The 829187-nt window shown below is 44.3% G+C and overlaps 50 protein-coding genes and 7 long non-coding RNA genes across 124 annotated transcripts; 29 read left to right on the top strand and 28 right to left on the bottom strand.

Annotated features, from left to right (window-relative positions):
- Nucleotides 1-42764: 42764 nt before the first annotated feature.
- LOC141786218 (uncharacterized) lies at nucleotides 42765-55086 on the bottom strand. Its single transcript, XR_012597646.1, has 3 exons — nucleotides 55022-55086; nucleotides 54192-54245; nucleotides 42765-42820 (listed from the first exon to the last, which is right to left on the bottom strand). It is a non-coding gene; the product is annotated as an uncharacterized LOC141786218 (long non-coding RNA).
- A 2024-nt stretch (nucleotides 55087-57110) lies between these two features.
- LOC141785784 (uncharacterized) lies at nucleotides 57111-72433 on the bottom strand. Of its 3 annotated transcripts, XR_012597577.1 has the most exons (15): nucleotides 72351-72378; nucleotides 72136-72193; nucleotides 71954-72034; nucleotides 69424-69504; nucleotides 67385-67528; nucleotides 67215-67290; nucleotides 65629-65735; nucleotides 64798-64882; nucleotides 61791-61907; nucleotides 61421-61515; nucleotides 60228-60314; nucleotides 59567-59690; nucleotides 59096-59179; nucleotides 57781-57882; nucleotides 57111-57707 (listed from the first exon to the last, which is right to left on the bottom strand). It is a non-coding gene; the product is annotated as an uncharacterized LOC141785784 (long non-coding RNA). The 3 variants fall into 3 exon arrangements; XR_012597576.1 differs by lacking the exon at nucleotides 61791-61907 and having other exon boundaries at nucleotides 72365-72433; XR_012597575.1 differs by lacking the exon at nucleotides 61791-61907.
- Nucleotides 72434-81749: 9316 nt separating this feature from the next.
- On the top strand, nucleotides 81750-120024 carry acvr2ab (activin A receptor type 2Ab). 2 transcript variants are annotated; one of them, XM_074664282.1, is made up of 12 exons: nucleotides 81751-82678; nucleotides 100689-100896; nucleotides 101548-101681; nucleotides 102985-103139; nucleotides 107353-107376; nucleotides 110543-110686; nucleotides 111132-111275; nucleotides 113685-113830; nucleotides 113928-114042; nucleotides 114289-114427; nucleotides 114514-114644; nucleotides 114822-120024. In XM_074664282.1, the coding sequence occupies exons 1-12, from the start codon at nucleotides 82624-82626 to the stop codon at nucleotides 115014-115016; spliced, it is 1590 nt and encodes a 529-aa protein (XP_074520383.1). In that variant the 5' UTR covers nucleotides 81751-82623; the 3' UTR covers nucleotides 115017-120024. The 2 variants fall into 2 exon arrangements, with proteins under 2 accessions (XP_074520384.1, XP_074520383.1); XM_074664283.1 differs by lacking the exon at nucleotides 107353-107376 and having other exon boundaries at nucleotides 81750-82678.
- A 505-nt stretch (nucleotides 120025-120529) lies between these two features.
- On the bottom strand, nucleotides 120530-124001 carry orc4 (origin recognition complex, subunit 4). The gene is made up of 14 exons (XM_074664255.1): nucleotides 123896-124001; nucleotides 123363-123431; nucleotides 123189-123265; nucleotides 122717-122807; nucleotides 122521-122596; nucleotides 122346-122431; nucleotides 122221-122269; nucleotides 121996-122147; nucleotides 121736-121909; nucleotides 121572-121658; nucleotides 121324-121432; nucleotides 121148-121243; nucleotides 120998-121065; nucleotides 120530-120877 (listed from the first exon to the last, which is right to left on the bottom strand). Exons 2-14 carry the CDS (start codon nucleotides 123417-123419, stop codon nucleotides 120695-120697), a joined length of 1305 nt encoding a protein of 434 aa, XP_074520356.1. The 5' UTR covers nucleotides 123420-123431; nucleotides 123896-124001; the 3' UTR covers nucleotides 120530-120694.
- A 988-nt stretch (nucleotides 124002-124989) lies between these two features.
- mbd5 (methyl-CpG binding domain protein 5) lies at nucleotides 124990-140350 on the top strand. Of its 2 annotated transcripts, none has more exons than XM_074664246.1 (10): nucleotides 124990-125113; nucleotides 129151-129719; nucleotides 130867-130969; nucleotides 131950-132121; nucleotides 132213-134627; nucleotides 136590-136810; nucleotides 136889-138013; nucleotides 138364-138437; nucleotides 138544-138619; nucleotides 138702-140350. In XM_074664246.1, exons 2-10 carry the CDS (start codon nucleotides 129607-129609, stop codon nucleotides 138762-138764), a joined length of 4362 nt encoding a protein of 1453 aa, XP_074520347.1. In that variant the 5' UTR covers nucleotides 124990-125113; nucleotides 129151-129606; the 3' UTR covers nucleotides 138765-140350. The 2 variants fall into 2 exon arrangements, with proteins under 2 accessions (XP_074520347.1, XP_074520348.1); XM_074664247.1 differs by having other exon boundaries at nucleotides 125082-125211.
- Nucleotides 140351-141607: 1257 nt separating this feature from the next.
- Nucleotides 141608-158521, top strand: LOC141785776 (kinesin heavy chain-like). Of its 2 annotated transcripts, none has more exons than XM_074664254.1 (27): nucleotides 141608-141935; nucleotides 142014-142274; nucleotides 143186-143273; nucleotides 143414-143487; nucleotides 144029-144133; nucleotides 144249-144297; nucleotides 144408-144463; nucleotides 150485-150572; nucleotides 150683-150807; nucleotides 150891-150995; nucleotides 151079-151227; nucleotides 151460-151608; nucleotides 152006-152187; nucleotides 152262-152330; nucleotides 152422-152628; nucleotides 152724-152876; nucleotides 152964-153161; nucleotides 153239-153356; nucleotides 153444-153520; nucleotides 153598-153704; nucleotides 153783-153884; nucleotides 153971-154031; nucleotides 156429-156500; nucleotides 156609-156713; nucleotides 156802-157018; nucleotides 157098-157207; nucleotides 157290-158521. In XM_074664254.1, the coding sequence occupies exons 2-26, from the start codon at nucleotides 142149-142151 to the stop codon at nucleotides 157181-157183; spliced, it is 2868 nt and encodes a 955-aa protein (XP_074520355.1). In that variant the 5' UTR covers nucleotides 141608-141935; nucleotides 142014-142148; the 3' UTR covers nucleotides 157184-157207; nucleotides 157290-158521. The 2 variants fall into 2 exon arrangements, with proteins under 2 accessions (XP_074520355.1, XP_074520354.1); XM_074664253.1 differs by having other exon boundaries at nucleotides 157286-158521.
- Nucleotides 157950-182949, bottom strand: LOC141785774 (plakophilin-4-like). 4 transcript variants are annotated; one of them, XM_074664248.1, is made up of 23 exons: nucleotides 182511-182949; nucleotides 181546-181761; nucleotides 175741-175853; nucleotides 175300-175334; nucleotides 174723-174830; nucleotides 172908-173062; nucleotides 172251-172731; nucleotides 168256-168426; nucleotides 167175-167379; nucleotides 166944-167076; nucleotides 165672-165885; nucleotides 164444-164627; nucleotides 163264-163381; nucleotides 162935-163129; nucleotides 162688-162861; nucleotides 162460-162610; nucleotides 161868-162060; nucleotides 161699-161783; nucleotides 161587-161613; nucleotides 161300-161429; nucleotides 161083-161214; nucleotides 160938-161011; nucleotides 157950-160855 (listed from the first exon to the last, which is right to left on the bottom strand). In XM_074664248.1, the coding sequence occupies exons 2-23, from the start codon at nucleotides 181693-181695 to the stop codon at nucleotides 160598-160600; spliced, it is 3486 nt and encodes a 1161-aa protein (XP_074520349.1). In that variant the 5' UTR covers nucleotides 181696-181761; nucleotides 182511-182949; the 3' UTR covers nucleotides 157950-160597. The 4 variants fall into 4 exon arrangements, with proteins under 4 accessions (XP_074520349.1, XP_074520350.1, XP_074520351.1 ...); XM_074664249.1 differs by having other exon boundaries at nucleotides 161312-161429; XM_074664250.1 differs by lacking the exon at nucleotides 161587-161613 and having other exon boundaries at nucleotides 182511-182948.
- A 362-nt stretch (nucleotides 182950-183311) lies between these two features.
- On the bottom strand, nucleotides 183312-188824 carry LOC141785721 (uncharacterized protein C7orf57 homolog). The gene is made up of 8 exons (XM_074664162.1): nucleotides 188692-188824; nucleotides 187936-187983; nucleotides 187670-187843; nucleotides 186855-186942; nucleotides 186457-186574; nucleotides 185767-185831; nucleotides 185546-185646; nucleotides 183312-185451 (listed from the first exon to the last, which is right to left on the bottom strand). Exons 2-8 carry the CDS (start codon nucleotides 187976-187978, stop codon nucleotides 185393-185395), a joined length of 648 nt encoding a protein of 215 aa, XP_074520263.1. The 5' UTR covers nucleotides 187979-187983; nucleotides 188692-188824; the 3' UTR covers nucleotides 183312-185392.
- A 365-nt stretch (nucleotides 188825-189189) lies between these two features.
- LOC141786175 (four and a half LIM domains protein 2-like) lies at nucleotides 189190-195095 on the bottom strand. 3 transcript variants are annotated; one of them, XM_074664908.1, is made up of 7 exons: nucleotides 194955-195095; nucleotides 192326-192484; nucleotides 191226-191414; nucleotides 190967-191141; nucleotides 190708-190877; nucleotides 189849-190035; nucleotides 189190-189599 (listed from the first exon to the last, which is right to left on the bottom strand). In XM_074664908.1, exons 3-7 carry the CDS (start codon nucleotides 191379-191381, stop codon nucleotides 189448-189450), a joined length of 840 nt encoding a protein of 279 aa, XP_074521009.1. In that variant the 5' UTR covers nucleotides 191382-191414; nucleotides 192326-192484; nucleotides 194955-195095; the 3' UTR covers nucleotides 189190-189447. The 3 variants fall into 3 exon arrangements, with proteins under 3 accessions (XP_074521009.1, XP_074521008.1, XP_074521010.1); XM_074664907.1 differs by having other exon boundaries at nucleotides 194888-195027; XM_074664909.1 differs by having other exon boundaries at nucleotides 191226-191409; nucleotides 194888-195027.
- Nucleotides 194983-197068, top strand: pjvk (pejvakin). The gene is made up of 6 exons (XM_074664913.1): nucleotides 194983-195193; nucleotides 195289-195484; nucleotides 195819-195960; nucleotides 196043-196160; nucleotides 196244-196387; nucleotides 196461-197068. Exons 1-6 carry the CDS (start codon nucleotides 194983-194985, stop codon nucleotides 196760-196762), a joined length of 1113 nt encoding a protein of 370 aa, XP_074521014.1. The 3' UTR covers nucleotides 196763-197068.
- Nucleotides 197069-197692: 624 nt separating this feature from the next.
- On the top strand, nucleotides 197693-202888 carry pwp2h (PWP2 small subunit processome component). Its single transcript, XM_074664905.1, has 21 exons — nucleotides 197693-197733; nucleotides 197920-198032; nucleotides 198117-198211; nucleotides 198304-198403; nucleotides 198501-198644; nucleotides 198733-198868; nucleotides 198976-199208; nucleotides 199584-199727; nucleotides 199812-199882; nucleotides 199967-200103; nucleotides 200184-200332; nucleotides 200435-200582; nucleotides 200658-200808; nucleotides 200901-201081; nucleotides 201169-201316; nucleotides 201422-201530; nucleotides 201641-201706; nucleotides 201793-202011; nucleotides 202082-202232; nucleotides 202317-202391; nucleotides 202517-202888. Exons 1-21 carry the CDS (start codon nucleotides 197716-197718, stop codon nucleotides 202686-202688), a joined length of 2760 nt encoding a protein of 919 aa, XP_074521006.1. The 5' UTR covers nucleotides 197693-197715; the 3' UTR covers nucleotides 202689-202888.
- A 167-nt stretch (nucleotides 202889-203055) lies between these two features.
- eed (embryonic ectoderm development) lies at nucleotides 203056-206922 on the top strand. The gene is made up of 12 exons (XM_074664906.1): nucleotides 203056-203235; nucleotides 203945-204097; nucleotides 204280-204372; nucleotides 204482-204547; nucleotides 204670-204795; nucleotides 204891-204972; nucleotides 205243-205334; nucleotides 205415-205548; nucleotides 205638-205743; nucleotides 205897-206055; nucleotides 206153-206226; nucleotides 206321-206922. The coding sequence occupies exons 1-12, from the start codon at nucleotides 203116-203118 to the stop codon at nucleotides 206445-206447; spliced, it is 1332 nt and encodes a 443-aa protein (XP_074521007.1). The 5' UTR covers nucleotides 203056-203115; the 3' UTR covers nucleotides 206448-206922.
- An 841-nt stretch (nucleotides 206923-207763) lies between these two features.
- atp7b (ATPase copper transporting beta) lies at nucleotides 207764-215862 on the top strand. The gene is made up of 21 exons (XM_074664910.1): nucleotides 207764-207925; nucleotides 209638-210397; nucleotides 210805-211032; nucleotides 211119-211279; nucleotides 211378-211539; nucleotides 211618-211691; nucleotides 211789-211972; nucleotides 212037-212270; nucleotides 212364-212455; nucleotides 212536-212663; nucleotides 212735-212889; nucleotides 213010-213144; nucleotides 213218-213412; nucleotides 213616-213798; nucleotides 213908-214091; nucleotides 214203-214343; nucleotides 214422-214564; nucleotides 214649-214852; nucleotides 214932-215049; nucleotides 215129-215231; nucleotides 215341-215862. The coding sequence occupies exons 1-21, from the start codon at nucleotides 207788-207790 to the stop codon at nucleotides 215594-215596; spliced, it is 3978 nt and encodes a 1325-aa protein (XP_074521011.1). The 5' UTR covers nucleotides 207764-207787; the 3' UTR covers nucleotides 215597-215862.
- A 5725-nt stretch (nucleotides 215863-221587) lies between these two features.
- LOC141786080 (leucine-rich repeat-containing protein 3-like) lies at nucleotides 221588-225232 on the bottom strand. Its single transcript, XM_074664794.1, has 2 exons — nucleotides 225154-225232; nucleotides 221588-224296 (listed from the first exon to the last, which is right to left on the bottom strand). Exon 2 carries the CDS (start codon nucleotides 223651-223653, stop codon nucleotides 222877-222879), a length of 777 nt encoding a protein of 258 aa, XP_074520895.1. The 5' UTR covers nucleotides 223654-224296; nucleotides 225154-225232; the 3' UTR covers nucleotides 221588-222876.
- A 5338-nt stretch (nucleotides 225233-230570) lies between these two features.
- Nucleotides 230571-238559, bottom strand: LOC141785974 (poly(rC)-binding protein 3-like). Its single transcript, XM_074664639.1, has 12 exons — nucleotides 238440-238559; nucleotides 238323-238346; nucleotides 238190-238222; nucleotides 237990-238106; nucleotides 237271-237402; nucleotides 236747-236875; nucleotides 235582-235725; nucleotides 234676-234717; nucleotides 233690-233768; nucleotides 233116-233174; nucleotides 232137-232306; nucleotides 230571-231845 (listed from the first exon to the last, which is right to left on the bottom strand). Exons 1-12 carry the CDS (start codon nucleotides 238512-238514, stop codon nucleotides 231791-231793), a joined length of 1059 nt encoding a protein of 352 aa, XP_074520740.1. The 5' UTR covers nucleotides 238515-238559; the 3' UTR covers nucleotides 230571-231790.
- Nucleotides 238560-253105: 14546 nt separating this feature from the next.
- On the top strand, nucleotides 253106-269423 carry LOC141786062 (fibronectin type III domain-containing protein 4-like). Of its 2 annotated transcripts, XM_074664770.1 has the most exons (8): nucleotides 253106-253232; nucleotides 253364-253906; nucleotides 260079-260194; nucleotides 263336-263437; nucleotides 265396-265498; nucleotides 265653-265742; nucleotides 266563-266729; nucleotides 267693-269423. In XM_074664770.1, exons 2-8 carry the CDS (start codon nucleotides 253789-253791, stop codon nucleotides 267732-267734), a joined length of 738 nt encoding a protein of 245 aa, XP_074520871.1. In that variant the 5' UTR covers nucleotides 253106-253232; nucleotides 253364-253788; the 3' UTR covers nucleotides 267735-269423. The 2 variants fall into 2 exon arrangements, with proteins under 2 accessions (XP_074520871.1, XP_074520870.1); XM_074664769.1 differs by having other exon boundaries at nucleotides 253130-253906.
- A 5428-nt stretch (nucleotides 269424-274851) lies between these two features.
- Nucleotides 274852-278652, bottom strand: LOC141786007 (nuclear receptor subfamily 4 group A member 2-like). 2 transcript variants are annotated; one of them, XM_074664699.1, is made up of 8 exons: nucleotides 278523-278652; nucleotides 278386-278441; nucleotides 277375-278195; nucleotides 276295-276424; nucleotides 276065-276222; nucleotides 275783-275982; nucleotides 275518-275696; nucleotides 274852-275403 (listed from the first exon to the last, which is right to left on the bottom strand). In XM_074664699.1, exons 3-8 carry the CDS (start codon nucleotides 278188-278190, stop codon nucleotides 275156-275158), a joined length of 1731 nt encoding a protein of 576 aa, XP_074520800.1. In that variant the 5' UTR covers nucleotides 278191-278195; nucleotides 278386-278441; nucleotides 278523-278652; the 3' UTR covers nucleotides 274852-275155. The 2 variants fall into 2 exon arrangements, with proteins under 2 accessions (XP_074520800.1, XP_074520799.1); XM_074664698.1 differs by lacking the exons at nucleotides 278386-278441; nucleotides 278523-278652 and having other exon boundaries at nucleotides 277375-278211.
- Nucleotides 278653-279360: 708 nt separating this feature from the next.
- Nucleotides 279361-292371, top strand: gpd2 (glycerol-3-phosphate dehydrogenase 2 (mitochondrial)). Its single transcript, XM_074664883.1, has 17 exons — nucleotides 279361-279481; nucleotides 281622-281731; nucleotides 284153-284324; nucleotides 284679-284803; nucleotides 284893-284990; nucleotides 285078-285241; nucleotides 285958-286122; nucleotides 286194-286338; nucleotides 286791-286984; nucleotides 287095-287229; nucleotides 287311-287486; nucleotides 288015-288146; nucleotides 288221-288379; nucleotides 288853-288965; nucleotides 289049-289127; nucleotides 289221-289319; nucleotides 290511-292371. The coding sequence occupies exons 2-17, from the start codon at nucleotides 281630-281632 to the stop codon at nucleotides 290634-290636; spliced, it is 2184 nt and encodes a 727-aa protein (XP_074520984.1). The 5' UTR covers nucleotides 279361-279481; nucleotides 281622-281629; the 3' UTR covers nucleotides 290637-292371.
- Nucleotides 292372-296218: 3847 nt separating this feature from the next.
- Nucleotides 296219-300547, top strand: LOC141786209 (tubulin alpha-1C chain-like). The gene is made up of 4 exons (XM_074664960.1): nucleotides 296219-296341; nucleotides 298723-298945; nucleotides 299174-299322; nucleotides 299418-300547. The coding sequence occupies exons 1-4, from the start codon at nucleotides 296339-296341 to the stop codon at nucleotides 300390-300392; spliced, it is 1350 nt and encodes a 449-aa protein (XP_074521061.1). The 5' UTR covers nucleotides 296219-296338; the 3' UTR covers nucleotides 300393-300547.
- Nucleotides 300548-301781: 1234 nt separating this feature from the next.
- LOC141786208 (inactive dipeptidyl peptidase 10-like) lies at nucleotides 301782-329239 on the bottom strand. 2 transcript variants are annotated; one of them, XM_074664958.1, is made up of 27 exons: nucleotides 328949-329239; nucleotides 319261-319375; nucleotides 319071-319166; nucleotides 314537-314631; nucleotides 313236-313310; nucleotides 312206-312258; nucleotides 311983-312064; nucleotides 310515-310635; nucleotides 309778-309932; nucleotides 309606-309703; nucleotides 309405-309528; nucleotides 308693-308731; nucleotides 308411-308518; nucleotides 308205-308296; nucleotides 307862-307909; nucleotides 307645-307763; nucleotides 306984-307031; nucleotides 306165-306263; nucleotides 305925-305994; nucleotides 305584-305712; nucleotides 305426-305491; nucleotides 305005-305059; nucleotides 304810-304909; nucleotides 304405-304463; nucleotides 303308-303380; nucleotides 302999-303072; nucleotides 301782-302896 (listed from the first exon to the last, which is right to left on the bottom strand). In XM_074664958.1, exons 1-27 carry the CDS (start codon nucleotides 329006-329008, stop codon nucleotides 302762-302764), a joined length of 2388 nt encoding a protein of 795 aa, XP_074521059.1. In that variant the 5' UTR covers nucleotides 329009-329239; the 3' UTR covers nucleotides 301782-302761. The 2 variants fall into 2 exon arrangements, with proteins under 2 accessions (XP_074521059.1, XP_074521060.1); XM_074664959.1 differs by lacking the exon at nucleotides 328949-329239 and adding an exon at nucleotides 320736-320845.
- Nucleotides 329240-331238: 1999 nt separating this feature from the next.
- LOC141786263 (sodium/hydrogen exchanger 2-like) lies at nucleotides 331239-336057 on the bottom strand. The gene is made up of 13 exons (XM_074665026.1): nucleotides 335778-336057; nucleotides 335375-335700; nucleotides 335073-335210; nucleotides 334227-334477; nucleotides 333476-333693; nucleotides 333187-333386; nucleotides 333013-333102; nucleotides 332861-332931; nucleotides 332608-332775; nucleotides 332162-332267; nucleotides 331951-332067; nucleotides 331765-331862; nucleotides 331239-331668 (listed from the first exon to the last, which is right to left on the bottom strand). Exons 1-13 carry the CDS (start codon nucleotides 336055-336057, stop codon nucleotides 331239-331241), a joined length of 2493 nt encoding a protein of 830 aa, XP_074521127.1.
- A 971-nt stretch (nucleotides 336058-337028) lies between these two features.
- LOC141785779 (inositol polyphosphate-4-phosphatase type I A-like) lies at nucleotides 337029-359202 on the top strand. 17 transcript variants are annotated; one of them, XM_074664268.1, is made up of 27 exons: nucleotides 337029-337145; nucleotides 341179-341269; nucleotides 345002-345237; nucleotides 345701-345745; nucleotides 345859-345977; nucleotides 346399-346515; nucleotides 346594-346673; nucleotides 346778-346886; nucleotides 347131-347221; nucleotides 347634-347781; nucleotides 347928-348058; nucleotides 348139-348243; nucleotides 348329-348437; nucleotides 348644-348661; nucleotides 349294-349480; nucleotides 349562-349777; nucleotides 349865-350003; nucleotides 350132-350317; nucleotides 350849-350881; nucleotides 351231-351403; nucleotides 352007-352130; nucleotides 352209-352276; nucleotides 352370-352569; nucleotides 352646-352743; nucleotides 352824-352936; nucleotides 353109-353263; nucleotides 357778-359202. In XM_074664268.1, exons 3-27 carry the CDS (start codon nucleotides 345132-345134, stop codon nucleotides 357908-357910), a joined length of 3003 nt encoding a protein of 1000 aa, XP_074520369.1. In that variant the 5' UTR covers nucleotides 337029-337145; nucleotides 341179-341269; nucleotides 345002-345131; the 3' UTR covers nucleotides 357911-359202. The 17 variants fall into 17 exon arrangements, with proteins under 17 accessions (XP_074520369.1, XP_074520366.1, XP_074520362.1 ...); XM_074664265.1 differs by lacking the exon at nucleotides 357778-359202 and adding an exon at nucleotides 354857-357492 and having other exon boundaries at nucleotides 349297-349480; XM_074664261.1 differs by lacking the exon at nucleotides 357778-359202 and adding an exon at nucleotides 354857-357491.
- Nucleotides 359203-359556: 354 nt separating this feature from the next.
- On the top strand, nucleotides 359557-363006 carry LOC141785781 (D-beta-hydroxybutyrate dehydrogenase, mitochondrial). Its single transcript, XM_074664280.1, has 4 exons — nucleotides 359557-360949; nucleotides 361128-361280; nucleotides 361366-361499; nucleotides 362521-363006. The coding sequence occupies exons 1-4, from the start codon at nucleotides 360598-360600 to the stop codon at nucleotides 362884-362886; spliced, it is 1005 nt and encodes a 334-aa protein (XP_074520381.1). The 5' UTR covers nucleotides 359557-360597; the 3' UTR covers nucleotides 362887-363006.
- A 614-nt stretch (nucleotides 363007-363620) lies between these two features.
- On the bottom strand, nucleotides 363621-368110 carry LOC141785780 (neuronal acetylcholine receptor subunit alpha-2-like). Its single transcript, XM_074664279.1, has 8 exons — nucleotides 367890-368110; nucleotides 366225-366382; nucleotides 366058-366102; nucleotides 365877-365986; nucleotides 364913-365132; nucleotides 364359-364846; nucleotides 363841-364273; nucleotides 363621-363761 (listed from the first exon to the last, which is right to left on the bottom strand). The coding sequence occupies exons 1-8, from the start codon at nucleotides 367945-367947 to the stop codon at nucleotides 363636-363638; spliced, it is 1638 nt and encodes a 545-aa protein (XP_074520380.1). The 5' UTR covers nucleotides 367948-368110; the 3' UTR covers nucleotides 363621-363635.
- Nucleotides 368111-372407: 4297 nt separating this feature from the next.
- als2b (alsin Rho guanine nucleotide exchange factor ALS2 b) lies at nucleotides 372408-384769 on the top strand. Of its 4 annotated transcripts, none has more exons than XM_074664256.1 (34): nucleotides 372408-372573; nucleotides 372942-373016; nucleotides 373322-373467; nucleotides 373566-374542; nucleotides 374626-374986; nucleotides 375645-375819; nucleotides 375901-375997; nucleotides 376078-376155; nucleotides 376238-376450; nucleotides 376533-376704; nucleotides 376786-376975; nucleotides 377048-377113; nucleotides 377202-377364; nucleotides 377443-377574; nucleotides 377670-377798; nucleotides 377895-377918; nucleotides 379362-379432; nucleotides 379509-379575; nucleotides 379647-379849; nucleotides 379923-379988; nucleotides 380062-380160; nucleotides 380233-380397; nucleotides 380490-380601; nucleotides 380687-380764; nucleotides 380843-380976; nucleotides 381053-381217; nucleotides 381290-381407; nucleotides 381496-381767; nucleotides 381850-382026; nucleotides 382109-382166; nucleotides 382255-382316; nucleotides 382400-382549; nucleotides 382638-382734; nucleotides 382812-384769. In XM_074664256.1, exons 2-34 carry the CDS (start codon nucleotides 372997-372999, stop codon nucleotides 382848-382850), a joined length of 5076 nt encoding a protein of 1691 aa, XP_074520357.1. In that variant the 5' UTR covers nucleotides 372408-372573; nucleotides 372942-372996; the 3' UTR covers nucleotides 382851-384769. The 4 variants fall into 4 exon arrangements, with proteins under 4 accessions (XP_074520357.1, XP_074520358.1, XP_074520360.1 ...); XM_074664258.1 differs by having other exon boundaries at nucleotides 372409-372573; nucleotides 374626-374938; nucleotides 382812-384768; XM_074664257.1 differs by lacking the exon at nucleotides 377895-377918.
- Nucleotides 384770-385731: 962 nt separating this feature from the next.
- LOC141786010 (MAGUK p55 subfamily member 4-like) lies at nucleotides 385732-392435 on the top strand. Its single transcript, XM_074664702.1, has 21 exons — nucleotides 385732-385789; nucleotides 385874-385995; nucleotides 386071-386148; nucleotides 386227-386310; nucleotides 386411-386542; nucleotides 388813-388894; nucleotides 388984-389069; nucleotides 389156-389230; nucleotides 389313-389509; nucleotides 389596-389654; nucleotides 389769-389786; nucleotides 389886-389927; nucleotides 390043-390063; nucleotides 390202-390216; nucleotides 390299-390340; nucleotides 390433-390606; nucleotides 390707-390787; nucleotides 390892-390985; nucleotides 391085-391193; nucleotides 391344-391478; nucleotides 391601-392435. The coding sequence occupies exons 1-21, from the start codon at nucleotides 385732-385734 to the stop codon at nucleotides 391790-391792; spliced, it is 1896 nt and encodes a 631-aa protein (XP_074520803.1). The 3' UTR covers nucleotides 391793-392435.
- Nucleotides 392436-392630: 195 nt separating this feature from the next.
- Nucleotides 392631-396119, top strand: LOC141785989 (transmembrane protein 237B-like). Its single transcript, XM_074664667.1, has 14 exons — nucleotides 392631-392846; nucleotides 393080-393115; nucleotides 393856-393887; nucleotides 393988-394001; nucleotides 394106-394177; nucleotides 394265-394393; nucleotides 394490-394583; nucleotides 394676-394833; nucleotides 394908-395040; nucleotides 395131-395322; nucleotides 395398-395471; nucleotides 395583-395670; nucleotides 395762-395883; nucleotides 395964-396119. Exons 1-14 carry the CDS (start codon nucleotides 392820-392822, stop codon nucleotides 396026-396028), a joined length of 1236 nt encoding a protein of 411 aa, XP_074520768.1. The 5' UTR covers nucleotides 392631-392819; the 3' UTR covers nucleotides 396029-396119.
- A 215-nt stretch (nucleotides 396120-396334) lies between these two features.
- cyp20a1 (cytochrome P450, family 20, subfamily A, polypeptide 1) lies at nucleotides 396335-400451 on the top strand. The gene is made up of 13 exons (XM_074664636.1): nucleotides 396335-396544; nucleotides 396845-396894; nucleotides 396974-397140; nucleotides 397240-397385; nucleotides 397462-397629; nucleotides 397723-397801; nucleotides 398332-398444; nucleotides 398547-398601; nucleotides 398687-398807; nucleotides 398955-399066; nucleotides 399336-399400; nucleotides 399490-399579; nucleotides 399810-400451. Exons 1-13 carry the CDS (start codon nucleotides 396473-396475, stop codon nucleotides 399958-399960), a joined length of 1389 nt encoding a protein of 462 aa, XP_074520737.1. The 5' UTR covers nucleotides 396335-396472; the 3' UTR covers nucleotides 399961-400451.
- Nucleotides 400452-400980: 529 nt separating this feature from the next.
- LOC141785770 (abl interactor 2-like) lies at nucleotides 400981-413039 on the top strand. 8 transcript variants are annotated; one of them, XM_074664238.1, is made up of 12 exons: nucleotides 400982-401164; nucleotides 403514-403681; nucleotides 403770-403946; nucleotides 404406-404423; nucleotides 405063-405169; nucleotides 406365-406511; nucleotides 407815-407939; nucleotides 408174-408374; nucleotides 409140-409304; nucleotides 409766-409852; nucleotides 410404-410589; nucleotides 410688-413039. In XM_074664238.1, exons 1-12 carry the CDS (start codon nucleotides 401048-401050, stop codon nucleotides 410861-410863), a joined length of 1674 nt encoding a protein of 557 aa, XP_074520339.1. In that variant the 5' UTR covers nucleotides 400982-401047; the 3' UTR covers nucleotides 410864-413039. The 8 variants fall into 8 exon arrangements, with proteins under 8 accessions (XP_074520340.1, XP_074520341.1, XP_074520345.1 ...); XM_074664239.1 differs by lacking the exon at nucleotides 404406-404423 and having other exon boundaries at nucleotides 400981-401164; XM_074664240.1 differs by lacking the exon at nucleotides 409766-409852 and having other exon boundaries at nucleotides 400981-401164.
- Nucleotides 413040-413507: 468 nt separating this feature from the next.
- LOC141786262 (CD48 antigen-like) lies at nucleotides 413508-415799 on the top strand. Its single transcript, XM_074665025.1, has 8 exons — nucleotides 413508-413722; nucleotides 414238-414387; nucleotides 414617-414745; nucleotides 414836-414990; nucleotides 415096-415186; nucleotides 415352-415456; nucleotides 415539-415595; nucleotides 415735-415799. Exons 1-8 carry the CDS (start codon nucleotides 413656-413658, stop codon nucleotides 415797-415799), a joined length of 819 nt encoding a protein of 272 aa, XP_074521126.1. The 5' UTR covers nucleotides 413508-413655.
- A 281-nt stretch (nucleotides 415800-416080) lies between these two features.
- On the top strand, nucleotides 416081-418197 carry LOC141785730 (uncharacterized). The gene is made up of 6 exons (XR_012597557.1): nucleotides 416081-416147; nucleotides 416282-416356; nucleotides 416455-416526; nucleotides 416641-416718; nucleotides 416806-416883; nucleotides 416999-418197. It is a non-coding gene; the product is annotated as an uncharacterized LOC141785730 (long non-coding RNA).
- Nucleotides 418198-421041: 2844 nt separating this feature from the next.
- LOC141786261 (uncharacterized) lies at nucleotides 421042-433447 on the top strand. Its single transcript, XM_074665024.1, has 11 exons — nucleotides 421042-421180; nucleotides 421280-421440; nucleotides 429047-429140; nucleotides 429298-429387; nucleotides 430739-430786; nucleotides 431170-431217; nucleotides 431361-431438; nucleotides 431555-431626; nucleotides 431739-431816; nucleotides 431904-431981; nucleotides 432098-433447. The coding sequence occupies exons 1-11, from the start codon at nucleotides 421042-421044 to the stop codon at nucleotides 432220-432222; spliced, it is 1011 nt and encodes a 336-aa protein (XP_074521125.1). The 3' UTR covers nucleotides 432223-433447.
- Nucleotides 424055-427055, top strand: LOC141785731 (uncharacterized). The gene is made up of 4 exons (XR_012597558.1): nucleotides 424055-424129; nucleotides 424255-424332; nucleotides 424420-424497; nucleotides 424614-427055. It is a non-coding gene; the product is annotated as an uncharacterized LOC141785731 (long non-coding RNA).
- Nucleotides 433448-434172: 725 nt separating the features above from the next.
- LOC141785817 (uncharacterized) lies at nucleotides 434173-462505 on the top strand. Of its 6 annotated transcripts, none has more exons than XM_074664349.1 (43): nucleotides 434173-434429; nucleotides 450508-451049; nucleotides 451595-451675; nucleotides 451745-451804; nucleotides 451883-451958; nucleotides 452267-452326; nucleotides 452781-452917; nucleotides 453015-453032; nucleotides 453131-453337; nucleotides 453416-453442; nucleotides 453537-453599; nucleotides 453692-453775; nucleotides 453861-453911; nucleotides 453989-454120; nucleotides 454250-454303; nucleotides 454420-454464; nucleotides 454578-454640; nucleotides 455011-455142; nucleotides 455223-455282; nucleotides 455360-455386; nucleotides 455490-455588; nucleotides 455697-455732; nucleotides 455865-455948; nucleotides 456097-456129; nucleotides 456247-456279; nucleotides 456356-456415; nucleotides 456492-456569; nucleotides 456673-456708; nucleotides 456793-456846; nucleotides 456938-457009; nucleotides 457124-457189; nucleotides 457283-457313; nucleotides 457436-457489; nucleotides 457581-457612; nucleotides 457693-457812; nucleotides 457897-458044; nucleotides 458127-458191; nucleotides 458293-458421; nucleotides 458507-458539; nucleotides 458621-459028; nucleotides 459528-459725; nucleotides 459866-459975; nucleotides 460065-461397. In XM_074664349.1, exons 1-43 carry the CDS (start codon nucleotides 434339-434341, stop codon nucleotides 460276-460278), a joined length of 4203 nt encoding a protein of 1400 aa, XP_074520450.1. In that variant the 5' UTR covers nucleotides 434173-434338; the 3' UTR covers nucleotides 460279-461397. The 6 variants fall into 6 exon arrangements, with proteins under 6 accessions (XP_074520450.1, XP_074520449.1, XP_074520446.1 ...); XM_074664348.1 differs by lacking the exon at nucleotides 434173-434429 and adding an exon at nucleotides 444186-444606; XM_074664345.1 differs by lacking the exon at nucleotides 434173-434429 and adding an exon at nucleotides 444186-444720.
- On the bottom strand, nucleotides 461548-463980 carry LOC141785819 (PI-PLC X domain-containing protein 1-like). Its single transcript, XM_074664351.1, has 7 exons — nucleotides 463512-463980; nucleotides 463159-463295; nucleotides 462849-462974; nucleotides 462582-462737; nucleotides 462395-462507; nucleotides 462190-462260; nucleotides 461548-462106 (listed from the first exon to the last, which is right to left on the bottom strand). Exons 1-7 carry the CDS (start codon nucleotides 463612-463614, stop codon nucleotides 461844-461846), a joined length of 969 nt encoding a protein of 322 aa, XP_074520452.1. The 5' UTR covers nucleotides 463615-463980; the 3' UTR covers nucleotides 461548-461843.
- LOC141785820 (kinesin heavy chain-like) lies at nucleotides 463154-482919 on the top strand. Its single transcript, XM_074664353.1, has 10 exons — nucleotides 463154-463385; nucleotides 463975-464051; nucleotides 464129-464235; nucleotides 464314-464415; nucleotides 464502-465897; nucleotides 465979-466038; nucleotides 482042-482100; nucleotides 482210-482269; nucleotides 482377-482433; nucleotides 482524-482919. The coding sequence occupies exons 2-5, from the start codon at nucleotides 464046-464048 to the stop codon at nucleotides 464659-464661; spliced, it is 375 nt and encodes a 124-aa protein (XP_074520454.1). The 5' UTR covers nucleotides 463154-463385; nucleotides 463975-464045; the 3' UTR covers nucleotides 464662-465897; nucleotides 465979-466038; nucleotides 482042-482100; nucleotides 482210-482269; nucleotides 482377-482433; nucleotides 482524-482919.
- A 1098-nt stretch (nucleotides 482920-484017) lies between these two features.
- Nucleotides 484018-485461, bottom strand: LOC141785821 (uncharacterized). Its single transcript, XR_012597586.1, has 5 exons — nucleotides 485436-485461; nucleotides 485313-485367; nucleotides 485193-485226; nucleotides 485069-485100; nucleotides 484018-484678 (listed from the first exon to the last, which is right to left on the bottom strand). It is a non-coding gene; the product is annotated as an uncharacterized LOC141785821 (long non-coding RNA).
- An 8323-nt stretch (nucleotides 485462-493784) lies between these two features.
- LOC141786260 (uncharacterized) lies at nucleotides 493785-508587 on the top strand. The gene is made up of 55 exons (XM_074665023.1): nucleotides 493785-493988; nucleotides 498483-498701; nucleotides 498774-499004; nucleotides 499099-499115; nucleotides 499219-499251; nucleotides 499342-499374; nucleotides 499742-499795; nucleotides 499874-499966; nucleotides 500046-500120; nucleotides 500194-500238; nucleotides 500312-500365; nucleotides 500440-500493; nucleotides 500586-500639; nucleotides 500841-500894; nucleotides 500988-501041; nucleotides 501118-501162; nucleotides 501252-501305; nucleotides 501386-501430; nucleotides 501509-501562; nucleotides 501653-501751; nucleotides 501856-501900; nucleotides 501985-502083; nucleotides 502157-502210; nucleotides 502294-502401; nucleotides 502489-502542; nucleotides 502620-502718; nucleotides 502799-502852; nucleotides 502939-503037; nucleotides 503127-503180; nucleotides 503269-503322; nucleotides 503407-503460; nucleotides 503549-503602; nucleotides 503682-503726; nucleotides 503807-503905; nucleotides 503985-504092; nucleotides 504190-504243; nucleotides 504342-504395; nucleotides 504483-504536; nucleotides 504650-504703; nucleotides 504785-504892; nucleotides 504971-505024; nucleotides 505099-505152; nucleotides 505230-505391; nucleotides 505467-505574; nucleotides 505653-505760; nucleotides 505847-505900; nucleotides 505984-506091; nucleotides 506212-506265; nucleotides 506385-506492; nucleotides 506572-506625; nucleotides 506710-506817; nucleotides 506896-507256; nucleotides 507338-507528; nucleotides 507601-507843; nucleotides 507920-508587. The coding sequence occupies exons 1-55, from the start codon at nucleotides 493895-493897 to the stop codon at nucleotides 508064-508066; spliced, it is 4779 nt and encodes a 1592-aa protein (XP_074521124.1). The 5' UTR covers nucleotides 493785-493894; the 3' UTR covers nucleotides 508067-508587.
- Nucleotides 508588-512076: 3489 nt separating this feature from the next.
- LOC141785960 (calcitonin gene-related peptide type 1 receptor-like) lies at nucleotides 512077-516421 on the bottom strand. Its single transcript, XM_074664618.1, has 13 exons — nucleotides 516273-516421; nucleotides 515251-515316; nucleotides 515024-515159; nucleotides 514828-514938; nucleotides 514633-514748; nucleotides 514469-514560; nucleotides 514256-514382; nucleotides 514028-514181; nucleotides 513882-513942; nucleotides 513733-513799; nucleotides 513441-513659; nucleotides 513303-513344; nucleotides 512077-513226 (listed from the first exon to the last, which is right to left on the bottom strand). The coding sequence occupies exons 2-13, from the start codon at nucleotides 515302-515304 to the stop codon at nucleotides 513020-513022; spliced, it is 1386 nt and encodes a 461-aa protein (XP_074520719.1). The 5' UTR covers nucleotides 515305-515316; nucleotides 516273-516421; the 3' UTR covers nucleotides 512077-513019.
- A 465-nt stretch (nucleotides 516422-516886) lies between these two features.
- Nucleotides 516887-520149, top strand: zswim2 (zinc finger, SWIM-type containing 2). Of its 3 annotated transcripts, none has more exons than XM_074664814.1 (9): nucleotides 516887-517237; nucleotides 517316-517392; nucleotides 517480-517520; nucleotides 517595-517829; nucleotides 517951-518202; nucleotides 518283-518367; nucleotides 518461-518537; nucleotides 518627-518795; nucleotides 519597-520149. In XM_074664814.1, exons 1-9 carry the CDS (start codon nucleotides 517088-517090, stop codon nucleotides 520119-520121), a joined length of 1611 nt encoding a protein of 536 aa, XP_074520915.1. In that variant the 5' UTR covers nucleotides 516887-517087; the 3' UTR covers nucleotides 520122-520149. The 3 variants fall into 3 exon arrangements, with proteins under 3 accessions (XP_074520915.1, XP_074520914.1, XP_074520917.1); XM_074664813.1 differs by having other exon boundaries at nucleotides 518458-518537; XM_074664816.1 differs by having other exon boundaries at nucleotides 517226-517237; nucleotides 517606-517829; nucleotides 518458-518537.
- A 2117-nt stretch (nucleotides 520150-522266) lies between these two features.
- On the bottom strand, nucleotides 522267-526750 carry fam171b (family with sequence similarity 171 member B). Its single transcript, XM_074664812.1, has 8 exons — nucleotides 526504-526750; nucleotides 525302-525535; nucleotides 524593-524685; nucleotides 524341-524499; nucleotides 524073-524243; nucleotides 523871-523987; nucleotides 523669-523792; nucleotides 522267-523581 (listed from the first exon to the last, which is right to left on the bottom strand). The coding sequence occupies exons 1-8, from the start codon at nucleotides 526748-526750 to the stop codon at nucleotides 522267-522269; spliced, it is 2460 nt and encodes an 819-aa protein (XP_074520913.1).
- A 3372-nt stretch (nucleotides 526751-530122) lies between these two features.
- On the top strand, nucleotides 530123-535583 carry LOC141786095 (cilia- and flagella-associated protein 221-like). The gene is made up of 12 exons (XM_074664817.1): nucleotides 530123-530396; nucleotides 530891-530988; nucleotides 531079-531159; nucleotides 531255-531362; nucleotides 531456-531617; nucleotides 531701-531762; nucleotides 531849-531912; nucleotides 532007-532098; nucleotides 532218-532302; nucleotides 534067-534113; nucleotides 534471-534529; nucleotides 534623-535583. Exons 1-11 carry the CDS (start codon nucleotides 530285-530287, stop codon nucleotides 534523-534525), a joined length of 966 nt encoding a protein of 321 aa, XP_074520918.1. The 5' UTR covers nucleotides 530123-530284; the 3' UTR covers nucleotides 534526-534529; nucleotides 534623-535583.
- Nucleotides 532495-557399, bottom strand: LOC141786096 (acyl-CoA-binding protein-like). 3 transcript variants are annotated; one of them, XM_074664818.1, is made up of 6 exons: nucleotides 542384-542697; nucleotides 540647-540771; nucleotides 533338-533520; nucleotides 533079-533196; nucleotides 532765-532827; nucleotides 532495-532624 (listed from the first exon to the last, which is right to left on the bottom strand). In XM_074664818.1, the coding sequence occupies exons 3-6, from the start codon at nucleotides 533341-533343 to the stop codon at nucleotides 532551-532553; spliced, it is 261 nt and encodes an 86-aa protein (XP_074520919.1). In that variant the 5' UTR covers nucleotides 533344-533520; nucleotides 540647-540771; nucleotides 542384-542697; the 3' UTR covers nucleotides 532495-532550. The 3 variants fall into 3 exon arrangements, 2 of the variants coding, with proteins under 2 accessions (XP_074520919.1, XP_074520920.1); XM_074664819.1 differs by lacking the exons at nucleotides 532495-532624; nucleotides 532765-532827; nucleotides 533079-533196; nucleotides 533338-533520 and adding exons at nucleotides 537722-538505; nucleotides 538764-538822; nucleotides 538903-539012; XR_012597623.1 differs by lacking the exons at nucleotides 532495-532624; nucleotides 532765-532827; nucleotides 533079-533196; ... (1 more) ...; nucleotides 540647-540771; nucleotides 542384-542697 and adding exons at nucleotides 537722-538505; nucleotides 538764-538822; nucleotides 557244-557399.
- Nucleotides 535965-536507, top strand: LOC141786126 (uncharacterized). Its single transcript, XR_012597630.1, has 4 exons — nucleotides 535965-536021; nucleotides 536108-536141; nucleotides 536234-536265; nucleotides 536353-536507. It is a non-coding gene; the product is annotated as an uncharacterized LOC141786126 (long non-coding RNA).
- Nucleotides 557400-559793: 2394 nt separating the features above from the next.
- LOC141785949 (ATP-binding cassette sub-family C member 4-like) lies at nucleotides 559794-571065 on the bottom strand. The gene is made up of 31 exons (XM_074664595.1): nucleotides 570814-571065; nucleotides 568446-568556; nucleotides 568251-568371; nucleotides 567940-568164; nucleotides 567766-567855; nucleotides 567527-567690; nucleotides 567324-567449; nucleotides 566289-566538; nucleotides 565858-565965; nucleotides 565616-565705; nucleotides 565336-565527; nucleotides 564282-564376; nucleotides 564122-564208; nucleotides 563918-564014; nucleotides 563615-563815; nucleotides 563405-563542; nucleotides 563285-563322; nucleotides 563016-563131; nucleotides 562790-562936; nucleotides 562637-562716; nucleotides 562412-562562; nucleotides 562210-562329; nucleotides 562013-562123; nucleotides 561826-561926; nucleotides 561565-561756; nucleotides 561319-561474; nucleotides 561124-561213; nucleotides 560869-561041; nucleotides 560681-560786; nucleotides 560457-560591; nucleotides 559794-560343 (listed from the first exon to the last, which is right to left on the bottom strand). The coding sequence occupies exons 1-31, from the start codon at nucleotides 570885-570887 to the stop codon at nucleotides 560326-560328; spliced, it is 3903 nt and encodes a 1300-aa protein (XP_074520696.1). The 5' UTR covers nucleotides 570888-571065; the 3' UTR covers nucleotides 559794-560325.
- Nucleotides 571066-572614: 1549 nt separating this feature from the next.
- atp5pf (ATP synthase peripheral stalk subunit F6) lies at nucleotides 572615-574225 on the bottom strand. The gene is made up of 4 exons (XM_074664768.1): nucleotides 574140-574225; nucleotides 573052-573221; nucleotides 572833-572957; nucleotides 572615-572722 (listed from the first exon to the last, which is right to left on the bottom strand). Exons 2-4 carry the CDS (start codon nucleotides 573219-573221, stop codon nucleotides 572694-572696), a joined length of 324 nt encoding a protein of 107 aa, XP_074520869.1. The 5' UTR covers nucleotides 574140-574225; the 3' UTR covers nucleotides 572615-572693.
- A 3464-nt stretch (nucleotides 574226-577689) lies between these two features.
- On the bottom strand, nucleotides 577690-605124 carry appa (amyloid beta (A4) precursor protein a). Of its 2 annotated transcripts, XM_074664609.1 has the most exons (17): nucleotides 604877-605124; nucleotides 590313-590477; nucleotides 588560-588689; nucleotides 588373-588485; nucleotides 588092-588282; nucleotides 587467-587810; nucleotides 586880-587047; nucleotides 584763-584896; nucleotides 584198-584272; nucleotides 583943-584101; nucleotides 583551-583679; nucleotides 583372-583471; nucleotides 582459-582671; nucleotides 582310-582363; nucleotides 581321-581412; nucleotides 580242-580388; nucleotides 577690-579903 (listed from the first exon to the last, which is right to left on the bottom strand). In XM_074664609.1, the coding sequence occupies exons 1-17, from the start codon at nucleotides 604934-604936 to the stop codon at nucleotides 579802-579804; spliced, it is 2376 nt and encodes a 791-aa protein (XP_074520710.1). In that variant the 5' UTR covers nucleotides 604937-605124; the 3' UTR covers nucleotides 577690-579801. The 2 variants fall into 2 exon arrangements, with proteins under 2 accessions (XP_074520710.1, XP_074520711.1); XM_074664610.1 differs by lacking the exon at nucleotides 586880-587047 and having other exon boundaries at nucleotides 604877-605115.
- A 164-nt stretch (nucleotides 605125-605288) lies between these two features.
- Nucleotides 605289-609956, bottom strand: cyyr1 (cysteine/tyrosine-rich 1). Its single transcript, XM_074664611.1, has 4 exons — nucleotides 609531-609956; nucleotides 607927-608026; nucleotides 607267-607427; nucleotides 605289-606425 (listed from the first exon to the last, which is right to left on the bottom strand). The coding sequence occupies exons 1-4, from the start codon at nucleotides 609619-609621 to the stop codon at nucleotides 606292-606294; spliced, it is 486 nt and encodes a 161-aa protein (XP_074520712.1). The 5' UTR covers nucleotides 609622-609956; the 3' UTR covers nucleotides 605289-606291.
- Nucleotides 609957-611248: 1292 nt separating this feature from the next.
- On the bottom strand, nucleotides 611249-617290 carry adamts1 (ADAM metallopeptidase with thrombospondin type 1 motif, 1). The gene is made up of 8 exons (XM_074664608.1): nucleotides 615966-617290; nucleotides 614904-615244; nucleotides 614689-614821; nucleotides 614148-614605; nucleotides 613875-614061; nucleotides 613589-613767; nucleotides 613166-613341; nucleotides 611249-613079 (listed from the first exon to the last, which is right to left on the bottom strand). The coding sequence occupies exons 1-8, from the start codon at nucleotides 616588-616590 to the stop codon at nucleotides 612341-612343; spliced, it is 2838 nt and encodes a 945-aa protein (XP_074520709.1). The 5' UTR covers nucleotides 616591-617290; the 3' UTR covers nucleotides 611249-612340.
- A 1585-nt stretch (nucleotides 617291-618875) lies between these two features.
- Nucleotides 618876-628361, bottom strand: adamts5 (ADAM metallopeptidase with thrombospondin type 1 motif, 5 (aggrecanase-2)). The gene is made up of 8 exons (XM_074664650.1): nucleotides 627015-628361; nucleotides 623504-623636; nucleotides 623256-623423; nucleotides 622704-622987; nucleotides 622385-622568; nucleotides 622122-622297; nucleotides 621876-622051; nucleotides 618876-621791 (listed from the first exon to the last, which is right to left on the bottom strand). The coding sequence occupies exons 1-8, from the start codon at nucleotides 628095-628097 to the stop codon at nucleotides 621110-621112; spliced, it is 2886 nt and encodes a 961-aa protein (XP_074520751.1). The 5' UTR covers nucleotides 628098-628361; the 3' UTR covers nucleotides 618876-621109.
- A 1814-nt stretch (nucleotides 628362-630175) lies between these two features.
- Nucleotides 630176-672029, bottom strand: LOC141785984 (sodium- and chloride-dependent GABA transporter 2-like). 7 transcript variants are annotated; one of them, XM_074664655.1, is made up of 16 exons: nucleotides 672015-672029; nucleotides 647617-647915; nucleotides 638063-638298; nucleotides 637803-637937; nucleotides 636384-636524; nucleotides 636211-636301; nucleotides 635992-636124; nucleotides 635419-635553; nucleotides 635000-635103; nucleotides 634496-634620; nucleotides 634296-634408; nucleotides 634083-634220; nucleotides 633894-633996; nucleotides 633268-633368; nucleotides 632810-632980; nucleotides 630176-632731 (listed from the first exon to the last, which is right to left on the bottom strand). In XM_074664655.1, the coding sequence occupies exons 3-16, from the start codon at nucleotides 638265-638267 to the stop codon at nucleotides 632576-632578; spliced, it is 1851 nt and encodes a 616-aa protein (XP_074520756.1). In that variant the 5' UTR covers nucleotides 638268-638298; nucleotides 647617-647915; nucleotides 672015-672029; the 3' UTR covers nucleotides 630176-632575. The 7 variants fall into 7 exon arrangements, with proteins under 7 accessions (XP_074520756.1, XP_074520757.1, XP_074520759.1 ...); XM_074664656.1 differs by lacking the exon at nucleotides 672015-672029 and adding an exon at nucleotides 655811-655987; XM_074664658.1 differs by lacking the exons at nucleotides 647617-647915; nucleotides 672015-672029 and adding an exon at nucleotides 644379-644505.
- A 94125-nt stretch (nucleotides 672030-766154) lies between these two features.
- LOC141785787 (lysine-specific demethylase 6A-like) lies at nucleotides 766155-785840 on the bottom strand. Of its 2 annotated transcripts, XM_074664288.1 has the most exons (30): nucleotides 785349-785840; nucleotides 785148-785211; nucleotides 780990-781098; nucleotides 780459-780508; nucleotides 780023-780081; nucleotides 778727-778847; nucleotides 778581-778635; nucleotides 777877-777911; nucleotides 777265-777358; nucleotides 777003-777129; nucleotides 776739-776837; nucleotides 776421-776640; nucleotides 775549-775686; nucleotides 773471-773602; nucleotides 773317-773388; nucleotides 773127-773234; nucleotides 772267-772638; nucleotides 771019-771929; nucleotides 770476-770605; nucleotides 770286-770391; nucleotides 769984-770189; nucleotides 769850-769911; nucleotides 769500-769574; nucleotides 769268-769416; nucleotides 769067-769181; nucleotides 768793-768980; nucleotides 768344-768485; nucleotides 768121-768247; nucleotides 767368-767538; nucleotides 766155-767205 (listed from the first exon to the last, which is right to left on the bottom strand). In XM_074664288.1, the coding sequence occupies exons 1-30, from the start codon at nucleotides 785525-785527 to the stop codon at nucleotides 767176-767178; spliced, it is 4446 nt and encodes a 1481-aa protein (XP_074520389.1). In that variant the 5' UTR covers nucleotides 785528-785840; the 3' UTR covers nucleotides 766155-767175. The 2 variants fall into 2 exon arrangements, with proteins under 2 accessions (XP_074520389.1, XP_074520390.1); XM_074664289.1 differs by lacking the exon at nucleotides 775549-775686 and having other exon boundaries at nucleotides 766157-767205.
- A 1075-nt stretch (nucleotides 785841-786915) lies between these two features.
- Nucleotides 786916-790316, top strand: LOC141786161 (FUN14 domain-containing protein 1). 3 transcript variants are annotated; one of them, XM_074664896.1, is made up of 5 exons: nucleotides 786916-786985; nucleotides 787596-787764; nucleotides 787938-788013; nucleotides 788727-788855; nucleotides 789242-790316. In XM_074664896.1, the coding sequence occupies exons 1-5, from the start codon at nucleotides 786961-786963 to the stop codon at nucleotides 789317-789319; spliced, it is 477 nt and encodes a 158-aa protein (XP_074520997.1). In that variant the 5' UTR covers nucleotides 786916-786960; the 3' UTR covers nucleotides 789320-790316. The 3 variants fall into 3 exon arrangements, with proteins under 3 accessions (XP_074520997.1, XP_074520995.1, XP_074520996.1); XM_074664894.1 differs by having other exon boundaries at nucleotides 788727-788861; XM_074664895.1 differs by having other exon boundaries at nucleotides 786918-786985; nucleotides 787599-787764; nucleotides 788727-788861.
- A 192-nt stretch (nucleotides 790317-790508) lies between these two features.
- cenpl (centromere protein L) lies at nucleotides 790509-792737 on the bottom strand. Its single transcript, XM_074664893.1, has 5 exons — nucleotides 792654-792737; nucleotides 791901-792075; nucleotides 791563-791817; nucleotides 790871-791437; nucleotides 790509-790794 (listed from the first exon to the last, which is right to left on the bottom strand). The coding sequence occupies exons 1-5, from the start codon at nucleotides 792671-792673 to the stop codon at nucleotides 790720-790722; spliced, it is 1092 nt and encodes a 363-aa protein (XP_074520994.1). The 5' UTR covers nucleotides 792674-792737; the 3' UTR covers nucleotides 790509-790719.
- A 333-nt stretch (nucleotides 792738-793070) lies between these two features.
- On the bottom strand, nucleotides 793071-795417 carry LOC141785741 (uncharacterized). Its single transcript, XR_012597561.1, has 4 exons — nucleotides 795297-795417; nucleotides 794948-795029; nucleotides 794671-794733; nucleotides 793071-794094 (listed from the first exon to the last, which is right to left on the bottom strand). It is a non-coding gene; the product is annotated as an uncharacterized LOC141785741 (long non-coding RNA).
- Nucleotides 795400-822651, top strand: LOC141785738 (peripheral plasma membrane protein CASK-like). 10 transcript variants are annotated; one of them, XM_074664189.1, is made up of 27 exons: nucleotides 795400-796112; nucleotides 804014-804126; nucleotides 806359-806464; nucleotides 807077-807154; nucleotides 807260-807332; nucleotides 811086-811188; nucleotides 812125-812300; nucleotides 812532-812654; nucleotides 812916-812999; nucleotides 813209-813308; nucleotides 813900-813917; nucleotides 814611-814732; nucleotides 814808-814885; nucleotides 814962-815042; nucleotides 816019-816207; nucleotides 816527-816605; nucleotides 816690-816775; nucleotides 816885-816953; nucleotides 817043-817111; nucleotides 817628-817663; nucleotides 818079-818117; nucleotides 818449-818645; nucleotides 818722-818837; nucleotides 819533-819613; nucleotides 819696-819776; nucleotides 819863-820149; nucleotides 820820-822651. In XM_074664189.1, exons 1-27 carry the CDS (start codon nucleotides 796048-796050, stop codon nucleotides 820994-820996), a joined length of 2826 nt encoding a protein of 941 aa, XP_074520290.1. In that variant the 5' UTR covers nucleotides 795400-796047; the 3' UTR covers nucleotides 820997-822651. The 10 variants fall into 10 exon arrangements, with proteins under 10 accessions (XP_074520290.1, XP_074520291.1, XP_074520289.1 ...); XM_074664190.1 differs by having other exon boundaries at nucleotides 814608-814732; nucleotides 819548-819613; XM_074664188.1 differs by having other exon boundaries at nucleotides 814608-814732.
- On the bottom strand, nucleotides 806702-810082 carry LOC141785740 (putative G-protein coupled receptor 34). The gene is made up of 3 exons (XM_074664199.1): nucleotides 809850-810082; nucleotides 809697-809768; nucleotides 806702-809190 (listed from the first exon to the last, which is right to left on the bottom strand). The coding sequence occupies exon 3, from the start codon at nucleotides 809184-809186 to the stop codon at nucleotides 807984-807986; it is 1203 nt and encodes a 400-aa protein (XP_074520300.1). The 5' UTR covers nucleotides 809187-809190; nucleotides 809697-809768; nucleotides 809850-810082; the 3' UTR covers nucleotides 806702-807983.
- Nucleotides 822652-829187: the final 6536 nt, after the last annotated feature.

Raw genomic sequence — 829187 nt, 5'->3', positions numbered from 1 at the left:
CATATCAGATTTTTTCAGTGGGAGTCCGTTTATTTGTGTTTTTGGTCAAGTAAAATATGGCCCCGTCTGAGTGCAGAGGAAACCTGCAGAGGAGCAGGGTGTTTGGTGCTTCTGCTGCACAAAAACACTGCTGTAGGGGTAATTTCTGCACTAAACCTTGTGATAGGACCCAACTTGTTCCATCCCGGAGTATCACTTTAATGCCCTGACAGCGGCAATAAGCTTTAATTTTTTATTTACATTTTATAAATTTGATTTGCACTAAATATGTGATTTAACTATTACTGTATAACAAGTACTGATTTAGTGTTTGCATGACAGATGTTATGGCACTTTCACAATGCGATTAATTATGATTAATCAGGGAAATCATGCGATTAATTACGATTAAAAGTTTTAATCGTTTCCCAGCCTTAATTTCTGCCGCATATTTTGATTTGTATTCATCTTTCATTAAAATGACTTTTAGCTTTTAGTTGTTTGAAGCATCCAACAGCTTCTTTAACAAAGATCAAAAGTGCATCTTGCATCTTAATGCATGCATCTATAAGTGCTTCAGAGCTGTAAATAAATAAAGAGAGCCAACACGATGCAAATTAAACAAAAGAGCAGGAGAAATCAGGATGAAAAGAGCAAGTACAAGAAACTCTGGGAGTAAAAAAAAAAAAGGCGGCCCTTGCCTGCGCGCCCACACACTCCTGTCCTCTTAATAATCTATACTGCACTCCATTTCTATAATGCAGAGTAAATCCCAGAGCAGTTCAGCGGTGCAGTTAGCCTACAAGTAAAAGCAAATGCCTTGCAGTCTTGGCTGCTCGCCACCAGCTGGTGCTCCAGTCAGCTGTAGGTAAAGAAAAGAGTGGAGGAGAGAAAAAACACAGCGTGTTTTACATACTCTCAAAGCCAGGGGATTGGTTTTGGACCGGTGTCAAATTTTTTCGGAAAATTCAGGGAATCTCTGAGTGCTTCTCGCAGCGCGGATGGCGGTGGAAGTCTGCCACGGGGTCAGATACAGCTGGAGGAGTGCAGAGCGGCGTTACAGCACAAACTGCACTGAGGGTTGTTGCACATTAAAAGTACAGCAGACTGGCTGCAAGTTAAGAGGTGTTACTGCAGTATTTTACTCTGCAGATACCTCAAGACGTGGAGATGGGGCTGGCTGCAGGTCTGAGGGGTCAAAGCATGTTTCACCTGCACAAAAAGATGCTGCACGTTGTGACGGACAGCACAGGAGGGTATGTTCAACACCTGGAGCCACGGGGCAGAGAGGATCCACCCTCCTGCTCTATCTGGGTCAGTGTATTTGTGAGAGGGGGATTCAGGAGGAGGAGGATCTGAGAGGAGGGGGGAGAGGCTCAGCACGACTCACCAATAAATATGCCAAGCTGCTTTCTTTCTTTCTTTTTCTTTTTTTTTTAAAGGAAGAAAAGAGAGATTTACATGAGCAATATAATATTCTTGTGTGTAAGTGATATTTGGGCCGGGTGAGGAGGAAGAAAACGCCTCAGAGATGAAGGAATAATGGACCCTCCCTCTTTTATTGAAGCTAAATAAGAAAATTGAAAGCACAAATGTAGAAATTAATTTCTCCGCTCAGAGTGTGGGAACAGATCCACTGTTAAGCATTAATTGAATTTTGTTTTTCTGGGAGCTTATTTAAGAGTCAAAGGCAGCAGGGAGGCTAAACTTTCCCTTTCTGCTCCCTTTCTGCTACTTTTCTTCCTCCTCTTTTTATTTTTTTGCTCAAATCTTTATTTTCCAGCCTCTGACCACAGGCCAGGAGTTGATACTGCGCTCCATCACGCCTCGGTACACTCTTGGCAAAGGAGACTTCTGCTGAATCGTGCACATCAAAGTGCTGGTGTCAAATCCCCGCAGTCCTTTATGTGAACAGTTCATCCCGAAAAATTTCTAATTTCATGTCTAATGATGTCTATTGAGGCAGCCGGCGTGCAATTTTCTTAGAAACGCTGAACAACGCTCATCTCCCCCTGCAGCCCAGTATCTTCTCCGGTGCAGCGTGTAGGTACGGGGGCCGGCCTCGGCTCATTCTCGACGTATAATATGTTAATGTAATGAATGCCACTTCAATTAGCGCAATCACTTCATGTTCCAAATGGAAACGCTCGCCGGCAAATGACAGGCTAATCTGGTCCACGCTGGATTTCCTCTGCCGCCGTAGGAAAAGGGGGAGAAAAGTTCATTTGAGTACAGTAGTTAACAATACCTCCTCATCACCTTGAGGCCATATTTAAATCCAGCGTTGAAAAGTGAGCCCCCTCTTCCTCCTCTCCTCTGCCTCCAATCAAAATGAAACAAGCGAGGCCCCGGCTAATTAAGTGTGTGAATATCTGGACCCTAATTAACATATTTGTGAGACAGGCAGACGCAGGGAAGGGCCTCGCTGCAGCGCCCGTGTTTGCTCACAGCTTGAGCGGCGTCGCGCTTTTAGAAAATAAAGGGGGAACCAAAGGCGCGTTCGGGCTCCAGGTCTGCGCAGGCCCCTCCAACACAGGGGGAGAAAATGCCAGTAATTGGATGACCGTCTTATTATCCCTTTGTTGGTTGCAATTCCCTGATTAGCATTTTGGAATATTTTAAATTATAATCCAGGAATTAGGGGATTTTACTGTTTTTTTCCCTCGTCTCTCAAACCTCCCCCCTCGTCCAATTAGCCTAAGCAGGAGTCCGCTGAGATCCGTACACGTGTTCCAGGTAGAAATTCATGTCAGGTTCACATTCAGGTGAATTAACGGCGATGATCACAGGGAATCATTCAGGGACGCTTTCACCTTGAGTTACCTCCTCTGAGCGTTGTATTTCTGCTCCTGCACGAGAATAAACGCGCTTCAAAAAAGGGGATTTCCTCGTCGCAGACACACCCTGACCTCCGTCAAATATTTACGTATTAAATTGTGCATTTAACAAAGTCTCCATTGTGGCCCGCGGCTTGATTATCTCTGCTGATTTTTGATTTTTCTGTATTTCTAGATGCTTCCTGTTTATCTGGGTCAATGGAGAGCTGCGCGCGGTGACGTTTTGCTTCTTGGAAATCTTTTCTCCTGATTGTTTCAGCGTGAGAAGGTGTTTGTGTTCGTTTTTAGCACATATGGATGTAAGAGTGTATGTTTCTGCATGCAGGGAGGGAAAATGTGTGTGTGTGTGTGTGTGTGTGTGAGGAACAAGGCAGCGGCCCATGTCGTCCCAGGCCTCCTCGAGTTAATTGGAAACGTGGATTGTTGAGTCAGCGTCAGGCTCTAATCACAGGCCTGTGTGTGAAAAGCAGACTTTATTGAAGTAAATTTAAAATCACAGGCGGACAAACTTGTGTGTTTGTAAAGATCATTTCAAAGAGAACGCGGCGAAGGACACATGAGTCAGAGTAAAGTTCTTAAAGTGTTTCAAACAGCCGGGCAATCAGCTCAGTAAAAAGCCACGATGTCTGTTTAACAGCTTTCAGCCTCGCGGAAACAAACTGCAGCGGCTAAAAATAGCCTCCGTGGACAGAAAGTGGAGAAATGTGCTCTTCCACCAGTAATGGATTAGCGAGGTGGGCACAATGCTCGACTCATGACAACATGTTTACGAGCAGACGACGAGTTTGTCCCAATTTATCCGTTTAACAACAACTGTGGAGAGGAGCTGAACTAAAGAGCGGTTTTGTTCTGGTTATAAAAGCTCGACGTGGAGGAAGAGGAGAACAAAACGTGCTGGAGCACCTTTTTAGGCTTTAATAAGGGTTTACTACGGTGGCCCTGAGGGTCAAAACACAATCACATCACACAAAATGAAACATATGATGCTTTATGTGAGGGGATTTTAGTAAAGTGTTGGGTTTTATGAAAGTTTCAGATCTCTTTTGCAAAGTGTGGTGGTGTTTTTTAGATGTTGTGACCGTTCACCAACACACCAGATGATCGGCCCAACTCTACTTCAGAAGATCTACCAGATGCTGCTTCTGGACAAGACAGTTACAGCACCACCTACTGGCCTGGCATGCTAGCTACAGCGTTTTCAGTCCCTCAGCGTTTCTAAGATTAAACGATTTTGGAAAATAATCTAATTGCGATTTTTTTAGACCAATAAACTGTTAGCAATTAGCAATTAGCAAAAGTAATAAACCGTTTTATAGTATGACCAACACAACAAAGGATACTTTCAACATATAAACAAGTGTTTCCTGTAACAATTTACAACAATTAACAATTACTTTGTTAAATCAGAGATAATCAGAGAAATATGTCAACATGTGAAATGCACTTTTTTATGAAATGAAATAAGAAACGCTGCTGAGCAAAAATAAAAATATTAATTGTATAATATGTAAAAACCAAAACAGACAAACTAAAGTAAATGCACTTCAAAATTTCTTCTTTTTTTAATTGCAGTCCTTGCCATTTGAAATTTGCATTATATTATATTGCGATGTCGGTTTAACTTCGATTAACTGTTCAGCCCTCGTAAACGCAGATTTTCTTCTACTGCGTTTTCTGCAGATAAAAAGTTGTCGTGTAAACGGGGCCTCAGTCTTATCTAAGGATCCGATACAGATATTCAATATTAATATTGCTGTTATGGCTGATAACTGATATTAACTGATGTCAATATTGGTAGAAAACAAATCTGGGACAATGTGTCGAGGTAGTTCAGAGAGAAAGAGCGGCGCGATCATGAGAAAAGACGACGACCATGGAGAGGTTTAAAGAGATGAACACGATCAAAAAAAGTACATTTTGTCTGTTTTTTGGATCAAAAACAGGAAGGGAGACATAAACCTAGAGGATCCACTCTTCTTAGGTAGTTTTGGTGTTTACATAGTCAGAGAAAACAAGATTATTTGGGTGTTGAAAGATCATTTAAGATGCCGGAAGCTAATGAGAAAATATCGGCTGATATTGATATTGATTGTAACTAAAATTGTCTTGTTGTACTTGAACAAGAAAATGTGCTCAAAAAATTGCTTGAAACTCAAATAATGTCTTAATTTCAGTGACTTTTTTCTTCTTCTATCGCAGATTATTTTTACTTGTCAGATGAAATTCAGACCTAATTTTCGTCTTTAAATATCTTCTGTCTAAAAAGATATTTTCTACTAAAAATAAGACAAAACACTTGATAAGATTGCAGTTTTTGCAAGGGTAGAAAAAACTGGAGAAAGCTTGACATAAATACAGTTCACAGACCCTTCTAGGCCACCGTATTTTGCAGGAAACACGGGTTTATCTTGATGCTCATTCTGTAAAACCTCAGAGCTTTAATCCTGACTTCTTCTGGATTATTTCTCACATCATGGCTCCTATAGATTGTAATGTACACAGTTTTTTTGTTCAGCGTTCACCTACTGGAGAAAACGTGTCGTCCCCTCGTCAGAAGATACCCACAATCCCTCGACACTTCTGGCACACACTCTTCAGTGTGTTTAGCAATATGATGTGCCGTTTTAAACAATGTGAGCATACTTCAATGAGTCAACTAATCCAAGGTTAAAACCTTTTGACACAGGGCTTATGGCAATCAAGCTTCTGCAGGAGATCAAAGAAAACAGACTCAATTTAGACGGCACAATGACTTCCAGCGGAGAGTCTGACCCCTTCGTATCAAGCGCTGGAAACCTCGCATGAAGGTACGTTTGGGCGCCACGCCACCCTCGCTAAGTGCAGCTTCCTGTGACGCTCTTACAACAAACAAGAGGAGCACATTATTCTCCCACAGCGCTCACCAACACATGTGATTTATTACATCCACCTAATACGAGGAAATGTCATCCTTTTATGCCGAGACACCTCGTGACAATACCATTCACCAAGCTTTGAATCTCACGCCTTCTTTTGTCCTGATCTCAATGCCAAATTGCATTTGTTCCAAGTGTCACGTTAATGTATGAAAAGTTTAAGATGTCACCGGCTTAATCTGACAGCGGAGGTTTTAGTTAAAGCAAACGTGTCATATTGTACTTCTATTAGCAGGTCGCCATTGCACTATTAGTGACATCCCCAAGTCAGTGGCGTGTCACCTTAATTTAAAGTTAAGCACTGTGACAGTTTAATATGCCAGGGAGATGAAAGCCTCCTCTGTTTCGGCGCCACGTCAAACCTTTTTCAAATGGGCGATAAATAGGGCTTATTGTTTCAGCAATTGAGAGGAACTGTCTGTCTAATGTTCCTTTCTTCCAGCCCCCCTCCGTCTGTCTTCTTCCTCCTCCTCTGCCTCTTTCTCCCGCTCTTATGGAGATTTTGTTTTCAAGCCTGAGCGGCGCTACCTAGAGGTTGAAGATTACGCTTTGAACACAGGCTGAGTGTCTGTCAGCCAAGGGTCGGGCTCAGCTGAGGGGGGAGACGACTTTAAAACGCTGGAACCAGAAGACAAATCGCGACGTTGTCTCTAAGCCTTTCCTGTCTTTCCCTTCCTTCTGTTTCTTCCACAACCATCAAGGCACGAACGTAATCCACCCTCCTGAACTTTGACTCAATTTACAGAGGACAATGGTCAGACACGGTGGCAAAGACAGATCAGCCCTTCAAACAGGAAGACAGTTTAGCTCTCCAGTGAAGTGGAGTCCATTATTCTGCACATGCAGGGGGCTCTCTGCAAAAACTGAGGCCTCGTCTTTCTCACAGCTTTGAGTTTCTGCAGCAGGGTAAAACTACGGCTCGAAAGCTGCTCCCCCTGGTGGCTGGCTGCAGTATAGGTCAAAAAATCCATCTCCCCAGTCATTCCAGATGGGCTGGGGTCAAGCTTTACAAAATAAAAACACCTGGTAGAAATGTTTCTCACGTCAAATTGTTGCTGTGATTTGAAGAAATCATTTGGCTGCCTTAAGTTTCGGTTTCGTTAGTTATAAGTGGTTAAGAATAAGGTTTTACGTCACATTTAACGATATTGACAGCTGATGTTCTTGTGCATTTTTTTCAGGGATTGTAAAATATGTCCAAAGGTAGAGTCAGGAAGGGATTAGACCACTCTATCTTTGGGTAAAACAGGCCCCTCGTCGCAGTCTCACAGAGTAAAACCAGCGGTTTATGAAGCTGGTGTTTTTGCCGTTTTGCTGCAGATGAGCGGAGCTCCAGGCCTCGTCTTTTACCCACTCCTGTGAGGGTCCTGCTCCTCCCTGAAGGCCTCCTCCTTTCTTGCAGCTACTGAACCATTTAAACAAATTGCTGTCAATAATTTCAGAGGTAGAAACAGAAAACCTCGCCGTGCTGGGATGCAAAAAGCTGCGGCCTCGCAGTCGGTGTCCTCTGACACGTCATTAGTGATGGGGACACAGGTTGCTCGCTCAACAGAGACCAGCTCCCATTAAAAGCAAACACAGGGAGGACCGTCCTGCAGCCCCCCTCCTCCTCTGTCCTCAGGCTACAGGTGGGCAATTTTGATGGCTGCACAAAAAGGTGCCTAGGGGATCCTGGCGTCGAGATAAGGAGGGCTATTAGACCAAAGACGGGAGCTGGTGGAGGTGCTGAAGGAGGGAAGGAGGGGGCTTCACCACGTCAGGCAAGTCCGTTTGTTTTTCCACACTCCCCCTCCCCTCCCTCCCTCCTCTTTTATGCGGGGTGGAGGAAAAACGAGGTGCCGTGAAGCTTGAAAGAGTGCCTGACATCTGAAGTCTTCTGATAGCTCCCCGCGATGCTCGGGAAAAAATTAACTCTGACGCCCAGATCAAGCCTCAGGAGCTTAATTACATCAAAGAGAAAGGGATCCTTGTTAGATTCAATCCAAACAAAAAAAGAAAAAAATGATCAGTAGTTTTCAAGGCTTTGTTTGACATTGAGAAGACGTGAATGTAAAAATAAGAGGAGAAAAGTGTGTGTATGTGTGGAGGGATAGAGAGGAAGTTTGTCAAAGAAGACGAGCGGGGATTATCAAAAGAAGAAGAGTCGTTGGAGGGTGGCGTGTCAGAAAATCAGGTTTGCACAAGATGCTGCTGCAAGGACACATCAAGAAGGAAGAAAGTGACCAAGAGGGAAGTCCAGGAAGACAAAGCAGGGCTGCAAAAAAAGGTAGCTTCATAGGGGCCCTCCCCTCCCCCTCGGCCATCCTATTGACAGGGATGACAACGGTCCCACGACGCACCATTATCCTTGACCGTCAAGCCGACATCAAATGGGCAGGGAGCTGTCCCTGTCAAGACGGAGACAGAAAAGGCCTCTCAGAAAGAACAGAGAGGAAGAGGAGACGGCAGGACCAGAGAGGAGCTTGTTACGTGTTACCTTGCTTTGTCAAATTGGGCTCTGAGTGTACACAAGCCTTCAGAGATGTTGGCTCAAAGAGTCAGAGACGAAGCGGACGACTCTGAATACTCCAAACAAAGAGGAGGAATAAAGTGTGGTGGGTTGTAACGAGCAGCAAACGTCACTCGATGTCGATGTTGATCATAATCGTACAGAGTTTTGTGTCTCCATAGCTTCAGGCGGGCCCGTTAAAGCCACAGCCAATCACCTTTGCACCGCGCTTAAAGACAGAAGAAGAAATTGAGTCTCTTGCAGGAAACGAGCGACTGTGCCCGCGCAGAACGAGATGAAACTGGGAGGTTCATCTGAGCGTGATGGTGTGTGTTTTTAGAGACAGGCTTCAGGCTGCTGTTGCACACAGGAAGGAAATCCTGGATCATATGAAGGATAAATACAGTCGCTCCAGAGATCCAGGCTGCAGAGGATGGTGTTATCCTCCTTATAAAGATGATGCTCAAACTTTCAAGTTGAGAAACTCCTCGTTTATGAGTCCAGGATGGATTGAGATGCAGCACCAGGCTCCGATCGGATCGGATCGTCTGGGGGCGGTGGGAGATGTAAATAAGAATCTGTCATGACTAATACCAATATGGACAAACAATGCCAGTTTTCACTGCTGGGCACAAGTTTTATTCCAGACCTGGCTCCAGCGTGAAAAGCCTCCAATTACATTTCTTTAGACGGCCTGACTGGAGTCGTAATGTGTGAGGGATGCAAACCATTTGGGTATCAAGTCAGCCTGAAGCCAACGCTCTGAGTAATTAAGTCTTCCTGTTTTCATCCAGCCAGGGGCTGAGGAGGCTGCAGCCGTCTGCTCCCGATCTGGACTCTGAGGCCAGGACCAGGATGAGTCGACGGTGCGGTGATGATGGCACAGCTGAGGCGTGTTTTTCAAGTGGTGTGCATCATGTTTCTGCACACAGAAATCCTGATGAACCTCGAAGTCAGAATCTGAAAAATTCAACTCTTTAAAGCGTCTGATGAACAATCAGCATCAGCCTGAGGTCGACTCTATACGGCTGCTGCATATATTGTGGTATAAGACCCAGAGCTTCACTAACAACCTCTCAGAGATTCATGAGTGGGCCAGTCAGACGGGTGGGTCTAATCATGGAGAAAACACCACAGGCCATCGGCCCGGCTCTGAATCCGACGAGACGCCGGTAATAGTGTGCTTAACCTTTGAACGAGACGTGTGAGGCCGACTCCCGTCCACCACAGATGTCTCGTCAGGGTCTCGTCTCGCTCCGACAAGGCCTCAGTCATCGCCTCGGCTTTAACCATCAGATCAACCGGCAGCCCCGAGGCGAACAGGCACCCCTGCTGGGCGGCGCGGGGACCCCCTCCTGCTGGCTGGAGCCTTCATCCCTCCATGGATGAGGAGGAGAGGGTCTCACATTTGCCTTTGTCATGAATTCACGACCCTTAGGAACCGACTCCTGCACCTTCAGACTCTGAAAACCTCAACCAACGTCTGACTGTGTTTTTATGTTTTTATGTTTTTCTGTTAACGGTCTTCTCCAGACTGCACCAAATAATCCGTTTTTCTGCTGGTAAGCATTTTGAAAGCTGTTGTTTGCCCTTCAGCAGCTCCGGATGAAGAGTGCACTGTCTCCCCATCACTGATGAACTTTTCAAAGTATTCCTAATTGGATTGGACACAGAATAAAGTTGAGATGGTTATTTCTGTTGTGCATATTCAAGGAACAGGCTGTGGAAAAATGATGTTTACGGCTTCTGAAGGAAACATTTGGCAGCCAACGGTCATTAAGAGGAGTCCCGCCAAGTGAAAAGTTGCACTCTTTACCAAAATACACACGAAACTGAGACATAAATACTCGGAGGAGGAAGGAGGAAATGCTGCACGCTTGCCTGAACTAACTCCAGCTCTCTATCATAATTTCATTAATTGCTCCTGAAGTCTATGATATAGCGAGCGAATGCACCAACTGTGAAGAGAGCAAGCATATTTCCAGGGCCAAATGTGCAGTTTTATTTTTAGTGAATCAACTCTGAATGTATCCGGTGTCACTTATTACGATAATGCAACCAAGAGAGAGGAAATATTAGAGGCCATCAGAGTGAAATCTCTTCTCTTCACAGCGCTCGCTGAGATTGTCTCCATCCTAGAGATGAGATGCTGGAAAGTGGTCTGTAAACTTCACGTTCTGCAGGAAAAGCAGGGGCGTAAAACTTATAACAAGATGTTCCTTTATTTGTCCCACAATGGGGAAATTTACAGAGCTACAGCAGCAAACAAGAAAGTATGAAGTTAAATTAGTGATTTTTATAATTACGGGAACATTTTAGATTTGCAAAAAAAGTAGGAAAAAGTGCTTTTTTTGTTTCATATTCTATTCAACTGCAAATGATACACCTGGAATCTAGTGATGAAATTTTCAAACACGAGCACAGCAGCCCTATATGCTCCTCTTTTCCCCTGAGTTGCATGTAGCAACACTCAGAAGCTAAAGTTGGCGTGATGCGTGAGGCCAGGGGACAGGGAGGATCAAACAATCCCGAGCCGAGGAGAAGAAAAAGAAAAGTTTTCAGCACAAAACCCCTCAAAAAAATAAAATAAAGACAGAGAGGCGAGCTCCAGCTCCAGCTCCGGCTCTGCACTGTACCCCGTCCAATTTGCTTTGTTCCCAGTTACCTGCCCCTGCCATCACAAGGGGAGCCACTGGGGGCCATATTGGGGCCATCTCTCGCTCCCATGGCCCCCTTTTCTCTCGCCACAGCCTTTAAAGTCCTGCACAGCGATGTGCATGGCCTTGATGTTTGCCTTGTACCCTACATGCAAAGCTATCATTATCCATGCCTCTTGACAATCGCGGGCCCTGTCTTTGTTACATCTGCAGCTCTTTGCCTTGGGCGATGACATGACTGCACGGTTGATCTCTTCTCTTTTACATATCGCTCCCTGTGTCTCTCCTCCTCTCTGCTTTCTCTGCTCGGTCCGTGCACCGTGTTTGAATCCAGCTCCCGTTTGACGACTTGGAGAGTCTTTTACCTCTCAGCCTGCGTGACACCTCTGCTGCTTTGATGCATTTGGCAGCTTTCCACACAACCCTCTGTACAGGCGGGCAAAAAAACGCGCATTGATGTTTGACACACGTTAGCGCTCAGGTTTGCTTTGTGGAGGAGAGTTTCTCACACTACTGCTGCAGGCGGTTCAGACACTACAGGCCTCAAAAACACAAGAAGCTGGAGAAGGGTTGTAAAACTTTCCATGTAGTGAAGATTTGAGTGGATTTTCTCCTTCTTTCAGATCCTTTTGGGCTAATATGGGTCACTAGCACAGAGGGAGAAGGAAAAATTAATGCAGCTAAAAGCTTCTCGGCTGCACAGACGTGCATAAAAATGAGGGATTCCCCATTTGTGTCACATTTTGTTCCCTAGTTTAAGACAAAATTACAACCTTTGTGAGGTGGAGAAAAAAAGGAAGATTTAACATCAATGAGTCCAGGTTCAAAAAAAGCTGCAGAGTCATTTACTCCCCAAACAACATTATCTAAATGGACGACAAGAACTCAGAGCATCATTTGCAGAAGGAACCATCTGGAAGTCTGTTGTATCACAAGCTCACGCTACGACTGCAGCTTTGTTTTGCAGGAAGATTTCAATTTCATCCTCCATTCAGGCATTTTATTTCCAACAGCCTGGAAATCAGCAGCTCTTTGGGAGATGATGGTTATGGTTTGTGCGGTAATATTTCTTATTCAGTCACATCAGAGGGAGCAGGCTGCAGGGCGAGGACGGCGAGGCGCTTTTTTAGTTTCTGAGGTGATGTTTTTGAAAGTGGGAGAGGATCTGAGAGTTTGTTTGAAGAGCTTTCAGAGACGAGGAGAGCACCTTCCTTTAAGTTATCAGAGGATGGTTTTATTCCTGAGGTGCTCCGTGTTCGACTGCATCAGGTCCAATCAATTATCCACATCTCCAAACTCTAAATGTGCCCCAGTGTGCAGCCATTAGAGTTAGTATTTCAGTCCAAACTCCAGAGCTTTTAATTAGTTCAGCCGACAGTCTGCCAAAGCTCGCTAGCTCGACCTTCACTCTCCTCCTCGGCTTGACGTCTGCTTTCGAAAATTCCTCAAAACACAAATTATTTCACACACACGCAGCCTAAACACAGACGCTTCAATTCCTGATTATCTGCTGATTTTTCTGATAAATAATTGTACTCCAAGCCTTTGTTGTTTCCACCTATCGCCCCACATGCACCCGGACCCCCCAGGATCACAGGAAACCACTCGGGAAGTCAACAGCTCTCTCCTGGTGGACCACAGGAGGCAGCTGCTGCAGGCGTCTTCACAGGCCCACCAGAGTCTGCAGAGCGGGGACTCAAAGGCCTCGACAGGACTCTCAGATCTCACAGAGAGGGCAGAGAGATCAGAGGATCCACCTCAAACTGGTCTCTGGATGTTCTCAGAAAGGTGGCCTTGCTGCAGAAAGACGAAGGTTTCCCCACGTGAAACGCGGCGTGCAGCTTCACGTGGAGATGACAGGGAGTTTTTTTGGCAGGCTGCACATCCAGAGCTGCAGAGAGACTCACACAGCCGCATGCAAAGTGCGTTGATTAACTTGCATTGTGTTTCTTTGCTAACGCTGTGCTCTGCATCCAAATGGAGCCCAAGACAGGGAGCCAGAGCGCCTCCGCTTCAACCTCCCGCTCTGCGTCCAATGTCTATTTCAAGACCCCAGCCCCCCAGCCTGGGAAATTAATAATGAATGCATCCTGTCCGATTTAATTTGGCGCTAATTAGGTCAGGAAAGTTTGGGAGCGAAAGGTACAGTCCAGGCCACGTGGTCGGGTCTCTCGGCGGGCACCCACTTTCATGTGGCGAGAGAAAAGTTGAGCGTGGAACAGAGGGATGGCGGGGGCAAGGCCACTGCCAACAGCGCCAGCAACGGCACGAAGGGCCAGGGCTGGAGACAAAGATAATACAACCAAGAAGTGGCAGCTTCAGAAAGCAGCGGAAAAAAAAAAGCAGCCGCCGGGGAGATATCAACTCTGGGGCTCTGCTGAACGGAGAGAGCTGTCAGTCTGTTTGTTTGGACTGCGACCGCTGAGAAATAATTATTCCCTTTTAATTACAATTTGGAGAAAAGGAATCGCAGCGCTCAGGCTTAGCAGGCCGGGGAGGGGACGCCGGTGCAGGGCGAGCGGCGCTGCCCAGAACGGCAGAGCGAAGCGCCGGAGGACTCGGGAAGCAATGTTATCACCTTTCACACGCCGCGGAGCCAAAGAATAAACGACTTTGATCCGACTGCAGGAGCACTTTGGCCAACTTGGGTGGCGCTCGGTGGTTTAAGCAGAAACTCTCTGACAGGAAGAGTTCAGAGAAGAAGAGGAGGAGGAGGAGGAGGAGAGGGGGGACAGATGAAGGTGACAGCTATAGAGGTTAACCTCGATTTGAAGTCCCAGCAGGGTTGGGAAATCCCGCCAGGCGAAACATCGCTCTGATCTTTCACATCTAGCTCACAGATATTGTACCAGACGGTGCCAATAATATCTCCTCAGGATCCAGTGACAGGCGGAGAAACTCCTCGATACTCGGTGTTTTCCTCCTGTGTGTGTGTCAGGTTAAAAAATAAGTCCTGAATAAATTTGAATAGCGAGTTCAGCATGTATGGAGATTGGCAGGCAGTCGCAGCTCCAATGATTCAAATGATGCCAACCTGCTTAGTGGAGGCGATCCAGATGGAGTATCAGTTCAAGAACTGTAAATCTGCCTGATTGGACGGGTTGTTAGAGAAAAGGGGGGGTCCAAAACCAGGTCCAGCTGTGCTGCCTCACCTGGAAATGACCTCAGACCTGCAGGAAGTAATCCTCCAGGTTATAACGCACAGAGAAAGAAACCAGTGATTTCCCCATCAGCCCATGCTAGGAAACCTCTCCCCTCAGCGCCAGAGAAACAACACTGATGTTTACCGCTGCACTAAAATCAGCGGAAACCGAGGAGGTAACAACACGCACGGAGAGGAGGAGATACGATCCAAATCTGCATCACAGACGCGGTTTATTTATCCGATCAGGAGGAAAACCAAATACTCCTTCGTACACAAAAGTGTTGATTCTGATCTGTGCTTTCCTCCCGAGTCAACCCGAGCCTTTGTCGACTAATTCAAACAAGAGGCGAGAGGAAACGCAGCCGCGCCGCTGAACGAATCCACTTTTAATCAAGTAAGCAGGAAAAGGTTTTAAGAGTTGTGGCACGAAACAGTCGACAGTCCGACCTTTTTCCTTTTACTTTGTGGAGTTATTGAAGCCCAAACCTGCTCAGAGGATTTTAATACCAGCAGACCTTTTCTCCATCCTCTGGGAGGAGAAAAAGTGGAGAGATATAATCCTTTTCCCTGCAGGAGAGGAGACCAGCAGCGAATCAAATTACTCTCATAAGATGGGATGACCTTAGCTACACTTTATTCAAGGCTTCTTACCTCCACAATTTAACTGCTGTTCTTTTTTTCCCCTCGACAACTTCTTGCCATGCATGAATCACAGGTTAAATGCATTCCTTTCAACAGCCGGCGCACCCCGGCGACGGAAATATAATTATGTTTTACAAGTCGACTCTTATCTGTAGCCTCCTTCATTTCCCCGCCGACTCTCTGCGTGTTTTGAGGGCTTTTCAGAAGTACTTTACGGTGTGTCAGGTTGCTGTTCCTCCGTGTAAATGCACTATTGTATCACTCAAAAGGTCTCTGCGCTGCGTATCAGGGAGGCAGAAAAAGCATGGTGTAAATAACCTCCACGGTGCACTTTGCTTCTTTGTGAGTGGAACATGCAGAGTGTGAGCTAACTGCTGCATAATAGAATATAAATGGTTTTCTGTGGTGTTTTTTTTTTCATACAGTAGCTCCTGGGTTCAAACCCTCTCCAAATTCAACCACAAAGACATAAAAACGAGGGTTGAAGCAGAGTTAAAGCACAGACGGGGGCGGTTTTACACGACACTGGACTTCTGCAAAGAGTTTGGCCAAAGTTGAACGCAAAGATTAGCAGGTAAGAGGATGCATGCATCAAATTTAATGCATGATTTAAAGGAAATGCATCATGACTGCACTGTCTTTTGCAGAAAATATCAACTGGAGGATAAGAAAAACTTTAAAATAAGCTAAATTTTCCATGCATTTGCAAGAAATGAGACAAAATGTGCAGAAAAACTGAATTAAGAGTCATAAAAATGCAGAAATAAACCAAAGTGAGCATGTGCGTGATGTTTTCCATCATGCAGATGCTACCTTTTGTGAATCACTGCTGATTAAAAGTGACAAATTAAAGCTTTTTCTCTAACATCATGATTAACCTGAGACAAAAAGCAGCAGAGACAAAGGATGTGACGTCTGCGCTACAATTAAAGCTTTTCTCTGCGGCTCTTCTTGTTGCGGTAATAAGCGACGTCAGAGGACAGGTGTCTGCAGGTACACAAACTCTGACTGTGAGCTTTATCAGCCTGTCTTTGTCTAATCAGCTCCCATTGTTCAAACTGTTGTATTCCTCATTAGCTGCCATTGTTAACAAGCTCCTTTAATTATGCTAGTTAGAAGAGCACTGGCGGAGCTTAAAACAAAATAATAATAAAATCCTGCCTTCAACACGTCTTATTAAAATCGCAGGAGGAGAGAGGAGACACGACGAGGAAGGAAAGGAGGAATTAAGACAAAAGCAGCACGGGTTTTATTTAAATCAGGAGAAAAAAAGAAGAAAGAGGAGGTAAAAATAGACAAAGTGAAAGAAAACAAACAGTCTTTGTGTGGTGAAATACCTGCCGGGCTGCTGCCACCGCCGCAGTTAGTCACCGTACATCCCCGGGGAGAGTCTCTCCTGGGTTTCCTAAAACATGACAGCAAAGGAAGGAAACAAAACACGGGCGTCAGGAGTCTCAAAGCACAAAACAAATTATCCCCCGACTGTTACATAACCTTCAGAGAGACGCACAAACAAGGTGAGGATTAGAGGAACGTAAACATGTGTGTGAGCGTGTTAGTCACGGCAACGTGTGAACTCAGGAAATGTTTCTCAGAGTTAGCATCAGTTAGCTAGCAGCGGAGGCCACTCCTCCTGTCCTCCTCCTGAATCTGCTCCCGTGGCGCGGCGGTGGTGACAGGAGGAGGAAAGGCTTTTCTTTGGGGGCTGTTACAGGGAGTAGGTGTGAATTATGCAAATGCAGACTCTGACACAAACTTGGACGAGGATGCTGAAGAGGAGGAATTGGCTGAAGGTGGAATTGTTCGTGTGTTGGTGGAGGTGGAGGTACCTGCCCCCCCTTCTCCCTCCTCGCCCCTCTCCTCTCCTCGCTCCTCGCGCTCTCTACCTTGAGGCGGGAGCTTATCTTATTTCCTGCTTTTTTTAAAGAAGTGTCAGGATTAACATAAGCACCTCCACCATTGTGCTCCCACTCAAAATCATTTTATCTTCCTGGGGCTCTCCTGGGAGACAATCGTGGTTTTATCAGGTGTGCGAATACCTCCATAACACCCCCCCTCTGATGGTGTATGAAATGTGCTTTGCTGCTGCCACCGCCTCTCTGTTTGCCAGGTTATATTTAGCACCACACTTCTTTTCTGCAGGGAGGAGGAAGGATGACACAGAGAGGGCCCGGGGTCTGCACATAGACACCAGCTGATTTAAAAGGTACACGCAGGATGAAAGGCGGCGTTTAGCGAGGGGGAGAAAGTGCTTCAGGTAGAAACACTGAGTCAGAAACATCTCTCCTGGAAGTCTGAAACGCTCCCTCCTGGTTTATCCCCTTTGCCCCGTGGAAATTGCCCATTAAGGCTTTTTTTTCCTCTCTTTGGCAGCTGAAGTCGACAGGAAGCAGAGGAGGAAATGATATAATGGTCACAGACTCCTGTGCCCAGCTGCTCCACGTGTGACCTCTGAGATCAGGGAGGAGGAGGAGCTGGTGTCTCTGCGCGCTCCGAGTATGAGAGGGTTAAACGTTTATCATCACTTCTCCGGCGCAGAGAGGACAATCAGTGTTTCCACAGCTACCAAAAAGTAATCCAATTACTGATTACTCCTTTAAAAAGTTACTCAGTTACTTTACTGACTACTTGATTTTAAAGTAACTAGGTTAGATTACAAGCTACTTAATTAGTTCTATTCAGCAGCTGCCAACAACACCTGCAACTGCTCCAACTTTTATTTTGGTACTACCCCGATTATTAGAGATGCTGAGAGTAAATTAATTAATGCATTTAACTGATGAAAAAAAAGCTTTCAATATTTTTGACATTTTTGCTAATTTTCTTGAACTTTTTTGCAAACTTTTGAATTTCAATTTTTTAACACTTTGGCAAATTTAGAAATTATTTCAATTTTTTTTTTAAGATTTCCAAAGTTTTGGAATTTTTGCAATGCTCTATGTTTTTGATTTCTGCAAATTTTGCAAATTATTTGAATTACATTTTTTGATTTTTTTTTTTAAAGAATTTAGCATTTTTTATAACATTTTTTTTTTATTTTTTGCTTTATTTTCTTGTATAATTTCTATATTTTTTAAACCTTTGCAAATTTTGCACATTTTAAAATTTCACTTTTTGAAAAACTTTGCAATATTTTTAGATTTTTACATTTTTTGGGAAAATCTAGCATTTTTTTAAATAAAATTATTCTTTCGCAAATTTCTCAAATTTGGCAATTTCTTTAAAATTTCTACTTCTTCAATTTTTATTTTTATTCTTTGCAATTGTTTTACAATTTCTACATTTTTCGAGCTTTTGCAAATTTTGCACATCTATATATATATTTTTTTTTTAATGCAAATTTTGAAAACTTTAAAACCAACTTTTACAAGTTATTGAAATGTCATTAATTAAGCAAATTTATGAAATTTTTGACATAACAATTTTTTCATTTTTTTTATAGTTGCAAAAATATTTGAAAAATAAATAAAAGAAATAATATGTTGAATTTTATTAACACAAAAAACTTCTTGTTGAGATTATTCTTTACTAGATCTTCACTATGTATAGAATTTTATTTATTTTTTTTGTCTTTATTGTGAAGATAAAGTAGATTTTGTGGCCCCTGAATGACTTTAATCCAGGTGAGCTGAGGCTAAATTACTCCTGTGAAAGTAAAAGTTGCAGACCCCTGGCGAGGATCAGGGTTATTCTTCCTGTTTTGTGTATGAAGTGATATAAATTCAAGCCGTGTCTCTTTACAGAGTTGTCTAAAGATTCCTTCTGACTTAACTGCTCATGTTTCAGTGAAAATGATAAATATTATGCGGACTCTCTCCTGTGTTTGGACGTGAGCGATGGACGCAGAGATATTTTCTCTGCTAATTAGGCGCACAGTTTGCCATCTCATCCAAATTTCTCTTGACTGGGGCAATGAGAGAGAAACCTCGGAGCCAAAGTATAATATGAAAGTTTTGCCCCCCTCCATCTGCTGAATTCGCTCACGGAGGCTTAATTGGGGCCAAATCTTGTCAAAGCCTCTTCTCCAATATTAGTTTAGAGCGTGTTCACAGGAGATCACCATAAGGAGGCAAACTTTTAACAAACTAACGCTCACTTTCTCTGTGTTTTTCAGATTATTCAAAGGCTTAATAACACCTCTCAGGGTGAGATGATAAGTCCAACAGCAGCAGAAACACATCCTCAGAGTGACCAGAAGACTCATTAACAACCCTTCTCTTAAACGCCGAATAAAGTCGTGCAGAAATATCTCAGATGATGAGGAAAGTTGTGATTTTCTGGATTTGAGCGCAGTCGTTTGATTCCTACTCGCAGGTTTTTGCTCCTGACGCACGAAGCTGAGAGTGTTTTCAAAATAAGAGTAATTTTCAGTCTAAAGGCTGAAACTGCTGCTAATAAACACCGACTCCATCTCTGCTTAAAAAAAAGTAAAAACACGTATTTTGCTCAGTGTTTGTTTCACTCAGACGACTCAGTAATGCATTTTGTTTTTGTTCGGAGCGACTCTCAGCTGTCAGCGCTTGATACGTGTCCTCCTGGGGTTCAGCAACACTTACACGCTCACCATGATAGCTGTGCATTAATGTCACTCACTGCCTTCTGCTTACACACACACACACACACACACAACCTGCCTGTTTGTGCTCACACACACAAAGGCAAATATAGTGTGTGCTATTTATATCACACAAACATGTAAGCAAACACACAGGAAGCTATAGGAAGCACACACACGCACCTATGGGCTGTATTTGTTCACGCACACACACACACACGGCTGACATCACACCTTCAGCCACAAACATTTACACATCAAAAACACACATTTATTCATATTTCACTCCCTCTGTGTGCATGCATGCCTCTGTTTGTCTGACAAACACACTTTGAGTGTGTGTTACTACCTGTGCAGACACACACTCTTCTTTTAAGCATCATATTTACGTCTCTGCAGCGTCAGTCCCCGGTGTTATAATCTCCGACACATTTACATAACATATATTACCCCGCCGCGTTGACGGCCGAGTAAGTACTCAAGCTCATCCCGGCCCCTTTTCATATTTACGGCGTGACTGATTTAAGATGGACTGATTGTGGGGATTTAATTACGGGGGACACAATGGCCACACAATTCTGTTTTCTTCTCCTCCCGTCTTGCGAGGCGCCGCTGACACGCCGCACACTCGGCTGCACACTGCCGAGGAATGTTTTACACTCCAAATGAGCTGTGCTTGCAGAAGAATTTAATTTGATCTGCCGCTGTAATTGTGCTCTCAAAAAAAAAAAAAAAAAGGGAAAGAAAAAGTAGAGGAAGAGGAGGAAGGAGGAGGAGGAGGAGGAGGAGGGAGCATGCTGGGGTGGGAGGGGTCGTAGTGCGTGCAACTTTAAAAATGTAATATGCACAAAAAGTAAATTAACTCAAGAGGAGAGGCCCTTGTGATGTGTTGACACTTGCACTGGGAAGAGTGGAGGGAGGAGGGGGAGGAGGAGGGAGGAGAAGGGGGGAGGGGGGTGAGAAAGAAAAAGAAACGGCCATGATAAAACACCACAAAGAAAAGCGTTATGAATTTTATTAATGACTTGCAAGACAGTATGCAAAACATCAAAGGTCCACGGGAAAGATTAATGACCCTGTGTGAGACTGTTTAATTACCTCCAGCTAATTAGATTCTTGACCAAATTTTTAATATCTGCGTTCGTGCCCGACGCCTAATTGAGATTCCACCATATTTATCAATCTTTCACAATAAAAAACTATCCTGCAGCTTTGCTTTTTTCTCCCCTTTAGCCTTTTTCTCCTGCACTTCTTGACACTTTGTGGCGCTCCGAGGAGCCGTTACGAGCCCCGGCCAGGTTGGAGAGACAGGAAGTGGATCCAGAAAGATGCTTATTTACAAAGAGGACGACCAGGAGGAGGGGTGGTTATCAGTCTGATCTGGGTTTCTAATGAAGTGTGCGTGCTAATAAACAGACTGAGCCTGCTCTGTCAACTCTCCTTGTCGTGCCGTAATTCTCTTATCTGGACCTGAGCTGAGCTGAGGAGCTCTCCGAGGAGCCGCTCTCCATCTACGTCTCGTTTTCTTCCATTTTCCTCCTCTGGATAATCCCGGTTACTGTTTACCAACACACACACACACTCACACACACACACACACTGGAGCAGATTCATCTAAATCGCTGCCTTTGAACTCACAGTGCATATTATCTGCTCTGTGACCCTGATGTTGTTGTTGTTGTCGTCGGTGCGGCTGCTGCAATAATTGCACTCGGATTATTGCGCTGGAGTCGGAGAGGACTCTTCCTCTGGGTTTCAGGGGTTTGGTTTCTACCTCGGTGGCAATTTGTGGAGAAATTTCTACATCTCTGTGCAGAGTGAAAACAGGGATCTCATGTTTGTTAGAGAAACTACCTGGAAGTCAGAGGGAAAATGCACAAAATGATGCAATTCACCTTTTTATTTCCATGATTTCATCACAAATATTGTTTCTTTTATTTAATTTAACATGCAAAACACATTTTCTATCCTTGTTTTGAACCCAGAAATGATAAAACAAAGGGATAACTGATGCAAAAGCTACAATAAAGCCTATATGCTCACTTTAATTTGCCGTAAACTCTGTTAAAGTCTGACTAATTGATTTTCTGTGACCACTTTAACTTTATTTGTCGTTTTTCTTTTAATTCTGCACAAAAAAAATCCTAAATTAATTCATCACGCTTCATAATTGCATCATTTTGATTTTTCTGGCTGTCCCGCTCTCATACACTTTGGGAAACAACCTCCAACTTGTCTCCTCTCTGCAGAACAATGCTCTGCACATCCAGGGACAGCACCATCTGCTGTCCAAACCGCTGTACTGCAACGCTCCAGCAGCTAACAACCTGCACAAACAGAGCCCTGCAGCACTTCACTGCAGAATCATATCACTGTGTCAAGTTTCACAACACTAGTTAGAGACGGGGGTTAAGCCTTAATTAACATGCCTTCGTTATGAAGATGTGTCTAAGAAGGCCTCGTTTCTCCCCCTTGATACCTCTCCTCTTCCTCCCTTCACTCCTCTCCTTCTCCTACTCCCTCCATCTTTCCCCCTCCATCCATTCATCCCCATCTGCCTCTGTGTCTCCCTTTAAAGACGGAGATCTAAATAGGAGCAGATCACCTCCCTCGCTGGCGTTTCATTAGAGGCAATTAGAAAGCCGAGGCTGCAGCGTCCCATAAGGCTCGGCGGGGAGAGGCGAGGCGCGGGCCGCATTAGCTCGTTGAGATGAAGTATGTATGACAACGCTTTCATCAACGCGCAACAATTCCTCGCCGACGTCTTCCGGGCCGAGTGTCAGAGGTACTATTCTGACAATTATGACAATTAACACTGTCAAAATAAAGCCATTAGCTTAGCGAGAGGGCAAAGCAATACGCTTAATTACAGGCTTTTCTGTCAAAACGCATTCCCCTCACAACTCCTCCAAAAAGAGGAAGAGACCAGACGAGGTGGACGGGTGATTGAGGAGAAACTGGTGAAGGTGTCTCTGAGCTGCAGGATGAACACAACTGCTCTAAAATAAATATTTACTCTTCATTTCTCTCTCATTACAGCTCCGTATATCTTCCTAAGAAATGAGATTTGACACCAAACAGCATCAGAAATGATTAAAGTAAAGACTATAAATCACATTTCTCAGGACGCTCATCGTGCACAGCTCACCTCACCTCTGACGCAGACCAACAGGCCCCACGCCGAGCAGTTTAAGGGATAAAACTAAAGGTATTGGGGGGTTGAAGGATTGAGTTTGCACCTTTAAAATATGCAGCGCGACCCATCTGTGTGCAGACGCTTCGGGGGAATCTGCTCGACTTTGACGTGACAATGTGAAAATACAATTACACAATCTCGAGGGAAGCCCGGCCTGTCACATTATATTTACCTTGGGTCAAAGCGCACATGCACTCACTCCTCCGTCTATCTGTCCATCCATCTATTTACAGTGGATGAGGTCATTTTTCATGCTGCGTCTCCTGTGGGTGCTGCTCTTATTTTTTATTGCATTACCTGTTTGCAGACAACCAAAACAAACCAAGCTTACAGACATCTCGCAAGGCCCGTGAGGGAAAAACTGGAACGTTATCAAGTGTTTTTGTCTTATTTTGAGCAGAAAATGTCTATGAATAACATGAAATAAAACATTTTTCTGGTCTGATCAGGTGGATGTGGCTCAAATCAAGTATAACACGACAATTTTTACTTAAAATAAAGCAAAAAACTTGATAAGATTTCAGTTTTTGCAGGCGCTCAGAGTAAACTGATGCATGTTTTGCATTATGCAATGAATGCAAGGTGCACTTTGCAGGATTCTGCACCTTTAAAAAGTTTGGGTGATTAAAAGTACTTTTCCTTTTCCAATCAATACCAATAGAGGTATCTTTAAAACAATTTGCTGAATGGAAGAGAATAATTTCAGGGTAGGAGACAGAAATCTCTACCTTCTACATAAAGAAAGCTTAAATTATTGGATAAAATCCACCTTAAACATCTGGTTCAAGGAATGTCGTAAATTAAAACTGTTAGATAATATTTAACTGCGACGGTGGGTGACACATGATAAAGATTTCACTCCAGCTCAGATGGATGGAAGGTATAAACATTGGCTTTTTAAACTCAGAGCATACTTCAACAAACATATAAAACTTAAGGAAGACTTGATCACAGGCCTAACTGACATTATCATTGATGTTTACAAATCTAAACTTACTAGGAAGCTAGTGCACTGCAAAAAACTGAAATCTTATCAAGTGTTTTTGTCTTATTTTGGGTAGAAAATGTCACTTTAGACTTAAAATGAGCCAAATTCACCTGAGTAATCCAGAAAAATGTTTTGTTTCTAGTTGTTTAAAGACAAAAATGAAGTCTGAGTTGCTGTAAGAAATGAAAAAATCTGGATCAACAAAATGTGCTTGAAACTAGAATAATGTCTCAATTCAAGAAACTTTTCTCTTCTTCCATTTGCAGATTTTCTTTTAACTTGTTAAAAGTAATTCAGACTTGATTTTGTCTTTAATTAACTTAAAACAAGATATTTTTTGGACTGGTCAGTTTTTGTGGCTTAAACTAAGGATCCGTTTACACATCAACGTTTCAAACGCAGTGAAAAAAATCTGTGTTTACACAGAAACGCTGTAGTGAGCATGCCAGGCCTGTAGGTGGTGCTATAACTGTCATGTTGCTAGATCTTCACTGAAGCAGAGCTTACTGTTTACACGACAGCAATGTCAAAAGCAACTCAGAAAAATCCCACTCTGGAGGCTGTTTTTTAAAAGTTTGCATTGCCTCGGCTAAACCGCTGTTTCCAGTATCTGGAGGCCAAAACGCAACAAAGCTTTTGCATTTCACCCTAAAGTTGTTGTTGTGTAAACAGTCCCTAAGTCTAAAAGACATTTTCTGTTGAAAATAAGACAAAAACACTTGATAAGATTTCTGTTTTTTCAGTGAACAAACTCCAGATTTTCATCCTGATGCTGATCATGAGGCTGAAAACAGGAGGAGTACTTACACTTGCGATAAAATCTCTAATTCCTAACTCTCTAAAAGTCTAATTTTCTGCAGAGATTCTTACTTTGTAAAGCTGATTTTGTTTTTTTTTTGTGGAAGGACAGGGTCATATCTTTTTCATGCATCAGTTAAAAGTTTTTGTTTTGTGAGCCCTGCGTCTCACACACTGCAAAAAACTGAATTCTTATCAAGTGTTTTTGTCTTATTTTGAGTAGAAAATGTTTTTTTAGACCTAATATGAGCCATGAACAGTCCAGAAAAACGTCTTGTTTCAAGGTATTTAAAGACAAAAATGAGCTCTGAATCTGAAATTTGCTGGAAACTTTTCTCTTGCTACATTTGCAGATTTTATTAAACTTGTTTCAAGCGATTCAGACCTCATTTTATCTTTAAATAACTTTAAACAAGACATTTTTCTGGACTGGTCGTGTGAATTTGGCTCATATTGAGTCTAAAAAGGAATTTTCTACTGAAAATAAGAGAAAAACACTTGATAAGATTTCAGTTTTTGCAGTGTGGCTGAACTCTCTTCAAGCTTACAATCACTCAATAAGACATCCACACTTTAGTTTAAATGCAAATGGTAGAAAGAAGCAAAAAAATCACGATTTCTGAAGAGGATTGGTTGAATATCTGCAAAGTGCAATCAAACACTTCAAGCTCAGGTCTTTGGAGGGAATTTGCATGGAAACATTTAACCTGATTTTTCATCACTCTGAAAATAAAACAGACCTATGTCTTTGTTTGTCTGTGCTTTATTTTCAAAAATATTGTAAAATTAAATAAAAATAAAGTAAAAAAAAAAAAGTTTTGACAGAGTTAAGTCTCAAATCCTCTTAAAGCTGCTTTTTCCTTAACTTTTGCTCTTTTATTTTCCCCCTGACTCTGATGGATGCTTTCTGAGAATCCTCCCTTTAATATCTTGTGTATTTTTCCGCTGTTTTCTTTTTCCCGAAGCTTTAAAAAGCGACAGTGACAAGACGAGATAAAAAGTAACTCTGGTTCTACTCTGACAAACTCAATCCAAACAAGTTGAGACAAGCTGAATAAAATCATATCAGATACGCTGGATGGGAAACGCCTGTCTGTACATTTCAATTAAAAGTACATATATCATCTGACTTCCTCAATCTTATTTCCTGAGTTCATCCACATCTTGATGAAATCAGAGCGCAGAGCGATCGTCCCCGCTGCCGGTGCCTCCCTCATTTTTAGTTTTTATCAAAAAGGAAGCTGATGACTCTCTTCAGATAAGAGCGGGAGCTCTGCGCTTAAAGCTTCATGCTAATAAATGAAAATGTTCTCCATCACGCCGGCCGCTTATTGTATTTCACAGGGGGCTAAATGCAATTTGTATCATTTTCTGTGGCGCACATCAAAAGGAAGTGGGCCGCACGCGATGACTCACCGCACCGAAAACGCTCTGTTTCCAATCGAGGACAATCAGATCAGTTCTCTCTTGGTTTCTTTTTTAACATCTCCATTTGTTTGATAAGGCTGCGAGCAGTGACGGTAAATGGGCGGATAAGTCGAGGCAAAAACCAGCGACATGCTCCCTCTGTTAGTGATAGGCCGTCAGCTTATCGATAAATGACATCATCTGCCCCCCAGACGTCTCCCCGCCTGTCACGGCCGTGGCACTCGGACTGAGGAGGACAGACGGACGCAGGAAGAAACAGAAATGTCTATTTTTCCCATTAGAGCTGTCTGGGTGGACGCCGCAGAGGAGACGCTGGGGACAGTTTGTCTGAGGAGACAGAAAGTTGGAGATGAACTGAGGTTACACAACAAGTTCACAACAGAGCAGGAAGTGGGAAGAAACCTGCTGCAGACCTTAAACTGTGCAAAAAAGCACAACAAATCTCTTGCACAAGTCTGAATTAGTCACATGCATCATCCTCAACATCCTCATCCTGCATGCACCTGCAAACTCCTGCAGCCTGCACATGCAACTCCTCTTTTTCTGCATGCAGAGTCAAACTTTCGATGAAAAAACTAAAGCTACATGATGCATGTCATCAGAAATCGACAGGTTAGCTTAGCTTAGCTCACACAAGAGTTTGCAAAGAGAGATTTCAAGGCCTGGCGTCTTATCAGTTTGTTTCTCCCTCCTCATGTGATCCTCTCTAACAGTGAAACAAACTAAAACCAACACTAAACCGAAAACTATTTCTCTTGTCCGCCGTCCCAGCACAACCCCGTGTCTGTTATCGTTGGACTTCTTTTTACGGCTGATGAAACCATCCCCATGACCGAGCGCTCGGCCGAGCAGGAGGGCTGGGAAAGTCCCGCTCCTCCAACAAAGATGCTGCTTTGTGTTTGGGATCGGTGGAGAAGCATCACCCAGTTTCTCAGGACGGAAAGATGCTAGCATGTGACGTTAGCCACAACAGAGACGGTGATTTTCTTTATCAGGGATCATTTAGAGCGTCGTGCTTAAAGCTCTGAAGTCTGCATCAACGCAGTCAAAATTCCTCCTTCATTAACTTCAAGTTTCGTTAATATCTGCAAAACATAACAAAAAGTTTTCTGCAACTTTAAACCGAAGTTGCAGCTGCAGCGAGATGAAATAAAGAGGCAGCGCAGCAACACAACTTTTCCTGAGTTTTGATGATGGTCGAGCTCATTAGGTGTCAGCTGTTAGCCTGTGAGGCCATGTGTGTGTGTGTGTGTGTGTGTGTGTGTGTGTGTGTGTGTACTCCGTCTAATATGTTTGGGAGAACAGCAGGGGTGTATGACTCGGAGCAAACCTGTAGCAAACGGCACAGTGGGAGGTTTTTCTTTCTGTGACTAACTTGTAAACACTGCACTGGCGCCTTGTTTTCCCTTGAATTAAATAAAACAAACAGGAAGCGGAAAATTCCTGAAAAGTTGCTGAAAACTTTCACCGACAGGCGAGTGATGCTTTGAAAGAGTTTGGAGTAAATTAACGGCCATTAAATAAGATGAAAAGAGGACGTAAAGCTCTGGATATTTCCTCGTTGGGGTTGAAGGAGTAAAAAGGTGTGCCGCTGCTTTCCACCGCTGTGTCAAATCCTGATTTCCCCTCGTGTGTCGGCTCCTGATCAGCGTCATCAATCATCCAGTCCGAGCCGCTGACTCCACCAGGACATCTGAGCCCGAGCCTGAGACTTCAAAGGCAGGTCGAGGCCGGGCTGTCACAGCGGCGCGGCTGAAGCCGTATTGTGTTTTCACAACAATGGAGAGCCATTACAGCGGAGCCGGTTATCAGGAGAGGGCTACCAGGGACGGTTCCTGCCTCATTGTGAGCCATCGCAGGGGATTGTGTTCAGGAGCGGGTTCAGACTAAACACATCGGGGTGTGAGGTGACACACCTGAGGCTTATCTGATCCCAAACTGAACAATGTGAAATAATCACCCGTGCTTTTTTACTTTTTCACGTCTTTACATTCAGACCGATTCCTTCCCTGGAAGTGTGACGCCACGTCAAAGTCCAGTCCCCACGAGTGTGTCAGTGTGTGTGCACGAGCCTCTTTCTTCTTCACAACATGTGGACCCGAATCGAGGAGGATCTTTCATGAAAAGTCAGTGTGACATCTTTTAATGATAAAGCTGAGGATGAATTGTTTATGCTGCTTTTACGGGTGTGTATCCCAGTGTGTGTTTCTGCCTCTGTGTGTGTGTGTGTGAATAATTCAGAGAAGAAGCCGTTTGTTTTCAGGGGGGCGAAGGCAAAGACACATCTGAAACATATGGGAGGAAATCACATTGAAAGCAGTGAGCAGTAAATTAATGGTAACAGATGCCAAGATGTCTGGCTGCTGCTTTTTTCATCCTCCTTTTGTTTTCTATGGGAGCTCTTGCATTCTTAATGTTGGAAATAATACAATAAAGACTTCCTTCGCTCCCGTTTGAAGTCCACGCCGCCACTTCTCCAGGATCAGCCGGGAGGATCGGCTCTACCTGGCTCAGGAGCGACTTATCTCCTCGGCGCTTTAATTGATTTTAATTCACGGCGGTAATGGTTTTTCAGCTCCACAATGACGCCGTAAATTATTTACGTTACCTTGATGATGCAGGCCTGCTCGTCTGATGAGATAAAACACAAACGTGCTCCGTTTTTCCCCCCTGGAGGAGGATATCTTGGCATATAAGAAATATGTCTAAGCTTGAGCTGTGTGTGTGTGTGTGTGTGTGTGTGTTAGAGGAGTGGGAGTGTGTGTTTCAGGGGGGTTGGCCTATGTCCAAGCATGAGCTGCAACAAAGACAACCTTGCTCTTAATGGCACATATCTGGAAGATGGAGGAGCCCGATACATGAAAGCGCTGTGATCATTACACTGATAGCAATTATCCTTCAGGAGGCTTTAATGGCGGCCGCTTCACACACACATGCACACACACACACACACACACACACACGTACATGTACAAGCTTGCAATCAAGGGTGGTGGGCAATTAAATGTGATGCTTTTTGGAGGAACTCTGCGAGCGAACAAAGCCTGATGACAAGAGATTTAATAAAGAAAAAAGGCGAACAAAAGAGGAAAAATCAGGACAAGAGGGGGACAAAGAGGGAGAAAAGATATTAATGTTGTTTATTAATCGATTCTTAATGTGTAGCAGTGGATTGTGGGGGGAGGAAGGAGGTGGGAGAGGGTCTCTGGAGTGCAGCCGTGGCTGTGGCAGGAGTATGATTGAGTGCAGGGGCCAGTGTGACGGAGGGACAAAAACAACAAGGTAATTAAAGCTTAAAGCGTGCAGTTTACGCTCTGCCATCCGTGACAGCCGAAGGTGTCTTCCATCCAACCCCCTCCTCCCCTGAATGAAAAATAAGTCAGGTAATTGTCATTGTGCTCTGCATGTCATTATTTATTAAACGGGTAATTCATCTTTGTAGAGAGCGCAGAGCCGAGCAGGTAGAGCTGCTTTATTAGTCCTAATATAACAGGCGGCTTTATCAAATCAGCCTTTTACAGGAGAAATGACAAACACACAAACAATAATCTGCAATATTACGCTCTCTGGAGGGTGTGTGTGTGTGTTTTATGTGTGTGTGCAAAGCAACCACATGCAGAGAAATCTTTGAGTTAAAGTTTTCACCACACACACACACACAAAAAAAAAAAACACACTCCTTTCGAAAGTATTTTTTTTCAAAGTGCGGCGACGGGTTGACAAAAGAGATCGCTCCCCGTTGTTTTCGCTCGCGCGGTTACAAAGAGGCGCGTAAAAAAGTTACAAGGTTGTCCCCCGTGGGGTTAGATTTCAAACAGCACCTGTCAAAGCAGATGGGGCATTTAAATAAGAGTCTTTAAGAGGTATTTGTTACAGCCGAGCTCAGGAGTACCTGCTGTGCTCGCCGAGGCTTTTCACGGCTGTCGTCGCTCTCACAGAATCTGTTTGCTGTGTTTGCGGGGATAAACATCACATTAAAAAAAAAAAAAAAACAAGAAACCCACTGAGGCCACAAATTACAACAGAGAGGACTGCGTTTATGTAACTGCTGAGGCAAGTTAAGCAAAGTCTGCCGTGGATGTATGTGCAGGAAAAACTGAGCTGCTTCTGTTTACATGTTTGTGTGCATATGGACACGCTCAGACACGCTCAGATTCTTTGATCCACGTTGAAACGCCACGCTTACTTTGGTGCAGAAATGTAAAGATCTCCATCGTCTTAAACTCACCTCCGTGTGTTTTCCTTCGTCACGTAACTCCCCGTCCTCTCCTCTCAACGCGACACGCTGGTTTGGAGACGCACACCGCGGCGCCCTGGCGGCACTCGGGGCCTCAGCCTCAGCGTGAGCTCACACCTGGGAATTCAGAGAGAGACTGTGACTAAACATCACCCCTGGACAGATGTGTCCTCTCAGCTAAAGACAAGCAAACACAACCACCTATGAGACGGTGGGACTCCTCAGAGACCCCAAAACTAACAAATAAACACGTGGACCTGCAGCATGTAGGTCAGTGGGGACAGAGGTGAAGCAGGAAGAGCATCAAACTTTCCATCAAAGGGAAATTAACTGTTCTGGATCCAGTCCAGGGACAAAAAGATGAAATATCTCATTTTATTTCTTTTTCTTTAAGGTTTTTCCATATTTGATGCTCTGTGCTGCATCATTACTGTGCTAGTTTCTCTTCACTTTATTTGTCTTCTTCCTCTTTGTTGGATTATTTAGCGGTTAGCAACTAGCTAAAGGTGCGTTACCGCCACCTACTGGACTGGAGTGTAGATGACCTATGCTGCAGGGCTGTTGAAAACCACAAGGAGTTCATAAAATCAACGTTAGCATTAGCGTTAGCTGCTACAGATAGTGGTTGGGAGGAGAGGGTGAACTGTTTGACGTGCAGGCGAAAAAATTGAGGACACATTTTTATTTATTTGCCTTTTTGGATCACTAAGTTTTTAATCTGATGACATAACAAGATATTTTCTGTTATTTTGCCCAAACTGTTGATTCTTTAAGTGATTTATATCACATTTTTATCCTTTATTCAGTCATATTAAGTTATTTAAGCAGACAATATTTAGCAAATTTTAGTACTACATGAATTTTTATCCTTTTTTTTTTGATTAATCGATTAATTGTCAGATTAATCGATTACTAAATTAATCGGTAACATTTTACTTTAAAGTTCCACAAATTTCATCACACTCGGGTAATAATTAGACAAAGTTTTTTCTAATTTATTTGAAATTAACGCCTAAAATTTCATGAGAATTTGGTGAAAATTAGCACAAAACTTGAAATGAAATAACAAATAGCTAACTATCAACTGCTTATTAGGAAATTTGATTATTTACTAAACATTTTAAAGGTAATTATCAGAGGAAACAATGAAGCTAACTTCTGTTTCAAGAACTAAGCAGATATTTATCACCTGCTTCTCTGAAAATAGCAGAAACGTTGGGATAGGTGATTTAATTTCTGATAAATCATTTGCTAATCGTCACCTTCTTAACTTGTAATTTGAAGTAAATTTCAAAGAAACTGGAAAAAAAACAGTAACCTACCACTTGTAACTTGCTACAATAAATTTGGACATTATTTTAAAGAAATAAGAAAAAACTTTGAAAATTTGCTGACCTCTAAAGTAAAGTTTCACCAAATGATCATTAGTTTCCAACAGTTTTAAGTTGACGCAACAGCGCTGTAAATTTGTTTATAATGACAATTAGAGATGGAAACGCTCCAGATCCAGTAATTACAGCTGCTCCCGGCCTGTGGGGGCGCTGCAGCCCTGTTCAGCACCAGTTTCTACCCCTCTGGTTAAATAAAAACAAAGATGGTGAAGTGAACATTTAAAACGCTTCGCCTGCAGTTGAACGATTTTAAATCTAATGAAGGATCAGAGGGAGGATGGAGGGAGGATGGAGGGAGGATGGAGGGAGGAGGTGCAGCAGCTGACAGTCCAGCAGCCGCCATCTTTGCAGCCCGATCCCCTCCTGAGATGACTTCCTGTCACTTTGGCAGCCTGCGTGTTTCATCAGGGCTGCAGCCACCAGGGGAACCAGCGGGGGCACGAGCTGGAGGTCAGCTCTCTTCCTCCTCCCCCTTTACCTCCCCACCTCACGCCGCAGCATCCAGCTCTCCACCATGACAGGAAGAAGACGTGTTTAATACACTGGTGGCTTCAGCGGCCGTCTGTCAGCTCCGTCTCTCCGCGGCCTGCCCCGTCTCTCCATCAGCGGCGAAATAAATAAAGAAAAGAGACGCCGGCTTGTTCTTCACATGCTAAACTTCATTCAGATTGTCAGACACTTAAGAACTGACAAAACACTTTCTGCGACTCCCCGTCATTCCCTCCGCTGTCAGAGGAGATAATAAATAAAAATGACTCCTGCGTGGGCGGGGAGAGCATCAGGAGATGGACAAAGTGTTTCCAGGAGCCTGTGGGGAGACTCGGGTTAAAACAGCGGACCAGCACACGCGTTGATGTACACACACATACACTCAGGACGCAGGCGGCGCCCCCTGCTCCCTCCAGGCTTATAATGGGAATAGGCAATGTGACAAAGAGTTAACGGCATGGCAGGCCGCTGTCCCAGATAATAGGACAAGCTGTCCAGAGTTCCCGCGTCTTGCTTTGGTGCGGTCAAACACGGCCTAATGTGGCGACTTTGCAACCAACTGGGGTTTGAGCGTGGGTTGGGTGAGTAGATAAACGAAACACAGACAGGCCTCACCAGACTCTGGATGTGTGGAAAACCTCTGTGCAGGGGCATGCTGGGAAAACAGAAGCTTTACAGATGATTTGTGAAAGTCATCCACAGACGAGAAGGAGCGAAAGTGGAAGGTAAAAAACAGGCGCAGAAGTAGAAATCCGTCCACATGAAAGCCACACAAACAACAGAATGCCCTTGCTTTGTGGGGGTTTGTGATACTTTGCGAGTGAAGGACAATTGGTCCTCGGTGTAAAGTAAGCGCTTGGCTTTTAACGGACCTCTGCATGCCAAGTCCTCGGCAGGCGAGGCTGGGGACGCTACCTTCGCTGTCATTCAGCCCCATCTCGTCGACTAATCTTCTTGGTGCAATGAAAGAGCTTAACAGCTTTGCAACACTATCCCTCCCCAAATGTCATTATCACAATGTACTGTGCCGACCGAGCGTCTCCAACCGGCTCCCTGCTTATCGTTTTCTTCTTCATGGGAAGTTGAAGGCAGGCGTCCGCTGACATTCAGAGAGCTCTCGTCCTCGGGGGTGTCAGACAAACGCGCTCGCTGTCGGCAGAAGTCAGAACTGTAGTTTGGAGTTTGAGAGTCGGGAACACGACGTCACCGCTGAAAACACAGATTTCAATCTGAGTGTTTGGAGAGGAAACACCTCTGCAAGCTGGAAAGTTGATCTGAAATGATGCACTCAACTTGCAAACATTAAAGCATTTAACTCTTGACTTGAAGAGACACTCATCTCCTCAAATCTTGTTTTTAATCTGCAGCTTTTGTCCGACAAATGTGTGCAGGTAAACTTTGACAAAGCAAAACCTTCCTGCTGGATTCATGTGATAAAATATTCAAATGCATCTTCTTCACAACGAGAAGTCGTCATGTGAAACACCGCCCCTCCCCGTGCGTCCATCTGCAGCTTCAAAGTCACTCCAACAATCTCAAAAAGAAAAGTAAAACTCCAGAATAGACTTTCGCTCGTCTGTAATGAGTCAAACACTCGAGCTGACTCGCTTGGGTTGCAGCCTCCTGTCTCTGCAGATGTGAATTCAAGTGACACATTGATATGCAAGGAGGAGAAAAAAAAAAAAAAACACTAAAACTCACAACCGAGGGCCTCCCCAAAAGGCAAACACATAACTAAACCTGTGCGAGGAAGAAGAAGCAGCGGGGAAATTAGCGACAGAGCATTATAATTTGTCACTGATGCATAAATCTTGCTGACGTGCTCAGTCACTTTAATGGTGCCGCGGCTGCTCGGTGGAAGGCTGTGCAAACTTGCGCAGTTGCAGAAAAACAGCAAAACTATATGTTCGAACATCACCTTATTTGCATAATTTACCAAAAGCCAATGAGGCAGCTCAAGGAGTGCGGGTGATAGTAATAAGTGTTTGGGAAAGGCAGAAAGATCACTAATGGTTCGCCTATGGGGATTTCTCCACGCCATGGGGGAGGAAAATGAGAAATATTTTTCAAACAGCGGGGGTAAAGGTTTTAAAACTAGGAGCACATGGGGAGATAAAGATGTTCCTGCCACGGGGTGCTACGCGGGAAAAATGCAACGGCGAGGATGACAAAAAGAATGCCCCCGTAATTTGGGCATTAAGAGGTAATAATCATGTTTCACCGATGATATTAAAAACGGTAACCCGCAAAGCCGGGGTAGAATAGATAAATATATAAATAAAAAGTGGAGAGGGAGGAGAAGAGGAGTGGGCCCATCAGGTAGAGGAGGTAATGAGGTGGTGGTGGGTGGCGGAGGAGGAGGAGGAGGAGGAAGGAGGAGGAAGGAGGGGCTGCGGCGCCCATCACTAACTCAGTGTGAGAGTAAACAAAGAGTGAGGGAAACGGCGAGGAAGAGTTCGGTAGATCACGACCGAGCTGCAGATCTGCGGCCCCCTGCTGGGCGGCTCATCTGTGTGAAATATGTCAGACGTCGTCACATGATGCAGGCGGCGATGGAGAGGAAGAGGAAGGCCTTCGACAGGAGAGCTTTGGTAACGGAGAAAGGTGAAGAAACAGTCAGGGATCCAGCATCCATCGCCTCTCCTCGCCGAGCCGCCGGCGTCCCACCTTGCCTCCACGCGCGCCATAATTGTGTTTCATTTACTCTGAGCGCAGCTAGCTGAAAAGATGGGCCGTTTCAATGAACAGATTAAAGCCTGCGAGCACAAACAAATGACAAATCCCTCTTAACCCCGTGAGCCCCTCGCTCCACACCCCCCTGCAAACACACCTCACCCCGTCAAACATTTGGCTCGGGCGTCGTTATTAAACACAACTTTGTAGATTTACTTCCTTCAAAAGTGCCATTTAACCAGGCGGCGGGCAGGAAGGAAGCGGCTCTGCGAGGGGAATTACAGGTTGCCAGCGTTTCGTCTCAGCGGAGGAGTGACAGGGCCGTCATTTTGCCGGCGGGGCCACCTCCCGTGTTGTTGTGACAACCGGTCATTACGCATCGCCGAGATGCTCTCAGCTGCAGGTTTCAGCACAGATGCAAATGGACGCAAATGGGCTCCGACCGCGACCAAGCTAATAACGTCCTTTTCAACAGCTCTGATTCCTTTTTTTATTTTACTCTCCTCTGCTTCCCCTCCTTCTTCTTCTTCCCCTGGTTTTTATCTTTGCACTTTCCCTTAAGGTGGACGGGAGAGCGGTGTTTGCAGGAGCTTTGTTTGAGATTTAAGAGCAGAAAAAGATACGAGTAACTCCTGCAGGAGGGAGCATGAAGGATTTCTCAAACCAGCAGCTTTGCAGCCGACATATCACAAAAACAGAGTTAAGAAGTGGACAAATCTGCAAAATAAAAGCAGGAACAGGTTTTTGAGCAGGTCAAGGGTCAGAAAAAGAGTCCTACGGTGCAGTTTTTGCAAACAGCACCAGAAAAAGTGAACTGTATTTTATCGTAACTCAAACATAAATCTGTCTTTAAAGGATTAAACCTGAAGATGCATGAAAAAGAAGCAAACACAAGCGCCCTGATGTCCGTATCAGAAGAATCCACCTTAAAATTCAAATCTGGTGTAATTTGACTTTTTGTTTTGCCCTCTTCTTCCTTGGAAATAAAACGACTTCACCAAATGGAAAGCGGCTTTGTGCTGCAAATTAGCGAGAGGGGAAAAAAAAAAAAAAGCTGAATTGCGGTATTGTTTTTGGTAATGCTCGCTCTCATTCTCGGGGTCAGATTTGATTCGAGTCTCAGTCCATTAGCAGAAGTGTTTTGGATAAACAGAAGCAGCAGGGGACTGTCTCTCTTCTGCAGGTCTTTGGGCTCTAATAGGATAAAAAGTGACAGGTACACACAAACCAGCAGACACTCTCTGCGGCTGTGGAGGGGGAAACTACAGATCCTGCAGCAGGCTGTGCTTGCAGGCGACTGAGATGCAGAAATAAAAACACTGAGCTTGGTTTTAACTTCTTTCTGAAGCACAAAAGACACTTACAGTTAAAAATTCATCATCTTACTTCACCAAATCTGACTTTTCTGCCAGATTGTGTCCTGCGTTAGCGTTTATCCTCCAGATTTTGCTCTAACAGCGCTTTCACATGTAGAAAATTATAGTAAAGCTTTATTTTTTATCAATTTTTATCAATTTGAAGGAGTCTCAGACTTCTAAATGAGAAAGTTTCATCTTATAAATTTTGAAAACATGTTTCAGAGGTGGCTAAGTTTTTGAAAAAGCAGCTTGTAGAAGTTTTTTGATGCTTTGTTTGCAAAACGTTTGAATTTTTCTGCAAACTTTCAATCAAACCTGCAAGTTTTATCAGACGTGCATGAACAAATTTAGTGTTTTTTGTTATTTGCATGCACAAAAATGACCAGTGAAGATAAATTTGGATCTTCCAAAAAAAAATTCCTGCAAATTTTTCTTGAGCGAGATATTTAGTTGCATTTATAAATCCTTCGTTGAATCAAAAGTTAAACCAGATGAAGTAATTTCTGATTGTTTAATGAAGAGTTTAATGATTTAAAAAAGGAAAAGCACAGAGTAATGTGGGTAAACACTTCAGGAACTGTCACTTTTCTTGAGGTTACACAGGTAAATAAGGTAATAAGAGAAATAACAGTTGATTTTTAGCGCTGCAGCAGAGATAATAAAGAAAACAGATGAAAAAAAAATGTTAAAGACAGGTAAAAGAGGAGATTAGATTCCTCTGGACGCCCATTAATCCCAGTATGAGATGGATGCTGATCCAAAAAAAGGACATCCGTCAGCAGAGAGACGGGCTCCCCCCTCGAGGGTCTTAGTCTAAGTCATCCCAACACGAGAGGCGCTGATTACCACTGTGAATTATCTTTTCCACAGCAGCGACGCCGGAGCCGCTTTGAAACGCACAGAGAGAAAAATCCCCGTTAAGAAAGCGTCTCCAAACATGGATAATGCTCTTTAAGAGACAGTCTCATTGGTGTTGGAGAAGTCCGAGCTTTATCTTCCAACATAACAAGCCCGGCGTTCACAAACTGAGGCTTCAATTGGATAATTGGATCACTCGTCGGAAGATTAATTACAGAGTCGTGTTATTACACTTTAGACTTTATGTGGGCCGCCGCACAAACTGTCACCAGCGGAGGAGCGCACGCCAAGTCGACTTCTCCCCAAGTGTCTTCAAACTGTTTGTTTTGAGCGAGATGTCAAAGAGAAAGACAGAGGGGAACGCCAGGAACGTGTTTGCAGAAAGAGCACAATCTGTTGTTGGAGATTTCTGCAGCCAAGGTGCAAAACTTTCTAAAAGAGAAATCAAAAAATCTTCATGCACATTTCAGGATTCTGCAGCACGAAGTTTAGCTTTACATATTCTCATGTTTTTGGAGACTTGTTTGTGTTTTTACAGGAATCCACGTCTGTGAGGTTAAAGTCGCCCAAAGCAGAACAAACTCCATTAAATCAACGTCCTTGAGGAGATGAAGCAACGTTACTGTAAAACCAAAGAGAGGGAAAATAGGATTTAGGACGTCTGGGCCAGAATTGATACTTCCTTGTTCTGCGATAAAGTGCTCTATAATCTGGAAATAGAGTTTTCTTTAAAATATTACGTTTGAAGGCGGAGGGGAGAAGGAGGGGGAGGAAAAGCAGAGCTCAAAGCAGGCCTCATAATCTAATAAATTGATTTGCAATATCCTCAAACTGTGAACTGATAAACGTAGCTTCTCATGTCGCCCCGCCCCGCCTCGGCTCTCTGCTCCGCTGGAAAGACAAAAGGACGGCCTCGCTAGTTTGAAAACTCTTCCAGTCCACGCTCATCTGCGCCTCGCCAGTGGTCACCGCAGGATTAAGCGCTGGTGCTTCCCCTGTTTTATTTCCACCACTTCTATTCTCTGAGAAAAAAAACCCACACCCACCCGAGACACGGTATTAAACATGAAAACAGATTATCCTTGGATATGAACTCCCATGTTCTTGGGATTGCTGGACAGCTGCAGCCAAAACGAACAATAAGCGTTTGACTCGGGGTCTGTGCCGGCAGATTGCGGTGGAACAGAAACATAAGATCTGGCGACTTCAGAGGGCGCTAACATGTAGGAAACAGAAATAATCTGCGGCCCCTGAGGAGGCCCGGCTCATTTGGAGCTGCTGTGTTTCTAGATTTACCACCCATGATTCCACTGGGCGGGTGCGGGAGATGCCACCCTACTCTTCCCCCCTCGCCTGAGCACAAAAGACGAAGAAAGAGAAGAAATTTGCACCCAAATCCTCTCAAGTCCTCCGAGTAGAAAGCGTGTTCCCTCTTCTTCTCATGGCTTATTTATTGTCTCTGTCCGCCACCGTTATCAGACGTTTGTACGCTCGCAAGGTGTACCTGAGACTGCTGCAGGCCTGAGAGGGATTACCGCAAACCTGGAGCGGCGTCAAAACCAGCGGGAAGAAGCGGCTAAGACGGAGGAGAAAGACGGGCTTGGCACTCGGGCTTGGACCACACAGATCACCGGGGACACTCGCATGAAAACATCCTCCTCTCCGTGTATTTAATAAATGCCACTTGACATTGGGAGAGGCTTTAGCGGTTTGGAGGAATGAGGACTCGCTCTGGATTTGGGCAGTTGGCGGGGCCTATCTCCACGCTGGCAGGGAGCATCAGGGATTTCATGGCTGTTTGCCCGCCCTGGTGCTTTGCCTCTGCATCACGCCCCGTTTGGGCAGACGCTGTTTTCCTGAGTCGCCTGCTTCACAAAGACCTTTGCAGACATCCCTGGGTGCAGACGTGTGACCTCTGCAGGAAAAAGTGCACGCAAACTTTAAACCTCAGAGAATCTGACCACAAACTGGTGCAGCGTCATGAAAATCAGAGAGGTGAAATGAATAAAAATCAGCTCCTCCTGAGTGTGTGTGCAAGTGTGCATCTCTCCCAGACGGCAGAGAGCATGATGGGAGCTGAATCAGGGTGGGGGTGGGGGGTTAAGAGGTGCGTTAATGTGCTCCAGGGTCCCAACATCTGCACCGCCCGGGAGCAGCCAGCCTGCTCGACCAGCCGGCAGCTGTGGCCGCCTCTGCACGGCCTTCAGGCGCTTGTGCATGATTTTTTTTTTTCCTCTTGTTGTTCTTGTAGCTCCATGTTTCATCTTCTAACTTTGAATATTCCTGAGTGTGTGTGTGTGTGTGTGTGTGTGTGTGTGTGTTTGTGGAGGAGGAGAATAAATAACCAGGGCTCTGCTACGGCTGTGTGATTACGCCTCAGCTCACCGCAGACTGGACGGAAAATCCAAAATAGTCGCAAACCTGCGTTCTCACACAAAGTGCAGCTGGGGTGTGTCAAAGCCCGCAGCACCACTAATGTCATGTTTGACTGCCAAACAATACTGAGCCTACACACACACACACACACACAGCCGTACACACAGGGAATATTGGGTCTCATCTCTCCAAGGAAGCATGAGCCACCTTTCCTCGCACAAACACAACCCTCTCCTCCTCCTCCTCCTCTCCTCCTTCCTCTCCTCTGTTTCTCTCTGGGAATGTGAAGTTTGTAATTACAGAAATCAAATCACTTCACCCAAAAACACAAACTCCACTCCTGCTCACACGCTGTGGACATCGATTCACACCCGTCACAGATAGAGACCGCCGTGATGGATGTGTGCAGGCTTTCCAGGCCGCTGGTCATCATCATTTTGGCGCAGAGGAACCCCCATTTCCTGATTCACGCTGACCCCTTCCTGCCCCCATCAGGGTCCAGGCATCCAGTCACATGGAGGGGCGAGGAGGGGGGACAAGAGGAGGCCGGATCAGGGCTCCCAGAGCAGATTAATGTGGGTAAACACTGCAGGAACTGTCACTGTTCCTGAGGTAACACGGGTAAATAAGGTAATAAGAAAAACAACTATCGATTTTTAGCGCTGCAGCAGAGATAAAAAAGAAAACAGACAAAAAAAACAGTTAAGGACAGGTAAGGTGGAGCTAACACCTGAGGGAGAAAAAAGCAATTTCTAACAATTCAAGCTTTTTATTTAAATAAAAATTGAATTTTTGTGCAGAAATGTATTCCTATTTCTGGAGATTTCACCTCGTCAGGTGAATGTGGCTCATATTTAGTCTAAAAAGACATTTTCTCCTGAAAATAAGACAAAAACACTTGATAAGATTTCAGTTTTTATGCAACGTATAATTTCATTGTCAGTCATCATATTTTTATTTGAAGTCACAGCATTTTCTTCTTGCAGCAACAAAAATAAAACATTTTTACAAATTTTTTAAAGCAACTTTTTCCTCGTTTGGGATGTGCACCAATTATTTGTGCATCAATTAAGTTATTTTTTATGTTATTTTTGTGTTAAAATAAGTAAAAGAGGATGCATTATTTTTTTGTTGCATGCAGAAAATAAAAGCTAGGATGCACTTTGAGCTCTAACTTGCAGAATAGCAATAAATAAATCAATTATTAAACTAAATTTGTGAGATTTTAGTTTCTTTGCATTTATTATTTTTTCTTTTAAAGCTTTTGCAGGACACTGAATGGCACTGAGGATGCAAACATACCTGGATTTTATATTAATTATTGAAATGTTGTGCACAAATTGCACACATGCATCCTTAAAAAAAGACAACCTGCTCCTATGAGCTCCTCTTTGTTGGATTATTTAGCGGTTAGCAGCTAGCTAAAGGTGCATTACTGCCACCTGCTGGACTGGAGTGTAGATTACCTGGGCTGCACATGTAAACAGATCAGCGTGGCAGAGGAGAAGCTGTTTGTCCAGATAAATTTCCAGAGTTTGGGAGTATTTGACCAGGGGTAAACGCACGCAGCGTGTTAATCGACAAAAATTACCTCTCATGGCTTTTTAAAACGAAAACATGTTGGGCTAATCGATGACGAGCCGGGAGCTGAACAACGAGCTCATACACTCCTTTCATATGTTGTGAAATGCATGGTTTATCTTTAAGGACTCGTTAAGTCTTTTATTTTAATCGTCACCCTGTTTGAAAACCATGAGGGGTTCATTAAACCAACGTTAGCATTAGCGTTAGCTATATATTTTCTATCATTTTGCCCAAACTGTTGATTCTTTAAGTGATTCATATCACTTTCATCATATCATAAAGCAAACAATATTTTGCAAATATACTTTCATGCATTCTCATCCTTTTTTTACCGATTAATCAATTAATCGATTAATCGATTAATCATAAATATAATCGTTAGAGTAATCAATTACTGGAATAATCATTTGTTGTAGCCCTAGCTCATTTTGCTGCTTGCTTATTGTGCACAAAATCACTCCATCAAAATAAAACACCCTTAGTTTTCATGTTTCCAGGTTTGTAAGATAAATATCTTTGATGTGATTTGATAACTCCTGAATGAAAGGGTTAATAAGTATTTAAAGGCTGTAACTCTGAGTTAATTTTTCTAAATATTTCTCTTGGATGGGGTCCCCCCATCATTTCAGCTGGCTGTTATTTCCCCCCTGAGATCCCAGCCCCTCAGCTCGGGTGGAGCATTTATCACTAATACCTCTGTTTTTATTACTGCGGCGTGGACACGACGTGGCTCTGCTCTTATTTGTCTGGTTTTCGAGGGCAGACAAGAAAAATACCAGGAGAGAAAAATTATGATATTCATTTCAATTAGGACAATTCTTACTGGCTGTAATCTATCATAGTCAGCGCTGGTTTCCTCTGAAGATGAAACATGAGCTCGTACAGTGATGTTGTATAATCTCAGCTGCCCTCGCAGTGAACTCGGGACCAAAATGGAAATAAAAAGAGAAAATAGAGATCATTTTATCTGTTTAAGCTCTCATGGATGCAACAACAGATCCAGAAATGTTGATCCTGAAGGAGAGCTTCTCCATCCTCGGTGTGTAATTTGTGTACACGGCCTCTGGTGTTGTTTTAGGCCGCTCTCCAAAGCCACTCTAAAAAGGTATGTGGCTTCAGCGGGGAGAATAAACAGCCACCTCATTTCATTCTCCCACGTCTCTGTCGGACGCTCGTCTCTGCTCCTCTCGACCTCACCAGTTCCAAAGAAAAGCACATAAAACACGGCACTTTGGGGAAATCAGGCGCAGGAGAGGAGAGACGGGCTAAAAAAGGTTACAGCAGTCGCCAAAACAGACGCCAGCTGGGGGAAAAAACGCAGCAGAGACATTTGTTTTCCAAAATGTCTCACGTGTAAAACATTTATTTTGCTTTAAAGTGATGCTGTAACAGAGGAGCTTCACATTCCCACGAGATGCTGCACATTCACCCCGTCTGCCCCAATTATTTTCTCAAGTCAAGTACGAACTCCAATCACAACTTCGAGAGCAATGTAAACATTAAAACATACGACCTCCATCCAAAACAAACGCGTCTGTTAGTGTAAAGTAACACACATCAGCTGGTTTTGGTAAACACAACCAAAGAGTGTCTCTGGCGTCTTGAGTGCATGTTTTAAAGACGGTGCAAAGCAGCGTCAAACCACCGTTTTAAGTGCACAATAAAAACACCAAACAGGGACAATCCTGGCGGCGTTTCAGAAGTTTAAAGAGGGACAACTTCTGCTTTCAAGGAAGTCACTCAGAGGTCTCAGAGGATGCAGAGCGCCTGCATCGTTTCCTCCTGAGCGTGATTCACCTCGACGGCAGTAAATGACCTCTTCAGGAGACTCTCTTTGTTTGGACAGCGCAGAGGAGACAAATAGCTGCTGAACGGCTCTGAAACTGCAGCTCCACCTCTGAGTGAAGGCCTGACAGATCAGCTCTGACAGCTCCACCTCCACCTGGCCCCGTCAACATCCGCAGACCTGACAGGGAACAGCCCGCGGCGCTGCGGTGAGGTCCGAGACTTCACGACAAAATGCCAAACACGATGGAGGTGAACACACAGAGCTCTCTGTCCTGTCATGGAGAGGATGTAGAGGTGTGTGTGTGTGTGTGTGTGTGTGTGTGTGTGTGTCTCACCTGGTTAGGAGATGCTCTGGCCCCGCGGTGAGAGGAGGAGGTGATGTCGATGACAGAGATGAGCCTTTTTAGCTCAGAGGGCAGCGGATCCAGCAGAGACGGACTGGGAAACAGAAACACACAACATCAGTCAAAAACACAAGATGCCAACTTTGACAGGTGTTAAATTTTAGGATTTAAAACTTTATTGACAAAAATCTGTCATGAAAAACAGTCATGTGTGTCTCCACGGGAAAAAAACGGAAATCCTGTCAAGTGTTTTCGTCTCTGCAGATTTTTTTTTTTGCTTATTTCAAGCACTTCAGACCTCATTTTGTCTTAAAAATACTTGAAATCAGACATTTTTCTGGATTAGTCAGGTGAATTTAGCTCAAATTAAGCCTAAAAAGACATTTTCTACTAAAACTAAGACAAAAACACTTGTTTTTTTGCAGTGTGTGATTTCGTTGTGAGCCTAAAATCCTGCGTCATATTTTTATTGAAAGTCATGACACTTTCCTCTTGCAGAAACAAAAAATAAAACATTTTTACAAATTTTTAAAGCAACTTCTTCCTCATTTGAAGGGTGCACCCATTATTTGTGCATTAATTAAGTTTATTTTTACATTATTTGTGTGTTAAAATACCTAAAAGAGGATGCATTAATTTTTTGTTGCATGCATAAAATAAAAGCTAGGATGCAGTTTGAGCTCTAACTTGCAGGTTAGCAATAAATAAATCAATTTTTAACTGGATTTTGTAATATTTTAGTTTCTTTGCATTTATTATTTTCCTTTTAAAGCTTTTGCAGGACACTGAATGGCATTAAAGATGCGTGCATACCTGGATTTTACGTTAATTATTGAAATATTGTGCACAAAATGAATATATGGAGCTGAATCCTTAAAAGGTGGATCAATCTGAGGTTTTTGTTTGCATACAACACAGGAAATGTCTTTATTTGTGCATTTAAAAGACATTTAATCTGTATTAGAGCTGCAGAAAACAGCAAACCTGTCCCTCATTATTCAAATATTCATCATTTTCCTTCTGTTCAGCGAACGCTGCGTCCGTAAAGGTTTCAGGAAAGAGTTTAGTTGCAGAATAAGATGATAACACACCTATAAATTTCTCAGTCAGCCTTATAAAAGCCTCCTGCTCCTCTCAGCCGACAGCCGCGCTCCCCCCGCGCTCTGATGTATCGTTGACTATACATCATGTGACAGAGAGTCTATTTGTGTCACAGCAGGTTGGGGAAAATGTCAGAAACCAACATGTCTTCAGCTCCTCCACACATCTGCGAAACAAGAGGCAGGAAGCTTTTTTTTTTTTTGCTCTGCAGAGCTGGAGACGCAGACTGATTTCACTCTGAGAAGTTTGAACACTGAGATTTTAAAGTTTGGGTCTTAGGTTAAAATATCAACAACGTTCAGGTTCATAAGCCTCCCAGAAACCAAACTCCAACACGTTCCTCCTGCGGCCTCGGCAGGGAGGAGACAAGGTGTGCAGACAAATATGAAGATGTAAAGTAATCAGGCAGCGGCATATGGAAGTCGACGGAAACACTAAAAGCCTTTTATAAAAGCCTAACAGATTCAACTCATTGTTCTCCAGATGCCAGTTAACGGAGCCAATTGAGATTTTGAGCATTTCTGAACAACACGAGGTATTTAACACCAGCTTTCCACACACACACACACACACACCGCTTCACTTATTGTTTTTCCTTTGATGGAATTTTCTTCAAAGCGCGCCTCTTAACGTCGGCGGATCATCCGGCTCGGCCCCCTCGTTTTCAGATCCCTCATTTTTCCTGCTCATTTGCGTGCGAGGTGCTTTACCTTTAGGAAAAGAAATATCAGGGTTTATTAACGGCGGGGAGAGAAGAAAACAGGAGGATCTCTTTGACTTTAACACGGAGGATTCCTCTCCCCGGGAGACTAAACAGAACAAGAAATAACAGGAGCCGTATGTATTAATGTATGCCCTTTGATGTCTGGCTTGCAGAGTCCTGTAGCACCATTAACAATTTAACTGAAACATCACATTTGTCAAAACTAAATTGTGCTTCTAAGAGTGGAGGTTGAGAGAAGACATACGTGTCTTTTCCTGCAGAGTTGGAGGAGAGCAAAAAGGCCCAATTAGGATTGTTTTTTGAACTGGAGCAGAAAAACTGAAGAGTGTGTGTTGACATATGTGTGAAGAGAGGAGGAAGAGGAGGGGGGCTGCTGCACACGCTCACATCTCACATTAGCTTAGCTCCCTCTAGTGTTCAATCAGCGTACTGGAGCTTCCATCGAGGTGTCTGTTAATGCACAAGATTTGGTTTGAGGAAAACACAGATGCATGACTCAGGAGGACTTTTTATGCTTGCATTTAATTATTCTGTGACTGTTTTTGTTCTTAATTAGATCAAATTTTAAGTCATGTAGAAAAATAAGCAGAAAAAAGTGCCTTGATGTGCTTTTTTTGTATGAATAAAACCAGCACGATGCAGATCGAGAAAATAAAAATAAAAACAGTTGACCTGCAGTTGCATTTATTAACAAACAGACTCTGAGATTTTGAGCTGATATCTAACAGATAATCAAAGCCAGACTGACAGAGCTGCTTTTAAAGATTTACAGTCAAAGACTAAAGCCCGTGAGGAGCGGTTTCGCAGTTACATAAGATCAGATTTCATCAAACCAGAAGGCAGAACTGTGACGGACAACTGGTGCTGTGCACGAGGAAAACAGAGACAAACAGCCTCTGATTGAGTGCAGCTTTAAAAGAAAAGAAAATAAGGTTAGTGCAAAAGAAAAAGATGATAAATGTCTGGAAACTGAGCCGCAACAAAACTCAGAGAGGACAAAATGCAGGAGAATAAACGAAGGAAATGCTGCTAAAATAAAAAAGCAAATTCAAAGTTTTTTTCAGTTGAGATGATTTAAATATTCCCCTCTTCATCTTTAATGATAAAAATGTCATTTTTGAAGTAGAAATGCCCTCAGACCTGCCGCTAAACATTAAACAAACACGTTCATCCCTCTGCAAACAAAACGTCATCATTAAGCATCACGCTCGCAGGCAGAGCAGCTCTTGAACGGGGGAACACAGGCCGCGTTCGGCGGGTAATACGTGGCAATTAATCACTTGATTAATATGCCCTTAAACACACAAAGTGACAGTGACAAATTCTGTTCGCACGTTTGCGATCCCGAAAACGATAATTGTCCAATGAGAGTCTCATTTGTCACAGAGGGAGAAGGAGGCAGAGCTCGGCTTCAGTCTGGGATGGGTCGTTTTTTTTTTTTTTTATTTGGGAAGATTTTTTTAAGATTAAGAGATATTCAGACAGAAGAAGAAGTTTTTAAACATGAAGTCACTTTTTGAACATTTCTGGAAGAACTTTGAGTCTTTAATCTTTCATTTTTTCTTCTGCAGATCAAATTTTATTTTATTCTTCTGGTTGGTTTTGCATTATGGTTTCTTTAGATTAGATTACAGTGAGACTTTTAATGACCGCTTCGTCTGCAGAAACAACCGATTGAATCTTCCTCCTTCCTCCAAACTGAAGCAGAAAACTGGGCCCATGTTTCATTTTGTGCAGCTCATTAATATCCAAACATTTCACACTGCGTCATGTTTGTTCACAGCCAATAAAAACACATTTCATCACAGGAACACGAAGATGATGGGCAGGAGGAAGTGTTTCTTCTTCGTGAAATCAAAACTTCTCGTCTCAATCTTTCCTGCAATTGCACTGCATCACTTTCTTCTCCTTTTGTGCACAAATCAGTCATTCTGGTGTTTTCATTGGTGCATTTTCTATGATTTCTGCAAAAAAGCTAAAAATGCATGAACTCCAAACACAGCCAAATTAAAAAGGATTGAAACATCTTTCCTGAAACGAGCTTCCTCTTCCAGCACAAACCCTGGTCAGAGTCTGAAACAGACGATCTGTCGCTGGTGTGAAGTGCAGCCGTCACCCGGCATATGACAGCATATTGCCGCCGTGCCGCTCACAGCCTTCAGCGTGATGTGTGCAGATGAAGGGCTGCGGCTGAGGGCTCGGCCAGGCGGCGCGGCCGACCCCGGAGAGGAGCGCTGGGAGCTGGGGGTTGCAGCAGCAGAGCTCCCCTGGTACCTCCCTAATGAGCTCCACTACTGCCTCCAACATGAGCCCTTGCTCCTCCACGACATCACACACACACAGGGAGGAGGGAGGGAGGGAGACACTCTGCACAGCTGCAACACTGAGAACGTTACAGAGAGGAGCGATGTGCATGTTTAAACATACAGACGCTAACAAGTGCACACAGTCATATGTACATGGATGTAAAAATATTCCCCCCACATGCACGACACACAGCTGCTGCAGAGCCCTCTCCAACAGAGGGACAGAGAGGAGGAGTGTCTGTTAGAGCCAGGGAGTGAGAGGCTCAATATGCATGCATAAACACTCTTAAAGGTGCTAGACACACACACACAAACACACACACACACACACACACAGGCCTTGCTACAGCTGGAGCACAGGGCAGTGTGTTGTGCTGCAAGTTTGTCATCAAAAAGAGTCAGAGCCAGAGTTTGTTTCTGCTAAATCTGACATCAGTAGCGCGCTCGCTAACGTGAAAGTTTTGCAGCAGGAAACTGGTGAAGCCAGCGTTTGTTTGCAGGATTTGAAGCACTTCCTGTGACTTCCACATCCACCAACACTCACACAGAGACGCCCACTCACGTCTTCTCTGAGAAGCAAACAAATCCAATCGGTTTTTATTCCAGTCAAAGAAATCAACTTCCAGTAATTACCCCACATGGCACAAAAAAACAGACAGAGGGAAGAGAAGAGGAGAGAAATTTGCAAAGTCTATAATTTTTTTTTGCCGGCCATTTCAACTAATGATATTGTAATAAGATGCCTTGCAATGGAGAGGGAATGGAAAACGTAATTACATGCATTAGTTTATCTAAGCGCTTGTACCGTCGCAGATCCATCAGTTTTTCAGAGCTCATCTGGAAGCCCATGCATCACTGTCACGAGCCGTTTGATGGGGGGAAAACGTGTTCATTTGTTAGCCTCGTTTAAAAGATGGCGCCTCAGATTCACTTAGGCCCAGACGGAGCAGAGCGGTTATGACAGCACCATTACAAAAAAACACACACACACACGTATAAAAAAGAGAAAAGGGTTGCGATGGAGCAGTCGGCGCCTTGGCAACTTCATCAGCTTTCTGCATTAAGGTGATTACAGCCGATGAGAAGAGGCCGAGCGCTGCTGTGTGTGTTAACAAGGAGGATGTGGTTACAATCGCTCTACCTCTTTTCTCTTCTACCTTAAGCAGCGGTTTTCCCACAGTGTCAACAGGCAGAGGTGAAAGGAGCCAGACGCCGGCGATTGAGTGTTAATCCCAGACGCGCTGTGACTGCTGGTAAAGGTTTTCTCTGTAATTGTTCTTCAGAAAGTCTCTAACAGGAAGAAAACACGCGCAGGACGCCGCCCATTCCTCAGCGTCTCAACTCTTAATGGACATTAAACACACAGCTGAAGAAATACACGAGCTCAATCGAGTTAGCGGGCACTTACGGAGGGGAAGCCGGGCTCATACATTTGCGTAAGAACACATAACTGTCACAAAATTACATGTCGTTATTGAGCACATGGTATGGATCCTTCCAGCGTAATGGGATCTTTTTTAAAGAATGTGGTCAGTCGCGGTGTTTCAAAGACGAAGATGAAGACGAGGAGGAGGAAGAGGAGGAGGAGGAGGAGGGTGTCGTCTCGCCCTCCTCCTCCTTTGAGTGAAAGCAAGAATCTGCTTATTCAGTTACATTTCAGAGCCTCAATTTCCGTTTGCAATCAGCTCGTTAGGGCTGACGGCTAGAGAGGCAGCCATTAACCACACACACACACACACACACTCACACACACACACACACACACACACTGAGGCTCAAGTCCAAGACAGGCCTGTTTCTACTGCTGCCAGGACAGGAGGTGAGCAAGGAGGCAGGAGAAGATGGGAGGTAGAGGGAAGACTCCCCCTGCTGGCTGTCAGAGGGGAAGCAGCAGAGGACAAAAAGCATCTCAATTAGAAAAGAAGAGTTTTAGGATTTAAAGGGATTTTTGAAAATGTAAATAAAGTTTTAAACTCACTTTTAGGCTGAAGAGAATTCAAGATTAAAAAAAAAAAAACTTACAGGTGATTGTCAGACTGAATTTCATCTCTAAATTAAATCAATCTCGTTGTCGATTTTTAATCCCTTCATCTGTGTCCTTTCGTTCCACAGCAGGTGAATCATTTCATCCCCAAAGATGGCAGCTATCTCCCTCTGAACTGGAAATCTGAGTATTAATTTTTTGGCAGCTCCTCCTGCATGATTCATGAAAGGGCCGGTAGAGGGCTAATTGTTCAAATTAATTTGCGTAAACGACTAAGCGAGAGATAACAGAATTACATCTGCACTTCCCTGGCACGGGTTCAGCAGCGACGGGCCTCGACAGGCAGCTGCAACGAGATCCTGGCATCCTCGGCAGAAATTAAAAGCCACAAAACATTAATTAATAGACTTTTTGTTACGTTAATCTGCACCGAAAGGTTTAAGGAGAGCAAGGAGGAGGAGGAGGGGGAGGAGTGGGCGGTGTGCATAATGAGAATAAATTAGTTTGGTTAAACATTTTGGGAAAAGGAGAATAAAAATAAAAGGAGGAGAGATTAAAGTGAAGGAGTGAACTTTCCGGGCAGGTTCATTAATCAGCCGCTTCTTTGAGAACATTTGGCCTTCGGATCAGGCCGCGGACGCCGCAGCACTTCTCAAGGAGCGACTGCACAGCCGAGAGGTTACAGCGCCATCAATCTCACCTCCTCCTCCTCCTCCTGTTCTCCCCCAAATTGAAGGAGCAGCCCATACTTTGCACTTGTCAATTTGGAGCTTTATCTACATGCTAGAGGCTAATGAGCCATCTCAAACTCTTGATGGCCAGGATGTAAATGATCTTAACTAGCTCTCTGTCTGCTGTCAGCAGTTACAGAGGAGGACGAGGGACCAAGTTTGTGAAGAAGAGCTGAAATGAGTCACTCTTTGGATGAAAACGGTCACGGGAAAATCTGTGAGCCTCTGAAGTGATTCTGCAAAGCCAAAAGTCTGCACACACGCTGGAAAAATCTCATTTTACTCGATTGCTTGATCTGCACGGTGCGAGGGAAATTTGCCTTTTGTGAGTCACATCTTTACACCACACGCTGCAGAGACGTTCAGGCATTTATTTATAGATAAAGACAGGAGAGGTGTGTACGTTCAGGTGGACGCTGGGTGCATAGTGTGTGGGCAGCTCAAAGATGAAGATCGTACATGTTGCTCTCCAGCTCTGACTCATCCATTCTGCACGTTACATCTGGATCTGTTTGTGCACAGAAACCTGCACCAGAGAAAAACACACAAACTTTGCAAAATGCAAACATGTGCATCTTATAATTCTCTGAGAAGCAACCACAAAAGAAGCTGGTGATATTAAAAACGTGATATATAAGACAGCCCCTGCAGAGAGGAACAACATGGCAGCAAACACGGCCTCTGAGCATTCGAATTCACTCGAGCGATGCCCGTAATGAAAGCTAAAGCTCGCTGAAACTGTGAACGACCTCGGATGAATCACCTTTTCCAATCAGCCTGCGGGGGAGATACACTCTCCCCCCTGCGGCGCTTAAACTCCTGTTTTCTCAGAGTCATATGGGCGATGTAAACACCCCGCGCGGAGGCCCCGTTTCTCATCTGCGGATATTATTAGCATAAATTACGGCGGTAACAGCAGATAAAAAGTGCAGTCAGGGCATCCATTTAGCTCTGCTAAACTTCCCCGTTGCTGCCAGTTCATGATCACCCATCCAAACGGACTATTTTATGCCCGACTTGGCTGATGCATGAAAAAAAGAGAGCGGCGCCATCTTTTATCCCTTTTCTCCCCTGAAAGAGAAAATCGATGTGAGGACACGGAGAGGCCATCGCTTATGTTTGCTTCAAGCTTGCGTCTTCACGCAGCACAGCTCACCTGGGCCCTGTTCATCTCTGCTCCTACGGCCCCCGAGGGCCCTGAATGCACCACCCACACCGGCCCTATCGACTCTACGCCTACACCTCAGACAGACGGGATCTGACCGTCGCAGCAGGTGAGTTGTGTAGTGTTTCTCTGATTCCAGCAGCTGTGGCAGAGACGTCGAAGCTAAAGAGACTCGAGTGGAGAGTTAAAGTGGAGAGACTGGGTCACGTCACTTTGATGCTCAGAGTTTCCCTCCTGTTTTAACAGAAAGAGTAAAACATGAAGCCACAAACTCTGATCCCCTCCTCAGAAACATTATCTCTGCTCTCTTTGATTTCTTCATCATTTTTCCCTCCATCTCTTCCCCCCATCACCATTTTTCCCGCCCTGACATCCAGACAGTTGGTGCTGCCATGTTGCTTACAGCCTCATTTTTCTTCTTCTCCTCTTATTCTGCTAATATATTCAGGCTCTTCTTCTTCTCCTGATACATATTCGCTCTTGATTGTGGCTGCCAATTAGCCGGCGCGGCGGTGGCAGTTCATCCATCTGACTTAAAGGTTCCTCGCCACTAATTCTGACGGTCGGGTCAAGTAGCGGAGGGGCCCATTAATTGGAATAATGAAGTCTTCAGTGAGTGATCATCAATGACTTCAGAGTGCTATTAATCCTTTAAAGAAATCATCTCTTTATTTTTAATGTTTAGCTTTATCGTCCAGCCAGCTGCTGCAGCATCTCATTTATCCCCGACTTAATAAACATCATGCACGTATGATTTCTCTTTCTCTCTGCTTTATTTACTCCCACGTCATTTACTTCAATCTGTCCTCAAACTCTCTATATATCATCCTGTTTGTTTCCCTCTACCCCTCCTCTTCTGCCTTTCTTTTATTTCCACTCTCGATCCTCCTTACTCTAAATGTCCTCCCTTCTTTATTCTGTTTTATTATCGTACTGTTGTGCTCCAGGTTGCAGCTGAAGCCTTAAAAACACTGGAGGGACATCTGACCTTTGACCCCTGCTTTAATAACTTCAAGACTCTAAATACTTTTTTTTTTTCTTTTTTTTTCTATTTATTTATTTTAGTTATGTAGAGGTTATTATTTCATTCATTTTTATTTTTATTTTCTTTTTATTTATCTTTATATTTTTTTGTCATGTAGAGGTTATTTTTTATTTTATTGTTTGTATTTATTTATCTATTTATTTTTTGTCATGTAGAGTTAATTTTTCTTTTCTTTTTTTATTTATTTATCTTTTTAATTGTGCAACAAGACAGGACAGTAACAGTGAAAGACAAATTGTAAACAAAAAGTTGATTGCACAGGTAGACAAAATAATAATAAAAATAATTATAATAATTATAATGATAATAACAATAATAATTAAAGTAAAAAAGGATAAATGTAAAAATAATAATAATAAAAAAATGATAAAAAAATGATTTCAGTAATATAATAAAATTAAAGCAGTAATTTGGATAAAAATTAAAATAATGATAAAAGGATAAAAACAAAAATAAAAACAATAATTATAAAAACTATAAAAAAGATCAGAGTAATTAAAATAATATTAATAACAGTTATTAGGCTAAAAATAAAAATAAGGTTAAAAGGAAAATAGAAATAATAATAATAATAATAATAATAATAATAATAATAATAATAATAATAATAATAATGAATAAAAATGATTTAAAAAGATTAGCACAATTATAATAATATTGATAACAGTAATTAGAAATATTGTGAGAATAATGATTATTAGTATCATCATCATCACAAGACTCTAAATCTAACTGTATTAAATTTTTTACAGACACTTTCAAGACCATTTCAGAAAATATTTATTATATTCCTCCTAAAAACATCTTTAAAAAGTTTTTACCTCAGTGTGTGTCATCCCTCTGCTTGTTTGTGAACTCTTTCTCATCATTTTATTATTATTTATCTCGCTTTTAAACTCCCGCTGAAGCACTTTGGAAGTCTGTTTAGAAAAGTGTGTCATAAATAAAAGAAATCCTGACGATAAATATTAAAATGCACATTATTTAGCTTCATCAGAGGTTTGTTTTGTGTCTCCTGTCAGGATGACACATCGTCTCTGAAACTAATCAATGACTTGGATTTCTGCAGCATCCATCTCCTTCAGTCGGAGCATCAGAGAGTGTGTTTGAAACGTCGCTTCATTCACCTACAGTATCTGTACACACAGCCATCAGTCTCTCATCTCTTCATACATCACGCCGTTATAATGTGCAGTACAGTCCTCAGACATTACTCACAGTGACAGTGACGGAGTGACTGCCAATAACCTAAACAGTGAACACACGTCACACACACTCGCTGGAGTTCACACATGAACGATGGAGCTGATTCAGACGTCTGACAGCGGCTTTAAGCCTCTGAGCTTTCACGGCGTTGGCCCGAGTCAAATTGTTCATTTTTCCTCTAATCGTGTCATTTATCAACACGCCGCTGAGCCGCGTCACAAAGTGGAGCTACGCTAACGAGACGTGAGGAGAAGACGTCGGCTTCAGCAGGTACAAATCAAAGAGTTTAAGGTTAAAGCAGCGCTAAAACAGACGTCCATGACGTGTGTGTGTAACTCCAAATGCTGCTGATGACCTCTGACCTTTGGAGGATGAAAGCAGAAATCAAACTCCTGCAGCTGCTTCCTGTGTCAGTCCCTCTTTTATGGGGACGCCATGAACTCAGAGCAGACCAGCTCAGCACAAACAGTCAATTTACCCATTTTGCATCCAATCCTCGATTATGAGGCGCGCTGCCGCGTCTGATGGAGAGATTAATCTTGCTTTGATAGAAATATGTCACTTTCTGCAGCTCCTGATGGATGTGATTTATCACTCCGGACAAATCTGCGCCCGATTGTCCCTCCTCCTGACAGCTCTATCGTCCCAAAATGTCACCTGTTGTACGCCCACTGACCTTCTAATTTTCTAATTCAATTTGGAGAAGGAGTCCCCTCCCTGCACCGCGACGGAGCAGAATCATGAAGCAGTAATAACAATTACACACCGTGACCAGCTCCAAAACCTGCAATTCAAAGCCCAAGTAGTCTTTTATTAGGCTGCCCGGTTAAATCAATCTAAATCTAAGCATAATAAGTCTCTAATCAGGTGCTGGGCAGAATAATAGGTTGTCACGCTTGAGGAAAAATAGGCAATCATGGAATGTTTTCTTTAATTAGGCCGGCTAAAGTAGAAGGGCACGGAGCGAGCGCGGGACACATTCATCATAGCCAAGGTGGGAAATTACTTCAATTACTCAGGAAGGGGAGAGTGAGCAGAATCACACGAGTCACAGACGCTGAGGAGACCGGGGAGCGCAGAGGAAGTCCTGGTGACACCCAGGCGAGGACAGAGGAGGCAAGGAGTGAGGGAAGAAGGGAAGGAGAAGAAGGTGAAAGCTCAATAATTGTGTTATATGTCTCGTGCATGGACAGGAGAGCTCACCTGCATCAGCAAAGACTTGTGCACCAATCACGCGTCCTCTCCGACGAGGTGTCCCTGCAAGAAGCAACAACTCAGATTATTTCTTTACTCTTGATGACTGTTTTTATTTGTGGGCCTGTTGCTTAAAAAATGAAACATTTTTAACACATTTTCCTAAATGTATCTTCACATGTGAATAACTTAAAGTGTCTGTAACTGTGTTTCACTTCCTCCTCCCTCTTTCCCATCTCCTCTCTGCTCCACTAACCACCATCTCCATCCTCATCCCAATTTTTGTTGTAACTGCAATCAATCATTTCTGCTTTCATCTATCTGCTATTGATGAATGACCAATTATTTGCCGTCTAATGCTCTGAAAAACGATGACCCACGTAGACACATCAACTCCTTTTCTCTCTCCTCCCTCTTCTGGTTGATGTGACACAGAACAGCAGTGATGGATTGTATCCTTAAACTGTTATTACGTTTATAATGTGGCGCTCAAATTTGACAGCTCACTTAGTGAGGACTCCACTATTCAGTAAATAAATATTATTTCAGGGTTGAGAGGAGACAGAGGAGATAATTTATAGCTTTTATATTAAAAACAAACATGAAGAGTTGGAGCCAGGTAGGGTTGGTGAGCTTTCTTCTGTTTGTGTCCTTCAGTAGAAGAGGAAAGCACAATGTAAACAGAAAAATGAGCATTACTCTAAATTTACTTGCTCATTTTAAGATAACATATCACTGCTTTATCTATTTTCTCTATATTTTGGTGCAAATTTTCATCTTATTTTTATGTATTTATTCACTTATTGTAGTTTGGGACATGGACAGGTGTCAGGTCTTACCTGTTCTTTCTTCATATGTGGCGTTAGCTGCAAACCATCTTCACACACGCTTGAAAATGACGCTGAAAAAGTAAAGTGACGCATAAACTTTTGCACTGCAGCATAAAACATGTATATCCCTTCATATTCAAACTATTTTTCTCATTGCATTAATTTAAAGTAACGCATTATACTATTTTACAGAAACGTAGTTGAGCTAGCTGTTTATGAACTGCGTCATCAACTTAGGTCACTCAAACATGTATAACAGCGAAAGGGGAGGTTTACTGCACCTCTATGCGACCCAGAAATGTTCCTGTCAGCATGTCTTGAAGCCTAAATTATTTAATAACATATTCTATGCACCTTTTCTTGGAGCTTTTGTATGTAAATATCGCTAAAATAAAGATACACAAACTCCTCCGGTGTTAACAGGTTCACCGGCGCGTGCACATCTGCAGAAACTACGCAGTTAAAAAACGCAGCTAACCAATCAGCTTACCGAGTCAGAATCTATAAAACTCTTCTTCTTTGAAGATAAAGGGCTAAGTGTTACATAAATATCAAAAAAATAAAGATATATAATTGTTATTTTTATTTTTTACCTGCTAATTGGGTACACGTGCGAAAGTTTCGACTCCAGGAGACCACGTGACCAAACGTTGCGTTTACTGACGTGTTGCCTATGGTAACCGGGCATGTTCACTAACGTGTTCATTACATTCATTCGTTTCTTTCATATTTTTGACTCAGACGATAAGCTTATACAATAACAACAATAATAATAATGATAATAATAATAATAATAATATTAAAAATAATAATAACAATAATAAGACAACAAACTTATATGATAATACAAAATAATTATAAAATAAAAGAAATAAAAATGATATAATAATAATAATAATAATAATAATAATAATAATAATAATAATAATAATAATAACAATAATAATAATAATAATAGTAATAATAATAATAATAATAATAATAATAATAATAATAATAATAATAATTAGACCACAAGCGTATATGATAAAAAAAATAATTATAAAATAAAAGAAATAAAAATGATATTATAACAATAAAACAATAAGCTTATATGGTAATAAACAATAATTATAAAATAAAAGAAATACAAATGGTATAATAATAATAATAATAAGACAACAAGCTTATATGATAATAAACAATAAATATAAAATAAAAGAAATAAAAATGGTATAATAATAATAATAATAATAATAATAATAATAATAATAATAATAATAATAAGACAATAAGCTTATGTAATAATAAAAAATAGTTGTGAATTAAATAAATAAAAATGATATAATAATAATTATGATAATAATAATTAAAATATTAATAATAATAATAATAACACATATACATATAGCTTTACTCTTGAGTTATAATCCATTGATTTGCCACAAGATGGTGGCATTTCATTACTATATTTTTATTTCTAAAATCTGATGGAAGCGTCATTTTATAACTCGGTTTAATGCTTTAACATAAGTAATTTTTCTGAGTAAATGTGCCATGGTATATTTATCAGTATTATCAATTCTTTCTTCAAACTCTGGCTCTGTCTCTGTTTATTTTATTTTTTTAAATCTATCTCTTGTTTCATTTCCATCTTGCAAATAATTTTTATCCCTGTTTTAAAAAGTGCTTTATTAAAAAAAATCTATATTTTTTCTTATGTTCATCGCCACCTCTATTTTTAATAATTTTGTTATTAATTAATGTTTTTTCAAGCGGAAACTGTCATGCTGCACTTACAGTACTTGGCCACAAGATGTCAGTGTCAGATCATAAATCTTATCTAAACACAACTCAAAACACAAGAGGGAACCAATCAGCTACAAGAATTCATTACTATTTCCTGAATAGTAAATAAAATGATAAAAAAAAAAAAATTGTGTAGTATTTATTTTAAAAGACTTTTTTTTCTTTTATCATTCTTGAAAAGTCAGTTTGTATTTTGCAAACAGTGTGCCTTTAAATGAAGATATATTGCATGCAAATAGAATAATAAAGATGCCACAAGTCACAATAAAGATCAATTAGACTCACTTGAGTTCATATAAATGTGGAATTGTTTTCAGATATGTTTATTTAGACTCTAAAGAGGACAGCACAGTCAGAAGTGTGAGAGTTTCTTGTTAATGTTGCATGTTTTCTTCACTGTCTCTTGTTAATATTGTAAATAAATGTAGCAGGGGGTTGTTGCATGAAGTCTGACTGCGGAGTGGATGTAAATGCAGCCTAACAGAGCTCTCCTCTCATTCTTTGAAGTGTTGTGAAAAAAGTGTTTCAGTCCCATTTCATTTGTCAAAAGGCTACTTAAGAATGAGAGATGCTCCCCCCTCACCCGTTTTTTTTTTTTTTCTCCCAAGGACGTATGAGCTCATGCTGCTGGCCGGCTGCCTGGATGAGGAGGAGGATGAGGAGGAGGAAGAAGAAGAGGGGGCGTAAGCATTCATCAGGTGCATTACGTCACCGCGGGCCAATCCCCTGCTCTCTGACACGCTGAGCGCTCACAGCAGCGTCTGTTCCACGTGGGGGGAGTTTGGCTCAGAGAGACACGAGCTGAGATTCACCTCGAGGACGGGGTCACCAGGTCGACTCAGGTTCAGTTCAAACGTGCAATCTCCCCGCTGGGATGTGTGTAACACAAAACAAGTCCTCACATGACCTGGAGGTTTTTAAATTAAGAAGCAGACCTGAGGAGTATGAAAATATTTCCCATATAATCTTAAAGAGGATACGTGTTTTGCATGCTGATTTTGCAGGAGAGGATGCAAATTTCTGCCTGTGGAGCTGTGATTGAGGCGCTTCAACTTGGTCCACCTCTTCTTCATAGCAGACATCTGCAAGACAGAAATCCCAGCCAGAGTTCAGCAAACACACTTTCAATCATAAAGCATTCCTGTTCTGCTCCAATATCTCACATCTCCTCCTTTTGTCACAGCTTTGATGCTCAGATTTGTTTTACTTTCTGGTCAAAAGTTCAGCGTAAGATTGCAAAATTCACAAAAACAAACATGATGCAATGACTCTGAGGCTTTCTATTTGCAGATAACGTGATTAACTTTGCTTATATAAGTCTGCTTTTGTTCTGGACGGAGGCAAACAGGCCCAGGCTAAAAACGGCAGACGCTGGAAGAAAGAGCAGGGCTTGTAGCAGACTGTGAAACACCTAATGCAACTTAAGTCCAAATTAGCTCAAAGCAGCCTTTAAAAAGACACTTAACACCTCTTTTTGTGACTGCTAATGAGTTAAACTGCAGCATTGTGCTGTTTTAAGGTTGCAAAAACCATTTAAGGTCATGTGACCTGTTTTATTCAATGAATTTTTGGGATTTAATGTACATGCTGGATCCTGAGGGCCACAAAATCTAAACCTTGATAAGTTTTAGTGGATTCTTTCTTAATAAAAGGCTCTTTTGTTCCAAAATCAAGATTGCATGCAGCTTTTAAAAGACAAACCAAGTGTCAAAGTTCACCACAAGCACAAAAAACTTTAATTTCTTGAACAGCAGATCTGTAAAAAACAGCAAAGCAGAATTTTCCTGCACCAAGCTGTCACAGATTTTAAGCTAAAACAATAAAAATGAGGACAGAGCCTTCTGGAGGTGCTGCAGGACTAAATCAATGAAGCATCTGTGATGGGCGGAGCCAAATCCAATCACCCAATGACTTACACGCCCTGCCCCCAGCCTCCCCTCTCACACCGGAGCCAGCTCTGTACATAAGACGATCACTGAGCTTTAATAGCATGAAGAGAGAGTTAGATCAGATAGCGAGCTGGCAGCGTTATCAAGCCGCGTGTTTGGAGCAGCGATGACAGTCCTGGCACAAACAGGGAGTGCTGGAAGCTGGACTCAGACCAGCCGGGGTTCAGTGTGTGTGTGAGAGAGTGTGTGTGCATGTGTGTGTGGCGCCTGTCTGGCTTTTGGCTGGAGGTGGAAGCCTGTTGGAATCAGGGAAATTTAAGTGCAGAGGCCAAATGTGGTCCACTTTTAGAGGAACAAGCAGCTGCAATATGCATATTTTATGATATCAGCACAACAATAAACACACTTCTCTCTGCGTTTCCAGCCTGCAGCCTCCGACTCCTTCATTTAGGGGCTTCTTCCACTTCCTGGGGGCGTGGCCTTCAGCAACCTGCAGGACAAATGTGCAAAAACACACTCATGAGTCTCACCTGAGTAGATTTAAGGCTACATAAGGACATCACAGCTCACAGGTCTGGAAGACAGGGGCGGGACAGGAAGTGCGCTGCATGCAAAAGTTCAATCCGGTTGCACGGCCTCTGCTGAGACTTGCAGAGGCTACTTCCCGTCAGTTAAAGTTAGATTGTGCATGACTTGGTTTGTGTGAAAAATGTGTTTATTTAAAGGTGTGTCTGTTTGACTGTGACTGAAACATTTTTTCTGTTTTTCTCCTGCTTTAATTTAAAACTCCAATTAAAAATCTTCCCTCTCGTACCCAGACATGAAGCGACCTTGGTGGGTAAATGCATTCTCCTCTTACGAGTAAAAGTAGACGTACAGTGTGAGGAACAGCTGCAGCTGTTGTCCACGCTCTCTGTGTTGGTGATGAATGGCTCCGTGCAGCTGCAGGATCTGCTCTCTGCAGTCAGGGCCGTCACTCCGTCTCTGCTTTAATCACAAACCTGCAAGGAAAGTCAGAAAACACTGGGTGGTATCTGGGAGAGGGATGGGAAGACAGAAGGACACCGAGGCAGACGGATGGAGAAGATCTCCTCTCCTCCTCCAAACCTGGACGCGGGATTTACAGGCAGAGATAACACCTGACCCGACTCTGAGCAGACATCCGTAAAACTGAGAGGAATCAGCGCAAAACCCTGAACTGAAACTACATTTTATTCCAACATTGACCCCAAAACATCGTCCTGACCTTTCTTTAAATTAGAGGGAAATAAAACTGATAAACTTGTCCTCAGTCTCAAGGTCTCAGACTGTAAACCGGACCTCACAACGATACACCAGCACACACACACAGACACACACACAGTCGCACCTTTCCCCCCTGAAGTGTTCTGATCTCAGTAATCAGGTTGGCCAGATACGGAATCCCACAGCTATATTTATGACACACACTTACACACACACACACACACACTCAGAGGACGCCAGCAGAGACTGTGTGTGTATAAACAGACTGAGCTGCTTGTGTGTTTTCCTCTCACCTGATTGCAACCCCTCACTCCCACGCACACGTTTCTCTCACACTTCTCGGCTGACCTTTGACCTCCTCTGCAGAAAAGTGAAATCACCTGAAAGGAGAAAACAGAGGAGAAGTTGTTAAAGCGAGTTGTGAGAGTGGTGCAGCTGCTGTGTGTGTGTGTGTGTGTGTGTGTGTGTGTGTTGTTGTCTTGTGGTCTGCAGGGTGTAATCAGCCCGGCCCACCGGCCCGCTGTGAATGCTCCGTGCTTATCACCATATTTTGCAGCGTATTAAGTCGACCACAGGCGTTTTCACGCTGCGGTTTTGTCACGTTTGTGTGGATTCACCTGCAGCGCGTCCCTCGTGTCTCCCCTGACATCTGGAAGCGGAGTAAAGCGCTCAAACTACTGAGGCAACCCTCAGTAGTTTGGCAGAGAGATGTGGTTTTTATAAAGTATTTAATATTCAGAAGTTTTTCTCCTGAAGACAGATTGAGGCCAGCGTGAGTTTGTGTCGTCCCCTGCTCCAAACAAATTATCAGCGGGGGAATAACCACGAGCTGCTGCTTCTTCTTTGTTATTCTGTTGCCTCTCACGTAATTGACGGATATTAACTTCCCATCAAGCAGCTCTAATTATAATCAATCCTCCAATAAAGCGCGCAATTAAGGGAGCAATTTGATTGGTTCAAGTTGAACCCCGGAGTCTAATGAAGACGTGCGCACAAACAAATTTATCAGGGTGACAGCGTGTCAGAGAAAACATCTGGAGACGCTAACGGAGCAACATGTTCTCATTATGACCTTGGATGCACTTTTCAGAGTTTTTAATCAGGAGGATCGATACGTTTCTGATTTGAGTTCACGTCGTGAGTTTTTATTTAATCCTGCACTCATGTTGTTTCAGACCAGAGCTGGATTATAAACTCTAAAAAAAAGTTTTTAACTGCTTATTAAGAAGTTTTTTCCTGGACAACTTTTCATTTTGCATCACTTCCCCAACACTAAGACCACATTTGATGAAAAGCAGGAATAAAAACAAACATCAATCAACAAAAAAGTCAAAATATTCCAGTGCATTGTTCCTTTTTTCAAGTTTCATTTAAAATCAGAATTAATTAAGTTTCACATCTCTCAAAAGTGACAAGTTTGCACCTGCAAAAGTCTTCCAGGTGGGCATGTTTTGCTTCATACAATGAGGACAATCAGCACCTGTACCTTTCACTTCTGCTTTTCATTTCCACCAACACCTGAGTCGTCTTTCCCTCCTCTTCTTCTTCCTCTTCGTGCGTCGTCCACCTCCGCATCCAGAGCTGCAGAAACAGAAGCAGACGTGCAAACATTGTTTCAAACTTCACAAAAGCAAAGATGACCGAGAAATGTGATGATATTATGAGGCCATAAACTCTGATTGTTGCAGGATGCATCCAGTTGGTATCTTGGAGGTGCATGTGTTAAATGCCTTGCTTAGGGGTACAGTGAAGAGTCAAGTCGTCCTTGTTTCCACATTAGCTGAAGGACACTCTTGCGCTGACTTCTACGCTTTTCAAGTAAATCCTGCATCTTTGCAACCCGATGACTGGACTACCTGCAAACCCTCGGCCTCCATGAGACTGGGAGGAATAAAAGACATCGGCCCGGTTTGATGTCAACGTCTCCCCACTCACTCAATCAATGCCCCGAGCCCAAATGAAAGATGAAAGGCCTGCAGAGAGGAGGGGAGAGGGGAGCTTTTTTAGCCAACAAAAGGATCCCTGTGCTCTCAGACACTCCAGCAAACATCGATCTCTTTCCCCACCACCGGCCTCCACAAATGGATTTGATTGAACACACAAACGCAGCTTCAAGTCGCATGTTTTATTCATCATTCGGTGCTGATACTCGTCTGTTTGTCGCTACTTTAGGTAGTGCTTTTATCTGTGGTGGGAAGAGGTGACTCTGATGGAGAGCGTGAGGAAGAAACAGGAACCTGAGGACAGCTGTTTGTGAGTTTAAGAAATCACCAAAAACACGCTGAGACGCTGATGCCCTTGATATCTCCCATTGGAAACCCTGTTAGTGCCTAAAAGATCCTGCAGCCTGGATCTGGATATGAAAAATCTGACAGGTGTGGATGCAAAAGTGAAATGAAGGAGCCCTCCTTGGTGATCAACGCTCAGGTCACAGGTTTGCGTTTTGTCCTCGACGTCAGATAACAAGGTCCTTCCCAGAGGGCGGCGGGATGCGAGGAGATGGTTATGAATAAGTCTGAGGCCGAGGGCTGCAAGGACGCAGCAGATATGTTTCCGAGCAATGATGCATGACATTCACGGGGGGAGGAGATATTACAGAGGGGGGTTAATGTGTTGCTCAAAGACGAGGAGGTTCAGAGGAGAAGGTTTCCTCTGAATCAACCTGCAGGCTGCAGCGATGCTCACAGGAAGTCAGAGCAGCAGTTTGTTAGAAAGATGATCACTGATTGATCCACAGCTGAAATAAACTCCCCTCTTTCTTCTTAAGCTGCTGTGTTTGAAACATGTGATGCTTTTTCACCACGCCGTCCTGGTACACTCTCCAGAAGCTCAGAGCTACATTGGCACACTTTCGTCCGGGAAATGAGAACAACGTTGTAAAATGCAAACACAGCACAATCAGTGTTTCTCAGCATGAGAGGGATTAAACCGGAGGACACATGAGGACGCCGGCTCCAAATGTATGCCAGGAAAATTCTCCTTTAAAACAAGCAGAGGAGTAAAAATCTGCTTTTGGATGAAACGTTTATGAAACAGCTGGGTGAAATGCTCTGCACGCTGTGTCCGCACTCGTTTCCGAAACGCTGCTCAAGCCGGTTGCATCACAGGCCTTGGATCTGGATGTGAGAGCGAGTAAAAGCAGTGTAGGCGCTTCTTGGTCTCTCTTTGTGAAGGATGCATGCTCTTTGAGCCTCATTGTGAGATCACCTTAACAAAAATGTTGGTGAGAAAAAAGAAGAGCATGCCTTCTGTTCCTCAGCCTGCAGAGAAAAATGTCCAAGAAGAAGAAGAAGTAAACAGACGGGTCATTAAAAGAGAGTCTGTGAGAGATTTGTTAAAGAGGGTTGGAGGTAGAAGTCCAAAAACAAACCTGGATCAATAATAGGATGAAGGAGGGTCAATGGAGAGAAAAAAGGAGTTTAACCTGCGTTTGTAAAGTGAAAACGAGCTTTCAGAGCGTCTGTTTTATCCTCAAACACTGAGGGAGAAGTTTCAGCGTGAAAAGATGTCGGATTAAGATTATAAATACACAAAAACACACATCTATGCCCCGGACAGATTCTGCATTCAGGCTTTTCCTGGAAGGATTTGTGCTCACACACACATCAGGTTTAAAGTGTAATGCTTTCACACACACTCTCACATTCACACACTTTATTCTGAGAAAAAGATTACTACACCTGAAATCTTTGGCTTCCTTGAACCTAATATTCATCAAGTTTTTTTTTTTTTTTTTTTTTTTTTTTGGGGGGGGGACAGTTTTATTTGTAGTTATTTTTATGTTATTTATTTATCTATTTATTTATTTATTTATTTAATTATTATTATTTATTTATTTTAAGTATTTATTATTCATTTTTAATTTTTTTGATCTAATTCATTTTTATTTTCCGATAAAGTAAAATACAAGACAACAGAAATTTCTATCCTGATACAATATCAGTGATGAAATGACTTGTACAGTTTTTCTTTTTAACCCACATCTTTGCTCCTCTACCCCTACCTCCAAGAAACAAAAAAGAAAAAATAAAAGAAGGGAAATAAAAGGAAAGAAGAAAAAATGCAAATAAAACATGGAGGAAAAAAACAATAAGAAATCAAAAAGTATAAAAAATGGAAAAAAAGAAAAAGAAGGTGAAGGGAAAGAAAAAAAGAAAAGAAATGAAAGGGAAAAAAATGCAAATAAAACATGGGAAAAATAATAATAAAAAAAAAACAATAAGAAATCCAAGAGTATAAAAAAGGGGGAAAAAAAAGAAAAAGAAAAAGAAAAAATAAGGAGAAGGGAAAGAAAAGAAAAGAAGAAAAAATGCAAATAAAACACGGAAAAAAAACCAATAAGAAATCCAAGAGTATAAAAAAAAGGAAAAAAATGAAAAAATAAAAAAAAGACAAAAAGAAGAAGGGAAAGAAAAAAGAAAAGAAAGGAAAAATACAAATAAAACATGGGAAAAATAAAAAAAAAAACAATAAGAAATCCAAGAGGATTAAAAAAAAAGAAAAAAGAAAAAAAAGGAGGAGAAGAGAAAGAAAATAATGACAAAATGCAAATAAAACACAAGGAAAAAAACAATAAGAAATCCAAAAGGATAAAAAGAAACTAAAAAGGAAAAAATATGTTTTTGTTGCTGCTGCACGTCAACACTGGTGACCTTTGACCTGAAACTTGCTGCATTCACTGAAAAGTGGTTGACCACTCTTAAAACTTTGCGCCACATAAAAACAGCTGATGTTTGTGCAAGAAGAAAATTGATTTAAATTTTGTTTGCTTTAAATCCCAAACTTCCATTATTTATAATATTTGCGACTGAAATCTCTAAAGTGAAAACACTGCAGACTCCCTCTTCAAACACACACACTCACATTTCCCCAGGTGGTTTCCTCTCGTCTCAGCGGCTGTGTTCATCACTTCTCTCCGCCTGGCTCCAACACACCCTCCACTTCATCACTGTCAGAGCAGAGTGAGTGTGTGTTAGCCGGTGTGTGTGTGTCTGCCTGTGCAAACATTCCTGCATCTTCCTCTCTAAACGTGACCCACAACACACAGACACGTCTGATGCAAACACACACATTAATTTCAATTACTGCGGCTTTCTTTCTAAGCAGCCGAGAGGGAGAAAAGGAGAAAAACAACAACAAAACAACAACGGGAGCTTCTCCTCCACGGGCCACAGAGGAAAGCAAATCCCTCCACGCTCGCCCGGCGCCCGGCTCTTTCTATTTTGGGTCGACTTTAAGTTTTTAATTTGGATTGATTACAGCAGTGTAGGTGTAGCAGCCGCCGAGATAATGAACGCTGTGGGAGAGGGAGAGCTGAAGCATTATTAATGAGACATTTAAAGGTGAAGGAACCAGAGGAGGAGGATGGAAAAGAGGCAGATTAATGAAGAGGGAAAGGAGGGTTTGATACTCGGGGAAAGAAGAAAGAAGAGTGAAGCTGTCGCAGGAAATGCTCTTTACAACAAACAAGACACGGCTGAATAGCTCTGCTTTGAAAACTGCACCTTTGGGGGATGTTTCCAGGTGTTTTAACGGTCACTTCTAACACCTGCATGGCTGAAATTTGGCGATATCACATAATTTAAAGATGTGTTTGTACAGACGCTTATTTGTGTGATTGACAGCCTCTTTTTATCACTGTCTGCCCAGAAGAAAAGGTAAAAGACACTCTTTGGAGTCAGATTACTTCCTCACCTGATGCTCGTCGAGGTTTTAGACACAACAGCATCGACAAAAGGGATCCCCACGGTGCTGCAGATGTGCTCCTCATTAGTCTCTGCTCCTCTGCAGAAAGCCTGCAGCTGCACAGAAACAGAAAAAAGTCTTTAATTGTCTATATTCAAACTTTTCCACTCCTTTTTTTCTCAGAAAATACTGTAACACACATCTCAATGACTGGGGTTACTGTCCCCAACACTGCAGAGACAGAAGATCTGTGCAAATGTGTGAGCATGTGTGTTAAAAATCCCCACACACCTGTCAGCAGCTCACCTGATCCTGCATCTCCAGGGAGCAGCAGCAGCAGCAGCAGCTATATATAACGACACATCATTTGCATCAGGCTAACACAGCTTCATTTCAGAGTCTGCAGCGCTGACAGCAACATCTAGGAATAATTTCTCAATAATATTTCCAGTTTTCTTCTTATTTCACCTATTTCATCACTCCAGCGTCCTTGGAGCACTCTTACTCTCCTTTACATCACGTTTCCCCAACCTGGAAATGATTTTTTTTCACCCCTCTGCATTTTCCATGACAGGCGTTTCATACAGAGGTCTGTGGCCCCCTCGTTCTGCTCAGCGGGGGGCCCTGACACCTCTGAGAGTGATGGCTCGGTGGTCTGTAGTCAGCTGAGGGAGGGTGTCTTATTTCAAAGGCGGAGAGGAGAGAGATTTGAGGAAGCCTTAAAGCCCTGAAGGCAGGCTGGCGCCTCTTATCCTCGATCCCAGTCAGAGGAAGCAAAAGCCTCCTGTTGAACCGCCCTGTGCTGCAATTACAGCGAGGAGCAGCCGAGGATGGATGGATGAGGGGATGTCTGCGGGTTTGTGTCTACAAGAAGAGGTGGAGGAGAATTTGGGTCCAAGCAGAGCGTGCGTTTTTCGCTGAAATGATGGACTCACTGTTCAGCTCAATGAAACTTTCAAACCTACTTTCTTCTCCACTTTGAGGCTATTAGCCACAGTGTTTTTTAATGAGTCCATCCTCTCTTTGTTGGAGTGTTATAAAACACAGAAACTGTCACATTAACTGTGCTTGGAAGCTTTGTGGAGAAATGTTGATCAGCGTGTGTGCTGGCACCTGTCCTGGTCTGATCCGCGGAGCAGAGCCAGCAGCACCGTGGACGTTTTGACAGCGTTTGTACTCAGATGCACTTAATTCATCTGCAGAAGCAGCGTAGCATCACGTTCCCTCCACTTCTGCAGGTTAAAAGAGATTCAAAGACGCAGAACTTAGTCTAACGTCATTTCGCGCTGAAAACTTCACATTTCAGCTTCTGATTCTGAGTTTTTTATCTGTGGCAGGAAGCTGAAATGTTTGGCAGACACTTTTCACGATAGACTCACACATTCTGGGCTCGCTGTGAGAAAAGAGAGACGTTCAGAACTTAATTGTTGGGTGATATTTTCTCTGGTTATGTAATCTGAAAGTTGTTGAAAGCAGGATTGTTCCATTTGGTCCAGCTGCATCCTGCAGACAAACTTTTCCCATCATGAGAATAATCGTACGGCCTCCTCGAGAGTTTTTAGGGCAACTGGGAGAAGATGCAAACCCACACTTACCCGTACACACACGCTGGTTTCTGCACGTCCCTGGTTCTGGTGGATGGGGGGGTCAGTCTAGGACGGAGCGCTCCATCTGAGGTGAGATATTATACAACTGAGTCAGACATAACATGAGGCTGAGCATCCTGGAAGGAGAAGGAGAGAACAGAGCTTGTTATATTCCTCACTCGTTGTATTGTCTGCTCTTCCCAGAGAAAGGAGGCGATCAATCCAGATTTTAAGAACATTTTGTGTGCGTTAAAGCTGAGAAGATCTTCTTTCATCACTCAGGTTTTCACCCAGTCTCCTAAACACCGTCTATATCATCGAATCTGAACAAGAAGGAAACAGAGAAATTAAAACAGGAAGCATGAGGGAGTAAACAGGAAAATAAACAACGTTGTTTTGTATTTCAGGGAAGAATGATGATGAAGGATAGATGTGCACGCCAAAGAGGACAGATAGAAAATGAGTCTGAAAGAGAGAAAAATGAGACAGGTCTGATCAGCTAAAGAAATGAGACGCAGGCCTGCATCCATCAACAAAGGAGAAAAAATGAGACGGACAAAAGCTGCAGAGAGACGTCCAGGGAGAAAGAGCGGTAATTAACTGGAGAGAAAAAGAGAGCAAGGAAAGGGCAGAGAGGTCTGCATTTATTAAAGCAAGAAAGAAAGGGAATAAGATTGAAAAGCAAAGAGAAAGAGAAGGAGAGAGGTCTGCATTCATAAATTATTCACAGAGACGGGTACGTGCGGCTGATAGATGGCTTTAAGACGCAGGTAAATACTTAAAGAGGGGGAAAGATGAAGTTTGCATCCGAAGAAAATGAAAATGGAAGATGGAAAATGGATTGAAAAGAGGCTGATGGAGGGACGAACTACTCTGAACGAGGGAAAAAAAAGAAATATTAAGTTTCTTGCAGGCGAATGAGACATCTAGAAGTTGAATATAGACACTAACCGATAAAAAAAAGACGTCAGCATGCAGGGTCAGAGGATGGAGAAGTTACAGTGAAGCTTTTTAAAGTTAAGTCTTTTGTTGCATGAGAATTTGCATTAGCACTGATCTCTAAGGCATCAGCGTTTACTCCAAAATGTCAGATTCAGTCTTGTATAAATCAAGAAGAACAAAGAGGATAAAAACACAGTTTCAGTGAGTCTAACTTTTGGAGAAACTGTGGATGAAAGGAGCCTGTGGAGATGGAAAAAGAGCTTTGTGCCGATGGTGGTTTAGAGCATCTCATTCCTTTCAAATGTCTCTGGTGTTGCCTTCAAGGACCTGGCAGAAAACACTCCAAATCACATTCTGTTCCTCGAGTGTTTTCTGATGACTGGTTTTGTGTTTTTGTGGGTTTTTTTTCAGGCTAAAGCTGCAAACCTCAAATTGTCATCATTTCTGGTTTGGTCTGAGCTCAGAGAAGCATCAAGAAGGAGCAGGAAAGAGAAACAAAGACGCTGCAGAAATCAGAGATTTATCAGAATCAGAACCAGAAATACTTTATTAATCCCTGAGGGGACATTGCTCTTTAGTTTCTGCTACCCCCTCATAAAGTTAAAATAGATAGTAGTTTTTTTTTTTTTAGTGTTTTTATTGCCAATGTTCTCTTTTATTGCTGTGTTGAACTTCAAAACTTTATAAACCTTTTAGAATTTTAAAACTTTTTCAACTTTTTACCTGTGAAGTGCTTTGAGCTTTGTTGTAAATGTGCTTGTAAATAAAGTTGACATTGACAAAAAAGAAACAACAGAATTTGAGAAATTACAAATTAAATTAAATTACAAATAAATCAAGTTAAATCACAAAATAATAAGGTAATAATTAAAATCAAAACTGATCTAAATTCAATTAATGAAAAAAAAAAAAATGAAAAAAACAAAATAAAAAAAAATAAATTGATTTAAATTAAATCAAATAAATGAAATAATAATAATAATAATAATAATAATAATAATAATAATAATATTAAGAAAAGTCATGAATTTAGATAAATTAATCTAAATAAAATTTAACTAAATAAAAATTTAATAAAATTAGATAATAAAAAATAAAATTATAAAAAAATAAATTCAATTGATTTAAATTAAAATTAAACAAAAATAAATAAAATAAATAATAATAAAATAAAGTAATAAATTAAATTAAATGAAATTAATTTGAATTAATTTGGTCACCTGCACAAAGATGACATTTTGAGTGTGTTAAGATTATTTTTGCAGAGTAAACTTACGAATGAAGCGCCAAAAACAGAAGTTCTTGAGGCTGGCTCCAAAACTGCATCAGTCCCCGAAAACAGGAGCTGGATGAAGCTCTGTGGAGTGATAAGAGACGTTAATCCAAGCATGGATGGATGGTTTGACTGTTTAAATCTGTTCAGTTCTTGTTAAAGTTTGCTGTGAGGCATTTTGTGTAATACAGGAGATCTCTCTAAGTGGATTAAAAGTTTAGGGAGGTAAAGAAAATAAATGAGACTTCACTGCTCACACTGATGATTTATAACCAAGGAGATTGTCCTTGAAGTTTCCTCAAACCGTTTTATGCTGCTTTCATTTTTACTATCTGCTCTTCCACACCGAAACATGAAGCTATCACTTAACAAATAAAAGCACTCCAATAACAATAAAAGGGACAATTATTCCTCATCACTGGACATTACTGGAGCACAATTACCCCAGAGGAGGGTTTGATAAAGCAGCACCAAAGCGCTTCCTTGCGTCAGTGAGAATGAGCCGCTGAGAAACAGGCTGAAAGGAAAGGAGCCGCAGTACATTGTGTAATATCACCACATATGATTCATGTAGTATTTCTGTCAGCTCTTGGCGTGATGCATCATGTCCTCTGCTTTATATTCTGCACAAGGCGTCCATCTCATTTTTCAATCTGCAACCTTGAAGGAGAGGAGGATGGATGCACAGCCCTTCATGTAGCTGCATCTGAACAGCAAATAACTCTGAAATCCACTTATTCTCATTCACAAAACACTCGTTTTCTCTGCAGGATTTGTGGCACTGCACTGTTTTTCACTCACACACCATCATACGTCAATGAAAGCATCATTGACAGGTTGAAGGCTGTCGTTAACATGCTTCAAGGGGAGTAAAATCCATCACTTTCCAGGAATTAACAGCAAATGTTACTGATGTTATGACTGCTTTGTTTTATGGTGAAAAACCCCAACTGTCACTAACATTTTCAGAGGTTTTTTATCCCAAAGCTTGCTGACACCTCCTCACAAGATGGCTAAGGAGGACGAGGAGGAGTAGGAGGAAGAGGAAGCTGCACTCTTCTTTTTTTTTAATTTGATAGTTGGGGAGCAGATGGTGCGAGAGATTGGAAACATCGTCTGGAGTCGGACAACCCTGGGCTAATGGCAAGCTGTCCTGGCAGCGCCACGGGAGCGTGTGAGGGGTTTGAATTGTGTGGCAGTGCTGAGATAACAGGTTGGTGTATGATGGACCCAAAACGATGACCTGACGACAGCGCCACCTGGGGGATCTCACCTTAGCTGTGGTCAGAAGTTTACATACACTTGTAACATAATATCATGGCTCTCGAGTTTCAAGTTATTTCTACAACTCTGATTTTTCTGAGTGTGATTTGAACAGATACTTTGTCACAAAAAAGAAGAAGTTTGGTTCTTTATGACTTTATTATGGAGTAACAAAAATAAACACAGTTACATGAATTGCAATTTTGGTGACTTAAAGTTGTGTCAATGAAATGAGCTTCATAGCTTGGCCTCTTAACTTCTTTATCTGGTGATTCATCCAAGTTCATTTAAATAGAGCTCACTGGATACAGATGCCCACAAATGCTGCTATGGGGAAGTCAAAGGAGCTCAGCACAGATCTGAAAAAGCAAATCATTGATTTGAACAAGTCAGGAAAATCCCTGGGAGCAGGTCCCAAAAGTGAGTATAAAGTACATGGCACTGTTTTGTCACTGCCACCATCAGGAAGGAAATGCAAGCCGCCACCTGCTGCTGAAAGAAAATTAGTTAGGAGGGTGAGGAGTCAAGGTGAGGCCTTTGACCCCAAGAACACCATGCCTAATGTGAAGGAGAATGGAGGATTACCTTCAAATTCTTCAAGATAACCCAAGATAATTAGCCTGAAGGACAATGACCCCAAACACACATCAAAAGTGGTGATGAAATGGCTAAATCAGGCTAGAATTAAGGTTAAAGAGTGGTTATCCCAAAGTCTTGACTTAAATCCCATTGAAAACATGTGGACAATGCTGAAGGAACAAGTTAATGTCAGAAAGCCAACAAATTTAACTGAACTGCACCAATTCTGTCAAGAAGAGTGGTGAAAATCAACCAGAAGCTTGTGGATAGCTACCAAAAGCGCCTAATGGAAGAGAAAATGGCAAAGGGATTTGCAAGTCATAAAAGCACCAAACTTTGTTTTTTGAGACAAAGCATCTGTTCCAATCACTATCAGAGAAAACCAGAGTTGTAGAATAACTGGAAACTCAAGAGAGCCATGACATTTTTATTTACGAGTGTACGTAAACACCTGATTCAACAAAAATAGGCAACACGGGTTCGACAACTGAAGACAGAATAAATTTATTGGAAGTATCTGTGGAACAAAAGTTGTTCGTTATCACTGTAAAAGAAGATCAATTAGTCAATTTTAGAAAAATGTGTAAAGTTTTATTTCAGTATAAAATGATTTATTGTAAGCTACAAAAAATGATGCTTCCAAATTAAGTTTAATTCAAAAATGGGAAAGGGAAGGAGTGCAACTACTCACCACTCGTGAACCACAGCAAACAGGTGAAAACTACGGTGTCCTGGAGTGCCCAGCCTCCACCAGCTGCTGGCAACCACGTCACTAGAAGGAAGAGAAGCAAAAGTTACAATTAAACCAGTTGGTCCAAGTTAAAAGGGCCTAAAATACAGAGAAAATAAATGCTTAAGCGTTTTTCTACTCACCAGTTAACTACCTTCACATACAAACCAGGTAACTGCACCCAAACTTTAGTCTTAGGACCTAGAAGACACAGGAAAGGACACTTTTTACAAAAGATAAAAATGGATTCTTTGAATAAAAGTCTATGAAACCTGATCAATGAATTTACAAAGACAAACCTCAGCAAACCAGACAATTCACCCAAATTTCAAACCAGTCATTTTCAACCAAAGCCTACCTCGACCAACGTACCTGCACCTCCAACCAGCAAAGCAAAAGACTGCCATGTTGCCACAGGTGCCTTATATAGGCTCCACTAACGAGAGGGAGGAGCTGATCGTCTTCCAGGAGGCTGCATTCAAGATCAGCCCTGAAACAAACCCAAAGTTCACGTCAGTATTCCTGTGAAGTTCAGACTCCACGCTTCTGTCTCTGTTTGTTTCTGTGACTGCCACTAACGCAGAGATAAACACGGCTCTCCTCAGCCCAAACATCTCTGCACACTTATTCAAAAATTCTCCTTAAACTGTGTTATTCATCAGACCTCGCTGCGTTTCAAGTGTCAGCGCGTGTGACAGTAAACACGCCAGAGAAGTAAACAGGAGTAAATGAGAGGTAGTTTACGTGTCGGTGTGAGAACCTCCTCCTGTGATGCATCTTGTAAACGCTGCAAGTAACTTCAATACAGCCAATTTGTTGCACACAAACATGCCTCGGCTGCCAGCTCTGTCTGACTTGTTTCTGCAGGAAACCGGAGCCAACGCAGAGCAGAAGAGCTGCACACAGCTCAAGTATCATCACATCACTTCTGTCACGTGTGGATGAGACCGCACAAGGCCTCGTGCAAAAGGAATCAATAATTTTACACAAAATGTTGCTGCTCAGTGCTCCTGATTCTGATTCTGAAATTGCATTATTGATTTGTGCTTTATTTCATCTTTAAGACCCAAAAGTATCCCTCAGCTATCGTTTAAAGCTGCCTCCACTGCATTGTTAAACCCTGCAGCCGTCTCCTTGAGGGACTTGTCCATTAACTACTCTTCAGAGACTTGCACAGCTCATGTCGTTGTGTCTGCTTCCACTTCATCAATCTTTCTGATGTTTCTCTCTTGTACAGCTTAAATTTTTCTGCTCTCTTCCTCTCTTTTCTTTTTGGCACACAATGCTGGGATGTCAAACGCTTCTTCCTTCTCGATATGACTGGATTCAGTCCTTCAGAGACTGCGATCATAGCAACTGTTTCTGAATAACAAACATAAAGCTAAAATCAGAATGGAGAATTAAACAAAGCCGTGCGATTTAACCCTGATAGTGTCCAAACAGATACAGACCTCCACAAAGAGCCCAACACAATCTATTGTTGCTGCATGCCCTCGAAATGAAACACAGATCGTGCTGAAGATGTCGAGGTCGGGTGTTTGTGCAACAACAACATTCCTTTAAAAATGAAGATTGTTCCCATGATTCTCTTTCGCCAAAACAAAGCGCCTAACTTCACCATCACACCTCATCCAGAAACGAACAGATAAGATACATAAATCTACTTTTAAAGTCTTGTTTTTCTGATGGAGGCTGCAAATCCTGCACTTTTTCACGCACATGAAAATGCTTTTATGGGACTAATGTGATATTTTACACAGAGTGGGCATCAAAAAGCTTCTTTACTGCTCCTCATTTAATACCACAGCTCCTTTTGTCTGTTTGACACCTCTGGGAACAAACAGGCTCGAAATGTTAAAGTATATTATGATGCTTTACCTCAGGGTTATTACCTTTTAGCTCATTCTTGTTTCCCTCCAGTGTCTTCATCAGAAAGCTGACAGCTGAGGGATGGATGTCCTGAAAGATCCAAGAGTAAACAAGGTTATAGTTTGGAAACATTTCTGCAAAGCTTGAAGAGGATTTAGGGGAATTTGAAACCTCTTAAAAATGATTTCAGAGGGCTCAATTGGACCGTCAAACCTGCAAAACTGGCTGCACATGAAAACACAAAGAGGATGTTGATGCTTGAGATAAACTGCAGCAGAAATGTTTGCATCCAATGTATGCTTTTTTCCAGAGTCTCCTTTTAAGGTTTTTTTGAGTGTTTTCTACTTCGATAGTGTGTGTGGCCTGTTGCAGGAAATGCCAGGGCAGCTGGGAGATCCTGCAGAGATAAGTGGCGCCAAAAAGCACTGCTGATGTCACTGTCTGTAGACCGAGAAAACTTCCCTCCCCATGTTCCTCCTTTCACCTCTGCTGTGACAGAGAAAAACAAGAGACGAGTTTGGTTCCCAAACAAGGCGAAGCGGCGGCGTCTCTGTGGGCAAAGCTGCAGGAGATGCAAGAAAGTTCATTCACACTACACTTTACGGAAACAACAGCTGAAACATTGTGACTAATCCCAGAATAAGTAACTAATCCCTTAGTCTGTAATTCTAAGAAGGTCCCAGAGAAGCAGGAGTCTTCAAATGTCTCGTAGTCTGACCAGCTGACCACAATCCATTATCTTCAGTTTGTCTTTTTGCTACGACACCTTCTCTGAAAGTTGTATTGTTCTTTTCTTTGAATAAAGATGAAAAATAAATACATAAAACATGTCACGAATGCATGAGAAATGATGGAGCGTAGGATGAGAGGATTCAAAGATGCTCCAAAATCAAACCTTTATGTTAAATATTTCTTAATTTCTGGATGATTTAAATAAAGAGTGACTCATGTGGAGCTGAGTCGGTGCCTTTCTGCTGACTGTAAACACACGCAGGGGATGGATATGTAAATATGACTGTAAATAGTAGAACAGGTAAGCTGTATGTGTATGCACAGGCCATGTTGTTGCCTGTGTTCAACGCCCACACGGGGCCCCAGTGCATTGTGGGAGAGGGGGTGGCGGAGCGGAGCCATCTGCTGCAGAATAACAGAGATGTTTTATCTCATGAGAGAAAGATGGGGAGAAATGAATGAGGGAATTATGCAAGAGTGCAAGATTTTACTCAGGAAATAATGAGCAACAATGCAAAACGACGTTATATAAGCGTGTGTTTGCATCCAGATGAATGCAGAGATATAATCATCAACACAAACAATAACGAGACTTCCAACTCGAGTAAAAAGTAACTTTTTTCCAGCATCAAGCTGATTTTCAGAGCACTGTTTCTTGGATGATAAAGGAAAAACTGCTTTAGCTCACCTGTAGCAATCTGTGCAGTTTGGCAGCGAAGCTAATAACTTACGACACTGATGGAATATAAAAAACCATCAGGTTAGATCCCTGAAAGCATGGCTAACCTTTACTTCTACAACTGAATTAGAATTGAATATCACTTTATTAAATATGCCTCTCAGAAAAGTCTGAAACCTTTTCATTAGATTTAAACTGCTGTGATTATTTAATGACAGTCTGGACATTATGCTAATTAAGTGGTGCAAATGTAGATTCAATGTCAGGAGGACATATCTGGAATCAAAACGTGGGTTTGGGTGAATTAAATTAATCTAATTGCATCTGAATGATGTCAAACTTCTTTAACACATGCATGAATGTTGCCTTCCTAAACGCTGGCAACAACCTGTCTATAAAAGATGCAGGGTGTTGAATTACATTCCCCAAATATCACGCTTTCATTGTGTGATTGCATAACCATCACGTCATGCACAGAGCATGCGGCCTCCTCGGTTTTAAACGTGGTGTTATTTTCAAACTAGCCTGGTCATGCCGACGCGTATTTTGGTCGTGTTCGTATTAAATTCAGAGCTGTCAGCGCTGCGTCACACCCCGGTATCCCCTCAGAGGCAGAAACAGAGCAAGTCAGGAGAGGTCCATGGGTTCACCAGCGCTCCAGTGTTTGGTGACTGATCCCAAACTCAACCCGAAAACATCAAAATGCATTTTCAGAGCGGCTCATCAGAGCTCAGAGGACTCATGCTGCTGCTTTGTGGCTGGAAATGACTCCACAGAAGCTTAATCTGGAAGGAAATCTGACTAAAAAACAACTGTTTAGCTGATAAGAATGAAAGGGGAGAAACTCTGAGATGTACAGGATGCATCTAACAGCCTGGCAAAGGTCAAGATTTGCATTTAAATGCAGCGGCGGCAGGCCTTGATACGAGTGCATAAAGCTTTGAGCTCCAAACAGAATTAATGAAAAGCATCTGATGCCACAGCTTTAGAGCCATACAATAAGTTTGTCCTTCGACGAGTGTATACGGCACATTGTGCATCTCTGCAGCGTGCGTCATCATCTGCTCTGCTTCAGTACATCCATCCAGGAGAGAAATATCCACTCCAACACACAGGATATATTGTTTATGTGACCTTTATTGAAGCGGGGAAGGTTGCATGCTCATTTTTCAACGCCCACATGCCTTACATACGGATACATACTGGTATTCAACCAGGAAAGATGCTCTCCTATACATTGGATGAGCTTCGACTTTCTGTTTGAAGGTTATACCTGTAAAGGCTGCAGGGACCAACAGGTTAGGTTTGTAACTTAGGGCGCTACATGAATAATTAGCATTCATTTAGCTTTAGCATGGGTGCAACTGACTGAGAATCGACTAATGTCTTCATATTTCTAGCTCAGTTTTATGAATGGTTGCTCCTGTCTCATCTTTGATATCAGATCTGCTTTTACTATTTCCAACCACATCTCTGTGGGCTTTAACATTTCGTGCTCAAGTAGCTTAAATCTCCTTCCTGTTGACCTCTAAAGCCTTGGGTTTCGTGGCTATGCTGCTGACAGCTCTTGCATGTCTGGGTGTAAAAACAGTAGCTGTTGCAGATCTCTGCTGGCACGCTGAGGATTAGGAAGACAGCGATACCTGCCTCCATGACATAAGCGTGAACTGCCAACCAGGGCTGAGGATGTAACCACAGGTTTGTTCTTTCTTTCTCCAGCTACATCCTGCTGACCTTGAAAACTAAAAGACTCCTCCTGCTCGTCTTAATCTGTGCTTCAGTGGAGATATAAAGTGCAGCTACGAGCGATGACGGCTCATTTTTAACTCGCTAATGCCTCCTCTTCTGTGCAGGGTTCGTGCAAGGACAAGGAAGGCAGCTGGGTGCCAGATGAGAACGGTAATTAGGCCGGTATCCACCGGGCTTTGGTTACAGGTGCAGATCTGCCTGCGGGGATGAACAAAGCTGTCAATGGAAAAGATCATTCATGCTGAAACAACAGAAAGGAGGGAGGGGGAGGGTTGGCTGGCTCTGGCTACAGCGAGCCGGAGCCAAGACAAGATAAATCGCTCTGAGTGGCATCGCGACAAGTCCAAAGCAGGCGTATAAATCATTTTCCCGGGCGCTTTAAGAGCAGAAGGAGAGGCTTTGATTTTAGCCGGGGAGCCATAACCTGGCCACTGAAATACCTGCTGACCGTTTTTAATCACATATGTACCTTAAACAAATTTCTCTCTTGCTGAGTTTTAAAACGATGCTGAAGACTTGAAAGTCATTCTGGCCCATAAGGCTCCATATTGGACCGCTGCCTGGTTTAGTGCATGCTGTTGAAAATGTATTTCACTGTCTCTTTAATGTGACTTCCAGTCTATTTTTGCTCCTGTGCCTGCCTGCATATTTTCTCTTCACTATGCAAAACAGCCTCTTAAAGTCACTGGGCAAAATCAGTTTTTGTGTCACACTTTCCTGCTCTGTTTTCCCGCCAATGAAGGTGAATCTTGAGATATTTTAAGCAACATGTTCCTCAATCGTCGTGTCACAGTTTGAGAAAGGTTTTTCCAGTTCCAGCACGCCTCAGTGAACAAAGCCAAGTCCATAAAAACACCCAGTTTAATGTGGTTTAACTGGACTGGCCTGCACCGAGCCCTGACCTCAAACACCTTCAGGATGAACTGGAACGCCGACTGTGAGCTGGACTTTATCTTCCAACATCAGCGTTGAACCTCATTAATGCTCTGCTGGCTGAATGGGATCAAATCCCTGCAGCCAAGTCTTTAAAATCTGCTGGGAGGACTTTAACCAGAAAGGAGGGGGCTGTGAGAACAGCTGAGAATTACTCATAGCTCTGGAATGAGACGTTAACGAGTGATTTAACAACAGGTAAATCAGAGAAAAGGAGGAACACATTTCTACAGGAGTAAGAGTTAACCCAGCTCTGCTTAGCTTCTCGAAGCAGATACTTATACAAAAGGAAGCTCAATGTAAACTAAACAACTTCAATGATGTTTTTCGTACATTTTTCCAAACTTCGGACTTGATCATCTTACTTTACTTTATTTCAAACAGCTCTTAAAAATCCCCTCATCACATTTCCCATCAGCAGAGGAAGCTACTCGGTCTTAGGTTTGGGAAAGTCCATCCTTTCATTCATCACACACATCTGCATCCTAAAGTCTCCACTCCCCTCGGTGTTTCCCTGCTGCTCTCTTCATCACACACACACACCATCATCTCTAACCTCAACATTACCATTTTAAAGCGTGTGCGTGCAGTTTGAGACGTATTTACATCCTTTGTTGCTCTACGCTGCACTTTGCAGCAACCTGCTTTTTGTTAAAAGCACTTTGTCGATAAATTTGACTTCCCTCGACACTCAATACTGAGTCCATTAAGCCGCAGAGCCACGGGGCTGCTCTGAAGCAAAGGGCCACTGGTTCCAGTAAAGGTATATCTGCTGAGCTCTCATTAGCGAGCATCATCATACGTAATTCTGGCACGTGTAATGCCATTAGAGGGGATTTGGCATCTGATAGTTGAGTAATGGGATTAGCTGGCCGGTAAATCTCCAGTACCAGAACTGGAGATCTTCACCACTCAAAGGAAGACAGAGACACACAACCCGACCTGGCTTCTCCATGCGAGTGTGATGCAAGTCATCCCTGTGTCACGGCTGGATGTTTACTAATGTGTTTGTCATTTGATTTCTTAAACACACCTTTTTTCAGGAGGAAGATGCTCCAGGAGTGGCACGGGTCTTCAGTCAGCACCTGTGGGAGACAATCGATGTATCAATCTCAGGTGCTGGTGTGACAAATCATGACAAACATGTAAAATATAACTGATACAGGAATATTTATACTATCCCAACACTGGTTATGAAGCTAAATCTGATGAGTGTGACTTTATCATGACACTTCCTGGTTTTAAGTCCATGTAGGCCCAGGTTTCTGGGTCGCTACACGATGTTTGGTGGAAACACAAGTGTACAGAAGTGGCTGGACACAGATTCCCACTAATCTGATGTTGAAAGCTGTAGGGGGAGGGGGCTTCATCAGCTTATTCTCCACATCTGACAGAAAACAGCAGCCCCTTTAATGTCCGCGGAGTGAGAAGTACAGTGTGTAAGGACTTTGTTTAACATAAAAGACTTCTTAGAGCAGTGCTTTTCTTTTCTCAACAGCATTAATCTTCCTTTTATGTTTCTAAGACGCCCTTTTTGTTCTGTATAATCCATTTTCCCCACACGTACATGCTTGCATACTGTACATCATTATCACACCTTTTCCACCTCAACTCAGCTTAACTAACAATATCTTTTTTGTTCCCTGATTTCTTCTTCTCGCCCCGTCTCCTTGAAAAATGTTTTCTTTCAGTTATAACATTACAAAAGCGATATATTCCTTTTGTTTGCTGCATTTATTCACAGAGAAAACAACCTTGTGTGAGATTAAAGGCTGAGTCATATGTTTTATGAGACCTGCCATTACAAATCAGACACAGATGTATAAAAAGAAAACAAATCTATTACACTTATCCAGGTTTCTATCTTTGAGTGTTTAAGTTTGGGGCAGAATAACAGTTTATTGTTATTTTTCAGCAAAACTAACCCCAGAGCCGTCTGCCACTTGACTTCAGCTTAACACTCACTGATATCTGATGACATTCGCTGAAGTCTCCTCATATTTCAATGTGCGACAGTGAAGGTCTTTGTAAAAACAAAAGTATGATTAACAGCTGTTTGTGCTCCGGTCATAATCCTGATTTATAACTTTTATTTATAGCTTTCAGTTCCGGGTACAACAAAAAACTGCCAAACAAAAATATTCATAAATCACTGGTCACAAAAATCATTTCACTTGGGGTCATTTTGCATGAAGCTTTAATCAAATCAGAAGGCTGTGTGAGGTTCACACCAAATTCCTGTTAATTCAATTAGCTAATTGTATGTGACGCAAGGCAAAGGAATGCAACAATGAAGCTTATTCTTATTTGCTCTGATTTGGGAAACCACAAAGGTCCTGGAAGATGTTTCTGATGTTTCTCAGTGAGTAATCCGAGAAAAATGCTAAACACACCAAGGATGGCGACAAGATCTTCCCAGAAAGTGCTGAAAACTCAAAATCAGCCAAGGGGGAACAGCATCTAAACAGGAACTGAACTCCTCACCCTGGGCCTCAAGCTCCTAACATTAAGCTGCGTTCAGGATTGTGTGTTTTGCTGAGGATGAAAGCCAAACGCTCCAGTATTGAACAGGTGACTCAGCTTCCAGCTTGTCAGAGAAATCCCCCAAGACCCTTGACCTCCTAATCGTTTAGCAGCGCTTATGGTTGGAGATCTGCTCCAGGCTATTAGAGAGATTAGTGTCACGCAGATTTGGAAGCAGGCCAAGCCTATATCTGTGCTTCATGGTATTCTCAGCGTTTATTACTGAGCACCCAACACATGTTGAAATCTGATACAAGACTGTATAGTAGCACATACTGCAGCATGGGGCTATATGTAGGTGCAATATGTGGTGACCTACATACACTGACATGCTATATGTTACGAGTATGCTGCCTATTTAAAACAGGATACATTCTATGGTTATGAAACACAAGTATAATTGGCTATGGATGCTGCTTAGGATCCCTAGCATACCTTTTTTCACATTTAATACAGTATAATAATTAAAATCATGAAAACACTTTCTGTAATAGACCTGTAATTACACGGATAACAGTCTTGAAAGTGTTGTTAACAAACTATGAACATTGTTTCATGTGTTTCTTGGTTTCAGATTATAGTAGTCTAATTAGAACCGCCCAGCTCTTTTTGAATCGGTGCACACATGAGCACAAAACGAGCATCCCTCCGGAATTAAAAACAATCCCCTGCTCGTAAAGCAGTTCTAGCAAGCTAGCTAAAGTGGAGCAGGCTAGAACCGGAAGAAGGGTGTTTTAACTTCAAAATGATGTCAAACAAGTGTAAAAATGTTGGAATTTTGTAATTAAAAATTCTGAAAATGGGATAAATAGAGAATGTTTTGGTCTATGTGTCAATTTTGTACTGTTAAACAACAAAACAAGACTGTTTATACATAGAAAATACACAATATGACAATAAAAATACTTCAGAAATGGACCAAAAATGTTGCAAAATCTACGTTGTCTTAAAGGTTCTGAATAAATAACGTGTGCTTTTGTTATCATGTATTGCATGGTTATTACATGTAACTTGTGGGTTTTCTTTTCATACTAGTTAGCAAACAGTCCACTGATGGTGCAACACATTATGCTAACAATATGTGGACAAAATCCGCTATACGACTACGAAAAGGCGAATAATGACATCCTTTTCCATTTGAAAACAAAAAAAACAACAACATAAAGTGGTAAAATTTGGGACCTGTTTTATTTTAAAGGGCTACGGAAGTTGTACTCACCAGTTTCGCGGTTGATTTAGCTTGACGCCGGACTATGACGCCATCTTGAAATCGTCCCGACCAGAGGAGGAGACGGACTCTGGAAAACCAGCTCGTCCTAAACTCGATATCTGCTTCAGATACACGGATTAACAGCAGCATTAGATGTTATTCCTTACATACGATACCGTTTCCACTTGTTAGCTGAAGTTATTTCGAAACTGACAGGCTGTTTAGTGCACTTTGTTGCAGCTAAAAAGACGAGAGGGAGCCCTTTAATCGGTTGTTTCCCTGTCGTAGGGGACGGAGCTGTGGTTGTGGCCGGACTGTCGGGACGATTCTGACGCTTCCACACGGAGTACACCAACAGCAATATATGAATAAGAAAATCACCTTTTTGTAATACAAGACTGGGGAATGCTGAATCCAACGCTGTTTTGACGTTTCAGAGCGATGCGACGGAGCTTTTGCCAGGATAAGTTTGATTGGAGGACGGCGAAGTGCGCTTGATTTCCAGTCCGATGGATGTTCGCCCTGCCCGGCTGTGGCTCGGCTCTCCTCTTCCTCGGTTAAACTACAACAGGCACAGGTGAACACGTATGATCATAACAATGCTGCAGATCTGGCAGGTGCATGACAGCCCTGGCTTTTATGCCAAAAAGTCAGTTGCTCTTGTGTAAACCTGGAAATACCACCATCTTCTTCGTCACCCTCCTCTTCTTCATCAGCCTGCTCTTTGCCTCTTCTTTTTTTGGACCACTAAGGCTGTCAGTACCTGGGATATTCTGGATTCATGCTCGATTTTGACAGTTTAAGATGTCCTATTTGCAGAGACAGTGCTCTTTAAGGCACCAAGACATTTAATTTGACTCAGTTATTTTGAGATTTCGTCGTTTTTTTGTTTGTTTTTATTCTCTTTCCAGTCAGAGGATCAGATTCGGATGGAAAATGGGAGACGCCACCAAACTGGCCTTCGCCGTTTTCCTCATCTCCTGCTCTTCAGGTGGGTGTGGAGGGGGGTTATGCATGGTTTATTACCAGCAGTGGGGAATTCAATTCAGTGCTTATTGTTACTTCTGCAGAGTGCAATGCATAGCTGGCTGTTGCATGTGGAGAATGCAATGAAATGCAATGCAATACAAGCCTGTGGGAAGAAGGGGGAAAATCCCACTCTGCCGTTCCGCTTCATTATTGATGCCCTTTTCTTTGCATTCTCCATGTGTGCATGTGGATGTGCGTTGACATCCATTGTACACAGAGTCCAAGATGGGGCCAGGGGACCTCAAGGGGTCCTCGAAGGGGCTCTAACTAATACTTACAGGGCTGATTTGACATTTTTAAGCTTAATATCAGTGGAGCAGGGGTTTATATGAGGATAACTGTGGTGTCCTTACTGTTGCAACCAGTAGGGACACTAATGTTATAACAGTTTATCTAAAGGACAACACGCTGGAGTCAGCAAGTAACCAGAAGATAACATGTAAAATTGTGATTTTAAGGCTTTCATCATTCATATCGTCAGTTTCTTAACTTGTAGACGGGTTATACCCAAGTATCATGGTTCAGATCGTCCTGCAGCCTAATCCTTGGTTCATGTTGTTGTTATTACAGCCCTATATTTTTCTTCTTCATGGGTTTTGGGGGACCTTATGCACTCAGTGAACCTGCTCATCCTCCCAAAATGAGACCGCCAAGAATCACATGACACTGAACTGGTTTTGAGCGAGCAGGCAGCTCTTCTCTAATGAGTAAACACAGTCTAAATACTGGTGGGAAGCTAATACAAGTATCATACTACCTAAATTTGCTCTGATGTTTACTTCATCACATGCCAGAAAGGCGACAAATTGTAACCCGGTGCTTTAAACTTCCATTTCTTGCAGCGGCTGCCATAAATAACACGTCCAATCTGATAACAACAACAGCGCAGCTTTAGTTTCACTTTGTGTTGCCTGCTGGTTTGACTGGATTGTCATTGACCACAGTTGGAACAATTCATTTGCAAAAATCACACCTAAGGGCAGGATTTTCTGTCTGTTGTTGTTTATTAATCTGAGTATTAAGTTTCTTTAAAATGCAAAGTGTTGTTGACAAATGGTCAGGTACTTGTTTAACTTTGCAAACCGGTTTTCCGTGCTGTTTGGGAGCGAAGGACCTGGCTCGTTTACACCTTAATGAAAGCTGTGAGACTGAAGAAACAGAGTGTTAAATACATATGAAGTTGCAGGGGAATTGTCCTTTAATGGTGTGCCCTGGGGTGTCTTTGAGTAGAAATTAAAAGGCCTCTCAGATGCAGTGATACTTAGGGTTGGTTGGAGGCTAAGCCAGGTGCTGTGTGTGAAGCAAAGTGTAGCAGATGATTATTCCTCTTGCTCATTACGCTCTGAAGTGGGGAAATGAACGGTTTCTCCTCGAGATGGAATAATAATCCTTCTGAAATACAAGTTGAATTGGCACAGCTCAAGAAAACCTGTGAGAAAGGCACTAAGCCCAGAGAGAGGTTTTTTTACCGCTTCATGCCAAAAATTGTCCAGAAAATGTTGAGATCCTGAGCTTTAAAAATACAGGCAGGGAACAATAAAAGGACAAATTATCTCTGTTAAAGCTACAGTTGACTTATCTGTAGAAAGATTTTAAAATGATCAAAAAGAGTGAAAATAGAAATTGATATTTCCTTATTTTGATGTGAAAGTCTTCATTTGTTATTTTTATTTTGTCAACTGAACAAAGACATGAGTGGTTTTCCAAATAAATCAAGTTTTACATTAAGCTGTTTGAGTTTTCTTCACTTGTATTTCAACTTTTAGAGCAGTCATTAATTAGATGGTGTGAAGGATTAGCATGCTATATGTGGTTTATAAGATTCTTGTGATAGGACTTCTGTCTATTTATGAACACCCGAGTTGCCTGGTTAAGCCTTAAAAACCAGACATAGCATGCTTTTGTAATACACCTTTATTAAGGAGGCGAAGGTGTCCGACAGGCAGGAATGTGAAATTTGACCTGGTTTATTGTTGCATCCAGCAGCTGCCCCATGTTTTGATCCCTGCTGGCATGTCTAAGCTCTGCTGTAGCACATGGCGGGTCAAGGTTGTCTGCGACAGCGTTGATGTGACAGGGTAGTGAATGAACGGGCTACTTGTGTGCGTTTTTGCTGCTTTTGGTTGCATTTAATACAAAAAAACAACAGTAACAGGCCTCTGCTGAACTGGAAAATGACATTTTACTTCCACTGATCTGATAATGTGCCACTGGTGCAGGCGGATGTTGAACTCAGGGCGACCTCTGCCTCTGATCACGTGTTCGCCTCAACTGCTAATCTGTAAATATTTACTGTGCTGCTTCCTAACTTATTGCAGGTTTTAACAGGGCTGAGCAATCCTGTGTTGATATCATTGCCATGATTTTTTCTGCACTGAGCAATATTATTATCATCACAAATTATAAGGTGATTGTGCAGCTTGTTAAAAGAAGATCTTGATAATGACAGCAGCCCCAAGAAAGCAGGCGGTTTAACAGAGAGTACTCTGAGCTTCTGTTAGCAACTTTAGCTGTGATTTTAGGTTAGAAATATTCTCTGCTCATCTTTCAGAAGGGTTTTATTGGAGCTAAGATGTCTAAAACCCTGACTTTTCCCATTTGGTGTCAGAAATTGTAAAAGCATGTCAACACAACAGCATCCTGGAAGATAAACACACAGCTGGGTGTGTTTACTGAAAGCTGGAAATATCAGCCGTATATCTTCTATGGTTAGCAACATGTGACTTTTTGACCCCCATCGCCGTCTCATATTCTCCCATGAGTTAATGACTCTAAGCTGAAGCAACAGGACTCTGTCCTCCTCTCCTTCCTCCTCTCTTTCTGATGTGATGCAAGTGGAACTCAGTCAATCAACCACAGGCTGCAGAGGTCATCTTCGGTGTAAAAGTCATGTTTTGCTGATGATTTGGAAGAAAAATGGCTGTTTGCTTCTCTGCATGTATTCACTCCAGGGGCTGATGGATGGGTCGCTCTCATCATGCTCTGCCTTCACATTTGGCCTCCTTTTTTGTACACTGCAGCAGTTTCTCACAGACATTGATCCTCTTGCACACCAGTGTAAGGTTACATCAATATGGTGAGGATGGAGCAGCTCTGGGGTCTTTTTTTTTAAGTCTCAGCAGCAAAACAGATCTGATGATTCAGTTTCAGCTCTGCAACACATCAAACTCAACTATCTGGAATCAGTTCATCATCAGACCGGGGTCTCTGCTGTCTGATTCATTGACTAAAAGCACAAATACCAGTTATTTCTGCTGGGACAGATGAGTGGCTTCCAGTGGATTTAGTCAACTCTAAGTGTTTCCTGCTGCAGAGCTGAGTTTGTTTGTGAATTTGGTGTTTCCAGTCGACCCTGACCTTTGACTTCCATGCCGCGGAGAGAAACCTCTTCCCTCGGGCAACATCTAACAAACACTTCTACACTTTTGAGGCACTGGTTTATTTCAACACAGTTAATTATTAGTAGACAAGTTTCTTCTTGAATCTACGCAAAGACAAAAACTACAGCTCAGTTTTGCAGTCTTCTTCTCCAGTATGTGCTGCAACAAACTGTCCAAATAGCTGACTAAAAGTAATGTTTACTCTGCCTCGCTGAGTTGATTATTTACTCTGTAAAAGTTGAAAACCATCACAAGTCTATTGATTGAGTGAAAACAGAGTTTCTCTCCTCGTATGAAGCTTAGCAAGCAGTAAAAAGATGTATAAACCGTGTATTTATGTGTTGAGGCTCAAAAGGGTTATTTATCTGTGATCTGGTATCTGGCTTGTAAACATTAAATTCGTATAAAGCAAAAGGACATACGGCTGAGTGGAAGTAAAGCACATTTGATGCTCATGAGGCTGTAACTCATCCCTACATCCAGTCCATTTGGTCTGAGACTAAACACTCCTTCTTAATCATCCACCCCTCTGCTGCTGCTGCTGCTGCTTTTCAGGTGCTTCACAGCTCCTCAACCAGCTCACTCCTCCTCCATCTTTTTCTAATATGAGCTCCTACATTATGCATCAGGCTCCAAAAGCACAGGTGTGTTTGTGAAGTCCAGATGTAGCCTCTTTTTCCCATCAGACCCAGCCAGTCTGACCGCCTCCTTCTGGGGTCGTGTATCATCCTGAGCTTCAACATCTTAAAAAACAAGCCTCTTTTTTTTTTTGTTCATGGAGGATTGTAACCAGACGCAGCACGTTGGCGGGTTCAGCTGAGGAAGTTATGGCGCAGTAGTAGCACTGGTTAAATTAAGACTATGACGGGTGTTTGACCCTCTGAGCGCACAGCAGGAGGAGTCCTGGTGTCTGTTGTTGTGTTGGATGTACATGTTTACAGCTGGAGATTGGTGGTGAAAATGTATTTATTGTTGTTGCTTTTCAGAGGTCAGGGCCAAGGTTATAATAGTGAACTAAAACAAAACTAAAAAGGAAAACGAAAATTTAAAATACATTGCAGTTAACTCAAACTAATGAATTAATCGGACACATTTTCCCAACCAATTTTACGACAGTTTTTCGGCAGTTGTCAGCGCTGTACGGCACCATCACAGCGACGTACTGGGACGAGCTTGTTTACTGCACTGACTGGCTGTGCGCTGTGCTGCGACCAAACGTAGAGGAGCAATGAATCAGAGCATCTGTAATAGTTTAATTTCATGTGAGTCTGACTTTATTGTTGCCGAGTCCAAGTTTCTAATTATTAAAGCTCATGTTATATTGTTTTATATAATTTATGTTTTTATTATTTTTATTTAATTTATGTTTAAACTATTTTTATATAATTTAAAACTAAAACTAAACTAAAACTAAGCCTTGCAAAAATTAAAACTAAATAAAAACTAGAATGCCTGCTTTAAAACAAATTAAAACTAAACTGTAATGGAAAAAAATGTCAAAACTAACTAAAACTAAACTATAAGGACAAATCCAAAACTATTTTAACCTTGGTCAGGGCACATTAAATACGAGGTTAGCTAGCAATTTTTCTTAAATTTGGCAGATAACACAAGCTAATCATCGCATGTACCTCTAAGTTGACCCTTGACCCATGTGAAAGCTCTCTTTTTAATGCAAACAAAGGCTTTGTTGATCTAATTTGTGTTGCTTAACTGCGGTCGTCTTAATCTGGAGTTTTTCTTTTCAGTGGTTTTAAAAGAAAGAAAAGGAAAAACAAGCGTGGATGACCTCTGGAGAGTTCAGGAGGATCTCTACTTGTTGGTTTTCTGGTCACTGAGCCACGCCGAAACCAAATCCTCTTCTGTTGACTTAATTAATGGTGTTTATTATGTGTGAAAGGCGCGGCAGGTAACCTTTGTAGAAATGACACAATAATGTTATGACAGGTCCTCAAAGGCCCAAGGCCTCTTGAAACACTCTCGCCACATTAATGACTATCTAAACTTTCACTACGATTATAAGTCATCCAAACACCGTAATTGCTGCTGAGGGGATTTTCTCCTGCTGCAGCGATTTGTTCCAACCTGCTCCTGGTTTCACTGGGCTGAGTGTTGCCACACAGGACAAACCAGTGGAGAAAGCAGCACAGAGGTGAAGTAATCAGGGAAATCATTTGAAAGCCACTTAAACGTACTTCTCTGAGGCTGACACCATCTGATGCAATAAATCTTATACACTCCAAGCTGGCCGAAGAAATGCAAAGGATTATTTGCAAACGCTGCAAGGCTCTGAATCTTTTTATAACCTCAGCGTAGAGGCAGTGAAGAGACTAAAATAACATACATATTTAATTCAGATTCCTGCGAGGAAGCAGAGGTGTGACGAAGACGTGAAGAAGACAGTTAGAGCCACACTGTCCCTGACTTAAATCATCATCATGGTTATAAATGTAGATGTATATTTTCAGGGCTGTTTGCACCCTAGTTGTAAATTTTCAAATGCAAAACATTTCACACTTCTCCCAAAACAAGAATCACCCTCTATCCTCCAGCAGCAGCGGTGCGGGTCTGCAGGGCCAACAAGAGTTCAACCTGTTTCCAGCAGGGTCACATGTTCAACATCCGGCACAGGTATTCATCCTGTCAGCACGTCCTTGAGCAGAAGCTTACCTGCTCAGCTTATTGTAAGTCACGCCGTGTAAAAGCATCAGCTAAAAGCCTAAAATGTAAATGCAGACAGAGCGCACCTCTGTAATGGGAAGTCGATGAATTGTCCCTGTAAGCATTACTGACTCAAATTAAAACTAATGATAGGGAGGACGGTGAGTCGAAGGTTGAAAAAAACAGCATCACCTCAGGCGGGGAGCTGTGTTTTTCTGCAGCATCAGAGCGTCGAGATGTGGACATACAATACATGCAGGACTATTTTATTTTAGTCCACACCACTTGAAGTGTCAGTCCCCCAGAGAATAGTCCAGATCGGTCCTTTACTGTAATTAATGCATCCTGCAGATGTTGCTTTATGTGCTTGGGAGAGTTTGAGTCTAGACAGGCTGGCTGCTCAGACGGAGAGGCCCTGCTTTGATCCTTGATTAAAAACTGCGAGCTGTACATTCATCATGCTCTTGTTTCAGGCTCTCTCAAGAGTCCTCGCCTGCTTTACGCTCCCTCCTTCCTCCTCTCCTCTCCTTCCTCCTCCTCGCTTTCGTCCATCTCTCGCCAAGATTCCTCACTGTCATGAAGGTCGCTGTAACCTCTTATCACCAGAACCACTAAAGGGTAATGGGTTCTCGGGGACTCGGCAGGGCCGGGGTGAACACTGCTTGCTGGTGATAATGTGGGTTCATCATCCTGCCATTATTGTCGCTGTCACTTTGCGTTACTATCTAATAAACCTTAAATGTCACTTAGGATGCAGCCATGTGAGCTGAAAACATCAACAGGTCTTTGGTGTGACATTTATTATCCTGTTAGCAACACAAATAACACATTTAGAGAAATTGAATGAGGAATAAGCTTGTAAATCAGAGCGGATATCCTGCTGAAGACTGAAATAATATTATGCTTATCAAAGCTGCTGGAAAACAAGCATTTAAACCCTCTTAGATGATCCTTGTTTACATTTCGATGAAAGAGGAATCATTCTTTGTGCAACAGAAACATAGCGCAGTTATTTCTCACACTTTCAGTTTGTGCAACACAGAATGAAGTCTGTTTTTGCAAAACAAGGTGAAAAGGTGCAGCCTTGATTTGTTTGCAGGATATTTGAGTTTGCAGATTTAATTTTCAGCAGTCATAACATGCAGAAATTCATCATTCTACTGCCTAAATTTCTCATTACTATATGATAAAATGTGTCTCAGACTCCAGTGATCTAAAATCCCACTGTAGTCACTGGTTTGTCTTTCCTGTAGCAGAGCTCTGTGGGTTAATCTCTTTAATCTGCATCCTCTTTGACACGTGTGGCTCACTTGTTGCTTAAACCTGCGTGTTGATCTCGCAGTGAGCCGAAGAGGGGATCTGTTGTGTCTTGAAACTCTTAATGCTCGTGAAGTATTGATGGGAAGGAGTTTTGTAATGGCGGTAATTTCCTGGTAATCACTGAGTCATCATTGGTATTGATACAGAAGCCTAAAAGCCCTGCAGATACTCTATATATCATCGTTGTCCTCTGCATCAGGTGGAGCCACAATTCTTATCCGACCGCACATGAAATTTAATCTCAATTAAAAATACAGGTTTATTTTGGAGCTGTGTGACTGGAACGCGTCATTAGTTTACACTAAATATAAAGATGAGAGCAGGAGTCAGCGAGGTCGTCTGACGGCGGATGAAAGACAGAGGAGGGGGAGTTATTGACTCCCACCGTTTATTGGTGTGTCTTGTACAAATGTGAGCCCGGCGAGTGCAAACAGAGAACATAATTGAACGGCAGACATCATGTCTTGGAGGGGCCACGTGAGATGACTCAGAATGGGGAGGTCTCTTGGCTACTCACATCAGCAGTTGCAGCAGTAGCCTGTGATCTTGCGTGGGCTAACCTTGACCACAGAGTGTATTTTTATACACTTTTAGCTCCCCAAGACTCCTATTTTGATTTTTCAGGCGTAAGCAGAGCTGCAGGGGGGAACGTGATAGCGTATTTTGATTACACTGACTGTAAGGGTCCCTGCAATATGAATTGTGATACTGTTTCTCTGAAGGTTTTATTGCAAGCCTGCATTACCTTGCAATGGGTGCTTGAGGCACATTCAATAGCTTTACAGCAGTGGATTATGGGAAATATCTCTCTCTGAACTGGACTCGGCTCACAAAGGACCAATCTCCTCATATATATAATAGCTTGTCTGCTGGTCTCCCTCCTCCCCTCCCTGCCTGCGTCCTGCCTTCATTGATTGCTTGTTTTATAAAAATGAATTGAAATGCCCGTGCTCCAGGCTTTGTGATATTGCAATATCACTGCAAACTCAATACACCGTACAGCTTTAAGCCCAAGTGGCACTTAACACACCCTTCAAATAAATCCAAACAATCGGAGCAGAGAGGATGAGAAAAGAGCTTTTTTTTTTTTTTTACGGATCCTTATAGGAGACATAATGAGGAGTTTGAAATTGCTTGTCCTGTAAAGAATCTCCAGTATGCGCTGGCTGACTGCATTACGCACGAGGGACACTGGCTGGCATGTCCTCCTTGTACAAAATGATCCAGTCCACCCTCCTCTCTCCTCCTCCTCCTCCTCCTCCTCCTCCTGACCTGTCCAGCAACCGGCTCCATCAGCGCTAATTGAGGCGGAGACCAATGGGCGTTTGTCGCTCGGGCATACCAGCAGGGATTAAAGGGATTGGATTCAGTTGCTGAGTGCTGTGGTTTTTAATGCCCCCCTCCTCCGCCCTTTCCACCAGCTCGCCACCATGCCCCCGCCTCCTGCCCCTGTGGAAAGAGTGCAGCCTTTGTGACCAGCTCACCCGAGCCAACCCGACCACCCCTGCCATGTCACGACACCATCTGATTGGGCATTAAAGCAGGGCTCCGGCTAAACCCTGTCTACTGTAAAACAGCGTCTGGCTGTGCTCAGACTACACTGTTACCTCTCTATTCATTCAGCTGCTGCAATGAGATTACCACTCCTGCTGGAGCAAATACGAAACTAATATAATTACACATTTCCCCCTGAAATACATCATCTCATGGACGGAGCAACCCCATCTGTGCTCTTATCTCCCCCACATCTCCTCTGTAATCATTTTTTATGATTATTAGCAGCAGAAGCTACGAGGCTAACGTGTTATTGAGCTTTGTGCCTTACACGTTCCGATAATTTTCCAAAATATTATTGACAATAAACGATATTACTGTCAATATTATTTTGATTTTTTTTCCATTTTTTCATTGATGTAATTATGATAAATTATACAAAAAATTAAACAAAAAATAGAATAAATTTAACAAACAAGAAAGAGGAAAAAAAATACAATGAAAATGAAAAGGACTCTCTTTTAGAAAAAAATACATGTCAATGAAAATAATTAATACTAATCGAAAACAATAAAACATAGACCCTGTCTCTAAAGAAAAACGAAACTCAAAAAAAACAAAACAATATATAGCCTAATTAAAAGGGAGTTTATACAGTTCCTGAATTGTTTGTAACATGTACTTTTTCCCAGTCGATTACTTTTATTTCTATTTCCTTTGCCGACCAAAAGCCTCAGTAAGAGCGGATTGTCAAAGAACAAGGCTCCGCTGCACCTCCCCTTCTTCTTCTTCGTCGCCACTGTTTTCAAACAAAAAGCTGGTTGGTGTTCATGAGCTCACACTTTGTTCATTCTGATAAAAAACAAAATATTCCCACACTGGGACTGTGGCAGGCAGCTTCAGAACCGTATCTTTGGTGCCATCACTCATATTAGTGTGTGTTTCCTCCTTACCCCTCAGGACGCTTGCTTCAGCTCTCTCCGTGTGTACGCGCGAGCAGCCCCGTCTTCACCCCAAAGATTGCATTTTTGACAGATGCTCACTCCGCTATAAATCCGATAAATCCGCTATAGAATCGTCCGATGTTAGGAAAGATAGACGTAGTGAGCCATCTTCTCATTCAGCGTCTTCGGTCAAAAGAGAGGACGTTTTTATTTATCGTTCGGTTAATTGATTTATTGATTATCGTGACAGGCCTACGTTACGCTCATTCCTTGACCTCGCCATCGGCCACTTGACTCCCATGATGCCCTTGGTGCATAATGTGTGTGATAGTTAAACATCTATAAATGTTATTTTAAAAAATCTTTATCCAGCGAGCTAGGAGCTGCCCGGGAGGCAAGTGTTGATGTGAATTTTAAACCCAGAAGTGGCTACAGAGAAGTTAAAAACCAATTAGTTTGTTGGAATGAAGTAAATAAAATGACTAAGCAGTATACGGAGCCTGGAGGAGGATCATGGAGACGTTTCATGCTTGTTTGACTTACTCTACATTCAGTGCGTAGAAATCGGATCTCGTCAGGTAGTCGCGTCAAATTGCTCCAGCAGTGAGAACAAATTGCTAGCACCCAGCAGCTTGACTCTTGACCCCAGCCTCACTTTTTTCTTCATCTCTATTATTAAAAAATCATCGCTCACATTTGTTTTCACCTCCCACTCCCACACAAACCAGCGCCCCAAACAGCCATACATCACCCCGAGCCTATTCCATCTAAGACCGGACGCAGATGATAAGTTGATCCTTAGAACAAATTCCATCATAACGAACAATCCCCACTCCTGGCAGCCTCACAAAAAGAGCCTTGATGAATGAGTTGTTTACCTACTTCAGTGCAGGCCTGGCCCGCCAAAATGCCACTTCATTATGAGGCTACAGAGCAGAGTGCTGCATGGACGGCCTCTGTGACCAGCCAGAGGAAATTAGATAGTAGTTCCTGGATTCCTCTGCAGTTGTCAGGCCAAAACATGCTCAACAGACGGCTTTTGAGTCTCTTATCTAACACTTTAACTTAATAATTGTACGTTTTTGCTTTCTAACTCCTGCTGCGTGATGCAGAGACCGCCTGTCAGCGCACAGACACGTGAATCTTCGCAGTTTTCTCAGAAGCGTCCTTAAATGTGATATACAGTTGGCTGAATCATTGAAGTGTTAACACAGCTGGTGATGGAGGCATGCCAAGTGGACATTTATCAATGTAATGTCATGATATGTATTGAAACTGTGAGGTTTAAATGCAGCCTCTTTGCCAGGTGTTATTATTTTGCCATACTGCTAAACCTCACAGGAACAATACCGCTGAAGGATCCTTCGATTAATCACTCTTTCTCTTTCACCCGCCCGCTTTAGTTCCAGAGTAAAGAGCACAAAACCCCAGGGCGTGAGCTGGCTGCCATCCAAAGTGACTACGTTAAAGTTTTCTGCAACATTTGGCAGGTCGTCGGTGGTCATTTCCCACCCAGCATGCACCTCATCGCCCTGGCTGCACATCAGAGCAGCAGCAGCTCTTCTACCTCGCAGCCTCTCGCTCAGCTGATAAAGAGACGTGTTTGAATACACAGGATTTAATGCAGGCCTCTCCTGTGAGTTTTGTTTCCTCTGAGGAAGTCTGGCTCGTGTTGGAGATGGAGGAGGAGGTGGTGGAGAGGGAGACGGAGCGTGTCATTTGAGTAACTAAGTGAATTTGAGCCATTACTCAGCTCAGGCTTCTTACTGTCTCATAAAGTGATGTGCTTTGAGGACACATTTCTTAAAGTTACATTCTCCAATTTAGGAGATAATTGACAACGAACTCAGAAAAGAATCAGACATCTGAAACATAAACTTTGAGTTTCTGGATATGACGTAATCTTTCAATAACAACATTTTCGGCTCCTCGGGGAACAAAACAAAATGTGCTTCAACGAGTTTGGGCTCAGACTTAGCGCTGGTTGGATTCTGCACTTTGTCAAGGATGTAAAGTCTTGAACAGCAGGCTCTTCAGCTCTTATTTAAGTGTGAAGAAAATGATTTCATCGATTCTTCGTCTTTATATTTGAATGTATCCTAAAAGCAACCTGTCTGAGCCCACTTATCTCATTTACCGGCTTTGATTTTTGTGAAATATCCATAGCATTGCAGCGAATCTTCCCTCCACACATCATTTTTTGAACATTTAATCTCTGAAAGCTTGAATCAATTCTCTGGATACAGTTTCCTTTTGAAGCCTCAGGTGAATTGAGGCCAGCAGCGAGTTGGCTGTCAGCCTTCAGGTCTATCACGGTGCATCTCGCTATCAAAGAGGAAAGCTTCGCCCTCTCGTTGTGCTCGCCGTGTCACGGCCTCCCACTGTAACTCTCAGATTCAGCTGCTCTGAATTGACTCTACCTAGCGTGACCTCCTTGGCTGTCACACAAAAGATCGAGTTTTCAGCACCGGCTGCAGATAATCAGTCATTTCCTCCTGTCGCAGCATCACAACCCTTTCTGTCTTTATCCTACATGATCTCTGGAGAATTACATCTCCTGTTTGCATCCTAATTGTTCCTTAAAACTCCTGTCTAATTGCTTTATCTGATCACTCTGTGGCTGGAGGAGCATCTTTTTTAGGCTGTTTCTTTGAGTTTCCCTCGAATAGACGTGGAAAGAGCATTAGCGTTGTGCCTGAAATGTAAAAATGTAAAAGTCAGAGTGGATTTTCAGAGGCAACAGGCTGCGGGATGAAGGGGTGAAAGCAGAATGAAACCCCGGTGGATTGAGAAATGGGTCGGGTGTTTTCAGACGTTTTGCAGTGGGAGGCGTTGCAGAAATGTCCGCCTCTAAAGTAGGTCACGGTTAACCTTGATAAATCTCCTGTATGACTGGAAGAGAGAGGAAGGAGCCTCTATAAAATGTTATGTGGTCCATTTTTATTCAAGAGAAGAAAGGGACGTGTAAAGGGAGGGAAAGCTTTAAGGTGTTGTAGTGATTTGACTGATGGGCTCTGCCCCTTGTGAGCAAACATTCATCTTAAAGGACAAAGATTTCCTTTCTCTTCGCGGGGTGATCAATTAAACATCACAAAAACTCTTTGGTGTATTGTTGGAGTTTCTCACAGCTGAAGCATGAAGGCATATATTGTTCAAACACTTCTTTCTTTGCTAATTTAGCCCCAAGTGAGCTGACCTTCCACTGGGTCTCACATTATTTTTAATTAACAAGACGCGCTGATTAAGATTTAACCGCGTTCAGCTCTTTATTTCCCCTCCTTCTCGCACTTTTCTTCTGTTTCTTTCTCATTCTTCAGCGTCCACACTGTGTGAAACTTTCCTTTTAGCGTGTTATGAATTAAATATATGTTACAAGCATCATTACGAAGAGAATGACCTTGCTGGAACAACGTGCAGCTACATTCATCCATACTCTGTATTTCTTGCGTGATCTTTCTCGGCACCAACCTTATTACTGCAAACAAAGCGAGCCTGTGCCACTCATGTTTGACATTTCCATGCGTGAAATATTTCCTTAGACAAAGAGCTCCTCTCTCTTTATTGCCTGGATGTGTGCTCGTGGGTGGAAGCCCTATTGTATGTCCTCGCACAATTGCTCCGTGTAGGCTCTGCACTTGGTGACATTATCCGCTTTAGTGAACTCTGAGCAGAGACTTAGTCAGAAGATTGATTTCTCTGCTTTCTATCCTTCATATCCGCCATACTGCCACGCAGCTCTCTGCCCACCTTTGGCACACGGCTCTTATAGGCAGTCGCCTCGATTCAGAGGAGTGATTGATTTGCGCTCTCAACGGCTGTATTTACAACGCAGGGCTGCCTTTGCAGTTCACAGGGCTGGCAGCTGGTTCTCACACAGTAATACCTGAGGGGAGGCGTTATCAATGGAGCTGATGAGCTGTTGCAGCTTGTCTTGGCAAAAGAACAGAAAAAGTACAGCTTTAAGTCGTGCTTTTACTCTCAGAAGTACATTAGTCGACTGTCACTTTGGGTTTGGTAAAGTTTGCCTTCGTGGCCGTACTTTCTATCCAAACAATCAAAGCTTTGACGTAGAGGGAGGAGCAGAGTGAGGGCCACTGGAGACTGAAAAAACATGTTGAATCAATGACTGTAGGTGTTATTAATGAGGTGATAGCTTATCTCCAACAACCTCACGATTTGATACACATCACGACATCACAATATTGTGATATATTGCTATTTTCTGCATTGGTAACTATTTATACAGATACTGAACTTCAAAACATAAACTGTACAAGTTTTGTCACTTAAATTACTGTGACTATATTACTATATTTATATTATATTTGTTTTTTATCAGAATGAACAAAGTGTGAGCTCATGAACACCAATGAGCTTTTTGTTTGAAAATAGTGGCGACGAAGAAGAAGAAGGGGAGGTGCAGCGGAGCCTTGTTCTTTGACAATGTGCTCTTACTGAGGCTTTTGGTCGGCAAAGTAAATAGAAATAAAAGTACGGATTGACTGGGAAAAAGGACATGTTACAAACAATTCAGGAACTGTATAAACTCCCTTTTATTTAGGCTATAGTTTTTATTGTTTTTTTGTTTTTTTTTTGGTTTCGTTTTTCTTTAGAGACAGGGTCTATGTTTTTATTGTTCTTGATTAGTATTAATTATTTTTATTGACATGTATTTTTTTCTACAAGAGAGTCCATTTCATTTTCATTGTATTTTTTTCTTTCTTGTTTGTTAAATTTATTATATTTTTTGTTTAATTTATTTTATCTAAAAGATCCTGACCTTTTAATTACAGTTCAATACTCTTAAGAAATTAAAGTTTATTGCTTTTCATGTACTCACTTTATTATCCCATTTATCATAATTACATCAATGAAAATGGGAAAAAAAAATCAAAATAATATTGACAATAATATCTTTTATCGGCAATAATATTTTGGAAAATTATCGTCTAGCACAATTTGTTATCGTAAACTACTGTGACTATATTACGTATAAAAAATATAAAATTGCCCAAAACATGACTATCATTATTATTTATAGGTATCCTACACTGTAAAAAGTTAAATTAAAATGATTTTGAACTAACAGACCGAAGCAAGTCTGGCTCGGATTAGCTCTCTGGCGCCAACTACTGCAGTGGAGGTGTGAATGAGGTATTGTACTTCTAACTCACCCTAATTATGAATTTTTATTTTCACAAATATATCCATATTAAGAGCTGCAATATCATTTTTTTTCACAGCTCTGTTATCTCCACAGTGAAGAGAGCTGAAAAAACTTAGCTTTATGATGTTTTAAGTGCACAAAATATTTGCATCTACTCATGTTTCATGGAGCTCGCCTACAAATGATGGAGGAGGATGTACCACTCAGACTTTCTCTGACAGTTTGGGTTATCTTTCACCTTCATCTCTCTATATTTATCATGCATCAGTTCCTCTGTATTTGTTTCCTGCTGTCTGTGAGCTGCACGCTCATTATTATGACTCGCTTGTAGCAAAGTTGATACAGGAACGCAGGCTTCTCCGTCTGCTGCATTCATTGTAAATCACTCGGAGTAAAATGAAAATATATATGCAACAAGCATATTCAGCGTCCATGGGGAGCAGAGCTAGCATGGCTAATGTTGTTACCCCAGAAGTGGCTAATGAGCTAACCTCCAGCTTTACCTCTGCATGCATTCTTGTAATTATCACCTTCAGCTCCCAGGAGGGCCGGGGAAGGGATGGACGCCTTCGTGCCCATCCAGGACGAGCGGATGAACACAACCAGACGACTGCTGGAGGGATAAACTCAATAAACACAGGCGAAGATCTTTACACAGAATCCTCGCATCCATCATGGGATGCAGAATCACACCACAGAGAGAAGGTTATCTAAGGAGAGCGGCCAAGAAAAACATCAAACCTGATTCCTTATCTTTTGGAGCCTGGAGCTGATCTGCGGTTGAAAAATATAATCATTCATCACCGGTCACAGCAAAACATCTTTATTTTCTTACCTCGACTGGAGGCGAACAGCACCTGAAAGGCATGATGGGACATCTGAAGGCTTTTACCAAGTCCTTGATTTGAGTGAAGTAAACAATGTTTGCATTATTCCTCTCTGCGTGCCTTTCTCGACAGCGCTTTGTCACACTTCATCCTGCTGCAGATGCATCTTGCTAAAAGGCGTTTTGGCACAGCTCTGCTCTGGAAAAATACATTTCTCTTCGAGTTTCTCAGAGAAAATAAGTTTGCTTTTCTAACTAGGAGAACAGTTAAGAGCTGGAGAATGTGATATGTTTGCTTTGGGAGTTTTTACCACATGAACCACACACAAACTGATGTCATCTGCCCCTTGGCGTTATTTACGAGCACTTGCACGTTGATTTATTCCTGAGCCGTGATGTGATACAGTGCGGTTTCTCCTGTCGTCTATTTCTGCAGGTGTTTTGAAACATACATGTTAGTTTTCTCTGTGCATCGTCTGCTCACTCTCCTTTTTGCCTCGACCATTTGCTTTCAATCTTTCAGGCTACAGTTTGCAGCCGCACCTGTTGGTGTGAAATAGTTGAGGACCCTCATGGGAAAATAAATTTGACGAATAAGTGACCTCGCCTGCTCGTGAAGTAGCCACTCTCCTTCTCTTTTTCCGTCTACAGCTGTTTAAAGACCTGCGATGCTTTCAGGGCCCCTCGTCGGTATTAACTCGCTCTGCATAAGCAGCCATTTTATTGAAAAATACATGATCCTCCTAAAGGTAGCCTCCATTATGCAAGCTGAGCCCTAATTTCTGGAAGCTTCTGCAGTGACTGGAGTGGATGCGGTCAGGGAGGTGCAGGACACACTCCTCCTCTGCGACTTAATTTTCCTGGCAGGGGAGAGTGGATAATCATCATTTAAATTGGAGCATTATTCTTTATTTGCCCTGCACTTTCCTCTGAATTACGCCGCCTTTTGGCGCATTAGACGGGACAATAAATAAAAGGGGGAAGGTTCACAGGATTGCAGATGATTGCAGGATGGAAGAATAGAAAAAGAAGCAAATTTTAGCTAATAAACACATAAATAAGAGGCTTTTTGTGCAGTATGTTCTGCTAATAGCCTGGTTACATCTGCCTGGGAGCTTTTCTAACACAACAAAAAGACAACAGTTAAACACTTCTGCAAAAAAAAAAAAAGAAAAACACTCAGTGGAGACTCAAAGAGAGGAGATAAACCTGCCCTCATTTCCACATATTGAATGAAATCACAATGTGCATTCATTATGAGCACAGCGGGAAATGAGAGCAGTGCGTTAACAGCAAACTTTTCTGACTAATACCAAGAGCTTGAGGAAGTTTATAACCTTTTGACATGCGCACACGCCGTTCCTTTCCAGGGCGTGATGATGTGTTTTTCACACAAACAAGTTAAGTAATAGTTTCAAGAAAAAAAAAACAGATCGAAGAGGAAGCTGGCTGTCCAAGTGTGATTTCTGCTGTCACCTCTGAGTGAAAAAGAAATGAAATCACCTTAATAAAAACTGGAGTTACGTAGGAAGTGAATCCTGGCGTCCTGTGAGGGAAGACAAACGCGAGGCCGACCCTCTTCAGTCCCGTCAGCAGTCTAAAGTGGACTAACTCTCTGACAGGTGATGAGAGGCGGCGGCGGCAATGCTAAACTGACAAGCTGTCATGCAGAGTTTTCCTCTGGATATCGGTTTGCGAAAAAGCTGCCGCCTGGAAATCAGAGTCCCTTTTATTTTGGTGGGGAGGGAAACTATTGGCTCGCCGGTGAACAGGATTTTCTGCTTTTCTGTCTCTCCGTCATGCCCGGCTGGTTCCTAGTGTTCATGTTTGAAAAGCTCTCACTTTTCTGCACTTTATTGACTCTCCTTCCAGAGAAGAGGATTTTCCCTTCCCTAAATGTTTGTGTCTGCTTTATTTCACACTCTGAGCCCGTAAAGAAGTGTCCTTCCACCAGTTATTGATAAAAAATATAAATGATCTTCTTTGGGAGGAATATCGCTTTCATCTCCTCGCCTCAGTGGCTTGTAAATCTCCAAATTCAGAAGTTGTTTTTACAAGATTTTGAAGGTTTATCTGAAAAAGTGTTTGCAATAGAAGCTGTAATTTTTCTCCTGCAGTGAAGTCGGTGATGCATCGATTTTTCTATGTGAAGTAACGTCCTGTTTCTGTCCTTGTTCCAGGCGCCATCCTGGGACGCTCGGAGACGCAGGAGTGCGCGTACTACAACTCCAGCTGGGAGAAGGAGCGCACCAACCGCAGCGGCATCGAGCCCTGCTATGGCGAGAAAGACAAGCGGCGGCACTGCTTCGCCACGTGGAAGAACGTGTCCGGTGCCATCGAGATCGTCAAGCAGGGCTGCTGGCTGGACGACGTCAACTGCTACGACAGGTACGCCAAAAACATTCAACATTCAACATTCAAAAACTGCAAAAAAAAACCAAACATACGTCATGATTTATTAAATAAAATGTCATCCTCTCAATTTAAACTTCTCAAAGACAGCTCATGCTTTCATCTGGCTCTGCAGCAGGAGAAAATCAACCTCTTTGCACTTTTAAGTCCTTGCTGAAACACACTGTTGATACTAGACTTAAAAACACTTCATCGATGGTTTTATCCTAGCTTCCTCGCTCTGCTCCTGTTTGTCTTTGATTCCTGGGCGATAAAGTTGCTGTAGCCCGCACAGTTTGGGTACCTCTGCTCAGACGGCGCCGGCTCGCCTCCCTGGAGAGTCCAGAGCAAGTCGAGGGCGGCTGCCACTTCCTTTGGCTTTTATCTGATGACTGTGCGAGTGTGAAGGCTCGGTGTGTGTGTGATTGTTCGCGCACATGTGTGTTTATTTGCATGTGTGTGTATTGGTGGTGTGTGGGAGTTATTTTATAAATGTTGTTCCTTCACATCTCCTGCAGCAGAGGGGGTATAGAGAGGAAGGAGAAGAGTGTGTGTGTGTGTGTGTGTGTGATGTTCCATGTTTGCGTTCTGCACACAGAGGAGTTTTTTTCTCCTGGTTCCTGATTTCCTCCTGCCTGTCCTCTGCAGTAACGAGTGTGTGGAGAGGAAGGAGAGCCCCGATGTCTTCTTCTGCTGCTGTGAAGGCAACATGTGCAACGAGAAGTTCCTGTACGCTCCAGAAGCGCCCCCACAGAGTGACCCGCACCATTCGACCGCCTACAGTATGTACAGTCCAACATGTACTCACACACACACACGGATATGTTCCTCTGAATGTTCGCATCAGATTTAGATTTTGGATGTGCCAAAAGATGTTTTTTCCTTCCCCTTCTTCCCTCCACTTCCGTTTCATACTTTGTTTTTGCATTTCTCTCCTCTTCCTCTTAAATATTTGTCTATATTTATGATTAAACTCCTCAAAAACTAGCCTAAGATCTTGAAAATACTACATTTAACTTTTCCTAACCGCTGCTTATCCTTGTTGTACTTTGAGGACACAGCCCTTGACAAAGTGTGTGATGTAAGGCACTTGTGTTCTGGATATTTGCCAGCTGCTGAGCTTCCAGGTGTCAAAAAGCGTTTGAGGTAGCAAGACACACACCGGGGTCGACGTGGAGCTACTCTACCCTCGACAAAATGAAGTTAACGCTGCAAATTAAAACCGAAAACATTTCATTTAGACTTAATGCTTGAAATAAATGAATAATTTAAACATATTTGCATCTGATGCTATGAATGCATTGCATTTAATTCCATAACTGAGCTTCCCGTTCTCAACCGCTGCTTTAAGTGTAAGCACAGAGCCGTGTAATGATGCGTTTATTGCTGCTAATGCATTAGCATTACGTTTACTTAAGATGGTTTAATTTATGGCAGGCTCACGTCCAAATAATGCTAAAGAGTTAGCTCAGTGCTAGCAGCTCTTTCTTTGTCCTCACACCCATCACGTCTCTTTGCATTCCCTTGAAACCTGCAGACTCCCTGCAAAGACACCAAAAGCACCCTGATAGTCCCATGATGCAGCTGGTGCAAACCCCAGCGGCCCCCCGCGGTCTGCGTCCGGGGTGTGCGGTGCTTTGACAGCACTGCCGAATCAGACTGTCACACCTTGTGATGGGGAGGACAGGCTGAGCCAGCAGGCGTCACCCAGCGCCTCCTGCAGGGGTCGGACACAGTTCAGAGCTCTGTTATTTTTGGCAGGCGGATTACGTTATGTCACGAGATGGATTTGCTAATCCTGCTCTGTGTGTGTGTGTGTTGCATGTGTGTGTGTGTGTGGGTGTGAGTGTGTGTGCATGCTATGATATGATCCCTAAGCACAGTGGCAGTAAGCTGTGAGCACAGTTGCTGCAGCACTTAGAGATGATGTTGCACAGAGTCAGGGAAATCAGGCGTGATATTTACTTTAGCTTCCTTCGTTTTTTCTTTATTTTTTTATTTTTACAGCTGAATATTCTGCTCCTCTGAGGTTAAATTCATCATTAATGAGTCTATTTTGTAAATTTTCTGCTTCCCCCCTTACAGCCACCTCCAACCCATTCTCCCAGAAGCCCCAGCTCTTCAGCACTCTGCTCTACTCCCTGGTTCCCATCATCGGCCTGGCCGCCGTCGTCCTCTTCTCCTTCTGGATGTGGAGGCATCACAAACTGGCCTACCCGGCTGCCCTTGTCCCCACACATGTAAGTCTCACCAAGGTTGGAAAAGCACACTTCCTGTCCGCTCCTGCGTCCTCATCTTTGCTCCACAACACTCATCACTGCGCCGTGCTCTAGAGGTCACCTGTCAATCAAAGTGGCAGCGGGGACAGTGGTGTCCCCTTTCTTCAAAGTTGCTGTTGAAGCAGTTAGAGTTTCTCTTTTTGTCTGTTCAGCCGCGGTGGCCTCTGCATCCCATTTCATCTGTTAATTGCAAACAAAGGAGAAATGTAAAACGGTCCGGTTCCTGCTTGGATCAGAAGCTTAGAAACAAACAAAGAAATGACAAACAGTCCAAACCCGCCTCTTTACAACGCAGCGTGCAGAGACTGCTCGAGCAGCAAGGTTAAGAATCTCAAAGAGTTTATTGCTCAGCCTCAGCTCAGTCTGATTCAGGAGGTTTTATTTCCTTTTTTATCTGCATTAGTCAATGATCTTAGTTCCTCAAGCAGGCTGGAGTTTGCACAAGAAACTTGTGCTCTGCCTTCTCTTTTCAACTTTCCTTCAGCTTCAGAGACCGGCTTCTGAAGCAGCGGCTGCAGCAGCTTCATGTTGCTTTTAACTCCACAAAAACCTTCAGATGAATCTTTAAAATCCTTAATTTTGTGCATATTGTGCTAATTCCTGCGACCTACATCCCATAGTGGACTCATTCACCTTCCATCCCTCCTTACTTATTCACACATCAGTTATTCTTTTTCTCCAAGGCTAATTAGTAAGAGGGGAAAACCCTGTTGCTAGCTATTCTTCGCTTCATGTGAGTTTCATCATCTCTGCAAGCCTTCCTCACACTTCCAGATCTTCATTTCTGTACTCTGCATCTCTAAAACCCTGATTCACACTGTTTTTTTTCCGTGTCTGAGGCAGTTGGAGCTGAAGAGCGAGCGTATACTCTCTGCTGCTCGGCGGCAGGGGAAAAAGAAAACCCATGCAGAGCCTCCACAGTATGGAAGAGGAGTCAGGGGCCTCTGCATTATTGATGAGGCTTTATATAGGCAAACAAAACTAAACACAGAGGCGCTCAGAGCTCTGCCTCAGAGGATGGATGGTGGTGGGTGGCTGGGTAGGTGGGAGGGGAGCGCGTGGGAGGAGAGTGAACAGAGACATGCAATTCTCTCTGCTAAGTTATTGTATTTGCACAGTGCTAAAGCATAGAAAGAGAAGATAAAGAGACAGTGATACAATACAGTCAGGAAACAAATGCTAATGTGCTCAGGAAGAAGCTGCACGGCGAGGAAACATCTTACCTGGAAAGATTTTATGAATGAATAAATAAAGTGCAGAAAACACAAACAGGAGGATCAGATAACGAAGGATGACACCGTGGAAAAAACAAACAGCTGAAATATTCATAAAATCACAAGGAGGAGAAAATGAAATGAAATCGCCGAGATGGAAGAAATGAAGTCATGCTGGATGTGTGCTCTCTCACAGGAGTGTGTTAGTGCATGAATGAGTAGGTGTACAAGGACGGGAGATGGAAAGGAGGTCACGCGTACAGGAATGTATTTAAAAGTCAGCTCATATCCTTTTCTGTAAGGAGCTAATGCAGTAAACCCCACCCGGCTGCTCCATGAAGGAGGCGAAAACAAACTCATCTAAAACACATCACATTTCTGTGGCGTCTGCAGCTTGTTTGGTGCTTGATTAAAGCAGGTTTTTCAATATAGGAGATGGAGGAGTCCCATGGAGAGCTGAGAGATAGATGCAGCAGGAGGGAGATGTGGAGGGATTTATTTCTCTCTTCTTCTTCTTCTTTTTTTTTCACGTTGTTGTTGGAGAATGTGTGTTTGTGTTGCACCACGGGCTGGATTAAAAAAGCAGAGGTGACTCCTGAAATCACTCAAACAGCTCACTCACAGAAAGTCTGTAGGGAGTAAAAAACACGCCATGCAACACCTGGCTGATGTAATCACACCTGTGTTTATAAAAAGACCTTACAGGAGCTATTCTGCTCGATACGATACCTGACAGGTGAAAACAAGCTGTTAGAAAGGACACATGGTGTGAAATCAACACACCTGACATCAAGCTGGTATAGATTTTCTTAAAGCACGTTTCGTTGTCCGTTATTCAAACTATTTAAGAAGTTTCAGTCACACTCGCTACACCTGGAGTCTGGAGTTGAATTTCAGAGTCTTTCTGCTTTCCTTGATTAAAAAGTTCTGTCTCTGAAGAGATCCTTTTGTTAGCGTTGTCAGACGGTTTTAAAAAACAACATTAGCCTGTCAGCGTTTTGGAAAAGGTCCAAACCATTTCTCGCACATTAGTCACTTCAATCCAAAAACGATGTTGGGAAAATAAGCCGCAGGTTTAAAGTTCTGAAACTGTGCAGAGAAACTTTTAATCCATCTTTTTTCAGAGCATCCAGAGTGAATGCCTCATCATGCTTGTTTCTATACAGCCCTGCATTCATCAGCACATAATGCACGCTTCTTCGTCATGTATTTTTAATGCGACACTAACAGATTGGTCTCACCTGTTGCTGCGCAGCTTTTAAAGCATGCTGAGTGGACAGGAAGTTATTGGAGTTGTTCATCACAGGTGTTGGTAGTAATGGTCCATTTTGGAGCCAACTCCAAGGCTGCGTCTTTGATAATGGGCCGGGCTCTGCATCACACTGCACACATTTAATCTAAACCTCTAATTAAAAGGAGGAATGTGATTATGTCAGGAACGAGAGGAAAGCAGTCTGAAGAGAGCGGAAACAAAGATGTGACACACGCACAATGAGGATTTCTGATTCCTGTCGTCTTCTGCTTTTTCTATTTCTGATTCGAGATGTCAATAAAATGAGCTCAATTTGCAGAAAACTTCTCGTGCTGCAGATACTCCATTGCACGTCCAAATTTAGAAGCGCAGGAAGCGATCAGCCCCTGAATTCTTCACGCTGTATGATTCCCTTTGCAGAAAATGATCCTAAAGTTGGTCAGAGGAAAAACGACGTTAAGCTGCAGCCGTTATTTTCTTTCCAGGGTAATGAAACATGCAGTCTTCATGATGCACAAGTAATTGTTCCCACTTAATGATCATTAACAGATCCATTACCACGGCTCTGTTCTTTTAATTTTACGAGGAGAGGCTCTGGAGGAAGAAAGCGCCGACCTCCTGCTGTACTTTCACACAAAGTCGTGAGCTTTACATTCGTCCAGGAGAGAAGTGGGGGAGGACTTCATAAAAGTGAAGTAGGGTTTATCACATTCGAGGCACGTTTGATTTTCCTGCTCTAATACTTTATTGACGCCCCTTTAGAGGATTAAATTCGGTGTGAAACGCAGAGAATTCTCCTCAGCAGAGTAACTTTATTGCAGGCTGTCATTTTGTCGTAATCACAGTCCATCGTGAGCTGCATATTTGCCACCAGGCCTCCGTTATTCACACCACAGTGCAAAGTGGAGACCAACTGGAATTGATTCTGTCTGAGTACACAGACCCACAGCTTTCACACCGCGCACTTTAACACAAGTCTCGCCTTTAATTTCTGATCCTGGTCCATGTGCCCATTGATTCTGGGCTGAATCTCATCATTTGTTTTATTATCCAGCTCCTCACGTCTTATTCTGCCGGCGTGCAGGTATTCGAGACAGTTTGAATGAGCCTGGAGACTCTTGTTATCCTGAAAATATATTTGTAAAATCATTTTACACGAACAACTCTTCGTTTCTGGCCTCTCCTGTTGAACGTAAAAGCATTTTGTTTCCGTCTGAAGAAAGACATTATCCAGCTCTTGTTGAGAACATTTTTGTGTGTGATTTTTCACAGTCTGAGCTCTCGGTTAATCTCCTTTCATTCGCTGTCTTTACCCAACGTTTCAGTGTCTTTGTGGGAACACTTTTATGCGTTTGTCATCAGGGGGGCTTTCGCTCTGAACTCTGCATTTCTGTTTGTTTGCTTTCTCTGTGATCCAGGAACATTTTTGTTGTTCCATTCAAACATTTTTCAATCCATCTTCTGTTGCTGTCTCATTTGCAGTCCTGAAAATGTGTCATCTTGCTTATTAACACCTCTATAATCCAGCCCTGTGACCCTCCATGTGCCCTGAACCATAGCTTCCCCTTCCTCTGGTCTGGAGTGCGAGGAGGAACAAAAGGTTGCTCAGGGACGAGCCGTCATCTCTACCTTTTATCTGCCTCTTTTTCATCCACTAACTGACAGACAATAATTTCTCTGTTTGCTTCTTATGTTCCTTTTCAACAAGCACGCCTTTCACATTATGGTGGAGGTAAGAGCAGTTCAATTGAAGTTGAAACACTGTCAGTTTTTCCCCGTTTTGGGTTCAGAGCTTGGAATGAATCCTCCACTTCAATCCCAGACCACCATTTTGTTCTTTTTATGCTTTTTCAACAGCATCGTAACACATTTCTGTCTGTTATTTTATTTCCTCTGCCTGGGTTTGTTGCATGGACGGATTTCTTTGTTGCTCCCTGCTGGTAATGTATTGTGCATGGTGGGAAAAAAAAAAAAAAAAAGCCAGCACGGCTCCGAATGCAGCCCTCTTTTTTGTATGAATGTCCACCTTTAAATGTTTATGTAACGCATTGTGTGTAATGTGACCCAGTTTCCAGAACGGTATCTGCTCAGACCTATGGCTCACCGCGCTTCCTGTGTGCAGGGAGACAGAGCAGAAACTGAAATTGCAGCCTGATTTTTCCATCTTAAAAGCAGACTGAGGAGGAGAGCAGATACATTTTGCATAAGTAGGAGAATTGCCACTTACCTGGAACATGTTTCAAGTCAGAGAGTGTAAATTACTTAAGTAGAAGAGGAGCATAAGCCTTAGTAAATGTGCTTTGGCTGGAATTTATTACAGAGCAGAAGAAGAAGAGCTGCAGACATCTCGAAAATGTAGAAGGAATCTCTTTAAGGTCACAAAAACAAGCCTGAGTGTTTTGGAAGAGGCAAAGTTTTGTGGTAGTACCAACCGCAAACTGTGACCTTAAATGAAGAGGAGTTTCTGTCAAGCATCACAGGAAAGCAAAGCAGCCTTTAAGACCCGTTGTGACGTTTTTAATGAAGGTGTAACCTGATTAGGCAACGGGAGACGGGTGAGGGTTGGGAAGAACGGCGTGAAGCAGCAGTTTCTGTTTTCCTGTTTCCTGTGGTCTGCTGACGAAGTGTAATGCGCCCCCGTTTGAGGCCACGGCGCCCTGTGATCGGACAAGGGATCCGGTGACTCCCGAGGGAGGCTGTGCCGGGCCAGGCCGGGCTGAGCCGGGCTGGGTCTTCTCGTCAGCCCGGAAGAGTGACGAGAATTTCAGACGCAAAGACAGAGAAGAGAGTTTTTGATTCCCATCATCCTCCTCGTTTTCAGGTTCCTTTAATGCACTTAACAGATGCAGAGAGACAAACCTGTGAAAGTTTACGTCCGTTATTTTGGTGCCTACAATGTGCTTTTCAAAGATGTTTCTCAAGGTGCCAAGTAGAGGCCGTTTGGGCCGCTCTGCAATCCAACCTCAGAGCCATCGTGGGTAATTTTCCCCGCCGTTTGGCTGCTTTTCAGTGTGAAAGCAGCGTGTAGAGACAGCAGGTCTGCCTCACAGCTCTGTGCTAGAGGGAAAAGACTTCAAGTAAACACCCGAGTTCCCACTCCAATCCTGCAAACCCCCCTTTCACTGAGACACCCTGCTCAACGTGCAGGACAAATCTACGGCTGCTATTTTATGATCTGAAACAACCTGAGCAGTTTGGTCATCGAGGAATGCAGATTACAGAGAGTACAACAGGTATTAACAAGGCGACGAGTCTTTGCGATGTTTGCAAGGCTCCACTTTGAAGCGAAAGCTAACTTAACCCTTCATTAATGCTCTGGATATCAGTGCAAACACTCCTTTGTATCGCAGGTTTAACGTTCACTGTGGGCTAGCATGTTAGCATGCAATCACTCACTGACAAACAAACCGTTTCGTGCAGAGTTCCTGCAAACACAAAACATTTCAAGTCAAACAGATGATATAAGACTGATCTGAGAGCCTGAAACCTTTAATTACACAAGTAACTGATCAAATCTGAGTGATCTACACTTTGCTCCTGCAGCCGTCTTGTCAGGACAGGTGGTGAAAGTGAAGCCACTTCTTCCTGTTTTTATCACTCGGCTGTTAAACCCTTTCTCGCTCCGGCCTGTACCGTGGAAATCACCATTATTTATCTCATTAAGCAGATTTTCTTCCTCATACTTTTCGTCTTAAACGCCAGACTTCATACCTCAAAGCGTGGGCACTCAGCGAGGAGTTTGAAACCTGAAATTGAGGAAAGCTTTTGATATATTGTCTCTGTGTGTGAGTGGATCCTGTGGGCCTCAGGGTCTTGAAACTTGCTCCAGCTTATCAGGCACCGTGTAAGCCTTCAGTTCAAGTAAAAACATGAACATCTCCGGTGTTGCAGAGGGGAATGCGTCTCCTTTTTTTCCCCCCTGACAGCAGAGTCATGGAGGTAAAGACGAGGATTTTACAGCAGCGTATCTGGTTTCATCAAAGGCCATCCGTCATGTGCTCGTCTTTCTCCTCCACCTTTCATCCTTTCTGGAAATGTGACTCCCTTGCTCACTGCATGCTTCTGTTTAACCTTCTTCTCTCTGGGTCTTTCTATCCTGGCTCAGCCTCTGTCCTTCCCTGTGAAGTCACATGTGAAAGTGATCAGCTTAATCCCGATCACCAGCTGTGTTTAACCTACTTTAGATTTGGAACACTCGCCTTCCTCGCTTCCTCTTTTGTTTATATGGGATTAGCATGAGCACACAGCACACGCATGAAGTTTGACCCGCCAGGGTTACACACGACATCTTCACCGAAACACACACACTCTTTTTATATCCTCTGCAGCTCGCTGGATTCAAACTGGCAACCTTCCAGTGAAAGTCCCACTTCTGTAAAACCCCCGAGCAAGTGCAGCCCTGGAAGTTTAATTGAATTTCTAATGATTTAATCTAAAACCCTGCTTGCTATGCTGTGCCTTCCCTGCCAAAAAAAACGGCACAGTAATAACAATATTAAACATGCAGCACTTCCTAAACTTTCCAAAGTGCTTTAACAATCGAGTAAAGCAAACAGCAGACCCGCAAAGCAAACAAAGCCAGTTAAAAAGGAAAGCAGTGATGCAACACAGCATCAAATATAAACCAGGCTAAAAACAGCTTTTTGGCAAAAATATTATGAAGCATCATCACATAAAAGAGAGTCTATAAAAGTAATTTGTAAGTCGTGATTGAAGATGTGAAGATGATCGTGATTCTGCTGGCCTAAGCTCCTCAGGCACGCTGTCGCCGAGCCAAACAGCCCGGTCACCTTCACTCTAAGCCAATGCTATTTTAATGCCCTGCAAAAAAAAAAAAAAAAGAAGAAGAAGAAAGAATAACACTGTCCTCCCTCTGTTGTTCCTCTCCCCCCCTGCAGGACCCCGGACCCTCTCCCCCGTCTCCCGTTTTGGGACACAAGCCTCTGCAGCTCATTGAGGTGAAAGCCAGGGGGCGCTTCGGGTGTGTGTGGAAGGCGCAGCTGCTGAACGACTACGTGGCGGTGAAGATCTTCCCCATTCAGGTGCGTTCCTGACGACCTCTGACCCTGAAATCTGTTGATAAGGCAAACAGAAAAGCTGCAGATTACACGGTGTTGCAACACAGAACACAAACTGAAAGAGACGATAAGCTTGTTTACTGATTTCAGACTTTATCTGCTGTTTTAAAACGCAGAGGATCAGAAAAATCTCATCATCTGAGAGGCTGAATTACAGGTTTTCTCAGTCGGGAATTCTTCTTTGAGAACAATCTGAGCAAAGAAACACTTAAAGTGGATTACACTACAGCATCTGCAGCTGGAGCAATCTCCAAAAGTGTGATAACTAAGGTTTAAAAATGCCAGACCTTTCTTTCATCAACTCACCCGTCACAGAATATGTCCTGATGAAGCTAAACAAGCTGCTGTAGTAAATTGTTCGGCCTGATAACAGAAATAACACCTGCTTCTGTCTCTCTGCTCCGTGTAGGACAAGCTGTCTTGGCAGAACGAGTATGAGATCTACAGCGTGAGCGGCATGAAGCACGACAACATCCTCCACTTCATCGGTGTGGAGAAGAGGAACAACAACCTGGACCTGGAGCTGTGGCTCATCACCGCCTACCACGACAAGGTACGCTGTCACGGAGCGAGAGATGTACCAACAACAACCCGCTGTGCTTATTCTTATATTTATCGATCCGTGTTTTCAGACTTGGGCTGGAAGTTTTACTCGAGAGAAGTTTGGTTCAGCTCATTCCTCATCATCTTTAGGATGTGAGATAAAAACAGGAAGTGCAGATTAAACAAGAACATTTTCTGTCTGCTTAACACATGGACGTGCACTCCTGACATAAACCAGATCCTTTAATTTAGGCTGTATTTGAGGCATTTCCAGTAATAAATACCAAAATATTTCCCTTTAAAGCAGCTTTTCTTCTAAAATAAAACGTCAGCTAAGCCAGCTTTAACTCAGCACTTCCTGCAGCGGGCAGAAACACCAGACGAGACGGTGAGTTTCCCTGCAGCGACCACGCTGAGGCCCGAAACAAACTCAAACAAGTCCCTGAAAACGAACAGTAGAGATGTTAAATAAAGCCTGATTATGACTGTCATTATTGCTTGCTTTGCTCTTCCAAATTAGCAAATAATCAAGTTTTGAGAAGTGAGACTTCTCCAGAAAAGTATCGTGCAGTCGAGGTTTGAGGAGACTTTCAAACAGATGCAAATCTTTCTTTGCATATCAACAAATGTTCGTTTTCTCGCCTGGCTTCCTCTCCTAATCAGGTTTAATAATGTCCATGTAAACACAGCCACTTTGTTTATTAGTGATGCTTCTTGTTGCACGCTGATCTGAATACCTTCAGGACAGACTGCTGCACACGTAAAAGAGGAAACTTACATGACTCCTTCACCCTGGATTGATTCAGCGTCTGCCTTTTAAACTAATCCATAACTACAGTTTTCTACACGCTGATTTGTCTTTTCTAAAGCTTGTTTATCCTCACAAAGTGGACTTCTTGGCCCCGTTGTGCTTCATTTACCTCTCATTCACTGCTCTTTGTAGCGGTTTTGGAGCTTTAAGTGCCCCTGTGTGTTTCGAGGGTCATTACAGACGAAGTGGAGTGATTCTCTTACGCTTCGCTTGCTTGAATTTCTCAGCCAGGGCCAAGAATTTGAATCCTCGTGCTTAAGAAAACCATCCCTGCGTGAATAAAGGTAGAAAAATTAAAGGCTGAGCGGGGTGTGGTGGCGGCGGCGAGGCTTTAACCCAGCAATTCAGCTCTTAGAAAGCCACTTAACCCTGCAGCAGCCCTACAAGTGCTCCTCTGATTTGTAGCAGCTCTCCAGGACGAAATAACACTGAAGGAATGTCTTTCAGAGGATTTTTAGGTAGTGTCGCACTGCATGCTGCTAAGTGCCTCATCCAGCAGGCTTCGGATGACTCTGTTTTATTTTATAACACAGAATTTAACCGACATAAGCTCTTCCCTGCGTCCAGCTATGTGAGAACAGGTGTCAGAGTCGGTTTGGGCTGAAGCTCAGCTTGTGTAGCACAGCTGGAGACGTGATTGCAGAGTTCAGCGTCTTCCTGACAGCTGATTTATGCCTTCATGTTTGATGCATCGCAGCAGCTTTGTGCCTTTGTGTTTCCAACATGCAGCAGCTTGCTTTTAAAGAAACAGGCTCTCAGGAACTACCTGTGACTAACCTTTTTTATCTGATCATGCATATCAAAAATCATCGACAGCTTGTCTTGGAAAAGTCTTTGGATTTAACATTTTTAAAGATACAAACACAGAAAGCATCCAAACTGATTAAAATCCTTTATGTGTGGGTGCTGCCTGCCCCCTGGTGGCTGCTCCAGATACTGCATCTGTCTTTGGCCTCAGCAGAAGTGACCTTGTATTGTATTGACATACGTTATGTAAGAGCAGAGATGTTGTGTAAGGAGAAGAAACCAAACGGATGCAGTTTGAACATCTTGGCTGTGAAATCCTCCTTTAATGCCAGCGATGTGTTCAAATATTTATTTAAAGCCTGGACATGAATGATCATCTCAGCATGCATAAAGGGATGTTGGTACATTTGAAGGCCTAAAAACCTAATTTAATCCCATGGTGTCGACACTCGACGTCCTGATCAGCCGTAGCTTTTATCTGTCTCTGTGTCGTTTACCTTATTTCAACCACAATTCTTTTAATGCCAAGTCCCCTGTGTGTGAAATACGATACTACCCACAAGCTCTCCATCCATTAGGGATGCTGGTGTTACCATGGAAACCCCTTCCTGCTCCAGCCATCTCTATACGGTTATGAAGCGTTATATATATATATTCCCGCTTTTACTGCTGAATCACTTTCTTGACATTTCTCGACGTGTTGAGTGGGTAATTTCACGGCGAGAAGCGAATTAATCAGATGAGTATCGAAACGTATTCATGATCTTTTGTCAGAGAGAGTTTTGAAGCTTCGAAACCTTTCGTCGGTTTGATTTTACGCTCTTACTTTGAGCTTGTGTTTCCTGTTTTTTCCACTTCCAGGGCTCGCTCACAGACTACCTGAAGGCCAACGTGGTGACGTGGAACGAGCTGTGCCACATCGCCCAGTCGGCGGCACGCGGCCTGGCCTACCTCCACGAAGACATCCCCGGGCACAAAGACGGACACAAGCCGTCCATCGCTCACAGGTGAGGTCACGACATCAGGTTTCCTCTGCGCTCTTTGACAGATACTCACCTCCTGATGACTTAAACATGACGCTGCTGGTTTCTTCTCTCCTCTCAGGGACATTAAGAGTAAGAACGTGCTGCTGAAGAATAATCTGACGGCCTGCATCGCCGACTTCGGCCTGGCTCTGAAGTTTGAAGCAGGAAAATCAGCGGGAGACACTCACGGACAGGTGGAGTTTACAGTTCCTAATCTGTTTTCATTCTCTCCTGTCTAAATATTTTTAAATATTTACAGGAACATGCTGAATTTGTGACTGTTTTTTTGTATGTTTCTGCCGACTAAGCGTCCCCCTCCCTCTCGTTTTTCGCTGTGTCATGACTTTCCTCCTCCGCTCAGCTCCTGCTTGTTTTTCTGCTCATGTTCTGTCCTGACGCTGACCTCTGACCTCCTGAGCTGTGTCTCTTTGATCCTGCAGGTGGGAACACGGCGCTACATGGCTCCTGAAGTCTTGGAAGGCGCCATCAACTTCCAGCGGGACTCCTTCCTGCGTATCGACATGTACGCCTTCGGTCTCGTCCTGTGGGAGCTCGCGGCGCGCTGCACAGCCGCTGACGGTGAGACTGAGCGCCGGTGTTGTTTGAGCTGTGCTCTGTGTTTTTCTTTTTTGGGATGACTCTGTATTCTGCTCGTGTGTCGACAGGCCCGGTGGATGAGTACATGCTCCCGTTTGAGGAGGAGGTGGGTCAGCATCCGTCTCTGGAGGACATGCAGGAGGTGGTGGTTCATAAGAAGCTGCGGCCCTGCCTCAGAGACTGCTGGCAGAAACACACGGTGAGGAGGAGGGCTGAGTTTTTCTGATGAGATGTTCAGGGACTTTTCTGGAAGCAGATGGTGAATAATCCGAGGTAGCTGTGAATCAAATCAGCAGAAGACGTCTGAAAGAAAAGAAGGTTTGAGTTTTATCTCTGAGGGACTCTGAGGTCATGTGATGTCGTTGTTTTCTCTCAGGGTCTGGCGATGCTCTGTGAAACCATCGAGGACTGCTGGGACCACGAAGCCGAGGCCCGCCTGTCCGCCGGCTGCGTCGAGGAGCGCATCGGCCAAATGCAGCGCCAAGCCCCCATCATCGGCCCGGAGGAGATCGTCACGGTTGTCACGATGGTCACCAACGTGGACCTGCCTCCTAAGGAGTCCAGCTTATGATTGGTCTGACTCGGAGCGAGCTTGGAGAAACACGAATCAGCAGGAGGGGATGAACCGCTGACCCTGGTTGGTTGGCGATGTGTATTTTTCTTTCTTTCTTCTCCGTTTTCTTTTTGTTTTTTGTTCCTTTAAGTGCGGGCCGCTACTTCAGGAAACACCGTGCGCCCACCTCACCACATCAGTCGATATCCACCTCATTTTGATATGTGTGCCTGAGGATTTTAAAATTTTAACGTTTGAGAAACTCGATTCAGGATTTTAACGAGTGAAAGCGTCGACATGCTGGGACAAACACTTTGATCATGTATTGTTTTTATATACATACACTCACATAGGAGGGCGACGGCTCCTGTTCGGGTTTTCTACGGACAGAGGAGACCCGGTGGAGAGGTTTCACTGAACTCTCAGCGCATTTTAGTGTAAAAACCAGAAAAAAAAGAAAAAGTCGAGCACCTGGCTCTGGATACATTTGCTGTTTTCTCGTGTGCGTTTTATTTTGAAGAAATGACTATCGTTCTGCCAATAAGCAACGGCTTCTGAATGTTTATAGTGTAATGCTGCTGTACATAGTGTATTATGGACCCAGACAACTTGGTAATCAAGCTTATTTTAAAGGGGGGGGTGATGGGGACGGGGAGGGGAGGGGGGTCCATTTTCAAGCATTACGACGATAAAAAACCATAAACCTCCTTCAACCAGGTATACCTCACTTCAGATGGACACAATTTAAATTCTCCCTCTTCACAATCATGGCTCACACTCAGCTCTCCACATCTACTCAATCTGCTCTCAGCATCATGGGTAATGTAGTCATCAAAGCCTCCATACTCATCGCCATAAGTTTCTCCCTTTTTCCTCCCCTGATTTTTGACTGAAAAATCTCAGTTCACTTTTCTTCTGAAGATGAAAAAAAAAACATCCCCCCCTCTTGATGAAGTTGTCGTTTAAAGTGTTTTTTTTAATCGTTTTGGTTTGCCGTGTCAACTGTCGACGGTGTAATAATATTTATCGCCGTGATTCTGCCCGTGAGATCTGGATAAACAGTATTTATATCTCTCTGGATTAGCGCTGGGTACCCACTGGTTTCAACGCTCACTCTTCGATTTCTGTGCGGTCTGCTCCTTTAAAGAAATAAAAACAAATCCAAACTTGTAAAGTAGTTGGAGGTTGTTCCCAGTGGCACCCAGCCTTAGTTCAGAAACAAACCTGTATTTAGCTGAGCCAGCTTGCTTTTTAATTTGACCGCACACACATCTCTCTGTCTGTCTTTTTTTGGATTACTATCAAGAGTCTCTTTTGAAACACCTCAGGAATCTTTGCTACTCACCACATCCACCACCTCTTCCTCCTCACCCTCGCCTGTCTCCGACTGGAATACCTCCTCTTTCGCTGATTCTTACGCTTCCTCTCTGTCTCTCTCTGCTCGTCTCTTCTCTACTTGTTGAGGGACTAGCCGTGCTCTCGTGCCCAAAAACACAAAAACACAAAAGTAGTCTCCTACATTGTTTGGATCAATCCTGATTTGATTCAAATTGAATCCCCCGCTCTGGAAGGCGGAGGATTTATCTGATCTCTGCAGCCAGGTTTTGATTTAGTCCTGGGTCTGTCCAAAATCAAGCTCCAGATTTATGTAAGATTGTGTTTCCTGTATCCCTCCTGTCTTTTTTGGATGGTGGACCCCTGAAACCAAACCACGGCACGGCTAACCCGCAGTTTGAGCGGAGATGAGGATCTCTTCTTTCTCTCTTTCATCCTGGTGCCATTTCTACGTATCCACATTAGTTACTCTTGTAGATGTCAGGCAAAACGGATGTATCTGTCACTGCTGCAAAAGGCAACGATGACATTTTTGAATCTTTATTTCTTCTGAGGGACGTTGAACACTGGTGCCGGCAGACCTGCAGTCTCTCCTCAAGCTTTGGGACGGTTCAACCGGGCGCAGTTTGAAATCAAGCTTTTGGAGTAAGAAGTATTCAGAAACATCCTTCTACTGAACCATTTCACATTCAGGGCAATACATCACGATGCTTTCTTTACACCATACACACCGCTGAGAGCAAACGCTGTACTGTAGAGCTGGAAAACAGAGCAGGAAGGTTTAAAGGAAGTGCTGCAGCTGAATCACAGAATGAAACACTCTGTGATTCTGTTTGTCGTGGATTTTTACATCTCTCTTCCAAAGTTTAGACTTTAAAGCGCCAAACTTTGAGTATTGAAGAGAGATTACTCTCTCCATCTAAAACTGAATCTGCAAAACCTTTAGTGCACGCTTGGTTTTCTCGTTTAAAACAGCCACGATCTGTTTGAGTGAGAGCTACGGATTGATCGATGATTACAGCAACACAGCAAACCTGAAGGAAGCAGAAGCCATCATCTTCTTTGCTTACTGTAGCACGATATTTTCATCAATATCGCCATCGTCCACACGGTCAGGGACGAGCAGCAGTACTGCAAACCCCAGCAGCCCTCCGATAAATGCTACCTCACTCACAGGGATTTCTTTGGGGTAGAAAGTTGGCAAAAACACCAAAAATAGATCCTCGATTCATTTTTTCTCCAAGTGCTGCAGACTCTTGGTAGATGCTCCTCAATCCTTAGTTTTTGTCTTGAATGTTTCCATCTGTTAACACGACTTTAAACCCTAAACAAACTTATTATTATTATTAATAAAAGCTGATAACTGGACTCTCTCAAAGTGACACAGGTGGAGAAAGCAGCAGTATTACCTGTTCATGTGCCCTCAAAGCAGTGTTCCTCTGCCTCCACACGCTGGGCGCTGATCTGCCAAAGTGGCTGTTAGAGCCGCAGCAACAAAAAAAAAGAAACGACACCCTGCCGGCGTCACGTTGGCGGCCACATCGCAGTACTGTAGGTTTGAAGACGCTCAGTGTTTGAAAGCTTGAGTCCAAACTGCGCTGGAGGAACCGCCCTGAACCGACAAATACCATTCAGGGATTCAGTACTATGCTTTTCTAAGTTCTCGCGAGTTATATGCAACCAGTGCCGCAAACTACCCTACACCTCTGTAGGACCAGCTGCAGGAGTGACTTTCAACACACACACACACACACACACACATTCACACACACACACACACACAAATAACTTGTAGCATTTTAATTTTGTTTTTTAAAATCCGTGACCTTGCATATTGATATGTTGTATTTATTTTTTAATTTACAGGCCTGAGGTTTTCGGGGGATTGAAGCTCAGGTGCGACTCAGAATAACGTTGTAAGAGTTGGCACGATTGTTGTTTTCGGGGGAGGGTTTTGGGGTGGGTGTTTTTGGTTGTAATTCAGGAAATACTTTCATTAATTCAAAAAGAAAAAATATAAACTGTAACGTGCTTCTTTCTATTCAGTCTATGGACAAAAAAACGACCGAGAATGAATGTTCTTCTTCAGACTCCTGGATTTCTAGTATTGTGTGTACTTTGATGGATCGAGCCCGGCCCTGTGTAACTTTAGAGGGCTTTGCGTTTGGCTGGTTTCGTGTGATTGTGCCCTGTTGATGTAGAAACTGTAGATCCAGCGCTTAGAGATCCATTCATACACCTTCTCTGAGGGAGACGACTGTACAATCAAACCAGAAAGACGAATTAAGCACTTTATTTGAAAATGATCTTCAGAGTCTCAAAGCTGAATCATAAAAAGAAATTTTATATAATCTGTTTAAGACAATCTGGATCAAAACGTTTAATCGCGAGAACCAATCAGTGTGAAGCAAAGCAAATATCTAAGATAGTATTTTTGAACCCCTCCCCTCCAGGTTTTGATGATCCTAACAAACATCTTCAGCCTCATTTGAAGTTGTATGAATGTGTTTCTTGGCGTGCAGGCTTTACAGTTTTCTGCCGACTTCCTCCAGCCCAGCACCTCACATTGCTGTGCATATAAACTACCAGTGAAACATTTGTGTCTTGTTGCCCCCCACTATTTTAAGCAGTCTAGGATCTGTACAGACATGAGAACATAAATACCTGTATCAACTATATACTCTTGAGCTGAATCTTTATAAGTGCGTGTTGAACTTCAGTGTTTCCTCTACATTCATTTATATTTTTCTTGTGTTTTGACTCGGCAGCAGAGCTTGGCTCGGCTGCAGAAAAAAAAAAAAGTCCTTCACTTTAAGTTGCGCTTTGTGTAAGCTAAAAGCTAGAGGCTCATTGGAGTACTTTGTGAGGTATCCCAGAAAGCACTTAAGGGTTTCTTGGCAGAGAGAAATAGACGAATGACGGACATTTGGCCCAGAGCGCTCCACGAGGAGCTGATCGGGGTCCCCTTACAGTTGCATTTTAAAGACTCCCTGAAGCTCTTTGAGAGCAGTTGCAATACTCCACATGTGATAAAACAATCACCCACTACAGGTATTTCATTCCAGCATCTCACTCTCCTGCTTTTTCCAACTGTTGGCAAGAATTTTAGAGGAAACATTGAACTCCAATGACCTCGCTGCCAAGGCTGTCTTGGCAGCCGGATTACTCCAGTTGCCAGGCCTGAAATTTCTACAAAAAAAGAAAAAACACTACAAGCATTTTTGACCCCACATTTCTCCAGGCTCTGGAGCTGCAGCGCTGATCCAGGATCTGCCAACGCAGTCTGTCGTGATAATGATGCTCGCAGGGTTTCACGTTTTCAGAAAGTGAAGTGGGATGTTTTTGAAGAGAGTGTGTGAGATAAAGAAAATGTCTTGTTTCTCGACTCCTGATACATGTGACTGTACATTTATGTTACTGGAAAAATGTGAAAATAGGACAAGACTCTGAGGTCGGGAATTTCAAACTGGAATGTGTTGGAAGTACAACAAAAACATCCCACTTTCAGTTTCTTTTTCACAAGAGAAAGTCTGACCTTTGACCTTTCTTGGAGGGAGAAAAATAAAAAACACGAGAAACCCTGCTAAGATTATCACAGAGGAGACAAACTGATCCCCAGTCAGCGCTGCAACTCTCAGCTAACGGTTTTTATCAGCTGAAGTGATCCACGTGATGTAAATAAATGTGTTTTTAGATTGTGAATTCTGTTTTCTTTCTTTCATTCACTTTAAAAAAAGGCTGAAAAGTTATCTTCAGACTTTGCTGTAGCAGGATGTGAAATTAGAAGCTGAAAAGTCTTTGCAGGACTCAGTTTGGACAAAAAGATGCTGCGCTAAGCCCCAAACATGTCCTGATTCCTCTGCACGTTATTTATACATCTGTTAACTGCACATATGTTCAGCATGTTCAAATGTTTGTCTACGATTTAAGAGAAAAGGTCACGGATGTCAGCATGAGCCATCATGACCGATCAAAGGTGTGTAAGGATTAGATGTTCTGCTCTATTACCAGCTACAATCCACAAATCAAAATATCGACAGAGGGATTTCTGCATTTCTATCCAGGATTAGATGTACTGCATGATCCGGCCACAGGAGGGCAGCATTCAGCAGCTCCATCACTTTATCATTGCAAGAATGGATGCTTCACACATAACCTGCATTTTAATTTAAGCTTTAATTTCATAATTAGCTTGACATTTGTGTTAAATACATAAAAAAGATTCATGGTGCAGATTCCAGAGTGTGGCCGTCTGCAGGCCGTGTTGTTTTGGATGTAGACTGGCTAAATTCAGTCCTTGTGCTGGATTTCATTTCATCGCTATGTAAGAAAAACACAGTTCATGCCATGTTCTTGGAGTCCTAGCCGAATGCTGACATGGCCCACTGTTTGACGTCAGTGGGGCATTGTGGGTACTTCTGCAGAGCTTCCATGATCTGACCGTGGTCAAGCATGAGTCTCATCAGCTGGTACTCCCTCTGAGTTTTGGCCGAGGAGCCGTCGATGGGTCGGATCAGCTCCAGCTGCTGCAGGTGCTCGAAGGCCTGTGGACATGTGAGTGAACAACCAAAGTCAAGTCTGTAATTATGGATGTTTTTATCTGAAGTTATTGAAATATTGACTGTTTGTTTAGGTCTGAGGCTTTTCAAAAGTTAAAAACAGACCTTCATTATGACAGGCTGCTCAAAGTGGTACATGGAGCTCGTCTTTCGGTGCAGGAACTTCTTGAACTCTGAAAAAAAAAAGTACAAACTTGTTTTAACATTCGATCAGCAGAGCTCCTTCTTAAATACATGTTGTTGATTTATCTTTACCGTTGTGAACCATCTGCAGGTTGAACGGCTCTCCTTCATAGATGTCGTTGAGGTGTTTCATTGCGATGATGAGGCACAGCTCCAAGATGGACAAACCTGCACAAACACAAATATTAACAGATTAGAAATGAGTTGTGAAATGGAACCAAACTCTGCTACGAGGTTTTCATTTTCACCGTGCAGCATGTTGGCTTTGGCGTCGCTGCAACACATTCTGCTGGCCTCCAGCACGTCTGCAGGTTTGATGGTGGGTTTGGAAACTGAAACACGACTCAGACACAACATCTGGCAATAAAAAAAAACACAAAACTGATACTTGGAAAGAAACAAACTGAATATTTACCATGCAGACTCCAACAGAAGTTAATTTGCAGGAGAAAGAAGTCCAATCGTTTTGATATTTTTTAGATGAGGAGAGTTTTACCAGCAGCATGTGCATCGTCCGGTAGTCTTTGCTCGAGTTGAAGTGTCTTTGCAAAACTTCTTCAACTGATTTGTCTTCACACAGAGTCTGAGAAATAAGAGAGAAGTTCAGTGAGACTTTACTACGAACAAAACACCTAAAGTATGATCTGTTGCTCTCGTCACCTTCACACTGGAGTTCCAGTCCTGAGCAAACTTTTCATCAGGGAAGTCGCCTGGCAGGCTGAGCTGAGTCTGAACTCGCTCCAGGTACTGAGGGAACGTCAGACTGCTCAGCAGGTGGATCTGACGGTGAGAAAACCGCGACTTCACTCGTTTCTCCAACAGCTCCAGAACATCCTGGAGAAAACAAACCAACCACAGAATGTCAAACTGAGGAGGAAATGTTTCATCTGTAAGGATCTGGATGGTTGACTGAGACTCACCAGTCTGCAGGTGACGCCCACCACAGCGATGGGAGCCTGGGCAGACTGAGAGACGTCAAACAGGTTGTAGAGAAGAGTCTGGTTCTTGTGGTGGGCAAACAGGTCGAACTCATCCAGGATGAACAACACGGGGCGGCTGCTGCTGCGATCACCTGGAGAGAAGATCCCGAAAACACTCAAACATGGCAACTAGCTCATACCATAACATCAAGAATTATGTCTTACCCTTCTTCAAAGCTTCTAACAGGAAAGCAAGATTTTCTGCAAAACTGCCCTGAAAATAAAAACAGAAGCTCTGTGACATAACTCACCACAAAAAATGTTGATTAACTTTTGTGTAAAAGACTTACAAACACTTTGTCACCAACAACGTTTTCTAGATTGAGCTGCCGTGTTATTTCTTTGAGCGCTATTCTGTCGTCAGTCTGCAGGAGACCTGTAGAACAAGATTCAGAAGTGAGGGATGTAGTCTTTAGGTTCTTGAATCATTCAGAAAGAGCTCCAGGTCTGTGAGTGAGTCTGTACCGTTGAGGTGAACCTGCAGCAGGTTTTTCTGGACTTCTTTTTCCTCCAGCAGATCCCTCAACACACACTTCAGCAGCTGCACACAAAACACAAACGGCATCAGACAACTCATCCCTCCAAGGATGTAAAACACACTTCAGGACGATTCATCATCATATCTGCTTTTTTTTATTTAACCATCACTGTGGAGGCTTACCATTGTTTTTCCTGCTCCCCTGGGCCCAACGATTAGCACAGAGTTACTCTCCCCGTGGACAGCCGTCCGCTTCAGCAGCTCCAGGAGGTGTCTGCAAAAACAGTGTTATGACTAAAATACCCATAATGCATTGCTGCAAATAAAGTATTCTATTGTTTATAATTACAGCACAATCTTGTGAGAGTAAATGACTGAATCTTTCATGTCTAAATTTTACTATTTAGGATGCACAGGTTGTGTTCAAGTCTGTTGGGAACTTGGAGCTCCAAACTGGGACAGAGCTGTCTGCCATGAGCGAACTGGGTCACTGTAACTTACACTGAACCTGAGATAGTCTCTTCATTACAGTTAACAGCTTGCCCTAGAGCTTTTATTTTGAAAATGAGGGATTTTTTTCTCATATTGTCTATTTCTTGGTTAAAATAGTTCCATTTTCCAAGCTTTTCCACCATCATTGATAAAATAAACTTACTTTTGTTGAGCTTCCACTCCCTCTGGCTTGTCAGGGAGCTTCTGTTGGCAAAATCTCTCCCTTAAAATCTCCTGAACCTGAAAATAAAGATTCAAAAAGTAATTACAACGAAATTAGATATAAAGTGAAAAAAAAAACAATAAATATATATTATAAATAAAGAATCAGTCAAACCTGTGTGATGCATTCTCCAACAGGCATATGGACGTCCTTCACTTTCCTCTTACTCATGTCGATGGGACTCTAAACCACAAAACATATGTTGCATTGGTGAGGGTACGTGAAATTTGCAGAGCCCACATGTTTTAGATTTTAAATTACACCCCAAGATAATTAAAACTGCTGCAGTATTTTTGTACACAGCATCTCAACGTGAAAGTCATGATAGGTGTGCTCTAATAAACAATCACCAATGGCCTACGTGAACGGGGTGTATGCCGAATGAAAGAGCGACTTGTCAATATTTAAAATCACTTAAATTTACAATGATCAGAGCATAAATTGTATCCCCAAAGAGAGAAGCATATAGTCTGCTGTTTTTCGCAAATAGGGATCGGTAGCCCTTATCCTCCGCACTGAAACAGAGGCTTGCAGACAAAAAAACAAAGTGTACGCTTAAACGGATCAGACTAAGATTACTTATATAAAGTATTTACATTTTGGTAAGTGTGTTTATGAGAAATAAATACGTGAGAATAAAATAATACCTTCAAAAAGCAGTACTTCAGGCACAGACGTCTCAATCTTCGCGGGAATACTGCTTCGGGAGCAATGACGACTTCCTGCTTTGAGTGATTCTCCGTGTCTGATTGGCTGAGGGAAACAAACGTCACATATAGCGTAAGCCAGCTCATAAGAAAAATAAATACGATAGAAATTACCTTTTTGAGTGTTATATTATCTAGATTTAAATTTATATTCATTATTCAGGGGTAAGACGTTAACCAATAACAAACACAAAACTCTTTAAATACATCTTATTTTCTGAAAAAAAAAGAAAAGAAAAGGAACAATAAACAGCCAGCTGTCACACAAAAATTACTCTTATCAAAGCACACATTAAGCCTGTCACATTATATTAAAATACAACCCTCTACTGTCAAATTTAGCATTGTATTTGCTCCTTAAAAAAAGCATGAAGCAGTTCATTTTACAGCAGCCATGTACACTGAATTAGTTCAGTTTCTCTTCAGGTTTGACCTTCACACAAAATAATCAAGCATTTTACACCAATTTGCTTTCAGTTTTCATGACTGAACTGCTGGTATTCACATGACACACATCGTTTATAAAGCATTAATTAAGTTGTTTTTTTTTACCTTATGATGTTCTCATTTTTTGATATTTAATCATTTCGTAATAATATCTGATGGAATACAGTAAAGAGCAAACAATTACATCCCTCCTAAAAAAAATTTGCACTCAGGTAGTAGATATTTTTGTTGACATAATAAGCCTCACTGTTATTACCCAATACCATTGACTAATATTGAGATATTACAGTTTTATGAGCCATTGAGTGTAGTTTTGGCAATTTTTGGACTCGGGACTTTGACTTTTTGAAGTGTTTTATTTTGGAAAGTGTTACACTTTGCAACACTGACTAAAATGTTGCAAAATATTCAATAACATCACCCTGGTCAACATTTCAAATGCTGGTAAGGTTGTTATATTAAAACAACGTTTTAATAGATTGGTTGTGTGGTTTCTACCTGAGTAAAGTGGTATTAATGTAACTTTTGTTTAATTTTTTTTTTTTCCAGCCCTGACTTTTACCCTGCAGACCTTGTGTGTGTGAGCTCTGGAGGTAACTGTGCATCACCTCTCCCATCTGCTGCCTTCTCCAGCCGCGCACGCGCAGTGCCTCTCTCCATCATTTCCAATATCCCAGTGTAGGAGAACCAGCAGAGGCAGAGAACTAATGGGTAGGCTTCTTATCCTTATTTTTATTTAGCTCAGAAACGCACTAATGCCTTCATACTTCACCGTTTTAGCTCCGGTGTGCATTCTCGGGGTTGCCCAGGTAAGATCGGCGTGTTAACGGTACAATTTGACGCAGACAGAAACGTTAGTGTCTCTCTTCTTCTTCGCTCTCTCTCTGCAAACGCAACGGCTGTTAGTTAGCATGCTAGGCTAACCCGTGCTAACTCGGCCCTGGCCTGGCCTGGCCTGGCCTGGCCCCTTGGCTCGAAACCCTAACGCGGGCCTAGCTGCCTTTTACTTCGACAATTTGAAGTCGGAACAAGTCCCGATTGCCCTCTACGTGCACGGGTCCGGTTACCATTCGTTGATTAGTTACTAAAACGTTATTAGCGTAGCCGAGCTCGCCCTCTAATTCATTTTCGTTACAACAAGCTAGCAGGCTAGCTAACTAACGGTAGACAGCTGACGCTCAGAGTGCTAACCCCAAAGCTAACTGAGATGCTGTGTCCAATGCATCAAAAAGGACAGTCAGACAAGCAGATCTCAGATGTTGACACGGTCACTTTTTATCACAGATGCCCACAGACTGTTGAGTTAAAGATGCATGTGTCACCCGGGAGTAGAATAAATAACAAATATCGTCATATTACTCTTACTAAAACGTTAATAAAGCAGTACTTGGCACAGTTGATAGACAAGTCTGGCTAATGTTCACAAGGCTAATTTGCTATTATCTAACATCCAAGCACCTAGGGTTGCTTTGGTTGTGTACACAAGCTGTTGTCAGGTTGTCGGAATTAAGGGAAAAGTCCTGTCATGTTGGTAGCAGCGTAGCTAACTTGTGCAGCTGTCAACTTTGAAGGCTGCTGCAGGACAATATGGCTAATTTACTCTCAAAGCTAGCCCTAGCCTGCTACAAGGGGTTACAGCAAGAATTAGATGCTAGGTTGAGAATTAATGGGTTTAATCTCAGTGCTAAAAGAAAAGTGCTTTATATCTGTAGATCTGAGGTGTAATAAGAGGAGACTGTACCATTTTGATGCTGCACAGGTGAAGTCTTATAAATTTATATATATAATTTTCTATCATACCCAGGATTGTACTTCAGGAACAGTCCATGCTTTTTGCACTTTCACAAAATACTAGTATTCAAGATCCTGCACCAGGTTGACGGCATCAAATGCATGTATAAATTCACCAAAAAAGCAAAGATTGTGCTATCTATTAAACAAAAAGGTATCATTGTGGGGGCCTGAGGCTGTAAAAACATCATTCAGAGGCCTTTGGCCAGGCAGAATATTTTTATTTTATTTTATCAAATCATTTTGCCATTACTGTTTCCCAAGTGGCTTCACATATTTCATGTATTCCCCAGCGTTTACGTCTCTGCAGCCTGGTGGTGTGTGCATATTATTTTTTTTTGTTTGTCCTATCTTAAATCTTGACACGAGAACTCCCAAATGCTTCCATGTGTCGGATTTACAAGCTGCTGGAGCATCGAAAGTGTCAAAATCATCTTGCTGTCCTTCTTCGCCCTTAATGCCGTTGTCTGTCATTTTCGCTCAATTAGATCTAAAGGAGCAAGCGGTGTGCAAAGGATGACGGGCAAACATGGGACAGTGGTCCACGTCCGTACGTTCTGCTCCAGCTGAGACAGAACTACACTTTTTTCCTGGGTGACCAGTCTTATTGTACCGTTACGGGTCCATGACGGTATGATTGTAGTCATTTGCACATATTCCTCAGATTTAAATACTAAGAGTATTTTCATTTACGTAAGCATCCAGTCTTAATGCTCTGCAAATTTAGTTACTGAACCTTTGGCTGAGCTTCTATATGTCATGTTGAAGCGATTTCTAATCAAAGCATTTTCTCTTTCAGAGACTGCACTGCTGCAAGTCTTCTGTATTTATGTCTTTCACTGCATTAACTTCTCTTCTTGTTCCACACTGACTGCATGAAGTTAGCAGCTGGATTTAGTCCAAGCTGTGTAGCATTCCCATCAAAACACCGGGCCAAAGATTGCTCCCTCCTCTCCAAATATGTGTTGAATGTTTTGTCGGGAAGAAAAATGGGATACGCTTTTGTATATTTATGATAAGGTCGGATTAACCTTCCTCTGTGCGACAAATGTATGACGTGCGCTCTGTTTTGTAGTCTTGTCTCAAATCACAGACCTCAGTGACTTTGCAGTAAACTCCATAATACACATTTTGTCATTTATAAAAACATTTCTCCCCTGTATTTTTGATGGTGGAATAACGGTGACAACAATTCTTTGTGCCCTCTCCTGAATAAACTTGCAGATACATTGAAACATCCGCAGTGCAGGATTGGGACTTTTTAACATTTCAGTATCCTTGTGTAACTTTGGCTTCCAGAGTCACGAACATCTTCAGGCTTTGGCAAAGAGAGAAAAGCAACAGTAGGATTGAAATCACGTTAGAAATCGGCGCAGTCAACGATCACTTGTAACTGTTTTCTTTTTTCATAACCATGAGTCACTTCAGGGGCGTCCTGTGGATTAAATCTCTGTGCATCCCTGTCATGGCTGTTGTCTTTTGGCACAATTTAATTTTTGCAAACAATATATCTGAAGACTCTGGCTCTGACATGTAACTGGACGCATATGTTTGCTATAGCTTACCTGCAGCAATTAACCATTTGCTCTGAGAGGTATAAGCAAAAAGTCAGAAAACTATTAAAAACTCTACCTGACAGATTTGTAGGTGCCATATATTTAATTTAGACCTTTGTTGGGAAACAGTGTGAGGAGAGGGGCCGTTGAATGGTTAGATTTGAGTTTCAAAATTGTGCTTTCACATTAGCAGGGTGGCAGATTTAAGGGCAGTAGCTTTGCCAAAGGTTGAGATGAAATCATTTGGCTGAAATCCAAATATAATTTTTAATCAAAATGACTGATTTGAATCTGATCCAGGACTATTGCTGCATTTCACCTCTGCCTTTTAGCCCTCCCTCCGTCTTTCTGATGTGAGCAAACAAAAAGACAACATACATGATTGAAATCTTTTGGAAATCAAGGTTAAACATTAGTCACAGCCAGAGATGCTCGTACATCACAATTCTGCATTTAGCTCTCCTGGTGAAATAAGATTTTCCTTTCAGTGTTAATGTAACAAAAGGACTGATGCTTTTATCAGTTACCTCTGCATTTTCTAAACATGGACTTGTGGGAAATGAGATTTTAATGATGTGCTGGTTGTGATAGGACACGACGCACCTCTCCTGAGATGATGAGGTGCGACTATTGCTGCTGTGTGTATTTCCAGATAAACAGCGTACGTTTAAGTGCTGCTGCCTTGTTTTTTACTGTGCCACGGGTACCTCTCTTCCTCTGTGGTGGTGTCACTGGGTTTGGTCTCAGCAGCTCACAGGGCAGTTATGAGTCAGCAGCACCGGCGGCTGAGAGGAGGCTTTGCATGAAGCTCCTTCACTCACGTACAGAGTTCAGCCCGATTTAACAGCTTTGATGGGCTCATAGCGGTGTTTGAAATTCTCTGTCTGAGAGACGAGGGGAGAAATACTGCCAATATTTTAGTGTGAAAACAAAGCTATCCACGCTGCTGCAAAAATTGATGAAAGAATTTGTTTCTATAACAGAAATCTTGGTTTATTCCGGGGCATTGCACTCTGATACTATTATTTATGATCAAAATAATGGCTAAAAAATTGCAATATCAAATATTTGAAGCAAAAGGTATTGTAGTTGTACATTTATGATTAACATCCCTGCTACTAAGATGCCAAAATGACTCCTGTGCAGTATTATAAGCTGTTCATCTGCAGGCATTCAGATCTGCATTAAAACAACACAAGGGGCTTCCTAGGTGGGCATGTCTTGCCTTAGGCTCAGTGTAGACAATGAAATATGATCCAGGGACTCCACTTTGACTAACATCGGATTATAAATCTCCAAAACACTCAACAGCAGTCTGTAGTCATCTCACAGAGGGTTTTGCAGCTACCTAACTGTTAACATTAACCACTCATTCATGTCCTCTTTCCTCTCCCACCACAGGAACCATGGGAATACCACTACCCAACCACGTTTGGGAACCAATATGTTGAACACTCTCTCGTTATCTGACTGAGGAACTGTTTCTGAGACATCCCATCGGACAAATGGTTAAACACTATAATTAAAAGACGTTTCTGATACTCTCTCTATCAGACAAGATGCAGTAATGGAAGTCCACACACCTTTCAGCCCCGTAACCATGAAGCAGCTCGAAGGGTAGGGTCTGTCGTGAGCTCGCCTCACCCTACCCTAAAAACCCACCCCCCCATCAGCTCCACCTGAGAGCAGAGTCCCTCATTGAAGCGAAATCCTGCAGCTCTACCCGTCTCTACAACCCTCCCACCTCCTCCACCACCACCACGGCTTTGGAAGACGAACATGACGTGCATTTCGAAGACACTGGTTGATGTCTGATATATGTCCCTCTGAGGTGTCGAGCGTAAAACCAGCGGAGCAATGAATGGCGGAAAGGACTGTGACGCGGGAGATGAGCGGCAGGTCGTCCCTGTCCAGGTCCCCATCGGCTGGCAGCGCAAGGCGGAGCACGGTGGAGGGGTCGTGTATGTAAGGTAAGAAAGATTTCAGCGCAGCGGGTAGAATAAAAGTAATACGAGAAGATCCATCAGCATATTTAATTTAAATTTATTGGGCTGCAAATGTAAAATCCAACTGTTAAACTACATGATCGACCCCCTAAGACGAAACTGAGGAGAGAGTGTCTAATGAGTTGGATCCTCCAGCAGTCATCAAGTCTTGCAGACTGGAAGTTGGTGTCCTTCCTGGCATCTGAACCCCAGCACGTGTGTTTACCAGCCACAATGAACCAAAGCAGTTGGCTGGTGTCAGGTTTATTTTGGGGGTTGGAAAGAATCCTGTCTACTTCTGTGACCGTGGCCTGGTACTGTCACTGCACACATGTATACGCTCGGGGTTGTTTTTACACTGAAAGTGTGCATTTGCTGCAGTGATGTCCAACTGTTCATATTTTCTATGACTGATGATTCACCCACCGGTTGTTATGTCAACCCACCACGTTATGGGTTTGACAGGATCAGCAGATGGTACACACTGTTCTCTCTTTGTTGATGGGCAGTTTGAAACGTTTCTCCTGAGACTTCTTTAACATTTTTAAGCACTAATGGCTTTCTTAAATCTCATGAGGGAAACCTGCTTTATTGCCACAGTGACCTTCTCATCTCATTCTTATTCCTCAGTCTCAGTCCTTAAATTTTCCTGGTCATACATTCAAGATAAAGCCGTGTAGAAAGTTTTGACTTGTATCTAAAATGTACCTGTTCATTTGCTGGTTTCCTGTCCTACATAGCTCCTAAAACTGTTTCCTATTGTTACTGTAATTCATACAGCTGGATGAATTCCTCTGTAGTGAAGCTCTGTTGAGTGGGAGGATTTTACCTTTTGATTTCACGGTTGCAAGCCTGTAAAACCTGCAGCCAAGCCTGCCTCAAGCAGCTGCTAACCCACCTTAAAAAATCATTTGTGTGTCTGTCAGCGCAGAATTCCACAGTGCACCGCTTTCCCTCCTCTGAGTCAGGGATAAATCTGTGTTGGGAGAATGAAACCTTTGTAATGTTTCTGCATAAAATGTCCCGGAGCACTTCAGCGGTATAGATGCATTTTAGAAGAAGTGTCCGTCACGTGCAGACACACCAGCTGGAGTCTCTTTACGTCTCTCAAACTGTTACCTTCTCTCTGCAGTCCCAGTGGCTCGTTGCTGTCCAGCTTGGAGCAGGTGAAGACCTACCTGCTGACAGATGGAACCTGCAAATGTGGCCTTGAGTGCCCACTCATCCTCCACAAGGTAATTTTTTTCATCCTGATTGATTTAAAACACAGCAGTCCTGTGGAGAGTTTACAGCTGCCTCTTTACTCAGGCTCCAGGAGATGGAAGTGCCAATCTGTAAAGTGAATCAAAACACTGTTGACCTAAATATTACACGCAAACAAAGAGCTGTACAGGGTTAAACCTGTCAGCAAACCTTTAGACATGTTAGTGCGTGGTTCTGGTCGTGCTTTATTCATCAGCTGTTCACTTAAAGATGAGAACAGTATGAACCAGGTTTTTATGTTTGCATTAGAAGATGAAGTTTTGGGTTTAGTTTGGAGTCGAACCCAGCTCCCTACAGCTCCTCAACATGTCCTACTCTCAAGAAAGGACACTTTTCTTATTTGACATTTTCTGAGAGCAAATAAACACGTCTGAGAGAAGGAAATGATGTCACACTAGCCAACCCAAGGTTAAACCATCCTCTGACAGGCTATTGTTAAAAGCGATGCTTTTGTTTGTGCAGAAATTGATCAGACGGTCACCTCTGACGACTTGAAAAGGTGGCTGTAAAAGTTTGTAGTTTCATCCTTCACGGAGCGCGGCGGCGGCGGCTGTGGTCAGCTTGAATTAACGTCACAATGAACTCCAAAAGTGAGCAGTTTTCACGCCAGAACAAGGATATAAAATGTTCAGAGAAAGCTCTCCTGCCGCGTAATCCACCTCTCCACTCTCTGATCAGTAATGTATGGAATAAAATAAGCTTCACACTTCTGCTGATCTGTGTGGACGACCAAACTACGAATGTCAGGGGCCCTAAGGAGCCCACAGTATTGCGTTACTCGGGGTAATTCGACCGATTATCCTTCTTGAAGCTAAATTTGTCACGAGTCTCATCGGGACATTATCAGGCTGTGTAAACTTACGATTGATTGTTTATTTGAGACATTAACACATGCAACAAATTCCTCCTGAGAAAAATCGACTGTGTATACATCATGTCGTGTATCTTTCAGGTGTTCAACTTCGACCCTGGGGCGGCTGTCAAGCAGAGGACAGCGGAGGATGTGAAAGCAGATGAAGATGTCACCAAACTCTGCATTCACAAGAGGAAGCTTCTGGCTGTGGCCACGCTGCACAAGAGCATGGAGACGCACCCACCTCTGACGCTGACCAGCCCAGGAGGAGGTACGAGTTCACGTTTATCTGGTCTTCTCATTAACAACTCGTCTTTTTGTGATTTAAATATAATCAGGTCATTTATGTGTTTCCACTCCAGGTACATCATCTGTGGTCTCTGCGCATTCCACGACTCAACGAGCAATAAGGACTAAACCCCACGATGGCCTCCCCAATGCTGTCGGCCCAGACTGCAAGAATCCCTTCAAGATGATGATGGCAGCAGGACAGCAGCAGCAGCAGCAGCAGAGGCTGTATCCACCCCAGGAGATGGGTGGAGCCCAGCAGCCTGAGCTCTACTCTGGGTACTCCAGGCAGCAGAGGATGAGCAGTGGGGAGCCAGGACCCAAATCCCCATACAGAGTCGGGTATGGAGGAATGCTGAGTCCACCTCCCTCCAGTGCTAAGCTGTATGGAGAAGGCTCACAGTCTCCCAGTGCGGACACTCTAGGCAGCCCTGAGGGCTTTCCAAGGACCAATCCTTGTGGGTTTCCAGGAGCTGGGAGTCCAGGCTCAGTCTCCATCCATGGAAACACCAGGACGCCTCTTTCCCCTCCCAGTATAATGCTTCATGGCTCCCCTGCAGGCCAGCCATCCTGTGCCATGACAGGGAGGACTAGCACGCCCCTTTCTCCGACGGCCACTGCCAAAAGCCCTGTCATGAACATGAACATGCCGCGAGGGAACTTCCCCCCTGGTATGGATATTTCCCGTGCAGCGTTTCACCATAAAACACAGCCCCCTGTGCATCCCGTACCGCCTCCTTCATCCATACCACCATCCTGTGCCCTTCAGAAACGGCAGTTGACCTCTGAAAAAGACCCCTTAGGCATCCTGGACCCCATCCCCAGCAAACCAGTCAGCCAGCCCCCCAACAATGCCCCAAACCCCTCCAACTTCCAGCCTAACATCCACTCTCAGGTACCAATGATGAATGTAAACATCCCCCCTCCAGTCATCGTTCCCTTGCCAAGCAACTTACCTTTACCCACAGTAAAGCCTGGGCCTGTGGGACATGGTGGCCACGTTCAAAGGACTCAACAAGGGGGTCCAGCATCCTCCATGTCCCCCTCTCCTGTCACTTCCCCTGTCCACATGGCCGGGCCCGCTCTTGGGAGGATGGAGGCCTCTCCCCATCGCTCACGCTCATCCTCCACCTCCTCTGATCACGGGAATTTTGCAATGCCCTCGGGGCACCAGGCCCCATGTGGCACTATGAAGGTCCCTCCACGCTCCCCCAGGTCAGCGATGGGATCTCCCAGGCCAGCCATGCCTTCCAGCCCCTCCACCAACAAATCTGACCAACATCACCAGTTCAAAGACTCCCAGCTGCTGCCAGGGATGGGGAACTCGATTGGCCCTCAGCAGCACAGCAACCCCATGTACTCGCCCACCTCTTCCTCGTCGTCATCCTCTTCTCTGGCCACCCCCAGCGCTTCCCAGAAGGGCCACCCAGGACTCCTGGGGATGCCCCTCAACCAGATCCTAAACCAACAAAATGCTGCTTCCTTCCCCGCCAGCAGTCTCTTGTCAGCCGCAGCCAAAGCACAGCTAGCAAATCAAAACAAACTCAGCGCTGCTGGCAACAGCACTGCTGGCATGGCTGGTGGTGGTGTTGGTATGGCAGGCATGGGGGCAGGTGGGGGTGGTAACGGAGGAGGGGGTGGGCACCCCGGCTCTATGAGCGGCCCTCGAGGCATGGAGGGACACAGCACTTTAAATTCAATGCTCCCGCCAAACTCCACCATGCTGCTCAACAGTCCGGAGGGCCAGAGCGGCCGGGCGGCTCTCAGAGACAAGCTCATGGCCCAGCAGAGGGACCCCATGCGGAAACGGAGGCAGTCATCAGGCAGTGCTGCTGTAAACCACGACAACAGCAACAACATGGTCTACAGCATGCTCAACAAACGAGGCATGGGAGGCCCTCACATGCAGGGGCCCAGTGCCACCGAGCAGCTTCGGAAAGTGGGCCGGCTCGGAAACCTTCCTCCTAACACCTCAATGGCCCAGCTCCTCCAGTCCATGAGCTGCCAGAGCTCCCACAACCTGGCTGGGAACAGCCATCGTCCAGGTCTGAGTCCTGGGCCTGGGTCTGGTCCTCAAGGAGGGCCACAGCTGCACTACAACGACAGCACAGGTATGGTCCCTGCTGGCCCTCAGCAGAACCTCCTGGCTCAGCAGAGGCTGCGGGGCCCTGGAGATCCCATGCAGCACTGCCAGAGCATGGACACCTCTGGGGGCCACATGGGTCCTCGTCAGGGTCAGTTTCCTGACATGATGGCTCAGATGCAGGCCTCCTCTATGAGTAACTGTGGGGCCATGGGGCCAGGAGGTGGACCGGTGGGCCCTGATGGAATGCCGCTGGGACGCCAAAACACTAATCCTCCACCACTGTCCCACCCGGGCCCCCACCCGTCACAACAGACCCTCCTTCAAGGTATCGGGCGTTCGAACATGGTGGTGATGCCACATGGAGGTGCTGATGGGAGCTGTAATCAGAACATCTCTGATGCAGGTGAGACAACGGGTCGTCGTTAAGTGAATTATAAAACGTGAATTTAAGGCTCTTATTTCTTTCTCTCTGGAGGAAGGTGTGTGTATCCTGTGCTGTAAATACGCGTACTCTCCCTTTTTTCTGGGGTTGGATGAAGATCTGTGTCCGATTGTTTAAAAGTGAAATCAGAGGATCTGGGTGATAGGCCCTGAGCCCAGACAGTCGGGCTCCTCCAGTACGTGTGAGCTAATGAGCAGGCCCCTCATCTCTGGAAGCCCGGCTAATTGTCAGTCAGCCAGTGTTTCTCTTTGTTTTATTTGTCTGCTAGCATCAGTCAATGGTGTAAGAAGATGGAAATGGGATCTGGATCACGCTTTAAGGGAAACGGCCCAGATAGGGCGCTCTAAAGAGCTTCTCCCAGCAAATGGTCGCTATAGTAACGATAGAGCCTGAATAGAGACCAGAGCGAAGCCTTTGATGAGGGTTTAGGCCCGTGTCTGTGTTTGAATGACTGTGTGTGCGCTACTTGTGTTTACAGTGTGTGTGTTTTCCATCTATTGGTGTGTGTTGTGTATGTTTTTCATTTTTCTCCGTGTGTTCCAGACAGATCTTGAGTTTATGTATTCATTGTGCGTCCATATGTCCTCGTATGGTGTATAATGGAGATCTCACTGAGGTCTGCTGCAGGCCACCTGTTCTCATCACCAGGTGTCCTGTTAGCTTGGATTCATTCTGGGTCATTGAGATTCAGGTGGATCTGTGCAGGTCAGGAAGCAGCCTCTAATTTTTGTGATTGTCCATTCAACAGGTGAAATGTGCACAAGCTAATTGCTAAAATTTAAAAAACAATTATGAAATTTTCCTCTGCTTTCTAGTTTATTGGGCAACCTGAAGCGTTGTTAGCATGAGCTTTTAAAAAACTCACAGCCTCTTGGTGTCAGATAGATTATTGTGCCACTATTGGCAGATGTAACTCCACACTTGAAGCTAATTTGGATGACATGTTTGGGATCTTGAGAGCTCTCAGATCCCTTTGAAAGTGGCCTCTTCTTTGGCTTTTTAGCATTAGCCTCTAACCATCTGTTTCCAGACAGCTAGCAAGCTTTGAACACTCCCCTCGCCCTCTCCTCCTCCTCCTCCTCCTCACCCTCGCCATCAACAAATACCCCAAAGTTCATTGTAACCCCCCCCAGACCTCCTGCCACCCAGCTGACCACCCCCACATCCCCCAGCAGGGTAAAATCACACCACCCGACCCCGTAACCCCCCTCGTCCACCCTCCCAACTCCCCCCAACAAGCTTCCTGGCAGTGGACAGCCACACCAATCATCACTCGGTTCCCATGGCAACCTCCCCCGGCAACAGCCGTCACTATATCATAGCCGTAGCAGAGGATGTGGGCAGCAGGAGGAGGGGGGGGTTGGCCAGGCCGTGGCTCTTAGCGCTGGAGAGGAGAGGGAGAAAGAAAAGAGGAGGAAAAAAAATGGAGAGCACACACAGCTGCCCTTCAGCGACGTAGCATCGCACCAGCTGCTCCAGTCACCACTCAGCCACACACACACTCACACACGCGCACGCACGGCGTTCAGCCTCACAGATCTCGTATTTGCGTCCTCTTTGTCTGTACAGCGTTGCTGCTGGGCTCTCTTCATTCATTGATACATCTGTGGCCTTCATGTATGTTGCTCATGTTCGCTCCCTGCACGCTTCACTAACACGTCTGTGTGCGCGTCGCATCTGGCAGCTCGTCCGTCTGTCACTTCTGCTGCAACAGATTGTTAATGTGCAACTTTTTTCAGAGCTCAAAGGATCCATTCAGATACACGTTTACAGCTTTACAGCTCATTTAGCATCGGGCGCTGTAAATTTGTCAGTATTTAAATTTCACTGCTCTGAGGAAAAGTATCGCTGAAACTGAGAGTGATGAAAGAAAAGCTTGAGGGAGAATTCATGTAGTGACAGTTTGTCTCTCTGACTCCACAGGAAACTCCTCGTCCCTCGGCTGCAGCATGGGCACGATGCAGCCTCACGTGAACAGCGCAGGAGGTCAGCTGTACCAGCAGCAGGTCCACCAGGCCATGCAGCAGGGGGTCAGCTCACACGCAGCCTACCAGAGGCAGCAGCACTTCTCTGACAACCCCGCCTTCACAGACGGCAACAACGCCAACGCCGGCTCCATGGCCTGCCTCTACCAGAACTACCAGGTGAGGAGACGACCCCTGCAGCGTTCAGACACGTTCAGAAATATAAACCAGTTTGTGACCGTGTTGTCGTTTCCACAGCAGGGGATGCTGCCTCACCCACAGTTCCCTGAGGGGCAGCAGCCTCAAGGGGAGGGGCTTCCAGCAGGTGCGCCCGGCTCTGACAGGGGCCCAGGTGGAGGCCCAGAGTCGGTGGATGCAATCTACAGAGCTGTGGTGGACGCCGCCAGCAAAGGCATGCACGTCACCATAACAACCACGGTGAGCGGGACCACACAGGCGAGTCCGGTGCCTGCACTAAGCGCCATGAGTGCCTTCACCGCCTCCATCGGGGAGCCCGTCAACATCCCCAAAGCAGTCAGCACGGTCCTGCACGGCCACCAGGAGGGGGAGGCGCTAACCCAGCAGGTGAGGCAGAGGCAGGTGAGGCCGGGTCCGAAGAACATGGATCCAGGGAAAAGCACTCCAGACGGCCACGAGGCAAACGAGTACTTCCGCTCTCCTGGCCGCGGGACTCCCAGGGGGCAGTGGGACGGGGAGGGACATGGCGGAGGCTTCGATGCTCAGACCAACAACAGCGCCTGGGCTGGGGAGGAGTTTCTAGAGTGTTCCACACAGGTGAGGAGTAGTCCGTGCATGGAGCGACCAGCCAGCCTGGCCCCCGCCCCTCCCTGCCCCACCGAGGGCTCCAACGACCACGGCCTGGCGCTGGCCCATGAGAAGGCTTTCCTGGACGACAGCTACCGCTTCAACAACTGCAGCCGGACTCCTGCGAACTACAAGGAACGCCTGGAGCAAACGGTGGAGCGCTGCGCCCACATCAACGGCGCCACCCCACACTTTAACACCCGGGGTTACGGGGAGGTCCTGGGCCCCCCTCGGCAGGAGCTGACAGGGGACGACCAGTCCCCCAGCTCCTCCACCAGCCTGGAGGGGCCCCTGGCCACGGCCAAAGACTACAGCCACTACAACGGCCACTTCAACGGCATGGCGCCCAGCCCCTCAGACACGAAGAGTCTGAGCAGCGAGGAGGATCTGCGTCAGCCGGACTCGCCCTCCTCAGAGCTGCTCCACTACCGCTCCAGGACCTTCAACATGGGAGAGCTGGTCTGGGGCCAGCTGAAGGGCTTCCCGCCCTGGCCTGCCAAGCTGGCTGGGGATGAACAAGTGCACAGCGCTGCCATGCAGCTGCGGGAGCAGGCCAAGGTGAGAAACCTGTCTGTGAACACCTGTCTGTGTCACACCAGCCAAATAAAACCTCCACACTTCAAAAAACACATGAACACTGATTCTTCAGAGTCGCACACAAAGTTTCCTCAGCTCTGAGAGCGGCTGAAGGGAAGCAGCAGGTTTGTTCACTGGCATCAGAAAACACTTTCACCACGTCTGCTGCCAAAACATTTCAGAATGAGAGCTTCCTCTAATCACGGCTGCCAAAATATCTGGCGATAAGGACAAAATATTCAGCCCAATTCTGTTTTGGCTGGTTTGGATTCCTCGGTCTGTTACCAAACGGTTTGTGTGTGCACTCAGATGTTTTCTCTTCCTCCGTGCAGGTGGAGCCAGAGAAGCTGAAAACACTAACTCATGACTTAGAGGCACTTGATCGAGCCGCCAAAAGAGGCCTGAAGTAAGTTCAGCTGTGGGAGAGCGATTTAAAGACCGAGCTGTGTTTGGGGTCGGCTGATCACAGATCATCACCTGTGAGTAACTCTGCTGTCTTTGTTTTCTCACAGACAGGGGAAACTGAATAATCACTTGGAAGCTGCTATCCACGAGGCCATGAGCGAGCTGGATAAGATGTCGGGCACAGTGAGTGTTAACATCCACAGAGAGGAAACAGCTTTCATCAGCGTCCAGCTCTGATTTCATTATTCTCTCCGTCTGTCCTCAGATCCCATCGAGGGATCGTCAGGTGAAGCTCCCCAAGCCGAAGAGGAGGAAGATCTCCAGATAACATTGAATGTGTCGTCCTCAAAGCCTTCGGAGACTTCGTCCGATCAGCCTTTGATGCGATCTGAGCTCTCTAACAGGTGCTACACATGGACTTTGAGTGGTACATCCTCGTTCCATGATCTCAACTTGACTTAATGACTGACCACAGAAGGTGCTGGAAATTCCAATCACCAATACAGTTTTAACTGTAGAAAAAAAAGAAAACGTAGAGAAAAACGTCAAAAACAGTTTGTCTACAGCTCACTGAATTAACTATTTTTTTCTAGTATAAGATAGTAAAACCAACAAAAAAAGCTACAAGCATTACCTTACATATTTAAGAAAAATAGACAGTCCAAATATTTCTGATACATTTTCAATATGTATATAGATAATCCTGAAATTTCATGCTATTAAGAATTGTATGTAAATATTGTACAATGTCATGTACAAGCATACCTAATGCACATTTTATCTTTTATTGTACAAAAACAAAGCAGAAGTGTACCAATGTCTTGGTTTCTATTCAGAAGTGTGGCTGTGTATGGCCGCATGCATAGGATAAATAAGAATACAGCCTAAAGCTTTTATATGAGGATCTGTAAGACGTGCTGTTTGGTTTCTTCCTTTGGGTTCGTTTTGTAAGGGAACAGCAGTGAAACAGGCATGAGTCTTTGAGTTCTCCATTACGAAGGTCACTTCACGCCGGTTAAAGTGTTCGTTTGTTTTGGATAAAAAAAGAAACAGAATGAACTTTACCAGCAGAAAGCCGTCAGTGTTCCTCTGAAACCTCCTCCAGCTGCTCAGACGCTGGCGAATTCACCTGAGAGTCTCATCAGGAGTGGAGTTTACCCATGATTCTCCTCACGTCCTCATGCTCGTCTGTCATTCTCCTCCACGCCGAGTCGCGCTATCATGACAAACACTAACTCAGAGCAGCAGAAGTTTCTCTTCTTTAGGGGCCTTGTGTTTTTCTTTTTGTTCTGCTTATTGATGTAAATTATTTATGTACAGTTCTCCATATTTATTTTAAGCTTTACAAATATGCTAGATGGCAATAATACTACCAAGAGTTGAGAACTCAAGCCTTATATGTGTATGTGTCTGTTTTCTTTTGTCTCTTTTCTAACTGAATAATAATAGAGCGTGTACTCCGAGCCCCTCACACTCGTCATGTTCCAGTTCACGGGTTACTTTCTCCTCCGCTGTGGCGTTTGTTAAGACTCCTCCGTCAGAGAAAAGCAGATGGGTAACGAACGCAGTCGTAGAAACAGTATTTGGATCACAGATCGGATCACGTGCAATAGTCAACACGGCGTCAAAGATCACAAACCTAAAGTTTTCCGTTTAGGGCAACACTAACGTCACATTTCTTCCTGATCATTAACCTTAAAACCAAATATTACACTACTTTAAAAAGAGATTCTCCTCCTCGTTCACACTACTTTACAGCAGGTCTCAGCCTCTAAGGAGTTCCTACTTTTCCATGTGTTCATCATGTTCTGCTCGACTTTATAAAAAACTTTCTTTTGTTGTGCTCACTGAAAAAATGCAGGATATTTGAGGAAGTCTTGGATTTGTTGCAAAAAAAAAAAGTCAGTATTTCAATAAGAAGCCTTTAAAGACTCTGAAACGTCCATCCTCCACACGAGGGAACAGTTGTGTTCAATGTCTGTTTGAAAACTTGCTGTTACTTTATCTCAGCGGAAATGTGCCGTTCAATGTTCGAGGACACGTGAGCTGGTTTGGTAAAGTTCATTCTGCCTCCCCCTTTCCCCGGTTTTTGTGCAATTACATGCAGGACCCGGCTCCCCCGCCGCGGTCCCATGTGTTATGGATCTGTTCTATCAGTTTCATGTTATTTGTGGTCAAGAGTTCAAAGCATTTTGTGTTTGAGATGGTCTGTGCAGTCTATTTTTCCTCCTCTTGTCCTTTATGGTGTGTGTGTTGAGGTGTGAGAGTGATTTTGATTTCCCCCTCTGTGAACCTGTTTTCTGCTCTCACCTTCCTCCTCCACCCGTTCATTGTCAGTATTTTATTTTTACAACTTGTAATTAAGTATATATTTTCTCACTAATATATACTTTACAAAAAATAGACTTGCGTGAAGTATGATGTGCACTTGATTGCTCTTGTTCATTTTTCTTTTTTGCATTAATGTGGGCTAGGGATAGTTTGTCAGAGTCCATTATTTTGAGATTGTTTGGACTTTTTTTTTAAATGGTTTGATGTAAGCAGCATTTTTTGTAAATATTGTGAAACATTACAGGTCATGCAGTGATGTAACATTTTGAACAATGTTGCACAGATGTTTAAGATATTAAAAACATGGTCACTCTTACTTGAATAACCTGCTGTCTTCTGCTTCTTATTCTCTATTAATATTAATGTGTCTTAAAACTGGGATAAAGAGGGTCTCCATACATACAAGGAGTGGTTTTTGGTCAAACAGCGCCCTCCGGTGGACACAATGAGAATAACACCACACAGAATAAATGCCTCACTTTGAGCTCAGTCACTGACATTTCAGTTATAAATATAAAATATTCCTCCTGCTAAAAGTAAACTGATATTTTTTTATGAATAATCAGTCCCTTATTTTTTTAAATCTGGTATAATTAGAAAAAATAATCCAGATTAACTTTGAAATAGCCAGAAACACTCCTGTGGTTTGGGTAAGCTCTATAAGGCTCAGGTGGTGGAGTTAGGGATTCTTTGGTGATAAATCAATAATTTTTTGTTGCACAGTCACGTAGAGAAGGATTCATGCAGTTTTCCTGCCTGTGCGCGCTCCCTGGCACGGATGCAATGATGGTGCTGATGCAGGGCTCGGGTGCGCGCCGCAGCATCGTGCAGGGAGCGCGCTTTCATCGCAAGACAGGACGATGCGGCTGTCTCTGCGCATCTTCTCTGGGCTCTCTTTCTGCAAATCGCGCAGCTTCCACCAAGTCTGCCTGTAAGTCCTCCTCTGAGAGCCTGAAACACATCATCCCGCAGCTCGGTGCTGGGTTCTCCGAGTCCTCGCTGCAGAGGGGGGGCCTGCACACCGAAGTCTGGGTCTCTTCTCCGGGACGCAGCGCTGCGGTGGATCCAGTTCGGCCATGGCGCAGCCGAAGAGATCTCCAGATCTCTGGGTTGGATGAAGGGCGCGTTGTGCACCGGGTAAAACAGGAGGATTCTTGACTCTCCTGAGGTGAGGGACCAGGAAACCGGACTTTTGATTGCCTTTTAGATTCATACTCAGTGATTCTGTAACTCTCACTTGGCCCAGGACATAAAGGGACCCGTTAAGGCCCCTGTGGAGGCGCACCACCCTGCGCACTGCAGCCCCTCACTCCCCTCCGTGTTAGTCAACTGCCTGCACCTGCATCATCCCTGAAGCCTGGTGTAAACAGAGGCAGCAGACATGATGGATGCTGCAGAGTGCGGGGTGAGGGTGATGTGTCGCTTCAGGCCCCTCAACGAGGCCGAGATCAACCGAGGAGACAAGTACATCCCCAAATTCAAGGAGGACGACACCGTGGTCATTACGGTAAAACTCAGAGCGCATGATCTGCTGTGATGCTGAGGTGTGTGTGTGTGTGTGAGGCTGGAGATGCTAAACCTGCAGTCACCTGGAGCCCTGCAGGGGGCTGGGGTGCCAAGTGCGCAATAACAACACAGTCTGTGGCTTTAGAGGAGTTAATGTCACATGACCTCACTGTGATCCCCTGCTTTCAGTTTAATTAAAGTGTCAAATGAGTGTGTGAGTGTGTGTGTGTGTGTGGAGAAACATGAAGCATGAACACCTCCTGCAGCAGCTTCAGCTCAAACCTGGAGACTTTCTGCAGAGAGAGTATTGATTTCTCATCATCAGAGGCACTTAGAGGATGTTCCTGTTGAGGTCAAAGGTTAACCCCAGGATGACTCTGCACTCTCTGTTTGTGCTGAATCAGGAGGCGGCGGTAACATCAGCGCTCTGTGTTTAGACTCAGTGTGTACAGGAACAAGCCTGCTTCTGTGTGCAGTAAGGCAAGGACATCTGTCAGGCCTCGTGTTTGTTTTCCCCTCCTGGGAGTCCTGGGTGGGTGGAGCTGACAAGGAAGACTGGTCACCTCATGTCAGTTAGATTTTCATCTATTTTGCACATTAATATGCACGACAAAAGATTTTGCTGCAGAAACACATCACACATCCCCTCCTCTCTGAGAGACTGTTTGTGTCAGGAGTTTCTCGTCTTCATCTTGGAAGTTCAGACATATTCAGAGTGCTGCTGTTGCCCTGTTTGAGTGCTGATAGCTGCTTTTTGCAGCAGAGAGGCTTCAAACCCCCTGAGACGTGGAGTCAGACGTTTGACAAGGGCGGGAGGAGGAGTGATGGATGCTCACACATCCTGGAAGCTACTGATTTTACTCATGCATTGATAATTTGTTGTCATCATGTCCTCTGTGTTTGCAAAAACAGAGTAAACCTTACGTCTTTGACCGGGTGCTGCCTCCCAACACATCCCAGGAGCAAGTGTACGACCAGTGTGCCAAACAGATCGTTAAAGGTACGAAGCTTGTGATGAAGTGATGAAATGATCTTACATAACCTTAATCTTCATATTTCTGCACCGTGCATGCATTTAATCTCTTCTTCATCACTGATAAGTCTTATTTTATTAGTCAAAAACTGATTTCTTGGCTCTAGATGTGCTGGGTGGCTACAACGGGACCATCTTTGCGTACGGACAGACGTCCTCTGGGAAGACACACACCATGGAGGTGAGAGGCTCACTTTATGAGACTCTGAGTGTGCAACCAGAGGACTCAGAGCACAGCAGGCATTGTGTAACAGAATTAAAATAAACACTAAATCCAGTCAAGCTCATACGATGAGAAGCTCTGAGGGATAAAAAGCTGTTTCAACTCCTTCACATCACCACATTTACCAGATTTCAAAGGCTGTGTGAGAACGTTTGAAGTTGATTTAAGGCTGAAAAAGCAAAATCTGCACTTACAGAAGATCAGCATCCTGTTTCATTCACAATGAGAGAAAATAGTGATATAATCAATAATCCAATCCAACTTTATTTGTGAAGCACTTTAAAAAACAACCACAGTTAAAACAAAGTGCTGTACAGGAGAATAAATGAGATAAAATATAAAAGAATAGACATAAAATATAAGTAAAATCCTCAGGTCTGAGCTGTGATGAAAAATCTCATCTGTTTATACATTTATCTGTGCATCTGAACGTTGCTCTTTCTCTTAGTGATTAATTTCTCACTAGTGTGATAAACTTTGATCTCTGTGCTGTGTTCAGGGGAAACTGCACGACCCCCAGCTGATGGGAATCATCCCTCGCATCGCCCACGACATCTTTGATCACATCTACTCCATGGATGAGAACCTGGAGTTTCACATCAAGGTAAAAAAAAAAAAAAAACAGAAGATATGTCAATAAATATGTTAGATTTCCAGCTTTTCATGCACTTTATGCTCATGCTCATTACAAAAAGTGATGCTACTGCAAACCTCTGCAGGTTTCCTATTTTGAGATCTACCTGGACAAGATCAGAGATCTGCTAGATGGTAAATGAGATCATTGATCTAAATAGTAAAAAAAAAAAAAACAACCACAAGGTCAAGACATCGCTGTAAGTATCATCACATGTCTGAAATGTGCTTTGCTCTTTTCAAAGTGTCAAAGACGAATCTGTCCGTGCATGAAGACAAAAACAGAGTGCCCTACGTCAAGGTCAGTCAAGCTATGTTTGATATTTCTCCTTTATTAATTTATCTTTATCATATTATTTATTCTGAAGTCATTTATTAAAAAGTAAATCTTCATATAACTTTCATTGATATAGCCTTTTGCAGGTGCAAGTTCACCCTTTTCTTAAAATATGAAGGACAGATAAAAAAAATAAAACACTGACTTCAATTTTCCAAATTCTTAATGACCATCTCTAGTGTTCGTTTCAAAAAACAGGTGTCCTCTCACCTTGTTACCAGGGATCCCCTTGGATCCCCTTTCATCTGACAGCCCAGGTCCTCAGTTAGGATCATTCTGCAGTCGCCCTCCTGTAATTGATTTTAAAATGAATTAAATTAATTGATTTAAATAAAACTACTTTGATAAAGGGGAAATAAATTCATCAGACACATACAGACCACATGAAACACGATTAAAACAATTTAACATAACATTTACACCGAGAGTGGGAAAAAACCTGCAGAAAATGGGCAAAAGTAGCGAAAAGTGGGTATTTGCTCCATCTAGTGGACAAATATTTGAACTACAACCACACAATAAAGTTAGAGCAATTGTTTTCGTTCTGTACTTCCGTTTAATCAAGTTAACGTAAATAACAATTAGCAAGAACTTCCGCTACATTTAAAACTTTAATTTTAACGTTTTTTGATCAGTTCACGTACAGAAAATGTGCTATACAAATAATCAAACTAATTTACAACCCGTTTACTCATTTTGGTAACACAGTAGTCTTCTTATGTTATTTTTTTTACTTAATGGGTAAGGCTTCGTTAATTTTCTTTAAAAAAAAAAACTAAGACATGAAGCAAAAACGTGTGAGGGTTGTAGGTTTAGGTATGAAACAATATTATGGGTGCTAACATTAGCACAAGTTAGGTTTTCTTCCGTTATTTCTCCGTCAATATTTGTCGAAATATTATTTTCTAGACTTAAAAAAAATCCAGATCACAAGAGTCGAATTTCTAGCGATTTTCGTATCAATTTAAGATAATTTTACCAACAGAAACCGGTTTAAATAACTATTAAAACGATATAATCATCAAAAGCTGAAAGATAAAACCTCAGCTGCTACATTTAAAGGGGTTAGATGTTTGATTCAGACCTTCGGATCGTTTCCGAGGGGTTAACTTACCAGAAAGACACACGTTTATGGCTTAAAACTACTTTGATAAAGGCTAAATAAAGCTATTAGCCTTATATTTCCACTGAATACATGAAACACACGATTAAAACAATTTACCCAGCGTAAACCCCATCAACCAATCAGGTGAGGGTTGCAATCGCTGTGCTATCGCTGTTCCATGATTGGTCGAGCGCTCGACCAATCATGGAACAGTAACGGGACCTCATTTCGCCGCCTTGTCCTGATTGGTTTATCAAGTTACCGCAACGCTTGACCAATCACCGAGAAGTAACGGCACATCATATTTGCGTCTTCTTCTGATTGGTTTATGAGGTTAACGCAATGCTCCACCAATCAGGGAAGAGTAGCGGAATGGCCTGTCGCCGCCTTCTCCTGATTGGTTCGTTTGTTTAACCAATCATACAAAAGCGACGGCGCAGCTAGTTGTAACCGCCACCTGATTGGTTCCTGAGGTTAACGCTGGGTTATCGTGCTGAATCAATTACAGGAGGGCGGCTGCAGTATGTTCGTAATTAAAGACCTGGGCTTTTAGATGAAAGGGGTTAGAGGGACCCTGTTTTTTGAAACGAACAAAAGAGATAGTGAACAAGAATCAGGGAAATTGAAGCCAGTGTTGTTTTTTTACTCTGTCTTCCATATTTATAGGATTAATGTGTAAAATAGTCTTGATATGCCTAGAAAACATTGTTTCTTTTATCCAAAAAGGGAAATAAGTTTGTTTTCTTTATTATGGGGGAAGAAACACACTTATGAATGGTCATAAATCTTTATTTTTTCTGTGTCAGGGGTGAAACTGATCAATTCTTTATCTAGTCTAACACAAAACCTCAGTTGCTACATTTACAGGGGTTAAAGGTTAGATTCAAACTTTGGATCGTTTCAGAGGGGTTAACTTACCAGTGAGACACACGTTTATGGCTTAAAACTACTTTGATAAAGGGTAAATAAATCCATCAGCCACATACTGACCACTTAAAACACAATAAAAGACAATTTTTCATTACATTTACACAGAGAGTGGAAAAAAAACTGCAGAAATTGGCAAAAGTAGGAAAAAGTGGGTATTTACGCCATCTTGTGGACAAACGTATGAACTGCAACCACACAATAAAGTTAGAGCAATTGTTTTCGTTCTGTACTTCCGTTTAATCAAGTTCACATCAATGACAGTTAGTAAGTACTTCCGTTACATTTAAAACGTTAATTTGAAGGTTTATTGATCAGTTTACGTACAGAAAATGTACTATACAACTAATAAAACTAATTTACAACCCGTATACTCAATTTGTTACAGAAATAGTCTTCTTATGTTATTTTTTTTTTACTTAATGGGTAAGGCTTCGTTTATATTCTTTGAATAAACGAAGACAAGAAGCAAAAACGTGTGAGGGTTGTAGGTTTAGGTACGAAACAATATTCTGAGTGCTAACATTAGCACAAGTTAGGTTTTCTACCGTCAATTCTCGGTCAATATTTACCCAAATATTATGTTGTAGACTTCACAAAAATTCAAAAACACCACAGTCGAATTTCTTTCCATTTTCGTTTAGATTTTATATAATTTTACTCATGGCAACCGGATAAAAATAACTATTAAACGATGTAAACAAGTAAAGCTGAAAGACCGGAAGCCTGTGCTAGATATCCAACTGCATTTCCGGTGGATTATACACACAGAAACTCCGCCTGGGTTGTGAGAAAAGTGAGACAAAATCAAATCTAAGACCGAACAAAAAGTCTTTCCCCGTCCTTTCTTATAACAGGGGCTTTGAAATGACTCATTTTAATTTTTTACCGTCTGGAATTATAGTGGTATCAAAAAAAAAATAATTAAATAAATAGAAAAATAAACATTGTTAATAAAAAGCTGAGTATGAATCACTACATCCCTATAAACAACAGAACATGCAATTTATGCAGACATTTTATGTAACGAGGTGAAACTGATTATTTTTTCATCTAGTCAGACAGAAGACCTCAGCTGCTAAATTAACAGGGGTTAGAGGTTTGATTCAGAACTTCAGATCGTTTCAGAGGGGTCAACCCACCAGTCAGACACACGTTTATGGCTTAAAACTACTTTGATAAAGGGTAAAAAAAAATCCATCAGCCACATACTGACCACTTAAAACACAATTAAACCAATTTTTATTACATTTACACAGAGAGTGGAAAAAAAAACTGCAGAAATTGGCAAAAGTAGGAAAAAGTGGGTATTTACGCCATCTTGTGGACAAACATGTGAACTGCAACCACACAATAAAGTTAGAGCAGTTGTTTTCGTTCTGTACTTCCGTTTAATCAAGTTCACATCAATGACAATTAGCAAGTACTTCCGTTACATTTAAAACTTTAATTTTAACGTTTTCGATCAGTTCACGTACAGAAAATGTGCAATACAAATAATAAAATTAATTTACAACCTGTGTACTCATTTTGGTAACAGCAATAGTCTTCTTATGTTATTTTTTTTACTTAACTGGTAAGGTTTCGTTCAATTCTTTAAAAAAAACGAAGACAAGAAGCAAAACTTGTAAGGGTCTTACGTTTAGGTACGAAACAATTGTGTGCTAACATTAGCACAAGTTAGGTTTTCTACCGTCATTTCTCCGTCAATATTTGCCAAAATATTAAGTTGTAGACTTCACAAAAATTCAAAAACACCACAGTCGAATTTCTTTCCATTTTCGTTTAGATTTTATATCATTATACTAACGGCAACCGGATAAAAATAACTATTAAACGATGTGAACAAGGAAAGCTGAAGACCGGAAGTCTGTGGTACATTTCCAACTGCATTTCCGGTGAATTATACACACAGAAACTCCGCCTGGGTTGTGAGAAAAGTAAGACAAAATCAAATCTAAGACCGTTAAAAAGTCCCCTTAGTATCGTTTCGTACCTAAACGTATAACCTTGACACGTTTTTGCTTCTTGTATTCATTTATTCAAAGAATACGAACGAAGCCTTAACAAGTAAAAAATTTATAAAAGAAGACTAATGCTGTTACCAAAATGAGTATCAGGGTTGTTAATTTTTTTTTTTATTTGTATAGTACATTTTCTATATGTGAACTGATCAATAAACGCTCAAATTAACGTTTTAAATGTAACGGAAGTACTTGCTAATTTTCATTGATGTGAACTTGATTAAACGGACGTACAGAACGAAAACAATTGCTCTAACTTTATTGTGTGGTTGTAGTTCATATGTTTGTCCACAAGAGGGCGTAAATACCCACTTTTCCCTACTTATGCCAAATTTCTGCAGGTTTATTTCCCATTCTCGGTGTAAATGTAATGTTAAAGTGTTTTAATCGTCTGTTTCATGTGGTCAGTCAAACTATGTGGCTCATAGATGTATTTACGCTTTATCAAAGTAGTTTTAAGCTGTAAACGTGTGTCTCACTGGTAAGTCAACCCCTCTGAAACGTTTTAAAGTTCTGTTTCAATCCTTTAACCCCTGTTAATTTAGCAGCTGAGGTTTTCTGTCTGACTAGATGTAGAATTGATCAGTTTCACCTCGTTACATAAAATGTCAGACGTTTTGCATGTTCTGTTGTTTATAGGGATGTAGTTATTCATATTCAGCTTTTTATTAACAATGCTTTTTTTTATATACGACGATAATTCCAGCCGGTAAAAAATTAAAATGAGTCATTTCAAAGCCCCTGTTATAAGAAAGGACGGGGAAAGACTTTTGTTCGGTCTTAGATTTGATTTTGTCTCACTTCTCTAACAACCCAGGCGGAATTTCTGTGTGTGTAATCCACCGGAAATGCAGTTGGGAATCAACTTTACTCTTTCGCACAGACTTCCGGTCTTTCAGCTTTCGATGTTTACATCGTTTAATAGTTATTTAAACCGGTGGCCGTTAGTATAATTATATTAAATTGATACGACAATGGAAAGAAATTCGACTGTGGTGTTTTGGAATTTTTGTGAAGTCTACAACAAAATATTTCGACAAATATTGACAAAGAAATAACGATAGAAAAGCTAACTTGTGCTAACGTTAGCACCCAGAATATTGTTTCGTACCTAAAAGTATGACCTTGACACCGTTTGCTTCTTATCTTCATTTATGCAAAAAATACGATCGAAGCCTTACCCATAAAGGAAAAAAAAAAATTCAAGAAGACTAATACTGTTACCAAAATGAGTATCCGGGTTGTAAATTAGTTTAATTATTGTATAGTACATTTTCTGTATGTGAACTAATCAATAAACGTTAAAATTAACGTTTTAAATGTAGCGGAAGTACTTGATATATGTCATTGATTAAAACTTGATTGACCGGAAATACAAAACGAAAACAATTGTTCTAACTTTACTGTGTGGTTGTAGTTCACATGTTTGCCCACAAGATGGCGTAAATACCCACTTTTCCCCACTTTTGCCAAATTTTGCAGTTTTTTTTCCACTCTCGGTGTAAATGTAATGTTAAAGTGTTTTAATCGTGTGTTTCATGTGGTCAGTCAAACTATGTGGCTTATACATTTATTTACGCTTTATCAAAGTAGTTTTAAGCTGTAAACGTGTGTCTCACTGGTAAGTTAACCTGAACCATAACTTGTTGGAAATCAACTTTACTCTTTAGCACATGCTTCCGGTCTTTCAGTTTTTGATGTTTGCATCGTTTTATAGTTATTTTAACCGGTTGCTGTTAGTATTATTTAAGCCAGTGTTCTTTTTTTAATCCGTCTTTCATATTTGAAGAATTAATGTGTGAAATACTCTTGATTTGCCTTTGCAAACATTGTTTTTTTTTTAATCCAAAAAGTTAAATAAGTTTGTTTTCTAACTTATGGGGACAGAAACACTTGTGAATGGTGATAAATCTTTCTTTTCTGTGTCAGGGGTGTACAGAGCGTTTTGTGTCCAGTCCAGAGGAGGTGATGGATGTCATCGATGAGGGGAAAGCCAACCGGCATGTTGCAGTGACCAGTGTGTATCTGTGTTCAGCATCTGTCATTATTCACTTACTCACTGTTGATCCATGCATGCATCTGATATGTGTGCACAAATAGAGATGACATGTTTTAATTATCTTCCAGACATGAATGAGCACAGCTCTCGCAGCCACAGCATCTTCCTCATCAACATCAAGCAGGAAAACATAGAGACAGAGAAGAAGCTGTCAGGAAAGCTCTACCTGGTGGACTTGGCGGGCAGCGAGAAGGTCTGCTTGTTGAAAACAAACTCTGCTGAAGGTTGGGAAAAGCTGCTGGGTGTGTTAAGCCTGTATGTCGTCTGTGTGAACAGGTCAGTAAGACGGGAGCAGAGGGAGCTGTGTTGGATGAAGCAAAGAACATCAACAAGTCTCTCTCAGCTCTGGGAAACGTCATTTCAGCTCTGGCTGAAGGCACTGTAAGAATATTTCACCCTGTAAGAAAAGATCTGATCACTTCTTCCAGTGCTGTGTGTTTGAGAATTAAAATGTTGTTTTCCAGAAAAGCCACGTGCCCTACAGAGACAGTAAGATGACTCGCATCCTGCAGGATTCTCTGGGAGGAAACTGCCGCACCACCATCATCATCTGCTGCTCGCCGTCCGTCTACAACGAGGCAGAGACCAAGTCCACCCTCATGTTTGGACAGAGGTATGATTCCACTTCCACAGCTCCAGACATGTTGGAGATTGTTTCTGCACCTTCCTGTTTCTGTTGTTGTTTTAAATCCCTCGTCTCCGTGTTTCCTCCTCTTCTTGTTTAATGAAAGTCTGTGTGACCTGCCTTCAGTCCTGTGCACAGACTCTCAGAGGAGATGAAGAGGAGCAGCAGTCTGAGATGTAGCAGAGTAAAGTCTGACGCATGTTTTATTTGACTCTTTCAGAGCGAAGACCATCAAGAACACGGTGTCTGTGAACCTGGAGCTGACGGCCGAGGAGTGGAAGAAGAAGTTTGAGAAGGAGAAGGAGAAGAATAAGAGCCTGAAAAACATCATCCAGAGGCTGGAGGCTGAGCTGAACCGCTGGAGGAACGGTGAGATGACGACAGGAGCAGAGGTCAGAGGTCAGGGAGGCTCGAAGTCTTTCCTAACTAAAGGTTTAAGTTCACAAATTCAGCATCCTTCCTGTTTTTTCAAGTCTGTTGCTTAGCAACCAGCAAAACCCGCCTCCCTCCCTCTGTGAGTTGTGTTTCTGTTTTTTTTTTAATCCAATGTGGCTGCTCTCTTTAGCTCCAGATCAGTTTAGTTATCAGCAGCTCTCCTTACCTTTCCCTCCTTCCTCCTGTGGCCTTAACCGCACTGCATGATGGGAGCAGCGTCCTCCATCAGGGTGGAGTCCTGCTCCTTCAGCACGCTGTGATGACGAATGCTCTCACCAGACGACACAAAGCAAACAGGAGTTTCAGCTTCCACCTTCTCTTCCTGCTCCAGGTGAGAGCGTTCCTGAGGACGAGCAGCAGAGCTCCAAAGATCAGAGGAGCATCGAGCAGAACGACAACACCCCCGTCATCGACAACCTGCCGCCGGCCGGAGGAGGCGTCTCTGTCAGCGGAGAGGAGCGGCGCAAATATGAGGAGGACATCACCAACCTGTACAAGCAGCTGGATGACAAGGTGAGCGCAGCTTCAACAAAACCTCCAGAGCTCATCCTGCTTCAAATAATGACGATGATCTGATGTGTTCGCAGGACGACGAGATCAACCAGCACAGCCAGCTGGCCGAGAAGCTCAAAGAGCAGATGCTGGACCAGGAAGAGGTCTGTCCCACGGCCCGATGAGTCACAGTCAGAGATTTAAGATGTTTGATGTTTTTATCATCCACTCTCTGACGACCTGTGTCTCCACCAGCTGCTCGCATCCACACGCCGCGACTACGAGAAGATCCAGGAGGAGCTGTGCCGGCTGCAGACGGAGAACGAGCTGGCCAAGGAGGAGGTGAAGGAGGTGCTGCAGGCGCTGGAGGAGCTGGCTGTCAACTACGACCAGAAGAGCCAGGAGGTGGAGGAGAGGGAGCAGGCCAACCTGCAGCTGACGGAGGAGCTGCAGCACAAGACGGTGAGGAGCAGGACGCCGTTAGCTTCAGTCTGTGTTCATCCTGGTACTCTGACACCTGTGTGTGTGTGTGTGTGTGTGTGTGTGTGTGTGGACAGGCCTTGCTGTCAGCCGTGCAGAGGGAGCTGAGTCAGCTGCAGGAGCTCAACGGTCTGCAGAGGAAGAGAGCTGCAGAAGTCCTCAACCTGCTGCTGCGAGACCTCAGCGACATCGGCGCCATCATCGGCACCAGCGACGTCAAGGCAGCTGCAGTAAGAACACACACACACACACACACACTGTCACACACTCATCAACGTGCTCTCCTTGCCCCACACCTCTCCTCTGCCTCCCCTCAGTCCTCGGAGTCGAAGGGGAACGGCTCGGCGGTGGAGGAGGAGTTCACCGTGGCTCGTCTCTACATCAGTAAGATGAAGTCGGAGGTGAAGTCTCTGGTGAACCGCAGCAAACAGCTGGAGAGCACGCAGGCCGACGCACACCGCAAGATCCAGGCCAATGAGAAGGAGCTGGCGTCCTGTCAGCTGCTCATCTCACAGGTAGGAACACACCTCAGCTCCTCTCCTCTCCTCCAGCGTCTGAATCTCCTCCTGAGCCTGTTTCTGTGTCTCTGCAGCACCAGGCCAAGATCAAGTCTTTGACCGACTACATGCAGAACATGGAGCAGAAGAAGAGACAGCTGGAGGAGAGCCAGGACGCTCTGACCGAGGAGCTCGCCAAGCTGCAGGCTCACGGTCAGCACATGACGACATCACACCCTGTCATACCCTGACTGAGTCATACATGACGTCCTGAGCGTGTTGTCTCCTTTTGCTCCTCAGAGAAAAGACACGAGCTGTCAGGAGAGGAGAAGGAGAAGGAGGACATCTGCAGACAGGAAGGAGACGCTGACATGAAGGTGAGGAGAGGCTGGAAAGGAAACACACAGCTGGACAAACTGCTTCAAATCTCACCACCTGTTTGTGTTTCTACAAGACTCTGGAGGAGCAGCTGGAGAACCACCGCGAGGCTCACCACAAGCAGCTCAGCCGCCTCCGAGACGAGATCGTAGACAAGCAGAGGATGCTGGACGAGCTCACAGAGTAAGCAGACGTCAAACGTCACCATCATAGAGAAAAAGAAAAATCCTCTGTCTCTGCATGAACCCGCTCTCCTCTCAGTCTGAACCAGGGCCTGCTGCTGGAGCAGGAGAGACTCATGTCAGACTACGACAAACTGAAGAGCGAGGAGCAGGAGAAAGATGCCAAGCTGCACAAACTCATGTAGGTACCTGGAGACACCTCAGCGTGGCCTGTCTCTGACTCCTCTCCTCTCTGTGTGTTTGTTCAACGTTCTGCTTTGTGCACAGACTCCTGAACGAGCAGAGGGAGCAGGCCAGAGAGGACCTGAAGGGCCTGGAGGAGACCGTGGTGAGTTCAAGAACAACAAACACTAACCATCTTTCTCTTCTTTTTGCAGATTTTATTCAACCTTCATCACTTTTCTGTTGTGTCAAACATCATCTCATTAAACGTTGTGATTCTTGCTCCATCTTATCAAGTGTTTTTGTTTTGTTTTCAGTAGAAAATGTCTTCTTAGACTTAAAATGAGCCACATTCACCTGACTGGTCCAGAAAAATGTCTTGTTTCAAGTTATTCAAAGACAAAAAAGACAATAAAAAAAATGCCAGTGAAATAAGAGAAAAGTTTCTTGTATTAAGACATTATTCTACTTTCAAGCAAGTTTTCTATTAAATTTTTCTTGCTCTATTAGCAGATCTTCTATTTTACTTGTTTCAAGCGATTCAGGCCTCATTTTTGTTTTGAAACAGCTTGAAAGCTTTTAAAAATGGCGCCCTCCAGTGATTTTACTCTGCTATGCCTGTAGCCTCCAGACGTAAAGAGGAGGATTTAGAGTCCTGTGTTGGGGTTTGCATGTGTCCCTGTGGAGCAGTGGATCTGGTCCCTGACTATGACTCTCAAGGTCGTGGGTTCAAATCTTAGTGAAGGATTTTTTAAAGTTCAGTGTCTGAGAGGAAGAACATCAAATAGAAGAAAAATTCAATGCTGTCAGTGTGTCTGTGTCTCAGGAGCTTAAGACTCTGACTCTGAATGAACAAGTCATGAGTTCGAATCTTAGTGAAGGATTTTTAAAGTTCAGTGTATGAGAGGAAGAACATCAAATAGAAGAAAAATTTGATGCTGTCAGTGTCTGTGTAGCTCAGGAGCTTAAGACCCCGACTCTAAATCAACAAGTCATGAGTTCGAATCTTGCTCCCTTTCACTTCTTGTCACATCCTCTCTCCAAAGGAAGCTAAAACTTTGTGTGCACCTGCCAGGTGTGTGTCTCCATAGCCAAGGGGTTAAGGAGGTGGATTGGTGATCCACAGGAGGTGGGTTCAAACCCTGCTCATACCTTGGTTGAGTTTTCAAGTCTTACTACCAAAATATAGATGATATACGCGCCCGGAGCTCTGTGTTGAATTGCCTCGGTGGTGGCTGAGTTGGATGAGACGCTGAGTGAGTAACCGTTGGGGGATGAAATCCACGTGTTCGATTCCACTGCCGGGCCGGGGCTAGGGGGGGGCCGTTTCCCCTCCGAAGTTTCAGAGAGTGTCCCCTGGGGGTTATACCGCAAGACATGGGAACCGGCTGAAGTCTTGATGAAGCATGCTAAAGCTAATGCTAAAGCTAATGCTAATGCTAAAGCTAATGCTAAAGCTAATGCTAATGCTAAAGCTAATGCTAAAGCACATGCTAATGCACATGCTAATACACTAATACAAGTTAGCATGAAGTATTATGAAGACTAGATTAGACTAGACTAGATTATTATGAATTACCTTAACCACCACCGCCTACCGTAATAAGACACTTAACATATGTTAGACAGTTTCTTAAGAAACTTTACTTTGTACGTAGGAAAAGTGTCTTTCCTTTGTACGTTACAGTTAAGAAACTTTGTAAAAAGTTTCTTTAGAAACTTTTTTAATTAGTCATAATTAACTTATCTAATAAATTAGCTAAATTAAAGCATTAGCTTAGCATAGCATCAACAATAGCTTAGCAATAGCATTAGCAATAGCATAGCTTAGCTTTAGCAATAGCTTAGCATTAGCTATTGCTATTGCTATTGCTATTGCTATTGCTATTGCTATTGCTATTGCTATTGCTATTGCTATTGCCTCATCAAAATATCAGCAAGTTGGCATGTGTTGTGGTATAACCCCCAGGGGACACTCTCCGAAACCTCGGAGGGGAATCCGCCCCCCCCTAGCCCCGGCCGGACAGCAGGATCGAACTCGTGGCTTCAGCCCCCAACGTTTCCAAACTCGGCGTCTCTCCCAATTTAGCCACAGCCAGGGCAAGTCTGGACTGAGCTCCGGGCGCGTATATCATCTATATTTTGGTAGTAAGATTTGAAAACTCAACCGAGACCTGAGCAGGATATGAACCCACCACCTGTGGATCACCAGTCCACATCCTTAACCCCTAGGCTATGGAGGCACACACCTGGCAGGTGCACACAAAGTTTTAGCTTCCTTTGGAGAGAGGATGTGACAAGAAGTGAAAGGGAGCAAGATTCGAACCCATGACTTGATCATCCAGAGTCAGAGTCTTAAGCTCCTGAGCTACACAGACACTGACAGCATCAAGTTTTTCTTCTATTTGATGTTCTTCCTCTCAGACACTGAACTTTAAAAATCCTTCACTAAGATTCAAACCCACAACCTTAGGGGTGAGAGTCAGGGACCAGAGCCACTGCTCCACAGAGACAGGTGTAGATCAAACCAACTGGACTCTAAATCCTCCGTTTTCTCCATCAGGCCAAAGAGCTCCAGACTCTTCACAACCTGCGCAAACTCTTCGTCCAAGACCTCACCACCCGAGTCAAGAAGGTACAAGTTCTTCGTCCTCTCATGCTGGTGCTGACTGTCCCATGAACCTGCCAGCTTCACGTGTGTGTGTGTGTGTGTGTGTGTGTGTGTGTGTGTGTGTGTTTTCAGAGTGCAGAGCTGGACTGTGAGGAGGGGCTGGGAAACGTGGCTCAGAAACAGAAGATCTCTTTCCTGGAGAACAACCTGGAGCAACTCACCAAGGTCCACAAGCAGGTAAAGACCAGGAGACGCACCTGTCAGACACACAGATCCAAGCTGAGACATGATTGGTGAAATCAAACACCTTTACCTGACCTCACAGCTGGTCCGAGACAACGCCGACCTCCGCTGCGAGCTGCCCAAACTGGAGAAGCGTCTGCGAGCCACGGCAGAGCGAGTCAAAGCTCTGGAGAACGCGCTGAAGGAGGCCAAGGAAAACGCCATGAGGGACCGCAAACGCTACCAGCAGGAGGTGGACCGCATCAAAGAGGCCGTCCGCGCCAAGAACATGGCGAGGAGGGGCTACTCGGCGCAGATCGGTGAGCTGCAGGTTCACACTCACACCTCAATGAGCTAAATGCCTCCAGGGTTTCACCTTTCTCTTCATCTGTGCTGCAGCAAAGCCCATCCGGCCCGGACATCACCCGCTGTCGTCGCCCATCTGCAGCTCCATCAGAGCCGGGGGAGTCTACACCCACAACTAAAACCACCGCAGCAGTTTGAACGCTGTGAGTCAGCTGGAGAGGAGTGTGTGTTTGCTTCCTGCTGCTCGATTTAACCACTAAGATCATCTTTTCTCGTTGCAGACAGACCATTAACGACTCAACGCATGCCCATCACCTCACCTGGACGCCACGAGCCCCGCCCCTCCTGCTGGAGCACCAATGGGAGGCCATCACGACAGACTGACTCTGAGAAGCAAACATCACCTGGTGTAAATACTGATATATGTAGACATAAATGTAGATTTCAGAGGCCTCATTTAGGGAACAATCAGCTTGATAAAAAGTTTTCCTTCAATCAGAGACGCCGACAGGACTTTCCTGCTTCAAACTGCTTGATTTATGAGGATTAAATACGTTGTGTTGCTTATTTAAAGTGTAATCTTTCTAAATGAGGCCCTGAGGGATGGAGCAGCAAGTTTGAGGTTGTTTTGTTTCTATTTAAGTTTGATCTTTGAGGACACAGACTGGTTTACTTTACCTCGGAGAGCGGTGCCTGGTTGCAGACAGAAATTAAAATCACGCAGCTAATAACTTTTTTTTTTTGCATTCCTGTACCAACACTTTGCGTCGTCTTTTTAGACTTCCTGGCACTTTTTACCCGTTTAAATCTCTCGCCTACCTTCAGGTGACAATCATCTAAAAAGAAAAGACAAGAAGCAGAATGTAAGCAGCTGAAAACAAATCAAAACTTCCCCTGAATTATTGAAAAGCTTTAACTAAATCTTCCCACAGGTGTCTCTGAAAGTTTTCTGTAGTCTTAGTGGAACACTGACCAGCCAATCAGGCGCTCCCAGGACTCCTGATCAGCCAATCAGAGACCTTCTTATCAGATCACGACACCAATGAGCTCCCAGGTTTAAAGAGAGTCTGTTTTCACTCTGCCACACCTTGTGCCTTTAGATTCACCTGGATAACAGACTCACCTTTGCTCAGCATCGATCACTTTATACAGACTTACTCTGCGAAATGACAGATTGTAATTTCCCTTTAATCTAACGTACTAAACGTCTGCACTGCTTTCTTTAGCATGTTTCTGAATGCACAACAGCTTCTTAATCTGACGTCCAAGTGTTTGTTTCGATGGGGACGATTGTACGCGACGAAACCGTGAATGTAACTGCATGAAGTGGAGCTTGTGTTGACGGCATGCTCAGGGAGGAGACGACGAGGATGTTTTTGTGCTTTTACCTCATCAGGATGTACATTCTGCTTTTTATTTCTACGTTCCTTTGTTTTGTTTTTGGGCTGTGGAGTCAGAAAACTCTTCATATATCTACGACTGATGCAATTAAAGCCAATAAAGAGCGATCTGTTTAACTCTGCTTCTCTTCTCTGTCAAAACAAGACGAAGGATCCGGTCGTGATATAATCTTTAATCCCTATACATAGATTTCCCTCTGTAACATTGCACATCATCATCATCATCATCATCAGTTTTGGGACAGAACAGACAGATGGGGTATTTTGGTCAGGTCACGAGTTAAATGAATAAAAAGAATCAATAAATAATAGAAAAATCTTCTTCACACAATCACATAGAAAGTTCTACATATTGAGTACAACAATGGAACAGGACGCTTTAACCATTGCATCTGTACAAATACATTTTCACATGTTTGTCACATATTTCACACGTTTTATGATATACTGCACTTTTTGGCCAACTCACAGAAAAGTTACAGGAGTAACCGCGGATCTCTGAGTCTTTAAAGGTTCTCTGTGAGGTGACGTCTCCTCTGCAAACCAGGGACTAATATTAAGAAGAGAGGAGCCTCAGGGTTGTGTGTGTGTGTCTGTGTGTGTGTGTGTGTGTTTTCTTACCCTGACTGTCAATAATATTTGTCCCAGGTTTTGTCTTTTTACAGCGTTCCCTCGTGTTGATGATGAATATTTATGTCTTAAAGCCACCACACTGCACGCTTTCACTGCAGAGAGAAATGAAATCTGTTGACCTTAAACACTCTGAACAACAATGTCCGGGCTTTTTTTTTCCCAAGAAGCAGCTTTTGACGGAGTTCATCTTCGTGGTTTTTAATCATCTCTTCGTTATTTGCAAGATAAATATAAAAAAAAGGTTTAATTTCCAACTCTGATTGAAATAAAACAGCTCAACCATTTGAATCTCGTGAGCGGCCTCTTGGTGATAAATCAAACTTCATGTTGCAGGGTTCCTACAGCTCAAGCCAAGTTAAATTTAAGACTTTTTAAGACTTTTTTGAGGCCGTTTGAAATCAAATTTAAGACCAAGTTGACAACGAACCACAATTGAAACAAACAAAAAAACAAAATAAAAACACCACATGATTTACCTGGGTGAGAGGCCATTTTAACCCAATGTTTATTTTAAATAAAACATCACTTTTTGTCTTCTTTTTAACCCCATTTTTACAGCTTTATGTCTATTTTGGCCCCCATTCATTATTTTTTGGCCACTGTCAGAAACATTTTTGTAATAATATCAAATTTAATTCCCAATTTTGCTACCAAAAACTATTTTCCTAAGCTACTTTTGGATTTTTTTGCAATTTTTTCCCTTTTTTTTTTGCATTTCATACCTATTATGCACCTATTTATTATCCTCTTTCATACCATTTTTGCCCAGTTTTTGCAATTTTTATCCCTTTTTTGACCTTCATTCATACACTTTGTCCCACTTTTGGACCATTTTTATCTTTTTAAGCCTGTTTTTATACCTTTATTCCTATTTTGCCCCCATAATTTTTTTTTTTGACCACTGTCAGAAACATTTTTGGAATTTTTACACGTTTTCTGACATTTAATTTCAAATTTAATTTCCAAGTTTGCTGCCATAATCAATTTTCCTAAGCCACTTTTGGATTTTTTTTGCTAGTTTTTCACCTTTTTTTCCCTCTCCAGGCACCGTAGTTAAAACCAAGACATGCGTCTGCTCTGAAAGATCCTGGTGCAGCCACATCACTGATTTGTTAGTTCTGCTTTTGTGATTACACGATGTTGCCATGACAATAAATCAGTGAATTCTTTTTGAAAAATAGATACGTTTTGCTAAATATTTTTTAGTTCAATCTAACATAAATCTTATTAATGTGGTTAGATTTTTAAGACTTTTGAAAATTGGATTTAAGACATTTTAATGCCAATTAAGGCCTTATTTTTAGAGTTATGAATTCAATGCCTTTTAAGACTTTTCAAGGATCTGCAGGAACCCTGTGTTGAGGTTTGCTAACTCTGACTCGAAACAGGAAGTCTCCTCCTCAACTTCACTTTCACTTTCACGAGATGTAACTCAGTCAAAAGCTGTGCAGCAAACAGAGCCCTGGTCATTCAGCACAGTTTCAACACAGATGCACACACATCCACATGCATCCTCACCCTCACACCCTCACACACGCACACACACACACGCTCTCGTCTCTACACCCAGGAGTCGGGGGAGCCGGTGAACTTGTTGGCCCTGTTTGAAGGCCTCCGCGTGGTGGAGTAGAAGTCCACGTAGTTGGTGTTGGCTTTGAACCGGAGCGACTGGCTGGCGTAGCCGTCAGGCGAGGACGGGGTCAGGTGGACCGGCTCGTCCTCGTAGGGCTCGTCTCCGTAGCCTTGAGGGGACGACAGGTACATTCTGTAGCTGTTGTAGTTCTTCCTGTCGGGCTCGTCGTAGAATGGCTCTGTGTGCTGCGACAGGAAGTGACAGGCATTAAAAACAGACTCTAAAATGAGAAGAAGATCCAGTTTCTGTGGAGGTGAGTGCTCTCACCTGGGACCTCCTCAGATCCTCTCCTGACTGGGAAGAATACGTCCCAATGAAATACGGAGTTTTCTTCTCAGACCCTGAAGAAAAGAAGAGTGTCAGCTCAGGATGTGACCACCAGGTGTGTGAACCCTCCATGTTTGACACCAACCTGTGTACTGCCGTTTGTGTAAACTGTTGTCTCCATAATACGTGTCGAGTTGCATAGATGACTGCGCCCTCTGATAGTTGGAGCTGTGTCTTCTGATCCCGAGCATCGCCGGGGAGGAGGTTGCACTCCCACCTGAAGACAAAATCATCTTAATATCTTTTTCCACAGCTGTATTTCTCTGTAACTGTTGGATTTAAATGAGGAGAAGCTGACTCACCAGTTCTCTCACCTGATTGGATAACAGGGGACATCTGCAGTGGGCTGGTGGGCAGCGTCGGCTGGGACAGGTAGCGGTCTCGCTCCAGAGTGGAGACCGGGGTGACGAAGTGTGTGTAGTTCCAGCCGTCCTGCGAATACAAAAAGTTCATCCTCAGTGTGTTTAAAGAGTCTCAGAGCTGAGGTTTGATTAGTTCAGTTTAGTTCAGGAGCTCAAACACAAGCAGTGAGACGCTGAGTTAGTTTAGCGTTACGCTCTCTGATGCAGCAGCTGAAGACGTTTCTTACCCGAGACTTTCTCAAACTCTTTCCTGACTGAGGCAAAAAGATCCCAGCGAACGTTTTTTTAAACTGTTTGTGTTTTTGTTGTTGAGTTTCTTTGCATTTCTGCTTCACTGACCTGTTTGTAGAGGGTCCTCAGCTCTCTGTACTGCCACAGCGTGTTCAACACCTGAGCCGCCGCCTTCACCACCTTCATCGAGTACCTGAGACACACGGCACGGAGAGGTTAAGCTTTTATGATCAAGGTGAAGTTTCCAGAACTTAAAAATTAACTCAGGAAGTCGTACCCTTTCCCTCGTCCTTTGCTGATGTCCACCAGCTTCTCGATGCCTCCGCTGTCCGCTAAAGCTTTAGCGTTCTCCATGTTACGGCTCGTGACCTCGTGGAGCGTGCAGCACACCGACGCCACCGTGTCGTCTGACAGCACGGTGGGACTGCCGCCCGGGAGCCGGTTCACCAGGTCTCGCATGGCGTACTTTCCTGCAACAGGAAACGTATCCTGATGATGAAACTCTGGATTGATGCTGAAACATGTCAGAGCTGTGTTGGACGTCTGACCCTAACTTGGACGCTCTGATCCTTCCTCCTGACTTTCTTTGTGTTTCGCTTCAGAGGATATTTTGGATTTGTCTTCATTGATTTTTCCTCCTTCCACTTCCTGATAAAACTGCAGCACAACCGTGGTGTAAACCAGAGTAAAAGAAAAAGAAAAGCAGCCAGAACAAAGATTTTCTTGGCTCTCTATCTATAAAATCTGTTTCTTTATGAACCCAGATGTCTCCACAGGAGGGCGCTGTCTCATCACTTGTGTCTCACCGTCAGAACAAGCTGTCCCTGACTTGTGTGTGAACATGAGTGAAGATGTGTGTGTGTTTGGACCTATCAGCTCCTTGTTGCGGTTATCCAGCGACATGTTTCGCAGAGCGGTGGCCACAGAGCAGACGACCCGGTCGTTGTCCATCCTCAGCAGCTCCACCAGGATGGGCAGACCTTTCTCTTTACGCACGGCAGCTCGGATGTAGGAGGAGAACTGAACACACAGAGAAAAACGTGTGAGGAAATACACAAAACATTTCTGTAAAGATAAAAAAAGCTGCAAAAGTTTACCTTCCAGTTTCCTGCAGAGAGATTCTGCAGCGCCCCGGCGGCGCCCTCCAGCGTGGCGGGGTTGGAGCTCTCGGCCAGCAGGTTGAGGTACGGCTTCACCACCAGAGGATGCCACAGCAGCTCCGCTCCCCTCAGAGGCTGAGAGAAACCCGGGATCGGTCCGACGCCGTCCCACTGCAAGAAAACACCGATCACATGCAGCACGTGGCGAGGAAAAGCATCCTGAGCTCTGCGCTCTGATCTGTACCTTGTCATCGGGCCAGCCGCCCCTCTTCCTCCCCCTCCTCCTCTTGCCCCAGCAGAGGTAGTCCAGCTCCTTCCCTGGGGAGGAGAAGCCCAGCAGGGTGTCCAGCTCCTGGTTCCCGAGCAGACGAGAGGAGGGCATCTCTACCTCCAGGCGGTACGAGAGATTCCTCAGGGTGCACACGCTGTTCTCCACGATCTGAGGGAAAGCGAGAGTGTTCATCGTCTGCCAGACTTCACTTTGATATTTAAAAGTTGTCACAGTTTGATAATGAAGTAAAATGTTGGGTTTAAGTCTCCTGGTGTGTGTTTGTGTGTGTGTTTTTGCTGCACCTTGCTGTCGTAGTCGGAGGTGTTGACGCAGGCTTTGAGTACGTGAAGCAGCGAGTCGACTAGACCTTCACAGCAACGCAGCTGACTCCTCGCCTCCTCCCCTGCTGAGCTCAGGTTCCTTACACACACACACAGACAGAAAACACACACACTCATTAATTCAGAGCGAGGTGCAGTGTGTGGATTCCCCCACAGGGTGGCTGAAAAACCTGCCCGGATACAGTAAAGGAGCGAGCCCATCCTCCAATAGGAGCCTGCAGCCGCTGCTAACGGAGAGCTGACATGAGAGGACTGCACAACAGCACACGACTCCCACAATGCATTTCTATACCATGGATATACAGCCTGTGTCTGAATGCAGAGAGGAGCTGGAGGCTGTGCTGAGTCCCTGCAGCACAGAGGGAATAAATCTGCCAGTTTAGAGGAAATAAATCATCAGCAGTTTGTTTGCAGAAAGCTTTAACCACAGCATTAAAATTCATTCTGTTTGAGTGATGAAAATTGAAGTTATTACTGCAAAAATCTCTTTAGGGAGGGCTGGCTTCTCCAGGAAATACACCTGGCCCTGCTCCTGATTGTTTCCTGACACAAACGCAGACTGGCACTGGTCCAATCGGGCCGGTCTGCAGCATGTGGACTGGGACGTCTCCACTCAGCAGGTTTGATTTGTTGGAAAATTGAGCCAATCAGACAACAAAACAGTCAAATTATCTCAATATTTGTTCATATTCCAGCTCCTTTTCTTGTAGCGAGGGTGGAGTTACAACTGAGGCTCGCTGTGTTGACATTTTTGCACTTTATTTCTGCAACATTCATAATTCATCCCAGCCCTCATCTTGAGGTTTCGACTTTTAAGATGCAGATCTCTCCGCAGTTGTTTCTCTCTGCAAACTAATGTGGTCAAATGCGTACTTAAGACTTCACGGCTGCATAAAACCCCCATCACTGAGCCTTTTATGGGACTCTGATTACATGCTGTGGCTTTATACGATCATTAAAATGAAACACGGGGAGAAGAAAGGCTCTCACAAACACAGAGGTGATGCTCGCATCGTGATTTTATGAGCACACGTCTTTTTTATTCAAATATTTGAGGGATTTATGAGTTTAAGAGCAGTTTTAATTGTCAAAGTCTCTTTCTCTTTCGGGGGCAGTTTTTTTGTTTGGCGTTTGTTTTCACCTCAGGCAGCCGGTGGTGTTTCGCAGCAGCAGCGACGACTGGAACTTGACCTTGTGTTCGTCGCGGTGCGAGACGCTGCTCCAGCCTGAGTGTGGGATGACGACCGTGTTGGTGAGCGTGGAGAGAGCGTCGCGGATGATGGTCATCTTCGCCGCGTCGCAGGAGGAGAGGTTCCACAGGACGCCTACGGGTGCAAGAGACAAAAAGGAAAGGGTTGCCTTGTCTTGTTTTTGTTTTGTTTACTGTCATTTTATCTCCCTCTTTAAATGTTTATCCCTCACATTAACCGACGTGTTTCGCCTTAAAAAGCATCTTTAAGAGTCTTCCTACACAAAGAGAAGGAATAAAAACTCACATTTCAGAGCCAACAAGGGCACGCTGAAACTCAAAAGCTCAAACTATAAAAACAGATACCATAAACTTTCACAGAAGCATCCAAAGCCGTACGCTCTGGCACAAAATTTAACGTGGGTGTGAATCAAAGCACAACAGTGTTAGAGCCTCGCTGCAAGATACAGAGTCTGATATCTGTGCAGCAGAAAAGCTTCAATCACATATGCAGAGAAATGTGTTGTCTTTAACTTTCAGGTATTGCTCTCATGTTAGAGGTAAAGTGAAGACTTTCTGAAGAGTCTCCTCTCCTGTCTCGCAGCTTCATTTCTCCTCTCAGTGTGTGTGTGAGAGAGTGAGTGTGTGTGCTGCATCCTGTTTCCAAACCACGCTATCTGAGCATCTGTCCCGATGACTGTGCCGAGATCTGCTCTGTCAACACCGAGCGCTGAGTGTTTGAGCCGCTGCCGCTCTCACCTCCCACAGAACAGCCGACACATGGATTAATACATCCAGCCAGTCAGCCAGCCGGGCAGCCAATCAGATGGTGACACAGACCGACGCTCGGCCAGTTAGGCGGCCAAACAACCTCACGAGCGGGCAGACGCCCACGTGCATCACAGCGGGATTTCACTGTGTCCAGTTTTGAATTTGAAATCTGTTTTTTTGCCAATGCGGACGCTTCTTTCACCTCGATTTAATCTATTTCGGAGAACGAAGACAGACAGCGAGGAAAGCTGATGCAGGAGGCTTCTGGGACTCGTAGTCTTTAATCGACCAGCTGGGTGCTTTTGTTTATTTTTTTAACCAACTGTTTGGCAGTCTTTGCCAGAGACTGCATCCTGGTGCAAACGAGGACACGTTTTCACAAAGATAATTCTCCTCTGATTAAACGCACCCGTCACAAGCTCTCGGACTTCATTGTCTGTCGTTTTCCTGAGGAGCCGCAGCAGAGCCGGGACGCCGCCGCAGTTCCTCAGAGCCACCTTGTTGTTATCGGTGGCTTTGCCGTACACCAGGTTCCTCAGGGCCCCGCAGGCACTCTTCTGAACTTCAGGAACCTTGTGATCCAGCTGGTCCACCAGGTGCTGGATCCCTCCGAGGTGACACACCTGCAGAGCAGAGATACACGTGAAGAAGCTAGTGAAGTGTGTTCAGTCGCTGTTTTGTTTGAGCAAAACTTCTCATCAGAGGTTAGATAAAGTTAGTCTCTTAATCCGAAGAATCAAAGCTTTAACTGTTCAACAATCCTGAAAACGAAGAGTTTTATAATCAGAGAAAAGCTTTGATCACAAGAGACAAACGAGACGGAGGAAATCTGTTCAGGTGCAGCTTCAGAGGGATAACTGTCACCGTCATGAATCATGTTATGCATGTGTTTTTAAACGCTTTGTGAAACTTCTCATACATGATCTGATAAAAACATCCTGACGGGCTTTTCAGCAGAAATTCAACCTGTGAATGAAACAGTCCTGCAGGAATTTAATGTCGTCGGATCCTTCAGATATTTTGGATTAACTCCAGAGCTGAATCATGCAGCGCGTTGGAAACTTTCCGCTTTCATCTGAAAAATAAAAACCCGTCTCAGGAGAGCAGCAGACACTTCCTGTCCCTCTCTGATTCTGTCTTCAAACCGTCGCTGAAAACATTTGTTTCTGGCTAAACGGGCAGGCGCGTGTCCAGGCCGCTCTAAAGGCTAATTAAAAGCTCATCACCAAACGAACCAAACAGGACGAGGAGAGGCTTTCGCCGTCGTGTTGGAGTTATTTATTGCACGGGAAGAAGAGCAGAGAGAGCGCGCGCCGCGTTTCAGCGTGTCGGCACATTTGGCAGAGATTTGACTTAAAGTTTTATTTTAGCAGATGGCGCTTTGGCTCAGCGAGTCGCAGCGAAGATCGTTAATAAAATTGAAATTTCAAACCCTGTAAGCCCAGAGTAAACTGAGAGACAGCGCAGAGATTCACGAGGAGTGATCCCAGACACCAGAAATGAGCAACAGTTGCTGTGAGGTCTTGTGAAGAGCTCAAAAATAAATCAAACTGTCATTTTTCTGTTTGGGTTTAATTGATTCACTCTTCAGGCATCATCCCCCTCCAGCTGAGGCGTGAGTCATGTCTGTGACGTCTGCCGTGTTATTTTTACTCCTGCACAGCGTGTCATGTCACCTTACCTCCACCTTCACCCTGTTGTCTCCGTAGCACAGGTGCTGCAGGTAGGCGGCAGCGTTGGCTTGGACGGAGGGGAAGTGATGCTGCAGCATGTGGATGACCTCCGGCAGCTCGGGGTCACGCCAAGCGAACTCCCTGAGGCCGGGACAGAGAAATCTTCATCAGCTCTCCTTTTAATCTGGAGTTAACTGGTGGATCTTTGTTTGGTGTGTATGTTTGTGCTTGGTGAGTACCTGGGGTCTTTGTGGATGCTCTCCATGGATGGGGTGCGTGTGCCGACCCGCTCTCCGAGCCCAGAGTGCCGATGAGAGAAAACGGGCTCAGCTGAAACCCTGTAGGGGTCCACGTAGAGAGCCGCAGTGCTCAGCCCGTAGCTGCTGCTTCTTTGGTACGGCAGCGTGCTGCAGTGGCTGGTGGCCCGAGGGAGGGTGCCCATACCTGAGGAAATGAAGAGAGGATGCTTCAGGAATGGAGCGTAATAAGACATAAATTTAATCCAGGTTTTATTTCCTTTTAGAATAGACGTAGTTTATAAAACATCCAAGGTCACAAAAAGAGAAAACAGTCAAATATAAAAGTGCAGAAACACCGAGGGCCATTTCAGAGCAGCAGGACGCCTCTAAAGCCAGAGCGTGCTTTAAATCTCGCTAAACGAAGCTCAAATGGCTCCTCAGATCCTCCACAATCAAACCCCGCAGAGCTTTCAGCTCTAAATCATTCTGCAAAGGCTTCAATTAAGACGCACGCCGGTACATGAAAGGTTTCAGCCTAATTAAGTTCTGACCTCAGGGAGTGATAATAACAACACTTCCTGCGCCTGGAAACCGTGATTTTTAGCGTCGGTTTTGCAGGAGTAATCTGTGGAGTAGAGCGCGCGATGCCGAGGTGAAAAATAGGTTGCTGGAGTAAAGGGAATCAGTCCCTGTTATAAGAGCTCCAAATTGCTGTAAACACAACATGTTAATGTGATAATAAAGATTTCTTGCTCAGGTATCTTTATGCATGATATATCGATATCAGTATTGGTATCGGCCGATATTTACTCAATAGCTCTTTCAAGACCCAAATAATCTTGTTTTCTCTGACTCTGTAAAGACCAAAACTACAGAAGAAGAGTGGATCCCCTTCTTTTAAGTCTCTCTTTCTATTTTCAGATCCAAAAAAAACTTTTCTGATCACGTTTATCCTCTCCATGGTCGTCTTTTCTCATGGCTGCATCGCTCTTTCTCTCTGAACTTCCTTTTTTTTTTTTTTTACCAATATCCCGATTGGTATTGGCTAAAATTTTCATATCGGTGCATCCTTATTCCATACCTGTGTTTGGCCTGTAGAGGGCTCCCTGGGGGTCGTGGGTCGGGCTGTGGTAGAGCGGGCTGTGAAAGGAGCGCTCGTCAAAAACGGGCGTCATGTGGCAGTCTGGAGATAACGCCGCTCTCAGCTCGGGGTCGATTTGTGCCCCGTGACCGGCGTACGAGCTGTGGAGCCCTGCAAAAGTAAACACATAAGACTTAATATTTCACGTTTGAGTCGACTGGAAGCTCAAGCTGAGGAGACGGCTGATTTGAGACAGTTTGACAGTTTGGTTTCCACATTACACCAACATTTCTAGCGAGAGCAAAGCTTGAGGAAAGGAGGAGCTCAAAGCATCTGCATCCTGCAGCGCTGGGGCTCTCCTGTTGTTTTTAGGAAGCAATCATCTTCCATTCTTGCTTTTTTTTGTGTTTTTTGTGCTGAAAGCTGAAGGGGTTGTCTCAGGCTCTGTTTGCAGGCTTCAAACAGCTTTTTTTCTCATGGTTGAGTCATCTTTAGGTGAGGCCATCATGCAAATAAACCCTAAACCAAACATGATAATTCAGACCGCCGACTCATGAAAGCCACCAAGACTTGAGCCGTTCAGAACGAGCTGCAGGCGTCGTCATCAGCAAGTCAAACAAGCCGAGCAGAGGGTTTTCCATCCTCCAATCTCAGAGCAGATCAGTTCAAAGAGCGCTCCAATTATAAAGAGGCTTCAGGGCACGAAGGGGGCGGCCGCGCTGCATCAGACCAACAGCTGAAGCGCACAATTTACACTCAGAGCTGGTGATGAAGGAGCTGTTTGCTTCCACACTGCTCTTTTCTTACATCTCCATAAATTTCAGAGCGAACGAATCAGAAACTCTGCTTCTTATCACAAAGAGATTTCCTCTGGTGGAGAGAAAAAATGTGCAATCGTCACATCTCAAAATGCACCCATCATCGTTGGGTTGGAAGATTTCTACTTGCAGGTTTCCTCCGTCACTTACATCCACGACTCTCACGCTTCAAACCTTGACCACGCCGGTGACGTTTCAGCCCATTTCCCAAAAAAAGGATCATCTCTCAGCTTACGTTTGTGTTTTGGTTGCTCACCAGGTTTCACTACCTAAGCTACGAGCGCTGCTGATGGGTAATAGCCTAATCTTGTATACCCATCTATTGCTTATCTCTCTCATGTAATCTGGGATTACGCTGGATCTGCAGGATAGCAGGGAATAAGGAATTAGGCGAAGTATTAGGCCACTTAGCAGAGCTGCAGCAGGAGAATTGCTCAGCAAGAGAATAGGAGGCATTTTATTTAGTTCACTGACTCAGCCTCCTACACACCAACATCCTCTTTTCACACATGCACAAACACAACAAAACAACACAAAAGGTGCAGAAATGTGACTGCACACACACAAACACACACCAAATCCTGCACGGGCAGAATGCAGACTCACACAAAGACACACGTCATGTGAAAATAGACTAAATTAAAGCGGGTGCACACACTGATCGCAGCATAATAAAGCCTCCCAGTGCCGTCAGCTGATAATCACATGCTGATGCTCGACGAGGCTTTGTGATAGAAACACCCCTATATGGGTCAGTGAGAACGGCTTAGCAAAGTGACAGAGGGCAGGAGGGAGGAATAAATCTGTGTCGCTGCAGCATCAGCAGCACTTCAGCAGTAAATCCTGCAACACAACGGTGTGAGGAGAGAAAGTGGCGTCGGCCAGGTAATAAAAAAGAGGAAGCTGCTATAAATTTATCTTCCTTAAACATTTCTGGTGTTTGCAGAAGAAATAAAACATCCTGAACTCAGCGGAGATCTCTGACATGAATGATTAAATCATGTGGTTCAAAGCCAGCAGCTGTTGGTCTGTTTTGGTTTGCTCCTCAAAGGCGTCTGTAAGCCAGACTTGCAGACTTAATCCCTCCTAAAGTATCTCCTGCAGGCTCGGCTGAATCTACCAAAGATAGCATCTGAATCTGAAACTGTCTCCTCAGCTTTTTCCTCTTTAACAAAGTTTCACCGAACAGAGAGTGACCACGCGGTGACGTCTGCTGCGAGGAAAGGTTATATTCATATTCATCTTCTGCAAAATGTATTTCCATGCAGAGCCCAGCAAGAGCAGCTGTTGCCAAGGTAACAACTAATCGAATCCACATACATGCATTTCAAATATTTCCTGCTTCCTTCATTTAGCGTTAGCATTATTTATTCCAGCGATTAAAGCTTGATATTTTCGTTCACATCCAAACATTGATCTAAACTTAAGCCACTTGGCCTCCCAGAGTCCATTAACAAAGCATCACTGCATCTGTGCCAGTCTGCTAACAAGACAGGATCCGTGGAGTAAAGATCCAGCAGCTTGAGACAAGTGGAGAGGAAACACTGGACCGTAACCCCCCGCTGCTTTTTTCTGCTCCCATCGACCGCAGCTTAACCAGACCAGCTCGATGCTAACGCAGTTTCTTCTCTTATGCATCAATTTTCTAAATGACGCATGAGAAAGAGATGGAAGCACTTAACAACAGGAGCGGTGACTCATTTATGCTCTAGATGTTTTTATGCACAGCATTGTGATCTTTTTCTGGCTTGTTTGCTCTCAAACTGCAGCAGATCAATCACCCTGAGGGATCAGTTGAAAACATGTACCTCTCCTTTCAAAGATTACACTTGTAGCATGCATCAAATATCAAACCCAGCGTGGGAAGATAATTTAACGAAAACAGCATGAAATGAGCTGCAAAAGCTCGGCGACGAGATAAAATCACCTGCAGAGCTTGCACTTTGCCTCAGAGTTACTCTGCTCAACATGCAGCTTTGTTTGAAAACTCAGAGACACTGAAACTCTGCAGACATCCTGCACAGTGCATGTGCTGTGTGGCACGATATTAAATCAGTCAAGTCTCCCCCGGACAAAGGAAGGGTTATTAAATCAACAGAGGAAATGCTTGTCGAGGCTGTGGAGCGTGGCTTTGTTTATCTACAAGGAGAAGAGTTTGCTGCAAATATTTCACAAACACACACACTTTGTCACACACATTCAGGGGTTGAAACTCTGCAGAAGCTGAAACTGAAAGAATCCCGTCTGCAGAGGTGTGCACATACATCTCAGGGATGTTTAAGGGTTTAATCATGTCGTTAAATTTAGATTTGCGGCGTTGTCCTTTAAGGGATAATAAATGAAGCGTTGAGTGATTTTTCACACTTTGAAAAGACGTCGTTTACAAGAGGATTGGGTGCAATAAATGTTCTCTGTTTGCAAATTTACAGGCTTCATGAAGCACCCTGAGATCAACTTTTGGAGCCTCTGCTTTAGATTCAGTGTAATTTAATTTCCCACAGTGCAAAACATCTGCCAGCGCAGAGATGCAGACTTCTAAAGCAGCTTTGAGGTGCGGTCACACCAGCATCTGTCTCTGTGAATATTCAATCTGCCTCCAATCTACCCAAGCCTGCAGGAGCTGACAAATCATTGGCTTGTTTTGGTGTTTCCACAGCTGGTAACACCAGACACTGAGCCTCGGTTTAATCACACGGAGCAACAACAAACCCCCAGTGATGGGTCGTGGGTGCAGTGGCTGTGTGAGACTGTTTGGTGTCAAACTTCCCTCTGGTTCATGATTTCACAGCAGCAGAAAGTGCAAAAAGGTTCAGTGAGCTGAAATAGAGATCATCCAGTCGTGAACATGATATCAAAGCTGGAAACAGCTCCATAAATAAAGCAACGACGTCTTCAGGAAGTCAGATTGTTGTCTGGTCTGTGCAGAGCGGCGCAGTGAAAACAGCACCACAAATCTGCAGCCAAAGGCAGATGGTGTGGGCTCTTCCAGCAACTCATTCGCACATGGAGGATCGAAAGAATTAGTTTAAAAATAGTGAGTTTGTTGAGCAGAGTCTGATGCTTCTGTCAGTGTCAGTTCACTCGTTTTAGAGTCTGGTTTAAAAATTAGTCTCATATTTAGATGATTTTAAGAAACTATTTCTGCAGGATTTGGATCTGTGGATGTTTCAGACTGACCTATGAGGGAGTCCGGGCGGGGCAGTGCGCTCCTCTGGTACAGACCGTATGGATCAGCGCCGTACGCCAGCGGCTGGCTCTGCCTCGGCAGCGTGGAGCCATAATGCTGCGGCACGGCCGTCATCCCCGATCTCAGCGGTGACCCCGTCAAACACCGACCCTCCACCAGAGAGAGCGTCGATCCCAGACGACCTCCTCCACCTCCTCCTGTTAAAATATTCCCTCCACTGCCTCCGCTGCTACCCAGAGCCTGCGTGCCGTCAGTCGGAGAGGTCGGCGAAGGGCAGGAAGGCGGCATGGAGGTGCCAGGGAACACAGCAGCGAGAGGTTTGGGCTCAGAGAGGATGGGCGAGTCGTAGGTGCTGCCTTGGGATGTTCGCAGGGAGATCCGAGAGGGCGAGACGGTGCCGGCAGTGCCGCAGCCAGGGGACTGACTCCTGGAGGGGAGGGAGGCCATCCTGCGTAACATCCGGCCGGATACCTGTAAAGAGCAGGGGAGCAGAAAATCCTGGAGTGAGACATCTGTTTGCATTTGGGCTTTGCTAAATGACACTTTCTGTTCAGACAGGTCTCACGGCTTGAGCAAATACCATGAAATAAAACTTGTTCTCACCATCAGGGGAGGATTTTTGTAAAGAAGTTTCCTGATAAGCTCACCTGCCCTGAGGCTTGACCTTCAGCTCTCGGGCTTCTGGATATGGACGCTCGGGGCTCTGAACGCACCACGTTCTGGTTGCTGTAGTAGCTAACGCTGCTGTCCTGGTAGCCGCTGTCCGAATAAGAGGTCATGTGAGCGGAGTGACCTCCTGAACCTGTGAGGACGGCGAGATAAGAGGGTGAGGAAAGTCTTGACGTCTTCACGCTTCTCGTGGAATTTTGAGATGCAACAACATCCACCATCACATCAGTGATTTCCATATTATCTCACTCTGGATTCAACTTGTTAAAAGACATTATGCATATCAATGCACATGCGTACAAATCTGCACTAAGCCTTCATCTGCATATATACCACACAGCTGCAATAAAGCTGGCCTACTTTTTCTTCTGTAGGATGAAGAGGAGGGAGCATGTGGGGGATATTTTTACTCTATCAGTCCCTTCCAAGAGTGTGCAGAGTAAATAAGACCAAAGGCAAGTTTGTTTTTAAAATTTCAAACAGCTCCACAGCAGCTCAGAGTACTTATGATATTGTAATTTATTCCAATAAGACGGCGGTTGAATCATCAGTGTGAGGGGTTGCTTTTGGATGCACTATAGCTGTAGTTGTGACATTTTAAGAAAGCATTAAACCTTTTCCTCCTATCTGATAAAATAAAACAAGAAATCGAAGCTCTCCTGCACACAAAGAATTCACAGCTGCACCGACTGCCTCAGCGCTTCGCTCTATCGGCCTCCCATCTTTTGTGGTTTAACACGAACTGCGAGGGAGCTTGATGGACCGAAATGTCATCCGCTCCAGTGAAGATGCCTAATGTCCAACAGAGACCGGCTGTGGTTGTTCTGCAGAGCTCCCAGGTGTGAATATATGTGAAACTTTCCTGACAAGGTGAAAGAAATAAAGAAGAGACTCGAACAGCAGAGCAAGGCAGGCGGTGAATCCTGGATGCTCTTAACAGATGGGCTTTTTTTAGTCCTCACATTTTTACATTTACTGATTATTAAACCTACATCGCACTCATCAGCCTCCTACTGAGGTCTTTATACAGATGGGATAAGTCGGATTGCATCAGAAAACAAGACAATTTGTTGATGTGGAAACAAATTTATGAACAAATCCGTTGGTTATCATCTCAGAGGAGTTTTGGTGAAACCCCTTTTCTATTTTTGACTCAAAGTATATAAAAAACACTTCAATAACACAAACTGCTGCCCTCTGTGACACTCTTGTTTTTGTTTTAATCCCATGTACATTGTCCTACTGCCTGAAATAATCACCAGGTCACTGAATGTGGATTAATCCTCTGCAGAAACAGCCCCACACAAACACTCACTGGCTCTGAAATGTACAAAAAAGCATTTGTGCATCATTTTTAAGACCAATAACAAACAGATTTTCCTCTGTTTTGTAGTTACGAGTTCTAATATGGTCAGAAATAAAGAAGTAAACACATGACTTCTTGCAGAAGTTGCAGAAGTTTGTAGACGACAGTAGTTGAGCTGTTGCTTATGTTGTCGGTCAAATCAGATCAAACCCAGAATCCTGATGAAGCAGATTATCTGAATTTTTAAGCGTTGTGCTCTTAATAAATAATAAGTAAGCGTGTAAGTTTTCCTCATGTGCTCTTTAGCCATGAATATTTCATGTTGCAGTGACAGAGTTAAGATCCAGCAGAAGGGTTTTGGGCCTTCAGAGTTTAAAGAGGAAGTCCCAAATTTAAAATCTGATGTAAACAATCTTGTAGCGCCATGTTAGAGAACTATTCTGCTTTTTATTTCCTTTGCACCATGTGGTGTGTAGATTTAACAGACCCTCACTGTCATGCAGGGAGGCGCGGTCCGGCTCAGGCAGGAAGAGCCCCTCCTCCACCTCCAGGTGACGACCGGACGCCTCCATGGCTCCTCCCTGCGACTCCCCACCTGCCGAAACAACGAATCTCCTAATTTCCTTCAAAATACCAAAGTAGCTTCACCTTCAGACGGAGAACATTTGAAATCTTAGAGACTAAAAGTGTCGATTCACTGACAGAAAAGAATAAAAGATTTTACAGCCGTACTTTTCTTTATTGGAAAGCGGACAGTGAGGAATGGACCAGGAAACAGAGCAGAGGGATCTGTGACAGAATAGTAAATGGGTCCATTTCAGAGCCCATATACTCTGGCGGAAACATTGTTTTGTTTTGCTTCACCGGTCTGTGCTGTATTTGTGCAATTTTCAGCCCCTTTGGAGGTTAAAATGACTTTATACATCTGGAAAATGCCGTCTGGAAAACTGTGTGTTTTCGCTTTTTTCAAGCAAGATCTTTAGTTTACAGTTAAACATGTTGACATGTCTGAATCTGAAGCAGGCGGTCCTATAAGCATGAGAAAATAAAATACGAAATCATACCTGCAGATCTCCATGCAAACGACTTCTCAGATGAGCTTCAGTAGAAGAGAGGAGGAGGAGGAGGAGGAAATGGAGGAGATGACAAAGCAGAGACAGAGACATAAATCAAATCAGAGTCCGGATGATATACTTTACATCCAATCAGTCCAGGAGGAGGGAGGAGGAACGTGTTAAAGACAAAGAGAAATGACTTTGTGAAAACGTACATGAAACGCTGTGACTGCACATCTGAGTTTGTCTTTCTGTGTTCAGGTTGATGCATGCGTGTTTTGACAGCACAATGTGACCGTCAACATCTGAAAATCACTTGTTGTAAGGTTGAACTCGACTGTTATGTGGTTTGACGGCGAGGTCTAAGAGCCAAGCGTGATTTCCAGCCGTCTTTGATCCATAAAGGAACATACGGGGTGTGTATTAGGAGTTTTAGGCCATCAAATCTACCTGCTACTGTCTCCCCCTGGTGACTCAGCTCCCAGCATGCACCTCTCCAACTGGCTGGCCACGATCTGTCGCTCCTCTTCCAGCTCCCGAGTCAGCCTCTCAAACTGCAGCTCCTGTTGGGACATCAACAGCACTCATTACACCGCGGCGTCCACCATGACATCACAGCTTCAGCAACTTTCTTGTTTCCTGGCGATAAACTCACTCTGCACATTCCCACAACTCGATTTGTTGAAAACACAGTGATAAATATCTGAAAGTACCCAGAGATGTGAGGCGATCTGACAACAAAAACACTGCAGCACTTTACGCTCTACTTATCAAAGGCTCTAAAAGCTGGTAGGGATCCAGTGCCTTGCTCAAGGGTGTGAAAGTGAAGCAGATGTTTACCGACTGCGACCGGATCGCTGGTAGCTCTGGCACCCCTTCATTTGAATTCTGTTACATAACACAGAGGCTTCCCGGCTGCTTTATAAATCTTCTAAAAAACACACAGCTGGTGTCATCATGGAGGTCCACCAGAGAGTTAGCTGTCTGCGCTGAACGTCTAAATATAAAACTACTCAGCTGGAAAACACAAAGCATCCCAGGAAACCTTGTTTTGAAGTAATCCAGGAAATGTTTTCGTGAAGTATAAGGTCTGGAAAGGCGCTCAGACGTCTGTACTTTGGGCTACGTGGAGCAGCTAACTGAAATAATCCAAGTTTTTACATTTTTTAAGGATGATGCAACAAAAGTGGATCCAGTTACAATCCTTTAAAATCTACAAAAGACACACTTGTGGATTTTGGATTCTCTGTGTTTAAGCTCTTTTTGTATTTGGGTCAGCTGTGGACATGTGATGCAAGCTAACCTCCACTGTTTTTTTTTTTTTAATTTGATTGAGTTAACAGTCTCATCATGACTCACATCTTATCTGCCGTGAGCAAAAACAAAGTAAGCTGGTCGATTTCAGGGGAAATGAGTCTGTTTATGACATTTAACTGAACTCAGGGACATAAACTTTTAAATCCAGACTCCTCATAAAGTCTCACTCCTTACGTTATCACTGTAGCTTCATGAAACTGTAATGAACCCCAGGAGGAAGCTGGGCACACACAGCGAACTCTGCAGCGTTAATAAGTGTTGATTTTTCTGGAGCAATTACTCTGAGGTAATTGGACGGATGTTTGTCCACTGATGGGGTTGATGTGCCTCCAAAGTGTGTAGTTTTTAAACACATAACTGCAGACAAACACTCCAGCTCTTACAGCACCCAGAAGGTTTCATATGTTTGAAGTTTTTCCAGCTTTAAGACTTCAGGATATGAAGATGCGAGCCATTCAACCCCCGTGATGTTTGAACGTGCAGCTCACCGTCTGAGCATCACTGCTGACTCTGCCTGACATCTCCTTACATCACCTCAGAGCAGCACAGAGACGGCGCAGGAACACACTGCTCTCCTTGTTTCAGCCACACAATGTTACGGTAAGCCTCGAGGGACAAACAGAGCCACGTCTTGCTCTGCACCAGTCACCTCATGATGTCTGAAGACGTGTCCGCCCTGCCAGGCCCACGCACAGCCGTGCCAGGCCATGTCTCGTACCAGCTGGGGGCTAGCGGACGATTCTCCGCGGCGCATTGTGCGCCGTCACAAAGTGTTTCACTCTCTTATCGAGTGACACCAACCACAGACCTCTGCCTCTTTCTCCCTTTTCCGCCGTGTCTAATCATAGCCCCGGCAGTTCACTTTATCCAGACTGCATCTGTGATATCCATGAAATGTTCGGCCTAGTTCTGCCGCTGCGACACATTGCTGCTCCCGCTGTAAGTCGCCGTCTTTAAGGGAGAATTCACCCGTAAAGACTTTGTTCAAAAAAGGGCAGCTTAACATTTTTCAGGCCCATTTTGCAGCTTGAAGAAGCATTACTCACACTTTCACGAGTATCTGGCCAAACATACTGTCCATGACAAAATGAGACGTGCCTGATACAGCGGGAAACTTCCTCGACACAGCTTTTCATGCAGAGGTGGTGAAAGAACTCCTGTACTCCTGAAGTGATTCAACTTCTTACTGAGGTAAGAGCGAAGAAGAACAGGCTTTAAAATAGCTTCAAAGATTTATCATAACAAGTGTTTCTCTGTGGGACATTTCTACCAAGCTGCGCTTACTGAAGCTTGCATCACATTTGAAGGAAACTTCATAGAAATACAAAAGAGAAAAGCATTATTTCCCATCTCTGATTAGCTAATAAAAGCCTCTTTCTTTATTTCTAGACGTACAACAATCACAGCGTTACTGCACCCACAAGCTTTGTCTGCCTGTAATGCTGTGCATCCGTCTCTCCTGCTCTCTTCCTACACATGTGACCCACAGATGGACTAAAACACTTCAGGCCTCTTAAAACGCACAAACGCCCACCTTTGATGGGAAGCAACAAGTTGCGTTTGCTCTCTGAGGGCTGTCATGAGGCTTCTGGGAGACACAGGAAGTGGTTAAGCAGCCGAGGCAGGTAGAGGCAAACAGAGAGTAAATAACCTCTGGAAATGCAAAGAAGATCAGAGAATTATACGATCTGAAGCTGTAACCAAAGGTGCTTTCTGCTCTTTGATTTCAGCATGATGGATGAAGAGGCATCAGCTTCCTCCTCCGTCAGAGTGACTTACTGTAGACGCAGGCTGCTAACCTGGGGAGACCACAATTTGGAAACAATAAATCAGGCTGCAACTGCAGTCCATCATAAGCTCCTTTTTCCAAACTACAACAGAGACGAGGCATTAAAGTACAGCGTGCCTCAGATATCCTCAGGGAAGCACCGGGTTGTTGACATAACTGGATTGAAATTCACAGATTTAACCCCTGCACACTTTCTGCAGAAAAAGCAGGAACATTTTTCAGCTGTTTGTGAAATCTGCTTTGACGTTTTGCTCGATGTTTCTGGTCCTAATCGTTGAAATCAATCCAAGCATGTAGAGCGCTGACTTGGCCCAGTTGTTGTTGTTTTATTGAGCTCCTCTCCATCCTGGGAGGGGTTTTCGCTGAGCATGCATGTTCTCTTTCAGCAGCACCATGCGTCACATCCATGCACAGGGACCCGGCGTTCACACCTGGGAGCTGCCCCGCACAGCAACAGTCTGCTACTGCCAGCCTCAGGGAAGCAAACAAGTCCACAAATGAGAGTCTGATAACAGCTTGGCAGAGTCATTTCTCCACATCGCAGAAATATTGAAACATAAACTAGCTTTGTTTTCCTCTAAAAGGATAAAAAGAAAGCTGATGGGAGAATTAGTCTGATGTTGTTGTGGTTTATTGACCTGCTTTGCCCACACCGAGGCGGCTGTTGGAGCCACAAATGTGCGCTGATGCTGAGCAGCCAAGAATTGTTCAAACCATCAGAGCTTTATATTGAATTGTCGGCACAAAACCAAAGATAATTAATTCATTTGAGCAGAATTACAAAGAGGAACGTATGCAAGATCAGAGCCTGAAGCTAAATAATACGACCATGCAAGACGGATCCCAGGTGAGCAAGGTCATTTACAACTTCCTGAAGGCTTTTGGTCAATTTCAATACCAAACCCATCAAACAAAGCCCATAAACAGCTCTGGTTTATATTGTGACAGCTCTTTGATCTATCTGGATCTGATATCAGAGACATATTTCACTCTCGACTCCACAGAACGATGCAAATAGCAGCAACATCCGACTTAAATTTCAATTCGCAGCATCTTCCCTGCAGGCTGTTGTCTCAACATCTAATCAATCTTGGAGTGTTTGCTCAAGAAGTGACAAAATTAAACTGAGTGCTGACACAGCATTGGTTTTACGTCGCCAAGGCTCTCCCAGTCTCCAGCTTTGGTATTTCCCTGCTCACGTCTATCACGTCTCCAACTTTTAATGGGCTAAATGAGAGCAAAGTGAAAAAGCATCAGGCCCTGAACACAATAGAAGGCAATAACTGATGTGCTCCATTTAGCACGTCTAATTTGACATTTCTGTGGAGGAACTGCAGGCGGTAGATTTGTCGCTTCAGCAGCGCTGCCGCATGCATTTTCAGCACAGAGGATTGTAAAGCAACTTGATTATATTTTCCAGTCGCAGCCTGTTCAACAGTCTGAGACAGGCAACATGATAACATAAACTCTGCAAACCAAGTCTCTGTATGTTGTGCGATGTTTTCATAGTTTGTTAAAATGTTAGATAAGACGTCAAACTTAAATTCAAGAGGCTGTCAGTCGTGCATCCAGCTTGGCCCCTGCAGGATTATAAAACGCTCTAAAGCCCATTCAAGCCTTGACTTGTGTCACTCCAGTAGCTCTCACATGACAGTCGGGCAGATTTACAGCCAAAACGTGACCTCAGCAACCCTGCAGAGGTTAAAGTAATGAGACTCCCCGCCAGTCAATCAGGAGTGAGGAAGCTTTTCTAGACCAGAGGTAAAATGTCTCCGGGAATATAAAGGAAGAACAGCTGCCCTTGACTTAACCTCTGCACGCACGGTAATACGATTCAAACCAGCCTCAGAAGTTCATATTCAAACATTTTACTGTCACCTGAAGTCACAAACCCTCTTTAACGAACTGCAGTATCACTTCCCAAGACATCAGAATAAAAATGAAAGCATCAAACTTGATCATTTTTGCAAATGTAAACCCTTGAACTGGCTCTGCATCCTCTTATTCTCATACCTGAAGCAGTTTTGCAACTTGAAACAGAGAAATTGAACAGCTCCTGCAGAAATATATCCACCAAACACAGAAAACATCAACAAAGCTCGTCCTCTGCAGGAAAATGGATTCTCACAAGTGAAATGAGGAAGTTGCAGATTTCTTTAAACAGAATATCAAAGCCAAACATCCCAAACTTCACGTCAACATTATTTCTGCTCGCTCCGAGGAAAATTGTAGATTATAACCGAGAGCATCTTCTTCTTTCTTGGACATCATAAGCCTTTAAATAGCAGTGTGCCGAATTCAGAGTCACACACCCAGGGAATAAGTTGAGAGCATGGCCACGGTCCAGGCATAATTAAGAGCAGGAGAACAGACAGACTCCCATGTTGAGGAGATAGACAGAGGCATAAAAATAACAGCGGAGATGAGAGACAGACGGAGGGATGGAGGCTGCAGCTGTAAGTGTCAGTTTTTATATTTCCGTCTTTAATTTGAACCTCTCATCCGCTGATTTTTGATGTGTCAATAGTAAAAGTCAACATCTCTGGCTGTCAGTTCACATCAACATTCAGCTTTAAAATATGCCCACTGCAGATGAGTCATCTAATCAACATACTCCTGCATGAAACCTGTCAAAAGTCTGTCTCCCTCAATGTGTTTCTGGCAGTTTTGGACTCGGTTCCTGTCCTGTTTGTAGTAGAGATTTAAAAATCCTGGTTGTAGTAAATTATTAATGACAGTTTTAATAGAATTTTAAATGCAAATTTGGAACACTCAGCACAGAGACCCATTACAGTCAGTGTCATCTGGAGATAATCCTCTGGATTTACTCGGTAAATTTGGGTGAATCACAGACTTCATTTATCCTGTGAGAAGAGGCGGAGCCAGAGCGCTGGTGCTCCCCTCTATCAGACTCAAAAGTTGGCTTGTTAGTGTTTTGGATGATACACAAGAAAAGGATCCTTGGATTAAGACCTGCCACCTCTAAACCAGAGCCTCTGTATTAATATTAACTCTTTCTGATGGGAAATCAATAAAAAAACACAAACAGTGATGCAAACCTGCCACAGAGTGATAAGAAAAATGACCAAAGTGTGAACGGACTCGTTGACAGCATCATGGGTGTGACTGCAGCATCCTCAGCCTCTTACCTGCTCTTTGACAGAAGCCAGGAGGTTCGTTGTGGTGGTGTTTGTCGTCCTTGCGCTGTTGTTGTCGTCCTGCTGGAGGCCGTGACCGCTCGGCCCCTCTCTGACCGCCATGGGCCCTTCCCCCTCTGCGTCCCCCTCCTCCATCTCCATCTCTTCCTCCACCTCCTCCCCGCAATAGTCCAGAACCGGCTGGCTGCTGAGGCGCCCTCTCTGACCCTGCAGGAGGACTACAAGCTGGTTAAGACGTGGACAAGGAGGGGACACAGGGAGCAGAAAATCACTGTCATAGCCTTTAAGTGCAAGTTTAAGGGGAGTGTATTGTACTTTACCTCCCGTGATAATCCAACATGGATTCACTGTGACCTTAACCTCTGTGCTATTTTGTGTTTAAACCTCTCAAATATCTCTGCAGGCTCTTGTAGTGTGTCTGTGGCATGCAATAGCTGCAACAATTGCACAGTGATTGCTGCACCCACAGTATCAATGGGTACCTGTAAGGGTTTATAATGAGGATAAAGAAAGATTATGGAGATCTCCCTTGCATATATTTGCATTAATCTCATGGTATTATGCTGATTTAATCCTTGAATGACGCATGTAATTGCATTTTCCCAGTTGCAATAGTTATAAATTGAAGGTTTTGCATTGCTTTTGCAGGTGTGCATGCATGCTGCACACGAGGCATTTAACAGCATGTCACGTTCATGGTTTTCTCTCAGAGCACGAGCACGATCCGTGATGCGCCTTGATCATATGCTGCACGCAGCCTGTCTGTCAAACGTGCACATCAATCACTCATCCGTCATCTGGCAGCCAAGGACGAGGTCACACCGACTCACCGGACCGGAGACCGAGGAGGGGAGCGCGGCTGCTCCCAAACTGAGCCTCCCCCCTCCTCCCTCCGGTTCACACGAGTAGAAATGCCCGCGCGCCTGGCAAGCGGCTGCGGCTGTCAGAGGACTCACCGGCCAGATGTTGCTGTGAGAAGCAGGCCACAGCTGGCTCGATCCGTCCTGTTACGCATCCATCCTCCTCCTGCGGGCGGCCGTGACTGCTACTACATCCCCAACGCGCCGACGCGACAAGCAAACAAACCGCAAACAGTCCCAACGCGCGTCCACAAACAGTCCTTGTGCGTAATTTATTTCTCTTTCCTCTTATCCGGTGTTTGCGTTCAGTGCACCCATCTATCTACCCCTGGCGTACGCGCGGCACCTAGCAGCCACCCGCCCACCAACCAGCCCGCCCAGCCACTATTACCGTTTAACGGCGTGACGTCACCATGCGGCTATGGATTATTTTCCGATACAGGAATCGATCAACGCGTAAATGCACCGCTGCATGGCGTTGCAGCTGCAGAATCCGTGGTCAATAAGATGCAGCTGCGTGCAAACACTGATGGACAGGAAGATACAGCCTGCAGCATCCACCGCGCGTGCGTGCGTCCGTGTATGCGCACGTGTGTGTGCGCGAGTGTGTTTTATCCTCCCTCACAGTAGGCCTGACTGATCCTTATAAGGACTCCCAGAGGATCATTTAACAGTCAAACTTTACAGTGCAAGTCATTGAGAGTGTGTTTTTTATTCAAGCTCTTGCAGAAACTGTTAAAATCATCAAACCATTAATTTATATTAACAGAGACTGCAAGTTAACTTCATCATAAACAAAAATCACCTTTCTGCTTCCTTCTTTGCAGCAATTATCACCAAATTTTGTTTTGTTTCCTGTTTAGTGTCAAAGAAATGAAAAAAACAACAGTACACAGATACATGCACATGCCCATTTATTTAAATGATAAGTAAGCGTCTGTGTGCAATCATCAAGATAAGCGGGGTCTTACATCAATCTGCATTGTGGATCTTATTTGTAAAGTCTGCGTTCTTCAGTCTCCTCTGATACATTTCAACAATGAGAAAAGCAAAAAAAAAAAAAGGTAGGACATAAGACTTCAGGGCAATTTTAAGAGTTAAAGGTTCCCACTATTTGTCTGATAACTTATATGACACAAACTCAACAAAAACACTATGTGTAACTGTAAATACTGTACCTGAATATGTGACAGCTCATAGAAATGAACTCGTTCTTCAAAAGGACGATACATTCGCCAATATACTGCAAAAATAAACCCAGTGTCACAGAACACAGGAAAACACCTGCTAAAACCACATCATAAAGATAAATTATGCATTAGCTGGAAAAACAACCCTGAACCTATAAAATTGAACATGACACATCTCCCGTAAGAGTTTCCAAATGAGAGTGTTTCTGCGGCATCATTTTGGAGACGAAGGTGATGAATTTCTGGGATTTGCTGGGACAAACTCTCAGCTCTAATCTGAGTGTTATACCCACATAAATCATCCCCATCCTTTTTCCCTGTAAGAGCATTTTCTCCACCTGACAAATGTCTCTGTAGGATTAGGATTTTACTGTCACCGTCAGGTTCGCATTTACGGCGCGAGAATAATAACCGTTAAAATGAGTCGAGGCTAAGCTGTCCATCACATGTCAAAGAAACCCATTACTTTTTTTTAGTTGGGAAAATATATTCTGCATTCACACAAGCAGGAAGAAGAGGAAGAGATGGAGTTATTGTTTTGCCTGCAGAAGTTTGGGTGAAGAAAAGATCCAAGCTAAACTTGAGGAAGTGTTGAAATTCACAGCAAAAACAAAAAGGTGTTAAAGTCTGGCTTCCAAATTCACCAGTCTGACCGGTTTGTTCCTCCACAAAGCAACGAAAGATATCAGACTGTCGTATCCTGCGCTCAGGCTTCAGTAAATATTAGAAAAATTAAAGACTTGTGCCAAAACAAAAGCCAAATGTCCTCAAGACGCCAGTTTCTGGTAAAAGAAAGGGAGTGAAGCGTATCTGACTGTAAGTTTCATTTTCAAAAATGTTGCTGCAGAAACTTTTTCTCTCATATCCGATGGAAAAAAAGTAAAGTGGACAGTTTTTTTGGTGTAAGAGGGCTGTGCACTAACACTACGTTCTTCTACTCATGTCTATAAAGTCAAAAACACTGCACGGGGCAGGGACAAACTGCTTGGTTGGCATGTTCAGAACTCACATTGTCAAATTTGTCTGTGTTAATCTCCACAGGGAATGACACCGGATTCGTGTTTCAGCTTGAAGTTCTGCAAAAGTGTATTCTTCTTCCAAGAAATTCATCATTTTAGGCTGAATATTGTTTTTTTTCTTAAGACTCAAATTTTAACTGTTGTGAGAATCTCAGAGTTCAGTAACCTTTTGCAGAGCAGCAACCTGAAAAATCACTTTTTGGCCCCTTTTGAACCAAACAGACCTCTGTGGTCGTCAGTGTGGTCATGTGGTCACAGCTGCAGGGTCGCTGTCTCAAGAAGTGATCACTCAAACCTCTGCTGCCACGAACACACTAACCTCAGACGTCCCTACACAGAGCAGGAGCCCTTGATCAAAACGAATAAAACTTCACATCACTTAAACCACGTCTTATTAGCACTAATACTGGAACACTCACTAACTCGATCTTCATACAACCAGGAAGGGAATCTAACACCAGAAACTGGGTGTTAGCTTCCTGCCCTGCGCACAATTCGTCTTTCAAATCGAGATATTGAAAAATAAAAGTCACAGAGCACTGACACTTCTACTCAACAGAACCTGTGTGAATTCTCTTTACAAATTAAAGCAAATAAATAGCGAGGACGGTACCTTTGCATAAACATGAGTACAAAACTAACAGTCAGTGGATGTACAATTAATGTGAGTGAAACTGAGGGAGGGGCGGGGTGGCGTGTTCCTGGGTTTGTGTAACCATGAACCAGTGTAAGGTGGACCCCCTTTCCCTTTGCACAATGACTCAGCGCCCTACTCCAGGTCGTCCACATCCTCCGTCATGACGGTGCTCGTCTGTTCAGAGGTCACACCTGGAAAAGAAGTAAAAGTCAACAACTGGAGCAAAGACATCACCTGAAATAGCAGCCAAAACTAAAACTGAAAAGATCTGAAAGTGTAACTTACTTGAGGTATCATCGTCGTTAGGAGACTTCTTTTTTTCCTCAACGTAGCCATGACTCAGCAGTTTGGACATGCTGACCGGGGCAGCCTTCTTATCATAAGACCTGAGGACAACAGAAAGAACATTTTTCCTTTATGAATTAAGTGGAAAAAAAGAAATTGATCTTCTATAAGTTGCTTCAATCCTTTTTGTTTTGAGGACAGAAATCGCAGGATTCACTCACCTTCTCTTGTACTGATTGGTCATGGACAGACCCTCCATCTGACCGGCGACACCGTCAGGAGAAATCTGTAAGAGAGGAAGGAGGTAAGTAATGTCGCTAACACTGGCAGCTTTAATGTGAATGCAGCTGCAGCTTCATAAAAAAATAAATGTGGATGAATCTTTATGTAAAACGAAACACATGCAATGAGCAGAACAGAAAATGAAATGATGAAAGACGACTTCATGTAAACAAGTCATGCAACGGAAAAGGATTGAAGGAGGTGAACGCAAAAGCAAATTAATTATATCTTCCAAGTGCATATTTTATCTCTGAATACAAAGCTAACACAGACTTAAGCTTTTAACCTCAAATACTGCAGATTTCCATCCAAACATCCCCCAATTATCAACTATCTAAGTTTCTTTTTCACTTTTTAAAAACACAAAATGAAGTTTGTGTACATTTTTATCAGGTCCTATCTCTGTACTTACCGAAAACTGGAGCAATCTTCCCTCAAAGCTATTAAACAGCCAAAGCTCGAGCAGGAAATCCCTTTTAACCAAACCGTGAATGCGGTGATGGAGCAAAATGAGGTAAAAAATAAAAGAGCGGTTGGTGGAATAAATGCAAAATTAAATAACCAAAAAGGATGGAAGAGATGGACGCGGTATCTATGTTTGGGGGGGTGACTTCAGCTGGTTCATTCACCTTCTCTTTACCAGGGGAGAATCTATCAGTCTCCCAGGCTGAACCGTTATCGGTGCCAAATGGAGCAGCCAGAGGCTGAAAGCCCATCTTCCCCTCAGGAGACATCACTTTGCTTCCACTGAAAATACAAAACCAAGGTGATACGGTGCATATGAAACCGACGATGCCACTTACACAGCCACTGATTGTGACACCTAAACGGTCCTTTTACTGTCCCACTGGGGAATAAATGAGCGTTTGGAAATGTTGTATTTTAACAATAATCCTTTCAGTTTGCTGTTAAGATACAGAAATATTTTTTAAACCCTGTAAAGAGTTTTATCAGTTCAACACGACTAAAATGTCAGAAATCCATGTTATTCCATAATCTGGATTCAATGAATGAGTGGTGTGTGTACCTCTTTGACTCATCACCTCCAAACCAGTTGGGAGGATTGTACGGCTTCCTGGGTTTATCATCAGCATCAGCGTCATGACTCAACAGCCCTGCAGGAGGAGGAGACACTGGACTGGTTAAAAACACTGCAGTAAGTCATGAAGCATTGTTCAGTCTCACCTTTAATAACATAATGTGATATTTGACCTCAGGCCTTTCAGCTCAGGGGCTTAACAGTTAATCTCCCACAAATTAAGTGTTAATATCTGAAAGGCATATGTAGAAATTCACAGCAGGCTTCTTTCATACAGCTCAAGACAAAAATACACATTCACAACTCATAAGTAAGGAATAATACCTTACATTTTCAGATATCATATACTAAGTGTGCCTGTTTATTGAAGAGGACTCATTCATGCTGACTGGAGCTTGAAATTAAACTTTTCAAAAGTGTGTACAGCAACAAAAATGGCTTTTATTCCCCTGATAGCTAAAGCCAGTGATGTTGAGTTTTTAATCAACAAAAGGGGGATGTCATCCTTTCCCACAATGCTTAACAGAAAGGAAATGTCCCCTTTTATGTTCCGGTAGGATACTCAGGATTTGCATTTCAAAGAGCTGTCAACATCAAATGAATCCTTGTGAGGAAGTTGATTTATTTTTAAAATGTGGTGACTCCCACTGTTTTAGTTCACACTAGACAGAAACAAGACAGTCTGATAGTTTGAATGTGTGAAAGGAGATTCTTACAGCACTTTGAGAACTGACCAAACATGAAGAGAGATTATGTAACTAGAGGGCCTTTGCATTAATGCTAACTCTGACAGCCTAATTTACCTTTGTGTCCTCCGCCTTTTGCAAGCTTGACATAGTCAGAGTCCGACTCAAATATCCCCACTCGCCGTCCACTGATCCTCTCCACTTGGGTGTTTTCATCTGCGCTCTGGCACAGACCAGGGATCTGGGAGGTTGGTCCAGTCACGCCTGCATTCACGACTCCAGGCTTTATGCCTGTATTGAAGAAAAAATTACATTGCTCCTTTACTTTAAAAATTAAGATTGAGAAAAAACAGATATTTTTAAGGCTGTGAGTGTCATCATACCTCCAGGCTTGGTCCTCCGATGGTTGGGTACAGCAGCACTCATCTCAGCTGAAAAGCATAGCAAACTCTGGTTTGAGGAACTATTATTCCTGAGTCTAAATACTTAGTAGTTTATTCCAATAGACAAAACTCAAATGTGTGTGAGTTTTTTTCCCACGACAAAATCAAAGAAAGCCTAATGCAAGTGTATGCAAATTGAATATGTAAGTAACAATTCATAAATAGGCACAAATAATTATAGTGTTATTTTGATGCAGTTTGGTGTTAAATTCCACAGAAAGGTCCGTTTATTCCAGATGGGTTGCAATTTGGATGTTGTTATACCAATAAAAGCAAAATAAAACGTCTCTTATGTTACTCATGTGTAATAACAACGTGTTAATGCTGAAAAAAAAAATATAGATACCACAAATAAAACAAGATGTAATTAATATATCAGATATTGATTAAAACAGTTAGCTCAGATGAGAGGATGCACACACGCACTCTCATTTATGTGGATACATATTTGTGCTCTACAAGTTTCTGAAACGTATGTAAAATCAGAAGATACAAAAACATACAAAATGCATCGTTAATATCCAAACAGTTTTACTCAGCCATTCAGCTAACAAAGCCATGCTAATACTATTAGCCGCCTAGCTAGTTTGGGCAAACGCAACGTAGCGCCAGTCGTACTTTACGATGCAATAAAGCTTAATTTCAAATATTCAGCGCAGACTGCTTTACACTAAAAGAATAAGAAAAATATCTTACAATTTGTGTTAATTTTCTTTCGCTGGAATTACAGAGCGACTTATTGTGTCCAAATTCCGTTAGCTTCTTTTTATTCTCCTGCACACACTTCCTGCGGCACCTGCTGCCCACTTCCGGTGAGCTCCAAAGATCGTGTATTAAGACAAAGCATGACGTAGGCCATGAAAATTAGTGGCCCTTCACACAGAAGTAAGAGCAGGTCTTGATAAAGGACGGAGTGAGATATCTTACTCAAAAATACAGTTGAAACTGTATTAACATACGATCTTTGGTGAGGTAAACAAGACAAAGATCGTGATGTTCAAAAATATAAATTAAGCAATTAATTTGTTTTCATTTTTTAATAAATTTGATCTAAAAAATTAATTCACGAAATAATTATGGCAATCCAGCATTTAATAAACCTTTATTTGGCTTCTTTTTACATGAATCATGCAATTCAGAAACAGTATTAGTATCACAACGGCTTTGTTAAGAACAATTGCATTGAAAGTGCGATAAAACATAGCATTGCACAAAAATATTGATTAAAAGTAGTTATTTGACTCTGATAATAGTTTTACAGCAAAACTAAAGCTTCTTTGACATGATTTAAAACAAATTCACTGAGAATTTAGCAAAATGTGAACGTTAATTTGTGAGAAACCAATAAATGTTACATTTAATGCAATAAAGGCTGAGTTAAAGTTTGAGATATTGCTGCTGTTCACTGATTGATATATATTTAGAGCTCTTGCGGTCACTCTTGGAGATCACTCAGATGTCTCTGCCGCAGTCGGGGCAGAAGATGTCGTCCTTACAGGTGAGGAAGCCTCGGCCGACCAGAGACACGGAGCACTTCTTGCAGTTGAAGCAGTCGTTGTGCCACTGGCGCTGCTCAAATGAGATATACTTGCTGCCCCCAAGACCTGAAAGAGAAGCAGAAAAGAGCAATGAGTGGCTGACAAAGACCTGCCCTTAGTCTCATGATATCTGTAACTTAATAATCAAGTAATTCATTTAATGGTTAGTGGATGCACAGGATGTAGAAAGAAGCACGTGACATAGAGTAATTTAAGCAAAAGGTGCCATTTATGCTTTAATACAGGTATTCCCAATAATTCTTTGATGTTATTCTTTCATGTTATACAATTTTATTGATTTATAGAAATTTTTACCACTGATGGGGTCGGTGCAGTAAGCACATTTCTTTGCAAACAGGTTGCAGAAGCAGTCAAGGCAGTAGGCAAAGTCATCCCTGGAGGTGAACCTCTGACCGGCCAGCTGCTGCCTGCAGCCGATGCAGACGAAGCATTCCTTATGCCAGGGCTGATCGTGGTAGTTGACTCCTCCAGTGGTAATTGGCTGGAAGATAAAACTCAATAAAATTAGCCTGTTTATGCACTGCACATGTGTTTAATAAGTCATGACAGATTATCAGATTAAGATCATTTCTGCAGCTTTTGCAGTCTGCTGATCAGATTAAAATGATAAGCTCCGTCGCTTAAAGCCACTGATCCAGTCAATTACAAAAGTGATTGGGTTTTATGAGTTTAATTTATAAATTTATTGATTAAAAAACTGCTGAAGATCCACTAAACACTTGTGCATTCTGCCGTGGTTTATGGGCCTCATTTAACACAGATCCATACATTGCACATAAATGTGTCTTTCAGATCCTACACAGACATGTGCAGCCTCACACTGACTCATTTCTCTGTCTTTAAAGCTGGTTGTTTCTGAGTTGTTGAGTCACAGCCGACTTGAGGCGAGCCAGATGCCTGCTGTCTCACCTACCAGCTTTTAGCACAAAAAGACGCCTCCGACTCCTGCCTGCCTGACCATCTGTTTCCCGTCTATAGCTCCCTTATACTGCACATATGAATCCTCTTTCAGGCCTCTCTGTGTTTCTTTTCATCTTACAGATCCAAGTTTGAGTCTTAGGAAATATAAAAACATTGATGAGAGAAGCTTGGCTTTATGCATGCACAAGGCACAGAAAACACTCCTCCTGACATAATAATGATGCTGTTTTACCTTCTTGCAGTGGACGCACTGCTGAGCAAACTGCTTCTCATAGCACGGCAGGCAGTAGTTGTTGAAATCCTTCTGGACAAAGCTCTTGGTGCCGATGGGTTGGTGGCAACGGTTGCAGGCGAAGCAGTTCTCGTGCCAACTATTGCCCTTGTGCTCCATCTTCTTAGAGCCTGAGAGGAAGAGTGTGTAGTTTAGTTGTGACTGTAACAAGCCAAAATAACATTAAGCCTCGTTACAAGCATCATGTGAGCATCCTAACCTGGCATGATGGTCTTCAGGCATGCATGGCACTTGGCTGAGTACTCGTTGCTGTAGCAGTCGGTGCACATCAGCACTTCATCCTTGGTGGTAAAAGGCCGATCCACCAGAGAACGCTCACATTTGGTGCAGAGGAAGCAGTCGCAGTGCCAGTGGCGCTCTTTGTACGACAGATCCTGCAGAATCAAAGCGGCAAGGGTAAAAATTAAAGCTGCGAAAGTGTTCCCAGAAAACAATCCAGATCAATCTCCAACTCTTACCTTGCTTGTGCATCCAATGAGCTGTTTGCACACCTCACAGTTGTTGGAGAAAACAGCCTCGTAGCACTTCACGCAGTACGGCTGCTCCTCCTTCAGGATGTACTTTTTCCCGTACAGGGTCTCATTACACTTGGTGCAGTCATAGGGGTCCACCATGCTGACCAGAATCTGTGCTCCAAGTCTTCTGCTCTGATAAATAAATCATAAAAACATGCAGTCAGAACATGAGGATCACATGTTGCAGAGATGCATCCACGTCAGGAAAAAGCCTCAGCCCCTCTCTGACTAAATTGAAAACTACTCCCAACAAATTAAGCTGAAGAATGTCACCAACAAGCCCAGACTCTGAAGTTCATACCTTCGACTTCATTAATTGAAAAGCTGTGACTCTTAAATCTGGTTTACTTGTTTCAAGATGGTTTAAATTTAGGTTTAAAGAGGTTGAAAATTGGTGCAGATTCCTCCGAATTACAACCAGAAACTCCCTAAGCCTCATTCATCTGTGGAATGATAAATAGGTTTTATGCAATTCCAAATTCAAGGAGGACATCAGGAGACGCACAACAGGTCTGTAGTCTTTCATTAGTTCATTAAGATATTTTGGAATGAAGTGAATTTGGCGTAATCTCCTTAACACAAAGGTTTCTTTTGAGACTATGAACAGATCTTATCTATGTCACTTTCTTAGATGTCAAATGTGCAATGTGCATCTAACTTTTATTCAATTTAAATCAAAGCCAGATAAAACTAGTTCCCAATCAATCGCCCAATATCTTACCATTCCTTTTCTACCCATGTGTCAAAAACCATTCCCTTTTCCAAACCTGAAAATGCACACGCTTGGAAACTCAAACTCCTCCAAACTTACGATCAAGGCTGCAGAAATCAGTTTATCTACGGTGCTTAAATAATCTAATTTAAGCTCTTTCTGAAGTGGGATTACAATCAGTTTATATCATTTAACTATGACAGGTTTTTTCCAATAAAGCAAATATTTATCTCAGAAGATTGAATGCATTTTAAACCATCGCTCAGATCTTTTGTTAAGCTTTGCAAAAGAAAGACAGATGAAACAGCGTATGCGTCAGAGCAGATCTTACCTGTCGGAGTCGTTTGGTCACCAGAGGAAGATGCTGCTTGACTCAGTCCAGAGGCGTCCACTGACGACTGGACTTCATCTGCCTTTTTAAACTGGAGCAGAACGTGACCTTTCCTGATGCCAGGCGGTGGAAGCAGCCATGTGACCAGAGTGGGTGGGTCTGATTAAATATAAATTGGTATAAATTAAAGACAGAATACAAAAAATCTCCAAAAGAATCCCATCAATGTTAGATGTCTTTGTAGTCGGGAAATTTCATTTCACAAAGGCCGATTAAAGTTTCATTTAAAAGATTTTAAAAATCTCACCAAGGCTTGAAGTTGAGCTATGCTTTATGGTAAAAAAAATGCTCTGAGTGACAGATGAGCTAACTCCAGCGGCTTTAAAATCTTCACAGAAATTTTGTCACAGAAGAAGAATGAAGCCCCTAAAAAATGGAGATAGAGGCTGTTTCCCCTGGTGGAAAGCTCTGTTAGAGAGGCAGCTTTACCAAATAGGTTGTGTAAGTATTTTCCACCTATAATTGCATTATCCAAAATCTCAAATTTTCCCCCCTCAACAAAAACAAAACTACAAATCTGCTTGGCTCCTGTGCTGCCTTTTTCATCCAGTTTCCTTGAAACCAATGGATCCTTTCTGTGAAATTTTTGTTTTGGTGGAGCAATATCAAGTTCAGGGAACGTTTCTTATGGCTTTTGGAAGAAAACTCTCAACAAATTAGATTTTATGTGACAGAATTTCACTAGAAATTTGCTGATTTTAATCAGATTAGTAGGATCAGATTAGTGGGAATTTTCTTTACTAAATTATCTGCTAATTTTTTTATTATGTTTGATAAAAAATATCAAGTTATTTTCATACCTGCTATTTCTACAAGCTGACCTGCAGATGTTGTCAACAAAGTGATTATTTTTCTTTCAAGGCAAGCACAGCCTCGATAACGGTTCATGGAGGTCTGAATTAAATCACTGTTTATGGTGTAACATCATCAAGTGACTCCTGATTTAACTTTTTGGATAACTGTCACTTTGCAAAACAAAAATATTTACTGGAGCCCAAAATGATGGTGCTCATGTCGGTCCTTGTGACCTTTCTCTTGGGTAAAAATTTGAGACTGTAAATAAAAAGTTTTAAAGCAAGGAGGTCTGAAAGTTTGAGGTGATGCTTTAAATCCTCTTGGCTGCTTTCTAGGTCATGACCAGCAGAGGTTATCTTTGATCACAGGAGAAGAAAATTAACCTTCATTCATCAAATTTACGTTTACTCCTGTAAAAGTGCCTCAAACTGTATCACATGACTCCTTTAAGGCCCTGAAAGTTCCTGCATCCCTGTGGATCCTTTAGCTTACATAACATGAAAGCATCCCAGCTGGAAATCAGTGCTTGGAGAACTGGGTCTTAATTTGATTACATTTAACAAGATAACTTTTAATTTTAGGTCAATTAATCCAGTTTGAACTTTTTCACAATGACACTGCAGTATTCGTGAGACCAAACGGACTCGTTAGAAATTCTCCATCTAACCTAGAACATCTAATGGACGTTAAACAGCAGTTGCCTGTTTGTGCTTAGCCTCATTGCGTGAGCTAAAAGCAGTCAAAGTGTGTCTCCAGTGAGTCAGGAGTTTTCCACTTTTATATCTTGGATTTAATTTTCTGCGTCATTGCGCTAGTTTGAGTTTAACACTTGTGCAAAATAAAACAGCACAAAGTGAGATTTTCTTCTAATTTTTGACTTGTTTGTGCAGGACCTACTGTTTAAATATACTTGGAAAATCTAATAACAGAACAAGGATGAAAGGAGTCCTGCAAGTCCTTGAATTCTTCAAAGGTTAATAATGAAAATCAGTTTGGGAGTTAAATTAAAGGAAAACACTAAGTTTGTCTTTCACCTGAAAAACACGTGAAAATTTTCTTTTCCTGTGACAATGTTTCTTCGAATCCTGATACAGTAATCTAGTTATTAAAGACAAACAGGGCGAGCTTTTATCCTGAGGTTAGCGTGTCACTCTTCAGTAAAAGCAAATTGTTTTACAAGATTAATGGTAAGTCAGTGTGTGTAGCTCTCTATAGGGTAACAGTAAGTTTGTGGGATTGTTTCTAGATTCTCAGATTTATCAGTTGATCTTCAAATCATATCAATTAAAACATAAACAACTTCACTTTTTTGAAAGCACATTTTTTCCTGAAAGATGGATGTTATTCTTACTATAAATTGAAGAAGCTCAGATAATTTCCGTTTGTTTGAATTCGGCGCCCTCATGTGGACAAAGTATATCATAAATCTTTTAAACAGCAATGAGGAGATTTAGAAATGTTTGGTTATGACCCACTTCAGACCTCAAAGACTTGACCCAGTGTGTGGTTAAAGTATTCCTAGTCCAAGGTAACCCATTTCTCTAGTCATTACCTTTTTTTTTCCACCTCATTTGTCATGTGACAGGAAGCAGCAGGCTTACAGTGACCTCTCCAGTTGACAAACACCTTTTGTCCCATATTACGTTACACACTATCTGCATTATTTAACATTTCACGGGTCTAAAAGAACACTCCCGATGTACCTACCCCATTCAGGAGAGCACACCAAGACCAGTAATGATCTCTGTGATCCACCGTGGAGGATAGTTTTCACCTGGTTTGATGCTGATGAAGACTTTGAAATGTTTGCAGCAGCCACCAAGAATTTCGTGAAGCAGGTCGGAGACACAGGGAGGTTGATCCCGGTGCCCAGTCTGAGCGAGGCAGACCGGTACCAGCCCCTCAGTTTAGTCACCAGGAAGAGGAAGAGGCATTTCTGGAAGAAGAACAAATACGCCTCGACTCCTTTTTCTCTGAAAGACATCCTGGTTGGAGAGAAGGAGATCACAGCAGGTAGAGAAATGATCAATGAGTATTCAACGAGTTTTAACGTCTTCCTTTATAGATTTTATATTTTGAGATACACTGACAAACTTTTCCTCCACCAGGTGTGTCTTCTTACCAGCTCCTTAACTACGAGGACAAATCAGACGTCGCCCTCAACGGTCGGTTAGGAAACCATCTCATCAACGATGTGGGTTTTAACATCAGCGGGTCGGACTCTGTGGCCGTCAAAGCCTCGTTTGGCATCGTGACCAAACACGAGCTGGAGGTGCCCACGTTACTGCGAGAGCTGAACTCCAGGTAAACAAAAACTGCCAGCATCAGCTGCTTCACTGTCATGTCTGCAAGCAATATCTACTCCTGATTAATGATTGATCATCTTGATAACACAGATATCACCTTCATATGTTAATGATATGACATCCTGTGGATTGAAGTGTGGTGTTTTCTGTCACGGCAGCCATAAGTTGATCCTTGACCTCTGACCTTAAGTGACTGCAGAAATATGAGGAGAGGGTTTCCCTGTGAGGATGAATAAATGATCATGTTATTCTACGCTGCAACACATTACACATTCAGGAGCTACATACAAGCATAAGAGGACAATTTCATGACATATCTGAGTGTTTTTCAGGAAAGTAGACCTGGATCACTGCCTGGTTCGACAGTCAAAGGACAGTGGACGCAGCGTGCTTTGTGTCGTCGTGGAGAGCATTCGCACCACACGTCAGTGCTCCCTCACCGTCCATGCTGGGATGAGAGGGACAACCATGAGGGTAAACATCACATAACAGACACTAGTCTACATGGATTAACTCACCTCTTCCCATCCTGGATCCAACTCTTTTGCTCCTGTAGTTTCAGATCGACGACGGCAGAAACCCCAAAGGCCGAGACAAAGCCATCGTCATCCCCGCTCACACCACCATCGCCTTCAGCATCTGTGAGCTGTTTGTACGCCTGGATGGACGCCTTGGTATTAAGAAATGAAAATGATCTGAAATGTTTTTACAGCCCCCTACCTTCCTTAAATGTCTGGTGTGTCCTCTTCTGTGTCAGATATTTGTGTAGCTCCAGAGTCTCAAGGAGGATTTGAGCGGGAGCAGATCAGGGAGCAGCTCGGTGGTTTTGTCAGTCACTTCTCTATGGGTCGACTGCGGCGCTTCCTGTCTGGGATCGTCTACGGGAACCCTTTCAGAGCAGGTATGATTTTAACTTCAGCAACAGCACAACTCTTCCATAACGTCTACAACATTTTCTTTATCCAACTTTGTAGAAAACAGGACATTTGAAGAGCTCACCCACTCTGATACCTACATGGACGACATGGTCACTGACTACTATGAGAAAGCAGCCAGCATGACAGACATTTCCACGGCCTACCTGAGAGAGAGCTCTCACACACGGGCCAACCTCCTCAAACACAACATCCCCAAGGGACCTTGTGCGCTCTGCGGGATGGGCAACCAGAAGCGGGAAACTGTGTACGGCTGTCTGGAGTGCTCTACAGGGGGACAGAAATATGTCAGGCTACATGTGGTGCCCTGCTTTGACCTCTGGCACAAAACCCTGAGGTGAAAAAGTTATGTTTTAAATGTCTTAAATGGTTGTTGTTTTTTTCGGCTGCTGAAGGATGTAAAAAGTGCAAATGTTTACAACAAAAAAGTCAGAAAACCTGGACGTGGACCAGACTATTTTTCAACCAAAACACCTCCAACTGTGAAGCCAACAACTCCAAATAAAAGAGGCATTTATCGCAGACATTTTTATGGTTTACCTTTGGCACCAACCCATTTTCACAGGTGTGCTGTGTATGAGCTGTGACTGCCAGATGTTAAATTATTCAGCAGGGGTATTGAGTGAAAATAAACAAGAGGGATCATGTGGAGGACAGAAACAGCCTGGGTGTGTCTGTGAGTCATTTATTTAAGCAGCAGTTGTGCTTTAAATGTGTAGACTGTGTGAGTCTGTATGTTTTTTTCCACTTTGATTCATTTAAAGAAATAATTTTACACTTTTTATTCTGACTATTAAATTATTCAACTCAAGGAATCTTCTAAAATGAGGTGGTTTCATCTAAATTCAGCTTTTTTCTATTATTGTAGAGTTTATACTTAAGTTATACTCAATTATGTTCATGGATTAACATTTATTTTTTAAGTTTCATTTGAATTACAGTTGATAGAATTTATAAAATTGGTCCTGAATCCTAAAAATGCTGTATTATAATAATATTTAGAATTTTTTCTCTCTAAATTAGATGTTTCTGACAGTAAATTAGGAAAATTAATCCATAAAGTGTGATAATATATTAATATATGGTTGATTTTCAGCAGTTCCGCCTCCCTGTCGCTAGAGGGCGCAGCTCTTTCACTTCAATTTGCATTCAACCGGAAGTGTCAACTGTCAACAAAGTGTTACCATGTGGGAAGTAGCGGTGTGAAAGAAGCATGTGCGGTATTAGCCCCAGAATTATACCTGTACGGATAATTTAAAGGTTTAAATTAAAATATTAAGGAGTTTTCGCTAAAATGAAGTTCGCTTATCGGGTAAGTGCGCCATTGCTAGCTTACTCGGAACTACAAAAATGTTTAAATGAGACATTAAAACCGAATTTCGTTCAAAACTAATTAAAAATGTTCTATTAAGCTTTTTAATTTGTGCCGGTGAAGTAAAATATCATGTCTTTTATATTATACAGTTGTTGTTAAAACACTTGCCTCCTTCTGTCTTAGTTTTCCAACCTGCTCGGAGCTGTTTATCGCCAAGGGAATCTCAGCTTCTCTAAAGATGGTAACTCTGTCATCAGTCCGGTGGGAAACAGAGTCTCTGTCTTCGACTTGAAGAAGTAAGTACACTTAATGAGGGTAAAGTTATTTTATAAATGTGTCTCTTGTTTATGACGTAATTACAAACTGCTCCTGTCCTCCAGCAACACGTCAGAGACTTTACCAATCTCAACAACCAAAAACATCTCATGTGTGGGTCTCTCTCCCGATGGAAACTTAGCAATCATTGTGGATGAAGGTATGGTTCCTATGTACATTTTACAGTCATATGAGTGTTAAGTTGTTTTAATGAGCAGAAATCTAAAATGTGTTTCTGTTTGTGTCACACAGATGGGGCAGCATTGTTGGTCAGCCTCATCACTCGAGCCATTCTTCATCATTTCCACTTCCACAAGCCAGTAAGCAGCATCCGCTTCTCACCTGACGGCAGGTAAGGATGTCTAAGGAACATCTTAAAAACAACAACAAACAAGAGTCAGTCTCAAAACCCAAAATCACTCCAGCTTTTCTGTATCTCACCCTCTCAGGAAGTTTGTAGTAACTAAGGATAATGTAGCGCTGATGTACCACGCCCCTGGAAAGCAGCGTGAGTTTAATGCCTTTGTGTTGGACAAGAGCTACTATGGTCCATATGATGAAACCACCTGCATCGACTGGACAGACGACTCCAAGTAAGTAAAAGGAACCAGTCATGACTGATCTGCAGTCACAGTTTTGGATTACACCAACCTGAACCATGGTTGTGCCTCTTTCCTTTAGGTGTTTTGCAGTGGGCAGCAAAGACATGTCAACGTGGGTGTTTGGTGCCGAGCGCTGGGCCAACCTCATCTACTACTCGCTGGGTGGGCACAAAGACGTGATCGTGGGGTGTTTCTTTGAGAAGGACAGCCTGGATGTGAGTTTATTTTGCTTTTTTATTACATTATCCTTAAAGCAAATCTGATCCAATCTAAGTAGATTTGAAAACACATTTTCACTGAGTGTGTTTTCTCGTGTTTTTAGCTGTACACAGTGAGCCAAGATGGAACGCTGTGTGTCTGGGAAAGCGACACCGAACCTGACGGCCTGGTCCTGACAAAGAAGAGCAAACCCAAAGCGCCGAGCCCAACAGAGGAGGACGATGAGGATACTGAAGAGGAGAGGACAGAAGGACAGGAGGGAGAAGTGATCAGAGGGAAAGCAGAAGCTCCGAAAGACAAACAGACCAAGAATGTGCGGTTCAAGCAGAGGAGCAAGTAAGTTTGTGCCAACGTTTAAGTAACTGGGATCAGATTTATCTGCATCTCTTCAAACCCTGCAGCAGTTTGTTTATTTTTGGTTAATCAGCTGCAGTAGTTATGTTCATACTGTGACACTTTTAAAGGCAGTTATCCAGCTCTCCATTGGGCTTTTGGCTTTATGAAGCAGATGCATTTGTCCCTTGGCTGCTCTGAAACTGTGACAGCAGCATCAGCATTGGTAAATCAGCGTGTTCTGCAGCTTTGAGCCAAGTTGTTCTTCCCATTTTTCTTTTTAGGAAAGATTTAGAAACTGCAGACAACTACTTCACCAACCTACTTCCAATGATAAAAAACAGCTTTATTTAAGCACTTTCTCTCCTGGTCTTTTAGGCACTTTTTCAACAAGGAGAGGGATTTTAACAACCTAACAGCTGCAGCCTATCACAAGCCAACTCATATTTTGGTCACTGGTTTTGCCTCTGGAATCTTCCACCTGCACGAACTTCCAGAGTTTAATCTCATTCACTCCCTCAGGTGAGAGAAGAGTTTTAGCCATAAACTGGGATCCATGAGTAAAAATGTGCCGGACTTTAGATTTATGAATGCTTCTCTTCACAGTATTTCAGATCAGAGAATCTCCTCAGTGTCGATAAACAGTACAGGAGACTGGATCGGCTTTGGATGTTCTGGTGAGTGTCGAACCTTTCCCATGACGTCAAGTTACTACTCTATTTTTTTGCACGCTTTTTTTAAAATCTGTTGTTTTTCTCCAGGGATGGGTCAGCTGCTGGTGTGGGAGTGGCAGAGTGAGTCGTACGTCTTCAAGCAGCAGGGACACTTCAACAACATGGCCTCGCTGGCGTACTCTCCAGACGGTCAGTACGTCGCGACAGGAGGCGATGACGGCAAAGTGAGCATCCATAATTTCTCTTTAATGCATCTTCAAGAGTTGTTTAGGAAAGTAACTGTCGTTCATGTTGATTCCTGCAGGTCAAAGTGTGGAACACAAACAGCGGCCTCTGCTTCGTCACCTTCACTGAGCATACCAGCAGCATCACCAACGTCACCTTCACCTCCAGTGGCTTCGTCATCGTCAGCGCTTCTCTGGATGGGACAGTCAGAGCTTTTGACCTGCACAGGTGGCTTTAACACTCCTGGTTTCTTCCAAAAGTTTGACAGAGAGAGACAGGAAATATAATGTATACATGAACTTACATTGTGTGTTATTTTATTTATTACAGGTACAGAAACTTCCGGACATTTACTTCCCCCCGGCCGGCGCAGTTCTCCTCTCTGGCTGTTGATGCCAGTGGAGAGCTGGTGAGCGCAGGAGCTCAAGACTCCTTTGAGATCTTTCTGTGGTCCATGCAGACCGGCAGACTGCTGGAGGTAAGCACTAAGTGACGTGTAATGATCTTTTTGATTATATTCCAAGTGCCTTTCTGACTTTCTGTGATGGTTTAGGTCCTCGGGGGTCACGAGGGTCCAGTCAGCTGTCTGTGTTTCAGTCCAGTTCAGTCCATCCTGGCCAGCGCCTCGTGGGATCGAACCATCCGGCTGTGGGACATGTTAAACAGCTGGCAGGTCAAAGAAACGCTTTCCCTGACCTCAGATGGTAAACACTGACTCCTCATAAACCTTAAATGTTTCTGAAAAAGCTGCTTTTTGTGCCGCCAGTTTCCTGATTATCTTTGTCTGTTTCCTCAGCTCTGTCGGTGACGTACCGGCCTGATGGTCAGGAGTTAGCTGTGGCCACTCTAAACAGTGAAATCATTTTCTGGAACCCTCAGACAGCCACGCAAACCGGCTCCATCTCTGGACGCCATGACCTGGAGATGGGCCGCAAGGAGACGGATAAAATCACAGCCAAACACTCGGCGAAGGGAAAGTAAGTGAGCAAACCTTTAAGTACGAAATCATGCAACTTTTTTTGGATTATTATTCACGGTGTGTTTCGTGTTTGTTGTGCTTCCAGGTCGTTCACGTCGCTGTGCTACTCTGCAGACGGGGAGTCGATCTTAGCAGGAGGTCAGTCAAAGTTTGTGTGCATCTACAACATCAGGGAGCAGATGCTGATGAAGAAGTTTGAGATCTCCTGTAACCTCTCCTTTGATGCCATGGAGGTATGAAAGAAAAACAGTCCTTTATTTGGAGATTTGCTGCTGTTTGTTCATTTTAATCACCGGGATATTCAGTGTTGTCATCGTTCTTCCTGTTTGACCCTTTAGGAGTTCTTGGACAGGAGGAAGATGACTGAATTTGGCAGCCTGGCTCTGGTGGATGAGGGCGCTGGAGACGGAGACGGGGTTAACATCAGCCTGCCTGGAGTCAGAAGAGGTACAGCAACATGGTTCAGTTTCATCAGGTTTTTCTGTAACTCTTCACTGTCTTCTCTTTTATTATCTCTGAATAATGTGGCATATGTGTCTTTCTTCATTTATTCACAGGTGACATGAGTTCTCGACATTTTAAGCCAGAAATCAGAGTGACCTCGTTGCGGTTCTCCCCAACTGGTGAGTGATGGATTTACATGTTGGATTTGTTTTTTATTATCCACCGGCTGCTGCTGCATGTTCACCGTGTTTTCATCACTCCTCAGGGCGTAGCTGGGCAGCCACCACCACAGAGGGTCTTCTGATCTACTCTCTTGACAGCACGCTCGTCTTTGATCCTTACGACCTCGACCTGGACGTGACACCGGCGAGCATTCATAAACAGCTGCAGCTTAAGGATTGGACGTCGGCCATTGTGCTGGCGTTCAGACTGAATGAAAAAGCCCTGAAGCAGGAAGTGCTGGAAAGTGTGCCACATGATCAAAGTGAGTAAAACACTCTCTGTGACATCTGAATTATTAGCTGTCATATTTATGTGCTGTGTTTATGTTCCAGTCCAAGTTGTGTGCAGCACTCTTCCTGACATCTATGTGGAGAAACTGCTTGGTTTTGTGGCAGCGTGTTTGGAGAAGACGGCTCACCTGCAGTTCTACATGACGTGGGCTCAGAGTCTGCTGATGCTGCATGGACAGAAACTCAAAAACAGGTCAGCTTTGATTCCCGTTTTACTGCTTTATAAGTCTCAGAGTTCAAAAGCATAGTGATTTTCTTTTTGTTTCTGTGTGTGCAGATCGGGAGCCATCCTGCCCACACTCCAGGCGCTGCAGAAGAGCATTCAGAGACACTTTGACGATCTATCTAAACTGTGAGACTCATTTTTTTGCAAAACATCAGCCACACTGTCCCTCAATAGATGTATAGCACAAGAATGAGCCATGTAAATTAGATTCAGACAAAGTAACTAACTTGAAACCTGTTTTGTTCCCACAGGTGCGACTTTAATAAGTACAATATTCGATATGCTGTGGCTCTGTCGAAGCAGAGGGGCATGAAGAGAGCAGCTGAGGATGAAGGAGGGGAGGAGGAGGAAGAGGAGGAAGATGAGGAGTTGTCTGAGGAGATGAGTGAAGCATCTATTGATGGTGCGGACATGATTCTGTGAACCTTCGTTAATCCACCTCATTCCAGCAACATGGCAGAAATATGTTGGACTTTAAAACAAATATTTTTGTTTGGAGATGATATGCTTGTAAACTTTTTTTTTTTATTAAAACATATAAATGTGAATATTCTGATTTTTTTCTGGTATGTGTGTATTCTGTTGTAGCCATGTAATGAATGAAAATATATCAAAATGTAATATTTGGGCATCTGGATGATGAATTTGTGCAATGAAAAAAGCTACAATAGTTTTATCATCAGCATTCTTGAATAACTGCAAAAAGAATGGGTTGGAAAATAAAAAAAAAAAACAGATAAAGAATGGACGTAAATACAAGTTTTGAAGGACGCTATCCTTTCAAGACGGAAACTACCTTACCCAGCAGCACTTGCGGCAGCAGAGCGGAAGAGGCGTACTATGAGCCAAAATGAGGGAAAATAAGAACATGTCCGAGTCCCCCTCTCAAGCGGGAAAAGAAATACCATCGAAAAAGCAAAAACTAAGCAGTGACGAGAACAGTAACCCCGATTTATCAGGAGACGAGAATGTAAGCGGATGAACTGAGTTGTTGTGTGATTTTACGACATGTAAATACTTCTAACGGGTTAGCATCATGCTAACGGAGCCGGCTGGCTACAGCAGCTAGCTCTCAGCTTTGTTCACCTGAACCGGCTCCTTAAAGCAGCTGATCCTCACTATATCTTAAGCTTTTTAAGGTTAAGTCTTCTCAAAATACTCTACAGTGTGGTGGTTAAAGTTTGCTGGTCTTTCTTTGTTTATATACACTCAAAAGTGACACCTTTAGCCTCAGATCTTCACGTGTAACCTCAAGTAGGCATTAGCGCTAGCAGCTAACACAGGTGAAGAAGTGAAATGTGTTAAAAAATGGGCACAAGAGCTGAATTAATATGAATCAGCTTTTGATTTAAGGCCTTAATGAAAGACATAGACTCTAAACACTCACTTGTATTAATGAAAGATGTCCTGTTAGTAGACAATCTGAGTGATACAGGTGTTTTGAGATGATATTTACAATCTGACAGCCTGCACAGGATACAAAAATTGACTCCATCATTAGTCTCATAGTAGTACTTTAAGATTTAAAGTGGATTTTCAGATCATCACACACATGGTGTCATAAAAGCATGATATGTATGCAGGAACATATCTCTAAGAAAGTGTAAACAGATGCATAACAACAGCAGATACTTGCAACCATTCAGTCTAAATCACTTGTATCTTCTTTATATTTGTAGGACGATGCTGTCAGTGTTGAGAGTGGGACCAACGCAGAGCGTCCAGACACACCCACCAACACGGCCAATGCTCCGGGCAGGAAGCTGTGGGGAAAGGGCAAGTGGAAGTCCAAGAAGTGCAGATATTCTTTTAAATGTGTCAACAGTCTGAGGGTGAGTATAGTCGACACACCTTAGAGAAAATTGTTTGAATCGCAGTTTTAAATCCACTCTTTCAGCTTCTAGACACTCATACACAGACTGGATGTGGTTGTTGATACACATGATGAGGGCATGGCTGTGTTTGTAACACCAGCCATCTGAATTTGTTAATAAACCTGTGTTAATATCTCCAGGAGGACCATGGCCAGCCGCTGTTTGGAGTCCAGTTCAACTGGCACAGCAAGGAGGGAGACCCACTGGTGTTTGCCACAGTTGGGAGTAACAGGGTGAGTAGTAAAGGCTGCATCATGTCAGAATCACAATCAGTTTTTTAATGTTTTGCCATTACTGCTGCCTTGTTTGAAACTTTAAACAACACTGTGATTTCTCCAACAGGTAACTCTTTATGAGTGTCACTCTCAGGGAGAAATACGACTCCTGCAGTCTTATGTCGATGCAGACGTATCCTTTCATTCAAACAAAGAATCAGACCTCATTGTACAGACTGTGTTGGGTAAACTTTAAATGAAAGAGCCAGTAGGAACGTCTTCTTTTGTTACTCCTTTGACTAATTTCACGCTAAGGCGGATGAAAACTTCTACACGTGTGCCTGGACCTACGACACCAACACAAGCCACCCGCTGCTGGCTGTAGCCGGCTCTCGAGGCATCATCCGGATCATCAACCACATCACAATGCAGTGTATCAAGGTATCACCTTCTATAGGTGCTTCTGTTGAATGTAAAAAAAAACACAATAAGTTTATGCAAATAGTGATTTAAACATTGATATTGTTCATCTCCAGCATTATGTGGGTCATGGAAACGCCATCAACGAGCTCAAGTTTCATCCCAGAGATCCTAATCTTCTTCTGTCCGTCAGCAAAGGTAAAAACAAACATATAAAGACTCTGACTGTGACCCAGAAAGCAAGAGCAGTATTCTGTTTTTATGAGACACACACGGTGTGCAGATGCAGTAAAACCATCTTTGATGACTTTATTGACCTACACTCCACAATAAAAGTTCACCCACATCTTCATCCCTTCTGAGTGACACAAGCACATTTTTAAATCTTTGAAAATACAAGTTACTCTAGTTTGTTGTGCTTTATCTTTTTAAAATTCTCTAAGTAAATCTTGGGCTGTGTTTCCTCAGATCATGCTCTTCGTCTTTGGAACATCCAGACGGATACGTTAGTGGCGATATTTGGAGGAGTCGAAGGTCATCGAGATGAAGTCCTGAGTGCTGTGAGTGTTTTAAATCTTCCCCTCATTGATAAACTGACCTCACAGCTGCAGGAGTTAAACTGATTGATTGTCTGCTGCAGGATTTTGATCTTTTAGGGGAAAAGATAATGTCCTGTGGGATGGATCACTCCTTAAAGCTCTGGAGGATCAACTCAGAGAGGATGCAGAAAGCTATTCGAGGGTCTTATGAGTACAACCCCTCCAAAACTAACAGGTACAAGAATACAGTGTCAGTTAAAGCATGTGCTAGCCACGAAATCTTTTCTTAATTAATGGTTTCATGAATTATTCTTGTCTTTTCAGACCGTTTGTGTCACAGAAAATTCACTTCCCTGATTTCTCAACACGAGACATCCACAGAAACTACGTGGACTGTGTGCGATGGCTCGGAGATCTCATTCTTTCCAAGGCAAGCGAGTGGCAATTATAACACTCCATGTGTTACAAGCTTTTTTTTACAAGCAATCTAAAAGCAGATGCATGAATTCATGACGTTTGTTTTGGAGAAATATTCCCAAAAAGTGTCTCTTCAGTCATTTTCTGATTCTGATTCTCTCTACAGTCGTGTGAAAATGCAATCGTCTGCTGGAAACCGGGCAGGATGGAGGATGACATCGATCATATCAAACCCAACGAGTCCAACGTGACGATCCTGGGTCGCTTCGATTACAGCCAGTGTGATATCTGGTACATGCGTTTCTCCATGGACTTCTGGCAGAAGGTGAAAACTTTCAACATCCACTTTGGAGCTGCACATTCAGCTACTCTGTGTGTCCGAAAACTAAAGTGCAGCTTGAATGTTTGTGCTTTTTCTCCAGATGCTGGCTCTGGGGAATCAGGTGGGGAAGCTTTATGTTTGGGACCTTGAAGTTGAGGATCCACATAAAGCAAAGTCAGTGAAGAAGAATAAAAATCACTCTTTTATGTTCAATCAGGTGTTTCTTTTCCTTAAACTGAGAGCTAAGATTTCCCTCTTTGCCTTGCAGGTGCACCACTCTGACCCTCCCTAAATGCACCTCAGCGATCCGGCAAACCAGCTTTAGTCGTGACAGCAGCATTTTGATCGCTGTGTGTGACGACGCCTCCATCTGGCGCTGGGATCGACAGCGCTGAGTTTTTTAAAACTGTTTTGTTTTTAAATGAAGACTTTTTGTCCCCTGTCTCTGCCTCTGAAACCTGCAGCCCTGCTGTACAGATCTACCCTGCAAGAAATGTCCATGTAGTCTCACAAGAATCCAAAGGTGTGTCTGTGTTTCCCTAAAAGAAGTGAGGAGCTGAGCCAAGGTTTGATCATGTCTTTCTTACTCTGGCCAAGGAGATTGATTTCACTCTGCTTCAGGAAGTTTCAGGAATAAAGATTTCCCAGACATTAAGAAAGTCTCCAGTTGAGAAAAAACATTTTATACTTTTCAGAGGAACATTCGTCTGCCAGCAGTGATGATGACTCTTTTTTTCAGATGCAAATTAAAGATTTTAGAGAAGTTCTTCTTAAAGCATGTCAGTGCTGTCGGAGGATAAGTGCCTTGTAGCTTCCTATGCAGACTCCTTCACTAGAAGTTTTTAGATGAACCAGTCGCTCCTGTAATCTGCAGTCAGGGATGCTTTTCTGCAAAATCATCACACAAGATGGAAGATGCTGTCTCAGTCAGTCTTGGCTGATTTTCATCACTTGCTTTTAGGAAAAAAATGAACTTTAGGACACCGCAGATGAAAAGACCAAAGGTGGACATTTCTTGCAGTGTGCTGCGTCATTTCTTCAAACACCAAAAGATGAAGTTTTTTTTTTTCATTCAGTTTTTAAAATGTCCTGTCTTACATTCCTTTAAAAACCTTTGCTTTGACTTCCCTCACATTTACCTCCACACAACACAATAAAAAGTATTTTGTAAATAAACACTTGAGTGCTGTTTTTGAGTGCTGAGAATGAAAAGTTTTTTTCTTTTTACTCCTGATTTTTAATGAAATAAGCAGTTGATTGACTCTTTTTCTGTCGACCTGCTTAGAATAATGAGTCTGAGAGCTTTTAGTTGAATATATTTGACATGAAAAGGAAGTAATTTTTCTGCATTTTGGACGCTTTAACTCTTTAACGAGCTTTCTCTTTAAACACAGCGCGTAAAAGTCGATTACAGCTCGTTTATGACCTAAAGTGAACTTCATGACGCTGTTTTGGAGCGTGCAGTTGACCCTCTTTTTGCACTTTCTCCTCCACAATGTAAAAGTCATGTGACTGAGGCTTTGTCCTCCCTTTCCTCTTGACCCACCTCAGATAAAACCCCTCCATCCCCTCCTCTGACCACCCAAAGAAACATGACGAGTCACCGGAGCGCGCACCGGCGCAGGGCTGCGCTCTTATCTCCACGAACCAAACGGAACCCTTCCTCTCTGCGGACTTTTGCCCTCAAACGTTGAAAGGTGCAGATAAGAGAGACAACGTGAGAGCAGCTGGAGCCATGTTTTCTCCAAAGTCTCCTAAAAGTCTGTCTAAGTATGTGTCCAGGCCGGCTCCGGGATCCGGGGAGCAGATCTGTATGGTGGAGTCAAAGCCGGACTTCACCTGCGGCGTCAACTCCAGCAGCACGAAACCTAAGGTAGGCCTGAAGAGCTCATGCACCCCTGTCAGCAGCCTCCATGTTTCCAGCTGGAGGGTTTACACAGGAGGTCGAGGGTCCTGTGCGTAAAGTGCGTAAAGTCTGCGTTTCAGATGTCTAAGTATCATTTTAGAGTGCAAAACTAGAAGAAATCAGAAACCAAACAGATTTTCTTTATTGTGAAAGCTTTTTAAAGGCTCAATCAGGGCCATGAATCTGATTTTAAAGTCTATTTTTAAAGGTTTGATTTGGTTATAAATGGTTTTCCTGCAGATCAGAAACATCCTGAGAGTTTATCAGCTGCACACAATGATAAAATTACTCTTATCATCTATGGCCTCTTTAGTTTTTGGCACATGTGAAGGTGTGCATGTGCAGAGAAATGATTTCCTCTTCACTGTGCATCACCTGCAATTTCAGGCTCATGTCTCTGCAGAATGAAGGCTCTCATTGTTTAAGATTTGGACCAAAACCAGGTGAATGTAATGTAACCAGGCAGGTTATTGCATCTAAAGCAGAAAGCTTAAGACACACGTCTGTTCAAGGCAGAATGATTGTTCACGTGAGACCTGCAAGTTTCTTTTAACACAGAAATAAATAATATTTGCAGGGCTGGTGTCAGATTCCTGCTTACAGTGCAGAGATCCTATTGGCTTTTACATCCTCATTGATAACATCCCACGCCGCTGATATTTACAAGCAGCTGTGATTAAACCAGTGATGACAGCAGGGACTCAGGATGCAGGTAGGCTGCTTGTTATTGTCAGTGATGGTTTATAATGTGACAGGAAGCTCAGAGGGACAAAGTTTACAGTTTAAATGTGGACTAAAGATACACTTTCTGGTAGGATTGAAGCGACAGAGTAGCTGCTGTTTTCTGCTGATAACAAAAAGATGGTGGAAGGAGAGGTTTGAAGTGTTTAGACGTCCTCCTGTGAGCGGTTTGATGCTCTTTGAACGTTTAGGTTGAGTGGCCTAGTTATCAAAAATAAACACCAGGAGAGTGAGAATACTTACATCTTATCCTGACATTAAAAGTGCATTGAACTGTCATAATAACAGTGACCCGGTCAGCTCCGTGAGGTGTCACTGAGCGTTGACTTTAAGCAGAGTCATGCTGGGAGGATTATGTGAAGAGCAGCTCATGTGATTTTTAGGCCCCAAACTGGCAACGCTGGACTTCCCTCTCTGAGTCATTTTATAGCTTAAAGCTTCAAAACTCAACAGAAAGACTGAATCTGGCTTTACCACGTCCTTACCTCCTGACTTTGGTGGTCTGCGAGAGTCCACAGCCATCCTGTGGACTCCTGTTTCAAGGTTTGCTCAGCAGGAATGTGATACCAGATCTGTGGGACCAGTTCACACAGCCTGCATGAAATCTGAGCCAGCGATGTAAATTCACAGAGAGATTAAACTCTCAGTGTTGCAATTGTAACATTTCAGAATCCAGGGGTAAAAACATCACGGACTTGGCCTCTGTGGAGGTTTTCAGCCTCTCAGGTAATGTGGGGTTTGCTGATTGGCTCTCTGAGAAACAAACCTCTTTTATTTGTTCCTCTCAGGAAATTGAAAAGATGCAAAGAAAACAAGGAAGGCCTGCTTACTGTGATTTAACAGGAAATTAAAAGAGAGCCTCATGTCAACAATGACCTCAGCGTATCAAGGTATCCTCGAACTGAAGGAAAATCCTGAATCATTTCTTTCTTTTTCAGAAAAATGGCCTCAACATCGAGAAACACGGTCTGGACAACTTGGCCTATGAATATGGGAGTCAAAGTGAACTCTACCCTCCAGCAAAAGCTTCCTCCAGAGCCACTTTCAGACTCCTGGGACTCCCCGCTGAGCTCCAGACCCGAGCTGTGGAAAGCAGGATCTGCAGCCTGGATGGGGTCCTCAGTGCGAGCCTGTCTGTACCTGATGGTTTGGCTTTAGTGGACTATGATGCCTCAGTTATCACGACTAAAGAGATCGCTGAGGAGATCCTGATCCTGGGGTGTCATGTGGAGTCTGTGGTCCAGATCAGGGTGGAGGGGATGCACTGCCAGTCCTGTGTGCAGGCCATAGAGGGACGCATCGGGGATCTACCTGGAGTTTCTCACATCCAGGTTTCTCTGTCAGACAGTTTAGCGCTTGTTGTGTACCAGCCTCCTGTGGTCACGCGGCAGGAGCTCAGAGACAGAATCGAGGAGATGGGGTTTGAGGCTTTTTTATCAGCTGAGGATCCACCTGGACGAGACGTACGCTTCTGGAAGAGGGACTCTACAGTGACAACGACAATCTGGATTGTAGGGATGACCTGCAACTCCTGCGTGCAGTCTATAGAGGGGAGGATCTCCCAGATGACAGGAGTTGAGTCCATCGTGGTTTCACTAGAAGAGGAAAAGGGAACGGTGACCTTTGACCCCAGTGTGACGGAGCCAGAGAGGATCAGGGCGGCTGTCGAGGAAATGGGCTTTGATGCATCACTTGAAGGTAGGAAACAGAAATAATATTTATTTATTGGTTCATCTGAAGCTCATATACGCAGGTAAACATTCAGATTAAACTCAGTCTGCACAGCAAGCAGGACTCCTGACATTCACCTCACCTCATTTTCCACCCGTTACCATCGAAACCAGTCTAAGTATGCTCTCCAATGTGACATGGAGGGCCCTCATGGCCAGGGCGTTCCTGTTGGATTTAATGATGGAAACAGCTCGCCAGGACGTGGATTTAACAGAGGCAGATTAGGAGGCTCTTTTCATGTGCCGAGCTTTATTTTGGAAGTTTCAGTTTGAAGCTTTAGGATTTTTTCCTATCTCTTCCTCTGGATTTATGAGTAAAATTCAGACAAAGAGCACTGTAGTTGCACTGACCTCCTTTCTGTTTTTCCTTTGCAGAATCTACAAAAAGCATCCAGCAGCACGACAAGTCCAAACCTGTTAGCTCTGGACCGTTTGACCTCCGTGACTTACAATCAGTCAATAAAGCAGGAATCAGCAACGGTGCTGCATCACAGCCGGCCTCTGGGAGCGGGACTAAAGTACAGAAGTGCTTCATCTGTGTGACGGGGATGACCTGTGCTTCCTGCGTGGCTAACATCGAGAAGAATCTGCTCAAACACAAAGGTGAGCAAACTGAACTCATCTTTCACACTTTCCTGAAGTCTACATTTATGACAGTGGAGATTTTTCAACTTGAATCTGACTTTCAGGGATCATCTCAGTGTTGGTGTCACTTATGGCTGGAAAAGCAGAAGTTAAATATGACACAGACGACATAAACGCTGCAGCTGTGACAAAGCTCATAGAGGATTTGGGTTTTGGAGCTAAACTGATAGAAGATGAAGACACACAAGGCAAACTGGACCTCACTGTGAGTCCATGTGTTATATAACACTGTTATGAAACACTAGATACCTTCCTTAAACACTAAACAAAAGCTCACAAGCATTTCCTTCAAATTCCCGTTAGATAACCGGGATGACATGTGCATCCTGTGTGCACAACATCGAATCAAAGCTCACCTCAACCAAAGGGATCTTCAGGGCCTCCGTCGCCCTCGCTACCAAGAAAGCACAGATCCATTTTGACCCTGATGTGGTTGGAGCTCGAGATATAATCAAGATCATCCAGGTACAGGATCATATTCTGTTTTAAACCTCCTTTCCTGATACTCTTTGACCTTTTGTAGTGAACATGTTTTGTTTTCAGAGCCTTGGATTCGAGGCCAGTCTGGTGAAAGCTGGTTTTAAAAACAACCTGGATCACACAGAAGAGATTACACAGCAAGTATCTGGTTTTAAACTCTCCTCATCGTCACAATCAAACATCCAAGGCTGCGCCAAATCCAGGGAATCATTCCTACATTTCTGATCCTTCCAGGTGGAAAAACTCGTTCCTGCTCAGCCTGATTTTCGGGCTGCCCGTCATGGGTCTGATGATCTACATGATGGTGATGGACAGCCAGCACCAGGAGCACGGAGGCTCCATGCCTGAGGAGCAGAACCTGCTACCTGGACTCTCCCTCCTCAACCTGGCCTTCTTCCTGCTCTGTACACCTGTGCAGGTAACGTACGTTCACCCTGTTTCCCTCCCCAAAATGTGACATTAACAGGATGTTTTTTCTTCAGATCTTTGGCGGCAGATACTTCTACATCCAGGCGTATCGCTCGTTGAAACACCGCACAGCCAACATGGACGTTCTGATCGTTTTAGCCACCTCCATCGCCTACATCTACTCCTGCGTGGTCCTCGTCGTAGCGATGGCTGAGCGGGCCAGTCAGAGCCCAATCACCTTTTTCGACACTCCACCGATGCTGTTTGTGTTCATCGCTCTGGGGCGATGGCTGGAGCACGTCGCAAAGGTCATTAAACGTCTGAAATATAACCTGCAGCTTCGAAAAATAAGTCACTCCTCCCTCTATTCTCAATAATTGGTTGTTTATCTTTATTTTCAGAGTAAAACTTCAGAGGCTTTGGCCAAACTCATGTCCCTTCAGGCCACTGATGCCACCGTGGTCACTCTGGGTCCAGACCACTCCATCCTCACGTGAGACACACATGACATAAAATCCTGTATCTAACATTAATGTCCAGTAAAATGAGTCTGAATGGATGTTTGTGTTTCAGGGAGGAGCAGGTGGTGGTGGATCTGGTCCAACGAGGCGACATCGTGAAAGTCGTCCCTGGTGGAAAGTTTCCCGTTGATGGGAAAGTGATGGAGGGGAGCTCGATGGCAGACGAGTCTTTAATCACAGGTAAATTCACTGAAAGATCCTCTGTGGAGTTTATCTGGTCAGAGTGAAATGATGATACCTGTTCCCGTCAGGTGAGCCGATGCCTGTCAGTAAGAAGGTGGGCAGTTTGGTGATAGCCGGCTCGATAAACGCTCATGGAGCTCTGCTGGTGGAGGCAACACATGTCGGAGCGGACACAACTTTGTCGCAGATCGTCAAACTAGTGGAGGAGGCCCAAACATCCAAAGTAAGACATTACAAAGAGAGTCTGAACTGCATCAAAACATATCAAGGTGTTCCAAAAATAGAAGTATTCTGTCCCAAAAAGCTGACCTGGTTTTCTGTGGACTCTGTCGTGTTTGTTCAGGCTCCCATCCAGCAGTTTGCAGACAGGATCAGTGGATATTTTGTCCCCTTCATCGTCCTCGTGTCTCTCCTCACACTGGTGGCATGGCTCGCAGTCGGGTTTGTCGACTTTGACATCGTGAAAGAAAACTTCCCGGTAGTAAAAGTCTTTATAAAATCTTACAATAACGCTAAAACGTTTCTGTTCTGACTGATTTTATCCTCCTCAGGGTTACAACCAGAACATCTCCAGAGCAGAAGTCATCGTCCGATTTGCCTTCCAGGCCTCCATCACTGTTCTGTCCATAGCGTGCCCCTGCTCTCTGGGGCTGGCAACCCCAACAGCTGTGATGGTGGGGACAGGGGTCGGCGCCCAGAACGGGATTCTGATTAAAGGAGGGGAGCCGCTGGAGATGGCACACAAGGTAAAGGTGTAAAACTCCTACAGGATGAGATTTTAGTATTATGGATCTGTTCTATTTGAGATTCTCTTCTGGTTCAGTGGTGACACCTTGTGGCTTCATGTTTTACTGCAAGGTAGCTCATTGAAAAACAGCTGCAACTCCAGCAGAAATGTTGTAAAACTTCTATGTTTTGTTGATGCTTTGCGTTTCCCTGCTCCCTTTAGATCCAGGTGGTGATGTTTGATAAAACCGGCACAATCACAAACGGTGTCCCACGGGTCACTCGTGTGCTGGTGTTATGGGAAATGGCCCGCATGCCTCTGAGGAAGATCCTGGCAGTGGTGGGCACAGCGGAGGCCAGCAGCGAGCATCCACTGGGGATGGCGGTCGCCAAACACTGCAAAGAGGTGAGGCGAAACATGTGCAGGCTGTGTGTATCATTTCTGCTCCCTGCAGGGTTTATTTGCACCCACAAAAAGCAATCAACATTTGTTGATCTGTGTTTAAACACAACAGGAGCTGGGATCAGACGTGCTGGGATACTGTCAGGACTTCCAGGCGGTGCCCGGCTGTGGGATCAGCTGCCGGGTTTCCAACGTGGAACATCTGCTGCTGCCGCACAGCGAGCAGAGATTCCTGCTGCCCGGAGTCACAACGGATGAAAGCAACCTGGTCGCTCCTGCAGACGACTTGACTGCAGGTTTGGGGGTTTGTTTTTGGAGTCACAGAGGATGATTTTTGTAAACCTTTGGCCTCTTAATTTCTCCTGTGAAGCTTTATTTCAGTTTCATACTTTTCTCTTCGGCTGTAGGCGAGCTGCTGTCGTACTCAGTCCTGATCGGGAACAGAGAGTGGATGAGGAGAAACGGTCACCACATCCAAGCTGATGTTGATGCTGCCATGTCGAGCCATGAGACCAAAGGACAGACCGCTATCCTGGTCGCTATAGACGGTGAGACGATAACTCATGTTTTAAGAACAACTCTCACACTCACTTTTCCGTCTCATGTGCAGTTTTTTGTGTTTGCAGGTGTCCTGTGTGCTATGATAGCCATCGCAGACACAGTGAAGGCAGAGTCGGCGTTGGCGGTGCACACACTTTACAGCCAGGGCATCGAGGTAGTCATGATAACAGGAGACAATAAACGCACAGCTAAAGCCATAGCTGCACAGGTAAGCATGTTAAGTAAAACAAAAAAAGCTTCACACCTGATTATAAGAGAGCAAATCAAATGTTAGTACTCTGCTCTCTCACAGGTGGGGATCAGGAAGGTGTGTGCAGAGGTGCTGCCTTCACATAAAGTCGCCAAAGTCCAGGAGCTGCAGGAGAAAGGTCTACGTGTTGCCATGGTAGGGGATGGCGTAAACGACTCTCCAGCACTGGCTCGAGCTGACGTGGGCATCGCCATCGGCACAGGGACGGACGTGGCCATCGAGGCAGCTGACATCGTCCTCATCAGGGTGTGTGTGTGTACCTCTGAGTGTGCAGAAACTCATTAACATGTTAAACTGACTGATCTGAAGGTTTTTCTCCTCACAGAACAACCTACTGGACGTGGTGGCGAGTATTGAGCTGTCAAAGAAGACTGTGCGGAGGATCAGGATCAACTTTGTCTTTGCTCTGATCTACAATCTTTTGGGAATCCCCATCGCTGCAGGTGAAGAGAAATATCACACCCTAAGTAAACATAAAAAGCCCTGGTGCTCACTCAGTCTTCTCCTCTCTTCTGTTTGCAGGTGTGTTCATGCCTGCAGGCCTCGTGCTGCAGCCCTGGATGGGCTCTGCTGCCATGGCTGCGTCATCTGTCTCAGTCGTTCTGTCCTCCTTGCTGCTCAGATTGTGAGTCTGTGGAAACTCTTATCTTTGAAAAATAGTGAATATATATTTCAGACTATGTTTTGTCACATTAACTCTCAGAGATGATCATAAAAGCGTCTGTTTCCTCCAGGTATAAGAAAACCTCGGTGGAGCTGTACGAGGTGCGTGCACAGGGTCATATGAGGAGCCTCCGCTCGTCTCAGATCAGCACACATCTGGGTCTGGACAGCCAGCGGCGCAGCCCAGCTCTGCCCGCCGCCTCTCGAGAGCAGCCGAGCCAAAACTGTGTGACCCCACCCGTCCTCTCTGGCCCGCTGTCCAGCCAGGGGCCCTCCATTAACTGTGTGCAGGAGCTGCAGGACCGCTGCTCGCTGCTGGACGTGTAGAGAGCTGATAAGGGAAGGACTAAAATGCTACTTTTACATCTCAAGTGGAGCTTTTTGTGGAATATTTGTATGTATTTATGTAAAAACAGAAGCTTATGGGTTTTTATTGTTCAGCACATTCTGTTTATTTTAGCTAATGAATTAAAACTGTCGTTATGTTGGTTCTGAGGCAAAAACTCTATCCAGATCATTAATTTTATAAACAACACGTTGAAAAATGAAGCTGCTTACACAGTTTTATTTTGTACATTTTGGTCCATTCCATACCAATGCGATCCCACCGCTCTAAAAATACTCTTTTACAATGTCCACATGTCAAAGCAGAGCGATGTGCTGTCTGTTTGGATCAGACTGTGTCACAGAGAGTGTGTTTTTGAGACTCAGGTGATAAATAATGCATGAACTGATAGGAGAAAACAATTTCTACAACAAGGGTTTGTGCACTTTTGAGCACAGATTGGAAATTTGTTCAACTTGGTGCAAGAATGTCCACCCCAGTTGAGAGAAAAATGTTAGACTCTCATTTTTGAACAAGTTTTAAGTGGTGGTGTTAAATATAGAAGAAGAGGAGGAAGTGGAGAGTAGAGGTTCTGGCCAGAGCTGAGGATAATTAATGTCGGGGATTAATCAAATGATGAATCCATGGACTCTGTAGTTAACCAGGAAGACTCTGCCTTATGTTCATAAATTCACAGATATATGAGCTTTAGGGGTTTAAATATAACATAGGCCTTTTTCAGTCGTCCTTTCGTCAGCTCACACTGCCGGCAGCACAGAAACCCCTCCAGTAAAGATTTTTCTGCTGTTCAGCAAAGACAATCCGCACAGGAAGAAAGATTAAGTGCACGTCCAAGAAGCCCTGAAGGGTAAAACATTTCACTCTGCAAAGGTATGAAAACAGTTGTTTTAACTTCTCTTTTAGGGATATAAACGAGCTCTTTGTTGCAGCTCGAGAGTGTAAAGTGTGTAGCAGCTTCTGATAAATGACCTCCCTGGCCACTCACTGGTTTTAATGGGTTGCTGAGGGCACTGAGTGGTTCAAGTGAGGAAAAGAAGACGTATGTACTGTAGATTTCAGGATTTTCTTTATATTTGTTGCTCACTTCTTGTGAAATGCTGCTCATAATTCTGGACATTTGACAGCCCCTTATTTTCCCCTTTCTCTTTTCTGTCACACCCATAGATATAAAAACTGTCTCTCAGTGGATGCATCCTGAATCAAAATCATGTCAAAGTGCAGAATTCATTTTTTTTATCTGCCTCTGCCTCATCTCTTTTTCTCTCACACTCGCTTCAAATGCTTCATATCTGTGAGATTTCATCCTGAAGAGAGCAGGCCCTCTCACAGCATGCTCACCCGCCAGCCCCCTGTGCAACACAATGATAGTGAATCATTCTCTCCCCAGTTCTCCTCCCTCTCTGTAAACCCAAACACTGCACCTTTCTTCAAAACTGCATCCTAAATTGAAAGAGCCCTCTGAGTCTCAACTTTCTGTCGCAATGTGCTTGTTATTTTCTTTCTGCTTCCTCATGTCTTAACTCACACAACTTCAATATGCTTGGTAAATATATCCTGAATCAAAAAAGGTAAATCTTAAGCTTTGCATGCATCCTAGGAAGCATCTCAAGTCTCATTAGCATGCAAGCTTGTACAATTTTATTGGAGAACAGACGGTTATCATGACACATAATGTGTCCCATGAATATCCTTTAAACAGGAATTTGTATTCCCTGAAGTGTTTTGTTTGTTCCCCCCTCATGTATCATTATGTGTTTCTGTGTCGTCCTTCTCAAGACAGCTGAGAAACATCTGTGTGATTTTATCACAGGCTGTGAAAGAAAACATTGTCAAGAAGGATGCAAACTTTGCTATCAGTGGAAAAGAATCTAAATGTCAACATCACATGTGCTGAATATTTACTGCTCTGCATTAGAGGACAAAATCTGCTCATAGGGACATGCTCTGAATATCAAAGTGCCCTTATGTGTTAGGTATCTGATCCAATTAAGGGAGACACATTTAACAGAATTAGGTGTGCAACTGAAGAGGAGGGAGACTTACACTTGAGGACAGTGGGTGGTTTAAGGGAATCCTGTCAGGTACTGATTTTGAGTTAATTATTCTCATTTGTTTTCTGTATGCCAATCAGACACACCTTTAATGAATTGAATTAACTACATATTAATAGGGAGATTAAGGGAATACAATTGTATGTATGTATGCTTATAACTATGATGTACGTAAATAGTATGCTTTCATGTAACTTCAGGCAAAGCTCGGAAAAACTTCCCAAGAGCGACAGTTATCTTTGAGGCGCAAACCGCCGACGCCCTAACCCGACCGGTGATCTGAAGAAGTCATCATCGAAGCTGTCATCAGGTAGCCGCCCGTCTTCATTGGAATTCTTCTACAGTAGCCGCCGTTTTCTTCTATGGCCGCCGCCGCCGCTTTCGTCTATGGCCGCCGCCGCTTTCTTCTATGGCCGCCACCGCTTTCTTCTATGGCCGCCGCCTGTCCAGGATATCTTGCACCGGTGATATGAAGAGGTGATCGGCTGAAAGTCACCGAGAAGGCGCTGATCTTGATGGAACTTTTTTTCAGTGTCAACTTTGAGACTGGAGAGAAACTCACGGCAGATCACGTTTGACAGGTATAATATACTCGAGCTGCGGACGTGAAAAGGGCCGCTATGGGGGCACAATGGCGCGAAAGAAATCTTCAGCACTGCGCGCGAGGGATAAACCCAATAGAGATAGTTCATAGAGAGCCTATATGACATAGAAAGGCCTGTGTTCTAACATTACATTACGGTACTGTATCCAGGATGTGTGAGCGCTTGACTGTGATTGGTCAACGCTAGTTCGATTAGAGAAGCGGACACAGCTGCGTGTTAAGGACAGAAAACTTATTGACGTGAGCAGTTTAACATTAGAAAACGTTAGTTTTATGAATTGTTAAGTCCAGTTAAAGTTGTTATAGTTCATTTTTTTGTAAATTAAAAAAATGTACTGTGTAATATAAGTTAGCCAACAGCTAAAGTAGCTAACTTCAAGAAATATTTCGCGCATTGTGATTAGGCTAATTGCTCAGTTAGCTAGGTGTACGAAATGTCTACAGAGCGTTAGTACAGACGTCACGATTTGGATAGTAACCCGGATGTACAGCCACATTGGTGGAGGACGAACGTAAACATTGGATTGACGAGACACAGGACCTACCTGACAGGAAATGATGTGACACAAAAGTTGAGATTAACAACAGATTGTTACCTTGGAAATCCTGATGGAGCCTTAGCTAGCCACAGTCTTCTGTTGTGAGTGTCTCCAACATGTTAGAGCTAGAGATGATTAAGTCAAGTTAGTGTTTGTGTTTTTTCTTTTTCAGGTTTCCTGTCTCCCGTTTACAGGATTTTCAAGACAAAGATTCATTTCTGAGGCCAGGAAACCAGTGAGTTCCCCCAATTTCTGCATCAGTGAAATGTTAAGTTCTTAAACTCTTAATTTGCAGAGTTGTGCGTTTTTTTATTTCATTACAGGGAAGGGACCCATGAACCACAGCATTTGCAGCACCACGCTCCAACCATCTGAGCTAACCAGCCCACTTTGGACCAGGACCCTAACAAAATTTGTGCCCGAAATAGAAAAGGTAAGAAGGTAAAGTGCTGCTTGGGGGGGTTCACTTGTACAAAGCTGACCTTGTTACCATGAAATTCAATACACCAGCCCTAAAGATCCACACCCTTTGGTTTTTCAGCCAGCTATGTAAGTCCATGTATTGAGTCTAAATGAATCAGATTGCACATGCAGCACAATGTCTCTTACAGGCAGCATCAGCCTCGTAATTGTTCCTATTCAATATGAACATTACACCCATGACCTTCACGTTATTGGAACCACACTTCGACTGACAGGAGAGATGAAGCCAGCCCTTCGATTTAAAGAAAGACTGATGGACAGTGTTACTGTTAGCTGAGCTCAAACCATGACAGGAGTCATGCATCATTCTATTTTCGTCCTCCTGCAGGACTTAAAAAACAATCTTTCTTTTGGCATACAAGACCAGTAAAAGTTTGGGTAACAAGTAAATAACCAGATTTCCTTGCAAAAAGGCCTTACCCTCACAGGCTTCCATGCAAGAGGGAAACTAAAACTGCGATACAGACTCATTTGCCTTTTTATATTTTACATATTCTTAACTGAAGGTCGTTGTTTATGGGTGAAGACACAGCATGGCCTTCACGTTGTGTTCTGCAAACACTGCCTGCCCAGTGAAAAGTGCTAAATCTCCATAAAGAAATTCTGCTGTCCCTTGTGTGCACTGGTATCATAAATCAATGACACTGCCATGGATTGGAGCAAACAAGAATGCTGAACAATACAGCATTAATAAAACAACACATTCACCAGCGCTCTGATGACTTAGAGAGCAGGGCTATTACATAATTCTGGCAGAGAATGACGTGGAAACTCTGACGGTCATTTGTTCAGTTTGTATTTGGAGGAATGCCTGGTCTCTGCTGCACTAATGCTATTTATTATGATTATTTTTGGTCCAGAGTTGGTGTATATGTGTCTTTAATATTTAATTTACATTCTGGGTGCTGCTTGCTCAGCAATGTGGGCACTTTATTATTCAACAGCCTGAGCTAATTTATTTTGTGGTCAGTGTGAGGAGAAGACGTGATCTCCCTCACTGCTTTTTACCCCAAAACTCTAAAGCCATGGTTTCAAAGCTTCACTCTGAAACCAACATGGGGCCCAGGATATGAGGTTTCAAAGCCTTCACGTTGAAAAAGAAATGCAGACAGCAGAATAAGCCTTAAATGTGTACAGAAGAACTGTATCACTGGTCTGGACAGCTGCTAAATTGATGCAAGCCATTCCTCTGTTGCTTCTGTAATGCTAATGAGAGGCCTTTTGTTTGTCTGAACTTAGAGTAAGAGACACACTGACCTCAACTGGATCCAGCTAATTAATAACATTCAGTTCATTAGTATGTAAGTCCTAGCCCTTGGGACTTGTAAGACAAAGAAATGTGGACTGTAATTAATGTTGTGACCGTTTGACAGCAGAGATAGGTCAGGTTAAGCAGGAAACAAGGTGAGAACTAGACAGGCTCACTTCACAAAATCTGAGTTGCTGCTAGCAGGGAGATAAAAGTCTTGGGACAGGACATTAAAGTTGTGTCAACAGAATTTAGCAAATTAACTGGGATTCAAAACAAAACCAAACATATCTACTTAATTACAGTCTGATTTAAATTAGACACAAAAAGTCTTAACAGCTGTCAAAATGTTTTTTAGAGAGCAGGCAAGCTAACTGCTTTGCTATTTTGACAAACAGTCCCCCGGTATAAGATGCATCACATGTTTCTTGTACACATGCACATTTCAGGGGTCTTTTGCTAGGGTTGAAATGAGTCTAGACACCCCTGATGGATACTGCACTGACATCCTAAGAGAGCACACTCCAGAAAGGCTCATTACATTTATGGATTCGAACAGTTAGTGGGATGAAACTATTTTTGGGGAGTAAGACATGTATTAATATTCAGACTCCTCCAGATCTATGCAGCCGGAGATATATGGGTTCCACATTTGGAGCTGCGGGTATTTGTCAAAGAAATCCAGAGGGATATAACAGATGTTAATGTGAGGGGTGTGTCGGAGCTGTACATGAGATGATGAAAGATTGTGTGAGATGTCTAAAAGTTAGTCTGAACTTATGGTATATTTGTGAAGCTAGCGCTTTAAAAAACAGCAAGCCCATGAAAACAGCATTTTCCCAAACTTTTACTCCTCTTGAGGTAAAAGAAGAAGCAGGATTCTGATAGGTGTTAAGTTTTGCATTGTTTTATTGTCCAAAGAGGATGGAATAAAAGAAGTATGTCGTGATAAGAAGTAGCAAGGCAGCAGTATCAGACTGAGTAGCCCACTGGGATGCTCACAGACCCATAAAAGGCCAACAGCTCACTGTAAATACAACCTCTAAAATAAGCACAAGAACAAACATAAAGCTGCAGCAGTCCAGATTCTAATTAAAAATACATCACTTTTATTATTCTTAATTAGAGAGTGGAGCTGAAACTAGAGAAACCACCAACACAGCCTGTCCAACCAACAAAAGCAAATGCAGTTATCCAAAACCTGCAGTTTGCATCAGATGTGAAGGAGTAAAAACAAGTCGAAACTCTGTGTGGTTTGCACAACTCTAGGTTCAGCTTTTTCACTTTATTTTCTCCTCAGAGGGTAGTTTTGTTTATTGGAAGTGGAGGTGTTTGTGATACGTGTTAATAATAAATGTATTACCCACAGGAGATATCGGTCAGCTCGGCCCCTGTTTGGAGAAACCAGAAGGATGACCACAATGAAAGTGAGGCTGTCATGAGGATATCAACACCTGCAGACGGGGTAAGTTTAACGCTATGATACAGCTATTTTACTCTGTGTTACACTGACATGCTTGAGATGACAGGTACCTCATACAACCCCACGAAAAAATAAACTAACAATCCCGTCAATCTGCACGTAGGAATGTCACGAAACAGCTGTCCTACTATCCTGAACATGACACGTTACACAATAACAATAAATGAAAACCCTGAAGATAATTAAAGTGTGAAAATCACAACAGCCTTTGTTTCACAGCTGAATTGATTGTTTTCACTCTGCCTCAGCAGTGACAAACTTATTACCCACTGTAGAAAAGAGGAGTGACAGGTGCTCAAGCTTGAAATTTAATTCCTTGCAGGTGTCCTTATCTGCACTGCTGGCTTGAATCCTTTATGGATCGATAAATATACATAATACCTACATAAAGTGGTAATCTTCTTGAATTTATCACCACTTCTGAATATCAGCCCTTCCTGAAGATGTGTGGCGAGTCTTCAGGTAGTTTAACGGTATGAAGACTGTTTGGAGAATTGTTGTAGTTAGCCTCTGAGATGCCTTTATGCTTTATACATGACATTTAGAAGAACGATTCATCTCATGAAAGGAACACAAAATAAGACAAGTGAAACCTGCAAATGTCTCCCAGCTGGTCACCTCTTTGAAAACACCTTTTAAAAAGCAGAAACTGTTAATGACTGTCACTTCTTGTTTTGTCTTTGTGCCTTGTGCATCAAATCACAGAGCAGAGTTTTATCACTGACTCCGAAGCTGTCACTTATCAGCATTCTCTCTGTGCAGCTCATATATTCTTTGGTGCACCTCCATTTATATTCACCGGGGCTGTTTTATCTTTATCCCGTGGTACAGTTGCATCCATTCTCAAACACATCAGAGCACACTGCTGGCTGTGTCACAGTCCTTGCTAATATGGGACGTGCTGGGCAGGGATTTGAGGTACTCCATGTGCCTCCTGGCGTCCTCCTGGTTGTGTTTGATGTAGTAAATGATGTAAGCGGTCACCATGGAGAACCAGCCGAACATGGCAACAAACATAGCCACATCTGTCGTCTTGTGGTGGAAGTTGCAGAAGTTGATCCCAGAGTCCAGGACTTGGATGACAGACTGTCCCACGTACTCCTCCTGCTCCGATGTGTAGCAGCTGACCTCATTCACGGTCTCCGGGTCCAGCCTCAGCTCCCTCAACACTTCCTGCAAAGAGCACTCGCAGTGCCAGGGGTTATGGGAAAGGCGGACCCGAGCATGCAGCTTGGCGAAGGTGTCCTTTGGGAGGCCACTGAGGTGGTTGTTAGAAAGATCCAAGGTCCGCAGGCTCTCTGAAATTCCTTGAAAGGCACCGACCTCCACATTCTCAATGGCGTTTTGGGATAAGTCAAGTTCCCTGAGGCGGTGGAGGTCCGAGAAGGCCTCTCTTGTGATGTGCCTGATCCTGTTGGATGAAAGCAGGAGAATGACCGTGTCCTTGGGCAAGTTCGTTGGGATGCTCTCCAAGTTGCGTGAGGTGCACTGCACCACCACGCCGTTCCTGTCCGTGCAGTGACAGGCCTTAGGACACGCGCAGGCTGTCATTATCATTGAAAAGGAAAACAGAAATGAAGCAAAGGACGAAGGTTTTATCCCTGACCCAAACCTTTGAGAGGGCCCCATTGGCGGGCGAGGTCAGCCCTGCGTTAAATCAACGCAAGGGGTTGCGTTGGTGATTAATTGTTGCCTTTGGGACATGAAATACAATCCAAGAAGTCCGGTATGACGCATTGATCCATGAACCAGGCATCAAATGACTGCAGGATGCTTTATGATACTCAGGAACATGCCGCCACAGCAGCATTTATTCTATCGTCTTTCCCAGTGAGCACGAAGTAAACAGCAGAAATAATCCATTCATGCTACCGAGAACTCTGAAAATTCTGCTTCCCAATGCAGTGCCTCGCTGAAGGATGTGCATTGCTGCAAAAGTTGAGCCAGAGTCACCTTTTTTGCCAGATGACCCAGCAGGTTTTTTTACTCGTGCCCTCTGTGTTGGCATCTCGCCTCATTCAAATAAATTAAAGAACTGTCTGGACATGGTCTTAGTCTGGACGTGAACTGCTAAAGTTTTAATCTGCGGGCACCTTCAGCATCATTACTATTCATAATTTATCTTGAAAGTTATGGGACTCCAAGCTCTGATCCAACAGAAGAGGAACAAGCACCCATTAGTTTGCATGCCAGGTAAGTATGACGTAAAGGTGTGCTGCAGGTGAGGAGGACCAGGGTTGGAAAGCAGTCAGCTGGGTGGATCAGAGGAAACCTGCAAGAGAAGGATAAAGTTTGAGACAACAGAAAGAAATGTCAGTTTTTAACTTCTCTTCCTGCATGTATCACTATGAAGCAGATAACTTTTTTGTTTTGTCAGAAAGATTCCCAAACCACCACCAGCCCCCTTTCAAATGATTCCCTCCCTGAAGGAGAAGCCAGCAAAGTTCAGGATTATCATAATAATAGCATGTTTCCTTTATGTGAGATGTGTCCCTGTGAGAGACAGACAAGGTGTGGGATCATCAGTATGCAGCAGATGATCTTTTAAAGAGTGATTTGTGATTAAATAAAGAACTGATGGACTTTGAAAGATTAACCGTGGTCCATGTGAGAGCAGTGAAGGTCAGAATATAAATTAAAGTGACTATAGGATGCAAAGCTTTGTCTGGAAGATAACACTACAAAGAGCATCTGATAAGCAGGAGGCAGCTGTTTGATCTGGAGGATGAATGTCAGACACGTGTTTTTCTTAAATAGCTTCTAATTTCTTTAGGAGTCTCTGAATAAACATACATTTTGATAAAGCTAAATGCCTCAGCAAAATAAGTGAAAGGAAACTATATTTCAGAAAATTAAAGACTGATAGATCTGAGCTCGACATGTTGCAGCATTTTGAAAGATTTCACCAGAAGGTGATAAGATTCTCTTAAGAAAATAAAAACAAACATTTTTGATTTAGTGATGAAATAATAGTGGTAATTTCTATGACAGTTTGTGACAAAGTAGAAGGAAGAGCTTGAGAGCTTTGCAAATCATTATTTCATGCATTATGTCTCGACTTCTTTGAATCTTTGAAGTAAAAAGAAGAATAAAAAGTGAGTTGAGGTTGTTATTCGAGCTGGCACCTACCTGATAGCTTCACTCCGTCCGCTCCATGCAGCCACAGGAGAGATTTATGTGTTTGATGAGACATGGAGGAATAAATAATCCGGGGAGAAAATTTCCTGAAAAGAATCTTCTCCAGCAACACGGGGAGCAGACCGTTAAAGAGTCCGGATCCAACTGTTTGATCGCAGTTTACAACCTGCTGTCAGTGCAGCTTTGCAGCAGCTGTTTCCCTCTTGGTGTGTGTGTGTGTGAGTGAGTGAGTGAGGAGTGTGTGTGGATATGCGCAGAGGCGCAGCAGTGCAAGTTGCATCGCTGTGGTCTCTTTTTCTTCTCTCATGCTGCTAAAAGGGATCCCTGCTGAACCTGTGAGTCAGCGGGGAAACTAATATTATTACTCCCCTCCCTCTGATCCCAGCCCCCTCCCATTACTTCCTGTTGTCAGATTTTATGGACTGTAAATAATGACTGTAAAATATTATGACATGCCAATACAGTTTTGGTGTTGTTCCCTGTATTTATTTAAGTTAAGCACAATTATTTGAAGCTAACATTAATAGTATGTGATTAGTATGTGAAGTGATGTTTACAGGTTCAGTCAGAAAAATATGGCCAAAGTTTAACCAACAAGTACGACTCTATACCCAGTGTCTGCTAACCCTCTATACAATATAAGAAGATGACGACTTTAGAAAAGTATGAATACTATTAATCTTTTTGTTTCCACTTCATTGTACAGTGTAATCTATCACCTACAACTGTTAATTCCTCCTCACTCACTGATGTGTCAAATTTAAATTTCATGCTTAGCAGCACCTTTAAATGACACCTATAAAGCACCCGTCATGTTGTAGCATGTCCCCTCTCTGCTGAATGTAGATTCCTCACACTCAGAGGAAGTCACGTTATCGTTAGCACAGAGAAGTCTGACCATAAAGACATTTACCAGTTTACAAGCCTGTCTTGAGACCCCTTAAGGTTCCTGAACCTCACTTTGCAAACCTACCTGTAGTCTTATTCTCCTCACTTCAGCTCTTGTCAGTGACTGATTGCACAACTGACCCTTGCTCGTGTCCAGCTCTGTCATTCTTCATAAACATTGATTACAATTGCTCGACCCTGATGGAGGACTTCAATCCCCAGCCCTTCTCATCGACAATGACAAAAGACCTCTGAGGTACTCTCTGCTGTTTCACTGGGATGCAAAAAACCCACCTGAATACAGCCGGCGCTTTGCACAGCATGTGTATGATTAAATGTGCAGAGTTCAGCCCTGTCAATTTTGCTGAAAGGCAGAATCATTGATTGTATTGACCGGTGGAGCGTTCTAGCGTGCGTGACGGTGCTTCATTGTGGGTGCATCCAAAATCTCAAACTGCACTGGTAAATGTCAAAATAACCCTGACACCTGTGTTTCTCTTGCTGCGTGGTTATCCGATTGATTTACTTCACATTCTCCGGTGTTTATTTGAAACTTGCCGAAGCATTTTTTAACACTGTGTCAAACTTCTGGCAAAGCTCCTGCCTGATGAGCCATCTTGAATGAATTCAGACTCCTCCACAGGATCAGAGTGATAGAAAGCAGTGCCAGCTCAGAGTACCTGTCTCAGGTAAGTATTACAGAGTGATCCCAAGAAGACAAAGAGACATTTCTCTAATGCAAACTGATTAAGACCTCTTAATTATTCTTTTGGACAAAGCTGCAGCTTAAAAAAATCCGACCTGCAAAGTCGCTCTGCGAGAGCAGCACTGTGCTGACCTCTCCAAAACCACCCAGGGACCGTCTGACATTGGGTTTGACTCACTCTGCGTCCAACTGACAGGACACAACACTTTGACCCCTGCAAACAACTGAAAGACTTGAAAAGAAGAAAGCACACAGGAATCCTCGCTGCAACTTTTACATCCCCGTGTCATCCTCCTCTAGCTGTGACATCACTTCTTTGCATTAAAGTAAAGGCTGTCCGTAAGTAGCTTACAGTACTGCTGAGTGATAGCATGGACCTGCTCCAGTTTTAATGCTGAGCCAATGCAGGGCAAAAGATGCCTTTACATTTTTTGGCCGAGCCAAGTCGGACAAACCTTAATTGAAAAGAGCACGCTGATCTGCTGATGTCCTTTTTTGTTATTGCTTGAGTTTCACAGTGCGGCCACACTCTTTCTCTTCCTTTGACCCAGAGGAGGATCAGGAAAGCCACAAAAAGGATAGTAGAAGGAATTTATGTGTTTTTAAGCGCAGGAATTATCTGATCATCGACTCCTGCTGATTGCCGGCTCAGATGGATTATCTGTAACTCTCTCAGGTCATGAAGGAACTGGCTGTCACATAACTTCCTCATATGTTCAACTGGCTCCAGTGGATTTATGATGTGGTGAAGAGAATATGCACAAACCATGGAGGTGCAATGATTGGTTGGCAACAACAAAGTTTGTTCACGCACCACTGAGACTCATGTTTCATATTAAACTGCCTTTCAGAGACGGCAGACATCTTTTAAACTTGTTTGAACTCTTCAACGAGCGATCCATTTTGCGGCTGTGACTGCAGCTTCACCACATAATTTTGTTTTCCTATTAAGCCAGCATTTGATGCAGACTCTTTTTATTTTTTATGTAAATTAGTGGCCTTATTTGCACAGCTCCCTTTGACATTTAATTATCTAATTGTGCAATGAATACACCTGTGTGTCTGGACTTTCTTCCTCAGTCAGGCTTTTGGTCAGCTGCAGTGACAGCCTGTTGAACTCTGATAACACACTGCAACGCTCCTCGCTGGATCCCTGCCAGTAATTATGGGCTGCCGACGTACGAAATTCCCAGACAGCTTCTTGGCTCTCACCAAGAAAAATTCTTAATCTACCCTTGAATCCTGCTCTGAGCGCAGGAGGCCTTTCCTTTCTGACTGAAGCTATACGCACTCCATCCCAGCAGCATGAAACTTAAAATTCTTGGCATTGTCTTTAAGCTGTCAGTTTAACTCAGTGGTATTCTGGACATCACGCATGATTTCACCGTTCTGTTACACACCACATAACAAGCCTGGCTCTGTGTCCTTGAGGATCTTCTCTGCCTTAGAAACAAATCCGCACACAGAACATTTTATCCTCTCTTAAATCTCTGGAGGAAGAAGCGAGAATCCTCATTGTTGCGCAAACTTTACCACCTGTTAAATGCACACAGTGGTGCAAGTCAAGTTAAATACGCCCAGCAAAAAGAAAGTGGAATTGGGTTTGTTTGTTCATTCTGCTTAATCCAAGAATAGTTTTTACATGTATGCAAAAGATTAATTGCATAAAATGCTGTGCATCAAATCCCCTGAGGGCTTAGAAGTTCAACAGCCAGTGGGTTCAGACACAGGCCAAAACATATTGAGATTCTCTAATGACTGTGGCTTCTGTAAAGGTAAAAATGTAGCTCTTATTTTTTGCTAAAATTTCACTTAATGCTGTGAGATTAAGATACTTTTTCTCTACATTAGTGTGATTTTTTACTCTCCATCCTGTGGCTGCGTCTGAGACGACGCTCTCTAATTCAAACAGTCATCCTTTGTCATCTGTCTTCTAATTAAGGCAAATTAAAACCAAATTACAGTTAATGGTTATAATTATAACACATTACAGCAAAACCTGATTTTACTCTAGACCTCCATGAAATAGCCTGGGGAGGTTATTGTACATTTTTATCACCCTAAATTACTGTACCAAAGTACATCCACTTAGCTAATTTTTGCTTTGATAAGAAACAAAGAGGAAAACGAGTCACAGAAAGAAAAAATGAAACTTTATTTGTTTTTATACTTACCAACACTTTGAAATTAAAACCTATGTAATTACTCACAACTAATATAGATCTGCACATTGCAAATAAATCAATCAAAAATAGTTACAAAGTTCTATCACTTTTTTTCCCAAACTGCAATACACAAACAAAAGCTGAAAACCAAAATAAACATGTGGAGTCATTCTTTTTTTTTCCTGCTCTTTCCGCCACATTGAAAGTGGATTAAATAAAAAAACAACCTTTTTTCCATCAAGCTACACAACTCTTCTGAATCTATGTAACTAAATAACTGAATCAATAATTGCACATTGCACCCTATTATTGCATTAGTTGCAGTTTGTTTCAAAGTATACTCAGCCATATACACAAATGTAAATACAGTTTTCAAACACTGAGTAACACATGAATATTGATGTTATTAAAATCACACTGCCATCACTTACAACTCAATATTCCTGCTTTAGCGATTAAATTCAGATAACACAACAAGATCTCTGTCAGATGCACGTAGAAACCATGCTAACAAGCAAAAGCAGTCCATGTATGTTTATGATTTTGATTCCTACATGTGTGTGAAAAAAGCCATAATACCCTCGAGGATGTTCTTTTCTGGTGCAGTGCTGTTCAAAAACAAGTTTGCCCCTAAAATAAAACAAATGTTCCCACTGAATAAGAAGCTGTGACGATTTAAAAATGAAAAGAAATACAAATTCATAGTTTGAAACTAGCACTACCACTTGATTTCACATTAGAATGTAAGAATTATTGCAGAATAATGATCGACTATGCATGGTTCAATACAGCATTTGGTCCACTTACATATTCACATCACAGCGTTTTAAAGTTTATATTTTGAGGCTTGTTCATTTTCTTGCTCTCAGTGAGACGAGTAGTTCCTGGGTTTCAGGATCAATCTTTTCGTCTGATGTGAAGCAAGAACCTGAGCAAACCACTTTCCCAAAATATCAAACATTTCCTTATTAGCCCAGTGAAGGCTTTTGGAAACTCAAAGCATTGGTCTGTATGAAGAAATGGAGACACTGAAAAATGCAGGATGTCGCTCTGTCGGACCGTCGATAATGTGATTTGTCAATAACATTCAACAGCTGTTTGTATGTGTCAAAAGTGAGTGAGCTCAGCTGAAGCTCAGAAATAAGATGACTCAAGCTGTCCAATAGTGTTTAGAGCATCCTTATGAGTAGAGTACACGAGGGATGGTTGAAATACTGAATCAAATATCATCCATACCTCCCTCTCAAATTAAATACAATACAACAAAATTCACTTTGCTTAAGTTTCATGGTCAACAAACGAAAAGTCATATGTGCATCACCACACAATAAATAAATACATGCTAGTTTTTCTGTAAACTAGCGAAGCAGGAGTTGTCATCCAACTTGTCCTTTTCTAAATAAAAACAATTAAATTGCTGACATAGTCATGACAATAAAAAGACATTCAAACCTAATGCGTCAAATCAACCGTATGACAACAAAAAAAATAAACACAACAAGATGAACAATCTTGAAAAAGAGACTGAGTGGTCACGTCCGCCCAGGCCCCGCGGGTTCCCCCCAATGAACCCCTGAACATTCCTTGGCCCAAAAAACACCATTTGGCTTTGTCCAAACGTTTAGGCCTCTTGGCCTAAATGATCGACTTCTTCCCCTTGTTTCTTCACTCTTTTAAAAGCCTAAAAAACGTGACTATATTTCTGCCAGCAGCATGAAAAAATGCCATGAAAACAAGGGACAGAAGTCGAAAGGTTTAGACGCAACGCTTGGCTTTTAAGTCCAACTTAATCCTCCCATATCAGAGGCAGTCCAGAGTAAAGTGTTGAATAGTCTATTGCATGAGCGCCGCGTAGTCGACAATAGTGCTAAGTCACTATAGTCATTGTACAAAACAAATACAGTATAATAATAAGTTAGTAAACAATCATTTAAATTTTCAGTTTCAGTGTTGTAGCGACTGATTTTCACTAATTCCCATTCATGCATCTATATACTAATAATCAGTGTTAATAGAAGGAGGCTAAGTCGGAAAGTTTCTCATCTGGGCAGGGAGTAGGACTAGACGTGAATGGCCAAAAATGCTGAAAAGTTTGCGGAAAAAGAACAGGAGCTCAAAGATATAATAATAACATTTGTAGGAACACGAACACTGAACAGGTATACTCAAATACACAACGATACAACACTGAACACATGCAATATAAGCAATAATGTAAATAGAGGAAATAAACATGAGAAGGGAGGCTCTAGGAGTGATACCATTGGCTTAAAAGGGTCATGTGATGCAGCAAAGAGTCATGGGTAGAGATTGGATTTGTAGAGTATACAAAGATGCAAATTAGGACAAAAGTAGAACAGTCCAATGTTTTTTTCTTTTAAAATATATTATCAAAATTTGATAATTTGGCTACATCCCACCACACACTCTGCCGATAGCATCACTGAGCAGCTGTAATCTGCAAATACTACGTTCTACAAAATGTTCAATCTTTTACTAGTACTTTAGTTTACTTTAAATGATGTTCTATGACGCAGCACTGACAGAGAGAAAGCAATAGATAGAGAGCAAAGAAGAAGAAAGATTAACACAAGTTTTTCCTAATAAACATTCAACATGCTTCAACAGTTCTCTAAAAAACCTAATCAACAGAGAAAGTTTCTTTTTCTTTTTTAAAATTAATCAATTTTGGCTCTCTGAAATAGAAACGAGTGCCCCACCCTCCCTGACGTATGAAGAACTTTGAGTCAGGGCAGGAAGGCCATCAGCTGTTTCTGAGAGCCAGAGCCAGAGTCCGAAGGGCTTCATCAGGGTTGTCTGCGGTTGTCAGTCATTGGAAAGGGCCAAACGGAGGAGCCAGTCAGGGATCTCAGGATGTGGTCATGGAAGATGGGTCGTTCCACATAGCCGCCACGTCTCTGAACCTGAAGGAGGAGCAGCGGGAGGTCAGACAAAATTCTAGTATTCCTAAAAGAAAAAATATACTCTGGACCTTCAAGTGTCATCTAAATTTTTTGTACTTTTTCTGCAGGTGTACAAAGCTGGAGCAAATGTGCCTCAGATACAGCACTGGTGAGTACACAACTCGACCCATCCAACAAAGCCATTTCTTAGCAGACAGAAGCTAACCGAGCATGTCATTACTCTGACTGAAACATCTATAGCTTTCACAGAACAAAGATACATTTGATTTTAATTGCACAAGAGGTTCCAACCTTGCATTGATGAGGTACTGGGCCAGGCTGATGTTGGCGGGGGTCCCTGTGATGGTGATCTGGCGCTCCGATGACCCTTCCATGGCGTTAGCAATTTTGATCTGCGCCCCAGACATCTGACGGATCTCGTTGATTTTGGTTCCCTGGCGTCCGATTATGCAGCCTATTAGCTGGGAAGAAAAGAGTAAGGCCATGAAAGAGACACAGATGCTCACAGTTTCATTGCTGTTACGTTTGACAGGACATTTGACTACACTCCAGCTATTGTCAGCCACTCAGCTTGTAGCTCTAATGCTTGGCCAACAAGTCTTTTCCATTAGGAGCAATCACTTTACACGGCCAGCTCCCTCTGGCTGTCCTGTAACTCTGCTGGGGAGGAAGAGATCTCGATAGCTGAGCTGCTGTCAGATTGCATCGCTGTAAACTTCACGAGGAGCCACTTAGCACAAAACAAACCAGAATTTTTGATAGTTTTGTCCAACAATGTTAGGAAATTGTGCTCTGGTTTGTATTTTTTTTAATACTTTAATACTCCCAAAGGTCGTATAGAAAGCAGTGCTGCATTATACATAATTAAATTTGCTGACATGCTACAAAAATTCTGTTACAGTCTGACACTATTTTGTCTTAAGATGCTTGTAGTGGAGCGATAAAACTGAAGATGACAAATCTTTTCCTTTCTGATTTAAATGCTGCAATTTTGGAAGAGGTAATTTTTCCTGAGGGAAAGTGAAACAAACTCTTCTTGGCATTGTCAACGAGACCAGTTTGCACATTATTACAAATTATCCAATGTAGTGCCAGTGGCCAGAGCTTTAGCAGTGATTTATAACAATAAGCTGACCTTAGACTCTGCAGATTTAATCTCAGACTGTTGCATCTCTCTAAAACGTAACATTTCTAATAATCCAGCACTTCTTGCGCCAAACATTGCCTAGGAGCTGGCAGTGTCATTACATTGCAGAATGAGCATACTCACATCATTGGGAATGGTGAGTTCATGAGTACTGGCCTGGTTACTGGCATCCAAACCTGCTGCTGAACACAGGAAGCAGACGGGGATAGAGAGGAAGAGAGGAGGGGAGGAAGAGGACATAAAATAGAGTTTGGCACATTGAGGGAGTGAAAAGAATTGATGAACTGCAGTCCTGGAGTGTTTTTCATTCCCCTGACTATTGACCCCTAGCATTTCTGTGTCACTGGATAGCCTGGCTCAGTCCTGAGAAGAGCCTTTACAATGACTGTAAAAGTGGACTGTACTCTCAAAACTCAGGGACACAATCTGAGGCTTCGTTAAAGCAGGGGAACCAAAGAACAAAAGAAAACCTCAACATCAACAAGAGCAGACCACCAGCAGGCCATGTCATGTGATTCTGTGCACCACAGAGACCATTAGGAGGAGAACGACGAGAAGAAGAAAAGAGAAAAAGGACAGAGACAGGAAAAGAAGAAGAAGAGAAATAAAAGGAGGAAGAGAATGTGTTTGTCTCTACAGGTAAAAACGAGAGAAGGAGCTGCGGTAAAGAGGGTTCGTCGTGTAGGTGGGTACGTACCGGGGAAGGCAGGGGTGGTCTGTCCGAGGGGGGTAAAGGGGGTTTGCTGCATAGCCAACTGGTGGAGCTTGCTCAACTGCTGAGGGGGGGAGGAGGAGGACAGCAGAGCTATGAGGTCATCGTTAAAAAACACACTCACACACACACACGCAGATAGTTGCACACGCTCACTCAGACACAGATGCGCACAGGTGTGTCCGAAAGTGCTAAGAGAGTAAAGAGAGTATCTGAGGTGAAGTAACAACACAGACAGGTGAAGGACAAAGACAGAGAAGAAGAAGAGGCTCATAAAAGACTTGGCCTGAGTTATTTTTTGGTGAAAGCGTACCGTAAGCAAACAATTCCCGCTTTAAAGGTGTAATCTTATGATTTAATAACACCAACTGGAGTCTTTATGTACCTTTTTTAATGAAAGGATGATATCAGGCTGTTCAGGGCGCACCCTGTGATAAGTGAAGGGGATGGATAGATCGTATCCAGCTTACAGCATGTCTGAAAGCCTATCATATTTGTCTTTTAGAGTAATTTCCTTTGCTTGGCTCACACACTGAATCCCCTGTTCTGTGTTGATACTGGGGTGATTGGCATCCATTACCTCCTCTGAGCTTTGAGAGCTGCAAAGCACTGCAGTTAAAAGCTAGTTTATAATCTAGATAAATAAGCTTGTTGACCTGTTTTCTTACTTTTTCATGGACTGTGTTAAACACTCCAGCAAACCATGTCAGTCGTGACAGAAAGTACTCTGAAAAACCCTGACCCTTACACTCTCAGGCCAAGCCCCATGAGATTTAATGCCAAACGAAGGGCAGGGAGGCAAGAGTCAGAAAAGTTAGAAGAAGTAGGAATTACATATCAGAAAAAAGCTGTATTAATATTAGCAATTAATATTAATATGGGTGGAAAGAGAGCAAAAGAGCCTGCGAGTCAAGAGAGAAATCTGTGGATGCAGTGAGACAGGGTGACTGCCTCGTGGGGTTAGCACTCACATCTGGATGAGGAATGGCGTACTGTCCTTGAATGGTGTAAGCCTGCAAACAAGAGAGGAAGGACTTATTGTCATCTTCTTACGTCATCAGAATAAGCACAAAAAAGATGTTTGTAACAAAATGGAACTGCTGAATCTACAATAACATGAAATATGACTCTGTTCTTTGCACTCTCAGCTGACTTTTAACCTTAATACAAGAATGTCATGCACTATAGACTCTCTGTCATGTTCTCTTATTACTCATCAATCAGATCCAGTTGAACTAAATCAATAAGGGACAACTGAGACAGACGGGGAGGTGACAGGAAGGGCGTGTGGGAAAGACCAGAGGGGCGTCCCTGAGAGGAGTAATATGATCCGACCTATTGGAGGCCACAGAGGTCAGAACTGAGCCTTACTTTGTTTCATCAGTGACAGCAATATGAAAGTTAGTGTACCGTCAAAAAATGGGTTTTACTCTCATCTTCTGCAATTCACCTCCAGTCCACCAGGCGCCCCTAGTGAGCTTAACTCCTTCTGCAGATCCCCTGATTGAGCTTAGTGCTACAACCTAAATCCAGGTAGTAAAAGATCTCTACTTTATCAACTTCACTGCTTTTGAATTTAAGTTAAGCAGAGTTTGCTTGGTTTGTTTTTCTTTTTCCATGTAGGGTTTGAGTTTGATCCCCTCAAAAGTGTTGCTTTCAAAGGTATGCTTTCCAAAACTGTATTTTTCCTCCAGGTACAAGTGTTTATACCTACATTAATATAATTATAATGATCCCAGTTCTGTTCGAGTGGCTGCAGGTGAAGGAAAACAGTGAGGGCAAAGTAAACAGCAGTGATGGTTTCATGCTAGTCCAGAGGGGGGTCAGGAGGAGTGAGGAAGGGAGGAAGAGTGAGTAAAACCTGGTGTGACACTAACAGGCAGTGGCTGGTGCTGCAGTAAGAGGCTGAGGTTGGCTGTGGACGCCCCCAGTGGGTCTGCTCTTACCTGGCCACCTGAAAAAATGACAGGGGTGGAGGCAGGCTTGGGGCGGTAGGGGATGGTGGCACCTTTCGGTGGGGACTGAGGAGAGCAAAAGGAGGAGAGAGTGGGGGAAAAGAAGAAGAAGAAAAGAGTGAGACGTGGAGAGAGTGTTAGAGGAAGAAAAGAAGAGGAAGGAGAAAGAAAGAAAGAAAAAGAAGTTGCATAAAGTGAGACCAAAGAGGGACGGTGCCTGAGGGAAGACAACCTGTGACACTCACACAAAAAGTGCTCTTCACTGTGTATTCATGCTGAAGGAAAAAGTCCAGATCGTGGTTCAGTGCACAACTAAACTTGGATTTACCTGGAACACTTTCAACTGGATAATGATGACTCTATACACTGCTTTTTTTGTAAATAAACTTCTTAAAGTCTGAATGCTAGAGACTTACAGTCATGTCACAAATGTCCTAGCATCCATGGCTGGTGCCATCATGACGGCCCAACGGAGAACTGGCTGTGCAGATAGTTTCAAATTAATGATGCAAGAAAAGAAAACAACTACAGAGTGTAGCCTTATGATCCAAAGCATTGTGACTTGTATTCAGTCTTTATATTAACTCAAACACGGAGCTTCCTGCTTTATTTGCAGCTAATTGAGAAGCTTAAGTGTTTGGAGCAGTAGTAGTGTGAATCCCAGAATTAAAAACATCGATATTAAACATTAACATTGTCTTTATGTTGAACAAATGTCACCAAGAAGGTATTTATTTACATGAAACAGACACTGAGGGTTACAATCCTTAAGATTTCCATAGTAATACCCTGGTTTTGCTTGAATTTATGGCTTGTGGGAGCAAAAAGAAGCAAATTTGGCATTTTTCCCATTTGGTTTCATACAGTCTGACTTTGTCGCCCTCTGCTGGTTATTAAGAAGAATACAGCCCGACTTCACTGGCTCCCTTTTGAATCCAAAAAGCAAATCTTTTAATGTCCTCAAACACCAAGGCTGAAATCTTAAGGATCATAACTGTAAAGAATTACTTGAGCTTCCATATCAGGTATTTTTATCAGAGAAAAATGTGAAGTGTGAATAAAATGTCCTTTATTTTCTTTACTGTACCTCCAGCATCACCACACATATCTGTTTGACACACTGGATGATGGCTTCTGGAGCCCCTGAAATCGTCACCGCTCGCTCAGTGGAGTTGGGGAGCATGTCGCCTGCAACCTGCACCTGAGCTCCTGTGGACTAAAGGTATGAGGGGTGTTAAGTTCATCTGGTTTATCTGAGAAATATGATTTAAGAAAATCAGAAGAATGACTCCAACAGAGCAGATTTTCACACTGCAGCAAACTGAGCTCTTAGCGTCTGAGATTATGCCGGATTTAAAGGCTTAAATTGAAACTATATGACCCATTATATGAGATTTAAAGAGCTTATGTGGGAACTATAAATATGGACGATAAATGTAAGCATAAAAGCATCATTAATAAGATTATGACAGGATTCATTCCTCAGCTTTAAACTCAAGCCTCCTCCAAATCCCTTAAAAAGTGAAGTATCTCCTTTTATATCTTAATCCATGTGTTGTTTAAAGAGATTATTACAGTAGAGGAGGTTTATTTCCGTGCTTTGTTCTCTACCTCTCTCATTTCTTTGATTTTGGAACCTCCTTTCCCGATGAGCGAGCCGCACTGACTGGCCGGGACGACGAGCCTCAGGGTTACAGGGGGTTTACTGGTGGCTGGACTGTTGCTCATGGAGTTGATTATATCCTGAGGGGAGGAAGAAAAAGTTATTTCAGATTAATGTTGCAGGAGTTGAGGGTACTGTGTTTTCTCTGCGACAGAAGAAAGAGCAGAAAACTGATGTTGTACCTTAGACTTTTCTGACCCTTGTTTTTTGAGGTAACTTAGGAAGAATCAGTATTCTTTGTTCTCTCTTCTACTTAATTCAGAGCCTTAGTCAATGGTCAGTTTAAAGATTAATATTACATGATTATAATAAATGATCATATTTAGTCGCCTCAGAAGGACTCAGAGACACCATGTCTCGGTCCGGCGGGCAGCGTGCTGATCCGGCACCCAAATCAAAACACAGAACTGGCGCAGTTTCAAAGGGTGCTGCAAGGTTAGATCAGCACATTTCTGTCCTACATAAGAGGGCCAAGCCTGCTTTGTATTCATTTAGAGACAAGTGAGGACAGACACTGGAGCTAGCAGTGTGCATCACCTCCCCTACTTTTGAGATTTATTTTCTAGACATTTTTCAGTCTGATATTTTGCATGAGCATGCTTCTTTCTTCACAAAACAGCAAGTTGGCGTAGCTTTAATCCAAGTGTTGAGAAACAAAATGTTTCACCTCTTCAAACTTGTAGGCGATCATGGCAAAGGCCTTGAAAATAGCGTCCGTGGGCCCGGTGATGGTGACTATCCGCTCAGGGCAGTTCCCCTCTGAGATATTGATACGGGCACCGCTCTACAGGCAGGAAAAATAAACAGTTATTAGACACATTATCAGAGCCATAAATAATGATGCTTTTGCTGAAATGTTAAACTTACATCTTCACGCATTTTCTTCACTGTCTCTCCTTTCTGTAAGAGAAGAAAAGAAACATTGTTGTGTTATGTGGAAGTCCTGCAGGTGTTGTGATGCTGGTTTATATGATCTGGTTGTTGTGTTTGTGATAAATACCTTTCCTATGATGCTCCCAACCTCCTGCAAATAAAAAAACAACATTGAGAGTGTTTAATATCATAAAAATCTTTTGAATATTTTTGGAAGTGTTTCGGATAAGTTTGTTTTGTGTACCTTGCCGTGCATCAGCAGGCGGATGGTGAGGGTCACATTCAGTCCACCTTCTGATTGGACCTTGATGGGCTCCATGTCGGGATTGGATGTGAAGGAAGGGGCGTGGTTACGAGAAAGAGGAATGCAAGGGCCAAGGCGAGTGTGATGGTGGAGTCAGCCAACCGGTCACCTAACAGAAAACAAAAAGTATTAAACCATTAATTGTATTGTGAGGGACGATTTCTAGCAGATTCAGCTGCAGCTTATATCGTCAGTGAAAATCTAACACGATAACCTCCTGGAGGATGACAGTGATTCTACTTTGTTTACTGGCCCCAGGGATGGATCATTTACATTTTCCCCATCAATCTTGCATAAAATGTGCAACATTTCCAGATACGTGTGCATAAAAATGAGCTGTTTTCCTCCTGTCAGTGGTTCACAGGAGTTTGTAATAAAAGCCGGTGAAATGTAGGTCAGCATATGTCTCTCCTGTCACGATATGAGCCATCGAACATGAGCGCCATATTTATTTTTATCAAGCAGCTGGAACCCCTCTAATTCTGCCTGACAAGTGATGTAATGACTCAAACTGGGCTGCAGTAGACACGGCATGACCACAAGAGGACGCTACAGTCCCGGAGATGGATTTCAGGACTATACACACTGGAGTCTGGGATTTAATCTGGTCTGAATCCAAAACATAACGGGTAGAGTTTTATTTTCCTGTCAGTAAATCCATTAGGAATGTGTACTGTGAGATTTGCTGATTGCCTATATTTATTTGTTGGCTTCAAATGACAACAAAATAACAAACTGACAGCAGAAATGCAGACAGCTGTAGAAGCAAAACAAATTTTCAGTGTTTTTTTTTTTAATTTCACATTTTAGCACAAAAAGCAAAGCAGCACAATTTGTTCTCTGCAACATTTTGCCATCTAAAAATCTGTTGTCACATGGATCGTGTCATTTTTCCTTCTTCTGATTTATGTTGCCTCCTGTTAGGAGAAGGAAAAGCTCCTGGAGCTGCTGACCTTGACTGAACAGACAGATAAAGTCACCGTCTGCCAATCAAACACATTGTTGCTATGTGGAAATGCATTTTCCCCCCTCCCCTCTCTGCGCTGTGTGATTGCTAATTAGAAGAGGGAATTAACACTTCTGGTCTTGGCTGTGTGCATCAGGAGATGGCTGGACAGACTGAAATATGTTACAGGTTGTTTGTGATCCACACATGTATGACTGCACCGTCATATCTATGGCAGCCGGAACAGTTTCTGCTCTTAATCTACGCTGCCTGCAGAGCTGCGAGCCGAGGGCCGTGTTGGTCACAGGCCAGGGGAGGTTCGAGAGATAAGGACAGGGATTCTGTTGCCAGCTGTCTCTCCAATCTCCCAGAGGAGACCAGATTACATAAAAAGCTTTAATCCGGGTTTAAGACCCAAGCCAGCGGTGCAGGTCCTCTCCAGGGGCAGAGAGGGAGGGGGGGCAGGGAATAAAAACTCCTAAGATTGATGACAGGACTCAAGCTAACGCTGATTCTTCATGGCATGGGTTTCGTGCCATTTCAAGACTTTAAGTTTGGTTTGGAGGCTGTTTGGAAATGTTTCTGTCATTAATTACATTTCACCACTGATATTTATCAAACTTTGAGGACTTAATCTCTTTTCTTTCTCTTCTTCTGTCTCTTCTCCTTTCGCTGAGATTAAGACACAGAACTTGAGATTTAGGTCGATTAAACAAGGATGCTGGTTTCTTGGACTCGAACAAGGTCACGGTTAAGAGCTGTTTTTGAATAGTTGTCCTCCCAGACTGTATTTTGCTCATACATCCTGTAGCATAATAGAATTAGGTCAAGGCCCTGTGAATCATTTGGCCCCATTGGGCCCAAACCTCCCAGTGAAACGCTAGTTTTTTATTTTAGCGCCTGAGTTTCTTACCCCCCAAAAAATCCACAGTGTCATTAGAAAGACTCTTGTTTTTCTTCATGTAAGATACAAAACTGGACTATTTGACCTCTTGGTTTGATCATTTAATCACATCACACATGCGTCAACTTTGCACTTTTCCTCTGCTGTGTCTTTGTTAATCAGGCAGGAAGTTGGCAAAGGGCTGAAATGAGAAACACAGAGAGGGATGGCAGGGAATATTTCATGACATCTGATGGGGAAAGTGGGTCATGCTCGGTGTTGCGGCGCTGCTAGCCTCCTCCTCTATGGCGGCTATTGAATTAATCACGCTTTACGCTCGGCTGGACAACGCAGTGCACAAAATGGCTCCCCCATCCCGCTCTCCTTCCCCCCCGCCTCCCATCTCTCCCTGCGTCTGCTCAAAAAAGACTTGTGCATTTGCTCTTGAAGAACTTGCATTTAAGGTCTCATTTCTTTCATCCTCTTTTATGTCCCCCAACAATGAGGAGATGTAGCCTTTATAAAGAGTCATCGGGGTGTAAATGATGCAAAAACACTCACAAATGGGTAAAAGAAAAGTTTAGGGGCATAGTTTGCGTGCTTAAGTGCTTTCAGGAGAGCATGGATGTTATTTGCTGCAAAGCAACATTTAATTTAAAGCTTTAAAGCTTTAGGAGAGAGTCTCATTGGAGAAACTTTGAGGTATAGATGCTTATATTTGTCAAAGTTTTGCAGATTTTAGTTCCTGCAGACATAGATCCACCTCATTACAAACAGAAAACTGGACTCTACTCTGAGCTTCAGGTCGAGAGCTGCTGCACAGCTAAGTGACCATCAACTTACTTTGGCCCCTTTTGACTCGATCCATGTCACTCAGGCTCGTGTCAGGAAGTGCTGCAAAGCGTGAAAAAACTGCAGGATGCAGGAAAAGTTCAACTCTTTGTTCTCTTACAGATTTAGACAACTTTTATTTCGTCATTTGTCGTGATTGTGGGAGGTCTTGCAGCTCTATGACTCTCAGACATGCATTGCTAGTTTTCATGCCGAGGATCAGTCTTTGCGTTTTGATACTTCCATACAATCACCTCAGAGAGATGCCAAGAGAATATCTGACAGAAAGAGGGAGACATCTGAAATCCTGTAAAGAAAATCATTAAATGGACTACCGGCAGTCTAATCTAGGCCAAAGCCTCTGGCATCTGTTCCATCCTAATCCACATATCTACAGATATGTTGTGACGTTTTCATATCAAAAAACCTCCATGTCTGCAAAACGGAGTTGGAAAACCTCAAGATAAATCCAAACATGCTACTGTCTTAATAAAGGCTGTTTAATTTTTTATAAAGCTGTGGAAATGCTGAGTAGTGAAAGAAGAGCTTGAATCAAAGGTCAAGGTTTCTCTTTGTTATTGTGAAGCACAGGAAGTTCTTTCTATTTGCAGCGTGTGTTTTATGAGGATGGTCAGCGTTTGGATGGGAGCCAGTGCGAGGATTCATGCTGTCTTACCGCTAAGCAGACTTACTCTTACACATAATGAATCCCAACTAAGTCTTCCTGCTGTATTTACATGCTATGAAAGGAAGCGCCGGACTCTGTGACCCTAAACGTACTGCCTTGTTTCTCATGTAAGCAGTCTTTTCTCTCATTTTCAGTTTGCTGCACTCTAAAAACCATCTTGTACTTTGTCCCTTGTTAACATCCAGACAATAACTCTGCGAGGTTGATTTTATTTGCTACCCCTGTTTATTCTTTTCGAGAACAGGAGGTTTGAAGACAAACTGAACTGCAGATGTCTGCAGCTGCATCACAACTCAACCATGAAAGAATTGGTTTACTTGTAATGCAGCCAATATGTTCGACCCACGACTGGGGAGATCTCCTGACGTTCATGTTTGTGCTCCAATTAAGGGTAAACAAAAGGGAAATTAGCGTGCATATAGGGCAGCAGAGGGGGAGCACAGAGGGTGACCTCGTTGGTCCATATGTTTTACATGAATCTGCTCAGAGCATTTCACTTCTGCAAGGAAGACCTCCTCACTTTCACCCAGGAGGAAAAAATCTCTCGTAGAGTTTGTGCAAAGCAACAAAGGAAGGATGAGGTGATGAATAATTGCAGGCGTTGGTTGCTCCTGTCAGACGTGGAGGGATCTGGACGGGCTGAGGATCTGGCCCTCAGTTTACTGGTATATGAGCAGCTCTTGTCTCGTCTGGCGCAGGCTTTTGTTGTATGTGGTGCGGTGCAGTGGAGTGGAGGGGGGGGCGTCTACCCCATCGGCCTTCCTATACGCCGCTATGACAGTGCTCTCGAGAGCTGTCAGCCCACATCAGCAGCCCGGCATCCTGATAACTCAGTCTAAATCACAATCAAAACTCTGGCCACCACATCCTCACCATAACCAGTCAAATCAGAGGATTCAACGCACAAAGACATCGTGGGGAGCAACTACCACCAAGTGGTATAAAAAGTACCTCACAGAGTGCTGTGTGGTCGCCTAAAATAGTCCAGCTGAAGGGGGTGGGGGGCTCCAGTGAGTTAACGCTGCTAGCATTTGATTAGAGCGCTTTACAATGCAGGCACACCATGTTGTGCAATGAATGCGGCGCTAAGAGCTGAGCGTTAAGTCGGCCATTTTAGATTTGCCACAATTTGTAATGTGAGATCACCGCTTGTCACAAAGTCATGGCTTCCATACGCCAAGCTTTTGCAAAGCATTAATGCAGCACGAGTCGAAAGCACGGCCCCCTTTCCTGCAGTTTCCCCTTTTTTTTCTTGAGAATTGTTCAGCACGGTGCTTTGGCCACTGCTGCTTTTTGGTAACGCCACTGACACGAGACTTTCACTGTTAATCTCACCGCAAAACAATAAGCTTTCCACCCAAACAAAGGAGTCATTCTTGGTGTATCAACTTGAATGTAGCGTGAGCTTTTGAGGTAACGGCGAATGACATTTTTGGTCTATGACTGCCGGAGAAAAAGGCCATCAGCAGCGCTAATATGACCCTGACGATAATTGCAGTAACGATCTCCAGGGCGAGCTGGTTTATCACTTTCACTGACCGCAGTTTTATTAATTTTATGGTCAAGAAACGTCAATCCAGCACCGTAGTTTGCAACAGAAATACAGCAGTCTGTTCAGTCTTCATTCATTTGTTTCATGTCCTCCATTCAGACGTAATTTAACAACAAAAAAATCGCTCAAGCTTGAATCTTCCCCATGACAATGAACTCCAAAACAATGACAATCCAGAGGCGCAAAATCGACAAGGCATAAAATTGAGTATTCTCTGGGGAAAACGGTAATAATTCAACGCAGCATGCCATCGCCGTATGTGGGCGCAAACGGGGAACTTCTGAAAACGGTAACTTGATCGACTCTAAATAACTACGTTAGATAACGAGTCAATAAGTCGGACTTTGTCACAGCTCATTATGAGGATAATGATCGTCCTGGGCTGTGGGTAAGTCAGCAAGTTAATTAATTATTGAACGGCCTTACCCAACTCTGCGTTGGACTGTGTTACATGCAAGTTTGAAACAGTTTGATGGCTTGGGAACCCAGAAACCATTCAAGACTCAGATTTTTTTAATCTACAAATTCTGAATTATAAATCATCATTTTATTATGATGGTTCTTGGGAAAATGCCAATCCAAACCCTGAAGCAGAATTCACCATAAATGTTCAGAAAGAGCAGTTAAAGAAGGCTTTACCTTTGTGTAGCGCAGGATACCGAAGATGACGACCTCTTTTGGCGTTGCAAGATTAAAAATCGCAAAGAGAAAATGATTTTTTTCCCCTCTTCCTTTCGCTCTGCCCAGGACAAACTCTGCCACCTGATAGGTCCGCACAAAGAGGTCACATGAGCGACCACAGGAACACGTGACGGTTCTCTGAATTATATGATGAAACGAAAGCGACTGGCATCCTCAGTGGGCACGGTTTTCGTCGCTGCGGTGCGATAGCCTGTTTGCCAAAGTGTTTGGTGTCAAGTGTAAATAGGCCGTATGATGAGGCATAATCTGGGTGACCATCACCCACCGCCCTGTCAGCTGCCCCCCTTCCCTCGGCTGCAACAAGGGGGGCATGCCCAGTGAGGCACGGGGGCATTACGGGGGTCTGTCTGGAGATGAGGTGGTCTGAATCAGGACTGTAGCCTCTGGGTTTGTCGTGTACTCCAAGGGAGGGTTGAGCATCTCAGAAATCAACCAAGACACCATCCTTGTCGTTCATATCTTTGTTTTCTCTGGTTGCAAACACGTTAAGATGTGGCGAAGGTCAGCTGAGCAACTTTTTGGTGGTTGGAGCACCTCAGAGTAGTCACCCAAACCAAACACACTCAGCAACGCACAAACACTCCATCATGACATGCATATCCCCTCCAACCTCTCAGCTCCTCTGCTTTTTAATCTGCTTCTAGTGTGTGTTTGGTGTGTGTTTGTATGTGTGTGTATGTGCAGAATTACAGAGCTTTGGAGGCATCCCATCCAGATTTTCCAATCCAGCACAAATCCAGCCCTCATGTCAGATGGACAGTTGTGTGCAGAGCTTAATCTGACATTATTAGGGTTGGACGGCAGCAGCCGCAGAACGTTTAAGAGCGATGCCGGGGAAAGCAAACAGCGGTGTTGCAGGCTGGATTAGGGGCAACAGTGCAGACAATGAAGAACGTATTTCACCTCATTGTTGATTGTTTTTCTTAAGCACAGATGCTCCTTATGCAAAATCCAATCCTTTTCCCATACTGAGCAAATTAACCAATCTGAAACGAGGCAACAAATGCGCCTGTGCTTTTATAATCTTACCTTAACAACAAAAATGATCACCATGCCTTTACCTACCCATCCAACTGTAAAATAGCCCATGGGATAAAATACAAATAGAGCATTAAATTTGCTCCACATTGAATCATAAAAGGAAGAGAGTGTGTGGTAAAATGGAGCACCACGTCAGAGGAAATCTGCTTTATATTCAAACGACACTGTTGGCTCACCTTCAAAACCCAAATCAAGACGGGTGGCAGCACTGGATAAAAAAACTAGTTTACATAACATTCTTGTATAATTGAGTGAAGTCTAATCCTCGTTACTGCTAAATGCGCTCTGTTCTGAGTCCTCTGAGAGATGGCTTTTAGTCCGTCAGAACTTGTTTGATGGAGCAGGCTAATGGCTCACAAGGCCGTGTTGATGAAAAATTAAATCATTAATATTCTCAGCCTGATAAATCTGGTTTAATCAGGATTAGAGGAAGTCTTCTTTACTGTCAGTGATCAAGCATTCTCAATTAAACCTTTTGAAAAGGGCTCCTTCAGGTCAGAGGTCAAAGTGCTTACCGGTCAAGATGTGGGGAAGCTCCTTACCAGGAGAGAAGAGGTGCAGTCTGGGAGTTTAGGACCAAGATGGCAGATTATGGGCACACTAAAGAGCTGGGGCAGCTCTCAGGGACCTATAAGTTGACTAACCCCCGCCCATGGCCTCCAGCAAGGTGATGAACCCTGGCTGATCCGGCATGAGTATAGACCCCACCCCATCCCTACCAGAGCTTGTCCTAATAGCCACCCATGTGTGCTATCAGGGTGCCAGGGTCCTAATGGAGGCAGACGGGCGTGAAGGAGAGAGTGAGGGGGATCACAGTGGCAGTCAATCCAACTGATTGTTGATGGACCATGGCGACAAACGAGGGCTCAGTTGACCCCGTTTGTACCCACGTAGAGGGAAAGTGTCTGGTGATTTCTGCTGTTTGGGAAATCGAGCAACTTGTTATTAGAGGGGCAGTTTGTAGAGAAGTGGTGTCAGAACTTTGGGAAACTTTAAAAGTGAATGTGGAGTTGATGGTGATGTATGCCAGAGAACTTAGAAATAGGAAGCCAAAGAGGCAGAGTGGTGGTGTAAAACTGAGTATTGGCTTTGAGTTAGACCTGCCAGACTTTTCTTTGCAATCGATGTTCCATTAGTAACTCTCTAACTAACTCACCATTGACTGTCTGAGAGCTGAACCACCACAGGCCAACTCTGCAGATATCCCTCAGAAAGATCCTTACTTTCAAACATCCAGCCATTTAAAAGGGGATCTGGATATTTTCAGTATTTTGGAGAGGGAAGGCATGCAATGAAAGGAAGTTGTACTTAAAGATGAATATGTTTAATCTTAAAAGATACAAAGATGCCCTCTGAACCCTTTTCCATTTGCCTAACAGACTTCTTTTATGTGGTTAGTAGATCGCTGGTAGCAATAACACGAGCACTTTTGTGTCTTGGGAACAATAAACCCGCAGCATGTATTCACCGTGGTCTAAAAGCCTTCGTCCTGTAACTATAACACAAAACAGCTCCATGTTCCTAATGGAAAATATCGCCCGACCCCCTCCGCTGATGTGGTCAATGCAGCCAGTAATGGAAACACATCGGCCCCTGGCAAAAAGCGATGATGAATAGACCTGTGTTTGGGGAGGAACTCTGACTGTGTCTGACTCCTCTGGGCTCCAGCACTGTGATCCTGCTTCCTGCATTAACAAATAAGCAAGAAACTGTACAATGTAGATGCAAAGAAAACTAAGTAGACGCTTGGTCCAACTTATACCACTTCCAATATTACGATCTTGATTTCATTATCTGCAAAAGAAATTTCCTTTTCTTCACTTTGATGCCAAGAAGACTCTTTCTTCTTCCTTTTTTAGTGAACGTTAAAGGAAAGTCTTGCAGCCTGCCTTGTTTTCCAAAACTGATCTTAAGCAGCATGAATAATCCCTGTGCTTTATTTTCAGTTTTCTCCAAATCCTCAGCCCTTTTGTCAAATCTAATCCTAATCTTTTCTCATCATCTGAGTGTTTGGCTTTATTGTGAGTATCTCATTTTTTAGGCTATATATACATACGGCCGTCAAACCACATCCGAACCATTTGCAGCGTGACCCTCCAGGTTTTATTGGCTGCTTCTGAACATCTGTTTATTAACTCTTCCTCTTCTACCTTTGACCTCACTTCCAGCTTTGCCTCTCATTTCTTTAAATGAATACCCCCCACTTTGGCATAAAATTTAATGTGTCGCTTGTTATCCAGAACTCAGTGATGGATAGCATCTGAAAATACAGCTTTTGTCCGAGGATAGCTAATCATTTTAGTCCATTTGGCCTCCAACCAGGTTTCATGGCGTAGTGTCTTGGCTCCTGCCGAACCTCATCCCATTTCCAAACTGATGAACCAATTTTTCCGAGTCCTTTTGCACCCAGCGTTGAAATGATGCGTCATCCGGCTCTAATCATGACTTTCTTGACACTATCAAACCACTTTGCATGAATCAGGCCTCAGCATTAGTCATTGTTTGCCACCAAAGTTTGTCAGTGGTGCAGATGAACTTGTTGGCATCTTGTCGAGTTTGGTTTTCATGTTATCTCTGTGTAAACACACACACACGTGGTGAGTCTTTCTCAGAGTGCCTGCTTCAATCCCAGGATTACCTTGATGTTGATACAGGAGAGAACATCGGTATTGAGTCACAACAAATACAGTTTGACGGAAATCTATTTTAATCAACACAATGCACGACACGTGTGCTCCCTGGAACAATCCCGATAGGATTTAGGCTCGTGCCATGCAATGAGATCTGACATGTTAAGATGCCGGGCACATACAGCTGTGAAATCAGATGAGGATGATGAGCAGGGCAACCCTGTGCTGAACTATAGTGATATGAGCCAGGGGATTATGGGTACGGAAACTGCAGGGGAGGCGGAGCAAGAATACATATCTGGGATTGAGATGATTTATAACACAGAGCACTGATGGATGGAAATCGATGAACAGATGGACGTATAGAAGACTTAATGGACGGACTCATGGACTCCTAAGTGATTGCATTGATGAGTAAATGGAAGCTGGTGCATTGCAGAGGAAGGGAAAACCATTTTCTTCTCCTGTCCAAAGAGCACAGTGATAGAAATTGGACCTGACCACGCCAGGGGCTGCAGACGAGAAACCCTCGCACACACACGGAGGACCATGGCTGAACCTAAGGAGGACAGTTTTTGATGTTAGCAAAGTTAGAGGGCCGTAACCCACAAACACTCGAGACAACCTCAGGGGCCTCAAGAGGAAACAGCCAGACTTCATTTGTTGAAGTGCTAAAAAGCTGCTGATGTACTGTAAATTCATACAGTAGAAATACACTGGGATTATGGCTTGTTGATTGAATTAACTGTTCATCAAACAACTTTTTTAGCCAGAGCTGTAATGAGGAAATATCTTCTTCTTCTTTAAATATGAGAGCATTGTGTGTCACTAAAATGCTTCGTCAGATATAAAATCTGAATTGGAAACACTCCCCTTATATCCTGGAACCTGCAGGAAGTGATTGATAAAAATACAATAATTTAATACCAATAAAAGCCTGGCTCAGATAATTTCAAAAAGCTGAAATCATCTCTGGTACAGCTTTTTGGAATTAATAATGTCACAAATTGTTCACCCACTCCGTTTCTTTATAATTAAACCTCCAAGTTTCCAACAAAGACCAATCTTCTTTTGGCTGCAGTTCCTGTTTTTTTTTCTTCCAGAGATGACAGATTAAGTGCTGATACATCTTGTCTGTGTCCTTGTTGCTAAGCGATCATATCTGCTCTGTTGCCGTGGACCTGCTGTCAATCAAAGGGTTTGGATGTGATGAGAAGCAGGTTTGTGTTTCATGCAGGGTGTTAGTTCACTAGATAATCATACAGAGCTCAAATAACAGTAATTATTCTGTCCGTCTTGAGAAGCCTCTAATCTATGCACACACACATAGTAAACACACACACACACACACACACACTGCCTTGTAGCTGAAGCTGCCAGTGCGACAGAACCAGTTGCTTTGACAAAGGACGCAAGTTCCCCTGGGTGTCAGTCGGACTGAAGCCTCGATGCCCTGAATAAACTGGAAGTGTTGCTGTTTGCATATTGGTGTGTGTGTATCTGACTGTACAGTGTGAGCACAGGGCCTCCTCTGTAATAACTCTCCTCATTTTGTGTCCCTTTACAGTTATTTCTGTTGCAGCAGCTCTCAGTCCTTAGGGCCTAATTGGTCAGTCATAGTGTGGGCGATGTGTGACATCCTATTCTCTGAATTTGTTGAAGAGTTTGTTCAAATGTTTGCCACATTTCTTCCCAGAATCTGGCTATGTTTGATTTTGAAATTGCTGCAGCAAGAAACACAGATTCTTCAAGTTTCTTTCACTCAGATTATGTTAAAGCCTCTGCAGGATGGACGTCGCCACATCGTGGATTTGCAGTTCAATAAATCTGACTTTCCTCGTGGCTGTAGTACCATATGTGGAGGTGCTTGTTAGCTCATGCATGGCTAGCTTTCATCATTAGCAAAGAATCTAAAATATCTAATTAGGTCTAAACCATCCTCTCCCCCATCTTTCAGCTGCACAAATGTGTGAAATATAAGAAAATCAAAAGCAAGTTGCACAATCCAAATAGTACAAAGAAGAAAATCGTGCAAAGCCTGAATTTAGTCACATTGTAAAATAAAGCGTCTAATTTGCATTTGCGTCTTTAAGGCTGAACTGTAAGGTAGCAGGAGCCGCTCAGCTGTGATAAATCCCAATGAACCCTGCAGCTCTGTGCGTTTTTTAACAGATTTTTATTCATTTGATTTTAAAAGTGGAGTTTGGGAATGGCTCATCAAGCGTGTGGACTGAACATGCTGCAGTGAATATTTTAGGAGTGGAGTGTTTAAGTCGGATGATCCTCCTGATGCTCTCTGTAAAGGTTTTGTTTTGGTCCCAGAAGATAAACCCTGGACTTTCTTTTAGCATCACCTTATGATTGATTATTCTACCTTAAAAGCTTGCTGCAGACATCTTTGCTCCCAGGAGGATGAATCATACTGACTTAACTGGGTTTGGGGTTTGCCATCTGACAGGATATAAACAGTAGATTTATCCCCATGAATCATTGCCATTTATTGCCATCAGGTGCAGCTTTGGTGCATTTTGTAATTACTGCATCTCACTCCTTCCTCCTTGCTGTGATGGTTTAGGCGTCAAATGTATTAAATATTCTGACTCCAGCTGCATCCAGTTACCGCCCCTGCAGCTGCGCTGTCGATTGCTCATGTTTTACAGCCTAACAAGGTTAAACAAAAGCACAGACAAGTCATACTGTATCTCTGCATGTGTGGTGATGTGCTTTGGCCTCGTTTCACTGGGCCTGCCTGGATGTGTGTGTGTGCGAGTGTGTGTGTGGGCTCTGCTGGAGGAAGACGTGATCTGAAGTTGGTTGACTCATAATCTTGGCATCTTTGCCAAAGGACAAATAATGTTTTGCAGGTTGCTAGCCCCCCCTGGTGGAGAGATTTGGTGCACAGAAGTGATTAGGATTTATCTTCAGCATGATTTAAAGGGCTTTTATTTATTAGCACCATTAATTTTATTGCATTTGCAGGTAATTAGCATGCAAATGATCTAATAGAGCCATAAAGCGTTAAAGAATCATAGCAATTATTAAATAATTTCATCACCTCCAAAGATAAACTCAGGATTAATCAGCAAAACGCAAACCCTTAATGAAGAATGTCATGATAGTCATCTTTCATCCAGCTCAGTGTAAAACCTGACACCAAATTAACACAAGAAAAACTGTCAACAGGCATGTAAAAGTATCAAATAATCAGCATGAAAATATTTCAAATCTCTGCTTTGATTTACCCGCGTTGTTTCTTATTCAAGGCAGATTCACCATTAATCCTCTCACTCTGCATCTCCTCCTCAGGGCTTTTTTCCTGCTTGTTTCTCGCAGCATTGTTCAGCAGAATCACATTAGCATACTGACACAAACAACACAGGAGTGACTTTTGCCAACAAGTCCTCCAGGGAGCAGAGGAAGAGGAGGAGAGGGAGGACAGCTCATCAGGCTGTGCAGCAAAGTGGAACTTTGACAACAAAGAAACTCCGGCTGTAATAAAAAGACATGTTTCAGAAGTAATGATTGATGGCCGGGGAAAACAAAGCTGGAAATCCATCCAGGTTCTGATATCAGCACAATTACAAAAGAAAGAAAAACACTGTGGAATAAATGATTTTTTCTGGGAGCAGTGTTGGGGATTCAGTGGCCTCTAGTGGAGAAATAAGATACTGCAGCAAACTACTTCTACTACTTAATTAAGAATAAAAAAAATGAACAACAAAACTAAAGATTTGTCATGATGATTAAGAGATCTCACACACAAATCATAGACAAAATGATGGAAAATAGAAAATAAAATTATTTATATGTGTAGAAATGTTAAGCTAACAAAATGAAATGAAAGAATAAAAATGTATGTCTCCTGCTCTCTGCTTCGTGCAGCTCCTACATCTTTTTTTCCCCTGTCAGAGGATGATTCAGGTCTTTTGGGGAGATCCCGAGGCGTTCCCACACCAGATGGGATATTTCGACCCTCCAGCATGTTCTCCATCTTCCTGCTTTGTTTCCCCCCCTGCTGCAGCAAACAATCGCCACAGGGAGGCGTGCAGGAGGCGTCCTGAGCAGATGTCAGGAGGAGGTCTCACATCAACAAGAGAAAATACTCAAAATGTTCTTCTAGTTTTCAGATCTGTGACCCCAAAGACTTTCAAACTAAGTTTTCAAGCTTCTCCTCTCCTGCAGAAATATGACAGGTTGAGTTTGTCATTTCCATTGGAAGTTTGCACAAACAGATTGAGTTTTGCACTCTGCCTCAAAGCTGGTTTTTATGCATATTTTTAGCAACAGTGAAATGCAAAAACTTCCTGAATTTTGAGTGTTAGGAAAGCTGCACACAGCTGCAATCAATTAAAACCAGTGAAGGCAGTGGGAGCACAGCTGTAAGATAAATTATGGAAAACAGAACATCAGTAATGTCCCAAATTAACAAAGTGCAGTGGTTTGCATCCATTAGCTTCTGCATAAAAATAGTAACAGACACATTTGCTGTCATTTCTTGCAGCCTTACATTCTTGCTGCACTTCTTCCAAGGTCTGACTTTGACATTTTCTCTTACAGCTCCACAAAAAAAAAAAAACTCTTTCACTTCTTACAGAAAGTCTTCTCCTAGTTCATCCCTTTCTGAAGGTTGTTGAACATTTCCACTTGATCCCAGAAAATCCCGAAGAAAAACCCACACTGCCTCTGATCCTGAATCAATGTGCGATGTCACAGAAGTCAAACAGTACAGTGTGACTTTGCGGAGGGGGATAAATTAAAAAAAAAAGGGGTACAATAATCCTGTGGCTAAAGATTAATGACGTGTGAAATCTGTCACTGCTGCCCCTGCAGGTCCTAAACCATCACTGTACTGAAGATGTATTTTGTTTTGACATCATATCTGGGACCAACGCCAGTAAACACCACAGTGGATGCTTTCAGAAGGTCTATTGTTTAGGGAAATGATTTTATGAGCAAGGTCAATCTGCTCTTTCCTGAGTTTTATGGATGCTCGCTGATCGTAAATAAAGTTTTTAAAGATATGTAGCAAGAAAATAAAAGCCTAAGTCTCCATGCTGTGATGTTACTGTGGAGAAATCTTATCTTCTCTAAACTTTTGTTCCTGTTATTGAGCTTTTATTGTGTTTGTGGTTCTGCTACTAAAATCAAGACTGTTGTGTCACTTTATCAAGTGTTATAGGATTATTTTAATCTAATACTGCAGCTTTTGTAATCTGATTACACTATCAACAGTTATCACTGACAGCCTGCAGGTGATGGAGGGTGATGACATGCGCACCCCTTCCTCTCCCTCCCTCCTCCTCCTCCTCTTCCTCCTCCTCCACGCTCGGTAAAGTGGGAGCATTTTAACGTCAGTCTCGTGCGTGCCTCGTGCAGTGTTCATGCGTGGAAATGCGAGTGTTTGTGTGGCAAGGTGGAGGAGTTCCCACGAATCTCCTGCAGACATATTTTCTGAGGCTGGTTCGTATAATCTGTCAGATTAAAGCAGCTGGAGAAGCTGGTGCAGCGCATTTAAGAGAGTGAAAGGTGCAACATTCATTGAAATCAAGTAAAAAACGCAGATTTTTTTTTTTTTCTGTCTTAAATAACAGCTGAACCTGTAAGAGCCCTGTCCGTGGTGCTGAAACCTCCTGCGACCTCTACCTGCTGCGAAAAGGCGAATTTCTGCTCCGTAAAGCGGCGATTTGACGCAAAATTGAATCCACCAGACGCACGGGAAGCCGAGGACAACCTGTTAGCTTCTCCCGGATTATTCCGCCTCTGCTGCAAGCGCGTCCCTGCTGACACCCAGGAGGAGACGAAGGAGAAGGAATCCAGGGTATTTGACTCCTAATCCGCATACCTACTGACCTACTTTGTGCAAGTTGGGGCGCAAACCCGCGGCGCAGACGGAGCGAGAGGACGGTGGCGGAGATGGACATGATGTGGAGACAGTGGTGACCCTGCAGGTGGGGAAACTTCGAGTTTAGACCAGGTGAAGTTAAAAGGAGGAGGAAGAAGAAGAGAAGACGGGGTGATGAAGAGGCAGGGGTGTGCGGAGGCAGAGAAGGTGATGACCGCGTCTCTTCACCTGGACGCGGGGCTCCTCCTGCTGCTGCTGGCCTGCTGGCTGACACCGGAGCTGGTGGGAGCAAGTGAGTGTCTCTGTGACTCTTTAGGTTTCACTTTTTGCTAAAAATGTGATTTTAGTGAGTTAGAATGAAGTTTATAATAATTCTTATAGTGAATCTGTGGATAAATCTGATAAAGATTTGGTTTTATTTTCCTCTGCAAACACTTTCTTTACCTAGCTGCTCAAAATTTTAGATCCCCCACCAACCAAAAAATAAAAATAAAAAATTAAAGCTTCACTTTGTGCAAAAAGTGCAAAATTCAGATTATTTTCAATGCCACGATCCCAATGTCTGCTGTATTGATTACCTTCCTCCTCGCTTGCTTGTGCACTTCAAACTCTCACAGTGCACAAATACTTGAGGTGATTGTAAAATTCTTACAAATACAATCTAAATCAGGTTAAATTTTCAGAAACACATGTCTAAATTGAGAGAAAACTTCCAAAAAAAGACTTAAAAATGTCACAAACCTTAGATTAAAGAGTGAGAATGAGGTGAGAGTTTGGAAAACAGGTATGAAAACTGGATGTTTAGAGATCCCCGTTGATATCAGTAAATTAATGCACCATATTGTGATGTGAATGCATATAATGGAGAGCATCTTGTCCCTGACAGCAGCACAGCTTTCCATGAACACGCCGCTCCGCCTGTTTGACGCGGGGTGAGTGTTGGGGGTTGCTGCATCGTGTTTACTGCTCATAATTTAACCAGACAAACAGCTGTTATAAACCTGTCAAAAGCTTAATTTAATGTTTATCCTGGGATTGGAATTTCAGAGCGATCTCTCCCCCGCTCTCAGGTCTCTTTAATTAGCTGCAGCAGGCACTTAAATCATCCCTCCACCGCTCACATTCCTGCTCCCTTTATCTTTCTGCAATGGTAAAATCAGAGCTACAGCTTCTGCAAATGAAACCAAATCAACGCTGTCCTCTTTGGCTGATCACCAACAGGCAGCTAATCCGCGTTTACGAGCCTCTCTATTGATTCGCCCCATGAATGTGCCTCTTATTCCCCCCCACTTTGGCCTTCACCTCCTCTGCTCCAGAGCTCGTATCTGTCGGGCTGCGTCCTGCTGCTCCCTGCCTCAGGGTGAAACAAGGATTTTCATTCATGGGGAAAACAGCCGGATCAGTGTCAGAACAGAAGATAAATCACCAGAAAATGTTACCAAAGGCAAGGAAAACAAGTTTTAGCACAGATTTATTTACTTCTCAGCCATATTCGATTCCAGAGGATGTTTTTTTTAGGTCAGCAGCTGAATCCTGGAGCTACAAATGACCTTGCCAAGAGGAAACAAGTTTGTAGCGTGGAGTCTTTCAAAACATTTTTATCATTTGATTTGCACTGATTGCAGGTTTTTCCACTTTTTATGGAATTATTCTGAATCCAGGTCTCAGGAACTGTATTTTCAGTGCAACATTTTGACATTGTCATCATTATTGATGTGCAAGGATACCCATTTGTCTTGTTACAGAGTATTGATGCGCATTAACACCTGGCAGTTTGCATATTTAGTGTTTTGCACCTTCAAAATCCTGATTCCTCCACCCTAACTGTCTTTGCACTGGCTTTTGTGGCACATATTTGACTCCAGATTATTCCAGCAGCTCAGAAGTGAGATGTAAACACAGTAACAGTCTTTGCTACCTGTTGAGTCTTTCACAGAGGACACAGCATGACACTGCAGTCAGGTCAAATGCTGGAGGAATAGCTAACTAAGTTAAACAAGCGTTGAGAATATTCATGATGTGTATTTGTAACAGGAATCAGAAATGAGTCCTCATGTTTAAGAGGATAGAGTTTGTCAGATTTGTAATCCGTCTCCAGGTTTTGTTGAACGTCTCAGTTCCCAGGTGGAGATTTGGCAGGCGGTTTATTTTTCGACCCAAAAATCCAAAAGTGTTTTTTGGAGAGGATTTCAAAGCAGGAAGCTGGAGCTTAGCAGCTCATCAGGGATGTCAAAGATGCACCGCCTACGACCCCAGGAGGTTTTTATTCAGAAAGGGTCAGCGTGCTTCTTTATTCATGCAGGACGATTCCTCTACTGGTTCCCATCGCTGCTCCGCTCAGTGTTGATTATTTATTCTCTCTGTTGGCTTTGGCTCTCACAGAAGATCTCGATGAGCCCGTGTCTTTGTTTTCTTGCACTTTATTCTTGGTTTTTAAGCATCACTGCTCTGCTGCTGCACATAAACTCACTGAGCTCTCCCACAGTTTCTTGTGGGACTTGACTTTATTTGTCCGTTCGAGGGCGAATTTAAATTCTCCTCTAATTGCTGACATTTGGGCGCAGTTCAAAACTATTTTTGCATAATGTGCTCATTAATCAGAAAATGCTAAGCAAGTTTCAGCTGACCCAGAGAAAGTTCAACATTTAAAAGTGTATCTGTAAAGTTATGACTCTTTTTCTTTTTTAAACTTATCTCCAGTTTCCTTACAGAGACTTCATCTGTGGCTGAAAAGAGCTCCTACCCAGAGCCTCTGTGAGCACAGACTGTCACAGTTTCTCCAAGAAAAAACAGGAAATGTCAGCTGAAGCAAACCACAAAACCCCAAAAGAGTCTCAACTGAACTTACAAATACAAGAAAGAGCTAAAAAAAAAGAAAGATTTGTTTTTAAAGTGACCACACAGGAGACAAAACGTCTCAGAGATAGAAAATGTGTCTGCAAGACGTGCAACCATCTGTAAGAATCAGAGGGTTATTGCTCTTATGTAAGACTTAATCTTAATCAGCATTCACAGGTTGTAACTGTATCTCCAGCACACACACACACTCACACACACACACACACACACAGACACACAGAGCAGAGGCTCAGTGAGTGGTGTGGAGCCATTAGCCAGATTATTCTGTCTGAGTGTATCAGCAGACTGTTTCTCTGCAGTGATTTATGATCGACTGTCCACTCGGGGTCGTACGTCACTGAATACTCCTCTCGGTGAGAAACGATGTAAACACGCTGTCACGGGGCCTGTTGCCGCTGTTGTTGTTTTTCACACACGCTCACACACGCTCATTGTTGGGTTGTGAGGGGCTGCAGGTTGGGTTTGATAAGAAAAGTACATCTCCTGGATGCTTTTATCGGCCCCTTTGTGCAGGCACTGAAAGGAGCATTGTGTGGAAGGATCAAACTGTGTGTGGTGTGTTTTTCCAGATGTCTGCAGGACAGTTAAAGCGAGACAAACGAGCGAAATCTTCTGTAAACACAACACCCCAGGTGCCAGCTCAGAATCTCTACCCTGTGATTGGCTGATTGCTTGACACAGCTCGGTGAAGGGAGACCTTTGGCGTTGGGAACATTGTTCCTTGCTGTGACAGAAAGACGAAATAGACACTTGTGTTTTTATTTTCAAAATCTTTTATTCTGTGAGTGAAAGCTTGAGGTTGAAGCTCATTTAGGAAAAGAGGTTTTTCAGATTCATCAAGGGCAAACAGACCTGAAAGAGGAGCTGAATGCTTCCTGAAATGTTTAAAAAATTATGAACAGGCATGAAAAATTAATCCGAACAAACCATCTGAAATCATGAAGGACAAACAAGGGCATCCAGGGTGCTGTGTGTGTTTTAGCTGGAGTGTGTGTGTGCTCTCACATGTTCACCTGAGCTGCTATATTTCATGATTTAATCAATATCTACATCCTCCTCCTCCTCCTCCTTGTTTTACCTCCTCTCTTTCGCTCCTTCTTTTTCTAACATTGATCTTTTTCTCCCTCTGCTCCGTCCATCCGTCTCACTTTGCCCTTCGTCTCGTCTTTTCTCCTCCCTCCGAACCACAAGATTGAAAATTCACTCTCCCATCTCGTGATTCCTGCCCGAGATAATTGCTCTCTCTTCATCTTTTTTTATTTTTTCCTCTGACTCATTCATCCCCTGTCCTGTCATATTCCTGTCCTCCTCTTCATCCTCGACTCCCCCCTGACTCTTTTCTCGGTGTGTATAATGTAACCGCAGGAGTCTGTTCGGCGTGTGTGCTCTGGCAGATGAGAGTGGTTTCAGGATTTAGCAGCCGTGACGTGCTGGAGTTGGGGGGGGAGAAGTTGCTGTCATTGGCGGTGACAGGGGAACATGCTCTCAGTGTGGTTTCTGTCTGGGTCTGTGTGTATGTGTGTGTGTGTGTGTGTGTAGGTGGTGGAGGCTGAGATTTTTCTGCTTGTCTCTAATATATGTACATATGTTTGAATTACTGAACGCCGCCTCTGAAAACATCTCCTTAAAAGTCATGAGTGGATGTTCGACTTCCCCAAGTGTGCAAACATGAATGTGCATAAAAACGCAGAGTAATAAACACGTGTTGTTGTAATGTTTGGGTGTCTACAAACTTCCCGACTCCAAACCCTGATCCTAATCTGACAAAGTGGCTCAGAAATGTGAGCGATGCAGCTGTTAACACCGTGTCCTGAGTCATTTCCTCACAATCAGACATCCAGAGTGTTGTTCTGCAGTGGCTGTTTATCACGGATGTTTAATAATTATACAGCGAGGATTTAGTCACAGAACAGACGCAGCAGCCAGTTCCTACGCCCACAGAGTCAGGAAATAGACCAGCATGCACTGCAGCCACACATGCTGCTTTTTCTCGACTTGAAAAACTCCCACTTTCTCAGCTCTCGCTGCTTTCATTCAGTCCTCCCACTCATGCTGAGTGCAACAGGTTCGTACGCCCTCGCTGTCAGAGGGCATGCTGGGAAATGTAGGGTGACAAACTGAAGCAGACAGGGCAGATTGAAGACCTGCTGGACTCTGTCACAGATCACAATGTGGAAGGAGTGAAGTGGGTTTTTCCTGTAAAGGCGCTGAAACAGTTGTTGGCAGGAGTGCTGAAGGTTTGCACAATGAGCTGCGGTTAGCTTGTTAGCCTGAGACATGGTTTGACATTCATGGTTTTTCTCCACGGAGCTAGATTGGATGCTTTTAGGCTGAATTTGTTTCTTCTGGCCTGTTTGGAGGGTTGGCGTTAGAGCTGCCGCCTCCAGCCGCCTGGAAATGAGCCGTGAGCTTTGTGTTCACCGCACAGAGGAGGTGATGCTGCTGTGGATTCAGGAGCACTTCTTGGTCAATCTATACAACAGCAGACCAAAAAAACGAACCAAAGCTGCTGTGGGAGTTTTAAAAAAGGAGAACAAAGGATTAGAAGTAAAAGAAACCTTAAAGGAAACCTGAACTTTGAATGCACTTTAGCAACTCTTTGCCATCCATGCTCCTGTCAGCGGTTTACCTTCTGGCTGACAGATCCCTCCCACTGACAGGTGACACTGTAACAACATAATTAGTGTTATTTCTTTTTCCTGTCAAAGGTTATAATCATAAATCTGATCTGTCCATTTCCAAACCACTCCTGCTGTGTCTGAATTCTTGCTCACGTTATTTTGTCTGTATGTTTCTTTCTGTCAGTGAAGGTTTATGATCCCTTCTTTTTTCTCCAGGTGCTTGTATTTCTTTTTATTTTCCTGCATGTTTTCTCCATCTTTTTGTTGTCTTTGGATTTATTTGTCTCCTTCTTTCTCTCCTTCTTTCGCTCCTTAATGTCCTGTTTTTCTGTTTTCTCTCTCTTGTATTGTTGCTATGTAACAAGTTTTTCTTTCTTCCCTTCTTCAGGAAATAATAAAACCACAGGAAACTCACTCCTCTTCTCCTCCGTCTCTTCAGAGGTCTCGTCCTTCCACTGGTGATTTAGCACCTTAAAAAAAATCCCCCTCTTAGCAGATACTTCCCATTAGTTTCAATCTTCCTCCAGAGATTCATTAACACCAGCTTTAATATGTGTGTGTAAGTGAGTGTGTGAGTGATTATACATTTACATTTGAGCCGTTTAGCTGACACCTCAGTTCGGTGATTCACAGCAGCAGGGTGGACGTGGAAATCGTCCTCGCCAGCGTCCTGCTGAAGGACGGCGAGGACAGGCGTCTGATGAAAACAGACAACACACATGATGGAGTGTGACTGTGTGTGTCCAGATAGAGCGGGACATTCAGAGGACGGCAGAGATTGGTTTATTACCTCCTCGACATGTGCTAAATGTTGTCCTCTCATTTTCCTTTCTGACATTTCTTTATTGAATTTTTCCCCTGGAGGAAACAAAACAGGAAGCAGATAAATGAGTATTAGCTGAACAGAGTGGAGTTGCAACTTTATCTTGTTCTCAGTGCTGATACTAAAAGTGTGTGTCCCTGTGTGTGTGTGTGTGTCCATAGCTGTGCCGGCGGCCCCTGTGAACGTGTCAGTGACCCAGCTGAGGGCACACTCGGCCATGGTGACCTGGAACGTCCCTCAGGGTGACACTGTCATCGGATACGCCATCTCACAGCAGGTAGGGCATTAAAGTCTGTGTATTATCTCTGAATGAGTGTGTGTGTGTGTGTGTGTTTTTATGCCTGCAGCTCCAGATTGATCTCTCTTAATTGGTTTAATCCTTAAAAAGCTTGAAAAATAATTTGTCAGACTGCTCATTAAATGAAGCCAATCCGTCACACGTCAAACCTCGCCTGATCTGAACCTCTTCCCGCCTGCGCGCTCGTTTGGTTGAAGGCCAATTAATTTTTCAGGGATACAAATTGAAGGGATATAAATTATGAAGCCTCTGCCCAGAAAACTTGAATTGCTGCCACGCTCGGGGCTCAAAAACAGCCCCTCCGAAGCTGAATTATGTATTTCTTGTGATTGTTTTTATCTCCCGGGGAGAGGACTGTTTTCTGTTATTTTGTCCTCCTGTGATCCACGGGGGATTCTCTAAAACGCTGCGTCATTCAGGAGGGCAGGACTCCGGTCACGAGAGGCGTCTCCTCTAAAAGTTTGGAAATGTCAGGGGAGTTTCTCTTAAACTTGTTGAGAAGCTTGTTCAGGTCACGACTTGATTACTTTTTTTGTCCTTGTTACAAAAGTTCCCAGCCTTAAGAGGAGCAGGGGCTCTGGAAGTGTCCAATTAGGAAGAAGAAGAAGACAATTAGCAGAAGAAGAAATGGTGGAGCAGAGATTGGAATATTAGAGGGAGCATTGGGTGGAGCAGGATTTTAATATCTTTATTAAAAAACAAAGCTGAAGGCTGTTAAAATGTGACTGAGGTTTGTCGGAGACGATGACTGAGCAGTGTGTTGGAAATCTGTGGCGCTGACCGTGGTGCTGAAGTAGCAACTAATTTCTTTTAGTGCCTTTTCTCTCAGCTCTCACTGCTATAAACTTTTTATTATGAACTCCATATGCTGAAAAATATTTTAGTCTTTGTTTTTAGTTTCATTTTCCAAAAACTGGTGCTTTGATTAACTTTTATTTGAACTACTTCTCCATCACTTTAAGCCCAAACCTCCCTCCGTGTTTTCTTTCCTTGAAATCACAGCTAACAGCTGACTCACTCTTTGGATATTTAGCCACAATGCTACCATAAAATCTTTTCAAATATGCTCTCAGCATCTTCAGAAGAGCCCCCAGGAGGATACATGGACCCCGGGTTGTAAACGACCAGACTTCTCTCGTTTAATTCTGCTAATAAATCACCTCATTATGCTCGTCTCACGTCTCCTGTAACGCCGCCTGCTCACTCAGCTTGGTTCATCCTAATCAGTTTTTACCTCCCACCGTTCTGGCATAAAGCAGAATCAGACATCAGACGAGCTCCGAGTGGGAGTCGTCTCCATTAGTGGAAATTATTTGGCTGGGTCCCGTCTCGCAGGAGAGACATCCACGGCGGCGGAGCTGCCAAACGACTCTGTTTTTTATTTATTTATCTTTTTAAAGTCGCCTCTCTTCTGACTCATAATCCATCAACCTCTTGGCATTTTAACAGAAAACAGAGGATGGGAGTGTAAAACATCTCCTGTCATAACCTCACACTGTACTTATGCAAAAAAGAAAGCTAGTATGGCAGGTGAAGCAGGTAGATGTAGCAGGTATCTTATTTTCTGCTTGTAAAAAGACACAAGTATGAAAATCTATACTTCCAGGATTTCTTTGAGGCCCCAAAAAGACGCAAATGACCATTTTAGTTTCCATTTGGATGCACAAACCAGCTGCTGCAGGAGATTATTTCATGTGAATTATCTTTCCGTGACAAAGTGAGTCTCAGGTTTTGTGAAGGAGAAGTGGGATGAGGGAATCTGCTCAGACAAAGACCTCCTTCACTCATCTGAAGTTGTTCCAAATCCCACCACGGCAAGATCTCCTCCGCCTGCAGAGATTCACACGTTACGCAACACAGCTTTCAAACTCATGCGCACGGGAGGTAACCCAGTGTGAGGTTTTATTTTAGAAACGCACAAACTCTCAATAAACCTTGCTCTGCTTCTTAAACCCTGCACAGAAGGTAAAGAGATGATTGACGCGTATACGTGGGCGGACGTTAATCAAATAAATCTGCACTGCTCCTGCAGATAGTCTCCTCTAATCTGTGGGCGTCTCTTGATGTTTCCTTAACCTGCAGAGAAAGAAGAAAACAGCAGATTGTTTGTTTGCTGCACCTTTCTGCAGAACAATATAAAGCTGTTGACTCCTTTCTCAACCTAAAAATAATTATCAGACTAAACTTTATCTTCACCTGCAGGATCAAAGGTCAGTCTGCAATGAAAACACATTTCACTGAGGTTATAACCTTTTAAAAAATGCCTGTTGAACCAAGCTAAAGGCTAAATGTATCAAAGAGGACGGAAGATTCTGGGTGACCTTTTATTTTCTTTCTTCACCGTGCTGTAAAGGGTAAACAGTATTTTTTTCTGCACAGGAAAACTTTAAGAAAGCAGGTGCTACAAGCTGACATCCATGTGCAAAAATACATCTTAAACTCCAGCTAACAGATGCATCGTTACAAATCGAAGTCACTAAAGTCTTGCCTTTTTGCACGAATCAGGTGTTTTTTTGTCTTTCTGGCTGAAGCTCTGTTTGGCCAGTCTGTTTAAAAGTGATGGATTTTTACTTTTTTGGTCCAGAATCTTGCGTAATCACAGCTGAGTCACCTAGTTTGATTGAAAACCCTGATTACCATCCCTTTCAACTGCACAAAGAAACCGTCCATTGTGGCCTTTTTGTGTTTTGGGACAATAAATCTTTCATCTCTGATCCACGTCGCTCTCAGAGCTGCCAGAGGAGGGTTAGACTCTGCTTTGACTCTGCTGAGTCTCTGGTGATTCAGACATCTGGACCGCCTCGAGCGTCCTGCCAGCAATTTTATTTATTGACTCCTCTTTAGCTTTTAGTGCTTTACAGCCACTTTATGTGCCGGGAAACTTGTGTGTCACTCTCGACTAGACTTTAACGCCCACCACAGGCTGGAGCGAGGAGTTCAGTCCAGGGAGGAAAAGTTGTTAGTGCTGCTAACACTTTTATGGATTAGAGAAACTCCTCAGTATAACTTTTTCAGTTTACAAGCAGCAAAACTTTGGCTTTTAGTCTTGAATTAACTCCAAAATAAAGGTATCACCTCATGATTTTGAGCTTGGTTTAAAGTTTTGTGTTTTCCTCTCAGAGGCAGGATGGTTTGATGCAGCGCTCCATCCGTGAGGTGAACACATCAAGCCGCTGGTGTGTGCTATGGGACCTGGACGAGGACACACACTACAGCGTCCAGGTGAGACACAAAAACACACACACACTAACATGCTTCAAGCTTTTTTTAATGCTTGACCTGATAAACTTTACACGCTGAAAATAGTCCCTGAGAAACTTTCCCGCTCCGGTCACCGTCTGTTTGCAGTCCCCACATCACTCAGGCTCTTATTAAGACAACACAAAGTAATAATGAGGGGAATTATTCACCATCTGGCCCTCCAAATGCTGTTTTTAATAACTGCTAATTAAACACAAGGCAAACAATTGATGAAACGCAATCAGAGCCATTAGTCCCAACCTTTACTGCTTTACTGCAGCCTCCTTGGAGATTTTAATAAATGCTTGATTGAGTTTTTCTCTTGCAGAGAGCAAAAAATTAGCTTTTAAAGATTGATTTATACTTACAAAGGCTTTGACTGTCCGTTGATCACAGGAGATGAAGTTACGAGCTTTGGAGGAAGCCAGTAGCCTACGAGAAGAAACCGTCTCTGGACGCTTCTAAAAAAGTCTGTAAATGTCGTATGCGCAGCTTGAATTGGAAAGCTTCGTTAATTTTAAAGTGCTTTTAAGAAATGAACTCGTTTTCTTATTGACCTCCCCTAAGTGAGTAATTAACTCCCTCCTTCGGTACAGTTCTTTGTTGAATTTCTTTAATCAGACGCTGCACAAACTCTCTGAAGGAGGAGGATCTAATGTGACTCCATTATCATGACTCTATTAAACATTTTATAATCCATTATGGCTTAATAGACTGACACAGATTGTCCTTCAGCTGGAGGACTCGGTTAAATACGCTCGTCAGCAGGAGGATGTCCTGCAGGGGAGTCATCGAGCGAGCGCGAGCACTGAAGCCTCGCCAACACCGGGAGCTCGGAAAACTCTGACTTTTTCACCTCTGACATTGATGCAGAGGAGAGGAGCTGTGAATTTCTTCTTTGGAGTTTGGTGGACAGTCTCATCCAGAGGGGGCAGATAGATTAAAGATTGTGCTGACAGTTTGCAGAGATCAGATGTTGGAGGGACACATTCAGTCCAGTTTCTCACAGCAGATTAAATGGCACCTACTCATACGAGGCATCCTAGTTTAAAGACTTCAACCTTCAACTTTATAGCCTCTCACCTTGCTGCAGAGGAGAAAGCTGAACTTTTCCTGCACAGTTTGGTATGCAAAGTGAGGGTACGGAGCCTGTGCTGCAGTCTGCGGAGATCAAACTCAACAAAGAGATGAAACTTTGGCTTCTTTAAGATTAATTCAAGGACTTTTTTCCTGCTTTGTTCAGAGGATGACTTGCAGCAGCCTCCAAGGGAAACTCAGACCTTTTCACCTCTGACCTGGACAAAGAGTTCAAAAACTGACCTTTCATCTTCTGGGTTTGGTGGATTTGGAGTTTTTGCTGACAGTTTGCAGGGATCCAACTTGAAACTTTTGAATTACAAATGTCCTTTGGATACTTTTAGATTAATTCAAAGCCAAATGATTTCCTCTTGTTGTATTCTGTGTGTAGGCGTGAACAGCGGCGTCTGAGACCTCTGGTGGATCTAATAGTGCTGCTGTGATGGATTCCTCTCTCTGTATGATTGTTAAACTTAATACTTTCTGTTATCAGACTCCGCTGTCGCTGCTGGAAATATCTCGCTGCTCTGTTTAAACAAGATAAACATCAAGCTTATTTATTTCCTGCAGTCATTTTGAAGTGGGTTTTCACTGCAAAACGTCCCAAAGAAGGTCGCAGGATGAGTCCTCAGCTCACATCTGTATTCCCTCGTTCATCTTCTGCTTCTTAACTCCGTCCTCTAACGATCATTCAGGATCCCAGCCAGAAACCCAAGCACCATTTGCTGGCTAAATATCCCCTCTGTGAGCCAGCTCCTTGTCATTGTTACATAATGCCATTCTCTGGGATGTACTCAGTGTTTAGAAGTCTCATTTGGGGTCTGAGTGCAGATCCATCTTAGCTCCACGATTCTTCTCTTTAGGTGCAGTCTGTGGGGCCGAACGGGGACAGCCAGCCCAGCCGGGCTGTCCACTTCAGGACTCTGGAGAAGACAGACCATTATCCTGCTGGAGTCCTGGACCACCGTAAATAAACACACACACGCACACAAAGGAGAAAGTTAGACTTCTCTCTTTGACAAAACGAAAACAGGCGGCACCACATCAGGGATTTGTTACCTCAGAAATACAATGTTGTTTTGCACAAAGCTTTACAGAGGTTTTGTGTTTTCATCCTCAGATGAACCAGCGATGGAGGGTCTGGGGATGAGTCCTCACCTCCAGACAGGAGAGCTCCTCATTATCACCACCGTGCTGCTGCTGTGGGCAGGTCAGACCCGTGTGTGAGTGTGTGGGAGTGTGAATGTCCATGAATCCTATTCTGGGACTCTTTATTTGCTGTCAGTTCATTTATTCCACAGTGATGCATCATGGTCCATGAGATCGGGTGCTGCTGTCTGGTTTGTCTCTAAAAACTGGACTTTCAATGAGCTCAGAAAAATCAGCTCTGTGTCATTTTCCAGCTAATCCACGTGGGGATTAAACTGTTTATCTTCAGAAGTCACAGGATTATTTCTTCTGCTCCTCCAGGAAAAAATAGCATGTTTTAAAAATATTCTGCACAAAGTTACACCCTCAGATTACACACTCCTTTCCAAAGCTCTTTATTTAGGCAACTTCAGGAAGTAAACTCACAGAGATTGTGTGCTTTGATGCGGTTTAGTTTGGGGTTTAGTATCATGAGGACTTTGCAGTTGTTTGGACGTGAAGCTCATTCTGATCTACAGCACGCTGCAGTGTTTGCTTCATGGATATCAGAGGATGCATCTGAAACAGGCTGGCTGCGCGGTGAATTAAGAGACAATTAGGAAACTGCTGAAACTACTGGCTCCCGTGGAGAGCAGCTGAGCCGCTGCATCTCCTTCATTCAGAAAACAGGATTTTTCTCAAGTGTTTGGTGAATGTTTCTGATTTAATCAGAGCAGCTGGAGCACTTCATTTTCTCTCTGGTACCTGCCCCATGAACAGACTGAAAGTTGCTGCTTCATGTGGTTTGTAGAGACATAAAGAGGCAGGTTTCTTCATCTGAAGCTATAGATACCCTCTGCCCTTTTATTGTGACTCTAACGTGTCCCCTTTCTCCACCTCAGCCGTCATCGCCCTCTTCTGCCGGCAGTACGACATCATCAAAGACAACGACTCCAGCAGCACCAAGGAGAAAAGCAAGCGACCACTGGTGCGCTCCACCTCCTACTACTACAACGCCTCAGCCGGAAGCTCGCCCATCTACCACAATGGAGCCGTCCGCAGCAGCAGGGTGACTCTGAAACCTCCTTTAACTTCATCACACCACTGCAGCATGTGTCTCCATTTTCTGCATCAGTCTCGTCAGGCAGGAGTGTGTAGTTTCTTCAGTAGAGCCTTTGTAGTTTCATCAGGGATCTCCTAGCAACTAGAGCTGCTGCCATCACGGCTAAATATAAAACGAGCAGAGGAGCTTCAGACACTGTTTGGAGGATGAAATAGTGAACTTGTGTAACCCAAAACATTCATACACATACCGTACATACACAAACATTAAAAAAACATTGTTAGATTTTTCTCCTTGAAGTGATAAAAACAATGGCAGAAAGACACAAATTCCACGTTGTCTCTCGATTTTTAACACAGCTTAATAAAGTTCGACAGCACAGCCTAAGTTTATAATGACTTAAGAGATTAAAAACTAGAGTTTGGACCTGATCCAAGCTGCCTGTGGACAATGATGGATTAAAAAATAATGGGTATAAAACAGCGATGGTGCTTAGACTCTGTGCTGAGGATGCATGTTGATGGTTTGGAGGCTCAATCCATTAAAAGCGAGTTGTTTGGGAGCTTGAGGGCAGAGAAAAAGTTCAAAACAACAGGAGAACATCTGCAAAACATGACTTATTTAACTCCCGGATACCTGACTAGGAAGAAATATCACATCTGTGAGATTATATTTATCATTTTTAGTCTTTATATAGAAAAAAACAACTCAGACCTGGATGTTATTGTATAAGAATCCAGCAAAGCCCTGTGGGAGTAATCAGAAACGTGCAGTAAATGTCAGCTCATTGATTGGTTAATAATTGACTGACACCTGTTTATGAACGGTAACGAGGCATGTGTCTGTGCATGTGAATCCAGCCCACACTCCGTCTGAGGTGCATTTATCTGACCCTGTTTATGACTCATGTGTTTATGAATAACTGTGTGTGTGTGTGTGTGTGTGTGTGTGTGTGTGTGTGTGTTTCAGATGCACAGAGCCTCCTCCTCCATCAGCATCATCAGGGTCTGACTGCTGAGTTTATTTTTATGAGCCTGAACATGACGTGACAGGTGAAGCGGTTACCTGAGGACCTTCTCGACAGGATTAAAGTGACAAACGGAGCATTTCTATCCCTGGAGAGAGGCTAGCTGGTGTTAAATATGAGAACTAATGCAGGACTGCTGCCCTCGAGTGGTTGAGGACTGTACCTGCAGCAGAACAGGAAGTCAGCCAGAATCACACACACACACACACACTTTACTTCATCTTTTCTTCTTTATTTTGACACCAGTTGTGAATATTTACCAGCATGACAACCAAACTCTGTCTTCACTTAATCAGTTCAGAAGTTTTTCTTCACTATTTTGCTTCAAATCTTTGTTTAACTTTGCCTCGAGTGTAAATATCTCCGGATTGATACTGCGATGTACATTACTAACACCAAAACTAGTGTATTATATGTATTTATGATGAATATGTACATAGAGCAAATCAAAGTCTTAGTATTTTGAGTGTAAATCAAACAGTAGTTAAACTTTAGATGATAATGATAAACACTAAGTTTTCATACAGATAGTTTAAAATCATTTAATAGAATCATCTGTGAGGTCTGTTTATGCCATTTTTTAAAAATCATTTTAGGAGTATTTGTGATCTTACAATTCAACATTATGCTTTTATCTAACTTTAGACAAACTCTCTTTGTTCAGTTTGAATTTTCACTTTAGTGTAAAATATTTAAGCAATAAAAAGCTCGGTTCACCTGCGTGTGGAGCCAGCAGTGCCTAAATGGACTAGTATGGCGTCACCCCGCTGTGTTTATCTTGATTAAGTTTGTCTGCAAAAGCCAAATCTGTAGGAGTGTTTCAGGAAGCCGTTTTTGATGCTTGTACTTTTATTTTGAAGGTAATTTAAAATACTAGATGGACACCAGAAGATAAATAAGCTACAAGTTTTTGGGCCGAGAAACACAGCCCACGAGGAAATCTGAAACCTGCAACCAGAGGCATCATCTCTGCCCCCTCACACAGCGCCTACAGGTCAAAGTTCAGCCCACTTCAAACACATATCACCCACTTCTGCATTAATATTTAGGATAAAGAATGAATGTTTGCCTGGAGAAGAGGAAGTTTGCTCTCTTACATGAGATTAATAATTCATGATTTAGTCCCTGGCAGCAGTTTCTTGAGTGTTCTTCAATGAGACCACACAAGAATGAAGGTTCAAGAGGAGTTTTCAGCTTTTGATAGAAATGTTTCTAGACAAGAAATAACAAAAAGTTGGTTTGACATACCTATTTCTGATCATTTTCACCTGAACAAAACATTTCATCTGTTTTTAGGGGTAAGACAACATGATTTTGAACATCCAGGATATGTTTTTATGAGGTATAAGAAGATAAGGTTAGTTATCTGGGTTAATTTCTAACTCTGTGAAAGAAGCATCCAACAAAAGAAATCATTTTCAACAGTTTGACAGCTACAACTTCTGCAATAACAAAGTGCGCTTCATGCAGAATGCACACTCAGCATGTCCTTACGGCATGCAATACATCAGTATGATTAACAGGTAACCATGTGATCAATAACGTGTGGAATCAACCTTGAGTGGTTTTCTGTCGATATCTGCACTTACATGACACAAGGAGAGCTCTGTGTAAGGAGCTGTGGTGTTGAGATCCTCTGACAGGAAATAAATCTTTGTTTGTCCTTGAAAACATTTCTGCAGTCTGTGTCAGTCACTTTATGCTGTTTGATTGCAGTGTTAGGGCTGAACATGTCATCACAGTCATGCATCTGCAGGTTTACCTTTATTTTTTGTTGCAGTTACCTGTTTTGAACAGCAGATAGCGCCCGAACTCCATCGGATAGCCTGCTGGCTGCAGAAAGGAGAGAACAGATCATACCTTTTACACCTGAGGGAGCTTTGGAGTTTTATCAGTAAGTTAAGTTCATGTTTCAGACAGAGATCTCCATTTTTTCAGTGTTACTGAACTTATAGTGGAAGAATATATTCAGATATATAGCACACTAATTAGTTTCAAGGGTTATACCAACAGGGTTCCCTTTCTGTCAGCACGCACAGGTGTCCACAAGGTGGCGTTGGTGGTGGTGTTCAGCAGGAAAACAGATGTGTCACATCACAGCGCATAATGGATGCATATATTCCTAATTAATGCACACATATATCAGAGGGAGGCAGACGATCAGGTTAATTTGAATAGAAGTAAATGTCAGCATTCACCACCCAGTGAACATGAGCTACAGCTTTAGGGCCTCTGGGGTCAAAGGTCACAGGGACATCACACACTGCAGGCGCTCTTTGAACTTTAGATATTGGAATATGAAATCCTTCTGCTGTGTTTGGGATTCTTCCTCTTCTGTAACAGCAGGAAGACAAAAGACAGGAAAGAAGGAGGGAAGAGGAGGAGGAGTTTCAGGCTAGAGGTGATGTAAAGGGCAGGCCACTGAAATATCACAGCTCGCCCTGAGGCTCGTCTTCTCTGATGCTCTGAGGGAGTTTGTGACAAGACAGGGAGTGGAGGAAATTCATATTTGTGTCTACGACTCATTCACTTTGGTGAAACTCGTCTTTTCTTCAGTCGGCTGTTTTTTAAGGAGTGTAGAGGAGTTTTGTGCTGGAGTCCTGCAGGTATTGGAGACTCCAACTTTCTCTTTAATGAGATTTTAATCTGAGGTGTAAATCACCCCCCTCCTTCCATGCTGACATTTAAAGAAGTCATTAAGCAGTGTTAGGTGGTAGCAGAGGAGCACGGTGGGAAATTATGTCCTCCTTCAATAAAAGTACATTCTATTCTATTATTTTATTTTATTTTATTTTATTTTACATTATATTATTTTATTTTATTATTATATTATATTATATTATATTATATTATATTATATTATATTATATTATATTATTTTATTTTATTATTATATTATATTATATTATATTATATTATATTATATTATATTATATTATATTATATTATATTATATTATTGTTTTCCAAGTTGTAGCTCTTTACCTTTAGGATTTTGTAGAAACATATTTCATTTTCCCCATTATGAAATATCACAGGTGTCCCACTCAATGACTGAGAGCCCTGGCTCTACATCCAGAAGTTGGGGTTTTAAAAGCCTTGTATCTGAGGGGAAAAAACAGTAAGGCTTTAGACTCAGTTTAGGGATTTAGAAATCTAAAATTCATTTTTTTTCTCCTTGATTAATGTTGTCAAAAGTATTATAAAAAATAAAATAAATGATTAAAAACGTAAACGCTTGTGGAAACATCTCTAATTGTGTTTGTTTGGTGTAAATTTTAGAGTCCGAAAGCTGAAGAGCAAAGAAAAAAACCGCCAGGATCCCCAATACAGCATTATTCGTATATGTGCGCGTGCCATCATCTCACAGCGCTGACAATTTCTCACGCGCCACAGTGCCAGCACAGATGGGTATAAAACGCCGCGTTGATCGAACGTCTGTGTCAGTTTGTCTTCACCTTACTTAAGAGCAGATTCCTCTGCCTAGAGAGCAAGTTCCGCCGCTTTACTAAAAAGCCAATTCCTTTACTTCACTAAAGAGCAAAGTCCTGTAGCATAGTGAGGAGCGGAGAAGAAAGAAGGAGGCCGCTCAGCACGCCATACACCTGTTCTGCCGACCCCGCCCTCCTCGACCTGGTCACAGAAGACACCGCCGCTGGACGAAGGAGAAGGTGATAGCAGCCAGGCAGCCGAGCAGAAGACCTCAAGAACACAGGGGAAGGTAATTGCCGACATGAGTCCTATGAAAAGAAGTAGACGGCGGCCGCTCATCTCGTCATCCACTTGGCTCGTCGACCCCACCCTCATCTGCCAGTTCAAAGACGACGCCGCCGCTGGAGGAGTAGATGACAGCAGTTGATCAGCTGAGAAGAAGAGTCCAGGAACGTGGGTGGAATCAGCTGCCGGTGTAAGTCCTGTAGAAGAAAAAAGACAGCCGCTCATTTCGTCACTCACCTGTCCCGGCGATCCCACCTTCATTCTCCTGATCACAGAAGTCTTAGTAATTTTAACTTAGTAAAGTTATCTTCACCTTCCTGAAGAGCAGATTCCTCTCCCTAAAGAGCAAATTCTGCCGCTTTACTAAAAAGCCAATTCCTTTACCTCACTAAAGAGCGAATTCCTGTAGCATAGTGAGGAGCGGAGAAGAAAGAAGGAGGCCGCTCAGCACGCTATACACCTGTTCTGCCGACCCCGCCCTCCTCGACCTGGTCACAGAAGTCGCCGCAGCTGGACGGCGGAGGAGGTGACAGCAGCTGAGAAGCAGTCTTCAATGAGCCTGGGTTATGCCGCTGCCAGCATGAGTCCTCGAGAAGAAAGTAGACGGCCGCTCATCTCGCCGTTCACCTGTCCTGTTGACCCAAACCACATTGACTTGGTATCAGAAGACGCCGCCAAAGGATGAAGGAGGAGGTGGTGGTTGAGCAGCCGAGAAGAAGACGTCATTGACCTTGGGGGAGATTGCTGCCGGCGTTCTCATCGAAACATGTTGGTTACGTCATAGTAATCCCAGATTCTATGAATATAGGCACAGACGTCTAGAAGCATGTGCAGTCCCAAACATTTCTTTCCTGCCATTATGCCCCACCACATACAGTTGCCCCAATCACGTCCGCATCTTAGGTAACTCATATATGTGTGAACAGCTATTTACTTCCATAAACCGCCTTTCATCTTGAGATGACTTGCGGTGTACCAGAGCCTTAGCCTTTAAAGGGCTGCGCATATATTCATAGAATCTGGGGTTACAATACGTTACTAACTCTACTTTTCGATGGGAATGCCGGCAGCTACCTTCCCTAGGGTCTATGAGGTCTTTTTGTCTGAGGCTCAACTGCTATCACCACTTCCTTCGTCCAGCGGCGGCGGCGTCTTCTGTGACCAAGTTGGTGAGGGCGGGGTCGACGGGACAGGTGGGTGACGAGATGAGCGGCCGGCGTCTGTCTTTAAAGGGACTTACGCCGGCAGCGACGTAGTCTATGCACCACTGTATCGCTACAAGCAGTACACAAGCACATTATCTACACCAGCTATCAACCCATAAATGACTGGTACTCAGACACAAGAGTTATAGAATATGAACGCCAACTGTGAATGATGACATGATACAGGAGCACCAGAACACCTGGGGCTGCAGAGTGAGGGCGTAAAAACTCAGTTATCCAAGGAAGTCAGTGTTACCACTAACACATCAGTCCTCACAAGAAGCAAAACCCCTAGTCAAACTCTCAGCCACCAGATGCTGCCATTTCCTCCTCATGGAGGAATTCATAACAGTCCCTATAAATCTTTTTCTGTAAACACGTAATGACTAAATGTATGTAATGGTGCAGCTCAGTCCAAGTTTGAAAGCTTTTTGAAGGCTGCTCTTATAGACAAGTTTATTTATATACTCACTTCAGCAAAGCAATTCAAAGTACTTTACAGATTAACATATTTAAAGACAACATTTGAAATTCAATTAATAGCAGATTAAAAAAATTAAGATACAATAAAACACAATATTATCAGAAAAAGAGAAAAGGGTTCACAACAGATTTTAAAATCCAAGCATAAAAGTAGTTAAAAAAGTTATTAATATGACGGCCAGATGACCATAACACTGGTGGCCTTGCCTTAGCATAAAGTGAATAAAAATTGTGGTGCAGGCAACTAATTAACTTGAAATAAGAGTAATAGTTTGTAATTTAAACTGACAGCTAATGTCAGTGATATCTGTTTTTGACTGTGTTGATTGCACTTTGTGGAGAGCACATTAAACAATGGTTTAATGGGAAAGGACCAATTGAAAGGTAAATATCTTTCTCATCATCAGTAATCTGCCATCATCTGTATTGGATTACATGTTGAAAGTAACCAGGGTCCCTGCCAGTAAATCTGTCTTGATGCTGGCGGTCTCTGTGCTGGCGGTGATAAGGGTTAAGCTGTATTGAAGCTGGATGGATGCAGAGATCAAAGTCTGCAGTCAGAGCCTCCCACCAGTTGTGCTCTCCAGATAAAAATACCTGATGCTCCTGCGATGCCACCTGGTCCAGCCGGAGGGCTTCATGAGGCATGAGGACCCCCCAAAAAACAACCTGTTTCTGCTGGCGCTGAGCTCAACAAGACAACAGGTGCTGTCACATTAATTCATTTACTCACACATATAATAATATCAAAGGAACTCAGAAAACCTTCCTGTCAATCATCATGTCCATTAAAATAAATTAGATCTTTATCCAATTCTGTTATTGATTCATTTATATGTCTACCTGTCATAACGCAGCATTGAACAGGCTCCACTATCGATCTGCAGGCCTATTAAAACCTCCTTGGGAACATCACCCTCTTTTTTTAGAAGGAGGACCTTTTCCAAACCATAAAATCAATTATCTTCTGACACATGCAGAAGAACATGTCACATTGTTGCAGACAAGAATCAGGCTATGCACAAATCAGCGGTGTGATATACAATGATTTAAACTCTTCTAGGTGATCTGATTTAGATTTAATTTGTCTCCAAAAAACAAAACAAAAATTGATAGCTTTCCTTTTGCCTTTCTGTTTAATTTTAACTGAACCAACAGGATGACAAACAGGTCTAAGATTTTATTTACAGGCCTTTATTTTTACTCATGGCAGCAGAAACAGACTCCTTTAATGCCATGTATATCCAAAGGGCTGCAGAAATGTCAGGCAGCCGGTGGCTGTAAACACACACTCACACGCATGCATGCACATGTTGCCTTGTGTTTTAAAATATGATGCATTAAGATTTACAGGAAAAGCTTTTAGACATATTTGGCTTACCTTCACCTCTAATATTTAACTTAATAATCAAAGTTGAGTTATGTTTGCCTTTTCTTTTCTTTATCGCTGTGTTAGCATCATACAATTAAATGTGTTTCTTTCAATTTGATGCTATAATATTTCAGGGAAAAGAGTAAAACAGGTTTCAATGGAACATTTCCACACTTTAAGATAAAATAAAGAATTAAAGCAAGAAAACAGATTTTCAAAGAATCAAAGTCCAGCAGCAGAAATGTTCATTTATTTATTAAAACATGGACAGTGACAGTTCACTCTAAATCTACAACAGTCTACCAAATATTAGCCGATTATATTCACAGCTATGTGGCTTAATATGTTGTTAAAAAATGTAAGGGACACATTTGTATAAAACTTTATCTACACAGGCTTCAGAGCCCAAAATGAAAATGTAAAACTGGCTTGAAAAAAGCTTGTTGACATAAAAATTAAATTAATCTGGATCATAATTCTGTTTTAAGGAAAAAATAATAATTCAACACTTCAGTTTTAATTATTTTGAATCCAGTCCACAGATGTCAAACTATCCAGAAATGACAGTTGATGTTGAAGCAAAAGGAGTCTGATTAAAAAAAGGTGCCCTTGTGTGTTTTCTCTTTTCTCTAGAACGGCAGCGTGTCGAGGAATAACTTATCTATTATCGCAGGCGGCGGCACCAGATCCTCCAGCTTCAGGTAGAAAATCCTCTGCAGTCCCTGGATGCACAGAGTGCGCAGTTCACGCAGTTTTTCCAAAAGTCTGGACAGAGAGTTGGACCAGCAGTCTGAGGCCCCGTCTCCATCCTTCAAACACTTGACGATGTTGTTCTGCAGCTCCTCCACCTTCTTCGGCTCCTTCAGTCCGTGTCGCTCTGATAAGGTAAGACAGATCTGTCAGGTGTGTGGTTTATCTGATTCTTTAAACACAGACAGGTGAGGTTTTCTCCTGCAGAAGTAATATAAAGGTATGGGAGAAGATGTCTCACCTGTGATCAGGGCCAGTGTGCATATGCAGGAGAAGGTGGACACATCCAGGTTCATCCTCTGCAAACTGGCAGAAAATTCAACAATGCTGTCAATCCATTCCCCAAAGCCCCGCAGACACTGGAGCCGGTGCCACACCGAGCCATCGCAGAAGATCAGCTTCCCCTCCTCAGGCTTGGATCTGAAACACAGCATCAGCTTTCACTAAAAGTAAAAGTGTTTTTGGATTTGTTTCACAGCAAAAATCAAAGCTTTTTCTTCTTTTACCTGTAAGATAATCGTAAAACAAAGAGCTCCAGGAAAGCTGAGTAGAAGAGGAGATCTTGGTCGTGTTTAGGGAGAGAGGTGAAGCCTGGGATCTTCTGCGTCCATCCTCGAATCACCTCCATGGATCTTGTCAGGAGGTCGTAAAACTGCCTCACGTGCTGAGCGTCGTCTGCCAGAGGACTCCCTGGACTCTCCTTGAACTTTTAAAAGGTCACAGTTTAGATTCATGAACTAATCCAGAAAATACCTCCAATTAGAGCTCTGACACGCCTCTGCACCTACTTTGAAGTAGTCAAGAAGCGACGGTGGAGGGTTCGATTCCACGTGTGCTCTGATGAGAGTGCTCAGGAGGGAGCTGACAGGTGCGGATGAGTCCGGCAGGGCTTTAGGTTTGGACGGCAGGCGACCCCTACGACCTTTGAGGCTGGCTGTCCTCACCACTGCACAGAAACAGGGACATTATCAGCTCTTTGTCTTTCAGCTCAGGTATAAACATGACTGTTGAGGTTTACCTTCTTTAACCATTCCTACAGCCAGGCACTTCTGGAAGCGACAGTATTGACACCGATTCCTCCTGCGTTTGTCCACAGGGCAGCTTTTGGCGGCCAGACACACGTACTTGGCATTTTTTTGGACGGTTCGCTGCATGGAAAGGAGAAAGGATGTGGATATTTCACTGAATCACACCTTCACATGATGACAAGCTTAGCCTGACCACTTAGACACTCTGAAAAGAGTTATCGAAAGGTTGTTTCTCACCAAAGATCAGGCCATAAAAACACACAGAACCATCACATAATTCTTTTTGGGCAGGGTTTTGCTTCACTTTAGTTTGGGGGGTCTTTAAAAAGCATTTCAGCACAGTATTAGTCTCTTGACAACCAATTACATGGAGCAGAGCTGTTCCAAAACGTTCGCTTTATGGCCACAAATTTGGCTTTCCCCACACCTTCGAGGCTTGGTCTAACTGGCAGCGGTGGAAACCTGTTTTAAGATCCTCTGGAAAGAACCTTTTTGTGTAAAATAAAAAAGCGTTAAATGATCCTTTGAAAATGAACAGCAGCACTCCTGCTCCTGTGGGCCCTCAGATGCAGAATAAAGCATTCAGTGAGGCGGACAGGGCAGTCTGGGTAAATACAGGGTCGTGGTCATTCATAATTTGGAGAATGACCCCCTGGGAATCTCCTCCAAGGAGGAGGAAGGGAGGGTTTTCATTCAGGGCACGTTAGTGGTCATCTTCATACAGGACATTTGGTCCTAAACGTTCAAGTGTCAAGAGATCAAAACGTGTTTGAGAAGAGCAATCACTCATAAAGAGGCCAGTCAGATGTCCCAGTGGAGATATTACATTAAAGCTTCTAGCTCCAATTATAATTTAACTGGACTAAAGTGTGCAGAATTTCTGGAAAAAAGGAACCTTTGTCTGTTTTGAGTTTGCAGGATTTTGTGTTTGAATGAGCAAAGCATCAGATTTGCATGCACCCCTTGCCTTGCCATAAATACTCCTTAAACTTTTTAAGGATTAAAAAGAAATTTCAAAGAGTTGGCAAGTCATAGTTGCACTTTTTCCTCCGTTTGCATCAAAAACCAACCTTGAAGAAACCCTTGCAGCCCTCACATGTGCGCACTCCGTAGTGCTGGCATGCTGCATTATCCCCGCACACTGCGCACAGCCCCTCCGCGTTCAGCGCACCTCTGCCGGGGGCAGAAGAGGTCTGGTGGTAGTCCATGAAGTGGTGGCTGTGTGCGAGCTGCAGAGGGTGGGGAAACCCCACCCCGGGCTGGTGCTTCCCCAAAACTCCGGAGCTGTCCAGCGGCTGGTGCGTCCCGGCTGCGTCCAAGGTCATGGAGACGTGGAGGGATCCGTCAAATTTCATGTGGTGGGTGCTGTGTGGTGCGTGTTTGAGGGAAAACAGTGAAAATCTGGAGAGTGGGTTTTTCCTGTGCGCTGCAGCCAAATATTCATGACGGAAAGTGTACAGAGAGCCGGAGTCCTCCCACAAATGTCCCGGTGGAGTCTGAAAGTTGGGTGTCATGTTGTGCGGTGATGGTGAGCGGTAGTAATAAACAGAACCAGGTGAGGTGATAAGCTCCTCTGGTTGGTGCTGATTCGGCTGATACCTTGGACAGCTCTGTGCATCCTCCACCTTTACGCACGGAAGCTCTCCCTGCACCGGCATCTGGAAGAGACACTGCGGCTTCACGTCGTACCCGGAGCTAAAAGTGTCACCCAAAGGAGCAAAGCTTGGACCCGAAGTCGTTGCAGAGATTTCACTGTTCGTTAGGTCCATGCTGAACTTGACAAACTCCGGGGTGAGGAAGTCACAGTTACGCTCTCCGGTGGTGCTTTGAGAGGCCGGACTGGCTCCTGGAGGAGAGGAGCCGCACTGGGTCTGGACGCACGGCATGATCCCTGCAAACATGTGCGTAAAGTGGAGAGGGGACAGTGTGTGTGGGTAAGTAGTGGAAACATTGATTTAAATGATTACTTTTTAAGTGTGCTCGTAAAATTATGGAAGGAAAAAAAAACATCACAACCTCCAAACAACATCTGAAAATAGAGAAAAAAAAACCTCGATGCACAAACTTGAAGAGCTTGTTACCTTAAGGCTTCAGTTTTCCTATTTTCCAGAGGATTTTCTTGCCAGTTGGACTTTCCCTAATGTAAAACAAAATCAGTCAGAAACTGACTTGATGCAATTCTTAGAAATTTGAAGAGAAAAAGAAAACATGCAAATACCTCAGAGCTCCATCCAGCGCAGGAGGACAGGGACCAGTAATCCCATCTCTTGTGGATCTGTAAAGCAAAGCTGCAACCAGAGGAGTGTCCACTCGCTGTCTGGAGAGCACAGGAAATGACTGCTCACTTCTCCCACTTCTACACTGGCTGCCAGTGACACCGACAATGTGCTTTTGTTTACGCGGTGCGCACCAGTGTGCCAAACCCTATTACGCACAAGATCCAAGAGGGAGGGGTGGTGTGTTCCACTGAATGTGTGCGTGTGTGTGTGTGTGTGTGTGTGTGTGTGTGTGTGTGTGTGGTGGCCATTGACTGGTGTTGGCACAGAAAGTGGATCATGTAATTTGGAAATGATGCTTTTACCCCACTTTCCTGTTTGAAGCATGTTAAAGGGAGTGTGTTGCGTTTTTATGGATTAAAGTTATGGCAGCTACATCAAGCAGATTTCTTTTGGCTGTGATGCAAAAAGGCTCAAGGTCAAGTCTTGAAAGTAGGCATCTTGTTTAACAGCTGTTCTTTAATCTGTGCTTGATTAGAAAACAGGGTTTGTACAGATTAACGACACAATTAAGTGAGAGAAATACAGTTTGAAATGTTACAGTTATGTCATGTGTTGAAGGGTTTATTTTTCACTTTGGAAAGACAAAGAAAGCGACAGCTGGTGCAACTTCTCCTTCTTTATTATTATCCTCAAGAAAGAGGATGAAAGGGAGGCCAGTGTTGCGCAATCTTACCTCTCTTTACGTCAGCAGTGTGGACCCGCCGTCGCGCGAACGTGATTGGACCAGAGCGCTTAGCTCTGCGTTCCGATTGGCTGACCGCTCCGCCGCTCTCCGCTCCTCAGCTTCCTGGTTGTAGCTGTCAAACCCAGGCTACAGTTTAGATTACAACCGATGTCCTTAGTCGCCGCCCAGCATCGCCCCGAGCGAGTTGTAATCAGCCACAAAACAGGAGAAACTGTAAGTGTAAATGCTTCGTGTATCACTAACTGTCTAATGGATGCGTTAATAAGCTTTCCAAGTTAGTTTAACCCCGTGTTTTGTTGGCGATGAGCCAAAACTGCGGAGCAAAATCTGCGAGTTCTGCTGTTGATTCCATGACAACGAAGAAATAACCTCTTCCTCTAAGGACACCAAGCTAATGTGAGCTACATGCTTATTTTTAACGGTCAGAGCAGGTATTATTTCCTGACAATGCTGGTGTGTTTCTCCCAGTGGAGGTAATTATAACACGTCTTATTTTTATAACGTAAAGCGCTTAGTCGTGACTGTTAAGACGAAGCTAGCCGATGGTTTTCTTTAACTGGTCTCAGGTTAAAATAACGGTCACTTCCTCATGTGGTGGGCAGGACAACGGAATCAGATCAATAAAGCTGACATTACACTGTTTATTAATTTACCACCACCTGCTGTTAACGAGGAAAGCCCGTGTGATGCTGTTATATGCTGTTATAACCATCACACAAATGGATCCTTTGAGATAAATAGACCTAAAAATAAACAGTCAATGGGCTTCGTCATGTTTCTACAAAGACTGCCCCCTTTACAGTCAGAGAGCCCCCTCCTGTGCTGACTCATAATGAGTCTGCAGGCCCATAGTGAATGGGAGGGGTGTTAAAAAGGATGAATAGTTAATTTTTCTAGTTGCTTTGACTTTGCCAGGTTTTAGTGGTTCAGCTGGCTCAGCTTTGTCAATCAACAGGTCCCAGTCAAAAGTGTTCCTCTAGGCTAATTATTGTCATGTTTGGCCTTCACGGTCTGAAGTAATGAACACACAGGGCGTGAAACCCTGTGGTATGTCACAGAGTAGGTTTGGCTTCATATATATAAGTTGTGAAAGCTTGAATGCAAATTAGGCTTACATAACATTTGTCAAAACTTTGCAGCTTAACTTTTTCTAGACATCACCCTGAGAAATCCTTCGAAGGTTCAACATGGAAATCTTTGGAAGAGGCCGATCTTGCAAGTCATTGACTCAGCGAACACCTCATTAGTAACCTGTTTACACATCATGAACATAAAAGAAAGAAGAAAATGATTAGTAATTTTCTGCCTGCAGCTTTAGAGTAGAGTTCACCTTGCAGTGTCAGTTTTGCGTAACTGGTTGGTCAGGAGTCTGGAGCAAGTTTTGAGCTACATCTCCCAATCCTGCTAGCTATCTTCAGAAAAACTCAGGTCTGAACATGTCTTTTTATCTTTAATCTCTACTCAAAGTTGTAGTTAAATCTGCAGGTCAGTTTAGTCAGGAGTCATCAGTCAAAGTTCATCCCTGATGTCGATGCTGTTTCTATTTCTTGTGACTCGTTATCAGTAATTTGTTCCACCAAATTGGTTATTGACATTTGTGCCATCTGTTGCTGTGTTTTATTAAAATGCATTAGAATCTGCTCCAGCATATGCCCCTCCCTGGAAACCTCCGTTCAAACCTTTATTTTAATTCTTTATTTCGGCGCTGCCCCTGATGGGATCTGAAGCTCGGCCAGAGCTGGTGTCATTATGAAAACGCAGAAACAATATTCTGAAATATTCTGTTCTGTGCAGTTTAAAGTAGGCTATGGTTTTTAAAAAGTGGACACAGATTTCTTTAGTAATAAAAGTCCAGTAAGATGTCAGCTCCGTAGATGTCAAGATTTCTGTTTGTTTTTCTGTTTCACTTCAAGTGAATGTTGGGTTTTGAGATATTGATCAAGCAAAATAAGTCATGAGGGGATGTGTGCCATTTGCAATTTGCCATTTCCTGACATTTTATTTACCAAATAACTCACTGATTGATTGAGAAAATAAGTGGCATAAATATCAATAGAGGAAATGATCACTGGATGCCGCACAGAGTACGTAACAGCACTTTATTTCAGAAGTTTTTCATTTGTGTAAACATTATGAGACATAAAGAGTTTGACTTGACTTGAACTGTCTTCCTTCAGTCTGTTTCATCCTGACTTGCAGCTGTTTGAACCCTCCCACTCCCCTTACTTACTTTCCTCCTCCCTCGCTCTCAGACTGCATGCCTTCTTCACATGATCACCTGTCATGTCAGGACACTTATAAGCCAGCGTCTCTGCTGTGTTTCCTCACTGCACTTTACTTTCTCCCTCCACAGGGCCAACGATGGCGTTCAGGAAGGCTCTGAAACGGACAGCGATCATAGGCGGCGGGGCGGTGGCCACAGCTTTTGGACTGTCACAGCTCATCGAGTACAAGAAGACGCAGGTTAGTGTAAAGGAAAGACGTCATCTCTGAGCTTGTGTTGCTTTGCTTTTTGTTGCATGACTCCAAGAATTCCAGTTTTGCAGGATTTGAATGCAGAGGCAACAAGGAGACTTCTCATTAGCAGAGTTTTGTTTCTGAAACTTAATGTTTTACCCTGGAAGGTAAAAAAAACCTCCATGAAACTTTGAGATTTGTCTCTTTCTGATGTGAAGACTCCTACAAAGCAGAGAGGGAGTGCCTCACAGGACGTGTCCCATCTGGATTGTGGAATGTGCTTTTTGTCGTCTGCAGAGTGTGTTTACTATTTTTTTCATAGTTGAATGCTTCCTGTATGTTGAACATGATTCATCAGCTCACAGCACTGTGATGACAGGATGAACTTTTTCAGTTTGCCAAAAAGTCGTCAGGCTCTCATGAAGTAAACAACCCTCACCTCCTGGCACAGTGACATATATTTGTTGAATAATTATAACAGAGGAATGGAGGGCACCTTGTTCTGGAGGGGGTGTGACTGTGAACTACAGATAACTCTGAGATTTGGCTGCATGCAGTTAGCTAACTTAGCTTAGCATAAAGGCAGGAACATTTGCCTGGCTGCCAGAGTTCACTCTGGAGCAAACTAGTTCTTACAAAATAAAAAAAAAAATCACTGTTCTTCATAACAAAATTGGAAAATAATAAGATAATAATAGAAAAAAAAACAGAGACAGGGAGGAAATAATGACAAAAAAATAAATTAATAAATTATCTAAAAAAATCGACAACAAAAATAATGGTAGAATAAAAATGTTAATGATATAATTTAAAAAAATCTACAACAAAAAATAATAATAGAATAAAAATATCAGTGATATAATTTAAAAATTGACAAAAAAAATAATAATAGAAAAATAATATCAGTGATATAAGTAAATTAAAACAAAATCATAACTGAAAGAGCAGCTACAATAGCAAGACCTTAAGTTATGTTGAATAGACTTCACCAAACCTTACTTGTTTACCACATTGTAACTTGTGTATTTCTGTGATAACAACTTTAAAAAACATCTTTATCAGCATGACTCTGTAAAGTTATGGAGTGATGGAAACACATGGAGAACAGGCAGAGCTTTGTCTGTATTCTCACCTCCTGACGGTGACACTGAGGGCCTTGAAACTTGGCCACTGACCATCCTCGTGAGCATAAATAACCACGAGGTGTGACTTCATTTGAGATGGACAAGCAGCTGTGTTTCCCCCGACCTTTGACCTGACGTCGGCCTATTTCAGGCCTGCTTCACGACGACATACCAGCCTTAATTTGCCTGCACGCCTAATGTGAACTCTGTTTTGTGTCTTGACGCGATACCTCTGTTTGCACACCTCCGTCCTCTCCACCAAGACCGGATTGGTAAGCAAAGAGCCGACCCTGATGAATTACATTTATTTTCACAATAGTTTGTAATCATGCATGCTTCTAATCCCAGTAATTGCACCTCTGATGACATGAACGTCCATCTTCTCTCCTCTACAAGGGCATATGGCTTGGAGAAGTTTTCAAGACAGCAGCCGATTGGCTATTAGCATGGGCTGCGCTCTGTCTTAACTTGATTACAGGGGCCACGCCGGCGCTTAATTCTGCAGCAGTGTTTGTCTGTATGCATCATCAAAAATAGACAATGATTATATCACCGTCTTTGTTTGTGGTCGCAGGCCTAAATTACAAACGCCCGCTTCTATTTGCAAGTCAAATGCGGCGCTTGCTTCAAAGCAGCTTGATGCAATCATTTAGCTCCAACTTCTAAATGAAAAAATGAATGAATATTTCATTGGAGGTGAAATCCCACCTCATCACATCAGAGGGGAGCTGTGCTTTTCTCTTATTCATTGTGATTATTTCTTTAAATTAATTATTTTGCTAATCAAACATTAGAAATGAATGGCGTTTGCTTGCTCTCATGTGATTTTTGTGTGCTTTTTTTTTTTTTCCTTTTGCAAAGCTGAGCAGCATCTTGCAGCACATAGTGACCCTTATCGAACTTTCCTTTTCTTCTTACTGCATGGAGAATATTTTGAAAGCATTCAGAAAAGCTTGAGGTGAAAAGGAAACATCATAAGCATGCTGTTTGTTCTGGCTTTCAGTGCCAGGAATGAGCTTCAGCCAACTAATCTGAGATCAGAGATTAAGAGCTCATTCTTGGATGATCCAGTCCGGCACAATGACTCAGAAAGTCCAACAACATTCACATGAAATCCATGACGTATTGAGTCATTATGCAGAATTTAAAGGCTGCGTATGATGTTTCAGATGCACCTGGAGTGAAGTCGCTACGATTCATGACATTTTTAAAATCTAACATAGAATCATTTAACATAGAAAGATTAGTTTTTCGTGATGGAAAATAAAAAGCAGAATATCCTGACTGTTGCTCTCTCTCCCAGGCTCGGTTAGCACACGTGGCCGCAGAAGCAGAGTTGAAGGTTCCCTACGCAGACGAGCTCCCCTCTCGACAGGCACAGCTCGCCGCGCTGCAGAACACCGAGGAGTTTGACGTCCTCATCGTCGGAGGAGGAGCCACGGGGGCGGGATGTGCCTTAGATGCTGTCACACGCAGTAAGATCGCTCTCTGCAGCTTTAACACCCATCATACCTCCTGATTTAAAAGGTTACGCCCTGCAGAGGTGTCCTCATTTAGTCCTGATTGGAGAAAGCTGGCATCAGTCCCAGAATCAAAGCTGTGAAACACACCTCAGAGCATTTATCATGATCACATGACAGGAACAGGAAATAATATATCGTCAGGTTAAACTTTAATCTGACCTTGATCCAACTCCACAGTGAAAGCATGTTGCTCAGAGATTAAAAAACTGTGTCAAACATTTATGATTTCCACAGCTCAAAGAGTTTTCGTCAGCTGATCTTATGCCAGATTACTCAGCTGTTTTGATTTTATTTTTATTTTATCAGACCTAAAAACTGCCCTGGTGGAGAGAAGCGATTTCTCTTCAGGGACCAGCAGCCGGAGCACCAAGCTGATCCACGGTGGAGTCCGCTATCTCCAGAAGGCCATCATGAAACTAGACTACGAGCAGGTTTCTCTTCACCCTCGCTTTTACTCATCTTCATCTCTCTTTGCAGACTCCTCTTTCTCAAAGTTTCCCCTCTCTGTTTCCTCAAACAGTACATGATGGTGAAAGAGGCGCTGCATGAGCGAGCAAACCTCCTGGAGATCGCACCTCACCTGTCTGCACCGCTGCCAATCATGCTTCCTGTTTACAAGTGAGTGCGCAGGAAATGTGTGGACAAGCGGCAAAGTGAACTGCAAAAATGTTGCTCGGATTAGAAATCTCTTCGTTTGCTCCTCAGATGGTGGCAGCTGCCTTACTACTGGGCTGGGATCAAGATGTACGACCTGGTGGCTGGGATCCAGTGCCTGAAGAGCAGCTACGTCCTGAGTAAGACCAAAGCTCTGGAGCTGTTCCCCATGCTGAAGAAGGACAAGCTGGTGGGCGCCATCGTCTACTACGATGGTGAGTCCGGGCGTCACATTTCTTCAGGCGGATTTTTTAAAGCTTGCATGTGTGGACGGTAATCTGAGGGACAGCTGACTCACTGTTTGTGTTGAGATGTGATGGCTTTTCATGAGTCTTTCAGAAATATTTGAATTAAATGAAACAGTTTTTATAAAATCATTTTATTTCTAAGCTGCAGCTCTGGTCAGATATCTGTAGTTTGATTCCTGCGTTTGCTGCCGGCTGGAGAAAAGGAAAAAGCAGCTCCTTGGTGCAGAGCAGCATATGTTTGATTTCCACCCCTCCTCCATCACCCTCCATCATCTGCTCCGAGGGGGAGGGGATGATGGAGGGATGGTGGAGGGATGGTGGAGGGGTGGAGCGTCTTTCTCCAATTATGCCGTCTGGAACAATCACGCCGGTGACATTTGGAAATCTGACCTTCTCTCCCGGCGGTGCGGCGCGCGGAGGAGCGTCGTTGTCGGTCGGAGCGGCTGAGCAGCAGCAGATATTTCTCCGTATGTCTGAGTGACTGCCGCTGCCACCAGCAACAACAGGAGGATGTTTTTTATTTAAACACCAAACAGAAAGTGTGAAAGCCCGACCCTGTTGTTCAGAATTGGTCAGATGATAAATTTCTGCACAGAAATCCTCAGAAACACCCTCATGTCTGATTAACTGAGCGTCCGTCTCTGTTGTTTGACACATTCACACCTTCTCCTTCCTCTCACCAGGGCAGCACAACGACGCCCGCATGAACCTCGCCATCGCTCTCACTTCCGCCCGCTACGGTGCCGCCGTGGCCAACTACACCGAGGTGGTTCGCCTGCTGAAGACGAACGACCCACAGACGGGGAAGGAGAAGGTGTGTGGCGCCCGCTGCAGGGACGTCATCACAGGTAAGAGGAGCAGGTTGATCCCACACCTGTGTGTTTTTATGTTTCTAAACTTTCACATTTCGCTCTCACAGGGAATGAATTCGACGTGAAGGCAAAGTGTGTGATCAACGCCACCGGCCCGTTCACAGACTCCCTGAGGAAGATGGACAACCAGGAGACTGAAAACATCTGCCAGCCCAGCGCGGGAGTCCACATCGTCATCCCTGGCTACTACAGGTGTCACCTTTAAAAAGCTGCTTTAACTTTGTGGTGTTTGGTGTTTTAAAGAGATGTTTTCCTCATTCTGACGTGTAAACATGAAGCTGGCTCAGCTATGAGCTGACATATACTTCGTGCTCAGGATGATCTGGTCTGGTTAGGACACAGCCGAGCGGGTTTTGTTGAAGTTGGAGGCTTTCTTAAAGTTCAGCCAAGCTTATTGAGCAAAACCCGAGGGAGCGAGAGCCCTTTGAACAGCAGCAGAAATGCCAACCACCTAATTCTCTTCCTCCTGCCACTATCTGTCCCCTCGCCGTCTCCTTCTCCTCCCACATATTTCCCCTCCTGCCTCTTCTCTCCATCTCTACACTTCGCATCCTGTTTTCCACGAAACTGTAAAGCTAGTAACACTTTATGGTTCATCTCATTCTGCTATAAAAACCCTCTTCCTGTATTTTATTGCCCCACAGCCCAGACAACATGGGTCTCCTTGACCCGGCCACAAGCGACGGGCGCGTCATCTTCTTCCTGCCCTGGGAGAAGATGACCATCGCCGGGACGACGGACACACCCACCAACGTGACGGCTCACCCAATCCCTGGAGAGGACGACATCAACTTCATCCTGAGCGAGGTCCGCAACTACCTCAGCCCTGACGTCGAAGGTGCAGACACGTGATGTGGCGACTTCATGAAAAGTCTAAAGGAATGAAGATTGTTGATGTTACAGAATCAGTTTAGTGTCTTTGTTGTGATGTGTTTGTTTGATCCACAGTCAGGAGAGGAGACGTGTTGGCAGCGTGGAGCGGCATCCGTCCACTGGTGACAGATCCAAACTCCAAAGACACCCAGTCCATCTGCAGGAACCACATCGTCAGCATCAGCGACAGCGGGCTGGTCACCATCGCAGGTCAGTTAGCATTTAGCACGACCGTGCCGCATTAAACACCATGTTTCCAGCACTTTCTGACGAGTTTGATTTGGGTTCCAGGTGGGAAGTGGACCACCTACAGGTCGATGGCTGAGGAGACTCTGGATGCAACCGTCAAATCTCACGGCCTCTCGGCTGAGCCCTGCAAGACTGTGGGTCTGATGCTGGAGGGAGCGAAGGGCTGGACGCCGACGCTCTACATCCGCCTGGTGCAGGACTACGGCCTGGAGAACGAAGTAAAGAGATGAATCATTTGGTTTTCAAAGCATTAAAGGAATCACACACACTCACACACACACACACGCTCACACACACACTGTCTTCTTCAGCCGCTGAGCTGACATTAAAGCTGCTGCTGTAACAACGCTGACATTTCTGCTACACAAAGGACTGGACACACGTTGAACTGCACTGTACGGTTTTATCAGTGGCATGAAGTAAGGGCACATTGATTTACATTGCCTACACGCCTCCTTTCCAATAATTAGGCCGTGCGTTTTCATTAAATCCAATAGAACATAGTTTCATGGAGGAAAAGGACTCGTGCGCTCTACTTACTCCTCATTAGAGCCGCTCTGCACCGATATTCCTAAAAGGTCACTGTTGATATTTGGACAGCGTTTGCCCTTTCATATGATCGGCACGCCAACCGTCTGAATAGCAAAGCAGCCTCTCGTGTTCTGTAAACACATGACAACTCGTTGACAAAATGGCGCTAAATGCTAAACCCCAAAGAGGTGAAATCATGTTTCCTCTGCTCACAGGTCGCCCAACACTTGGCCTCGACGTACGGAGGAAAAGCGTTTGACGTGGCCAAGATGGCGCAGGTCACCGGGCAAAGATGGCCGATCGTTGGGAAAAGACTGGTGTCTGAGTTCCCGTACATCGAGAGCGAGGTAAAGCCAGGCGTCACGCCGCTCAGATCCTCTTTGTTTTGTTTCCAGTCCACCTCATGTGTTTGCTCTCTCAGGTGCTGTACGCCATCAAGGAGTATGCCTGCACGGCCATCGACGTGATCGCCAGGCGGACGCGGCTGGGCTTCCTGAACGTGCAGGCGGCAGATGAGGCGCTGCCTCGCATCGTGCAGATCATGGGCAAAGAGCTCGGCTGGAGCGAGGAGAAGAAGACGGTGTGTTTCTTTATTTCTCCCTCCTCTTTATTCCAGTAGATAGCTTTATTTCACACAATGCTCGAATCCCTGGTGAGTTTTTTGAAGTTGTTATCGTGTTTCTTCTGCGATCAGCGCACAAAGGGAAAGGTCCACACCCTCTGTCCCCTCAGAGAAGATCCTCTGTGTCTGAGTGAAAGACAAGGAGTGATATGTGTGTGCATGAAAGCTGAACTCTGAACTATTTTAAGATCTTATTGTGAACGCAGAACACGGAGAACTTTAACAGACGCTCAGCACAAAAACAGATATTCAAGACTCTGAATAGTTTGGTTACATTTTTACATCTTTGACACGATCCATTAAAGTCAGACTTGTTTCATCTCTGAGTAACTTTGTAGATTTATGGTGGGCTAATGCATACTTTGTTTGCCATGTTTACTTCTCGAGGACAGAGTTTAAAAAGTGGATTCCTCCTTTAATGTTTCCCTCAGGCCGAGCTCGACGCAGCAAAGAAGTTTTTGTATCATGAGATGGGCTACAGGTCTCGATCCGAGCAGCTGACCAAGACGTCTGAGATCAACCTGGACTACCAGGAAGTAGTCCGGTAAATACGCTCCTCTTTTCTGAAAAAACATCTAAACTGACAAGATTTTACGTGACATTTTATAAAACAGAGATCTGTTGCAGGTACAAGAAGCGTTTCCATAAGTTTGACAAAGAGAGCAAAGGATTCATCACCACCGTGGACGTGCAGCAGGTCCTCGACGTGAGTCCTCCTTTTCCCTTTCTCTCTCCATGCTCCTTTTGTTGCTCTCACACCTCCTTTTCCTGATCCCGGCTCTTGTTTTTGTGTCTGCAGAGCATCAACGTGCAGATTGATGAAAACGCTCTGCATGAGATCCTGAATGAGGTGGATCTGAACAAAAACGGACAGGTGGAGATCGATGAATTCCTGCAGGTACATCACACACACACACACACAGTGTCACAGAATATACAAAAAAGATTCAAGTCTTCAAAATCTGAGTCAAGACTTCTTTATGTGAGAATGGAGAGGACAGACGTCTCAGATGATCTGTGATGGTCGACCTATTAAAGGCTAACACCTCTGTCAGTACCTGCAGAACAATCCGGACTGAAGAAAGCTGGGTAATAGAAACCCAGGGGATGACTTCCATCTCCTTCCTCCTCTTACTGGCGGCTAAAAGCTCCTGCATACGTTGACCTATCGTTAAAGCAAAAAGACAATCCACCTCCTGCAAACAGAAGGTGTGAAGTCCTAACAGGACTGGATGGAGCTAATTAAAGAGGAGAGTCTCCGACAGCGCCTGGTGTAATGAGGCCTGAAGTCTGTCCGATAAATTACTTTCTCACCTGAGCCCAGGAAAGGAGTCATTACAGCAGAGCTCGATGACAGTCGATAATTTAGTCTTCATTAGTGTCGGCCTCTCCGCTGAGGGAGCGAGCTGCACGATAAATCAGCTGGACGTCAAAATATCCTCTGACTGATTTCATGTTTCTGGAGTTTTTATGTTTGTTGTGCTAAATGTGTGTTTCTGCTTTATCTGTGTGTGACGTCCACTTCAACGACTTAGAGACGACCAACAGGTAGTGTACACGACGGGAACGAACACTGTAACACTTTAAAAACCCCTGAAGTCTACGTTTGAGGAGGGTTTTTCTCTTATTTAACAATAAAGTTAGTGAATATTAATGTCCTGTGGGTGAAGGAGACAAAGGAGGGAAGGGCTGAAGGAGGAAAAACACCAAACGTGTTGAAGCTGAACCAGAAAAGCTTTTATGTTTCGTCCTGTTTGGTTTAATTTTTCTGGACAGGAAGAAAAATAATCAACACTTTCTTTATCTTTTGAGTAAACAAACACACAGATAAATAACTCAACAACTAAGTGAAGGATGAAAAAGGTGGAGATCTGCTCTCATTCAGCTTTAACACATGAAGAAACGTCGCTGGTGTTGGTTCCAGTTTCTAACCGTCAAAGTTGGGGTTATAAAGGTGTTAGACCGTCTCCCAAGCCTGTCGTTGTGGGTTTTTTGTCCTTTAAGAAATGATTCCCCCTCAGTTTGGTCTGACAGGTTAACCTTTATGTTCGTACGCTGAGTAACTTTATGTCCTCCGTTTCCCGTGCAGCTGATGAGCGCGGTGAAGAAGGGGCTCCTGCCCGACAGCCGCCTGGCCATCCTGATGAAGTCTGCAGAGGAGACTCTGGATAAGAGGGGCCCGGTGACGGTGGACAGGAGCGGGGGCGGAGTCTAAGATGAGACCAGCGTGGACGGTGATGATGACACATGTAAATGGCTCCATTTGAATGACAATAACGCAATCAGCGGACTCAGCGACACTCCTGAAATCAAACCTAATGATGGAGGCGGAGGTTTCTTTTTCAACATCAGGTGCCTCTGGTTTTACACAGCACACACTCCATCTGTTTTATACTGTCTTTAAACAAACTTTGATATTTTAATCACCACATTATCTCTGTAGTTTCTCCAACTCTTCTTTTTTAAACGGTCGACTCTGATTGTTGAGGAAACTCTCCTCAATGCGGCGCAGCTTTCTCTGATGGCAACTAACACAGCTTCTAGGGGATGATACGGGTCCTTTTCTTTCTGATAATTCTTCAAAAGTTTCCGGGAAAAAGATCAAACTTAGCGGCAGTTATAGGAAGACGGAGCGCGTTCACATCACGTCACACAGAGAGGCCGTTCAGCTCCGTCTCCGTCGGGCGTTTGTTTGCTTTCTAGGAAAGATGTGAATCATAATTCAAAGGGAGAGGAGCAATAAGAGGTGAAACTGTTAGTGACGAGCCTTGCGGTCATTTGTGTGGTCGTAGAAAATACAGATTTCTTCCCTGGAGACTTTGGATCAGACTTTGAAGAAACAGTGGACCCTAAAAAAATCTCAAACAAGCATTTAAACCTGTTTTTCTCTGATATCTTTTTATCCGAGTGTAAAATAATGCTGTGTTTTCCATCTATTGCACTAAAACTAACCACTACTGACTCTGAGGTTTACACGGCCAGGTTTCAGCTTTAGCGTTACTGAGGGAGACGTTTTTATCGCTGCTGCTCTTCTCTGCTTTCTGTGTATTCTTTAAATTATTTATCCTGCTTTCTGTCCCCGGTTACTGACAGGTTTTAGATCTTAAAGCAGGTTTTAAAGGGATTTTTTATTTCTGTTTGCATGCTTCATGTTTGCTCTTCTTCTCTAAAATAATGTAAAGATGAATCTTTATTTTTATGACGTGTGTTTGAAGTGGATTTAATTCTTTTATTTCTGTGTCTGAGAGAAATCTGCTGTATTCACGCACATCCAGCCTGTCTGGGATTATGATATATAAACACTTTGATGTATGGATATAGATCTGCACTGCATGCTGTCAGCTTCTTTTCTATGTGACAAACAGGGAGTGAAAACGAAAGGCAACGCACAGAGAATGTATGATACGTGCCTTGATGTGCCTATAATTCATTTTCACTTTCACTTTGGACGTTTCTGTTGAGGATGTAAAGATATTTAAGACCAGATGTTGTAAAAGAAGTATTTAAGATGTCATGTGAGTCTCTGTTGATGATTTTTTTTATATTGTACAAAAGAAAACTGTCTTTGTGTGCAGATTGTTTCCTTATGGCCTTCATGTTATGATTTATACACGATCAGAGTTTCTTACAGAATCATTCCACAGGTTTCCTCCCACTGTACGCAAACTGTAACTGTTACTGACCTGTGTGTGTGTGTGTGTGTGTCAGTGTGTGTCAGTGTGTGCGTGGTCACAGAGGAGTCTTCAAACTGCCAACGTCGCCCCCCATAGAGAATAGCTCATGGGCAGTGTGACTTAAACCCTCATCCCAATGTTTGATTGTTTGGTTTGGATGAAATTACAGCTTTATCCACGCTCAAAGAGAATCAGATAACTTCTTTTTACTCTTCCAGAAATACTGTAAGAAAACGGAGAGTCGGACTTCAGCTCAAAAAGAGAAAACAAAGCAATTATCTCATTAAATGTATCTGGTTTCAGAAAAGCTTTGTGTGGACATCATTCATGACAGGAGTCAGAACATGTGACGACATGTGAACAGGAAAACGCTCTGCATGTTCTCTGCATGATCACTTCTTTAACGTGGTTTTATTTGATGTTATTCAACCTCAGGGTTTTTGGTTGTAATTTAGTTACAAGTACAATGGTTTGAGTATTTCTGCCGGACTTTAAATGTAACACCTGTCTCATTCAGTGTCACCTGTCATCTCCTGACTGAAGCAGCAGCTCATGTGGTCATGCTGTAAATATCCTCATACAGATTGCTTCTCACTATTATAGAATAACACACACACACACACACACACACACACACACACACACGCTGAAGTTCATCCCTCCAAACCGGGTGAAAAACATCCTTTTTTTCCGTAAAGGTCACTGCGATATTTGAGTGACAGCTTTAAGTCCCGGCTCATATTACACTCTGCTGCTTCCTGGGAAAAGGCCGAGAGAGAAACCAGGGGAAGTAATTAATTGTAGTGAATAATGGGACAAATGTGGTTAGCATATGACCGCTAATGCTCTTCTTCTTCTTCTTCTTCTTCTTCTTCTTCTTCTTCTTCTCTGGGGGATTAAGGATGCTGACAGCGGCCACGCTGAGGTGTCTGCTGCACGCTAATTGAAAAGTGAGGACAATGGGGGTGGTGTCCAAAGTGTCTCTCTGCACAGGACTCAATGGCTGTTTTCCAAACTACATACTACATGTGAAAATAGATGATGCTTTTTTTTGGTTCTTTAAATTAATTAATCTATTTATTTATTTATTTATTTATTTATTTTTCTTTAAATAAATAAATTAATTTATTTTTTCCTTTAAATTAATTAATTACTATTTTTTCTTTAAATTAATCAATTAATTTATTTTTTCTTTTAATTAATTAAATAATTAATTTAGAAATATTTATTACTTACTTAAGTAATTAAATTGTGTTTTTTTATTTATTTTTTTTCTAAATCAATTTATTTATTTATTTATTGCCTTTATTATAGATGTAGAAAACAAACTATGGGAAAATCTCAGCTTTTAGTCATTTCATTAATCATATCACAGCAGAATAATCACACTTGATTTCTAATCTTACAAAAAAAGTTTAATTGTTTACTAAAAATTAATTTGGAAGGGATTTTTATTTTTACAGCTGATGGAAAACCACTGCCATATCATCCATGTATGGTTTAAAACATAAATTAGTGGTTTATTTGGGCTTAAATGAGTTTGTAGAAGTAAAAACCTATTTTAAGAGTGTGTTTCTTTCGCGTTTCTTCACTTTTATCTCACTGACTGTAACCTGCAACCTGCATAGACAAATAGTGTTAGTGCCAGGTAGACTGGTTGAATTGGTTAACATCCAAAATAGTCAGCACTGCTAGCAAAGTAGGTGGTTTGGAAAACAGCCTCTGTTCTGCTGTCTCCAATCAGAAAATGGTTTTTGTCTAAGCGCAGCATTTTTCTTTGTTTTTATGCAGAACTGCTCCCAGAGCTGTGCGGGGTTTATCCTCTGTTATCTCCATTCTGAGGCCTTCATGCTCAAGTATCAGTGATGGTATTTAAGAGTTGATGAGTGGAAGAGGATCACAGCAACAAGCAACAAGTAGCCTCAAAATAATGATGTTTTTATGAGTTTTAATTAGAACGGTGAGTGAGAGCACTGGGGACCACAACAACTCCACAAACCCCTCACCTGTTCAGCTAATAATCACAGTAAATAAGAAGATAATTAACAGAGAAATTAATCACATCGACCTCCTGTGAGGAAGGAAAGTTCAAATATTGGTCTGGGAGAGCGCTGAGCAGGGAGCTGGTAAAAGAAATCACTACCCCAGGGCCAATATGTTGGATTTTTGAGGTCTGAAGGTGGTTAGAGTCCAGAAATGAAAGGAACAGAGGATGAAATGTCCTCTTTTAGGGGAGAAATAATGGTTCAAACCTTTTCAGTGCCACTCTTGAACCTCTCAGAGGTGTCCTGACATTTACCTGGGTTGTTCTCAGGCTTTGTGTGCAGGCAGGAAGCTCTTTCATACACATTTCAATAGACACCTGCCAATCAGACCCAACACAGACAAAGTCTGCTTCCTGAAGCCCGAGAAAAGGAGGAATATTTGCATCAGCACTGCAAATAAAATCCTCTTTTTCCCCTTAAACAGAGCCTGTTTGTCTCAGAGTGTGTCCAACTGGCGCCATCTGAGAGCAGATAACTCCACGAGAGGACTGTGGACAGACGTCTCAGTGTGTTTTGTGACGATAGTAGATGCATTGCGGTTCCTCCCACGCAGTGAGAATGAAGCATGAAGTCTTCCTCGTCCTGGTCTTCCTCAGATTGTGTGCCATGTTGGGTTTCTTTCTCTCTGCCTGGCAACAATGCTGCCTTTCACACTCAAAATCTGGACCGTGAGTCACTCGCATGAATGTGGCCGCCATGGGAATGAACAAACTTGTTGAGATGTGAAACATATCAAGTCAGATTCATTTGGATTCTTTGTAACATCATGTTAATGCACATTATAGTTCTTTCATTCTTGGTATTCAGATATTTACTGAAACCAATGATACATTTGAAGGGTTTACGCTTATTATTAGGATTAAAAACCAGAGATATAAAAGAAAAGTAATCTGTGAAACGCTGTGGGAGCAGGAGGAAGAAACACAAGACTTGAGAAAGGCCTCCATTATCTGTCCATCGCTAAAATATCTCCCCATCCCAAAAAAAAAGAAGAAGAAAAGATGGTGAGGAGCGTGTTTGAAGAGGAATGAAGGGTTCAGGGGATGAAGCTATAGGCTCCAGCAGACTGGAGGGTCTGTTTGAGGATTATGAGGGCGTTTACATTCAGAGCTGAAGGCCTGCAGCGATGAGCTGCGGCCTCTGAAGGCGTCTGGATCAGCTCTGCATTCCTGTAAAGAAAGATGGACAGGTGGAGTTCACAAACGGAGATAAGTGGGCTGAAAAAGTGAGTTTGACAGATGAAAACTGAGGCTTCTCTTTCATAAAACCAGGAATAGTGCTGAAGTGAATCTTTAAATGCAACCATGAGAGTAGGAATCTGTTAGAAAATAGAAATACAGTCTCTGTCTTATGTCATTCAGACATGGCTTTTTCTGTCGTGCAAAGCTGAGGAATCAGGTGCAAATGGCACGACCATCTGTTCACCTGCTGAAGAGCCTGTCACATTCCTCCCTCCTCTCATTTCCTCTCGTCTGTCTGTCAGAATAACGAGTCCACTGCCTTAAAAAGTTCAAAGATGCTGAATTGTCCAAGATTTTTACACTTTTACAGAAATCAGCCTCACTGCAAAGGCTCATGCTGCAAAATAAGTTTGATGATGGCTCCACCTAGTGTTTGTAAAGTGTGTTACAGGCCTTATTCTACAAGTAATATGTTTTATAACAGATTTGAGATTTTAATTCCCCTGCTAAAATCTACAAAATTTTCATAAAGGTTTTTAAATCAGCTCCTCTTCAAAGAGCATGAATGATAATAACTTAAAGCCAGTGTGTGTAGAGAGATTTATAAACTGTGTTTTCAGTCATAAAGTCAGAACAAAGATGAGCATGAAATATAACAGTCTGCTCTCAGTTTTGCTCCATGGGAAACAAAGGGATCAGCAGTAAAGGATCAAACTCTGAAGCTTTGTGTCCACAGTTCACCTTCAGGATCATGTGAGAGTCTCGAGGTTTGTTGCTTTTACTCTGAAAAGGTCAAACAGGAAGCCATATCTCACTGAGAATTTGAGCAGGACAAAGCTGCAGCTGTTGAAGGCTCCTCCTCATCCTCCTCCTCCTCCTCCTCCTCCTCCTGTAGTAGCTATAAGAGCGTGAGAGTCTCATGCTGACAGGACTTCACTCACAGGGATCTCATCATAGGTGCACTGTGAGACTTTAAAACTTCTTCTACTTCAAAAAAAACTCAGTCAGATCAGCAAAATGGTGAGTACTAAAACTTTTTTATCAGCATTTCTCATCTGTAATAACACAAAATGCAACTTTTTTTGTGCATGAAAAGTTTTTTTATGATGTTCCTCTGCAATAATTTTATTCCTTGTTGCTTAACTTCCAAAAACTCCAGCTTTTGTTTGTTGTTTCTTCATCATAAGGCCTCAGACCTCCTCTGAAATAGCTTCCTGGCACATAAAGCTGATGTATTTATTAGAAACATAAAGTCAATCAGTGGAAACATGCTACCAGGCATGTGGCTCTGGCTCCAGTAAAGGTTAACTGTTTCCATATGGAGGCCGTGCCCGTCTGTGGGGCTGCTTTTGGGAGCGCTGATGTGGCTTCTGGAGGCCGCCTGTGTGTTTTACATTTCTATTTCTGCTGCTCAACATCACACTGATAAGCTGCTGCATTCCTGTGCTGTAAGGCCTCCAAGATTAATGCATAAAGTCCCACCACGTGCTGGAAACTCAAAAACTCTGGACTGTAAAGAAGCTCACATGCATTTTCAGAGAGCAGGCGTCAGACGATAAGCCCAGGATCAAGATTTTTATGAGCTAAAGAGTCTGAAGTTCAGTCTTTGGAGAGCAGGAAACTGACCTTTTCCCTTTTTGACTTTGTTCTGCTGCAAACAGAGGCTGTGTTGTAATGTTTGTAGGCCATTTTGGAAAGCCCGGAGTGGGCAAACTTTTTTTTCTTGCAGAGGAAAAGTCTGCTTTTCACATATGCTGACTCTTTCCTGTGGGGCCATTTGGTATGCAGCATGAAGAGGAGGAGGGGGAGTCTTCCTGTCTGTGGAGCTGCTGTTAAAGCCGTCTTAAAAAGGGTCATTCCAGTTTAGAAAAGCGTAAAAAAGTTCAATTTCAGGTTTTAAATCTTCAGATTCTTGGATTTCATGGTGAACATCAGACGGAGAGCACAGTTCCCCTCTGTGGCGTCAGCTGTGACGTACTTTAAGGACAAGAATCGGGAAGTAGATAATCACCGGGTTTACCACCGTGGAGTCCATTTCACAGGCTGTGTGTCTGTGTAAACACGGGCGGATGTGGGCTGTTGCAACACCAAAAGCTAACAGGCCTCCACTTCCACATTTTTAACAGACACACGAGCTCTCCGGCTCCAAAACCAGCAAGAAAATGGAAAGTTCCTCTAAATCTGGGCTGTGGCACAACACACTCAGTAAATGATCCAGAAAGTGTCTTTTTATGGCGTACGTAAGCTGCTGTACAAACAGGTTAGTGGGTTAAAGTACAGCCGTCTGTCTCTGTGGCCTGCATGATTGAAGCTTCACTCAAAATAGCCGGCTGCTGAGCTGGCTGCCATCGCCATACTTGGCAACCCCCCTGTCACGGTGCGGGGCTGAGACCCCCCTCCTGTGTCCTATCACAGGCGGTTTAACGGGGGAGGGGGAGGACAAGGGGATCAAAATTCACAACAAGCCAAAAGCTCCGAATGAAAACACAAAATATGTGCAGCTTCCTGCCTGCGTCTGTTTGTTTGTTGTGTCAAAGAAGTTTCCCTTGAAAAACACGACGAGCTGCTCCGTCCAGATGCTCCAGCTTCAGCTTTAGGCTCAGAAACTTACTTCTCAGGAATTTCACAACAACATGAATATTTCACTAACTGAGGAATGAGGTCAGAGGTCACGGTGAGCTACAGCTGCCCCAATAACTCCCTTTAAATACATATCAGAGTTGTATTATGAGGAGATACAGAAGTGGTCATAGTGATAGTTTGACTGCTTTTGGTGTTTGCCTCAGATTACAGCAGCTGGCCTCTTGTTGACAGACTAACTGCTGTAATAATGCAAACACCGACAGCAGGAGGATAAAGCAGTTTTTATCAGCAAACACACGTCAGGCCTCATGAGGTTCACTTTTCCCTCTCTGTCTCACACACGTCTGCGCCTCTTATCAGCTTTATCTCCTCTGAAGGGGGACAGAAGTTGCTTGTTTAACTCCCTCAGGCTAAATCTTCCTCTCTGTGATGAGACCAAACCAAGCCAGCTCCACCCTCCTCCCCCATCCACATCTTTACAGGGAATACTTCAGCAGGGTGTGGAGGCACTTTGGCCCCTGAGACACTCTGACATGTTGGTGTTAATCACTCCTCCCTGAGTATTTAGATCGCTGACTCCTGATTAGACTTGTCACATCCTTCCCTGAGGGTTTCACAGTTTTCTGTGAAGTTTGGGGGAAATTTGGCTCTGGTGTGATTACTCTGAAAGTGGTTGCAGAGTCATTGAAGCAAGGTGTGACACATTTGTTTAAAATTTGAATGTAGTTTGGTTTGCATGCTGAGTTGAGTGGACTTCTGACATGTTGCTGGTTAAGTATAAAAAAACCTCATTTAAGACTCGTATTTGTCCTCCACAGCGTGAGTGTATCTCCATCCATGTCGGCCAGGCTGGCGTCCAGATGGGCAACACCTGCTGGGAGCTCTACTGCCTGGAGCACGGCATCCAGCCGGACGGCCACATGCCCAGCGAAAAGCCATCCACCGGCTACGACGACTCCTTCACCACCTTCTTCAGTGAAACCGGCACCGGGAAGTACGTCCCCAGAGCCATCTTTGTGGACCTGGAGCCCACAGTCATCGGTGAGTCAGAGAGGAGCTTCTTCAGCTCCGGGGCAGGACATGAAAGAGGACTGTAATTTTCTGCAGGAGGCTGTTTGAACTCTGCAGGACTTCTTAAAGGACTCTCAGTAGTAAACAGCTGCTAAAGAAACAGAGTTTAGTGTGAGAACCAGAGGACAGGGGTCCAAAGAGTCACCTCAGTGATGACCTTACCAATCTGTATCCAAAATGTCTTCTTTCTTTTTTAAGACGAGGTTCGTACCGGCACCTACCGCCAGCTCTTCCACCCTGAGCAGCTGATCTCAGGAAAGGAGGACGCTGCCAACAACTACGCCCGTGGTCACTACACCGTGGGGAAGGAGCACATCGACTCTGTGCTGGACAGGATCCGCAAACTGGTACAAAAATAAACTTTAGTGGTTACAAAAATGTTTGTTTTCAAACAAAAGCACTTTTCAAACTGTGTGACTGTTAATTCTCCCTCTGTCTTCAGTCTGATCAGTGCACAGGCCTCCAAGGCTTCCTCGTCTTCCACTCCTTCGGTGGAGGAACCGGCTCAGGCTTCACCTCCCTGCTCATGGAGCGTCTTTCAGTCGACTTTGGTAAGAAGTCCAAGCTGGAGTTTGCCATCTATCCTGCTCCTCAGGTGTCCACAGCTGTAGTCGAGCCGTACAACTCCATCCTGACCACCCACACCACGCTGGAGCACTCCGACTGCGCCTTCATGGTGGACAACGAGGCCATCTACGACATCTGTCGCAGGAACCTGGACATCGAGCGTCCATCATACACCAATCTGAACCGCCTCATCAGCCAGATTGTCTCCTCCATCACCGCGTCTCTGCGCTTTGACGGCGCCTTGAATGTGGACTTGACCGAGTTCCAGACCAACTTGGTGCCCTACCCAAGAATCCACTTCCCACTGGCCACCTACGCTCCAGTTATCTCAGCTGAAAAGGCGTACCACGAGCAGCTCACCGTGGCAGAAATCACCAACTCCTGCTTCGAACCTGCAAACCAGATGGTGAAGTGTGACCCTCGTCATGGGAAGTACATGGCGTGCTGTCTGCTGTACCGTGGTGACGTCGTACCCAAAGACGTCAACACAGCAATCAGCAACATCAAAACCAAGCGCAGCATCCAGTTTGTGGACTGGTGCCCTACTGGGTTCAAGGTGGGAATCAACTACCAGCCTCCAACTGTGGTTCCTGGAGGAGATCTCGCCAAGGTGCAGCGAGCTGTGTGCATGCTGAGCAACACCACCGCCATCGCTGAGGCCTGGGCACGACTCGACCACAAGTTCGACCTCATGTACGCCAAAAGGGCCTTTGTGCACTGGTACGTGGGGGAGGGAATGGAGGAGGGCGAGTTCTCGGAGGCCAGAGAGGATATGGCAGCTCTGGAGAAGGACTACGAGGAGGTTGGAGTCGACTCGTTTGAGGAGGACGAAGAGGGGGAGGAGTATTAAAGACTGCGAGACGCTTTCTTTAACAGGTTGATGTGAAGTGTTGATGATTTGTAGACCGCTAATAAACAGGAATGTTACTGCGAGGAGCAGTTTGTACAAGATTAGTCCCATGGGGTTTGGTTTGAAGAATTAAGAGCCTCTGAAGAGAGGGAGGATGTGCCTTTAACGCCTTTTCTAATTAAAGCTGTTTACACATACGACTCTGGATTGAAAACTTCTTGTAAAAAATTGAACTTAAACATACATTAATAGAGCTTAAATATTTTAAAGTGCCAAAAAGTATGAGGCTTTTATTTTTTTTAATTTTTTTTATTTTTTTTATTTTTTTTATTTTTATTTTTTTAGAAAATTGAGAACAAATGCAAGATTCAAGGCTTCATTTTTTCGTTTGGAAAGTAAAATGTTTTAAAACCCTTAAAATATAAAAAAGGTCATAAAATTAAATAAATTAAATAAAATCAGACCATTATTTTTTAGTAACGTGTAGAAAAAGCAACTGTAGAAAGCTGAACACTCTTCTCGCTTTAATCCGGTGGGTGCGCTGTGGCGCTTCCGCCGCTAGATGGCAGTGCAGGCCTATTTATCCATTACACAACAACTCTGGGAGGTGAGAGAAAGACGAGAGGACGAGGTTCCATATGGTACGTACAACATAACGTCTTTACTAATTACAGACGCCGGCACTAGTTTAAATATATATAATGTGTTTTTAAGAATGTGAAACTCGATGAGGAAAAAAAAAGGAAATTTATCAGTTACGACATTTCCGTTAGTTTGAAATTTCAGCGAGTTTGGCTTCAATTACCGTTAATTCTACAAGAAAGCCGCCGTCAAATTAATGTCAAACCCTCTTTAGTTACAGCAGAAACCAGTTTTATTTTATTTTTTCTATCAGAGGCAGACTCATCCTTAAAATCAAGTCTGAACTCACAGTTTCTGAAGTTTCTGCTTGACTTTCCCTCCCTCCTCGGCGGATGAAGCCTCCATCTCTGGCTCTGTAATTGCTTTGAAGTAATTAAGGCTCAGTTTGAACAAAGTCTCTGCAGAGTGTGGACAAGGGATTTATAAAGGTCAGACAGGACAGAAAGGGAGATAAGGAAAATTTCTTGCTTTTGTATGAGTGGCCACCTAATGCCTTCAAGATTTGTCTTACATTTCCCTGCCTGTGCGGATGTTAAAGAGGCTTAGCAGAGAGATATAATGGCACTGCTGTCTTATGTAAACCAGAGGAAGGATGGAGCAGACTGTTGAATGGCAAAGGCATAAAAATGAATAAGGTTTTTATAAACTTCTTTCCTGCAACAGTGAGTTAATATCTGTTCTTTCTCGCTTTATAGTCAAATATTCAAGTATCTGCACATGCAAAGTAAATAACACCAAATCCAGAGCTGATTTTTTATTCTTTAATATTAAAACAGCCAAAAATACAACAAGATTTCATAGGTTATCCTTTCCCCACAATGTCTCCCCCCAAAGAATATAAAATAAAGTTTAATTCACAGTACAAACCCTGATCCAAACAATAAATATGACTCCAAACAGTGTTTCTTTAAACCACCTCAAAAAAGACTTGTGTCCAAAGAGCTCAACTTTTCCTCTGAGACTAAAACTGGATCTAAAAGTCAACATTTAAAGGTAACCACAGCTTTCATATTCTGCTCATCATGCCTGTTTCTCTTGATTTTACTCTTTAATTAAAGACACACAGAGCACATGTCTGAAAACTAAAAACAAACATTCATCTCTGTGATTTATGGCTCTCTTGTCCAAAGACGGTCATCTTCTGAATCACTCCCAAAGCTCTGAAACCTGGAGGTTTTTAAGTGTTTGACGCAGAAATAAAAATACGTTTAAGCACAAAGTGGCAGCAAAGTGAAGAGAAATTGCACTTGAAATAATTTATCCTGTACAGCAATTAGACACTTTTTAAACCAATTAATTTGCACAAGTCTCAATTTAACTGTCTGAATAAAGGCTTAATGCACAGATTAAGAGCATTAAGTGGATTTTGGTGACATTTAGGTATAAAATAACACATAATACTGATAAAACACAACAGGTGTTATTGTGCACTCATAGTTTGTGCTAATTTCACCACATTTGTGAGACTGTGCAGACAGAAAGCCATCAACACAAGAATCTAAACTACCCACTTTCTGAAAACTTTCTCTACTTTTTGTTTGATTTCAAATCTTGCCGCCTCAAAGTCGAATCATCTGACAACAGAACGGACTCGATGACGTGAGAGATATAGTTTGATGTGTCAAAAAGAGGCTTGTGTCGTCCGTCAAACTTTTGTGCTACAGGTATAAAAAACACACACACACGCTTGCTGAGTCAACCAGGGTCACACACACATAAACAGACTCTCACTCGTCATCCTTCTTTTCCTGGTCGAGTAGCGATGATGCGTCGAGCAGACAGCCTCTGAAGTAACCAATTAGGGAGTGAGTCAGCTGGATCCGGCTGCGTTTTGACAGGAAGTGTCCCTCGTCTGGGTAGATCTTACAAAAAAAAAACCACAAGGAATAAATAAATGTCTCCAGCGTCAGCTAAAGCAGTTTTTGTCAATGAATGTGCTCCCATTCTTAAGCTGTAGTATTCACCTGCATAGTGTAGTTGGCTCCGATCTTTATTAAGTGTTTGATGAGCTCTGCCGAGTGCTGGAAGTGAACGTTGGCTGTGAAAACAACAGAACATGCAAATAAGTGTCACCGGGGTTAATTCATCTGCTGGATAGAAAAGCTGCGTCTCTCATCGAGGTCGAGTTATAATACCGTCTGCATCAATGACAGGTTCGCTTTTAAAAGACGTGAACACCAGCAGACGCCTACTTTAATCACTGACATTAGCGGTTACTGTGAAAATGACAGTTTTTGTGCTTTAATTTGTGAGAAGAGAGAAGATGCTCTCACCGTCAGCGGTGCCATGAGCCAGAAACAGAGTCCCTCCCTGCAGACCCTGCATGTTAGGCAGCACTTTGGAGGCCTGGACCACACAAACACACACAGACACATCAAATTAAAGGATACTCTTCAGTGCTTTAGAAATATTAGAGGGTTAAATTAGAGTTTGAAATCTTTTTATGGCCACAAAGTCACAGAAACAACATGAGAGACTGATTCTTAAAAACTCCAGAAACAGCAGCAGTGTGAGCAGAAAAAAGCTCCAGGAAATGTCATGGAGGAATATTCTGAAAGCGAGTTGACCTTTACAGCAAAGAGAAACCTGACCAGGAATGAAAATGAAACATGGACGCTCTGAGTGTTTCACGTGTGTGAGGATCTGTTGCAGCAGATGTGGATCATTCTCATCCCATCATCTTCCAGCTGTATGCAAACCAACAAACATTAAAATCCCATTACTCTGTGCGAGTCTCAGAAGACGCGGTGAGTGATGATGTTCTGCTGATGATCATCCGATCACATTGAGACGCGTCCCTGTCTTCTCCGGGCGCCGTTTTAAGCAGACCCCTCGCCCCCTCCTCTCAGACCTCCAGCTGTGAGAGTCACAAAAATAGCGTCCTCTGGCCCAGTTAAAGGAAAGGCAACCCACTTAGGAGGAAAAACACACTTTGACTGCAACCTTCACTTAGAGGACAATTGTGTAATTTTTCTTTTTTGCCTCTGCCTCGGGCTTTTTCCTGTCTGTGTGTTTTTTCTTCTGAGCTGCTGCAAAGGACAAATGTTTTAGGGCGGGAAAATGCTCGTGGCCATATTTTTTATTTATTCTAGACAGTGTGTTTGTGAAAAGAACCAAAGCAGAGTGTGTTTTCATTAAGTCTGACCTTTACCTCCACCATGAGAAATACGGAGAGGTTTTGTGGAATGAAAAGTCATTTTTTAAAGATTTTATCAGGAGGTTTTCTGGACTCAAATTAACCTCTAACTCCAGAAGGACAGCCGTACTTTCACAAAGTTTAGTATGTTTCACATCTGCAGCCTTATAACTGTGTATTTTTAGTTGAAAAGATGTGATTGTGTGTTTTAAAATGATAAAATAAGCAGCTCACAGAGTATTTGTTCTCCTCAGCTGAAGATGGGCTGAAGTATCTCTCTGAAAACGCAGACGCTGGAGGAAAAAAGAACAAACGCCAATTAAACAGTTTCATCTTCTTCAAACGAGCATGCAGAGATTTTCATGTATTTAGGGGAAAAAAAAATGCACCATGGGGTTCACATCTGTCATTTTAAGCTTCTAGAAATCCTCATTTTGCTCTGTTTAGTTGTAAAGAAGAAGTAAAATCCCAGAATAATACAGCGCTGTCTCCCCTGATGAAGCTTTTCATCCTCAAAACTCAATAAGGATGGATTCCTGAAAGCAGAACTTGAGCTCTGCGGCTGAAGAAGTAATAAAGATTCTCTTTTATGTTCAGAGAAGAAGAAGAAGAAGAAGAAGAAGAGAGGAGTCTGCTCACCGTACATGGACCAGTCGATGATGGGAGCCTGAGCAGCAGCGCAGCGGATCAGCTTCTCCGTCGACTTCAGCATCATCAAAGTCAGGAAACCTCCGTAGCCCTGCAACGTGAGTACGATACACACTGTGGTTTAGCCAGCCAATCAGGTTTTATTCCACAAAAAGTAGCTACACGTCATTCACGTGATGAACAAACCTCTCCGAAGACGCCAACCCGAGTGTTATCGATGAACGGCAGCTTCGTCAGGTACCTGAAACACACCCAGGAGACAGCGTCAGAAGTCACGCTTCCTACAGCCGAGGAGTTTCGATTCACGAGCTGTCAAGAGACCAGTGGAGAGCAGGTCAAAGGTCGCAGCCACAGAGGATTACTGACACTCCCCTGTGATGCTTTCACTGACCACTAGAGAGAGGATCGCTGAGAAAAGAAATGAGAAAACTGGGAAATACAGCATCGACTGCTGCGTTTTTTATCTGAAAAGCAGCACGTTGAAAAACTGGATCTGTGCGGCTGTGATGTGCAGCGAGTGGGAAAAGAAGAAGACGTCTAAATGCATGTTCATGTAATTATCTCAGATTATTTCAGCAATCTGAAATAAAGAAAATATATTACATACTCCAGAGCTGCAATCTGGTCCTCTGCATCCACAGTGCCAAGTCTCTGATGGACCTGCTGCAGGATCCTGAGAAGAAGAGGAGAAGAAGAAGACGATAAAATTAAATGGATAAAAACTAGTGCTTTGCAGATCATGTTGAGTATTCATGCTTCCCAAACCTTTGGCCTCTGAATCCTGATCCTCTGCCGTCCAGTCGGGCTACAACGACCTGCTCAGAGCCCACCAGGACCCAGTCCCAGTCTGGTTGAAACTCCTCAGTCACCACCTGTCCACCTGGAGATTTGCCCCTGTGAAAAACAGATCCACACCCTCACCCTTACAGCTCACATCTCTGAGTTTCTTAATTTACATTTCACTTCCTTTTACTTTCATTTCTGCAGAAAAGTATGAAGCAGCCTGCAGGTGCAGAGGACAGGAGCTGTCTCAGGGTGAATTCTCACCGCTCTGCAGTCAGAGTAAATGAAAAAGATGTAGACGCAATAAAGAAGAGCGAGCTCACACAACGAGCAGGAGGCCGTAGAGGAAGGACTCGGAGAAGTCAGGAGGATAGATGAGCTTCAGCGGCAGCTCTGCGAGGAGACACACACACATTAACTGAAGGAGGGTGAAGCAGAGGACACACACACACACACACAGCTGCTTGCTGTGTCCTCGGAGCGGCTCAGCGACCTCATGAGGATGTGTTACGCTTATAAACTGAATGCACATGAACACACAGCTAAGTGCAGATAACGCATACCAAAGTTATCGTTTGTGATCGTCCGCGTTTCTGTCTGGATCGTCTTTTTGGTCTCCAGCGCCAGCCGCAGAGGGAGGTTGTTCTCCAATATGAAGTACGCTGTGAAATCAGAAAAACCACGTTTATGAGACACACAGAGCCTTCAGTTCCTCTTTTCCTACAGAGTCTGAAGAGCAAGGATTGCCCAGAGGTCTAAAAGTATTTCTTCACACATATTCATGATCCCTCCTGGCGTTTGAAAGCACAGGTGATCCAGGAGGTGGAGCAGAGATAAAGATAACACAAAGACAACAGCTCTGATGAAATATTCATCATGTAATCCACTTCGATAGAAGAGCACGACCCCATGTTTATTTCATTACAGCTAATCCATGTACAGCAGAGCCCTGCTCCTAGCATTAAATAATAACACGCTTGTCAATATTTTAGCACAGGATGGATCATGTGTGATATTCTGAGCATGTGAGTGGCAGAGGGTTGGAAACTTTAGTTTTAACTTCATTTTCTGTTCAATCCATCTTTGTAAAAACATGAGAGCAGCTTTGATTGTTTGCTGTCCAAGAAAACAATCGAGGAAGATGAAGAGCGGCTGTTCAAAGTGTGAAACACATTAAACATCTTGAAATGTACAAACCAGCGCAATTTGGCAGAACATCAAATCCAACAGCTGCGCATGTTTTCACACAAATGAGATGACAAGGCTTAATTGCTGCAAATTATTTTGCATTTCAGAGCAGAGGCACATCTGCCCGCCCACAGGAACGTCGCACAGAATCAACAAATGGTTTCACATGAAAGGGAAGAGCGGATAAAACTCACAGTCTACGTCATCAAAACTCAGGAGGAGGACAGCTGGAACCCCAGGACCTGCACGCCAGACGACAACAGACTGTTTTTATTGTTTTAACATGTTGAGTTTATATTTCTGCTGATTTATTTCACAAGTTAGGAGGCTCATAAATCTTTAAGTGTGCAAAAACTGAAATCTTATCAAGTGTTTTTCTCTGATTTTCAGTAGAAAATTCCTTTTTTGACTCAATATGAGCCAAATTCACATGAACAGTCCAGAAAAATGTCTTGTTTAAAGTTATTTAAGGACAAAAATGAGCTCTGAGAAAAGTTACTTGTATTGAGAGATTATTCTAGTCTCAAGGAAATTTTCAAGCAATTTTTTCTTGTTCCATTGGCAGATTTTTTTCCTGGTTACAAGCGATTCAAACCTCATTTTTGTACTCTGATAACTTGAAACAAGACATTTTTCTGGATTGATAAGTTGAAAGTGGCTCATATCGAGTATAATAAGACAATTTTTACTTAAAATAAGACAAAAACACTTGATAAGATTTCAGTTTTTTGCAGTGCAGTGTTTAAATTAAAAAAAGGATTCACAAAAACAAACATCTCCTCCTCCAGACAAGTTTTTGTTGGTTTTAATGTTGAAAAAAAGTCAATTTAATTCATATTTCTGCCTCTCTCTGACCTTTGCAGTGCAGGATGGCGTGCTGAGCATCAGGACTGACGTCAGCATCGAAGAACAAACACTCGTCCTTCAGCCCACAGGTGAGGCATCGACGTGGAAACAGCCCGAGAGTGGACACTCTGTCAGCGGGGAAACAAGGTTAGAAAAGTCAGAAATTTACACAAACTAAGAAAAAACAGAGCGTGAACGAAAAGCTTTAAGGTAGAGTGTGTGGTACCTGTATAAGTGTCTGTGCTGAGCTGAGTCCTCTGTGCTCATGAAGTATCTGAGAGGGAAAGAGCAGAGGATAAAGTAGGACAAGGTCACACATCCGTTTTACATCCGCCTCCTCTCGCCGCCGCATCGAGGCCGCCGTCCATAAACACAGATTTATACAGTCATGAACCCTGCAGCGCACAAAGCATGTTAAAGACTCTTCTTTACTTATTTTCCTCTCAGAGAACAAAGCCCGGTTAGCGGCAGCCGCAGTCTTTACTGAGGGAAAACGGAGATGTGGCCTGTTGGAGGAAAAATCATTCAGTATAAACTAAAAAAAAAAGTATTTTGCTGCATGAACTTACAAGATCTGGTTGTTTTCATCGTAAGCCACAATTCTTGTCACCTCCCAGTCTCCTGAGGTCAGGTGTCGCATTTCCTCTTTGTCGCTTCGTGGCTGAAACAGCATCAGTTAAAAACACCAGAAATTCACCAAAGAGCTGCAGAAGAATCTTAAAATGCAAACATTTCGTCGGCTAATGATAAGACGAAAGAGTGTTTTCTCAGTCACCTTTCTGGTGAACATGGTGATGTGCTGGAAGTCTCCCTGACCTCCTTGTTTGATGGGCACAGTGAGGAAAAACCTGCTCCTGTCCTTGGAGAAGAGCGGCTGCTGTCTCTGCAGACACAAGCGCAGAGCTCAGTGGAGAAACAGGGTATGCATGAGAGAGTCCTGATGTCTTCTGCCTCCATAATGGAGCGTGTATGGCTTTAAAGATAAATACACTCTACAGCTGGAGACCATGCTTTGAGATGTTTCCTTCTGTATGTGCTGTTAGAAAACATCAGTTACCTGTCGAGAAAGCCACGTGTCTGAAGACTCCTCGTGTCTCTGGAGGAAGGAGGAGAAAACATGGTGACTGGAGCTGCTCATGGTCCGCGTAAAGTGGGTTTAAGAAAGTCAAATTTAAGACTTTTTGAATGAAATTTAAGGCCGAAAACGCTGTAAACACACGCAATGGTTGGGGGATTGTGCTGTATTGTAATCCAAACAAACATCATCCAGTCAACTTTTACTAAATCTGCAATTACCCATAATCCTAGACTAGCTAGCTAGCATGCAGATACTTCACATCACAGGGATTGAATTAAAAAAAGACTGAAAATTGAATTCCTGTAATAATCAGAATAAAACCGACACCTTTCCTTTTAGCTGACCTCTGTTTTAACAAATCTGACTGACAGTCAAGTGAATTTTCTTGCTCTAAAGAGTAACAGAAGCTACAGCTGTTCTAGATAAAACTCTGAATAAGTTAAAAGAATTTTAAAAAAGTCAATAAAGTTACGAGGTGTAAAGTTAAGTTACAGTAAAAACACATCTTTAGTCTGGAGGTACAAATGAAAAGCAGCTACTCTTGAGTGATATATTTAAGACCAGCATGTGACATTTTGAACGAATCAAAGACATTTTAAGGCCTTAATGTTTGATACATGAATTGAAGACTTTTTGAGACTTCTCAGGGAAGCGCAGACACCCTGCTGTGGTTTTAGCACTTGGCACCCACCTGGACACACACCCCGATGGTGGCGTCACAAACCGTCAGCAGTGAGGTATTCTGTGGCCGGTTGAGCCACCGCACTGCGAGGTGGGTGTTACTGATCCACTTCACCATGGTGATGTAGAAATCCCTGCAGAGGAGACGGAGCAGAGTTTAACTAACGGATAATGAGACTGTCAGTTTGTCGTTCATTGGAGTGTGTGTCACCTGTGCCTCAGCTGATCTGGAGGCTGCAGCTCTTGAGTGTGTGTTGCTCCAAACAGGTTGGCTACTGATAATCTGACAGTCGGGTTAATCTGACCGGCCTGAGAGGAGAAAAGAGATCTCAGTGAATAAAAACCAGATGGTAAACAGAAGGTGCAGCAGAGCCCAGACTGACCATAGGGTATGGGTATTGTAGTCCTTTAGGGTAGGCGGTGCCTGTGAACTGTGGCAGGACCATGTTGGGTACCAAGGTGTCGTTCAGGGTGAGGAAAGCAAGCCTCTCTCCATCAGGTGACCACCAATGAGCCAGGTGTGACTCCAAAACCTCCTCTGAGGAAGAAAGGAGAAAGAAAGGAGCGTTTATTCGTTTGTGGAGGCGGTGTTTTTGTCTTCAGCTGATTCTGTTTGATGCACGACAATCAGTGAAGAAGCATTTAACACTTAATCTGCACTTTCCTCCCCGGTAAAAACATCAGCCAGCTGGTTACAATCCAAAGCAAGAGCAAATCAGAAAGAGGGGGAAGCACACGGCTCGCAGGAAATGTGCAAACAGAAACGTTTCTATAATGTTCCCATCAGCTGCTGCCTGTGTTTGTGCGACTGCGAAGAGACCATCACATCATTACTGAATCTGTTTACACTCAGACTTAATGGATCGCGGAGGCTTGTGGTTGATTTTTCATCGCCGTACTGTTTGGTTTGTCTGGACGGCTCGGCTGCAGTTTTAATGCAAAAGACAAATCTGCGAAAGACTTTAAACAGCTGAAGCGACGGTGCAGAGTACGACTTAAATCCTTTCCTGATAATCACACATTAGTTGAGAAGGCAAGAAAACTTTCCTCGACCATGAAACTTTCTTATCTCACAGATACTTAGCTACAGATTTTATCTGCACAGGAAGTCCAAACACACCTTCGTAGAGCCAGTCAGAGAGCCCGTTGAAGATGACCCCCTCCATCCCAGAGGAAGTAATCCTCAGAGAGTTACTCCTCACGTCTGACTGGTAGTAGATGTTATTCTCAAAGATGTAGATCTGTTGGTAAAGAAGAGAGAAACAAGATTTTTAATTAAGACTCACACATGCAAGAAATCACGTCGTGGTTTGTTTACTGGTGGCTGTTTCCTGCTCTTCTCGCCTCTTTAATGAGATTTTTTCATTTTAAACCCACTGCTTTATCTCCAGACATCGCGTAGTATGTGTGTTTTCTCTTATATTTGCATTTGATCAGCTGACAGCTTCCTGCGTCTTCACAGATGTCCTCTTAAATTCATACTTCTGCTGCACAGAGAGCCTTTGGTTCACCTTTGTTTCTCCAACTGCTTTCCTCAGGAGCAAATCATTCAAATCCTGCTGACAAATCCAATTAAGCATCTACAGTTTATGTGAGAGCGCGGATGAAAGTAGAGCCTTCATGTGCAATAAAACCGTGGATCTCTGTCAGCTTTGTAATAAGAACCAAACACAACGTATCCTTCGACCACTACAGGAATATTGACGTGATTCAAACAATGAAAAGTGAAAGACTGAAAATCACCAATACAGACATAAAAATGACAAGGTTATCTTTTACTGAATAGCTATAAAAATCCATATCTCTCATCTTAGATGGATGTGATTAGTTTTGTTGGCTGATGTGGAAGTTGTTCTGAGTTTTAAGAATCATGAAGTGATGACTGACAGCTGCTGACGGCTGCGTACAGTATCTGTGTGTTGTTGATGGTGACTGCACGCTCACAGCTCTCTGGAGATTTTAATTATTTTGCTTCAGTCGTCTTTTCTTTCAGGACTGTGATTCTGTGCTGCAGACTGCGTTTGATTGGCGTCTCCCAAACTCTCCTGGGTGATGCTATAATTAGGGGAACATTTCCTGTTTACAAAAAAGTTTTTTTTTTTGTTTCACATTCGATTTGATTGCAAATGATACACCTGGAATGTACTTAATTCAAAAGGATGGGCCCTCAGCTGATTGGGGTCATATGACTTTGGAGCGAACCATTGCTGATTTATAGGTTTTTTTTCAACAGGTAACACGGTTGATGCTAATTTCTCAGATGCTCAAATAATAAATTATTAAGATAAAAAGTTGAAGAGCAAACTTGATATTTGAGAAATCAGCACAAAAACTGCAAATCCCAACACATGATTTACATTTTTAGCTAAATAAATGATGGAGCCTGTTAACTTCCTGTGTTAAATTAAAGTGAAATATCAGCCAAATGATTTTATGTGATGTTAAATTTGTGTCACTAGCTTTGACCGACTTCCTGTTTCAGAAAATTCAGTAGAATAATCTCAGGGTGGTGTTGGATGTAATCCCTCCAGCGAGTCGAGGTGTTTGGTTTTTATTTAAGGACAGTAAGCAGAGACACTCAGCCTCACCAGCTGTTGTCCTTGTCGTCCCCACGCTGCGTGTTGAAGCACCGCATTCTGCACCTCCGGAGGGTTTAGCTCCCAAACTTCCCTGAAACACGATCAAAAAGAAATACATCAGCTGCCATCTGTTGCTGGGTGTGTGCGTGCGTCCCATGCTGAAGCGGTTTTATCAGAGAAAGCATCTCAACAATCAAAAAACTGTCAAGACAGGAAAGGGAAACTTGTTTACCTGGTGTAGATGTTGTAAACAATATACGACGCGGTGTAGGAGTATCTGTACACCTGCAAGAAGAGTCAAACTCATCACATTGTGGCTTTGCACATGTTTGATTCAGTATTTTCAGGTGTCTAAATCCTCTAAATGCACTTTCCTTCACTCCCACTGCTCGACTGTGCAGCACGCTCCCCGCACAGCTGATTTCTTTCACACTCGGTGCAGCAAGTGAAAGAAATTCAATCGAGAGCAGCTAAATCTCAGTAGGTTATGGTTCTTATACCTCGAGGGGTTTTCATGTTTCCATGGCAACAAATAAACTAGAGCACAATCAATTAGGCGCTATATGCAGAAGATGTGAGGGGTGAAATCAATGTTTCTATATATACACATTTCTTTTCTCCTGCTCAAATCTTTCTCATTGAGAGGCCCTTAAGACGTGCTTTGATCTGACGATGCTAACAGAACACACTGAGGGACAAACACACGTCCTCCTCTGGTTTCTCAGCCACAGCAGTGTCTCCAAACCTGCGCCTGAATCCATCTGTTTGCAAACAAATCTAAAAATCAATAGAAAAACCTTGACTTTGAGAGGAAAGCCTCGCAGTGAACGACTGAGTGTTAACACGCAGACAAACACACAAAACCACGACACAGAGACAGGCTAACAACGCACAAATAAAACAAATAAAGAGACACCTGTGCAGTGCAGGTGGTGAAATCGAACCCTAACCCACAAAAACAGACTCAAACTTCAGGTTTTGAAAAGATAACCTCTTAAACTAAAGCCAGCTCCAGCGTGTTTTCCCGAGAGAAGAAGAATACATGCATATACAAATAAAAAACAAGCACGTTACATAGATCTGGATCCACGCTGAGAGCCTGTGTGTGGGTTTGTTTGTGCATGCAGTTTCCTCAGGGATCACACACATGCACAATGTAAACAACAGCACGCCAGGAAGTAAACAAAGATTAAAGTACAGCTGGTAACGCTGATCATCAACAGAAACTGATCGAGGAGGGTGTGTTTGAATCTGAAACTCACCTGTTTGACGTCGTAAGCAAAGAGCGCGTACTTCAGGTCTGCAGAGAGGAAGTACTTAGCCACCTTGAAAGACATCTAGAAGACACAAAAATGAAAAAAATCAGCAAAAGTTAAAGACTCTGAAACTTCTGACAGTTTCCAAACCGATGCATCAAAATACACACGAGGTGAAAAAAGCCTCGGTGAGTGTTTACAGCACGGATTTGACACGTCGTGATTGCTTTTTGTGTCAGCTACATTGTTCATATTTCCAGCTTTCATCCCATGACAATGTCGAACAATGTGGCGGCTGAAAACTAATCTAGCAACTAAAGGCCAGAAACCCACCAGGGAGCTGCAGCAGGTTGTGACATTTCAAACATGTCCACAGTCACTTTTCAGCAGCTGCACATCTGACTGGTTTTATATTTCTGTTTTTTTATGTGTGACATGTGTAAAAAGTTGTGTTTAGATGCTGCAGCTGGCGGTGTGTGCAGTTTTTGGGGATCTTCCCACCTCTGCCTTTTCATTTGGTTTCTGCGGTTTGACGAGCTTACCACAGGGCCTCAAATCCTCATTAAATCCCTCTTATGTAATCATTAAAAGCACGAGCGAGGTGGAAAAATTTGGCAAAATGAAAAGAGCCATTTAAATAAAGAGATGTCTCAAAAAAAAGGTGCTTTAGAGAGAATGTTAGCATTTTTTACAGAGTAAGAGTGTTATGAAATGGCAGGATTATAATGATGCAATTAGAAAGCAGCTAAATCAGGCCTGCTTTGGCTTTCCTGGTTAGATTACACAAGCATTTACAGGATAATATGATTACAAATGTCAACATTTTCATGTTCCTGGAAGTATGTTTGCTTAAAATCACGGTGAATTTTGATCGAAAGGAGCGATTCAGTGATTTCAGTGCGTTACAAGCTGCATCCTGTTTCCCTCTTTTCCTGCAGAGGTGAGCTGAGGTGAGGCTGGAAGATTTAATAGGGACCTCAAAGGCCGAGGCTCGCCCGCCGCGCAGACAGCTGGATGCTCGACCCACTCAGCAGTATATTATCATATTCTGATTCTGCAGGTGTGAGAGTGATGAGGCGCTGTCGGCTGCTCTGACAGGTTTTCCTGCAGCCTCTGGGGATCCAATCCCACCGAGGGAGACGAGCAGCGAGCAGGTATGATAGTTTATTTCACAACAGCTGAGAGTCACATTTTCAGGAGAAGAAAGCTGAAATATACGAGGACGTAAATCTCGAGGAATCAAAATATTTTCCAGGTCTGTAAGACAGCAGCACAATCAGAGCACATGGATGTAAACAAGAACTTACAAACGTGCTGTCGCTCAGGACGACCTCTGTCTCGTTTGTGTCAAAGTTAAACTTGATGACGTGGCCGTCACGGTTCCTGTACACCACCTCTGAATCTGAAAGTAACACAAAGAAACATTAAACATCAAAAACACACAACTTGTAAATTTTACAGGCCTTGAAATGATTCACTTTGCTTCACTCAATTTAGAATCACATGTGCAAGTAGAAACGCTCTGACCTTCATTTAGGAATGCAACAGAACGGTGAAAATTAGAGTCGACATCAATCAGCAGCAGCCAATTGCTAATGAAAGCTATTCCTGTGTGTGTTATTCTTCTTATCAGGATAATAAATAGGAAACAAGAACACCTGCTGCAGGAGAAGAAGAGAAAGAAACACAGACTCCTCCGTCCCTGGTTTCCATTACTCTGGAGATTCAGAGCCTGTCAGTTCATTAGCCGTCTGTGCTCCGGACCCGGACGTCTGTCTGCTGGGAACATTCGCAATTCACAGCCACACACAGGTACCTGGCATGTAACCACACACACACATGCACACACACGCACACGTCCTGCTTTTCTCTAATGTTACGTAGGTCACAGCTACACCTTCAAGAGCTGCTGTCACATTAATTCATCGCTCTGACAGCAGCTGAAGTTATAACATCTCCAGCTGTTTCTAAACTTAAACTGAAAGACAACAGAGATTCATTACACGGATGCTACAAACGTGTCACAGTAATGACCCCTGCAACCTTTACAAATCAAGAAGAAACGTTAGCACTCATATATGCGGGATTTTTATGCTGAAAAGGAAAGCAAATTCAATCTTCTAACAGTTTCCAGAGCAGTTATTACCCTCTTGGTATGGCTGAAAATAGGATGCAGAGGAATGGATCTCATAAAGACAAAAAAGATTGCTTCCAGTTAGTTTGTTTGAGGCTAAACTCTTGGGTCTTTCCTTTATTTCCAGGCTCTTGCTGGAAGTATGTGCTTGCTTTACATTCTCTGAACATCCCCATCCAAGTGAACCAGAAGCAGCTGCGCCTCCACGCTCTCCCTGAAGAACTCCTGAAGCTTATTTGGAGTGAATTTGTGGCTGATTGCAGGGGAGGCGATCGCTCAGTGCTGCATGAGAACAGGCAGCTCTCAGGCTGAATGTGCATCCACAGAGAGGCATAAATAAAAGGTAAGAAAGTAGCACTGAGCAGCGTTTCTGGAGGGTCTCTGAGTCAGTCGGAGAGGATTTATTTGGGGTTAAATAACACTGAGGATGCTCCTCCTTTAACGTGCAGACTTACTTTACATAACATCATCAGAAATAATCCATTATTCATGTTGTTTGATTCATACGGGTCACTGCTGAAGATTTAGCCTATTGTTTGAACAAACCTCATTAGCAATCATGTATGACGAGCCAAGAAGCACGACGCACTCAACCAAACATCCTCTGATGCACGCAAACACACACACGTTAAATCTCTCCCTCTTATGTAAGCACCTGAATGTTTCTTCATCTCTTGGGTTAATCTAATGCATACAAGCTCCACTTCCCATCAGCAGTGCATTAAGAACATGCAATGTAAACAACAGCTCCGTGAATAATTTACTTGTGACCCCATGAACGCAGCACGTATAGGACTGTCAACAGATTGAAGCAATGGCTCCACTGAGGGCGATTAGATGGTCGTACGTCAGGAGTCAGTGTAGCGGTTATAACGCTGATGATGATGATGATGATGCAGGAGCATCATTAATAAGCCCAGAGACCCGTTAACTGTAAAAGCAGCTCCAGCTCTCCCTCTGCTTCCTGTGTTTATGATAACCTCACTCATCAGAAGAGAGTGGAGAAAACTAACAATCACAAAACAAGATGTTGCTCCTTACCAACACTCACTCTAATCTCATCTACTTCAACAGGTTGCGTGCCTGAGTGCCTTATTTATTCACATCACTCATCTGTGTTTGTGCTGCAGAAACGTGCTCCGAGCGCTCAGGAAAAAGATTTGGGCACTCGCGTGTTTGATTGTTTTGCTCCTGTTTGAAAAGCTGCTGAACTTAAGGAGCTGCAATCCTGCATCTTAATTTTTTATATTATCTTGTTTTCTGAAGTGTCTGGACGTGATCTTATCCTCAGAAAATCTGATTGAACAGATAATAAGGTGTGTCGCACTGATGAATAAGCGTGAGTAGTCCTGCTCCAGATCCCAGGGAAGTCGACCATCATCGACGTGTTTGAATTACACCCAAAAACAGCCCAAACACCCTGACAGGAAGCCCGGCAGTAACTCCACACCCAGACCACCAGCTTCTTCACCCACTCTCAGCAAACAGCCTACAATAGATTTACACCACACAGTGTGTCAGCGAGTAATTTCCCAACTTCACCATAAATCTCAGCCACACAGCTAATGGGACAGCTGACCCTGTTGAGCTGAAAAATTCATTATTGTGGTACGATAACAGCAACAACTTATTCCTCTCTCTGCCAGGTTGTGTTTACAACCTCTGTCAGACCTTGACTAAATGAGTTTAGAAATTTACATCAATATGTATTTAGTCCATCTTTTTCCAACTAATCTATCTGATCTGCTGATTTACAGAAGTAAAAGTTAGTTTGTTTAGACGAGCTTTTCTTTGCTAATCCTTTTGCTAATCTTTGCTAATCATAAACCCACGAGTTTATGATAAAAACTAAGGTTTTTGGGTGGTTGTTTACGAAGAAACTCCTCCACTGTTGTCACCTGAAAGTTTCTCTGTCTGTTTGGAGCTTAGCAGGTGGTATGTAATGGGTTATAGAGGGCTTCTTTGCTGAAAACAGCTGCCTGTTGTGGGGGAAAATTGATCCATTAGAAGAGTTAGACTGAAGCAAAACAGTGAAGTTGAAGGACAGAAGCTTAAAAACACAGAGATGGATTTAACCTGCCTTAAACTCCACGGTAATAAAACGTGTCTCCTCCCTCTTCAGCATTGCAGAACAGTCCCCACACGAACGCTCTTGCATACGTCTGTGTGCCCCGTGTGGGTGTATGTGTGTTTGTTAAAAGCTCTCCACAGCAGAGCCCATAATGAGAAGCCACAGGCCACAGGACAAGTCATTAGTATTATCTCTCAGAGGAGGGGAAGGACGCAGCAGGCGGAGGGTCTCTGTTTCATCTCCTGAGCAGATAGGCCGTCTCTCTCTGTCTCCCTCCACCTCTGTCCTGGTGCGTCTGCTTCTGTCACCCCCATCAAGTCTCCAGAAGGGTGTTATGGATATATTAAGTCATCCCCTTTCCCTCTATTCACCATTAGAGCAATAATTTAGCTGTCATGTTGTCAACAAACTGCTGCGATTTTTCATTGTTTCAGCTCGACTCCGTCAGCTACAGACGATGTTTTCCTCCCTTCTCCCTCTCTGTGTCCTCCTTAATCTTTTCTTTCTGCATGCAAACACAATCTGTCACGCCGTCAGGAAGCCAGTTAAACAACACGGACGTTTGGATTCAGCGATGTGGAATTTAGGATTTGGACTTGAACAAAAGCGAGAACATGTGGAGGAACGGCGCTCCCTGCTCACGCCGTGTGACACATAATAAAACGCTCGGTCACAGATCATGGTTGTGCTGTAGCACCTCCAGCAGAGAGCTTCTTATGTAACACAGAGAGGAATGTGTGATGAGGAGGTGTTGGTGATGTGGCCTTGGGAAAGATTCGGGAGAGGAAAGGTCAGCACGGTGTAATGGAGGCAACGTTTCTTCTGGTTATGAAAGAAAATCAGGTTTGAATAGCTCTGACTTAACTGGTGGTGTCGAAACACATCTACCTGATGCTGGATGAAAGGTCCAGATCTTATTGGCTCATTTTGGCTGAGCTCAAGCTTATTCTCATTTCTTTACTGCCTTTCTTTTATTATTCTGATGGCTGGGCTTTAAAATTTTACATCATTAATAAAGAAAGAATAAGTATCAGTTCATCGTCTTATCCTTACACAGAGAGGACGTGGTGTGAGTGTGCAGTGCATGTAGGGAAAATTGATGATTTCAGCTTATTACTTTACAGCGGAAATAACTCAGATGAGTGGTGTGCTAATGATGAAATGAGGATCTACTTAAAGCTCCGGTCTGCTCCTGTGGTAATGGTTTAACACCACCAATGAGTGCTGTGTAATTAATCTAACACCGGAGTATTATTGTTGTATGGATATGTTTTATCAGAGGGTGGGAGTGTATGTCAGTGAGTCACTGCTCTTGATTCAACATGACACTGTGAAGCCATCTGTGTTAGTGATGTAGGTCAGCAGGGGTCGCCGTCATTGCTTCATGTGTTTACATTCTGTGCTACAACAAATAAGACGTGATATCAACAAAACAACCTCAGGCTGAAAGCAGCTGCTAACTGTAGAACTTCTCACCTCACCTGATTTTTTATGATCTGTAATATCAGTATCACACCTTCCTCTCTGTGTAATGTCATCCTCACCTCCTGTTTCAAGTACAGCATCACCTCCTGCACCTTTTTCAAATGAGGAACGAGTGATATTCCTTCCAGAGAGAGGACTGAGGCGTACTCACCGCTGATCCACCTGGCCTCAGGGTCGTGGGCGCTGAACTCTGGTTTGTAAAGATCTGCCACTGTCAGTCTGGACCTCCTGCTGCCAGGAACCTCCTCTGAGAAACACAGAAAACTCTCATCAGATGTAAAACTCCTTCCTTTAACTTAACCCTTCAAGGACAAATGACAAAACTTAAGACATTACTATACCAGGCGTAAGGACAACCACAGACATGGTGATGAGGGAGCAGACCGCCACGATCACCAGCAGAGATATGGCGATGCCTTTCCAGTTCCTCTGTGGTGGGCTTACATCCACAAACTCCTGCAAACAAACACAAAATTCAGATTCTCTCCCAACTTTATATTACCCAACACTTGGACAGGCGCAATGTTCCAAACCAGTCTTTTTCTGAAAGATGTCATCAATTTAATACTTGTTAGCAGTTGTATCTAGCGTCTAACTACATGAATTAATCTGATTTTGCAGTGCAGCAGCGCCTCTTATATAACCGTACACACTCTTATATCATCCAGTCTAGACGGAGTGGTGGTTATCTACCAAAACAAGCCATTAGAGTTTTGCTGTTTGTCCAAAAAATATAAATAAAAGGTAACCCTCAGGCCTGATATGGAAAATGTTGTTTGTACTTTTGAGTCTTTCAGACGATGCTCCGACTGTAACAGAGACCCTCGGACATCCCGAACTTTCAATTTCGTTGCATACTGTATCTGGTCCTGCTTATGGAGAGGCAAAAGGGTTACATCATTTCTCTGGACTCATCTTTTCTCTCCCACTTCATTCCAGGATGATGTAAGTCACCTGAAGCTGAGACGAGGAAATGATGCAAGGCGTTTGGCAAAAGAAGCAGGGTGTGGACACAAGAGTTTCCAGCAGAGACACTACATGGTGCTGCAACAGGTAGATCTGTCATATGATGTTTACTTCACTGTTCATGTAACCTCACAGACAGACACATCAGAGAAGATGGCATGGAGCATGAGAGTACAACAAATCTTGATTCCAGGCAGCTTTGTGGTCTATTTCACCACCCATACATTTTGAAAAAGCAATATTCACCTTGCAAACACTGATTTCTGCATCACTCAATCTGTGCAACTAAACTTTCCCGTCTAGACAGAAATAATCAATCCTAAATTTATATTTTTAATGCCTGAGCCTCTTAACAGTATATCAAGTAGTTCAAACTGGCTCCACCTTTACCAGCTGCAACATCAAAGTGATGCATTCATTATTGCAATACTAATTATAATACTGTTATGCATAATATATGAGCCTGAAATGAGTCATTGTGCATGATTAGTGCATTTACTTTGAGTATATTTTACTTTAATGGACTTTTAGGAGTAGAGACTATTTTAACACTGTGGCACTTCTACTTTCAGTTAAACCTGTAGTTGAAAATACAGACATTATGGATAGATTAAAAAAAGATCAGCTTTGTAAATAAGAGGAAAGTCGTTATATTAGTCAAAATAATCATCGATTGTAGCTTGGAATACTTCACTGTGTTTGATTTAATAATTTTAACAGCAGTTATATTTAAATACAGCAGTAGCACATCTAGTCTTGAGTACCGTCCCTGTAAAATGATCGCGATCAGCTTCATCTCCTTTAACTAAATGAAATCAAAATTATTCTCCGGTTGATTTTGAGTCAGTACCTCGTCCTGTTGCCCCTCTTTCGGTTTCTTCTTCGTCGGATCTTTGGACGCGGTCATTCTGCCGGAGACACGAAGCTTCCCTCGGCCGTTATCCAGTCGCTCTCCCGGTACTAACGTCCAAACCTGTGCGCGCGTCAATTTAGGAGCACGACTGGTAAGCTAACCGGAATGAAAACAAAGCTACTTCCGTGTGGGGCTTTCAAAATAAAAGCGGTGTTAAATCGCAACGCCAAAGTCAGCGAGCGTTACATGTGCTTCGTTGAGAATTATAACGTAACTTATCACAGTTTCAAAATTTAAAGCCCCTTGACAAAGTTTTTTTCCAGTCTTTTACCTTTTATTATAACTTTTATATATATTTGTATTAAGGGTGCTTTTATTTTCTCAGATGATTAGAGCATCCGGCGTAATGGACCGAAATGAATGTAGCGCTGTCCATGGTGCTGAAACAGCATGGGTCTGGTCTACTTTCTACAGTAAGTATTTTTTTTTCAGGTTTTTGTGCATAATTAAACATTATTAATCACCCCAAACACTAGGTGAAATAAATATTTTGACCATATAAAACTATTTTCATGATGCTAATCTTCTAAAGAACAGTTTAAAAAAGAAACAGTTGTGGAAAAAGGCTTGTTCAGACCTACAGCAGTTAATATTAACCCGTTAACTTTCTGCCACTCATTAAAAAACATTTTATTTTATTTTTTTTCTTGATCAATCAACTCACATATAATTTTGTAAAAATGTAATTTGCTGTCAGAAACTCTGGTAAATTTCCTGTCCCAGCATATTAAACAGTCTTATTATGTCTCCCAAGTTAATTAAAGCAATTTAAAACTTGAAATCACCCGTTAATTAAACCAAAAACCATGTCTGGGGTTTAATTAATCCTGACAAATGATGCTTCACAGCACATGCCTCATTAAATATGTAAAAACAGCCTTTTCAATCATCCCATCACATTATGGGGCTTTTGATTCCTCACACCTTCAATGCTAATATGTTGAAATAATAAAGTGATGGTCCTGTGTCTTTATAGAAATGTCTCTATGATAGCTGCAGAGCGTGCAGTGTGAGTACAGCACTCCAATATCCCCACAGGGCCTTTACAGTGTGCCAGTGTCTCGCACTTGGTGGTATTTTTACCTCTGATGATGTCATCTACTCCTCTTACAGTATCACTTCAGGGATTATGAGAGCCTCTGTGTGATATCTCATATTAGAATACACCCCTTGGATATAAAATGATAGGATTAAAGCTTGGCGTGTCATCGCAGAATGAACCAAGGCCAAGGCTCGGTGAGATATCCCTTCAGAGGGGAACGGAGCGAGACAATTGAGCAGATCAGGAACCAGCCGGCCTTTAGCTGCTGCTGAGTGACTGAATGCAAACTGATAGGTGTCATAGAGGAAGCCCTGAAGACACTAATAACCTTTTAACACACTCTGAGCTCTGTGCTACTTATGAAAATAAAGATACATGAAGGAAGAGATGGCAAAAGACAAAGCAGCCTGCAGTTGAGTTCAAACTAGAACGATACAGTGATGGTTGCTGCTCAGAAAGCATCAGAACTTGAACTTAAAGGCGTGTCATGTTCAGTTGAATCCATAAGTTGAGAGTTGTAATCTTTGACAGCAGCTTTAGGAGCTAAAGAAATGTGTGAGCGAGCATGTGTGAGGGGTTTGATGGAGGCTTAATGAGCAGCGTTAGTGCTTGAATGGAGACGTGAGGAAAGGCTCGAGGTCAGCGAGCAGTGAACGAAGGAAAAAATGGCAGCTGATTGAAAATTCAGAGGGGAAAAGATAAAGAGGAAAGGGCTGGATGCGTGAAAAGAGAAAGCTGGAGATGACAGAAAAAGAAGAAGAGCAGCAGCAGAAGAGGGTGGGAGAGATCCTCAAAGCTTGTGCTGGACTCTCTTCCCTCCTCCATTAAATATTAAACAGGTGGAATCAGAGAGCACATGGAAATGATCTCTCTCTGACCTCTGCTGTTGTTTGGGAAGTTCACTAATGTCCCCAAGGCTGAAACCTTCTCCACAGTCTGCAGACCACAGAGCGAGGGTTGTGCTTGTTTGTGCCGCTGCATTTTTAACCTGCGTGTTCGGGCATGCTTGCAAACCTTTGGTAGCATATTTGCATGTTCATTCTTTAGTCTGCTGAAAAGAAAAACGCCTGCTTCATTGCAGCTATTATTTGATTTCTTGCAGAGGAACGAATCAGTCAAGCTGCTATATTATTTTTTTTTGTTTGGTGTAACTCTACCGTTCTGTTTTTGTTTTCTTATAAAATATTAAAAAGCCTGGACCCTCTCAGCCTCCGCTAGAAATCGAACAACCAGAGGATGTTTCTTTCCTCAACCCTGCAACACCAATTTAGCTCAGACTGAGACGACCAGGTATGTAACCCAGGAGGATCTGCAAAGATGAGATTAAAACGCTGTTGTTTTAGCTAAAAATTTAGCTTAAGGTGTGAAACATGCAGATGGAAGTTTTCTAAATGTCTTGATGTGCTCTTGGATCGACTCATATCTCCAGACCCTCCTGGGTTTCAGGCCTGTCGTCTAATCAGGGACGGCTGCACGCCAGGGACAGTAGGTGAATGTAATTAACCTGCAGACTGGATGGAAACCTGCAGGGCTTGAGTCTGTAACCACAGGGGTTAGGAAGAAAAGTGTTTTTAAGATAAGGGAGGTTCCTAAGTGGGTTAATGGACCCAAAAGTCTTGATTTGAACAGGTTAAAGTTCCCGAAACAGTGAGAAGAGTGAATTTATGTGCTAAATAATAGAAGATACAGGTGGCTTCTTCTGTCTTTTGGCTTAATTCATGCACCTGAAGTTAGATTTAGTGCCAGATTTTTAACAAAGTAAACCAGCAATATGACTGACAAACACATGCTAGCTACCTGTTCATTGGTCAAGCAATACACAGTACACCCCCAGCATCCTCTGCGTCAATCTCACAGCAGCACACACTGCAGCCCATTCATCACTTACCCAGAGTGCTGACACACTTTGCGTCCCAGAGGACTCGTTTCTGTTTCTCAGCTCCTCCCAGGAGGACGCACACACTCCTGGGACTTTATGATAACTCACTCAGACGATGTCACCTTTCTTCATCGACTTTTCAGCTTTGAAAGAAACTTAATGATGCTATTTTTTAAAATATTCTGTCACTTTTGCAGGGCCTGCATGTCACAACACTCAGTCAACACCTTCTACAAGAATAACATGGTTTCTAAAAATAAGAGTGCAGTGACACCTCACCTCTTGAAATCTGAGCTCTGGGTCCATCATTTTGATGCTTCTTCCGTCAAAACTCCGACTTTCAAAGCAGGAAACAAAACACTCCCAACCTTCAAGTCCAAGTTTTCTCAATCTCAAAATTTGCGACAAAAAACTGTATTATTTGCTTGAGAAAAGCTCGTAGAGATATCCTTTTTTCGTCTGACTGCTTTTCCTCCTCGGAGTAAACACACGTCTGGCACACGCGCACGGTTTTCTGTTCTGACTTAACTACGTGAAAAATGGTGTCATTCATAAGTAAAATCAGTCAACCCAGTTTCACTTGGCACCATTATTTGGATAATCTCATTATGCTACAGGGAGGAGTCAGCTGATGGTGACACACAGGCCCTCTGAGATCACTTCAGTCGGTTTTTGTGTTAAAAATGCAATCAGAAAAATCTCAGGAAATTTTGTTCAATGCATGAAATTATATCTTTTTTCTCCACTGTACTTAAATTTAGCTAAAACACGATTAAGTTTAATTTTTTCTTACATCCAGAAGTCACGGCATCAAAATGCAGCATGAAGATTGACAGGGAAAAGTGAAATCCCAGAGAGGTTTATGCCCAGAGGCAAGATTTAGACTTCAACTTCAACTCTGCAGGAGTTCAAAGTGAACTCAACCTGCTTAAAAAAGATTATCAGAAATAAAGTAAGAGGTGCCGCTGTGCTGGAAGAAACAGAAAACTTGACTTCCCAGCGGTGTCACACGGAGAGACGCTGTCTGAAAAAAATGACAACAGCTTTAAAAAACTGCAGATGTTTTGCTACAGGTGTTGGTCTCTTCAGCACCATGGACAGCAGACTGAAACGCTTCGTGGGTTAATTAAAAGTTTGGCATAGAAATGTTCGTTAATTCAAGCTAAGCTCAGGCTAACTTGCTTCTTATCTTACTCGGAAAACATAAAAGTTGGTATTCCCGACAATGTCACATAATTCAACATGGTTAGAGTTTAAGAATGACCTTTACTCGGTCTTTACAGTCCACATCTTCTCACCCTCTCACTCCTTCTCCGTCTCCAGCCTCTACAGCAGCACCTGGAGAGTTGCCATGGATCAGAGAGTTCATTACTGATTAAGAGAAAAGCTTTTATTAGGCAGAAGCTGCTCAGCCCTTTCTTATCTGTCTCTCTCTGAGCTTTTTATTCAGCTCTAAACTTGACCAGCTGTGACTGCCCACCAGTAGGAACGAACCAAACTTCAGCTTCTTCTTTTACAGTTCAGCAAAACCCAGAAACATTGAGAAATTTTAGTCCAAATACTTCAAAAGTGTTAAAACCGACCGTTTAACTGTCAACGTACAGGCCTGAGGGCGCTACAACACGTCGAAACAGCCGCTAATGTCAGAGATAATATCATTACCAAACAATATGTGGTTTCTTTTATTGCTGTGCTGGAGATAAATATGAATGCAGGAGGTGAAACCTCAAGGTGCCTGCTGTTTTCAGTGATGAATACTAACAGCGCTAATGATAGCGATTAGCTGGTAGCTGTTTCCTGCTAAATAATTCTTCTGATTACATGAATATAATAACATCATAAACAGAACACTGTGCTATCAAGTTTAAAAGAAAGTTTTTATTGTTGTTTGTGTTAGTTTTTGTCATAGTTTTGCAAGAAGAGCCCTTGTTTAGAGTTGGATATTTGTCCTGCAGCTGGAGATGAGTTATGTCTGGTGGTTTTTTACATTAATGCAGCAGTTCAGAGCAAATGATTTATTCTTTAAGTTATACTTTTATGAGGCAATTCTTTAAATCGAGAGAAAAGTTGTCTTTGGAAAACAATGAAAGCATCCTTGACCTTTAAGACTGCTTCAGAAAAAGGGTTGATAACAGAGAAATGTTTTTAAAAGGACTGACGCTACCTGTTGCTTATTCCCTTTTAGGTGCAGTGAATGTATCAGCTGGTTTCTTTCTTTTTCCAGCCCGTAGACAAATCAATGCAAGAATGACCCGAGCTTTTACCAACTTCCCTACCTTATCAACCACCCCTGCTTTTCTGTGTGCTTGAAAGTAGCATTAGCAGCTGAATAAGAGGAATCCAGCAGTTTCTCCTTTGCCTCTGGCTGCTGCCTTCACAGCAGTGACCTTGGTTTGGGCAATTATGCTTTGCAGCCATCTGACCTCAGACGATTCCTCATGAGATGAGTGTGAGTCACTGACCCCCCCCAAAATAAAACTCATGCACATAAACGTGGGTTTGTGCAACAAGGACGAGTACATCCTAGATAAATGAAAAAAGGAGAGATGCATTTGCAGGAAGGGCTTCGTAATGCTTTAATTCATATGATTTATTGTTAAGTATTCATATCTTACTTTTTTTTTAAGTTATGTGTCAGTATTTAAATATGCTTTGCCTGGAGAGGACCCCAAATTACAAAGCTATCAGTAAAAAAACAAAGCCGCCCATGAACAAGCTCTGACAGCAGCAGCAGCAGCCTTGTGTTATACTGCCATCTTGTGGCAAGAAATTGACTTGCAGTTGATCAAATCTATCTGGCCTAATTTTCAGTTACTTTAAATCTCTTTGCACATATCTAAAAAAAAAAAAAAGGGACAAGTGCACCTGAAAGAGTCTGTTTCTGGAAGTTTAAGACTAAAGAATTCAGAACACGCTTTTTGCACAATGACGACTTTTTTCCTGTCTGTAAGGTCTCAGTGCAGGGTCTGAGCACATACTTGAGTACTTCTTCAGGCTTTTCATAACTCTTTCACCACTTTTCTGTGTCAGCAGAACTTGGCAGCAGGCATTTCATCTCACAAACAGTCTGGCTTTCACACAATAACAGTGTAGGCAGTGAAGAAACAACTCGCTCCACTCTCCTTGCCCTCAAAAGTGGTTTTCATATCAGTCTCAAGCGTTAAATACAGAAACCTAATGCTGCAAACCAGCAGTGACGTGCGGATCACAGGTCGATGAGCATCTTGTGTGCAGTCATTTCAGTCACAAAGATGGCAGCTGGTTCAGAGTTTATCATCTTTCCTCCAAAGCGTACACGTTAATGAGCCTCTTCACTCGATGTCCATCAGCACAGTAACAGATGGCAAGTGACGGCACAAGGCTAATGTTAACATTCAGCGATTTTTGACTGTGCTCGGGAGCTGCACAGGCTGTTAAACTCTGTTATGACGGCAATCTGTTCAGTTTCACAGGTTTCAGGGCCTGGAGTTCAGCCCAGGAAAGTTCTAGCCTGTTCTTTCCTTTTTAAAAGGAGGAACTGAGATGATCAGGAGTTTTTACTTTTTGCTTTATGTTGTTCAAGTTGAAGAAGAAAGAAACATTTTTTTAATGCTGTTTTTTCTGAAGTAATGTTCATTATGTGTTTAACTGACTCACTGCTAACTCCTCTGTATGAACACACTCCTACTCCTCTGACTCTGTGCAGCGGGATTTGACAGATATTGATCTATAAATACATATATATGATAAATATAGCATGGAATAATGTGTTTCTTAGCAACACCATCATGATCATGGCACCAGCTGAAAATGGGGGAAATGTCAAGCAAATCGTAATCATGGTCATACAATTCTAAAAGTTAAAATAAAAGCTTTGGTTTTCTTGCAGAAGCCTCCCAAAAACTCTTGCACACCAGCTCTCCTGTGAAAATGAGCAACTTCATGCAAAAATGTAACTGATATGTCAACAGTAAGGTCACAGCTTGTTTCTGCTGCCCCCAAGTGCCCAAAAACCTTCAAACACACGCAACCTTAGGGGTAAAAGCTTTTATCCTAGTGGTCCAGGGGGAGTAAAACAAGCATTAATAATCAAATATTGAGAGTAAAATGCATATTTTATGTCTCTTGATAATTTGGAATCAGTTAATATTTGTTTTTCTCGCTCTGGCAGTGTCTATGTTTGGATTTCACGCCTACACACACCTCTAATTTGTGTCCACACAGAGATGATTGACAGCCTGCACGGCGCCTGAATGAAGGGTCACACCGCCGCTCTGTTAGACTTCAGACTGCAGCCTTCACAGGAGGTGAATAAGATCAGCCCAGCTTTTTACCACAGCCGTTCCTGCGTGGGCACAAACCCAACACTTGGAAGCAGTGTCCATCAAACGTGTTGGTAAGCTCACTGGAAACTCATTTCAGTTTCACTGCATGTTTCTCGTATCAAGACCAGGCTACAATTTGCACTACTCCAAACCGAAAATGTACGTCTCCACGGGCATGAGCAGATTTGTGGTGTAAATCCTCATATACAGCTCATGTTTCTCAAGAGGCTTTGGCTTATTTATGAAGCTGGCAGCACACAACTGAGGATTACTGAGTTATGATTTATGGCACAATTAAAACCACGCAGGCTAAATATGAGAAGCAACAAAGCATCCCTGCTTATTTTCCAGAATTATTGACCTAGTTTCTGTTTTTAATCTGAGTTTTGAAGATTCTCGGGTCAGATCAGGAAGTGATTTTCCGCCAACAAACTGTGGATGGAAGAAAAAAGTAGAAGAAGCATAAAACACTGGATGTGCTGAAGTTTTTGATCCTGGAAAAGTGTAAAGCACAAGAAACCAAAACTGCTAGATTATGCCAACCCTGCTGCTGTGGGATTGTTCTGGATTATACTCCGCATCTCGGTCTGAGAGATCAGCTCCCAGCTAAGAACTGCTTTGCATAAACTGTGCCGTTTATTCCTTCATGCTGCTGTCAGTGAAGCCCTGTCAGATACTGGGGTCACACTTTGAACCTTTAATCTGGCAGAAAAAAAGTAGAGTTCAATCTGACAGAGCGTAACAAGTTACCATCTGTGTTTAAAATGTAATTGAATTTTAATTAGTTAGTTTTTTATTCAACAGTTGCTCAGTCACATCCAGCGTGCTATATCATCAATGATTTCTCTGTGAATAATTGCTGCACATGAATAAAAAAGTAGTGATAAGATAAAAAATAAAAACAACAAGCAGAGATCCATCCTACCTTTGTGTCCTTTGCTGGCTGGCAGTCTATCTGATGAGAAACAGATGCTGTTTGGTTCATCTTCACTCCTTAGATTGTCACAGAATGCTCCTTTAGTTGGTAAAATAAAAGCCCAAACACACTCCCATACAGCGGGACATTCAAAGTTTACTCCCCCCAAAGAAAAAAGCCCCTAACACAAAGGATTAAAGAGGAGCTCTTCCTCGTTGATGCAAAAGCTTCACCAGAGGCGATCCATTCAAACACACAATCTGATTCCCCTCCTTTGTTCTTCCTCAGTAAGCGCGCTCTCTCCTCTTCCTCTCTGCAGCCACCTCACATGCAGCAGCTGACAGACACTTCATAAAGCAGGATGTTTGCCAGAGCCTCCCACGTACCACCACGTTTCTCTTCATCAGAATGTTAATTTGGCTCAGGGCTGAAGATTTTGCAGGCGTGTAGTTAGAGCTCTTACATCTTGAAGCTTTTTCTCTGACGTCTGACTGCAGAGAGGGTTTGGCGTTAGCTTGAAAGATACTTTCAATCTGCAACTCAAGAGAAAAGTTTCTAGACATTATTCTAGTATCAAGCACATTTTCTATTAAATTTTTCTTGCTCCTTTGGCAGATTTTTTTTACTAGTTTAAAGCAATTCAGACCTCATTTTAGTCTTTACACAACTTGAAACAAAACATTTTTCTGGGCTAGTCAGGTGACTGTGGCTCATATTAAGTCTAAAAAGACATTTTCTGCTGAAAATAAGACAAAAACACTTGATAAGATTTCCTTTTTTTGCTGCTAATTAAAACAAAACCTCCAATATTTGTCCAAAGGAGTGTTCCTTCCTTCAAACTTATTCAGATCTTGACGTGTAGGTAAAGTTTTGGCAGACACTCTTCTGGCGTCCCTCAGTGTCAGTTTTACTCGATACCTAAAGCAGCAAAGCTAAAACATATGTTTGCACTTTCAAAAGTTGTTTTAAATTGGCGTTATAATTCATTTTGATAAGGTGTAATGACATTTATTCAAATAATGAGGATACTAAAACGCCTCATAAATCAGCTCCTGACGTTATGAATAATGTTGATGAATCTCTTTGTGGCTAAGTCTCATTTCCATAAGTTCTGTGTGTGTTTATGTTGCGGTATTTATCATTTTCCAGGCTTCTTGTTGCATTTAACTGCTGTCCTTGCAGGATCATCCTGCATAATTAACGAGGTAACTATTTTCCGTGCCTCTTATTGTAATTATTGGTGACTTTTATTTTAGTTTATCAAGTTTTTTTTATTGGACGCTCCCCACTTTAAGGTCAGAAGTCACTTTCAGCTTCAGGCATGTGTTGACGCAGAGGACACCTGTACTCATTTTACAACAAGCCAGTGTGTTTCTCTCTTAACGAGCATATTTATCTTCATTTCCTCAGCAGAAGTTCCACTCAGCGTAATAATTCCAATTTGTCATCAGCTTCCATTTCCCTAATACCCAATATTTCATTTCAAAGCGCAGCGATTCTCAGTAAATAATGAAACATTGCTAATCGCAGTGAAACATCTTTAATCAGAGCAGCTGTTCAGGAGGCTTATAAGCATAATCAAGACAAAGTCTTTCCCAAAGCAGAGTGGTGTGTGTGTAATGAGCCTGCAGACCAATTGGGATGCTTTACAGTCGGTTTAATTAATGAAGAATTACTTGTCCTCCTTGTTAGCTAATGTGCACAATTTTGCAATAAATGCCGAGACATTTATAAAGGAAGTTTCTCCCATTATCAGTAAATTGGTGTGTGCTAGATAAATTATTTTAAGCCAATGTAACCTTTACTGTGTATCATAGTTGGTGTGAGAGTTGAATGAGTCTTGATAGACAGGTCAGCTAATCCCTCATTAATCCCTTTGTATTACTAGCTTTACTGTGAAGAAATCTGTGCTATTTTTACTCCTCCAAGATAGGATTATGTAGATGTCATGTTGATCCTGTGCAGGAATGGTTGGGGGTTTGTTGCCTTCATTTTCATGTTCATGTAGCGTTTGCTAATCAGTTATTATTGTTGCAGTGCAGTTTTTCTTTCCCAGGGAGAAGTAATGTCATTAGTTGAGGCAAACATCTTTTTTAATGTGATAAGATCATGTAAAAAATTAAATAAAGTAAAGGCACATGATATCATGATGCCTTCCTGGCACATTTAACATAGAAAATACAAACCAACCTGAAAAACGGTAGGAATAATTTACAATTGTCTCAATTTTTCGAGCTTTGCAGTTCAAACTCATCCAATGAGTTTTTCTCTTTCGTCAACCACCAAACTTCTTTGTCCATCAAAACCGGCTGGAGCTCCGAGGCCCCTGTGAGGGTTGTCGAATCAGGGGATTTCCTGCCCCGTTGTCTCTGGGATCCTGGTTCTCAGGAACCCAACCACGTGGTGGTGGAAGCTGAGGCGGACGCACTGGTCCTCCCCTCTCACCTGTTGGTTCAGAGTCTTCACCTCCATCTACCTGATCTGAACTCCGCCTCCTCGGTGCAGGAACTGGCGGTTTCCTCCCCCTCCGAGATCCTCCCACACTCCCAGGACCCCTTAAGTCCCGAAACTGTACCTCAGGTAAAGAGGAGGGATGATGTGCTGAGGTGCTTGGATGCTCCTCTGTTTCTCCAGCTCCTGAGATGGTGTACAAATTCCTTATGGGATTTAATGAGCGGGATGAAGAGCGCGGTGACACTCCAGAAAAATGAGGATGAGCCACGTCACCACTGCCAGCTGGAGTGAAACAAATAGTTAAATAATCTGTGGTTAGGTTTTATTTTCGGCAGCTAGCTCCATCAATATCTGGAATTGGACTGAGAAACTTACCATGACTTCTTTTTCTGAGGGCAAAAGCCCCCTCCAAGTCCCCTCCAGGCTGCAGCGAGTAGTACTTTTGAGATCTGGGAATTCTTTCATCAGGCTGGAAGACAAAGGAAAAAGAAAGTCAGACAGGTTAGGAAACACAAGCTGTAAATGTATTCTTCATGCCTGTGTTTGAAGAAACCCACCTGCTCATGGAAACTCTCAGCACGGAGGCTGCGTCTGATGCTCGCGTGTCGACGGATCAGAATCTCCCTGGTTTTGCTCTCGTCAGGTAGATTGTACTTGTTTGTGTAAGCCATCGTCTGGAAAACATGGATAAAAAGTAAGTCAATGGACTAATACACCGCAGACTCACTTTAGACTTTCCTTAAGAGCCGCGTGTGGCATTTAATTTACCTTTTGTCTGATCTTGTACATGTTCTTTGACAAGATGTCGTGCATTTTCATGATGTCAGCAGCCTTGAACCGTTTCTTGGACCGAGAAGCATCTCTCCTCTCGTCACTGAGAGGAAGTGAGAGCAGCGAACGGTGAATGAGAGATAATGATGACAGCAAATGTTTTGTTATTGCTCTGGATGGGAGGGAAGATTTTCATCTGGTGGAAAAACACTCTCTGGAGGACATTAGATTAAGTTTCATTAAGCTAATGCACTCATGCTGACACTGAGATGACAGTTTCAGACACTCAGGGAAATTCGCTGACTGATAAGCTGTATTAATTCAATAATGAGGAAAACTGAGTTGTGAGGAGCTTTCACAAGAAGAAAAACAGATGAAAAAGTAAGATAAGAAGTTTTTTTTCTCATAATGAAGTGTAAAACTTGTCAGTCTGTGGTGCTCACCTCAAAGAAACCACCGACGGTGCTGCACTGAGGTCTCCCATGGGTGTATCCAACAAATCTATCGCGTGCTGCAGCTCCAGCCTCTTGTACAAGGACACGATGCTGGACTCTGCTTTGTGATCTCGCACCAAGATGCGAATCAAAACTCGATCGTTAAACTTCTTAAACCTGGATCAAATACAGCAGAATAAAACTTTTAACCAAAGTGATTAATTGGTTAGGGCTAAAAAGATTGAACCAGTCATCAACCTACTTGTCTTTCCAGTAAAAGCGGCTCCATTGTCCACACAAGTCCTCAATGCCACTAATAATATGCTCCATCGCCTTGAAAAAAACACATAAACAAGTCAAGAAAACAGTTACAGTGATCACACAGCTGTAGAAGTGATTAAAAGTGATACTTACCCTGGTGTGAACCTCCACGTTGATGGTGTTCAGGTCTTTGTTGGTTTTCCTGACATTCAGATATTCCAGTATCGGTCTGATGCTGATGCCCTGTCATGAAGGATGAAAATACAACGATAAATTTTGCTTCTTGCTTTTCTATCATCATCAGAAAGCAGAGTTTGGAAGTCTCACCTGTAAGAAAACTGTGAACAGAATGACCGCAATGGATGCAGTGACAAACAGGTTCTTCCTGTTGATGGAGTCTGGTAAGGTGAAGGCCAGGGCGAAGCAGATTGCCCCTCGCAGGCCTCCATAGGAAAGGCTGAATTGATCTTTGTAGTTAAACTGGATGGTGCGGAACGGATTGACAATTTGGGTCAGCACCAGAATTCCTGGAAGACAAAGTGTTGGGAATCAAATGGGTTATGTTTCCGCTTGAGACAGACTCAGAGACAGGATAGGAATAAATCCAGGTTCTTACCAAGTCCTCTCCAGATGAAGGCGAACAGCAGTGTGAACACAATGTAGGCCCAGTTCCACTCATGCTCGGTCGTTATGGTGACAACTCCCAGGAAGAAGAAGATGAGGGTCTCAGAGATGGTGGATAGCATCTTGATTACATGGCGGATGGTGGTGCAGGATCTCTGAGACACATTCTCCTCCACGTAGTACTTCATGGTGATAGCACATGTTATAATACTGGAAGAAAAGACAAACAAATGATAAAAATCTGGGAAACTTTCACAGACATTTATAAATTTTAATAATAGTTCATCTGCCTTTAACTGTGCAGTGTTTTGGGTCATGCTCAGCTGTGTTTACAGTCACCCTGGGAATATTTAATGAGCGCTTCTTTACCTTGCTACAACAACATGCAATGGTCACATGATGACACACATGTCTCTGAACTTGCTTCATACTCAGAGTGTAAAGTCAGGTGGTAAAACAGGTTTTTGTCGGTTACACAAACATGTAAGGACTCTGGAGATGAAAGAGGAGTTATAGCTCACTGTTTACAGGAAAAGGACGATTGCTTTTGTAGTTTTTAGTGCTTGATTCACTTGAGTTGAGTATTCCAAATACAAAGTACATCAAGCAACTGTAACCTATCGCTGTAACGTGTCACCTGCTTTGAATATATCTGTACATCCTCTAAAGGAGGGGATTTTTGCAGCACAGTTTTGATAGATTTATTTCATTTCACCATTTCCTGTTGGTTGCAGATCACTTACGCCAAAACGCTGGAGAGGGAGAAGCACTCGGCGATCAGATACGCCAGGTAGCTGTACATGAAGACGAAGAGGGGCTCGATATGACGAACATTGTGGGTGAAACGTGTGGTGAACGCAGCCGTGAGTCCAAATATGAGCCCAAAAAAGACGCCTCCTAACGCCACAACAATGAAGCGTGCTACACCCAGGACCACATCAAGGGACTCAACCTCAGGCAAGTCTGCCAGGAAGGTAAACATGTTGTAAAGCACCTGAGGAGAGGACAGTTGGACAAAGTGTGAGGCTTCTGCTGACCCCACTGACACAGCTGTTCCTGAGGTTTAACTGTGTGTTTGGAGAAAAGTTTTTAAGCCATTTTCACTACAAATAGCAAACATTGTCTGCAACATCATCACTGCCAATTAGCTGCCAATACCCACATTCTTTTTGTTCAGTGAATTCCCTGAAGAAAGGATTTAACAAAAGCCAGTCAGTGCCAGGAAGTGTCAAGTGAAACCGGCCTCTCAAGTGAAACTCGGCCAAAGTAAAGGCAGCTCATTAAAGCTGACGCTTCCATTCAGCAATGTAAAACTGGACAAACTAGACTGAGGGGAAGATAGCAGGGGCACACAGATCTAAAGTGTTTATCCCCCCCAGGCAGACAAAGTATGTGCGTTTAAAATGTACACAACCCCTGCTGTGCTTCACTGAAGTTTTTCAGCTATTCACTGCTGTAGTTTCAGCCTGCAAAGCTCAGAGAGTCTTTTTTAGCTTCAAAGACTCACACAAAGTAGCTATGATCAGATAAAAAAGTGCACCCGAGTCAGGCAGGATTAACAGACATGAAACATGCAGCTTTGTACTCACCACAGTGACAGCATCGTTAAAAAGACCCTCTCCAAATATGACAATATAAATCTGCTCATTGACTCCGATGTCCTCAAACACATTCAGAGCAGCAACAGGGTCCACAGCAGAGATGATGGAGGCAAAGAGCAAATTTTCCTGCAGAAAACAAGGCCAAAAACAAAAAGAACGGTTAATGATGTCTTTGATTTTAACACAGTTTGAGGAGATCTGCACATCATCTGTTGCATCATTTTATGGTTTAAACACAAGCCAGAGCTTTGACCTTTGACCCTCCTGTACTTCCCATGCCTTCCACTAACCTGAAGGTTGATATCTTGAACTCCAAACACCTCAAACTGGCAAATGGCAAAGAGGGAAAGCCCGATGCCAACACTGTTCCACAGAGTCCCTAACACAGCATACCACAACACGGTGCCAACGTTCTCAAAGAACGGCCTCGTGGGCATGAAGTAGCCGCTGTCGAGGACGATGGGTGGGAGCATGTAAAGGAAGAAGACAGTGGACCTGAGGACGGCAGGAGGCTCCTCTTTGACTGCATGCATGATGGCACCCACGATGAGACCAATGGAGATGAGGAGGCACGACTCTGGGATCCAGATTGTGATCTTGTGGTAAATGTGGAAGCCTAGAAAGCAGAGAAGTTTGACTCATTTATTTGCATCAGAACCAAAAACAAACCTATAAAGACTGATCCAAGCATACCAATTTTTGCAAAAGATGCCAGCAGAATCCACAAGGTAAATTCAAAGGGGACCTGGATCCGAGGGTAGTCCATTGTGAATACAGGAAGATTGGCCCTCTGCTCAGTGGGGAAAGCCTGGGGTTCATTTTGGAAAGGTTTGACAACGGGGATGTTGGTTGCCCCTGCAGGTTTTGAGTCCTGGAGCTCACATTTCCCTCCAATACAGCCAAGCAAGAGGAGCAGCAGCAAGCAAAAAGCTCCTCTCTCAGCCCTGAATGCAAATAAAACAGAGGTCCCCATTTCTTCTTCAAGATCCAAAGTGAGTCCAGCATCAACGTATAAGTCTCAAGACATTTAGAGCAGATTCAGCTGCCTTTGGTCAAAGAAAAGTTTTAAAAATCCATGTCCTCGAACTTAAAATATTCAGAACTTTTTTTGCCAGGCCCATGTCCAGCAAAGTTAAAGAAGTCTTTCTTTGAAACAGCTCCAGCAGGATCCTGCCTGAGGTGCAACTCGTTTCTGGTTTCAACTGTTGCTGAACCTGCTTGTCACATCACTCGTGCGCCCTGCCTACTGGGTGGAGCCCTTTAGGGCATTGTGACATGTAAAGAAGCTACACTTTGTTGCTGGTATGTGGCTGATGGACCTAATCAGATCTTAATTTGGAGGAATTTTATATGTAGGTGAATCTACTTGGAGGTTTGATTTTTTTCTTTTCTCTTACCTCTTCAAAGCTACCAGTATAATACTTAAAATACAATAAGCAGATAAAATGTTAAGTGCAAAGAAAAAAAAAAGTGCAGCAGTAATAGACATTATAAATTAAGATGCAACACCAGACAATATCCACTAGATGGCGGCACATGATAACTTTTCTTTTGAGCTGTGTTCTTTATTAGAAATAATGATAGTTTTTCCTTCTGAGGATTTACTCTTCTTGAGCCCACTAGTGCAAGATTTAGATGCTTAGTCCTTTCATTTTTGGCCATTAACTAAGAATATATGAGAGATTTTGGGTGACTTTCGGTAATTTCTAAGTCAACAAGTGTTTGTTAAAAGTATTTGGTGGTTTAAATGTAAAGTGTAATTGCTGAGAACATCTAAGGCATTCTCCTCTGAAAAAAAAAAAAAAGTTAAAGTACTCAAATTTCAAACATGTTTACAAACTCGGGAAATAAACATGACCTTTGCCCTTTCGGCGTATCTTCCGGGTTGCGTGATGACGAAACCACTCGGAACGCAGGGGGCGCGGCTAGCAGCTTGCCGTTACGCCCACAGCCGGAGGGAGACACACACGTACACAGTGCGGCAGGCGGAGGACAACACTCTTTGAAAACAGTTTTCTTTTATTTATAAAAGGATATTACACCACAAAACCCACTAGAGTGGTAAGAAATGCATATTTATTACTCATTTTGATTCAAACGCGTAGATCTATGACGTCTTTCTTTCAGGTACAGAGCTAACGGTTGCGGCTTATTCGCGTTTGTCCTGTCAACGGTCAAGTTCGAGTGAGGTGGCTTAAGTTTATGTACTAGTTAAAGACTGGATATTTTGACACATAACTTCTGAATTTCAAGGAAAAGTGTGCAGTCGGGTACAACAGACTGACGTTAGGGGCAGGACAGGACGTGAAGAGTCAGCATTAGTGGTTAAAAGCACGTTAAAATGAGGTTAAACCTATGTTTTCGTTCAGTAAAGTTGCATTTTAGAGTGAAAACCTCTCCTGACAAAATATGATATTACGTTTAAGTGTCTCATTGAGTGTGACAGGCGGGTCACTGCTTGAGAAACACTGCTGCTGCTAGTATTACGTAACTTATTAAGGAAGGGTGCGTTTTCCTCCTTGTGACTGAGTGTAAACAAACACTATTTATTGCTTTGTGAGGACAGGATGTAACAATTTTATTATATAAAGGTGAGTAAACTGACTCATGCATGGTTAGATTTCTGTCATGTAACTCCTATTCTAATGACACTGTGTGTGTGTGTGTGTCTGGATGCTGACTCTGGTTGAAACACGTGCTTCATCTGCATGTGTGTGTTTTTTCCACACACACTGCTGCAGTCTCTCTGCTGAAGTGGCTACCAGGAGTGGTTTTAGGTTTCACTGTGCAGGAGTCAAGGTCAGCTTGGACATTGATTTCTCAGAGCTGATGGTGGTTTTCAGAAGAAGAAGAGAGACTTGCTGGAAATGAAGACATACTTGAGATGCTTTGTGTGGTCAAATGCAAAGTTTGACTCAGGAAGTGGCTTCAGGTGGGAGTTTGTGAGGGTTGTCGTTTGTTTTTGCACAGTGATAAATGCATTTGCATGATTTGATAGTTAAATAGAAGCAAGTTGAGCATCTGTCTGTATTGAACGTAATAGATCTGGGAATCCCATGGTTGGTATTGTCCTCTTGTCTGTCATTTCTTTGTGCATGTGTGTGTATGTGTGATTCATCAAAGTCTCCCACTCACCCTTAGAGGTTTGAGCAAAAGCCTGTTGATTCATGCTAATCTGTGTCTCCCTCTGCCTCTCCTTATTTCGTCACAAGACATGTGCAATACATTGGTATCCTGCACAGCTGATAGAGACTGTTTGCCATTGTTGTTGCTGCAAGTTCACACAGGAAACAGGTTGATGATGATCTGTCAAAGTCACTGTATTTGTCAGCCAGTCGCCCTAAAGATGGGTGAAATTGTTGTACATTTATATTTTTATTGCAGTAGTTAAATCCCCACACACAGACAGACAGACTGCTGCTGCTTTCATGCATCAGTCATATTAATTATTGATAAGCTTTAGGGCAAATGGAGGGGCATCAAAAACCTGTGTGTTTGAGTGTGTGTTTCCACAGATAGGACCACCACATGGAGCATGGCAAGAAACGTGATTTATCTCCCCATGGTCCCCTCTACAATCTGCCTCCACTCTAAAAAATATCTGTTGTGGATCTCCCCTCTATAAAATGTTAAGCATGTATTATCCTGATGCAGCATGCTGCAAACTGCTTTGTTTTCCTCTGCTTCTCCAGCACAGTGATCAACTTTATTTATGCTCTGTGTTTTGCCGCAGACCAGCACAGTAAGAGTTAATTGGCTTGAATGTTTGTGAGGCAGCGAGCTGTTAGAGAGACTAAAGGGTGAGGAGGAGAGAAGGAGATGGGGAGCAGGAAGAGGAGGAGAGGGCGAGTGCTGGCGGCAGCTGCAGTCTCTCTGCCTCGTGACGCCGCCGGCAGCAGCAGCAGCAGCAGTAGCGTGAGTTTGTTTACATCCATCGTCCATGGGTTTGTGTGTAAACTCAGGTAGCCATCTGTTCATGCAGATTAACACAGATCAGAAACGTGACGCTCCTTTTTTTGTCTGACATCTGAGCTGTGTTTGAGAGAAAATGCATCATCATGCTGTCTGCTTGTTGGTTTTCTTCGAACCATTTTTGTAAATCCTGTCTGCAAATAATTCTGTGCTGTGACAGCAAAACTGAAAACAGAAAGAGAAATCATTCAATGCTTTAAAAATGGCTGATAAGAAACAAAATTTGTGTTGCTCTTGTGTGGGCAGGCTGACTAGAAATTAAGGTTAGATGAGGAATATATTTCCATTCAAGTGTGACCCTGGAAATTGGAAAGCCTCTCAGACTCTGATGCATGTTGTGCTGAATGAAGGAGAGCTTTAAATGTAGTCCAAATTGGCTAAACCCAGAAATTAAACTTAAACATTGTTTTTTCTTCCCATTAAGCAGATCTTAACTAGAGGCATGGGGACTGCACGTGCAGAAGAAAAAGCTGTGTCACAGTGCCTGGTCAGACTGCCAGCTGTAGATGTGTGTGTGTGTGCTTGTGACACACACTGTTTTTGTTTTGCTTATGGCACATCTCTATACAGCCGTGCAATGCTAAACATGATGCTTCTGAGATAATCAAATGTCTGCTCTGGTGTTACAGATGGCCTGAGACTCATTCGTCTGTTTCCTAACAGACCTGTTAGCCAGCATGTTTGGATGTTTTTATTAGGAAAACAACAAAAAAAACCCAACCCTTCATTTTCTTGCAGCTCAGAATGAAACTGTTTGGTGTGGAAGTTTCTTTTAGGTCTGTCTTTTTGTTTTGTTAGTTATTCTGTTATCCTCCGCCTGCAATTAGAAATATTCAGGAACAACTCCCCAGTAATCCAAAATGACTTCATCGAGGTGACTCAGCTTCAACGGCAAAAGTTTTTGTGTGTCTCTGTTTTTGTTCTTGTTGTGATGATTCACATGCTGCTGCCCTTTTCTCCTCAGCCAGATGAGGTCATGGCCACATGATTTTTTTTACAGAAAAAGAAACACAATTTAGCAAATCATACCAAAAAATGCAAGATCAGATCGTCTATTATCTTCCTTCCTCTTTTGAAACTAATCCTGATCTTTGCATTAAAGAAATACAACATAAATAGGAAGCAGTCAGATTATCCGCCCAGGTGTTGGAGCAACAGAGTCGTCTCTGAATATTGAAGACACTTCCTGGACCAGCAGAAGGAAGTCGTGCTAAATTGTGCAAGAGGCAGTTTCACAGCCATGCACTCTGAATGCAGTTTTCTTCTTTCCTCAGTGTGCTGTCAGACTCTGTCAAAAAGTTTATCTTTGTGCAATGAGCTTTAAAATACTGGGTGAAAAAAAGTGAAGCTATGCAAATCAGATCTGCACAGTTTGTTCTGCTGATCTTCAAACATTTTGATGCGGTTCCTCAGACTGATTACAGCTGTAGTCTTTACAGCGGCGGTCCTGATTGATTTAACAACAGAGGAACTGGTTGATATCTTTTGTGACCTTTCATGTTGCTTTTTTTAGTATCGTTGTAATCAAGTAGAAAATATGTGGTGCAGTTCACACAAACAACCTCTTTGTTAATGTTGTATCAGTTCTGTTCAAGGTTGTCCAGCATTTTTGGAGATAACGAGTCATTTTTGTGCAGTAAAGCTAGAAATGTTGATGTGAGGAGGTTGACATTGCTGAGGGTGAGGGGGAGAAACTCAATTTAGCCTTGTGTGTGTGTGTGTGTGTGTGTGTGTGTGTGTGTGTGTGTGTGTGTGTGTGTGTGTGTGTGTGTGTGTGTGTGTGTGTGTGTGTGTGTGTGTGTGTGTGTGTGAGTGTGTGTGTGTTTGAAGGACTGTGTGATGCTCATTTTCATGTGAAAGGGGCTACAGCTGCTCTGTCCCTCCAAAGAAATTATTCATGCTTTATTCTAATGTCGATCCCACAGGGTACACACACACACACACACACACACACACAGGAGGGGATAAATCTGTCTTTGACACGGCTGCACAGCTGTGTTTATTACTTTAAGTTTTTACTCTGTGCTCTCAGAGTATTAATTAGTTGAAATGGCAAAATCTTGATATCTTCTCTCATACATTTTGGGATAACTTTAATTTCGTTTTTCTTTTTTTCTTACAGATTGTGACTTTCTGCAGCTCTGGTTTTGGAATTCATCCTCACTGACCCTGGATCAGCTTCCTCCTCTCCTCCTTCATCCCATCGTCAGACTGTGAGTACATATCTGCTCTTTATTATTTGATCTGCTTGTGATTTGTGACTTCAAACACATCCCTCTTCTCTGGACTGGAGGAGAGTTTGAACAGCGATGCCTTAGCTTCACTTAAAAGAAAAAGAAAACATTTTTGAAATCCTCACAAGCCTTTGAATTATTTTTCTTCCCCCAAGGTCATGAGACTGTCTTAAACATGAATAGCCTGCTCTTTTCTGTCGTTCAAAAAGAAGACAGCCTTTATTATTGATCCCAAGAAAATACTCCTCTACTCTGAGGTAGATCAGTCCTTCTTTTTGATGGAGATTCAGGATTTTCAAGAAAGATAGCGAGGATTAAAGCACCCAGCTTAGGTTTATGACACTTCTTGATTTATGTATCTTTATCTAAATGTTCCTGTGTCAAAGAAAGAGCCAAATTTAGAAAAATGTGTCGTGTGTCTGAGACGAGATGTGACCCGACAGAGAGACGTGTGGCGTGATGCCTCCTCCTCAGCGAGCAAAGGGGAAGCTGTAAAATTGGGTTTCACCATGTATGGTCAGCTGGACTCTCCCTCCCATGCTCTCTGTCTTAAAACGGAGACACCAGCTTTAAACATGTCCATACACACAGGCAGGGAACACTAACAGTCTAAAAGGTGAGTTCTCATGAATTTAAGGGTGTTTCAGAGACGATGTGTCACTCCCAAACAAAAGAAGACGTGCTGCTTCTCTCACAGGGAAGACACTTAGAGGACAGCCTTAGAGGAAGTGAAACAGATTTCACCTAAAACCACCTGTTGGAGCACTTCATTGTTCACTTTCAGACATAAACTTACCCAGATTTCTTTCTCAATCATCCTTTATCTGTAGCTTTGTTAATACCTCTTATAATGAGCCAAAATCCACTTTGTGAATCTTGGATTTGGTGTCAGGAGCTTAGGTCTGGATTAGCTGTGGTCTATATAGTGTGTGTGTGTGTGCCCCAATTCATGTGACTCACAGACCCAAACACACACATAACTCTCCAACATCCAGGATAAATTTGGAGCAGCCTTATAAGGCAGCTTTCCCCCTCGGTGAATTTTCTGTGCAGCCTCAAATTTTGAAGAGGAGTGCAGCTTCCTCTTGTTTTTCTTTGGCATAAACGTTTTGGCAAAAAAGTGGATCCCCACTTCTGCCAAATTAATTAATCTGAGGTGTGAAATCCATCGTCTGTTGCAGGTCATACTTAACAGGATTTGCTGTGAATGTGAGGCGTTAGGATGCATGGTTAATTGAATCTATAGAGGGGAAAAGGTTGTTTTTTTTTCTGATTTCTGGAGCTACAAACACAAAGCCTTGGGTTAACAAAACTTTTTATGTGCTGAATTTAAAAATGGGACCAGCAAATTGAAACATAAGCAGCTGAAGCTAATGGTAATTTCATGAGCTTTGTGGGTATTTGGTCTTCTGTGAGTCCCTTTTATTCCTGAACCTTTTTATTCTAACAGTCGACATCGTTGGCTCTGAAACTCTCTGATTCACTTTCTGAATCATCCAAATGTGTGCAAAGTGTATTAAACAAAGCCCTCAATGCCTTTCAGTGTTTTACTACAATGAGGGCTCTAAAGGCTAAAACTTTGGGTTTGAACCTGTTAGCGCTGTCGGTATGTTTTGTGTTTTAGCAGAAGCCTGCTGCTGACGTATCAACATGAGAGCCAAGGTGACTGAAGGCTGGAGTCTTTCATGTGGTCTCTGTGTGAGTGTGTGTAGGCCGTCCAGGCATCATGTGATTCATAAATCTGTAGTGAGTCGGAGATGGAGCCCAGTGGCTGCAGCAGTCTTTCAGAAACAGACACGACGGCAGCATGCTCAGCGTGCTCAGCTTTGATTCATGCCTGAGGACACTGATGTCTTTGGTTATAAATCTGTCTGACAAGTTTAAAGAAACATCCCTTAAACATTTTTCTTCTCTTCATTTAAACCTTAAACCTGTTTTAATGCACATTTCTTTTATTTACTTATGAGTGTCTCTTCTCATCAGAGCAGCCCTCCTGCAGCTCGCTAAAAGGCCCTGCAGACCGATGACTGAGTGTTTGTAGAGGCGCCACTTTAATCTGATCACAGAGAGGAGGACGTGTCTGCTTGTGTTTGTCTCTAACCTCGCTGTCAGAGCTCCGGTTGTTACATTAATATTGGATATTTGCACAAACAGCCTCCTCCAGAGACACGGCAGGCACATTGTGTGCTGGAGACAACTCCTGTTATTTAGCAGAAAGAGGTTTCCTTACTTCAGGAACAGATCCTGCTGCATGCAGGGAGCGTCAGATGTTTGACAGATGTAGGCCACATGTATCTTGAGTAACTGAACTGGGGCAGCATATCAGGCACTCAGAGGTGGACCATGAACCAGTAAGTAGGCCGCACACTTATGACCCAGAACCACAATTAAAACGAGCTCACTCTGTTGGCCTGTTTGTGAGAGATGGATCGTGTAGAGTCCAGTTTAACAAACCAAACCGTACAAAACAAAAAACTGAGAAAAGAGAAAAATTCACAACCTGTTTTTTTTTCAACGTGAATCATTTCTGTAACTCTGACCCAAACCTGAATCACCGAAACACATTTTTGACATTAAAAAGAGTACGATTCTACCAAAATAGGCCTCACAGATCTCCATCTGCATTTTGTCAAAGTAGACCAACCTGCCCCCATCAGCCAGCTTCTTGTCCCTCTGGTTCTCTGCGTTTCCCTCAAATAGGCTAATTGCTCCTGAACAAAATGGGACAGAGGGAAGGAGAGCAGGAGAGGCAGCAAAGAGTGGGACAGTTCCTCATCCACAGACTGAAACCTTCAGGGAAACAGATCCCTGAAGACAGAAAACTAGAAATAAAGAAAAAAACAGTATGGATTTGCAAAGGTAGGGAGGAGGGTGTAGGAGAAACATTTGAGAGCAGACGGATAAATATACAATAGAAAAAAATACTAAAAGAGTGAGGAGGAAGTGAAGAAATGCCTCACCCCTCAGTCTCTTAGCAACATCAACATATGATGATCTCCAAGTGAAAAGTCATGAAAAGAAAAATGAAATACTCATTTGTTTTGCTGGTTAGTTTTTCTGAGGGTAGACGCACACAGATGCAAATAAAGTCACCGCTGAAAACACGTGCTCGTGTGGAGAGTGTCACAGATGCAGGACAGATGATGCTCAGCTGCATGTTCAGAGACACGTGCTCCTCCGTCTTTTCCAGCCTGTGAATACATACAGAATATTTATATAACTAAACATATCTGCCCTCTGTTTTCTGCATCGTGATCTTTCTCAGTGAGACTTGCAGCTCAAAGCTCCAGCTCTAAAACAAGATTAGCATTTTTATCTGCAGATTTTGTCTTGACATGACATGAATCTGGTGTGATTCAGTTGTGTGCACATGCTCATTCATCTGTCACAGTTTTTAACCTTTTAATATAAACTTCATCTTGTTTTGAACAATAGCTTCTGGTGGAAAGTGAAGTAGAGTATAAAAATGAGAAACAGAGCTTATGCTGCTGATTGCGTGGGAGGAAAATGAAAATGAACTTATCCAACCCTCAAAGTTGCATTTTCACTTTCACAGATGTTGAATGTTAATCTCTGCTGTCTGTGACTTGTTCCTTTTTTCTGTTCTCCTCATGCATCTGCCGTAGGCGTCCGACTTTCTTTTCTTCAACTTCAGGCATTTAGTTAAAGCAACAGCCAGCAGAGATGGTTTTTCCCCCTCCTTGTCCACAGGTCTGAGCTAGGTTCTGGAGCAGCACTGGATCCTCGCAGAAAGAGGACCTCATCACATGGGAGTGTGTGACAGCGTGTGTGAGGGTGTGTGTTCTGGCCTCCTGCCGCCGCCCACTCTTCCTCGACTGGCATGGCAGGAGGCAGAGAGCGCGGCTCCCGGGCACAGAGGCCCTGGTCGGTGTACCGGGCCAACACCTTCGATCTGTCCAGTGAGATGATTGGTCTCGCACTCGCAGGTAAGACTCACATCTTTACATGAAAGTCTCCTCTGCTGCTAACATGCTAAATAAACCATTCAAATGTTGAATCTTTTTAACTCCTTCGAGAGCTGCTCAGTGTAAACACAGTCTGTTATTAACGTTAGCCACTTGCTTACCACTGAAACTAAAATAACCCCTGACACACTCTTAGCTGGCAGTGATATAAACTTGTGTGGGAGCTTGTGGCCTCTTCAGCCTCATGATGAGGCCTGAGAGCTGCTCTTCACCTGCTCACAGATCACTCTTAATGCCAGCTAAGGCTACAAAAAGTGCACACATCCAAAGGAGGACAGAGAGCTAATCAAAGTGTAGCATTTTTTCTGTTTTCTATTTGTCATACAGTCTCAAGTGTTAGTGACAATTATAACATGCTTGGCGAAGGTCTGCGCTCTGACTGCTTTTCTATTTTCTAATGATTTCGTTTTTTTGTTTTCACCAGGAAATAGTCAGGACCCAGATGAGCCTGTGCTGGAGTTTAGTGTTGGTGAGTAAATCACATGCCTTCGTAATCTTCCAGAGGAACAATCATATGACGGTTTGTTGTTTTGAAGGAGCACACGTTAGTGATGCTTCGATGTTTTTGTGTGTCTCCTCCAGCCTGCACAGACCTGCTGACTCCTGCTTTGGATCGAAAACCAAACAGCTTTGTAGCAGTGAGCTGCACCACACCACCACAGGCCTTTTGGACCAAACACGCCCAGACTGAAGTCATAGAGGTCAGAGCTCCAGATACTCTCTCAGTGCACTGATCTTTAACTCCAGTAACGCCACACCTGCAGGTGAAATGTGTCCCGTTTGTTGTTTGGGAGAGTCTCTGTAGAGGGCTATTTTCAACCTCCCACACCTCCCTCATCTGTGATGTAAATGAGGAGGGGGAGGACAAGGGGGAGAAGTGAGTTAACTGAACTGCAAACTGTGCTTTTGAGAACTCTTTAGCCAACTAATGCTCAGAAGCACACCTCCACCCCCTTGATAACTGCTCTTATAAAAAGGGTGAGTGTCCGTTTGTGGTCAGCGGCTCACTTCACAGAACAGTTAATTGAAAATGATTTTTGTAAGCACCCACTGATGCAGGATGAGTCATTAAAGTGATGGAAAATGATGTAAATAAACTGTATTAATGGTCATTTTTCACAGGGCACCAGTAACCCCATCTTCCTCAGCAGCATCGCCTTCTTCCAGGAGTCCAACATCAACCAGCAGACGCAGGTCAAACTAGCCGTGTACGACGTCAAGGACCGCTCCCAGGGCACGGTACACCTGACTCACAGATTCAGCATTTCTCTATCCATACATGTTTGTGTTGTTCATGTTGTTTCTGTGTTTTTTCAGATGTATATGTTGGGCTCAGCATTGTTTCCCGTGAAGGAGCTACTACAAGAGAGGAGCCACAGTTTGCAGATGGAGCTCAGGTGATTCAAAACTCACACCTGAAGGGAAACAAAGACTTTTTTGCTTTATATTTATCCATTCATGCTGGGAAGGAAAATAACAGAGCGTGTGTTTGTATGGACAGATCAGCGGAGAACCAGCGGGTGGGGAATATCACTATAGCAGCCTGGCAGATGGAGGACAGAGCAGATCAGAGGATCTCTGGCCGGCTGCCGGACAGCATCAACGGCCGGGTAAGAGACTCTTTAATTTCTCTGAGTTTTTGCTGAGTTTTTGCCATGGTTGGACTTTTTTTTTTTTAGATATGTCACTCAGCCTTACACGCGAGTTAAATTGTTTATCTCAGTGGTTTGGTTTTGTGTAGGAGCGTGTCACTGAGGTCATAGCGAGGTGTAGGTGAGTGTAGGCCTGCCTGTGGAGAGTGGACAGGCAGGTGGAGGTGGCTCTGTGTAAAACTGTGCAATGTGTGTCCTGCAGACGGTTCTGCCTGTTGACGAGAGCCTTGCAGAGTCCATGGGTGTCCGAATTAAGTACGCCTCGTTATGCAAAGACACCTTACTGCGCTCAGGTAGGATGTGTCCTTTTGTTCTGTTACCTTTTGTTGTAATCAAGATGTCTAAGGTGCTTTAAAGGCTTGAAAACTTCACTTATTTAAAGAAAGAGAAGAGAAGTCTCACAGTAAAGTACTTTCCAAAGTCAAACTGAGTCAAATTTGATGCACAAATACATCTGAAAATGTGCTTCAGATGAGACAGGCTCCATGTTTAGACCCCTAATCACATCATGAAGCACAAACATATCGATTGCACTGAGTGGGAGGGATCTCTGTACCTCACAGATGGATTTCTGATCCAAAAATAACTCAAATGTAAAAAAAAATCAAAACAAGGTATAATACGATTGTATCTGCAAAGCACTGCTCTCTTTTTTCCCATCTGTATGACTTCAACCCAGACTAACTGAATTTTCTGCCACTTCAGTGTTTGGAGGCACAATGTCCAGGATGTATCGCTTCCCCACGACAGATGGAAACCACCTACGGGTGCTGGAGCAAATGGCCGAGAGTGTCCTTTCGTTAAACATCCCCAGACAGTTCGTCAAACTGCTGCTGGAGGAGGATGCAGCCAGGTACAACACACCTGTACATTTCTAATTTTAGGATGACTGTGACAGCAAAACAGGCGTGTGTGATAGTCTTCACAGATTTTTCCACAGACTCGTCAGCAAGCAGCTTTTTGACTCTATTTTCTTCTTAAATCACATTTTTCCTCCAGGGTTTGTGAGCTGGAAGAGCTGGGAGAGTTATCACCCTGCTGGGAAAATCTGAGGCGACAGATTGTGTCACAGTACCAGACCATAATCCTTGCGTACCAGGAAACACTGTCCGACCTCAACAACTACAGAGGTTAGTGTACACAAAGGGTTCCCCTCGTCATCGCATTAAGTTGTTTCCTCTGATTCCTCTTTCTGCCTTCCCCGCGTCAGGTCCATCATTCAAAGCCAGTAACCTGAAGGCAGAGAGGAAGCTTGAGTTTATGTCAACAAACCTGCATGTTCAGAGGATGAGGGTGCAAGATGAGTTGGGCTTTGGTGAGGCAGGACACAGATCAATCAAGAGTCACTTCAAATAGATTTCCTCATTTGATATGACTCTTTATGGACTTCTTCCTTCCAGAGCACACTTATGATGTGATAACAATCGGGGCTCCAGCAGCTCACTGCCAAGGTTTTAAAAACGGCGGTTTGAGGAAACTTGTCCAGAAGTTTGAGGAAGCAAAGAAACAGTAAGTTAAAACTCACCAACTCACCAAATATGACCATGCACGCTCTTTTCTCCCCTTCAGTCGCAGTGATTTTCATGCTCTTTTACTCATCTCTTCAGTTTTATCTTATTCGTATGAAATTATTTTGCTTTAAGATGAATCTCATGATTTGGCTGCCGTGATGCAACTTTTCTTCAACTCTTGTTTTTGTGACTTTTTTTAATCAGCGTATATGAGGAGGAATGGTGAGTTTTGGTGCTGCTTTGCTTGTTTTCATTTGTTTGTCCACTGTTTGCCTCACACTGCCTCGTACCACCATCAAAAAACCTTCACTGTAACTGTGCGTCGTCCATGAAGCGTCAGTAATTTTCACACACTGTTGATGCACTTACAAGAACACTGAGAGTCATTTAAACACATTAACAGGGTTGTGTTCAGAGGTAACTGCATAAGTTTTGGTTGTTGATTTATTCAGGAAAGGTCTGTGAGTGACACTACACCAATTTTGAATTACTGCTCATTTTAAAATTCCGGCTCAAACTCAAATATTTACACTTTAAATCATGTCTGTAAATGAATAAATGAAAGCCTGGTTTTCTAAAATGAGTGGTACTACTTTTCATGTTGTTTTTGTGTCAAGCATTTCTCCAACACACTGATAAAAGCTGTTAAGAACAGGCATGTGCATGCTAACGCTATGTCTATGTCTGGTTATTACGCTAGCTGAAGGTCAGACTCAGAGAAGCCCCTCACAGTTTGATAGATTTCTGATTGAAGCTCAGAGAATCATCCGTTCATGATGAAGATGAAGCAGACATCATCAGCACACCTTTGCTACAAACTTAAAGCTGAAACGAGCTGTGTTTGCTCTCTGTAGCAGCGCCCTCTCCAGCTCGCAGTCCATCGTCTACATACCCCAGGACATCGTCAGAGCCAAAGAGATAATCGCCCACATCAACACGCTGAAGACTCAGGTCAGTTATTACGCAGAGAGGCTTTCCCGAGCTGCAAAGGATCGATCTGCCAGTGGACTGGAGAGGACACTTGCTATCCTAGCTGATAAGGTATTTTAAGCTACCCCTGAATATATTTTAGAAACATTTAGTATGGGAATTCCTCAGTGGTGTCATGGTTTCCTCTCCCAGACTCGTCAGTTGGTGACGGTATGCGACTGTAAGTTACTGGCTTCAGCCATCCAGGCCCTGAACGCAGCGCGGCCTGAGTACATCGCCTCCAAAGCGTCTCCGTCTGCAGACTCAGAGCAAGTCGTCCTCCGTAACGATCAGGACACACTGCTGGCCAAGTGGAGTGGTAGCAACAGCCGATCCTCTCTGCAAGTCGACTGGCATGAGGAGGAGTGGGTACGAAATCATTTCAGATTTCACCAAAGATGAGGGAAACATGTTTAGCTTTTTGAGACACGGCTGGGAAATGTTTCCTCTTTTCAGGAGAAGGTTTGGGTGAATGTGGACAAGTCTCTGGAGTGCATCATCCAGCGTGTGGACAAGCTGCTGCAGAAGGAGAGGAGGCCGAGTGTCAGCAGTCAGGACAGTGGACAGGCTGACCTGCAGAGTGCCAGCAAGAAAGGTGACGTGAAATCAACTTATTATTTAGATATTTTAATTCTTGGTTCAGGAATTTTTCTTATCATGAAGTTTTTTTGAGAGACGCATTAAGCAGCGTTTTTTCATTGTGCTGTTTATGCGTGTGAAAAGATGATGGAAAGAGGAGAGCCTTCTGGATCAACCCAGACACTGAATCACATGATACCGCATCATCATCATCATCATCATCATCACAGCTACCCCCCTCATCATCATCATCTTCATCAATTCTACCATCCTCCTCTTCTCCTCTTGCTCCCTCCCCTGCACGTCCTCCCAGCCCTGAAGAAGAATCCTGTAGGTTTTTTTTTATTTCCTTTTGTTTCTTTTCCTTGTTTAGTTCAGTTTTCTTTTGTTTACATTTTATTGAGTTGAGGATACTTGAGAGAAAGCGAGTGCAAATTCTTACAGATGTGAGAAAAACTGTCCTTGTTGTCTGTCTGTCTGTTTGTGTTGGGCAGAAAAATACGATCAGCTTTCTTTAGTCTCCAGCTTTGTCTGTGTGGAGCCTTCTGCTTCTTCGATGAGCAGCCATATCTGAAATTTTGTGCTTACTCTACATGTTGCTCTGGACCAGGGTCACAATCTATCCAGACTCAAACTTTAAAATATCGCTTGGAGGGATTGCGTCCCTTAACTACCCACAAAATCTAATAAAAGATGCCTTTATGTCAATTAGCTGAGTAAAAATACTTCTGTTACACGTGATGTGTGTTTTCTGATAGATCTTTGACCCTGGTTTCCAGTGTTTTCTCTGTGTGTCTTTGCTGCCCTGTGTGGCTTACGCGCTGCTAACCATGCATGTTGCACCTCCATCCCCTCTTCCAGATGGAAGCCCCGTGGCTGAGGAGGCGTACCCAGGTAAGAGCTGCTGTCCAGCCCATAGCCTCTCTGCATCTGTCCCCAACTTTCCAGGACTTTTTCGTTTTATGACTTTATGCTAGCTCTTTTTTTACGGTTTCATTACTGCTTCATGAATCAGTTCTTTGGAAGAAGAAGTTTGTTGTGTTCAGGGAAAAAGTGAAGTGAGAAATGAGTAAAATTAAAAACCACATTATGGTTTAGCTTTTGTCTGTCTCTGCACTTTCTGTCCTCTTGACGTGGTGTTTTGGCATTTTCATAGCTAAGTGATGAGGAAGATGAACTTTTTTTTTTTCTAATCCTCTTTAATGTATTTGTCTATTTACGCTTTTCCACGTCTGTCTTCCAGGCGAGTGGAGCGAGGCGTTGTACCCCCTCCTCACCACGCTCACAGAGTGCGTAGCCATGATGAGCGACACAGCTAAGAAGTCCATGGTCTTCCTACTGATGCAGGACAGCGCCCCGACGATAGCCATGGATCTGTCACTGCAGTACCGCCGGGATGTTGTCTTCTGCCAGACGGTCAGTGTAAAAACAGCCATGTTTATCCATAGGGCTCGATGTGAGACAGGGATTCACGAATCTGGCTTTTATAAATCCGGGATGGTTCAGGGGAAGAAAACACAAAAGGAAAAATAGAAACAGTGAGGCAGAAAGAGACGGGATTTCTTCCCTCCCACTCTCCATTGCAGAGACGCTCCAGGTCTGCAGGCCAGAGCTAAAAAGAGAAGTGTGCCCAGAGCTCGTCGAGGTAGAGGAATCTCTTTTCTGACATCATGTTTCTGAAGCCTCTATTTTTGTAGCTTTAGCTGGGTACGTACTTACTCAGCAGGTTGGCTGCAGAGATTTTCGACACTTCCAGCAGCAGAGAAGTTAGTCACACATCTCTGATCATCCCTGTTGTCTCAAGAAGCTACAAAAATAAGCAGGGGAACAGTTTGTGTGACGAGGTAAATCAGAATCAGAGCTAAAACAAAGGGTCAGTGGAAACAGCACAGGGTTGATTTGATTATTTCATCTCTTATTTGCAGCATGAATCATCTCGAGCTGATGCTTTGACACACAAACACCCAGTGGGTTTGTTAATGCTGAGTGTGTATTTTTGTGTGTGTGTGTGTGCTGCAGCTCACAGCTCTCATCTGTGGCTTCATTATCAAACTGAGGAACTGTCTCCGAGACAACGGATTCCTCAGGCAGCTCTACACCATCGGTCTGCTGGCTCAGTTTGAGTCCCTGCTCAGCACCTATGGTACAAACACGTACACACTCACCGTCCTTATTTTGTCCCCTGATAGCTCCAGATTGTCACTGTTGTTTGTGTTTACAGGGGAGGAGCTGGCCATGTTGGAGGACATGAGTGTGGGCATCATGGATCTCCGTAACGTCACCTTTAAAGTGAGAAACTGCAGATGTATTAATGAGCTTAAAAACTTCTTCAGTATTTTTTATTATTTGTCGTCACACTGATCCTCTTCCCATCACTCACAGGTGACTCAGGCCACTGGAAGCTCTGCTCCCGACATGCTGCCGATCATCACCGGAAACAGAGATGGCTTCAACGTCAGAATCCCGCTGCCAGGAACCATGTTCGACGTGTTACCTCGGGAGATCCAGAGCGGTATGCTGCTCCGAGTGCAGCCCGTGCACTTCAACGTCGGCATCAACGAGCAGCAGACGCTCGCTGAGAAGTGAGTGAGGAGTTACAGAGAAGAATGAAACTCTGGTGCGTTAAGCAGAATAAATCTAAGATGTTTTTTTTCTCAGGTTTGGAGACACGTCCCTGCAGGAGGTCATTAACTTAGAGAGTCTGTCCAGGTTGAATTCATACTACGAGCAGTTCAAAGAAGTCCTTCCTGAGGACTGTAAGTACCCACAATGCAGCTTTCTAAGAGCACAAACAACTGCTTCTACCCATCCCTGTGTCTATTTCCTGTCCCCTCAGGCCTCCCTCGGTCCCGCTCTCAGACCTGCCTCCCTGAGCTGCTGAGGTTTCTGGGGCAGAACGTCCACGCCAGGAAAAACAAGAACGTGGACATCCTCTGGCAGGCGGCTGAGGTAAAACAGCTGCTCTGTTACACATCATAACACAGTCAGAGATCTGTGATTCTAACAATTACATATTTCACGTAAAAGCACATTTAGCCAGACTCTGCAGAGAGCTGAAGTTATTTTCTTACTGATTTATTTTGAGGAAAGCTTTTTCTCTTCCTTCCTCTCTCCGTCACAGATCTGTCGCCGGTTAAATGGGGTTCGGTTCACAAGCTGCAAAAGCGCCAAAGACCGCACGGCCATGTCGGTGACGCTGGAGCAGTGCCTGATCCTGCAGCACGAGCACGGCATGGCGCCCCAGGTCTTCACCCAGGCCCTCGACTGTATGCGCAGGTAGGTCGTCCTAACAGTGCCTGAAAAAGAAAAAATCCCATGTGAGCTAAAAAAACACACATGCACACAAGTATGTCGTTTTTTTTTTTAGCTTATGTGGGATTTAAAAAGTCACCACTGCCTGCTTCCCTGTTAAAATGATTCAAAGTTGGTACATCTGACACGGAGGATGCTTGAACATTTGGAAACTCAGTTGGCGCTAACTTCACTGACCTCAAAACGTTTTAACCTCAGTGAGAATAACTGGTGTTCAAATGCGAGGATCCTCCTCTGGTGTGTGTCTGAGTGCTTGTTGGTTCGTCTGTTTTTGTTTGTTCTGTTAATCCATCCGTCCTCCATCACTGTCTTGTCTGTCTTTTCTATTCGCTCGTCTTCGCTGTCTCTGAGTCTGTAAAACCATTATCGTCTCCTTTTCTTGTCTTTCATTTCTGCCTGTTTGTCCTGGCTGCGTCTGACCCTGACTGCTAAAGATGGCTGTGTTAAGTCAAGAGATAAAAAACACATCAGTAAGCTAGGCGCCACTTTTAAAGAGGAGGGTTTATTTTCCCAAAGCTTCACAGATATTGATCCACAAAGTTTTTCAGGATGGCATGAACTCAAAGTCCCTGCTCCTCTCAGAAACATAAATCTGTCAACCTTCAGTCTTTGTTCCTGTTTGTGTTGAAGCTGTGCTCAAAGTGTGATTTAATGTTGTACTTATTTGTTGTACACAGATGTAACCACACCTGTCTTGTTGTATTTGTGCTGAATAAAGTTGCACTCCTCCTCCTCCTCCTGCTCATTCTGACACATCTCTTCACCTCTTCCTCCCTGTCCTCTCCTCTCATCTCTCCTTCATTTCTCCCCTTTGCATCATCAGTCGTCGAGCATGAAAACAGTTTTTGATCGGTTTTACACTTTGATAAATATTTCTAAGGAATGGTTTCGAGGCATGTTAGAAAAAAGATATTATCCTCCTCCCTCCATTTCTTGAATGAAGACACCGCAGAAATTTGAACATTTGAAGCTGAGTCTGCGCCGTGTTGCATGCTGTCATTAAGAGCAGATGTTCAAATTTTTCCTTGAATTTTGAAGGGTGTCTTTCCTGGATGCTCTTTAACCCTCCGCTCCGCCCCTCATCCCATGTCTTAACCTTTATAAACATGGAGAGCCATTGCTGTATTTTCTTATCTTTACTTTTCTGAAAGACGTCTTTCTTAATTTTCTCTTTTTCTCTTTCTCCTCTTCCTCTTTCTCTGATTTCCCACGTTTGTATCATGATTTCTGCTTTTTTATTTCTATGGGGGTTTCTTTTATTATCTGTTTATTTCCATTCGCTGTGACTTTCACATGACTTGTGGACGTGGATTCTCTGTTGTTGTGACTTCTCACTGGTGTCACCTGTTTATTTTTTGACATTTCACCTTGATGCATGCCATCCGTTTCCTTTGGCTTCCTTTCTAGCACATGCCTCCCTCTCCTCCCTCCTTCATCCTTTTTTCTACCTCCTTTATTTTATCCTCTACCTTTCCTTCCTGTCCTCCTTCCCTCTTCTCCTCTACCATCCATTTTTGCTGCTCCGCTCCTCCTCCTCCTCCCCTCGTGACCTGGCAGCGTTGGGACGAGGGAGGGGGTGATCCAGAAGAACCTGTGCGGCTTGCTGCCGGTGCGTGACCTCCGGCTGGACCCCAGCCTCCTGTACTCTCTGCCCCTGCTGGCTCTCAGTCCAAACCTCCTGGTGGTCTGGATCTTCCTGAGCGTGGCGTACTTCCTGGCTAAGCTCCGCTGCTGAAAGAGACAAACTGGAAACGTAGCCGGCGTTCAGCGTCTGTGAGGAAGAGCTGGAAATACTCCAAACTGTCTCTCCTGGGTGTTTCTGAAACTGTGCCACTGTCCTGTGAGTGTGTGTGAAACCCATACACACTGATACTGTACAGCATTTACCAACTGTCCCACTCTGAGTAAGGGCTTAACACATCTGATGCCCCGTGTCAGCAGCCAGGCGCCTTCCTTTATCTTTGTTGCTCTTTAGTAGTTTCTTGCAGATCATTGAACATCAGCTCTCAGCCTGTGTCTGCTAAAAAAAAAGGTAATAAAAGGCTGAAAGAAGAAGAATAAGAAGAGATTTCATGTCTGTGGAGGACAGCGCCCTCTTGTGGACAGATTTTGTGCTGAGACATTGTGTAATCTTTGTTGTTCTGACACAGTTAAAGTGACAGTCTGTGTTTTTGTGAAACACAGGCCAGAAATAACACCTGAGATGTGAATATGTAAAACGACAGATTATATATGAAACCTGCTTTCAGGAAAGAGTCAACGGTAGCTATATTTATCAAACTCAGTTATCAGCTCAGCTTTGCACAAACAGCTTATAACATTTAGCTCGTTTAATTTATCATTGTCTTCCATAAGCTTTTGCTCTCACAAGCTGAAGCAGACAGAGAAAAACTTTTATTTTGTGCCAAACTTAAATGAGCTATCTGTAGCTTAAATATATTTTTTCAGGCAGTATTTGCTTTTTTTTCTTTAGATCTTCCTGCTTTTCTAGGAGGTTTGCTTCTACTTCCGCATGTGCACTTTGCAGCAGATAGGGGGTCAGTTGTGATTTCGTCGACTGATGGATGAATTGAATGCTTATGTTTCTGAATCTTTGTGTAACATTACTGTTGCTTCCTCTTGTTGCAGAGCTACATCCCCAGTTCGTTGGGCTTAAAGTGTTTTGAATATTTCACATTTTTGACCTTAGAAAATTCCAGGGATCAGGTCCCATGACCTAAAGAGAAAGAGAGGATGATTGAAGGGCAGTCCATGCATCTTCTTGTGTAGCAAGTTGTGGCAGAAAGAGACCGTTAAGAAAAAAAAGTTCGGATTAATGAGCCCAGTTTTGGTTGAACATTTTCAAACTCTTAAATTAATCCCACTGCAACGAACCAGCCAAGATTATCAGCGTTCAATCTTTGTGTTTTCAAGGTCGCAGCTTCTGATTGGTCTGAATGTGTAAACGTAGGAGATTCAGGGGGAATGTGTTTGTCATGCGTTGATGGACTTTAGGTTTACAGCTTTAGAGCATTTCTGTGTGCCAGTTTACATGTATCCAGTTTTAAACAGAGATACACATCGCAGCTAACAGCGTTATTTTGAGCGTATCCCACAGATTATTCACTGAGGGTTTTTGAGTAAAGTACAGATATATGAGGAATAGAGAATGTAGCTATTTACTGTGCGCTTCTGCCAAATGCTTGGGTCAGGTGTTGATGTTTTAATCCAGGTTTGTGTTTGCTGAGAGATTAAGATTGAAAAATGAAATGTTTTTAAACTTCTGTCCCAAAAATCTTGTGGTCTTGTGCGAATATTCAGAGTGTTTACGAGCAGAGCATTAGCTTCTTAAAGCTTCAAAATTAACATATAAACATGAATCAGTCTCTAACTGTAAAAAGTGGATTGTTTATTTATATCCCATGGTTTGTTGATGCTTTAGTTTAGATCTACCTCTATTACTCAGTTACTTTCTAAGGAGTGAAAATTATTACCTGAAATACATTTATCTCATTAGTTATTACAGCAGCAGGGATGTGAAGTATATCATATTATTATTTGATGTCCAACAGAATTTGTGACACACTTTAACTTATTATTAATTCTCCATTAAAATAAAGTGCTAACTAAAAATAATGGTTAAAATCTTCTAATAAAATCTTAGTTTCCCTTTCTCTTTTTCAGAATCCAGGTTTGTTATAGACTATATTTGTATTCCTGTACATAAACTGTATTTAACAGCTTGTATTGCCTAAATGCTAATGTTTGCTATGTCTTGAGTTAATCCCAAACAGAGTGTATTTAAAGATAGAATATATATATTAATATGCTTGGCCTTGGATTATTATGCCTGTGCCATAACTCTCATGCTGTTGTCACTTTATCCACACCTGAATCTGTCTGAGTGATCATGTTTTTGTTTAATTGTCACAGGGTTACACATTTAAAGGCTCGTTACAGATCCTCGTTAAGCAATGTCAGAACAAAGAGGAGCAGAAACTCAAACTTCAAACTGTATTTATTTGGTGTCTTTCCGGTAAATGTCAAAGAGCTCTCGCCTTGCTGCCTCCCATGATGCTCTTAATGTTCACACACATGTCATAACTCCGGTCAGTGTGTCACTTAAAAACACACTCTGCTGCAATAAATGTTTTCTGCCTCCACCTGCAGAACAGAAACTCTGGTGGCTTTCTCTGATCTCTGAACAATTTCCATCTCAAATACTTTGCTTTGATTGTTCTTTCCTTCAGTGTTTTCTCCATGTTTGTCTGTGTCTGTGTGTGAAAGGTGTTTTGTGTTTCTTTTTTGCACTCTTTTGCTCCTGGTGTGTCCTTATGAAGCAGATTTAATCAGACTACTAATGATTAAATGTAATTGCAACAACCTCAAGCAATACAACAACAACACAAACATTTCAGGGCAACTCACTCCGCCTTTTCTGTCAGATTTTTGTTCTCATTGTGTCTGTGAACCCCCCGCCCCCTGTTGTGTCTCCTCAGCGAGGGCTGCAGACGAGAAAACACTGTGAAGAATGTCGGCTGCAGAAAATACGCCTTTAACTCGCTCCAACTCAAAGCCTTCCCCAAACACTACCGACCGCCTGACGGTACCTACGGGAAAGTTGAAACCTGATTGGACCACAGGAAGCCCCGTGTCGGGATTAATGGGACAGTTCGGCTGCCGTGTTTAGGGAAGGCGGGGATCTAACCGGATACAATCATCACAGAGACTCTTTAATTTGTCGCATAAGTTACTGTGTCAGAGATTTTAGGGTAGATTCATTTGCAGCTAAACTCAGATTTCTGCAGCCTTAGTCAGAAAGCTGTTTTTAAAACTGTGTTAGTTTCATCTTATGCAGAATGATACATGAATGTTTTTACTTCTTACTGAAAAACTGTCCATGAACAGCACTGCCTCACTCTGATCAAGCACTGATATAAGTCATGTGTAACACTCCAGCATTTCTGTTTGTGTCCAATTATGGAAATCAAGGTCAAAATCATCAAAACCACATGTTCTAGCTCATTCATAAATAAACCTGATGAAAACACACAACTGTGCGCACACAGGATTTAGATTTAGGTTGTGTTTGATATTATTTTCTTATTTTTAAGTCTTTTCTCTTGAATTAGTCCACCTGCAGTGACCAATGTGCGCCACAAGAGGGAGGCACTGTTCTTCATGTCTTGGGAAGTGATGCACCATAAAAGCTGTGATAATCTCAGAATATAAATAGATCCATTATTTAAGTAACATCTTATATAAATAGAAAAAGTCTTTATGGACATCAGTTCCCAGCAACGCCAAACACTCCACTTGTTTTTTCTCTCATGTATGTAACTCAAGTGTAAATCTGAGAAACAACACATTCAAAGCCAGACTGATTCAGAAACAAACACTTAAAATCTTTCAAGAGACAGACACACCACATGTGACCTCTGGAGCAGCCTTTCAGGTAATGTGCTACACACGTAGGATCATTTAATCTGTTGTTATCACACCCAGATTAATGTGTTGGCAAACTCTTCACATTAAGTTAATCTGTTGATTCAAACCAACACATGACGACACGCTGAACCTCTTAATCCCATTACCCAGAAAACAGGAGTTGGAACAGATTAGAAAGGCTGGTTTTAATTACACAAATTTCAGATTTATTTGCAGGAAACTGACGGGGGAGGTTCAGAAACAACCCGAGGCGTCTGAAAACACATAATCGTTCTTCTTGTTGTGTTACACAAACTTCACCCCAAAGAAACTAAAACTTTGCAAAACATTTGACTCAGATTAAACGCTTCAGTGGCGTGAAGTCCACCCCTCAGGGACCGGGTTCTGGGTTTTCTGTTTGTATCACTGGAAGAGGTAAATAATTTTTTGTGAAAGCTTGCAGCTGTTAATGTTGAGTTTTTCAGTGACGAGGGTCAAAAGTCAAACAGTGCTGTTTTTTTTTTTACCTTTCTTCGCAGGTTTATTAAGGGGACAGATGGAGAGCACACCCCACAGTGAGTCAGACACAAAACACCAACATGAATCTGAAGTAATCTGAAGCTGAATCCAGGTTTTAAGAGCTGTACCTTTTCTCCAACAGACCGGGTTTGACCAGCAGTCGCTGTGGTGGCTTTTTGACCCTTTAGCCTTCATGCATCCTTCCTAGAAGAAGACCTGAACCCTGATTCCTGAAAACTGATCAGCTATCTGCAGCACACACAGAGGGATCTGAACAAATCTGCTCTGTGCTTCCTGGGAAGGGCCTCAGTGTTGTGAGTAAACTCCACTTTTAATTGATTCAACCCCAAAGGCACATGAAGAGTTTACCCTCTTCACTTCCTGTGACTTAAACCTGACAGATCATATCTCTCCAAAGCTGTATTGGTTTGATTTTCTGTATAGACCACAGTTAAGGCCTTAAAATATATCAAACTTCTTCCTGTACCCTAAATAACTCCTCTGTTTCTGACTACATAACACCCATAGTTAAAAGTTTATTTGGTGTTATCCTTCATGGTTGATTTTCAGTTAGAGGAATCACTGCAATCCTTATCTCTAATCGCTGGATGCTTTTTTTCCCCGCTCAAAACACAACACAGTGCACATTTATAAATACAACCTCTGGGTTGATCGTTTCATCTCCATAAATTTTAGACTTTTGGAGGCTGTTGATGTTTGAAAGGGTTTGTTTTTATTTCTTGCAAAAGTATCAAGAGGAGATCTTTGCATTTAGCAAGTGGCAAAGAGAAACTTTCTCTAACAGTGACCAAAAACCATGACTCAGAATCAGGCCTAGGTGGAAAACCAGTTAGAGAAAAACCACTTCCAAGAAGGGAGAGTTGACCCAGTGTTACCAAAGCTGTGTGTGTGTTAAAGCTGAGCGCTGCAGGCTCATCCCTGGCTCCACAAACTAACAAACAGATAATCACATAACCAAACCTCGAGACGCTCTGCTTTGTATCAGCGGTTGAAGATTCTCAGAGAGGCTTTATTGGTGTGAAACCCCCAAACGTTGAGGTTATTCCAGGTAATAGCTGCTCAAAGATACTTCTTGTGAAAGCTATTTTATCCTCCTCTGGATGAGCTCTGACATTGTTTTAAGAATTCAGAAAAGTGCCAAACCATGAGAAATCACACAAACAAGTATGAAGTGTCTCTTGTAGTCACATGTAAACCAGAACCAAACCTGTGAAATTGCTCGAATACATCTGAGAGAAAAGCAAACAGCCCTCACAGTGAACCCCTCAGTGCTCGCATCAGGCAGAAAATGTGCAGTTGGCAGCGCTAGCAGGCAGTCCAAACATACGGCAGATCGTCAACACTTCAGCAGCATGAATCACATTTTCTTTATCGGCCAAATCATTGGCGTCTTCTCCATCTCGGCCATTTTGCTCTTCCTCCTCGCCAAGCTTTTTTCCCGCCAACCAGTGATCATGCCGGACGGTCACGGCTACGCGGTGCTGATAACGGGCTGTGACAGCGGCTTTGGGCATCATTTGGCTCGCTGCTTGGATCATAGAGGCTTTGTAGTCTTTGCGGGGTGTTTGTGTCCAGAAGGAGCTGGAGCCCTCAGCCTGCAGAGCCAGAGCTCCAGAAATCTGAAAATCCTCAAGTTGGACGTGACCAGCGATGAAGACGTGCAGCTGGCCAAGAAGATCGTGGAGGGGAACTTACCGGAGAGAGGTGAGAGGCATGTGGAGAAGAGTCTGTTGTTTTTTTTTTTTTTGAATGTTTTCAAAGTAAGTCCTGAAGAAACTGTTGCTCACATTAATCAGTCATCATATTGTTTGTTTGTTTATTTATTGGTATGGGCTCTGTAGGGAGATATTTCAGGGCTGTAACATTGTCTCCTCATCTTCAGGTCTGTGGGCCGTTGTGAACAACGCCGGGATCTCTGACTGGGCTGAGATTGAATGGAGCACAATTGATGATTTCCGTCACATGGTCGACATCAACCTTTTCGGCTGCATCAGAACCTCCATTGCATTCCTACCTCTTGTTCGTGCCTCCAAAGGTTCGCTCAGACTCAGCTTCATCCCCCTGTCTCCTCTCTTTGCAGCTGCCTGTAAATCACTGAAATCTGTTCCTAACCTCTGCAGGTCGCATGGTCTTCATGTCCAGCATCTTTGCCTTCTTCAACTGCCTGACCATGGGGGCGTACAGCGTGTCCAAGAGAGGACTGGAGGCGTTCGCTGATTGCCTGAGGGTGGAAATGGCCAGTTTTGGCGTGAAGGTGGGACAGTGAGCACACGAACCCTGTGACACTCTGAGGCGTGAGGCGTAGCATCGTGGAAAGTTTGTGGTAGATATCATGGGACCCCTGGGGGAAGAGTGGAAGTCAGAGTTTATGACTGTTTTTATTGAAGACAAACAGCTTCACTGAGTGTCGTAAGTCAGCAGCAGCGTCAGAGTTCGCAAGAATATCTTCATCAGGGGAAATTCACATTTGGACTTTTTTAAACTTCTTTTCTTTCTGTGGGAGATTTAGATTTGCAGAGTCATGTGTAAAAGCTTAAAGCTCCTGTCTTCTTAAATATATTTATCTTTATAATAGGGCTGTCAAAATGAAAGCATTAATCAGATTAATCCCAATATCATGATTAATCAGATTAAAATTTTAACTCAATTAACTCATCTGCTGTGATAAATGCCTGAAAATCCCTGAAATATTGCTGGCAACTTACTTTGGGCAGCTTGTCCAAGTAGATTGAAGTACAAAAAAATTAAATCAATAAAAAAATAAAAATAAATATGATAAATTAAATGATTGACAAAAACATTTAAAAAATCAATTGATATATTTAAAAAATAAATTGATTAATATACTTAAAAAATTAATTTATAAATATATTTGAAAAATGAATTGATAAATAAATAAAAAATAAATTGAGAAATTAATAAAAAATAAATTGATGATATATTTGAAAAATAAATTGATAAATATATTTAAAAATAAATTGATAAATAAAAAAATAAACAAATTTAAAAAATAAATTGATAAATAAACTTAAAAAATAAATTGATGAATTAAATTTTAAATTTTAAAAATTGATAAATTTAAATTGATAAATAAATTAATAAAGAATAGTCGGCTAGCACAAAGTATCATGCACACTCTGCAGTCAAAGGCTTTGTGATTTGCCTCTCAGGATACATTTTACTAGGCCCCATTAAGGGGCTTAGTACAGACGTGATTACCGTACTACTTTAAAATCAAATAAACTCTGTGACCTCTTCTGTGACCTCTCTCCCAGGTGAGCATCATCCAGCCCGGTAACTTCGGCCAGGCCACCAACATCGTCAAGCTGAAGACGGCGTACGACATCTGGGAGAAGCTGGACGACGACCGGAAGCAAAGGTTCAACCAGCAGTACATCCAGCTCGCCAACGAGTACTTCGCGTCCACATGTAAGACTGGATTCAAGAACGCTGACCTCGTCGTCAACGCCATGCTGCACGCCGTCACGTCGGCTAAGCCTAAATACAGATACCTGCTGGTGTCCTCCATGGATATGTTTTTCTTTAAGCTCTTCCCCTATCTGCCCACCGTGCTCACTGATGCTGTGTTTACGCTCAGCTCCGTGTACACCAAGAGGAAACAGATGCTCTACGCCAAATAAGATCAATGTGGTTAAAAACAACATAAAGAAGCTGCTTGTACATTTTTTATTATCAGACCTTTTTGACCTTTAGTAACCCCTTCAGATGTATTTAAAGATTGTGTGTGATGTGTGTTATCTGTGGGCTGATCTGTGGGCTTGTTTGTTCATCACAATAAAAATCCTTACACTTGACTGTCCAGTGGGTGTCAGAGGTTTTAACCAATCAGCAGCAGCGTCATTTTTACTGGAATTAAACCTGATTTCTGCGTGAGCGAAACTCCTCTCAGAGATTTGGTATCTGTACTTTCCAAAGGTCAGAAAACCTCCTGTGGGTCAGGTTTTCATTTCACATCCAGTCTGGTCATGGGTCTGGAGGAACCGGGGTGAGATGAGGGCACAAGATCGATGAAAGTCTTCTTGGAAATAAAGCAGTTCTTGGAAAGAAAAGGATCTTTTTATGAAGACTGCGTCACAGTTAAATAAAAACTCACTCTAAATCTGGAGATGGATTATGTAAGAGAAGAAACTCTCCCTTGTTAGGAGCTCATAAACATGTAAAACAAAGTCTGATTTATGCCACAGCAGATTTGATAAAACACTTAAAAAAGAACGGTCCTGAAATCATCCAGCATCTTGCTCTGTGTTTCATCAGATCCTGCCATCATGAGGCTTGATGATAAAGTATAACCAACACACACATTCCTCTTATTGCTCTACCTGTCATGCAAATAAGCAGCTTTATAACAATCATCTTTTTCTTTGTCTTCCTAAAACATCCCAGAGAGCCACGGAGGCAGGAAGAGGCCCACCGTCCCCAGCAGACACACGATGATGAACATCCACAGGAAGATCCGGTCCACCACCATGGCCACGTACTTCCAGTCCTCTTTGACCTGTGGAGACAGAGACGTACAGGGTCAGAGAGAGCCAAACAGGACCATAAACGTGACCCATCCTCCCGTCCTGACTCACGGAGAAGTCTGCGTCCTCAGCTCTGAGATGCTCTGCGATGTACGTCACCCCCTCCAGAGCCGAGACCACTGCAGGAGACAGAACAGGGGACAGCGGGGTCTGGACAGGGGGGTCCCAGTCCAAGCTGAAGGTGGAGCGTCCCTGCGGGAGGATGGTGTAGCCGAGGCATCGAGTGGACGGCGGCGAGAGGGAGGAAATCCTCTTCCTGCCCGTTATCTTCAGGCCGAACCTCTCGAGGCCTTCGCTGTGCAGGCTGCAGCGCTGGACTCCATCCTCAGAGGTCAGGAAGTCCAGACGGTGGCTGCTGAGGCTCAAACTGTCCTTCTCACAACCCTGGAGGTCCATGTCCGACTCCTGACTGATCCACGTGGAGGTGAAGTGCGAGGAGCTTGCAGTGCGGAGAGGGAGGAGCTTTTCAGCCAAGTGACGCCGCCTGAGGAGAAAGTGACAGAATGACAGCATCATCAGAAAACACTCCCATCATGCAACATGTTTTTTAAATATCTGTTTTCACCCACCTGTGGACGGGACGCTTCATGCACAGCCAGCGAGGCACCGTCGTCAGAAACAGCCTCCTGACCCACCGCGGCATCCTGTGAGTCGCCGACGACCTGTGGTGGACGTTCAGCACGAACACGGTGATGACGATGGACAGCGTGACGAAGATCATGGTGAAGAGCAGATACTCGCCGATGAGCGGGATGACCAGCGACGTGGACGGGATGATCTCGGTGATGAGGAGCAGGAAGACGGTGAGCGACAGCAGCACGGAGATGCACAGCGTGATCTTCTCGCCGCAGTCTGACGGCAGGTAGAAGACGAGGACGGTGAGGCAGGAGATGAGGAGGCAGGGGATGATGAGGTTGATGGTGTAGAAGAGCGGCAGGCGGCGGATGACGAAGTAGTAGGTGATGTCAGGGTAGATCTCACGGCAGCAGTCGTATTTCTTGGTGTTGTAGGTTCCCACGGCGTTGACGATGGCCCACTCGCCACTCTCCCAGTAATCCTAGAGATGACATCACACAGGTGATTCATCATTTCAGCTCAGAGGGAAAAGGTCTGTTCGTCTCACCTTCAGGTCCACCGTGGTCTCAAACGGCTCCAGGTCGATCTTGGCGCGGTCGTACGTCCAGGAGCCGAACTTCATCTTGCAGCTTTGCTGGTCGAAGGGGAAGAAGGTGACGTCGATGGAGCAGGAGGACTTGTAGATGGCGGGCGGCACCCAGCGGACTCGCCCCGTGTGGAACAGGTGGGCCTTGGTCATGTGGGTGACGGCGAACTCTCCGTCTGCGCTGCAGAGGAAGAGGAGTGTCATCATGAAAGGGAGCAGCTTTCTTCCTCCTCCTTCCGTCTCAAACTCCAGAGGTGGGACAACAAACCTCAGGCTCTCCCCAACGCACACAGGCGCCATTAATAAATGATGAGTGGATGTTCGCCACAGCGCACACATGACGCAACTTTATTTAAACAAGTGCTGAGGGAGGAGAAAGTTTCATCTCCTTCCAGACAAATTTCAGATTTCATACTTCCTCCGGCCCCGCGGGGAGGAAACCAGACGGGGAGTGATGCAACAGTGCTGGAATCAGGGTCATTTACTCAGAGGCTGATTTGCATTGATCACACATCAGCACGCAGGAATATGCAGAAACGCTGTGAAATGATCCAGCAGCTTGACCTTCCCCTCCTCACACGCTCTCCATCAGACGAGCACGTCCTTATAGATCAAGCAGGTAATTGATCACTACAGATAATTTCTCGCTCCAGCTGCAGAAACTCAAAGTGGTGTCCGTTACAGAGCGGTGATGTTCTCCTTCCTGCTCCTCTGAGGAGAGATTCAGCAAGCGGAAAATTACAATGAAGCTCCACACTCTGCTTTGATGCACATCGCTCTTTAACGTTAAATTAAAAGCTCCTGCTGAAGCTTTCTGAATTATTCCTAACAATGCTCGGCTGATGGATCAGAGTTTGACCTCTGAATCCCTGCGTGCAGGAATTACGAGATGCTTCTTTTACGGCTCAGGGGTTTTGTGTCTCACTTGTTGTAGAGGACGATGTCCGGCACCCAGATGAGCTCAGAGGGGACTCTGATGGACGTCACGTTGTCGAAGTCTGAGGGAGTCCACTGCAGCTTGTAGTCCGTCCACTCCTGCAAACACAAAGTTTAAAGAAGTCATCTCACAGACGCTTTGTTGTTTCTCTCCGGTTTGTTTTACCCACCTGTTTCAACCAAACGTTTGTCGTCATCATCTGATTCTTTTCATCCTGGTTTTCAGACAGAAAATAGACAAAGAGCTGTGAGCTTTGTGTGCAGATACTTTCAAAGTATAAGAGAAACTGAAGAATAACATCTCAGTAAAGTCAAGAGTTACAACGTTTAATCTGACCACGTCTATGAGCTGAGCGATGGACAGCCCAAACTTGACGATGACCACGTCTGTGACGTTCCTAGCCGGACGCGTCCACTTGCTGTAGCCTCCAAACAGCCTCCTGAAGAGATGGTCCTCTGTGTGGAGACGAGTCCAGTCCTCAGGGAGACCTGAGACTGACACACAGACACAAGTTACTTCCTCCACTTCCCCTCCTCTTCCTGCTGGAGTCAGAGGACGACTTTATCTCCTCTTCAGAGAAAAAAGCAATTACCTGAGTTTTATTGTTCATAAAATGTCACAGATTCAGACGGTGATCTACAGCTGATTCTATTTTAATTCCATGTTACACAGCAGAACTGTTGGAGATAATTGAGCAACACTTAGCCAAGTTTCCAGCAGTCATCAGTCATAATTTCATGCTTAAGTAAACCGCTCTAATCTCTGCTGCTCAACCTTTTGTGTCGGCTGTGATTTGATTTGTCTCGCAGGTGGAGGCTGCACGTGTTGAAATATCTTCTCCTTTTTTTTTTTGCTCACTTCAAGAGCATCAACTGTGTCTTCCTCCCTGAACTTTGGCAAGCAATCTGGCATCACCGCCGAGCAATTTAGGATTAGCTGGTGCAAGAAAGAGCGAGCCAAGAGCACAAATGCCAGTTTCTGTGATTATACTGTCTATTTATAACCCACAAAATGATGTTTCAGGTGAGCTGTGCCTGTGCAGCAGACACACTCAACGCGTTTTGGGGATTACGACGTAGTTTATGTGGCAGGATTTAGAAACAATTCCTTCTCGATGATCTCACATCAGATTATTCTGCTTTAAGTGTTGCCAAATGGAGACAGTCGTTTGTTTTTTCTTTACAGCATTGCTGCCAGTCATGTTTTCTGCTCTGTTTACCTGCAGATTATTTATTATAAATCATCTTTTTTACACTCGAATAAAGAAAGAAGGCTGCTGTTTTGTTGTGTTTGGGTTGATTATCATAGAGGGCATCAGATTATTTAATCCAAGCAAGAAAAACTGCGCAGAAAGAGAGAGGAGAGCACCTACTGAGTTTTAAAAGCACACTGACTGCTTGTCGACAAATTAACCTTTTTTATTCAATTGTTTAGGATGAATTAAACCATTTTGTTGAGGTGTAGAGGCATTGTTTCCTGCTTTATTTCTGATATTTTTCATTTAAAAACTTATATATATATATATATATATAAATATATATATATATATATATATATATATATATATATATATATATATATATATATATAATATTTCTAATTTATTTTTTATTTTATTTATTTTTATTTATCATTTGCAAGTCTGTCATCTGGAAAGAGCTAAAGAATAAAATCTGATGTGTTCTTAAGCCAGTGGCATATCTTTGAATTCATATCTAACATTTATTTTAATTTTTACCTCCAGTTTGAGCAAGAATGTCTGATTAAAGTGGGAAATCTCGCATATTTTATGATAACAAAACACTAAATTTCTGTAAAAGCCAAATATGAATCCCTGTACGATGGCCCAAAAGGTAGGTTCAGCGTCAGTTTAATAAAATCGTGATAAAAATGTATAATAAATCTTAATAATGCATGCAAACCATAATTATTTCATCACGTTTTATTCTAAAATGTACTAAAATCCGATAAAAAGCAGCTCGTATGATTAGACTGTCTTACCTGAGTTCATGAGGATCAAACCGCAATAAAGCGATATAAAATCTATTTTTTTCTCCATTTAAAATTACGAGCAAAAAGTCTCCAGGTTCAATTTAAAAAGTATAGTGATGAAATAAGAAATATTCCACTTTTCGTTTCGCCGCCGAAGTCTTTCGCTCCTCACTTTTAGTCCTAATACAGCTCCTCTATCACCCTCAGCCCACCTCCCATCTGCTTATCATTACAGGATTTATTCAACATGCAACTATGGCTTTGGCCACGAGATGGCGCAAATCCTTCTCAAAAAACAGGACACAAAAAGGGCATATAAAATATCTGTGGAGGTGTCACTCCGTTTTTTTTCCAGAGTCGGAGGTTTACTGAAGAATACGTTGCGGTACGTTGTTCACACTTTGGAGACACTTTTTCATATTCTTAAAAAAAAAAAACGGAGTGACACCTCCACAGATATTTTATATGCCCATTTTGTGTCCTGTTTTTTTCTGAAGGATGCGTGTTGAGGTCAGGTGAGCGAATACTAAAGGGAAGTTGCTAAATGCGTACTCTGGGGCAATTAGCAAAACCATACAATAAGTAAATTGGTGACCACGTTTATAGGGTTTACAATTAACCGCTCTGTTTGTAAATTCCTCAAGAATTTAGCGAGTTACGAGTGTTCATAATCGTTTCCGGCGACAGACTGGAGCAGGAGGCTGCTGTGTTGCGCTGTACTGTAGTCGAAGAAGTACATTTTATTCATTTAAACACTCGTCATTATAACAGGATTTATTCAACCTGCAACTATGGCTTTGGCCACGAGATGGCGCAAATCCTTCTCAAAAAACAGGACACAAAAAGGGCATATAAAATATCTGTGGAGGTGTCACTCCGTTTTTTTTCCAGAATCGGAGGTTTACTGAAGAATACGTTGCGGTAGGTTGTTTACACTTCTGGGACACTTTTTCATATTCTTAAAAAAAACGGAGTGACACCTCCACAGATATTTTATATGCCCATTTTGTGTCCTGTTTTTTTCTGAAGGATGCGTGTTGAGGTCAGGTGAGCGAATACTAAAGGGAAGTTGCTAAATGCGTACTCTGGGGCAATTAGCAAAACCATACAATAAGTAAATTGGTGACCACGTTTATAGGGTTTACAATTAACCGCTCTGTTTGTAAATTCCTCAAGAATTTAGCGAGTTACGAGTGTTCATAATCGTTGCCGGCGACAGACTGGAGCAGGAGGCTGCTGTGTTGTGCTGTACTGTATTCGGAGAAGTACATTTTTTTCATTTAAACGCTCGTCGAACGTAATTTCGCATGGACTCACAGCATACATAAGTTAGCTCGTGTTTATATATGGCTACGGTCAACGTAGCACAGCTTGTCGTCGCCTTCTCGTGATTGGACGCCATGCTCAGCCAATCAGCAATCAGTCACGGCAAAGCTTTGGGACGCCTTCTCCTGATTGGTGCGCAAGGTTAACGCAAAGCCCAGCCAATCAGCAACCAGCTACGGTATGACTATCCGACGCCTTCTCCTGATTGGTGCGCAAGGTTAACGCAAAGCCCAGCCAATCAGCAACCAGCTATGGTATGACTATCCGATGCCTTCTCCTGATTGGTGCGCAAGGTTAACGCAAAGCCCAGCCAATCAGCAACCAGCTATGGTATGACTATCCGATGCCTTCTCCTGATTGGTGCGCAAGGTTAACGCAAAGCCTGGCCAATCAGTGACTAGCTACGGTATGACTATCCGATACTTTCTCGTGATTGGTGCGCAAGGTTAACGCAAAGCCTAGCCAATCATAAAACAGTTGCAGTCGAGTAAGTCCTCACCTCCTCCTGATTGGTTCTCACGCTGAACCAATCACAGAAGGGCGACGGCCGACCGTTTCTAAATGCGGAAACGGGGGTTAGGCTTTTCGGGCAGCGAGGCTTCGAAGGAAACTCCTGGTAACGAGGTTATGGGACCTCTCCAGGTTTATAAGGAAAGTAAAGTGACAAAATTAAAAGTATTCCACTTTATATTTCGTCGCCGAATTCTTTCGCTCCTCACTTTTAGTCCTAATACAGCTTCTCTATCACCCTCAGCCCACCTCCTATCTGCTTATCATACAGGATTTATTCAACCTGCAAATATGGCTTTGGCCACGAGATGGCGCAAATCCTTCTCAAAAAACAGGGCACAAAAAGGGCATATAAAATATCTGTGGAGGTGTCACTCCGTTTTATTTCCAGAATCGGCGGTTTACCGAAGAATACGTTGCGGTACGTTGTTCACACTTCTGGGACATTTTTCATATTCTTGAAAAAAAACGGAGTGACACCTCCACAGATATTTTATATGCCCATTTTGTGTCCAGATTTTTTCTGAAGGATGCGTGTTAAGGTCAGGTGAGTGAATACTTAAAGGAAGCTGCTAAACGTGTACTCTGGGACAATTAGCAAAACCATACAATAAGTAAATTGGTGACCACGTTTATAGCGTTTACAATTAACCGCTCTGTTTGTAAATTCCTCAAGAATTTAGCGAGTTACGAGTGTTCATAATCGTTGCCGGCGACAGACTGGAGCAGGAGGCTGCTGTGTTGTGCTGTACTGTATTCGGAGAAGTACATTTTATTCATTTAAACACTCGTCATTATAACAGGATTTATTCAACCTGCAACTATGGCTTTGGCCACGAGATGGCGCAAATCCTTCTCAAAAAACAGGACACAAAATGGGCGTATAAAATATCTGTGGAGGTGTCACTCCGTTTTATTTTCAGAATCGGAGGTTTTATGAAGAATGAAGAATACGTTGCATTGGTGGTTCACACTTCTGGGACACTTTTTCATATTTTGAAAAAAAAACGGAGTGACACCTCCACAGATATTTTATATGCCCATTTTGTACCCTGTTTTTAGAGAAGGATTTGCGCCATCTCGTGGCCAAAGCCATAGTTGCAGGTTGAATAAATCCTGATTGCTGATTGGCTGAACATGATGCGCAATCATGAGAAAGCGACGACAAGCTGTGCTACGCAGACCGTAGCCATATTTAACACGACCTAACTCGTACGAGCTGTAAATTAATGCGTGGTTACGTTTGACGAGTGTTTAAATGAATAAAACATCCACCCCCTTTGCCGCCGGCGACGATTATGAACACTCGTAACTCGATGAATTCTTGAGGAACAGAGCGGTTTATTGCAGAGCCTATTAACGTGGTCACCAATTTACTTATTTTATGTTTATGCTAATTGTCCCAGAGCACGCATTAAGCAATTTCCCTTGAGTATTCGCTCACCTGACCTTAACACACATGCATCATGAAATAAATGTCACAAATTGCACATATAAAACACCTGTGGAGGTGTCACTCCGTTCTCTGATCGCCCCCCGTTTGCTTAACATTACAGGATTTATTCAACCTGCAACTATGGCTTTCGCCACGAGATGGCGCAAATCCTTCAGAAAAAACAGGGCACAAAATGGGGATATAAAATATCTGTGGAAGTATCACTCCGTTTTTTTCTTTCAGAATATGAAAAAGTGTCCCAGAAGTGTGAACCACGAATGCAACGTATTCTTCAGTAAACCTCCGATTCTGAAAAAAAACGGAGTGACACATCCACAGATATTTTATATGCCCATTTTGTGCCCTGTTTTCAGAGAAGGATTTGCGCCATCTCGTGGCCAAAGCCATAGTTGCAGGTTGAATAAATCCTGTAATTATAAGGAGACGGGAGGTGGGCTGAGGGTGATAGAGGACCTGTATAAGGACTAAAAGTGACACAGGTAAGACAGTCGAATCCTAACAGCTGCATTTTATCGGTGTTAAGTACATTTTAGAATAAAAACGTGATGAAATACTTATGGTTTTGCATGCAACATTGAGATTTATTTTACATTTTTATCACGATTTTATTAAACTGACGCTGAAATGACCTTTTGGGACATCGTACAGGGTTTCATCTTTTGCCTTTACAGAAATTTAGTGTTTTGTTTTTCCAGATGACAGACTTGCAAATTATAAATAAAAATTAATAAGAAAATAAACTAAGATGACTTTTTTTTTTCTCACCTGACCTTAACACACTTCCATCATGAAATAAAGGTCACAAAATGCACCTATACAACATCTGTGGAGGTGTCACTCTGTTCCCTGACCACCTCCCATCTGCTTATCATTGCAGTGTTTAATTAACCTCATGCAACTAAGGCTTTCGCCACGAGAGGGCGCCTTTAAGAGGCCACCTTACGAGTCCCGTCGCAGTATTCGCCGTAGAAGAAGCAGTTCTTCTTCGCTTGTGGAATAAATGTAATGATAGGTTAAAAGTAAGACATCTCACTCCTGATGCTTTTAGAGGCTTCGATCACAACGGCGGAACGAAATCATGGTTTTTGATAGAAACATTGACTCCAAAGCAAAAACAAGTAAATATATAGATGGAAATTAAGTGAAATAATGGTTTGTATAGTTTGGGGAATATATTTTATTTTATAAATCATATTTTAAAGAGCCTTTTCATCACTCGTTTCTCCTTTGAGTGATACCTTTTTCTCACATACGATCTTTGGCAGTAGCTGCGCCTCTCCGTGTCAACATCAGGAGATGAAACAACAACTAGCGGTATTAAGCAGAAAAACAAGGTAACGGACGAATCATCTGCCTCCAGTCTCGGTAAACATCACGTCGAAAGGTGTGTGGAGACAGCAGGTAATGCAATGAGGCTGAAAATATTAATATACACCCGTGATTTGGGCTAACGAGCTGGAACTGATTAGCTCGCTTGATGTTAGCTGACAGGATTAATGTTGTGTTTATGTGCTCATGGGATCCTCGGAGTTCACAGGTTTCTGAGTCATTTTTTTGACTTTAGAGCGTCCATCAGATGAAAACATTGCTGTAACACATGGAAATCAATCTGATCTGAGCCAGTGCTTTAAACCGTGAAGGTTTTTCTATGTTTCCATCAAAAGTCAAGCTGCCAGTTAAACCAAAAGACTGCTTTGTTTACATTTACAGCAACATGTGAGCTAACAGGCTGTCTGCACACACTGAGGAGTGTTTTGTTTGGCCTGCAGGTCTGCATGACAAGCCGCAAAGACTGACACACTGATGGAGAAGTGAGCTCTGCTGATGGAAACCCAGAGGAAGAGGTAGGTTTGTCTCCCCCCTGCTGAGCTCTTTTTACAGCCAGCTGGCTGGATGTGATCACCATGTGACATCGCCTACAGGATGGGACTGCACTGCTTACTTCTGCTTTCATCCCACACACAAGCAAAATGCTAAAGTTTGTTTGTATCTGCTCTGCTGTCCTCTTCTGCATTCATCTTTGACTTTAAGAACATGATGTCCCTGTGATGTTTGTGAGACGTCTTGTTGTTTGCAGCCCTCAGGGGTCGACCTCTGCTAAAGAAAACACTGTGCAGATAATTTAACAGACTGTGGTTGTGACTTTCAGCTCTGGGGACGAAGGTGAAGGAGAGCGAGGTCTGCTCCACACCTGGAAGGGCTACTCCTGCAGTGTCACCCCAGAGAGGGTGCTCCTTCCCCGGCCTGTCCTTCAGGTCGCCCTGGGCACACGTCATGGGGTCCTCCTGGTGGAAGGTGAAGTGAACCAGATATCTGTGTTTTTTTCTGAAAGAGATGAGCTGGCTCATTTCCAAATCAGAGAAAACAAACTGATGTTCTTGCTCTGTGTTCAGGTGGACAGGTGTACAGTTTTGGGGAGCTGCCATGGAAGCAGAGTCAACCCACCGAGCCGGACAAACCCGCCCTAGAGAGTGCGCTCAGCGGCCAGCGAGTGGTCTCCATCGCTGCTGGCAGCTTCCACAGCGGCGCTGTGACGGAGGATGGCGGCGTCCACATGTGGGGGGACAACAGCGCAGGTCAGTGCGGCCTGTCCAGCCTCAGCACCGTCCCAAACCCGACCCCTGTTGCTCTGCTAGACTCTGATACGACGCCGCAGCAGACCGTACCAGTTCTGGAGCTGGCCTGTGGGGGGCAGCACACCCTGGCTCTGTCGGTGCAGAGGGAGGTCTGGGCGTGGGGGAGCGGCTGCCAGCTTGGTCTCAACGCCACCGTCTCCCCCGTGTGGAAGCCACAGAAGGTTGAACACCTAGCAGGCAGGTATGTGCTGCAGGTGGTCTGCGGAGCGTCCCACAGTCTGGCTTTAGTGCGCTGCCTCGGCCCGCTGGACATACAGCGCCCCCCTATGGACAAATGCAGACAATGTAACCAGCTGCTGTACACCATGACGGACAAAGAGGACCACGTCATCATCTCTGACGGACATTACTGCCCCCTCGGTGTGGAGCTCACTGAGGACCAGGGCCGGCTAGAGGCGCCTGCCCCCATCCAAATCCTCAAAACGTCCCCGTCTGAGCCGGTCCTCCCCTCTCAGACCTCCACCTCAAACTCAGGGTCTCCAGGGCCCACTAAGGGTCCTGAGCCCTCCTCTGACAGCACTCAGCAGAAGGAGGAAGCAGGTTTGGCCAACGGGGCTCTGCCAGCCTCAGACTCTAACTCCTCCGCTCCGTCTAAAGTTGGTGTTGTTGTTTCGGGGGCCAAGAATTCTCCGTATCCAGATGAGCAGGCGGTCAAAGACTACCTGAAGAAACTCTCAGACAACACACAGACTGAGCAGAGCGCCAAGACTACTGGAGGACTTCACAGCCTGCTGGTGAGCTCAGGACATGAGAAAGAGAAACAGGAAGTGAAGAGTCGAGTGTTTTCATGTCTAACTCTTCATGGTTTCTCTTCCAGCCCTCTGCAGGTCTCACTTCCTCCACTCCCGGCTCTGCTCTCAACAGCCTCGTTGCTTCCTGCGCCTCAGCGGTGGGCGAACGCGTGGCCTCCACCTACGAAGCTCTGTCCCTCAAAAAGATGATGAACTACCTGCCCTCAGGAGGGGCGAAGCCAGGCGGGACAGCTGGGCTCACATGTGACAACACCACAGACCGAGTCCGCATGGAGGAGTCCACGCAGGCCAAGAAGAGCTCCAGCACGGGGGACATCCGCGAGGAGGAGGCGGAGGGTCTGCGGCGCCGCCTCTCGCTCCCAGGACTCCTCTCACAGGGTAGATACGCTGTTCACCTCTTATCCTCCTCCTCCTATAACCTGCTGCGTAAGTACGCCTGGTGCTTGTGCAGGCCGCTGCCGCTCCGTGTGGGTTTGTTTGTGCTTCAGGCTTCCTCATCACGCTCATCAGCATGACAACAGCCGTCGCAGGAGATGAAAGCGAGAGCAAACAGTCTCTGACTGCCTGTGGGGAATGAGAGATATGATGATAAACAAGTTGAGAGTTCATCCACTTCTCACGTTTTATTCCTGCTTTCCCATAATGCACCTGTTTTTCTCAGCTAACAAGTAAAAGCTTCTTTCTGCTTGTTGAAATCCTTTGGCAGAGTTTTCTTAATGACTGGTACACCCTGTCCAGCTCAGCGTGCATTCCTCCGTGGTTTTAATCGCACAAAGCAGCATTCAGCAGCTGATAAACACCTGCAGAGGGTCCAGTGCGTGTTGTACCTTCAGGCTCCTTCTCATTGTTTGTCTGCCGTGCTGCAGCGTGTGTTTGACCTGCTTCTGTCTCTGTTTTTCACACACACACACATCGATCTGTTGTGCTGGACTTTGCTCCAGAGATTAATTCAGGTTGCAGGACTTTCCGCCGCTCTGGCCTTGAAAACATGTCGATAATTTCCACATTCAGAGCGAGGTCAGGAAGATATTCATGTCTCAGGATTTTCTCTTCACATTTTTTTTTACCACCTTGGCTTCCGTAGTCTCCCCTCGCCTGCTGAGGAAAGCCGGTCGTCCCAGGATGCGTGCTGTGGCCCTGACCCCGCTGGGAGGAGCAGTCCCCGAGGCCCAGGATGTGTTCCCCACCCTGCAGACGGAGGTGTGGAGCTGGGGGCACAGCGAGCACGGACAGCTGGGACATGGAGACAATCTAGCGAGGTAGAAGAAGACGCTGTCGCACCACATGTGTAGATTCAACCCAGAAAGATCAAATTGAAAGCGTGAGGTGTCGTCCTGCAGGTTGCAGCCGCTGTGCATCAAGAGTCTGAACAATAAGGAGGTGGTGCGCGTGGCTGCGGGCGCTCATCACTCCCTGGCTCTGACGGCGCAGTCTCAGGTCTGATCCCTCGTTGCTTTCTGCCTGTGTGTGAGTTTTTGGTCTTTAAAGTGACGCTGACGTGTGGATCTGTGCTGCAGGTTTTCTCCTGGGGCAGTAACAGCTGTGGTCAGCTCGGACACATGGAGTCGCCCAGCACGATCCCTCGCCTTGCAAAGGTAACGACCATCACTTCCTGCTCAATAAACATCCTGACACAGAGCTGCGAAGCTCTCTTACTCGTCTTCCTCTCTGCTGCAGCTGTCCGAGGGGATCCGGGTCTGGGACGTGAGTGCAGGAGAGAGACACACAGTGCTGCTGGCAGACGGAGACTGCATCCAGCCCATCATCTACTACAGCGGGCAGCAGGTGAAGGAGGAGGAGGAGGAGGGCCATGCCACAGAGGAGGAGGAGGAGAAGCAGCGAGCAGGAGGCTACACCCAGCAGCCCGTGCTGCTGCCGTTCTGCATGAACGTGAGGAAGAAGTCTGTGCATCGTTTGCTGACGTCACAGCTCAGTGTTTGCATCAGGGTGGTGTGTTTTTTACGTCTTTCAGCTGCGCTACGTCAGCAACGTGTTCGCCGGGGGTCAGCTCTGCGTGGCGCTCTCTGACAGGAACGTGATGGGCTTCATCGCCAGCCTCCACGAGCTCGCCTCAGCGGAGAGGAAGTTCTACTGCAAGCTGTGCAACATCAAGACGCAGATCATACGCCCCCTGCTGGAGCTGGGTGAGAATGAGGCAGAGGAAGGTGGAAGAGGAGGAAGAGGAGACGCTGTTATTTACTCCATCTTTGTTTTCTCTCCTGCAGAGTCTCTGAGCACAGCTCTGGGCCCCGTGACCCTCGGGCTCCTGCAGACTCTCGCTGGCAGATTCAGCCTCCTGTGTCACCTGACCGGGCAGCACGCCGCCAGCCTGACCGCCAACCTGCGGCGTGGTCGAGACGTAAAGAGCCTGCTGATCCTGGACCACGTGGACATCTTCCTCGACTCCTACAACGAGTGCGTGTTTCCTCCTCCTCTTTCATTCTCCACCTCCTGAACCATGAGTCAAACTTTCTTTTCTCCTGACAGGTACTGCAGCGTGCTGGGACACTTCCAGGTGATGGGAGGTTTCCAGAGTCTGACTAAACCGTCGCTGTGAGAACACACACACACACACACACACACAGAGTGAGGAGTGTTTCCTGTTTGGTGTTTTTATAACCACAGGATGTTTTCCTCACAGAGATTTCTTCGGTAAAAGTCCTGAGCTGCTCCAGAAGCTGTCTGAGTGCAGCGAAGAGAACCCCGCCATGGCTGACCTCCTGGTGGCGCTCTTCTACCTCCCGTCTCGCCACCTTCACGAGTACGGGCGGCTGCTGCTCAAACTGGCGACCTGCTTTGAAGTGGTGAGTGCAGCTTCCTGTTTTGTGATAATCAATCCCTCACAGGAGGAGAAAATCACCGTCTTCTGTTTCTGTGCTCAGTGCTCCAACGATTACCAGAAGCTGCAGGACGGCTGCTCAAAGTTCGAAGCTCTGGCGCTCAAGCTGAAGAAGAAACGAAAAGAAGCGGACTACACCTTTAACTTCTGGAAGAACTTCCCAGGCAAAATGACGGTAAGCCAGCTGAGTGTGTCGCATCGAGCCCTCGTGTTGTCACGTGTTGTCACATGATGTCACGGCGGCTGAATGCTGTCATTGTGTGTCGTCAGGAGTCTCTGAGGAAGCCTCAGCGCCGGCTCGTCTGCGAGAGCAGCAACAAAGCTCTGACCCTGCAGAACGCCGGCAGGTTCTCCGTCAACTGGTTCATCCTCTTCAACGACGCTCTGGTCCACGCGCAGGTGAGCCACACACACACACACACACTCTTCATCACATGTTCAGCTCTGTAACTTGGTACTCTAAGCGTTTGTGTGTGCTTGCCTCCGTGCTGTCAGGGCGTGGCGCCTGTTAAAAGTCTCGTAAGTATGCAGCTACAAAAAGATGTCAGCGCAGTGACCTCAGCTCTTCCCCTGCCCCTCTGTTTCTCCTCTTTCTGTGTGTGTGTGTGTGTGAAGGGGTCAGGGCTCTGTGTCATCAGATTAAAACCTCCTCTCTAGTTTTTCTTCTCACGTAGCTTCCTGCATCTTTTCTCCTTCACTTCCTCTCGTTTTATAAACCTGATGAGTCTCATCAGTGCAGGAGGAGTCAAAAATGAAACCAGGTCACATTCATCCTTAAAGAATCTCAAATCCAAAGTTTTGCTCCTGATCTTCGCGGTGATACGAAGCCCGATCCCGACTCTCGCCCTCTGCCTGCTCTCTGCTTCAAGGAGGCTGCATGACGGATGAACTGACCCAAACCTTGGCTCCTTGATTCTAATTTTACATCTTCAACTCTTAAAATCTAAATCATAAACGTACATTTTGGTCTGCAGCCTTGGTTTTTCTTGTTGCTTCAGTCTATGTGAGAGTGGAAATCCCCTTTTCTCTGCGAGTGCCAACTGTTTGTGGTTCACTTCTCCAAAGCATTTCCCATCTCCTTCTCCTCCTCGTGCACTTGTCCTGTACTCGTCCTGCACCCTAAACCCTGTGACTTCCTAACCGTGTGCTCATTATCTGCCAACCAGAAGATATATAAGGGCTGTTAAAAGAGTCATCTGTGCGTTGAATTCTTCATATTAAGGCGTGAGTGTGTCGTGGTGTGAGTCTCTGCAGGGGGCTGTTGACAGGAAGTGCATGCTTGGGTTTAGCTTGTTTTACGACACTATTGCACGTTGAAATAACAGTTTGAAGCCTTTAAAGCAGGAGTCTGCAACCTGCAGCTCTCTAGCTCCCTCTGGCCTCCACAAAAAAAAATCATTGCGATAAATACAAGTTACTTCTGAACCTAATTATTATTTAATTTGGTTTTTTTTTGTTCATTTTGTTGCTCAGATATCTTCTTGTCTTGAAATTAAAAAAATGTTTTAACAGTTTGTCGATTTAAAAATGCAAATATGAGGCGAAAAATTAGAAAACAACACTTGTAAACTTGAAAGATATTTTTCAGAACAAGCACATTTTACAGCCCCGACTTTAGTCACAAATATTCCTGCTGTGTGTTTTAAAAAAAAATGTTTTAAAGTGAGCTATTTTTATTTTATTAATTTTATTAATTTTACTAAAAACAAGGCAAAGAATAGAAATGATAAAACTTTAAAAGCTGTGTTGTGTTTTCCCGGCTGTTTTGATAGTAAAGGTTGCAGACGCCTGCTTTAAAGCAACAGAAGTAAACATTATTAAAAACTCACATTAGCTTCCTGCTGGTAAAAAAAAAAAAGAAGATGTGTTGAATATTTTTTAGCATTTAATCTTGTTCAGGATTGATTGACGTGCTGATAACATTCACCACGTCTGTTTCTTTCCTTTTTCTTCCTCCTGCAGTTCTCCACCCATCACGTCTTCCCTTTGGCCACGCTGTGGGTGGAGCCGATCCCGGAGGAGAACACCGGCATGTAAGTCTGCAGAAACACCGTGTGTGACATGTGTGTGTCATCCTTCCTGTGTCAAACTTCACGTTTCTGTCTCCAGATACGGACTGAAAGTGATCACACCAGAGGAGACGTTCACTCTGCTGGCCTCCTCTCCCATGGAGAAAGTAAATATTTCAAACCTTAAAGTGGAAAAATCTGTGTTGTGTGATTTAAACATGAGTGTGTTTGTCTCCAGGCGAAGTGGCTGCGCTCCATCAACCAGGCGGTGGATCAGGCGCTGAGCGGAGCGGGACAGGACGCAGCATCAATCAGCTCAGGGTCGGGACAGAAGTTAGAGCCTCCAGTGTCCAGGACGGCGTCTTACACGTTCTACAAAGACGGACGACTCAAAGACGCTAAATACGAAGGACGCTGGCTGACGGGGAAACCAAACGGCAGGTTAGACACCGTCAGTCTGTGCTTGGATTACACCTTTAATGACTGAGCTGGAATAAGATGGCGTGTCTTTCAGGGGGGTGTTGAAGTGGACTGATGGGAGGATTTACACGGGGTCCTTTAAGAACGGACTGGAGGATGGGTGAGTCTGTCTCTCTCAGCATGCACAGCTTGTTGTGCTTCCAAAGCTCATGTTTCTTCACGTGTTTTTGCAGATTTGGTGAATTTGTTGCGACTAATAAGATGCTCAACAAGAACGACCACTATCAGGGTCACTGGAAGGACGGGAAGATGCACGGCCCGGGGACTTACAGGTGAGTGTGTGGTGAAATAATCAGTGAGGAGCTTTTGTGAAGAAGACGATAAACTTCCTCGTTCTTCTTCAGGTATGCGAGTGGAGAAGTTTACGATGGATCCTTCCAGGACGGCCTGCGGCACGGTCACGGCATGCTGCGCAGCGGGAAGCTCAACACCTCCTCCCCCAGCGTCTTCATCGGCCAGTGGCTGCAGGACAAAAAGGCCGGATACGGAGTCTTTGATGATATCACAAAGTGCGTGTTTCAGAGCTGCTGCTGCTGAAATCAGGATTTCATCGATTAACTGGACGTTAGTTTCATGTTTCTTATCTGTATTTTCATCCCAGAGGAGAGAAGTTCATGGGGATGTGGCAGGAAAACCAGCGTCAGGGCACCGGGGTCGTCGTCACGCAGTTCGGCCTTTACTACGAAGGAGCCTTCAAAGATAACAAGATGATGGTGAGCATCTCTGCCTTCTTTTCTTTCAAACTGTCTTTATCTCAAAGGAAACAAAGGAGCTCAGAGGAGTTTTGTCTTTTCCCAGGGGACTGGGATCCTCCTGTCCGAGGACGACACCACGTATGAGGGGGAGTTCTCTGACGACTGGACCCTGAATGGAAAGGTGATCGTCTGCAGGATGCTGAGGTGTTAAAGGAGATGATTCATGAGCTCAGTCTAACACGCTTTGTTTGTCTGTCAGGGTGTGCTCACGATGCCAAACGGAGACTACCTGGAAGGCTCCTTTAACGGTGAATGGGGCTCTGGACTCAAAGTGTCCGGCTCTTACTTCAAACCGCAGCTGTTCGACACCGACAAGGAAAAGAGCCGCACCGTGTAAGCTCTCAAAACAGCAGACTGTTTTATCGTTTACATCCCTTTTTCTAAACCTGGTTTGCTCTGTGTTTGGCAGGAAGCTGGGCCGTCTGTGTGTGTGCGCAGAGGATAAATGGCAGGCGGTGTTTGAGGAGTGTTGGAGCCAGCTGGGCTGTGAGACGCCAGGTCGAGGAGAAAACTGGAAGGCGTGGGAGAACATCGCCGTGGCCCTCACCACCAGCAGACGACACATCCAGGACAGGTACCGGTCTTAAAAAATATGATAAAGAAGACTTTAAGAGGAGGTTTCAGTGTCTGTTTTTGTGTCTCCAAGTCCTGAAGTGATGTCTCGAAGTCACAACCGAACTCTGGAGAGTCTGGAGTTCATCCCACAGCACGTCGGACCGATCACCATGGAGCGCTACGACTCCATCCGCCTCTACCTCATCAAGGTCCACACGCTGACACCGAGAGCTTCAACAGCTGAAGTCTTCATAGATTCAAAGGTGAATCCTCATAATTCTCCTCTTCTTCCTCCAGGCGTGTGACACTCCTCTCCACCCATTGGGGCGGCTGGTGGAGACCTTGGTGGCGGTCTACAGGATGACCTACGTGGGTGTTGGAGCCAATCGTCGTCTGCTGCCTCAGGCCGTCAACGAGATCAAGTCTTACCTCAACCGCATCTACCAGATCGTCAGGTTCCTCTTCCTCGACCTGCCAGAAGAGGGCGGCCTCATCCCAGAGCCGAGCACCAACCTGGACAAGAAGGACCCGGACGCCGCTGACGGCCAGCCAGAGTCACCAAAACCTGGGTACGTGTTCAGAAATCTCCTTAAAGATCTCAGGAAACTTCAGGATCTCTTAGAGTAACTCATCCTCTCTGTGTCTCCTCAGCCGCGTGGTGAGCAGCTCAGCTCTGCTGCTCCCCGTCCTGCTCCCTCGCCTCTACCCGCCGCTCTTCACGCTCTACGCCCTGGACAAGGAGCGGGAGGACGACGTGTACTGGGAGTGCGTCCTGCGCCTCAACAAGCAGCCTGACCTGGCTCTGCTGGCTTTCCTGGGAGTTCAGCAGTAAGTCACACTCTGCTAAAACTTTATTTTGCTTGTTTGACAAATTAAACCATGACACCGTGTTTGTTTTTAACCTCCTCAGGAAGTTTTGGCCTGTTTCCATCCCTGTCTCTTTACCCGTGCTGGGGGAGAAGCAGCAGGTAAGTTTAAAATGTCGACACAGTCACACAGAATCAGGATTGACCCCTCATCATTTTTCGGTTTTTGATCGGACTATGTCGTCATCAGGTCCTCTCCAGCACCAAGGACGCCTGCTTCGCCTCTGCAGTTGAAACTTTACAACAGATCAGGTAAAATTAATCAAACAAGCTCAATAAAATGTTGAATTAACTAAAAGAAAACAGAGTCAGTCTGAAACATCCTCGTTTTGCAGCACAACATTCACGCCGTCGGACAAGCTGCAGGTGATCCAGCTCACCTTCGAAGAGATCACTAAAGAGGTTCAGTCTCTCCTGAAGCAGGACTTCCTGTGGTCGATGGACGAGCTTTTTCCTGTCTTCCTCTACGTGGTGCTGCGTGCACGGTCAGCTCTGAATCAAACACACTCCTGCACAAATTTAACACTTTGATGGACAACTTCAAGTCTCTAAAAATTTAATTTTGTTCTTCAGAATCAGGAACCTGGGGTCAGAGGTCAGCCTGATTGAAGACCTGATGGATCCCTGCGTTCAGCACGGAGAGCACGGCATCATGTTCACCACCCTGAAGGTAACAAACACACACTGCAGCACTTTGGTCCAGCTCCCCATGAGGAGTCTCTGAATCCTCTTCTCCTCATCCTCCAGGCTTGTTACTACCAGATCCAGCATGAGAAGATCACATAGGCCCAGCAGCGTGACATCCATAAGCCCCTCCTCCACCTACAGCCAATCAGAGGGCCGGGATCAGCTGAGGTGACAGATGCGTGCAGCAGCCAATAGGAAGCAGAGGATCACACGAGCAGGTTGCAGACAGCTCCATCTGCTGCTGCCATGGAGACGGGACCACCTCCCCCTCCCTCACACACACACACACTCACACACTGTTTTACCCTTTAGTGACCTCTGCCGGCTGATTACCCATGGATCATTGAGGCATAAATGTGAATATGTGTCGGTGTTAAACCGGCAGAGATGAGCCACTTCAGACCGTCCGGTGAAAACCGACTGACACGACTTGTTGCAGGGGAAGAAGAATGTGACGTTGTGATGTTTCCTGTGAAGAAGTCAGCTTCATACTTGTGTTATTTTTGTGCCAACTGGAACGGTTAACGGACCTCATTTCGATTATTTTCAAAGCTGTCACAAAATGCAAACGCTTTTTTTATCCTGACAGAATTAACTCCTGAAAGTACGACTCGTTTCTCTACGATCGTATGTTTACAGCCTCGCAAAGCTGACGTGTTTGTGTTCAAACAGTATTTTCTGGTTTTACAAGAGAGAAACTAACACGTTGAAGGAAAGTTCCTCACTTCAATGAAGAGTAATCCTCAGTTATGCAAGGACAAAGCGTGTGCAGCATGCTGCTGGTGAATGTAAACTGACTCCGCAGCTGGAGCACATTTCAATCTAGTGTAGTCTGACTGTGAACTCTTGGAAACAAAAACCAAGAAAGGAAAAATTCAAAGCTTCAGCCTGAAAAACGTCCCCTTTGTGAGCAAAACTAATGTGCAATGAAAGAAAGGTTTGTGCAATCCATTCAGGAGCAGCTCCTGTTAAAGTATTCGATGATAACGGTCTGAAAATGGTTTAAACGTTTGGTAAAAACATCAGATATTTCTCCTCCAGCTGCAGGTGGAGTTGCAGCAGGCGCAGATTAATGCAAACACAGTTTTTTGTAGATGTGGGTGATGCTGAAAGCCGATTCTCTGGGCCATCTGTTAATACTAACTGTTCTTTTTTAAACCATTTACAGCCCGACTGTCTGACATTGTTGCTTATTTGAGATTTGCGTCACACATGCCAGTTTATAAAAGGGCTTAGAGGGGATTCAGAGGATGACCAAGCTCTTTTTTTTCTCCATTTTTTAATATCATAGCTTTTGTTATCTCGGATGGTTCAACAATGGAGACGCTGCTGGATCAGGGGACTAAATTTAGGAGCTGCTGGATTCTGGAAATCAACCCACAGAAAACATCAGTGTTTAAACCACCTGAGTTTGACGTTTAAAACAGTCAAAGAAAGATATTTCTGAATGAGTGTTTCAACCTGTGCCTGAAAATTAGAGACATGAAGCTAAATTTTGTGCCCAACATTCGACGAAACCTGTCAGACATTCCCTGGTCCACCAAACTGTGTGTAAACAACCTGCGGACTGATGACTCCCTCCTGTTCTGTGTGTCTTTTACATGACGTCAGGTGTGTTGTACCTTTTGGAGAACAACAAAGGGCAATAAATGCATTTGACGGACGCTGCTCTGACACATTGGTTTATAAATGTGATTGAATTCCAGTTTGTTGCAGGAAAATACGTGTCTTTAAACAGGTCAAGAGAAGCTCTGCAAATCCTCTCAACGCTGCCCTTTTTTTGTCCGTACCAACATGAAACATGTTCTTTATCAATCGCTGGAGATAATCTCCGAGTTTAGGGACAATAAGATTGTGTTTTGGGATAAAGGGAGGGGGAATTAGATTACAGCTCAACAGATTATTCCCATTCCTGACAGATATTTTGGGTCAGAATAAGGAGACTTAACATCATTTTTACTTTCTATTAACTGCAGCTGTTGAGGTTGTTTAATTAAACTTCAGACGCTCTCCTTCCTTTATTTCCTCCATCCTTTCTAAGAACTGTGACCTCTATGAACCAAAAGCTTGAAAGTCTTCAGGTCTCCTTCCTCAGGTTGTAGTTCCCTCCTCTTCCCCGTAGCTCCTCCTGCGTGCCGATGAAAGCTGAAAGAGTTAAGAAGATTTGGCAGCCACCACGGCAAGCAGCCAGCCGGTGAGGGAGGAACCGGTTTCCGGTGGCCAGAGAGGAGCAGGCGGCTCACTTGCCCTGGGATTAAATGGGATCGAGAGAGATTACAGCCCTCTCTCTTTCTCTCGTGTTCCTGTTGCTCGGTGAGTCCTGCATCCAGTCCCCGGGGAATCATTTCACATCACATTTACATTCTCCTGCACCTTCTGAGGTGCTGAACCCTGCAGGAGGCGGAGGATTACAGCCTGTGACATCCCTGAGGAGGCAGATTTAAAGGTAAGGGCGTCTTTCATGGACTGGGGAAGGATCTTCTTTCTTCAACAGGAGCTTGAACCACTTTCCTAAAACTCCTTGAATGCACAGGGTGTGACTCTTTATCTTAACAGTCTCCTTAGAGCTGTACAACCTGCTTAGAGCATCTGCTGTTTGACTAAACGTGGGATAAAACGCAGAGTGGTTTCCGTAGAGTAACATATTTCTGCTCCATGTGTGGGTGTCCCCAGAGCAGAGCAGAGATTAAAGCCTGTACATCTCAGTATTTACATCTCCGTCACACTTCTGAGCTGTCGTGAAGTGTGCCATTAACCCCTGACCCCCTTTCACACCCACCACTGATGGAGTTCCCACCTGATCCTGGGTCACGCTCACGCCTGGATTACAGACGAGGAAACTCATAGTAGAGAAGAGACGTCAGATCTCTGACAGAGTTTAACTGTCAGCAGTATTGTAGATGCATGCTATGTGTGTGTAAATATGAGCATGTGTCGTCAGGTGCAGGCGTCAGTCCAGTCCCTGGGGGGTCCGGTGACCATGAGGCAGGCAGTGGAGGCTCAGGTGTTGAGCCCCCACTGTGAGCTGGGAGAGCACGGTCAGTGAGGACGATGCTGACATCTTTATGATTCACTCATCATGTGTGTATATGTGTGTATTAATGTGCGTTTGTGTGCTGCAGGCCTGCGTCAGATCCTCACAGACGTGATCGAGGAGGTGAGGAAGTCGGTAAATCCAGACATCGATGGAGCAGAGATCCTCCACAGTCTCCTCAACGCCTCCTGGCTGCAGTCGCTGCTCAAGGTCAGGAAGATCTCTATTTGCTGAAATGCTGAGTTTAAACTGTGAGACTTGATGATTTTAAATCTGTGTTTTCAGGTTTACGAGTGTCTCCAAAGGTACCTGAAAAACTCTCCACCACCTGCTCTGGATTACGCTTCAGGACTTTCCCTTCAGGTGACACTCAGACTCAAGTTTCAGCAATAATTTGGAGATCATAATCTTTTTTTAACACTGTATTGTTACTCTGTGTAGTTGCTGATAGACATTCGATCACTCCCCGGCTGCTCTGAAGACGCCAAAGAGCTCTACCGCCTCCTGAGACAGCCACACCTGCAGGTGAGGAGGTGTTTAGGTAACACTCTGAAAATAGCCCGTGTGTAGCTCATTAATCTGACTGAATTTCACAATCAAAGGATCCACTTTGTTGTTTCCCCAGGCTCTCCTGTCAGCTCACGACACCGTGGCCCAGAAGGACTACGAGCCTGTGCTGCCCCCGATGCCCGAGGAGCTGCCGGACGACGAGGAGGCCACGAGGATCGTCTGCCTGGTGAAAAACAAGCAGCCTCTGGTGAGCTGGAGTCTCCGAAGTTAAGGTCACGTTTTGATGAGATCACTTCTGGAAGTCCTTTGTTAATCTCTCTTTACAAAAACAGATTTTCGGGGATCAGAGCTGCATCAGATGAATTTCTCTGAGCTTAAACACAGAAGTCAGATCATGAAGTCACGCCACAAAAAAACTTTTCTTTGAGGCGAATATGAATATCACCCAAACTAAACGTTGTGCTGAAGCAGATGCTCGACGTGCTTTCTCTTCTTTGCCAAACATGAACCCAACATCTGACTCAATCCAACAGAGAGCAGATGTTTGATTTTTATAATCTCTCATTAAACTAATTGTCTGCTAATGCTACAGGTCGTTTCTGACTGCAGAGGCCAAAAAGGGAAGAAAACAAAATAACTCAGGATGTGTTTTATTGATAATCCACTCTTCTGTTTGGGTTTAGTTGAGTATTGATATTATTGCATGGAGGATTAATCAATGCAGCTTTAATCTTGTTTTTCTGTGACATCCCCAGGAGGAGAGCAGAGCATTTTTAAAGATTTTTGCGCACAAATTGAATCTGAATAAGTCGATTTAAGGTGCTTTTTGATGCTCCCGTCTGCCTTTGAGTGACTCTGTTGTCTCACAGCTGCGCAGTCAAAGGCGAGTCGGGCTGTCGCTCTCCTGTTCCTCCTCCCCCTGCACTAAAAAGCGCTCCAGAGTCGCCGCCTGCAGCCACTGGGACACCTTAAAGCGTCTGACCCGGCAGACGCTCCACAGAGGAGGCGCGTTCGGGGTCCACAGCCCTGCAGCGAGGCACCAGGATGCAAACTGGTGTAGCGTCAGAAGAGGCAGCTTCCCTCAGTCTGAACGCTCGTGTCACGCCGCCGCAGCTCGTCCGTATCCTCCGCCGCGAATTCAAACAGTGAGGAGCTGTCAGGTGTGCTGCAGCAAGCCGGTGAGCAAATGTCGAGTCTGTTACACCAACCTCCTCTGGGAGCAAAACCGCTCTGCGCCTTCGGTCTACAGCTCCGTCATGATCGGTAAGAAACCAGCGTCTGTCAGCATCCATCACTCCAGCATCCTGTCTCATCCTGATTAATAATGTCTGTTTCTCTATTGGAGACAACCTCATCGAAGAGCTCGACAGCGGGGACGACTCAAACTACATCCAGTCCCCGAATCCTTCAGGTCAGCGTTGGACCGTGTCACCGCCGTGCCTCACTGTGCCGTACTACTCCAATGTAGAGGACTACCTCCCTCCAGGTCTTCCTCAGAGGCTCCAAAACCAGAGCCCCCGCATCCGCACTGCTCCCCCAAGCCCCATGCGTCCTCGCCGTGGTCGCGTAGTGGATCTGCCGCCCGTCCCGCCTGTCGAACTCGCCAAGCAGGAGAGTTTGGATGAGCTGAGGACGACGGTGCAGCTCGCAGCCAGCTCCATGGAGAGCAGCACCAAAGACATCAAGCTGCTCGGAGAGAAGATGGCCGCAGCGACAGAGCGGATGTCTGAGACGGTGCAGGACAACTCACAAGCCTTAGCGCTCCTCACTCAGGTCGTAGACCGGCTCCAGACCCTCCTCACCGCCAACAGCATCCCAAAACCTGCAGACCACGACAGAACACCCGAGTCAAACCAATCTCCACGGATCCAAAAGAAACGTCCCTCCCTCACTCATCAAACCAGGTGCTCCTTACCTTCACCTCCTTCCTCCAGCTCCTCCTCCAGCTCCCTCAGCAGCTCCCTGGATGCTCCCTCCACCTCTCAGGGCACCAGCTGTCTCTCCGTGTCCTGTCACGGGTCGCCAAAAACCGCCTTGAAGTCCAAAAGCGGCACTTTACCGCCAAAGAAGCACCACCAAGCCGAGCTGAAGGAGTCCAAGCAGCCTCAGAGCAACGGTCTCCTCGAGGAGCCCAAGGAGGCGTCCAGCATCCTGAAAGGGCGCCGCTCTCCGCAGAGGAAGAAGAAGAAGAAGAAGAAAGCAACTTGAGAGACGCAGAAAGGGTCAAGATACTGAGTTCTTTCACGCTGAATCTGAGGAGAGGCCCTGCGAGCGCAAACAGCGGTAGCTGAGATTTATTTTGTCCTCATGTTGGATCATTTCATCCTCTCATCCCGTCACACTTCATTCAGTGCTTCGGTTCATCTTGTTGTGAAATAATCCTTCAAATCATCTCTTTCATTTCATCCTGACGCATCATCGCTTCCCAAAGACTGAAACACTCGACTTCAACTTTGTTTTATCTGACCCACAAGTTCCTGAAGTTTGTGAACTCTTTGGTTTTCTCTTTTTTTTCAGGGGGCAACAATAAAGAGAAACGAGATCTCAGGGGAGATTTTTATCGCTCGAGTTATTCATGGAGGGCTGGCAGATCGAAGCGGTGAGCCAACTGAATCAGAAAATATTTTTAAGAGTCATGTTATGTGATTTATGTGACATTAATCTCTCTGTGTTTATCTGTGTGTGTAGGTCTGCTTCATGCAGGAGACCGGATCGTGGAGGTGAACGGTTTCCCTGTGGATGGGATGGAGCCTGAGCAAGTCATCCAAGTGGTGGTACGTTTAGTTTTTGGTGATAAAAGAAAATGTGTATTTTACTTTCCATAAACATGACGCCACATTTCTTCTTTTAAACCTTTTAGCAAGCGAGGTCTCAAGGAACCATCATGTTCAAAGTCATCCCCATCACAGAAAGACCGGTCCACAATCAGACTATGGTAAACCCTGTCTGTTACCTCTTTGTTTTTTAAAAGTGTAAAGTCTGATAGCATCATAATGAGCTCAACTCTCTGCTCTCAGCTGTACGTTCGAGCGATGGCAGACTACAGCCCGCAGCAGGACCCAGCCATCCCCTGTGCCGACGCCGGTATGAGCTTCAGGAAAGGCGACGTGCTGGAGATCGTGGATCAGACGGACACCCTGTGGTGGCAGGCCAAGAAGCTTCCCAACAGCACCGCATGTGCGGGTCTCATCCCGTCCACCAACCTCCTGAAACGGTAATTTCCCTCAGCGCTGCGTGTTTTACCATCCTTCTTTAAATTCCTTCTTTTTTACCTGGATCATGAAACCGTCTTTGTGACAGGAAGCAGAGAGAGTTCTGGTGGTCTCAGCCTTATCAGCCACACGCCTGCATACAGACCTGTAAGTTCAAACACATTTTCTGTCACTTTAAATTAAATCTGGACAGTTTCAAGCATAATCTCTACAAACCTGAGCGTTAAATGTGGATTGTGTTTTACTCCCTGCTTGCTGAAGTGAGCACTGTAGAGGAAGGTAAGGACAGGAGCAAAGCCCAGCTGTAGCTTTAGCGTCAGGATTTAATGATTTCTGATTTGTAGATGAGGAGATGTCACATCTTCTTTTGTTTTACAGAAGAAGACCTGATGGCCATCGATGAGAAATGTGTGGAAGCAGGTAAAGCACCATCTGTCCCTCATGGCTCTTTTTTTAATCTTTCCTACACAAACTCGCTGCATGTCGTTGCTGCTTTGTGATTAATTTTTCTGTTTGTGTTTTTTTTTTCTGTCAGATGAGGAGGCTTTTGAATCTGGTAGGTAAGTCTTTGTTGATTTAATCTGTTCTGACTCTGAGCACAGAGTTACTCCAACAAAGCCTTCTCTAATCTTTATCTGAAACATTTGGTTTGTTTTCCTCCAAATTCGACCTCGGTTTGATGGTGAAATATCAGAGGAGCTCAGAGAAGGTGAGAATAAAATACAGTGTTACAGCAGTCATTGATAATGTAGGTCAAAAGGTGATACTCTGATTTCTTTCTGAAAACCCAGAAGAGGATGACTTCAGCAGCAGCAGTGAAAGCATCTATTTAGGTAAGAACAACACAAACCCCCTGACCGCTGCCATCCTCTGGTGTTTGATACGGCTAAATCTGAATTAATCCCTTTATGACAATTTCTCTCAGCGGGCTTCAGGCGCAGCATGCGTCTGTGTCGGCGGCGCTCTCACAGCACCACGCAGCCGTCCTGTCACACCCGCTGCCCCAGCAGCTGCTACAGTGCCCTCAACAGCCCATACGAGGAGGTGGTGCGCTACCAGCGCCATCCGCAGGACACACACCGCCTCATCGCCCTCACAGGTAGCGCTCAACTCACACTATCATGTCGCTTCTTAAGAATAGCATTTAATATGTTTTTGCTGTGTTCTTAAAGTTTTTTTGACTGACAAATAATTCTCAGGTCCGTCTGGTGTTGGTGTGAATGAACTTCGAAGACGGCTGATTGAAACCAACCCCGGTCTCTTCCAGGGAGCCGTACCACGTATGTGTAGATTATTTTCTTCTGCTTTGATGATAAAATAATGTTTGTGGGAGAGATTTCTTTATAAGATTTTAATATTTTATAAAATATTTTTCTCTATCCAGACACGACAAGAGCGCCCAAAGGATACGAGGAGTCTGGCAGAGAATATCACTTCACCAGCCGAGAAATCTTTGACAACATGGTTTACAACAACAGGTACTGAATAATTCATGGATGCTGTGTTTTTACAAAACACAACAACCCTTTTTTTCCATGGATCCAGTTTGCAGCACATCCCTGTGTTTTGTCTTGCAGGTTTTTGGAGTACGGCGACTATAAGGGGAATCTGTACGGCACCAGCATCGAGGCTGCCAGGGACGTTTTAAACAGCGGAAAGATCTGCGTCGTTGACATTGAGCCAAATGTAAGAATGTAAATCACTAAAGAGTCACAAAAGTGATTATATTTCTATTTGTTCTGTCTAAATAATTTATTATTCTATTCATCAAGGGCCTGAAATGTGAGCAAAAGCTTGATTTGTTTTCTATAATTTTTGTTATGTCTCTGGATTTAGGCTGTCCAGGCAGTGAGGACCCATGAACTGAGGGCCTACGTCATCTACATCAAGCCTCCACCTCTGGAGCGCCTCAGGGAGACCAGACAGGAGTCTGTCATCACCACCAACTACTACGTCAACAGACCATTCAAAGTAAACTCCCTAAGACATGAGATTTTATACCTTTGATTTATTACCAAGCGACTTTTCTGACACATACTTGCTAGTGCAGATGGACTTGGGTGTTTAAACCTGAGTTTTGTTTCTTGGAACAGGAAGAAGACTTCCTGGAGATTGAAGAATCCGCCCGAAAGATTGAGTCTCAGTACTGGCAGTTCTTTGATCATGTGATCGTCAATGAGGAGTTACAGGACGCCTGTGCGCAGCTGGTGACAGCAGTGAGGAAGGCGCAGGATGAGCCACAGTGGGTCCCAGCCAGCTGGATACGGCCTACTGCTGAGTCTTAAGAGAGAAGTGCAGGACGAGACGGCTGAGGGCGATATGATCGTGCTGTCATTGCAGACCTAATTTTTCAACTCATTTTAGGACTTTTCACTGTGAATTCTGAACATGTGAATCAATTCTAAAACTACATGACATATTAAATGGGATAAAGACATGAAAGAAGATGGATCTGAACTCAAGCCCAAAGAAACAGAGTCAGACTTTAGTGTTAGAAGTTCAAATCTAAAGATAACTAGAATGTAGTACTACTTTACAGTTGTGTTCATTAGAGCAATTAGAAACAGGAGGATATTTTCTTTGTTGTATTTTTAAAATAGGTAAGGCATAAACAACTCATAGAAAAATTGTGCTGCTTTGCACACCACTTTAATTATTTACTCTGAAAAAAGGCACAAAAGGTTAATTTCTTACCCTTTTAGCCACTTAAGTAAAGTTTGTCATGTCTCGGAGTTGGTGTTCACAAATTAGGCTGTAAAATGTTTCATTGTTCACTGTTGATTGATAAATTTTCATGGTGTTTTTCTTCTTTTTTCTTGAGCATGCCAAAGAGTTATTCAAGATTTACAGAACAACTGAATAAGCTATGTTTGGCACAAATAAATACACTTTGTGTCCCTTTTTATAATAAAATTACTTTGTAATACAAAAAAATCCTGGAAAGTAATGACAATTTGATATTTGTATTTTGTTGTGACAATAATAAACACTTCTGTATTTTATTTTTTGTATGTTTTATATATTTTTTTATTATTACTCTTAAATTAAAGATGTAAACAAAGCATTCACACTCCAGACCAGCTGGTGGCGCTGAACGCACCAAACAGCCACAAAGACCAAACGGTGTATTGATGTGTTACACAAAAATACGTCCGGGTAACGGTTAGTAGTTTAGATAGTGAATTAATCGGAAGACAATCACATCAGCAATTTACTCATTTAAGTCGGTTTAATTTAAAATTATGTGTATCAGGTAACATTTATTTTACTTAATAGTTAATTTGACGCTTAGAGTTTTCAGAAAATTAAAATATGTCTTCGGCAGACTCGCGGGACAAGGTAACTGATTTTCCTGAATAACGGTTCCTTTTCGACGCTGTAAACATTGGTTAAGGCTACTGTTACACTACATTAACTCTACTTTTACTTTTAAGATTAAAGAGTATTTTTCTTTTTTTTTTGGCTGAATATACATTTTTTATGAATTAATAGCTCAAATGTCTTCGTAATAATGTATAGCAGTAAAGTACAAAGCTATAAAGTGTAAGAACAATTTTTTTATTTTCTTACAGAAAATGCGGCCCAGAGAGCTCCCTCCTCTCCCACAGGTAATTCAAAGGAACACTTTAGGAAATCTTTTTATTAACTAGATTTATGTCAGATCTAACAAGAAAGAGTACTGTTCAAGAAATGTAAACCCAGTCAAAACAATAAATGTTTGAATACAAAAAGAATGAGATGTCCATTCCCAGTGTTTATACCCAGGCAGGGAGATTAAACCAGTTACACTTAAGTTTCACTCAGTCACAAACAAGAGTTGGAAAGGGTTCGAGTCGTCTGACCTCTGCCCTGAGTAATCCTCACAGATTTAGCCGAGGAATTATCCGTGCCAGTCAGGATGTCATTTGTAGCTTCTCTTCATTCTCTCTTGATTCCTGGGGGGAATGGCCAGGAAGACCACGGTAAGGTCTCTTAATCCTGTTTGATTATGTTCTGTAACAGAAAAACGTCCGAACAGCTCATATAAGGCTTGTCCAAACTGAGTCTGTGTATATTTGTTTTACTGTTTCCCAGACTGGGTAATTTGTTAATGTGTTTACGCAGCCTCTAATGTGACCAAACACCTTCCAAATCCAGTTTTACTTACTGCTAAGCGTCTGATTCGTTCTGGCTGATGGTCTTTGGGGAATTACAGGGCTTGTTAAAATTGTAGATTGTAAAAAATAATATAATAGAGCAAATCAGCTCTTGTATTAACAGGTCAGGGATGAGCAAAACGCATTAGTAGATTATGATTTGAGGTTATTTTAAACTGAATGACTTATCTAAGTTCTCTTTTTGTCTTCAGAGAGGCCAACGAGCACTCCCCACAATGTCAAGGTAGGTTAATTGCTACTGTGGTTTTAAGTTGTCTGTACTGAAAGCAGTGAAGCTAAGCTGAATGTTTTTCTTCCTCTCTTTCCTTTGTGGAAACATGAAGTCAAGATGCAACAGGTGAGTCAAGACAGAAACAACACTTGGATAATCAGGGCATTATATTGTATATTTATATTATATTATATTAGGTCTAATATACCTGCATCAATCACTTTGAATAGGAGAATTACCAGCACCAAAACAAAAGAAGAAGAGGGTGAGGAAGGAGACGAATGGAGTAGATGATATTGATGGTATGTACAGTAAATTAGGTTGAGGTTAATAAAGGATAAAAGGTAAATATATATAAAAAGAATTATATCAATCTTCTTCTGTTACAGATCATGGGATAGAGATGGGAGGCATGGGCAGCCGGAGGGAATCTGAGGTTGGAGAGCAAGTCACACTTGAAGCTGCGACAGACGCACCCCCACAGAGGCGGAAGAAGAAAAAGAAAACCCCAGTGATGGGTAAATTCTCATCTTTTCTTTTAAAGTACATTAAAGATAAAAACAATAAAAACAAGACTGATGAGAGCATTTAAAGACGTGTGTTTGTGGTTACAGATGTGGACGATGACCAAGCAGACCTTGTGAACGGAGACGCTGCAGATCAGATAACTGACGGAGAAGAGGTGGTCAGAAAGACGAGGAAAAAGAAGTAAGAAAATTATCACACGATAAAATAATCACACATTATCTACATTTATAAAATAATCTTTTTCTCTCTTATCGTTATTTTTGTGATCGCAGGAAATCAAAAGTCACTGAAGCACAGCTTCCCGATGAGCTGGATGTAGCAGAGGATGATATTGTTACAGACACGCCTCCTCCAATCCCCCAGCATTCCCTGTTCACAGCTCCACAGGGTCAGAGCCAGCCAGTGGGAAAAGTCTTTGTGGAGAGGAACAGTGAGTGGTTGAAGAGGACGTTGATTTTGTGTCATTTGTGTCGATCGTACTTTAACAAGTGTTTTTATGCGCAGAGCGTTTCCAGCCTGCTGACCGCTCAGACTGGAGGAAAACCAGCATCCAGATGGATAACGTCACAGAGTTTCATCATGTTCAGCCACTTTGGACCACCAGAGATGTTTCCATCAGAGTACACGAAGGCTTCAGGTGAAGGGAAAGGGTTTCTTTAAAACAGATCTTGAAACATGTGGCCCTTTTCTTAACTAACCCTCTCTCCTGTCCTTATTTGCTGTGCAGGGTGTTCGGTCTGTACTGTCACGGCTTCTTAGCGGGCTATGCTGTTTGGAACGTGGTGGTGGTGTACATGTTAGCAGGGCAGCATCTCACTGCTCTGTCCAACCTTCTGGAGCAGTACCACAGCCTGGCGTACCCCTCCCAGTCTCTACTGTACATGCTGCTCGCCATCAGCACAGTAGCCGCCTTCGACAGGTAAAGGAAAAGCATTTAGAAAGTATGGAGAGGAATGAGGCTTTTTTTATTGACTATAAACTTGTGTGTTCCTAGAGTGAACCTGGCCAAAGGCTCGATGGCTTTGCAGGAGTTTGTGACACTCGAACCAGTCGCTCTCGCCTCATTCTGTGAGTCCACATCAAGTCAACACGTATATTAGAAAGTTTACACATCTATCACCCTCAGACAGGTGTTTTTTTTCTTTGTTTCATTTGAATCTCTTTGTTTTTTTTATCTAGTATATTTCTCTGCTCTGGTCCTCTCTCTGAGCCAGCAGATGACCAGCGACAGAATCAACCTGTACCCCGCCTCCAACGCTACATTATGGTAAGCTTCCTAGCTTCCCTTAACAAAATATATACACATATGTTGCTATGCATCTCAGCAAAAACATGAGGTTTATTTTGATTTCTTTTAGGCCACCAGGGTCAGAGCACCAGATTCTTCACCCGTGGGTAACCATTAACCTGGTGGTTGCTCTGCTGGTGGGACTGGCCTGGATCTTCATCGCTACCCGGCCTGAAAAGGACTACACTGAATGTAAGGGAGATTCATCTTTTAATACTGTTTTCAAAAGCATGACGAAATAGTTGCTCATTACTCTGTCTCTCCTTCTTCAGGTTATCTGATGTCCATGGAGATCGAGCCTCCCAAACCAGAGGAAAAAGCAGAAATGAGCGCCTAAGAAAAATCATGTCCGACACGGATATTGTACATCTTTGCTGTAATTTTATGAACATATTTTTATGCTGTAACTTTTGGCCATGAAGTCTGAATGTGTTGTAGATAATTTTTATATTTTTGAGATGTGATATTTGTGCTGTTTTTAAATACACTTTTATCCTAAAAACCCAGCGGTGTTTTGCTGTTTTTTGAAGATACATTAACATCATACACTTATTTTAAGAAATTTAACGGTTTTGTAACTATTTACATAATTTTTCATGTTAACACAAATCGAATCGACCTGAGATCTGTCACTTTGGTCTTCCCGCCATCCAGGCTATGTAGTCGAGCACAGATCCGCGATCTGTTGACGTGGTAACGGTGGCTGTTATCAGCTCAGTGGAAATCTCCAGATATCTATGACTGTAAAGTAGCACAGGTGTGCTATTTCAAGCGAGAAGTCATGCTGGATTTTGCCATCTTCGCCGTAACATTTGTCATCATTCTGGTGGGCGCTGTTCTCTACTTGTACCCGGTAAGTTTCTGCAAGTTTGAAGTTAGCTGTGTCCATATTAGCTTAATGCTAGTTGGGCAAACATCCGTTTAAATCATGTGTCATTCTGGGTTAGCAGAAGAAAACACATGGCCTGTCAAGAAAGATCTTAAATGAGCCAGAGCAAAGTCGATACAACACTTCTTAATCATTTGACATTAGGTTTAAAGCAGAATGAGACACTGATTTAAAGTCTGTCTGTAATGCTGCATTAGTAAACAGCCTGTCAACAAAACAGAGCTGTGTAAACCAAGATAACTTGATTTTTAATCGTGTTTCCAGTCATCCAGAACAGCCTCTGGCATCCCAGGTCTCAACCCCACAGATGAGAAGTAAGTCAGAAAACTTATAAACAACATGATGATAAATCAAGCTCCTCTCTCATGGCCCTTAATGTCTGTCTTCTCTCAGGGATGGGAACCTGCAGGACATTGTGAGCAGAGGCAGTCTGCATGAGTTCCTCGTTAGTCTACATCAGGAGTTTGGACCTGTGGCGTCCTTCTGGTTTGGTGGTCGGCCCGTGGTCAGCCTGGGGTCTGTGCAACAGCTACGGCAACACATCAACCCAAACCACACCAGTGAGTGCAGCAGCTTCACACACATGATTTCCCAGAGCTTCACAGAAGACCTTCCTCAGTACATCTCTAAAGTTATAAACAAATCCTTCTCTTTCTCAGCTGACTCCTTTGAGACGATGCTGAAGTCTCTTCTAGGTTACCAGTCTGGAACGGGAGGTGGAGCCACAGAGAATATATTGAGGAAGAAGTCGTACGAAAATGCCATCAACAATTCATTAAAGAACAACTTCCCTCTGGTGCTCAAGGTTGGTATCACCGATAAAATCGAGTAATTATTACTGCATCCTGTCTTCCTGTCTTACCTTGTTGTCTGTTATCTAGATGGCAGAAGAGCTGGTGGGAAAGTGGAAGTCATTCCCAGAGGATCAGCACATCCCTCTGTGCGCCCACCTCCTGGGTCTCGCCATGAAGACAGTTACCCAGCTGGCTCTGGGAGAGAGCTTCAGAGACAATGCTGAGGTCATTTCCTTTCGCAAGAACCATGACGCGGTGAGGTTTTCAGTGTTTGTCTCCTTTTTACTTCTTGGTCTGTGGTCTGTTAATTTAATTTCTCTTTCTTTCTAAATCACAATGTTCTGTCAGATCTGGTCAGAAATCGGGAGAGGCTACATGGACGGCTCGCTGGAGAAAAGCTCCACTAGAAAAGGACACTATGAGAAGGGTGAGTGAAGTTTTGACAGCTCATGTTATAATTTGAGTAATGGGATCATTATTTTAAAAAAGGGTTCAACTCTAGCATAAGCTCAGACCCCCCCCAAAAAAAAATAACTGCTGTTACCTTTTGAAGAAAAGAAAGTCCTGTCTTTGTCTGCGTCTTTGTTTTGGTTGGATAATCCTCCTCACACCTGCTCTTTGTTGACATGTCAGAGACTCTAAGACTGCTCAGCTGTAGAGAAACAGGAGGGAAAGTTTGCAGAGGCTCAGACTTGATCTGTGTGTGACAAGAAGCTGGAAATAGAGTCTGAGAGTCGATACAGAGTGTGTATAACCATCGCTTTAACCAGTCAGCAGCAGCAGTTTAAGAGGAGATTTATCTGCTGAAGACTCCTGTTCCTGGGGTTGTATTTTTAATTCCATTTAAAGGTTTGGACAGCTAGATGGTCTCTTAAAATAAAGTCCTATTAACCCCCAGTATAAGGCTGATATTTATGTTGAAGCGTCTTTATGTGTAACTTCCTTCCGGGTGTTCAGCTCTGTCGGAGATGGAGTCTGTGCTTCTGTCAGTGGCGAGGGAGAGGAAAGCCCAGAGGAAGCAGACGGTGTTTGTGGATGCTCTGCTTCAGTCCAGCCTCACTGAACGGCAGGTGAATACTAATGAAGTCAAACATTCTGCTCCATCTCAAGGACTGTTGCTGCTCTTTGTGGGTCTGATAAAGTGCTTTAACCTCTTTATTTGTTTGATTCAGATCATGGAGGACTGTATGGTTTTCACTCTGGCTGGATGTGCAATCACAGCAAACTGTAAGTGTAACTGATTAGCTTAGTTAGTAACAACTAAAGTGTCCTGCAACAAGAAAATAAATGGGATTTTATTATCAATCCCCAGTGTGCATCTGGGCACTCCACTTTCTGTCCACCTCAGAAGAAGTCCAGGAAAAGCTCTACAAGGAGATGGAGGAGGTTTTGGGCTCTGATCCAATTTCCTTGGACAAAATCCCTCAGCTCAGGTAGGATCCAGAGACCAGGGTTTACTAAAAATGCAGGCCAGACACCTGACTCCAGTCCACGAAGAAGAATTCAAAGAGAAAATATAATCTAAGCCTGTTCAATATGTTCAATAACCTCAGTCTTATTGTATTTCCGTCCTTGAAAAGATACTGCCAGGAGGTCCTGAATGAGACGGTGAGGACAGCCAAGCTGACCCCTGTTGCGGCTCGGCTTCAGGAAGTGGAGGGCAAAGTCGATCAACACGTCATCCCCAAAGAGGTATCTGCTTTCCTGCTTCCTCTCTATTTTTATCCCTACACAGATATTCCTATTTTCTGGTCCTTGTTTTTTTTTTCTTATCAACACTTATCACCCCTGGGGTCGACAAGAAAAACATCAGATTTGAAAACAGTTAAAGATAAGGAAAGAAAGACGTCATTCATGATGCTTTACATGCAACATAATGAAGAATAAGAAGATGGTTCAAGAGAATGTCTAAATATAAATACTTACTAAAGATGCTTAAGTTGTCTTTTGCCATGTTTCAGACTTTGGTTATCTATGCTCTGGGAGTTGTTCTGCAAGACTCTGAAACCTGGAGCACTCCATACAGGTTTGCATGTCACACACACCTTTTTAATTCTTATATTTGTGCAGTCTGGGCATCGAAAGTTCAAGTTCTGGTTCTGTGACACCCTGCAGGTTTGACCCCGACAGATTTGAGGAGGAAGCAGCCAGGAAGAGCTTCTGTCTGCTCGGGTTTTCAGGGAACCAGACGTGCCCAGAGCTCAGGTAAATTAGCTTTATAACTCTCCAGCCTGTTTTTAACTGTTCCTCAGAGCAATGACTGAGCTAATGATAATGGAGGAAAATATTCCTCTTCTGGACCCTCGGTGCTGCCATTTAGCTGCAGAAAGAAGCTTTTATGATTTTGAGGGCTCTTTGTCAGGAAAAATAACTGGACAGACCCTTCATACTTTGAATTTGTGTTTATTATGAATCATCATTACTCTCTCTGACAGGTTTGCATACACAGTGGCTACAGTCCTGCTCAGCACGTTGGTGCGGCAGCTGAAGGTCCACCAGCAAAAGGGACAGGTCATGGAGGTCAGATCGGAGCTGGTGTCCACACCTAAAGATGAAACCTGGGTCACTGTCAGCAGAAAGAGCTAATCTTTAAATGAGTCCTCCTGCATTTTGATTAACAATAATTACCAGCAAAGTATTTTTGAATGTTGAAGCCAGAAAACATTACTTTTCAAACCAATCCTTCACAATAACTGTCTTTTTTAAGATGATGGTAGATTATTCACATCATTCCCAAAATCAGCATCGTTGATTTTTTTCTGCATAGCATTTTTTTACCTTCAGATTTCACCACCAGTCTTTGTCTCTCTGGTGCTTTTAACTGTACAGATATCCGAGGCCTTACACTTGACTACAATTGCTGTCTGTCCACAGATTTTCACTTGTTGAAGGAGGTAGACTCTGTGTTTTAATATTCTACAAAGTAGAGGAGTAAAAAACAAATTTCGCTGCCAAGAACAACTGCCTGAAGTCAAAATTCTGTTTCACATGTGGTATTGTGTATTCTTACAACCCACATAGCATTCAGAACGTCGTTCTCCTTTTAGACACAACTGCATCTTAATAACTATTAAACATGAAACAGATTTTTGTTGCGTGTTTGTGTTATTCTTTTGATTGTATGGGTATTTTTTATGAATACATGTCTCACGGGCAGGCTCCTTAAGTAGCGTTGATTTCTTGGGTTGCAGCATTTTGTTATAAATCTGTTTTCAGCCTCTCGGAGGCTGTTACTTGGCTAATATCTGTGCTGCTGAAGAGCCCTTAGGCAATTTTCTATTTCCTCCCAGATCCAGGCCTGCTGCTCTGTGACCGAGCCTTTGAGGAGTAAGTGATAAAAGAGGAATCCCACAATGGAGAAAGGAGATGAATGTAGTCACATTTTTATTGCACGTATTTTGTACATGATGTTCATAAGGATGAACATCTTTATGAGGAAACTGTCACAGGGACAAACCTTCATTTAGAGGCTCAGAGGGGATATTTTGCAAACATCATAACCTGGATTGAGAGAGTGAGAGTGGATGCATTTCTGTTTTAAGCGTTATTAATCTTGGGAAGCCCAGCTCTCCTTCTGCTGGTGGGAGAGCCCTGCAGTGCCTTACACAACCTACAGGGGCGCCAGTGAGCCCTCCCACATACACACACACATTGCTCTGATAAAGATGTGAAAATGGCGGAGTTACAAATGCTTCTGGAAGAGGAGATTCCAGCAGGACGAAGCGCACTACTTGACAGTTTCACTAATTTGGAAAGAGTCGCGGAGTACTGCGAAAGCAACTATGTCCAGGTAGGCTGTCAGATCTTTCCGAGGGGAGACGGCGCAGCTCTTAGATTTGATGGGCATCACTGGCGTAGGGGCGAGCTGATGCTAGCAGGCTAGCTGCTGCTAACGCTGCTGATGCGATGCAGCCGTTGACTAGCCGCTTAGCTTCCCTCAGCTAGCGCGAAAACAACCCGCTGTCATCGCAGTTTATTTGACATGTAACACATTGATTTCACATTTCCTGCTTCATTTTGAATAACAGCTATCATCTGATTGTGTGATTTATATTTCTTCACTCACAACAATGTGTGTGACTAGTACATCCTCAGTGTGCCAATGCGTTAGCATGCTAGCCTGATAGCAAGCTGCTCGGCATCACCCCTTCCTTGGAGCAAATAAGCAAACAGGGACCGTGAAAATCAATTTCCCCTGCTCCCTGGAGGGATCTATCACTGCCCGGTACAGCAGCCAGCTGATCATGCACCGACTGGAGGTGTATGACGGGATATCGAGACAGATTAATCTGTAATGAGCTGTGGTTGACAGATGATAAACCGCCGTGACAGTTTCCCCAGCTGATTTATGATGTTGCACCGAAACACTCCCTAAGGTGCATATAAGACCAAGCATTATTGCTTTAACCTGCTGAAATGCTCCTGTTGAATCCTGCATCAGACTCTCTCTTATCTTCATTCATAAATTCTTCCTCAGGCTACTATGACTTGTCGTGTTGCGTCTGTGAGTCACCGTTTCCTATGAAGATTAATGTGGAGTGTGTTGTTAATGTGTGCAGACAGTCCCATTCACACCTTTGGATTTGTTGTTGGAGTTTATTTCTCCCTTTTTTTAGCATCTTTGGTCACTTAAACATTTAATTCCTTACATCTTACAGGTGTGTTCACACAGGGGTTCAAATTCAGGACCCAGGACTGTTATAAATCTTCTTTTACTGTCAATAAATTCACTTTCCACTGTGCATAGTGTCTGTATTGAGGATTAGACTTAGTTAAATATTAATGACACTAATGATTACGTTAAAACCTGCTGGTTGTATCAGAAGGACCACAATGTTGACTAGTGCGTGATGCTGAAATTTGACATCCTTGAAGAACAAGGCTGATCAGGTCTGACAGGTTGCCCCGTGAAGGCGGCGGCCCCTTGGAAGTTGGCAGCTTCCTCGTCTGGCGTGCTGCCATGTTTTCTCTTCACGCTGCAAGATTTTCCCAGCTGCTGTCAGTGGGCATTCCCACTTTCAGATCAGCTGGACAGAAATATTTGTATAAGGGAAATTTATAGGGATACCTTACCTCTCACTCTCAGTGCTAATTTACATCCAGTCTGCCACGTCTGACACGTGTTGCATTAGTCATGAAGGAGTGGACACAAGTTGAACTTGTTGGCTTTGAATCACAAAAGCTGCTGTGACCAGGAGAGGAGAGGTATTTGATTTGAAAGGTCTGATATAAAAGCAAATAAATTGCCCTTAAATTTCAAGGTATGCCCTCACCTTAGCCACCAAAAGACATTTAGGATTTCTCTATAACTGATGTGATTGGTCCATGCATCCTTCATCTAAAGAAAAAAAAAGAAAATGTGTCTTAGTGCCCTGCAGGAAGCAGCTACAGCTCCACTCCAGACTTTTGCCACATAACCTGTTTGTCCTCATGCTCCAGCACTGCTGCACCCTCCCTGCTCAGTCAAATGATGCTGTTTGTTTGCGGACTGTGCCTCTGTGATGATTTAAGGGATTTGGTAGCTCTGGATTTCTCCAGAAATGCAGCGTGCATCACAAGTGCTCTGTGTTTCACATGAAAGAGAATAGACGCTGTCTGAACTAGAGGGGACCCTCTCTTTGTGGCTTTAATCTGCTGCTTTATACAGTTGCTTTTATAACTGTCTTCACTCTATTTTAGAGCACCAAAGGTCAGAGGAGCAGCAGGACAGGCTGTCAAACATTCAATAAATCTATGAATAAATCCATCAGGAGCCCCAGGTTTTAACGGTCTTTCCCAACACTTCACTAGTGACATGTAGCTGCCTGCAAATTTGAAAAAAACTAAATTGAAGCTCCAGTTTCTGCATTTTACATACCTTTTTTTATTTAAACAATAAAATGATAGGGATATTTCAGGATTGCACGCTGTGCTTCCAGCCGTATGAGTAAGGAACAGAGTTTCCCAGCAGTCACATTAGCTGATCTGTCTGCCCTTTGATGCTCCCGTTGATGTGCCCACACTGAACCCTCCCTGGTCTGACTATCTGCCTCTAAGGACTTATTTCACACAAGCTGCAGCTCTATTAACTAAAGCTTACAGAGTAAATGTGCAAGAGCATCATGTAAGCCTGCTTCCTCTGCCCTCTCCTCTTCCTCAGTCTCCGGACAAGCAGAGGGCTCTGGAGGAGACCAAGAACTACACCACCCAGTCTCTGGCCAGCGTAGCTTACCTGATCAACACGCTGGCCAACAATGTCCTGCAGATGCTCGACATCCAGGCGTCGCAGCTCCGCCGCATGGAGTCCTCCATCAACCACATCTCACAGGTTGGACAAACGGCTGTCCTCACAGGTTTGTAAAGATAAAACAAACATGCACCTGCAATAAAAGATGTTCTCCACCTTTTGTCGTCAGACGGTGGACATCCACAAAGAGAAGGTGGCTCGGCGGGAGATTGGCATCCTCACCACCAACAAGAACACGTCCCGTACACACAAGATCATCGCCCCGGCCAATCCAGAGAGGCCAGTGCGCTACATCCGCAAACCCATCGACTACAGCGCGCTGGACGACATGGGCCATGGAGTCAAGGTGAAGTTCTGCTCGTAGCATCACCACTTTTGTCACTTTGACTGAATGTTACGGTTAAATTGTGTCTGTTAGTAGAAACAGAAAGCTTTTTAGTAACAATACTTAGAGTGAAACACAGCTTGGCTAATGCTAACAGGTGTCTGCACTATCGTAATTTCATTTAATGTTAAAATAAAACACAATGCTTCTTGAAAAGCTGGTTTCATCCTGACTTTTTGAACACAGACAAGCTTGTTTTCCAGCTAATAAAATCACAGACTTCTACCTCGTAAGGAAAGAAATCCTCAGAGTTCACAGAGAGTCATTGTTGCTCCGATCTAACCAGCTTGGCTTTATGGACAACATGCATGAATCACTGTTTTCCTCTCCTCCTTCACACACTAATTCTCTGATTTCTTCTTCTTTTCTTCTTCCTCTCTATTCCTGCTTGCCTAATTTTGTCTGTGTAACCAACCATAGTGGTTGCAAAGGTTTAAGGTAAGACTTTGGTTGGTTTTGAGTGGGTTGTTGTGCTGTGAGAGCTGAATTTCTTGTTTTTCAGTTCAGTTTATCAGTTTGTTTTCTATTCGAGGATTAGTTTGACACTTTGGGAATTGCACTTATTTTGCAATTTTGCTCCAAAGTGGGATGAGTAGATTGAAACCGCTTCCTGCTCAATTTGAAGTGGGAGACGGTAAGCTTATCTAAGCAGAAAGATTGGAAACAAGAGGGAAACAGAAGTAGCAAAGCCGCACAAATTACCACCTTAAATCTCATTTGTTTAATCTGCTTCTCCTCTTTTTGGGGGGATTAAACAAACAAGATATGAAGTAGTAATCAGTGAGCTTCAGAGGATTTTGGCATCTTTTGACTGAGCCAGGATAGCGGTTCCCTGCGTTTTTATCCTTTCAACTAAGCTGAGCTAACTGAGTCCTGGCTGTAATATCTTTTTGACAGACAGAAATAAAAGGAGCATCAAAGTTCTCATCAAACACAGAAAGAAAGGGAATAAATTTGAGCTTCAAAATGTCAAACATTTCCTTTTTAGGACAGGCTAAAAGTTTCAGTTTTTCTTTTCTTATTTTCTACTTTTCTGAACAAAAGGTCACATTTCCTCTCTGATTGTCTCCCCGTCAGGCCAGCGCTCAGAACATGAAGGCTGGAGGAGGAGGCGGACTCCCTCACACCAACCCCCCCACACAGAAGCCCCCCAGCCCGCCCATGTCGGGGAAAGGGACCCTTGGGTATGTAGCGCTGTGTGGCCCGTCGACGGGCGTTCAGGTGGAGGTGATGGGTGCAGAGTTGTGTCCGTCAAAGAGGGTTCAGCGCGTCGCTGTGTTTTTGTGCAGCCTCTTAAGTAACCGGCGCCCATCAGGAGGATCCAGTTGCTCCCAGTTTCATCATCAACCCTTCACCTCCTGGTTTAATTAGTGTCCTCAGGGTGGTTTCAGATACAGTCAGTGCAACATCTCGTCACAGTGGTACACTTTGATTTGGGTTCTGTGGTGTCGGGGCAGGGTCCAGAGTTTCTCTTTCTCAGCCCAATTAGCTCCACCCTGACTTTCTCTGCAAGGGTTTTCTCATTTAACTGCATGCTGAAAATTTGGTGCCTACAACACAAAAAATGTCATAATCCCAGTTTTTTATTCCTCGTTTTGTGCCTCAAAGCTGGAGATGTTGTTGATGTTTCCTGTTCCTTGTGTCTGACGGCTGAAGGTATCTCTTACCCTGCAGGGACTCTGATAGTGCAGCTCATACATGTTGTGTTCTTGTCACCTATGGGATCCTGGGCGTTAAAGTGCTCCTGTAGGAAGATGTGTGTGTGTGTGTGTGTGTGTGTGTGTGTGTGGTTATGTCAGAGTTGTCTGTGTGTTGACTTTGTGAGTGATTGAGCATGTCCGTCCCTTCATATTGACCTTCAAAGGGTGTGTGTGTGTGTGTTTGTGTCTCTGTCCCTTCAAGAAGCATGCTGATCAACCACAGCTCCAACCCTCCATGATGCACCTCCTGCCGCAGCCTGAGGCTACAGGCGGCCATCTTTACTTGTGTTTTAGTTTGAGTGTTTCTCTTCTGCCATTCCTCTTTTTTGTTCTTGGTTTTATTTACTTCCAGTTTTATGTTTTGTGACACAGCCCGCCCACTCTTGGCTGCCCCATATCCTCCATAGCAACCATAGCAACAGTGCTCAGAGCTGGGTCACCCCACTGTGTCAGCTGGGAAATTTGCATAGCAGCAGATCTTTCCAGGACCTGATCTTTAAACCTCAACGTTTTTCTGAGGTTTCACCGACCGACCCGATGTTCACCACCTGTCACACCCCGTTTTTTTAAGTTTGCACTTGTTTGTTTCTTGCTCTCCTCCTCCTCCTCCCCCTTTCCCCCTACACTTCTCTGTGGATGCCCCTTCCTTCTACCCCCTCGACTCCTGACCCTCTCGCAGGCGCCACTCCCCCTATCGGACGCTTGAGCCGGTGCGTCCACCCGTTGTCCCTAACGACTACGTCTCAAGCCCGACGCGCAACATGGCGCAACCCCAGCAGAGCCCTGCACGCACTGCATCCGTAAATCAGAGGAACCGCACGTACAGGTACCCCCCTCCCAATACCCAGCATGCCTCTGTACACTTGTTAAACACGCCCACTTCTTCCCTTGCCTCCTTCTTCTTCTCCTTTTCTACACTAAAAAAGCAAGCCAGCCTCTCAACATACCTCTCCCTTTCTTCTTCTTCTTCTTTAGATTGTATTTAAGTGTACTCCTTTTTTTTAGGATTTTAAAGTCACATTTTTTATCAAGACTAACATTTTGTGCTGCTCTGAGGAAATGCCCCAGTTTTTTTTCAAGACCTTCTCCAGTTTCCTCTCCTGTCTGCTCAGAAAAGGGCAAAGAAACGAGGACGAGGTGGAAATCCAGAGCTGTATTTAGCACGGCTAGACTCAGGTTCCTATGGTAATAGTCATTAGATAGGCAGCGTCGCCCCCACAGTCCTGTCATCCCAATGTCAGCTTGTCTCCCAAGACGAGACTCTTTCATCCCAAACAGAAATATTTACAGATCCCCTTTCAGCCCCGAGACTTAAAGCATGAGCTTCTGGGAAAAACAACATGAACATTTTTGACATTGCGCCCCATCTGTTGACCAAATGTCTTTAATATCTCTGCTCCGGAAATAGACGAGATTACTTTCCCCTGACTCTCCTCTCAGCACGAGTCTTTATGTGCGCTGCTCCATCCACAGCTCATTTTCTTCATCTGTCAGCCATGCGCTCTCCTCTGTGGTACAGAAACAGCCCGCCCCATGTGTCTTTACGCTTCCAGCTTTTACAGCGTCTCATATCTTTGTCTTTGTCTTCCTGTGTCGTGTGTCCTTGGTGAGGCTTCCAGCTGCTTCTTTTTATCACTGTGACATGGCCATTTCAAAGGCATAACAGCTCACGCTAACACATCAATGCTCTTGAGGGTGCCACAGTAATAATGTGAGATGAGAGAAGGCAGAAACAGCTCACCTGAGCTGCGTTATTCTGGGATGAGTGCACACCAGACACTGTTTCTGGCAGATAATAAAGATGACGTGTTTGTTCAGTTTTTACCTTCAAAATAAAGGAGCTTAATGAGTCATGTATTTCCAGGAACTTTTCAAGAGGCCCAGGAACTCTAAAGTGTCCAAACCCAAGCATAAATTAATGGTTCTTCTTGAGTTGATTCCCTGTGGCTCCAAAGTTCCTGGAACTATTAAATGATAAAACATGTTTCAGACTATTTTATTATTTATTCAGAGATATATTTGTCCTCCATCATTTATTCATGTCAGAGCAAACTTGACTTGAAGTTTGAGTGTGACAGAGTGTGTGTGAGAGTTCGTGTCTGACGTGTTTGCTGAAATACTCACCGCAGCAGTGGCAGCAGCGGAGGCAGCCACCCCAGCAGCAGTCGCAGCAGCAGCCGAGAGAACAGCGGCAGCGGCAGTGTGGGCGTGCCTATCGCCGTGCCAACCCCAGCCCCGCCCACTGCCTTCCCAGGTAACACCTGCTTCCTATGGATGAGTGTTCGCTCTCCATGTGCGTGGAACTAACGTCACTAATGTTCGTTTAGCATCCAGAGTTTCTGCAGGTTCTTGTGTGAAGTTTTGAAATGAGAACATGTATGAACCCTGAATCCTTGACTCCTTTCCTTCCTTCTCACTCTCTGAACTTGTCTTGACTCCTTCACTTCTCCTTTCTTCTTCTTCTTCTGGTTTTTATCCCTCGGTTCAGCCACCATCCCCTCCAATCCCACTAAACCTCCCCCAAACACCGCCACCACCCCTGGACCCCCCACTTCTGCCCTAGACGGCCCCCCACAGGTCCCAAACCCCCCAGTAGAGATCCCGCCTGTTCCCCCTCCCCCTCCCCAGCTCCCTGCCTCCGCAGCCCCCCCTGGCACAGGCCCTGCTACTTACAACAACCCTGCACAAGGTGAGTGTAACCTGGTGGGAGAAGCTCATCCACTCCCGTATGCACACCTCCTGCCTCCATCCCGCCCCCCCTGACATTCATCGTCCTGCCTGAGAGACCCCGAAACGTTCATCCACCAGCGCCTCATCACCCTGGATGTTCAGTGTCTGACCTCTCCCTGCTGAGAGTTCTCTAAATCTGACGTATCATGTCATGTCTAGTCATAATGAGTGTCCAACCCAAGAAAAACATGGCAGGTGAAAATTTGCATCTTAGAATTTAAAATCAAAGCAATCTGATACTAATTGATAATGAATAGTTAACAAAAACTGTCTGAATGACCCAAACTCTCCACCGTCTGGCCGGTGTGCAGGTTTTCTGCCACTGCTGATGGACGCCCCGCTCTTCATCCCTCACAGCTTTCATCAGCTGCCTGTGTCTGTGTTGATGACGATGATGTTGTTGTTGCTCTGATGTTTTATGCATGAGCGGTGTGGTGAAATGCTTGCTCAGTGAATTCTGCATAAGAATTTTCTGTTTATTGTGTGAGAGTGTGGCTGCGTGTTGTGATTATCAGTTCATGTGCACGCTGCTGTTCAGGGTTCAAGATGAAACCTGTTGGCAAAATATTGACACTGATGAAAAACATGACTCTTCTTAAAGAGTTATAAGTCTGGAAAGTGATTGTGCAGATAATTATCTGTGACCTTTTGTTTAAAGTGATGAAAACAAACCTTTCCTCTGCTAAACAGCTCTCTGCTGCCCCCTGCTGTTCTCTCCCTACAGGTGCAGCTCAGTTTTACAGCATGAATCGACCTGCGCAGCCGCCCCAGAACCAGCAGGTGGGAGGCTCTCTGCCGTACCGCAGACCCTCTTCCGTCACCAGTCAGCCCAACATGGCCCACAACCAGAGCCAGCTCAACGGGGGGCCACACTTTGCCCAAAACCAAGGTACAGCCTTGATCAGCAACACTTTTCTCCTCATGTTTCTGCTAAATGAAACTTATCACAAAGTAAATCCAGCTTCTCAGGAAGCGTCAGACCCATATCTGCTTCTTTGTGTTCTGTCCTAATCAGATTCACCTCTTCAGCAGCTCCTTCTGCCTTTCCTTTTATTAGCAAACATTTGTCCTCATCAGTTGATATAATGAACGATAACAAACTTAGAGGAGACTTCTTGGATATATTTTGTCGGCTGTTTAGTCCACCTGAACAGAAAAGAAAGCAATGCCATGAGTAGATTTCCTCCTGAATCTTTAATCAAACATCTCAGCTCTGCCTTTTGCTTAAATCATCGTTCACACTCTGCGACTTCTGTCTCGTTCTTTCTAAACCTGATTATCTCACGTCTCGACTGTTTTTATGTCTGTCCTCCTCCTTCCTCTGTGTGTTTTGATACTCTGTGGTGATAGCCGGCCCGCTCGCGCCCCCTCCCCCCTCCATGCAGATCACCCCTCAGCTGCCTCTGATGGGCTTTGTGGCCCGAGTTCAGGAGACTAGTAAGTGGCTTTTAGCCCCCTCATCTCCCCCTGCATGACCGATATGAAGTCCTCTCCTGGTCAGCTTCAGTGACCCGTCCTCTTTGTTTTTATACCTGAATGACTGAGTGATCAACCTCCAGCATCAGCTTCAAAATCAGCGATCTCAGCTCAAAATAATAAGAGAAACTTTGACAGAGGTGCAATAAAGAAATCAGTTTGGAAAGACTGGAAAGTCAAAGAAAACTTGTGGGACTTTTGGCAGCGAGTGTTGGCGGTTGATCGGTCATGATGTGATAAACTTTTAAAGCATGGTTTGAATAGTGGCGTATTGTTTGTGAGCATGTTTGTTCTTTCTTCTGGAAACACTCAAGTTATGTCTTCATGTTTGTGAAATGCACGTTGTTTCCTGTTGTCTTTTTTAGTCCCCCAGCATGGACTGTCTGTGCTCCTTTATCTGATGCATGAGGTCTCCAGTCCGTCCCAAATCAAAACCAGTTTTTATTGTGCTGGTCTTTCTGTCTCTAAGTGGTCTTCCTTGTCTTCCCACCTGCTTAAAAAACTACTTTCAGTCTCAGACGTGCCGCCCCCACCTCCTCCTGCAGAGGAGCCGGTGTTTGAAGAGCCCACACCTCCTCCTCCACCACCAGAGGACTATGAGGACGATGAAGATGAAGAGGAGTCGGCAGTGGTGGAGTATAGTGACCCGTATGCAGAGGAGGACCCGCCTTGGGCTCCACGCAACTACCTGGAGAAAGGTCAGCCTTGTTGTCTGTTCAGACGGTTTTAGAAACTTGTGTATTTTTTAAGCATCAACAGAGAAACTCACTCACTCTCCCTCCTCTCTTTCCTCCAGTGGTGGCGATCTACGACTACAGCCGGGATAAGGAGGACGAGCTTTCCTTCCAGGAGGGCGCCATCATCTACGTGATCAAGAAGAACGACGACGGCTGGTATGAGGGTGTGATGAACGGGACCACGGGTCTCTTCCCTGGCAACTATGTCGAGTCCATCATGCACTATGCCGACTGAGCAGTCCCGCACATCAGAGCTGTTGGATGGGGAAGGGAAAAAGGGGGAGGGAGGGGAGCCAAGGGTTAAAGGTCAAAGACTTTGATCAGACAGAGCATGATCACCTCCGGGCGAGTAAAGAAAAGAAAAGAGAGGAAGGGGAGGACGAAGTTTATGAAGAAGTTGCAACATGACAAACTGAAGCCCGGTCACTCAGTCGACATAGGCGCCATTGTAAAACAACCACTACTCTAGATATATCCTTCCCTGTAATATTTCTTTCTTTGACTCCTTATTTGACTGACCGGACCGGACGGTGGTGGATTTATTATGTTTTCAGAGTTTTGTGTTACATTGAGAGGTCACTACATTGATTTTTTGCTTCATTTTTTCTTTTGTTTAACCAATTTGCCCTATTTTAAGGTATATTTATTTAGGTTTTTGTAGTGGAAGAAATGGTGAGATCGAAGTTTGGGCTGCTGAGTCGGGATTTCCGCGTCGCAGCTTCTGAGAAAGGGCTGGAGGAGAATGCCTTCGATGTACAGACTTTCTCCTAAACACTCCAGAGACATTATAGAGAATTAACTCCTCTCTTGATATATATATACAGTATAATGCAACAATATCCTCGGTGGAGGGACAAACAGTAGTTTCCGTACTTGAGAAAACATTTGGTAGGTACCTCAGCAGGGAGCGTGCCAAAGCTGACTTTCACTTCGATTAAAAAAGCACATCAAATGTCTTAAAGGTGATACACGAAGAGGGGGGAAAGTAGAGTGGAAAGAGTGCTTTGACACAAGTTTTGCATCTTTTTTTTTGGAAATTTAAGTTAAATTTTGCACCAAAGGAGCAAATTTAGTCTTGCGTGCATTTTTCCAGAGAAGGAATCGTCATCCAGCCCTCAGATAAAAGAGGAAGCGAGTTCCTCAGTTGCACAATAACCTGGATTTTGAAGTCTGCAGCTCCTCTCATGAAGTGTATCAGCTCCAGTGCTAAACATTTGCAGTGTTCGTATGCATATGAGACGATTTTTATTTCTGATGTTTCACCCACGGGTCCGAATTTTTGCTTGCAGAGCGGCATGTTTGGAAGAGGAAAAAATATTCTTTTCTGCTCTACTGATGATTAATGTCTTAATATTTTTAGATATGATGTGGTTTGGTTTTTGATATTCACCCATAACGACCACAACGACGCATTTAGGTCATTTCTAAGACGCTTGTGCCATATTGAAGTGCGTGTTGCTGTTCAGAGGTTCTCACTTCATTTGCAATAAATCGGCCGGAGTGTGGTGAAGTTTCATGAAGACAAAAACTTTTCCTTTCCAAGTTAATCCCAGAGTTATTTTAAATCAAAGCACATACATTTGTAGTAAAAAGGTGTAGAAGAAGAAATAATATAAATGTGAGATGTATTATGTCCTCAACAGGACTTATTGAATATGAAAAAGAAGCCAGCTGTTGTGTTGAAATGGTTTTAACCGTCGCAAGCCCCCGATACTTCTCAACGCTGTCGGATTAGGCGTCGTTTGTCCTCCGTAAAGTTTCTGATACGCTTGGCTGTTGGTTGTTTGCGAGGGCTCAGTGCTTGTACTTATGTCAGAGTTTTTATTTTCTATTAAAAAAAAAAAGAATAATAACAAGTGGGTCTGTATGTGAGTCTTGCATGCCATTGTTCTTATCTGTACTGGTGTCCCAAAAAACCTTACGTGGCCAGATCACCCATCCTTAAAAGACAAGCAGCCCTGCAGCTCTGACCAGGACCCACCAGCCTCATCCAAAGAGACTGTAACTCAAGCCCATGTCTGAGGAGCCGCGCTCTGACCCGAGGGGAAGGAGGGAGGGGAGGGACCCAGCTTCCTCCCCCCTCTGACCGTAGCCGCCGTTACGTCCGTGGTGAAAAACCCCATGTTTAAGCTGCTAGTGAATCCTGCGGACACAGAAATCTCCTCGAGGCGATAAATGTCCCACTCCAGACTGAAGCTTGTTCATAACACTCATAAGATGACACTTTATAAAAGATAACAACCTGAAGCCCTCTGTCTGCAGGATTCACAGCTCCCTGGAGTCACAGACGTCCTCCGGGATGTCAAGTTTAACAGTCCATAATGCCATTGTGTTGCACAGTTAAAGTTGAATTGCAGAAGTATCATATTTGTAAAATCATGAGAACAAAGACAATAAAATTATGAGATTTATCAGTGCAGTGATGCTTGGTTCTTGTGTTTGTGATGTGGTCTGAGGGGAGGCTGTGGGTTTTTGGGAGATGTGGGCGATTGAAATACCAGAGTTTTGTTTTTGTTTTTCTATTTGGGGCTTTTTCAGATTATTTGACATGTAAGGTGTGTCCTTTAAAACTGAAGTATGTCAGTTTTTGAAGTTGTGATGAAGTGATATTTGTACATTTTTGTAAGATTAAGTCTTTATTAAAGGTATCTGTAGCTTATTATGAGAAACAGTCATTTTGAGAGATTTTGAATATAATTTAAAGTTATTTATTATAGATATATTTTAAGGAAAGATCTATATTTGAGTTATAATAGAGTGATTTTCTGATATTTTTTGATATTACACATTCAATTTGAAATAATGGAAATGTGACGTAAAGGTGAGCTGAGGTCAACAACCAATCAAATCCAACTTCCTTCTTTTGTTTTCCTGTTTCATTTACTTTCGGTTTTTAACATTAGCTGCGACATTTTCGACTTCAACGCCTCTTTAACTTTCTACAGCCTGTTTTTTAGCGAAATTTTTTTAAAGATTAGTGAAATAAATACTGAGGTGGCTTATTCCTTGATCCTGATCGCTGAAAAGATGCGGTATTCGCTGAAAAGCCTCGGATATTTTGCTGTCTTCCTGTCCTTGGTCTTCGCCAACGCCCGTAAGTTTTCAGATAGAGTTTAATTTTTCCAAACTTTATTTTTATTTTTATTTTTGTATTAACCACCACATATGATTGAGTACTTTCCTTGATCTGTTAATAACTTTAATGTACAGAGTTATTAATGCTTGTATGGTGATAATGATACATGTATTAATTTTAGCTGCGTCATCATGAAGGAGGCCTTTGAATGAAAAAATAAGATTATTTTTATTCTACATATATAACACACAGCTAAGTATTTGTGAAACACTTCAAGATATATTGAGTCATATCAGTGTTATACACACAGGTTAATAAAGCAGTGGTTTTCCTAACCACTAATACTAGGTTAGTAGGTTATTTAGCCCAACCAGAGAGCACAGCTACCTTGCTTTCACCTTATTTATTAGTTTATTAACTGATCAGGTCCAGAAAATGTAATTGTAGTGCACAGGAAAGACTTTAAAATGCAAGAAAACACTACATTGAAATAATTTGAAACAGGATGTGACTCTGTTTTGTTTTGTTTGCAGCTAAAAAACAATACAGTGCCAAAGGAGGCGATGCTGTCCTCAACCCACACTATAAGGGCTCCACCATCACCAGCATGGAGTGGAAACATGGATCTGACCTGGCTGCAGAGTGGTATGGAGAAGATCCTGCGTGTTTACACAACTTTAAAGGTACATTTACTCACAATATAACTCTGAATTCCCAAACTTAGAGGGTTAGAGGCTTACCTTTTTCATATCTGAAATATCCAGGCTCTTTCAAGGTTAACATTTTTTTAAATGCTCTCAAACTACATAAAATACTCGTTGAACCTTGATGATTCAATCATTAGTTTGGTTTTAACAATGAAATTTTCCTGGCCATGAGATGTAACTTTAACACGTTTGTGCACATTTACAGGTCGCTGCAAACTGAACACTTCAACCGGAGCGCTGACAATCACAGGACTTGATGGGAGTGAAAACGGCATTTTTTCAGTGGCAATCAACGACAAACAAATCGACACAAAGATTTCACTTGTTGTCATCTGTAGGTTGAGGAGTTGTGAACAAACTTTTAGCCACTGTATATGATTTAAGATTAGCAATAAGGTCTCCTGTCTTTCCTTTTTTTAAACAGCTAAGGTCCCTAAACCCACCATCTCCTCGGACTGTGACACAACGCACTGTACTCTGACCTGTGCTGGCAACACTACAGATGCTGAACCAGTCGACTGTACGTGGTTCACAGGCGACGCTGAAACAGGTTCAGGAATGGAGCTTGAAATAACAAAGGTAAGAAAAACTTACATAACTCATGTAATGATGAGTGAATGCTTGCGTTGGGATTAAAGACTGGTTAGAGTGAACCGTTAATCTCATCTTTCACTTTATTTCCAGGAGACTAAGGAGGAAAGTTTCACCTGTATGTTGCAAAACCCAGTCAGCAGTGAGCGCAGTGAGAGCTTACCAAACCCTATCATGATGAAAGGTGAGCTGACCAACACACTCTTGATTAACACAGTCAGTGTAACACTATATCTTTAATATTAAAACAATAAACATCTATAATACAGCATTATCATTTAGGACCATTGTATGACTAAATGTAAATAAAGTTTCTGTTTTATTCATTGAGCTATTTATTCATTTTTAGACCAAAGAAACCGGATGATTTCCATCATCGTACCAATTGTCGTGATCTTAGTCCTGGTTGCCTTAATAGTTCTAATTGCATTTGTCGTCATCAGAAAGAGAAATGGTAAGAAACTAAAAATGTAGTGTTGATCCTAATCATGTTCAATATTTAATGATGTTTGAAATGCAAAATTTCTTTATATCAGGCCGTTCGTTTGATCTCAATTGGTTTCGTGAAAGAGCAGCGCGTGGCACAAAAGAAGGTAAGATCCTAAATCTGTTGATATCAAATTATTATTTTAAAATTAAGTTAAAATTCTGGATGCCTTTATATTTAACCGGCTGGTTCTCTATCCTGCAATAATGCTCTATTTTGGATTTGTTTTATTGTTGTTTTGATAGCGAACAATGTGATGCTTCTGAATGGTGAAGCTGTCTTGCCACAACCAAACGTCACAGGTGAGTAAAATCTTATTTAACCTGAAACAACAACAACAAAAAAACTCCTATTGTCAAATTTTATAAAAAGGAAATCTTTGGAATCTTCTGATCTTCAATTTAACAGTGGAGGCACCAGTATTGGCTGAAGCATCCAAACAAGGAACAGGTGAAACACCCAACCAGGACCTGTCGGTTCCTGAATCTCTGAACATCTGCAATGAAACTAGTGAGTATTGTTCATGCGCCACTCAGTCTCAGAAACCAGTTTCTGAATTCATGTCAACCCAAATCTTGAATATTTGACTTTTTTGTGTTTGTTTTGATAGAGAGACTTTTGAACAGTGAAGCTGTCCTGCATCAACCAAACGACACACGTGAGTAAACTCTTATTTAACCTGAAAAAAACACAAATAACAGCTTCTTCAGTCAGATTAAATAAAGAAAATCTTTATACATTTGACTTCAGCTTGTTCTGAAAAAGAGATTTGATTTTTACATTTTGTAAAAGTTGCTTCGGAGGTCCAAGAGGAATCGAACCAGAGTTCAGCATCTGGTGTGATCCAAAACGGTGTTGGAGGATCAGGTGAGTGAGTCAAAATTGAGTCAATTTGAAAAAGTCAGATTAAAACTAAAAAGTTATTCCCTTTTAGTTACCTGTTCTCCCATCATTTTCATCAACAGATTCAGATTCTCAAAGAGTCTCTACTCAGGTCCAGGTGCACATTGAGCCCCAAAATGACGGCAACAGCTCTGGTTAGTAAAGAACAAACTTTTTCTTCTTCTCACAGTAGTTTCTTTGACATATTTCCCATTAAAGCTCGTACAGGAAATGAACGATTGATATTCTCCTGATCTTCACTTTAACAGAGGAGGTACCACTGATGGCTGAAACGTCCAAACAAGACCCAGAAAGTGCTGAATCACCAGACACCAGGGAGGAAACAGGTGAGTTAAAACCAAAGTGCACCAAATTAGAATTTATCATTTTATTTAACTTTTAAAAAATTAATTTTGGGTCACATCATTTCACAGGAAACACACCAGGAACAGATAAAACGCCCAACCAGGACCTGACAGTTCCTGAACCTCTGAACACCAGCGAGGAAACTGGTCAGTAATATTTATACTCGACTCAGTCTCAGATAACAGTTTCTGTTTTATGTAAACCCAAATCTTGGATAATTGTCTTGTTTGGTAAAATGAAATGTACGATGACATTTTACAGAAAACTCTGCGGTGACGTCAAACAACCATGAAGTAACTAACCACAAATCAACAAACCAGGAATCGACCAACCCCAAGCCAGCGTTGGTGGAAGAGGAAGTAGATGGCGGTGGGGACGGTGACTAGAGCTGATGTGATTCAGTTTCTTTTACTGAATCATGAATTTATATTGTAGAGATTAAAGACAGAGTCTGCTCTGTGCAAAGAAGTTACAGGCTGAAGAGGCTGTGTTACAGTCACTCTGTGATGAGGTTCGTTTGGGCTCATCAAGAGATTTATGACACAGTCCTGCCAATAATGACTGATTTAAGGCGTTTATGGTTCAAGAAAGAAATATTTTCATTAATGCTGGATCTAGGTGAACATAAAGTTAGTAGTTTTTTTAATGACATGGATGGAGCCTGCTTTAGTATTTTTAATGACTGAACATCTCATTGAACATGTGACCTGAGCAAGTTAAAGAGTTTTTATGCACACACATCTTCCTCTTTTGAGATAGAAACACTTTTTTCAGTTTAGAAACTACAGTTTAAAGTTGAAACTCAGAACAACACTCCATAGCAGCTGGTTTTATCATCGCTCTGTGCAAATCTGACCAACTGCTGCCACTTCACATCTCCAGCTCAGACCAAAGTTCTTTATTATTTTTCATTCATTGCACTGAGTCCTCGAACATTTAACAAGCATCTTTTCTTCCATCTTCTTGCGTTCTTTAAAGAGACCTAAACACATTTCTTGCTGACAAATTTCATCATAAGTATTTGCCGCTAGTATCAATTTAAAGCATTCCTGATGAGCCTGACACAAGTAGCTTTTATTTTTCAACATAGAGGTTATTTTTTATGACTTCAGGTGCTCACCTTAAAGGGACTGTTTCAACACTTGAATGGTGCAAAAAGATCTTTAAGCGCTTCCAATAATGTCCTGATGCAAACGTCCTGAGATTCCTGTCTCATCTCAAATATTTATAAGGCACCGACGCCAAACACTGCAGTCCTTTCTGCTTCAAATCAAAGAAAAAATACAGCTTTTATAGCTCCTACAGGTGACTTAATGATGGAAAAGACACTGTCTGAGCGGAAATCATGTTTGAGAGAATTTCTAAACTGAAAAAGTTTAGGATGGAAAAATGAGCTTAAGCTACCTCAAAGGAGAAAGTTGCCATGATAGCTGCAGAATGTTTTGATAAAATGTATTTATTTAATCACTTTTTTTTTCTTCTTATTTAAAAGTTAAATAGCTTTTATTTTATTTTTTGGTGTTGCTGCCTCTTGAATTCTTGAAAGTTGCTGTTAGTTCCTACTTTAGCCACTGGAGGGCCTCATTGTGTCGCTTTGTATGGACTTAGTGATTGTAAAGATGGCTGTTGTTTTTATCTACCTTGTTTAAAAGACAAACTGCTGGTACTTTTTAATCCCTTCTTACTTTGAAATAAGATTTTGTTTTACTTTCAAACTAAAAGCCTGTATTGAGAGATTTTGGGACCATCTTTGTGTAAAGTCTGTATTGACAAAAAATGTCTTTTTAAGTTTTAAACTAATATCTTTTTTTTCATGCCCATGAAATCTACTGCTGTTTTATACATTTTAAAGATTTTTAAGCAAGCTTTTTGTTTAAATGTACCACCTGTTACAGTCATTTGTGCTCCTTTGAGTCCCAAATCCAGTCTGCACCTTTTCCTCTGCAGTATTTACCATAGTCATAAGTTAAACTAAGCTTTTGGGTAAGGATATTGCAGAAAACTTTAACATCAGATGTTCATGAAATTGCAAAAAAAAGTCAGACAAAGAGCTCTTCTTTCAAATAGTATGAACTGTTTTGAGGAAAACTTCCTAAAATTGGACCATTTGGATCAGAGCTGCTGCCTTGTTTGTCTTATCCTGAAACTGGTGCATTATGGGTTTGGGACACTAAAGGAAGTCTGTGTAATGTAGTTTTTACTCAAAGTGTGTATGGAAACAAATGCAGTGTAAGATAATGGACCAACTACAAAGAGAGGAGGATCACACAGAGATTTAACGCCACTAAAGAGTCACCGCGTCTACAGGAGCCTCTTGGTGCATTGTCACGGTGTCACTCAGCACACGATCATATAACAACATGGACGTTATTCAGAGGCTGTTTTTGTCCTCAGGTTTCATGTGTTGCAGCTCCAGTTCTGTCTGTTTACAGTGATAAACTGTGAAATCATCTGTGAACATGGACCAAGCAGGAAAACACAAACAGCTGTGTTTAATTTTACTATTGTAAATGTGACTCAGTGAACTGAAAGGGCTTAAACTGTTTGTGCCTTTGGAAAATTGATTAAAAAATAGAAAAAAGGGTTTGTGTCCCATTTTGTTTGCAGATTTAAATTTTGTTGCAAATTTGTCAAAGCAGATGTTTGTTTTTTAAATATCTTGAAATGTTGCTTATTTATGGATAGTTTTTGGTTTTCACCACCCATTTCAAAGATGTAAGTCATTACTGGATATCAATAATTTTTCAAAATAAAAGTACCAGGACTTAAATTTGGGAGAAAGTCCTTAAAAACTAAATCAAACTAAAGTTTATTTTCTTTTTCAAAGTGTCAAGTCATTTTTAAAAGTATATGTTTTAGATACTAAATTATTACTAAATACGTTTTTAGGAGGAAAAGCTTTCAAGATAATTAAGACAATATATATATATATATATATATATATATATATATATATATATATATATATATATATATATATATATATATATATATATATATATATATATATATATATATATATTATTGCGCATTAGTTCCGCTAACAGTCTCTTTAAGACGTCACTGAGCATGAGCAGAGGTCACCTGAGGCCAGTGATCGGTGAATTAAAAAAAAAAAAAAAAGCAACGTCAACACTTCCTGATTCTGCATTTAGCTACTTTCGATTTCGTCTCTTGTGCCTCGGACCATCCAGCGATTTTGTACCGAAGCTGTATTTTAATAAATGTTTATTATCAAAATGTCTTTGAACAGAGTGACCCACTCGGTTTTTTCTCAGCTGAACTCACTGATGGAGATTTTTCATTTGCTAAAACTGTTGAAACTCTGTTTAGTTTTCCTCATCGTGTCTTTGACTTCAACCAACGCCCGTAAGTTCAGAGAAACTTTTTACAAGATCTTAAGTTTTACATAACTTCGACAAATTTAATATAAAGCTGAGTTATGTATCCTTACAAATACAAGGTGCTTTGAAGGCGCAGTAATAGGAAACGCTTAAAACATTGCAATGTAAGCTCCTATTGGCTTTCTTAATGTTTTTTTTTTTTCATTATAGGGGAATTTTGCTTTCTGTTTCATCCTCTTTGTTCACAAGAAGAGCTAAATAAGGCACTACCATAAATACTGTAGTTATTTTCAGCCAAGAGCATTACTTTTATTTTATTTTACATTACTTGTTGACTTAATAAGTGATCATGTTTAGGAATGTGATTGTGGAAACATATGGGCACAGTCTTGGGTGCTACAAAGAAAGAAACATTAAAATGATTAAAAAAATTTTTTGTTTTTTTTTCTTTTGTGTTGTTTTACAGTTGAACCTTTATACAAAGCCAAAGGAGATGATGTTGTCCTGGACCCAAACTATCCAGCTCCCCTCATCTTCAGCATCGCGTGGAAACATGGATCAGACATGGCTGCAGAGTGGTTTGGAAACAATATCACATGTTTCCGCCAGTTCAAAGGTACATTAACTCACAATCTTGCACAAACCTGCTGAAATAGAAAAAAATATATAAAGAAAGCATAGCCCTGATTTTTAAAAAACAGTTATTTTGTTCCTGAAAACTCCAAAAAGTTTAATTCACGTCAGTCATTTGATTTTGTCAAAGTCTACATCAGTGTATTCCCTGTTTTTTTTTTTCAATTTGTTAAGTAAACAGCACGTTTCCAGGTTTAAAGTTGTAAAAACATGTTTTTCCCTTTAAATCAGTTTTAAGTTTCTCAAGGAAGGATTTACTGATGATGTATGAAAATGAGTATAACATCAGCATTTCACTTTTCTGTTTTACATTTAACCAGTCTGTGCATGTTCACAGGTCGCTGTTCACTGGATTTATCAACTGGAGCTCTGACGATCAGAGGACTCAGTGGGAGTGACAACGGCTACTACTCAGCAGAGATCAATGACAAACAAATCGACTCTAAAACTCAGCTGACTGTCATCTGTAGGTTGAGGAGGTTTAGATATTGATATCTTAAGTTTAGACTTTGAAGTCATGATCAAAAAGTTATTTATATTTGTCTTTTTTATTCGTTTTTCATAGCTAAGGTCTCTAAACCCTCCATCTACCAGTGGTGTAACTCAGAGACAACCTACTGTACTCTGACTTGTGAAGGTAACACTGCAGATGCTCAACCAATCAGCTATAAGTGGTTTGCAGATGATGTGGAAGGATCTTCAGACAATGAGATTGATATAAGAGAGGTAAGACAAACTTATAAAGATTTGATTGTTTGAGTTTGGATTAATGATTAATGAGAATAGACTGAATAAACTTGTTGGTAATCTCATCTTTTACTTTATTTCCAGGACACTAAGGAGGAAAGTTTCTACTGCATGTTGCTGAACCCAGTCAGCAGTGAGCGCAGTGAGAGCATCTCAAACCCCATCATCACCTTCATCAGACGTGAGCTCTCCTAGAAATATTTACTTTATTTACACAGTTCATATATCTCTGTACCTTTCTTTAACATAACAACACACATCTACAACACAGCATTATCACACAGGCCCATTATCTGACTAAATGTAAATCAAGTTTCTCTTGTATTCATTGATCTTTTGTAGACCAAAGAAACTTGATGATAGCCAAGGTCAGTGCTGGAGTGATAGTCCCGATCTTATGCTGTGTAGCTGGTTTTTTTATTTACAAGAGAGGAGGTAAGAAGCCATAAAATACAGTGTTGATCTATGAGATGTTCAATAGTTATTGTTGTTTGAATTGACTCATTTCTTGATTTAAGTCCAAAGGTATAGACGTGCTGAGGCAAAAAGAAGAGTAACAAGTGTATTAGGTAAGAGACTAAATCTGCTGATTTCCAAGTTACTGATTGTAGATATTTCTAAACTGCTGCATATTTTTAGATATTGGTATTGTGTATAGTCTTTTTTTTACTACATGTAAACTAATAGTGAAACAGCTTCAATTTTTCAGTTTTCAGATCATCCAATCTGTAACTGTATCATCCTTTGTGGAGGTGTTTTTTCTTGGCTTTAGATTTAATACAACATCCTGTTTAAATATGGATCAAATTCTGATACACTGATAAATTCACTTTCTGGATGCTCTTAATTTTAAACAGCTAGGTTTCTATCTGGAATTGCTGAAAAATACAGTGTTTATCTACGATATGTTCAATACTTATTGTCGTTTGAATTGACTCATTTCTTGATATTAGCCAGAAGGTTGGGACGTGCCGAGGCAGAAAGAATAATACTGGAATACGGTAAGATCCTAAATCTGCTAAATTTCCAAGTTAATGATTGTAGATATTTCTAAACAGCTGTATATTTTAGATATTGATATTGTGCATAGTCTTTTTTTACTACATGTAAACTAATAATGGAACAGCTTGCATTTATCAGTTTTCAGCTCTTATCATCCAATCTGTAAATATATCATCCTTTGTGGAGGTGTTTGTTTCTTTAGCTTTAGATTTGATACAATAGACTCTTTGAATATGGATAAAATTCATATCAGCTGATAAATATTAAACAGCTAGATTTCTATCTGGAATTGCTGAAAATACAGTGTTGATCTATGAAAGTGCTTATTGTTGTTTGAATTGACTCATTTCTTCATTTAAGTCCAAAGGTATGGACCTGTCGAGGCGGGAAGAAGGATAGAGTTTTACGGTAAGATCCTAAATCTGCTGATTTCCAAGTGAATGATTGTAGATATTTCTAAACAGTTGCATATTAAAGATTTTGATATTGTGCATAGTCTTTTTTTTTACTATATGTTAACTCAATAAAAAAAAGCTTGCATGTATCAGTTTTAAGCATAAATCATCTAATCTGTAAATAAATCATCCTTTGTGGAGGTGTTTTTTTCTTAGCTTTAGAAAATGATGTTAAAATATGGGAAAAAATTCTGATACACAGCTAGATTTCTTTCTGGATGTTCTTGATTTTTAAACAGCTAGATTTCTATCTGGAATCGCTGAAAAATACAGTGTTGATCTATGAAATGTTCGATTCATATTGTTGTTTGAATTGACTCATTTCTTGATTTAAGTCCAAAGGTATGGACCTACCAGGGCGGGAAGATATATAGAGGAAGAAGGTAAGAGCCTAAATCTGCCAAATTTCCAAGTTAATGATTGTAGATATTTCTAAACAGCTGTATATCTTAGATATTGATACTGTGCATAGTCTTTTTTACAACATATAAACTATATAAAAAGGTTGCATTTATCAGTTTTAAGCATTAATCATCCAATGAGTAACTATATCATCCTTTATGGAGGTGTTTTTTTAGCTTTATATTTAATACAACATGCTGTTTAGATATGGATAAAATTCTGACACACTGATAAATTCACTTTCTGGATGCTATTACTTTTTAAACACCTAAATTTCTATCTGGAATTGCTGAAAAATACAGTGTTGATTGATGAAATGTTTAATACTTATTGATGTTTGAATTGGCTCATTTCTTGCCATAAAGTCCAATGGAATAGACGTTACAAGGCTGTAAGAAGAAGAAGGGAATTGGGTAAGAGCCTAAACCTGCTGATTTCCAAGTTAATGATTGTAGATATTTCTAAACAGCTGTGCAACACAAATAAAAGCACCTACAGTCAGATTTAATAAAGAACATTTTTAATCTGACCTCAGCTTGCATTCTAATATTTTGTTTAAGTTGCTCCTGAGGTCCCAGAGGAATCCAACCAGGGTTCAGCATCTGGTGTGACCCAAAACAATGTTGGAGGATCAGGTGAGTGAGTCAATATTAAGTCAGATTAAGAAAAGAAAAATCTTGTTGTCACAGATGTATATTCCCTATAGTTACCTGTTCTCCCATCATTGTCATCAACAGATTCAGAGTCTCAAAAAGTTTCTACTCAGGTCCAGGTGAACAATGAGCCGCAAAATGAAGGCAACAGCTCTGGTAACTAAAGAACAAATTTCTCTTTTTATCCATAGTTGTCTCACAGTAGTTTCTTTGACATATCTCCCATTAAAGCTCGTACAGGAAATGAACGATTGATTTTCTTCTGATGTTCACTTTAACAGAGGAGGTACCACTGATGGCTGAAACATCCAAACAAGACCCAGAAAGCGCTGAATCACCAGACACCAGGGAGGAAACAGGTGGGTTAAAACCAAAGTGCACCAAATTGGAATTTATTATTTTATTTACCTTTTTAAAAATAACTTTTGGGTCTTATTATTTCACAGGAAACACACCAGGAACAGATGAAACGCCCAACCAGGACCTGACAGTTCCTGAACCTCTGAACACCAGCGAGGAAACTGGTCAGTAATATTTATACTCGACTCAGTCTCAGATAACAGTTTCTGTTTTCATGTTAAACCAAATCTTGGATAATTGTCTTGTTTGGTAAAATGAAATGTACGATGACATTTTACAGAAAACTCTGTGCTGACGTCAAACAACCATGAAGTAACTAACCACAAATCAACAAACCATCAATCAACCAACCCCAAGCCAGCGTTGGTGGAAGAGGAAGCAGATGGCGGTGGGGACGGTGACTAAAGCTGATGTGATTCAGTTTCTTTCACTGAATCATGAATTTATATTGTAGAGATTAAAGACAGAGTCTGCTCTGTGCAAAGAAGTTACAGGCCGAAGAGGCTGTGTTACAGTCACTCTGTGATGAGGTTCGTTTGGGCTCATCAAGACATTTATGACACAGTCCTGCCAATAATGACTGATTTAAGGCGTTTATGGTTCAAGAAAGAAATATTTTCATTAATGTTGGAACTAGGTAAACATGAAGTCAGTAGTTTTTTTATTGAAATGGAAGGAGTCTGTTTTAGTATTTTTAATGACTGAACATCTCATTGAACATGTGACCTGAGCAAGTTAAAGAGTTTTTATGCACACACATCTTCCTCTTTTGAGATAGAAACACTTTTTTCAGTTTAGAAACTACAGTTTAAAGTTGAAACCCAGATCAACACTCCATAGCAGCTGCTTTTATCATCTCTCTGTGCAAATCTGACCAACTGCTGCCACTTCACATCTCCAGCTCAGACCAAAGTTCTTTATTATTTTTCATTCATTGAACTGAGTCCTCGAACATTTAACAAGCATCTTTTCTTCCATCTTCTTGTGTTCTTTAAAGAGACCTAAACACATTTCTTGCTGACAAATTTCATCATTAGTATTTGCTGCTAGTATCAATTTAAAGCATTCCTGTTGAGCCTGACACAAGTAGCTTTTATTTTTCAACATAGAGGTTATTTTTATAACTTCAGGTGCTCACCTTAAAGGGACTGTTTCAACACTTGAATGGTGCAAAAAGATCTTTAAGCGCTTCCAAAAATGTCCTGATGCAAACGTCCTGAGATTCCTGTCTCATCTCAAATATTTATAAGGCACCGACGCCAAACACTGCAGTCCTTTCTGCTTCAAATCAAAGAAAAAATACAGCTTTTATAGCTCCTACAGGTGACTTAATGATGGAAAAGACACTGTCTGAGCGGAAATCATGTCTGAGAGAATTTCTAAACTGAAAAAGTTTAGGATGGAAAAATGAGCTTAAGCTACCTCAAAGGAGAAAGTTGCCATGATAGCTGCAGAATGTTTTGATAAAATGTATTTATTTAATCACTTTTTTTCTTCTTATTTAAAAGTTAAATAGCTTTTATCTTATTTTTTATTTTTTGGTGTTGCTGCCTCTTGAATTCTTGAAAGTTGCTGTTAGTTCCTACTTTAGCCACTGGAGGGCCTCATTGTGTCGCTTTGTGTGGATTTAGTGATTGTAAAGATGGCTGTTTGTTTTTATCTCTACCTTGTTTAAAAGACAAACTGCTGGTACTTTTTAATCCCTTCTTACTTTGAAATAAGATTTTGTTTTACTTTCAAACTTAAAGCCTGTATTGAGAGATTTTGGGACCATCTTTGTGTAAAGTCTGTATTGACAAAAAATGTCTTTTTAAGTTTTAAACTAATATCTTTTTTTTCATGCCCATGAAATCTACTGCTGTTTTTTACATTTTAAAGATTTTTAAGCAAGCTTTTTGTTGAAATGTATAACCTGTTACAGTCATTTGTGCTCCTTTGAGTCCCAAATCCAGTCTGCACCTTTTCCTCTGCAGTATTTACCAAAGAGCTGTGAGTTAAACTAAGCTTTTGGGTAAGGATATTGCAGAAAACTTTGACATCAGATGTTCATGAAATTGCAAAAAGAGTCAGACAAAGAGCTCTTCTTTCAAATAGTATGAACTGTTTTGAGAAAAACTTCCTAAAATTGGATCATTTGGATCAGAGCTGCTGTCTTGTTTGTCTTATCCTGAAACTGGTGCATTATGGGATTGGGACACTAAAGGAAGTCTGTGTAATGTAGTTTTTACTCAAAGTGTGTTTTGTAACAAATACAGTGTCAGATAATGGACCAACTCCAAAGAGAGGAGGATCACACAGAGATTTAACGCCACTAAAGAGTCACCGCGCCTACAGGAGCCTCTTGGTGCATTGTCACGGTGTCACTCAGCACACGATCATATAACAACATGGACGTTATTCAGAGGCTGTTTTTGTCCTCAGGTTTCATGTGTTGCAGCTCCAGTTCTGTCTGTTTACAGTGATAAACTGTGAAACTATCTGTGAAGATGGACCAAGCAGGAAAACACAAACAGCTGTGTTTAATTTTACTATTGTAAATGTGACTCAGTGAACTGAAAGGGCTTAAACTGTTTGTGCCTTTGGAAAATTGATTAAAAAATAGAAAAGGGGGGTTTGTGTCCCATTTTGTTTGCAGATTTAAATTTTGTTGCAAATTTTTTAAAGCAGATGTTTGTTTTTTAAATGTCTTGAAATGTTTGCTTATTTATGGATAGATTTTGGTTTTTACCACCCATTTCAAAGATGTAAGTCATTACTGGATATCAATAATTTTTCAAAATAAAAGTACCAGGACTTAAATTTGGGAGAAAGTCCTTAAAAACTAAATCAAACTAAAGTTTATTTTCTTTTTCAAAGTGTCAAGTCATTTTTTTTTAAATATATGTTTTAGATACTAAATTATTACTAAATACGTTTTTAGGAGGAAAAGCTTACAAGATAATTAAGACAATATTTTTAATTACATTTATTTCTTAATAAAAAAGAGAACATAAAAAAAACATCTTATTGCACATTAGTTCCGCAGTCTCTTTAGACGTCACTGAGCATGAGCAGAGGTCATTTGAGGCCAGCGATTAAAAAAAATAAATTAAAAAAAAGTAGCGTCATCACTTCCTGGTTCCGCGTTAAAGATACTTTCGATTTTGACTCTTGCGCCTCGGACCATCCAGCGATTTTGTACTGAAGCTGTATTTTAAGAAATGTTTATTATCAAAATGTCTTTGAACAGAGTGACCCACTCGGTTTTTTCTCAGCTGAACTCACTGATGGAGATTTTTCATTTGCTAAAACTGTTGAAACTCTGTTTAGTTTTCCTCATCGTGTCTTTGACTTCAACCAACGCCCGTAAGTTCAGAGAAACTTTTTACAAGATCTTAAGTTTTACATAACTTCGACAAATTTAATATAAAGCTGAGTTGTGTATCCGCACAAATACAAGGTGCTTTGAAGGTGCATTAATAGGAAACGCTTAAAATATTATCACAATGTGAACTCCTATTGGATTTCTTAATGTTTTTTTTTTTTTCATTATAGGGGAATTTTGCTTTCTGTTTCATCCTCTTTGTTCACCAGAAGAGCTAAATAAGGCACTGCCATAAATACTGTAGTTATTTTCAGCCAAGAGCATTACTTTTATTTGATTTTACATTACTTGTTGACTTAATAAGTGATCATGTTTAAAGATGTGATTACAGAAACATATGTGCACCGTCTTGAGTGCTAAAAAGAAAGAAACATTGAAATGATTAAAAATAATCTATGTTTTGTTTTGTTTTCTTTTACAGTTGAACCTTTATACAAAGCCGTAGGAGATGATGTTGTCCTGGACCCAAACTATCCAGCTCCCCTCATCTCCAGCATCGCATGGAAACATGGATCAGACATGGCTGCAGAGTGGTTTGGAAACAAAACCACATGTTTCCGCCAGTTCAAAGGTACATTAACTCACAATCTTGCACAAACCTGCGGAAATAGAAAAAAAGATTTTAAAAAAAAGCATAGCCCTGATTCTTAAAAAATACTCATTTTGTTCCTGAAAACTCCAAAAAGTTTAATTCACGTCAGTCATTTGATTTTGTCAAAGACTACATTGGTAAACCCAGTGTTTTTAGGTTCAAAGTTGTAAAAACATGTTACTCCCTTTAAACTCTGTTGATACCTGTTACCTCAGCATTTCACTTTTCTGTTTTACATTTAATCACGTCTGTGCATGTTCACAGGTCGCTGTTCACTGGATTTAACAACTGGAGCTCTGACGATCACAGGGCTCAGTGGGAGTGACAACGGCTACTACTCAGCAGAGATCAATGATAAACAGATCCACTCTAAAACTCAGCTGACTGTCATCTGTAGGTGGAGGAGCGTTAGATTTTAGTTTTTAAAGATTAGATTTTGAAGTTATGATCAAAACATTATTTATATTTGTCTTTTTGTTCTTTTTTAACAGCTAAGGTCTCTAAACCTTCCATCTACCAGTGGTGTAACTCAGACACAACCTCCTGTACTCTGACCTGTGAAGGGTACACTGCAGATGCTCAACCTATTAACTATAAGTGGTTTGCAGATGATGTGGAAGGATCATTAAAAGAGGAGATTGATATAAGAGAGGTAAGACAAACTTATAATGATGTGATTGTTTGAGTTTGGATTGATGGTTAATGAGAATGGACTTTCTGAACCTGTTGGTAATCTCATCTTTTACTTTATTTCCAGGACACTAAGGAGGAAAGTTTCTACTGCATGTTGCTGAACCCAGTCAGCAGAGAGCGCAGTGAGAGCATCTCAAACCCCATCATCACCTTTAAATGTGAGCTCTCCTAGAAATATTTACTTTAACACAGTTCATATGTCTCTGTACCTTACTTTAACATAACAACACACATCTGCAATACAGCATTATCACACAGGCCCATTATCTGACTAAATGTAAATTAAGTTTTGTTGTATTCATTGATCTTTTGTAGACCAAAGAAACTTGACGATAGCCGCGGTCAGTGCTGGAGTGATAGGCCTGATCTTGTGCTGTGTAGCTGGTTTTTTTATTTACAAGAGAGGTAAGAAGCCAAAAAATACAGTGTTGATCTATGAGATGTTCAATAGTTATTGTTGTTTGAATTGACTCATTTCTTGATTTAAGTCCAAAGGTATAGACGTGCTGAGGCAAAAAGAAGAGTAACAAGTGAATTAGGTAAGAGACTAAATCTGCTGATTTCCAAGTTAATAATTGTAGATATTTCTAAACAGCTGCATATTTGTAGATATTGGTATTGTGTATAGTCTTTTTTTTACTACATGTAAAATAATATTGAAACAGCTTACATTTATCAGTTTTCAGCTCTTATCATCCAATCTGTAACTGTATCATCCTTTGTGGAGGTTTTTTTTTCTTAGCTTTAGATTTGATACAACATCCTGTTTAAATATGGATAAAATTCTAATACACTGATAAATTCATTTTCTGGATGCTCTTAATTTTAAACAGCTAGATTTCTATCAGGAATTGCTGAAAAATACAGTGTTTATCTATGACATGTTGGATACTTATTGTCGTTTGAATTGACTCATTTCTTGATATTAGCCAAAAGGTTGGGACGTGCCGAGGCAGAAAGAATAATACTGGAATACGGTAAGATCCTAAATCTGCTAAATTTCCAAGTTAATGATTGTAGATATTTCACAACAGCTGTTTATTTTAGATATTGATATTGTGCATAGTCTTTTTTAATACATGTAAACTAATAGTGAAACAGCTTGCATTTATCAGTTTTCAGGTCTTATCATCCAATCTGTAAATATATCATCCTTTGTGGAGGTGTTTGTTTCTTAGCTTTAGATTTGATACAATAGACTCTTTAAATATGGATAAAATTCATATCAGCTGATAAATATGAAACAGCTAGATTTCTATCTGGAACTGCTGAAAATACAGTGTTGATCTATGAAAGTGCTTATTGTTGTTTGAATTGACTCGTTTCTTGATTTAAGTCCAAAGGTATGGACCTGTCAGGGCGGGAAGAAGGATAGAGTATTCAGGTAAGATCCTAAATCTGCTGATTCCCAAGTTAATGATTGTAGATATTTCTAAACAGTTGCATATTAAAGATTTTGATATTGTGCATAGTCTTTTTTTTACTTTATGTTAACTCAATAAAAAAGCTTGCATGTATCAGTTTTAAGCATAAATCATCTAATCTGTAAATAAATCATCCTTTGTGGAGGTGTTTTTTTCTTAGCTTTAGAAAATGATGTTAAAATATGGGAAAAAATTTTGATACACTGATAGATTGGATGTTCCTGATTTTTAAACAGCTAGATTTCTATCTGGAATTGCTGAAAAATACAGTGTTGATCTATGAAATGTTCGATTCATATTGTTGTTTGAATTGACTCATTTCTTGATTTAAGTCCAATCGTTGGGACCTACCGGGGCGGGAAGAAGGATAGAGGAAGACGGTAAGAGCCTAAATCTGCCAAATTTCCAAGTTAATGATTGTAGATATTTCTAAACAGCTGTATATCTTAGATATTGATATTGTGCATAGTCTTTTTTACTACATATAAACTAAAAAAAAGCTTGCATTTATCAGTTTTAAGCATTAATCATCCAATAAGTAACTATGTCATCCTTTATGGAGGTGTTTTTTTTAGCTTTAGATTTGATACAACATCCTGTTTAGATATGGATAAAATTCTGATACAATGATAAATTCACTTTCTGGATGCTCTTACTTTTTAAACACCTAGATTTCTGTCTGGAACTGCTGGAAAAATACTGTGTTGTTCGATGAAATGTTCAATACTTATTGATGTTTGAATTGACTCATTCTTGATTTAAGTCAAATGGTATAGACGTCTCGAGGCTGAAAGAAGAAGAGATGAATCAGGTAAGAGCCTAAATCTGCTGATTTCCAAGTTAATGATTGTAGATATTTCTAAACAGTTGTGCAACACAAATAAAAGCACCCACAGTCAGATTTAATAAAGAACATTTTAATCTGACCTCAGCTTGCTTTCTGATATTTTGTAGAAGCTGCTTCAGAGATCCCAGAGGAATCCAACCAGGGTTCAGCATCTGGTGTGACCCAAAACTGTGTTGGAGGATCAGGTGAGTGAGTCAGTACTGAGTCTGATTTGAAAGAGTCAGATAAGAAAAGAAAAATCTTGTTGTCACAGATGTATATTCCCTATAGTTACCTGTTCTCCCATCATTTTCATCAACAGATTCAGAGTCTCAAAGAGTCTCTACTCAGATCCAGGTGAACAATGAGCCCCAAAATGACGGCCACAGCTCCGGTAAGTAAAGAACAAACTTCTTCTTCTCACAGTGGTTTCTTTGACATATTTTCCCATTAAAGCTCGTACAGGAAATGAACGATTGATTTTCTTCTGATGTTCACTTTAACAGAGGAGGTACCACTGATGGCTGAAACGTCCAAACAAGACCCAGAAAGTGCTGAATCACCAGACACCAGGGAGGAAACAGGTGGGTTAAAACCAAAGTGCACCAAATTGTATATCTTTTTATTTTTTACCTTTTTAAAAATAACTTTTGTGTCACATAATTTTACAGGAAACACAACAGGAACAGGTGAAACGCCCAACCAGGACCTGACAGTTCCTGAATCTCTGAACACCAGCGAGGAAACTGGTCAGTAATATTTATACTCGACTCAGTCTCAGATAACAGTTTCTGTTTTTATGTGAACCCAAATCTTGGATATTTGTCTTGTTTGGTAAAATGAAATGTACCATGACATTTTCCAGAAAAATCAGCGGTAACGTCCAACAACCATGAAGTAACTAACCACAAATCAACAAACCACCAATCGACCAACCCCAAGCCAGCGTTGGTGGAAGAGGAAGCAGATGGCGGTGGGGACGGTGACTAAAGCTGATGTGATTCAGTTTCTTTTACTGAATCATGAATTTATATTGTAGAGATTAAAGACAGAGTCTGCTCTGTGCAAAGAAGTTACAGGCCGAAGAGGCTGTGTTACAGTCACTCTGTGATGAGGTTCGTTTGGGCTCATGAAGAGATTTATGACAGAGTCCTGCCAATAATGACTGATTTAAGGTGTTTATGGTTCAAGAAAGAAATAGAAATGTTTTTAAACAACTTTATTTTCATTAATGCTGGAACTAGGTAAACATGAAGTCAGTTTTTTTATTGAAATGGAAGGAGTCTGTTTTAGTATTTTTAATGGCTTAACATCTCATTGAACATGTGACCTGAGCAAGTTAAAGAGTTTTTATGCACACACATCTTCCTCTTTTGAGATAGAAACACTTTTTTTTTAGAAACTACAGTTTAAAGTTTGAACACGAGAAAAACCAGATTGTAACCAGATCACATCCGGGTGGATCTCACCTGACAGGTACAAACAAACACCTCTTACTGGAAACACATCCACAACCCTCCTCTACTCTCATATTGTATTTTCAGACTGAAATGACAGGCGAGTGTTGCACCACTCATTAACAGGTCACAGTGTAAGTGCTACCTTCCAGATGATTCTTCCTGAGCTCTGGTGAGAGCGACGAGGGAAGATGGATGGAATTTAGATTTGAAGAGTGTGACGAGGGGAAAGAGGGCAGAGGGTCTTTACAACAACACCAGCCCCCCGAGAAGACACCTGAGGGCTAAAACTGGGGCTTATCTTTACGTGTGCTCTTAGACTTCCACCAGTAGAGATGTGTCAGAGGGATTTTGTATTCAGTGGTGAAGTTCAGGTGTTTAGGAGGACATGTTCTGACAGACCCTTTAATGCTGACACTCATTTCCTCTTCATACTGAGCTATGAGAAAACAAAGAGTCTGTTTAGAAGAAATCTGTGGGAATAAAACTGCAGATTGGTGCAGAAACCTGCACATTCGTCTGAAAAAAAGTAGTGTGGATGGATGGTTGGTATTTATGGAGGATCTGTCATCATTAGAAACCTTTCTCTGTTTGAGGAATGCAGTTTTCAGACAGGTGCCACACTACAGGCCGACGTGTCTGAACAGAGGCAGAGAAACACATGGAAAACTTATAAGAAGCTGCTGATTTTCTCACAATCACAGAGATAAACATACAAAGCAGGGCCAGAATGAGTGTAAGAGCTTTTTGGAGACTGTGGGGACTTTAACTTTTTTATTATTTTATGCTGTTTTTTTTTTTATTATTATTATTTTATGCTTTTTTAAATTATTTTATGCTGTTTTTTTATTTTATTTTATGCTGTTAAATATTGTACATTTTCTGACTTTTAAAGGCCCAACTAGGGACAAGAGTTGGAAATTAGCATTTGCTATAAACTCTCTGTGCAGCACATCAGATTCATACTTAGCGATGGAACTATGTTAAACTGCATCGTACCTATTAAATAAATAAATTCAATTCAATTCAACACTTTGTTAAGTAATATTTAGACCCTTAAGGCAGGTAAACAGGATGGTAAATATGTAAAAAAAAAAAATCCTATAAACATTTGCATTCAAGTATAAGTCTTTATGTTGATGAAAAGAGAATTTTACTGCTTTATTTTCATGAATCAGCTGTTTTAATGTCTTTGATGAAGAATTTGCATATTTCAAGAGTTTGTAGATACAACCTGTATCTTTAAATTTTTGTTTTTAATGTTATTTTTTGTTTGTTTGTTTTTTTGTTTTGTTTTGGGTTTTTTTTGTTTTGTTTCTAAAAAAGACTTAATTTTAATAAAATGATTTACAACAATGTTTTTGGGGGGTTGAAAGTGTGATTCCGCGTTTAACTTTTATTTTGAAAAGCCGCACCGGAAGTCGTCCAGCCCCCTCTCGCTCGACGGGACTCGTTCCCTCCCAGACCGCTGCTGATTGTCCAGGTGGGCGCATCCTCCTCAGGTAGACACGAGGTCGGTGTGACGTCCTTCCAGGTTGTGTATTTTTCTCCTCCAACTGCTGAGAGATGAAAACTCCGTCAGGAAACCTCTGAAAGGATTTCTACTGATTTTTTTTTTTTCATCAAAATAACAAAAAATCACCGTGGGGATGCGTCGATCTGACAGGTGGTCGATAATGAAGCTGTGGAGCTGCATCCTGCTGCTGATGGTGATCTCACCGAGCAAAACACAGCGAAGTGGTATGGATGCTTGCTCTAATTTGAGTCTTTTTATCAGTTTTAAGCTTGTTTAAAAAGTTTTATAACTCATGGAGTGTTTTAGAGCAGTTTTTACTTTCAAAAACAAAAACATTGTTGGATTATGTCATTGTTTACATACAGTCAAACTCAGTGAAAATGCTCTGCATGGCTGCAAAATGCAATAAAATGTGCATTTGAAGTAAGTTGTGGACTGAAGCCTCCATCCAGACTTTCTGATGCTGCTTTCTCTGAATAATCCTCTGGTTTTGTGCTGACACGTGATCTCAAAGCTTGTATCTTTAGGTTGAGGAATGAGGTTGAGGTTTGTGTAAATGTCTGGACTTGTCGATCAGGAATCATGAATAGCTCACAGCATCTTGTGCGCTGTCACCCAGCTGTCTGCAGCCGTGTTTGGTTTTGATTCTGTGCTCAGAGCATCCTGCACTGGCTTGTCCCTGGAGCCCTGGAAAGTTATAAAATGTTGGAAAGTGTTGCTTCTATTTTGATGAATTTGCATTTATCTGATCTGCTGCCAACAGACATTTCAAGCTTTCCCTTTCTGCTGAATCAGCTGTTAAATGTGTGTGTGATTCTCATATTTGCATCCTTCTCTGTTATTGTTTTGTATTGACTGGTCACTTTGCACGCACTCTCTCTGCTGTGTGTTTTATTCATGGTCTTGTTTCATTCTTCAAAGCCGTCTTGGAGCCATATGTTGGCCAGTTCGTCTCTTTCTGGTTAATTAGCATTCTTTTCAAAGTGATTCAGCATCTTTGTGGTTTTCTCGCATCTTTCCGTGCTGACTGCAAATTCTCTGCAGTTGCTTCTTTATCTTTTGCAAAGTTTGTGTGTTTTTGTGGTTTTTATGAGTCTCACACTCATGTAGCTGCTTGCACTTCAATGCAAAGTTGTTATTTGGCAGATCATCTCCTCTTCAGGCCTAATATTCAGGATTAGTGCTGAGCATTAAAGCTCATACAGGTGAGGGGGTTTGCTTGTGCAGGTGCTTGTCAGTGTGTTGTTGTGTCGTGCACTCAGTTGAGTGTGTGTTTGTCTTTTTGTGTAAGGTGATAATTTGCGGTTAACTCAGATTTTCCCTTCTTCAGGGCTTGTTGGTTCCTCCCATGGAAACAACAGACGCTCTTCATCCATACCGCCTCATTTTACCTGACTGTGGTTGCCTCCTCCGCCTGCTACACACACACACACACACACACACACACACTCACTGCTAAACACACAGATATTATGCTGACATTTAGACATGCCTGCATATACATGTAGAGACAGAGTATGCACGGAGAGTTTGCACAACACTTCAGGCCTGTGCATAAAAAGCTGCTCTTTCTGCACTTTTAGTTTTCTCTGGTGAGATTTTCTTGAGTTTGCAGAGCAGAAGAAAAGTATTTTTCCTGCAATTAATCAAGCAATTCAACACCACATTTCAGTGTCAGCAGCTTTTATTTTGCATCAGGGTCGCTCAGAGAGAGAAAGAGCCCAATCTGTCTGTTAAATGACGCCGAATGCCAGTCGACACCCACGGTTTCTGCTTCAGAAAGACACAGAGCAACACAGCAACACAATGCACAAGAAACAGACACACCTCAAGGCTGGAAAATACTTCTCTGTGCTGTTTCTTATTACCTGCAGCTGCACAAATGAAACTGTTTTTACTGACTTTGCACATAGTCCTCATGTTGATGCATCTGCAGGAACAACACAGTGAACTCATTAAGCATGTTAAACTTTTCACGGTGACTTGCATGTTAACATTTTTCTCCAGCTGCTGCTCATTTTGTAGATCGATATGCCTAAAAGTGACTGATTCTGGCTGTGGAAGAGCGGTTCACCCAAATAAGGAGATTCCTTTCCAACCCAGAGCATCATTAACAGATTATTTACTGCCTCACAGTGTCAGAGAAAGTTAATGTGGATTTTTCCTGCGAGCAAATCACCCAAAAGAACATCATTTTGTTTTCCTCTCCTGCATTAACAGATACTGAACCCCTCTGTGTTGACATAACATGTAAGCACTGTGAAAGTATGCTGTAACGTGTCTCCTGGGTGGCCGAGCAGCCCTGCTCTCCCTGATATATGATGCTATATTTTATCAAAGCAGACAACAGACGAAGCTTATAAAAACAGCTGGAAATAAGTGGCTGTGTTTGTGGATACGGGATGTAAAGAGGAGATAATAGTGTGTATATTTACTCCATAATTACATCAGGTGGAAAAAGGTAGTGAATTTTTCTCTTTCCGCTCAGCCTGTCTGAACACGAGAGCTGTTTCTGTCGTAAGAAATATCTATGCTGATTTTACAAGAAGCTGTTGACACCTTAAACATGTAAATTTCACTCCTGGATGAAATGTTTTCTTCAAGCTAAAGGACAGATTTGAGTAACAGTGTCTGAATAAAGTTTTCCAACTCTCAAACTCCTCTGTTTTCCCTTTAGCAGACGTGTTTATCTACAAACCTCTCTTTAGACCAGACTGGATTTACTTTAAACCAGTATTTGTGAGTACAAAGTCTCGAAACAGGCGTTTAATTCTTTGAAAACAAAGCAGTTTATTACTTAAAGTCAGTGTGGTGTCTGTGGATGTGATTTAATTAAAACCCAGCGTGGTTTCATCTCCGTAAACCTGCTTATTATGGTGTAAACCTGCATGCTTCAGTTCAGCCGGGTGGAAAACACGTCTGACTCAGATGAAAGATGATTTAACTGCTCGTTGATGGGATTTCTTTATATCAGCTGTCTCATTTTACCACTTTATTTCTTCTTTACCTTTTTCCTCACATTAGTGTCTTTCCACGCTGGATTAGCAGACGGTTTGACCCATGTCATCCCCAGCTCTTGCAGATTAAAGGCTGTGGATGAAGGGTTGGAGGTTGGTGGTGTTTGAGATGAATTGAAGGACACTGGACTTGTCTCCTTCATCAAAGAGCGTCTCACTGGTCAGGAAGTGGGCGTCGTGTAGTTACCTCCGCCACAGAGGTTGTGTTTTTGGGAGAGTTTGTTTGTTAGTTTGTCTGTGAAAAACTTAATTCAAAAACCAACAAATGGATCTTGATGAAATTTTCAGGATACTTTTCAAATGGGTTAAGGAAGAAGTGATTACATTTTGGAGGTGATCTGGATCACCGTCTGAGCCTGTTTTTTTAATCATTTTTATTTTAAAGGATTCTTTATCGTTGTTGTCACCATATGTGTATATAACTGTGACTGTGACATTCATTTGTATATAAAATGAATAAAAGTGGTGAAAGGACACAGCCTTGAGGCGACCAAGTGGAGGATAAAAGTACGTCAGATAAAAAGCCATTTACTCTCACCCTCTGAGGTCTGTCAGTTAACGAGTCAACAAGCATAGATACTAAGTCCTGGTCAAGGATATGTATGTTGGTCAGACGGTCAGAGAAGGGCATTGACAGCGTCATCAACACTCCTGCTCGCTCTGTAGGCAAATTGCAATGGATCAAGACTGCTTTGCATTTTGCCTAAGATCTCAGGCTTGTGTACCACACATTTATGGGTTAATGGCTGGTGTAGGTAATGTGCTTGTAGTGTTACAGTGGAGCATAGATTACGTTGCTGCCGGCTCAAGTCCTTTTAAACAGACGCCGGCCGCTCATTTCGCCGTCAACCTGTCCCGTCGACCCAAACCTCATCAACTCGGTAACTGAAGACGCCGCCGCTAGACGAAGGAGGAGGTGGTAGTTGAACAGCAGAGAAGAAGACGTCATTGACCTTGGAGAGATTGCCGCCGGCGTTCCCATCGCAAATAAACGTTGATTAAGTCGTAATCCCAGATTCTATAAATATAGGCGCAGCCCTTTAAAGGTAAAGACTCTAATACCCCGCAAGTAATATTAAAGATTAAAGGCGGTTCATGGAAGTAAATGGCTGTTCACACAGATATGATTTATCTAAGATGCGGACGTGATAGGGGTCACTGTATGTGGGGGTGGGGGGCAATGGCGCGAAAGAAATGTTCAGGACTGCACATGTGTAATAAGCTAGTAGCAATAGCTAGAGGGCTGCGCTTATATTCATAGAATTTGGGGTTACTATACGTAACTAATGTTTATTTTCGATGGGAACGCCGGCAGTTATCTTTCCCAGGGTCAATGGATACCATGATACCAAGTTGATGAGGTTTGGGTCATCGGAACAAGTGGACGGCGAAGTGAGCGGCCGTCTACTTTCTTCTCGAGGACTCATGCTAGCAGCAGTGCCCCCCACGCTCATTGAAGACTACTTCTCAGGTGCCCAACTGCTGTCATCTCGCTCTTCGTCCAGCTGCAGCGTCTTCTGTGACAAGGATGATGAGGGTGCGGTCGACGAATCAGGTAAATGGCAAGATGAATGGCCGCCGTCTACTTCCTTTAAAAGACCTTACGCCGGCAACTTCCTGCCCTTGGGTCCTTGAGGTTTTCTTCTCGGTTGCCCAGCTCCTACCATCTCCTCCTTCGTCCAGCGGCGGCGTCTTCTGTGGCCAGGTCGATGAGGGCGGGGTCGGCGAGAGCGGCCGTCTTCTTTCTTCTCTGCTCCTCACTATACTACAGGAAATCGCTCTTTAGTGAGAGTAAGTAATTTGCTCTTTAATAAAGCGGCAGAGTTTGTTCCTTAGGGAGAGGAATCTGCTCTTTAGTGAGGTGAAGATAAACTGACACAAACGTTCGATCAACCCGGCGTTTTATACTCATCTGTGCTGGCACTGTGGCGCGTGAGAAATAGTCAGGGCTGGGCATGCGTGTGTGAGATGATGGCACGCGCACATAGACAAATAATGCTGTATTGGGGATGCCGGAGGTCTTTTCTTTGTTCATCAGCTTTCAGACTCTAAAATTTACACCGAACAAACACAATTAGAGAACACAAGCGTTTACGTTTCTAATCATTTATTTTATTGTAATGATACTTTTGACATTAATGTTCCCTGAAGCCAGTCTGCTGAAAGGGAATAACATTAAACATTAAGTCAAGTGTTGGTGACAATCACAATATGTTTGGTGGAGGTCTGTGCTCTCTGCATCAGTTTTTGTTGCTCTGTAGTTTGATAAACTAGAACAACAGCTCGACAAAAATAACGGTTTAGTTTCATGTTTTCCTCGTCAGCTTTGTGTTTTTATCCAGCAGAAGAATCAGCTCTTGTCTCCTCAGGTTGGATAAACACCTTCCTCCCATAGGCCCCTCTAAACAAACTCCAGGCACACCTCTTCACTTCACCCTGAGGACATTTCTGCTCCGCGTTCACCTCCCGTTTTTATCTGTAATTACACCTTTTTATCCTGCAAGCGTCTCCGATCCAGCAGCCAAACCCCACTCACGCTGATTAGACGTGCAGACAGTAACTAATGTAACATCAAAGCTCTTTTACAGCAGCATGTCAATAATGATAGCTCTCCTATAGAGGGCTTTAAAAGGCTCATAAAGACAGCTGTGGGTGTTTTCTACCTGCTGAAAGTCTGAAGGTGTGATCTCATGCTGATGGGCGAGAGGATGTTTGGTTTTCCATCTTTTCATGGCGCCTATCTGATCCTCCATCTTGGCTGTTGGGTCAGAAAGCTCCTCTCTGTCACTGGGGAATGCTTTGTTTTCCCAGCTGCACACACTGCTGCCTTTCAGGTGGTGAAATGGTGATAATGGTGATAATGGTGCCTGTGGTTTTGCTTCTCCTCCTGCTTTACTCTTTAAGATCTAATCAGGACGTTAGCGAGGGAAAGGGTTAACTTTAGCTTGGTTTAAAACCCTGGGAAGAAAAGGAGTTGATTATTTTAAGGCATTGTACCATAACATCAGATTGGCATTATTAGAATCACTTCTGCTATTCCTGGTGAAACAAAGCTTTGAATCCTGCCCAAAAAACATAACGTCAGGGTGTTGGGCAGCATCTACCTGCACAGGTTTGTGCAGGCTTCAGGAGATCAACTCAAACCAAAGACTGAGCCTGGAGCTACTTCAGTATAAAAGGCCTTGAGTTTACGTCTTGCACTTGAATGTGTCTCGCTGCACCCAGCTCTTGGAAAGCCAAGACATTAATCAGGTTATTAACCGTCTCACTCGTTTCTGTTTGATTAAAAGAGTTAGTGTTAACTTTCCGAGACTTTATCCTGAACTTTCCCCAACCTGAGCCAGAGTCAGCGCTCACTGTCATCTTTTCCATCTGGGTTTCAACATGTTTTCTGGTTGCACATCACATTCAGCGTTGCCACACTCGCTCGTATCTTCCAGAGGGAGCTGGCCGGCTGCCAGAGACCATGTCTTCAGACTGACTCACGCTGCTCTCGAGACAGGGACAGAAAATCTTGTCTTCCATTTCACTGGTTTTACTGTATTTTAAAGGAAAGTGTCAACATAATGTGGAGGAATGTGGAGGGTCATGCTTTCATAATTTTCAAGGTCACATCAGTCAAATTTCTGCAGAAGCAAGAGGAGTTTGAGCTTGTTTAAAGATTTATGACGCACAAATGAGGCATCACATCTTTTCCTTGAGGTGCAGGTTTCCTCTCTTTAATCCAGGGTTGGTGCAAAGATTTCAAACCTCTTCAAAGTAAATATAGAAATCTGATCTGACACAGTTTGCTCTGCTCCTCCTGCCTTTGTGTGGAGGACACAGTAGCCGCTCTGTGAGGGCGTCTGGTTTCTCCGTTTAATGACTCACTGTGAGCTGGTGCCGGGTTATGAACAGCACTTGCCCTCTGGTGTAATATCTGCAGGAATTTACACTAAACCCTGGAGTAAAGAGGCCTTTGCACTTCACTTGAATGTCACATCTCTTCAGGCTCATCCTGAAAAAATGCTCCTCTGGCAGGTGAGATCACCAGGGATGGAGTAAACACAGAGGACCCCTCTCTGTTGTGAACACACAGCCTGTTTGACCTTAATTGCTTTAATTTCTGCTGTCAGTCACATCATCAGAGGAGGCGTCAGGGTTCTTCATCCTGGAACAAAACTTCTCTCATCCAAACTTTTCTCCCATGATTCTTCACTGCTTGATTCTTGACACAAACGTCCTCTTTCTCAGAGAGGATTCCCCAAACAACGGCGTGACTGTCTTGTCTCGGAGTACCCGTGTGGCTTAATGAATCGCGCATTGAGGCCTGACAACCGAACCGTCTCGCACCCTCTTGTCTGAAAATGCTTTTGTCTGTGCCAAAAATCCCACTTCGACATACCGCAGGGGGGAAGGATTCAGCGGGAGGAGGAGGGAGTCATGGGTGTTGATTTCTGCAGAGCTTCTGCCAAGATGCCCTGCGGGGAAAACTTCTTTGCTGCTTTGCGAATCTGAGTAATTCAATAACTGGAAAGTGAAGATTGAAATCAGATAGGAGCGTGGATGATTGAGAGCAGGGATTTGCAAAGAGCAGTTTTAGAGGAAAGAGTGTGTCTGTAGGCCCAGTGTTTGGACAGCAGGTGGCAGCATATCAGCTTGAATCTTTCCTTGCACTTTGCTTTTTCTTCTGACCTCCTTTTACCCTCTGCTTGTTGATAGCAAGACTTAAGAAATGTGTTTGACTCATTATGTTACATGTATGTGTGCACAGCTGAGTGAAAACAAAGCTTTAGTTTCTGCAGACTGGCCTCTGCAGCCATCTGCTGCTCCATGGAGGTACTGCAAGTCCAGTCAGGATTATCAAGAGGATTATTTTGGAGTTTCATTCATGCACAGATCACCAATGTAAAGGTTGGGCAGATTTTCATACATCTGACCTCCAAACTCTCTGTCTCTTTTACTCCTCCTTATCTTGTGACTGCAAAGATCCTGGATAACAGGAGAATGTGTGTGTGTGCTGGTGTTTCTCAGGGCCAGCAGCCTTGTTTTCTCTCAGTTTAATTGGTGTATCAAGTTTCTGTCCCACAGGGATTATCCACAGTTCACACGCTCACATGTATGTTCTTTAACCATAAAACTGTGCTGAGGAAACACACATGTTCTCACGTTGAGCCAAGCTGGACAGAGCGGTTGTTATCTGTAGCATTAGCTGATGCTTTGCAGAGCTTCTCATGGCGATATTGTTCCTTAAAAGTTGAATAAGAGTTGAAGAAGTGTTGGGAGAGTGGAGGAGAGACAGAACGTTCTGTATCGATACAGCTGCAGCACGCCGTGCATATGTTAGTGTACATAACAGTCCCCACACTGAGCGCCAGCTGCCTTCATGAAGTGACATCCACTGACTCCCTGAACCATAATGCTGTGGTGTGTTTACTTACCCCGCTCACGGCCCTGTGCAGGTCAGGGCAGCTGTCGGTTGATGGTGATGAAAAGTGCTGGAAACACAGAAGGAGGGGGAAGTGAAGGGGTGAGCGTGCAGGTTATTGATGGTAAAATAATGACTGATGTAATGAACCTGAATGCACCATGAGGAAGAGGAAAATGAGCTTCACTGTCTTTTCTTCTGCTCCAGCTGATTGTGCAATGAGACTCTTTTCTTTCCTTATAACAGCAAACAGATAAAGACAGGCCATCCAGTTTTCCTCTCTGCATGAGCTTCTGTTTATTTTAATAACCAGTGAGGTTGACATGCTTTAACATGTTTTGATTTTCGTGCCTTGTTTTGCAAGGAGCCACGGCAGTCAACACATGCAGAAGCTGTAACATGTTTCTGTCTGATTGGAGGTTGATAATCAATTTCACTATGCAGCAACATTTGAGATGTTTTTGTTGTAATCTGGATTTCTGAGCCAAGCAACATCATCTGTGACAGCTGGTTTCACGCTCTCCTCCATCTCTTGTTTCCACTCTTGTCCAGCGTCCATCAGAGCTCATCCAGCCCACATGCTGACAGCGGTAGCCTCATTCGAATGCACAAATTACCAAAATGTGTCATCCTCCAAATCTCCCAATGTGGCGCAGCAGCAGTGGCGTGGGCGTGGGAGGTCTGAGGGCTGGAATGTGTAACAGCTGGATGTCTGAGCGCCACAGATGAGGCGGGTATCTGCAGGATGATGGGGGCACACGGGGGCATACAGAGGAGGAGCCCTCCCTTCGCTTATCACCAATCTGTGAGAACCTGGAAGTGGTACATTTTCCAAGGATTTTCTCAGATGAAGCAATGGAGCGTTTCCCTGGGGAGCAGAGCTTAAGACATCGGTCCAATCAGATACGCCCTCACCGGCTGCCTCTTCTTCTCAGCTGTTGTCTATCAGTCTTCTTCACACTCCGGCTGCTGTTTGTCTGAATCCAAAAACACCAGAGTCCAGTTTGTTGCACCAACTATTTAGTTTTCCTACTCACACCTCAGCATCATGGGACTGATAACCACATTTTTCCTGATGCCTTCCTCTTTTGCCGCCTGATATTCCTGAGGTGTTATCTCAGCCCGTCAGCTCCTTTACTCCAGTCTGAGTCATCCTTTTGCACTCATTCACCTTTGTTTCAGCAACATTTTACTGACCTCAGGAAGTAAAACTCTGTTCTCATTCACAAACAAAAACTTTCACAACTAGCTTTCTGTCACTTAGATTAAAATCTGTCATTCATGGCGTATTTCTTTTAAACACCCTCGTATTTCACTGAGGTAATTTCTGAGGGGTGTGTCGCTGTGGTAATGAGAAAACTTTTCATGCATTTTCTCCACGCTGCAGCAGGGTCTTCAGGGACTCACTCATCAACTCACTCAGGGGAGGAGTTTTCACGTTCTTGGGGCAACTCTGAGTAACCAATAACTTCCATCATCAGTGCAACAAGCCAGCCTCCACACTTGGGTTTCCCCCCGTCTGTGCAAAGTGCTTTTTCACTCAGCAGCCATGCACAGGGAGATCCAGAGGGAGGGCCTCTAAGTGTGTGCAGAGTTTTTATGCCTGTCTTTCCATTCACTGGATGCTCAGTGGCCCTTGAACGGCCTGGACTTAACTGCTGACCGGCTGGCTGACAGGTGGCGTTGGAGGAAACAGTGAGAGCTCTGTGTGTGGAGGACTGTTGCAGGGAGCCAGCAGCATGTTCAGGGCCCATACCTGGTTGCTTCTTCTGGCTTTCTGTGCCGGAGGCGTCAAGGCCTGGTTTTGGAGTACCATTCCAAAATCCAGGACCGAGGCCCCTGCAGAGATAAACGCAACCACAGCATCAGGGACCACAGGTGCCTCCTCAGCAGCTAATGGCTCAGAGACAAAGGCGGAGGAGGATGACAACCTGTCCGGGGTTGGGGAAGAAATCATCAACGTGGCTACAGGAATCCGTAAGTTTGTCGAGGCGTGGGACGCAACCCCGACTCCAACTCCAACCCTGACCGCCAGGACTACTAACGGGAGCCTGACAGAGAAGGTGGAGGGCGCTAACCCTAACACAACGGGTAATGAAGACAGGTTCAGAGGGGAGAGGGTGGAGGAGGGGGCTGGGAGTGTGGTTGAGGATGGATCCGGGTCCAGATCAGGGCTGAAGGCTGGTCCTGGGGTAGAATCTGAGCTGGTCCTTGAAGGCGGTAGAGTCCTGTCTGGTAATTTCACCGGGAACTTGAGTGATGTTATGGAAATGAATGGGACAGCTGGTGTTCTGTATCCAGGTAGTCACATCAATCGTTCTGACCCGCTCTGTCTCCCTCTGCCTCCTGATTGGCCGATTTGCTCCAGAAAAAATTCTAGATTTTTCTCGCTGCCAAACTTTTTCAACCACACCTCTGCGGCAGAGGTCGGGGCGGTCCTACATGAGTGGGCGTGGCTCACAAAAGAAAGGTGTCACCCCGGTGCAGAGTGGTTCCTCTGCCTCCTGCTGGCGCCCAGGTGCTCCTCGCCCTCCCGTCACCTGCCCTGCCGCAGATTCTGCCAGGTGCTGCAGGACAGCTGCTGGGCGTCTCTGGAGAATGGGCGTCTCCCTGTGGAGTGTCATGACCTTCCTGAGAGGCCGCAGGAGCGTGGTCGCCCTGCGTGCGTGTCAGTTAGTAACTGGAAAGGTAACCCCGGCGGGTTAGAATGTATCCTGATGGTCGATACATTTTGAATCCGATGTCGCGTCACTTCTGTGTCGGTGTTTGAGCTTTGGTCTGTGCTGCTCTGTCTGTGTTTGTTTGGTGTGGGTAACAAACGTGTCCAAGCACTTTGTGGCTGTTGATGATATTTTTTGCCCATCTCGTGGATGTTTTGCATGTTTAACCCATTAATGATGCAATTCCAGGAGCTTTTTATCACAACTGACAGTTTGTGTTTTTTTAAGTGTTTTAAATATGATTCTCAATCCAAAGAGACAACAATGCATCAAAAGATAACACATTTATGTTGAAAACTCTCTGAAACAACAATTTCCAAACCACACACGCCACTTCCAATGATGCAACTTTGCATCAAATGTGTTCAAACATGCAAAATCTGCAGTGTGGTCAGTGCAGCTGGTGTTGTGGTGTCACTTTGTGTCCAGTTTTCATGTCAAGAGGAGGCTTTTTTAGCATGAATGCATGACATGAAACACCTGAGCTCACATTTCCGTCTCAGGCTGCATGACATCTTCATGTGATCGTCTCGTCAGGCGTGCAGTGCAGAGCTGCATCTGCTAAATCAATGTCTTAGTGTGGTTCGTCAGCAGCAGCTTTGCACGTTTAACTTTTATTCATGTTCATTAAAAACAAAGCGTCCAGATGATATATTCAGTTCAGAAGCTTTGAAGTAAAATCCGTTAGACAGGAAGTGGTCTGGAGGCCTGCGTCCAGCCTTGGAGTGGTGTCGTAAATCGTTGTCTATAGACTCCTCTCTGGGAGGTTAAAGCCTGAACCCTGTTACATAAAACCATCTTTATCTTATGTTTCCCACAGGAGCACTCAACGTAAATGTTCCAGCTTTAAGTGGCTGATCATTTCTGTTATTTTCCATGTGCAACAAGTAGCTTTTTTTGTTTGGATAACCTTTAAACTCAGAGACTGAATTTAGAAAGCTGTATAACACCGATAAGTGTGTTGAATGAACAGTTTACCCTGCATCTTCAGCTTGTAATGTGGGTTTCTTTGTATTAAAACTGTCAGGATGGAGTGAAGTGACGGCTGAAATGCTCGTGCACTTACAGCACTGGTCTGGTTTTGTCATTAGACTGGTTTTATTGGGTGTGTAACACCTGCTCTGGTGTTGGTAAAGATTCAATAACACAAGCTTTCTGGCTCCAATACGCACAGCTCTCCCTACACGTCCTACTCTTGCATGCCGGTCGCTCGTCTCATTCCTGGGTTATCTCATCGTCATCATGTTTCTGATCAGCTGTTGTGGAGTTTTGTGCAGATTCAGAGAGCGCCTGCTGTTTGAGCTTCCAGAGTCACAGAGACGGAGACAATCAGGCCGTCTGTGGAGAGGAAGACGAGGCTGAGGATGGCATTTATGACGGCGGCTGTGGGTGGGAAAACGGTCTGCTGCACAGAGAGCGATGATTGTGTGATCCGTTTGGGAGAAAGGGCAACGGTGTCGTGATGGGAAACAAGAGAGCCTTGTGACTGGGGCAGCCCAGAGTCTCTGCCAGGGGTCAGAGGTCACAACCAGTCACCCACTCTTTAAAACCAGTCACACTTGATGGGTGGTAATCAAGTGACAGTGGGTTAGAGGATGAACAGAGACACAGTAATCTTCAGCTTTTATATAACTCTTCCTGTCGGTCTCTGCTGCTTTAGAGTCTGTTGTTGTTTCTGAGGGCTGGTACCTGTTGCAGCTCACATTCCTCCACATTAAAACTGGACCACAGCCAAAACCCACTTTTTTTAATCCATCTGCAGTAATCTGACCTCTCCTCGCTGATCCTCTGTCAGTCAGCTCTAATTAGCTCTCAGCTCTCGGTTTATTCAAACAGGGATTAGGGTCTGTCACAGCTGTCGCCTCTGTTTGATGTGATGACTGAATCTGAGGGCGTTTTCTGTTGTGTGAAGTCCGCTCGGCCTGGTCTCAGGAGGTTTTCACTGCAGCTGGACGTGGTAATGGTTGAACCTGCTGCTTTAATTGGCTCTAATTCCTTACTCGGTGGTAGAGGTGGGCAGATCGTACCAATGTTGGTATCGATATCGAATGATACCAGTGTAAAAAGATCGATACTCTAGTTTAATTTTTTCTCCTGCTTTCATCTGACTGCTGTGGTTTAATAAAAGTTGCTCCTGCGTTTTGATGTTGCACCGTCAAGTGGCTCAGCGGCGCCAGGGAAACTTAGTGCAAATTAAATATAATAAAAATAAGTATACATAAAGATACAATTAGATAGGTATTACCCCAAAGGTTATGAACAGAACAATTGATCTACAAGACATATTAATTTACACAACCATACATGTATAGAATATGTAGGTACTCATAACAAAAAGGTAAAAAAAAAAAAACATTCAGAAAAAAAATTGAAAAAAATATACTGAATATCATATGGCTCAGACTTGATTAAATATATATATATTTTTTTTTTAAGTGTAAAAATTCTTTATACCTACTTTATTATTAAAAAACAGCGCAATAATGCAAAATTTTTACTTTTTGTATTGTCTTCTTCAACTCTGTTCCTAAAAAAAATTCTTTAAAAAAATTGTTTTAATTTTACCTAAAAGTCATAATTTTTTGCAGTTTATTTTCTTAAGAACAGAATTCCACACAAAACTATGTTAAGAGGAAAATTTTAAAAAGTATCGGTATCGGCGATACTGGCCTTGAATTTCAGACTCTTGCAAAGTGCGTCATTAGAGAAGGATGAAGACAAACTTCATCCCTTGTTTCTGCACATTTTGAGCTCAATGCACATCTGTATGTTCAATTTTCCCAGGTTGCATGTTGCAAACATGCAACCCTATCCCGTGGACATAACCTCATGTGCATCTCATTTCCTCATTAACATTAAAGCCGGCCTTTGAAGAGAAAGTATACATCCACGTTGATCTGGTTTAGAGTACAAAGAGGATGCAGTGACTTCGGGGAAGTGCACATCTTGTGTTTTTTAACATTCATCAGAAACCGTCTCTGTTGCCCACATCTTTCCCACATGCAAACTTCTGCACTCTGGTTTCCATAAACACATGAGGCACATTTTTGGGGGCAGTTGAGCATGATTTAGTGGGTTGCAGTTGGAAGACTCAGGAGTGTAAATGGATAAAAATCTGATCGCTCTGAGTCATCACTCGCTGATACTTTCTGTAACAATAGAGAGAAACAGACTTTTTTTGTCTTCCTCTTTCCTTTCTCATGAGGAGACTCTCTTTTTCCCTCACAATCACATTTCAGCCTGTTTCAGCTGGCATGTCTTGTCCATCCAGGCTTCTGGGACTGACTTAGTCTGTGTTCTTCATCCTATTAGAGTCCCTCATGGTCTCCTTTCCCATGGACATCTGACACGCATTTCCTTCCTCTGCCTCAGCCCGCTCCATCTGTCCGTCCGTCTGAGTCTTCACCACACGTCTTTTCTTTTTTTCACACACTACAACAGGCATCGCATTTCTGCAGGGTTGGATGTTGGAAAATCCTCTGTGACGGGAGACATGAAATCATTTCTGGTGTTCAGACGCCCTCAGGCCTGAGAAGCACTGCTGTGTGTTGTTCTTGATATAATCGGCTCTGTTAGCATGAAGGGCGCCCGGGTTAACGTGATTATTTCATTGAAGCTCGGCTTCTATCTGTGGACTGGAGAAGAGCCAAGTGAAAGAAACAGCTGATCCTTGCCAGTCTCTTATGAAAATAACGCACTTCTGCTTTGCAAAATATCCTCAACTTCAATCTTTTTATTTTGTTTTATTGAGCTTATCATTTGTTATTTTGGTTCCCAGTGAAAACATGAGCAGATCCTGGCTCTGATAGAGACTTGAAAAAGTGTGTACCAGTGTTACATAATGGTCCTGTTACTGGCACATTATTCTTGTTCATGGGAGCATGTAGCTGTGGCTGTGTGTGTGGGAGAGCTGTGGTTGACTGGACAGTTTCCAGATGTGAATGCGTGCACATGAAGTGAAACAGGGCCCGGCTGCAGCACATTCACATGCCGCAACAATCGAGAAAGTTTCCTTTAGTCGTTTATCGTTGCAAATATTAAACTCTCGTTCATAATCAGATCCACCTGACTTGTGCAACAGCTGCAGCAGCTGCGTCGCTGAGATGAACCGATAGCAGGTGCCCTCAGTGGGAAGCTGACCACCCGGTGTGCGCCGTCCGAGCTCCAATCGGACGAAATCCCACAAGATCCGGGCTTAGCTGTGGCTGCTGTGTGCTTTGAGACAGCATAACACACCATTCATGCAACAAGGGCTGTGCAAATGAAGTGTGTGTGTGGGGGAACATGTGTTTAGGATTACTCCCTGTGTGAGTTATGAGCTGGGTGTCCCATGAGTAACTGAGTGCTGGTCAAAGCAGTGTCACTGTCTTCTCAGCAGGTACAGAGGTGTGCCAAACACTCCTGGATGACAGTTTTACGTCAGAGTAAGGTGAGGAGGGAAAGTATTTCTGGAAGGAAACAGCTTTACAGTCAGTGTTTCTCTCTGCTCAAGCCGGTCTTTGTCTGACTCTCAACTATCATGAAACTTTGGGAATCCCCCCACGACCTCTGACCTCTCTGACCCTTTAACATGCAGATTAAACTTTTACAGGGCTGTCATGAATCTGGGGATGACAGGCCATCCTCAGGAGACTCTGAATGGAAGTGTCCGCAAAATGTTTTCTCCCTTGTGACGAGGATTAATGAGAGTATATCCGTGGTCAATTTTCCCTTTGGACTGTGTTGGTCTGTGGGAACTTTTTCCATTAATGTGACCCCGAGTTTCACAGAGACTGAGGCATAAACTTGGAAACTGTACGTCCAGATTTAGCTTAGCTACCTGTCACTTAGCCAGCAGCTGATTTGAAAGAATTTTACCCAAATGAAGAGACAAGTTTCAGGTTTCTTTTGTGTCTTTTGATGAACTCAACCTCTGACCTTTGACCCCTGAGCTTTAAATATTGTTGCACTTGCAGGATGGAGTTGATCTGTGGTTGCTCTTTGACCTGGAGCTTCAATGAAGCAGTGTCCTAACCTTTTTTGCACGCTCTGCTTTGTGAAACAGTTTTACACCTAACCATTTTTTTTGTCTGAAATGTTTTAAGATTCACTAATCGAACATATTTCCCTGATTGTTTCTAAAACGTCTCTTTGCCGTATTTCTCTCCTGTTTTTGCAGAGGAGAGTGGTGTCTCTTTGCTCCAGCTGATCGGAGACCCTCCGCCTGATGAGATCTCCAGGACCTACGGTCAGAGAGGGGAGGTCTCCTATGTCTTCACCCCGGGCGCCGTATCAGGCCAGCCGGCTCTGGCTCATGTCCCCAACCCTTTCCACCGCCACTTCTCCCTCATCTTCTACATCAAACCTTCATCTCCCTCTGCCTCCGTCCTCTTCTCCATCACCGACGGGCCTCAGAGGCTCATGTACATCGGCGTCAAACTCAGCGCCGTGCGCTCCCAGCGCCAGAAGGTGCAGTTCTTCTACACGGAGCCGGACTCTGAGGCGTCGTACGAGGCGGCCAGCTTCGACGTGCCGAGCATGGTGGATAAGTGGACCCGCTTCTCGCTGTCTGTGTTTGAGGAGACTGTGACCTTCTACCAGGGATGCGACTCTGAGCCACAGGTGGTGAAGTTTGAGCGGTCGCCCGACCCAATGGAGCTGGACGCAGGGGCGGGGATTTTTGTGGGTCAGGCTGGAGGAGCAGATTCTGACAAGTACCAGGTAAGATCAGGGTGCTAAAACAACGTTACATGTAAGGTTTAGGTGATACACAGGCGCTAACCTATGGAAGGTTAGGAAGTTAGGCAGATTACATAACAGAATTTATAGAGATACACCCTCTTGACAGTCTCGCATCTGGAGGAGAAGTCCAGAGGAAACACTAAAGTGCTGAGGAGATGTTTGCTTGACACTTTCCTGACACAAACGAGCAAAAAGCAGCCATGAATCGTCCTCTGAATGTCACCCAGAGGAGCTGGAAATGTCAGGTTATCACACTGTGAGCTGCAGGTGTGTATGTGTGTCTGTGTGTGTGACAGCTCTCAGCAGCAGGTTTGTGTCAGGGTCACAGGCAACCGGAAGAGCACAAATTAACCCTCCCCATTCAAGTAAATCTATTACTTCACTCCACCTCTGACCTTTGACCTTTGACCTGGAGCTTGAACTCTGCCAGTGACCCGGAGACTTCATGTGACAGTCACAAGGGGCTTTGAAGGTGAAGAAGAAAAGAAGAAAGCAGATAAATTATGTCCTCCTTGTTTTCTTAGGGAGAGATCGCGGACCTCAAAGTGGTTGGAAACCCTCGGGCCGCTGAGCGATTGTGTGACGACGAGGACGACTCTGATGCTGTGAGTATCACCCTTTTAAGGTCAGCGTGTCTGACTGAACATGAAGTGTGACGTCTTTGCTTCTTGCAGGCGTCTGGTGACTTTGGCAGCGGTGACGGCGAGAGGAGACAGTCTGGGAGCACGGTGAAGGTAGTGAAGCTCATGAGTCTTTTTAAAGTAAAAAATAACGACTGCAGGTTTTCTCACCTCGTGTTTTATCACCTCTAGACCACCCCTGCCTCCTTCCGCCCCGTACCTGAACCTCCTGTGATTTCCTCTCAGGGCAACAGAGTCAAAGAAACAGGTACATGAAAAGAGTTTAAGCCCTGCACGGTAAATACTCTGAACAAAAACATGCAATGGAAGTTTTTAATCCCACAGGAGCTGCTGCCAAAGAAACGTCCTATAGCTTGACTTCCTTTTATGCAGAAATATGCGCCTAAGTGCTCTTGTCTGGACCTGAAAATCTGCAGTTCTTCTGCAGGATTTCACAATTCAGGAGCTGCTTTAAAGTTCTCTAGCTCCCTCTTGTGGTCAGTGACTATAAACAAATAAACCAGGCCTCTCTCAGCCCGTCATGTTGATTCGTGTTGCACCTGTGTTGAATTTTAGACATCAGGTATGGACCACAGTCGGTGGACTACAGCCGGTCTGGACAACCTGGCCCCAGAGGTGGGTTACAGCCTGACAGGATTGTGGATTAAGACACGATGCCATCCTATCACAGTGTAGAATGAGCTGTCTGGTGTTGCTTCAGCTTTTTTTGAGCATGTTGTTGTGTCACATGACAACATGAGCTTTGACTTTGTGAGGTACTGTTTCTGGGATTTGTTTGGATCTCTGAATTTTCACAGTTTAAAATCTGCTCTGGTTTTAGAGCCTGAAAGTGCGATGGTTGTTGATATCATGTTTTTATGGCGGGGTTTGCAGCTGGTGCTTCCTGTTTTGCACAATCTGCTAATTTTTTTGCATTTTGGTGCTTTGTTTTCATGTTTACATACATGTAACTTCATGGCACGGGCATCTGAGCTCCGTTTTCTCATATTTTCCTGAGAAGTTTCTGTTACAACTTTATGTTAATCTCAGTCCTGCTCTACTTTTTCATCCTGGTGCCACACGTCTCCAGGTCCTGGTGGGGCCAAAGGTGAGAAAGGAGACCGCGGTGAGAAAGGCTCCAGGGGGGACACAGGGCCTGCAGGACCAAAGGGAGAATCAGGATTCAGCTCTGGGTCATCCTCCCAAGGTGGAGGACGAGGACAGAAGGTAGACCATCGCTCTGAGTGTCTTTGTGCATTAAAACAGTTAATTATCATAATTTCATCGTCATATCTGTGATAAATGTTTGTTTCCTTTGTTCCAGGGAGAAAAGGGGGTGAAGGTACGCGGTCTCTGTTTTTAGTAGGAACAGCTGTTTGCACATCAACCCTCCATGACGTGAAGAAGAGACGTTGACCTGTACTTCCTGTCTCCTCACAGGGCAGCTCCGGCGTCGGATACTCTGGTAACAAAGGTGACCGTGGGCCTCCAGGGCCTCCAGGTCCTCCAGGTCCTCCAGGACCTGCTGCTGAAGTGGTTCGGCTCGGGGACGGCTCTGTTGTGCAGCAGGTCTCTGGGCCATCTGGACCACCAGGACCACCAGGGTCAAACGGAGTCCCTGGACCACCAGGAACTGATGGAGAACCTGTGAGTGTAGAGTCCAGGTCTGGATCTGGATCCACTTTGTTCAGATGAGCATGGTCTGATGGTTTTTTCCTCTTTCAGGGAGATCCAGGAGAGGACGGGAAGACTGTGAGCCCCTTCTTAGACAGACTAATAGATAATGATAATGATGGATCGTTTATTACAGAGCCCCCCTTAAATGTGTCCTTGCTTTCATTTCCAGGGTCCTGCTGGGCCACCTGGTTTTCCAGGGACTCCAGGAAGTACTGGTCCGAAAGGCCAAAAGGTTTCAGTGAAACTAAACTATTGGATGAGTTTTAATGTTTCATAAAGTTTTCTTTATTATTTGTTTGGAATAACATTGTATGATATTTTTAGGGTGAGCGTGGAGAAGGTCAACCAGGACCTCGAGGTCCCCCAGGTCCTCCAGGACCTCCTGGGTCTGGCACCGGTGACCGCCCAGTACGTAAAGTTGCACATGTATTAAGGTTTTATGGATAAAAAGTATTCCTCTTCGCTGTTTTTTGATTGATTTTTCTTTTTTAAGACGTTCTTCGACATGGAGGGCTCAGGGTTTGCAGACTTGGACAAATTCAGGGTTCGTTGTTCATTTGAACGGTTTTTGAATCAGACGTTTTTTTATGCAGCATAATATATTTGTAATCTGTTCCTCAGGGTATGCGTGGGCCTCCTGGTCCTCCAGGCCCTCCAGGACCTCCTGGGACTTCTGTGGCTTTGGGATCCAATGGTCCAGTAGCTTTTGGACCTCCTGGACCTCCAGGACAGGATGGAGCGCCTGGTTTACCAGTGAGTGCTTTCATGTGAAAAAGTTCTGTCCATACTTGGTTTGGTGTCTGAAATGTGGTTCCAGTCTCTGGTCTTTAGTCACAAGCATCAAACCTTTAACAACTGTGTGCCCACTTTGTTTGGCTTTAGGGCCCCCCAGGTCCCCCTGGTGCCCCAGGTCTACCAGGACTAAGAGCAGATAAGGTGAGAATGCACTGACGAGTTTTTCTCTGGTGTTATCATTAAAGTCAGAGAATGTGTTTATCTGCAAAGCTTCATCACGGTTCATTCTACGCCTGTTTGATGGTTTCCCTCTGCAGGGTGATGGCGGTGAGCTCGGTCTTCCGGGGCCAGCTGGAGAAAAGGTGAGCAGAGTCCAAACAGATGTTTTTACTCTTTATTGAAATTGGAAAATGAAAAATTTGTGGCAGGTGTACCCGGATAGATTCTGTCCTCCATGTTTGTCGCTTTCCTCTAGCAAGACTCGCAAGACTCCAACCCTTTCACCAGCTTCTTCTCTTACTTTGCTCCGTCCTCTACGGTGTGTAATGGGCACAGGTACTGGGGGGGTCTGCTTTGGTGATTTCTTTCCCCTGTTTTTACCTCTCATGTTCCTCTGACTCTGGTTTCTAATGCACCTCTTCTGATCTGAGTGTTTTTCACCTGTCTGTAGAAAGAGGAGGAACTTCCCTCTGTAGTGTCTTTGCCTTTAGCTGTCTTTCACATATCCATGTAGGACAATGCACCGTGGATCTCTGGTTTTCTGTTTCACGTCTCCTGCTCGTCATCTTTTGTTTCTTCTTCAATCATTTCTCTCCAGTTTTTATTAACAGGAATCTCTAACAGTCCTGATTCAGGATCTCAGAAAGACTCAGTAAATACTGCTGTACTCATCCTCCTCTTCACCTCAGGGTGCTCAGGGTGAATCAGGAAGGCCAGGGACACCAGGACAGACCGGACTTGCAGGGCTTCCAGGTCCCATGGGGCCAGTTGGACCACCTGGGCCTCCTGGGCCACCAGGACCCCCGTACCGCATTGGATTTGTGAGTAAAGAAAATGATGGTGTATGCTCAAAGATTTTTTAAAAGTCTTTAAAGTTTCTTCTGTTTTGCTTTCCTCTCAGGGGAATGAAGTTGGATTTGAAGGGACTGGAGGTGGCTTACCTGGCCCACCTGGACCCCAGGTACCAATCATACATACAGGACACTCTCTGACCCCCTTTTATGCTGTAGATACTCAGGTTTGTGTGGTGTCTTTCAGGGTCCACCTGGTGTTGCTGGACTTCCTGTAAGTACGGCGGTGTTGACAGAAATCTCTGTCCATCTGTTTCTGTTCCTTTAACTCTTCAATCCTTCGATCAGGATCAGGAACAGGTTTTTATGATTTCCAGGGTAAACCAGGTCTGCCTGGCAGCCATGGGGACAAAGGAGCTGAGGGATCTCGAGGTCCTCCTGGGATCCCGGGACTGGATGGGTTTGCTGGACAGCCGGTAGGATGCTAGAATACGTTTTTGGATTTAAGCTGCTTTAATTTCATGAATTCTTTCCAAACACGTTCAGATGTTTTAACAGAGAGTTGCTGTTGTTGTTATTTTTAGGGTCAAAAAGGAGACAGAGGAGAAAGAGGAGATCCAGTGAGTCAGATCTTCTTGCGTTTGTCTTTTTGGGATCTCTGACTCAAACTTTAGACTCTACTTTCATAATCCAACACTTTGATCCATCACATAAGAGACTCTGATTGGAGGTTTTGTCCTAATTTTTTCCAGGGTCTTCCAGGGCGTGATGGAGGACAGCCTGGACCTCCAGGGCCTCCAGGACCACCAGGACCTGTCACCTACCAGACGACAGACGTATGTGACAGATAGATTTAATGATGCCTGCGATCAAATCACTGATGTCGTAGATTGAGTTCGTGCACGTTGCTCATATTAACTAACATCCACTGCCTGCTGACTGTGTTCACCCCCCACTAACTGACCTAACTTTGTCTCGCTGTAGTATAATGACGTTTATTGGAACGAAGGGTCACAGGTGAGTCCTCCCCTAACTGAGCCTGCCTTAAACCTCACTAAACCTTCAAGATTTCTGAACCATGAGCAGAATATTTGTTCTTTTATTGACAAGTTTTCAATCTCCTCCTTCCTTCAGGGACTTGGTATCCCAGGCCGAGCAGGATTCCCAGTATGTAACGCTTTCTCAGTTTATAATCCAGTATGAGGAAATGAAATAAGATTAAAAGAATTTTGTTTCTGTTCAGGGGCCGTCCGGACCAAAAGGAGACAAAGGAGATCCTGGTCCTCAGGGATTTGCCGCTAAAGTAAGAAAATCAACCTCACCTCAAAGAATCAAAGCAGCGACATGTGTTTGTGTAACTTTTTGTTGTGTGTGTTCAGGGACAGAAAGGAGAGCCTGGTGTCATCTTAGGGTCTGATGGGAGACCTCTGTACCTCGGTGGTCTCGCAGGACTGCCGGTGAGATAAACTTAAAGATTCACTAAGTTACAGGGATGTGTCCATCATGAGGTGATGTTTGAGCATTTCACTGTATGTGTGTGTGTGTGTGTGTGTTTTACAGGGTGAAAGTGGACCTCCTGGCCCAACAGGACCTCCAGTACGTACCCCAGTTTTATCCCAGACATTATGAGTATGAAGTATTACAAGAAATGATTCATAATAAAGAATTTTGTATTTCCAGGGTCCATATGGTCCTCCAGGCCAGAAGGGGGAGATTGGACTCCCGGGTAGACCGGTACGTTGGTTTAAACTGTACGAACGAGTCTGAACCCTGAAACTGATGTTGAATACAATTCTAAAAGGTGTGTGTGTGTGTTTTGCCGTAGGGTCGACCTGGTCTGAACGGCGCCAGAGGAGAGAAGGGAGATTCGGGAACTGGATCAGGATACGGTTATCCTGTGAGAATTCATCCCTCTGCTTTATTTTACTGAGACAAGTCACCAGAACCTGAGATTTACCTCTAAAGATCAGGTGATTAAAACACAGACACTAATGCTGTTTGTGTTCCCCAGGGTCCACCAGGTCCACCTGGGCCCCCTGGACCTCCTGGACCTTCAAGTCCATACGACAGGCTAGGAGTGAGTAAACTGTTTAACTTGTACGATCATTTGCTGATTGGTTTTATCTCCAAAGCATCACAGGCTCACTGATCCGTCTGTAAACTCTTTCAGGGGTATGGCGATAACTCCAGGTATTACCCAGGTAAATTCACGTCTGTATTTAAGTTCCCTGAGTAAAACAAAAGTTTGAGAGAGCAGATTCCTGTTGGCTTGCCGTGGAAGAGAAACTAACCCTGGCGTTACCGTTCTAACTTTTGTTTACAGCCACCAAAGGAGAGAAAGGTGATCGTGGACCTCCAGGGCTGCTTGAAATTCAAGGTAGTCCCTGTTTTTCTGCTCAGTCACACAATTAAAAGCTCAAAATGAATCTTAACTAATCTCAGAGTGTGCTGCTTGTGCTCTGCCTCAGGTTACGGGTCGCTTGATATCAACACTTTCAGGGTGAGTCTGAGACGTCCAGCTGATTGTTGTGGTCGATGTTATTGTACACGTTTTATGTTTCTTGATTTCTTTGTGTCCAGAATGAGATGAAAGGGGAAACAGGAAGTCCAGGCTTAAAAGGAGAGAAAGGAGAACCAGCTGGAGGATATTACGACCCTCGTTATGGAGGGAGCGGGTACCCAGGGGCACCAGGACCACCTGTAAGATCACCTGAATCTAACACGACATGAAGTTAACTTTTAACTGACGTTAAAATCTGATCACTTTCATCGTTGTCTCATCAGGGCCCACCAGGTGACTCCATCATTGGCCCACCAGGCCCTCAGGGGCCACCTGGTCAACCAGGTAGAGGCTACGATGGGCAACCAGGACCACCAGGGCCTCCTGGACCTCCAGGACCATCCTTACCTGGAGCTTACAGGGGCACACAGAGTGAGTCATGATCTTTGGAGCACTCAAACAATCCAGAGTCGGCCTTTTTCTTTGAGCTCATGTGCCCCTCTTTGATTGACAGCTATCAATATCCCTGGACCACCAGGACCTCCTGGAGCCCCTGGATTACCTGGACACTCGTCTGGGGTGAGAAGTCTTGTCAGATCAGATAGAGTATTAAAAAACATTTCGACTCTGTTGAAGTACTGTTGGTCTTCAGTCTGATTCAGAGGGTTTGTTGGGTGCAGGTGACCGTGTTGAGAACCTACGACACCATGACGGCCACCGCCAGGAGACAACCTGAAGGCTCTCTGGTTTACATTTTGGACCAAACAGATCTGTACCTGAGGGTCAGAGATGGAGTTCGCCAAGTGCAGGTGAAACCTTCAGAAACCATCAGAAAGACGTTAAACTTCCTCATCAGATCAACGTATTAACCTGTCTGTATTTGTTGTTTTTCAGCTTGGGAGTTATATCCCTCTGCCCAACGTTGATGTAAGTGTTTTTTTTTTCCTTTTCTCTGTTTCAGGACATAAAATCCTCCTGTTTCTAAAAAATCTCTCTTTTTGTTTTCAGGGTAACGAGGTTGCAGCCGTGGAGCCCCCTCCAGTCGTCCCTTACTCCCCAGACCACCACACACACACCGAAACCTCTCAAAGGCAACCAGAGAGTCCGGTCTACCACGGCACCGAGCACCATTCACAGCCAGACCCGTATCAGCCGCCAAACCCTGATCCACGCTACACTGATCCCAGATACCAGCCGGACAACCGCTACCAGCCGGATCCAAGGTACCCCGCACCCACAGACCCTCGATTCCCCAGTTACTCAGACCGGTTCAATCAACCCGACGGCAGATATTCTGTCCACACAACCGAGACTCGCCCTGCGTATCCGGACCCTCGCTATGCAGTCACTCCTCAGAGAAGACCGGCTCCACCGCAGCCCCAGACTCCAGTCCACCATCATCAGTCGGGACCAGGGGTGAGTCAGATCCTCATGGTTTTGAAACTTTGTGTGCAGCACCTGCTGAGCAATAGATTGCATGTTTGGGGTTGAAGAAAGTAACTTTATCTACTGAGCTCTCGCTAAAGCTGTCCCATAATCCTGCTACTAAACTTTCTCATCGTTTGTGATCTGACGTGCTTTCTAACTCATTGTCTTGCCGTGTGTTTGCTCGTCTAACTAACTTTTATAGCCACGTATTAAGCTATGCATCTAGCTTAATATTGAGCTATCTTGACACATATCTCTTTGAGTCTTTTTTCTAGATAGGGATCTTGATGTTAAGTCTACTAACTAGCTATTTACCCAACTAACTTTGTTTCTTACGATCAAGCTAACTTTCTAAATAACAAATCATTTTGCTTAACGTCTTGCTGTCTTCCTTTTAATTTAAGTATCCGGCTGCAGCTTCTCTATCTGCTCATACAGCTTGTTCAGAGTGTGTTCATTGAATTAAACACTGATATTGTCTCAACAGCTCCACCTCATCGCCCTCAACAGTCCTCAGAGCGGCTCCATGAGAGGAATCCGTGGTGCAGACTACCTGTGCTTCACCCAGGCTCAGGCCGTCGGGATGAAAGGAACTTTCCGGGCCTTCTTGTCCGCCAAACTCCAAGATCTCCACAGCATCGTCCGCAAGGCTGACCGGGACCGTTTACCAATAGTCAACCTGAAGGTAGCAAACAGAAGTTTAGCACTGAGGGATATTTTACAGTCAGTGCCAGATAAGATGTTTGATTGCACTTTCACAAATGATTTAACAACGGACTAGACTCCACCGCAGCTCTGTGCTCAGTGATTTGTTTCCACTTTCAGGACGAGGTTCTGTTTGATAACTGGGACGCCATCTTTAATGACGGAAGGATGAAGGACAATGTGCCAATCTACTCCTTCGATGGCAAAAACGTCATGACTGACAGCACATGGTAACCACGACCGTGACAGATTCAGCAACTCATGAAACTTTTACTCTGTGCTCTTAAATAACAACCCAACCTCTTTTTCAATATTCTAGGCCAGATAAGATGATGTGGCACGGCTCGAACAGCAATGGGCAGCGACACGTGGACAGCTTCTGTGAGACATGGCGCGTCGGGGAACAGACGCTGACCGGTATGGCGTCGTCACTGCAGAGCGGCAGCCTCCTCCAGCAGAGCTCCAGTAGCTGCTCCAGCTCCTACGTGGTGCTGTGTGTGGAGAACAGCTACGTCGGCCACTCCAAGAGATAGACACACACTCACACAGGACAAAGTCTGTGAAGCTTTCGTCCACACACACACACACACACACACACACACACTTTTCTATCTTTGCACCTCGTGTGGTGCTTTGTAAATATGTTTTTTTCATATGAATAATGAGTTAATGTTTGTTATCCCTTCATATACGGTGCTACACAGGATTATTCCACAAGTTGAACCCAAGTTAAGCTCAGGTGACAGACGGTAACACATCCTCCGACAGCCATGTTGGAGGCTTCACGCCTTAAAGGGATCTGGTGGCCTGAGAAGGCAGTGAACGCCAATCATTTCTTTTCTGTTGTTAGCTAATAACCGCTTCAATATCCAGTATGTACTTCATAGAAAGTAGCTTACAAAGTGGAAACACCCCCAACTTTTGTCTGTCCATTCATCTATTTTACAACTATTAATAATATTTGATACCAAAACTCTTTTTAAAGACTTTTGCAAACATTTGGATGAACCCAAATCGATCTTTAATGTACCACAAAGACAATTTTAACCTCTTTGTTTTCAGAATAACTTTAATCCAGAAACACAATCTAAAGATTTGACTGTGAAAGATTTTTGATTTCTAAAAATAGACCAAAAACAGTGTTCATAACAGTTAAAGGTTTCTGCACCTTTGATTAAAAAGCTTTATCTGTTTTAAAAACGAGCCAACAACCGGACGTTTCAGCAACAATAAAAACGGATTAACTGTTTGTAAAATGTATGTTTTTTTACTTCTTTTACACTGATTTTATCTGTAACCAAAGCACTTGAGTAACAGCTTTTTTTGCTACTGTCTTTCATGGGAAGATATTTTCAAATCATATTGTAGTGACAACAAAGGGATATTTATTTTTTATACACTGTGCATTTTCATTTATCCAGCAACCTTACACAGTGATGTGTACCTGAGAGAGTTAAGGGACCAGGTTTGTGTACAGTCATTTAGAAAGGACTCAGCCATATTTGTTCGTCCATGCACTGTTGCTTTTCTAAAATGTTTCTTGTTTATAACAGAACGGAAAATGCACTGCAGCCAGGTAACAGTGGAGAGGATAAAACACTGGTCCAGAGATAGATTTTTATGATTAACCAGCAGTGCCAAATTCAATGCAGTCAGGTTTTATCTGTTTTTTTTTTCCCTCTGTGTGAAACGCTGCATCTCATTGAATAAACCAGTGTGTAAAGTGTACAGTGTGTTGTGTGATTTCTGCTTTCTTGTGATATTTGTACAGTTATCTGTATCCATAAAACACTCAAAAGATCTCACACTTAAAAGTTGATTTTATTACAGTGTACAAAAGTATATAATATAAAATTCAGTGTATAAAATTCAAAAACAGACAATTTACAATATTTAAAATAAAGCTGAGATGATAAAGTGTAAACATCAAGTATGAGAGGAACATAATCGTAGGGATCAACTCGTGATTTTTTCATTTAAAGAGGAGTCCAAAGTGCAATCAAAATACTCCCAGCATACCAAATGTGACTGTTCAAGACATTAAAAGTAATCTTCAGCAGACCGACTTGAGGATATTGAAAAAGATTTGATGTAATATTTAATTGACAGGATCTGTAACAGGAAACCTCTGCAGTTTGTAGTTCAGGTCAATGACAAGCGAGCAGAACGAACTTAAAGCCACAAAGTCACAGCAGAGGATGTTGACTCCGTCCACCTGCTGCCAGCCTGGGCGCTGCTCCTTCACCCAGTCCAGCAGCACAGAGAGAGCCTTCTTCGTCATCTTCCTCATACTCTGGAGAGGGTGGAGGAGCACGTAGGGAGCATCTTCTGTCAGGTTCAGACCGCTGACGTAAAAGCCAGCTGAAAAAAAGCACATTCAGTCTAAGAAGATGCACAAAAATATGATAATACTGATACTTCTACTCTGTCGATGGAGATAATACCTGGTCTGCCTTTGCTCTTCTGGTCCTCCAAGTAGGCAATCACCTTCTTTGGGTCTGGGCTGTCGGCATACCTGGAAACAAATCAAATCAGCAAAACAGTCAGAGTGATGCACCAGCAACATGCGCTAAAACTGTAGAATGATAATAGCTTTGTTGGAATAATTTGATTAATTTTGTAGGTAAATCATTCCTGTTGTGTATTTACAGGTAAGGAACTCCAGGCCACAGCTCAGGATACTGCAGCACCACCTGCTGGTCCCCATAGGAAACAACAACCTGCTGACCTCTAGACCAACAGGAGCGCAGAGTGGGGACATCCTTCAGGTAACAAATACAAAATAAGTATTCAATTAACTCAATGAAATATAAAAAAAAGAGAAAATCAAAGCTACCTCAGAGGGCCAGAGTTTTTTCCCAAACAGCGCAATGATGAACTCCACCAGATTCAAATGATCTTCATCTGTCAGTGATTCAAAGTGCGAGCAAGAAATGAACACAATTTCTTTAGGATGATCACCCAGCCAGACAGCAAGTTCGCCCAGAGCCTCCTGCACACAAACAAACACTAGTGAGCATTTTATTCAGTATTTCCTGAGTTTTTCCTCTTTACAGAGATTTCAGTGTAAGGACAGTCTTTAATCACATGTATGTTTGTTTACCTTCACAGTTGTAAGTGTGTAGATGCCATGTGCAAAAAACAACTTGCTGCCTTCCGCTGGCTTCCTGGCAATCCGAAGGTCAAAGAAACGAACCCCGAGGTCACACTGGTCTGAAAGGACTGACTCCTGCACACACACAGGTAAGGTTTATTACTGTATGTAGTATTTGCTTTGTTTCTGCAAAGGTTTAGTGAAGTCTGTCACCTGACAGATGCTGTAACTTTACATAGTACTCCATCAGTGACTGATATTTAACTTTAATTAGTTAGGTGGTCTAATTAGTTCATTAATTAGACCAGGGCAGGACTACCTGTGTGGTGGCCCAGCGGGACACACAGGGGCGAGTCCAGCAGGGGAACAGTCTATCAATCACTCTGAGGAGGCGGGGCTCTGATTTTAGGACAGGAGAGGACACATCCAGACAGAAAGACATACTGTCGTGGCTCCCTGTAGTGAGACAGAGGAGGAAATCAGGCTTAAATCACCAAAAACATGCGATCGAACCGTGTCTGGAAAGAGGAAGTTCAGAATTTAAACGGAAGTAGACGATAACGTGTGGGACTAATATTTTTTGTACGGTTTTTATTATTTCTATTGTAGTTTGGGCAGTCCTTTTCTACACAAAACCCTCAACACGGCGTCTCCCTGTCTTTTCTGTGTTACCGGGTATAGCCAGGTTCCACAGCGGAACATCCAGCAGCTCCTCGGGCAGATACGACATCCAGTCCGGGTTAGTTCCGGGTTGTCGCCGCTGTCGCTCTTCCATATCCCCTTCCACCGTCGCTATTTACTAATTTGTCTTGGTTTCAAGTCCATTTTGTCCATAATTTCCTTGATTCAGGCTGTATTTCCTTTTAGTTTTGTCTCTACATTGATTGTTTACAAAGTTTTCCGGGATCTTCTTCTTCGCTGGTTTCTAAAATGTTACGTCAGCGCCGTCTGCTGGGCTAAATGGCCACTTCCACGAAGCTACTAAAGCTCACGGCGCTGCAACTTAATGAAGCACATGCATAAACACAAAACACAAGTAAATTATGAAAAAACATCTTCATCAATTTGACAACAAGTGTGCAACATTAAGAAAACGCGCTATGTCCTGAGCGTGTTGTCTCCTTTTGCTCCTCAGAGAAACCACACGAGCTGTCAGGAGAGGAGAAGGAGAAGGAGGACATCTGCAGACAGGAAGGAGACGCTGACATGAAGGTGAGGAGAGGCTGGAAAGGAAACACACAGCTGGAAAAACTGCTTCAAATCTCACCACCTGTTTTTGTTTCTACAAGACTCTGGAGGAGCAGCTAGAGAACCACCGCGAGGCTCACCACAAGCAGCTCAGCCGCCTCCGAGACGAGATCGTAGACAAGCAGAGGATGCTGGACGAGCTCACAGAGTAAGCAGACGTCAGACGTCACCATCATAGAGAAAAAGAAAAATCCTCTGTCTCTGCATGAACCTGCTCTCCTCTCAGTCTGAACCAGGGCCTGCTGCTGGAGCAGGAGAGACTCATGTCAGACTACGACAAACTGAAGAGCGAGGAGCAGGAGAAAGATGCCAAGCTGCACAAACTCATGTAGGTACCTGAAGACACCTCAGCGTGGCCTGTCTCTGACTCCTCTCTTCTCTGTGTGTTTGTTCAACGTTCTGCTTTGTGCACAGACTCCTGAACGAGCAGAGGGAGCAGGCCAGAGAGGACCTGAAGGGCCTGGAGGAGACCGTGGTGAGTTCAAGAACAACAAACACTAACCATCTTTCTCTTCTTTTTGCAGATTTTATTCAAACTGGAAAAAAAACCCTTCATCACTTTTCTGTTGTGTGAAACATCATCTCATTAAACGTTGTGATTCTTGCTCCTTGTTTCACTGAGTCCCCTCATTCTGGGTCCTCACAGCTGGAGACCAGACTCCTCCACTTCCTCCATGAGCTGTGCTTACACTAACTGGTGAATTAATTAGTTAATTAGCACAGGCAATGGAGGAAACTGTTAAAGTATCAGATGCTTCACTAGACCCTTTCAGGAAATGACAACGTCCTTAAATCTGTAAACTTGTCTTCATTCACACATCCACGTTGTTTTTTTAAAAACCCTCTTCGTCAGCACAGAAGGACCACGAGAACAAGACAGCAACCGTGTATAACGACCATGTCTGTAAAGGTTCTGGAGGAGGAGACTGAAGATTTTTCAAGTCAGTGTCTGAGAGGAAGAGGATTAAAAGTTAAGAAAAACCTGCAACCCCAACATTTCCATACTCAGCCACAACCAGGACAAGTCAGGATGGGGCTCTGGGCGCTTTTAACGTATTTTTCCTGCAAGACTTGAAAACTCAACCAAGGTCTGAGAAGGATTTGAACTCACCACCTGCTGCCTCCTTAACCACTGGGCTACAGAGACACACACCTGGCAGGTGCTCACAAACTTTTAGCTTCCTTTTGAGACAGGATGTGACAAGAAGTGAAAGGGAGCAAGATTTTAACACATGACTTGTTCATTCAGAGTCAGGGTCTTAAGCTCCTGAGCTACAAAGACACAGAAAGCATCAAGTTTTTCTTACATTTGATGTTCTTCCTCTATATATATCTAAATTTATATACATATGTGTTTTTTGACACTTCTTTTCAACTCTTGGCATTTCTAAGCAGAAACATTAAGCACGAAAGGTAAATTAGCAGTAAGAGGTAAGTGCAGTTTAAGTGCAACAGGTAATAAGACAATGCTTTGTTTTTCTTTTTTTTCTTTTTTTTAATATAACTATTTATTTTAATGCACAATCTGGTATAAATAAAGGTTATTAAAGGGTAGTATTAATTCTGCAGTTTTATTTATTTACGTATCTGTCATAATTTTTATTCAATAATTCGTTTTTGTCAAAGACTGTATATATATATTTTTAAGGTCTATGGTTTTTGTTCCCTGACGGTGACGTCCTCGGCGGAAGTGACGCTAGAGGCGGAAGTTGCTAATCAAGGCGGGAAACAGGTACGGTTTAAAAAGGGGATTCAGAAGAGACAACAGCTGATACATGAAGGGCGATGAGACTCGAGCTCGATGTCTAAGGTAAGTGGAGAAAACATTAACTCATGTGAACCTTTCTAGTTGAACTCAGGTGAATTGTATTGTCTGTTTCATGTCTACCAGAGGCCTCGGCAGAGCACCTGTTGGAAGAAGAGGAACAAACAAAGCGGCCATCTTTTCAAGGTAAGGTTTTTTCCCTGTCGACTTTAAGGTACATTATCCCTGTTCATTATCCAGCCCACTAATTCCACTCTTTGCTGTTTTCGCATGCTCTCGGCTGGCTACCTGAGGACTCGGCAGAGCACCTGTTGGAAGAAGAGGAAGAAACAAAGCGGCCATCTTTTCAGGTAAGGTTTCTCTCCACTCGACTTTATTTTCGGTACATTATCCCGGTTCATTATCCAGCCCACTAATTCCACTCTCTGCTCTTTCCGCAGGCTCTCGGCTGGCTAACGTGTGACCGGAGCCTCAGAGCAGTCTCTGTTTGTGATGTGTTAGCTCTACAGGCCGTGAGGAACCGAGCAGTGGAAGAGCCGGGGCTGTGTGGGAGAGTTTGGTGGAGCTGGGCTACTCTGTAGTTCCAGTCCACCTTACTCCTCTCCACACAGACCTGGTTTGACTCCTGCTCAGTGTTACTTCAACGGCCGGTAGAGTGAAGCGCAGCACAGACACGCTGCTCTGAGGGGAAAGTTGCTCTGTGGCTTTTGTCTCTTTGGTAGTCATTGGCAGGCCGGAACCGGCAGTCTCTGCCTGCGACGCGTTAGCTTAGCAAGTCGCTGAGTAACCGAGCAGTGGAAGAGCTGGGGCTGTGTGGGCGAAGTTTGGTGGAGCTGGGCTACTGTGGTGCATCAAATGTATTTCAGTAGTTACAGTCCACCTCGCTTGCGTCCACACAGACCTGGTTTGACTGCTGCTCAGTGTTACTCTAACGGCTAGTGGAGCGAAGTGTGGCGCAGGTATGCTGCTGTAAGTGCAAAGTTGGTCCGTGGCTGACTTTGCTCAGTCATTGTGCGTGTGGAACCTCAGAGCTCCGTTTGTGGTGTAGCTAGCGGTGTTTGGTGGAGCTGGGCTGCTCTGTGGCTCTGTCACTTTGCAGTTACAGTCCATCTTCCTCCTCTGCTGCGCTGCTCTGAGGGAAAAGCTGCACAGTGGCTGGACCCTGTCTTTGACATGTTGTCTTAATGTTGCTTACAGTGGTCTTTTTCCTGTCTGGTAAACTGTTGAGAGAATAAAAAAACTTTTGTGTGAATAACTTGTCTGTCATGATTATGTACTCTATTTATTGTACTTCACTTGTAGTGAAAGTCATGTGCAGAAACAAACACTTTGGCTAAACTTTTCTCTAGCTACTGTCAAAATACACTTAAATAATGCCACACCTTTTTCCTACTTACTATCATAATGCCCAAAACTTAGTAAATAATCAGCTCTTATTTTGTAAAATTGGTCTATTATAACATTTAGCCTATTTATAAGGCTTAATCTTTATAAATCTATATGGATAAAGCAAATAAGTAAGAATAACACAAAGAAATAAGGGTAGTCTAGCGTTTTAACATAAATGGGGCGTGGGACTTACCCAATTTTCCCCAAAATTTGGCCAAAACAGGGCGTGGGACTTAAACAAAATTTTGGGGAAAATTGGGTAGGTCCCACACCCCGTTTTTGTTAAAGTGCTAGACTACCCTTATTTCTTTGTGTCATTCTTATTTGCTTTATCATATAGATTTATAAAGATTAAGCCTTATAAATTGGCCAAATGTTATAATAGACCAATTTTACAAAATAAGAGCTGATTATGTACTCTAAAATAGGGGATGGCTTAAACCTCACTAAGTTTTGGGCATTATGATAGTAAGTAGAAAAAAGTTGTGGCATTATTTAAGTGTACTGTGACAGTAGCTAGAGAAAAGTTTAGCCAAAGTGTTTGTTTCTGCACATGAATTTCACTACAAGTGGACATTTGTCAGTCTCATCCCCTGCTGATGTTTATCAAAGTGTGGACAATGTTAAATAAAAAGAAATGTGGAATGAAATGATGAAAAGTTTTTTCCCTCATTCTTCTCATGGACAGGCAATAAGTCCAAAGCTTTCATGAACCCAAACCACGAGAACTCAGAGCTCATTAAAGCAGATCTCAAACAAATAGTTTGAATGATCTCAATGAACTTATTGTATCATATAGGAGTGGACAGGTCTTGTAGTTATGTGAGGTCATACAGGTGTGCCAGCAATATTGCAACATAGATCTAGACCTCATAGAATCTACAGAGGATCATTATAGATCTAGATCATATAGATCAGTTACAGCATTTTGATTGCTAATTGGTTTCAGGTGTGTTAAAATTACATTATAAAAGCGGGGCAGTTTACAGAATCAGTGCTCAGTCTTCTTGAAGACTCCGTACCGTCCACATCTCTCCTCTCTTGGCAGGTTTCTCTGCTTCACTTTCCCCAGGCTGAGTCTCAAAGTAAGGTACATTTGCCTTACTTTGGACTTTGGTTTGAGCAAGATTTACTCTATCAACTCAATAATTCAACACTTTCTTTACAAACTCTCTGCTAAACTGTTTTAGACACAAAGACACAAGGTAAGTTTCTTTTTTTTTCTTTATTTCAGTGCATTTCTCAATTAACCGTCAAAGTACCCATTAATTCACTAACACTCTCTTTTCTCTTTTCAGGTGCTGTTTGCTCGGTTTGTTGGAGGAAGCTCGGTGAAGCCTGAAAGAAAGAAGAACAAACATTACTTTTGTGCACGTCTCAATTAGCGGCTAATGCTACCATTAATTCCACTCTCTCCTCTCTTCTCAGATCTTTCGGATGGCTCGGTTGTTGCTCCTGCTGGAAAACCTCGTGTCCCCGACATGTCCGATGTCCTTCAGGCCGCATCTGATGATGGGCCGGGAGCAGGGGAGGCCGGAGAAGCCGGGTTCCTTCATGCTAGCTTTTCAATGAAGCACGTGGAGGCTAACAGGTGAGGTCCTGTTGTCTGCTCGGTCTGTCCGCCTGCAGAAAAAAAAGAAAAAAAAATATTAGCACACATCAATTTATTGCTAATCCTACCACTAATCCCACTCTCCTCTCATTTCAGGACCTTTTCTCGGCTAGGTTGGTTGCTCTTGCTGGACCACGCGGTTTCCAGCATGGCGGGCGTCTTTCCGGTCGCTTCTGACGACGCGCCGGAAGGTGGAGTTGTGGGTGTCAGTTTGCTGTCCACCTGCAAGAAAGACCACATTTTCAGCTCAGCTTCTCGGTAAAGGTTTTTAAAAAAACAAAAAAAGCTTTTCACGAGCGGAGAGTCGGCTTCTTTTCACCCCGTCATCACCAGGAGACCGCGAGGAAGCCCCACATCCCCGCCAGGGAGTGCACTTGCTCGGGATGGAAAAGCATCTAGCTTAGCTTGAGCAAGGACACTTCCGGACGGGGATGTGGTGCTTCTTCGCGGTCTCTTGGTAATGACGTGGTGAAAAGGAGCTGGCGCTCCGCTCGTGAAAAGCATTTTTTTTCCAAAACTTTAGTAATTTTACCAAAATCCAGTCGATGAATCCACTAATTCCATGCTCTCCTCTCATTTCAGCCTTTTTTTTCCGGCTCGGTTGGTTGCTCTTCCATGACGGGCGTCCTTCCGGTTGCTTCTGATGACGCGCCGGAAGGTGAAGATGTGGGTGTCAGTTCGCTGTCCACCTGCAAGAAAGACCACACTTTCAGCTCAGCTTCTCGGTAAAAGTTTTAAAAAAAGCTAACCACGAGCGGAGAACCGGCTCCTTTACACATCGTCATCACCAAGAGACCGCGAGGAGCCCCACATCTCGGCCAGGGAGAGCACTAGCTCGGGCAGGAGAAGCATCAAGCTTAGCTTGGTGTTTCTCCAGCCCGAACAAGGACACTTCCCGACGGGGATGTGGGGCTTCTTTGCGGTCTCTTGGTGATGACTGGGCGAAAAGGAGCCGGTTCTCCGCTAGTGAAAAGCATTTTCCCCCAAAACTTGAGTCATATTACCAGATCCAGTCGATTAATCCACTAACCCCATGCTCTCCTCTCATTTCAGGCCCTGCTTCTGAAGACTCACCTGGAGGTGGAGATGTGGGAGAAGCCTCGTGTCCTGGTGTCGGCTCGCTGTCCACCTGCAAGGAACCACGCTTCAGCTCAGCTTCTCGGTGAAAGTGTGCTTACCACAGGCGGAGAACCGGCTCCTTTTCACCCAGTCATCACCAAGAGACCACGAGGAGGCCCCACATCCCCGTCGAGGAGAGCCCTTGCTCGGGCTGGAAAAGCATCAAGTTTCGCTTGGTGTTTCTCGGGACCCGAGTCAGAGACCTCCTTGACCGGGATGTGGGGCTTCTTCGCGGTCTCTTGGTGATGAAGGGGTGGAAAGGAGCCGGCTCTCCGCTCGTGGTAAACATTTTTTAGCAAATTTTTTAAGTCATTTTTCCAAAAATTCAGTCGATTACTCTACTAATTGCATGCTCTCTTCTCTTTTTCAGGTTCCAGTGAATTTCTGTTTGGTTTTGACTTTGATCTCTTGCAATAAAAATTCTCAAACGAACTTCAACTTTTTTGTCTTGTACTTAAACACCAACATTTTACTCTTAGAAATGTAAAAAAAAAAAAATAAAAACCTTTTCAACTTTAAAAAAGTTATAATTTTTTAATTAATATTTTAAATTTCTAGTCAAATAAAAAAAATGAAATGCATGAAAGAATGAGCATGGACAACGGAATAAATTTGAATAATCTTTATATGCAAATTCAGTTAATGAAGGGGTGTGACCTAATTACAAGCCCACGGACCAGGTTCACCTCAGGGACGCCGAAGCGCCCACTGAAGCAGCAAGCTAGCAAACACGGACTGAAAGAGACTAGCCTCTGTGTAACCTTCCCCTCAGGACAGGCTGTGTTTGTGCCGTGTTAGCTTTACTAGCTGTAAGAAACCACAAGCAGCAGTCAAACCAGGTCTGTGTGGAGAGGAGAAAGGTGGACTGTAGCTACCGAGTGGAGTGAAAAACACCCCACACGGTAGCCCAGCTCCACCAAACTCTCCCACACAGCCCTGGCTCTTCCACCGCTCTGTTCCTTACAGCTAGTAAAGCTAACATGGCATAAACACAGCCTGCCCTGAAGTTCCAGTCACACAAAGACTAGAAACAGAAAGAAAGTAGCCACTGTACAACCTTTCCCTCGGAGTAGCATGTCCATGTCGTGGTTCACTCCACCAGCCACTGTAAGTAACCATGAGCAGCGGTCAAACCAGGTCTATGCGGAGAGAAGAAAGGTGGACTGTAACTACTGATAGCGTTACACACACCACAGAGTAGCCCAGCTCCACCAAACTTTCCCGCACAGCCCTGGCTCTTCCACTGCTCGGTTCCTTACAGCTCGGAGAGCTAACACGCCACAAACAGTCTGCCCCAAGGTTCCAGTCACACAATGACCACAGCAGGTAGGAGAAAGAAAGAAATGTCCGTGTTTGCAACTCACCAGCGTCGCACAGAACCTGTAAAAGAAGAGAAAAGGTCGAATTAGTGGGTTGATTAACCTCAGGTGGGAAAATCAAAGCACGTGCTCAGCCCGAGGAAGCCCCGGTGATAACTGCAAAACTATTCGATAAAATAAAAAAACTACGGTGTCTTTAAATAAAATAACAGTAGAACAGTGTTCAAGCACATAAAGAATAACTAAATGTGGTCAAATATCAGTAAAAAAGGTTCCGGTTAGCTCTACCGTTAGCATAAGCTTTAGCCCTAGCGGTAGCTCGCAAACAGCGGCCGTTTACTCTATTTCTATGTTTCCGTTCACACGCTGACTCACCGCATCCTTCGCGAATTTCTTTCTTGGTCCCACGTCTCTCTTTTCAGCCCAAAAAACTATTTATTTTCGATAAAATCAGAAAACGGAGAGCTCGAGCTGCGACCACGCTGTCGAGACGCCATGTCCTGATTGCCAACTTCCGGTTCCGACGTCACGTCCGGAGAGGAGGTCATTGTCCGCGCATGCGTACGAGCAAAAACAAAAAAAACTTTCACAAAAATCAGAATAAAACACGAATTGATAGTTTTTTCCTCATTTAATATCTATCTAACTCAGTTTGAGAAGAAATATTAGTTTTAATCAAAGAAACTCACAAAACGTGTTAAAAATAAAGCGCTTTCCTATGGAACTACAAACATGGCCTCATCTACCGGAACTGGAAGTACGTATTTCAATAAGCGCATGCAAACACTGTTTTGTTGCACAGAATTTGATTTGTTTTGTTCTTCTTTTTCCTTTCCTTATAAAAAAATCATATCAAACCTTAAAGCAGCCACTCTTGTTTGAACTTTTTTCTTCTTAGTTTTTTTTTTTAGTTATTTCTAAAACGGCCTCTTTTTTTCTTTCCTTTACGTTCTTTTATGTTCATGTTGTTAACTTATAATGCTTTAAATTAAACTTTTTTCTTGATTTTGTTTAATGTTGGTTTAGGCCTTTTTTATATTGATATAATGTTCAATAAATTAAGAAAAATAAAAGTAGCGTATTCTCCCGGGTGTTTGCCGTCATCTGGTGTTCAAAAATTATATTGCAATCATAGCATGGTTGCAGCGAAAATTTTGTCCACAGGAGGGCAGAAAACCCCCAAAAGTGGTGATGACGTCAATATGCACTGTTCCAGATGGAAATCTATGTATTGGGATTTGATTGAGATACTTTCAATAAATTTTGAATTTTCTCATCACACAGGTCATCCTGTTTGAGGACATCCTATTTTTATTTCCTACTGCTGAACTGTGTGCCGAGCAACTGGTAAGTAACACTAATTATCTCCATGTGGGATCAATAAAGTATTTTTGATTCTGATTTTGTTTGTGCTAATTATTCTCAGGTTCCCATTAGCTTTACAAACCATCAGCTATTTCTCAAAGGCTTCTGGATTACAATTGAATTTAGATAAATGGGAAATGTGCTCAACTCTGAGCCGTGTGCACATAAATACTGACTATACATGATCACCCTTTGCAACTATTAAACAACATAAAAGTGAAAAATGAAATAAAAAATCTGGGAATTTTAATCACCAAGGATGACACCGTATTATACAAAAGTAATTTGTGGGGTAATACTGACAAATGTAAGTCTGTTTTAGATAGATGGTTACAGAGAGTTAACAATATTTGAGAGAATCCTACTTACCAAGACGGATAGTCTGTCCAGACTCATTTACCCAGCATTTTCTTTACTTCTAAAAGAGAAAATGATAAAACATATAGATAGTATCAATTTCAAGTTCATTTGGAGAAACAAATGCAGTATATAAGGAAAGATGACAATGTCAAAAATTACAAGGATGGTGGGGGAATTATAAACATAATTTTACTCCACACAGTACCCCTTTGTGAAACAACAGATATGTGCTTCTAAAGAATAAATCTGTATATTCAGAGTTTGGGTGGTTGCTCATTGTATGGATGCTCAAGGGAATTTATTAAGTTTTAAACAATTTTGAGAAAAATTGTGACTGACATGTACTTTAAGTTTTTTTAATGGGATTATAAAAGCATTCCCAACTTCTGTGAAAATAATGGTTAAGGAGGAAATGATCCACTCTGAGGTACTGCCTGGACTGAGACAGCTCTGCTTTAAAGGTTCTGACTTGTGTGAGGATAAATGCACAAACCAATTCCTTTGAAAAAATTTTTGGAACAAATTTACCCCAATCCAATTCAAAGTAAAATATTTCCTTCAAGAATATGACAAAGATGAAATCAGGAAAATAAGAATGAAATACATTTCATCCACTACTCCCAAAAGTAAAGGATTAAATTAAAATTTTTAAATGAAATCTATCCCACAAATCAATTTTTAAATAGGAGATTTAATATTGAAATTAATGGCTGCTCTTTTTGTGAGGATTTTCCTGTATCTATTTTAGTTATTTATGTTATTTCTCAATCGTATGGCCTCTTTTTTATCTTTCCTTTATGTTGCTATCCCATTATACTTTGGATTGAAATGTTCCCTTGATTTTGCTCAACCTGAATTATGTTTGTACTATTTGATGTTTATATTTGCTTTTTTTGTTTGTATTAATTATATTTGTAAAAAAAAGTATGTACTAAAATAAAAGCATGCAAACACTGTTTTGGTTTACAGAATGCTGATTTCATGTGTTGTTGTTTTTTCCCTTATAGAAATTTATGCAAAACTTTAAAGCAGCCGCTCTTGTTTGATAGTGGGCTTGGAAGAAGGTGCTTCTGAAACATCTTCTACAGCAGCCCTGCTTAAACTAAGATAGGTCGACCAAGGTGTGGGAAAAGGTGCAGTAAGAGATTAACTGTAGCAGTACCTGATAGTTATTGAACTTTTGTCAGTGTTTAACTGAAGCCTTCATTAGGACCATACACATGCATAAGGAGCAAAGATGCTGATTAAGGGCTGCAAACAACACCAGCTCTTTCTCTAAAGAGATTTGCAGCTTGCACAAACACAAAAACAACAAGATAACATTATTTTCTAACAGCAGTTTTGTTGTAAAGAAGAAGAAAAAGACAGAAATTGGTGCATAAGGGTGAGATGAGGCACCAAATCAAGCTCTACAGACACAAGGAAAGGTAAAAGGATTATTTGTTGCGATTTAATTTCATCAAATGTTTCCCAAAAGTCAATTTATAAGACAATAAATAAAAAGGCAGCACTAGCGTCCCCGTGTGGAGCCATTAAGTATGACCAATGTGCTGCCCCTCCCGCCCCTGAGTCCTGAGCCCCTCCCAACCCTGATGCTGTGAGCTTAATTAAGATCACCTGGCATGACACCAGCATGGCTTCAGCACCTAGACGCCCTCGTGTGGAGACTTTAGGTAACGTGCTGCCCCCGATTCCCCCCACTTCCCCCACCCTGCGAGCGCTCCCCCCCTCCGCCTCCCCCGCTCAACCCTGAACCGGCTCCCCCCCACCCCACCCCCGCACCCCCAACCCTGAGCACTGAGTTGTGTGGAGCTGTTAAGTATGACCAATGTGCTGCTACCGACGCCCCCCCCCCCCCCCCCCCGCTCCCTGCGAGCGCCCCCCACTCCTTCTACCCCGCTCCCTGCGAGTTGACCCCCCCCCCACCACCGCCACCACCACCCCCACCCCCCCCCCAACCGTGAGCACTGAGCTGAGCAGTTACACACCTAATCAACCTCACCTGGTTAGTGTGTGAGAGCAAGACTCTGCTAAAGGCTCAAACAATGTAACTGAGATTGTGACAGTACTTTACCACTCATCACATAACCTGCATGTTATCAGCTCACCTGAGCAGCAGGATGAAGTGTTATCCAACAAGCTTAAGTTTAAAATAGTTCACATTTTATCGATACACTCCTATAAGTAAAAAAATACAAAAATAAAAAGATTAAATCCACCAAACTGAGAGAAATATGATGAAGAAAATCTGAGTAACTCCACACACAGTGTGTAAAGATGTTAATATTTGGGAAGATTGAGGTGCTTTAATACATTTATTTCTAATGAAGGGCAGACTAATATTGACCCCCCCCCCCCCCCCACAGACACACATCTCCCCCCAACACACACACACACACACACACACACACACACACACACACACACACACACACACACACACACACACACACACACACACACACACACACACATACATACACACATAGCCAACACTCCACCTCCCTTGCTCAACCCTGAGCACTGAGTTGTTCCCCCGCCCAACTCTGAGCCACACATCCACACACACACCCAACAAACACACATGCAGATCCACACACACACACACATGCAGATCCACACACACACACCCAACACACACACATGCAGATCCACACACACACACCCAACACACACACATGCAGATCCACACACACACACCCAACACACACACATGCAGATCCACACACACACACATGCAGATCCACACACACACACCCAACACACACACATGCAGATCCACACACACACACCCAACAAACACACATGCAGATCCACACACACACACCCAACACACACACATGCAGATCCACACACACACACCCAACACACACACGTGCAGATCCACAAACACACACCCAACACACACACATGCAGATCCACACACACACACCCAACACACACACATGCAGATCCACACCGAACACACACCCTGAGCACTGAGCTGAGCTGTAACCAACTTCATTAAGATCACCTGGTTAGTGTCTGAGAGCATGACTCTGCTGAAGGCGTATGTCACTGGGATACACACACACACACACACACCCAACACACACACATGCAGATCTACACACACACACCCAACACACACACATGCAGATCCACACACACACACCCAACACACACACATGCAGATCCACACACACACACCCAATAAACACACATGCAGATCCACACACACACACCCAACAAACACACATGCAGATCCACACACACACACCCAATAAACACACATGCAGATCCACACACACACACCCAACACACACACATGCAGATCCACACACACACACACACACACACACACACACACACACACACACACACACACACACACACACACACACACACACACACACACACACACCCATACACACATACATACACACACACATACACACATAGCCTCAACCCCACCTCCCTTGCTCAACCCTGGCGCATATGATTGAGATGAGGCTCCAAATCAAGCTCTAAAGACACGAGGAAAGGTGAATGAGTTATTTGTTGTAGTTTAATTTCATAAAAATATTCCCAATAGTCAATTTATAAGACAGTAAAAAAAAGGCAGCACTAAGGCGCCCTCGTGTGGAGCCATTAAGTATGACCAATGTGCTGCCCCTCCCGCCCCCCAACTCTGAGGTTGTGAGCTTAATTAGTATCACCTGGCATGACACCAGCATGGCTTCAGCACCGAGACACACACACACACACACACACACACACACACACACACACACACACACACACACACACACACACACACACACACACACACACACACACACACACACACACACACACACCCCACCTCCCCCGCCCATCCCTGAGCCGTGTGTTGAGTTGTTACGGACCTAATCAAGCTCACCTGGGTAGTGTCTGAGTGAACTGAGAGAAAAATGATGAAGAAAATCTGAGTAACTCCACACACAGAGTGTGTAAAAATGTTAATATTTGGGAAGATTTAGGTGCTTTAATACATTTATTCCTAATGAAGGGCAGACCTAAATCAACAACTCCAGACACACCAAGTACAATCTACACACACACTCCCTGTTGATGTCATTTATGTGCCTAAGATATTTGCATCTAATCTCCACCTCAATCAAAAATAAACTATCAACAGCAGCTCCTTCTGCAGAGATTTGCAGATCGCACCAACACAAAGAACTGCAGTTTTGTTGTAAAGAAGAAAAAACATCAAGTATTTGCACATATGTGTTGGATAAGGCACTAAATCAACTTCAAAAGACACCGGAAAGGTAATGAATTATTTGTTGTCTGTGAATTATTTCATTTCATCTAATTTATCCCAAAAGTCAATATATAATACAATAAATAAAAAAAGACAGCGCTCTGACGCCCTCGTGTGGAGACATTAAGTATGAGCAATATGCTGTCCCCCTCCCACCCTGAGTCCTGAGCCCCTCCCAACCCTGAGGTTGTGAACTTAATTAAGATCAGCTGGCATGACACCAGCATGGCTCCAGCACCGAGACGCCCTCGTGTGGAGACATTAAGTATGACCAATGTGCTGCCCCTCCCGCCCCCCCAACCCTGAGTCCTGAGCCCCTCCCAACCCTGATGTTGTTAACTTAATTAAGATCAGCTGGCATAGCATGAGCCCCCCCCCCCCCCCCCCCCCCCCCGGACTTAATCAAGCTCACCTGGTTAGTGTCTGAGAGCATGACTCTCCTAAAGGCTCATATAATGTAACTGGAATTGTGACAGTACTTTACCACTCCTCACATAACCTGCATGTCATCAGCTCACCTGAGCAGCAGGATGAAGTGTTAACAAACAAGCTTGAGTTTAAAAATGATTCACATTTTACCGATACACTCACATAAAAAGTTATCCACCAAACTGAGAGAAATGTGAATATACAAAATCTGAGAAACTCAGATTATTCCTAAAGAAGGGCAGACTCATATCAACAACTCCAGACACACCAAGTACAACCTACTAACACACATTCCCTGTTGATGTCATTTATGTGCCAAAGATATTTGCGTCTAATCTCCATCACAATGACAAGTAAGCAAACAACACCAGCTCTTTCTGCAAAGAGATTTGCAGATCGCACAAACACAAAAAAACAGCAAGGCAACATTATTCTCTAACAGCAGTTTTGTTGTAAAGAAAAAAACAACAACCAGAAATTGGCACATAAGGGTGAGATGAGGCACCGAATCAAGCTCAACAGACACGAGGAAAGGTAAATGAAGAAATTGTTGTCTTAAAGTAACTTATTTAGTGTAACTCAATTTTAATTTTAATCTAATCTAATTTATCCCAAAAGGCAATTCATAAGACAGTAAATAAAAATGTCAGCACGCCATCAGCGCTTTAACGCCCTCCTGTGGAGCCGTTATGTACAATGCACTGCAACGAAAAGTGACGCTGACTCACCGAAGGTCGAGAGCTGTAGAGGGCACTCCAGATCCACGGTCCACCTCCAAACAGACGCGTGGACTGCAGACAGCAAAGTAAACACACTCAGCTGGAGTCCGTGGATACTCGTGATGCGTTCAGGTACACGTTAGCCTCTCTGCGTCTTTCTCAGGGCGTCGATCAAAAGGAAGGAGTCCTCCGCTGGTTCGTAAACATCCCTGAAGTCTCCTCGTCCTTCGTGTCAATAAAAAGGTGCGCAGTTACCTGTAAACATGTTTAATGGACACGTGCGCCCTGATTTTACAACATTTGTTGTGTCGTTGTTACAACTTCCGTGTTTACACCCTACGTCACTGTGACGTGTCATACCAATTGCTAAATGTCGAAATTGTTCATTTAATTTGCATATTTGATTAAGATATAACTTGAGAAAATGGTTCTCAGTGAATTTAAATGTTAATTTTAAAGTGTATTTTATTATCCCATTCTATTTTCTCCCTATTTTAATTTCCTAATGCTGTACTGTGTGATGAGAAACTGATAAGTAACACGAATTTATCTAACTTGGGATAAATAAAATATTTTTGACTAAGATTTTGTTTGTGGTAATTATTCCCGGATGTTTGCCGTCATCTGGTGTTCAAAAATTATATTGCAATCAAGTCATGTTTGCAGGATAGTTTTTGTCCACAGGAGGGCAGCAAAAAACCCAAAGTAATGATGATAATAAATATTTTATGTGGAAATCTCTATATGTGAAGATTAAATTAAAAAAACACAGAGATACTTTCGAGAATTTTTTTAATTTATCAACACGCAGGCAACTTAGAAAAAAATATGTTAAAAGAATGCTATATAAATTGTAAGTTTATAAATTATTCCGTTAACCTTTTTACTGCACTGGTAAACGTTAAACCCACAGAGATATTAACACAACCACATTTAATTATTTTGCAATGCTAGAATTAAGCAGAAAGATGACAAACCTTGTTATCAAGGATGAAACTTATATAGAGTGTAAACATATATGTAAATACATACATGTTGATATGACAGAGGTGTTGATATGTCTCTTTTAAGGCATGGAAATGGGATTTATTGTAAATATGACAACATGAGGGGGTCTGTCTCCTGTGTAGCATGTTAAATATCGTTCAAATGGACTCCAGCTTCACTGAACCCTCTCTGTTTGATCAGACAAACTGAAGCTTCAGAGGAGTTGTTGGTTTGCAGAAGATCAACTCTCTGAGGAACTGGATTACACAGAGTTGTGTTATCATCAGGAGAGTGTTCAGTAGTTGACACAGCTTTTGTTTAATAACTAGTTACATTTTTAAAGTCCTTTTTTACAGTAAGTTGAGTACAAGATGTCAGACAGAAGCAACAGTGTGACAGACTGGCAGCACCAAGCAGCCTTCTTTATGTTTTACTGAATAAATTAAAGCAAAAAGAAATTAAAGAAAATTTTAGGACATCTGAAAAGAAGGAGAGAGAAACACAAAAAGCAGTTTCAGTCCACAAAATTAAGATAGATCAGCTTTTGGAAGAAAGATTGCAGTATAGTTGTTGTCCACAGGAGGGCAGAAATACTCACTATTTTCCCAATTCTAAAATGCAAAATTCACACTTTGACCACACGAGGGCGTAAATACTCAGCATTTTCCTTAACCTAAAATGCAAAAATATTTGAATTACAGAACCGGAGGCTGTAGAAGCTGCATTGTATAAATATGTCCACTTAATCAGGAATTAGCTTCTTTTTCTTGTGTCTTTTACTGCACTGTTGTCCTATTTCTCATGCTGTTTTTGTTATTTTTACATCCTCTGACTGATCTTCTTCTCCTTTTTGTTCTCTCAGACATTAAGTTCAGAGTTGACAGAGGCCAGAGACGAAACCAAGAAGTTACTGAACGATGTTCTGCAGGCAGAGGATGTGAAAAGGGGCCGAGACAAATACAAAACCCTGCTCCAGATCTGACCAAGGTGATGGCTGCGATAATGTGTTACCTACCTGTTACCTCTGGATAGTGTGTCTGTGAGTTACAGCCTCACTGTTTCCTGTCAGTGCATCTTCAACTTCTGTATAAATACACGATAACAATCACTCTTCACAACTTCCCTTTAGTATCCAATCACCTGACCTTAACACACATCCATCATGAAATACAGGTCACAAAATACACCTACAAAACATCTGTGGAGGTGTCACTCCATTTTTTTTTCAGAATATGAAAAAAAAGTCATAGTTTTTTTCTAATTTGTTTTTATTTATTATTTTTTTAATGTGGACATGATTTCTTTATTCATTTATTTTGATAGACTGTGCTTTATCTTATCTTAAAACTCCACATTTGCTCCTGGATTAAATTTCAAGTTTTGGTATTTGTTCATTTTTTCAAAGAGGAGTGAGACTTCAGAACAAACCAGCAGGCTCCAAGCCTGTAAACAAGGTCAAAGGACACCTATATTTCAAATCAACAAAAGAGATGGGAAACAAAAAAAATAAACCACTGTTACTTTAAAATTAGGTCTGCCTTACTTTAAGCATCCATCTTTAAAACAGTCTTCATTTCTTTACTCACAGGTTGGAGTTGGAGAACAAATCAGCTCATAGGTTTTATCAACAATACGTTGCATACCTTGGCCATACTTTTGGGCCTCCATATGTCAAAATCAAAAATAATCATCTTACTTAGAGGAGTGACACTTCACAACAAACCAGCTTGTTAGAAACACTGAGGGTGTAATTCATCTGTTGAAATATTTTTCTATGAACTTCAATTTGGTGTGTGAGGAAATGTTTAGTGTGCCCACCTGGCAGGTGCTCACAAACTTTTAGCTTCCTTTGGAGAGAGGATGTGACAAGAAGTCAAAGGGAGCAAGATTCAAACCCATGACTAGTTCATTCAGAGTCAGGGTCTTAAGCTCCTGAGCTACAAAGACACAGAAAGCTTCAAGTTTTTCACAAAACGGAAATTAGCAGTAAGAGGTAAGTGCAGTTTAAGCGCCACAGGTAATAAGACCATGGTTTTTTTTTTTTTTTAAATACATATATATAACTAGTTATTTATTTTAATGCACAATCTGGTATATACAATGGTTATTAAAAGGGTAGTATTCATTCTGTAGTTTTATTTATTTATGTATCTGTCATAATTTTATGTTCATCTTTTTCTCTCAGCTGTTGATTGGCTGATTAATCCCTGAGTGGCGCTGCTGCCTCTTATGAGCGGAGGATGTTTTCGTGTATAATTAATTATTCACACGCGTAGAAAGAGTAATTAAGAGAAATGAAATTGAAATGAAAAAACAATACGTTGAAATGCCGTGTCAGTATTTCAACATAATTATTAGTTTTTGTTCCCTGACGGTGACGTCCTCGGCGGATGTGACGTTGGAACCGGAAGTTGCCAATCAAGGCAAGATACGCGGGAAACAGGTACGGTATAAAAAGGCGATTCAGAAGACACAACGGTTGACACACGAAGGGTGATGAGACCCGAGCTCGCTGTATAAGGTAAGTGGAGACAACATTAATTCATGTGAACCTTTCTAGCTGAACTCAGGTGAATTGTATTGTCTGTTTCATGTCTACCAGAGGCCTCGGCAGAGCACCTGTTGGAAGAAGAGGATCAAACAAAGCGGCCATCTTTTCAGGTAAGGTTTCTCTCCACTCGACTTTATTTAAGGTACATTATCCCGGTTCATTATCCAGCCCACTAATTTCACTCTTTGTTGTTTTTGCATGATCTCGGCGGGCTACCAGAGGCCTCGGCAAAGCACCTGTTGGAAGAAGAGGAAGAAACAAAGCGGCCATCTTTTCAAGGTAAGGTTTTTTCCCTGTCGACTTTAAGGTACATTATCCCGGTTCATTATTCAGCCCACTAATTTCACTCTTTGTTGTTTTCTTTGGCTCTCGGCTGGCTACCTGAGGCCTCGGCAGAGCACCTGTTGGAAGAAGAGGATCAAACAAAGCGGCCATCTTTTCAGGTAAGGTTTCTCTCCACTCGACTTTATTTTCGGTACATTATCCCGGTTTATTATCCAGCCCACTAATTCCACTCTTTGCTCTTTCCGCAGGCTCTCGGCTGGCTAACGTGTGACCGGAGCCTCAGAGCAGTCTCTGTTTGTGATGTGTTAGCTCTACAGGCCGTGAGGAACCGAGCAGTGGAAGAGCCGGGGCTGTGTGGGAGAGTTTGGTGGAGCTGGGCTACTCTGTAGTTCCAGTCCACCTCACTCCTCTCCACACAGACCTGGTTTGACTCCTGCTCAGTGTTACTTCAACGGCCGGTAGAGTGAAGCGCAGCACAGACACGCTGCTCTGAGGGGAAAGTTGCTCTGTGGCTTTTGTCTCTTTGGTAGTCATTGGCAGGCCGGAACCGGCAGTCTCTGCCTGCGACGCGTTAGCTTAGCAAGTCGCTGAGTAACCGAGCAGTGGAAGAGCTGGGGCTGTGTGGGCGAAGTTTGGTGGAGCTGGGCTACTGTTGTGCATCAAATGTATTTCAGTAGTTACAGTCCACCTCTCTTGCGTCCACAGACCTGGTTTGACTGCTGCTCAGTGTTACTCTAACGGCTAGTGGAGCGAAGTGTGGCGCAGGTATGCTGCTGTAAGTGCAAAGTTGGTCCGTGGCTGACTTTGCTCAGTCATTGTGCGTGTGGAACCTCAGAGCTCCGTTTGTGGTGTAGCTAGCGGTGTTTGGTGGAGCTGGGCTGTTCTGTGGCTCTGTCACTTTGCAGTTACAGTCCATCTTCCTCCTCTGCTGCGCTGCTCTGAGGGAAAAGCTGCACAGTGGCTGGACCCTGTCTTTGACATGTTGGCTTAATGTTGCTTACAGTGGTCTTTTTCCTGTCTGGTAAACTGTGTTGAGAGAATAAAAAAAACTTTTGTGTGAATAACTTGTCTGTCATGATTATGTACTCTATTTATTGTACTTCACTTGTAGTGAAATTCATGTGCAGGAACAAACACTTTGGCTAAACTTTTCTCTAACTACGATCATAATACACTGAAATTATGCCACAACTCATCTACTTACTATCATAATGCCCAAAACTTAGTAAGGTTTAAGCCATCCCCTATTTTACAGTAAATAATCAGCTCTTATTTTGTAAAATTGGTCTATTATAACATTTAGCCTATTTATAAGGCTTAATCTTTATAAATCTATATGGATAAAGCCAATAAGTAACAAAGAAATAAGGGTAGTCTAGCATTTTAACAAAAATGGGGCGTGGGACTTACCCATTTTCCCCAAAATTTGGTTGAGCTGAGTGTGGGACTTACCCAAAAAATTATGGACATTTTCTAAGTCAATTTTTTTTTTTTTGAGACTAAGTCCTGAAGTTTCAGGCTCATGGAAATTCATTGATAAGGGAAAATAATCAGTCTTTATTTGATGAATGAAGATGATGAAGGGTAAAGTGCTTTGAACTGTTGGAGTGAAAGACTGACTTTAATTAAACTTATGTGAACTGAGTCCATGAAAATGTATGAAGTTAGTTGATGACAATTTCAAAGTTGACCTTTGAAACTGGCATCAACTAACTCCACACATTTGCATGGACTCAGTTCACATAAGTTCAATTAAAGTCAGTTTTCAAAGTGAAAAACCTGTTTCACCTCTTAGAGCTTCTTCGAAAAGCGGCCGGGAAAAAACCCGTCTTGCTGAAGTTCACCAAAAGGGGGGAAGGTGTTCCCCAGCAAGAGCGAGCCGGCCGAGGCTACTAGACAACAGTGGGCTTTAGTGACCACAGACCAAGTCACTGTGTTGCTTTCTGCTTCGGACAACGGAGACGACAGCAACACTTGCCCACTCGATCGGATCCCGGAGCTTTTCGAAGAGCTAGCGGACAACCGGACCAACAGTGGGTTAACTCTCTGTGCTCAATGCGGGAGGGACAAAACCCGCATCAAGTGTTGTTTCGTGAGGACTGGACAACCGAGACAACGACAACACTTTTCCCACTTTGCGGAGCGTCTTCGAAAAGCAACCGGAACCGGGGACAAAAAACTCGAAAAGCACTGGGGCTACGAGGCAACAAGAGAAGACACCCACTTTTCTGTACAACGAGAGGAAACCTGCGAGCTGGAAAACGTCTTTACACAGCAAAATCAGGGTTTTTAATCCTCTCACAAACCGAGCCAACAGTGTGGTCTCTCTTCATTCAGGCCGCCCTGAATTCAAAGCCACCAGTGTTTTCTTTGAGGGAACCGAGCCAACAACGCCAGCAGCTCCTGAAACAGAGCGAGGGGTTACTGAAGGGTTCATACTGAGTCAATGAGAAAAGTGTGTGATAATAAAAGCTAAAAGAAGTACTTAACTGGTGTCAGTCTTTTCCGGATGAGCTGAAAACCTGAGGAGACAAGAGAAAGGACGCTGGGTTAGTGGGTTGCTATGTTTCAGTTTAAACTACATATAACCAAAGCGGACAAACTAACCTTGGTTCGCTTTTGTTGTAGCTAGGCCCTACGACAATTCAAAGCCACCAGTGTTTTCTTTGAGGGACCGCCATACCGAGCCAACAACACCGGCAGCTCCTGAAACAGAGCGAGGGGTTACTGAAGGGTTCATACTGAGTCAATGACAAAAGTGTGAAGTTAAAAAAGCTAAAAAAAATACTTAACTGGTGTCGGTCTTTTCCGGATGAGTTAAAAACCTGGGGAGACCAGAGAAATGACGTTGGGTTAGTGGGTTGTCACGTTTCAGCTCGATCAAACTGCTACATATAACCAAAGCGGACAAACCTACCTCGGTTTGCTTTAGTCGTAGCTTGGTTGAGAACCTGTGAACACAGCGTGGAGTTAGCGAGCTGACAGAGAACAAGTACATCATGAATTTACCATTAATGCCAGAGTAACGCAAACCCACCTTTTCCTTTTGGATGCGAAGCTAAAGGGTTAGCTTAGCTTAGCACGGACAGAACCTGTAGAGAAAGAGAAGAGTTAGTGGGTTGATGGACAGCAAGTTGGTCAAAGTGCAAAGCAAACTCACCTTGTGTGTGTTGTGACAGCGTCAAACTGTACCCTGAAGTGCTCCCGTTAAGTGACTCCAGCTACACCGCTCACACAACCAAATGACCAATCAACGACGCCCCTGCTGTACCACGGGACTGCTCCATATCAATCAATGACGTCACTTCACCGCGACGCCTCTGCTACACGACGTGACTGCTGCAAAAAGTCCATGTTTAATAAACACTCCATAATCTGTTTATGAAGTTAATTAGAAAATGCTCTCAGCTTCATTTCATACAATAAAGCTGCGTCTAATGATTATTTCTTTAAAGCTCGTCTTCTTCGTCTCATTTATTTCAAACAACAGCCTCTTTCATTATTTTTATTCATTGCACACAGAATTCAAAGTGAAACGAAAACACACCCACCTTAAAAAGGAAAAACACATTCGAGCTGCCACCGTGTTTTCAGATGCAGGGTGAAACTGTCAATATTAAACTGGACATAACACACGTTCACTGAACAGTTGGACTACTTGATGAATGAACAACACTGACACTGTTTCAAAAACTGTTTACTAAGAGTAACGAAATATTTTCTGGACTACAGTTACATGCAGGGCTGGAAATCACATCCTGGTCGTCAACGAGTCAAAGAGCAAAAACCAGCTGTGTGGGTTAGAAGGTGGAGGTGTGGGACACAGATCGGTTTGTATTAACAAGACAGAAGTGTAGTTTTACATCATCAAATCACAGTCGATTTGGTGTGTTCGCAATCAATAAAAATATATGTCACTATGACTGAGAATGACAGGGTGAACTGGCTTCAGAAAACATATGATTGTATGAAATTCACTGTACAAAAAAACATGGCAACAGTTTTATTTCTGCACTACTTTAAGTGTTACATTCAGAGTTTACAATGGCACAAACTGGTGTAATGATCCTTTATTTTCTGTGTTACCTGATTGTACACATCTAGCAAAGAATCCCTTCTTTAAGTCCCCTGTGTGTACTTTGATCCTTTCTCTAAACAGACTACTTCTTCTCCCTGACTCTCAGTTTGAGCACATGAGGTCCTAAAAGTCCCTGAAATGTTTCTTTCAGCTCCTGTTTGAATACATGATGTGTGTGTGTGAATATGTGTGTATCATATGAGCATTTCATTTAGCATAACAAGCGTAGGGTTCTTTCCTGCATCAGCTCAGTGCGACACACTGGCCCCCCTTTGTGTTCCTGTGGAGCACTGGACCTCCTCTGATTGGGTCCTTCACGGTGCAGAAGAGGCAGCAGGTCTTCAGATGGACATTGATGAACTGTGAACACAAAAGGAAAGTAAGCAAAAAGTGGCTTCAACAGGGACTGGGGCTCAATTATTTCATGCTGCAAAAATGTGACAGTTCACCTACATCATCATACTGGAACATGACAGATCCCTGCTGCATGGTGTCTCTCCGCTTGAAGTTGTCTGTGTGTCAGAAACACATACGTTGGCAACAGGTGGATTACTTATTTTTCATTTTTACATAAGGAGGCCTGAAAGTGTGAACAACGTATGCAACGTATTCTTCATAAAACCTATGATTCTGGGAAAAAAAAACTGAGTGACACCTCCACAGATGTGTTATAGGTGTTTTTTGACCTATATTTCATGATGGATGTGAGTTAAGGTCAGGTGAGTGAATACTAAAGGGAAGTTAAATGTGTGTGTTATTGTCAACAAGTTCCCCCCCTGAGGAGAAATCAAAGCTGGTTTGTTCTGAAGTCTCACTCCTCTTTGAAAAGAAATGAACAAACTTGAAATTTAATCGAGGAGCCAATGTGGAGTTCTAAGCTACGATAAATCTGCACAGCTGGGATTTTAGTCAGACCCCAACAATAATACTCAAACAATTTCACACATTTCACACTGTTTAACACTACTTTTCCCCCTGCACACACACACACACACACACACGAGTCTACTTCAAATACTGCATCCTGCTCCGCACTTCTTCTGCTCAGCTCCAGCCCCTGACGTCCTATGATGACTGTAGCGTGTCTCTTTTTACACGCCATCTTCCCCACCTCCAGCACCTCCTCCTCCTTGTCTGACGAGCCGGCTGCTCGTGTCTAAAGAGGGAGCGGAAAAGTGCATTAGCATCGTTGAGCTGCAACTTCCGACATCAGTACATCAATGGACTCCAAACTAAACAAAAAACACATTTCACTTTCATTTAACTCACACATTTTTTGTAATTATTTTTTGTTACAACTTTTAAATTCCACTCAAATTCATGTTTCACTTCTCAACATGTTTCAGTTTCTGTAAAAACACATAAATTAATAATTCATGGACAATGGATATTCATTTCACTCCTACTCCTCAAATCCTTAACCTGGACTCATATCATGCATTCCTACTGTAGCAATTTAGACAAATTCCAAAAAAAGCCATCGTGATCAAACATTCTTCCTTTACCAATTTGCATCAACTCGAAAGTAAAAGTCCTTTTCTGTGTACATACAAATTTTACGTTTTAACATCTAGTTGTAAGCTACTGTTAAAACACTTTGATCAATAGTTCCTGGCTGTGGGTGGTTGATTTCACTTCCACCTATGTAACACTACACCTTGACTTGGTAACAACAGTTTGGACAAATTCAGAAGTACGACCCCAAATATGCTGCTGCAGATGCTTCCACATTTAGTGCCTACAAATGGACACTCAAGAGCTGCAAACGCACAACAATGTGGACTGCATCTGCATGGTGTGTCAACACAAACAAACTTACAGGTGTGCACCATTCTGCATTTACTGTTTTCTCCTTCAATACGTAAATATCTTTTTTGTACCGTGTTACAAAACAAAAGTTTTAAACAACTGTGAATACTGCATCTTTCTTCAAGTACAATCCAAATGTTTCACCCTCATCCAGGAAAAACTGCTCAAAGTCTTGGACCAGTAGCTCAAACACGGCCAAATATGCAATCAGCAGCCATCAATACAGGACCTTCATCAGGGAATTACTCTAAATTGGAATCTATATTATCAATATTTGCATTACAGCTCAGTAGCGCCCTGGTCATATGATCAATACACTCAGACAACATACAGCAAAGAAAATTTGTTTTGAACCCATCTCCATTCTCCATGCTTCACTAAAACTCGTTTACAGCAGTGTGCGGAGCCTCCGGGCCACAAGGTGGTCACTTCATTTACGACACATCTTCATGTCTTCCCTTTTACCAGAATGTTTTGGAGCAATATATATATATATATATATATATATATATATATATATATATATATATATATATATATATATATATATATATATATATATATATATAATATTTATATCTATATTTAACATTTATATCTATATTTATTATAATTTTTATTAATATTTATATTTTGCATTCACATGTGACATTTAATATTTATATTTAACTATTTAAGATATTTCTAAGATGACAAATATTGCTCTAAATGTCATAAAAAGTTACTAGAAAAAAATCACGCCCTTATTTTTGCACATGGTTTGAAGCTAAATGTTGCTGTATTTTTTTGGCATGCGCTGGTTTACAAATGGTGCCCATAAAGTTGGCACTACCTTACAAGAGCGTGTGTAAACTTCCAGTTTTCAAAATAAAAACCGGTTGTGAAATACAATAAGATGTTATTGAAAAAAGAGAGAACTACATTAGGATATAATGTTAGATTTATAGTATATAATACATTAAATTCATTTATTATATTAAAAAAATGTGTTCAAATGCTATAACAAATGGTGTTTCTCATAGAGCAGGCTAAGATCTACCATTCTGTGCAAATTTCGAGCCAACAGTGTCACATGATCTGGTAGTTATTGAGCTATAATACTCATATTTATGTGAAACGATACATTAAAAATTCATATTAAATATGAAATGTGTCCAAACACAATAAAAATGTGGTGTGTCCCATAGAGCAGGCTGCATTCTACTATTCTGTGTTGATTTTGAGCCACTAGGTCATATGATTTGGGACTTATTGAGCATTAATGCTCATATTTAAAAATATTAATACAAGTTAGAAATTCATAAAAGATATAAAATGTGTTCAAATGCAATAGAAAGTGGTGTGTCTCATAGAGCAGGCTTAGTTCTACCCATCTGTTTTGATTTTGAGCCAGCAAGTCACATGACCTGGAAGTTATTGAGCTCATATAAACATTAAGCATTCATTAAAAATTCATGAAAAATATGAAATTTGTCCAAACCCAATAAAACAGTGGTGTGTCCTTTGGAGCATGCTTAAATCTACTATCTATGTTGATTTTGAGCCACTAGGTCATATGATTTGGGACAAATGGAGCTTTAAAGCTCATATTTATATTAAATTAAAAATTAAAAATTCATTTAAAATACAAAATGTGTTCAAATGGAAAAAAAGTGGTGTGTCTTATAGAGCAGGCTTAGTTCTACTATTATGGGTTGATTTGAAGAAACTAGGTCACATGGCTTGGGACTTATAGAGCTATAATGCTCTTTAATATATAAGTAAATACAATACCTTATAGCTCAATAACTGCCAGGTCATGTGACCTGTTAACTCAAAATCATCACAGAATAATAGAGCAATGCCTGCTCTATGACACACACCAGTTTTATGTTGCCTTTGGACACATTTCATATTTTTTATGAATCTTTAATGAATCTTATTACATTAATATTAGCATTATAGCTCCAGAAGTCCCAAGTCATGTGACCCGATGGCTCAAAATTAAAACAGAATAGAAGAACTAAGCCTGCTCTATGGGACACACGTTTTTAAAACATTTGGACACATTTAATATTTTTTAATGAATTTCTAATGTATCTTATAATGTAAATATGAGAATTATAGCTCAATAACTACCAGGTCATGTGGCCTGTTGGCTCAAAATCAATACAGAATAGTAAAACATAGCCTGCTCTATGAGACACACCAGTTTGATATTGTATTTGGAAACTTTTCACATTTTTAAAATGTTTTTAATGTGTCTCAAAACGTTTATATAAGCATTATATCTTAATAAGTCACAAGTCATGTGACCTTGTGGCTCAAGATCAACATACAATGGTAGAACTAAGCCCGCTCTATGGGACACGCCCCTTTTTAATGTATTTGGACACATTTCATATATTACATGCATTTTAAAACTATCTTTTAATGTTAATATGAGAATTATAGCTCGATAAATATGCATAGCTAAATAACTATAACTATAATTAATTTGAGAGACGGCTGACATAACCGCAGTTCCACGTGTGGACACAGCACATGTTTACAGGCCACTCTTTGGATTACCACGGGGAAAAACATGTTCACTTACCTGAGGGACATTCCCTGTCGAAACACACACACGGGCTTTCTGGAGGATCGAGAGGAAACTACACAAATAAACAGATAAAGCTCTTTGTTTGGCTAACTGTGCTAACCGTGTTAGCCAAACAACTCCGGTTGCAGCCCACTCAAACGCTTCTTCGCACCGCGCAAGCGCAAACCACACACACACCACATCGACAGCGCTTGGCTGCCCTCTATCGGTCACTCCAGCTAACTCTTTAACTTGCTCATCAAACTGCACTTTCAGATTTACTGTAACACATTCAATATCGATTTAGTTCAACAATAAAATCACCGATAAATAATAAGATTCACTACTTTGTGGCGTCAAACTTCATAAGCTACACCAGGACTTCACATTATCTCTAAATTTCTCACACAATCAAATTAAAACATCTTCACCTCACAAAGGATCGTCGACACAAATCCACAAACACTAAGGCTTTAAAAACTTTCAACATTTGCAAAGAATTTAAGTTGTTTACGTTAAACGCATTCTAGCGCAAGATTTTTTTCCTCTTTTGTTTTTTTTTCTTTTCATCTTAATAACTTTCCTGTCTCATTTGTTTTTGTATTTGTATTTGTGTTAAGACTCTTGAAGTTGTCAATGATTCAATACAGAAAAAATGAATAAATACAAAAAAATAAAATAAAATAAATAATAATAATAATAATAATAATAATAATAATAATAATAATAATAATAATAATAATAATAATAATAAAGCACATGCAAAAATACAAAAACATAAGCAAATTAAAGAAAAAAAATCTTCATAAATTTGACAATTGTGCAGCATTTAGAAAACGCGCTGCAAAGACAACAACGCAACGGGAAGGGTTTCAAGAGGACACTTGAAGAAGATGCACATATGACGACACGCTTGTTGTTGCTGGGGATTTACAGTGACAGCTGAATGTTTGTCTACAAATCATTCGAAACGGTGCAGTTTTGTTATTGTTGTGAGCTTAATTTTTATAGTTATGTTTATGTTTTTAAGCGCGGCTTGTTTTTGACTCGCTGAAGGAGGCTACGTGTGATGTACATAACTGTACAGCTCTTTAGCCTTCTCCACACCACCGTTGTGTGGTGTAGGATAGATGTAACATGCTGAATGGATTAACAATTAATCTCTTGTGATAAATTTATGTAATTCTGTTTTTTCCAGTGACGAAAGTTGGTGTTTTGCTGGAAAAACGACGTTAAATCGACGTATGCTAACTGCTAGCATATTCTCTATTTACATTAGCATCAAGCTAGCGCCACGCGCTCTATTGCGTTTTGGTTGATTAAGACCAATATAAAATGTAAATGCATTAAAAATGAATCTCTTGTGCGACACTTTTACACTTGTCTGCGTGTTCAGTGATTTTAATTCAATTTCCAATGTACTTTAGCATCAAGCTAGCGCCAAGTTCAAGTTGGTAGATTAAGAGCTATACAACATGTTAATATGAATCACCTGTAAGAGAGTTTTGTGGTAAGTCATTATGGGGCTTTAAGGGAGAAAACTAGTAGCCCCCATTTCGACTTTTTACTTTTATAAAAGTATAAATACATTAAGTGAGAGGTAAATATACATGATTTAATTTACTTTAGAGTATCATTGACCTTAAATCAAGTCTTCTGGGTCAGGCAAGGTAGTGTTAGCAATTCACCTTCAAAGCTCCAAACAAATAAAAACACATTAATTAAAAATAAATAAATAACTGAAAACTGCTTGTTATTAAAAAATGAACTAAATTTTGAATGATGAAATGCATGAAACCAGGCCTGAAATATCTGTTCAACTCAAATATTTAAAAGAATCATCCAGGTTATTTTCTGAGGGCTGCCACTGTGGCTTTTCATACTAACTGATGTTCTTTATGGTCTGCTCCTTTTTTTAGCCTGGATAATGTCCACCTCCATGACTCCTGTGTGTCCTGTATGCAGTATCATAGGCTGATCCCTGCCGTGGTTACTTCTCTGTCCAGCCTTTACATCCAGAAATAGCTGAGAGGTTTTTAGACGCCACGTGCAAGAAGCTGAGGTAGTCTCTATACATCACACTCCCTGTAATTTTTACCCTTTGGCCTTAAAAGGTCTTGTAATTTCCAGGAATCAGGATTCTGTGATGGAGGAAATCACTTCCCTGCATAAAACAAGTATGCATGCTAAGCTAAACTCAGACTTATCAGAGGGCCTGTCTTCTCATCTGCTTCACTGTTTGTCCCCTGTGGTTCTGTCCTGACTGTTTAATGTGAAATCAGTCTGTTCCCCGAGCACCTGAAACACTTCCTGACACGAGTTGTTCAGCAGCAGAAACAAGCAGAATCCACCTCATGCACTGACAGAAAAGTGACAGTTTTGATCACACGAATCTAGATTAAATTGGCTGTTAAGAACACAGAACACTGCACAGAGGGGGCAATCATAAAGAAGAAGTTTTGATGTATGTTTTGTTCTTCTCCTCTGGGACTTACAGTCTGCTTTGACTTGGCAGAGCTTTGCCCTGGAAAACACATCAGATAAATGTAAGATGCACATTGTAAACTACTCAGTGCATGGATTTAGGTCGACTTCCATGTCAACAGAAATACACCGTTACGCTACAACTTTGTCAACAAATGTTTTCTGCTCCACTGAGGAACACAGAGAAGTGTAACAAACCCAGATAAAGCTTGATACAAGGAGAACATGTACTTTTATAAATTAACTGTTTACTTAAGTCTTCTTCTTTTTAGATGATGAGTTGTTAGAAATACGTCTAAGTGCTGAAAAATCAAAAAACATGTTGAGCTAGGACAACCTGAAAAGAAATGTGTTTTTTCATCTGCATCATCCCTCTTTCATCCCTCATTTTGGTTGGACTAATGTAAAACAGCCTTTAATTAGCAGCATCTTCTAAGGGAAGAGCCTGAGGAGGAGGTTGGCTTTGAAATAAAGCACAAAAAATGATGATAGAGGAGGAGGAGGAGAGTTGGAGAAGGAGGGGGTGAAGAGGGAGCTTGTTGCAGTTTGCAGTAATCGCTCATCCAGGAGCCCGTTCCTCTCAGGGAGATTTGGATTTTTCAGTCTGGATGCTGTAGCTCGGGGTTTGGCTCTCTGTCTCTGACTTCCTTTTCTCTGTTTGAGGACGCTGCATGTCTGGCATGCAGACATGGGCCCCTCGTTTCACTCTAGGATTACCGTCTGCCTGGTCCTCACCTTGGCTCAGGTGATCTTCGTGATGTGCCAAGAAGAAAGCAAGAATGGTGAGTGCCAAAACCCGCTCTGTTCTCTGCTTGGTTTCCTTTGTTTACACCTGAAATTCTTCAGATTTATGTCAAGATATTGACTCAGAAATATCACAGAAATGTTCAATGAATCTTCAAAATTTACTTAAAGTTATTCTTGAAAATCTATTTTTGTCTTATCGAACAGCCTGTGTGGCCTCTGCGCACACTCATATTTGTACAGGGAGCAGATTTATGATTTTTAAAGATTTACAAGCCCTGTACAAACATTTCCTTCTGTTTTTCTAATGACATTGATGTGTTGGTTTATTTTACTTTGCAAAATGTAGGAAGTGTTTTGGAAGTTTCTCCTTCTCTTGCAGGTTTTCTGCTTCGTGTTTTAGTAAAAGTCAAACTGGGGGGGCAGCTGGACCACACTGGTCTTGTGGTTTGTGAGCAGAAGGTTGAAATCACACCCACAGCTTTGACCAAAAGGGCTTGTTACGCCTTAATGGGACACCTTTTTCCTGCTTGTGAAGCCGCTAAGTGGTGATTAAGACACACAACTTATTGTAGTAGCTTCAAACTTTTCAGGAATTAATCGAAGACGGAGAAGTTCACACCACGCTCTGATATCCTGGATAAAAAGTGACACTGGTGTGTGACTGGCAAATCCTAAACTCTTTAAACTTTCAAAAAAGCTAAAATGTCCGAGTGATGTGATCCTGAGTCAAAAATATCTCCTTCCCCGTCGGCTGCAGCACAAACTAACGCATGCGTAACGGTTAGCAGAGCTATTTCAGTGCGAGGTCGGAGCTGAATGACGGGGTTCACAGCGCCATGGCTATAATGATGTGGCCGTGCAAATGGGATGGACAAAAGAAGGCCACTAATTTTGGTCAGACTTCAGGGCCAGAAGCAGACAAGACACACCCAGAGAGAAAGGATGCTGGATATGAAATATGTCTCACACGTTCCATCCAAGTTCACCTCCTCTGGAGATGCACGAGAAAATGATTTTAACTGAGGAGATGATGAAGTTTTAGGCTCTTTTTCCAGATCTTTCAGTGCAGAAATGTTCAGAAAAACATTGATTTATCCTCCTGTAAAAATGAGATGACAGTTTCTCCTTTCTTTATGAGGATCAGAGCTGAATATCTGGTGCTGCTGGGAGCAAACACACACCCTGCATTCGTCGACTTTTCTCATAAGGATATAAAAACAGAGAGCTGCAGCTGAGATAAGCGTGCTGCTATTATATGGGGAATAAGTAGTGTTTCACTTCAAGTGTATCTGCCAAAGCGTTGCTCTCAGATGGAGTCTCAGATTGTTTTGATGATTTTCTGTTTGTTTCAGGAGCAGCGGCGTCTTGTGTCGTTGTTGTTGTTGTTGTGGAGGAGCTATGGGCTGACTTTTCTGGTGATTTATGTCAGCTGGCTGTTTTAGATTTTAGTGCTGTGTCCTTGGCTTGGTGTGTGTGAGTTTGTGATGAAAGAAAGGGTTCAGAAAAGAAGACACTGACCTCAGCTTTAAACCAGATTTTGCAGGAAATGATGCAACTTTTAGTCTTACTTTAACACTTGAGGCTGCAAGATCTGGAAACTGAAGGAAAGCATTTCTAAATTTAGTCTTTTCAGCTTCTGTTTAAACAAAGTGAGACTGGTTTTGGTTACCTGGCTGCAAAATAAACCTTGCAGAAGAGGTTGAGTTTGAATGATGCTAATAATAAACCTGTGAGTAGGAGGTCAGGGTGTCTGCAAACCACCAGCTGCTTCAGGACTTCCCAAGTCCACAGTCAGTCCTGACCTAAAATCAGGTTTAAATGTCTGAAATGACTTGAAGAACATTTTCCAGAGTAATTGTGTCAGTATTCAAAAAAATATGGACGTTTTAGAAGATTGCGAGCTCTTTAATGAGGATTCTGCGGCTCCTCTCGGCTGATTAAACCTCCCACTCTGAGAGTTTTTCGACGTTTTCCTCCGTTTCTTAGCAGGAGGGTTCTCCGGGTGTGGCACCTCTCAGCGCTCCCAAATAAAGTGAAACCACAACTTCTGCCCAAAGCAAACGTATAATACAGCCGCTGTGGTTTCCCCTGAAATAACTCACTGCGTTTGAAAAGCAGCCTCTCTGCTGGAGGAGGCTCCACCACATAATTGGTGCTTAGGACGTCGCTTAACGGCGCAGATTAAAATACGCAGCACGGAGCGCGTAGCAGGTGGTCATACTCCACTTCTCTGAGACTTTTCTCTCCGTTTGGGAGAGGAATGGTCGACACTGAGAGTCAAAGCATTTGTACTGCAGATTCAGTAAATTATGGGATGCACTTGTCTTTAAATTTCAGGCATACCTCCTGATTAAATGAGATGCAGATGAATGGATGTGCCAACAGGAAAAGTATAGGCCTCACTCTGCTTCATGTTTCTGGCTGGAGCCAAGAAAGACAGAGACATATTACTGCAGCGAAGATGATTACAGATGATGACACACTCACAGACACTTTTATTGTCTCATTTACAGCCAGGAGCTGTCAGATCTAACCACAGTCTAGTCAGCGACGGGCTGAGAAGTGCCAGCTTTAATGTGTCAGGAGCCTCGTTTTGAGCATAAATCTGTGAGAAGACTTGAATTTTCTGAGATTTTAGTCTGATTTTTATTCCCTTGTGTTGGTTTAACATCAAAAATAGCATTGTACTACACTTCCCAGAATGCAACTCAGCATTCCCCCTTTATTATGCTAGCAAATGCAAACATCTTTGACACACTTTACCCTCACATTGATGCACATTTTTGGGGATTGTTTGACGTCTTTGCAGAGTTTGGTTCACAGGGGGAGCAGCACTTTCCTCCACATGATGAGCACTGAGTCTGAGTTTCTGAGCCCACGCTGTAATTTACGCCTGCTTTAATGCCCCGTTTAAGGAGCTTGAGGATCATGACGGTGAAAACAATACTTAGGTTTTTATTCTGCCGCGTAACACGAAGAGAAATCTGCAGTTTGTCACTTTCAACTTAGTGTGCAGTGAATTCTTATCTGTGATATTTTTGACTCCTCTAATTCCTGCTAAAGTCATGACAGTTGGAGGGCGTAACACTTTTCATGCGCTTGACTCAGACAGCTGCACAGAAAGCGGACAGGTCTACTCCAACTATCAGATATGGAGCCCAGAGGCGTGCAGGGTCTGTGTGTGTGATGCGGGCACTGTAGTGTGTGAGGACGAGGTGTGTGAGGAGCTGAGTGACTGCCAGACGGCTGTGACACCTGAGGGCGAGTGTTGCCCCGTGTGCTGGACCGCAGACACGGACGCAGGTAAATGCTCGATGTGGGGGCTCTGCTTTAGCTCAGCACCTCGGACCCAGCTTCCTTACTGACGCCGGCTGCTGTTCTGTCTCATGAAGATACCTGCACACACAGCGGACACACCTACTCCAACTCTCAGATATGGAGCCCAGAGCCGTGTCGGATCTGTGTGTGTGACACGGGGACTGTGGTGTGTGAGGAGGTGGTGTGTGAGGAGCTAAAGCACTGCCGAACAACCCAGGCCCCCGAGGGCGAGTGCTGCCCCGTGTGCTCGACTGCACCACCACCGCCTCCGAGCACGGACCGTGACGCCGGTAATAAATACTCACTCAGAGCTGGTACCTGGAGGAGGAGAGGTCAGAGCGGGTCTGTGGTTGTTCATGGATCTGCTCTTTTCAAACTGAGGTCAAGAGGTCGACGGCCTCCAGACTTTGTGCTGATCTGTCTCTTGTAGTCCAGGTTTTCTCTGTGACGTAAAATGATGTGAGCTCTTCTGTCTTGTGAAGATTCCTGCACAGAGGACGGAGAAGTCTACTCCAACAATCAGATCTGGAAACCAGAGCCATGTCGAGTCTGTATTTGTGATATGGGCTCGGTGTTTTGTGAAGACGTGGTGTGTGAGGACTTAGGCGACTGCAAGACCTCAGAGACCCCCACGGGCGAGTGCTGCCCCGTGTGCTTGGCTGCGGACGCCGGTAAACTCTGCATCCTGGTTGTCCTCTTCAGCAGTCTGAAACCGGACTGCTTTGTTTGTCTTCAGAGTTTCCCTTTGACTGTTTTGCTCATTTGCACAGGAATACGTTGATTTTTTGCCAGATAAGATCACGTCTCAGCTGACTTTTGTGCAGCTAAAGGAAGCTGAGCGAGCATCTTTCTGTCCAAATGAAGAGTATTCCTCTGGGAAATCGATGTCAGCCGCCGTGTTCAGAGTCAGTTTGTTCATCATACTTTGTCTTCTGCTGAAATCTGTTTAAAGCCTGTATGTGTTTGATTTTTCATTCGTGGCTTTGGCGCCCTCCTGTGGTCATACAGAGCAGTGATGACGCTGAAATCACAAAAAAGTCGACACATAGGGGCTTTAAAGAAATCACCTACTATTCATGTGTTGAAATATTTGCCGGCATGAAAGTTTGGCATGATATGCTGCAGGTTTTGAAACATAAAGATTCGTTTTGTTGATTTTCTTGCGTCAGATCCACCAGAATACGAATGTAACTTTGTTTTTTTTCCTAAAGACACCTGCACAGAAAATGGAAAAGTCTACGCCAACAACGACATGTGGAACCCAGCACCGTGTCGGATCTGTGTGTGTGATAACGGGAAAGCTGTGTGTGAAGACGTGGTGTGTGAGGACCTCGGCGACTGTGAGAAAACTGTGACTCCAGACGGCGAGTGCTGCCCCGTGTGTTTGACTCCAGGCTCAACATCCAAGCCCAAAACGGAGCCCAGGATAGGTACGTCATCTCTTTAACCCATGCTCTCCATGTCATCATGTTTTGGTTAATTTGTTGTCTTTCTTTTTTTAGTTTCAGCTGCAGATGAGACTCCAGGCGAGAGCTGCACGGTGGATGAGCAGATCTACAAACACAACGACGTCTGGAAACCGGAGCCGTGCAGCGTTTGTGTGTGCGACAACGGCGTGGCGATCTGCGATGAGGTTCAGTGTGAGCTGATAACGAATTGTGAGAAAGTGGTCACACCTGAGGGAGAGTGCTGCCCTGTGTGCGAAAACTTCGCCAGTGCAGGAAGGATGATCGGTGAGACTTAATCTTTGATTAGTTTCACTCTCACTTTAAACAAAAGTTTAGTGGCTTGATTGTTCTAACTTTCTTTTTTAATGTTTCTTTAAAGAAATCCTGGGCTTCAAGGTAAGATCTGATTAATCTAGTGATGAATTCTTATAAAAACAAACACAAAGAGCTGACGTTCACTGAGCTAAAATGAATCAGTATTGTTTGTTTCTTGTTACAGGGACAGAAAGGTGAACCAGGAGATATCCCATATGTAAGTAGAGACTCAAAAGATGTTAAATGCAGTCAAAATGAGAAATATTTTTTGGTCTGAGAAGTCTTATTATCCTTTCTCTTTCCTCAGGTGGTGGGGCTCCCAGGACCAACTGGACCTGCGGTGAGTTTTTACAGATTTTACTCTTAAAATCAGATCCACAGAGGATGAAAAAATCACTTAATGAGAGAAAGAAAGCTTGTTAGGATCATCTTTCTGAAATATGGAAATCTATGCACTTATTCCACCACAAGAGGGCAGCAGAGCATGATGTAAAGCTCACCTGAAGAGGCTAACAGGTGGACTGAAAAAAGCTCAGCACAGACTCACATCATCCAAAGATTTAAAGACTTAAAATGGATTTTTATTGAAACATTTCTTGAACGTTATGGAGCATTTTCCAAAAAAGGAATCTGAATGGAGCAGGTTTATGTTTTTATTCAAATGTGAGGTCTGTTTTTAAGTCTTATCTCTCATGCTTACGTGTCAGGGTCCTCCAGGAGCTCAGGGACACACTGGACCCAGAGGCTTTAAAGGCAGACGGGTACGTTTTGATCAGTGATTCACACTGAGCTGAAGCAAACCTTTTCCCGTTACCTAATTGTTTTATTTCACCCTGCAGGGATTTCAAGGACCACCAGGATTTGATGGAGAGCCCGGTGTGCCAGGAAACCCAGGAGAGCCTGGACCTCCTGGCCAGGCTGCTCCTCCTGGAGTAAGTCCTCCTCAGAGACACACAGGTCTTCAGTTTCTGGTTCGATCTGGTGCTGAGCTTGTTTCTGGGTCTGTTTCAGGGTCACTTGATGTCTCAGATGGCTTCAGGGTTCAACGAGAAGTCAGTGGTGGCGTCCATGGTGTCGGGAACGAGGGTGAGAGCCGTGCATTAGAAGATAAAACTGTAACTCATGTGTTTGTCCAAAGTTAACTGAACTTTGGTTTCAGGGTGAAGCAGGACCAAGAGGACCTCCAGGAACAACTGGACCCCCTGTGAGTTTTGGTCTGGGATCTGTTTTAAGACAGATCATGGAGGCTATGTGATGCTAACTGTGCTCTCCTTCAGGGTCCGACTGGTGGTCAGGGGATTCCAGGAGACGCCGGAGATCCAGGACCAATGGTGGGAACATTTGGTGAATATAAAGTTAAAATTATTTAGTTTCAGTTTTGAGACTTTTTAAATTTTCTTCACAGGGTGAGCCGGGTCATCGAGGGCCTGATGGGCCTCCTGGAAAATCTGGACCTGATGTGAGTCAAACATGCATCCAGCAGCAGAATTAAGTTACTGAAAACATCAAGGTGAGCAGTTTTTAATCAGTGATGATCTGTTTTTTCCTCAGGGGGAACCTGGACCTGCAGGCTCTACAGGAGAACCAGGATTCCCAGGATCTGCGGTAATCAAAGCTAAATTAAACCACCAAAACAAAACACAAGAGTTAGAGTGACACCTAGTGGCTCTGAGCTGACCCTGCAGCAGGGGTCTTTAATTGATTGCATCCTTCCAGGTATAGAGGAGAGAAAAATAACAGGAAAGCTTCACGAGGCTGAGCGTAATCTGGGAGCCCGTGAGGATTTGATTATGTGTGTTTCTGCAGGGTGCAAGAGGATTTCCAGGACTTCCCGGTCATCCAGGACTGAAAGGTCACAAGGTTAGCCGTGCTTTAGCTGCCAGGTCGTACTCTTTGATTGTTTTATTTTCAGGTGAGGAAGATGAAGAGTTTTATTCTGAATTTCTCCATCAGGGAAACGCCGGTCTTCCAGGGCTGAGAGGAGAGTCTGGAGCCGCGGGGACGAAGGTACGAGCAGTAAGGTATCAGTGAATCACCCAGTTCCTCCTCCGTCACTGACTCCGTCTGTCTGCGTGTGTTTCAGGGTACATCTGGTACTCCTGGTGGGATGGGTGCTCCGGGTCCTCTGGTAGGAAAACGTTCAGTCAACAGAAGCAGAAAACGTCTCAAACACACAGGATCAGGACATCAACGTGGTGTTTGTGTCTTCTCTTTCAGGGGCCGGCGGGGATGCAGGGAGAGCGAGGGAGGATCGGGCCGACTGGTCCTGTGGTAAGAACAAAAAAAAACAGTTTTTCTGGAGAAATGAAGAAGGTTTTGCTAGATTAAAACATGTCGTCATCCTTGTGCAGGGAAAGCGCGGAGCATCTGGACACGTGGGGAAACCCGGACCTCTGGTGAGAACTTTAATCTGCTGGAAAAGTCACATTAAGAGATCCAGGTTAGGGAAATTAATACAAACTCTCTCTCTACAGGGTCCTTTGGGGATTCCCGGTATGCCAGGTTTTCCCGGTGGTCCAGGAATGAAGGTGAGACTGAAACCGTCACTTTGGAAAATACAAACTATAAAAACTCTGGAGTGTACGAAACGTGTCCTTTAATCCAACTCCAATCTGAAGGGAGAAGCTGGACCAACAGGGGTCAGAGGGAGCCCAGGACCACAGGGACCCAGAGGGGACCCAGGTCATGCAGGACCACAAGGGAAAATAGGACAGCAGGTGAGTTAACGACTGGATCATTTTCTCTTTGGTTTGATTGTTTGAAAATTCGATCGTAGCGTTAAAATGAAAGTCTGTGATCATCTGTTGATATTTTCCTTCAGGGGGCCGAGGGGGCTGATGGGACCCCAGGGCCGAGGGGCCAAGCAGTAAGTCCAACTTCTAACAGTTCAGCAAACTTTATCTGACCAGCATTTTTACCCAAGCGTCATTAAACTGTGTCTTCTTCTCAGGGTCTTGCAGGTGTTCAGGGTCCAGCCGGGTTGCTGGGCCCTGCTGGTCCTCCTGGCCCTCAGGGGACTACAGGAACAACAGGACCAAAGGGACAACTGGTACGAGCCTGTGTTTGGTTTGTATTTCTTTGACTCATACATTAGAAACTCTGACGGCTGCTCTGTTTTTCAGGGCGATGTTGGCGTGCCCGGGTTCAAAGGAGAGGCCGGAGCGAAGGGGGAACGAGTAAGAAATATGAAGATGATTAAAAATATGTCAGAGATGAATGTGTGTTTGTTGGACTCATTTTGCTTCCTGGGTCGTTAAAGGGTGATCATGGTATTCCTGGTCCAATCGGTCCGATGGGAGAGGACGGGAAGCGTGGACCCCGTGGTGACGGTGGAGACATTGGGCCTCCAGGTCCTCCAGGAGAGTCTGTGAGTCACAGAAAATCCAGTGAGAGCTCCTGGAAATGTGAAGCTAAAGAGTAAAAATATGATACACAAAACCTCCGTCTGTTTCAGGGAGCTCCAGGAAACCGAGGATTCCCAGGTGCTGATGGTTTACCTGGACAAAAGGTGAGCAGGGCTCAGATTTTCGCTCATGAAAAGGTTAAAATAAGTTCGAGCTCATCTGTGTGTGTGATCTCTAACAGGGAGCTCAAGGTGAAAGAGGACTGCAAGGCTCACCTGGCGCCAAAGGTTTACCTGGAGATGTAGGACGTAACGGGGAGCCGGGTTTGACGGGAGCTCGGGTAAAGCCTCAGTTATGAAATCTGACAGAGAGCAGCTTTGTTTTGTTTCTGTGGATCTTATTTTGTGTTTTCTCTCTCAGGGTCTGACGGGGCTCATCGGTGCGGCCGGCGCAGAGGGAAAGCAGGGACCAATGGTACGTTAAGATGTCTGATCCAAGCACTCAGTCATCCCTCTAAGACTCAGAGGACAGTGACGAGGACTAACATGTTTCTCTTCTAGGGCTCAGCAGGAGACGACGGCAAACCTGGACCAGCTGGTCCGGCTGGAAACAGAGGAGCTGCTGGGCACATGGGCCTGCCGGGACCAAAAGGCTTCACTGTCAGTTTGAGTCTTTACACCTCGGCATCGTCGTGCGTGATGAGATGTTTGATGATGAGGTAAACTTCATGTAATGGTTTTCTTTTTAGGGCGATGCTGGAAAGATTGGAGAGGCTGGCAGCGCTGGACCTCCAGGTCAAAGGGCAAGTTTCTCCTTTTTATCAGGATTTAAATGTTTATTCCTGAAGCACATTTAGCTTTAAAGTAACCCAAAGATTCTCCGTCCTTCAGGGGGTGAACGGAAAAGACGGAGAGACAGGCGCTGCTGGTCCAACTGGTCCTGCTGTAAGCATCAGACTCTGAACAGATCACCTGATTATCAGAGATCTGACGCCATGTTTGAGTCATGTGATGTTTGTTTTCCTGTAGGGCACTGCAGGGAAGAGAGGAGAGCAGGGGCCACAGGGACTGCACGGCTTCCAGGTAAAACCACAAACAGTCATACCTGGAGGAGGTCTAGATTCACTGTTGATACTGAGCCTGAGGTAAAACCTGTATCTGTGTGTTTCAGGGTTTGCCCGGACAGCCCGGTCCACCTGGAGAGTCAGGAAAGCCGGGTGACGAGGTAAGACAAACCAATCATCATCAAACTGTTTCTGCAGATTTTCCTCCTGTGCTTCATCGAGCATCGTTCCTCTTTTCAGGGTCTTGCTGGAGAGTCCGGGTCTGTGGGAGGAACTGGTCCAAGGGTGAGTCCGCTTGGAGATAAATCAGCTGCTCTCTGGTCTCGTGTTGGTCTGTTTGGTGAATAATGATGGCGTCCTTTCAGGGAGAACGAGGTCCTCCTGGAGAGAGAGGTGAAATCGGACCTAATGGGCTGCAGGGACCTAAAGGTAGTCCAGGTGGACCAGGCCCAGATGGACCAAAGGTATTCAAATTGATGCTTCTTAAAGTCCAGAAGCTTCCAGATGTGTCGCATGTTTTACATCTGTACAAAACCCCATCAGGGTAACCCAGGTCCAGCTGGTACTGTCGGGGAGCCAGGAGGTCCAGGACTTCAGGGGATGCCAGGAGAGAGAGGAATATCAGGACCATCCGGCCCCAAAGGAGACGCAGTGAGTTCATGAAAACAGTCCAGTCTGGAAGAGGACGGTCAGAGTCTCTGAAGGACTCATGGGAGGAAAGATCTGACTCTGGTTTCTCCTCCATCAGGGCTCTGTCGGGGACAAAGGATCTGAGGGGAAAGCTGGAGCTGACGGTGCCCGGGTGAGAAACAGACGATTTTAACCCCTAAATAAATCTAATAAATCCTTCACACTCTTTGAGTTTGTGTTTGATTTTATTCTGTGTTTTCATCTGGAAAGGGTCTTCCTGGACCTGTTGGACCTGGTGGTTCTGTTGGACCAAACGGGGAGAAGGTGAGCTCAAAACCTCTCATTCACAAATTATTTATACCTTCGCTGTTTGAAGCATCCTGATTTTAAAGGTCTGCTCCTTTGTTTCAGGGTGAACCTGGACCACCAGGACCCACAGGACGCAGAGGGACCAGAGGAACACCTGTGAGTGAAAAACCTCCGTCTGAGGAAGAGTGGCGCTCTCCTCCAACCAGTAAAACTGAATCTCTGAGTGTGTGTGTTCATGTGTGTGTGTGTGTGTGTGATGATGTTCACAGGGCTCCACAGGTGATGCCGGTCCTACTGGTCCTGCTGGCTTCCAAGGACCTGCTGTGAGTCCACATTTCTGACACACATCAGAGGAAAACAGCTGGATTGATTACAAACGCCATAACTTCCTGTTTGTCTCTCAGGGTCCTGACGGTCAGCCCGGGGTCAAAGGTGAAACAGGTGAGCCAGGCCTGAAGGGGGAAGGAGGATCACCAGGACCTCAGGGGATGGCTGGGAAACCAGGAGAACAGGTACCAGAAACAGGGACACGCAGAGCAGTGTCTGATGGGAAATGTTGAAGCGGTCTCCTGATGGTTTTTGTGTGGCAGGGACCTGGAGGCGTGACCGGACTGAAGGGAGGCAGAGGGACTCAGGGACAAACGGTGCGTTCACACACTCACAGCTTCACACACTCTCCTTTCCTTCCTGTCGTTACGTTAATGTTCTCCTCCCGCAGGGCGCTCCGGGTTTCCCTGGACTTCCTGGAGGAATCGGACCCGTCGGCTCTCTGGTGAGTCCATTTGTAAAATGAGGAATCCCCTGGACCCAGAGATCACGTCGGTTGATGGTGTCTCTGGTGTGTTTCAGGGTTCTGTTGGAGCTGACGGGCCCATCGGTGAACCGGGCAAGCCAGGACCTGCTGGAATTCTAGGAGAACCAGGAGCGACAGGGCGTCAGGGAGAGAGGGGACCTCCAGGACCACCCGGCAGCCCAGGAGAGAAGGGGGACTCTGGAGAAGACGGACCCGGGGTATGAGAATCTCATGAGGATCTCACCGTCTCCAAAGCTGCAGATGTGTGTTTGACTCGTCTTCTGTTTTCTCAGGGTCCTGATGGACCTCCAGGACCTGCTGGGGCCTCAGGGCAGAGAGGCATTGTGGGTCAGCCTGGAGCCAGAGGAGAGCGAGGCATGCTGGGACTGCCGGGTCCTGCTGTGAGTTCTCCTCCTCACCCTGTTTTCATTCCGCTCTCTGAATTATTTCCAAAACTGTTTTAAAATCTGTGTTTTCAGGGGCCACCCGGCAAAAACGGAGCTCCTGGTCCTCAGGGGGGCACAGGGCCTCCTGGAGGAGTGGGTTTACCAGGAGCCACGGGGCCCAGAGGAGACGCAGGCCCTGAGGTAGTTACAGTTTGACGGTTTTCACCATCCTGTCTTCTGATCTTGATGTGATGAGGAGTTTCACACGCTGTTATCTGGGCTTTCAGGGTCTCCCTGGAGCAGAGGGGCCCCCTGGGAAGGACGGACTCGTAGGGGAACGGGTGAGATGAAGACTCGGACTCTTCAGTCAAAGGTAGTGGACTTGATGTGCTCTTAATGACTAGATTTGTGTGTGGTTCTCCAGGGAGACAGGGGAAATACTGGACCAGAGGGTCTGCCTGGTGTTACAGGGTCTGCTGGACCTGAGGGGCCTGTGGGACTGACAGGAGGTCCAGGGCCGATGGGTGAAAATGTGAGTTTAATTCAACAGGAAAACAACTTCTTTAATCTTATATTCTTCATCTGTCGATCGGAGCTCCTGTAAATCCTCCTCCAGTCTGAGCGACCCCGTGTCTCTGTTCTCTGAATTCAGGGCGGCCGAGGACCAGCCGGACCCCCGGGACCAGATGGAGTACGAGGGAAAGTGGTAAGCATGATTTGTTTTTTACCTTCGAGGCTGAAAACAACAACAACAACAAAAGACAGTTAAATAAATCAATGTGTACAGCTGAAGTTTTGAGTAAAAACGTTGATTGTGTGTTTCAGGGCCCCCAGGGGCCACAGGGAGAGAAAGGAGCGGCTGGAGATGCAGGAGAGAGGGGCCAGAAAGGACACCGAGGTTTCACAGGACTCCACGGTCTGCCAGGATCAGCTGTGAGTGAAATATCTGAAGTTAAAAGCAGCAGGAGGTCTGAGGTCTGCAGCGTTCAGGGGTCTTCATGTTTCGTTTCAGGGTCAAACAGGAGAACCAGGAGCCAAAGGTTTCGTTGGACCATCAGGGCCACGGGTAAGCGCTTAAAGACGCGCTATGAATGTGACAGTCTGTGAGATGGTCCAGCTCTGAGTTATCGTACGCCTTTTTCACTGTCAGGGTCCTCCAGGCGTGGTGGGCCCACCCGGGAAGGAGGGGAACGTGGGTCAGCCTGGACCCCAGGGTGCTCCTGGAAGCAGAGGCTCGGCCGGGGATCTCGGAGAGCAGGTGACTCATGGTCGCGTTTTCTGTCTTATGTTTGGTGGTTTCAGTCAAACTCACAGCTCTGTCTTTTCTTTCCATCAGGGTCCAGAGGGTGAACCTGGACCACCTGGCCCTCCAGGCCCTCCTGGACCCCCCACAGCGGCTGTGGAAGACTTCTACGTCCCCTCCTACGACTATGAAGGAAACGGTGGCGTTCCAGACGCGGTGGAGTTCGTGGAGGACGACGTAGCTACTGATCCTGTTCCTCCGCCTCCAGAGATGAACAAAGACGAGGCCCTGCCCAACAAGAACCAGGCCGTCCTGCGTGCAGACACAGGGGTCCACGCCACTCTGAAGACCCTCAGCGGGCATCTGCAGAACCTCCGCAGTCCTGACGGCAGCAAGATGAACCCCGCCAAAACCTGCCAGGACATCAAGCAGTGCTACCCTCAGAAAACCAGCGGTGAGGGTCGAGTTTTCTGCTGATGTCGTCTGACGATGAATCGAAATCAAAGGTCTAATCAGTCATGTTTGCTTCCTGCAGGAGACTACTGGATCGATCCCAACCAGGGAAGCACCAAAGACGCCATCAGGGTTTTCTGTAACATGGAAACTGGAGAAACCTGCATCCCTGCTAATCCAGCCAGCATCCCCCGCAAAGCCTGGTGGACCAAATCCACTCCTTCTACCAACAAGCCCGTCTGGTTTGGAGCTGACATCAACAGTGGGTCTAAAGTAAGTCCACATGGAGCATTTCTTTCTGGACCCAGCCGGCTCTAGGTGTAACCGTCCAAACTGTCGTTTCAGTTCAGCTACGGGAATAACGGAGAGCAGCCGAACGCTGTGGCCGTCCAGATCAAACTCCTGCAGCTTCTCTCCAAAGAGTCGCATCAGAACATCACGTACCACTGCAGGAACAGCGTGGCGTACAAGAGCGAGAAGAGCAGCAGCCTGAAGAAAGCGCTGGTCCTCAAAGGCTTCAACGGTCAGGAGCTGAGAGCGCAGGGCAACAACCGGCTCCGCTACACCGTCATCGAGGACGGCTGCTCGGTAAGTCCTAACACATCCTCTCCGAATGATCCACAGTGTTTGAAAGACGTCTGAGGTAATTTATCTTTCTCCACAGAGCTCAAACGGGGCGTGGCGTAAGACTGTGTTCGAGTACAGGAGTCAGACTTCAGCCAGGCTGCCGTTCGTGGATTTATCTCCCATGGACATCGGGAAGGCGGATCAGGAGTTTGGGCTGGACATCGGCCCTGTGTGCTTCTCCTAAAACAAGAGATGGACAGAAAGAGCTTCTGAGGAGGAGGAACATCAGCACAGCTTGATCAGGACTCTTCTTTCTTTGAGCGAACGAGTCCACGAAGGTTAGACGCTCCTTCACACGTGGCTGCATTTCCCAAATCCTGTTAGAGCACAGTGAAGCTGGGAACGTAATTTATTCACCAATCAGTACATATGGGTGGAGAAGGTGCTAAGTGGGGTCTGGATGGACAACAACACACGGCTCCAGACTTTAGTTTTCACGTGAGAAGTTAAAGCATATGGGGTGAGACTTCTTAAAATATGTCTGTAGATCTTAATTTTAATGGATTAAAAGATGAAAATTATGCTTGAACCTAAATTATTAAGTTCTATCAGGAACTCATTTAGTCTTTCAACAGAAAACCTTTGTATCTTCTTTAAAAACCACGACTGTAAATGCAACGTATGACTGTAAATTGCAAAGTATTTGTTTATTGTTGACTTTGGATGTGGAATAAATGTCTTTCTTTGGAATCACTGTGCCTCTCCTACAGAGTTAAAGCCAGAACATTTGAATAAACAAACGCTTTCCCTGCATGAAAAACAAGAGTTGCTTTGACAAAGATTTAAACTGAGGTAAGAACGCTGTAATGTTGGCATCCAGCCACTAGAGGGCGACACAGCGTCTCCTTTGTTGCTTTAAATCACAGTTTAATTCTTCTACTTTACATCCCAGGGTGGAAACTCTTAATTCACTGGGTGATGGGATAAAATTCACATGTTAGTTGGTGTTTTATTTCACCTCAGGGAGTTTATTTCTTTGAATTTGTTCCTAAAAGCAGCAGAAACGCCTCATCTAAGTGTTCCCTCTGCATGTGCCTTCAGTGATTTCAGGGTGTGTGAGTGAAGGAGGGAGAGAAAAGGCGTCCGTTCAGGAAGAAAAGGAGCCAAAGTTCAGGCTGCACATGTTTCTGGGTCGACCTCTCGTCTCTGTAAGCGCTGAAAGACGTGACACTCTCATCGTTTCCTGCAGCTCGGAGCTTGGGGCGCGCTCCACATCTGTCCAGGTGGTCATTTTTAGAAGGGGCTGCTATTTTCACTTAGGGCAGGGAGAGATTCAGAGTCAAAATGTGGGTAAAACAACTAAAAAAATGTGAAGGAGCTGCTTGGCTTTACGGAGGAAACACACGAGCACACAAGCTGGACTGTTTCATCTCCTGTTTGCATACATTAAATTTTTCACACCCCACACACACGAAATGTTCATGTACCCGCTGGAGCTCGACCCTGGGATGACTTAGCAGCGCCGCCCAGATCCTGAGTGGGGTGTCTCTTGTTTGCTGAGGAGCCTGGATGAGATTTCCCAGCTACTCCTTTTCCTTCCTGTGCACCCTCCAACCCCACCTCACCGACGCCCCGCCAAACACTCGAAAAGTCTGGGAAAGATCATGAGAGAGGAGAGAAGAGGAGTGGGGATGTAGTTTCAGGCAATGATGGAAATTTGTTGTCAGATGTTTACAGCTTGTTTTTCATCCCTCTCCACCTCCAGCTGTGAGCTAACAGATGAAACCAACCTGTAAGTTCAATTAACACACATAGATTAGCTTAAACCATCTCTTACCCCTCCTCCATCAGCTCAGGTCGAAGCTGATCGGAAAGGAAATGAGCTGCTTTAACATCCCACCTTTTCCCAGATCCCGGGAGGAGCCTGATCCTGGTGGCAGCGGCGAGAACAATGGCAGGAAACTGGGAGAGGAGCGAGGGAGTTCCTGTTGGCAGGACGGTGCTGCTGAAGAAGAGCGTGGCGACGTGCCTCGTGTGAGTGGATCCAGGCCCGCCGCCCTGCGCGGTAGGAACTGGGCTCTTCAAAACCCTTACACACGTATTGTTTGAGATGTTTCAGGGGGTTGAATCCAAGTTTTTGACATTTGAAAGGATGGATGTCTCAGATCTTTAGGAGGGAGTTTGATTTATGTTTCATGTATCACACACAAGACCACAGCAGTGCAAAAACTAAAACCTTATCAAGTGTTTTTGTCTTATTTTGAGTAGAAAATGTCTTTTTAGACTTAATATGAGCCACATTCACCTGACGAGTCCAGAAAAATGTCTTGTTGCAAGCAATTCAGAGCTTATTTTGTCTTTAAATAAGTTGAAACAAGACATTTTTTTGGACTCGTCAGGTGAATTTGGCTTATTTTAAGTCTAAAAAGACATTTTCTACTGAAATAAGACAAAAACACTTCATAAGATTTCCTTTCAGCACACTAGAGTTGTACACCTTTGTGAATTTCTGCTTGTAAAGAGTGAAAAAGCCTTCATCAAGCTTCTGAAGTGAGATCAAAACACAGTTTTTGGTTCATGAGGTCAAAGGTCAGGACAGATGTGAAGGCCCACAGCTGCACCGCGTCACACCCCTCACATGACGTCCCCGACCAGACAACGCAGCATTGACATCACTCCACGATGAGCTTCACGGATAATCCATGACCTCGCCGCGGTCTATGAGAGCTGCAGACTTCCTGCGGTCCCACCCAGCCCCGGGTCACGTCCATGCAGCCGGGCCACATAGCTCACCCCAACCCCAGAACTGTACGCCCTCCACACCCTCGAGCCGGGCCAAGAACTCATTCCATTGTTCTCATGTGGGACACATCTCCGTGTGTGTGTGGTGTCTGAGTCTCCTCTGAAGAACTCGGCTCAAGCAGATGCGTCACACTCCTCCGTCACGTTCCTGATGGGTGATTATTTCACTGATTCTGGTCTCAGTCCCAGCAGAACACGACATGTTTTGGGGCGGCTCTTCTTTTCCCTCTTTTGCATTCCTGAGATTCCACTTTTGCTTCTGCGTGCATCATATCTGCTGCTTTTTTCTTTCCGAGGATGCGCTCACGATGAATGGGGAAATTCCTTTTGAAAGGAAGGAAAACTCCTGGTTAGGAATTCTCCATCACATCATCAGTCGCCATCATAATCATGCATCTTTTTGCTTCAGTAATCTTAATGTGAAGTCCACATGGAGCAAACTTTTCCTCCTTAGCGTTGCATGGTGCTTGAGTCACTGAGTGCTACTTAAGTTCATCATGTTTTTGCAAACTCTTCATCTCTATTTTCTCTTCTCGTTCCTGCATCAGCACATCTGCACGACGCCTCTGCCTCAGTAACATCCTGTGGAAACATCCCTGAGAAATACACCGGGCTGCCACCAGCCGGTAAACACAAAACACGGCCCGTTTCTGTGGAAGAACGCGGAAGTGAAGGCGGTAAACAAGTGTTAGTCATGAGACTGAGGAAGTGTTTACTAGCAGCACACAAGAGAGGACGGATCAAGAGTTCAATGGTGATTTATTCTTAGAAACAGGAAGCCTGCGATGTATCCACCGGTTTGATTTCCACAGGATTTTTTTAGAGCTGGTGCTGTAATAAGTAAACAACAAAAACATCTTAACTCAGTGAAGTTTCAGAAACTTTTTGATGAAAGTTGAAGCGCGGTTTGATGAGCTGTAAAAACGTCAGATATTTAGTGCACAATAAAACGGGAGGAGACGCTCCAATCATGCATCATCCAAATCCTCATTTCCCAGAATTCTTTGTGGACTGAGAGGCCTCGTAAATATCACTGGCGATGATGCACGGTCACGCACGATGCACACATGCTTCTGATCATCCCGTGTGCAGACGGACATGTTTAACACTTAAAAAGACGAGCGTTAAGTGTTTTTACAGACTCTGGATTTGATGATTGATGCACTGAGAGCTCGGCTATAGCACCTTTCCTCTGGGACTTCCTAATTGCACCTGGTGGCTATACGTTTTGGACGAGGAACAGACAGTAACACGCCCTGCTTTGTCTGGAAACAATAATCATTTAAGAGGGTGATGTTGTCAGGAAGTCCCACCCTGGATGAGATGTTTGGGAAAGAAAATAGACGTGAGGATTGTCTTTTATTTCTCTTCGAAGGGAATGAAAGAAAAACAGAAGAAAGGAAGTTTTCTCTGACTCTCAGCTGAAACAGATTTTTATTTACAGACGTATTATTTCAGCACAAACAAGCAGTGACGTTTCTAAACAGAGATGTGTTACAGAAATATTCAGACGGTGCTTCAGGCTGCACAGACAGGAGACAGAGCGGTCCAGTGTGACGAACATAACCATTAGCTTCATGAAGGTATTCACTCAGAGTTACAGGAAATGCACATGCTAAGCTAGCTGTTTCCTGTGTTTAGAATCCTTGAGCTGATTTTCTCACCAACAAGACGTCAAACGTCATCTGTGTCTGATTATGTCATGTGTAACTTCTGCTTCCTGAAGGCTGAACCAGCAGCTCCTCAAACATCAGAGTTTTAAAATCTACTCTTTCCCAATTTTCAGAAAAAACTGTTTAATGAATCAGTTCCTGCTGAATCTGCTCCTTATGTTTGTCTGACATTATTTTCCAGGAAGTTAAATACTGATCCATCAAACCCCACGTCTACCAGCTGCAGTTAGTACAGTAAATGTTGCTTAGATCCAATATTTATATCATGTGGCTTAAAAGACTGAATATCTGTACAAAGCTTCTCCTCCTGACGATTGAATCATCTTTTCTCCAGCATTTTGGAATATTTAGATACTTCAGCGCCCGGGAACTGCTCCCGTCTTTGGCTCTGCTTCATTCGAGTCCTGCAGCAGAAAAAGTCAAACCTGTAAAGTGGTTTTCATGCATTCACTCTTTTTTAAAAAATGCATTTGTATCCCCAAAAAGCTCCTGGAAAAACGGCCTCTTTCTCTCCAATCCAAGGAGACGTCAGGTCCTTGTGTTTCAGTCTCTCTGGTCCACTCAAAGGTCTGTGTCTTATCCAGCAGCAGCAGCCTCTTTGGATTTCAGTGGGATGAAGATGATGAAGAATGAACTGTCCTCCATCACAGTTTGATTCATGGAGAAGAAATATATTTGATAGAAGAAGACTGAGTGAACAGTAGTAAGGTCTTAGTCCACCTTCACACGAACGGACTGTCTGATCTGAAGATATCCGAGTAGCTCTTCCCGTTCATGTGCTCGGTGTGGCTTTCGATGCTGTAGCAGCGGTGGACTTCTGTCAGCGACGAGGCCACGTAGGAGGCCGAGCGGAAGAAGTCTGCGTTGGCAAACGTGCCGGCGAACTGCATCCGCTGCTGATTCCAGTGTCGCCGCAAAACGCTCTGAACCTGAGGAGGAGACGCAAGAGGAGTCACCGATCTGACCAGAAGACACAAAAATAAATCAGCGGGAAGCTTGTCTTACCTCTCCGTTGAAGAAGCAGAATATTGTAGACACTAAAAGTCCCTGCATGTGGAGAAAATACACAACACGAGGAAATCCTTAAAGCCTGAACAGAACTTTAAACCTGCAAACTCTCTCGTCATGGATGGGATCACTGACCTGGTAGTGCATGAGGATCTCCATGACGTACAGGTAGATCTCAAATACCCAGTGGTCGTGAGGCTTGTAGGGCAGCAGGACGAACTGGATGCCGAGCAGAGGGATGAGGATGAGCGTGGCTCTCACCGCCCGCATGTAGAGGCTGGACTCGGCCTGGTGCGTCACCCTCAGCTTGGTGATGAGGACTCGGACGATGTTGAGGAGGAAGAAGAGGTTCACCTAGAGGTCAAACGGCAGATCTTTAAAGTCACGTCATCTCGTGTGTCGTAGCGTTTGATCTTTGATGACTCACCACTAAAGCAGCACAGATCGGTCCGTGGATTATGTAGAGCAGAGACGTATCTGAGCTGATCCAGCAGCTGTGAAAACACAAACCAGATTATGTCACCGTAGAGAACAGAAAGAGATTTCTGTGCGTTTTTAATCCTGGAGGTGACTCACTTATCGTTGTAGTAGCAGTGGCGTGCGATTGAGTGGATCACAGTTGGAACAAGAGGGAAACCTGAGAAATGAGAGCAGATTTTAACCGTTAAAGATTTAAGAGAGTGAATATGAAAGTGAAGGAGTGAAGCTTTTTGTTTCCTTACCCCAGCCCAGCAGATAATACCAAATCAGATGCTGTTTCTCAGCAAACACTGCGACCACGATGAGCGTGTGCAGGTAGATCCCCTCGCACAGCATCCAGAAGTAGTTACAGCTCAGCAGGTACAGGTGGATGAACATGAGCAGCTTACAGCTGGCCTGGAGGGGCAGAGGAAGGAGTGTGAGATGTGTGAAGACTCTGCAAGTCCAACAACACTTGGACGATAACTCACAGTATCATTGTACGTGTGTCCCTGTTTCTTCACCACCGTCGTGAGCCAGACCACGGTGATGATGGAGTTGAGCACGAATGAGAGGAAGAGGTTTTTGTGGAGCGTGATTCTCTGACAGCTCAGACTCCTGAAAGAGACACAGAGATATCTTGATTATCGTCAAGAAACTTCTCTTTAACTGCAGCAGAAGGAACAGGAAGCAAAGAAACTGACTTAAAATGGAAGAAGATTCCTAAAGATATGAGCAGCGACACCAGCGACAGGCCGTGACCGATCATCACCAGGTAGAAGTGAGTCATCGTCTCCTGGGGAAACACAAGCTTCTTGAGTTAAACAGCTTTGTTTTGATGTTACAGCTGTTTCTGTTCTGTCCTCACCATCCCGTGATTTGTGTTGTTGGCTTGTTGACAGTTTGTAAAGTTCGTCCACGTCCTTTTACTCTCTGGATGGCGTCCCCATTCACCTGACTTTGAGCACACTTTGGATGCCTTTGCTGTAAAAAGAAAATACCCAGAATCCAACTTTTCCTTCGACATAAACATCCAGAAATTCCTGATGTTCCAGATATTTACCACTAGGGTCAAAGTTGTTGTAGTAGTCTGGACAGCTCTGCTCGGTTGTTTCTCCAGCTTTGGTCTCGTCCCAGCACAGCCAGCCGTCCCACGTCCTGCTGCACTCCAGACCTGCCGACACCAGGCGCAGTTTTATCTGAGACCGACCGAGTGCTGGTCCACAAAATGAGAAGAGGAGACGCATCTTTTTTCTCACCTGTGGTGTTTTTTTCATGTGATTGTTTCATGATGCGCTGGAAACACTCGTACTGAGCTGTCGTGATCTTTTTGCGGGTCACCGGGGACTCGCCTCGATGGTTCTGGTGTTCTTCAGGGTTTGCAGAAACAAGCAGCTGGGGAAAAAAGTTAGTGTGTTGAAAAAAATGACAAAAATAAACAACAGAAACATAATCCATCCAAAAAAAAAAAACAAAGCAGAGTTACCTTGTTGAGTGTGAGCAGCATGAGGAGAAACGTCCAGCACTTTGGATCCATCATCCTCAGATCACCCTAACGTTTAACAAAAGTTGTTGTAATGAGTGACACCAAACAAAGAGGTTATTTTTACAACTTGGGGGAGCAACTGAAAATGTGAGCACGGTCCAAAATAGTTTTCCCTTGGGTTGGATGAAAAAAAAAGCTTCCTGAGCTGCAGCAGCTGCTTGCATGATCCTGCACACGATGTGTTGACAGGAGCTGGACACAGGCTCTAAACTGCTGTAACACACATACATGTGATGTATAACATGTAGCACAGAGCCTATCTTGTTATTTTATCTTTGCTTTTAATAATTTGACTCAGTCCAGCTGTAGAACAACACCAATCCCACGTAAACAGAACCCACTGTATCACTGTGTCTCCCCTTTTTGGACGTTGGGGTTACAGATTTGGCCTCGTGCTTCCTCTGCTCCCCACAGCTTCCTTCCTGCATGCTTATTTTGCATGTTGAGCAAGTTTAAGCAAAGTTTAGCCAATAAATGCATCAACAAGGCAAATATGGAGGGAGAAAGGCTGCAAACTAACTTCAAAATAGAATGAAAATTAAATTAAACATTAAATAGTAGCTGAAAAGCAACAAGTCATTTAACTTTCAGCAGTGAATCTGGTGTGAAGCACATTTCTGGTGTCATATTTTCCACAGTGGAGCCTCTGATTAGATTTTAATGCTCATTGTTTTCCTATTGCAGTTCAAAGGTATTAATGGAAGAGAAGTTAAGGTGAGTTTGAAAGCACTTTAACTTAGACAGGTATATTAGTGAGCAGTTTAGGAGTTAATTAACCCAAAAGTGAGGTTTGTCTGAATGTAGTGTGTGATGGAAACTATAACTTAACTAAAAACCTGTGGATTTCTCCTTTTTTCTCTGTACATTTCTTAAATATAACACCTCTAGTCTAATCTGAACCCTTACAAATAAACTGTGAACTCTAACCATAGTCTACATGCTGAATAACAGGAGATGCTTACCTTTAAAGGAGCTGTAAAACAATAAATCAGAATGTTTAGCTCTTCCTGAAGTAATCCCTTTGTCTTAAAATGAAGTTTTTCAGGAAAAAACGGAGAAAAAGCAGATTTTTGTGGTGATGTCTTTAAGGCATGTCCCTCAGTGTGTGTAATCCAGCAGAGTCTGAGTCCACACTGAGCTGTCCTGTTGGGCTGAGTGGAGCTGAGGGTGACGTCACAACTAGGGGACATCCCATAAATGTAATTTAAAACCTCCGAAAGCATTGATTAGCTTTGTAAAAATAAAAATATAATAAAAAGTGAGCATAAGATTGTTTTAATAGTTAAAAAAAATTGCCGTTATACACTTTATCAAAACATATTCGTTGACGTAAATCCAAAAGCGACCGCTAATAATCCCATTTGATAAACAACTTACGTCCTGGGCCGTAAATGTTTAATTAACTGTTAAATAACATCGAAAAATAAAATAAATTCACATTATTTGTCGATATTTTCGAGCTGTTAGTGTTAAACGGATCTGCCAACAAGAGCAACGGCGCCATCTGCGGGGCGAGAGCCTCTTAACGGCAGGTTACCATGGCAACAGCTCTGTTGACGCTCCCCTCAGTGTTAAACGTCGTTAAGCTAAATTGAGGCATGTTTTTCAGAAGATATCGACCATTTTTTGAGATAATTGAGGTGTTATCGCTTGTTTGGGGTAAAGTTATGAAACGGAATGAGTTTAAGCTCGATTTTAACAATGTTTGACGAGTGTAGGTAACATTTGTCAACAAGCCAGTAACTGACAGGTGTTTTCTGGTTCCTTCAGTGACGGGATGTTTAGGAAAACCACATGGAGGACTACAGCTAGTGATGCTGTGAGTCTGCACCAAGACCAGGCCCTCAACACAACCATATTCCTCCTCAAATCCTTCGGCCCCACAGGTTTCCTGCTCAAAGAGGAAGGAGAGGCCAAAAACTTTAAAGTGAGTTGTTCAGGGATTCAAGTTACCTAAGCTGTATTAATGTACTCAGTGGTTATGTGCTATTTTGATGTTGTCCAGGTGTGTCTAGGTAACCCACATACCTGCACATGTCCTGTGTTCATCAAAGAGCAGGAGCCATGCAAACACATCTGCTGGTTTGTCTTTATGTTTATCCATCTGATATATTTACATTTATTCCAGCATTACTAGAAAGAATGAAGCATCATTTTTTTACCTTTCAGGCTTTTACTGCGGAAATTCAGAATACCCCAGGAACATGAATGTGAGTTGTTTTAAATGCTAAAAACTGTCAGAGCTTGTTTCATAGGTTGACACATAGAAATTACTTTGCTCCAGATTCATTCCAGCCTGGGCTTGTGGAGAGACAGATCTTGGAGATACTCCATGGTTTACACCAAACCAAAACCCACCGGATGCAAAATGATCCACCTCCGACTTCTGGGACACCAAGCCAAGCCATCACAGGTCCGGATCCTGGAAGTGTGCGCCGGAAAGTGATCCAAGCCCAGGATGTGTGTCCTATCTGTCAGGAGGAGCTGCTGGAGAAAAAACAGCCCGTGTGTTACTGCAGGTGTGTGGGTCAGGGTTTCACTCAGAAAATTTTGCGGTTAACTTTTGGTGACCCTCAACAGCATCATGGGTCGTAGTTTTTTTCCAGCCCAGATTCTCTGCACTGTCTCTGTGTCTTACAGGTTTGGTTGTGGCAACAATGTCCACATTTCCTGCATGAAAGTGTGGGCGGATCACCAGAAACTCTCAGATAGAGAGGAAACAGTGAAGTGCCCCCTGTGCAGGGAGGAGTTCAGCTCTTTGAAGCTTCTCCAGGGGCAGGTGAAAAATGCAGCAAGGCTTTTTACTGCAGCTGAAAGAGAAAAGGCAGAGAGGCACCTGGGAGTTGTGTGCCACAGCTGCAGGATCAGCCCGGTCTCTGGGACGTGCTACAAGTAAGAGAAAGGCAACTGTAAAGTGAGGAAGAATAACAATATAAGGGTATTAATACAGACTGCGCTTCCTCTGTCTCCAGATGCACAGTCTGCAGGTACCTCTATCTGTGTGAGGCCTGTGTGAAGACCGGCTCCCACCAACAACATGTGTTAGCCTCTCGAACAGTAAGCTCTTCTGAGTTGATGATAATATTAAAATAAAGGACAGAATGATTAAACTGATTAATGATTAAAATCAATGATTTCCTCTCAAAGAAGAGAAAAGAAAAGTGGCGCATCAGGGAAGACTCAGTTAGAGATGAAACAGGAACACAATCCAAGGCCGTAAACAAGCGGTGAGTTTCTCAACACGTCTTCAAGATTTGAAAAGTGAGTCCAAATTTAAGTCTATGAATAACTGCTGCTGTTTCTGTAAATTCTTCAGGATCAGCTCTGTAGCTGATGACCCTCTCCCAGAAAACGTCCTGGCCAGTCTTCCTTCAGTCAGGGTGAGACCTGGGTCTCAGCTTTTAGATGTGGGACTCCAGTGTCGGATCTGTCTGCAGGATTTCAGCCTGGGTCAGTGTGTTCGAACTCTGCCCTGCCATCACAAGGTAAACAGACTTAATTTCATGAATCTGGGTCTGTCAAATTTAATAACAGTGTCCCCAGACAGCCTGTATTAAATTAAAAAAAAAAATAATAATAATAATAATAATAAAAAATAATAATAATAATAATATCAACACTGTCCCCAGACAGCCCGTATTTTATAGAAAAATAAATAAATAAAAAAGAAATATTAAATAAAGACAGATAAAAAAATAAATAAAAAATAAAAAATAAAAATAAAAAATAAAATAAAATATAAATTTAATAACAACACTGTCCCCAGACAGTCTGTATTTCATAAAAATAAATAAATGAATAAATATTAAATAAAAAAAGAGTAAAAAATAAAAAAATAATAAAATTAAAATTGAATAAAATAAAATAAAAACTTAAAATCAACACTGTCCCTAGACAGCCCGTATTTAATAGAAAAATGAATAAATAAAAAATAAATATTAAATAAAAACAGATAGAAAATAAATAAAACAAAAATAATAAAAATAAAATAAAATGAGAATTTAATATCAACATTGTCCCCAGACAGTCTGTGCTTAATAAATAAATAAATAAATAATAAGAACAAATAAATAAAAAGTAAAAAAAATAAAAATAAAATAAAATAAAATAAAAGTTTAATATCAACACTGTCTTCAAACAGCCTGTAGTGTTGATAAGATGGAGATTTTATTGCTTTCAAGTGACTACTGAGATCATTCAAAGTAACAACATAAAGATTTGAAGAACTGACAGAAACCCCTCCTCTCTCATCCTCATGCCCTGCCCTGTTCACTCCCATACTCCAGTTCCACTCAGACTGTGTGGACCAGATCCTGCTGAAGTCCAACTGCTGCCCTCTGGATGGATTTGTCCTCTATAACCCCCTCGCTCCAAGAAGCAGTGAAAGGAAAACCCCGTCTAAGGTCGTAGCAAAAGGAGCTGAACAGAACTTAGAGGACCTGTTTGTCCCTGGGGTGGCACTGAGACATCTAAACCCGTCCTCTCAGGGTTGTCCTACAGCAGAGGAGCTGACAGGCTGTGCAGTCACATTTAACACCTCAAAACAGAGGAAACAGAGTCCTGAGATCAGCTCGTCTGTTATTAAATCCAAAACAAAGCAAAAGCTAAGTTCACCTCATAAATGTTGTGCAGTGACAAACAGCAGAGAGCAGGCAGAGCTGGACCTGAGTGTGGGATTAAGTAAACCAGAGACAGCAGACTGTCCTGTTCGGCTCACTAGACTGCAACCTAAGACGACAAGCACAGCAAACAGAGAAATGTCAGTGCTGAGGATTACTGGAGTAAACACAGGGCAGCAGAGAAAGACTTAAACCAGCTTCATTAAAGAGGAACATGTGACAGAAACGATGTGGACGAGCTTAATTCTTCTGAATGAGTCAGGCTGAGAAATCAGTGGTATCAAGTTAGTTTATTAAGTCAGAGCACAAAAAGGCGAGACTAAGAACACTACCATTATTACAGAGTCAACACAAAAGGTGGCTAACTTCAGAACAGAAGCCCACACACAAAAGGAGCGCACAGTGAAACACACTAAAATCATACAGATACATTCAGCTTCATCACTTTGAGCTGGGAGTGGCAGTAGGTTCGAGTTTAAAGAGTCGTCCGCACAAAGTGTCGCCGTAAGCCGGGATACATCGCGTTGTCAAGCTGCTGAAAGCAAAGAGAAAAAGATTAAGTGCTCAAATTGTTGCTACATTAAAAACTACAAAGCTCCATTTGTACACTCCTTTAAACAGACACACACTCTTCATCCTAACGCTGGAAACAACGCTCTAACTTCTCATGACCCAGACAGAAAAACCCAATCATCCATGCATCTCTGCGACTCTTAAAGATGGAGGAAAACAGCACGAAAACAATGTCAACAAAGCTACAGGATACATGAAATGTTGCTTATCTATTTACACAAAGAAACAGCTGATAAATACTACAGGAGTGAAACATTTTTCAGTTTATACTTAATCGGAAGACTCAATCTGGTGCAGGAAACGTCTTAGCTGGATGGGTTAACGGTGAATATTGCTAGGAGTGCTAATCTCTGGTGTTTGTGTTGTTTTCATGTTTTTGCCCAATGCTAGAATCCAGGTCAGTTTGATATTGCCAGGTTGTTGTCGTGGTATGTACATGTAAATAATTGAGGAGTTTTACGCCTGTTAAGGGACGTTTTAAAGTGTGGTGTGCTTTGTTTGACTTCAGACAAAAACTGCTGCAGGCATACACGTGACATCGTAGTTTTACATTTTGTTGAATTAAACGTACGTCCTCCTCTGTGAGGTGACGCCAACATGCTGACTTCACACACACCACAGCTGAGGCTGATGATAGTGCAAGACGGGAGTTTACAAAGGTTACAATTCATATAAAGAAGGCATGACTCTCTTCTTGTGTCTTAAAGACGAAAAAATCAACATGTAATTTAGAGCGTCCAGGATGGACCGACCTTCAGGGGTCATCAATCAACAATCAGCGTCTTTGTGGACAAAGTTTCAGCACCATTAAATCTTCTATTCAACTCTTTCTTCAGTGAATAATCTAAACGTTTGGCAACTCAGGTTGTAAATAAAAACTCAAAGGCACCAAAAAAGAAGCAGCAAAAAAAAAGACAGAGTCTGTTGATTTTTTTTGGAGCGGTGCAGTCCTACCTTTGCTAAAACCATGCAAATAAATCAGCCAGAAATAACCCAACATTTTCCAGTCACAAAATCAGAAATTAAATGAATCATTCAGTCTTTTAATGGAGCAAAACAGTCTTCATCCACCCCAAAGAGACTCCTGTTTTCATGCATCCTAAATTATCATATGATGTAAAATATCAGCTTTCTCTCCCTGCTCAGGAATAATTCGTGTCATTAGTTAAAAAGTTGAATTTTAGTGACTAAGCCGCTTCCAATCACGACTCCCTGAATCCTCAACCAGATGTCGGGTAATCTCCGTCTCCTTTCGTCTCCTTTCGTCTCCTTACGTCTCCTTTCGTCTCCAGCAGGCATTTTTGGTGAGGTTAAGTGCACTACACGTCCAACTGTATCTGCTGTCTCACCGCCGTTTGGAAATGCTGTTTCTGTACGCAAAGTGAAGATTTACAGGCAGAAAGAAGGCACCCTCTCCAATGCCAGAACTGGGGATTGTGGGATATCGTGTTCACCTGGACGTTTTGCTGTGAAGGATCTCGCTGGTGATGTTCAGATTGGGGAGGATGAGCAAACACGGTGCGCGGACGCGTCTCACAGCAGCTACATGAAGCTTGAAGATGGCGAAGACGTTGTTTCTTCAGCTTTCTTTGGCAAAGTTGTACGATCACAGATGAAGAACAACGATGCCTTCATGAGCACGGCGGTGAAGACGTCTTTAAATCACTGTTGTGTTTGCTTTTTGTGGCGTGTGATGTCAGAGGAGAACGGCTGCTGGATGAACACGGTGACAGGACATGAGATGCTTTCAGTCTGAGCCACGCTCTAACTCCTCTTGGTCAGAGGTCGCCCCTCACGGACATGCTTGGCACTCCTCTTTTCCGTCTTCCCCTTCTCCCTCACCTTCCTGAGGCGCCGTGGAGGCGGCGTCCCCCTGGACTCGCTGTCCTCCTGAGCGCTGGATGTGTCCATCCCGTCTCGCTCTTCAGGAATGTTAGGAATAGCTCCGCTGCTCCCATCCAAAATGTTCCTCAGAGCAGGGTCCTCCGGGGTGCAGGTGGCCGTGGTGCCGCTCTCGCTGCTGCTCAGGTCCTGCTCCTCCACGTAGCGCCCCCCTCGACTGTGGTGGGACAAGGACGAGGCTCTGATGGAAGGTCTGTCTCGCTCCGTCTCGCGGATGCTCTGCTGAGGCTCGTTCATGTCCACACCTGAGTCCAGGCTGGTGTCGTTGCTGCTGGTCGGGCGGTGGCGACCCTGGAGCTCGATGATGGAGTGGCGAACTTGCGCAGCAGGCTTCCCGTCTAAAGAGACGAACCAGGCTCTGGGGTGAGACGACAAGGGCTTCCCCCGGGTCAGCTCCAGCAGGGTCCGCTCTGAGATGCCCTGCAGCTCGCTGGGTACCCCGTGCCCACTGCTGAAGCCCTCCATCCCAGCCGCTTCATTCAGAGTCCCGGGCACGGAGACAGAGGACTCCAGCAGGTTGTTGTAGCGGCCCCACACGCTGGGGTTGGGGCCTTGGCCTTGGGGAGGCGTTTCCAGAGGCTGGGGTTCGTCTTGGCCGCTCTGCTGTGGGCTGCTCCCGCTTTGGGAGTGGTGGTGAGGCGCTTTGGGGAGCGTCTGGGTGTAGCTGTCTTTACTTGCCGGCTCTGCGTCGTACTCCACTCCGTTGCGGGGGAAAGTGGCAGACTTGCAGCCGGACAGCTGCTGCTCCTGGTTGTTGAGCAGCTCCGGCGCCTGGATGATGGCCACCGGCTGGTTGTAGAGATGAACCAGCTTATCCTGAAAGAAGTTGTCGGTGTTGAGATTCCGGTTGTGCTCTGATTTCTCTCTGATTCGAGCCACCTCATCGTTGTTGATGTAGTGAGACGACTGCTGGGAGCCTTTGAGGCGATCCAGGGCGATGTTCTCGTAAAAAGGAGCCGCGGGACGACTCCCAGGATCCTCCACGTAGATGTTGTAGTTTGCCTTGTGTCTGGGCGTGGTTAAGGGCTCACACTGGACGCTGCAGGAGGCGAGGCTATTCTCACCTGAACGGAACAGGAGACCCTCCTCCATGTGGGTGGAGGTGGTTTGGTCTTTTTTCACCACGGTGAGTTTGGAGAAGCGGGCCCTCCTCCTCCGCCTGGGCTCTCGGTGAGAACTTTGGGGAAACAGATCGTAATGAAGACAGAATAAGGAGGCTTCATCGAGAATGAGCAGATGTTTGTCGTGTTAATGCGACCTGTACCTGCAGTGACACAGCAGTAAGGAGAGAAACCCGATGACGACAGCGAGCGTTCCTCCCAGAATCCCCACCAGCAGGTAGGTGTGATAGGATAAGAAATCCAGAGAGCTGCCATGTCCCAGATAATCTGCATTCAGACAGAAATGTTGTCATTACTCCACCTTTAGGTCAGAGATAGCGATGAATCTGAGAGGTGGTGTTGTACCGTTTGCTGAAGGATGGGGGGCAGCGATCCAGTGGCCCAGATGGGAAGCGGTGTAGGTCCACACCAAGCCATCACCGAGCGTCTTCACGATCCCCAGACCCTGATTCTCCCAGGCGCCTTCACAGGAGTCAAAGTGTGTTCAGGTGAACGTTACAGATTTGAATGTGTCACAGTCGTCGTTAGCGACAGGTAACTTTCTCACCTGTCTTAAGGTTGAACGCCCAGGCTGGTACGGTGTCAGCAGCCCTGAGACGAGTGCCGTGCTCGAGGGGAAGGCTGATCTGAATTGGCCCCCGAATTTGGAGCTCCTCGCCGCCAGAGTATAGCAGGACGTTCACAGCCGCCACAGCTTTCAGCTCAACGTTTCTGAACACTGCAGACACAAAGACAGGTAAAATGAGAGGAGAGGAAGTTTGTTTCCTGCGCATTGCACATTAAGTCTAAAAGTCATTTAATCCTCATGAGCTCACCTGACTTGCTGCTGATGATGCCCGGTGTGCAGTTTGCGCAGTCTTTAGCCAGGTGATGCTGCGGCACCGTCAGGTACGCTGTCAGTGAAGAGATGTTGGTCTTATCGGGCATGGTGAGGAGGTTCTTAGGGAACTTAACCCTCGGCTGGGAGGAGCTGTCTGTAAAAACAAGATGACACATTTCTTTATTAGTTTCTGGAGGTGGAGGGTTTTTGTTTTTTATTGATTGAAAAGTTAAGTGTGTCGTCTTACCAGGTAACTTTCCTGCGATGATCACCGAGTCTTCAAACAGCCAGATGTTTCCCTGGGTGTGAGGGAGCAGCGGGAGGGTAACAGCAGAAAAAACTGGAGAAGGATAAAGAAAAGGTGAGTCCAGCTCTGTGTTTGTATACATAATACACTTAGTTTTTGATTTCTGATTGCTGGGGCATGTAGTTGTTGATTTCCAGCAGCAGGGGGCACACTACTTGCACCCTCCTCTAAAGGCTCAGCTGTCTGGCTCAGCAGCACAAAGGGAGGCAGCTTTCATAAAGCAGACAGATGACACTGATGACACCTGCTCCGTGTTTGCTTTAAAATACCTCCTCCCTGCGTCTATTCAGACCAGAGGAAACCCACCCCCCATCACATCCACCCTGTGGCTGAGGAGCCCCCACCCCCCTCGCGTTTGACTCAGCGGAGGACAAAGACCGTTTGCTGAGGCAGGGATTTATGAGTCTACATGCAGCTGCAGAGGCGATCAATAAAGTAACATGTGGAGATTAGCAATGACTGTCAGTGACAACGTGTGTGTTTCTGCAGACACTTCATTAAAGCGTGATGAGGATAAATAATGCAGGTGAGGAAGCGAGCAGCCTGAGCACGTGTCTGCCTGATGTGTTTCTGTCAGAGCATCTCTCAACATGTTGAAGCTGAGGGTCAGGGTCAGGGTAGCATCCCGGCACGGAGCGTTGTCACTCACTGGGTCTCTTGTTGGTGCTCCACGGCAGCGGGCTGGGGACGTATCCCTCCATGTTTCCCAGCAGAGTCAGACTGAGTCCTGGTCTGTAGTCCAGCCAGAGCAGAACCTCGCCCCCTTCTCCTGTTTGGGCCGAGCTCTTAAGGGTGTGGTTGACATAAATGTCCACAGAGGCCCCCTGTAGAGGCTGGCGGGTCACCATGTCCCTCACCAGGACTTTCAGGGCAAACGGAGACTCTGCAGAGAGAAAGAGTTGGATGTTACACGTGTGTCTGCATGTGCCCTGTCTTTCCTGTCAGCTGTCCTCACCAACCTTTCTGTCACCATGAAAAAGAGATGAGGCAGGATGGAGGACTACATCCAAACACAGAGTACTGTTAACTGTCTTTCCCTGCTTTCATGCAGAGAAAAAAAGCAGACTTGACTGGTTTGGACTTCCTGTGGAGTTTTCCCACATGTCCTGGGTGTTTATGTTAGTGATTAAAGACGTCACTGTGCAGTCTCAGCAACAGCGGGTGACCAATTGCTCTGTTGTTACATCATGAGTCTGAGAATTGCATGGAGTAGATCATCAATAGAAAGATCTGATTGGTTTGGATGGAAAGAAGCTGATGTGTAATGCTCCATTCGAGGATATTAAGATCCATAGATCCATGGACACAAATCACCTAATTTCTCTAAATTATGATATTAAACATCTCACTGAATTATCTTTATTATTATTTTATATATAATTTACAATATATACATATATAATAATAATAATAATAAGAAGAAGAAGAAGAAGAAGAATTATTATTGTTATTATTATTATTTTACTATTGTTATATAATATATATAAATAATAGTAAAAATAATAATAATAATAATAATAATAATAAATATATATATATTTACTGTTATTGTATAGTCTATTATTATTACTGGATTATCTCACTGAAATAGGTTGTTGTCCTGTGTCTCAGTGTTAGTGAATGAGCCGTGGTGTGTAGTGAGAAATGACACGGAAGTGGATCAAAGCTAATTTTGACATCTGTCACACAAACTGTATTAGAAACCTCAAAGTGGGTGGATTTGAAGATGAAAAGATGAGATCCACAGCAAGCTGCTTCAGTAATGAGTCATAGTGGGCATGGGTAACAGCTCATTTCCATTTCCTGTAACAATGACTGATCCAACGTGAGCGTCTTTCTGTGTTTGTTTACCTGCTGTTACACCAGAGGGCCTCACAAATCTCCCCGGGCCGCTTGGATCGGTGCTGGACGGGTCTCCAACGGCAACAGCGAGGCTATTGTCCCCGGGAGAGGAGGAAGAAGAGGAGGGAGAGGAGAGGCCGCCGCCCTCATCCGCTGCTCCCACCGCCCCATCCAGGCAGGAAATCAGAAGCAACGACGGGAGAAAAAGCAGCAGAAGCAGCGGCGGCGGAGGCAGGTGGCGTTCAGCAGCGGGCATGACGAGACGGGCAGCGGGCTTAAAGACATACCGGACCGCGAAGAACCAGCGTGGGAGCAGGAGAACGTGGTCACGGGATGTTTGTCTCCAGATCACGAAGGCCTCGAGGCTTTCATGGTTTTCTTGTAGCGATGCCCCGTGAAGAAAGGATGAGCTGGTGCTGAGGCTGGGCGTGTGTCAAAGATCGTTGAGGATGGAATGATGTATCACTCAGTGTTTGAAGATCTCACGTGTCAAAAAAAGGAGTAACGGTGCCCCCCACATGTCCAAATTGTCTACATTCATATTGTAAGTATAAAACATGATCATAATGAAGGTTACTGTTATGCCTTTTAATAATAGGGTGAGACTTAAATGGCCTTTTGTGTACGCAATAGCTTAAAACAACAGAGTGAAACGTCTTGTGTTTGTACAATCTTTGAAAGGACGAGGGGGGCCCTTACATCATATGAGGGGTTATGGGGTCTGTGATGCTCTCTGTCGCTTCTGGCCAAATTTTCCATTCAAAATGCAAATATAGCAACAAAAAAACCAACTGTATTTTTTTCTAAAAGATGGGGAACAATTTATACAATTATTGAACAAATCTGACAACAAGAAAGCGATCAAAAGTCTAAACATGTTGTTTTCTGAATGTTTTCATTGTAAAAATGGATTAAATTTCAAGTTTTAGTATTTGTTCATTTTTTCAAATAGGAGTGAGACTTCAGAACAAACCAGCTTTGATTTCTCCTTATGGGGGGGGACTGTTTACAATAACACACTCTCTTCACAACTTCTTTTTAATATTTGCTCACCTGGGTGACAAAATGCATCTATAAAACATCTGTGGAGGTGTCACTATGTTTTTTTTTTCCAGAATCATAGGTTTTATAAAGAATACGTTGCATACCTTGTTCACACTTTTGGGCCTCCATATGTAAAAATCAAAAATAAATTATCCGTACACTGCAGAAAATTTTAAATATATAAAAAACTCATCTTCATTTTTATCTATTTTATTTTTTAATCTGGAATCAAACTCGTGGCTTCAGCCCCCAACGTTTCCAAACTCGGCGTCTCTCCCAACTCAGCCACAACCGGGACAAGGCTGGACTGGGCTCCGGGCGTATTTGTCATCTATATTTTGGCTACAAGACTTGAAAACTCAACCAAGGTCTGAGAAGGCTTTGACCTCACCACCTGTGGATCACTGGGCTGCCTCCATAACCACTGGGCTACACAGGCACACACCTGCCTGGTGCTCACACACTTTTAGCTTCCTTTGGAGACAGGATGTGACAAGAAGTCAAAGGGAGCAAGATTCAAACCTATGACTTCTTCATTCACAGTCAGGGTCTTAAACTCCTGAGCTACAAAGACACAGAAAGCTTCAAGTTTTTCTCACATTTGATGTTCTTCCTCTCAGACACTGAACTTTGGAAATCCTTCACTAAGATTTGAACTCAGGACCTCAGGAGTCAGAGTCAGGGACTAAAGCCGCTGCTCCACACATCATAGGGTAGAGTGAGTTATGTAATGGAGAGCAGGTGGGAGACTAGAAGGAATTTTTTCAGTGTTAAATTTGTTTTGTACTCTTATTTTGGAAGCTAGCTTTTCATTGTTTGCTTTCCGGAAGTGGCTCAAACCCTTGTTGTTCGCGACAGCACCCCCTCGTGCATCATCAGTGAGAGACATGTTAAAAAGTTCATATTTATTCTTCGACGTCTGACTGTACACACAACTGGGGCTGAGCATTGTGTTTCAAGTCAGCCGGAAACAAAGAGGGAATTAAAGTTTGATTCTCACAGTTAAAGACACTGAAAGGTCTCTACCATGGTTAAGAATGTTCTGGGTTAAATTTAGATATGTTACACTCTGATTTTTCCATCACTGTGGTCATTCGCTCCTCAATTTGAGTCCCCAAACAGCTCCTGGATCACTCTCAGCCTACCTCCCACCTGCTCTCCATTACAGAGCACATCCCAGCCTATGATGTGTGGAGCAGCAGCTTTAGTCCCTGACTCTGACTCCTAAGGTCCTGTGTTCAAATCTTAGTGAGGGATTTCCAAAGTTCAGTGTCTGAGAGGAGGAACATCAAATGTGAGAAAAACTTGAAGCTTTCTGTGTCTTTGTAGCTCAGGAGCTTAAGGCTCTGACTCTGAATGAAGAAGTCATGGGTTTGAATCTTGCTCCCTTTGACTTCTTGTCACATCCTGTCTCCAAAGGAAGCTAAAAGTGTGTGTGCACCTGGCAGGTATGTGTCTGTGTAGCCCAGTGGTTATGGAGGCAGCCCAGTGATCCACAGGTGGTGAGATCAAAGCCTTCTCAGATCTTGGTTGAGTTTTCAAGTCTTGTAGCCAAAATACAGATGACAAATACGCCTGGAGCCCAGTCTAGCCTTGTCCCGGTTGTGGCTGAGTTGGGAGAGACGCCGAGTTTGGAAACGTTGGGGGCTGAAGCCACGAGTTCGGAAACGTTGGGGGCTGAAGCCACGAGTTCGATTCCACGGCCCGACCGGGGCTAGGGGGTGGCCTTGTCCCCTCCGAAGTTTGAGAGGGTGTCACCTGGGGGTTATACCAGGAGACATGAGGAGCAGCTGGAATTTTGAGAAGAAGAAACTCAAGCTCAAACTCAAGCTCAAACTCAAGCTCAAACTCAAGCTCAAGCTCAAAGCACAAAGCTCCAGCTCCAGCTCATGCTGTTGCTGTTGCTGTTGCTGAAGCCGCTTAGCCAATTATAATGCCAATGCTAATTATGCTAATGCTAATTAAAATGGTCATGCTCATTGGTCTACATCTACTTCTTAACTTTGTAGGATGTAGAAAAGAAAGGTACTTTTCCTAGAATGAAGAAAGTTTGAAAAAGTAAGGAACTTTTTCTAGAACGTAGAAAGGAAATAAAGTTTGTATAAAGTTTCTTGAGTTTCTAGAACGTAGAAAGTAAAGTGTCTAGACAAAGTAAGTAGCTTAATGAAATGAAAGCTGGTTTGTTGTGAAGTGTCACTCCTCTGAGTAAAGATGATTATTTTTGATTTTGACATATGGAGGCCCAAAAGTATGGCCAAGGTATGCAACGTATTGTTGATAAAACCTATGAGCTGATTTGTGCTCCAACTCCAACCTGTGAGTAAAGAAATGAAGAGTGTTTTAAAGATGGATGCTTAAAGTAAGGCAGACCTAATTTTAAAGTAACAGTGGTTTAAATTTGCTCTTTTTTTTGTTTCCCTTCTCTTTTGTTGATTTGAAATAAAGGTGTCCTTTGACCTTGTTTCCAGGAGTCCCCCTTGGAGGCCCCAAAGTGCAGAGTTGTTACGCCCTCGTGTGGTCAGAGTGTGCATTGTGTATTTTTAAGAGTTGTAAAATAATGTTATTTGTGCCCTCCTGTGGACAAGAACTGTAAGTGCAACGTTTCTTCCATAAAGTGAAGTAAATGTGAATTTGTGGCCTGAAAGTGGCGTTTCCCCGTTTCCCCTTTTCACCGTCAGCGTCCTGTCAGTGGTCCTGTTGACGAGCTGTTAGCATTAGCTCCGCCTCTAAGAGCACAGTCGTTCCTATGGCAACGAGTGTGGCGCCCGACAACAAGACAGGAGGAAGTGGCGTGGAGACATGCGTGAAAGTCGAGAGATTTGACGTAAAAGCTTCGCGATACCCTGAGTGTTTTGTAAGTAAGTAATTTAATTTCCTAAAGTTTCAAAAGAGGCTTAATGTGAGTGAGAATGGATGCAGGTGGAACAAAGTGATGCGGTGAGGTGCCAGGCTGGTCAGGTTGAGCAGTTTGTGAGAGGGGAAATGCTTAAACGGTGGACTCACTACCTGAAGAATGATATTAATGAATGTTTATAGCGAGTTTTTCCACGCAACGTGGACAACAACAACAACAACAGTGCCACACCCACTCTTAACTCCAATTGAGTGTTTGCACCTGAGGTCGCGAGTTACCCGGATGTGTGGCCACAATGGAGGTAGAGTGTAAACATTGAATGGAAATACAAGCGCGCGCAGCGTCTCTGTGGTTCCTTCCAGGTTGTGATCAGATGTGGGATGAAGCACAGACTTCCTCATCTCTTGGCGTCTTCTGTCAGAAGTAACTTAGCATCATTTATCCGTTCTGTGGATAAACTCTGGTATTTATAGTGATATTGTTGTTTCTTTCCTTCAGGTGAGAAGGAGGATGATGGGAGGTGGGATGCAGAAATGTCTCCAGACAGAGTATTTCCGTCTTCTTTGAAGGTTTTTTGTGATGAAAGTGATGTTCTGGTGAGTGGATAACACAGCTGATGTGAGTCTGTGAAGTGAAATACACTTTGCTCCTCCTGATGTTTGTGTTTCTCTCCTTGTTTTGTGCAGGCTCTGAGCGACTTGGACACACTTCCTGTGACTCCAAGTGCTGCCGCTGTGACGACCTCTGTTCCTCTGTTCAACCTTCAAGTTAGTTTTTGTTTCTTGCAGCAGTGAATGTGATTGAAAATGTGTCTGATAACCTGCACATTGGGAAAGAATAGGTGTTTTTGTGGTGGTTTCAGGTTCCTCAGCGCTCCAAGCTTGTGGGTTATGAGGCTGTGTCGGCGTGGGAGGCGTTTGATTCTTACATCCCTTCTACTTTTCAAAGACAGCTCCGCAGTGGAGATGCTGTAAGCACACAGAGTCCAGACTGAACTGTTTTATGTGTTTGTTCATTCTTGGAGTACAGTCTTGATTGTGCAGTAATTATTTTCCTGTTTTAGGACAACGTTTGGCCCGATGTTTGTGGAGTGGAGCATCCCTGTGAAGAAGAGCAGCTTGGAAACGAGGAGGTGGATGCAGCATCGTGGGATGAGTTGAATCTGGACTTCAGCGCCCCTGAAAGTTTTCTCCAACAGCCATCAGGAAACCCCCTCCGAATCTTTGTGAGTTTGTAGATGAAATATGAGTCAAATAAAAACAGTAGAGCATCCCAGCTGTGTTTATTGATGATTCAGTGTGTGTGCAGAGTTACAAAACATTGAAATACCTGGAGAGCGAGCTGGATTTCCACCTGTGTCCTGTACCAAGGTGATTGATTTAACACAGCTGGCATGAAATAACAAAGTTAGAGTGATGAAGAGGCAGGTGTAGTCTGAAGAATGTTGTTTTTGCAGGTATCAAACCCCAGAGAGTGAAACTAAAACGTCCCACGCTGAGAAGAGCTTTTTGGATCGCGAGGTGAGAGATGATTAAACTGATGAAGCTGATTGGAGTGGTTAAAAAAAGACAGTTTTTTGACACGGCCTGTTGTGGTTTTGTTTGCCAACACCAGTTTTGGTCCAGAGCGGTGAGAAGGATGGATTTGAGTTTGTTAAGCGGTCCGTCCAAGAGATCAGAGCTCAGCTGTGAGTGCTTCCCACGCAGGTAAGGAAGTGCTACACTTTATGAGAGTATCAGGTTTATTTTTGCTGTGAAGAGAGAGTAAATGATGCAGCTTTAGAGGTGTGTGTGTGTCAATCAGGGCGCTTTTGTGTGGTCTGTAGGTCTGTGTGTTCCAGTACAGTCCTCCTTGGCCCTCCACCTCCTCTGGTGACAGGCTGTCCTGGTCCACGTCCATCAATCCACAAAGTGTGAGCACAAGTAAAAAATAGAAAGCTGCTGTCAGTGCTGTGTGTGTTTTTGTGGGATCCAGAGTCTAAGTTACAGTTACAAGTCAGTAGAAGAGTTGATTTGTTTTGTTAAATGTGCACTTGTTCAGACCGTGTGAGATGGAAGTATCTAAGAAGAAAAAGAGCAGTCCAAGTACCAGCATACTTTATTCGGTGTTACATATTTCTGTTAGTGTATTTAATGTTTCCATTTGTCAGAAACTGGCTTCAGGGCTTGCACTTTTTCTTCAGCATATCCACCACTTCCACAAATGCAGCCTTTGCATCGTCTTTGGAGAGACCTGTTGGTGTGTCCAGTCAAAGAAAGGAGAGATTTCATTGAGCATGACTAAAGCCCCGGACATAAATATGTAGTTGTAGAGAGAGGTGAGCAAACCCAAAATGTAATCTTGAGAAAAAGACAACAGGGGAAACTCCAAACCTTTATTTCTATTCCATGCTTCCCACTTCATTTTAGCTGAGATGTCCAAGAGCCCTGGATGTTCTGTGGATGAGCAACACAGCAAAACTTATTGAAGGCTGACACAAAGTTATTAGCAAGTAGCATGAAGTGACTGCTGGCTGAAGGCTTAGTGTTTGTTGTTTTAGAAAGAGCTGGATGACACAACCAGTTTGAGCTAATTTGTTTCCAACCCCACCCAGTGACAAGAGTCAACCTGGCCAGCAAAATTTTCTTGTGAAAGTGTCATGAACATATAATTTTTGAAATGTAACATTGTTCCCAGATGGACTGACCTTGGTTGATGTCACCAACTGTGGCTTGCTTGAATAAACCGTATATCATAAAGTCGTCAGGGGAGTCAGGTGGAATGTTGAGGGTGTCGACCTCCTTCACAGCTCGCTCGAATGCTTCCTGAGAGAAACAGTACACACACACAGGTTAATAGTAAACATGAGCAGTGTGCAACCCCAAACTTAGTATAACATCAAAGCAACCTGAAATGAGTAACTGTGAGAAAAGTGTTTATGGAGTAACAATGAAAGCAGTACTTACGGTCATGGCAGCGTCTCGTTTTTGCGTGTGGCGTCGTGTAAGCGCTGCCTGATGATCTGGTCCTGGTGTGGCTTAGGCAACACCGTGAGTCACCGTTGAGGTGTTACCAAGGCTCCATGCCAATATGAAAACATTGTTGCAAGTGAGAATTTCAAGTGTAGTTTGTTGTGGCAGATCTGTGAACTTTGAAATGAAGAGCGAATTATATTTTACCTGCAGCTTCAAGTAGTTAGCATCATGTAATCAGAGGTCTGAACACAAAGATGTGAGGTTGTATTTTAAATGAGTGAGGGGATAAATGTACTAAATGTTGGCGTGAATGATGTGTCAGTCAGAGTTGGACTCTGTCTTGATATATTTACTTCAGCTAAGGTGAGATTTGAAGATGCTGTGGACAGAGAACATGAGCAACCTGGCAGGAAGTGGTGGTCTAAAGCTTCTGAACTGTGTTTATTGTTTTTTTCTTCCCTGTCTTTTTTCTTAAAAAAAGACATAGTCTGATATTTCCCCACATTAGGAGCAGATTCTTGATGAAAACCCTCACGCTGGGTGTTTAAAACTCCTCAGATCAAACAAAAATAGAGTTTATGAGCTCACCGGGAGACAAAGCAGCAGTTAAAGGATAAAGGATGAGCAAATGTACATCAGTCATGATTTCTGATTCCTTTAATCTGCTAAATCTGGAGCAAACTTTGAGCTAATGTTGGTGTGTCTCTTGTTTCTCTGCAGGAAAGGTGTGGACAGCTGGAGTGGATGAACGACTTCTTCAACGTCATGTGAGTAACTTAGAAGTCACAAAGTCATCCTTTGTTTGTAGGAACAGTGTGGTAACATAGCAGGCCCTGGAGCTCCCAAACATGCACACATGTTCGGAAGTTGTGTTGACAATAACACACTTTTCACAACTTCCCTTTAGTATTCACTCACCTGTCCTTAACACACATCTATCATAAAATACAGGTCACAAAATGCCCCTATAAAACATCTGTGGAGGTGTCACTCTGTTTTTTTCCAGAATCATAGGTTTTATAAAGAAAACGTTGCATAACTTGTTCACACTTTCAGACCTCCTTATGTAAAAATGAAAAATAAATAATCCACCTGTTGCCAATGTATGTGTTTCTGACACACAGACAACTTCAAGCGGAGAGACACCATGCAGCAGGGATCTGTCATGTTCCAGTCTGATGATGTAAGTGAACTGTCACATCTTTGCAGCATGAGATAATCGAGCCCCAGCTCCTGTTGAAGCCACTTTTTGTTTACTTTCCCTTTGTGTTCACAGTTCATCACATGCACAATGTCCATCTGAAGACCTGCTGCCTCTTCTGCACCTTGAAGGACCCAATCAGAGGAGGTCCAGTGCTCCACAGGAACACAAAGGGAGGCCAGTGTGTCGCACTGAGCTGATGCAGGAACGAACCTTACGCTTGTTATGCTAAATGAAATGCTCACATACACACACACACATCATGTATCCAAACAGGAGGTGAAAGAAACATTTCAGGGACTTTTAGGACCTCATGTGTCAGCTTTAGGCCCTCAAACTGAGAGTCAGGGAGAAAAAGTAGTCCGTTTAGAGAAAGGATCAAAGTACACACAGGGGACTTAAAGAAGGGATGCTTTGCTAGATGTGTAGAGTCAGGAGACACAGAAAATAAAGGATCATTACACCAGTTTGTGCCATTGTAAAGTGTGAATGTATTGCTTAAAGTAGTGCAGAAATAAAACTATGGCCATGTTTTTTGTACAGTGAATTTCATACAATCATATGTTTTCTGAAGGCAGTTCACCCTGTCATTCTCACTCATAGTGAAATATATTTTTATTGATTGCTAACACACCAAAGTGACTGTGGTTTGATGATGTAAAACTACACTTCTGTCTTGTTAATACAAACCGATCTGTGTCCCACACCTCCACCTGTTAACCCACACAGCTGGTTTTTCCTCTTTGACGCGTTGACGACCAGGATGTGATTTCCAGCCCTGCATGTAACTGTAGTCCAGAAAATAATTTGATACTCTTAGTAAACAGTTTTTGAAACAGTGTCAGTGTTGTTCATTCATCCAGTAGTCCAACTGTTCAGTGAATGTGTGTTATGTCCAGTTTAATATTGATCGTTTCACCCTGCATCTGAAAACACGGTGGCAGCTTGAATGTGTTTGTCCTTTTTTAAGGTGAGTGTGTTTTTGTTTCACTTTGAATTCTGTGTGCAATGAATAAAAATAATGAAAGAGGCTGATGTTTAAAATAAATGAGACGAAGAAGACGAGCTTTAAAGAAATAATCGCAGCTTTATTGTATGAAATGAAGCTGAGAGAATTTTCAAATTAACTTCATAAACAGATTATGGAGTGTTTATTAAATATGGCCTTTTTGCAGCAGTCACGTGTAGCAGAGGCGTCGCGGTGCAGTGACGTCATTGATTGATATACAGCAGTCACGTGGTACAGCAGGGGCGTCGTTGATTGGTCATTCGGTTGTGTGAGCGGTGTAGCTGGAGACACTTAACGGGAGCACTTCAGGGTACAGTTTGACGCTGTCACAACACACTCAAGGTGAGTTTGCTTTGCACTTTGACCAACTTGCTGTCCATCAACCCACTAACTCTTCTCTTTCTGTACAGGTTCTGTCCGTGCTAAGCTAAGCTAACCCTTTAGCTTCGCATCCAAAAGGAAAAGGTGAGTTTGCGTTACTCTGGCATTAATGGTAAATTCATGATGTACTTGTTCTCTGTCAGCTCGCTAACTCCACGCTGTGTTCACAGGTTCTCAACCAAGCTACGACAAAAGCAAAGCGAGGTAAGTTTGTCCGCTTTGGTTATATGTAGCAGTTTGATCGAGCTGAAACGTGACAACCCACTAACCCAACGTCATTTCTCTGGTCTCCCCAGGTTTTTAACTCATCCGGAAAAGACTGACACCAGTTAAGTATTTATTTTAGCTTTTTTAACTTCACACTTTTGTCATTGACTCAGTATGAACCCTTCAGTAACCCCTCGCTCTGTTTCAGGAGCTGCTGGCGTTGTTGGCTCGGTTCCCTCAAAGAAAACACTGGTGGCTTTGAATTCAGGGCGGCCTGAATGAAGAGAGACCCCACTGTTGGCTCGGTTTGTGAGAGGATTAAAAACCCTGATTTTGCTGTGTAAAGACGTTTTCCAGCTCGCAGGTTTCCTCTCGATCGTTGTACAGAAAAGTGGGTGTCTTCTCTTGTTGCCTCGTAGCCCCAGTGCTTTTCGATTTTTTTGTCCCCGGTTCCGGTTGCTTTTCGAAGACGCTCCGCAAAGTGGGAAAAGTGTTGTCGTTGTCTCGGTTGTCCAGTCCTCACGAAACAACACTTGATGCGGGTTTTGTCCCTCCCGCATTGAGCACAGAGAGTTAACCCACTGTTGGTCCGGTTGTCCGCTAGCTCTTCGAAAAGCTCCGGGATCCGATCGAGTGGGCAAGTGTTGCTGTCGTCTCCGTTGTCCGAAGCAGAAAGCAACACAGTGACTTGGTCTGTGGTCACTAAAGCCCACTGTTGTCTAGTAGCCTCGGCCGGCTCGCTCTTGCTGGGGAACACCTTCCCCCCTTTTGGTGAACTTCAGCAAGACGGGTTTTTTCCCGGCCGCTTTTCGAAGAAGCTCTAAGAGGTGAAACAGGTTTTTCACTCTGAAAACTGACTTTAATTGAACTTATGTGAACTGAGTCCATGCAAATGTGTGGAGTTAGTTGATGCCAGTTTCAAAGGTCAACTTTGAAATTGTCATCAACTAACTTCATACATTTTCATGGACTCAGTTCACATAAGTTTAATTAAAGTCAGTCTTTCACTCCAACAGTTCAAAGCACTTTACCCTTCATCATCTTCATTCATCAAATAAAGACTGATTATTCCCCCTTAATTAATTTCCATGAGCCTGAAACTTCAGGACTTAGTCTCAAAAAAATAATTTTTTTTGACTTAGAAAATGTCCATAATTTTTTTGGGTAAGTCCCACACTCAGCTCAACCAAATTTTGGGGAAAATTGGGTAAGTCCCACGCCCCATTTTTGTTAAAATGCCAGACTACCCTTATTTCTTCATGTTATTATTACTTGCTTTATTCATATAGATTTATAAAGATTAAGCCTTATAAATAGGCTAAATGTTATAATAGACCAATTTTATAGAATAAGAGCTGATTATTTACTGTAAAATAGGGGATGGCTTAAACCTTACTAATTTTTGGGCATTATGATAGTAAGTAGAAAAAAGTTGTGGCATAATTTAAGTGTATTGTGACAGTAGTTAGAGAAAAGTTTAGCCAAAGTGTTTGTTTCTGCACATGAATTTCACTACAAGTGAAGTACAAAATCATAACAGACAAGTTATTCACACAAAAGTTTTTTTTATTCTCTTAACAGTTTACCAGACAGGAAAAAGACCACTGTAAGCAACATTAAGCCAACATGTCAAAGACAGGGTCCAGCCACTGTGCAGCTTTTCCCTCAGAGCAGCGCAGCAGAGGGGGAAGATGGACTGTAACTGCAAAGTGACAGAGCCACAGAGCAGCCCAGCTCCACCAAACACCGCTAGCTACACCACAAACGGAGCTCTGAGGTTCCACACGCACAATGACTGAGCAAAGTCAGCCACGGACCAACTTTGCACTTACAGCAGCATACCTGCGCCACACTTCGCTCCACTAGCCGTTAGAGTAACACTGAGCAGCAGTCAAACCAGGTCTGTGTGGACGCAAGCGAGGTGGACTGTAACTACTGAAATACATTTGATGCACCACAGTAGCCCAGCTCCACCAAACTTCGCCCACACAGCCCCAGCTCTTCCACTGCTCGGTTACTCAGCGACTTGCTAAGCTAACGCGTCGCAGGCAGAGACTGCCGGTTCCGGCCTGCCAATGACTACCAAAGAGACAAAAGCCACAGAGCAACTTTCCCCTCAGAGCAGCGTGTCTGTGCTGCGCTTCACTCTACCGGCCGTTGAAGTAACACTGAGCAGGAGTCAAACCAGGTCTGTGTGGAGAGGAGTAAGGTGGACTGGAACTACAGAGTGGCCCAGCTCCACCAAACTCTCCCACACAGCCCCGGCTCTTCCACTGCTCGGTTCCTCACGGCCTGTAGAGCTAACACATCACAAACAGAGACTGCTCTGAGGCTCCGGTCACACGTTAGCCAGCCGAGAGCCTGCGGAAAGAGCAAAGAGTGGAATTAGTGGGCTGGATAAAGAACCGGGATAATGTACCGAAAATAAAGTCGAGTGGAGAGAAACCTTACCTGAAAAGATGGCCGCTTTGTTTGCTCCTCTTCTTCCAACAGGTGCCCTGCCGAGGCCTCAGGTAGCCAGCCGAGAGCCAAAGAAAACAACAAAGAGTGAAATTAGTGGGCTGGATAATGAACCGGGATAATGTACCTTAAATAAAGTCGAGTGGAGAGAAACCTTACCTGAAAAGATGGCCGCTTTGTTTGATCCTCTTCTTCCAACAGGTGCTCTGCCGAGGCCTCTGTAAACATGAAACAGACAATAAAAATCACCTGAGTTCAGCTAGAAAGGTTCACATGAGTTAATGTTTTCTCCACTTACCTGAGACATCGAGCTCGGGTCTCATCGCCCTTCGTGTATCAACCGTTGTGTCTTCTGAATCCCCTTTTTATACCGTACCTGTTTCCCGCGTATCTTGCCTTGATTGGCAACTTCCGGTTACAACGTCACATCCGCCGAGGACGTCACCGTCAGGGAACAAAAACTAATAATTATGTTGAAATACTGACACAGCATTTCAACGTATTGTTTTTTCATTTCAATTTCATTTCTCTTAATTACTCTTTCTACGCGTGTGAATAATTAATTATACACAAAAACATCCTCCGCTCACAGGAGGCAGCAGCGCCACTCAGGGATTAATCAGCCAATCAAAAGCTGAGAGAAAAAGATGAACATAAAATTATGACAGATACATAAATAAATAAAACTACAGAATGAATACTACCCTTTTAATAACCATTATATATACCAGATTGTGCATTAAAATAAATAAATAGTTATATATATATTTACCTGTGGCGCTTAAACTGCACTTACCTCTTACTGCTAATTTACGTTTTGTGCTTAAAGTCTCTGCTTAGAAATGCCCGGAGTTGAAAAGAAGCATCAAAAAATATATATATGTGTGTGTGTGTGTGTGTATTTATATATATATATATATATATATATATATATATATATATAGATATAGATATAGATATAGATATAGATATAGATATATAGATATAGATATATAGATATATAGATATATAGATATAGATATAGATATAGATATATATAGAGGAAGAACATCAAGTGTGAGAAAAACTTGAAGCTTTCTGTGTCTTTGTAGCTCAGGAGCTGAAGACCCTGACTCTGAATGAACTAGTCATGGGTTTGAATCTTGCTCCCTTTGACTTCTTGTCACATCCTCTCTCCAAAGGAAGCTAAAAGTTTGTGAGCACCTGCCAGGTGGGCACACTAAACATTTCCTCACACACCAAATTCAAGTTCATAGAAAAATATTTCAACAGATGAATTACACCCTCAGTGTTTCTAACAAGCTGGTTTGTTGTGAAGTGTCACTCCTCTAAGTAAAGATGATTATTTTTGATTTTGACATATGGAGGCCCAAAAGTATGGCCAAGGTATGCAACATATTGTTGATAAAACCTATGAGCTGATTTGTTCTCCAACTCCAACCTGTGAGTAAAGAAATGAAGACTGTTTTAAAGATGGATGCTTAAAGTAAGGCAGACCTAATTTTAAAGTAACAGTGGTTTATTTTTTTTGTTTCCCATCTCTTTTGTTGATTTGAAATATAGGTGTCCTTTGACCTTGTTTACAGGCTTGGAGCCTGCTGGTTTGTTCTGAAGTCTCACTCCTCTTTGAAAAAATGAACAAATACCAAAACTTGAAATTTAATCCAGGAGCAAATGTGGAGTTTTAAGATAAGATAAAGCACAGTCTATCAAAAAAAATGAATAAAGAAATCATGTCCACATTAAAAAAATAATAAATAAAAACAAATTAGAAAAAAACTATGACTTTTTTTTCATATTCTGAAAAAAAAATGGAGTGACACCTCCACAGATGTTTTGTAGGTGTATTTTGTGACCTGTATTTTATGATGGATGTGTGTTAAGGTCAGGTTATCAGATACTAAAGGGAAGTTGTGAAGAGTGATTGTTATCGTGTATTTATACAGAAGTTGAACATGCACTGACAGGTAACAGTGAGGCTGTAACTCACAGACACACTATCCAGAGGTAACAGGTAGGCAACACATTATCGCAGCCATCACCTTGGTCAGATCTGGAGCAGGGTTTTGTATTTGTCTCGGCTCCTTTTCACATTCTCTGCCTGCAGAACATCGTTCAGTAACTTCTTGGTTTCATCTCTGGCCTCTGTCAACTCTGAACTTAATGTCTGAGAGAACAAAAGGGAGAAGAAGATCAGTCAGAGGATGTAAAAATAAGAAAAAACAGCATGAGAAATAGGACAACAGTGCAGTAAAAGGCACAGGAAATAGAAGCTAATTCCTGATTAAGTGGACATATTTATACCATGCAGCTTCTACAGCCTCGGGTTCTGTAATTCAAATATTTTTGCATTTTAGGTTAAGGAAAATGCTGAGTATTTACGCCCTCGTGTGGTCAAAGTGTGAATTTTGCATTTTAAAATTGGGAAAATAGTGAGTATTTATGCCCTCCTGTGGACAACAACTGTACTGCAATCTTTCTTCCAAAAGCTGATCTATCTTTATTTTGTGAAACTGCTTTTTGTGTTTCTCTCTTCTTCTTTTCAGATGTCCTAAAATTTTCTTTAATTTCTTTTTGCTTTAATTTATTCAGTAAAACATAAAGAAGGCTGCTTGGTGCTGCCAGTCTGTCACACTGTTGCTTCTGTCTGACATCTTGTACTCAACTTACTGTAAAAAAGGACTTTAAAAATATAACTAGTTATTAAACAAAAGCTGTGTCAACTACTGAACACTCTCCTGATGATAACACAACTCTGTGTAATCCAGTTCCTCAGAGAGTTGATCCTCTGCAAACCAACAACTCCTCTGAAGCTTCAGTTTGTCTGATCAAACAGAGAGGGTTCAGTGAAGCTGGAGTCCATTTGAACGATATTTAACATGCTACAACAGGAGACAGACCCCCTCATGTTGTCATATTTACAATAAATCCCATTTCCATGCCTTAACAGAGAAATATCAACACCTCTGTCATATCAACATGTATGTATTTACATATATGTTTACACTCTATATAAGTTTCATCCTTGATAACAAGGTTTGTCATCTTTCTGCTTAATTCTAGCATTGCAAAATAATTAAATGTAGTTGTGTTAATATCTCTGTGGGTTTAAGGTTTACCAGTGCAGTAAAAAGGTTAATTAACGGAATAATTTATTAACTTACATTTTATATAGCATTTTTTAACATTATTAATCTTTTTTTTAAGTTGCCTGTGTGTTGATAAATTTAAAAATTTCTCGAAAGTATCTCTGTGTTTTTTTAATTTAATCTTCACATAAAGAGATTTCCACATGAAATATTAATTATCATCATTACTTTGGGGGGTTTTCTGCCCTCCTGTGGACAAAAACTATCCTGCAAACATGACTTGATTGCAATATAATTTTTGAACACCAGATGACGGCAAACATCCGGTAATAATTACCACAAACAAAATCTTAGTCAAAAATATTTTATTTATCCCAAGTTAGATAAATTCGTGTAACTTATCAGTTTCTCATCACACAGTACAGCAGTAGGAAATTAAAATAGGGAGAAAATAGAATGGGATAATAAAATACACTGTATAATTAACATTAAAATTAACTGAGAACCATTTTCTCAAGTTATATCTTAATCAAATATGCAAATTAAATGAACAATTTTGACATTTGGCAACTGGTATGACACGTCACAGTGACGTAGGGTGTAAACACGGAAGTTGTAACAACGACACAACAAATGTTGTAAAATCAGGGCGCACGTGTCCATTAAACATGTTTACAGGTAACTTCGCACCTTTTTATTGTCACGAAGGACGAGGAGACTTCAGGGATGTTTACGAACCAGCGGAGGACTCCTTCCTTTCGATCGACGCCCTGAGAGAGACGCAGAGAGGCTAACGTGTACCTGAACGCATCACGAGTATCCACGGACTCCAGCTGAGTGTGTTTACTTTGCTGTCTGCAGTCCGTGCGTCTGTTTGGAGGTGGACCGTGGATCTGGAGTGCCCTCTACAGCTCTCGACCTTCGGTGAGTCAGCGTCACTTTTCGTTGCAGTGCATTGTACATAACGGCTCCACAGGAGGGCGTTAAAGCGCTGATGGCATGCTGTCATTATATTTACTGTCTTATGAATTGCCTTTGGAGATAAATTGGATTAGATTGGAATTAAAATTAAGTTAGACGAAATAAGTTACTTAAAGAAAACAAATAATTCATTTACCTGTCCTCGTGTCTGTTGAGCTTGATTCGGTGCCTCATCTTATACCCTTATGTGCCAATTTCTGGTTGATTCTTCTTCTTTACAACAAAACTGCAGTTAGAGAATAATGTTGCCTTGCTGTTTTTTTGTGTTTGTGCGATCTGCAAATCTCTTTGCAGAAAGAGCTGGTGTTGTTTGTTACTTGTCATTGTGATGGAGATTAGATGGTTGTACTTGGTGTGTCTGGAGTAGTTGATATAAGTCTGACCTTCTTTAGGAATAAATCTGAGTTATTCAGATTTTGTATATTTACATTTCTCTCAGTTTGGTGGATAACTTGTTGTAAATCATGTGAGTGTATCAGTGAAATGTGAATCATTTTAAACTTAAGCTTGTTTGTTAACACTTCATCCTGCTGTTCAGGTGAGCTGATGACATGCAGGTTATGTGAGGAGTGGTAAAGTACTGTCACAATTCCAGTTACATTATTTGAGCCTTTAGGAGAGTCATGCTCTCAGACACTAACCAGGTGAGCTTGATTAAGTCCGGGGGGGGGGGGGGGGGGGCTCCACACGAGGGCGTCAGAATGCTCATGCTATGCCAGCTGATCTTAATTAAGTTAACAACATCAGGGTTGGGAGGGGCTCAGGACTCAGGGTTGGGGGGGCGGGAGGGGCAGCACATTGGTCATACTTAATGTCTCCACACGAGGGCGTCTCGGTGCTGGAGCCATGCTGGTGTCATGCCAGGTGATCTTAATTAAGTTCACAACCTCAGGGTTGGGAGGGGCTCAGGACTCAGGGTGGGAGGGGGACAGCATATTGCTCATACATAATGTCTCCACACGAGGGCGTCAGAGCGCTGTCTTTTTTTATTTATTGTCTTATAAATTGACTTTTGGGATAAATTAGATGAAATGAAATAATTCACAGACAGCAAATAATTCATTAACTTTCCGGTGTCTTTTGAAGTTGATTTAGTGCCTTATCTAACACATATGTGCAAATACTTGATGTTTTTTCTTCTTTACAACAAAACTGCAGTTCTTTGTGTTGGTGCGATCTGCAAATCTCTGCAGAAGGAGCTGCTGTTGATAGTTTATTTTTCATTGAGGTGGAGATTAGATGCAAATATCTTTGGCACATAAATGACATCAACAGGGAGTGTGTGTGTGTAGGTTGTACTTGGTGTGTCTGGAGTTGTTAATATAGGTCTGCCCTTCTTTAGGAATAAATGTATTAAAGCACCTCAATCTTCCCAAATATTAACATCTTTACACACTCTGTGTGTGGAGTTACTCAGATTTTCTTCATCATTTTTCTCTCAGTTCACTCAGACACTACCCAGGTGAGCTTGATTAGGTCCGTAACAACTCAACACACGGCTCAGGGATGGGCGGGGGAGGTGGGGTGTGGGTGTGTGTGTGTGTGTGTGTGTGTGTGTGTGTGTGTGTGTGTGTGTGTGTGTGTGTGTGTGTGTGTGTGTGTGTGTGTGTGTCTCGGTGCTGAAGCCATGCTGGTGTCATGCCAGGTGATACTAATTAAGCTCACAACCTCAGAGTTGGGGGGCGGGAGGGGCAGCACATTGGTCATACTTAATGGCTCCACACGAGGGCGCCTTAGTGCTGCCTTTTTTTTACTGTCTTATAAATTGACTGTCGGGAATCTTTTTATGAAATTAAACTACAACAAATTACTCATTCACCTTTCCTCGTGTCTTTAGAGCTTGATTTTGAGCCTCATCTCAATCATATGCGCCAGGGTTGAGCAAGGGAGGTGGGGTTGAGGCTATGTGTGTGTGTGTGTGTGTGTGTGTGTGTGTGTGTGTGTATCCCAGTGACATAAGCCTTCAGCAGAGTCATGCTCTCAGACACTAACCAGGTGATCTTAATGAAGTTGGTTACAGCTCAGCTCAGTGCTCAGGGGTGTGTGTGTGTGTGTGTGTGTGTGTGTGTGTGTGTGTGTGTGTGTGTGTGTGTGTGTGTGTGTGTGTGTGTGTGTGTGTGGATGTGTGTGTGTGGATCTGCATGTGTGTGTGTTGGGTGTGTGTGTGTGGATCTGCATGTGTGTGTGTTGGGTGTGTGTGTGTGGACGTGTGGCTCAGAGTTGGGCGGGGGAACAACTCAGTGCTCAGGGTTGAGCAAGGGAGGTGGAGTGTTGGCTATGTGTGTACGTGTGTATGTGTGTGTGTGTGTGTGTGTGTGTGTGGTGTGTGTTGGGGGGATATGTGTGTCTGTGGGGGGGGGGGGGGGGGGGGGGGGGGGGTGTTAATATTAGTCCGCCCTTCATTAGAAATAAATGTATTAAAGCACCTCAATCTTCTTTTTATGAAATTAAACTACAACAAATAACTCATTCACCTTTCCTCGTGTCTTTAGAGCTTGATTTTGAGCCTCATCTCAATCATATGCGCCAGGGTTGAGCAAGGGAGGTGGGGTTGAGGCTATGTGTGTGTGTGTGTGTGTGTGTGTGTGTGTGTGTGTGTGTGTGTGTGTGTGTGTGTGTGTGTGTGTGTGTGTGTGTGTGTGTGTGTAGCCCAGTGACATACGCCTTCAGCAGAGTCATGCTCTCAGACACTAACAAGGTGATCTTAATGAAGTTGGTTACAGCTCAGCTCAGTGCTCAGGGTGTGTGTGTGTGTGTGTGTGTGTGTGTGTGTGTGTGTGTGTGTGTGTGTGTGGATGTGTGTGTGTGGATCTGCATGTGTGTGTGTTGGGTGTGTGTGTGTGGATCTGCATGTGTGTGTGTTGCGTGTGTGTGTGTGGATCTGCATGTGTGTGTGTTGGGTGTGTGTGTGTGTGGATCTGCATGTGTGTTTGTTGGGTGTGTGTGTGTGGATCTGCATGTGTGTGTGTTGGGTGTGTGTGTGGATCTGCATGTGTGTATGTTGGGTGTGTGTGTGTGGATCTGCATGTGTGTGTGTGTTGGGTGTGTGTTTGTGGATCTGCATGTGTGTGTTGGGTGTGTGTGTGTGGATCTGCATGTGTGTGTGTTGGGTGTGTGTGTGTGGATCTGCATGTGTGTGTGTTGGGTGTGTGTGTGTGGATCTGCATGTGTGTGTGTTGGGTGTGTGTGTGTGGATCTGCATGTGTGTGTGTTGGGTGTGTGTGTGTGGACGTGTGGCTCAGAGTTGGGCGGGGGAACAACTCAGTGCTCAGGGTTGAGCAAGGGAGGTGGAGTGTTGGCTATGTGTGTACGTGTGTATGTGTGTGTGTGTGTGTGTGTGTGTGTGGTGTGTGTTGGGGGGATATGTGTGTCTGTGGGGGGGGGGGGGGGGGGGGGGGGGGTGTTAATATTAGTCCGCCCTTCATTAGAAATAAATGTATTAAAGCACCTCAATCTTCCCAAATATTAACATCTTTACACACTCTGTGTGAGGAGTTACTCAGATTTTCTTCATCATTTTTCTCTCAGTTTGGTGGATTTAATTTTTTAATTTTTATATTTTTTTACTTATAGGAGTGTATTGATAAAATGTGAATTATTTTAAACTTAAGCTTGTTGGATAACACTTCATCCTGCTGCTCAGGTGAGCTGATAACATGCAGGTTATGTGAGGAGTGGTAAAGAACTGTCACAATCTCAGTTACATTGTTTGAGCCTTTAGCAGAGTCTTGCTCTCACACACTAACCAGGTGAGGTTGATTAGGTGTGTAACTGCTCAGCTCAGTGCTCACGGTTGGGGGGGGGGGGTTGGGGGTGGTGGTGGTGGGGGGGGTGTCAACTCGCAGGGAGCGGGGTGGAAGGAGTGGGGGGCGCTCGCAGGGAGCGCGCGAGGGGGGGGGGGGGGTAGCAGCACATTGGTCATACTTAACGGCTCCACACGACTCAGTGCTCAGGGTTGGGGGTGCGGGGGGGGGGTTCAGTGCTGAGCGGGGGAGGCGGAGGGGGGAGCGCTCGCAGGGTGGGGGAAGTGGGGGGCATCGGGGGCAGCACGTTACCTAAAGTCTCCACACGAGGGCGTCTAGGTGCTGAAGCCATGCTGGTGTCATGCCAGGTGATCTTAATTAAACTCACAGCATCAGGGTTGGGAGGGGCTCAGGACTCAGGGGCGGGAGGGGCAGCACATTGGTCATACTTAATGGCTCCACACCGGGACGCTAGTGCTGCCTTTTTATTTATTGTCTTATAAATTGACTTTTGGGAAACATTTGATGAAATTAAATCACAACAAATAATCCTTTTACCTTTCCTTGTGTCTGTAGAGCTTGATTTGGTGCCTCATCTCACCCTTATGCACCAATTTCTGTCTTTTTCTTCTTCTTTACAACAAAACTGCTGTTAGAAAATAATGTTATCTTGTTGTTTTTGTGTTTGTGCAAGCTGCAAATCTCTTTAGAGAAAGAGCTGGTGTTGTTTGCAGCCCTTAATCAGCATCTTTGCTCCTTATGCATGTGTATGGTCCTAATGAAGGCTTCAGTTAAACACTGACAAAAGTTCAATAACTATCAGGTACTGCTACAGTTAATCTCTTACTGCACCTTTTCCCTCACCTTGGTCGACCTATCTTAGTTTAAGCAGGGCTGCTGTAGAAGATGTTTCAGAAGCACCTTCTTCCAAGCCCACTATCAAACAAGAGCGGCTGCTTTAGAGTTTTGCATAAATTTCTATAAGGGAAAAAACAACAACACATGAAATCAGCATTCTGTAAACCAAAACAGTGTTTGCATGCTTTTATTTTAGTACGTACTTTTTTTACAAATATAATTAATACAAACAAAAAAAGCAAACATAAACATCAAATAGTACAAACATAATTCAGGTTGAGCAAAATCAAGGGAACATTTCAATCCAAAGTATAATAGGATAGCAACATGAACATAAAGGAAAGATAAAAAAGAGGCCATACGATTGAGAAATAACATAAATAACAAAAATAGATACAGGAAAATCCCCACAAAAAGAGCAGCCATTAATTTCAATTACATCTCCTATTTAAAAATTGATTTGTGGGATAGATTTCATTTAAAATTTTTAATTTAATCCTTTACTTTTGGGAGTAGTGGATGAAATATATTTCTTGAAGGAAATATTTTACTTTGAATTGGATTGGGGCAAATTTGCTCTAAAAAAATTTTTTTAAGGAATTTGTTTGTGCATTTATCCTCACACAAGTCAGAACCTTTAAAGCAGAGCTGTCTCAGTCCAGGCAGTACCTCAGAGTGGATCATTTCCTTCTTAACCATTATTTTCACAGAAGTTGGGAATGCTTTTATAATCCCATTAAAAAAACTTAAAGTACATGTCAGTCACAATTTTTCTCAAAATTGTTTAAAACTTAATAAATTCCCTTTAGCATCCATACAATGAGCAACCACCCAAACTCTGAATAAACAGATTTATTCTTTAGAAGCACATATCTGTTGTTTCACAAAGGGGTGCTGTGTGGAGTAAAATTATGTTTATAAATCAACTTCCAATAGAGCAGGACCTGTTGATGGAAGGCTGAAAGTTTAATAGGAAGCCTGTTGTAATCAAAATCTCAACATAGTAAAAGTCTCTTCCTCCCTCTTTCTGGAATATTAGATCAGGAAGAATAAACCATATAGAGTGTTTGTTTTGAATATAGAATTTTAACCATTTAATTTTTAAAACACCATTCATAGTATCAAAATCAATCACATTTCCACCACCATCCTTGTAATTTTTGACATTGTCATTTGTTTCTCCAAATGAACTTGAAATTGATACTATCTATATGTTCTATCATTTTCTCTTTTAGAAGTAAAGAAAGTGCTGGGTAAATGAGTCTGGACAGACTATCCGTCTTGGTAAGTAGAATTATCTCAAATATTGTTATATCTCTCTGTAACCATCTATCTAAAACAGACTTACATTTGTCAGAATTTATGTGCACACGGCTCAGTGTTGAGCATATTTCACATTTATCTAAATTCAATTTTAATCCAGAAGCCTTTGAGAAATAGCTGATGGTTTGTAAAGCTAATGGGAACCTGAGAATAATTTGCACAAACAAAATCAGAATCAAAAATACTTTATTGATCCCACATGGAGATAATAAGTGTTACTTACCAGTTGCTCGGCACACAGTTCAGCAGTAGGAAATAAAAATAGGATGTCCTCAAACCGGATGACCTGTGTGATGAGAAAATTCAAAATTTATTGAAAGTATCTCAATCAAATCCCAATAAATAGATTTCCATCTGGAACAGTGCATATTGACGTCATCACCACTTTTGGGGGTTTTCTGCCCTCCTGTGGACAAAATTTTTGCTGCAACCATGCTATGATTGCAATATAATTTTTGAACACCAGATGACGGCAAACACCCGGGAGACTACGCTACTTTTATTTTTCTTAATTTATTGAACATTCTATCAATATAAAAAAGGCCTAAACCAACATTAAACAAAATCAAGAAAAAGTTTTAATTTAAAGCATTAAAAGTTAACAATATGAACGTAAAAGAACGTAAAGGAAAGAAAAAAAGAGGCCAATTCGTTTTAGAAATAACTAAAAAAAAAAAACTAAGAAGAAAAAAGTTCAAACAAGAGTGGCTGCTTTAAGGTTTGACATGAATTTTTTATAAAGAAAGAAAAAAGAAGAACAAAACAAATCAAATTCTGTGCAACGAAACAGTGTTTGCATGCGCTTATTGAAATACGTACTTCCAGTTCCGGTAGATGAAGCCATGTTTGTAGTTCCATAGGAAAGCGCTTTATTTTTAACACGTTATGTGAGTTTCTTTGATTAAAACAATATTTTTTTTTTCTCAAACTGAGTTCGATAGATATTAAATGACGAAAAAACTATCAATCGTGTTTTATTCTGTTTTTTGTGAAAGTTTTTTTTTGTTTTTGCTCGTACGCATGCGCGGACAATGACCTCCTCTCCGGACGTGACGTCGGAACCGGAAGTTGGCAATCAGGACATGGCGTCTCTACAGCGTGGTCGCAGCTCGAGCTCTCCGTTTTCTGATTTTATCGAAAATAAATAGATTTTTGGGCTGAAAAGAGAGTCGTGGGACCAAGAAAGAAATTCGCGAAGGATGCGGTGAGTCAGCGTGTGAACGGAAACATAGAAATAGAGTAAACGGCCGCTGTTTGCGAACTACCGCTAGGGCTAAAGCTTATGCTAACGGTAGAGCTAACCGGAACCTTTTTTACTGATATTTGACCACATTTAGTTATTCTTTATGTGCTTAAACGCTGTTTTACTGTTATTTTATTTAAAGACATCGTAGTTTTTTATTTGGTTGAATAGTGTTGCAGTTTACACCGGGGCTTCCTCGGGCTGAGCACGTGCTTTGATTTACCCACCTGAGGTTAATCAACCCACTAATTCGACCTTTTCTCCTCTTTTACAGGTTCTGTGCGACGCTGGTGAGTTGCAAACACGGACATTTCTTTCTTTCTCCTACCTGCTGTGGTCATTGTGTGACTGGAACCTCGGGGCAGACTGTTTGTGGCGTGTTAGCTCTCCGAGCTGTAAGGAACCGAGCAGTGGAAGAGCCAGGGCTGTGCGGGAAAGTTTGGTGGAGCTGGGCTACTCTGTGGTGTGTGTAACGCTATCAGTAGTTACAGTCCACCTTTCTTCTCTCCGCATAGACCTGGTTTGACCGCTGCTCATGGTTACTTACAGTGGCTGGTGGAGTGAACCACGACATGGACATGCTACTCCGAGGGAAAGGTTGTACAGCGGCTACTTTCTTTCTGTTTCTAGTCTTTGTGTGACTGGAACTTCAGGGCAGGCTGTGTTTGTGCCGTGTTAGCTTTACTAGCTGTAAGGAACAGAGCGGTGGAAGAGCCAGGGCTGTGTGGGAGAGTTTGGTGGAGCTGGGCTACCGTGTGGGGTGTTTTTCACTCCACTCGGTAGTTACAGTCCACCTTTCTATTCTCCACACAGACCTGGTTTGACTGCTGCTTGTGGTTTCTTACAGCTGGTAAAGCTAACACGGCACAAACACAGCCTGCCCTGAGAGGAAGGGCACACAGAGGCTAGTCTCTTTCAGTCCGTGTTTGCTAGCTTGCTGCTTCAGTGGGCGCTTCGGCGTCCCTGAGGTGAACCTTGTCCGTGGGCTTGTATTGGGTCACACCCCTTCATTAACTGAATTTGCATATAAAGATTTATTCAAATTTATTCCGTTGTCCATGCTCATTCTTTCATGAATTTCATTTTTTTTACATTTTTTATTTGACTAGAAATTTAAAATATGATTTAAAAAAACTTTTTTTAAAGTTGAAAAAGTTTTTTTTTTTTTTTTTTTTACATTTCTAAAAGTAAAATGTTGGTGTTAAAGTACAAGACAAAAAAGTTGAAGTTCGTTTGAGAATTTTTATTGCAAGAGATCAAAGTCAAAACCAAACAATTTCACTGGAACCTGAAAAAGAGGAGAGAGCATGGAATTAGTAGAGTAATCGACAGAATTTTAGGAAAAATGACTTAAAAAATTTGCTAAAAAATGTTTACCACGAGCGGAGAGCCGGCTCCTTTCCACCCCTTCATCACCAAGAGACCGCGAAGAAGCCCCACATCCTGGTCAAGGAGGTCTCTGGCTCGGTCCCGAGAAACACCAAGCGAAACTTGATGCTTTTCCAGCCCGAGCAAGGGCTCTCCTCGACGGGGATGTGGGGCCTCCTCGTGGTCTCTTGGTGATGACTGGGTGAAAAGGAGCCGGTTCTCCGCCTGTGGTAAGCACACTTTCACCGAGAAGCTGAGCTGAGGCGTGGTTCCTTGCAGGCGGACAGCGAGCCGACACCAGGACACGAGGCTTCTCCCACATCTCCACCTCCAGGTGAGTCTTCAGAAGCAGGGCCTGAAATGAGGAGAGCAAGAAATTAGTGGATTAATCGACTGGATCTGGTAATATGACTCAAGTTTTGGGGGAAAATGCTTTTCACGAGCGGAGAACCGGCTCCTTTTCGTCCAGTTATCACCAGGAGACCGCGAAGAAGCCCCACATCCCCGTCGGGAAGTGTCCTTGTTCGGGCTGGAGAAACACCAAGCTAAGCTTGATGCTTTTCCTGCCCGAGCAAGTAAACTCCCTGGCCGAGATGTGGGGCTCCTCGCGGTCTCCTGGTGATGACGGGGTGAAAAGGAGTCGTCTCTCCGCTCGTGGTTAGCTTTTTTAAAAACTTTTACCGAGAAGCTGAGCTGAAAGCATGGTCTATCTTGCAGGTGGACAGCAAACTGACACCCACATCTTCACCTTCCGGCGCGTCATCAGAAGCAACCGGAAGGACGCCCGTCATGGAAGAGCAACCAACCGAGCCGAAAAAAAAGGCTGAAATGAGAGGAGAGCATGGAATTAGTGGATTCATCGACTGGATTTTGGTAAAATGACTAAAGTTTTGGGAAAAATGCTTTTCACGAGCGGAGCGCCAGCTCCTTTTCACCACGTCATCACCAAGAGACCGCGAAGAAGCCCCACATCCCCGTCCGGAAGTGTCCTTGCTCAAGCTAAGCTAGATGCTTTTCCAGCCCGAGCAAGTGCACTCCCTGACGGGGATGTGGGGCTTCTTCGCGGTCTCCTGGTGATGACGGGGTGAAAAGAAGCCGGCTCTCAGCTCGTGAAAAGCTTTTTTTTTTTTTTAACTTTTACCGAGAAGCTGAGCTGAAAGTGTGGTTTTTCTTGCAGGTGGGCAGCAAACTGACACCCACAACTCCACCTTCCGGCGCGTCATCAGAAGCGACCGGAAAGACGCCCGCCATGCTGGAAACCGCGTGGACCAGCAAGAGCAACCAACCGAGCCGAGAAAAGGTCCTGAAATGAGAGGAGAGAGTGGGATTAGTGGTAGGATTAGCAACAAACTGAGATGTGCTAATATTTTTTTTCTTCTTTTTCTGCAGGCGGACAGACCGAGCAGACGACAGGACCTCACCTGTTAGCCTCCACGTGCTTCATCGAAAAGCTAGCATGAAGGAACCCGGCTTCTCCGGCCTCCCCTGCTCCCGGCCCATCATCAGAAGCGGCCTGAAGGACGTCGGACATGTCGGGAACGCGAGGTTTTCCAGCAGGAGCAACAACCGAGTCATCCGAAGGATCTGAGAAGAGAGGAGAGAGTGGGATTAACGGTAGCATTAGCCAGTAATTGAGACGTGCACAAAAGTAATGTTTGTTCTTCTTTCTTTCAGGCTTCATCGAGCTTCCTCCAACAAACCGAGCAAACTGCACCTGAAAAGAGAAAAGAGAGTGAAATTAATGGGTACTTTGACGGTTTATTGAGAAATGCACTGAAATAAAGAAAAAAAAGAAACTTACCTTGTGTCTTTGTGTCTAAAACAGTTTAGCAGAGAGTTTGTAAAAAAAGTGTTAAATTATTGAGTTGATAGAGTAAATCTTGCTCAAACCAAAGTCCATAGTAAGGCAAATGTACCTTACTTTGAGACTCAGTCTGGGGAAAGTGAAGCAGAGAAACCTGCAGAGACAGGAGAGATGTGGACGGTACGGAGTCTTCAAGAAGACTGAGCACTGATTCTGTAAACTGCCCTGCTTTTATAATATAATTTTAACACACCTGAAACCAATTAGCAATCAAAATGCTGTAACTGATCTATATGATCTAGTTCTATAATGATCCTCTGTAGATTCTATGAGGTCTAGATCCATGTTGCAATATTGCTGGCACACCTGTATGACCTCCTAACATAACTACAAGACCTGCCCACTCCTATATGATACAATAAGTTCATTGAGATCATTCAAACTATTTGTTTGAGATCTGCTTTAACGAGCTCTGAGTTCTCGTGGTTTGGGTTCATGAAAGCTTTGGACTTATTGCCTGTCCATGAGAAGAATGAGGGAAAAAACTTTTCATCATTTCATTCCACATTTCTTTTTATTTAACATGTTACACACTTTGATAAACATCAGCAGGGGATGAGACTGACAAATGTCCATGTAATTGGACATTACATGAGAGAAACACACACCATAGAATGTACTTCATCATCACTTTATTTCAAAAGATAACTTTTAGCATGAAGTGTGATTAACATTTACACATTTCAAGTATGTTACACAAACTTGTGCGTGGGAAAAAAAACTTTTTAAGCTGCGTGTTTTGCAGAATCTTCACACTACATGGTTTTCTTTTATTCACAGACACAGATTAAATAATGACTAACACATGGAGTATGTTGCTCCATGTGGAAAACATGAAAAAAACTACAAATGACACCATCAATTACAAGGTCAGTTCCACTGTAAGTCATTTTTGTTCAAAACTGTTTCAGATGTTCTCTCCACTTTCACAAATCAGAAATCAAAGACCAGCTGGCTGTGAATGCACTGTATCTTCTTTATTTTGACATTAAAGTAAAATTAACCGTTGTTAAGATGATAGAAAACCACAGTTAACAAAGACCTCTTTAACTTGACTTCCACATGATGTGTCCGTCCTCTGACAATCAGAGCAGCAGGGAACGCTCTGTGCTCAGCCTCTCTGATCCTGGCCGACACACTCTCCTCTGTGTCTCCACTCAGCACCAGCACTGCCTCCTCCAGCATCCATCTCTTCCTGTACAGTTTGCGATGAACGACCTGGAGAGGAGATACAGACAACATATCACAATCAGGGTCAAAACTATCTATCAGAGCCTGCAGGTTGGTCCCTGTAGGTGTGGAGAGGAAGTCAGATGTGTGTCCTTCACTAAATCTTGTTTGTTTATCAGAAACTCACCTGAGCTGGAGATGAGGACTCCCACTTTGGTCCTCTTAAGCGGCTTGTCACTGTCACCATTCTTCCCAACACCTGCCTCCTGATTGGATGCTGCTCCCTCACCCAGCAGGTCGTGTTAAAGGTTGTGGACCTCCACAGGTTCTCCTCCTGCATCAGAAGAACAAATATGAATCCTTTTGTCTTTACAGCCTGTTACCCTCAGCTGTAATCTCAGAGTCCTACCTGGCTGCTAACAAGTGAGTGGACCAACAATCCAGGCGTCCTCCTGAGGCTGAAGCTGGAGGAGAACCCTCTGAGCATCCAGAGGGGACAGCATCAGGACCGCTCCCAGGCAAAATAAGCACCGAGGTCTGCAGGCAGCACCTGAGGGATGTTCTCCAGCAGTCCACTGCGATGAATCAGCAACAGGAGACCACTTTAGATCTTTGTTGGTGTCAGCAAAACCTCACCTGGAAGCAGAGAAGTTTTAAAACGAACTGCAGCTAACCATTACTTTACTGTCCCATCCACACACTGACTCACCAACCGCGTCTGTCCTGACTTCCCAAAAGGAGCATGTCTCCCCGCCAGGTCGTACTCTCCTGGAGCGTGGAGGCCCGGTATCTCTGCCGTCTCGCCACCTGAACACTGGATATCATACATCATTTGCACATATCATTACACGAGTGCTTTTAGGAATCATTCACATTTATGTCTGCTCTTGTGTTCACACAGGATACTGAAACACACCGTCACTCATCAAGAAATAAATCTGCTATTTTTATTTTAAGAATAAGAATTACATCAAATCTTAAAAGATGTTTTCCTCTGATGCAGCTGCACACAGTGAATCACCTCCCATGATGCACTGCTCCTTTGGAACTGTAATTATGTCTGAGCTGAACCCACATGTGACCATCCCTGTTTATGTTTAACTTCTACTCTCTTCATTTAAAGGCAGCAGAGGATATTTGTGTTCAGCCTGGAGTAGCAGCAGCATTAAATACCAATCATTTGCATTAACGCCTGTTTTTCTACGTTAACTTAGCGTCATGTGCTAGCCGGGCCGGGGCTGGTCTGGTACTAAACTACGGTATTAACCCAGTTTACAAAGTCTAACAGCTTTCATCTTTCAAGCATGAGCAAACTGTAAATAAATACATTACCTCGTCGCTTTGCATCCTGGGAGAAGATGTCTGAAACAAAGAAAAGTAGAGTTAAAAGATGATTCGACCTCCATCCATGCTACAAAACAAAAGCACGCCATGAGTGTGGCGTTCACACAACAGGAAGAGCGAGTGCTCATGGGAAACTGAGCCCTTTCAGGATAGTCTTCACAGCGCCATTGTAGTCACGAATCAACAGGATAACCATAGCAACGGAAACAAAACCCGAACAGCTTCTCTGCGATGTTTAATTACCACGAAAACTCAATCCAAGCCTTTCAAAATAATTCAGTGTGTTCAGTGTTTTCTAAGTCAGAAAAAAAATATATTTTTTGACTTAGAAAATGTCCATAATTTTTTGGGTAAGTCCCACACTCAGCTCAACCAAATTTTGGGGAAAATTGGGTAAGTCCCACGCCCCATTTTTGTTAAAATGCCAGACTACCCTTATTTCTTTGCGTTTTTCTTACTCATTTGCTTTATCCATATAGAGTTATAAAGATTAAGCCTTATAAATAGGCTAAATGTTATAATAGACCAATTTTACAAAATAAGAGCTGATTATTTACTCTAAAATAGCGGATGGCTTAAACCTTACTAAGTTTTGGGCATTATGATCGTAAGAAGATAAAAGTTGTGGCATAATTTTAGTGTATTATGACCGTAGTTAGAGAAAAGTTTAGCCAAAGTGTTTGTTCCTGCACATGAATTTCACTACAAGTGAAGTACAAAAAATAAAGTACAAAATCATAACAGACAAGTTATTCACACAAAAGTTTTTTTATTCTCTTAACACAGTTTACCAGACAGGAAAAAGACCACTGTAAGCAACATTAAGACAACATGTCAAAGACAGGGTCCAGCCACTGTGCAGCTTTTCCCTCAGAGCAGCGCAGCAGAGGAGTAAGATGGACTGTAACTGCAAAGTGACAGAGCCACAGAGCAGCCCAGCTCCACCAAACACCGCTAGCTACACCACAAACGGAGCTCTGAGGTTCCACACGCACAATGACTGAGCAAAGTCAGCCACGGACCAACTTTGCACTTACAGCAGCATACCTGCGCCACACTTCGCTCCACTAGCCGTTAGAGTAACACTGAGCAGCAGTCAAACCAGGTCTGTGTGGACGCAAGAGAGGTGGACTGTAACTACTGAAATACATTTGATGCACCACAGTAGCCCAGCTCCACCAAACTTCGCCCACACAGCCCCAGCTCTTCCACTGCTCGGTTACTCAGCGACTTGCTAAGCTAACGCGTCGCAGGCAGAGACTGCCGGTTCCGGCCTGCCAATGACTACCAAAGAGACAAAAGCCACAGAGCAACTTTCCCCTCAGAGCAGCGTGTCTGTGCTGCGCTTCACTCTACCGGCCGTTGAAGTAACACTGAGCAGGAGTCAAACCAGGTCTGTGTGGAGAGGAGTAAGGTGGACTGGAACTACAGAGTAGCCCAGCTCCACCAAACTCTCCCACACAGCCCCGGCTCTTCCACTGCTCGGTTCCTCACGGCCTGTAGAGCTAACACATCACAAACAGAGACTGCTCTGAGGCTCCGGTCACACGTTAGCCAGCCGAGAGCCTGCGGAAAGAGCAAAGAGTGGAATTAGTGGGCTGGATAATGAACCGGGATAATGTACCGAAAATAAAGTCGAGTGGAGAGAAACCTTACCTGAAAAGATGGCCGCTTTGTTTCTTCCTCTTCTTCCAACAGGTGCTCTGCCGAGGCCTCTGGTAGACATGAAACAGACAATAAAAATCACCTGAGTTCAGCTAGAAAGGTTCACATGAGTTAATGTTTTCTCCACTTACCTTAGAAATCGAGCTCGGGTGTCATCACCCTTCGTGTATCAACCGCTGTGTCTTCTGAATCCCCTTTTTAAACCGTACCTGTTTCCCGCGTACCTTGCATTGAGTGGCAACTTCCGGTTCTAGCGTCACATCCGCCGAGAACGTCACATCCGCCGAGGACGTCACCGTCAGGGAACAAAAACTAATATTTATGTTGAAATACTGACAGCATTTCAACATATTGGTTTTTCATTTCAATTTCACTCACTTAATTACTCTTTCTACGCGTGTGAATAATTAATTATACACGAAAACATCCTCCGCTCACAGGAGGCAGCAGCGCCACTCAGGGATTAATCAGCCAATCAAAAGCTGAGAGAAAAAGATGAACATAAAATTATGACAGATACATAAATAAATAAAACTACAGAATTAATACTACCCTTTAATCACCGATATATATACCAGATTGTGCATTAAAATAAATAAATAGTAATATATATATAAAAAAAACCATGGTCTTATTACCTGTGGCGCTTAAACCGCACTTACCTCTTACTGATCATGCACGTTTTGTGATTAATGTCTCTGCTTAGAAAGGACAGCGTAAGGATTATTTATTTTTGATTTTTACATACGGAGGCCCGAAAGTGTGAACAAGGTATGCAACGTATTCTTTGCATTTCTTTTGAAAAAATGAACAAATACTAAAACTTGAAATTTAATCCAGAAGCTAATGTGAAAAAAAAACACTGGCTTTAGCTTTGAATGTAAGTACATCGACTTTAGACGCTGGAGAAGTTACTTTTCTGATTGTTAATTTTGTCGATAAAACATGTGACGCACTCTGATTTTTGCTCCACCTCAAACCTGTGAGTAAACAAATCAAGACTGTTTTAAACATGGATGCTTAAAGTAAGGCAGACATCATTTTTAAGTAACACTGGTTTAAATTTCTTCTTTCCTTGCTGCTGTGATGAGGAGCCCCATCTTCTTGCCTTCCTGTTGAACATAAAGCCAAGTTTCAGCCGTGTACAGTTCACTTTAGAAACACACATCCTTTCCTCTTCTTTACATCCTTTCCTCCTGCAGCAGAGGACGCTGACACAGAAAACAGGATTCGCTGTTTGTCTGGATGTTTGGATGATGCTCTCTCTGTCACAAACAATTCACTCAGACCACCAGCACAGATGAAGACAAGGAGGAGGAGGAGGAGGAGGGAGAAGTGGTTGAAGTGGAGGATCCTTGAACAACTGGATTTTCATTGCTTCAGCTCCACTCCAGCCTCAGATCTCACTTCAGATGTTTTTTCTGCAGAAATATTTCCTTTCAAATGACTCATTTACATTTTGGACATTTGGAATTATTGTCATATCAATAAAGCTTTCTCATAAAAAATAAGTAAGAATCACCACATAAATTCAAACATGGTTGATCCAAACCTTCGAAAAACATTCAGAGTGAGACGTCTTACTTTTTACCTACCTTAGTTGCATGAAGTTGAATAAACCCTATACTGTAAAGCAGATAGGAGGTGGGCTGAGGGTGATCGGGGAGCTGTTTGCTCCTTAAATTGAGGAGCGAAAGACTACAGTAGCAGGAAAATCAGAGTATAACAGAAATACACAAAGAAATCATTTCAAGGGAAGTACATCATCAACTTACTTTAACATTTACCAGACTTGATTATCAAATACTTCAAATTCCCTGATTAAATAAAAAATTTACAACTATTTCTTATTATTACATTTCATCCTCCTCTGCTCACCGTACGGATGAATATGGTTTGTGACTCCTTGTGTTTACGCTGTAATCTGAATAAGTTGAGGTTTGTATTTTCTGTTGTTTCCTATGATCACTGTATAACCTCCTTGTGTTGGAAATATATTTAATAATAAAAAAAACTGTCTGGTACAAAATAAAACATAAATATGAGAGCACAGCGCTTCTATTTACTCATTTATTCATATTAAATTATACCTCCATATTTGTTTTTGTGCTTTACTTTTATTTACTTATGCATTCTTTATTTTTGTTTTTATTTTCCATATGATTTCTTTTTAATTTTGCCCACTTTGTTCCTCTATAAAAAACACTCTTTACAACACAACCTACTTTTTGCACACACTCACCCCTGGCTCCAGCAAACACGTCCCTCTGGTGAATTGTGAAAACAACGCTTTGCTGCGGTTGCTTTGACATCTACAGGATGTACATTTAGCCTATTATTGAATCAGCAGGATGGTTGCAGTACACTGTGTGGACCACATGAGGGCAGAAAAGCACAGAGCACATCACCATCAGAGCAAAACGCATGAATGATTTGACCCTACGTTCTTCATGTATTTCTTTTTATTACTTCAGTACATCTCTGTACTACTCCTAAAGTGTTCAATAGTACAAAATACTTTGACACATTTTCATAAAAACAATAAAAACTGGATTCAAAGTAATGAAAGGCTGTGTTCAGCCAATCAGTGGAATAATGTAGCTGGATACAGGACTAAACACAACACACAGACACCAACTCTAACATTTACAAATGGAATTACCCTCATAATAAGAAAGGGCATCACAGAAAAAAAAACTATGACAATAAACACATCCAGACATTTCAGACAAATCAAGAACAAAGGCAGTTACAGCGTACCTTCAGCTTTCACAGTTGGTCGTTAGCTTTCAGAAACTCTTAACAACAGGTACGACACGTTCCCTGAAACCTTCAAGTGTCAGTTTGGAGTGGTGTGCGTGATGAGACCAGCTTAGTGGACAGTCAAACAACTACAAGCTTCCTACACTGTGAGGTTGATTCTGGATAGTGGTCTGGACTTATTACCTGTCCTGTAATGAGTGTGTCTTCTTCTGGTTCAGGAGTGTTTGTCTCACTCAGTTCTCCTCTGATTCTTCGTACACCTGGCAGATACGAAGCTCTGCCACAGCCGTGTCCTCCTGGCTTCAGACTGTTAGGACTTCTGTGTCCCCTTTGGAAGCAAAAACAGAAAGCTGAGGTTTCCCTGCAGGGTGTTCCACCATCTGTGTTTACATATTATCAGGAACAGGACTGTTCCCGCACGTGACGCCTCCTTCACCTCACCTTCCTGGCTGACTCCAGCAGTGCCGCCGCCTCAGCGGGGCCCATCTGCTGCACTAATTTGTGGAGAGCCCCGTCTGTGTTCTGCAGCAGCGTGAAGGGGCTGTCGAACTCCTGGATGGTCCCGCTGTCCAACACCTTGAAAGAAGACGACTGACTGTAACCCAGTGCGACATTTTCAGCCACCAAAACAAAAAGTGGAGCGTGACACACGTGAGAGGACTCACCAGGATCCTGTCGCTGTCTATGATGGTGTTGAGGCGATGAGCGATGGTGAGCACGGTGCATTCCCTGAACTTGTCTCGGATTGTTTTCTGGATCAGTTCGTCCGTCCTGCAGAGACAGAAAAACCAAACAGACGTCACTGAACAGACTCCAGACTGATGGAGACCCCTGAATCTCTGACAGCACCTACCTGGGGTCCACGTTGGCCGTGGCCTCGTCGATGACGAGGATGCGGTTCTTCCTCAGGATGGCTCGAGCCAAACACACCAGCTGCCTTTGACCCACGCTGAAGTTGGAGCCCGACTCAGCCAGGACCGTCTCCAGCTTGCCAGGCAGCTCCTCCACCACCGTTTTCAGCTGCACCTGAAGGAGGCGAGGACACGGGGTCAGGGAGGACCTGCACGCTGCAAAAACTTGGCTCAGAAAGAGCTGCGTGGAGACCTGCCTCCTCCAGGGCTCTCCACAGGTCGTCGTCGGTCTGCTGGTTGAAAGGGTCCAGGTTTTTCCTCACAGAGTCAGTGAACAGCATGGGATCCTGGGAAAAACCCGGCAGCGCTCACTTTTAATCAGGATCAGGCTCAGGTATTCCACCTCCACAGAGAGCTCCCACAACAAGGCCAGACCGCTGCACGGGACTCACCTGAGGGATGATGGACATCCTCTGACGCAGGTCGTGGAGCCCGATCTCAGACGTCAGAACGCCGTCGATGGAGATCTTCCCCTGAGGCTCCGTCAGCCGGAACAGAGCGGACACCAAAGAGGTTTTCCCCGCGCCCGTCCTCCCCACAATCCCCACCTGGCACCAAAGAGAACACAGACTCACTGTTGGCTGTCAGCGGCGCTCAGGAGAGGCCGTAAACGCAGCACACGCAGCACGCCGTCTCACCTTCTCACTGGGCTGGAAGGTGGCGCTGATGTCTTTGAGGACGGGCGGTCCGTCGCTGCTGTACGACAAGTTGACGTGGTTGAAGCTCACCAGACCTTTCGTGGGCCAGTCAGGGGGAGGGCGTGTCTCAGTTTCCCAGGGTGCTTCACTCTCGAGCTCCGTGTACTCCACTACTCTCTCCACGGATGTCATCTAGGAAAAAACACGCTTTAACATCCCGTCACATCCCTCGCTACAAAAACCTCTGTGTCTGCGTCTCACCATGTTCTCCACCTCAGCGCTCTGCCTCATGGTCCACTGGAAGTTCCCCACCAGCGTCACAGCGTAGGTCAGCACCAGGCCCACCTCGCCAGCATCCAGCCCTGAGGAACACAAACACCCAGCATGCTTTGGGAAGACACAGAGGAGAAAGAAACAGAAGAGGCTCTGACTGACGCTGAACTCTCACCGTCTCTGAGGAAGATGCATCCAAAGGAGGCGAACGTGATGAACACGGAGCAGATGCTGTCCAGGCGCAGCGCGAACCAGCGGGACGTCATGATGAATAAAAACCAGGCCTCTGACACAAACAGAAACGTCTTTGAGAAACAGAAACGAAAAGATAAATCCTGGATCAAACGCACAGAAAGAAGTAGAAATGTCAACCTGAGTGCAAGTCCTGATGGGCGTCGAAGGCCTTCTTCAGCCTGTCCTGGGCCTTAAGAGCCCGGATCGTCCACAGACCCTGAAGAGACGACGACAGGTGCGAGTACACAGGACTCCGAGCTGCAGCGAACACAACACAAACAGCTGATGAAACCACCTGCGACTGTACCGTCCTCTGAGATCAGCAGCGTGAGCCACGTACTCGTCGACTCCAGGCGTTTGATGTCTCGTGATGTGCTGAGGTAGTAGCGTCTCAGGTACAGGAAGAAGAGGAGGAGGGGGAAGACGGGGACGAGGATGAGGGGTATGACTGAGGCGGCCACAGCGACGACGCCGATGTTCTGCAAAATCAACTACGAGACAAAGAAGAACTAATGTGGACGTCTGATACAAAGAAAACCTTAAAAACCTGACTCCAAAGTCTCACCTGGTAGAAATCCACGAAGGTGATGGGCAGCATGGAGTCCATCTGACTGATGTCTTTGGAAAACCTGTTGAGAATTCGTCCTGCGGAGCATAAAACCACTCTGAGGTTAGAAAACCAACCCGGCTTCATTACCCGGTCTCAAAGTGAACTCACCGATGGGGTTGACGTCAAAGAAGCGGACTGGCGTGCGGATGATGGCGTTGAACATGCTGTTGTGCAGACTCTGAGCCGCTTTCACCAACACGTGGAAGATCACCAAACTCCGAGCGAAGCCCAAGAGCACGGCGGCGGCTGTCAAACCTGAAACGACACACGATACGCTTCTTAACCCGCCCTTCGCCGTGGCGTTAACTCTTCCCTCAGCGGTGTGGGGCGTTACCTGCGTAGATGCTGAGGTAAAACGTGAGGTTGTCGTCCTCGTGTGGGTGCGTGGCATTGAGCTCGTGTCGGATGCTGATGGCGTCAGACGTGCTGTTTGAGGCCTCTTCTTTGGCCCTGATCAGGTGACACACACGCGTCAGGTGGTGCAGGTAAATCATTACATCATCAGAGCAGAGAGGATGTTTGTGCAGCCGTCTGCAGCGATGGAAAACCAGATCACATGAACCCACTGACCCTGGATTCCTGGAGAGAAAGCATGCCACTCACCAGAAGACCAGCCACCAGTCCTGCAGGATGTACGCCGCCTGGGATTGGGAGTTAAACGGTAACAGAATCAGCCGTGTTATGTAACCCCTGGTTTTATAACAGACTCAGAGCTGGACTCACCTCAGCGGTGACACTCAGCAGAACTATGACCAGCAGCACCACGGCGTGACAGCCCGCTGCAAAATATTTACGGTAAACGTGTCCCCCGACGTTCCCGTCCACTCGAGACTCCTCTGCCAAGGCGTGCACCGTTTCCGCCTGCAAACCACACCGCAGCGTCAGACTCAGAGACAGGAAGTGGACGCACAGAAGGAGGAGCATGTGACCTACAGGAAGCTGGTCGGCCTTGCTGCTCTCAGGCGGCAGGAGGCTGTTGTAGGAGCAGAGGGAGCTGTGGCTGCGCAGCGACAGGCGGTCTGTGTCGGCTGATCGGGATCCCCGCTCCTGCTCCTCGTCGCTCTTCAGCAGAGACACAAAGTCCAGACCGGAGCCCTGCAGCTCGCTGTACGTGCCCTGAGCCATGATGTGACCCTGGACACACACACACACACACACACACACACACACACTGAGCATGAAACACACAGACAGCTTCACTCCACCTCTCTCAGCACATGAAGTATTTCCCTTCACCTCCTTCAGAACCAGAATCTGGTCTGCTGCTCTCAGGTGCTGCAGCTGGTGGGTCACCACGATCCGGATCTTGTTCTTGAGCAGGCCGCAGATACACCTGACACACACACACACACACACACACACACACATAAACATTACAAACAGCGTGAATCAGAAGTCATTTTGATCACGAATCAGACGCCCCAGGTTCCCGTCACTCACTGCTCATACAGATGCTTCCCGACCTCGGCGTCCACGGCGCTCAAAGGGTCGTCCAGGAGGTAGATGTCTGCGTCCTGATACACCGCCCTGAAACCAACACACACTTCAGAAACAGGAGCAGAACACACCAAACTCTTACACACACCCTGTGTTTCATCACCTGGCCAGGTTGACCCGAGCTTTCTGCCCCCCGCTGAGCGTCGCTCCTCTGTCCCCGATCAGTGTCAGGTCTCCGTCTGGGAGCAGCTCCATGTCCTGTGGCGTTCAAACACAGATGGTTTTCCTCTGGTTGTATCTGTGTATGTGTCTTTGTATATACATCTTTCTTTTTGTTTTATTGTTTGTCTAAATAATGGGAAGGGAGGTATTATTCTTCTATTTTCTTTTTGATTGTTCTATGTAAAAAAAGAAAAGCTATAATTTAAGTGTTTTTAAAAAAGCTGTAAATAAAGTATTGATAAAAAATAAAACAAAACAGCTATAAATTAGTAAAAAAAGCTTAAAAAAATATTAATAAATAAAACGCTATAAATAAAGTAATAAATAATTATTATTACAGTTTTAATGAAATAAATAAAAAAAACTATGATTAAAGACATTAAAAAGCTATAAATACAGTTTTAATAAGAAAATAAAAAGCTCTGAATTAAGTAATAAAAAATAAAAGAAGCTATAAATTATTAAAAAAAGTTACAAATTAAGTGTCAATAAAAAACTATAAATAAAGTATTAATAAAAAAGTTACAAATTATTTATTAAAAAAATTTAAGTAATTCAAAAAGTTATAGATAAAGTATGAATAAAGAAAGAAGCTAAAAATTTTAGTTTTTACAAAAGTTACAAATTAAGTATTAATAAAAAAAAAAACATAAATTAAGTATTTAAAAACTTAAAAATTAAGTATTAAAAAACCCAATAAATAAAGTATCATTTAAAAAAAAGCTATAACTTAAGTTTTAATAAAAAATAAAAAATAAAAGCTGTAAATACATTTTTGGAAAAAAAATAAAAGAAGCTATAAATTTTAGTTTTTAAAAAAGTTACAAATACAAAAAACTAAAAACTAAAACAAAAAAACCCCCAATAAATTAAGTATTAATTAAAAAAAGCTATAACTAAAGTATTAATAAAAAAATAAATAAAAGCGATAAATTTTATATTTAAAACAATAAATAAATAAATAAATTACAAATGCAGCTGAGAGGTGAACTCACCTTCTTCAAGGCGCAGGCGTTGATCACTCGCTCGTACTTCTTCTGGTTCAGCTCTTTCCCGAACAGGATGTTACTACGAATGGTCCCAGGAAACACCCACGGCTGCTGGGCGGCGTACGTCACCCGCCCTTTCACCGTCAGCGTCCCCGAGTCGTGCGGCAGCTCCCCCAGGATGGCGCTCAGCAGAGAGGACTGTGGGGGATAAGCGAACAGTACATGGATGAGTCAGCACTTTTTCCTTTGGCGAGCAGCCGCGGTTCCTTTGCACAGGTGCACTGACCTTTCCTGCCCCCACCGGGCCGATGACTGCGAGGAGCTTGTTGGATTTCACCGTGATGGAGATGTTCTGCAGGGAGGGAGCGTCCAGAGTCTGATCGAGGAAAAAAAAAACATCATTTCATTTCGTAACACCCCAAACTGGTCGGTCTGGCTCCTGGAGACTCTTCCCAGGAGTCAAACACGTTTTATTCAGTCTCAGCCCTGAAATGACACACACTCCTGCCTCCAGGTGTGAATTCTTACCTTATCCCAGTAACACGTCAGCTTCTCCATCTCCACACACTTCTCCTTCTTCTCATCCAGAGGTAGCTCGGGGTTTCGCCGCTGCACTTCGTCCAGGAGGAGGAAAGTCTGGAGTCAGACGGACACGTGCATCTGTGAGATGAGCTTCTTTGGATGTTTCTGAGAAATTTCTGAGAATAAGAGTCAAAGTGCGGCTCCTCACATGACAGCTCAAGGTTCCACTTTTGGGTACAAGGACTTCTTTAGTCCGTCTTTACCCGGGGAGTGTTCGCTTTAGGAGCTTTAAGAGACACTCCAGCTCCTCTTAGAGCTCAGGGTGGTGTGTTTGGGTTTTAGGGGCCCAGATGTTGATGTTATTCTCTTCTTACAGCCTGTTTCTGTGCAGCTGCGCTAAAGTTTCTGTGAGAACTGGTTCATGTAAACACAATCACCTTGATCCTGCGGATGCTGACCATGGTCTCCGACACCTTCTCCACCGCCAGCGGGAAAAACAGCGTGACCGTGAGCTTGATGGTACCGTAGAGCGACACGGTGACGAACACGACGCTGGCGGTGATGGTGTTGCCCAGGAGGACGTACACGGTGAAGGTGGTGAAGACGATGACCTTGCTGCTGCTGAAGAAGGTGGCCATGTTGAGTCCTCGGAGGTAGGAGCTCTTCAGGATCTGGCGGATTTCTTGGCTGGGAGCAGGAAACGAGAAACCACAGGTCCTATCAGGTCGTTGCATCAGCTAATCCGCTATGCGTGCTTCAAACTGTACTCAACGCCATCGGCAAGAAGCAGTTGTGCAACAATGATTTACAGTAGAGAGGGCATTCGAGGAAATGTCCTTCTGTGCTTTCCTATCCAGGACAAAACACCTGGAACAACGATCACTAACTGATGAAAACACGCTGGTAGAAGCCGGTTAAAACTCAAAGGCACATTAACATCTGCGTACACGATCTATAGGAGACACCTGAGCTGCTGCACAACTCCATGCTCCCTGTTTCCTGATAAAGAAGTTGATGTGTAACAACATTTCAGAGAATCGTGTTAAATTTATACTCCCTCTTTCTCTCCTCACCTATCACTGATTTATAAACCACCAGGCCCTAATCTGGAAAAGTGGCTGTAAAAGCTTTTATCTCCTTTTATTTTATCTCTCCAGGAACAACACTGACTGCTGGAGTTTACACCGAAGCTGAAACAATGTGCTGAAACCTGCGATCACTTTAATCCTCTTGTGCTGTGAAAAGCCTCCTGAGTTTGTTTGGTTGCACTCTCTGATCCCAGTTTCTCTTATATAACCTCTGATTTAAAGCCTCACATTGAATCATCACCCAGAGCGAAAGAGACAGCTGACTGTTTGATGACTTTGACACGGTAATTAAAAGTCTGATGTGTGATTTTCCTGTCAGGAGACTTCCCAGGGTAGATTTAACGGAGAAAAGCAGGAGCTGTCAGCGTGAGATTTCAGCCGTACCGTCTGACCTCGGTGACCAACGCGGAGAACGGTTTCTCCCACGCGTACATCTTGATGATCCTGATCCCTGACACCACTTCGTTCATGATGCGGATCCTGTTGTCAGTCAGCACCGCCGTCTTGCCCCTGCAGTGATAAAAACAAGCTGAAGTCTCACTAATCCAACATGGTCCCCTCTCCTGGATCTGGATCTGGATTCTCACCTGAAGATGCCAAAGAGCTTCCCAAACCAGGTCTGCAGAGGCAGCATGAGCACGATGGCCGTCATGCCGGCGAGACACGAGGGGCCGATCTCGTACCAGAGGTAGACGATGATGACCACGGCTTGGAGCGGGCCGACCCACAGGTAGTGCAGGTTGGTTGTGATCTACACGGACAGAAAATCAAAGCAGGAATTAAGACACGTGGGTCCATAAATGAGGACCAGAAACTGTTCTCTTACCTCATCGAAGCGGTTCACGTCGTTGGACAGAAGATTCACGATCTGTCCCGTCGTGGTCCTTCCCATCGATTCGCTGCTGAGGCCCAGAGCCTGCAGAGACACAGTCCAGAGTCTGGTTACAGGAGGTCTACATGAAGACAGCATCCAGGCTCTACGTGTGTACTCTCCACTCACCTTCTTGAAGATCATGTGACACATCGCCACTCTGATCTTCATCCCTGTTCTCTGGACGTGGTAGTAGTACAGATGCTGGAGGATGGTGAGGCCGAAGGCGGAGAGGGACATGGCAGCAGCGTAGCCGTACGCGGCGTGGAGACTTCCCAGGTCGTCTGGGTCGTAGTTCTCAAAGTACTGGATGATCTTCCACAGGAGGAAGGGCTGGATGACTTTAATCGCCTCCTTCATGATGAAACACACGTTATTCACACCTCACGCCACACAGATCCTTCTCCACAGTCACAGAGATCCAGAAACAGGAAACCAACCAGTGAGAACACAAACAAGCCGGCGGCTGAGTACGACTTCCAGTAACACTTGAGAAGAGCTCGGGTGAGTTTCGGCTTCTGGAGGTCTTTGGTCGCTTCTCGGACTTCATTGTCCCAAAATCTGCAACACAGAACATGCAAAGTCTCAGAGGACGCTCCCCACGTCTGTCAGGCTGTGCTGCAGCGCTTTCATACCTCTGTAGCTCCTCTCCAAGCTTCTCAGAGCGATCCTCTGGGAGGACGCTGTACATGTCGCTCTCCTCCAGCCTCTTCTTGTAGCCGAGGTTCAGGATCGGCCCGATCCAGCTGGAACACACACATCGGTTCAGTTCTAAACCTACACGGTGCTGGAACTGATTAGCTCGGCCTCTTTAATCTATACAACGACGTGTCTGGGCAGCTCCTCGTGACATAAGTACATTTATGTAACCAACTCTTCATGAAAACTTTGATGAAGTCTTGGCTGGAAACCACAACAGCCTGAGGCTCCTCTTAAAGTCAACAGATGTTCCCAAAACGCCACACAGCTCTACCACCTGGATGAAACCAAGCACAGACATTTCATAGTACCTTCCAGCGCCGGTTTTGCAACTTGCTATTGGTTTGGTTACTCTTGCACAACCATTCAACTGCACTAATACACACGGTCTGCCAATAAACATTGTTTCTGTTTATATTTTATTGTACATTACACCACTTGCTTCTCATGAATCAGACGAGGAACATTCTGGTGTTGGCAGATTTTCACACCCTGACCCGAGGGGTGGGTGTTTGGGTTGGAGGCATTGTCGGTTGGTTGGTTGGTTGGTGAAGAGCTGGTTTTATTTAATACTTTACTGACACACTTTGCAAAGACGTGCCGTCACATAACGGTTACATAACAGGTGGTTCAGTTTGTGATACTGTTTGCCAATCTTTCAATCATGGTGTGCCTGCTCCAGGCTATTAGCAACGCTGTCTCCTCACACGAGCTGTCAGTGGATTCTGGTTTCAGCCAGAGTCAAAACAAAGACGTTATCTCGCCGAGCAGAAGCACAAATGTCCTCTGAGAAGTTAAGGTCACCAGATTTTTACTCCCACTTCTTCCCTGTGATGATTTTCTAAAGAAACAATTATCCCAGCCTATTACAAGGAATCAGATTATGTTGCAAAACTGGCAAACCCGTTTCCGTCTCTTGCAAAGGCATGTGATTGACACAGCTGGCGCGTGAGTTAAGTAATCTGCACAAAAACAGAGGTGTGCTCTTGATTTTGAGGGAATCACTGTCCTGATCTGAACGCACACGTGCACTTGGATAAATAAGCGCTCCAGCTGCTGTTGACCCAATGACCTGGAATTGCAGAAACGTATCCAGCCTGGACACGGCTCATGAGGACTCGCGTTTCATTTACGGCCTCATTAAAGGAGAGGGGAAACATTAACTCTTTCGATTGGGAGGAGAATGAGAGCTGCAGTGGATTCACCAAACTGTCCCTCTTGACCTAAATAAGACGGGCCTGCATACAGAGAAGAATGTAAACCCCCCACTATCTTTGGAGCAGCCTGAATCAGAGTTAATGCATGCATCAGAGGCTGTTTTGCTGAGATCAGGGTCTCTTTTAAAAGGGGGACCAGGTCAAGAGGTCAGCAGCTCACGTCCTAAAAAACAGCAACAAGGAAGTGACAGTTTGGCTTTTCTTTAACTATCGAACAACAAATCTGTGGTAGCACTTTTTACGATCCGTACTAAAACTAATTTAAGATCACATAAAAATACTGGATATCGTTAAAGCTGCTTGTAAAAACTTAAAAGTGAGTGCTGTTAAACAGCAGTAAATTACGGTGTCATCTACATAAAAATGATACATTAACTTGTCAGGTTATTACAGGTGATTGGGAATAAAATGTGTCCCAGCGCTGAGCCTTGGGGCACCTATTTGGGAATATCCATAAAAAAGGAGGTTGTTTTTTAGTTAGCACAGTGAGAGAGAGAGAGAGAGAGAGAGCAAAGGCTGACTTCCAGATCCAGATTTTGAGGAATCCTGTTTCTGGAAAGACTCGGTTGGGAGAGGCTCAGCCAACTTCAGCAAGATGGTTCAAGTTTGTCAAATCCTGCTGCTTTACATGTGTCCAGCCTCTGTTGTGCATTGTTTACCTCAGCAACTGATACAAATCAGCAAGTGCTGGGTCCACTCAGCCTGGAGTTAAGTGTGTGTTAACTCCACCCAGACCAGCATTTGTCTGCATCAGAGCTGATTTAATGACAAAATGTGTAACCCTGGGTGTCTCTGCGTGCCACAGACTCATACTGATCTCATCCTGAAGTGTCAGTTGGAAAGCACACAGTGTAACACGTGTTATGTAATTGTAATAAACTCTTTGGAATCTGTGCGTCTGGGTAAAGAGCATTTCTGGAAACCGGATCTTTGAGCTGGGCTGGGAAATAAAAAATCACAGCATGAAGCAACTTCTCAAAAGTTGTGACCAACTTTTTTTTTAGTTCATTAATGGACTTTCCTCACCGCGCTGCTGCTCATTCAGCCCCACACCCCGCTGCGCAATGCCCCGACGGTAAACACTCACCACATGAAGACCCTGGAGACCACATTGGCGGATTCCAGCGGGTTCCGTCTCTCGCTTTTCTTCCTCACCTCCATGGTCAGGGGCACCCGATCGGATCCGCTTAGTTACTATTTATCGCAGACGTCCTATCATCATGTATTTACTCTACGTGAGGAGTTGGCTTACATCATGTAAAGCGCACAATCCTCAAGTTGTAAAACGCTCTGCGTCTTCCGTGGATGTTTTCTGTATCTGGCTGTAATGGGAAGCCGAAGGGGCCATAATTCATCTATATACTACGCGCGAGTAGGTTTGTACACCACATGTGACGGAGGGGCGTTTCCAGGGACGGGTTGCGCGTTTTACTGCCTCTCATGTTTCAGGTGTTGGCATTGACATTTACTGCAAATGAAACATTTAATTCTTTAAAAACTATTTTTTTAAATACATATTAAGTATTCCACTCTGCTCTTAGCTTAAAGCTTCATCAATGATTTTATTTAACAAAATACAAACGGGGTTCCCAAACATCTCACACTATAAAACATAAAAATGCACAAAAACGAAATAAACTCAGCTGATATGTTAAGAAAAACATTTTTACAATTGAAAAAGTTGCAATAATGTTTTATTTTCCTCTCCTTGAGGTATTAGGATACTGAAATGTCTGGAAATCACGTGCATTGACCGTTTTTAACGCAACAATCCCGTTTCTCCGAGCTGCACGTGAACGCACCACCAGCGCACCATTGTTTTCCACGCCTTTTCTCCAGAGGGGGGCTGCAGGCCCAAAGCCAAGTCCAAACGGGATAATTGTCCAAAACAAACCAGTAGTTCATTATAAGCAGAGAGCATGGGGAGAAATGGTGGCACGCAGGAGTCACACTCTGTTTATTAAACTGAAGCTGGCTCCTTCAGCTTAATTCACTTACTGTAAAGTGCTAAACTCCTGCTCACATGACAAGCTGGGAGCAGATGCATGCTTAGTGGAGGAGGGAAAATGTTTTACGGGGACACTGCTGCTTGTTTTTGCAGAAATAATCATAAGAAATAAAAAATACTTGTGTAGTTAAAGCTACACATATTTAATGGGCCTCATATGCAGCTCCACAAACCCACCAGAAGAGGGAACTATATGTTAATGCTGTTCCTCTGTAACCTCTGGCCCTGTTCCAGTTTTGGTTCATGCGTTTCAAACTTGCTATTTTCCTCCCAGCATTTTCCAGACTGCTTGTAATCTCCCCCGGGTTAATAACTCAGCAATGTTGGGACACCGCCAAATCCTGCTGTTCTCCATCACTCCCAGTCTGACCTCCACCCCTCCACGTGCAGGAACTCTCCATTTTATCCTTATATTCATCCAAAGATGCCAATTTTTACTGTCAAAAAAGGCTTTTAAAGTTACCTCAAGCTGTCTCTGATGGCTGTCCATCTGGGGCCCAGCTGTGTCTGTGCCACATCTTGTTTACACCAGAGATTGAGGCCATGTTTGTCCTAAAAAAACCCAGTGCTAGTGTTTACAAACTCATAATCATGTAAAACAAATTATGGGATAAGAATCAAAACAACTTCAGGAGACAGTCAACACCAGCATGGTGGAGTTAATTGGGTCATCAAAGGTGCGTTCAAGAGCATCAGCTGTCGGTGTTTTCACTCACACTATACTACAGAAAGATTACAAGCTTCAATATGGTGAAAAAAAACACTTTGTTTGAGTAATGCCACTTTATTCTGTCAGAGAAGGAAAAGGCTACTGTAAACCAGACTTAAATATGTGCATTAGCAGCCAGGAGGAGAAGAAATGAACACCAGTGCAACACAGTTCAATCCACCATCTTTTTATTAATAACTAACACACATATTGTTGGTGACATGTAGGAGATTTACAGAAAGGAGAGCGTTCACTTGGCGCCTTCATCAAACTTCGGCTCTGAAAAAAGAAAAAAGAAAAGTGCCTTTAAAGAAACAGATGAAAGTCGTCCCTCCACTCAAAGTGCAGAACCCCTCAGGTGTAACTTTGCATATGTAACCCAAACTAACCTGTGAATTTGATTTCAGGGAACTTGGCGAGGTCTCCTCCTCCGTATAGCCTCTGCAGTTTGGTCACCTCTTCGGACAGGTTCTTCTGGTAGGCAGGGCCAGCGTCCACGATGCCGCCAGAGGCCCTAAGAGAAATGACGCATCGATTAGATTATACCCAGGAGAAGAGGAGCATGACCCAACGACTCAGGAGTCATCTGGATAAATGATTCAACGCACTTGCTCTTGTTGGAGTAGTCCCGGATCTTGTCGAGGAACAGCTTCTGGACAGGGTCGAGCTCCTTGCTCTTGTTGAAGAGGACAGCAGAGATGCCGATGTTCCTGCGCAGGGTCAGGCTCACCGCAGAGCGCAGCAGAGAGGATAAGTGGTATAACCGGTGAAGTGCCATCTGAGGAAGGAGGAGGAGGAGGAGGAGGCAGAATGTGATGATCAGGACAATGTGTTTTTGTTTCATATTAGTGGGAAAAATGTAGACTGGAAGGACATCAAAGTATTGTAACAATCATTTACAGAACACTGCTCTGAGACTGTTTCACATTTAATAAACAAATCTTTGATGATTACCACTCTTCTTCATGAGACAAATTAAGTTTATACAACCCAAATGTACATGATCAGACTCTTAAATAACACAGATATTGTGGTTAGAAGAACTTTTTATGTGTAACTTCATTAAACTAAAGCTCAGTGTGCATTTCCCACATGCATTTGCTAAGTTATGGTTGACATCTTAGTACTTTAAAGACAACAACTTCGACAACTACCAGGCACAAAGACTCACGTATAACTTTGAATGTCACAGATTCAGACGGATTACCATCTAACTGTAATTTAAGTCTTAGGAAAGCGTTAAATGTTGAATCATGTGGGTTAAATTAACCGTTAAAGACTCTGTCCCTGTATCAACCTCTGGAAGTGTTTAGAGAGCTAATGCTAACGTTAGTGCTAACGATGTTTAGCTTGCGGTCACTAGCAGCGCACATATCGCTAAATGACATCAAATTAGCAGATCATTTACGTGGGGTATTCTTATAATCTACGTCAAAGAAATAAACTGTATGTACGTCCCTTTTAAAAGGCAGCTGCTCTGTTCACCGTAGCTCCCTTCGTTCAGGCTTACTGCTAATGCTAACATGCTAAACTAGCTGATTCGGCTCTCCAACAAGCTCCTCCATCGTCTGTGAGCGAAGTTACACCACAGCCACACTCACTAAAGACACAAACATGCATGAATCATGGCTAAAACTACAGATCAAAGGCGTGAAAGGAGAGTTAGAGGGCGTTTAATGTGAAATAAAGCACTCACCTTGGGTTGACACTTTGGCTACAAGATCCAAATGTGAAGCACCGCGGTGGATTGTGGGATTGCTGTGACGCGCAGGAAGTGTTGACCTCAGATAACATTAAAAACAACAGATACTTTATTTTCATTTAATTTATTTTTATTTATAATTTCTTTGATATGGACATGATGTCTTTATTTTTATTTTTCATAAACTGTGCTTTATCTTATCCTAAAACTCCACATTAGCTCATGGATTACATTTCAAGTTTTAGTATTTTGTTCATTTATTTAAAGAGGAGTGAGACTTCAGAACAAACCAGCTTTGATTTCTCCTCATGGGGGGGAACCTGTTGACAATAACACACACTCTTCACAACTTCCCTTTAGTATTCACTCACCTGACCTTAACACACAAACAGGTCACAAAATGCACACTGCAGAAACTTTAAAAATTTTAAATATTAATTTATTTTTATTTTATTCATTTTTTTTTTTTTTTAATCTGGACAAGATGTCTTAATTAGATTTCAAGTTTTAGTATTTTGTGCATTTATTTAAAGAGGAGTGAGACTTCAGAACAAACCATCTTTGATTTCTGCAGTGTTAGGATTATTTATTTTCAATGTCCACGTGTAAAGGGCCCGGAAGTGTGAACAACGTATGTAACGTATTCTTCATAAAACCTCCGCTCCGAAAAAAAACGGAGTGACACCTCCACAGATATTTTATAGCTGCATTTTGTGACCTGTTTTTCATGAAGGATGTGTGTTAAGGTCAGGTGAGCGGATACTAAAAGGAAGTCGTTAAATGTCACGTTCGTTATTGAAGTTGTTTTTATTCGATATAAAACTACCCAGAGGTCACTGTATTCATAAAAAGGTTAAAAAATTTTATCTGGAGTTATAATAGCTTTAAATTTTCGCCAACGACAGTTTTTTCTCCTCATTTACAGTCCTCAGAATGCTCCACGATCACTCTGACCACCTCCCATCTGCTTATTATTACAGGATTTATTAAACCTGCAACTATGGCTTTCGCCACGAGATGGCGCAAATCCTTCTCTAAAAACAGGGCACAAAATGGGCATATAAAATATCTGTGGAAGTATCACTCTGTTTTTTTTCAGAATACGAAAAAGCGTCCCAAAAGTGTAAACAACGTATACAGGATTCTTCACAAAACCTCCGATTCGGAAAAAAAAACGGAGTGATACTTCCACAGATTTTTTATATGCCCATTTTGTGTCCTGTTTTTAGAGAAGGATTTGCGCCATCTCGTGGCCAAAGCCATAGTTGCAGGTTGAATAAATCCTGTAATGATAAGCAGATGGGAGGTGGGCTGAGGGTGATAGAGGAGCTGTATTAGGACTAAAAGTGAGGAGCGAAAGACTTCGGCGGCGAAATGAAAAGTGAAACGTTTCTTATTTTATCACTATACTTTTCTCATACACCTGGAGAGGCCCTTTAACATCGTTACCAAGAGTTTCCTTCGAAGCCCCGCTGCCCGAACATCCTCACACCCGTTTCCGCATTTAGAAACGGTCGGCCGTCGCCCTTCTGTGATTGGTTCAATGTGAGAACCAATCAGAAGGAGGTGAGGACTCGCTGAACTGCAACTGTTCTGTGATTGGCTAGGCTTTGCGTTAACCTTGCGCACCAATCAGGGAAAGGCGTTGGCAAGTCATTCCGTAGCTGTTCGTTGATTGGCCAGGCTTTACGTTAACCTTGCGCACCAATCAGAAGAAGGCGTCGGATAGTCATACCGTAGCTTTTCGCTGATTGGCCAGGCTTTGCGTTAAACTTGCGCACCAATCAGAAGAAGGCGTCGGATAGCCTTGTGGTGTCTTATTGCTGATTGGCTAAGCATGGTGTCCAATCACGAATAGGCGACGACAAGCTGTGCTACGCAGCCACTGCCATATATAAACGCTAGCTAACACGTGCGCGCCATTAATTGATGGGAAGTTACGTATGGCGAGTATTTACATGAATGTATCATCCACTTTACCTGCAACTACAGTACAGAGCAGCCCCCTGCGCCCCTTAGCCGCCGCCGACGATTTTGAAACACTAGTTACTCGCTGTATTCTTGACAAATTTACGAACAGAGCGGTTTATTGCAGACCCTATTAACGTGGTTACCAATTTACGTATTAAATGATTTTGCTAATTGTCCCTAAGTACACATTAAGCAGCTTCGCTTAAGTATTCGCTCACCTGACCTTAACACACATCCTTCATGAAATGTAGGTCACAAAATGCACCTATAAAACACCTGTGGAGGTATCACTCCGTTCTCTGACCACCTCCCATCTGCTTATTATTACAGGATTTATTCAACCTGCAACTCTGGCTTTCGCCACGAGATGGCGCAAATCCTTCTCTAAAAACAGGGCACAAAATGGGCATATAAAAAATCTGTGGAAGTATCACTCCGTTTTTTTTTCAGAATACGAAAAAGCGTCCCAAAAGTGTAAACAACGTATACAGGATTCTTCACAAAACCTCCGATTCGGAAAAAAAAACGGAGTGATACTTCCACAGATTTTTTATATGCCCATTTTGTGTCCTGTTTTTAGAGAAGGATTTGCGCCATCTCGTGGCGAAAGCCATAGTTGCAGGTTGAATAAATCCTGTAATAATAAGCAGATGGGATGTGGGCTGAGTGATCGTGGGGCATTCTGAGGACTGTAAGTGAGGAGAAAAAACTGTCCTTGGCGAAAAATTAAAATTATTATAACTCTAGATTAAATTTTTAACCTTTTAAACGAACAGTGACCTCTGAGTTGTTTTATATTGAATAAAACAACTTTAATAAAGAACGTGTTGACATAACAAGCACATTTAACAACTTCCCTTTAGTGTCCCCTCACCTGACCTTAACACACATCCTTCGTGAAAAACAGGTCACAAAATGCAGCTATAAAACATCTGTGGAGGTGTCACTCCGTTTTTTTTCCAGAATATGAAAAAAAGTCATCTTTGTTTTATTCTGATTTGCAGTAAGTGATTGTTATTGTCAGAAATCAAAGCTGGTTTGTTCTGAAGTCTCACTCCTCTTTGAAAAAAATCAACAAATACTTAAATTTGAAATTTAATCCAGGAGCTTATGTGGAGTTTTAGGATAAGATAAAGCAGTCTAGCAAAAAAAATAAATAAAGGCATCATGTCCACATAAAATTAATCATAATAAATTAAAATAAATTTATTAAAAATAAATTAACACACATCCTTCGTGAAAAACAGGTCACAAAATGCATCTATAAAACATCTGTGGAGGTGTCACTCCGTTTTTTTTTTCAGAATATGAAAAAAAGTCATCTTAGTTTTATTCTAATTTGCAGTAAGTGATTGTTAATGTCAACACCCCCCCACCCCATGATGAGAAATCAAAGCTGGTTTGTTCTGAAGTCTCACTCCTCTTTGAAAATAATGAACAAATACTAAAACTTGAACAAATACTAAAGGGAAGTTAAATGTGAGTGACCTTTGACCTGCTTCATGGAAATACTCTGTACTAGAGTTAAACCGGAAGGTACGAACAAAAATAACAAACACAAAGATGCAGTGTCTGTATGTACATTCAAAACTTTATTATGGAATACAGTGTAGAAAGCGTTTTCCCAGTCAATGCAAATGGCCTGCACAATATTACACAGTGGAAAACAAAAACCATATATGTATATAATCCACAGAAAAAAAAAGATAGAAAGAAAATCCTGCTTCCTCTTCTACTCTACTGCCCTCTGCTGGGCTTCTACAGAGCACCCTCTGAAAACCAAAGGCCCACCCCACTGCAGCCTCCGTATGTACATCTCGCCTGCCGTTCCCGCTCACGCTTTACTGCCGTTACATTTAGAACAGAGTGAGAGGTCGCCCCGCAGATGGCTTCACCTCAGACTAATGTTTGATCCCTGCTCCGTGAATGGTGAACACATCATATCATCTATGTACAGACTACAGTGCTCTGCCTCTGAGGAGTCAAGTGTGCGACGACGGCAGAGAGGTGAGCATGCCTGAAAGGAGGAGGAGGCGAAGGAGAGGAGGGAGGGAGGGAGGGAGAGGGGGTGAAAATCCATTATATATACAGACTGCCTGCCTGGCTGGCTATCCATCCGGAACTGCAAGTCATTTCCTCCCCACCTCCTCCTCCTCCTCCTCTCCCCTCTCCACCTGCTCTATCAGACAGCAGACAGCGAAATGGTTACAAAAACAAAAAAGAGACATCGCCGGCTTACAACTGGACCAAACACCAGACTGAAAATGACAAACACACACACACACATACACCACCGTCCGTCTCCGCTCGGTGTAACCTTCACGCCCACGTCATGCCCTTTTCAGAAAACACAGCAACATGAATCAAAAAGAAATTAAAGAGGAGGAGGAGGGTAACACAATTTACAAACAGAGATGAAGCTGCCCCCCTCCTGTCGCTTCAGGAACATGATTTAAAAAAAAATCAAACAAAGAAACGTGAACACACTTATTTCCAAAATCACAGATCTCTTTTTAAATGTGTATTTTACATCATATCAAAGCAGAGCCCGTTCATCTAGATTCATATATATTTTTCATCGTTGTTTGAAGTCACGTGATCACGAGAAGATACTAAATGTACAATCTTGCTAGAATGACAATCTATAACGTGAGAAAGGATCTCGAGAGAAAGAGAAAGAGAAAGAGAGAAGAGAGAGAAAGAGCAGCGTCAGATCGTTTTTTTTTTTAGCTTTTTTTCCAAATCCTGTTTGTCTTTGTTGTCATGCACTACATAGGAACAGCTAAGACTTCGGCATTACTTCAGTAACATTACACGCAATTTAAAAAAAGGACTTTACATCAGTTTGACGTTGTTTTTTTCTTTTTTTTTTACCCGCTTTTCATTCTTTTTTGAAAAACAAACCTGGAAACAAAAGAGGAAAAAAAAAAGGAAATAAAAACAGCTCGTTCAGAACACGTAGTGTCGTCTTCAACGCTTTCGTTTCTGGTCTGTGGATATCTGTAAGAGCTTTGTGTGACGTCGCACAGCCCAGCTGTTGTAAGAATGCGCAAAGAAAAGAGGATGGAGGGAGGGATGGAGGAGGAGGAGGAGGAGGAGGCTGAGTTTACTCCAGTGTAGACTGTAGAGAGAGTGCAGTAGTGGTGCAGATCGTGAGGAGAAACTGAGCTTTATTCAGAAAAATCCTCCATTTTTTAAGACTTTCAAAGAACAGGATGAAACGGTGATTTCTGCAAACAAAGCTCAGTTAGCATCCGGCTAATCTCACTGATCAGAGGTCAGATTATCTACACACACCAGCTCAGAGAAACCCCACTAAACTGACCCTGAACCAGCAGAGAGAGGCCTTCATCCCCACAGGGAGGGTTCGTTTGGACGCACTGGGCGGGGCCTCTCTCCACGCATCAGCATGCCCAGACGGAGCGACGCTGGACGCCGTCTTTCTTTAATTAAAAAAGGCGCCTCGCTCCGGGTTACAGTGAACAAACTTGGTGCACGTGCGAGTCCGCCCAGACAGAAAGAAAACCTCGCTACAGTCACTCCATCATCAAAACCACACACTGCATTTCTGAGGGTAGATGTGGGAGGAGGGGGAGGTGCTTAATGTGTGGGGAGGAGATGTTTGTGTTGAACATGTGTGTGTTTATGTGTGTGTGTGTGAGTGTGTGTACATGTGACATTCTCCTCAGTTCTGCATCTGCTCGAAGAACTTGTAGGTGGGGTTCTCGTAACCGTTCTGCTGCATCTTGGACAGGTGGCGCTCCTCGGGGGTGACGGCGGCGTCCACCTGGAGAGAGGGCGAGATGTACGACTGTTAGCGTGGATCAGCACATGAAACGACAGGATCAGATCTGTTTTCCCTTTATTCGTCGAGGTGTTTCTCATGTTTGGAGGGTCGATAAAGAGCATCTTCCTTTCTAATCATCCTCCTCGTTCAAAGAGCAAATGAGAGTTTGGAAACGACAGATGAAGAGAATCAGAACGAGCAGAGCAGGAGACGACCGGGTAGAGGAATCGATAACGTAACACGTTGGATTTTATTCATTCATTAGCTTCACAGAGAGAAACAGCTTGTACACACACACACACACGCAGCGTCAAACCCACAGGTCAGCTGCTCCTCACCTCGATGACTCCGTGGTGGATGGAGGTGTACTGCTTCTTCCTCAGCATCACCAGAGTGATGACGATCACGGTCGCGATGACGACACCGCCGACCATCAGCCCGATGATGGCGCCTTTGTTGGAGCTGACGTCCTCGGCGAAGAAGACCTGAAGGACGGATGAGAGAGCGCTGAGCTACAACTTAAGAAAACCAGGGTGCAGCTGCACAATCTACTTTCTTCCTCGCTCATCTTTCGTTTCCAGAGCTGACTGCATCACCTCATGTTTACTTTCTCCGTGGTCGTAAAAATAGCTGCATCACAGAGTCTAATTCTGCTGCAGGGCCCGCGGAGACGCAGCTAATAAGAAGGAGACATGAGGAGGGGAAACATCCTGGAGGAGAGTTTCTTCCTGAGGCCGCGGGGAGGAGGAGGGGGTTATAAAAAGAGGAGCGTGACTCAGCTGCACAGCACAATACTGAGAGGTGTTATTAAAGATGATTTCAAATCAGAAACAAATAAAAGCTGAAGTGAAGCCTGGAAAACAAAGATAAACAGAGGAGAGGAACAGCAGCTGAGGACGCGTCGAGCTGGAACTTTAAAAACACCTCAAAGTGCGGATAATCGAACAAAAACACATCTTGACATCTCCACACCTCAGCGCGGTGAGTGGGGACTTAATTTCAGGCTCCTCCAGATTAATCCTGCAGAACGCTGATCAGGGTTACGCTGAATATCGAATTAAGGAGGCGAGCTGAGGAGGACGCGCTGGCTGCTCATTGTGAACGTGAGGAATGTGATATGTAATAAAATGTAGGGATTAAGAGATTAAAAGCGTGAGGTGAGAGGAATAAGGTGCGCGGATTTGGATTTGACTGAGGCTGGATTGAGGGGGTTTTGTGCTGGGATTACAAAAGCTGCTGAGATTAAGGCTTGAACGCAGAAACCTGGAGCTGACCGTGAACATATGTGCAGATATACAGGCTGTCAGAGCAGCAGACAGGCGTGACGCGTGCATTATTGTAGTCTCAGCGGACGCTCGTCTCCATGGTGACAACCTTGAGAGGACAAAGTGGAGACAGAGAGTGTGAGAGTGTTTACCAGTTTCTGGTGGTGGACTTCGTACTCGGTGCTCTGTCTCTCCTCCGTCTCCATCCGCAGCTCGGGGAGAGCGTCCATCTTCTTCCCGGTCACTGGCAGGAGGAGGAAGGAGGAGGAGAAAGATCTATTATAGATGCTGACACACACATTTGCTCAGGCACGGACAGTATGTGGCACATACATACTGAGCACACACTGCTGCGGGTCTAGAGGAGTCGGATGTGTGCACAGAAACAGGCAGCGAGGAGGAGGAGGCTTTAAAAACACATCTTGATGTATTTTGAGAAGCGGCCTTACTTAACCCTTGCAAATATTTTTTTAGGCAGACAGGAAACAGAACAAAAGACGCGTCTGAACACAGATTCATGAGGGGGCTTCAGGTTTAAATCCAGCTCAGGAATCTGACGCTGAAACATCTCAACACAAACACATCCCTCCATATGAGAAGATAAAATCCATCCTTTAAGACCTGATTAAAACCCGACATTCAGAGCGTAACAGTTTGAATCTGCAGGGAAACATTTGAGTTACAGCGTAAATAAATAAAAGCGGCGTTCATTATAAATACAACAAAGACTCCACACTCCATCATGCATACATTCAGCCTGCATACATTACATCTAACAGCTTTCTATTTAAAGAGAGTCAACACAGAGGAGGAGGAGGAGTGTGTTTGTGTGTGTGTTTGCAGCGACAAAGACTCATTGTTACTGTTCACACACAGCTTTGGCAAAGAAGAAGTCAACAATGAGGCTTTAGCGACGTGTGCTAATATATGTTCTCATGACAATGACCTCCAGTGAGTCTGATTAACTGCAGAGCGAGCACGCGGTGACGGGACGCGGTGAGGAAGGATTTAGCAGGTATACGACTTCATGAGGAATATTAAATCGCAAATATGTCATGAATGTGAGTGTGTCTCTGGCCACCAGAGGGCGCACTCCTGCAGCAGCAGCATCGTCTCAACAAAATCTGAGAAGGAGACCAACCTGGCCGTGTGGGGACGCCTCTGTCCAGACTGGGGCGCGAGTCCACGGGCTCCACTGCAGAGGAGGAAAACAAAGACAGAGGGGGTTACATGTTTTCATCATTCTGTGTTAGAGCGTTAAAGACCCGCCCTGAGCCGAGTCCTCCGTACCCTGGTTCTCAGTGTTGGGCTGGTTGAAGCTCTCAGGGTGGATGAACCCGACTCCCCCGAACCCCAGCGTGTCCTCCTGGGGCAGCAGCTCAGTCTGACCGTCTCCCAGCTCCTGGTCGGGCATCAGGGCGTCGTTCCCATAGCTCATCCTCACGTCCGTCTGCAGGTTGGCCAGCTGCTGGGCCATCTCCGCCTGCTCCCTCTGCAGGAGCTCTGTGGAGAGGACGGAGGAGTCAAAACACTCACAGGAACATTCCTCTCATGTTTGTGAAAGACGTGAAATCAGCAAAGTCATCACTCAGGGCATTTTCTGCACACTGCTTTCAGTAACCAGTCTCAGCGCCCCCTGCTGGACAGGACAGGCAGCAGCAGTTTGAAGCACATCTGTTTTGATGCGTCTGTTTCTGACTCAGAAGAAAAACTGCTCTGCTCGTTTCTTCACAGACGTGGCGCCTCGCACTGACTGAGCCATCCTTTTTCTGCTCTTCCTGCGTCTGCGTGACTGTGTGTGTGTGTGTGTGTGTGTGGCGGTCAGCACAGTCTGTGACAGTCTCTGAGGCACAGACACAGATGGCTGTGTGACGCATGCACCTCCAATAAACCCAAAAAACCACAGAAACCTTGCTCAGGCAGGGCTGGAGGGAGGAGAGGAGGGATTTATCTTCCTGCTCACAGTTTCATTTCACTCTGAACAGAAGAATTAGGCCAAACGGCTCCCGTGTCCTTATCTATTAAAAAAAAACAAAAAACAGCACAAACGGCTTTTTGAAGGCTGGATTTGGAGCGTTCAATCTCTGTGCTACACGAACACGCTGAGGACAGTTTGTCTCCTCTTGTATCTCTGGTGTCAGAGCAGGAAGGCCGTGTGATGACTGCTGCGACTTTTATTTGAGTGAATCTGGTTTTAACTCACCCACTTGGTCCTGGATGTCGTCGGCCACGCCGGGCACCTTGTAGAGCAGCCCCAGAGACTGGTTCATACGCTCCTCGATGACACGCAGGTGTGTCAGCACCTGTAACACACACACAGACTGTTCGGGAAACCTGGCTCTTCATCTACAGGTCGTTTCATGTGTGTGTGTGTGTGTGTACCTGAGGTCTGATCTGTGCAGCCTTCTTTGGATCCACCATGCGCACGTGCTCGAAGTGTTTGAGGGTGTGCTGCCTGTCCTTCTGCTCGGCGCGCACGTACTTCTTCAGCAGGCTGAAGACGTGGCGAGGCTGCGAAACACAGACAGATGGTTGAGAGCCGAGGACGGCGAGCTGATTTATTTATGTACAGTCTGGATCCAGAGCAAAACTAACGAGTAAAACACCAAGAATCCTAAAATCAATCGGAGCAGAGAAGAGCTGAGCGTGATGTTGAAACTTGCTGATGAGGAGTTTGGAGACGTCAAAGCGCAGAGGATCAAACCTCTGATTGTTCCTGAGATTAAACCCTGTCAGGCTTCGCCGTCTCTTCCAGGACAGCGAGTCAGACGTACCCTGGGCGGGTCCTGCTGCAGTGCGGTCAGGTAGCTCTCCAGGGCCAGGCGGCGGCGGTCGTTGAGCAGAGCCTCCACGCGAGCCATGTGCGTCTCCACCAGCTGCTGCCGCTCGCTGGCGGCCTCCTGCTCCAGAGCCTCCACCTTCTCCTGGAAACGCTACACACACACACACACACACACACACACGCTTGTCAGTTTAAAGGAAAAACACACTGCACGCTTCACTCTCCAATCTGTGCACGCGTGTTTTACCTGGATCACGGCCTTCTTGTCGGCACGTGGGAGATTCTTCGCCTCCCTCTCGGCCTCCTCCCACTCTCTCATCACCTGAGGAGGAGGAGAAGGAGGAGGAAAAACATTCATCACACCTGTCAATCTCCTTCATCTCTCCGCAGGTTCAATCACAGGTTGATTTTACACTCCAGTGAAACATCTCGTTACTCTGTGTGGCGTGGATCTGACGCTTTCACGGCTGTCTGAATAAAACGGGATCATGTCTGCGGAGGGAAATCTGATGCTTCTAGTTTGTGAGGAACTGATTAAAGACGATGATAGGAGGGCACGGCGTGATACAGAAACCCAAACAAACACTTTCTGTTCCTGTTTCTTCTTCTTCTGCACATCCAGTTTCTTCACAAAGACATGACTGTGCCAAATCGTCGCCTATAGCAACCCACGCTAAGACGTGGAGCATCTGGCTCTTTGCTGTAAACAAAACAATTAAAGCTGAATCAGCTCAGCAGCGCCCCCAGGAGGATTGGTTTCTACCTGACACACCTTCCTCCTTCAACACCTCTGTGATGCTCGTGTCGTCTACCTGTGACATCCTCTCGCGGTGCTTCGCCTCCAGGCTTTCCTTCGCCTTCTGGAAGTGTGCGTGCTCGTTTTCGTCAGCAGGCGTCTCCAGGTAGTGGTCCACGGCGTCGGCGGAGCTGGGTGTGGCTGTGGGAACTGCGTCAAAACAACGAAAGGGAAGAGACACCATCAGTGGCACGGCTGTGTTTCCTCAGAGAAAAAAAAACACACACGCCAGATCGGGTTAATAAGGTTAGAGGGAAAATCAGGGGAGAAGGAAAACAGGAAAGCAGCCGCGGCTGGAAGGCAACACCCTCCAAAGCAAACAAGCCTCAGATGACCCAGAGTCTTTTGTTGAAGATTAAAAAAGCCTCTTTTATTTCTGTAACCTCATTCAGACGCTGGAATTCATCCTGCGGGTTTAGAAAGCACAGACGCCACCGCCAGGACTGTAATTGGAGCACAGATAGCGTGAAAGTTGAATTTAATCAGAGGAAAGTTGATTATCTTTCTGGAGTGCTTCAAAAGTAGCTGGCCTGCGTGTGTGTGAGTGTGTGAGAGAGTGTGTGTGTGTGTGTGGAGGCGTGAAGGTCGCTCGTCATGTGAAATTGGTTACGTCTGACGGCAGCGCATGACTGCACCGCGCTCAAATACAGACGAGGTGTTTTTCCTTTTGACCTGAGACGAGGCTTCGTTAGCCGCGTTTAAAGGGTCAGTTCACACAAATAGTATCAAAGTGTGTGAAGCTGGAGCGCACAGGTGTGTGAGGCATCTCCACGACAACATCCACTCCTGGAGGAAGCAGGAATACATAACGCCAACATCAGACTCTCTGTAATTGGTAAATTTTAATGACCAAACATAATAACTCGCTGTGAAAATCATTGAGCTCTCCTCCTCATTTCCACTGTTTCCACTTCTAATCAATCACAGCGACGCCACGCAGCGCGCCGCCGCGTGCTCGGAGCGTAATGATGTATTGATGAGTTCCTCCTTACTGCTACCTTCACATTCCCCAAACCGCCGCGCTCTCATTTGATCTCATTCCAGTGAATTTGATGAATTAACCGCCGCCTGCAACGCGTCAGGGATAACGCGCGGCGAGGTGAGGATTATTGTGAAGCACTTCCTGCCTGGCTGATTTCACGGCTCAGATTCACGTTAAAGGAGTGTATAAGACGACGCCCGTGAAACAGCTGTAAGAATAGAAATGAAATCTGTTAGCAGACACCCGCCCCCCAGTGGGGCAACAAGCATGTCGCCATAGCAACGCTGGAGCAAAACCTGCAGAACGTGAAGCAAACTGAGCATGAAAATGAAGCGTTCCTGTGAGAGCGGACTGTTTTGTCTCGCTGGTGTATTTTAATAGAAATTCAGCTCCAATCTGGTATTCAGACAAACATAACCCAGTACCCGCTCCCCGAGGATCCATCATGGCCGTGCAGTAATACAGGATTTCCTTTTATTGCTCAGGCTTTTCACAAACTCCTCTCCATCACTGCTTCATAAAACACCCCACACCGAAATGAGAAGGAATCCGCCGCCGAGCAGACGGAGGGGACAGACGGTCAGGTTTTAAGAAGCCACCAGGGGACGGCGTGAAAGGTAAAGTCTGTGTTTAGTGCAAACACATTTATTTGTCTGACAGACACACACACAGAGACAGACGGTGAGGGATAAAGTAAAGGTTAGTCAGGAGCGGAGCTGACAGGGAGTCCGGGAGAGGAGCACACCAAGCGAGGAGCGTTTGAGTGGCGGTTAGGTAAAAAAGGTGACTCCTTGAAAACACAGAGGTGGAGGAAGCTGTTGATGAAGTTTTTCTACCTTAAACACAAAGTTAAACTTCCTGTTTGCGTCGTGTTACCACAAACTCTGCCCTACATTTCCCAGAGCGATGAATCTTTCATCGGACAAAATTTCCTGAGATTCTTTCTGAATCAGTTTTAATGAGGACAAATTTGGTTTCAATGCTCTGGAAAAACAAGTGGGACGATAAAAAGAGAAAAAAGAGAGAGTGCTGTGTTTTGAAGGAGTCCGGAGTCAGAGTGAGGGTTAGAGACAAACCAGAGGTGGGACAACGACCCCAGACCGAGCCAGTGAGGAGCTGGTTGGGGTTCGGCTGCCGTCTGCAGGACTTACGGACGCTGCTGCACACTGACAGGCAGTACTCCTCTGAGTCAAAGTTATTCCTGTTGCCTCCGCAGCCGCCGTAGATAAACTGAGCACAGCGGCCCTCCTGGCGGTCAAAGTACCAGCGGGGCAGCATGGCCCGGCACGGACCAGTCTCTGCGTTGGCCCAGCACACATCTTTGGGAACACACACACAGACACACACACTCTTTGTCATCTCAGGTTTACGCCACATGAGTCGTTCTTCGATCCTACGTCACAAGAAGGAACTGAAACACCTCTTCCTGGTTCTAATGGTTCGTAGCTAATGAAAGCTCAGAGATGATGAACGAGCTCGATGAGGAAAATGACGGCAGGAAATGAACGCGTGAGGAGCAGCGTGTCCGACCGTGATCAGCAAAGCAGAAAAACTGTGAAGGAAAAACATGTTTTTAATGCTGCGCCACATTAATCTCAATGTGAAGAAACCTGTCGTAGGATCTGTGCTCCTCCTGGAAACTGGCTCCTCAGGGACCCCCAGGGGCCCCCATAATTAAAAAGGATTACACGTGTGTGTGTGTGTGTGTGTAACAGGAAACAGGAAGCGTGTTCCTCACCCCTCACTACCTCCTCCACAGACTCGGTGGTGGTCGTGGTCGTGGTGGTCGTCATGGCGACATTAGTGGTAGGCTCATCAGCGTCGTCGTCCAGCAGATCCACCACGTCTCCCTCCTCCTCGTCTTCCTCCTCGTCCTCCTCCTCCACCGCCTCCTCGTCCTCCTCGCCGTCTCCGTCACGGTCGTTGTCGAGCACGTCTTCCTCCTCCTCTTCCTCGTCGTCTTCCTCAACTGGCACCACCTCCTCCTCCTCCTCCTCCTCCTCCTCCTCCTGGTTGTCCTCCTCTACCACAGATGGCCTGGCTTCCTCTTGCTGCTCTGCTGGCTCGGGCTCCCGCACCATGCTGGGGGAGGAGGAGGGGGAGGGGGGGAGAGGAGACATATGGGGAGGAATTGTGGGAGGTGAAGGTGATGGAGGAGGAGGAAGGAGGAGGATGGATGTGAGGAAGGAAGGACAGATTTTTAATAGTGACAGAGCTGCAGTTTGCTTCCAAGGAGAGGAATCTGACGCTGGCGGCGGCGTTGGAAATGAAAGTGGATGATGATCTGAGTGCTGATGTATTACTCTGCCGCAGCCTTGCCCTCGTTTATCCCCGCGTTAGAGTGTGTGTGTGTGTGTGTGTACCTGTTGTCGGAGTAGTCAGTCTCCGCTCCGCCCCACCAGACGTCGGAATCATCAGCATCCTGCTCGGTGCTGTCGGCGTCGCGCTCGGCCTCGGCGGGACAGCACACGAACTCCACGCCTCTGAAGCGGTCGATGCCGCACGGCAGCAGCATGCCGTAGTCGTGCAGATTCATGGTGCGGTCTCCACAGGACTGAAAGAGGCCGACAAGAGAAGAGGGTGAAGCCTCTGTGTGCAGCAAACTGAGGCTGCGTGTTAGCGTGTTAGCGTGTTAGCGTCGTACCTCCTTGGCGACTGTGTGCCAGTGCAGGTGGCTCTCACACTGGTCCATGCGCTCCTGGTGCAGGAACTTGCACTTATCTGGAACGAGCAGGGCGTCGCTGACGAACTCTCCCACTGCAGCAGGAAACAAACATGAGCACACGAGCAGCTTCATCTTAACGTCACAGAAACACGTGTGTGAGTCTCACCCAGGCAGCGGTAGGGCACCACGATGTGCATGTGGCTGCGACACTGCTTGCGTCCCTTCTTGCACCAGTTCTGGATGCTGACGGGCTGGTTGGCCTCCACCACGTTGGTGATCTGGAGCTCTGGGTACACCTGCAGAGACAGAGATCTGGATTATACGCGGCATCAGAGCGGATCCTCTACACCCAACTCTTTGTCCGACGTGCATTTGTGTTTGTTCGCAGATATTTCTGACTGATTCCCACTCCCACACCGTCCACTTCATGAGTGCTTCGCCCGTGTAGCTTCCTCCTGTGCTCTTATGGAGGAAAACTGTAAATGGCTGCACTCACATCGCGCCTTTCTCGTCTTCTGACCACTCAGAGCACTTTCAATACAAGCCATTTACCCCGTTAACACACATTCACACACATTCACACGCTGATGGCTCTACTTTTAATGCACATTTACACCACGTTCGCGCGGCCTCCTGGAGCTATTTCATGTGAAGAGATGTTACTCAGTGATTTCTTGGATTTCTGCAGCTCTTCCACCACCAGCATTAACCCGGTGTGTTTCCAAGCAGCAGAAAACTCCTTTAATTACCACATCCTGCCCCCTGTACTCTATATTTTCATCTCCGTGTCTCTGCAGCCTCTCCTCATTCTGCTCCCGTTTGCAGAATCCGCCGTGTTTACCTCGCCGCTCTCCTCAGCCGTGCGTGACATCTGCCTCTGCAGAATATTTCAGTCTCCTCCTCTTCTGTTTCTGGATGCAGATGATAATAATATAAAACCTCCTCGGCTGGCTTGTCTGTGTCAGACTTGCAAAGTTGCTTCTTCAAATCATCTCCATATCTCTGTTTTTCTTTTTGATATTTGAGTTCAAAATGTTTAAAGCCACGAGCGGAGACGGCTTGTTTGTTATCGGCGGGTTTGTAACAATGGGAAGACAAACTTATCTCCCTTTCAGTCTGTCTTACAGGCTTTCAAAGAAATCTCATTATGCATCACCTCCTCTTATCAGACAGCTTGTCTTTGCACGGTGCACTTACGCAGCGATAGCCGACAGCGCGCTGCTGGAACAGTCCCTGAAGTGACGTGCTCTTACTCTTACGTTTGCCGTGTTGTTGTTCTGCATCTGGGTCGCTTCGCCTCACCCTCCCTAATTAAAAGCCAAGCAGAGCCCTAAGTGAAGTCACATGGACTTAAGCAGCTTGTTGGCATGGTGTCATCCTGCCAAATTGGGGATTTTTTTGTGAACAAAAACAAATCTGTTGCAGACTAACCCACTCACTTCTTTCTGCTCTTATTACTCCCAAACAAACACCTCGGAGTCACGACGCTCCACGCAGGATCTTAGTCTCACTACGAAGAGAAAAACAACTCTTTCTGCCTCTAAACTCTCAATGAATCCCTCCACTGCTACCTGCTCAATCACTGTAATTTGCTCTTTTAGCGACAGCGTAACGCCTCGACTGTAAATTACCCAACCCCCAAAAATTCAAACTGAAATGTCGCAACCATAAAGATTTATCACGCAGACTTATTGCTGGCTCCAAACAAAATAAACACTGGGTAATTACGCTTTAAGTATTCCATATATCACGGCGAACGTGGCTGAATGGGAGTCGTTTCTGAGTCATGATTTGGAAATGACCTCCCCTGCAACACTTACCTGACAGTTTACACACTCATACATCCTGCTTCTTTCAGTGCAGATTCACAAACTGACTCCACACACACACACACACACACACACATGCTGTAGCGTTACCTCCTGGCAGTACTGCAGGATGCCCTCCTTGGTGCCGATGCAGCTCTTGCCCGTCGGGTCCGGCTCCCACTTGCCGCTCTGCACGTTGATGTGCATGTTGTATTTACCGCAGAACATGGCCACCTGGGGCTCCGCCAACAGCCCCATGGAAACATCTGTAGGCACCTATGGGTGAGGAAGGGGGAGACAGGGAGACAGGATTTAATGAGATATACCTCTCGTGTTAAATTCTGCGAGCACTTGTGCTGGAAAAACGCAAGACGGATGCAATTAAATTTTATGACTTAGATAGATAGATGGAGGGAGGGGGCGCCGGGAGAGGAGAGGAGAGGAGATTAGCGTGCGAGATGAAAAGTAAGATGAGGTGAGGAGAAAGATGAGGTGTTAAAGAAAGCAGGGTAAGGATGAATTTCTCCTCGGAAATTTTGATTAAACTGCAGAAATGTAAATGTGAAACCAGCTTCAGCGTCTCATTACGAGAGCCGGGGTGAAAATAAACTCTTAGAGCTGGAGAAACAACGTCGTCTTTACTCTTTCCTGTCGCTTGTGGCGGCTCTAACGTTTAGGGATAAGCTCCACTTTCCTTTTCTTCCAGAAAACAGTGATGGACACAAAAATCAATCACTTCAGATGAGCAGAGCGCCTGAAACAAAAGGCCGGAGCGCTCAAATGTGCCCCCTGTTGTGCGTAACCTCCGTGCACTAACACACAACTGTACATTAGTGTGTGTGTGTGTGTGTGTGTGTGGATGCAGTCTTTCCAGGGCAGAGCTGTGTTTATATAACCCCGTGATGATTCATTTCTGTTAGTGCAGCAGGAGCAGGCTGGAGAGTGTGTGTGTGTCACTGGGTGTGTGTGCAAACACAGATTTATTAATTTTGTGTTAATCTGATCCTCTGTGTGTGTGTGTGTGTGTGTGCATAAGGAGGTTTTGTGCAGGAGCTCCCTCAGGAGAGGAGGTGCAGACAAACCGCTGAATGTCTGCATTGTGCTGGCAAATGAGTGAGAACAAAATGGGAGGGAATAAGAGAGGGGGGAGGGAGGGGGGAGACGGAGACAGAGGGGGGGAGGAGAGGGACTCATGCCATTGTGTTCTCCCTAATCTTGTTAATGGTTTTGAAGGCCCTGGCAGGCAAACAAATGTTGTTTTGTGAGATGGATAGCATATTTTTTCCTGCAGACTTGATTCTGTGCGAGCAGCCCGAGGCTTCCAGACCTCTTCCAGGGAGCCAGGAGCCGGTGGGGGGGCCTCGCTCTGGAGCTGAAGACCGGGATCGATTCAGCATCTCTGAGCTGCATGAGTGGAGGATGAACTTCATCTGCTTTATTGTACATCGCTCACACACGCTGACTAGTTTCATACACTTGGCAGAAGAAGATGATGAGCTAATAAAATCAACACCTGCACCGTTGTGAGAGTGACGTGCTTTTTGTTAGAGACGATACCTCGATGCAGAGATGTTATCTTTTCATTTCCAGATCAGATTATCTCTCGTTGTCACTCTTTATTTACCCGCTCTTAACTCTCTAAAGTCAGGGTTGTAAACGCGCAGGCTGCTCATTTTCCACGCGGCAGTCTGTCAGTTAGCATCTCCTTCACAGCGAGGCCTGTGGGAACGTCACTCTGCTCCTGAGACGGACTGTGACAGGCACCAAGAGACGATCCAGGATGGAGTTCATTAACTCCAGGGCGTTAACGATACACTGTGGCTGAGTATGATGGTTATTTTATTACAGTATTGTAAAAAGGTTTGGAGCACAGGTGGCCTGGTGGTTTAGGAAGCGCTACATGAGCCCAGGTTTGAATCCAGCTTGTGGCCTATGTCATCCCCCACTCTTACCCTGTTTTCCTGCTCTATCCACTGTCCTCTTCACTGTCCAATTAAAGTTGTTTAAAAAAGCCCCCAAAATAACTTAAAATTAAAAAAAATACATAAATACATTTAGTAAATGAAAAATTTAAAAATGTAACAATAATAATAATAATAATTATTATTATAATAAATAAAAAATAAAGAAGTTAAAAATTAAATATAATAAAAATATTACAACAATGAAAATGTAAAAAATACTAAAATTATAAAAACTTAAAAATATAGAAAACAAAAAAAATGAAAAAAATAAACTTAAACTAATAATAAAACTCATAATAATAATCATAATTATAAATTAATAAAAAAATAAAAAAGTTAAACATTAAATAAAAAAAATATTAAAACAATGAAAATTTAAAAAATTAAACAGTAAAAACACCAAAATATAAAAAAACAAAACAACTTTAAATGATAATAATAATAATTAATTAAAAAATAAAAAAGTTAAAAATTAAATTAAATTAAAATATTAAAACATTGAAAATTAAGAATTAATAATAAAATAATAAAAACTTAAAAATATATACAACAAAAAAATAAAAAATTAAACTTAAAAAAATATCAAAAATAAAAATGAAAAAAAGAAAATAGTTTTAATGGTTTATGTGAGCTCTAAAGCTGATGTAAGCAGAACCTTGGATGGAGATCTGACTGTGATTTGCAGCCGCTGAGCTCTGCTTACTGCAGCCAAATGTGCGTAAGAACAGCTCAGATCAGGTTACACCACCACGGGGGTCAGAGAAGACCTGCAAAGTTCACATCCTTTACAGTGCAGCACACACACACACACACACACACCCTGCCTCAGCCCTCCTCAGCTCCAACACATGGCAACACAACACTGGTGGCCATCAGCCCTGACACGGCACCATCTGCCCCTCACAGGGTTATTTAGGGGTTCGATTCCCACACTGCCACCTGTGAGTGTGACAAAGACAGAGTCCTGCTCATTAGTAAAAAACCCACGATGAAAGTTTCATATCATCCTCAGAAAGTCACTTTCTTTTAATTAAACGCCATTCTGGACGCCCAGTCTCATTTTGACCTTATCGGGCCACCCGCTGGCCCCTCTGGCCGCACACTGAGGGAGATAAACCAGCTTCCTCTCTGCTTCAGGCTAACGTAGGCAAATCTGCGCCAGCCGCTCGCTGACATTCAAATTCTTTGTGTCATCCTCTTTTGGATGGCAAATCATATCTGCGCCGATCGCGCTCTCTTCCTGCCTCTCCAAAGCCATCTCTCCACCGCTCTGTCTTCTGCTGAAGGAGGAGGAGGAGGAGGAGGAAGAGGAGGAGGGGGAAGGGAACGGCCAAGGCTTTGCTGCGAGCTTATAAATCAGAGTCCCAGGATGATGGCGAAGGCAGGAGCGGGGAGGAGAGAAAGTGAGAGGAGGAACAATAACCACAATGGCGAGAGACGGGGAGAGATTGGAGAACAGATGAATTGGACAATAAGCCTTGGGGGCTCGAGCAGAAGGTCAAGCGCTCGGTAAAGCAGAAAGGATGTGAGGATGGAGGGAGGCTGGAGGAAATCAGAGAGGAGACGGGAAAGTCTGGAGTCAGGGAGAGGTAGTTTAGAGAAGAAGAACGGCGTCAACAGGCAGATCTGAGGATTTATGAGTCCTGATAAATAAATACCAGACACTAAAGACAGAATTAGCATCATAGAGGGCGACAGCAGCCTTCCTTCCTGCCTCTGTCTTCATCAGATCTCAGCTCGACTTGTGCCATCCTGCCAGCCGGTCATCCCGCAGCGAGGGGAGGGAGGAGCAGTAATCTGGGCACTGAGGATTAGGCCGGCAGCCTGGTCAGGAGAAATATCCCCCTTTGGTCTCAATCTGGCATGATAGCCATCGCTGCGGCTCGGGGGAATCAGCGCGGGGAGAGGAAGGCTGACTGACCTCCAGATGATAGTTCAATTTAAGTCAGCAGCAGAAGCCCTCGCCGCACAGCGCCCGGCGCTAATTCCCCCGCTAATAGAATTTACAAGCTACGCAACCAAAGCAGTGATCCATCAAAAATGTTTTCCAGCGTTCCTCCTGCTTTTATTCATCACAATTATCTGATGAAAAACTGCTGCAGCCGGCGAGAGGGAGAGCAACAGAGCCAAACGTCGCAAATGCCACAGAGAGGAGATTTAGCGCAGAGTCAAAGTCCTGACGCCGATTTTGGTCGTTTCTGTTTCTTTAAATGCAAACGATGACTGGGTCAAAGCGGTTTTGAAATGACACGGGCAGGTTGCTTCAGAGGGAGCAGGAATCTTCAATTGAGCTCAGATATCCCTCAAAAATGCTCCCTGCTGAGACGGATCTTTGTGTCCGTCTGTGAATCCAGAAACAGGAGCCACAAAACTGGCTTGATATAAAAAGTTCAGTTGGTTTCTTGGTGTTTTGTGTGTTAAAGGAAGATCCCTGCAGAGTCAGTCTCTGAATAAAACAGTTAAAGTTAAGGGACAAGGCAGGGGTAGACCAGCAACTCCTATCTATGTTGTTTATTCCTTTAAAATAAGCGGAACTTCCCTTTTATCTAACAGGACATACATGCCCCAGTTGTTGATGCTTGGCATGCGTTCAACATCCACACAATAAGTCCAGCAGGAAATGAAATTGTTGTACCCAGAGGGAGACAAAGACAGAGAAGCCCAAAAACATTCAACAGGCGAACAAACAATCTAATAATGCAGGAAAAAATGTAAGTTTGTAGTTGGAGAGCGATTAAAGCCAGATTATTTGCTGCTTCAATTTGACAGAGTGGTTTTACGAAGAGGACGGCGAGCTCGCTGCTCACATGAACGGCCCACACGAGCGCGTGGATTTGAGTTGTGTGATTCAGAATCAGGCAGGTGACCTATTTCCACAGCTGGAACCAGCGACCCAAATCACATCCAGGGAGACATAAGACGCACGCAACGTGATCCGCGCCTCATCATCATGTGTCTGACTGTCATATGCTCTGCTTTAAAGCATTTGTCCCAATTATCAGGACGTCATTCTTGCCAAATCACAAGCGAGAGGAAGAAAGAGACTTCAGCTGCAGAAACTTTCAGAGAAAAAGAGGCCTCGATTTATTCCCATCCGTCTCTGAAGCTGCACAGCCCTCTGCGTGTGGCGCTAATAACTTCCCCTACACATAAATTGCCTCACCGTTTCCATCTCAGAGTCATTGTGTGGAGACACTTGCATAAATTGTCCTGAAATGCGCGAACGAACCCGCTTATGGCTGGCGCCGCTCGCAGATGTGATCAGCAGGGCTAAGAAGCGGCGGGAAGAAGCAGGAAGTGGTTTATTACCCGTTAAATGTAAATGGAGGACTGTCAGAGGAAGACATATTGCATCACACGCTTACAAATAAGTACAGAGGGACTTTGAAACACACACACACACACACTCACAATCTTTGAAGTGTCCCCACGGGCGCCGGTCCTGCGGTGCCGTTAATTGTACAGTCTTATCTGAGTGGCCCAGACCCGCCGAGGGGAGCTGGGTGAAGGTGGAGGAAGAGGAGGATGGAGGGGGGCGTCTTAGATCAACCCTCACCCCAGGGGGGGAGACTCCCTGGAGAGCGAGATGTGTCACACACACACACACACACTTGGACACACATGTTTAGCTGCGTCCAGGCTCGCTGCTAATAAGATGAGACCTGATGGTCCGAGCTGGGACACGATGTACCACAGTCAGCTGGAGGAAGAGGAGAGGAGAGGAAGATACTGGGAGCAGGATCTCTTTGTGTGTAACTTTGCGTGTTTCCCTCGTTACATGTTACGTGTTTCATTAAAGCTCCACCTCAGAGTGAGTAATCAATCAGATCAAACGGAGCAGAGGCTCGGCTCTCTGTGGGTTGTTTACAAGCTGCATCTCTGTGGGAATCTGTCTGCTGAGCCGAGGAGGGTGTGTGTGTGCGTGTGTGTGACGGCTGAATAAGATAAGACTGGCAGGGTGACAGGAATACACACACACACACACGAATCACAGAGCGGGTCCTGCTGTTACTTTAAACCTCAGATCATCTTTGACTGGACTGAAATGTGTAAGCATCCCACTCAGCGCACTGTGTGTGTGTGTGTGTGTGTGTGTGTGAGAAGCGCTACCTGACCCTCATGTTTGGGAAGCAGATCGAGTGGAAGTGTTTCACTGATTACAGGGCGGACTTCCCTTCGCACTCCCCGCCAGCCGAAGGTTCAATTACAGAGCAGAAGAAGAAAGCGTGAGGGGAAGCTCTGCCCTGAGCTGTGAAAGAAAAGATTAAAAACTGGGCTCGTCCTCCGAGCGGAGCTGCCAGGCCGACGCGAAGAGAGGCGGGTGAGGTTATGATGAAACTCGAGCACCTTGAGAAACGCAGCGTGCATCCCATCATGCTCATCCAGGCGTTTCTTATAGCATCAGATCGAAGCAGTCTGGGATAAATATTGATCTGCTGAGGGGCTTAAAAAGGTCAAACTGACATGATGGGAGTCAAACGCACTTTAGATTATAGTTTTATTGAGCTCTGCATGCGTTTCAAACACAAGGGGGGTGAATTTAAATATTCTAACGGCACACGCTGATGAAAATCTGTGCTAGCCTAAATCGTAGCATCACCCTTCTTTAAAGTGTGACCTTGAGCTTCTGAGAAAGTCTTCAACCTGACGTCTGACAAACTTCAACCACACCCAGCTCCTTCATGTCCCTGCACGTCTCATCCTCCAAACTTTCCACTGACTCTGCGAGGAGCGCCTGGCTTGGTGCGACGCTTCATCTTCGTTCATATTCAGCGCGGTTAAGCTTGGTCCGTCTCAGGGGGGAGTTCCTCGGGAATTAGCATCTCAGACAAATCTGTCTCAAATCTGATTAGAGGTGTGTAAAGAAAAAGAGTTCTGACTTCTGCCCACTTAATTTGTCTAGACGTGATGGAGGGACTTCTGGTTCCCTTAGTTATAATCACCATGGCGACGGTGCCGGCGCTCAAACCCAGAGGGAACAGCCTGTTATAACCTCCCTCTGTCATCGCTGCAGCAACCTGAGGCAAGAGCATTATCCAAGTCAGCCGGGAGCGGGAATTTCATCATCAGGTTGGTTTGGTAAGGGTGTGTGTGTGTGTGTGTGTGTGTGTGTGTGTGTGTGTGACTCTAATGAACGTTAAACAGAATCATGGCTGCCTCATTTAGGGACCGTCTGCTAAAGCGGCTCTGACCTCGCTGGTGTCCAGCTGGGAGGCATCCTGCAGAGGACGGCCAACAAACACAGATGGAGGCGTGATCCACAAACACACACACACACACACACACACTATAACACATACACACACACAAAGTGATCAGACTGTGAACTTTGGCTGCTGCTTGGATCAAAAATTACAGCAATCTGTCGACAATCACACCCAAATATTTGCAGCAGGATTTATGATTTGGTTTATGGATTTGCTGACAGGATGTGGAAACTCCCGGAATGTGAGGCACGCTGATGATTCCTCTCACACCTTTTTGCAACATCTTACATCATGTCCAGGTCCACGCGCTGCATGCACGGACGTCACCCTCTGCAGAAAGACTCATTATCTGCAGCAGGAGCGTCTTCATTCACTGATTACGGCTGTGTTGACTTTCCCAAAAGGAAATGAGTAATTATGCTTCCTCATAATTAGCCATCTGCATCAGGCTCACATGCTGGAAAAGCACAACACAAACAATGACAGCGAGGTTTTCTCCAGCATCAATCTCAGAAGAGGTGCAATCAAGACCAGGGAAGACTTTCTGTCCCTGAACTCTGCAGAGCCTCGCTGAGAAACACGGAGAAGTTATTTCACAACTTAATGAGATTTGAGGTTTCTCTTCATCAGTGTGAGTCATTGTGAAACCCAGGCCTGGGGCTGCTGATGGGTGTGTGTGTATCTGGGATCATTATGCTGCACTCACACGGGTTCAGACCACAAACCTGGAACTGGTTTCCTGGAAGATGAGGTTCGGCATGTGCAGGATTTACACAATAAGTGTAGAAACGGTGATCCAGGGTTGGAGTGTGGTGAAGTGGAGGTTTCATGCACACACAGGTTTCACTCAGCATCCCTCCCCACAAACACAGGAAGTGTGCTTCTCTTATAGAGACCAACAGGATACGGATCCAGAAATAGCAAGGCCGAGTCAAGAATACTCGCCCGCTTTCTGACGCAAATCTCCGTCTCTCTACTCTCTCATTTACACCCACCACACACACAAACACACCACTTGGCATTTTAAGCAAGTGTTCCAATTTCACAGTTGGACTCCGAGAGGACTCATCATGAACAATTGATGGCGTGTCGCCCGATATGAAGAGGTACTATAAACCCTCTGAACCGTGAATCCCGAGCCGAGGGCACGCGGCACATCAGTAACACCCCGTACGGATGACACAGCGTTTCAGAGCCAAGGAGAGGGTGAAAAATGAGAGAGGTGGGAAGCTGTGGAAGAAAAGCACGACGGGAATAACACACAGCAGCCTAATTATAGTCCAGGCACAGAGCACCTGGTGGAGACTGCAGAGCTATGGCAACCCTGAACACCCAGGATGGAGAGTGGACCATGGGGAGACGGAGGTGAGATCATCTCTGTGTACGAGCGATGAAAACAAGGAAGAAGTTGACGCTTCTTCAAGGATTAAACATCGAAATGAGTCAGCAGGATTTACAGATAAAATTAATGGAGCAAAAAACAAGAAACGCTGGAAAGAGTGAGGAAAAACGATGCCTCATTAGACTCTAGAGTCCAACTCTTTCTCCAGATGCATGATGGGAAACCATCTCACAGTCTATTTGCAGTCTTATAAATGTTGACCCTGTGATACACCCAGCTTCTGCAAAATGTAAGAGCCTGTGACTAAAACGTCAGACTTCAGTCTTTTCAAAAAACCCTGCTGAAGACGCTTCTTCTTCTAACCTACTTTGCTGCGCGGTATTTTTAGTTCAGAGGTAGCGAATATGCTGTCAGCCTCTCAAGGCCGAGCGACTTCAAGCCGGCCTCGGAGCGCTCGACCCGGTGAAATGTCAGAGCTCGTAGACTCAGACGTGATGCTTTAACATCCTCTGGTTCGTTACACAACGCGCCACGAGCCGCCTGTTAGACCGGCTGCAGCGTTAACTCAAACACCTGCAGCATGTCAGAGTCACGCAACATGTGGTGACAAACATGTGATATATTATGACACATAAAGACTGCGGTGACATGTGAGGCTGAACCCTCACATCTTTATTCATGCCCATCCTTCACACGCTCGTAACGTGGCGTCTGTGTGATGAAATCTGTGATCGAATCAGGATTATATCAGCCTTGGTGAGATTATCTCAGCTGAGGTGGAAAGGTGGAAGGTCAGGAACGCACCGCGGCCCTGACGGACGCCTGTTACAGACGCCAGTGATGGACGTGAGGCTGTAAAAGCTCTGCTGCTGTGACGCTCAGCGTGAAACAGTGGGAGGATGGAGGTTATGTGTGGCTCTCTGTGCGGCTGCTGAGTAATTGCGCGGGTCAGGGCGGCGCGTTTCTCGGCTTATTATTCAGATTCGGTCCCAGCAGCTGCTTACTCAGCAGCAGTGAATTGAAGAGTGTGTCGTGGTGGCGCACTGCTGATATTTACAGATGGAAATAACGCTCGGCTGGTGATGAATGGTGCTGCCTGGTGGGAGAGTGGCTCTAATACGAGGTGTGGGAGGGAGAATGTCGTGTTCCCTGGAGACAATCAGGCGCTAAAGATGGAGGGGTGAGGATGTTTGAACTATTACATCCAATTATGAAGCCGTCACAGGAGGAAGAGGCGAGCGGGACACAGAGGAGGGCTGACTTTAAGTGAGTTGCCATAAGTTAGTCAGCAATTATTAAAGCTCCTGTGAGGAACTCTGAGATGGGAGAATCTGAGTGGAGCCGAGTGACAAAAACACAACAAGAACAGCAGCTGTCAATCATCGTTAAACGTGACGTTAAACCTCATTTTTAACCTCTTTTTACTACTAAAAAAGAACAGATATCTTCAAATCACCACAATAATTGAAAGTGATAAACATTTCTGCGAGGTAAATTAATTTTTAAAGTTTCACCACAGCCCATCTGGAATGACTGGAGAGACAGGTTTTTTGACCTATACTCCAACCAGCCACCAGAGGGAGCAGTTTTTGTGGCGCCCTCACTTCGAGCTGCGCAAGATGACGTCTATTTTTTTTACAGTCTATGATTACACCTGGCAGTTAGTTTGTTTGTAGTAGTTACCATGGTAACGGAGTGCGTGGGCTGAAGTGAATTCCAGAGGATGAAACAGCTCACTAAGAAATGCAGTGAAACAGCAGGCCTGAATTAACGATCAGACGTTTTTTTTTTCACATACATGATTTGGGGACATCGAATTTCTAAACTAATTGACTTTTAAGATTTCTAAAAACACAATATTTCACTTTTAAGGTGCCGAAAATCTCAAACTCTACTGAAAGTCATCTCACGCATGAAACAGCTGCAGCAGCCAAACTGTTTCCAAACAGCGCTGCTTTTCTCTTTGTGACACTCAGAGAATTGGACTCGTGACCTGAGCCCCAAACTCTCTAAAACTCATTCTCTGAACAGTGACCCGTGTGCCCCCAAGATCTGTTCTCCGTCCAACATTTCAGACTCTAATTGCATCGTGCTGCTGGTAGCAAAGTGTGAAACCTCTCGGCTCAGACTGCACTGTACATCAAAATGTTCTCCACGGTTAACAAGAGAGGAAGCTCCGATTCCTCTGCGATCTGACGCCTGTTGGATCTCATCAAACCTCGCTGCAGTCATCTGAAGGATCTCATTCAGAGGCCAGGTTGCGGTGCACAAAGCGGCCTTTGAGGGACACAGGGAACAGGATTCCTAACGTGCTTTGAAAAAGGGGGGATGCTACCTTTCAGATATTACAAAGGAGACAGAGAAGGGGAGAAAGACGGCCGAGAATAACGACAGAATTATTTTCAGAGCTCCCAAACTGCTGATTCACGCCTCCACAGAGAGGATACCTGTGGTTTCATTAAACAGACAGAGGAGCAGGCAGCACACACATCAGCGTCACCTCTGTTTTCAGGCGCCATGACAACAGAAACAACAGTATCAAAAGGTCAGGAATTCTTTTCTCCAGGACAGACGAGGGGGAACAGCGGGGACATTAATTGGGAGCGTTGCTTGTTGTTATTGCTGTTGACACAACCAAGATGGACAATGTGCGCTGGATCAGGAGATATTTACAGCCAACTCTTCTTAGAAATGAAGGATTACAACAAAAGAGGAAAAAAAACAGGGAGTGATCAGGACAAAATCCTTTCATGTCTCATTACGAAGAGGACATCCAGTCCTGTCGTATGATAATATCCTCTGTTTACTGAGATCAGGAATGACAGGCTCTGGAGGAGCATGACAAACACATTTCCCTGCAGGGACTTGTATGTTGGCGCCGACTTTTCTTGTTTGTGAGGTTGTAACTGCAGATTGAAGTTTCATTACCATCCAAATGAACAAAGAGCATCAACCAGGCTGATGTGAAGGGATCAAAACGCTGGTTTTTGAACACTTAACAGGCAAAAATCTCAAAATTTTTCCTCCAGCAAGAGGAACTAATATTTGCTGTGCATACACACAACCACACCGTTTGGCTGTGATTTAACAGCTCACACGAGAGCTGAATTTACAGCTTCATCATGTCAGGACGCTACAAGAAAGCTGCATTTCAAATGCTCGTTTCTTTAAATGGAGTTTGGTTGTTCACGTCTGTTCATGTCTCAGTCTCACAGCTTGAGCCTGTCAGGACACAAATTTCTCTCCCGGAAGTGGTGGATTCTGAGACAGATCTCCTGATGCTGCTCTGTGCATATTTGGGTTTCTGCTGATCCCTGCGCCGTCTTTGTTAGCTTCGCTTTTAGCTCGAACACAGCGTCAGACACACCGCATACCCATCAAAAGTTTTCTTATGCATAAAAAACGAGTCAGATTCACCTTGTTTGTCTTTCTGTGCGTATCCTGAAAGCCCTGGGATAAGCTCAAAGTTCACACACTCACTCGCTTTAGTGTTTGTCAAGAGGCACTCTGGGAAATGCAAATTACAAACTGAAGTAGAAGTTTAAAGCCGAGGCAGGCAAAAGCAGCTACAATAAAAAGTAAAATTAGAAAATGGAAAGATTTAAGTGTCGGGTGGATCTGTCCTTCAAAGACTTGAAACTGCAGCGTGAGCAGCAGAGAAGGTGCCAGAGAGAAACCCTGGCATGCCAACAGGCATAATGGCATTAAACTCACTAATAAGGGGAGAGGGCTGGTCCGCCCCGAGCTGAAAGACTGCAGTATGCACACAAACAGACCGCCTGCACCCATCCAAGAGCCATTTCCCAAGGATTTACAAACACACAAAGGCTGGCATCCAAGTCCCACGCTCCACACTGTGGGCCGAGCAGAGAAAGCAGCTTCCTCGATCTGTGTGTCGAGGAGTGTGTGTGAAGGCTATAAATAAGCCCAAACAAGATCAAAAACTTCCAACATCTCAGTCTGAAGTCTGATTTAATCTGACTTCTTTTAGCCCTGAACATTTAAACAACTTCTTCTATCACATTTCATCGCTCCTGCCTTTGAAGCTCCCAATGTAAACACACAACTCCGAGGGGTACGGATTATTTTGAGTAATCTAAGCAATGGGTTATAAAGAAAGCTGAAGCTTTGCTTGCTGAGGGGCCCAAACTGCTCATTTCAAGTGGCCTGATTACAGCCTACGTGCAGGAAACAACAAGGTCAGCTGCCACAGTCCACCTGATTCATCTGAAGGAGGGAGAAAGAAACAAAAGCTGACCAGAGAGGGCCAAGACACAGGAACAGGAGGCCTAAACGGAGAATAATAGCCATTGTTTGGCTCTATTGAGCTTTTACGAGTAACATATTTATCATGTATTCAAGCTGTAATTGTTACAAGAGATCCCAGAGACAGTATTGAGCAGCAGCTGCTCCACGACCACAAATGGAGGTCCTATCTGAAACACTGCGGCTACCAGTGGTTACTGGGGATTGTAATCTATCTCACAACAAAACCACAATGAGGAAGCTCTGACAAGACATGCACCAACACGATTTATTTACACCATTTCCCTGCAACACTGAGACAATTACAGCTGTTTTCATCATCTACAGTAAACGTAATGTCATAAGGAGAGTCAGGAGAAAGAACACAGATATGACTCTGTAGTGGAAACCACTGCATAGATACCATGTCATAATAAAGACCACCAAGTCGTACGTTTAAATGCTAGCATCTTTACCTATTTTCTCATTGAGTCAGCTTCAGGCTTCCATATCACACCACACAAATTGCATCAGTGGTATTTAAATCACACTGACATCAGTGAAAAATCCCCTTGGAAATCTGCAACGGAAACCACATTAAAAAGAGGAACTGAATCTTAAATCTGTCATTTAGATGACAAGTTTACTCAGTACCAAGAGTTAAAAATAGATGTCTATGTTCACAAAGGGATATTTTTGGCTTTAAAAATGGATGGGCAGAGATTTTATGGCACAACCATCACAGTGAAGTTATTACTAAGGAATATGCAGTATTTTATTTGATAACAGTATCACACAAAGCCAGGCAGCGACAAAGAAAAGGGGGTGGAAAGGCAACAATGATAGTCTGAGCTTCTGTTTCCCGACCCTCTCCATAAATGCTGCAGTGCACCGCCGCCATCTTACTTCTCTATCCTCCTCTCTCCTCTGCCCTCTGACTCAAATACATGACAAAACCTCATTAATCTTTACATTTCACTAATACTGTCATCGCCACATACTCATTCACAAGGCTTAAAATCATTACACGGCGTCAGGTCTTCACAAAGAGGCCACAAGACGTCTTATTTACTTATTTTAATTCCCAAAACACGCCCACTCCCTCGAATATAGCCCTCGGGATATGGAAAATGAGACAATACGCTTTTGTGTTATTCAATACGATAAGTTTAGAAAAATATCTTTTCATGAATTACAGCAAAATGCGCATTTTTGGCCTGTACGGGTGCTGCCATTCAAGCAAGGGAAAACAACATTTTTAGACATTTAAAATCAGGGGGAGATGACTATTTCTGGATTTAAACTGACAAAGTAAAGGATCACCTTTAAACTACGGGTGTTCTACATAATCCTTATTGTTCTATCATCTCAATTAATCAGTTATTGACACTTAAAAAAGAGGCTTTGCGTGTAAAACAGGCAACACGAAGCATCGGAGTTGTGTAATATCAAATCAAGGCGAATGTTTTGCTGCATTAGGAGACTGTAAGAGGGAATAATTCACATATAAACGAATAATACTGAAAATATAAAATGTTACGTGATAGTGTAGTAACAACGGAATAACATGACAAATCCATGATTTACATTCGATGTAAAAACGGCGACGGTTTAGCACTCGTTTCCGGTTGAATCCCTCAATGTAAAATAGAACACAAATTACCTTCATTATTTTCTTACAATTTACTCTTTAAACCTAAGTAAATAATTTCTGCTTCCGTATGATAAAAAAATCAATCCCAAAACGTATATTTTTTGACTAACGACTGTTGTTTTCGCGCCTCTGAAGAGACCGTTCTTTTATTTTGAAGGTAGAACAATTAGGCTTCCGGTCTAACGGTAGCTAACTGAAGCTAGGTTTTACATCAATATGGTGGAGAACACACATTTAAACGGTCAAATAAATGATTTTCCTACCTCAGCAGCCAGGGCAGAAGCCGCTATAGCCAGCAGCAGTAATGCTACTCGGTCCCCCATGGCGAATAACCGACACAACGCTCCGTAAAGCAGCGTTTCTCCGAGCTGTTTCAGGGTTTCGTCGGCTGAGAAGAGTGTGTTCTCAGCGCCGGTGACTCCCGTTGTCTGATGGTGAGAGATACCGAGGCTGCACAGCTGCTCGGATCACCTGACCGCAGCGGAGTGGGATTAACACACACTCCCAAACACACACTCACACAAACACACGAAAACGCTATCTGTCAGACACACACTCCTTTTTTTAATCCAGCTCCCACGGAAATGAAATATTTGATCGAACATTCACTTTTTTAATGCAGAAAACACAAAACAGTCAACGCATGCGCAGAAGTAAAAAAATACAACCCATTAATTTTCAGTTTTTTTTTGTTTTGCTTTTATTTTATTTCTTAACAGTCACTGTAACAGTAAGGCAGTACATCCATTGTAAAAATTATTACTCTGATTTTGATTTTATAATTAAGATTTAAAGGTTGGGTTTCAAAGAATTAGAATTAACCCTTAACAAATTCGTTAAAACATAGCTATTAATACTGAGAGTTAAAGTTAAAATATCCATTAAGCCTGGTATTCTGTGAGATTATTGATTTATACTTAAAAATGTCCCTTTTCCTCGTCAAAACTTATTGTTTCTTTTCAATATTGAACCCTTATTGGGGTATTACAGCAGTACAGGTTCTGAATGAGTCATCATTTTTCAATAAAGGCTTAACATGTACTTTCTCCACTATAAAATGAACGCTTGGTTCATTTTGTTTCAAGTAAGGCAATAAAAAGTTATTTAATTAACATAAAACACATTATTTCAAGTTTCTCATACTATTAAAGTCAGTATTACACATTTTGTATTTCGAGTGTTTGTGTCTGAGATGTTTGCCTCTGACTTTTTTAAAACTGTGGTGTAACTTTCCATAAAAGCAGAGTCCATGTCCTGGAAATACTCCTCTCCTCCAGTGATCTATCCAGAAAAAAGTGGTCTTCACCTTCATCAAAGCAGCACGGTACCTTTGATGTGCACAGGCAGAGACGGTAACACTGGGATACTGATGGTGGGGAAAAGGGACTCGCTGGGCTGCACAGTCAGAGCTGACAGGATTTGGACATGTCAAGGTGCTCCTTTACTGCCTTTGTGGGAAATTGTGCTTTTCTACGCACCCTTTAGTCCAGACTCAACCGTGCAGAAAAATGCAGAAGCATTTACATCCAGCAGACACCGGGAATCCTGCTCTGTGGAGATATATTGCACTGGGCCACTTCCACCTCTTAGGGGCCCTTTAAACTGTCTTCAACACCTTTTTCCAGGTGAGTAAACCATCCCTTTAAACGGCCCTGTAGGAAATCTCTGCTGATGGGATTCACTTGCGGGTGCAGCCTGGGTAAGGAGGAGGTGGGGAGTAGTTGGCGGGCTGGGGCTGAGCTGGGGTGTAAGGCGGGGGGTGCATGGAGGGGGGGTACATCTCGTAGTCGTAGGTGTACGGAGGTGGAGGACCTGTGAATGAGACAGATTGACAAATAAAAGGGATTAGCTCAGGATGACGGATGCATTTCCTCTGCAAATGCTGCTGCACAGAAGTTTGATGAGGCAGGTGCACCCTCTAGTGGCCAAACTCAGAACATGCAACCAGACACTGGAGGATTTAGTTTTTAGGTTTTTTTTGGTGGGTAATAAGCATCAAATTCAAAACAATAATGATAATAATAAAATAGTTTGGAGACAGTATCTGAAAAACATTGTTGTTCATTCTTGTGCAGCGACAAGCGACTACATCCTTTGTGTGTCTGAGGCTCATGTTTATGAAACCTGATCAGAGCTGCAGGGCAGAGCGAACAGCGCCGATCCGGTGTAGCATGAAGACGATACACAGAGGAGAATGAAACGTGATAAATAAATAATGAGCCCAGAAAAAAAAAACAACAGCATTCCTGGATACTGATGTGCAGACATGCTCCAGTGTGTACAGTGTGGGAACACTGGTACAGGTGTCCTTCCTTGAAGCAGGAACAGGCTGTGACTGACGTGAGTGGGTATGAGGAGTTACTCTGCTCATGGTTAAAACAGGAAGGTTTAAAAACTCGATGTGCTGAGAAGAAGCAGCTCGTTCTTTGAGTCTAGACGGGAGTGAAGCTCAAGGTCGAGGTGGATCCTGTTACATGCTGCATTTGTTTTCTTTTCATATCTGGACGCCTGAAGGCTGGAGATAAGGTGACTTCACTGCTAATTCTGTAAACTTGGACACTTTGGCACTTAATTGTGTGGAATGAGTCAAAAGTTTTGTCAAAATTCAGTTTTAACGCATCAAAAATCTTTTTTGTGTGTCTTTGAGGCCCACCTGGGTATCCTTGGGTCACAGTGTTGATGTAGGAGGTGCTGAAGACGCCGACTCTCGCACCCCTCCCGTTCTTCATACACATGCACACGCACAAAAACAAGGCCGCCACCGCCCCCATCAGAAACACCACGCCAAACACGATACCGGAGATCGCAGTGCCACTGAAAAACACACACACAAACACACACATAAACTGTGAGCCACCCAGTCAAGTGTGAGGAGAGGCAGCTGTCTCCAACAGACATGCTACTGATCCTCCTCAGGAGCTGCCATGGAGATGGGCCGCAGCATCTGATGTCGCTGGGCTGTGTGATCTGTTTGTGTGACGGAGCGTGTGTGAATACACACGTTAAGAATAGAGGATCAGTCATCGTTAGCAGGTCGGTTACGTCTTTGGAGTTAGTCAGCGAGGCGGATTTAACGCCGGCTGGTTTCGTGATCAGATAGAAAACTCTGACTGAAGTGAAGAGTATCAGAGTTTACAACAAGAAGTCTGACAGCTGGGTGAAAGTGTGAAAACAGCTGTGCTGAGTCCAAACAGACAGAGGTCAAAAGGTCAGATCCTTCTGTCTTATGTCAGCTTTATAAATGCCTGTATTTGTTTTGGAAACCTTAGCCAACAGGATGAAAGTCTTTGAAGTTGTGGATGTGCTGACTTACGAGAGGACGTCCCCGACGTAGGCGTAGTACGAGCAGCAGAAAGGAGGTGATCCATCGCAGCAGTATTCAATACAGCCTTCACACTGGGCTTCACTGCCACCTGAAACACACAAACACACACATCAGAATTAAAACCAAAAGCTCTCTGAAGGGGAATTCAACACGAAAAGCTTTTACAGCAAAGCTTTCAAGCTTTAGTGCAGCTCTCAAGTTCAGCAGAGATGTCCAGGAAACTTCATAAAACCTCCTTCAAGATGAAAAAATAACTTGATCCTGTAATAAAACCTCACATAACCCTGACCCGTCGCCTTTATTTATACCTTTGCAGGCAGATTTAAAAGTCTGAAGTCGGTTTATTACGAGAGCCCAGAGCTGGAAAAGCACTTACCTGTTTTAAAAAAGAAGCAATCAATACCTGTGGAGAGCAAGTGTGGAGTGTGCTCACAGGGACCTCTGCTCTTATAAATCCTGCCACCCCTGCAAGCATGTATTATTGTAATCAAAGTTTTTAATCTGATGGATTAGGGGGCAAAGGAGTCTCCACGACGTTAACTGTGTGACAATCTAACAAACTTCCTTTTCGTGAGGGGTTAAGATAACGCAGGAGTGTTCGTCCAACATGCTTGTTCATGCTACGAGCAAACACAGCATCTGCAGGATAAATGACACACTCCTGAGGTTATGATTAATGTGGTTTCCCCCTCACAATACTCAGCGTTCATTACTCAGCCAAAGCCTCTGTATTCAAAAGACGTCCACACACACACACACACACACACACACAGCTGCTCTGCTCTGTGTACTCGTCTCAACCTGCTGCCACCACGCGGGGCTCTGTCATCTGAAAGCTCTCCCCTCTTCAGCTGTGGAGAAACAAAGCAGAGAAAAGAAGCTCTGTGGAAAAGTGTGTGTGTGTGTGTCTGCTTTCCTTCAGCGATCACTCACTCTCAAATGATGTGTGCCTGCAGGCATGTGTGCATATTTCCAGACATGTAGAGGGAGATTAAAGAAAGAGCAGAGGGCTGCTTTAATCACAGCTGGAGGATGCTGGGATACATTTCTCTCCTGCAGAAATGTCATTAAAACCTCACTCCAAGGATAAAAAAAACACCTCTCAGCTCCTGATGGATGTGTATCTGATTATGGAGGTCACAGTCAACCACCTTTTTAATTAAACCCTCCACCCCCCCTGCAGAAAAGCTCCCACACCTCCCTGTAAATGCCTCCAGGAGGTCCCAGCAGCAGCCTGCTGGTGCTGCTCAGACTGGGTGGTCCACAGAGGTCCTGGCTCCTGTCTCTCCACACGCTGGGAGACAATGGCATCATGTCCTTTCCCCCCTCCACTACAAAACACTCCCACTCACACACCAACTTCTGAAGCTGGTCTGTAGTATCCCCAGCCCCCTCTCTCTGGAGATCTGTGCTGCTGGTTTAAGGTTTTCCAGGACTGATTTTGGAAATCAGAAAGATTTAGCAGAAGAAAAATCTACAAGAATCAAACATGTTGGATGAGGATTTTCTGCACATTTCACTTCACTGAGCTTGTTCCTAAAGTGTAAAGAGGGAATCTTAGTAAGAGGTGTCAGATAGAAACCCAAACTCACCGGTGAATAAACAAAGCAGCAACGAGCTCCTCAGCAACTTCCATCTCACCGCCTGCGCCCCCCTCCTCCTCCTCCTCCAGGGGTTTTCCATGACCCTCCTTTCCCCCCTTAGAGTCCGCTCCACCGGCTTCTCTTCAGCTTCTTATCAGTGACAACACACCGCAGTCTCTGGGTCTCCTCTTGGCATGTTTGTGCCTCTAAATCCAGGAGCTACATGCTCCAGTACCTCTGGTTGTTGAGATCCGTTTGTTCCTCCACGTGTGCGCGTCTTTCCTGTCCGCTCCTCGCGTTTCCACACCTCCGACTGACTGCTGAGGGTGTAGTTCCCCTCCCCCGGTTACTCGAATTACCCTGGGTTCACATGGAGAGAGAGAAAAAGGAGGGGGGGTGAGCTCCATCATTAGAAAAGACTTTTAGAGTGTGTCCATAACACGACTGAACATGCGCATTTACGCGTCACCAAAGTGCGCACCTTATATCATTTCACTGACATTCCCAGCATCTGCTTTTTCCTCCTTTTCATGACCCATAGCTCATATTTCATAGTTTTCCTCCTCATATGGCTGCTGAAACAGGGTTCAAAATCTTCAACTAAGCCCCCAAGGTCCCAAGAAGTAAATCTCTGTCCTGTGTGCATAAGATTTTCATGTTCATGATGCATGCAAAATATCTAAAATCTGCACTAAGATTTTGGTACATCTGCAAACTCAGGCATCCCCACAGGAGGGCGCCACAGCCAATGCAAACCAGGAGTGGATAAAACTTCCACAACATGTTAAAACATAAACTCCATTAAAGAATAAGTAGAGGTAATTTCTCTGCTTTTATCGACTGAAATTTGTTGAAAAGGATGATTTACAACTTGGATATTTCTCCTGTTGCCTGAACGCGCAGGGGTGAACCACCAACCTCCACACGCTCATAAAACTGAGCATTAAACTGAGTAATTATAGCTCTGGAGAGGCTCCTTGTAGGCTGTAAACATCCTACCAAACAGTGCAGATGATATTAAAACTTATCCTCTCACACAAAGATGATTTAAGAGATCATTTGTTTTTGCTTTTATTAGTTTATTTTGTCTTTTCTGCAGGGATGAGTGTGATATTTGAGGATGTACCAGGTTGAATTATCCACAATTTGAGATGAATGTATGGGAAAGAAACTGGCAAAAAGCAGGGAGATAATTTACTTCTCAGAAATGCCACCCACTCTGAGCAGGGATGATTCATAACGCCTTCCAGATGTTTCCGTTGAGGCGTAATGACGGGACGGAGACAAGCACAAATAAGCAGGTAACAGGAAGTTTCATTCACGTTGTGTTTTTCTTTTTGTCAGTCGTTAAATCAGGGGTGTCCCGCGTCCTCGCAGGCCTACAGCAGCTGTTTAGATCCTGGTGACATGATGCAGATCACAGAGGAGGCTGATGCCATAATTACAGGATAATGATTTCCTTTGTGCTGCTGTGGGAGCCGACGAGGCGGCGGATCGCTCTCCTCTGGGGTGAGGATGAAGTGCCACACATGCAGGGCTCTGTGGCTGCAGACAGCTCAGGGTGACCTTTGACCTCTGGGACATGAAGGGGGATAAAAACTAAACTGATACACAGTGCAGTGTGATTGGCTCAGAAACAATAGAGCCGAATGGTGCCATCTAGTGGACAATATGATGAGTGTGTGTGCATCAAACAGACAAAACACTGGAGACAGAAGCTGCACAAGTCAATGTGATACTTTATTCATGAACCTAGGATCATATATATGTATATGTATAAATATATACATACACACATATATATTTATATATAAAACACTGTATAAATACTCTGTATACTCTACTCCCTTCTGTGATCTCAACAACAAATATAAAATAATATTAAAAAGCCACATGATTATATTTAACAGGCTGTACAAAAATAAATAATGTTTGGATATTCTGTACAAAAGAAAAACCACATGATAGAAAAACACGCACAAGGAGCCTTCTCGGAAGGCAGGAGAGACTTACTTATGAAGTATTAGCAGGAGACAAGTCCCTCTTTAGGTCTCCACACACATTCACACACTTTAACACACACACACACACTCCTCTTTGGTCTTTAAAGAGATCCCTCATTAAAGGCTGCTGTGTGATGAGGGCAAGATATGGCTAGAGGACGAAGTACTGAGGCGTTCAGAGACGACGGGGTGTGAAAATGTGCCGCTGGTCAAACAAAGATGAAGTGCTACAGGTTTGTGATAAATAAAGGTGGAGTGGCAGTTTGAGCATCTTAAATCCATACCTGATGGGCGGAGCCTGGAGAATATGAGCTCTCTCTTTCTTTTGTTTCCTTATAAACTCTACGAGAACCTCCTCAACAAAAACCCCAACATGTGTGTCCAGCCCAGCTTGGACAAACATCATAAACATGCATTAAAAATGTCTTACACACACACACACACATGCTCTCACTCACACACAAGCATCAGCACAGTAAGCAGCATGCTCCTTTAGGAAATCAGGAGTGTCCATGCTTTCTGCCTCCGGGACACGCTGCAAGCTGGAATCAGTCCAAAGATGCAGCTGCATGCTAGCGCCATGTGGACGGACTGCCGCCCTCGATATGGAAGGAAAAAATGAGACGTAACAGTCATCGTGGACCCATTGACTTCCAGGAACCAGGGACAACCTGCAGCACGCTGGTCCTGGATGTAAACATTCATCAGCCCCTCAGGAGTTAAAAACAGAGGCAGTGAAGATCAGAGTTTTTATCGGACGTCTGGTGTTAAACAAGAGTCACTGAAGGATGGAGGGAGGTTGGCGTGGAGCAGTCCTTAACAGACGCCCTGATTGCACAGTTCCAGCAGGGGTCGCGGCCGGTCTTTGGAGTCACAGCTGTCGTGGGTTAACGTGCGCCCATCGTGCCCGATGCAGCGCAGCTGGCGTTTGCGGAAGCCTCGTCCGCAGGTTTTTGAGCATGCTGACCATTCTCCCAGCAGCCAGGACGGACACGGCTGAGCGGCGCAGGATCTGGACGCCAGCGGACGCAGCTCCTCTGGGCAATCTTTTGAGGGACGCCCCTGAGGATCCAGACACACCACCTCTCTCTGCTGCATCCCGCCGCCACATGTCTGCGAGCAGGGACCCCACTCCCTCAGGGTCCACTCTGCACCGCCAACCTCTGTGATGGCGTTGATGGACTGGCGGCGGCCATTGCTGTTGGACGCTGAAGCAGCATTCTTGGGTCTGGGTGCAAAGTAGCTGTACTTGACTCGAGGTCTGGGGGATTCTCCTACCGACAGCACCTGGATGGTGAGGGGCTCGGGGAGCGGGGCGAAGCTGCGGAGGCGCTCCAGGGTGGCAGAGGAGCCGCTGTAGCGCAGCAGGGAGCCCTGCAGGGCGATGTCCGTCTCCATGGTCATCAGCTTGTAATCCCCGTTCAACAGGTAGGTTCCATCCTGGCGACGCACGGCCAGGTAGCTGTTATCATGGCGGCTGCTGCCAGGGGCTCGCTGCTTGACGTCTACGTGGGTGGCTCCAGCAGGGATCGTGACGACGTCCTGGTAACCCGGCCTGAGAGGGAAAGCACAGAGGTCAGATGTGGACGTAAAAACATTTAACCTTCAGGCGTGATGACAGAAAGCCTTCCTGATGCGTACCTGGCACGCTCCAGAGAGCCTGACACCTTCTTGCATGTAGAACCGTCTCCTCCGCACACGCCACATTTATCAAAGCGCTTGTTGGAGCCGATGACGCGGTCACATCCCGCCTTGACGCACTGGCCTTGAACACACACTGAGGTGGAGTCTGGGCTGCAGGGCGTGCCGTCAGCCACCTTGGGGCAGCAGAGGAGCAGATGAGAGTTTAGATTTCTGCCTCGTAAAACTGTTACGTAAGAGCCGGAGTCAAAAGGTAAGAAGCTCGCGCCTCTTCCTCGTGAAGAGCGCAGCCTGAGGCCGACAGAAACGACAATAGCTGATCCTTGAAACAGGTCTGAGCAAGCAGCGGCCTGATTTAAGATAAACTAAGACCCACAGGATGATGTAACACTTCTCTAAATCTGGCGTGTCAGCAAATCTCACCTTGGATTTGAGGACAAAGAAGTATCCAGTCCCCTTGGCGCGGCACACCAGCTTGCAGCGGTCTTTGGGTGAGACTCCAGCATACTTAGGCACCCACTCAACACCCTCCCCTGAACCCAGCGACACTTGGGCTGACATGTCGTTGTGGGCCAGGCACTGCTCCTCGCGGAACGACAGGCCTGAGGAAGAGATTTAACGCACATCAACATAAAAACCTCCAAACTTAAACCACCAACAGAGAATTTCTCCAATTTTAAACCAGATTATGGATTCGAGGATCTCGTACCATTGGTGTCAGGGCAGGCCTCGGTGTTACAGGAGCGGTACTGGATCCTCTTTCCTTCGCAGTACTTGCCCCCGTTTTTGGGCAGAGGGTTGTCACAGGAGCGGAAGGAGTACTGGACTCCCCCGCCGCAGGTTCGAGAGCAGTCGCCCCATGGACCCCACAAGCCCCAGCCCCCGTTCACAGGAGTCTGAAAGCACAAACACACAGAACGGTTACAGGAGTCTGAAACAGGTGAGCTGAGTTTGCATGGACTCATGGGGGTTTGGTTCCTACCTGGTGTTTGGCGGCCTGGCTCTTGGTGAGACACTGTCCCGCCAAGCAGAAGCTGTCGTGCCCACACGGCGTCCCATCCGCCCAGGGGAAGTTCTTGGTTTGACAAACCAGCAAACCGTTGGTGGTGGTCACCGTGCACCACAGAGCCGCACACGTGGTGCTCAGATCCGGGCAGTGCTGCGACTCCTCGCCAAAGGTGAGCCTGCACTGATGGTCGGCGTCGTACACCGTCCCAGGTAGAGGCTGCGGGAGCGGCTGAGGTTTCACCGGTTTGTCCAGAAGGCACTGACCGTGGCCGTTATCCAAGAAGGTGGTGACCATGAGGGCGGAGCAGGGGGACCACGGCTGCTGCTGGTCCAGGTTGGACAGGGTGGATGCCATCATGTGGGAGCCCCAGTGGGCGCCGTTGACGCCTGAGCACAGCTGAGCGTCGTCATGAGGCATGTTGAAGACGTGGCCTGGAGGGGAACACATCTGTGAGCACATCTGGAGAATCTGTGACGCTTCTTTGTGCATGAAAACCTGATTTTGTCCTTCTTACCGAGCTCGTGGGCCACAGTGAAAGCCGCCTGGAGGCCGTCGTCCTCGATGATGGAGCAGCTCCTGTCAGGGTCACACACTGTGCCAACATCTGCCATGCCAAGCGTGTCACAGGAGTGGGCGCCACAGAGGTCCTAAACAAGAAACCAGGAGAGGAGTTAGACTTTGAACTCTGTTTGGGACTTTCTGCTCAGGTTTAATGTGTCTTGGACTCACCGTCCTGGTGAAGAGCACCGCCGTGTCGTAGTGCTCAGGGTGGCGGTCACTGGCTGGGTTGTGCTGCCGCTGCCACTGGCAGAAGTTGCGGAGGGTCATGGCGGCGTTGGAGGACACCTGAGGGCCTCGCTCCTCCTCGTACACCACCAGCAGCTTCACCACCGCCAGGCTGATGGAGTTGTGGATGCTGGGGTGGCGGTAGAGGCGGGACGCCACAGCCATGATGGTCAGCAGGTAGGGTTTGAGCCCCGCGCCGTGGAACTCAGCCATGGACTGATCCGCCACCAGCATGATCTCCAGGTAGCGTGGAGTGGAAACAAAACGGCGAGACCTGTGGTGGGCTGGGGAGGAGAAGGAGACAGGGGTTAGACCAAACTGGATCCAAAGGCCACGTGGGCTTCATGGTCCTGGTCTGACTGTGACAGTTTTACATAACAGAGAGTTTGTGGAAACTTTCTGCAGACTGGAGGACTCAGCCAGCGCTCTAAATAGATACAAAGGCTTTTTTTCTTCATGCTCCAAAAAGAGCTCCGGATGTGCCTGGAGGAGCCTGGCCGTGACTCAGCGTCACACCACCGACGGCTCCTCCTCCCCGGGGTCTACATTCCTCCTCTGACCTTCTCTGGTGGAAACTTATGCGAGTGAGAGCGGGGAGAGCAGAGCAAATCCTTTCTAGGGAAAAATTTCTGCCGGCGCGGGTTGTACCAGGAGGCGATCTTACACGTCTCACACTGCCGGGCTCAGGCTGGCCCCAACCCCGCTGCTCCCCTCCCCTTCCTCCGTCACTCCTCCTCCTCCTCCTCTTTCCCTCCCACCCTCTCCACTCGCTGTCAAAGAGGTAGCTGAGTGCACTGCGCATGCTGTGCAGCCTGGCACACTTTCAGCTCCAGCTGACAGCAGTTTGCTCTTCTTATTAACTGCAGCTCCTGACTGAAACTCTTCTTCTTACTCTAATGTTTCCTGAACTCTGCGCAGAGACTAAACCAAACGCCTCTTCGTGTGTTTGGAGGCACAGCAGCGGTTAACGTGCGTAAAAAGCGCAGAGTGTTTCTGCAGCCTCACCTGTCTGCTCTGCCTGAGCGGCTCCGCTCCAAGCTTCTTTCTCCAGATTCTTTGGCACCCTCTCCTCGTCCTCGTTGACCCCACACTTGGAGCTCCCCTCCTCAGCCAGAGCTGCTCGACCTCTCCTGCGGATGGTGTGGACGTCCTCCTCAGAGCCCTGGAAGTCGCTCGAGTTGAGGGGCTGGATGAAATACTCTTCACCCTGAAAGTAGAATCCGCCTCTGAGTCCGTGGCACAGGTTGAGCGCAGCGGCGGAGTGCTCCTCTCCGTTCACGGTGCCTGAGTAGAAACAGCCCGGTTCCGCTCCACTCTTGGGTTCCGGTGTGGGGTCGGACTCAGGGCTCCCCACTAAGCTGAAGACAAAACCTGGCGCCAAGAAGGTCTGGTCAGGTTCGAGCTGCAAGAACAGCTCCTTCCCAAACACGTCCAACCTGTACCCCTTCATCTCCGCCTCCTTCTCCTTCTCCTCCGGGGAGGGAGTCCGGCTCGGTTCGGTTTCGCTCTCCGACCAAGCCATGGGGTCTAATCTGACGGGCACCACGGTGCTCTCCTCCCAGGCGCCGCGCGCCGTGCCGACGCACAGAGCGGCAATTAAACCAATGGAAACGCGTAAAAGCAACATCATAAAACTGTGAAATCCGACAGTCGAGAAATTTATTGATAATAAAGTCTCTACCAGGAAGCGAGTTAATCCTTTAAAAGGTTTTCCACTCTAAGCTACAGAACCAGAGTCTTTGAACCTCCACAAAACTGTCCCCCAAATTACGCACGAGCATAAAAATCTAAAAAAGGATCAAATCCAGTGCAAAAGTCGTTAAAAGTTATGTGCAGGCTGACTTGTTGCAGAAAGTCTTTTCTCTTAGTGAAAATAAAGTCTGGACCTCGGCAGTAAATCCAACGCGTCTCTCCTTCTCTCCAAAAACTCAGCAGATGTCTCAGTTTCTCTGTCTTTGAGTTCGGGGGCAGGGTTTTCTCTGCTGGCCCGTTTAGTCTGTTCTCTGCTCTTGCCTTGCAGTCAGAACAGAGCCGGTCCCTCCTATATATCCCCCTGCCCCGGGACCACCCCTTTCCTGAGGGCCTTTGATGTGAGAGGGGCCAAATCCCGTGCGCAACGAAAACGCACCAGCAACCTGGAGCGTTGCCATAATAATCAATCATTGTGGAGGGAAGGCAGCTCTGAGAAGAGGAGTGTTTTCTTCTTCAAACTGTGTGTGTGACTCATGAGATGTACACACACTGATATAATGGCTGATCTGCTCCTTCTGTCTCATATTCTTATCATTTCACTCTGATTCTCTTTCTTTACCTTAAGGTGGAAACTTTCAGAAGTCTGGGACACATTCAGTGCTCTACTTTCTAACTCTTTCCCCTCTGCTTCAGACTGAATTCAGGCTTATTCCAACATAAATCATGGTGACAGGCAGGCAGCAGAGCATTATAAGGATCACTGCTGTAGTGGCTGTGCAACTGGAGCTGGGTGATGGCAGCAGGTCGGGAGTGGTAACCGTACCGAGCTGGCGAAGGCTCCGGGAGCCGTACTCACCTCCCCCTGTGCCAAGCCGGCTGTGGTGCGCCGTGGCCGGGTTCCGCAGCTCCGCTCCCCGGGGAGAGGGAGCAGAGAGGGGCCGCCGAGGTCTTAAGGTGGAGCGGGTCCTGCATGGGGCTGCCTCAGCGATGCAACCCATGGAGAGCAGAGCCCCTGTCCTCCGGCTGCTCACCCCGCCCGCGCGGGCTGAGCCCACTCTCCCAAACACACAGGAAGAGTTTAGGCAGGAGTCTGAACTGAATATGGAGAGAAATCACAAAAAGTAGAAGAAAATCAAAGAAAAATCCAAACACAGACACTTTAAATAAAGTTAAAACTCATAAAACAAACACAACACTGAGAAAAACGTACATTGCGTCTCCATTATGTCTCCAACTGCAAATAAACTGCTTTAAATCTTCATTTTTAGATGATAAATAAATTTACTGGAACACTTTTTACCATAATGTGCTTCTTTTCACGCACTTAACACAACAAACATTATTTTTTAAAGCGTCAAATCCAAGAAGTCCACCTTAAGAGCAACAGGTCAGAAAAAGTGAGTTGTTGCGGTTTCAGAATGTTCCAGAAGATGGCGGTCTTACATAAGCGAACAATCATGGCGCGTGACGCTGTAAACACGTGACTAACCATGAGGTGGCGCCTTAACATCACTTTTGGTAAACTGTAAAAAAATAAAAGCACGAGTCAGTGACCACGTGGTGGCAGGCGTGCGTCACAAATGAAATGGAAGACGTTTTTAGTGAAGCTGATAACGTAAATAACATCTTACCTTTGCGCAAACAGACATGCGCAGAGAGGATTCACATGCAAGTCACAGTCCTGACGTCATTAAAGAGTAAGCAGGTAAAAATTAAACTGCCAAACTTCACAGAAAAGTCGACACAGGTCAGGAGGGGGACCTGTCGTTTGAACTGGGGATGAGACAGGAGAGGGAGGGGCGGGGCAAGACGCAGGTGAAACCGGAAGTGACTTTCCAGACACCAGAGGACTAAAATATGATCATTTATGAGCTAAAAACTGTACTAAAAGATACATTTAGACTAAAAAAAATAATAATAATCTAATTTCTACTGAGGAGTCAGAGTGAAACTAAACTTTTGAATATTGAATAAGAGTGTTTATATTTTGCTGTAGTATGAAAATATATCTTTAAAACTATGGTAAACAAATTCCCTTACCTAAATAATCTGCTTTTCTCATCAATATGTCTTCCTCTACATTTTCTCTGTCTTAATATTTTGAATTTATTCATGATACTCATCCCATTTCCTGCCTCTGCTGCTACATTCATATCCTTAAAGTTTGCAGTGACTTGTTTGTGAGTGAATGCACGTGCACAATGAACAACACACACACAAAAGTATTTAAATATATAGATTTTATGTACATATATTCATGTGGATGACTAGAAAAAAACACTATATTCTTACATTGGAATGCATCTGCACAGTCATATTCCTAAGTTAAATAGTAATTTGATACAAAATTACTATAATAAATAAAACTCATCTCATCGTTGTTTTTATTCACACATACCAGTTGTACAAACAATAAATTACAAGTTCAGTGCTGTGTTTTTCTGTCGTTCAGCCGGACGGCGTTTCCCCACCGGAGGAGTCAGAGGAGGTTGAGTTTGTGTCTTTGTGAGTGTGTGTGCGCTTGGGTGTGTGTGTGTGTTTCCAGAATATTCAAAACTGTGCAAATGATGGATTGTTTCGTTGATGCGTGTACATGTCTGTGTAAATATGGTCGACTACTAACACATAAATGAAAAACCTATTACTTGCATAAAAATGTCTATATGGTCTAAATAAATCTGAGTGTGTGAGGAAAGGAAGAAGAACACTTTGTAAGTGGTTTATTGACCTGAAACTTCTGTTGTTTCTTCCTGCAGATGTGCTGAATTTCAGTAACCATGGTTACTATTGTGTATTACTATACAAAAGTCCAAAAAGCACGTTTTTGAATAGAGTGTGGTTGTTTCCAGTCTTTGAATGATCTGACATGATTATTCATGTTCTTGAGATCATGATGAAAAAAATGATACCAGACACATACATGTTTATTCACTATCAGTTTTTAGCTAATCGCCTGTTAGCTTAGCATTAAGCCTTAAACCAGGTAATCTGAAGTTTTAAATGTTGAATCTCCCATGGATTGCTACAATATTTTGATACATGATAATCAGTGAACTCTGGAAGCTGAGTTCATATTTTTGGACGGAGATAAGTCGACTGTTAGCCTTTGCTTCCTGTCAGAAATGCTAATGATTGTCTCCTCTAACCTAGAGATTTCAGAGTTAAGAGTTTGTGACAGAGAATTAAATCTAGTTTACAGACTGGGGGAGGCACCTGGTGTTTGTCTCCAAAACTCACACAGATCAAAGAAAAAACACTTTCCAGTATTCTTGGTTGGGCTGGCCCTTTAAGAGAATCTCTTCTGTGGCAAAATGTGAGCTGCAATGTGGCGAACGCAGTTAAAAAAAAACAGGTGAAACCATAACTTCAGAGAGAAGACAGAGTTGAATTGCAAAAGGACATTAATGACTGCATTAGTGTCTCTCGTGCTGTCGTTGCGAGTATCCAGGGCACACATTGTCATATTAGCATTGTTTCTTAAACAGACAAACAAAAAAAACAACAACAAAACAAAACGTGAGGACCGTAAACCTCCCAGCACCAGCATAATGATTGATATAAATGGAACTGAGAGTGAGGAAGCATGGAGATCACAGTACACACTGTATGTGCTTCAAACACAGGCCTGGCTACATGGATGTGCTAGCACTTAGCATGCACACATAAACACACACACTTCACACTCACACATAAAAATCAAGCATTTCCCCAAACTGAAGAGTCAGAGCTGACCTCCGCTCATGTTTAAGGAGTGTCGTGGTCACTTTGGCCTCCCTTTCTAACCCGCTGCTCTCTCTGCACCCTACAGGTGGCGCTGTGACACAAACCCTCTGGAGTTTCAGTCATTTTAAGACAAACAGGTCTCACGTGGGCAGCCCTGATCCACCGCTGAATGAGCTCACATCCAAATATTAACCGGCTGAAGTTTGAGGACCTCTCAGTCACCGGGCTTTGGATGTCAGAGGTGGATCAGGGCGGCAGGAACGGATCGAGTGACTCCCGACACCGGGGATCTTGTCTCAGACAGACTCACGACAAAAGACAAAGGGGGAACGACTTCTGGACCCCCACAGTGAGTATCATAAAAAACACGACACACATGCCATTACAGGGCGACACACAGAGCCTCCAGGACTCGGAGGTGGAAGTAAAGACCAGATCAGTCCACGTGGTGTGACATGCAACAAAGTCCTCAGCTATGCCAGAACCTGACTCCTCACTGGGAAACCGTCTTCCCTCTCACTTGCATAGCTCTTGTGATTCCAGGACATTCCTTTTGGGCGTGAAGCCGGACCACGCCTGTGAGTCTCTGGGTCTCTGGGTATCCGGGTTAAGCCAACATTCATGGTCCTTAAATTCAGTGGTCCGTAGTCCTACATCCAGCACTTGAGACCCTCATCAGAGGTACAGATTGAGCTCCTTCCTCTCTTCCTGATCCCCTCTCTGCTCCGGGCAGCTCAGCATTTTTTCACCAGACAGTGTTTGAAGGCAGAAGGCCGGGCGCCCAGCTGACACCCCTTGGACAGTTTCCCCTCAGGGTCCTTGCACTGAACTGTCCGACTCTGCCAGCCTGTGTCACAAGTCCTGGAGCAAGTCATCCAGGATCCTGTTACCCACTGAGGTCCTGGGGCTGGGGTGGAGGGGACTGGACCTGTAGGTGGGCCTGGGATCAGGACAGGGGGGACTGGGGAGGATGTAGTGGTGCTGGTGGTGCTGGTTCTCGTTGTAGTTGAGGCTGTCGTTGGAGTGTGAACAGGGATGGACTTTGGGATCAGAGGGGCTGCCGGCTGCTGCGGGGTCGTCCTGCGGGGCATGTAGAAGCTGTAACGAACATCCAGCGGCTTCTTAGCGTCTGTGGCTAGAATCTGGACCACCAGGGCCTCGTGGATGGCCCCAGGACCCATACTGTGGAGCCACTCGTCCTTTTGGCTCCAGCCGCTGTAGTTGAGCACAGAGCCGTTGAGCGGGATGATGGTCTCGGAGGTGGAGATCATGAACTTCCCGTTGAGGAGATAATCGCTGTTGGGACGCCGTAGGGCAAGGTAGGCGGTGTAGCGGGTCTGGTCTTTGGCTTTGTGCTGACGAACCTTGATGTGGGTGGAGCCTGCGGGGATCTTCACCACGTCGGTGTAGCCCTTACTGTTAGGGGACAGAGACAGAGAGGTGGGGTCAGTGAGATGAAAACCTGCAGCGTGACGCACAGACTGCTCCCTCACTCCTCACCTCCTCTTGGTGAAGTTTCCCACCACGCGTATGCACCCCGTGCTGTCGCCGCCACAGATCCCACACTTATCAAACTGCAGCTTGGAGCCGATGATGCCGTCACATCCCGTCCGTATGCACTTCCCTTTCACGCAGACGGAGCTGCTGTACGGCCGGCACTCCGTCCCATCCACCACCTGCAGGAGGACAATCACGTCACCTCTGCTTTTTCAACACGCTGCACCTTTTCTTTCTCTGGGGACTCACCCTCTGAGAGAAGACCACGTAGTACCCGGTTCCTTTAGCCCTGCAGGTCAGCTTGCACACATCTTTCGGGAGGACTCCTGCGTACTTCGGCACCCACTCCACGAAGGTCTTCACTCCTTTAGGGTCGGTCTGCGGTCCATTTCGCACCTCACATTGCTCCTGTCGGTAGCTCTTATCTGGAGAAAGTTAGAAGAGGTTGAAAGGGAGCAGATCTCTAAAATTAGTCTCTAATGGATCTTTAGAGGTCGTCTTGTGTGTCTCACTTGATGCAGGGCATGCTGTGACGCTGCAAGACCGATAGATGGCTCTCTTTCCCGTGCAGTAGCGCCCGTTGTTCCTCGGCGGTGGATTGTTGCACAGGCGATGGGCAAACTGCACGCCGCCTCCACAGGTCCTGGAGCAGGCACCCCATGGTCCCCAGGAGCTCCAGCTGCCGTGGTTGGACGCCTGATGATGAAACAAGAAACAGAAGATCTTTGTCAGAGAAGCATGACTGGACGTGTGACCCAGCGGCTCACATGCTCCGCCTGAGGGGAACTTTTTCACAAGACTGTGTGGGAACAGCGTGCTGCATCTCCTCACCGAGTAGTGTCTCTTCCTCGTCTTGTCCACGCACTTCCCCTGCAGACAGATGCGTCCCTTCCCGCAGGGCGTCCCCTCCACAGCCGGCAGCTTCTTGGTCAGACACACCATCTGTCCCTGCCGGATGACGGCGCACCACAGGCGGGAGCAGACGTCCATGCCGGGGCAGACGGTGTACTCGGGGCCGAAGGCGAGGCGGCACTGGCGGACGGCGTCGTAGCTCTGGCCTGGGAGCTCCTCGGGGCCCAGGAGAGGCTGGCGAGGGGAGTCCAGGAGACACTCAGCTGTGGGAGGAAAGAAATTTGACATCCTGCATTTTTCTCCAAATGTCATCCCACAACGCTCTCAGGCGGCGATGAATGAAGCTATTTGATGGCGCGGGAACACAAAGTCTGACTCATCTTGGTTTCCTGCCAGCGATCAGTCTTTAAGAAGTTAATAGGATTCTACGTGACTCTGTTTGGACGGATTAAAGCTTTGTGTGTGGGTAAACAGCTCACAGTGGATTCACATGGTTGTAATTTGTTTTGGCGTTTGATTTCCCACGCTCACCGTTCCCATCGTCGAAGAAGTCGGTGATGGTGGCCGAGGTGCAGCGGCTCCACGGTTTGGAGGCGTCGATGGAGGTGAGGATGGAGGACATGAGACGCTTGTCGCTGTTGACGCCGAAGCGCTCCTCGCAGAACTTGGAGTCGTCGTGGGACAAACCGAGCAGGTGACCTGGAAGAGGAAGAAGAGGAGATGTGAGTGATTATAGACGCTCAGCTCAGGAAGCTCCTGTGATGTTCGTCCTCGCCTACCTATCTCATGAGCGACGGTGAATGCAGCGTGGAGCCCGTCGTCCTCGATGACGGCGCAGCTTCTCTCCGGAGAGCAGATGGTGCCGACGTCAGCCATGCCCAGGGTGTCGCAGGAGTGATGTCCACAGAGGTCCTGGAAGAAGACAAGTTAGGATCAGCACAGAGAGGAAACTGGAGGAGTTACAGTTTCATCCAACCTCACATTTCTGACGGCGTCGCCCAGTTTGAGTTCGAAATACTCACCAGAGGTCGTTTCAGGAGAGCTTTCAGGATTCTGCTGCGAGTGATTTTAACGCGTTAACTTTGATTTTTTTTTTTCATGCACTGCTTTTAGTCCCCGCTTCCTTCCTCATCTCTGCGTCAGCGCGTCGGGGAGCCAGAGCTCAGCCATCGATCTTTGTTTTGATTCCCACACACGTCCATGCAGAGAGGAGGCCTCAGGGCGCCGAGTGCACGGATCAATCCGGTCATCGTGCTGTCACATTAGAGCGCTTATAGCAGCACGCGGGCCTCGCAATGTATGCACCGGGGAGGAACACACACACACACACACATACGCACACACATGTCCCAGGGAGAGGATGAATCGTCATGTTAAATGGTGCTGACAGGCCTGCTGGGTCGTGTGAGAGGAGCTCTCTGGGGAGGGTGTTTGCCCGACCAGTTTGGAACAGACTGCTCTGTGTTTACGCTCACACACATGACTGACTGGGTTGGACCACCTCTCACACACACACACACACACACACACAGGGTACAAACTTGCACATGCAGAGTGTAAATTGATGCTAGCATGTATAATGATGCTTTTTCATGATGCATTCACACACACTCTGCAAAAATGTGCTGAAGTGTCGTCTGTTTCTCTTCCCACACTCTTTCACCCCGACGTCTCCACACCTCCATTTATTTATCCACTCACACCCCGCTTTCCTTTCCCAGCCGCCTCGTACGCAGAAAAAAGGGAATCTCCTCACGGAAATTAAACAAGACAAAAGAAAATAATTAGTCTCCAGGTGTGCCTACGCCGAGCCCCAAAACAAGGGAGGGGAAGAGAAACAAGATGAGGAATCAGACGCCGGAGGGGAAAAGATGGAGCTGCAGGAATAATAAGTCTCTGAGTCTCTAACAGCTGATGAGAGCGTCCAGGATCTGTGTGCAGGTCATCGACATGTAAAGCACATGTGAAATCTCAGGAAGAGTCAAAACAAACAGAGGGAGTAGCTGCGACGGGGGCGAGGGCAATGAGGAGAGGAGACACATGAGCACACGGAGGAGCCGAGTGACACGGGCATGTGTTTCACACGTGTGGATTGTTTACATCAATCTCTCTTACATAAGGCCTCGCATTCAAGGTGAGGGTTCGATTCCTGTAGGGGTGATGGAGGAACATGGAAAACCTTCGCCTCGCAGCCGCATCACAAATACCAAACAGCAACAAGTCAAATATATGAACATGTGTGTGTGTGTGTGTGTGTGTGTGTGTGTGTGTGTGTGTGGCGCTCTGTCCAGCTTACAGTAGGTCTTTGTCCACGGCCCCGGCTCACAACAAGCCAACACAGCCATGCAGAACATCCACAGATCCACTCAGGAGCCCCTCAATGCGCCCGTTGTGTGGGACAGGGTGACACCGGCCACACGGGTCAGCTCACTGCGAGGCCGGGGTGTTGGAGTAATTGGACCCGACCACAAAGAGACAAGCCTCCTCCCTCCTACATCACCTCTTCCCATCAGGGAACAATGGAGCGCTCTGACTCCACGGTCACAAAGTCTTCAATGAACTTCACGATCCAGTTCCCCGCTGAGTTTCCACTCAGTTTTCCAGAGAAGGTGCAGAGAAAGTACTCAAAGCGTAACCCACTTCTCTTTCTTTCTTCCTCTTCTTTTTTCCAACCAACGGTCTGAACAGGCCGAGCCAAAACTGGTAGTTTCCTGGCCCGCGTCCTGAGAATGGAAACTCTAATTGCTGTTTGTAAAGTGACAGATTCAGCCGCCATAACTGCAGTTACACGTACAAACACACGTTTCCCTGAGTGGGGCGCCATCTCCGCGGGGATCCTGGATAATAACGCCGTCAGAAACTCAGAATAACTCCCCGAGCCTGTCAGCGCCACAAAAAGGTTTCCTCAATGAACTTGCTGTGACCGCGCTCTCCTGCCCTGAAGGATTAAGTTGCAGCCTGTTTCACGGCGCCGTCTGGATCGCTTCCAAAATGTTTTGTTCGCATCCAGGCTCCAAAATATGTAAAGACAGGGTCGAGGAGGAGGAGAGACGCTGTGCTTATCTGTCTGAGAGGTAAAGTAGCAGCAATTTCAGCTCGTGGGATGGTAAAGACGGGCTTTAAGAGCCTGAGAGGTCAAAGGTCAGCTGCTCTCTTTGTCTTGTGTAGCCTGCAGAGAGGTTGTGCGTTAGCTTTGACTCATTTTTCTGCAGGCTGAGCACAGGTTTGTAAATAATGCACCTGTGCTGCAACAGGTGAGGCAGAATTTCACCATCGGAGCAGCGTGGGTTTTTCAAGGCTGAGTTTGAGTGTTTCAACAGGATTAGAGCCCGAGCAGGAAGGAGAAAAGTCCACACCGCCCCGCCTGTCATGTTTCATAAGCTTCCTGTCGTTTGGAGGTCTCAGCTCCCGCCCTGCCAAACCCAAACACCTCAGGATGGCACCGTCTTCCGCCCGCTCCTGCAGGTGTAACGGCAACACAGGTTAGCGAGGAGGTTTCCTGCCAAGCAGCTGACCTCAGGTATGCACGGCTGCAGCGCTGCCAGCACAGCCTGCATGGAGATCCCAGGTAATACCCCTCGCGTGCTCCGCTCCACTTTACGACAAGACCCTGCATGAGCTGAGCGCAACCACAATCCAAGGTGAGCTATCTGACATGTTAACCACCGTGAAGCCACACCCGGAGGGGGGGAAACTGAGCGTGGAGATCTGCTGCTGCTGCGGCTTTCCAGAAAAAAAGAGAAAGGGATGGTGAGAGACGGGCTAAATGAGTGTGGTCTCTGTGAACGCACGGCCTCTCACGGGGTGGATGTGTTTGTTTTTCTGACAGCTGACGGAGAGGTAACTGGGAAAAAATGTGCAGACTGGAGTGATGAGAGAAAGAGGAGGAATACATGATTAGACACAGTTCCAGGAGGAGTTTGGGGATAGTTCTGCATTTTTCCTGCAGGAGGAGAATCAGATCACACAGACTTGAGGTTTTCAGGCTGTCAGGGGACTGGGAGGGTTTGAGACAGAAGGAGGCTGCCTAGAAAAATACCAGAGGCAGGAAATTCAGATTTTATGAGAGTTAGAGAGCAGGAGAGGAGAGGAGAGATCAGAATGTGACGTTTGTGGCGTAACGCGTCTTTTACGCACAGGAGCCTCACACTGACACCGCGTGCACTATCAAAATAACAACAAACCGTTACGTCACACCGCACAGGAGCGTCAACCCGGCTCGTGGCACGGCACAGAGGCAGCCCACGCGTCTCGAGCAGGTAAAGGTGCGTAAAGGAGACTTTTGTTTACCTGCCTGGTGAAGAGGATCGCTGCGTCGTGGTGCTGCTGGTGGTCGTCGTCCAGCGGGTTCTGCTGGTTCTGCCACTTGCAGAAGCTCTTCAGAGTCTGCGCCGCGTTCTTGGACACCTCGAGCCCCTTCTCCTTCTCCGTCACCGTGGTCACCTTCACCACCGTCAGCCGGATGGGGTTCTCGATGCTGGCGTGTCCGTACAGCTTCGAGGCGATGGAGGCCAGCGTGAGCAGGTAGTGGTTCAGGTCCTTCCCGTACTTCTTCACCATGGTGTCGTCCGCCACCAGGAGCAGCTCCACGTGCCTGGCGCGAGACACTGACCTCTTGCGCCGCGCGCCGGAGTCTGTGGCGAACTTGCTCCACCATCTCCTCCCCCGCGCGTGCTCTTCATCAGCCTCCTCCGCTGCTGCCGCGTGTCGCCCCTTCCCGCGACCTCTACCCCGGCGTCTCCCCAGCGCGTCCCTGCGTCCTCTGCGTCCGTCGCGCGTCCCGCAGCTCTCGCGTCCCTCGCGCGTCGCCTCGAAGCTGAAACTCTCGCGCGTGAACACATGTAGCGCGCTCTCTGCGTCCTTATCCTGCAGGGTGCGCGCGTCGTGCTCGTGTCCCTTTGCCCTGATGATTGGCGTGATGGTGTAGCGCGTGTGCTTCACAGCGAAGAAGCCCTCGAGACCCCCTCCGCAGAGGTTGAAGACGGCCAGAGACTCCGGGTTGGAGTCCACGGTGCCTCGGTACACGCAGTCCCGCTTCAGAGGCGGAGGGCTCTCCCCCATCAGCGCGAGCACATACTGGGGGCTGAAGTGATGCGACAGCACGGACTCGTCCCGCTCCATGTCCAGCTGAAAGCGGCTGCCATCCAGGTAGACCAGGTAGCCCACCTTCCCCCCTCCGTGGTAAATCCGGTCAATGGTACGCACGACCCCGTCCGTCCTCCGGGCAGGTGTGAGCAGAGACCCGTTCGCAGGTGGAAGATAAAAACCCTGGAAAGTAGAAACCCCCGCGCCAAGCTCCAACTCCACCACGCAGAGCAGCAGCAGCCGAAAGCAGAGCATGCCCTCGTCCAGAGCAGCGAGCAGCCGCACCATTGTTCATTCCAGCACGACACACATCCAAGACCCGCTCAAAAGAAGCCCGGAGAGACAACTTTGAGCAACTGCTCCTGAAAAAAGCGCATCCTCCCGGAGTCCGAATCCCCCTCAGCAGAGCCCAACAGGCGAGCGGAGCCGCGCATGGAGGAGAGAGCGGAGGAGAAGAGGAGCCGCAGAGAGGAAGAGTGAGAGCTGGAGAGCACTGAGCTGAACTTGGAGAACAAAAACACAAAGTTTGCTCTTAATAGGACCCGGAGAGAAAAAGTCCTGCCCCCTTTGCGCTCAATCACCACTCCTCCACCCCCCTCTCCTCTCCTCTCCTCTCCTCTCCTCTCCTCCCTCCCTCCCTCCCTCCCTCTAGCTCTCTGCCTATCTTCCTTTAAAGCAGAGTAAAGTCAAGTGCTGGAGGAGAGGGACCTGAACAATGCTGTCACTGGAGCATTTCCTGCCTCAGCAGAGGGAAGAGGAGGACAGAGAGATCCTGAATGTGCCCCAGAACTTTAAAACTCAAACTTTAAACCTGATGAGAAAATTCTGAATTTCTGAACCTCAAACTTTAACCTCAGACTTCCTGATTATGTAATCTCACAGTGATGACCCCGTCTTTTCTTCCTTATCTGTTGCATAATATCAAACATCTCCCTCAGACTCACGGCGGCTCACCCAGGACCAACACATCCCCATTAAACAGCAGTTATTTTTACACTTCCTCCGCTTTAACTCTTTAAATTATTGAAGCTTTTGACCGGAGAGTTTCAGCAAACTGGATAATTTATGGCCATTCCTCGGAATAAGAGTTGTGGGAACTCACCGTTCCCGTGTGAAACATTTAATGGTGTGTGAGCAGCAGCAGGAGGAGGTGGAGGAGGAGGAGGAGATGGAGGAGATCTGTGAGCATGCATACAGTGGGTGCTGGGAAGTGTGTGTGTGCAGGTGTGTGAAGACTTTCTGTGGAGCTGGGAGAGGTGAAGCCATGCATAGCTTGCACAAACACTCCCAGAAGAGCAGAGTGGCTTTTTCTACAAGTCCTAAAAGTTCACACACACACACACACACACACACACTGCTCATTTGCTGAGTCACCTCTAGCTGCTCGCTAAGTGGGGGAGAAGTGGGGAGAAAGGGGGGTGTGGGGACTCAACAACGGGTGTTGCGTTTCAACTTTCTTACAGCGGGAGCCCGTGTCGGCGAGCTAATCCCAAAGCCCCGTCGACATGCATGCATGACCGTGGGTGGTAGGATGCAGCCAGGGAGTGGGAGGAAGCGCGGCCAAAACACGGAACACGGTGTGCTGCCATCATAAGCCTCGCCGCCACCACCCCCCCTCCTCTTTCTGGCTCTACTATCAAATCCCAGCGTGGAGCGGCGTGATTAGAGTAATGTACACACTCTGTTCTCACATTAAAATGAGCGTCCATGAAGTAGGAGAGGCTCTGAGTTGAGTACGGAGAGCAAAAGCAGGCTGGAGCTGAAACATCAGGAAGCTAAAAGTTTGCACAAAATCTCTCTAGGTCCCTGAATTCGTCATCTCCGGCCCTGCTGCCCGGACGTATCGCCCCCTAATCCTCCTTAACACAGTGACCACTGCAGAGAAGATCCAGAATCACCTCACGTCCAATCACCCAACTTGTTATGCAACGAACCCTTCCACCCCCTCTGCGTCCTCCAGTCTGGTCTCCGGCCGCCCCCCACCCTGCCGCCGCCTGCCTCTTCCTTTACACCCAACTGTCAAGTGTATTACCTGCAGTAAAGAGACGCCACGTAAAGAGCAGAGAGGATGTTTGATCAGGGCAGAGTGATGTGAGAATCAGAGCTCGTCTCCTCCTCTCTCTGAGTGTGTGTGTGTGTGTGTGTGTGTGTGTGTGTGTGTCTCCTAAAGCTGCACATCGCTTCACAAACATGCTGCTTAATACATCAGGGAGCCGGACTGCAGCTGCAAACTTGTGGCAGCGAGCCTGAGCACAGAAAATTTGACAACTCTCCACAGCTTCTTTGAATGCTTTGCAGAAATCACACACACACACACACACACACATATACACAGATAGACGTGCACACTCTGGCTCCCACAGCGTCCTCCCTCCCTCTTCCTCTTTGAATCTCCGAGCGCCATTGGATCATTTTTAATCCCTGTCATCTGAAAGCGAGATGTGTGCCAAAGCAACCATATGGACATAAACCGCCTCCATTATCTGCACACACACACACACACACACACACACAGAATCACACAGTAACCCGGATCGCACGTGCAAAAGCAGGCTGCATACAGTATTGAGCGTCACCAAAACAAGTTGTGTGTGTGAACCCTGCGTGCAGCGCCACGTGTGCCGGACCAGCCCACTTCCTACGGCGGCTGAGAGGGGAATCCAATACGGTTAATTGACGAGCGAAGCCTTTTACATAACCGCCATCCAAGTGTTGGTGTCACAATCCCTCTCCTCTTCTGCACACACACACACACACACACACACTCCATCCTTCCTCCTCTTCATCTCCTCTCCTCCTCTGGCTTCAAACGGCAATCACAAGTGCTTGTTCTCGTGATGCTTGAGCGGCTCATTAAGTGTGTGTGTGTGTGTGTGTGTGTGTGTGCTTCTCGAGGGAGAGTGCGGCGTCTCCCGGGTGACGACAGGTGTTCACACAAGACAAACACAAGACAGGGTCCACAATGTTTGGATATATTCATTGAAAAATGATGATACACATACAAAAAGAAGGCCATGTTCAAATAAAGAGGCACATCTAGAAACCTGTAAACAGATGATAACACTAGGATCGATTTCAAGTAAATAAAAGATGAAAAAATGGGTCGTTACTTCCTGTTTGCATGTGGAAGTTTTTCACTTTGCATGTCGGTCAATCAGGAAACCTCCTCCTCCTCCTCCTCCTCCTTTTTGAGTTTTCTTTTACACGAGTTAAGTTTGTCTGCAGAGAACACTCCGTCCTTGACAGCCAGTTACAGTAAACGAAAGGAGATTTAAAACTTAAGTCACTGGAAGGACGACAGAACTTATATAAAAAAAAAAACAGAAACACCGTCTGATCTGTAAACCAACATCAGGAGTTTTTGTTTCCGAGGGAAACGTTGTTCACTGAAATCGACGACACCCTTAAAGGAGGTAAAAGACAATCATAATGACATCTCTAGAAAACATTTACATACTGCATTCGCGTCTTAGAAATATAAACATCCCCTCACCACAGCTCACGTCTGTTTGCCACGTTAAGTCCTACTGCATATCATGTTACAGTTACAACCGCCTCCAGATCCTGGAGCGCGTCGTCTACCCTCTCTGCAGTTAGTACAAACCTAAACCTAATATCAACGTTAAATATTTTGGGTATAGAATAAAAAAAAAAGTTGCTGTTTTTTTCTCGTCACAGCAGCAGCAACGTTTGAGCTTGAATGATTCAGACTTTAAGTTTTTTCTTTTTGGTACAGTGCAAAGACGTGCAAGTTAGTTTGCAGGAACCGCACTTTGATTTGTGCATATGTACGAAAAGGAGGATTCAGGCCACGTCATCCTGACATCACAAACTTTTTAAACCATGGTTAAACTTTAAAAACCAGAGTGAAGACTTTTATCTCTCATCTTTGGCTTCTTGAAGCTAGCTCAGAGCGAGGAGTCAGGATTTCTGTCCACGTAGCCTGAATCCTCGCCTTCACCTGGAGGACAAATAAAAGTTTCTCACCCTCCTCTTTGGAGTGATTGAGATAAATAATGGATTGATGTGTTGTCAGTAATTCCACGGCGTCGAGCTGGGCGCCTCGTGTGCGTGTGTTGGCAGTAAACAGTTATCGTTGCATGAGCACCGCTTGGTCTGAGTGTAAGGCGTGTTATAAACCATTCAAACCTCGTGAGCATGAAGAAGAGCAAACATCCCTGTATGAAACACGTCTGACACATGATCAGTTCAACATGGAAAGAAAGAGCCCAGGCTAAGCTAAGCTAAGCTGAGCTAAGCTAAGCTAAGCAGTGATCTCTCATAGAGAGTAAAGAGGTGGATGGCTAAAGGAGCGGTGATTACATGAAGCTCAAGTACAGTGATTGAGTTAGTAAATAAAGAAAAGCTTAAGATTCTCAGCAGATACAGCTGTGTGGATTGAGGAGTGTGCGCTGTGAGTCTGGCAGCCAGTGACAGGGGGTCTGGGCAGGTCTTAACGGTGAAGCTAGCTGTGTCTCATCAGGACTGGACCCTCAGAGAGCTGGACTTATTGCTCCTTTCAGAGAGGCAGGGTGGGATTGTTCAGCTAATCTAGATTAATCTAGACCTCAGTGATGTTTCCGCGCCTGAGTGTTTGGTGTAAGAGTGGACCTGTTTGCAGTGGATTGTGGGACACCAATGGCTGCAAAGATGTCCTCCATATGCAGGCAAACAGCGCTCCAGACGCTGCCTTTATCGAGGATCCAGCCGCTGACCCAGACCCACACCTGATTGGCTGACCGAGGGTTCATCGTCACTGACTGTTATCAGGTCATACGGTCCTGGATGATGTCTGTGATTGGCTCCTTTGGTTTGTCAGTCAGGGGCAGTGCCGAGCTGTAGGGCAGGGAGGAGTTGCTGGAGGGGAAGTGCCGCAGCGCCAGGGGTAACTTCTCGGAGGGGCTGCACAGGTGCTGGAACCGCTGGAGGGTCAAAGAATCACGTAAGTCCACTTATGGCGTCAAAATAGTTAGCAAACGTTTGAAAAGAGCTGGTGTTACCTGTGCTAGAGTCCCCGGGGTGGTGGCCAGGGCGTAGATAGCCCAGATGGGAAGCAGGGAGACGGAGGAGAGGGTGAGGATCCAGCCCAGGGTGGTGGCCCAAGGTGGAGCTACTAATCCTTTACCCAGCTTCAGAGGAGACCAGTGAACCAGAGAGAACATGAAGGTCGCCTGCAGAGGAGCAGAGACGAGATGACACACATCACTTCTTCCTACGAGCGTACCTCAAAGATGTGCTGAGACACCCGGGACATGTTAAACACGAGCTGATTACAGGTCTACAAACAAACGTATAGATTCGTTAACCAAAGCATTTCATCGCAGAGACCTCGTGTGACACGTCCAGGCACATAGGGGGATTTGTGAAATATTCAAAGCATGACTTGATGTGTATTTCATTTCATAACAAGGCGGCGCTGAGCGGTGTGAAAGCAGGACAGCAGGGAGGGGCCACTCACAGTGCACACCGCCGGGGTCAAGTACTTCCAGCACAGTCTGAAGACGGGCAGGGGGCTGTAGCCCGTCATGTCCCTGATGTTGTCGCTGAAGCGCTCGGCTCCTGTGGGGGAAAACAGGAAGAGGAAGTTCAGAGAGAGTGTTAGGAGTCCAATCACCTCACTCTTCAACAAACATCAGGCTCTTAATGCCCCAAAGCCTCAGGTCTGGCGGGGATAGAGGCTCCCTGAGGCCAGAGACTGGGAGGCGAGGGGGCCCAGGGCTGATTTAGGGCCCGCAGGAGACAGACAGGGGGCCTGGCTCCGAGCCAGTCTCCTTCCAACAGTGGGTATCTGCAGCCATGTTAATATACTGTCTGCTGAGTTGCACTGGAATGCAGAAGGAGGGGAGGAGGTGGAGCGGTTGACTGCGTGTTTATCAGATTTAAGGCTCTATTTTCATTAGTGGAAGGATAAAAATGTGTAACTAGTGGCGCTGTTCCCTCAATTTATTTCCTGCGTTTTGAGGAATTTTCTGATTCGGCTGCTGCTGGACTAACGAGCTCCTACTGCATTTAATTAAATTCAGACGTGGAATGATAGGAGGAAGGAAGGAGAGGTATGCAGTGGCGAGGAGTTGGGATTCGCACCGTAGACCCAGCCGATGGCCAGAGACTGGAATATGGAGAGCAGCAGCAGGCTGGCCCCGCTGCAGGAGAAGTGGTCGTAGATCTGGAACACATAGAGTCCACCCTGCAACACAACAGAAAGAGATCAACATCATCTCCTTTAGAGCAGCACGCCATCATCATCCAATCATCCTCTCTGAGCGTGCGTACCGGCGTCACCATAACCAGCCCGACCAGGAAGCAGACGATGCAGACGAACATCAGCAGCAGCTCCCTGCGGTGTCCTCGCCGGATCAAGTGAGGGTACAGGTCGGTCACTGAGGTCATCAGGGCCTCCAGGCTCACAAACTGAGGGAGTCAGAGAGTCAGGGTCAGCTGAGCATGATGCAACATGTGATGTGTGATTTCAGAGCGTGTTTTCACCTGCGTGTCCAGTCCTAGCATGATGATCATGAGGAAGAAGCACACAGCCCAGAGCTGGGGGAGGGGCATCATGGCGACTGCTCTTGGGTAGGCGATGAAGGCGAGGCCGGGTCCTTAAAACAAATCAAAGACTCTGCTTTTAAATGAGCTCATCTTTAAAATCATCAATGCAGCAGATTCGCAGATTCGTGGATTCGCACCTGACTGGGCCACGGTGGCGATGTCCACACCCTGCTCCTCAGCCATGAAGCCCAGCACGGAGAAGATGGCGAACCCGGCCAGGAAGCTGGTGCTGCTGTTCAGGAGGCACAGAAGGTAAGAGTCCCTAGAAGAACAGAGATGATTTAGCTCCCAAGAAGAAAAGAGTCTCACAGGAGAGTCCAGTGAGGTTTTGGCCTTGTACTGGGGCGTTCTGGTCTGTTTCTGTAAACACCAGCCAGGAGTGAAGTGCCTGGCTCTGCCTCGGTGTGTGTGGGAGCGGTGCAGTGTGGGAAACATGGCAGCGAGGGCTTTCTTTAAGGTGTGGCTGTATCAGTGTGTTTTCTCTCTCCATTCCTGCCATTCCTGCTGGAAGCCATCTGACCAGAGCGAGCTTACGCTTAACACTCAGCGCTCGGTCTGAGGAGGAGGAGGAAGAGGAGGAGGAAGGGGGATGTGTGGCTCTGAGTGCTGTTGTGTGTTTGGTGCATGACAAAGTGTCTCACTTATAGCAGTCATTGTTGTATTTGTTGTAACTGCCGAGCGCTGTGAGACTTCCCAAACAGATCCCATAGGAGAAAAAAATCTGGGTACCTGCATCCATCCATACCTGAGGAGAGAGGAGAGGGACAGAGAGAGGAGAGCAGGAGACAGGAGACTTTTAGGAGGCGACTCCAGTTTCAGGGTTCAGCTTTAAAGCAGCACAAACATGAGTGAGAGCGTCTTCAGGCTTCGTCTCTGCTGTAAATCTGTGTCATTACCACACGTCCTGCCTGCTGCATCCACTCACCTGAGCGCCCTACCTGTGTGAGCTGCTTTACCCTCAGAAAGACTGACTGCAGGAAATGTCTGTAGACTCCAGCAGAGAGTTTTTAATGCCGCGTAAACACATCCAAAGTGTGACTTTGTGAGCTGGAGTGTGTACCTGAGGGTCTGCCAGGCGGGTGTGGTTGGGTTTGAGGTAGTAGATGATGCCCTGCGCCGCTCCGGGGAGGGTGGCACCGCGCACCAGCAGCACAAACAGCATGGCGTACGGGAAGGTGGCTGTCAGGTACACCACCTAGAATGTACACAGCGTGCAGAAGAGTGTGTGTGTGAGTGTGTGTGTGGTTAGGATGGCACGGGACAGAGGAAACAGAAGAGGACGGTGTCAGACAGAGCTGAAAAGAGGGAAGTCCTGGAAAGTTGGAGTGTGTGTGGCTGTTGGATGGTGGAAGTGACAAAACAAACACGTCTGACAAAATAAAAGCAGAAGAAGAAGACTGATCTTCTGTTTCTGACTTTTCCAGCATGTGGAGGTTTGTTACTCCAATAAAAACTGAAGCTGAAACTCAAAGTTTACAGTTTGACAACTTCATTAAAAAACGACTAAAGCGCCATATGTTCACCCGGAGCAGAAATTGAAATTCTTATGATCAGCTCCATGATTTAACATCCCAGATAAAACCATGAGCTCATTGAAAATAACATCACGGATGCTGCGTGATGTGCTGCTCACCTTTCCGGTGGACTTGACTCCCTTCCAGACGCAGAAGTAGCAGATGAGCCAGACGATGGCAAGACACAGCGCCAGCTTCCAGCTGACCGGACCCAGCTCGTCCAGACTGCTGGAGAGCCGCAGGACTTCTCGCCTGGAAGGGACACACGTGAAAACTGCAGTTAGCGCCGGAGAGATCTGAGAAATACTCGACAGGGGAGCTGAGGAGGGGACACTCACTCCCAAAACTCCATGACAGGAGAGGTGGCGTTCTCAGGCAGGCTGCTCTCATTGGCTGACTGGTTGCGGTGGTCGAAGAGGAAACACGACTCTGTACGACAACACACACACACAGGAGGACATGAACCTCTGTGGAAGCAGATTTTGAAGGAGGTGGCGGCGTCTGTACTCACCGGTGTTCCACGTGTTGTTGCAGTGCGACCACGGCAGCTCCGCCTGGAAGCTGTACCCCAGATAGAAGAGCGCCCAGGCCAGGATGACGATGTAATACACACAGCCGTGCAGGATCATGACCTGGCTGGCGTAGCCCAGACCTGCAGAAGAAGAAGACGCATCAGAATCTGCCTCAAAGCTTCAAGCACACTTATTCGATTGTACTCCAGTTTCAGATTAAAGCACCCACTTGACTTGCAGCCCACATCTATTTAATCCTCGCTGAGATTGAATGACGCTCTTATGAGGCCTTGAGTGGGCGAGAAGGCAGACAAAGTAGCTGATTGTGGTCTCCTCTAATGAAATTCAGTCCTTTATCTGATGACGGCAAATTAACTGCGCCAACAAGTGAGGAATTCCTGCAGCAGCATGTCTGTGTGTGTGTGTGTACAAATACATGTTTACACACAGATTGTCCTGCAGTTTGTCTTTGTGTTTAATGCACAGAAACACTGGTGTGTAAGTGTGTGTGTGTGTGCATCTGCAGGCCATATGGACCGAGCAGCTTCTGCACACTCCACATTTTTGTCATTGAGGAGGGAAGAAGAGAAAAAACGCCAAGGTCTGCTTTAAAGGAGCTTTGAATTGAACAGTAATTAGTTTGACAGGAACATTTTGTCTCCGAGCAGCAGCAGCTTCAGCGCTCACAGAGACGTCCTCCCTATGGTTACTGAGCGTTGCTAGCAGCACCGCGAGGCAAGTCAAGAAAATCAACTTAATGAAAGCAAAAACAGCAACTTCGAGGCGACACTGACGGTGCTCCAGGGCTCGAAGAAACAATCACTCCCTGTTCTGGAGACCTGAAGAACTTCACAAGATTTTTAAGAGAACATTTTTGAGATCATGTGAAGCCTCCAAAATAGAGACAACAGTGACTCTGTGTCATTTGGATCCTCAGTTAATCCTTAACTATCTCAGTGTTTGAATATAAACAAGGCGATCAACCTGGAGCGTGTGTTTGCATTGGTTTGCACGCTGCGTGTCGTCTTTTGCACCCTTGAATTGTTTTGGCGACAGCTGAGACTCCGTTCTTTCTGCAGCTGGAGAAGCACGCTACATTTCCGATCGCACACTGAATTGTTAATACGCGTTTGGTATCGATGTTGACGCAGGAATGCTTTGAATGCTCCTGCCAGTTCTGTGGGAAAGATTAGGACGAAAGAGATGGAGGAAAAGAAAACAGAGGGAGAAGCTGACAGATGTTGGCGAGCATCGAGTCATTCCTTCACAGACGCACAGCCAGTTATTACTCTGTCAGCGTGCGCTGTGCTTATTGTTGTTTCAATCATCCACAGAGGAGTAAACACACGTTTCAAGTATCTCGTCATTCAGCGTTTCTAAACAAACAGCCACCTGATGACACACTGAGATAAGCACACCTCCAAATAATGGGCAGATTGTCCTCCACGCGCTGACCCCTCCGAGGCTCGTGTACTGTCCCAATGAGGTCTCCAGGAGGAAGAGGGGGATGCCGCACAGGACCAGGAACAACAGGTAAGGGACAAAGAACACACCTGGATGCAGAGATGAGCAAAATCAACCAAATGCATCTTAAAGAGAAGTATAAAAACAAAATATACACTTTGAAATTTCACGTTTTGTTTCAGGAATGAGAAAACTCCTCAATAACTTTCTTCACCTCCTCCGTTCTTGTAGCAGAGGTAGGGAAACCTCCAGACGTTGCCCAGCCCGATGATCTGCCCCGCCACAGCCAGCAGGAACTCCGCCTTGCTGGCCCACTGTCCTCGCGCCTGAAGGCCATCTTTGCTGCCATCTTTCCCGTTAGGCAGGCCGGGGTGATGAAGGAGCGGGTTTTCCTGCTCTGGAGGTATTTTATCCGCCATGACTGGTTCTGGTATCGACACAAAAACCCCCCTGCAGAAAGAAAAGACAGAAGAACAGCATGAACAGCAGAATCTAAACAGTATTAAAGTAGAGAAATGACTCAAAGTGAGGCTGCCCTTACATCTCCACAGCCTGGATTGAACAGGAGAATGCGGTTGTGTTTTCTGGCAGTTGGTTTGGTAACCTCACTTATCTGTGATGTGTGTGTCTCAAGGACAGGCGATCGTGGGTGTGTGTCCTTTATCTGTGCCCCGCAGCACTCTCAAGGACTAAATTTGTCAGTTTTAGCTCACTCAGATAGAGGACTAGGAAAACACAACTACACATCACTGTCTTTGAGAATTAAAAGGCTTGTGAGAAAAGTTTAATAAAGGTTTACTTTACTAAAAAATACTTCACTGGATACACTCTTTAAAACATAAACAGATCAAGAGAGAGGTAGAGCAGCAACTACCAGAGAGATGGTGTTGTTTCTCCCTCATATGAGCCAACACTGGACTCAGGTGTTGCAGCAGCACTCCCAGCATTAGCTTAAGGAAGTAGTAAAGCTTGGTGTTGGGGACTTATTTGCTTTGTTGCCATGAACGTGTCGTGACCTGATTTAACTCTTCATTTACCCCACACTGTCCCCAGCTGCTGGGCCATGTGACCAAACAATAATATCTCCATGAGCACAACAAAGCGGCCAGCAGTCACTGTGAGTGACAGCAGGAGCATATACCTGTGTAATGAAGAGACAATCACATTGTAGCGGCACATGGGCTCGGTTATGAATGCACTGAAGGAGAGATATGTAACAGTGAAGGAAGCTCACCAGCACAGGCGTGGTTGAAGTCTGACGATGCTCTTTAATTCACACCTGATGTAAAAACTACCAACCTGTACATGAAGCCTCGTCAGGTTTGTCTTAAGGAAATAAAAACCTCTAAGAATTCGACATCACGCTTCCTACCTCTGCGTTTCCTGTTGGTCTCTACACCGCGACCACCCCCGTCCCGGTGTTGGAATGGTTTGTCCCAGGCAGAGGCAGCTCAGTGTGAGGCTGCTGCTGACCGGTGCAATCCAAATATAAGGAGGGGAGCACACTATGTACAGTCCTGGGCTGCTGGAGTTTTACCAATAGTTACAGTAACAGGTTACGAAACGACACGAAAATAAGTGATATAATCCTTAAACAAAATACCTCAGGACATCACCCGCGACTCTTCACATCACCATGAGTGAGAAAATGCTAATCATAAGGCACGGAGGAGTAAAAATAGAGCAGCTTCTATTATTAAGAAATAACAGCATCCTACTTCCACACGGAACCCTCCTCAAGCTGTGATGTCATCACGTTGAGGACACGCCCCCAGAAATCGAGCCCCTCGAGACTGTTTTGAAGCGCCCTTAATGTGGCATAACATACGGTGGTCCTGAAGGGGACATTTCAAAATAAAAACAAACAAAGAAACGCAAAATAAGTGAAGGAAATTAACTGTCTTTGACATTGTGATTACTTTTTTATTTTAATTTAATTTAATTTTTATTTTTATGAAAATAAATCTGTTTGGTAGATACTTTTTGTGCTGTCTTCCTTTTTTATATATAATTTTTAATTACTTTATTTTTTTATTTTTTTAAAAAAAATATCTTTTAATCTTTTTTTTCCTTAGGGTTCTTTCTACTTTTTTTAAAATTTTTAATTTTTTATTTTTTTAACTGTATTCTTCTCGCCAAGCTCTGAAACTTGTTAGTTGTTTACTTTTTAATTTATAAGCAAAACCCCATCCATCATCCATCAGTGTGCTTTAGAGTGCTGCATCAGACGCACTAAAGCCTTTATCTCCTTATTGCGCGCTCTGTCCGGTAAATGCACTCAGAGTTTTAACCGTTTAGGCCACCTTAAGCAGCTCGCTGCACATTTTAATGGACTGTGTCATTGCCTGGGCTCATTCAGCTGAGCATTTATAGCCTCAGTAAAAAGTCCTGGCTCCAGCTGACACTCTGCACCTTGGACTTCATTCAGAGAATTGCATTAGGCATATTAGGTTATATTAGTTGGTTTATAAACCACATGCAAAAAGTGGAGTGAATTCTGGTCTAAGTTGTTGATGTAAGCACACAAATGTGTACCTGAGGATTTGAATACTGAAAGAAGTTTTCATGTATTTTTTGGATGGTCCAAGAAATGTACAAATCTTGCAATCAAACAAAGTAATGATTTGCAGTAACTGAATTACTCCTGGCTGCAACTGCATGTAAGAGAAATTAGACACTATGAGTAAAGCTCAAGTACCGTAAAATCCAGAATAGAGGTCACACCGTGTGTAAGACGCAGCTGTTTTTCAGGGGCCTCACAGAGGGGAAACAGGCTCGAGTTGTGGTCCTGGATGTGCAGATTTTTTGCTCTTTCTAAGACGCATTTTTCAACCTCATTTCTAAGTGCAGCTAAAGGTTTTTGGAAAGCGCTGGAAAAGAGCGCTCATCTTTGGACGCACTGGCTTCACTAAATCAGGATGTTTTGTCTGCTCGCTTCCCTCAGAAGTTCTAAGAAACAGAAAACTGCCGCCAGGGATATTCACTCTACATCACAAAACAGTTAAACAAATCAGAGAGGAAAAATGAAGATTTTGGATCTACATAATTTAATAATCAGGCTCGCACGAAAACAGATCCTCTTATGAGATTGTGCTCAGAGTTCATTCAAGGGCAACGGGCTGCCTCAGCTGTGGCTTTTTATGGTTTTGTTGGTGAAGGTTTATGACAAGATAATGTCATAATCTTTAATATTCCCTCTTTGGGTAACTCTTTAACCTACAGCCCTACTTTTGAGGAAAACAATGGTCAGTTTCACTTTGGACTCCGCTTACTGGAGAGAAAATAAATAAGAATAAGTTAACTCACACTGATTCTAACTGTTTGATTCATACACGTTTTTAATCAATGAGACCCTGTGATTTAAATCCTGACATTTGCGATGTAAAAGAAAAGACTAACCGAGTTTTTAAAAGTGACACTATGTCGGAGAACAGCTCCATTTAGGTGCCTCGATGAATCTATGTCAACTTTACCCAGCAGCCCTCATTAGAGGACAAAATCCCTCCAACATTTGAAGTCAAGGGTCAAGAGCCAGGAAGTGGTAAAAAAGTCCTGCAATCATGTACAATGCACAAATTCCTCATCCACACATGTGCCTGCATATCCTCTCACCAAATGCAGTCTCTGCTCTGCGTCCCAGGGGCCAAATAAAATCCCAGCGTTAAGGGTCCTTCAATACAGTCGTCTTTGTTCTGTCCTGACAAACCTGCAGCCCAGTAAATGTGGTGCCACGGCGTGGAACTCAGGCGTACACAATTTCTGCATGCTTTACGGCGTCTTTTATTGGTGTCTGGCAGCCAGGACAAAGGCAGTGGGTCACTGATATACAGTGGTACGCATTGTGAAACTCCCTCAGACTGCCTCTATCCTCTTGTATAACTGAGAGGGTTTCAAAACTTTTAATAGGTGGCAATAATAAAGCAGGTTAGGGGGGTGAAGGAAATCAAGTTTGATTATCGAATCTGCTTTGAGTTCTCGGTAGCAGCACAATGTGTGCTTTGAACACCACATGCAAACATGCAGCTAGAGTCACCATGTCGTCTCTGCACATGTAGCATCAGTTACGGTCACAAAAACACTCAATGCAAATGTAATCTCCTAACCCTGTGCAAATTTAGAAAGGAAATACAACATGTAACTTCAGCTGAGGGGTTGGATATTGGATCTACAAGTGAAGTTTAAAAGTCTGTTTTTGGTGTCCCCAAATTACAGCTGCTGTTTTAACCAAAGTGTGAAACAAACGTCTGTGAGTTTAAGGATGCTCAAAGGTGTCAGGTTCACCATGGCGTCCAATCCATCAACACAATGACGTAGAATAGACACCCAACACCTCCCCTCACATTAACTGTAAGCCAACCTTGGTGCTGGCCATATGTCTAAGGTGACAGGGCGACACAAACACACCTCCAAAAACATGGTCTTATGTTGCACGAAGACACCATACCGTCTCCAGAAGTTAATGAAATACCTCAAACTTTGGGGAAATCTGCTTATTGGCTTTATTTGGAAAACAGGAAAAGTTTCACATCAACATCACGTCTGAGCGCTTACAAAAGAGCCAGTCAGGAAGTGCTTAGCCTAGTTTAGCTGTGAAATCCAAGAAAGTGATAGCTTGGCTTGCACCAAAGTTCAAAGCTAAACAGGCTCAAAGTTTGGGGGTTTTAGTGTAGACTCGTGTGTGGTCCGCGAAACCTGGACGTTGAATCTTTTCCATACAGGGAAAACGATCCTGCAACTTTCCTTTAGAGAGATTACGAAAACCAAGGAAGACAACAAAGGTAGTTTCCACAGTTTCCACTCTTTGAACAAAAAAAAGCTGAAATATTTGTGTACATTCTGTTCTTGAAGCACAAACATGAGATTAACTAACTTTTCAATCCCCTTTCCGAAGCAATAAGCCTTTTTTCTGAAAGGTTGCTGAACATCAGCATCACCTGCTACCAACGGGAAACCCATCCCTACGATCCTACGATCTCCAGATCCGATCCCAGGCTGGGCCGCCATGCCGCGCAAGCAATCCCAGGCCAGATGAGAGGTATTCACCTCCTGGCGAGTTCTGGGTCTCGACATAAAGACGTCCTGGTGGCACCGAAGAGAAATGCTGAAGTAGCCCGACTCCAAAATCTCCCAACAATCCAAAGCGGAGCGCGGTGGATCGCGTTGGACTATCGAGGATAACTCTCCCAGAGTAGACCCACAGGGATCCGACAAAAAGGTGCTCAAACATCTCGCAGAAAGACTTTAAGCAGCATCTGACACCCAGACTATTGGGGAACTCCTGCGCCAAGGCTAAAAGAACTACAGGGACCCTCTGCCCCGTTGGCCCACAGTGTAAAGGCGGGTACATAGGCGTGCTGATCCCTGGCATCGCAGCTTATCTGACTAACGGAAGCCAATCAGAAACAAACAAAAGCTTAACAAAGTATTAGATAACTTGAATTAAGTGAAATAATGATCACGAGGGAGGCCTGAAGGAGGTCAGAACAGTGAAACCAGCTCGATGAGGCTTGGTCAAAGGTAGCGGCCCGGTGTGAATGTTTGACAACATTAAATCATCGTTCTGATTAAAGTCTACCAGCTATCAGACCAGAAAGATTATAAATCATCTGGAAGATTAAACTCTTCTCTTAAGCTGGAGCAGACACGGGAATCAGCTGCTCTCAGCCTCAGGTCAGACGTTATGTGGTCTTCTTGGGGTGACGATGTGGTCAACACTCTACCTCGTCCATACTCTACTTCTCATGCCCTAAATAGGTAAAGATTCCTGTGGCTTTACCCCGTCCCGACCAAACATAAGTGAGAAGCATGCCCTGTAAAGAGGGGTCGTTTAACGTTAACCTCTGGCCTTGTGTCCACACTGTACACGGCTCCCCTGAGGCTCGTGGTGAGCCTGATATTTGGTGCTGATAATCTTTCCTGGAGGCTTTATGGGAATGTTTTTAGAGACCATTCCCTGGAAGAGGCTTTTAACCACAGTTCCCGTGCTACGTTCTGAGATTTGTTGGGATCACAGGAAACTCAGGATGCTCACGTTTCTGCTAATAAATCTTATTCCTGTGTTGAAACAACTGAACACAAATCCTTGCTCTAGTTTGCACAAATTAAAGGTTGAAGTACAGTCAAGGTGCAAAGTTAGCAAAGCTACTTTTATACATCTGTTACAATCAACAATCTGATTGGTGCCATATCTGGTTCACTTAGCCGTGCAAAGGTTATTATGGTCTCCTAACTCCATGAAAAATAGAAAGTACTCATAATAAACAAACGCAAAGCTATGACTTTAACTGGACTTGGCTCTAAAGATTGAGTTGATTTCATTTCATATCTAAGCGCTGGTAAATAGAGTACAGTAAGTCCTAAGACCAAAGGTTAACTTCATGATTGATTGCATCTACATCCAGCTAATCGATGCTAAAGTGTGAGTTCAGCTACGTCTTATTCACAGAGAAAAACACAAAGCTGGCCCCAACAGGTGAAAGAAGGCGAGCTTCCCAAGAAGCGGCTCCTGAATGTCCTTGCGCTGAACTTACCTCTGTTATGTGGACGCTGATTCTCACTAAGCCGTCTACGCAGCCCCTTAATTAGCCGGATTAATTAAGACCCTGTTCGTCCGGATCATTTGACAGAAAAGTGAGTCGAACCCTGGCTCGTCCTCGTCCAAACAGCCTTTGACTGCGAGGCTCTCAGGCAAATGTGGGCAAGCCAAACAAACCCAGATTCCTGTTGCTCACTGAGCATAAGGCAAAGGGAGAAATGATCATATCGTGGGATCTGTCAGGGATGTGGGACTAATAAAGCAGCATCAGCCCTGCAGCAGCTTGTGCAGTGGTCAGTTTGTGTAACCCAAACAGGGCTAAGAAAGGTCAACATCCTGCTTTTATAATTTGGGAGCTAAAACCAACACTGCTGCGGCTCTGATATGTAACCAATCTTCAGAGTGAGATCAGCTCATTTCTGAGACGTGGATCAAGCTGTGCGGCTCACACACACACACACACACACACACATGAGGTTGTTTACTTCTCGAAAGGATAATAAAGGAAGTGTATTTCATGAAGCCACCTGATTCACATGGAGCTCCCAGACCTTCACATGTTAGGTCGAGGGAGGAATGCAGCGCTGGATTATCTTAAAACATCACATAATAAGCCCCTCATCCGCCGCCGCTGCCGCTGCTGCTGCTGCTGCTGCTGTCGCTAACGGCGAACAGAAAGTTTTCCCTCCCGTGGCGAGTAAATCATGAACAAAACTCTGCAGGACGCCAACTTTGAATCCAATATTGATGCCCTGACTGAATGAAAGCAGCTATTTTAAGTCCCCTGAAATAATCTGATTAATTTCCAGTGACTCGCACCCCACGCTCCTCCATTGTTGCGCACATGACTCCGTGGCGGGGTACCTGCGAGGTAATTATATCATCACAGGCCATCGCTTCCATTAAAGCCTGATTTGATTATTTCATTACTGTGCTCTTTGCTGACTTGGCAGCTCTCTCTGGCGAGGTTTTGCATTCCATAGCCTGCTGTTGTATGCGCCTGGATGAGGAGGGACTTAATGGAGGTTAAGCACCTCGGTCAAGGGGGCCACAATGGAGTCCAGTGGGGATTTGTACGGGGGCCCCTGAATCCCCTGACCGGCAGAGAAACACAAAAACATGCGCGGAGAGTGGGGTGGGAACATTTGTAAACATAAAAGCAGTCGCACTCAAAAACATCTTTCTGAGTCTTTTAAAGATCGAGCCACCCAGTCAGACAGCCTGGACGCTCACCTCCTTTTTATCGTCCTCACACTCTGAAATTATCCCGTACTGTAAATCTGTAAATGAAGCGTTACGTAATGCCTCACAGACCTCCTGGTTTCTGCTGCTTGGGTGTGGTTTGACTCAGAAACTCTGCCCTCCTTCTTTCCAAGCCTGGACACACCGTCAGATATAGCAAGTGATTTCATTCATGTGTTTTCCTGACGCTCCAAAACTCAGCACAAGAAGCAGAAATCCATTTAAGTCTCTCTGAGATATGAATGAAAGGAGTGCGATGATGTAAGCTCGCCACAGATGATAACATCTCTGGCACACGTGTTTCCAATCACAGCTTACTACTTCCATAACAGGACGGTGACACACAACGCTGAGCGGGCTGAGCGCTGAGGTGCTCGCTGTTTGTACACAGATAGTGACACAGAGCTGAACTACAAGGATCCTGGCAGCTGCTCAGGTCTGTTTTGGGGGGAAAACCGGGCCTACATTAGTGGTTTTTAGTTATTCTGCTCAATCCTCGAGCCAAACAAAGCTAAAACCAAGCAATGCAGGAAGAAGCTGCCTCAGCACTGTGGTCACATCAAACCAAAGAGTTGGAAACATCCACGGTTCACGTTGGCCAGCAAAATAAAAGACACGTGTTGTAACAGCAGTGACATCACGTCATAGTAGCACAGAAAGGTGAAGTAGGAGTTTGTTTTCTCTGTTCTGCGCCTTTTCTGCAGTTTAATCTGGATCATTGATGTCTTCATGAAATGGTGGTCACATGTTTTGGTCCAAAAAGCCAATAAATCAAGCACAGCAGCATTGTTTCCAGGCTCTCATAGCCCCTCTGTTCAGAACGCTCTGATTTAGTGGGCGTGGCCTTCATATGTAAATTAGCCACCGCTGATACCGCCCCGCTCTTCCACGTCACTGAGAGCGGCGCCACGAGCTCCGAGTGCACAATGTTTAGAAAACAGAGAAGCTCGTTTACCGTAACATTACAGGCTAAAACAACAGGCTAACTGCAGCTAAAGTTAGCATCCTGAAGCTAACACAGAGACAGGGGGGACACTGAGGAAAAGCTCTTCCATCTGCTCCACAGCATTTAAAATACTCACATTTCCAGGGTCCCAGGTCTATTGGCTAGCCCTCTGTTGGACTGTCCAAAGTTGGAAAAGCAGTCGGCCGTGAAGTGACTAGCACACACATGCACAGTTTTACTGAGTGTAGCTGGAACATTTCCTGATAAATGAACTCTAGACACTTAGGCTGTCTTCTTCTGAGATGGGAAGCTTGAGCATGGAACTATGTGGCTGTTTACAGCCAAAAACAGAGCAGTGATGGCTCTTCGACTTTGGCATTCTCCTCCCTGCTGCTGGAGAGAGAGGAGGTTCGGGGGTATCTGCTCCGGTGGACCAATCAGATCAGACTTGCTCCTGATTGGTCAAAAAAGGGAGTTGCTGACATCGGCAAACCCCAGAAATTCCAAACAGCTCGTTTTAGGTCAGGTTTTTACATTCACAAGCTCTACTAAGAACAGGTTTTGTCATTAAATATCACATTTTGTGGGCTGGGAGGAAAAACAAAGACCCACACATTTCACTAAAAGACTTAATAAAGTGATTTTTGCAGAATATAGGACCTTTAAAACTCAAACTTAGAGTAAAAGACATTTTGTGCAGGTGGTTAAGGATTGTGATGTGTTCGGACAGGCATGTAACCGTACCCCCCTCCCATTGTTCACCACCTGACTCCTGACACTCACAGTTTCTGCTGTGTCATGCAGGTATGTGCTTGTAACGGAGCGAGTTCCTGTGCTCAGTGAAAGATTACAGTCAGGAACAACGTTCACGTGTTTGTTAAAGTGAAGTTCAGCTTTGTTGACACGCTGTCAGATAAAGTTAAACGCCTCAGGCTCACAGAGGCTTTCCCAGAATTACAGTTTAGATGTTACTGCTCAGTTTTCTGGATTAAGGAGATCAAATATAATCACATTTTGCTCCACACAAACATTATCTCACACCTACCTGTGGAAATTTGGTGCACTCCTCTCTGTCGTCCTCTCAGGTGTTGGATGGAAGAATCCAGGAGGAGCAATAAAACCTCCCAAGACGAATGGGAGGAGCAGGGAAGCTTCCAACGGTCAGGTGAGCCGGATTTGTTTTGAATGCGTGGTCGCACGCGGAGAGCGCTGGAGCAAACAGGGGATACCTCAGACATCACAGGTGTGTTTGATGAAGGAGGAGGAGCTGCCAGTTCTGAAGCAGCCCATTCATCACACGGAGACGACAGACATGTGTGCTGATGACACACCCACGCTGGAGAGCTGAGGATGAAAGCAAACAGTAGCAAATGTTTCCTTTAGCTGCTGTCTCTTTAAGACTTCCTGCTTCCCAAACCCTCTTCGCTCTGATTGGTCAGCACTCTGATGGCCTGTTGCTTTAAATCCATTCAGTTATTCCTGTCATACGACTCAGCATTTATGATTAAGATGTGAACAGTTAATACGTTTTTAAGCCAAGAAAAACCGCAGCTCACGTGATGACATTGAGCCATAAGTTTGTTGATGATGCAATAGGATGTGAAAAATGCAAGTCATGCTGGATGACTGGCTGAATGCACGGCACGCTCTCAAAAACAACACGTGAATGACATAAAGAAGGCGTGTCATAACAAAGCAGATGCAAACACGTCTTATATGATGATTCACCCGCAGAGGATCGAGTTAATGAGACGTTTGCTGGAGTCATGCAGGTGTTGTATTGTCTGTAGCGGTTTTACCTGGATGCTTCTCCTAACTTTATCCTGTATTTTCCACCTCTGGTTGAGTGAACTCTACACCTGACGGGACCAAACAACGCAGGTCAAATATCTCTTCAGTGACCTGATTCTGCTGAGGTGAGAAACTTGGCAAACATGAAACCACTTCTTGATCAAACAGTCACACCACACGCCAACCAGGCACGGTTACTACAAACTAATCACCTGTCTTCATTGAATTAAAGCACTCCAAGGTTATGTGTCACACCGTGCTTTGCCAAACACCTAACTGTGCCAAAACTTGGCATCATCTCTTATGTGGGTCAGCCGGCCAGGCAGAGACAACGCCCAAAGGACTCTGCATCACGCAAATGCGCTGAGGGCGAGAGAGGAGCATGATCTGCTTTGCATGCTAAGACACGGAGATGGGCGCACATTCAGATCTGACAGTGTTTACTTCACTGGGAACGTGATAGTCGAGGTTATCTGAGAAAAAAAACACTTTCAGGGACAAGATTCGACTTGTAGATTTGCAAAGAACAGGTGTTTGGTAACTTTAGCAAATGAGCTGATGGATCAAAACAAGCAGGCGATACTCCGATGTAGACGCTTTGAGAGTTTTTGTTTTTGTCAGAAATGTACCTGCCTGTCGACCCTCCTGCTCCTCAGGCGGCAGAGCAACGTGCAGCACAGTGTGTGTGAGTGTGTGTTTTCACGCATTCTGCACACTCTGTACATGATTGTAAAAACCCAATTAAGCCGGTGTCCGTTTCACCTCAGTGGTTTTCTGGGAACGCAGCAGATAGAGGGAGAGATGCTGACTGATAGAGGCCAGCAGTCTGTTATAAGAGCACAGGGCCCCATCAAAACAAGCCCAACATGCTCTAATAACCAGCTTTTCACCGCTCTCTGCTGCTCTGTTTGATAAATCCAACCCATTTCCCTCCTTTTCTCTTCACCTCCACGCAGACGTCTGTTAATTGTGATAAAAACGCTGCCACGTTTCACTTTGGTGTTTTTTCCTGCATGCAGCCAGACTACAAATACTCCAGCCACAAATGCAAACCAGAACCCTACAAGACCAAATATGTGCAGAGTTTGCAACATCTGCATCCACAGACGTGTACTTGAGGTTGGGAACAAGTGCAGACAATAAATGCATGATAAATCTGGAAGCTGAAATCAATCAAGTTCAATTTTCAGGATTTACAACACAAAAGGACGCTTTATGGTAAAAAAAAAGAGGTGGTGAGAAATGAAGCTGTGTGGTTGGTGTCAAAGAGAGTCGCCCCTGGGAAAGTAAATTCATCACACTCACTTAACGAGGATCTTTTGTTTTCCACACACACAGCTACTGTTAAGCCAGATAAACTAGTCTGTTTAGCAAGGCAGGTGTGAAACGTGCTTTCATAGGTAAATACTGCGGTTTATATTTGGCAGCTGTCATCCTGCAAAGTCATCGTTAGCTCCAAAGCTAACCTGGGTTTATAAAACACCATGTGCTGATACCCAAGGACACATTTTTCACGTCCTCTGAGATCAAAACAGTAATTAACGCTAACGCTTTGAGCCATTTGGCTCCACTTAACGCCACAAATTAGGAACCAATGTTGAACAGTCTGGGTCACAGCGCTGGAATAAGGACGGTGGCGCAGAAACCTACTTGGCTCAGAGCTGAGGTCAGAGAGGCAGCGAGAAAACTGGGACAAAGAAAAAGGAGAGGAGGAAATAGTCGTTCAGAGATGTGGTTGAAGTGTTTGTTTCATACCGACAGCCCTCAAATAATCAGAGTCCATCCCAGACCGACTGAACCACTTACAGTGGGGAAAATATTGAATGCCTCAACTTTTTTCTCATCTCTTATTTATTTACAAAGACGCAATTCAAACACAGGAAAAAAGTATTGAGCACGCTAACTGAGACTCATCTAATACTTAGTGGAGAAGCCTTTGTTTGCAATGACAGCTTCCAGAAGCTTCTTGTATGTCTGACCTAATGGCCCACACTGCTCAGGTGAGATTTTAGCCCATTTCTCTGCACAGCTTCAGCCACGTCTCATCTTCATCATCCGGGTGGATGGCAGCAGATTCAGATCAAGAATTTCCCCATACATGGCTCCATTCATTGCTCCGTCAGTTATATGAAGTTTGCCAACACCATGAGATGAGAAACAACCCCATGCCATGATGCTTCACCTCCAAACTGTCAAACTATGTAGTATGACAGCCCAAAAGTTCAGTTTTGGTCTCATCTGACCAGACAACATTCTCCCAGTATTCTACAGGCTTGTCAAGATGCTGTTTAGCAAACTTTAAACCAGCTTCAACATGCCTTTTCTTGAGGGATGGAGTCTTGCAGGCTGAGCGTCCATAGAGGCCATGGCGGTGGAGTGCATTGCCTATTGTTTTCTCTGTAACAATTATACCTGCTGCCTCCAAGTCTTTCTGGAGCACTTTCAGGGTGGTCCTTGGCTGGTTGAGTACTCTTCTGACTATCTTTCTGACTCCCTGGTCAGAAATCTTGCAAGGAGCTCCTGCCCCTTACCCATCATGAGGTGTGTTATCGTACTTAATTCCACATAATCATTATTTTTGGACCTGAACGTTGTGATTTCTTTTCATGTGTGGATTATTTGAGTTAATACCAATGTCTGGGAGAAATTTTGTTTGATTTGCAGCTTTGGAAATAAATGTGATGAGAAAAATGTTGACGCGTTCAATACTTATTTTCCCCACTGTGAGAAGTCAACAAACAGACGGCGAACTTTTCTCGTGCTCTAACTTTCAATAACACACATCTTGGCCCGGCAGCATCTTTAAAAACTCGATTGTCAAAAGTAAAGTGTCATTAAAGTCCTCCCTGAGGCTGAACTGCACCCATTAGATCATTCCTCAGCTCTAACACCCAGATGTTCAAACTACGACAGAAGGATTAAAGAAGTCCACTCAGCGTTGGAGGACAATGGAAATCCCCCCGTGCTCTCTGAGTGCGCCTGTACTCAGCTGTCAGCTGTAATTGCTGTATTATTAAAGTCAGATACAGTCGTTTTTACTGTAATTATACCCACACCCTTTCCCCCCTCTGACAGCAGCACACACACACACTCTGCGTCCCAGTTTCTATCTGATGCTGCAGCCTGACACGCTGTCAGATTCTTCTTTTTAAGGGTTCAGAGCTGGATTACAGCCGACACACACCTGAGGGCCTACAGGTGTGTGAGAGAAACACTTAGAAACACTCTCACTGACAGCTGCAGGTATCCCAGTGGAAGGAGAAGAGGGAAAAATGGGAGTTTTGACCCATATTCTGTTCTGAGGACAGGAGGGAGGGTCCTGATGTATGTGGGCGTCTGTGCTGTTTCTGGGCTCTGACTCATGACAAGCCAAAGTGTTTCATTTCTAAAGGAGCGAGGAGAAAAAACTGAAGCAATAAAACAACAGACTCTCAGCTTTGTGTGTTTTTGGATGTTTCAAAGAGACGAGCTGCAGCGTGAAGTCATAAAACTCTCTGTATCTACACACTGTGACGTGACGGATCTGTGTTCATCGTATTCCTTGAGTTTTTCTTGGAGAGTGGTTTCAGATAAAGCGTATAACTCGAGCAGGAATGACCCTCAGTCACGTCTGCAGACTTTAACAGCTCTCACTCACGTCCACTTTTGACTTAATGCTCCGCTCGCAGCTCGTGAGATTTACAGCCGCCCCTCGAGGGTTTTTTACGAGCTTCCTCCCCGTGATGAATCGTCTGCAGACACAATAGACGCCCTCCGCTGTCCTCAGACGTGATCTGGATGCTCTTTGAAAACTTTTAGGAATCCAAACTTTCAGGGACTCATCGATTGAATTCTGAAGACGTGTCCTCGCCTTCATCTCAAATAATCCCTCACAGATAAAAGCAAACATCGATTTCAGCGTGACCTCGTCCTCTTCCTGAACGTAAGGGTCTCTTTCCTCTCTCAGCTCTTAATAGCTGTCAAATAGCATTCCTCCACATTAACACATCATAAACCCACAAACGGCTTCTCATGAGTCCACGCCGGCCTTGTTTTGAGCGTGTTCGCCCTGCAGGCTGAATCTGAAGCATCTAATCATAGTAATCACGCCGTGATTGATGGTTTACAGCGCTGAAATAGCAGCTGACACACTGCGGTTTGTGATGTGTCAGGCTTTGAACATAAATAATCGACTCAGAGTCACATCATGATGGTTGGAAAGCAGGAGCTGGGGAGCGTAGCGCTGTGTGTTTGTGGTAAAGGCGTGACTTCGACCTCGGAGACAAAAAGAAGGAGAAAATGTGTGGATGTAAGGAGATCCGTCTGGAATGCCGTGTGAGGGAAAGCATGACCGAAAACCACAGAAGAAAACGCTACCCGGCGACTCGTCTGGCCCGCATCCAGAGATCCGGGATGTGAGGAGACAAACCTCCACAAAAATGCAGCTGAACCCCGGAAAGCAAACACACACCCCCCTCGAAGAGACGCCTCGGGTTATCAGAGAGGATTTATAGAGCTGGAAAACACAAATATCCTCTCCTGAGCTCTCAGGTTTACAGACCATGACCTCATCGTGAAGATCTGCTGAGCATCTTGTGATATTTTACAACACGTCTGTTGAAAGCGATGCTCTGCGGCTCCTCTTGCTCTCTGATTTTCCACCGCTGTGTGTTTTCTCTCTGATGTCCTGGAGCTGCCTTCCTCTGGGAGGATGTTTGACAGGAAATGGAACTGGCCCCATTCCCTTGCGGCGTTCAGGCAGCCATTTCCTGTGCCAACCCATGCCACGCCGTGCCAGCGTACGGGCTCGGCCCAGACCACCGTGAGAAAAACAGCTTCGACGTCCTCTGGGGAAGGAAAGTTTCTCTCTGACTGGATTTTACACATGGAGGGTCGTGAAACCTCGATACGGTTTCTCGACTGTGTCTGGGGTCAGCGGGTGCGCAGAGTTCACGCAGGAAGTCTGACAGAGAGAATAAAGACATGCTAAACAGTCTGAGGTGGGAGGTCTGTGGTTTTGAAGCTCTGTGACTTTCTAATGAACGTCTGCTGAAAGACAAAAATGAGAATATCAAAGCGTGAGTCCGTCTGAGAGTTTTCCTGGCTTTGCTTCTTGAGTTGAATATCTCAGGCTCCAGATTGGGAATGTTTTCAGCTTCCTGGAGGAACCGAGAAGTGGATCGACGCGAGAAAGAGGCTCAGGATCACGAGGTTCGGTGGTGAGGGTTTCCCTGATGGAGCCCAGCTGACGGCGCAAACCTACAGCGCTCTCATGACAGGCCCGACCACATCAACCACCGCTCGGCGCCCGGGCCCACACACACACTCCTGACCTGCTGCACTGCACGGCGCTGCCAGCATGTGTGTGATGTGAGTGTGTGTGTGCTTTCACCAATCCATGATTCCTGCAGCGGCGTCTCCTTCAGCGTCATGTTTACGTCAACACCTGCTGCGCCTTCGTCCACTTCCTGCGTTATGTAACCGTCTTGTACTTTTCCTGCGAGTTAATTAAGTGAAAGTCGGTGTCCAGTGTTTTAATTTCCTGTGATGTGACGAGGTTTAATCCCACTGCCTGGTGTAAGTGTGTGAGTGTGTGTGTGAGTGTGTGCAGCTGCACCGCAGGTAACCGGCTACATACATCACCTGATGAGCCACGTGGACGGTCAGCACTGCACAACACGAGACGTTAAACCTGAAGTTTTGAAGCTGGGTGTTGTTATTGTGCGAGTGTAGCTGATGTTTCTGCTCTTGACCTTTGACCCCGCCTGTCTCTGCGAGGAGACGTTTGCGTTGGAGGCTGAGCAGAAGATGGATGAAGGAGGTGGGGAGGTGGTTTTCCTGTTGTGCTGCTTTAATGCAGCACAGATGCAGTTATGTCTCACTTTAAGCCACGCCCACTTCTCTTTATGTCGACGTTAACAGGGTTCCTACAGCTTCAGCCAAGTTAAATTTAAGACTATTTAAGACTTTTTTGAAGCCGTTTGAAATCAAATTCAAGACCAAGTCGACAACGAAACACAATTGAAACAAACAAAACAAAATAAAAACACCACATGATTTACCTGGGTGAGAGGCCATTTTGACCCAATGTTTATTTTAAATAAAACATCACTTTTTGTCTTCTTTTTAACCCCATTTTTACAGCTTTATGCCTATTTTTGCCCCCATTCATCGCTTTTTGGCCACTGTCAGAAACTTTTTTGTGATTTTTACATGTTTTTTCAAATTTAATATCAAATTTAATTCCCAATTTTGCTGCCAAAAACTATTTTCCTAAGCTACTTTTGGATTTTTTTTACACATTTTTCCCCCTTTTTTTTTTTGCAATTTCATACCCATTATGCACCTATTTATTATCCTTTTTCCACTTTCGTACCAGTTTTTGCTTTTTCTTCATTCATACACTTTGTCCCACTTCTGGACCATTTTTATCTTTTTAAGCCCGTTTTTATAACTTTATTTCTAGTTTGCTCCCATTTTTTTTTTTGACCTCTGTCAGAAACATTTTTGGAAATTTTACATGTTTTTTGACATTAAATTTTCAATTTAATTTCCAATTTTGCTGCCATAATCAATTTTCCTAAGCCACTTTTGGATTTTTTTTTGCTAGTTTTTCACCTTTTTTTCCCTCTCCAGGCACTGTAGTTAAAACCAAGACATGCGTCTGCTCTGAAAGATCCTGGTGCAGCCACATCACTGATTTGTTAGTTCTGCTTTTGTGATTACACGATGTTGCCATGACAATAAATCAGTGAATTCTTTTTTAAAAATATATACATTTTGCTAAATATGTTTTTAGTTCAACCTAACATAAATCTTATTAATGTGGTTAGATTTTTAAGACTTTTCAAGGATCAGCGGGAACCCTGGTTAAAGAAAAATCGCATGACGCATCATGTTTTATAAGCTTTTCATTCAACGTTAAGTTTACTTTGTGTTGATAAAAGAAAGAATTAAGTTTGTTTTAAGGCGTGAGAGCTGGAATGTGAAACACACACACACACACGCTCACACACACACATTTATAATCCCCTCAAAGCTGCACGTGTAGAGTGAGAGGTGCAGAGGTGAGTGCTCCCACAGCGCCTACGTTCCCCTTTGGGTTTCCTGAAAAATACACACATTATCTAGAACCATCCATCAGCGCGCAGCCACCTACGTCGCTGCGCCTTCAAGACACGCATCCGTCAGAGAGAGAGTGCTCGTTTTTCTGTCGTTGAGGAGGAAAACAAGATTTATAAAGTAGGAAATGTGTCGGAAAAGCTCGCTGATGAGGGTGTGAAGTTGAACAATGAGAAAGAGGCGAAGGTTAATGAATGACCACCCTTTTGTGGCGGAGATGAGGGGTAATTTCCTTCCCTTCTTCCTGTCAGCGCGCTCTAAGGGGAGGTAACACATCCTCACACACCCTCACACACCCAAACACACACGTATGAGCACACACAGGGTCAAACATGGCAGATTTCAACCGTTTCATGAGCAAAAGCAGCTCCAGAGAGTCGCCTACATCCTCATTTTTGGAGCTCAGGGTCGCCAAGCAGGGCTCTGGCTTCGGTAAGTTAAGCCAGAAGTTTGGCAGAGAGAGTCGGGGAGTGTTCGAACACACCCTGTCGATACTTCCAATATCCAAACACAACTCATGACGGAGAAACAAAGGGAACAATCGCGCCGCTTTGCCCTGGAATGACTGCCCATGCTCGGGCGTCGGACGCAGCGAGGAGGGCGAGGAAGCGGAAAGCACACACACGTAAAGGAGCAGCTTCCTCTTTCACACACATACGCCCTCGTTGTGTTTGATCTCGCCACGAATCGAGCTCGTTGTGAGGACATGTGACGCTCACGGCGCCGCCGACAGTGAGGGATGAAGGTGTTTTTCAGGAATCTCAGTCCGAAGTTTCCCAGCATGTGGTTCTGGTTTCATCTTCTGGGAAGCTGCTGAAAAATATGCCGTGCAGAGCGCTGGATGCCAGAGGCTTCCTGAAAGATGCCAGGGAGGGGGATGAGGTGTCGCTGATTGGTCACAGAGTGAGGTCAGGGATGGAGGATGTTGTGATGGAGTGATTGGGAACAGGTGGACGGAGGAAGGCCTGGTTACGAAGCATGAAACAATCTGATGTAACAGTTTGGTCCAGGAGGGCGATATCTAGAGACGACACCGCAGACATCCTCCTCCATCCTCTCATCCCTGTTCTGGTTTCACCACGTCTTTGTCGCCTGCTTTTCGTGGCTCTGACCCACATTCGGAGGCAGGATGGCATGTTGTTGAGTGAGCTCAGAGGGAAACACAGCTGGAGGGTGTTAAAACAGTTGACTCAGCTTCACAAACTGACTCGGCCCAAACTTTAACAGTCTGATCCAATAATATACAAACTTTTTGACATGAGCAACATTCGAGTGAAAAACGGTTCAAGCAGAATTTTCACGCGTGCGGCCAAAACAAACATAAAAGAAAAGTTATGGAGGAGCGCTGGGAGAGCTCGTCGCCTCAGATCCTGATAAGATCTCTGAACCTCCCTGATGAGAGCCGGCTGGGTGCAGAGATAACCCTCCAGGTCTCAGACCTCCTGTGAGGTTATTTTCAGGACTTGGTGACCACTAATTATAGATTAAATGGCGGCCTGAAGAGGATCAAACTCCAGTTAGCTCCAGTTAGCGCGCCGTGTGTTCGTGCAGTTGTCGTTAATCTTAAGAGACAACCACAAGCCTCTCATCTGTGACTCTCCTTCTTCTTCTTCTCTCTGTTGTTGCTCTCTTTATGTCTCCGTCCAATTTGACATCTGGAGACGATCTGCCTGTTTGTGCGACTGTGTGTGTATGAAAACGCTGACGCCGGCGTTTTTCAGCGAGGGCAGACGAGGTTGAGAAGTAGGATTCTGGTAAGAGGATGAACAGGATGAGTCAGGACGATGAAAGGTGGCGAGATGGCTTCGATATTAACCCCCTCCTCCTCCTTCTCTTGTTTGGTCGGGTATGGAGGATTTTTCCACTTTTCGTTGCTGTGGCGTGTGGCAGCGAGGATGCCAAACCAGCGTTCTCACGGTGTTACATCGAGGTTGTGTAAGCGCCGCTGGGCCAGAGGACGAGGTCAGCGGCCGCAGCTGTTCGCATGTCCTCATCCAGGAAGCCACCATGACTTCACCACCAGCGCCGGTTCCGCCTCGCTTCAACAACGACCTTTGCACCTCGCGGTTTAACGCTGAGCAGACCTCAGAGATCTGAGAGGTCGTCTCGTGTTGAGTTGTGTTTCAATCTTGGTGTAGCGTGGCTCGGACACTCTCGCAACACAGCGTTATGTAATGGAAGTTATGTCAAGGACTTGGACGTGTGCTCGCATTGTTCTGCCAGACGGGTGGATCCATTCCTCAGCACATGTCAGTGACTTCAAAATATTTGAGAAGTTTTCTCCGACAGAAGCCAAACTTCGCTCAGGTCAGCGCGACTCTGAAACGCCAAAATGATTTAATTATGACGACGAGGGGCCTGTTTTTTCAACGGTTGGACATGCTAGCTTGGATGAAATAAAGCGTTGGTTGGGGATACATCTCTGTACCTCCTCCTCCTCCTCCCTGTGACACAGTCCAGAAGCTGGGCTCTGTTTTCCCTCACCTCCCTGTAATGACTCCTGATGCTCCGCAGCCTCAGGGATCCTGTTCCCGCCCTGCTAATACTCCACGGGCGACTGGCAGAGTAAGCCTCACACGCCTCTTCGGACTGTTTCAACAACCACACGCCGTTTTAAAGCTTCACCTTCAGATCTCGCAGACATGTGAGGTATTTCTGCTCGCCGTGATGTCATTTCTTGGCGTTGTTCTCGAACGAGCAGAGATTGATGGAAGTGTTGGAAGTGTGATCCATCCAGCCGCACGGTTACATAAGTCTTTCTAAGTCATTCTTTGGTGTTACGGCGTTACACACCCCTTGTTCACACTTGCACCGCTCCTGCTGCAGAACGTGAAGCAGACTCTGAACTTGAGGGTCAAAGGTCACGTTGGCCTCAGATGTTTGTCGTCTTGGATCCAGACACCGATTCGCTCTCCTGATCCGACCTCCTGCAGGATCAGCGTCTGCCGCCTGATACAGCAGAGAGAAAAAACGAAGCACTTCCTGCTGTCAAGCGTCTGGGTCTCACGGTCAATGACCTGAAAGGTCAAAGGTCAACTTCCTGCTGGAGTTCCTGTCCGGCTGTGTTACAGTACACTTGTAGCGAGGCGCTTTGTTGCATCTGTCAACACGCTCTGAGTGCGTGTGTCTGACAGAAATTGATGACAGGAAGTGGCCTGGTGGACTCTGACACACTGACACACTGACACACACACACACACACACACACACACACACTGGATACAGATAAATCATTGTTTGTAGCCCAAACGGACGGTGAGCTTTTGGAGAAGTAGGTCAGCGCCTGAGGGCAGCGGTCATCCCGCCAACAAAGCGCCGCGGTTACCAGATCAGACAAAACATCCTTTTATATCAAACCTGACACATGGAGCCTTTAAAGGACAATTCCACCAAAAACAGCTCTCTCACTGACGGTGTTTACACGCTACATGTGTTCCTATCAGCTGCAGTCACTCTCAAACACGTCAGACGGTATTTGTAGCTCAGGAGGTTTTCATGATTGGACGACGAGTGAATCAAAACAAAAACATAAATCATGTTTACGGTGCGTGATGATGTTATGAAACCGTCCTCCACCTGTGGACGCTCTGATCCACCGTGAACCCCCCTCTCCTGACGCTCTGTGGGAGACTCCGAGGATTACAGTCGCTCCTCATTTACAGCCTTTATCTTTGACCTCTGGGCGTCTGTTCCTCCTTCTCCGTTCACCTCCCTTTCTCCGGTTTCCACAGGGATCGTATGAACGTTCAGAGGCAGGAATGTGTTTTCGTGACCCATATTCTCCGACAGAAAGTGTGTGTGAGGTGAGGAGAGGAGGGCGAAGCTGCTGACTGGAGCTTCACTTTCCTTTTCTTTTGCTCTTTCCACGTCCACATCAGAGGAGCCGTTAAGAGGTTGTGATCATCCTGAGCTTCAATCAGAGCTTGTTGACTCATGAAACGATGTCAGAAAGCAGGTTAATGAGGATGAAGAATTCACATGTGGGTGTTTTCAGTCCGTCCTCCTCGTCCATCTGTCTGTCTGTCTGTCAGCGAGGCCCCATTAATCGTTACGACTCCAACTCCTACACACACATGAAAACCTCCTCTGTCAGCACCTCTGATGAAGCCGTCCATGTTTAGGTTCAGACGTTGATTTTACATTCCTGGAGCCAAACACGAACCCTGACACATCTCTGAGCTCTGTGGTGTAAACAGAGTCAAAGGTCAGACACTGATTTCAGTTTTAATAGTTGTGGTTTCATCAACGATGACTTTAACCGGGAAACTTTTTCACCACATTTTTTCTTTTCTTCTCTGAGGGACTTTCAGGGTTCAGACGGAGTACACGCAGCAGAGGGTTGAGCTGCGTCTCCTTCTTCAATCTGATCCAAACCAAAACAGAGAGCAGAGCCAGACAGACGTTCAGCGCGGTCAGCTCAGTCAGCGTGAAGAGATGCAGACTCAAAGCTGAAACTCTGAAACACAAGAGGTTCCTCGAGAAACTGTGCTGCAAATCTGTCGTCAACAAGATCATGCAAACATCCTCACAACGGGGCATGAGTTTGGTGCACAGTGGAGCAGACACAGATGTGTGCACGCTGGGTGTGTTATCAGACCGTTTGATAACTGGTCAAACTGGTCTGGCCTTGAATCACTTCTGCATCAAAGCTGTGTTTTCACACGTCAGTTTCAGCCACTTGTACTTTTCCATAAAGCTTTAGGACAACCAGGTATTTCTGCTGCTGTGACTCAGACGCTCACAGGTGGCCTCCCTGACCTCCCCAAACCAACATGAATGAGCGTCAAAGTGCACGGCGCTCATGAACAGCCCCACAGACGTACAGTTTATATACTGGCACCAGATGATGTCAGCCAGACTAATCCTGTGGGACGAGCTGTCTGTCTGGATGTGTAACATGAGTGATGTCAGGCGGCAGCTGGGAAAAGTGTTGGAGAGCAGAAATGTGTGCGGACACATGATGGCTGCTGGGAACAACGTTTCACAGTTGAGGTGGTTTCAAGACACAACAAAGAGTCAAAGTGAGAAGTTGCTGACACCGCTCTTGTCTGTTGGAGTGAGTTCACCTCTCCTGGTCCTCACAGACGGATGTTATCTTATGATCCCAACCAGGAAGCCCTGGTCTCTCTCAGCTCTTTCCCGGCTCCACGTTCCTTTGAATTCACCTTGTTTTCTGTTTCTGTCATCACCATCGTCGCTTCCGATGTATCTCCAAACCGCTGAGCCATACGTCTCTGAGCTGAGCTGAGCGTGGGTGAGTTCAGACTCCTCCGTCCAACTTTCCCAGAGCGCGCTGACTGTATGTTTTTTCCTCGCTGGCAGCAGCGCACAGAAACATCTCAGCAGCTTATTCATTTATACACACATGTGCACTTTGTTTATTTTGCATGTCTGGAACGGCGTCAAGGTTGTGACACAGTCTTTAGCTGTAATTCTTTAAACATATGACTATAAACTGAGCAGGAATTGGCGATATAACAGAGCAGGGATTGGATTTCGTGCTGCTCCTCCGTTAGATCGCCAGGACAGGAGCAGGGGTCTCTGTCCGCGGCGGCGAGCCAGCAGCTGGATAAACACGACAGAACAGGCGCGAGAGTAGGAGTTATCCTGCGTTTGATTGATGGCTCCTCGGCGAGCGGATCCCTTAATCAGCAGGCGGCTGACTCACTGCGTGGGTCTGACTGTCAGTGTCTTCATTAGCTGCTCCCACACTGCTGGGGAGAAAAACTGCAAACTGGACGACTGCTGGGACTTTCTGTCTCCTAGCTTCCTAATCAGGCCCTGCATCTCCAGGCACAACTCCTAGGAAAGGATTAAGATGGTTGAACCTTCGCGCTAACCGCCCGTTTGGCTTCACGTGAATCGTTCCTCAGTCAGTGGAAAGCGGCTCGTCCTTTCCCCTCCCTGAAAGCTCGTGAAATATTTCCGAAAGCGCGTAAATTCACCCGTCGTTACATAAGTTTCCAGCCGGAGGCAGATGTTCCACGTTTGTTACCAGAAAAGAGCAATAAATAAAAAATGGATGGAAAAATAACAAAATGCTCCTGTTTCCCTCTTCATACACATCCTACACATGTGTGTGTGTGTGTGTGTGTGTGCTCAAACTGACGTTACACAACCTCCACACACACTCTGATAGTTTGTTTCCATCCTCTATAGCTCCACATGGAACGTTGATATTAAGGAGAATAATCTCTAGATGTTTCCTTACACACACCAACTACTCTTGATTGAATTTAGCAAGTGTAAGAGCGTGTGTGTGTGTGAGTTAAAGTGTGTGTGATCTAATCTGCTTTAATGCACAGCCTCCCAAAGGACGAAAGCTGAAAGCAGCAGGTGTGTCAAACAGAAAACGAGACCCACAAAGGAAGCAGTTAACGACAAAGTGTGAAGCTTTTGTTCGTCCAAACACCAGATTTTGCAGATTTGATCCAAAGCGGCGGCTGAAACCTGAGCAGACGACCTCTGAAGCGGTTAAACACACACTCACCAAACAGACCAAACAAACCAGACGTGGACTTAACCTCGGTCTGCAGACGGCGACCCTCTGATCTTGGCTTTCACCCTGACTTTGACGGCTGACCTTCAACTTTAACGTGTCACGTGACGCGGCTTTCTCTTCAAAGGAAAGGTCGTTTGTTCACAGCAGGAGGGTTGGACACAGTCTGCTTTAAAACACACACACACACACCTCCATCTTTCATTCATCGCACATTAACTCAGCGCACAACTTGCGTGTGACTCTGACATCAAGTGGGTGAAAAATATCGACCTTGCGTTTGCATATCTCGCGGGACGCCCACACGCTGTGGACGCAGCATTAATCTTGTGGCCCACATGTGTGAGGAGTTGGTCCCGCCGCGGTGAGAGCACAAACTTCAGGACGGGTGATCTCACTCCTGCAGCGTGACTTTGAAACACCCAAGGTGGAGGTGTGAAAGTCGTTAGGGCTTCGTTTTATGTCCTGACACCAATTTAAAGGGGTCGGGACTGAAACAGCAACAGAAAACAAGGATGATCTTTTGATTTGTTGTTTTTCTGCTTCTTTCATTTCTTGGAATTGGATGAACATCTCAGTTATTCCCTCTTCTCCTCTTTCCTGTCTTTAAATTCTTCCATAAAGTCGATGCTCTGAGCTCATGTTTTTTCCATTTGCTCCAAATTCTCCTTTCTAGGAACTACCTATATGAAACAATACCCCGAAGGCAACAAAAACCCATAATGCTTTGCAGTCTGCAGTAAGATACTTCTATGAAAACTTTAACCTCTCCTCTGGGACTCTGTAAGGAATACTCCACCACCCCTGAAACCATGCGTGATGTACGGACGATAGCAGAGGAAGTAATATACAAACCATTTGCTTATGATGCATATCTCCGTCTGCAGGAGGTCAAAGGTCACCGTGCAGCTTAATAGAAGACAGACCGGCTCCATCATACATGTAACAAACCAAACACGCAGCTCTCCAGCTTCCCTCGCACAGAAATGAGGATGCCACGAAGCCTCCACCTGCAGCGAGCATTTCTGCGGTCTCCTCCTGACATCCCTGGTACATTCCCTGGCAGAGAGGAGCTGGCTCATCTGTGGGGAAATTACACCCGGCGGTTTGTTGTGTTAATAGATCTCGTAGCCCAGTTTCTCGGGGGCGCTGACTGTGTGGTCCGCGCTCTCAGCTCCTCTTGTCTGGCGTGGGCTGCGGCCTTGTTTGTTAACTTTTCTAACCCTTCACGCTCATGTTTCCCTGAGGAATGTCGCCGGTGCCTTCCATTAAAACCACCGATGAGCAACGCTCCCATTATGACCACGGATGTCACGATGAAGAAGTGGTTTAAAAGCGTAATTAGTGACGTCAGCCCCGCCCGTGCTGCGTGAGATTCTCCAGATATCCTGACCTGTCAGAGCGCTCCTGACTCCACAGAAACGTCCGCACAAATTACCCATAATCTCCTGCTGCTAACGAGTTAATGCCGCTCAGAGGTGCTAATGTTACCGTCCTTAAACACATTAGATCATTCCTGCCTTTGATGCTGATCAGAGTTTTCATTTCACTGCATGAACCGTCAGAATAAGCTCAGGGTAGATTTCCAAAAAGAAAAAATGTTTTTTTACAGAAAACAAATTTGTGAGGGTTTGGTTAAAAAAGTTATGAAATAAAGTAACTGTGTCTCAATGATTTTTTTTTTCAAATGTGCAAGATTACAATTTAAATATTTTAACTAACTTATAGGAAATTTCACTTTATTTATGTATATTTTTTGAAAACTGTATGCTAGCTAACCTGTTAGCTTTGCAAATCTAAAACAACATTTTCTGCAAATGGTGAAATTTGTCAATCAATTAGTTAAAATGTTTAAATAGTTCAGTCAAATTGGTGTCTGGTGTTAGCTCCATTAGCCATGTCTGTGACTAGCATGATGCTACTCTGCCTTCTGGTGTTCCCTCTGTTGCTGGGTTAGCATGGCTAGCTTGTCCATCTTATTGGAGATAGATCTTACGTTCCCGATAACGATGGATGGAAGGGAAGGTCGATGTCATTACTCGAACCAGCATGTCTTCCTCACCTTGTGGGGAAACATCCAGCCTTGCACCCGTTAGCATCGGCATGCTACAGGCTGCAAACAGCTGATTTCACATGTAAACAATACAGCCATGGTTACATGTAGGATCTCCAGACAAACACAGGAGCAAAAATAGTAAAAATATCACTAAGAAAAGACCAGTTTGGTGTCCATGACTGGCGCCAGCAACTTTTAAATTTAGCACTTTAATTGCTTCATCATAGAGGGGGTGTTAAAATACCTGGGCAGTGAAATTCTTGCACTTTTGACTTTTCAACACACAGAAAAAGTATCAAATATCATCATTGAGACACAGATATTTTTTTCATTGCTTCTTTAATCAAACTCTTACGAAAAGAATCACCCAAAGATGTCTCTGTGCGTCTGGTTTGTTTTTCAGCTGCAGAATAAGTTTCTCTTTTCACTGCGACACATCAACCAGAACTGAGGAGTCTTTTTTTAGTCCTCGACTTTCCTTCCCGACGGCCAAAGCAGGGCTTAAACTCTCTGTTATGTCACTTGGCATACTTCAGAGGCGAGTCAGCCCAAGTCTTGGACCTTGATAGCTAATAATTGGTATTTGGGGTCTTGTAAGCTTTATGGGGGGATGATTCTCCATGTTTTAAAGCCCTGTGGACGCGGCCCACCCCTGTGAGAGGAGTTAAACTGGAAACAGCATCAGCATAGAAATCCAAAAATTCCAGCGCTCTCGCCAGCAGCCATGACAGAATTAACTATAAGGTGTTTCCATTTGCCGGGTGACAGTTTGGTGTGCTCGTCTGAGAAGCTGCACGGAAGGAGCAATTAGAGTTTTTATGAGAGGAACTGGATTTCCAGGAGAAGAGCTCGAAGGGACAGGCAGGAAGTGCCCTCTTATGGTTTAAACAATCTGAATCAGTGGCGTGTTTACAGGCAAACTTTTCCACGCTGAGCTGCTCGTAAACTCATTAACAAGCTACCCCGCTAACATGAGCTGCGTTGTTGTCTGTTAGGAGGAGTGTATTTTTATCCTGGCAAATAGAAATAGACTCCCAACCTGTGCAGGGTGGTTCCCTCGCTTTTTGCCAGAGGCATGCTGGGAAAAGGAACAAAGTGGCGAAGGAGCTGGATAAATGAGGCATGGGTGGAAAACGAGGCAGGGAGGAATTACGCGGAGGTTTGTAAACGGACGCATTGTCCCGCGACAGGAAGACGGCTGTGATGGTGACACACTTACGCGTCAATAAAAGCATAAAGCGATTAAAGGGGTCATTAGGCGAGGTTATCGAGTTTACATCACTATCAAACAACAAGTGGTTTCATAACACCCAAACAGGACACCTTACATCATGAGCAGCAACCTTTGAGCCCTCCAGAGGAACGAAAACCAGCGCTGGGTCAACGCAGGCCAAGATAATCTGCGTCCAAACACCGTCTTGTTTTCCCGTCCCTCACAAAACGCCCGACGCTCGTTTTGTGTCATCAGCCGGAGACATCTGCTGAGCACGCAGAAAACGCCGCAGCACTCAGACGATTATGATCTTAAGCTGCGTTCACAAACACACCTCCCCTCAGTGTTTTCCCTCCTGCGCCTGGAAACGCTTTCATCTTTGTTTTATCTGCTTTAGGGAGGCAGCTGTTTACCGTGAACTTACAGAAACACATAAATCTCTCTCAGCGGAGGACAAACACGGCCAGAAAGTGAGAAGATGATGACTTTGGCTCTCCAGAGGGGTAACGTGTAAAATGTGTGACCTCAGACGAAGGGAGCGAGATGATGTCATTTCCTCAGCGGAGTAAAAACATTTAACCTGCAGCTGCTCGGAGCAAACGAAAGACTGAAGCTGCGTCCACCACGACTCCAAACCATCACAGGACTCCTGTTGACTCGGTGATTAAGTGCCGCTGCAGGGTCAACAGTCTGGACTCTGCTTCTCTGTGAAGAGTCCAGCTTTGTGAAGACAGGCCGGAAACCCAGACCACCACCGGGCTGTGAAGCCGGGGCCAAGGCCAGATCCACGGCTGCCAGATGGAGGGGTGTGGATCTGTGGTGAGCTGCACCAGCTGACCTTAGCTGGAGTGTGTTTCATACCTGCAGCACACACACACACACACACACACACACACACACATAAAAAGTGTTTCTGAGCATCACGATGAGAAAGTGTGTGCAGCTGCTGACTGATGTGTTCGTCTGAGGAGTTTTCGTGTACATTAAATGAGCAGCTCCCCCTCCGACGGTGTTTTTGCAGCTGCACCCAGCACCCTCCTCTTCCTCCTCCTCCTCTTCCTCCCCTGACTCACACTTCAGGTGCTTTCCAGCCTCTTTGACTTCCTCCATCTCTTCTTTCCTCCTCGCTGCTGCTGCTGCATTCTTTGAATTCACGCCAACAGGGAGAATGACTGACAGCCCGTTTGGCTCGCCGGCGCCTGACTCCCTCATTAACCTCCTGCTCCTATTGGCTGTCTCCAGGACAACGGTCAGATGGAGTGGGCTCAGATACTTCCTGCTTGCTAAGCCAAACAGTAATTTGAGGGCGTGTTTCGTTGGCATGTCCTTGGGAACACGTATAGTGCTTACATTTATCTCTGATGTATGTTTCTGCACGGCTGACCGCCGTCGTGTCATTATACAAACCGTCTCTTCACAGTTACCATTTCAGCGCCACTTTCCCACACGCTGGCGACAGAAATAAGACTTTTTGCTCTTTTTGGCTTCTCTAGAAACGCCTCTTCAGAACATTTGCAGCCCCTCCTGTGTCATTCCCCTGCATACCAAGCCCACGAAGCCTTAATTAAGCAGGAATGTGGACAAAGAGCGAGCCTTTGAGAGCAGGGTTTCTCCCAAAAGGCCAAAAGCTGCACCTGAGAATTCTTGAACTCTGAGGTGACCTTTGTGTGAAATGTGAACGAAGCGGGATTAGCAGGAAAGTGACGGTTTCGCAGCGGGCATCAAACCCAACATGGAAAATTCAGCTTCTTCCAAAGTCCTGAGAAAAATGAGCTCAGAAAATCCCCACGGTGTTTTTGCAACATGTCTGATTGCACAGTTTCAGCTCGGTCAGTGAGGATGGATCATCTTTCCAGTCACGCCCTGACTCACAGCAACTCCAGAGGACGTCAAATACAGAGGGGACCGAGTTACTTAACAACCTCCAAAGTTCACATTCTTTCCAGCCACCTACGTCTGCAAACTTTCCAGAAACCACACCATGAACCAAACCTGAGGAATCTGTCGTTTTCCAAAAGAGCTGGGCAAAAGAGCAGCGGTGCCAGTTTCCATCTTAAGACTTTTATCTTTGAGAACAAAACTTCCCCCTCCAGCGTGTAAATAAATATCTGCTCATGAGAGCTTTAGCTTTAATATTTTAATTGGCAAACATAACGCCAAAGCTTAGATTCCATCAAACCCAATAAAAGGATCAAATAAAGCAAAGCAGCGATTTGTAACTAATTCTTGAAACAAGATTTGAGTTGGAGCCGGGGACAATTATCTCACCCCATTTTCATTTTTTCCCATGTTTTAATAAAAAGTCCTGAACACAAAGTATTCGATTAAAACGCCAGCTTCAATCTTTCAAATCTTTCCGTCCTCTCTGCGGCAGGTGGGAGCCAGATTCCCAGGCTCCCAGTCCAGGCCTCAGGCTGTTTTTCCGGGCAGGGATGGAGCCATTAAAGGCCCGACCTGGGTCTGGTGGTGAGGCTGACCTGCTGCTGACCAGAGCTGGTGGAGGGGGGAGCTGCAGGGAGGCCGTGCCCTGTGTTTGCCCTGCCTGGGTGGGTCTCAGCTGGGGAGGAGGGAGGGAGGGGGTTTGCCAAGTGTCTTTGGAAATAAAGAAAAGTGAGGCTGAGGGGAGTTAATGGGACGAAGTCCAGGCCGGTGTCGTTTCCATGGGGCGCAAAAACAACATTTCCCCACATTCAGCTCTGAAACATCACTTTTTCTGCAGATTTAGAGAAATATTTGTCAAATATTAAATATAAATGTTGAATGTTTAAATATTTAGTTTATTCTACATCAGTGCTGCCCATGTTTGAATTTTTATTTTTTATATGTTTCTAATTATAATTGTTATTTTCCCACTGCAAGCAGCCTGAATTTCATTTATTATCTATTTTTTGTTGCACTAAATATCTAGTCAAGATTTTTAAATCTTGAGGTACGATTTCTAAATATTTAGCTAACCTGCAAATTCACACTCTCACCCACAGGAAGTACCAAAATAAAAGTTGGAGGAAGTGAAATTTTGGTACTTCCGGTGGGAGGGAGTGTGAATTTGCATATTAGCTTAATATTCAGAAATCGTAGCAATAAACGTGTAAGAAATTGTAGCTTGAAATAAGAAAAAATATTCGCAAAATATTTAGAAATCGTAGCTAAGTATTAGAAATTGTAGCTTAATATTAAAAAAGCGAAGCAAAATATTGGAAAACATAGTAAAATATTTGAAATTGTAGCAAAATATTTAGAAATCATAACAAAATATTGGAAATCATAGCAAAACAATGAAAAATGTGGCAAAGTATTTAAAAATTATAACCATATATTTAGAAATCAAACATAAGTATTTAGAAATTGTAGCTAAATATTAAGAAATTGTAGATCAATATATTAAAAAAGCAAAGCAAAATATTGGAAATTAAAGCAAAAAATTAAGAAAATCGTAGCAAAATATTTTAAATTGTGGGAAAGTATTTTGAAATCAAGTATTTCAAGTATTTTGAAATCATAGCAAAATATTTACTTAAAGATTTATGAATTTTTGATAAATATTTAGTCTTAGCCAAATATTTGGAATGCAACTAAATGTTTAGAAATGTAGTTAAATATTTAGAATCAGGACATTCATTTATAACATCTATAAATAACATTCAACATTTATAAATAATATTTGTCAAATATATTTCACAAATAATTTTCTAAATCTGCAGACAAAGTGATGTTTTAGAGCTAAATGTGGAGAAATGTTGTTGTTTGCAGTGTGTGAAACTTAAGAATCGGCGCCTCATACGTCTCAAGTTACCAGAGAAGACGGGTGAGGAAGGACGGGTGAAACTAACCAGGGAGATGTTATTGTGCGTCATCCATCCAGAGTTAAGAGCTGTTCAGGAACGGTGACCTTCACAGGAATGTGTTTTCAAGAACATCCAACAAAGCCAGCTGAGGTTACATAAAACTGGACTGGACAACAACATCTTATTTTGACGAGCTCTCCTGTCCGGCGTCCAGCAGAGTTTGGCTCAACACTTCCCAAAATAACAGACGCCGAGCGCGCTGAGGTTTGTTCCAGACAGCTGAGGCTGCGATCCACGTCGCTGGAGCCAAGACTCGAGGACAACACGGGACGAAAAGTTTCACAGCACATCTGCACACACTCACACACACATGAGCCGTCTCTGGGATGAGATTCTGCGTAGGATCGTTTTGTGCAGCTCGATTCATCAATCAGGACATAAAAGTGTCAAAGAGGCACGAGCCGTACTTCCTCCGTCTTCCAACTTTCTCCTCGTGTCGTATGACGAACGCTGCGCAGAGAACAAACATCTAAGGTTAATCCAGAGTGATCAGATGTCTGGGCTGTTCTGTTTTGGCGTTGGTGGGTGATTCACGGCTTCTTAAGAAGATGAAAAAGTGTCTGAAGCTGAAAAACAGGAAAGCCGACTCATAAAACTGGAAAATAAAGAGGCCCTGAAGCGGATTTCTCTGCTGCCTTCAGGTGAAAACCATCCAACCAAGAATCAAAACATCCTCCGCTGGATGCTTAATGTATTTCCCTGATTCCAGCAGAGTTTGACCTTTGACCCTTAGCATGTCCAGACTTAAAGCCCTGCTCATGCTAAGACACAGCAGGAGATTTCATTCAGGTTCACAGGCCACTAACTGCAGGACAAACACACTCTGACATGTGTGTGTGCAGATCTTAGTTTTTGCATCCTTTCCCATGATGCATTTCCACTCCAGACTGATTCATAGGAAGTGCAGGATTCAGTCTCAGCGTTATCCGGTGAAGCTGTGTCTGTTTGTGTGTTTTCAAGATGATTTGAAACATGGGGTACGATGATCCATCATTCCCAGGAGAGGGCATCACATGACGGGGGATTTCTGCAAGAAACACGATGATTCAGGGTGGTCACCGCTCACAGACGACCAAAAACCACCGCCGGGGCCGCAAAACAAACGCAGAGTCATCTGGGAAAGCCTGCTGCACCACCTCGTCTTCTTCCACCAGCCTCATGGAAAGTTTTCTGTAAATTAATACTCTGGATGTTTGCCAAAGCGGCACGAGGGATTGGTCGCAGTCAGTGTCGGTTTACTGGAGCCTCAAACGTCTGAGGTCGTTACTCTTTGTCAGGATGGATGTAACACGGCATGGCTCGACGTGGAGGATGATTTAGTGTGTGTACGGTGTTATAAAGTGAGTCTACGTCCTCATTAAAAGCGCTGCCAACTGTGCAACCATCCATCCTCCTTTGTGTCCAAAACTGGGGTTGTAGCTCAGATACACACACACAGCGTTGTCCCACTGACCCACTCTGCAGCCAGGCCGCAGCGACAGACACAGAGCAGGCACATCTGATAATCCTGCTGCACTTTATTTATTCTCTGCGGTGGATTTCATGAGGCCAGGTAAGCTAGAGCAGCTGTAATTTAATCAAATCAAACCACTTCCATCCTCTCGTTCTGTAAAGATGAACGAAAAAAGAAATCCTGCAGCAGGCATGTGTTTCTCATCAGCTGAGGTGAACTGTATGTGCACGTGAAGGCATTCCTGCGTCTCCTTCGTCCCCCCTCAGCCTCGCTCCACATGTGGTGTGAGAACCAGGTCAGTCTGCTAACAGATTCAAACTTAGGGGGAACTTTTGGAAAAATATGCTCAGCCTGAAAGAGTTTTACCAGAAACAGTTGCAGAGGAAGAAAACAGGAAGTAAAGAAGGAAAACTCCGGCATCCTCGAAGAGTTTGACGACACAAGAGGAACTTCTCTTTGCATGAGCCTCACATGTGTTTTTGTGATTACTGCTCAGTGAGGGGATGAAATAAAATATGCGAAGAGGTTTAATATTTCTGTAACAGTAAAAAGAGACAGACGAGGAGTTTCTTAAACTTCTCTGGAAAAAAACAGTCGCTGAAAACTCCTCCACCCAGAGAGACGGATGATCGAAAAAATAAAAACACAGCTTCCAACCTTCAAGTTTCTGCTTCTGTCATGTCTGTGGTATCCTTTTGTTTAAGTGATTACAGACGGACTGGGTGGGTTGACATAAGCAGCTTACAAACATCACCAAATATGATTTGCTGGAGATGAATTACAAACAGGTTTCCAACTGTTTACTGGCGCTGAAGCCTCAGACATGCAAAAGTTACCCCAGAGCTGGGGAAGTTGTATTTCTAGGAAGGTGGCGTCGTCGTGGTAACACCAGCATCAGTCAAGTAAATGAACAAACCAACACGGCGACGGAGAAAGGTGAAGACCTCGCTGTTGGTCTCCTCAGGTGTCACATCGAGGACAAAAGAGGATCATCAGTGTTCGCTTGCAGACGCATTCATCATGTCCGGGCACAGATTTATGACTGTTTACATGTTCCCCACCTACGAAGACAGATTACTCCAACCCCGGCCTTGAAAGAGATGTATTTCACCTTTTGGCGTGACAAGTAAGAAAACACGACAGGACGTGGATGCAGATTTATGCACACAAACACCCACACACACATGCACACACACATCAACACGACCCGGCGGAGCTGGGAGTCATTTTTTCCCCTCAGCATACTTTCCATATTTTTCCTGATGACATAAACTGGCTCAAAGGTGTGTGCTGTTTTTTCATACCAGCCAATTACTCTTTCAAATGTCATTACCCAGCATCCCTCTGCACACCAACACGAAATATAATCCGTTTTTGTTCCTGCTGTAACAGAAAATACTTCCCTGGCAGGAAACGTGTTTGTGAAAGCTAAAAAAAGATGGAGGTTTGTTTCTCTACAAGAGTCTTAAAGAGAATTTATCAAACCTCGACGAAGCGTCCAGTCATCCCGCTCACGTCCTGTCCAAGTCATCCTTCATCACGGTGGAAAATAACCCTCCGAGTCGACCTGGAAAAGTAAACAAGGCAATTAGAAAGAAAATTCCCAGAAAGCTTTGCATCAAAACAAGCCTTCGCCTGGGTCTGACCTGTGAGCAGCAGTGTGTGTGTGTGCGTGTGTGTGGTGAGTTTTGTGGTCATGTTGAGTTGTTTTTGGGGCCAAATGAGAAGAGTCTGGAGGGGAGTTGGTGACAGACTCAGCGGGGGTCAGAGGGGCTGGTTTTCTGAGGTGAGTCTACGTTTTACCGTCGTTAAACAACTTCTCAAACATCTCTCCAACAAATCTGTGTCACAGAAACTGAGACAGAAAAGCACAGAGAGTCAAAAAGCCGCAGCACACAGGCCTGTGGGAGCCAACCGCAGAGTTCAGACATTCAAATCTAAAAGTGAAATTTCCTCCTGTGTCTCCAGAGCGCACACCTGAACCTCTCTGCGGCCCGTCACAGCTGCAGCGCCTGGACCCGGTCCAGCTCTGCCCGCACACTTGACAAGCTGATACTCCAGAGCTGAAACCAAACAAAGAATCTGGATGTGGGGCACGGCTTGTGGTCGCTGTGTGCGTCTGATAAATGAGTCCCCACAGAAAAAAGATTTCTGACCACATCAACCGCCTCGCCTGGTTTCTGCTTTTGCAGCAGGATTTCTCAGGAACACGTGAGGGGTTGGGGGGAGCAGCTGATTGAGCATGACTGGCCTGTCTTCTGTGGTAATCATAACCTTCTGGACGGACGGGAGGCTGTAAAGGATGTATAAGAGCTCCTAAAATATGATCCTGAGACAGTTTGACCTGTGACGAAGAAAGTCATATTCCTCAGTCGAATTCTGCAAGAGCTAAACGATGATTGAGTCGATTTTGTGAAACGCCAACAGGCAGAAAAAGTCTCTTTTCTTCTCCGCAGACCAGACGAGTCAGAAACAATATGCAAACTCAGACATCAGAGCGTGCATTATGCAGAGACACACACGATCCCCGCTGTGACGCAATCAGCCCAGCACCTCGTGACCTGGGACGAGGATAAAAGCTGTAATTATTGACATTACTGTCATCGGACTGTGTCTCCGCTCATTACGTCTGTCTGTCTCCAGGATGGAGATGACCTGAGAGCCACCTCTCTGCGCCCTGTCATCATCTCCAGCTCTCACTGAAGCTGGAGGAGCTGAAGACACAAATAATCCTCAGACTTCGATCGTTCATATCACACACTGACCAAGTTTCAGATTGTAACAGTTACACACATTGCTAATAACAACATTTCTCCACATTTAGCTCTATAACATCCATTTTTCTGCATATTTAGAGAAATATTTGTGAAATATATTTTTAAATATTAAATATAAATGTTGAATATTTTATCTAAATGTAAAATGTTATTTATAAATGTTATAAATAAATGTCCTGATTCTAAATAGTTAGCTACGTTTTTAAACATTCAATTTAAATTCTACAAATTTATAAATCTTAAGCAAATATCTTGAAATCTTTGTTTAAGATTTATAAATATGAACTCAAGATTTCTAAATCTTAAGGAACGATTTCCAAGTATTTTGCTACGACTTCTACACATTTAGCTAGCATGCTAACTTATGCTCCCGTCCGCCGGAAGTACCAAAATAAAAGTTCGATGAAGCGATTTTGAGAATCTCGAGCTCGACTTCTTCGATGTCGGCCACAGGATCTTCAACAGCGCCATCAAAACACTTGGTATCTTTGTTTTCTAACGGCTGATGTCACTGTTCGTGTTTGACTTTATCAAAATCCGCCTGGCTGGATCGCTCCCTCGGACTTTTATTTTCGCACTTCCGGTGGGCGGGAAATATTTAGAAATTGTACCTCCAGATTGAGAAATCTTTTCTTAAGATTTATAAATCGATGATAAATATTTAATCCAAGCAAAATATTTAGAATAAGGACAATTATTTATCACATTTATTTTAATTATTTATCTATTTTATTTTTTTATTATTATTATTTTTTATTTTTTGGACGTAACAAAACAAAACAAAAACAGAACATAGATAAATAAGATGATGATGTGTTTAAACAGGAAAAAAAATAAAGAAACAACTCTATCCTAGATAACAATCAACATTTATGTATAATATTTGACAAATATATTTCTTTAAATCTGCAGAAAAAGTGATTTTTTTAGAGCTAAATGTGGAGAAATGCCCTGCGTTGGATAATCTGGGGTCACTGAGTGAAGCCCCCCTTCTTGCTCCTGTCAGGTGTGTCTGCTGACAGACTGACACGCCAGACGGCCTCTTAGCGAGCAGCTGGAAACACACACAACCTCTCCTGCTCGCTAACAAGCCGAGGGCAAAGAAACAGACACAGAGGAAAGCAAAGAGAGAGGAGGAGCGCTGAAAGATTTGCAGAGGATGAGGGATAATAGTGACGGTGTTGGAGACAAAGAGAAGAGGCTGTCAGGTGTGTGGCCTCCTCTCCTGATCCAGGGAATGGATCCTGAAGAATGCAGGTCTGCTCCGGTCTGGGTGCAGGTCTGTAAACATCCCCCTGATGGACGTTTCTCAGCTCTGCCTGAACTCATGAGGAATGCCTCGCTGCTGGCAGCGTGTTGTAAATAAGTGAAAGTATCAGGTTGTGAAATGAAATCTAAAAAATGTGTCACCCCGGGCCCAGATCATAAAGTGAATACCTGTGGGAGTTAGACTCATTCAGGGTCTGTACCCGGTCTCTGCAGAGAGGAGAGGCTGAGCAAGTCTGACGTTTATTGAAGGAGGTGACTGCAGGGCTGTATTTCTGTCAGACCGCAGGAAAAACCGTCAGCGCTCTTTTCAGTAAAGGTCAGGAGGTCGCTCGTTGCTCAGGCTCATGAAGAGCTGTCAGAGCGTGTTTGTGTGAGGATGCTGAAATCTCAGGTGTCTCATCAATGAGGCAAAACCAAACCTTTCTGGGTGTTTTTCTGCTTTCTTCACCCAGACCAGACATCACACCTTACGAAACCTCCCCGCGGTGAAATCACCAGACGGATTTCACACCGCGCTATCAGCCAAGTAGAGCAATGCCCAGCCTCTGAACTCTGCTCAGTCAGCAGCCGGAGCGCGGGATGGGATGAAGCTGGAGTCTGGAATAATCCGATATTCATTAACATCACCTAATGGAACGGAAAGCAGCACGAGTGTGCGGCGTGTGGCGAGCCAGGGAGGCCGCGTTTGTTCCTGAAACTCATGATGTGGGACAGCTTCCTCCTCAGCTGGGAAGAGAAGGCGTCAGAGGGGAACAGGAGAGGTCTGGTTTTTCTTTCTACCTATGTCCCACCTGCTCGTGTCAGCACACACACACATACACACACTTCCTCTTTGATCCACAGTCTGCTGCTATGACTTGGCACATCTGGCAGCGTGCCCCTCCTGCCCTCTGCTGTGTTTTCCCTCCAAGACGATGAGGAGGGGAGAGGAACGGCGAGGAAAGAAAGCAGGGGCGTAACTCTGCACCTGCAGCTCCGGGGGCCAAACTGTCGATCGCAATGTGGAGAATTTACCTCTCCTCACCTCCCATAACTCCCCCTCCCTGTTGGCATCCACACACACACACACACACACACACACAACTTCAGCTCCCTGAGCTCACATTAAACCCACAAACACTTCCAAAGTGGCCTTGCTTCCCAGGGTCCTTTGCTGCTCTGACATCACCAAGTGCCTGTTTTCACAGCTGCCGCTCTCTGTGCCAACCGGGACCACTCCTCACTCTGCTGCTGTGTGTGTGTGTGTGTGAGTGTGTGTGAGGGATGTTTATGTCTGCTGGATATAAAGTGTGTTTGACTTCACTGTTTTTCAAAATAAGCGTGTTTCAACATTTTCTTCAGATTGTAAAGCAGAAGTTCGTCCTCCTCCACGTTTAGTCACCTTCCTCTTTCTAAGAAATCACTTCGACCCTCCAAACACGACCCAACACTTTCAGAGAAATATCTTTTTAAGGTTTGAGTGACGAAGAGGAGTTGCATCAGTAGACGGAGTCAGCCAGCAGCAGCAAAAACAAGCGTTGAATTATCCCTCTGAGGCGAATACGCCACATTAAAGCTCCTCCGTTCTGAGTGTTTTTGCCAGTAACATGTCCAGATTGTCGTTAAAGTGTGTGACATCACACATCCAACGCCAGGCGAGGTTAAAGAAGGCCTAAAGTTCATCGTATCCTCCTCCTCCTCTGCTCCCTGCCTGCGGCGTGATGTCAGCTGTATGTGGCATGGCGGGGGATTCCCGTTGTGTCACCACCGCTCTCCAAAGAGGAGGAAGCGTGGACAGACAGTGGTGTCACCCAGCACCCCCTCGGCAGATAGCGGGGCAGGGTGTCACATGACAAAGACGAGGGGTATGACTGGACTGAGGAGCGGTTGTCACTTTGGGAGAGAAGCACGCCAACGCTGCGAGGCTGCGAGGCTGCGAGGCTGCGTCATCGTGCTGTCTCCTGGCAGCCGTCGCACAAAGAGGAGCTTTCAGTGGACGAGGACAGAGAGAGGTTTCATGAAATTTATGATGAAAGAGGTCAAAAATGCTTCATCAGTTTGTTTTCATCCTAATTATCACATTTTAATTATCAGCGGGGAGCAGGATGTCTTAAGCAAAGAGCTCCCCCTTTAGGTGAGTCCTGGAAAACAAGCGTCAGATGAGGCAAAGGTCAAAGGTCATGTGTTATTACAGTAGTTAATGCTCAGATAACTTTGTATGAGTCATTCTGAAGCTGATCCGTTGAGGCCTCGAGTTGTACTCTCCCATCATCCCTTGCGTCTAGTTTCAGGCGAATACACGCAGAGAGAAACTAGAAAGTAAGTGAAAACCAGAACCATGAACCGAGCTCCTCTTGCATGCCGAGGCTTTGCTGCTCTTGTGTGCGCTGGCACGCAGAGCAATGGAAAATGCAAAAGTCTGCAGAGTGGAAGTCTGTCAGTAGGCCAGTGAGGCAGCGGTAACAGGAAGTGGAGACTCAGGAGCCAGATTAAAAGTCTCGTTCTCGTCTGTTTGCGTGACCTTAAGAAGAGATTAACAGGATCCCTGTTTGCGCCCCTGGGATGAAGCCTTCACCTCCTCCTCCTTGTTTTCTGCTCCCTGCTCTCCAGCGAGTCCAAGATAAATGTTTTGTTGTTGCAGGCGTGATGCAAACGCACTCATCGAACTCAGTCATTCTTCACATTCAGTCTTAATGAGAGCCCGTGTGACTCACAGAGCTCAGACTTTCATGTTGCAGCTGTCAGCGATCAGGGATGAGCTCTTTAATGAGGATCTTTAATGTGTGCATGATTCACCCTGACAATGTTTATTATTCGGTTGTAACGTGGCATCAAACTGCAGCTGTGGCAATAACTCTAATCCTCTAAATGACGGGGATTAGCCTGTCGTGAATATGAGAATCAACGTCCGTAAGAAGAAACATGAGAAATTGGGCTGGACATGAGACCTGCTGCCAAGACGTCCTTGTGCAACTCAAACCACAGGTCACGCCAGGACAGAAACACACACATGATGCATTGTGTGCTAATTTGTCATGTAGACTAACTGTACCAGAGGAGGAATGCAGAAGATCATGTGTTATGACCACACTGGATTCTTTTTTAAGAGTTTGATAAACTCCTGGGAGGTTTCAGCTCTGGAAAAGTCAAGTTGAGAGCTAAAGCAGACGTGTGAGGAGATAAGAGAGGAAGAGGCACCGGGTAGAGAGCAGATAAAGAGGATTTCAGCAACTTCAACTTTTAAATCCAGCTTCCTGCTGATCAGACTCATGAATCAAACTCTGAATCCTCCAACTCGTAAACACTCGTCGGTCTGACAGCTGTGTCTGATTACATCTGGCGTGTTTGATATCCTCTGCGTTTGGATGGGGAGTGTGTGAATTATGCAGCTGTGCAAGGCCAAGACACTCAGAGCATCCTGGAGGCAAAGATTTAGATGTTTACGTAACACATCGTCACACACACATCGTTAAAAAGTTCAAATGAGTGCAAGGAGGAGATGTGAAGTCGCATTTCATGACTTCTTCCTCCTAAATGACTCTTTACTCTCTGCATGTTGTGACGCCACTGTTTGCAATTAAAAAGCATCCTCTGATTCCTCTGCAGAGAGCTCCCCCTGCTGCACACTTACACCAAACACCACCAACAGACACTTTCTGCATTTGTTGTCCTATGCTGCCACCTGCTGGTTAAACGGAAACAGCACACTCCTGTTGCTTTTGCATATGAGAGCTGCAGAGCAAACACCAGGTGGCACAAAGGAGCTCTGTGCCTGAAAGTAGGGCAGCCAATATTCAGATTTTTGTCTAGAGGCCTTGATTTAGTTTGCCTTCACCTCTCGCTCAGATCCTTTTCATTTAAGTCAAATCTGAGCAGGAGGAAGAGGAGAAGGTGCGGCTTATCTCTGTAGATTTGATTCAGTGGTGTTATGTGATTTTATAGCTGCAAATATGTGTACATCGTCTCCCAGAGTCAGCCGTCACCTCCAGGCCTTTCTTCCTCCATATCCTCAGGAATGTCTGCAACGCACGCCGCTAACGTCAGAGAAACAAGCAGACTCCTCTGCATCACCTGGACGGATGGGAATGCTTCTTCTGTCTTATATTTGACTGAGATAAAAGTTTAAAGCCCCTTCTGGGAAAGCACACACACACACACACACACACACACACACACAGGGGTGGCAGGTGGATGTTTGGTTGGAGTTTGGGTGGGTGAGGCTGTAATGACAAAAGCAGCATGGATCGGAAAACCGCACCCGGCAGGGATCGGGGGAGGAAGGCCGGGGCAGCTGAGAGGCCGCAGAGCCTCAAATGGGAGAAACAGGTGAGTTCATGTGTGTGTGTGTGTGTGTGTGTGTGTGTGTGTGTGTGAGGATTCTTCAGCTAGCAGAGAATGCTAATAAAAAGAGGGAAGGGAAGCTAATAGGGGTAATATGAGGGGTCAAAAGGAAGTCACGTTTTTATATCCTCACCCTCAAATAAAGGCGTTCTGCTTACACAACATAAGATGAAACGTACGCAGCACACACACACACACACACACACTCCTGAATTTATATAAATGCACACAGCAGCAGAGGCTATCAAAGGCCTCTTTGTTTCCCGTCCTTATCACTTTCCTCTCTGCTGTTTTCCCTTCCTGCTCTCTCTTACCTGCCCTTATCTCCTCTCCCTTTCATCTCGGGGAGAGGCCTCCGAGCACGGGACACAAAGGGAGTAGCGGCATGAGGAGGGAGGAGAAACGGAGAGCAGGCCTGCCTTATCTGAGATGACACACACACACACACACACACACACAAACAGGGGAGCATTGTTCCATGATCGTGGAGGCTGAGACTGATGAACGTGTGGCCCCTCTCCTCCTTTCATCCCCGCTCCTCGTCCTCTTCCTCCTCAGGTCGCTCATCAAGCAGGAGGAACAGTTTTTCTCTGGATGAAACGTCAAACAGTGTTTTGACAGTCGTTGCCATGAGCGCAGCGTCCGTCCTTGTGATGGACGGAGAGGCACGGGAGGAATGTGTGAAAGGCCGCAGCTCAGAGATGTCCGACAGGGGTTGGCGTGTCCCATTTCCCAGCAGCTCCTGACCTCTGCTCTGTCACCTCTGGACTCCTCTCTGACAGGACACGCTTTCATCAGCGGCTGAAGGATGAGCTCCAGGTATGAGGGGCGGGGCTTCAGGTTTTACAGAGGTGAAGACGTTGGGTGCAGATTTTCCTCTGTAACCTCCAGTCACGCAGAAAGGATCTTTCAGGATCTGTGTCAAACTCCAGCGTTTCTACGAAGCAGCGTGAACATAAGCAACTCCAGATATTTGATCCTCTTCCCTCATTCTGTCATCTCCTCCTCTCCTCTTTGACTGACGGGAGGAATGTGGCAGGAATCTCAGCCCGCTGTTTTGATATGCTTGGCCTACAAAAGCTGGCGTTGCCATGGGAAGGGCCTCTTTCCATCCTCATTGTTGTCAGAGCGCCGTGCGGCGGCGGCGGCAGCATCAGTGGCGGTGATGCGGTGCAGCTCTGCTGCTTTAACGAGGCACTTGGAGCGTACGTGTGACTGTACGCTTTGTGCACGGATGCACCGTTTCCATCGAGACCGCTAAATGTTTTTGTGTGAGATGATGTAATCAAGATGTTTGACCTTTGACCTTTGACCTAGGCAAACTTAGCAGTAAAGCCAGGAAGTCCTGTTTGACCTTTGACCCCTGATTGGTTGTACACACAGAGGGACACAGAGCCTGGCTGTGATGTCATCGAGCAGGAGAGGCTCTGTGTAGCGTCTGGCGTGGAGCAGGCTGTGATTAGCGTCCTTCAGAGCGCCGAGGCCGAGCGTGTTTCTGCGTCTGTAAGAGGCGTAATTGGTCGTTGGGATTAAAGACGCAGAGCTCGGCGCTATCTGAGGTCAAAGAGTCAATCCTGGATTGAGTCTGTCGGAAAGTTCATGGGGGTGATGTGCTTCTGCATGTTGACGTGGTCTCAATCTCGCCGCCATTAGCCATGCCGCAAGAGTTTGAAACATCCAAACTCCATAAAAACTTTACTTTCAGGTGGATTCTGGTGCTGCTTTCCTGTTTCATGACCTCAGGAGGACATAAACAGCCCTGTTATCGAAGAAGTCAGAGATGTTTCTGTATCTGCTCCACTTGGACGGGCCTTCCTGTGCAGCTGTTTGCACTAAACATACAGCGCCGGCGCTCCAGGTTCCTCCTCTTCCCAGAAATGGCTGTGTATCGTCTGCTCACACACTCGAAAACAGCAGCGTTTACACACACACACAGGAGAAAGCCACGGAGAATGCAGCTTCTTGTGTTCTTTTTGAGCCGTGTTGACGATTCTCATGACAAAGTGCTAAAGTTGGCGCCGCTCGCAGGACGCCATCCAAGGTAAATTTCTACCTGCCAGGCGAGCTGGTGCAGGGTGTATTTTCAAAGAGGCACCGAGATACGATTGGAGGGGTCGTGAGGAATCGAGACATGCATGTTTGTGTCAGAGGAGTTTGCACGTGCGCTCGCATCAGGACACATGTCCGGGCGTGTTGATGTGGAGGTGCATTCATGCGGCGTGTGAGAATATAATGTGATGAATGAACCCATGGTAACTGTATTTAACAAGGGGTTCCACTTGAGATGCTGCTCTCACAGCAGGGCCTCAGGATCCTCGTTGACCCCTTTCCCCTCAGCGTTACCTGGAGACCGGCCGCTGTTTGCCTAACACTGCACTCCTCTCCTGAAAGTGAAAGGTAAGAGTCCTTCGAAGTTTATAGTGCCTGTGTGCAACCTTACATAACCCAGCACAGGCTTTTTGGTCATCCTGATAGCAGAGGTTAGATAAGAAAGAGGATCTGATTTTATTGATCATAACCTCGCTGAGGAGAAAGGCACATGTCGCTGTGACTTCACCGCGCAGGAAGATCCTCAAACGCTTGATTTGTTGCTTTGAAATTTAAATTTACTCCAAACTTCTGTGAGCCAAAATACTTTACATAACATTTTAATAGTTGAGCAGAACACTAGGTTATGATAATAAAAATATTCATGTCAGCGTTGGAAAACTTTGGTTATGAAATACGATTAAAAAAAGAAGCAGAGTTTTATGTTTCTGGCCGTGCCGTGTGAAGATGAAGTGAAATCTTTTGTAATATTGACAGATGTGGGTTAACAAGTAGCTGCGTCCTGGATGTACCGTCTGTATCTAAACGCTTTCCCATGATTCCCTCTGTGAGCTGGCTGGTACACCTGGCTGGATGCTGCGTGTGTCTGGCCAGCACGCACGTAACCCCGGCCACTTCAGACGTGCCCACCTGGGCTGCGACGGCTATTTTTATTTCCCTGAAACACACACTCACACACACACACACACACACACACAAACTTCAAACAGGCTCGACTCCGCCGCCAAACATTCCACACCAACAAGCGAGCGCTTTGAACGCGGCGCCACACGGCCCACTCCAGTGCTGGGAAGTCTATACGGACATCATCACGTCGCTGGGTGCCACTCGGAGGCCGACCCTGACGACCTGCTGTCAAATACCCCAGAAGAAGAAGAAGAAGTGGATTGAGGAGAGATGTGTTGATGTTGAAATAAAGAAGAATCAGCATCTCAGTGTGTCTCAGATTTCCTTTAAGTCGGCTCAAACGTTGGCTGCAGCATCACGTACGATTTATGTCGTTTGGCGTGAAGCCGAGGAGCTCTTGCAATGATTACGCTAAGTGTGCTGCAATCAGACATCATCATACAGAACGCAAACATTTCCTGTTATGTCGGATAAACCCAGAGTCCTGAGGTGAACACGGTTTAACCTCGAAGCAGGGCTCCGCAGGGCCACATCAGGTGAGCGTGGCGTGCAGCTCTCCTCGCCTGTGACCCCGTGACGCAGCCTATCAGTGTTATATCACCGTTTAGAAGCGAGGACAAACTGTCTCATATTCTTTATTAGATTACAAGCTTTCTTCAAAATACACTTAATCAGAATCACATTCAGGGTTCGCTTCAATCAGATGGTGTTGAGACTTTTCTAACCACTAACACACTTGTCACATCCGCACATGTACGCACATGTACGCACACATGGCGTACAGTGAAACCCAACCTGTGCTTGTTTGTGATTGGGCGAATGAAGCGTAAATCAGAGCCATGTTTGAGCAGGAACAGACAGTTCTGCTCAGACGGGCTTCATGTGATGTAAGGCCCGACGTATAGCTCAGCTAATCTTTGTCTTCAGATGGAAGTCCAGATTGTGGCAGTTACGACACGTTTCCCTCTGTTAATCCTACATCTGGATTAAATCTTCATGCCAGATTAGGAACACTCACAGTAAATAAACAGCACAGAGTACGACATGAGGTAAATCATCGATGTTACAGAGCTTCATCTGCGTTTCAACGACTACAGGATGGTGTCAGAGCGGGTTCAAGGAGTTAATCGACGTACGGCACCATCAGAGGGACACTTCAGAGTGTAGATACGTTATATAACCAACGACAGCGCCCAGAGGCAGGAGAGAGCACGTGTTGAGTCACATCTTCAATATGAGGATGATGATGATGATGTGTCTATCACATGGAGAGCCTTTGATCATAAAACTGCTATCAGTCACATCAACCATAGTTTATATAGTTACATAGACTTTACTAGTACAGCAAAATGTGTCACTAGTAGACTTTAAAATGATCATTCGTACTTCTAGTAAGCCTTATATGCTAAGAAAGGGGAGGGGGAAAACAAAATCAGGCTTCCCATTGGCTTTTGAAAATATAACAACCAATCAGAGAGCTGTATTTGTTTATATCCCTTTTACTTTATTTGCATCGAGTCTACTAGTACTACTAGTGCCTCTATTGGATTAACTTGTGATACAAGTAAACTACAAACAGATATTTGAGTTTACTTGTAGTAAAATTAGACCGAACTTTTGTTTCACTAGTAAAAGTCTACACTAGTAGACAATTCTGTGTTACTAGTAGTATTTGTTAAGCGTTGAGATTTCACTAGCAACATTTTTTAAGTCTACTGGTATAACTAGTAACATAAAATTGGCTACCAGTAGACAATTTTGCTTTACTATTAAGGTCTACTTGCGCTCTACTGTGCCAAAAACTTTAACTAGTCAATCAAATTTTGGTTTCCTAGTACCACTAGTCAACCTAATATTCTTACTTACTTTTAAAACTCGTCTTAAAACTCATTTTTATTCCTTGGCTTTCGACCCTGCATGAGACTCGGCTCCTGTTTCACTGTTTTATGGTTTGCTTTTACTTATTGTTTCTACTGTTTTTAAATTGTTTTTTTAAAAACACTGAAATAATTGTTTTAGTATTTATATCTGCTTCATTTTCGTCCATTGTTTTTAATTAATTTCTGTCTGTGTTGTTTTGTCTATTTGTGTACAGCACTTTGTTTCAGCTGTGGTTGTTTTTGCACTTTTTGTAGTTTACTAGTACTACTAGTAAAGCCAAAAGAGTCACGAGTTGTAGACCTTTATTTCTTTAAACAAATACAGCTCCCTGATTGGTTGCTTTATTTTCAAAAGCCAATGGGAAGCCTGAATTGTTTTTCCCCACCCTTTTATTAGCATATACATATATATTAGCATAAATCTTTATTAGCATCTACTATTATACCTAAAACAGTCTACTAGCACTACTAGTGACACTTTTGCTTTACTAGTAAAGTCTACATGTGCACTAGTAAACCAAAATTGAGTACATGTACTTTAAAACTGAGTAGTAGTAGAGCTGAGTTGATATCACTGATGTCAGTTTTATGCTCATAGGCCTTTCCGTACTATCAGTGGTGTCAACATGTGCCATCATACACCAACGACCACGACGCAGACGCTCGCTGTTAGGAGTTTAAGCGGTTATGAAACAGACCTAATTCGACACTGATGTCCTGACGATGGAGGACATGGTGGAAGCTGGATCTCAGGTTGTATCACAGCTTTTTGTCAAACAGTAAGGAGGCGGATAATTTCTGCTTCCTGGAATCAAACGGGGGAACTCGTGCCTCTGTACCCAAACACGAGCACGGCTTAGCAAAGAGCTGTGTGGAGACGAGTTTGGCTGAACACACGGTGGAAACAGCCTCCTGCTGAATCTGATACAGAACAAAACAGTCGTCTCAAACCAAAACACCAAGCTGCAAACTTCCAGTAACCTGAATCATGATCAGGAACAAGAGGAGTCAGAGACGAGGAGAGGATCTGCTGCCTCCTCTCCTCATCACTCTTGGATCACAGCAGCTCCTTTCCACTCCATTTCTCCTTCAGATTTAACCCCGATTACTGCTCTCGCTGAACGCATCGTTGACATTCGGCATCAGCGGGCTCCTCTTTAAACACTAACAGCAGGGAGACGCAGTGCGCCGAGGCCTGGCTGGCACACAACGCTGCGGTTTGCTGTTTTACTGTGTGTTTGTGCTTTTAGTGCGTTGTTTGACAGCTAACTGGCACAATTTGTGCAGAGCTGAACATCACTTTATGTTCCCGCCTTTGTCTTACTCATGTGTCCTCCTGTGGCTGCTTTAATATCCCCGAGTGGAAGGCTGAATTACTCCTCTGAGGCTCCTCAGACTTGCACAATCAACAAAAGGTCCATAAACAACATAACAACACAAAAACGATGCCTGCAACCTCGAGCTGCTTCCCTCAAAAACAGGAAACTTCTTGTTTTGATTATCTCTAATAGCTGAAGGGAAGAAAACACGATTATAACTCAATCTGCCGTTTCCCGACAGTTCGCTATCAAGCATCAGGCATCCACGTCACTGGATGGCTCCTCTGACGTCACGGCTGTGTCCTCTCTGCAGCGTAATGGTTTACATACGTGTGAGGTTATGACTAACTGTGAGACAAATCGGACATGAGAGCTGCGGCCGGCCTCCCGTGAAGTGACCCGGTCGAGCTGTACATCTTGTTTTCCCCGTCTGGACTCGACATGTGGTTGTGCTCATGTGTCAGGGTGTTTTGGCGCGGCGGATTTGACGTGTTATGACTCAGGGTTTGTGAACATTCAGTGTTCGGCTGCGTCTCCTTCACCCTCTCCTTTCTCCTCTTTCCTGCGCGAGATGATGATCGAGGCTTACACAGGTGAGGTCGCAGAGGTCACATCTGAGTGTGGCGTCGATTACAGCTCAGTTTGACTTCAACAATCACATTATCACTCGGGTTTCTGGAGAACTACACGTGTCCTGTTTGTGCCGTAAATCAGGTATCGATGAGGAAAACGCTGCTCCTCTCCAGGCTGGAGCGCGCTCCTCATAAACGTCAGCTGATTCATTATCCCCTCGCGCTCCCTCCTTCTCCTCCTCAGCGTGTCCCGGGACACAAACATGTTTTCATTTTCAGGGAACATCTCTCCATCTGCATGCCTTAAAAAGGACAGGTTCACCTCACTGCTTCCCAGAATGCACTGGGTCCAGGAGTCGGAGGACTTTCTGTGTGTGTTGTTTAATTTAAAGATTTAGAGCCGTGATGTAAAGTTGCAGCTCGTCTTCATGCATCAGCAGCAACACATTCGGAGCAGATTTAAAGCTCCCATAGTCTCCATATTTCACCAACTCGCCTTGAAACAGACATCACCTGGGAGGAGAATAACGCGTTTCATTGAGCCCCTTAAGTGCAGCTAAGGCTGTAGCTCTTGGACGCGTTTCTGCCAGGGTAAGTGGTCGAACAGGCCCAAACACACACCTTCACCTTCAACCACCTACTAATACTTAATGACGCAGATCAGCTCCGTGGAGACGCTCCAGGAGGAGTCAGACAATATAAGTCGAGGTGTTTAGCCTTAATTGGACGTAAGTGAAAGTCCATGTAAAAAAAGGAAGAATGTACAGAATGTGGAGTTCAGATCACATTCAGAGCCCGTCTGGCAAATCCAGGAATGTGAAACTCTGTAAAAATGTTAACAACTACGAGCAGGGTCACTTTGAGAGCCACTTAGGGAGATTTATGAGCGTGAAAAGTGAATCTGATCACAGGTTTATTCACCCTCACAACAAGCTAATCATTACTTCTGTGGCGTGGGCTGACGGTCATTGGTCCAGCAGGGCCGAGATCCAAAACCAGCTTATGGTACAGCATTGATCACTCAGAGTAAAGAGTAAAAAAGATGTTTTCCTGCTGAGAAAAAAACTGCTCTTTATTAATCTTCTCATTATTATATAGAAATATGTTAATGTAAATTCTCCAGGGAAAAAAACGTACTGGGTTTTTTAAAATTTATTTTTTATTTTTTTTTTACAGGGAATTAAAAAAGATATTAAATTATTTCAGCAGCTTTTAATTTATACTTTTTTTTATCTATCATCCCCCAGCACTTGTTGAAATGTTGACAATGTACGTAGTTGTATTACTCTCATGTAAATGGTGGTTCTGCACCCTATCAGTTAAGAAATAATAATGATAATAACAATTACAATAATAATAATAATAATAATAATAATAACAATAATAATAATAATAATAATAATAATAATAATAATAATAATAATAATTATTATTTTATAATAATAATAATAATATTATAGCAATTAATATTTAATATACATATTTTATATATATTATATGTTATATATTATATATTATTTAATTTTATTTAATAATTAATATTTATAATAACCATAAAAATAGCAATAATAACAATAATAATAATAATAATAATAATAATAATAACAGTAATAATAATAATATCATTAATAATAATAATAATAATAATAATAATAATAATAATAATAATAATAATAATTATTATTATTATTATTATTATTATTATTATTATTATTATTATTATTATTATTATTATATTAAAAATAACAATAAAGCAGAGTTTAAAAAAAAAAACAAGAAAAAAAAACATCATGTTTAAAATGTGAGGTTTTGGTTAATGTTTGTTTGGAAAGTAATGTAAGCCTGACAGGTGAGGGCAGCGCTGTGTGACATCAAAGGTGACAAACTGGAAATGCTTCGTAGACCAGACCGTGTCCACTATGTTTGGCCTTTGCGGTCTACACAGGCTACCAAGGCAGGATCCTCCGATGGCTACAGCCTATGGAGGCTGCAGCCCCTGAATTGAGACACTGCCTCTTTCTGCTTTCCAACCTTGACCTTTGACCTTCTCTCCTGGCCACACCCATTTCATTACAGAAAATCCTTTGATGAGCTGATGAGGAACCATCATGTGTCTCTGAGCGATTGGCATAAGCTTTTAGAGATTCAGTAGTCGTCTCTGAGTGATCAATCGATGGCGTACCATAAGCCGCTTTTGGATCTCTGTGTCACTCCATTAGAGTATCAGATTTAATAAGGTTGAGTTTTACAGCAGACAAACTGAACTTCACCGTGTTGGTGTATGAATGTGTTGTTTCCTCTCTCCTAACCTACAGTTTGGCTTGAAAGCCTCTTTATGTATGGAACAGTTAACATTTGATTACTGACATTTAAAAAGTGCGACACCGGGTGGAGCTAATTGAGAACTTTTCCAACTGTTCCTGTGTATTCTTCCACAGCCATGAATGGTGCACACTGTCCGCTAATGGGAGCGTTAATTTTATATTCCAGCTCACACCCACTGCCCGCGCTGCCTCGTGTGGAACGGAAAGTGGCGACCAACCAGCTATTGTGGGGTCTGCAGAGAGCTAGCGAGCTGGGGAGGTCAGAATGCTTCCCGTACACACTGCAGGCCATACAGGTGTGACGCACCTGTCCTCCGAGACAGCATTCCTCCATGGAGTCTGCAATCCTGCTGACGCACCGAGATGTCGCTCCACGGAGAAGTGGACGCTGGTGTGTGTATACTGAGGGGGTGGTGAGGGTCTTTCCCGTCTTTAAGGAATCCCATCCCCACGGCAACGAGAAGAAACACCAACACACACGATGGGAACTGTTGTGCCGCCCGCGTAAACCCACAAATTCCCCACTCTGACCCCGAACATCCTCCCTGAAAGATCAGCGTGTGAAACTCTGACCCCCGTTTTGATTTTTTATTAGATAACATGCTCATATGCTGACCCCAGGAGCAGCATTTATGCAGCATTAGAGTCTTAGTGTACCTGATTGTGGTCCCTGTTACCCTGGCAACACAGTCCAAAGGGTCCCTGCAGTGTTTGCACAGCACAGAGCTGTGTGAACCAGAGGGGCTGGTGAGAGCGGGAAGGTGAGGAGATGGGTACGAATGTCAACAACTCTGCACAGGCTGCTCCTTCACAGATAAAGACAGAGAAAGCAGAGAGGGAGGCGCCATAAATCAGCGGTTTATGCAGTGAAAGTCTCTGCAGCATATAGACAAACATTTACAGAAAACGTGGGTGAGATTCATGCTCGCTGACCACATGCCTGCAGGAGATGGCTCATAAATAAGGAGTCAAATATTTGTAAAGCAAATTTAATATAAACGCTACAAAGCTCTTAGCCTACTGACACAGATTTGGAGGAAAGTTGTGATGAATGCACAAGAGACATTATGCAAACATTAATGAGGCTGCTTTCTCCTCAGTCTTTGACAGGAGGCACGTTTTCACACACACAATCAGCGAGGGGTATACCGGGAATCAGCAACGCTGAGCTCATCACTTTGCAGAAACTTCATCCAATAAAACAATTTATGGTTTTCTGCTGATGTACAGCTGGCAGCCCGATCGCTAATGGGTTTAAAATGTGCCGTCTCTGGCCGAGGAGAGGAGAGGGGAGCAGGCGCGGAGACAGAGCGGCACAGAGTTAGCGAGAAGTGCGGGAGTGTGAGGGAATTCTGATTTATGATCACACCTTGGCCTCCAAACTTTGAGCAGAGCTCCCCGCTCCTCTAAAGCCCTCAGAGTGGTGTGATGTTGCAGCGCGTCCAGAAATCTTGACATCATTGCTTTCTTTGTGAAAGCGAGGCCAGAGCTTCTGGAGTTCGGGCTCGGTTTGTGCCAGTCTGACGAGCGGCGAGCCAAACAACAGCTGACTTATGGAGGCCTTTGATGTTAGCTTAGCAGAACGCTCGCGCTATCACTCCACTTGTTTTTAACCAGGAGTGATGGGACAGCGTCCGGCCACCCAGAGGGGAGTAAACTCACTGTAAGGGATGGTTTTTAATGCATGTAATATTTTATCATGCGTGTAATTTGCTGTAGAGCTACAGCTTTGCTAATTCTTTCAACTTAAGTAAATATTTAAACAAAGTCTCAGTCTGTCAAGGCTGCGGCCAACTTTCCTCACACAATGGTCAAATGGTCGTTCCAGGAGGACATTAGTGTTTAAACAAACATATTTAACGTCCAAACCGCTCTGTAATTAAATCAGACAAACTGATGTACCTGGAACACGCTGTGAAGTTTTCATTCGACCACATCAGGAGGAGCGTTGGCACGTCGTCGTCGTGACAGTGCAGCTCTCTGTGGCTGTGTTTTTTTTGTTTCGGGAAATGAGGAAGAGATTTGGGTTTGGTGGTTGCTGGAGAAGGTCATGCACAGATTGGACGTGAAGGGTGAAGCGTTTACAGACGTGTGGTCACTTTCTTCCTCACTGACGCGCCTCCACTTTGCACGGCGGTGATTGTCTTATCATGGGACGTGGAGTGTGTGTGTGGCGGCTAACCCGTTAACCTTTGTGTTTACAGGGAAGAGTCCAGACAGATCGCCCACTGGCCACATCACTGTGACCTCTGACCTCTAGGAAATGACATCATCATGTTGCTGAGTTGCTGCAGAAATCACCGGATCTATTAGCTAATCATCCCTGAGCTTGTTGAGCTCGGTAAAAGTTTGTCAGGGGAGGAAAGTCACCTTTAGGAAACGGTGACTTATTAGCTCGATGGAGTTTATCCAGTAACCCTGAATCTGTTACAGTTTGAGTCAGATGACCTTGGATGCTAAAAGACCCCTTGTCCTTAAACGTCGTATAACTCCTGTGGGTAAACTCTGATTCCTGAAATCCTAGTGTCAACCTAAAACCAAACCCTGTCTCCGTGTTGCTTTAAGAGTCTCAGTTCCCTGCGCTCAGCCGTGTTGGGGTGCAGGGTCTGAAGCCTCTTCGGTGTCTGTGTGTCATTAACATGTCGCCACTCTGCCCCACAAAGCCGCTAATAGCAGGGTCCTGAAGGAGACTGCTTTCCACGGGGGGAATCTGCGGCGGCTGCGAGGTCACTCCTGGGTTTGGATGGAAACGGAGAGAAACTGCATCTCGTGTTCTTCGGTAAACTCTGGATGTTTGCAGACTCTGACGCTGCAGGTTCATCTCCATCAGAGAGATATACGTGTGTGTGTGTTTCTTCTTGGATTACAGAGCGTGGAGGAGGCCTCACACATCTGGCAGGTGATGGGGGTGGAGCCTAATGGAGCGTGACCAGCTGGGGATGCATCATCCGGACGTCTTGAGTGGAAACGAGCCAAGTGAGCATGTGCAGGAGCAAAGACTCCCTCTACATCTGATTGAGTCAGCGCCGCGTGCACTAAAGTCCGTTTTTAAAATTAAAAAGACGTCTTTAGACATCTCCAGATAAGAGGCTGCTGATGTGCTGCTGAGCCTGAGCGTCTGCCGCTGTTATCTCCTCTTAAGCTCTGGAAATAACAAAGGAACACTGTGCTCCTCCGTCTGGCACTAGAGACCTACCTGGACGGGGAAGGGAAGGAGGGAGCAGGGGAAAAAAAGAGGCAAAGACTGAAGAGAAAAAAAAAAAGAAGACAAAGTTTTGGCAGCAGAAAAATTGAGAGACAAAGTGAAAGAGGAGAGCTGGGTCAGTCAGCACATGTTGGGCTGAAAGGAGCTTTAAAGCTTGAAGGAACAGGTTTACCTGAAGAGGGGGGGCACTTAAAGACCTCATAGAGTCTAAAGGTTTCACTCATGACAACAATGATGCATGCTCTAAATCACCCATAATGCACTGGGAAGATCTGACTGATAACAAATCACAGCGTGCTTTATGAAAGCGGACACCTCATCTATCATTTCAGCTGAGTTTCAAAGCCGTCCGAGTCGATTTGGTTCCCAAGATTCTCCTAAAACCTGGTAAATATGTACCGTATGTTTGACATAAAAGGTATCCATGGTAACACACACACACACACACATCTAAATTACAGTATCAAAAGTGCACACCCTGACAGATAATGCAAACACAGACAGTGCGTCCCACCATCCGACGTAATTTAGGTCAAACCAGGAGGGTGGATGTGGCAACATGTGACGTCCAATCCCTGATTTTATCAGAGTGAAGGAGAAAGTCACAACGTAGGCGCTTCATCCTGTGATTGATGGGATTTCCTTTCTGAAGGGTCGACTCAGTTTGTCCTTTGGAGGGGTTGTGTTGCCTTTAAGATTACCGCATGGAGGACTAAACCCCTGTAAATGTAAGAAATTAGTCAAAAATGTGTCTGAATTGTGAATCAGGCTGATTTATTTGCTGCCTCAGCATCCTCTGGGGTATCATATCTTGCCAGGAAATGAATTTTCCTATACCGTTATAACCGCGGTAAAGTATTGTTACACATAATTTAGTTTAAGTAGTGGTTAATCTATGTGGGAGAAGACACTTTTCTGAAAATACACCTTTAAGGCCAGTAACTCTGAGTCAGTGACGTGAAGGCGTGCAGAAAGTGAAACAGCTGGTGTGCATAATGACGGCTCCACTGTTTTTGAAGCTGTAGATTGCTATAGGTAAGTGTCAAACCTCAAAACCAAAAATGTGACACAACCATTTTTAACAAAAGTAGTGGCATCGAAATAAACATTTTGAAGCAAACTGAAACCGTAGTTTTTAAGACGGTGAGCTGCTACATTTTTCACACGCTTCAACATTAGTGTGGCCAAATAACAGATTTTTACGGTCTAACGAGCTTCATAGCCTGGTAGCATTAAAACCAAGAAATTTCTCGAATATCTTCGTCATTAGTAAAATAGAGTTTAGGCATAAATAGCCTGGTGTTTCTACTGATGGGAGAGGGAAAACAAGCGTTGTGCTAGTTTGCTAAAAGTTTGTTTCACTTTTTTATCCAATTAACATGTAGCTACAACAGACGTAGGCAACCTTTTCAATGACTCGAGCATCTTTAAAATACACTCATGCCCAAAGTGAAAATATTTACTCCTTTTATAAAATGATCGACAGTCAATTTGAAAGTCTCCTTCGACGGTTTTCCATGCTTCGCCGTTAAAAGAAATGGTAGAACTTCCTCTCATTGCCTGGATTTTAACAGAACAGAAAGTTTTTAATGTTTTGTTTTGTTCTGCAAACTTTGCAAACACTGTTTCTATGTTTGGTCTCAAAAAACGCTGATGTCCTACATATCTCTCAATCTGCTGCCATCTCTGACAAAAAATGCCTTTGATAGACTCTTTTTCTGAGAATGAAGTGATTGTTTTTACTCTCTGTGGGTGATGATGATAAATATCTTAAAACAGCATTAAATGGATTGATAAAGCTGTAGACTGAGCAACTGCCTCAAAAGTTTTTGTTTTTTAAGGTCGTGGTTCAGGCTCTGAGTCCGAACTCTCACCCTTCAGTCAAAGTCAGACGGGCCTTTTTCTAACCCAGTATCAGACATTTTCCACCTGCGAGGTAGGAGGAGTGCAGGAGAACCGGAGGATACCTGTGTCATTGTGTTTTACAGCCTCCGCCCGAGCTGCCACATGTGACGTATTAGGAGTAAAAACTTGGTGACACTGTGCAGTTATCTAATAAAAAAGCTGCGAATGATTACTCTTGACCATTTGCTAAAGCTATCAGATCTCTCCTGTTATCACGCCAGCGACAGGAAGCTGACCCGGCCCAATGTGTGCGGCAGAGTTCAGATGGAGCGGCGCGGGCCAACAGGTATAAACATCAAGCAGCTGTAATCACTGAAGCACACATGCAGGTCAATACTGAACATTGTGTCCTCCTGCCTCTGGAGGCTAATATACTGTTTCACTCTATGGCTGCTCCTTTTTTTCTTTCTGCTCGCTCCACACACACGTACACACTCCGGGGTTACGTAAGCTGCTGGGTCACTGATAGCTGGAGAGGGGCTACGGCAGTTTTAGCCTTATGTAAGATGTAAGTGCAGAGGAGGACCACTTCTTCACAGTGTCTCACACACCTCATATTCCTCACTTTGAAGTCTCCCTGCATCGTAAACACTCTTCAAGTCCAGGGCCGAGTGTGTGTTGGAGGAGGATATTAGCTTTTCTACGTTTTATGGAGAACATAAATATCTTGTAATCCTGATATCAAAGAGTTTTGACGCCAGGTTTTTAAATTTGTGGAGGTCCTCTTTGAGCACATCGATCATTTTTAGACTTTACAACATTAAAGATGGAGGAAATGTACTGAAAATGATTTTTAACTTGAGGTATGTGTTGCTAGCAAACAGGTAAATAATGCTAACTGGGGCTCAGCTGGAGAAGTATTCCTGAAGTCTCGCTTTCACTTTCCTCTGCAGAATGTTTCTTCCTGGATTTCCTCCCTGTATGCTCAACCCAACACACACACACACACACATCAGATTTCACCATCACCACCTTTGGCAGACCTGCACGGTCAGCAGTGGACACACGACTCCGCTGGGCGTCCCAGTGCACCTGTAATACCAAACACTCCTGAATGCTGGGGCTCAGACGCAGAGTGAGATATCAATCCCATTCCTTCTTCCTCCACAGCCAGTTTCAGAGCTTTAAATCATTTCCTGGATGAAATGACTCCTCCGTGGGATCAGCTGCACCTGGACGCTAACGTATGTGTGACATAGGCTGAGCACGCAGAGCTGACAAAGTGAGGTCCCAGGAACTGCAGTTCCTCTGGTGGCCACTTGAGGCTCGCTCCAAGAGTGAGACAATCCCCTTAAAGACGCATTAATTTTACAAAATCAGATAGTTTGGCATCATATCGTAAAGTCCTCCCTGGTGAAAATTTTTTCAAAAGTATATTGAAAATGTATCTACATTTGTTTTTATCTATACTTTTGGTATTTTCACATTTTAAAAGTACACATTTTAAAATCAAAACTGTGCATTTTAAGTTATATTTGAGTTAATTATGTTGTTATTTGTCTTTTTACCTCAGAAACACACTCGTCTTTCAGCCTATGGTATACTGGTTGAAAGAATGTGCAATGAAGAAAGTATAGCAAATTAATAATAAAGTATATTGATTATTAACTGCTGAATATGCTCTTTTGGTATTTGGAAGAAGCCAATAGTATAATTAAGCATATTATTACCACAGTAGGAATCATGGACTGTAAAAAAAAATAGACGTTCTGCTCCCCCTGGTGGCTGGCTGCAGTACAGGTTAAAAGTCTGGCTCCCCAGTCATTCCAGATGGGCTGTGGTCAAACTTTAAAAAATTTAAACACCTTGTGGAAATGTTTCTCACGTCTGATTGTTGTGGTGATTTGAAGATATCATTTGGCTGCCTTGTATCCAAATACTTTTTTTCTGAAAAGTTTCATTTTTGTATTTATGCGAGCTTAAAAACAAGGTTTTACGTCACGTTTAACAATGATTGACAGCTGCTGTTCTCGTGTATTTTTTTCATTGATTGTAAAATATGTCGGGAGGTAGAGTCAAGAAGGGATTAGACTCTCGAAATAAAAAAAAATAATTATTTTTTTTGTCACCCAGCTCCACTCAGATTCTCCCAGAATCCTTCACTGTCTCTACTGCGCAGACTCTGGCTGCACAACTGCTTCAAGTTCAAGTGTGTTGATTTCTGGAGGTGTATTGATGCTAAGTGTAGATTTAATTATGCAGAAGTTTGCTACATTTTAGTACACTAAGTAGATTAATTTTTCAGCAGGGCTGCCAGGTATCGTTGGTGTGTGACTCAACGTTGACGCTCAATCACGACTTATTGTATTCGTCTGCTCCCGCGCCACAGAGGGGCCCTCGAACAGGCGAGTGTGAGTTACATAACAAGTCATAATTCAAACAATCACTCCTGCTAATGAATATCATTTTATGGTGTGAATAAGTGTGTGTGTGTGTGTGTGTGTGTGTGTGAGGCTGGAGCTAGTAATATCCGCTGGCGCCAGTGTCAACATGTGCTTTGTAAGCAAGTGTTGAATTTGGATGTGGGCATTGTTGCTTTCAGCGGGGACTCAGCTATGATGTGGCGTACATATGAATGAGGAGAGAAACTGTGTAAAGGCCAGTTAAATCTTTATATAATCCCTCCGTATGCTTCTTATTAAAGCTTGTTTTAATATTTGGTGGTTTTACGGGGAACAGAGACGCAGCTGACTCCTCCGTTTGTTTGCAGTGACTTGTTGCTGGCAGTTGATACAGATCTGAAGCTCTCAAAGGAGCTTTGATTGTCACAAACTCAGAGCAACAAAGATTATAATCTGACTCTGACGAAGAGTTGCAGTCTGAGTGAAAAAACAGTTTGTTTACATCTTGTTTCTGTCTCCCAAAGGTAGTAAATACATCATTATCCCATTACCACTGTCCCCGTTTAACCATTATAGTGTTTTTAGCAATGGGTGGTCAAGAAAAAATGCACCGCACTGTTTTGTGCAACCAGGAAACAAAGCTAAATCAACCGCCACTTTCTTAAACGGGCAATCCAAAGCTAAATGTTTTTCCAGAGATTAAATGCTGCTGTTTTCTTTGATGTCTCTTCTGCTGGAGTCTCCTTTAAATGTTTTCCAGCTGCAACCAGCTCCAAATATACCTAGCTTACGACGAGGCGCTAATTGAGAAAAGCTAACAGGATAAACTTGCTTGGAAGGTGAAGCTAATTCTGCACAGGTGAAACCAATCGCGACAGAGCAAACGGGGGACGCAGAGGGGCAGGATGTGGAGTATTGGAAACAAAAGAAGAGGGCAGGAAGAAAATAAAACAGGAAAATATGATTACATAAGGAAGAGCAGGATGAGACGTGACACCGGATGAATGCTTTCAATGAATCTTCCTTGTTTGCCTCGGAGTTCTGCAAAGCTTCTAGGAAAAGCGACTGGAGTTATTAAAAAAGGCAGAACATATTTCAAACCTCTCAGCGAGGAAAGACGAAAAGTTGCACGGTGCAAGCTCACGTTTTAGACGTCGTATCGCAGCGTCGCCTGGACATCAGCTGCTTTAATCTTCTGACTGAAACAGGCGACTTCAGAGAAGTGCTGACAGCGAGGAGACACTCTGTGCTCCAGTGTAGGAACAGTCTCCTCGACTGCAAAGCCTCCAGGACGCTGATATTGAACAGCCAAACAGCTAATCAAAAAGAAGTGCTCGTTGAGATAATCTGACAGTTCCCTATACAGGAACATCATCTCAGCGTCCCATATGGCGGGAGGCTTCAAAGGCCGCCGTTTGAAGTCTGCCCTGACATGGCCAGAGGCTCATGAGCCTTAAAGAGGCCGTCAGCGTTGCATAAAGGAGAACACACAGCCTGTACCGTATAGACTTGGTGCATAAATCTTGGAATAAGTGAGGAGCATGACCTGAGAAACACTCCAGACCTCATGTCATAACAGAGCTGCAGAAACAGGCCGAGGTCAAAGTTTCACTTTTATATAACTGAGATGTTTCTCTGTGCGTTTCAAAAATGTGAAGAAAAAATGTAAATCAGAAATATCCCGACCTGTCGGAAACACTGAGCGTCTCCACGCCGGCGAAACTCTGATATAAGGTTACAGAGGTGCTGCTGTTTTCTCTTCCTCGAAACATTCCTGGAACCACAATGCAACCATTGTGTGTTAAGTCTGTCATTAACACTTCCACTCCTGTCTCTGTGAGTCCTCATAAAAACACCAGACACCGGGATTCAGAGAGAAATCCTACCGCCAGAGGAAAGACGCTAAATGACTGGCGCTGAGCCAGAGCTGGGGCGACCCAAACAGAGCTGGTTGGTAGGAAAGCAAGAGGATTTGGCGGTTATTACTCGCTTCAGGTGTGCTGATGACTCCTGGGAGGGAGGAGAGAAAACTAGACATGCACGTGGACGCAGGGTGAAAACAAATGTCAGTTAGCCTTGACAGAGCAGCTTACTGTTTACAGTGAAACTGGGACTTCCTGTGCGCTCGGAGTGTTTGAATATTCACCTTTTCTCCTGTGCATGTAGGAAGCAGTGGAGTTAACAAGAGGCAGAGTTCAGGGAAGGAAAGGTGAGCAGCACCTGAGCTCAGTTATCCAGATTTACTCATCAACATCAAAGCTGCCGTTTGAATCAGTTGAAAAAAAATAAATAAAAAAATAAAAAAAGATAATTTTTTAAAAATTAAAATTAAATAAATAAATAAATAAATAAATAAAAAGAAAAAAAGAAAAACACAGAAAAAAGCCGCCATTTGAGTCACTTAAATAAATACATAAATAAATAAAAATACAAAACAAAAAAATTAATAAATGAAAGAAAAATAATGAATCAATTAATTAATTAATCACAATAAAAATAAAAAGAAAAAAGAAAAAAAAAGGAAAAAAGCTGCCACTTAAGTCAGTTAAAAAAATAAGAATAAATAAATAAATAAAATAAAAAAATAGATAAGTGAAAATAAAATAAATAAATCAATAATAAATAAATTAATTAAAATAAAATAAAAAAATTAAAAACAGAAAAAAATTGAAAAAACCTGCTTCTTGAGTCAGTAAAAAATAAAAAAATATATAATTAAATTTAAATAAATTAATAAATTACTTAACTAATTAAAATGAAAAAAAATAATTAATTAATACATAAATAAATACATTTAAAACTAGAATAATTTAAAAAAAAGTTGCAGTTTGTTTGTAAGCTAGACGTGCTAAGCCCAGACAGGCAGCTTGCATGATGTGATGGATAAAGAGCAGAGTGCTGTTGCCTCTGGCTGCAGAAAACAGTAAAGCAGAAAGACGAGGAGGTCAAAGTAGGTCATCTTCTTCTTTCATTAAATATATGGCAGTGCTCGTCTGATGTGTATTTTTCACCAGTGTGCGCCCCCTCACCTGCTCCCAGCCTCCTCTGTTAGTTTAAGATCCTTTATCTCCATGAGAACCTCCTCACACACATGAACGCACACACGCAGCTTTTCGCTTAACGTGGAACAAAAGCAGAAAGATGATCGGGTTAAAGAGGAACTGGGGATAAAGAGGGGATGTGAGGACAAAAAAGGGGGCGGGGCTTGCATCAGGTTGAGCGACCAGATGGGGGATCAGATACGAGGTGTACGTCCACGTCTGGACTCACACACCTGAGGGATGATGGGAAAGTTTTCACAGAGGTTAAAGAGAGACAGAGTTTGATCCGTGCACCAAAAAAAACCACATCCACACACCGTCGGCAGCTCTAATCCTCATCTCAGCACTTGTTGCTGCATAGAGAAGCAGCAGAGCGAGGTCGACCACAGAGCTTCCTTTGTGGCCCACAGGAAGCAGAGCTGATAAGATAAGTGGCGGCTGCGGTGGAGATGTGAGCGTGTTATAAAAAAAAGAAAGAATAAAAGATGTGTACTTAGTGTTGTTTGCCTTTTCTGAGCAGGAACACTTCCAAGAGGAAACCCAGCAGTTACTCGGAAGTAGGATCTTCGTAGGAGCTCTTAAAAAGGCGACGGTTACTCCAAATACACGCTGATTTACACGCTCCACGCTGGAGGTCGCCATCATGTCTAAATAAGGAGAGACGCTGCAGAGCCTCTGCTGCGCTGGCAGGTTAATTGCACGTTCAAAGTGCTTCTTACGTGGTGGCTTTCTCAGAAATGGATTTGAAGATGTATTTTTACAAGTCTGAACGATAACACTGGTTCTGAGCTGGTACGGTTCTAATTAGGCCCTAATCCAGAGTCAGGAAGCAGGGCCTGCTCTTTCCTGAACCCTCTTCTTAAAGTCTTGAGTATAGGTGCACCGTGAACCCGTGTTGTTTCAGCTTTAACACATCGCAGTGCATCGTATGATTTATGGTCGCATGGCCTTCAGCGCTGCCACACACACACACACACACACACACACACACACACACATACAAACACACACACTGCGGCTTTAAATGAAGGAGTTTAACAATGCAGGCCCTTCTTCCACTCTCACTGTGTAACAGTTTATTTCATTGATTCCTAAAGGGACATTCCGCGATGTGTTTCACGACCTTGAGGACCAAATGTGATCCAGCTTTGGTCATATGGCTGCTAGATTTGGCAGCACCTCCTGCCCCTGAGCAGAGCCAACCCAGGCTGCGGGCCGGGCCAGCTCTGGTCCATAGTAGGCCGGTGGATGGGATGCAAGTCATTCATCACCACTCTGGCATGAGACTGACAGGCGAGGCGGCCAGATTCAGTCTGGAGCGAGCGATTTAAAAGACCTGCGGAGGCCTCGACATGGGTCCTGACACTTTTTTCTGATCTCGGTAGTTTCATAAAGTTTTAAAGTAATGAGCGCGCTGCAGTCGTTAAAACGCCAGAGAGCATTACAAAGCTGGAGAAATTTATCACAGCACCCTAAAAGGATAACAAAGAGGAGAAAAACGTGAGCCTTGATGAAACACGGGTTACAAACCTGCAGAAATATGCAGAATCTGCAGGCATGGAGCAACACGGAGGATTGTTGAGCAATTACTGCACTGAAACAGTCTGAGAGGTGGAACGCAGCCCAGCGTGATGCAACGAGCATTCATCCTCAGTCATGATAAGAAGATATCAGGATTTTCTGTGCATGCATTAAAAGTTGCAGAGGATGCAGAGATCTGAGGTTTCTGGCACGGCTCATTAACTGATGTAAACCTTTGTTTTTTTTGCCGTTCAAGCTTCAACCACAAACTCCTCACACGTGCATTAACCTCCTGGAGTTCAAACACTGATAAATGTCGTCTCCTCTTCACGCTGTCGTCCTTCACTTGTTAGTTTTGGATTTCAGGCTCGTTTCACAACTTGTGTGCGGCTGCGTTTGCTGCCAACATATCCATCCATCCATCCATCCGTCCATGTGTGTGAAAACAATGCACAATGGAAGCTGTGTGTGAGTGTCAGGCCACGCCCACCAGGAGACAGGTACCTAATGCCTCTATTGTTCCCCCTCTCAGACACACACACTCCTCCACAGACATGTACACACACCTTAAAGGATGTGTACGTCTCTGAGGTATTTCCTCTATCTAAGCTGCGAGGTGACGAGCTGTCAGAGCCTGACGATTACGGCGCTGATTATACAGGCAGGTAGGAGAGGACGGGATGTGCACGTTTTTCTTCTTCTGCTCCACAGTCCTGTGTGGTCCCACACACACCCTCGAAAAACGGCGTCACAATGAGGCTATTGTCTCTCCCGTGCAGGCCTGAGACTGGAGGAATGAGCGAGGAAGAGGAGTGAGGTGCAAACCGATGAAAATAGACAAAATGAGTCATGCAGAGAGGGATTAAGAGCTGTTTAATGACAGCTCTGTAAATAAGGATTACACCGTACAACCAGCACGGTCTGTCCTGGCATGTTCCAACTCTTTTATTTCTTTCACTCCTACAAACACCCACCAGCAACGATTACATAAAGCTAAACTGCACCGATTTCTGCACCAAAGTGTGATGGGAGCGCTCTGTAATTAAGATCCTGCAAAAGCCACGATCGTATATCAGTCAGCGAGGGTGTAATGTGGCGTAAAAGATGCATCGCTGGAGGCTCTCTGAGTGAAAACAGAGCAAACAAAGTGTCTCATTTTCATCACGATTCAATTACGATGGGAATCTCCCAACTTAGAGGACTCGCCATTTCAGATTTCATTTCTCACTTCTAAAGGTGTCGTGCAAACCGCTTCAATCTGATACACAACGCAACAGCTAACACAAAGGGAAGTCTCAGTGTCAGACGAGATGTTTCTCCGCGGCGGTCAGCACAAGAAAAGTTAGCTTTAGCCTTGGAGCCGAGAGAGTGACCGGTTCAGACTTGCAGCTCCCACAGCCGCACATACATCAGGCTTAAGTAAACTTCAAGTCAAGGAGAGAATGAGTTAAAGATTTTGGTGCAAGTAGGACACGCAGAGCTGACCTACTTCAGGGTTTCAGATGGTTTGGAGCTGAAATGTAAACGTCAGTCAACATGCTCCTCAAACAGCCTGATGATTATTTAGGAGCAGCAGATCCAGTCAGCTGTCAGCGTCTGATTACACGACTGATTTATGATGCAACCTGTCGGCTAAGATTAGCCCGTTGTGACCGCGCTGAAGGCTCGCTGTTAGGATGGATTCCCCGCGTTTGAGGCGATGCTAACTTTCCTGGATGATCGTCCAGGATCAGGAGACGGAGAGAGAAACTGAGAGTAAACAAAGAGGAGCAGAGAAAGTGAAGCGCTGACCAAGTGAAGCGCTGACCTCTGACCCCGGCCACGCTCACACACACACAACCATCCCTACACACTCTGTAGACCCTGGTTACTGTTGCTGTTTGGCCCTCACACACCGCCCTCCTCCTCCTGAGGCCAACCTTTGCTCCAGAGACACTGAACGGTCAAACACCGCCGCCGCCGCCGCGTTCAGCGAGTGATGCCTGAGCAGAAATCTTTCCTTGCACTTTCTCTCTGCATACCATGCATGCATGTGTGTGTGAGTGTGTGTGGCTGATGAAATCACTAATCCCCAGGGCCGATAAAGCCCTGTTGGTGGCAGCCCGGGAGGCCTCCAGGCGCTCGCGGCTCGGCCCAGCCAGGACCAGGACCAGGCAGGGACCAGGAGGTGTAAGCTGCTTTCTCTGTGTCAGCCGCCTCATGCCGCACCAAGACACCGCCTGCACAGGACGGGGACACACGGGGCCGAAAACAACACACACAAACACACACAAACACACACACACATCAGGGAGTGGATGAAACCACATGAAGGAGTCTTCATTTCTCAGATTCACACTCAGGAAAAGTTTGAAACCTGCATGAACCACCTTAAAAAGTCGACCCTCCTCTTGGCTGTGGAGTCAGGCTGAGGAGGGTTTATTCATGGTGCAACAGTGACACCAGCAGGCAGAAATGAAGAACTGCACCCAAAACTTTCTTAAGGTGGAACGGAGGAGATAGATGAGGGTGAGAGGAAAAATTTTAGTGGAGGATTTAAAATACAGATTTGGTTCAAATGTTTTTTTTTTAAGATGTAAAGAAGAGAAACTACAGGACTTTGTTGACATTTATCCTCCTACTTATCAGGAATTACTCATGATGCACGGATGGAGGCTCCTCGTGCCAAAGTAGAGAAGAAATGATTCAACCAAACACACCGTGGAGTTACCCAAACACACGCCAACTCCTCCAGCATGACTCGTGGTGTCTTTTGTAAGTTGGGAAACACACCTCTGGTGTTTTTTTCTGCAGAAGTGGTCAAGTTCAGAAGCTGTAAAGATTATTCCTCCTCCAAAGATGACCGATCTTACAGTTCCCAGCCGGCTCCTGCAGCAGCGATGGCCTTATAAGGCCAAGTGGACAAAGCAACAATGATATGAAAAAAAGGAAAAACAAACGTTTGGATCCTGCTGCTGCAAGCTGGGATGAAAGACGGACATCACAATAACAACACGAGGGACCTGTAGAGGTAGAGGGAGCAGATTAGATAGAGGAGAGGAGATTGGAGACACAATAGCCAGATGGGAGAAACGTGAGATAACAGGAGCAGGGAGACACACCACAGGACCTGGGTTTTGGCAGGAGAGGGGACCTGCAGGGGAGTCTGGGCCTCGTGTCACACAGATAATGGGATTTGAAAGAAGCAGATTTTCTATGAAGTGAGATACGAAGGAGGCCGTCTCTGTGTGTAATTGCACGGCTGAGGATTGTCCTCTTTTGTTCCTGGTCTCTTCAGTTTAAGTGGGATCAAACCAAAACAACACAGCTCGGCTTTGTCTCCGCTCCTATTTGACACAGATTAGCGTAGCTGCTTTTTTCCTTCAGGGAGACGCGGCTTTAATGAAAACAGTTTGCAGGAGTGGAAAGATGAAGCACGTGCCAAAAGGAGAAAAATCTTGAAGGAAAACTGATTGCACTGAAATTGTGATTGCAGGGACTGACTCAGGAGGGTCTGGAAATCTGGTGTTTTATCCCAGATAGAGATCAGAGCGGGATTAAAACAACAAGCACGATGAAGGAGATGTATTACCCGCCTCAGGGTGATTTTGTTCCCATGTTCTGCCATCATAGGACGTCACGCGTTGGCTTTTATCGGGAAGCTGAAATGAGTCACCCATCATCAGCTGGGTAGAGCGTCACATCACCATCACGCTCACGTCAAAACAAAGTGGAGGATCTTTTGGACCGAGAGGCGGGAGCTGGAGTGAAGATAGAGTAAACAAAGAAGAGGACGAAGGAGGAGAAGCCCCTGACCTCTTCCCGCTGGAGTTTGGGTTTGGACGGAGGCCAAACTGTGGGACGAGAAGTTTTCTTACCATTATCCTCACTCGTCATCAGCTCCTTTGGGAGATTGGAGAAGGTCAAAACAAGAGTGAGGACTTTACAGGAACTCTGACTGAATATGACACAGCTGTGTGGCACATTTAGGCATTTCCCATGTCAGTTTTAATCTCATGTTACTGTTACTCGGAGCTCCAGTCAGAGACGCTGAGAGTCTTCAGCTGAGCAGCCGCGGTAAATCCCCGAGTTTAAAGCCAAGAAAGCAAACCTGAAAGTAAAAGAATCAAGGTCACCCTCAAACGAAGTGAACGCCAGCCTCCAGATGAGGGGGATTTGTTTGCCACGGGGGTAAACAACAGAAGCCTGACAGCCCACATGAAGACGCAGACTTCATCACCTTGATTTCACCACGCCGGCTAAGCTGACCCTCGTTATTCGCAGCATCAGCCTGAGAGGAAACAAGAACTCACACTCAGATGTTCCCAGCTGCTGGAAGCAGTCAGAGAAACCTCACGGGTCAGGGGCCTGGCGTGGATCCTCGAGGGAGCGATTTCTTCTTGTTTGATTTATTCCAAAACATAAAACAGCGTGTTATTGAATACAGCAAGTCTGTGTGTCCTAGACTGTTTACAGAGGCCTGCACTTGGTGTTCGCTCTCTTCTGACCCCATCCGTCTTCTTGGTCCATCCTCATCCTTATCTCTTCTTCAGAGTGTCTTTGACCCAGTGTTCTCCTCGTTTCTTGTTGCTGCTTGATGAACTGTTCTGTCTTTTAACCTCATGAGGAAGTCCACCCCACAAAGACTACATCCACGTGTGGCTCTTTGACTCCTTTTCAGTGGCTCCTTGTTGCTTAAAAACTTTTTATCAAAATGAAGGATTTTTATTTTCTTTCAGAGGGTATTGATGATTAAAGACACTGACACTAAATAAAATCCTGCGTTAACATATAGTTGAACTAAATCTTCATCCCATCTGTCAATAAAGCCTGCCACCGCTCTACTTCACCTCCTACAACATCAACAGCCCACCAACTTTCCATGCACCTGTGGCTAACCTCAAGTTTTACAGCCCTGGGAAGATAACTACATCTACAAAAAGACTGATGTGGAAGAAAATACAGATTTTAATTCTGTGTGGATGGATTCATTTAGCTGAAAATGTGATAAAACGACACAAAAAAACTACAAACTACACTACAACAGCAACGAAAAAAACCCAAACAAGTTTAGCAATAGTATCAAAATGTCATCAATTTAAAGTTTTCTTTTGAACATCTCCATTTTTTTTGCAAATTTTTGATATTTCAAAATTGTTGAATTAATTTTTGCAGTTTTTTAAATAAAAAAAGTGTTTTTGGTGCATTTTTTGTTTTGCAAATTTTAAAACAAATTGTGATATTTTATCAAATTTAAACATTTTTTAATTTCCAAATATTTCTTACGAACTTTTAAAATGTATTTTTTTAATTTTTTTTAAATTCTCTGAATTTATTTTCTCAAAAATATTTGCATATTTTTAAATTTTTTTTCTAAGTTTTTTAATTTAATTCCTTTTTTTTTAAAAAAATTCAATTTTTTTTTAATTAAAAAAATTATTTTTTGTCCATTTTTGTTTTTGCACATTTCAAAAAATTGTGATATGCTATCAAATTTTAACATATATTTTTACAAACTTTTGAAATTACAATTTTTTTTGAAGTTTTTGCAAACTTATTTAATTTAATTTCTTAAAAATATTTGCATTTTTTTGAAAAAAAAAATTCTTTCTAAGTTTTTGAATTTTCCTTTTTTTTCCAAAATTTTCTTTTTAAGTTATCATTGTTTTAAAATTGTTGCAGATATATTTCTAATAAATAAACTAAGGCATCACATGTTCAATTCTTTAAATTTAAAAGGCTTCTTGTTTGATTATTCTATTTTAGGTTTTAGTAATGTATAGGTTTTTTACACTCTTAAGTCTTTTGGAGGTAAATTTGATTTTGTGGCTGCTAAAGAAAGTCAAATATGAGCGTGTAACTCGGTGCATAATGGTGGCATTGCAGCTTCGTGGCGCCCAGCAGAGGCCGGTGAGAAGAAACAGGAAGATGAAAAAGAGGATACAGCGTGTTTGTCCTCCCCGCACGTTATTCTTTTGAGCACAGACTCATTCATGCTGTGCCTGACTATGTGCCGAGTGTGCTCTCTCTTCGTGTCCTCTCCCCTGCGTCCATTATGGCGATAAGGCGCTCCATTGAAGTGCTGCCAGCCCGCAGATAAAGAGCCACAGAGAAACTTTCTGTGAACATGCCGCCGCTGCAGACCCGACCACCCCAGCTAGTGCCAGGCTCACATCAACATCCCCCTCCACGTTTTTCTGATCCTCTGTTTGTGCTGTTGACACCAAATGTAGAGGAGGAAACACCAAACTCACTGAGCACAGGGTGGAAAACGCGTCCAATCGATCAGCGAACAGAATATTCTGCACATACTCTTCAGTCTACGGACGTGTGTTTATGTGTGGGAGAGCTACTTTGAAGTCCTGCCGGGTGGGTTGGAGGCGCACTTTGAGGGCACAGCAGGGAGTCTGGCTCACCGTGCTGTTTCCTCAAAGGACCCTAGCATGCCCTCCAGCGCCGCTCAGCTGCCAACAATAAGCTATATAAAAACTCTGAGGAGTTAAAGTTGAGTTAAAGGCAGAACTTTATTTTCCCCTGCTGTGACATTCGCTGGACTTTTCACCGTGCACTTTAAGGATCTGCAAAAACAAAATTTGTGCTGACAGACCCAAAAACAAAGACTTTCATATCTATGCATGAGATTCTTAAAATCTGAGCATTAATTTATCATCGTGAGAGCGTGAGCATGCTATTTCATCCTATTTTACTACAAAAACAAACTTATTTATGAGTGAAAGGCAGCCATTACGCCCCGAGAGAGGATTTAATTTTAATATGTCTCGTGATTACAGTAAAGCCAGAGACACAGAGCATTACAGGACAATATACCCGCAGGCTGTGCTCCTCTACTGTACTTTTACGGCTGCTTAAAACTGAGAAAACAAGCAGAGAAGCTGTCGAAAGATAAACAGAAAACCTGAAGTCGTCTGAGAAAAGTTTCCTTCCAGTGACCTTTGACCCCTTTTATCTACTAAGCTGCAGCTGGCGGGAATCAGCGGAGAGTCTCGTCTATCTTTAGACCTTTACAGCTTTGTGAAATGTTCTGTTATCATCCACACCTCAGGATTATAAGAAGAGTTTTTTCTCTGTCTTACTCCACAGACTTTCACGTGTGGAGCATATGTTCTGTAGCGACATGGGAAAGTAAAAAAAAGTTGTGACCCAGTTAGCGCTGTGCCAACTCAAAGGCTTTATGGTTTACTCTGGTTTTATTTGTGTGGGATACTCCAGACCAACGGAGACAGGAGCAGACAGAGGGAAGATTCATGAAGCTGGTCGCTGGGAGAAATGAGAATCGCCATGTTCTGTTTGTCAACAGTTTCCCCTCCAGCTGAGACCATGCCCTGCTTGTACTTTTCCACGCTTTCTTTTTGCGCCGCAGGAATCGACGCCATCTGATTTTTACTGTGCACCAATGCTCCTCGGAGACTTGTTGAGGAAGTTTTTCAGTTTCCAGAAAGTGGATTAAAAATCCCAAAGTGGACACGTTACACAAGAGCGATGGAGAGAGTGTGTGTGAGCCAAAGTTGGGCAATGTGCGAGCGTCTGATGGCCACATGCTAAATTGGAAATGCAGACTCAAACCAACCAATCCGAGCAGAGACGGGCCTTCAGCGGCGTGGATGAGATCAGAAAGATCTCCAAACTGACGTGTTGGCTGGATTCGATTGATCGTCTCTCCAAAGTTTGGAGGAAAGTGGTCACAATGCAGCATTTCTGACATTTCAACACAAAGCAACCCCTGAATGTGTTGAGAGCTGTGGATTAATGAAGCTCTGGGCGTCTGTGGGCGACTTTTTTCCCCGTTTCAAAGCCTCTTCGGGAGAATTTGACTTTCAAAAAGCGGTTTGTCATTTCTGTGGTCTGTCCCTCTCACACAAATTTATTTGTTTCTTGTTAAGGCTCTTTCTGGAAACCACAAAGCTCAGAGTTTTCCAGGCCGCGCTCTCTGAACGGAGGACTCAGGAAGATGCTGGTGGACTGAAATCAATATTGTACTATAATAACACGACTTGATGCCTTGACACAGTTTGAAGCTCGCTGCTTTTTCCATGTAGCGTGAATGGAAAGATGTGAATGGAAATATCCTGAAACTTCTTCCTGTTAATCAAATTAAACAAATACAAACAGCCTCTCTTTTTATTTAGATTAACTAAGAACACTAAAGCCGCCATGATTGCAGGAAATTGCCTTTTTTTGAGAGGAGACATATTTTCCATTCCCGCTCCAAAAGGTGGATTGGGTCGAGACCTGCGCTTAGAGGAGTCCAGAAACAGAAATATCACTCTTTAACTTCAGCACTTCCTCCTTGACGACCAATAAACTGAAGCTCTGATCTGACAGCGTGTGAAGATCATCCAGATCTTCTCTGGGTCCGAGCTCTGAAGCTCTTTGACCCAGTCTGCTGCATGTGGCAGCTATCTGCCTTAATTACCCAGGATTTCCATCGCTCCTGCGCAGTTTGACCATCCCTCACAGGTTTCTTTCTCAAGCATCTGGAAATGATATGCTCTCAATTAACTCTCCTCTTCTCCGTTCAAGGTTTGAAGATTTGGTTCCACTTTGAAGCCGCTTCCAGGTCTACAGCAGGCTGCAGCTTCACCTACGATGCAAGAAAGCGCTCAGGAGATGTCATAACAACACCGCTGTGTTTATCTCATGGCTTTGTGAGTCTCAGCATCATCCAGGGTGTGATCAGGTTCCTGGTCTCGCCTCTTTCACCCATGAAGCATGAGGTGTGAAAGCTGTCATTAGACGCCAACAAGTTTCACTCTCCACGTGGAAACGCCAACATGCCCTGAGTGTAAACAAAGGTGAAAAACGAGCACAGCCCAATCTGCCACCCCAGGATTAGAAAATTGGAGCAAACAGCAAAACGCTCGTAAAAATTAATTAAGCACATAAGCATGGAAAAAGTGATGGATGTTTCGCTTCAATGCGTTTTAGTCCGCGGACCCTCGCCAAAGCCGTAATTTGCATCCTCGCAGAGATGTTTATTTAGGAGCAGATGTTTTATTGAAATCCAGAGCCATGCAAGCATCAATCGTCCTGTTTTTCTCTTTAAATAGGCAGAGAATGCATATGATGACTTTGTTTTTGTCTGTGCGCCCACATGTACACGTTTGAAACACATGTGTGGGATGCTTTGCATCAGGGAGACTCAGACTTTTTGGGTATGAAGTCACATGGCGAGGAGCTAGCTAGGTGATGGCGGAGAGCCAGGTTTCCACCTTAAGATGAGAAGCATGTATCTGGTGCAGCACGTGCGGGTACGGTGTCAGAGAATACCACGCTGATGCATCATCCACCTCAGCTGGCCCTGAAACGCTGCCTCCATTATCTCTTTCCATCGCGATCACCTCCTTTTTTTCTGTGCATCCTCCTCTGGATGTGTGTGTGTGTGTGTGTGTGCGTACGCGGCGCCGAAAGCAGGTCAGGAGGAATCTGGGTAGGCTTTGTTTTCGCATGGAGGTGAGCATGTCACAACAGGATTGAATACTTCCGTGGTCCTTGACGCTCCATAAAGCTCTGTTTCCCTCAGCGCCGTGTTTAGATAAGGGGCCTCCCGTCCTCCTTTCCACGGGCCCCCAAGCACTTACAGCTGAGATACAGGCTGGAGTGATTATTTGGACGGGGGAGACGGTGCACGTGCGAGGCGCTCCCCCTCCCCCATACAGTTTTTCTGCTTGCTAACCCACCAGCTCAGCAGTCCCCAGTTGTCCCGTGCAACACTTGGACCCCTTTCTCCTTTTTTTAGAATCTACAAAGCAGAAATATTTGTTTTTGTTGGATTTACAGCTGTCATCTCCAGTGGGATTCACTGTACGGGCTGTAAATGTAAGAAAACGGCTCCATCAAACTCTCTGCTGGGCCTGATTCTCACCTTTAATCTCATTTATAAGACGAAAAACGATTTATGCCACTCAAGTGAGAAAGGATCAGTCTCAACATGTGGCGCTCAGTCTGAAACACAATAAAAAAGTCTGCTGTTACTCCAAGACGAAACAATAGAGCGGTGAAAAAAAAAAAAGGCTACAGTTCATTTCACACTTGATTAAACGGAGAAAGAACATTCAGTTTGAAAACATTCGTCATATTGAAAGCATACACATCTCATTCTGGCTCCGGCTCGTGGGACTGCATGTGAAACACATTTGGACTGATGCAAAGCTTTTGTTGTCTCTGCTTCTCGTTGGAGACTCCGACGTGACTACAGATGGGGTCGGCAGTTGTTGGAGCGTGAATCAAACGTTTGGAGAAATGTGTTGGAGTGTGAAGACTCGCACTGCGACGACAAACTGAGTTTGTACAACATGACGTATCTATCTATCTATCTATCTATCTATCTATCTATCTATCTATCTATCTATTTCTATCTATCTATCTATCTATCTATCTATCTATCTATCTGTCTATCTATCTATCTGTCCGTCTATCTATCTATCTGTCTGTCTATCTATCTATCTATCTATCTATCTATCTATCTATCTATCTATCTATCTATCCGTCTATCTATCTATCTATCTATCTATCTATCTATCTATCTATCTATCTATCTATCTATCTATCTATCTATCTATCTAAATAGCTATGAGCATATGAGCGATGAAAGGAGTACATGTAGAGAAGAGAAACTGAAACTTAAGTATCAATGTCGTCACCTAGGTACTGGTTAATACTGATCCCAGTGTGGATGTTGTGGATGCTATGTCCATGTTTTATACAGTCTATGGTTACAATCTGATATATTTTTCGGTTTAGGTAAAAACAGCCAAAAAGCATCAATCACATAATATTCCGCAAAGCCCCCATGATCCATTCACAAAAACAGCTTCAGTGTTTTCTGGCGGCGTCCTGTTCCTCAAGTCCAGGACTGGACTCGCGTCCTGATTTCAAGGATTCCTGACTGGACTTGGACTGGAGCAGTGATGACTCAGACGTGGACTCTACCCCAGCATTAACAGCATTAGGACTTGGACGATGGAGTGGAGGACTCTGACCTATTTATTCAATTTCTAAAGAAGGATATCCTGCTTGGATTGTTGATTATGCTAACGAGATAACGGTTATGTTGGGTGGCTTTCTACCCCAAAGGATCCATTTTTAACGATCTATTCAAGAAATCCCCTCATTGGAAACAGCGCACACATGTCCAGCATTTCCATAGAGTGGATAAAAGACCAACGACTTATGCGAACGCTACATTTTGGGGACAAACAAAGAGGATCCAGCCTCCACCACAAATACTAAACAGTTGTTGAGAAAGTTGTCTCGTACATCTTGAACGTGCTGTACTCAATGCCCACTTTTGATGAGGGATTGCTCCTCCGGTCATGACTCAGTGACTTTGTCCTACTTTCGAGGTGCCTGACCTCCAGGCGTAAGTTATCCACCACAGTCAGGAGGAATTTTGGAGTTTCTGTGATAGTCTACTGGTCACCAAGGGGGTCGTTTGTCTATATCTGGCCTCGTTCCTCTAACGACGAGGACGGGTCAGCAGCACTTAATTACTGGACGCTACAGACGATTCAGCAGCTCCAGGATCCAACTGGGACATCCAGCCTACCTTCAGAGCTACAAACCTGCAAAGAATTAACCGCACAGCCGCCTCGAACTGCCAGTGTTTTGTTTCTATGTCGGAATTTTTTACACCGATCTAAATAAAGACGCTTTTTCAGGAGTGACCTCGAAAACAAGCGGGTGTCATTAAGCAGAAACAGAGAACAGAGCTGGTCCACCTGAGCCACGGTGGGGAGGAGAGCCAACACGTTCCACGGATTCCTGCTCCAGAAAAAATACAAAGACACAAGAAAAAGAAAGAAAGGAGTGAAGAAGAAAAGATCAATTGTGGGTAATCGCAACCACATTTCCAAAGACCCACTCCAGTTCTTGGATGACCAGTGAGATCAGACGGAGAAGAAAGAAGCTCCTGCTTTAAGTTTGATTTAAGAATGATTTTCCCGAGTTGCTCCGTCCTCTGCTCTTATCTTCCCGTCATATTCGAGGTGGAGGAAGAGACGCAGCAGACGTGAGCCTGTCCTGCCTCAGCGAAGCCTCCTGGTTGCTGTGCGCTGTCGTATCACAGGTCCGATGAGCCTATCTGGCTCTTAAATCACATTTTCATGAAGGTTACTGCAATAAATTTCTGACGGGATACTACCGCTCTGATAGCTGCAAAAGTTCAGAGATTAAAAAAAGTCTTTCTTGAGGACAAAGGTCGCAAATTCAGGAGTTAAAACTTTTGTTGCAGCGCTCATAATGTGATATAACAGCGGGGAAACTTGTCCTGGATTCTGCAGTTTGACTCCAGCCTTAGTCATCTAAATCCCCAAATGTTCAGAAGTAGGACGCAGGTTTAGAAACATTATAAATCCCCTACAACAAGTAGTAAAGTCCCTTTTATCACTCTTCCTCCTCCATGGTAACATGGATAACACATTTCTGACTGCATGTCAGATGTGCAGTCTGTGTTTATGAAACTAGCTGACCTATTTTAGGGTTAAATTCCCCCTTAATCCCACGCTGACTGCCGATCCTTTTTTACGACTCTAATCAGGGGTATATGAGCGAACGGAGAGAACAAAAGAGACCAAACTGGGGCAACTATAAACTTTTCCATGTGCATGCATGCAAACATATACAGAACGAGCGTATAGGAGATGATGTATGTACACATGTGCAAACGTACACAAAGAAGACGACGATTACAAGCGCAGACACGTGAGCGCACAAACAGGATCCAGGTGCTTCAGGTTTGCAGAGCGGGTCGTGGTTTCAGTCGTCACACACTCACACACACAGCCTCAGAGGTCCTTGAGCAAATACCTCGCAAAACCCGACTAGTCCCACACAGTCCATGTGGATGCAATTGTTGGGTATTTAGAGCGGAAAGTCTCCACGGGGCTACTGGAGAGAAGTTGAAATTAAAACAGAGTGCAAATTAGCAGTTCCAAGTCCCACGTGCCTACTGTTTGACAGCGGATAGTAAACAGAGACGCTCTTTGTTGTGTGCCCGGATTGATCTGCGCTTAGAGTGTGTCAAATGGGATGTGGGCTGACGTGTGGGAATACGGATTTGGCCTCTTTTGGATCTTCAAAGTGCACATCTATTCAGTCCATCTCTGAGTGCGGTGAAGCGTAAAGGAGGTTATATTCGGGAGATCAAACCGTCTCTGGGACAAAGGGAGCAGAGAGGAAAAAGGCTGCGGCATGTTGTTGTGTCTAGGACGCCTGCCCTCCCAGGCCCTGAACTCTGGAGGACCCTGCTCTGACCCCGGCCTGACATGGCTTTGATCCTCTTTGATCCTGCTTGGTTTAGTCCGTCACCTGTCTGAGACCTCCTGACCTCTTCACACAAACAGCTGTTTAGTCGTCAAAGCCCGGTCAATTTCTAGCAATTCTCCTAATGTGTGCCAGGCCGCGGTCTGAGAAAGACCTCATCCCTCAACCCTAAACCAGGGCGTCTGGGTCACGTGCTGCCTCGTCTCTCTGTGTGTTTGTTTCCTGCTCATTCATGCCTGTCACCCCTCTTTAATCTCACCCGTCCTCATGATGGCGGCGGAGGTTTTGTTTGCCGTCACGCTCCCAAATTAGGCCCAAATCTGGGTCTCCGGATGGATCCTACCACCTCCTCTCTCCTCCTCTCTCCTCTTTCCATCCAGCGCACCCAAAGGAAATCTTTGTGTGTTATTTCCCTCACAAACAGATTCCGGTGGAGCTGTTAAACCAGGGTAAATATTTTCCACTCTATAAAAAGAAATTAGGTTTGGATCTGTTAAGTAAGATCGGTCTGAGACGGAGGAAGTAACGACGGTAAATTGGGACAAATAGCGAGACAAATGCAAGGTCATTGTTTCAGTTTTACCTCCCAACAAGCTGGAGGAGGTTTTGACATGATGCTCTCCTCATGAGTGCCTCGACGTCTGACCGAGGTACCTGCCATGAATGAAAGCGGCTGCACAGAGCAGTCCTTGTTCCTGTAAGTCTTAGCATCCACCCCCCTCCTTTAAACTCATATTCCTGTCAGGGGCCTCCCATATGTGCTGTGCAATGTGTGCTTTGTCAGGGAGGGAAGAAAAAAAGAGATGAGACAGACCTTAAAGAGAAGGTGCAAGCTCCCTCTTTCACTGTCCCGGCCTGCCTTCGAGCTGAGTCTGCACATTTCTCCCTCCTTTGGGCTGTAATGGAAAGTTCTGGAGAGGTTTTAATGGAAGAATAAGCTCGATGATTTTGACACAGCCAGTAATTGAAGGAGCTGCAGGGCTGCAGCATTGTTTCTGACACCGATTTGAAGCAAAGAGCGGCTCCTGTTGCTTCAGAGATGATGAAAAATCAAAACTTGGCAGCTGAAGAGTTGCTAAAGTGATCAATCTGAGTTAGCGCTGATCTTATTTACATGTTTCGAGTGTTCAGAGTGGATCGTTTGTTATACCTGCTGCCTCTGTGCTTAAATCGTGACTTTAGAGGATCGTCTGTTGGAGGAGTGGAGCGCTTTCTCTGCCAGCCTCCCGCTCCCCGTCCAGAAATCCTGCATTCCACCGGCTCCGATCGGTCCGGGATCCAAAAAACGTGAGCAGAAGAAGCTCTTACAATTGATTATTCTTTGGTTTGGAGAGCGATTTCCTTTCCCGGCATCCTTCTCGTGTCAGGATTTTGGCTCTCTGGTTCAAACTGCGGAGGTGCCCAGGAGCCAAACGCACAAGTCTATTTTTCTGTCAGTCAGGATGATAATAATAACTGCAGAGCTAATATTGCTCCATATATGGAGAGATTCAGGGCTGTGCTGCTTATCCTCAACAGGTTTCTGGAAATGTTGAGAGATTTCAGATGATTTCAGGAAGATCTCGAACTATAAGACACTTGAGTTTTCTCTGTAAGACTTTGTACAAGCAGAAACATATCTGGTCTTTCTGCAGCCAGCCTCAAGTGGACGCTTGAGGAACTGCAGTTTGTAGCATTTAAAGATAAGTGTTAGATTAAAGTGGGATTCCTCTTTGACATTGCATAACCCTGCTTTTAAGAGCTCCCAGCCTGAAAAACTGGTTGACAAGTGAATCCCAGCGCTGCTCCTTGTACTTGGCCGATGGCGATGGTTCCAGTCCAATAATGCACTTTGATTCAAAAACTAAAGAGAGACTTGGATGAAAGTGATGTTTTGTCATTTGGAGGGTCAGCAATCGTTTAAAAACGTGAGGTCAGCGATCGTTTAGAAACGTGAGGTCAGCAATCGTTTAGAAACGTGGGGTCAGTGATCATTTAGGAGCGTGGGGTCAGCTATCTTTAAGAAATGTGGGGTCAGCAATCGTTTTGACACCTGGGGTCAGCGATCGTTTAGAAACGTGGTATCGGTGTTTGTTTAGAAACCTGGGGTCTGCGATCGTTAAGAAAGTGGGGTCAGCGATTGTGTAGAGACTTGAGGTCAGCAATTGTTTAGAAACATGGGGTCAGCGATCGTTTAAAAACATGGGGTCAGCAACCGTTTAGAAACATGGGGTCAGCGATCGTTTAGAAACGTGGGGTCAGCAATCGTTTTGACACCTGGGGTCAGCAACCGTTTAGAAACATGGGGTCAGCGATCGTTTAGAAACATGAAGTCAGTGATCATTTAGGAGCGTGGGGTCAGCTTTCTTTAAGAAATGTGGGGTCAGCGATTGTTTCGAAACGTGGGGTCAGCTATCTTTAAGAAACGTGGGGTCAGCAATCGTTTTGAAACCTGAGGTCAGCGATCGTTTACAAACATGGGGTCAGTGATCGTTTAGAAATGTGGGGTCAGCGATTAAGTTAAATAAGCTGTCACAATGACACAGGTGGCAGTTTGTTGGATAAAAAAAGAGAGTGCCAATTCAACAGATATTCAGACTAATAAAATGAAAAGAAACACAGAAATGTACCCATCTATCCCAAATTTGCTTAATTTGTTTGTTTAACTGGATCGTTAGGCTGGAAACCCGGTCACCAAACCTCTGCACGTGGGCCCATATGACTCCAGTTATCTTTGAGTCTTGGGTCATGAAAGGCCCAAGACTCAGACTAAGACAAAAGTACTTTAAGACTTAGGAGGTTTCCACATTAAGACAAAGTCAGCTGGCTGGAAAGGTAAGACGAGAGGAGTGGAGGTCGTAGAGACACCGAGCTGGGTCACTCTGATCAGAGTCACAGGGACGTGGGTTGAGTTTGCAAGGCAGACCGACATGATCAGATCCACTAACTCGATTACAAAACAAGGAACTGATTTCCACATCAAAGGAAGCGGAGGAAGTGTCGAAAGATCGCTGATTCATCACGGCTCTGACTTTGTGATCACAGGTTTAGTTATCCAACAAACTTGTTTCTGCCTGACCGAGTTGCTCAACTGGACTCGATGTGCGGTGCATGTGGTCATCAGGACCTGAGGGTGTTTCTCAGCACGTCCTCCCCCGGAAAGTGTGAAACAATGACTGGAAGAGTGGCACTGCCCTCTGCTAGCGACCAGGGCGCTGAATCACAACATGAGGCTGGACATTAGTCAGCCCTCACTGCTTCCTCTTTTCTTTCCCGATGAGCCAATGCATCGTTAACAAGTCCCATCAGAGAGAAAAGCCCCTTTCCTGTTCCTCTCTGCGGTCTCCGTCCTCTGCCAGGACGCTCCCATGGAAACAGGCGAGGGCGGCAGGCAGGTGTGGTGGCGTCATGTGATGATGTCAGAGGGGAAGTTGTGGTCAGTGCTTCAGATTCAGGTTGATGCCAAATTCAGAGATGATTGCAGAAGTTAATGTGTCATCTTTGGAGGAATCCCCTTTTTTCTCTCAGACTTTATTCGGACTTTGTTTCACTTCTGAAACACTGTCTGAAAGTGGCTCCTGTAGCTGCAGCCGTTCTATAAAACTCAGCTCTGTCTCTTAAATCTCTCTGCTCTGTTTGTCTGTAAAGGTTAGAGCAGTTTGGTGACTCCATCAGTATCCCGACTCTCTGGGAAATGGTCTCATAAACAGCTGGGAGTCAGACACACACAATGCACAGAGTGTGTGTGAAACCGTGACTTCATATGCCATCACGAAGTAAAGGTTTACAAGCAGGCGCACTCAAGCTTTCAGTCATTTTCATCCACTCAGGAACTGGTCACGCGTGTCTGCTCGCGTTAATGCTGTCGGTGTTTTCACGGTGAGGCACCCAGAGGTGCACAGCGGGGGGGTTTGCATCACTAAGCACATCTCATGGCGTAGTTTCTGTGCGATGCTAATCCTGAGTCACGAAACAAAGAGTAATAAAAGCGATGACATTTCCATGACTTCAGAAACACGTCATTAAAGTCATTATCTAGTAGAAAAGCTGCAGGGTGCCGGCTCAATAACTTTTACTGCTGCGTACCGTGGGGCGCGATGTGTGTGGATACCTGAGGAACAATCTTTCTATCCTTTAAGAGCAGAGAGTGGAAATTTCTGTCAGCGGTGATATCTCTCCAGTGTCGTAAAAGTTATTTTCCACATCCAAGAAAAAAAGTCCAGCCATTGTTTGGTGCAGGAAGTACAGAGGGATCCAGGTTCAACCTTTAGACCCTTTCAGATTAAAACACTGATAACCTGCATCCTCTGAAAGGCCGGGCCACCCTTATGGTCAGAAGGCTGGTTAGTCAGGAGATCAGAAAGCTCATTAGTCAGGGATGAAGAAGGTCTTTTAGGCCCCGTTTACATGACGCCGAAAACGGTCGATTCCGCAAACATTTCGTTGCGTTTTGGCCTTCCGTTTAGACCGTTTACAGTGAAAACGCAAACTTTTGAAAACGCTCCCCAGAGTGGAAAGATCTGAATCCGCTCCTCCATCCAGCTTCGTGTAAACACAGAGCGGAGCGTTTCAGGTGAAGGCTGCTCGCTCAGCCACATTTCCAGTTGAGCCATTACGGGTCAGTAGGTGGCGGTAATGCGCGTCATGGTTGGATTGGCGACCGTCTCACGCAACAAAACGGCAGAAAAAGAAAGAACAGAAGAAGTGACTTGTCCTCCTGGAGTCGTATGAACGTGGATCGTTTTCACACCGTCCTCATGTAAACGCGAGTGGCTTTTGAAAACGCAAAGCAAGAATCTTTGCGGGAGTCTCCGTGTAAACGGGGCCTTAGTCAGAAAGCCCGTCAGTTGAAGATTAAGAAGACCCATTAGTCAGAAAATCAGAGGGCCCGTTAGCCAGATAACCAAAGGTCACTTCAGTAAGAAAATCAGATAGCCCGTTAGTCAGAGATTAAGAAGGCCCATTTATCAGAAAATCAGAAGGCTGTTAGTCAGAAAACCAAACGTTCCTATAGTGAGAAAAACAGAAGTCCCATTTGTCAGAAAACCAGAAGGCCTGTTAATCAGAGATTAAGCTGGCCCATCAGTCAAAACATCAGTTAGGCTGAAATTATCAGACTAATGGTTCTTCTGATTTTCTGTTTAACAGTCTTTCCAACTTAAGGACCCTTTGACTAACAGGCCTTTTGAGAATTTGGCAGATCTCCTTATCAAAATGCAAAATACTGCCTTCAAATGTACTTGATAGTTTTTACCACATCTTTGCTGTTCGTCCAGATTATTGTTGGCGATGCACGTTTAGCATAACGCAGACAGAAAAGTCAGGCTGAGGAAGCTTGGAAAGGACAATAAAGACTTCGTCCTGATTTCACCTTAATGTACTCCAGGTTGCATTCGTTCCCCAACATTTCAAGTCCACCGCTGTGACTAATATCCTTTCTTTCCCAACCGTAAACGTACATTTAATACAATTCCTCGAAAACCCACCTGACGCCTCGGTGACCTGAGGAAGATGTTATTCGGGGTTAAATGAAAGTTGAAGATTCGTGGAGCCAAATGTTCTCTGGAGCCTAAGTGGGCAGCGGCGGTGACAGCTTGCCTTTTGACTTGGCGTCCTTGGTGATAGACTTTTCGCCAGGGTCAACAGTAAATACTCGAGCAGGCCATTTGAGACATGGCTGCAGCTTATGTAACGGGCTGTTTCAAGGAAGCGGCTCCTGTTTGGCCCTGTGGCTTGAGGACAGCAGATTCCCCAGCTGATAAAGAAAAGTGCTTGGAAAAGCAGCGCAGGAAAATACCTTAAAATATATTATGTAATTGAATATCAGGGCTATGTGCGGGCGGTAATTTCAAAGACTTGGACCATCAAGTACAGACAGTGACAGGTGGGGAGAGCTTTAAATCACGCTGAAGAATGCAAAGGCTCCAACTGACACGTGAAGCTCCAGCGTCCTTTTCCTCAAGTGTTCGATGGCCTCGCAGCGAGCTTCACATTCCTCTCCTCCTCTCCGTTCCCAAAGTGGCCAATGCCTCAGGCCCCAGCCACAACCACGGTTACATAACCGGCGCTAAAGCTGTATATCTCAGCAACATATTTACCTGAAACGGCTTGACCCCTGCTGGAGCCTGGACGGGCAGCGACAGCAGCACAGAAAGCAGCTCCCGCCTGGAGAAGAAACTTTCCTGATGCAGCTTTTCTTGTTTTATTGATAAAATAAATACGAAGGTACCCTGCGCTGTGCAAAGGGATGTTTGTTCAGCTTTGAGTCCAGACTCAGGCCTGCTGAGGCCTTAACCCAACACGGGCTCAGTTAATCAGGGGCCGGCAGCTCCCGGACAGTTCCACTCAGTTTGGCTTTATTACCTTCACACATACCGTGAGGAGGAGGAGGAGGAGGAGGAGGAGGAGGAGAAGCTCTGATGGTCTGCAGGGTGCTATAAGACTGACGGCTGAGTGAATCCCAGCCTCATTGTTCCAGCACATTATCATTAAGCCACGCACGACGCTGACTTTAAGAAGTGGACATGTAAGGTCACTGCTTGGACTGCGGCGGTTTTCGGTAACACTTCTTAGCGAGCCTCAAGAGGCCGTTAGGAGAACTGCAGAGAACTTTTAGAGTTTTCCCTGAAAGTTATTTAAAGTCCTGAAAAAATGATGCATAAGTGGAATTTCACCTTCTTGTACAAAATACACTCAGTGAGCCGTGCAGTGTTTTTTTTTTCTGTGCAGGGGCAGAACTCCCAAATCTATCCAATGTTTCAAATTATGCGTGGTATTTGGAAAAAGGAACTCAAATGTGTCCCCGGTGGACCCCGAGAGTGTGGAGGGTATAAACTCTCGCTTAGGAAAAACACCGAGGAGATGTCATTAAAACACTTCAGAGAGTCGGGTTATTCTTCCCCGTAACGATCGTCTGACTCCGAGTACAGCCGTGATCCTCTCCTCCTCAGACGCCGGGCCACACGTTAGCCGTCAAAACACAGCGAGGACGCATGCTCAGATAATTACTGTGTAAATCATGCCAATCAATTACAGCAAAGAGGGAGGCAAGGAAAACAGTCTGATGAAGCCCTGAGTGGAAAACAAACCTGTGACTTTTACACATGCACGAGTCACGTGCAGGAACGGGGCGCCATCACTCATCCTGTGCCCAGCGTGTCAGGAAGGTGAACGAATGAGTGCGAATGCCTGGTTTTATGAATGAGGTCGCCCTCTCTGCTGTGATGTTTGTGTGCTGCTTGTGAGCACATACGTATGAAAGAAGGAGTGTGACATCAGTTTTTGGATATTTACAGATTCATTGTTGTTGCTGCAGGAACGAGACGCCCCGCTTGAGAACGTTCTCCTTTTAGCGAGCAAACACAGTTATGTAATTGTACCACTACGATGATAAATGTGCAGAGGTGGGGATGGGAATCTCGCGGTTGTCTACGTCAGCACCAGGCTGCTCCGTTTAAATCATCCGCTGTGTCTAACAGAGATAAAGAGGAAGAACGAGGCGTGTAAACAACCAGAGTAACCCAACGAGGGCGAGACGTCACTGACAAACACATCAGCTCTCAGGATTTTCCACCTTTCACTTTTCCGAGACTGATTTTGCTCCAGAGGGCTTTGTGGTGTACCGTCCTTGTCTGTACATTCTGCAGACATCACACAATCTGAGGGATGCTCACTGCAGCGAGCAGATACTTGGCAGGATGTTGGGTTGTTGCTACACTCAGCACATCTTCTCGCTTCTGTCCAAGCCGCAGTTAATCTCCATCGAGGAAAGTCTGCAGAGAAGACCTGAGATATCGCAGCAAAAAACGAGGCAAACAAATGTTTTTCATCATTTCAAACTGTCACTTTTTTGGCCAGAAAACAATCAGATCCCTTCCTTCCTCAGAGTCCATTCAGTCCACACGCGACCGGAGCCGGCAGCAGTTATTGTTGAGGGCGGTGTTGGCGATCCTGGAAGTGGAGCGGCTGCGGCGAGGCCCCGACACCCAGCGCAAGAATGCAAGGTGCAAGAACAGCAATTTCCCCTTTCGCCGGCTGTCCTAACACGCCACACACGGAGGCCATCATTACTGACGGAGCACGCCTGGGTCCAAGTAGAGCGGGACGAAATATCCAACAAGAATATCTGGATGTAAAAGGCCTGAGCGTGCGTTTCATGTTTTCCGTGCGGCCTTGACTTTAACGCTGAAACATGGACGACGTTACAAGCAGCTCACGTATGAATCCACGTGTAATTCATAATTCTGTGTTGTGTGTTTGTCCAGGTGTGCAGCAGCAGTCTGCAGGTCTTTAGGGGGCCGGTTGGAGGGTTTATGGGGGGTCTTGTTTCTAAGATAACACCAAAACACAATTAACCCCCCGTGACACACGAGAAGCACTTCCTGAGCCCCGCTCCACCAGCGGTCTCCCCTGCCAGCCATCACTTGTAGAGCTCCTATTGTGAAAAGGTGTGTTTACTTTGGACTGCGCTCACCTTTTCGCCATTATAACCCCTCCCCTCACTTAAAATCCAAATTACCTTTGTCACAAAGAGAAATCTCCCTCCTCCTCCTCCTCCAAATGTTTTTCTGCTGAGTCTCACTGGCGATTTTTGGTGCGTGCATACCCCCCACACATTCCTGGCAAAGTGCTGTAAAATAAACGTCAAGCCACGAGGTTGAGATAGAGCAGGCATGAGAGAAAACAAGCACACAGCAGCCAGAAAACGGGCATCAGGGCTCTGCTGTTTGTTGTCACAGATGGCTGCACGGCGAGCAGGCACAAGCTTCATTGTTGGAGGAGAAGGTGAAAGCGCGAGGCCTCCATGGAGGAAGCTGCGGTAGCATCAATGCATCTTTACGAAAGCGGTGAAGAAAGTGAGCATCCACATGTCCTCACACCATCATTAGACGAAGTTTAAACACCGTACTCTGCAAACCGACCCACAGCAAAAACCCTCCATTTGTGGTGGAGTCCGCCGCACAATCTGTAATCAAAGATCGTGCTGCGGAAGTCGTAAATACACACAACCACATACGTGAACGTGTGGATCAATCCGGCGTGGGCGCTGCATCCGTGTTTATGCATGCATTTTTGCAAGAGGGGAGGTAACAGGCGAACAGCTGGCTGCAGCTTCACACCCTCCGCCCGTGCAGGCGGAGAGGATGCACCCGGAGCAGAAACAGCTGGAGTTGTCACCGCCACTTTCAGCCACCTGGAGGGAGGCGAGAAGTGAGTGGGAGAGGAGAAGCCGACCCAGTCCAGCTGAATTTATGTCAAAAGCATTTCTAGGAAGAGAAACAGTTGGCGAGGGAGCTTCTCGAGGAACAAAACAACACAAATTTAATCAGAAACGAGAGGAAAACAAAGGTGAGTGGAGAGAAAAGCAGGTCATGTGTAAAAAACGTGAAAGAGGTGACAGTGAATGTGAGAAATGAGCGCAAAAACTGAACAAATAGACTCATTTGAGGTAATGAGCTCTGATCCAGAGGAGGAGAAAAACGGAGAGGCTTCCAGAGGAGTTTGAACTCCTCTCCTCTCAGTTCTGTGGTTGCAATTTCCCCTTCTTTACTGAAACCCTACCCCAGGCAGCTCGTATGAAAACACTCTATCTGTGGGCTCGGAGCGCACTTTGACGTCAAAAGGCTTTTCCCATGAGGCCTCGGGGACCCTTCTCGACAGAGCCTGCACACGTCAGCGGAGGAGAGCGCCCGATCTCGCTCCTCTTTTGGCCTAATCAGTGGATTCCCTGGAGCTCCCTGAGTATCTGCTTTCCCTCAGATCAACACAGAAGTTTTCTACAAAAATAAAAGATATCTGGACTCAGAGCTTCGTCACATTAAGACAAGAAACATGGACATGAAACACCTCAGGTTCAAGTCCAGCACCGCTCTCTAACACCTGCAGAAAACAACAACATCAGCAAAACAACAACTGTAACCTCGCAGACCCAGCCCTCTCATCTCCTGGAGGACGCGTCGGTGGAGGACGCCCCACGCTCTGTAATCATGCCGCCGCCGTCCGAGCAGACAGCTGTGGAACCAGGTGAGTCGCGGGGCTTTTCATCCTAATGACAACCCCTGGCCGACTGCTGTCAACGGGGGCTGAAGGAGCTTAAGGCCAACTGTGAGGGAGGATTAGGAGCAAGACTGGGAACACCGAGAGGTTTTCCACGCGGCTCCTGGGGAGGTTACGTAACAAACCGCTGATTCTGGACGCAGGCGCGATGTAGAGGTTTAGATACCAGGTGCACGTTATGGAAACACAACATTAAGACACTCAAACGTCAATAAACCCAGCTCCTGACACGTCCACACTGTTACATATGGATCCACAGGAAGTTCCTCTCAGCCAATGAGAGTGAAGGAGAGTCACATCTCATCACATTTATTTCCAAAGCTGCAATTCAAACAAAATTTCTCCCAGACATTGGTATTAACTCAAATAATCCACACATGAAAAGAAATCACAACGTTCAAGTCCATAAATAATGATTATGTGGAGTTAAGTACGATAACACAGGAAAAAAGTATTGAAGACACAATGGAAAGGCTCTGTTGGGGCCATTATTCACAAGTGGAAGAAGCACCACCTTACCATCAACAGGCCACGCACAGGAGCTCCTTGAAGATTTCTGACCAGGGAGTCAGAAAGATAGTCAGAAGAGGACCCAACCAGCCAAGGACCACCCTGAAAGTGCTCCAGAAAGACTTGGAGGCAGCAGGTACAATTGTTACAGAGAAAACAATAGGCAATGCACTCCACCACCATGGCCTCTATGGACGCTCAGCCCGCAAGACTCCATTCCTCAAGAAAAGGCATGTTGAAGCTGGTTTAAAGTTTGCTAAACAGCATCTTGACAAGCCTGTAGAATACTGGGAGAATGTTGTCTGGTCAGATGAGACCAAAACTGAACTTTTGGGCTGTCATACTACATAGTTTGACAGTTTGGAGGTGGAAGCATCATGGCATGGTGTTGGCAAACTTCATATAACTGACGGAGCAATGAATGGAGCCATGTATGGGGAAATTCTTGATCTGAATCTGCTGCCATCCACCAGGATGATGAAGATGAGACGTGGCTGGACCTTCCAGCAGGACAACCATCCAAAGCACACGGCAAAGTTGACTCTCAGATGGTTTCAAAAAAAGAAAATCAATCTGTTAGAACGGCCCAGTCAATCACCTGACTTCAATCAAGAGGCGCTCGGGCCCAGCATTCAGACCTGAGGCCTCTTCCTCCATCCCATCTCTTCTTGCTGCATTGCATTCTGGTCAACTGAGGCTACAATCACAGAAAATGACCCCTCAGAGGTCACACATCTCTGAACATTTCTCCTACTGGAGGTTTTGACACAGCAGCCGTTTCCACCTGGAGTGAACCGGCGCAGAAACACAAACACCCCAGATCGTCCCGGCAGGCAAACAGGCCGTCTGTAAAACCCGCTCTGGTTTGCAGAAACAAATATGAAATGAAAACAGTGCGTTCAATGTTCCAGGAATAAAAAGTGTCATATTTATGGCGTCTGTGTCAGCCAAACACTTGCTCTCTGAAGTCTGTGTTTGGTTCAGTTGAGGATTTTCGAGCTTCATGGATATTTTCAAATATGTGCACAGTAATCTAGATGTTAGTTGCTTAACTCTGGCACTTTGGCACAAACAGCAGGGCCCTGCTCTCTCCGAGGAGGAGACGTCTGCTGCAGTGTCTGCGAGAGGAGCTGCAGGCCTGGGGTGAAGCCACACTGCCCCCTAGAGGTGGAGGTGGAGAAGTTTCAGAGAGTGGTGAAGACTTTCATCTGGTGTCGCTGATGTTTTAAGATTGATTCGAAGCTCATCAAAGCAGTTTCTGTTTTCAGATCTGCTTTATTGGCTCTGCCGCGTCGACACACTCAGCAGTTTTTCCAACAGATACACTTTTATGAACGTGCTTTAACATAAACCGTCTCTGCTAATTTCATTCTGTTAATCTCTGAAACGTCTTTAAACTCTTCTGAGGCGTCCACTGCAGCCTAACGTCTCAGTGAAGGATGTGGTGGTTTCCAGCATGAAAGCCGCCACAAAGCAACCACCAGACTGAGGTTTATGATGCTCAGACTCGCTAATTAACTGACTTACAGTTGCCTGCTCAACATCACATGTGGAGGACTCAGTGGGAAGCAGAGTCAAGGATCTCGAGCTGAAAACGCTCCAGCTCCGAGGCTGAAGATGAGTTTTCTCTGACTAAACTTTTTCTAACATTTTAATCATTTACAAACTGAAGCAACAGCTTGTTTAGAGCTGTAACCACGGTAACCATGCTCCATGCAGACGCAAACCTCCCTGAATTATTTAACAACTGCAGCGTGACATTGTTCTCCAATTATCACCACCACAACAACCGTTAACTACCACGGAGGCTTTAAACTCCTAATAAACGGTGCAACTCCAGCGCCGCAGCACGCTTGCTTTCGTGCAAATCTAAACTGATTCATGCGTAAAATATTTTACAGCCTGAAACATATTGGCTGCGTCAATGCTGCAATAAAGATGCTTCATTTTACTGCAAATAAATGGTGCAACCCATTGTTAAAGCCGCAGAAATGACTCTGCAGCTTTATTGATGATAAAGCCGCGGTTACAGAAGCTCTTTATGTTGTAAAAAGCAGAAAACTGGATCTTTCTTGACATGCTAGGACTGTTTTATCGCCCTCTCAGGTTTGTATTGTTACACTTTCTCATCACTCCATCCTTCCCTGTGAATTTCCCATTCCATTTTTCTCACTTTCTGCTTTTCTACACCTCCTCCCCTGGGCTGAGTGGGTAGGATGTGACTGCTAGAGTCATAACAAGCCGGTGGAAGCGAGTCAGACGTGAGAGCCAACAGAGGAGCCCCGCTGCTTCGCCCACCTTCTGATGACTTTACAATGTGACAAAAACCGCTCGTCCTTGTTTTACTGGAGTGCCAGCACGCCCGTCGAGGAAGCACGACGAGGAGGAGATAAGAGCAGAGGGATGATGCGACAGCTTAGAGAAGTGATAGATTTAATCCAGAGATGTGATGATGCACCAAAAGGTTCAGGAAGCCTGAAGCACTTCAGCTTCCTTCCTCTGGGAAATCCCAGCAGCCCCCTGATGAGCTCAGCAGGCAGCGCAGCGTTTGGACCCTTTCGATCTTTATTTGTCGAGATATCTGGAGCGGCGTGTGTGGCAACAAAACGCAGGTGCCGCTGCGTCGACACAGCCGGAAATTAAAGCAGAAGCAGAAACTGACGGAGACTTCACACCTCAGCCAAATAAAATACAAAGAGTTTGTCATGGTTTTCTGAATTTACAGCCTCCAATGCAGATATTAAAAAGGGCATAAACACAGCTGGAGGGGGAATACACTTGAGTAGTTTTAATGCTGTTAAAGTTGAATAAACACAGAGGAATGTATAGACGGTGCAACAGGAGCCGCTCCGATGAGAGTCTGCTCACTTTCAGCCCGCTGCAGGGGTCCCCCTGTGGTCCAGCCAGCAGCAGGAATGCAGACTGGTTTCCCAAGGGCAGTGGGTTAAGAATCTCTCTGTCTGCTTCCCGTTTTTTCCCCGTCCACCCAAAACAGAGCGGGGCCGTGGAATGGTGTTAAAACAACAGGGCTCCCTTAAATTAGCCCAGTGCGAAAGTCCAATTCAGCGTTTCCTTCACGGTTCAACGGGAGCTCTTCCTCCTCCTCCTCCTCCTTAGCCCAGGGTCCTCTGCAGGCCATGACTGTGTAAACCCAATCCAAGCAGCCAGGTGATGGAGATGGAGGCCTGGCTCGGCTCCACTGGGATGGCAGCGGGCCAGATAACCCACTTTCCTTTCGACGGGTTGTTTAGCTCGTGAGCATTGTTTTTATGGAAGCAATTTTTATGATGCAACTGCAAATAAAACAGGGGATACCTTTCAGGTGTTGCACAGTTTGAGCTGTTTTTCATTTTACCGTCAAACTAAACAGACGGCAGGATGTCAGGTTTCATCCTGAGGCAGACGACGCATATTGTCAACTCATCAGACAAACTTTTTCCGAATTTGTGAGAGTCCGCAGCCATCTGTGCAGCGCTGATGAAGATTGATGCATCCGTGCAGCACAACAGACTAAAACTGCATTACAGTCCATCCTGACCTCCTGACCAAGAAGCTGGACGTCGCCAAGACAGACTGTGGTCGTGACATCCAGGAGCCGAAGACGCCAGATGATTCGTCCTCGTGCTCCTAGCATGATTTGAAACCAGCGCCAGTAGCAGCGATGCTAGCGTCATGACTGTGACCCCTTTATCTGGAAACCTCTCCGCGTGTAAACAGATACGTCGAAATTCGCTGAGTAATTTTTCGTTTGACCCACACTCCTCCTCTATCGTGCACGGGGACGCTAATGCAAGCCGGCCCGTGAATCAACCTCTCAGAACCCGACCCCGTCCCCCCGTCCTGACACACAGCTCTCATATTGCCAGGGCTCATTACAGGCTCAAGTAGAAGCAGCAGATCAAGGGGAGCTCCTCTGCAGGTTAATTTCCTCGACTAACCAAATCTCCTACATCAAATGGATCATCTTTCATGCACCTAAGCTCTGCAGCTCTGAAGTCTGCGGCTGAAACTCGGAGAACCTCCAACTCTTACTTTGAAGTCTTGGAAATCAAAGTCATTGGAGCGTTGCTGCCTTAAAAAGCATTTATACGGCAGATAAGCTTATCAAATGAGCTGCGGTTTCCTTATGAAAGATAGACGCCACCATAATCTGAATGACCCTCACTGTGTCACTGAAACCGTAGCTGACTTTGCTGAGTCACGGCGTGCATTTCCTGCGAGTATTCCCAGCCATTGTGACAGGCTTCCTGACTCACCTCCCATAGATTTTACGTCCTTGTTGTAAAGTTTCAATTCCCGGTTGCGGAGACACACCCGTGCCCTTGCACAAGTGGTCATGCCGGGAACCGTAGAGGTCAGCCCGGCCTCCACCTGACGCCCAACATCTGCTGAGCTCTTCACGGCCCTCACAGTCCCACCTGGTCGTCCCAGATGCGGAAGGAAGTCAGGGTGTGTTTGAGGAAGACGTTGTGTACAATCAAGGGAATGAGATGACGTAGCTTAGCTTTTATTTTGAGGTCTTGGGAAGTCGATGGAGCTGATGTAGTCAGGACACCGGAGTGAGAATGAGCCAAACCCTGCGTCTCCAAAAAGAGGTCAAACTGCTCAGATAAAATCCGATCAACGCTCTCAAGGTCTGGAGATGAAAAGGCCTCTGCTTCCCAAAAAAGTCTGAAAAGTGTAACATCTGAGCCTCTTTGAAACTGTAAAACTTTCAGACTTTATCTGGGAGGAAAAGATTGGCACTTCCTTTAACGGGCTTGGAAACAGTGGGAAAGTTATTTCAAAGGCATGTGAAGAAGTGTTTATAAGAAATTCCAAACTGGAGCGGTTGAATTATAAAAGCACATTTTTTATTGGGATGATTTGTGTAAACATGGCGCTGAGCGGCGTTTTCACTCAGTGAGCAAACGGGGATTTCAATCTGTCGTGCAAACTCATTTATAAGAGGCTAATTTTCCTTTATGAGTCTGCATCACCAAACTTTGTCTGCAGCTGCTGCTGACCCGTGTCCATGAGGGGTTAAGGGTCACAGCATCCTTATCCAGTGAGATCAAATGTTCCTGCCAGTTTTTAAGGAGTTAAAGGAAAATACGTCTTCATGTTTCTCCAGCTTCAGGCTGTTCATGTGCTGCAGAGGTTTCCAGGACGTCTTGTTCTCAGTCGATGTTGTGTGGCACTGGGAACAGCCCTTCACAGGATCTTGATAGAGGAACGGGGCTCATACAGGACGATGTGCGGTAATAGCTTCCATGTGTTACTTATGTACACTACAGCTCAACAATGGAGCTGTAAAACTTCCTTAGACTCACATCTTTGTTGACAATAACAAGAACTTAGAGGGAAGCAGAGCTGGAGCGAATAGCATGATGCTACTCTGCCTTCTGGTATTCCCTCTGTTGCTAGGTTAGCACAGCTAGCTTGTCCATCTTATTGGGGACAGATCATACGTTCTCAATCACGATGGATGGACGGACAGGTCCATGTCGTCACTTCTTAGCTCCAGGATGTCGTCCTCACCTCCTTCTCCTCACCTTGTGGGAAACATCCGGCCTTGCACTAGTTAGCATTGACATGCTACAGGCTGAGAACAGCTGATTTCACATGTAAACAATGCAGCCATGGTTACATGTAGGATCTCCAGACAAACACAGGAGAAAAAGTAGTAAAAATATCCAACTGAGCGGCGCCTAGCAACCTAAAAATCCTAAAAATCTAGAGGCAGGTTATCTTCTGGTTACGTAGAATCAGAGATTTAACAAGCTGAATCCACTGAAAATGAATCTCTTGTGAGGAAGTGATGTAAATTTGTTCTTGTGTTCACTGATAAAAGTTGATATTCTGCTGGAAAAAGTTTTATCTGTGTATGCTAACTGCTAGCATATTAATGGAATTCCTGATGCATGTTAGCATCAAGCTAGTGCCGCTTGTTCTATTGTGTTTTTGGTAGATTCAGAGCTGTACAACTTGTTGAATGGATTAACAATGACCCTCTTGTGTGAGACTGTTACACTTGTTTGTGTGTTTATTGATAAAAGTTGCTGGAAAAGCGAAGTTTTATTGATGTAGCTACCTGCTAGCATACGTCTTGTCAGAGAGTTGTGTATCAATGGCTCTCAGGGAGATCTCTTGTGGCCCTGTTTTTACCTTCCTGGACTTCTCGTACTTCCCGGCGAAGGAGAAAGTGGCACCGTTGGAAAACTACGGCGCTGAAAAAGCCAGGAAGCTGACGTTAAACTGTGAGTTACTCAGCGTTGCTCACCTGCAGCCTCAGCATTTCACCAAAACAAATCACATCCCACAGCGACCGCTTCCCTGGCAGAGGTTTTTATTTCCTGCAGATTCATAAAAGACTGGAGGACTGGAGGAGGAGTCTTCTCTCAGGATGCAAAACGGGGATTCATGCACTCAGGTCTTCTGTGTGGTGTAACTCAAAACCTGAAATCAATGGTGCTGTAATTATCCCTGGAGTCCTGGGATACAGGATACACACACACCGTAAATGCAGGCTGCTTCATCAAGAATATCCTTTACTTGACTGGACAGCGGGTCAGGGATCAGGGAGGAGGAAGACGGGGGAAGAAAGCAGAAGAGTCATGACATGAAAGGATGAAGAGAAAGAGGGAGGCTGCTTCTCCACGTCAGTTAAAGGCGATGAGAGGAACAGCTGTTCAGAGCTTCCTCTCTGGCTCCCACACGCCTCGCACACGCACATCTTTATTCAATCGCTCAGTGGAAAGGCCGCAGTCCTCTCGGGACGGGTGATGATGGAGGGTAATTAAGGTGACACCCCGCCAACACCTTGCAGAGATCGCTTAACGATCACAATCTCCTCGTCTTCCTGTGTAACCTGGACTCCAGAGGGTGCCCCTCCATCAGATGGCTTTCTGACCCGTTTGTCTGCAGCTCAGGGTGGGGGAGGATGCACAGGGTGTGGATAGTGGAGGCACAGGGGGGAGAAGGGGGGAGGCTGGTTGTGTTTTGGCACAGGAAAGCAAAGCCCTTTCCCTTTCCCCCTCCTCCCCGTGGTTTTATGGCCTACTTACTCACCGGTAGCAGACTTTCATCTGGCTCTGAGAGGGATCTCTGGCTCGGCTGTAGCAGAGGTTTTGACTGGGGCTGCAGGAGGAGAGGGATCTCCAGCAGGGCTGCACCGGATGACCCAAGGGGGCAGGTTCTGGGGCACTTTTAACACCCTTGGGTGGCCTATTAAGCGCAGTGTGCGAATACTCTTCCATGCACTGAGTTTTCAGGGAGTATTCCTCCTTGTTTTCTGCTCTGCTGGTGTTTCTACGTCCTGCAGGTGATGGAGACGACTCGCCTCATATTTTTCATCAAGCAGCGAACATGTGAAAGCTCAAACCTGTGTGGGAAAACCTCCCTCTGCAGCCCTGGAGCCTGAGGCTGAAGTCAAGCGTGACACATTAAGCACTATGATCTGTATCACCTGAGAGAAACTATGTGTGTGAGAGAGAGAGGGAAAGAAGAGGGAAAAGTCTGCTCCATGCTCGGTAAATCACACAGGGATTGTTGTCAAAACATCACCAGGTCTCCATGTGTGTCAGAGCCTTCATGTGTGTGTGTGTGTGTGTGTGTGTAGGTGGTATCTGTGCTTGTGGGTCAGAGTGTGGGTGGGCAACCTGCTCCTGTTTTCTCTTTGTCATCTCTGACGCTGCGCCGCTCCTCGCCCTGCGTCTCCGTATTTATCACCAAAACAAAAACCTCTCCTCTGACAGGTGTTGTCAGCTCTCTCTGCATTTCCCCGTGCATGACATACATGCAGCGGGTAATTTTCCTGTCAGGGAGAGATTATGTGTCACCAAACATGGGTTCAAACTCAGATCTGCTCACGTTTGTTTTCCTCAGCAGGGCTAATATTTGGAGAGCGCAGGGCTTAGGTTTCAGGCTTTTTTCAGCGGCCCCTCACTCCAAACTGTTGGAAAAACTCCACCACGGAAAGTTTTCCCCTGAGCTGCAGGCTCTGTCTGTTTTTATGGAGCGCTGAGAGGCTAATTGGCTTTGCAGACGGCCTTTCCCCGCAGTGACCCGCGCTGCTAACGGTGACAGCTCCTCTTTAGCTCGCTGACGCTGGTTTGCAGCCGGATTGTCTGTGTGAGGCAGGTGATGAGTCACCTGGAGACTCCTCTGCCCTCAGCAGCTTCTGGAAAACATCAGCTCACGTTTTGACCTGAGAGCGGCTGATGTTATGTTAAACCCACATGTCATCTTAGCCCGTCTCTGGCTCCTCGCTCTGATAGAAATGGATTAGCGTGTTCAGGTCTGTGACAGATTTCGAGGCAGATCATTTCCAAAACCTCCTACGTGCAACTGAATCACTCCTCAAGAGAGACCTCTGCAGGGATTTTTATGGTTTCTGATTAGTTTTAAGCGTCAGACTCCTACAGAAATGGCAGTGTACTGACACGCTGCTCAACAATAATCTGATGTGGGAGGCAAACCTGGGCCAAATTATATTCATCAGCGTCTCTGAGTGTCGAATTAACCTTCAACAGACTGACCAGAGTGACACGCACACCTGGTCGATAAGTTTTTGCAAATTCTGGAAAAAACTGAAGTCTTTTAGTCTTATTTTTAGTAAAAATGTCTTTTTAGACAAAATATGAGCTCCATTCACCAGAAAAATGTCTCATTTTAAGTTATTGAAAGACAAAAATGGCGTCTGAATTGCTTTAACAAGTTAAAAAATCTGCCAAATGAACAAGAGAAAAGTTACGTCCAAGAAATCGTCTTGATGGACAGACAGATGGGTCTTGACTTTGTCTCTTAACCTTCGGGACGTTTGAAGAACATCGTCCAACCTCAGCAGCGATGGCACGTTGTGAGAGGGCTCAACAATCTGACCACGTTCAAAGGTAGAAAGCTTTTTAGCCTCCGCCAACAGGAAGTCATGACGGAGTGAAAACCTGACAGGAAGTCACATGAATCCACATTTTAGAGCAGATTATCATTTGGAAAGTCTTCAGGCCAGTTGTTGAAAGGTAATCCAATCAGATTTTGGATATCAGATTGGATTAAATCTAGAAAATGGGTTATTTAAAAGGGAAAGAAGGATTTTAAAATCATGTAATCCAATCCTGGTTGTAATCCGTTCAGGACTTTTCCGTGTATAAAACTTTAAAACTGGTCAAATATAACAACATTTGTAGAAGTTAGTGTTGATACTTTTATTTGTGTTTTGCTCTTGACTTGTTTAAACATCACGATGATAAAGGAGATAAAGCTAACTTATGCTACCAATGAATGCTGTAGCAGCACGACGCGGTGTACCCCGCTAATAAATCCAGCGAAGAAGAAAAATGAGACACAGTAAACAAAGAGCAACGATGGAAGACATGCAGCATTTTACCTTCTCTGTGATTTTCATGTAGCTCTTTGATTCAAAGATCAATCAAGCTTTGTTTCAGAGAAGTTAGGAGAAATGCAGCAGCTGTCGCACAGGAAGTGACGATCTTACCGACCAGTGTTGTAGCTCCACCTTTCGAGAGCGGATCGGTTTAGCCTGGCACCCATACGAAGGGTCCCAAAAAGTGGGATGGCTCGTCTCGGTTATTTGGGGATCTGTCCCGGGATAAGTCAGGAGAAATGCCAGAAAATGCACGCCGTACTGAGACGAACGGAACCGGTCTGCTTGGTGGAAACGCGGCTAAAGTGAAACTAAAGGAGCAGAAGGGACAGATCAAGCCGACCAAACTGAACAACCTTGAACATTTTCGTTTTTCTATTTTGCTAATTATTAGACATTTAGCCTTTTTTTTTTTGCGAAATGTGCGACATTTTTTTAAATTTATATTTGTTATTAATTTGTTGTGGCTCAGACGAAGGCTCATGACCCCATGTTGGCTCTTCTTCCTGTAGCCCACATTATGATACGTTATCCCATTTAAAGGCCTCCACACTGCAAAAAAAGGAAATTTTATCAAGTGTTTTGTCTTATTTTTAGTAGAAAATGTCTTTTTTAGACTTAAATGAGCCAAATTCACCTGACTATTCAAGAAAAATGTCTTGTTTTGAGTTGTTTAAAGACAAAAAAGTAAACAAGTAAAAAAATCTGCCAATGAAACAACAGAAAATATATAACGGTATAAAACTGATCCAGATTACCTGATCCTGGATAGCAAGAAATGGGATTTCCAAATCTGGATTAAACTCGTAATAAACATATTAAAAAACCGGCCCTACCATCACACTCCAGCCTGAGTGTGTGTAAGTTTGAGTGTGTGTGTGTGTATGTGGGGGGGCACGTGAGCAGGCCCAGCCACACACTCCTGAGCGGGAAACACAGATGGCCTCTGCAAATGAGCTGTGACCTGAGGCCGCGAGACGTGGGAGTCCCGTGAGGCCGTGAGGAGCGATCTGAGACGATACAGCGGAGGTTAACACGGCGATGTGTGTGAATGTGTTAATCCTCACATACACCCTGTCTGTGCTCGGCCTCTCCTCGCCGGTGGAGGAGAAGTAGAATAGAATAGAATAGAATAGAAAATACTTTATTTATCCCCGAGGGGAAATTCAGGAGTCACCGCAGCATTTAAGAAAACAAAAGTAAGAAAGGGTATAGAAAGTGCAAAAAAAGTCCATAAGAAATTAGATGACGACATCCCGTCCACCACTCGTCCACCACTCTCCAGTCCAGCCAGTCTCCACCACCACAGGGTCCAGGACTGAGCCTCCCCAGCAGTCTGTTCAGTCTCTGTCTCCTGGATCCTGTCTGCTCACAGCAGGCGAAGCTCCTCCGATGTGGCGCCGGCGTCCGATGTCAGCTCTGTCAGCCACGTCCGTGAACAGCACGATGCCGCTGGGTTAGCACGGCTAGCTCGTCCATCCCACGGGGCTAGATCCCACGTTCCCAACAACGATGGATGGAAGGACAGGTCCACGTCGACACCTCCCAGCTCACATCCGAGAACCAGCATGTCATCCTCACCGCCTCCTCCTCACCTCGAGGGAAATCATCAAGCCCTACACCAGTTAGCATTGACATGCTACAGGCTGCTAACAGCTAGTTTTGCATGTAAACAATGCAGCCATGGTTACATGTAGGATCTCCAGACAAACACAGGAGAAAAGTAGTAAAAATATTGCTGAGGCCACAAAAAGTTTGGTGTCCATGACCAACAATGAACCATACAAAGTGATGATCCACTCCAAATACAAAGATGACGAAAAAGAGACGAAAAAATTACAAGAAACGGACAAAGACGAGAGAGCTGCTGCAACAGGCAGCTACTTGGGCAGCGCCTAGCAAGTAGGTCACGTTTTTACTGTGCTTCAGATTACCGGGGGGAGAGATGATGAGGAGTTCCTCGAGTGCTGGGGTTGAGAAGTGTACATAAACAGAAGCGAGCGAACACTGGCACGGACAGAAGCTCTGAGAACAAAACAGAAACAGTGGTGATAAAACTGGTACAGGACGTGCAGTTTCAGACACTCAGCGTCTGTAAAAACACGATGTAAAGAGAGCGTCCATCGACCTCCCTGGCTGCACCTGAAGTGACCCAAACTTCGCCTGAGTCTCCATCCACGTCTGCTTCATCTCCGCTGACTCCAGCATCTGATGGAGACTTTCATCAAGTTTGACAACACATGTGTCAGGACAGGAACATTTCTGCTCCAACGCTCGTCAATCGATATCTGCATCAGGAGCAAATCTGTTTTCCTCTAACTCCTGGATTGTATATTTTATCAGCAGATGTTCCTCATAACCGCTCCTCCTTATTGATATGTCAGGCCATCACTGCTATCATCAGACCGAGGAGAAACTGAATCACCGCTCTGTAAAACGCTGCGTCAGTGTCTCCTCTCTTCTCTCATCACCCAAACGTCAAACAGCTCCAGCGACACCTTGAAGCATCTTGTTGTGGAGGAATTAGCCGAGAACGGGATGCAAATCAGCCTGTGCTGCGTGTCCGTGTGTGCCTGTGGTTGATTTGTTTTGCCCGCAGCTTGTTTATGAGCTGCTGCTTTCTGCTTAGCTCATCCCCTCCAGCTGCACCATCCATATTTACACGGTTTCAGACAAATAGATCAAGATAAGTCTGTATGTAAATCCCCTGAACTGAGATGACTAATGTTGCCGTATCAACAGCAGAGTCATACAGTATCGGATGACCAGACTCAGACGGCAGAGCAGCGCTGACTCGACGGGTTCGTTCGTCAACAACAGCGGCTGGAATTACAAGCTCTGCTCTGAATTATGATACGACATAAGTGATTTACATCAGGGCTTTCTTTAAAATCAGGAATTCTTCTCGGTGCAAAGATCTTTAGCTTTTCATCACCGGGAGATGTTTTGGCAAAAGAAGCAAATCTAAAAGTAGGACAAAAACAAGGACACATCGACCTACTGTGCTAAAAAACAGGACGAATGATATAATCGTTAGAGCCTGAATCAAAGGTACAAAGGTAGTGTTTGTGCATTTTGAAATAGAATAGAATAGAAAATACTTTATTTATCCCCAAAGGGCAAATTCAGGAGGAGTCACAGCAGCATTTAAGAAAACAAAAGTAAGAAAGTGTATAGAAAGTGCAAAAAAGGTCTGTAAGAAAAGAGATGATGACAGCATCAGTTAGCTCTGTTAGCCATGTCTGTGAATAGCATGATGCTACTCTGCCTTCTGGTATTCCCTCTGTTGCTGGGTTAGCACGGCTAGCTCGTCCATCTTATTGGAGATAGATCATAGACTGTATAAAACATGGGTGTAGTCACCCGTCTGTTTCTGAAACGGAAAATGAAGCAGATCGGCTATAGCTGCCATATTGGTAGTGGCAAGGGCTTCACCTACAGCCATAGGGCGCCTGTCTGTCAGGTGACCCTAAGCTGTGCCTCTTATTGGGGGAGCTCGCGATCTTAATATCCTCTGAACGGCCGAGTTAGAAAGAGTTGAAAACAGTTTTATCTGGCTTGGTGTGTATGAGACTTCCGGTACTTCCGGAGCCAGCCTCAAGCAAACACTCAAGAAACATCAGATTTTAGCACTTTCGCATTGTCTCACATTCTTAGACCGGAGGTTACTGCTTGAGATAGATCTTACGTTCCCACTATCGATGGATAGAAGGACAGGAAGCTGTTGTCACTTCTTAGAACCAGCACGTCGTCCTCACCTTGTGGGTAAACATCTGGCCTTGCACCAGTTAGCATTGACATGCTACAGGCTGCTAACAGCTGATTTCACATGTAAACAATGCAGCCATGGCTACATGTAGGATCTCCAGACAAACATAGGAGCAAAAATAGTAAAGATATCTCTTAAGATAAAACCAGTTTGGTGTTCACGACGAACAAATGATCCACCAAATGCAAAGATGACGAAAAAGAGATGGAAAAATTACAAGAAACGGACAAAGAAACAGGAAGCCGGACAGTTTAAACTCTTGTTTTTAAGTTTAAGAGTGAACCTGAACGATCCTGTCTCACCTCAGCTGAGTCTTTGCATTAAAGGATTTCTGAGGCCGTGTGTCCAAACAACAACACTCCTCTCTCTCATATAGGGAACCTCGCAGCAGCCTGTGGAAAGTGTGTATGTGTTAATCCAGCTCCACACGGCTGAGCCTCTGCCAAGTGGGTCAGCCTCAGTGGAGCAAACAGTGATGGAGCTGTATAGGTGGATGGGGTAAAGTCTGGTGTGTTTATGTACCCTCATTCCGGTGGGAAAGTTCCCCCACTCTTCCTAGAAACCTGTTCATATTTTACAGAACCAGAAAAAAAGGAGGTCACAGGCCACAACAAGGCCGCGAAACGAAAACAAATGTACATCGCTGAGGCAGGCACATTCAGGGGGAGAGTGGAAATGTCTCCTGTATGTATGGATGTGTAGGAGGATTTACTGTGTGTGTGTGTGTGTGTGTGAGTGTGTGTGCACGTGCTCACATCTCAACCGCCGCCAGACTCATCCCAGATGTGAGCTAGTGTGAAGCAGCTGGACAGTTTTTCGGAGGTGGTGGTCGGAGGGGCCACGTCTGCACAAACAAAGCTACAGAATCTCCGGCGCTTTGCGCACGTGAGAGGACGAGAGCTACAAACACCAGGCCACACAGAGCGCTGGGTCAAAACGTCGACTTATGAGCTAACTAGCCTCTTAAACAGCTCAAATTACACAATAATCTGGCGGCTAACGCACAGTTTTAAGAGATTTAGTTCAGTTTTTGAGGAAAAAGGGGAAAAAAAGCAGATTAATCTTTCAAAATATGGCCTAATTTTGAGCTCCAGTTGCAAAAGATGGAAAATTAGACAGGCCAGATTCAATAAAAATAAGCATGGTTTGTCTGAACAATGTCAAAGTCTGATTATCTTCGATTGCAGCGAGTGTTTTCAGGGTTGCTGATTAGCATCTGTTAGCAATACAAGATCTAATTCCTCTCAGCTCGCCGTGTCACAGCCAACTGTGTCAGGCTCGTCGTTGATAACATCAGCACAATGAAAGCAGACTTCAAACCAACCACTGGTTCAGCTTCGCCGTAATCGAAATCGACTGAAGCTCCGCTGACGCGGTGGAATATTTTTATTTCCTCTGAATCACTCGTAGTTTTTGTTTGATTCATCAAAGATATCTGACAACTCTGTTTGTGTTGGAGTTTCAGACTTTTCCAGGCAAACTTGAAAGGAGGTCGTCCAGAGCGGGGCTGTAATGGCTTTCACCACAAACACACACATACGTCTTCACGGAGGAGAAAACTCTGGATCCAGAAAATGGATTTAAAGCATCATCAGAGTGATTCAAGTAAAACGAAGCATGCAGGTGCAGCCACGCAGGAAGGTGCATCACAAACAGGAAGTGCCGTGATTTAACTCACGCACACACACACACACACACACACTCAGGATTCCCAGCCACACTCTCGTCTGGCGCCTGTCAGCGTGTGAAATGAGGTGGAAAAGAGCGAAAACAAGACGAGAAGAAGCGGTTGCGGAGGAATTCGACGACACAACACAACACAACGCTTTTCGTGCGCGTTCGTCTTCCTGCAGCTGACTCATAGCTTCCCCCGCTGGCGATGCTGCAAATGTGTGTTTGCCTAATTGCAGCGGCTCGCCATATGCTCGTAAAGAGGAGGACGATACATCATCACTGGACATATGCATACAAACACACACACACGCACGTGCAAACCGAGTTAGCTGAGGCCACGCTGTAATGAATCCATTTCTTTTCTACGAGGAGAAACTTCTCCAGCCTGTCACTTTAAATCTGAGCTGCCCTGTTTGTATCAGTCCCTATATATATGTGTGTGTGTGTGTGTGTGGGCTTTTTGGTTTGTTTTAGCTGGTGAACTGCCATATGGGTGAACTTCTCCTCACAGAATAACACCACGAGCGCCAGAGAAGTTTCAACAATCAGTAAAGTATTTGCAGGAAAGTTTTCTAAATTTCCCCAACACGGCGAGCGTGGAGCTCAAACCAGGTCAAAACAAAGTGAAAGCATGTGGACGCGTGTTTGAATGAATGAATGAAGCCATTATAAGCACGGCGCTCTATTCTGGGCATTGTGTGGTCACACAGGAGTCGTGGTCTTTAGTTACACTCACACAGCGGGCCTTGTTGACTTTGGTCAGACTGACGTTGTCGCACAGCGGGGGCTCAACGCCTCGCGCGCTCGCGCTCATTTCAGGCTGGAAAGTCACCACTGTCTTCCTCTCCTGAGGGGACCCTGCTGCCAGAGACCGAGACCTTGGTTTCCTAAACTCTCCGCTGAGGACAACAGTGCTCCTCTGTTAGTCGAAGGGAGCGTTTGAGTTACAGGCGTTTTGTTGGAGGAACAGGAAGTGCACAAATGGTACAAAGCCAGGTTTATGTGGAGGTATTCCTCCTTGACTGTAAAAAAAAAATGAACGTCATGTTGCTTGGCTTCACGAGAGCTGCTCCCCCTGGTGGCTGGCTGCAGTATCGGTCAAAAATCAATCTCCCTAGTCATTCCAGATGGGCTGTGGTCAAACTTTAAGAAATGAAAACACCTGGTAGAAATGTTTCTCACGTCTGATTGTTGAAGATATCATTTGGCTGCCTTGAGTTTCATTTTCATTAGTTATACGAGGTAAAAAAAACAAGGTTTTACGTCACATTTAACGATGATTGACAGCTGATGTTCCTGCGTATTTTTTTGGGGGGGAGGTAAACTCGATAAACAGTCTATGGATTAAAGTTATCTCCATGTGCGTTGGAAAAACACGTATCTACAGCATCTAACAGCCTGGATCCTCCACAGCTCCTCTTTGTTCAGCGTTTGGATCCTGAACAAAACCCAAACTGTATTTAAAATCTAATAACGGTAAACATGTGGCCAGAAATTGGCTCTCCCTGTTCGTATTTATCGACTCAACCTCCACCAGAAGCCGCTGCGGCAGAAAAAGCGTATCCTCTATGATGTCTCTGACGTTTCCATCTCCTGCAGCAGGTCACATTCAGCGTGTGTAAACTTCACACACATTTGTAGGTCAGTTATGCGGGCACGGCTGCTTAAAGAGCGAAAACCACAGCAGGAGGCCGAGCGCCAAGCTTGTACTCCATCCACTGGGGCCTGGGTGGAAATTCCCAACATGAACTTTCCATGGAGGCTACTACGACTCCCTGAGCCCCTCAAATGGGTCACGGTTGCTCAGTTAAATGTGCAACATGCAGCTTTTTGAAACACGACTGTGTCATTGTCTCATTAAAAGCAAGTTGGTCAGGTTTCCGTAAGTGGGGGAAACTTGCCCGTCTTTTCTTGCCAGAAGCAAAAAGAGCGCCAGAGCTTCTGAAAAATAAGAAATTTCCCATAAACCCCCAGATCTGGTGACGGTGCATGTTTTCTTGGCTCTCTCAGGATTTCGTTAGCTTCTTTAGCTCCTGGGTAGCATCTTCTGTTATTTCAGTTTGTGAATTTGTCAGCTCGCCACAGAGCGCAGAAAACGCCTGACTCGTTGAAACAAACCGTAAAGCTGGATGACTCATCACGCTGGATGAATGAGCGAGCGGTGGGTGGCCGGTTTTTAAACATCACTGCCACTTAAACCTGAAGAGATTATGAGGTATTAACGAATGTGAAAAGGTTGCACAGCTTTTGCTTTTTATGTGCCGTCATTAACGAGAGGAAAGTGAAGATTTAAAGAGTCCTGACGTGTTGCACAAGCAGCCAGTCAGTCAGACGTTTTACCGTTTGTCTTTGGGATTCATAGAAACATCATAAACAACTGTGAAAATGAAATATACCCCAGAAGAAAAGGACAGACTCATCCGCCTGAGGCTTTGTACCTGTGCAGTCTGAGTCCCTCTAACTGGATTATACCTGTCTGAAGTCTCCATAATGGAGCTGAAGAGAATGATGAGCTGCCAGACAGAAATGAGGAGAAGACGGAGGAAGAGGAGGAGGAGGAGGAGGGTGTTTGGTTCACACCAATTAAAGAGCCTGAGCTGACGTGTAACTGTAGACTGTTTGCTCCGGCTTTATCTCGCTCTGCATCAAGTTTTCCTTCGAGGGGTGCAGAAGAGGAACAAGGACGAGTCGCTCTGACCCAGTTCCCTACTTTGGAGAACAGAACATCTCATCCTGAGTGTTTGTGACCTCTGAGCGAAGACTCGACGATGCTTTCCTGCCTGAAAAAACCTCTCAGCGGCGGACGCAACATGATCCTCTTCTACATTTAGTGTCCTAAAAATATTTCATGCAAATAAACATCCAGCAAGGAGACAGATACTCTGATTTTAAAGGCTCTGGTCCATCAGCATCAAATCTGATAACAGTGAAAAATGGAGGCTGCATCCTCACCTCCCCCTCCCTCCAACCCATTTCTCTCCCATGGTTCAGCTCAAACTCAGGCCTGACCCTAACAACGTACAGCTGTTTGAGCGTGTGAGGCAGGATCACATGACCCCCTTCCAGCGCACACAAACACAGAACGATACACTTTGCTGTACGGCATGAGACTTTGCATGAACTTGCACGAACATGACATCCTACCTTTGTTGTCTTCATGCAGCAGGTGTCCGTCTGAGTCCAGCGCCTGCAGAAAATGACACAAAGGATGAATATTAAAACGAGGAACATGACGACAAAGCTGCAGGCTGCATGCAGCAGAGTTGCAGAAAGCCTGCTCTGGAAATTGGCTGCTTTTTTGGATGCAATCAATGCAAGTGTGCAGTTTCTCCTTTTAGCAGTGGTAATGCACACATCTAGACCACCGTAATCTCTGATTTTGACCTTTAAAACGTGTTTTTTGCACGTATTTACACTCATTTATAGTTAATTTTCCAAAGCTATCCTCAGGAAAGTTGGCTAAATCAACCTGTGAGATGGAAATCAACGTGTGACAACAGCATCTTCCTGAAGGAAGAGTAAGAAATGACAGTTTGGGTTTGTGAAGACGTACACTGCCCTCATGAGGAAGCAAATAAAACTTTAACACAAACTCTCCTCTAATATTTGCTCTTTTGACACTAGAGGGAGGCAGATCACTGAGCTTTTAAAAGCGCCTCTTCCATGTGTTTTGATCTGCAAATCTTTAAACAAACCAACAAACCTTCACCCTGCTTCCTCCAAAGAACGAGTCCTTCCAAAGATAAGACAAAGCTGCATCTTATTTTAGAAAATCTGAGATTTCCCTTCATGCCTCTGCACACATCCTCCCTCAAGCAGAGAAAAGCAAACAGTGAATTATTTGCACAGAGTGTTTGCTCTCAGCCTGAGTGCTGCAGGCTTTAAACTGCACAGTAACAACCTTGGCAGAGGAAAAACAAGCTGCTGTGAGTCACGGTTTCCTCCACCAGGTGGCAGCACAGGCCAGATTATCCGTCCCATACAGACTTATGTATGAGAGGATGATTTTGTAGATTTAACGAGCTTTCCTGTAACTTTCCTGCACAAACTCTCTTGGACAAACTGAACTAATGTAGCGCAGACGACGACAGACTGGGCGACAGATGTAGGAGCTCCACTCTGCATTCAGATTAATGTGCTGCAGATTTTATAATTGGTATGAAGTGTGAAACTCTGCAGAAAGGTTTGAAATCATAGTCTTAAACTTCAGGATCTTGACGTTTAACTCGTGCATCATGAAGGTTAAAAGCCGTGTTGGCGTAACCCTCCTTTAAAGCCTCTCTTCCTTATTTGTGTTTATTTGCTCTGTTTGTTCTGTCTGGCACTCGGTGCTCGCTCGTCTCGCGGTGTTTGCGTTGCACTTACAAGAGATCACATGTCAATCAAACAGCGTGGGAGGAGGATGTGTTTTTCTCAGGTGGAAGAAGTTGGCCTGCTGATAAAACTCTCCAGAAATCAACGTCCGGACTTTATCTCGCAGTATCTACCTCCTTACGTCTATGCTTTCAATTATCCTCATTCAAGGTGTCTTAATCTGCTCGGACGGAGCGTGTTTTCCAACAAAGCCTCTTTAAATTCAGCTTAGAAATAGCCCACATTGTGACTCAGCTGATGAGTCCTCGCCTTCTGACTGCTCGTGGGCAGCACAATCGGCTCTGATTGCATCTACTGTATGAAGTCATCCCTGCCGCACCGTTTTCCACTCTTTAAGTTAGTCATGAACTTTCTGCTGATTTGCTTTTCATAGCGTTACGATGTTTTAATGAGTTCGTACACCTGGAGCATCAAACTCTCAGCGTCTCGTCTCTTTTCGAGGAAGAAGTTGGTAACTTCAAGCTTTTCTCTCCCACCCACACATCAGTCAGGTCTCCCTGGTCACCCTGCTCCTCAGGGCGAGAATGGAGACCTGATTGTGTTGCTGCTGGTTTTACTGTGAGCTCACCGAGTTATCTGGTTGAATTAGGAGGTTTGTACGGTGGCCCTGAGAGCTCATGCAAAAAGTTAAAACACACCAAATTAAGAAAACATCTTCATCAATCGACTTCACATGCGCAGCATTTGGAAAACCATTATAGAGCAGTGACTGTAAATCCCCGGTAACTACAAGCCTGTCTGCAGATGTGCATCACTTTAAGTGTCCTCTGGAAACACTTCCACTGTGTGGTGGTATTTGCAGCGCGTTTTTCTAATGTGTTGTGATCTTTGCAGTGGATCTTTCTAACATAATGTGTTGTGGTCTTTGCAGCGCGTTTCATTTAATGTGTTTTGGTTTTGCAGTGCATTTTTCTCATGTGTTGTGTTCTGGTCTTTGCAGCGCGTTTTTCTAACTAAATGTGTTGTGGTCTTTCCAGTGCATTTTTCTAACGTAATGTGTTGTGGTCTTTGCAGCGCGTTTCATTTAATGTTTCTTTGTTTTGCAGCGCATTTTTCCAATGTGTTGTTTTGTAGTCTTTGCAGCGCGTTTTTCTAATGTGTTGTGTTGTGGTCTTTGCAGCGCGTTGCATTTAATGTTTCTTGGTTTTGCAGCGCATTTTTCCAATGTGTTGTTTTGTAGTCTTTGCAGCGCGTTTTTCTAACATGTTGTGGTCTTTGCAGCGCGTTTTTCTAACATGTTGTGGTCTTTGCAGCGCGTTTTTCTAACATGTTGTGGTCTTTGCAGCGCGTTTTTCTAACATGTTGTGGTCTTTGCAGCGCGTTTTTCTAACATGTTGTGGTCTTTGCAGTGCGTTTTTCTAATGTGTTGTGGTCTTTGCAGCGCATTTTTCTAATGTGTTGTGGTCTTTGCAGCGCATTTTTCTAATGTGTTGTGGTCTTTGCAGCGCGTTTTTCTAACATGTTGTGGTCTTTGCAGTGCGTTTTTCTAATGTGTTGTGGTCTTTGCAGCGCATTTTTCTAATGTGTTGTGGTCTTTGCAGCGCGTTTTTCTAACATGTTGTGGTCTTTGCAGCGCGTTTTTCTAACATGTTGTGGTCTTTGCAGCGCGTTTTTCTAATGTGTTGTGGTCTTTGCAGCGCATTTTTCTAATGTGTTGTGGTCTTTGCAGCGCGTTTTTCTAACATGTTGTGGTCTTTGCAGCGCGTTTTTCTAACATGTTGTGGTCTTTGCAGCGCGTTTTCTAACATGTTGTGCACGTGTTGTAGAACTGATGAAGATGTTTTCTTAATTTGCTTGTGTTATCTCTTAAGTTGCAGCGCTGTGAGCTCTCAGGGCCACCGTAGCTTCGCTCCATCACACGCCAAAAGTTTCCCCATCAGAACTTTTGCAGCCTCAGCTCAGGTGATAATTATTGTAAGTGTGCGCTCTCTTAAAGTGGATTGTCCTCTTGAGCTGCAGTGAAGTGATTTAAAGGGAGCTCTGCTGTTATCTCCTGATAAGCCCTGATACCAGCCCTGTGTTTCCCCTCTGAGAGGGGGCCGTTAACCCCCTTCTCTATTTGCTTTCCCCCTCAAAGGGACTATGCCAGGAATGCTGGGAATCCGACTGATCCCCGAGTGTCCCGGTATGGCTCCCGGCGCTCCTGTCCGCTCACGTTCTGGGAACAGCCGAGCTACCTGAAACTGGACACCGGGCGACCACCCCGCCGTGGGAACGAGGAGCTGAACCAAAATACATTCAAGAAAACCTCTGCAGCCTCTGAGACTTTCACCTGGCTCACTTTGGAATTCACTCCAGATATTGAATAAAGCATGAGTGGGAATTTGTTTCAGGCGTCTTCACCTGAGGAACACAATATGCAGGCTCGAACAGCACAGCTCAATAAGCTAAAGCATGTGTTCCTCAGCCGCGTAAAGAAGCAGAAATATCCTCCTGCAGACCCACAACAAGACAGGAACTAAATTACTTTGGGGAATGTGGACAGGCGAGCGATGCTGGATGAAATAAAAACACAGCGAAGGGCTCGGTTCAGGAGGAAAACCTCAGCGGTGATGGGTTTTCTTTGATTAGTCTGCATACTGTAACATCCTGGAGAAGGATCGACGCCGTGGCGACGGCGTGATGAGTTTGTGTCCCTCTCATCCAGCTGCATTTGGGATGTTTACATCCTACAGCTCCAAAGAGAAGAAGAAGAAACATCGAACAAACTGAGAGGCCAGAGAAGCACGTCTCCAAATCCACTTCCTCACACACACACACACGCACACGCCTCCTCTTTGACCTCCTCCTCAGGTCACATTCAGGCAAATCCAGCAAAAAGTGGGGGTTCGAACGGAGCAGGGACACCGCAAAGGATTGTGGGGAACCATGGAGAGGCCAATGAGAGCCCTCCAGACGGATCGCTGCCGGGCATCGCCACCCACCTCTGACTGCTCTCCAGCCGTTGCTGTAGCAACAGCAGCGTTTGATGGAAGACGATCCTACTTTTTAAAAAGAGGAGTGTGTGTGTGTGCCTGTGTGTATTTAAATCATGAAAGCCAAACTCCTCACTGTTTGACCTCCATACTCTACAAAGAAGAGGAAGCACATGTCATGACCCCGCGAGTTCGATAAAGAATGAAAAAATAATTCAATAGCAGCCCGAGCGCAGCATCGATTTTTTCCCTTTGGCTCTGAAATGAAAATAATCTTGGAAAGAAGGCTGAAATTGATGGATTTGATAATGTCTTGAAGCTTGCAGCTGCGAAATAAGAGCACGAATGTGACAGAGAGGAAAGAAGAAAGCTGGTCTTGAGGAGGGAGGGAGAGGATGGGGAGCATGTTCTGATATGTTCCTGTGTGTTTAACAGAGGTAAAGAGAGCATTAAGCGTGGGCTGACATGTTTATTCATAGCTCTGGTGATCTCTTCACAGGTTTGGCTTCTGTTTGCTCTTTTCTCTCATCCTTCCCTCCCTCCTTCTGTCTTTTTTATCATCATCACATCCTTTTATTCCTCTTTGCTGCACGTCGGAGTCAAAGCGACAGCAAATTATCCTCAGTTTCCCGTCTTCTTCTACACACTGCTGCTCTCACTCTCTCATACACACACACACATGGACACAGGTGTGGGTAGATCAACAGGAGGGAGAGTTTTTAAGTGTGTACCCCCACACACACACACACACACACACACACACACACATGTAGATATGAGTCGTGACTCGTGCAGATTTGACTTTGCTCGACAGCTAAATGCACTCTGTGGAAATCGTCTCCACAGCCAGGATTTGATGAATTTTTCATTCATTTGTGTTAATTAGAGACGAGGACTCAACAACTGTCAACAAATGAGATGTTCAGAAAGAGAGTGGAAGCTCTGAAGCCAATTTTTAAGAGGTCTTGAAACGCAAAAAAAACGAAAAAGAAAGTACCTGTGCGACGAACACACCTCCTGATTTCAGTGTGATCAAAAAAAATCACCTTCAGTGTTTGTTCCCTCTTCATTAGGAGCTAAAACAGGTGACGTAAGCAGCGGGGGACGGAGTGCAATTAGCAAAGTTTACAGGAAATGGGTCGAAGGAGAGAACAATTAGGGCTGAGAGCAGCTTTGGTGATTAATTTGCTCTAAAAACATTTTTTTTTACTTCAAACCTTTAATTTTTCCAGCGTGAGCTCGCTGCACATGTCCTGAAATAATCGCTGGAAACGTTTCGCTGTGACATTAAGTGAACGGTCTTTAAAATGCAAATGAAGACGTAATGAGAGCAATCATGAAAAAGTTGATCTTTGCAGATAAACCTGAAACCACAGCCTCCCCTCGGCTTCAAACCTGATCCGAAAACAGTCGAGCAGCCTTTCTTCTTCATCACCTCCTCATCCTCCCCCTCCTCCTCCTCCTCCTCCTCCTGCTTTTTCCTCCTCTTCACCACTTCCTCCCACGCTCAGCTTTTGTTGACTCTTGTCCTGAGTGAGTGTGTGTGCTTGTGTGTGTGTATTTGTGTGCCACTTTATTACATTTCACCCTATTTTACATAGTCTTTGATATTTTGATAAAACGCTCGGCGGCGTTCAGACTTTCTGCTCTTGAAAAGGAAAAGTGCGTGAAACTGTCCTTTAACTTAAGGTTTAAAAGTTAACTTTAAAATAAAATGTGCTTGGTCACTTGGTAGAGATGAAGACTGAGCAGGATTATAATCCCTCCTCATGATGAGAGTGGACTGTTCCCCCTCATTGTAAATTCTCTTTGTGCCGGGATAATGAATTGCTGTGATATTGGAATTTAATTTCTCTTTCTGCATCGCGTTGGCAGCTTTTTCTCAGCGATTGCAGCACACTCTGTGCAGGAATTAACCAACCAATTTTCTGCAAAGCACAAACACACTCTTCTCATCAGCGGGATTCACACTTGACTGTTGCCATGGCTCTACGAATCTGCCGATGTCTATCCGTCAAGGCCGGCGTGTTTGACAAAGATATTGTCTGGAACGATGATTCACTTTGCACTCAATAGCCAGGATGTGAGTGAGTGAGTGTGTCGCTGCCTCTGAGTGTGTTCGAATCTGTGTTTGTCCATCCTCTCCAGGGACACAAGCATATGAAAGTTCAACAACATGTCTTTCTCCACGAGCAGGAGGTCCAATAAAAGAGGATTAAAGGAGGATTTGGCTTTCAGAGTTCTGTGACTCTTACTGAGCGCTGACATCTCTATCAAATCTGAAACTTTCACCAAGGAATCCCAGAAACCCTGATTTCCAGATTTGACAAACAAATCCATCAGAAATCTGCGACTCTCTCCGCTTCATGTGGAGGATCTCACGGGCAGATCTGAAATGTAGCGTTTTCTAGTCTTTGTTGTAAAAGAGGCGATGTGGCTGCGCCTTGCCAGCAGACGCCCACGCGGCCCATGTGTTCCTGTTCGCACACACACAGAAAAGCTTCGATATACATGAAATTCATACTCTGAAGAGTGATTAATCGGTCCTCATAGTAGGAGGGGATGATGATGTAGGATACAGTAACACCAAATGCTTTTAAAAAGCAGAGACGTACAGTGGGGAAAATAAGTACGAAATTTCTCCCAGACATTGGTATTAACTCAATTAATCCACACATGAAAAGAAATCACAACGTTCAGGTCCATAAATAAAGATTATGTGGAGTTAAGTACGACAACACAGGAAAAAAGTCATGATGGGTAAAGGCAAAGAGCTCTCTGAAGACATTCACAACCTGATTGTTGCTCAGCATCAGAATGGAACTGGTTACAGACTTATATCAAAGCACCTGAATATTCCAGTCAGCACCGTTGGGGCCATTATTCACAAGTGGAGGAAGCACCACCTTACCATCAACAGGCCACACACAGGAGCTCCTTGAAGATTTCTGACCAGGGAGTCAGAAAGATAGTCAGAAGAGGACTCAACGAGCCAAGGACCACCCTGAAAGTGCTCCAGAAAGACTTGGAGGCAGCAGGTATAATTGTTACAGAGAAAACAATAGGCAATGCACTCCACTGCCATGGCCTCTATGGACGCTCAGCCCACAAGACTCCATTCCTCAAGAAAAGACATGTTGAAGCTGGTTTAAAGTTTGCTAAACAGCATCTTGACAAGCCTGTAGAATACTGGGAGAATGTTGTCTGGTCAGATGAGACCAAAACTGAACTTTTGGGCTGTCATACTACAGACCATGTTTGGAGGAGAAATGGCCAAAAAACACTACACCAACAGTGAAGTTTGGAGGTGGAAGCATCATGGCATGGGGTTGTTTCTCATCTCATGGTGTTGGCAAACTTCATCTAACTGACGGAGCAATGAATGGAGCCATGTATGGGGAAATTCTTGATCTGAATCTGCTGCCATCCACCAGGATGATGAAGATGAGACGTGGCTGGACCTTCCAGCAGGACAACCATCCAAAGCACACGGCAAAGCTGACTCAAATGGTTTCAGAAAAAGAAAATCAATACTTTTTTCCTGTTATTGTACTTAATTCACCATAATCATTATTTATGGACTTGAACGTTGTGATTTCTTTTCATGCGTGAATTATTTGAGTTAATACCAATGTCTGGGAGAAATTTAGTTTGAATTGCAGCTTTGTAAATAAATGTGATGAGAAAAAAGTTGACGTGTTTAATACTTATTGTCCCCTCTGTAAATGTGCTTAGAACGAATGAATTATGAAAATGACACATGAAGGGCAAAAATTCAGCAGCTAATGATTGTAGTGGATATATTAATTAGACCTGACATGGAGCTTGATGCCGCCCTCTCATAAAGGCCGGACACTTCTCTGGCGCTCAAACAAGACGTGAAAATCCCCAGCCTGACGAACCAGAAATGGTTAACGCTTCAATCAACGAGCAAATCGTCCTACAAGCCGCTGGGAATGGAGACAATCTGTCCCATCTGCCATCACCACGACTTGATCCATGAAAGAAGGCAAACTTGGCACTCTTATTTCTGCTGAATTATCTCATGATATAATAATAAACTCTTTATCATGAGGAGCGAGCCAGGAGCATTAATCAGGTGTTAGAACACAGCCTGTATCCTTAGCATACCTCCTAACGCCAAATCTCACCGTTTACAGCCAAACCGTGTGTTTTATTTTGTTCTGACCTTTAAAGTTTTGTGTTTTTCTCATTCCTCTAAAACTATTTGACCATCAGGAGAACTTCTGCCTTCACGTGTGCTTAGATGAAGAGCTCAGAGCTGAAAGAAAGCTTTCTTTGACACTCTGATGGTATTGAACGTAAAAAGTACAATGTCACAGAATGTCAGCCAAGGTTTGATGAATAATACAACAGCGAAGCTCTCAAATAAAACAGAGTGATGTTCGCGAAAATAAGAGCAGGATTCAACAAGAGGTCGGGACCTTGGAGTAAAAGCATGTAAAGAGAGTTTTAGTGCACGCTGTGGAGTGTTTTCACAGCGGTTCATGCTGAGTGCATCGGTCCTAACAGAGTATCATCACCACAAATCTCAACTGTTTGCTGTTTTTCAATTAAGGCACTTAGATCCAATTAAAAGCTGAGTTTTCCTTCCTGTCCGTCACACTCACTCAGACGTTCAGCGAGGATCACTCACCCGAGGTTTGAGGCAAATACAGACCTGAAAAGTTGCTAGAATTCACCTTTTGCACTTTTGGATCTTAAAGAGGTTTTAAGTAGAGCTAGAATATGTAAATGTCTTCATGAAGGGCGTTAACTGTCTGGAACTGATGGTCATTTTTATAAACTTAGCTGCAGCGTTGTCCTGTTGAAAAACCAGCTGTTTCCACACAGACTAGGGCCCTCAGTCATGAAGGACGCCTGCTGCAACATCTGCACGTAACCAGCCGCCGTTTGACCACCCTGCACCACCTGAAGCTCCAGTGTTCACTGAATGAAAAAGCCTCAGGGTAGAAAACATCTCGGGTGGGATTTCCTCGTCACCTTTCAATGTCCCATGATGCTCCCTGGCAAAGTCTAAACGAGCATTGATGGCATTGAAGCAGACAAGGTCTTTGAATTCCTGCAGATGTCGTGTGATGGTTATTGCGCTGCAGTCGGCTTCAGTAAGCACCTTAATCTGATCCTCCAGATCAGTGCAGGTGTCATTTTTTTGGGTCTACCTTTGACTTTTTGGATCTTTCAGAAAATGTAGAATGACTGTCTCACTGCGTCCAACCTCAGCAGCAACGGCACGCTGCGAGAGGCCTCCGACCACGTTCAAGAAGAGCTTGTTAGCTTAGCAGACTCCCCTTCTTGCTTCTTGCTCTACTTAAAACCTCATTAAGATCCAAATGTGCAAAATGCATAATCTAGCAATTTTTTATTAGGATACTTGAGCACATCATCTGAAGAGATAACCATGTAAAATCTGAGCGCCATCGCTGGATTCAACAGATGAGTCTTCACAAAACGCAGGTGATGTGAGATTTTTTGGGAACAGATGAAAAGATTTAAAAGCTTCGACCCTAATTAGAGACACATTTCTCTGCAGAGAACAAAAAGATTGGACTGATCTTATTTATTTACCTGCATGCTGCCTTCCACCAAGGTCACCATCGTTTATTCAGCCTGACTCATTTGCCTAAAGCACAAATTCCTTGAAAGTATGAACTCATGTTGAAATGAATGTTGCTACCCCCGCAATCCTGCTGCTGCTTTTTTGCCCACACACATACACACACACAATACACACCTACACAAACACACACATGCAAGCCGTGTGTGTGGAAGCGAATGTTGTTCATGCATGTCTAGTGGAGTGGAGCTATGTGGAGAGGATCTTTGATCTCCGTCAGGCAGCCAACCAGCTTCTCCACTATTTGCATTTCGTCTCTTGGGTCTGCTGGCTTCTTGGCCCCTCACCAGCTTCAGATGCAGGTTACAGAGGTAGCCAGAGGGAGATTCCCACACATTCCTGCATGTGTGTGTGTGTGTGTGTGTGTGTGTGTGTGCATGCACAAGCTTGTGTTGTTGCAGAATATCGCCGTGCTTTGTGTGTTCTTAAGTAAGAGAAGGAAGAAAGAGGCCAGGCGAGAGTACCTGGCCTGCACCACATCAAAGAGCAGAGACTGACAGAGAGAAAACCAGGGGAGGAAAACGAGCTCCCAAAACGAGAAAGGAGGGGAGAAGGGAGAAGGAGTGAGGCCTCTCTAGGAGGTCACTGAGTTTGTGGATCTCCGCTCCTTTTGTCCCACAGCACATTCCATAGCAACAATCTGACCGGTCGGCCGGGGAGCCGCAAAAATGAAAAGAAATATAGAGGACAAAAAACTCGCAGCCCACCTCAGAGTGGTGCAGAAAAAACACTCGCAGAGAAGATTTCTGCTGCAAATAATTGCTTTTAGTGTCTGCTTCCTGAAAGCCTCAGACTTTACATGATCATTTCTGCCTTGAAACGGTTTGAGATCGTCCTCACCTCGAATGAACCGTCACTTCTGCTGCTCAGCTTGGAATAAACCTCTGGATTGATCGACTCTGATTGGACGGATCTGGCGGTTTTGGGGGTGTCCTCCTCAGGTGTTTGGGTGGAGAGTTTTGATTACAGCTCCTAACAGCTTGATTATAATCATAGTTTTAATGGTAGGAAACCTTCTGATGGACTTATTACAGCCTTAATCAGCACTTCATCAGAGTGTTTGTCACCTTAAGACCCAACGCAAGAAGTGTTTTCATCAAAATGCTTCTGAAAATGTTTCAGTTTAACCGAAAATAACTCAGCGTCAAGATGTAATCCTGTAACCAGGCGGTTAGTTGGAGCTGCATGTGAAATGAGCTGCAGGATAAATCTGATTTGTTGTGTGGCGGCCCTTTAAGCTGGTATTTTCAGCTATGTAAATCAGCCCGGTTTAAACACAGGGATTGGAGAAATTACCGATTGCTCACTGATTTCAGCGCTCTTAATGCATTTCCCCGCAGCACCGAAGTCAGGGAGTTCGCTCTTGTCCCCATCGGTAATTTGAAATGTAATTACCCGTCATTTCAGAGTGCTTCAGGAGCCTGACACCTACATCTCCCTCTCTGCCGCTCTTCCCTTCTTCCCTTTCTCTCCCTGGCTGCTTTTGTATGCTGCTGGAGGATTGTATATTTTCCACCCCCGCACATTTTTGAGCACTACCCCTACCATTACCTATGTAAATGACTCGGGCTCAGACAGGCGGTTTACAGAGCCACCTCTCCTACACCAGGGCTAAATGAGTGCTTCTACATGCACGCTGGATCCTGGATCAGAACTCAGGGAAACATGTCCATGTGCATTTTCCTCAGCCGTGCATGAATGAGCCTGTAGCATCAATGTCAAGTTCCTGCAGTAGCTGTTATTAATGACTCATTAATACTATAGATGCAAGCTTTTCTGCTAATAATACAGTTAAAATGGCAGGGCCCTCAGTCATGAAGCCCCTGCCTCCTCAGAGCCAACCTGAAGCTCCATCATTCCCAAGCAGCAACCTCCGGTCTAAGAATATGAGAAAAAGCGGAAGAGCTAAAATCTGCTGTTTCTCGAGTGTTCGCTTGAAGCTAGCTCCAAACAGGAAGTCACATTCACACCAAGCCAAAAAAAGCTGTTTTCAAAGCAGAAATTCAAAAAACGTAGGGTCACGTTTTTTTAAAACGAGACGCCCTTAACACCACCACAAATATGGCCGCGATAGCTGATCTGCTTCACTTTCCGTTTCAGGAACAGACGTGTTTGCTGCGCTCTGAGAAAGTCCAAGCAGGCAAGTTCGTGGCGTTGAAGTAAACAAGGCCTTTGAAGGTCTTAGGCCAGATTTACACGACGCCAAAAACGGTCAAACCTGATAACATTTTGTTGTGTTTTGTCCAAAAACGGAAACTTTTGAAAATGCTCTCCAGAGTGAAGAGTTTTCAACACACTCCTCCATCCAGTCTCGTATAAACACAAAGGGTGAAACACTCACGTCACTGCATGCACACTCACAGTTTCAGGTGAAGGTTGCGCACGCAGCCACAACTTCAAATTCAGCCATTCTGGTCCAGTTGGTGGCGGTAATGCGCTTCAAAGTTGGATTGCTAACCGTCTCACACAATAAAACGACAGAAAACGAAAGAACAACCACAACAGCTGGTTTCCGAGTAGCATATATACACACATATATCCACATCGCCACCTACTGGCCTGGCATGAACACTACATGCAAAGGAAGAATCTTTGTGGGAGTATCAGTGTAAACGTCTTAAAGCTCTTCTCTCCCAGATGGCGTCTGATGGTTACTGAACTGCAGGCGGCTTCGGTAACTGCCTTAATTTGGGTCGAGGATCGTTCCATGTCCTCTGGATCAGCCTACGTGGAAAAAATCAAAAATCCGGCCACATTCGAAGGGAGAAAGTTTGTCGTAAAAACAACAGTTCTAGGGTGAAATGCAAAAGTTTTGTTGCGTTGCAGCCTTGTGTTTACACAGAAGTTTGCGGTTCAGTCGACCTAAAACGCAAACTTTTGAAAACGGCCTCCAGAGTGGGATTTTTCTGAAACACCGCCAACATCGTTTCCGTATAAACGGTAAGCCAGTGCACAAACCGTGTTGAGCTTGTGGAGATCTACCAAAAGCTGCTTCTGGACAAGACAGTTATAGCACCACCTACAGGCCTGGCATGCTTACTACAGTGTTTCTGTGTAACTGAGATTTTTTTCACTGCCTTTCAGCGTTTTCGGATGAAACATTGTCGTGGAAACGGCGCCTAAATGGCTGATGATTTGTTTTTTTTGGGTGAGTACAGCGTTTGGATGCTAACCGAGCTGCAGGTGATCCTGTCGTTCATCTCCAGTTTTGTCAGATAAGACTTTAAAAAGTCTTTAAAAGGCTTTCATACACCGACATCATCACCCTAAGGTGATAATAGAGCGTCCGCTTCCTCTCTCCTCTGGGCGCCGTAATGTGAACGCTCTAATTTGTCGGTTCGACCCGCTCATCAGACCAACACCTGGCGACACACCAGCACAGGAACCGCAGGAGTGTTTTTTTTCATCTGTGGCGTCCTGCAGTTTGAAATTGTTTTCAGCTTGGAAAAAGCCGCCCACGCGCCACCAACGACCTGCTCCTGGCTGTGGGCTCTTCACGGCGTCCTTGTGCTTTATCCACATTTGTTTACATCCACTCGCTTCAGACGCAGAGAGAACGCCATGATGCATACTGTCAGTCAACGTCTCTCTGCTTCTGTCTCATGGTCGAGTTTTCTCATTAGCATCAGCGCACTTAAAACATACTCAACTAACAGGCTTTAGATTCAGGATGTACCTGTCACTGCAGGATTAAGGATGCAGATGGTTTACTGGATTGACAGGTGGGGGCGTTTAGGCTGTTTTGACCCTCACTCCACCTCTTTAAACCGCTGGGTGACGTCACTGAGACTCTCTATAGTCGATGGTTTCCTCTCACATACAGAAACATACCGTTAAAACCTCACAGCACAGTTTCAATGAAAGCCACAGATCTGGCATCCTGACAGTTACTGAGAGTTTTAATCGCCAGCATCTCACAACAACAACAACTACGACTGCAACACCCACCAGGACCCCCTCCCAACACGGATGTCACACTTCGCTGGATCGGGGGACGACTGCCAGAGAACATTATTAGGAAGAAAGAAATATTGTTTCCTGCCACGCTGCTGGAGTTAATTCAGGGCATAAACAAGGTAATTTGTGAAGCGCTGCATTGCGATTCAGGTGGTGATTGATTTGGTCCCACGTCTCGTACTGACACCCACGTTACAAACAAGGTGATGCTGATGGCGGCTCCACAGTTTGTGCAGATGGATACTGATACAACTATTACTTCATTAAAAGAAGCTTGAAGCTCGTTTTCTACCCCTTCTTTGCTGCAAACTGCCCGTTCAGACGTGCTGCCAATCACTCCTCACTCCTCACAACATTAATCCAACTTCTGCAACTAAAAAATGCACAAAAACTTCACTTTTTGACTTTTACTTTCATTTGAAAGCTATGACATTCTGCTTCTCCAAGCGTGGCACTCAGGGGCCCTCAAACCGTTAATTTCTCCGCCATTATTAGATTTAACCCATAGTGACGCCTCGGTTGGATTTTTTCTCATCTGATAGCATCTCCGCCTCACTCAGCAGGAAGGATGGGATGCATTTAGATGCCTATTTTTAACCGTGTTGCAGAGCAGGTTGCACTGGATCTCTTTTAACATAATACAAACCAGTTGGAAAATTGCTAGAATTCACCTTTTGCACATTTGGATCTTAGTTAGGTTTTAAGTAGAGCTACGATATGCAAATGTCTTCATGAAGGGCATCGACTGTCTGGAACTGACAGACATTTTTATAAACTTCAGCTGCAGCGTTGTCCTGTTGAAAAACCAGCTGTTAGCATACAGAGCAGGGCCCTCAGTCATGAAGGACGCCCGCTGCAACATCTGCACGTAACCAGCCGCCGTTTGACCACCCTGCTCCACCTGAAGCTCAAGTGTCCACTGAATGAAAAAGCCCCAAACTTTTTTCCACCTTTCAATGCCCCATGATGCTCTCTGTCAAAGTCTAAACGGGCAGTTTTGTGGCGTTGAAGCAGACGAGGTCTTTGAATTCCTGCAGATGTCGTCTGATGGTTGTTGCGCTGCAGTCGGCTCCAGTAAGCGCCTTAATCGGATCCTCCAGCTCAATGCAGGTGTCATTTTTTGTGTCTACCTTTGACTTTTTGGATCTTTCAGAAAATGTAGAATGACTGTCTCACTGCGTCCAACCTCAGCAGCAACGGCACGCTGCGAGAGGCCTCTGACCACGTTCAAGAAGAGACAGCTTCTTAGCTTAGCAGACTTTTGCATATTGCATCTCTACTTAAAACCTCATTAAGATCCAAATGTGCAAAATGCATATCCTAAAAATGCTTTGCAAATGCTCACATGTTCCCTCTTGCGTTGCTCCCTGCAGCGACGACGTATATTTCTGTTACTGAAGGTGCCGCAGGAAGACAAGCTGTGCACCCAAGCTACCACATGGCCTGCCAATTCAACCGCTAAGCCACCTGCTTATGCATATAATAGCTATAACTACAGTCATTACGTGCTCCTCTCTGAGAGTCAAGATGAGTCACAGGTGTTCAGAGATGTTTGCTAAGGATGCTCTGCCTCTTCTTAAGAAATGCCCTCTGAAAAATTAACTTCAGGTGATGGAGAGATGTGGGTTTTTTGTGCTTTTAACAGCCCCTGCTGTGTTTGTACTTGTAGGCGTGCACACACATGCACACAATTGATGCGTAGGGGTGTGGAGTGGTCAACTGATGAGGCACTGTGGAGGCTGAGAGCTCTGGAGAGTGCTGTGTGGGTTGGGAGCCTCTTCTTCTCCTCGCTGTAAAACACACACACATGCACACACACACACACACACACAGAAAGCTGGGGGAGGTGGAGGCAGCAGCGCTCGCTTTCGCCGGCTGCCCATTGATCAGAGGAGAGGTTGGTAGACTTAAAAGATCAGTGTAGGGACTGGTGGAGAGCAGAGAGAGGGATGGAGAGGAGGATACCTGTGAGAGCAGGAGAAAGTGAGTGAAGAGAAAGAGGCGAGGGTGAAATAAAGAGGCAGATCACGGCGTCTGGGGTTGCCCTGGCTTTTAACAGTCTGGAGGAAAGCTGCTGGTAAGCGCTTCATGTTTTCTGCTCTCTTACTACGTGCTGTGTATGTTCACATTCTGCTTCAGTGCCCATTTGTATGCCTGTCCTGGTCTCGTGCTGCACATGCTTTGGTGTTTTCTGAGCCACTGCAGAGCCAGGGATGCCGGGCGTTTGTCTCCACAGTGCAGCAGCAGCAGCAGCAGCAGCAGCAGCAGCAGCAGCAGCATAAAATCTTCTTCCAGGCTTTCCGTCCACTGCAGACAAAACCATTCAGTCTGTTATCTGTTCAATTAAAAACAGCAGCGCGCTCCAGGCTGCTGCTGCTGCTGCTGCTGCTGCAGGATTCAGTCAGTCTGTCAGAGTGTGTTTGGGAAGGTGTCAGGGTGGGAAAATCACACACAGACTTTGCTTTGCATTGTCAAGTTGTCGCCTGGGAGGAGAAGAGGAGACATGAAGCACAGATGAGGCTTGTGTGTGCGCGTGTGTTTGAGCGTGATTTGGCGTTTTCTATGAATGTCAGCTTGGTGTGATGTTGTAGGAGGGATTGAGAGGCTGAGTGGAGCTTTGCATTGTTTCATCACATGCATAAGTGCTGAATAAATCCCCTTATGGGACATTAAGCTTTCTACTGCTGAGGGGAACAGAAAAATACTAAAATATTACAAAGTTAAATTAAAAAAAACCTGATAAAATTTTGTTTTTTCTCATGAGGGTTGTATCATTTCATATTGAGCACCTAACAGGTACAGCTGCAGTGGGTGATGATGCAGTCTGTTGTTAAGGTGATGCACTAAACCACTAGATGACCCTCTAAAACCACCAATCAGAGCCTCATCGCTTTGTATTCTGTTTTTTTTTTCACTCAGATTTTAAAAAATGACTTCAAATGAGGGTGAAATTTCTGATCCAGCTGGAAAAAAACTCACATGCATGAGCAGGAAATGCAGCATCAATATTTTTGAGGCTAAAAGATGCTTTTCAGGATGGGCGATGTGTAAAAACTGTGCAAAAAAAATGCTGCTCTTTAACTCTTTTAAATATGATGATATAAAAATGTTAGCTTTCCCGATTCATCACACATCTTTCCAACCTCTTCCTGGGAATCCCATCAGGAGTTCAGCTCATTAGGCGTAAGGATTGGCTCTCTAATGAGCTGACATTGATTTCACGCAACATTTCTTCATCTCTTTAAACCACACTCACTTGTGGCTTCACTCTCCCTCCCCTCCCTCCCTCCCTCCTGAGGTCCCCGGACCCCAGAGTGTGCAGCTTGAAGCATCCCCCCTTTATGATATGGAAGCAACACGTTGACGTGTCGCGCTGCGCTTCCGACCTCTAGTATCGGTATGCGTCCTTTGCGCACACACACACACACGCACAGCACAGATCAGCGCTCTCATGGGGACATGCGGCCAGCAGACGCAGCCACGGTAAGTGGAGACACTCTTCATACGGCGCTTTATCTCCCAGGAGAGAGGGGAACAACTTTCCCTGGATTAACTGAGTCGTACATGTTGTTACTCGTGCTAGAAAATCAGAGTTTGACTGAGTTTTTCGGCGACATTCCGCCGATCCGAGCCTCTCTGTGCAGATTGCGCAACGCGGCGTGTGATCGCTCAGAAAGCGTCATAACAATCCGGTATTTTGGTTTTAACCCGGCTGTAGTGTCGTTACAAATCGCTCACGATAACCAAAACCCTGCTCATCATCTCTCATAAGCTTTCCTGTGGCCATGCGGGCTCATCCAGGGAGCACACTTCAGCTTCTCCGCTCGGGGAAAAAGATTTTCACGCTCCAAACTTCTCGTCAAACCCAAACCCTCACTCGTCTTTCTCTTTACCCCAACTTTCATGTTTTTTCTCTACTTTGGGGGCAAAGTGTGCTGCTTGGTCCCGTGAATGTGAGGGGGAGCAATGCGCAAAGTGTGTGGTCTCCAAGCTCTCCACCCCCGCAGAGACGCACGGCTTGCGCGCACGCACACACTCACGCAGCTCCGTGTGTCTGTCACGCTCGGGCATGGATGTCTCTGGGTCTCAGGAATGCGCCCGGCGTTTTCTCTGTATTTTTCACATTAGGAGCAGTTTGGGAACCGCTCTCAAAGCCGCTCTCTGAACCGCTGCCACCAGGGGAAAGCCACCGGTGCTAAAACTTACACTTCCGATCCGGCATTTCACAATAAAAGCACACAGACTGGCAACAGTGATGCAAACAAAGGAAAGACTTTTCCTCTTCCTCCCACAAGTTACCAGGATTTATGATGCTCCCTCCTCTCATCCCAAAGTCTGTCTAAAAAATCCTGACATACTTTCACAAAAACAAAGAAAGAACAAATCTTTTTTAAAGATGAAGCAAACCAGAAATGTCATCTAAAGCTTTAGGGCGGAGTTTTGGAGACGCCATGTCTTGAAGCCAAATCATCCAATCTCATCAAACTACCCAAGAGTTTATTTTGCTTAATTAAAAACCTGAATATCCCTTTAATATTTTAAATTGTCTCAAGACGGTGGAGGTGTTAATTTCTGCTGCAAAGATTGACGTTTTAATACAAGTGTCCACAGACTTTCCTCAGCTTTTGGGACCTGCCCCAAGTGGACACTGTGAGAACTGCAGCTTTTAGACCTAGTAAATAAAAAAAATGGAATTATTTTATTTTGAATGCAATAAACTCTCACACTTCTGGTCCGTTCCCTGGTGAACTGCATCCAGCTTGACGCCGTGGAGAAAGAGGGGGGGTAGCCCCAGCCTGGAGAGGAGCGAGGGGGAAATTCTTGTGTTTTTGGTATGCCATTACCCAGCGGAGAACCCATGACTGAAGAGGGGGAGGAGGAGGGTTGAGTTTAGGATACATTCCTCGCCTTCCTCTTTAAGTTAACCACATTATTGGAGCTGCTGACATGCTGCCGCCTCACATGACGGCCACAAGCTGCTGGCTGATGCTTTACAACTGGGCAAAGTGGTCAATTTGACCTCGGCGCTTACAAGTTTGACACTCAGGAAAACTACAAGTACCAAGAATTATAGCGGTGTAGGACTACAGAAGCCTTTAGTGCTCCAATCAGGGTCCAAAAACACTTTTGTTAAAGGTAAATCCCATATTTTAAAGATTTGCCCAGATTTTATGAAACTTCCAAAGTGCCTAAAAACCATGATACCTGTCAGCCTCTTTTTACCGTTACAGCACCTGTCTGTAAACCCCTCAGGTGGTCTCCAGTTTGCCGTTAACTCCAGAAGCACAGCCACATTACAGCTGACATATTAAATAGGGCTTGCCACATTTGCATAAAACCAGCCGAGCTCTGCCTGTTCTTCAGCGCCTCTGTCGGAGCTGTAATCGCCCACTCGCTAATGACAATTACTGTAATGGACTGATTGTTGGATTATACCACCAAAGTGGTTTTAGCGCACATCTGCATAATTGTTCTTAGCATATACGCGCCCGTGGGCTCCTGGCTGCCATTAGCTGCTGTGGAGGAGAGAGTGATTGAGGGCCCGCTTGATGCTTGAAGAACAGCGGCAAATTGTGCCAACTGCATGTGTGGGTGTTTGGAGTGTGTGAGTATGAAAATGTACGGAGCACTGTCAGGATTGTTGTTGGATCAGATTTTTTTGAGTTGACTGATGCAGGGGGACAGAGCAGCTGTATGAGGGGGCGGAGGACTTTTAGAGGTCAGTTCAGGGGCCCTGGAGCAAACAAACCATCGTCTCTTTTGCAGCTAGAAGCTTATTCAACAAATTCACCAAAGTTATTAATATGAAGGGGAATCAACATGACATGCTGCCTCAGAACGGTGCAGGAAAGGGGATCATAAGTTACGGCAAAAATTGATTTCTTTCTTTGCATATGCAATAAAAATAGTTCTGAATTTGCCTCCAAGACATAAAATTTTGTTAAGGAAAACAAATGCAAAAACACTTTTTTCTACAATCTTCTTTAAAAATTAGACTTCTAGTTCACTCGTTACTGTAAAACACGGTGACCTTATAAAACTCTGAAAGTCTTCGTTAAAATACTGGAACACAACATGAGGCTACATCCTGCAGCTCGGCCATCATCAGAAATCAAATCAGTACAACTCACGTCACATGACCAACAGATGGACAGACATCCGTAGGACACGGGGGACTGAAGCAGCGTGAGCCAGATCAACAGCTGAACCCAGATTTTCTCTCAGTCCTTGTTTAAACATGCAGCGAGGAAACCAGAGCGAATCTGTCCCCTGAAAAGGAGACGCTAATTTCTTAATCATGGAGATTGAGTCAGCACGGCGGAGTTATTGTGTCTTCTGCTGTGTAACGACACCTGAAACCTGCACAGAGTCACTCTTACTTCATCTCTTCCTCCTCATCCTCCTCCTCCTCCTCCTCCTCCTCCTCCCATGGATCATTTTGCTCATCTCTTGAAAGCAGGCCAACATCCCACACATAGAAAAATCACGCTGCCTCTCACTCTCTGCTTTTCTCTGAGCAGCACTCTGTGCTAATTACCCCCCGTTTCCATAGCGATGGGTAGCACCTCTCTTTTTTTTGTTATCTTGGACGGCTTATTCACAACATGCCTCATTTCAAACCACTCAAACCGACATTTTCCAGAACTTAGAAAAAGTACAAGCCGTCATTTCTGATCCATGAGCGAACAAACATCTTCATGACCTGAGAGGTGTCTTAACCTGACCTTTACATCTCCTACATTTCCCAGAATGCCTAGAATTCAACTATCACACAATTAAAACAGCAAATTAGTGGAAATGACAGCTTTTACTTGCAAATTATAGCAACTGGTGCTAATTTGAATCATTAGCATCTCTGCGTTTTCAAAGGTAGTGTCTTATCTACGGCGGAGGGATAATTTAAACTGTGATTAAATGCAGCGAAACAAGAAAAACAGGTGATTTAAAGTTTCCTGAAGAGTTATTTTTCAGGATTTATCATCTGATGTCTCCAGGGTTTTACTGCAGAGCAGATGTAAAAGCAGGATTAGCGGATCAGCCCTTTATTCAACGGGAACATTTCACCCACTTTCTATTAAAGGATCCATTCAGCGTGTATGAATGAGCGCTGAAGGTCTGTGCTCTGGATGTCACACATTAGGGCCCCGTGTGAGTGAGCCACTTTGACACAGTCACACGTTTTCTAAATATAAACGTGTAACTCAACACTGGAACAGGTCAGAAAGTTAGCAGGGGCGCTAATTACAGGAGGGGGAGAAACAACACTGCCGTGGATTCAAGGAGCTGGAGCGTTAGCACGTTCGAGCAGGAGGTGAACAAACCAAGAGGAGAGATTATCAGAGCCTGAGTGGCCCTCAGCTCATTACTTATTAAACACAGGAATGTGTGTGAGCGTATGTGTGTGTGTCGGGCTTAATGTATGACACACTGAGGGGATATGGGTAATTCTATTTATTCAGGAAACAAGAGATTAACTCAAACAGGAGGAAGCTTCATGCAAATGACTGGAAACACACAAACATGCACACATAGAGGAGAGATTTAGGTCTGGATTTTACGGTATATATCTGCTGTGTTGTCACAGGCTTACATCACATGACTCTGGACAAACAGCTTCAACATCTGAGCGTGGAAGGTTAATATGTTATAGCTTGGACACACAAAAATGGCAGATTTCTACTCAGACTGTGTTTAAATATTAAGAGAGACAGAAGCAGTTCGTCAAAGTCTTTAAGATAATGTGAAAAAGGGATGAAGTGCTGCTTCTGATCTTATCCTCCTAATGTTCCTACATAAAGAAATGAAAAGTAGCTTTCCAACTGTATTATCAATGACACTGGTTTTATGAATGGGCAGCAGGAAGCTCTCCCATTGGCTCAGACTGACAGCAAATCAGGGAGGATCATTTGTAACAGAGGCGGGATTAGATGAATGGACGAGTCAGACGTTTTTAGAGGTCAGGGCCTGATGTGTGTGTTTGCGTCTCACACACTGACCTACTTGGTTTATTGCAGGCGTTTATACATAGCTGTGGGAAACGCAGGCAGACAGTCGGGACGGGTAAAATTAGCAGTCAGGGCCACCTGTGTGTTTCTCACAAAGGCGGAAACGCCAGCGCAGGCCGGGCAGAGATGGGGGGAACAGGAAGGAAGGAGAGGGGTGAGGAAGGAGGGCAGGGATCACACTGCTAGTTTAACTCCCTCTGTCTCACCATTTTCTCCTTCTCCGTGCGACACAGGGAGACATTGTTAAGGGCTGTGGATTTGTCGAGGGGGGGTGGTTTGTGGTGCAGTGCAAGCAGAGTTCACATACCTCTCTGCTGGATCACTGCCAGATTGCACAGAGGATATAGGTGGAGCGTATGGGGGGAGACAGCTAAAGGAGTGCACTCACTTTTTCTGTAGTTTTCATGATGCTAACATTACAAACATCTCCAAAAGTTCTTAAACAATGCAAGAAGCAATCCCTTAAGTGAGAAAATGCTTAATAAATAATGCTATAACAGCTTTAGAGTCTTCTAAGAAAGTATAGTATGCAGAAATAGAGAGGTTTAGCGACATCAAGCGATCAGTCACACCTGTATTCAGTGTAATAGCACTCCTTTCTGTGTGATATTGCCACCGCCTGCATTGTCTTTTTAACACTATTCTCACAATATCACCAACTTTAAGTTTCCTGCCTTTGTCGTCTTCAACAGCCAACAAAAAGCCTCCATAACCAATGCAGACTTCCTGTGCTAAAACAAGCGTCTCGTTTCCTAGAATCACGAGTTTTCAGCCCACTTCAACCAAGTCAGAGAGGTGGAGGTGGGGAGTCAAAATGCTCGAGAGATAACGCTGAACAGCAGCAAAAAAACAAAAAAAAAGCACATATCAGCACCCCTTTATGTCACTAGAGACCTCTGCTCTTGTTATTGTTTTCACATATTGAATATTAAATGTTTGGCGCTTTATTTCCCACAGCAGTAAACTCTACCATCTTGTCGTCTTGTTTGCAATTTCACCACTTTCTTGTGTATACGTTCATATGAAGTGAATCTTACTGTAAAATCTTTCTTCTTCCAGGGCCCCTGTCTGGCTTCGAACAGCAGATGGACGCTCCAGTCCTCCTGTATCCATGTGTGGCCATCATGATGGACGCGGCGTCAGTCAAGCTTGGATCTTGATTGCAGCGTTGGAGCTGAAGGATGTAGAGGAAAACAGCAGTTTAGCTTTTTAACCACATGCACCTTCACTTATAAATGCTCTTTGACTTATTCTCATTGAGATAATGTTGACAAATTTACAGATAGAGACTCCTTCTTCAGTTGTAAGTCTTCCTGGAGAGTCCTCCTGGGAACAAAAGGAGAGAGGGATGCTATATTAAAAAGTTAACAAACATGATATGACATGAAAACACAGGCAGCATAACTAAAACTCACCTGTCTGCTGAAGTTGTTTTTATTATGTTAGCAGACCAGTTGCAGCTGCGCAGTCCTTCTTCTGCAAGACATGTAGTTCATATTGTATTTAAAATGTCCTTAAGGATAATAGCGATAATATTAGATATAATTCAACACTTGTCACCTCAGTGTGTTGTGATATCACGCTGACAATAAGGGCTTTTGTAATGTTATCTGTCCGTTGAAACGGTGCAGTTACCATAAACTGTATAATTAGGCAGTTTCTCAGCTGTACGATATGTAATATTTAAAGACGTTGTACTTAAAACGTCACTGAAATGGATAAAATACGTTACATAATGAGATAATTTTAAAAATTTTCCACGTATCACCCCTGTATGTTGCTAAAACATTCTTATAATACAGGTTTATTACGTACCGGTTTGTCTTACAGCGTTTGAAAGTGAAGGTACACGCTGGATAATTGCTTCTTTTGTCTGTATTTCGATAAATTTTCCTCTATAACTTATAAAAATACTTAAAGTACTGTTACTGGATTATTTACGATATACTTACTTGTACATTTATGCATGGCGTAGTTTCTTTTTCATCATTTCCTGTTACGGCCGGCTGAAGTGACTCAGTTTGGGCGGCCATCTTGGCTCGAATGGCGCCAAAAGGTGTACGGCAGTTGCTCAGTAGTCAGTGTAGATCCTGTGGGGCTGGCAGCAGCTACATCTGGCTACTGGGTCTCTGCCGTCAACCGTGATTTTTCAGGACGTACAAAATTAAATACATATTTTCTATCAGTTAATTTTAAGAATTTTATCGTTTTTATTTTTTAAAACATCGTAAGATCTGGGTGAGTCCTGGACCTGGCATACAGTGTAGGATTCTGTGTGTGTCAGTCTACAGCTACATTGTCTGCTGGGTTTCAGGCCTACTCCTGCACAAATATATACAAATATTTTAATATTTAAAAAAATATGTTTCAAGTTTATTATAATCATCTTGACACTTTATCTCTATTTATTTTGAATTAAAATAATTTCTTTGTGTCATTTCTGCTGCTTCCTGTTTATTTTGCTGTCTAAATGAAATATGAAAGCACTGTTGTATGTTTTAAGAACCAAAATCCTGTTTAATTTGACAACTTTGTGTTTATTGACTCATCATAAAACATTCTTCAAACAATAAAACAATTTTAAATGTCCGTTTCTGTACAATGCTTGCTAAGCAATTTTATTTATATATAGAAAATGTAAGAGGAGTCGTGTTAAAATGACAAAACTCCTTCAAATTTAATGGCAGGTACTCTGGAAAAAATAACAGCATTCCATCAACAAATATTTTCAAGCAATAAATATGTATTTATAAATAGTGTAAATTTACATCAAGATTAGAAACAACGAAACAAACAGAAAAATCACAAATTAAACTTTTTATTCCATAAGTCTATGTGCAACCCATTCTCTTTGTGACTTGGCTAGTAAGTTTTTTTTCCTAAATTTTTCCTTTTTTTACCTAAGAAACAAACAAAAACGTCATGAAAAGAACAAGACAAAGATAAAACGTAAAAGCTGTAAAAAAAAAAAAAAAAAAAAGGAAAGGAAAAAAAAAGAAAGAAGGAAAGAAAATCACCTAAACTCTTCACATTACAAATTTTTTTGGAGATTTTGCTGTCGAAAGAGTCTTAAAATTACTATCTACCATAGAAAAAGACCAGTTAGGCTAGTGCTCCTTGGAAGGACAACAGAAGAAGGGAGATTTCTAGAAAACAAAGTCAACATTTCATCCTGTTACCAGAATAGAAAAAGAAGAAAAGGGAGGAGGGAAAGGTTGTCAAGTCAGTAGTCTTTTACGGGTGGTGTTGCCAGTTGTGACAGTTAACAAGTATCTACAAAACAGTTTCATCACGCGTTAAGAATCCCCCTCCTCCCCCTCGTCCCCCCTGTTCCCAACCGTTTTTGATTAAGTCCTCCATTAAAACAGGGCGGAGCCATTGTCACAAGAGGGGGCTGGGAGGGGAGGGAGAAGAGGGAGACAGACAAAAAGTCCTGTTAGCGAGCTCGCCGGCGCCCCCCTCTGGAAGGGCGAAGTTCCAGCACTTCAAAACAGGTTGCATAGACAGACACACTCGGCCGCCATAGCCTCCGAGACCAGCCATGTGGTGAGGGGATGAGGGGGGAGGCGGCCTTGGCTTTCCTGAATATCAGAAATGGTCCGCGTATGTTTATGTTTGTTTGTTCTTTGCTTAAAATCTTAATACAAGTTCCTGTAAAAGGGGCTTTCATGGCTCCACAGCAGAAGAAGAAGAAGAAAGAGGTGACGCCTAATGTCAAGATGAAGATGAGTGAAGAGGAGGAGCCTGGGGAGATAAAAAATACAGCCAATGAGACGGATGATTGAAATGTTTTGAGTCAGAGTGATTCAACTTTTTATGGTTGACATAAAACTTTGAGAGCTTCTTCCCACAAAGTTAGTTAATTCATAAATCCAGCGAATGTTTCTTTCATTTCTTCCAACTTACTAATGTGAACTGGTCGTAGACCTGCATCAGGTCCTCCATCCTGTGCTGCTCCAGCACCACAAAGTCGTCCAGCGTGGCGCTTCCTTTCCTGGCACAGTCCTGACAGTGCACCACATACTGCTTCTTGGACAGGAGCTCACGACGCACAAAAAGCAGGTTGAACACCTCCACCTGTACACACACACACACACAGCAACACACACATGTGAGAAGCAGCAGCAGGAAACGCTCTGAGGGACTTTCATTTCTGCTTTGTTTTGTAACCCTGAGCCTCCAAATAAAACCCATGATGTCATGCAGGGACAAATCCTGCAGCCGCTGTGCAGACAGAGAATAATGGGACAATTACTGAGACACAATGACAGCAGACATTTAATGGGATATGGACACATTTCTGCTGAACAGCCCACACAAAAGCCGGCATTCAAATAAAGCCATTAGCACTCCCGTTAATTAGCTCAAACAAAAACCCAGTCGGCCTTTAGTTCATCCTGAATCAACCCACTGATCACAAGAGTGACGCTGCTGAGAAGCTGTGGAAATGAACACTGATCAAAAGACTTTAATTATGACTGATTAACAAAGCAGCATACAGCTCCTTCTCAGTCTGTGAGCATGCGAGCAGTTAATCACACGTCCAGATCTTTTTTTTTTATATATACCAGAAAAAGTGTGATCTTCTTACCCAGAAATGTGAAAGTGTGTTAGAATTCACACCCCTGACGCTGAAATGTTCCCGGTGTGTGTACTGACCTCACAGATGGTGCAGTAGTGAGCCGGCTCGTCCCTGGTCCTCGGCCTCAGCACCGTCTCCTTGCCGGCTGACGCTAAGGCCTCCTTCACCCACTGGCACTGCTTCAAGGTCCGCAGCAAGCAGTACCTGCGACACGAGCGGAGGCAGCGAGTCAGATCAGAATGAAAGAGTGCAGATGGTGCAGGCGGGGACGTGTTGACAGTGGAGGACTCTGTGACTCACTTGATCATCTCGAACAGCTTGTGGTCGGACACTTTGATGTTGCGAGCCATGTTCCAGGAGAGGTGCACCATGGGGACCATCGACTTGACGCTCTGGAGCTTGTTCCACTCGTAACGCTCCACGGCGAGCTTGTACTGGTGGGCTGAGAAGGCAGAGAGGAAACGGTTTTCATCACGAGATGGATCGAAAAGAGAGTCTGGGTGAAGACGTTTGAGTAAGTAAGGAATATATTTATGTCATCAGCATACAGATCCTGCTCTAATCAGCTCAGTTTTCTGCTAAAAAGGTCAGCAATCAGCTAAAAGAGGCTTCAAACAAAACAAGAAAAGGTCAAACTATCAGCTGTGATTCTTCTATGACAGGATGTGAGTTTTAACTTTAAGCTTTTATTAAATCTGTGATGAATTTCTCATTTTAAAGATGATGCACTGTTAGTTTCACACGCGTACCAGTAAGAGGTCCAACGTTCCAGGCGATGTTGTTGCACCAGCCGATGGCCTGCACCCAGTGAACAGTGCCGGTGTTGAGCCACACCAGGTCACCCGGTCTCTGGATGAATCGATAAACAGGCACGTCCGCCTCGTACAGATCCTCCAGGTTGGGCCACCACGAGCCCATCAGGAAGTTGATGTTGTTCCTGAAGGAAAGGAGGGAAAGTAAAGAGTCAGTTAGCTTCTTTATTGTCTTCAAAACACATCCTGACTCCTGCACGCTGCGTCTTACTTCTCACAGAAGTTGCTCATCACTCCCCAGTACGGCTCTGGAACGGCAAACCACTCACAGTCTCCAGGTCCGATGTTGATGTTGACCGCGCAGAAGTTATTGTGTTCCTGGTGACCTGCAGAAGACACACACGTCACTTTAATGAGTGAATCAGTCAGAGAAACAGACACATCAGGCGTGAGAGTTTGAGTAAGTGTTAACCTGCTATCCTGCTGCCGGGGACCTTCATGTAGAGCTGGACCGTGTTCATGCCCAGGATGGTGTGACCCACGTGGCTCAGGAGGTTCCCGGCTGATACGACTCGAGCGAAGGCTGGAAGTTTACTGAGCTCCTGCAGCTGCTGCTTCCACCTGACGGGCGGAGAGAAGAGGTCATTATCAGATCTACATCAGGTGACGTGCAGGTAAGAGCGCGACAGGAGACGTGAACTCACTTCCTTTCATCCGACACATCGATGTTGGTTCCAAACTTGATGTGCTTTAAGGGTCCTCTTCTTTTGCGTGCAGCACTGAAAACACAGAGTCTTGTTTAGTCATGGGGGTGTAGCAGGGATTAAAAAATGTCTGCCTATGATCATGACATAATGTCTGAGAGTTAATTATGTGGGCAGTGGCTCCCAAACCCCAAAACTGAGACTGGGTATCGTCTGGCTTTTGATCTCATTACTCAAAACTTAAAACAATTCAGCTAAACCAACTTTATTCTCTCTCCAGAGTCTGGAGCTTTCTAATTGGTCGAAAACAATCAAAGTAAATAAGTTATAAAGAAAAACAATGAAGCTACCTCTCTGCAGACGCTGGCTCTGTGTCTGACGGCTCCTTCAGCGCCTTCTTCTCATTTTCCTCCTAAAAAAAACAGAAAGTTAGCTCCATGCGTTTTTCCTTTAATGTCAGAAGCGTCTGAAGTGAGTGACTTACCCGCAGCGACTCCTGGAAGGAAGCAGCCTGGTACTGGGCGTATTTGGCGATGGTGGTGTGAGCACGGGCGCTCTCGCAGCGCCACATTTTCTTGACCCCGCTGGGATCCCAGTTCTCGTCTGCGGGCTGAGAGAGCTGAGTCCAGACCTCCACGAGGTGCTCTGGATTGGCTTCCACCAATGTCTTTGTGGAAAACAGACCCAAGTCTGCAGAAGAGCGTGAGACGTTTATGATTATGCTGCTCATGTCTCTGTGATTAAAAGGAAAACACACACACGCACACAGGACGGGCGGGTATTTACCCAGTTTGAGAGCTCCAGCCAGTCCTCTGATGACGGTGACGGGATTGGAGGGGTTTGTGCAGAACTGGTGCAGTGGAGGGAAGAAAGCATCCCTCTTGTTCTCCAGCTGGTTCAGAGAAAGGAAACAAGGATGTAAAGAGGACGCCGATGAAGGAGAAAAGGAGGCTTCACGCTCGTAGGTGATACTCACGTAGATGCTGGGCGTCGGGGGGTTGAGCTTGTCTTTGGGCAGGGCTGGCGAGGGCGGAGGGGGCAGCCGGGGCGGAGGGCACTTATCCAGGAGGATGCTGCTGTTGGAGAGACCGTTCCTCCCGAGGTTCCTGCACAGAGAGGGCGAGACGTGGACAACTTATTCCTCACTGAGCAGTTTGTGGAAAAGTCTTTTCAGTTTGATGAACGTGAAGCTGAATGAGGCTGAGTGATATCTGCATGGCAACAAGGCTGCCCAGTCGCCTTCGGTGTTGTTTACAGTTACATAATTCTGAGCTTCTGCTGCTGTAGTTACTCTACAAATCCAGCAGGTGGAGACATCTTCAAAGGAAACAGATCAAGAGACACACAACAGCAGCCAAAAAGCCTTTTAACGTCTTCATTAATGTTGGACTAAGTGCAGGAAAAACAATGAATATCTCAGCTAGCAGAGCCAAAACGAAGATTTTAGTCTAAATGAAACTTTGCACAAAATAATCATCTGGCACGTAAACACAAACAGCTTGAGAGTTTTGAGTCCCACCTGCAGGCCTTCAGCACATCCGTGGAGCTGGGGTAGATGGATATTGACGATGAGGATGAGGAAGAGGAGGAGCTGTGTCCGTGTGGAGGCGTAGCTTTCAGACTAGCGACGGCGGGCGGCTCAGCCTTCAGCGGGCTCTGAGAGTCCTCGGAGATTCCTCCTTTGCCGTTGCCGTTCACAGCGGGCGCCGTCGACGTAGTGGTGTTGGTGTTGGTGGTCGTGGTGGTGGCGCTGGGGCTGTGGGCGCCCGTTTGTGTGTGTTCTGAGGATTTGGGCGAGGGCGTGGCGGTGGACATGGCAGAGATGGGCGAGGAGGCGGCGGAGCTGCCCTGTGCGTGGGGGGTGGAGGGCAGGACGGCCGGGTGGATGTTGTTGACCTTCTTGTGGGGCTCTGTCGTGCTGGATGCTGTGGATGGCGTCCCGTCCGTCGCCCCTTCGCCCTCCTCTGGGTTTTTCCCCCCGCCCAACAGGGCAGATAGTCTAGGATTGTCTGCGCTAAGGCTCGGCTTCTCGCCGCCTTCCGCCGCCTTGCTGCCGTCCTCTGAGTGCACGTGATTGGCTAAGCTGTTTGCCTGCGCCGCTTTGCCGTCAGCTGAAGGCAGCGACGCAAGCGGCGATGGCGTCTTACCCTCAGAGCCTCCGTTGCCAAGGGCCGTGTTAGCCGTAGCGAGGGCGGCGGTTGTGTTGCTATCTTTGGTAGCGGACGCACCGGGTGCTGCTCCACCTGAGGTAGAGGAGGGGGGCAGGGAGGGCGGAGAGGGGAGGTGGTTGTGGGCCTGCTGCTGCTGGCGTGGCGATGGGGCGTTCGTGGAATGTCCAACCTGATTGTTGGGGAGCACGGGGGCGGTGGAGTTGGGGGTCCCCTCAGAACTGGAGCTGGCTGCGTGTGGAGCAGGCCCCTTCTGAAGCCCCTGAGGAGACGGAGACGACAGTTAGCATCAGGTTAAACATTAGAAATGAAGAAATGATCTGTGTTTCTTTCCACGTCCATCCTCTGGCTCAGCGCCAGGCGTTCAGGATGAATTCTTTAATTCACACAGTCTCACGGGAGGATTTCACATCTTGTTTCATGAAACCACTTGATGGCTTTGCTCAACACTTTGACAGTTTTTACAACAGAGCCAAGTAGGTCAGTGGGATAAAACTGAATTAGATCCATTTCTTAGCAGCTGAACGCAGCCGGAGGGAGTTTCTTTAAATTGAATTTCAGCTCCTGAAACAGAGAAAAGACATCGAGCAGCGTCTGACCTGAGAGGAGTTTAGGTGCAGGGCCTGGCGCGGCGCGGCGTCCTGTGTTTGCGTGCTTGTGCAGGTGTGAGGTAGCAGTGCTGCGTCGCCGCTGCCGGCAGGTTGCAGGTAAGGCACGTCTCCGTTGGGTCCTGTGGCCGGGGGCCCTGACTGATTATTACTACTGTTACTGCCCGCGGGGAGGGGGTCTGAGTGTCCGTGAGGCCCCGGGCCCACCGGACCGTTGGCCAGCTGAGGCGGGCACAGGAGCCGGTGGGGTCCCAGGTGGGGGCGGGCAGGGTGGAGGCTGGGGTTGGGGGAGGGGAGGGAGTTGGTTGTGGGGCCGTTGGGGAGGGAGGGGCGCACCGGACCTCCTGAGGCGTTCTGTCTCATCTGGAAGAGGAAAGAAAAGAAGATTTTTAGATTATAAAAGAAGAGCTTTTATGAACTGAGCTTTTATGATCTTATTTAAATTACTTATTTCTGGACTTTCATGACTTTCTAAATCCATACAGACTTCAGGGAGATGAGGCATTCGAGGATACTTAAAAATACGTCATTGTGATGGGAAAGCTACACTCACAGCTCAAAGGGTTAAACCAGGTTAGAGAACCTGCTGGGTGAGCTCCACGCAGACGCTCACGTCCTCACCTGTCACTCTCTGAACTCCCCTGCTCTCACTTGTTTTGTTACATGTGCCAAACCGCAGCGCTCAAACGCCTCCACACAGCATGAAAGGACCAGCAGATTTAAATACTACAGCGTGATCGTAAATCTGTCTGTTTACAAAGTCTGGGTTTATTTACGCTCACATGAAGGGAGCGTGAGTGCTGGGCTCTTCTGCACCAAGAATCAGCATTTAAGGAGGAATTTGTTTTTACCTGGTGCTGGTGCTGCTGCATCATGGCGAGCTGAGCCTCCAGCTGACCCAACATCTGCAGCTGTGGAGGCTTCAGGCTGGCCCGGTTACTCCGCAACTGTTCCAGCACCTAGAGGCAGAAAAAGCAGCCAGAGTTTAGAGAAAATCTCACTTTAGGAGCTCAGAAACATGACATGAGATGTGTTATGAACCTGTAGTTTCTGTGGGGAGAGGTACCAGCTGGGGACTGGCTGCTGTGGCGGGTTAGACGCCCAGGAATCACTCTGCAAACACACAACACGTCAGGTGTGAGGATGTTAACGCAGAGCGGATAACAGTGCACGTATGAGGCAGAGTGAAAGCTACCTTCCCAGGGCTGGAGGCTCTCCTCCTCTTGGCCGGGCAGGACTGGTCCTCCGGTGAGCCCAGCGAGCCCACGTGAGGGGGCAGAGACTGACCCGAGCCCCCGCCGTCAGCGCTGTGGTTGGGCTTGCAAGCCTGGAAGGGGAGGAGGGGTGGCGGGAGCGCAGGCAAAGGGCAGCAAAAGAAACGTGAGGAGGAAAAAGAACAGATACGTAAATGGAAGGAAATAAAATCAACGAGGAAATTATAAAAGTGTTGGAAATCAGCGAAAAAAGGAAATAAAACAGAGTGAGGGGGAAAGGGGTCAAAGGGCAAAGCAAAAGCAAGGGATGGAGAACAAGGAAAAGAGAAAATGGAGAGCGAATACTGTCATAATGTGTCGAAACAAACAAGAAAGACATGTAGAGCAAAACATTCCTGTGTCTCCGGTGTGTTACTTCATAGGGCAGCAGCAGCCCGGGGGAAAACTCATCACTACAGCTTCATACAGACACCTACAGCTCTCTGAGCAGAGCTTTGATCTCTGGTTTCCAGAGCACACAGAGCAGCTGTTCAGATCTTACCTGACTCTGAGTTCGCCTGGAAGCTACGTGTGTGAACATTCAATCAAAGTGTGTCTTTGAAAAATCAGTGCTTCATGAATTTGAGTTTTTTTTATTTTATCTAAAGTCGTGTCGTCACATTCACGGCCTCCACACTCAGCCTGGAAATGTCTAACAGGAGACAAGTGTCACATTTAAACAACACAACGACACACACGACAGAGCTACTCGCATCTACCGTCTGATGGGCATGAATGAGGCGGTAATGAAACACTAGGGGGCGTCGCTGGTGCTCCTGCAAGCAGCTGCAGGACATCTAAGGTCAACTACTGGAGAAGGGGGAGGAGGGGTGAGGGGGGGACGGACAGAGCCAATGGGAAGCCTGGGTGTACTCTCTCCACGGCAGCACGACCTCGCCGATCACACCGAGGGGGGTGAAGGGTCAAAAGCCCAAAAAGAGTGAATGGGTGTGAGGATTATAAACAGAAGAATTAAAGCACTCTAATCTCCTCATAAAGGCCGACCACTCAAAGCAGATTAAGAGCAAACAGAGGCGGGCGCAGGTTCAACAAGTTACCACCTAAAACTCCAGTTCAAATTAACTCTGACAGGCCTGGTTTGTTATTCTTCGTGCTGAAGAAATAATCCCTGAGGAGAGAAACCCATTGAGAAAAAGTAAGATGATCGTTTTAAAGGAAGCCACCAAACTCCATTGATAAAAACAGAGATTTAACCTGCTCATTTCATTAATTAAACCATTCTTTAACATCTTATGTGCTTTAAACATCATCCTGGATCAGAACTTATAATTTAAAACACACGACTTGCACAATAATATTAAAAAACTCTCACTGCAGCTTCTGTGCTTCAGAAGTTAAATCTCTGTTTTTGTCAATGGAGTTTGGTGACACCGACGACAACGTTGTGAACGGCTGTTTCTGGTTTTAAAAAAAGCCTCTCACCTCAACAAAAAGGTCAATCTCTGCAGGGATCCTTTACATAACATCACCCGACAGTTTTAATAACAATCCAAGCCGGTCAGTGAGTGTGTGAGCGTGTGTGGGAGGGCGGGAGGGGTGTAATCCCGACGTTAGATTAAAATCAGGCTCGCAGAAATTAAACGAGAGAGAATCCAAAAACCTGCACAAGTGCTTTGTTGTCTTTTTGTTGTTGCTAGCAGAGCATGATGGGTGAAAACGAGTGGCGGCTGTGCTGTGGAGAAAGAAAGGGGAGTGCAGGAGTGGGTAACACTTGGCTGGACCCCTCCTCGTTTCAAACAGATGCAGTTGTGACATGAGTGGGTTTAAAAAAAGAGGAATGTATGTTTAACGCCATGTTTCAATCAGGATGTTTGGAGAAATGTGCACACAGGTGGAGTTAAGCTCAAGTGTTACCCATCAGCCAGTGCGTGAAACAGTGCATGCGTGTGTCGTCCTGCAGGTGTGTCACTGTGTTTGTGTGTCTCAGTGTGCACTCAGTCAAAAAGGGGGAAGGGTGGGGGAGGAGGGAGGCGGGAGGTGTATCTATCTGGTGTCTCACCTGCTGTGGTGCACTGCTCAGGCCTCCCTGCCTGGAGGTTAGCTCAGCTGGGATTGGCAGACTCCATGCCTCCTCAATAAGAGGGAGCATTTTACTTTTACCCTGAAGGCTACTGAGCTGGGGGTTACTCAACTGAGCCTAGGGGAATGGAAAACGACGTGAAAAACAAAAAAAAATAATAAAACACAAGGTTTGCTTTTGGAAAAAAAACGATGACCTCAAAACAAGGAAATGATCAGCAATGATATCAAGATTCTCACACAAGTGCAGCTAAGTTGGAAAGTGACTGTAACACTTGTGTTGCTGCTGGCTAACGTCATGTACAGTAAAAACCACACAGAAGGTTCAAACGTCCACAGGTCCATTAAAACAAGCCGCTGAGCTTGTCTTAATGCCATGACTTTATGCTGAGATGTAACATTCCTTCATGCATATGTAAAGGAAAATGAGAATCGAGATGAATAAAATAACAGGTGAGATCTTTTTGGAAGGCTCTGTGTCTGTCATCCTGATCCTGTCACATCTCTGAACCTGTTTGTTTGTTTGTTGTTTGACCGGGTGTGCCAGGCGTCAAATTGAGCTCTGACTGAGCTCTGTTAAAACAGTGTAAGTCAACAGATTTGTAAATTAGTGGCCTGCAGAGCGCACAAAATGAATAAGCAGCTGCCAGCAGTTTAATTAATGATATGACTGAGTGTTTCTGTAAGCACGGTGATGCTCACTACACAAAATATGACAAAGTGCTAAATTTTCAAACGCATTTCTTTCTCCTGCAGGTGCACCACACTGTGAAATGCTGAGCTGCGTCTAAACTCCTGTTCTCCTGAATAAGGATCATCAAACTGCTCCTACATCTGCTCCTCTGCACCCACCTGCAGGCATTTGATGCGGTGGGTCAGCGCGGTCGTGTTGGTGCAGCCTTTGCTGCGTGTGGCGTTGATGTAGCACTTGATGGCGTCGTGCGGCTGGTTGCAGGACTCGTACAGCGTGCCCAGGTCCATCCAAGCGGCGGCGTGGCTGTGGTCCAGCTGCACGGCGCAGATGTAGGCCTGCAGGGCGTCCATGGGCTGGTTCTGCTGCTGGTACAGCACTCTGAGGAGGAGGATGGGAATAAAACAGGCTCGTAAAAGACTGAATTAGAGGTTAAACTGAGAGAAAAGGAGGATGCATAGAGTTTTTTCAATTCTTACCCTATAGAGCACCAGGTATCTGCACTGGCCTCTGATTTGTCTATGGATTGCCGATAGGAGATGAAGGCGTCCTGGACCTTCCCAATACTAGAGTAGCACCTGAGAAACACACACATTGTTAAGGGTGTGTGACATATGTGGTTACAGGTTTGCGTATATTCTGGTGTTAATGATTAATCTAGGAGAGTATTTCCTCTCCAGATCTACTGACACAGCACAGAAATGAAGATACGTGAAGAATTCATCGTCACTTTCACCCCATACCTGCCCAGGAAGTACCAGGACTGTCCGGAGTTGGGGTCGGCCTCCAGAGATTTCTGCAGACACTGGATGGCATAGCTGTCCCTGCTTGCTCTGTCCCCGAGCTGCTCCACCGTGTGATGCATCCAGCCTGGAAACACATCAAACTTAAGACCAGAGAAGATCTGTTTCTTTTTCTGGGTCATGCAGGAAGTTATTTGTCTATCTGCTGGTTTCACAGGAGTATCCAAAGTTAGTTTCTGCTACTCAGAGTTTCAGCTCTTACCTAGCTGCTGCAGGGTAGTGGCCTTCACCTGTGCAGGAAGATCCTCCGTCTGCAGGAGGCTCTCGTAGGCCTCCTTTGCAGCCCGGAATCTCTTCTGGAGAAGAAGAGGAGGAAGGTCAGAGAGAGGGAAAAACAGAGGATGAAATGTCTTCAGAGTGAACACCAAACTCCTCCCTCTTTGTTTTTCTTATCTGCGTCCTGAGCTCAGCTATCTCTGACAAAAACACGAGTCGTGAAGCGAGCGCTGCATCTCCCGGAGCTACTGTACGTCTCCACTGAAACCGACATAAAGAGCGAGAAACCACCAGCATACAAAAGAGGGGGAAGACAGACTTTTCTTGTTTCCGTGGCAACCCCGTCGATCGACTCAGAGTAATCTCCTATCCCCCCCGCCCTCCTCCCTCCTCCTCCTGTATGCCACCCACTCAGGCACCCTGCTCCCTCCTCAATTTGTCAGCACCTGGTTCCAAATACAAATAAATCAGGCGCTCCCCGCGCTGATTTCTGCAGCGATCGCTCCACGGCTCGAATCTACACAAAGCAGCCCTTCTTTATCACAGGAAACAACACATGCATCTTTAAAAGTAGTTAAAGAAAAGGGCGAGCACTTACCTGAATCTCATACAAATGAGCAATGTGGAACTGAACTGTGGAAGGAAACAAACAGAAGCGTTAAGGAGATGTTAAGAAAGCTTTCCAGAGTTTGTCCTCCTCACAAGTCTTTAAAAAGTAGCGCTGCTACGTCAATAAACCAGTCACAGAGAGCCCAAGGTTGCCCGTCCACGCTGAGTGTAACACAGCACATAGGTAGCTGTGCTCCTGGCGGCACCTTCCTTTGTCTGGAGCGCTGCAGTGTCTGATCTAAGCTGCCTGAGTGACTCTCAGCAGATGGAGGGAGAGAGAGGAGAGGAGAGGAGGGAGGAGGGAGGGAGAGGGGAAGAAAGACGGGGGCTGCCCTCGCTGTGAGTGTGTGTGAGTGTGAGAGTGTGTGAGAGTGAGAGCAGGAATGAGGGGGACACTGTGAGGCAAAGGCAAACAGCGAGGCGCCGCGGCTTAAAAAAATGGATATTGCTGTCGTCAAGGTAACAGGTGCCGGGGCGGGAGAGATGAGATGGTGGTGGCATATCAAATAAAGCTGGAGCTCCATCCGAGCTGAACCTCGGCAGCCCAACATAATCTAACACTCTGCGCAGGAAACGGTGAACTCTATTCCCCTGATGCTGCAGCTTTCACAGCTCAGCATCGACTCCTGAAGATCTGACATTTACAGCACAGCCATGATCGTTTTCAGGAAGAAAGGAAAGGAAGGTGCTTACTTTCAGCTTTGGACAAAGTGCAGGGGTTGGAGTCAATCAAAGCCAGCTGAAAATGCTGCAAGAGAAGAGACAGGAGAAGATCTTTACTGTGGAGCTGCGTGAACAAACCAAACAGAAACACCTCACAGCTCTGAAGCTGTGCTCACCTTTAGGCTTGACTCGTAGTCTGTGTTGACCTTGAACATGAGACCCAGACGTAAGTGGATCTCCTTGGCTCGGGAGAACCCTGGGTCAATGTACAGCACCTCCTGGAATGCTTTAATCGCCCTGGGGGACAAAAGGAGAGCATGATGAAGCACACGGGGCATGAGGAGCAGTAAAAATAGACACTGATTCAATAAAAACGTGTTGCAGGTTTTCTTAAACTCTGCTTTCTTCCTGCACGTTGAGCTGCTGAGACGTTACAGCGATGCTGCTGTGTGCCATCTCACACTGAATACTAAACACGCTGAGACCCAGCTCCTCATTCGGTATCTGTTGCTGTCACTGCAGCAGAAAGTTCGCTGATGCATTATTTGCTGTGTTGTCTCATTGGAAATAAAAGCGTCCTTTCAAATTAAAAGCATTTCCTCCTGACAGCTAATCGACTTGTTTTCCTGCAGCTATGGCGACCGAAGCACTTTTTGCTGACGCTTGCATCTTGATGAATTTTACCCGTCGGAGGATTTTTTTGAGCTAGCTGGGTTCCTCTTGGTGATTCAGTCAGATCCGAGTACTCGCTGGATGTGTTGTTACCATGGAAACGACATAAGACAGCTTCACTCACGCTGCTGCAGCGATGTTTTTCAGCCGGTATCAACAAACAGAAAGACGTCCACAGACGAGCTGTGTGAATCTCACAAACCCGCTTTAATGGAAAAGCTGTCTTTGTGTTGGAAAAGAGATTTTTTAAGTAATTCAAGTAAAATATTTTAGATGTTGGGAGCCAGATTAGCAAAGGCGCTTCTACGACTGCAGTTTTTTTTTTTTTTTAAAGATCGACACTTTCATGATGAGTTCACACATTTTTTAGCATCTCTGCGCGCTTTGTGTGCAATTTTGGTTTAGTAACTCAACTCAACTTTATTTTTAAAGCACTTTCAAACAACCTCAGTTGAAACAGAGGGCTGTACTTAAAAGTAGTACAGGAATAAATAAGTAAATAAAACAAATAATCATTAAAACAAAGGTGCACATGGTAAAATAAGTTGTGACAATGTTCTAAAAATAATTTAAAACAATGAAACAGTTAATAAAAAAAACTAAAACTAACTGTGAAAACACTAAAACATGAGCAGAGTCTCATGCTGGGTTAAAAGCCAAAGAATAAAAATGGGTTGTAAGTTTTTTTTTTAAGTTTTTAGTAAAAAGAAACAGTTTCATTGTAAAGACATTTAAATCAACCCTGAGATGTTGCAGTGTGGTGTTTGAATGCTGATGAAACGAGGATGGTTGGTACTCACCACTGAAAGGCATTATAGTGGAAGTAGACCATTCCCAGGCCATACAGAAAGGCAGCATTCTGAGGGGATGGACAAACATCATTAAGAGCAATGGTTAAAACAAACAGGCTCACCTCTCTTCAAAATATTTGTGTCATCCTTCAAAAAAAGCCTGTCCACAGTTTTAACACTCCTAATCACGAAACCAACCACCGCAAAGAGTCCTCTTCAGCTGAAAATGACGCTGACTAGAAACCCGAAACCACATCTCACTACAGAATCTCACCAAAATGAGCCCAAACACACTTCCTGTGTACGAGCGAGTGTATGAATGTGTGTGAAAGAAAGCGAGATCCTGTGTGTTTGTGGTAGACAGGGCTGGAGGGGATCACGAAAGAATGAGCACGTGCAGATGTGTATGTGTGTGTGTGTGTGTGTGTGTGTGTGCTGGTCTTACCTTCCAGTAGTCTGACTGTAAACTGTAGTACCTCTGGTATGCCGATAATGCTGTGAATAAAAGAGGAGGGAGGCTGAGTTTATCTGTGTCAATACAACACTGCTGAGAAAACAACGTTACTGGAATAAAGCCGGCTGTGTGTCAGGAGACGCTGCTCTGCTGCAGCTTTTTAACGGAAACAAAATTCAGGGTATTAGAGGTTTTCTGAGGCGAGGAGGATTATTCTTTAGGGTAAGGTTTAGCTGTTGGTCCTGAAAAGTATCTTATCGGAGTTTAAAATCCTGGTGCCATCACAACTTTACGAAGAACAGTGGTGGATATTTTGATCCTGTCAGGTTGGTGAAGGGTAAAATACTGAAACTGAATGTGTATAAGAAACGATACACCACCAGCTCACGATCTCTGTGAGGTAAAACTGCCAAACATTTCTGCACATATCAGTCATTTCAATCTCAAAGGTGTGAAGTAAATCAAGTGTAGCCCAGATGAAGCAATACTAAAGTTTCCCTCCGAAGAGGAAGAGTTACTCACCTTTTGGGTAATCCTCCAAGAGAAGGTTGAAGTGACCGAGCTGGCAGAATAACTCCGGCTCCACTTTGCCCTCGGCTTTAAGGATGAGCGAATCGTAGCAGCGGACAGCCTGAGGAGGGGAAGCAAAACGTCCCGACATTTGTTTAATGTGAAGAAAAAAAACAGAAAGGATTGAACGAGAGAGAGGACACTAAGAGACTAAGAGAGAGAAAGTAAAGTCACACAAACTTTTGAAAGTCACAGCGAGGCTGACGTCAGCTCCACAATTTGGGCCAAGTGGACTCACATTCTTTGAGCAGATAAACATCAGCTCTCGACTAACTTACTGGAATGAAGTTAGCAGATAAGGACGGGTGCTTAGAGGGCTTTTTAACTTCCAATACAGATCTTTCTTTTCTGATAAAAACAGATACAAATACAACACAATCTATGGAGTTAAAGGGCCATTCCCCTGATTTAATTCTTCAGGGGAAACCAATAGGTTTGTTTCACAGCTCTCGAATATTTGTGTTCCTAAAAGAGAGGAATCACATCTGCAGTCTGATGAAGCAAGCATTAAAAGATGATCAGGGGCTCCAGCAGGCAGAGGTGAGCAGCAGAGTTCACTGAAGGGTCAGTTTAGGACAGTCCTGATTTAAAGAGCCATGAGTCATAGCGCAGGAGATGCAGCTGGATGCTGAAGAGTGTTTGTGCTGTACGTAGAGGATGCTGTGAAATAACTTCACACAGGTGTCCTTCTTTAAATAACACCCGAGTCCCTTAGATTTAACTTTCAACTGCTGAACTCAGGGCTCATCAATGAAACCAAGCACATATCGTCTGTGGCGAACAAACTCATCACGGTTAGCTCAGCTGGTCTGCCACGCTAACTGCTGCTCTGCCCGTCAAAGGAGAAGGAAGGCAGCTGCTTGAGTGAGTGAACCTTAGTTGAGACTTCAAGACACAGAAAGTACTCTGTCTCTCATTTCTGTTTTGATAGAGATCATATTCCTGAGTGAGAAAATTAGGCGCCGTTATTCACCTTTCACCTGCAGCAGACATCAACTAATGAGACGTTGAAAACCTCTTCATCAAGGGTTAAAACTTCATCCAATTTAGAGTGTATTGGGAACGACTTTCCGCAGCAAACAACCTCTTTCTCAGAATAGTCACCTACAGCTCAGCCCAACTTATTAAAGGGCAGAGCATGAGCTGTGTTAATGCCTAATGTTAATGTCTTTCGCTATACCTGCAGGACATCTATGCACACACAAGGAGAAATGAAAGCTTCGCCCAAAATGGCCCCAGAATTCAACCCAAAGACGCGTCTTGCTGCAGAAAACGCCAGAGTGGAGAAAAACTATCGCCACGAGCAGTGAGATGAGACTTCAAAGCTCATCTTCTGCCTTGTTATTCCAAGTTTACGTCACCGCTACCTAGTTACTGGTGGTGATACAGTGACCTAGATCTGTCAGAAATGTTGAACCAACAGTTATCAGCGTGAAGATAGAGCAACAGGGCTGTGCAGCGACGCATCTGAGGCAAAGTGCAAGACGGAGTAGGGTATTCTATGTGCAGTGATCGAAACAAAATATTGAAATGAGACACTTAGTGTGTCTTGATGGTCTGTTTTTAAAAAATAATATTCAATAAGTCAAAGTGAGCTTCTTTAAACGAGTGCAGAGCCTTTGCTTAGGCCAATCACAGCCCGTGGAGAGCACACTGTTTTAAAGACACAGATAAATAATAGTCCTTTTTGCCTCTGGGTGAGGAAGAATTGCATAACCTTGCAGTTGATCTTACCCAAAGACTAAGCAATCAGCTACTTCCATTATCTTTAGTATCACTGTCATTATACCTGGAAACCAGCCAGCTATCCCCTTTCTCAATTTCATATCTGGCTCCAAAGTAAAGACCAACTTGGAGCAGTAACAAAAATGCAAAATGTTGTGCATAAACCAGCTACGGTCATAAATTAGCCAAACTAGACAAGCATCTGTAGGTGTTTTTACTGACGTGTTTCAAACAGTGGGACTGCCACAAGAAAATCTAGCAACAGACGCCGACTATGATGCAAGATCCAGACAATTAGCACATCATCTCAGGAACAAAAGAGTCTTTCTCAATATTTAAAGTCGTGCAAATTTAAGTTATGATACACATTGCTTACATTTGAGCAAAGCATATTAAATCAGCACCTCAAGCCTAAAAGCCTGAAGACAAAAGGGCAGCAAGAGCAAGGATATTGCTGGAGTTATCAAGTGGGCATCTCATGTCACACTAAAGTCTATGCAACCAAAATGATTATTTAAGACAGTTTCATGAGCACAAACACACATTTTTGTGGAGGTTAAGCATAAAAAAAATGTGACATTTGAAAAATAAATCTGTTAAATAAGTGAAACAGTCAGCACACACAGGCCTGCATGATTTCTAGCTCAGTACTCTTACTGCAATGCACATTGTCCATATTTTCCTGCACAATAATGTGCAACAGTGATATCTGCAGCTAGCCACACTACTTAGGTATCCCACACCACCTAGCGAGCAGATCTGCAGCTGTCAACAGCCCCATCTTCTCTATCTCCTGCATGGCTCAAGATAAACTCATAATGGATGTGCTTTCCTCTTTTGTCACAGGTGGACTGAGCCTGTTTAACACGCAGCTTACTACTAGTCTATAAGCACATGCAGAGACAAACACTGTAAACAAAGGACACTGACAACACTATGGTGGACACCAGGAACACGTCTTTACAACGAGCTGAGACTCCGGGGGAAGCTACACACACTCCAGCAACTCAGACAATATGAAGCAGAATATTCTTATGAAATTGGTTATATGGCTATCGATGTCACTCCGCCATGTCCCGCCATCTTGGACGAGCAGCCAGCCATTAACGTTACTTGTAACGTTTGTCAACTCCACACGAAACACGACCACAACACATCTTTAAGTGAGCTTCATCTCAAAATAACGTGTCGCAAAAACTTAGCAGTGTTTGGTAACTGTGCAACATTAATGCAACAACTACTGACACTCACTGAATAAACAGATAGGCTGTATTTGGTGCACCCCGAAAGCAACAACGTTACTTCCACAAACGTTTTCAACAACCTTGGTTAAATAAGGATACCTATGTGTTTGTTTGTTTTTTTTTGATAAATATGAGAGTAAGAATGTAATAAATCTATATTTAAGCCACAAAGCTTGAGATTCTCTTTTTACTGTCTTCCACAAAACGGTGACGACGTAATGTTGTTGGTGGTACACTTGCAAGAATACGTTGTATAGAATAACGTTAGCTTTACAGCTAGCATAGAAGGGCGGTTGCCAAACAAAACCGAACATATGTAATACACCATATGTAATAATAAGCTTGTTACATGTACTGAAAGATAACTACTGGGGTAATGGTTATGTGGGTTAGCGACACTGCGTAGCCGCAGGTGCAGGATCGTTGTTCATCGGATGGGAGTAGCTAAAAGGAAAACTAGCTCAGATGCTAACGTTAAGACCCTCTGAGAGCGAACTGACGCGGTAGAAAATTCGCCTCAACGTATTGTGTACTGCAAGCGATCATTTCTGGAATATCTAAATAGAATCCTTTATCTTTCAATAAGATTATTTCTTATGAAATGACAGTAAAGTGTAAAGTTAAATGTCCAAATGAGAAGCTGTTTGGATTTAAGGAAAAAGTGTCCGAAGCTGGGCGGACGCGACTCCAAGCGAGCTGGTCGCGGGAGGTTGACGTGTTTTAGAGACTTCTTTGTAATCTAAATAGTTTCTTGAATCAGCGTTTTGCTGTTAATTACATCGCTGTTTTCTTTACACTGAATATTGGGGCAAAGTGAGGGGGAAAACAGCTGAAAAGTGTCGCCGCCAGCAAAGGATGCGTCGCTAGGTATCCCAGCATGCTCTCAGCAGCGAATCAGTCGCTTGCAACACACAATGAATGGGAGTGAGTTCTCTTGCGCGTCAGTTCGCTTTCGATGGGCCCGCAGAGAGGCTGCGGCTAGCTGGCCTTGGTCTCCTTAGCGAGTGGGCCACTGGCATTCTGACTGACTTGCAGCTGTGGGAGCAAATTCTCTGCCGTGCATGAACGGTGGGAGCTCGGAGTAGGTCCTCCGAAGTAGTGTGCTGCTTAGTTGTGAAATACACCAAGTTAAATGTGCTACCTTCATCAACAGGGCCTTCGTTCTGGCGCCATCTTCATGAAGCTTCTGAAATCCAAACAGTGAGCTGCAAGCAAGAAGACAACATAGGCGGCTCAGAATCACTTGCAGGGCGGCTTTAAAACATTTCCAATATGTACGGAAAGAAAACCATTCATTTTCAATCTGTGCGTAAGTGTGAGTGCACGGAGTAACTATTCCGACCTGTCGATCCCGACCAAACTCTCCCTCTCCTGGGCTGTCAGTGTCGGAAAGTCCTCCTCTGTTTCACTCGCTTTTCCCGCCGCCATTTTCTTTCCCTCATCACCACCAGAAGAAGCCGAGCCGAGACTCCGAGCGGCAGCGCAGGCAGCAACGGCGACAGACACACCGCACGATTGCATGGAAAATCGAGACGCGGGGACAAGCGGTTTGCTCCGCCGAATCAAAAAATAAAAACTGAAGAAAACAAAATGATCAAAAACTTTTTTTCCAGGATGAGAAGATGCGATTCGATGTAGTAAATCCTTTCGGGGGGACAGAAGCGCTCTCTGGGTAGCTCCTAAAACGTCACATTTTTCATCACAAAGTGCAACGGAATGGAAATAACTGAATATAATATCCAAGATGTGAGTAATTGACAATAAAACGCGTTTCGGCCGCGAAGATAAAGTTGTTATAATTGTGTCACCCAAGCGAACCCACGCGCCGCTCTAGCCACGCCCTCGCCCCCCTCTTCAGCCAATGGGAGCGCTTGAAACCCACCATATGACTTCCCTGCTATATCATTCTTTTATCTCAATATTCATTTTTCTCCTGCAAATCGCTAATATTTGATAAATTTATAGATACTTGCTTGAAATAAATTTATTTTATGTATTTACCCTCGTTCTGTTTGCATCAAGGAATAAAAAACTCAAACATTCAAATGTAACTAACGTGTAATGACACATGTTGTATTGTGTTTGTTACTATAAAACTGTTGAGTTATAACTGCCAGGCGTTATTTCTCAGTATTTCAAATTGAAGAATTATATTAAGGGCCAGTGCCTTCTTGATGGTTTATTATGATTTATATCTATAGCTTCACGTGTCTACAAATGTGTGTATAAAGATATGTATGTCAGTAGAAGGATTGGTTTGTGAGGGCTTCTATTTCATTAAATTATTCATTTATTTTTAATCCAACCATATAAATGTTTATTTAAATGAATGTTTGTCTGTAAATCTAACGAAATAATTGGCTAATTTTGTGAGGGTTTTATCGTTTATCCGGGTATTACGAGCCTGATTTATAGATATATATTTGCTTTTTTATTGTTATAATTATTATTGTTATTGTTATTATTATAAAGGAGATATGGCACATGAATTAATCCTTGTTTCGTTGTTGTTGTTTTTTTGTTTAAAATCGTTCTATTATATTATTATATGTGTCAGTATGATATTTGTAATAAATGTTTTCGCCTAAAGAAATTGTGTTCAAGAAACTAAGGTTGACCATTAAATCTTAATAAAATCTTAATAAATTTGGGGAAAAGTCACATTTATATGCAATGGTTTTCTCAATCTTTTAAGAAGTTGCCGTATTTATGCAGTAACGTTGCCAAATGGGTAATTACAGTGTCTTTATAAAAACTGTATATAAATATTTAGGAATCTTCTGGCAGTTTGTATATTATGTAGCTGATTGATTTTAATTTTTGATTCTAAAACATGTTATTAAAAAATATTTATTTATTTACGTACTTTAATAATTGTCTGACGTGGCACGCATCATAATGTGGGCGTGGTTTCACTTTGTCAACATCCTGGTGACATAACCAGTTATTCCAAAATGGCGACTGTGGACATTAGGGAAGGTGAGTGGATGTGTTTGTTTATTTCTCTCAAAAGCACCACATTATGAACTCTTTTGTCACCGATAAAGTTAAACGATTGTTTCACTGACCTCTGCGCGCATGATAATGTATAACAGCATCCTCATTTGTTAACTTTATTCGTTGGTAATCATTTGACGCTAGCTGGCTAATGTTAGCTTCTCAATCAATTTACATGGGATAAAGAAACAGCTCCCAGAGCTTCTCTTAGCCTTACAGCCATTACAATAGGCTTATGGCTTTGAGGGGTCACCTTTGGTAAAAGTAGGCCTTTGTTAACGATGTCAGTTTTAGTGGCCGCAGAGTTTATAGCTGTATGCTTCATAAACAGCTTCTTCTCATCTTTTCCATGATAGATTTGCTCTCAGATACATTTTTACATCAAAGAAAGGCACATTGAGTTTTATTCAACCAACACATGCAGCACAAAAACCAGCAAAGAGGTAATAGTGTTGATAGGAGGTATGTTTGGGATTGTTATTCTGTCTCATTTGAAAAAGTGTCTCTTTTGTTACTGTCTGACGTATACAATGCTCATATCAATAATCATTACTGAAATATTATTTTTCTCCACCACTTTTTTACTCTTTAGCAGGTCAGGACGACCCAGAGAGTGAAGATGAGGTGTATGAGGTTGTGGACCTGACAGAATATGCCAGGAGGCACCAGTGGTGGAGCCGGGTGTTTGGGAACAACTCTGGCCCGATTGCTGAGAAATACTCGGTTGCCACACAGATCATGATGGGAGGAGTGACTGGATGGTAAGTCAATGTCATCTGTATCAAAAAAAAAGCTTAAGTATAGTCCATGAAAAGTACTTTACACCTATTTGAATGAATTGTTACTCTTACCTATGAAGAAATAGTATAGATGGTGGAATGACATGATCTTTTAGCTGATGCACATGATAACTGTCTTTCTTCTCGTTACAAAGGTGTGCTGGTTACCTGTTCCAGAGAGTTGGGAAGATAGCCGCAACAGCTGTTGGAGGAGGCTTCCTTCTTTTACAGGCAAGCACACTAATTATGCTTAATGCACCCTCAGTAACTACATGCTAAGTACATCTACTTAATCCAGAGAGCTCTGTTGCCAGAGGGATCATCTTACATGGAGGCCTCGTAGAAATCTTTTTTGCCATAAAAATCAAGTCCAAACCTCTCTTTTCCAGTGATAACGTCTTCTTACAATGCCCACTTATATTACTAAATCATATCAAGAGAAAATCAAGTCTTGTAGGATTCAGATTCATCAGCTTCATTTCTCATGCCAGTCGTACAGCATGACGCTCAGCTGGTGTCCTCTCTGTAACAAAAAGACTAGCAATGTGGCTATAGCATGCCATCTGGGTGCTTATTGGCTGCTACAGTCTCATCGGTGTATCATTTTTTTTCGAAAAGCATCATGCAGTGTTGAAACTCACTTAGATTTTAGTTTTAAATCAAAGCTAACAGAAGGCTACAAAGGTTCAAACTTCTGTGGATACCTGCCTGCATTTTTTTGCAGACTGCTTTGTTATCCCAGTGAAACACTGATTGCGTATCACTAAGACAAGTCATAAACTTCCAGACGGTGCACTATACCATTAACCAGTTGATAAGACCAGACAATGGGGTCAGTAGCCCAGGAAGAATTGTGTTACTTATCATTGCAAACATATTATGTCAGTGTGTAAGGGGGCAGTGCTCTTCATGTTAATGTTCATGTCTTCTTTTCATCCCCTCAGGTAGCTAATCACAGCGGCTATGTGCAGGTAGACTGGAAGAAAGTGGAGACAGATGTAAACAAAGCAAAGAAGCATCTGAAGAAGAAAGCAAACAAAGCAGCCCCTGAAATAAACACATTCATTGAGGAGGTAAAGGTACCTGTAACAGAGCTTGCTCTATGCTCTTTTCTTTCCTCATCTCTTCCTAACTGAACCTTACACTGACTGCCTCTATATTAGTGAAAAAGCACCACTCCCTGCTTCCAACGTGCCTCTGACTTCTGCTCAGCTGGATCTAAATGTCATTCTCTGATGTCCTTGTTTGTGTGGAGAAGCTCTTTCTTTGATCTCTAAGCTTGCAGTGCCAGCTAGTGGACTGTTAGGAGTACTGCATATACTAACTGTGACACAGCAAGTTTAAACTGTGCTTTAGCTGAATGTTTTGTTTTATCAGGTTAATGCATGCAATGGTTGAATCAATTTAATACACATATCATGTTTTTTTTAGTTGAATATTTTCCTCTTCTTCTCTCCAGGCAACAGACTTCATTAAAAGAAACATCGTCCTCTCCAGCGGCTTCGTTGGCGGATTCTTCCTGGGCCTGGCCTCTTAAAGCTACTGCACACACTCCACTTACTGTGAATTACACCACAGCATAGATCATCGTTTCTTTACCTCTCATCCCCACCTGATTCACCTTTTACTGCACGAGAGGAGGGAGGGGTTTTGTTGAACACTATAGCATGATCTGTTGTGACAGTGGTGTTTGCTGTTTTAAATGAATCCATGCTCATTTTTTCCTTTTAAGTTCTGAATCGAGATGATTTGGGGTGTTTTGGTGAAACTGTGAGGGATCTATGATGGATCTCTTAACTGCTGAATAAGCCAAGCTGCCAGATTTTCCATCTTTTGCTTATGTGTGTGCCTGGTGGATGCTGATCTAACACTATTAAAGGTTAGCGTTGTAAATATAACCCCTTTGCAGAGCTGTAAATACACACATGTAAAGATCTTAAAAGAAAATGGAGAATGAGAAAGAAGTGTTTATAATATACAACACATATCATGAGCTTAAATCCCAACTAAATGTTCCATCTGTGAATATTCCTTATTTTACGCTGGTAAAGTATTAAATGTAGATCATTTACTCTTTAATGCTCAGCCCTAAACGCTCTTTAATGACAGGATGTGCATCTGCTGTATCATAATTACCACCATTAAGAGCTACACACCAAAAAGAGACACCAGTCCTGTCATTAAAGAGCGCTACAAAGCAGCAATTGTGACTCTGAAGCCCTCCTTACTGTCATCCTACATTTAGCAGTGTGTGTCGCAGCAACACAAAAGTGATGCTGTTGAGTCTTTACAATAATTTGGAGTCCATTTAAGTTGATCACGAGTTGCTTATTATTATTTCTGCCTTTTGTTACCAGTGCAATATGTTACAGATGTGAGTGGTATTCAGGTTTAAAGTGCTTGTTATGTCTCTAACTTACTCATAACCCAGAATCATCTCAGCTTATTGTTCTGTAGTTATGAGAGCTGTATGAACTCTGTTGGGTGTACATTTTGAAATAAAGCTGCCTGATTTGTTTTGAATTTTTTATAAACAGGTTTTTTGTTTTTTTCTTGTCTGTGCAATGAAAAGATTGATTTTATGAGGCAACACTTGTCCCCCTTCTTTTGAAGAGGTTCAAATATTCACCATGCACCAATCACAACACTACATCTTTTTATGCTTTTATTTCCAACTTTAAGTGAAAAACATAGAAAAACTAGACAAGAATATGTACATTAAAGTATTTACAAGAAAGAGTGGAACCCAAACAGCAGTCGAGGTGGAGAGCGTGTAAAATGGGAACACTGGGATACCTGCAGAAGTCATGGTTATAATTTAAACTGAGGTTGCAGGTTATCCTGTTTAAATAGAGAACTAAATGCAAGAAGTCTGACCTCCAAATTGGGTGGAAAATAACGTCCGTATTGGTTTTGAAATTTGTGGTACTCTGCGAGTTAGATTGGCATTTTTAGGAGCGCACACTCCGTCAGAAGTGTCAGGGTGGAGATCATGTATTTGCTGTTGGAGATCTGAAAGAAAACGAGAAAATTAGTCCAATGCTCATAATTTCCTTCACTTCTTAAAGGAAAATCTGTCACACTGTACCTTTATCCTGCCACTGCACTTGGCTGATCCCAGTGCTGTAGAGACCTGGTCCAGGCTCCCTGCTGCAAGATCCAGCTTGAAGTGTCTGTAGAAGTGACTCTTCAGACCCTGCATGAAGTGCATCACCTCATCCAAGTCGATGGTGTCCTCCTCTCCATTACTCTCCTCTTGTGGATCCTTCCTCACACCGCTCCACAGCGCCCAAGCATCTGGGCCGTTCACCGTGTACGTGATCTTCAGCGGAGGCTCAGCAGGCAGAGTCCAAATCATTTTCAGGGACTGGATGGCAGACTCTGTGTTGCAGTTAGTCCATAAAGCCATCAGCCACTGCAGGCTCGTGTAGCCGATCTCCAGAGAGCCGAAGCAGCAGTCGAAGGTTTGCTGAAACCAGGACTGGACCAAAGAAGTGAGGGCGACAGCCCCGCTGCTGAAGAACAGAGGCAGACAGGTGAAGTCTTCTGGGAGAGAGTGCAGGTACTCAGGGCTGCCGTTGATGCAGGTCAGCCAGCCACTCCACACAGCCCTCTGAGGCTCGTCCTGCCGGGCAAACTGAGGCCTCGAAAAGATCTGTCAGGAAGCAGAAAAGAGACATAAAGGAGATATTAAGCATCTCAAAAGAATGCAAGTCCTACTTAAATCATTCCTGTTCAGAAATTAGTGAATCAAACTGTGCCAAGATCTTCTGCGCTTACCTGTATGAGGACAGTCTCAGCATCATCATCTGCCTCAGCCATCCCCTCAACCACCGACAAAGAGACCTTGAAGTTTCCATTCGAACCCTCCACCTCCACAGCCAGACCTTGCTGCTTCTCTGCAGCTATGAACGCTGACAGCTGATGGGAGTAGCTCTTCAGCTGTGTGTGTCTGAACTGATAGAGGGGTGTAACATATGACAGCTGCCACTCTTTTTTCACCAGCAAGGCCAGTTGCTCTGGATTTACTTTCTCCTGTGAGAAAAAAAAATGAGAAGATGACCAATCTGTGCCTCTAGGACATTAAGCATGGAGAATTATGGCGTGACTTCACTCACAGTGATATTGTGGATCTTCGGAGCCCTTCTGCTGGTGTTAAGCCTCCGTGCCGTCAGTGCAGGAGTTAAACCAAATCGTGAAGCTGCACCTAAGCAGCTACGGATGGACTGTCTGTAGCTCTTACTCTTACTCCTCCTTTGAACTCTGACACTGTTAAGGGGAGTCTCTGTAACACTGGAAAATAAACAAAAGAAAAGTCAGGTTGAATTGCTCTTCAACATTGTAATTTTGAGTAGCAGTATTCTCTGTCTTGCATGGTGTAATATCAAATAAAACTGTTTTTTTATTAGAAAAAAAGAATAACATACCAAGTCAAAAGACTCTAATGTCACTTCTAATGTTCTTCATGAATACTGATTGAACCTTTTTACGTTTTGTTCGCATAAAAATAAAACTTAAGAGTCATAAACTGAAAAATGACTTGCTCAAGACAGTGCAATGATTCATACAGAGCTCTTTATTACTGTAAACGTGTGCCGAATTGAACAATCTATTACTAAAATACTTAAAATGTCTTCATTTAAATTATGTTGGGCAGTTATATTGAACTGAAATCAAGAAGAATAAAACTTGATCGATTATTGAAAGACTTTTGGTTTGATATTCTCTTCAGCCGACGAGAAAGCTGACATCCGGAGCTGCGACAAAACACTGTACACTGTAGACTAAAACTGTGCCATCCTTGTATCTTAAAAAACAACATATTATGGAAAATAATGTTGTATTGCAGTGCATTTGCAGTGTTTGTTTACCTGTTGCGGTGCCGCTCCATGTCTGACCGGAGAAGAGGATTACCGGAAGTAAGTTTGAACTGCAGGATGCGCGGTTAGAAACAGCCAATCATAGCGACCCAAACAGGAAGTGGCGTGTTTTCTTACCGGAAGAAGTTTATCGGTAAATAAAATACAAAAAGCTGCAAAGTGCAGGTATTTTTTTGTTCGTTTTATTTTGTTTTGTTTATTGAATACATTAGTTATCGTATTTTATTAAAACATCAATAAATTATTATTAAAAATGTTATATTTATTAGATTAAAAATCTTTATTTTTCTTTTTTCAAAATCTTTATACCGTTTTCCTTGGCAGACAGTTTATGCAAAAACACATATATTTCATTTTACTGTTCAAAAAAATATATATACATATTTATATATAAACGTACATCTTCATAAACATGTGAATTATATACCAGTGGATAGTGGTGAGACAGATCAATTTAAACATACACTTAAATGATAAACTGTAAGAATAGGAGAAGGTAAAGAGACAAAATAATGGTGAATAAGGGAAGATAAATTTAGGGAGCAGCACCATTATTTTTGTGAAGACAGTCCACATTAATCAGTAAAGGATACCAAGTCTCGTGGAAAGTTGAAAGAGATCCTTTTAGCGAGTAGAGGATCTTCTCAAGTCTAATGCAGCTTAAAATTTCCTGCATCCATCTGTTATGTTCTGGGGAGAGGCATGCTTCTATTTGAGAAGGATGACACATCTGGCTTTAAATATAGTAAAGGCAAACACCCGTCTAACTGCTGAGGGTGTGTTGGGATTTGGGTAGAAACTTAAAATTGCTGTTGTTGTGGTGAGTGTGGAATGTTGAAGGTTTGGCTGAGAGTTGTAATATCTTTCACAAGAAGTCTGCCAATTAAGGATGCGTCCAGAACATGTGTAAAGATTAGCTTGATGACATCTATTATGTGCACTGTTTTGGACTTGAAAAAAATCTCTTTTTAAATGTTCACTTTGCAGACACAGTCAAAAATATAGAAGGCTGAAAAAACAAGTGTGTATTTGTGTCACTCTAGCACATGCTTCATGGGCACAACCGTTCCCCACCCTGTTACCATGGAAACTGTGCTTTTTTTCTCCATGTATGGTGCTTCCCTGTTTTCTCTTTTTTCATTTCTGTCCTTCTGAAAACAAATCCTCCACGTTCATGTTTTCCTGTCCTCCATTTTCCCCTTCACTGCACTAATGTATGCCTCATGTGTATTTCTGCACATAAATGCATGATATGCAGACACCTGTGCTCTGAACTGAATGGAGGGCAGTTCAATAGCACATACGCTGCCATACATACAGTATGATGACCACATCAGCAGCCAATCAACTCATCGGTAGCTCCTGGTGGGCTTCAACCAATGAGGGAGGTTTGCAGATGATGTGTGAGCAGAAGGATGCAGCACCATGGAAACTGCAGAGGGAGACATGAGCACAGCACCCTCTAGTGGCACCAAATGGCTTTGTTTATTTCTCTACAGCATGGAGAGCTTCACCTTTCTAATAATATTGTGTAAAAGAATAAAAAAAAACAGGGTGACAGGCACATGAGAAAAATCCTGGACATTTATAACTTGTTATGTTGAACAGAAAATGATTCTTATTGGAAGGACATGTAAGTGAAACTGAATTATGTGGAGTATTTCATATAGAATGTTAATTAGTGATAATTTTGTACAATAAACATTACATTTTTGGCAGCAAAAGATACTTTTTAGTTGATCTGTCAAAATAAAACAAAATATGGTGGCCTTGGAGGTCAACTGCACATCAATCCATGACAACAAATTACTACCAAAAACATTTTAATACATCCAAAATAATTTCCTAATTCTTTGCTTTATTTACTTTGTGCTTATCAAATGTTTTTATGGGTGACCTTCAGGGCCACCACACAAAAACCCAGCTGTATCACCCAAAAAATGTGGCATCTGGGATTTACTATATTCCTTTCATCACCTCAAGGGGGCAACACCAGCACATTACACACCTGAGAGAAATGCACCTGCGTCCCTCCTTGCACCTGCCACCTGCTCCAGTGAAACTCCCATACCTGCAAAAAGATTACATGAAACCAAACACGACTTAATCCTCGCATTATTACGCACTAATCACCTCTTAAAATGCTCCCTGAGGCCCAATGCCAAAGTGTTGCCTTTTAAATAAGAGAAAAAAGATTGAAATCTGCTAGATAATCTTAGTAATTCCAGAGGGTAGAGTTGAGGATTATAAAATCATAGCGTGTGCGATGAAATAAAACACTTAACTGTTCCCCATCATTGCTGAGGACAGAGGAACCTCCCCAAGGGCCCATGGGAATCTGGGAATCACCAGCTCCTCTGTTATGTCCTGTGGGGAGAACAGACCGGATTATAGCTCCTGCAGACAGTAAATGTGCAGGATTCCTGTCAGATGACATAATTTACAAAGCAATGAAGTGAATGTTAAAAGGATGGAGATAAGAAGGGAAAAGGCTGACGTAAGGTGATGGGGTTTGTATGGTCGACGCGTGCGCAACATACACTGGATGCAACCGTTGGAGGAGATTAGGAAACTGCGCCTAAATCGGACCCTCACTGACCGCCATTTTGGCTCGAGTGAGCCTGAAACACGAACCTGAAGCAGTTCTCCCGGGCCATTTCGGCTCTGCTCGGCCCAGTTTCCTCAGCTGTTAGAAGGAGGAGCCTTGGATTTCTGGAAGTCGGGGGAACAGCCAGTCAAAGCCAGCCATCGGAGGAACTGGAGCATCGGTGGACGAAGGGTCGCCTGTGTTGGATTTATTTCTCGGGAGCAGAGACTGTTTATGCAAGAGGGAGATCGGCGACATGCATGTGAGGGTGTACCATTTGGGATCGGGGAGCTGAAGAAGAGTGCAGCCCGGTCTCTTAAGCCATCTGTGATACACTGGGTGTGCACAGCGCAGTAACGGTACGAGCCGACCGGTTATTCCATCGACAGCTAGCTGCTTTTCGACAGCCCCGTTAGCTTGCAGAGAGGCGAGCATCTTCTTCGGTGTTGGTGGATGCTGCTGAGGAAGACTTGTGTCCGGCTGATCCCTATACCCACGGCATGCAAAGAGGGGTGTTTTTCTGCAAGCGAGCGAGGAAATCTCCACGCCCTGGGGTCTGCTCTGTGGGTACTGTTTAGCTAGCTCCCTGGCTAGGTGGGGCCGCGGAGTGACAGCTTTGGACCTCAGCTAATGTGGCTAACCGGCTAACTTTGACTCCTGAGTGGCTCCTGTTATTGACATTGTGGGGTTTATAATACCAGAAGTGTGCTTACAGGCACTGAAGTAGCCCAGCTATCATTGATTCCTTGAATCCAGTGTGGGTGGGATAACTCGAGGAGAGCATCCTCGTTTACCTGAATGACTATGGCGGACGACGACGTGCTGTTCGAGGATGTCTACGAGCTGTGTGAGGTGATAGGAAAGTAAGTACCCATCCATCATCCTTGTTTTCAGGGGCATGTCCAGCAGGCTGAAAAGGGGTGGCATGGCCCACCTTTTGAAAATCTGATCGCCACCCCAAATTCCTACAACTATGATTGGCTGTTTGCCTTGTCAGGAGGCGGGACTTGCTAGTTGGATTGTGTTATGACAGTTTGTTTACATGCACATTTAGCATGTTTCCTTTAGCTGTCAATCAAGAGCTTAGAGAATTACTTTACACCTATTTTATGGTGTTGCATGTGTCTGCAAAGCCAAGGGCTGCAGGTTTGGGACTGCATCCCTGAACCTGCAGCCTCCAGGTCTGCAGACACACAGCATTGGTTTCACGAGCCAAGTGTAGGAGATAAATCAGCCTGTAAAATATTTTGAGCACACTCCTGTGGCTGTAATAATACACTTATCAACAATGTTGCCAATGCATCTTAGGAATGCTTCCAGATGAAAAACTAGGAGATGCATATGTTTGTGAATGAATTATCATCAGACATAAACATCTGTATGGTGCTTGAGTTTTCGGACTTACAGTAGACGTGATTCATGGTGACAGAAATGCAAAGCAAAGCCACCCCACTCTAAAAACATCCGAGCATGCCCCTGCTTGTTTGCCTGCCTTCCACTACTTTGTGTGTTTCACAGCTTCCCCTTATTTTGCCACAGAGCTGCAAGCGCCATGCTTAATTTGGAGGCTGGGTGCTGCTCTTTTGTTTGGGCCTGAAGGTTTTTCAAGGAGAGAGTTCACTGTGTCGACGAGGTTCTGAAAGTTCCTAACCATTTCACAAGCTACGATTTAATGTTAAGCTGCACTGTCAACCTCTTTGCTTTATAAAGCCTTGATTACACAAAGAACTACAAGACATTTCTTTAAAAATGAAAGGATTTGGCTGGACCTCTAGCCCGGTGCGATTTATTGCTGTGGGTGAATAAATCAGCTCTGTTTTGATAGCTGACAGACTGGCAATCTGTTTGCAACACAGGACATGTGCAAGTATCATCTGGCTGCACATCTCAAGTGTCTGCAGACAGGATTTCCCTCCTCCTAATCCTCCTGTTTGACAGAAGCCACACCTGCATACAGTGTCAGCCAAACTGACAGGCCTCAAGGTGTCAGAGGAGGAGTGTTTTTTTTTTTTTTCTGAAATAATTCTGTTTGTCTTTCATCAAAGCAGGAAGCAAGATTCTGCGTAGAAAGCTGCTATAGCATGCATGTTACCTCTGTGTGGTCAAAGCTGGCTGCCCACCTCCATCTGGGAGACTGACAGGCTCGTCAAAATCCTGGTTTCCAGTCAGTCCTCCCTCCCCCTGCAGGCCGAACCCACCAGAGGTCTGAGGGTCCATTAAGTTTGAGTGAGGGGAAAGAGGCACACTCTGCAGACCCTCAGGCTCTGTCCTTTATGCACAGCCTTTCTGTTGCTTGGTTACTAATTGATGGTTTGGCCAGGTCTGCTACCTCAGAGTTCTGGTAACTAGTCCAAGAAAACAGTGTAAACTAGGGTGATAAGATAATTCTGATAAAGGTTTACTTTTGATGATATAAGCTCATTAGAGTGATTTTTACTCAGTAGGAACAGACCAGACAGTAGATATGTTTTGAAGCAGCTCAAACAAGGGGCCATGAAATTAAATGTCCATTTTCCCTCGAAAGATTATGACAAAAATGATACTGCAACATAAATTATGAGGATGTTTGTGGCTCGCAGACATCCGCAGAGACAGAGACGCAGAGACACATGCTTTAACCCTAAAACTTCTTTACTATTTTTCACGATTTTAATTACACGGTTCGTTTATTTTGAAGAGGAGACTTCTGAAAACTGACCAAAGAGGATGGAGGGACTATAACTGGGTAACTTACGTTTGTATTTCCCTCACACTCTCTGTAAGTTTTGTCCACTCTGTAGTTAAAAGCAAACACACTATTTACCGAGGCTTCACCCGTGTATTGAGCAGAGTATGCTCATGATGTCCAGTTGGATCAGGAGAAGAGTAATACACGAGCAAACAGTGGTCTGGAGCATATCTAAAGCTTTAGCACCGAAGCGAGACGTCACATTCATGTCATGGAAAAGACCAGAAAATCCCTCTTATCCTGCCAGTTCCTTTGTGGAGCTGCGGTTGATGGATCAAGTGTGTTGAGTCCTGGTGTCTTGGGATGTGTTGCAGGAAGAAAGGGGGTGGGTGGGGGATCATTTTTCCTCAGGCCTGAGGTGGGAGGGGAAGAAAGGCTGAGGCAGATCAATGGAGACAAGTGGAGTTGGGAATGGGATGGCCCTGAGGCTGAGGGTATAAATAATGCCAGCAGACATCGACTGCGGCACTCTGCCATCTCTCACTTTGTTTTTACCCGTATGTGTTTCTGTCGGGAGTGGACAGCGTGGACGACAGCTGAAACCTGAGGATGCTTATTAATTAAAACCACCCAGTGTTTTCCTTTCTGGCTATACCTGCTCTTAAATTTTAACCCAGAGAGTCAAAGAAGTGGGTCCATTCTGTCACCATGGGGAAGGCAGATTAAGCTGCTGTTAAAATGGATGAAAGAATGGTGATAATTTGGTTTTTAATTGAGTTAAACTAGCTGATAATGGCACTCTGTCCATGAAGACGCCCTTCAGGCTCTCAGTGCTTTCTTTTTTTATATTCCCAGTTTGTTTAACTCACTATTTTGGTGAAATAGCAAAAAAAAAAGATTATGATTTCAAATCTGTCTTGTTTTTAATTTCTTAGTGCACTTTAGGGGCTGCTAGCTGAGCTGCTGCCATAATGAGCAACAAAGTCTGTAGTTTTATAATGTGTATAGTATATCTTTAGCATGTATTAGCTTATACAATAATATATAATGTGTAATATCTTAATCCGGCACAGACAGAGAAGTGTCATCAGCATCATCTAAACGGGTCACACTAATTGAAATTTACGGTACAGGAGAGAGTGCGATGACGTAACCCCTCCTAAGTTGGTGTAATGTGTGAACAGCGTAGGAATTGTCACAGCCGTCGTCCTTATTGTGCGCTCGTGTGTCTCTTTATGACCTCTGACTTCAGCTCCTTTCAGACTTGTACATAAACCCTATTATCCAGCCTGTCCCTCCTTCAGGCTGCTATTGTTACTCAGCGAGGTCTTCTATTATTGTCCTGATCGGCTTGTGTGGGAGCGGGGCAGGCTGTCCGGGTGGGACCTAATCACTCTCCTATACGGAGTGTAACAGGAGCCATGTTTAGGGTGATTTCTACAGAGAGAAGGTCAGTGAGTCTGTGTAGAAAAACTCCTCTTTTCTTCTCTCCTAGATTAGTTTTTTAAGCTGTAACCATTCTCTTTGATAGTACCACACTTTGAGGTCCAGAAACACCAAGCTGGGCTCTTTGTCCACTGGGATAATCTCCTTCCAGCTCCGGCTACTTCTCCTCCTCATTATTTTCAGCACTAAGATGTGCTTTTTGTGTTGCTCGCAGCCTCAAGGATTTAAAGCCAGGAGCTGAAGTAAAAGCAGTCAGACATATTTGACATTTTTTACAAATCATACCACAGACATGCAAATGTGAAGCTTCACTTTAAAGCAGCACATGGACGCAGCTCTTGCATGCTCCCCTGTGGTTCATGTAGAGAGAAGGACCAGGCAGGTCAGGTGTCAGCCCAGCTCCTGAAAAATATTACACAAGCTTTGGTAGCGCCATGAGCAGTGAGGGCCTGCTCATTATTTGCCCATTGTGTGTAGTTTACCCAGTAAATATGTGACGATGATGTGATGTGAGCACAGCGCCCAGACCACAGGCCTTTTTTTGAGAACCCAGCTCCACTTGAAGTGTTGGCAAAGCGCTGAAGCAATTTAATCCATTTGTGTCCGTAATGATTCAGTTTGAATAGGACTTAGGTTGTTGAGAAGCACTATCCGAGTCACAGTGCTCTTTATTCCCGCCCCGCGGTGCTCATTAGAGCCAAGAATATTGGGATGTGCGACTCACTCTAAACCAATGAAGTGATCAGTCCTCTGGCTTTTTCTGAGTTGGATAATTAAATTGCTTCGACGACATTTGAATTTTCATTCATTGCTCTTTAGTTTTTAATGGACTGATGCAAGTTTCTCCCTGAATGGATTTGAAGCATACAAATGTGGGACAAAACGCTCTGCTGCAGGAAACAAATTGTTTAGCCTCCACTCGAAGCATTTTTCGTCATCTAAGAGATAGTTTTAAAGCTTTGACGTGTGACAAACCTCTGTGTGTTTATTCCTCTCTGCAGCCACTGCTGAGGCCATAGTTAGCGTCTGGTTAGCATATCATGAAGACACCCCTCCAGTGTTTATTTAAATGGAGCTGCAGAGGCTGTTGTTGTGCAGGGGCACCCAGGGTTCAAGCCCCCAGGTTGGCACACATCCGCTCAGCTCTTGTGCCTCCGAGCAAGACGCTGACTTCCTGCTGGGATCAATACAGTGTCACATTATTGGATGTATCATCTTCCCATCTGTTTAGCAGAGGTAGACATCAAGGTAGGGGATGTTTATGTCAAGAGGAAGTCAGGTTGTTTTTAGCTTTAAGAGTGAAATATCTGTTTTTAAATTTCTGTTTTGAGCGCTGATATACTCAGCGTAGTAATCTAAATTTCTCTGCTTGTCTTTGTCGTGAACTTTGAATTCACACACAGTATTCTTCTTTAAGTTGCCCACACACATCAGATCAATGGCTGTGAACTGATGGTGTGAAGTTGAAGCGTGCTTTGAGAGTACAGGACAGACTCCACAGAGTCTTTTCAAAAACCTGGATCCTCCTCTTCCTCTTATGTGCAGGGAAGGATTTTCTTCCAAAGCTTAAGCACCTCCTGAGGGAATCTCTGCTCTAAATTTCAGGCTGCACCCAGAATGCTAATTTCCTTGCTAATAATCAAAGGGTTGTGTGTCTATTTTGCATACGGAAACACTTTGGATTATTGTTGCTGCAGCTGAACAGCTCTGAACTTTGCTGAACTTGTTAAATTAACAGTTTTGCACTTGAGCTCAGTTTGGGCCAGTAGGGCAGACAGCACTTAGCTGAAACGCCTCCTGTTGGGAGCGTTTTTATGTTATGGTTTTTGTGTTTCTCTTTCAGAGCAGCTGCTGCTTTTCAAGATGAATGAAGAGAGGAGTCGGCTCTTTAAATCTGTCGGCATCACCACTAATCCAGCCATTCTGAAACCTTTAGAGGAGATGACGATGAGTTAACTCAAATCACATTAAAACAGTTTGATCTGAATGGGTTATTTCTGTTAGGTTTGCAGGATGCAGCAACTGCGCTCTTAAACGTTATAGCCAGACTACCAGGATGAAATATGCAAGCAGCCGGCCACAGCTGAAAGAGCAGAACGCTGCTGGAGGCAAACGATGGCGTCTCTCAGGAGATCTGCACCGGTGATGTTGAGTCTGCAGCTCCAGATGTGTCCCGTCCCCGTTTGGGAGGGAACACGATGTGAGAGGAAATCTGACTTGTGCGTCTCACGCTCCCAACGTTTGTCCAGTCTTTGCCTCTCCAAGGAGCCGTCTGTGAAGATCGCCACTTTGGGCTAATGTTTGATGACTGCCGCTGTCGGATGCGAGCCATGTGTGGGCGTTTTGTACGAGCCCACTCAGCACAGCTGCAGTGATGTCAGAGCGGCATGCGGCCTCTCCGCTTCCTTGCACACACACACATGCACACACACTCCTCTGTAACACTCCTTTGCTCTCTCTGTAATAGCTACTGTACATAGCTGAATGGACGTTTATTCTCTTACACCAGATGATGAGATGAATTGCGTTCTAATTTATTAAATCAAAGATCCGCCCCTGCTCCAGAAACACGCCGCTCAGGGATTGATTCCCCTTGAACTGACAGCCAAGATTACAAATGGGGTTGATGCATAAAATCTGGCAGGTTCACCCAACCTCACCTTATTGCTTAATGGCGGTAATGAGTTTTATTGACACACATTAGATCAGCGCCAAGACGGCGAACTCTCACTGCATCATTTGTTTCCCTGAAGTCGCAGCCTCCTCGTGGTCTCTTCGTCCAAACCCTGCTTTGACTCCTCTTGATTCAGCTCCTCCTGCTTTGATTACTGGAGCTGTTTATCTTGCACAGGGAGGATAAATCAACCAGCATTAAAAGTCTTGTGAAAGATAGACCCTGAAGGAATCCTAATCTTTAAACAAGCTAAGTTAACGCTGGCAGCTGCGTCTGGAGGTAGCCTCCATCCAGGACTCTCTGGCTCTGTTGTCAGGTTTCCCAGCAGCTCTCTCATGCAGCTCTTTTTTAATAAGAAACACAGCTGCTGCGGCACATCAACCAGCGAGGGCAGAGGTCAGAGGGGTTGTCAGATCACCAGCAGGATTCTCGTGGACCCTGAAGAGAGGGGTGTTGTGTTTTACGCCTCTCCCGGCCCACAGCCTGCACACATGCTGGCTGCGTTTGTTTGTCCGGGTTAATCATTACAGCAGATGTGAGAGACAAATGTGGGAGCGAATCAGCTGCTCCGCGTGTGCGCACACAAACCTTTAAACTGGATGACTTTTACGGTTTGTTTCAGACTAACACTGTCAGGAGAGTCAATTTACTTAGAGAGCTGAACCAACAGCGGCTAATGGGCGCCTCTTTATCTTAATTAAATGAGTGTTATTGTGTGTGTTTCAGGGATTTTTGACTCTGGCTCTGAGGATGAGTGTGGAGACAGCTGTAGCTCAGCAGGAGTGTGTGGACAGAGGACAGGGAATATGCAAATGTCTTGACTTGAAGTGTCTGCTGATTGAATCTCGTGTGTACTCCCTTTGCATACTGACTGAAGGAGAGAAACATCCTTCATAGCTTCTATATGTCTTAGAGTTCTTTCCAGAAACAGGGCTTTACAATAAATACGCCACCTCATTTCTCCAGAAATAACCCTCACTCTCGCTCAGGTCTCTGTAATAAGCTTTTATTTTAGCTTTTACAGCTGTGCTGCACATACCGCTCTGTAATTCTCACTGGCATGAGCGCAGAAGCTAAGACGCGTAGCTAACCAGATGCTGCAAATCTAGAGTGTTCAGAAGCTGTGTGTGTGTGGTTCTATAATTATGACTACATTTCATGTCCATGGGATATATTTGTCAATTTTAAGCATTAATTTCAAGCAATGACCAATTTTACAGTGAATTTTACAGTTCAATTTTGTTGTAACAAGTACAACAAAATTGAAGTCACAGCAGCAATCAAGAAAACAAAAGTAAGAAAGTGTAAAGAAAGTGCAAAAAGCTCCATAAGAAAATAGATGATGACAGCATCAGTTAGCTCTGTTAGCCATGTCTGTGAATAGCATGATGCTACTCTGCCCTCTGGTATTCCCTCTGTTGCTTGGTTAGCACGGCTAGCTCGTCCATCTTATTGAAGATAGATCTTACGTTCCCAGTAACGATGGATGGAAGGACAGGTCCATGACGTCACTTCTTAGCTCACCTTTTGGGAAGACATCTGGCCTTGCACCAGTTAGCACTGACTAGCAGCTGATTTCACATGTAAACAATGCAGCCATGGTTACATGTAGGATCTCCAGACAAACACATGAGCAAAAAGGAGTAAAAATATCACTGAAGCTACAAAAAGTTTGGTGTCAACGACCCAGAAATGAGCCACACAAAGTAATGATCCGCTCTAAATACAAAGATGACGAAAAAAGAGACGAAAAATTACAAGAAATGGACATAGAAGAGAGAGCTGCTGCATAAGGCAGCCATAGCCAACAAGAAATCATTAGAGCTTAAGCTTGCTAACTAATGAATTAAGTAAATTCCAGGTCTATCATCTGTTCCCCTCATTCTTGAATCACTCGTGTGGATTAAACGTCTGAATTTCGGGCTTCTCCTCCTGTGACTAACCCTTGCGTGTGTGTGTGTGTGTGTGTGTCACAGGGGTCCCTTCAGCGTGGTGAGGCGCTGCATCAACAGGGACACGGGCCAGCAGTTCGCCGTGAAGATCGTGGACGTCGCCAGCTTCACCTCCAGCCCTGGACTCAGCACAGAAGGTGAGAAACACACCTGACCCGGTTGGAGCTGCTGCTTCTGATTAAACCTTTGAGCGTGTGTTGTTGTTGTTGTTGTTGTTGTTGTGCACTTCCAGCGCCAGATGGGAGGAGAGAGGATGTTGTCAGTCACAGGGAATTACTCTTTTCCTCTGACTTAATTACATCTTTGGAAAAGTTGATCTTACTTGTGAATTGTTTTTTGAGCTGTGCAGTAAATCTGAGATGATTCCCCGGAGCGTGTAGGATCAATCTCACGCACAAATAAAAAAAGCAGTGGGATATATTAAGACTGCGTTTGTTTGCTTGTGTATTTGTGGTGGTGTGTTGAATCATGTCTCACTATGGGGTTTGATGCTTTGTCATGCTGCGGTCTGTGTGTGTGTGTGTAATGGAGAAATGGAATCGGATCATAGGTGTGTGTGTTGGTGCTGAAGTTGGCGTTCACTTGGTGCCATCTGTGATGCCCCAGTCAGAGATTAGCCTGGTAGCCAATAACAGCAAGACGAGGAAATGACCCAATGGAGGAGAAACGGTTGAAGCGGAGAAAAAAACTGTCCTAAATAAATTTGGATGTTAGCATGAAATCATGTTCCTGTGACTGTTTCCTCTTCACTTTCCACCTTGTGTTGTAAAATTTAGATTCCTGCAGACGATGTGGTGACCAGATGGACACAGATTAAATTTATAAGAGTGAGACCAGGTACACCATCCTGTGAGGCGAGGCTTAAAATGTTAAAATATTTGGTAATTAATTCACTGCTAACTGACTAATTGGTTAAAAAATGATTGTTTAAGCTGTTTGTGCATCTATTTTTTAACTCCTTTGAGCGTTTGTCAAATAAAAACAGGGGTTAGTCAGCATTTTTTCTGCTGCCTGGATTATATCGTGTGTTTAAGGTTAGAATGTGAAATTCCTGGAACGTGGAGTTTCACCTAACGAACAAATCTCACCCACCTCCCACATTTTTGACATCTGAAAAAAAAGTCAAAGTCAAGAACTGGAGCGCAGCCAGACCCTGGAAGTGTTTCCCTGAGACCGCTGCGCTTATTAAAAAGACTACACCTCAGCACAAACGGGAGTGAAAAGAAACCGAAACCTCCACGGGGCGAGCACCTGCAGCTCCATATGAATATGTTTGTGTATGCATGTGAGTGAGCTGTTGGACGTTTGGATGATTAATGGTGTAATTAAGAGTCTGGGAGTATTGAGCAGACTGAGCCAGTGTCTGGATTTGTAGATGGATGAATAAAGGGAGTCAACATTGGAGCTTTGTTGCTGTTGAATTAGAGAAACAAAAGCAGTTTGCTGTTTTATAAGTCGAGACAGGTGAGAGTTTTCACTCTGCTTTCTGTAGATTAGTGTAAAAGTGATGGTTGGACAAATTTGTGTCCTGGTTGCCGTGCCGACACAGGGCCGCATTGTTAAATTTGAGAATGGATACTCAATGAAAGCAAAGGAACAGTGGAAAGGGGGCTCTGTAGTGGAGACACAGCGTCGTTTCTCTGTGTTGCATAATGATACTAGTCTGTCACGACACGATGAACACACACACACACACACACACACACACACACACACACACACACACACACACAGATCAGTTAACTTGCAGATGGGGAGTGGAGTGTGTAAATGAGGTTTTTATGGAGTGAAGAGCTCAACAACTGCACATTATGTCTGTCTGCTTCCTCAGCAGTCTCTGTCTCAGAGTTTCTGAAGAGGGGCATCACTGTACATCCTCCTCTTACTTTAACGAGGCAATCACAACACGGGGACGCCGGCGTCGTGTTGTAATCGTGTTTGCAGTGTCATCGCGTGTGGTGATAATTCAAGGGGATGTGTTGATGAGTTGGAGCCAGATGTGCGTTTATGTGTGCAATTATGGTGCAGAATTAAACCCCTGTGTTTATGCTCTCTGCCTCCCTCTGGTGGCGAAATGGAGGCAGTGTGAGGTCTGGATGTTGTGTTTTATTTGCACTAAAATCTCATGTTTTTTTATTTGAGTGTCGCCTGGTGGCTTGAGGAGAGCTGTTTCCAAAAATAGTCTTCATCAAAGGTCGCTGGCTGTGGTCTTCTCCTTAATGCTATCAGACACTTGGCATGACAGTCATGCAGCCATCACAGCCTGTTTTTCATTTCTAACGACAGACTTTTCCCTCATTTTCCCTCAGTGCTGAGCAGAAAAATGTTTAAAACCCCAACAATGTGATTTATCTTGTGTTTTCTTCCAGATCTGAAGCGAGAGGCCAGCATCTGCCACATGCTGAAGCACCCGCACATCGTGGAGCTCCTGGAGACGTACAGCTCTGACGGCATGCTCTACATGGTCTTTGAATTGTGAGTCGGTTTGCGGGCGCCTGTTTAAGTGGCGAAGTTGTCGACCGATCCAGGAACCACGGACTAAATTTAACCGCACAAAGCGGCAGGTTGCTGCCGCTAACTTCACACCATCTCACCAACACCACCAGCCTCCTCGTTTGAGTGGTTACAGACTCGTTAAAGCTGAAACAGAAGATGTGTGTTTATAAAATAAAAATGAATAAATGAAAGAGAGCTTATTTTCTGCCTCGGCTCATGAGCGGTTTTATTAGCGCTGCCTCATCGCAGTAATGATTATAACATTATTCCAAAGCATCACTGCTTGATATAAAAATCCACAGGAGAGAGTTTCTCTGCGTCTCCCTCCAGCTAATGTAGTAAATGTAATTTTTTAATCAACTCGCCTGGTTAATTAGTTTCCTCTGTGTGGATTTTATGGCATAAATCTGTGTCCCATATCCTCCTGAAAGCCTCCCCGGGGACTGCGCCGGCTCTGAAGTGCTGTAATGAAAATATAGCGCCTCTGTGTTTATGCAGTGACAGCAGGTTGTAAAAGTGTCCCCTGACGGACGTGGATTGATGTGCTCTGTGTTTTTTTCTGATCTCTCCTTCCTTTCCTTCTTCTCTCAGTATGGATGGAGCTGATCTGTGTTTTGAAATCGTGAAGAGAGCTGATGCTGGGTTTGTGTACAGCGAAGCAGTAGCAAGGTGAGAGCTTTTACAGATATTAAGATAATAAAAAGTATTTCTGGCAGCTTTTACAGCAACCCTCCATGTTTGTTTGTTTGTTTGTTTGTTTGTTTGTCCTTGCAGCCACTACATGAGGCAGATTTTGGAGGCGCTTCGGTACTGCCATGACAACAATGTGATTCATCGTGATGTAAAGGTGAGCGGATGTGTCTCAGCACATCCTTATCGAGCATATGTGGGGGGAAAAGTGGGTCATAAACAGGAACATTTAAGTCTTTAAGTGCCGTATTTGTCAGGACACCCTGAAACCAGGACAAACTGTGACGTCTGGTCGCCGTAGATTAGCATCAACCAGTGATTCAGCAGGATTAGCAATCTAACACAGGCGACAAACAGCACCACACCAGATGGAGCAGTCCTGAACCAGGCCCCGATCTAACAACACGCTCCCCAAAGAAAGGATGAGCACAGCCGTGTGTTTGGTGTGGACTAATAGCTCTGTGCGCCACACTTAGAGAAAACGCTGACTGCTGTTTCTTTAAAACAAGGAGCAGATGGGCGGTTTGTAACACATCAGGTGACTTCAGGAGGAGTTAGAGCTCTTTAAGTCCACGTTAGATTGTTTCACCATCTGTAGTTTATGCTACAATACAACAGTGGGTTTTTACAGTCTTAGAAAGCGGTGAGCTAAAGCGCTCTCACTGACAGGAAGTTAAGGTAGTTTTGCGGCTGTGGTGTCCTCTGAAGCGCGTCTCCTCCCTCTGCAGGTTTGTAAACTCTCACACACATCTTCAGCAGTAACAACACACTTTATTACAACAAAAAAAGCAGTTTACAAAACCAGTGTTCACTGTCGGCCAGCAGGAGGCAGTGTGGTCAGAGCCGTGCGCTGCAGGTTGTGGTTGATGACACAGATGCTCGTCCTCGGGGTGAGGGATGCGTTGGGTAACGCCATGGGCACAGACGCCCGTCTGAACTCCGTCGTGGAGCTGTTGGATGTGGCGTCGTTTAGGAACGGCAGCCGCTGCCCGAGTCGGTGCCCGAGCGCTTGCAGGGCTGTTTTTCTCACCGAGCCCGACAACAGGAAGTACATGACAGGATCCAGACAGCTGTTGAAGGCGGAGAGCAGCAGCATCACCTCATTGGTGCGGTCTACCAGCTGCAAGTAGTCACAAGACGCCGACCCGCTGAGCTGTGAGAGGATGTAGACGGGGCGGAAGGCGTGGTACGGGCCGAAGCAGACGGTGAAGAGGAAGAGGACGAAGAAGGACTTCTTGGCAGTTCTCTGGTACCTCTGCGCATTCGGGAGGTCCGGCTTGTCCCGGGACACCCTCAGCAGCTGGGAGGCGATCTTGGCGTACGAGACGACCAGCATGATGAAGACGAGCCAGAAGAGCACCACCAGGATGGCGTTGAAGTACGCCTTCCCTTTGGCTTTGGTGCTGCGCAGCTTGTACTGGAAGCACTGGTTACTGTTCTCTTTGTCCTCCGCTGTGGCGATCATCGGCACCAGCGCCACCAGAGACAGACCCCACAGAGCCACACAGGCCACGCCGCTCCACGGCCAGCTGTGCCCCCACAGCGTCAGCCTCAAGCCGCGCCGCGCTCTGCCCTTCCCCTTCAGCCTCAGGTACCTGTCCAGGCTGATGAAGCCCAGCAGCGTGATGCTGATGTACATGTTCATGTAGAACAGGTTCCCCACCACCTTACACGCCACGGCGCCCAGCTCCCACCTGTTCATGTTGATGTGGTAGAAAACCCTGAAGGGCAGGCACGCCAGCAGGACCAGATCAGCCACAGCGCAGTTGATGAGAAACACCCGCACCGAGTTGCGGCTTGAGTGCAGAAAGAGGAAGACCCAGAGGGCGAAGAGGTTCCCCACCAGCCCGAAGAGGAAGAAGAGCGAGTAGAAGACTGCGAGAGGGAGACGGAGCGCCGTGTCGTTGAATGAGCATCCTGTCTGGTTTGAGGAGAAGACGGGTGTCATCGAAACAGGAGGAGAGGATGCAGGGAAGGAGGACGGCGAGGAAGAGGTGAAGGTCGTCATCATGTGTCTGAAAAAAAAAAGAGAAAAACATCTGTGAGTTCTGAAACTGAGCTTATCTTTTCTAGAGACGTCACCGGTTTTTCCACGGAGCGCTCGGCTCTTCTTGTCTTTAATGTCATCAGGCGGTTTGTTTGATAACGGCGGCGTTACGCAGCAGAGTCGTGTGGTTTACCGAGCAGCTGATGTGGCCTTCAGAGATAATTGTGCCTGAGTTTGACCTTAGAGTTAAAAAAAAGCTTAACTTGACATCACGCATTCGTCACAGTTTCAGTCAGAGTATTTCGAGGCGCTCTAACCTTTTTAAGATGCACGGCTGTGGGCTGGAAACTTTAAAATGACGCTCGACACTTTTCGAGGATGATGCATCTGAACTTAGATGAGAAATCTCATCATCACGAGCAAATTTCCCCTTGTAGCTAAAAACAAGACTGTGAAAGTGTGCTGACACTTTCTGCGCAGGGCAAAGGTCACGTTTGAGAGTTTACTGTAAAAAGTGGAAGCAGAAAGACTCACCATCAGTTTTCCTTCAGCACAGCTGTGGTTGAAACGAGCAGAGAGGTGTCCTCTCTTTGTTCCTCCATTAAACTGAAATGAAAAACACATAATGAGGATCAGGACTGCAGTTATATAATCTTATCTTAACACTTATTCTTCTCCTCTCCTCACCTTTCTCCTCGCCGTCTGGATGACTCATCAATCCAGCGGACACCTCTCTCTGGATTCTTCGTCTGTCCCTCCTCCTCCTCCTCAGAGAAAAGCTCTGTCTGTCTTTCTGTCGCCCTTTCCACTCTCACCCGGTTACTCACACGTCTGCTCCGTCTGCCGGTCTCCTCCTCTCTGCCTCCAGTTTCTGTCTCCACTCTGCCGTGCTTCGGTCTCACGCTCCACCCCTCCCAATCACCGCTGTTACAAGAAACAAAAGATGTGTAGAGGAAGCGAGCCCACCACACACACTCACACACACACTTACACACACTCCTCTTGTTCCTGCATCTGTCACACACTGCCTTACTTTGCACCATCCCTTTGAAATAAATTGATCAGACTGAATTGTGAAAGAAAGCTCTGAGGGATGTTTACATCTCTGCTTGCAACCTGAGTATCGATCCTCTTGTTCGTAGCCCTGGGAAATCCAATATCTTAGCTTCATCTTTGAGGTTTTGCATGCAAGCGCGTTGAGAATTTGCAGATAACATCTTTTCTGCAGCTTAAAAGATTTTAAAAGGAAGTGAAAAGAGGACACAGCTTGCATCTTGGTGAATCAGAGGAGCTTTAAGCATTAAATAAACTTTAATAAGTCACTTCACAGGCCTGCTGCTGCTCGCACAGATCTCCTGGTGTATGCATCGGGTTTTATGAACCACTTGTTGTCCTGTAGCGTTGGTTAAAGCTACCCGGTGGGTTCGCTAACTGCAGGGCGCAGCAGATATTTTACCACAGAGCCTCTCCTGTGATATTAATCCAGAACAAATAGGACTCCAGAGGACAATCAGTGCTGCAGACGTCTCATGGAGGTTGGAGCAGACTAAAGGATAACAGAGGCGGACGAACACAGTTTAGGCTGTATCCATCATAATTTGATGTGATTTCCCCTGAGTGGCGTGCTATCTAACCCTCGTCTTGCGTGAGGATGAACATTTCTCTTGACCTAATAAATCATCCTTCTCACTGCGGTTAAATGGCATTTTCACTTTGAATCCTGCGACGAGCTGTTTCCTGTCTTTAGCAGCATCATAATAAAAGCTGTGGTCACAGTTGTGCACGTATTCTCATCATTGTGAAACTGAGGCTCTAACCAGTGTTCAATATGTGGGATTTTGCACTTTTGCACAGAAAACAAAGCAAAGCTGCACAAAAGTTTTCTCCTGTCATGACTCGTGTGTGTCTGTGCTCTCTCTGCAGCCTCACTGTGTGCTGCTGGCCTCCAAGGAGAACTCTGCCCCCGTCAAACTGGGAGGGTTTGGGGTGGCAATCCAGCTGGGAGAGTCTGGATTAGTCGCTGGAGGTAACTTTTTCTAAGAGCCAGAAACACTCCTGTGTGCGCGCTCAGAGGAAGCATGTGGCTGAGGTTAGCATTAGCGGTATCTGAGATCTGAGTAAGGACTTTGTGTTGTGTTAGCTTCAGCAGATCCAGTTTGTTCCCACAGTCCAGAGACAGACAGGAAAGGTCGTTGTGCACAAAGCATCCTCCAAAATCAGTTTATCATTCGTTCATTCCATTTCCGTTTTAGAATCCAAAATCGGAAAACTGATAACGACTTTTTAGTCAATTTCTCGTTTTCAAATCAAAAATCAGAAAACAAATAACGGTCTATTTTTAACTGTTTTGATTTTGTTTTGAAATTGAAATTAGAATATGAGAGAAAGGAATTATAATAGGATTTTTGAATCCGTGTATGGTTCGTTCTTTCGTTATTCTGTTTCCAAACAAAATCAAAAAAACGGATAAGATGGAGTGGATCGTCAGCTCAGATCTGTTACTTGTTAAAAAAAAAAAAAAAAAGCTCAGGAACACGTTTGTATAAACCTTCAATGTGAGTTATTTGTCAATTTTTTATATAGAGACGTTCACATTGAATATCAAAATATCACACAAACAATTTTGACACAATCTTGTGTTATTTTTCGTTTTTTTCATTTTCAAAACCAGGACAGAAAAATCACGTTTTTCCGTTTTGGTTTTAAAGAAAACCAGAAAAACAAAAAAAAAAAAAGTCAGTTTTTTTATTTTTTATTTTTAAACAGAATAACTAAAGAACAAACCACACACTGATTAAAAATCCCATGATAATCGACCGTTATTTGTTTTCTGATTTTTGATTTGAAAACGAAAAATGGAATAACAAGTCGTTATACGTTTTTCTGATTTTGGAGTCTAAAACGGATATGGAATGAACGAACGACGCCCTGATATTTATCTAATCTAACTTCACACCTTCAGGTCGAGTGGGCACGCCCCACTTCATGGCCCCTGAGGTCGTCAAAAGGGAGCCGTATGGGAAACCTGTGGACGTGTGGGGATGTGGAGTCATCCTCTTCATCCTCCTCTCTGGATGCCTTCCGTTCTACGGCACCAAGGAGCGTCTGTTCGAGGCCATCATCAAAGGGAAATACAAGGTGGGCGCTGAATCAGCTGTGACCTCTACATCTGTCCCATCCTGAGCTTAGAGAGTCCTCTTTCTTCTCACTCTGACTGAAAGTGTCAGGAGGTAAAACTCAGCTCAGAGAAGGAGCTTCCTGCTTGCAGATGAAGCCTGATGGACGCCGCGGTGGTATCATGCATCACGCTGCTGCAGAGAAACAAAAACACAAAAATAAAAGCGTCTCTCTTTTTGTGTGTTCACCCAGATGAACCCTCGCCAGTGGGCCCACATCTCAGAGAGCGCCAAAGACCTGGTGAGGCGCATGCTGATGCTGGACCCTGCTGAGAGAATCACCGTCTACGAGGCGCTCAACCACCCCTGGCTGAAGGCGAGAGCACAAATACTTTTTACACTCTGTTTTTTTATTTCTGACCTTGTGTTAAAAGAAGTCAACACAAACTCGGAAACAGGTTAAAGTTTGATGTGGATACTGGTTGTTGCTTTGGTTTCACCCGCTTCAAACGCTGACATATAAACACCTCCCTGTTTTAAAACCACAGCTCGGCTTTGACATCCGTTGTGTGTATTTCAGCCCCCGTCTTTGTATTTAGTTGTTTTTTCCTGTTTGTGTGTGTGTGTGTGTGTGTAGGAGAGGGACAGGTATGCCTACAAGATCCACCTGCCTGAAACGGTGGAGCAGCTGAGGAAATTCAACGCCAGGAGGAAGCTGAAGGTTGGTGCTGTTACGGTGTTACAGTTAAAAAGGAAGTGTCTCTTCCTGCACCCTGAGCAGCTGCTGCGAATAAATGACCCAGATACACGCCTCAGCGAGTGTTTTCTAAGATCTTTAAAAGAGGGAATACCTAAACCGAAAAAAATGAGACGATTAAGGAAATGTGCTTTACGTGACACGTGTCCCTGCTTTGAATTTCTGAACCCCAGGGTGCGGTGCTTGCTGCCGTCTCCAGCCACAAGTTCAACTCTTACTACGGGGATCCTCCAGAGGAGCTGCACGACTTCTCCGATGACCCCACCTCCTCAGGTAACGCCGAACACAGCGCCAACTCTGCAGAGAAATGAAACTCCAAGCTCACACATGTGCAGAAGGTTTCCTGTTTCTGCATGAATGCCAGCTAACATCTCTGTAGCATCCAGATTTGACCCTTAGAGAAGCTGTGTTAACCCCGTGTAAGGTGAAACATGCAGATGCAGCACAGACCACGCTCACTTTCTTCCTCAGAGTCTATTCTCGGCTCGTTTGTTGCCCAACGGCCTCACTTCCCTGTCTCAGCCCTTAACTTTCACTTCCCCTGATAAGCAAACCGCAGCCTGCCAATACTTATCAGCATATTGGAGGCAGAAAATGAGCAGCGTGTTACATCACCCCCTCATGAATCAGTGCAACGAGCTCAGTGCTGCATATTTCAGAGGGAGCCGCTGCAGCCAGACGTGCTTAAACAAACACGTATGTTCGTTCTGCTGAGGCTGGCAGTCTGGCGCGGTCATGCTTCCTGGTGACTGGTTTATTTTTGTAGTTTCTCTCCTTTGCTCCCTCTGCGCCTCCTTCTCTGTCCTCTAACCTCAACCTCTCTTTCTTTGGTGTTGTCTGTTTCCTCCGCTGTGCTGTCTCTAGGACTGCTAGCCGCCGAAAGTACGTATCCCCTTCCCCACCTGTAGAATCTTCATCATCAACACCCTCACCATCATCATCACGAGCGTTTAATGTGTGATGACGTCTTTCTGTGTCTCTCCTCTCCTCTTCATCATCTCAGTGCTTCATCACTTCTTAGTTGAGCTTTGTTAAACTTTGTGTTTGACGCCTTCTTCAAGATTCAATCAGCGCAGGATTACACAGATTAAAGATGTGATCATAGTCGTTTTATTTTATCTCATAAAATAAAAAATGCTTTCAGTTTTTGTCACTCATGAGCCTCTCATTTCTTATTTTTTAGACTTTCCTGCTCATTTCGTTCATGTCTGTTTTTCTGCTCCTAACCCTGTAACTTTCTGAAGTCTTTCTCCTGATGTTGTATTGATGCCATGTACCGCTGTTTCTCTGGTTTTGCTGCATGTGTGGGCGATGCAGCAGGTACTTGGGGTTAAATAGTTCTGAGTGTTTGTGTGTGTTTGTGTGTGTTTATGTGTCGTGCAGTCTCTGTGTTGTGTCTTGCTCGTTTTTTGGATGTGTAGCAGCTGGTGTGTGTTTGTGAAGTCTGTCGTTTGTGTTCAGTGTTTGCATTCTGTGTGGTGTTTCTGGATGTTTGTGAGTAAGTGTGTGAGAGTCTGCAGGTATGTGAGTGCATAACCTCTTTATATGTGTGTGTGTGTGTGTGTGTGTGTGCAGGGGCAGTGTCACAGGTTTTGGACAGTCTAGAGGAGATCCATGCCTTGACGGACTGCAGCGAGAAGGACATGGACTTCCTCCACAGCGTCTTCCAGGATCAGCACCTCCACACCCTCTTAGATGTGAGTGTAACACCAAAAGTGGCCACAAGGTGTCAGGAAACATCTTCCCACTCACCGCCTTTGATTTCTTTCCAGCTTTATGATAAAATCAACACCAGGTCGTCCCCTCAGATCCGAAATCCTCCGAGCGATGGAGTGCAGAGAGCCAAAGAGGTGAGGAGCAGAAACTCCAGCTGCTTCAAGTTGTTTGTTTTGTGTCGGTATCTGATGTTTTTTCTTTTCCCATCAGGTGCTGGAAACTATTTCATGTTACCCTGAGAACATGGAGGCCAAGGAGCTGAGGAGGATCCTCACACAGCCACACTTCATGGTGAGACACACACACACACACACCTCTATCACTGGTGTGAGGACTTACGACCTAATGTGTCAGAAGACGAGTTCTTTAACAATCCACATAACGCCCTCAGCCACAAAGCTGCTTAGCACCTGAGCTTGGCGAGCCCTCGGGTGGGGAGAGTCAGAAGGGTTGGAGCGACCAGGGGGAGAGGAGGTGGAGGGAGAGCGTCCTGAGCAGCTTCACTTTACTCAGCGTTAGCATGAATATCAGAGCGTTTCTTCCTGAATCAGAGCAGAGAGAAGCAGAAGACTGTGGAAGGATTTTATTGAGGTGTTTGGAAATCTGAGGGTCCATGCAAAGGTAAAGATTGTTGGATTTGAAGTTGGTTTAAAGGTGTAGTTTCTTTAAATTTGATATAAGTGACGTAGCGTCGTACAGGACACTTTTATCGTACGTCGTCTGCAGCGCAGCAGGTGGAGGAGCCCCCCTGTGCTGATTCAGTCTGTGTCACTTACCGGGGCTGTCATGCTTCAGGTTTGCTTCAATCCAATTAGCCCGTCTTGCTCTCTGACCTGACGGGCTGGAACTTTCATCATCCGGCCGCGCCGCAGCGCTGTTAGCACACTGACGGGAAACATTTGTTCACATTTGCTCACTTCATAAACCAAACGATCCATCCTGTACGATGAAATATTAAAATCTAACGTCTTTATTTTCATCTGCTTTATGCTCATCAAACTTTCCCCAAAAAGCAGCGGTGAGCTTTCAACTACACGCTGAAGTGTGTGTAAGAAAACAGAAAAAACACACACTCTGTTTCAGTGACATGATTAGTAGCCAAAGAGGATTAGTGTAAGCCACACTCCTTCTTCTGTTGGAGCAAACACGCACAAACACACACTGATCCTGAGCGGAGCAGCACATGCACTTCCTGCCGGGGAAATGTTTGTGCTCCTGCTCTGAAGGCGTCGGATCCATGACTCATTACTACGTCTTGACCTTCCAGGCTTTGCTGCAGACCCACGATGTCGTCGCCCACGAGGTGTACAGCGACGAAGCACTGAGGGTGACGCCCCCTCCCACTTCACCGTACCTGAACGGGGACTCTCCCGACAGCACCAACGGGGACATGGACCTGGAGAACGTCACCAGAGTCCGCCTGGTCCAGTTCCAGAAGAACACGGATGAGCCCATGGTGTGTAGTAGGAGACGCTGTGTCAGGAAGTCTTTGTCTAACGCAGCTACAGATAAAGTGAAACCCACATTCAGCAGAGACAGATGGAGAAACAGCCTGAAGTTGGTGTCAGTCCAAGAAATCCTGGTATCAAACTGAGCAGCCGTCAAACTCGAGTAGCTAGGAGTGACAGTAGAGTTAATCCAGAGTTAGTTCCTGGTAAGATTGGGTTAATTCACCATCTGTACGCACCTCGAGCTAATCCATCAGCCGGATCGAGGCGTGTTCCCCCAGCTGTGTCTGCTCAGCACGCTGACGCCCGTTTTCCTCCTCTCTGCAGGGAATCACTCTGAAAATGAACGAACTCAACCACTGCATCGTGGCTCGCATCATGCACGGAGGGATGATCCATCGACAAGGTAACCCGCTCATCCTGCGCCCGGCGTGTCACGATCCAGAGCCTCATTTGTAGCGTTTATTAATTCATCACTTCCTCGTCTCAGGGACTCTGCACGTAGGAGACGAGATCCGAGAGATTAATGGCATCAGCGTTGCCAATCAGACGGTGGAGCAGCTCCAGAAGATGCTGGTAAGACTCAGAGCAGACGTTTGGACTCAGTCCGGCTCCAGTTTTAGTCCTCGTCTCCGTGGAGATGGGTTTTACTCTGACCACTGTCCTTCATCCTTCGTCCTCACAGAGGGAGATGAGAGGGAGCATCACGTTCAAGATAGTTCCCAGTTACCGCTCCCAGTCCATGTCCTGTGAGGTGAGAGTCACACACACACACACACTCACACACACACACACAGAGTTCATTATTCTGCAGATTCTTTAACGAAACATCTTCTGTTGCAGAAAGAGTCACCGGATTTGTCCCGACAGTCGCCTGCGAACGGTCACGCCAGCGTCACCAGCTCCATCCTGGTACGTGTGTGTGTGTGTTCCTCACACACGCTAAAAACATATGAACTTTAATTCAGCAGCAGCACATGACCCACAAACTTCTCTCCTCCTCCATCTCTCCTTCTCTCTCTCTCTCCTCCTTCTCTCCCTCTCTCCTCAAACTCTGCTACTTCTCTCCTTATCTCTCTTCCTTCTCTCCTCCTCTCCTACTTCTTCTCTCCTTCTCTCCTTCTCTCTCCTACTTCTCGTCTTATCTTTCTTTCTTCTTTCCCTCTCTCCTACTTCTTCTCTCCTCTTCTTCTCTCTTCTTCTTCTCTCCTTCTCTTTCCTACTTCTCTCATTCTCTCTTTTTCTTCTCTCCTCCTCTCCTACTTCTCTCCTTCTCTCCTCCTCTCCTACTTCTTCTCTCCTTCTCTCCTTCTCTCTCCTACTTCTCGTCTTATCTTTCTTTCTTCTTTCCTCCTCGTCTCCTCTCCCACTCTCCTACTTCTTCTCTCCTCTCTTCCTCCTCCTCTCCTCCTCCTCTCCTCCTTCTAGGACCTGCCGGCGACGATCCAGCCCAAAGGCCGCGTGGTAAGACCTCCTCCTCCTGGACTCCTGCTCCTCCCTTTGTGTCTCACCATCAGCTGTTTTCCTCACACACTAACACTCCTCCCCACACTCTGCATGTGTGTGTGTTTTCTGACACACTCCTCCATCCACATCCACACACTCACCGATGTGCGGCCTTAAGCTGCGGCGGCGGCGCTGTGACGGATTCTTTCGCTGCGTCACGTCAGGAACCCTCTGACCTCCATGTTTGTTTGATCTGTCCGTCGTGGTCACACACACACACACACACACACACACACTCCTCCACGTTAGTTAAACACACCAGGTGCAGCCTCCCTCTGTGGGTCCCTCACGGCGTCGTCCACTTTAACCCTCCAACATTTTCTGCTGCATGATATCTGTGTGTAAGTGTGTGTGTGATGCTCTCCACCCGTAGATCTCCAGACCTGCTATCAAGGACAAATTGTCCATCAAGGTAAGACGTCTCTAAGTGGACCCTCAGTAGACGTAGACCCCAGCTCGTCCCGCCCCCCATCCCAAAGTCTGGTTCCTCATCGTAGCGGTGTGTAGCTCCCATGCTAGCTGGCAGACGTAGACTCAGACGTAGTGGATGAAGGGAAGTGGCTGCAGGCAGAGTCGTGGTGAAGTTGTCGTCTCGCTGTGTCTGTGCCCTCTCCTGCTTCAGCTTCACGCTCCCTCGGCTGTCTCTGAAGCCTCCTCGCTGCTTTCCTGACAGATCATCATCCTCGTGTCCCGCCACCGCTGCCACCTCACAGACGCTTTCCTTTCTATCCGTCCTCTTTCAGATCTACGTCCGCGCTCAGTTTGAGTACGATCCGGCCAAAGATGACCTCATCCCGTGTAAGGAGGCCGGCATCCGCTTCAGGGTGGGCGACATCATCCAGATCATCTCCAAGGACGACCACAACTGGTGGCAGGGGAAGCTGGAGAACACCAAGAACGGCACGGCGGGCCTCATCCCCTCGCCTGAGCTGCAGGAGTGGTGAGAGAAAGACGTTTAACCTTCATCGTGACACACGGACCAGCCTTCTAACTCATGTGTTTGCGTGTTCCTCCAGGCGTGTGGCGTGTATAGCCATGGAGAAGACCAAACAGGAGCAGCAGGCCAGCTGCACCTGGTTTGGGAAGAAGAAGAAGCAGTATAAGGACAAGTATCTGGCCAAGCACAACGCAGGTAAGACGCCCAGGCCTCTCTGGAGGAGCGCTAACACAGAGCTAATGCTAACAGCTTCATTTGATAAGGCTAATGCTAATAGAGTCAGCCCTTGTTGCGTCGCCGTTACGCCTGGCGTGTAACGGCTGCATGCCCGTGTCCCTCTGACAGACCTCTCCTGCTCTTTGCTCTTTTCGTTGACTAACTGACGTGTTTCTGTCAGCAGCTTTGTACTGTTTGAGTGATTTTAGTTCAGTTTGTCTCTTTATTAACCCTTCCTTCCTTCCGCTCCCGCCCTCTGTCCATATTTCATGCTGTCTCTTACCCAATGACATGGCTGCATGTAAGTAACTGCAGACAGCTGGAGTCCAGCTTCTGTGTTTTTCTTCCTCCTCCTAATGTCTCCTTGATGATAGCTGCTCTCTTGGTTTCCTGTTCAATCAGTCAGCCTATGTCTTCCTAACCTGACCAAGGTTGGTGCAGGTGAGACCAACGCTGACGCCTGCAGTGCGGCATCATGGGAGGAAATCTGGCGTTAGCGTTGGTCTCATCTGCACGAGCTTTGAGTTTGTGCTTTGCAGCTAGTTTAACTTCAGATCACATGTTCTCAGAGCTCCTCATGTTTTACGTAACAGATTAAAACCTTTGAATTTAAAATCTTTTTGTGAAATATTTAACGTCCTGACACTGACTTCACCTTCGCGCTCGCTCTGCAGTGTTTGACCAACTAGACCTAGTGACCTACGAGGAAGTGGTCAAACTGCCGTCGTTCAAAAGGAAAACCCTGGTCCTCCTCGGTACGTAGCGTTTGTTAGCACTGACCGTCAGATCAGCTGACGCTCCTCCACGCTCATGTCTGTCGTCTCCTCTTCGCTTCAGGAGCACACGGAGTCGGCAGGAGGCACATCAAGAACACACTCATCACCAAACATCCTGACCGCTTCGCCTACCCCATCCCACGTGAGGAGACACTCACACACAGCAGCTACACACACATGCTAACAGAGGATGCTAACCCTCCCTCCTTTCTTTCTCCTTCCTCTCAGACACGACTCGACCTCCTAAGAAGGACGAGGAGAACGGGAAGAACTACTACTTTGTGACACACGACCAGATGATGCAGGACATCAGCAACAACGACTACCTGGAGTACGGCAGCCACGAGGACGCCATGTACGGGACCAGGCTGGAGACCATCAGGCAGATCCACGCGCAGGGCATGATCTCCATCCTGGACGTGGAACCACAGGCGCTAAAGATCCTCAGGACGGCCGAGTTTGCTCCTTACGTCGTCTTCATCGCAGCTCCCACCATCACCCCAGGAATGACCGAGGTACAGTCCTAAACAAACCCAGTCCAGCTTCCTCTTCCACTCAGACTAACTCATTCAGATTCACACGTTCATTTTTAAACAGCAGCCTGTTTAAAAAGCTCCTCTCACCCCGTCACCCTCTCTGCTCTGCTCATGTGTCTAACCGCACGTTGCTCGTTCTGCTTTAAGCATGTTTGTGTTTTCTCCGGCATGCCTGTGTCGGTTTGCACTCAAGGTCCCAAAGTGGTGCAGGAAACTGCCCGTAAGTACAGTCAGAGGCCTCAGTGTGTGTGTAGCTGTAGCGTTGGTTTAGCTTCGTCCCCTCGGTTTCCTCTAAATCCTCTAATCCCTCCAATAATCCTCCTGATTGTGGTGCATCTTCATTTTTGGTGCAGCTTCATCCTAAGTCTTGGTGTTGGTGTCATCCTCTCCTCTCCTCTGTTAGTCCCGGGAAACTCTTTTTATCTGTTTTTAAAAAGTTCAAGCCTGCATTGGTGGTGTGTCCGCAGAAAGGGGGCAAATAAATTCAAAAAACTTCAATAAAATTAAACTTTCTGAAGCTGAACTCTGCGTCTGTGGCGTCGAGTTTTAGTGCTCCTTAAAGCCAGTCTCAGAGTTGGACTAGACCACCAATGCAGCCTTGAAGCACGCGACAGGAGTCAGTCTAAACTCTTTCCTCCTCCTCCTCCAGGACGACTCTCTCCAGCGGCTGCAGAAAGAATCAGAGATGCTCCAGCGGACCTACGCCCACTACTTCGACCAGACCATCATCAACAACGAGATCGACGACACCATCCGGCTGCTGGAGGAGGCTGTGGACCTGGTGTCCACCACCGCCCAGTGGGTCCCCGTCTCCTGGGTCTACTGACACACGCTCAACGACAACGAGCTGGTCGCCATGAACCACCGCCTCCATCTCTGATCCGACACGGATGCTAAACCTTCCCCCGGAGTCATGCCGCGCTCATCAGAATCACACATTTCTGTAGATAAACTGTTGCTGAAAAAGAGGGAAATGAAGAAACGTAAGACTCTGACGCCTCACACAGAGACTTCATCCTGCCCCGCCCCCTTTTTCTCAACAGCCTCAAAGGCATATTGATGTGTACATATATACATATATATATATAAATGATAAAAAACTACGTGAATATGGTTCTGTCCTAACATAGCTGGCAGGTGGGGAGTGAGGGGCAGTGTGGTAGATATTTTGTACTTTTCTTTTGTAACTGATGGATGGGTGGTAATACTGGAAAGGCAATAGTGAGCATGACCATAAAGCAGTCTTATGTGGGTGCCTGTGTGTGTGTTGACCTTAAAGGCACTTCTTGTGGTACTGTGTCCTCCTCTCCGACGTCCCCCCCGATCTCCTCGGCCTCTGTGACAAACACGCCGAGCTATGAAGCACATTAGAAGCTGCTACAGTGGCGACAAGTATCTCCCTCAGCGACCAATGCAAGTTTGAGAGAAGCAAAAAGCACAGGAAACTTGGCAGTTTCTTCCTCCCTGAGTTGACCCCTGCGGCCCTCTGTGCCTGTCAGTCTGTCGAAGGAGCACACTGCATCCCTCCACGCCGTCTCTCCATGTGTTGCTGTAGCTTCCCTCCCTGATCTCTGATGTTTACATCTCAGTTTGCACAAAATGGACAATGAAGAAGACGTGTACCGCATCATGTCACCTCATCATTTTTAATTTCTCTGGCTGTGCCCCCTCCTCCCGACCCCTGGTTCCCCCTGAACATGAAATGATAATCAGTGGACCTGGACTGTGGTTTTCGTGGGCATGATCCGTCATGAAGAAGCACCTGCATCGACCACTAAACACGGCTCCTGAGCTGAAAAGAAAAAACTTAACGGAAAGGAGGAGTATGAACTGCCCTATCAGAGCCTCGGGATGAAGTCAGTAACACCTATGCACACCCCTGGTTTCTGCCAGGCAGGTCGCCACGACAACAACTTTCTTCTTTCCTCCAAACAGTGAGCCATGCTTGTTGAAATCAAAGTGTTTGTAGGAGTGTCTGTGTGGGAGGGGAGGGCCTCGTGTAGGTGGGATAAATCCAAACTTAGAGCCACCGTTTTGGAACTGTTAACTGTCGTCTTAAAAAATATAAAAAGGAGTATTCTTGTTTTGAGGGAGAGAAAAATAACTCTAAATTTTGTGTGTAAATGTTTCAATGGTGCGTACGTCATACGAGTGAATTACCAAGAGCCAGTGTATATTAATCCTTAAAAGAAGCTCGGTATGTGACATAACCTCTTCATGCTTCGCCTGAAGTGGCTCAAAGCTGCTCCGCCTGCAGGAACTCAGTATACAGGCAGGTACAAAAGTCCTTATTAACAAGTCGATACTTTAGCTGTGTGGTGAGGCGGCTGTTTGACCCGCTTCAGGTGAAGTTCTTTCATTTCAAGTCCTGTGTAAATTACCTCTGCAAATGACTAAAGCAGCTCTTCTGTATGAAATGTTGTTCTTTTTTGTTATTTCATTTTTAAAAAAATATATTTCCTTTTACGTGTTTAAAGTAAACTGCCTCTCAGACTCTTTTTACTTAAGTGCAAGTGTGACATGACTCCAGAATCAAATTGATCAAATGTTTATTCAAAAAAAAAGTTCAAAAAGTTACTCTTTAATATGCTTTTTAACCTCAAAAAAGTATAAGTCTAATAGCTTTACCAAGTACGAGTAAACAGAGTGAGCTGACGCCGTCCCGTGATTGGTTCGGTCATTAGCCAATCAGGCAAGTGCGTTGGCCCAGTCACTTAATAGTACAATAAAAGGGTTCAGTAACGTTAGTTACGTATTGTAACTCCAGATTCTATGAGTATAGGCGCAGCCCTTTAAGGCTATCGCTAGTGGGTTCACCCTCGCGCGTCAGCGCAGCACTGAAAAAAAACTTAGTCCACGCCCACCCACGTGATGGGCCTCCCGCGCTACTTGCCTATAAATGGCCGCGGGTTCATACAATCTGCTCCCGATAACAGCGTTTTTCTTCAGCTGATAAGGGGAACCAGTGAGGCCCATAGCTTAAAGGGCTGCGCCTATACTCATAGAATCTGGAGTTACAATACGTAACTAACGTTCTATTTCGTATAGGCTTCGCCCTTTAAGGCTATCGCTAGTGGGTTAAAGGCGAAGCAGGATGTAGTCAATGCCTCACTGGGTCCTCATCCGAAAAACCCAGCATCAAGCTTCCAATACACTCAGGTCCGCACACAAGCTCATTCACAGAATCCTGTATCATGTGAACTCCTGTGCCCTGTATGCGCAAAACGTGCGCAAAAACCACTTCCTGATGATGTGTTCCTTATCAGCCTCCAGATAATGAATATTCATGATCCATAAGGGCTGACTCTGCTGGTCTGTTGCTGAAAAGCAGAGAAGACGATCGTTACGCATTGTAACAGTCAAACAATGAGCAGAACAGACCCAATAACACATCTGTCTCAGCCTCCAGATAAGGAATACTCCTGATCCATGAAGCTGACTCTGCTGGTCTGTTGCTGAAAAGCAGAGAAGACGATCGTTACGCATTGTAACAGTCAAACAATGAACAGAACAGACCTAAAACACATCTGTCTGTTGCTGAAAAGCAGAGAAGACGATCGTTACGCATTGTAACAGTCAAACAATGAACAGAACAGACCCAATAACACGCCTGTCTCATCCAGAAAACAGAATGAATTCATTCATGTCACAACCATCACTCTGATAGGATCCCTAACAGAGTGGGACATAGAGAAGAGAGAGACATCTCTCAGATAAAACCGCACAAAAGAGCATGGGGAAGACCAAGATGCTGCAGCGCAGATATCTTCCACTGACATCCCACTGTGCAAAACCACAGAAGAGGAAATCCTCTTGTAAAATGTGCCCTGATGTGCTCAGAAGGAACACAGCCAGCTGACACATAAGCCTGTGAAATAGCCTCACACAACCAATGTGACAGGCGCTGAGCAAAGAGAGGGCGCCCCTGCGAGTGCTCTCTATGATGCACAAACAAACGCTGAGAGTGACGCAGCGTGGCCGTGCGCTCCACGTAACAAGACAGAACGCGCACAGGGCAAGAAGGTGTGATGCAGCCCCCTCCTCGGAGTCATGCGGAGGAGGGAAAAATCCCTCCAACTTAATAACTCTTGATCTAAAAGAGCTATTAATGTTCTTAGGCATGTAGGAAGGATTCGGGCGTAAAACAGCCGAGCTGCAATCTCCCTGAATGTGCAGGCAAGATGGAGCAACTGAGAGGGCTGACAGATCACTCACTCTCTTAGCTGAAGTAAGAGCTAAAAGCAGAGCTGTTTTGAGTGATAAAAACTTTGGTGAGATTTGAGACAGGGGTTCAAACGGAGCCTTGCTCAACGCCCGTAAAACCAGAGATAAATCCCACTGAGGAGCAAAGGAGCGAGAAATCGGTCTGTCTCTCCTCACGCCTTTGAGGAAGCGTTTCATCAGTGAGTGACTAAACACAGTTCTGTCACCAAACCCTTCGTGACCAGCTGAAAACGCAGCTGCATAAGTTTTAACCGTGCCAAAAGCCAAACCTCTGTCCATTAGGAGCTGGAGGAAAGACAGCACGCGAGGCAGAGGACAAGACACTGGATCCAAGCCTGACTCCATGCACCAGCGCTGAAAAACTGCCCATTTCCCCGAGTATGCTGCTCTCGTGGATGCAGCTCTTGCGCTCTGGATTGTGCGCACGACCTCGGGAGAGAGTCCGAGCCTCTCTAAGCGCTCCCTTTCAGCGGCCAGGCCCACAGACGCTGACCTATCACAGGGAAACTCCTGATCGTTCCCCCTGCTTGGGAGAGAGCATCCCCCGCCACGGAATCATCCATGGCAGGCCCACTAGCAGGCGCTGTAACCATGGAAACCATGACGCTCCCGTGCGCTCCGGAGCTATGAGGACAGCTGACAGCTGCTCCTCCTGAATCCTCCATAGAAACCGAGGAATCAGAGGGACGGGCGGAAGGCATTAAGAAGCTTTTTGGGCCAGGGGTGGTGTGAGAACGCATCCACCCCCAGAGGAGGGTTGTCTCGTGCGCTCAGAGAAAACCACAGAGCACACTGAGTGTTTTCTCGCGCCGCGAACACGTCCACCTCTGCCTGCCCGAACATTGACCAAATCTGAGACACCAGCTCGGGATGCAGGCTCCAGTCTCTCGCCTGAGGACCTCCCCTCGACATGATGTCCGCCCCCTGTTTTGCACACCGGGGATGTACACCGCTCTGATAGAGAGGAGATGACTGTGCGCCCAACATAACAGCTTTCTGGCTATGTCCAGCAGCTGCGCCGAGCGCACGCCGCCCCGACGGTTTATATAAGCCGCTGTTACTTGGTTGTCTGTGTGGATCAGAACATGCTGCTTCTGTAGAAAAGGAGTGAAATGCTGAACCACTTTCCACACTGTCAGAAGCTTCAACGCATTTATGTGGAGAGACATGTGAGCTGACCACTGTCCCCCCACAACCTGAGAGAGACACGTGCCCCCCCACCCCGAGAGAGAAGCATCCGTGAACACAGAAACGTGACATGATGCCTTCCCTAACGGTAACCCCGACTTCAGGACTCGGGTCGTTCCAGTGATCCAAAACGGGAGACACTGAGGGGGAAACTAAAACCATGCGTCTCCGCTGACGCACCGGGTCGATGCGCACACGGATGAACCATGTCTGAAGCCGCCTCATGTGAAGTAATCCCAACGGTACTACCACATGAGCCGCTGACATCATGCCGAGCAGCCGCATAATAAAAATGCTGTCACCACCCTGCTGGGGACAACTCGTCTGGGGAGGGCTGTCAGAGTCTGCGACCTCTCCTGAGATAGCCGCGCGCTCATTGTGGCTGAGTTCAGCTCCACTCCCAGATAAATTATCTGCTGAGACGGAAAAAGCGAGCTCTTTTCCAAATTGATAGCGAAGCAGCTTCAACAGGTGAAAAACCAGCACCTGAGTCTGAGCTGCCGCCTCCTCCCTGGATCGAGCCAGTAAAAACAGGTCGTCCAGGTAAAGGGAACTCTCATCCCTCTCCTGTGTAGTGGCTGCAGAGCTGCCTCCACACACTTGGAGAACGTGCGGGGAGCGAGAGAATAACCGAAGGAGAGACGATTGTACTGGTATTGGACCTTTGAAAACGAGAAACACAGGAATTTCCTGTGTTTCAGAATAATAAAGACGTGAAAGTATGCGCCCTTCAGGTCCATTGTTCTCCTGGACGCATTCCAGTACTAGTTTTATCGTCAGCGTGTGAAACGGACACTGCATTATCACTGTGTTGAACAGTGACAGGTCCAGAATGGGTCTCATCCCTCCCGTTTTCTTGGGAACCAGGAAATAACGGGAGTAAAAACCCTGATTCTCCTCTCCCTGTGGGACTCTGGAGATGACATTATTTTGGCAAACTCCTGCACCTCCTTCTGTAGGAACACACACTGATCCTGTGAGGACAGGTGTGTCTCCAGAATCCCGCTGAACGGTGGGGGAGACGAAGCAAACTGCAGAGTATAACCCCTGGCGATCAGCCCGTCCATCTACCTGTCCAGCGAACATACGCGCCTCCACTCTGAGCAGCGCTCTGAGAGCGGCGAGCATGTTGCTGTGGCGCCTCCTCCGAGAGAGAGGTGAGCCAGCTTAAAGCCCTCGCCGCCGCTGCCTGCGTCAGAGAAATCTGAGCTGCAGCACATGGGGGGCTCTGATTGAAGGGGCTGATAGGGCTCTTTTTCCACTGACTAAGAAGAGAGGGAAAAAGGCGAAGCCAACCTGTCCACACAGGAGAGAATCTCTGTCCGTGGGCTCATGAATATTCAAAATGGCATCAGCCAGGATCCCGCTGAACGGTGGAGGAGACGAAGCGAACTGCAGAGTATAACCCCTGGCGATCAGCCTGTCCATCTACCTGTCCAGCGAACATACCCGTCGCCACTCCGAGCAGCGCTCTGAGAGCGGCGAGCATGGTGCTGTGGCGCCTCCTCCGAGAGAGAGGTGAGCCAACTTAAGCCGCCGCTGCCTGCGCCAGAGAAATCTGAGCTGCAGCACATGGGGGCTCTGATTGAAGGGGCTGATAGGGCTCTTTTTCCACTGACTGAGAAGAGAGGGAAAAAGGGCGAAGCCAACCTGTCCACACGGAGCAGAGAATCTCTGTCCGTGGGCTCATGAATATTTAATTTGGCATCAGCCGGAGCAAACAGGGAGCGCTCCGTGTGTGAAGGAGCGGTGTGCTGCTTTGATGACTCGCGGCCGTGCTGCTCGTTAACCGAAGAGTTAAACGGCAGCAGGCTCGCTCTGTGTGGGGGCTGTGTGATCACCGTCCGCCGCCATGTCAGCGGGTCGGACTTGGAAGGAGGGAAAAAGGAGAGCTCAACAGATGAGATCTGTGAGTGGCTCTTACAAGAGCTGTTGGGGTTGTAGGTGTCGCCACGCCAACTCCTTTCCCTTTTCCGCTGCACACAAACCCCGGAGGAGGTGGAGGAGGAGCTGGAGCGGGGGGGGGGGGGGGGGGGGGGGGCGAGAGACAGATGCCGCAGGACGCTGCGGTCGCCTCTGGGGCTGGTCCCGGTGGTCACACCGGATCAGCCCGTGACCCGCTGGGCGCTGAAAGCCGGCCTCACGCCTCCAGATTCTCTCCTCTTCCTCTGCCGTCTTGTGCATGTGCTCCATGAGAGAGTGCAGCTGCTGGCCGCACAGCGCGTCCGCGGAGATGGGGCCATCCAGCAGCTCTTCTTGACTGGCTCTGGGATGAAAGAGGACAGACAGAGCCACATGTTGCGGTATATCTGATGCTGCCAGGCCATGACGCGAGCTGAAGCCACCGCAGAGCGGGATGATCGTGCTCGCTGCCTTGCTCAGCGCCTCTGCTCTTTCAGCCAGCTTCTCAACTCGAAGACGGCCGCTTGGTCTGGATCCAATGGAGGACCGGCAGGAAGCCTTCTTCTGCGGGCTGTATGCTGCCGCCCTCTCGACGATGCCGGGAAGCTCCTGGACGAGCGCTCCGATGACCGGCAGAGAGGTGGTCGACCACAGGGGGACCCCAGCTATACCTGAGCGAGCCCCCACGTGCTCATCCTCGAAGTTGGTCTCCTCCGGCTTGAGTGAGACTGACAGTGCCTCCTCGGGGCCGACTTCATTCGAACCCGGTCCTGCGAGTAGGTTGAGGGCTTCCTTCAGACTGCAAGCGTCGGCGACGTAGAAAAATCCTCAGCAGCGTCGGTGAAAAAATCCACTCGACGCCGCTCTCTGCTGGGGATAACAGCTTACAGTACGGGGACTTCTCCTGCAGAGTTGGCACTTGTCCGGTGTCCTCCGGGTCGGGTCAGGGCAGGACTCCGACGGTCTGCGACGGTCTCCGACGGTCTACGGCGGTCTGCGGCGGTCTCCGTTGGTCTCCGACGGTCTCCGACGGTCTCCCACGACGCTATACCTGCTGCTACTGTTGTTCTTCTAGTGCTACTTCATGACTGCTGAAGAAAAAGAGGGAGCAGATTGTATGAACCCGCGGCCATTTATAGGCAAGTAGCGCGGGAGGCCCATCACGTGGGTGGGCGTGGACTAAGTTTTTTTTCAGTGCTGCGCTGACGCGCGAGGGTGAACCCACTAGCGATAGCCTTAAAGGGCGAAGCCTATACGAAATAGAACAAGGTGACATGAGACTGGCTTTAACACAGAAGCTTCAATTTACAGTGTAACAGTAGCAGGCTAACGCTACTGACTGTTTAGGTAATTACGTAGCATTAACAGGCTAACTGGTTCACTAAATAAACAATCAGCGACTCGCGTTGGCGCAGTGGCTTCATTTAATAATGTAGCATTTATAGGCGAACGCTACTCTAGGATCTGTTCAGAGATTAAGTCAGAGACCTGCGTTAGCATTAATAGGCTGTTCTGTAATACACCAATCAGGGACGCGCGTTGGCGCAGTCACTCAATTCCGTTAATGATTGGTTCAGTCATTAGCCAATCACAGACGCGCGTTGGCGCAGTAGTTCTAATCAATAGTGTAGCATTAGTAGGTTAACGCTGCTCTAACTGACTAATCAGAGACTTTCTATTATTATTATTATCATCTTTTAATT

The sequence above is a fragment of the Halichoeres trimaculatus genome, unplaced genomic scaffold (assembly GCF_033239565.1).
Source record: "Halichoeres trimaculatus isolate MK-OKI-2021-1 unplaced genomic scaffold, fHalTri1.1 fHalTri1_scaffold_24, whole genome shotgun sequence".
Taxonomy (NCBI): domain Eukaryota; kingdom Metazoa; phylum Chordata; class Actinopteri; order Labriformes; family Labridae; genus Halichoeres; species Halichoeres trimaculatus.
The sequence above is the reverse complement of the archived record's forward strand: the minus strand, read 5'-3'. Positions and strand labels throughout refer to the sequence as shown.

Excerpts from the sequence above, each read along its gene's own strand:
- acvr2ab (XM_074664282.1), top strand. The coding sequence starts at position 82,624 with ATGGGAGACGCCACCAAACTGGCCTTCGCCGTTTTCCTCATCTCCTGC. Across the intron at positions 111,276-113,684 it reads TCACCGCCTACCACGACAAG|GGCTCGCTCACAGACTACCT; the intron begins GTACGCTGTCAC and ends TTCCACTTCCAG. Across the intron at positions 114,645-114,821 it reads ACTGCTGGCAGAAACACACG|GGTCTGGCGATGCTCTGTGA; the intron begins GTGAGGAGGAGG and ends GTTTTCTCTCAG.
- orc4 (XM_074664255.1), bottom strand. The coding sequence starts at position 123,419 with ATGAGTAAGAGGAAAGTGAAGGACGTCCATATGCCTGTTGGAGAATGC. Across the intron at positions 121,433-121,571 it reads GGACGATGCACATGCTGCTG|ATGTTGTGTCTGAGTCGTGT; the intron begins GTAAAACTCTCC and ends TTTTATTGCCAG. Across the intron at positions 121,066-121,147 it reads CCTGCAGATGGTTCACAACG|AGTTCAAGAAGTTCCTGCAC; the intron begins GTAAAGATAAAT and ends TTTTTTTTTCAG.
- mbd5 (XM_074664246.1), top strand. The coding sequence starts at position 129,607 with ATGAATGGCGGAAAGGACTGTGACGCGGGAGATGAGCGGCAGGTCGTC. Across the intron at positions 130,970-131,949 it reads GCCCACTCATCCTCCACAAG|GTGTTCAACTTCGACCCTGG; the intron begins GTAATTTTTTTC and ends TGTATCTTTCAG. Across the intron at positions 138,620-138,701 it reads TGGATAAGATGTCGGGCACA|ATCCCATCGAGGGATCGTCA; the intron begins GTGAGTGTTAAC and ends GTCTGTCCTCAG.
- LOC141785776 (XM_074664254.1), top strand. The coding sequence starts at position 142,149 with ATGATGGATGCTGCAGAGTGCGGGGTGAGGGTGATGTGTCGCTTCAGG. Across the intron at positions 143,274-143,413 it reads TGCCAAACAGATCGTTAAAG|ATGTGCTGGGTGGCTACAAC; the intron begins GTACGAAGCTTG and ends TCTTGGCTCTAG. Across the intron at positions 156,714-156,801 it reads TCACCAAGGTCCACAAGCAG|CTGGTCCGAGACAACGCCGA; the intron begins GTAAAGACCAGG and ends CTGACCTCACAG.
- LOC141785774 (XM_074664248.1), bottom strand. The coding sequence starts at position 181,695 with ATGGAGATGGAGGAGGGGGACGCAGAGGGGGAAGGGCCCATGGCGGTC. Across the intron at positions 163,382-164,443 it reads AACACCACCGGCTGCCTGAG|GAACCTGAGCTCAGCAGGGG; the intron begins GTGAAAACAAAC and ends TGTGTGTGTAAG. Across the intron at positions 162,061-162,459 it reads CCGCAACAAGGAGCTGATAG|GAAAGTACGCCATGCGAGAC; the intron begins GTCCAAACACAC and ends TTCCTGTTGCAG.
- LOC141785721 (XM_074664162.1), bottom strand. The coding sequence starts at position 187,978 with ATGAGTGCTGCTGTACCCAACCATCGGAGGACCAAGCCTGGAG. Across the intron at positions 186,575-186,854 it reads GGAGGTGATGAGTCAAAGAG|TGGAAGCAAAGTGATGTCTC; the intron begins GTACACACACCA and ends TTGTATTTTCAG. Across the intron at positions 185,647-185,766 it reads ACCAATCAGTACAAGAGAAG|GTCTTATGATAAGAAGGCTG; the intron begins GTGAGTGAATCC and ends TGTTGTCCTCAG.
- LOC141786175 (XM_074664908.1), bottom strand. The coding sequence starts at position 191,381 with ATGGTGGACCCCTATGACTGCACCAAGTGTAATGAGACCCTGTACGGG. Across the intron at positions 190,878-190,966 it reads CCTGAAGACCATCATGCCAG|GCTCTAAGAAGATGGAGCAC; the intron begins GTTAGGATGCTC and ends TCTTCCTCTCAG. Across the intron at positions 190,036-190,707 it reads AGTGCGTCCACTGCAAGAAG|CCAATTACCACTGGAGGAGT; the intron begins GTAAAACAGCAT and ends TTTATCTTCCAG.
- pjvk (XM_074664913.1), top strand. The coding sequence starts at position 194,983 with ATGTTTGCAGCAGCCACCAAGAATTTCGTGAAGCAGGTCGGAGACACA. Across the intron at positions 195,485-195,818 it reads CTGCGAGAGCTGAACTCCAG|GAAAGTAGACCTGGATCACT; the intron begins GTAAACAAAAAC and ends AGTGTTTTTCAG. Across the intron at positions 196,388-196,460 it reads CGGGAACCCTTTCAGAGCAG|AAAACAGGACATTTGAAGAG; the intron begins GTATGATTTTAA and ends CCAACTTTGTAG.
- pwp2h (XM_074664905.1), top strand. Across the intron at positions 198,869-198,975 it reads TTGAGAAGGACAGCCTGGAT|CTGTACACAGTGAGCCAAGA; the intron begins GTGAGTTTATTT and ends TCGTGTTTTTAG. Across the intron at positions 199,883-199,966 it reads GATCGGCTTTGGATGTTCTG|GGATGGGTCAGCTGCTGGTG; the intron begins GTGAGTGTCGAA and ends GTTTTTCTCCAG.
- eed (XM_074664906.1), top strand. The coding sequence starts at position 203,116 with ATGAGGGAAAATAAGAACATGTCCGAGTCCCCCTCTCAAGCGGGAAAA. Across the intron at positions 204,098-204,279 it reads AATGTGTCAACAGTCTGAGG|GAGGACCATGGCCAGCCGCT; the intron begins GTGAGTATAGTC and ends TAATATCTCCAG. Across the intron at positions 206,056-206,152 it reads CCATGGACTTCTGGCAGAAG|ATGCTGGCTCTGGGGAATCA; the intron begins GTGAAAACTTTC and ends CTTTTTCTCCAG.
- atp7b (XM_074664910.1), top strand. The coding sequence starts at position 207,788 with ATGTTTTCTCCAAAGTCTCCTAAAAGTCTGTCTAAGTATGTGTCCAGG. Across the intron at positions 213,799-213,907 it reads TCGCCAAACACTGCAAAGAG|GAGCTGGGATCAGACGTGCT; the intron begins GTGAGGCGAAAC and ends TAAACACAACAG. Across the intron at positions 214,344-214,421 it reads TATCCTGGTCGCTATAGACG|GTGTCCTGTGTGCTATGATA; the intron begins GTGAGACGATAA and ends TTGTGTTTGCAG.
- LOC141786080 (XM_074664794.1), bottom strand. The coding sequence starts at position 223,653 with ATGGGGCCCTCTCAAAGGTTTGGGTCAGGGATAAAACCTTCGTCCTTT.
- LOC141785974 (XM_074664639.1), bottom strand. The coding sequence starts at position 238,514 with ATGGAGCCCATCAAGGTCCAATCAGAAGGTGGACTGAATGTGACCCTC. Across the intron at positions 237,403-237,989 it reads TCGCCTACAAGTTTGAAGAG|GATATAATCAACTCCATGAG; the intron begins GTGAAACATTTT and ends TCCTCCCCTCAG. Across the intron at positions 234,718-235,581 it reads TGCAGCACCAGCCACTGCCT|GCTTACACCATTCAAGGACA; the intron begins GTTAGTGTCACA and ends TCTTGTTTGCAG.
- LOC141786062 (XM_074664770.1), top strand. The coding sequence starts at position 253,789 with ATGAAGAGGCAGGGGTGTGCGGAGGCAGAGAAGGTGATGACCGCGTCT. Across the intron at positions 260,195-263,335 it reads GATACGCCATCTCACAGCAG|AGGCAGGATGGTTTGATGCA; the intron begins GTAGGGCATTAA and ends TTTTCCTCTCAG. Across the intron at positions 265,499-265,652 it reads TGCTGGAGTCCTGGACCACC|ATGAACCAGCGATGGAGGGT; the intron begins GTAAATAAACAC and ends TTTCATCCTCAG.
- LOC141786007 (XM_074664698.1), bottom strand. The coding sequence starts at position 278,205 with ATGTTTGCAGGGATCATGCCGTGCGTCCAGACCCAGTGCGGCTCCTCT. Across the intron at positions 276,223-276,294 it reads TGTAGGAATGGTTAAAGAAG|TGGTGAGGACAGCCAGCCTC; the intron begins GTAAACCTCAAC and ends GTTTCTGTGCAG. Across the intron at positions 275,404-275,517 it reads CACACTGGCCCTGATCACAG|AGCGACACGGACTGAAGGAG; the intron begins GTGAGACATCTT and ends TTACCTTATCAG.
- gpd2 (XM_074664883.1), top strand. The coding sequence starts at position 281,630 with ATGGCGTTCAGGAAGGCTCTGAAACGGACAGCGATCATAGGCGGCGGG. Across the intron at positions 281,732-284,152 it reads TCGAGTACAAGAAGACGCAG|GCTCGGTTAGCACACGTGGC; the intron begins GTTAGTGTAAAG and ends TCTCTCTCCCAG. Across the intron at positions 286,985-287,094 it reads CCTCAGCCCTGACGTCGAAG|TCAGGAGAGGAGACGTGTTG; the intron begins GTGCAGACACGT and ends TTTGATCCACAG.
- LOC141786209 (XM_074664960.1), top strand. Across the intron at positions 298,946-299,173 it reads CCTGGAGCCCACAGTCATCG|ACGAGGTTCGTACCGGCACC; the intron begins GTGAGTCAGAGA and ends TTCTTTTTTAAG. Across the intron at positions 299,323-299,417 it reads TGGACAGGATCCGCAAACTG|TCTGATCAGTGCACAGGCCT; the intron begins GTACAAAAATAA and ends CTCTGTCTTCAG.
- LOC141786208 (XM_074664958.1), bottom strand. The coding sequence starts at position 329,008 with ATGAACCAAACAGCATCTGTTTCTCATCAGATAGACTGCCAGCCAGCA. Across the intron at positions 309,704-309,777 it reads TACAATACCCATACCCTATG|GCCGGTCAGATTAACCCGAC; the intron begins GTCAGTCTGGGC and ends TTCTCCTCTCAG. Across the intron at positions 303,381-304,404 it reads CTGAGGAGAACAAATACTCT|GCCTCCAAAGTGCTGCCTAA; the intron begins GTGAGCTGCTTA and ends TGTGTGGTCCAG.
- LOC141786263 (XM_074665026.1), bottom strand. The coding sequence starts at position 336,057 with ATGGGGACCTCTGTTTTATTTGCATTCAGGGCTGAGAGAGGAGCTTTT. Across the intron at positions 333,103-333,186 it reads TGTTCACAGTTTTCTTACAG|GGCATCAGCATCAGACCGAT; the intron begins GTGAGACTTCCA and ends CCTTCATGACAG. Across the intron at positions 331,863-331,950 it reads CTGAGAGTTTCCATGAGCAG|CCTGATGAAAGAATTCCCAG; the intron begins GTGGGTTTCTTC and ends TTTGTCTTCCAG.
- LOC141785779 (XM_074664261.1), top strand. The coding sequence starts at position 345,132 with ATGGCAGGAGGCAGAGAGCGCGGCTCCCGGGCACAGAGGCCCTGGTCG. Across the intron at positions 348,244-348,328 it reads GCAAGATGAGTTGGGCTTTG|AGCACACTTATGATGTGATA; the intron begins GTGAGGCAGGAC and ends TCTTCCTTCCAG. Across the intron at positions 352,570-352,645 it reads CAGCAGACGCTCGCTGAGAA|GTTTGGAGACACGTCCCTGC; the intron begins GTGAGTGAGGAG and ends TTTTTTTCTCAG.
- LOC141785781 (XM_074664280.1), top strand. The coding sequence starts at position 360,598 with ATGAATCACATTTTCTTTATCGGCCAAATCATTGGCGTCTTCTCCATC. Across the intron at positions 361,281-361,365 it reads TCTTGTTCGTGCCTCCAAAG|GTCGCATGGTCTTCATGTCC; the intron begins GTTCGCTCAGAC and ends TAACCTCTGCAG. Across the intron at positions 361,500-362,520 it reads TGGCCAGTTTTGGCGTGAAG|GTGAGCATCATCCAGCCCGG; the intron begins GTGGGACAGTGA and ends CCTCTCTCCCAG.
- LOC141785780 (XM_074664279.1), bottom strand. The coding sequence starts at position 367,947 with ATGGAGAAAAAAATAGATTTTATATCGCTTTATTGCGGTTTGATCCTC. Across the intron at positions 366,383-367,889 it reads TTTGATCCTCATGAACTCAG|TCTCAGGTCTCCCTGAGGAC; the intron begins GTAAGACAGTCT and ends TCTGTGTGTCAG. Across the intron at positions 365,987-366,057 it reads CAAACGTTTGGTTGAAACAG|GAGTGGACGGACTACAAGCT; the intron begins GTGGGTAAAACA and ends TTGTGTTTGCAG.
- als2b (XM_074664256.1), top strand. The coding sequence starts at position 372,997 with ATGGAAACCCAGAGGAAGAG. Across the intron at positions 376,451-376,532 it reads TGCTGCCGTTCTGCATGAAC|CTGCGCTACGTCAGCAACGT; the intron begins GTGAGGAAGAAG and ends TACGTCTTTCAG. Across the intron at positions 382,167-382,254 it reads TGCTGGGGGAGAAGCAGCAG|GTCCTCTCCAGCACCAAGGA; the intron begins GTAAGTTTAAAA and ends TGTCGTCATCAG.
- LOC141786010 (XM_074664702.1), top strand. The coding sequence starts at position 385,732 with ATGAGGCAGGCAGTGGAGGCTCAGGTGTTGAGCCCCCACTGTGAGCTG. Across the intron at positions 385,790-385,873 it reads CTGTGAGCTGGGAGAGCACG|GCCTGCGTCAGATCCTCACA; the intron begins GTCAGTGAGGAC and ends TGTGTGCTGCAG. Across the intron at positions 390,341-390,432 it reads CAGTGAAAGCATCTATTTAG|CGGGCTTCAGGCGCAGCATG; the intron begins GTAAGAACAACA and ends AATTTCTCTCAG.
- LOC141785989 (XM_074664667.1), top strand. The coding sequence starts at position 392,820 with ATGTCTTCGGCAGACTCGCGGGACAAG. Across the intron at positions 395,472-395,582 it reads AGTCGCTCTCGCCTCATTCT|TATATTTCTCTGCTCTGGTC; the intron begins GTGAGTCCACAT and ends TTTTTTATCTAG. Across the intron at positions 395,671-395,761 it reads GCCTCCAACGCTACATTATG|GCCACCAGGGTCAGAGCACC; the intron begins GTAAGCTTCCTA and ends GATTTCTTTTAG.
- cyp20a1 (XM_074664636.1), top strand. The coding sequence starts at position 396,473 with ATGCTGGATTTTGCCATCTTCGCCGTAACATTTGTCATCATTCTGGTG. Across the intron at positions 397,630-397,722 it reads TTCGCAAGAACCATGACGCG|ATCTGGTCAGAAATCGGGAG; the intron begins GTGAGGTTTTCA and ends ATGTTCTGTCAG. Across the intron at positions 397,802-398,331 it reads AAAAGGACACTATGAGAAGG|CTCTGTCGGAGATGGAGTCT; the intron begins GTGAGTGAAGTT and ends CCGGGTGTTCAG.
- LOC141785770 (XM_074664238.1), top strand. The coding sequence starts at position 401,048 with ATGGCGGAGTTACAAATGCTTCTGGAAGAGGAGATTCCAGCAGGACGA. Across the intron at positions 408,375-409,139 it reads TTACAACAACCCTGCACAAG|GTGCAGCTCAGTTTTACAGC; the intron begins GTGAGTGTAACC and ends CTCTCCCTACAG. Across the intron at positions 409,853-410,403 it reads GGCCCGAGTTCAGGAGACTA|TCTCAGACGTGCCGCCCCCA; the intron begins GTAAGTGGCTTT and ends AACTACTTTCAG.
- LOC141786262 (XM_074665025.1), top strand. The coding sequence starts at position 413,656 with ATGCGGTATTCGCTGAAAAGCCTCGGATATTTTGCTGTCTTCCTGTCC. Across the intron at positions 415,187-415,351 it reads AAACCCTATCATGATGAAAG|ACCAAAGAAACCGGATGATT; the intron begins GTGAGCTGACCA and ends ATTCATTTTTAG. Across the intron at positions 415,457-415,538 it reads CGTCATCAGAAAGAGAAATG|GCCGTTCGTTTGATCTCAAT; the intron begins GTAAGAAACTAA and ends TCTTTATATCAG.
- LOC141786261 (XM_074665024.1), top strand. The coding sequence starts at position 421,042 with ATGTTCACAGGTCGCTGTTCACTGGATTTATCAACTGGAGCTCTGACG. Across the intron at positions 421,181-421,279 it reads AACTCAGCTGACTGTCATCT|CTAAGGTCTCTAAACCCTCC; the intron begins GTAGGTTGAGGA and ends CGTTTTTCATAG. Across the intron at positions 431,218-431,360 it reads AAGAAGAAGAGATGAATCAG|AAGCTGCTTCAGAGATCCCA; the intron begins GTAAGAGCCTAA and ends GATATTTTGTAG.
- LOC141785817 (XM_074664345.1), top strand. The coding sequence starts at position 444,369 with ATGTTCAGGGCCCATACCTGGTTGCTTCTTCTGGCTTTCTGTGCCGGA. Across the intron at positions 451,959-452,266 it reads CAACAGAGTCAAAGAAACAG|ACATCAGGTATGGACCACAG; the intron begins GTACATGAAAAG and ends GTTGAATTTTAG. Across the intron at positions 457,314-457,435 it reads TAACTCCAGGTATTACCCAG|CCACCAAAGGAGAGAAAGGT; the intron begins GTAAATTCACGT and ends TTTTGTTTACAG.
- LOC141785819 (XM_074664351.1), bottom strand. The coding sequence starts at position 463,614 with ATGGAAGAGCGACAGCGGCGACAACCCGGAACTAACCCGGACTGGATG. Across the intron at positions 463,296-463,511 it reads GTGGAACCTGGCTATACCCG|GGAGCCACGACAGTATGTCT; the intron begins GTAACACAGAAA and ends GTCTCACTACAG. Across the intron at positions 462,738-462,848 it reads ACACACTTACAACTGTGAAG|GAGGCTCTGGGCGAACTTGC; the intron begins GTAAACAAACAT and ends GTTTGTGTGCAG.
- LOC141785820 (XM_074664353.1), top strand. Across the intron at positions 464,236-464,313 it reads ATGCTGGACGAGCTCACAGA|TCTGAACCAGGGCCTGCTGC; the intron begins GTAAGCAGACGT and ends CTCTCCTCTCAG. Across the intron at positions 464,416-464,501 it reads GCCAAGCTGCACAAACTCAT|ACTCCTGAACGAGCAGAGGG; the intron begins GTAGGTACCTGA and ends CTTTGTGCACAG.
- LOC141786260 (XM_074665023.1), top strand. The coding sequence starts at position 493,895 with ATGGGCCCCTCGTTTCACTCTAGGATTACCGTCTGCCTGGTCCTCACC. Across the intron at positions 503,038-503,126 it reads CGGGACCAAAAGGCTTCACT|GGCGATGCTGGAAAGATTGG; the intron begins GTCAGTTTGAGT and ends TTTTCTTTTTAG. Across the intron at positions 505,153-505,229 it reads TCGGACCCGTCGGCTCTCTG|GGTTCTGTTGGAGCTGACGG; the intron begins GTGAGTCCATTT and ends GGTGTGTTTCAG.
- LOC141785960 (XM_074664618.1), bottom strand. The coding sequence starts at position 515,304 with ATGATGGATCCAAAGTGCTGGACGTTTCTCCTCATGCTGCTCACACTC. Across the intron at positions 514,383-514,468 it reads GGAATCTTCTTCCATTTTAA|GAGTCTGAGCTGTCAGAGAA; the intron begins GTCAGTTTCTTT and ends TGTCTCTTTCAG. Across the intron at positions 513,227-513,302 it reads TCTGCTTCTTCAACGGAGAG|GTTCAGAGCGTTTTGCGGCG; the intron begins GTAAGACAAGCT and ends TCTCCTCCTCAG.
- zswim2 (XM_074664813.1), top strand. The coding sequence starts at position 517,088 with ATGTTTAGGAAAACCACATGGAGGACTACAGCTAGTGATGCTGTGAGT. Across the intron at positions 517,830-517,950 it reads CAGCCCGTGTGTTACTGCAG|GTTTGGTTGTGGCAACAATG; the intron begins GTGTGTGGGTCA and ends TGTGTCTTACAG. Across the intron at positions 518,203-518,282 it reads GTCTCTGGGACGTGCTACAA|ATGCACAGTCTGCAGGTACC; the intron begins GTAAGAGAAAGG and ends CTCTGTCTCCAG.
- fam171b (XM_074664812.1), bottom strand. The coding sequence starts at position 526,750 with ATGCCCGCTGCTGAACGCCACCTGCCTCCGCCGCCGCTGCTTCTGCTG. Across the intron at positions 523,988-524,072 it reads GGCGTTCAACCTTAAGACAG|GCGCCTGGGAGAATCAGGGT; the intron begins GTGAGAAAGTTA and ends ACTCCTGTGAAG. Across the intron at positions 523,582-523,668 it reads TTACTGCTGTGTCACTGCAG|TTCTCACCGAGAGCCCAGGC; the intron begins GTACAGGTCGCA and ends GTTTCCCCAAAG.
- LOC141786095 (XM_074664817.1), top strand. The coding sequence starts at position 530,285 with ATGGCAACGAGTGTGGCGCCCGACAACAAGACAGGAGGAAGTGGCGTG. Across the intron at positions 531,763-531,848 it reads CACCTGTGTCCTGTACCAAG|GTATCAAACCCCAGAGAGTG; the intron begins GTGATTGATTTA and ends TTGTTTTTGCAG. Across the intron at positions 532,099-532,217 it reads TGTGAGTGCTTCCCACGCAG|GTCTGTGTGTTCCAGTACAG; the intron begins GTAAGGAAGTGC and ends TGTGGTCTGTAG.
- LOC141786096 (XM_074664818.1), bottom strand. Across the intron at positions 532,828-533,078 it reads AGTTGGTGACATCAACCAAG|AACATCCAGGGCTCTTGGAC; the intron begins GTCAGTCCATCT and ends GCTCATCCACAG. Across the intron at positions 532,625-532,764 it reads AGCATGGAATAGAAATAAAG|GTCTCTCCAAAGACGATGCA; the intron begins GTTTGGAGTTTC and ends ACACACCAACAG.
- LOC141785949 (XM_074664595.1), bottom strand. The coding sequence starts at position 570,887 with ATGGAGGTGAGGAAGAAAAGCGAGAGACGGAACCCGCTGGAATCCGCC. Across the intron at positions 568,165-568,250 it reads GCTTGTTTGTGTTCTCACTG|GAGGCGATTAAAGTCATCCA; the intron begins GTTGGTTTCCTG and ends TTCATCATGAAG. Across the intron at positions 561,927-562,012 it reads ATGCATCTTCCTCAGAGACG|GGCTGGATGCTGGCGAGGTG; the intron begins GTGAGAGTTCAG and ends TGTGTTCCTCAG.
- atp5pf (XM_074664768.1), bottom strand. The coding sequence starts at position 573,221 with ATGGCACTTCACCGGTTATACCACTTATCCTCTCTGCTGCGCTCTGCG. Across the intron at positions 572,958-573,051 it reads GACTACTCCAACAAGAGCAA|GGCCTCTGGCGGCATCGTGG; the intron begins GTGCGTTGAATC and ends CATTTCTCTTAG. Across the intron at positions 572,723-572,832 it reads CCCTGAAATCAAATTCACAG|AGCCGAAGTTTGATGAAGGC; the intron begins GTTAGTTTGGGT and ends TTCTTTTTTCAG.
- appa (XM_074664609.1), bottom strand. The coding sequence starts at position 604,936 with ATGGGGGACCGAGTAGCATTACTGCTGCTGGCTATAGCGGCTTCTGCC. Across the intron at positions 587,811-588,091 it reads ACTGACTACTCCGACAACAG|CATGGTGCGGGAGCCCGAGC; the intron begins GTACACACACAC and ends CTCCTCCCCCAG. Across the intron at positions 580,389-581,320 it reads AAGTCCACCACCAGAAACTG|GTCTTCTTCGCCGAGGACGT; the intron begins GTAAACACTCTC and ends TCCGTCCTTCAG.
- cyyr1 (XM_074664611.1), bottom strand. The coding sequence starts at position 609,621 with ATGGAAAACCCCTGGAGGAGGAGGAGGAGGGGGGCGCAGGCGGTGAGA. Across the intron at positions 608,027-609,530 it reads GCTGCTTTGTTTATTCACCG|GTGGCAGTGAAGCCCAGTGT; the intron begins GTGAGTTTGGGT and ends TGTGTGTTTCAG. Across the intron at positions 606,426-607,266 it reads TGTGACCCAAGGATACCCAG|GTCCTCCACCTCCGTACACC; the intron begins GTGGGCCTCAAA and ends TCTCATTCACAG.
- adamts1 (XM_074664608.1), bottom strand. The coding sequence starts at position 616,590 with ATGATGTTGCTTTTACGCGTTTCCATTGGTTTAATTGCCGCTCTGTGC. Across the intron at positions 615,245-615,965 it reads CGCTCAGGCAGAGCAGACAG|CCCACCACAGGTCTCGCCGT; the intron begins GTGAGGCTGCAG and ends TCTCCTCCCCAG. Across the intron at positions 614,062-614,147 it reads GCCAGGCCGCCAAACACCAG|ACTCCTGTGAACGGGGGCTG; the intron begins GTAGGAACCAAA and ends TTGTGCTTTCAG.
- adamts5 (XM_074664650.1), bottom strand. The coding sequence starts at position 628,097 with ATGGTGCGGCTGCTCGCTGCTCTGGACGAGGGCATGCTCTGCTTTCGG. Across the intron at positions 622,569-622,703 it reads CGAGGAAGAGACACTACTCG|GCGTCCAACCACGGCAGCTG; the intron begins GTGAGGAGATGC and ends TTTCATCATCAG. Across the intron at positions 622,052-622,121 it reads ACGTGGTCTTCTCTCAGAGG|GTGGTGGATGGGACGGAGTG; the intron begins GTGAGTCCCCAG and ends GTCCTCCTGCAG.
- LOC141785984 (XM_074664652.1), bottom strand. Across the intron at positions 635,104-635,418 it reads CCCGCCTGGCAGACCCTCAG|GTATGGATGGATGCAGGTAC; the intron begins GTACACACTCCA and ends CTCTCTCCTCAG. Across the intron at positions 632,732-632,809 it reads CCCCGGGGACTCTAGCACAG|CGGTTCCAGCACCTGTGCAG; the intron begins GTAACACCAGCT and ends TTGACCCTCCAG.
- LOC141785787 (XM_074664288.1), bottom strand. The coding sequence starts at position 785,527 with ATGCAATCGTGCGGTGTGTCTGTCGCCGTTGCTGCCTGCGCTGCCGCT. Across the intron at positions 771,930-772,266 it reads TGCACCTAAACTCCTCTCAG|GGGCTTCAGAAGGGGCCTGC; the intron begins GTCAGACGCTGC and ends CCGTCTCCTCAG. Across the intron at positions 768,248-768,343 it reads AAGCTGTTCGAGATGATCAA|GTACTGCTTGCTGCGGACCT; the intron begins GTGAGTCACAGA and ends CTCGTGTCGCAG.
- LOC141786161 (XM_074664894.1), top strand. The coding sequence starts at position 786,961 with ATGGCGACTGTGGACATTAGGGAAG. Across the intron at positions 787,765-787,937 it reads ATGGGAGGAGTGACTGGATG|GTGTGCTGGTTACCTGTTCC; the intron begins GTAAGTCAATGT and ends CTCGTTACAAAG. Across the intron at positions 788,014-788,726 it reads GAGGCTTCCTTCTTTTACAG|GTAGCTAATCACAGCGGCTA; the intron begins GCAAGCACACTA and ends TCATCCCCTCAG.
- cenpl (XM_074664893.1), bottom strand. The coding sequence starts at position 792,673 with ATGGAGCGGCACCGCAACAG. Across the intron at positions 792,076-792,653 it reads ATGGAGCGGCACCGCAACAG|TGTTACAGAGACTCCCCTTA; the intron begins GTAAACAAACAC and ends TTTATTTTCCAG. Across the intron at positions 790,795-790,870 it reads AGTGCAGTGGCAGGATAAAG|ATCTCCAACAGCAAATACAT; the intron begins GTACAGTGTGAC and ends GTTTTCTTTCAG.
- LOC141785738 (XM_074664188.1), top strand. The coding sequence starts at position 796,048 with ATGACTATGGCGGACGACGACGTGCTGTTCGAGGATGTCTACGAGCTG. Across the intron at positions 796,113-804,013 it reads CTGTGTGAGGTGATAGGAAA|GGGTCCCTTCAGCGTGGTGA; the intron begins GTAAGTACCCAT and ends TGTGTGTCACAG. Across the intron at positions 818,838-819,532 it reads TCTGGCCAAGCACAACGCAG|TGTTTGACCAACTAGACCTA; the intron begins GTAAGACGCCCA and ends CTCGCTCTGCAG.
- LOC141785740 (XM_074664199.1), bottom strand. The coding sequence starts at position 809,186 with ATGATGACGACCTTCACCTCTTCCTCGCCGTCCTCCTTCCCTGCATCC.